General features: G+C 43.1%; 21 protein-coding genes across 35 annotated transcripts in view; 12 read left to right on the top strand and 9 right to left on the bottom strand.

The window, feature by feature from the left end:
* The first annotated feature begins 73,269 nt into the window (after window positions 1–73,269).
* On the top strand, window positions 73,270–77,150 carry cd248a (CD248 molecule, endosialin a). The gene has a single exon (XM_086166371.1). The coding sequence runs from the start codon at window positions 73,472–73,474 to the stop codon at window positions 75,740–75,742; it is 2,271 nt and encodes a 756-aa protein (XP_086022497.1). The 5' UTR covers window positions 73,270–73,471; the 3' UTR covers window positions 75,743–77,150.
* Window positions 77,151–133,915: 56,765 nt separating this feature from the next.
* sstr1b (somatostatin receptor 1b) lies at window positions 133,916–159,045 on the bottom strand. Its single transcript, XM_086165771.1, has 2 exons — window positions 158,929–159,045; window positions 133,916–136,548 (listed from the first exon to the last, which is right to left on the bottom strand). Exon 2 carries the CDS (start codon window positions 136,115–136,117, stop codon window positions 134,957–134,959), a length of 1,161 nt encoding a protein of 386 aa, XP_086021897.1. The 5' UTR covers window positions 136,118–136,548; window positions 158,929–159,045; the 3' UTR covers window positions 133,916–134,956.
* A 33,254-nt stretch (window positions 159,046–192,299) lies between these two features.
* znf16l (zinc finger protein 16 like) lies at window positions 192,300–195,920 on the bottom strand. 2 transcript variants are annotated; one of them, XM_086165946.1, is made up of 3 exons: window positions 195,061–195,920; window positions 193,845–194,102; window positions 192,300–193,479 (listed from the first exon to the last, which is right to left on the bottom strand). In XM_086165946.1, the coding sequence occupies exons 1-3, from the start codon at window positions 195,812–195,814 to the stop codon at window positions 192,782–192,784; spliced, it is 1,710 nt and encodes a 569-aa protein (XP_086022072.1). In that variant the 5' UTR covers window positions 195,815–195,920; the 3' UTR covers window positions 192,300–192,781. The 2 variants fall into 2 exon arrangements, with proteins under 2 accessions (XP_086022072.1, XP_086022073.1); XM_086165947.1 differs by having other exon boundaries at window positions 193,893–194,102.
* Window positions 195,921–208,078: 12,158 nt separating this feature from the next.
* Window positions 208,079–217,017, bottom strand: LOC147223930 (AP-1 complex subunit sigma-1A). The gene is made up of 5 exons (XM_086165773.1): window positions 216,849–217,017; window positions 212,221–212,399; window positions 211,058–211,166; window positions 210,624–210,761; window positions 208,079–209,408 (listed from the first exon to the last, which is right to left on the bottom strand). Exons 1-5 carry the CDS (start codon window positions 216,849–216,851, stop codon window positions 209,361–209,363), a joined length of 477 nt encoding a protein of 158 aa, XP_086021899.1. The 5' UTR covers window positions 216,852–217,017; the 3' UTR covers window positions 208,079–209,360.
* An 8,426-nt stretch (window positions 217,018–225,443) lies between these two features.
* On the top strand, window positions 225,444–231,565 carry LOC147223929 (uncharacterized). Its single transcript, XM_086166294.1, has 5 exons — window positions 225,444–225,529; window positions 227,265–227,579; window positions 227,671–227,775; window positions 228,518–228,612; window positions 230,320–231,565. Exons 1-5 carry the CDS (start codon window positions 225,445–225,447, stop codon window positions 230,383–230,385), a joined length of 666 nt encoding a protein of 221 aa, XP_086022420.1. The 5' UTR covers window position 225,444; the 3' UTR covers window positions 230,386–231,565.
* Window positions 231,566–259,571: 28,006 nt separating this feature from the next.
* On the top strand, window positions 259,572–275,517 carry kiaa0232 (KIAA0232 ortholog). The gene is made up of 9 exons (XM_086165822.1): window positions 259,572–259,744; window positions 261,744–261,967; window positions 262,055–262,308; window positions 262,539–262,679; window positions 266,493–266,562; window positions 266,659–266,743; window positions 266,887–270,250; window positions 270,431–270,539; window positions 272,799–275,517. The coding sequence occupies exons 3-9, from the start codon at window positions 262,072–262,074 to the stop codon at window positions 272,813–272,815; spliced, it is 4,023 nt and encodes a 1,340-aa protein (XP_086021948.1). The 5' UTR covers window positions 259,572–259,744; window positions 261,744–261,967; window positions 262,055–262,071; the 3' UTR covers window positions 272,816–275,517.
* A 1,753-nt stretch (window positions 275,518–277,270) lies between these two features.
* Window positions 277,271–311,305, top strand: tbc1d14 (TBC1 domain family, member 14). Its single transcript, XM_086165406.1, has 15 exons — window positions 277,271–277,307; window positions 277,648–277,793; window positions 281,499–282,255; window positions 290,226–290,349; window positions 300,181–300,305; window positions 301,365–301,447; window positions 301,600–301,717; window positions 301,918–302,024; window positions 304,643–304,717; window positions 304,887–304,975; window positions 305,225–305,296; window positions 306,506–306,634; window positions 308,206–308,315; window positions 309,225–309,483; window positions 309,930–311,305. The coding sequence occupies exons 2-15, from the start codon at window positions 277,742–277,744 to the stop codon at window positions 309,984–309,986; spliced, it is 2,157 nt and encodes a 718-aa protein (XP_086021532.1). The 5' UTR covers window positions 277,271–277,307; window positions 277,648–277,741; the 3' UTR covers window positions 309,987–311,305.
* Window positions 311,306–313,698: 2,393 nt separating this feature from the next.
* LOC147223926 (C-C motif chemokine 4-like) lies at window positions 313,699–314,941 on the top strand. The gene is made up of 3 exons (XM_086166247.1): window positions 313,699–313,855; window positions 313,933–314,044; window positions 314,471–314,941. Exons 1-3 carry the CDS (start codon window positions 313,786–313,788, stop codon window positions 314,559–314,561), a joined length of 273 nt encoding a protein of 90 aa, XP_086022373.1. The 5' UTR covers window positions 313,699–313,785; the 3' UTR covers window positions 314,562–314,941.
* Window positions 314,942–319,120: 4,179 nt separating this feature from the next.
* Window positions 319,121–320,133, top strand: LOC147223925 (C-C motif chemokine 4-like). The gene is made up of 3 exons (XM_086166253.1): window positions 319,121–319,260; window positions 319,338–319,449; window positions 319,871–320,133. Exons 1-3 carry the CDS (start codon window positions 319,191–319,193, stop codon window positions 319,959–319,961), a joined length of 273 nt encoding a protein of 90 aa, XP_086022379.1. The 5' UTR covers window positions 319,121–319,190; the 3' UTR covers window positions 319,962–320,133.
* A 2,552-nt stretch (window positions 320,134–322,685) lies between these two features.
* Window positions 322,686–326,402, bottom strand: LOC147223924 (cilia- and flagella-associated protein 184-like). Its single transcript, XM_086166300.1, has 3 exons — window positions 325,686–326,402; window positions 323,165–323,512; window positions 322,686–323,094 (listed from the first exon to the last, which is right to left on the bottom strand). The coding sequence occupies exons 1-3, from the start codon at window positions 326,019–326,021 to the stop codon at window positions 322,741–322,743; spliced, it is 1,038 nt and encodes a 345-aa protein (XP_086022426.1). The 5' UTR covers window positions 326,022–326,402; the 3' UTR covers window positions 322,686–322,740.
* A 1,553-nt stretch (window positions 326,403–327,955) lies between these two features.
* Window positions 327,956–330,255, bottom strand: cfap184 (cilia and flagella associated protein 184). The gene is made up of 3 exons (XM_086166244.1): window positions 329,968–330,255; window positions 328,494–328,841; window positions 327,956–328,423 (listed from the first exon to the last, which is right to left on the bottom strand). Exons 1-3 carry the CDS (start codon window positions 330,253–330,255, stop codon window positions 328,070–328,072), a joined length of 990 nt encoding a protein of 329 aa, XP_086022370.1. The 3' UTR covers window positions 327,956–328,069.
* A 4,985-nt stretch (window positions 330,256–335,240) lies between these two features.
* Window positions 335,241–343,410, top strand: tada2b (transcriptional adaptor 2B). Its single transcript, XM_086166017.1, has 2 exons — window positions 335,241–335,667; window positions 339,287–343,410. Exons 1-2 carry the CDS (start codon window positions 335,398–335,400, stop codon window positions 340,499–340,501), a joined length of 1,485 nt encoding a protein of 494 aa, XP_086022143.1. The 5' UTR covers window positions 335,241–335,397; the 3' UTR covers window positions 340,502–343,410.
* A 623-nt stretch (window positions 343,411–344,033) lies between these two features.
* Window positions 344,034–346,777, bottom strand: grpel1 (GrpE-like 1, mitochondrial). Its single transcript, XM_086166018.1, has 4 exons — window positions 346,645–346,777; window positions 345,596–345,740; window positions 345,230–345,311; window positions 344,034–345,001 (listed from the first exon to the last, which is right to left on the bottom strand). The coding sequence occupies exons 1-4, from the start codon at window positions 346,710–346,712 to the stop codon at window positions 344,652–344,654; spliced, it is 645 nt and encodes a 214-aa protein (XP_086022144.1). The 5' UTR covers window positions 346,713–346,777; the 3' UTR covers window positions 344,034–344,651.
* Window positions 346,778–364,334: 17,557 nt separating this feature from the next.
* On the top strand, window positions 364,335–746,240 carry sorcs2 (sortilin-related VPS10 domain containing receptor 2). Of its 5 annotated transcripts, none has more exons than XM_086165423.1 (28): window positions 364,335–364,637; window positions 471,912–471,979; window positions 540,522–540,621; window positions 663,419–663,583; window positions 671,786–671,859; window positions 680,271–680,335; window positions 687,334–687,452; window positions 692,596–692,685; window positions 705,532–705,711; window positions 706,565–706,711; window positions 711,673–711,775; window positions 717,508–717,584; window positions 717,696–717,787; window positions 726,570–726,677; window positions 733,308–733,428; window positions 733,519–733,652; window positions 734,128–734,247; window positions 734,436–734,607; window positions 734,683–734,869; window positions 735,365–735,498; window positions 736,797–736,920; window positions 739,726–739,838; window positions 740,397–740,519; window positions 740,715–740,814; window positions 740,921–740,962; window positions 741,327–741,429; window positions 742,215–742,466; window positions 743,213–746,240. In XM_086165423.1, the coding sequence occupies exons 1-27, from the start codon at window positions 364,338–364,340 to the stop codon at window positions 742,426–742,428; spliced, it is 3,375 nt and encodes a 1,124-aa protein (XP_086021549.1). In that variant the 5' UTR covers window positions 364,335–364,337; the 3' UTR covers window positions 742,429–742,466; window positions 743,213–746,240. The 5 variants fall into 5 exon arrangements, with proteins under 5 accessions (XP_086021549.1, XP_086021547.1, XP_086021546.1 ...); XM_086165421.1 differs by having other exon boundaries at window positions 742,170–742,363; XM_086165420.1 differs by having other exon boundaries at window positions 742,170–742,466.
* Window positions 746,241–748,589: 2,349 nt separating this feature from the next.
* LOC147223919 (equilibrative nucleoside transporter 2-like) lies at window positions 748,590–770,491 on the top strand. 3 transcript variants are annotated; one of them, XM_086166335.1, is made up of 14 exons: window positions 748,590–748,841; window positions 752,805–752,879; window positions 753,038–753,088; window positions 753,547–753,628; window positions 757,986–758,131; window positions 758,239–758,378; window positions 758,456–758,590; window positions 758,741–758,838; window positions 762,038–762,107; window positions 762,896–763,089; window positions 763,160–763,262; window positions 764,271–764,356; window positions 764,966–765,165; window positions 765,635–770,491. In XM_086166335.1, exons 3-14 carry the CDS (start codon window positions 753,054–753,056, stop codon window positions 765,744–765,746), a joined length of 1,401 nt encoding a protein of 466 aa, XP_086022461.1. In that variant the 5' UTR covers window positions 748,590–748,841; window positions 752,805–752,879; window positions 753,038–753,053; the 3' UTR covers window positions 765,747–770,491. The 3 variants fall into 3 exon arrangements, with proteins under 3 accessions (XP_086022461.1, XP_086022459.1, XP_086022460.1); XM_086166333.1 differs by lacking the exon at window positions 752,805–752,879; XM_086166334.1 differs by lacking the exons at window positions 748,590–748,841; window positions 752,805–752,879 and adding an exon at window positions 751,537–751,625.
* A 139-nt stretch (window positions 770,492–770,630) lies between these two features.
* LOC147223918 (serine/threonine-protein phosphatase PP1-beta catalytic subunit) lies at window positions 770,631–791,516 on the bottom strand. The gene is made up of 8 exons (XM_086166336.1): window positions 791,369–791,516; window positions 773,854–773,985; window positions 773,547–773,777; window positions 773,049–773,153; window positions 772,880–772,951; window positions 771,912–772,063; window positions 771,693–771,827; window positions 770,631–771,199 (listed from the first exon to the last, which is right to left on the bottom strand). Exons 1-8 carry the CDS (start codon window positions 791,418–791,420, stop codon window positions 771,095–771,097), a joined length of 984 nt encoding a protein of 327 aa, XP_086022462.1. The 5' UTR covers window positions 791,421–791,516; the 3' UTR covers window positions 770,631–771,094.
* Window positions 791,517–795,462: 3,946 nt separating this feature from the next.
* Window positions 795,463–813,429, top strand: rela (RELA proto-oncogene, NF-kB subunit a). The gene is made up of 11 exons (XM_086165766.1): window positions 795,463–795,722; window positions 799,736–799,762; window positions 800,002–800,147; window positions 801,611–801,756; window positions 803,764–803,855; window positions 805,491–805,625; window positions 806,280–806,384; window positions 807,803–808,018; window positions 808,132–808,212; window positions 809,181–809,264; window positions 811,471–813,429. Exons 1-11 carry the CDS (start codon window positions 795,716–795,718, stop codon window positions 812,328–812,330), a joined length of 1,899 nt encoding a protein of 632 aa, XP_086021892.1. The 5' UTR covers window positions 795,463–795,715; the 3' UTR covers window positions 812,331–813,429.
* Window positions 813,430–813,458: 29 nt separating this feature from the next.
* Window positions 813,459–814,822, bottom strand: c19h11orf68 (chromosome 19 C11orf68 homolog). Its single transcript, XM_086165767.1, has 2 exons — window positions 814,714–814,822; window positions 813,459–814,245 (listed from the first exon to the last, which is right to left on the bottom strand). The coding sequence occupies exon 2, from the start codon at window positions 814,209–814,211 to the stop codon at window positions 813,471–813,473; it is 741 nt and encodes a 246-aa protein (XP_086021893.1). The 5' UTR covers window positions 814,212–814,245; window positions 814,714–814,822; the 3' UTR covers window positions 813,459–813,470.
* A 283-nt stretch (window positions 814,823–815,105) lies between these two features.
* Window positions 815,106–823,600, top strand: drap1 (DR1-associated protein 1 (negative cofactor 2 alpha)). The gene is made up of 7 exons (XM_086165768.1): window positions 815,106–815,404; window positions 815,972–816,044; window positions 816,474–816,567; window positions 816,754–816,879; window positions 818,834–818,924; window positions 819,104–819,192; window positions 822,318–823,600. The coding sequence occupies exons 1-7, from the start codon at window positions 815,363–815,365 to the stop codon at window positions 822,502–822,504; spliced, it is 702 nt and encodes a 233-aa protein (XP_086021894.1). The 5' UTR covers window positions 815,106–815,362; the 3' UTR covers window positions 822,505–823,600.
* Window positions 823,601–826,296: 2,696 nt separating this feature from the next.
* LOC147223914 (mitogen-activated protein kinase kinase kinase 11) lies at window positions 826,297–880,060 on the top strand. Its single transcript, XM_086166332.1, has 10 exons — window positions 826,297–828,079; window positions 851,975–852,155; window positions 857,963–858,111; window positions 859,580–859,755; window positions 860,878–861,124; window positions 866,343–866,459; window positions 871,965–872,136; window positions 872,219–872,331; window positions 872,474–873,076; window positions 878,760–880,060. Exons 1-10 carry the CDS (start codon window positions 827,323–827,325, stop codon window positions 879,359–879,361), a joined length of 3,117 nt encoding a protein of 1,038 aa, XP_086022458.1. The 5' UTR covers window positions 826,297–827,322; the 3' UTR covers window positions 879,362–880,060.
* Window positions 880,061–950,370: 70,310 nt separating this feature from the next.
* nrxn2b (neurexin 2b) overlaps window positions 950,371–1,085,077 on the bottom strand; it is a 749,542-nt gene continuing 614,835 nt past the window's right edge. For 5 of the 8 annotated variants that reach the window (XM_086165979.1, XM_086165981.1, XM_086165984.1 and 2 more), the window contains 6 exons: window positions 1,082,433–1,082,614; window positions 999,408–999,579; window positions 983,822–983,911; window positions 970,832–971,157; window positions 964,753–964,831; window positions 950,371–952,850 (listed from right to left, as the gene is read on the bottom strand). In XM_086165979.1, the coding sequence (XP_086022105.1) occupies window positions 951,967–952,850; window positions 964,753–964,831; window positions 970,832–971,157; window positions 983,822–983,911; window positions 999,408–999,579; window positions 1,082,433–1,082,614 (1,733 nt within the window). In that variant the 3' untranslated portion in view covers window positions 950,371–951,966. The remainder of the gene's footprint in view (window positions 952,851–964,752; window positions 964,832–970,831; window positions 971,158–983,821; window positions 983,912–999,407; window positions 999,580–1,082,432; window positions 1,082,615–1,085,077) is intronic. The other 3 variants (XM_086165985.1, XM_086165983.1, XM_086165986.1) reach the window with 3 other exon arrangements.

Below are 1,085,077 nucleotides of genomic sequence, written 5' to 3'. Positions count from 1 at the left end.
ACATAACTGTGAGGCAGAGGTAAAAGTTATGTCTGCTTTGTATATCATTCAGAAATGTGCTACCTTAATGTTTCCTTTTCCCCCTGATAAATGCAACTCTGACTAATGTGTATATTGATGCGTGCATAATGAATTCTTATGCTCATTTGAGATACAGATATCTCATGTCAACATAACAGTTACATTTTTCACCTGATTTCAAATTCATCCATTCATCCATCTTCTGCCTCTTATCCTGCATTCAGGGTCGCAGGGATGCCTAAGCCTATCCCAGCTGTCATTGGGTGAGAGGCGGTTCCCCCCTTGACTGGTTGCCACAGCCACACTTGGAGACATACAACATTCACTCTCTCACCCACCAGTCTTTGCAATTTAGGATCCCCATCAAACCTCCTGTATGTGGGTGGAAAACTAGAACCCTGAGGAATCTCAAGCGGGCATTAGGAGAGCATGCAAACTTCACACAAAAATGTCCTCTGTCAGAATCAAACCACGGACCTTCTTTCTGTGAGGCAGAAATGCTTACCGCCCACTGCTAGGCAAATTCACACATCATATGACGACCTGCCCGATAACCCTTCCTTTCTGTTCTTCAAATTTCTGTGCAGGTGATCTGTGTTGTCAAGAAGAACACCTGAAGTCAATCACCTGCGGCCGATCAGTGTGTGGGACAATGTCCCGGGGGGGCAATGCTGTCTCAACTGTGTGGTTTGTTGAGCTTCGATATTGTGAAGATGTTGTTCTCCTTTTGTTGTTCTACCTGCAGACACCTAGGAAGTGAATTATTCTCCTGATTACTCTTTTATTGCTTTGAGCAACAGCCAACCTGACCCTTTTCCGTCATTGTAACACTGTACCTACTTTACCAAACTTACATTATTTTTCTTTATACCAATTATGTCTGTTTTTTTTTAACTTGTTTTTTCCCCCATTGCTCTCATTTACTGATATACCTCTGGTTTTGGTTGTGCTTCTCAGATTGCTTTGCTTTGGATTCCAGTTTTCCCTGGCTTATAGATTTGTGTTTTTCCAAGTTAGATGAGTATTTATTGGTTTAATACTGAGCTTTCCTTTCACATAAGATTTACTCCCTTAATTCACAAGGACTCTTGGTCTTGCTGTTAATATTCTTTTATGGGGAATAGTCCTTTCATGCTCAATTTTCAAAATAATCCCCATCTAATTTTGAAGGACCTGGTGAGGAGGGTCATTGAACCTTGTATCCAGGAGGAGCAGTATAGTTTTTGTCCTGGCTGTGGACCAGCTCTACACCCTGGGCAGGGGTGTTTTGCACAAGCAGTCTGCATGTTTTTTTGGACTTGGGAAAGGCATTAGCCTGTGTCCCAAGAGGAATCCTGTGGGGGTGCTGTACCCTGTAATCTGGGCCGTTTGATCATTGTAATGGTGCCAGAGTCCGTCCACATTGCTGGTTGCAAGCTGGACTAGTTTCCAGTAAGTTGTACTCTGCCAGAGCTGTTCTTTGTAACCTGTTCTGTTCATAACCTTCATGGACAGACTTCCAAGGCACAGCCAGGTTGTTGAGGGGATCCTGTTTGACCTCAGGATTGGGTCTCTGCTGTTTGCTTCATTGAACTCTGATCTCTCACTGGAGCAGTGCGCAGCAAGCGATCCTCATCCCAGCACCTCCAAATCTGAGACCACAGTTCTCCAATGGAAACGGGAGGTCCCTTCCCCAAGTGGAGGAGTTAAAGTATCTCAGTCTTGCTCATGAGTGAGGGAAGGCTGGAACAGGCAGATTAATGCAGCGATGTGCACTCTCCACTGGCCTGTCTTGGTGAAGGAGCCGAGCCAAAAGAAGACGCTCAATTTATCCATTGCTCTACATTCGTGACCATAAGAACAAGCTTGTGGATCCAAGCGGCTGAAATGTGTATTCCCTCCAGGCTGTCAGGGCGTTCCCTTTGAGATAGAGTGAGGAGCTCTGCCATCCAAGAGGGGCTCAGTGTAGAGAGGAGGCTCGGGTATCTGGTGAAGACCAGGACAAGCAGGAGGGACTGTCTCTAGGCTAGCCTTGGAATGCCTAAGGATCCCGCAGAGGAGAGGGAAATCAATTTTTTCTTCCCCACACTACACCACCCGGATAAGTGGTAGAATATGGACGGATGATTTTGATGGAACCTTTAGAGCAAATTTATTTGACACTAATAAAGTTGAATTACTTTTGTCAAAGTCAGCATCGCTGCTTAATAATCTAAAGGCGCTTATACAAGGTAAATTGGATACTACGGAAATCATTAACATCTTCAAATACAAGGTAACCACGCCCCCTTTGGCCCGAACAGGGAGCATCTTCCGTTTTGTTCAATCTTGTTTCTGTCTCACTAGCTGCAGTCTACATTTAACTTGGCGAAATTTCCACAAGAGCAATCACTGTGCGCCAACAGACACGAAAGACAAATATGCAAGATGTGTCCCAAGTTTCGCTGGGAAACTTTATCTGTTGTAATTAACGTTCAAGCCGTCTCATGTCTCGGTCCGGGGACATTTGGCTCACAGGGAAAAAAGTCAGGCTAATTTCTATGTCATTCAAGTGGATTTTCAAGCCTCCAAGCTGTTGTTTAAATGCAAACATTGGCTACTGAAATCATTAATCTCTGGCTGAAATTTCCTGAATGTGTCACAAGGATTTTGGTGATGTAGGCTGGATGGAATGAGTCAAAACACTGTTTGAGTTTAAAACTGGAAGTTAGCAAGAAATCCTTGAGGGGGAAATATGATAAAGTAATATTTTCTTGTCTTTGCTTGTCAAAATGAGGAAAAATCAATTTTATTGAAATATTTTTGACAGCCTTCTGAAGCCTCTGAATCTCTCTAAATGCCAGTTCTATCCACCTTTTAAAATGGGATTTTGACAGTTAAGTGCGATTATCAGTCTTTTCACAAATTCAGTCTATCCCAGCTGTGATTGGACCAGAGGCAGGGTTCACCCTGCAGAGCCCCAGATAGACAAACAATTCACTCTATCCTTCACACTTCTGGGAACCCATTCAGAAAGGCCTCCCAGTGGAATCCAACCAGGGCCCTTCTTGCTGTGAGGCAACTGGATCACAGTGCCGCCATTATTATTATCTGAATTATTTATTTTATATTGTTTTATTTTATCCACAATAGTTCTATAATTGGAATTTTACAGTTTAGTGTGATTCACAAAGTTTTAACCTTTTAAAATTCAGTCCTTAATTCGGTAATGTTAAATTATTTTTCTTTCATCTATTTTATTTACTCAATTAACATATCTGTCTGTGGCCAAAAGCTACAAAATCTGATGAATAATAAAAGGCCAAAGAACCAAATAATCATTCTTGTGCTGAACAAATTTGTCTAAAAATAGCTCCTGTCAGCATGTCAGTGGCTTACAAATTTAAAACCATCACTGACAGGAATGCATTGATAATAAATGGGGCAAACAGAATTTCAGCAGCTGTTATCAGATTCTAAACACTGGGAAATAAAGATTATGCACAGCCAATCCAGTTACCCTTAACAGATTGTGAATAACAGTCTATGTCCTGATCTGGGATTGCTGATACTATCCAGTCTTTTATCATAACAAGGACTAACAGATGGTTCAAAGACGCTGCCGTGTGCTGAAGTGAAGCAAACAAGGCTGAAAAAGGCTCGCATGTGCAGAAAAGATGAAATTATCTGCTTGACAGAAGCTATTATGCGGCATCTTACATGTCTAAGAGGCATAAACACAGAGGAGGCTGATTGTGCGCTTTGGGCACCAAGGAGCACAACATTTCTGCTTTTTTGTGCTGTTCTTCGACTTTCAAGCAAATAAACTGTCTTCAATGGAAAGGAGTATTGGTTCAGAGTGTCATGAGAAGGGCCAGTTTTACCCAATTGATCATTAAAGCTCAACAAGAGGCTTATTTATCGTCGACGTCAGACCCCACAGATGACTCTCCGACCAAGTAGAAAAGTATTCATCATCTTTTATGATTCTGATCCCTTGCAAAAGGCACAGTGATGCAAAGGTTCTAGGAACTGCAAAAAGTTCCTCCAGTGCAAAGCACTGCTATGACGGCTCAATAAGGACATCTATTCAACAGCACTTGAGAATCCGAGTGTAAGGATTTCTTTTCACCGAGACAGGACTTGAGTGTAAAATCGGCCCTATAAACTTTCAATGTCCTCCACTTCACACTTAATTATTTAATATTTTTATATTTGAAATATGAAAAAGCCAGCCTCAGGGCAGTGTCTCCCTGAGCCTGCCTCGGGGGGGCACGGAGCAGTGTCTCCCAGAGCGGGTCCCGAGCCTGGAGAAATGCAGAGCGTTGCGTCAGGAAGGGCATCCGGCGTAAAACTTTTGCCAAAACCAAACATGTAAATCAACCATAATAACCAGATCATACCGGATCAGTCCAGGAGCGGGTTAACAACGACCACCATTGGTACTGATTACCTACGGGGTACCAGTGGAAATTGGGCTACTGTGGGTCTAAGAAGAAGAAGAAGAAGAGGAGGAGGGCGTGTTCGGAAGCAGAGAGAAAGGAAGAAAGGAAAGAGTCTGGGACTGAGAGTAAGGCCTTTGAATATTGGGACTATGACAGGAAAAGGTAGAGAATTGGCTGGCATGATGCAGAGAAGGAAGGTGGATATGTGTCCAGGAGACCAGGTGGAAAGGTAGTAAGGCCAGAAGCTCAGGAGCAGGCTTTAAGTTGTACAATCATGGTAATGACAAGAAGAGAAATCGAGTAGAAGTTATCTTGAAAGAGGGCTTTGTTTGGAATGTTCTGGAGGTGAAAAGAATGTCAGATAGACTTATGTGTCTGAAACTGGAAATTGAAGGTGTGATGCTTAATGTTGGCTATGTCCCGCAGATGGGATGTGAATTTTAAGAGGATAAGTTCTGGAATAAGTTAGATGAAGTGATGCAGAATATTCCCAGAAATGAGAGAGTGGTAATTGGTGCAGACTTCAATGAACATGTTGGTTAAGGCAATAGAGGGGATGAAGAAGTGATGGGCAGATTTGGTATACAGGATAGGAATGCAGAGGGACAGATGGTGGTAGATTTTGCAAAAAGGATGGAAATGGCTGTAGTGTACACCTTTTTCCAGAAAAAAACAGGAACATGGGGTAACTTATAAGAGAGGAGCTAGGATCACACAGGGAGACTACATCTTGTATAGACGAGGTAACCTGAAAGAGATCAGTGACTGCAAAGAAGTTGTAGGTGAGAGTGTAGACAGACAGCATAGGATGGTGGTTTGTAGAATGACTCTGGTGACAAGGAAGATGAAGAGAACAAAGGCAGAGCAGAGGACAAAGTGGTGGAAGCTGAAAAGGGAGGAGTGTTGTATGGTTTTCAGGGAGGAGTTGAGAAAGGGTCTGGGTGGTCAGGGTGAGCTTCCAGATGATTGGACAACAACAGCTAGTGTTATCAGGGAGACAGGTAGAAGAGTATTTGGTGTGTCATCTGGAAAGAAAGTAGATAAGGAGACTTGGTGGTGGAATGAGGAAGTGCAGGAGTGTATACAGAGAAAGCGGTTAGCAAAGAAGAAGTGGGATACTGAGAGGACTGAAGAGAACAGACAGGAGTTCAGGAAGATGCAGCGAAAGGTAAAGATAGAGGTAGCAAAGACAAAACAAAGGGCGTAAATGACTTGTATGCTTGGTTGGATAGTAGGGAGGGTGAGAATTATCTATACAGGTTGGTGAAACAGAGAGATAAAGATGGAAAGGATGTACAACAGGTCCGGGTGGTTGAGGATAGAGAGGGAAATGTATTGACAGAAGCTAAAAGAGTGATGGGAAGATGGAAAGAGTACTTTGAAGAGCTGATGAATGTGGAAAATGAAAGAGAGGCAAGGGTAGAAGAGGTGACTACTGTAGACCACAAAGTAGCACAAATTAGTAAAAGTGAAGCGAGGAAGGCATTGAAGAGGATGAAAGCAGTTGGTCCTGATGATATACCTGTGGAGGTGTGGAAGTGTCTTGGAGAGGCAGGGGTAGATTTTCTGACTAGATTATTCAACAGGATCTTAGAGAGTGAGAAGATGCCTGAAGAATGGAGACAAAGTGTGATGGTGCCTATTTTTAAGAATAAAGGGGATGTACAGAATTGCGGCAACTATAGAGGGATAAAGTTGATGAGCCATACAATGAAGTAATGGGAAAGAGTAGTGGAAACTAGACTGAGAACAGGAGTCAGCATTTGTGAACAGCAGTATGGCTTCATGCCTAGAAAGAGTACTACAGATGCAGTATTTGCGTTGAGAATGCTAATAGAGTAGTACAGAGAAGGCCAGGGGGAGCTGCATTGTGTTTTTGTAGACCAGGAAAAAGCATATGACAGAGTGCCAAGAGAGGAGCTCTGGTATTGTATGAGGAAGTCTGGAGTGGCAGAGAAGTATGTTAGACTGGTGCAGGACATGTATGCTAGCTGTGAAACAGTGGTACGGTGTGCTGTAGGGGTAACAGAGAAGTTCAAGGTGGAAGTGGGACTCCATCAGGGATCAGCTCTGAGCCCCTTCTTGTTCGCAGTGGTGATGGACAGGCTGACAGATGAGGTTAGACAGGAATCTCCATGGACCATGATGTTTACAGATGGCATTGTGATCTGTAGTGAGAGCAGAAAACAGGTAGAGGAAAATCTAGAGAGGTGGAGGTATGCTCTGGAAAGGAGAGGAATGAAAGTTAGTCGCAGCAAGACAGAATATATGTGTGTGAATGAGAGGAACTCAGGTGGAACGGTGAGGCTACAGGGAGTGGAGATCAAGAAGCTGGAGGATTTCAGATACTTGGGGTCTACAGTCCAGAGCAACGGAGAGTGTGGAAAAGAGGTGAAGAGACGGGTCCAAGCAGGTTGGAATGGGTGGAGAAAAGTGTCAAGGGTACTATGTGATAGAAGACTTTCAGCCAGAATAAAAGGAAAGGTGTAAAAGACAGTGGTGAGACCAGCGATGATGTATGGTCTAGAAACTGTTACAATGACCAAAAGACAGGAGGCAGAACTAGAGGTTGCAGAGATGAAGATGTTTCGGTTCTCTTTGGGAGTGACCAGGATGGATAGGATCAGGAATGAGTCTATCAGAGGAACAGCACATGTTAGATGCTTTGAAGAGAAGGTCAGAGAAGCCAGACTGAGATGGTTCGGTCATGTACAGAGGAGGGATAGAGAATATATTGGTAGATGGATGCTGGAATTGGAGCTGCCAAGCAAGAGGTCTCGAGGAAGACCAAAGAGAAGATTTATGGACGTAGTGAGAGAGGATATGAAGGTAGTTGGTTTGAGAGAGGAGGATACAGAAAATAGGGTTAGATTGAGAAAGTTGATTCACTGTGGCGACCCCTGAAGGGAAAAGCCGAAAGAAGACGAAGACGAAGAAGAAGAAGAAGAAGAAGAAGAAGAAGAAGAAGAAGAAGAAGAAGAAGAAGAAGAAGGAGAAGAAGAAGTGGAAGAAGATAGTTGAAATATGAAAACACATGTGTTGAAACTGTTTTTTGAACTATGTGTTTTTGTTGACTTAAGTTTATATCATTAATATTATTGTTATTGTTAGCACTATTATCATCATTATTATTATACTACATGTACTGCTACACCTGCTATTACTTTGTTGCTCTTCCCTTCAGGGGCGATCAAAGCCAATCATCCATCTAACACTATTCTCTGCATCCTCTTCTCTGAGGCCAGCTAGATTTATATCCTCTTCACTTCATCCTGCCTTGCAGTTCCACCTTCAGCATCCTTCTATGCAGATCTTCACCATCCCTCCTCTATACATGTCCAAACCATCTCAGTCACGATCATCACCAGAAGATCTTACGTATGCTGTCCCTCTGATGGACCCATTCCTGATTCCTGAACAGATGTAATCTGCCTGCATGCTCCTACCTCCGCTTACATAAGCTACCGTTGGTTCCTGGACAACATAAGATAAAGAAGTCGAAAAAAGTGTTCACTGCAGCCATTTCCATCCTTTTTACAAATTCTCCCACCATCTGTCCCTCTGCATTCCTATCCTGGACACCAAATGTGCCCATCACTTCTTCATCCCCTCTATTGCCTGCATCAACATGCCTATTGAAATCTGCATCAATGACCACTCTCCCAACTCATGTGAATAATCTGCATGACTTCATCTAACTGACTCTAGAATTTCTCCTTCTCTTTCAAGTCACATCCTACCTTTGGGGCAAAGCCACTAACAACACTGAACATCACACCTTCAATTTGTAGATTCAGACTCGTCACGCTGTCTGACACTGTTTCCAAACCTAGGACACTCTGAACCAACTCCCCCTTCCAGATAACTCCTACTCCATTTCTCTTCCCATCAATACCACAATAGAACAACTCAGATCCTGCTCCTTGGCCTCTAGCCTTGCGACCTTTCCATGTGGCCTTTGTTCACTGCATCATGTCAAACAACATGTCATTCAGTCATTATCCCAAACTGAAAGTTCCAACTCTTAGTTCAAAACTCATGCCTGCCTTCTTCTCTTGACCTACAGAAAACACTTTCCTCCCATCCTTCCTCTACCCACAGTGACCCTCGTTCCACCCGTACCCGATACCCTTTGGCTATCAGCAACGATGTTGATTGTTCTTGACTAATGAGGTATGAGCATCATAGATTTGATTCCTATATTTATTTTGGCATGGGATGGCCTTCCTGGCACAACCCTCTGCATCTATCTGGCCATAGGCCCAGCAGCAGGAGAGCACTGGCTTCAGCCCCTTTTGGACTGCATTACTACTTCCCCTCCTACTCCAACTACTATTACTACTACTACTTCCTCAAATAACAAAAACAATATTTTTATTATTAATAATAATCATTATAATATAATTATAAGAATTATGATATAATAATTATAATATAGCAAGCTTGATCTATAGATACCACCATTGATGACATTTTTAGAATATGTTACTCTTTTCCCATATTTTTGTAAATTTAGTTACCATTTTTTCATATATACTTGTTTTCTTCTTCTTCTTCAGTCAAAATAAAGCGTCTTAATTTCATGGTTAATTTTAACCATGAAAGCAGACGGCAATCCCTGAGACATGAATGAAAAATCTTTATTCAGTGCAACGTCACAATAAATCGGTTTAATTCACTGGGTCGTTTTCAGGAGCCTCTGCGTCCACTCAGACATCAGCCGCAGTGTATCCACGGTGAGGCTGCATACATCTAGTGAGGTTTTGGTGGGACATGGCGCCTTTGGCTCTCTGTTTGCTGAGGGGGGTCCGGAGTGGCTTATTCTCACTCGGCTGACGGTATTTATAGACCCAAATATGGGGGAGACTCTCATGAAAGTTGTTCGGGGGCAAGTGAGGACCCTCTGGGAGGAAGGACCTACTCATTCTCTTATGTAAACACAGACTTTCTCAGCCCTCCGGTCACCTCAGGCCCTTCTACATTCAAAATATTTGTGTATTTCATCGTTCCTCATAGTTTCTCATGTTCTGCAATAGATAAGTGACAGATGGTGGACAATCCTATCATATTATTGTTTTTGTTTTACATTTTAATGCTGCGGACAGAGAGGAGACATTGAGTCAGAGTTTTTTTCAGGGAGGCATGATGATCAATCTTTTCACTGAGAGACATTTAGAAAGGCTAATAATATATCACCGGATTTATATTGTCTGTTGTTGGAAATATGTGGCTTGGAGGGGATGCGGGTCTGAGTGGCCGCCAAAATAAATGGCTTCTTTGCTGTCATGTCCTCACTGGACATTTTAAAATTTACTTGCTGTCCATGGACACTGTGTGCAAGGGCTTCCAGTTTAATGGATCGACGCAACACAAAACACTCCGTGTGTGGTTTTTATTTATGGTTTAGGTAGACTGGAGGGCAGAAAAGCCAAATACTCATTGTAATTATATAGATTGAGAAGCTGAGAGTAAAAGTTTCACAGTTCCATCAACGGAAATATTCGGGGATCACGAGATTTTCCTTTTATTTATTACATGTAAAACAAATGAATTTTGAATTAAATCAAATTTCAAGCTTTGATGTAAGACATCTTTAAATAATGGATTGAGGATCAGCTGAAAATGAAGCAAATGAATGAAATACAGAAACAAGTCTTAAAACAACAAAAAGCACGTTTACATCTTTATAATACAAACTCATCTTAAATATCGATGTTATGAACATGAATATTTCTAAATTGTGGAAATTGAGTCAATGAACAACTAACCAACATTTTTTTTAAATCCCAAAAATGCCCCCAAATTTGCACCAAATAACCAAAACATTCTATAAAAATTCCTGCAGCTCTTTAAAAATCAGCAACATGTTATGTAAAAATGAATAAAGGTATCATTCTTTAACTTACACTTTGACTTGACAGGATCTTCAGAAATGCTCAGAAATCTCAGAAAAAAACACGAACAGGCCTGTTTCATATTCATTTATTACTTTATCAAAATGCAGATGGTCCCAAGTGAACCTGCATGTTTTTTGTCACAATAGGCCCCTAATTTCGCTACTATAATCACCACCAAGAATGCTTTTTCATCTGCTCCTTGCTCTCCATACTGAGGAACTGCATGGTGGAGGTCACGTCCGTCCATGTGGGAGGCACACTTCTTCGGTAAGAAGAACCCCAGCTGTTTTGAGGAAGAAAACCCCTCTTAAGTCATATTCTTCTAACCAGTGCAGTTTGACCTTGACGGAAGGATGTTTAAAGTGAGACAACAGTGAAAACACTGTTAGCCACAGAACAAATCTAATGTTTCTGCCACTTACAACTAGTGCCGTTTGTTTTTGGCTGGTGTGGTTAACTTTCGGTAGGATTTCCACACAGCACATTTGGGAAATGCCTTTGGGTGCGATGAATTGATAAAAAGGTCTTCTTAATTGTCAGCATGTTGAGGTATTGTAGTCCATGTACAGTATATATGATGACCTCAATAAGATGTCATATGAATCTAACTGAAAAAATAAGATAAGCCCCCTATCTTCTGTCTCCCATTGCGTTTCTTTACAAGCACAGACTGCTGTGATTACCCGCCTGATTCTGCGGTAAAAGATGTGAGGGGTCCCTGGAGTCCGGGGTTTAGTTGGGTGTTATTGTTGTTGGTATTTATGGAACTCTAGATACGAGCGGACTGGAAGCAGCGTTAGAGACTAAAAATACCCTGCGTTGAGAAAAGCTTCTGCTCAAAGAGACATATATGGCACTGCAGTATTGGACCCCTCTGATCTCCTCCCCACTCAGCCCCTCTCTCATGCTCTAAACCCCCACTTCCTGTCATATTTTGGGGAAGGTTCACTCTGAGCGTGAGAAAGATTTGGGGGCGGGTTTGTGTGACCCAGCGCTATGTGAACAGACGCACGGCTTCCGACACTGGGATGGCAAAGCCTTGCCCTGGTGTGGGAACCCAGAGGGAGTAGTTGAAGTAAAAGTACGAGTAGTAGTGTGAGCTGTTTTTGGACATGTGATTGTTCCACAAGTCGTCCATTTCTCATAAGACGATAAAGTTTTACTTGATAGGATTCTATAGGACTCTCCTCATGTCGTAGTCATGGTAGATGTATTTTTTGACAGTCAAGAGCGGTTGTATCCAGTAATAACGGTGGCTGTAACATAAGTATTTGTACAAATGAAATGAACAGAATTAGTTAAGAGTTCCAATGGTGACTGTGAAATTAGCAGAATTGGCATGAATTGCGCACGCTTGCTGCAGATGTTAGCTGAACAGGCCGGGCCCCTCAACGGTCGCCAACATGTGTCACAGGGTGCAATACAGGTTAGACTATTGGATGCCATTATTTTCCTTTTTTTAAAAAAGAAGTAAAAACATTTGTTCAAAAACATTACCTTTTCCAAGATACTGGGGGGGGGGGGGACATGAGTTCCCCAGAATGTGTCCTGCAGGATGGGAGTCATATTTTGGCCATTATGTGCCCAGACGTCCGGCATCATGAATCTGTCTCCATGGTGTTTCCCAGAGTCGGGGCCGACAGGAAGTGGTTTCACCAGGACGGTTTTCAACAACCTCCTCATTGCCCAATTTCAAGTCGGATTAATGACCGGAATTCCCTGGGGGGGTTTGGTAAACATCTTCCAGATTCCCCCACAGCTTTGCTCCCCTCCCCCCCTCCCCACCCAGACTCCCCTCAACCCCTGTAGATAAAGCTGGGGAGTTTGTATAACAGGAGGCAAGACACATGCTGAGATCATCAAACACAGGGAAAGACTTGGACGTTCCAGCATAAATAATAGAATAGAATAGAATAGAATAGAATAGAATAGAATATTCCTTTAATCGTCCCACAGTGGGGAAATTTCAACCACTCACAGCAGAAAGTGGACAGTGCAAAAAAAGATATCAAAAGTAGAAGAACTAAGAATAAACAATAAACAGTGTAAACAAATTATAAACAGGTAGGACTTGTTGCAACTATGACAATATATAAACCGTATAAACAATATAAACGTGCTAAAGTTGCGACTAGCAGCGAACAACAGCAATACTTGTAGTTGTTGCAGTACAATAGTGACACTTATGGTGTCCGAGTGAGTGGATGTGTGGGAGAGTGAATGAATGGACACTTGAGTACTGAGTTCTGAGTACTGACTGAATGAATGATGAATGAATGAAAGAGAACAGCAGCTGGCTGGCAGGACCTGCGTAATCTCTTCTTAACACACTTGGGGTGGAGGAGTGATTGTTCATCAGAGATGATAGCTTAGCTACAACCCTCCTGTCTCCTACCACATGCACTGAGTCCATGGGATCCCCCAGGATGGAGCCACCCTTCTTCAGGAGTTTGTCAATCATCTTCCTGTCAGCCACTGATAGGCTGCTGCTCCACAGAAAATGGCCGCTACAGTGTCGAGAAGGTCCTTGGGAGAGATCATGCAGATCATGTATTGCAGACCATGTCTGAGACACAGTTCTTTGACCTCACATACTGTGGGCGGTTAGGGAGGTAGATCCAGTATCCCCTTTATAAGGTGATTGTCCACCCCAATGTTCTCCAGGTTATCCCTCAGCAGTAGAGGCTGGAAGCTACTGAAAGCATGGTGTAACATTCAGGATCAATCTGACAACTTTTAAAGTGTTATCAGAAAATGATAATCAAAGAAGGAATCGTAATATGATCATGTTAAATTGTGGCAACATCAACATTAACTGAGAAGAATTTGTGTAGATATCTACGGGAAATTATCTTTAAATCAGCAAGAAATTATGTGAATTATACGTTCCATTCATTGGGGAATTGTTGAAAATTACCAATGAACTGCACAAAAGTCTCTGAAACTTTTAAGATTGAATTAAAAAAAAAAATCATCCTCTCTAAATGCAATACTAAAAATGAACAAGCAATAACCTGAAAATGAATTATACATCATGCCAAAACCCTGCAGCAAGATACCACCCAAAATTTGAGTGGAATTGATTTAAAAAACTGCAATTACTTTGCAGTTTAGCAAGGAGTTATCTAAAGTTTAGTGAACCTAGTAAAGTATTCCCTTTGCAAATTTTTCAAAAAACTGCTTTAAAAAGTTGCAGGAAAAACCCTTAAAAGCGCAATACGATGTTCCACACAAACATTTGATTTAAAAAAATCCTCTAAAAACACATTTAAAATGTTAATAAAACAAATGAAAACCGAGCTAAGTTCCAAAATTATCTCTAACTATCCTGTCCCAAACTGAGAAAAGAAAATGTCACCCTCTTTGCTGTGAGCTGCTGCGGCGACTTGTCGACCAGCTCATCCACGAGTGAAGGCATCAGCTTGTGGAGGGGAAGTGGGCCAGTATCTCCACCAGGAAGCCTCGTCACTCATGGTAGGACATCACAAGATAGTTAATTGGTGTGAAAAACTAAAAAAGGGGAAAGCAACCCCCAGAATCTGCCCACTTCAGTGATTTATGTGAAGCAGAAAGACGAGTGGGGGCTGGAGAGCTTCTGAAAATGGTGACGAACCATGATGGTCTTTCTTCCACTGATCCCAGTAACACCCAGACCCTGTTCTCATCCGTTCATTCTTGGAGGACTTACACTGATACCTCCAAGCCTTTGAGCCAGAGGTCTTCAGTTCTCAGTTTTAACTTCTTCGTTGGAAATCCAGGTTGAGGTCATCTTTATATTATCAATTGAAACTTAATGTGAAAAAAAAAATCTAATTTGATGGAATGTTTAAATCTGCATAACTTTTTTAGTCTTTTGCAACCAATTTAACTTCCCATCATCAGGGAGAGTCATTAGAGCCAGAAGAGAGTGATATGCAAAGACTTGATCATCTTTCTTGTGTGACTTTGGCTTTTCAATTCTTGATTGATCGATCAATCGATTCTTATTCTAGCCCCGTGAGGTGGGGTGCAGGAGTCTATCTCAGCTGCCATCAGTTGCCAGACAATCACACACACAGACTTATGAGCATTTGCCCTCTCATTCATGTCTTGACAATTTAGCATCATTTAGCATCATGGAAACATGGAGTTAGCAGACCTCCTATCCCAATCTAGGGATCTTCTTGCCTCTTGTTTGACCACTGCACTCCCGTGCTGTCCCTCCTAACTATCAAGTATTTATTATCATCATTATTCGTATTTTTTTTGTCATTATGCACTCCCTCACCCATCAGTTCATTCTTTCTCTCTGGACAACGTAGGGTTTCCAGTGAATCTGCATCACTTTGAAGAAAACCACCTATTATTATTATCATTATTATTATTATTACTATTTTTATGAATAGTGTCATGCAAAATGTTTTTCAGTTATTTTAGTTATTGCTCAAGAGTATCAGGAAAATGGTCTGTCCCATAATTTAAATGCAATTACACCTATTATTCCTATTGTTTGTAAAAATGAAAATGGAATGATTACCTTGTTAGACAGAGTTCATTTTCTGTAAAGACTCAGCCTCTGAAAAACCTCTTAAAGCCATCTTTTTGCTGTCATATGTTACCAAATTTTTGTGTAAAAGCTGATTAGTCAGTCATCCAGATATACCAATATAATTAACTCTCAAAGAAAGCACAGCAAAAATTAACAAATAAATGAATGAATAGATAAATAAATGCATTTATTCATTTATGTGAAATAGAGAGTTGTAATTAAAGACATTTGCACATTTGAAAAATTCTCATAAATATCATTCTATTGCAGTTTCACATAAAAGAACAAACAAAAAGGATGCCTTTTACATTTTATCACTGATTTGGGAAGTGTCTGCAGATATCCGTGGAACTTCTATTTCCCTGTCCCTGAATGACATTTCTTTTCAGAATGCTCATGCTCCAGATGTTTGCTTGAGGGTATTTTCATTCTTACCAGACGTCTGGTTTTTAATTGAAGATTTCATTTTGCACCAACAATGGAATGCCATTGCGTCGTCCACAAAATAATGCAAACAGACTGTTGGGAAATAAAGATTCCACTCATATCAACCAAACTGTACCAGATTAAAACAATGAAAACAATGAAATGAAATCAGTTATATGCATTTTAATTTTCTTTAATTTTCTTTAATGTAATTTTTTTTTGTTTGCGGCACAGTGACAAAGTGGTTAGCGCTTCCGCCTCACAGGACAAAGGACCCTGGTGCGAAGGGACCTTTCTGTATGGGTTTCCTGCGATTTCTCTGGTTTGCTCCCACAGTCCAAAAACATGCAGGTTAATTGGACAAAATTGGGTAAATTGCCCCGAATGTGTAAGTGAGTGAATGATTGTCTGTCTTTGTATGTGGCCCTGTGATTGACTGGCAACCAATCCAGGGTGTACCCTGCGTCTCTCCTGATCACAGCTAGGATAGGCTCCAGCATCCCCCGTGACCCCGAGTGCAGGATAAGCGGCCCAAAATGAATGGAAAGATATATATTTTTATTATTTTTTTTACATTTTTGTTACCAATTTGTCCTTCATTTTTTGGCCATTTTGGAAACAAGATTTTTCAAACAAGATTATGCGAAGGTAACATCTTGTAAAAGTCCCTTCCAAAAACACAATGCAACAGAACATAACACAATACTAACAGTGTCTCTTACACACAAATCTGAAACCTACTGTCCAGATGTAGGTGTGATGGTTGCTTTCCAGCGCTGTCTGCCATACCACATCTCCATACAGCCTGAGCACCGGTTTCTAGGTCAATCATTATCTCAGCCAACCAACCGAGTTTGTCACCTGTAATTTGCCTCGGAGGGCATCGGGTTATACATTACGGAATGAGCTGCAGCTATTAATTTACTCAAATTCAGCCTTGCATACACGAGGATCCTTATCCTTATTACGCAACCTGACCTGCTTTGTTATCATGGCCACCAAAGCCTCTGTCTTGTGTGTCCCTTTGGGACAAAACTTCTCATCATTATAATGTGCAAACATGGAAAAATTATGGTATTTTCTCTTTTGAAGTGCAACATAAGAGCTGAAATTTCTTCCATCTTTATTGGTTGTAAAGATGTTAACTTCCCCTGCTCAGTATCATCTGTAGATTCCGTTGTCATTTGTCTTTCATCTCATTTAAAAACTTTTACTGTGATCTGTTTTACAGCCCTGTGCTTTGTGTCAAAACCTATGTTTCATGTCCTCTCTCATTTGCTCTACATTTATCCCATACGTTTTAATCTTAAAGTTAAATACACACACACACACACACACACACACACACACACACACACAGACAGACCGCAACTATCTACCTTGTAAAATTACCTTTCGGCAAAGGCTGTAACGATGGTGGGATCAGGAGATGGAATGAGGTTATTACAGAGCGACAACATCCATGTGGGAAGGAGGCTGGAGGGGATTGCACATTAAAATGTGTTTTCCTACAGCTCACTTAGTCATTTCAGGAGTTGCATTATTTTTACATGTATGTTACCGAACCCAATGTCTATATCCCCTGAGAACTTTGTTAATGTGGATAACAGCGTTTACTCACTGCTGAGTTACTTACTTTACTCTAATAGAGCTAAAACTGTTTTCATTCAAGCGGACATTGGTTTGGATAATATTTCTTTTGCCCCCTCTTATGCATAATAGCTTAGTTCACTTGTTTGTATTTATTTTGACGCCATTTTGTGGGTTTTTCTCTCATTTTAATTATCTATAATACATCTTTGTGTCTATTTGAATAATAAATCCAATTTTAATACAATGATAATAATAATAATAAATAATAATAATAACAATAATACGTAATGACAGATGACATCTACCTATGGAATCTCAGTTTAATCATTGTTTAACTGGTAAAATCAACTCAAAGTTTGGATATTTGTATTTTGTAAAACTGTTCTGGCAAAAAAAAAATGCATTACAAAAAAATCCCCTGCTTTGAATTTACATTTCATCATGATAAACAAACAAACAAACAAACAAACAAATTGATTCCCAGGTGATAGATTGATAAATATTTGAAGTGAATGGCTATTGATCAATTATCTAAATATATAGCCTCTAAATGACATTTTCAAAAAATGCCCAAGAAGCAAGTCATGAAAAAACATGGTAGAGGCTGTTCATGTCAATATGAAGCTTATGACAGTCCATGTGAGGGAGGGTTATTACCCCCTCTGAGGTGCATAGATAACATTATGGACAGTTTTTCTTTTTCTATAAATATCAGTCTCATGTTGGACTACAAAGTCACCCGGTTCAGCCACTTGTCTGTGCGCATTACAAGAAGACAATATAGCAAGTATTTAAATAAGAGTATCAATGTTTTTTCTTTTAAATCCTTGACATGTTTTTCATAGGCAATATCAAGACAGAAGCCACTTGGTGCTAATCCAGTGTAACCCTAAAGAATAGCAGTGTATCCCCTCAGTATTTTTGAGCTAGAATAAAGACTTTTAAAGTTGATTACATAGTTAATCAACCCAGTGTCCCCATATGATGATTAATTTAGGTCCTACTGATCCCAAATTGCTCGGAGATGTGTATAAAAAAAGCACAATATACCGAAGCCCGGCTCTCAGGAGGTTAATCAATCTAGTTTAAACAACATTATGTTGGACCTAAGGTATCTCTCAGCAATCAGCCCCTGCAGATTTGGAAATGCCTTGTTTGACTTTTTGATTGGTAGCTAAAAGGAAAATAGCTATTCTTTTGTCAGTCCTTCCCTCCACTGTCTCTCGTATGAACTCATACCTTATACATGTTTATATATTTGGAACTGACTTGGGTTTTTTCACGTTATTGCAAGCTGTCCCATGTGCCTAAATGAGCTTGTTGATACTTAGAAATACAACTGAAACTTGTATCACCTTGGGCACTCAGCCAGTGTCTGTCGCCGCAATAGTAAGATTGGGTTTTTCTTGTCGTGATAATCATACTAATCCCTCACAAAATCAAAGGTGTTAAATCAGGGCAAAACATGTGAAAGACCCAACTGAATGACCTTAGGTGACAAATAAGGATTTAAGGTTTGTTTATTGCCAACAAACACCCAGACTGCCTGAAGTCATTGCTTTATTTGGTAGCCGTCACAGCAAGACAAACACTTCTAGTCCTGGCAGTAATTGGTTGCAATTGGTCAGAGCTTCTCGTTACATTGTGCAAATAGCGGCTGACAAGCTTGGAATTACATCATATGAATATAAATAACCAACGTGACCTAATATTACTCCCAAAGAAACTGAAGAGAGTCTTCGCTCTCACTGTTATGGGTGACAAAGACATTTTTCATATGGTTTTAACTTGTCTTCCTCAGAGCAGTGGGGATTAACTGTTCTTCTTTGCAGGAGGGCACCGGTCACTGACAGGAATCTTAACTGTTAGAGTAACACATATTTGATGCATGTCTCGATACAATGTCTGGATGTGTTGTATGTCTCCATATGTGGCGCCGTGAAGGACTGGCGACCAGTCCGGAGTGAAGCCTGCCTCCTGCCCACTGGCAGCTGGGATAGGCTCCAGCACCCCCTCCACCCTGAGTGGGATAGGCCATAGAACATGGATGGATATTTTAAATATAAACATCAGTGCTCTTAAGTCCAAAATTGATATCACTGAATTATTACAATTGATAAGGGAGGTGAGATAAAGTGGTTAAAAAAAGTGTTTTTCTTAAAATTTAGATCATAGGATGACATGGGGCTGTCATGAAGGGAGTGTAGATAGCTGGGGTTTAGAAGGACTGCAATATACTGAGGGTTCTGTCAGTTTAGCAGCTTGCAGACAAATAGAGGAACCTTGAAATACAGTTCTGCACCAGACAAGCAGCCCATGGAGTGAGCCCGAAATAAGGGTGACTGTGTAACCTGGCACCTTGTCCATAAAAGTGTCATGATATAGGGTATGATGCACTGGACCACTTTCAGAGAGGAGAATGGAAAGCTGACCGATCCCAAAATGTAGGGAGTTGCACAAACTTGAAAGGGCGGATGCAATGGCATGAGTGCAGCCAGGACAATGAAAGGGAGATGCTGCTATATTTTGGTGATGGCTGGAAAAACTTCATAACCACTGGATTAATGCACTTGCCAAACTTTACAGGAGAATCAACAATCCCTTCAGGGCTTTTGGCGTGAAGTTTGATGAGGGCTAGCATTATGCCAAGACAACTGGAAGTCATCTCCACAGGACAGACTTCAATTTAACGTGTAAGAAATTTGTGGTTAGAAAGATAGTGGCGTGCGTGTGATGGACTGTCTGGTTTCAGTGCTTATAAAAATGAGCATGAATACCAGGGAAACAATAGAAGGCTTGCAGGAGACATTCAGTTTGAGGAGGATAACTTCTTCCAGGTTCAATGGAGAAGAATCTGTTTTTGAAACACCAGTCCATGACAGTACATATGATGGAAAATGACAGGTGGAGATGGGCTGTTGGAAAGGCCTGATCCATGGTATCAAATGCAGCTGGAGTCAAAGACACTTACAACACCTTCACTGAAGGAGTGACAGCGGGAACGTAATTTTTATTTTTGCTGCGTGTATCCTTGAAACCTGACTGAAATACTTGATCTTATTGTGTTAGCGTGGGTGAGGGTTCAAGTGAATAAGGAATAGCGAATGTGATGGTGTTTTATAGGAAATAAAATATCTTCTTAAGTTGATGAACTAGACAGGATTTGTTGTTTTTTTTTCCGGGAGGGCAAAATTACTTCATGCCGTTAGCCAGGACTGATCATAGATGAAAGAGGCTGCTCTGATTAGCTGTGTCTGAAGCTTTCAGGAGACCACTGGGGAAGCAGTCCAGATTATAGAAACAAACCAGTGAGGCAGCTTGGTCATGGGGGAGGATATGTTGATCCTCTTGCCCCAGTCTTGCAAGTAAAAGGAATCTAAAGGGTCAAGGGGAAAGCAAAGGGTAGGGAGCTACCACTTCACAGCACAGTCAGAGCCTACAGGGGTTCCCAGAAAGTCCTGTTTTCTACCCCTCCGTCTTGGTTCACTGTGGAGCTTTGGCCGGACTTCTCCAGCAGTGTTTGATCCATCCCTCCGCTATGCACCCCCAGCCTCAAACCAGGACCCCCTTTTGTTTGCACTCCAAATTTAATCACACAATGCCGTTTGGCCTCTTGATAGCGATCTAAAACTGTTGAAAGCCCAAGTGGAAGTTCAGAGAAGAAATGTAAAAGCATACTCTAGCAGTGGCTAGAGTATGCTTTTACATTTCTTCTCTCACAAGAATGGAGTGACACGCTTTGATCAGTTGTCTTGGACACAAATACCAGGGATTAATTATTTTTAAAAGGAATTTCCTTTATTTTTTTTGTCCTAGCCCTTCCTTTGCGTCAGTGATTAAATCCCGTCTAAATAGCCCCTTTCATCCATGCCGTGATAGGAGGGTGTTTCTAAAACAACAATTACCATCTAAATTTAAAACGAATTGTGACTCAATATTTTCAAGCATTATTGATTAACTCATCATCCATACCTCTTATCGGGCTGGAGCCTATCCCAGCTGTCATTGGGCCAGAGGCGGGGTTCACTCTGGATCTCCAGTCCAGATGCAGGGACTTTATTGAAGGGAGAAATGAGGTTGCCATCGAAGCGTAGGCCAAGACTATAAGACAAATTTGAATACAAAAAAGTACAATAGTACTTGTGCGAGTGCAGCACAGTGCAATTTAGTCCAGTTCAGTCTGATGGCACCATGCAGGAATGATCTCCTGTGAGATTCCTTGTATGAGTCTGTTTCTGAAGCTGCTCTTAGGATTGTCCAGTGGAGGGGTTGGGAGGCATTGTCTGTCCTTGGCCTCCTCCTCCACTGTTTCAAGCTGAGAGCCAACAGCAGACCCTGGCTTTTTGACCAGTTTATATGCCTTGATGCCTGCACCCTAGCACACCTCAGCAAAGAAGATGGTGAATGGTTGATGATGGCCACATGTGGCCATCATTTGGCCACATGTGGAGACAAACAACCATTCACTCCACACACATTTGGCCAATTTATGGTGCATGTTTTTTTTTGGACTTTGGGGAGGAAGCCGGAACAGAGACACGAGGAAAACATGGAGACCCCACACAGAGAGGCCCCCTGCGGGAATTGAACCAGGGACTGTGTTGCTGAGAGGAGGAAGCCCTAACCATTTTTAATACATGACAGTCCTGTATATACAGGACCGTCTAAGAAAATTAGAATTTTGTGATAAAGTTCTTTATTTTGTGTAATGCAATTAAAAAAACAAAAATATTATACATTCTGGATTCATTACAAATCAACTGAAATATTGCAAGCCTTTTATTATTTTAATATTGCTGATTAATGCTTAGAGCTTAAGAAAACTCAAAGATCCCATCTCAAAATATTAGAATATCACGAAAAAGTATACTAGTAGACTATTCAACTAATCACTTGAATATGAGTAGAGGGTTAACTTCCTTATTTTTTCATGCAAACAGTGAGAGTTGTTGGGGGAAATAGTATTGGCTAAATCTGACATTTTAACTTGTTTTCTTGCTTGTCTCGAAAAATACATCCGCTAATGGCATGTGCTGATTGTTAACCACATGGTAATAAGGTTTCAGTATTTCTCACACACCAAAATGGCCCATTACACATGTGGTTGAAAAATGAATTAGGATCTAATAGAGCCACAAACGTCTTTGTGTCCTTTGTAGCATCTAATTGCATCGGCTACACCAACATGACATTTTCCAGCAGTATTGAGCACCCATAATTCTAGCTTGACTACTTATCGTCTCAAAAGACTAAAACCTGCAATGATATCTAAAGTTATATTCTTACTTATAGTTTGGCAATGTCCTGTTAAATCTCAACTTATTTCTTGCATTGTTCCTTTAATTTTTACTGCGTTACAAATAATTTTCTTTAATGGAGAATAAGGTCTTGCAGGTAATTCTTTGCTCAGTTATAGGCAATAGCTTTTAGAACCTTTCAATAAGTTCATAAAAACCCTCAAAGTATTAGTTGCTTTTTTTTACAAGCTATGAGAAATGTTTGTGCTACTTTGTGTGGTGTCTTGCAAATGAAAAATCAAAACAAACAGCCATCTGGCTAAAAAAAAAGAATATTGATGCAGGCTAACACGAACGTTATGATTCAAGTCATAGTAAACATTTGTGTCGCTTAAGATCAACTACAAAAACAAAAGCAAAGAAAAAACAGCAAGTCATTTGTCCAAACACATGTTGTGTGTGTTGTTTTCATGGTTTAATACCAAAGGCAATTAACTGATGATACAGATATACGAGGAGACTGGACTGAACCTCAGTCAGAGTGAGGTAATAAACAAATGGCAATTTAACCGCAGATCGTATTTCATGACAGAGTGAGCAAGGAACTCATAATTAGAATAACACCATCCCATCAGACCCGTGTTAGTGCTGCACTACGAATGTTACAGTCCAGCGCGTTGCCTTATTGTGCCATGAATATTCCCCGGACAAAAACAGAACCCAGGGTAGTAACCTAAACAACTCTGCACTGCACAAAGTTCATTTGTGTTTTGTTTTTTAAGTTTGTGCTGTCAGAGATAACGTACGATGGTCTTGCTGGAGCCGCAGTGTCTGGGGTACTTTATGTTCTGGGGTTTAGTCCTATATATCTAATGTACTGTGGAGGAAATGCACAGCTTAGACCCTGTTCTCCATCAACTGTATTATTTTGTTTAAAGTATGCAGATGCAAACTGTTCAGTAGGGATTACCCAGGTTTTCTTAAACATTTAGTATTGCAGTCAAAACCTAATGGTTCCGTTATTATAACTGTTTTCATTGCTCATAAAACAATGTAACTAACTAGGTTACTGTTGTTACCACAGCAAGCATGAGTTACTGCTGCTATCACTGTTCAGCTCTTCCAATGTGACTTTTACTCCTGGTTTTCTTTCTACTATTACTACCAATACCACCTTTTCTTTTTACAACTGTTACTAATGCTGATAATGTTGTTGCTACTGATGTTACAACTTTCAGCACTTCAGTTACTTTTGCTGTTACTGTGGCTGCTACTCCTACTATTTCTACAAGTGCTGCTGTAATATTTACAATTGATCTTGGTACTGTTGTTGCCAGTGTTACTTCTTTTTATTCAACATTAAAAGTTTTACTACTCTTACTGCTACACCTACTATTGACACTTTCACTGTTGTTTTGAATTACATTTCCTATTTAGTGTTTCTTCTCTTACCACTACTGGGATACTATCGCTACTACTAATCTAAGCTATACAAATTCCCCTACGAAACCATAACCTTGCCATGAGATTATCAGAGCAAGTGTGTGTCTGCAGTGTTAGATGAAGAACACCAATGCGGTGGAAATGTAAACCCACTTTCCTTGTCCTCCAGAGTGGGTTTGTGCAGCCAGTGAACTGCTGCGTGGGTACAGTGAGTTTGTGCTCATTGTGTGTAGCAAGTGCATAACTCGAGTTTCTTTTGATTGTGTATGGCGAGTATGTGCAGTTGGGGTATATGTGGTAAATAAGTGCAGTTGATGGATGTGTACAATAAAAAAATGCTGGTATAATGAGTGACTACATCAAATAAGTGTTCCCATGTCATCCTGCACAGTAAAGTACAGTCAGATTTTATTTCTATGGCGCCAAAGCACAATGCAATTGTCCCACAGCACACACAAACACTGGCTTTTACTGGACAGAAACCCCGGACAGGTCCCAGCGCAATTTGGGTGGCCTTCTGCCTCGACCGGGAAAATGAGAGCGCGTGCACGAGAGGAGACAAAGGCGGTATGAAGGTTGGCGGGGACAGGCACTATCATCTATTACTACTAAAAATAATGCTAGCAATCAAATAGTAAAAGCTGAAATGACACAATGATAGCTTTAATATTTAGAAGAGAAGTAACAATAGTGAGCGTCTGGCGAGACTGCTGGGAGAGGGCTACAAAGGAGAGGGCCAAGGACTCGGGAGACAATGAGAGGTTACCAGCGATGGGTCGAGACAGAAGGCCGCCCACCTCTGTCCAAGGTGTCTGCCTGGTAAAAGGCAGGTTATCCTTGCTACTGTCAGCGTCAGAAGACAATCCCGCTGTGATTTGGATTGGTATAAATTAAATCGTCCTACAATGGGGAAATTTGAATTTGCACAGCATAGGGTTTACTGTGCAGTGGAGGTTAGTTAAGTTATTAATATTATACGTTAAAACCAGTAGCATACAAAAGGATCCAGAATATACAGAAATAAGAAAATATGGCACCGTATATATAAAATCTGACTTAATTGACTATCATGCATTGATGAAGGAACACAAATGCAGACAGGACAGGAGGAGTGGGAGGAAAGAGAGTAGGCTGAGCCTAATATGAACAATGGCTTCTTCACAGGAAACACAGAAAGTGTGTACGTTTGGTTTGTCGAAGGTGTGTGTGTGCATCGTGACATCTCAGTGGTGAGAAAATGTACTGAGCAATATCATTTATGTGTGTAGTTACCGTAATTTATAAATGTATACATGTGCGTCGTGAGCATATTTAGCAGGGTGAGTGGTCTTTGTGTGTGTGTGTGTGAGGAGGTGCAGGCGTGTCACATCAGAAGGCTCTGAAGAGCCAAAATGAAGTGAGGAGTGATAAACAAAGCAGGCCTCATGAATTTCAAGGCTCCCGCCGATACTTGTTGTTTTGTGAGACACGGCCTCTAGTCACAGAAGGAGCGCCACGTCTGCGTAATTACTGCTGTGTTAGGATCCCTCGGACCAGGAGGAGAGGAAATGAGCAGACAAAGGTCAGGACGGAGTAAACAACTAGGCCCCTTTACCTGTGCTTGAAAGTGAGACCCTCGTCTTCACCCCCAGCTGGATATTCATGGACTGAGATATTAGATGGAAATATAACCGCTTTGAAGCCCGCGGTTATATCCGGTCAATTTGGCGCGCCACGTCTGCTTAATTTGATTAAATCCCCAGTCCTCCAGCCTGCAGCCAATTGTTACCATGGAGACCCTCCTGACCCCGGCTGCGTGGCTTGGCTGGACTCGACCTCAAAGTTCATCTGCCTTGTTCGCTCTTTATCTGGGTTTTAAATATGGGTAGGTTTTGATTTCAGCGCTGCATTAAGTAACACTGTCCTGAATATCTTCAGTCTTTAGACTGAAATATGTGTAACGGAATATTAAAAATATATCATTTCAACATTAGGAAATATTATTCCTCTTTCTGGCTAATATTTTCTGGTTACATCCTTATCGCTTATCTTACCCCATTTTAAGCTCCGACCATACCCAGTGTGGTCGGAGCTTAAAATGAGATTCAGTGTGATCTATTGATTTAGACATGTTTATTTGACAAGTGTGCTCATTTTAATCTTATTACAATGACATGAAATCACATCTCACACAGCGAGTTCAAGTGAAAAGGCTCCTCTTAGAAACACAGCAGAATATCAACAAAACCATCCAGACTTGTCAATCATTTGTAACGAAATCTTGGAAACATTAAACTTAAAATATTGATTTGAAGACAATACAAGCAAAAGAGTGACTCAAATGGATTACGATATAGCAAAGAGTGTTCCTGTTCATATCAACCTGGAGAAGTGTCATCATGTTTTATTCTCAATTCTTTTAAAAGAAAACTGCAAATTGATTACATTCCATGGTCTTTGCATTTAGTCAAAATTCAACAATATTCAATTTGGTTTAACCATGGAGCCTTAGGGCGGCACTGGCCCGTTTCTCCCCAAGCCTGCCTTGGGGGGGCACGGAGCAGTGTCTCCCTGTGCCGGTCCCAAGCCCGGATAAATGCAGAGGGTTGCGTCAGGAAGGGCATCCGACGTAAAACTTTTGCTAAAACCAAACATGCGAGTCAACCATAACCATATCATACCGGATTGGTCGTGGACCGGGTTAACAACGACCACCATTGGTACTGATCACATACAGGGTACTAGTGGAAATTGGGCTACTGTGGGTCGAAGAACAAGAACAAGAAGAAGAGAAGGAGCGCGTGTTCAGAAGCAGAGAGAGAGGAGGAAAGGAAAGAGCCTGAGACTGAGAGTAGGGACTTTGAATATCGGGGCTATGACAGAAAAAGGTGGAGAGTTTGTCGACATGATGCAGAGAAGGAAGGTGGATATACTGTGTGTCCAGGAGACCAGGTGAAAAGGTAGTAAGGCTTAGAAGCCTAGGAGCAGACTTAGGAATGTTAGGAATGTCCTAGAGGTGAAAAGAATGTCAGATAGACTGATGAGTCTGAAACTGGAAATTGAAGGTGTGATGCTCAATGTTGTTAGTGGCTATGCCCCGCAGGTGGGATGTGAATTTGAAGAGAAGGAGAAGTTCTGGAATGACTTAGATGATGTGATGTAGAATATTCCCAGAAACGAGAGAGTGGTAATTGGTGCAGACTTCAATGGACATGTAGGTGAAGGTAATAGAGGGGATGAAGAAGTGATGGGCAGATTTGGTATCCAGGATAGAAATGCAGAGGGACAGATGGTGGTAGATTTTGCAAAAAGGATGGAAATGGCTGTAATGAACACCTTTTTCCAGAAAAAACAGGAACATAGGGTAACTTATGAGAGAGGAGCTAGGATCACGCAGGTAGACTACATCTTGTATAGATGAGGTAACCTGAAAGAGATCAGTGACTGCAAAGTAGTCGTAGGTGAGAGTGTAGCTAGACAGCAAGGATGGTGGTTTGTAGGATGACTCTAGTGACAAGGAAGATGAAGAGGACAAAGGCAGAGCAGAGTACAAAGTGGTGGAAGCTGAAAAGGGAGGAGTGTTGCATGGTGTTCAGGGAGGAATTGAGAAAGGGTCAGGGTGGTCAGGGTGAGCTTCCAGATGATTGGACAACAACAGCTAGTGTTATCAGGGAGACAGGCAGAAGAGTACTTGGTGTGTCATCTAGAGGGAAAGTAGAGAAGGCCAGAGGGAGCTGCACTGTGTTTTTTTAGACCAAGAAAAAGCATATGACAGAGTGCCAAGAGAGGAGCTCTGGTATTGTATGAGGAAGTCTGGAGTGGCAGAGAAGTATGTTAAACTGGTGCAGGACATGTATGCTCGCTGTGAAACAGTGGTACGGTGTGCTGTAGGGGTAACAGAGAAGTTCAGGGTGGAGGTGGGACTCCATCAGGGATCAGCTCTGAGCCCCTTCTTATTCTCAATGGTGATGGACAGGCTGACAGATGAGGTTAGACAGGAATCTCCATGGAGCATGATGTTTGCAGATGACATTGTGATCTGTAGTGAGAGCAGAAAACAGGTAGGGGAAAATCTGCAGAGGTGGAGGTATGCTCTGGAAAGGAGAGGAATGAAAGTTACTCGCATCAAGACAGAGTATATGTTTGTGAATGAGAGGAACTTGGGTGCAACGGTGAGGCTACAGGGAGTGGAGATCAAGAAGTTGTAGGATTTCAGATACTTGGGGTCAACTGTCCAGAGCAATGGAGAGTGTGGAAAAGAGGTGAAGAGACGGGTCCAAGCAGGTTGGAATGGGTGGGGAAAAGTGTCAGGGGCACTATGTGATAGAAGACTATCGACCAGAATAAAAGGAAAGGTGTACAAGACAGTGGTGAGACCAGCGATGCTGTATGGCCTAGAAACTGTTACAATGACCAAAAGACAGGAAGCAGAACTAGAGGTTGCAGAAATGAAGATGTTGAGGTTCTCTTTGGGAGTGACCAGGATGGATAGGATCAGGAATGAGTCTATCAGAGGAACAGCACATGTTAGATGCTTTGAAGAGAAGGTCAGAGAAGCCAGACTGAGATGGTTCGGTCATGTACAGAGGAGGGATAGAGAATATATTGGTAGATGGATGCTGGAATTGGAGCTGCCAGGCAAGAGGTCTCGAGGAAGACCAAAGAGAAGATTTATGGACATAGTGAGAGAGGATATGAAGGTAGTTGGTTTGAGAGAGGAGGATACAGAAAATAGGGTTAGATGGAGAAAGTTGATTCACTTTGGCGACCCCTGAAGGGAAAAGCCGAAAGGAGAAGAAGATTCAATTTGGTTTAGTAGAACATAAATTCTATCAAAGAATGATCATTTCAAAAAAAAACATGAAAAAGGATTTTGAAATCAGCCTGGCAAGGCGTTTGAATGCAACAACAAGATAGCTCCCCCAATTTCCCCTCAGGGACAAATAAAGTTTTTCTGATCTGAGAAGAAAGAAAATAAATGACAATGTTTTTGGTTTTATTTAGGCGGATAAATTCATTTTTTTAGCAGCCAATTCAGAAGCCTCTCAGGGGATTCTGACTTTCTCTCCATACTTTTACGGTCTGACAGAAATGTTTTCTCTGTGTTATGATCTCCACCTGACCTCCGACTTCTGCACCCACTGGTCTCCTACTACTCCACTCATCCAACTAAAGACAAATTCTCACTATGCTGGTGAGCAACATTTGCAGGGCATTTTTTAAGCTCATTGTACAAAAGATGTTGTTTAAAGACAATTACTGAAACTCTGTCTTGGGCTGCTGAAGCTGGGAAAAGGCTACCTACTTCAAGTTGCTTGTATGATTAGCGTAAAATAGAAATACATGTTACGACTTACGTTTCCTGAAGTCTCTGAAAGATCCAGTCAGATTTAACAATTTCAGCCACTGATCCGAACAATGATCCTACAAATATCTGTTCACACTATTAGATATATCTTTTCAACTACAGTCATGATGAGCCATGGAGATACAAATAATATGTTTGACAAAAAAGTTTGACAAAAGACAAACTTGAAAATGCTTTGAAGTAGTAACAATAATATCGAAACATGCCCGAAATAAAACATTTACTCCATTGCGTGATATGATCTGAAAAGAATGAGAGAATTCCTTTTTTCATGAAGTATTACGTAGAGGTTTGAAAGAAAACAACACAACACACATTTGCTCCAGTTTTAGAGAATGAGGCCCAAATGTTATCATCTTAACACACAGCTGAGAATTCACAGACATATTGTGACGCCAGCCTCCATTAGAGAAGGTAAACCCCGCTAAAACATCCTGTAGCTTTTACAGATGAAAACCTCCTCAACCTCTGCAAATCCTTTGGTCACTGAGAGGTGCTGGTTCGAACATCTGTCTCGACAGGATGTCAGGCCAGATTTGCCTTGAATTAGCATCTAAGTGGCCATAAAGCATGACCTCACGGTCTGCAGTGAAATCCTTGGTAATCGGCCATATATGTTTGCAAAAGAAATATGAAAAGGTTGAAAAAAACATAAATGTTGGACCACGTTTAGTGAGTGTGATCTTTTATTTCACTCAGGCGTTGTGATTCTCTGGCACCTTTAGGAGGCGTCACTTATCACTGCTCTTGTGAGCTAACAGCAGTACAACCTCAGCTTATCAGCACTCCCCCATCACCACACACACACACACTCACACACACACACACACACACACACACACACACGCACACACACACGCCATTCCCCTTTTAAACTGCATGTTTTCGGTCTCCACCGGGCCCCCTCTTTACACCTTTACACCATACCTCAAAATTGAACCTAAATGACAACAACTGGGATCTTTTCTTCCCATCATTTGCTCTGCTCCAGATATGGATTGTTTTTATCTCTCATAGAGAGATTAGAGGTGTTAAACATGTCAAACTGTTTCTAGCCCTCTCACGCTGGAATAGATCTGTTGTAAAAATCGGGCAAAATGAGAGAAGTGTTAAGAATGCACAGGTCCTCTCTCAGGATTACAGAAGAACATCCAGCTGTTCATTATCTACTCTGCTAATCCTGCTCTTGTGGTGGCGGCTGCTGGAGCCAATCCCTGCTGGCAGCGGGCGAGAGGCAGGGCTTATCCTGGACGATCACAGGGTCTCATACAGAGATGCAGCCATTCACTCTGTCATTCACATGTCTGCAGTGTAGGTATTAATGAGCCCACTGCATGTTTCTGGTTTATGTGGGAGGAACCTGGAGGGAACCCACGCAGACGGGGAAAAAACATGGAGACTCCAGACAGAAAATCCTATCCAAACCGAAGCAGTGACCTTCCTGCTTTGACGCGGAGGCACCAACCACAGCTCTGACGTGCCGCCTGAATTAAGAATTCCTTTTTAGTGAAAGCAAAATTCCAGCTTTGCTTCAAGTCACAAAAAGCAACCTCAGTGACAGTGAAGGATGAGTTGCTCTTTGAAGCGTCTTTCACAGTTTGAGTCTCAGGAATGCTTCCTAAAGAAAACAAGACTCCGATTAGGGTTGAAGCCATACAAAATTTGTTGTCGCCCTGTCCGTATTCGTTTTAGCACATCGGTTTTAAAGTTTGTGAAGTTCAAACGAGCGGTGTATATGGGCGTGAGACTGGTCGGTTCTTGGACTCTACAGTGTAGGGAAGCCAGAAGAGCAACGATGATGGAGTGACCAGGGCTGCTGGCCTTTGACATCCTGGGATGTCAGACCAGTATATCATGATCATCGATTACCTCCGGTATGGCTGCAGGGTTTGTGTCGACCGGTTTATAACCAGCTTAATAAAAAAAAAACTAGCCAAGGATTTTCAAGATTCTGTGTAAAACCAGACACACATCTCTAAATCTGTTTGGCCTTTTACAGTCATTATGTCGCACTAGATCAGTTTTGCACTTTTCTACTGTAGTTGCTCTTGTGGTCAAACACACAAAATGACATTGTTTTCAGACGCCCACATGCATTTACAAGTTATTTTCCTACACAATACACTCTGCACTGTCATGCTGTCACTGATTACTTACTGCTGGTGTCTTACAATGCAGAGGTGGTCACATGATGCCCCACAAGGTTTTTGTGTTGTTGCTCAAAACCAGGTGAAATGTCTAAAATGTTGAGGTGTTTACTGTTCTCATGTGTAGACTCAAGTGGGTATACAGTGTATATCCCCACCCCGGACACACAAAGGCACAAACATTACAATACGAGAACTTATAACCCACCTTGGAGGAATAGCAACTCGCTCACCTCCTGCTGCTAAACTGTGACTTTGCTAACTTGTTCCCACAAACAATCAGTTAATCAAAATTTGATCTGATTACCATGTCACAAAATACCAGTCTTTGTAAAATAAAATAACCATGACAAAAAGGGAAATTTTATTATTTCTAGTTATTTATAGTCAACCATAATTTGATCTGTTTACCATATAACAAATTTATTTGTGTTTGTAAAACCAAAAACAAAAAATAAAATAAAATGTGTTATAAAAACCAAGACAAAAATGTTTAATTTTATTATTTCTTCTTACTTGTAGTCAATCGAAATTTGATCTGTTTACCATATCACAACTTTTTTAGCTTGTGATTAAAATAAAATAAAATAAAATAAAATAAAATAAAATAAAACAAAATTAAATAAAATAAAATAAAATTAAAATAACCAAGACAAAAGTGTTTATCTAGTTGATCTAGTCGCTTGGTACATGGTATTTTCTCTTCCGGTGACCAAAAATAGAGTTGAGAAATCGCAAAAATACGTACACACAAAAGCAACAAAACAACATTAACAAAATAAATAAAACAAGTAAAATCTGTTTGGCAAATTATTAGTCGGCAGAACTATCAGCTGATATCTGCACTGGGTGAGTCTTTCAGGAAAAAAGCAGCAGACGTCATGGGACTTAGCGTCTCCAATTCCTGCTCTAGAAGTTTTGAACATTGTCGGTGACGTCCAGTTTAATTTAATAAGAGCAAATGCCCCCAGATGACCTTGTGACAAATGCTGGGTCTCAATTAATCAAAGTGAGCAGCAGAGGCACTGATGGCATTCAAGGACAGAGCGTCTATCTATCTGGGCCATTATCGATAGAAGATTTAATAGCACATAGCACATAGTGTGAGGATAGAGTTTAGTGTGGTATATACATTGTTCGGTGTGAGTGTTGGCTGAGCGAAGAGATAAACGTATTTGGACTGATGCAGCTTCGTCTTTGTTTTATGTGATAATTGCGTGACGGCGCCGAAGGAGGCGAGTGTGCTGGAAAGCTTGCCGTTTGCATCTGCTGTCCCATCCGCCACAGACACAAATAAATCTGGACCAGCTAAAAAGAAAGACAATGACTGCATTGGAATAATATTTCTGCACGGCAACTTGTGAGGCTGAGTATCCCTCAAGCAGGAGGCTGGAGGTCCCACATCTGTTGCTCATGTTTTCAGCATTTGTCGCATTATTAAAAACATCTCATGAACCCACAGGCAGCTTCAGAATGATGGAAACAAGTGAAGCCGAGACAACCAAGGCGAACGCCGCACCAGAGTCCGGGCCTCTCGTCCACTGGCTCCGCAACTTTCAACTGCCTTTGTACAACATAAAGGAGTTCACATTCCTTTCAAGAACAATTTGGCTCCTCTTTGACTGCTTGAAACAAACCGAGAGCTCACAAACTGTTGAAGTGAAGTGGGAGACCTCTGCCAAGGCCAACAAACCCAGCCACCCACCCATTTCACGCAAATCTGCAATGAAACATTTTCTATAGGTCTGGAGCTGTTTTTAGAAATGTTCCAAATATGCATTGAGTTGTTTTTCTTAATGCACGCTCATTGTATACAAAACCATGAGAAATGCTGTGTTACCTACAGTATCTCTGACTCTTCACTCACGTTTATTGTATTTAAAGCTAAATATACGACCAAAGCTGGTCTAAATGATGCAATTAAAGAAATTAGACAAATAAAACGCAAGACCCATGAAAGCTACACAGCATTTCTAAATGCTCAACTTTTATCTGCAAAGTAAAACAACAAAGACTATGTTGAAAGATAACAGATGTGCTTTTTTTCAGCGACATTCACACAGAATGGTTTTGGGCCTGAAGAACAATTTGGAGGCTACCTGTGTCTGTTAGCTCCACGGTAAGACAATATAGGCTGAAGACTGGACCATCAGGTCTTATGACAGCTTTTATAGCCTCTGTAGGGCTTACACCAGAGATTGCAGCTGCTGTTAGCCCAGGTTGTAGCATCTCCATGCCCTTGGGCTTCGTGGCCTCTAAAGACCCAGGTCACAGTGTGTCTTTAGGACCTCTGAAGACTCTAGCTTCCACTGGTGTAAAGACTCAGCAGCGTACATTAAAAGCTTAGGTTGCAGCACATTCAAGGATTCAGGCTTTAACACCTCTGAAGATACAGCATCTAAAAAAACCTGTCGGTATCACTTCTAAAACCAGGCTAACACTGGAGCCACAGCACCTTTGAAGATACCGCCTATAAGGTCTTGACAGTTGGTACCTCTGATGGGCTAGGCTGCAGACATGATAAGGCAATGGCTGCGCGATGATTTTTTTTCTATATTTAGAAAAGATCTCATGCACTACGGGAAGTGAATGTATTCAATTAAAAAGAAAACAAGTCCTATCATAATAGAATGCTCAATATGAACTTACATATCATCACCTTTTATACTAGTTGGCCAAGTCAGCTTTTTAACAACATTGTTTTTTCCTAAATCAACTCTTTATTCAACATTTTGCTCAGTTTTATGTGTTTTCTGAAAAAATGAGAACAAACATTTTTTAAGAGGGCCTCTTAATAAAGTTTATCTAAGAATTTTATCAAAGAATTTTGTTCCAAAAAATTAAAACCCGAGTGGCGGTCTCCAATAAGAAGACCTGCCTCCTTGGCCAACGCAACGATTCTGCTGCAGGCTGATAACGTGGTGTGGTTGCCTTTGTGTAGCACATGACGACATTAACAGACTTACTGAAAATGGATGTTGGATGCTACAACTAATTCAAACCACTGAAAGTGCAAAACAGTGGTCTCTGGTCGTGCACCAGACAGTTAGCCATTGGCAGATGATTTCACATATGACCTCTGCCAGACCTCTGGGCTGATGTGTGCATCATTCTGGCGTTGACAGGACGTGGTGCAATAGTCTCGTCGTACTTTCAGGGCCGCGTGAGGCATATCAAACATTTTGCTGCTGAAGACAAAATGGAAACTCCCGAGGTCCTCATTTTCTATGACTAATCTGCAAGAAATGTGACTGATATTGCATTTTATTTTGATTGAAGGTTTTTGGATGTATGTTGTTGGAGCTGTTCCCAATGTTTCCCGGTGAATATCGATTCATCAAAGCCTTCCCTGCCCAGTGAGACACAAGCTGAACCTGAGCTGCCTGTTTTAACGCACGCTTATGTACTGAGAGTCTCCTGGTATTTTCCAATAAATCTTATTAAGCTAAAGGACTTTCTTTTGTGCCGAAAGCATTTCACCTCTTGTCATAAAGGTGACAAAGTGGTCTCCTCAGTCCAATACTGGCAAATATAAATTGGATAGAGGGGTTCAAGCAGTTTTCTACAGAGTGCAGGCTGTTGGGAGAGAGCAATTCACAACATGATCCTTGAAACAAATAGCACACAAACAACAGATTGTATATGTCTGGTGATGGCAGTATGCATTGAAAAAGAAAGAGACATTGCACATCACTATCCAGATATCACTTGCCTCTGGATATCTGACTTGTTGCGACTAAATGTCTACCAGAAGCGTTTACTGGTTTCTAAACTCAAGATGCTATGCTAATGCAACCATAAATAGCTTGCAAACAAAAACAATTCCTAATTCCAGCCCTTGAGGGGATTCCCAAAGGAAAGGTCTCTCAGAGTGCAGGAAGCACATTTATGGTGGTATCAGCCATTTTTAGGGAGCTGTTTAGTTTGCTTGTGTCTGAGTGAGGCGGGAGAATGTGGTGGCAGAAACCAGCCCGGCCCTTGGCTATCCCACTGACCTGATGAAAGTGATGGAAGAGAGGATGATGACGACTGTCAACCATGACCCCTTCAGGTACAATTTTGGGGAATCAGTGAACAGACTGGGAAAGTTTAAAATGTAATGAACTTTTTATCCTTAAGCAGGATATTTCTGTTCTATTATCCTATAATGTGGTATTGCAGCATTATACAGTATGTTTAATGGTGAAATTCCCCCATCTGACGGCTAATTAAGATTGCATATTTTTTTAACTATTCTGTGTTAACAGAGGCAGAACAACTTTAACAACAACTTAAAATGCATATGAATGACTGATATGGTCAGGAGTGGATTCCATTTTGATGTCTATTACTCTCATTCACATCTACCAATGAATTCCGTTCTTCAGTTTCTATGCAGGACCTACAGAGAAAGCACTCGGCCGTGGGGAGAACACTTCAACTCCATGCAAAAAGGTCTCAGTTGGCACAGGGAATCAAACTGAGAACCTTTTGTTGTGAGGTGAGACTGCTTCCCATTTTGATGCGGCTCACGTGATTTAGTTTTAAGGCACTGCAAGTGCAAATTTTCCCTTCTTGTTAGCCAAACCGTCTTTCTTGGTGGCCTAAAGCAGAGCACCTGTCTCTTGGTGGATGATCAGCCAAATATATAATTTCCTTGCGTCTTCTAGTGGCAAGAGCATTTTGTGTCTCGTCTATCTCCGAGCCCATGTTTTTCAGGGCTCTTTCTGTTTTTCAGAGGTCAATTTATTTTGGATTAATATGTGCGAGTTGGTTTTTCTTAAATTGGATTCCTGCCTTGCATCCGTTCTGCATTCAGTCCTCATCCTACCTTCCACCATATTTATCTGTTGCTGCCCTTCTATCTTGGCTTAACAGCTCAGAGGCAGTGGGGTGAAAACAAGGTTTCGGAATTGATAATAAAAATGATATATCTGCGGCTTTTGAGCGGGTGGTTGCCTCTCGGCGCCTTTTTGCCTTACATATGTCCAATTAGCCCCATCCTATAGACCGGCCACAATCGCAGACAGAGACCTTGCCTTTGTTAAACAGCCTTTACGGCCTCTGCCAGTGTTTTTAAGGGAGAGCTTCACATGTCTGAAGCCCAAGGCCTTGGTTGAGTTGCAGGTCAAGTCTTCATTTTACCCAGCAGTGAGTATCTTCCTCCCTCATTCAATCATCCTTTAATAAATATCAAATCAGAACATCTTGATTTGACTCAGAAAAAGTTATTGAAAACTCCTTTATGTATTCATTATTGTATATGTGTGAATGAAGTATTGTCTGCTCAAATCAGACATCATGAGTCTGTCAAAGTCTGGAACTGGACCTGAACATCTTCTCTTGCTGAAGTTTCACATCTCATCTGAGAGGCTTCTTCAGTTTGAGCGGGCTGAGGACAGTTTTCCATGTAAGGTAGGAGTGCTGGAGAGCTGCATGACAGTGTGATGGCTCGTTATGTTAATGAGAAAGTCGTTTTGCAGAAACTTGGTTGAATGGGGTTGTTGTATCTGTTGGGGTATTGTTGGGTGGGACAAAAGGGGGTTAACTGAGCTAAAATGTGTGTATTTGGATTGTGTGAAAGAAAGGAGAGAAGCCCATTGGCTCTCTCAAACCACCTGTCTTCTCTGGCCAGAATGCAGACTTTCCCATCCTCTGAGGGGTGGCCCTTGTCCTTCAGGTGTTGGTGAACTGCGGAGTCCTGTCATGAAGCATGGCTCTTTTGTTTTGGGCCAACTGTTTGTGGTGAGGTTGTTTTGTCTCCCCAGTGTAGGCATCTACGTACATTGTGTACTTCGAGAAACTTGGGGTAATTAAGCGACTAATAGAGCTCCTGTTTTCTGTTTAAATTTGTACTAAGTAGATAATGTCATGAGTACAGACCAGTGCATTGCATTTTCTGTCTGTGCTTTGAATCTTCAAACAGAGCCCTCAACCTTTTTCTGCTTTTTTTAAAACTCCATCGGTTTTCTGTTTGAAAGAAATCCCTCGTAGTTTTTAAGGTGATTCGCAAACTTTCTTGCAAGTTCAGTCCACATCAGACTGGTACAGCAGCTCTAACTCGACATTGTGATCACATTTTACCGCTTTTGGAGTCTCAGCTAGTCCCGCTGTCTGTCCGATCCTAAGCAAACCCAGGTATGATTGTTCACACATGACAGTAATATTTCCCTTTTGTGCTGTAGCCAAGGTTACCGGGCGCATATACACCAACCCATACCGCTAAATATTCCACAAGCCGATCCACCCTGCTATAACCTTTCACTAAATGGAGCTTTGCAGTCACCCTGAAGGCCAAACTGGTGCTTCAGAATTTGAAGTGTGGTTTTGGAATAATTTGAGTTACCCAGGATAAATAAATGTTAAAATAAAGTTTATTATGTTGAAATGCGCACAAAACTCTCGAAACTTGAAAAGAAGGAACTTCCCCAGATTTAAACGTATTTCTCTGCACCCCAAAGTGAGCTTCATGTTTGGTATGAATTCTTGTGCTAAAATCACATGTGGTTTGACCAAGAGAGATGTGATGAGTATTGACAGATTCAGAGAGGCCTTTCCATCAACGAACTAAAGATCTCTCCTTCTCAGTCTCATTGTTGATTGTTAGATATTTTTACAGGCACTGCATGGGTGGCATAAGAAAAAAAAGCCAAAATTAAAAAAAATAAAAATAAATCATCAGACCCTCAGCTGGAATTTGTGGCTATCTTTGTTGTGAAATCATCCAGTGAGATATATTTCAGATATGCTGTCACTCGACACTCAGAGGTGAGGAGGGGGTTGGCGGTTCCTCCTCACAGCAAGAGGGTCCCTGGTTTGAGTCCGACTGGAGGGCTATCTGTGTAGACTTTGCATACTATCTCTGCATATGCATGGCTTTCCTCCATGTTCTTAGGTGGCCTCCCATAGTCCAAAAGTATGCAGTAGGTTACTCACCATTGACCTAAATTGTCCTGATGTGTGAATGAGAGAGTGACTGGTTTTATGTCTACATCTGGCCCTGTGATTCACGGGCGAACCCCCCCCCCCCCCTCCCAGTCCCCCCACCTCTTTACAAATGACAGCTCGGATAGTTTCCAGTCCCCTCACAATCCTGAATGCAAAATAACCAGTATAGAAAATGTAATGTATAGAACGATAGTAAGAGATCCGCTTACTAACCTCACACTGGACACAACTGAACAGTCCACATATCTTTTTATTTCGAAGTTGGATTTTCCTGTCTTGTTATGATAAAAAATACCTTGAGCTTCTATTTAATGATCCAACCACTACCATGCTATGTCCCTTTCCGAAAAACAGAAAGCCGGGAGAACTGAATAAACCCTGTACTGTTTCTATCAGGGAAGGGGGAAAACCAGATCAGTCCAAGCAACAAAGCTTTTTCCCAGGACATCCCAGGGATGGAAAAAATTAAATTTAATACTAAATTTAATACTCTTGACATATTAAATAGACACATACAAATTTGTCCACTGTGGTCTGAATAATATTGACTCATATCACTGCTATTCTGCTCACAATCAAATGTGCTAAAAGTTAATTGAAACATTGAATCTGAATGATCGTATACTGCTATTTCACTCATTCTTTGCTCAGTGACTTGTTTTGGGCCTGGTCGTGATGCTAGTAGACTAAGTAGATTCGACCAAACATTCCCGCCCGCGGCATCATACTACCTTTTCTTTGACCCCCAAGTTGTGCTCAAGCTAGATGGGATATCTTGTTGTCCTCTAAGGTGGCCAAGAGACCTCTTTATAGGCTGTCCGAGCCAACTCACTTCCCCCTTTTGAAACCAAGGTGCAGTGGCTCAGCACCGAGCTTCCCTGGATGTTTGCTCTTCTTATGAATGCACCCTTATGAAATGCATAAAAACTCAACAATGGGGTTTGTTTTGGACGATGTCTGCATCGGTCAAAGGTCCAATTACAAACACCACCAATCACCTGCATCTGGGTTTCTCTGTTGTTGCCAACATGAGTGTGGACGTCCTCTGGCATAATGATGGAGACATTGGGTGGGGCTCCACCCAGGACACCCTCCATTGACTCCATGAAGGCTGGATACTCCAACTGAGTATTTCGCGCATCGACTCAAACTACTGTCGGAGATCTTCTTCCCTCTGGAGCCATGTAATCACGAGGAGGCAGCCGGGCAGAAAAATCTCCAATAGGGAGAGGGATTTAGGAGTATGGGAGTATCCCTCCCCACCCACACAACCTCTTTCACCTTTAGCAACTCCAGAGGGAATACATTCCCAACCCCCCTCCCTGGGTTCGGTTCCCGATCCAGTGCCGCGCATAGGGAAGCCACCTATTTGTGACTTGTACCATTTGCGGACCTGCTCTGGCTCTTTCCCCAACAGAGCAGTGACACTCCATTTTTTCTGTCTGTTTCTGACATGTCGTTGAAAGTCTACTCTATTCTGGGATGGTATTTGTAGCTCTCTTACTTTGCCTGGCACCTGAAATACTTTTCACCTGGCCCTGATTTCTCCCCCTGCAGGTGGTGAGCCCACAAGGCCCTTTTGGGGGCTGCTCCCAGCAGAGCACCATGGGTCAAGGCATAGCCACCAGGTGCTTGCTGATGACTCCTCTCCCAGCCCTGGCCCCAAGAAGGAGCCCAGGTCCAGTGCCTTTTTACCATCTGCTGTTGTCCATCATTGTGTTTTTTTCTTGGAATCTTTCTTTCTCTTAACCCTCACTTATTACCACTGTACCTTGGGAGGTCACAGTAGGGGCTTGCTGCCCTAGACAACACAGCTCCAAAAATCCCGGGTACAGCCAAACATCTGCAAAACAATAAGATGACGATTCCAACAAGAGTTTATACTGTCTGTCTGCATAAAAAGTAAACAGACATTTACTACAAGCCAGAGGTCATCTTACAGTTTGAATTCATGAGGTGGACACATGTAGGCCATGGTGGGATTGTGTGTCAGAAATCCACATGAATACGAACAGACAATTTGTGAGGATGTGTTGTGATGATTTAAATCAGACCAGATTGAAACATTTTAAAAGTGATGAGGAAAATGTTTTTTGTTGTTTTGAGAAATATGTCTGTGTTTCAGAGAAATAAAATTGAAAATCATAAATTCAACACATTGAACCTGAAATTGAAATGCAATATATTTGCTATTAACCTCAGATAGGTCGACACAGCAGTTATCAATTCAGTTTGCTGATCTGTGCTGCACTACATTCCACATTCATTTACTTTAGCTGACGCAGAAACAACATTATCTAAAATTTTTTGGTTAAACTTGTTTTCATCGACAATTAGTCTTACATAGGCACCGACAATTAAGACCTTTATATGGTCTGGTCGCAATGCACCTGGTTTGCAGCTTGGAAGTTAAATCAGGTGACATCAATCCAAAGACGTCTGCTGAACAGTAATGACTCCCTTCTCTCTGTGTCAACACGAACACATTGTTTAGTTTAAAACTAATTACCTAAATACATCGCAGAGTCACAGAGAGTCTGACAATGAAACAAATCTGCTGAGGTCAAGTTTCCTTTCACTCTCCTCATCTGTCTGGCCACCTCCTGTTCATTTCAAGTTGAAATGGCTTTGTGAATGATTGCTTGGACTATGGGGCTGGCCAATACCGGCAGAGGAGGGCTTGCTGCAGCATCAGTGACCTATGGGAAATGTTTCCAAATGTTTCCATCCTTTTGACTGGTTGTTAGATGGCACGTCCAGCCTCTGATTGTTGGGGATGCATGGTTCTGCGCACTGATTTGTTACCGGCCTAGCCGATGGCATCTAAAGCCGGGTTTGGTCCGCGGGCATTGTTAATGCTTATTAGAACCAAGGGAAGTACGGAAATGCCAGAATTTTAATAAGATTTGTGCAACATCATAAATTCTGCTTTACTAAAACATTAAATAATACTACAATAATAATGATGTCATCCGGGTCGGATGGGGTAATACTTGTTCTCCAGTTATTTGTGTTTTTGTAAAGGCTCTCATGAAATGAATGTTGATAACATGTCTTTAGAGCAATGTGAAATACTTTTGCATGTCTGTATAATGGCACATGATGAAATTCAGAAGGTGTTTTTTGATGCTTTTTTGTCAAAATCCTAAAAAAAAACAATTTCAGTCTGGCTTAAGGCCTCAGAAATAAATCAACAAGAATACAAACTTCATAGCCAATGTAAGTAGTTCCATCACCTGTAATTCATAAATTATCTGCGGCCCATTTCTTTCCTGGGATCAGAATGCTAAGTCTTTTCTGTGCTGCTCAGCCCCTGGGAGCTGGTTTCAACCCCGAAGCCATCCACATTTTTACTTTCAAAAATAACATCCTAATAAAAGATGAAATACAGACAGGCTCAGATACCCATGAGGTTTTATTGAGCGACATTTTTCAGCGACAATCTTTTCGCCAGACTTGTTGATATATTGGGTTGCGTACGCAACCGAAAAATGTGTGAAACTCTACATTCAGGATATAAAATATATTCTTTTGAACTTTTGCACAAAGCCCTGTCCTCGTAGCGGTTGGTCTGAAAGACATGGGATAAGCTCTTGGCCCGAAGAGCCGGCATTTTCAGGGTGACATTCACTTCTGATCGTTGCCTTTCTAGGTTTTGAGAATCAAATCGAGTGAACCTGTGACAATGAAATTCTCCACCAGGTGCGGCCGCATTTCCCACTGGGCAGTTTTCGTGAATTCCATGGCGGCTTTCCCAGGAAAGAAGTGCAATGGGCTGTCAGATTTCCTCTCAGATTTATCTTTTGTGGCAGCTGAAATGTTTGTGTGGAGAAAAAGAACCCTTCCATCTTGACATAGACCCCTTAAGTCATGTCTTATTTCAGCCCTCCTGGATTTACAGTAATGTGGCTACAGGAGATCAATCTCAAAAGGCAGAGTGTTTGGAAAAGTATGCGGTTAGGAAACACACCCGCACACACACCCTTGATGTTAGGCGGGCACAGACACCCCCAAACAGAGGTTTAATAATGTCTGTCTTCAAAGTGGGTGTGTCAAACTGAAAGATCAGCAGGTCAGAACATCAGAAGGGGGGGTTGGGGATATTTGACGCTCCTTCTATGCCAGGTCTGGCCAACCTGTGGCTCCTGTGCCGCATGCGGCTCTTAAATTCATGTTGAATTTTGTGTTTGTTTGTTTTTTACTTGTGCAATCATGTGCTGCTCCGGCGTTCTCCACGCACAGCAAAAAAAAAAACCCACACAAACACAAAAATCGACATGAACGTAACAGTCGCATGTGGCTCGGGAGCCACAGGTTGGCCAGGCCTGTTCTATGCAGATACTTTTTCCTGTCAGATGCCCCCTCTCTTTTTTTTAGCCTCATAGTTTTCTTCATGCCATCAGCCACATTTCCATCGTAGTATTCATGAAGTAAACACAAACTTTTGGTGTTCAATCCTCTGGAGAGCAACTAGTGTTTCCTGCTGACCATTTCTGTTTCGGATGTTTGGATAAAAATAAAATAATCTATTCAAAGGGATTCCCCTGGACTACTGACCCAGAATTATCTGAATTATCAGAATAATCGCAACAATTCTTGGAAAAAAATTAAGAATGATGGTTTATTGTGAGAAAACTGGATTCTTGTAGAACATGCGATAACCTTAAATCAACAACAAATCCGGTTCATTAAATTGTCAACCAAGGGGTGCGACCAAAAGATTGAATAGGAAATTGCCTATCTTCATAGAATTCAAAATAAAGCTACTGCACTACTGCGAGAGGGTGTCTTGCTTGAATCCGGAAAGGTACTTTATGTGGAGTTTGCATGGTCTTCCCTCGCCTGCGTCAAAAACATACAGCATTTATGATGTGTAAATGACTGATTTAAAAAAAAAAAAAGATCCAAAATCACAAAAAAACTGATGCAAATTGCTGTGATGAATCACCTTAAGAGCAAAAGTTTATATAAGGCAATCTGAAAATACATTATTTTCATGAATGTGAAGACTATGACAGAATTTTTGGGAACACAACACATTTAGACCAAAAATCCAGCTGTCCAATGAAAACATGGATGAGTCAGTGGAGGTTATTCTCACTAGTAAATGGCCTGGCATATGTCTTTTTTATGGAGTCCGACAATAGAAAATCGAGACTTTGTCTAAAGTGAAACACCAACACGTAAAAGCTAAAGTACGAGATGAGAGATTTCCTGGCCAGCCGTGTTTGAGTCTGCATTTCAGCACAACAATCCTGCAGGAAGGAAACTGGTAAGCAGGCTGTTTTCAAAGTGGATTGTATCAGTCTGAAAAAAATCCCCTAATTTGATCATATTTAACTTTGTTATTTGGATTTTGGAAAGCAGCTCAGCATTCACCAGTATGTGCTGTGCTCAGTAGCATGATAGTTACTGTTGTTGTTCTGACTACTGTTTAACTAGAGGAAAACTAGGGAAAAAATACAAAGTACACAAACATATCTCAGACTCCACTCAAAACTTCTAGACTTTTACCCAAAACAAGAAGCTATATTTTCTATATCCATAGCATATTTAAAACCAAACTTGTATGTAAACTTCTATGCTGATGATACTGTATATCATAAGTTTGCTGGTGCTCATCCAGGTATATGGTTGCGGGTGATGTGCAGTATTCAAACTTGAATTATGACTCACCATCAGACAATGCTAACTCAAATAACTTACTTCAAGAATTAACCATGCATAAAGTGCTGCAGACCCTTCAAACAAAGAATGTCTTGCCTTTCTAGTAAATTCAAACTTCCTCCAATATCTAACCAACTCCACTGCTGTTCTGAGTTAATGGGAAACCTTCCAGCTCCCTAGTGCTCTTCAATGTTTGGATTGGATTATGTTATGAGTCCATGGCTTTGCATTTCAATGCAAAATGCTAACTAATGCCAGCTAACACCCTCACGACAGTGAAATAATGTGGTGTCTGCCACAGAGGATTCTTGGAAACCATTATGATAAGAGGTGGCAGAATGATTTGGATACTTTAATCAGTAAAAGGATCAAGATAATGTGAGATAGACAATTACAAGTAAATTTTAACCATTTAGCATTACACTTAAATGAACAAGATACTTTGATATAAAAACATCTATTGAGATTAACGTGAAATCATCCAAGCGAAACTTAATCTTGCATGACGGATATATTAGATATTAATTTTTTTTTTTTTTATCTCGAGGATTCAGTTTGGCAGCTGCTGCTGAGGCTGAATTTGTTTTGGACTGGTTTGAAAAGGAGTGCTTGGTGCTCCCACTGCACAGCAAGATGGTTCTTGGTTCAACTTCCACAGCAGACCTTTCTGTTTCAAACACATCTGTGGCTATGTCTCCATGAGCTTTCTCTGGGTTCTCCAGTACCCATTAACAGTCCAGACCATAAGTTAGATCGGTCACACATTTGAATGCCTTCATATACTAGTTATGATATCCATACAAATAACTAATTATTATTGCTTTTGGTTCAAAATTTTACATACATCATACATTATCATTATTGTTATTGTTGTTGTTATCATTCTCATTGTTATTATTATTATCGATAACAATTTCAAAAATAATATTGGGTGGCACAGTGGTTAGCTAGAAGGTTTACCGTTAATTCCCACAGGGAGGCCTTTCATTGTGGAGTCTCCATGTTTTCCACGCGTCTGTGTGGAGTTCCTCCAGGCTCTCCAGTTTCGTCTCACAGTGCAAAAACATGCAGTAGGTCAAATGGAAGTTGAGAGAGTGATGAGGCAGAACAGGAGAAAACTTAATGAATTAATTGATTAATTGTTTTGTTTTGAATAAATTCTGATATTGGTTGAAATTTTTAAGGAACATGACAAAAATATCATACAATACGATAAAATTAATCTTCAAATGTGAGGTGCATCAGTCCATGTAAGAGTTATCACAAACTGCACCATACCAAGCGAGGCATTAATAAAGCATAGGCACATACTGTATGTGTGCTCAATGCGGAGATGCTTTACTTTCGTAGCAATTACTCGCTCAGAATAGGTGATTTAGCTATAGAGCTCCACCTCTTTCAATCCTTTACATTAGTGAGCCATTTTCTGCACTGCTCTGTCATTTTTCTTTTTTTCTGCCAATCTTTAGAAGCTCCATGAATGCCATCATTGATATTGCCTAAACTGAGCATCAGATGCAGCTGCTGCAGGGTTTTCCTGCTTTCCTGCATTGCTAAAATGCTCACCATCAAACACACCATTATTGTTTGTGAGCATTTTGCTAAACTATCGACGGCGTGAGTTCCGATGTGCATGATCTGCCCAGACAATTACCTCCTCTGGTAACTGTTGTCGGTGAGGCTTTGGATAACAGCGTCCATCACGCAGAAGAGTCGGACTTTGCAGGCTCCGCGAAACTCCTTGGAGCGAAACAGCTGTTGGACAGGGTTGGACTGGGGCTGGGCGACCGGCCGTCTGTTGTTAGGAGACGATTCATGTGAAAACCTGGCTCATATTAAGCACCTGCTGGCATTGATACACAACTTGATTGGATTACCTGACTTGAGTCGTTGTGACAGTAGATGCATATTCCAAAAATGTACTTTTGATATGCATCTTAAACACACTCACACATCAAAGACATCCAGCATGCAAGAAAAGAGCGGGGCCGATGCCATATGTGCAAAAGGAGTGGTGAAGCTCTGCGACTTTAGCATTTAAGACACGTATGTTCTTGCTTTACAATTTGAATTTGTTGTCTAGAGTGAGAGTGAGAAGAGACAGAGAGAGAGAGCAAAGCTGCCAGGTACCTGCATTTAACCTTCTCAATGTTCAAAACTACAAAGATGAGGCTATTGACCTGACAAAGCAAGGAAATGAAAAGACTTGATGCCAAAACAGAGGCAGAGAAATTCTGTGGTTGCAGAAAGGAGTGAAATAAAACCAAGAATCTTCCGAGCCTTGATCCTTCCTTGGACTTACACTGTGTTCTTCAGAGTTAGCAGTCTGCAACCTTGTGACTGAAATGTAGAATGTAGAATCAACACATTTCCACCAATTTCCAACAACAGATCATCTGGCCCTCGTTGCTTAGATGATGTCGGATTTTTTTTTTTTGGCCACACACCAACAGGACCCTACACAGATCTTTGGGTCTGATTTTTGCCCTCTGCATGGTCACCATTGGCCTGTGTGATCACTTGAACTGACTCTTGTCTTGGAGGACAATGAATAAATGGTTGCTCGTCGCTGGTAAGAAGAGCGAGATGCCAAAAATTAGACACTGCTCTCATCATACCTGGAGTAGCCTACAGGGTAGGCATAGAGAAAGAAGGCGATGAGTCAATATCAATATCGATACTTCAATATCGAGGTGAAGTACCACTTAATGACACCCTAAAGCTACAGCTCTATGATAGAAGCCAGTGGAGCATCAGATTGGACATCCAGGTGAAGACTTTCGCATTGTGAATCCATTAAGCATTAACACACAATACATCCGCCACCATTGGTTTGTTGTGTCCTCTGCTAGGATGGCGGTAAAATCTTCTCTTGCAGCCCTTTCTACAGTTTCAAGATGCAAACAAATCAGATTGGATGAAATGGGTCTAGTTGAGCAGATCATCCACATATTTGGCAATGACAAGTGAAGTGTATTTGAAACATAGCATCTGACTCCATTCTTTTCCAAAGTTTGCATTAACAAGTTTGCATCTTTGTTCCAGCTGTACTCCAACACCCATGGTCTGACACAAAATACAATCCCAACATCTTGAATCTTTTCTCTAAACGAAAAAGTTGCCTTCTGAGTGGCGTTTTGTGGATTCAATGTTGCCAATGTCTGCCATCGTACGAAAATTACGTTCACAACTTACTGATTCAGTTTAGCCGCTGTCGCCAGATGAAACCCAGACTGTATTCCTTTCTCAAGATACTCTGTTTACATTATATGACCACTGTGCAGCGCTATTTATGGCAGTGTATGCTTCAGTCCCAAGCCCCCTTAAGGAACCCCTGTCATTTCAATACTCATGCATTTCTCATGCATGTGTTAGCATGCAACAGTTAAGTGTAATCAGCCATTTTCCCACAGTCGCCACCACTTAAGTTTGTCCACACTGACCCTACAACCTCATGGATTTACATCAAGCATTATTGCAGAGAACACAAAAATACAAATATGCACACACGCCAAGGTAGTATTTCACTGATATTGACGAAATTTAAGGTGGATTTTTACTAAATTTAATGCAGTGTAAATTTGACGCTGAAGTGTACAACTGTACAGATTTTTGTGTGTTTTTCGTAATTTCTAGGGAATTTTCATTTTATTTAATTATTTACAAAGTCCTTTCACTCTTACAATCTGCACACGTCATGAAATGTGGCTTCACAATGTAAAATAGGTAGGTAAATTAAAAACAAATAAAATTCAACTTGACTTTGACATATTCCTGTGGATTGTGGATGGCATCGTTAAGGGAAAAAGACATCAGACAAAAAAAACAGAAAACAAAAAAAACATTTATAATATATAAACATATGATTTTGTTCAGTAAAAATCATCAAATATGCACCTTCTATGAGAGCTGCTGTCCTACCTCCCTCCCTGCCTGCTCATTCTTCCATTGGTGAATTGTTATGTGCGATTATGTGACTGGGGGGTGTATGTGGTGTGTGTGTGTGTGTGTGTGTGTGTGTGTGGTGTGTGTGTGTGTGTGTTTTTGTGTGTGTTTGTGTGTCTGTGTGCGTCTGTCATGTCTCATGCTTGAAGAAGTCTGACCCCTCAAGTGTTTACACTCCCAAACATGCTTCGGCCCTGATAGTTTGTATGTATAAGGGAAAGTCTGTCACAAGGTATGTCTGTCTCACACTCTCTTATGCACGCACACACACACACGCACACACGCACACACACACACACACACACACACACACACACACACACACACACACACACATACACACACACACACACACACAGACATTTTATACAGTATATCTGCAGACATTGATTACTCCCAGAGGTCTTTAACTCAGATTACACTTAACCATCCATGAAGCTGGTTGACCTTTGACCTCTGAACACTTTTATGTTACCAAAGGAGTCACCAGTGAAATCCAGCCATAAACCCAAACCTCGTCAAATCTTGCTGTGGCAGTAGAACTTGGTTTTTCCTCTTGAGGAGGTTTCATCTCTCATCTGGGAGGCTTCTTCATTTCTAACAGACTTGCGGGGAGTTCATATAACCTGCTGGGGTTTGGGGGTTGCAACTAGAATGCACGCAATGGAGGGGAACATAATGAATCCTCCCAGAAAAGTGCCGTTGCCATGGCAATAATTGACAGTGACCTGAATGACTGAGAACTTTCCACTAGTGAAGTGCCGTGTGACAAATTTAGCGAGTATTCTTCCCTTGGCTGTAAGAGTGAAATCACCTCTCAGGTCTTGTACTCTTACGATGAATGTGGTTTCTGGGTGTAAAATCCAAGAACAAAGGACATTTACATTGTTAGTGTGTCAGTGTTGTTTATCCATTCTGCTTGATGAAAATGGTACCTGGAAGCTTCCACTTCCTGCCTGAAATTGGTGTTCTGTATTTACACTGTGCGATCATACACTTAGGATGTTTTCACATATATTACACAAGTAGTGTGCGGCTACCCCAAATAAATGTTCAAATAACAGTTCTCTGGCAAAATGCATCATCAAACAGCGAAAAGTGGCCCTATGATAGCCCCCCCTACTACAATGGCTAATGATAATAAGTAATTGTATTGAATATATCATATTATTAGACACTCATATCTTACTATCATTGTTATAATTCTAGAATGTTAAGGGTGGTGGGGATTGTGCAGTTATACAGCGGGAACAGAATGTGGATGATGTGTCATATGTAGCTCAGTGGTAGAACGCATGCTTTGCAGGTATGAGGTCCTCCGTTCAATCTCCGGCATCTCCACCGTAAGTCTGTCAAATGACTCTAATGTAATGATCTTGCAAGGTTGCAAACTCCTCTTGCCCACAACTCATTTTGAAGCTCATCCTGGGCCTTTAAAGGGTTACTTTTTTGATTTACTCCACAAAGAAGTGCCTATTGAGGATCTTTACAACGTTTCAGTAATATATATATATATATATGCACTAAATATTGCTTTGTTGTGTTATTCCCCAAGAAGTTTAGTAGCCAAACTTTTAAATGGGAGTTTTTACTTTTAATCACATCACATGATTAATGTAACTTAAATATTAATAATGTGATTGTGTTAAAGCCAATTTCCAGTGGTAAAGCCAGTCAGGCTGGAATTTCATGCTAGGAACCATTAAGCTTGGCTTTGTTCGGGTGCTGAGGGACCACAGTAGAAGAAAAAGAAACCCTTTTGAGAAAGTTTATAGTGAGTGTGAGCCTAGGCCATGGTAATGCTAGCACAGGCTTCCCTGCTGAGGGATGTCTCAGGATGCACGACTCAAAGCCCCACCTGCGCTCAAATCCCCTTCCTCAATGCGTGATAGCAAGCTCTTCTCCCAAGTCCATGGGATCTCTTTGAGCTCAACTACTGCAGTCTCTCGTCATGCGTCCACCATTGCTTTTTCTTTTCTAAATATCAAAGCTGTAAGCATCTCATTTTGTCGATTAGCCTGTACTCCAGTCACCAAGCACCTACATCATATGACTTTCTCTAATTCCCCCCTGCCCCCCTCCTTACAGTGCAATTGCCATGCTAGAGTCCTGTGATGTCAATCAGAACACCTGAAGTCAGTCAGCCATGGCCAATCAGTGTGTGCTGACTTCTTTAAAGGTGGACACAACCGTTGCTGATGTGTATGTAGGATGTCGAGGCTAAATGCTGTGAGGTGTTGGGGTTGCTGACTGCAGCTGCCAACCTGCTCATTTTCCTTATAACTGTAACTCTAAGAGCCTTTTTTGAGCTTCATAACAAATACCCAAATATAAATCACATCTGGTTTTCTGTTCCCTCTCCGAGCTTGCGTGTAACAAGGGGGGCTCGTTTGGGAACCCTTCCTGTTTCAAATTGCCATGCAGGTGTTCTGTCAGTAAACACTTGAAGCCACCCTCTGACTCGACCATCCAAGGTGTCTGCTGACGTGCAGCACGCCAAGGGGACCCCTTCTGTGTGGGGTGTTGAGGCTGACACTGAGGTTTGTGAGGCTAAATGCTGTGCGGTGTTGGGGATGCTGACTCTGTGCTTAGGTTTTCCACCAGTTCCAGATTTTGTGAATTTTGTGAATTTTGTGGTTCTGCATGCAGGCACTGAGGCAGTGGACTGCTCTCCTCATGAGGACTCTGTTTTATTCCTTTGGTTGATTTGAGCAGCAGCCAATCTGCTCCTTAATTGTAACCCTGCACTTCCTCTTCACTCTACCATAATTAATAGTGATTAGATACCAATTGCACCTGATTTGATGTTGCTTCTCCTCTCCAAACCGGGGCATAACAGTCCCTATGGCACCGTTTAAAATACCTGTCTTTGGAATAGGAGCTAAAATAGCTCCAGAAGTTGATCACCATGGTTCCTGGTTCCTGCACTGTTGGATTCCATGAAGAAACAGCTTCGTTCCACAAAAGGTTGTGGGAACTGCAGAAAATTCCTTTGTTGTGAAACGGGCTGATGTTAGGACCAGGGACTGGCACCAGATCACTTTGTGGTCCTGACATTTAAACATGGTGAGAGAGATGACTTTTTGCGGTACTAGATCCTTCAGGAGCGTTCACCATGGCATCCCCCCACTCCTACCAATTGTGGATCCTTTGGGGATCTTTTCCGTTCTGGAGTCTCCGCAGCGAATCAACCTTCTTCATCTAACCCTATACTCTGTATCCTCCTCTCTCACACCAACTACCTTTATATCCTCTCTCACTACGCCCATAAATATTCTCTTTGGTCTTCCTCTGAGACCTTCTACCTGGCAGCTCCAACCAAAGCATCCTTTACGAACATATTCTCTATCTCTCCTCTGTACATGACCGAACCATCTCTGCCTGCCTTTTCCGACCGTCTCTCCATGCTGTCTGTGACAGGGATTGTCTGAGGGTAAAACATCGACCCTGCAAGTTTATGTAGTCCCGGTTCCTGTGGTCAAAGTCACAGGATTCCTTGACTTGCTATCAGATGCAGCAGAATGTGTTCTAGCACCTGATATATCTGGGGAATGCATAGCCACCCTTTTGCCAGACTGGTTATTGACTCAGTGAACTACGAGTTTCCAAAGTTTACTACTGCCTACCTGGCTCGAGTTAAATGTCAAGGTCAGGAGCAGACAGCGCAAGCTGAATTAACTTTGAGCAGTTCCTTTTGTTTTCTTTCCAGTTGAAAATGGCTATCTATTATATCAGTGGCTATTTGACCCTCAGGATTTTAGACTTTTAGCAGAACTCACAGATACATGCCTTTTGATGGATTGGCTGTCAGATGGAATGAACTGAAACTGACCTCCTCCTACCAGTTAAAAAGCATCCATTATTCACCACCTTTTGCGTCTCCCTCTTCTTCCAACTGCATTCCTCATTTAACCTGTAAACAATCAAGCCAGATTTTATTGATACGAGGCAGAATTACGAAGCCGCTGTCTCATGGCGCTTTCCATATAGAGTAGGTCTGGAAAAACTCATTAAGTTAAATTTAGAAAAACACCAACAGGGACGGACAAGCTCAAGATCTATTACTACCAACAACAGGAGTTTGAAAGAGTACAGGGTAATCGCTGAAATAAGATGCTAATAGCTTTGATATTTATTAAAGAGAAAACAATGGCGGATGTGTGGCAAGAAGCTGATGAGAGAGGTAGATGAAGCCACGCCCCCTGGGAACCTGATCATGAGAACAGGAAAAGATATGAGCTTGCTATCATGCATTGAGGAAAGGATTTGAGTGCTGGTAGGGGCTTTGAGTCATGCAGCATGGGACATCCCTCAACAGGGAAGCCTATGCTAGCATCACTAGGGGCTAGCCCAGCGCTAACTATAAATTTTCTCAAAAAGGTTTCAAACCTATTTTTAAGCAAAGAGGGGCATCCACCCATGGATGGAGATGGGAAGATTGATCTGCAGGAGAGGAGCTCGGTAACCCTGCTTTGGAGCCCTGCTGAGATTTGACCAGATGGTCGGAATGGTTCTGAGAGTTCTTTGAGACTTGATGGACATCATAAAATCTATGTGGAGAAGCCAATACTGGAGATGGTTTTCCACGGGTATTTGTATACCAACCCTCTCAACACACATATTTTTGTCCCATGCTGATCCTCCGTACCTTCAACCACCTTGTAACAACATACTGTTTAACATTGAGTATTTAGTCTCAAAAGTGGTGTTTTTGGTGCGAGGTGCTGAAGAAGTGTTTTTGATCTAAGAACAGACGAGGTTATGCGCTTTCCTCATGTTTCTGTTCACAATATATTCAGTGGGGTCGAAGGATTTGTCCGGGATCCCTTTTTCTCCTGTTTTTCCAGCTTCAAGTTAATCATCTGGTGCCGGAAAGTCGATTATGTTATATTAACCAGTTTCCCCCCTGCCAAAATAAACTATATTATTGCCTTTTCTTAGGATAAAAAAGTGAATTAATTCGTGCAAGAAGAAACTGTTTTGCAATAGAGTTTAGCTGCATGTTTGATTAAATGACTTGCCTTATACTAAAGGGAAGTTCCTGTGCTAAGAGGACTTTAAAAAATGAATGACTTTGGTGGAGTTCGGTTTTCCGTAGAACTCACAAAAGTTCTTACACAAACAATTTGTATATTTAACAAATAAAAAGTCACCAATTTTTCCTCTTTTTGTGGAACACCAGGCCGGTTTATCGCCTCTTTACAGACTACAGAGCCTCCACACTTAAACCTTAAACCTTTAACGCCGCCCTCTCACAAACCTTCAGTCTCTGCTGAAGGACAATGCAGCCTTTATTTGCAACATGTCAACTTCTTTTTAACCAAAATACACACACACACACACACACACACACACACGCTCACACATGACTGCTGAAAAGAAGCAGGAGTGCAGCTTGACTTTCCCTCTCCTCTGATATAAACCGGCTAAAAGTGAGATTAGCCGGGTGATTTATGTCTGGCGTCCAGAATAGAGGAGAGTGTTTACACTGAGGCTGATCACGCCGCTTTCTGGGCTTATCGGGGTGGAGTTTCTTTCTCAGTAGAGACAAATGGCTTGTGCTTCCAAAGGCAAGTGGCAGCTTTAATGCATTTAATGCAAACACGCCCGTTGTTGGGATTGGAAGTGATTGCCTGCTCGATGCTGCTTCATTAACAAAATGATAAATAAAAACTATTCATAAAGCGATGAGTCCTTGGTTTATTAATACATTATCACACCAATTAAAAAGTTCAAGATATTTAATAGAAGGATTATGCAAGCAGAAAATGTTAAATAGAGACGATGCCTCCATTTTTTGACATGTAATTAGTTAGGGGAAGTTATTTATAGAAGTTTTAAGTGAGTAGAAACACAAAATAAAAGTACCAAGATGTAACTGATGTAGTGGTTATTAATCTCAAAATAAAAAATCTTGGCTTCTTCTGGAGGGGAAACCAAACATATCATGAACATTTATTTCACATTAATTTTTTATGAACATAATATTCATTTTTGTAGGTCTTGCTAAAGGGTTTATTTGAACAATAAGCCAAGAAATGGTTTCAGCTGTGAAAAATGGTGGGCTGTTTTACTGTATACATTTAAGCAAAAGAGACATGATTCTACTAATTTTGTTGAAGATCAAATGTTAAAACATATAATGTACATTAAAATTCGTATAACATTAAGTGGGAGCAAGGCCTGCAGGGCGTCATGGTACAGAGAAGGGAGGGTTTTCTTAAATGAGATTAAATGATTATTCAATAAAGGTCAAGTTGAAAGACAAAAACTTTGAAGGGACTATTTGTTAGAGATTTGCCCCTTTTTTTTTAATATTCCAAACACCCTTTTAGTTGGATTTTAGGTTTCATGTTGGACTGTATTTAAGGACCATTTCAGTTTTAGAGGCTGATATCAGAGTGCAAAATCATGGTGTGGATGAATTGGAGACTGTCAATCCCCCAGACATGGGTTATAAGATTGTAGATGACATGTATATGGGAATGAGACTGAATGGCTATATGGAGGTGGAGAGGGTGAATGGTGGGGTCTCTATATGACTATGTGTGATGACAGAGTCGATATGATGCGTAAATAAGAGAGTGAATAGTTGCTTGTCTCAAAATGACTTCTGAATGTCGTCCTATGAATGACAGAGTGAGTCGCTTGATGTCCCTATATGACACGTGAATAAGAGACCGAAATATTTTGTCTCCAAATGACTTCTGATTCAAAGATGACTGAGCTCATGTCTCCCTGGGGTTGACCAACGGCGGTCCAGTGCGAACCCCAACTCCCGCCAAAAGACTGCGTGGATCCAGAATTCCTGCAACCCCAAGATAGGCGATAGAGCTTGTGAATGAGCAAAAGAACCAATGAACTATTATGACTTAAACCGGCTATTTTCATCTCTGTTCCAAAAGTTATCACAAGACTCCTGCTTTGAGAATCTCTGTTTTAATTATCGTCCTCTCTGAGTGACCTATACACAGCCTGGTGCACCCAGAGCCTGGAAGATGTTAGACTGTGCCCCAGCCTCCCTTCGGTCCGTGTGAGTTATACTGACAGGGAAGAAGGTCAGGCTCCATCGACTCCATCTCACCTCCTGATGTTCTGTACACCCACCTTTGACTTTCCCTCCCCCGCGCTCCGTCGCCTCCCGCTACCACGTCAAACTGGGTCGGACCGTGGCTGCTGAGTATTATGCCGGGTTGAAGTTATGATTGTTCAGCGACAGCCTGGCCTTGTGTCTCGCCTCAACAAGCTCCCTCCTCCACCACATTATCGGCCCAGGATTTCTGACGCATGCTCGTGTTAAACCAAGCTGTGGACATAAATCCATATCGTCGCAATGTGTTGCATGTCAGTGTTCTATTGACATGTGGATGTCGTGCCTTTTATTCTTTTTATTGAAATCAATACTGATTTTGTTGGCAGACTCCCACGAAAGAGAGAGAAATACAAGAGAGAAGAATCAAACTGAGAAGTTGATCTCATAAGAACAGATGTTGACAAAGTTGTCCTTTGAGGATAGGATCTGCTGCTGATGGAGATCAAACCTGACTGTTCAGTATCATAATCATATCCTACTGAGTTTCTAAGATTATGATGTAATTGCTTTGTGAACTAAAGTAACTGAAAATATTTGAGTATTTTAAATATTCTAACCTTATAATATTGTGAGTCTCCCTGGGTTCTACTGAACCTTCCTTGTCTTTGGTATCCATTTCACTGTTTCTAATTGAATAACTTTCTTGATGCCCTTGACTGAGGCCATGATAAATGGTCACAGCTAATATCACACTTTACACGAGAAAAGCGCTCACCCGGTCACATGGCGCTCATGCATCAATGGCGGCAGATGTGCCATGACAGGAGCTGACCAGAGTTGCAGGGAGCAACTCGGGTTCAGTCTTAGCCATGGATGCATGTACAGCATGAGGAGCTGGGAATTGAACCGCCAATCTTCCTATCTGAGTGGTACCCGCTCTTTGAAAAAATAGTTTGAGGGATCATGAGCTCCTTTGTGATATCGACCATTTGCTTATCGACCAGACAACCATCATCCTGGGTTTATTCTGGCCATGACCTAGACGATAGATCCAAGGGTCAATATGAGGGGGGATGGAGCTGTTCTTACAAACAGAGTGACATCAGACTTTCATTGACACATGCCAGTACAATTAATTACTTTTCTCTGGAGATAATGGGAGGCAGAAAGAAGCCACTGCTTTGGGATCTGTCTGTTTCATATCAACAACAGTTCCCACAATGGTGGGGAAATTTGCAAAGTTGAGTGAGATGAGTTTTTTTCAAAGCGTAACTTCTTATCTTTCAAGGAAAATATCTCGTTGTGAAATATTACCTAGCAAATCATTAAAAAAAATGGGCAAACAAGTATTTGACAATTTTCGGTCATAATATTTGGCAAAATTAATACTATGGTGGCAACACTTCTGTCTCAACACAGTGAGAAGGTCCCTGGTTCAATTTGGATTCTTAGATCTTTCCATTGAATGAGAACTATTGATAAGGATGTGTACAATTGATGATATACTATTGCAGCAGTAAGAGACATGTATTTGTTAGAAAAGACAGAGAGGATGGTAATTTTTTAGACCAGACCAATTCCATAACTTCATAATCTGTTGAAGACGGCGCGAAAGAACATGCTACACTAACACCCAGTTATACCGATAAAAGCAACAGGTGTCAAACCAACAAGCACAGAGCTCAGCGGTGGAACACGTCAGACTGATGGGTGAAGATATAAACAGACAGGAGGTCATGGAGGACAAGGAGAGGGAGGAAGAGGATTACATAGTCAAAGAAAATGACTGAAACAGGCTCAGGCTGACGTGCAAAGGGATTGACAGCATGAGACTGCGGATCAACAAAAAGCTCAACCTTTCTGAGGGCTGCGATAAGTGTACCTGCTCCACAATGGCATCATCCTGTTGTGGAGAACTTTGCGCAACTCAGTGGCATCATAGAGTCACGCTTGGTAAGGATACCAACAAATTTCATGTTCCCACGCATGAACCCTCAGCAGCTCCCTCTGCCACCAGTGCCAGCTCCTGTCCCCAAAGGGCCGCAGGGTAGCTACCAAGATCCACAGAAGAGCCAGAGAACATCTTCTGGCCCGCAGAGGACACATTAGTGGCGAATGGTTGGGTTTGGCAGACCATATTACACCAATATCCAACCAAAAATATTCCCTCAGCTGTCAACAGATCCTGCATCATGAATTGAAGCCCTATTTCCAAACATAATATGAGATTAGTAATGAGTACCCATGTGCATACCTCAACTACTTCTATATCTTCTTATAACAATAATAGAAATAATAATAATGACAACCATTTAGGGTGGTGTGGTGCAGGAGGTAGAGCAATCATCAACTGGAACTGTACATTCATTGCAGAAAATGAATTTCCATATGGGGAAGGATAAGTTATTATTAATTAAGGTAAATAAGACATTTTTTAATTGTAATTGGATTTTTAAATATCAATGTTCCTTCATAAATTCAACAGACATATCCTAACTGCCCATTAGAAGTTATCGCTGTAACTGCTTTTAACACTAATGATTTGGCATTCATAATATATTCCTTTTTATATAATATAAGTCATAATAATAATACAGTTAAACAATGTAATAACAGAAAAAACAAAAAATTAAAAGAAGTATACAATAGTGATAAGAATGATGATTAAAATAAGGATAACAATAAACGTATCTATCTATCTATCTATCTATCTATCTATCTATCTATCTATCTATCTATCTATCTATCTATCTATCTATCTATCTATCTGGATGGATGGATAGATGGATAGATATGTGTGTGTGTCTTAGAACGAACGGACAGGGTGATGGTTTGCATACCATAGTAGTAGCAGAGGAACATTGCACTTACTGATCAAGTGGTTCAATATAGGCAGAAAGGTAGACAGCATTAATTTAAGACCCAATTATACTAACAAGGCAGTGAAGGAGGTGCTAGAACACAAGGACAAGCACCGAGCTTCGCGGTCGGAGCCAGACAGGCCGATGAGTCATAGGTGAAGACAGCAATCAGACAGAAAGTCATCCAGAAAGACAAGAAAGATTAGCGGAGTTCCAGAAATAACAAAACCTGGCCAGCACACATGGCAATGAACGGTGTGAGGCTGCGGATAGCTAAGAGGAAGAGTGCAAAAAAAGCCGAGACCCCGTGTTAAAATAAACAAAAGACGGTAGAGCATCCAAACAGACATGCTTGCAATTTGGTGGAGCTGACGGTAAAGAAGATGAAGCAGCCAACTGCCTTTTGAAAAAGCAAGACGTCTGTCCTCTGAGCACCGCCATTCTTTTCTGCCCTATAATCCAGACACAACATGTCCCTCGGCTCCGATTCATTTGGGGAATCTCTTGAATTATTTCCCTCCCTTTGGTGTTTGGGCTGATGCTTTACAGAAGTTACTGTAACTACATACAGCGCAAAGAAAGAAATACAAAGGAAGAAAAAGCAAATATGGCTGAGTAAAATAAATCCGCAGCCAGTTCCCCCGGAGGCAGGATGTGTGAACACTTAAAAAAGCAGGAAATCTTACCGTAAAAAAACAACTTCAAGCTAACATTTATACAGATTTGAAGACTGATTTTTCTGTCAGTTAATTCACACTATGTTCTCCATTATAATAGTCATCCATTCATTCATTATTCATTATTATTCCTTTACTGCTAATCCACAGGTTGCTGGGAGGGCTGGGGCATCTCCTGCATGTTTTTGGACTGTGGGAGAACTTGGAGGAAACCCATGCAGACTCAATGAAAACAAGGAGGCCCCCAGTCTGAATGGAGGCGCTGCCCTTTAGCAATCATTTAAAAAGGAATTATTATGAGGAGGAAGGAAAACCTCAAAAACACTTCATCTGTGTTTTTTCCCCTTTTCATTTTATTGTAAAGATAGACAAACAGGACAAACACTTGATGCCATCTTATCATGAGTGCTTCGATGTAACCGGGGACCCTGTGCTGTGCATGTGGAATTAAATCTTTAAAAGTTTCTCTATATTTACTCATTTTTATTTCAGATAAAGGTCAATCTGAATTATGAAGAAACTTTTGAAACAAATCCAATCTTAGCGATTTGCTGGGACCTTTCTTTGCTGTCTCAGACTAAACCCTTGCTCACAAGAGTGTATTTAGATTTCACTCAGTGACCTGGATGCATTTATGAGAGAAGATGCCAGATAGAAACATATTTTAGGATTAAAAATAGCAGTAAGTCCTCCATTTTCTTATTGCTTTGCTTCTCAAGGCTTTACGTCTTAATTAAAATCTTCACATCGAAATTGAGCATAAATGAGTTCCTTTCTCAGACACCTAATGTGGCTTATATTTCAGATGGTGGCCTTTCATGAGTTATACACCCCTGAGGTTTTAAATGGAATTCCCCAAATACATTTCATGTGTGCCGGATCTTTGTGGATGTCAAGCAATCCTATGGTTTCCATAGTAGACACACTCCTCCCCGATAACGGCATCCACGAAGACAACGAACAGTGACAAAGGATGAGTCTCGGGAGAGCCCAGCACCCACTGGAAAAATGGCTCAGATCATGCCAAGAATGCAGACGCAGCACTCACAATATTTGTATATAGACCGGATAGCTTGTAGTAATGTCTCCATCACCTCAGGCTCATGTAGCACCTCCCTCAGAGGACCCCCTTGGAGGGGGACATGATCCATCTCCAGATCTACGAAGCACATGTAGACAGAATGAGCGTACTGCCATGAACCCTCCAGGATCCAGGAACAGCAAAAGGCTGTTCCATGGCCTGGATGGAGTCCACGTTGTTCCTCTTGAATCAAAGGTTTGACAGTTAGTTGGAGGCTCCTTTCCAGAAACCATTCCGGAGTGAGTTTAAGGAGAGGCCGAGCAGCTCGATCTGCCTGTGCTTTGGGAAGGTTTCTTTTATTTAATTGGGATCAAAACCTCCCCCTCCCTCCATGTTACCTCGAAGAGTCCTACACTTTCCAGTGGCTTGGGCATTTCAAGATGAATCTCATCCTCGCCTGGTACTTTGCCACTGAAGATCCTTTACCTCAATAACCCCTCCATGGACATGGATGAAGGCCTATCAGGGTCTTTCAGCTCTCCCTATTTTTAGCCGAATCGGCTGGATGCGGGATCTCCTCGAGTTCTCTAGTTCATGTCAACGGGTCGTTTTCCTTGTTGTGACCTGTTTCCCTTTCTGGAGTCAACGCTTTCAAGAAACTCATAATGGTCAACAAAAAAGGTTCTCCATGTTCTCTCATCTCAATCCTGCCAAAAGGCCTCAGCCCGTCGCAGCTGCTGGTACCTGTATACATCTCCAGAAGGGCCAACCGTGTCTGAAAGGCCTCCGTCATCTGATTGATGGCCTTCTTTATTACCGGTGGAGTTTTCGGTTCCCACCAACACAACCTTCTATGACTCAACCGCAGCTTAGGGATGATTCACTCCATGTCCCAAACCTCGACTGGGATGGGGGAGAAATTCTTTGGTAGACAGTGCGTTCCCCAAAACATCCCTGAGCTAACCGTTCCAGTTTACCAGATCTGGTCGACAGGCCTCCTCGACACTTTAGCCGGCCCACAACCAGGTGGTGATGTGATTGGTGGAAAGGTCACTCCTGCTCTCTTTATCCCATTGTCCTGTACGTACGTAGGGCCAAAGCAGATCCAATGGTACGACTAAAAAATTTAATATTGATCTGGTCTAGAATGCTCTGGTGCCATGAACAAGAGCCATGCTCAAACACATGATTTGGCCAATCCATTCCTTGCACAGGAGTTTAAAAAAAAAAAGCCCAGGCCTGCGTGACGTGGTGGTGCAGTGGTTAGCACTGAAGGTTCCTGGTTCCAGTCGACATATGTTTCTGCCTTGGTTTCTTTTCATGTCTCATTTTGAGCATTTGTGCGTCTTAGTGGTGTCAGTTCTTGATATCGTTTCTTTTTAAAAATTTATTGGTCGTAGTCTTGCTGCTCCGCTTTGAGGGCATGATTGAATGCAAATGAATGTACAAATTAACTGGAATGGCTGTCTAGGGAGAGTCTTTGAGAAAAGAAGACCCCCCTTTTCTTTAACTCAGAGAACTGTGAAGGAATAATTTACTGTAAACAATAAGAACAAGCACAGCACAAAACAGTCCGGCACTTTTTAAGGTTGAGAAACTTTTATTGTATGTTTTATTTAACGTTTTTGAAGTTTTCCCACATTTTGCAGATGGAAATAGTTAGACTGATTATATGTCCTTTAGACGGATTAGTGAGCCCCCAGCCTTTAAAATTCAAAGGGCGAATATGGAGGTTGTTTTTTTTTACAGTGCTTTCTGTTTTCACCAGAATCAATATGATAAAGATCATAATCCAAAAAGACAGTTCCTGTTGAGCTGGGGGTTTGGTGGATGGAGGCCTGGGGGACAAGAAAAGAGAGCACCAGAGGTGAAATATTAAGACAGATATTTTTTTCTTCTATATGTGCGCAGTGTGGAAATATAACATGGGTAGATAGCGGCTATTAAAAAGCCTCCTTCAGACCCGAGGATTTGTTTCACGCCATCCAGACACGAGTCATAGCGAGGTTTGGACTCGTGGGAAACGTCGAACTAACACTGGCTCCTGATCGAAATCTGAAACATTCCCAGAGCGAACTGTAAACATATCAGGCGGAGTGCCAGGATATGGAGATCATTTCATGATACTTTTAGATCCTGACACAAGATTTAGTCACCAGAAATTGCAATCATCAGATTGGAAATACTGCTGGACTTTTAAGAATATCCCATGAAACTAAACATCCAAATTATATCTAAGTCGAATCTTTCTTGCATCTACAGATCTATCCATGTATAAATGTGTTCTTTTTTTGTTTTTTCATTTCTTGTAATAGGACACAGCATTTTTTGACATTTTTTCACCGTCATTAACAAAAGGCATGAAAAAGACATTTCGTTTCGGCTAATTTCCGTAACAAGGTATGAATTTTTTAACGTCAGCTGAAGGGAAGTCAAGTAATGTTGCCAGCCAAATGGGTGAAGGATCCCGTCAAGAAAATCTTTGCTGATGCAATGAACTCGGCGCAGTTTAGTAAATCCAGCTGTTTCATATTGAACTCTGTCAACTCCTCCATGCTGTTTCCAGCTCTGCTTTCACGAGAGCTTGTAGGAGAGCACCCAAATACAGGGTTTTTCCCCCTTTTCTGCATTCAACAGCATGCTCTTTTGATTTCAGAGTGGGTCTCTTGATTTCACGCTCAGATTTGGGGATATTTCCCCCCTTTGAATTTTTCACCTTGTGCACAGATCATCAGGAATTCTCTGCTTTCGCTTCCCTGAGCCCCAGCTTTGGACCTTCTCCTTGCATCCAAGTTGCATCTGTGTCACATGAGCCACCGCTCAAACATCGCTGGCACTGATTTTCCTACCGAGGCGAAGCAATAGCGATGAAATTACTTACAATATGCTGAAGCAAAGTTTTTATTATTACATAATGTCTTACAAATGCAGGCCTCGTGACATAATGATGCAAAATAATTACATTTTATTCATTATCTGCACTGTGTTGTGATTACATAATGTGTCATTACACTTTGTTTTTATACACTGATGCACTAATATAAGCTACACCCCTTTGGTTTTGTAGAACGCAGGAGTGACTAATACCCAAGCTCTCCGTACGTTGGCTCATTGTGCTGCACACCGGCTTGTAGCAATATGCTACATTCATATTACTTTCTTATTCTTTAAATATCCAAATGCATTGTTACTCCATATTTTGTTAAATGCTAAAAAGTTGGCTTACCCGTAGCTGCGCAATTTTCACATGCTTGGCAAAACATGAAACACATTTCTGGAGAGTCTTTGGCTCAAAAGCTGCCCTTTGTCACTGTTCCTGTCGGTCAGGAGGATTCGGGTCATGACCGGGAGAAGGTTAGCAGCCGGAGCAGCTGAGGAGTATCCTCCGCAAGGCTGCAGGGTTTAGACTTCAGGATAGGCTGAGGAGAATGGACATCTGTGGGATCTCAGTGGAGAAATGCTCTGGAAGCCGGCTCTGGCGTGTCTTGCATATTATAAAGTAGCCTACCAAATGCATCCAGCAAAAGAAGCATTGAATTTGTCCACAGTGGGGTGGGGTGGGGGGTGGGGTCCAGTCTTTACTGCTTTGGGAATGCTTCAGGGTCCCTCAGGAAGAGTTACAATTGGGTCTGGATTTACCTACTCAGTCTACTGCGAGAGAAAAGCCAGTTAAAAGACAACAGGGCACAATGTCATCACACAATGCATCATTGTCCAACATGTTGTTATTTATTTACTTATTTATTTGCCCATTATTTATTTATTAATAAATAAATAAATAAATTAATTAATTAATTGTAAGACTTTATCATATTTCGTAGTATGTATGTCTTACATGGTGCACTTATGTTGTGTCAGTCATTGTTAGTACTCATTGAGTGAATGACTACACAGGCTAATAGCATCATATATTGCTATAACACTATAACATACATAATATGAGATAGCACCTTGCAATTGGAGAATTCTTGCAAACATCACAATATATAATGCAGCATTATGATGACATTTGTGTTTTTATTTGTGATTCTTTATACTATGCACAATAATAAGATTTATTTTATGCTCATGTAATGCATTCTCATGCATTGCTATGAGATCCTGAATCATTATGACAGTTCACTATGTTTCTTGCATACTTAATCGTCGGTTGTGTTTTTTCTGCAATGGCCTTCTCCTCCCACTGTACTTTTTTTGTAAAACCCTTTCAATCCATCACTTATAATCTTCCTGTAGAGTGTTGCAAGGCACAACAAGTCACATCAAATGTCGCGTCAAATAAGCGCTGGAAGTATTCCTTTACATTCAAGGTCTGAGGTGTTTTATTATCGCAGACACAGGACTCATGATATTCTCCGTTGGTTTACTTTCACATTAATGGTTTCCTGGAACTGTGGAGACTTCAGTCCGGATAAATGCATGTTTTTCTTGGAAAAGAATCTGATGAAAATATATGGTCTCAGAAATGCAGCATTGAGTCGTGCCTCATAACTTAAGACAAAGTAAATTCCATGCATTCCCATACGATAAAAATGTATCTGAGAGGGTTGTGGTGTGAGTTGATTCGTGGATAGTACTGAGACACTATTCTCTCTTGAACCTTGCTTTTATTTTTTTTTTACAATAACAGTAAGGAGATCTGAATCTGACATGAACATCCTGAAAGCTTCACTTCACAGTATCGCAGCTCTGTACCTCCACATCTGCGGTTATATTTCTATTAAACAAGACAATGGATACCATTAAATCAAAGATACAGAACACGCTACATGCTGTAATAAAGATGTTTAGGAATTCAGACAAACAAGCAAACAACTTTTGACAGAAATTAGATAAATCTGATTTCAATTACTGAGTGACGCTAAAACGATTGCATCCAAACAAACTGGACCCAGGATGCACTTGTGGTCTGGAACTAAAGGCATTGAGTCCTGGTGTGTGAACGCAGTCGATCAGACTTTGACGCGTCAATTTGGATCTTTCGGTGAGATCAAAAAGTGAACATTCCTGGTAAACAGAAATGAAAGCGTTAATCACAGATTACGTGCCCTGGTTGTTTCCCTTGCTCAAGGTTGACTGATTTCCTTTGCGTGGAACATTGGTTAAGAATTCCGTTTTTTGTTTTTTTTTTGAGGAAGGAAGAGTTGAAGGAACACAAGAAAAACCTGGATTAAAAATCCAATAGAAAAACGTGTCTATCAAATGGGATATTTTTAATACTTTTGATGGAACTTTTGGTACTTCTAAAGCAAGGTCAGTCAACTCTCTGACTAACTTTTCTTTGTTATCCTTTGCGATCTAATGCTCGCACTTATCCAAACTGTGCCCCCCCCCCCCCCACTCCACCCTCACCTCGCACCCCAATAGGCTCGATTTCGTCCGTATCCTGAAACACTGGGAATACAAGCACACATTCAAATTGAATGAAAACAGGGATTATACTGAAGGCTGCTCTGGTTACTAGAATCAATGCTTAACAGGAAATAGCCTTTACTTTTACAACCCCGAGTCGTGTGAATGAAAGACATACACACTACTCCACTCCTCATACGTCACTATATTTAACTTTGACTTTTGTCCCCTGACAAATATCAGATACAAAAGCAAAAGACACCAGTGCATAAACAATATTACTAACTCCTACTTACCTGGCATAATAAAAAAAAAACTAAAACACATACTTGTTCAAGTTGATTTCTATTTGTCAGTATTGGTGGTTTGATACGAAACTAGATTTATGAATAGGAGATGAAATTTGCAAAACTGGCAAGCAAAAAGTAAACTTTTTATATTGTGTATAATTAATATGTGGTAAAGTACATGTAATTCTATTTAGCGAAATGTCATTTATTTTTCTTGTGTTTTTTTCTACAGTATTTTCATCAGGTAGCCAGATATCTACAACAATACTAATAACGCTACTGCTACTACTACTACTCCTACAACTTCTACTAGTAATTAAAATAATAACAATCACATAATGATGATGATATTGATGATGTTAACGGTCCCTACAGTATCATTTTGATTGCATTCAGATGTGCACACTGGTCCCTCACTGAGCCCTTCAAGGCGCTGATGAGACTATTTGAGTGCAGCTTGTTTTGTATCTTTCCTCAGGACACTTCTGCGAGCAGAAAGGAGCTGAGACTCAAACCACCAACCATTTTATTGGAAGGATTTTATTGGAAGGATTCTCGCTCTACCAACTGAGCCAGTTGGTGCAAAAACCTTCATTAATTCATAATTACGATAAATGATTTCCTGCAAATAAGATATAATAACCTTTTTCATGCTTCGAGGATTCATTTATGGGATTTGTTCTGATCTTTACTTTGATATTTTTCATCTTTTCAACTTTTTTTATTTTCAGTGTGAAGGTTCAGTCAAGGTAGTGGGTGTCATAATCCCTTTTTTTTTGAGCTGCAACAATTTCTGCAGTAGTTATACAGTATTTTCTATGCATTTGCAAGGTACACAAAGCAGCTGGCTTATGGGACTTCCACAGTGCGTTTCTCAAATTTTATTACCATTTGAATGGATCCTGCTTTCTATGTGACTCTGTCACAAGGTGCTTTGGAACAAATGTTTTCAAAAGACACAATATAAATCAACTCTGTAACTGTTGGTTTTTTGTATTTGGCCTCAGAGTCTGGGCAGATGTAGAGCAAGACACCGCACAGTACAATCTGTGGGTTTTTTCCAAAAGGAGACGAGACGGGATGGTTGACTGGTGACTGAGAGTCTGTTCACGCAGACGCTGCGACGACTGATGTTTTATTATTGAAACTCCACTTGGTGCAGAAAATCCCCAGAAATGTTGAGTTAGATCATACTTGTCGTCTCAAAACAAAGGACGCAAAGCATTTGTACCAACCCCCCCTTCTAATAGCAAAGGGTCAAGGGTCACGTGCACTCTGATATATCATGAACCCCCTAAAGTACAAAGCAGGGGGTTCTGGAGCAAACTGCTATGTTCAGGGAAGCCTGTGATATATCAGTAAAAAGGGGAAATGTAAAAGCAGAAAAAAAGAAAAAAAAAGAAACAGAAAAATATGCATTTAAGAAACACAGATATTTGGGCGTATATATATATAATTAAACATTATACACATATGTTATATACAGTGTATGCATGTATTTATGTGTGTGTCATTATAATTAAATTAGTATGAAGCTTTGTGTGAAGCCATGAAGAAACCACTGATATATCTCTTTAAGAAATTATCACTAAAGTTGAAACCTAACTGATCAAAAATAATTAATCACTTGAACAAAAATACATACTTCTGAGTAGTGGAAACTAGACTGAGAGCAGAAGTCAGCAGAGTAGTGGAAACTAGACTGAGAGCAGAAGTCAGCATTTGTGAACAGCAGTATGGCTTCATGCCTAGGAAGAGTACTACAGATGCAGTATTTGTGTTTAGAATGCTAGTAGAAAAGCACAGAGAAGGTCAGAGGGAGTTGCATTGCGTTTTTGTAGACCTAGAAAAAGCATATGACACGGTGCCAAGAGAGGAGCTCTGGTATTGTATGAGGAAGTCTGGAGTGGCAGAGAAGTATGTTAGACTGGTGCAGGACATGTATGCTAGCTGTGAGACACTGGTGCGGTGTGCTGTAGGGGTAACAGAGAAGTTCAAGGTGGAGGTGGGACTCCATCAAGGATCAGCTCTGAGCCCCCTCTTGTTCGCAATGGTGATGGACAGGCTGACATATGAGGTTAGCCAGGAATCCCCATGGACCATGATGTTTGCGGATGACATTGTGATCTGTAGTGAGAGCAGACAACAGGTAGAGGAAAATCTAGAGGGGTGGAGGTATGCGCTGGAAAGGAGAGGAATGAAAGTTAGTCACAGCGAGACAGAATATATGTGTGTGAATGAGAGGAACTCAGGTGAAACGGTGAGGCTACAGAGAGTGGAGATCAAGAAGCTGGAGGATTTCAGATACTTGGGGTCAACAGTCCAGAGCAACGGAGAGTGTGGAAAAGAGGTGAAGAGACGGATCCAACCAGGTTGGAATGGGTGGAGAAAAGTGTCAGGGGTACTATGTGATAGAAGACTATCAGCCAGAATAAAAGGAAAGGTGTACAAGACAGTGGTGAGACCAGTGATGATGTATGGAAGAGAAACTGTTACAATGACCAAAAGACAGCAGGCAGAACTAGAGGTTGCAGAGATGAAGATGTTGAGGTTCTCTTTGGGAGTGACCAGGATTGATAGGATCAGGAATGAGTCTATCACACATGTTAGATGTTTTGAAGAGAAGGTCAGAGAAGCCAGACTGAGATGGTTCGGTCATTTACAGAGGAGGGATAGTGAATATATTGGTAGACGGATGCTGGAATTGGAGCTGCCAGGCAAGAGGTCTCGAGGAAGACCAAAGAGAAGATTTATGGACGTAGTGAGAGAGGATATGAAGGTAGTTGTTGTGAGAGAGGAGGATACAGAGAATAGGGTTAGATGGAGAAGGTTGACTGGCTGTGGCGAACCCTGACGGGAAAAGCAGAAAGAAGAAGTAGAACAAAAATACATACATACATACATACACAAATAAAACCTCCTAAATTATCGGATAATCTACAATTTTGCAATAATTATAAGTTTCACAATAATTAAAGCCTGCTCATGTAAGTGTATGCATCTACAGTATGCGCAGGATTAGTGTGCTGCAGCAGCTCCAAGTGATAGTAGGGAATCACAAGCTTCTGGGATTCAGATACTGAAAAGTTCTCGAAGTCCCGGTTGGGTGATAGCTGAATAATTGAAAGTGTACCTTTACTGAGGTGAATTTCACTTGCATTTCGCAGCTGCTGACAAGAAGCTGCATCTGCATTCACAGTGTGAATGAAAGCTGTGTGAGCAGGATAACAAGCTGTGTCTTGTGATAAAAACGCTGATACAGGCCGGAGATGAGCTGGTTAACAGGTTCTCACTGGGTGACTGTTGAAGGCTGCTCGTGATCATGACACACTGCAAAAGAGTGAGGAATAAAATCAAAAATACAGTTTGAGCCCCAAAGTTTTATTGTACATTTTGTTTGTACAAATACAAAATATCAATATTACAATTTCATTTATTTATTCATTGCTATTATTATTACAGATATTTTAAGAGCTGTTCAAATTAACAAAATGGTCTATCAGACTGACTGGATAAAAAGAGAGGATCATAATGTTCCATAAAATGACCTAACTGCTGTTACTGTATTATCAGCATTCATTTATTAATTCCATACATAGGGATGTATTTAATGTTTTCTGTCCATTGATGGATGAGTTTGATGTAAGTTGTCCTCGTGCATGGATGAATATGAATGGAAATATTATGAAGGCTTACACGTCTAGGTATTCCTTTTATTACTTTCCATTAAATTTCCAGGGGACCACAGCTGGAAATTAACTCTGTAGATAGAATCTGGTAAAACTATCTTTGCTCTGTTTGAGCCTAATATTTCCATACCCTTTTCCCCTAAGAAATAAATAACTGGAAAAAAGAAAATGATGAAAATTGTGTATTTACCATTTTGGTAAGTGTGTGCATCGTTGCAGAATATTATATTGTATGAGGAAGTCTGGAGGGGCAAGGAAGTTAGACTGGTGCAGGACATGTATGCTGGCTGTGAGACAGTGGTGAGGTGTGCTGAATATGTGAAAGTTCAAGGTGGAGGTGGGACCTCATCAGGGATCAGGTCTGAGCTCCTTGTTTGCAGTGGTGATGGACAGGCTGACAGATGAAGTATGACAGGAAACATACCTGAAAACATAATTCTTCACCAAGCACTACCCTACTAACAAAAAACAAAAAATAATGAAAATAATGTATGTATGTATGTGGTTCTGAGATGGCTATTTGGTTGAGTGGTCACTTCTGACTTCCAACTACTGGTACTTCGGATCTTCGGTGACTGAATTGCACTTTTTGTGAGTCGCTTTGGATAAAAGTGTCTGCCAAATGACTGTAATGTAATGAATCTCCATGGACAATGATGTTTGCAGATGATATTGGGGCCCTATAGTGAGAGCAGGGAGCGGGTGGAGGAAAAGACAGAATAGGTTTGGAGATAAAGAAGGTTGGAGGTTTTTAAGGACTTGAGGTCAACAGCCTGAAGCAATAGAGAGTGTGGAGAAGAGGTGGAGAAACAGGTTCAAGCAGTTTAGAACGGCTGGAGAAGCCAGACTGAGATGGTTCGGTTATGAACAGAGGAAAGATATTGAATATATCAGTGAAGGATGCTGGGGCTGGAACTGCCAGGCAGGAGGTCTAAAGGAAGACCAAAGAGGAGGTTTACGGGTGTTGTGAAGGAGGACATGAAGGTTCTCAGTGCCACCTGGACGCACTGTGGCTGCCCATGACAGGCAATCATTGTGTGGACTTAATGACATCAGCTCCAACCCCACAAGTTGTCAGGTTTCCTTCTTTCCCATGGAACCTCAGCAACCCCTGTGCCTTCTGGCCGGACTGCAGTCACTCCAGCGTCCTCCTGCCCTCCCTCCTGGTACCAACCTTACTCTTTTGCGAACTGTTCACCCATCGCAATGAGCCTCACAAAAGTTGTTCTGTACTCTCTCGGCGTTGATGGGGATCTCGGTGTTGGGTCCACCCCCCCCTTACAGATAGAAAGACTGGGGTTGGATGGAGTTGGCTGATTTACTCTGGCACCCCTGAAGGGAGCAGCTGAGAGGAAGGGGAGATTCATATCATAGCAGACTATTGGTGGGATCTACTTTCGTTCTATTTGACCGTCTAGGATTCTGTGTTGACAGTAAGGCAAAAACCAAGTGCTTTATTTTCATTTGATTTTGGATTTAAGGCATTTGCAGACAATAAACATTGTACTTTGTGAGTCTAATAGTCTCCCTTGGCTTAATTCATCGCAACAGAGGTTGAGCTCTCAGGAAATATGCTTGTTATTATTCTTTTACTTTTCCTCCAGGCATAATTCTTCTTTGCTTTACGGTTGGTTTGAATATCATTATGACCGCAAAGACTTCATTTACATCGATATCAGACTCTGGTTTTTCACTTTTTAACCCTCTCCAGATGAAGGACCTCCATGACACCGTGGGGCGTTGACAGTACACTGAGTACCTGGCGAGAAAAGTCATTGTCTTCCAAATTACTGCCTCTTGTAAATTTGGTATTATTACTTTGTACCGGTGGAAAACACAGCCTGGCATACACATGGAAGCGGTTTGGAGTGTGTGTTTGAAATGTTATTGATAAAAAAAAGAAAATATAATATTTATTTCAATTTAAAACAACAATTAAAAAAACAACAATAATTTTTTTTTTTTTTTCGGTTATTTCGGTTTTGCACTGGGATTACCACTGTTTAAAGCAAATGCAATTGGTCACTTCCACGATGAGAGCTGGGGAATCATAAATAACACAGAACCGCTGTAAGAGGTCCCCGTTCTTCAACGACTAGGGACATTCTTTTGAAACATGAACTGAAATGTAAATGATTTAAAGTAACCACTCTGTATATGATGGAGGAATACAATGTTTTAATTTCAGCCAGTTTTTCATATTCTTTTTAGCACAGCAGGCCAAATCGAAGTTTAATAGATATGTTGATAGGCTTGATGGATTACAGCACTCCAATCCTGGAATCCTGGAGTCAAGAGCATCTAGTACCTTTGTGTGAGAGTCATAACCTAATCTGATTGAGAAGCCCCTTGACTTGACATAAGAAAATTAAATTGGATTTTTTTTAAAGGCAATTCTCTGGTTAAATCCCCCAAACTCATGACATAAAGAATTTCACTTCCTCTCTGTGCATTAGGAGCAGATTCATTTCCCACCAGGGCTTTGCAATAAATACTCAGTTGCTGCTCAGCCTGAAGAATCTTGCCTGACTGATTCAGTAGCTAAGAGGGAAGCAGAAAGTCCTCTGATCTACTGAGTAACTTGTATAAATTCTTCTTGGACATTCCTTCACGTTGTGAATCTTTAGTAGGTGATATTTGATTTACACTAGAAACTAAGACCATTTATTTCATTGAATCCATTCTAATGTAAAACCTAAAATATTCCTTATTAGTATACATATAAATGGACGTGTGCGTTTGAGTTTATACAGATGCATGTATTCCAGTGTGAAAAGTACTCACATATACATTATATATACTGCATATACTGTTTGTGTGTATATACAGTCTACACATATGTATACACCCCACATAGACACACACACACACACACACACACACGAATATATATATATATATATATATAAATACATAATACGTAAATTTTATTCTCTCAAAAGTAGCAAAATACATTTGAAAAAAATCCACTCCAAACACTTCAGTTTATTGACATTTTATTTCAGAAGTAATGAAAAATAAATTGTTTGTTTGACCACAGTTATATAAGTTATATCCTAACGTATCGGTCTCAGCGATGGGTGCATTGACCAAATCCCCAGCACGTAACGTGTCCTCTGTTTTTGTTCTCTTCTTATTGAAAGCAATGAGAAAGTTCAGACACTACAAAGATTTGTATTGCTTTATATTTTTGCGGCTGCCAGCCTCTCTGTCTACCATATCTCTAACACTGGCCCCGAACAGCAGGGTGCTTCTGCAGTTTGAGCTCCACAACAGTCAGCTGTATTTATTAAGGGCTCAAAGGACTCCCGCTACTGCCAGACCCCCCACCTCCACCCCCCATTCCTACAGCCCCCCCCCCCCCCCCCCCAGACACAGTCGCACCCCCTCACACCCCCGGTTAGAAACATAAGTCTCCATTTCACGGCTCAGGCTTTGTTTTCATTGCAAACCTGGAGGCCCTCTTCCTTCTCCAACTTTCCCCGTCCGACCGAAGGGTTATTAGCATGGAGCAGGATATTGTTGTTTTTTAAACGCTATCGCGGAGCTTTCTCTCCAGCAACCGCGGCGTTTCTGCGTTTCCACCTCGCCTTGGCTGCGCGGTACACCAGATGTGTCGTGTGGTGGAGACTGTGTATTTACACCGGAAGAGACACAAATCAGATATTTTTTGTTGACACGACATTGTGCGCAGAAATGCGCATAATGGATGCATTAATCAGACTTCCATTTGAAAAGCAAATAATCGTTGAATCCATTAAAAGGTGGAATTTAATGCAGACCCCCCAAAAACAAGGGAAACAATCATCTTAGACATCATATTGCTTATGTTTATCAAAGACTTGGTCTTGTTATTTTGGATTTCCCAAAGGGGACTTGGGAGGCAAGCCTGTTTTCATTGTTAAACGGGCAGAAAGGGTCGCAGTGCAGCACTCCATGGAGATGTTTTGCATTTAAGTAACAGAGACATAAACATGTGCTAATCTTCTACCATAAATTGATACAAGCAATTTAACAATTTGAGTTGCTTTATCATAAGAAAATCATAAAAGCAACACAAAAGAACAGAAGGAACATTGTTATATTGTCAGTGCAATCGTAAAAAAAAAGACATTAGATTATGTTTACTGTCGTGAATTGGCAGCGATTTCAACGGCTAATGAAGAAGTATATAAAAAAAAACAAAACCATGGTTGCTCTCGTTACTTTGGACGGACCGGAGGGGATCAGACTCGACTTTTGACATATCGGATGGAGACAGTTACGCATGTTACGTCGAGATATTTACTGAGTTTTCCCGGATGAACACGAGAGCGGCATGTGCCGGGTGTCCTGTGTAGAGAGATTGAAAAAAAAAAGGAAAAAAGACATGCTTCTCAAAGTGAGACAAGATAGAAAGGCAATGATGGATTGCTGAGAAAAAAAGAACAACGCGCATCTGTTTGAATGATTACTCTCCTATTCATGTGAGTCTCATGTGAGATAAGAAAACTGTTTCAAGTGCCACAATTTCATGCATGTGAGTGTGTCTGCGAGTGTGTGAGTGTGTGTGGGGGGTTGGGGGGAGAATGGCAGCTTACCAAACTATGTCCATGATGAGGCTTTATGAAAACCATATGACATACTCTGAAAAAGAAAGACATGCACAGTTCTCTGCACCCCCCGTTATGAGACATACATCCACCTCCCTCCTCCGTCCTCCCACCTCCTCCAAAAACATACAACTCCCTCCCCGTTCCTCCCTCCCTCCCGCTGTACTTCCCTCCTTCTCTCACTCCCATCCCTCTCTTCTTGCCTACAAACCGCTCACACTTCTCTCGGTGCAGATGTGCCTCAGCAAAATCACAGTTCACATGAAGGAAGAGAGGGTCCGAGAAGAGATAAGCCGAGAGAAAAGAGGGCAGAAGTTTTAAAGGGCAAGGAGATACAAGTGCGGGGGAAGTCCGGGTGAGATACTCTGTCAGAGAATGGGCTCCTTGGTGAGCAGTGCCGCTGCTCTTCTCCTCACCTCCCTGCTGGCTCTGCTGTATGGATCTTCGTTAGGCCAGGATTTACAGGAGACAGATGCCCTGTGCGATGCCGATGGCTGCTTTGTCATCTACTTCCAACGCAAGATCTTCCTGGACTCGTGGAGATTCTGCAAAGAGAAAGGCGGCAACCTGGCCACCGTCAAACGTAGAGAGGATGCAAACCGGATTAAAAGCCTTTTCTCTACAGTGGACTTGCGTCACTCACGCACCAAAGTTCAGGTATGGATTGGTTTGCAGCGACAGCCTCGCCAGTGTACTTCCGTCCGACCCCTCCGGGGCTTCTCCTGGACGACAGGTGACCAAGACACAGATTACACCAACTGGCAGAAGGAGGATTCCCCCAGCCTGTGCTCGGTGCCGCGATGTGTGGTCATGGGATTCAACACTCAAGACCCGACTGATAACTTCAAATGGTTGGATGGTTCTTGTTCAGTCCCAGTAGATGGATATCTGTGCCATTTCACCTACAAAGGGATGTGTCCTGCTTTGTGGAGTGAAGGTGCAGGAAATGCTCTTTACGGAACACCGTTCGGCCTCTTAAGCACCCTTTTGACCCACATTCCCATTGGATCTGTTGCCACAGTGCCTTGTCCCACAGGCACCAAAGAGGAACAGACTGTCCTGTGCATACTGAAGGATGATGGCTCTGCCAAGTGGTCCAGGGATTCTCCCCTGTGCTCCGACCCTCCTCCGCAACACGACTGGTGCAATGAGGACAATGGCGGGTGCGAACACTTCTGCAGGCCGGCTGGGGGCCACTTCTTCTGCGAATGTGCAAATGGCTACCGGCTTGCAGATGACGGTCAGAGCTGTGACCCGATTGACGTTTGTGAGGGCGCCCCCTGTGAGTTTGAATGCCTACCCCTCTCGGATATGTATCGCTGTGCCTGTCCTGAAGGATACATGCTGAACTCTGACGAGCAAAGCTGCCTGGATGTGGATGAGTGTCTTCAGAGTCCCTGTGAACACAAATGTGTGAACACTCCGGGCGGCTTTGAGTGTCAGTGTCATGAGGGTTATCAAGTTGATGAAGATGACAGCTGTGAGGATATAGATGAATGCATTCAAGACCCCTGTGAACACGCCTGTGAGAACACTCTGGGCTCTCATATCTGTCACTGCCACCTGGGTCACTCCCCGCTGCCTGAGGACCCCAGTCGGTGCCAGGACATAGATGAGTGCCAGATGCTTGGGATCTGCGAACAGATGTGTGTGAATTACGAAGGTGGCTTTGAGTGTTTCTGCGAGGTGGGCTATGTCCTAATGTGGGACAACTCCTCCTGTCAAAAGATGGATGACCAAGCTACTGTTACCCCTGCTTTCCCCACGGTCACCCGTCCACCAGGATTCATATGGGACCAAGGTGACTACACCTGGATGCAAACCGACTGGCCTCCAGAGGAGGAGCCCACCGCGGACTGGCTTACCGATCCTCCAAAATATCTTGATTCAGATGTTCATTGGATTAATAGGTCTCCACAGAATCGTGTTCCAACAGCGCAGCCTCCGAGGATGGAGACTGGGAAAGGTAAAGAAGAGGAAGGGGATGATCAACGGTTGGATGTCCATGCCGACAGTCCTACCACGTTTCAACCTGCCACCACTTCAAAAACTCCCACAGACTGGTACAAAGAGGAGGAGAAATTCCAGGATGATGGAGAGGAGGAGGAGGAAACCACCACTGCCGCTCCATTCCTCTCCACTTCGACCATATCTGAAGGAGCTTGGAACTGGTGGTCTTTCACCACTTCCAGGCAGAGAGCAGCAGAGCCAAAGGATACAGTCATAGACCAAAGCATCTTCCCTGATGCCGCCAACCACAGCCAGCCAGATGAGGCGGAGCAGCCCCCTGGACGAGACCGGGTCACCCCTGAGGAGCAGTCAAAGACGGACACGGACTACCATGACCCCATTGTCATCACCTTACCGACTCTTTCCCAGCTAACCACCGGTCGGGAGAGCAACACTATAGATTCTGTCCTGAGGGACAAGGATGTTAACCAGGGAAGCACCTGGCTCCTCGTTGGGCTCTTGGTGCCTCTGTGCATCTTCATAGTGGTGATGGTGGCACTGGGGATCATCTTCTGCTCTCGCTGCCCGGTTCAGCCACGCAACAAGTCCACCACTGACTGCTACCACTGGATCTCTGGTGCTCATGACAAACAGGGAGCTGTGAATCCTTCAGGGGCGGCTAAGAGTCCTGTCTAAGGAAAGAGAGAGGCTGATAGGCATGTGAACTCTATTTCAGAGGTTGATGGGAGTCAGTAATATTTCTCCAGCCTGAAATGACCACACTTTGAACCTAAATATACTGTTGATGATCAAGTGATTCAGGATGGGGAAGGAGAAAATTAAAACCACTTCAGAGGAGGATGGCTATGTGGTAAAATCTGCTTGGATATTGCATACACTGACCACAAGGCATAAGATTGGACTTCAAGATTGCACTAGCGTCGTCAAGGTTTATGGTTGCAGAACATTTCCAAATTAAGAAGGAAGGTAAAAGCAAACCACCTTAGCATTAATTGGTAGGAGGCAGATGTTCAAATAGAAAATTTGAGGTCAGAGAGGAGTTTACAATTTTTGAAGCTTCAAAAATACATCGAAACATTGGACTTGGTTCAGTGAAAGGCTGCATTAGAAATTAATTTCAACCGTATGCCCTGCAGTTTTCCTGCAGTTTGTTCCAGACATGTAGAGCATTAAAAACCTGAAGTGATATTGGTCTAGTATTAGCTGATATCAGATCGTGCAGTATGCAGATCCTTCAATAACGATGTTCCGTCTTTTTTTTTTTTTTTTGAGGCTGTAAATATGACAACAGGTCCATGCAATGCAGATGTTATTTCTTACAAGCATAGCACTGTAGATGAAACCGGCAACCATCGCTGTCAGGTGTGTGTGACAGCGAGATGCATCGATAGCTTGGCGATTGAATTTCATGCAAATTTCCCTCAGAGGAGTTCTACAAATGCACAACAGCTCTCGGTATGGTTATTTAAAATTGTTCGGTTTGGCTCAATGGAGCGCCTTGGAGACCAAACGTTCATTGTATATGGTGGGTCTTTTTTTCTTTTTTTCTTTTTGTATTTATCTTTTGAAAAAAAAAACAAAAAAAACCAAAAAAAAAACATACTCGTAACATAATTTTATTTTCCTGTCAAAAGATTCAACAGCTACAATAATTCAACAAAGTGCCTCTTTGTACCGGAGCCTGTAAACGTGGTTTGAAAGCAGAGGAATGTTTCTGCCCCTTTCTTTTTAAAGTGCAGATGTTCTAGCTGCGCAGGAAGTGATGCATGTGCTACTTGACATTGGACTTGACTTTCTTCATAAAATGACCCTCTTGACCCGAAGTTGTATGCTTCGGCCCCCTCAGCCAGCTCCAATCCTGCCCAGCCGCATGGGAACCATACTTTTTTGCAACCGTCAAATCATGTTGGGAACACAATCATCGTGAATGTCTGAAAAGCCCCTCGAAATGTCCAAATGTCATCTGGTGAATATTCAGCATTCAGGTTATAATTTCTTTGTTATTCATGGACTGTGAAACAGAAGACACATGTTTCTGTTACATGTTTAAAAAAGACCTCGAATTAAATGCTATGACAAGGGACTGATGTGAATTATGTGATGTTGATTATTGCTCTTGAAAATCACTGAATGGTGATATGTGGGTCCTGTGATGGATTGTGGACCGGTCCGGGGCCAACCCTGTCTCCCTCGTGACCCTTACTCCAGGATAAGCCTTAGAGATAATGGATGCCAATTCATGTTTGATTGATTGTCTTTTGAACTCTATTTGCAGTCAGCTCTTCTGTCATTCACTCTCATCTCAGCTTGATCATTAGTCAAGCATCTGATAATTTATGGTGAAGCCTGATGGTGGGATCTGATCATATTGGGGTCATAGGTCATGGCCTTACGTTAATTAATTCATAATCTGCACTTCTTATCCTGCAGCCAGGGTAATATATAATCATTCACCCTCTCATTCACAAATCTGGGAAATTCGGGGTCTTTAATCATTCATTCCATGTTATTTGACTGTGGTAGGAACCCAGAGAACCTGGGAAGAAAATAGGGAAATGCAGAAAGGCCCCCTGTGGGAATAAGTTAGCGGTAACGCTAACTGCTGCTTGGAGATGGAGAGGGTCAATGAAACACTCTGGGATTGAAAGCAATTGAGTGGTGGTTGCTTGTGTGTGTATGTGCTTTTAATATTCTATTGGTTTTATTTTATAAGACTGTCAGAGGACAGGACTAAAGGAAAGGAATCTAATTTATCACAATCAGAATTACTCTACTGATCCACAAAGGGAAAATTGCCTTTGGTTGCATCAGCTCCTTCTCAAGAGTGAAAGATAAAAATATAAGCATAATTATACATAAAAGAAAATATGAAAATTATATAAAGTATCTCTTTCTCTCTCTTTCTGTCTCTCACTCTCTCTCTCTCTCTCTCTCTCTCTCTCTCTATATATATATATATATATATATATATACATATAGATATATATATATATATACTAGGCGTTGATATCCCTCAATAAAAGCATACCCAAGGCACCGATGAGACTGTGGGGTTCAAGTGAGCGATGCCTTCCTTCGGGTTGTCAAGTGGGTGCCCTCCTTCATGGATGTGCTGGATTCAGGGTTCCTCTTTAGTGCCTCGCTCTTCCTCCTCTGGGACAGGGGCATTGATGTCCTGCAGACTGTGGTGTGTGTCCTGCCGCTGAGCTTCAATCGACTGACTCGGCCTGCTTCTCAAAAAGTCAATATTAAAATATGGCTCTGTCACTTTGGCTGGCAAAGTGAATGAAAGAGAAAAGCATTTCCGGTATTCTGAATTCTTTATTTCCAACTGCTATTGACATTTCCTGTATTTGAATTAGAATGATGGTGAATGTAAAAATGTTCATTTGTTTAGGCTTGTAACAATTTTCCTGCTGGCAGCAAGAAGGTTCTTGGTTGGCCCTTTCTGTGTGGGGTCCTCATGTTCTCCTTGTGTGTGGGTTCCTCTCATCATTGAAACATTCAGCAGGTTCACCGGAGACCCTGAATTGCCCAGACCTTTGGATGACACATAATGAAAGAGCGAATGATTGATTGCCTCCAAATGACATGTGACTGAGAGTGTGTATGTAGAGCGTGTATGCGAATGAGAGTTATCAACACAATAGCATAATAGCATAACTGCACTCATTAATTACCTTTCGTTTGTCTTTGATGAGGGCTGCATGTATTTTCTTATTTTCGTGATTCTAACAATATAGACAAAGTGTCTCTTTGTCTCTATTGGGTCGGGATATTTCAAGCCCCTGCAGCTGCACTGAAATGTGAGAAATTCATATTGCACGGTAAACCTGGAAGGAAAGCAAGCCTCTGCTCTCTGCTCTGCGCTGATGGGAAAAAACTAAAATACTTTTGATTAGAGCAAAACAGCATTTTTCCAATGACCAAAATCCAACAAGGACCTCTTTGAAAAATAATAAGGTTTTTGGTAAACAAATATTTATCTGACAGTCATTTTTAAAATGAAGACGTTTAAAGATTACAGGTTTAGTGTTTAACAGGGTATTAATTTTGAAATGACTGAAACATAAACATTTTGATAAGCAAAAAGAAATAATTGAAAGAAATCAAACATGTAAAATTAATTAAAAAGAAAAGTCTTGGAAACTTTTGTCATTTCTTAACTTAATTTGAAATGTACTTGAGATATTAACAAGAAATCATAAAATATGACACATTGTTGCTTGCATTTGAGGTTTCAGTTCACCCCTGAAAAAAATACATTAAAAGTTTGTTTCTAGTCCGGCAGGAGTGATCAGAACCTTCTCCAATGCTGGACTTGATCCTCTTACAGGAATATCAGCTGTGTATTTGACTCAGTTTCCGGGGAGTTCAGGAAAAATGCAGTATGACATTATTTTGGTGCAGATTCATTTTGGTGCTGAACAAATGAGGTTTCTGTTGTGGATTCAGATAAACGGCCATGAACCTTCCAAGCTTGTTTTGGAAAACACTGAGCTCAGTCTTCACCGGCTGCCAGGAGGCATTTGGATTCTGTTGACAAATGGAGGCCTGATCAAAAGCAGGTTCTTGCTCCGCATGTGACTCTCTGAGGGGGTCCCCCCCCCCCAGCCCTCCTGAAAACCCAGACTGACCTGATTTCAGTGTCATCCCTCAGAGCTCAGACGGTACTCAGTCCCCACACGTACAAACACAAACACACCCACACAAAGCTTTTGTTCCATAGCGGTGTAGAGAATAAACAAATAAGCAAATAAATGAATAAATAAATAAATCAAAATACAAATAAAAATTAAATAGATGAATGAATACATACACACATTCATACATAAAATAAAATAAAATAAAATGAAATAAAATAAAATAAAATAAAATAAATAATCACTACCATCATCTACTTGAAATGTCCTTTATCCCCTTAACTATCCATCCATCCATCCATCCATCCATCCATCCATCCATCCATCCATCCATCTTCCAGCACCTATCCCGTGAACAAGACCCTGAGATACTTAACTCCTCCACTGGGGGCAGAACCTCTCCCCGACCTGTAGCAGGATTTGGAGTTGCTGATCCTCCTCCAGTGAGAGCTGGAGATCACGGCCTGATGAAACCAACAGAACCCCATCGTCTGCCACATTTTTACTCAATGTCCCCCACTTCCCTCGGGACATGATTGTAGCTCTGCCAGAGGAGGGAGTTGAAATGCCTTCTGACAGGGGACTCTGCCAGACATTCCCAGCAGACCTTTACATTACATTTGGGTCTGCCAGGTCTGACCGGCATCCTCTCCTGCCATCGAAGCCAACTCACCATCAGGTGGTGATCAGTTGACATCTCCGCCCCTCTGTTCACTCAAGTGTCCAGGACATGTGGCCGCTAGTCCGACGATTTGATCAAAGAACTCTGGCTTAGGGTATGTTGGTGCGAAGTGCACATATGGACACCTTTATGCCTGAACTTGATGTTCGGTCAGACATGTGCTCATCACAATCTATGACTGGTTCAGATCTGGGGGCCGTTCCTCCCAATCACACCTTTCCAATTCTCACTGCCATTGCCCACGTGAGCGGAGGAGAAATTCAGACAATGGATTAAAATACGCCAAAAACCTTACCAGGTTTTTGTCGTATTTTAGTTTGGGTTGAAGAATCAGCCTCTGCGTCTTTGCTTCCGTTCGTTCCATGTCCATTTTAGACGAGTCCAATCTGCCAGCATAAAATCTACACGGGGGGAAAATTAAAATATTGTGACAAACACACAGGCGCACCGAGGAGCTCTGAAAGAACCCGACTCAGGAGTGTGCTAACGCTGCGGTGACACATCAGCACAGCGCAGGGAGTCACATGAGGGGAAGGGGACACAAGGACAGCCACACATTCAATTCCAACACTAGTTGTTGTAGAGCTGTTTTTAAAAGTTATAGAATAATGTCAATGTTCTAGTAATTACAAGAATACATATTATTATTATTGTTATTGTTGTTGATGTTGTTATATCTCTGTTACAGTGAAATATTTTTCTTATTTCTTATATTTGTATGTATTTTCAGCTTTTTTATTTTATGAATGTGTTATTTTTTAATATAATTTGTTCATCATTTCTTTTTATTCAGGTCATTTTGAATCTTATGGCTGAATCCCAGTCATGACCGAGGGTACAATTTGTGATATGTTGATAAAATAAAATGGTTCATCATGCTATTTCTGTATCATAACTTGAAAGCCTTTGGTAATTTTGTATTCTTGATAGGTATTGATCAGAATTTTTATTTTCCAATTACAAATAGTCTTGTGCCCTGAAACTATTTCCAGTGTCTATACTTTATGAACCAAAGATCTAGGGATGGAACACAAGAGTGAATATAAAAAGCTGATTAATAACATCCTTTGAATCTCTTGAGCGGAAGAAACATGGCATGAATGGGCGGCTCTGAAAATGACCGCATCAATGCGGGAATATCAAAGGGGCGCAGGGCGTGCATGTGTTGTGCACGTGGCACCAATGATAGATACCGGCTGTATGAAACAGCCACAACATATTGCTTGACCTGAGAGAAGGAGTCAGATTTGTTTGAGTCTCCCGGCCGGAGATGCCGACGAAGAGGCAGGAAGCTGCAGCCCCACACACTAATAGTTGGTGTTTATCAAGAGACAATACGATGCAGATGCTATCACAGCTTCAGTCTTTTTAATTCTATGTGCTACATCATTGCTTGAAAACTGGAGCTCAGGAAAACAGACCTTTATCTCCTGGAGAATGGCTGTGCGGTACCGTCCGAGAGCAGGAAAACGGCTCTGTGGGTGTGTATTTAATGGAACCCGTATGGAGAAGAAACAGAAAAATGTCATTTCCCGTTTCCTCCCACAGTAAATCTTTATGTTTTATGTCTCCTATATCTCTGGCAATACTGTGATTTCATTCAAGAGGCTGTTCTCATACGAGTCAATGGAAAGGAAGCCTCACAAATGTGACCAGTCTCATGTCTTTTGGTGATATTTAATATAGTATATATAAATTCCTCACTTTGGTGTGTAACATACTGCTACTATTCTTCTTGCATGGAAAGGGCCTGGCCTTGCTGATTAGGTCATTGCGCATGGAGCCAATCTGCTTTCCCAGTGTTCACCAGCAGAGGTGAGCTCTTCAGTAGAGCCCCACATGTCGTGGTCCCCCATTTATAACGTCCAGTTACCGGGTGGCCTTTTCCATATGGTCTGTTTGATGATGGCAAGGCAGACGTCTGCTGTTTCAGAGAGGGGTTTGGAAGACAAGGACAGCTCCATTGGATGGGACGTAATGCAGGAGGCTGGTGGCTCCTGAAAGCCCCGCCGAAGCCTATCCTCTGTCTTGGCCGGAGTTTTGTTCAGGGGCCAAAATTTAGCTCCATCCAGGAGAAGAGATGAAACTGCCACATTTCAGATGCAGGGCTTTGTTTTGTGGGAGCGGAGCAGTGGTGCCAGATGGGCTCCAGAGAGCCTGTATGGCGAGAGCTGCGAGTTAGCCAACCTACTGGGAGATCATATTTCCCATATCTACCATATCCATTCAGGGTTAAGTCATATTATGCACATTTACAAAATGTCTTGCTTATATTCTGCTCAAAATATTTCTGTCGCAACTGGGTTTTTCTTTTTGCAAGAGAAGAAACTCAAGTCCATTGCCACTAGAATTAACCTTGACCTGGATGACTGAGAACCTCCATAGAGGTCTTGCTGATGTGTAGCACATATCAATCTATCTCTCTTCATTTTCCAAGACAAACAGTCTGTCTGCACAGAGGTGTAATCTTTGTTATTCACAGGAATCTGTCCATTGTTATGGTTCTGAGGCCTGACCAACAAGATTTCTTTTTTCTTCTTCTCCTTTCAGCTTTTCCCTTCAGGGGTTGCCACAGCTAATCAACCTTCTCCAGTTAATCCTATTCTCTGTATTCTCCTCTCTCACACCAACTAAATTCTTATCCTCTTCCACTATGTCGATAAAGCTTTGGTCTTCCTTGAGACCTCATGCCTGGCAGCTCCTATTCCAGCATCCGTCCACCAATATATTCACTATCCCTCCTCCACACATGACCGAACCATCTCAGTCTGGCTTCTCTGACATTTTCTCAAAAACATCTAACATGTGTCGGACCAAAAATGCACCAAAAATGATTAGTGTTCATTAGAGGACCATGTTTACCATGGAGTTTACCATGAGTCCGGTTGCAAAGTACAGTTGCCAGCAAAGGGCTCGCAGGGTTGGCGATTGGAGAACTCTGGCATCCATGAGGTTTCTGATGCGGGCGAACCGCTAGGCTGAGGTGTCGGGACGACTCTGACGGCAGTGGAACAGCTGCCACTGGGTGATGTCGAGGCAACTCTGGCAGCCAAACTGGTCTGAGAGAGAAGCCTGGTGGGGAACTGGCGGCCGAGCAAGAGGTACTGGCATACACGGAAAAGAGAGGGACGAAGGAGGCAACTGAAAGAAAGATTGAGTGGGGGATGGAGCATCGGCGAATCCGTGAGGACCATCAGACAAGACGAGATCGAGTGGCAGAGGGGGTGCGGGAGGAGCGAATGGTGGAAGCAAATGACTCGGCCACCAGGGACACCAGAGCTCCAACTTAGATGTTCTCCCAGATCGCTGGTAGTGAGCACCAGTCAATCCGCAATTGGCGGCAGGTGTGCTGTTACAGACAGCCATGGGAGCCCTCACACAGGCATGTGACACATTTTGGCCTCACATTCTACAGTGTTTCACACCTTGCAGTTAGTTTCAAATCACTTTTCATTTAAGGCATTCACCCAAGGTGTTAACAAATGCCATCGGGAACAAGAATACTTCAACAAGCAGACGGGATGGGCCGGGCATTGAAACACTAATCATCCGATTGGCGGGATGCGAGATTGACCGACTAAGCAGAAACCACCCTGGAATTTGAAATTATGTGGTGTTAAAACATTGACTTCAAACCTGTTTGATGGGCTCCTCTTCCCGCAATCCTGAGTGCAGGACACGCAGTAAAGATAATGAGTGAACATTTTAACAGCATGTTAAGGACATGTATGAAACCTTCTCGAAACAGAAATGAGAAAAACAAAACAAACAAAAAAACACATACAGCTGTACATTGCTATTACCTGTAGCCAATTGTCTCAAGCTCTAGCCTTAGTTTTTGGTTTATTGAGATCATAGCAGCCTTAATTTTATTCAATTACATGCACGTGTGCTCAGCTGATGATGCTTATTTTGAAACAGGAGCAGAGCATCTAAATGCTAAACCAAATTTGAGTGATGCCCTTACAAAAAGGATTTCAATAAACAATGCTATTTTGTAGGATGTGAGGTGAGAATCATGTTTGCTAACCCTTGCATCAGGAAGGGCATCCGGCGTAAAACTTTTGCCAAAACCAAACATGCGAGTCAACCATAACTATATCATACCGGATCGGGTGGACCGGGTTAACAACGACCACCATTGGTACTGATGACCTACAGGGTACTGATGGAAATTGGGCTACTGTGGGTCAAAGAAGAAGAACAAGAAGAAGAGGAGGAGTGTATGTTCAGAAGCAGAGAGAGGGGAGGAAAGGAAAGGCCCCTGGGACTGAGAGTAGGGACTTTGAATATCGGGACTATGACAGGAAAAGGTAGAGAGTTGGTTGGCACGATGCAGAGAAGGAAGGTGGATATACTGTGTGTCCAGGAGACCAGGTGGAAAGGTAGTAAGGCTAGAAGCTTAGGAGCAGGCTTTAAGTTGTACTATTATGGTACTGACAAGAAGAGAAATGGAGTAGGAGTTATCTTGAAGGAGGAGTTTGTAAGGAACATCCCAGAGGTAAAAAGAATATCAGATGGACTTATGAGTCTGAAACTGGAAATTGAAGGTGTGATGCTCAATGTTGTTAGTGGCTATGCCCCGCAGGTGGGATGTGAATCTGAAGAGGAGAAGTTCTGGAATGAGTTGGATGAAGTGATGCAGAATATTCCCAGAAATGAGAGAGTGGTAATTGGTGCAGACTTCAATGGACATATTGGTGAAGGCAATAGAGGGGATGAAGAAGTGATGGGCAGATTTGGTATCCAGGATAGGAATGCAGAGGGACAGATGGTGGTAGATTTTGCAAAAAGGATGGAAATGGCTGTAGTGAACACCTTTTTCCAGAAGAAAAAAACAGGAACATGGGGTAACTTATAAGAGCGGAGGTAGGAGCACGCAGGTAGATTACATCTTGTGGAGATGAGGTAACCTGAAAGAGATCAGTGACTGCAAAGTAGTTGTAGGTGAGAGTGTAGCCAGACAGCATAGGATGGTGGTTTGTAGGATGACTCTGGTGACAAGGAAGATGAAGAGGACAAAGGCAGAGCAGAGGACAAAGTGGTGGAAGCTGATAAGGGAGGAGTGTTGCATGGTTTTCAGGGAGGAGTTGAGAAAGGCTCTCGGTGGTCAGGGAGCGCTACCAGATGATTGGACAACAACAGCTAGTGTTATCAGGGAGACAGGTAGAAGAGTACTTGGTGTGTCATCTGGAATGAAAGTAGATAAGGAGAATTGGTGGTGGAATGAGAAAGTGCAGGGGGATATACAGAGAAAGCAGTTAGCAAAGAAGAAGTGGGATACTAAAAGGACTGAAGAGAACAGACAGGAGTTCAGGGAGATGCGGCGAAAGGTAAAGATAGAAGTAGCAAAGGCAAAACAAAGGGCGTACGATGACTTGTATGCTCGGTTGGATAGTAAGGAGGGCGAGAATGATCTATACAGGTTGGCAAAACAGAGAGATAAAGATGGAAAGGATGTGCAACAGGTCCGGGTGATTAAGGACAGAGAGGGAAATTTATTGACAGATGCTAGAAGAGTGATGGGAAGATGGAAATAGTACTTTGAAGAGGTGATGAATGTGGAAAATGAAAGAGAGGCAAGGGTAGAAGAGGGGACTATTGTAGACCACAAAGTAGCACAAATTAGTAAAAGTGAAGTGAGGAAGGCATTGAAGAGGATGAAGAGTGGAAAAGCAGTTGGTCCTGATGATATACCTGTGGAGGTGTGGAAGTGTCTAGCAGAGGCAGAGGTAGATTTTCTGACTAGATTATTCAACAGGATCTTAGAGAGTGAGAAGATGCCTGAAGAATGGAGACAAAGTCTGATGGTGCCTATTTTTAAGAATAAAGGGGGTGTGCAGAATTGTGGCAACTATAGAGGGATAAAGTTGATGAGCCATACAATGAAGTTACGGGAAAGAATAGTGGAGACTGGACTGAGAGCAGAAGTCAGCATTTGTGAACAGCAGTATGGCTTTATGCCTAGAAAGAGTACTATAGAGGCAGTATTTGAGTTAAGAATGCTAACAGAAAAGTACAGAGAAGGCCAGAGGGAGTTGCATTGTGTTTTTGTAGGCCTAGAAAAAGCATATGACAGGGTGCCAAGAGAGGAGCTCTGGTATTGTATGAGGAAGTCTGGAGTGGCAGAGAAGTATGTTAGACTGGTGCAGGACAGTATGCTAGCTGTGAGACACTGGTACGGTGTGCTGTAGGGGTAACAGAGAAGTTCAAGGTGGAGGTGGGACTTCATCAGGGATCAGCTCTGAGCCCCTTCTTGTTCGCAGTGGTGATGGACAGGCTGACAGATGAGGTTAGACAGGAATCCCCATGGACCATGATCTTTGCAGATGACATTGTGATCTGTAGTGAGAGCAGAAAACAGGTAGAGGAAAATCTAGAGAGGTGGAGGTATGCTCTGGAAAGGAGAGGAATGAATCTTAGTCGCAGCAAGACAGAATATATGTGTGTGAATGAGAGGACCTTGGGTGGAACGGTGAGGCTACAGGGAGTGGAGATCAAGAAGCTGGAGGATTTCAGGTACTTAGAGTCAACAGTCCAGAGCAACGGAGAGTGTGGAAAAGAGGTGAAGAGACTGGTCCAAGCAGGTTGGAATGGGTGGAGAAAAGTGTCAGGGGTACTATTTGATAGAAGACTATCGGCCAGAATTAAAGGAAAGATGTACAAGACAGAGGTGAGACCAGCGATGCTGTATGGAAGAGAAACTGCTACAATGACCAAAAGACAGGAGGCAGAGCTAGAGGTTGCAGAGATGAAGATGTTGAGGTTCTCTTTGGGAGTGACCAGGATGGATAGGATCAGGAATGAGTCTATCAGAGGAACAGCACATGTTTTGGAGAGGTCAGAGAAGCCAGACTGAGATGGATTGGTCATGTGCAGAGGAGGTATAGAGAATATATTGGTAGATGGATGCTGGAATTGGAGCTGTCAGGCAAGACGTCTTGAGGAAGACCAAAGAGAAGATTTATGGACGTAGTGAGAGAGGATATGAAGGTAGTTGTTGTGAGAGAGGAGGATACAGATGGGTTAGATGGAGAAAGTTGACTCGCTGTGGCGACCTCTGAAGGGAAAAGCAGAAAGAAGAGGATTGTGCTGAAGGTTGCTACCAAATAAACAAATAAATATATAGAGTTGAAACACTTATAATTAAGTATTAATGTCTTATAATCCATAATATATATGTTTTTTAGGCTGTTATAAGCATTAATGAACACACGCTGTCACTCATGCAGCATTAAATATTCATCAGAGATGAAAATGGCTTCCATCAGCAATGTTAGTAGTGAGACGTTTTTTTTTGCTGGATCCATTTAATCGATAAAAAAATCCACCCATCCTGTTTCGCTGTGCCTGCGGGTGAGTGCTGACGTCTGATTGGTCAGCAACAGTCCGGGTAAACAAGGATTAGCATCCATAAATTCACATGGAAAGCCTCTGGTTTCTTGCCTCCAATCTGTGTCAGTCATTACGTTTACGATAGTTTTCTCAAGTCCAAAAATCCGCCCAGTTGATGATAGTGATTTCATTCCACCTAATTTTTCCGTGATCCTCATCGCTATTTGCGCATGGCCTGCAGGACGCATGATCGTCCCGCTCCATCTGGATAAAGGATGAGGACTGAAGGTATGGAGGTAGAGTTTCGTTTTGCAGCAGCGCATCAGTTTTCCTCATCAGACACTGGCGGAGCAGCAGCGGAACGACTTTACCAGGAAGAAGAATGAGGACATCAGGCGTTCATTTCAAGCCAGTGGATGCGGAGCTTTATTTATCACAAAACAAATGAGCGCTTTTAACTCCTACAATCAGCAAATGGGTCACTCTCATTTGTGTAATGGTACTTAACGCGCTCACATATTTCATGACCAAATCCTGTCCGGCACCTCATCCTCTCTGACAGGCTGTAAGACCCTCACGTTTCTGGGCTGGAAGTCAAACTCGTATTGGAGAACAGGTATAGAGACACGTTTTTTTTTCTATCTTGACAGTGGAGCCTTTTACTCAATACGGATCAAGTTTAATCCTGGACGTTCTATCACTGGAGGTGCCTCACAATCTCATTTCATCGGCAAATGACATTCATGATAATCCAGTCACAATGATAGTCGTGGACTTTGAGTCCATTGAAGTTGAAGTCACAAAACTATAACATCATTCGTTCATTTTCTATTTTTCATTCTGGGTTAATGGGGGGGCTGCAGCTTTCCCACCTGTCATTAAGTGGTAAACACGCCGAACGTTCGCCAATCCATCACAGGGCCACATATAGAGACATGTTGCATGTCTCAGATGAAGCGAACGGCCTGCAGACATCTGTCTGCAGCTGTACAACCATTCACTCTCTCATTCGTGTTTGGACAATTTGAGGTCTCCAATGAATCTACTGCATGTTTTTGGACACGTCGAGAACATGGAGCGTGGTCAGTGGCTGTCATTTGGGGAAGAAAGGTACAAAGTCCAGGGACTCACCTGAGGTAGCATCTGAGTAGCCAATTGTGCGGTTGATGTGTAAATTGCAGAGAATCAAAAGAAAGCTGTCCGATCACTGGGGCCAAGGCTCGGGAGGGAGTTGGCTGGGAACCGGCTCGGGATTCAGAGCTCTCTGGGTTGTTTGCAGGTTGCAGACGGATGTGCTGTGTGTGTGTGTGTGTGTGTGTGTGTGTGTGCGTGCGTGTGGGTGTGCGTGTGCGTACGTGTTGTCTGAGGACGGATCTCATCGCTGTTTGTGGGACTGCCTATCATGTTCAGAAATGTCTTTTTTCCCAGTTTGACAAAGATGTCTTCCCTGATGCCCCTCTCGAACCGGCTGTCTTTTCTAGCTGGAGCGGCCCCAGTCCTTCAGGTGCAGACAGACGGCCGCAAACTGACCTGTAACATGCTTTAACATCCATTGCTCACAGTTGCTTCGGCTTCCATGGGCAAGAACTTTAAAGTCCATATATCTGTGGAAAACACACAATTTCTGGCAATCAGGAAATGATCCTTGAATCCCTGAACAGCTGGGATTAAGGGGCAAAGGGGATATTAAAACCCCGAACTATCAGACAGCTGGTGTGTGTGTTAGTGCTCAGATTCTCCTCATCTCAGGATCAATGCTGCATGTTTTTCCAGAGTGATCGTGCTGATGTATGTCTGGAGGCTGCAAATATCTGAGCGTAAAAGCCCGAGGCTATTTCAGTCTGAGCCCGTTCACCCTGACGGCCTTCATCGACTGTAAAGACTCTCTGTCATTGAGATGAGATGGATGGACCAGCAAGGTCAGGAGCGCAAAACAGGACAACCAACCTAAACAGTCTCCAAAACACACATGGGTTCCATTACAGCGGCTTATGCTGGATTACTATCACCCATTCACTCACCGCACACCGATGACACTGACCAGGCCGTCAACTGAGGTTCGGTGACTTGCAAAAGGACACTTGGGCAAGCAAGGCAGGTCTCCTTTATTATTTGTCACCCTGTATATCCAGGAAAAAAAAAATCATGATATATATATAATATATATATAATTGAGGAAACCCAAACGTGAACTACAGTCAAAGATTATATTTGTTTGTAACATTGTTTGATTGTATTTATTTATCGAGTTATTTTAATTTTAAAGGTTTATATATATCATGCAGCACTATATATATATGTATATACTGTATATAGTTGGGAGGAAACCACAGAACCCTGTGGAAGGTCAGATGGATGCGAGGAGACTCCAAGCACGAAGGTCCTTGGTCGATGTCCTACCAGAGACCCTTACTCTGCAAGGCGAAAGCGTGTTTATTAACCTTTAAAAGAATACAAATGCAGCAGTAGAGACATCATGCTGCAGTCCAATACAGACTCATAAGGCTTCTTGGTAGAAATTCCAGCAACAAAAATGTACCCGTTCAGACCCTCTGATCTGTTTCTGTGTTTTATATTCCTTAGGACGTTGTGATCTGTTTGGTTTGGTTTTCTAAAAATGGTAGTTATTTGTGTCATTTTCTGCCTTGCTGTGTTCCATTAACGGACCCTTGGGAGAACAGTCACTTCTTGTGTCACTCTGAAGAAGGGCTGTGTGTCACTGTATCACAATGACAATCTGGCGACTTTTATTATTGGGTGTCCGTTTAACAAACTAACCCGATGCCACATTGTTTCCATGTGCATCTCAAGATCCCGTTTGATCTTTTATGTGCAAAGTGGTGCAGTTTGAATTGAAGAATTGTGTAAAGTAGAAGAACGCAGTTGTCGACACTGCTGGAATAGAGAGAAAATCAAAGCTGACCTAAATAATCACAATGTGCCACATGATCCTCTCTGATCTACCTTTACCTCCCAGTAAGGTAAGACTGGCGGATTACTCTCTGTTATCTGACTCTGAGTTGCTAGAAACTTATACCCTGCAGAGATCAATAAGAAAAGGAAAAATGCTGAAGGGAGGAGTGACTTGGTGGAGCTGGCATACCCGGAAGGCTGGACCTAAAAAAAACAAGCTACCGCAAAACCCCAAAAGAGATTCCTCTTCTTGCTTCTCAAGAGGAGCTTCTACAAAAAAACTAACCTAAATAACCCTATTCCTTAATAATAAAACAAACAAAAAAAAAAAGAACCATCCCAAAATGTATTGAACACAGGGTAATGAATTAAAAATTGGACTGTTTATCTGCCCGACTGTCCTTCGGCAAGACACTGAAGAGACTGAATCCTCAGTCGCTCTAGACGCCTTGCCTGGAAGCTGTGTGAGCTGGAGTGTGGACACGGCATGTAAGTTCAATTATTTCAGACTGTTTATGTGACGTCATTCAATTGTTCTGTCATGTCTTTTAACTTCCTTTAAACTGTGATGTTGTTTCATTAGGTTTGTCTAACTAATCTATGGTGTGAGATAATTGAGCTGTTAGAATAGAGTATTCCTTTAATCATCCCACAATGGGGAAATTTTCAATTACACACACAGCGGGAAGTTGATAGTGCAATAAAATATACAATAAAATATAAAAGAAATAAAGACAGAGGATATAAAGAATATATAATCAGTACACAGTGCAATAGTGCAAAAAGTGGCGACTAGGAGCGAGGAATGACTGAATGAATGTATGAATTAGTGAATGAAAGAATGAATGAAAAGATGTCTATTGAGAGCAGAGCTGGGTATTAACTAACCCAACAGCGGCTGCCAGGGAGGACCTGCGAAATCTTTCTTTTTGCAAAGATTTCAAGAAACCAAGAGGTGTTTGGGGTCCCAGATGTCGGGGTCAGTTGGACAAAATTACTTTTAACTTTGTAGGAAAAAGAAATCAGGATGACCAAAAAAAGTGTTTTGCAACAATGCAGTGCAGTGGTTTGCAGTCTCATCCTGAATAAGAATCCATTCCCTGACCAGGAACTTTCTGTTCAGACTCCCCATGTCCTCCCCGTGCTAGTGTGGGTTTTTCGGGCTTCCTACCAAAAGCCACCTTTGATTTTGGGAGGTCTGGATCTCGAAGCAATGAGCAACTTGTGCCCCAGAAAATGACATTTTTACAAGAAGTGAAACCATAACAAGCTACAATGCCTTCTTGGTTTTGTTTCAGGCTTTAAAATGGTGCTGTTTTTTGCCTGTAGCTGGTGGAGCGAGACACAAAGTCCTATTCACCGAAGTGGCCTTTGAGCCAAAGTCCGCCCCCGAGTGACCTGCTTTTTAGGGCAGCATGGGGTAGAGAGCGAGTTGCTCAAGTGACAAAGACTGAGGTGAAGTGTTTATGAAAATGGATCATAGCAAAAAAAAATCTCACACATTCTTTTCACTCCAATCTATTGTTTTTTTTGGTCATTTTTTTTGTTTTAGCTTCTCAAACTGGATCACCCTTTTCCGTTCACAGATTCAGATGCTATGTTTTCCTAGCTACCTAACGTGAATTAAGTCATTATAACAAATCTGACTGATAAAAATGGTTTCCGCATTCAATTGGGAACATTTATTTTCTATCTGCAAAAAACATTTCACCGTGTCAAGCTCATGTTTGTCATATTTGTATTTTTTTACACATTTTTCAACAGAGATCTAACATCTAACAATGAAAAATATTATGGGTGATCAGTTTTGTCTTTCCTTTTCCACGCTGTCCTTCATCCTCTCACCGGGTCACCAGGGAGTTTTGATGTAATGCTCACAGTCAAAATTAATAATTGAAAAACAAAAAAAACGTCAAAAGTGATTTTAGAGTATAATGGCTCCAATGTTGCGCGCCCGCGGTGGTTAGCGCCTCACAGCCAGAAGCTCCCTGGTTCAATCCCCACTGGAGGCCTTCATGTTCTCCCCGTGTCTGCGTGGGGTCCCCCGGGTTTCCAGGTTTTCTCCCACGGTCCAGATTCATCCAGAGGGTGTGTTGAAAAGTTGTGCAGATGTGTGAATGAGAGCAGATTGTTGTTTGGCTCTATATGTGGCCTTGCGATCGACCGGTCACAGCTTGGATATGATGTTAACAACTGAAGAAGTCGCTAAATTACTCATGCGATAGACTTGATAACATTATTTGGACCCTGAAGTACCTGATGTAATGTTTAACGGAGATGGTCTCAGCTTCTAAAGCGCTGAGGACTTCACACTGGGTAGCATCACCCATCACACACACCAATGGCAGCTGCCTGCCATGAAGAACGCTGACCAGGTCATTGCTAGCTCTTTCGGTTCAGTGTTTTGCCCAAGGATGCGTCAACCTGGGAATCAAATTGTAAACCTTCTCATTGGAAGGACACCTGCTCCACCAAATGAACTGCCCTGAGCTTGTATCGCTCGCCATATGTATACATATGGCGAGTATAAATATTCATACATCTACAGAAATTATACTTTCCATTAAATGGTTGTCAAAATGTTATCCTTTTGCATGACATTTTCCAAAATGCATCCTGTGCTTGGGGTCGGGGGGCCCAGCTGTCACTCACTGCTCACCAGCCAATCTCAGCGCTGCGTTCGGAGACATTAAACCATCCGATTGCAGTCCTGTAGAAACATGCAGTCATTCACCTGTCTGGGTAGTTTAGAGTCTCCATGAACCCACGGCATGTTTAGGATAGTGGGAGGAAACAGAAGAAACCTTCAGAAAAGCCACTCTGACAGAACATGCACGCTCCACACAGAAAAGCAGAAGCAGCACTTCTATACGCTCATAGGGATGACATGAAACGAGCACCATCAGGTGTATGTTCTCCAAAGATCATCATTTGAAGAATCCAGCAAAATCCCATTCGGTCAGTGGCCCTCATTTTCATTTTGCTGTGTTGGCCCTTGTTTCCTCTGCGTGGAGAGGCAGATGACCCACGGCCGGCATTTGCTGTCCGCAAACACAACAGCTCCATCCCGTTTGAGTCCGAGAAGTTTCTTCCTATCAGCCCTAAATGTTTTCACACCCATGACGTACATTTCTTCACGCAATGTGTTTTCTTTTTTTAAGCATGCTGACTGTAAAAGAAATTATTTTGTACATAACTACCGAGGGTGTCATTTTGACCTCTTCTGCAATTTGCAATTTAATAACACTGTTCAGTCAGCTCCCACAGAACTGCTAAAAATGTAATCTTTTCCTTGTTGTGTGGTTTTGAATGCAAAGTGGTTTATATTATGTATTGCATTTCACTGTGATGATCAGATGGTCTTTTCATTTCCGTATTTGTAGGCTACATGCTCCCTTAACACCTACGAGCGCAATCCGAAGAAGGCATGTCATGTTAAAACACGTAAGTAACAACAATGCAGGGGTCTGTTATTGGTTCCAGTCTTTTTCTCAGCAGAGATTCATTATCATCTAAAACCGGTTAAATGAACTGAAGTGAGCCTCGAGGTTTGCTTCATTGCTCCACAGGCCTCCATTTGAAATTGTTTTGGGATGCGATCATTTGCATTGCGGCGCTGATGACACACTCCTTTATAACTCTCTATCTTCCGACAGCAAAGCGATTGGCCTATTAAACATTATTTAGACATCAATTGAGGGGTGACACGCGTCACACTCTGTCAAATACTATCATTCTGCCTTCATTTCAAATTAATGGCTCGGAAGATTGAATCCCGCGGTTGGAATGGAACACGGGCCCTGAGAGTAAGTGAGTGAGTTGATGGATGCAGATGAATTAATGAATTAACGGTTGAATGGATGGATTATTTAATGTATGGCTTAGGGGGCTGCACAATGGCGCAGTGGTTGGTGCGCCAGCCTCACAGTAAGAAGGTCCCTGCTTGGACTCCTACAGGTGTGGAGTCTCCATATTCTCCCCATGACTGCATGGGGTTCCTCAGGCCTCTGCTGGTTCCTCCCACAGTCCAAACACATGCAAGAGATTCAATGAAGGAATTGGAAAAGTTGCCCAGATATGTGAATGAGAGAGTGCTTGGTTGCATGGCGTATGTTGATGTATGGCGACCGGAACCTGCCTCTCGGCCAATCACAGTGGGGATAGACTCTAGCATCCCCGACACCCTGAGCGCAGGATAAGCGGTAGACAAGGTGAATGGATGGATGGATGGATGGATGGATGGATGGATGGATGGATGATCTTACTCTCACTGAAAGTTTACAGGCATCGTGTTGCTGGTGGATAAAGGATGTGCTGACATGTTTTTTCCAGAATGCACTATGATACAGTGAGACTGGAGTTGTTTACTCAGCATCCTTCCTACCACAGATAACATTGCAGCGCCTCATTCTAATTATGTATCTGAACGACAATTGAAGGCGGCCACACACGACATTTGAAACCATAAGACAGCATCCAAGTCACAGAAGTCGGCATCTAACATTGCTCAAGGAGGAAGCATCCGGGCTGGAAGGATCTTGGAGCACCAGAAAGTCAATTTATGTGCAAATCTTATAAATGGTGACTGGGATGCTGAAATACTGACTGGAGGCCAACAAGTGATTTCCTATTCCCAGAAATAATTAGTAAAACAGATGGAGTCAGTGCTGGAGTTGTATACATTACAAAGTCGAGTCAAGTCAAGTCATATTTTATTTAGACAGTGTGCTATCACAACACAATGCCTGGTGATGCTTTCCATGTTGAGCAGGTCTGGACCACATTCTTTAAAATGATTTACAGGAGCCCTTCCTTCCCCCGTGAACAAGCACTTGATGACACGGGGGAAAACTACCTCTGGGAAACCGTAGATGGATCTGAGGTTGCATGCGGGCGGCCTTCTGCCTCGATCAGTCTGGGTAAAAACAGGCTTGCAATGCAATGCAAATGTGTGATAGAGTAAGATTTGAGTTGCATGGCGAGACAGGCACCAATAATCTTTTGCTCTTAGTACCAGTAGGGCTCACAGTTACATGGTAGTCGCTGAAATGATACAATAATAGCTTTAATTTTCATGCATAACAATGGTGGACGCCTGGCAAGACTGCAGTAGTTGAAGCCACGTCCCATGGTAACACATATGGTGGCATAACCATGGGCTAGCCTAGCGCTAACGACAAGCTTTCTCAAAAAGTAAGGTTTGAAGCCCATTCTTAAGCAAAAACAGTGCCCGCCCCCTGGATGGAGCTTGGAGGAGGGTTCCACAGAAGAGGAGCTCGGAAAAGCTTCCTCTGGAGTGAGAATAACTGTCATTTTTTGGTACAATTCCATACTAAGACCACCATCAGAGGGGGATGCTGCCGGACATCAAACGGCACTGCATAAACAGGAGCTCAGAGGGTTCATACTCTCACCTCCAGGCAAACATCAGTCTTTATTTCCCTCACGCAGTAGATCCAGGCAGGGCTGCTCCAGGTGGGTGAAACTGTTGAACATTCACTTAAAACAGCTGGTGAAAGAAACACAGATCTCACACCTTTTTAGCTCAACGCCGCTAAGATAATGTGTCAAGCGACCACGAAGCCTCAGCCATCCCGCAGGGGCGAGCAACCTGCAGACAAGCAAAATGGGATATTCAAATGTGACACCTCAAGCTGAATTTGATTGTCTGACAATTTTTAAAGTAATGAGCCTTGCATTTTGAAGGAAAAGATGACGTGAAAATCTGATAATGCAAGCTGTCATGTTCCACATTAATTCATTCATTGATTCATTAATTTGTTCTTTGCATATCTTAAGGGGTTCTTGGTGAAACAGAACTACAAACCAGGAAAACTAGAGACCTTTTGGACTGAAAGCATCAATCACTAATCAATGTGAAATTTTATTTGTGAAAAAATATGAAACCTGATGTCATTTTGTCATCAAAAATATGTTTGTTATTGGCTGACAATTATGCACGTTCTGAGATGGTTCTAATAATTTTTTATTTTTATTTTTTTTCAAAAAAAAAGATTTATATTAAAATGAAGTGTTCCCCTCTTTCCTTCCCTTCATGCAAAGATTCAAGATTCAAAGCGTTTATTGTCACATGTACAGTGTAGAACCGTGTTTCCCTGTTCAGTGAAATTCCTACTTTGCTGTCCGCAGTGAATTGGGATATGTGCTGGTAGGAAGAATATAAACATTATTATAAATATGATTATAGATATGAATATGAATATGGACAATCTGTCTTCATCTCTTTACCCTCCATATTCAGGGCCTCGTCTTACTGGATGCTGAGGATATTTGACTTGACACAGTGTCTCGTTTAAAAAGCTCTGCCCACATTATATCATTCAGTCATTCATTCACTATCTGTATGGTTTAGCCAGGGTTCATATATGTATAATATATATATATAAGTAGACACACACGTGTGTATACTATAGTGATAATACATGCAGACACAAACATTTACACACATACATATGCATATATTTGTAAAATCTGCATACATATATGTATGCACACACACATACATACGCGTTACAAAAACAAGACACTAAGACAAGGGGCAAAAAAGGAAAAAATAAATAATAAAATAAAATAAAATAAAACCAATGAATTAAATTACGCACTTACTCATTTCATTCAGTCGAAATAGACTAAAGTGCTTCAAGAAAGAGATGGGCTTTGAATGTTCTGTAATCAAAGTGTGTTCCATGAAGTGTGATAAGGAGAAAGAAAACATGTTGACTGTCCAGGAAGGTCCTGATATTTTCTGATTCGGCCGCTGCAGAAAAGGAACTCGGCCTCTTTCTGGTAAATTAAAGTCAATCATTCTAACCGAGCGAGCCTGGTTTTCCCCTTTTTCATTTAACGAGAACGGTGCATTGGGTCCCCACACAAGCTAATGTGATCATGTATTTCTTGCCTCAGGTGAGAGGCCCTTCCAAGTGTCCTCAAATCTACCTTGAAATGAGCTGGGGAAGCCTTTGATAAATATTTAAGAACTAAATTAAATCGGCGTGTCAAACTGATCAACCCCAATGCAGATTACATAAGAGTGCACGTTTATTGGAGTGCTCCTAGGCGACTCAAGGTCTAAATAACATAATTAAAAACGAATCATTCTTGAACTACACTGAAAGAAAAGTAGAAAAAAAGGCATTTCTCTATATTTAAATAATAGGAAAATTATTTTGTATTGTTTGTCTCCGAATATAGCAGCCTTGATATGGTTCGTATGTTCATAAATTTAATCTGACCCAACAACCGGTGAAGGAGTGCCTGGTAAAATCTTAGTCTGAGCTCTGGGAGAAACTTTTGATTTCACTCTTCCAGCAGTTAGCAGAAGAAGACAGGATTTGATTGTCAGCCTTAATCAGATCTGATCTGATAAGGTCCCATCGGCCGCAGAGCAAGATTTCAGTATATTAGATTCCAGAAGTAGGTCATTCAGCGCTCCAGATTAATAGGCTTCTTTTCGTCGCGGTTCATCGTCCGGCCTCCTCCACGCGCTTAATGCCTTTACAATGCGAGATCAGATGCACAAAAGCCGTCCGTCCTACGCAGTTTAATTTGAACGGCAGCACACAATGGAGCTGCGGGAAGATATTCCATCTCTTTGGGCCTCTGGGACATCGTAGAAATATCTTCCACTTCCGACCTCCGTTGAGTTTTTCAAAGCTAGCAGGGCTAACGTTCATTATCGGGGTTGAGTCAGGACAACGTGACAACATGAGGATTACCGGTGATGGCTTTACTTTAATCAGCTATAACATCGCTGCTCGGAGGACGTCTGACGAACAGATTTCCCTTCTTGGACAGTATTTACAGCATTTATCATATTTCTCTCCTGAAATATCCTGTTAATTCCTCCTCAGGTTTCTTGTTTCTTTGGAACGGTTTTGTGCATCAACATGATTTAATTTCATCTAAAACAATCAAAAACAAAAGATGCAACCTTTGTTGTAACATTGCACGCGCGCGCGTGTGTGTGTGTGTGTGTGTGTGTGTGTGTGTGTGTGTGTGTGTGTGTGTGTGTGTGTGTGTGTGTGTGTGTGTGTGTGTGTGTGTGCGTGTGTGTGTGTGTTCCCGTGCGGTCTTGAGCACAACAAGCAAATAATTAGTGTCAGGCTGTGTGCTTGGCTTAGTATGAAAAGCAGATCTTGTTTCATCCTGCCTGCCAGCAGCTCAAACCTCAGACCTGCTTCCACACACTTACAGCTGCTCCCAATGAACCACAATGTGTGTTCCCTCCACTTTGTTAAACCAGAACTACATTGTTTCTGAGAAGGACAAGCTTCCTGCTGCTTCCTGGTTTCGTTAAAGACCTATAAATGCTTCTCTGATTAGAACCTCCAAATAACAGGAAGAGGGCAAAAATTAGTTCAGGCAGGTTTGATTATCTACAAATCGATGGGCAATTTTGCATTTCCTGGCTAAGTGTACGCGGTAGTAATGGACCCCTGGGCTGTGGCACGCTGGAGGTCCCCTGGGGGACATCTGTGGGAGGGTCCTTCTCTTCAGTCTTGGGTACACCCTGTGTGGAAACACACCATGACACATTCAACACAATTTACACATGAATTATAATAAAGCTTTCACAGGGAGATTGGTGAAAAAGGGAAATATGATGACGATAAAGTAGATTAATTTATTATTATTATTATTATTCTTTATTATTCGTATTATTCTTATTCTTATTGTTATCATTATCATTATTATTGTTGTTGTTGTTGTTATTGTGATGTGTATGATGCATACAAAGTGTATAAGTCTAAATGTAATGTGTGTGTTATGTATGGATGTATTTATCTGTGTGTGTTTGTGTGTATGTATGTGCACTACATGTACTGTATGTGTTGTGTGGGGGGGAATGTACACATACACACAACACACACAGTACATATTTAAGCAATGTCAATAATAGCAGCAATAATAATAGTACAACTACTACTACTTCTAATAATAAAAATAATTACAAAGATGAGAACGGTTATGATGGTAATGATGATAATAATACTGGTAATAATTTCTATTCCATAAAATTTGCAGCAAATATTGTTATTTTTATTCTTCCCATTTTAATATTTCAGAAATGTGCAAACTGAGACTTGCTGTGACAGTTACTTCTCTGTATTTGTTGCGACAACATTACCTGTGGCTTTCCTGCAGTCAACCCCCTAGCAGATGATCTGCAGCTTCTCCGGTTGTTTCTTCATAATTCACTGTTATAACAAATAGCAACCGTTTTCCCATTCTGATATCTTTTAATGTAACCCATGTTCAGTCATGTTTCAGGATATTAAGGTGCGCCTGGCACCATTATGAACCGGGGACGGGTTTGCCATCACAAGTTGTGATCTGTAACGTTACCCAATGGTCAACTAATAGAGCCCAGGTTACATACATCAGCGCACACATCAGCCCGGGTCACAACTGGACCAAAGCTTCCAAGACCATGGCTCACTAACGAGTACCATTTCCACTACTACTTCTTTGACTTTGCCTGACACTTTCACATTATTTTCAGAAGACCCTCTTTGAAGATGATGATACCACACCATAGCATAGTGTGTAATCAGTCGGCCATAACGGGGAACAGCGGTGAAAATTACTGCCTCTTTCCAGAAAATAATGGTGGGGAGGAAAAAAAAGTGCATTAAGGTATTTTTTTCTTACTGTTTCTGTTTACATTGCCGGGGTGAGGTAATGCCTGAGAGTCCATTCAGTTCGATTGATAATACACTACACTTTTCCACTCGCAAAATCAATCGGGTCTCCCTTGTAGTGGTTGTGCCATTTGGTGCCAATTCGCCGAGATGCAAAACACTTTCTGGCCTGTCTTCTCCCGAATGGCTCGAGAGCTGACCTGATTGATTTATCGCTTTCTCCCTCTGTGTCAAGATTTGAAGAGATTCAGAACAGCCTCTTTGAGGCAGGCACCAGGAAAAGCACCTTCTGAGAAAGAGAAGATGTTTGGTTTCTGCTCATCGTGCTCAATTTATTACATTTCAAATCCTCTGTCTACTTTGACTCGGGGGAAGTGCGACTGTAGTCCTCCCAGAAAGATGATTTGCCATCATTCAGTCAGATTTCAATTCCACGCAGAGTGGGTTTGGACCACACTCTAGAGATGAATTCTCCCATGAACAGCATTGCCTTTGGGTGGGGAGAAACCTTGAACCCAACTCAACTTGGCTGGTCTTCTGTCGCTAAGCAAGAGTGTGAAAGAGCCAGAGGAGGGTTCAAGGGGACCAGTAGTTCTGACAGGTACATGGTAATAGCTGAAATGCTACATTAATAGCTTTACTATTGATAAAAGAAATAACCACTGCAGTAGGTTAACCCGCACCCCTAAAAGACTCCAGGCATTTGGGAGCTAAAATGTGGTTTCTATCAATCACAGATGAAGGGAAATGAGTGCAAACAGAGGAATGAGAGGGAATGTCGGGATGTCCCTCAGTGGTGTAAGTCTGTGGCAGCATCACTAGCCTAGTGCTAAATAGAAGCACTCTCAAACAAAACTTTTCAAGTCTGTTCTCAAAGAAAGAGGGCATCTGACCCACAGATGGAGATTGAGAGATGATTACTCAGAAGAAGATCTTGGTAGCTGATGAGACGTGTGTTTCTATTTCAGTCTTTATTATTTTACGTTTTTTGAAGCATCATTGTCTTTGTTTATATTCAATAGCACCAAAATGTGCCTGATACGAGACTGCTTTTTTATTTATTTTTTCACATGAATCATTTTGAAAAGCTGTTTTCGGAAGCTGCCGCATTACTAAACTTAATTTGTATAATATGTCCCTCTGGTTGTTATTATTGCACATTATGTCTGCAGAGATTAAGGACTGGGAAGTTACTCATGCTTGTGCCATTGATGAATATGGAGTTTTTTATCATCTGTTCTTCTCACTCCCAGACAATCTGATGAATACGTGCAGCAGCTGCTGGTTCTTTCTCCAGGGATCAGAGTTACTGTCATTCCTCCTTTTGTTCGCTTAATGGAAGCTACACTGAATCAATGTGGGAAGTCACAGAGGGATAGTTTGCCGACGTCCTGCTTATTCTTCTACAATGTGACTGTAATGGACTTTTTTTTTTAAAGATCCATGACTGTTTTAAGAGATTTAATCAGTCCGCTTACAGCCAGTAAGCTCATGTTACTGCTCGCGGTTATTAACTTTACTGCTCTCCTCAGTCTTGATATAAGGTCATTGGATTTTGTATTTTCCGCACTTTTGTATTTTGTTGTACAAAGACTTTTAAGTTTCCGCTCGTGGTGGCGGATTCTCTCGTGAAGTTGCTGGCTCCCAGTGCTCAGCACCAGATCACGGTCGCCACACACCCAAACCTCGCCAAAACCTCTGTGAGAAACCTTTCTAAGCAGGCGAGAAGAATTTGGACCTAATCGTCAGTCCATTTCTCGATGGTACTGTCCATTCTGTCTGAAGAAAACTGCTGACCAGCGGCCATGATGGTTTTAAAAATTGCCCTCAGCAGTCCATGAGTAGTGCTTGGTAATGAATGTGGCTTATAAGATGTACCAATCAACAAGCACCTACCGTCATGAATAGCTATAGAACCATAAAAAGATCGGAGGAGGAGCTGAAAAGGGTTCCAGGAACTCGGACCATTGTTCCTGCTTCCTCAGCTGTCAGAGCCCACAAAGGAACGACCTGGATCTGGGGAAAGGTTCTAGAAACCGCAAAAAGTTTCAACAGTACCACAGTGGCTTATGTGCCCTGAGATCCTGACCGCCTCTGATTGTCTCCTGCCTGACTAAAAGAGGTACGCTGATTGATGACTGAACTAGTTTATGCGAGAGGATCTCAGGAGATTCTGACCCCCTGTGCTACCCCGCCTCCTTTCAGTTCCCCGCGTCTTGTGCCACTCCCATCTCCCTGTCATCCAGCTGATGTGTATCCAGGGTCCAATGACAAACATGAAACAGAGCTTGTTCATAAAGCAGACAAGATACAAAAACCCAACAACCTTTGGCCACACTCGCAAGCAACAGTGCTGTGAATTTGGGAAAAACAACCTTCATGTCACTGGAACGTAATATCCATTTTTAGACCCTGAATCCTAATCATTAACTTTTTTTACTTAGTTGCATGTTGGTGTTAGATAGTAACAACTGTAGTTAATAAATTTAACCATTTTTCACCCATGAAGCAATTGAAGAAGGATGAGGTTTGGGGTGTTAAAAAATAGAGAGCAAGTGTGATTAAGGCTTGTTTGTAATTAAAGTGATACGACATGATCTTTGGACAATAGATAGAGACCCAGGAATGAGAGAGAAACACACCCAATTATTGTAATGACATGAGCAGAGAGGCAGGATTCGTCCTTGCCTTTTTGTCATCTGTGTCTCTTTCATTCGTTGACGCACACCTGAGTGAAAGGGCATGAGCACGAATCTCATAAATAATTATATCTTTCATTTTATCGCAATTTATTACATCTACAAAGACACATGACTAAAGCGTGCTCTTTGGGGTTATCCAGTCAAACAAAAAAACACTTTGATGTTGGCAAAATTAAACACAGTGTGTCAATGCAGCCCTCAAACCTGGATGAATTATTTGGATAACATTTCTAGCTGAAAGGTAACCATGGGCATCAAATTTCACCCAAGAGGTTCTAGTGTCTTTATTCAGTACATTTTATAACTGGTATTTCATTGCCGGCTGCATTCCAGATAAGCCTAAATTATTTTTTTCCAAGGTTTTGATACGTTTCACTGCTTGAATTGACAAGAAATCACTGAAGCAAAAATTTGCACAGAAATAACAGAAAACGTTAGAAAATGCAGGTTGCTGTTTGTAAGTCAGTTTCGTTGTCGGACTCCACCAGGGCTGCTGCAATTCTCTTCACAACTTTCATGAACATAATTTCTCGGCACTCCCAGTGTGTCGAGGGGGTCCTTTTTGGTGGCCTCAGGTTTGGGTCTCTGCTTTTAGCAGATGATGTGGTTCTGGTGGCTTCATCAGACCGTGTACACCAGCGAGGTTCCGGCACCTCCAAGTCTGAGGCCGTGGTTCTCAGCAGGAAATGGATGGGGGAGGGGGTCCTGCCTCTAGTGGAGAAGTTCAGGTATATCGAGGCCTTGTTCACAAGTGAGGGAAGGAAGGAACAGGGGCAGTGTCAGCAGTGATGCAGACCTTGAATCACTGCAGGTCTGTCCTAGTGAAGAAGGAGCTGAGCCGAAAAGTGAAGCTCTCGGTTGATCTACGTTCCTGCCCTCATCTATGGTCACCAGCTGTTATAACTAAAAGAACAAGGTTGTTAATCTAAGGGACTAAAATGAGTCTCCCTTAGAGATATGGCCAGGAGCTCGGACATCCGATAGGAGCTCAGAGTAGAGCTCTCCACATGGAACAAAGTCAGATGAGGAGGCTTTGGGATCTGGTCAGGATGCCACTTCCAGGTTTTGGGGATTCCTGTGGATAGTGGCACTTTCTGCAACCTGAAAACATTTGATGACCCCCAATATAGGCGCCAGCAATTCTAATGACTGCCCCTTTATGCCATTTCGACCACTTACTCTTATCATTTTGGCCCTCCAGGCGTCAGGGGGTGTTGCATGAATATGAAGCGTGACAGCGTTGACTGGAAAACTATCAAGATATTACAAGAAGTTAAAGAATGTGTGTGTGTGTGTGTGTGTGTGTGTGTGTGTGTGTGTGTGTGTGTGTGTGTGTGTGTGTGTGTGTGTGTGTGTGTGTGTGTGTGTGTACAGACGCACGAATAAATAGTGGAAAGAACAATTCGATACACTGCTGATTTTCAGTTTTTCCTAATTGCAAAGCATGTAGAGGTCTGTAATTTTTATCATAGATACTCTTCAACTGTGAGTGGCGGAAACTAAAACAAAAATCCAGAAAAACACATTGTATGATTTTTATGTCATTAATTTGAATTTTATTGTGTATTTAAAACATAACTATATGGTCACCTACCAACCAGTGAGAATTGCGACTCACAGACTGATTAGTTCCTCCTCAAGAAGCCCTCCTGTTCTCCGATCATTACCTGTTTTAACTGCACCAGTTTGAACTCTTTACCTGCATAAAGACACCTGTCCACACACTCAAACAAACTCCAACCTCTCCACCTTGGCCAAGATCAGAGAACTGTGTAAGGACATCAGGGATAAAGATGTAGAACTGCACAAAGCTCGGATGGACTACAGGACAATCGGCAAGCAGCTTGGTGAGAAGGCAACAACTGTTGGCACAATTATTAAAAAATGGAAGAGTTTCAAAAGGACACCTCAGTGTGGCACGGGCCAGTGTCTCCCTGAGCTGGTCCCAAGCCCGGATAAATGCAGAGGGTTGTGTGAGGAAGGGCATCCGGCGTAAAACTGTTACCAAAACCATACATGACAATCAAACATAATAAACGAGATCATACTTCCTCATACTTTCTTCCAGAAAAGACAGGAACATAGGATAACCCATAAGGGCGACGGTAGGAGCACGCAGGTAGACTACATATTGTATAGATGAGGTAACCTAAAAGAGATCAGTGACTGCAAAGTAGTTGTAGGTGAGAGCTTAGCCAGACAGCATAGGATGGTGGTTTGTAGGATGTCACTGATGACAAGGAAGATCAAGACAACAAAGGGAGAGCAGAGGACAATGTGGTGGAAGTGGAAAAGGGAGGAGTGTTCCAGATGATTGGACAACTACAGCTAGTGCTATCAGGGAGAGGGGTAGGAGAGTATTGGTGTGTCATCTGGAAGGAAAGTAGACAAGGAGACTTGGTGGTGGAATGAGGAAGTGTAGGAGTATATACAGAGAAAGCAGTTGGTAAAGAAGAAGTGGGACATTGAGAGGACTGTAGAGAACAGACAGGAGTACAGGGAGATACAACGTAAAGTAAAGATAGAAGTAACAAAGGCAAAACAAAGGGTGTACGATGACCTGTATGATCAATTGGACAGTAGTGAGGGAGAGATTTATCTATACAGGTTGATGAAACAGAGAGATAAAGATGGAAAGGATGCACAACAGTGATTAACGATAGAGAGGGAAATGTAATGACATATACTAGGAGAGTGATTGGAGGATGGAAAGAGTACTTTGAAGAGCTGATGAATGTGGAAACTGAAAGAGAGGTAAGAGTAGAAGAGGTGACTACTGTAGACCACAAAGTTGCAGAGATTAGTAAAAGTGAAGTGAGGAAGGCATTGAAGAGGATGAAGAGTGGAAAGGCAGTTGGTTCTGTTGATATACCTGTGGAGGTGTGGAAGTGTCTAGGAGAGGTGGCAGTTGAGTTTCTATCTAGATTATCTGTCTAGATTATGCAACAGGATCTTAGAGAGTGAGAAGATGCCTGGAGAATGGAGACAAAGTGCGATGGTGCCCATTTTTAAGAATAAGGGGGATGTGCAGAATTGCTGCACCTATAGAGGGATAAAGTTGATAAGCCATTGAATGAAGTTATGGGAAAAAGTAGTGGAAACTAGACTGAGAGCAGAAGTCAGCATTTGTGAATAGCAGTATGGCTTCATGCCTTGAAAGAGTACTACAGACACAGCATTTGCTTTGAGAATGCTAATAGAGAAGTACAGAGAAGGCCAGAGGGAACTGTTGTGTTTTTAGACCTAGAAAAAGCATATGACAGGGTGCCAAGAGAGGAACTCTGGTATTGTGTGAGGAAATCTGGAGTGGTTGAGAAGTATGTTAAACTGGAGCAGGACATGTATGCTAGCTGTGAGGCAGTGGTGCAGTGTGCTGTAGGGGTAACAGAGAAGTTCAGGTGGAGGTGTGACTCCATCAGGGATCAGCTCTGAGCCCCCTCAAGTTTGCAGAAGTGATGGACAGGCTGACAGATAAGCTAGACAGGAATTACCATGGACCATGATGTTTACAGATGACAAACATCTGTGATCTGTCATGAGAGCAGATAACAGGTCGAGGAAAATCTAGAGAGGTGGAGGTATCCGCTGGAAAGGAGAGGAATGAATCTTAGTCGCAGCAAGACAGAGTATATGTGTGTGAATGCTAGGAACCCAGGCGGAACTGTGCGGCTACAGGGAGTATAGATCAAGAAGTTGGAGGATTTCAGGTACTTGGGGTCAACAGTCCAGAGCAACAGAGAATGTGGAAAAGAGATGAAGAGACGGGTTCAAGCAGGTTGGAATGGGTGGAGAAAAGTGTCAGGGGTACTATTTGATAGAAGACTATCAACCAGAATGAAAGCAAAGGTGTACAAGACAGTGGTGAGACCAGCAATGCTGTATGGACTAGAAACTGTTACAATGACGAAAAGACAGGAGGCAAAGCTAGAGGTTGCAGAGATGAAGATGCTAAGGTTCTCTTTGGAAGTGACCAGGATGGATAGGATCAAGAATGAGTCTATCAAAGAACAGCACATGTTAGATGTTTTGGAGAGAAGGTCAGAGAAGCCAGACAAATGGTTTGATCATATACAGAGAAGGGATAGTGAGTATTTTGGTCGCAGGATACCGGAGTTGGAGCTGGCAGGCAGGAGGTCTCGAGGAAGACCAAAGAAAAGTTATATGTACGTAGTGAAAGCGGATATGAAAGTAGTTGTGTGAGAGATGAGGATACAGAGAATAGGGTTAGATGGAGAAGGTTGATTTGCTGTGGCTTTTTGCCATCAGCAGTGGTGAAAAGCCAAAAGAAGGAGAAGAGAGGAAGAAGTTCAAGATGATGGTCAATCTCCCTCGGTTTGGGGCTCCAGGCGAGATCTGATCTCATGGGGCATCAGTGATCATGAGAAAGGTGAGGGATCAGCCCAAAACTACATGGCTGGACCTGGTCAATTACCTTAAAACCGCTGGGACCACAATCTCAAAGAAAACCATTTGTAATACACTACACCGTCATGGATTAAAATCCTGTAGTGCACGCAAGGTCCCCCAGTTAAAGCCCGCACATGTCTAGTCCCATCTTAAGTTTGCCAATGACCATCTGGATGATCCAGAGAAGGAATGGAGGATGGTCATGTGGTCTGATGAGACAAAAATAGGGCTTTTTGGTCTAAACTCCACTCACTGTGTTTGGAGGAAGAAGAAGAATGAGTACAACCCCAAGAACACCATCCCAACGGTGAGTCATGGAGGTGGAAAAATCATTCTTTGGGGATGCTTTTCTGCAAACAGGACAGGATGACTGCACCGTGTTGAAGGGAGAATGGATGGGGCCATGTATTGCAAGATCTTGGCCAACATCCTCCTTCACTCAGTAAGAGCCTTGAAGATGGGTCGTGGCTGGGTCTTCCAGCATGACAATGACCCGTTGTCAGGGCAACGAAGGAGTGGCTCTGCAAGAAGCATCTCAAGGTCCTGGAGTGGCCTGGACAGTCTCCAGACCTCAACCCAATAGAAAATCTTTGGAAGGAGCTGAAAGTCCATATTACCCAGAGACTACCCATAAACCTGAATGATCTGGAGAAGATCTGTAGGGAGGAGTTGGCCAACATCCTTGCAGTAGTGTAAGCAAACCTGGTCAAGAACTTCAGGAAATGTTTGATCTCTGTAATTGCCATCAAAGGTTTCTATACCAAATATTAAGTTCTGTCTTTCTGAAGTATCAAATACTTCCGTCACTTATGTCAAATACTGGATTTTTGCTTTAGATTCTGTCACAAACAGTTGAAGAGTACCTATGATGAAAATTACAGACCTCTACATGCTTTGCAAGTGAGAAAAGCTGAAAAATCAGCAGTTTATCAAATATGTTCTCCCCACTGTATATGCTCAACACAAGCTGTATCAGTGACGTGCAGTCAGTAGAGGCAGGGAAGGCCGGGCCTCACCTGTCATCATGGAAAGGAAAAAAATGCAAAACGAAAAAATAACTTCAATTGTTATATTTATTCAGTGATTTGTACTATAAACTTATTTTTTCTCCTTCCAATCAACCAAACCAAAGACAAAGGCTCACCTGGACAATCTCCAGCAAGCTACCAAACTAGCTTGCCGACCTGAGCAGGCTGGTTCACTAGCTAACCTCTCAAAACTCCAGATCCCGATGGTGACCTGAGCAGGCTGGCTGGCTGGCTAGCTAGCCGGCTAGCCTTTCGAAACTCCGGATCCCGATGGCGCCTAGCAAGACGGCATTTCCATCGGCCGAAATCTTCTTGCTCCTCCTGCTCCACCATCTCTCCCTCCACCAAAAATCCATCTCCGACATCCAGCTCCAACACTTGCCTCCTCACAGCAGCACGACACTCAGCTGCACACCAGCGAAGCCCCTCCAGCTTGTCCCTGGACTGGCGCTCATCGCCACACTCTCCAATTTGGACTTCTTCCCAATAATTCTGTGTATGTTCTGTTCCCTCTGTTTTTTTTTTTTTTTTTTACTTGTGAAGCGTCTTTGAGTGTCATGAAAAGCGGTATAAAAATCCCATGTATTATTATTATTATTATTATTATTATTTTCCACATAGCTTCACCATTTTTAGCTATTTTTTTTTCAAAATCGCTTAAAAAAATTCACATTTATAGTTCAAATATGAAGAAGAGATGTCCAGCAACCAGCTGAGCCCACTATGGATTGCACAATGATTATGCTAACTGTGCTGGCATGCTATGCACTGAGACCATATTGCTGTCTCTGTGGATGTCACTATTAAAAAAACACTATAAGAACTAAATTTCCATTGTTTAGCTGATGTGTCAAATGTTTTTCGTCAACAACTGTAACGTGTTTCTCGTAATCATAAAACGACTGCGAAGAGAAGTGAGGCACACAGTGTCAGTGCCTCATGGTAGGGGCACCACTGATCCCAGGGATCCTTTTTACTACTCGGCTACAGAATAACAGAATTAGCAATAGCAAGCTACAGTAGACAGTTAGCAAGTCAAGTGCAGCCATCCAGCAAGTTTTTTTGCCGATCTCATCGGGCTGTATAGCTCACAAATGGTGAGGGATGAATCTCCTGGGCAGTTTCTCAACTTTTTGGCCAAGAAGGATCTCATTCAAACTGTTCCTGAGGTGACAAAGTTGTTCCGGCCTGTGGTCACCATTCCGGCAACGACAGCAGCGGTCGTTCTCGGCACCGAAATGACTCAAAACATACAGTTGGAACAGGATCGATCAAGGACGACTGTCTTCACCGGCAGTTATTTCCATTGAGACAGAGAGACTTTTGAAACTGAAGAAAGAAACGGAAGACTTCTACAAGCAAGTTATTGATGCTTCAGAAGGAGCAGCGCATGGACTTCATTTATAAGCAATGGTAAGAGATAATAACGTTTTTTTTACATGTGCTTTTTTCTATGCTACAGTTTGAATGTGTAAAGAATGCTGATATGATATTTGAAACAAAACACGTCAACTGCTGCCAATAAAATGGGTGAAGAAGCTACTCAGTAGGGTTCATAGATTTGTAAGTCTGACTGTGATGACATCAGTGCCTCACCAGTCATGAACCTCACTGCACGTCACTGAGCTGTATGCACTGTGAATTTATCAATACATTTAATGGTGGATATCTGAAAACATATTCTGTAAAAACATGAACAGGGTGTGGAAATTATTTCATGATTACACCCGGCCCGTGTGACTTTTCATCCTAATGTGATGCCCCGGATTAAAACACGACCACGTACATCCCCAGCCTGGAGGCACCAAGACACACATTGCATTCCTGACATCGTTATTATCCCTACAATACAATCATCAACAGTGCTCACAGTGATACTGTAAACACTCCAATCAGTGCAGGCCATTATTGTGCTTCTGTAGTAGAGGTGAGGGTTGTATTGTTTTTTTTTTTTGTTTGTATGTTTTTCGGGGAGGTCCAGATCAGCCTCAGTGAACTGAATGCGGGACAAGTTGGGGTGACAATGCGAATGACTAATGAACATTAGCCCCATCCCATTACCTTAACAGAGATGATTTGTGATGGAAGTTTAAGCCATGAATGAATATCTTTGTAACAGTAGCTTTCGTAATCCCTCAAACAGGAATCTGACCACTGGACCAACAGCGTTGTCTCTGGTGGGTGGTTTGCAAGTGCAGTGTCTACCATGCTGGAAACGGTGATGGTTCTACAATCCGGTTGCAATAGTACACTGGGCTTCTCCAAGCCCTGAGTAGTTTGCTGGTAAATGCATTCAGACTGATTTTCCACTCAAACTGTCATAACCATTTATATTTTGGTCACATAATTACTGTAATTAAGTGCATTACTGGACATTTGTTTCTGTAATGCAGCCTCAGGGCAGCACTGGCTCGTCTCTCTCCAAGCTTGCCTGTCTTAAAACTGAAGAAACAGTGTTTACAATTATGGATTCAACATCGAAATCGGAAGTACGATCAGGCAGTTATGAGTAACGTGCAAATTCCCATCAGTACAAACAATTTGTTCATTTTTGTACATACATATGATTTGGGGTCATTGGAATTGCATATAATTTTAATTCTAACTTTTACCTTTTTCAGCATTTCACCACAATTATACAATTTGCATGTTGTTTTATACTTTGTAAAACCTGTCCTCCTTCAACCTCTGGGGAATTTTCCTCTTGTGGAAACATCTGTCTGTTTTATTAGATAAATTACAGGTCTCACCCATTCTTAGGATGCCTCTAACTTTCCTTAATTATTTTAAAACACACAGACACAGCGTGAGATTTATGGCTCTTCTCAGTCAGATCGGGCCTCATTAAATAGCCAATCCAAGCGGGTTGTGTGCTCAGACTACAAACTCTTTGCAACCAGGTTCGGCTAATGAGGCGACGGAAACACAGGTATGCACACAATACGTATAATAACCCACTGATAAAATCCACACCACCTAGACAGTTGGATATATGTTGCCATGGTAACCTGCGACGACTTCACATTTATGGGAGCTTCAAATACACGCCGACAAGGGCTGGAGTCCGAAAGCATGTGAAGGTGTGAGTGCAGCAACGCAAGACAGACTGAAAAACAAAACACTAAGATGGATAATGGGATTTCGGATCACCTAGGGGGCTTGGAAACATTATCCTTTGTATTCTAAGTGATGCGCCATGCAGTGTGAGGGAGTTAATGACAGCTTTCAAGCGAAAGAATAGTCTGTACTCGTTCCTCTTTATTTCGAAGAGAGAAACATGTCCAAATATAAGGTGCATCACTCCGGCTGACCGTTCTCCGAAAGACCATTTCTTTCTAACCATTCACTCTCTTATTCGCATGCCGCATGGAGACGAACAGCCGTTTACCCATTCATTCTTGCCTGGGTCGATTCAAAACCTACTGCATGTTTTTGGACTGTTTGGGGAAACACACTCAAACACAGGGGGAACATGCACACCCCATCCGCGGCCCCACACCCAAAGTGCCCACATTCCATGAGTGTGTAAAACAAGTCCTTATAAGGAAGTAAACCCGACCTTTGGGTCACAGGTATGAAATGAGCCTGACCCTTTGGCTCGGGGCCAGAAGTTCTTTGTTTACACATTCGACTGGACGCATCTCAGCGGGTGTCTAGAGAAGCTAAACGATCCTCTTGGGGTGACATTTATTCTATATCTCGTAAGTGAATCTTCCTGACTTTGAATAAACCATTCTTGCTTGAATAATTTGTGGTCGTTTTGACGTTTTTCCCTGAATGATAATCTGAACACACCGGGACAACACACTGGTCCTGTGGCAAGAGCCACAAAAATGGACAATACATCCATGACGCTGCTTTCCTGCTCAGAATCCATTGCAATCAGCTGAACTCCTCCATCTGTGTGGTTTCCTCCATTGTTTGTCTATATGCAATGTGATGGCTTAGCTTAGTTGTTAGTATCAGTGAAGTGAAGCTCAATCAGTGGCAGACACTCTTTCGGGGAGGCTGAAGTTCCCTCGGTAGAGTGGGTGTTCCTCCAAGGGGGGGTTGGAGATTCGATTGCCGGCTCTGCATGTCCTTGGCTCTTCTAGCGTAAAGCACTTTGTTTTACTATATAAGTAGAGACCGTTTACCTTTACAGCTAAGTCATATTCGACACTTCATAGCTGGTGAACACCTGAAGTGAATCTACACTGAGACATCCAGCTTCTGCTCACAACCAAGAGCTTCTGTGGATAAGAGCTTGGTTTTTGTTTGAGGGAGCTTGATTCCCCATCATGGGGTGCAGCTCAAGGTGACGGCGAATAAACTCACAGCGCATCGGCCTTTTCATCTTACACTGTCTCCCGATAAAATATAGATTCATCTCGCATGCCACTACTCACACTTGCTAAATGGCAGACCATCAGCTCACAGCATGATGAGCGCATTGTTCTCAACATGCTCATAAAAAGCACTGCGTTGATAGACAGTTTTCCAAAAGATCAGGCGGATGCTGTTGGCATTTTGGAGCAATTCATCAGGTTGAAGAATAGAAACATGACATCTTTGATTGTCCAGAAAAATTCATTTGGGGGTGGGGGTGGGATGAGGGGCTGGGGGGATAAAAATGGAGAAACAGCCATAGACACAGGACAGGGGTGTCACATTTGATGATAGAATAACTCACACAAAGAAGCTGTTGAGCTGAAGTCACATCCAGTGAGACTCAGAAAAGCTGTGAGAATACAATAAAGGGGCTTATATAACCATCACTGTTATTTACACCTGAGAGCAGCTTCTCAGCTGCAGAGACAGTTCCGTAATGAGTTTCCTCTGCACTATAATTGTTGTCCTGGACATCTATTTTCATGCAGGACCTAAAAGCCATTTACACAAACACACAAGTAAAATTATGGCGAGTCAAAATATCAGGAAAAAAATGTTTGCCTTCTCAGGACTCATCAACCATTATTCCTGATGGTTCCATCATGCTTTTGTGTATGAGAAGTAAAATAAAATGAAATGAAATAAAATAAAATAAAATAAAATAAAATAAAATAAAATAAGTGTGTATGGGCAGCTGAAACCAAATCAATAAGTCAAAAAGCTTTTTTTTTATCTAGTCAGTGTGAGCCTCATAACTTTTTAACAAAACTAGAACAAATAGATAAAGAGAAAGAATGGCTTGTTATACATTGTATTTTATCCAAATGTGTTATGATTTTTATGTATCTGCAAAAGGATTTAGATCCTCTGGTCAAAAGAGAGGGTTTTTTCAGAGCGTGTATGGAGCCTGGGAGTTAATATTCTAGATGTGCTGTAAATGCACAGTCGGCTTTATATACTGTATGTGCTGTATATGTGGTCATACCTGAAAGTCCTCTTCGTGTAGGCCCACTTCTCTTAGTCCCAGAATCTTCAATGCCTGTGGACTGATGAAAGACTGAGTTCTGTCACGAATGATGTAAAGTTGCGTGAGTCAAGGGAGTTTGGCAAAACTTTGCTCATCAGAGAATTTCAGAGGATTTCTTCATCTGCAGCACATATTTTTTGAAATCTTCGCTGACAGGGTTTTCCGGTTGTGTCATACTAATGATGATGAATAATGAGCCCAACTATGTTTGTGCGCAGTGACAACTTCAGTGTTTGATACAAAAAAACAAAAACTGTGATGTAATGGCTGAGACTAGCTGATAAAACTATTCTGGTTTTCTTTGATTTGCAACTATTATTACATAATAATACATTTGGGGTTGTAGAAGGAAGCCTGGAGTGGCAGTGAGGTATGTGAGACTAGGGCAGGACATGTATGACAGCTGTGAGACAGTGGTGCTGGAGATGCTGATGGAGGTGGAGGTGGGTCATCTTTGATTTGAAGTGGTGATTGAAAGACTGACAGTTGAGGTTAGACAGGATTCTCCATGGGCCGTGGTGTTTGCAGATGTCACTGTGATCTGTAGTGAGAGCAGTGAACAGGTTAAGGAAAATCACAAGAGCTTTGGGTATGCTCTGAAACGGAGAGAAAGGGAGGTTTGCAGCAAGAGGACATGATACATCTGTGTGAATGAGAAGGACCCAAAATGAACAGTGAGGTTACAGGGAGTGGAAATTAAGATAGTGGAGGATTTTAAGTGTTTTGGGTGAAATGTCTAGAGCAATGGAGAGGGTGAAGAAGAGGTGGGGAGATGTGTACGAGCAGGTTGGAATGGGAAAAGAAATTGTATGCTTCAGTATTGAGAAAAAGACAGGAAGCAGAGCTGGGGGTAGGAGACAGAAGGTGTTGAAGATGTTGTTGCTTTTTGGGTTCTCTTTGACCAGGATGGATAGGAGGTGGAGAAGATTTATGGATGGAGCGAAACAGGACATGGGGTTTGTTGATATGAGAGAAGGGGATACAGAAGGGAGAGGACTACATGCAGGAGATGACTTGCTGTGGTGGAAGGAAAAGAAGATCATGTTATATTACATTCAAATTACAATATATTTTCAAACACAATAAAGCATGTATGTAAAATAAAACAAGAATTCTCTGTTGTGCACAAACATACCATGCTTTATTCCAGCCCAGGAGCCTCTACCAGGGATTTGGATGACCCAGAATGCTGGAAAGCCATGCAGCTTTTCCATCGACATAACGCAGGTAATCGACCCCAACCTTTTCCTGGAAAAGTACCTGGTCTGGGACTTTTCAGATTAGCCAGAATTCTTTGGGGGGTAGGGAAGCCAATCCCGCCAATCGGTGTTAGAAAGAAAGCTGATTGGTGGAACACTTGCAGCATTTCTACACAGCACAAACTGCTTGTTTCATTTCCGCACATTGTTTGTTTTCATTGATTCATTGTACGTCATTGATGCAGATGTAGAGAGCATGGGAGGAGTGTTATCTGGGCTCTTTTAAGAGGAGGCAGATATTGAGTGGGTTCCAGTTCTGTTCATGGCTCCACCTGATTGGACAAGCATTTCGAAGCACAACCCAAGATGGCGCGTGCTGGAAAAGCTCCAATCAAATCAACTGACAGTCGATGTGCAGATATTTCAGATCAGGAGACAAAATAATTACATCTGGTTTTATTCTAAATCCAGTGCTCCTTGTTTGGATCTGTTACTGACAGAATGTGTCATAATGGTTTGTCACGTGACCGTCTTAGGATGTCCTTCCTGCATTCATTCATTTTATTCTTGTTCAAAACAAGGTATTGAGAATAGATGGGCGAGGGATGTTTGGGTGGCTGGTCTCTTATCATACACTGTGTCAGGAGGAAGGTGACTCAAGTGCAGGAATCATCCAGAGAGGAATGATTACCTCTAACGACTTTAAGAGACACAAGGGAGGAGCTGACATATGATGCGTTATGGTCCAGGATGGGAATTTAATTTTCTGAAGTGGTTTATTGGTCTGTTGAGAGCTCTTTAAACATTTTGATCTGATTTCTGTAAATTAGTTTTATTATGTTGTGAATTCTTGATGCTGCAGACCATAATGCTGGCACATCCAGCTGAAAAGGTTGAGTGAAACAGATACTGCAAATATGTGATTCTGAAAATCCCCTGGCAAACCCAAAGTTCTCTGCTAACTCACTTATCTCGCGTTATAAAACAGGGGCCGGTCATTGGATCTGGAGGGATGAACGCTAAGCTGATAATCGGAAATAGAAAAAAACAAAGCAGAAATGAGCAAACCAAAAGGAATGACTTGAAATGTATTAAGATGATTAAAAAAAACTAAAGAGGAGCTAGCAGAACTATATTGAGAACAAAAAGATAAACGCAAGAATCAGTAAAATGCATAAGAATAAGAATAAGAATAAGAATAAGAATAAGAATAAGAATAAGAATAAGAATAAGAATAAGAATAAGAGTAAGAATGAGAATTATGAACAATTTACACCCAAAACTTTGATTGTGGGCGGCAGGGCAGCGAGGAGGTCCCTGCTTCAACTGTGTCAGGAGGCTCCTGTCACATCTGCATTGGTTTCCCAAAAATGGGGTTCATCTTTGCCTAGCGGTTTGATGAGTGAGTGAACAGTTATACGCTTTCACAGGTGGACTGACTGGCCACCAGTCCAGGTCGAACCCTAACCCTGCCTCTCAAACAGTGACAGCTCGGACACCACACCCCACGCCCCCCGCCCCTTGCAGGATAAGTGGTAGAAATAATGACTAAATTAACCAAACTTTTAAATGTCAATAGAAGTTTAAAGAAAGTGTACTCAGGGCATCTTTCCATTACATGTCAAACAGAAAACAAGTAGTAGGCAATGAAAAAATTCAAATGATCTTTTTAATTAATTAAATATAATAATAATAATAATAATAATAATAATAATAATAATAATAATAATAATAATTGAGTCCTGTACAAAGAAGAATAAGTAAGAGTGTCATGAAGGAAGGGAAGGGCGAGGGGGCTCCAGTGAACCTACTGCATGGTTTTGGATTGTGGGAGGAAACCAGAGAACTTGGAGGAGACCCACAAAGACACAGGAGAAGATGCAGACTCCACACATAAGGGCCCCCTGTTGGGATCCAACCAGAAACTTCCTTGCTGGGGTGGAATTACCATTACTCAATAAAAACTCAATAACAAAACTCAAGACTCATTAGCAACATCAAACAAGTAGGTCTTCAGCTCTGCTTTGAAAACATCAACAGAGGAGACCTGCCTGATATCAGAGGCAGTGTTCCAGAGTTGGTGCACAGAAAGACAATTCCCCCTTGCAATCATCTTTCAAACTGCAAGGACACACAAAGTCATCAAACATGGGAACGCAATGGAAAACCAGGCACAAGGAACTTCACAAAGTCCAAGACAAGATGATGCAATCCTCCTAACTATTTCGTAAATGGCAGGCCAGTACTCCAGCAATGTGCTCAAACTTCCTTTCCCTGGTCGAAAAAGAGGCTGCTGCATTATGGAGAGTCTGCAGGCCTTGGACACTCTTCTTGGATAAAACCTAATTAAAAGGCCATGACAATAATCCCATTGTAATGTAACACTCGGTTCTCAGCATCTTTCAATGGCAAAGAGCGGCAAGTATGGAAAAAGTTGACCTTGGTGACCTGTTCAATATGAAGGTCAAAAGAAAAGGTCCTGTGAAACAAAGCGTTGCATTCCTCACACTGTCTCCGTGATGAATAACACCAACTCTTTAGTATTTCTACTCTTCCTCTGCCCAATGGCATTAACAGCTGGGTAATCACCTGTATTAATCATCTGCATAACGGTTAGATTCACACAGAATCTGACCCAGTGGTGCCTTAACTGTAAAAACTGCAGCGGACCCAGAGCAGAGCCCTGTGGAGCCCCGAGAGGGCGCTATTCGGCAGAACATTGTGAGCGCTTTCAAACAGGGATGAATTGAACCACTGGAGGACCAGTGTGTCCAACGATATACGATGATTGACAGATATTTGCTCATTTTATTCATTACAAATTTTTTCTTGCAAAATAAATGGATGCATTTTCACTCTACACACCTCCCTAAAACATAATGTGTTTGTACAGTTTATATAAATTTAAACCCCAGCCTGGATGAAATTGCCCCATTACAACTTTTGACACCTAGCATATGTCAATGACTAGCCATAACAAATGTTGCCAAGCTAATATTAACGCCTAATATGATCGAAATATGCATGCAGGTATAAAGTTATCATATCAGTAATAGACCCTTTAAAATTATATATGTGTATCAAATGTTTCAGTTATACGTGTTAATTAAGGTATTTTAGTAAAGCCATAGTGTACGAATCGAAGGCAGACATGTCTCTCCTGAGGACTGGCCATTCACACTAATATGCACTATACTGATAGATTTCAGAGGACAACCAATTCTTTTATTTTAAAACTTGCATTAGCGGGCCAACATCAAAACAGCACTTTTAGAGCTTCCAAAAGTTAAATGTAGATAAATAATTTAATAAAAGGTTTGTCAACAATCGTAGCCTGGTCGTGGCCAAGTCCAACAACAATAAAATAGAGGATGACTCAGAGCCACCCACTAGTAACAAGTCATTTGCCATCTCAGTAATGGCTGCTTCTGTGGAATGAGTTCCCCTGAAAGCAGACTGAAGCGGCTCAACAAGTGTGTTGATAAATATCCTGACGGCCAAGGATTCCTAAAGCTGATTTGAGATATTCTGCTTTGAGTCCGGTCTGTATTTTCTCAGCATGTCCGCATTCAAGTCAGGCTTGAGCCAACGTTTCAACCACCTCAAGCTTCAAACAAGCGGGGAAACTACTGAAGAACTCAACGAGCACAAATATTCAAGATATAAGGCGTGAAAGTTGACCATAATCCTTGTGTCTGAAGGTGTCATAACTACCTCAGCAAGATATGCCAGAGAGATGAATTTCAAATCAAACGGCTGACCAACTGAATACTCACTTTAGAAAGATTCAGTGACCTTGGCTCAGACATCCTCTACCTTTTCATCAAAGTACTCTAAATAGTCGTGTGCATAAAGCTGTTTAGTGCTGTGCGAGTTGAGAGAATCTGTCAAATTGCAATCTAGAAATATGGTCATTATAAACAGTCATATGAGAATAATCGCCTGTTCTCACAGTTGATGTCATTGTCTGACATGAGACCAAACTATCTGTCCGAGCTGAAAAAAAAAAACAAACTTCAATCTCACAATCTCAATCCTGGACTGAAGCCACCAATTCTCACATTTCTTTAGTGTCGCTTGGGGGTGAGTGAATCCTCATTTAGCCAAACGGTATGGCCCCTTTTAAGCATTACTTTTTTTTTTCTTGCAGAGGCCACTGACTCAGTTCATTGTCTGTGTTTCTTAACCTAAGGCTAACACACATGAAAATGAAAATATTTTCTATCGCATCACAGTAAGACAATCATCTTAGTAAGTGAAAACATATGGAATAAAAATACAAAAATTAAAAATAAAAAGGTAAATGGTCTTCTCAGTCTTTATACTAGCATCATGATTGTTAGCAGTCAGAAACAAATGAAATCCATATTTTAATAGTATGTTTTCATTTGCTTGTACACGCTTGCTTTTCAGACAAATACACTCCAGGTGTGTGTGTGTGTGTGTGTGTGTGTGTGTGTGTGTGTGTGTGTGTCTACAGAAAGAGTGATTTATATGTTTATATGTTTATAGTGATATAGTAATGATGACTCAGGGGAGAGCAGGAATGTTCTGATGTACTGGGGACCAGTTTTGCTGGAATGTGATACACTGATGATAAAGATGTTCTTTTAGGGAAAGAAGGTTTCCTCACGTGCTGAGAGTTCACCTCAAACATGCCAAATTGCTTGTTAAATATTATGCATTTAGACTTTGCAAAATTGGAATATTTGAATGGGCTGATAAAAAAGAGCTATCAACTTTAGAAGATTTGGGTGAAGAGATCCATATTTTACAAAAACATTCTAAACCTAAATTCCACATTCTGAAATTGTGTCTTTTTTGTGTAGCTTTTAATGTGATGTGATCAAATGTTTTGGTTTTCATCAGTGACTGAATGAAGTCATGTTTAGAGAGCCCTGGTTTCAGAGTTTTGCGTTGCATACAGGAGTCATGTTTTCAAGGTGCTATTATAGGAAAAAATAGAACTTTATTCTTTATCTGTGGCAGAAAATAAAATGAAATTATTTTCTCTCAAACATTAACTATCATTGATTAATCATAACATGAACTATGAAATGGGAGTACCACTTTGCCAGTGATGTGCCTGTGTGACGGCCAGATCTTTTGATATACATCTTTATTTTTGATGTGTTTAGTTGTGAATTCCATTATCACTAAATTACCACCGTGCGATGATTGGGATCAACTCAAGCATTGCTGTGTTCCATCTGCTGTGACATCCAAAATACATTTGAGAAGACGGAGAGGCCTTGGTACAGAACATCATGTGTCGGTGATGCGGCTAAATGGTAGATTTTTAAAACCTTTTTTGAGATAGTAAAATAAAAAGAGAAATGCTTTGGTTATGGGCATTTTTAACATCATTCATGGTTGTGGATGAAGATGAACACTGCCATGCATTCATGCAGCAGGAAACTAAACAAGAAATAAGTGCATCTCCAGGGTGTCCCTCCCATTCAGTGTCGACAAAAATGATTCCTCCAACAGTCCAAAAAAACGGATGTGCAAATTAGAAAGTGTTTTTTTTTCTTTCTTCTCCGTACGACATGCAAACCAGAGAGTGGAAGGTGTGATGAGTCATTCCATGCAAATGAGCATTCCTCCCTGAGGATCCAGCCATTGCGCCCATCTGAAGAGTTTCGGTGCTTTTGAGTTTCGGTTTCACCTCTGCTCTGCGGTGTGTTTTCTTTGGTGAGCCTACACTCACTAAATAATTTCGTGTGCAGAATGGACTTCTCTCAGAGTACACTAGAAGCAAGCAGAATTTATTGGCTTCAAAAAAAATTAACTAAGTGAAGCGTATGGACGAATCCTCTGCCGCCACTGATGCGTGATCACTCTGAGGAAACCCTCAGGGGTCATGTCTAGGCACCTGCTGAACTATCCTAATGCTTTCACCAGGGAGCCCAGGCAGGAACTTGTCCGACACAAAGAACAACACAGTCGGAGCAGGGGAGACGTAGTTAACGGTGGAGAGAAAACAAACACTGATATTCCTGTGAGCTTGTATGTCTCTATGACGTGTGATTGAGAGAATGAATGATTGTGATTCTCCATACGCTACGCAAATGAGCGAGTTAATCTTTAGATGTGACGTGCAAATGAGAGCAAGAATAGTTTTATGTCTCTATCGGGGTTGTGGGTGAGAAAATCAGTGGTTTAATGTTCCTATATGATGTGAATGAGAGGGTGAATTTTTGTAGCTCTGTATTTGATTTGCAAAGGTGAGAGTGAACACTTGTATGTCTATGTGTCAAGTGAATGTTGTTTCTCCTTGATTAAATTTACTTGTTTATTCAGATAAAGTATATCATTGTGGGAATCATTCCAGTATGGACTTTGTTTATAAGCTATTAATCCATTGACCGCCTCCTAAGGGTGTTAATTTGTACCAAAAATGATTTTTATGCATGGCAACATTTGAGTCAAGTCTGATTTTATCAGAAAAGAGAGACAGTTTGAACGTTTGATTGAGTCAGAGGGGGGTCGAGAGGGAAAAGCATAAATACTGTACTTCTACCAAGACCAGTAGTCCATGTATGTAAATGTGGGATGAAGCCACAAATTAACTCCGGAACATCAGGGAGGGGTTGTGGTCACATGACCCACTGAGTATTTTGTATAATTTAGAACAAAACGTTCACATAGTTTTCTATTTTTGTCCTACAAATGTCCTGGCCAATCATTTCCTGTGAATGGCCACCACCGTGAGAAATGGTTTGTTGCGTGTGTGTGTCCTCTTCGTTTTTTTGTCAAACACTCTGCTAATCCTATGACTTAATAGTCAGAGTCGTTGGGCCAGAGTCACTGATCCCCCCAAGTTGCCCCCGATGGCCTCGTTAGCACCTTGCACGGCAGCTCTTCTGCCTATCACTGTGTTACGATTGGCTTCCAGGAGGACAGACACAGGTTCGTAGATACGCATGTGGTTTAATAAGTTGTGGGATCGGGATGTCATACACACGCCAGGGAGAAGACTACACAGACTTCTCCTAGCAACGTGTGTATGACACCCCGATCCCACAACTTATTAAACCACATGCCTATCTACGAACCTGTGTCTGTCCTCCTGGAAGCCAATCGTAACAGAAGATCAGACCAGGTATGGAGCCCACAAGTACTCCAACACCTCAGCCTCCACAAGTCATCCATGCTGCACCGCTGACCAGCCTGGCTACGTACTCTGGCTTCCCGGAGAGCTGTCGGGGATTCCTCCTCCAATGCTCGCTGAGGTTTGAGATGCAGCCTGCTCTGTTCCCCACGGAGAAGTCGAAAATTGCCTTCATCATCTCCCTCCTGTCGGGCAAGGCCCTCCAGTGGGCTGAGGCTATCTGGAATTCCCCGGGCATGGTGACAGCCACGGTGAAAAACTTCGTGGACCATTTCAAAGAGGTCTTCAGCCTTCCCGTTGGGGATTCCTCACTTCAGGCCCGACTTTACCACCTCCGCCAAGGAAAGCAGCCCGTCATGGAGTACGCCTTGCAGTTCCGGACGCTAGCGGCCGCCAGTGGCTGGAACGAGCCAGCCCTCCTGACAGCGTTTCGGCAAGGCTTGAACCCCTCCTTGCGACTCCACTTGGCGGCTTATGATGACACCATGGGGCTGGAAAGGTTCATCCAACTGGCAATCAGGGTATCTCATCGGAGAGAGGCCTGTTTCTCTGACCCAGGTCTACTACCGCCACCGGGCCATCCCTCAACCCTCCGGAGCAAACAGAAGAGACCAGGGAAGTGGAGGCCCCCCGTTTATCCGCCACCGAGAGACGCAGACCTCCCAGACCCCTGGTGGGCACAGTGACTTCCCCTAACGTCTACTTGACACCATTGACTATCCCAGCCCAGCTTTGTGTGTCTGACTCTACCCACCTTGTGCACGCCCTCCTGGACTCAGGCTCGGCAGGGAACTTCATCTCCGGTGCACTCTGCCGACAGCTACAAATTCCCCGGCTCCCGTGTTCCCCCTCCTTCACCGTACGATCAGTGATGGGAAAACCTCTATCTTCCAGGCAAGTCAACACACAAACCTCCTCCCTTCAGCTTCGCATTGGGGTTCTGCATGTGGAGAACATTTCGTTTCATGTCCTGGAGGAATCACAGATAGATCTGGTGTTAGGCAGACCTTGGTTGAGGGCGCATGAGCCTATGATTTCCTGGGCCACTGGGGAAATCCTGCGCTGGGGTGAGACTTGCAAGGAGCACTGTTTTCCCCAGCTCCCTCCAAGGAGAATAGTGCATCTCTATGCCACATCAGTAGAAAGCCCCAAGCAAGACCACCGGGTCCAGATCCCTTCCCAGTATGCGGGTTTTCAGGACGTCTTCAGCTCCAAACGAGCCGCCGCGCTGCCTCCACATCGTCCCTGGGACTGTGCAATCGATCTCCTTCCAGGCCAACCGCTACCGAACGGAAAGATCTACCCTCTCTCTCTCCCTGAACAGGCGGCCATGGAGACCTATATAGAGGAATCCCTGCGCCAGGGCTATATCCGACCGTCGAAATCCCCTGCGGCCTCGCCGTTCTTCTTCATCGCAAAGAAGGATGGAGGGTTGAGGCCCTGTGTGGACTACCGGATCCTGAACCAAGCCACCGTAAAATTCCGTTATCCTCTACCCTTGGTGCCAGCGGCTTTGGAGTCCCTCCGGGGGTCCAAAATATTCACCAAACTGGACCTCCGGAGCGCCTATAACCTGGTGCGCATTCGAAGAGGGGATGAGTGGAAAACTGCCTTCGTAACCCCCTCTGGTCACTGGGAGTACAGGGTCATGCCATATGGCCTAGCCAATGCCCCTTCCGTGTTCCAAGGTTTCATGAACGAGATATTCAGAGACTTCCTCCAAAAATTTGTGGTCGTCTATATAGATGACATCCTGATCCACTCCCCTGATCTGTCCAGTCACGTTCGCCATGTCAGCCAGGTCCTCACCAGGCTTCGCGAACACCAACTGTTCCTCAAGGCAGAGAAATGCCTGTTCCACCAGACCACCGTCCAGGAAGGCTCGTGCGGCGGTTGGGTTCCAATGCAGGCGTTTTGGTTTGCCGCGCAACAGGGAGGTGAGGGGCGTAGCCAGTTGGCTGAAGTTCTCAATGAACCATCGGTAGAAGTTAGCGAACCCCAGAAACCTCTGTAGTTGCTTGATTGTCTGGGGTTGAGGCCAAGAGTGGACGGCACTGACCTTGTCTTCATCCATACTCACTCCCTGTGGATGGAGGTGGTAGCCGAGGAACTGGACGAGTTGCAGACCGGACGGGACGAGTTGCAGACCGGACAAGACGAGTTGCAGACCGGACAAGACGAGTTGCAGACCGGACAAGACGAGTTGCAGACCGGACAAGACGAGTTGCAGACGGGACAAGACGAGTTGCAGACGGGACAAGACGAGTTGCAGACTGAACGGCAGAGGCTGGGCCTCAACAGTACGGGTTGCGGGAGGGAACAGAGGTCACGCCGGCCGTCTGGGCCCGGCCGTGACTCGGGAAGGGAACAGAGGTCACGCCGGCCGTGACTCGGGAAGGGAACAGAGGTCACGCCGGCCGTCTGGGCCCGGCCGTGACTCGGGAAGGGAACAGAGGTCACGCCGGCCGTGACTCGGGAAGGGAACAGAGGTCACGCCGGCCGTGACTCGGGAAGGGAACAGAGGTCACGCCGGCCGTGACTCGGGAAGGGAACAGAGGTCACGCCGGCCGTGACTCGGGAAGGGAACAGAGGTCACGCCGGCCGTGACTCGGGAAGGGAACAGAGGTCACGCCGGCCGTGACTCGGGAAGGGAACAGAGGTCACGCCGGCCGTGACTCGGGAAGGGAACAGAGGTCACGCCGGCCGTCTGGGCCCGGCCGTGACTCGGGAAGGGAAAGGAGATCACACCTGGGGTCCGGTCATAGCAGAGGTGAGGTGAGGGTGAGGGTGAGGGTGAGGGTGAGGGTGAGGGTGAGGGTGAGGGTCCCACAATAGTCCATGAAGACCACAATCCCCCGGCGCCAGGCAGAGAGTGCCGCTGCCCTTTATAGGGATCTCGATTAGCGGCATCTGCTGCAGCTGGCGCAGATTACAACGGGGATCAGCTGTGAACCCTGACACACTGTGTGTGAGTGTGTGAACAAGTGAATGCGATGTAGTCTAAAGTACTTTGCAACGGCAAGGTGTGGAAGCATTGCATAAGTAAACACCATTTACAATTGTAACTCAATCCATGGTTCTTTTCATCCCCTCCTCCTCAGTAGTTGTCCATATTTTCCCTGACGTGCCATTGTTGCTGTTTTCCCTCGACCTGAAAATTATTTGCCTTTTAATATGTAAAAAAAACATCAAATAAAGCATCATTCATTCACAAAATGTGCAAAGACACAATTGTCCATACATGCGGAGCTAAAAGCTTTATTGTTGCCATGGCTTCCAAACAGCAATGGTCTCATTGTCCTGCTCTATGTTATTTATATGGTGTTTAGATTTCATTTTGCTGATAAAAAATTAGCCTTGGAGTATTTCTTTGTATTGAATATGTTTGACTTTTGATGAGGAAAACGTAATTAGAATAAATATTCGATGTCCCGACCCAATGTGGCGCCCCGGGTTGAGATACTCCCTCATCGGCTATCCTGTAAGTAAGTGAATAAATAATGACAATAGTTATAAATATAAGTACAACATGCGGTCACAGCAATCAATTTACCCATCCGTCCGCAGCAAGCAAGCAGACAGAGGGAGGGGCCTTTTCTCCTTATGTTATTTGTAGTGATATTAAACGGGCGTTGCTTTACATTTGGATCAATGTGAGCTTTTCCATTCTAACAGTTCATAGTGAAAACTAGTTTTTATATCATTATATTGAAGGTGAATTTTTTTCTTGATATCGTGGTGTCCCCCGAAGGCTTCGACCCTTAGCCTTTACTGCCCAATGGGCTCAGGGCCGAGTTAGTGCTAACGAAGCAGCAGTCTCACTTCATTTTGTCGACGCAGAAAGTAATAAACCCGTCTCGGGTCAACAAAGAAAAATTTCTGTATCCAGATGGTTTTCAACTCAACTTGCCCGCTTCCATCAGGCACCATAAATCCGCCGTGCGCGTGGTATTTTCAGACGCAAGCATGGGTCTCATATACCTTTTCTGAAGGGGAGGGTCTTAAGAAGCAGCTTTGTCCACCAGGACAAAGGTCACAGCGGGTTCAAACCCGCCACGGGTTTTCGGACAAATCGCTTTCCCGATGCACGCCGACATTCTTGGAGCGATCTCTCGGCCACGGCGAGTCGATGCTAGCGTGCAGAGTCGTAAATCTTTCTGACGTGGATTACATCAGCGATTACACAAATGGGACTGGATGCAAAAAGTGAAATTTTACTCCACCTGCTCATTGGATCTCTCAATGCGTCCATTCTTGTCCGCAAGTTATACAGTAAGTGTGAAAACCAGGAGGTGAAGGATTTCTGTGTCCATGAGAAAAACACACATGGATTTAAACAAAGGAGGCACTGTTGAATGGGAACAATTTAAAAGTAATTTATTTTCACGACGGTTTTCTAATTAACTCAAAATTAGCCAAAAATGTCCTGAAACCTAAAAGAAACATCAGTCAGAAGCCAGTTGAGGGACACCCTGAAAAGAAATCTGATAATGAGTCTGTTTCAAATCATGTTTAATGGTCTCCGCTGGTCTCACAGCCTGCGCCTCCAAAATGCTTTACACCCGCTTGCATTCACTTGTTCACACACACTCACATGGACACAAGGCTGGCGGGACCAATTTTGAATTCAGCATCCCCTGTTACCCTTCGGCAGGGGGAACCTGGGAATCAAACCGCTGCCCGTTCACGCCTGAATGAAGAGCGGCTTTTTTGCTGTTATGAAATTTATATGAATCTTGAGTTGTGATGCTAAGTTTTATTGTATAATTCTGTTTGTTTAATGGTTGGCACGGTGTCGAGGCGGTGTGTGCTTTTGACTCACGGCAAGAGGGTTCTTGATGATTCAAGCATGGAGTTGCATTGCATGTTCACCCTGTATCTATCATTATCATTATTTATTATTATTATTATTATTATTATTATTATTATTATTATTATTATTATTATTATTATTATTATTATTATTATTATCATCATCATCATCAGTAGTAGTATTGTCATTATTTAAAATAAATATGGCAATCATTTCAATAAATATATTAATAATGAATGCTTACAAACCAATCATAAATAAAAGTTAACCAGGAGTTGAAATGCAATGTTTTGAAGTTTATCCTGGGTTTTTTGGGCAATCAGTTCAGCTGTTATAACAACTTATCATTATTATTATTATTAGTTGTAGAAGAAGTGGTAGAAGTAGTAGTGATAGTAGTAGTATCATTACCTATTGAAATGGATAATTCCTCTTTTGTGACATTTGCATTTGGTAGAAGAAAAACATGTTGCATGAACAAGAAGAAAAAATTGTGTTTTAAACTTTTCACACCGCCAACTCTTATAATATTTGTCTTATCTTATATTTGTTGATCACCATATTCTACGAATTTGAATATTGTGCCACGTTATGCATTTAGAAAGGTGTAACACATTGGGAACATCGGAGCGATTACCTAAAAAGAAAACCATGTTAAAAGTACAGAGAGTTAAGATTAGAAATGACAATATGCAAGAAATGACAAAATGGAAACTAATAGCAAAAATTAGCAAGACATTGCAACACAGGGTATCATGATCAACATCAGAAGGGTTTGCTTTGGATATGGTAAAATATGCTGATAATTGTGCAACTTCAGTTTAGTATGACAAGTAAGTTATAAAGTTTCCAGTTGAAAAACATGACCTTTGCATTTTTTTTCAGTAGAGCTATACAATTTAATATAACATAAGGGTGAATCTCAACCTGGATATCACACAAGGTGTTTCTGCAACATAACACAAGTATCATCCTGCAGGGACCCAATATGTGGAAATGAGTGTGAAATGTTCTTTCCAGGGTGTGAATCCAACATTTCTTGACATCCAATTTTTGTCCGCTGATCTGCAACAAAACAACAGAGCTTCTGCTAAATTGAGTGCTCAGACATCCTGAGGCAGTTCTCAAGACTCAGGTCAGGAGGGGGAATGATATTAAAATCAATATCCTGATGGTGATCTCTATTTCCATGCCATTAGAAATGGCATTGTATAAACTGAACAACACTAAAGATTCAATACAATATGATATATTTTAAACAAAACAATATATGTCATTTGCTTATCCTTATGCTCAGTGATTACCATGGGCAAATGAAAATCAAAATACCTCAAACGGGACATATTAACAGAAACAGCTAGATACCTAATAAAACAAGTAAAACAGCTACAAATCGGCTATAGTCAAAATAAATAAATAAAAACAAACCCTTACTCAGCCAAGAATCCCCCAATAAGAAGAAAGAAAGAAAGAAAGAAAGAAAGAAAGAAAGAAAGAAAGAAAGAAAGAAAGAAAGTCAAGCTAAACTGACACGATATAACTTTAACTATTGTAACATATTTGAAATTTGCTCACACACACACACACACACACACACACACACACACACACACACACACACACACACACACACACACACACACACACACACTGATGGTAACAGAGCTGCCATGCAAGGTGCTGGTGGTTTGTTATGCCAACTCTACAAACAAGTCACAACAAGGATATGGATATTTGATTCCTTACAAATAAATCTGCAGAAACACAGATGGAAGTTCAACATTGAGGAGGAGACAATAGATGGGAAAGTGTTTTGTGATGACGTGAGTTACGTGACTCAGCCAATTCACATGTCGGACTCATCCAGCTTTAAAATACACTGCGCAAATACGGGATTAGTGTAACAACCAGATCCAAGGATGCTTTGACGCTGGTAATTTAATTCACTCCAACTAGATTTAGCAAAGAAAGAATGAAAACAATCTAAGAACTTGCAGCTTTTGATTCTTCCTCTTTTAAAACTTTCAGGGAGTTTATAGGGAGTTCTTTGTTTCAATTTTTCTTCCTCTTTCATGTCACTGACTAACCAGGGTTCTCCATTCACAAACACTGTAGTATGATTGACCAGAAGGAAAGGAGGACACATCCGCCATCTGCATCCAAATCACTCCCCTTCTGCTGCCGTCCTTTTTCATTCAAGTGCTCCGATAAGGATTTTTGACACTGAGCTGCATTCTGGCACCCAGAGAGTATTCATCTTGTTTTTACTTTCCCATATTCCAATAGACTCGGTCACAAACCAGTTTACTCATCTTTGTCTACTCCAAACCCTGGCTCTCCACATCTTCCAGGCTTCTTCTGATGCTCGTCTCAGGGTTCCCCTGATATGCAACAATTACGAGACCCGCTTTTCTATGGAGTTTATGGGTACCTTTGGACAATGTCTGTATTGCGACCCTTTAACCAATTGCGAGGACTCAGAGTTGAAGGCTCTCACAGAGGTTTTAGCTCCAGGCCGAGAAGAAGCCGGCAGCACTTTAATGGGATGAAATGGAGAAAAACAACTAACTGGCAGGGGTTTCCAATCCAAAACGAGAGACAAACAATTTTCCAATCAGTTTGCATAGATAAACATCTGATTTGTATCTAATTTATTTAATGAGCAACAGAAGCCTGAAGTGGGGCTGTGCAATTGTATCCCATATGTTTCTTTGGTGCTTTGATAAACAATTTTAACCTGTCAATGAGAGCAAAGCATGGTTTTTTGACATTTCCTCATGAAGAAGCATTCAGTTACCAGGTTCCTCTTCTGTAGAACCACCCTCAAATATCCACCCAGAAGGGTTTGAAACCGTCTTTTCAAGAATAGGCTGAAAACCATTTTGAGAAAGGCGACAGTTGGGCTGAGGCTAGCCATTTGTGATGCTACCACAGGCTAACTCTGCTAAGGAATATTCCATGATGCGCCTCTCATTCCTCCTGCTCTTCCTATCCTGTCTGCACATGAGTCCTTCACCAATGCATGACAGTCACCTCATATCTTCTCCTGAGCGCTTCGGTGTTCTACTGCCTCAGCTACTGCAGTGTCTTACCTGGCGGCCACCATTGTTATTTCTTTTATGAATATTAAAGCTATTACATACTTTCAGCTATTACCAAGGTCCTGTCAGTATGACTGTTATTCGTAGGGAAAAGATAATTTGTGCCTTTGCCCCCCCCTATCTCTGTCACACTCTTGATTTCCATCTCTTTGTCCTTCTCTCCCACTCTCTCTCTTTCTACCAGACAAGGCAGAATGCTGCCAGCATTGAGCTAGAATCTGTCCAAGGTGTCTGCCCAGTGAGAAGCAGTGTTTCTTACTGCTGTCACCAAGTGTTTGGTCATGGGGCCAAGTTGGGTCTCTGTAAATCATATCTGTTGTGTAGGACTAGGTGTTGGTATCCCTTGATGAAATCATGCCTAAGGCACCGATGAGACTGTGGGGTTTCAAGTGAGCGATGGCCTCCTTCGGGTTGTCAAGTGAGCGCCCTCCTTCATGGATGTTTCACTGATTGGCCCACGACATCTCCAGAGGGTTCAGCAGTGAATCCCAGCGTCCCAGGTTCACTCCCTAGATGCCATCAGCTCAACTGAAGGCCCACGTTGGATCTCTTCTCTTCAGCCACAGCCACTGGCTCCCATTTTCAGCAGCCCTGGAGAGGTCCTTGACTGCCTGTCTGTGGGCACATCCTTTAACTCCCATCTCCCTGAGTAGCCTCGATGTTAACGTGGCTATGAAGCCTCTGCAGCCTACTTCCACTGGACGAACCTTCGCTTTCCAGCCTTGTCGCTGAGCATCTGTGACCAGTTCAGCATATCTCAGCTTCTTTCGTTCATAGGCCTCCTCCACTGCACCCTCCCAGGGCACCATGAGCTCTATGATATAGACGAGCCTGAGAGAGGATGACCACAGAACGAGGTCTGGTCGCAGGTTGGTGGATGCGATCTCAGCTGGGAAGCAAAGTCTCTTGTCCAGGTCCGCTAGCAGCTTCCAGTCCCATGCACTGGCCAGTGGCCCAAGGTCAGTTCTCATGGGGGGGAGGTTGGCTTGCCCCTCCCGCACGAATGGAGTTGTGTGCCAACGGGATGACGGAGGAGGAAGGGCGTTTACACTCGTCCGGCGAGTTTCCAGCACCTCTGCAAGACATTTTAATACCTGGTTGTGTCGCCAGGTATAACGGCCTTGGGAGAGGCTGGTCTTGCATCCCACTAAGATGTGCTTCAGTGTTGCTGGGCTTGAGCATAGAGGGCATGCAGGGTCTTCGCCATACCACTGGTTTAGATTTGCAGGAGAAGGCAGGACATCAAAGGCTGCCCTGATGGTAAAGCTCGCCCTGAAGGCCTCCATCTCCCACAGATCTTTCCAGGAGATCTTCCGCTTCTCGACTCCCTGCCATATCATCCACTGCCCTTGCTTCGCCTGTGACACAGCTTGTGCACGCCTTCCTGCTTCCTCTTCCCGGCGAACTTCCTGGACCACCAGCTTGCGTCTCTGGGCTGGATTGGCCTTGCTCCAGGCTAGTGTACTGGCCCCAAGCCCAAGTCCACTCCTCCCCTCCTGAACCCGGCCCACGATGTCCCTGTGTCTGAGGGCTGCCTTTGCCTGCTCAGCTGCAGCCAGCGGGGTCCACTTCCTCCCAGTTGCCAGGATGGGGGGTGCTTGGGCTATGAATGGGTCGCTTGAACCCAATAGCATCATCTCCAATCTGACTTTGGCACACTTGTACTCCTCTGCCAGACTGGAGATGGGCAGGTGTAGCATCCCTTTGCTGTAGAGCCCGATCCTGCTGAAGCACCTGGGAAGGCCAAGCCACTTCCTTGCATATGAGCTGACCATTTTCTCCAGCTTTTCTACCTTTGAGAGTGGAACCTCATAGAGGAACCTCATATTGTAAATATTGAGGTCCAGACCTGCTCTGTTTGCAAAGTATCATGAGACAACTGGGTTGTGATATGGAGCCCTATAAATAAAATCGGACTTGACTTGGTATGTGCCACCTTGGCCGAGCTGTGCAAAAGAAGCTAAAGGGATGAGACCAGTTGGTCTCCTTTCCCCTGATCCTTGGCTCACTACAAAGACTTACCCAAAAGCAGGGATGTGAACTGAGGGAACAGGATACCTTGTTTGGTTGACAGAGATTCTGAGGGAAGATGTCCAATTAGCCTGGACCCTCTGGACAGACCCATATTGTATCTGGTAACACAAAGAAACTACATATTCATGCTTTTGACACCAGCTCTGTGAGACGCCTTACCCAAGGATCATACACTTGTTATGTTTTTACTTGAAACTCTGGCACAACAATTTCCTTCGGGATAAATAAAGTTGTTCTCATCTCATCATCTCATCTCTCGTATTGTGTCGGCCATGAGAATTTTTGTTTGTCCATGCCAACCTCACCACCACTACTGATAATCTGATCTGAAATCTTTTGCATTTCGGAAGAGCTGGACAAAGTGGCTGAGGAGGGGGAAGTCTGGACCAGACCCCAAATAGGTGACAGAAGATGGATGAAGGAATTGATGGATATGAGACAATATTGCAGTGTGGGCAGAGGCGTAATGTACCTCCTTGATTTTTCATTTCTTTTCATAATTGATCTTCGATTGTTCTGTCTTCTTGTGACTGCTTTTTTAACACCTTGCTCACTTCACATCTCCAGAAATATACCAAGCCAACATTTTATTGTGGCCATTGGACTCAACTTTAGGGACACTTGCTTTCACATTGCGCCACAGCAGAGCCACACCAGCTCATTTTACTAACACAAAGCCAAACAAATAATGAAAAAAACATACAAGATACAGAAAATACAGGAGTGCACAAATAACATTTTAAAGAGAAAGGACACATATCTCAAGTCTATCATTCTCTTGTCTGGGCCAAATCCGGAGCTGACAGGGTAAATTGTACTGTAAATCCCCAGTGTTTGGTAAGTCACAGAAAAAGCAAATAAAAAACAATTCATAATTTAATAATGTGTTTAAAGAATCAGTGATTTCAACATTTCATTTGATTATGTTTCTAATTTTAAATTCAGACAAGATGGATGTGATTTTCATTGGACTGAGGGAGAGAGTTGGGCACACAGATGTAAACTTTGACTGGACGCTTTCTCAGAACCTCCATGTCAAAGAGGGCACCGGAGTTGTCTTCCATCTTAAACATGGCTGAGATCAGACCTGCCTGTCACTAGAAAGCAGGGATCTTAATCCACGCATTTGTGAAACCGTGGCTGTCGAGGTCCCCTGTGTGCATGTCAACAGCCATCTATGTGACCTGGTGAAGTCATACATGCCTGACATGCATTGACACTACCTGGGTTCTAGTTCTTTGTGTCCCAAAGGTACAGAAATAGACTGTGAGAGGGCCTTTTACTTCTGGCACCAACATTATGGAACAGTCCGCCTCCTCACATTAGGTAGGCCTACTCGGTGATTTAAAGCAAACCTGACAGCACACTTGTTTGCTGCTGTATAGTCCAGACTGTCTATCTATCTGTTGGTCTTTCCCTATATATATACATATATATGTATAGAAATAGATAGATAGATAGATAGATAGATAGATAGATAGATAGATAGATAGATAGATAGATAGATAGATAGATAGATAGATAGATAAATAGATAGATAGATAGATAGATAGATAGATAGATAGATAGATAGATAGATAGATAGATAGATAGATAGATAGATAGATAGATAGATCTTTTTTATTTATCTTTTATTTGCACTTCCAAATACTATTAAAACAATGGTCCTTTTTTGGCTAGGAAAAAGGGGGTAAAAAAATGACCCTGAAACATCAAAACATGTTATCTCCTTTCCCTGAATGTTTCCTGATGTCTAAAAAGTTGCAACATTAAAAAGAATCATAAATAATATACTCTCCCAACTTTATTTTTAGATGTACATTAGCAGATACAGATACCAGAAACGACAGGATATTTCCAAATTATATTAGATTTCTCTGCTCCTTTTGTTCCAAACTTATGAATAAAATTTAGAAATCACTGCTTCAGTTTAATTTGTGTTTTGTATTCATCCCGTGATTTCATATGCTTTTGTATCTTATTCATAAACGTCGAACTTTTGCACAGTTACACAATATTGCATTTACATATAACATTTAAGAAAAAGGATGGAAAGGAGACTACATTAGTTACATAGCAAATGTCTTGTTTGCACAATTGTAATGTGAAGAAAAGCACCATTGTGAAACTGTACAAACACTGATATTTATTTACAATATTGTTCCAAAAATATCTGGTGTTCTTGGACGTGGAGTCGCCCCGGTGTCGCAATGATATCTTGAGAGATGCACAACATTATTATAGCTGAGTTTGATATTACAATGTGCAAACAAAGGGCTTTCTTTTCTTCTTTTTCTTGCTGGGGTGTTTCATAATATTGTACATATATATAATTCAAATTGAACTTAAAAAAAAAAAACATTTATAATACGTGATGGAAGTGCCTTTGGGTGCCATACTGGAGTGCATCTTAAATAAATCTTTAGATAATGTCAAATTAGCTTGGGTCTTATATTTTCTCTCAGTTCATTTCCAGCCTCCCCAGCTGTCTCCAGCCTTTGCCCCAGTAATAGTCCACCTTGTGATCTCCAACGAAAGGAGAAACACCATTTTCCATTTACATGCTAATGTTCCTGCACGTATTCTGGTCAAGGCGAGTTTGCTGATTGCACATCTGGTGCATCACCATGTACCTGCAGAAACTGGCAAAAAACCCCTAACATTGTCTGCATTAGTTCTCCTTGTGCTAACACATACTGATTGTGCTAGTACATAGTCCTTGTGTTAGCATGTGACAACAGTCTGAAAGCTGTGTGTGATGTTTACATTCAAGTCTCAATGAACCACAGTATGTAACTGCCCAAGCTTGTCGGCCTGTCTCTGCGACTCCGTGTTTCAGGGTCAATTCCAGTTCAACCTCAGACTGTCGTTGTGCGCGACGTGTAGGTCCCATTGCGAAAAACCACATCCGAGGCCATACAGTCCTTGGGAAAGTCCAGAGGGCTACAAGTTGCTTGTCTCCTGACTGCGACAGCACAGTAATCCACTTGCTCTGCATCAAGCCCGGATTCCAGCCACCGGAAACACACAATGCGCTGGAACGAGCGACGGAAATTGTCTGACACAAAGCCATACAGGATGGGATTTGCGCCGCTGTTTGCGTAGCTAAGTATGACAAAAAGCTGCGTCACCATGGGGTCCGGCGGCCGATGGAAAACGCTGATCAGCTGAACGATATAGAAGGGCATCCAGCAGAGGACGAACACCGCCACCACCAGCAGTACCATGCGGGTGATCTTCTTCTCCGAGCGCCGACGCTGGAGCCAGCCGGCTTTCAGTCCGACCGCTCGCATCCGGGCTACCATGAGGCAGTAACACAAACATATGGCTCCAACTGGAAGCAGGAATCCTAACAGAAATGTGTAAATCACAAAGGCCTCTGACCAGGCTGCCTCTGGCCATAAAAAGTTACAATCCACTGCGCCATCGTGCGCCGGCACGGTGTCTGCGAAGATGATGATGGGGAGAATGACGATGAGTGACAGCCCCCAGACGCACACATTGACCACTTTGGCCACGGTGGGCCTGCGGTAGCGGGCAGCTTTGATTGGGTGGACGACGGCCACATAACGGTCCACGCTCAGCACGGTCAAGCAGAAGATGGACGTGAACATGTTGATGCCGTCCACGCTCAGCACCAGCCTGCACATCAGGGACCCGAAGGGCCAGTGGCGAACAGCGGCGGATGTGGCAAGGAACGGGACACTCAACATAAAGAGTTCATCTGCAATGGCCAAGTTCAGGATGTAAATGTTTGTGGCTGTTTTCATTTTGGCGTATTTAAGGATGACATAGATGACCATGGCGTTGCCTGTAAGACCGATACAGCAGACGAGAGCATAGATGGATGGGATGATGATTTTACTGGCATCTGGCTCCTGGTAGAAGTCCTCATAGTCTATACTGGTGTTGAAGGGCAGCCCTGTGGGGTAGGACCCATAGTCCAGGCTCCCATTGAAATCCATGGCGACTGTATCTTTAGAAATGCTAAATATGAATCGACAATTTTTGGCAGTCATATATCTTTTTCACTTTTGCTCTTCGGTACACTGTTTCCCACCACCCTTTAAAGCTGCAGTCATCTTTTCTTGCCGTGGTAGCGAAGAAGCAGCATATTTAGGTGTCTCGGAAGAATCTCCTTTTTAACCCTTTGATGCATGACCCATGATATACTGAGTTAAAAAAATGTTAATAGCTGTCCACTGTAGTGACCATCATGCATGAAGGGGTTAAAATTTATCAGACACTAACATCCATGATGTTAGTGATGTAACTGCTAAGTGAAATGTGTCTTTTGTGGGAAAAAGAAATCATGATGAATCCAATTAAAGGCGGGCTGGTCGGGGCGGCTGCGTCCTGGTTGTCGTGCTGAGCAAGTCTTTCATGAGGAATCACAGGGAATCTCTGGATGCACAGCGCTCCCATTTTCCATGACCTGAATAATGAAAACCTAGGAAAGAATATGATGTGTCATTTTTTTTTTCCGTGACAGACACCAAGCACAACATCAAGCATCACCTTCTCTCAGCCGTGTACTTAAACCTAATCATTTGAATCCTGTCTCAAGTCTTTATAATGCGCATCAACCTGTCAGAAATGGGACACAAAGTACTCCGGGCCTGCTTTTCCTTTCCGCAACAGAAAGAGAATCGAGCCACCTTTCAAATCAATATCGTGGTTCAACTGAATTATAGTTCACAGTCATATCCCTTTCCTCTTTCTGACAAGGCTTTCGTGTCAAACAATTCCTTTCTTAGATTCCTTGCTGTCAGGTTGGCTGAGAACATGGGGAAATCCTTGCAATCCCCAGTTTGTCATGCAGCTTTTCATGTTTTGGGTGCATATCTCAAGAAGCTGTAGTTTTTCGCTGTATGACCCCGTTCCTCCCCATCCCAGTTTGGCAGCCATAACTACATACTGAGCCTGTTTCATATCACATCGTGACTGTCTACATCCATCTGGGAGGCAAAGGTAGACAGGCAACAGATAAGGTAAACCTGGTGAACTTCATGTTCAGGGTGAACATGATAAGGTTTCAGACAGTTTGGACGACGTTGAGTAGTTTATTGCACATTAACAAGTCTAAAAACAGCTTCAGTTTTGCATTCTGAATTCACCAACCAGACATGCTTAATTACACACACACATACACAATATTCTACATTGCCTGCCAATGACACACTTTCATTGTGTGTGACAGATTAGGGAGTGTTTGCCCCTGCTTTGCCAGCCGTCCATCAATCTTATCTGCCGCCTTATATCAGAGGATATTAGAGGATTTGGTAACACTGTTACACATATGGTGTGTACAGATGTGCTGATAGTGTCAGCACAAAAATATTATGTCTCTGTTTGACAAATACAGGAATATCTTACCTGATCTTGGAATTGTTTGACTGTGAAATAAATGTGTACGATGAAGATCTAAGCATGTTGTCAGTGTGCCGTTATTGCACTTCTTGATAGAACAATGTCCCCCGTATGACTTGATCAAGAACTTCCACGCACGTCTTCTCCTTTTCCTTTTGGCTGCTCCTTTCAGGGGTCACCACAGCCAATCGTCTGCCCCTCATCCAACCCTCGCCTCTGCATCCTCTCCCCTTCAATTCCTTTTTACTCCATCCATAAATCTCCTCTTTTGTCTTCCTCCTGACCTCTTGCTTGGCAGCTCCAACCTCAGATTCCTTTTACCCAGATCTTCTCTGTCCCTTCTCTGTACATGTCTAAACCTTCTCAGTCTGTCTTTATCTACATGTGTCCTTATGTACATGTGTTGTCCCTCTGATGGACTCATTCCTGATCCTATGCATCGTCCCCAATCCAGCAGAGAAGGTCAACATCTTCACTTCTGCTATCGGGCTTTTCTCCACCTGTTCCAACCTCCTTGCACATATTTCTTCACCTCTTCTCCATGCTCACTGTTGCACTTGGGTTCTTCTCATTCACAGACATGTATTCTGTCCTGCTGTTATCACCGTCTTTTCCTCTCCTGTCCTACCCCTCTGGATTTTCCTCTACCTGGTCTCACCACAGATCCCTCCGTCACCAGCTAAGAGTTAATCCCCAATGGACTCCCACCTCTAACTTGAACTCCTCTGTCACACCTACAGCAAACCTCACCACCATGCTACAGCTCCCACACATGTCCTGCCTACACCTTCTCTCTCCCAAGCCTGCGTCGGATAAATACGTTTGGCACCCCTTTCTTGTCATTTTTTGACGAACCTAGAAAAGCATCTATTTTAGGGTGCAGCATCAGTGGAGGAACACAATTTCTTATCTAGAGGAAAGATGTGGAAAATCTGTTCCATGTTTGTTGAAAAGTGACTACAAACTGGTGTCTGATGCCTGGGCTTTTGACGCTAAGAGAAAATTCTCCATTCATCAGGCGGTGGATGAAGGTGTATGTCCTTCACCCCCCTGACATACTCCTCTGCCACTCCTGTCCTCATTCAATACCACAGTTTCTCTCTCTGCACCCTGTTGTATGCTTTAGCTCTAGAACTCCAAAGGTACAATGTAGCTCCCTCTGACCTTCTCTGTTGTTCCTCCACAAGAAACTCTTAGTGCAAAATAAGTACAACGGAGAAGAAATGGATTGATGAGGCTTAGCCAGGTTCTGTCCCCTGTCCAGTATCTGTCCCGAGGCCAGTATCAGCCTTAAAGCTCCATGCTCAGCAGCTCTCTGGTTCATTGAAATCTAATGACTGATGAAAATGTAATTGACGGAGTCTTTGTAGGTCCATCTCTTTCCCGATGGTTGTAATTTAACACTCCATAAACTTTATTCGCTTCTTACTGTCGTTTCATTCCACAATATATTCATATGAGTTAACTTTATACCCTGCAGTAAGATGGAGGAATGCAATTTCATCCCACATCCACAGTTTGTGTCCATTGACATCTCAGAGCGCCTCAGACTAAATGATTTGATGCTTTGTTGGTTTGTTTCTTTCATGCAGAATCCGCAAACTTCTCTATTGCGGACTTTTCATTCACTGGGATCAACAACATTCCGAAAAAATATATATCAGGCAACGATTTCATGCAAGCAAACAAACTCGACAAACGATCTGGGACTTGTTAAACTACAGTAACAGACACTTCGTGTTTTTAAAGAGCTCAGAGAGAGGGCGAGATGTGGCAGCCAAGTTAAATTTTCCTGATTTAGAATATCTGGAGGTTAGTCTTCAAAAGAACTGGATCCTACATTTCCGATGATGCAACCTTGGAGTCAATCCCCCCCCCCGACAGAAGGCGAAGGACACAGGCTTGCTGATTCAACCTGATGACATGAGCATGGGCTGGTTTCTCAGACTCTTCACACTGTACCAAAATTTACAGGAAATTACATCACTAAAGACTTTTGTCCAAAATGACTCCCTTTTTTGCTTTCTTTGAGGTGTTCAGAAACTTTAGGAAGAATACGTCTGTTCTGTATCACTGGAATGCAGCTCTCCAATGATCAGGTAGCTCCTGGATTTGCATTAGATCTTATTGTTCATACATACGTCACTGCTTGTGCCGCTCATGTTTTTTTCCGAGACAGCTTGTGTTCCCTGTAGTCTGATTTATTATTCTTGATTTTCCCCTGTTTGAAATTGACCATAGAAATGATGCATAAATACCCTTATGAGTAGAACAGGATACTCCAAAATAGTACATAAATAAATGAAATTCGATGAAAAGTTATGTGACTGTAAAGTTGGCGACAAAAACAAAAGGCAAAGAGAACACAGACATAAACACACATATGAACAAATGAAGAGTAAGAAATCCATTTATACATTTTCTCTACAGCAGGGGTTGGCAATTAATTATTACAAGGGGCCATATGAGAAACCTGAATGCCGTTGAAGGGCCGAACAAGTGATAACAGAAAAGCACTTGTGTAACATTAGCTGAGTACATGTTTTGTCTGTGGAGGTTCTCAGTCATCCAGGTCGTGGTGAATTCTTGTCAAAATATTCTTGTGGTGGCAAAGGAGCAAAGAACGAAGGTCCACAAAGAATGAAATCCACTCTAACATAACAACCCCTACTTTTTGCTGATCAACTCTCTATTTTCATAATGAGCCTCCATAACCTGGGCCTGCCCAAAACCCGAGCACTTATATTCAGAAACTCCCCACAGGTCATTAGAACTGAAGAAGCTTTACTTCAAGTGCAGAAATTCAAGTCCAGCTGCCACAAGAAGATTTCTGCAAGTATGTTTTGTCATTTATGGGATGGCCAAAGGGCCACAGGTGGCCCTGGGCCGTTAAATGCCAGGGTCTGTTCTACAATGTCTCCTGCACTCAGGGAGTGCATTGGCGGGAGTTGGGGCTCACTTCGGACCAGTTGGCATTGGATCAGGGGACCACATGTAGAGCCAAACAACCATTCATTCACTCATTCACACATCTGGGAAATCTAGGGCCTCCGTTGAACCTCCTGCAAGTTTTTGGACTGTGGGAGGAACCCTGAGGAACCCCACACAGACACTGGGAGAACATGGAGATGTCAAACAGGAAGGCCCCCTCTGGGAATCCAAGCAGGGACCTTCTTGCTGGGATGTTGAAGCACTAACCGCTGCATAAACACACCTTAAAATAAGCATTTTTAATGGTCTTTTTATTCAATTCCAGCTCATCACAAACTGCTAGGGGTTGTTAAGAGATGCATTTGGAGTCAATCATGAAGTCTGGAGAGTTTGAGCCAGGGTTCCGAAAGCTTTTCCAGGTTCTGACACCAAACTAATTAAAGTCATATGGACAATTTTACTCATCCCGTTTCCACTATCAACAATTTGAACAAGTTTTTTTTTTTGTTTGTTTTCTTTTCTGATAATGTCTTCTATTATGGTTTCAGAGTCGCCCGTTGGGTTTATTTAATATGACACTCATATTAATTATGACATTCAGGTCTGAACAAATACAACCTGTGAATGTATGGGATGAATGGCAGAGAGAAGGCTAACCCAGAACCAAGACCAGAGCCCGGCAGACTGAACCGCTGCCACATCAACCGCTCATTTCCTGCTGCTTTTTCCCTCCATCAGCTCCACCTACATGTGAACAACCACTGTCACCATTGACTCACGGTCGGGCTATTTTATATTCCGGGCCCTCCAGGTCTCTCACATCAAACTGCAAATTTATACCCAATTTGTCTTGGCCTCGAATCAGCAGTGTGGTGACAGCTCTCGCAGATGCCACGCTTCAAGAGTGGAAGAGGCCACCGCCATCGCATGTGCAATGCGCTCTCCAATCAAGGGCAGAGGCTCATTTTATTCTCAAACTTATCACTGTCCTGCAGTTATCTGTGCACTTTGTATCTTGTTTTCTCTGCTTTCCCAAATAATATATATATATATATATATATATATATATATATATATACATCAAGTACTTAGGGTCAACAGTCCAGAGCGTAGGAGAGTGTGGAAAAGAGGAAAGGAAACAGAAGACTATCAGCCAGAATGAAAAGAAAGCTGTCCAAGACAATGGTGACCAGCGATGCTGTATTGCTTAGAAACAGTAACAATTACAAAAAGACAGGAGGCAGAGCTAGAGGTCACAGATATGAAGATGTTGAGGTTCTCTTTGGGAGTGACCAGGATGGATAGGCTTCCCCTATCAGAGGAAAACAGCACATGTTCAATGTTTTGGAGAGGTCAGAGAAACCAGATTGAGATGGTTGGGTCATGTACAGAGAAGGGATAGTGAGTATATTGGTCGAAGAATGCTGGGGTTGAAGCTGCCAGGCAGGTGGTCTAGAGGAAGACCGAAGAGATGCTTTCTGTACGTAGTGAGAGAGGATATGAGGGTAGTTGGTGTGAGAGAGGAGGATACAGAGATAGGGTTAGATGGGGAAGGTTGATCAGCTGTGGCGACCCCTGAAGGGACCCCTGTATGTGTGTGTGTGTGTGTGTGTGTGTGTGTGTGTGTGTGTGTGTACTCACAAACATACACGTACATACATACATACATATGTGTGTACTTTTGTGTGTGTGTTTGCATAAATACACATATATAAGTCATATAATTGTAGTGCACACACACACTCACACACACATACACACAAACACACACACTCTCACATACATACAAACATACATCCATGCATATATACATACAGGCATACACTCATACACACAGTTGGTGCCGCCTCATCAAAATGACCATTCAGATGAGAATGAACGGCATCTGGGACACAGACAGAAGGTCTGGTGAAAAGTAATTGCTGTAAATGCTGACGAGTCACTTCCTCACTCAACCTGGAGGACATAATGGAATCCCTCCTGCTACACTGCACGTTAGCGTGACTTATAGACTTGGAGCATTGCTACTGCTCCTTTTGTTCATTGCAAATCATGTTAATTCGTGAAAGCAAAAGAGCATCATGCTCAGATATACGGATGAATACCAATGAAACACTTGAAAGACAAATAAGTACACAGACCTCCACAGAGAAAGCCGCTGAGTGTTTTACAAGAAGGGGAACTGGAACCACAAAGCTGGCCTCATCCTTGTTCAAGCCTCAGTTGTGGAATATCTAAAAATGTTTTATCTTTTTGACTTCCACTTTATTTTAGATTTTTTACCTTAACCATCACGTGGAGTGATGATAATCAGGACTTTCTGCAGAGCACAGCTGCAGAAAACTGGATGCCAGTCAGTCCCCGAACCCAACAACGGGACGTGTTTGAACAGGGCGTGTCTATATCTCTTTAAGTAGTTCACGTAAAGAAACAACGCGTCTTCTCACAAAATATTAAGCAGAATATGTGTTTCTGTTCTTTTTTTTAATATAAATGGGGTAACAACTATGATAACTATTATTTACCAGCACAATGAGTGTGGATCCAAATGTCATTGCATACTGTGAGAAGTTGCTTTGGGTGATCGATGTTTCCTCCTTCACGGCATATAAAATGAGAAAAGGATATATACAGAGCTGCATGAAGCATGGCTTCAGTAGAAATTAGCACTTCTTCAGTGCTAATTTATATATATACACACACACACACACACACACACACATATATGAATAATAAGGAATAGTAAGAATCCAACATTTTCATGAGAAGCCCTTGAGAAAGTGTTGGTTAAGTAAGTTTGAGCCAGATTTTGAACCTTTCAAGACAGAAACAGGAAACAAGAGCTGGCAAGACACATTTCAAGTGAAAATCGAGAATTGTAATTAGAGAGAGAGTAAATGCAAGGAACTTAAGCAACACCTGAGGAAAAACAGAGGAAATGACAATACAGTGAGAAATAAAAAGAGACTAAACAAGCTGGACTAATTGAACAGGAGGCAGAGAGGGCAAAGAGGTATTTGGACAGACAGAAGAAAGAAAAAAAGATTAGTGTACGGTGTTCAACAGATGCTGCTGGTAAACCGAGGAAACTTGAAGCGGGATATGACAACGACATATTACGATGGTGATATATCACTATGGTGAATTCTTGTGAAAATCTTCTTGCTGTGGCAACTCTACTTGATTTTTGAAGAAAATCAAATAAGTTCCCAAGAAGATTTTGGATGACTGAGGACCTTCACAGACATCACTATAGTAATACATGCTCATCATTCGACTTGCCAATGCGAATGTTCATTTCCCCACAATATGATTCTTTTTTGTTTCTTTCTTTCCAAAATGGAATTGAGTGGCAGCCTGCCTGACTGACCACATTCGGGGAGACTTCCAGAATCTTGAGCCTCTCATACCGTCGGTCATCGTGTTTTCCTCGTTTTTGTTCTTTTTTTGACGGAGCCCCAATGTCTAATTGTAGATCTATTCAAAAAAATCCGTCTTCTCCAATCCACTAAGGCTACATCCCCTTTGTGTTGACTGTCTATTGTAACCATAAAACATTAGCCAGGGGAGTGACTGACATTTCAAAGATAGCCAACTTTTGATTCAAGAGACTTTTCATGTCTGAGAATTTGTTGGTCTAGCATGGCGTTAAATGAATTTTAACGGGATGAGTAAATGACATTTCTCCTGATCTCTGGTCTGACTGAGGACTCAGTGAGCCTGGCATATTCTTAGGTATAATTAGTTTACGGCACCATGTTTGTGGATATGTTTTTTTTAAAGCACTAATTTTTGCAAATAACCAAGTTAGAAGGTTTATAACCCGTTACTTTCGGTATTTATTAACTTTTGGTCACAGAATGTTATTGAAAAATATCAACAATAGATGTTTTGTTTCTGATTAGTTGTGTATCATCTTCCATACTGCTCTCTTCAAGTATAACTGCAATATCTAAAATTCCAATAATATGCTCGGTGTCAAAGTAATGGCGCCTTAAGGGAGCACAAACTTGTGTTGTCCTTGGGGCTGTCCCAAGCCCCAGACAGGTGCTTTGCCAGGAAGGGCATCAAACTTAAAACCTGTTTCAAGACTAAATATGCAAATCAAACCTATGACAACAACCACCACCGGTGAGATGGGAAGAGAAACGGCTTAGGAGTTATCTCGATTGAGGAGCTCATTATGAGCGTTCTGGTGTTGAAAAGAGAGTAAGATTGACTGATGAGTCTAAATCTGGACATTGAAGGTGTGATGCTCAATGTTGTTCGTGGCTTTGCCTCAAAGTTGGGATGTGAGTTAGAGGAAAGGAGAATATCCCCAGAGGTCAGTAGGTAGTAATAGGAGCACACAAGTAGACTGACTTGTAAAGATGATATAATCTGAAGATCAGTGACTGCAAAGTAGTGGTAGGTGAGTGTAGCCAGACTCAGACAGCTTTATTAATGATGAGCTTTAGTACTGTTGGATGAAAATGACAAATCTGCAGTATGTGTGTGTGTGTGTGTGTGTGTGTGTGTGTGTGTGTGTGTGTGTGTGTGTGTGTGTGTGTGTGTGTGTGTGTAAGCTTGCGAAAACAGATGTGAAAACTTATGTTAAGCATCGGCATCAATGCATCACCATGACAACTTATGAAGGTACTGAACAGTCTGTTGTACAAACCTCCATCTGCCGGCAGTGAAACACCAAGCATGAATACCTTTAATGTTTCAATGTTTGTTTGCTTTTTTTCTTTATATATTACTGTTGAACATTCAGGTATATGTGTTGTTCGGATTTCTACCAAAGTCTTTTATCAGACGCTGCCCCGACAAGTTTTATCCTGCAGATAAAAGAGACAAAATATGCAGAGACAAAACATGCATTAGAGACTGGCAACATTTTCAAAGCAAGGAAGAAAAGAAAATAGATACATTGGATTTATGAGCATTTCCACGAGCACCAGTCATAAAGTGATGCGAGAAAGTACAATTATCCTGTGCACCAGGAGTTCAGGACTCAGTGGTATCGTTTGTCCAACTAGATATTGGAAAACTACTCTTTGGAAGTTGACATTAACCCTGTGTCATCCACCCTGGATGTTTTTTTTTTTCCTGCACTATTTTTCTTGGTTATTATTGACCATTTTTTGTGGTATCTATTGCTTTTGTAGGTAATAGCTTGTAGTCTTTGACATTGAACTGAACTCATTATTTGAGCATTGAATGTTGAAAAACAAATTGGTTGAAAATGAAATATTTGCTTTTTTCTGTTTATCTCAGGTCCAATGTGCCAGCCCTAGTGGAGGAAGTGACAAATTACCTTAATACTTATAATTTTAAGATGGTTTCCCTTAAATTTACTCATTTTACAACCTGTTTAATTTTATTCAATTTAATTTTACATGAAGTTTGTTGGTGTGAGAGAGGAGGATGCAGAAGAGAGAGTTGGATGGAAACACGTTGACTGGCTGTAGCAATCTCTGAAGGGAACATCCGTAATCTGACTTTTTGTGCCAAATTACAGGCATTTTTCATCTCAGAAATGTTTTTTACGATGTTATTGTATCTGTCAGATGCACAATTATTGTAATTTATTTTAATCTTTCCGTAAGAAAAACATAAAATCATACCTAATGCTCTCGTTTTGACCTTTTATCCATATCAGTGGTTGTCCCCTCACGCTTGTTTGAGATAAGTTTTGTCAGGATTTATTGTTGCAGGTTTCCGCACAGGTTATTTATGCAATAAAGGTTATAAATCAATGCAGGGTGTGGAAATGATTTAAGGTTTTCATTAGTCAGAGTTTCATTCTGGAAATATGTTTTGGCTGCCGCTTTGAAGAGGCAGATCTTCTGCTCATTTCCATTCTGACGGACAGAATCGTTAAGATTCACAGGCCATTATATATAAATACATATAAATAAAGGATGGTAATGAAATGAGGAGAGTTTGTAACAATACTTAATGTCTCACACTAAGTCAGCTCCACTGCCTTCAAGGCGCCATTTGACTTCATCTCCAAAAAAAGCATGCCAATCACGTGACCAGCCTGACTGTGCACTCTGTCCGACTCGAGCGGCAAGCTGATCTCCAGAACAGCTGAAATTGGTCTAATTTTGATAAGAGAGGCACTGCCCTTCGGAAAAGCCTCCATTTCCATGTGGTCCTCTCCATTTGCATCTTGTCTCTCTCTCCCTCTCTCATCCATGGCAACCGCCTGTTAACAGGCCTATTTTCATCTCATTTTATATGTCATATCTGTAGCTCGCAGCCCGGACAACAGATTGCGATTACGTTAGCAGAAAGTTTTCGGCTCGGCTTCCCGGCAACTCGGTCTGTTTCATCTGATCGAGGGGAGAGGACCGGGCTAAATGTAGAGCTGAATCTCACTGGTTTTACCTTTCCACATATAAAGTATAAACAGCACATGAGTGATAACCAGTCTCGTAACTGTGGGTTTATTGCATCAGTTCTACAAATCTTCTTCTCCTTTCGGCTTTTCCCTTCAGGGGTCACCACAGCGAATCAACCTTCTCCATCTAACCCTATTCTCTGTATCATCCTCTCTCACACCACCTGCCTTCATATCCTCTCCCACTATGTCCATAAATCTTCTCCTTGGTCTTCATCGAGACCTCCTGCCTGGCAGGAAGACAGAGAAATAAACACAATAATGAAGTGGAGGTGGTTTCATAATATACCTGGAGCTACAGGACGGAATAGCATGCACCTGATGGCCTACAGATGAACACATATGAAACATCACTAGGTTGAGGGTTTTAAGTGTTGTAACCTCAAAATAAAGGTGGGAAACACAGTGGTTACATTAACTGTCTTGACTTCTGTAGTTTGCCTTAGTTTTCCATCCAGGTCAGTGCAAGGAAACGGTGAGTAACCTCTGTAAAGTTCAGTCCCTCAGGAATGTTTTTCTGAAGTGCCGCATTCCCCCTGTTTCACAATCAACTGAATTTGAGTTGCTAAAATCCAAGAGGATAACTCCGTCTTGGCATGCTATTATTCTCACCACCGGCACAGCTAAGTTGTACAGGAGCTTGCCTTTTGGTGTTTTGCCGTGTGAATGCAGTTTAAAAAAAAAACAAAAAAGAATGGAAGTGGAAGAAAGATAGTGTCACATCATGTCATATGACCAAATGGCTACCTAAAAATTAAAGGGCCAACGTTTCCCGTCATATTTATTATTCATCTTTTTCATCAGCCGTGTTACAAGCACTGTTCGTATAAAAAGCATTTTTAGTACATATTTGTGGATGTTACTGGTATGAATTTAATTAAAGGTTAAAAAAATGTTTCTGTGTAAACATCTCATGTTACAAGGTGAGACACCTGCGGCTTATAGATAAGTGCGGCCTATATATGTACTCATATATTTATTTAGTTATTTTTAGGTGGTGCACTCAATAGAAATTTCGGTAGCCATGGTCTGTAGTACAGCCGGGCTGCTGTCCACTGTGCTGGCCTGGTGGACAGTTTGCTGAAGGTGGAGATGCAAATGACCATTACCTTCACCCATTAAAGGACTCCAGTGCTTTGCTCTGCACTGATTTTGTCCTTCAGGCCGTGGCAGGTGGTGAGGATCATGGCTGGCCCTCACCAGCCATGATCCTTACCGCCCCCAAGAAGTCAGATTTAGAATTGTTAAGACTCCAAAAATTTTCCAATTCCCTATTCAATCGGAAGCGTGCATATTGACTGTTGGAAATGTTTCATATTCCAGCAGCATTCCCCTCTCTCTCTCTCTTTCTCTCTCTCCCTGTCTCTCTCACACACACAAAGGAGGATATTTGGCCCAGAATGATGGTTTCTTTTATTGCGCCAGGGGACAACGTCTGGGGTAAATGTGCTGTGCACCTTCCTTCTGTTTTCCTCGTTGTAAACAAATAAAAGCACTGAGTGGTGTACAACACAATATCAGTTTTGATCCTCAGTTCGATTTTTAGGTGTTTTTAAAACTTTAACTTCTGGTGCTTTAACGAGTTTTAATGCAGTTTCCCCTTCAAAAGAATATTAGAAAAAATGAGTTGATTGATTCACTTAAGTTCAATCAAGTTATAAAACTGAAAACTACCCCTCACCTTAATTTGCATATGAAGTCTATCTACCTATCCATCTCCGCAAAAAGCTCTTTTATTTTCTGTCAAAGTCCTCATTGTTTTGTTTTTATTTATCTTAATTATTTTAGGCTAGATTGCTTCTGGAAGGACAGCAGCAACAAGCACCTGTCAACTCACATCTGCCCCTTTCAGGCGCAGCACAGTACTGTCTTCCTCACCCGTTTCAAGTTTTTCACAGAAAAAAAGACGAAGGAACATTAACTTTCTTGTAGACACAACTGTTTGCAGCTCTCATATCAAAATTCACTGTGAAAACCAGAAAGCAAGCAGGCTATGAAACCAAACTATTACCGACACCTACCAACACAACACATTTCACTACCAATGTGGTTGTGGGGCGGATCTTATCCCAGTAGATTTCATTATGATTATATTTGTATTATTTTTTGCATTATGATTATAAAATCATAATGCATCTCTGGTATTGTTCAGGGGCCAGGCAAAATGTGGAGGCGGGCCGTATCCGGCCCCCAGGCCGTAGTTTCGGGCCCCCTGATCTAAGCAAACAGTAGGCGGCACTCTTTCTTTCTCTGGTAGTCATTACCCTCACTCGAGGTGAAGAAATACATTGAGTCCGTCCGCTATGTACTGTAAGAAATCAAAGCCATCAGGTCAGCAAAACAAGTCCTTAATCACGTTTGAAAAATGAATGAGTCAGTAAGTCAGCGTGTATTGATTTTGTGAATGAATCAATAATTGCCCCAGTATTTGCCTTTCAGGTTATTTATAGAGATGAAAAGCTTCTACAGTTTATTAAGACCTGACGCCATAGACAGAATGATTGATCTACAGTAGCCAGACAGCTTTCACCTCCAGCCCACGCACACACACACACACACACACACACACACACACACACACATGCACGCACACATACACACACACACATACACACGCATACACACATACACACACCACTGCAGTTGCACTTGTTCTTCCTCCCTCTTTGTGTGTCGCTGCAGTATTGCTGAATTTTCTACATCACTGATACGACCAGAAAATACATATAAAGCTATAACCTTTTGAATTCATACTATTACGGTTTTTCCTTCAACCAAATTAGCTCTGCAACATGATTCACATAAATAACTCAAGTAAAGCAACAGAGGTGACGACGATTGAAAAATCAAATAAATGGTTGGTTATTCTGAAAATAACTGCTGAAAACAAATAAAAAGTGAAGAGAGAGAGGAAGATTTTATTTAAAAAAATTCAAATCAATATCCCTAAACATAAGCAAGGGATGATGTAAAATAGAGGAAAATATAAAAGCAATATCAAAGTTAGCAGGGTGCTACATAAAAGTCTGTAAGAGGCTATAGAAAAGACAAGTGCCTGCACAGCAGCACCATGGACATCTTGTATGAGTGGAGTGACATGACAAAAATACCAGCATCTGGAAGAGGCTTGACTGAAATATGGCTTGAGGCTTGACTGGAGGTATTGTTAATGGTGCACAATAGAAAGCCTGAAACATAAAATCGATGGAGAGTCTGCCACCAGGGACAGGCCATGTAAAGATGCCTCTGAGACCATCCAGCACATAAAGGCATGGGTGTATGATGATGGCAGGGAAGGCATACATAAAGCATAATAACCAGGTACATCTATACCAGGTATGATGGCGGAAGGCACCTCCAAACCAGTGAGAAGTAAATGGAAGGTAACCGTAGCGGTACCTGTAACCATCCCAAGTGACAGTGTATTGACGTAGATGTCCATCCATCCTTCTGCTCCCTGCCCAACCCAGCTGTCATTGGGCGAGCGAAGGGGTACACCCTGGACTGGTCGCCAGTCAATCGCAGGGCCACATATGTAAACAAACAACCTTCACTCACCCATTCATTCAGGGCAATTTTCCCAATTTTGTCCTTTTAACCTGCATGTTCATGGACTGTGAAGACACAGGGAGACCATGCAAACTCCATGCAGAGAGGTCCTCTTGTCGGAATCGTGCAGTGCAGCTGAAGCGCTAACCACTGCGCCACCATGCCGCCTTGATATATTGCAGATAGGCAGATATATTTTTGGATTTTTACGTTTAGCTCTGGGTTCTTTGATGCCGCCTGGTGGGGGCAATGGTTATAGGTCAATGCCAACCTGTAGAGATCAGAAGCCACCTATTCCTCAACCTTTAAGTTTACCATTCTAATATGGAAGGTGATATGTTGATGTTTCTCTGATGCAGGTGAGCAGTGCTGGGCACATTTACACGAGAAATCCCTTGCTGCGCTGGAAAAGCTTGTGTTCTCTGCCAGATGCTGATGAAAGGAATTTTTTTTTCCTTTTGCATGGAGATATGCATTAGTACCCTAGCAATCTTAGTCTAGCCATTTGTCAATGAATTATACATTTTTGCATCTTAAGCTGGATAGTGTGCTAAGCATTAGAGTACAATGTCTCATGTTTAGAGGTGTTTCATTCTAAATTCCAGCTGTAGTCACGCAAGTCTTGGTAAGTAGTAATGCTTACATCATCATTCAGAGTCCATGTTCTATGGCAATTCTCTGGCTAACGTATCTCTATTCTTTTCCCTGGGCACTAGCATTTTATGCTAGCGATCGCTTTTGTTTTTGGTTTTTCTGTGTGCTTTAACGTTCGTGGTTAGCATTTATTGCTGGCACCAATACAGTGCTAAGCATCCACATACAGTTTCATCTGTTTACAGGTATTTTTATGCAATCTGGTACATTAAGCATGACTCTTGTGTTTGGAACTTACAGTCATGCAAGTTTTGGTCTGAGGTAATTTCTATAAGTTGTATTTAAGTTGTATTTCTATAAATCGTATTTAACGCATCATGGATCAACCGTGGGCACCTGAGGGAGCACTTAATGATTCAGTCTCTCACTCAGTAGTTCTTCTGACAAGCTATGAGGATCTTGGGAATCGAAGCAGGAATGTTCAGTTCCAAGACGACCGATCTAAACACCTGACCCATGCTGCCCCGAAAAACAGCCTACAACGCTTGAATCCACAACCCTCATGCTGGACCAACAGCTAGCCAGGCAGTCAAAGCTGTTAAAAATCAGAGTAAAACTGTATTTTCTCTCCATTGTTTGTCCAACAAAAAAAGCTGATCAGTCACCCTTGTGTCTTGTTAGGACTGAGCAGACAGTAATGGGGCTTGGTCAGACTTGTTTTGCTTGAATGCTTCTAAAAGTGGTGTCTGAAAGTATCACGTAAAATAACATCAGTTGAAAACTAAAATTGCCTCTTAAATGAAGATCTACTCTATTACATGAATAATGTAAACTGAATTTATTTGAGCTGATCAAAAAAGGCAGTCTGAGGCGGCAAATGGTGGACTTTAGAGCTTTGTATGGTTTATATGCACATGCTTCGATCTTTCCCAATTCCAAAATGTAATTAAATATTGGGCAAATACAACAACGGTTACCACACACAACAGAGCCACCTAACGTATCTCAACATGAGAATGGAAATTATGATATTCTTTTTCATTAACATCCTGTGGTATTAATGAATGAAATTAAACAAAGCAGATGGCAGAAAAGTGCAGTGTGTGCGTGTGTGATTGTACTTGCACACGTATGCATGCATGTATAGTATGTGCATATTTTTTAATTCATAATTTGATTAAAAACTCAGTCATCTACCATTTTTGTTGGTCGCTATCAGCACTGTGCAGAACAATATGTACAGAAAACATAGCAATAAACAAAGCATGAAGTGTGTTCTACTGAATTCTGAATGGTAATGCTGGATTCACATTTTGACTTAGTATTGCAATAAAGTCCAGTGCCTTAAACAGCTGAATCTCCACAGACTCTTGACATTCTGAGTTACTCCATGACCCCAATAAAAGTAGCAGACCAAGTCCAGTTTGATCTCGATGAGACCACTTCTCCAGGTCAGACCACAAGTATATCCTGAAATCACTCCTGATATTTTGTTTCAGACCACACAATGATAACTGAAATTAGCCTCAGTCTCCAAATACATGTTCAGCTTCAACACTGACCTGCAAAGCACCTGAAAAAGTCAGAATTAGAACAAAAAAAAAGCTCTGTTGATTTGTTTGTGAACAATTTGTTTTGTAATCAGACCTAACAATGGCACAATTCAAACTTCATCGCTAAGCTATCTATCAGGCTATTCTTTCAAATGTGATGTCTGCATGCAGCTCCTTTCTAGCATTCATGGGAGTCGTGAGCTGCCCAAAGGAGGGGGACAGAAGCCAGAAATATCAAGGCAAGGAAGAAACTCAAGATGCACAGTATTGTGAGTTTAAGTCCAAGTTCAGCATACTGTAACTGTGCATGTAACAATCCGAGGGAGGCCAAGGGCTGATAAGCATCAGAGCTGCTGTCTGCGATGAAACTGCCATGATCCAGGGATACAGAATGTGCTGCTAAATGAAAATCTCATTCGGAAGAAGCCCACTTATGCAGAGCGGTAAGATGAGGGACAAGCCCCTGCATGGCACGTGTGACCAAAAAATGGAAGAAGGTGTTGATATCGAGAAAATGTCAACCATAAGACGGCTCAGTGATCACACACCTTGCTGATATAATATCCTGGCTGCTGGAAGAAATGGAAACCTTTGATATCAGGATAAGGTAGCTACTTGCAATGCATAGAGGGTTTCATCCTGTGTCCAGCATCCTCAGGTTTTTCCACTAAGCAGATAAAAAGGAAGACGCAGACTAGTGAGTGTCAGAGCCACTATTCAGGAGGAAGCAGCAAGCCTCCAAGGGAACAAAAAGATGGCCCCAATGATGACCCGCTTTGTGAATGTCTCAAGCAGAAAAGGCCCAGTAAGGAGGAGCCAGAAGGGCAGTCATGGAGTGACAAACATCTATAAGGCATGTAACACTGACAGCTCCAAGAAGTGGTTGATGCAGTGAAACACGCCAGAGGCTGGAAAGGTTTGACTGAAAGAAGGCGCAGAGGTATTGAGCATTATTGATTGATAATGGCCACAAAAGAGCAAGCCTTGAACACATGTTTGATTGAGTTTTTGGTGGACCTCCTCAGACAAGACCCTCAGCGCAGGCTTTACAACACAATCCAGCACATGAGAGCAACCTGTAAAATAGTGGCAGGTTAGACATGCAAGGAGCATCACCAGGTGGGTAGCATCGTACACAGGAGCATCTGAAGGTCCCCGGGTCAAAGAGGAAGACACCTCCAAAGATGGTCCAAAACAACCAAGCCAAAATCCCATGGGACTTTCAGTTCCAGACATACAACCTGGTGATGGCTACCAGACAGACAAGATGCAAAGTACAGCCATAGAAGTGGATCCAGGGGGATATATACTTAGCTCTGTCCCGTTGAGCACCGCGCAATGCAGTCGTGAAATCAACAAATTTCACAAAGGAGTTTGAATTTTGACCCCTACGACTGACTCCTAAGACCTCAGAAGAAGATCGGTTTGCTGGCTTTCAAGTTGGTGTATTTGCAAATTCATAAAATTAGATAAGATAAACTTTATTGATCTCCATAGGGGAAATTCCTTTGTCACAGCAGCGAAACAGAAATAAATATGAATATAAATATAAAAAGACAGGCAGAACACAGAAGATAGCAAAACAAAAAAAAAATCACAAATAAATAGACAGTAGATACCTGAATCAATAACTGAAGTAAAAATAATATGTGCGTATCTCCGTTGAAAGGAGCTCATTTACACCTGAGACGCTGGCATTTCATTCACTCTTTCGATTACTGGGATGGCTCCAAGTCTATGACGAGGCAACTACATTGTCTCGTCCTCTCTTGAAACAGGGGCCATTCATTTGACCTCATCTTTTAAACTCATGTTGCTCATTTCAGAGAACATTCAAACCAATAAAAATGAATTTGACAAGAAGATATGGCTTTTTTAGAGCTTCTTTTTGAATAATAACGTCATCAAACAATCTGCAAAATGTATCATATAAAACCTGGATTGTAGTTTATAAATATCCGACCTGAACTATATAGATGGCTGAATATTAGTAAATTGCTGAAGATAAACTGTCAATTGGCACTGAAGTGGTCAGATTTATGCCATATGTATATATATACATCTATATAAAAATCCTAAGTAAATTGATAATCTTCAAAATCTATTCTTCTGTCTTTAAATATTTCCCAGAATGATCTTGTAACCCCTCCATATTGCCTCATGTGCTGTATTTTCTGTTCTATTTATATTCATATCATATTTATTGTTATTGTTATTGTTGTCATTGTTGCGCTACTGTGACAAACGAATTTCCCCTATGCGGATCAATAAAGTATAAAGTATTATCTTACTCAGAAACCCAGGGTTCAGCCGATCTCCATCAGAGGCAGGGGGGATGTGGTGTTTGACACGAGGACAGAGCATCTGGTTCCTCAGCAGGCTGAATCTTGTCTCTCTTTCAGAAAAAAAAGATCATAGTTCTTCATCTGGAGGTCTTTAACGTTTCCTTGGCTGTCAGGGTTCATATCTCTCACAATAGCTATGATAGCTCCCTCCCCCTCTACAAAAACACTCACGCACATAAATGATGTTGGACCAAATGCGCAATGACCGCTCGCCGCCGAGTTCAGGATGGAATCGATGACAAAATGACGGAGTGAGCATAAAGCGAGCTCCAGCTGTAATCAAGATGCAATTCACACAGAGCCGAACGGACAGTTTGATGAAGTGAGTTTGGGCAAGAAATTCACTTGGGGGTAAAAATCTCACCATATGATGCACGTTTGTGACTGATAAAACATGACGTGCATAATAACAACATCATTGCTTCCAAGGGATACATCAGCTATCTGTGAGCTGCCGTCCATTTCATCAAAACTGTAATTGTTATAATACAAATAACTGACATACCTATTCGCTATGCTCGCTGTTACTTTGCAATTCAGATGAGATGAAAACACTCACATGAACTAGGAAAACTTGAAGACTTTATTTTGAAAACCCTGTTTTGATTTGTTCTACTAACCAGAAGACAAGTCACATCATCGCGATGAGTAATAGATTTTGCAATTTTAAGGTATTGAATAAAATCATTGAAAACAACCTCCTTTAGACATCATTATTGCAAATGATGAAAAAAAAAAATTTATATAAAATTTTTACAATCGAACTTGTGGTTTTAAAGTCTTTATGTTAATTTTTTCAATCAAATCTTATATTTCTATGACTTGTTGTAATTTTTTGTTGTTTTTTGTAAATTTTGATGTAAGATCATTTTGCATTTTTGTTGGGGTTTATTTAGGGGTTAAATTGGATGAGAGGGTTCACTCTGCAAGTTTTTGTCACTCACTGGGTCAAACTGAACGTCAATAGAATTAATGAGGTAATCAATGAATTGATTGACAAGCAGCCTAGAGGAGGCTTAAAGGCTGAGGAGTATAGGCCTCCTTACGCAGGGTTAGGAAAAAATAGAGTTAATATTCAGCAAAAATGGTTGAAGGACAGGACAGAAGGACATAAGGACAAAACAACTACTGAATTTACTATTACAGGAATTCAAAATAGGGGATCCGCAAGGTTCTAACCCAAGTGCACTTCTGTTCCGATTCATTCATATTTAATGGTTCTGTGGTCGTACGATGTGAATTGAAATACCACTGATTCGAAAACAATCACTGGTATTCCCCACTTACATTTTTAAGTGAAATATCTATCATAGAATCGCAAGTTAAAGTGATCCCAATCATACGAGAAGGCTCGTGCAGAGGCTCCCGGAGGGAATCAAGCCTTTCCCTTAAGAAATGCAATCATTTATAAACACCTTATCTGGCGAAGTCATACCGAACATTCTTTGGGGCAAATAACAAAGAATTGGGCATCACAATTTTTTTTACTTAGTCAAGAAAATTTACCTAAAAATGACCAGGATGTTCTGTTGTGGGTGTGACATGTGTCTTGTCGGTGGAAACTCCTTGGACAAGACCCTTGGCGCAGGCTGTGTGAGGATGGCCCTGAGACAATCCAGCACCTGAGAGCAAGCTGGAAAATGCTGGCAGGTAAGCTATGCAAGGAGCATCATAACCAGGTGGGCAGCATCGTACACAGGAGCAACTGAAGGTCCCTGGGTCAAGGTGGATGACTCCTCCAAAGATGGTCCAGAACAACCAAGCCAAGATCCTGTGCAACTTTCAGTTCCAGACGTTCAACCTGGTGATGGCTACCAGCCGAACAAGATGCAAAGGACAGCCATAGAGATGGATCAGCAATCCCAGGTGGCTGCAACATCAGAAAAAGAGAACCCAAAGGAGGAGATGTTGTGGGACATGAAGACAAAAGTGCCCCGGATCACTTGGAGATGTAACCTCCAGCAGGAATTCAGCAGATTCTAGGAAGAAAGTCGACACAGAACCCTCGGTTCCAAGCTTGGAGGAGACGCAACACCACCCAGATGGGATAAGACGGGTGATTTATACATAAATCTGTCCCGCTGAGCAGCGAGCACTGCAGTCAGAAATCGAAAAATGGCCGAGACGTTCTGTTGCAGGTGTCTTGTTGGTTGATTCCTGGATATGTTCTTGTTGACCTTATGGAGGATAATCTGGCTGGCACTTGAGGTTGTACGAAGGGAACTGATGTTTCCTCACATAGTTCAAGGCCTTTTTCCCACCCTGACAGGTTTTTGGTGGATGGGCAGAAAAAACAAATACTGACATACTTGAATAAGTATATTTCTGTGACATAGTCCTACCATTCCAACTAACTTACCTCAGTCTACAGGTTACTCTTGATTCATTGTTGCAGCTAAACACCTCTTGCCCCTCATAGTGGCCCCCCTGTTAAACTGCACTGACTGACAGACTCAGACCACTAAACCTGTTTGGGTCCTGGTCTTGTTCTGTCCCTTCACACCAGGTCTTTTTATCATCATAAGTAATATGTAAATTGATTTATTATTACTATTTGTCGTAGTAGTATCAGTAGCATTAGTTGTAATAGTATTAAAAGTAAAAGGAACGTGAACAACTTTCTTATGGAGCAAGGATTACTCAGTTTGTAGCAAGACCGGACCGGACAGCAAGCATGTCAAGCATGTCAGGTTATAATCATTAGAATTATCATAATAACAAAAGGGAAATCTTGGACGCAGTTCCGGCCAGGTGAGACCACAGCCGCACAAACACTGGACAGCGGCGCATTGATTTTCAATGCATGACAACCTACTTCATGTCATTTCATCTACTTGATATTTTATTTTAGATTATTTTATTATATTTTCACATAATCATAAGGCACTGGTGCAGATAATTTTTAGTTTATTAATTGAAGTAATATAACCCCAGCCTCATTAATAGCTCAAACTAATCTGATATTATGTAAACGTACAAGTAAATTTAGCAAATTCACAACATTAGAAATCTAATGAGTCCCAAACCCAGGTTGAGTCTCTGAGGCCCAGTTTTTACCAGCTCACCAGCCGAAGTTACACTTACTGTATCTTTTTGTTGACAGTTTTCATCAAATTATTGTTAAAATGTGATCAAACCTTGCTCTAAAAGTCAACTAAACATGACAGGCTTTTTCAAGATGATTTTCAATGTGGATGAAAGTACCAGTGATTTACACGCAATAAAAAAAAAGGAATGTTACGAATTTTTACTCAATTTTTAAGTGAAATATCTAAAAAAACCTGATTGTACCAGTAAACTTTGTCAGCTGAGAGGAGAGGGAATGAAACCCTGCCCTGAAAACTGCATGAGTGCAATGATTTTTAAAACCCAAAGTTACAACATTTATTCATCAGAGTTTCATAAGCGGGGAATTTTTTTTCATCAAATAATTATTCATGTATTATGATTTTGTTATCAATTATCATATACCAGTCAAGGAAATTGCATAGAAATGATGACATTTTGCAAATTACCAACATAAGACAATGCTTACTATGCCATGATTTACAAATGAACTTTTAATTTACAGTGTCATTTGAAGAATGATATATTCTAAGTGACCTTTTAAAATGTTATTTTAAATACTTGCTCTGTTATATTCCTCAATAGGTTTCTGTTTATTCTCATCCTTTTCAGTTTCTAACTGCACATGTGACATTTCCTGAATTGTGTGAGGGTATTTATAAAATAATGATTTCGATCATAAATTCTGCTCTTGCAGACCTCATGCCATTTAATTTATATTAATGCAGATGTTAACAGCAGCACATTGTGCTCATTACAAGGTGTGCGCAATGTCCAAAAATGTAACCCACGTCTCTGATTTTGATTCACTTGAACGGCAATTCAGAAATAAACTACATGAACCTAATTAATGACCTTCAGACAAGGTCCTCACTTGTTAAAGGACAGTTGTTTCTGCCAGATCTAAACCCCAAGCCTCCCTGCTTCCTGTTAACGCAAAATAATAAGAATCAGGGTATCTAGATTCCACCAAACTTGGTTGGCACCGAATCTGTAACTTTAATTCCCAGATCAGTGTTTTTCAAACTTACCATCGGTATATGTTTGCAGACGCTCCCGAGATGCCTTCTCATCACCGTGACGACAAAATCAACCTGCGCCGCACATCCTCTCCTCCACAGCACCACAATCCTGCATCTCCTCTCCGCCGTGTGTCAGCATCCACTCAAGTCTGAGCTCCTGCTTCACTCTGTGCTCTCCCTCTCTCTCTCTCTCCCTCTCTCTCTCTCTCTCTACTGGTTGCTTGTTTTGCACATTCTCCCTCTCCTTCAAACACAGGCACATGCATAGAAACAATCTTTGCTCCCTCTCCTACCATCTCTGATGTTTCACGGAGCATCTCCACCTCCACCAGTTCATCTGTCCTCCCACACAAACGCTTCCCTGCAAAACACAGCTTAAGGTGAGATAAGGAGAACATGATGAAAGTTAGATGTGAAGTCAGGGATGGATGGATGGTTGGATGGATGGATGGACAGCCTCACTCACAAAGATACTTCATCTTCTCATGCTTCAAGTACAGATATACTGCCTCAAATACTGCTATGCTACTCAGTTCCTCTCTGAGGGACCATTCACTCTGGACATTTGTTTCTTTTTGTTTTATATTCAATTATTTTTAAGTACATTAATGAAAGCCACAATGTTTACTGCTATTGTTCTCTGATGAATGACGAGCATGGCTTGTGACCCGGGCTGTGTCTCGCCTGGAAGAGTGTACTACAATATTTTTCTATTATTTTGGAGATATTCAACTTTGAAATGTTGTTACTTTTGTCATTTCATTGCGTCATTTTCCTTTTTGTCAACAAACGTAATATAAAACACCAAATATCCCTGTTAATTTGTGTCTGATTATTTTACATTGTTAATTAAAAAAAAAAAAAAGAATAGAACTGCTTTTACAAGGAATATTAAACAACAAGGAATATAAAGCAAGAGCCATGCTTCAGATGTTTGATCACACGGTGGTGTCCAGCATCATCTTCTACACTGTAGTATGCTGGAGTGGGAGGCTGAAGACGGCCGATGCTGACTGCCTAAATAAGCTCATCAGGAAGGCTGGCTCTGTCCTGGTTGTTCAACTAGACTCAGTGGAGGTGTCTGGGAGGAGGGTGCTGAAGAAGATGCTCACTATCAGGGACAATTTCTCTCACCCTCTGCATGCCGGACTGAAGTCTGATCAGAGCACTTTCAGCCGAAGACCAAGGCCACCGAGGAGTGCCACAGAACACCACAGAAGGTTTTTATATATATATATGTATGTATATGTATATATATACATACAGTATGTATATATATATATATATATGTGTGTGTGTGTGTGTGTGTGTGTGTGTGAGTATATATATATATATGAATATACTGTATATCCAGATTACTTATTTATTCATTTTCGATCATCTGCAGTTTAAGCTGGAAAATTGAATCGCTCTGAGTCACGCTCTGAAGGTATGCATTGAACAGTCTTGTTTGAGGTCTATCTAACTTGTGATATTGAAATAAAGATCAGTATTTTCTGACAGGACAAGAGAGGAGAGTGGAGAATCTGAGATGAGGAGAGAAGGAGCGGTGTAACCTAGAGCCACCCCACGCAAGCCTGAAAGAAGTGAGTCTTTTTTTTCACCGCGAACCACTGGAAGAGGGCAGCACAAGTGAACACTGGTCCCGGTGAGGAAACCAGCTGCTGCTGAGACAGAATACACAACAGGAAATATGATGGAGGAAACTGCAGCTGCTGACGTCCAGACTTAATTCATTGGACAGAATTCAAGTGAATTGGAAAATGTACATCAACTATTGAGGCGGGATCAAAAATAACTGGGTGGTCACCCGTAAACCAAGTGACATCGGATATTTGAAATGGCGAGATGCTATGGAGTTAAATAGACTGAGGTCTCAGTTCATCAGTCCAGCGTAGATCCAGTCCTGGTTGGACAATCACAGAAACCTCCAATAGAACTAATCCCAGAGGAATCGCTCGGTCTGGAAATGGAACCTGAGGAGATAACACTGGCAGAAAAGCCCCAGCAAGAAGGTCCCAGGTCGGAGATTTGAGTAACAGACATAATGCAGATAGTGGCCACTTCACTTTGACTGGGTGATGGACTTAAAAGTTGGAGATCTGAGGCGAAGGGGTCATCTCTCTGAGCTGCAACCTGTGAGTAAACATCACTTTTTCAGATTCAAATTCCCCCACTGTGGAGTAATTAGGAATATTCTAATCACCTTGTTGTGATTATCTTCTTGTTGTGGCAACTGGACTTGAATTTATTCACTCTTTAGAACTGAAGAAGCCTCTCGGATGAGGGGTGAAACATCTTCAAGTGAAGAAATTCAAGCCCAGATACCACAACGAGGAGCTTTCGACAAGTAATCCATTATGACTTGGACGACTGAGAACCTCCACAGACATATTCTACTGTATTTCCCCCTGGAGGACCATGCTGGTGCTTTGAAAAGCAGAAAGATATGTTGATCTGCAAGAAGTCCAGCAAACAACATTGAATCTGATGGAAACGAGGGATTTGTGTGTGTGTGTGTGTGTGTGTGTGTGTGTGTATGTGTGTGTGTGTGTGTTTTCGTGTGCTAGAGAGACAGACTCCAATGACCTCAGTGTTGGACCTCAGAAGGCTTAGCAACCCCACAAGGGAATTTTGTGAGATCTTGCAAATTGGGGTGGGAAAAATACGAACTTTCGCAATATCTCACAAAACTGTTGTGACGTTGACACTAACGTTGTTCTGGATCATCCACAGCCAAGGTGACAACAACATTCCTTGAATAACTCAATATAGAAAAACACAGAGTTTAAAGCAGTGGCATGCAGTCAGGGAAGGCAGGAGAGGCAGTGCCTTACTTGCCAAAAAAATGTAAAATGAAAAAAAAAATGGTTAAATGGTTATTTTTATCAGTGATTTGCACTATGAGTGTGTTTTTCATTTCACCTCGCCAGTTTAAATTGTTTTTTATTCAAAATAGCTGGATTGTGCCAGTGAGGCTGCGGACTGTTGAGCCTCAACATAGATTGCGCAATGACGGCTGACTGCTCTGCACTCAGACCATGTTGCCGTCTCCCTGTATGTAAAATGGTGAAACACATTTGTTATATGAACTACATTTCCAATGTACAGTGTTTTTTGTCAACAACTGTATGTGTGTTACTAGTTTCTTGTGCTGAGCGTTCATAAAACGGCTGCGAAGAGCCACTAAGTGAGGCAAGCAGTTGTCTTGCCTCATGGTAGGGGGCGCTCGAAATAGTAATGAACCTATTGGTAAGTTCACCTGATCACGCTCTAACTATAGTTTCCAACTTTAAGATTTTATGTACCTTCTAATATTGCACATTTTATAATTATGACTTACTTAAAGTGTTGAATAACTGAATAGAAGATTTTTAGAGTCGGCAAAAATAAATACTATATGAAAAAGGTGTTGGTGTGTGAGTGCATGTGAATGCATGCATGTGTTAAAATCTCTTTCTGGAGAAAGAATCTAACATCGGCAAATACAAGAGAGAAATTAATTGTATAAAAAAGATGACATTTGCCTCTCCTCTTTCTGCTGCCGTTCCCGGTCGGACCTTTGTCTCCACCCTTTCAAGCATTCTAATTGGCAAGGCTGTGGTCCTCGCCTAAGTGGCTAGATATTTGCGTCACTCCATGCAAATGCGAACACTGTTTAACTGATTATTCTTTCATTTTTGTCATGTGTGTGTTGAATGCTGGTTGACCAAAATATATCACATTTCAAATACATATTTAGGAATTAGCACCCAGTTTGTATTAATAGTATGTTTTTATTTTGGAAAACAGACAGATATAAGGCATTGAATGTCCATATAAATTCTGAATAATAATCGTGTAATTGGATAAATGGAATGCAGATGTGCTCAAAACAGATGTTTGTATAAAAGTGGCACGATCCAACCGCTGATGAACTGCCGGGAGGAGAACATTTCGTGGTAACACTCCATGATCAGGGATGTGCTGTAGCTCCTCATGCTGGTGAAAAAGGATCCAGTGTGGCTTTCAGCCCAGTCAAGCCTAATTTCACAAAAAAAAGAACATGGGCATGTTATATTCCTTATTTCCTCCCTGAATGTGCCCCACTGTTATATATTCACAGCCTCCACGGGGCCGCAACATCACGCCATCTGTGCTCCACAGCCCATTTAACAGCCAACGCTCATTAATAAACATATTGCTTGGAAAGAGTGATTCTTCTCAGCTATAAGAGGAAGCCTGCCAGGTCAGACCTGTGACAGATTTTAGTCCAGTGGGCACGTACCTCACATTATTATTATTATTATTATCAATAATGATTATAATAATAATATTAATAATAAAAACATTTTTTGCAATGACAATAATGGTCCTTTATTCATTCATTCATCCATTCATTCTAGAAATATGATATCTATTCCACTTATCCTGAACTCCTGCACAGGGGTGCTGGAGCCCATCCCAGCCGTCCTTGGGCAACCAGCCACTAGTCCATCACAGGACCCTGTTAAAGGACGTACAACCATTCACCCTCTCATTCACGTCACATGGAGACACACAATATTTAATTCCGTAGTTCACATCCTCGTTAATGCTCCCATCTTAATATCATGTAAACAAATTGAACCATTAATTCTCCTTTGAGGTTCTAATGATGCCTGTATGTTTTTTTGGTTGTGGGAGGAAACCCACATAGAAAAGCCCTGTTAGAATTGTGCCAGGGACCCTTTTGCTGTGATGGGGAAACACTATTGATAGGCCACCATATATTTTGCATTAAATTGTATATGTATGTAAACCAGTACAAAGCTATTCCAACAATACAAAGGTTCATATATTCATGTTGTTACTAAATATGTGTAAGGTACAGGGAGTAGGGTGGCCACCGCTATTTATAAACATACAGTACCCGTTCAACTAATATAACACTAATATAGGCACTGTCTGTAAACTGCATGATAATCACGCATACAAGCTTTTCATATTGACATTTTTATTTTGAAAATGAAGGTGGAAATTAACTTGAGCGTCGGCCTATCAGTGCCACAGACATGAATAAACACGTGTGCTATCTTGCGTTCGTTACCGAGCTATTTAAATTATGAAGTCTTGTCAAGATCTTCTTGTCATGGCAACTGGACTTGAATTTATTTACTGGAAGACATTTCACCTTTCATCCTAGAAGCCTCCTTGAGATGAAGAAGCCTTCCAGATGAGGGGTGAAACATTGGGTGAAACTTGAAAAAATTCAAATCCCATTGCCACGACAAGAAGATTTCAACAAGAATTCACCGTCTTGAAAGAGCTAAAAAGATAAACGTCTACTGTTTAATGAGTCGTGTTAATGTGCAATTAAAAAACATTTACATTTCTGTGAAAAAATAGAGGGGAAATGAGAAGAGAAAACTGAATTTTGTCTGTTCTCTGCAGTACCTCCATGAACCCCTAGAGGTCACAGACCCCTTGTAGAAGACCTCTGCTCTGAAGACCTCAGCAGAGCGGGGAGGCAGTTGGCTCCACAATTTTAGTGCATGAAAAGACAAGGCTCTCGAGCCAGCGGTCTTTTTACGGACCTTTGGGACACGAAAGGCAGGAACCCTGGGAGCGTCAGTGCACGTCCAGGCACGTAGGCTTCACATAGCCAGATAGAAAACATGGTGTAAAGCCATCAACCATTTTATAGGTGAGGAGCAATACCTCAAGTCAGCTCTGATCCAAACAGGAAGTGGAGGGAGGCCAGTGGCGGGGTCATATGTTCACCTTGAACACGGGCGTAACAGCGTGGGTGCTTTGCAGGACCACCCGTATAAAGGAACATTACAATAACCCAAAGTTTGTGTGTGTGTGTGTGGGGGGGGGGGGGGGGGGGGGGGGGGGGGTCAGAAGGTAAGCATGCTGCATAAACATTAAACCTGCTGTATGCTATCGAAGGACAAGCATAGATGCATTGACATGATTTGGCCCTTTACAAAGACCATAAGGAGGATTTCAAATCAGCAATTAATGCACTTTATATATACATTCATATATTTACTAATTCTTTCATTATCAATACCCTTTTCTTGCCTCCAGGGTTGTAGAGGGCTTTACCCAGCTGTCACCAGTCGAGGCGGATTATTCCTGCATCATCCAAACGGCCGCACATGGAGACGCCAAATAGAAAGGCACCTGTGGGAATTGAACCAGGGACCCTCTTGCTGTGAGGCAGAGGTGCTGACCGGTGGACCAGTGCTCCGTCCTGTGGTCCCTCAGTGGCTGTCATTCACACTCGCTCTCTCATTCACACGTCCTTTATAAAAGGGTTGGTTGTTTGGGAGGGATGTGTTCCTGGGAGCTTTGTGGTGGCACTGTACATATATATATAAATATATATCTGTATGTAAATATGTGTATATGTATATATACATGTAATATGTATGGCCTCATCGTGTATCTCTTTTTGATTCTTCGATTTGACTGGTTGCCACGGCACACCGCCAGATTCCCTTCAATCTGTGATTCAGCGCGCGTGACCATGGATTAATCAAAACTGGATTAGGATTGATTAAAGACATCCCTTTTGTTTTTCTCTCTGCGACCACAGTGCGATCATCACAATGGAATTAAGTTGCAATTAGTGTTTTTTTATGCTTGGAAAACGTTGCTAGTTCAGACAGAAATCTCGTCTTCAGTTTGGGACGGAAAATCTGACTAGATGTTGGACCACAATCTCCTCAATCATCCACGTGTATCCGAGTGTCACCCGAGTTGTGTATTTTCCACACAGGTGGAAAACTCTGTCATACCAGACATTTCAGGACATGCTACAGACTGCCTGTTGCCGTTACCCTGGTAACAATCTGTCGTCACAGGTCACTTGCACATTCATCCAGATGTGCAATTGTGGCCTCGCTTCGGCTTTGACCTTCAGCACGTCGCGCTCCGCTCAGCTCAAATGGAAAATCTATCGACTTTGAGGCCTCATCACTCCACATGTCGCTGCGCCAACATGGAATCCAGTGAAGTGGACTGACAGCTGGTGATTCACCGTGATTGGCAGCAGAACCAGCAGGGATCACTTTGGCCTTATGGAGTTATATCGATAATCTGTCTGTTCTCACTGCACATATTCCATGTATGAACACAGCGCTCTGTTCACTGCAGTGGACCATTGAAGCAAACAAGAACATATATAGTATAATGGACATTGTCATCTCAATCTGTCTTCTGTACACTATGTCAACTGAAAGTGTTTTATAAATAGATTAATTATTATAATAATGGTTGTTAATTTTAAGGAATGAAATAGAATAGCCAAATCAAGTCTGTCAGATTTTATTTATATGGCACCAAGATCTGGCGAATAATCTTTTAATTATCCACACAAATCCAACATTGCCTCAGCTCAGTAGGTGGCCCTCTGCCTCGACCAATTGAGATAGAAAGAGAGAGGGCGAGAGAAGGACGGAGAAATTGAAGGCATTGTGATCTGAGTGATAGAGACAAAGGGTGTGTGACATGATACAATAATAGTTTTATTGGAAGAAATAACAAAGGTTGGGCACCAGGAAACACTGCAGCAGTAGATCAAGCCATGCACCCTGACATGCGGTGAGGTTCATGGCTGGTGAGGCACTGACATCATCACCGCACGTCTCTTCCTCATATTTGGACGGTAAATGTGAATTTTTTGAAAAAAAGTAACTAAAAATGGTGAAGCTACGTGAAAAATAACTTTATAGTACAAATCACTGAATAAATATAACCATTTAATTTATTTTTTCATTTTGTATTTTTTCCGTGATGACAGGTCCTGGCCTCCCCTGCCTCTTCTGACTGCATGCGTTTTTTATTGTTCCTTTTCACCTGTCTGATGGTCTGGTAGAAGCAGCTTCTGGACCTATTTGTCCAATTTTTTTAGGTGTGTGGTATCTCCTGCTAGGGGGTAGGCCAGAGATCAGTTTGTGGCCTGGATGTGAGCAGTCATGTAAGATGTGCCTCACTCTGCTGAGGGACCGAGAGCTGGAGAAGTCCTCTAAGGACAGCAGAGTGCTGCCGATGGTCTTCTCAGCCTCTGCAGAACTTCAGCTGATGGACAGCCACTGTACCACACAGGGAAGCAGTTCAGACTGTATTATCATAACAATTATGATGATGATGATGATGATGAGGTGATTAAAGTATGGCATGTTCTACTTACAATAAAATTGAAAAAAAAAAGATACTTGATCTTTCCTGAAATTCCATTAATAGTTTTGTCCCAAAAATATATGCATTTACCCAAAAAAGAGCAAGATATTCATATTAGATATTGAATTAATTGAAAAATGAGGGGCAGGGGTTAATGTTTACAACTCACAGCCAGAGGGTACCTGGTTGGATTCCCACCGGAGGCCTTCCTGTGTGGAGTCTCCATGTTGTCCCAATGTCTGTGTGGGGTTCCTCAGGGTTCTCCAGGTTCCTTCTACAATCCAAACACATGCAGGAGGTTCACTGGATGAAATTCCATCTGACATGTGAATGATGGAGTGAATAGTTGTGTCACTATATAATGTGTGAATGGTTGTTTATATCGAAGTCAGTGCTCCTCAACCTTATTTGGGCCATGCCATTTGAATTGGACCCTTGGTATTTTCTCAGATGACATGAGTTCACTTTAGTGCAGGTTAGCTTGCAGACTTACATGCTGAGTCAAGAGAAGGCGTGAGGCGCAGGAGCAAAATAGAATATCAGAAGACGATTGAAAATGCAACGCATTTAATTTTAAACATTTTCTTCCTTCCTCTTGTGGCCCTGTAACAAATGGTGTCCAGCCATGTATTGGTCTGGAGCCCAGTGGTTGGGGATCTCTGCTCTGTATAACTGAGAATGGTAGTTTGTCTCCAAATGAGGCCCTGCGATGGAGCGGTCCTGGCTTAACCTGCCCCTGACACAGTGTCACTTGGGATTATGCTGATTGTTATAAAAATTGTTTCAGAAATTGGCTGTTACCATGATGAAATTTCACAGACCATAACCACCAGCATTTACACTTTATTTTGATGTCAAAATACAAATGTCAAAATACAAAAAAACTCGAAAGTTATTTGATGCTATTTTCACTCAATGTCTTGGATGTTTTGTGTTTAACCTTTTTAAATGTAGATTTATCTACTTGTTGAGTTATGGATGTACATCAAAAGTAGAAGCAGTTCTACATCATGAAGGTATTTGGTAATTCTTGGAATTTCGATTTGATCTTTCGATATGTTTCGGTCATAGTCATTTTGTCGGATGACTGTACGCGGTCAGCAACACAAAACCCTTTCAGTCCATTACAATACAGCTGTGTGGGTTCACTACCCTCAGGAGGACACACTCAGAGGTTGGACACTGTATTTCAGGCGCCAGACAAAGGTGGAGACCCACGCATGCCAGCCATCAGTGCAGTGATTTACAACAATACTACAAAAGCCAAGAATACTGGCCACCAGACCAAACTAGACAGAAAGAATAACACTGAAAAACTCAGTCGGGTCGAAGGAGTGGAGTCTACTGAACCTCGGGGCAGGAGGGACAATTATAGGTTCTAATGTAAAGGGAAACCAGGTCAGAAAATGAACAACAGCCAAAGAAATGTAACATCTGAGCCAAAGTGTTGTTGGTATTACAGTGATTGTTGCACCTAAGTGGGTGAACGGCTGAACCTTTCAGACATGCAAATCTGCCGTTACTTAAATTTCACTTGGTTTGGCTCTGAGCTTGTTTTCGGAGTAACTCAGATTGGAAATCGAACACAATGTCTTGTCCAAGGTCTGCATTATCATCCATCTACTTGCCTACTTGAGCGTGTGCATGTGTATTAATTTTGAAGTAACTGTCATTTATAAAAGTAAAGCCAACAGAGCACATGATGATGCTGAGAAACATCGAGCTAAAGAAACGAGATCTGCGAACTGTAACAATGTTGTGATCTGTGCGGTGAAGTATTTGGATCCTGTCCTCCCTCCCGGACGCTCTTTGCCAAGGCATCCGACACACAACAAATCATTACTATATGGTTTTACTCCAAAGGACGCAATATCACATGCACTCAGTGTCAAGCTCCGACCAACCACACTGCTTTTGAAGAGAACGAGACATTTTACCAACAACTCCAGGCAATCTTCCAAAAGGTTCCCGAGAGTAACATTAAGATCGGTCGAGAGACACGAATGCCAAGATCGGAATGGATAACAAAGTCTGGAGGGGAACAATGGAGACAAATGGTCTGGGACAGATAAATGAAAATATCCCTTTGTGCACAGACATTTGTTTGTCCAGTGTTTGGAAGCTGTCTCTTCCCACACAAACAAAGCCACAAAGCAACACGGATCCTCCAGACTGCCCAATTAGACCTAGATGGATGACTTAGCTCAGATGCTAAGGAGAACTTTCCATTTCCTGGCTACATCTGAGACCAGGGGCCGGTACGGTCTCAGTCGGCCACCTTCTCACGGGAAACCTCATGCAGTTTCAGCGATTGTTTAGAAGAAAGCTTGAAATAGGATACGGCAAAAAGTGAAAATGAATAAAGGTATAACAGGAATGGGGGGGGGGGGGGAAATCGGCCTCGCAGTTGATTCCAGGGATTTGCAAGGAGGATACAGTAAGAACCACTAAACAAGGGAGGGTTTCAAGGAGTCGGAAATCTTTCAAACTCCAGGAAGGAACTGACCACAGATCTAAACCAGCATGGATGGGATAACCTAAAACATAAACAGATAATCAAAGGACAACAAGAAGATGACCAACAAAATTACAGAGGTTTGGCTGAGATGGGGGAGACGGCAAGTAGAGCACTGTTTAGGAATTGGTAGGTGTTCCGGTTTCCCCCAAGAGCACAGACACAGGTAAGTTGAAATACAGGCGGTTCAGTGAATTCTCAGTCTTGTTCGTTTCTGCACAAAGCCAAGTTAGCGACACCATAAACTTCTGATTCAAAGGAGATCAGACGATGTCTGAATCCTTGGGTCTGCCTTTATACTCTGGCTTGATTAATGGGATTGTTTCCTTGTGAGGCGTAGCCACCAGGTGCGGGGGATAATTGCAGTGATTGCTGTGCAGTTGCCCCGGGGACCGAGTCGTCATGACAGTAGGAAAACCACAAACCATGTTGGCTCAACCAACTCATCACAGATGAACAGTAAAATCACTGCATTTCCATATTATTGGACGAAGCGCTTCAAGAAAGGTCTGAGGGACAGACAAGCCCTGCAACCAAGTTGCAGCAAAAAAAACAACTTTTTAACATAAAGTACCCTTTCAGCTTTGTGTAACACCCAACTGCAACCTCGACAGTAACTGCATGTGCAGGAAACTTCCAGAGGTCTGTTAGAACTGAAGAAGCCTTGGGGAAGGGAGGCAAAACACCTTCAAGAAGAAAAAGTTCATTGTCAGAGCAAGATTGGACAAGGATCGATCCAACCTGAGTGACTGAGAATCTTCACAAATGTGATGGAATTATAAATCAAGAGGGGCTCTGGAGAAAGTCATGGTGTGGTGGAAGAGATGAGAGAACGATGGAGAAGCAGCTTGACAAGAAAGAAGGACAGCTTCTGCGAAGTCAAAGCTGAAGGGTGTGTTGTAAACAAAACAATGGACGAAATGTCATGAGCTTAATTTGTGAATTCACAAAAAAACACCACCCAAAGGTCATACACAAGCAGACTGCTCATCCATCCATGCCTTGGATGGATGAGCAGTCTACTTGTGGATCTTAACCTGAATCAAGCCAGTAAACATCTCAAAATATGTTTCTCAAGACATTTTTTTGTGAAATAAAACCCATGGAGGTCTATATATTTATTTCAACTTTATATTGCATCTACAAAACATAAGCACAGGCCCTTAACCAGATCCGTTGTGTTCTGCCGTATGAACAAAAAAATCTATCAAGTTGCAACTTCAAGTAAATGAACAAGCAGAAGACATGATGACAATGGCAGATTACCCAGAAAGCATTGCCAGCCTTTGAAACGAAGAAGGGTCATGGTATGCTGAAATGCTGTGTTTCTCCGATGACATTATGAAAGAATCATTAATCTGGTCAATGTGCACAAAAACACGTTGATGGATGCCAAGCTATTGCAAAGGATGATCAGTTGCCACATTAAAAGCAAGACAAGCCTGTCTGCATTCCCCCACTTTCATTTGACACCACAAAACGTAAGCAGATGGCTGACGATCAGCACGGGACTGGACTGGTTTCTGACAGTTAAAAAGAATGACTTGGTACGAATCTTGGCATACATACCACCGCAAGTACATGCTAATCGAATGAATAGCTGGATGAACACTGGAAAAACAAAGGTTGAAATAAAACCTCATTGAACCCCGTGCATCAAAGAACTGGTCTTGGGAAACAACATAAGAGCTCCATCCAGAGATGGAGGCGCCTGCAAGGATTTAACCAGAGATATTAGACAATCTAATGTTTGCCCTTCATTCTTTCTCGTTATAAGTGATGCTGAAAATCGTTTTCAGAGGCTGAACTGCATTGCAAAAGTGAGACTACAGGCATGCGACAAAGAGTCCTCAAAGTATTGATCATAGCCAAAGTCTATCAATCCCATTAAGTTCAGATACTGCAAGCAACAAAGGTCATGCAGACAAAGAAGAGCAAGAGGACTCGAGGAGACTGCAGAGACGATGGCGATAAACGTTACCATGGTCAGATATCCTGCGAATAACATGAGCCAGCCTCAGCACATGAAGCATGCCAAGTGACTGAACCCACACAGAACTGGACAGGACAGAGAAAGAATTAGCTCAGTCAAAGGTACAGCGATAGGAGACGAGGCAGGACTGTCACATCAGGTCAGATTCAAATTCAGAATGCTTTATTTGTCGCAGCGGTTGGCGCTTTCGTGTCTATTTGGGTTTCCTTTGGATTTTCCGAACATTCAGCAGGTTCATTGGAAACCCTGAATTGGCCAGACATGTGAACAGGAGAGGGAACGACTGGTTGTCAGGTGACCAGTCAAGGGTGAATTCAGCCTCTCACTCAGTGACAGCTAGGACAGGGTCCAGCACACCGGTGACCCTGACAGCAGGATAAGTGATAAGGATAATAAATGACTTCATTGGATGAGTGAAAGAAAACTTTATTTGTCCCAAGGGAGCAATTTTAGGCAAGTTAGAGCAGCATGGCATGGATGACAAAGCAAAATATATTTTGCACCTCAGAACAGGTAATAATAGAAAACTTAAAGACAATGATGAAATCAAAGCAGGAAATCGATTCAACAAGCTATATATATATATATATATATATATATATATATATATATATATATATATACATATATATATGTGTGTGTGTGTGTGTGTACATATGTACATACAGGTCCTTCTCAAAAAATTAGCAAATTGTGATAAAGTTCATTATTTTCCATAATGTAATGATAAAAATTTAACTTTCATATATTTTAGATTAATTGCACACCAACTGAAATATTCCAGGTCTTTTATTGTTTTAATAGTGATGATTTTGGCATACAGCTCATGAAAACCCAAAATTCCTATATCAAAAAATTAGCATATCATGAAAAGGTGCTCTAAACGAGCTATTAACCTAATCATCTGAATCAACAAATTAACTCTAAACACCTGCAAAAGATTCCTGAGGCTTATAAAAACTCCCACCCTGGTTCATTACTCAAAACCGCAATCACGGGTAAGACTGCTGACCTGGCTGCTGTCCAGAAGGCCATCATTGACACCCTCAAGCAAGAGGGTAAGACACAGGAAGCAATCTCTAATCATACAGGCTGTTTCCAGAGAGCTGTATCAAGGCATCTCAGTCGGACGTCTGTGGGAAGGAAAAGGTGTGGCAGGAGACACTGCGCAACCAGAAGAGGTGAGCAGACCCTGAGGAAGATTGGGGAGAAGGGCCAATTCCAGACCTTGGGGGAGCTGTGGAAGCAGTGGACTGAGTCTGGCGTAGAAACCTCCAGAGCCACCGTGCACAGACGTGTGCAAGAAATGGGCTACAGGTGCCGCATTCCCCAGGTCAAGACACTTTTGAACCAGAAACAGCGGCAGAAGCGCCTGACCTGGGCTGCAGAGAAGCAGCACTGGACTGTTGTTCAGTGGTCCAAAGTACTTTTTTTCGGATGAACCCCATCTGAACCCCATCGAGAATCTGTGAGATATTGTGAAGAGGAAGTTGAGACCCCAGACCCAACACTGTGGTTGAGCTTAAGGCGACTATTGAAGCATCCTGGGCCTCCATAACACCTCAGCAGTGCCAAAGGGCTGATTGCCTCCACGCCACATTGAAGCATTCATTTCCTCAAAAGGATTCCTGAGAAAGTATTGAGTGCATAAATGAACATAATTATTTGACGGTTGACTTTTTGTATTAAAACACTTATTGGTCGGATGACATGCTAATTTTTTGAGATAGGGATTTTTGTTTTTTCTTTACTTTGCCAAAACCATCAATATTAAAACAATAAAAGGCTTGAACTACTTAAGTTGCATGTAATGAATTCAAAATATATGAAAGTTTAATTTTTATCATTACATTATGGAAAATAATGAACTTTATCACAGTATGCTAATTTTTTGAGAAGGACCTGTATATATCCATCCATCTTCTACAGCTTATCCTGCACTCAGGGTTGCAGGAGATGCAATCCTATCCCAGCTGTCATTGTGCGAGAGGCGGGCACACCCTGGACTGGTCACCAGTCAATCACAGGGCTCCATGCAGGAAACGCTCACTCATTCGGGGCAATTTTCTCAATTAATTCCAATTAACTTGCTCCATGTAAATGGGATTTCTCCAAAGGACCCCGAGAAAATCCACGCAGACACAGTTAGAACATGCAAATTACACACACACATGTATGCATATATATGTGTTAGATCACATTATACTTTATCATTACATTTACAATGTAATTGTTATTGAGGCATGAATAATCAATAACTGTAAAGTGTGAGGTGCCAAAGAAAATGTGTGCAAAAGTAAAATTGAAAAGAAATAATATAAGACAGTGGTTGAGGTGCTCAGGGGCTTGTGGAAAAGAGTCTATGGAGGTTGAGATGGGGGTGGGGAAGTGTGAATGTGTGAATGGAGACAGGGGGAAGAGCAAGCCAGCGTGGGGGATGGTGCATATGGTTGACAGTGTCAGGAGTGTACGGATGTCTCGGGGAACAAAGATAGCCCTCTGCAGGAAGGGCAGTGGAGCCAACTTGCAGAGGACGTCACTCAAACGCTGGGAAAGTGTGAGGGAACTTTCATTATCCTGCCTGCTGATCTGACCGACAGCTGCTCATGTGTGTCTGAGGCAATCCAACCATCTGTGAGCACAATGAGACAGGGCTCTGCAGGCGCTTTCTGTTCTGGGGGCCGGTGAAGTGGAACCAGCAGGTTATGGAGAACGTGATGATGCTTTCAATAAAGCTGTGATAAAATGTCCATAAAATGTTCAAGTTGATCCCAAAGGAGCTATTGCTGCTCTTGACCTTTCCTCTGTGGTGGAGAAAAATATCAGCAAGTCTTCAAAGATATTTGCAATCCCCAACTAGCTCCGCTGGCTTTCATGGATGATGGCAAAGACTGTCGCTGTCAGGTCCATCCATCTGCTGGAGAAGGTCACCACCATCTCTTCAGATCCAGGTGTGACCTGTCTCACAACTCTATAAACTCCTGTAGAGCTAGTTTCAGTCTCCCTACTCATTGCTGACACTTGCCATAGCAAATGTACTTGTTCAGGGTCCTTAAGACGTTTAGCATCTCATTCTATGCTAATACGGTACAGTGGAAGCTTGACTTTCGAGAGCATCAACTTACGAGTTTTCCGAGGTCCGAGCTGTTGATCAGTTTGTTTTTTGTTCTGTGATCTGAGCTGAAATCTCAGTTAGAAGCGAGCGGGATGAACTTTTGACACCGAGGGGCGTTCAAAGTCAGATGCACTGCCCACCACTCGGTAGCCCTGTGATATTCATTGGAAAAAAACACAAGCGAGGTGTGCGTGTTGCAGACTCGTCCCTGAAGAGATGGAGAACTTGTTGGTGAGATACCGTGAGTGAGAGTATCATCTGTGAGAAGGCAGGAGACATTAACAGGGACTTGGTGCAGCAGATGGTGGGAATGTCAATGGATGATTTGGTGGTTTTAGAAAGAGGGTCAGCTTCACTCCATCCATATATGGAGTTAAGACATAAAGTGGAGGAAAGTTACATTTAGCATCACATTGTAGCATTAAGGATGTAGCCAGTAAGTTAAGGAGAACACACCAAATTAAAAACTCCTCCAACCTCCTCTGTTGCCATCTTTGTCCTATCTTCATGGTAAATGCGCATAATAAAACTGCTTGTATCATGTATTATTATTTGTTATACATTACGTGTTATTCATAAAGTACATTTTTCTTATTTAAAACATAGCAGAAATGGGGGTCTGGAACGGATTAAGGGGAAATTTAATTTATGAGTAAAAAGCGCAGAACCAGCTCAGCTCCTACGTCAAGGTATAAGCATTACGATGGCCCTGATCTGCCCTGGATGTAGTATGAAAGGGTTAACATTAGCAGTGCTAAGCTAAGAAGACCTCCGGGAGGCAGCGCTGTTGGCTAAATGTGAAGCTTTGGGATCCAGAACAATTCAATTCGAAAAACTTTATTGGTCCACAGGGGCAAATTCAGGCAAGTTAAAGCAGCAAGGCACGGAGGACAGAGTCAAAAACAAATAATACATGTCCGTTAAATTTCAAAAGGTTTAGGATAATTAAAATCAGAGACATCTTTATCAGGCGAGTATGTTCACACTTACAAGGAATTTGGCTCCGGCTGACAATTCCGTCTTGCACTGATGTGGGGCTCAGCAATGACCGGGGCAAGGAGATTCAAAACAATTCATAAATCAAGTGCGGAGCGCAGTGTCGGTTTAACTGTCGGGGTAATAATCTACATAACGTAACGTTTTCAGTGGGGCAGGTGCAAAGATGAGGTAATTGGATTCATAAAACAAAAAAGTAAAATATAGTCATGATCAGGTGCAGATGTTATTGTTAGTGCATGACAGTGTGGAAGATGTTGTGGGGAGTTATATGTTCAGCAGAGTGATGGCTGCTGGGGGACGTGTCTGGGAGTGCTGGCGTACCTCCTACCAGAGGGGAGAAGGGGGAATGGGTTGCGCCAGGGGGGCAGTGATGCTCGCTGCCAAGTTCTTAACTCTTGAAGTGTGTATTCCGGAATAAAGATCAAGCTGACACCCATGATTCTTTCCACAGTCCTGACTGGTGGCAGAACCAAACTGGGTGATCATGGAGGTGAAGAGAGCGGACTGGATGACTACAGTTTGGAAGGTTGAACCTCCTGAGCTTGCCCAGAGCACACATCCTCTCTTGGTCATTTTTGATCACACCGTCTATGTTGAATATGCACCTAAAGTCCAAGAAACATGCAGGTTTACCGTAGGGGGTGTCCTCCTGAAGTCCTCCGTATTCTCCATTCAGGCTCCATCCACCGAGGAGCAATCATTGGGAGGGAGAGAAAAGGGGTGTAGATTCTAGGTATTTGTGGATGAAGTGCAGCCCCATTGTGCCTGCATCCTCCGCTGAACTGTACTTGTATGCTCAGTAACCGTGTGTCAGTAACTGCGGGCGGTCCAGCAATGGGACCTGTGATGAATTTCAGGTTGGGACATCACCAAATGTTTTCATGACCGCAGATGCCGGGGCAAAAGGCCCGTACTCATTTAGTCCTGATATGTTGAAATTCTTTGGCCCCTACATTATTGCGGATCATTGGAAGCAGAAGAGAACTTCATAACAGCTACAGCAATATATTGAAAGAACGTGTGAAGATGGGGGCCAGCTAGTCAATGCAGACCTTCAGACAGGATGGTGACACCCCATCTGTGCTGGAGCCTTACCAGGCTTCTATCTCCTAAATGTCTGGCCTCCTCACAGATCCTCAATGACGGTGGGGTGTCAGGAGGGAGGGGTGCAGAAGGTTGAATGGAGCCAGAGTTAGACAGGGTGATGGGTGTGAATATGTTCTCACACCTACTCTCCAACCCATTCAACTCATCGGCCAAGTGACAGCTTTGGATTGTTGGGGTTGGTGGTCTCCTGTAGCTGCTGATTCCTTACAGGCCTCTCCACACTGATGCAGGATCCTCTGCTACTTGGTGTTGCACCTCTTTGCTACTTTGAGCTCCTTCGTCAGTGACTTTCAAACCTGCTTGTACAGGACTCTGTCCACGCATCTACTTGTCACCTGCTAGGTCTGGCAAAGCTGTATGAGTTTTGAGATGAACACGAGTTTACTGTTTTAGTCTGCAAACACACGGTCACAAAGGTAATGTAAGATGTGGGTCACAGTGTGGGTGGGATGGTCCAGATCTGTCGCTGCAGCCTCGAGAACTTCCAGTCTGTGCGGTCCAACCAGGCCTGCAGTTTCAGCTTTGCCTCAGTGGTCCATCTCTGCACATTCTTCCCTACTAGCTAAGCAGATGTGAATTTATGGGAGGAGGAGCCATCAGAGAGAGCGATAGGCATCCTATTGGACAGTGAAGTTATGGTCCAGAGTAAGACACCTAACTTGCTGTCTGTACAAGTTGAAGTTCCAGGATGAGCTTTCTCTGTCTGGATTCTGTTCCATGTTGATTATCTGCTCAGCCAAGTGTCCCAAAACTTCAATAATATACGCCTGAGGTAATATTTGAACACAGACCTAGAGAAACCAGGAAAACTCCTGCAGTAATTAAAACAGTTTGTAATTGAAGAGCACAGTCACTATATGAGGGCTGCACAATTTCTGCCGTGCTAATGATAAAAAAAGAAGAATAGAAGAAAGAATATAAAACTATACACATACCACAGATAACATACTTGTACCAAATATCTCAATCTTTGCATGGAAGGTGCAGTGAGACATGAGACGAACAAGCAAGGCACAACTCTCGTTTTTTTTCGAGCACATCCGACCAAAGATCACAACTGCCACAAATCAAACCATGAACAGCCAAATAGCATCTCAGCCCCACCCAGCAATCACTCCAATTCAATTCTACTGTGTGAAGCAAACCATCCCCCCAGTGCCACCACATTGCAGCATTGAAAAGCGGCAGGATGGATAAATACGTATATGAACGGAGAGCTACACATTTGCGTGTTGCAGAAGAAAAAATACATATCTACATTTACAAGGTAGTTGTTATTGCATGATAAGTGAGACAGCAAGGTGCAAAAGGAGTCGTGTGCAAAGCTGTAATTAAGCAGAGAAAAATGTAAGAGTGGTTATGGTGTATAATGGCCTGTAGACAAGAGTCCTCAACCTGCGGAGGGAGGGTTGGGGGAAGTGTGAATGTGGTTTGGTTGTGAATGTGTGAATAGACAGAGTCATGGTGGGGGGATGGGCAGATTGTTGACGGTGTCGAGAGTTGAGGAGTGGGATGGCTTCGGGGACAAAGGTGGCCCTCCTGCTCTGAGTCCTGCAGGAAGGTCGGCGTCATCCCGATGGCAGACGCACAATTGCTGGGTGGAGAATGTAGCAACGCTTTCAAGGACGCAGCATTGAAACGCCAATAAAATGTTTTTGTTGACTCCAAAGGAGCAGAGCTTCTTGAGGAGATATTGCCGCTGTTCACACTTCCTGAAATACTTCTCTGTGTTGCAGGAGAATTGCAGCAGGTGGTCCAACGTGGTGCCTGGATATTTGTGTCAATATTAATATTTAAAATTAATCCCTCATGGAGAAATTCCTTCTCTGCAATGAACCCATCATGAATGAAATATGAGCAGTAGGCTGCCGTCCAACAGCACCAGGGGAGCAGTTAGGGTTTCAGTGTCTTGCTCAACAACACTTCGACACACTGGGAGGAGCCGGGAATGGAACCAGGAATGTTCGTTTCCAGAGATGAGTGCTTTACCTCTTGTGCCACGACGCGCCCCTATTATTAATACGTATGTAATTGTCCACTGTGTTACTTACAAATGTATTTTCTATGTGATTCCAATCAACTAAACATTTTCTTAGGTTAAGTGCATGTGTGTGTGTGTGTGTGTGTGTGTGTGTGTGTGTGTGTGTGTGTGTGTGTGTGTGTGTGTGTGTGTGTGAGAGAGAGAAAGAGAGAGAGAGAGAGAGAAAATGCTGATGTGATATGAAACTTTGCTATTGGTCAATATCGTTCCTGCCAATTGAACAGGTTAAAAAATATCCTTTTGAGTCCTTACATAAATTATTATTGTCCTTTTAAAAAGAAGACATGCACGTAGCTTGAAACTGCAGAGATAATGGCTTATCTGTATATAATTTGTTGCAATTACAAGGTGAAAAATATCTTATCAATTTAGCAAGGTAAATGCAATGGTTTGTGATATTTAAAACCAATCTATCATGTTTAAATCTCAAAAAACTTAATAATCCAACACAGAGGTGAAAGGCTGACACAACAGAGGGACCTGGGGGCCCACGGAGACGACGGCCTTGAATTGGCCAAAAAAAAAGAGGATGTCTCACAGTTGTAGGACAAACTGTTATAGAAGATATGTCAAAAGGTTAACGAAGTATCATAAATGAGTTACCCCACCCCAGATTGCGGATGTCACCCTGAGGTCTGAGGTACACGGTAACAAGTGATTACAGTTCTTCTCCATCTCACTGCACAAATGAGCTGGTTACTCTTACACGCTATAGCACAATAATTATTCTGATTAATTTAGGATTAGACATCCACTTAAAGCATTGGAGGCTCTGTGACTCATTATTGCCAGAAATTAAAGAAGCACTGCAAGGAGCCCTATCTGAGTGGTTTTCCATGAGTGACAGTAGCAATGACTCTCCGTGGGTGTTACGGGATGCCTGGAAGGCCACAAAGACGGGAGCATTACAGCCATAAGATCTGGACTGAAACAAACAAAGGCTAAAAGATATGACAAGAATGTAAAATTAGAAGATTATGGAGGTGCTGTGAATCCACAATGTAAAGGTACAGAATGTTGCTGCTGGATGAGGCAAGAACACCTGTGGCAGAGCAAGCAAATTAATTGTGAAATGAGTAATGAGGATAGAGGAGTGTCTAAGGGAACATCAGGACTATTGAAAAAAAAAACAAACACTGAATGATTTTTTTCTGATGCAAATTGACTAGAAGGTCTAACAAACAAGAGGTGAAATTGAAGCAATGATTGCAAATTGACAAACAATGAACTTCCTGAAACAGAGTGGTTTGCATGAAAAGATGGAGTCAGAGGTGTCCGCAGTTGTATTCCCACCGGAGGCTCCATGTTCTCCCTGTGCCTGCGAGGGTTTCCTCCATGTTCTCCAGGTTCCTCCTACAATCCAAACATCGGGAGTAGGTTCATTGGAGACCCTAATGTGGCCAGATGTGGGAATGATTGGGTGAATGGTTCTGTGTCTATGTGACAGGGAATGAGTGGGTGAAGGCGGTATGTGTCTATTGAACAACAAGCCTGACCGTCTTGTGAAATTTCAATTAATTTCTATAATAACGAAAATCCACTAGAAGATATGGGAAGTCAAAAGGTGACGGGTCTCAAACATCTTCTAGTTTCACGATCAACTGAAAGAGGTATTTTCTTATGACCTTGAAGCCCTGGTGGTACATTAAATCTAATGCCTGTAGCAGCAATGCGTTCACAAAGGTAGACATCAGTCCCCTCATTAATCACGGCTGTGTTTTGGGCAAAACAAGCAATCAGAAGGTCAGCACATCGACCCTTTGAGTGGCAGGTGCTTCAGCAATGTAGACATAAGATAAAAATACGTTTAAAAGGGAGACGACACAAGGGGTCAATCTCCCACAGACATCGATTTTCAAAGTGCAAGAAAGGCGAAATGACAGAATGATAGAAACAGAATGTGTTCTGTGAAGGACACGTGGAACTGGCTTGCGTTTCCTCATCTTTTTTGGCATTGGAAGGAACTTTGGCGATGAATTACTTCAGGAGCAGATGATCTTGTCAAACCACACCTTCTTTAACCTCCTCCATCCCTCTGGACACAGACTGATGAAGGTGATGTTTTCCTTACTGTTCATGTTAACTGCTACCTCCAGGTGCTTTTCATTTTTTTAGAAGCAGCCAGCCTGTGGAGGTGGGGCTGATTGGGAGAATCCAGGTGGAACCACGTGGTCAACTAAATCGAAGATGAGCCAATTTGTATGGTGTTTTTTTGACTAACATGGAAAAAAAAATACCGAAATGACAATGAGCTGTTGAGAACAGAATGTCAGGTGACCAAACTTAATGATGTATGCAAACCTGGAGGAGAAAGCACCCAAAAAAACATATCAGATTACCAATCTGATCGTGTCCTTCAGTGAAAATAAAGGCTACTCTGATTCTAAATCTGATTCTGATTCTGATTCTGAACTGACAAAAAAAGGACCCCTGGTCCTTCTGGACTTGGACCAGGGGTCTTCAACGGTTTTCAGGCCACCCTCAACAATCTGATGGAGAGGAGGAGCAGGGACCCTATCCTATTCGTAATTTATAGGATTGCACTGAAAGGACATAGTGAATTCTTGTCGAAATCAGTCCAGTTGCCACGAGAAGCAGATTTGAACAAGGATTGTACTTAAACTGGGCCCAGTGCTTTGGATAAACTCACCTTGTTATTGGGCATTCAGCACAATCAAATATTCAAGTAATACTCAGGTTCCTATGGTATTCATTCTGAAGATGTGGGTGGTGCAGCCAGGCCGTCGCCGATTTTAAGCATACCTGCTCGCCTGATACCAATGCAAATATCAGCCTTTTATGTCATTTATTTTCTCTCATTATATACACTGCTTATGCCGTGGTCAGGGTCAGCGGGGGCCAAAGCCTATCCCAGTTGTGACTGGGCGAGATCGGTCAGAGCCCAATTTCAGAGCCGCTCACAGAGACAACATTTAGTCGCACGGACACAAGGAGAATATGGAGACTCCAAACAGGAAGGCCCCTGTGGGATCCAACCAGGAACACTTTTCCTGGGAAGCGGAATTGCTAACCGCAGCACCATCGTGCCGCTCTGATGTTTTTATTTTAAATGTTGAAACAAAAATGAGTTTGAGACCTCTTGTGTGCTGCTGAATGACCCAGAGGAGTGTAACAGTATCTGCCTCCATTAATCCATTCATATTACATGTTGGATTCATGACAGCATGAAATTATTGAAATTTTAATATAGAGGGAAAATTGTATATTTGGTCTTTTCAAAAATTCAATCAAGATCCTATAACATTGCCAGACTGGCCATGTAATAATAATATTCATAATATAATATAATATAATATAATATGATATAATATAATATAATATAATAATAATTATTATTATGGCCTGACTGACACAAATGTCAAGTGTGTGTGTGTGTGTGTGTGTGTGTTTAGCAAAAATCTCTTCCCAATGATCACTGTCCATCACCTCGTGGTTTGGTTGTTCCTCCTACGTAAGTGTTAGAAAATGCAATCAGTCCCAAGGGCAAAAGAAGCAAACAAAAAAGATCCCGCTTCAGGAAACTCTGCTAGTTGCACGCAGGTGAGTTGATGGGACGGGAAATCAGTCTGACACATTGGGGGGATGCTGTCGACTGGAAAGGGGCAGCAGAAATGTCACCAGCTATATGATCACTGAAACAGATCACTGAAAGAGTACCTTTTTCACAGGCAAAAACCTCAGACAAATCCCAGCTCGACGTGGAAGGCCTTCTACCTTGACTGGTGTGTAAGAAAGAGAGAGAGAGAAGAAGAGAGAGATAAAAACAAAAGTGTGATGGAGACAGAGGGTATGATGCCAGATACAAATTATGTCGTACAGTTGTAACCAGTATCGCTAACAGTTACATGCTAAAAGCCGACATGATAAATATGGATAAGATCAGGAATGAGTCCATCAGAGGGACAGCACATGTTGGTTGTTTAGGAGTGTCAGGGTCTCACACCTGGGTCCAATTCGTAATCGGCGTCAGCTGCAGCAGCGGCCACTAATCAAGATCCCTATAAAGGGCAGCAGCGCGCGCTGCCTGGTGCTGGGGGATTGTGGTTGCCCAACAACACCGACCACTGTGGCGCCCCATGACCCCTGTCATGACTGGACCTATCAGTGGTTCCTGGACTTCCCCTCTGCCATGTTTATCCCCATGACGCCTGTCATGACCGGACCCTGTGAGAGTCCCCTCTGGACCTTCGGACTGTGACCCTGTGAGACCCCCTGATGGACCACCGGACCCCGAGTGTAGACTGGGACCCCCTGGTGGACCACTGGACCCTGACCCTGCGAGAACCCCTGTTACGACTGGACCCTGACCCCCTGGTGGACCACCGGACCCCGAGTGTGGACTGGGACCCCCTGGTGGACCACCGGATCCCGAGACCCTGCCGTGACCCTTCCTGAGATCCTGCCTTCCCGAGACGCCCTGCCTGCAACTCCGCCTGGGATCCAGTCTGGTGAGACCCAGCCTTGTGCGACTGTCTCGGGGCCAGGGAATTGCCAGCGACACCCTGCCTACCTAAATAAAGAGCTCAAACCCTGATTTTAGCCTTGAAGGTGTGGTTCCCTGCCCGAGTCTGCCTCCCGACCCGTGGCAAGGAGAGAAGGTCAGAGGCCAGACTGACATGGTTTAGTCATGTACAAAGGAGGGATAGTGTATATATTGGGGCTGTCAAGCAGGAAGTTTCAAGGAAGATCATGGAGAACATTTATGGATGAAGTGTGAGAGAGTATATAATGGTAGTTGGTGTGAGAGAGGATAATACAGGGAATAGGATTAGATGGAGAAGGTGATTCACTGTGGTGACCCCTGAGGGGAAAATCCCAAAGGACAAGAAGAAGCCGACGTGATGAAACAACTGCTTTAATATCCAGTAAAACAATAACCTCGCTGGATGCCATGGCAGAACAAGCCACGCCACCCAGACAGAATGTTGAATTTGGCAGCCTTTGACAAAATGCTCTAGTTTACTTTTTAAACAAACAGCTGTAAACTGCATGTGTTTCACTTTATTTTCTCTCCGATCTTCCCACTTATGTGAAGGAGACCTTCACATCCAAGCTGCAATATGCAACCTTTCAGGTTTTAAGACATTTTACACTCATGCAGAAAAAAAACCACCATTATATATCAAATGTAATAACATTCATGATTTTTTTTTTTTCTTACATTGTTTTGGATCTGAGACAAATGAATGACAGAGGACCGTGTCAATGCCTGAGGTCTTTCCCTTTTTGACTTCAACAAAATCTAGCACATTTAAGGATACATGAGGTACATTTTCCTTTTCAGGAATGTCTTGTATGTGATTCTCAAAAATTTGGTTTGGATGGTTTGTGTAAGAAAAATGAATTAATACATTAACACAGGAATAATACTGAATTTTCTTTTTACTTGTTGCAAGGACGCACAGCAAGACAGTCCTTGATTGGATCCTGACGGCAGGCCTTTCTTAGTCAAGCTAGGCTAGCTATAGCCTTCCCTTGTGGAGGGATATCCCACAATGCGCCTCCCCTGTTCTGCCGGTCTTCCTGTTCCGTCTGCTCTCATGTCCCTCCATCCATGCATGATGGTAACCTCAAATCTTCTCCCAAGTCTCTGCAGGTTCCCAGGGGAGGGTCTTGATCCATGGCAGTGTGACGCCAGACGTCCATTGGTTATTCTCTTTATATTTTGAACAGAAAAAGTATCTCATCCTGCAAGGGTGCCAATAACGCACCAATGCAGAAGTAGCATCTGATGAAAGAGGCACCATCGGGGAAGAAGCCAAAAAGTTACCTGGTCGGTCAGCACAGCGGTCAGGAAGTCTACAGTGAACAGCCGATGAGAAAAAAGCGGCGCTCCTCACATTAGATGCTATCTCTGTTTGCGTCGCAATGCAGTTGCATCACGCACACAGGCGACTTTGGCCGACTCTTGCCTCTTGGTGTCTTAAGTCTTCATTTGAGGCTCATTTAGACTTCTCTCTTCAGTGTTCTCCTCCCCCCTCACGTCTCTCTGGGGTCCCAATGGGAAGGGTTGCACAGATGATATGGTTTTGAACCGTACGGTATAAGGATTGCATTCAGGCCAACCTTTTGACGTCACAACACTGCAATGTAAACAACAATGACGGCCTATGAAATTTTTTTTTATAATTTTATACAAACTAAGATATGTTGAGAGATTTTATCGTTGTTATGAAGCTGGTACGAATATTGATCCAATAGGATGATAATGTCTTAGTATAAGGAATTCCTTTAAGATACATTTGCATTTTCAGACCTTTGTCAGATGCTTGCCATCTCTCCATCGCCTCGTTCTTGAAACGGACGCCTCCCATTTCAGTTTCTAATTTACTTTACTGAGAAAAAAAAGAAGACTCTTTCTGCAAGTGAATACAGTCAGGAAAGAACATTGACAGCAGTGTTCCATCCTTTGCAATGATAAAGTGGTTATCAGCAGTGAGAAGCTTTTGGCAACACCTTTCATCCTGCAAAAAAATTCCAGGTCTTACTTTTCTTACCTGCTGGCAAAGCTGACAGCATATAGATCCATCTATGTTCCAGATACATCTCTCACAATCCGGGGGGTAGAATTTGACATGTTGGATGTCTTTCAACATTCAGACACTGGTTGTTTTGTATAAATATAATAAAGAAATATAATAAATTCAATTTTGGTCTAAATCAATGCCAAGCCATCCAATGGTTTTGTAGATATTTAAGGAAAAGCCACTGCTATGATGTTATTCATCTGATCCTTCAGGCTACACCCTTCATGGTTGGCCACCGCCAATCACCTGCCTCTCTCCGACCCTCTCCTCACACACCGACTTGCCTTATGTCCTCTTTCACTTCTTCTCCTTCCAGGTTTTCCCTTCAGGGGTTCCCACAGTGAATCAACCTTTTCCATCTAACCCTATTCTCTGTATCCTCCTCTCTCATACCAACTACCTTCATATCCTCCCTGAGTACGTCCATAAATCTTCTCCTTGGTCCTTCTCGAGAACTTCTGCCTGGAGCTCCAATTCCAGCATTCGTCTATCAATATATTCACCATCCCTCCTTTTCACATTAGCAAACCATCTCAGTCTGGCTTCTCTGACCTTCACTCTAAAACCTCTAACATGAGCTGTTCCTCTGATAGACTCGTTCCTGATCCTATCCATCCTGGTCACTCCCAAAGAGAACCTCAGCATCTTCATCTCTGCAACCTCTAGTTCTGCCTCCTGTCTTTTCGCCATCGTAGCAATTTCTAGTCCACACAGCATTGCTGATCTCAACTCTGTCTTGTACACGTTTCCTTTTATTCTGGCTGATAGTCTTCCATCACATAGTACTCCTGACACTTTTCTCCACCCATTCCAACCTGCTTGAACCCATCTCTTCATCTCTTTCCCACACTCTCTGTTGCTCTGGACTGTTGACCCCAAGTACCTGAAATCCTCCAACTTCTTGATCTCCACTCCCTGCAGCATCACCATTCCACCTGAGTTCTTATTATTCACACATATATACTCTCTTATGCTGCGACTATATTTCATTCCTCTCCTTTCCTGCGCATACCTCCACCTCTCTAGATGTTCCTCATTCCGTTCTCTGCTCTCAATACAGATCATAATGTCATCTGCAAACATCATGGTCCATGGAGATTCCTGTCAAACCTCATCTGTCAGCCTGTCTGTCACCACTGCAAACAAACAGGGGCTCAGTGCTGATCCCTGATGGAGTCCCACCTCCACAATGAACTTCTCTGTTACACCCACAGCACACCACAACACTGTCTCACAGTTAGGATGCATGTCCTGCACCAGTCCAGCATACTTCTCTGCCATTCCAGATTTCCTCACTCAAGACCAGAGCTCCTCTCTTGGCACCCTGTCATATGCTTTTTGTAGGTCTACAAAAACACAATGCAGCTCCCTCTGGCCTTCTCTGTACTTCTCTATTAGCATTCTCAATGCAAATACTGCATCTGTAGTACTCTTCCTAGGCATGAAGCCCTACTGCTGTTCACAAATGCTGACTCCTGCTTCCAGTCTAGTTTCCACTACTCTTTCCCATAACTTCATCGTATGAGCACCATCACACTTTGTCTCCGGGCATCTTCTCACTCTCTCTAGAAACTCTACCGCTGCCTCTCCTAGACACTTCCACACCCCCACAGGCATATCATCAGGACCAACTGCCTCTCCACTCTTCATCCTCTTCAATGCCTTCCTCACTTCACTTTTGCTAATCTCTGCTACTTAGTGGTCTGCAATAGTCACCTCCTATACCCTTGCCTTGCTTTTATTTTCCACATTCATTAGCTTTTCAAATTACTCTTTCCATCTTCCCATTACTCTTCTAGCATCTGTCAATACATTTCCCTCTCTATACTTAATCATCCAGACCTGTTGTACATCCTATCAATCATTATTTCTCTGTTTTGCCAATCTGTATAGACCATTTTTTCCCTCCTTACTGTCCAACCAAGCATACAAGTCATCGCCCGCCCTTTGTTTTGCCTTTGCTCCCTCTATCTTTTACGTTGTATCTCCCTGCACTCCTGTCTGTTCTCTTCAGTCCTCTGTGTCCCACTTCTTCTCTGCTAACCACTTTCTCTGTGTATACTCCTCCACTTCTTCCTTCCACCACAAAGTCTCCTTATCTACTTTCCTTCCAAATGACACATAAGGTACTCTCCTACAATAGTCAGCCTGATAGCACTAGCTGTAGTTGTCTAATCATGTGGAAGTTCTCCTTGACCACCCAGAGCCTTTCTCAACTCCTCCCTGAAAACCATACAACACTCCTTCCTTTTCAGCTTCCACCACTTTGTCCTCTGCTCCGACCTTTGTCCTCTTCATCTTCCTTGTCACCAGAGTCATCCTACAAACCACCATCCTATGCGGTCTGGCTACACTCTCACAACTACAACTACTTTGCAGTCACTGATCTCGTTCAGGTTGCCTTATCAATACAAGATGTGGTCTACCTGGGTGCTCCTACCTCCGCTCTTATAAGTTACCCTTTGTTCCTGTCTTTTCTGGAAAAAAGGGTTCACTACAGCCATCCTTTTTGCAAAATCTACCACCATCTGTCCCTCTGCATTCCTATCCTGGATACCAAATCTGCCCATCACTTCTTCATCCCTTCTATTCCTTGCACCAACATGTCCATTGAAGTCTATACCAAACACCACTCTCTCATCTCTTGGGATATTCTGCATCTAGCTCATTCCAGAACTTCTCAAGCTCACATACCACCTGCAGGGCATAGCCACTAATAAAATTGAGCATCACACCTTCAATTTCCAATTTCAGACTCATAAGTCTATCTGACATTCTTTCCACCTCCAGAACATTACTAACAAACCCCTCTTTCAAGAGAACTCCTATTCCATTTCTCTTCTTGTCCGTACCATGATAGTACAACTTAAAGCCTGCTCCTAAACTTCTAGCCTTACTACCTTTCCACCTGGTCTCCTGGACACACAGGATATCCACTTTCCTTCTCTGCATTATGGTGACCAACTCTCTACCTTCTCCTGTCATAGTACCAATATTCAAAGTCCCTACTCTGTCCCAGATTCTTGCCTTTCCTCTTCTCTCTCTGCTTGCGAAGATGCCTTCCTCCTCTCCGTCTTTGACCTACAGTAACCCAGTTTCCATTGGTTCCCTGTAGGTCATCGGTACCAATGGCGGTCATTGTTAACCTGGGCCTCGACCAATCCGGTATGATCTGGTTACAGTATTATGATTGATTTGCATATTTGGTATAGCAAAAGTTTGACGTCGGATTCCCTTCCTGACACAACCCTCTGCATTTATCCGGGCTTGGGACCGGCTCAGGGTAATACGGGGGGGCCTGGGGAGACAGCGGCCAGTGCTGCCCTGAGGCTGCATTCACTCCAACCACAAATCTACTCTACCTCCAGGCCTCCTGCCTTGCAGTTCCACCTTCATTATCTATTCCACCTCTTTTGCCCTAGGGGTCGGGGGGGGGCTGGAGCGTGCCCCAGCTGTCATTGGATGAGAGGCGGGGTTCACCCTTGACGGGTCGCCAGGCGATCACAGGGCTGCCGGTTGAATTAACCATTCATTCTGTCATTCACACCTCATATGGAGGCATAAATCTACATCCTCTCATTTCACACCTCTTGTAGAAATACAACAATTTACTTTCCAAGTCACATGTCTGAGCAGTTTTAGGGTCTCTGCGGGAGGAAACCAAGACACTTGGGGGAGCCCCATGCAGACACATGGATAATTTGGAGACCCCACATAGAAAGCCCCTTTCCTGGGACCCTGAATTGCCAGGACATGAGAATGAGAGAGTGAACAGCTGCTTCTCTTGATGCAGCGCTGTGATCAACTGCTAACTGGTCTAGGGTGCACCTGTCCTCTCACCAAATGATAGCTGGGATAGACTTGCCCTCCCCCCATTTTCGACCCTGACTGTAAGCATTATGGATAATGAATGAGTGAATGTAAATTACTCACTTTTGATACCTTGCTCACTGGGAGGGCAATAATGTCAAAAATTTCTAGGCAGGGTTTTGTGATTTCGCCTTCATTCTTCCCGGTGCATTACTCCCCCACGCTGTTCCAAAAAGTGCAAAAAAAATCAATCTCCATATTTGCCCATAAGTGACTTTCTTTTGCGTCTTAGGTGATTGGGATGTGAGGTTTGTGTTCTACGAAATTCTCCTCTACAACGGAAAATACAAAAATGCTGTCGTGGAAAAAAGGGACAACATCACCACCTTCTGGTCAACACAGGCACTGTAAGAACTCCAGGGGTGAGAAAAGGGGGCAGACATTTTCTGATGGACCTTCTGGGGTTCCCATTCAGACCTGCACCTGCAGCGGAAGTGTCTGCTTTCACTTTGGGCGCAGGCACTACTCGTACCCGTGTGTGTGGTGTAATCAAGAATAAAACCACAGCAGGCATGACATGAAGATGACGGTTTATTAGAAAGCAGATTGTCAGTCGTTTTTGCTTCCACATGTTCAGAGCAGTCGTCTTTTCACTCAGTAAAAAAACCAAAAGGTGAAAAAAAAGGGAAGGGAAGTTTTTTTGGCACAAAGGGTTTTTTGTTTTCTTCATCGTCACTTTTACAGCGAAACGCAGTAAACGGCCAATGTGTCTTCAGCAAGATTCTATGGGTTTCAAGATGTCGTGAAAAACACAGCGCCATGTGAAGCACCGCATGAATCACGGTGGATTTACATTCAGTCCCTCAAACCAGAGTAACCAACTGTTGAATGAAAGTGCCACATTGTTACCACCCCCCCTTTTTTAGTTTAACAGGGATTTCTTATTTTACAGTAATTTCTGATCTCATGTCAGAGATTGTATCCAAATTGTTACTTATAGTGATGGGTAAAAGCACATTTGTAAGCAGTTTCTTCACTTTAGGACTGAGAACTGAGACTGACTGTCTCCTCGAAAACAGTTCCATCCATTTTATTGTTTACTGTACTGTTTACTGTCAGACCAAACCGTTTTTTGTTTTTTTTATTCATCCTAAACATCTACATCACTCAGTTAGTGAAAGGTTACAACTCCTGTGATGCCACTCCACTGCACCGCGACCTCCAAGACAGAGGGCGTTCGGAGGTCACCAGTGCTTAAAAAAAAAGGAGCTTCAATAGACACCAACATATTCATAAAAATAATAATAAAGAAAAGCAGCTGAGATCTGAGTAACTGTCTGAATAAAGCTGGGTTCCAATTCATCCAGTTTTTAACATGAAGTGCTGCTTATCCTGCACATTGGGGTGGCAGCGGGGGGGGGGGGGGGGGGGCAATCCCAACTGCCACTGGGCAAGAGGTTGGGTTTCATCAGGGTCAGTTGCCACTCAATTACAGGTCTGCATAAAAGTAGTCACTTTCTTAATTCTCTCCTATGCATAATTCTGGGTCTTCAATTCACCTGCTGCATGTTTTTTTTATTTTAAAACCGCGGCAGGAAGCCGGAGGGAACCCAACGCACGGCACGGGGGAGAACATGCAAACTCCGCAAAGAACAGTCTCAGCCGGAATCCAACCGAGGATCCCTCTTGCCGTCAGGCGGTAGTGTAGACCACTGAGGCCCTCCATCCCCCTGGATTCCAAGATCATGAAAACACAATTCGATAAACGAATGTGCCCAACATGCAAAATCAGCTGTTTTTAAAGGAAATTCTGCACTGACTTCTGCTTTTTTTTTTTTTTTTTTTTACAAAAAGGACACTGATCCGATCCACATCTGGGCAGTATACGAGCAGTGTGGAGCAAAAACGACATTGGTATTCATAAGTTTGTGTTCACAAAGGAAAATCGCCTAAGATTATGAACTGTGTTTTGGTTAGAATGAGTCTTTCAACCCTCCTCCCTGGGGGGGCCGGGCTTCGCAAACAGAGCCAACTTTATCTCGCTGCTCTTCTCTTGCTGTCTTTTTTCGTCTTCTCCTCCATCAGGCATGGTTAATAATAATAATAATAGTAATAATAATAATAACAACAACGCCCAAATTACAGCCACTTCCTGAAAACAAGCGAGGACAGAGAGGGTTCGTTGTGGCGACGCGGCCTTCCTTCAGGAGGACCAGGCCGACCAGAAGAAACATTATGTGTTAAGAAAAAAAAAAAAAGAAATAAGTTATGATTGAGGTAAATACTTGAAATAGTGAGGTTGCTGGCTTCATCCATCAATGTTTACAGCTGAGCTCCGGCAGGCGGCGACTCTTTTTAACGGACTTGCGCTGCCCGGTGGGACAGACGACGCACAGACGAGGGGGGGTTTGGGATCACCGGCTCTCCTTCAGCTCAAAAACTTCAGCTAAGAAAACAAGCATTTTAAGAAGTACTTTTTAAACCTGACGAACAATCATGAAATTTTTTTCTTTTTCTTTTTTTAAGCATACTTTTAATTCCCTTTTCTTTAATGAAATCACTATGAAAACTAAGATGGGAACCAGAACCAACGCTCGCTCGGATTTCCCGCTTTTGACGGGAGCCTTTGTACAGTTCGCTCGAGTCACCGCGCCGCGGACACACCACCGGCTTCCCGAACACTTAAAAACAGGTTACGACTAAAGTTACAGTTCTTCTGGGTGTTTCGGCGGCCGTGGCGACCCCCTGCCTGCGGATTGAGCCGAGACACATCTGACCTGGACGTCCGCAATGAGGGGAGAAAAGAAAAATGGGGGGAAGGAATCATGCGTCCCTGTAGAGGAAGAGCGCTGCAGAGAACGTGAAGGAAGCGTAACACGTCACACCGTACCCAAGGCTGTTTTGGCTATTTCACCGAAAATCCAACCAATACCAGTTGTCACATCCAATTAGGAATATTAAAAATTGTCACGTGAAGTGTTGAGAAGCATCTCCAAAAAGATGATGAGAAGTCAGAGCCGCTCTCTTGGGACCGTTCCTCAGGGCTGATGATAAAAATAATCGAGGGAATGAAGAAACCTGCGCTGCTGAACCTGAAACCGTTTTGTTTTTTTTTTTGTTACTTTACGCAGCTTGAATTGATTAAATCTCACTTCAATGCGTTTAGTCGGAAGTTGCTTGACAATTTTTTTATCTGTCGTGTGGAAGAAAGGGGAAAACGTCAGAAATAGCGTTGTAACGAACGGATGCGTTTGTACTATTCTGAGACAAAACCAACACTCTCCCATATGTAAGCGCGGTAGCGGGGTTTAGGACATTAACGTGTGCAACGTCCCCTTCACTTTCTCTACTGAGATGCGTGAGAATGGAATGAAGGCAATAAACATCTTTCTGATCCCACGGGTTCCGGGACCCGGACATCAACGCGCGAAGGTTCCAGCGGCCATTAGGGTCTCTGAGGGACGGGGGCGGGCCGACGCCCCGGGCGCTGACGGTGTCTCGCGTCGCCCCTGCCTCGGCCCCGCCGAGAACATCCAGATCAGTCTGTGTCTCTGCCAGACGGACCCCCGGGGGGGTCGGGCTATCATTGCGATGGCATGCAGCGGTGGCTCTTGAATGTCCCCAGGTGGCGGAAGCTGCGCCCGCACTGCTGGCAGCAGTAGGGCGTGGCGCCGCTGTGGATCCTCTGGTGGGTGTACAGGTTGCCAAGCTCCTTGAAGCGGCGGCCGCACTGCGGGCAGGCGTACGGACTTTCGCCAGTATGCACCCGCTGGTGTCTCTTGAGTCCAGAGAGCACAGAGAAGCCTTTCCCACACTGGGGGCAGGGGAAGGGACTTTGGTCGCCGCTGTGGATCAATCGGTGGCTTTTTAAGCGAGCTGCATGGCGGAAGCGCTCACCGCACTCAGGGCACATGAAGGGCTTTTCGCCAGTGTGGATCCGCTGGTGCTGCCGCAGGTTGCCCAGGTAGTTGAAATGGCGGCCGCATTCGCCGCACTCGTAGCCCCCCTCGATTTTGACCTCCTTCTTTATGAACCGCCCTCCCCTACTCATGGCGATCCCAGACCCGTGTCCCGAGTCGTTCAGCCCCAGCTCGGCTCGCCTGGGATCGCAGCCGTCCCCCAGGCCCGGGTGACCCGCGGAGGTGGACTGCAGGGCCTGAAGAGCCTGCAACCCGGCTGCGTCGGAGTGTATCAGCTTGATGTGCTCCTCCAGGAACAGGGTGTCGGGACAGAAGGTTCCGCACAGGGAGCAGATGTAGGTGTGACCTGGGAACGGAGAATCTGAAACAGTCCGACACCCGCCGGTTTTAGCGAAACACAGCCCCAACAGTTACACCTTGAAGAAAGAAATGAATTAATTCCAAGAAAAAGTCATGTTTCTACATCTGGGAGACACTGCCATTACACGGATGGAACTTCTACATGATCTAGAATGCATCTTGTTGACTGCACACATTCAGTAACCTATTGATAAGAGTGTAAATAGCCACAAATAAGCACAATATAGAACTTTTTGAGCTCGATCAAACACAGTAACAGGACTGATCGCTTCATCAGGGTTACTAAAATAATGATAATTTCTTCAGCCAGTCTTCTGTTTTAAAACCGAATGACCCGTTTCCATGTATATCTTTCAGTTAGCTTACTGCAGTTCCTGCCAATCTTTGGGGCCATCGTGTCCTCCACTAACCAACCTTGCTCAGGCCCATCCGTGCCCCCAAGCGGGCTCCCGGACTCCCCCGGGGAGCTGTGGGGGTCCATGGGGAAGTCAGGGGGATGCTGCGCATGTTGCAACGGGGCCTGGGTCTGCTCACTGGGCCCTGCAACCCTCCTGGAAGAGCCTTCCTCTTCATCGTCCTCTGCCTCAGCAGCAGAGGGAGTTTCGCAGCCCGACTCCTTCATGTCTAGGGCCGTGGAGTACAGGTTGAAGCACAGGGTCAGTTGCTATCAAACAATCAGACTACCGCATGTCGATAAACACATTCAGTGATGGATGTGTAAAAGTCCAAATGATTACACTTTCCAAACATCACCATCACGATAGTTAGTCATTTAAATTCTCATCATTTGTTTGCATAAAAAGTAAACACTATGATGATTTAAACCAGACTCTGAATCATTTACAGTTAGCCATAAATGTACGTCAGTATGGCCTTAGTTTAAACAGGAAACCACCAGTACTTTTTAGTCAAACAACAGGCAAAACAGTGTATTAAAGGTTACTTGTTTTTCTCTTGTTTTCGTGTAGTTTCATATTTTTGGTCGACTTTTCACAACAACAGGGGTTTCCGAGTTTTTCAAAAAGTATAGGGTTTTGGTCTGATTTATATTAAAAAAACAAAATAGCATTCGTTCAAATTTAAAAATGAGCTTGAATTGAACATGCAGATGATCTGCACGGGCAGGAAGATCACCACATTAAAATAATTGCCTGTCATTGTTTGACAAAAAACTTGCCTTATTCAACATGTGGCTCCATTTTCTGAGTTCTTATGAAAAACTTGAAATAAAACAAAACTTGAGCGATTATTTTCAAGACGGTGCTTGATGGCGGACATCATAGCGATGCCTGATATAGAAACATGGGGAAAATAATGCACAAAACGACATCACAAATACATTATGGAAATATTTTGTCATTGTTTCGTGTCCCTGGTCCATTTTCATCCCTTCTACACGTGTCTCTTTCACAACAACAACTCCACTGTGGGAAGTTGCAGTTTTCCTTCTTCCTTTCGGTTTCACAACATGGAGCCCGTGTCCGATAATGGGCCTCTGTGCTCGCCCCCCCACCCCCCGCTCCCTCCTCCCTCGGTGACCTATGTGACCTCACCCCCTGTGTGACGTCAGCGCCCCTTTTACCTTTGAGGTCAGTGGAATAGTCCATGGGCGCCATCCACTCGTACTCGTAGATCCTCTTGCTGCTGGAAGGCAACATACTGAAGATGTCTTCCCCGGCGGCCTCGGGCTCCGCCTGGCCGGGCCCGGGGGCGGCCATCCCGCCGTCCGACCATAGGTTCAGGGGCTGCGGGTCCGCATCATGGCGAGCCTCCCTATCGCCGCCGGTGTGGCCGCTCTGCTCGCCGTCCGCCTCCGCGCAGCCTCTGGAGTTCTTGTCTTTCATCAGATAGTCGCAAATGGCGTCAATGTTCTCCTTCTTCACCCCGGGCAGAAGGGACTTGGTTCTCCGGGGATCCGCGCTGTTGAGCTTGGGGATCGGGTCGGCTTTTTTGAACGCGGGCTCCGGCGGCTCCGAGGCAGCTGAGGTGGCGGCGGCGGCGGGGAACGGGTCCCGGCCGTCCCTCTGGACAGTGTTGAGCCTCGCCTTCAGCACCGCGATCTCCTCAGTTTTCTCCCGCAGCTCCATCTTCAGAACTCGGATCCGGATGCTGACCATTTTGCGGATTTCGGAGAGCGCGGTCTCCAGCACCACGGTGATGTTCCTGCCGAGGTGCTCGGTGATATCGCCGACCGAGCAGAGGAGCTCCTCGTCGGGCTCCAGGTCCAAGAAATCGCCGTCAGCGCGGCTTGCGGTCCCGGAGGACTCCATGAAGGCACCGTGGAGTTCGGCGGACAGATTCGCTTCGGCGAAACCGTGATTTCTTTTGCGACTCATCGACGAGCTTTGTTGAGGGCCGTGTTTTCGAAGGGTCGCCTTAGCTAGCTGCCCGGAAAGCTAATGTTTGGATGATGCTCAAAGACACAAAGCGGAGCGAGTGAGGCTCCGCCGCGTAAGCGTGGAGAGAGCGGATATGGTGGGCGGCGGCCTTCAAAATAAAAGCGTCGAGCCCCTACGACGCCCGGAGCGTCCCAGGGGAAGCGCCTGGCCGGGGCTTTTATTCTGAAGGCGCCAACCGGAAACCTGCATGTCATCGACGAACTTGACGAACGCGGAGAAACGCTCAGTAATGGCTGTTCTCGACACGAGCCCGGGGCTAGCGCCCCTCAACGTCCGCTATTGTGATGATTTTGTAAAATCCTCCAACCGTGGGACGTTCGCGTGAAGTTGAGCACTTTCAAATGTTTTTGAAAGGAATATTTTTTACCGGCCCCTCTTACTGCCGACACAGACCTCGAACTTAAGTCGGGCCGAGTGAAAAACTAGTTATTTGGAGGTTCCCTTCTTGGTTAACCTGACCTGGAGTGGCAATAAGATGTTTGGCGGGCGACTCAAACTCCTACCAGGGTGAGATTGTAATCCGACGCACTAAATGGACTGCGCACATTTCACACCTTTCACACCTTGCGGTTTCAAAGCACTTTGCACCGGACTGCATTCACACATACGCTCACACATCGTTGACACACAAAGGTCCCAAGAGAGCAACCAGGGCCGGGGCCTTGGTGTCCCACCAAAGGACGGCCTGGCATGCAAGGCCGGGGATCCTGCCGTTAACGGACTCAAACCCACGGCATGACTGTTAAAGACAACCGGGAAGATCCACGTCGGACCATAAATCTGTCTGTTGTGACCAGTCGTTCCTGTCCACGTGCCAAAATGTAAACACGCAAGGCGCCAAACCCTGAGTTGAATGGCAGCTCTGCTGCCATCGGTGTGTGAATGGGCGGATGTTATCTCGTGTAAAGCAATAGATAAGTTGCTCTTGGTAAATTGAGACAATATAGAGGTAAGTGTCTAGTATATCAGGTTTGATTTCAGTACACGGCGCATCTTGTCATAGCAACTGGACGATGACTTAGATTTGAGGATTCCAAGGGTTTATTGTCTAATATGAGTTAAGGAAACATTTTTCCCTGGCCAATTAAATTCTTCCCTTTTTATCTGTAGTGAAAACATGAGTATTAGTAGCACAGACTAAATACATAATAGCACAATAAAGGGCAGCAAGTGAGGGTTATAGTAGATATGTCAACTAAGCAGAAACGTTATCAACATTGACCTTATGCCTGTTTCTTGATTGACCTCCCAGCAATGGTTTTGCAAATCAAACACACTAATTAAAAGTACAAATAAAAGCGTGCATACGGGGGAAAAAAAAAGGTAAACAGTGGAGTGTGGGCAGTTCATGAGTATTCTGAGGTGGTTTGCAGGCATTTAACCAGTTTAATGACTGCTGTTAGCCGTCACCGATGTGTGCACTTTGAAGAAATGCAAATGCACATGGTGGAGTACACCTGATTGCTCTGGAGGAAGTCCGTGAGTGTCAACTTGTCAGCCATCCAGGAGTCTAACACCAGTGGGATCAAACGTGTTTCTCAGCCCTGAGGTCCTACATTTCATGCATCTGCACCTCTGGCCTGAGGGCAGAGGCGTGAACAGCCCGTGCTGAGGGGAGTGAGCAGTCCTTGACCATGGACGCGGCTCTCCTCTGGACCCGGTGGTTGTTTTTCTACAGAGAGGGCAGCGAAGTTCTGGCTATCTTTGGTGCATTCTCCAACACTCACTACAGATGTTTACAATCCAAAGTCATGGTGATGTAGCTGGACAAAGAGCTCTCAACAATGCGGCTCTAAAAACTCATCCATCCATCCATCCATCCATCCATCCATCCATCCATCCATCCATCATCTGCCGCTTGTTCTGCACTCATCGTCATTGTGGGGGCTAGAGAAGTTGTTGAGGAGTTTATTTGGCATGCCAAACGTCCTCAGCCTCCGCACAAAGTAGAACCACTGTTTAGCCTTCTTAAACATCTGTGTAAGAAACAACCATCGCGTATTAAACCACCATGTGAACCATGTGAACTTGTGTTGAGGTTCATGGCTGGTGAGACACTGACGTCATCAGATTTACAAACATATGAACCCTATAGAGTAGCTTATTAACCATTTTATTGGAAGCTGTGAACGTGTTTTGTTTAAAATATCATATCAGCATTCTTTACATATACAAACTGCAGCATAGAAAAAAAGCACATTAAAAAGTACCATTATTATCGCTTATCTTTACTTATAGATGAAGTTCATGTGCCACTCCTTCTGAAGAAAAGCATCGACAACTTGCTAGTAGAAGTCTTCTTTATCTTTCTTCAATTTTAAGTCTCTCTGTCACAATGGAAATCTCTGCCAGTGAAGACAGTCGTCCTTGATCAGTCCTGTTCCAACTGTATGTTTTGAGTCTTTTCACTGCTGAGAATGACCGCTCCATCGATGCTGTTGTAGCTGGAACCACTAGCTGGAGCAACTTTGTCACCTAAGAAACAGTTTGAATGAGATCCTTCTGGGCCAAAAAGTGAAGAAGCTGCCCAGGAGACTCACATTCATCCCTCACTGTTTGTGAGCTATACAGCCTGATGAGATCCACCTTTAGTTTCACAAAGTCAAAGAATTTGGAGTATTTTGACAGGCTCTGCAGTTTTGAGTCATCAAAATGTGACATTTCACTGAATTTTGCACAGTCCACCAAACCAAGGAAAGCCAGCTCACCAAAATCAAACCTGGCCTTCATTTGACAGCTTACATTTTCCAGAATGTTTCAGAATACTTGTTTTCGTTCAGATCTAATCATCTGTCTGTCTCCACTCTCTATCAGACCCAGTACTCTGCATTTCTTGCTCAAATCGGTCACAGAAACCGTCAAACTTAAGTCTCATGCGCTCGAGAGCTGCAACGGTGTAGCACGTGCATGCAAGACAATATTCAATGTCCATCACTTTGTTTTGCAGAACTCTTTAGAGTGTGTCAGTTTCATTGAAACTGTCCTCATACACCATAAGGAGAAAGTATGTTGATGTTTTTGACAGCCACCGATCGTATCCTGAAAATACAGTGGATGTCTCCAAATGTCTAGCTAGCCTGTCATCTTTCTCAGCAAAAGCATGCAATAGTTCAACAGAGTTGCCACAATTAGCAGAGCCTGAACTTTCATCATTTCCACAAAATGCCAGCTGCTGTTTGGCGAGGAAACAGGTGGCATTGATGAGATCTTTCAAAATCTCTCGGTTTTCCTCTACCTTAGCATTGTGGATGCTGCTGTTGAGTCTTAGCTGTTCATTCAAAGACAAGTTTATCCTGGACATCCCAAACGTTTTTAGCACGATTTGACTTTGAATGTGAGAGGCCAATCACTCATGTTTGATTAGGCTTCTTTGCAGATTCTTCGGGTCACAATATCCCATCTGACTCCAGACATTGTCATAAGTTGAGAAAAGACTGCAAGAAAAGCAGAAAAGGCATTTTCTTACTGGACATCCACACAGCCAGCCTTTTCGTGTGCACCTCTCTGTTTGAAAAGACCGGGTCTTCTGTCTCGTGGTCTGAAGCAAACCTGTTAGCTCAGTTGTTGGTCTTACCTAAATTATTATCTCCTGCTTTGACTGAAATTCCAGTTCAGAAAATTCTTTCAGTTTAGCTATGTAATCCTCCATTTTGGAAATAAGGCCAAGCAAAAGGAAAAAATAACTGAATGGCTGACTTGCTAACTGTTTACTGCAGCTTGCTATTGCTAATTATATTATTCTTTAGCCCAGTAGTAAGAAGGATCCCTAGGATCACCAGTGCCCCCTACCACGAGGCACTGTTACTGCGTGCCTCACTTAATTTCTCTTGCAGTCGTTTTATGATCGCTCAGCACAAGAAACACGTAACACTTATTGACGAAAAACATACACATTGGCTAAACTATGGAAATTTAGTAATATATTAAAAGTGTTTGAAAATTTTAAAAGTGACATACACAGATACAGCAATACGGTCTCAGTGTATAGCATGCCAGCACAGTTAGCATAGACACTGTGCAATCCGTAGTGGGCTCAGCTGGTTGCTGTGTCACCTCATATCTTTTCTTCATATTTGAACAGTAAATGTAATTTTTTTCAGCGATTTGGAAAAAAAGCAACTAAAAATGGTGAAGTCATGTGGAAAATAACTTTATAGTACAAATCACTGAATAAATATAACCCTTTAATTTAATTTTTCATTTTACATTTTTTTCTTTCCATGATGACAGGTGAGGCCTGGCCTTCCCTGCCTCTACTGACTGCACGTCACTGTTCTGAACCAAGATCATGGTCTTTAGGTGGTCCTCTTCTCTATACTTGTGAGACATGGACACCAAAAGTCAAATGTCTTGAGATCCCAGCATGCTGAGACATCCCGAGAATTTGATGGGAAGACCATCATCTGTCACTGTCTCCACTGGGTAGGTCACATCATACCAATGGACACCTCCCGACTCCCCAGGATCATGCTCTCCTGGGAACTTGCTATTGGAACAAGATGGAGGACCAAAACACTGCTACAGAGACCAGTGCACCCTGGTCCAAACAATCTCTGAACATTCTTGGTGGGAGCAAAGAAGCCTGGGGAACAGCTGTTGACGGTGCCATAGCCTTAGAGGAGAACAGAAGACAGCATGACCAAGAGGAAAGGAGTGGAACAACCCCATCCTCTTCCTGCCCTCCTCTGCAACTTCTGCTCATGGCAGACTGGGCCTCCTAAGCTACATCCCGTACAAACATCTGCCAGGAAGTCAGGACAACCTATGCTCGGGCACAAGCTGGAGATGCCACCTACGTTGACTGATGAGTGGATGTCCTCGCTGATGTGGATGCCCAGGTATTCAAAGCAGGTCACCCTATCTGCTTCAAGATACACCGTGAGGTGTTCCCTCCTCCCTCATGTCCAGCATATGTCCTTCGTCTTGTCGGTTATAATTGCGAGGTTGCTGTCCCCACATCGTGACGCTAGACAGGCAAAGGACCTTCCAAAACCCTTATGCAGTCCTGGATCAACTGGACCCAAACAGAATAAATATAAGTCCATATTTAGGTAGGATTAGATTAGAGTTTAAGGGGAGACTGGGTGCCAGAACAGGATAAACAGATCAGTACAGAAGACTACAATAGCTGATGAATGGAATAACAAGAGGTGAAAGATACAACTAGCTCGGGAAACCAATTTAAATGAGATACTTAAAAAAACAGAAATCACAACTGTTTTAAAAGATAGCAAAATTAAGGTATTGTAGCCCAAAGGTGACCACAATGGGCCTCAAAGTTGAATAAATAACCTGTGATCGCACCATGATTGGTATGCAGAGGTTAATCTTGAAAATGCCCAGGTTAGGTGAATTGATTTTTTCCAAACTAATGAATTAATTCATTATTCATGATCTATACCGCTTATCCTGCAGTCAAGGTTCCAGGGGGAGGGGTTGATTTTATCCCAGCTGTGATTGGGTGAGAGGTGGGGTTCACCCTGGGCCACAGATAGAGACAACCAACCATTCACTCTCTCATTCACATGTCACAAAGAGACAGACAACCATTCACTCTCTCATTCACGTCATACAGCTACACACCCTCGTTCCTCGTGCCAGCTCCACACAGAAAGGGCTGCCTGTCAGAATCCAACCACGCACCTTCTTGCTTTGAGACAGAAGCGCTAAGCGATTTTAGCCAGCGTGCCGTCCCCACGATTAATTCAAAAGAACAAATATTAAGGGTAGCATTTCTTAAGGGCTTGATGACAAGTAACTTCATAATTGAAAGAAAGAGTTTGTGATATATTTGAGAAAAATAATGTGTAAATGGGGCTCATTCTGGCTTTAAATGCAACTTTATTTTTCAATTTATTGGTCACCAGTGTGTGTGTGTGTGTGTGTGTGTGTGTGTGGGAGACACGTTGGCACAGTGGTTAGCGCTTCAGCCTCACAGCACTAAGGTTTCCTCCCACATTCCGAAAACATTGGGAAAATTGCCCCGAATGAGTGAGTCTTTGTATGTGGCTCTGTGATTGACTGCTGACCAGTCCAGGGTGTAGCCCGCCTCTCGCCCGATGAGAGCTGGGATAGGCTCTGGCATCCCCCACGACCCTGAGTGCAGGATAAGTGGTAGAAGATGGATGCACACACACACACACACACACACACACACACACACACACACACACACACACACACACACACACACACACACACACACACACACACACACACACACACACACACACACACACACACACACACACACATATATATATCTGTGTGTGTATGCGTTTTGACCAAATAGTTAAACAAAAGTAAAAGACCTTTCATTTCATCCAGGCAGTCAGAAAAGACAGAGAAGTGACACAATTTTCCATTTTTCCTTAAAATGTTTTAATTCTTTAGAAAATAACTCCCACACAGAGTCCTTTGAACCTTTGCCAGGAGAACATCGGACAGCTTTGCTGAGATTCTGCTTTTCCTACACCAGGTCTCTTTGCATCTCCAGACACTAGTCTTTTCCTCCAGAAAAGGGCGAAGCAACATCGGGCGAGAAATTGATCATCGTAAATCTCCTACATGAATTAGTTCATTGTCAAACTAAAAGCAACTGCTAAATTGTTCAAGTTATTGCATGAGATGCAGTGACAGTCCAACCACCAAAGTTAAAACACAAATAAAGTGTTGCGGGTGGGGGGAGCAAAACACCGAAAAAAGTAGAAGAGAGATCCTGTAGAGATAGGAAGCAGCAGCAAGGGTCAGGATCGGAGATATCTTCAGCTTAGAGCAATGGACAAGGGCGTAAGTCCACCGCTCTTCGCCTTGTTGCTTTTGTCGTTTCTCCCCCCCCCCCCAAAACACTAGGCCAAACACAGCTGTTCGGCCACAACATGCCTTTGGACCGTGTGGACACATATTTAATCAGAAGTAAGAGAAATTTACTCTAAATGGCAGTCATTATGTACTTCCTATCTGATTAAAAATTGATGCAGTGAGATGATTTGTTCTGCAAAAAGCCACCAGGAGGCAATCCAGAGCTGCTGTTATCATTAGTCCGCCAATGTGATCTGCCTCTGCCTGGAAGGAGCCACCAGAGAATACAGTCATAACTTGGTCACACATATTTCAGCCTGAATCTGTTACACCGAAATTAAAAGAGGGGTCTTGTTGAAGAGCAGTAGGTTTCTGCCTAAAAATGTAAAAAAAGTAATACAAGTATTTTCGTCAAGTTAGAAAGAGAAGAAAAGCTATTTGATGCTATGTTTGGCAAGAGTGTAGTTTAAGTAAGAACAGTGTTGTAAGGCATTCATAAACTCAATGTGTACTTTGTTGAAAGCACCCCATTTTGATGGTGACAGGCTTCACATCAAATAACTAGGTTACCGTGAGATTTTTTCAAGAACGTTACTCAAACAAGGTATTATTTTGTCATAGTACAGTACAAGAAATATTGTCTGAAAGCATCACAGGAGTAACTGATGTATTTTTCTCAAACAGAACAATTTGTATAAGTTGCTGATTAATTCATCCCTTTTCCCCCACATCCAGTGGATACTATGAGACAATTTACTTTCCTGAATACAGTTAAAACATGTCCTTGAGATTTTACACTGCTGTTGGCATAGTCACATCCGTTCCGTTTTGGGTCACATCAGGGGTAGTGCGAACGCACCAGCACACACATTTTTCAAAGTACTGCAGAGAATTATATTTTCTCTGCTTTATATACATTCTTTGCATATTTACTAAAAAGCTTTGTCTGGTTGGTTCAGATCAAACTTAAGCACTACTGCTTGAGACCCATCGCACATGTTTATAATTGTTCATCCAATTAGGATTTAACAAAAGGATTCCCATTCTTCGGTAAAGAGACAATTTCGTAATGTTTAGCTTGTTTACACGCAACCGAGTGATGTTTCACACCAATTCTGCAGTCAACAACAGAGAGAGCTAAACCTTTGACATGGACCTGTACAGGTTCAGTAAAGTTGGTACAGGGGTAGTTTGTGCCAACTGATTAGGGATGAAAATATTGCTAATTAATTAAGGGGTCCGCCGACAAAATGGCTAACAAATGTACAATTCATTTAGAGCGATGGAATTGACAATCATTTCTCTTTTGTTTCCTCAGCTTGACCTTTGTCCCCGTCCTTTTGAGGAAATGGCTTGAACACATCTTAGCTTTCATTTTCACATCACCACGCTGGCCTTTAAACATATGGCCAAACCATCGGTCACTTTCTTTTTCCCAGATTATTCATGAAAAGGAGTCCAAAGACGAAATTGCGAAATACAGTAGATACGTCCCTTTGTCTGCTCGGTGGCAGCACGGCACGCCTCCGGCAGGCCTCCATGCAGTTTTACAAAGACAACAAGGCATAACTGTAGCGCCTTAACTCAAGCTTGCTGAAAAGCAGAACCTCTGCTACCTGAAATAGCTTGTGAAAAAAAAGGCGAGTGGGTTGTGTTTATTTTGGAACTTTCGAACTGGCTGACACTGAAACAGGTTTGAGGATAACGGCGAGTAGACTCTGCATTTGGGCTCCTTACCATCCTGATGCAATCAAACCAAACACAACAAAGCACGCACAAACACACATACCCAATGCCAATCTGAGGCACTGAAACGATGGGACGATGAGGAAGGGTTTATATTTCCCAAAATACATTCAGACCTATCATAGGCATGATAAACATTGCAGATGACTGCTAGGAAGCAACAGAACTTCCTCCCAAAATTTGAGTCCAATTCTCAAAATCTACAACAAAGTCTGCTTCTACTGTCATGAACTCCTCTCTCGATTCTCTTGCTGTTAAATTGCATAAGCAGGATGTCTCCGTCAGACCACTGCTGGAGCGACCCAATGGCTGGTGCTGGAATACCAGAGGTCAGGGGTCTAACTTCACTTCCAACAGACCGATTCTACTTTTTGACTCGGACATCTGTCGCAAAGTTATCTTAAACACAGCAGATATGTTTAGGTTTAACAAAGCACACTAGTTGACCTTGAGCCCCTTCGTTCCCCCGATTCCCATTGACCTCCCTCACCCTTCCATCTTATTTTGTGGGTTTTGACAATCTCTTCTGTTTATGTGCTTGAACCTCCACTATAACCTCCACACTATGGGAGCAACTGTGGTTTTAAGGGTGTGATCTGAACGCAAATGACATCACAACACAGGTGAAACATTAGATAAGATACATTGGCCTCTCGGGGTGTTGCAACTTCTATATTCCCTTTATATATTTATTGAAACAGATTGGTTTTGCTTAGTATTACAGATCAGCTAGCCAGAGTTGCCATGACCACAGCACAACCTATCAACATCGGCCACGCTTTGTTTGCAATGTCATTTTTATCCAATTTCACATTTGACGCATTGGATAAGCTCCTTCGCCACTTAACAAGGCTCACAGTTCTTCCTCAAGCCCTCTACTCACTCAAGGTACAACATTCCAGAAAAACTAAAACCACAAGGTCTCGATGTAAAGCTAGTCGAGCAGGTATCAGCTTCTCATGATCGTTTCACATTGCCTTCGTGTTTTTCACTTCAACCATAACGATGCCTTGCATTCTCAGATCCCATGCAGTTCTGCAATGTCTGACAAGAGCAGGTAATAATCCCTGGAGCCTCCCTGGAGACGGGTGTTTTGTTATGATTTCCAAATTAGAACTGACTTTGAGCTCATAGCCCAAGATAGAGGTGTTTTTGGGTCATCATTGAAAACTGTAAGCCCAAATCAGCTCAAATGGCTGGAGAGGCAAAACGGACAAATACCCGGAATGCTAATTTGTAAAAGTGATTCTCACAGTTTCAGAGATGAGATCTGGAGACAGAAACTCAACTCTTCCAAGAATCACAAAAGATCAAGTCACCACATTATCTAAATGATTTAACAGGAAGGAAACAGATATTATCTGCTAACATTAGATCATATGTGACTGCACAGTCTGTTTAAAAGCTATCTGGTGACAGAGTGAGTGAGAAATGACAACTTTACAATGTTAATTTTACTGAATTCATAATTCATAGACTAGCCTATATGATTAAAAAAATGAAATTTGCAGTTATTGGCAAGAAAAAAAGGTTTGATATAATAATATTATAAACAATTCCAGTTTAACAGAACGTGTAGCATGTGTTATCTGTCCACTGTAGAATTACCATTATGCTAAATAAAGGTCAAGTATGAAGCAAAATAACACAACGTTAAAAAATCCTTAAATAAGATCCATACCAATCTCTTTAAATTTAAATAATTCGCTAAGTTTATGGCTGACCTACATGAAGAAAAGAGCTCTGGATGCAACATTTAGGACAAGGAAAAAAAAACCAAAATGTAATATAACAAGCGAGTATAGTTAAATAATCTGAGACCATTTAGAAGGTAAGACCGCGATAGAACTCTGTCATACATACTGTACATATTAACTTTTAACTTAATTCTATTGAAATCTCTAGGGTTTTTTCACATTCCTTTCTGCCTAGGAAGCATGATGGCAGGCATTGTATCCACTACATCTTGTAATCTGCATTTTTTTTTCTACACTTCAAGAGGAATATCGTAACAAAGGCAGCTTGCCTGGCTACTTGGTTACAAGCTCAGTATGAAATGCATTTGCCAAAATACAGTCAGATCCTAACCATGTACCGTTTGATACCTTGGAAATCCTAAAATGCTAAATAAACTCCTAATGTCAATTAAATATTGGGCATAAGGGGTAAAGTTGAGTGTGAAAGTTAAGGGTTCCTTTATTAAAGGTTCAATTATCCAACTGCACAGAGTTCCCAATCGAACAGAAATGTGATTTTGTTGAAGTTGAAATGAAGTTGGGATGTTGTGTAAAAAGTACATAAAAACAGAATACAATGATTTGCATATCACTTTCAAACTATATTTCAACAAATACACTCTAAAGACAAGATATTTAATGTTCAAACTGATAAAAGTTGTTATTTTTTTTGTTTTGCAAATATTCGCTCATTTTGAACTTGATGTCTGCGACACAATCCAAAAAAGCTGGGACACAGGCAACAAAATACTGGGGAAGTGGAGGAATGCTCAAAAACCACCTGTTTGAAATATTCATACATGCAGGTGTTGGAAAACCACACGCTGCCATCCAAGCGGCATCTTTTCCGGGGACGTCCCAGATTATTGCAGCAAGACAATGCTAAGTCACGCTCTGCACGCAATACAACAGCTTGGCTTCGTAATAAAAGTGCGGGTACTAGACTGGGCTGCCTGCAGTCCAGACTCGTCTCCTATTGAAAATGTGTGTCTTTTGAGTGTATTCAACCAAATATTGTTTGAAAATGATAATGTATTCTGTTTTTATTAATATTTTACACAACATCCCTACTTGAGAATTCATTGGAATTGGGGTTTGTAAGATTACACCCTTGCTAGATTTAAAGATGTGTCACTCCACTTACTCATGTGGACAAAATGTTAATAAAACCAACATGGTCACTGAAAGAAATTGAAACTGACATAAGTAACAATAAATAGGGGCGGCGTGGCGCAGAACATTCCTTTTTCAATTCCCAGCACCTCCTAGTGTTGTTGAACAAGACACCGAACCCCTAACTGCTCCCCTGGTGCTGGTGGACGGCATGCCTACAGATCATGGTTCATCCATGATGGGTTAATTGCAGAGAATGAATTTCCCCATGGAGATTGATAAATTCTAAATGGAAATTGACCAATTAGAACCAGACATTGCTTTTGAATGTGGCCCAAGAATCATTTAAGAAAAAAATAAATAAATAAACCAGATAAAATTTACCTGAACAAAAAAAGACAATAACCCTTGAAAAGATCAAAAATTATTTGACCAAGGGGGCATTTTAAACACTGACAGTTACAGAAATGGTTTGATTGCTGGCTGTGCAATTATTATGTTTTTTTTCAGTGACCATTGTGGGTTCGTCTTTCAGAGGGTTACTGATAATTTCACCCACGTGTGCAGATAACAACGAAACGCATCATCTCTTATGCTGGTAATGACAAAAAGTAAGCAGGTGTCAGTCTGGTTTTATATGGTCATTTCTGAACGTCAACAAATCAAACTTGAGGTCCAAAATCAACGGTTAATGTCCAAAACCTGAAATATTTATTAATGTGCTGCCACTGCAAAAAACTGAACTAGTCCATGGTCCTACACTGGGTGACATGTTATATTCTTCACAAATGATATACACTGAAAGTTTAAGTCAGTACCCTTTACACATGCAGCAACAACCCAGCAGCCATAATTACTCAGGAGACTACTGAACGGGGATTGGTCCATTGTTCAAAAGAGGCACCAACAAAGTCTGCCCCATCCAAGAACTAGGAAAGTAAGATTTAAAAAAAGAATGAGGTTATATTTGTTTGGAATCACATTGCATTCTCCAATAAAATGTAATTTTCATCATCCTGAGCTCTTATCTCTCAATGGTCTAAATGAGACCTTAAATTGTAATATATTCTCTCTTAAATGTTCAAGTATTTTCATGCAGGTCAATCAACCTCACATCAGTTTTCTATTCAGACAGATGTTTCAAATGTAACTCGTGTGATTCAGAGGCAAAAAAAATTCTAGATGTCTACATATGTTCTTGGAAAAAGAAATGGAAAAACGAGATTCTAAAATTAAGGAAATATTGTGTCCTCCGATTGAAAAGGGTCTTTAATGATTGTGTTTGGATTGTCTTTTCCAGGAGGAGGAAACAAGTGATACGAAAGAGTGTACAATTAAATTAAGGTTAAAAATAAAAAAATAAATCACTTGTCATTGTGAGCTCAGGATTTCATATTTGTTTTCCTCTGGCGAATGCAATATGTTTCTGTGTATTCAACAGCAGTTTCGAAAAGTACTGTACCCAGCAGGGAGGTCCGAAAGTATCAACAGACATACACACACATGTTTTTTGGTCTTTTGTTGAAAAATATACAGTAAAACCAGGTTTATTTCTCAAAAGTATTTTCTGTTTTCTTATCTTTGCTTTTGCCTATTATTCCCTAAATTCCACGAGTGAGTCTGCACGACGGTTCAACCGGCTCTTTCCAAAAATGTCGGACCACAAGCTTGCTTCGCCATGTCTCCACTATCTGTGGAGGGTCAATTCGACTTTCTCGTCAGAAGAGCTCAACTTCGTTTCAACTTCCAAACATTTGAACACACACACACACACACACACACACACACACACACACACACACACACACACACACACACACACACACACACACACACACACTGCTGTCACACTAACAAGTTAATTGCACTCCACATTAAATCACGTATCTACACAAGACTACAGGGCGAGTTCCATTCCTTTCAGACTGTTTCCAAGTCAAACGCTGCGCCTCGGCTCCCCCCCGAACCACACAAACACAAAAGCAGTGTTGTCAGTGGAAGTATGTTCCAACCCACGTACTGTCCCGCCCCCCCATCTATCCAGCCTTCTGGCTAGGATTCTGGTCTCTCACAATCTGTGTGGTGTACTACGCCAAGCCCATCTCCTCCAACACGCTCCTGGGCGACTCATCCTCCTGGAAAGAAAACCATGAGAGAAAATCAATATCTCTCACGTTACTATAATTTCCTAAAGCTGGGCAAATAAGCCCAGCTCAGTTTCACTTTATTCTCCCCACTGACGGACTCCAGACCATGCGTTCACGCAGATAATTCATAAATACAAAATATGGCTGCTGTTTATTTTCTATTAACAATATACTAAAAAACAAATCTTAAACTGTAAATAAACATTTGTTTCTCTGGATTTTTCTATGGCATATGGGAGCATCGGATAATGTCTGAGACCTTTGTAACAGGTTACAGAATTTTACCAAGGTATTCTGAATAACACTATAGTAGAAGAAAATAATTGGAGACGTCTGAGCCAAAACAGTCAAAATATCCCTTGTACATTCTTATTATTTAGGTAAATGTATCAATGCACTCCAAGGAACATTCCAGTGTCTTCAAGCCAGGAGTCTATTTCCTTATGTGGCTGGGACCACTATCATTCAAATGGAAAATAATGACGGGAGGACACAAAAAACCAACATGTTTTGGGACATCTATAAACATAAAGGTCCAAGTACTCAAAGTAACCCCTTTTGTGGCCTTCCAGGCTCAGACTGTGGAATGAACCATTCTGGAGAGAAATTATTTTCTTTTTTATTTCTGCAAGTGCATGGTTTGTCTTTAGCACATCATATGTACTTACAAAGCTGCTATTATGTCCCTGCACCTCAACTACTATTGATTTCGGCAACTGAAATCATGATGTCCAACATAGTGTCTGACACAAATAATAAGGCTCAAGCATTAGCAGCGATGTGATGCATGGCTCTAAAAATGTTGCATTATGGCGGCTGACCCTCCCCTGCCTTGCAGTCATTCTCGCCTTGCTGCCAAGCAATAGACACCAGAATGGTCCCTGAGCTTTTGAGCTCCACATCCCCAAATAATAGTTTGAGAGATTTCAAATCCCCAAACGTCCCTGGAAGTAGTTTCAGCACAGAGTCACCATCTTTTCCCGTAAGCCACACAATCAAAGACATAAATGTCTGCTGATATAGTGACACCATTTGGAACCGCACCAGTTTTTGTGAGCCACCAAAGGAGCTTTGTAATCGTTATCATCAGAGCAGAGAACTACAAGGGACTACGAGGCTCTGCACCTGCAATCCAGCAGTTAAGTTAGAGCCATGGTTAGTAGGAGAGAAAAAGGGGCAGAAATAGAGAAAACCTCTGAGTACCTCCTGCAGTAGGTCGGCTTGTTCAATGGCTTTGAGGACGCTCTTCTTTGACGTGTCCTGGATTTCACCTCCCATCAGAAACTCGTCCAAAATGAAGTAGGCCTTCTCAAAGTTAAAGATGATGTCAAGCTCACACACCTACAGAGAGAGAGACACACACACACACACACACACACACACACACACACACACACACACACACACACGACATGGCTCTTTCACAAGAAAATGCATAGATTAATTTTGAGCTTGAACTGAACCTGACCTTTAGCGATTCATTCACAATCCTAACTTAAAAGTGGAACCTCAGAAATTCTATTTCTCTACATTAAGAACGGCAAAATGCTCACAGCAAGAAAATGTCCCTTACACGGTTGTTGCTGGTGCTCGTCAGCCCTTCATACATGGCATGTCTCAGAATTTGAGTGACTTACACTGCCAAAGTATTTATCCAGCAGCTCCACAAAGCGATGAATGACTTCCAGTGTAATCAGCTCATTGTCCTGTTCTTCGATGGCACAACAGAAATAAAGGCTTGCATACCTACACACAGACACACAGACACACACACACACACACACACACACACACACACACACAAAAGCTATAAATGGAAATGGAATACTGTTCCATTTTAGTGATCAATAAAAATGCATGTTTCTGCTTTTCAGTTAGTCCTCCATCTATTAGATGTTTTGTCCTTTCTTCAATTTGATTTTTCAGACTGTAATGGAATGTGCTGTGATCGATTTTATTTTTTTTGGCTTTATTTGTAGCCTGTGTTACTTGTTTAGTATTCAATGACAAGTTAGCCTGTGTTACTGGAGTACCGGTACATTAACCCCTTTAATATAAAACGGTCAGACAAAAATTAGTGAATTGGCATTGAAAAAGACAATTGTATTCAGGGCACAGTACTTGCTTTCCCAGACAGGACTGTGATACTTGTTAACAGGGTATTGTACCATACAGGAGATTTCATTGGCACAAAGAATGAGCTCAGCAAAAATCAAGGTAGAAGAAGACTTATCTGAGGGTCAACCTTTGGGGCTCACAACACCAAGAGTGGAGTTTCTATCTAATTAGTTGTACTGCTTAACAAAACTTTCCCAAAAATTCAGTTATCTCTGGGTTGGTATGGGTGTGATTTCCCTCAATTTTATCAAATGCCAGGGAGCAATTCAACTATGAATTCAATAAACACAGGCGTGGCTCTGGCAGAGATGGGAGTACCAGTAAGCGCCTCAAGAAGCAGGTTTAAACCTGACAAGACAGAAGCGCTCTAATCCAGTGAAGTTGGTATAGGGCGCGTCAAAGATGGGATTTTAACTATGGGCTTGACAGGTTGTAACATGAAAACTCTGGGAGACTTAGTAAATCATTTATAGACACAGTGGAGGAGGATGTCAGTCAGATATGTAATGAAATACTAAAAATGAGAAGCTTAAAAACATCAACTTGAAAAACTGAATTTATCATTAACATCAAAATGAAGTTGGGAAAACAGGAAGCATTGTGAGCGTTGGTTCATTATCACAGTAAAACAGCAAACAGAAAAGAATGTGCATCAATGAGAATTGATGGTTCCGCATTTTACCTTTTGTAGACAATCTTGAGGTCTCTCCATTCTAGAAAACTGCACATTTTTGGTTTGCGTGCGAGCACTATCTGCATCAGCTCCCGGACCATCTTTTTCTTGTCGCGCTCAGCGGTGGCTGTGTACCATTTCTGCAGCCGAAGTTTTCCCTGCCGGCTAAACAGCAGCATGAAGCGCATCTGCAAAAACATTGGGGACAAACTTAATACGACAAAAACAGCTTCCTTCAATGTCGTGAAAATTTTGCCATACATTCTAAAAACAAATATGACAGTTTAGTAACTATATCAGACTAGCAAAGGATAATTTAAAGTATCCCACTACCTATAATGATGATGCAGTGACATTTTTCCATTAAGTGGAAGTCCACAGTTCAATGCAATACCATTAAACATATAAATAAATCACCAAAAAAAGTGTTTAAGCACAGTAATTTTAAAAATGGAGTTGAACGGCAGCATCTAGTAGTCAAAATGCATTACTGGGTACAATGAAGGAACTTGGTTTGAACTTACACTGGAAAAAATAATGCATCAGCAGGTGCTACCAAGCACTAGTTGCTACAGAGTGACAGAGCGGACAGAGGTGGGCCTAATGAACCATTTTCCATAATTCAGATTTGTACTTGGGCAAATCCAGAGAACTTTGGCAGCAAAGAAATGCAATAGCTTTACAACAGAGACTTCAATGGTGAAGGAAGCCCTAATCCTACTACCTACTACCAACTGGATCAATTGGTTGTGATATTTCATGATGCTTTTGAATTACAAAAGGGTCAGCCACTGTGCTTGGACCCATAGTATTATGGTTTCCACCTATTGAGCGCTTTCATCAACCTTGCGGTTTCATAGCGCTTCATACTGAATTCCAGTCACCCACTCACTTACACACCGACAGCAGAAGAGTTGTTGTGCCAGACCATCAGGGGCAACGGTGGGTTCAGCATCTTGCCCAAGGACACTTCAGCATGCAGGTGGAGGGAATCGGCTATTGAACCACCAGCCTTCCAATTGGAGGGAGATCCCAACAGAGCGACAACCACCCACAACCTTATATGTTCCTTCTTTTAGGCCATCTTATTATGGGGGGGGAAATAAACTCCAGGTCTGGAGTTATTTTGACAACAAGGGCCAGTGTTTCTGGACTAGCAACATCAGATAGAACATGACGAGGCTCATACCATCTTTAGAAGAAAGCAGTTGACAAAGTTTGTCTTTTTCTGACAGATTCACAGCATGACACTAATGTTTCTTTCTTTCTGCAGCAACATGCCAGATTGCAGAAAGAAATTGCTACTTGTGATGATAATTAAGCGCAAATATATCATATAAATTCAAAAAGTGATGTTCACACTTGTATGGCAATGGGCAGGATGAAGGGAAGGACACAATGTTCAAACTAAAAGATGAATTGAGGGCTTCTGGTTTGCAGAAAATTGTGTTAAAAAGATGTGAAAATCTTTTACAAGAGTGTTCCTTTAAGAAAAACGGGAAGGACTTCGCATTATCTCAAAATCAAGGAGTCTGGAGGACTTTCTGTCATGGAGGGAAACATCACCATGCCCATAAACTGATCACTTTATCTGATCACGCCGGCTGATCTTGGACCACAGATGTGAAGATATGACTACAGCTTTGCAAATGGATGGGCAAAAAGTATACCCGAAAGACTTCTTTTGGGCCAGAACGTAAATCATGTTACGCAAAGGAAGGTACTCTCGAAACGTTATTGAGACCAGAACTCTTTCTATCTTCACTGGAATGTGTTGCTTGTCATACTTTACCAGCACTGGTTTACTTAGGGTTTACAAGTCTGACTTTCATCAAACAGCCTTCTTTCTCCAATATTTATCAAAGCAATGTCACACAGGTGTGGTGGAGGTCAGGCTGAACTCACTAAATAGTTTAAATAAAGGTGTTCATATATCTTTGTTTTTACTACTCAGTAAAGTATAGGCAGTCATCACTTATCTGCATCTCAGCTGCAGGTTACTCTGTGAGTTTGGTGATATTATACTAGCAAACCACTACTATAATGGAATAAAATACATTACACATTGATTTTCACGCACAGGGTCACATGATGTAGAAAAACAAAGTCAGTGAACTTTTCCTGGTTGATCCTTCAGGGTGTGATCAGAACAAGAAAACAAGAAGCATTCGCAAATAGCATCCAGTTAAGCCAGAGGCCACTTGAGTGGTAAAAAAAATTTGATCTTGTGGCTCTTCAAAACTTTCAAATGTTGTCGGATCAAACTCAAAAATAAGGCTGCTTAAATGAGTTACATTGAGAGGGTTGCAACTCTCAAAACAATCATTTTACAACTGGTATTGTCTCAATGTACAACTTTGGGGAAACGTCTTTTGGGCTCATCAGCATCAATTAACCTATGCTCAATATGAAATTTAATTGTGCCATTTTGGCATTAAAAGAAAACATACTAAAATCCAGTACCATACTGTTCCTTGACGCATTCAAGGTTTCTGCCTCTACAATGAGTTTTTAGTTGTAAGTTTGTAGCAAATAATCACTGTAGCAAAACCCTTATCTAGTCTCTAACCGAGGTCATGGTGTCAATCATGGTCACTGACCATTACACCACTGAGCCAGGCATCGCTGTCAAAGCCCACACAAAAGTAGACAGCACTCCGTCATTGTGTTTTACAGCATTCCAGGCCACACGGGTGACCAGTTGGCTAATGTTTGATCGCAGCAGCAACATCAACAAGTGCTTCAAGCAAACTGTTTTCAAGCCAATGACAGAAACTGTCAAATTGATCCTGAATGGTTGGGTAGCAGCCACTACTGTGGAAAATTAAACCCTGCTCCATTTCTCTACATCCCAGAAAGGGCAAACCGTTCCCTGACAGTCTTTGTCCCATTATCTGAAACTCACAGACATCTAGAATGTTAAAAAGAAAAATGGAGGGAATATTTTTTTCTTTCCTCAGGTTATGATGTCTGGGGTCACACAATGGTCATAGTTAGTCTGTCTTAAATCAACCAGTGTATAGAAGTCAGTGCTAGGTCCTTATAAAAGGACATCTCTTTTAAATACCATGGGACGTACTAGCTGCAGCTGTACTGATCCCTTCTTACAAGCGGCCTGAAGGTTAGGGCAGGCGTCTACTCGGAAGATGGAGCCTGGCCCACTTTTTCCAAGGCAAGCACATTTTACTGCAAATCATACAGCAGATCACAAAATGCTCTGTGTATCTTCAAAACATATAACTTCTGCTCATTTGCAGTAGTTTCAATGGAGGCAAGAGAAAAGTACATGTCAATATTTACAGAATGTGGGCTTTTCAGTATCAACTTTATGTGTATTGAACAAGTGTTGATGGGCACAGAATCACTTAACAACTTAAAGACTGAATGATTAACAAATCAATTTGTCTTTTGTTAACTTTTGAATGTGAATTGGTGGTATCTTGTGAACTTAAGAAAACACATGGGTTGTGGTCTGATGTTGAGAGCAGCAGTATGGTATGAAGAAAGTCATTCAAACACTGCTTGATGAGTATTTGGATAACAGTAGTGTTAAAGGGGTGTCTCTATCTTTGGTTGATGGTGCTGAGTAGCACATTTCTGTCAACACTTTGTGTAATAAATTAACAGTCTCAAAGGGTCTAACACTGAACTTACGTTTTGCCTCTTCAAATGACAAAAATGGGTAACTCTCATAGCAGTTTAATCACAAAAGGAATCACAAAGGATATTTGACCTAGATCACCAGCCTGACATTTAAATGTATGATTTCATTACTATAACAATTGATTGCTGTTTGTCATGTTCGATCCAATGTGTTAGTAAAAGTTCTGGATCCTTTTCATACAATGTCTTCTAATTTATAGACATGTTTCTTAACATTTCGATAAGGCAGATTGATTGCTGGTTTCCTAATAAAAAAAGAATTTAAAAGAGTAGTATGAAAAAAAGCATAACTCACCAGAACAAGGTAATAAAGTGTTACTTTTCATTGATAGTCCTGAGCTGTCCGATCATTTTATTGGACTTTCTGGTCTTTTTCCCTTAAGTGTTTCACAATTTTTCTCTAGTTTCTGAAGCAAAACTACTTTGTTACTGGTTTCTAGGTCATTTGCATAAACTAATTTACTTTGTATTCTTTCCATCTGGGACGGATCAACGACGGTGTATCTGATTCCTTCTGTTTGAAACGTGAATTATCGAAAAAAAAACTTGTTTTCCTTACAGAAGAAATTAATTTGTGCATATCCATTCCACAGCCATGCAGACAGCATGAACGGAGAGCCGAGCAGCTAGCAGCTGCTAACCTTACGTTTGTTGACACGGTCTATATCCTGGAAAATGGGTCGTTAGGCATACAGAGGAAGCTAGTACACAGAGATGATTAAACATAAATACAATTTATTTTATTTTTATTTTTTGGTCTAAATACCATTCATGCAATGTCTTACGAGTTAAAAAGGACGTGAGTTACATGTGATTATTTCAAACATAAAGCCGTGACACCTATGCTAAGAACGGCCAGGTAGAGGGAACAGGTACAGTCGGCACTTCCTGAAATCATACACCTTGTTAGCACTAGCTTATTAACTCATTCTTGTCTTTGGAGAGAGTAAAATGAATGAAATGCGGCGACTTACCATTCTCGCTGACAGTCTTTTAATGTACCGCTGCGCAACAGATAAAGAATGACCGTTAACTGCCCGGCTGAATGCAAACGTATACAATAAGGCTAACGTTGACAGTCCATGTCTGTGTGAGATATCATTCTACCAGATGCTGCTACGCGGAGCAGCCCCTTCTCCTACTGAGCATGCGCACACGTCTCCTTCCTTTCCGCTCCGACCGTTGGCTGGAAACCAACAAATTCGGCTCATTACCGCTCCCCCGTGGAAAGAATGTGGTCTGAACATTCACCATTTGACAATATGAAAATGAAGAATATAGACATACTGATGATTTGATTTGTTTAATCCATCTATTTTTTTTAATACATTCATAATGTTTTTACAGCGAACACGTTTAGAGTTCACTTGTCTTTTAATCATGTATTGCCTTTGCATATAAATGTACATTTTCCGTATAATTCTCCTGCACAGAAGAAAAGCAATGGGAGCCAGTTTGGTGTGTTGAATAGTGAGGGAGAGGTGATTGCTGTTATAGGACGGCCGCTGTTGCTTAAATGGACTGTTTTAGTCTAAGAGCTTCTCAACTCAGAGTGATGGACTGGTGTTGACATGAATCCAGCTATCAGAACATCACGCTGCTGCGACTTGAAGGTGACTCTCACATTATCTGTTTTTCTGTCTGTCTCTCTCAAAAACATGGTTAACTTAATTGATCCCCCTTTGTCACAACAGCGTAGACAGTTATATTGTCAAAAGATTGAAAAAATAAATAGATATAAATATAAATATAAATATAAATATAAATATAAATATGAATATAAATATAAATATAAATATAAATATAAATATAAATATAAATATAAATATAAATATAAATATAAATATAAATATAAATATAAATATAAATAGAGACAGAATACAGGAGATAGCAAGACATCCACAAATAAACAGACAGACAACAACAGCAACATCATCAGGGATAAATATGGAGAACATAAAGGAACAGTAAGGGTGAAAAATACACAACCAGAAGTAAACCACAATGTAAATAGAGTGACAATAGCAATGAATGAAATAAATAAACAAAAAAAAGGATGAGTGCAGTCTGGGACCAGCAAGGATAAGAAAGACAGCAGAGTTAGGGCATGACATGTGAATGGGGTAAGGTGGAGAGGTTGTGGAAGCAGCACAGGTGCAGACTGCTGTTGTACAGTCTGATGGCCCTGGCCGCAAAGGAGCGTCTGAAGCTCATTATGCAGGGGGCGATTAGGATTGTCTAGGATTGTCTAGGATAGCTTTGTCCTTCAACCTCCCCACTGCCACCAATTGAAGATGGTCCAGGTTCAGTCCCACCACCAACCAGGCTTTCCTCACTATCTTATTTAGCCTGTTGACCTCAGCAGTCCTTCCACCGCCCCATCAGCACACTATAGCGAAGAAGAGTGCTCTGGCTACCGTAGCCTGGTAGAAGGTCTTGAGGAGCCCTCTACAGACATCAAATGACCTCAGTCTCCTTAGGAACATCCTGCTCTGACCCTTCCTGTAGAGTGCATCAGTGTTGTGTGACCAGTCCAGGTTGTTGTTGATGTGGACCCAAAGGTACTTGAAGGGTCCACTATCTACACCCCCTCAGCATGGTTGGTGATTGGTGCATGTCTCTTCTGATTCTTCCGGAAGTCGACAACCACCTCCTTGGTCTTGGAGATATTGAGTAGGAGGTGGTAATGGTTGCTCCACTCAACAAAACCTGCGATCAGACCTCTGTCCTCCTCCTTGTTGTCATCATTGATGCATCCAACGATGGAAGTCTTCTGAAAACAGACGAAAGAGTGGGAGGACTGACAAAAGACCATCATGGGATATGTTTGTGTGTGTCTGTGCACACTAGCATTTGTAATGCTGTGAACTTTATTGCATTAATTCGAGCAGGATTCAGTTTCCGCCGGATAATTCTTCATCCAGTTCTCGCCGTTGTCACTGTTGACCATGCCATCGCAGTCTGGTTTCACTGACCTTCTCTCCAAAACATCTAACATCTGATGGACTCATTACTGATCCAATCAATATTTACTCCCACAGAGAACCTCGACGTCTTCATCTCTGTGACCTCCAGCTCTGCCCCCCCGCCCCCCCATCTTTTCATCAGTGCCAATGTTTCTTAACTATACAGTATCGCTGGTAAGATAAGATAAGATAAGATAAGATAAACTTTATTGATCCTCATGGGGGAAACTCCTTTGGTCTCACCCTTGTCTTGTGCACCTTTCCTTGCATCTGACTATCAAATCTATGATTTTATCATTTAAATTATTACCATCTAACTGTTGGTGCTACCGTTATTAGTATGAGATGATTTGTGTCTGTCCCTCCAGGCCCTCCAACCCCCTCTGTCTCAGTCACACTCTTCTTTCTATCCTTCTCACTCTCTCATTGAGCTGGGGTCTGTCCAAGGTTCCTGCCCAGTAAAAGGCAGATGTTTCCTCACCACTGTCACCAAGTGCTTGCTCACGGGCGAATGCTGACCTTCTGTAAATCATTTTGAAGAGCGGTCCAGACATGCTCTACATGGAAAATGTCCTAATACAACTGGGTTGTGATTTATAGCCATATAAAAAAAATCTGACTTGACTCAACTCCATAAAGCCATCACTGAGTGACACCGCATAACCCAAATGCCTCATTTCCATATTTCGCTTCTTGTCCAATGATATCCAGGAGGAGTCACAATACTCCATCATTTTGAGCTTAGTACGTGACCTGTCCACATTCACAGATATCTGAGAAAAAATAACTTTCTGACCTGTGAACGGCCATCAACCTCCAGCTGGACGCCTCGGACCGTAAACAGACACACCAAGTCAGTGCTTTCGCCTCAGGGCCTGCAGCTTTGTTACCATAGTGACAAGAATAAACTGAGAAGAATGTTTCTCTGCTTCTCGGCACTCACAAACAATCAGTGCATGTGGACTGGATGCTAAGAGTAAATTCATAGTCCATGTAATAATGCTGAAAATTCCATCTGCATCAAATCCTGTTTTCATATTAACTTTCCTGTGGGAGGGACATGTTTCTGCAATGCAACTCTTGCAAGGAAAGAATTAACTTTTGTTTTATATTTCCTTTTGGATTCTTTTATGTAAATGTTTAATCTTCTTCTCCTAATAGCTGCTGAGTTGTTTGCTACAATAAATAATTGGATTGAGACTTTAAAACGCAACACAACCTGACAGAAACATTTGCAAAACTGTGAAGTCAGGGTATTATTATTGAGGTGTTGGAAAAGGGTGATGCTGGAGACACCATTGGTTTTCCTCTTCAGCAGTGTGGGAGGCAGCCCCTGCAAAAGTTTCCCTATGACAGCTCTTCCGGTGTTATATCCCAGCACCTACTATCAGTCTGCTGATCACCCCACACCCATATGTCCTATCATTGCCCAAGAGGTAGGAGACCATTCAGCTGTTTCATCAAACTGAAAAAAGAAGGGCAGGAAGAGGTAAAAGAGGAAAACAAGAAGACCCCCCTCTTAGTGGAATGGTCATATATCTCTGTATGATGTGGGAACGGTAGTTTTTCTTTATATGACCTTTTAATGTGAATGAAAGAAAAGGTGTACAAGACAGTAGGGAGACCAGCGATGCTTTATGATAACGAAAAGACCGGAGGCAGAGCTGGAGTTTGCAGAGATGAAGATGGTGAGGTTTGCTTTGGGAGTGAGGGGGATGGATAGGATCAGGAATGAGTCCGTCAGAGGGACAGCACATGTTAGGTGTTTTGGACAGAAGGTCAGAGAAGGGACAGTGAATATATTGGCAGACGGATGCTGGAATTGGAGCTTCCAGACAGGAGGTCTCGAGGAAGACCAAAGAGAAGACTTATGGATGTAGTGACAGAGGATATGAAGTTAGTTGGCTTGAGAGAGGAAGATACAAAGATAGGGTTAGATGGAGATGGTGGATTCACTGCAGCGCCCCCTGAAGGAAAAAGGCCCAAAGGAAAAGAAGAATGCGAATGGTTGTGTGTCAATATATGTGAAGAGGCATCAGAGCCATCACTGACTGCAAAGGGAGTGCCCAGCAGGTCAGCTACGACCCCACCCTGCCTGACATCCCGAACATTTCTTTGCTCACTTCAACTCGTCAGGCTGCAGAGACGCTCCACATCTTCCTCAGCCAGAAATGCAGCGCCAGCCTCTCGCCCTGAAGCTGCATCAGGTGAGCTCTACCCTGAGGAAGATCTACACCAACAGGGCAGCAGGACCACGGGTGTCAGGCCCGACCCTGAAGTCATGCACAGAGCAACTGGCAGGGGTCTCTCTGGATATCTTCAATCTGTCCCTGCAACTGTTCACCTGTAAGCCTCAAGTCCTCATAATCGTGCCTGTGCCGAAGAGATCAACCGTCACCTGCTTCAATGATTACCGTCCTGTCGCCCTAACACCAGTAATCACAGAGTGCCTCAAGAGGATCCCCCTCAGACACATCAAGGACAGGATCCCTGCTGGGCAGGAGAGGCTACAGTTTGCCTACAGGGAGACCCGCTCCACAGAAGATGCTGTCTCTCTAGCACTTCGCACTGCCCTGTCTCACCTACAATGCCCCAGCACCCACATCAGGATGCTGTTCGTGGACTTCAGCTCAGCCTTCAACATCGTCCTCCCAGAGAAGTTGGCCCTGAAGCTCCGCGACATAGGTCTGCCTGCCTCCCTGTGTTTGTAGATCCACGACTTCCCCACAAACCGGCCTCAGGTGGTGAGGCTGGGGAACTCCACATCCTCCTCTTGGATCCTGAACGCTGGCACACCGCAGGGCTGCATAGTCACCCCGGTCCTCTTCACACACGATTATCTTGTCATCCATTTCATTAACAACACCATCATCAAGTTTGCAGATGATACCACCGTGGTGGATCTCACATCCGACAATGCTGACACCCTCTACAGAGAAGAGATCCAGCTCCTAATTCAATGGTGCTCAAACAACAACCTCATCCTAAACACAAGCAAGACCAGGGAGATGGTTGTGGATTACCGGAGGTCCAGGAGAATGGCACGCGCTAACCTTCATATAAATGTGGATACAGTGGAGCACGTTGACAGCTTCAGGTTCCTGGGCATCCACATCTCATCCGACCTGACCCGGGCTGTTAACACCTCACACCTGGTGAAGAAAGCCCAGCAACTCATCTTCTTTCTAAAGAAGGTGAAGCGAGCTGGGCTCTCCTCTCAGCCACTCATCAACTTCTACAGATCGACAATAGAAACCATCATCTCTCAGTGCTACAGTGTGGTATGGTGGCTGGCCGGCATGCGACAGAAAAGAGCTGGCCCAGGTGGTTAGAACAGCACAGGGCCTTGTGATGCCCAGATGCAGATGAAGGCTAAGAACATTGCAATGGAAGCAACCTACCTGGGCAACAGCTTGTTTGTGCTGCTCCCATCAGGAAAGCAGTACAGGACAATCAATACCCATACATCTCAGCTAAAAAACAGGTTCTTCTAAAGAGCTGCAAAAGCAATCTATTCTCCAAACCATCCCCCCTTTGCCAGCTCCAACACCCTACTCGCAGAGCACTCAAATTCATATCTGGACCCACACACACCCAGCCACACACTAATACAATGCCGTCTCTGGACGAATGGCCAGCCATCAGTCCTCAATGGCAGCGGTGATCAGGAGAATATGAGAACCATTACTTGGGTATCCTACACCCACCTGGACACAAGAGAAGAAATCAGGGACATACAAACCGATTCCTTCCCCCCTTTGCGTCAATGACCTACCTGCAGTTCTCCTATTTGTCCACTAAGCGTCAGTACAACAAGGTCGTACTGGTTCTTGCACAAGAGTCTCGTCACCAAAACCACATCCTTAGTCCTCTGTTCAGCCGTTGCTTCTTTCATTGTTGAAAATGTTTTTCTACCGGATATAGGACAAAAAAATGCAAAAAAGGACGAACACACAAAACAATTTAAATAATCAGCAGAGTGAACTGACAAACAAGTGAAATCATTTCAACAGTTGTTGGCATAACAGCTCTAAGGTATAGGTCACTGTTTGAATGAATGTTTCTTTATTGTTACTTCTGAGGAATGACTATATGAATGTTCATTCATTGTCATTCCAAAAAATATACTACATAGATTTATACCTTAGAGAATTTAAACTACTATTGATGTAATCCTTGGTTTTCCCAAGTATTTCAGCTGCATGCATTATAACCCTTTTCTGCACCTTACAGAATATACATTTATACATTCCATAATGATGTTTCATTTTATCATCTATTTATGTATGTATGTATGTATGTATGTATGTATGTATGTATCTATCTATCTATCTATCTATCTATCTATCTATCTATCTATCTATCTATCTATCTATCTATCTATCTATCTATCTATCTATCTATCTATCTATCTATCTATCTATCCGTCTAAAATTAGAATAGCATGAAAAAGTTAAATAGTTAAGTAAAAAGTTAAAAAAGTTAAAATGAAACCCATATATATACTGCTCAAAAAAATAAAGGGAACACTTGAACAACACAATGTAACTCCAAGTCAATCACACTTGTGTGAAATCATAGTGTCCACTCAGGAAGCAACACAGATTCATTTTGACTTGTTTTAAGGACATTACATCAAAGTTGGATCAGCCTGGAGTTTGTTTTTACACTTTAATTTTGAGTGTGATTCCTAATCCAGACCTCCATGGGTTGATACAATTGATTTCCATTGATCATTTTTGTGTGATTTTGTTGTCAGCACATTCAACTGTGTAAAGAGCAAAGTATTTCATAAGAATATTTCATTCATTTAGATCTAGGATGTGTTTTCTAAGTGTTCCCTTTATTTTTTCGAGCAGTGTATTATATAGATCATTTACAAATAGAGTGAAATATTTCAGGTCTTTATTTCCTTAAATTTTGATGATGATGGGGTGCAGATAATGAAACGCAAAATTCTGTGCCTCTGAAAATTAGAATATTGTGTTTGTAATATTGGAAAGTCATGGTGACAGAACAGCCAGGCTGTTTTAAATCAAAACATGGGTAATGGTTTTCTGAGCCTTTAAATGGTCTCACAGACAAATGTCACCTTCCTGGGGTGACAACAGAGACAACATCAGGTCTTACCCGGGCTGTGAAGAAGAAGGACTGGACTATTGCTCAGAGGTCCAGAGCCCTCACTTCACAGGAAAGTAGACTCTGCTTGTCCTTTGGAGATCCAGGTCCCAGAGTCTGGCGGACCATTGGGGCGCCATCAAATCCATGCTGCTTGATCCACGGTCAATGACGGTTTGATCTGCCGAGTAAAGTACTGGTGATGGTCCACTGTGTCTTCTGAAGTCCACAGTTCAAGGAGTAAATCTACCACAGCATCTGAGAGCACTTCCTCCTTCCTTTTGTTGACTAGGTTTATGGAGGTGATGATTTCATTTTTCAGCAGGACTTAACACCTGCCTTCAATGCCAAGGTTAGTTCAGTAATAGGCTTGCACACTGGCCTGACCCGAAGCACGCAGAGAAACTATGGAAGGTATGAGACACCAGACCACCAACGCAGATGAGCTGAAGGTCGCAGTCAAAGAAACCTGGGCTTCCTGTCCACCTTATCGATTACCTTGAGTACATAGAAATGAACCTTTTCATTCAACCTTTTCAGATCCTGACATTTCTGTTTAAAATATCCTTTTTTTTTTAAATTCAGCTCGTGTAATAACCACATTTTCCGAGACACTAAATTTTGGTTTTTCATAATCTGTAAACCCTAGTCATCAACATCAACACATGAAACAAAGGCTTGCTATGTTCCACATTATGTGCAATGTATCCATATAATATATATACTGCTCAAAAAAATAAAGGGAACTCTTGAACAACACAATGTAACTCCAAGTCAATCACACTTTTGTGAAATCATAGTGTCCACTCAGGAAGCAACACAGATTAATTTTGACTTGTTTTAAGGACATTACATCAAAGTTGGATCAGCCTGGAGATTGTTTTTACACTTTAATTTTGAGTGTGATTCTTATCCAGACCTCCATGGGTTGATATAATTGATTTCCATTGATCATTTTTGTGTGATTTTGTTGTCAGCACATTCAACTGTGTAAAGAGCAAAGTATTTCATAAGAATATTTCATTCATTTAGATCTAGGATGTGTTTTTTAAGTGTTCCCTTTATTTTTTTGAGCAGTGTAGTTTCTGAAATGAGCGAGAAATAATGTGAAGTCTTTCAAGATACTCGGGTTTTTTTGAGACATTCCTGTATCTCTTGTTCCCATATACTTCTTATATGTCCATCTGAACAAACTATAACACATTTAAAATCATTAATCACCAAATCTGCTCATCTCCCTTCACATGAACATTTCGTCCCATCGCACCCTCTTTATCAATTGAATGTGTGTTTTATTGCTGTATTTGCAAAACCCATTGCGCTGTTTTTTGTTCACGTTTTTGCAGGAAGAATATAAGGATATGATTTTTCTGTTACCGCTTGGTGTCAGTTTTGCTTTTATTTTCACTTCTCTGTCAGAAATGTGAGCGCAATGATAAATGCTGTGTGCTGTGGGAAAGGATCTCAGACGTCGAGGGGGGAAGAGATGATTGCCATCAGTCAGAGCAGAAAGATGAGACAGCTGTTGAGCTCTGTGCTCCTCGCCTCCCTTTGCAGCCCCTCTTCATGGAGTGAGTACACACTCTCACATCACTTCTGCAGGAAATTAATGTCAATGACAAGGGTTGATATATTGTTTTGCAATTGTTTGGTTACAATATGTCATTTCATATTTTTTTTCTCCCTGAGAACCGATTTGCCCTTTAACTGCCACGCAATAGTTTTTGAAAACAGAGAATGTGATTCAAACACAGTAAAAACATTTTTTAAAAATAACATACATTAATTTGCTATCCTAGCATAAGAAATCTCTCGATGCTTAACACAGTTGAGATAAGAAAAAGCCATATGATTGTAAGTGTGTCTCTGTCAGACTCGCGGCTTTGAATGCATTTACATCTTTTTGAAATAATATGCTTTACAATATTGAGAATAAATCCCCTAAATAGATGAATTAAATGACACCGAAAGCAAAACAAAACAAAAAAAGACTAGGTAGACGACTGTTAACACACAGGATGTCTTCAGAGGAAGAAAGCGTTTAATCATAAATCGTGACCCAATGAAGAAGTTTGGATGAAAACCATTTAAACTGTATGATAGAAACGGCAAAGTATACAAATAGCAGAGTGGAGTGCATCAGAAAATTGCAGGAAACAATTTGGAAATCGAGGAAGGTGTAATCTTGAGAATTGATGTAGCGCTTTGTGAATAATTTATTTCTAAATTTTATATTTCTTGATCAAAACAAAGTGCTTAAAAGTCAGACACTGATTTTTGCCTTCAATTAAACACGAGGAGTGTTTGTTTCTTCGGCGGGCTCCAAAAATGCATCATGTTTTGACAAACTGATTCGATTTTTTCAATTGATATGTAATGTTCATTGTTTCATTTTACAGTAATTGTCAATCAAAATATTTGACCATCAGTATTTCACTGTGACTTGCTGTCAATTTTAAATAAAATTAATTAATTTGTTAAAATCCACAGAAAAAATAAAAGAGTTCATGGTCAAAGCAAGGAAGTTGATTAAAAAGGCTGGGAATTATTTAAATATTCGTTCATTTAATTATGTTTCAATTATGCCTACCTTATATCTAAGTTTTACCCTCTGTTTAATGTGACTTTTTGACTTAACTCAATCTTATATGGGATTGTACTCGGTAGATGTTTATTTCAATCAATTTACATTTACCTAATTCATTGGTGACATTCCCAAAAATGGAGTTACAACTTTAAAACATGCTTACCTGTCTGGCACTGACTGCAGACAGCAAAGAAATTTTTCATTGTGCAGGGAAACTGGTATCCTGACTGTGCGTTAACACTTTGAATACTTTGCATCCTTTGGACACTCAAATCCTTACATTGCAGTTTTTAAAAATTAAATCCAGTGATGTTAGATTTTATTAATTCTTTTGTCATAACCAAATGGTCGCAATTTCCATTTAAATTGCAAATATCTAACTGATGATATCATGTGGTTGATCATATTTATCTTACTGTGTTCAGAAAGATGTTTGTGATGTAAATATGTTCACACTGCTCTGTGCTGTAAAGTGTCTTTACCTTTTAAGAAAGGTCGTAATAGATAGTATTATTATGATTGTTATATTTTTCAACACATCATCTCAAAATCAAACCTTATTTCTTACAGCAATGTATCGTGTGTGCAATGTGCTGTATATAGTTTGTGATCTGCCTCACAAGTAATATGTTATACAGATGTCATCGTATTTACGCCGCCAGTTTTTGTAGGACTTTTTAATTCGAAGCAAAACAGTAACCCTGTCCTTTGTTTTGCAGGTGATTTCTCTGACATGCTCACCATCCACACCTCACGTTCTGCTGTCCAGGAGGGGGACCAGATTGACATCACGTGCTGCTTGAATTCGACGATGGAAGGGGGGTACATGGAGTGTCTAAGAGATCAGGAGAGAATAGGCAAACAATATGTGATCTTAAAGCAACAGAGCTGTGTGACCTTCACGTTGAAAAATACCACAACGAGAGATTCGGGCACATACTCCTGCAGTACAACCATAGATATACCGATATATAAAAAGCTTACAGGAAACGGCACAGTGATCATTGTGAGACCACCGACGGACAAACCAGATGGTGAGAGACACTTGTGAGTTTGTGGAGTGACCCAATCGCATCAAAATCATGGATTCTACCAAAAAAAGATGTGATTGATTTTCCTCTCCAGATGGGGACTATTTTCTTGGCAGTTCCTTGCCAATCATTGCAGCTGCAGCGTCACTGGTGATCCTCTTCATGGTTTTGTTTGTGTGCAGCTGGCGGTGGAGGCAAGGTAGGAGGCAGAATCCCTGACCACTTTTGTTTCGTTCTTTCAGAAGAACAGCATCTGGGTTTGCCGTCTGTGCTGGGCATTTTGCATCATCATGATAATAATACATGGAAGTTTCAGTCAGTTTGGATATTTAGACAGGAAAACGCAGTCGTCTCCGAGTGTCCTTTGCTTGAAATGCACATAAGTCAATGTAGGTTCCAACAAGGGGCCTTTCTGTGTGCCCAAGTCCCCATGTCTGCCTGGGGTGCCTATGGGCTCAATGGGTTCCACCCACAGTCCAAGAACAAAGGAGGATCTTTGGAGAACCTGAATGGCCCAGATGTGTGAACGAAAGAGTGAAAGTTTCCAAACCTCTATTTAGGGACAGGTAAACAACCCGTACATGTCCCTGAGATGGCCTGATGACCGGTCCGCCGTGAACACCACCTCTCAGTGACAGTTGGGATAGGCTCCAGCTCCCACGTGACCTTGAGTGCTGAATGGCCATTATCCATAATGAATGAAAATGAATGAATGAATGAGTGAGTCATACATGTTACTCCAGTTTACACTTTGTTGTTGTTCCCCTATAAATGAAAAGAAAACATGCCTCCCTGCTCACGCTTCTGTTGTCTATGTGCTATGGTTCTTGTCAGTTACATCTGAATAATGAGTGCATGTGTGTGTGTGTCTGTGTGTGTGTGTGTGTGTGTGTGTGTGTTTATTTGTGTTTGTGCACTCAAATCCATCTCACTTTTTTCAGAGAAAGCAGCAACAGTGATCTACGAGGTTCCGTGCAGCGAGGGCCCAGAGATTGACAAACACAGCACAGCAAGTTCCACAGGCTCCACCCAGTGGGTAGGAGGCCGTTTCCTTCTTTTATTGTGTCTGACTAAAATGAATAAAACAAAACAGTTAACATATGAAGGAAACAGTGAATGTTTGGATGTCTCAAAATGCCGTGGAGATGGAAGAGTGAATGTTTGTATGTCCCTATATGTGGCCCTATGTCGGTCCCTCTGTTTCATCCTGCAGCCCAAAAACATGCAATGGGGTTATTTGGGAGCGTCTAGTCCCATTCTGCATGAAAGAATATATAAATAGATGAATGAATGTGGGTTTTTTATTTAATTTTTCCATCCATCTTCTGCCGCTTATCTTGCACTCAAGGTTCACTCACTCATTCGGCAGCTTTCCCAGTTTTTTCCAACTAACCTGCTGCATGTTTTTGGACTGTGGGAGGAAACCAGAGAAACTCATGTAGATATGGGGAGAACATGCAAACTCCACATAGAAAGGTCCCCTTGTAGCAATCGAACCAGGATCCTTTGAGCCCGAAGCGCTTACCACTGCGCCACCCTGCTGCCCTTTGATGAAAAATTGTATTGTTTTGTATCAGCCTTTCGTTGGTAGTGTTGAAGTGTCCACATTATACATCATAAACCATCATGTGAGGTTGCTTTCCTCAGTCTACCTGAACACGACTGATATAGAGTAGCATGATGGTGAAGAGAAGCACTGTTGATGTTGACTTGTGTGTGTTGTATGCGTGTGCATGTGTAGATTATGTTTGAATGTGTGAGTGTCAGGTTGCAGATGAGTGCAATGGCATTTGGTCATCAGCTTTGTAACATGCACAGTTGGAAAAGAAAAACAGAATCGACTAGGAAACTGTAGAGCAGAATATGATGTGAGTCTAACACAGATGTTCAGTCAAACAGTGTATGGAGTATACAGGACTGTCTAAGAAAATTTGAATATTGTGATGAAGTTCTTTATCTTCTGTAATGCGTTTACAAAAACCAAAATGTCATACATTCTGGATTCATTACAAATCAACTGAAATATTGCAAGCCTTTTATTATTTAAATATTGCTGATTATGGCTTACATCTTAAGAAAACTCAAAAATCCTATCTCAAAATATTTGAATATCATTAAAATGTAATTTTTGTTTTTTTAACTGCATTACAGAAGATTAAGAACTTTATCACAATATTCTAATTTACTGAGACAGTCCTATAAATATGAATACAAATATAAATCTGACAGGGCTCCGTGGAATACACAGATATACAGATCATAAGCAGCGTGTTGTGAGATAGAGCTATTGATATGGATGCCCGGAGAATAAAGTAAAATAAAATACAATTAAATCAAATTAAATTTAAAAAAATAAATAAATATAGATTGTTGGAGAGGGGGGAAGGCTTGTTTTTTTGAGTGTTGTGCAGTTAAGCATTCCCAGATATGTATGTGTTTATGTGCTCTGACTCGGGTAGTGGTGCTAATCGAGCTCTCAAATAAGCTTGTTTTGATTGAATTCTAGTCTAAATTGCACCTTAAATCCAAGTGCTCCGAATTCATGGAAGCTGCCAAAGTCCCAAGAATTGCATTTGCACGGTACATCGTTATGAATTTGTCAGTGACATTCCAGCTGTCCTCAAGTCAGTAAGATAAAAACCTTTAGTCTGAGTGACAGTGTGCATTGCCTGCACCAACAGCTCTGCTGTGTACAAACAATACAATGTGCATTATCTTGGATTTTCTTTTTATTCGTCCACAGTGTCAAGTGACCGTGTATGAATCCATTGATTACTTTGTGCATGTGGACACAAAGAGCAGTGACTGAAGATCTGCAGTGGATGGACTCTCTCCAGTTTTTTATCTGTATGTAAATGCTATGAAAGCTATGTAAATTTGCTCGTAATCATTCATCCCCAGTGTAAATGCTGTATTTGCTGAAAACCACCATACCAGCTAACTGCTGACTTTGTCACAGCGTATGTGTATTTCTTCATTTGCATCATATACCACATTGATCTGATCTTCTGCCATTGTGATGGTGAGTTTGCACCAAAATGGAGGTTTCACAACGGACTCTTATTTTGAGAGAGGGGAAAATGAGGTCTGTCTGGAGATGCTGACAGAAGGTCAATGACAGGAAGTGACAGGAAGTGGAGGCGGCACTTACGACACTTAAAAGTCGCACCTGCCTTGCCGCAACTCAATCAAACTCAAAATGTTGTCACGCTATATTTTATTCCAACCAACTTGCGTCACTTAACCGCCTTCATCCACTTGGCCTCTCCAACCATCTGACCCTTCTGGTCTGAGGAAGACAAGACAATATGAAAAGATTATTATATCATCAAAGTCGAAGAGGCCGGACTGTGGCAGTTCGCTCATGTGCAGAGGAGGGAGAATTAATATATAAATCAAAGGATACTGAGGTTGGAACTGCCATGGAGGAGATCTTGATGATGAGCAGATATGGAAAAGGATAAAAAATTTTCTTATCAAAAATCTTGTTGTGCAACTCAACCTCTCCGAGAGGCTTCCGCAGCTCCGGTTGTTTGTACAAACTGAAGAAGCCTCTCAGACGAAAGGTGAATCATCTTCAAGGGAAGACCCTCAAGTCCAGATGAAGTTTTTGACAAGAATTAACCATGACCTGGATGACTGAGAAACTCCATAGCCATTGCTATTTTTATCATTATTCGTTCATTCATTCATTCATTCATTCATTCACTATCCATGTTGCAGCTGGTATGGGGGTTGGAGTCCAGGCGAGGTTGACCCTGGACCAGTTGCCATGTACAAACATCCATTCACTCACCCATTCATGCGCCTGGACAATTAAGGGTGTCCAATAGACCTACTTAAGGAGACATTTAAGGAGAACATTGAAACCCAGGGAATCAAAGCAGACACCTTGATGTGTTATAACCATAATTTCTACTGTTATCAGCAGTGATAGTAGTCATAGTAGTGGAACTAGAACTAGATGATCCTACTTTGAATGAAGAAAATGTTCCTGTGTTTTTACAGAACACAGAATGTACCTTTGTATCCTGGTCAATAAAAAGGGTCTACACACACAAAGCGTGACCAACCCGCTGTCTCATTTTAAGCCAACTTGACAGGACCTGTTTGGCCAGATAAACCTGTCGAAAGACCGTTCCATCCCATTTGGTGCCATGAAAACTGCCCCCTGTTGGCCATTTGGTTGTCGGAGTGCACTTCGTAGAAGTGCTCCATTTCCCTTCCACAGTCCACAAAAGAAGAAGTACATCTGAGATGGACAAATGGAGAGGATCTGGGCCACACAGGTGACTTTTCCCCACCACAAACAGTCTCTGGCACCAAAGGTGCGGACATACAGACAGCAGCAGCCACTAACTAGAAATCCTTTTTTTGGACTTTAAATCATCTTTTTATCATGATTGTTATTTTTCTTTATCATTTTTGTTAGATGTTAGACAGTTTGTATTGGATTTCTAGTTTCTGTATCTGTAAATGCACACAGATCACATACCACATGGCCACGGTCAGAAGCACAGGTTGGTCAGTAATTTCCCTGTTGACCGCAACACAAATATCTACTTCAGAGTTTTAGATGTTTGGGTTCAGGATACACAGGACACAGAATATGTTACGGGGAAGTCACTCCACCCATGGGTGGTGGTGGCCAGAGTAACACAGGTACGAAAGGAGGGGTTTGCTAAAGTTCATGGTTCATGTACTGAATAGAGCACCAACTTGAGAAATGAGAAATACCACTTTGCGCAATGATTCGAAAAACTGTAAATAATAACTTGTAACTTATAATAACAAATTAACAATATCAATATAAGCAAGTTCTGCTCCAACTGCAGCTTCCATCGCATTGCACCACATAGATTTTTGCTGCCTTATTATCACACTGTCTGTGTGTGCGTGCTCCTCTTTGGATGTGTGTTTTTCCCTTAAGCAAATCAATGAAAATGATTATTGTTGTTGCCAACAATAACGATAAAATAATGTAAAGAATAATAATAATAATAATTAATTATTTGCATGCAAAACATTGTCATGTTGTGTTTCACACATTTTAATAACTTTATACTTTATACTATATTTATACTTTTAAGACTCCAAAAAAACAACTTGCAAATTGAAGAGATGGCTGGTAAAAAAGAAATATATCTTAATAGATACTTTGAGTCCAATAAATTTTCAAATGTGATATTTGTATGCATTTTACGTTAAATAGACAATAAATAGAAAACAATATTTCAGACCAAATACAACTAATTGTTCCCGCTCAGTTCCAGGGAAAAAAAAAAGCAGAATTCATTGCATCCCAAACCACACCCACATCATTACCAGAAACCCCTAAATCACACAGAAAACAAGCATCAACACATTCCCCGATATTCATGACTCACTTACTGTTATTTTTTTGTTTATGTTCAAATTTTCACGCTTGGTTTCTGTCTAGGGTTTTCTAGCTATATTAATAGGGAACAAGCATGACAGAGCTGCAGTGGGTAGATAGATAGATAGATAGATAGATAGATAGATAGATAGATAGATAGATAGATAGATAGATAGATAGATAGATAGATAGATAGATAGATAGATAGATAGATAGATAGATAGATAGATAGATAGATAGATAGATAGATAGATAGATAGATAGATAGATAGATAGATAGATAGATAGATAGATAGATAGATAGATAGCTCATGGATTCAGCCTAAGCCTGTCAAGATAAGATAAGATAAGATAAGATAAGAACAACTTTATTAATCCCGAAAGAAATTGTTGTGTCAGTTACAGAAAATATAACAGTAATAAATAATAAAAAGAAAAAGGCAGAATTAGAAATAAAAATAAACTATAAACTATAAAGTGTCTCAGTGAAACTATAAAGTGTCTTAGTAAACAAGTGATAAAACTGTAAGTGTCTTAGTAACAAGTGAGGTAAGGAGTGCACCATAGTATGATAAAAGGAAAAATTGTAGTGTAGCTGTTATGAAATGAAATATTGCACAGTTCTGAATATTGCACAGTGAAATGAAATATTGCACAGTATTTGGTTTTTTTTTTAGGTTAAAGATAGGTTTTTATGGTTGCCGGCGGCTGACTGGAGAGGAATTAAAAAGTCTGATCGCCTCAGGGAGGAAAGACCTCCTGTGGTGTTCAGTGGAGCTCCTCGGTGGTATCAGTCTACGGCTGAAAGAGCTCTTACAGGATGTCAGTGTGGCATGCAGGGGGTGATGGACATTGTCCATGATGCTGAGGAGCTTCCTCAGCATCCTTCTCTCTGACACCTGCACAACAGACTCCAGCTCCACACCCAGGACAGATCCAGCTCTCCTGATGAGCTTGTTGAGTCTGTTAGCGTCAGCTGTCTTGAGCCTGCTGCCCCAGCACACAGCAGCGTAGAAGATGACGCTGGACACCACCGAGTGGTAGAACATCTGCAGCATGGTCCTGCAGACGTTGAAAGATCTGAGCCTCCTGAGGAAGAACAGACGGCTCTGACCCTTCTTGAAGATGAAGGGTGCAGACATTCCGGGGCGTCATGCTTTGCCTTGGCCACGCCGTCACAAAAGGCACTGGAAAGACACTTCTAAATGAAGGACGGCCTTAAACCATCATGCCCCCCACAATGGCAGTTGCTAATGGTTCAGCAAAAAGCAGAGATTGTAATAACCAGGCTTCTTGTTCCCCTTTAAGATCACAGGTCTCCATTAAGATCACTGGTCAGACCAGTGTTTTTGTTTCCATTGCAAAACCATTCACCGCAAGAGGCCACAATGTATGTATTTGCTCCACATACAGTTTCCTGTGCACATTTCAGTTCGCACAGGCATTTGTTCAGAGGTAAATACCGATGTCACCGATGGAAACGTTTTGGAGCTACAACTTGCATTTTGGGGACACCAAACTAACCTTTCTGTTGTGTTGGAATAAAAATCATCGCAGTGAGGCAGTGTCATAACAATTTGGTGGTCCGTAGCAACCGAGAGCGCAGAAAAGAAGTGAAGAAATGTGCTGGACCAGGTTAGAGCAGGTGGAAAAGAGTCCAAGACAGTGGCGAGTCCAGCAATGGTTTGGAGACCATGGTACTGAGGAGAAAATAGGAAGCGGAGCTGAAGGAGGTAGCAATGGAGATACTAAGGTTTTCCATGGGAGTGAGGTGGATGGATAGGATCAGGAAGGAGTCCATCAGAGGACAGCAAATGTCGAAGTTCTGGAGAGGGTCTGGGCATGGACAGGCGAGGGATGGAGAAGATCTTGGTAGAAGGATGCTGAGGTTTGATTTGACAGGCAGAATGTCCAGAGGATGCCCATCATATACCACCAAGAAGAGATTCATAAATGGAGTGAAAGACGACGTCAAGGTAGTTGGTGTGAGAGAAGAGGATGCAGAGGAAAGGGTTAGGCGGAGGCTCTTTGGCAGCCCCTAATTGGAAAATAAGGCTGTCTCTCTGACTTCATGAGTGTTTCCTAGCTTTGGTAGGAGGTACATCTTGAAAGTTTTTTGTCCTGCAGGAATGTGTTGCAGAATCGTCTTAACAAATCAGGTAGTGTGCAAGCAGAAGAATCATTGTGAGGTCAATATAGTCTAAACCAGGAGTGTCCAAACATGTTGCCATATTTGGTGAGGTGAAAATGTGTGAGGGTCGGCCATTCGGCCTGCCATTATGAAATACTATTTTGTGATTTTTTTTTTACTGCAAATGGCATACTTTTCATGTCTTAACATAGAACATAAATCTAAAGCTTTTACCAATATTATTGTCTTTCATATTTAAACACCACATAAAATGAGGAAAAAGTCTGTCTAGGAGAAAAAAAAAAAATTCAGAAAGATTACACATATCTTGGTTCATTTGAAACATTATGTATTATTCACAATAACATGCTCACGATGAACTTCTAAATTCAAAGCATGTGAACAGGAAAATAACACCAAAAGTGATATTATTCAGTAGGACAAAACATTGATGGCCATGATATGAATCCTTGTATTACTGGTTATTGAAAAGGAGAAATGAAGTGTTTTTCATCATTTCATTTCATCGCGGCAAGACTGGCCAGAGGTCTACTGCCATCTTTTGGCGAAATATAAAAGAGCTTTTGCACACTGTGTTTTATACTGTGGTAACAATGCTGGTGGCTGCATATAATTGATTTAATGAGAGAGGCTGTGGCAGGTGTAAATTTGAACACAGGCAGCATTTAACTTTTGACTGCTAAATGATCAACCAAGTGGGGGATTTCAGGACAAACCTTTGGATCTATTCAAATAATTGTAGTTCATTCATCATGAAAGTAATAAATCGAGACGTTCTTTGGCCTTGGGTACCTCGATAGTAGCTCAAGACAAGATACGCTCTAATCCAATTCAAAAATGCCACTATACTTGACTTCAGAGTATAATGGGCAATCATGACCACAAAACAAAAAGAACCTGTAAAAGTGGAAAGAGAATGATCATTATAGTTTCTTTCCATTCGCAGAGTAGTACTTTATGTGTTTCTATTGACCACTAACTCCAATTTCAAATTCTTGTGATGCAACGCAAGGGCTGCCGGTCCCTCCCAAGCCTCATATCACCCCCACTCCCAATCAACTTTGACTTCCTCATTCAAACGTTTCAGTAATTCTTGGTCTCCTATAAACCACATTGTGGACTGCGGGGGGAAACAAGACAACCTGGAGGTAACCTACACAGATTCAGGTGAGAACAAACAAACAACAACGAAAGTCCCAGTATCGGAACAGAACCAGGAACAGTCTTGGGGTGAGGCGGAAACGCTAATCATCTGTTTTTTGGTGCCATATGAATAACCTGCAGTAACTGTGTTGGAATTGGTGAGTACTCGCATTAAAAGAGGCTTCCACGTAAGCTGATATGCATTCTACAAGTCCTTTGGACTCATGACAAAAAATGTACTTCTTTCTACATTTATTACTGTAAACCCCACTCACTGTCAGTGAAGGGTCTCGGTCATCCAGGTCATCAGTACTCATAAAATATTATCATAGTGACTGGAAAGGACTCGTCTTTCAAAGATGCCCAGCTTCTGATCCATGGGGTTTCTTCAACTTTAGATGAGATGAGAACAACTTTATTAATCCCGAAGGAAATTGTTGAACCAACTGTTGATCCATATGAACTGTTCGGAGCTCAGACTCATTACATCAGTGACGTGCAGTCAGTAGAGGCAGGGGAGGCCAGGCCTCACCTGTCATCATGGAAAGAAAAAAATGCAAAATGAAAAAAAGAAATTAAATAGTTATATTTACTTATTGATTTGTACTATAAAGTTATTTTCCACGTAGCATCACCATTTTTAGTTGTTTTTTTTCAAAATCGCTAAAAAAAATTTGCATTTACCGTTCAAATATGAAGAAGAGACGTGCGGTGACGCGGCAACCAGCTGAGCCCACTATGGATTGCGCAATAATTTTGCTGACTTTGCTAGCATGCTATGCACTGTGACCATAGTGCTGTCTCTGTGGATGTCACTATTAAAAAACACTTTTAATGTATGAACTAAATTTCCATAGTTTAGCTGATGTGTCTAATGTTTTTTGTCAACAACTGTGACGTGTTTCTCGTAATCATAAAACGATTGCAAAGAGACATTAAGTGAGGCACGCAGTGACGGTGCCTCATGGTAGGGGGCACCGCTGATCCCAGGGATCCTTCTTACTACTCGGCTACAGAATAATAGAATTAGCAATAACAAGCTACAGTAAACAGTTAGCAAGTCAAGTGCAGCCATCCAGCTATTTTTTTGCCAATCTCATCGGGCTGTATAGCTCACAAACGGTGAGGGATGAATGTAAATCTCCTGGGCAGCTTCTCAACTTTTTGGACCAGAAGGATCTCATTCAAACTGTTCCTGAGGCGACAAAGTTGCTCCAGCTGGTGGTCACCTTTCTGGCTACGACAGCATTGGCGGAGCGGTCATTCTTGGCACCGAAAAGACTCCAAACATACGGTCGGAACAGGAGCGATCAAGGACGACTGTCTTCACTGGCAGTGATTTCCACTGAGACAGAGAGAGTTTTAAAACCGAAGAAAGAAACGGAAGACTTCTACAAGCAAGTTATCGATGCTTCAGAAGGAGCGGCGCATGGACTTCATTTATGAGTAAAGGTAAGAGATAATAGGTTTTTTTAAATGTGCTTTTTTTCTATGCTACAGTTTGTATATGTAAAGAATGCTGATATGATATTTGAAACAAAACATGTCAACTGCTGCCAATAAAATGGTGAATAAGGTACTCTGTAGGGTTCATAATCTGGCTGTGATGACATCAGTGCCTCACCAGCCATGAACCTCACCGCACGTCATTGCATTACATCCTGTGTTGGAATTAAGTTTGTGTCATTCAAACAGCACATACAGTTGGGAGAACAAGTATTTGATAAACTGCTGATTTTTCAGCTTTTACCACTTGCAAAGCATGTAGAGGTCTGTAATTTTTATCATAGGTACTCTTCAAAGGCGAATGGCGGAATCTAAAACGAAAATCCAGGAAAACACATTGTATGATTTTTAAGTAATTAATTTCCTTTATATTGTATGACATAAGTATTTGACCACCTTCCATCAAGTAACAATTCCATCTTTCATAGATCTATTAGTGTTTCTTCAAGAAGACCTCCTGCTCTCCAAACATTACCTGTATTAACTGCACCAGTTTGAACTCCTTACCTGTATAAAAGACAACTGTCCACACACTCAACCAAACAAACTCCAACATCTCCCAAGACCAGAGGGCTGTGTAAGGACATCAGGGATAAAATTGTAGACTGCACAAGGCTTGGATGGGCTACAGGACACTGGGCAAGCAGCTTGATGAGAAGGCAACAACTGTTGGCACAATTATTAGAAAATGAAAGAAGTTCACCCTTGGTCTGGGGATCCATGAAAAATCTCACCTTGCAGGTCATCTGTAATCATGAGGAAGGTGAGGGATAAGCCCAGAAATACATAGCTGGACCTGGTAAATGAACTGAAGAGAGTTTGGACCACAGTCTAAAAGAAAACCATTGGTAACACACTACGTCATCTTGGATCAAAATCCTACGCATGGTCCCCCTGCTCAAGCCAGCACATGTCCAGGCCTGTCTACAAGTTACAGATAATTTATTATTGACTCAAATATCTAAAATAAACCATGAGCTGGACGTGAGCTCTCACTCATATCAAATATGACTTGAGTAGGAAGAATTGTTTGCAGCATTCCGACCACTATGGAGATTTGAGAGGAGAAAGTTTTGCATCTGCTAGTTAAGTAATCCCTCGTTCAGAGGCATCAAGATGCCTGTAAATCCGCCCCTGTGACACTTTCTTTCTTTAATGCTCTCTTTACCCACCAGGGAGCACTGACCGAGTGACACACTTCCCCCAACTGCCATTATGTAATTCTCAAACGCCTCTCCTGCTCTCTAGTGGTGGAATGGATTCATTTTAACAGAGATGAACGAAACACAGTTACACAAAGGTCCCTCACAGTGAAAACTTATTTCATGTTTGGATTTCAATCAGCGATATATTGGCCAGTCTTTGTAAACGTGCAGGCCGCTGCCACCCCCATGGGCTGTTTGTGAAACGCGGTCAGCCTGTAATCAGCTTGCGAGGTCATTAAGCTCAGACCCTCCTCCCTAACATCCCCTCTTACTCGCCCTCTCTGTGTGCAGGGCATTAGGCTGGCTTAGGGGGATTAGGTTTTCCAGAGTAGAGGCGGACGAAGCTGTGGAGTCCCGAGGTGCAGGTGAGCACGGCGGCGTGAGGCCGTGGCTTTTCGCGGCACGTACACCATCAGCACAGTCCTGTATCTTTCCTTCTGTCTTGCACGATCAGTAATTAAATGTTGTTGGTTTATAAGGTTGAAGTTTCCCTTAACTGATTAAACTTTAATATTGACAAATAGCAGTTTTTGCTGAATTTACCATTAAAATAACTTATTGCCTCGTTTTAACCACAATCCGGCTTTCTTAATGTGTTCATGTTGACTGATGTGAAACAATAATATGATTAACAATTGAAAGTGTCATGCTTAGATTAATAAATATTACAAAATTACATTTTTGCTGCCCTGTGCAATTTACATTTCATCTGTGTGTGTTTGTATTTCTGTGTGGTTTGTATGTGTGTGGGTCTGTGTTGGATTAAAGTGGTCAAAAAACATTAAAATCATCATGACTCAGGTAAGAATCTATTGTGCTACATCACAGTGAGTGGCTTCTTTCAATATTAAGAGGTTTAATTTGGTCCCTAGGAATTAGATATCTTCTCTTCCTTCTGGCCGCTTCAGAGGTCGCCTCACTGAATCATCTGCCGCCATCCAACCCTTTCCTCTGTATCCTCTTCTTTCACACAAAATAACTTCATGTCCTCTTTTATTCGATCCATAAATCTCCTCTTCGGCCTGCATGACATTTCCAACCTCAGCATTCTTCTACCCAGACCCTCACTAGCCCTCCTCTGTCTGCATCTAAACCATCTCCATCATCAACATATGCTGTCCCTCTGATCGACCCATTCCCTATCCTAGCCATCACTCCCAAAGAAAAGGGAACCTCAACCTCTTTAACCCTACTACTTCCAGCTTGCACACGTTTCTTCACCTCTTCGCCACCCTCACCATTGCTCTGGACTAATGACCCTAAGTACTTAAAATCCTCCACCTTCTTTATCTGCAATCCCTGTTACCTCACAGCTCTGCTTGGGTTCCTCTCATTCCCACATAGTCTGTCTTGCTGCAACTAGCATTCACTCCTCTCCTCCCAGAGCATACATCCTCCTCTCTAAATTCTCCTCAACACGTTTTCTGTTCTCACTCCAGTTCACAATGTCATCTGCAAACATCACATTCCAAGGTCACTCCTGTCCAACCTCATCTGGCAGCCTGTCCGTGGCAATGGGAGACAGGGAGGGGCTCAGAGCTGATTCTTGATGTACTCCAACCTCCACCTTGAGCTCCTTTCCACATCACATCACATCACATCCACATCACACCCCATCACTGTCACAATTGATTACATGTCCTGCACCACTTAAACACACTTCCTCATACAGTACCTCAGATAATTTTTTTGTTACCCCATTTCATGTTATTTCTAGATCTTTACAGGCATGCTTCAGGTCCATCTGCCTTTTGAAAAGCCTACCCAGGTGGTCGCCTTTCACCAGTACTGTGTGAGATATTAAGTTTTAGTGCAACTAAAAGCAAACAGTACATGACCAAAAGAACAGGATTGAAGCAACTGACACAACTTTTCAGGGAGGCTGGACTTTACCTCGGAGATAGGTTGTGGAGTATAGCCATCCAAGGAGATAGTCAGAGCAGAGCCCCTGCTCCTTTGTGTTGAAAGGAGTCAGTTGAGGAGGTTCGAATAGCTGATAAGCATGCCTCCCAAGTGCTGCCTCCTCCTGGGCAACTTATCTCAGCTGTGTGCACCTGGTAAGAGGCCCTCTGGTCGGCCCAGAATGCACCTGAGGGATTTTATCCCCCCAAGCCTAGTAATAATGTAGGGTTCTGCAGGAGAGAGAAAGTGCATCGCTTTGAACATGGCTATGTCGGTGGACTTCTGAAGGCTACTGTCACTGCAACATGGCTTAAGGTAAGCAATTGAACAATTAATAAATGAATTTGTTTAAAAACGAAAAAATCACATTTTTTTATATCACTAAATTGCAGGCTCTAATGCAGCCTCAGGGCGCCACTGGCCCGTGTCTCTCCAAGCCTGCCTTGGGGGGACAAGGAGCAGTGTCTCCCTGTGCCGGTCCCAAGCCCGGATAAATGCAGAGGGTTGCGTCAGGAAGGGCATCCGGCGTAAAACTTTTGCCAAAACCAAATATGCGAGACAACCAAAACTATACCATACCGGATCGGTCGCGGACCGGGTTAACAACGACCGCCATTGGTACTGATGACCTACAGGGTACTAATGGAAATTGGGCTACTGTGGGTCGAAGAACAAGAACAAGAAGAAGAAGAAGAGGAGGAGTGGTGTTCGGAAACAGAGAGAGAGGGGGAAAGGAAAGAGCCTGGGACTGAGAGTTGGGACTTTGAATATTGGGACTATGACAGGAAAAGGTAGAGAGTTGGTGGACATGATGCAGAGAAGGAAGGTGGATATACTGTGTGTCCAGGAGACCAGGTGGAAAGGTAGTAAGGCTAGAAGCTTAGGAGCAGGCTTTAAGTTGTACTATTATGGTACTGACAAGAAGAGAAATGGAGTAGGAGTTATCTTGAAGGAGGAGTTTGTTAGGAACGTCCAAGAGGTGAAAAGAATGTCAGATAGACTTATGAGTCTGAAACTGGAAATTGAAGGTGTGATGCTCAATGTTGTTAGCGGCTATGCCCCACAGGTGGGATGTGAATCTGAAGAGAAGGAGAAGTTCTGGAATGAGTTGGATGAAGTGATGCAGAATATTCCCAGAAATGAGAGAGTGGTCATTGGTGCAGACTTCAATGGACATGTCGGTGAAGGCAATAGAGGGGATGAAGAAGTGATGGGCAGATTTGGTATCCAGGATAGGAATGCCGAGGGACAGATGGTGGTAGATTTTGCAAAAAGGATGGAAATGGCTGTAGTGAACACCTTTTTCCAGAAAAAACAGGAACACAGGGTAACTTATAAGAGCGGAGGTAGGAGCACGCAGGTAGACTACATCTTGTATAGACGAGGTAACCTGAAAGAGATCAGTGACTGCAAAGTAGTTGTAGGTGAGAGTGTAGCCAGACAGCATAGGATGGTGGTTTGTAGGATGACTCTGGTGACAAGGAAGATGAAGAGGACAAAGGCAGAGCAGAGGACAAAATGGTGGAAGCTGAAAAGGGAGGAGTGTTGCATGGTTTTCAGGGAGGAATTGAGAAAGGGTCTGGGTGGTCAGGGTGAGCTTCCAGATGATTGGACAACAACAGCTAGTGTTATCAGGGAGACAGGTAGAAGAGTACTTGGTGTGTCATCTGGAAGGAAAGTAGATAAGGAGACTTGGTGGTGGAATGAGGAAGTGCAGGAGTGTATACAGAGAAAGCGGTTAGCGAAAAAGAAGTGGGATACTGAGAGGACTGAAGAGAACAGACAGGAGTTCAGGGTGGTGCGGCGAAAGGTAAAGATAGAGGTAGCAAAGGCAAAACAAAGGGCTTATGATGACTTGTATGCTCGGTTGGATAGTAAGGAGGGTGAGAATGATCTATACAGGTTGGTGAAACAGAGAGATAAAGATGGAAAGGATGTACAACAGGTCCGGGTGATAAAGGACAGAGAGGGAAATGTATTGACAGATGCTAGAAGAGTGATGGGAAGATGGAAAGAGTACTTTGGAGAACTGATGAATGTGGAAAATGAAAGAGAGGCAAGGGTAGAAGAGGTGATTATCGTAGACCACAAAGTAGCAAAAATTAGTAAAAGTGAAGTGAGGAAGGCATTGAAGAGGATGAAGAGTGGAAAAGCAGTTGGTCCTGATGATATACCTGTGGAGGTGTGGAAGTGTCTAGGAGAGACAGCGGTAGATTTTGTGACTAGATTATTCAACAGGATCTTAGAGAGTGAGAAGATGCCTGAAGAATGGAGACAAAGTGTGATGGTGCCTATTTTTAAGAATAAAGGGGATGTGCAGAATTGTGGCAACTACAGAGGGATAAAGTTGATGAGCCATACAATGAAGTTATGGGAAAGAGTAGTGGAAACTAGACTGAGAGCAGAAGTCAGCATTTGTGAACAGCAGTATGGCTTCATGCCTAGGAAGAGTACTACAGATGCAGTATTTGCGTTGAGAATGCAGATAGAAAAGTACAGAGAAGGCCAGAGGGAGTTGCATTGTGTTTTTGTAGACTTAGAAAAAGCATATGACAGGGTGCCAAGAGAGGAGCTCTGCTATTGTATGAGGAAGTCTGGAGTGGCAGAGAAGTATGTTAGACTGGTGCAGGACATGTATGCTAGCTGTGAGACACTGGTACGGTGTGCTGTAGGGGTAACAGAGAAGTTCAAGGTGGAGGTGGGACTCCATCAGGGATCAGCTCTGAGCCCCTTCTTGTTCGCAATGGTGATGGATAGGCTGACAGATGAGGTTAGACAGGAATCCCCATGGACCATGATGTTTGCGGATGACATTGTGATCTGTAGTGAGAGCAGACAACAGGTAGAGGAAAATCTAGAGAGGTGGAGGTATGCTCTGGAAAGGAGAGGAATGAAAGTTAGTCGCAGCAAGACAGAATATATGTGTGTGAATGAGAGGAACTCGGAGGGAACAGTGAGGCTACAGGGAGTGGAGATCAAGAAGCTGGAGGATTTCAGGTACTTAGGGTCAACAGTCCAGAGCAACGGAGAGTGCGGAAAAGAGGTGAAGAGACGGGTCCAAGCAGGTTGGAATGGGTGGAGAAAAGTGTCAGGGGTACTATGTGATAGAAGACTATCGGCCAGAATAAAAGGAAAGGTGTACAAGACAGTGGTGAGACCAGCGATGCTGTATGGCCTAGAAACTGCTACAATGATGAAAAGACAGCAGGCAGAACTAGAGGTTGCAGAGATGAAGATGTTGAGGTTCTCTTTGGGAGTGACCAGGATGGATAGGATCAGGAATGAGTCTATCAGAGGGACGGCACATGTCCGATGTTTTGGAGAGAAGGTCAGAGAAGCCAGACTGAGATGGTTCGGTCATGTACAGAGAAGAGATAGTGAATATATTGGTAGACGGATGCTGGAATTGGAGCTGCCAGGCAAGAGGTCTCGAGGAAGACCAAAGAGAAGATTTATGGATGTAGTGAGAGAGGATATGAAGGTAGTTGGTGTGAGAGAGGAAGATACAGAGAATAGGGTTAGATGGAGAAAGTTGACTCGCTGTGGCGACCCCTAACGAGAAAAGCCGAAAGAAGAAGAGGAAGAAGAAGACTAAATTGCAGGCTCCACAGACTTAAGTAAATGGTCTCCACCTATGTAGTGCTTTCATATAATACAGTTTCAAAGATGGCAGAAGAGCTGCCACACAAGGCTCTAACCAAGCCATGGGGAGCCATGTGACTAGCTCAAGGACACTTTGGCATGCTGCTGGAAGGAGCTGGGAGTCAAACCACCAAACTTCCCATTGGAGGGATGCCCCACTGCCAACTGAGCCAGTCCCTTTACATGTATAACAGTGGGTTGGGTACTTTGGATACCAAAGATACAAAACAAATTTGATTAAGCATCAATACTCTGACCCTGAAATGTATTAATTCATGAAAACAAATATGAAATTATCTAATTTCATATCTTAGAACCTTTTCTTAATAAAGGGACATCATTAACTGATACTGTATTTTAAAAAAACATGGTACAATTCCTATAAAAACACGACACTGGTCTACATGCTTTGTCACTACAAAGACTCTACATGAAATTGTTGAAATGAAAACAATTGCAGCTAGATGTAACTGTCTTTATCTACAGGCATCTACTTCAACGAGTTTCATCCTGATATGCTGAAAACACCAGAGACCCCCAGGATAGTCATTCAAATGAAAAACATCATGATAAATAAATCAAGCCCTAAAAGTGCTGAGTAAGATCACGTGTTGAGGGAGGATGCCCATTATAGCCCTTGGATGCCACATGGGGTGGTTGAGCACTGATGAATACCTCATTTTGTTTAAAAATCCGTGCATGTCGGGTCATATGAGCTTCCAGGGTGTCCGACTCGTCCCGTGGCTGACGTTCAGCAGCAGAAACCGGGCAGACACACTGCCGCTCTTTGTCTCTGACTCTAACACAGTCAGCTTCCCAGAGGTGCCAGGAGACATTCAACTACCACTGGAAGTCGATGAAGGCTGCTTCACGACATGAGAGGAAAGTATTTTCACCAGAATGAAATGCAGGCGTCTCACCTGTCAAAGGACAATATCAAGTATAGCTAAACAAGCTTGGTACTTTGCTCTTCATGTTTAAGATATATAGTATATATTGGGGAAAAAAAAACCCTGGTACAAACAGCACAGTGGTGCAGTGGTTACCGCTTCTGCCTCACAGCAAGAAGCTTCCTGGTTCAAATCTGACAGGTCTTGCTGTGTGGGGTTCCCACAGTCCAAAAACATGCAGTTGGTTCATTGGAGACCCTAAATTACCCAGAAATGTGGATGAGAGCGCGAATGGTTGTTTGTCTCTACACGTGAACGTGCATTCGACCGCCAACCGATCCACAGCGTACCCTGCCTCTCGCACAATGCCAGCTGGGATCGGCTCCAGCGACCCCCGTGACCCCCCGTGCAGGATTAGTGGAAGGACTGTGTAAATGCATCTCAAGCCATTTAACATGTTCTCATATGACACTATCGAAGGAGACCCTGAGTACAGGATTAGCAGTGTGGATAAAGGATGGATGACTGAATGAATATATGAAGGAACAAATAAATGAATATTAACATGTAAAAATGAGAATATGAATCTTATAATGGCTAGACAACCAATGATAAAGGACTCTGTAAATTTCAAGCCAACCATCTCGGATATGAAACACTGAATGAGTCTGCCGCCATAGTGTCCCATATTTTCCTTGCTGTGATTCTGCTAGATTTACTCATTACACTGGAACATGAAAGAGGGGTCACTGAGGGAGCTATGTGATGAAACAGCTGGTATAGTACAAGGTAATATATTAATGTCTATTTATTAACATTTCCACCCAATGTAAGGAAGCTAAAGGGAGTGTCATGAGATGGCATCAGGAGGTATATCAATATACTTCAGATTCATTGGTGATGAAGACATGATCACCCAGGTTTTGACATTTGATGCCCAAAGCTCATATCATATTAAATTTAGCTCATGCTTGGTTGATGACTTTATTTGTTTCATTTTGTTTTGTTCAATTAATAACAAAAGACAGGCTTCATGTGATTTCCATGACAGGGGAGAACTGCTAATTGTTTGGTCAGATAATCAGCCTTTAAAATGATCAACAAATGATGAAATGAAAGTCTCAAGGACAAATACGAATCTGACTTGAATGGCAAAATTCGTGATTTAAAGTAATGGTTGATGGGTATATACTGTACCTCTGAGCAGAATATATAATATCTTGACTTCTGAAAGTTAGCTGCAAAATTAGGTCTTATATGAAGTGAATTAAATTAAACCACGTGTTTCATTCAGATAACTCTTGCTTACCCAGACTACATTATGCTAATAATGTGTGGTATTGTGTAATATATGTAGTATATGGAAAATACTGGAATAAAAATCTTCTCATGCTGCACCTTGTTGTATTTCTCCTAAAGAGGACAAACAGCCTGTCTTGTTTGCATTCCATTCAAATGAATGGTCTGTTGAAGTTGTCTCAGGCAGCTCTATTCTTATGATCTGGCTTTGGAGATTTTGTGAAATATCTGTGACAGGACTTAGATTGGAGGTTTGACAGTGGAAAGGAGAGGGCTGACACCAACACGGGTAAAGCCTGCCTATTTACAAAATCTGCTCTGATTAATTGTAGTAGTAGTAGTAGAAGTAACAATAATAACAATAACATCAATTATACTAAATACTCAATGACATACACATACACAAAATGTAGATAAAGAGAAAATAAAATTAAAAACAAAGTGACAAAGTGGTAAAAGTAAAAAAGAGTTGTCAGAGGCAGCCTGCCAGAAAAATAATTGATCAATTTCAGCAATGTGAGCCTGGAATGAGATCCCAAATCTGCATAATGATAATAATGATAATAATAATAATAATAAGTAGTAGTAGTAGTAGTAGTAGTAGTGGTATTGTTGTTGTTGTTGTGTACTATTATTTTTTTATTTTTTTGTCATCACATGGCCACATATGGAGACATCAAACCATTTACACATTTGGGCAATTTAGTCTCACCAATTAACTTACTGCTTGTTTTTGGGCTCATTCATTCGGCCAATAACAACAGCCAATAGACAATGGGCAGGCAATGGGGAGAATGGGAGAACGTTGAGATTCCACACCATTCTCCTGGGGCAGAGTAATGTCTCAGTCACATATGTGCCAAAAGCCTGGCTCCCATGCTCCCAACATGTGACGAATGCCGCCCTGAACCACGTGGTGAGTTTTTATTATTTTTATTTATTCTTTCTACAAGAACTACTTGCCAAGGGAGTAGTTATGTGTTGCGAGATGCACAAAACATAAACCCATCTATTATTCTTTCTGTTGAACCCGTTGACCAGAAACGATCTGCTAACGTCTTGTGTACGCAATGACAAGCAGTTGCCATGGCGAGTATGACATACCACGCATTCCTTTCAGCCCAGTGTCTCAGATGTTTGTTTTTGTCGAACGTCTCAGGATGTGAGATAAGAATCTACTGCTAGATGCTGATTTGTCAACCGGTCTGTCCACACTGTCATTTGCCAGCAGGGGATACTTTTTTTAGCACGTGCAAAACTTTGTGGTTTATCTCCAGTAATATGAGGTGCTCTAAAAGAAGAACATCAAACAGGTGGGGCTATTTTGGAAAACCAGTTGACATCAAATCAACAGTACTGCTCACACCCAGTCGCAGTGTCCTTCTGGAACATTTGGGCTTCCAGTCATCAGCATGATGTCTTGTGATTTTCCAAAATCGAGTGTGAAACTGAACCCATCAGGAATGACTAATAGATGGAGATATAAAATTGTTTTATTGATCTCTAGCTCTGCTGAAGATCAGCTTTGTGCCCATCTGGGCAAAAAGCAGCTATCAACACAAGCTTTATACACAGCAGAAATACAAACCATACTGTGCTTTTGTGATGTGTGCTTAAAGTATGTGTATCCAAAAAAAGGTTTGATTACTCTATGTCTCAACTGTAACCTACTCTTACATTTTCTTTGTATAAGTTTGTATAACACTTTTGTGAAAAGTGATACCTGCGCTTATCCTGCAATCAGGGCCACAACCGTTCACCCACTTTTACACATGCCTAAGAAACTTAAGGCTCTCAAATGATTGTACTAATTATGCAGAATTGACCTGTTCCACTCAAATAATACCAAGTCTTTCGAAAAGAATTTCCCGGTCAAAAACTAACCTTCCAATCAAAAATCAGTGACAATCACAATCACACCTTTCCCTAGTCTCCTTTGGTTCCTTAGTTTTCCATTTGGTAATTTTAAGCATTATTATTAGTAGCAGTAATGGTATTTGTAGCAGTGGTGTTATCACTATTGCTGTTATTGATATTATTATTATTATTGTTGTTGTTAGTAGTAGTAGTAGAGGTGGTATTATTATAATGTTATTACTAGTATTATTGTTGCTGTTGCCATTAGACAGTGTTTTCAAGCTGTACAATTCTTCTTCTTCTTCTTCTTTCGGCTTTTCCCTTCAGAGGTCCCCACAGAGAATCAACTTTCTCCATCTAGCCCTATTCTCTGTATCCTCCTCTCTCACATAAACTACCTTCATATCTTCTCTCACTACGTCCATAAATGTTCTCTATGGTCTTCCTTGAGACTTCCTGCTTGACAGCCCCAATATACCAGTATATTCGCTATCCCTCCTTTGTACATGACCAAACCATCTCAGTCTGGCTTCTCTGACCTTCTCTCCAAAACATCTAACATGTTTTGTTCCTCTGATAGACTCATTCCTGATCCTATCCATCCTGGTCACTCCCTAAGAGAAGCTCAACATCTTCATCTCTGCAACCCCTAGTTCTGCCTCCTGTCTTTTCATCATTGTAGCAGTTTCTAGGCCATACAGCATCGCTGGTCTCACCTCTGTCTTGTACACCTTTCCTTTCATTCTGGCTAATAGTCTTCTATCACGTAGTACCCCTGACACTTTTCTCCACCCATTCCAACCTGCTTGGATCTGTCTCTTCACCTCTTTTCCACACTCTCTGTTGCTCTGGACTGTTGACCCCAAGTACCTGAAATCTTCCAGCTTCTTGATCTTCACTCCCTGTAGCCTCACTGTTCCCTCCGATTTTCTCTCACTCACACACATATATTCTGTCTTGCTGCGACTAACTTTCATTCCTCTCCTTTCCAAAGCATACCCCCACCTCTCTAGCTTTTTCTCTACCTGTTTTCTGCTCTCACTACAGTATGGTCCATGGAGATTCCTGTCTAACCTAGTCTGACAGCCTCTCCATCACCATTGCGAATAAGAAGGGGCTCAGAGCTGATCCCTGATGGAGTCCCACCTCCACCTTGAACTTCTCTGTTACCCCTACAGCACACCGTACCACTGTCTCACAGCTAGCATACATGTCCTGCACCAGTTTAACATACTTCTCTGCCAGTCCAGACTTCCTCATACAACACCAGAGCTCCTCTCTTGGCACCCTGTCATATGCTTTTTCCAGGTCCACAAAAGTGCCCCCCCAAGGCAGGCTTGGGAAGACACGGGCCAGTGCCCCCTTGAGGCTGCATTGTTCTCAAGTTGTAAATGCCTGCTTGCAGAGCATATATTATTCAACTGAAAGTTATGTTTGGCTACAGTTGGCCAATGTCAGCAATAGAAAAATAACACATGGCTGAAAGGCATGAACAAAAGTGAACAGATGTCAAAACCTGCCTTAAAGGATTCATTACAGACAAGACTGAATATCTGGTGGCATGTACATTGAAACATTTCTGCTGGACCTGTTCAGTTGTCTAAATGAGTTCTGTTCTGGAGGCCTTACGTGAATCCCAGCTGGCATTGGGTGAGAGGTGGGGTTCACCACCACTCAATTAAACGGCCACATTCAAGCCGAGGGCACGCTACAAAATGCAGTTGCGTATTGTGTACTGATTACCAGGCCAACTACAAACACGTGTTGCCAATAGCCAATAACAGCGAGCAGGTGGAACACAGGAAAAGGCTCTGAAGACTAAGATGACAGGAATGAGCGGGAATGTCGAAGCAACAATGGCAAGAGGACCTACAAAGCAACACTGAATGACAAATGGATGAAAGAGCACCAACTGAAGCTGTGCAAACAACAGCAGTAGCATGTAGTCCATGTTTGTTTACCCTCTAAACTGTCGCTGGCATTGACATGGTCGCTTTTGCGCTCCGTTGGCTGCGGTTGGTTAGAGAAATCATGCAGTCCATGGTCCCTCATCCAGTGCCATCGTTAAAAACGTGATTTCAACCTTTCAACGGTCATAAAAGATTCATTTTCGGAGTCTTTTCAAAATCAATAACAACTGTGACAGTCGTTTAGCGTGTTCTTTTAGCTTCAAAGATGTGCAACCATGAACGATCACATCCTGATGGGCCATAGTCATCTGTAGCAGAGATGGTATGTTTTTGGGCCGTACAATACAATATAATGGAATAGATGATGATCCCGCAAACTTACATTAAGCTAATGACATTTCCATTAGAGCACAAATAGTTGTTTGCTGAAAAAGAAACAAAAACTGTGTGAGCCTTGGAGGAATAAATCTGTCCAACCAACCAATAGTGATCATTCTTCGTGTGCAGGGAGGAGACGGGTTCCCAAAAGACCGGGTCATTTGTAGCGACATCCTATGCATGCCTGTATTGTGTTGATAACGGGCCGTCTGTGAACATGTGACGCAATCCACATTTCCCTGCGTTTTACAGCTGCCCGACGTTGACGTAATTATAACAAACAACCGTGCACTTATTCACCCACATTCAAACAGAAACACATGACAAGAAGACTTTGTCCCGCCTTATCATCCGCATACTGTGCAAAGTCCATCGGCAGACGTGCTTCCTGACGGTTAGTGTTATCTCAGCATTACATCACGATCAACAGGCAGGAATTGTTAGTTGTACCGAGCAATCACCCCGAGAGGCGTCCTACAAGGTTCCATAGAGGATCTGGAGAAGTTTTGACATCAGGCTTCTGACTTGGGATTCCAGGTTTTATCCAGGGATCCAGACTATTAATTCCCATTCCTGCAACTACCCCCTTGCAATGAAATATCAGTGCATGTTTATTTTCACGCCTGATTGTGTTTTCTTTTTACAATACCAAACAGAATCATGTTCATGCGAATTCAAAATGTTCAGATCCCCCAGGTTAGGAACAGCAGGCTAAAATATATGAACTCACCAACCCACCAAGTGATTTATAACCTGGGGCTGTTAAGTTGCGGAGGATCAGCAGATCATATCTAAATGACTTCGCCTAACCTGAAATAAGGGAGATTGTGCCTTTTTAGCACTGATGATGAAGTGACGCTAACTCTTTTATTCAGAATGTGTTCTGAAAATCAAAAATTCAATATGTATTCTTGTATGAACTTGCCACTTTGCACCACCATCCACATTCAGCCAGATTTCACTGATTTAATGCCTGTTACATGTTATCTGTTTAACAATGTTAACCAAAGCAAATTCCTTGAAAAATTACTTTGATTAAACTATGATTAAAGAAATTCTGATTTATTTCTGATTCTGATTTTGATGTAAAACAGGGGTTCAACTCTGACTGAAAAGCCATTGATGAGTTGTTTTATTAAGCTACAAATTGGGATTGTTATCTTTTATTACATTATGTGGTAAACAAACGCTGGCCTGACAATGGACCTATTGGTCATTTGGTGAATGACCCAACGGAGAACCATAGGAGGCCATGGGGTTTGTTTTGAAACATGTTCCATGAACCTGCCATTATTTGTTCCAGGCTTGAGTCTTGTCAGTCAAGCTGCATGCCAAAGATGACAAGTTAGACCGTCTGTGCTGCATTATGTCTTTACGTATGTGAAAGGCCAGTGACGTGTGATGGTATACAGGCATCATACAGGGGAAAGATTGGGCAACAGAAAGCACAGGAAGGAAAACATCCCCCGCTCCCACCCTCAACAGGCTCTGATCACTCACTGTTGCGAAAAAGTGCGCGCGCATTACAAAAAATGCCAAGTGCGGAGTCTAGACGGAGAGGAGACAGCTGCAGACAGGTTTGAACACAACAATGAGGAACCGCAGCTCTGTTGGGGGCGGGGGGGCGGCATGGCCTCCGAGGATGCCGATTGGACACGCTTCAGAATGCCACAGCTTCCTTGGCTGGATCTATATTCTCGAAATGGTTCGTGGGAGGTGGAGGCAAGAGTCGGTGGCTGTTTACTCTTGTGTGCAAACTGCTGGGAGTGGATTCTGACATGTGACATGTCTGGATACCACTGTCACTGATGAATACATCGATTATCTGCAGATAAAATTGTTTGCATGACAGATGAGATGGAGCCGGCTGCACAGTACGCCAACAAAACCCCAAACTTAAACAGTAAAAATTCTCATTAATATTAAAGGTTAATTATAGCACTAAATTGAATTATAACAGAGATCTTGGTATTTTATGCCATGTTCAAACATTTGATACTTGTTTTGTTCCAGTTAATTACATATTTATGATTTACTTCGGAATTCATTTTGCATCAGACATCAAGACAGGGTTTTAGATGTTGTTTTATTCACCTAGATTTTACCACAAGTGTCAAACAAATTTTAGGATCAGGGGCCACATGGAGGAATATCTATTCTCATGTGGGTCGGACGGGTAGAATCATGACATATTAGCTACTGTTAAACATGCCTATTGTTCAATTCACCCCTGAAACCTCGTATCTTTAGCTTTGCAAGCTGGATTAAACTTGTTTGTTGGCCTAATCTGTCCCACAGGCGTTGAGTTTGACACCCCTGAGTCCTAGGTCTTTGAAAATGAAGCCCAGACTCCCTTCCAAAGTTAAGGCTGATTATACTTTTCACAAGTATTTAAGCAAAATTAAGGATCTTGGATAACTAAGAACCTGTGACATTCCGTGAGGTTCATGGCTGGTGAGGCGCTGACGTCATCACAGTCAGATTCACAAACATATGAACCCTACAGAGTACCTTATTCACCGTTTTACTGGCAGCAGTTGACGTGTTTTATTTGAAATATCATATCAGCATTCTTTACAAACTGTAGCATAGAAAAAAGCACCGATAAAAAAACCTTATTATCTCTTACTTTTACTCATAAATGAAGTCCATGCGCCGCTCCTTCTGAAGCATCGATAACTTGCTTGTAGAAGTCTTCCGTTTCTTTCTTCAGTTTTAAAACTCTCTCTGTCTCAGTGGAAATCACTGCCAGTGAAGACAGTCGTCCTTGATCGCTCGTGTTCCTACCGTATGTTTGGAGTCTTTTCGGTGCCAAGAATGACCGCTCCACCGATGCTGTCGTAGCCAGAACGGTGACCACCGGCTGGAGCAACTTTGTCGCCTCAGGAACAGTTTGAATGAGATCCTTCTGGGCCAAAAAGTTGAGAAGTTGCCCAGGAGATTTCCATTCATCCCTCACCGTTTATGAGCTATACAGCCCGATGAGAACAGCAAAAAAATGGCTGGATGGCTGCACTTGACTTGCTAACTGTTTACTGTAGCTTGCTATTGCTAATTCTATTATTCTGTAGCCGAGTAATAAGAAGGATCCCTGGGATCAGCGGTGCCCCCTACCATGAGGCACCGTCACTGCATGCCTCACTTAGTGCCTCACTGAGTGTCTCTTCGCAATCGTTATATGATTACGAGAAAAACGTTACAGTTGTTGACGAAAAACATTCGACACATCAGCTAAACTATGGAAATTGAGTTCATATATTAAAAGTGTTTTTTAATGTGACATCCACAGAGACAACACTATGCTCTCAGTGCATAGCATGCCAGCACAGTTAGCAGAATCATTGCACAATCCATAGTGGGCTCAGCTGATTGCCGCGTCACCGCACGTCTCTTCTTCATATTTGAACGGTAAATGTGAATTTTTTTAGCAATTTTGAAAAAAAATAACTAAAAATGGGGAAGCTACGTGGAAAATAACTTTATAGTACAAATCAATAAATAAATATAACCATTTAATTTATTTTTTTCTTTTTTGCATTTTTTTCTTTCCATGATGACAGGTGAGGCCTGGCCTCCCCTGCCTCTACTGACTCCACGTCACTGCTAAGAACTAATATACTTTAAGGGTGTTTTAGCACAATATTTTTCTTTTCCAAGACAATGAAACTCAATAAAGTAAAATTAAGTTGAATTAAATCCAACGGAAAGAAAGTGAGAGTTATTGCTTCAATGACATCTCAATGGTGATCTGTCTCATTTTTTCAATTGAAATACATCAGAGAGCTTTAAATCAAATATTAGGGGTCACCATATTTATTGCATGTCAATTAGGGTTATTTAGTCAAATCTGGTTCATTACTGAACTATGTAAAGAGGCTGCAAGTATCATTAAATCCATGATGTTCCTGCTGTGAGGTGTAAGTGCCAACTCCATGCTACCCAGCTTGACACATTCATGATTATATAATTTGTGAGGATTCTATTGAGAATGTGCTGGCAATATTTGTGAGGTATTTTCTTCAACCCACTAAAACCATATCCATTCATCTAGTTGTAATGCTTGAGAGAATCTCTTTACGTTGGGGTTTTGAGAGTTTTTGAAGGATTTGGCAAATCCAAGTACTGGACTTCCAGAAATCAAGCCTGGGTTTTGAGCCGACTCTAAGGACACAGTATTACATCCCATGAAATAATTTAAGTGTTATCAGATATTTATGTCTAGGCTAATCCCAGATTGTTTGAAAAGTCGAACTGATATTAATCATTGTAATCATTCAGAAATGCAAGACAGGTTAGAAATAATGTAAACTATTTTGAATAATCCATGCTTCTTGGATGGCAGTGACAAGTTCATTTCAGGCATGTGCGACATGAACACATGTTGCACAGGAGCACGTGCGAGACGATTAATCTCAAGCCAGGTGGAAAATGTTATGACTCCACAATTCCATTCCCCCTTCAGCCCGGACATGACAACAATGCCGCGGCTACTTATTCGTCACGAAGGGTCATGCAGCAGATAACTTTGATTTGATACAATTTGATAAAACTTTTTGAAAATTTCAAGTCAATATGCCTTCCAATTTTCCTAATAACAAACTTGTAATTCTAGTGGACATCCTGGTGTGTCTGCCTCAAAAGCCAGTGCCATTCCCCCAGCCCACGATTGGTTTATTTACGAATGCAGGAGATAAACTATAAAGTAGCAGTTGGTTAGAACAGATGTGATAGCAAACTCATTATAACCAGCATAATGGTTGTTCTTGAAGGGCCAGATTAACACAAAGAATGTAAAACAAAGAAGAAAAAAAAGAAAACCTATGTAATTCAGAATTAATTAAATGACACTTTATTATATTGTTAAATAAATTTCCGTATTTGTTATATATTCAACTTACAAATATTACATATGCATTTGTGTAAATGTAACAATAAATGTTCAGTTTGAAACCCACATTACTTGCATCAGTGTTCAAATCATTTCAGTAAAAAAAGAAAAATATTATAAGCAAGTTATAATATTACGCATAACTTCATTCAACTTTTTCTATCACAATCACAGAGGCAGAACCTGTGCACAATCAACATGTATGACGGAAGTAGCATTAAAAAAACAACATCAATGAAGTGAAATATTAGTATATAGTATATTAGTATATTATATAATATATTCTTTCATTTCCTTTCTTTTTTGTCTGAATTTATAATGAATTTGTGTTTGTTTGATCTCTCACTGTTTGAGTTATTTTGAGTTGCCTGATCAATAAAAATATAAAAAAAAACAACTTCTCTGTTCTAACACATGGTCAAGCTGGAGTCTACTCCAGCTGTCCAACATATAAGACCTACAACCGTTCACCCTCTCATTCACACACCCGGGCAATGAACCTTCAGCAGGTTTTTGGACAGCAGGAGGAAAGTAGATAAACCTGGAGGAAACCTGATCTGACACGGGGAGAACATGGAGACTCCACGCAGAGAGGCCCCCTGTTGGAATCTACCCACGGACCTTCTTGCGCCAAAGCAGAAGTGCAAACTGCTGTGTCTTTCTGCCACCAATAAAAATGTTATCTAAAATTAAAGAAATTGACATTTGCTTTATGTAGAAAAACAGAGAAACCAAAGCAAAAACACAAATAAGGACTATTTATCATCCTGCCATCTGTAAAGTCACTCTCATTCTTGTTATAATGTAACAATAATACTTCACTGTGATACCTGCCTAATACCAGGAAACCTGCATACTCTATCTCAAAGAGAAGGGGATTCCCCATGTTGTTAAAAATGATCATTAAATAGATGCATGTAATGTATGAGTTTATCAGAATCCTGCTGTCATACAGGCGACATAAAGTAAAGTAAGGTAAGTAAAGTGAGACTGCCTGTCCTGCCTGTCCTCCCCGGCAGACGCCACTTGCATTGCTCACCATCTTTAAAGTATGAGCATACTTGAGGCTGCATGAGGGCACCAGGGTGATGCAGTGAAATGTGAAGGCGCTGCATGTCTAACGTTATGCCACCCTTAACTCATAAGCACCACAAGACTTACCCCACTGACCCACCCTGGCTGAAAATAAACCTGCTTTGCCTCTGACACATCCACGACATGTAAATCAGGCCACTCTCACCTCACCCCCCCATCTCCTTAACCCTCCTCATGGGATTGCCGAGCATCTTTTGACCGTGCCATCTGCTCCAAATTGACTTTTTTTAATTTAAATGGACTAAATTAAAAGAAAAAAAAAGATGTCAGAGCCTGGCGCCGCTGCTAATCGTGATGTCTTCTGGCAGAAAGGAATTCCATTCCTGCAGCTGGGAGCATGGATGTTGACAGATAAGACAGAAACAGTCATGAGAAAAAATGCTACATCTCTGCTGTGTGAGATTTCGGCATATTATTTCAAAATTTAGTGGTGTGACTTAATAAAAGGGAAGTTTTGCAATATGAGTGCGTGTGTGTCTGCAAAGTGAAATGACAGTGTAAACCCGTAACTTCCTCATCGACCTGGTCTCTGTGTTGCAGGGAATCAATACTTTGTTTGCCCTACAGCCGCAGTGATCCCGATTTACATAAAGATTAACAGCAGAACTCAATATTACTCTGGTAACTAGCGCCTGGAGGACCCTGGACTTTGGTTACATTCCTGATATAACCAAAGACAACACATTAGATGCATGCACCCATTTTCAACTCCTCTCTTCTGTGTCTCCTCTGAAGCAGTAAATGATGACACTTGCATGTTGCCATTAAACTTGATGATAATTACATCTTGTGACACAACAGAGCAGGATGTGTGTGTGTGTGTGTGTGTGTGTGTGTGTGTGTGTGTGTGTGTATGTGTGTGTGTGTGTATGTGTGTGTGTGTGTGTGTGTGTGTGTTTGTGTTTTGATGGCGGGAGTCCAAACAGCTGGTTTATGGGCCATGACTCACAATATCTCAAGGGCCATAAACCCGTAGGTCAGATGAAGTGTGCCACAATAGACAGGGCACGGGGCAGATGGTTAGCCTAAATAACAAGAGCCACTCCCACCGACAGAAGTAATATTAGCACTGTGGGGGTGTAGATGTAAATGAAGAGGCTGGAAAAATTGACCGACTATGAAAAAATTGCCGAGAATAGGAAGTGGGGGGGGGGGGGGGAGCTAAATCATCCCCAGATGCACACAACACAGGAAAATACATTAAATACATTACGTATCGACAGATGACAGACTAGAAAAAACGCTGGGGAAAAAGTCAAGCACTTAAAAAGGCTAAAAATCCAGGGCTAAAACTAAGATCCAAAGGGAGAGCTGAGGAACTGGAGACTAGGGAGGGGTGTTGTAGTGGAGTTGCTGAGTTGGGGTGGGGGGGTCATCGTCACTGATGAAATATCAGTGGTGGAAATTATCTTCAAAGTGTTGCTATTATTATAGTTAAACAGGTCAATTAAGCACAGCACGGCGGTGCAGCGGTTCACACTTCTGCCTCACAGCACGAAGGACACTAGTTTGATTACGACAAGGGGACCTTTCTGTGTGGAGTATGCATCTTCTCCCTGTGTCTGCCTGGATTTCCTCTTGGTTCTCTAGTTTGCGCCACAAAAATATTTCAGTTGGTCCACTGAAGACTAAATTGACACGTTAATGGTTGTAGATCTCTATGTGTGGCCCAGTGACCGACCGGCATCTGCTACTGAACCCCGCCTCTCGTATGATGGCAGCTGGGATACGCTCTAGCCTATAAGCGGTATAGATAATGAATGCATGAATAATGAATGAAAAATGGTTAATCATGTTTGCTGTCGCATTATTTATCTCCACTCTCAACCATTATAGTTTTTTATCCACACCTCTGAAGTTCAGTCTCTGTGAGCCAGGAGCCCTCTATTGATAACTCTGATAAATATAACAAATTTACCATTTCCAAATAAAGTGGAATAATACAGTTGAAAGAAAAGAGGATGTCAAAAGCTCATCAATAAGAGGAAATTAAATTAATTTCTCACTTTGACAGGGACCTAATGGAAGACATTGAAGAAGTTACTTGTCTTTTCATTATTCTCACATTTATGAGTTTAATTTGAATAAGAGCAGGGTCGGGTGATCATCTGAATGGTTTTGACAGGGCATCATTAAGGCATGAAATACAAGGCATCTCTATGAATCTAATACTCTTGAGAGGCAGTGTAGCTATATTTAGCGCAGATAAAATAGATGACTTCACAAGTGCACTTGAAACCAACGCACAATTGCAGGGACATTTATTTTTATATTCTGTGCGCAATAAATAGATAATTGTAAAAGCCGAAAAAAAAATAGAGACAATGCCACAGCATTCATTTGGACTCTACTGGGTCTAAATGAATGTATAATCTGTTCGTTTACTGCAATGAACAATATTTCTGATCCCAAACTCTCTCCTCCTCTGTGCGTGTGTCTTAAATATCATCAATTTGATCTTTTCTTTTTAATCTTCGAACCTCGGCCACTCCAACATCCATCTTCAACTCCCGCCTCTGTGTACTGTGAGCACTAGTTTGGTTTCTGATGCAATACTCCGGCGGAGGTATCAACCCTCCGTTCGCAGGACGGCGGAGGTTAGCCCTGTTGCCTGGATACGAACGCGGGGGGTGGTGCATTATTGTGAATCCTGCTCTCTATGAAACTGGCTGTGGTTTGCGGACATTACGGCTCTAAGTTTCAAACGTCGCCAAGGAATACGCTTCCGCTCGAGTGAGCCGGAATGTTGCCAGTTTCCCCGACGCCGCCGGAGAGGCGCTAGACGTGAATACGCCGCCATTTCTGTCGGCGTCCATGATACGCGATGCTATCGCTGCGGATTCCTGAGCTTGATCTCGGAAAGGCAGCGGGAGGGAAATAGCCGCTCCTCTTTCGCAGCTCCTCTCCACTTCAGCCCACGTTAGGTAAGCAAAGAAGCTAACCAGCTTCGCGTTTGAGTTCACGCTATTTCGTCTTTATTCCCAAGTCAAGTCCCACTGGTGTTTGGTTGTATGACGATATGGCGCACATTTTGGGGGGGAAGCCTTACTGGAGCAGCTGCGCCTCCTCCCCCCTTGATCACAACAACAAGCGCAACGTTGGTTGATGACTTTCATTTTGAATTGCCCACTTTTTCAAAACGTGTTTATCACTTTTGAGAAGGTTCTGTGTCGTGTGTCAGACTCAAAGCAACGATTTGGCCTATCGTTAGCACGTTGCTCTATGCTCGCTAACTGTTGAGCTTTATTGCCAGTCTTCTTAAACAGTCTCAGGTCACCTGCCCGACAAAAACAAACTAACAGTCTTTGACACGGGCACGATTTGAAGTAATGACGTACACGGTGAAATGTGTCCGGTCTTTTCTCGATGTATCATCTACTAGTACTGTCAAAAATAACGACAAACTTTCCGATTTGGTGGAACGACCTGCTCTCGGCAGCTAGCTAAATCTGCTAATATAGCTTATGAGCTAACGTTAAAGGTCGGCGGTCCAGCTAACCTTGCCGTTTGGCTGCGCGGTGACGCTCGCCGGCGTCAAGCGACCGTAAACCAGATCTAAACAGACTGTCAACGATTCCCAAGTTATGGCGACAATATGGCCACTTATAAAGGTTGCATTTAATTATGAATGTTATAAATGGCTGTTATCTACGTCAACTGTTACATTTGATGTCCCATTAAAATGTGTCAAACACTGAATGGCTTACTCACAGTGGAAACACGTTGGTGGCGGAATGAAAAGGGCAAGAATAAGCATGGTTGCGCCTCGTTATTATGCGAAACAACGTCATTTCACCTCTTTCCGTATCAGTTTGGTCGCTTGGACGTATGACTAGGGGATTAAGTTGGTATGAGGCGAGCGCAGTGGGAAGCGAGCTGCCGGGGCTAATGTGCATAACGTTGCATGAACCACTATCGTAGATACTGGGCAGCCATATTTAGCAAACATCGATCGAGCTACTTTATCAAACTTATAAATCCGGCTTTACTTGAACGACCCCTTATTTTCTCAATAGGGGCGTTGTCCGCTGAATTGCTATGATTCAGTTAAGTTATTATTTTACATTCGTCCTTCTCGACGTCTCACGGGTAACGTTTTCTCACTGTGTACCAGGTTTGAGTGATGACCAGGCCAGCCAATCGCAACGGCTAAGCCTCCATTTGCTCCTCACGTCGGTCTCTTAATCCACCGAAACACATGCACTTGACAGCAGGCGTGTCTCTGATAGTTACCCTCTAAATTGGAATTTGCTTGTTGTTTTTTTGCCATATGTCATGGGCATATGTATTTGCTCTGCTCCCCAATTAAAAGTTTTGTCATTTGTTTTTGAGAAACAAAAGTACTGACCCCTGTAATATGATATTACTGTGTCTCATTAAGGTTTTTGTGAAGCAGATGGATAATTGGATGGATCATTTCCTGGTCATGTAGCTAACTTTTTACATTTTATTTTCATATTAAGTGCACGACTACAAATAAAGGCCTAAATAATTTGGCTGGCAGAGATGCTTTCACGTTAACGTAACATTTACGAAGTTAACCGTATATCTTGGTTAAACCTCTAGATTAGTGTGGAATGCAAAACTGGATAGTTGCACAAGGAAGTAACTGCTTTATCCACTTGGTTTGTGCTGTGTACTCAATTTAATTGCACTACATATTATAACACAGCCAATGTGAATCTGTAGCATTCTCCTAAAGAACATTTATCACTGTTCTAGATTCTAATTGCCAGTGAATTAATAGATGTAGTAAATTTGGGCCATTGTGACACCCGTCCTCAATTTTTCAACTCCAAGAAATGTAATTGTCTTTGATAAATGCACTGATATGCATTTTTGAACTATTCAGTTTGCTTTTTGTTGTTTGACTAATTTCTGTTGTCGAAACCAAGCCTTCACTGTTTGTGTGCTCTCTTTCAGGTGGTGAAGTAAGAAGTTGCTCCACAATGGACACCTCTGAGTGAGACGCAAACACTACGTGTGTTTTGCTCAGCAGCTGAGAACTATCAGCAGCGTAAGCCATGCCTGACGAGTAAAGTTTCCCATTTGCACAAAGCAATAAAAGAAAAGAGCATCCTACATGTCTCCTCATGTAGAAACCCTGCAGTACGCCCTGCTCGAGTGATTTCCCTCTCTGAGATAGGGTCAGCCTCATTCTCCTTTTTTACAATTGTCCCATCAGACGTCCCTACAGTAATAACCCACCACAATGCTATTTTACCTGCGAATAGCCACCACCTGAGGTCTAATGCGTCCAGTGAGCGCCGATTCAGACGGTCCTGCTCCTCCTGAAAGACTCTCTTGCCCCTACACCCTCTTGGGCCCCCTGCCTGTTTCAGAGATGTCCCTACTCCAGTCACTGGGTCCAGTACAAAGCTGGCTTGGCCAGGAGTTAGAGAAGTGCGGGATTGATGCCATGATTTACACCCGCTATGTCCTCAGCCTTCTCCTGCATGACAGCTATGACTACGACCTGCAGGAACAGGTTAGCTTCCACCTATTGATATTTTTCAATGTCAGATCAAAAAATGCGAAATTATTATTTATATTTGTTAATGATTTTTATGTCTGTGGGCTCTATTTAAGCAAGAGTTCTACTCAAAGTAATGATCATTAAATTGATTATTTTTGAAATGCATGAAATATTAAATATAAATGTGTGAAGAAGGGCACGTATAATGCACCTCTTTCCTTTCCCTGTACCTGTTTTAAAAGGAAAATGACATCTTTTTGGGCTGGGAGAAGGGAACGGGGAAGAAATGGGGCAAGAGTAAGAAGAAGGGAGGGACTGACCTGAGTCTTGAGGAGATGAAGAAACAAGCTGCTGTGCAATGCCTTCGCTCTGCATCTGATGAAGTAAGCAATGTTCAAAGATCTGTAACCCCTGTAATCTTTGTAATCAATTTCATCAGTGGAGTAATTCAACTTGGGCATGTTTTTGTTGTTGTCAAAAACACTTCCAAATGAGTCACACTCATTTTGAAATCATTGAGACAGGTAATTTTTTTTTGTTAACTGTATGACTTGCTTTCCACATCGCCCTTAATGATAACTAGTTGTGGGGTCTGACTCCCCAGCCAAGTGAGATTGCAAAAACAGTGTATGTTATTAATTTCAGTGAGCGTATTTCTCCCACCAGTTTGTATTTCATACAACTGACGCACTCCCCAGACAACACATTTGAATCACAGCATCTTATTCATTGTCAACTGAAAAAAAATCTACATGTTAAGTCCCAAGTTTCATTACATTGGTATTCTTTTACATGTACATGGATACTTTTAAAACGTAAACAATAGAAATGTTACAACATAAAAGCGTATTTAGCATGTTTAATTAAACATGTAAACGTGCTTATATTTTACTAAAATTATTGTAATCCATTCAGAGCCACTGTTTTGATGATCGGTATGTTGACATATAGTTGCATGCTTTATCAATAAATATATATATATATATCATTATATAATATATATCAAGACCAAACATTAATAATGTAACAGTTTGCCGTCTATTCACAAACCCCAAAGACAGTTCCACAACTTAAACATCTCACTTGCCATAGAATTATACAAAGTCATCCGACATGATTTATTTTGATGGATATGCAGTTTTGCTGTTTGCAATGTTTAAAGTCCCTTTTTTTTGTGAAATCCTTATCAGAAAAAGCGTCTATACCAACCGATTTTTAAATTGGAAGTATAAATTCACAGGACTCAATGTAAGTTTAGTGTTCTGTCGGCTTACCTTTCGTTATCGCTCAGCCTTTCTATTAATGACTGCCCAGCACATACCAAACAGCAAAAGAAAGCAATTTCCAATTGACCGTTTGACCTTGAGCCTTCTCATTGAATTATAGTTTCATTTAGACAGATTAGAGTTTTCCTTTCATAATTGTGTAGTGACTAGATCCTTGTCCAGGATCATTAAGTTCCAAGTGTGTTCAGACCTGCACTTAGAGCTGTCAATTTGTGATCTTCTCACCTTCTCTCTCTAGGGCTCACTATATTGAGCCCTATATTCACTATATTCTCTCTCCAGGGCTCACTATATTGCTAGTTGGAAACAGGGCCGATGTCATTAACACATCGGTTTTATTTAAACAAATGTATTTGTATTGTAACTACACTCAGCACTGCTTTGCCACTATCAAAAAGATGAACTGGAGTTCTTTTTCTAATACCACCGACACCAAATAAAATGTTATTGACGAACAGCATCCTAATTTCCCACCTTAAATATATGTATGTGTATATATATATCCTTTGTAAAAATATGAAATTGAGATCCCAAGTGCTCCCTAGTTTCTATGCTAAATGATGTGCCAGACATCCCTAAACCCACATATTGCATGTATAGTGCTACTCCACTGTGTGACGCTTCTTATATAAATCCGAGTCCTCATTGAGGTGTCCACTGGTCTTAAAGTTATAACTTACCCTAAAGCCTTGTCAACTCTTACATCACCAATCATCATGTCATTTTCTGATGCCATCTTTGTTTACATTATTTTTTTACAATTTTCCAAGTGGGACAGAAGCATTACAAAAAAAAGCCTAGGTCTCTGTATTTTACAACTAGATCCTTCTGATAAGTACTATTTCTTGTAACGCAGATCTACAAATGAGAACCTGTTTTAAGTTGGTTGTTTTGCTTGGAACTGGAAGTCATTTAAGGGGGTTCCCCTTGTGTGCTTCACTTTTCTAAACAGAAGTGATTAGGCTTGCTCACTTGCTTCCCCTATCACATGACTGTCTTAAGCTATGAATATGAAGCCTTAAGTAGGCACTTTGTTTGCCTGAGTCTGTAGTTGTCAGGAATTTACTGTATTGTATCTTTTGTAACTCCTTAAGGTGCAGCCATCAATTACATGAAGCATGGTGAAGTTAAACAGACATTGGGCTTCCATGCTGATCTTCATGACCTAGCATTAAATAAGCATTTGATGATGAAGCATTGTCACCTTGCATCATGAAGTGAGCACACACTCGAGTTTTCTTTTTTAGGAGATAGCATATTAAGATGTGTTCAGTTGTTCCCTGACATAAAGCAGCGTTCCCTAGCCTCTATAGCTTGACCCTCAAGTGAAAGCCATTTCCATGCAAACATACATTTCAAGCATTACTTTCATTCCATATCCATGTGATGGTGAAAAGCTGTCGAGCTGTCTAATGACATTTAAGTCAGTGGCCAGCACAAGTAAGCAATGTGTACCGTAGCAGATAATGACACAACATAAAGCTGGCGGGTAGGAAGGGACTGTGAGCAGAGAGGCAGAGTGAGAGAGCTCCTCTCTTGGGACTGGACTCTGTCTATTTTTCAACCTGCACACACACTACACAGGATTGCAGCACAGTCAGTTGGCTGTCAGCTGACCGGCATTAGCACAATGATGTACAAGGAAACAAAGGACAGAAAAAAAACTTGCTTTGCTTTTCATGAGGGGGAATGGTAAAGAATACTTTTTGTTACCACGAAGATTGAAATTAATTGCTGCTGTGTTGTTTCTCAGTGGAAGCAATCTGTTAAAGTGATTGACTGCATTTGTTCTCTGAAGCAACAGTTTTTGGCCTATTTTGAGGCCATTTTGCTATATTTTGTGAACTCACATGACTGTCTGAGTTAATGTACAACAAAAGGCTGAATCATAGGTTATAGCATTAGAGAGCACTTATCTGTTTTCAATCCGTTGTTCATGCGGTTTCATTTTTTTCCTGTAAGGATTTCTTATCCGCAGCTAAATATAGTGCAGTCATCTCCAAGTGTGCCGAAGCTCAGACATGTCAGCTGGCTTGATGTTGTCTAACTCTGTACCTTTTATTTATTTCATTTGGGTCATTATAGAGGTCATACATCCGAATACCCAATTATTTCATATCGGCCTTACTTCAGACTATAATATTTGTATATTTAAACACATCGCATACTTATTGAACAAAAATAGACATTAAAAAAAGCTAATGTGAAGTGCTGTTTGATTAAGTTTACGCATTGATTCTATTACTTGGACTTTGGTTTTAGAGTGCACACCCAGTTATTTTTCTTGTCCCACATTTGGATTACGGTCGTCCAACGCTGCAGTGTTAAACTGTCCGGCCAGTCTTGTATGTTGGTGTTGGAAGATGTTGTAAGCTAAGTGTGTTCTCTTGGTTGTATAAAAAGTTCAATGTACTTTCAGTGGGCGCAGTGAACAAATTATCTGCAAAGGAGAATGTTGTTATAACAAATGTAATTAAGTAGAAGAAAGGTCTGTTTTTTTTTTTTTTTTGTTTGTTTTGTTTTTTGTCAGATGATCTAGCATGATAACCATTGATCTTGTTATTGTAGTAACAACAATACTGCATCTGACACAGTTTAATTCCCCCATGGATGTTCTGTCATTATCAAATTGTTGACAGGAAAAAAAAACCCTAACTGTTTTAACAGTATTTTAGACATTACTGCACAAAAATCCAACGGTTCTCACAGCATTTTGGTGCAATTTCTAAACATCTTAAATATTTTGTGTTAGCACAATACACAGGAATGTGTCTGATATGTAGTAGTCCTCTGTTTGAAAAAATGGTTTGTAATGGTTTACGGCTCATAAAGCCTCTTCATTCCTCTTGCTTTGACTTAGACCAACTTCTCAGTATACTTTTGAATAACTTTTTCTTTTTCCATTTGCAGAACTCTGGGATCGAGAGCTTGGTTGAGGAGCTTTGCTCTAAGCTTAGAGACATTCAAAATAAACAGAAAGGTTTGTTCTATTCTTTTCATTATTCCTGATAGACTATACTAAATAACATTAATTCACATCACGTTAATGATATTGAACATTCTGTGTGATCTACAGAGGAAAAACAGATTCCAAAGAAATCTGATGGCTCCCAGTCTCCAGAGCGAGTTGAGTCCCCTTCTTCAAAGGACCAGGTGGAAATGTAAGTAACTTCATAGGTATGATTTGGTTCAGTAATTTTTGTGTTCAAGAAAAGCATCGGCAAAACACTTTCTTTTCTATTTATGACACTCTTCCATGAATGTCATTTAATACAGTTCCTTTTACTGTCTTTGATGACTTTAGGTATTATGAAGCTTTTCCTCCTTTGTCCAAGAAACCTGTTTGTCTCCAAGAGATCATGACCGTGTGGAACCAGGCTAAAGCTTGTGCCTACTCTAGTTCATCATCCTCTGCTGCCCCGCAGACCAGCACTGACACTTCTTCCCCTAAAGATTGCAACAGTGAGTGTGAGGCTGCAAAGGAGCGAAACACCGAGGCATACGGTACCATCCCTACTGTGACCAACGAGAGAGGCCCGCAACGAAGAACCAAGAAGGAGAAAGAAAATCAATACCATGGTAGTCTAGTCGCTGAAGAAAAGTCCAAGAGACAGACAAGACATAGGTCTGAGGGCAAACACCGTCCCCGATCCTGGTCGTCTGGCTCAAGTGAAGGGGGCTCAAGCTCAAGTGGGAACCAGGGTGACTCAAAGACATCCAGAAGCAAAGCTGTTAGAATAAGGCACAAATCCAGGGAGGTGGGTAAAAATAAGCGAATACGCAACAGTGGACAGGTAAAGTTACAGGTGAAGGTTATCGATAAAGAGGAGCGCAGAAACTTTGGAGGAAGCGGTAGCAGTGCCACAGGAGGCACTGGAAAACCATCACAGCTTTACAAAAAGAGTAAGAGATCGCTGAAGGAGATTTGTAAAGACCCTGGCTGGGCAGAAGCAAAAGAGATCGCAGTTGAGACTAGAAAAAACAAGGAGTACATGGAGGAGCCACTTTGGTATACTGAGCCCATCACAGAGTATTTTGTACCTTTCAGCAGCAGACAAAGCAAGCTGGAAACAAAATATCGAAGCAAGATGAATTCTCCCGATTGCTTTGCCTTGTCAGCAGACATGGGGAGGCTGCCTGAGAGAATCCAGGGAATCTGCATAGCTAATGAGAGCTACCAGAGAACATACCTTGCAGCAGGCTCATTTGTGGATGGTCACTTTGTGGAAGGGCCCAGCGAAGCAGAAGATAGAACTGCTGAACTCACTGGGACTTTAGACTGCCCTCAGCCAGAGGATAGTAGAGATTTAGATGACGAGCATCTGTGCGAATTCACTCACTTCTATGAAGTTGATATTTATCAATCCATATTGGATACTAGTGCCTCAGACTCATTACAAGAGAGTCGAATCTTAAGCATGATTCGACAGAAAAGCAAAGAGCAAAGAGACGTTGAGGCAGAATGTTTAGTGTTAGATGGCCTTGAGCAGCAAGGGAAAAGTGCAATAAGGGCAGACTCACAGGAAGCTTCGGGATCTGTTGGGTTCTTAATGGAAGATCTTGAAAACATGGCCCAAGTCTGGGGATGTTATTCACCATCTACTTCAGAAGATATAGATGGTGAAAGCTTCATAGGAGAATCTCCCATTCGGCTCTCCCCCCTCCTTGATAGTGTTTCATTCACCCTAAGCAATCTATCTGGACATGTGGAGGAGCCACAAGTTCCTGAAGCCACCAGTGAACCATCTGGTTTGAACTCATCCTGCTTCTCTCTTTTTGAGCTGCAGTATGACAGCCCCACTTTTCCCTTTCCCCGCGACTCACTCACTGTTGGTCAAGAAAATACAGATTCGAGTAGCTGTCTCGACCCACATTCTAATAAACAGTCTCGTTTGCTAATATGGACCAAAAATAGTGCCTTTGATGAAACTGAACACTGTTCTAACCTTTCAACGCGAACATGCAGTCCATGGTCACATTCGGAGGAGACTCGTTCAGACAATGAGCAGGGGAATATTCAGATCGAGGAAGCTGCTCTGATTGACACTGAAGAAATTGATTGTATCATCCCTCCTCTCTCTAGTACATATATCGAAGATGAAATCTTGGATTTCTTGCAAGAAGACTCACAAAACAATTGTGAGGAGGTCAATATTAGCACAGCAAACAATCAAACCTTCACCAAAAAGTCTAAATTAGAGTCCATTTGTGGAATAGCATTGGAAGAGGACGAAAGTAAACAATATAGTACTGGCGTGTTTTTGGACAACACAAACCAACAGAGTGATGAGTATAGCTCAGGGATAATAAAAGACATATGGTCTGCAATCGGAGATGGCAAAAAGTTAGCGTCAAGGCCAGCGACGGAAAAACCAAGTGACGGGGTATTCTCTGACGACACGGGCAGTTACTGTGGCAGCTGTCTGGAGGTGCAAGCAAAAGGAGTTCCAATTCAAGGGCCTCAGAAAAAAGCAGTGCAGCGGTCCGAGTATCATCTCTGGGAAGGCAAGAACGAAGAACAGGACATAGCCAAAAACAAACTCTGCAAGGTAGATGGTGCCGGGGATTACATGACTCCGTCCAAGCCCTGGGACTTGAATCCTGATAAGGAAAGTACATCTTTCATCCTTGGAGGGGTGTATGGCGAGTTAAAGAAACTAAGTGGTGATAAGAACTGGGCTGTAGTCCCGCCAAGTGAAACCCAAGATAGCCTGTTACAGTCTGCAGCTGCTGCTACATCTGTTTCGAGCTCAGACATGCTTACCATCACTGGTACAGATGTCTTCATGAACACAAGCAGCTGCTTTGCTCCTGGGCACCGGCCCCTGTGGAGGCCTCTTGTGTCTTTTGGGCAGAGCGGGCATGCTATCAGAGGAGGTGGAGATGGATTGAACAAGGGATTTTCTTTTATCTTCCATGAAGATTTGCTTGGATCGTATGGAGGTTTGCGTGGGGAGGAGCAAGGTTTAGAATGCCCGTTTGCATCCTTCAACCTGAACAATCCCTTCTCTCAAGTCCTCCATGTTGAGTGTTCGTTTGAGCCTGAGGACATGGCTTCTTTTAGTCCAGGGTTTAAGCCCAAATCTATTCTTTGCTCAGACTCAGACAATGAAGCCTTCCGCCCAAGAATATACGGCATCAACCGAACTCAGTACAGGGCCATCCGCATCTCCCCCAGGACTCATTTTCGACCAATATCGGCCTCGGAGTTGTCCCCTGGTGGAGTGAGTGATTCAGAGGCTGAGACGGACAAAGAAGAGATGTGTTTTCCCGTCCTGGCGCCGGTGGATGTCTTTGATGATCCTCAGGCGGACCTCAAACCTCTGGAGGAGGATGCTGAATGTGAAGGCCCTTATTACGGGAAGTCAGAACTGGAATCTGGTAAATTCTTACCCAGATTAAAGAAGTCTGGCATGGAGAAGAGTGCCCAGACCTCTCTAGATTCACAGGAGGGGTCCAATGCCCTCCTGCCGATCGCTGAGCAAGAGATATGTTTAGACTGCCAAACAGCAGCAGCTGTATCAACTGCAGGTGGACAAATGGACATCTCAGTTGGCACAATTCAAGAAGAAACGTCTTCAGGAGAAAAGGAGACCCGCTTATGTGCATCAGCAGGTCAAATCCCCAGCTATGGGATTGCTTATGACTTTGTTGAAGATGTGCCAGAGGTGAGGAATTAAGTGTTTTTTTCTCTCTCTTAGTAGAGGTGTTCTACAATGAATTTACCACACACTGATATTATAGCTTAACATTTGCTACATTTTGGATACTGCAATCAAACAAACCAAAAACTATATTTTGCTGTTAACTACTTTACTTTCATACATGTGTCTCATTCTCTTGTTTAGTTCTCTCTGTTAAATATAAGTGGACAAGGAGGAAGTGGCAACCAGCAAGATGAGCGCTGGTGGCAGAACACACTCTGTTCCCCTATTTTCCCTGGATCCCAGTGTACAGGTAAAACTATTTTTTTTACATTGTTACCTCCTTACCACCTTTACTGACTCATAATTTTTTTTATTGAATTAAATTAATTAAAGGGCTGCTTTAGCCTCTATGTGGCTTACTAATTTCAAGTGCATCTTGTTTATTCAATTGTGTCAGTCAATAAAATTTTCAATCTCTTATCACTATGGGGTGCATTTCGGGCTGAACTGAAGCTACCACTGTCATACTACGCCGACACAAGGATTTTCACCAGAAGGCATTCCCTGTGAAATAAATAAGTGACTTTTTTTATCAGCAAACATCAACACCACTAAATGAACCTAGGATGATGAAACCATCATAGCTGACATGCAAACACCAAATTGAAAGAGTCCACTGAAGACACCCAACATTACAGAGCAGAAGAAGAGTCAAGTATCCACAAGTGTCATGTGAAAAGGCATGAATGAGACAAATGTGTGGCTACAGCAACTGAAGCCAACAGAAATAAAATTTAATGTACTCTGGCTCACAATTGTTAAATTGTTAACTTCGATCCAGCATTGTTGACCTGGTTGGATTTTGTCGTCCACGGGGTTGGAATTCTCAGGAATTCTTTGCTACACCTCGGTTTGTGTTCAAGATTTTAAACTTTTCTTGTAAACAATACCAACAAAGTATGTTCAGTTTTATTCTTCCGTCTGGGACAGAGGCCCAGACTTCCCTCTCCCCAGACACTTTGTCCAGCTCTTTTTGGGGAATCCCAGCCCATTCCCAGGCCAGCCGAAAGGCATAGTCCCTCCAGTGTATCCGGGGTCTTCCTCCTGGTTTGACGTACTTCACCAGGGAGGCTTCCAGAAGGCATCCTGACCAGATGCTTAAGCCACTTCATCTGACTCCTTTCGGTGCGGAGGAGCAGCCGCTCTACTCTGAGCTCACTGTCGTTGCTTATATGAGCATCGAAGTCCCCCAGCTGGAGCGCTCTCCCCAAGTGTCTAACCGATCTCAATGAGACTGGTCCAGAGCGCAAGCTGTGCATCAAGGCGTGCCTGACTTTTATCTAGCCAGCGCTGCTCAAGCTCCTTCCTTGCCAGAGAGGTGACGTTCCACTTCCTTAGAGCCCACTTCTTTTGCCGAGGATTGGACCACCAACGCCCCTGCCTTTGGCCACCACCCAGTTCACACTGCACTCCCCTTGGCCCCTGTTCCAGGTTGTAAACCCATGGGAAAGGGGACCCATGTTGTCTCTTTGTCCTTTTTCTGGCCAGGCCTCATGGGTACAGATCCAGCCACCAAGCGCTTGCCATCGAGTACAGATCGAGCCCAACCTCTGGGTCTGGCTTTAGTAGGGTCCATTGTGACCTGTGTCTGAGGGAGAAAAACTAGATCCGTTGTTGTTGACCTTCTGAATATCCCTGGGTCACTCACCCAGGATCCCTTTGCCTTGGGTTATCCTATCAGACCCCAAAACCGAACTTTTAGAATCACTGGGACACCCAAAGACCTCCATCATAATAAGTTGGTGGCTCGAGCGGGTGATCTCTTTTATTATCTTCTTTTTAAGTTCTCTGTTACATATGGATTTTATATTCATCTAATTTTTGGTAAGGCATTTCTTCGTTTAAAAATAAAAAAGTTTTGGATCACTAACTGGATGATATTGTGGATAAATGGTCTGATATTGTATTCTCCTGCATAATTCATCCATACATGAAATAGGTTTATGACTTGGGTGTATTCTGAAGCAGCTGGTCTCAGCATTGCCATTGAAGATATCCCCATTCCCACTGGGGACTGTTGGAGTCACTTCATTCACTAGCATTTCTGCTCATTCCTTCCATGTTTTCTCTCTACTTTGAAGGCCTATGAGTTACACTTTGCATGTAAAGCACTGTTGTTAGCTACTTAACCAGAAGTAGCATTTTTCCTGTGTGAAAGAAAAGTGGACTAGACTGATATTATCGATTCATGTAAGGCTTTATATTTACATTATGCATCGGAATTCTTCTATAATTCCGTGCCTTTGATATATATTTGAAACACACAGTGAATTTGGTTAAATATTTGCAAGCTATCAACCTTTTTGTGACAACCACAACACACTTCTAGTGTCAGAAAATTGACAGTGAAATTGTCATTATTAAGAGAAGTTTTGAAAGTTGCGCAATTGAGTCTGTTGATTTGTAGGAGTATACAATGCAACTTGCTGCCTACAGTCAGGCGTGGTGTTCCTCCTTTCCCCTCTGCTTGGAGCAGTGTAACCTATTAATCTGCATTTTTTTCCTCCAGGGAGCAGCAACATTTGAATACTCCATATTAGCTGAGAACTCCTGTTCACAAGAGGAAAGGTGGACCTCTACCAGCAAAGATCCAGGGTCATCTCAGAGCTTGAAGTCCTAATGTAGGCTTATTTCCTGAGATACCCCTGCAACCCTCCACCCCCCCCCCCCCACCCACACACACCATCTGCTGGTTTTCATTTACTAACTTAACTCTTATGTAATCAAAGATCAGATCAACAAAGTGAGTGAAAATAGGAAAATTTAAAAATATGTTCTGTCTTTGAGTGATGCCATGTGTGGAGATACATTTAAGGCATTTAAGAATCTGTTTCAGAAGATTCTTCTGTACACTGGTCCTCCTTCAGTTCGCACAGTTAGCAATTTAGATATGATGTTTTGTTCTATCATTGTCAGTTTTGTTCCCATTGTTTTGCTTTTGAACTAGGATTCAGGTAGTTGGTGGTGTCTGAATGGTTGTGCATGTATGTTTCTCCAGCCAGTCTCACTCCTCTTTTTCTAGTTAAATCTAATGTGTGAAACAACTACAATCGCATCCTCCATTTACCATCTTGTGTTCAGAGAGACAATATAGGGATGTTAATTTTTGAGCTCTGTAAGAATGCGAGTTTAATTTGAAATTAATTTTAAAGCAAAAGTAGTTTGTTTGACTGGCTTTCTGAAAGAGAAGTAGTGAATGCTTACAGCTTTTGTCAAGCTATCTATAAATTCCTCATGAATGAGAAGTTATCATAAATGAGTCTGATTTTTCAATGGTGATAGTCTTTCAAAAGCTAGTAGTAGACTATAGTATGGTTTTTCAAGGCTAAAGTGAAAATAAATAAAACAGGAAATCACTATCATAATATTAATCTACTAAACATGCAATTCTGTAAAAGAACTGGGGTGTTTTGGGAGAAAGCACCCTTATGAAAAAAAAAAAAAAAAACATGTCAACAGCCATTTTTGCAGACAACTTTTACAACCCAAACCAAGTTTGATTTTTGTAAATTCTATGGTACAGACTATTGGTGCTATAACTATGTTGAAAACTCTTTTCAAGCAGCAATTCCATCATATGGCTGGGAAAAGTAGATTATCTTGCCTATTTTTCTTTAATTTATTTTTTTGTAGCCAAACAGCCAGATTTTTTTTTTCCGCTGAATTTGTGAAAATATTTTTCTTCCCTGATAACTATTCATGCTTAATGTGGCTTGGTTTTTATTTTAAAGTAACCATTTTAGTTTTCAGGCCTATAACAGCCGAAGCAGAAATATTTCAGGTATTCAAATCTTATGTTTCAACACATCCTTTCAGGTCATTGTTCCCAGACAGAAAGGACAAGATCACAATTTACTGATGGTCAAATTGTCTGCACTACAGCTAAAACATAGCAAAACAAGTGTAGAGGGTGAAACCAAAAATATGGTATCATTTTTATCACCGGGTACAAATGCTTGTGTTTCCATATGAGGTGTGTTTTATTTTTTCTTTTTTTCTTTTTGGTTTACACTATATCTGGTTGAAGTACTGAGCAAGTCTCACTGTGTGTGCGTGTCTGTATGCGTGTTTGCGTGGGTGTGTGTTCACGTGCGTGTGTGAACTCTGAACTGGTGAAACCGCTGGTTCAGAATGAGTGTATTAGATCTTAAACTCAGAAATGTGAATGTATGTAGTCACATTCATTCATTAAAAAAAAAAGAAAAAAAAACAATAACATTGTTTTTGTCCCATATTTGAAATGGCCTGAGCAATTAGGAAAACAACTTCAGGTGCAGTTTGCTGACCCTTCTTGTGACCTGTGTATAGATTTAATTGAGTTAAAGCATTTGCATGTAAATCCATTGTTCTTGTTTCTGCGTGTGTTTCACAGTTCCAGCAGCCCATCGTTTCCCATTCAAATTTTCTTTCAAGCAGGTTCGGAGGGCAGTAGTAGTGGGACATATCTGTCAGATCATTAATGAAACTAAGCACAGATAATTTAAAAACTTATCGCTCCATCACTGGGGACCCTACATGTTAACAAGTGCAGGATGTGGCTTGTAAAATGGCTTCCTCATTTGGAAATGCAAAGCCTGTAAAGGGCCCTGGGTATGGTCAGACCAATGCCATTTTCAAAGACAGCCTCCCGCCCCACGAGAGCGAGAATATTTAAAAAAAAAAAAAAAAAAAAAAAAAAAAAAAAGGCTGAACAAGAAGGAAAGGCACTTCAACATCAGGGCCTTGTCACCATTCTTTGACAGTCATCAAACGCTCAGGAATTTTTTAATGCAAGCATTCTGCTAAACGTATACTCCTAACAGGCAGTGCATTAACGTGAATTATTTCGATTATAGAGCAGAAATTGAAATTGTTTCCAAAACAGAAATAACTGATATTTAGAGCTATGGTTTTTGTGCAAAAAACAAACAAAAAAATGATTAAGCCATTGTAGAATGCATAAGCAATGCGGAGGGGTACTCAAGAGCTGGAGTCCTATGCAAAAACCTTGGCGCATGTAAATTTTCATGAGTGTGTGGAGAAAATTTGTTCATGTAATTTTGTGTGTTGCATTACTTTTGAACAAGGGGACAACTGAGTTAGAGAAAAATAAAATAAAAAATTATATAAATACACACACACACACACATATTGTGTATATATATATATATATATATATGTGTGTGTGTGTGGGTGTGTGTATATATATATATATATATATATATATAAATACACACACACATACAAACCATGGAATGTTTGAAAATGGAGCATGTAAACCTCACATTCTCTTCAGATTTGAAACATTTTGGTTTAAAGGAGGAAAAAAAAAGTGAAGTTAAATCACAGATTGAAAGGATGCTGTGTGTGCTTTGCTAACTGAATGGCTAACTGTACTCAACCTTTTGAGTTTTAATCCATCAATGTTTGGACATTTTGGTCTGTCCTTTTCTCTTGTGAGATGTCCAAAGGACATAACACATCATTGTCCTCACTGAGATAGCTGTCCCAGCTTGTCGGTGTGAGAAAGAATGTGTACGAGAATTCAAAATATAATAAGCACTTAATGGGAGTTGGTAAGAACACATTACCTTTCTCTGTTCTACTCTTTCATTCTAAAAACTGCTGGGAAGGGGGACGAAACCGACGTATGACGATAACCCATGGGCAGTGAGGGCCATGTGATTATAATTTATTTTCTAATTCTTTGGAACGACACTGACACGGGTTGAGTTTTTGATTGTGGTCTGAAGAACTAATTCCAGCACTGAAAACTTACTCCTCCACACCTTCACATTTCCTGCCTCTGCATCCCCCGACTGCCCCGATTTGTCCCAAAGTAGCTGTGTTGTTCTGATTTCATGTACACCCCGAGTAAATTATTTTGTTTCATTGTGGTTTTTTCTTAACATCTAATAAAGGAATAAACCAAACACAAGCTGGTGATCTTATTTTTCCCTTCCTTCCTTTTTGCGTTTAGATTCATAACCTCGTTTAGACACAAGAGGGCATTGTGGTCAATGATTACAATTCCTACAGCCGTATTAGACAGAATTTGATCAACTTATTACAGTTGAATGTCAGTCGTATTTGATTCACACTTAAGTGAAATATTGCTTGGGTTTCTTCATCTTCTGCACTGTGATATGTGTGTGGTTTTGCACAGATTACAGGCAAGTGAGGATTCACATTTCAATCTCCAATCAGTTTACTTCAGACAGTTACCTCTACCTGAAGAGGCCATACAAAAATAATGAAAAACTGCTGATGCTGTGGTCAGGGTCTTGGAGTTTGGTTGAGCCTACCCCTGTTGCAACTGCGTGAGAGGCAAGCTTATCCTTGATCAGTCGCCAATGGATCACAGAGCTGCATATACACAACATACAACCTTCACTTGTTCACATCTCTGGGCAGTTTAGGGTCTCCTACTAACCTCCTGCATGTGTTTGGACTGAGGGAGAAAACCCACACAGAAGCGGGGAGAACATGCAACTTCCACACAGAAAGGCCCCCCATGTGAATCAAACAAGGGGTAGAAGTGCTAGCCACTGTGCTGCCCTCTATATATTTTAAAAAAAAAAATTATGTACCACCTGCTCTCTTTGGGTCACCATGGCAGATCACCTGTCTCCGCCCCCTCCCTAACACCACCTGACGCTATTGTCCTCTGAAGCTGCATCCATAAATCTCTTCTTGACAGGTCCGACCTCAGCATCATCTCCACCCCTCCTGTGTTACATATTCAAAGCATCTCCAAAACTTGCTGTTCCTCTGATGTACTAATTTCTGAATCTTTCCATCCACCCCAAAGAGAATCTAAATATTAATATATGTAAGTATGCATGTAATAAGTTTCTTGGAGACCCGCCTTTGCCTAAACGTGAGCCGTCAGGTAGTCTTAAGTTTTGTGCTCGATTATTAATGCCTGAAGCTCAAGACAGGTGAATCCATCCAAATCAACGTTCATCACTCGACTGCACCTCGCCAGGCCGCTCGGCGCAAGTTTCTTTTAAAATGGCGGCGGAAACCCTACGGACAGGTATGACACAGTAGTAGTAGTGATAATAACACAGACTAAACTTAGGGAATGTAATCCTCGTGACGCAAGTGAAGAGTTTCCCCGTCAACTTCACGACCGCAGGAGGTTAAAACATGAAAAACTAGAAAAGCCCCACGCTGTGTTCATGGTTTGGGTTCGCGTTCACTTGAGGAAACGCCGGTAAATTACTTTGACGTCCGGTTTGAGGAGCCGTTAGCGTTCACAATTAGCCCCCCTGTTTTCAAGTTAAATTCGTGCGTTCAGACTGCCAGTGACTACACCCCAGTTTTTTTTTTTGTTTTTTTTTTTTAAATCAAACATTTTTCAAATATACCTCAAGCTGTGCCGGAGTGCTGGGGAGCCTGGCAGAGCATCATAATGGACCGCTCCAGCCGGCGGCTGCCGGACATCCACCTGTAGAACCTGCCTGCAACATGGCGAACTCGACCCTCGGCGGGCAGCAGCAGCACTCGGACACTAGCCGAGGTAGGTCCCACCGGGAACATCCCTACAATATTCTAAACATTTATCCCCCAATAATGTATATATTTATTTATCCATCTGCACGGATTTCCATTTTGCTGTAGAAACCCATTTTAAAAGTTTCATGATAAGGTATTGCAATGAATAAACGGTGCAGATGAATTATCCAGTATTGAGTTTGCTACGCATCAAAATTGGTTTGGTTCAGACTATTTTTAACGCACGTTTTAAATAAGATAAGATAAGAACAACTTTATTAATCCCGAAGGAAATTGTTGTGAAAAGATATATATGCAGGTCAAAACACCCGTTTAAGTATTGAGTGTGTGATAAATCTTACGTCTTGATGTTTAAATTGGCTGTCATACTTAAACACAGTTTGTGGGAAACTATTTAAGTATTTTTGCCCACATTTAAGAATTTTGTTATTATTCCAACCCCGCATATCACTGCTATTAATTTTAATCACCAAATAGTATCCTTAACCATGTGGTTTCTAAAAGCAAGAAGAACGTGAATGTTGTTGGTGGGGTTTGATGCAGGAGCGGGATGGATAAAAGAATCTACTCAAGTGAAAAATCACATCTTTAATATGTTGCATATGCTTGCAGCAATGCCTGTAGACAATATATTCCACTTCCCCAGATCTTGACATACACTGTTCACTCATGATCATTATTTTCCCCAAAACAAAGCAATAGGTTGTTTCTGTGCCAAAGTCCAGCAGGCTCACATGACAACCCCTGAGTCTGGGTTTAGAGATTAGTCAAGAATCTGGCCTTTTTTTAAGTGTCTGTCACAGACTTAAAAAAAAAGGACCATATATTTGGGGTTGACTTTACTGGGTTTATCTCATTTATTATAGCACGTGCTTTTGTCACTTAATATAATTTTTTTGCAATAATTTTTGCTTCATTTATCAGCCCATTGCTGTTGAATATATATGTTGAATATTGCCAGAAATGTTCACAATGATTAAAAATAGATTTATATTTTCCAGTGAGACGGATATTAGATGGACATTTTCATGAGCAACCAAAAAGTTTGTAGAATTCAGTTTTTAACCAAAATAAATACACTGACCACACCCCAGCAGTTTTGGACTGTTGAGAGGAGTTTGACTGCAAAACTTTGCGTAATTGTGTATCTGTAGGTGTCTCCTAGTATGACAATTGGGCAGGAAAAAAAACGGGGGGGAGTGTTAGTTTTAGTTTCATCTCCCAGCTGCCGTTAGATCCATCCAAAGGCCCATTGCAGTCTTGTTCAGTTTACCCTGCAGGCTCCACTTACAGCCTGGATACTCTGAGATCAGCTGTCACCTCAAGGCTACTGACATTTCAATGTCCTAGCCCAAAGGAAAATGGTTTAATTGATATTGAGTGCAGGGTGGGTTGCATCACCCCAAGTTAATGTTTAAAGTAATTATATAGAATTAGCGAACATCTTGGAAAATGCCCTTCATAATCACTCCGATTCACAAGTACTTTAGACCAGTTCTGCTCGATGAAGTGCACACCTGTTTAATAATATATAGCAGCTGAAAAAAGAAAAGAATTCTTTAGCTGTCAACAGCAGTGACGTGCGGTGAGGTTTATGGCTGGTGAGGCACTGACGTCATCAGTCAGATTTACAAACATATGAACCCTACGTAGTAGCTTATTCACCATTTTATTGACAGCAGTTAACGTGTTTTGTTTAAAATATCATATCAGCATTCTTTACATATACAAACTGTAGCATAGAAAACACACATAAAAAAAAAAAAACGTTACTATCTCTCACCTTTACTTACGAATAAAGTCCATGCACCGCTGAGTGGCGCCGAGCAGTTTTCCTTTACCTTGGCATTGTGGATGCTGATGTTGAGTCTTTGCTGTTCATTCAAAGCCAAATCTATCCTGGACATCCCGAATGTTTTTAGTGCGATTTGACTTTGAATTTGAGTGGCCGACTGCTCATGTTTGATTGTCAGAAGTTGAGAAAAGAATGCAGGAAAAGCAGAAAGGCGCTTTCTTACTGGACATCCACAAAGCCAGCCTTTTCGAGTGTACCACTCCGTTTGAAAAGACATTGTCTTCTGTCTCCTAGTCTGAAGCAATCCGTTAGCACCAGCGTCGGTCTTCCCTTACTTATTATCTCCTGCTTCGACTGAAAGTCTAGTTTAGAAAATTCTTTTCGTTTAGCTATGTAATCCTCCATTTTGGAAATAAAGCCAAGCAAGAGCAAAAAATGACTGGATGGCTGCACTTGACTTGCTAAGTGTTTACAGTAGCTTCCTATTGCAAATTCTATTATTCTTTAGCCGAGTCGTAAAAAGGATCCCTGGGATCGCCAGTGCCCCCTAGCATGAGGCCCCGTCACTGTGTGCCTCACTTAGTGTGTCTTCGCTGCCACTTCACGATCGCTCAGCATGAGAAACACGTTACAGTTGTTGACGAAAAATATTATCCACATCAGCCAAAGTATGGAAATTTACTTCATGTATTAGTGCTTGAAGTGTCTGAAAATTTTAATAGTGACATCCACAGAGACAGCAATATGGTCTCAGCCGTATAGCATGGCAGCGCAGTTAATGCACAATCCATAGCGGCCTCCGCTGGCTGCCGCGTCACCGCACGGCTCTTCTTCATATTTAAACGCTAAATGTGATTTTTTTATTTATTTATTTATCTATCTATCTATCTATCTATTTATTTATTTATTTATTTATTTATTTAATTAATTATTTCAGCGATTTTGAAAAAAAAAACGACTAAAAATTGTGAAGTAAGGTTAAAAATAACTTTATAGTACAAATCACTGAATAAATAGAACCATTCAAATTATTTTTTTTATTTTACTGTTTTTTTCTTTCCACGATGCCAGGTGAGGCCCGGCCTCACCTGCCTCTATTGACTGCATGTCACTGGTCAACAGAGATTAGCGTGATTAGCATGAAGCAGTGGTTTGTCACCTGCTTTTTCTCTTTGTTGTATATTCGGACATAATATCATCTACAAAGAAAAATGTTCTAGGAAGGTGTGTGAGACTGGTTTGTGTTGAAAATTGGAGCTCTTGCCAAATAGAGAATACTTCTCTGCTAATTACTTTATTACAAAGAAATTGTCAGAAACCTGCTCAGTCTGGAAGCTCATCAACATGTCTCTGCAATGATAGCTGCACTGTGACCCAGTTTTTCAGTGCTGGAGCTGATTGTTGGTAAATCAAGGCAGATTGTAAGCCATATTCTGTTGTCATAGATGAATATATGAATAATAAACTCAATGAAACCTACAGCTGCACAAAACCCAGAAAATAGCAGTGTGTCAGTTTACGAGACTATTTTTTAACACAACAAACTATGAAATAGATATTTTAATAATGAATGTTAAAAGTGCATCATAAGGACTCCATAAGGGCACCACTGACGATTAAATTAGAATAATAATGTAAATGGGAGAGTCGCATGTGCTTGTGTGTACATGGGTGTGAGAGAAGACTGTTGATGATTAGTTGCTTTAAATTTTGAAACAAATAGGACACTATCACAAGGAACTTATGTATTTTTTTTAGAAATTGAGTTATCTCAGCTGATGTGATTTGGTAGGTCTCTAGGTTGATGGACTTTGACCTTGGGTGGTTCATACACATTTTAATTTCTTGTTTTACGCAAATCATGTTTAATTTGTACTTTCAAACCTAGTCTAATTGATCCGGTCTCCTTCCAAGGTTTGTCCAGAGGAGTTACACCAGAGAATGGCTTGGGAGTGAAAGGTCCTGCTACTTTTGGAATCCACAGTCATTCCAACTGCCAGGTTGCAGTCATGACCCCACAGAATGGACCTATCCTGCACAACGCATCATCCTCCACAATCCCCATCTTCCAATCCCAGCCCCAGAAAATCTATGCAGATGCAGACAAAGATAACCAAAGCTTGACGTCCCAGGACTCAGGAATCCCAACCCTGGAGATCAGCCCCTCAGAGTCTTTCCTCCCTAGCCATCAGCAGACGGGCGACACCTTGGCCTCCTGTCACGACTCTCCTGCTACTCTTCCACTTGATGACAATCTTGCTGACAGCAGTGGCGCCTATAAGTCTTCCACCTTTCCACGCAGCAGTTACGACTCCTGCCGCTTCATCAACCCCAGCCTCAGATTGTCCGCCACCATGGGTATGGCTGTCAGAGCCTTGAACCGCAGCGATGACATCTCAGTGTGCAGTGTGTCCAGCATGAGCACTGAACTGTCGATCTCCAACGAAGACATCTTGGATTTTACGGTCACTTCTGATTCAAGCGCCATTGTCACCCTGGAGACAGATGACAGTGGAATAGCTCCCTTCACGGACATCATCCTGTCTTCGTCACCAGGGCACTCCAAAGACTTATGGAGTCCTGGAAGAGCATATTTGGGGTCGGATGCCAAGCCACAGGAGGTGGGCGGCAGACAAAGGAAACTGGGATCTCTAGTCAGCTTGTTCAACAGGTAAGATGGACTTACATGCAGTATGGGGACATCTGTCTTACCTGAGCTGGCTGTATGCTGTTACCTTATAACTGTATATTTTACCATTTTTTTTGGTAGTAAAATCCATTCAGATTAGCACTAATTCAAGATTTTTGTCCTAGAGCTGGCAAAGAAACAAAGTCGCTCGTCATGTCTGGCAAAGTTATTTTACCACCCAAATGAATTCTAGTAAACTAATGTAAATGCATCCACGAGTCAAACAGGAGGACCAAAAACATACCTTGCTGGCACCTGACTTTCCATCGAAATGGCAGGTCACATTTTCACATCCTCAGTATGATATCTCATAGTTCAAACCATGACTGAGGACTGAGTTGTTTTGTTTCAAGGTGGAACTAAAATCTGTGCATTTTAAATGCTTTGCAGTGCTCTAGCCATCTTTGTCAGCTCAGTCTGTACTTAGTTTCTGACTCTTTGAGAGCAGTATCACTGTCTCAAGTCACTGTCAGAAACAGTCACCTTTATTTCTTCTTGACATTGCATACTTTTTTTTGTAAGCAGGTTGGATTTTTGATCTCACATATTTACCTTCAGAAATGCTGCCCAACCTGCTAAAATTTAGGTTACTCTAGCATTGAGATGGCTGCCTGAAAAGGCTTTACACAAGTGGGATTACTTAAGGTGTCTTAACAAACTTCAGTTGGCCAAACATCCCTCTGTGCCCTTTGCCAAAGAACCTCTTTATCTAATCTGAAACATGGCATATATTGGTCAAAGCAGCATAAAGATACAATTTTAACTTTAAGCCTTTTTCCCATCCCTATGTCTCTCTCTCGCTCACTCATACACCCACAATCTTGCTCACACAGACACACACACACAATCTTTCTCTCTCTCTTTCCCATACACACACACACACACACACACACACACACACACACACATAAACACACCTTATCTTAAGTCAAGCATTGGTTGGAAAAAACAATCAGCCCTTGTCCTTTCAAAGTACTATGATAATTAGCCTATATATCACCAAATGCTGACAGTCTGTCTGCCTGCTGTGTCTTCTCACAGCCCTTTCGTCGTGAACCCAAACGGAAATGATTTGGGGATAAACAGTTCTGGTACAAGGAAAGGAAATGTTTTTGGGGTGGCTTGGTGCAGGAGTTCGAGGAATTGTCATTGGAACTGAACATTCCTAGTCGATTCCCAGCTCCTCCTAGAATGGCAAGGTGTTACCATGATGTAAGGGTGACCCAGGACATGAGGGGATGTTTGAAACTACTAGAAAGTTGTAAAATGCACTCATGCTTGTCTGACTGGGGCTTAAGCAATCTATTTTATGCATCAAGGTGATCTTGCCTTTTAAAAAGGACAGCTCTGCTTTTACATGAGGTTGCCGAGAACTTACCAATACCATGCATTTAGGAAGAAACATCAGCAGTATGGCTGGTTTCCATCTAATAGAGAGAAGACCTGAGAGAAGTTATTACTCTGGTGACACAAGTTTTCTTCTGCACGCTTTTAGAGAACATGACATGTAATGTGTAACTTCCTCCTTCTTTGCCGAGCATAATATGTTTGCAAGTCTTTAAGAGGAAGGGAAACCACAATTTCAAAAAAAGGTAAAACGTTAAAACATTCATGCTGGCGCTCTACTTGTTCGACCTGATCCGAAACAGTGTATTTTTATTAGCTATGGGCAATAAAATGCCTACTGGTTCACATTTCTGAATCTGACCCGTATATTTCCCTCAGTATTGTTGCTTTCAAGTTTGTGAGAAACTTCTCATCCTCAGCATATGGAACCAGTACCTCTGAGTGACAGCATTGAGAAAATGAAGAAACAGACGGCAGCAAGATCTTCAATTTGTATACACGAGTAGTATGAAGTCAAATGCTTGAGTCACAGTTCCTTGTTGTGTATGCATGCAAACAAACAGTGCATCACATTGGTGGAATCAGACAATGGGCAACCCCCATGTTTTGGTCAGGTGAGTGAAATGAGATTCTGACAGGTCCATATAACAAAGTCAAATTCATACCGACAGGCAAACAACAAACGTACGCCTCTGCACTTTTTACATTTTAACCATCTGACCCAAGCTGACATTTTTTAATGCCATTTTTAAATGACTTTAAAAAATTTTATTTTCTTTATCCCTTTAACTTGTTTTGGATTAAGCTATTTTCCCCATTACATTTGTTTATTGGCAGGTTTTTTTTTCATAACCTGGCCTTATAATGAACATTGTAGGCATAGTTTAGATCTGCTTACTGAAGATAGCCAATCTTTACATGATACATCAGATTCAGATTTTCAGTGTTGTGAGTTTCAAAGTAACAATGTTGCCCCCATTTGCACGTTTTCCTTAATTTATTGTTCTGAAAAAGGCCCTTCAGGACCTAAGAGGAAACCCTGTAAAGTTAGTTCATTGAAAGGATTCTGAGATGTGTTTCACCTCTGCAACCTTTCAAAAGCCTCATCAGGTTGGCCTTTCATTTCCTCTCACTCTAATACCACATTCCCCTTTTTGTTGAGTAGTCTGTTGATGGAAAATTCTTTAGCCAGTGGCGACTTTGCACCTGCTGTTGTTTTATGACAAGTGTGATTGTGTGTGCACGCGTGCGTGTGTGCGTGACTGTTTTGATGAAGTGTTTTTAGCCTTGTTGAAGACTGCGGATTCATTGTTATATAACTGAATAATAAACTAATTGCACTTTAATAATTTTCTCTGTTATCTATATAGCTACATTTCTGTCCCAGAGACAGACTAGAATGGCCTATAACAGTCTGTGAATAGCTTACTTAGGGCCAACTCTCAAGATCGTCTTGCAGATTTTACACCAGAAATATTGCTGATGCCTTTCCTTTGTGTCTATCACCTATCAGCAGTCACTCAGTAAATTTTTACTGTGTCGCAGCTGACTTCACATTTCAGTATTAATTGACATGAAGAATTCATTAGCCTATTCTCGCTGTTTAAGATAGGAAGAGCTGTTACTGTAGTATGACGAGTGTTTTTCTTATCTTCCTCGGTCCTATCTTCCTCTTCGACGGTCTTTTGAGGAGCTGTCAATGACCTGATAATGTTTACGTAAAAGTTACACCCTTGTATCTGTAATAAAAATCAGTGCAGTTATTGTGCCTCTGCTGTGGCATAAACCTGCCCCCCACCTCCACCACCACCGTCCCATGTTTCATTGTCGTCCCATGCCGTTATCTCTTTCTCACGTGGAGAACTTGCACTTTTCCTTCGTGTCCTTCAAAAGCCAAACACTTATTCATGCCCTCCCCTTGCAAAGGCTCCTCACACAGGAGGTGGTAGTACTGAGGAGCAGGCTGTTACTTCAGCCTCTCTCTCCCTGTAACCACAGTGGTTGAGCCCTCACTAACTGCATCTGTGGAATCTATAAAGTCTGGATGTAGGCTAAAGGCGAGCGCTCTCCTTGAGGACTTTCACTATCACTTTTTTCACCCTTAACTCGGGAGCCGAACTTTTCAGAAGTAAAAAAATCAGCGTCTTGGCTGCCAGGATGGCAGCAACATCACTTCTGTTGTCCATCGACAGGTAGGATGAAGTTAATTAATGGCACTTCTCTTTCTAGACTTTGTAAGAGTGCGAGCTGCATTGATTTGTTCAACAGTTGAATAACGCAGCTTTCATTTTATTGTGGAGATTCTCTATTTCCTGTATTTATTGTTATTCGTTGGAAGGCTGAAAAGCCTCACTGACGTGTCTAACATGAGGAAGGACACAGTATACTCTCCTCTGGTACCAGTTTTTTTTGATACCTCAGTTCCAGGCATCATTGTGACTCCCAAGCCTATGAGTAACAGGGATCCCTTATTATCCTATTTGCATCATGACTGAACAGAAGATAAATCCTAAAATTAGTCAGCCCTGGTTTCAGAGTGGTGCATTGCTAAACCTGTGCCTCAGTCAGCACACAGACTAGCATCTCCTCCATTCTTGCTGGACTTTGTAGCAGTTCCACGTGATCAGTCTTGCATCACGGTACACAGTCTGCAGTAATGTTGAGGTACAAGGCCTTGAAAGAATGCAAATAAAGCTCCCCCGCCAAGCATCCACTTTCAGGCAAATGTAAAAGTTGCAAAAGCTTACTCACAGTATTCTTTTGAACTTTTGTTGGGTAAGCTGAAGAATGAAATGATTTGAGGCATTCTTTGTGTGGTAAAGGTGCAAACAGGTTGCCCATTGCACTTTGATCTGGGTGGTGTTGTGGTGCCTCACAAGGTTATTCGAGTTCACCATGCCCCGTTGTTGAAAGCTAAGTAACAGATTATCCTCTGCATTGGGGCTTTTACAGAATGAACTTTTTTCCAACAAAAATCTAAAGTTTTATGTTACAAAACTTCCTTTTTGGAAGGAACACAGTAATGTAAAGTACACATGACCTTGGGGGAAAAAAGCAAACTAATAGACAAAAATGCACAAAATAAGTTATGAAATCACTCAGTTTCATCACCACATCCTCGCTTTGTTGGTACATTAAGCTTTGTTGAACATCTGTCACATGATCAATAACACAAGAACTTAACTTTATCTAAATATGGATAGGGGACTGTAAAAAAATTACAAGGTTGACCTTGGATGAGTTTTTTGTTTGCAACATTATTCTGTTTTCAAGTTCACTTTTCTCTTCAAGCTTATGTTAAAATCTTCCTGGCAGGTGGAGTGGATAATCTTGAATTTCAATCACAATTTCCTGTGCAGCCCTGTACTTGAAAGCAATACAAGTGTTTGGAGTTTCATTCCCTCCAGAAAGTGCCTGTTAACCAGAAGGGCTTGGAATACCTGACAATGACAGAATCCAGTGAGTTAGCAGGACATTTAATGTAGTGCAATACCACAGCGTTAAATGTCACTCAGCCCTTTTTTGGAGATTTTGAATCACCCTCAGAAAACCACTCCTCTGCTTGCCCTGCAATTGTGAAGTGCTAAGTGGTAGTGGGTAATGTTCACTTGTTATATGGAAAACCGGGCAGGTTAATGGTCGGAAAACATGCTGGGCCTCAGATTGAGGTTTGGCACCTAATTCGGTAAATGATGAAAGCGGCTCAGTCAAGTTAAGCGTGACTTGACAATATTTAAAAATTTGTTCCACTCTGAACGGGAGTAATGTTAAGTACCCAGCTTACACATTAAAACGTCCCAATTTAAAACAGCCAACTATTATGTTGTCGAAGTATCCAGTTTTACGAGATAAATGTATTTAAACAACCACCAGCCCTGATCTTAATGACCAAATAGGCAATTTAGATTTGAACACATATCTACCGGTGATACGATAACATCTTAATTAACAAAAGAACACACACACACAGTAAATGTTTCCATCTTTTTTCCTCTTGCCTGCAAGTGATGCTATTCAGTGATCCATTATTCAGTGAAGTCTAACTTGCCTAAAGGTTTAACATTGAGATGAGAGCTGCACAAAAACAACCCTCTCAATTGCGTGTATGTCTGTGGTTCTGTGTGTTTCTTACCCTTCAAATTACATTTAACTTACTGTTATGTCCAAAATATTCAAATTTTTCCTTCTTTTTTGCCTGTCAAATTCCCTTATTTGTTAATCATTACTAAAATCTCTTATAGTGAAGTCAATCGGAGTCTTCTGTTTCTTTACCTATATTTAATTTATCCTTTTTATCCTTACAAGAATTTACTCCATGAATATTAAAGAAAGATTATATTTACTTAATAGAATATTTTTCTCACACAAGGTAGCTGTAAATGAACCAGAGATTAAGTGTAATAAATGCTGCTTGTATTGATGTGTTAGTGTTTTGAAAACCTGAGTGTGTGTTTGCCAGCCACATTGTGCCAGTCTACTCCTTGCTTAATACTCAGTGGTATCTCATGTTGTGTTTTTTAAACATTGGATGACTCTGTCTGAATGCCACAATAATACATTTCGCTGTTAAATGACCAGAAGTACCGCAGTACTGCAGTAATTATGGCACTCACTATCTACTGAAATCTGATGAACTTGTAGAGCATTATCTGTGTTTTCAACATAGTGGGGTCTAAGCTGGCTGTGGCTTTATTTTAAATATCTGCAATTCATCGAACTTTTACACGTTTAATCCATGATATGATAAAAAACAAAATTGACGTACTTAGTTGCATATTATGTATATCCACCTAGAAAAATCAGCTGAAGTATGAATATGTCAATTTTTGACCATAAAAATACATCCTAATTTTGTTTCGTGTGGTGGGGAAAAAAAAATGATGATGACAAAGCTGTTTGACCTTTGCATTCAGTTAAATTCTGTTTATTATATAATCAATATATACATTGAAATATCATGACGTTTGTATCATTAAGTCTAAAATCCAGCCTGGCAATGTACACAAATATTCATAATACATCAAACAATCCATAATTTGAAACATAGCTGCAGTCTTAAGATGTGTCTTGAAATATATGATAGAGTGCATGTTTTTTTTTTGTTTTTTTTTATATCTACAATTTTACACTTGCACTCTGTTCCCCCGGGTTTTCTCACCGTAAACATTAACTAATCTCAACCTTCATTACAGAACTGCCAACATGAATTGACGACATGCTCTCGCTCAAGTCAGATTAAACCCTGACCCAAGGACAAATGCACCCGTTCACAGTAATGGAAATGAATCCCAGTTCAAAACTGTGATTTTGTATTTGTATATTTATTCATTTATTTTTCATTTTGATTCCACACGTATCTATTATTGGCAAGCATTTGAGAAAAAGGCCAATGTACAATTATTTACATGATCCATTTCAAATTTTCCACTTGAATGTAGTGAGACTTCGTGAAGAATTCAAATGTTCAAGCTTAGCAGAAAGCCTGGTTGATCAATGTGCTTTCTTCACCAATGGTTCCTCACCTCTCAGGCCAAGTGATTGTATGCCAGTTTTCCCTTTGCCAAGCTTTGTAATTGTCTTTATCAAAATCATGCCGGTTTTCGTTCTCACTTTTGAGTTTCTGTCATCCTGAGTTTGCGTTCAGGAGGAGGGGGGAATTGTCCAATTAAACAATTGTGTGCTTATCACAAGGGAAATTATATATAATTTTCTTTATGAGAATCGAGCTCTCTTCCAATAGAATATTATTAAACAGTGAAACAGAGAAAACCGTGTTCAAACCACTCTGTGTATTCCCACTGTGCAGTCCTTTCGGCTCACACATGTTTTAAATTACTTTGGAATATCACTTTTGATCACTGATCGATTTGTAATCTTTTCTTCAAGCTTTTATCAAGGCAAGGTGTAATGCATTATCCGCTATATTTAAGAGGATATAGGCTCTTCTATTTATTATCTTTGTACGTCGTCATTGCCTTCCTCGGATTGTATTTGACTGGTTTATTCATGTCTTAACAGCTGGATTCTAGTCACCTTTCAATGAGATCAAACTAGAACAGAAACACATCTCTGTTTCAACATAGCGGTGGGTGGGTTGATGATTGGACAAGGAGGCTGCAGGGTACACAGAGGCAGGATTTGCAGCAGCTTTGTGCTGATGTGTTTAAACAGCAGTTGAAAGGAAGCTAAACCTGATTTTTATTTTTTCCCCACATTTAGGTGATTTTGAATTCTATATGCAATGTAATTGGACTTGTAGGGGTAAAATGACATACAAAAGGTAAAACATGTTTGACAAATTTCAATATGCAAGTGTGTCTTTACACAGTGGCTAAGTGGGCTCTTTGTCTGCCTTCCCCGCCAGTTCACATGATATAAGGTCATTACATTGCTCTTGCGGGGCTCTTTGCAGCTTTGGTCTTAAATCCAGATTCCTTGAGCTTATTTAAGTGGTGCTGTGGTTTTATGGAACTACAAAAATACACTCAGGACACCCTCTTTGCCTCATCACTGACTTTGTAAACATAGAAATAAAGATTCATTATATTTGCCAGATCACCTAAGATAAGGCCTTCCATTTTAACCCCTATCCCTGTCTGTTTCAGGAGCCTATTTGCCCGGAAAATGAAGGACAATCGGCCAATGGAGCTGAGAGACGCGGGGTGGAAGCTCTTTGGAAAGGTCCCACCCCGTGAAGGCCCTATCAAGGACCCGAAGAGAATACAGAAGGTAGAATCCTCATTTTAGTGTTTCAGCAGCGTCATATCACAACGTCCTCTTACAAGCCACTTAGTCTGAGCAAACCTATGTCCTTCCAGCATGTTTTCCTCTGCTCGCATCTTCTATAAGGCTGTGAGGCTTTAACGTTAGCCATCATATTGGCACTTTTCCACAACATAGTCCCAGCATGACTTGATTCGGCTTGGGTCTTTTAGCATTTCCCTTAGGGATCGTACCTGGTTTAGATTTAGAATGCCTAAACGTTGTGTCAACAGGTTGCCAGTCACTGGTAGGCCAGAGAATGTTGTCATTGTTCAACACAATAATCAAACTCTCTATTTATAAAAAACAAACAAAAAACAAATATTAAACTAGCAAGAGCGCTACATGTGGTACATGTTAGCATGCCTGCTACTGCATCTTGCTGCCATTATCATCATGTGTTATCCTCTCATGCTACGTGTGACAAAAAGCCAAGGACTGAGCAGCAGGTACAACATGGCCTCCTTGTCCTCCACTGTTTTGGTTGTTTAGTTTCGTGTAAAAAGTGACATCACAGCAGTTTCACGCAGCCGTGCTATGACGCCCCTACCCACATTGAGAAGGCTCTGTGAATTATTGGAAAACCACCCACATCCAGTCAAGCTGACTTGAGACAACTTGCTGGAACTTAGTTGTGGAAAAGTGAACAAGAGTACCATTGGGTTTCCTCCAGTGGTTTCCTTGTAAGTAGAGGTTACCCCCTCTGTCCCAAAGGGTAGATAGACGTAGATAGACATGCCAACAATAGGTTTGTTTTTGTCCCTGGCAGTTCTGTACTTTTTTCCAGTCCGTCACAGCCAGTGTGTTGTTTCCTGACTGATCCAAAGCAGGCTGAATTTACCATTAGTAAAGCTGATTGGAGGAAATGTCAACATCTAACACACTGACTCGAAACATTAAAACAGCTGATGAGAAATCAAGAGGCCCCTCATAAACATGAGATGTTGACTTCATAGTTGCTCTGTAACAAAAAGTACTTTGAATTGCTTAATGATATTCAAATATAATCTTTACCCTACTTTTTAAATAACTTCTTTTTCAGGATAGATGATGTAATGTGTTGACTCGGTAATAGATTTTCCCCTTACTTTTGTTATTTGGGGAGGTATCTATCCATGGCCTCCTGAATGATAATGTTTTTGCTAGTAAGTCCTGTGTTTCTGTGACAAAAGCATTTTGTCTATTACCATTGTTCTTCATAGTATCAGTCAGCAGAAGCCCCAAAGGTTTTGCCGAATGTTGTATTTGTAATCTATATGTACTCATTTTCCAGTTTGTGTAAGAGTACATTGTTAAATATTACTTTTATAACACTTGAATTGACAAGTTAAATCAGTGTATTTGCTGTTGATGTTCAATAGAACAGCTGTTATTCAAAGTTCAAATGCAATAACAGCTTATCATTACAGCTTTAGGGCAATAAGTAAAACAAGATCATAACGAACAGCAAATAAACATATGGCTTTGACTTTATTTTGATGTTATGTAATGACTTTGGGAATAAATCATTGCTGGGAGGAGTCGTAATCTGTCATCAAAATTCATAAATACTCTATTTTCCACTGACTTTTATCCAGTGACATTTTTGAGAAGCCCTTATGCAAGAACGCCAATGGAAAGGTCAATGCCGCAGCTGGCACTAAAAGATTGCTTGCCTCAAATAATTCAATGTTTAGAGTGTGTGCAAGAATAATTTCAGTTTTGGCTTTAGAAATATGTACAATTTTCCTGGATTGATTGGCATAGCCATTGAGCTTCGTGGACAGTGTGCCCTAATGAATCCACCGCACACAACAATTGTTGTTATACTGGTAGCAAAAAAAGTAAAGTTAAAAAAGGTAAACTTAAGTCAAAGTAAAAATAAAGTGCAGTAATTTTAAAAAAAGAAAATGTAACTGGCTGCCTTTCGCTATAAGCAACAGTTACAAGACCATAGTATTAAGGATTACAATGAAAAAGTCTGTGTTCATTTGAAGTGTGCAGACTCTGGCTGACAGCAGAATTTTGTTCATGCACATTCTTTGACATACATTTTGTACATTTGCTCTAATTAACTTGAACACATACCTCTCTGTAATTGCCAGAAATCCAACCCCGTTGGTCCAAAGTGTTCATATTACACTCCCACGCGTACTTCACATACAGAGGAAATTTCACATATACTTGTAGCCTTATACTGAGCTGCAGGAACAGGTTAACAAAAGCTGAGCTTTCAAGCTTTTGTGCAGACACTGCTGGCCAAAGGCGGGGCAGGCAAGATGGTGTGATTTTGTGATAAAATTTGTATTTGCATTATACAGCTGTATAATAGCGGTTGTGTGCTGTATCGAAGCACAACTTTTTCATTGTTGAGAACAAAATCAACCTTTTATGTTCTAATTGACAGAGGCGTGCATGCTGTGAGACTAAAACATTGCAAGCCCGATCACGGTAGGGTGCTTTGAGCCGCAAAGAGCCATTAAACCGCTGAGCCTCTAAATCACATTTTGTCATGGTCCAGGGGTCTTGGTTACAAAAGGGAGGAGTAGGGATAATCAATTGAAAATATACAGGATATCCAGTATCTGTTTTATTGTATTCAAGGTCATTTAAACCCCTTTTTGACACAATGAAGGGAATTTTTGAAACACAACATTGAGCATAAGAATTGTTCTGACGCTAGTATTCACTGTAATAGAAATTATGTAAATTAAGGAAGCGGTTTAACTGTATGATGAGGAGAAGTTACACACAGATATGAACTTTTACTTGTCTGACTGGTCTGCAGCTACTGTCATTTGTTCAAGACGTGCGTTGGAACATAGTTTAGTAGGAACATTACATTACATTACATTTGGCAGACGCTTTTATCCAAAGCGACTTACAATAGAGGACATAAGCACTGCAAATAACACTTGCAAATAAAAGATGCAAATACACAAGAATATAGGTGTCCTTCATTTGGGCAGGTCAAGAAAGCAGAAAAGACTTGAGCAATTCCAGGAATACACTTCTAATACACTTCTGTGTGACCGCCTGTGTGACGAGGGTGCATCATGCTAAATTTAATAAATACCAACATAGTCAGGACAATGATCCAATTCCATTCAGCAAAATATTGTCAATAGCAAAAAGTGTTTTACGCCGTTGTAAACATTAGATTTCTGGCGTATGCTGTCCAACCCCCACTCCTATCAAATAGGCTGTACAGCGATTGCATTTTACCAATGAAACATCACAAGAGTTCTGGATACCCCATGTTTTTATATCAAACTTTCAAAATGGGGACGTATAAAATGTGCACTGCATGGAGAGTTTGATTCACACCTAACAAATTCCTTAAACGTCTAATGCTTGGAAAAAAATTTTGGTGTGGTAAAATCAATGTATTTTTTTAAAGTACCTCCTCTTTGTTTTATACATTACATTTTTAGGTAAAAAATGACAGTGTACGCTTTTTTGTGAATCTGACACAGATACACCCATAGAGAACTAGGATTAACAGGCTAGCAGTAAAATAAAGTCTCAGGATGTAAAAGCTCTCTGCACTGTCTGCAGCGGCTTGCTTCATCCCGATTGGATTAAGACCATAAGGCTCTCTGGCTGAGATGGGATTAATTGCTCTGGGGTTGATTGTAAGGTCTGCTAGGTTTCAGCAGAGCACCTATCTGTGCAGCAATGGTGACTAATAACACATGGCGGTGCTGATTTGCTGGAACACATACACACACACTTACTCTAGCCTAGCAGCAGCTATAGACCTGCAGAGAAGCTCATTGTAGCGTGACAGCTCTCAGAGAGAGAGAGAGAGAGAGAGAGAGAGAGAGAGAGAGAGAGAGAGAGAGGGAGATAGAGAGAGGGCAAGTAAGGGAAGAAAATAGAAGGGTATCATGCTCCTGCTTGTGTTCCAGTGTGGGGTGTGTCCCTCCGTCAGCAGCTTGACTGTCCCTCTCCCCTCCCTATTCACCTTCTCCACCGCTTCCTCTTCATCTTCTCGCTCCTGGGCATCCTGTTGCCAGGAGTGAGCCCTCAGGAGCAGCTATGACGTTTGGCTAGGGTTGTGGATCGGAACCCCCGCTGGAGGACTGGTTGTCTGTACAGAACTGCAGCTTTCATGGTGAGTTAGCTCCTGCTCTGTGGAAACGAGTGGGTGAGCGTGGTGACCCCATGTCTTTCTCCTTGTCTGGCAGAAGCAGAGGCTATTGGTAGTTAGAGTGTGAAAGAGAGGCAGCAGGGGGGGGAAGACAGCATCTCGGATTTCACATAATTACCCCATTTCAGCTAGTTAAGGGTGGATGCTTTGTGCCGACTATGATCGGGAGCGAAATCATTGTCACGTTGTCTCGAGAAGAATAACTTGATTGTGTTTTCAGGTTGTGTTGGTGGTCAAATGTCCACCTAGGAGATGACTCATCTTAGGGTAATTCGACCTATATAGCCCTCAGCGTAACATAACAAAAGGTGTAGAGCACTTTGAAATCCCTGTCTGTGAGCTGTATTTGGTTTTTTGAAGCGCATTGATGTATTTTCAAATGTTGTTGTAAGTGATGCCTTTACAGAGATGCATAATTGACTTAATATATGTCTTTCAAGCGTAGAAGAGCAGTACAATTTACAAAGAACAGAACCATTGTTCTTCTCTGTTCTTGTGACAACCAAGTTTGTTGTGTTTATTAGTTTATCAAAGATGTTTCAACCTAAGAATATCACATCTTAGTTTTAAAAGCTTATAAATGTATCTTCCTAATGCAAGTATTTACAAAAGTTCAATCAGTGTTAATTCATCCATACATCAGTCGTATTTTGATAAAATGCAATGTGATTTGTTTTAAATGAGGAAATAATAGAACGAAATATCAACCCCCCGTGGTTATCTGTTGGTATAACTCCCAGCAAATGAACAGACAAAAATTGCTAGAATGGTTATATTTTGACAAATAATAAAATCAATGAAAGTACTATGGCATCATGATATGTTTAAACTTAGTTGTATTCTTTTAGGCGTTGCAATCATTTTCATAATCACCCCATCCATAGAGGCTCTGTAAATGTCCAGTTGTAGAGTCTCCTCCGTTATTCCAAGATACACTTAGCTGCTAAAACGCCAAGATCAATTCCATTTGTTAAATTTGTACATGGTAACGCTTTATTGTAACCTCCAGTAGGAGGTTTACATGGGTCTGGATCAGAAAAAGGAGAGACCGTCATTTGACTGAAAAACTCAATAAACCAACAAAAAAAAAATGATATTGACTAAATCTACAATTTTATACATTCTTAATGGAACGAATAAACTGGCCCAGCAGCACAAAATCACTGCAGTTGTTTGAGCTATAATTGATAAAACAATTCATATTAATGTCCTTGTTGAAGATAGTCCTTCATGCTCTCCAGCCAAGTCCAGATCCTCTGCCATAAGAAGCTGTATCATTGTCAAAAATAAGTCCTCCTGAAGACTTTACCAAGGTTGAAGCCCCATTGTTACTCCTGGACAGGAAAGCTAGATTAAACTTTGACAGAGAACACCTGATATTAAAAAAGGGGAAAAAAAAACAGCCCATTATAAGTGATTACATGTGATGATGGAGGAAGTGCATTGACATAGGCCTGTATGCTGGTAAGAGGTAAAATGACAACGGTGCAGCTTTTCAAGTCGTCATAGTCAGAGCAGAGGCCTGATCTCAACATTGTGTTTTTGTGACATTGAAAAACAAACAGACTCTTCTCAAATCTCAAACAACCTTTTACATCACCAGCCTGACAATGTATCTTAATAGGAAGGTCAGTCATCGGCCTTTGAAAATCAAAGAGAGAGTCACAGACCCTTTCCTGCCACCGCTAAGTGATGAAAATGGGTTCTGGACTGCAGACAGTCCAGGATTTTACACAATTCATTTTTAACTTTTCAAAACCAAGGATTTTTGCTTGAATATGGCTCTTACTCCGAACCATGATGCAATATTTTGTGTTAAATACACAAAATTATTTTGCACATAAGTGAAAGCCTAGAACTTAAGTCATACTGTAATGCTTTTCATTTCTTTAGTCATGGCGGATTTCAGATTTTTTTTTTCCATTGATAGATTATTAAGTGAAAGCCTGGATGTAATCTTTTTGAGATTGTTGTTCTGTACAAGAGGATCAGGAATGAGTCCATCAGAGGGACAGTGCGTGTTCGATGTTTTGTAGAGAAGGCCAGAGAAGCCAGACTCAGAGTACTGGAGCTGGAACTTCCTGGCAGGAGGTCCAGAGGAAGACCAAAGTGAAGATTTTTGGATGTAATGAAAGAGGACATGAAGTTAGTTGATGTGATTGAGAATACAGAGAATAGAATTGGACGGGGGAGAATTATTCGAAGGGAGCAGCCAAAAGGAAAAAATGTATTTGTTTTTATTCCGCACTTAGATGCCCATTGAGCTATGACCTCTGCATTTTTCGTAGTTTTTATTTCACACTCTGTTGCACTTTCATCTTTTACCTTTGGGCTAGTGCAGGGGTGGGCAATCATTTTGGCTGGCGGGCCACATTTCTTATTTAATTTTTATGCACAGGCCAACTAAGTATCAAGTAAATTGAACAAAATGAAAATGGCAGTTTGAATGTTTTGGCATTTTATTTCAACTTTAAAATCATTCATGATTTCAAACATAATTCATGATTCATGCCGACATTATTTTGTATGTAATTATCCATACAAAACCAAAAAAAGGGAAAAAAATTAGTTTCTAAAATCAATATTGATTGAAAATACTTCTTAAAATACTTAATTAGTTTGGCGGGCCGGATAAAAAAGAGAATCGAGCCAGATGTGGCCCGTGGACCGTTAAATGCCCAGGTCTGGGCTAGTGAAATATCTATAGTTACCTTCTTATACCCTCAGGTAAATGGTAGCACTATTCCTGCAACAGTAGTATGCAACTGCACGACACTCTTTTGTACTACTGAGCAACTTGTCTGGGATGATGGTATGTATGTTGGGTGCATGACCAATGTGGCTGTACTTTTGCAATGGCCTATGAAGAGGTACAACTATTTAGTAATAATAACTACAAGTATAATGAGCATGTTGAAACTTTATTTGCTCCCTTTGCTAACTTCTGTTTGGAACCTGCTTTGCTTTTGATAGTTGCATCTTAAAAAGAAAAATATGTTGCATTACAATATCCGGTACTTAATATTTATGTTAAAGCTTTGAATCTGGTAGATGTTTAAGATGGGGCATCAGATGTTGATAGATTGATGCATGTTTACAAGGTCTACATGTTTGTTTGTTTTTTGGTTTGGTTGTTTTGTTTTTTTATTTATTTATTTAGAGTGTTGGATCATAATTCCCCTGCAAGGGGTCAATAAGTATATAACTAAACTGATGCATATTACCCACTGCAGTGGTGTCCTTAGAGAAACACTGAAGAAGTGCAAGTTTGACAGCATGTCCAACCAGGAGTAGGTTCATCCTTCATTCCTTTTTAATCCTTTTCCCATATAAACCAGTCTCAAGCCCATGTAGAAGATTTAGGAGAGCCTTGAACTGACCCAACCCCACTGTTGACAAAAACAAGCCTGTGTTGGAGTTACAAATGGAAAATTGTGAATGTATGGCCTCAGGCACACCTATGCAACTGGAAAGAAGATTTTGATTTATCTTTGGCCCTTCTTGTCCCAAAGTTTATTCCTAGACCAAACATGGGGCCTTGTCATTGAGGAAGCTTCAAAGTCTAAAGGAAACTTTAATTTTAATTTTTGATGTATGATTATGTTAAATGTCATTCAATTTGATCTTTTTTATGTTTCTATGATTTTAAATGGTCTGCAGCAATTTGTCGACTCTATGTATGTAAATATTAAATATGTATAAAAAGAATGAATATGTACAATAGAATAAATCAAATAAATTGCCCATCCAAAAATAATAACATCAGTCCAGCATTTGTACTCACTTAAATTGACTCTCTAAGAAAGACTTACTGAGCAGCAAAAACTCCAAGTCTGCAAACTTTTATTGGATGTCTGTGTAGGGTTTGTGTCTTATCTGAAAAGTGAAGTTCCTCAGCTTCCATTGAAAGTCCTCTTTAAAATTCACTTATGACACTTCTACTGAACTATCAAGAAATCATTTATAATATGGAATATTAAGCTTCTGGCTTTTTAGGGCTATGTATAAGCAGCAGGGACAGTATGAGAACATTTTCACGATGAGGGATGAAAGCAGCCCAAGTCATTTGTCCTGTCTTGTCCTCACACCGTGGAATTAAAACTGTTAAAATTGTTTTAGATATGCATGATATAATGTGGGATACATTTAACTGACTTAGACAGCATTCATAGGGGAACGTTTGGAAACATGTCGAGAAACATGAGAGAGGGCTGCCAGAGTAAGAGTCAATAAAAAATGTCTGCTTCGTTTCCCTCTGTGGATGCTAGCCTCACGACTGGTTCCTCTTCAACTAGTTGGTGGCTGCCAAAGAGATATACATTATTATTTTGTGCTTTTTGTAGATTTACTTCAAGTGAGGACCCTTTGTGTTAATATTATATCATATTATATAAGACGTTTTTTTTTTTCAACTTGGCTTCACAATCAAAGATACTTATCCCTCCAGGTACATATCTGAGTGCAGCTTAACACGATTCCGTCTGGTCCTCCTGTTAGAATGACCACCCTCCCCTGGGCTCCCTTCTTCACCTTCCCTTTACTGCAGCATCTGTCAATTCCTAGGGTTCAAAGCCCTGACTAACTTTTTTCTTTTTTTTTTTTTTCTTTTTTTTCATTTATTGATCCGCAGGTGTTCAGACAGACATAAACGTGGCACTGCAGCACTTTTCTACTCTTCCGCATATGACATTGGATCAAGAAGAAAAATCAATGACTTGCCTTTTTTCTCAAGGCAGAGCTTCATTGCATTCTAATGAATTAATGCATATAATTATTATTAATACGATTTACTTAATTAACTATTTATTTTTCAGTTCTTTTAGTTTTTTTGGTAACTTCTTCCTCACTCATGGTTCATGGTAATAGAGAGACAGGGTGTGAAGGATTGGGAATTTCCTCGCATTTCTTGACACATGAAGCACAGATTTCCATTTCCTAATATCACATATCATAAATTGATAGGATAAATAGCGTTTCCTCATTTTGTTGCTTTACCATAAAAACCTCAATATAGTACAATGACCTGACTTTTTGTGTTGCTTGTCAGCCACCTCCTTCTGCACTAGGTAAGGATTTAGTTGTTGCACATGTATGTTAAATTAATTGTCAGTTTTCCAATGCTAATGTTTTATTTCATTAGAGTGAAACGGCAGAGACGCTAAAATCTTCCTACCCCCTCTCGATCTGCGTTAATGTCAGAGGCTCAATTGACAGCTTGCAGTGTCTGGCCTGCATTATTAAGCAGGAGTGCAAACTGCAGGCTATTCCGTGTGTGATCATATTGCATTTGCCCTATATACAGTCGCAATCTAACTAAGCAGAAAGTCAGTCAAGCAGAAGCCGCTTGGTTTGAAAAGTGCCTGGCTTCATACAGCTTTACAAAGAGTTCTCATCGTACACTCATGCACACAGCTTTTAAGTCAGCTGACTGTTTGCTTTGTGTTACCCCTCACTGGCCTCGGCTGCAAAAGGCTCATTGTCACATGGCCTCCTCTTCTATAAGTCTCTATCGTATTTCCAACCACACACCTATTTTACATCCGTCCAACAACGCTCACACAGCACAAGTGAACTCACAAAGTTGCTACGACTTGAATCTCACCCAAATAAAGCTGATTTCACCGACCAGAGTCCAAAAGTCCTGAATTGTGCATGTGTGTTGTCAGGAATATGAAACTAAGAGTGGCAGAGCTGGACCTGGCATCCCGACGTCTCCCAGGCAGAGTGTGAGGAAAAACCTGGACTTTGAGCCTCTCTCCACCACTGCACTTATACTGGAAGACAGACCTGCGTAAGTAAACAAACCATTCTCCAGTCTGGATCCATATCACTATAAGGACTTTGCCTGTCCAGCCTCTCCTCATGGCCGCTTGATCTTTCTCTCTGCCAGGCTGGTGGACTCCATTCAGTATTGTTTCACTTCTTAATGTGTCTTCATTGTCACCAATAGGAAAAAACCAAGTGTTGATGACTCTCGAGTCTGCCTCCTCTGCATGTATCTAGCAATTTACATAACGAAACATATGCTGGATTCAGTAGGTGTTGCTCTCTGCAGGGCGTCTGATGAATGACCAAATTCAGCCAGATTTCATTCATGAACACAAGGCAGTGTGATGCTAATACTGGTGTTTTTGTTGTCATTCGGACCTCCTTTCTGCACACAACACAAGCTCTTGCCAGTAAAAGATAAAACAGCACACTTGTCACCAACGTGTGATAAATAGAACACAGCCAGCACAGCTTTTTTTCTTCCAAACATCATTTTTTCCTTGAAGTGCTGTTAACGAAAGAAAATGGGAGGGGAAAAACTGCATACCACGTTTCCCATAATCATAAAAATAGGCGCAGCTCCACACGACGGCCCCATCAGCCTAAATGATTAGAAGTGAACAACATATATTTAGAGTTTTTCTTGAGCAGTATGTTCTATGAAGCCAATATTCTGATAATGTATTGACAAGATACGCCATTCTAGATACAGCTTTTTAAGATGTTAAATTCTTGGTTATCTATTAATTGATATTTATTCATTGCACTCAGGATCCAGCTGTTGTTGGGCAAGGGGCGGGTTCACCCTTGACCGGGTGTTTGTCAATTTAGAGGCTTCAATTAACCTAATGCATGTTTTTGGTCTGTGAGAGGAAACCCAAGTAGATGAGGGGAGAACATGCAACCTCCACACAGAAAGGCCCCAGTCGGAATTGAGCAAATAACTCACTGAGGCTACAGCTATAACCACTTTGCCACCCTTATTAATTAACAGTGTTCATGTAGGAGTGAAAACCATTCCATCAGTATGAAAGAACACATAGCTAGTTACACATATCCTCACGGCCTGTATGTGTTGCAGTAACCTGCCTGCCAAACCTGCTGAAGAGGCCGAGAAACACCGACAGCAGTATGAGGAAATGGTGGCACAGGCCAAGAAGAGAGGTAAGGGAATATCTTGACACTGAGTCTTCACCTGTACAAGGCTTTTCTACTTAGATGAACCTTCCTCTATTTGGTTGCTATGGGTCACTGATCCATTGTTTTTCATCTTGGGTTGTATTACTTGTCGTCACGTCTCGTCTCGATTGTCGCAGAGATGAAAGAGGCCCAGAAGAGGAAAAAACAGCTGGAGGATCGATGTAAGCTTGAGGAGAGCATAGGCTCAGCTGCTCAGACCTGGAATCAGGAGATCCTACCCAACTGGAGTACAATGTTGGTAGTTTTTTATACGTGATCAATACTGTGTTACGCTTGACCACTGAGCAAAAGAAGATCCCTTCATTTCAAATTATTCTTGAAGTTGGGGGCTGCTCTTTCATTTGCAGAGCTGTATATACATTTTAAAATGCAAAATTTTGTGCAGCAAAGGTGTGTTCATTTTGTAACTGTAGTCCACGTTCCCGAATGTTTAGGTCTACATCTCGGCGCGTGAGAGACCTCTGGTGGCAGGGCCTTCCCCCCAGTGTCAGAGGCAAAGTGTGGAGCCTGGCCGTTGGCAACGAATTAAACATCACGCATGGTATGTGCCCGTATGGTTGTGAAACGGAAGGCTCACAGTACCTGACTTCAATGCTGACAGTCTTGATTTAACATTTAATCGCTGCATGAACACTCTAGTACAGCTGTGTTAACTCAAATACACAGTGGGACAGTATTTTAAAAATGGGATAAGTCCAGGGCCGGACCTGTACCAGCCGTACCAAATTCGACAAGATTTTTCAAGGTAGATAGGGGTATAGGCAAGTACGACAACATGTCGTGGTTGTGTCTAGCTAGCACCTTGCATGGCAGCTCTGCCGCCATTGGTGTGTAAACTAATGTAAACCAAGGTAAAGTGCTTTGAAACCACACGATGATGAAGGTGAAAGCGGCACATAAGTGGAGACCGTTTCACAACTGCTGGGAGACTAACTCCCAGCTGCGCAGAGACACGCGTGAACACACTCACAGATTCGCTCAGGCTCTGTAACCAAGCTAGTGGCAGAGGTAGATACCTGAAAGAGAGAACTGTCATTACAATCAAGCAGTGGTTCTGTATGTGCTCAAGTGTCAGTCCTTCAGGGTTACTTGCAGATAAAAACATTGTAGCTGAGTGCCCACACTGTGTTATTCAAATTCAAGTGTAGCCATCACACAATGTGCGCACGCACACACGCACACACACAAACATTTTTTGTACTTTGTATATATTCAGACATATTCACAGCTTGTTTTCTGAGAAGTTACTGAGGTTCAATCATCAAGTTTTTGTTTAGAAAAATATCCTTAAACCTTTGGCAGAAAATCTGACATCTCTTTATGGTGGGCGCAAATTGCTAAAAGCAACAGAGTTTGTGATTTTAGTCAGGATTCTGGAAGTTTTTTGTGGCACTTTCGACAAGCCATTGGGTTTTGGCATCTCTAACAGAAGATTGGAATGTGATTATTCTCTCAGCAAATTTCATATGAAACATAACATTTCTTGTAAACAGAGTTTTTGGATTCCTTTTTTATTTTTGCATGGTCACAAGTAGAAACACAGAAAAATTAAGAGTATTTTGATTTTGAGGTCTGAATAGTAAAACATGTAAAAGTGGTCATTTAGCATTGACTTCACCTTCCCAGCTTATTGGTGTCTTAAATCACAGGCAGCGGACCGTGGCTCCGGGGTGGAACCAAGCAGAGTCCAGCGCCAGCTGCAGCTTTCGGCTTTTGAATTCGAAGAATAATATAGTTTGTCTGTCGGGCACACAGACAAATTCCTAAAAACGTGTTCCATCAAACAAAAGCAGCTGAAAAGGCAATTTGAAACAAGTTCCCAGCCTTTTATTTTGGCCATTGCGATGTTTTTACTTGTGTCCTCTTTTGCTCCTTCCGAAATATTGTGACGGGTTGGCTTTGATGGTTTTGTTGCATTAATCTTCATCATGTATCTCTCTTCTTATGATTATTGTTGTTATCATTTTTCACAACACAAATGTCAGCTCAGGCTATGCCTCAAACACATTTACCTGCTGTCTTTATTTTATCTGTAAACCTGAAGCAGGTTGTTTTAATGGAGCCAATCATTTGCAGAACTGATGTGCTTGCTTGATTTAAACTGCGTGTTATAAGCTGTCGCCGGAGGATGTGATGCAAGAACTCTGTAATGTTACACAGTTTTCAGAAGTTATTGTAAATTTTTACTAATATTCACAACCACAGCAGCAGAATCAAACTTGGACCCCTGTTTTGTTTTGGTTGTGGTCGGAGCAAGCCTAATGAGATCTGCTTCTCCCATTCTCAACGCAGCCACAGTGCTGCATTGCAGTCCAACATTCAGCTCAAAGCCCGTGCTAATCCTGCCACTACTCTCCATCTCTTTTGGGTGCCTGCTTAGAAAGAGCCTCATAATACCAGCCGAACAGAACAATCACTAACAGCTCAGCTCAGCGGGAGACCAAACAGTTTCTATCAGCATGACTTTTATGCTGGACATGGCTGTGTGTGCTGCCTTTAGAGGCTTCATGAAAAGTCCATGACAGACACAAACTGTGAGATTGACTAAAAAAAGAAAATGACACTGAGGTCATAGTCTCTGCTTCTGTGTGCTGACATTAGCTGTAAATGAAAAATGAAACATAAATGACAGTTGGTAAAAAATGTTTCTTATTCAGACCATCGCAACCTCTTCTCAAGGAAAGGCTGTATTGTCTTAGCAGTCATTGCGTTGTGCTGTCTGCACTTCCATGTCCCTTATCTCCTGCTCAGTTGGTTAATGTTCTTATTTTAAATCATTTGAAATCCATGATTACAGTTACTTGCCAAGAATCATCAACATCCCCAGTTTGTTCCAAGTGCCTTCAGGCTCTGAACATCTTCTGTCAGATGAACTTTTCTCCAAATCGTTCATCTGCAGGATGGGGCCAGCAGTGCTGAGCCCCGTATAAGAACTGAGGAGCATCGGCCTGTAAATCTACTATCTTGTCACTAGAGAACGGCCACATGTCAGAGAGCAGGCTACGATATTCAGTGTACTGCAATGCATACAGATTTGTTTTTATTTCCAATCATTAGCTTTAGTAAGTTGTTTTTTGCTGAGTCATCGTGTTCTGCACTCAGTTTGCCACCCCTTCTCCTCTCATAAATAATTGTGGGTAATGTTTCTTCTCCCCACAGAGCTTTATAACATTTGTTTGGCGCGAGCTAAAGAGAAATGGAAGACAACACCAGCAACCGTTCCAGAGGCTGAAGGTAGAGAAAAGAAGAAGCATTTCTGCCTGCCGTCCTTGCAAACCCTGTGTCTGAGTGGGAGTGTGTAAAACTTGTTAACCTGATTTAAGCGGTCAGCGGACCAGAAGAGTGCCGTGTGGTCGGATACTTGAATGATTTGGCTGAGACATGTTGTGCCATGTTCTTCTAGATGCTGGTCTCTTGAACCGTGAGTCTAGTTTGGAGCTGATCAAGCTTGACATTTCCAGAACCTTCCCTCAACTGTGTATCTTCCAGAAGGTCAGTGAGAGAAGGCCATGTCCTACCGATCCAAACCATCCCAAACACCTAAATCGCCCCTATAGGCAATGGATTTTCAATCTAGAGAGCAAAAGTAGATTATCTATATTTTATATGCATATTCCTACACACACTAGTCTCTCTTGATAAGTATTAAAAAAATTGTAATACATGCCATTTCTGAAACAGGTTTTCTCAATGGTATTTTTCTGTCCTGTTTGTCCTATGCGTCACCATTTGTTTCTTCAGGGCGGGCCCTACCATGATGTGCTGCATAGCATCCTGGGAGCATACACTTGTTACAGGCCAGACGTCGGATATGTAAGTCACCTGCACAAAATAAGACAATAAACAACAGGCCGAAGGCTTGAACTATGCTGTCGGTCAACTTGTGTGTTCTACATCTAAAAGAGGGAGACATTTTAAACAGTATGTTGTGCGCCAGTAAACCAATATCGGAACTGTTTGTAAGGTAAAACTGCTCGTGTTCTGTTGAACACCTGTTCGCACAGGATGGTGTGAGGTTGTCATTTTAGTGCACCAGCCTAACACTTTGCTCGACTGCATTATTTGAAAAATTAAAGACAGACTTGGACTGGGTCTGACCTCCTGTCGTATTATCAACACACTCAAGAGTTTAACTTAATTTTTAGCTTACTAATTTGACAAAAACACACAATTGTCAAACTTAAGAATTGAACATTGCAAAATATCTCATAGCTGTAGCTGGTAAAGATCATGTTGTCTGATTTGTTTTTGAATCAGCCTCAGTCTACTGTACATTTTAATCTCAACTCAGTGAGGTAAAATAATGCCTGACTCAACACCTAACTTCTACTAAACTACCAAAGACATACACTAATATCATAACAAAGTTCTGAATTTGTACGTGGAAAAAATGAATTTCAAAACGGGAAATTTAACATAAGTCAGCCAGTGTATTGGATGTATGAGGCAAATTGTGAAATAGGTGAAGTGAACTAAGGACCAACCATGAGCAATCTCATCAGTAAATCGAGATATGATCACATAAAAGGCTGATGCAATTAATTGCCTCTAATGTTTCAGCATAAACATGAACTTGTGCTTTAACTTGCAGTGCAATATTGTGCTTGTAAGGCTGCGGTTTGGCCCACAGTGCCTTTCACACTTTGGAGATGACTGTGACTTCTGTCTCTGACCCCATCCAACCATGAGCACACCAACGCTTTGTCACTCTTTTGTTGATTTTTTTTTTCCCCTCACCTTTCTGGGCACATGTCAAAGTTCCATTTGACTAGCCACCAAAAGAATCCTCATCAAATTCTGAAGTATTTCCATGGTTCATTATGTCATGACTTTTTTTCCTCTGAACACATTCAACCAACATCACTTAATATCTTTTATGTTTTAATATATATAATATATCTTAGTATCTTTTATGTATTCTTGTGTGTGTGTGTGTGTGTGTGTGTGTGTGTGTGTGTGTGTGTGTGTGTGTGTGTGTGTGTGTGTGTGTGTGTGTGTGTGTGTGCGCGCGCACACTTTCAGGTTCAGGGAATGTCATTCATCGCTGCTGTGCTGATCCTTAACCTGGACACAGCTGATGCTTTTATAGCATTCGCCAACCTGCTCAATAAGCCCTGTCAGATGGCCTTCTTCAGAGTGGACCACAGCCTTGTAAGTATTCTATTGCCTTCAGATAACTTGCCACTTCACATGTTTTCAATGTGCTGTATTTCTATTTTCAATTTTAGTGCAGGCATTCATTTTTGATGCCCTTCCATTCTTTGACGTTTTTTTGAGTAAATCAGTGTAAAGGCAAGACAAATTTTATGTATATACCACCAGTTCACATTGGCATTGTCTCATAACCCTTGAGGTCTGGACCACACTATGTAAAATGATTAACAGAAACGTAACACCTGCATATGAGTAAGCACTTGGCGACAGTGGTGAAGAAAAACCGGCTTGGCTAGAAATTACTTCAATACAGGCAGCCTTCTGCCGCAACCAGTTAGGGTCAAAGAGAGAGAGAGAGGAGGACAGAGGGATAGAAAGCAAGTGTGATAGAGATATACAAGAGTACATAGGGGGTTTGTGTGTGTGTGTGTGTGTGTGTGTGTGTGTGTGTGTGTGTTTGTGTGTGTGTGTGGGAACTAAGCAAGATGGCTACAGATAGAGGACAAACTTGAACAGTGGGTTGTTGAACAGAGAGCAGCATGTAGAAGCGTCTCTACAGTCACTATTCGAATGAGGGCAACAGCACTAGCTAGCGCCATGAACATCAATGAATTTAGAGGCGGTCCTTCCTTGTGCTTTCTTTTTATGAAAACATTTGAACATTGTTTTCAACGAAGGCGGCGCAAATACCAGTTAGAGCTACTGGTACATACAGTACCGTATAGTGAATGCACTAACTTGTTTCAGAGTGAACGCAGTTGTTAGAACCTTGTTTGTATTCTATCAATAATGTTTGACTGACTTATCTGCCCGTTTTGTTGACATTCCCTTTCTCAGCTTCATCTAGTCGATGCATAATGCAGCCCCAGCCACTACTGTAGCCTCTATTCTATGCGCCTGATAATGCGGAAAATACGGCACTCAGGAGAAGGTGTGATGGTAAAATCCTGCATTGATAGAGGGACAGACAGAATGGGAAGACTGGGAGGAATGAGAGAGGTACATCCTGAAATATCCTTTGGCTGAGTTTAAATAAAGATAGGACGTCTGCCCCCTGGATGGGAGATGGTTCCACAGAAGAGGAGCTGGGGAAACTGAATGCTGCGGCTCCTGTACTGCTTTTAGCCCCTGCAGAAGGAGCCCTCTGTCCTGGAGAAGTGTTGTCAGGCCATTCTTCTGTGGATTATGGTTAGAGAGAATCTTTGGAGAATATATCCAGTGAAATTGGAAAGTTTTTTTTCATTTGATAAGGCATTTATTGGATTAAAAAATGCATCTGTTATATCAGCTCAATGCCATGAAATTACACTTTGTTAAAAGAAAATATCTTTAATGCTCCTAACAACCACTACCTTTAGCAAATCTTCATGTCCTTTTTGTAGGGAGAGCAATCATTTCTGTTCTTCTAAATGAAGATTACTAAATAAGTATATACTTGACAGCCTGACAAGTGAAATGTTCGTCAGCCTCTGTTTTGGATTTGACTTGTCTATTTCTAAAGACTCATTTTATAATTTGTGTGTGTGTGTGTGTGTGTGTGTGTTCGTTCGTTCTTCTCCTTCCTGTAGATGCTGACTTACTTTGCAGCATTTGAAGTGTTCTTTGAGGAAAATCTGCCAAAGCTTTTTGCACATTTCAAGAAAAACAGCTTGAGTCCGGATATTTATTTGATTGATTGGTGAGTGTAAAGCCTGTTAATTCCTAATAAAATACTTGAAATATTGTCTTCTACATTAACCAAAACTTTAGTGCCTTATCCTCTTTTGATTACACAAGTCAAGATCTGAACAAACTGAGAGAGCCTTTCACCATGAGGTCATTTCACACCTGGTTTTGACTTGCCATGCAAAACCGTGTAGTTTGCTCTAAGTTTTCCATCCATTCTCTCATCTGAACCCACTCGGTGTTGCGTGCCTTTCTGTAGTGTATATCAGATGTACAATTCCACCCGACTGTCTGATATACAGAGTCCAGATGCATCGAGGATGCAAACTGATACACCTACAGGACAAGAGGCCCTGGAATTTGCCATTCTAAGGCCTTATGATTACACAGCTTGCAAAAGAAGACGCTGCACACACCTGCTCTGAGGGGAGACTTTGAGAACTGCATGGAAACTTCAGAATATTAAAGAGGGTCCTTTTTTAGCGCTAGAATCATGGGAATATCTCAAAACAATAATGTATTCAGTTTTATTAGTTAAATTGTTTTCTATGAAAATATCCCCTTATCAAACAAATCTTCATACTGGGTGGAATTTATAATCAAATGGCCCACAGATGTCTTCAGCTAAATGTTGACAAAAGAATTTAAACTAATCATGTATCAGATAATTCATGGAAATTATTGTCATACTTTTAAGCTTACAAACGCATTGTCAACATTCTGTGATAAATGACTCAGAAATCAAAGTTAGATTCCAGCAGATGCATAGTCTTGGCCAAAAGTTTTGAGAATGACAAAACCATAGAAACATCTGGCAACACCTAAAAACCCTGAAGGAACAGACTTTGTGAAAGTGTAATTCTCAAAACTTTTGGCCATGACTGTACAGTCACTCAGCTCATTCTTCCTGTCCTGCCTCCAGGATTTTTACCCTGTACAGCAAGTCTCTCCCCTTGGATCTGGCATGTCGGGTGTGGGACGTATTCTGCAGAGATGGCGAGGAGTTCCTGTTTCGCACGGCACTGGGCCTGCTGCGCCTCTTCCAGGACGTCCTGACCGGCATGGACTTCATCCACATGGCTCAGTTTCTGACCCGCTTGCCTGATCTCATTCCTGCCGAACAGCTTTTCCAGCACATCGCAGCGGTCCACATGGCCAGCCGAAACAGGAAGTGGGCACAGGTAGGATGACTGATGGCATCAGATGTTTTAACACAGGGGTGGCCAAACTAGGGCCTGCGGCCCACATCCGACCCGTTGGTCTTTTTAATCCGGCCCTCCAAAGATTGGTACAGAATTCATACTTGTTGTGAATTATTGAATGATTGGATCAATGGATGTGGGAGCTCAAACAGGAGATTATTCAATTTTTGGAGCTACTGGAGAACACTTGAGAATTATCCTGAGCTGAATGACACAGATTAGCTTTGTGATTTAGCCTTTACTGTGGACACACTGACACACATGAATGAGCTGGACGTGAAGCTACAAGGGAAAAACTGGTTTGTGCATGTCAAATTTTAAGTCAGTGCGACCCCTGAGCAAAAAAGTTTGCTCACCCCTGTTTTAGTACCTTTATTGCTTTTGTTTAACCAAGAACAGCCTTGACCTGTCCTCCCACTCCCCAGGTCCTACAGGCGCTACAGAAAGATCAGGAACGAGGGAGTCCGGTGCTGAAGCGCTGAGCTGACGCCAGAGGGAAGCCATCCCACAAAACATTGACCAGAGCTCCTCCAGCGTCAACCCACTCCCACTCTGCCCTTTGGTGGGATGACGGCCAGACTCTCAGCAGGCCGGGTCTGAGAGAAGTCTGGTTTTCGGGTCAGATTGAGACACCGCGATGAACCTTCTTCTTAAAGGGCCGCTCCTCCACTGGGTCCCAGCTCTTCCCAGGGGCTGGGAGTGGAGAAGAACCGAGGCCTTAACGAACCCCTGCCACTCCCCTCCTTAGACCAGAGTGGCAGTTTCCAAGCTTGGAAACTGTAGCCGTAAACTTTTACTGAAGCTGAAGAATGTATTCCACACTCCCAGATATATATATATATATATATACATGCACCTAAGTGGGACCATGGACACCCTCGCTGCTTCTTCTCACCCAATTGTTTCGTCCTCGCCAGATTTCTGGTCCCGACATGGCATTTCTACTGCCGAGTCTTTGCACAATTCTCTGGCTGCTCAATCGAAAAGTGTTCGGGAAATGCCAACTGAGTCAAACCGATGCACAGCAAAGGTAAAGCCACGGCCATTCCGTCAACAACGTAGTCCGAATCCACACCCTGGTTTTTCTCCTCATCATTCCTTCACGTCCCCTCGATTTTTGTCCACTGCTCCCCAGGTTGATTCACATCTACAGCTTCTGCTTTATGCACTATTTTTTTTCCTCAAACCAGACTTGGAAGGGAAAAGAAAACTCAAGAAGGATAATTTTTTTTCCCCAGCACTTGCACATCTGGCGTCTGTGTGAAGCGACCTTGTTACATGTAATGACACGCTTTAACTCTCCGAAGAGCTCCCGTGCTGCCTGTAAAATGACTTTTACAGTCTATTTATATAAATAAACTGGTAGTAAACAATGAGCAGTATGTTGGTGTCCTGCTGATTGACACAACATACAAAATATGAAGTTTTGCTGCTCTTAACTGTTTGAGGTGCATTCACGCCTGTTTTAATGTCCTCGTGTGCGTCCAATGTCTTTCTATCATATTTATTAAAAGCGACGTGTTCCCTAAGACTTTGTGTTGAACGTCTCCAACAGCTGTTTGATATCCTCCACCTCCAATATCTCCGCCGCCGTTGTCACTTGTTCAGCCAATCCGCCCCCGTGGCGCCTCCAATCAATCTAGTCATTCAGGGAAACGGTCAAACGGTGTTGAGTTTCTTTTTTGTCCTGGAGCGCCGGAAATGATTGGCTGAAGTCCATCTGCATAAAAACCTGGCAGCTGATTCATGTTGTTTTTGTTGGTGTGCGTTCACAATTAAAAGGAATACACGTTTCGAGACAAACACGTTGTTAGTGTCATGTGTTCAGTTTGCGTGAAATTGTCACCAGGTGACCAATCTGTCAGTTCCAACATATTTGTATGATGACTCTTTTTTCACGTAGAGCATGTTTGGATCACACCCTTTAACGCAATTCACAGTGGCAAGGAAACACTACACTTCTACCAGGCAGAAACCTTGGGCAGATCCAGCTCTATGAAGGCGGCCATCTGCCTCAACCAGTTGGTGTAAAAAGAGAGAGCGTGGGAGTGAGGGACAAGACCTAAATGATCTATTAAAAGTAATAGCAGTAGTGCTGTCAGATACATGGCAATAGCTGACATGATATAACAGCTTTACTATGTATAGAGGTAATTGGGAAATAAGAGAGCCGAAGGTCTCGGGAGGAGATACAAGGTTACTATCATGCATTAAAGAAGAGACATGGGTACACACAAGATAGGACGAGCTGGAGGCATGAGAGAAGGGCATCATGGGATGTCCCTCAGTAGAGTGAGTCTATGGCAGTGTCACTGCGGGCTAGTCTTGTGCTAACAATAAGCCTCCTCAAAAACAAAGGTTTTAGCCTGTTCCATTCAGTTGGAAGATGGTTCCACAGAAGAGGACCTCTGTGACTGAATGCTTCATCTCCCATTCTGCTCTCAGAGATCCACAAGCAGCTCTGCATCCTGCCAGTGTAAAGATCGACTGGGACGAAGAGGTCTTTCAGATGTGGTGGTTCCTGGCCCTCATATCATACGAGTAGGTTTGCTTCAGTCTCAGGGCAGCAGACATGTCAGTGCAGCCATTTCAATACCTCTGTTATCATAACATAAGTCTGCAACCATCATAACCCACTGCTGGCTTTCACATCATCCCTAAAGATCCCCAATTACAAAATGTTAAGTGACTGGTTTCTACCACCGCTGCTCCTGCAGTTCTGAGACGAGCACATAATGATGTCTCCACCCCTCTGCATCCGGCCTCCGAGCCTCGACATTTCCACCGCAAAGCGGAATCTGCAAGACTTGCACTGGCCACCAACATACTTGTTCTAAATGCCCGTCCCTGCAAGTGAAGACCAGTTATGAATTTTCGAACTCTGCTCCTCTCTGTAATGGCCAAGTCATAGCTAAATGATGACACATGTTCTTTTTTTAAACTGTTGGTTTTTTTTTTTTTCTATCATCACCGTACTGTCAACACCGTACTGATTGTAGAGTCCCCGCAACCATGTTGCCGCCCCCGAATCGCCCTCTTGAGAAACACAGCAAAGCTTTTCGGAAGTGTGGGTCGCAGCATCGGACCATGTGTATGTATTTTTATAGATATGTGTATATACATAAAGTCCCACAGTTCGCCAGTCTAACACCCAAGAACGTGGGCACATCGTGAATGAGACTCTTCCTGCAATGTATCAGAACCTGGGGGGTTTCCAGCTTAATGGATAGATTGTAATCTGTACATTTGTTTTTTATTCATTATTTAGGGAGCATAATTATGCCTGACCAGTGAATGAGTGTGTGAATGGCTGTATGTCTCTTTATAAAGTGTGAGTTAGAGAAATGGAGTGAGTCCCTGACACTCCTTTTTCAAAGGTTACAATGGGATTCATAAACATTCATTCATTCTCTCCTTCTCTCTCTCACACACACACACACACACACACACACACACACACACACACACACACACACACACACACACACACACACATGTAAAAGGGATCCAGGAATAGATAAAAAATAAACCCACAAGAAGGACTGAATAAACCTCCCACTCATCGAGGATAGCAGCCTTGGTTGCACTGTCACCGCAGAGTGAAAGCAGGCCTGATGGTGTCAATGATGTGTTTAAATGCTCGACATTTGGCCACCCATGTTGCCATCATCGGGCTGATCGAGGCGCTGATCGATTTCCAAAAAAGCCCACGCCATTTTGAAAAATGTTACAGCAGGATTAATTCATTCATCTATTCATCCTCTGTACAGCTTTTCCGGCAGTCCAGCCGATCACTGGCTCACACGCTTGAATGAGTGAATGAATGGTTGTATGTCTATATGATTGGCCCCCTTACTGGCCCAGGGGAACCTGCCTCGCTGGAGAGATATTGAGAGAAAGAATAAATTAATTAAAACTTTCTGATTTCAGTCTGCGTCATTACGATCACAGGATGCTTGAACTGAGCCAAAAATGGCTGCCGACCCTGAATTATCGTTTTAATAACTTCATCTCACCCACAAGCGTTTTCTTGCTTCTGAGGCTTTAGTGCAAAGCTTCGAGCAGAGCCTCCGACCACAGAGCCACTTCCTGCAGCTCAGACGTCCACTCTTTTCAACACGAGTGGAAAGTTTTAGGTACCTGAAGCCCCGGTTCGAACCCGCCCACTACGAGGAAAATAAAGCCTCTCAATAAAGACGGCACGTGGGGATTTTGCATCTTCACGGAGACTGAGAGCGAAGAGAGGCCGTGCAACCAACCTCCATCATCACCTGGGTCGACATGACAATGGGAAGGATCCTTCTGCTGTGCCTGCTGGGAGCTGCCCTTCTGTCCACGGCCTGCAGTCACAGTCAGAAAACCTCCTAATCTCACATTGGGACACCATCGCCGCATCACCATTCCAAATCTCATGTGTCTGTCTCGCAGGTTCGACGGGTCCTGATGACTGCTGCTTCAAATTCTATCCGAAGAAATTACCCCTGAAATTTTTTCGTTCCTATTACGAGACTGACCCTCGCTGCCCGAAGCCTGCAGTCATGTAAGAGAGCCGCGTCCACTTCAGTCTGAATTTTAGGACATCATCCAAATCATGAATTGTTTTAGGAAAATATGCATTTAACCTTCACAAACCAAATGTTAAATTGAAGCTTAAATTTAGCTAACTCTTGCTAATATCTATTATACATGTATGTATATCGATGATATGTTCTGAAACAATCCAGGAGTTGTCATAACTTTCTTAAAAGTGCTTACAAATGGAGAGCTATAAATCCTTTAATCCAGCAATGACGTTTTTTTAATGATGTGTGATAACCCTCTCGTAAGGTTGTCATGTATATAAAGCGTCATTAAAGACTTGATTGACATCCATCTATCAGCTATTATTCACACTTAACTAAAATTTTACTGTCTTTTCAATCCACAAAAATAACAGTTTTATCTTCCAAACATTCTTGCCTTCCAGTCTGGTGACCCCCAAGTCCAACATTTGTGCCGACCCTAGTGCTTCCTGGGTTCAGACGATCATGAGGAGTCTGGATGTGAAATTACTGTAGACTTTCTCGCATCGTGACGATGGCCGCCTGCTTTCCGCTCCCGCGATGGCACCATCAGAAATTCAACACCAGTTCGGTAAAGGATGTTGTATAATGGCGTTTTCCCCTTTATCCATTTATACAAATAGCTCTTAATTGCAAAATAAAACATGCCTTAAAAAAAAATTATTTCGGAAATGCTCCATCTTTTATGTGTCTTCTTTATTACCGGTGGTACCAGTGACCTTCTGAGGAGAATGAATACAAGTTTCTGTATTTTAAGTCCTCTTGAGATTTCGAAGGCAAGAAATCTATCTTTCTTGAATTAGTTGTATTTCAGGGGTGGTGTAAAATTATTCTTTAGGTCACGTGATGAAGGACGGGAGGGCTATCGGATCCTCGCCTCATTTAACAGTCTAATGTTTTCATGAAACTTTCTGGTTCCTGTGTGGTTATGATAAGTAAAAGCTACGTGAGTGAACATGATAATGGTCGAAGCAATTTTTTAAATTAGAACCAAGGCTGCCACCAAATTTTCACATTAAGATTAGTGCTGTGACACCATCCATGACGTTCAAGGAAAGTAAAGCTGCGCCTCCACATGGTTGCTTTTCACCTCCATTTCCTGCAGTTTCTCAGTGTGTGTGTTGTGTATGTTGCTGTTGACATCATATATGTTCGTTTGTAAGTGTTTTTATTAAAAAATATGGCGATACTTCGATGTTTCAGAGACGGTCGACCTCAGTTCCAAGAACTGTTAAAGCTCCACCTTTGAGGCAGGGTCTTCTTCTGATGCACATGTTGGGGATTGGTTAAAAATCATAAGCTGCGCCCATGACCAGACACTTCTTGAAGACTGCAGAGCATAATTTATAAAAACACAACCATTGTGATCATCAGGTAGTTTTTTTTTCCTTGCAATAAAATGGATGAGGAGGAGGTCTGAGCTTTCCAGAGGGGTTTCCAGACTTGCAGAGTATAGGTACAGTTAGCTAATGGCTAACAGGGTTCTTCACAGTGCAGGGAGAAGATAAAAACACCTCAACCATCTTATAGTCTGTGGTTCTCATTCCTGCCATGCAGAACACAAACCCCACAGCAGCTTCTACCACCGTGTGATCCGTGTCGTCTACTTCTTCTTCGCCGCAGTTTTCAAGCGTACTGCTTCTGGTGGATGTCACACCGGCACCTGCCGTGGGCCACTATTGCTCACTACCTCTGCAAATGCAAAACCGAAAAGCACCCCAAGGTGGAGGGGACTTCTAGGAACCAAATGTCAGCTGGGCAGTTCCTGGAGCTGCATTCTTCGAATGTTTCTGCCCAAACCGTCTTGTCAGCCCTGCGAATACAGGAGTTACAGGCTGGAGAATACAGGCTGTATTTCCTTGTGAGGCCCTGCTATCCACTGCTCGTCATTTTATTTCAAGTTCAACCAAGATTGGATGGAATTAATGATTGTCCCTTGTGCTTTCCCTCGATTGCAAACTAACTGCCTCACCGTGAGCCTGCTTGTGTGAAGGAATGGAAAAAGGAAATAAGGAAAATAAACAATAAATACTGGACCAAAATTGTTTTTCCATCGAACTGACCTGCTGGTGGGGTCACCCGCGGCAAAGTGACCTCAGGTGAGAATCATTCAGATGCACTATGAGGTTTGACACCAAGAGGAAGTAAGTTGTTGGAGATACCGAGGCTTCCTCCAAGGAGCCAGGTCTGGGAAGGGAATCTGCTGAGTGGTACTTTGGACCTTAGAGCATGGTCTGCCACAGCCCAAACACAATGTGGAGACATCACAACCTGCAGGGTAGCACACCAGCATCAGGTGCCTTGGACTTCAGGAGGTAGGTTGAATGAGGACCAGAGCATACTGCCCCCTGGTGTGACAGGCATGACATGGGGATGTGGATGAGATAACTCAGGCTGCTAAGTTGCCAGACGGGAATCTTCATATTTGCAGATGACATTGTTATCTGTGGTGAGAGCAGGGAGGAGGTGGGAGAGGAATGCTCTGGTGAGGAGAGGAATGAAGGTCAGCCGCAGCATGACAGAATATATGTGTGGGAATGAGAGGAACCCAAGTGGAACTGTGAAGCTACAGACGGTGGAGACGGAGAAGGTGAAGGATTTAAAATACTCAGCTTCAACAGTGCAGAGAAATGGAGAGGCTGGAGAAGAGGAGAAAGCAGGTTGGAATGGGTGGACTGTTAAAAGACTATCAGCTGAAAATGATGAGACTCTTTTTGGGAGTGAGGAGGATGGAAAAGGTCAAGAATGAGTCCATCAGAGGGACAAGTAAGGTTGAAGAGGCCAGACTGAGATATGTGCAGGGATGGTGAGGATCAGGGTAGACACTTGGATGGAATGAAAAAGGATATGAAGTGATGCAGTTAGATGGAAGCGGATGATTCAACCAAAAGGAAAATACTTGCTTATATCTGATATGCTGATTGGTACAGGACAATTATCTTGTAGCTTCTGAACTACATTCTGTTAACAACCGAATCTTGTCCATGCGACATTTGTAGTCCGAACGTGTTTAAACCTCTGCAAGAAAATAAAAGAGGAAGTTGCACCAAAGGCCAATCATTCGCCCTGTTCAGTCCATAGCCCTGAACATCTAAATCAACTGTTTCAACTTGTTATGGTCATCATCTCCTTTAAATTGTCAACAATACGGTTAGAAAAGGAAATACACGGCAATGTATGTTTTTAATGATTTATTGGTTGTCATTGGAAATCAAATACATTGTAGAACTACAGATGATGATACTTGATGCGAATGCTTTACTGTCTGATCCCAGTTCAAGGTTGATTCTTAATCCAAGCCATCTGAAGATCCATTGCTGTTACTGTCTCCAGCGCTGTTGTACCTTTTGCAGGAAAACACAATCTCCTCATGTCTACATCTCAGGTTCTCCAGTTTATCCTCCAGTTGCTGACAGGCGTCCACCGTGTCCTCGAAGTCCCGCAGAAGGATGCTGTTCCCCAGCAGTCCGCGCTCCTCCTTCAGCCTCAGGTTGCTCCTCTGCAGGCCCCTGCAGGCCTGCTTGGTCCAGGTCAGGAGGTCCCTCCTCTCTGACACGGTGGCCTCCAGCTTCGCTGGTTGGTTTAAACTGTTGTTTTTTTTTTTTTCTATCATCACCGTACTGTGGTTTCACTGTGCCACCAACATACTTGTTCTAAATGCCCGTCCCTGCAAGTGAAGACCAGTTATGAATTTTCGAACTCTGCTCCTCTCTGTAATGGCCAAGTCATAGCTAAATGATGACACATGTTCTTGGTTTAAACTGTTGTTTTTTTTTTTTTTTCTATCATCACCGTACTGTGGTTTCACTGTGCCGACTGTCACATAGATTGTAGAGTCCCCGCAACCATGTTGCCGCCCCCGAATCGCCCTCTTGAGACACACCGCAAAGCTTTTCGGAAGTGTGGGTCGCAGCATCGGACCATGTGTATGTATTTTTATAGATATGTGTATGTACGTAAAGTCCCACAGTTCGCCAGTCTAACACCCAAGAACGTGGGCACATCGTGAATGAGACTCTTCCTGCAATGTATCAGAACCTGGGGGGTTTCCAGCTTAATGGATAGATTGTAATCTGTACATTTGTTTTTTATTCATTATTTAGGGAGCATAATTATGCCTGACCGGTGAATGAGTGTGTGAATGGCTGTATGTCTCTTTATAAAGTGTGAGTTAGAGAAATGGGGTGAGTCCCTGACACACCTTTTTCAAAGGTTACAGTGGGATTCATAAACATTCATTCATTCTCTCTCTTTCTCTCTCACACACACACACACACACACACATACACACACACACACACACACACACACACACACACACACACACACACACACACACACACGCATGTAAAAGGGATCCAGGAATAGATGAAAAATAAACCCACAAGAAGGACTGAATAAACCTCCCACTCATCAAAGATAGCAGCCTTGGTTGCACTGTCACCGCAGAGTGAAAGCAGGCCCGATGGTGTCAATGATGTGTTTAAATGCTCGACATTTGGCCACCCATGTTGCCATCATCGGGCTGATCGAGGCGCTGATCGATTTCCAAAAAAGCCCACGCCATTTTGAAAAATGTTACAGCAGGATTAATTCATTCATCCTCTGTACAGCTTTTCCAGCAGTCCAGCCGATCACTGGTTCACACACTTGAATGAGTGAATGAATGGTTGTATGTCTATATGATTGGCCCCCTTACTTGCCCAGGGGAACCTGCCTCGCTGGAGAGATATTGAGAGAAAGAATAAATTAATTAAAATTTTCTGATTTCAGTCTGCGTCATTACGATCACAGGATGCTTGAACTGAGCCAAAAATGGCTGCCGACCCTGAATTATCATTTTAATGACTTCATCTCACCCACAAGCGTTTTCTTGCTTCTGAGGTTTTAGTGCAAAGCTTCGAGCAGAGCCTCCAACCACAGAGCCACTTCCTGCAGCTCAGACGTCCACTCTTTTCAACACGAGTGGAAAGTTTTAGGTACCTGAAGCCCCCGTTTGAACCCGCCCACTACGAGGAAAATAAAGCCTCTCAATAAAGACGGCACGTGGGGATTTTGCATCTTCACGGAGACTGAGAGCGAAGAGAGGCCGTGCAACCAACCTCCATCATCACCTGGGTCGACATGACAATGGGAAGGATCCTTCTGCTGTGCCTGCTGGGAGCTGCCCTTCTGTCCACGGCCTGCGGTCACAGTCAGAAAACCTCCTAATCTCACATTGGGACACCATCGCCGCATCACCATTCCAAATCTCATGTGTCTGTCTCGCAGGTTCGACGGGTCCTGATGACTGCTGCTTCAAATTCTATCCGAAGAAATTACCCCTGAAATTTTTTCGTTCCTATTACGAGACTGACCCTCGCTGCCCGAAGCCTGCAGTCATGTAAGAGAGCCGCGTCCACTTCAGTCTGAATTTTAGGACATCATCCAAATCATGAATTGTTTTAGGAAAATATGCATTTAACCTTCACAAACCAAATGTTAAATTGAAGCTTAAATTTAGCTAACTCTTGCTAATATATATGTTTATCTATTATACATGTATGTATATCGATGATATGTTCTGAAACAATCCAGGAGTTGTCATAACTTTCTTTCAAAGTGCTTACAAATGGAGAGCTATAAATCCTTTAATCCAGCAATGACGTTTTTTTAATGATGTGTGATAACCCTCTCGTAAGGTTGTCATGTAAGACTTGATTGACATCCATCTATCAGCTATTATTCACACTTAACTAAAATTTTACTGTCTTTTCAATCCACAAAAATAACAGTTTTATCTTCCAAACATTCTTGCCTTCCAGTCTGGTGACCCGCAAGTCTAACATTTGTGCCAACCCTAGTGCTTCCTGGGTTCAGACGATCATGAGGAGTCTGGATGAAAAATTACTGTAGACTTTCTCGCATCGTGACGATGGCCGCCTGCTTTCCGCTCCCGCGATGGCACCATCAGAAATTCAACGCCAGTTCGGTAAAGGATGTTGTATAATGGCGTTTTCCCCTTTATCCATTTATACAAATAGCTCTTAATCGCAAAATAAAACATGCCTTAAAAAAAAATTATTTCGGAAATGCTCCATCTTTTATGTGTCTTCTTTATTACCGGTGGTACCAGTGACCTTCTGAGGAGAATGAATACAAGTTTCTGTATTTTAAGTCCTCTTGAGATTTCGAAGGCAAGAAATCTATCTTTCTTGAATTAGTTGTATTTCAGGGGTGGTGTAAAATTATTCTTTAGGTCACGTGATGAAGGACGGGAGGGCTATCGGATCCTCGCCTCATTTAACAGTCTAATGTTTTCATGAAACTTTCTGGTTCCTGTGTGGTTATGATAAGTAAAAGCTACGTGAGTGAACATGATAATGGTCGAAGCAATTTTTTAAATTAGAACCAAGGCTGCCACCAAATTTTCACATTAAGATTAGTGCTGTGACACCATCCATGACGTTCAAGGAAAGTAAAGCTGCGCCTCCACATGGTTGCTTTTCACCTCCATTTCCTGCAGTTTCTCAGTGTGTGTGTTGTGTATGTTGCTGTTGACATCATATATGTTCGTTTGTAAGTGTTTTTATTAAAAAATATGGCGATACTTCGATGTTTCAGAGACGGTCGACCTCAGTTCCAAGAACTGTTAAAGCTCCACCTTTGAGGCAGGGTCTTCTTCTGATGCACATGTTGGGGATTGGTTAAAAATCATAAGCTGCGCCCATGACCAGACACTTCTTGAAGACTGCAGAGCATAATTTATAAAAACACAACCATTGTGATCATCAGGTAGTTTTTTTTTCCTTGCAATAAAATGGATGAGGAGGAGGTCTGAGCTTTCCAGAGGGGTTTCCAGACTTGCAGAGTATAGGTACAGTTAGCTAATGGCTAACAGGGTTCTTCACAGTGCAGGGAGAAGATAAAAACACCTCAACCATCTTATAGTCTGTGGTTCTCATTCCTGCCATGCAGAACACAAACCCCACAGCAGCTTCTACCACCGTGTGATCCGTGTCGTCTACTTCTTCTTCGCCGCAGTTTTCAAGCGTACTGCTTCTGGTGGATGTCACACCGGCACCTGCCGTGGGCCACTATTGCTCACTGCCTCTGCAAATGCAAAACCGAAAAGCACCCCAAGGTGGAGGGGACTTCTAGGAACCAAATGTCAGCTGGGCAGTTCCTGGAGCTGCATTCTTCGAATGTTTCTGCCCCAAACCGTCTTGTCAGCCCTGCGAATACAGGAGTTACAGGCTGGAGAATACAGGCTGTATTTCCTTGTGAGGCCCTGCTATCCACTGCTCGTCATTTTATTTCAAGTTCAACCAAGATTGGATGGAATAAATGATTGTCCCTTGTGCTTTCCCTCGATTGCAAACTAACTGCCTCACCGTGAGCCTGCTTGTGTGAAGGAATGGAAAAAGGAAATAAGGAAAATAAACAATAAATACTGGACCAAAATTGTTTTTCCATCGAACTGACCTGCTGGTGGGGTCACCCGCGGCAAAGTGACCTCAGGTGAGAATCATTCAGATGCACTATGAGGTTTGACACCAAGAGGAAGTAAGTTGTTGGAGATACCGAGGCTTCCTCCAAGGAGCCATTTCTGGGAAGGGAATCTGCTGAGTGGTGCTTTGGACCTTAGAGCATGGTCTGCCACAGCCCAAACACAATGTGGAGACATCACAACCTGCAGGGTAGCACACCAGCATCAGGTGCCTTGGACTTCAGGAGGTAGGTTGAATGAGGACCAGAGCATACTGCCCCCTGGTGTGACAGGCATGACATGGGGATGTGGATGAAATAACTCAGGCTGCTAAGTTGCCAGACGGGAATCTTCATATTTGCAGATGACATTGTTATCTGTGCTGAGAGCAGGGAGGAGGTGGGAGAGGAATGCTCTGGTGAGGAGAGGAATGAAGGTCAGCCGCAGCATGACAGAATATATGTGTGGGAATGAGAGAAGGTGAAGGATTTAAAATACTCAGCTTCAACAGTGCAGAGAAATGGAGAGGCTGGAGAAGAGGAGAAAGCAGATTGGAATAGGTGGACTGTTAAAAGACTATCAGCCAGAAGTCAGGAGACAGAAAACAGAGCTGAAGATGCTGAGATTCTTTTTGGGAGTGAGAAGGATGGACAGGATCAGGAATGAGTCCATCAGAGGGACAAGAAAGGTTGAAGAGGCCAGACTGAGATATGTGCAGGGATGGTGAGGATCAGGGTAGACACTTGGATGGAATGAAAAAGGATATGAAGTGATGCAGTTAGATGGAAGCAGATGATTCAACCAAAAGGAAAATACTTGCTTATATCTGATATGCTGATTGGTACAGGACAATTATCTTGTAGCTTCTGAACTACATTCTGTTAACAACCGAATCTTGTCCATGCGACATTTGTAGTCCGAACGTGTTTAAACATCTGCAAGAAAATAAAGGAGGAAGTTGCACCAAAGGCCAATCATTCGCCCTGTTCAGTCCATAGCCCTGAACATCTAAATCAACTGCTTCAACTTGTTATGGTCATCATCTCCTTTAAATTGTCAACAATACGGTTAGAAAAGGAAGTACACGGCAATGTATGTTTTTAATGATTTATTGGTTGTCATTGGAAATCAAATACATTGTAGAACTACAGATGATGATACTTGATGCGAATGCTTTACTGTCTGATCCCAGTTCAAGGTTGATTCTTAATCCAAGCCATCTGAAGATCCATTGCTATTACTGTCTCCAGCGCTGTTGTACCTTTTGCAGGAAAACACAATCTCCTCATGTCTACATCTCAGGTTCTCCAGTTTATCCTCCAGTTGCTGACAGGCGTCCACCGTGTCCTCGAAGTCCCGCAGAAGGATGCTGTTCCCCAGCAGTCCGCGCTCCTCCTTCAGCCTCAGATTGCTCCTCTGCAGGCCCCTGCAGGCCTGCTTGGTCCAGGTCAAGAGGTCCCTCCTCTCTGACACGGTGGCCTCCAGCTTGGCTAGTTGGTCCCGCTTGGCCTGGAGGTCCCCCTGGCTCCAGTCCAGCTTCTCCTTGATGTTGGACAGGACCTGAAAACATAAAGCTCAATGACTGGAAATCTCCGTGCAGCAGATCTGAGCCGGAGGGTTTTCTACTAGCCTCCAAGCAGCTGCTGATCTTCTTCTGCAGCTTCATGGAATCCTCCCCTTGCTTTTCGGCCTGTTTTTTCTGCTCCAGCCTCATCGCCTGCAGCTGCTCGAAGCGGATCTGCAGGGGGCGGCTGGCTCCTTCCTCCTCCTTGTAGAGCTCCACCTCCAGCCTCTGAATCTTGATCTTCAGCTTGATGTTCTTGAGGCGCAGCTTAATCAGCTGGTCCTGCTGGAGCTGCTCCGAGGCCAGGGCGGATTCCACTTTGCCCTGCGCCGCCTGTTTGCCCAGGCTTCGGCTGAGCAGCATCACAGCTACATCCTGCTTCAGAGCCATGAGCGCTCGCCATTCATGTTCCGCCTGAACACGGGTAGACAACATCGTTTATCATCAGCCCTAAACCGAGCAGTTGGTTTTCAAAAAATATAGTGGAGTATACTGAGTATACTGACCTCCTCATCTCACTAAAACATGAAAGACTCATCTTTGTTTTCTTATATCCATTTGTACGTTCTCATTGTCTCTTGCAAACAATCAATCATTAAGACCAGAATTGATAGTCTTACTCAATAAACAATATCAATAACCCTCAGCCAACTGGATAAAGCACGGATGCGACTAACTTCCAGCTGGTGACCCGTCCAGGGGAGCCGCCTCTCGGCCAGTGATGGCTGGGGTTGGCTCGAGCTATCCTGCGACCCTGACTGCAGGATAACCGATATCGATGAAGAATGAATGAATAAATGTTTGGTAAATGTTGGTAGGTTTGGTAAGGTAGGTTTGGAAGGTAATGTTTTGTGGCAGTGGGGAGGGTGAAGGACAAACTGTGAGCTATCCAAGACAATCCGTCTCGCTCCCTGTGCGACGAGCTGTGGCAGATGTGCAGCTTCTACAGCCAACAGTTCATCCCACCCCAGTGCAGAATAAAACGCTTCAGACACTCCTTTGTGCCAACTCTGACTGGCCTGGGTGCACCTATGCCGCTTCCACAATTCACCAGTCTCACCACCCTTCCTCAGTCACTACCTCACCCACATACGTCATGTCCTAACTCTGCTGTCTCTCCAGCCTGCACACATCCTGTCTATTTTTGTTATTTATTTTATTAACTGATTTTTTTTTCCCTCTATTGATATTATTGTTGAGTTGTCATTCTATTTATATTGTTATTTAGTTCTAGTTGTGTATTTTTCACCCTCACTGTTCCTTGATGTTGCCCATTTTCATCCCTGTTGTTGTTGTTTTTTGTTGTTGTCTATTGTCTACTTCTGTAATGTCTATTTATTTGAGGATTTTGTTTTCTTGCTATATCCTGTCTTCTGCCTTTCTATTTATATCTATACTTATATTTATATTCATATGTATTTCCTTTTTTCTTAAAACTGTTACATTGCTATGACAAAGGACTTTCCCCTATGGGGATCAATAAAGTTTATCTTATCTTATAAAACTGAACATTTGGTTTAGGAGCAACCGGTCATTTCTTTATTTGCAATTACTTCCCCAAGTAATCTCATTTGAATTACTTTAAAAATTTGGTGAGAAAAATCAATTTCTTGATTAGTTGTTCTATTCATTATAAAAATTAGGTCAGTGTTCCTGATTATCCCATATTTAAATGTTTGAGACAGACCACCAGAGTATTTAAAAGAGGGTTTTAACATTGAGCATCTGAGATTTGATATGAGAACATTATCATGATTATATTCCAGTATAAGTATAAGCATTTCACCTTCAAACAAATCAGTCCATCAGAACAAAAGTGGTTTATTCAAATTTGGTACACTCTTTTTGGGCGACCGAGACAAAAGGACTTTATAATAATCCAATTGCGATGTGACAGATATTTGGAATTAACATCTCAGGATCTTTTAATGAACAGGCAGGTCTGATCTTAGCCATGTTTCTCAGGTGGAAGACGGACGCTCAAAGAACCCAGCAGGGTTCCTAACTCTGTCACTGCATCCAATAACACCGTCCTCCGAGGACAGAGTGAAAGCACTTGGCAGTCTGAATGATGATCATTTCCGTTTTGGCTGAGTTGAGGACCAGGAAACGTGCTGATAACCAGCCGTTGACAGCAGCCAGACGGGTACGTTGTCTAGTATGTATCCGATCCATTGTGTCTTTCGGGGCATATAAAGCAGCAGATTGTCTGCTTAGGGAGATTATCTAATGTGGGCGACCTTCTGCCTTGACCGGCTGGGGTAGAAAGAGAGATAGCAAGCAAGTGTGATGGAGACCAAGGGGGTACATAAGTGTTGGGAAGGACAGGAAAGAGTGATCTATCTATGAACACAAAAAACAATAGCATGGCAGTAGCTGAATACTCCTGATGTCACAAACCTACTTTGTATCCCCTTCTCTTCAATCTGAAATGTGTGCATATGAAACCAGCATCCTTCTTGGCTCAAACTGTGCCCATCCACTGATCAACATCCTGTAATAAACCCTTCATTCACTGGAGGGTTCCAGAGTTGACAACATTAAGAAAACATAGAAAAAAACACAATTTAACTCCAACCGCACGAACCTGGTCCAGCTTCTCCTGGCACCGGCGTTTCAGCACTTCCAGCTCTTCCAACTGGGCCGAAACGGGGGTCTCTCCCCTGGACGTCTCCACAAACCCTGCCCCGGCTCGATCACTTCTTCCACCAGTTCTTGCATCCGAGCAGTGTACGGGGGCCTCCAGCGGCCTGCCGTCCTCCTCTAAGGACTCATCTTGGACCTCCTCTCCACCATCTGACCTCACCTCCAACCCAGGGGGGACTTCTTTGTCTTTTTCACCTGCTGGGGCGATCAACAAGTGCTGCCTTCTCACTGGGTCTGCATTATCTTCATTTTCTATACATTCAGCATCTGCGTCCATTTTGATTGTAGAAAAATAAAGTTTCTACAGATAGCAAGTTCTTGTTTCTCACTAGACGTCTTGTTCGCCTCTCTGGTCAATTAAGACTGTGTTGATTTGGTTGTCCGGGCAACCGCCCACATCAGCCAATGAGGGGACTGACTGTGCTCTCCTCGTGACGTACGTTCGCGCTGCGCAGGTGCGCACATCGTCCTCCAATCAGCAGCGAGAGCCGCGGAGCCGCAGAGCAACATGGCTGACAGCGCTTGACAAAGACCGCCGCCGTCTCCTTTCCCTAACGGCCTTTTCGGCAATGTTCAATATTTACGCCGTTTCGACGCCACCGACGTCGAGCTGCGTCGGCTGACCACCGAGCTGACCGCCCGGACCGGTCAGGGAAGCGGCGGCCGCTCTGGAGTCGGAGGATACGCGAGCAGGGAAGCGCAATCGATCGCTGACGCAGTCGAGCTCCGTCCGCGTTCAAGTCCCTGACTCATCCGGAGAAAATAAATGATTTTATTCATTCGCTTTAACTTGTATTTGCTACATAAAAGGAACTTAAAAAATACCACCGAATATCATTGTTTACGTTTAATTCATTGTTAACTTCACTAGACGAAGAATAAATGAGCAGGGAAACTCAATCGATTGTGGCTGAACGCACAGACCAACAGTTCCCCTAACTTTTCTCCAGTCATGAAATACTTTCAGACATTAATCACCAGTTTAGTATTAACTTTGAATTTTCTCACTGAACTGTCTAATAAGAAAATACAAACATTCCATTATTTTTGTGTTAGAAATTCTTTAACATCTGTAGTAGCAGGAAAGACGAGCAGGGCTTTCATTCGATCGTCGAAGTAATCGATGTTAAAGCGTTTCGTTACCATAATTGACACAAACACGACCTTTATTTTCTCGTTTTAATTCTTGGTCCGATAAAAAGAAACAAAATGCAGACTGAATCAACAGGTGACTGGTATGGTATAGACTACACCAGATGAGACAGAGAACAGTAAATATGATTTGAAAAGTAGCTTCAAAATGTTATATATCATAGACACCACTTTAAATGACACCTTTATGCCTCCTTACTGTTGACCTACTTTAACTTTAAATGTGTAACATAGTACTTACTTACTAATAAATACATTTAAAAAGTTTAATTTTCACTTTTCCCCTTTTAACGTCACATAATAAGATGAAAAAACGCGCTGCTTTAAGTGAAGCATACGACTTAAACTCCAGATCCAATAAATACGAGTAGTCGGAAAAAAGGACTCCAAAATTTATACGAAATTCCATTTGTCATATACACCACAGTGAATTGCCATTAAGTACACGTGCGCACGCGCGCGCGCGCACACGCACACACACACACAAACACACACACACACACATATTTATATATGTTTGTTTTTTTCAAATGTTTTTAATTAACTCTTCACTGATACATGGAAATATGGAAGAAAAAATATTCCCACAACACCCACCAATTCTACAAAAACATGACACATTTGGTCTTTTTTCATAAAATGATGCAAAATGTAGTATTTACCATTTCTGTGGCTTAAAGAATTTATTTTTCATACTTATATCAACAAAATAGATGTATTCAGTCCTATGGCTCTGGTACAGTTAGTATTGAATACTGTAGATTCTAGGTTTTTTTCACCTTAAGGTACAGTGATTTGAATTCAAAAATATTTCTATGCAGCATCTGAAATGAAAATCACATTATACTTACAATCTCACGAAGACTGTGTAACATTTTCTTCTGTTCAACATGCTCATCTTAAAGCCAAAACACCTTTCTCTTGAAGCTGAGTCTAAGCTAAACTCCATCCATTTTTCAACAGCTTAGAGCATGGCTGAAGCGGACTTTTCACAGAATCCACTTCGATATTGATGTTATTAAACAGATTAATGATTTATAGCATAAACAGCACAATGAAATGTGATATAAAACTAAAAATCATGACTTCTGCTGCTGATTATCCTGCTCACTCACATCTGTGGAACTCCCTCGCTTCCAGGCCTTTACATGGTGATCTGTTCAAGGTTCATTGTTAATCCGGTGCTCTGATTTTAGATTCATGTGACTGTCCCCGTTTTTTTTTGTACCTGTCACAGGAAAACACAATCTCCTCGTGTCTGCATCTCAGGTTCTCCAGTTTATCCTCCAGTTGCTGACAGGCGTCCACCGTGTCCTCGAAGTCCCGCAGCAGGATGCTGTTCCCCAGCAATCCGCGCTCCTCCTTCAGCCTCAGATTGCTCCTCTGCAGGCCCCTGCAGGCCTGCTTGGTCCAGGTCAAGAGGTCCCTCCTCTCTGACACGGCGGCCTCCAGCTTGGCTAGTTGGTCCCGCTTGGCCTGGAGGTCCCTCTGGCTCCAGTCCAGCTTTTCCTTGACATTGGACAGGACCTGCAAACATAAAGCTCAATGATTGAAAATCCCTGTGCAGCTGATCTGAGCCGGAGGGTTTTCTACTTGCCTCCAAGCAGCTGCTGATCTTCTTCTGCAGCTTCATGGAATCCTCCCCTTGCTTTTCGGCCTGTTTTTTCTGCTCCAGCCTCATCGCCTGCAGCTGCTCGAAGCGGATCTGCAGGGGGCGGCTGGCTCCCTCCTCCTGCTTGTAGAGGTCCGCCTCCAGCCTCTGAATCTTGATCTTCAGCTTGATGTTCTTGAGGCGCAGCTTAATCAGCTGGTCCTGCTGGAGCTGCTCCGAGGCCAGGGCGGATTCCACTTTGCCCTGCGCCGCCTGTTTGCCCAGGCTTCGGCTGAGCAGCATCAAGGCTACATCCTGCTTCAGAGCCATGAGCGCTCGCCATTCATGTTCCACCTGAACACAAGTACACAACATAGTTTATCATCATCAGCCATATAAACCTGCAAACTTTCCAGTTGGTTTTTTAAAAATCAGTGTAGTTTACTGAGTATACTGACCTTTTCCTCATCTCATTAAAACATGAAACGCTGGTCCTTGATATCATATATCCAATTGTATGTTCTCATTGCCTCTTGCAAATAATCAATTATTAATACCGGAATTGATAGTCTCACTAAATAAACGATATCAATGTATGTGATTATTTTTATGCTGATTTCCCTCATATTTAACATAGCTATAATTTTGCATTGAATATACATAGATAATTTTTTTCTGTCTCCCAAAGCTTCTGAATTACCTCTGCAAATGATTCAAACAATAACTGATCCAGTAAAACAAGAGATACAAGCAAGAGAAACGAGATATTTCTGGAAAAAAAATCTCCTTGACATGTGGCATGGTGCTTGGATTGGTCAGACAGATCATCACCCACCGTAGCTGTGAGATTGTTGGAGTATGACCCTCACTTATACAACTACAGGAATGTTCCTTCATGAGCCAATGAGAGCCTTTGGTAATTAATGGTACTGCTGAAGGCAATGCCATATTCCTTTCGACCTCCACCTGATTTGGGGAGGAATCTCACAATGACGCCAGGGATAGGGTCCCCTCCCCAGAATGGATCTCTAGTAACTTCTATCGTCACCTTTGTTTTTTTCCACAATCCTTTCCTCATTTGTCATTTTATTCTATGACTTTCACAATAGGTTTCTGAAAAACACTGAAAGAGGGGCCCCGAATCAAATTCTCCATCTTTTTAAATCATTTCTTAAATTCAGCAGTAATCAAATCAGATTTTGAAACATTTCCTTAAAAATGACAGACCACCAAAAACCACTTTTACCTGTGATGGGAAATTGCAGAACAAAATAAACGATTCACCACTTTAGATAACTCTAATTCCACTCTCACTGCAATGGACAGGCTTCTTCCATCAGTTTGCAGTGCATATTTGGTTTTCCAATCTTAGTTGGATTGTGATTCGTATGAATATTGAAAGAGGTGAATAAGAATGTTGTTTTTACTCTACTATCCGGCCCTATTTTTACTTAATTTAAGCCAAACCACTAACACTAACCTCATCCAGCTTTTCCTGGCAGCCCTTCTTCAACTCGTCGGCCTGCTGCTGTGCAATCTCTGAGTCGGTGGCGTGCTGTTGTTTCATCTCTGTCAAGATGCTTCTGTACTTTTCGTAGTCCTGCACCGGCACCTCCCTCTGGAAGAACTCCGCCAGCTTCATCTGGAGCAGGTTCTTTTGATCGCTGCCGTCGTCTCCCTCCCCAGCTTCCCCTTGGGTTTGATCGGGGTTTTCCATAGAGCTGGCATCTTCTCTCGCTGCAGGAGCATTGTCCTTCTCCGAGAACATATCGCCGACCTCATCGGACTGGGCTTCATTTATCTTACCCTTTGGCTTGGCTGAAGCTGATTCCTCACCATCCTCTCCATCTCTGGAGGATTCTGGAGCTGTTTTCCCATTGCTTTCAGGCACTGCATCCATTCCAGATTGGAAAAGCAAAACACAATAAAAATGTGGAAAAAAAAATAGATCTGTTGATCTCCTCTCCTTGTTCTTCTTTTGTGAGCTTTGGAGGCAGTCCGAGTTGTGTCATAAGAGGAAGTCTTGCAGATGAGAAGTTATGATGTCACATAGGGGAAGTCATGATGAAACCGAGACGCAACAGGTAGAGACCACCTGATGTCACACAGCCCAATGTGACGACCTAGGTGACTTTACGTACGCTTACCAAAGAAACTGAATAGCATTTGACTGCCATCTCTAGAATGATAATTGTAGAATTTATTATAAATAAAAACATGTGCCAGCTAGCTCTGATTTTACTCCTTTTCCACAAGGTTTTACAGAGCTGCCATCATCACACACAGACGCAGTTACACGGTAGTAACCGAGATGATTTAATAATAGCTTTAGTATTTATAAAAAAATAACAATGGTGGATGCCAGGGGTGATGCTGCAGTAAATCAAGCCATGTCCTCTGGGAACCTGTAAAATGTGAGAGCCCAAGGACTTGGGAGAAGATAGGAGGTTACTATCATGCCTCGATGAAGGGACATACGTGTAGACTGAATAGGAAGAGTGGGGGGAGTGAGGGAAGTGCATTATGGGATATCCCTCAGCAGAGTAAACCTATGGTAGCTAGCCAAGCACTAACTAAAAGCTTTCTAATAAAGGAAGGGTTTAAGCCTGTTCTTAAACAAAGAGGGGCATGGATGGAGATTGGAAGTTGGTTCCACAGAAGAGGAGCTCTGTAAATAAAAGGCTCCGGCTCTCATTCTGCTTTTAGAGACTCCTTGTGTAGCCCCGCGTCCTGGAGCGGAGAGATCTGAGTGGACAGCGGAGGTCTTTGAGATATGATGGCACCATTTAGTGATATTTAAGTCAAACTGAGAGCCAGGATGTGACCCATCACGAGTGGTGTCAGCAATGAGGAGAATCAAGAGAAAGACGGCCGTTGGCGTTTAGTCAGAGAACCTGAAGAACCAACACAAAGAAAATAACTCACTGTGGACTGGGAAGAGTCAAAAATCCCATTAATGTACTGTTCCTTACTGGAGATTGTATTATCAGGTCTCTGTGATCATTTGAAGCAAAAATATAGGACATGGATGAGGATTACTGATCAGATGGCTGGAGAACCATGAAGATCCTTCTAAGGCATGCACAACAAGGTAAGGCCTGATCACTAAAGGGGACATTGTAACTTAGCGGTGGCCCATTTCAGTCCAGTGATTAGTTTAACGCTTGTCTTGATTGTGCACAATAGATCCTTTGGACTGCTCCCTTCAGAGGCCACCGCAGCAAATTATCTACTTCCATCTGACCCTCTCCTCTGCATCCTCTTCTCTCACACCAACGCACTTTATGTCCTCTCTCACTTCATCTTGAAATCTCCTCTCTGGTCTTCCTCCGGGCCTCCTGTCTGGCAATTCCAACTTCAGCGTCCTTCTACCCAGATCTATCTCCACCATTGCTCCTCTCTCCATGTCAAAACTATCTCAGTCTGACCTTCGCTCCAGAACATCTAACATGTGCTGTCCCTCTAATGGACTTATTCCTGATCCAATCCATCCTCCTCCCCGATGAAAACCTTAACATTGTCATTACTGCTGCCTCCAGCTCTCCCCCCTACCATTTCCTCACTGTCTCCAAACCAGACAGCATGGCTGCTCTCACTTTCATCTTCTACACCTTTGTTGTCATTGTTGCTGATACGCTTTTATGAGCCCTGACACTTTTCTCTGGACATGTTTCTCCACCTCTTTCCCATGCTTCCCATTGGTGTGGATAGTCGACCTTAGGAGAGTCCTCTTCTTCCTGTAGCCTTAACGTTCCACTTGTGCTCCTCTCATTCACGCTTGTTCTTCTATTCTTTCCTTTCCAGAGCACACCTCCACCTGCTCCCTGCTCTCACTACAGAGCACAATGTCATCTGCAAATATTGTGGTCCATGGAGATCCCTGTCTGACCTCATCTCATCGGGGGGGGCATGGCGCAAGAGGCAGTGCAATCGTTTTTGGAACCGTACATCCCCGGTTTGATTCCCGGCTCCTCCTAGTGTGTCAAAGTGTTGTTGAATAAGACACTGAACCCCTAACTGCGCTGGTCGATGACAGCCTACTGCTCATGGTTCATCCATGATGGGTTAATTGCAGAGAGCGAATTTTCCTAAGGGGATTTATAAAGGATAAATCATGATTGTCATCCGCAAGCATGTCCATCACTATAGCAATCAAGAAGGGACTCAGAGCCCTGATGCTCTCACATCTCCTCCTTGAACTCCACTGTCTTACAATCATCATACATCTTCTTGGACCACTCTGACACACTAACCTACAAGTTGCAGACACGAACCTATAAAACCATGGATAAAAAAATGGGTTTAAGGAGTAAACCTACATAATCCCCTGTTAAAGAACACAAAAACAAGGAAATGTGGCCACTGACAGAGCACAATAAGTGGGGAAATGAAAATAAATGCACATCTTTTACATAACAGATAAGCTACTATGATTATTTTAAATAGCAGAAGAGTTGCTGCTTTTAATTCAACATTGTTTACTGATGAATTACCCCTGGATAAACAGGATATTATCCTCAATTTTCATTTGTATTTGAGAAACCATCTCATCCATAGAGGATAAAGAGATGGACAAGATGAGACAACACGTGAAAAACATCCAAAGAACTGGACAAAATGAATTAAGATATTATTGATGCAGCCACGATGAAAGAATTAAGCTGGTGGGGAGAAAAATGTCAGTGTATGGTGACGACCACTTAACAGAGGAAGCAACATGCTAACAACATGCATGGGAAAAGAATAGTGTATCAAAATGCACTCCAATGCCCCCCCCTTTCGCCCTTTCATATACATTTATAAGAAAGAATTAGGAAAAAAATCAAGATAAAGCCAGTTTAAAATTTGCTAAGCTCAAAAATTTAAAGAAAATCTGTCAACATTTTTCAAATAACAGATAAGTAAATATGTAAATAGATAAGGAAACAAAGGCATAAATGTCAGAAAGAAAATCCAGAGTACTTTAAAGGAATATCTATTAAACCTTAATGAAGTCAGTCCTGGATTGTTATTCTATTGTATCTGGTTGAGCTTCATGCCTTGTCTAAGAGACAGAATCCATCCATGTGTGGGGCTACTAGGACCAAGAGCCCATGGAAAAGCATTTAAAATGAGGGGGTGCAGTGCAATTATGCTCCATAACATACTTTTCTGTAAAATGTGATATAGCAAAGAAAAAGATGCCACATGGAACATTAGAAATGCATCTTTTTATTGATAGGAATAACATGACATTGCATCGCCTATCCTGCGGTCAGGGTTGCTGGCAGCTGGAGCCGATCCCAGCTGTCACTGGGATGGGATCACCCTGACCAGTTGATAACAGAGTCCACATATCAAGAAAAAAAAACACATTTACACGACATACAGAGACAAACAATCATTCACTCTCTCTTCCATAACTGGTTCCCAACAATAAGCATGGACCGCAAATAACGCAGACAAGATGCACATATAATACAACATTAGTGATGGGCCGATCTTTTGTCCTGAGCCAGAATTTTGCATCCAAAATATGGATGATATACTTTTGCTCTACTGTACGTTCTCAAGAAGTTCCAAGGAATGCCCTTGTAGGCAAATATGCTAACATGTCTATAAATAATTACAATCTTTATTGTGTAATACCTTGAATATTTGAGCCAACCAACTTTAATCACAGTTTTCTTCCGATCAGAATATGTGAGAATTAGCACATTTCATCCCCTATAGTTGTAGACTTGTGGTTTGGACTGTGTATTTCTATGTTTGACATGAACAATCTTATGCCCTATACCAGAAGTGCAATGCAACCTACTGAAACAGTATATTGTAGATTTTTTTTTCTTTAATCAAGTGAGATACTCCTTTCAGTGAACAGAATACTTTTTTTAAAGTGAGTGAATGGCCTGATACATGACGTGTGGGTAATCAGTATAATTTTTTACCACCAAAAGAGGTGCAGCAGTGCAAATTTTAATGAATTGTGAGCATGAAAAAATCACGATTTAATATTTTTACATGATACAGGACATATAGTGAGAATACAAGGTACAAGGGACTATCTAGGGCAGGACTCGGCAACACCCAAAGAGCCATTTAGACCCGGTTTCCTCGGAAAAGAAAACACTGGAAGCCGCAATTACTTTTTGACGTCTTAAGTAAAGGTACCACTGTATATATTGCTTTTTATTACCTTTACAATTTGTAGAAATAAGTGTGTAGTGTGTTGCTTCTGAAATTCACAAAGTATTACAGAGAAAATTACATTTTATTTATGTAATGAACTCATTTTGAGCTTTGGGCTTTCAGAGCTTTTAGCGGAGCCTTGACCTGAATTTTAAAAATAAATCGGGAAAAAAAATCACTGTGTCAGTAAACAATAAAAGTTAAATATTTGCAAAATATCTTTATAAATATTCATTTTACCTGGTCTATGGGACTTCTGCTCCTGAACTTCTGCGCGCAGCATCTACAAATCGGGACTTTACCGGCTGGTGGGTATACCGGCTTCCGCGAGTGTGACGTTACTTTGAGCGGCGAAAAATAATAAATATAATTGTATTTAATATTTCAAGATCACAATAATCTTCCAACTTGGAACCAAAAGTTAAAAAAAGGACTTAACACAAATGAAATATACTTCAATTAAATATTTATAGTTTATTTTCCCAAGCCACTCGGAGCCACAGTGTAAAGATGAAAGAGCCGCATGCGGCTCCGGGGCCGCGGGTTGCCGACCTATGATCTAAGGCAAGAACTGCACTGAGGACATTCCTCATTCGTCCAGTAGATGGCGCTGTTGCCTCACTCGATAACAACGCGTAACAGAGGCGAAGAAGAAAAAGAAGCATAAGGAGTGCGCCGCGGAGATCGCAGTGCGCCTGCGCGTACTTCTGCCTCCAACAACAAGAAGCGAGAGCGGACCAACATGGCCGACCTGGGGAAGAAGTACTGCGTGAACTGTCTCGCAGACGTTACCAACCTGCGGCTTCGCTGCACTGACTGCCCCGACATCGAGCTGTGTCCCGAGTGTTTCTCGGCGGGCGCGGAAATAGGCAACCACCGGAGATGGCACAGCTACCAACAGGTCGACGGCGGTCGCTTCTCTCTTTGGGGTCCCGAGGCAGAGGGAGGATGGAGCAGCAGGGAAGAGCAGTCGCTGCTCGATGCCATCGAGCAGTACGGCTTCGGAAACTGGGTACAACACTCAATTTAAAGTTATTTAAAACGCTTCAAGAAAAACAAGAGTCGAGTATAAGTCCTCGGAAAGCGAGGGGAGTGTAGGTACCAAGCGGCGACGAAGTTGTCAAAGCGGTTCATGTCCGTGATCTTTCACTTCACGGGCATTTAATAACCGACTCCCTCAAACTATTGACACTATTTTCTCTGTGGTAGTGCTGCAGGGTAGAAAAGTGTGCAAAAAGTAATAATAGAAAGGATATAGATACAAATATCAATAAGACTTTGTATAATGTATACAATAGAATAAAAAAGAAATGCCTTGTGCGGGGGAATGGGAGATGTGGCTAGTAAAAATGAAATAAGTAAAGTGTCCTTGAGCGTGTGTGTGCACGGCTACGTTTCAGAAATGACTCCCTCTTGGTAAAAGAGGTGACTTGAGTCATAAATACAACAGCAAGAGCTTGTCTTGCCCCTCAAAAAATGTGTTTGAAATCAGGCAGATGATGCTGTAATTGTTTCTAGGCTGCCGATGATGCAGAGTTGATGTTTCAACATCAGGACTGCTGGGAAACAACTGTCTTTTCTCACCGAGGCATTAAAATGCAACCCCCAGCTTCTTCCTGATAGAGGAAAAAAAATCACAAAACACAAATTTTAGGGACAGGCAAGTGTTTTTCCATCCTGACGGGAAATGCCGAACACAAGCTGGTACCCATTTAAGTCCATCCGTAGTGTTTGTGTCCTGGAGGCTTTGGGCTCTTGCATCTGCTGAAGATATCTGCTAATCGACTAAGGTTCGTATATAGATAAGGTTTTGACACAAAAAGTCCCAAAATGTGTCATTTTTGACTCACAGATGGGAAAACAGCCATCCAGCATTAAAGCCTGCTTGGCTTTTTTGACACAGTGAAGCTCAAATATTCAAAAGTGGTACATTTTAACCAGAAAGGAAGTTATAATCCAGATTATTTTGAAACTTAAGGTGATTTAATTGATCAAGCAGATCTGTCAGAATTTCCCAAGGCAGCATTTCTAAAGCGTATTCGGGGACTCTGCTGCATCTACAGGAACACGAGAGGTAGCAATGACTTTCCAGTCCTGTGGGTCATTGATTATTCAGTGGGACATATGCAAACTGTAGATCAGGGTGCTTCAAAAATCTCTTGCCTTTCGATAAAGCATGAAGTGATCGAAATCAGTTGTTGTCATACATCTTGCACGTAAACCTCTTGTATCTGTCACTCCTTCCTGCTTTTGGGGCTGGTATTGACAAGCCCTACTTTCCCCCAAATGTTGCTCTTGGGTGGGAATCACAGAATCAATATGCATTGCGATGGTGTCTGGGCCTCTGCTGAGCAGGCGCCCCAGATAACATCTAAGCCTCTGTCCTATTCATTAGATGCATCTTTAAAGTGTTTTTTTTTTTTGTGCTGTGGTGATGCACAGCTAGAAAGGAATCACCATGGACCCTGATGTTTGCAGATGACAGTGATCTGTTGTGGGAGTAGGCGGAGGAACATCATGAGAGGTGAAGGTCTGCCCTGGAAAGGAAAGGAATGAAGGTCAGCCGAAGCAAGGCAGAATACACGTGTTGATGAGAGGAACCAAAGTGGAATTGTGAGGCTGCAGGGGGTGAAGACGAAGAAGGTGGAGGGTTTTAACAACAGTCTTGAGCAATGGAGAGTGTGAAAAAGAGGTGCAAGCAATTTGGAACAGGTTGAAAAAAGTGTCAGAGGATAAGAGTGTTAGTCAGAATGGAAGGAAAAGGCGTAGTAGATGGTGGTGTCTGGTGTGGAGAAAGTGGCACTGAAGAAAAGACAGGCTGCAGAGATGAAGATGTTGCTGTTCTCTGGGAGTGAGGAGGATTGAGAGGCGCAGGAAGAAGTCCATCTGAGGGACAGCATATGGCAGATGTTCTGGAGATAAAGTCCTATGGAGATACTTTGGACATGGACAGAGGAGGGACGGTGCAGAAGAATGCTGAGATTGGAACTGCAGGCAGGAGGCTGAGAGGACAGCCAAAGAGGCGATTTAAGGGTGGAGTGAAAGAGGACTGGAAGTTAGTTGGTACGAGAGAAGGGGATGAAGAGATTAGGGTTACATGGATGCAGGTGATAGGCTCTGGCAACCCCTGATCGAACCATTTTAATGGGACAATATTCAAGAAATATACAGTTTGACGCAGAAATATTTGAACAATGACACAATCTTCATGATTTGGGCTCATGTTTGATTTGAAATGAAGCAAATACAACAGAATTGAAGTGTTCTGTAATTCAATGGGTTGAACAAGATATGATTAAAATGATAGGAATTTGACCTATTTTTATACAAACACTCCTCATTCCAGGGGCCCAAAAGTAATAGGAAAAATAAACATAACCCTAAGTAAAATGTGACTTTAATATTTTATTGAGAATCCTTTGCAGGCAATGACTGCATGAACTCTGGAACCCATGGACATCACCAAAAGCTGGGTTTCCTCCTTTGTGAAGCTTTGCCAGGCCTTTACTGCAGCTGTCGTCAGCTGTTGGAAGCCATGCATGACCATGCCATCACACTGCCTCTACCATGTTTTACGGAAGATGTGGTGTGCTTTGGATCATGAGCTCTTCCAATTTTCTCCAAACTTTCTTCTTCCCATCATTGTGGTACAGGTTGATCTTAGTCTGATGTGTCCAAAGAATGGTGTTCCAGAACCGAGCTTCTTTCAGTGTTTTTTTGGCAAAGTCAGTTCTAGTCTTTATTTTTGAGGCTGATTAATGGTTTGCACTTTGTGGTGAATCCTTTGTATTTACTCTCATGATGTCTTCTCTTTAAAGTAGACTTAGATACTGATACGCCTACTTTCAGGAGATTGTTCTGCATTTGAGCGGATGTTCTGAAGGGGTTTTTCTTCACCATGGAAAGGATTCTGCAATCGTCCAACGTTGGTGTCTTCCGGGGATGTCCAGGCCTTAAGTTCCCAAGCTCATCAGTGCACCTTTTTTTTTTTTTTTTTTTTTTTTTCTCAGAATGTACCAAACTGTTGATTTGGCTACTCCTAACATATCTGCTATCTCTCCTATGGCTTTCTTTTTCTCAGCCTCAGGATAGTCTTTTTCACCTCCATTGAGCACTCCTTTGACTGCATGTTGTGTGTTCACAGCAACACCTTCCAAATGCAAAACCCCACTCCTGGAATCAACTCCAGACCTTTTAACTGCTTCATTGATGACAGGTTACCGAGGGAAGAGCCCATGCAGCCTTGTTAGGTTTTTTTGCTGCCTTCTGAGTCAATTGTCCTATTACTTTTGGTCCCTTGAAAAAGAGGCGCCTACGTATTAAAGAGCTGTAATTTATAAACCCTTGTTCCAATTTGGATGTGAATACTCTCAAATTACAACCGAGAGTCTGCACTTAAGCCCATATTGATTATATAATTGTATCCTGAATACGTTTTTGTAAACAGCTAAAATAACAAAACTTGTGTCACTGCAAAGGTTTTTGGGCCTAACTGTCTATTGCCTCAGACACCAAAAGCAGATGAACAGAATGAAGTGTAATATAAATAATGTAGTTATCGTTCACGTAATCTTTAGGCAAAATCTTCAGACTATTTGTTTGAGCGAATGTTGACATCTTGTGTCCTTCAGGAGGACATGGCTGCTCACGTTGGAGCGTCTCGAACCCCGCAGGAAGTGATGGAGCACTACGTCACCATGTACATTCATGGAAATCTGGGCAAGGCCTGCATCCCGGATAGCATCCCGAACCGGGTGACCGACCATACCTGCCCTAGCGGCGGGCCTCTTTCGCCCAGCCTCACCACGCCACTCCCCCCGCTGGACATCAGCCTGGCTGAGCAGCAGCAGCTGGGATACATGCCACTCCGGGACGACTACGAGATCGAGTATGACCAGGACGCGGAGAAGCTCATCAGCGGCCTGTCGGTGAACTACGACGACGAGGACGTTGAGATCGAGATGAAGCGCGCCCATGTGGACATGTATGTGCGCAAGCTCCGAGAGCGCCAGCGCCGCAAGAACATTGCCCGAGACTACAACCTTGTCCCGGCCTTCCTGGGCCGGGACAAAAAGGAGGCCAGGGACAAAGAGAAGGAGAAACCGGGGCCGCTAGGAGTCGGAGTCGCAGCAGGCAGCGTGGCAGGTGCAGGAGCTCCCGGCAACACGATTGGGTCGGGTTCTACTACGGCGGCGGGAGCAGGTCCGGTTCCGAGCACACCTAAACGAAAGATAACCAAGGAGGAGAAGGAGCAGCGGGTCAGACTGCGGGGCCTCTGCCAGTTCATGGCGCATCGGGAATTTGAGGACTTCTTCGAGAACATGCACAAGGAGCGCGTGCTGCGGGCCAAGGTGCGTGAGCTCCAGCGGTACCGCCGCAATGGGATCACGCGCCTCGACGAGTCGGCCGAATATGAAGCCGCGCGGCATAAACGGGAGAAACGCAAGGAGAACAAAAGCGTAGTCCTCTCCAAGCGGGGAAGTGGAGGCGGAGGTGGACTTGGGTCTGGGATTGGACTAAGCGGCGGCGGCGGTGGGAACGTGGTGGGGGGACTGGGAGTGGGCTGCGCCATCAAAGAGGAGGGCAAAGAGGGCGAGTTTGCGGCCATCGAGAACCTGACGGGCTTCGAGCTGCTGTCGGACCGGGAGAAGGTGCTGTGCAACACCTTGAACCTGAGCCCTGCTCGCTACCTCACTGTCAAAACCATTATCATCAAGGACCACCTGCAGAAAAGGCAGGGCATTCCGGCCAAGAGCCGCCTGCCCAGCTACCTGGACAAGGTCCTCAAGAAGCGCATCCTCACTTTCCTCACTGAGAGTGGCTGGATATCGAGGGACGCCGCCTAGCTAGCTGCTAACTTGAGACAAGGAACTTTTTGTAACTCCGCTGTCTCACCCTGAACTTGTTAATATGTAAATTGTGAAAGAGAGAGGGAAAAGAACAATTGGATTGTAAAAAAAAAAATCTATATTTTCATGATAGCAAGGAACCGCAAGGGCCTATATTTTTGCATTCATCAGGACAGAAACTACAAGTCAGTCCACAGTGGTTTGTGTGAATATTGTTACTACGTGACCCTGCCAGGTATTACAGGCCCCGAACAACCTTGGTATAGGCAACAAAACAAAACTGTTTCTTTCTTGGAACTAGACACCATAAGTCAACTGCTTTGCCATGGTATCGGTTGACATTTTTTATATTTTTTTATTTATTTTCTGTTTGTTTTCTCTTCAGGGCTGATAGCCCTTTATCACTACATGATCATGGCTGATTGTAAGGGTTTGACGTTGGTTTGCAGCAAATGTTATATTTAAAAAAAAAAGTGTTTGTGCCAAAAAACAAATCAGAATAGTAAACCAGGCATGGCACTCATTGGATGAGATGAGTGGTTATGGATGCATTGAAAATAAAACCTAAATGAGCTGTGATTTAAAAAAAAAAAAAGAAAGATTGTATCCATTAAGATGGAATCCTGTTATCTGATCATAATAATTCCACCCCCGAATGATAAGTAGTCTACACTAGGCTAGCATAGACTAGGTTCAACAGAAGAAGTGAATGTGGAGGCCGTGTTTCAAGAACAAGTCACCCAAAATATCAAATAAATCTGTCAAACCATACAGGATGGATGCTTTTTTTTTTTAAAAAAAGAGCAAGATAAGAAGCGTCTCCTTGATAACAAAACACGTCCAATTACGGGAGTGAATGAGCTGAATAGTGAGCAGCTTATCTTGCCGTGACAGCCGTGGAGTCAATGAGGGGGGAGGGGGGGTTGGGCAGCATCTTATTCTCGGCACTTGCTCTCCTGAGTCCTGACGATGAGGATTTAAGATAGGCCCGACGTTCTACCCCCTCCTTCCCTTGAATTTTTTGTTTTTGCCCCACGACCCCTTTGTTTTGCACATGAGAATTGAATCGGGGTTGAAACATCAGTTCGAACTGAAACGCAAAACATTCTGCGCAGAATTCCAGAATAACCAAAGTAAAAGGAACATAAACACCAATGTCACTCTGAGATTTTTCCTTTTTAATTCCCAGAAGCACTATATAAGCCTATATTGCTACGCCAGAATTAATCAAGTCTAATACTTGCAACTCAGGACATTTCCATGAGTTTCTGGTGAGATGGCACTGAAAAGTATCGATGAATTTCTATTTAATTTATAAAGACTATTAGTAAATATATCCCTTGCCCCTCCCCGTTCAAATAGTGACCCCTCGCCGCTGAATTGTCTTGATCAGCAGTCTTAACTTAAAAGAATTTTTAAAATAAAGAGTATTTATAGGAGCTCAATTCACAGAATTCAGTTTCTGTTTGGCGGTGGTGGAGGTGGAGGGCATTCGCAAATGGTGTGTTTGTGGCCTCCGAGGCGGGAATGTGTAGCAGGTAAATGTATAATATTCACATCATATAGTTGTGAGGAAATAAGAGGGCACTTTTTTTTTGGTCTGAAGGCCGGGTTGCAGGAAAAATACAAAAATCAAAAAAATAAACAAAAGCTCACTCATGTTTGCTTTCCTGTGAGTTTAGTTGCCGTTCTTCATTTTAAGCTACTGTATGATTCTTATCTCCCAACAGTTACAATGACAAAAAGACAGGAAACAGAGCTAGAGGTCGCAGAGATGAAGATGCTACGGTTCTCTTTGGGAGTGACTGGGATGGATAGGATCAGGAATGAGTCTATCAGAGGAACGGCACGTTAGATGGTTTGGAGAGAACGTCAAAGGAGCCAGACTGAGATGGTTTGATCGTATACAGAGGAGGGATAGTGAATATATTGGTAGACGGATGCTGGAATTGGAGCTGCCAGGCAGGAGGTCTTGAGGAAGACGAAGGAGAAGTCTATGGACGTAGTGTGAGAAGATATGAAGGTAGTTGGTGTGGAAGAGGAGGATACAGAGAATAGGGTTAGATTGGGTGGGCAAACAACGGCCTGCAGGCCATTACCGGCCTGTTGGTCTTTTTAATCCGGCTCGCCAAAGATTGGTACAGAATTCAAACTTGATGTGGAAGCTCAAACAGGAGATTATGTCATGTTTGGAGCTACTTGTGAACACTTGAGAATTTTCCTGTGTTGAATGACACAAATTAGCTTAGTGATTTAGCCTTTACTGTGGACGTACTGACAGACATGAATGAGCTGGACGTGAAGCTACAAGGGAAGAATGGGGTTGTGCTTGAAATGCAAGAAAACGTCAGAGCCAACGTTAAAACCTAGCTAGTTTTATTTTCCAAGCAAATGTCATATGAGTCAGATATGTACTGTTAACAAATATGTTCTTTTATTTTTTTTTTTGTTTCCTGTGCTGACGCGGCCCATCTCTCAAATTTTAAAAGTCAATGCGGCTCCTGAGCCAAAAACTTTGGCAACCCCTGGGTTAGATGGAGAAGGTGGATTCACTGTGGCGAACCCTGAAGGGGAGCCAAAAGGAGGAGTATGATTCTTATCTCCCGATGCTCTGGGTCTTCACCTGGACAGTGGCGTTAATGTATCTCTCTATGTCCTTGAATGGGATTTTACATGTGTAAATAATAAAAAAAAAAAAAAACAGCTTTGACCTGTGAAATGTATAGTATTTTCTGTCATGAAAACTTTTTTTTAGTTTTTTGTATTAGTTTTTTTTGTATTGAACAGAGATGTTTTATCTGGAGATGTGGGTGTGTGTGTGCTGACTGCATGCTATTTTATTGCTCCGCTACACGACCAAGGTATGTGCTGAATTGTAATAAATACAAAAAAATACTTTTAAAATATTCACGCTGTCTATTGAATGATGTGTGCTAAAGGCATAGCCATGAGAATAACTGGGAATAATTGAGGTAATTGCTATTACAGGCAATAATACAAAATTCATTTGGGAACTATTTCCCATTTACATGGAATTGCTCATGTTGATGTTTGGATGATTTAAGTAATGCCCATAATTTCTGTCAGGACTTAACTCTTCTAGTTTTTGCAACTTATTTTATGGGGGGGGCAGTTTAAGAAAAACAAAAAGTAAGTTTCTGGTTGGAATTCATAAGACATGTCCAATAGTGAAACAATATGAATGGATCATGTAAAAAGGAGTGTGATTTAGTGAGTACAACTGCAGGTGTGATTAGGTTAGTCAAGTTCAATACTTTGGTTATTAGATTCCTATTTTACTGAAAATATTCCAGTGCTGATGTTTCAATGGACAACTCATGTACATTTAAAAAGCGCACCAGCACACTTTGTACATCTTTAAATCTTGTGTCCTTAAAACAGTCTGAGGATTATCCTAGGATGGTTTGACAGAAGTAGCAAGAACATCCCAATTCCTACTTTGATTAAATTTACCTCAGCTCAACACAGTTTATGACCTGGAGGACATATTTAACAGCAGGCGGAAAAGCAGGAGACCAAAACTAATCAGTTTATTAGTTCTATCAGAATTCTTTTCCAATCACTGTTTACACGTAAAGAACCCTTACGATGTGGCATTTGTTTCTTGGGCAGACTCAACACAGACCATGTGGAGCTCATGTGAGATCCTGAAGTAGCACTAACGCGCTTAAGAATTCAAATAACCAAGAAGCAGAGGTCCTGTTTCAGTATGGGCTTTATAAAAAGTCTGGAATGATTGTAACATTTCAGGACAGTCACCCAGAAGGTGCCTTTAATCATCATCTCACACTTACTGGATATCTGTGACTTTTTGAGAAATGTTCCCATGTAGATTTATGGCTCTATAATTACACATGAATGTCTCATTATTTTTATTAATTGTGTTTTGGACAACGCATTGAAATAAATCATGTGGCTACTGACAGAAATTAGACTGTCACATGACAGGTAAACGAATATTGGCTAAAAATAGTAGAATAATGTCCAGATATTCACAACTGCGTCCAGATGGGTTCCATTTAGAGATTCTTCTGCCCGGAGTAGACGTCTTCAATTTCCCTTGATGCCGCGGTCACCTGTCACATTGCCTCGTCCACTGAGCATTTGCAGTCAAGTTCAATCAGTTTTACTGGGGGGCTTTGGCCACACCCACCAGCGCTGGCCTGAGGGTGCGTCCATGAAGCTTGTAGCCTACTTTGGTTACTACGGCAACAGTGCCAGGCTCCTTGCCCTCCACAGGGGCATGGAAGAGAGCCTCGTGCTCATAGGGGTCGAATTTCTGGCCGTCGGGATTGAGCTTGACGAGCCCGTGCTTGGTAAACACCTTCTGCATTTGGACTTCGGTCATCACAAGCCCATCATAGAGGTTTTTCAGGTGAGGGTTCTGGGTGGTCACTTCCTCCTTGGGCACGCTCTCTGTTGCCTTCTCCAGGATATCAGCTACCTCCAGTAGATCCTTACAGAAACCCTGGATACCTGGTGATGGTCAGATGACAGGACACCACTTAGCATCAGCTCTGCAGTAAAAAACTATTTATTTTGAGAACAAAATAAAACCCATTAAGTGAAACTAAACTAACTTTAAAACCTTTCAAGAGAGCAATTATTTCCCAGCCTGACTTGACTTGCCTTTGAAACATTAATTTCAAAGGGCAATACATCTGAAATGGAACAGTGATTTAAAGAACTGTAAAGAGTCTTTACCATATAATTTAGCATCTTCTATCATTCTTTGGCTCCTTGACCTGAGGTTCTCAGTGTCTGCCAAGGCCCGCTTGTACTTTTCCTGAAAGAAAACACATTTGTGATGTGAGATAGAAATTGAAAAATTGACATGTCTATGCTGGAGGCTAGCAGCTGTGGTACCACATGCCTTTGGGTAGCCACTGATGTTGTGACTGTGGGGAATGCAGAATGCAGAAATAGTGGCATATCTTTCAGTGAGGATAAATGTGCTGCAGAGGCAAAAGTTCACCTGATGTATACCACGTCAACATGTGTAAGGGTCTGTTGGCCATCACATGGCACCTATGTACGTCACCTTGGAGTGGTGAGACATGTCAGCCTTACCGTCATGTCCTTGAGCTTCTCCTCCACCTGAGTCTTTTCCATCAGAGCTTTCTCTGCAGCACTTTGCTCTGGCTTCTCAGCCTCCTCGTCTGGCCTGTGGCCACTGTTCTGCTGGGCTGCCGTGCATAGTGATCGTGGAAGGGCTCTGGAAAGTGGTAGGTCCAAACACTTTATTAGAAGTGTACAACATAATCAATAAACATCTTACACCTTACATGTATTTGCTTTTCGGATATGGAATAAAGTATTTTAAAACATATAATGATTATGATTTATAATCATATAATGATTAACATGAAATTCAACCCACTATCTAAAATAGCATAGCATGTCTATAGACACAAACATTGGTGATATTATACTTAAAAATGTTTACACAGTTTATAGCCTTACCAAAGTCATATGTCTCGCAAATTCCAAGGGTAAATGTTTCTCCAAAATGTACGATCTACTTATTTTTGCTTGGTATTTAAACATCTTCCACAAGGTGTTGACACTGGGCAGCTTCGTACAGACCTGCACAGTTAGTAACTCACTGACAACTCCATATAAAATAAGTATCGACCTGAACCGTCCAAATACACATTAAAATGGCAGTTTTGTAGATAACTAATACATAACGGTAGTGTTTCTTAGAGCCACATATAACGAGATGATTTAAGAGATGATTTACGTTCGTGGAGTGAGTCTTCAATGTCATGATTATGTCACGTTAGCTATTTAAGTATGAAAACTCTACTCCTGTTCTGACTGAGGTTTACTGTGAAAACACTACAGGGCAACACCATCCAACACGTTATCATCTTAGTCATTTAAAATCCCAAGAATAATATTTAATGATGATATAAAGTGAGATTGAACGGACACACTGAGAGTTAGCTTAACCACTCGTGTCATGTTATTTCGGCTTTCAACTCGTGAATTGACAGCGACATCCAGACTATTACATACATGCTGCTACGCGAGTTAGCTTGCTGGCACTCGTCTGTGTCCTACACACACACAAATATTTTCTCTCAAAATAGAAAAATAACCCCTAGCACACACACCTTGGTACCGAATGTGATGCTACGAGCCTGTAGTTGCGTCCCAGTATCCGCACACACCAGCTCGCCATTTTTCAACTGTACGTACGGAGAATCCCCCACAGTAGCACGCGCCGACCGGGCACACGGAAGTAGACTACCAGAGAGCCAATCGGAGTTCAGCAGGAAGACATATTGGTCTTTTAACCAATCGGCATTAAGAGAAGGCCTGACGACATGACATAGTCTGGTTGAGGTGCAATTTAAAGGTGAATTCCTGGCGTCTGTCAAGGGCAGTTTAGTTATCCAACAAGAGATTCCCCGATTATTAAACAATTGCATTAAGATTTCATATTACATTTCAACATTCAACAAGAACATTTAATCAAGTCAATATGCTTGAAAGATATTTTTTAAAATAGTCACAGCATTTCATCACTGCCCGTCCCAAATCCTGATAAATGCAGAATGTTGCGTCAGGAAGGACATCCAGCATAAAACGTTTGCTAAAAACTGAACATACGAATCAAACATAAAACATAATAACCAGATTGTACCGGCTCGGTCAAGGCCCGGGTAAATAACGATTGCCACTGGTACCGATAACCTGCGGGGAAACAATGGAAACTGGGCTACTGTAGGTCAAAGAAGGATAGGAGGGAGGCGTGTTCGGAAGCAGAGAGAGAGGAGGAAAGGCAAGAGTTTGGGACTGAGAGTAGGGACTTCGAATAATGGGACTACGACTCGAAAAGGTATAAAGTTGGTTGACATGATGCAGAGAAGGAAATTGGATATACTGTGTGTCCAGGAGACCAGGTGGAAAGGTAGTAAGGCTGGAAGCTTAGGAGCAGGCGTTAAGTTGTACTGTTATGGTACTGGCAGGAAGAGAAATGGAGTAGGAGTTATCTCGAAGGAGTAGTTTGTTAGGAACGCTCTGGAGGTGAAAAGAATGTCAGAATGTGTGATGCTAAATGTTATTAGTGGCTATGCCCGCAGGTGGGATGTGAGTTTTAGGAGAGCGGAGGTAGGAGCACGCAGGTAGACTACATCTTGTATAGACGAGGTAGCCTGAAAGACATCGGTGACTGCAATGTAGTTGGAGGCAAGAGTGTAGCCAGACAGCATAGGATGGTGGTCTGTAGGATGACTGGTAACAAGAAAGATCAAGAGGACAAGGCAGAACTGCAGACAAAGTAGTGGAAGCTGAAAAGAGAGGAGTGTTGTGTGATTTTCAGGGAGGAGTTGAGAGAGGCTCTGGGTGGTCAGGGAGAGCTTCTAGATGATTGGACAACAACAGCTAGTGTTATCAGGGAGACAGGTAGAAGAGTACTTGGTGTGTCATCTGGAAGGAAAGTAGATAAGGAGACTGGTGGTGGAATGAGGAAGTGCAGGAGTATATACAGAGAAAGCAGTTAGCAAAGAAGAAGTGGAACACTGAGTGGACTGAAGAGAACAGACAGGAGTACAGGGAGATACAACGTGAGGTAAAGATAGAGGTAGCAAAGGCAAAGCAAAGGGTGTATAATGACCTGTATGCTCGGCTGGACAGTAAGGAAGGAGAGAATGATCTACACAGGTTGGCGAAACAGAGAGATAAAGATGGAAAGGATATACAACAGGTCTGGGTGATTAAGGACAGAGAGGGAAATGTATTGACAGATACTAGAAGAGTGATGGGAAGATGAATAGAGTACTTTGAAGCGCTGATGAATGTGGAAAATTGAAGGAGAGGCAAGGATAGAAGAGGTGATTATTGTAGACCACAAAGTAGGAGAGAATAGTAAAAGTGAAGTGAATAAGACATTGAAGAGGATGAAGAGTGGAAAGAGAGTTGGTTCTAATGATATACCTGTGGAGGTGTGGAGGGGTCTCGGAAAGGCTGTGGTAGAGTTTCTGACTCGATTATTCAACAGGATCTTAGAGAGTGAGAAGACGCCTGAAGAATGGAGACAAAGTGTGATTGTGCCCATTTTTAAGAATAAGGGGGATGTGCAGAATTGTGGCAATTATAGGGGGATAAAGTTGATGAGCCATACAATAAAGTTATGGGAAAAAATAAAGGGAACTAGACTGAGAGCAGAAGTCAGCTTTTCTGAACAGCAGTATGGCTTCATGCCTAAAAAGAGTAGTACAGATGTAGTATTTGCTTTGAGAATACCAGTAGAGAAGGCCAGAGGGAGCTGCATTGTGTTTTTGTAGACCCAGAAAAAGCATATGACTGGGTGGCAAGAGAGGACCTCTGGTATGAGGAAATCTGGAGTGGCAGAGAAGTATGTTAGACTGGTGCAGGACATGCATGCTAGCTGTGAGACTGTGGTGCGGTGTGCTGTAGGGGTAACAGGGAAGTTCAAGGTGGAGGTGGGACTCCATCAGGTATCAGCTCTGAGCCCCTTCTTGTTTGCAGTGGTGACGGACAGGCTGACAGATGAGGTTTGACAGGAATCTCCACGGACCATGATGTTTGCAGATGACATTGTGATCTGTGGTGACAGCAGAGAACAGGTTGAGGAAAGTTCAGAGAGGTGAAGGTATGTGCTGGATAGGAGAGGAATGAAAGTTGGTCGGGTGGAATGGTAAGGCTGCAGGGAATGGAGATCAAGAAGTTGGAGGTCAAGTACTTAGGGTCAACAGTCCAGCAGTCCAGAGCAACGGAGAGTGTGGAAAAGAGGTGAAGAGATGGGTTCAAGCAGTTTGGAATGGGCGGAGAAAAGTGTCAGGAGTACTATGCGATAGAAGACTATCAGCCAAATGAAAGGAAAGGTGTACAAGACAGTGGTGAGACCAGATGCTGTATGGCCTAGAAACAGTTACAATGACAAAAAGATGGGAGGCAGAGCTAGAGGTCACAGAGAGATGGTAAGGTTCTCTTTGGGAGTGACCAGGATGGATAGGATCAGGAATGAGTCTATCAGAGGATCGGCACATGTTAGATGTTTTGGAGAGAGGGTCCGAGAAGCCAGACTGAGATGTTTGGGTCATGTACAGAACAGAGATAGTGAATATGTTGGTAGACGGATGCTGGAATTGCACCTACGAGGTCGGCGGTCTCGAGGAAGACCAAGGAGAAATTTATGGATGTAGTGAGAGAAAATATGAAGGTAGTTGGTGTGAGAGAGCAGGATACAGAGAATAGTGTTAGATGGAGAAAGTTGATTTGGTGCGACGACCCCTAAAGGGAAAAGAGGAGATTTCATAATAACTTCATAAATATTGTGTGGATCCCTCTTTCAAAGTTTAGAATTATAAGAAAAGAATCAAAGTAAAATTGTAATCCACAATAAATACATCCTGCTCTGGTCTGCTGAAGCTGAATGATGCTTTGCATCCAACTGGAAATATCAGCATTTATCCTGCGCTCAGGGTCGGCTGTCATTGTGCAGGGGCAGGGTTCGAGATGCTCACTCTGTTGTCTCTTTAAAACTATTAAAAGGAGCCCAGAATTTCCCTATGAGTAGGCTAAATTTGACCTTTTACCACACAGAGACCTTGGACAGAACCCAGCTCAGTGTGGGTGGCCTTCTGCCTTGACCAGACAGAGATAGAAAACAGGAGATGGAGAGGACGAGTCCAAGGGTTGGAGAGGACAGGCACAAATGATCCCTGACTCCTAATACCAGTGGCGCCAAATGTTAAATGTTAATAGCCAAAACGATAAAGTAATAACTTTATAATTCAGAAAAGAAATTACAACGGTGGACGGAGAGACACTACATTAGATCCAGACAGCCTCCCAGGATTCTGCGAGGTGAGAGGGCCCAAAAATTCAGGAAAAATATATAATACATTTATTTAATGGCTAAACCTTATTACAGTCCCCCTCTAGGGTCCCGTCACAATGAAAATTCCGCCTAATCCCCCCACACCCCCAAAGCTGGGCGGATCAATACTGATGAAATTACACCTGTGCTTGGACTGCAATTAAACCTTTAATGGGTGCTGTAAAACAGTCTGTCATCACAATCCCATCCTTCTATCAGTTATGCTAGCGATGAGGAGAAGAAAATGTTGTGTATATAATTGTCGTTGTTCATTCTATTCTATTCTATTCTATTCTATTCTATTCTATTCTATTCTATTCTATTCTATTCTATTTGTTGTCATTCCATTCTCATCCAGTTTATTTTTATCCTTGTCATTCTGTTATCTGTCACCATCTTTGTTATTGTCTTTGTCCTTTTATTTGTCTCTTCTATTTGTTTGTGACAAACAAATTTCCTCTATGGGGATCAATGAAGTCTTATCTTATCTTATCTTATCTTATCTTATCTTATCTTATCTTATCTTATCTTATCTTATCTTATCTTATCTTATCTTATTTCTTTAAGTGTCTATTCTTATTCTATTCAATGAGCAGAAAAGGGATGGCGAAGATCTGGGTAGAAGGATGCTGAAGTTGGAGGTTCTAGGAGCCCAAGAGAAGATTTATAGATGGTGTGAGATAGGAGGATGCAGAGGAGAGGGTTGGATGGAGGCAGATTGGCTGTGGAGACCCCTGAAGGGCGCAGCAGAAGAGAAAAAAAATATGCTTATTTACATTTCCTGGACTGATGCATGTCCTGCGTGGGTCAGAGGGAACTGGTGATCGAGAACACTCGCTTTATTTCAAATCAAAAGCCTGAACCAAAATATGAATGATTATTTTCAGAAACCTTAGATCTCCAATATCAGATTATGTGCACAAATAGATCCATTTCCCAATCACACCGCCATGTTTCCTGTACTTTTCCCACTTTTCTCTCAGGCTTTTATTTCAAAGATGTGATAATCATAAGAAATGTTGTAGAACCCCCCCCCCCCTTTCTCTCCCTCTCTCTCTCTCTCTCTCTGTCTGTCACACCAACACACACACACACACACACACACACACACACACACACACACACACACACACACACACACACACACACATTCTCTCCTTTTCATTCCCCGTCTCTGGCTTGGCCTTTCTTTCAATACACGTCTGTCAAGGCAGAGCTAATTAACGGGCATTGCGTTTCTCCATGCACCCTCCCTGCTCCAGACTCCACCTGCTCGTACGTTTCTGTCTCCGTAGGTTAAAAAAAAAGAAGAGAAGAAACAAATCAATTCGTTGCTATTCAGTCGAGCTGGCAACGCAGATGCGCTTCCTAATTTGAAAAAGTGAAACCTGTGTTTTTGTTCAAGACGGTGGAAAGACGGCGATTAGAAATATCTTGAAAACAGGTGAGCAAAAAGAGTTTTTTATTCTTTTTGCTCTTGCAAATAATCTGAGCCCTTTCCAAAAAAAAGTATACTTGGGAGCACGAAGCCATGCAGCTGTTACTGCGGAATTAACTTGTGCTTAAACATCTGTGGAGGGTTACTCTGTCATCTACAGCCACTGAATACCAGAGGATTCATCATCATCATGTGTCAGTAACATAAAGTCGCCTGTGTTTGTGTTCTTCTCCGCACCATTTTAGTGCTTCTCTCCATCCTGTCGTGACTAGTAATCGAGGGCAGCTACATCCTGACCTTCAGCGTCCACCTATGTGAGGACTGCTGGTTCTGCCTTTTTTTCAAATGTTTCAATCTTTTTTTTTACATATGTTCAAGCAACAAGAAATATCCACCCAGGACGGCACAATGGCACAGTGATCAGCACTTCCACCTCACAGCCAGGAGGTCCCTGGTTGGATTCTGACAGGGGGCCTTGGATTCTGACAGGAGACTCTACATTTCCCAGATTTGTGAATAAGCCAGTGAACGGTTGAATGTCTCTGCAAGCAGCCCTCACATGTATGCCGGGCTTACACCTTACACAGACTTAAAACTGGAAGTCAGAAGGAAATCTTTAGTCTTAGTGGGGTTGTGGCACTCCCGTCATCTCTGTGGTTAAGTGTGAGCTGGTAGTATGACAGCCTTAGCGCGGTCGTAGCTCGGCCTTTGGCTCATCTTGAGGGTCACAACAATAGCTAACGTGTTTGATGTTATGGCAAGTCTCTGTGTAGGACTGTATCAACAACTAGGAAACCTGGTAATACCATGACGGGGTAACATTGCACGTTGGGAAAAGAATCTAGTCGTAGTTTTCCACGAGTTTTTTCAAAATCTCCACAGAGTCTTTGGATGTAAGACTCACATCCTTCAGTGTCAGACTACACTGAGACCTCAAACTCTTCAAAGACTTCAAAAAACTAGTCGTTAGATGTGAGCCGGTGTGAGGTGGTTGTTTTACAAGAGTCTTTCCAAAGGTGTAAGGCCAGCATAAGACTTGAAATAACTGCATTTGGTATTAATTAGATTTTCATAAAAAGGCATGGCCCCTCATCACAACTGCTTGAAAATGTTGTGCCCTGGTACTGCCATGTTGAAGTTTTTCTATCACACAGCTGAATCCAAAAGTAAAGTAAACTTTATCTTATTTGCTGTGTTTTAGGTTGTGATCCTGTGAATGACTCTAATTAAGAGATAAGATAATACTTTATTGATCCCCATAGGGGAAATTCGTTTGTCACAGCAGCGCAACAATATCAATATCAATGAATATGAATATAGATATAAATACAAGAGTCAATTAAAAGGACGAAGACAATAGCAAGGATAGGAACAGATAGCAGAATGACAACAAGCATAAAAATAAACAGGATGAGAATGAACTGACAACAAGGGTAAAAAAGGTTAATGATTATACAGCTGATGAATGGATGCATCCTGGTTTCATTCATGTAAAGTTCACCTGTTTCCCTCATCAGGGAGTTGAAGGCTTTCGGCGTGTGTGAGCAGCTCGGCTTCTTGGGATGCAAAGAGCGGTCGTTTTTTTCTGTTTGTTTACCAGAGATGCCAGTGCAACTTGTCCCTCAGCTCGGCGCCGTATGAAAGCGGGAAGGAAAGAGGGGGTTGGATGTCGGACACAAATGAGTGAAGGGCACGGGCAGAATAACAAAGGAAGGAAAATAACCCTAACTTCAAAGCTAGCTTGTAATGGCGGGGAACAGCGGCTGCTTTCAAAGTGGCGCCCGATACTAACTAGAAGAAAACATGTTCATGGTTGTTTAATTATTCATGTTGGGAGATCTTTCCCGGCTCCCCCCCTTCTCGTACAACAACAATATCAAGACTTTGTCAGTTTTACCCGGGGGGCCGGCTGTTTACGCTTGTCAGATCCAGAGGTGGCCGTTTTGATTCAGATGATCGCAGCGGCTCCTTTCGCGGTCATGCAGACCGCCGGCAGGAGGCGGTCGCATGCAGGTTTAATAAGATGCCCTGGAGTGGCTGAGCCAGCGTGAGACGTCGGGGCAGGGAGGGGAGCTTTTACAGCGTAAATGACACAAAACAGGGCGGCTAACGGCACAATAGGAGACCCCTTGGTTTTCTGAGACGCTGGTGAAAAAACAAAACAACGTGGCACACTGCAGAGGAAGAGGCGGGAAAAGAGGGCCTCACACTGCCCATTCACATCGGATTATTGTTAAAGGGCTATTCGGGGAATGGGAGAATAAGTCTGTATGATTATTAGGCCGCCTACTCTGCTCCCACGAGGCTGTGGTGATTTACCTCTGCAGAAGAGCCATGGGAACGCACCATTCGGCCTTCCAGTCACAATCACTCCCAGGGGAATAATGGTGCAAAATCAAGCATTTTTTCCAACCCTTTGATTGAGTATGAAAATGATTTACCCTCCTTTGACATGGCCGTTCTTTCCTCGCAGCCTGAATGTCCACGTTTTGATTCCCAAGGATTCTGTACGGAGTGTCCATGTTCTCCGGGTTTCCACCAGTCCAAAAAGATGCAGTGGGTCAATTGAAGACATATGATGTGTGAATGACAGTAGAGAGTTGAATATCTCCATATGATGGGTTGAAAGAGAGAGTGGATGATCACATCTCTCCACAACTATTGAAACATTAATTTAGGGTTATTAAAACCTAACCGGCAAGAATGCTAACGATCACCCTTGAACATGATGGAGCTTTGAGGAAAAAATTATGCTGACATATGAGGACACTTGGCTTGAATTTCCTGAGGAAAAAAAGCAAAGTCAACCCAAAATGTGAGGTCCATGTGGACATCAGGTCTCATTAGGTCAAACTAATTGTACAAATTATAGTAACAATATCCAGATCATGTATTTCCAGTTGCACTATGTTATTACAATAACCCTCTCTTCCTATTACAATGGGGGTGTTCTAACATCCATCTGGATAACAGATGCCTTCAACCTCACTGTAAAGTCTATCCAAAGGGTGTGACAGGTTTATTTTTTAACAAACAGTTCCTTCTGCTGGGTATGTCACTGTGACCGGGCTCTGAAGAATTTGTGATGTCAGGAAACGGAAAATGTCCCTTTAGCGAAAGGAGTGAGAAGAAATGGCCTGCGGTGGATTTGTTGAGCTGAAGTGATTAGCACTGCCGCCTTGCGGCCAGAAGGTCCCCGGTTGGATTCCCACAGGGTGCCTTTCTGTGTTGAGTCTCCATGTTCTCCATCTTCTGCAAGTGTTCTCATGGGTTTCTCCCACAAACCTAAAAACATGCAGGAGGTTCAGTGGAGACCCTAAATTGTCCAAATGTGTGAATGACAGAGTGAATGGTTATATGTCTCTCTATGACATGTGGGTAATAATGATAATCAAATATGAATAATGACAATAATTATGTAATATGTTATTATTACTTGTATTTTTGGTATTGATGTTGTTGTTATTTACATAATACTACTTTGCATAATTCATATAATAATAAATGGAATAACAGTAATAATAATAACAACAATATTATTATCATTGTTATTATTATTAGTCCTAGTAATAGTATTATCATCATCATTATCATCAATATCACCATCATTATTTATTATCAATATATTTGTCATTTGCTGCAGCTCGGACTGCCCTTTTTTTGAATCCCCTTTGCCATTAAAGCATTTCAGTTCATTTAATAAAATGCATATCTTGAAGGTTGGAATGGTTCTTGGTGGAACACAGTTTAATGGGATGTTCCACCTCAGTAATGAGGCAGCCAATATGACTGACCCCCCCGTCACGCCAGTGAGAAGTCCAATCTTCTGTTGTCCAGGGTAGAAGGTGTGACCGTCTATTAGGGCCACTTCAATCGGCCCTCCTCCTCTCCCCTGGTGGGCCGGTCACTGCGCCCCCTGTCACGCTCTGTCATTCTGGATTAAAAGCAATGAGGTTAATAACTGGCCCCCCTGCCCTGTATGGCCAAACATATGAAGGCAGGTACCCGTGTCCCGGCCAGTGTTTTCACATTTCATGTTTTAAAGACCCACCTTATAGGCGTCTTTAGGCCAATAAGCAGACAAATAATCTAAAACGTTGAAAAATGAGTATGCTTTCTCTATATCTTTCTGATCTTGGTTATTAAATCTCCATAATTAATATCTTAACCTAAACAGCAGTGGGTGAAGCGCTCCTGGCTTCAACCAAGTCACATCATACTAAATAATGTACAGTATATTTATCTGAAAATGAGCCAATTTAGTCAGAACTCAAACGGCAAACAGGCGCTTGTTTGTCAGCGTGCGTTTCTGTCAGTGTCAGGGGTCGAGGTCCTGCTCGTTTGGAATCAAACCTCAGGCCTCCAGATTGGAAGAGCTTTTAGCTGAGGTTCTGGGTGGAAGTCTCGGTCGTGATGGAAACTTTGCGGGTCTGCGTCGCGCTGAGGAGTAACTCCGGGAGTAATTACGCCTGCGACCTACAGCAACCTTCATGGGTGATTAGGCAGTCGTCAGCTCCTGCTGCTCTTTTTCTTATGTTTTCCCGATTATCATTAGCGTTCGGTATCGATGTATGAAACGGGCGGGGTTCGCTGATAAGAGCTGATTTCTCGGCTTTGCCCTCGGTACAGTCGCCTTTATGAGTGAATTCATATGAATATCATTTATGAATAGCATCTAGGTTATAATCAGTGTCTTAGTTTGTAGAGTCAGGCGTTCGTAGGAGACAGGATGGCCAGAACCGACATCCCAGAATGCTAATCTGAAGCCGAATTAATGCTCCTGGACTCAATGTCAGGGTGGAATGCAGGAGGATGATAGACTAAAAAAGCATACAATTAGGAAGGAGTTAAGATTTAATGACGGGATTTAATAATGAGAGCAGGGCAAGAAGAGCACAAAAAGGAGAAATCTAAGAAAAACATCCCAGAAACCGTCTATCAAACTAAACTGGGATGTAACAAAACCTAGTTGAAAGTGAATTTAAAGTGAAGTTAATATAAATCCATTATTTCAATAAAAATTAAATCCCCAGAAAACACTGACAAACATATGTCAAATATGCTCATCGGCCATCAAAGTGGGTTATAATATAATATTATCTCATTTTCATCCTTGTTGGTCTTGGCCCATTTGCAACCTGTTTATTTTTGTTTATTTTTGTCTCAGCGATTGTCACTCTGTTTATGTTCCTATCCTTGTTGTTGTCATTTTGGTTGTCCATTTTCGCCTTGCTGTTTTTTTTTCCATTTTGTCTATTCTTATTCTTGATGTTGCTGTAGTTCTCTCTACTGTCAATTATCTTTTAATTATCTTCTAACTGTCTCTCTTTTTACATATTGATTATATATTCATATTTATTGATACTATTACGCTGCTGTGACAAAAGAATTTCCCTTTGAGGATCAATAAAGTTGATCTTATCTTATCTTATCTTATCTTATCTTATCTTATCTTATCTTATCTTATCTTATCTTATCTTATCTTATCTTATCTTATCTTATCTATCTTATCTTATCTTATAATATCATACAATTTGTCCTTGAGTGTCAAGTAGGGCGCCTTAAAATGTATTATAAATTATTATAACAATCCGATATAATATAATCCAAACTCTGCCTTCTGTATATTCATTGGATCACACACACACACTCACCCATGCACACACAACAGTAGCCTCGGAGCTGCGATGTCTAGTGCGTAGAACGGGTTAGAATGCTGTGGCGTTGTAAGAAATACGGACGAAATTGACACAGTTGCAAGGCTGCGTATAAAATGTTGCGTAGGGTGAGGCCGTGACGGCGTTCAGGCGACACAAGGTCAAACCGCTCTGTTGCTCCACGGGAGGGCCCGTTATCCTCCCACCTTTTAAACGTCTCCATTAACTTTCACATCCTTTAAGCCGCCTCCGCCGCAGTAATAAACACATCAGAGGCGGCAGCGGCCCTGCCTACGCCTAATGTAAATTTTTTGCACAGGGGGATTCGCACAAGGCATAATGGTCTGTCAGATTTCCCACAGGGGCGAGGGGCTACTGTCCAGCAGCCTTCGGTTGGCGCTGTTTCAAAGGCGCCGTTCCCTCGAGAGTCTGGTCGAAAAGAACTCCGTCTTTCGAGCCTCGCCGCTCTCGACCACGCCTGACTGAGCGCGCAGCTGAAAACTCGGGCCGCCGCAACCGCGGCTAATTGTGACAGATTTGTTTACCGTGCAAGGCAAACATCCTTAATTGTCGTCAAGGGAATGCCGGGCGGCAAGAAGGAATGGAAGTAGCTGCGGAGCAATGTCGCTCACGTGTGTGTTTGGTTGTCTTTGGGGATGAATAGGGAAAAAAATTGCGCTGCCACATGTATGCGTTGCTACTTCGCAAAGTTAGCGCCCGAGGCTCGGTCAGCCTTGGAAAGTGGATGAGTCACGGGGGGGGGGAATGTCGGTTTAGGTTTATCAGGAATAAGATGTCAGAGTTACACAACAGTTGCTGAGTAATCATTATTTTATGTTGGAATAAAACCAAAGATTTTAAAAATGTGTGACTTAAACCTGCAGAGATTTGTTAAAGGTCTTTAATTCATTGGCTCTGTTCAGTGGGTGTTTGTTTTGAAAGCCTTTTCAACCCAGTATACGGTGTTTGGATGATAAAATTGGAAACTTCAAGGCAGCAAACTCATACAAGCAGAAGTTTTGCTCATGTGAGGATTTACTTTGGCGGTGATATAAACATATTTCTTTTGAAAGAAGCAGCTGATGCTGGAAAGATGCCCTTTCTCCATTATTTACGAGCCCTCTGTTGTTGCAGGTGGTTGGGAATGCGTTACGAGAGGGTTTTTTTTTTTTGGATTCAAGCGGTTTCTTGGGAGGTGGAGCAGGCTCCAAGCCGGTGTGAATATTTAATGGGGGCGCCGATTGGAGAGCCAGGTTAATATTTGAGCTGAGAGAAGAAGTAACAGGAGTAAGATGCAGGTGCAGTCGCAGCTTCTATTTAAGAAAAGAAACCATCGTGGCCAACGAGAATAAACAAATTAAGCAATCTGAGAAAGTCAATGCGGATGATGGGAATTAAAAACCCTGGAGAAATTCTTCTGAATTAATTTTGAATTACTACAAAACCCCTACACAGAATGATAGATTCACCTACATGATATGGAATATTATGTTATAAGCCTGATAATTTAGCACTTTTGATATAAAATCTTGAAGAATTCTGAAACAGATGAATAAACTCATGTAATTATGAAACGACTCGTATTTTCTTGTGTTTTCTTGTGTTTTCTTCCCTTTGCATATGCGGGTGGCGGCGGGGCACGAACACCCGCGGTGACCTCTATTGTCAGCGCACTGGCTGTAATCGCACACCTGAAATGGAGCTTGACTTTAAATTTTTAATACCGCCGTGCAAATGGTTAACCATATGCAGGAGGACATGGGGCATGGCTGCTTAAATGCAGATTCCAGAATTTATCCTGTGTTTTTATTTAAACGACCCCCTATGGAAGCCGATTAGACACAGAGTGACAGCCACAGTATGCAGCGGAGAATGTGACTCACAGTGTACGTTACATTCACGTTGTTGGTTTAAAATTTCCGTTCTCATTTCTTGGCTTAAATTGGACTTAGTATTTCCACCTCGGATTTGGTGAATTGGCCTCTGTGGTTTATTTCTCGTCTCCACTGTGCATCGGTGCTGTTAAAGTTTGCTGCACCTCTGCACCTTCCCTCAGGAGGGAATGACATCTGACCGATGCAGCACAAGGAGCTCAGCTCCTTGCTACCTACAACGCAGGGAACATTCAATGACAGAGCAATTAAGTATTATCACCCAAAATTCATTCATTCATTAGCAACCATTCACCTTCTCATCCACATGTCTGGACAATTCAGAGTCTCCAGTGGACCTCCTGCATGCTTTTGACCTGTAAGCAAAGAACTGTTGCTGTTTTGGTTTATAGACAAAAGAATTAACATCATTCTTCTTTAATGTAAAAAACTGTCATGAACAACGAAAGATGGAATAAAACAACGCTGTCGCAAGCCGATAAAACTAAGTACAAATGTGCAATATGACAATTGTTGTCTGCGAAAGGGAACCTGCCTGGGAGGACGAATAAGCATAAATTTAATTTGGTCTCATACTAGAATATGCTGATAAAAAGCACAAAGAATTATTTCTTTAAAAATTGTAATTTAAAACCTGTGTTTGAACCCAGGGGCGGCGCCATTGTTTTACTAGTGCAATGCATGCTGGGTCGATGACGTTCACAGGTGGCTCGTGTTAGTTTTGGCTTTCTGCTAGTGTTCACCTTGGCTCGCTATGGTAAGATATCTACGCTGATAATTTCCCATTGAGCTGCTTTTCCAGTCCAGGGGAGCCAGAGGCACTGATGCTCAGCTACACGGCTTTCCGAGGGACAAGAAGAGGAGAAAGGAGTGGCAAATTGCGTGTGGACGTACACAGCTATCTAAGGATCCTTGGCCGTGCTCACGCCACCTTCGTATGTATTTGATGTAGTTAGCCCTGCTAAGCGGCTGGAAGAGCTCACGGTGCTGCTGGTTTTAAACCGACAGTGAAGCAAAACGCCACGCCTATGGTTTTCTTTCACAAGCAGACAAAAGGTCCTCAGGAAATGAGTGAAGCCCGTCGGAAGAGACACCACAGGCAGGAGAGCCAGGATGCGACTGCAGAACATCTGACAAGCAAAGAGGCCAGGAAGTATACAGTGAACAGTCCATGAGAAAAAGTGGAGTTCCTCACAACAGATGCTATCCCTATTTGCATAGCAACACAGTTGCATCACGCACACCAGCGACTTCGGCCGACTCTTGCAGACTCTTGCCTCTTCGTGTCATTGTTGGTCTTCGTTTTGAGGCTCATTTGGACTTCTGTCTTCAGTGTTCTCCTCCCCGCTCTCTGGGGTCCAAATGGGAAGGGCTGCACAGATATGGCACCATAGGGTATAATGATCGAGCCCAGGCCAACCTTGTGACGTCACTATCTGGACAACACGAAGTAAACAACAGTAACGACCTATGAGTGAAAGTTTTTTTTTGAAATTTTTTACAAACTAAGATATGTTGAGATTTTATTAGCATTTTTTCATGTAGCTGGTATGAATATTGATCAAATAGGACAATAATATCTTGGTAACTGGGGATCCTTTTAAATGTGGAAATTAAGTAGTGCAGTTTTGCAGCTGCACAAACCTCTAACGTTAATATGTTGTAATGTGTATATTTGTGAAATCTGGGCTCATGTTAGGGCTATTAATGGTATTTTAGTGCTGCTTCTGCATTGACAGCTTTCGGCTACGATTGAATATGATGTGGAGAATTAAAGTAATGACAAAGTGACAAAGCAGAGTGTTAATGGAATGGCACTAAAGTTACGGTACAGACACCGAGGCCCTCTTAGATGCCGATACAGACTAACACTAATTCGGGCTCCATTTGACTGAGTGAATGAAAGAATAAAATTAGCCAGCTTAGAAATCTCAGCTGTGTATCGCAAGTTTCCGCTATAGGGGCCTGGTGAGCCCAACGTCTCCCGGAGTCATGAAAGCTAATGCTCATTAATCTTCATAAAATCCAATTATCCACGAATGTTTCACGGAGAACAAGCTCAGCTGAGCGGCCGTCCTACTCACACACCACTCGCCTCGCTGTCCAAGGTTCGTCTCCCACTGATCTGTGATTGCGAGCTCCTATAAAGGTTGGAGCCTCAGGCTTCAAACAATAAGGAGGAGGTAGAACTCGGGATGGGAGGTCACCTGGGGACAACAGACTGTCAGATATTTGCCGTTTACAGAAGGCCATTCTTTTCCCTTTGACCCAAATAGGGCTAATTGGATTCATTGATCTGTCAGTATAATTAAATCAGTTAACGCAAAGTGAAGTCATTTTTTTTTTTTTTTTAAATATCGTTTCGTGCAATAATATGAGGCATACAACGGACCCAGACGGGAGGACTGGAAGACAAAAGAAGCCAGAAAAAACGATGTGACATGCAGGATAAGACAGGCTACATGTCGGTTCCACGTGTCAGGTTTATCGACCCCCCAAATCAGCGCAGTGACCAGTGCGTGCCTTTAGCCGCTTTCGAACGGAAAAGCTCAGTGAACTCTAAGAACTGTCCGGCTCGAATGCGGCTCCAGGAAGTAGCCTTCCCCCCAGGGGAACCTTTGGGCTTGGGTTGGCACAGGCCGTGATGGTCTGCGGTAGGGACAGTGGCCATATGACGAATGGGTGAATGGTTGTACGTCTCTACATGTGGCCCTGCGATCTATAGGCCAGTTGAATGAACAAATTAATGCATGAATGAATGAATGAAAAAGATAAGAATGGAATTTTACGCAATGATTCGATCCAAAGACATGGAACAGAGAGGAACAAAGAAGCTGCCTTGAAGCCTTTTTATCTTTTCATTTTCATTTTGGAAGTAATTATCCACGTTATTTCAACCTTATCGGCACAGAGTGAACCTGGGATTATGGGGCCCCGGGGGTTATGTGGCTGGTAATCCTGTCTTCCAAGGAAGGCCATTTTCTTTAAATAACCGTGAATATTTTATTACTGTATTTTTATTCATGCCTGATCCTGTTTTTCCAGACTTATGAGTTTACGTGGACATAAGGACTCGTTGATGAGTGAGTTGCAAAACACGCGTTGCGTGCTGCACCTCAATGTTATGATAGAGCGAACCGATAATCTTCAACAGGCCGGCATTTGAGGCTTCAGTTTAATGTCAACACAGAGATAATCCTTCTTATTTGACTTAAAGGAAAACCCTGACCCTTACAATCTTGGCACATGTGTTCTGGGTTAATCCCCCGCGAGGAAAATACGGCGATAGCTATAACTTTAGTTGGATCAAATGTGAACTTTGACCCGCTGAGCAGCTGGTCGCAGGCGGCGAGGTAATGCGGTTTGTATTTGCCGAAATCGTGCAAACATAAAAGTTAATGCATTACTGTCAAAACCCCTTTAAACATAAAAGTATTTGTGTTATTTGGGGGGGGGTTCGTGCAGATTTTTTGTAATTAATTATCTTTTTTTTTTTAATGTCCTGCTGATTTTAATGTGCATTGCATTTCGCATCATTTCTTGCTAATCTTGTGTTAATTTCTGACATACTCTGGTTGCTTCACATTCTAACTTTCAATTCATTATAAAGGACGGTGCGGTGGTGCACTACTTAGTCCTTCCATCTCACACCAAGAACTTCCCAGGTTTTATTCCAACAGGCCTGTATGGAGTCCCCGCGTTCTTCCTGTGTCTGCATGAGGTTCCTCCAGGTTCTCTGGGTTCCCGCAGTCCAAACACATGCAAAATTTAATCGGACACCCTCCATTGCTCACGTGTGAGTTAGAGGGTTAATAGTGGTTTGTCTGACAGGTTGTGAACTACTGGTCCAGGGTGAACCCCACCTCTCTACAGTGACAGCTGGGCGACAGCCGTGTAATGAATGAATGAAAGAAATGTGTTCTTGAAGTGGTTTCTGAGCTGCCTGCTCATTACAAACCCGCCTTGATATGAAAACAGCGATGAGAACGTTTAGTTGTCGCATGTGTAAAGTACCCCAGATTGCATCTCCAAACGTTTTGGTCCACAAAGGTGGTTCTGCCAATGTGCCAGCGCTGTGAAATGTGATACTCTTGTTGGCTCCTGTCAAAAGGGGGAAACTATCTTGAAACCATCTGTGTTTTTAATTCAGTGATATAAACGGGGCCTTTCAAAAGGCACACTGTCATATGACAGCTTTTTCATAAAAGCAAGAGAAAAAAGTGTGTGTGTTGAGACCAAGGCAGGCCAGATTAGATTTGCTCTACAGAGCTCCTAACAACACTTTGTGTGTTGGGTGGCGCAGGGGTTACAGCTTCTCATCCACAGCAAGAAAGTCCCGGGTTTGATTTTCCACGTTCTCCCCGGATGTGCGTGCACTCCCACAGTCCCAAACATGCAAGAGATCTTTAAGTATCCATAAAATGTGTGAATGAGGAAATGTATGATTGGGACGGACTGGTCAGGCAGCTGAACCCTGCCTCTTGCCCAGTCATGGCTAGGATAGGCTCAGGAAAGCATTAATGATTGAATGAATGCACGTTCCTCAACACACACATATGTACGGACACACTGTTTGTAGGCGCCTCAACTCCAGAAAGCTTCTGGGTGTCACAAAGCTCTTGCTCAGCGGTTCTCGGGCAGGATGAGAGGGAGGCATCGGAGGAAGAGGGCGTCTGGGGGGGAGGAGGAGGTCTGAGGAGGTGTCTGCGGGGGGGGAGAGGGCGCAGCCGCCACGGACAGCAGATGGCACCATTGCGCCGCCGTGCGTCTCCCGCTTGGCACCGAAACGAGTCCACGTTGTTCCCGCTGTCTGCCTCCGCTCTCCGGTTCCCTTCCCTCCATCCTTACCTCCCTCTCTCCCTCCCTCCCTCCCTCTCTCTCTCTCCCTCTCTCAGCCCTCAGTGTGCACCTATCTATCTTCCACGAGCACCGGCAGGCTCTCTCCATCAGTCCCCGGCAAAGGGCTCTCGCCATGGCACCTCTGCGCCCCGCGGATCCGCGCTCCGCTGCCGCGCACCTCTGCGTCCTCCTGCTCGCCGCGTCGGCCTGGACCGCGCCGCCGGCTCTCGGCCGCCGAGACGCGGAGGACCGCGCGCCGGAGCCCGGCGGAGGGGACACGGGCTTCCCGGCGGGGGGCGCGGGGAGCCCGCTCCGCTTCGGGAGAGCGCTGTCCCGGGAGAAACAGATGTCTCTGCACAGCAGCTCCTTCGTGCTCAAAGGGGATGCGACCCACAACCAGGCGATGGTCCACTGGACGGGGGAGAACAGCAGCGTGAGTAGACCCCGCAGCTTTACGCACCTCCGGACCCCCCCTCCTCTGACCCCCCGCCTCCTTTGTCACCTCCCCTGTCTTCATCAGCATCTCCAGGAAACAAGTTATTGTTCTGGCACGGAGGAGGCGTGTGCCTTTTCTTTAGGCGTACATGTTTGGGGTCTTTTGTCTTGGCAGCGGGTCTGGTGAGGTCAGAGGTCGCGGCAGACAGGTAGCGGCCGAAGGGGGTGAGGGGGCTCGCGGCGTATTCATTTTCCAGAGTGGAGTCGCTGAGGCTTTCTTTTCCCCTTATTTTTAATTACTTTTTAAAGAAACTCTGGCTTCTTTTGTGTTCACCACCACACCTCCCACTCCCACTCCCACTCCCACTCCCACTCCCTGCAACGGTGATGCCACAACGAGTTCAACAAGGCGCTGGTGAAGAACTCAGCAAGAAGATGAAGAGTCAGCGCCTGCTTGATTTAGTCACCCCCACCCCCCCACCCCACCCCAACCCGCCGCCGGTGAAATATTGATGCCTCTTTCCGAGCCATGAATTTTGCAGCGCCTTGTTTACGCGCGCTCCGCGACGCCATGATGCAGCAGCACCGTGGCGCCAAAAGTGGAAAAGGAGAGACAGTGAGAGAAAGAGTGAGGGAGAGAGAGAGCTCAAAAATATCAGTCCCACCGGGACGCCGGAAATAGCATGGCTTATGAAGAGCGGAGTTTGTGATGTTTTGCAATCGATGATGGCGCTTTTACCTCTGGCGGACCCAATTAAACGGCTGTTTTCCTGTTATTCACATTTATTTTTCCTTGCTGCTGCTGCTGTTGTTGTTGTTATTGTTGTTGTTGTTGCTGCTCTTGCTGTTGCTGTTGCTGTTGTCGTCATCGTCCGGGTCCGGTCAAGTGAAAGCAGCTCCTCCTTGTGAACAAGAGCTACCTTTGTGATGGATACTGACGGACGCCAGGGGAGTTTCCTGGCGGTGTCTGGTGGGGACATCGCTGGCTGTCTGAGCCTCTGTGAGTGGAACGCATCGCTGTTTTCTACTGCGAGGGGGGTTTGCTTCTGAAAAAAAATTAAAATTCACGATAAAACGCCTGCAAAAAGGAGCAGCCAGACTCATTTTCCCCCAATTTGCCAGGGTTTCACGACAAAGTGTGTGTGTGGGGGGTGGATTTGTCAGTCGCGGCGCCACTGGTAACTTTCCAGCAGCAGTAATGGAAAGTTTCAGGGGCTGCCGTACCCATACGACCCTTTAAAAAAAGAGTTTTAGGTTTTCACACTTGGAGCTTCAAGAGCTTTAAAGTTCAATTCGAAACATTTTGCACGAGAGAACCTCAGAATGACAGGTTTCCGATGTCTGAAAGAAGAGACTGCTCCTCGGAGATGGTGTTAATGGTCGGCCTTGACTGACAGCTCAGCTGACAAGCATTTCAAATATTTGAATAAGACCTTCTCCCAAGAGATTATATATCATTTTTTCCATTGTAGTTTCCACCTAACACGTGGAAACTGGACTTGTGGCTTTTACTTAAAGCTGAAACATTGCACGTTACAGATGATCGGAAGACTCGTCCTCACTCACGTTATCAATCAAATCATTCGTTCATCCGTGTTGCTTATCCTGCGCTAAGGGTGAAAAGTTGCTTCACGCTCTCACCCACATGTCAAAGTATCACAATTAGTTCATCCATCCATCCATCTTCTTCTGCTTATCCTGCTCTGAGGGTCATTTCTTAATATCTTTTATAAACTGAACCCTGAAGTCGACCCCATATGCAAGTTTGTTTACTTAATCCATCCATCCATCCATCCATCCATCCATCCATCCATCCATCCATCCATCCATCCATCCATCCATCCATCCATCCATCCATCCATCCATCCATCCATCCATCCATCCATCCATCCACCATGCTGCTTTTACTAAAAAAAAAGCCATCTATTTAGGAATGTTTGCTGGTATTTTGGTGTGGTTTGGTTTCTTCAATTGTGCTAAATTTGTTATGTTGACCCTAATTAAAGTTACTAAAGCAATTTCTTTCAAATCAAGCGGATAGCAATTCAGATAAATAAGCAAGAAATGTTTTCATTATTGGGTTCCTCCAGGTTCTCATAGTCCACAAACCTGCAGGAGGTTCTGGGGAGACACCAAAGTGCCCAGACGTGGGAAGGAGAGATTGAAATGCATGTCTCAGCGTAAGGTGTGAATGAGAGGGTGAACCTTGCCTCTCAGTGCAAACAGTGAATGAGTGAAAGAAACAAAAATGTCCAGTGTGTTATTTCTTATGGGGATAACATTAAATCAGTGAGTAAAAGTGAGATTAGGTACTTTAAACAAAGTAGAACTAAATTATAAAAAAATGTTATTATAAGGGTTTTGCCTGCTTTATCCAGCAATGATTCCAAGTGGTTGGGTGTAATGTGTTACACGGGCGCCGGAAGACAAAAAAAAAAACAAAACACAAAGTTAAACACCGAACCGAAAAGTCGGAGCGAGATTTAATATGGGAACCGAACATAGCTCATAAATTTAAGTCAAGACATTAGTTATTTCGAGTAATGAAGGAGCTGAAAACTGTCACAACAGAAAGGCAGCTTTCGTGATTAACATCACGTCTCCATTCTCCCCTCATAAAGCTGGTCGGCCAGACAGCGGGAGCCTTGAATTTCCAATCAGCTTGGCTCGGAGACGTAGGAATGTCTTCCAGGACCTGGTTCTGTCCCCGGCTTCATAAACACAGCCGAACGCTGCCGCTCAATTTCCTTAAGGCAGACATTTATGAGCGGAGGCCAGATTGATAGGGGGGTAAAATGAATCCCCTTGTTTCATGATTTCAATTTCCTCCCGAGTCCTGAACGCTCGCCGCTGGTGACACTGGGAGATTTATACGGCGACAAATTGCGACACAGTTATGTCATGACACCTCACATGTGGAGCAGGTTTGGACCACACCTTTAAAGTATTGACCCCAAATGTTCCCAACTTGGCTAGGGCACAGAGGAAACCCTGCCTTTTGTCAGACAGATGCAAGCTCAATGTTGGGCGGCCTTTTGCCTCGACCAGCCGGGCCAGAGGGAGAGAGGGAACACAAGACAGAAAACTGGAGGTCTGAGGGTTCAGGCAAGAAGAACAGCAGCGACGACAGATACCTGAGGTGATACAATCATCATAGCTGCAAGGGTGTTATAACATTTTATGACAATGGGTCTCCAACCAAAAACTCGTATCTACTCCACCTCTCTGATCACAGTGAGGGAAGGTGAGAAAAGGAAAAATAAATGTAAATATATGAGTGTAAAGTGTTGTTTGTATCCTTGATATTAAAGATAATTTTTTGGGAAGCTGACACGGCACGAAGAAGTAAATAGATTGTTTCACAATTGCCCCCAGGGGAAAAATAAAGTTTTTTGAATTTCATTTTCAATAATGTGAAGTCGTTGGCAATCTGTCTTCAGATTGAACACAGTTCTTCCCATTTGTACCCACACTGTATACATTTGTATACACTGTGTGTGTGTATATATTATGTATACATATATATATGATATATATAAGTATAGTGGGCCGTCAGGGCCTGCAAGGCCTTCTCTGCTGGCCTTAATAAATATCTGAATCACAAATGTTAATTAGATTTTGTCCATGAATACTTATTAAGTAATTCCAAATGGTCTGTTCACTTCCTTTCATTTTTTTCTCCTGGTTGTGCGGCTTCCAGACATGCATTTTCATATTAAAGTATTCAACCAATCACATTTCAGCCATCATTCGTTGCCAGGCAGGTTCGAAGTTAAAGGAGTCTGCTTGGGGGGGACGGGGGGGGGGGACGCTGCACAATCAATTCTGCAAGCCCTACACGCAAAAAATAAGTGTTGATGATGCTGTTGTTTCAACCAATCAGATTTTGAGTTGGCAACATCAAAGCCCTCTTGCAGGCTACAGCAATGTCAGCGTATTTACGCCCTCTGATTGCATAGTCAGAAAGTGGACAAGTGTATTAGCGAGGAAAACCCTACTAGCCAGCTGCGAACAGAAATATAGTTGTACTTGTTAAATATTGGTATTGTCAACCCACAATGGCTGCAGGAAGAGAAGAAACTGATTTAGTTACTAATGTATTGTTAAAGCGATTTTCTTTTTGAAGAAAAGCTGGACATTATAAAGAAAGGTCAGGCAACTCCTAAGCTAGTGAACTTGTCACAACCAGGAAAAGGATTTGTCCGACATTTTCAAGCCACGAACTACGACGGGTACCCCTGGCTCATAGGCTCCGAGGTACACTGCAAATTGTTTTGCTGGGAGTGCTTGGAGCTGAAGCGCAGGGATAATTGCACGGCAGAATGATTGAACTCTTTTTGAGGAAGTAAAGGAGGATGGATTTTGTCTACAAATGATCTGAAGTTTTGGTGGGTAAAATGCTATTTTCCTAAATAATCCTGCAAGTTTATAAGGTTATTACTGGTGCTTTTTATGTGTCACAGCTGGTTGCTGTAAGGCATTTATTGTGGCTACTGTCCATTTTTATGGCTCCCGCCACGGGACCGAGCTTGTTTGTCCCGGTGTGTTCAGATTTCATTTAGGGAAAAACGTCATAATGGTCAGGAACTGATCAAGCAAGAATGGGGGGCGGATTGATTTGGAGAACTACTGAAGGCCTAGGTGTAAAATGCACCTGCTGCCACTGTTTATACGTATATATACATATATATATATATATACGTATTCTTCTTCTCTCTGCTTTTCCTTTCAGGAGTTGCCGAATCAGCGAATCAGCTTTCTCCATGTAACCCTAACCCTATTCTCTGTATTCTCCTCTCTCACACCAACTACCTGCATATCCTCTCTCACTACATCCATAAATCTTATATATATATATCTATATATATATATATGTATGTAAAAAGTATGACCAATTGCTATATCAACTGATATTTTTTTTTTCTAATGATCCATTAAATTTAATGGATCATTAAATCTATGTACAAATAGGCAAATCATAGATAGGCAAATCTATGTACTTGCAAAAAAGTATGACCAATTTCTATCTCAACATTAACAATTAATAATAACATCCATTGATTTATTTTTAATTAAAAGCATTATTATGTTTTTGCTTTGACCAGGCATCCAGCACAGTTATATGGTCTTTCTATGCAGCTTGTCGTCAGTTCCAGCTGCCACTGGAAGGGTGTATGTGTGTGTGTGTGTTGATCACGGGGCCGACAAATGCATATGTGGCTGACAAGAATTCACACCCTCAGCCTCCAGTCAGGCCTGACTGCGTGTTTGGTTGAAGAGAAACCCGCGACCGGGGCCGGCAATGCCAACAACTGAACAAGGGCTGGGCCGCGCTCGCAGTGCGCTCTTCTCAGGTCGCCTCTTATTTGGCAGCGATGTGTTTTCATAAGATTATGAATTGTTCATCTTCCCCGGTAGTAAAAGTGCTGTTACTGGCAACAGCTCTTGTGTGCACCCCCTTCGCCTCGGCGGCCACTTTACTTTGGCATGCCTTGATTGGCCAATTGATGGCTTAGAGCATAAAAGAGCTTTCCCCCAGGCATCCTCCTGAGGTGTCCTTGAACAGCAGAGATAGCTGCAGAAGTGTGTGTGTGTATATGTGTGTGTGTGTGTGTGATTCACAACAAATGCATGTAGATTTTCAAGGAAAGGCGGCGTGGATGTGGAGCTCCACACCTTTTTTTCCTTATAAGACCATTTTTGTGCCACGCAGACCTAGCTGTGCAGCATGTTTTGAATCATTTGTTTATCATTCTTTAACTGTTTCAAATAGCAAAATAGTAAATCTTAATTCACAGTTGCAAGACAAATAAACTGTTTCAAAGAAAGTAATCTCTAGACCTAAAACAAGTGACACACTTTTAATTTCTTGTAATAGTGTGAAATTGATGCTATTAATTTATTTCAGGATTTGGACAGTCTCCCATCCTTATTGGCTGAAAACCGAAAAAACAAAAACAAATGCTAATATGCAACTTTTTTGGGATTTAAATTGGATAAATGGTTGTTATTTCTTCTCAGCATAATGCTGTACAATGCCAGAATCAATCATGGCAGTGATAAACCTGGTGGGGACTAAATGTAATGTAAAAATTTAATTTGCTAGAGCAGAATTACCGGATTTCTTTTATTTTCATTTTTTTTTACAAAACGGACAGTAACATCCTTGGCATTAAATTAAACGACGCAAATTCAAATGAGACAATACTGACCTGACAGAGTACCGGTGGAGGCACTGGAGATGTGATACAGCTGCTCATGCGGAGCGCCGAAAGCAAGTAACGCGGAATAATTAAATCCTCTCCTGTCACAAAGCAGGCGGCGCATAATATGGGACGATATTTGATTATGTCAAAGTCTGTCTGCTGTGAACCCTTGTTTCATATTGACGAGACATTGTGGACTGTGTCATTGGGGTTTGGGAGCTCTGTGGAATTGGCGATCATGGAAGAAGCTGGTTTTTGTTTCGGTTTCGACTCCTACCAGACTTTCATATGAATGTTTTATTGCAAACCGAGCAGCTGTTCATTCATGCATTCTTTCATTTGTTCGGACGTATGTTCGCTCCTTCGTTTGTTCATGCATCTGTTTGTTCATACAATTATTAGTTCATTCATTCATACATTTATTCATTCAGTTATTCAACCATTCATTCATACGTATGAACGTTTGTTCATGCATCTGTTCTCTCATTCAATTGCTGATGAATTCATTAATTCATCTATTAATTCATTCAATTATTTGATCATTCGATCATTCATTCATTCATATCCTCATATGTATGTACATTCCTTTCCTTGTTTGTTCATGCATCCATTTGTTCATTTAATTATTCATTCATTCATCCAGTTGTTGAGGAAGGTGAATAAATCTAGATTCTGAATGAAAGGAGGAGCGTCTGTTCCTTTCGGTCCCCGTCAATCATTGTGACCCGTCGTAACCCATCACAGCCCAGTTGCAACACTTCCTGGAGTCTGGTGCTGGGAAATACAAAGGGACAATCCACATAAGAAATTTAAAAATAATCGTGTTTAGCACGGAGAGCTTTATGGGAAGGGACGAGTAGTAATGGATTATATGTAATCCAGTTTAAATCTTTGTTGCTTTATTCAGTTATTTGTGCGAGATAACATATTTGATCCCACCACTGTGCATGTGAAATTAATATTTCTATTTTTTTTTTTCCTCCAGTGGATTACCTTACCAATTGCAATAAAAATGCCATATAATTTTTATTCAACAGCTTGACTGCATTTCAAAGTAATCCGAGTCAAACCCTGGAAGCATTAAAATATAGGAGCAGCCTTCTGGATGAATAGAACGTCCACTGAACCGGCTGGCTGTTATTGGCTGGTTAGCCCCGGGAACTCGGCGCTCCGGTCGTCCTCCTTCGCTTTCTCTGTTCTCCATTGTGACCAAGATACGGCGCTATATTTTTGCACGGTTACTTGCAGGCATAGGAAAATCACATTTTCATGGAACGAAAGAATTAATTGGAGTAAACAAATCCCTCTCTTTTTTGTTGTGCTGATTGCATACGCTCTCACGCAGAGCACTCTGACGACCCCCCGTCGTAATTTGTCCGATCCAATTGTCCAGATGTGGACAGTCTCACACTTTGTGAGCTGGTCCAGCCCTGCCAAGTGTTAAATTGCAGGAATCATCAACTCATTACACTCTACATAATTGGTGCAGTTTCTGATGCTCTCTTAGCTAAATTTAATTAGCCTTTTTATTTAGATCAAAGTATATCCCTCGATAAAGTCATCGGTGGCACATATATTTTGATGGATCCCGGCAGCCAAGCAACATATTCATCATGGATGTCATGGATAACATATGAAGCCACCCCCCCCCCACACACACACACTCACACACACATGCTCAACATGATTATGATGGCAATGTCTGAACCATTAAATGGACGCTTCCAATCCTGTGCTCAAACAAATAAGTAAATAGGAATCAATGCACTTTAGCAACATGTACAACTCCATTACTTCTGGAGGTGCTGATATGAATGCTGATGAATTGTCTTTCAGGTTCTCTGGCAATGTTACGGTCTGGTAGCGTCTCTCATTAGCATCATCGTCATCATTTTCCTAGTGTTTGTCCCATGTGGCTGCAGAGTTAGCTTTTCTGCACACCTATCTCCACTTCTTACGATCATGGGCGTCGTCAGGGGCGACATTTGTGAAATGCATGTCTTCTCTGAAGCTTCTTGGATGTCCACAAGGCAGTCCCACATGGCCATATCATTTTGTGCTATCGGTGCTACTCTCGTGGCTTCACATTTTCAGTTCTGGCCTGATCAAACAATGGGGCCAGGTACCCGCCAAAGGAAGCGCACCTTCACTACATGTAATGCCTCCTCATGTATGACTTGTTGCAAGCCACAATGGTTGTCGTATCTCTCATCAACACACACATATAATGGGAAGTTTTTGAATGTTTGCAACACTGTTGTTCAGCAAATGAAGACTAAAAATGCAACTTTGATTGATCAAGCTTGTAATTCACTGTGAGCATCAGATTATGAACACTTGCGTCAACAGGAGTTACATTTAGGCAGAGCAGCAGCGAGCTGAGTCTGAAATTTACCAAAAGAAAAACCTGCATAGGGCTACCTAAAGGGTTACTCGGTTAATAAATGCTAATAAATGAAACAGGTGATTAAGATAAGATTCTATATCAGGCACATTCATGGTGACATCTCATTGGGTTGGGGTTGAATCAATGAAGCAGAGCACATCACTCTGGATGGTGCCCCTGGCTGTCGTTGAGAACCCCCTTGAAACTCTCTGGGTCAATAGCAACCCAAAATAGCAGCTCAGTGGCACGTTAGCCTGCCAGGCTTTATTACGGAGACTGGGATTTTTTTTTTCAATTGAGCCAGGCTAGAAGCAAAAAAAAAAAAAAAAAGCACAGAATCAGAATCCTGCCCTGTCATGACTGAGCTAAAACACATTTTGTATATTTCTTTGTGGATGGAATATTCATCTGTAAGTAATACATTGAATGGATATGCTTTAAGCTAGCTTTTAGGCTAGTGCAATAGTAGCCTTTAATCTTTGTGTTTCCTCTAATTGTACCTCTGTAGTTCACTTGGGATAAACCGGTGTGTGCGTTTGTGATCATTTCTAATTACATCTGTGTGTGAAGGAAAGTTTATATTGTGGCAAAGGTGAATTGCAGAAAAAATTGCCTTAGTCATGCCCGGTGTGATGTTTTGTCATCGCTGACGAAAAATCTTCAGTCATTGAAAAAAAACTCGCCAGACTTATGTTACACATTTTCTGAGTGTATTGACCAAATTGGCACAATACTTGTACTCTTGCCGGTTGTTTAAACAAACCCCTTGAACTTGGACCCTCAATGCGGAGTAGTTTAAGAGGACCTCTTATTAAAACTATAACTCTTGAATTTTAAGTGGGTTGAACAATGACAGATCTGCCAGGTATTGGAGCGCATTGCGTAAATTGTAGGAGCTGGCTAACATAGAGACGAGCACTCCTTTAGATGTGCTTCAGATGTTTGAGTAATGAAAATCTCCATGTGTAAAACAATCTTTTCAATCCTGAATTGCCCCGGGTCACATGAAACACCCGGTATTGACATTGACGTTGACAAGAAAACTTGGAAGACCCAAATGCAAGAAGCAGCGAACAGGCGTCAAATAAATGATGTCTCTTTTTTCAAACAAAGAACATGCAGGGAAGCGGCAGGAAAATCTGAAGCTGGTGTGATACCTGTTAAATGGAAATACCATCTATGGTAAATCTAGCTGAAGGCACGCTGGTGCGGTTGTGTGTGATTCAGCTTCACTGCAAGAAGTCTCCAAGCTAGATTCCTTTCTGTGTGGAGTTTGCGCATTCTCCCCTTGCCTACGTTGGTCTCTTTCGAGTTCCTGGTTTCAGGTTCCATGTCCAAAAACACGCAGTAGGTTCATTAGGGATACAACATTGCTAAGATGGTGAATGGTTGGATGTCTGTACATAATGTGGCAGTGTACCCAACCTCTGGCCCAATGACAGCTGAGATAGGCTACCGCCCATCCTAGACCCTGAGTGCAGATAAAAACGGTATAGATAGTGAATGAACCAGTGAATGAACGAATGAACAAGTCAAAACCAAAAGGACCGTGAACATTAAGAGTTTCTCCACTTCATCTGACTTGATGCTTTCACGGTCAGACGACACAGTGCAGCTGTATACAATGGCACCGGCTCTCGGCTCCGGCAGCGTTAGCGCTTGCATATGTGTGTCGCTGATCCCAGGCGATCTGTCCCACGGTAGCTAAAGTGATAAATGAGCAGCAAAAGGGGCACTGACAGTTCGAACCCCTGCCCCACCCTTTACCACCCACTGGGGAACTGTGGGTAAGTCCAGACACTTCCTGGTTTTAAAGGCCTCCTGGGTAGAAATATGTGAGTTTTTTATTTTTTTAAAGCTCATACCATTAGCATTGGGTTTCATGGACACAGCAGATGTGAACTTTTCAGGAAATTTAGACACAAAAATAAGGGGGTAAATGACAGCACTACAGACGCACCTGCAGCACCAGATTACAGGAACGGGAAGGAACGTTACACTGATGAAGTCACCATATTGGTATATTGGGACAGCAGATGCTAGAAGCCATGTAAGGACTCGTTTGTGCTCAGCGTTAAATGCTGCATACGACTTTGGACGGAGCCGTCTGTCCACCCGTAGGTGTTTATTTTATCCATATTTCTGTACGTATACTTAAGCAAATGCAGCAAATGGAGCAGTAGCACCAGAAGTTTTTGGGGGTACTGTTGCATGATATGCTCAATTCGACCAGCAAGGGGAACAGAGAAGAAGAAGTCAACATGGCATTGGTATAACCAGGAAGAAGAATTTGTTCACATGCCACCTTGTATTTAATGACCGCGCAGACTGCCACCGTCTAAAGAGAACTCCAAGCTCTGCACTGCCCTTTACTGGATATCTTGCTTGACAGCAACATTGACAGAAAGTACACAACGGATGTATGCGGGCAGTGACTTGAGACTGAATGTACAGGTACATCTGCATTCCCATTATCAAAGAGCCCTAAACCTGTGATGTGTTGGTGTCTGTGTAGCTACGGCTTCAACAGCTGCTTTGTTCGAAGCAATACATGTCAGGCAACACAACCTTGGTTTGAAACAATAAGATATTTTTCAAATGATAAAACGTTTCACAGGCAAAACACCGTTCTCTGCGAGATGTACTTTCAGTCGTGCTTTATTTCATATCGATCACAATGCATCCCAAAGTAAACTGAAAGCTAGCTGACTAGAGTTCTCTTTCATCAGGGGGCTGTCAGACCTGCTGTCATTGAACTCAATGTTTTGTCTCAAGTGCATTAAAACTGGAAACGCACAATTGTTCTGAAAATAGTTCAGAGTTGAAATGTATCAAGATAACCAGAAACTCTATGCCTGAAAATAAATACTTGACTAAAGTACGACTTACCTGCTATCCGAAGTACATTTGTACTTTGCTAGCTCTCACTTGGTTATTTGTGGCTGGAGGGAAAGTCGTTTTCTTTCCTCTGAGTATGTGAGACAATGCCACCTCCCCACCCCTTGGTTACCTTGCCAACCCCACCTTCAGATTGCAAGCATGGATCCAGCCAGTCAAAGCCGAGGATTATTTGCCCGGAGCATACATCTAATCTAAACATGGCGTTGGCTGAATTTAAATTGCGTATTTAGAGGGATCCATAATGTTTTATAATAAGGTGCTTGCTTTTTATTTGCATGGTAAATCACTGCTCAGTTAGATGCACACACACACATATGCGCAAATTATATAACAACACACAGCCGCGCTCACATCTTTTATCCAGTCACACGTGCACATTGACACACTATCTCGGTCCCAGGGGTCCCGACTTAATGCGAAAGGCATTTGTTCACGCTCCAGCGACTGAATAGACAGTTCATATAGCCTCTGGTCGCTCTTTGTTGGAAAATTGTTTGCACATGTGAGGTTTTTTTTTTCCCTCTCGTCATATATCTTGTCCATCCTTGTTCACGCTGCTTAAAGAGCCACTCCAAAAAGCCAGACAACAAATCATTGGAATTTTGCCGGGTCTCTCTGTAATGGGAATCTCGTGCCGTCTTACAATAGCAGCGCGCTAGCGTCTGAACTCGCTATGGCCGCAGAGACAAAGTGGTATTAGGAGATGCCAGAGATGGACCAGAGTGCCCACGGGTCCAGGGCTATGTAGCGAAAAGCTGGAAAAAGTACAACTGTACGAAGACATGTGACTCCCTTCCCCTGAATTATCGTCGGGGCTCAATCCGTCTAATTTTATTATCCCAATGTAAATTAACCCAAAGCCAAAGACATCCCATGTATATTAATGTATGTCTGTGGAGGTTCCCAGTTATCCAGGTCAAAGAGAAATCTTGTTGAAAGCTTTACCTTTTCACATTCCAATCCAGGTAATCCCACAAAAATTGCTCTTCTGACCCAACAAACGACGCTCTCATTAGCATAACAACCCTCTTAGACCTACTTTCTGCCCATCGACTGTTCCAGCTACATAACAAGCCACCATAATCTAGACCCGCCCACAACCCTGGCAGTTATATTTGGAAACTCCCCACAGGTCATTGGAACTGAAGAAGCCACTGGGATGAAAGCTGAAATGTATACTCATGTCGTTGTTGAAAAGAGGCAAAAAAACCAAACAATATCTCATTACACTAATAACTAGCAAGATCTCAGCAGAATATCAGGTCAATCATTAATTCTGTGTGGTGTTTGTCCCGCAGATAGGGTCGGAAGGGGGCTGAATCTGCCCTCGCCGACATTGAGAGAGGCGGGGATCAACCTGGATCCACAGAGAGACATTCATCCATTCATTCACACACCGCACAGAGACATGCAATCACCCTCTTGTGCACAAATCCTAGAGATTTTCAAACAATCATTCTCTCACCCAGGTATGAATCAAACCAGGGACCTTCTTGCTGTAACTTCTGAATCTTTTTAAAGCGCCTTAATGAAATAACCCCACTTGCTTTATTTTCCTTATTCCCCGAGTGGATTATTCTGTGCGTGTCAGCCTTTTTTTAATAACTAGAAATCCAACAAATCCACTCGATGGGATTTCTGATTTTTGCTTTGAGGCCAACGTTTTTATCTCAGCAGCCAGTCTGACCCGTCACTGCAGGGGTTCAATGCAGTGCTAATTAATCACATTAATTAGCAGCCTGTTACATTAAGGCGGGCTATCTGCTATCTGCCCTTCAAAATTGCCACTGTGAAGAGATAATTCAAAGACAGAGAGAGACAGCCTGGTTTAGATTGGACATCCTAATGAAAAGAATAAAAGGTGCTGAAGAAGAAAAAGGGTTTTGTGGAAAGGCTGGAAAAAAACAAGACAATGGGTATTTAATGGGGTAAATTATTCCAAAATCAACTGTGTAGATGGCGGTTGTCCGGACTGGCATGAAGAAGTCCTTCTCCGCCTACCTCGTGCTTAAAATTAATTTTGTGCGGGGGTGACAACGAAAGACGCCCCGAGGCGAGCTTCCCCCTTTCAATTACAAGCAAATGAACCGGTGTCGGACTGCATTCGGTGGATAATTCGGCGCCACGCGGAGCTGGGAACGAGAAAATAGCTCAAAGTGGGTCTAAGTCAGGATCCATCACGTGTCGGCAAATCAAATAACGTTGTCCGTTTCTTTTTTATTTAAATCATATCTGTGATGATCACACCTATCTGTCGTGTGAGGCTTAACCTGCACAGGGGAACCTGTGACTCGGTGGCATTCATTTATTGGAACACAATGATGACAACGCGGCGCTCCTTTGCTTTTATTTATTTCAATCAGCCAGAGTTTAAGTGTCAGATGTAATCCTATTAGCTACAACAAATGAAACGCTGTCCTGCCAGTTTATCCGATTTGCTATGAACGAGACCTGAACAGTGTTACTGGCTGCGGGTCCTTTCAGCCGACCGTACTCACATTGACTTCACGACTCGCCTGCCCTGCTTTTAATCTGCCTTGGAGCCTCTAGACCACACCTTCAAACATCACTGCCACATCTGGTCCTCCTGATGATCTTTCAAAATTGTCGGTGTTCTCAGGAACGTCATTATCTCATTCTGCATGTGTGTGTGTACATACACACACATACATACACACACACACACACACACATGCACACAGACACACACATATTCTTGGTCACCCATTTATGTCATTCTGTGTGTAAATATACATACATGCACTGTATACATATATGCATTCATCCCTTATCTCACACACACACACACACACACACACACACACACACACACACACACACACACATACACACACACACACACACACACACACACAGAGAAGAGCACCATCTATCTATCTATCTATCTATCTATCTATCTATCTATCTATCTATCTATCTATCTATCTATCTATCTATCTATCTATCTATCTATCTATCTATCTATCTATCTATTTGCTTCTTGCTCTCTTTTTCAGTATAAGAGTCACACCCGGAGAAAATATTTCCTGTTAATGTAAATAGATGTAAAAAATGATTTATCCAAAGATTTAGTGTGATAGAATCCAGCCCTGTTAACACATTATACAGTAAATCGAAATAAATCTCAACTCATAGTACGGTTTGATGAAACACCAAATGTAAATCAGGTTATTCGGTGCAATAATATTGATTCTCAGCAATAAAAAAACATTTATGGAATCACACACACACACACACACACACACACACACACACACACACACACACACACACACACACACACACACACACACAGAGCAACATTACAATGCAATGCCATTTTATTTGGATTTCCCTGACTTTATTAGGCACTATAAATGAGAAAGGTCACAAAATCATGTGTGTTTCCATCCTCAGGCTGTTCTGAGTAACTTAGCCTGTCCTGACTGAAGTTGCAGATTGCTGCCGGCATCACGTTGCTTTCGTGATGGGACGTCAGGCTTCGTTTCACTTCTCTTTGCACTCCACTATTTGTCAGAATGTTTTCAGATGGAGTCAACCTCTCTTGAATCAAAAGGAAGAAAGACCAAGCAGCAAATCCTTATTTACATAGTATAACATTTTTAGATTTCATAATTTCCAGACTATTGTGCGCACTTAAATATAACTTTCACTGGCCAAAAGTAAACAAATAATTAGATGTGTACATATATAGGCTGCATTTGTCTAGAAGCCGCAGGTGTCCACGTTTTAACATGAGATCTTTACACAGAAACATTTTTTTTTACTTTTGATTAAATACATACCGATAACATCGACAAATACGTACTGGAAATACTGTTTTTCTAGCGCCTGTAACATGGCTAATGAAAAAGATTAACAATAAATAACATAAGGAAAAGTCCATTAATCCATCCATTTTCATCATCTTGGTCTTCCTCCTGCGCACTTAAACCGTTAGTCGCCTTCTTCGGTGTCGGAATAGAACAGCCTCAGAATTTCATGGTCATTTCATTGATCCGATGTGACAAGGCTCAATGTTTTGGCGCTATGAAGCTTGTTAGCCCCAAAATATCCATAAATTAGCGACATCATTGTTTAAGGCACAGTGTTAATTAATTTGTACCTAAATTACGACATATGTATACACGTGAACTAAAATCCATTTTTCAATGAGTTTTGACTATTTTATTGTTCCCTGAAAGTCTGAAAAAATAGTCAGAGAGTTTCCAAAGACTGTGTTTTCATAATGATTATAATTCTCCCCGCAGTCCAAAAACATGCAGTGGTTCGTCGGAGACCCCGGAAAACTTGGTGTGAATGAGAGTGACTGGTTGATGTCTTTGACGATTCATGAAAGCCTGAACGGTCTCTATGTGACATGGTGGGTTGCATGTCACTAGATCACGTATGAATTGTTGTTTGCCTCTGTTATGAATGAATGAAGGAAAGAGCTTCCACTCGAGTTCAGAGTGGACAGAAGTGTTGTGTGGGAAACCGGGCGGAGACTGCCGCAGCTTCACGACCTGCATGCGAATTATCATTAAGTCTGTAAATAACTATCGTTGCTCGGTAATTATAGTCCGACCGACCCAACGGACCCGATTAAATACACATTCTCCATCTGACTCCGCCGCCGCCGTGCAAATACTCCAATGGTATGAGAATGCTACAGATTTCGCTAATCGTTTAGTGAAGATGTGAAACATCAATTTAATTTCTGTTCAAACGCGTACGTGCTGCTGTGACACCCGCTGCACTGCGTCAGAGAAGATTTTCGTTTCTCACTTGGTTTGTGCCCCGATTATTGCGGAGCAACCACAAATCAGCAATTCCATTTATTTACTGAAAAAATACTGCAAGTCAGTGGACAAAATAGTGCACAAAACTTTTTATGGCGCACAATCTTTGTGCGTTTTCATGCTTTTAATGTGCACCCTTTGGAGTTTTTCATTCTTTTGGACATTCATATCAATACTGTTATCCTACCCTTGAGGACAGCGGTGGTGCAGGAACCTCTCCAGGCTGTTTTTCAGACGTCGCATCACAGATCCACACATTCACCTTCTCATTCACATATTAAAGAGATTTACAACCATTCACGACTCATTCAAGGCATTTAGCGTCTCCAATTAACATCTGGAGACTGGAGAACCAGGACGAACTTCACGCAGACGTGGGGCGAAAAGGGGTCTCCCCACAGGAAGCCCCCCCGTTTGGAATCCACCAAGAACCGTCTTTCTCAACGCCTTTGACATGAAACACATCAACAGTGTGTTCATTGTTTTTTTTTAGAAAGTAGCTCTTCAGTTTCTCGGCTAACAGGCTTGAATCAGACGTCATGGAATACTGTGCGGCTAACAATGCTGTGCTAGTGCATCCTGCTGCAGGATGCTTGGCTTGCGGAGAAGATCCTGGCTGCTGACATCCCATCTCATCATTGTTATGATGGATGCAGACCTCCCTCCATAATAACTGCACGGTTCAAGTTCGGAGCTCTCGAACAATCGGTGATCGGAGATGGCAGGATGAAAATTTTCAAAGTGATGATTTGACAGTTTACTTATCCTGATGACTCATAGTCATACGTGTGTTATTATAGCTGTTTTTTCCGAAGTGAAATATATGCCTGACTTATCTCCTGCTCGCTTTTACTGGGACGTCTATTTCCACGACACTTTTAGTACCCCTTCGGCTTATCGCTATAACATCACTGGCTGTTGTATGTGACGGATCAGCCCCGCTGCTGTGGCCCCGATAAAAACATCGTGTTTCGGAGGATTTTTCTGCCACGAGCGAAGGTTCGGCAATAAAAGGCGACACACGCATCAGTCATTGGAGGATCTTGCCCTGCCAACGGCGCCTGCACAGGTTTTGCTGATCTCTCCGTGAGTCTTACAACCCTAGGTTTTTCCGTTTCCTGAATGTAGCCTTCAGATGTATCCATTTGTGGATTACATTGCTCTATCAGAAATGAGTCAATCAGAGGGACAGCACTTGCTCGATGTTTTGAAAGTAGCGTTAGACCAAAATTGAGAGCAAGTGGAGATCTGGGTCAGAAGATGCTCAGGTTGGATGGAGTCAAAGGGAACATCAAGTTAATTGGTGAGAGAGAAGAGGATGCAGGGGAGAGGGTTAGATGGAGACAGGCAATTGGCTGTGGGGATCCCTGATGAGAATGAGGGAAAGGAAAAGAAGATGTCCATGAAGGCCCTCAGTCATCCAGGTCCCGTAAATCCTTCACAAATCTTGTCGTGGCAACTGGACTCTATTTTACTTTCCCTTGTAGGCAATTTCACCTCTCAACCCCAGAGTCCTCTTCAGTTCTACTGGACTGTTGGGGCTCTTTGGTACTTAGCTGCTGGGGCAGGGCGTTGTTCCAAGTAGCAATGATAAGATAATACTTTGTTAATCCCCATAGGTGATATTCAGGATAGCTTGTTATGTTGTTCACAACAGTTCATAAAACCGCTGCGATTACCGCCCGAGCCTCAAACTATGTGATAAAACGGATTTCCGTTTGTTTTACACAATCTACGCATTTGACTTACAACTTTTTTTTCCTTTGGGCTTTTCCTTTCAGGGGTCGCCACAGCGAATCAACCTCCTCCATCTAACCCGATTCTCTTTATCCTCCTCTCTTATACCAACTAACTTCATATCCTCTCTCCCTACGTCCATAAATCTTTTCTTTGGTTTTCCTCTAGACCTCCAATTCCAGCATCCTTCTACCAATATATTCACTATCCCGACACTGTGCATGGCCCAACCATCTCAGTCTGGCTTCTCTGACCTTCTCTCCAAAACACCTAATATGCGCCATACCTCTGATGAATACCTGATCCTATCTATCCTCATCACTCCGAAAGAGAACCTCAACATCTTCATCTCTGCCACTTCCTGTCTTTTTGTTATTGTAACTGTTTGTAGGCCATACAGCATCGCTGGTCTCACCACTGTTTTGTACACCTTTGCTTTCACTCTGGCTGGTTGTCTAGTTGCCATGATGAGCTTTTATAATGAAGAAGAAGAAGAAATTCAGCAGCGTCCATTAGGTTCCGGACTGATCACTGCGGTTCCTTGGCATGTCTGCTATAGGATTCCTTCCTCCATGAATCAACCCAAGTCTGCAGGATCTGTACCAATTAAATCTTATCAAGTTAGTGAGCGCGGCTGAACAGTAACGGCAAAGCAAAGCACGCACACTGTATATCTGTGGCCCGTTTTGACAAGGTCGGCAACAAAGTCAATATCTGATTGGATTCCATCCATTCATAAGATATCCATCTGAAGCACTTAACACAGCACTGGCGCAGCAGTGCTCTCGGCCATTCGGACAAAAAGGGGCGTTGGTACTTTGAAGATGCATATCCGCTGATCTTTGCTCCTGCGTCTACTACCAGCTTGTATGTGATGCTACAGCGGCAGGTTGATACATTGAATTTTGGTTTGACAAATTCCAGGAAGTCAAATATTACTCTGCCGTCACCCTAGAATCAAATCACCGTGTCATTCTGCACAATTTGGCTCTGTGGAATTGTGTCTTCAATTATTATTTGTTCATTTATACCTAGTGTTATTATTGATGGGCAAATTATATTTGTAATTTGACAGTGTTGAGCCACCTGTGTGGTGGGTTCAGTGATGCCCTCCTGTGCTCTGCTGTTGGCAGTTGCAGTGATGAAAGAGGGGAGCAGGAATGCGGAAGAGCCTCTCTTCCTCTTCTTTCCCTCAATTTAATTTTGGTGCAAATTTGGACTCACACTGCTGTATGACCCTGTTCTGGTTGAAGGGCCCAAAGTAATCCAAAGACAGTTGGCAAACGCCTTCTAGTATGCTGTGAGTACCACGAGTGGATGAGTCGGAGGTTTGAGTAGCTGCCACGGTAGCCGTAGGCCCTGGCTCCTGTTTAACCGATTTGAAAAGAACTCTGAACTATTGGAGATGAAATTCCAGGCCCAACCTGGTTACGAAGGGTTGGGGGACACTATTCTATCAGAACTCACTACTGGAGATGCAGATGAGCTTCAGTTGAATGCACAAAAGAATGCTGAGGCCTTAGAGGATTATAGAAGTTTGTCGCTTGTGATTCAAGAGTCCACCGATGATGAGAGAGAAGCCGGGAAGATTTTAAGAAACTACCATTAAGGTTAAGGAAAGCCCTTTATCATGAGCCTTAAACTCATTTTCACCAAGGGCCACATCAGCATAGTGGTTGGCTTCAAAGAGCCGCATATAACGATAACAGTATAAATGTACCTAAATGTAACCTAATGTAACGTAACATAAATATGACTACTCCGTAATGTTAAATAACTCTGAATTTATCGCTCATTCAAATCCAAAATGTTACATATACATTTGCATAGATCTAAAGAAATTATGTTTACTAGTTGCTCTGGTACAACATAAATCCTTTTGTATTGTCAGGTTGAGAAACCCAAATTACTCCATCAATCAATGAACAAACTATCCAAGCAAATAAAGAAAAATATCATGCAACACTAGTTATGACATTAACTTTGTTCAAAAACTTTTTGTCACAATTGAGAGGGGCAGAATAACAGAATAAGTACAATCAACAATTGTGAGCTGCTAACAACATGTATGAATGATGTAGAATTTTACAAAAACAAAAGGTTTTGAAGCTCGGGCGATTTCTTCAGCCGCAATAGAGCTAGCTTTCACTGCTGCAGTGTTTTTGGACCCAGCTTTGGTGAACACATTCTGCCTCCATTGTAGTTTGACTTTTAATTCTTTGACAACTTGTTGTTTTTTAGGAAGGCTAACTTTGGCATTCTTTGCTCCGTGTTTGGTGTCAAAATGCTGACGTGGATTGTACTCTTTGTCAACAGATGCTGTCTCATAGGACAAAAGACATACCTCTTTTTCCTCCTTGAAGCACAAAAGTATTTACCTGCCCATCTTTCTTGAAACAGTCTTCCATCTTCATCAACATTTTCTTTTCCTCAGGGATCATTTGTATTTCTCAATTAGACTTTTTGAAAATGGCATTGATGTGGATACACTGCAAATGGTGGGAAAATCAGGCCCTTTAAGAGGTTCTCGTGGGCCACATAAAGTGAGGTGGTGGCCCATATTTGGCCCATGGGCCTTGAGTTTGACACATGTGCGCTATACATAACTTACTCCACTCACAGAAAGTCGGACGATGAAAGTGTGACTGAGAACGTGATCCAGGCAGAGGCCGCCTTGATAGCATTAAGGAATGCCGGTGACAGATTTAGTGATGGACTGTTGGTTGCTTTGATTCTGATACATTTGCGTGAAACCGTTGAACCATTAGTGATCCATGTCACACAACACGTACGCGTATCGTATCATGCAAGCTTAACACAGAGGATGTATGACGCAATGTCCAACGGTGCTGTATGTAGCACATTAACCCTCCTAAAGAGCAGATACAGATATGGTTAGTCCATCTAGCAATCCAGTAGTTTTAATTCATACGCAATGGAATAAAGTCAACCACATGATGGTTTGCAAAAATGCAAACAAATAGATAATAAATGATGATAATAAGCAGCAAGGGCAGCACAGGGGTGCAGTGTTTAGCGCTTCTGCAGCAAGAAGATCCCTGGTTGAGTTCCGACCTTGCTGTATGGTGTTTTCAGGTTCTCCTGTTTCCTCCCACAGTCCAAAAACATGCTGCATGTTCATTGGAGACCCTGAGCATCCAGACGTGTGAATGAGGGAGTGAATGGTTGTTTGTCTGTACGCGGCCAGTGATGGACCGGCGCCTGGTCCGGGGTGAACCCCGCCTCTCGTCCAATCACAGCTGGGATCTGCTCCAGCAGGATAGGCTGCACAGAATTAATTAACAACAACTGATACTAACCCCTTCTAAAACCAATAGTATGGATACGTGCATTAGAGTGAAAACTCAGTAGACCTCAAATAATAATAGTCTATTTGAAAGAGCACCACAAGATCCTCATAATTTCTTCCATTTAAAACAACAAAACACTTTGTGAGGGCCATTTGTACAATAATAGTCCAAAGGGCTAAATATTTAACCCCCCATTAGGTTGTCTTTTTAATCCTTTGGGTTTCCACACGTTTGCCATTATTAGCTTGGAAGGCTGGAAGCTTGTTCACAAGGCCACGACCGCTTTATTTCCTCACTAGATGAATACAAACAAGTTATGTTTTTTTTTTTTTTTTACTTGACAGCTACTTTGTACACTGTCGACAGCTGACTTCTCTATATTAAGAAATCTGGAGTTTTTTGTATATGTTATATGCCTGTGAGAGGGCGGTGTGAGATGTTCGCGTGGCGCCCGCAGCGACTGTCGACACAGAAAGGCGCAGGATCTCCCCACATAGTTTCATGGAGAGTTACAAAATGCGGCACGGCAGGAGTTCGTCTTGTATTCCAGCCTCACAACCACACTTTTTTTTTTTGGCCGATTGGATCGCAGAAGCTGTCCCTGCTCTTTCAACCCCCACCGCTCCTCGGCCGGCTCAACCCCACCTCTCACCGGGGAGTATTTTCAGCTCCCCTTCACAAGCCAATTGCACATCGCTGTGAGGCCTTTCAACCAGCTAGGGGTCTAGCTGAAATCAAATCACTCACACATACACAAACGGCCATGCATACAGTGTAGCTGGCAATATAGGCAAATGTTAAGGGCGCGTGGCCTCCAGGGGGTGCCATAAATCAGGAGAAAATCCCCGACGCAACGATTTTGAAAGTAATTTTTACTATTAGCTCTAAAAATTTATTGCTCACGAATGACAATTCCAGTCGACTGATCGGTTCCTGCTTGCTCTGTGGGGGAACCATTACTAAAAGTTATTCACTTATTTATAGGATTTTGGTTTTATTCTAAGAGTATTTATACTTCAGGATTTTTTTTGTATTTATTCGTAATCTATTTAGCATGTATATTGGTGACATGTTATATATTGAAAAACAATGCTATTGGATTTCTTTCGGAAGCGTATGTCTTTCGGCGGCATATGAAATCTAGCCTATTTGGCATCGGTTTCAGCTTACACCTCGCTCTGTAAACGATACGACATTATACGCAATACCAAATAGAAAGTGCAGACAGCCATGTGGCTACTGACTACTCTTTTAAATTGAGGCAGTGCAAAAAGATGAATAAATAGGGATAAGCATATCTGTACCTACAAAGTGCGTCTTTTTCCCTGAATTAAACACATTGTCATTGAACACTTGTTGCAATACAGAAATGAATGGCAACATTGGTCACATGTCAGGGGCAATGTATTTCCCAGTCGCTGAAAAGCGACTCTGTTTAACTGTTATCTGGCTATTAAACGGGCATCATCATCGCCCATCCATCTCAAAAACAATGGCTGGTAGGAACCATTTAAGCCCAATAGTGACAGCTGCCGCTGTAATTACGAGCAGAGGGAAGCGGTTGACGTCCACATGCAATGCGGGGGGGGGGGGGGCTGGATGGATGGATGGGCTACTAAAACACAACAAGCGGAGCTAGACTTTCCACACGTGGAACTTGTGTTTCCATCCAAGATGATCTCACATCCAACTCATCAAATCCTGATGACTTAAATTTAAGTCCTTGGGTCTTGCGTTTAACACCGTAGCAACTGCTTATCAGTAGTGTCAGATCCACCGGTCTGTTTTGAAAAAATTCCTGCTGCAAAATCGGGACCCACAGACAGGCGTTCGGGGGGAAGGGGAGACAGCTGCACGAGCCTTTCATGCTACGAGATCGTTTGAGTTGCCCGTTTCAAAACAAGACGCCGGACAATGCAGCATGACCCCGCAGCTCCTTTCTGGCAAGCTTAACATTCCCCAGGCGCCGTCCTTCCGCCAGCTTTAATTTACGCTTCGAAAGACATTCATGCTCGGTCAAAAAACGGACATCGTTGGCGAAATTAAAATTCAACGTCGGACTTGGAAGCGGCCAAGTATGAATTGGGGGGACGACATTACGATGCAACGCAGCGGAGCCATTATCGTGACGACTTTCTGAAGTTGACAGATTGTGATCGGCCGATGCGAATGAAAGACAACATAGCAATGTCAGCTGTCGTTGTTATTCTGCGTCAAAGTTAAATACCCATTAGATGTCTTAATAAGAAATGCGAGCGGCTATATAACCCGTTTTGAATGCTAACGCAACAAAGACGTCAGTGTTCTTTCCTTCCTTACCTCCGTATCCTAATTATTTCCTGAAATTGAGTATATGTTTTTCCCGTAACTTCACCAGACCTGCAGCATACTGCTAGCGCACCATAAAGTGGTCAGATGTTATTCCTGGAAAGTGATGTGCTGGAATGGAAACCCTATTTTCCCAACTACGAGTCACACGTGATGCGTTTAACCGATGGTTGTGTAACGTTTACAGTTTTGGTTACTATGGCAGCAAAGGTTGTGTTGCTCGGGGGTCCACCAATTTACTTAAAAATGACATTTTGGACTAAAGGTTGAACATTAAATGCAAACATTTAAGCCTACGTTTACATTATTTTTTTACTGTACTTATTTTAGTAAGTAGAGCTGCAATGGATGTACAGCGTGGGCGTACCTGCGGTCGGAAGACTGCCTGGTCAAGACGCGATGCTGAGTTGCTCCCGGCGACCCGCTTTAAAAGCCCAAAGTGTGGAAAGCGGTTTCATTGACAGGGCGTCAAATCACAACAATGAGGAAAAACTGCCATTTACCGGGCAGAAGTCAGACAGATCCGAGCTCAGTGCTGGCGGCCTTCTGTCTCCGTCGGTCGGGGTAGAAAGTGAGAGTAGGTAGAAGATAGATAGCAAGAGGATGATGAGGCGGGGGAGTTTGTTCCCATTGATCATAAACGGTACACGAGCTGAGATAATTTCCATACATCATTTTGTTTTTCAACGGATTGCAGCAGGAGTAGCTGTGTTTTCTTCTGAGAAACTATTCCATGAAATAACCGCCATCCACGCCCTCTTCCCGTTGAGCGGGAGGCGCAGACAAGGAACCGCGGCATCTGCTGATCGGTCGTGAGGGACGGATTAGACGTTCCATGACAAGGAAGCGTCTGAACCACCTTCATTTTCTGACAGTTTGAAGGAAGTCTACTTGAAAGTTCAAGTACGCCGTGTTACCTGGCAAGGGACGTTGATTTGGATCTACTTTTTTCTCTTTTTAAGAGGATCCTGTTGTCCTATATTCCCTTTGCACCAAGGTTTGTCTTGGCCTATAAAAGCAGTCTTTAGACTTGGCCCTGCGTGCTGCTCAAAGGCGGTTCCGCCACCCAAGCTCTGTCCAGAGTGACGTGTACGACTGCTGTGCCAACGGGCCCTCACACACACACACCTACACACACCTACATGCACCCGAGGCACCTCACAGCAGGAATTAGCATGCGTTGATGGACATGAAACTCACTGTAATAACTCCTTTTCCCTGAAAAGAAAAAAAAAAAGACGAAGGCTAACATTTGTGACTCATTTCGATAGCAATTAGAGCCGTCAGAGATGGGGCGGCGTTGGTGCCGGGGACAGCGTGGGAGCACGGGAAAGAAAAATCAGAGGAGAAAAAAAACGCACACCTTGGCTTATTCCATTTGCAAGTTTTGTTTTCATTTTGTTTTTTTTTTTGGGGGGGGGGGGGGGGGGGGGGGGGAAGCCACTGTACAATCCACATGGAATAAAAACGAGGCCGTGGGCTAACCTGGCGTGCTTCACCGAGTGCAGGCAGTGCCTCCTTGCCATCTCGCCGTGACTTGCCGGTTGGTTTGCTGTCACTTGATTGAAAGGAGATGTGTGTTCGCGAGCCTGAATAAAAATGCAAAGCAGTGACAAATTGAATTTTTGTTTGGAGTGCTGCTTGTCACAACACCAGTGATTTCTGCCCCCTGAGTCCCCAAAAGACACTGACCACAGCTTCAATTTTTATTTATATATATATTCATTATCTATCCCGCATATCCTGGATTCAGGATCCCATTTCCCCCTCAATCAGTTATCACAGGACAAATATGAAGAGATGCAACCGTTCACATGGCTAAAAAAGACATTCAACAATTCACGTGTGTATATATATATATATATATATATATATATATATATATATACACCCACATGCACTTTCATATCTACTTTGAAGACCCCAGTGTAACTGGTTCTGCCGGATAAAGACCTCAGAAGGAAACCAACTTTGTGAAACGTAGCCCTCGGGGAAACGCCCACGGGATCCTGCGTGGAAGATTAAAGAGCGCTTTGATGCAATTCAATGAAACCATGAATGTTTGACATCTACAAAGAGCTCCATAAAGGGAGACGGCTGTTACGCCGTAGACCATAATACGCATCCTACACTGGCTCGTACACCCAGGTACTTTTTAGTGGGACTTGTCAAAGTGGAGCAGAATGGCAGTATGGAATGCCTTTGGATGGCTCGCCGTCCTCTGCGCTCCGGCCGCTCCTCCCGATGGCGAGCGTGGAGTCCGTGGAATAATTGTTTGCGCTGCAAACAGGGTAATGACATTCTCCTGAAGCACCAGGACTGTAAATGCCCGCTAAGGCTGGCATGTTCTCTAGATTCCCTCTCAGTGTACCATCCCCTCTCTTCCGGTTCTTCCCTTTACACTCAGCTGGAAATTTGGACTGGCGCTTTGTATGCAAATGTCTTATTTGGAAGACGCCTCCCGACCCCCCGCTCCATTTGGAAGGCTGTCAGCCTGAGGTGAATCACTCCAATGAGCAAATAGAAACACAGGCGGAGCATGTTCAGGCCTTTTTACTCAAACTGTACTCAACGGCAGTCGTAACTGTTCTGTCCTTTTTGTCAGTGGTTAAGCTCCCATTTTCATTATCGGTCTTTTCATTTGCTTGTGAAACAAAACAAAAAAAAAAAGCTCGGGTCCAAGGCTGCACTAAACTCCAGCCAATTTTCAGAGGGCTGTTTGTCTTTCGCTCGCTCTTCATCGGGAGAGCAGCCTGTAAACTTTCAGAGGCGGCCAATTCCCCTTGAAATCAGCATCTCCAGCCAGGCATCCAGCTCATGTTGTTTTTAGGTTGAAAATCTGCAGTCACACATATAGCCTTTTCAATGTCCTTCATGTGGTAGGCAAGTGGTATGTCTAAAAAATTACATTCAATAGCAACCAATGGTTAAGGTTAACCAAATAACCTGCCCTTAACTTGTAAAAGGCCGTTGAATGGTCCCTAATGTGGTACACTTATATTTCTAAAAAATGTAAATGAGATTTTGTAAGCATATAACCTGCCCTTCACTTGTAGAAGAAATGTGGCAATACTCACAACACTGTGTTGTACAACAAGGATACCGCAATATTTCCACGTAATAACGACGATTGATAATTGGGGAGTGGTTTGCATTGGTTTTGTCAAAAAAGACCTTTAAAACCTTTAAAACCGAGACTTAACATTAGTTGATTGAGCAAGAGGTGGGGTCACCTGACCGATCGGTAGGTGACCGCCGGGCTGCATGCAGGGACGTTCAAACATTCACCCATTCACACGTCTGAGGGTCTCCAATGAACCCACTGCATGTTCTTGGAGGAATTTTGGGCCACATACCGTTCCAGACAGATGGCGGCCCGCATAGAGCTGGGGTCTGTCCAAGCTGTCTGCCTGGAAAAAGGCAGTGTTTTGTAACCACTCATGGGCTTTCTGTAAACGTTGGCTTTTTGTAAATCACCTTAAGAGCATGGTCTGGACCAGAGTCCAAACAGGGACCGGAGGCGATAACCCCAGTGATACTTAAATTCACTCATTTGCAAATTCAAAGGGCATTTGGTTGAGATGGACCAAATTTATTTAGTCTCGGGGGTTATATTAATCAACAGCGGGTCTCATGAAAAAGTGCTCAATAACTGTCGTCATATCATCCGTCGCCGTCTGAGCACCAAGGCTTCAAAGATGAACATGAAAGGTCTTAAATGTACTTGGACGCTGCATGAATAATAAATGAGTGCTAAAGAGGCCAAGTGATAAAGTTTGAAATATGTGTTGAATCATATTAAGTGGACTTTGAGTTGAAATGGCCTGAAGTAATTTGATAAGATTAAGGCATCTAGATTCTTAACTTTTTTTAAAAAAAGAATGTTTAATTGACTCTTTAATGTGATGGTGCTTGAACTGCCCATCAAAATATCAGTAAATGCAATACCCGTATCTTTCATTCATTCAATCACCTTGAACATTCAATATCTAAGTTAACGTAAATTGAGTTTTATTCTTGTCATCATGAGATTTTCTTTCCTTGTGATGCAATTAAAGAAAGTCACTCCCCCATCCTTGTTTGTGTAAAGGAAACCACGGTCAGATACCTGGACCAGACCAACTGCAGCGGCGGTGATGAAAGCGGGATGGTAAAGCGCAGGTGTTGCTGTCCCTGTTAGTCCTATTTCAGTTGCCCGTGTAAAAAGCGACACTTTCTTGCAGTGTTACAGTCTTGTTCAATCCCCACCCTGTTAAAAACCCCTTTATTGAGATTCTGCCGCACCGCTGCAGTAAGACCGTCTTGATTTTGCCAGCCAGACCCCATTTCCGCCCGTTTTAACCCGATCCCGTCGTCTGCTGTAGGCGCTCGTCCTGTTCTTCTCACACGATGGGATTTCACTCCTTTTCCAAAATGTAAATGTCACATATCTCTAATGTAGAGCACCATGTCTGTCTCTGCAACCCCCCTGATGGAGCGAAGAATCCAACGGGATTGTAAAACTTTATTCCCAAAGTGGAGTAAGACCAAAATGTAGGTGCGCTTCCGGTTTCTGTCAATTACAGATACGCACACACACACACACACACACACACACACACACACACACACACACACACGCACACACACAAAGGGTTCATATAAATACACACATTTAAAAACTAAATATGGCACTGTGATGGATTAGCAGCCTGTCCGGGATAATGACAGCTGGGCTAGGCTCCAGTCCCCCGCAACCCTGAGTGTAGGCTAAGCAGTGCAGATAATGAATGAATGAATGAATGACAACTTGGTATTGCACTTCGGGAAGGCGGTGCTATTGCTCATGCTAAGGTGGCGCGCACTGTAGGTCAAATCCACTGGGAGGAAAGGTGCATCGTAATACTGTCTACCACAGGTTATCAGTCATTCATTCTCAACAATGCTTTTCCTGCTCTCAGGGTTGCTGGAGTCTACCCCAGCAGTGATTGGCTGAGGGGCAGGGTTCATCCACGGGCCACGTCTAGACACATGCATCCATTCACACATCTGGACAATGTAGCATCTCCAATGAACCTTCTGATTTTGTTTGGATTGTAGGAGGAACCTGGAGGAACCCCACTCAGACATGGGGGAGAACATTGAGACTCCAAAGCAAAATGGAATTGAACCAGGGACCTCCTATGAGCCTGTGCAACGCAAAATCTGAAATCTCTTCTAATGCACACCTTAAATGGGTCCCCACTCTTCCATTCAGGATTTCAGGCCAAATCTGAAGACTGTAACTCCAGATTGTAAACAGGCTTGTCAGAGCAATGTCGGAACACTTTGTCTGTGTTTGCAAACTTCATCTCTATATCTGTTTTGTTTGCTCTGGCTTCCGAGCGCCAGCGGGACAAGACGCTCCTCACTTCATCTCCGTCATTGCTTCTTACAAATCCTCTTACTGGATCAGGCCCCGGTAAGAAGATGGGGGGCTTCAAGTTGCCAAGACGCCGCCCCATATTTCCCCGGTCGCTCACCGCCAACGGTCCAATGCTCGGCGTATGTTGGCACACCAGGCGAGGAGTGTGTGCGTGTGTCCTTTTGGGGAAAAAAAAATGTCTGTGGTAGTTCTGGCTTGTGTGTCTCACCCGCTTCCTTTGCAACAGCTGCCAAAATCCCCATGACCTCATTCTCATTAGCACGGCTCGAGGCTCGAGGCTTGGGCTCGCAGGCCTGTATGGGCGACGTCCGCCGCATCAGACGTTGGCCTCTCGTCATCTGCCAGTGCGTAAATATCATAGGCGATTACGTGTGTGAGTGGAACGTCTTCAGCACCTGATAATTCACATGCACGGTTGGGGGGGCGGACATTACTTGAAAACTCGATATCAAAAGAAGTTTTATGGAAAATATAAAACACGTTTGGATACAGCAAGACAGAGGATGGTTACAAATACACAAACAAACTCTTAAACGTCACTGTTGAGTGTTTTCTTTGTAAGCATGTTTCAAAATTGTTGGTTAATTTTTACGTTGAGTGACGTTCAAGGACACTCTCCCCTTTAGTTCACTACCATCCAGCGAAACATCTTTATTTGATTCATCACCAGACACACTTTGCTTTTGACAGACTTGTGTGTGGATGAGAAAAACTACATTTCGCTGTACAGGAATGTGTAATGAAAATGAAGAATCTTATCTGATTGAGTTTCATCTTCTCTTATGCTCTATAATATCTCATGTCATTTTATCTCATCTTATTGTGTCTAATCTTTTCTTGTGTTACATAATCTTATCTTATTGTGTCTTATCTTATATAAACTTATCATATTTTCTCTTATTGTGTCTAATCTTATCTTCGTAAGCAAACCATTCCCTCCTGTATTTATGTATTATATCAATCTCATTGTGTGAGTGTTTGTGTGTATACGTGTGTCTAACATGCATATAACAAATAACAAAACAAATAAATACATATAACTGATATCTATCCATCTATCTATCTATCTATCTATCTATCTATCTATCTATCTATCTATCTATCTATCTATCTATCTATCTATCTATCTATCTATCTATCTATCTATCCATGTGTTTTCCATTGACAGTGTGTGTGTGTGTGTGTGTGTGTGTGTGTGTGTGTGTGTGTTTGTGTGTGCTTCTAAGGGCGTCAGTATAAAAAACTCGTTTTCTAGGCCGGAGGAAATAAAGGAGCGATAACCTAGGATGATGAAAAGGGTTCCTCACTTCAAAAATCTCCCACCCAAGGAGAAGATTATCTGGCAGGAAATATCTTCAACGCCGCTCAATTCCCATCTTTTCTTTGCGCGCGGGGTTGAATCTCCACCTTTACCCATTTGACTCAGCGCCACCTGTGTGAGAGCCCCGCCCGGGGCCGGGCTCCATCCCGACAGGAGGCGGATGTGGACTCTTGCCCGAGTGTCTCATCATAACACGTCCTCCCGCTGCCCCGCAATCCTGTCTGCGCCGCGTCTGCGCCGTTAAACACCGCGGTGCTGCGGCCGAATTCGGGCCGACCCCGCCGGGAGGAGCGGAGATGCAGGGGGAGGTAAAATGAGCGAAACACTGTGGGGAATTTCTGAAAGGAACGACCTTATTATGCGGGTGACGCTCGCTGCGTGAAATGCCGATTGGCTTCAATTAGCCTGCCGGCGACTGCGCAACATGTGTGTCCCCTGATGGTGTCACCTCCATTACCGCCATCGCGATTCCTTATCTGGTTGGCAGACAGCAGGCTTATGCAGAGGATGGATGAGGCGCCGGGGTGAAGTGTTTAAAATGGAGAATATGGGTTATTCTACACGTCAGCGCTTTCCAAAGCTTTTTTTTTTAAATCTTGATCTCCATTGAATGTCATTTGTAAAATCGACGATATTCAAAATTATTCGCCGGGAATCATTCTGAAATAGGTAGATGTCATATTTGACGAATGTTTCCACTTAAAGGTAGTTATTCGATTAATGGTAAATGTAAGGAATGCAAGACTTGCAGATTTGCTCAAAGGAAATTGATGATTTGACTGATTTCTCAATACAATGACAAAATTACATAATCTAATATTATCACTTTTACAACTTCTACTACTGCTACTACAAATAATGATAATAATTCCAATAACATTATCATTATTAACAATAATAACAAGTAAATAAATAAAATTAAATCTCATCTGATAAATAATTTTTAAAAGGGGTTCACAAGAAATTCAAAGCTATTAAAGGGAATCTGTCTTTAGATTTAAAAACAAACAAATCAATAATAAACAAACACGTTTTATTAATCTAATGAGACATAGCACGGGGTCGCACAGCCGGACTGAGCAGCTCTCAGAGCAGCTCCTGCACTCAGGCTTAAAGAGGGGCCCCGGAAACGTCAGTGAATATACAGTGGTAGATACAAATTTGATTAGTTCCAGAAGTGGGTTCGTGTGATAATATTTACATATCTTAAATTAATTTCCCCCATTTGAAATAACAGAAAACAAATTCATTTGTTCAAACCACACCCCCAAAACTTACAAAATGGTACATATCCTGAATGCATTGGGGTTATATTCACTTGCGATATCAGTCACACGTACACCACGTTAATGCTTCGCTTTTATTTTGTGCTTAATTTCCATTGAAAGCCTCCTCTTTCTGGGTTCACCAGTTGCATTATCAGTTGCTTTCTTAGGGTCCATGATGATGATTTAAAAAAAAACAAACAAAATAAGTAAAAAGATTATGCCAATCAAAAGATAGGAACACTACAGTAGCTATGCGTACTGTAGCAACTACCCAGACAAAGTGGCCGAGGGATGCTGGAAGCTGTTAGGGCGTTCTTCAAGGTGAGAGTGGTGAGCAGCACCAATTCAGACGATGCAGCGGCGTCATGAGGCGTATTCGAGTACGGGAGCTCGCTTGGCGTGTACCATGCGAATTTCAAATTTTGATTTTCCCGCACATGTACTTGTATCATGAAATTTTTTTTCCCATCTGAGGAATAAAATTCCTCCGTACGTTTCACCATTTGAAGAGAGAGGAAAGACATAATGAATGGATGAAGGTAAAGAAAGGCAGGATCATCACCGTTCTGGAGCACCTAAATGCAATAGAGTGGATGCTTTGGTGTTGGGAAACAAGAGAAAACAATTGTCAATTGGCAGGAACACAAGACAAGGTTTTTTTTTTATTGATTTTGTTTGTTTGGGGCCGAATTTTCAGTGTATGCCGTCAGTAATACCATGCTTTCCGTTTTGTTTTCAAAGTCCAATAAGCAAAAAGCAAGGCCGGGTTATTGTTTAGGTCAGACTAATCAACTTTATTTACTTTTTCTAAATTTTCAGCAGTGATAAATTACATTGATAAATTACAGTGATTTCAGTGATAAATTACATAAATTACATAAAAATGTAATTTTTGGGAATCTCTATAAACTCTGATGTATCAGGAGTTATTTTGCATTTCCAAGACTTTTTGCACCTTGAATTTATTATTTTTTTCCAACTTATTTGCGTTCATTTGTCATTTTTATTGGAGAGAAGACACAAAGCTTGAAACCGCTACCCGGCTGTGTGGGGATAGTTAAATGGCGTTGTTGTCCACCCGCTTTGATATGTAGAATAATCTCCCTCACACAAAAGGTATAACAAATTCTCCTGGCCGCTTTGCCCGCTACGTACTAGAAATACCTCATACCTTAACTGTTTTTTTCCAGGCGCCATCCCATTTCACATTTCTATACTTTTCCAGGCACTGGCCTATTGTAAGATACGTCGTTCGCTTGCGTTTTCAATTTGCCGGCACAATTCTCCGGACCAGATAGAGCCCCCTCCTTGGCCCCCGGTGTCGGGGTACAAATCATCCCGGTGTGTCGGAGAAATTGAATTTCCCATGAATGCGTGATTGGCGAGGACGTGGTTCCCGCCGTGCACGGCAGCTAATCTTCTGAGGCGAGGTCGAGGGTGAGCACAGGCGTGCAGGGGTCGTGACAGCTGCAAACACACACTTTGTAGCGTGTGACACACACACACACACACACACACACACACACACACACACACACACACACACAGCCAGAACACCTATGTGATGACATGCTTATGAGACACGGAACACCAGAGAGGCACAATCACATGCTCGCAGCAGGTTGGCAGCAGCTGCGTGACTGAAAAGCATGCTGTGCGCACATCCAAGCTTGATTACAACCTGCTGAGCGAGCGCTTGTGTGTGTGTGTGTGTGTGTGTGTGGCAGCTATGAGTATCCCTGTCTGCTTGAATCCATGCCACCTTGTTCGTGCCCGCTCTCGCTCGCCACCGTTGCATTTACCGATCGTTCGTATCACATCTGTCATCTGCCCCGGTGCTAAGAACCCCTCGAATCGTGCCTCTTCGGTCTTCGGCATGAAGGGCGCCATCATTTCCTTTGTCAGCCCGGCTCCAGCGCCGCAACCCGTTTGGGCTTTCCCGTGTATTTCAGGAAACGGTAATGAGCGTATACCCGGCCGAAGCTAATGCCTATGGGCTTGTCTCCGGTGCTAGGTAATGATTTGTGGATGAGTCACACAAAAACGTGCACGTATGCAAGTCAGGTTTATCCAAATGCCAACAGGTGAGGGCTCCATTTTTGCATCGATAGGAAGAAATACGTGCAAAGCAGACGAGAGTATGTGGCTCAGGCACAATTATTTTCCTGCTAAAACTGCTATCAATGCTAATGAGGGAAAAGAGGTAATGGACGTGTTCCAATGCGTTCCCTCAAGTCGTCAGTGATTGGTTTATGATGTAATGATACCTGCAGTTGCAATTTGCAGAGAAGTTTTGGGAGACATAATGACACCGAAATAGAAGTCATATTAAGGCATATTAATATAACAATTGTTTGGATGGATATTTTCAGTTGCGCCGTCGGAACATTTGTCTATTCATTGATGTGTTGGTGCAAGTTATGCAAAAGGGTAAAGACAGGGCACAGAAGGTATGCTCGTACATCTCTCAGATTTTTCAAGGCTTCCTCTATGTGGCCGTGGTCCTGAAAATGTTGGATTGTGCACCAAATGTGAATCAGAGCACATTTGTCTCATATGGAGGCAAGGAAACACCATCAGAAACCTTGGACAGATACCAGCTTTACATGGACTGCCTTCTCCCTTGACCGGTTGGGGTAAAAAGGGAAAGCTTAGGGTTAGGGACAAACCATCTGTTGCTAATATCAGTAGCGCTGACATGGTAATCACTTAAATGATACAATAATAGCCTTAATATTCATAAAACATACAGCAATGGTGCAACCATGTGACCTGTGAAATGACCTGTGATCTCATCTTATCTTATCTTATCTTATCTTATCTTATCTTATCTTATCTTATCTTATCTTATCTTATCTTATCTTATCTTATCTTATCTTACAGGGAGCCTTCACACAGAAAAGTCCCTTGTGTTCAGTCAACCTGGGACCTTCTTGCCGTGCGCCGAAAGCACTGCTAAAAACATAGCTTTTCACCAAGCACTACCCTTCAAATCACACTTAGCCCCCCCTTGGAAAAAAAAAAAAAAAAAAAAAAAATGAAGTGAATGAATGTATGTATATGGTTTTGAGATGGCTATTTGGTTGAGTGGTCACTTCTGACCTCCAACTACTGTACTTTGAATCTTCGGTGACTGAATTGCACTTTTTGTGAGTCGCTTTGGATAAAAGCATCTGCCAAATGACTGTAATGTAATGTAATGTGATGTAACAGCACTAACTGCTGTGCCGCCGAATGTTTTCTTATTTTGGAAATATCAAACAGTCATATGAAATAAACAACCGCTGCCTATTGACCGCCCTTTCTTCCGATGGCTGAAGATCTAGCAGCAACACTGGGAAATCCCGGAACAAGGGAATAGCACATAACATTTCCGCCTCTTTAAAACAAGATGACTCTGTTACTGAACCAGCGAGTGTGGGTGACACAATTGCGCTGATATTTTAGTCAAAATATGTACAATCAGCGTCGCCAAGAGAAGGCAGGTGTCAGCGTCGTCTTCCACGCGAAGATGCTTCTTTTCTTCTTGTGTCTTCTGTACCAGGAAGAAAGGTTTCACTCACCACGGGCCTCAGATGTCTGTCATCTGGCCACAATGAGTTTGGCCCACGGTGGAGTTTAGTGACAAATGTCAACCTTTGCAACGCGGCACATGAACGGGAATCAAAGTGCCTGCGTTCCCTCCGGAGAAGCGAGAAAAACGATCAAATGCGGCTAATTAATCCTTCATCACATCTCCGTGTTGTTTTCAAACTGAGCTTTTTTTCGCGCTCTCCAACGTACGCTCATTAGCCACGGTGTGCTAGCATTTTTTTTTTCCCCTGAAACACAGCGCAGGAATCAAACCGACTCCCCACGATGTCCCAGACCTTCCCTCTGTGTTCTCAGTTTTTTTTTTTTCAAAATAAAGAAGAGCTCTGCCTGCCATCATTTCACATTAGCTTTTAATGTTTAGAAGACCTGATAGCATTTCTTTGCCGGGGTCCCCCCCTTGCCCCTCACCCTCCTCCCCATTCCCATCGTCTGAAATGACCCTCTGCCAGTTGGAAACCCTGGCAGTCTTTCCACAGGGGAGGCTAGTTAAAGGAGTTTGAAAACAGAGCTGCTGTGATGTGTCAGAGTGTTTGTGTGTTCGCCGCTCAACGGTAATTGGGCATGATTGGCCGAGTGGACGTTCAGGGGTTGAAACTACCCGGAGCTTGGGAACTGGCCTGCCGAAAAAAAGAAAAAAAAAGAAACGATAGTATGCTGAAAATGAACTCCCCCCTTTTTTTTTTCTTTTCAAAAAAACCCACATAATATCCTATAATTATCGTTCCTCGAGTATTCAGAAGAACTCCAGACAGGACATTCCAGATCTTATACCGGAAAAAAAAGCCGACCCCGGTCGCTCGTAGCGCTTCCTCCTGGTTGCAGATTTCATACTTTTATCAACTCCCCCCCCCCACCTTCCGGCTCCTAGTTCCTGGTGCCCGGCTGGTGCTTCGCCTGGCACCGCTGGGACCAAAGAGGCGGATTACAAAAGCGGCGGCATCCGCTGAAAGATTTTGGCGACGGGCGCATAAAGAGGAAGAGCGGGTTGTTAATCTGATAATAGCTCCCAGAAAGACCCTTCCCAGGCTGTATTGTGGGCTCACACAGGCTTGCCTATCAGACAGGAACTCTCCTGTAATTACATATTCTTCATGTCGGCGGGACGGGGCGAGTGTGTGGGGGGTCAACACAATGGCTGGAGGTGATTGTGAAGGAGGATGCTGAGATATGATGGAAGAGAGACAGACCGTCAGATAAGGAGTTGGTCATGTCTGGGTGAAGATAAGAAGAGAGGGGATTTTGTCCTCGACTCGTTCAACACTCACAGTGATCTGGTCATGATGGTCTGCAACTTCACAAACTGAAAAAAGATTTACGTTTGATTGAACACAAGCTGCACGTTTCCTTAAGAGGCCCCACAAAAAGACGGTACCTGTGACAGGAGACGACAGGCTGACAGTGGGGGATGTAAGAATGTACGCCTGTGCTTGTGTGCATTTCTATACATCCATATTCAGCCTGTCCTTGGGTTACCATGTCCTACGGCCCTTGGAAGGAATGCCACCATCTCCTATAAATGTTCTGAGAAAGTCTTGTTCGGTCGTTCCGTTGTACGCATTTGCAAAGAAACAGAGGAGTGTATCGTCATGTGGCGCTTTACAAGGAAAAGACCGCTTTGTTTTGCCGGTTGTACGCCATATTGGATTGTGCTGCATTCGCTTCTTTGGTTGCTGATATCTATCTTCTGCCTTTTGTTATGGCTTCTTAGTGTAACTCAGACTCTTCTGATGGCAGCGCTTTGAAGAAAAGGAAATTAGTTATATATAAAATACACCACCTGACATTGCACTGTATATATCATATTTATTTATGAATTCATTAATTTATTTATTTAGGCGTAGTTATATAGAAATATTCATGCACACACAAATACAATATACATATGTATGTATTAAAATATCTGGATATAATACATATAGCAAATCAGCGAGCCTAGTAATATATATATATATGTATATATATATATATAGGAATGTATTGATTCATTCATTCCTTATCTATACACACTGTGTGTGCTAGACAGTGAATATCATTTAGTCTTTCATTAATCTATCAATCAATTCTCTCATTCATTCCTTCCCTATCTAAACCCCTCATCCCACAGTTAGGTCAGGTTTGGGTTGGAGTCCCAGTGGTCATTGGGCGAGAGGCGGGTTCATGCTGGACCGGCAGCCAGCCCATCAGTGAGACACACAACGGTTCACCCTCATTCACACATCTGGGAAGTTTTGAGTCTTTTGGATTGTGGCTGAGAACCAAGGAGGGCTGCGTGTTGGAATCAAACCGGGGACCTACTTTGCTGTGAGATCCAGGCACTGCGCCACTGTGCAGACCCTATATTATAAATATAAAATTGGTTTCCTATGAGTTTAACCCTCCAGAGCCAATCTGCATGTACGGTAGTGCTCAGTTTCCAGCCTTTCAAAACAACATGGCCAGATGAACTTGCAGATTTTTCCACATTTGCCTCAATGTCACTGTGGCGCATCCGCACGCAAACAGGTGCAAAAGGTGGGTAGACATTTCCATGAAAAGGCAGGTGTTGTTTGCAATTTATTTTCCGTTCCGACGAGGGGATGGCGCTCCCGATTGGGTTGCGCTCTCATGCTATTGACCGCAACCTCAATTGGAGTTTTAGAGTTTGGTCTGTCCAGTGAACGCAGATAAACCACATCATCCAAGCATTCCTCTCCAGCCCATCTGTTTGATGTCTCTTTGTCAGAGCCCTACAGCCGAGGCTTATTATCCCCCCGGACTTAATGGCACTATCTGTTTCGGAATTGCCACTGTTTGCTTTCTGTTAAATGTTGCACAGCGGCTCCAAGTTTCCATTCAGCTGCACAAGTGAATGAAGGATTTCATTCACTTGTGAGAGCTGGAAATCATGGTAAAGGGGCGAGGGCGCTCACAAAACAACGCCGAAACCTTATTTTGTTTCATATAAAAAACTTTGACTTGCATCCAGCAGAGACTAATGTAACGGTTTGCAGAAAACAAAAGCCGAGTAATTTATCTTACGTGTCCTAACAGTGTCCAAAGGCCATAAAAGGAATACAGGTTCCACGCAGTACGGGTCCCCTTAAAAGGCATTGCTTGTGTGGGTTCTTGCCTTTGTGTTCAGGGACAGAAGTCATCAGCAGATGAAAGTACCGCACACCCTCACCCGTGGGTACAGACCACAGATACAAGCAACCAGACTGAGTATCCTCCACAGAGATATGGTGAGAGGCTGCCCGAGCCTGATGAGGTGGCTAGGGCATTTGGTCAGGATGCCCCCTGGACACCCTCCTGGTGAGGTGTTCCAGTAGGAGGCCCCGGGGGAAGTCCCTGGGCATGCTGGAAGGACCACGTCCCCGGGCTGGCACGGGTACGCCTCAGGATTCCCATGGAAGAGCTGGAAAAAGGCAGATGGTGTATGGATGCGGGGATGGATGGAGGAAATAGTAAATCTGTGTTTGTATTTGAGGGATATCTGATGACGGGATCCCAAGCATTTTTGTGGAGGACATGTAATCCAAGTCATGTTCAGGATGGAGGTCTTGGTCTCGGTCCCTTTACTGATGGACAAGTCTTTGCCTTTGCAGACTCGAGGGTTGAAAACAGGTCTGGGGGTTTAGAGATGAACAAAGTTAACCACAAAATTTTGTTCTGTTGTGTTTTGGAACATCTGAACTTATCAAATGCACTTGGTAGAAATCTAGATGAAGCTGCACTCTTACCCGCCGTCCCTCCATGACCGAATTAAGGCTGCAGACATGCCTTCCTTTTCAGACATTAAATGTACAGACAAGCTGCGTCCGGCTTCTCCTGTAGATTACAAGACCCGTGACCCCGTGCTCTCTGAGGACGCAGAGCAGGCGGGGAGGAATGCAGTTCCACCGAAACGTCGCTTATTTACGATCGCCATCTGCTTCTGCCTTCCATCTGAACCTGACCTGCAATTAAATGCCACCGCATCGGGCGGTTTCCCCCACGGACTGTTTTTGCCGACGTGGGGAGACGGAATAATTTCATGAATCTCCAGCCGGCCGAGCAGCCGCGGGGCTTGGTGACGTCCCGTCCAAGGCTTTGTCGCGGCAGAGAAGGAGAAGCCAAACGGCGCTATCGTGAGTGGAGATCTGTGCATCGCTTGAATTATTTCAAAGAGAAAAATTTGGCCACAGGAATGTATTATTCCAACCTCCTTTCTGCATGACTGATTTGTGAAAAAACCTCAATATGGATCAAATATAATTTTTCATACTCGTCTGGTCTGCCGACTTTTTCAGGACCTTCTGTTTTTTTTTTTCCCGGCGTTAAGTCAAAGACGCGTACGTTCTCTGTGCCTCTCGAGCTTTTTGACAGGTCACTATGTAGATGAAAATCATCTGGAGCGCTTAAATGCTTGGCTGAGTCACGGCCTGGACTGTGGCAAAGAGCAGCTGCGCGGCTCTGCGAGAGGAGGAAGCGAAAGGATCAGTGTTGACCTTTGCAGGAGACTGTGCAGGCTCTTTCACAATGCCTTGGAAACACAACGCTGTGTGACATTTACTGTCCACTTCAGCGCAGTGCCGCTGGATTGCGCCGAATAGAAAATAAAAATCCAGGCCAACAAATAGGAAACGATATAAAGTGGATATTAACTTGCAAACATCCCTCTGTCCGTTTAAACCTCATTAAGATAATCCGTCGTTGCCACGGCGAGAGATCGGTCTCTGTTTGTAAACCTGTGTGCATTAGGGGTTTACGGTTGCACTATGTGGTGACTTAAGGGCTTTTATTGGAGATTTATTACAGGGCTGACGCGCAGATGGTCATGAAGCTTATCAGCTGCAAGAACCGCCACTGTTTTCACCCCTCCGACACGTCACACATTAAACGTCAGTGGGAACTTCCCTTTTCCGCAGTGGAGATTGAGGGATGTCTGTCGTTCATTCATCATGCAGTCAATCATGGGGCCAAATGTAGAGACATTCACCCATTCACTCATTTGTTTATACCAATCAGATTGAGCAGTTTGGGGTCTCCACTGAACCTCCTACGTGTTTTTGGGCTGTGGAAGGGAACCCACACAGACCCGGGGAGATCATGGAGACTCCACACAGAAAGGCCCCCTGCTGGAATGGAACCAGGGACCTTCTTTCCCTGAGATTTAAGTGCTAACCGCTGTTCCAGCGTGCCGCCCTGTGTCTCTCATAAGATTTCCATATGGCAACATCAACTTCAGCGATATTTAGTCTGATATTAATCTCATAAAATCTATTCTTACAAAGGACAATATTGATTTCCTTCAGGCGCATTTTGCATAAATCGGACATCTGTGACAAACGAGGCCAAACTGGGATCTCTTTGTCATCATTTCTGCGTCGTTATGTTGGGCGACACCTTCGCCCATCACAATATGCACAGTTATGTGAGTCATCCAATGACTGCAAATATTATAGGATCAAGGATAACATAATACATGTATATATATATATGTATGATGTCAGATGATGTCAGATGTAATATGATGTTGCCCTACAAAGTACATTCTTTTTCACGTCTTACCGACTGCAGTCACCTTTTACTAACATTCATGTAACAGCTAATTTTAATGGTTCCCAGGATCTGACCGGCTCCGTGGTTTATCTTTTCTTTCCGTTGTGTGTGTATGTGTGTATGTGTGTGTGTGGGGGAGGGGGGGGGGGGGGGGGGGGGGGCGTTGTTCTCTGCACACAGAGGGGTAAACCAATTTGTCTATTCATTTTTTTGTGATATTAATTAATACATTTCTTCATGGAAAAGGACAAATGTTGAAAAGTGCATATTTTGCTGGATGCACGATAATAACCTCATATCTTCTGCTGAGTCTCTAGTGGTTCTCGTTTCGGCCTGGCTTGCTCCACTGCAGCGCCCTGCCAGGCGCCCAGCATTATTTATTTTTCTGAACAATAAAACTATTATTGTATCGTCCCAGCAATTACCATGTAACTATTAGCGTGACTGTTATTATCAGTGTGAGATCATTTGTGCCTCCCAGTCCTCGGACGCTACCTCCTTCCACCCCGGTCCAAGTTGAAGGCTGGTAAAAGGTGGTGTTTGTTGTTGAGTTTCTGTGAATCATCTTCAAGAGTTTGGTCCTGACCTGCTCTACATGGAAAGTATCAAAAGATAAGTGTGCTGTGTTTTTGCGGTGTACAAATAAAATCTGGACTCGACTCGACATGTTAGATGTCTGCCAGTAAAGGAGTCTCAGACGTTCATTTAAATTACATCATAAAATGATGCACCCTTAGGCCAATCTGGCCACCCCCCCTTGCAACCCCGTGCCACGTCATAGCTGCTAATGTCGCCCGCTAAGCTCCCCTCCACGATGATTCAGACCTGTGGCGAGCAGCAGCCGCTCTCACTTGCGTGGTCTTACCTCATCCCAGGCTTTTTCAGCTTGTCCGGAACGCGGCAGGCACTTTAGTCCGGCGGAGAACTCCAGTACAACCTCCGTGCAATGTCTTTAAGATGAGGCTGGTGATGTATTTAGAAAGGTCGACGAGGTTGTTCTTGGAATCGGGGTGGTGTTTGGACTGTGGCTTCCTGTTTGAGGCCTCTCGCGATATCAGTGAAGTGACTTCAATGCTCTTTTTTGAGTTTTTGGCTGAAACGGGTTCCCATTATTGTGTTGAGTGTTGTGCGGGAACATCCTTGAGGGGTGAAAACGTCCCTTCAGAAACATCTTATTCATCTGACGGGTTCTCCCTCCTCCCTTTCAGAGCTCCCGCAGAGTCACATTGTGTTACGTGCACTTATAAGACATGAAAGAACAGATGGGTCACGTCCTCGTACAGACGTCTTGACCCCTCGCCTATACATGGAGTATTTTTCCGATTGTTATGGTCCGTTATTTGTCCAACGCAATATCTTCCATTTGTCTGTGTGAGCATCTGAATTTATTCTCCACCGTCCCGACATTGATTACATGTTTGTGCGGAAGGCAGGCCGGCTGCCGTGGCGAGCCAAGCGAGCGGGCATTTGCATTGCTGTCAGCAAGTGAATGGGAAAACACCTAAGAGTATTTCGGCGATATTGTATCCCCCCATGCATGTAAAGGGGGGAAAAATGTTTTAGTCGTTCAGTGTGTTCGCCTGAAGCTTTACAGTGGAATATAACACCAGCCAACTGTGACAATTGACAACATGGAGGGAGCGAGAGAGAAATGTGGCTAAAGATAGAGGGTAAATATCCGCTATGAATAATGCACCTGTGTTTCAAAGGTAACGGTAACTGCCCCGACGCTCTCGCCGATGCTCTGGCGGTATAAATATGCTAATAGGAATTACGGCGCGTGCCGTGTGGCCGCCGCCGCCGATGCTAAATATACCGCGTTGTGTGAAACAATAGAATGTGCAAATAGCGAGGCCGTGTCAGACCTCGGCGGATGAGGAATGTGTCGCCTCAGTCGCCTGAAACGGATACAAAAAGCCGTCACTACAAAAACACGCCGGCAAGACACGAGGATGATTTATTATCCCAGTAGGCGTCTCCCGGCAGGTGCCGTTTACTCATTCTGTGTTCAGAGGGACATCACTGCGCAACTTCCCGGACTCCTGCCTGGTCACGATGATGCATCGGGTCTTCCGGTTCCCATGGACTCTCCACAGGCGTTTGACTCTTTGAGGTTTAATAATAAAGCTAATGACTGCCACCGTGTTTGATTAAGCCCCTGTCTGGGAGGCCCGGGGGGCTCAGGTGTACCGGCTGTAATTAACACATGGTAATTAATTTACTGAGGAGCTGGAAGGCGATAAGGGCGCCCCAGAGGTTAAAAGAAGCGCTCATTACAGGAGATGGAATGAGCTGCAGTTGCGCGGCTCTGGTTCAGTGCTTGTCTGACAAAAAAAGAAAAGGGATCTCCTCACGCTCAGGGCGGGTCAGGTCATTATCGGTACTGAATCAACGGTGCCCCCTCCCAACCCCCCTCCGGCCCCCCAGAACTCCTCTGTGCTCTTTGGCTAAGCCTGATAGCAACTCCACCGAGGAGTTTTCTTCCATCGATTCTTAAGCCTTGTTAAGAGACAACTTGGTACATCTATATCTATATCTATATCTATATCTATATCTATATCTATATCTATATCTATATCTATATCTATATCTATATCTATATCTATATCTATATCTATATCTATAGATCTATGTCTTTATCAATGTCTATCTTTATATTCATCTATATCTATTTATTTAAATCTATATATCTGTATTTTTTTATTCTATCTATCTATCTATCTATCTATCTATCTATCTATCTATCTATCTATCTATCTATCTATCTATCTATCTATCTATCTATCTATCTATCTATCTATCTATCTCCATCTGTTAGTACTGTGGATTTGGTGCTTAAAAGCGGGTCCTGTGTGGTTTCAAGCGTGACTTTTGGTTCCTGTGGTTGAAATTGCAGCTACTGAAACTGGATTTCAGTGCCCCTCCTCCTCGCAGCCCCACGGAGCGTGAAATGATTGCGTCGCTACCTGTGTTTTTAGGATTTGCGGGACGACGAGCGACTGATTTTGCAACTGGTTTCAAAATTAAAATGACTCACTGGCACGGTTCCTCTCAGCCAGCCTCTAAATATCGGGCCGTGATATAACGTAATAGGTTGGGCGCACGCTGGGAATTATTAATCCACTGTGGCTATCAATATAGCAAAAAAAAACACCTTTTAATCTCTTTAGGAAGTTTCTGCGCTTTCACACTCCATGGATTTTATATGCTTGTGTTCAGAATTCACTGCTAATATATGACTCTGATTATGTATGCATGCTGCACTCGAGGTCATATATATGGATACATACACACATAAATACACATACATGCACACACAAAATACGTATACGTATGCCCATAAAGTACATTAATATATACATTCATATATTTAGGATATATGTGAATGTCATTTTTTGTGATTTTTAATTTAGGTTATTAGCATAATCTTATGATAGATAATTTACACGTTCTCCAAGTCTGGCTTATTTGTTTTTGAAAAACTTGTAATTTTCCTAATTTGTGAATAAATCAGTATATTCCCTAGAACAGGACAGAAAACAGGAGAGGGTGTAGACACATTAAGCTTGCAGCTGTTTAAATGAAAACGGAGAGACATTTGTAAACTTTATTTTAACTTTGCATGAAAGGGCTCGTTTTTTTTCACATTTTTTTATCTATTTCATCTCTCTCTGTGGTATTGGAGACACGGTCAGCCGAATTATTAATTTATTATATTCATCCTGCTATTCATTTTACAGCGCCTGATAAATACCTCAATATTGAGAAATACATCTTGGCTTTTCTTTTTGGGTCGGACAGATTCACAGGATGGGAAAAGGCGAGTCAAAGGTTATCTGTTGGTATTGGATAAATCACCTTATGTTCAAACAGTTCAAAAGCTCCTGAGAGCACTTTAGTGGATGTGTGACGGCTCCTGTGTGTGTGTGTGTGTCTGTGTGTGTGTGTGTGTGTGTGTGTGTGTGTGTGTGTGTGTGTGTGTGTGTGTGTGTGTGTGTGTGTGTGTGTGTGTGTGTGTATCGATGTTTTTCCCTGGACAGACATGTCTACATACATTAGCGGAATTAAGCAGACGATGCATTTAGTGGTAGAAAGCCGTTGAGAACTTTAACGCTACATTCAATTACAGCCCAGATCTATGACGAGCCATTTAATGCCTGAACCATTTTTTATTGCAGGCGTCTGTTCGGTCACTAAATCTCCCTCTTTTTTTTTTTAAATCTATTTTCCTCTGAATTATACCTGCCGTCTTTTCATTCCTTCGCCACCCCAGCTCTCATTCACCTTCCCTCTCCCTCCGTCCTCCTGCTCCCGAGGCATGTTCTCTCCTTTTGCACTCCTTAAGATTATCATTAATTTCCTTTCACCGCGCCGCCGACGGCAACGGGGGTTGTGTGCACACGCACCTGTTACACACACACACACACACACACACACACACACGTATACACACACATACACACACACACACAGACAAGTGTATACCGATATGACGTATGAGGAGATAAGCAGACTGTTGTTTTAAGGAGCCTGAAATGAGAGTGGATAAAGATGAGCCAGTGATCATACACTCTTGTCGCTGATAGCAACCTCAGTTAGCGTATAAAACCCCACTGTCACTTCTCTACCCTTATTTTTATTGTGCAATTTGTGCTGAGAGTAACCCAACCACACTCGATTTTTTCGTTTGGTATATTTTTATGAATTAAAGAGATTTGAAATATGCATTTAGTACATTTTCCCATTAAAGATAGACTCTGCTTGCGTGATTCCCCAGCCCCTCGCGGCTTTAACTCCGCGTCCACCATCGCATCGTTTACAAGAAAGTGCTCCCGTGCACAAATGCGGGGTGAGAACAAAGCATCCAAACAAAGCGTCACGGCTCGCTGTGGCTTACACTGACGAGTAGCGAGATTGTCTTTAAGCTGCTATTTTGTTTGTTTCATCAGACACTTCGAAGTTTAGTTTTTGTGCAAAGTTTCTATCAAAGAAGGCTGTATATGTTCAGATTCTGGTCTCAGTCGCTGACACACACACACACACACACACACACACACACACACACGTACACGTACACTCTGTCATGCAATGGGCACATATTCTGCTGACAAGAACTCATTTTTAAGGCCGTCTATCTATCTTTTTATCCGAAGGCCACCTCGTTTCTATCAGACAAAGTGTCTCATGAGACACATCCATTCTGCTGTAACACAGAGACAGAAAAAATGGCATTGATGTGTGTGATCGCAGTTATATTGTCGTTTTTTTTGTGATACATATATATATTTTTCTCAAAAACATTTCTTGCTGTTACCGTAAGATGGTGGGGACCAAGCTTTTTGGGTTTATGGACATTCCCATGAGTTTTTTGCCACCTCAGGATCATATATTGTTGTCAGCAGCGATGCCTGAATGTGATCTGCTCTCCCGCAGCCAAACCTGTGCATGATATTTTCTGTATTAGAATGTTAAAGTGCCGTCTGAAAGATGCTGGTCGGACATCTAAACATTTCTGAATGGCGTTAAGATAGGCCTTGTAAATCAGCTGGTTTGGGTGTGTTTGAGCTGTAGTGACGCTGAAAAAAATCGGTTGTCATCACTGTGACAGCCTCCCAACTAACTAAATCACTGCTAATTTTAAGATAAAATAAAATAAAAAAAAATAGGTAATTAAATGATACCAACAATTCAATTATCATTGATTACATATTATCATTATTATTATTATCATTATTATAATAGTAGTAGTAGTAGAAGTATTGGTATTATTGTTGTTATAATTGTTATTAGTATTATTATTATGCAAACAAACAAACAAATAAACATATATATATATAAATGAATGAATGAATAAATACTTTCAAACAAGAAAAAATTACAAGGCTGCTCAAGACGTGACATGTTTAAGAAAACTTGAGTCACCAAAAATGTTTTTTTAATTGATAAACAAAGAAACACATTAATACAACTGTGAATACATAAAAAAAAAAAATGTTTTGCTGTTTCTCTTAAAATATGCAAAAACCCACGTGTTTTTCCTCCCATGATGAACTTGATTGAACGAGATGGCAACGGATATAAAACCATCTCGCAGGAACCTGGACATCCCGCCCTTCTGTTGCTGCAGGGAAATGGAAATTGCAGTCCAGGGATTTTGTTTTCATCCTTCTAATGTTTTGTATTGATTGATTAGATTATTAAAAAAAGAAAAACGTATTAACTGATAAGATGGGGGGGGGGTCCTGAGGAAGGCCTTAGGGCTTGAATGCCATCTAAATTAAAAAATTAAATGGTTCCAGAGTGTTGGACACTTTTCTTCCAGTGCTTCGATTGAAAAGTGCTTCCCTCCCACCCCACACCCCTTCCTGCGTTAGCATTGACAAACACTGTATTTCAGAGGGCCTGAGCTCAAGGTCATGTTCTGTCTAACAACCCTGCACAATTCCCGGCGTCTGCCAATCGTGCGCTCTCCCCACGGCCTCTGCCGCGCACCTGCTTCCTCATCAGTGCGAATGAGAATCCCGCTTGTGTGCGCACTGCCGTCCCGTCTGTGCTTCCCCCCTCCGGTGGGCACCTCGCTCACTCCCTCCGATCGATACGACTTCCCAGACAAACACTGCAGCGTGCATGTGTCTGTTCGGAGCAGGTTGTACTACCAAAAAACAAACAAACAAACAAAAAAACCTGATAAGACACATCCGGGCGAGACAACTGTCGAGTTAGATTTATGGCCGCATCGGTGGGCCGTCATCCCCTTAGGCTCGCTTCCACCCGTGCCGCTATTAAACGCTGACCTCCGACCGATCGGCCGCTCTGTCTCCAAGATCGACGCTCCCTCGCCATTCGCTTCCCACCGTTTAAAATCATACACAAACAATTGCTTTGTGTAATTAAGCGCTCTGATTTTCTTTTGTCTCCTTTTGTTGAAGGCGCAGCATAAAAAAAGAGTGAGGGAGTTAGAGCTGCCAAATCGTCCTCGCGGCTGAAAACGCATCCGTTCTCCGGGGTGAGACTTGGCAGGTGGCAGCGGTCCAATCCCACGGAGCCTGGAGGAACAGCACATCCTGGGTGTAGGTGGCTGCCTGCTTGGGCCGTCTCCATCCACTCCGCGAGCCTGGCGTCGCTCCGGCTCTGTAACTGTGATTACCGCTTTCTTATGAGGCGGGTTTCGTGTACTGAGTTTACATGGGTTAGCATCGATAGGCGACATCCTGCATGTTTGCGAGATCCGGATTTTCCAGCGTGAGTGACAGAGCCTGTCGGGGGGTTGAGGCACTTGGCATCGATGCAAACAAAGCAATAAACAACAGCTAAATGATTCACCGCCATGAAAGACGACACTATTCAGGCTTTACGGCCTTTTTTTGGATCGATACCAAGATGGATCCTTAATTCATACATGATTTATTCAGATACTCCCTCCATCTTTGAATCGGGCTCCACTCAGATGTGTTTTTAGTCTTTTGTCCATTCAAATAATTGTTGTATTCTCCCGAAGTCAATTTTATACTTGACATTTTCATCATAAATCAGTGGGCAGGAGGCTGGGTCACCGTTGGCCACAGGGCCACATATAGCTCTGGATAATTCAGGGTCTCCACTGAACCTGGAGGAAACTGGAGAATAATAATAATTTATCCTTTATTAACCCCTCGTGGGGAAATTTGTTCTCTGCAATTAATCCATCATGGATGAACCATGTGTGGTCGGCATGCTGTCCACCAGCACCAGGGGAACAGTTAGGGGCTCAGTGTCTTGCTCAACAACACTTCGACACTCTAGCAGGAGCCGGGAATCGAACCAGGAATGTTCGGTTCAAAAGACGAGAACCTGCGGAGAACACACTCTTGTCTGAATCGCACCAGGGTCCTTTTTGCTGTGCAATTGAAATAACATCCACTGTGCCGCCATACATTTTCATTTTCATCGCCATTCACCCCATCATAGCATAAGCTATATTAATTTCAGTAATGCCAGTAATACAGGAAGTTCCCGGTTTACGACGTCCTCGGCTCTCTGCGTTTCATGGTTATGTTGCCATCTGTCATAAATTCATAGACGGGAACTAGTTGGTGAGCGCTGCAGACAAATATAGTATGATGTTACGAGAAGCTATACGAGGAAGACAGCCCTGTTCGCATTCATCAGTTGCACTTTCATTTTCCTTAGCGATGTTTTTTGGAGACTTGTTGCCTTTTATCATGGCTCCCGAGTGTCAGCTACACTCTTCTTATGGAAGCCCCGACTTACAGCGAAAAAATGCGTCACTTTGCGCAGTAGGTTGACATATTACTTACTCATATTGTAATATTGGACTTCCGACTTCCTAAAACCTTTTCAGGAACTTGGTCTTTCTTCATGCATTCAGTCAGTAGAGGAACCTCAGTCCCTAGAACATATTTAGCTCGTACTCTTTTTATGGTTCCATTGGAAGTCATGTGATGTAGGCACTTGGTGGTTGGTGGAACTCATGATCCAAATACCGAATACTTCTTGTGGACCATGGAACGATATTTTTCAAAAACTATCCTGGTCATGTCGACTGTTTTCTTGGACAAAATGAACAAAATCAGTGAGAAATGGACCGATGAAGAGGTCCAAGCTCTTCTGGCCCATCAGACCACAGAGGGGTTTCCAGGGTTTCCAGAGGAACATCAACATTTTGGCTAAAATAGGTAGCTAATGACAGCTAACCGAGTTCACATGGTGAAGCGGTACAAGGAGAAGATACACACACTTCAACCATCTGATAGTCCATGGTTATTATTCCAGCCATACAGAGCATGAACTTCGCCATTTTGCCAGTATTGTCTTCCTCTTTTTTGTGATGGTATGTCTTTAAGTTTGGCGCTAGAAGGACACATTGCAGACGCTTGCATCGCGGCAGCCTCAACCCTGTCCCACTGCCAGTGGGAAGGCGAAAGTTTAAACGTTCTCCTGGAGGAGGGTAATTCTTGGAACGAAATTCTAGCTGGAAAATTCTTAGATCTTTTCAGGCAGCCATTGAATATAAAACATTAAATACAGTCGCTTGAACGCTTCAAACACTTGAGAGTTTTTTACCAAGTTGAAGTGACGCTCTACTAATTTAATGGCTGGTGAAGAGGCTGCGTCTGATCGATATCCCAACGAATCAATATCAAAGAGGTTGGCACCTGGCCTTCACGTTTCCAGGCCGTGGACCAATAGCTATTTGAGATAACCTCTGCGGTTGGTCTGTGATGAAATATCAAGAAATCGCATCTTTGAAAAGATCTCAAAAGCACCACGTTGATTAGTTTAGAGCTGTTCTGGATCCTGAAATGGACAGATCTGCTAAGGATGATGGAGTATTCACATAAGCGCCTGTGCGCTGATACATATGTAATGATACGAAATGATAATATCTCGTGCTATCAGGTACCTGCCAGCCTGCGATCCTAATACACATTGCTTTTTTGCAGTGGGGCTGGGGGTTGGTGGGAAGACAAGCCGACTTGAGGAACACCTAATATGAAATCAGTCATCTTCCAAAGCGTACGTTGCGTTTGTAGTGCCAGCAGGCTCCCTGCCTGTTCAGGGTGACTTGGATTCTGTTACTCCCTTTCGTCCCAGCTGTCTCCCCCATCGCTGAAAGAAAACATGTTCCTTATTTTGTCTTTATGCTCCCCCCCCCCTTTGAAAGGCCTTTCCATGACTTCATGCTCAAAAGTCTTCCTCACATGGGGCTCATTGTTGCTTCGACACAAAAGACAGGTGATAGCCGCTGATAGCCGAACATCTCGGACAATAAGGTCGGCGTCTGTCTGATGACGTCTCGCTTGGATTTCACGTTTCGACGTTTTAAGACGATTCGATCCCTCTGGTTAGGGATAAGGGCATTGAAAAGATCCCCGATCCCGGGGATCCCGGCGGCGAGCGGTTTGCTGGTGCTTCAAAGGGGGAACATTTCCACTCAGCTGTCCGGTTGTCTGTGGTTTCGCCGCTTCCCTGGATTACAGGGGAGACTCTCAACTGCACATTCCATCAGGCGGGTCAGCGGCGGCCACTTCTGTGCGGAGACCCAAACCTGCAGGCATGCCGGGTATGTGCGCTGAGTGTCCCAAAAAAAGGGTATGTGAGACTCAGCAGCTGTTTCTTCCCGCAATCCTTCGGCAGCAGCGGCGGCTAAGAGGCCTTTCATGCTTAAGAGTTGACGGACTTGTGTAATGTACATGCTGCATATTTGACTTCACATCACCGTGACGACGGGCGAATGATTTAAAACCCCCTCGCATGTGGGTTGTTTTGCAAGAGTCAGGGTGTTAAACTACCCTCAGGGAAAGAATGGAAAGATGAGAAATGCACACACAAGACAGGAAATTTATCCAGTGAATTTTACACCAAAATTACAGCGGGTGTTTCAATCTGTTAATTGTGATTCATTAATTATGGAAAAATAAGGGGTTAATGTGTTTTTTATTTTGAACTGTGGAACTTTTTTCAGTGCGACAGTTCAAGGTGGATTGATTGTAACGATGGACCCGACAGATGACAAAACGCTGGTTGGTGCCAAATTTAAATATTCCAAGAGGGCAGTGTTGTGGTCAGCACTTCCGCCTCATGGAAACAAGGTCCTGTGTGTGGAGTTCCATGTCTGTGTGGGGTTCCTCAGGGTTCTCTTGATTCTTCCCGCAGTCCAAATGCATGCAGGAAGTTCTTTTAGTATCAATGACTGAGTGAATGGTTACATGCCTCGATTCGTGGCCCGGGGGTGGACTGGCCACCGAGCCAGGGTGAACCCTGCTTTTGGGATAGACTCCAGCACCCCCACAACCCTGAGTGCATGAAATTGGTACCAAGAATGTATGAATGAATGAATGAATGAATTCCCAGAGTAGAAAAATATACAAAAACGCCTTTCTTTGCACTTTATGCGGGGTACAAATTTTGCAAATCACAAGAGCACCTCAAGGTACAGAACTGTCAGACAAGCAGGTCGGTGATGCTAACTTTGCTGCGGAACATATCAGTGTTGAAGTAGAATCAGAACAGCCTCTACTGTCATAGCAGCGCACCGCGAGATTGGAATATTTCTTTTTTCAGAATCATAATTGCTAATTTTTCAAGCAGATGACACTATTTATCCGAACACACATGTCCGGGCTCAAACTCAGAAACACAACGTCCAAGTCCACGAGATAGATTTCTGTTGACTGGGAGCCATTTGTTCTCAGTGATAGAAGTTAAGGGCCTACAGGAGAACCTCCAGATCAATGCGGTTTATGAGAATGATGAGCTTCTGTTCAACAAATCCAGCTGCTGTATGAGGTTGAAGGGGAAGTATAACGGGTCATGGTGAAGAGACGCAGTTGGAAAATGAGACATATTTTGAAGTTTAAGCTCATGCAAATCTAATCTTTCATCGCACAAAATTCTTCTCTTGCATCAAATTCTGAAGTCTGATTAATTAATTAACCAATTAATCAGTCAATTAATTAATCACAAACCCTTTGAGATTTTTAGTCTCGTTATGCCCCAATAATGATCATAATAATATCAATAATAATAATAATGGAATCGTCTTTGGCAATCATTCAGAGTACCCCAAAAATTAAAGATCAGGAAATAAAATACACATATACAACATTTTACAATGATGAAATCCTTTTCTACCTGTTTAAGTTTTAATATCCTTAGTGCAATAATATTGCAATCCCAATGTGCAGTACTGCACCTGGACATGTGAAATCGGGACCATATTTCACGGCACATTTGATTCACAGCGTATATATTTAGTTTTAATATGTCTATTTATCTGAGAAGTGTGTGTGTTGGACTGGAGATGCACCTTCATATCATGATATTGCACTTTACAGTGACAATAACGTTTTTCTGTTCCGCTCTATTCTTATTCTATTCCAGCGAGGGCTCGACATGTTTCCTGACAGATAACAAGCACTTTAATTTGAGTAGTAGATTATCAGAAGGATGTGGAAAGATTTGATTGTGAGCCTAGGGTGACGTGGCTGTTTTCCATTTTAATATGGAGGAACCAAAGGAACCAAAGATATACTGAAAAGCAGAGCCTTCAGAAGAATTGATTGATTCATTGATTTATTTTTTCAGTGGTTAGTTGGTTCATTCTCTTGTTCGTGTGTTCATTTGTTCATTCAGAGCTGGGATCTGACCAAGGTTTATGAAAGGCAGTATTTCCTCACCATTGTCACCTCATGGTTGCTCATGGGGAAGGTTGAGTTTCTAAAATCATTCTGTGGATGAGACAATGGGGTTGTAATTTGACTTGACTTAATAAAGGCTGCTTTGAGACCTCAGATGACTAATATAGAGTGATAATGTCATATAACAGTAGCCAATCACATTTACTCCATGTGTCTCCATGAGTGTCGTGGAAGTCTCTTTATGTGAAAGAATTTCTGGCCAATTGTCGGTATCACAAACTCCGTGGCAAGATTACATCTCCACCGATTACCGTCCTGCTAAATGTAGGCCCAGCTTCATACATAAACTCAACATAAACGGCGAATGTTTTACGTACAAGCAGGGTCCAGCTCAAGTCCAGCACTTATTCAACCTGAACCAACATGTGCGTGAACAGGGATCATCTCAAGACTTACGTGACCTGGATCACAACTGCAGGGGTTGATTTCTCATTGATTGTAATGAATATTTGTGTGTTTTTTGGTTGGATGTTTGGTCCGCTCAATAATTTAGATAGAAGTAGTCGGTTGGGCTCAGGCGCTTAGTTGCTGTCGTCTTGGAACATAATGTTCCTTGTTCGATTCCGCCCAAGTGTTGTTGAGCAAGACGCCAGACTCCTGCTGCTAAGGTTGCTCCCAGGTCATCCATGACCAGTTGAAAAGCATGGCAACAATTTCCAGCAAGGTATTAATAAAATATAAATAAATATGATTTTTAATTGAGGCAATTATTCCGGGGCTCTCCACAACAATCCGATTCCTGCAGCGTTGCTGTCCGAGCTGTAAAGACCAGCTAATTAATTTCCTCTGATAAAGAGTGTGTTAAAGACATCAACTGGAGACGGGCTCCCAGCTCCGCTTGCCGTCTGTATCGCCGTCACGTGGAAAAAGCCTCGACAAGCCATGACACTTAGCAGCTTTTAGCCTCCCCGTGAGGACGGTGTAGTTTGCGGAGGCTGCCTTGCCCACACTCCTACACCTAATATTCCCGGACAGTGCGCACATCAAAGTGTAGCATTTGAGTGGCCGTCCTGCGTCGTGCACGGCTGGCTGAGCGTCGGAGGCGTGTGGGCGTACGCTCAGTGACGAGTAAATGTGTAGCTAGCACACGTGTGTGCAGAATATGAATATTGGATCGTGAATGTCTGCAGATTTTTGCGCATATTTGCAATTTCTGAGCCGGCGGGGGGTTAATGAAAGGCGGGGGGCGCTGGCCAATGGGGCCGTCTCTGAATGGAAATGAACACGGGCCGGAGTTGGCACACCGGCGAGATGAGGAGCCGATTCCCGCTGGCACTGGCAAGTATCGAGCGTGAAAAGGTCAGGTTTACACAAGCCCGCTTTACGCGTAATGAGTGCGGCGGTTTGTCAGTGTATTGCACGGACACATTGCATTGCGGTTATTTGAGAATAATTGAGTTCTCCCGGTTTCAGGGAGCATCCTCGTTGCTCTTCTGTCGGAAAAAAAACAAACAAAGGAAGAAGAAAATCTGTTAAAATGTACTTATTTTAAGAAATAAAATGGTCTGAAATCAGGAGGCAACATTGACTCAAGGATTTGTAAAATCTTTTAGCCTGCTGGGATGGAAAGGCATTTCACAAATATACTTTACAAGACTATGCATGCATTATCGTATGTGTGTGTGTGTGGGGGGTATTTAAATGTCCTATGTGTTGCTAAATCCAATGTGCTGAGAGTAAATCAATATCCTCCCTTTTGAATCTTTATTATTGGTTTCAAGTCTCGTATTGATTATGCTTGATATTGACATTCCGAGTTCCTTTAGATCAGATTTGATGGAATTTAAATTCTTTACAGCCACAAATTCAAATGGGATGTCATTGTAAGTCATTCTGCTCGTCTTTGCATGCTGCCGTTCTCCTCAGGTCTTCAGCACATAGAGTATGTTCGGCCAACACCAGGACTGCAGTGCCTCCATGGCAACCCCATTGGTGTGGGTTCAGGGTGTTATTACCAAGTCAGAGTTGTGACTTGTCAAATTGGAATCTATTTTTACCCCAAATATTATCTGTATTTCGGGCGTCGGGCTGATCGGCGCTCATGCCAAACGCCAAGAAGGTCCCTGGTTGGATTCCTTGCGGGGTCTCCATTTTCTCCCGTGAATGCTTCTATCTGATCTGTGAATGAATGAGTGAATGGTGAAGTGGCGAATAAATGAGAGGGTGACGACGACTCAACATAACATCACCCCTTTGTGAGTGCGTCTGCAGGATGAGCTACATAGTTTATGAACGAATGAAAAACGTCTTAAACTGTGCTGTGGACAGCATTGTCCGTGAGCGATGGTGTTTTCTGAACCCCGGCGGTCTGAGTCCGACCCGAACCGCAGCCGTTTGTTTCGAGGGGGAACGCATCGGGCTCATGGCACAGTGTCAAATTAAGCCTGTCTAATTACTGTGGGGCCACACGGCACTGGTCTGTGCTGCCACCGGGCCATAAGTGCCAAATCCTTTCCAAATATGGCCCCGAAGGCATCTGCTGGCTCGGCTTCCAACAGGAAACTCTCACATCCTCAAATTAAAATCTGACTTCAGTTCAGTCACAACCACCCCCCTCTTCTTTTACATGTTTGCTCCCATTCAAATCTTTGGTCACTTTTGCACATCTACTGACATTGTTGGCATGATACAGCATGACACAGTTTGTGCACGCTGAATAAGCACAATCACACACACACACACACACACACACAAACACACACACACACACACTCACACACACACATACCGATTCAAGCTCTTCTGGTCAACAACCCAAATTGCGGTGATGCTAACGCCACTCATTGATAAAGCAGAGAGAGTCAGCGTGTTACCTGATTGGGTCACCCCTTCCAAATAAGTGGCAGGGCATCATTACACTGCGTTTATTTACGACTCTGATGAAAAGCACATCCGGAGTCCCCCCCGCCCTCTTGGTACCCTTCCGATGTTGCTCTGGCCCGCTGCTGTTAATTTTGGGACGGGGTAATGAATATGTGCTATCAGTGCCGGGAGGCTTGTATTTCCGGGATTCATTCCTGCCCAGTTTGAGCTGGGAGGGATTCGCGTCTGCATAGTGCCTTGCGCCAGTATATCTTCACGCCCCCTCGCTACCGAAGGCAATCGACGAACCTCTTTGAAGCCTAAACTATGTTTCCTCCCGCGGGCGAGTTAAGCGGCGGAATTTATCACTGTCGTATAATCTCATGCACGCTTGTGAAATATCCATTTAAAGGGAACAGTGTGAGCGGTAGCGCACCCTCGAATGTCAGCGGGATGCATGAAATACAGAAAAACCATGAAAATTCTTCCCACTGAAACATAGTGGCCCTCGTAAAATAAAGTATAATCTTTGCCATGCATTATTGGCCGCTCTGCGGCCACACGAGGTGGCCTGTGATCCCCGAGGCTCTCAAACTCCTGCTCCGCGGCTTCGCACTGTCCACTTCTTACATAAATTTGTGCGAATTTCACACGAAATGAAGGGAAGTTCAATTTCTCCAGTTTAATCGGCGACAAAGTACTCATGACCCACGCTTTAAATATTACCCATTTTTCAATGACAAGTTTTACTTTTCCTGGGAGGCGGTGCAGCAGTTTGTGCTTCAGCCTGACTGCAAGAAGGTCCCTGGTGGGGTTCTTGGAGTCCTTCCGCTTTGGAGTCTCCATTTTCTCCCTGTGTCTATGTGTGGTTCCTCAGGGTTCTATGGATTCCACCCACAGCCCAAACACACCCAAGAGGTTCACAGGAGACCCTAACTTGTCCAGACCTGTAATGGGAGAGTGAATGGTTGAATGGCTCTATATGATGCTCTATCTGAGTGCAGGATTAGCGGTGCACATCATGAATGGATGAATGAATGGATGTAGGAATGAAAGGAATTATTAATATATTACATATATGTATGTGTATATGCATATATATATGTGTGTGTGTGTGTGTGTGTGTATGTATATGTAAGTACGTATGTATGTATAGACATACATATACAAATATCGCCACATAGATACATACATAATCTCCTTTTTTTCCTTTAGGCTTTTCCCTTCAGGGGTCTCCACAGTGAATCAACCTTCTCCAATCAACCATCTAACCCTATTCTCTGTATCCTCTTCTCTCACACCAAGTACCTTCATATCCACTCTCACTACATCCATAAATCTCCTCTTTGGTCATCCTCGAGACCTCCTGCCGAGCAGCTCCAATTCCAGCATCCATCTACCAATATATTCTCTATCCCTCCTCTGTACATGACCGAACCATCTCAGTCTGGCTTCTCTGACCTTCTCTCCGAAACATCTAGCATGTGCTGTTCCTCTGATAGATTCATTTCTGATCCTATCCATATTTTCTCCCAAAGAGAACCTCAACATCTTCATCTCTACGACCTCCTTCTTGTCATTGTATACATTGTATACTTTGCATACATTGTATACAGCATTGCTGGTCTCACCACTGTCCTGTACACCTTTCCTTTCATTCTGGCTGGCTGTCTTCTATTGCATAGTATAATATACACTTATGCATATATATTATGCACACACAGTGTGTATATATAATGTGACACTTGCTCTTTGCATTTTAGCAAGAATTAATGAGAGAAAATGAAAACAATGCGACTGCGGTCACATGACATCTGAAGCTCCTTCAATGTTCTCTGCCTGCCAATCTTTTCCTTTGATTTATTTCTTCTCCTCTCCAACTGATGGGACATATTACTATTAGAAAACATTATTTGGATGCGACAGAACGACGAAATTATTCCGAAGAAAGAACAAGGCATTGTAATTCCATTTTGCTGGAGGACCCTGTCTCCGTTTGCAACAAATAAACTAATTTACTGCACTCTCTTAACATTTCCAGCAGGTTACCTCTATCTATTGAAAGACTAAATAAAAATAATGATCCTGTCAGTGATCACCTCCCTGCCTCTGGTGAATAAGCAGACGTCAGAGGCAATTGTTCAATGATGATACTTTCCGGGCCAAACGTCCGATTAAGGAAGGTCTGCTCTGCATCTCAAAACCACTGACCCTTAGATATGAATTGATATCTCCAAAAATCAAGCAGGTGCCGCCAAAGATGTGCATGTTTTACTTCTTAATCAGTTTTCAAGGTGAGACTGAATAGAATCACATTGTTAGCAATTGATTTTGTACAAAACTTAGAAAAATTGTTTCAGAGTGTCTGTACGCATCATGTATCATCCATCATATCATCATTCATTCAGTCATCCATTCATTTAGAATGTAACCGTTGTAGGGTCGGAAAAAAAACAATCACCCATATTCGGTTGCAGAGAATTTTGAGCCCAAAGTTTAGCATTTCTTGGTGAATGTGGAATTACTTGCTTGATGAATCAGGATGACAGAAGGCAGTTGGCGGTAAATAGGGATTAAACACGCATCCACAGCTCTGATAAACCGAGACCGATGTACATGTGATGGGATCTGCCTTGTGTCAAATGGTTCAACTGCACTGATTTGGACCATTTCTGCTCCTACAGAGATGTGCAAAGGGAGCAGCTGGATATCCATAGACCGACATTTGGGGCTCAAGATACACAGGTGCTTTGCAAAAGCCTGTTCGCAACATGTTCAGGTGCAAAAGTGCCACAAGATTAGCCTTAACGACATTTCTGCAAAAGACAAAGAATATGTTTGGATCAACCTTCTGCAACGACACCATCTGAACATGGTGGCCTTTTGATTCCTCAGTCCAGTTTGTCAGACAACCATTGATTCTCTGTCCTCTGACAACATTTAAAGCCATCATCTCACCCTCTCCTCTGCGTCCTCTCTAAGCCAACTAACTTGACATTCTCTTTCCCTCCATCCATAAATCCCCCCCCTGTTCTTCTTCTGAATCTCAGCCTCCCTCAAACAGTTCTACACTGGCATCGAAGCTTTCTCTTGAACTTTCCCATAAAGGCCAGATTTGTGCAGCACACATTCAACAATTGTCCTGTGGACAGATTCCTCCACCTGAGCTGTGGATCTCTGCAGTTGGTCCAGAGTCCACGTGGGGCTCTTGGCTGCATCTCTGATCTTTTCATATGTTTTTACAGCCTGACCCTGCTTTAAACCTTTCCACAACCTTATATCTGACCTTTCTGGTGTGTTTCTTGGACTTCATGGTGCTGTTTTCTCCACAATACTTTTCCAACAAACCTCAACATCCGTGAGGCATCACAGAACTGCTGTATCTGGACTGAGGTTACATCACACACAGGTGGACTCTTGACATTAGGTCAGCACTGGATCATTCAGGACTCATCCAACAACTTCTGATATATATATCAAAACTGAAATAAAAATGAATTTATATAAGATACCGATTATATACTATATGTCTCCGACAGCTGGTCAAGAAGTTCCTACACTAACAAAGTAGTGATGAAACTACCTCTTAATTCCCAAAAATCGACTTCTCTATCATTCCTAGATTACTGATATAGTCTCGACATCGGTTGTAAACTTTGCCACTGGGCCCTCGAGACCCTCGAGACCCTCGAGACCCTCGAGACCCTCGAGTTTACTTGACAGTTCAATGCGGTCAACAGTAGCGCAATCATCCGATGTCCATCAGTGGTAGGATTCTCTGCCCTCGGTCTCAGCTCTTGGTGAAGGCGAGGTGAATGTTGGAATATCCCAAGATTTGAAAATGCAGCTTATTTATGGTTCAGGCGACAGGGAAAAGGAGGCACCAAGATGACAGGGCCATCATATTTGTTAGATCACAAGTGTCTGCTGAGGAGTGATAGATGTTCTGGGGAACATTAGTCGTTAGTTTCTTCTGTTGTTGCCACCGGAGGAACGACGAATTTGAATAAATCTGAGAAATTTGTCATGTTGCAGAGATAAATGCGAGAAGTGACTGCATGTGTTGTAACACCATGTCAGCGGTGAAAATATGACATTAATCCTTCCCGTCATCTCCGCACCAGATCAGGCACGGATGTTTATTTAGATAGAACATTTGATATCAGTGCAGCGGAGCAGGAGGCAACCGGAAACACTCTCAGCAACGCTGCAGTTATATAACATATAGGACAATACATGGATTGACGTACAACCTGCGCTTAGACATGTATGAGATCGTATACTGGCTTGGATGAGAAAATTTGTGGACAGTGGGCGCCAAATAAGTATTTGTCTCTTCGAGTTTGCAATGATTACACGCAGTGGAACATCGACCGAGATTGTACCTCGATTTGCTCATTTATCAAATTAAATGTCCCCACTAAAATGAATTGAAATGATACTAATCTGTTCCAGACACACGGTTTTGTTATGTGTTATTAAATAAGAAAGATGTACTTCATGAATAACAAATAATGTACAAAAAAATAATAATAATTAATAAAAGAGAATAGAAAGAAATAAACTGGTTTTAATCAGTTTATTAACCTTGAAGACCGGATGAAGAGGCTGATGGCAATGGAGGAAGTTGGAGGAGTTACTTAACCTACTGGCTACACCCTTAATGCTACAATGTGTTGCTAAATGTAACTTTGCTACACTTTATATCTAAACTGCATTTATGGACGGCGTGAGGCCGCCCCTCTCTCTAAAACCATCAAACTGTCCCTGATCTACTTTGAATGACTCTTCTGACGCCTCGTCCATAAACGCCGCTGTCCGCCGCACCAAATCCTCGTAAATGTCTCCTGCCTCCTCAGAGATGATGCTCTCCATCACCGTATCTCAACAAAAATGTCTCCATCTCACAAGTCCACAACACGTACGCCTCACTTGTGTTTTTCCATGGGTTCTCTGGGCTAGCTGGCGGTGGGTAGCGCGTCCCACTGTCTTTCTACACCACTTCACTGGCAGCGACGGCCACGTTGGCGTCAAACGCTCATCCCGCTCGCTCCTAACTGGGGTCTGGGCTTCGATCACAAAGCAAAACATCCACCGAGCCACGGCTTGAATCTTGTAGAACATGTACGCTGGCACTTTTAAAACAAGGTTCCACTGTGCAATTCTGGAGACAGATACCATCTGAGGTCCACATGGAGACAGAAAACAGGTTGAGGTTTTCTGGAATATTCTCTCCCAATGATGCTTCTGCGGAGGGTCTCAGGCCCTGTTTGCATGACAGCATTGGACGGCGATCTCCAGGGGCTGAGACTGGAGTACACATGCCAGGCCAGTGGTTGGTGGTGTGGTTTGGTAATGAACTTCCACACACACATACCCCTACTGTTTCGGTGAAATGACAATGCAATGATGGTGCCACATCAACAACGGATTTTAAAAGAGTGACAATGAGGTGAGGTTTTTGCTCCAAGTTACCCTCAACTGCCAAATTTCCAAGATGAAACTGTTGCAGAACCCGGTGGTCCTGCATGGAATGCTGCGGATGAGCAGGCCGCATGCACGTGTGAGGAGTCACTGCAGATCTTCTTGTCTGGATGATCCTTTCTGCTGTCCTCACCTCTCTCTTCACCGTCCTTCTGGTCAGAGGCTCTGCAGAGACGCAGTTGGTTAGGATGCTCTCTGTGGTGCTCCTAGGCTCTTCTCATCCTCCACAGGATGTACGTCTGCTGTCGTACCTTCTGGATGCAGTGTTCCTGGACCAGCTGAGGTGGTCCGATGTGCTGCCGACCACCTCCACGGCTGCTCTTTTGATGCTAAGGGGGGATTGGTTATCCACCAGCTGTTCCACCTGCTTGTGGTGTGCAGCATATCTGGGGACGCAGCCCTGAATCAGCAGCAGCGGGCTGAGGGCTTCCCCCAGAGTGGGCAGCAGTGCCTCTACCAGCTGCTGTGGGATGATGGTGTTCAACACTGAGCTGAAGTCCAGGACACACGTATTGTTCTTCGGGTCTACGAGTGTCAGGTGGGGCAGAGGAGGTGGCATCCCTTGTAGAAAAACTGGAAGGGGTTGAGAGTCCTTGATGTAGACTGGGAGTCACCGCGGTGGAAAAACTATGGAGTCGTCCATTATTGTTGCGGTCCACCCACCCGGGCATGAACATTGCCTGCAACCTTAGCTCCATTTTGTTTCGGGTTCAGAGACCTCAAATGCCAACAAAAGCTTTGGGTTTTCACCCAGAATTGTGGCCGTGTAAGCAGGGTGTGTAGGCTCCGTCTGCCGCCTCAGCATCTCAAAGCCAGCATGGCGTCAAGCAGACGGTTATGACATTTCAACGGGATGCTCTGCAGTTCCCCTGGCAGCCACGGCAGCAGCTGAGTTCATGGGCGAGGGTTGGATTGGTGACTGCGACCTTTGCGAGAGCCCTAATCCAAATTGATTTCCACCTTAGCCAGCTGTTAAACAAAAAAGAAAAAAACAAGACATTTATGCGATTGCCATATTTGAAACGCTAACATCTTTTAGCATTGAATGGAGAGATTTTATCACTTTTTTTCACAAAAGATGACCCCAGTTGGCCTTGTTTGGGTGTGAACCAGACTTTCTCATTGAATACAGGATTTACATTTTTCAAACACACCGGCTGCCCTTTGGGGCAAGTCTCTATTAAAATAAACCCACTCTTATAGCACTGATCGCAGGGCTTGAAAATAGAAAAATTGTATATATAAACCAAGGGAAAAGCTATGAAAGGAAGTGAACAGACCATTCGGAATAATTTAACAAGTATTCATGGACAAAATATAATTGATGTATGTATACATACACATATATATCTACACATATATAAACGTTTTTATATTTATAAATATATGGTCACCTGAATTTTCTTTGAGAATCCTATTTTGGAACAGTTTTGTATCATTTGTTGTTTGTTTGCTGTTTTGTATAAAATTATTGTTATTATTATTAGTAGTAGTGGTATTATTAGTATTATATTATTACTATTACTATTGCTATAATATTATTAGTATTACATTATTATTACTAGTATTCCTATGAGTGTAATTCGCTTTATTTCTCTTTTTTGTAGTCTCTGCAAGCGCTCGGCTGTTTGTCAAACATTTTCCAAACCCTGTCCTTCTTATCCACTCCCTGGACTCGCTGCCGACACCTCTGATTAACATCCAGACTCGTGCTCTGAATTGTGCATGTGCGCGTGCACGTCCGGCACGAATGAACGCGGACTCTCGCGGCAAGTTCTGCTGAAACGTCAAGTCTGAGACCAGAGCAAACAGCTGCCGGCAGTCTGAATATATGTGAAAATGATTTCAAGGATGTGTGCAGAGCTCCGGGATAAACCCTTCAGCATTTAATCTCATTATGGCCCATTATGTTGTGTTTGTAGGTCTGGAAATGTTGCGACACATCAATTAAATATTTGTTTGCAGAGTGGGGAGATAAGAACCAAGTTGACATCCAGCCGGCGACCCAGACGAGTCACTCAAAATTCAGTAAGCTCGGGGAGGGGAGAGATAATCCCGCACATCAGAAATGTAATCCCGCAACACGAGAGCGGAGCGGAGCACCACGGCCCGCGCCCTGGATCCACCCTGGCTGAATGTGGAGCGCGGCGCCGGCATCAGACCACGGGTGGCGGGTTCGGGGGGGAGGGTTTCATTGTGTGGCGCTTCTATTCACCCTGTTTGGCACCGTCGGATTTCCCAGCCCGGACTTGTTGAGACGAAAACATGGCTGGGCCGGCCGAGCCCGGCGGCCCCCCAGCTTTGTCCGGGACTTTTATCTTGGTATGGAGACAAGTATAGAGGGAGAAAATGTCTATTTTGACTGTTTTTTTTTTGTTTTTTTTTTGCTGTTACCAGGCAACCCCCGGCGATTGTGATGTTTGTCTTCACCCTCCAGTGACACCGATAATGCTGGATCCTGAGCACCTGCAACATATAGGCAGCCTGCGCACACACACACACACACACACACACACACACACACACACACATACACACACACACACACACTTGCATGCATGCAGACATGGGGTGCTACCTAGACAGCGGCAATGATGAGAATGTTGTTAATTTGCTTAAATGATTGTTGGGGGGGCTGCTGATTAATTAACAGGAACACTGCCTCACGTGAAAGCAGAAGGGCGGTGGCGTGCGATGAAGACAATCACGTGGCATCCCAAACACATCGCTGAGGTCTTTTGTATACTCCAAATATGGGCATTAACGAGAGGGAATTATGAACGTGGCAGATGCGGGATAGTGTAATAGCTTTGTAGTAGCTGTGTAATAGCTGGAACGCAACAGTGATGGAAATAAAAGGGTGAAAACATCACGGTGCCTCTGCGTTCAGTCATAGCAGCCTTTTTCCTTCCTGCTATGAAGTTATTGCACTTTCCCTCTACGGGGAGGGGCCTTTTTCAGGTTTAGCTCAAGGCTAAAGCGCATCTTTATCAGCCCGGATTCCCGTCAGTACTCCCTGGGGGTCACAGGAGGCTCTGGATAAAATCCTCCCGACTCAGCAATACTGAGTACATATTCAGGCTTGCCTGAACGCAGCTTCATCCCCCGTCAAAGGCCCACAGTTTAGTTCTACCACCATCTCATTTTTTTAATATCATATTCTTTTAAACCACTGTTTAAGTCAGTCTCGAGGTGAAAAGAAGTCATATTTTTAGGTGGAGATTTAATAGAAATTGCACATTGTCACTAATGCGGCTCCCCCGTTGGGTCAAGATCAACTGGTTCAAATGAGGATTATTTTTTATTAATAGGGAATTTTTTCTGGAATGTCGGAGCAATGGGGGATGGATTAAAGTGTTCTCAGATCTCCGGTCACATGAGAGAAATTTCCCATGAATCAAATAAAATTGACAGCTGAATACAAAATAAGCCATTTGGTGTCCACGAGAGATGCAAAAATTATAAAAAGCAGTTGCATTAACGCGCATTTAAATTCGGATTTGATTCAATAAGCCTATTAGTGCATAGAGTGTGTTTCGGGGGGGGGGTTCACAAGTCGCTACTTTACATTTTGAGCTGCAACAAAAATGAATAAAATACAAATTGCCGGGCCGCACAGAGTGGCTCCAAATCCCAGCCTCTTTGCTCTATCCTTCAATGCTAGGAGTGGCTAAGTTGAACTCCAGCTAATCCCATGGAAAGTTACGTGGGGTCAGTCCACAGAGGTGGCACAGAAACACGTGGTCATTTGATGGAAATACTCAGGACTGTTTTTAAAATTAGTTTTCCTTAAAAAGACTTGTTGACAGTTACAAATTGTGTGCGGGCTGCTCTCCCCTCTGCAGAGGTTTCCTCATGATGATCGTGTGCTGTGGGTTCAATTAAAGGCGAGCAGAGCTGGATAAACAGATGCTCCGGCTGCAGACGCCGACGCTAAGCGAGCGTTAAATGCATGCAAAGGTTAAAGGGAAAAGCCTGAGGGAGCCTGGTGGTGGAGAAGGTGCTGAACCTGATGAACGCAGGTCCCTGTCGGATTCCCACAGGGGGCATTTCTTTGTGGAGTTTCTATGTTTCCTCTGTGTCTGCGTGGGGTTCCTGAGGGTTCTCTCGGCTCCTCCCACAGTCTGAAACATGATGATGGTTCACGGAGAAGCGAAACTGCTCACCAACAAACTGGCCTATGAACAGAGTTTTTGATCAAATTTCAAATTGACCTGCAAACACATAAACAAACAAACTGACGGCCTCTCTGCGTTGTGGCGTTGTAGCATAGCGGCAGTGTTGCGTGCTACTTGGCGTTGTTTACATCGTTCATCATTGTGTCCTCAGGTTATAATGCTTTTTTCAGTACGCTAACCCTCTGTATGGCTCCCAGAAAGGTTAAGAGTACTAGTGCGAGTGATGTTGAGAAGAAGTTAAGAATGACAGTGGATCTGAAGAAGGATATAATTGCGTAATGTGAGAGCGTTGTTGGAGTTACAGATATCTTTAAGCACAATGGCACGGCTAAGTCAACCATCTTTCAGAACCTGAAGCACAAAACTGAGCTCAAGATGGCTGACGTGATCACGTTAGTGGCGTTACGTTAATAAAGCAGAGGTCTCAGGTCTTAGAAGTTAGTTTGGATGAATGATACACAGCTAGCTGGACATAGCATTTTCACTAGCACTAGCGAGGCTTTACTTTCGCTAATGTGGCCAAGGAAACACCAAGTTCAAATGCCGGCAGAAAGAGAAAAACACCATAAACACACTAATAATTAAGGTTATCTTTAATTACTTTATGCATTTTTGCCACAAATAAACCCATAGAAAAGTGAGGGACGTGAATGACACAGAGGATGAAGTCATGTTATTTTCCTGGGCCAAGGCACCAATGCTCGGCAGCTGATTGAACAGGGGCTGCACACACTCACACACACACACACACACACACACACACACACACACACACACACAATAGCAGATTGTGAGGGAAAACATACTGAAAGCAGCGACTGTAACCGCTCTACTATTTTGAGAAATGACAGGCAAAGAGAGGCCATTAATAACCAGGTTTGCTGGCGAGGACTCACTAAATCAAATTAATATGAATGACTTATTATCTCGCCTTCATTTGAAAGAGAACACGTTGAAAAAAGTAATAGGATAAGTGACGGCCCCAAATGGGAAATAATGGTTATTAGTGGCGGCAGGAGGACATTAAGAAACGTTAGGGCAGTCCAGATCAACTGTGTCCATGCAGCCAGTTTGGACAGATCCTGCAACGCCGTGGCAATAAAAGGCCCCATGCTGTGCACTGGGAAAAAGACTGAATAAAATAGCGTACCTTAAGAAAAAAAAACCTCCCCAGATGATGAATAATACATCTCATCCCTTCATATTAATGCTATCTGTGGAACATGCATGCAGACGCCTGCTGTATGTGAACATACATCCCAGAATACCTGCAATACCGAGTCCAAATCTAAATCCGAAATCACCTAAGCAACGCGTTCGTCAGGTCTGGCTGCACCTGCTTGATCATCACCACCCATCCACCGTCCGACAGAACGACAGCAAGGATGCTCCCGTCCGCCGTTATCAATTATGCATCCCGTGCAAGTCCTATCCGGACTGGGAATGATTAATAATGGAACATCGCTGTAATTACACGGCGCTCGTCATAGATACCCCCCTGCCCCATATCGCTCTCATCTTCATCAGCTTTCACCTCCGGCCTGGGATGTGCTTTTCTTTTTGTTGTTGCACGGGAGGGACATCCTTGGGATTTTAAAAATCTCGTGGAAAAGCAGGCGGAGATTATAATTTGCATGTCCCCCCCCCCACCCGCAACAAGCTGAACCGGCTTAAACAGCCTGCCAGCTCCCCTGCAGCCATGTGGCTTCCCCTCCCAAAACAATTTCTGTTTCCAATCCCAGTTTCTCTAGAGGCCCAGGCTTTGGCATGTAGGTGACACCAATGTATTCGGTTTTGAATCACTCCAGGTACGAAACCTTGACCAACATAATACAACTCCCTTCTTTTTCTCTTTTATCTTTTTATCATCCCTGAAACTTTTTTCCACACTCCTGGTTGCTCTGGACGGTCGACCCCAAGCATTTCAAATCCTCCAGCTCCCTTATCCAGTCTTGCATAAGCTTGTGACTGATTAATCTTCTAATCTACCAGCTCGTCCAGTCTATGATGAAGTTCCGTCTCGGTCCCACTATGACACATAATTATGCTTTTGTTTCTGTAGGACAGGACATTTCAAGGTGAAATATGAATATAAATATGAATATTCACCCGTTATCTATGCTGCTTATCATGAAGTGGCGGACCCATCCTAGGTCCACCGAGGACCCGTCACAGGAAACACACAACCGTTCACACATCTGTGTGATTCAAGGTCTCCAATGACGCTCCTGCATGTTTTTGGACTGTGGAAGGAACCCGGAAAACCTGTTGGAAATCTCCACAGACGTGGGGAGAATATAGATTGCATATATCTATATGACGTGTGAATGGGAATATAAATATATCGAGCTGCCCTAAATATTTTCGTTAAATTTGCTTCGACAAAAGATGTCTTTTTTATGTATTATATATACGTGCGTATATGTGTGTGTGTGTGTGTAGAATATATATACATATATATATATATAAATATACTGCCCGACATGTTTTTTATTCAATTTTTACAGAAGCTGTTTTTTATTTTTATTTTTATTTTTATTTTTATTTTTATTTTTATTTTTATTTTTATTTTTATTTTTATTTTTATTTTTATTTTTATTTTTAATCCATCCATGCTGTTTTTCTTTCCAAACGGTGTAACTCACTGAATTTAAAGTATGTCAAAGCAAAAATTATTGGCAGGATTTTCTTGCTCATTTCTTTTTCTGGCTGACACCACGTGGTTCCGACAGGCCGGGACAACAATCAGCGCTTTCTCCGAGGGGCCGCCACTCTTCACCTTTAATGCTAAGTGCAGTGTCCTGAGCCGCAGGATGACGGCACAGACGGCGCCTGCCGTATCAGCACGCTGCAGTTTACTTGACAATCAACCACGCCAGACTCGTGGCAGCTTTGATTCGAGAGAAAAAGGAGCTTTAATGATTTACACAGGACGGCGGCGGCTCTTCCGATTCGGCTTTGTCTGCAGTCTGTTGTGAAAAACGCAGAGGAGGAAGAGTGGATGTTGTTTGTGTTCAGGGAGTGGGTTCGGGGGAGCTCTTTGAACGACCAGGAGCGAGCAGACGTGCGGAAAGCCGAACAGATTCATAAAAGGCGTTAGTTTGTCAACACTTCCTCCAGGAGTGCCTCGCCTCACTCATGCATTTGCGAGCAGATTCACTCTGCTCCGACAGCCCCCTCCCCCTGACTCAATTTCACCTCGTTCGTCTCCGCAGCCGCCGTGGCCCTTTACGCCCTTCCTTTGGAGTCTGTTTTTATTGCGGTGTCTCACGGGCAGGCACGTATTCTGATGAGATAGATTGTTTTTTATTTCAAAACCCCACCGGCTGAAAAGGTTCACCAACGCATATTAAAAATAAAATACGATTGCATTTTTCTATTTAATCAACACCCCCCAATTGACATTGGGAGGGTCCCAACTCTAACAAGGGCGCAGCCTCGTCGTCAAAAATGGAAGAGGGATGAGTTCACTCTGACTTTTTCTTTTTCCACGATCATTATCGAGCCATCTTTTCATTTAATCCAGGGGAAATGCCAGTGATATTTTGTTGTAACAGAAGTATGAGGTGTATTTTATTTTTTGTTCATGCGAAAACAAATGGTGGCTCATTTCATGTAATGGCAGCTTAATGTCAATGTAACAACATTTATTGATCCGTTATCCACACCACTTATCCTGCTGGTTAGAGCCTCTCTGCTTGACAGAAGTGGATGTTATAGATTCATTGGGTATTGATCTTTGGAAACCAATGGCATTATCAGAACTTTGAAGAAAACAAAAAAGGCTCTATCTACTAATCTCAAGGGCAGAGGCAGCATTGTTGCAATGTGCAAAAATAAAAGTACTATAATTTCCGGACTATAGGCCGCTACTTTTTTCACCCGCTTTGAACACTGCGGCTTAAACAATGATGCGGCTATTTTATGGATTTTTGGGGCTAATGAGCTTCATGCCGCCAAAACATTTAGCCTCATCACAGCGGACCAATGAAATGACCATAAAATTCTGAGGCTGTTCAATTCCGATGCTGAAGAAGACGACTTTCATGGTTTTAGTGTGCAGAAGGAAAATAGATGTACAGATTTTCTTTGTGTTACTTATTATTAATCTTTTTCATAGGCCATGTTACAGGCACTGCTCTGAAAAAGTATTTCCAGTATGTATTTGTGGATGTTACCAATATCTATTTAATCAAAAGTTTAAAAAAAATGTTCTGAGTGAATATCTCATGTTACAATGTGAGACACCTGCGGCATATTGAAAAGTGCAGCCTGCATATGTACACATATATTTATTTTGTTACTTTTATCCAGTGTTGCTTATATTCAGGTGCGCACAGTAGTCTGGAAATAAAGGTAGTCATCGTTGCATTTTTAGTGCAACATAGTTTAGTTCCCTCTGCTTATTTAATTTCTTCAATATCTTTTTATGTATCCACAAAAGAACCCCTCAGAAATGCCTTTCCAACACCACTCACATGTTTAGGTTTGTTGGCAGTGTGACTTTCCCAGAGATATTTTTTGGATCTTCCTGAGCAAAATAAGAGTTTTATATGCTCATATGCATTGCTTGAAAATGTACTACAACACTGATACAAACATCGGACACACTTATACTCCGAGCGGTCGAGGCCGAAGGCTGCCCACATTGAGCCGGCATCCTGCCAAGGTTGTGTTTTCCTCGCTGTTGTTGCCAAGTACCTGCTCATGGGGTGAACGTAGTTCTTCTGCAAATACTTTTGAAGAGAGCCCAGACCTGCTCTACCATGTAAAGAAACTTTTTTTGCATGTCTTTTGGGCAAAAAAAAAAAGAATCTACATTTGAAAAAAAAGTGCTTCTCTGTTTTTCTGACCAAGTTGGATTCTCAAAGTCAATTTTCTCAAATATTCAGAATCTTGCTAGATTTTGAGTCTTTGTGCTACGCTCATCTGAGTCACACTATTAAAATATTTGGTAACTTTCAAAGAATCTACCGTGAAGGATTTATTCATAAAATCTTTTTTTCAAGCCACCGATTCAGTGAGCGAAACTCCATTTCGGTGGAGAATCACAACAGTGTCTGATTCCACTTTGAATCCCGTTGTACTTTATTTTCGAATGTTTTCGAACAGCTACGTCACACACGTGCCCACGTATACCGGAGACGTATCCACAGTGAGCCATGTCAACATCTAACCGCGGAGAATAGTTATTAGTTGATTAGTGGGCTGTCATCTCCACTTCCTGTTGAAGCTGCTCTGATTGGCTGGCGCAGTGACAGAGGGTGACAGTAGGTTGACGGGTGCTGTGGGAGGGCAGACATTTACACCGAGGGCTGGGGGCAAGTTTTCCAAAAATAGCTCGGGGGGGCTGTGACAGGACAATGACAAGGCTGTGTGTGCATGTGTGAGCGCACGTGTGTGTATGTGTGTGTGTGTGTGTGTGTATGTGTGTGTTCACATCCTGTGAGAAACCCTGCCCTATCATTAGGGCTCCTCAGTCAACAGGGCTAAAAACAAACAAACAAAAATCACGAGTGGCAGAAATAGGATGTGTGATTGAGGCAAAAACCTTGATTGAGCTCCTTGGAGGAAAAAAAAAAGGATAGATGATGTCTGGCTGTCTTTCTTTGTTTGGTATCACATCTGAGAAGGGGTGGGGGGTGAACGACTCGAAACGAGACAAAGCAAAGATGGAGGAATCTCGTCGGGAATTGGGGTCGGAGCGGCAGCTGGGTGGAAAGCAGAATAATGAGAGGGCCGACGGGGAAAACTGGCATCGTATCTTCTGCTCTTCAAAGACGGTCTTAAAACCCTCCATTAAAAAGCTTTGATTTTTTTTCCCCCCATCTTTAAGAATGCGTGTCCTGCTAAGTTTTGCATCCTTTGCGTGGCATAAGCCGAGACAGACCGGGTGAGAGATCTTTAAAACACTTTCCTAAACCAAGCGATCTTACATCACTCGCTAAATATTCACTCCTGTGAACAAACCCATACTCAGGAGAGAAGGCTGGAAAACCAGTAGTTTGTCGATGCCCCTTGTGCTATTTAAAGATGAAGTATCTGCTTGTAATTTTTATTTTCGTGTTTTTACTAGCAAGGTTTGAATTCGCGTGGCTAACGCTACGGCTCTGATTTCACAGCTGCAGCTGAAGTGTTGTCTGGACGCAGACACTCCACCATCCTTCTATCGAACCTCCACATGTCAAAGATTTCAATTTTGCGCCACATTTTTCGTGGCGCGTTCCTTTTTTGGTTGACCTTTTTGGCAGGTGATGAGATACACTCCCCTGTAAATTATAGTGGCGATCCCGAGGGATATGCTGCCAATTCTAGGGAGCGAGTTGAGGGGATTATTCTGGATTAAAATAGAAAGACATTTTGTCAAGTCAAGTCTAGTCGTTTTTTATTTATATGGTGCCAAAACACTTTTCTATGTCAAGGCGGTCCGAAACATGCTTTTTAAATTCATTTACCGTGGCAAGGAAAAACTGCCTTTCAGAATTCGAGCTCGATGCGGGTGGCCTTCTGTCTCGACCAGGGAGAAAGAGAGGGATACGAAGCAGGAGTGTGATAGAGGCAGAGGGCGTGTTACTAATAATAAAAGAAGCGCTGACAGATGTATGGTCATAGCTGAAATTGTACAATAATAACTATTTTAGAAAACTATTATTGTATAATTTCAATAACAACGGTAGATGTCTGGTGAGACACCGCAGAAGATCAAGCCACGCCCGCAGGGCAGCTTCTCGGAAGCAGATGTGATGTTACGAATCAGGATCAGAATGGAAATTTGAATCAGAATCCAAATCAGAATCAGAAAGGACATCTGAGTCAGTCTGATTCAGAATGGGCTCTATTGACCATGTGTGTTCACACACACACAAGGACTTTGTCTCAGGCTGACAGTTCCACTTCCATCTGAAGATAAATAATGAGCGGACAAAGAGCGTTATAAAGTGCAGAGAGCAAAGTCATGAGATAATCCACGTGAGTAATGTGGTCAGTGAGGTGGTGCAAAGATGAGGTCATTCCATGAATAGAATAATAAATGAAGTGATGATCAGGTACAGATGTTATTGTCAGTGCCAGACGTGGTGTGTCTGGTACAGTGGGGATTTCTACGTTCAGCAAAGCGATGACTTGTGGGTAAAAAAAGGCGCTGCTCCTGTTTCTGGTAGTGCTGGTATGCAGTGATCTGGAGCTCCTGCCGGCAGGGAGGAGCCTCGATGAGTCGGGAGAGGAAGAGGTGCATCATGGGATGTCCCTCAGCTGACCAAGCCTATGGCAGTAGAACTAGGGGCTTGCCTAGCGCTAACTATTAGCTCTCTCAAAAAAGAGACATTTTAAGCCTATTGTTGAACACAGAGAGGGGCTCTTGTGCTGTTGGGTTAATGTTCAAAGATCTTCGATCCTATGTTTTTACCCTCTGCAGCTTTTTTATATTTGCATTTGAGGTCAAGTACAGTTAACCAGTGCCTTTCCCTTTTTATGCTCCAGTCTTCTCTTGGAGGCTTCTTGGTCATGGATTTCTAGAGCACTCCCTGGTCACAAAAGTACCTTGGACTCCAAATCCAAGCTCATTCTTTAGAACTTACCTCACTTGCATCTAGATGTTCTTGAGATCCCACACTGCTCCCGAGCTTGAGAGCGATGTCGGAAAGTTTGGTACGAGTCGGCGCGTGACGTTGCGACACGAAGCTATTGCCCGAGCAGCAGGGAGACAGACAGGCAGCGGCCATTCTCATTTGATTGTGTCACCGGGTCAAAATGTGTCTGGAAAAAGCGATGGCGGCACATCGATGACAGATATGTTGTACCAATGGAATACAGAACCAAATCCGCTGAGCACTACTAATACTGCTATAATGAGCTGCTGCCTACCCTGTTATTAAGGACTTCAAAAATCTGACAGCAGGCCGATATTACAAGACAGAACAGAAAAAAAATGTCCTCTCTGCCAAACTTGTATTTTATTAAGGTTAGCACTACTTTGCAATGCTTAAATGAGGATAAGCTAAGCCTGACTTTAGCCAAAGCTTGAGGATTTGTTGCCATGCCACCTTCCTAGTTCTCGGTAAAACCGACATCCTTTCCTTCCCTTTTCTCCTGTCCTTACAAGCGTTCCAGAATGCCGAGTAGGGGCTCGGAGGTATCCCGGCCTTCTCCAAAAACGCTGTATCCTGCTGAAACAGCCCCACTCGGGCTTATTGCTGGCGTCATTAGCATGTCAGGATGGTCAGTATTGGGAAACTGCACAGTTTAAGACTTGGACTTGAAGTGAGACTTGGGAATCGACCATGAACGCCAAGCCAACGCCTGGATTCAACCGTGAGAGGTAAAACGTGATTAATATCCTGAGTCCCGATGGACCCCCCTCCGCTGCCCCCCCGACACAGAGCACATTAAAAACACAAGTGCTTGCAAACACTAACAGACTGACCTTTATGCCTCGCTCCGGTGCCCCCTCTCCCGTAGGCCACTAATACAGGAGAGGGCTTTTCAAACAAAAGAGACAAAAGAAATGTGCGAAACGAAGGGGGGGGGGAGTCACATGCCTACTAAACCGCAAACCACAGAAACTGGCGCGTATCCCAGAATGCCCTCTAATGATTAAAGTCCAATGCCTCGCCGTGGGCTCGTGTGAAACCACCTTGTTTGCTCGCGACTTAATTGACTAATTGCTCAGATATTTCATTTTCCCTCACAGTCTGGAATGAATTGTTATTCTGCGCAATCTGTTTCCCGCTCCCGGCTCTGACAGCCCCTTCTCGAGCCCAGGGAGGAAATCATATTGATCGTGGATCACGGCTAAAGGCATCCCGATTAATCATGGCGTGGCCGTCTTCTTTTATATACACTGGGCGTTTCTGTGGCATCGCTGATTTTTATAAATCATTTCTAATTCCCATATTACCTTGAAATTGTGTGCTGAAAAGGCGCCGTCTCCACCGCGCCCTTTTTACAGTCACTTGCCCTCTGATTTTTTCTTTTTGTCTCTTACGGGGTGGTTAAATGGAGGATGGATCCTCTGGGAGAGGTGAACAAAGCCCCGAGTCTGTCTCTCTCACCCGTCTAAATCATTCATGGGCGCATTGTTGCCGGGAAGGAGGATCTGTTCGGCGCCCCGCAGCACGACGTCACCTCGGAGCTGCCCTCGGCTCGCACCAAAACAAGTCTCCCTCACCGGGAAAAAAAAAAAAAAAATCATTGTGCTGTCAGCTTCAGTCAAGTGTAACAGGCAATCGCTGGCTTTGACATCAGTGATCGCGGAGGGAAGGAGGGAGGAAGGATTTTATTTCATTTTTTGAATTATTTTTTTATTTCAACGAATTGTTTGTTTGTTTGATTACAATTTTAAATAATTATTCCTAAATACGTAATGAATGGTTTGGAATAGTCTTAATGTAGCAAACAAAGGCCGACTGTGTGCAGAGGAAGTCGCAGAGATTAGGGTGGCTTCAAAAAAAAAGCCTGACAAAAATAAGGGGTCCATAAGAGGGCCCTGTTACCTTAACTCAGCCATAACTAATTTTCCTGAGTAAGATATTAGTTCAAACACTTTTTTAAAATGTTTTTTTAAATTTTATTTAGTTTTTAAATATTTTTGTGGCAACACAGTGTTTTCCCCTGGTCTGCTTTGGTTTCCTCCTGGTCTTCGAGTTCCATCCCACAGTCCAAAAAATACAGAGGGTTGACTGGACACCCTAATTTTGTCTAGATGTGTGAATGCTTGTATGTCTATGATGTTTCCTGACAACCGTGTCAACATACTTGGGTGGTGTATTAACTTAAAACTAATTTATGTATGTACAGGACTGTCTCAGGAAATTAGAATATTGTGATAAAGTTCTTTATCTTCTGTAATGCAATTACAAAAACAAAAATGTCTATCTATCTATCTATCTATCTATCTATCTATCTATCTATCTATCTATCTATCTATCTATCTATCTATCTATCTATCTATCTATCTATCTATCTATCTATCTATCTATCTATCTATCTATCTATCTATCTATCTATCTATCTATCTATCTATCTATCTATCTATCTATCCATCCATCCATCCATCCATCCATCCATCCATCCATCCATCTATCTATCTATCTATCTATCTATGTGTGTGGAGGGTGTATGTGCCATGTTTTCCCATTCACTGAGAGATGTAGCTCTTTCGTGCGAAAGAGCCAGTCGCCTGATTCCAGGGATGATTTGAAGCTTGACTATATTTAGCCCTCCGTCTCGGTGTGTCGTGTTCAGCGGTCGTCTGCCACTGATTTCTCTTTGACAGGAGTGATAAACGCGCCACTTCTTTTCAGCAGCTCCCTTTAAGGCAGCTTTGGAAGCTCCAAAACTCCGATTAACCCCGACACGTCCGCACTCCCGTTCTCATTCATTATCAATTCCACTCATCCTGCGCCCAGGGTCATGGAGTGCAGGAGGTCACTGGGTGAGATGTAGGTTCAGCCTGAACGGGATGGAAGTCCATCACAAGGGGACATACGACCGTTCATCCACTCATTCACATGCCATAGAGACATACAACAGTTTACTCCTGCATGTGTTTGGACTGCGGGAGGAACCTGAAGAACCCTGAGAAACCCCACGCAGAGAACATGGAGACTCCTGTGGGGATCCAACCTGGGACCTTCTGGCTGACCTTCGAGCTCGAACCGCTGTCCTGGCCAAATATTCCCGGTTCCACATTCACATCTTTTCTTTTCTTTTTGATGATGGACCTGGCTTGAACCCATGTTTGTTCTCAGGAGTGAGGTGGGCTAATATTGCTTTGCAAGTGAGAAATGAAGGAATCGCAGCAATACGACAGTGGTCGTGGGCGTGTTTATTACCATGGGCAAAATCCGAGGTCTGATTTATTAACTCCTTTCAGATCCAGCTCTTGATGTGGCAACACAGCAGATGGGAATGTCCACTGGAACTCACGCTAACAGTACGACCATGTTTAGAATTTCTTATTTCAATTTTTAGATGCCTTACTTCAGATTTCCCTGCTATTTTAGGAGGGTCATATTTTGTCCCCACAAGAGGAAGCGCTGTGTCGCTTTTCAAACAACCAGCACAAGGTAAATGAAAAGCATTGGCGAAGACCGGCACAAAAGAGGCGATTTTCAATTACAGCTAAAGGCTTTAAAGAAAGGAAAAGAAAAAAATACAAATAAAACCTAAGAAAGGATGCAATTAAATGAATAAAAGTCAGTGCACAGGGAAAGAGATTCATATTTATGTTGGATTGCCTCCCTAAAAACTGACAGGACGTGCAGTGGTTAGTGCTTCCACCTTGCAGCAAGAAGGTCCCCGGTTCAATTCTGCATGAAGTCTCCATGTTCTCCCCATGTCTGCTTGAGGTACTCAGGGCTCCTCCCACAGTCCAAACACAATTGGAAAGTTCAGTGGAGATTGCTGATGTGTGAATGAAAGAGTGAATGGTTTTCCCCAAATATGGCTCTGAGATCTCCAGGCAACCACAACGAGAGCTTGGGTTGGCTCCAGCACCCTCATAGCTTTCAACGGTCTTGATAAAAGATGAATGAATGAATAAATAACGGAGCATTGTGTCGGTACCGAGAGGGCCTCCGTGTGACAGGAGGCACTGTTTTCATTAATTTAACACCACAGCGTCCTTGAATCCCATTAATTGGAGACATAACAAGAATGTCATGCTGTCAGACAGACAGGTTTCTTCTCCGGGGCTTTGGTTTCTCGTAGAAATCAAAGGCCAAAGCAGAATCTGCCTCTGAACGTCTTCAGCTGAATGTATGGAACACGCCTTATCAGCAAGACCTGAAGGTTACAAACTGTTGTCTGGCCACGAAAGCTTGCATGTTGGTGTATGCATTTGTGTGTGTGTGTGTGTGTGTGTGTGTCGTTCCACGCTTGGCATGATATGTTTGCCAGGCGGGATAACCTTCAGCCACTGCCCAGCCAGTCGGAACAGGCCCGACGTGCCGGCTGCCTGATTTCTGGCACCGGTTTTCCTGCTTTTCGCTTGTTTTTCTTGCTCAAGTGTTTGTGGTGTGTGGGCCTGTGTGACAAGGAGGGGGGGGGGGCTGTTAGAGATGTGACAGAAGCTTTTTGTGTGTGTATGTGGGGGGGGGGGCAGCTTTGGATGTTAATGCACACACACACACACACACACACACACACACTCGCTTGCGTACGGCTGCGCTCAAGGTCATGAAAGAGCTCTGCAGAGGGAGGTAAATAAGTGATTAATGTAGCAGTCGGGAGAGACGAGTGTGTGGGTTTCTTTATTGTTATGCTAATGGCGCGGAGGAAGTGTCGCTATTCTTGCTCCGGCTGGCCGCGGCGGCGGCCCGGGGTGAAGATGACCTTTTTAGACATGCATGGATGCATATGAGACATCCACTCGCACATAAACACGCCGCTCAGCAGGCAAGTAGACAGGGGTGAAATATGCTTCCTTAAGTTTTTTAAGTATGTTTATGAAAGGGTGTCTGCTCCCATTGGTCCGAAGTCTGAAAGGTGGTATGAGGAGTCGCGACAGCGCATGTTTTGGTTTGGCGTTCAAGTCGTGCCGTTATAAATCTGTCCTTGTAGTTTCAAATGTTAAACCCCGGTGCACGTTTGAGCCTTTATTTACCCCCTGATGTGAGACATTCGCTTTTGGGATGAAACACAACACTTCAGTGAACATTCATTAATTCATTCATTCATCGTCTGTAGTGCCTATCCTGCAGACAGGGTCCAGATTATGCTGGAGCCTATTCTTGCCGTGATTGGGCGAGAGGCGGGTTCGCCGTGGACCGGTTGCCAGTTCGTCTCTTATAGAGACAAACGACTATTCACTCATTCACATGGAGTCACATGGAGACACTCATATGTCATATGCAGGCATACAAGTTTTGACCCTCTCATTCACACATCTGGACACTGCAGGATAGTCAATGAATGTGTTTGGACTGTGGGACGAACCCGGAGAATCCAGGTTCAGGGGCAGCGTGGTGCAGGAGGCAGAGAAATTGTCTATGGAACCGAACATTCCTGGTTTGATTCCTGGCTCCTCTGAAATTGGCGAAGTGTTGTTGAGCAAGACACTGCTCTCCTGACACTGGACGGCAGGCTACTACTAATGGTTCATCCATGATGGGTTAATTGCATAGAATAAGTTATTTTTTTATTATGGAGACACGGTGAGAACATAGAGACTCCTCGCAGTGAGGTTCCCTGTCGGAATTGAACCGGGGACCTTCTTGCTGCCAGGTGGAAGAGACCCCTGTAAAAGTATTCTCTCTAAGTGACTTGTGAGGTCTACTATTCATTCTGCTGAACCAATGGAAAATGGAATTAGCTCTGCTGTGTGTCATCTGTAGAAAGGCTCGAGTACACTTAGTAATTGTCAAACAGACGGTTAAAAGCAAGTAATATTTAACTGGTTTTGGTGTATTTCAAAAATTTATTCTTTTCATTGAAAGATGGCGTGGCCCCCGAAGACATATTCTACATTTCTGTTATGGGTTTTGAAATAGTGAAAGTGTTACAGCTATCTGGAATATACATCCCGTGCATTTCAATGACTCCTAGATTCATTATTCATTGCATAAATTGTTTATTATTTTAAGATTTGATGCTGTGAGTGGGGATGGGAGTCTAAATGCATCTTTGTGGAAATGGGAGGAAAATAACATTTGCTGATGCAACTAAAGAATTATAATTTTCAGAACTGTTATTAGGCAGCACTCGTGTCCTTCGTGTTTCCTCCTGCAGGAGGTCAGAGGAGACATCCGAATGACCGAGAGGATGTTAGATGTCTAGCTGATATGACATTTTGAATGAGCGCGCTAACAGGTATTTGTCCATAAATGGCTTCTGAATGGATTAATGGTCGTACGTCTCTATATGACAGGTGAATGGGTGACTGAATGGTTGTGTGAGAATCGTGGTCTGCACCATGGCACCAAAATGAAGAACGGGGAATGAAAGTGGGTCAAGAAGTTATTCCCTGCCTCCAGGAAGAGATACATTTGATAAAGTACAATTTAAAAACACAGAAATTGTTAATGATGTGTTTTTCGTCAGTGTATTATGTTGTTGTTGCTATGTTAGATTTGTCTCGATGTGGGACAAAGAACCGAACCGCCGCTTTGTGACTTGAAGTGTGTCTCCGAACCGCTTTCGTGTTCATCGCATTGGCAAACCGGTGAGTCCTTCTCTATCTTCTTACTGTGAGCCGTCAAGCTCAAAAAGTGATCTCCAAGAACAGGACTCTGCGCTGCATACCTGCCCCTGGGGGAAAAAAACATCTCCCTTTTAAAACAAATAAAGCGCTGAAATAGAATGCGACCGTCTTAAATCATCTGCTCGACCGGCGATAACAAAACATACCACAGCAGATGCGGCGAGAAAGTATAAAAGAAGGACATAAAATATCCTTTCTATTGGCTTTTATTGCATCCTTCATTTGGAGATACAAAGTTTTCGGCCTTGGACAAGCAAACAAACAAACACGGTGGAGTCTCTCCATTTCGCATAGCAAAATATGGACTCCAACCGGTCGCTACTAGCAACGAACAATATTCCCAACTCTACTAAATGGACAGGATAAGGCCAGAGTTTTAACCTTTTGATCGGGGCGTATTTTAAGGGGACTTAAAGGGGACCAAGTGTGCGCTGCCAGGATTTCATTTAGCATTAGCTACAGTATTTAGCTACTACCATGTCAATAACCATTTGCAGCGGCTGTATGCTGCCATTGTTCTTGCAGCGACCCTCCCACCTCCTTCCTGAACGTTTCGTTGACGTAGTGAGTGCCAAGGCGCCAGTAGTGCAAACGCTCCGTAATCCTATGTTTGCGCTACGGTCGCTGCCATTGTGCAAATGAACCCCCTCCATCCACACGTCGCGCACCCTCGCACTCCGCCGGCGCCACCACGCGCGGTGCCGGCTAACGCTCCCCGCTGAACCCTGCTGAATTCCAACAAACCCCGCAGTCACATTACTAAATTAGATCTGCAGATTAAATTAGACCAATTTGGTCTTAATGGGCCCACTTAGACACACATCCAATACCGGAGGCACCTGTAATTTGAGAGTGAGCCATTTGTTGCAAATTACACACTCCAGACCGACTTGTCTTATTTAACCCACATGTGAAGGTACGGCTACACACACACAGACACACACACACAAACGCTCTCATCTGATGGCCGTGCGGGTGCGGGTGTTAATTTGGAGTTTCCGTGAGTGTTTGTTTATGTGTGCAATTATGTGTGCGCGCCTTCAGTCTATTTGATTAATGTTGGTGTCGGGTACATTGTGTGTGTTGTGTGTGTCTGTGCATGCACGTCCGAGTTCACACTCAATTTGAGTGTGTAATGTGTGCGTGCTCGGCCTCTGGAAGTGTCAGATTAGTGGATTAGAAGAAAGAGGGCCTCCACCAGGGGACACAGAGGCAAGAGGGGGGTGAGAGGGATTGTCCCATAAGAGCACTCCGAGCTCCACTTTAAACTGTCCTTGTCAGACCCCCCGCTCCCTCTCCTCCGTCTTTCAGAGCTTCCCAGAGCACATTTGGACTTAAGGGATGTACTCACCCTGAAACCCATCCGTCTCCCTCCTTGCTTCCCCCTGTATCATCAATATTTGCACTTTTCTGTTCTTCATCGCCTCCCCAGTCGTTCTCCCCTTTTCTCCAATCCTCTCAAGTGAATCCAGAATGCTCTCGAAAACAAAAAAAAAAGGGAGAGGAAGAATAATCAGTTGAGGTTTTGGATAAGCTGCAGCCTTGACGCCGCTGTCAGAGACACCCCCAGCGAAAGCCTCTCCCACCACCAGCCAATGATCAGTAATTGCAAGCAGGCCTGGTTTTTAATCTGAATCAAATAGTGTCTCTGATGCCGAAGGGTTGGGTCTTCGTTGTAGAGGGCCAAAAAAAGAGTACTCAAAAAAAATCTGGTGCTGCTCGGCTTTGACTTGGAACGCTGCGCCAACATCAAATTGTGGTGCTGGAAACCTGACTGCCGAGAAGCTCCGGCCCACAGCCCGGGGATGGTGTGACTCAAGATGGTGCCTTGATCATTTCTGTAATCTTGCCTTATATTTGAATTATTTGCATTCAATGAGAGACCTTGTTGACTCTTCAAAAATGGGATATCTTTTCCTCTTTGCAAGAATTAGTTCTGACAACATGCTCATTTTAAATTTTATTTTTTAGAAAACCGCTGAAGCCCGAGTGCAGTGCTGTTTTCCGACCGCCCCGGTGAAACCCCGATACGAGTTCTTCTATTTCTGACTCACTGAGAGAGGGTTGCAAGAAAAAAAAAAGAAAGACAAAAAGAAAAAAAAAAACCCTGCCTTTTCAAGCACTTGCTTCAATCTGAAGACATTTTCGTGCTTCCCCTCGCCTGCATTCATGTAGCATTTTGTGATCCTCTACCAATCGGTGGAGCGTAAAAGTCACTCAGCATTTAAGAGGGAATTTAGTACATTTTCTGTTAGTGCATGTAAAACAAAAGGAATTCAAATCACGTCCGCCAATCCGCAACCGATGGGGCACATCCTGATGTTCTAAGGAAAAAAAATCACAGTTTATTCTGTGATGTTGTGAGTCCACATCACTGGTTTTCCTCCACAGGAAGGTATGAGCAGGAAGCAAGAGACCGTCTGATTTTCGATGAGGTTTTGTGAATGTTCTTTCTTATTTTTTATTCTGTGAAAGTTTCCACAAATTTTTTGAATAGTTTGAGTGCAGACAGCGACATTTTGAAAACGGCGTCTGTGCATACAAGTCGGTACCAAACACCAAAAATGCTGTAGCACACATGCCAAGCCAGTCATCGGACACGTGAAGAGACACCTCGCAATAACAAAGCATCAAAAATAGCGAGCGATGGAGTATTTGTACGGGCCCACGATGAAGTGGAACAACTTCGTCGAGCTATAACTACAAGGCAGAGAATGTGGACTTGGAGTCTTGCCGATGGAAATTCTCTGGAGTCGGCCGTTGTTGTTTTGGTCTGCCCACCTGTGCATGGCAGCTGACTACAACCTCAGTGCGTGTGCCTGTTTCTCAAGTGCTCCTACTCCAGAGATCTGCTTCCCTATTTCTATTGTTTATGCTCTGGAAGACATTTCACCTCTTATCTGATGTGCTACCTCGCTTCTGCGGGGTTGGGAGTCGGTCCAAGTTGAGCGGGTTCATTCTGTTAATGAGTGAGTAGTTTTGCAGCGACTCAATTGAATGGGGTTGTTAATGCGTGCCTGTATCATTTGAGGAACAAAGATACTGATTCTGGGGATTAGCTGAGTTGGAATAGGAATAGGTCATTGCAAGGCTGTGTTGATTGCATAACATGGACATCTGCTCTCTTGGGCTGAGGTTCAGGTGGAAGTCACCTGGGCCTCTGCAGGTAATCTGCTGGTGTGCATGCAGCCGAAAGGCTTCGTCAAAGACCTCGCTCCTCTGCTCAATGAGGGTCTCTCCAGTTTAAGATTGCGTCTTCGACTCCTATCTCACATTGCCGTCGTCAAAGGAGTGGCCCTTGACCTTCAGGTGCAATTGGACGGGGAGCCGAAACCCGTGAAAAATAACATCAATCTTCTCAAAAACAGCCGTGTATATGTAGACAGGGCGGCAGCTGGAGGACAGTATTGCTTAGAAAGAATTCATTGTTTTGGCAGTCTAGACACTTCAGCATGGAATACCAGCATTTTTTGGTTAATGTTGGCAGAAAGTTTTTGAGAGAATAAAAATCCCCAATCCATCCACTCTCTCATGTAGTCATCCTGAAATTTAGTTTAGTATGAAAATCTTCATCTTCTTCTCTCCCTTTTGGCTGCTCCCTTCACAGCTCACCAGGTTATCATCTGCCTCCATCTAACCCTCTCCTCTGCATCCTCTTCTCTCATACCAACTAGCTTCATGAACTCTTTCACTTCATCCATTAACCTCCTCTCTTGCTCCCGACCTCCTGCCTGGTAGTTCCAACCTCAGCATCCTTCCACCCAGATCTCCACAATCCCTCCTCTGTCCATGTCCAAACCATCTCAGTGTGACTTTATCTCCAGAACACCTAATACACTGTGCCTCTGTGCCATTCCTGATCCTCTCTATCCTCCTCACTTCCAAAGAGAACCTCCACATCTTCATCTCTGCTGCCCTTTCCTTATTCTCGACTGTCTGTAAACCATGATCTTGTAGACCTTCCTTTTCTTTCTGGCTGATTTTCTCTTGTCTCCCTTTACCCTTACATTCCCCCCCCCCCCTTCCCAACCTGCTTTCACTGGTTTCTCTGCATGATTGCATTAATTTCCCAATTAAATCCCCATTAATCTTCGCATTTATAATTGCGATCCGTATTTGGTCTCTGGCAGATCCCTATGACGCCATGTGACCCGACGAAACCATCAGCGTTAGCCATCTGCTAGTCTGCATATACAGTCCTCAGTGCCTTTCCTCTGCTACTTACTGTATCCGCAGCCTTTTTCTGGCACCTCCCACATTCTAACACTGAAAATATTCATTGTCTGAGAGTCTTGCCAGTGACAGGGCAAAGATCACTGCCTGGGCTGACACTTTGCCCCCAAGCGCTGACTCTCTGCTCAAAAACAGACGCCATCACATTTCCATCTGGCTCTTGTCTGACATATGCAATGTATTTACGGTTGAGGGATGTTGACGTGCCGCTTGCAGAAACACAAAAGTGCAGCGTGCCAATTGTCTTTTCAACACAACCATTCTCCTCACTGGCCAGTTTGAGAACAGGGAAAGGCAATAAAGTATGTCAGGTGGACATATGCCTTGTTTTGCTTGAATGTAGATATTAACTATTATTATATAAACCGGTAAATTAAGTTCAATACAGTTCATGGCTGGTGAGCCACTGTCTTCATTGCAACAATGAGCGCCCCCTTCCATGAGGCAAGAGAACTGCGTGCCTCACTCAGTGGCTCTTCACAGCTGTTTTATGTTCACTTAGCACAAGAAACTAGTAACACACATACAGCTGTTGACAAAAAACACTGTACGTTGGAAATTTAGTTCATATAGCAAAATGGTTTCAAAATTTTGATCGCGACATACAGAGAGACAGAAATATGGCCCTGGTGCCGAGCATGCAACCAGTCAGCTGTCATTGTGCAACCAATGTTGCAGCTCAACAGTACATGGCCTCATCTCTTCTCAGTATTTGAACAGTAAATATTAAAATCCAGCAATGTTGAATAACAAACAATCTAAAACTGGTGAAGTTAAATGAAAAATACCTTTATAGTGCAAATCACTGATAAATATAACCATTTAATTCTTTTTTCATTTTCCTTTTTTTTTTTCAAGATTGGCAAGTGAGGCACAGCCTCTCCTGCCTCCCTTGACTACATATCACTGGTTCAATATCAGGAAGCTGGGCGACATTGTGTTTGGATATGGAGACATTGTCATTTTTTGTCGTTTTATTTCCATGTTACTCAGCGCCGGATCTGCTCTTCATCTCCATCTTGCATTCAACATCGGACCACCAGCAAGCCTGGCATCTCAGTACTCACATGTTTAACTTTATAAGCACATTTATAAGCGCATTCCTGAGTTTGGAATTTTTTTCTTCCCGAGACCATTTGGCGTTTAGCAGCCGATGCTATCAGTCGTGGCCTTCGCATGAAAATCGCATTTCAGGTGATGGTGTCATTAATAATAAAGTTAATATATTATTAGGGATGTATATCCTCTCTTTGCCGTCAGAACAAAAACAAACAAAAAAAAAAACATATTAACACTTAATAAAGTAGCAAAATAACTGTGCCGCATAACCAGGCTTAAAATCACCACCACTGCCACCACAACGGCTGCTAGTTGATGCAACGGCGGTCTTTATACGATAATAATATAGTGGATATAATCTCAGCTAAAGCTGTGCACACAAATTTTCAACAAGGATGTGTCAGAACTGACTGTGCTGCCAAATTGGCAGATGCCCTGGCAGAGGTACAACATGGAAAGATCATATGACATATATCGTGCATGCTTGTGTGTGTGTGTGAGTGTGTTGCGAATGGAAACCCATCCCTAGCATGAATTAGCAGTACGCGACTCCTAAATACATGTCGAAGGAACATTATCCATGAGTAGAGCTGGAGTTTGTTAACATTATTTACGGTATTGCATTTGACGGATGGCGTTGCGCATCTGAGAAGTAACTGTGCTACTTTTTTTTTTCCATCTTGGCATTTTCTCTCCATCCTTTCTACACAGCACCCTGGAATCACTGCATCATTTACGAGTTTCCCCCCGTGTCAGGCACATTGTGAGTTATCATCCACGATATTTTCGTCTGAATAAAATCCATTATGTTACTCCATAGCAGAGCGGCATGACATAAAAGTGGTGCACGTCCCAGCTCCTGATGCTTTTATCCCAGATGCTAGTTGAATGTTTTCATGTGTGACCCTTCGCCTGCTATGAATCTAAAATGTCAAAATTCAAAAATCTAATATGTCTCATCATTGGAACATATCAGATACTTTCAGGCAATCTTGTCCCGCACCCAAACTTTGGGATTTTATAAAAATCCTGTCTGGTGAAACACATTTGGTCTGATTTTGGAAAGGGAAAAATCTTCAGCGTGTTGAGGTCAAAGGTACGAGTCTTCGCCCCAAACGCCTGCGAACTCCAAACAACGCTGCATCAGCAGTAATCGGTTTTCTGTAGCGAATAAAACCACGCAAGCCAAGAGTTACCCTCAGCTGTGCTTTTGCCGACTTGCTGAATGTGAATTCTGTTTTGAAGTACCGTTGACTTCTCTGGGGTTTGGAGACATCTGAAATGGACCATCACACACTGGAGGCTTGTATTGTTGTCATATGGATCAGTGTTTTTTTTGGAAGAGACTGACACGACGCGCTTTGGATCAAAGAAGGAAAGCCCGTCCAGACTTCCATTAGCTGCTCTTGCACTGTCTGAACATTTTACAGTTCCTGGAACCCTTTCAGGAAATAGGCCGTTTTTTTTTTTGCATTGGGACAGCAGAGGAACCTGGGACCGCGGACCTCAGTTCCTAGGACCATTTCAACTTCTACTCTGAGGCAGGGTCTCTTAACGGTTCCTTAGGAACTAGTAACAAGTAGTTGTTTGTCGATTGGTAGAACACGTAAGCCATGCCCATCACCAGATACGACTCGCGGTGCACCATTTTTAAATGGTATTGTGTTCAGAAGTTTTCTCTGCACTTGCATTCAAATGTACAGAATCCATGAGAAATGGCTCGACAGAGGTGCAAGCTCTTCCAGCCTGCTTCGGGATTTCCAGGGCTCGCAGAGGAATATAAGAGGAATATGTTGCAAAAGATGGGGTTTCCCAGGCCGAAAAGCAGTGCAGGAATAAAACAAAAACTTCTACTATTCTGATAGTTGATGGTTGCAGAACATGAATGCTGCAGCAAGTTCGCTCTCCATTTTGTCCATGTCGTCTTCTTCTTCCCTCTGGTTTATTTTTCAGTGGGTGTTAACGTATACATCACTGGTGTGGATGCTTGTGTCTCACGGGTCTCTACCGTAGTCGAGAATTGCTTGGTCGAAAGTGAAACTAAAATTTTCCCCTGAGGGAAGGTGGAACCAAAGTCGAGCTGGGCACTTCTTAGAACTTTCCTGTCTGGAAGCAGCCTTTGTCACGCATTGTGGGGCCAAAGATGATTTAAGACCATTATATTTTGGCCAGCATATTTTCCGATTTCCAAATGCTCATGTTCCTCATGGAACACCATCTGACAAAGGAGAAAGAAAATGTTTGGTGGCCAATAACTGGACAAGGTTTCTGTCACTAAAACAAAATGCCTTATTTGTAACATATTTGATTTTAGATGTTTTTTTAATCACTCCAGAGTGAAACATGCCTGTGACTGCATGTCGGCTGCGATAATGTAATGCAGAGATGATGGGGGTCTAAAGACCGTTCAGCGGAGCTGAGAAGCAATGGATTCTCTGCGGTAGAGGTGATGTGCCGGGATGGAAGATCAATGTTTGGCACTTAGTCGGCGAGGGCCATCACCTAAATGATGTTCTGGAACAGGACCAGAGCATGTCAAGCCGGCGAACCGGTTTCTTGATCACACATTGTTTTATTTTGGGCTCTGTATGTCTGGTGCTGCTCAAAAAGTGAAGGTCGTGGACGTTAATTGCTTTTGTGGCCAAATTTAGAACATGGGGCTCTGCTTTTAGTGTCCCATCTTTCACAGAGTTTGCTGCCGAGAATCCAGAGTGACAGATTTCAGGAGCTAGAAGGAAAGGCCTTCCCGTATCAAACTGTGCTTTTGAGAATTTGGACACTGTCACTCTTGTCATATCTGGTTAGCATCTGCCGGGTGGTTCTGAGCTTCACGGTCACTTTTCATTTGCTCCCGTGGCAGTCCTCAAATCCACTTTCTGCGCGTGCCGTGGCTTCTGCTTCTGTCAATTCCATTTAACCACTGTAGGCTGGGTTTTGTTTTGCACAAAAGGTCCAGTGCAATGTCATCAAGAGAAGAGGTCACTTCTTTAACATACAAGATAGAGCGAGAAGAGATGAAGACATCAAGCTATCAGACAATCAAAGGGTATTCATCGTCTTTTCTCCTTTCGTAAGCTTTATTGCCTCAAAATCGAAAGATCTGACGCTTTTTTGCATGCATTTGTTTTGCTTTACTATTGAGCCGATTGACCGGCTACAGCAATCGATAGCATCGCCGGTGGAGTTGTCCTGTGCGTGTGAAATAATTCTTGATTTAATGTAAACATAGCATATACATATTGCTATCTTCAGCCTTCTCAAGGGGAACATATTCCATATTCCATATTCCAGACCTGGTAGCTTTTTTCGTCCAGGAATTTTACTTTAAATGAAAGTTGCCATTGAGTTAAATTAAGGTCTATACAAGGACAACATTTCCCTTCACTGCTGAAGGTGATAATGCAGGAAATCCAAGTCTTGCAGGAAGACGTTATTCTGACAGGCAACACCTTCAGATAAAATTGAAACAGGGAGTCGGGTGACACAATGGCAGGTTGATTGATGCAGTTTAAACGCAGTTTAAACGCAGTAATGCTGTGTGTGTGTGTGTGTGTGTTGGGGGGGGGGCACTTCGTATCAATACATGGTTTTGAATGGGCCACTTCCTTGTATTATCTAAATCAGGGGTCTCAAATCTGTGGCCCTATCAAGGCCAGGGGATGATATTTTGATCGGAAATCAGAGTCTAGTGTTATTGCAGCCACACGTTTTTCCCTCACACGTTTTTGCTGAGCTGTTATATCTTTTAATCACTAATTTGCGGTGGCCCACAACCTTTTTTGGTCCATGGACCTGTAACGGGTAGGGTACGGACCCAATGGTAACACCTTGACTCTGAACCGACAGGGAGAGAGTTCGAAACAACTTTAGAGAAGCTCATGGCAGCAGGCGAACGGTCCACAACAGCAGAACGAAGACAAAGGAGGGGGAAGACAGACAGGAGGACACAGGGTATTCTGAAGTGGAAAAGGGCAGGGATTCCTAAAGTGTAACAGTAGAGTTTGGGGGGTCCGGAAGTCCGGCAAGAGAGCGCAGAGACAGACATTGCCAGTTCTGGGAGGTCTCCCATGGCAAGCAAAGCAACCTGTCACTAGCAAGGGAAAGAAAGACAACCTTGCTACTAGTGGGACTCGAGCTTAAGTCCACACTGATGGAACAGATTGACCCATAGTGCAATGCTGCACTCACAATAAGTCCAGGGCAGGGAGCGTAAAAGCAGACACCAAACCTCCCAGATGTCCAGGTGGACCATGGGCCTCTTTGGGATCACACATTTGTGTGAAAAGCCCGTCTCCAACTTTAATAAGTCAAAATACAGGTCCAAACTCACGGATAAGCACCTTCAAGCTACACTGAAGATCTCAATTAATTCCTCCCTCGGGCCCAATGTGGCTCAGCTCGCAAAATGAAGTGCTGCCAGGTCTCTAGCAGAAAGGAGTTGGTAAGATAAGTAGTAGAAGTAGGTAAGCCTATGTTCTGAAGAATTGATATAAATAGAGATTGAGAAGATTGGACAGCTATACTGTTATTGTGGGAATACTTGAATCCCTTTTTTTGTGGAATGCTTGATACGGCCCGGCCTCAGCCAGACTCTACCTCCAGCGGCCCCCAGGTGAGCTGAGTTTGAGACCCCTGGTCTGAATGCAAGCTTTAGAAACACTTTGACCAAAGAAGTCAAGCGTGTGTCAAAAGGTGAAGCATTTACTCCTGAATTCAAGAGTACTGTTTTTGTAGATAAGGTAAAATGAGAAATTTAAAAATATATTGTATTAACAGATATTAACAGATATCAGACAAATGTATGTTGGTCAGCAAGGTCTGTTTCTATCAATGGACATATATGGACATGGGCGCCATGGTGGCTCAGAGACCTGCGCTTCGGCACTGTCCAAACACATGCAGGAGGTTCATTGGAGACCCTAAATTGCCCAGACGTGTGAATGAGAGTGTGAATGGTTATTTGTCTCAATATGTGGCCCTGTGATTGGCTGATCCGGGGGGAACCCTGCCTCCCTCCCAGTGGAGGCTGAAATAGGCCCCAGCATCCCCACCACTAATGAATGAATGTTTATGCATTGTTTTATCCGGAAGATTATTTAAGGGAATATAGTCGCCCATTTATCCAAGAATATTTACACGCCATTGTATGCACTCTGTGTATATTTTGTGCACAGGCCTATCCACCGCCGCTAGACAGAGTGAGAACAAAGGATCGGCAATGGGAGGGAAGGAATTGTGTGTTCTCCAAGTTAACCTTGAAAATTTGCACTCCAGGTGTGTCTCTTCAGAAATGAAACCGCAGTCACTAATCAAAATGTTGAAAAAAGGTCATTTCCACACAAAAGAGAGCATATTTACAAGTGCTGCAAGTAATATAAAGCTCTTTTTTTTCAGATTGAATTATTTTCCACCTTTGATTACATTTCGCATCTGTGTTACTTCAAAAGAAAAAAAAGGGAGTCTGTGATGAATAAGGAAAGCGGCTCGCGCGATAGCTCGGCGTCTCCCCTGCCGTATGCCGACCACGGCACCCACCACCACGCCATGTTTATGGATGAGAAGTCCTATGTCATACCGCAGAGACAGGTCGGAGCCGCGCTCCGTGAAGTATAAGCCCGCCACCATCTGCGGCGCTGACATTTCCCCAGCACCAATGAGAGAGCGCAAGCATCTGGCGCTCACCTCGTGGTGTTAAGAAAAATTCGGAGTAGTCGTGATGTCATGTGCACGTGAGCCACCAGGCCCCGTGGAACGCTGGACTATCTCGGCATACGAGACAGATTGCGGCTTCTCATGCCGGAAGTCCTTGATTCTCTTCCACGTCTCTGGCCGGACAACAGAGGGAAGGCAGAGTCCGTGTGTTTTGGCAAAAACCCTTTGCCAAATGTTGACTGCCCATGCAAGTCTGGCATGCAGTCATACCATACACCTCTGCCGCTCTATTGAAAGTTTGCAAAGTTTGGGGGAGTGTAATTGAACCCGGATATCTGGATTATGTCCACCAAGATGGCGCTAAGTAGCATTTTTAGCCATACACGATATTGGCAGCTCTGTCGGTGGGACCAGCGACGGACGGTACCAGTCGGAGCTGAGACGAAGACGTGGGGGTTAATTTTGGGAGAATCGGGGATGAGGCCATCAAAAGGACAATGGCACAGTGGCGCGGCGATGCTCAATGCAGGTAATAGTATTGGATGGCGAAAGGATATTTCGAATGTCAGTACTCTGGGTCACCAGTCTAGAGCAATGGAGGGTGTTGGAAATAGGGGAAGAAGCGTGTGCAAGCAGCGTGCAAGATATATTCGCTTTTAAAATGGCTGAAAGGCAAACAAACATAGAGAGAAGAATTATTTGTAGCAGTGTAGTTTGTGTGTGTGTGTGTGTGTGTGTGTGTGTGTGTGTGTAGCATAATGATGAATGTGAATCCACCAGGGCTCATCCACTTTTAGCCCAAGACAGCCAAGTTGAGACGAAATGAGTTGAGATGGAACGGTGGGAAAAAGCTCAGCCACAAGGGATGGGAAGCAAAGCAACGATCATTCCATTCAAGAAACGCTCCGGTCTGATAAATCATTACCATCACAAGAGCTCAAAACTTTCCCTTAAAACAGCTGTATGGTATTTTCGAAAGGAGGGCATCAAACAGACGCATATGCGCCCATTAAAATACCTACGCTGCAGAAAAAAAAGTGGAGCCTTCACAAATGCACATTATCTGAAATGGATTGCTATCTCAAAGCAGAAGTGAACGATGTCCCCGTCAACAGCAGTGAGTACTGATAGGCGGAACGGTGGTGTAGTAGTGCTCAAACAGTAAAATTCTGCAATGTGTTTTACCACAGACTGATAACACTTAATCCACTGCAAAAAAAAAAAAAAAAAAAAAAAAAAACTGAATTCTTTTGGTTGGGAATTCAACCATTTATTTTAGCCCCTGGCCAAAGCACAGTTTACATCACCTCTCATATGGCTCGCTTAATGATGCAGGACCTTCTTTGCTTTACAGACCAGACTCCCAAATAAAGGTTGCAGGGTTTGAAAAGGCCTTTTAGTCACTTCTGAGGGCTCTTGTTTTCACCCTGGTTTGACGGACAGCGCTGCTCAGCCATGTGTCAGACTACATTTACATTCCTCAATGGGTGAAGCGGCCGGGGTGTTCCTAGTGGCTCAGACTTTATCGCCTGTTCTGACTGCATTCTTTAGCCGGGTGGCCTTAGCCTGAATTGTACGATACAAAAGGATGGAACAGTGAGAGAAGGCCGGTACAAATGAATTCTGGAAAACGGGAGCGGATTCAGGGTTTCTCCAAGAGCCCTTGCGGTAGCTTCGTTTGCGATTGTGTTCGCCGTTAGTGTGTGTGCAGGTGTGTGTGCGCTACTGTAGTGTATGCACCAAAGCATGCATCCCCACTACACTCTGTTTCTCATTCAAAACGGAGGCTAAATGAAGTGTGACAGGACATTAAAGTAGGACCACAGCTCTTGGTCTTTCAGCGGGCAGATAGAGGGGGTGGAAAGGGTATATTTTTGCCCGTGGATGTGTGTGTGGTGGAAGCCAGCACGCCCTGATGATGAATGGCGGCAGTGTGAGATGTGGCTACGTTTTGGTTTCCTTGAAGACCCGCGGTGTAGGTGCTAGTATCTGAGATACATCTAAGGATATAAGAGAAAAAAGATCTTTTTCCACCTTCTCATTCAGGGTCAACCACTGCCACTGAACATGTGATTGAGGGAACCCATATATTTGTTGACATGGTGCAATAGTTGTTAAACTTAAACTGTTAAACAGCCATGCAGTACCTGGGAATATTCATGGCCTGCTTGGGAAACCCATGTCCTTACTGTGGATAAGACAATGAACACTTTGAACACTTGAATCTTTGAATGAATGTCTGAATCTTCAAATCTTTGAATTTTGCATCATGTTCTTTTTGTGTTGAACTTTTTTTTTTGTCCACGTATAAGAAAAAGAATGCAGTTCTTCGTCGCAATTTTTGCAGGGGTCCTGAGTTTGCACATTAAATTATTCGCTATTCATCACCCATCAATGGGATTCCAAAATAAGTGAGAATAATTGAATATGAATCTGCACCAGGCTGCTCGAATAGCAATACCGGCTTGAAAATGTCTCCAATGTGTTTTGAAGTGCCAGCGAACCTGCGTCACTCATCTTGTCAGCTGTGAGGTGACAGTGAGATATTCTGTCTATGACAACATGTAAACCAAAAGAAAATGAATAAAGTAACAACTGCAAGCCCTTAAAGCACTGATCGAACACAGCAGGTTCTTTTGTTGGAATCCAAGGCCGTGTGTGTGTTCCATCCCTCCATAATGCAGAATGCTTCAGGTGACATTCAGGCAGCCGGTTATTTCAAAGGGGTGCTGTTCACTTGCACAACAACAGCAGTCAGTGTTGTCAGGTATCGGAAAACCGGTCACCCCCGAAATACGTCCGACTTCCTTATTTGATGAATTTATCTGAAATATAACCTTTTTTATTTCTCCTAATCCTTCTTAGAATCGAACATTTTTAATTTTCCTTTTTCAGTCCACCCCTGTTTATGAGCTGTGATTGATTCCCTGGAAAATCTCGTTTATCTCAGTGAGACTTCTCTAAAGCTGTACTATATTCGGTTCATTTGCAAACTTGCCCGAACCTCGGAAAAGCTTAAATCAAACAAAACAGGATGAGGAAGTTGCCCCCCAACTTGTTTTGGGGGTAAAAAAAGGAATTACTCTTGTTTTCCTCTGGTTTTGGTGTGGAAAGCAATACCTCCATTGCATTTTGGCGTATAATGAAGTATGGATTCGTTTCTGCAGTGACTAATGGTGGTAGCCGCCACTATCAGCAACGTACTTACTGCTCCCGTTTTCATGTTGGTCCCACTTCCCTTCCGTGTGCCGGCCCCTGCCTAAACATTCTGTGCAACCCAATCGACATTTCCACCATCTCCAGGATCTGAAAGGTGTCACAGCTGCTGTCGGTGGGGTGGAAGGTGGAGTCGTCAGCTGAAGTCCTGACGGGTCGCAGCCAAGAAGCGCCAAACCAAATTAAGCGTGTTAATGCTCCTTTTGGTCGGTGCGCACTTTGTCCTAGTGTTTTGTCATTCCGGTTTTCTGAAGAGGCGGCACGGCGGTTGTGCGGCGCTTCTGCCTCACCGCCAGAAGGTCCCTGGTTAATTTCCGGCTGAAGGATAACCGTTAGAGATACCCAATGGATGAATGAATGACTGTTTTTCTGTCGACTCAGCGGAGCTTAGAATGTGATGTAATGGCCTGGTAATTAACCCCATTTTGTAAAATTCAACATCTCACCTCATGAGATGTATTTCATTTCATGTTGGCCACCACCAATTCAAGTTTACTCCAAGCTCATGTTTTATATATCAGAGATTCATTTTATTTTTCAACACGGACCCCTTCTATTGATAAATCCTTTACATTTAGTCATTTCCATAATGCTTCCCTTCTGGCTCTGATCAGTGCTTGTTCTGTTCCAGGGGAGCAAACTGTAAACCAACATAAATGATGCTGCTGATGATTATATAACAGACAAAACATAAATAATGAGTAATAACTGAATAATAGCAGCCGTTTTTAGCTCAATTGGACATCAAGGTATGTGTTTCCAGGCTGTACACATATCCATAAACTGTACGTGAACCCGGGATGTTTGGAACAGGAAAATACACTAATAATGTACACGGATAAATAATGTAGCTCCTTAGTTTAATTAAAGCAACTCCACGAATGCATTCGCCCAAAGTAGACCCTGAGAGTATTTCCACCGTGTTTAATGTTGCATTCAAAACCTGTTACACGCTGCTCCACTTACCCGAGTCGCATTTTACTTCCGCTAATAGAAAAAAATCTCTTGTTTTTGGGGAGGCGTGCGTGCATGACGCTGCATCCCATCCTTCGGCGTGTCGATTGGCTCGGAGGGCGCCGGAATACAAATTGGAGAAGCAGCTGGACACTTTTGACAAAGCCGGAGCAGGTAAAAAAAGTAAAAAAAAGCATCAGGATTGATGAGAGAAGGAGCGGGAACGGGACAGGGATTATGATAATGCCGAGGCGACAGCTGCTCAGCCGTGGCGACCAGCTGTATCTACTGAAGGCAATGATGCCCGAGCCAGAAAATGATCCTCGGCCCGTGTCGTTATGACAGCAAAGGTATACTCGGGGAACGTGACTCGGGGACGGTATGCAAATGTGTGTCAAAAGTAAACTCCGGATAATTGAGTAATTTGTCGGCGACATTATTATGGTTGGATGGAGGCATCTGTTTTGCCTTAATAGTTTTCAACTTGCATGTTATCATTAACTATTATCGTTCTCAATGTACTTAGCTTGACCCGTTACCTGCACTGGACTCATTCAAAGTACCACATTAATGGACTGGAATAGATGTGAATGGACTCTATTGATCCCAAACTGGGAAATTGTAAGGGCAGCATGAGCTCAACATCCAATATAAGAGCTTTCTATACATCATACCTACTAAACTTAATAAATTATTTAAGTTAAACTGTGAATTATTAATAATAAATTATTAAATACGACTTATCAAAAATAAGAAATGTGCAACTAAATTCATAATGAAGCTTTATATACACTGAATGGCAACAAAAGACCGGTATTAGATATATTTAGACAAGTACCAGAATCAGAAATATTGATAATCCCACACAGGAAAGAAATGGAAAAGAAATGAATAAGGACAAGAAATATCAACAGGTAGAAGATAAATAAGCCAAAAAGAGCAGAACACAACCAGATTTTAGTGACAGTACTGAGGCAGGGCGGCGCTCTTAGCCGACTGGGTTTAACAGTCTGATCTTCCTGTGGTGCTCGGTTGGGCCACCCGGGTGGAATCAGCCTACGGCCTAACAAACTCCTGTGATTGTTCAGCAGTTCGTGGATTGGGTAAAAGGTGGAATTGAGAATTAGAGAACATTCTCCTGTCAGACAGCCAAGCTCCAACTCCATAACCTCGCGAGCCTTTTGGTCTCATCGGTGTGAGCCAGCTTCAGGGACTGGATGGCCCTCGTCATGACAGACTCATGAACCATCCTCCCTATTTTCAGATGTTGAAAGACCTCAGCTGCCTCAGGAAGATGAGACGTCTCTGGCCTGTCTCATAAACTGCATTTTGACTTTTTCATCCAGTCCAGTTTGCCGTCAGTGTGGACCCCTGGGTATTTGTAGTCCTCTATGATGTCCACACCAACCCCATGGGGGTTAGCAGGTGTTTTGGACCTTCCAAATCCTCAATCAAAGCATACAAACTGTAAGCTGATGCTGTACTGTAAGGCACAGATAGACAGAAGGATCGGGAAGGTGAGTGATTGTCTGGAGAAATGACCAGTGGCAGGAGCAATTTCCAAACGGGTCAGTTTGATGGTAGAGCTTTAGCAGTCCAATGGGGAAAGAATATGATGCCGGCAACAGCAGACTTGTGGAACATCACCAACAGCTTATTACACACATGGTACCACAGCTTCCACAGGAAACAGTCTGCTCATTGTCTTCTTGTATTTTTGGTCTGTGCAGTTGTACTTGTAGTCCTCCACCCATCCCTATTAGCTTTTATAGCTTTTTTTATTTGACAGTGTTTGGCTACTCCCAAGTGGCTTGGTAGAGGAGGGGATGCCAGCTTTTGCCCCAGCACTTATCAAGATGGACCTGCAGAACATTCCTAAGAATAAGGTTGACAGGACGTTTCCTCCAGAGAACATCTGAGTGCGTTTCCTTTCAACATTCAGCCGTTCAGATCCAGGGTTGAGTTATGTTTTGAGTTCCGTTCACGCTGTCCCTTGCGAGCTGTTCGTAAGAACGTGTTGGAGGACCGGAGGGCCCGTTTCAATCCGTTTCTATCTTCATCAGTCGCTGCCATATTAATACCTTCGCACTTCCCGGCTCCTTCTGCTGTTTTACTTTTAATGCCTTTCTCTAACTCTCCATCTCACTCCAATCTTAAAGCCTCTCTCTGTTTCAGCAGCATCTTCCCTCCAACTTATCCAGCCTCAACTGCATCTCCTTTGTCTCTTTGTTTCGCGGTCTCTCGCCATTTTCTTTTTATCTCCTTGTCTCCAGCTACATCCCGCACCCCCCGCACCCCCAACTCTCCCCCTGTTGGTCCCGAAGGCCTCTGACTCCCAACAGTAGATTATCACACATCTAAGACACAAGGCTCTCTCAGTCCTTTTGGTCCAATTAGTTGTCAGATAGCACGTCTGTCAATCTGCAAGGGTCTCCACAGGCATAATTATCTTTGCCATTCCCCAGGCAAAGAATATTTATTAGTGCGGGTAAGGATTTTTTTGTTTGTTTGTTTCAGGGATAAACACTCATGTATCCATGATACCCTTTTGGATTTGCAGTGAAATTTCAATAATGTCCATTACTGATTTTGAAAGCACCCTATTTCGAGTGAAGCTGAAGAAGATGCGCTTGCATTTGCGTGAAACATCGCCCGCGCTAACCGCTCCTCTATTCTCCATGGCCATCAGTTTGATCAAAGCGCAATTATTGCAATCGCTCAGATATTCCGGGGAGAACAGAGAGAGGTTGAAACGAAGCAAAAAACCTGCAGAGGCCAAGAGAAGCGTGTAGATCAAAAAAAGATGATGATGGAGACAGCAAAAGACCTATCAAAGATGAAAAGGGGAAGACTATGACGAGAGATGTCGGGCTAGGTGGTAGGATGAAGATACCGCTTGTTATTTTGTTTTTCTTTTTTGTTTTTCTCAGAGGAAAACCTCTGAGAAGGGAACTGCGGGGTTATAATGTAGGACGGGAACAGATAGTACCCTCCGCAGTTGGGTTGTTATCCACATGTCCTGCGAGTTTGACCTGTCTGGACAGGCACTCGCGAGTCAGTAGAGATGACAAGCCCTTTGTTGCGAATGGACTATGAGGCGAGCAGGAGCAAAGGTCCATGTAATTGCCCTCCTCTCTCCTCTGGCTGGGCAGTCTAATGAATGGCGGCAATCTCAAGGCACCGTTAAAATGGTAACGAGTGCATGGGTCACTGGCTGGCCCCAAATAAAGAGGACTGCCAAGATACCCTGCCATTCTTTGGTCGTCGGTGTCCTGAACCATTAGGACACCCGTTTTATAGGATGGGCGGAAATAATATGGAGTATTAGGATGATGGAAGCACTTTGTTCCAGACAAGTCCTTCTATGTGTTAAAGTTAAAAGACAAAGCTGAAGTTGAGAAGGTGGGGTCTTAAGACTTAAATCGTCTCATGCAGCAAGTGTTTAGCAGAGGTTAGTGCTACCGCCTGATAAAATTGGGGGCCCCGGTTGGATTCCGACAGGAGGCCTATCTGTGTGGAGTCTCCATGTTCTCCCACAGTCAAAAAACAAGCGGTAGGTTCATGGAGACCCGAAAGTTCCATGAAGATGTGTAGAAGGTTGTATATTTCTATATGTGTCACTGTGATCAACCAGCTGATAGGATGTTTTGGCTTCAGCAGCCCCATTACCCTGAGTTAGGGATAAGAGATAATGAATGAATGAATGAATGATAAAATCCAACTCGCAGACATCCTCTGGAGGCGGTCTGGGTCACATGTCACCACTTTATTTTTGCTGCATCAATGCCGTAGGCAACAATAAAGGCTTACTGACTCAACGGTGCATACTTATCCATGCTTCATTATGAATTCGCAACATTGGAAAATACCGACGAGGCCTCGGTCTGCATCTCAGTGGGATCAGCGCAGAGACAAATGTGTCCGTCTGCACTCTTAAACCGATTCATATGAAAGAATTTGTAATGAGGGGCTTGTTCACCCAGGAACTCGCAGCATTATCATATTGTTTATGCAACTGACTGCCCCTTGAGATGAAATGTTTATTGTGAGTTGGAGTCTCATGTTAATGAGAGTGTGGGGGTGGAGGGGAGTGTTACAGCATGTACCTTGATTTTCACGTACGTACAGTATATGCACACACCTAAACAAAGTTTGGAAACATCCGGTCAATTATTTCTCCTTTCTGAATAACAACACCTGTTGGAAAGCCTCACTTGTCACCTGTACGAGGTGCAGCCTCCAAGGATGGAGCGTCTGTGGTCTGGGCAACACAGCTAATCCTGGGGGCACCAACATACGTCCCCAAACTGATCTTGTCATCAATGCAGTGAACGATCAGAATGAGGTTCTGAGGCCAGTGGAGATCCCATATCTCCAGAGTCTAGGCCTAACAACACCCTCCCATTTCTATTCTGTGATGATCCTGGAGTTAGTTGTTCATCAGAGTCCTTCACCCAACTTCATCTCCAGAACATCCAAAACATGCTGTTTGTCAAATGGACTTATTCCTGATATTTGATACAGCACCACTGGTGTTGAAATAACTGACTGGGTTAACAATGTGTGTGTGTGTGTGTGTGTGTGTGTGTGTGTGTGTGTGTGTGTGTGTGTGTGTGTGTGTTAACCAGCAGGTATTAAATGGTGTATCATAGGTGGTACTGATCCAGTCAGGTATAGAAGCTGAAGCAGCAAATGTCTGGTCAGAAATTCTTGAAAATAATCTTTTGTGTAAGATCATGGGAGTGACAAAGAAGTATCTACACACATGTTGGTGTAAAATTATTTACACATCATTTATGGAATACAAGATTTGCAAACTGGCCGTACATGCAAAGGGTGAAGGGAGATGTTGGCCACATCTGCCACAGAGTGCAGCCATCACAGAACCTACTTTTGTGCCTACACAGTGTAATCTGCCCATCCATTTTTTTCTTCCCTTTTTAAACTTTCACTGAGAGATCTTCCCTTTTGTTTTATAATGGAGTGTGATGAATTGTTAATGTGTGTGTGGTCTGTTTCTGGAGAATGCAACCCCTCCCGAGGGATAAAGAGGCAAACATTTCGATGGGAGCACTTGCGTTTCGCTCTTTCGCTTTTTAAAATGAATGACCGCATTCTTCTCCAGAGCCTCAGCGCCTGTCCGTCTGCCGTCCGTCGGTGTTTGCCGCCGTCCCGGTCCCTCCCCTCCGCATCGTCCCCCTCTGTCTTCGGCTCAATGGCTGATTGATAGTCCTTTATTCGCACTCAGTGGATGGGAATGTCTCTGGGACAAATGGGGGTTGTCAAGTCGCAGTTCATCGTCAAGTCTGTTGTGAGCCTACTCTCAATGGGGTCCCTTTTGTGTCCTGTGTGGAGTCATCCAGGGGTCCTGACCACCCTGTTGACTTTCCCCTAATAAAAGCCATTAGACTAATTCTCCCTGAGCTTACAAACAAGGAAGCCACAGTGGCCGATTTTGTGGTCACGGCATTACAAGATGCCAACAGTAGAAGAATACTTCCTCTGCGGCGGTTTGATTAGGTCGCCAAGTTCATCACCAACTTCCCTCGCAATCGCTGGGAGCTCATGAAAGCTGCCAAGCCCGATTCGCTTGCCCGTTGAAGTATGGATCTTCGTTTTCCTTCTATTTAATTGAGTGACGCAGTATTGAATTTCCATTTTTTTTTTCCGCAGCCGTGTTTGGATTCACTGACTGTGTTAATTTCGCCCTTCAGTCCAATGAGCTGTGCGTGGACACTGCCAAGTTGTGCCGTTGCGCGCTGTGCAGTACACGAGAGGCGAATGAGGACTCTGGCTTCTGTGCCGCTCAGCAGTTTTTCGTCGATGTGGCTAGGTACACCGCTGCCAAATAAAAGCTCTCCTGCCAGTAGTGATTTATTGCTGAATACATCCATTCCCTATCTGCTTCGTCTCCAAATAGGTTTCCAATTGAGCAGAACCCAAGCCTCGAAGACTGACTCAACATGGGAACAGAGGCAAAATATTTGATTGGCAACGGCATTGGCTAAGTGACTTTGACCGAAGAAGAGGGGCCAGTGGAATAGGTTTTCCCCCTGTTTTTTTAAGTAACGCAGAGGACGTTCGGCACACAGGAAGTTGTAATCCAACTTTACGTCGTGTGGTGGCCTCCAGAGCCTTCTCTTGTAACGTTCAGACCACATGTATTATCTTCCAGAGGAAAGCTGCGAGTTGTTTTAGGCCGTAAAATCTTCAGATTTTATTGGGTGACGAACTGTAGCACATGTGGTGTAGACATTAATGTGACATAAGGCATGACGCATAGGGACCAAAACACCAGACACAAGCTAACTGTACAGTCTCCCATGGCTCTTGAGAGTTTTCACAGCCTCCAACTCTCAACACTCCATTAACCCCATTAACGGAAGCAGACAAAAAATGCACCGATTGCAATTTTCTTGGCCAATTCCGTTTTTCTTTGTTTGTTTTTTCCGTTATTTTCGATCCTCTTCGGACTTGCATTCTGGCGGCTTGACCGAGAGCAAAAACAAACATCTCAGTACCTTTAGAAAGACCTACAAGATCTGAAACGCTGGTCAAGGGAATCGTTTGACACGCTTAAGCTCGCCGTATGAAAACAAGATAAAGCTCTAGTCATCTCTCATCTGGACTACTGCAACTCCCTGCTTGCCGGTGCCCCAGCAGTGACCATCAGGCCTCTGGAGCTTACTCAGAAAGCGGCAGCCCGCCTGGTATTCAACCTTCTCAAATTCTCCCACACAACTCCCCTTCTTATGTCCCTTCACTGGCTCCCGGTACCCGCCCGCATCAAGTTCAAGACCCTGGTGCTCGCCTACCGGGCAGTCAATGGGACAGCCATAACTTCAGGATACGGTCACATGTCCCTACCCATCCCCTCCGATCTGCCACCTCTCGGCGACTGTCCACCCCATCACTCAGAGCCCCTGGCTGCCGATCGCACCGGTCTCGGCTCTTCTCGGTCTTGGCTCCTTGGTGGTAGAATGAACTCTCGGAAAAGGTCAGAACAGCAAGGTCGCTGCCCATCTTCTGCCGTGAGCTGAAAACCTGTTCACCAAGCACTACCCCACTAATAGCCCCCCCCCCCCCAAAAAAAATAAATAAATAAATAAATAAAAGAAATGTAGAAATGAATGTATGTATGTATATGGCTTTGAGATGGCTTTTTGTCAGAGTGGTGACTTCTGAATAACGACTACTAGTGCTTTGGACCTTTGGTTATTGAATTGCAACTTTGGAAGTCGCTTTGGATAAAAGTGTCTACTAAATGACTGTAATGGAATGTAATGTAGAGAAATAAAATCAAACTGAGATGCAGGGATTTTCAGATCACAAGCAAATAAACAATTGCATGGATAAATATTTATTCAATTGTTCCAAAGCAAGTTCCAGTTGCAGTCAGTCAATTGGAGAGTCAGGGCCTCTCGCCCAATAACAACTGGGATAGACTCCTGCACTCCTGGACCCCTTAGTCCAGGATCAGCCATATAGATAATGGATTAATGGGTGAATGAATGCAATTATTGAAATTGAAAACCTATAAAAAAGAAAACAAACCCGGGTCTTGTAATGTACTTTTCTGATCCCGGTGAAAGCAGTAACCAATCAGTTAATGGCATCTGCATCTCAAAGATGATGTACTGTTTGACGTTTCGTGTAGTGTACCAAACATCCAGGAGAGAGTCTGGTTTATGGAAAAAAATTCAAAAAAAGGTCATATTTCACATATATCCTTGAGTGCTGAAGCTGACAAAGAGCAGTAAAGAAACAGAATTTATACCTCTGGAAGTTTTACGTGGCCTCGTGTTGTATTTGGTGAGACCGAAAGACGATAATCTTGGTTTTGAAAGAACTGGCCGATCTATCTCGATTTTTTTTTTTTTTTTAATTCCAACCACAGGCTTGTGATGAAAAAACCACAGGGGCTCGAGATGAAGACCGGCCTGATAGATGTAGGACCCACCTTGGGGGAAAAGCCAGATTTGCTTTGTCTTTCCTTGATTGCCTCCTTGATTGTTGGTCCTGGCCTTGGAATCTCATAAACCGGGCGGCTTGGTGGAGGCGACGGTTTGTTTCCAGAAACATCAGATGGGTCGCAGCGGGCCAATGGCAATTGACCCGCTGCGACCAAGCCAGAACCCAAGCCGCCCGACTTGGATGGAGTCGCACAAAGGGGCTCGGTTGGTGTGTTCGGCTAAGTCCTCATCAGTGAAGGGGGCTCTCAGAACAAGACATGGCAAATGGCTCGCCGCACACTGCTCCCACACCCAGTGCGACTTTCACAAAGGCTCAACTTTGGGACGGAAGGTGCCGTCTGGGGGCATTGCCACTGTTCCGCTTTGTAGCAAACAGTTTGGGAAACTCCAGGGTTGCAAAGTTTGTTTTTCCTCGAGTGCCACAAGGCTCTTTTTGGTAGAGTTCTGAGCTGCCGAAGGTCATCCCATGTCTCCATCACACAGGACAAATCTTTGCTGTTTTAAAAAGAGAAAGAAAATATTTGCAATAGGACTAGCTTGGCCTGTACGGAAGGTCTTACAAAACCATTTTTGAACGATCGTGAACACCAACGTCAGGCATCGTACTTGCAGTGTAAAAAGGATTAAAGCATTCAGGGAAAACAATTTGACCTTCGGCCAAAGCCTCACCGATTCGGCTCAACTTGTCTCTCCAACACTGATCTGCATTTGTCGGCATTGGTTTCATTTGACTATTGAAAAATGTTGATGCCGTAATTCTCCTAGCGCAGCAAGCTTGCGGAGAAGTATAGCCATGCTGTGAAGAATCAGGGTTGTATTTAACTAGCAAATTGTGGCTTTGGAAAATGAGCAATGAGCATTTCATTTGAATCAATTTTATTTTTGTGCATTATTGTTTTTCTGGTAATTCTAAATCCATCTTATCTACACTCTAAGACAGGCGTGTCAAACTCATTTCTCATCGCGGGCCACATATGCCCTAGGTAGATGTCAAGTGGGCCGGACCATTAAAATAATAGCATACTCAGCAATAAATAACCAAAATATCATGTCTTTCCTCTGTTTTGGTGTAAAGAAGTAGAAGGATATTAGGAAAATCTTGAAATTTAATGAACAATCCTTTTACAAAACATTTCATGAAACACCTCATAATTCCTTAGACAAACGTGTAATTCACTTTTATCATTCACATGTATGCATTGCAACTGATCCCACTGATCGTACAAAGGCACAAAACTTTAACAAGTAATTGGTATTGAAAAATATAGTAATACACTTTAAGATTAAATGAGACTTTATAAAGAAAGGGATTTTTAAACCATTTACACATGTGCATATAAAATCTAAATTGAATCCCTGCTTACACTCTACAAACTAAAAAGAGTGCTATTAAATGTGTAAAGAAGAAAGTATTCACCTGTCTTGTAAATGTGTAAACTTCATCCATGAAACATGCATACACATACAATACATACTGAAAATGTATGGAGTTGCATGAACAGTAGAATTCCACCATACTCTTTTGTAGTGACGCTGCTGACTAACATTAAATTGCACATTTTTGCTGGCAATTATTGTAGCTGGCTTTTACCGCTGCTTCACTGATTCCTCGGCTATGGGTGAAAGTGGACCACAGTTTCCTCAGACCCACCAGCAATTCGTTGATCTTATCTCTTCTCAGTCGTCTTTGCAAGCTGTCATATTTTTCGCTGTATTGAGTCTCGTAGTGGCGCCGAATATTATATTCCTTAAAGACCGAAACTTGTTGCAAACACACCAAGCACAAAGGTTTCCCGCGCATCTCTGTAAATAGATAGGACGTAGTCCATTTTTCTTTGAAAATTCTACACTCTTTATCTACTTTTCTCTGTTTTGATAACGACATTTTGGCTAATGAGGGAGTAGCGGGGAGATAGAGAACAGGGTAGAAACTACGTCGTAACCAGCAGCAGGTGACGCATTGATAACATCTGCTGATTGGTCTCTCTCAGTCATGCGGATTGTCGTCTACTCTGACCAAAACAATGCGCCCCTAGCGGAAAATTATTGAATTGCATTTAATTAAAAAAAATGAATCCTTGACGTTTCTGCATTTTATCACTTTCAAATTATTCAGCGGCCCGATTGAACCTCCTTGCAGGCCACAATTGGACACCCCTGCTCCAAAATCTTATAACATTAAGATAAAACGCTCAAAGTTTGCGCCGCAACCACTGATGTGTTGTATCAAAAAATCAATGGTGAAATAAATATTTCAATTTGCATATATACTAATAGTTATTATTACTATTGTTATCACATATTTTGTAGCTTTCAGTGAAACAGTTCCTTTTTCATTTACAGTGACAGCTGACTGAACACAATAAAATGACGGAAACGGATACAGACGCCATGTTTTGGTTTGCTGCGGGTGGATGATTAAATCTATTTCCAATTTTTTATTTTATTTTATTTCAGGATTTCGAGAGGACATGAGTATTCTTTTTAACGTAACCTTCAACCGTGTTTTTTTTTTTTTCTTTTATTTAGTGCCACCTCAAGGTTTTTTCGGAGTTTGTTGCAGGTACATCAGGCAGGTTCAAATACAATTTTGTTTTCTCTGTAGAAGTTCACTGATTTTGTAACTGCAGCAACTTTTTTATACATCAGGTAGAAAAGCAGATAAACTCAGGCTTTTGTGGCTCCCGGGGTTTTTTTCTTTGGGAAACGGGTCCAAATGGCTGTTAGAGCGTTGAAGGTTGCCCACGCATTGTATCAAGATGGGTCGGGACGCATCATGGCGTGGCTCAGGAGCGGCGTCGGCCTTCATCACCGCCTTAGGGCATGACCTCTTGGCCAATGAGCTCCCCTCAGCCCAAGGGCGGGAGCCCGTCTTACTCTCGCTCCGCTTACCTCGCGCCGCAAAGCAACCTGCCAATCAAACCTCCATTGCCCGAGCCGCTACAACTGTAGTTGCGGCAGTGCAAACCCCAACAGACGCTGCTGTCAAGAATGGGAGTTCATGAAAAAAAAACACGAAAGGCAAGACCGTCTGATCCGGTGGGATTTAACAGCCAGGACCCAGCCTTTTCTGATGAATAATGCATTGCTACAATTTATTGCATTTCAATTTGATTTTTACAAATGTTGTTATGGCATTGAATCTGTCTCCCCGTACCTTCACATTTCACGTGTACATGTTGGTGTCTTCTGGATGGATTTAAGAGACAAATTGGTCGTTTCAGAGAGACAGTTTATGAGAGAGTGGCTCTAATAAGCTCTGATAGTGAACTGATTCAAGAACTCGGAATCCGACCGGTGTACACTGGTCACTCGACTGACCACGGTAGTCTGAAACCAATGTGGATTCTTGCTCTTTAAGTTCGACTGCGTAAAGCTGTGTTTAGTCCTGCTGAAGAGAAATCTGATCAAAACAGTTTTTAAAGAGGGATGTCAAACTACATATTTACATCTTTTTTTAAAATGAATGTATTCATTCATTTTCTGAATGGGTGGTGCAGTGCTGAGCGCTTCTGCCTCACAGCAAGAAGGTCCGTGATTGGGTTCCGATGGGGGACCTTTCTGTGTGGAGTTGTTCACCCTCATTCCAAACACCTGCAGGGGGTTCAGAGGAGACCCTGAATTGTCCAGGAATGTGAAAGACGGAGGGAATGGCTGTTTAGTTCTGGAGATCAGCAGTCCCCAACCTTTTTGTACCAGGGACCAGCTTTATCAATGAAAATGTTTCCATGGACCGGTTAGAGGTCGTTTTGTCCTGAAAAAGCTTTCCGGTGACTTTTGTTTCTGCCTCATTTTTTTAGGGGCTAGCGTCTTGTAGCTGAATTGTAAAATGGTGTGACAGAGTTAAGTGTGGCAGTAAGGTGAAGGCGGAAGCAGTCGTTTTTCAAAAATAAGACACAGAAGGTCTGATGAAAAAATCATTTGTACCAAGAAAGATTCTCTTTGCAGACCGGCACCAAATGATCTGCAGACCACTGATCTAGATGACGTGTAAAAGACAGTGATTTGTTTTACGTCTCTATATGTACCCCTACAACTTGCGGTACACAATATGAATGAATGTATATTTTAATTTTTATAGAGTAGAAGTTTCCTTTAATCATCCCACAGTGGGTACATTTCAATTATTTTTATTAAAAATTAATTTAATAAAAATATATTTATTAATATAATAATAAAAAATAATTATTATTGTTATTCATTATAATTGTTATTAATAATAATTAACATGAGGATACGCTGAAGCGACAGGAAACATGACCAAATTCACGGTAAAACATGAGGCCTGATTAACAACAAGAAATAGTAGTGAGCAGTTCATTCATCATCCTAGAAGCTGATGAAGAGATCTGATTTGCTTTACCGTGAGAATGCTTATATATATATAAAAGAATAATTTGATTATTTTATCCATTCAATTGTATTGTATTGTATGTTTGATGCGACTTAAAACGTACTGAAACATTGATTTTCCCTTTGGTCACCTTCTCCTTCAACTCATGCACATGTCTAATCGGTGCTCGTCTCCTGTCTTCTCTTGCAGGTCATTCTGATCCTCACTAAGTACTACCACGCCGACTCCACCAAGGTGCTGGAGAGCTCTCTGTGGAGGTAGGACTTAATATGTGCTCCCTGCGATGTTGAGCGTCTAGCTTCAGAGTCACACCGGCGTCGGGTTGGAAATGCTTCCTTTAGCCGTCAGGTCAACGAAGGTTCCGCTTTTTTTTCATCTTCAAGGAGAAAGGAGCGTTAACAGAGTACTATGACGGACAAAACATCAGCAGGCAGCTCGGAGCGAAGGGCCTCGGAGTGACGCCGGGAGGCCAGGATGGGCATCTGTTTGGGCAGATAGCATATCAGCGTGGCACAATGCATGACGATGGGCACTGGCAGTGCCAGGGAAAAGGGTCAACTCTGGCTGGCAGAGCCCACTCTATTTAGTAAAGCCATCGCTTGCCAAGACACTTGACACTTTTTTAGCCCTTGAGTGGCCGGAAGAGCGACTCCTCCATTTTGCTTAACATCGCGGCACTTTCACTTGATGGGGAATCGTCCGCTTGCGCGCGCTTTCTCGGTAAAATATTCATTTTCTCTTCATTTGCCGTCGAATGCGACTCGGCGCGGCCGCTGCTGCAATGCAGCTGAACATGACCTTAAGACAAGGTGGAGGAGACTAGAGTATACTCACATAATAATTTAAAAAATGGCTAAAATTATGCGTCTGGAAGGCATTCCCACAGAGCAAAATATGTCTGATGGTGGTACTTAATTCATGCCATTCACCTCCTTGAGATCTCCGTGACTTCAAAGCTTCAGCCTCTCATTAGCTCTGACTGCCTGTCTCCCTGGAGAAGATATGAATAATGTACATATTTTTTCTCTTTCGCATATTGATGATTTAATTGTTGCCGTGCATGAATAATGCTCCGGATTACACCGGACGGGCCGCTTGAGAAGGGAAGCGCGTGAGACCCAATGAATTGATCCCGGACTTGTATCAAGCCTCTTGCAATCCGCATCAAACCAAGAGTATTGCGAGTTGATAGATTTCCCTGCCATTAAGGATATGGAATACATGGCTTCCAGGTTAGCGAGGGGTGTGAGCAGCTTTTCTCAGCTAGCCGACACAGGCTTTGAAGTCCCCTGGCTGCAGGATGAAATGGGGGGGTTGCCGACTTTCCCAGTCGGCTGACGCAGATCAAGATGCCAGGTTATCAAACTTTTAGATCAGCAGTGGTCTCTGGAGGCTTGTCTTCTTGTCAGCTTGCGGAGGAGGGCGAAGGCTTCATGGCTGCAAAAAAAAATAAAAATAGAAAGAAGGGCCGATTCCTGGAGAAGTCTCTCAAATGAAGAATCCAAAAGCCAACACCGCACTCGGCTCTGGTCAGACGTGCATCGGTTCCAAGGTCATTTACAAGCTGCCAAAACAGGTATTGGGATTGTTTGCTAATGGCTAATAGCTAATTTCCAATGGGTTTAGTTTCTAATGTGCAGGACTCTTGCCATGATTGAAAGCCTCTCTCCTGTTCTCATTTTCAGAGTCGATGCAAGCGTGTTTTCTCTTGCCCCGCACTGCCCATTTTCTCAGATGCCGAATATGTGGTGTTCCACGCATATAAGTAGTTCTAGATAACGGCTATCATGACTTGATAGTACCAAATGGTGACAAAACGATTGTGTCATATTCAAAGCACTTTGAGGGTCTGCTTAGCAACATCTTCATCATCGGGAGCGGTGCTTGCGGCTGGTAAAAATGCAGAAAACGAACGGGGAAGCCGTTGCTGAATCGTAACGATAGATATAACGATGTTCTATATATTCATCGGAAAAAGACGTCTAAAGGTAGATGAATGCAAACAGGATGCATCTGTAAACCACCAGACTTATTTGTAAAAACTCAACCTGTCAATCAATCAGGCATATCTTGAGATGTAAGATTTAGATTCCAGTATTTTAAATTCTCTTTGTTTGGTGTGTGTTTGTCTGTGTGTGTGTGTGTGTGTGAGAGAGAGAGAGAGAGAGAGAGAGAGAGAGAGAGAGAGAGAGAGAGAGAGACAGAGAGAGCGAGAGATCAATAATTGATGATGATGAAGTGCATTGCCACGGCTGAACTGAACCCCGGCAGCGAAGGGTGTGCACCCCTGAAGTGACAGAGATACACTGGACACTTAACACTCAAATATCCTGCTGTGTTTGTGGCTGCGCTTTGTTTAACACATCTGCTCAATAACGTGTGTGTGTGTGTGTGCGTGTGCGTGTGTGTGTGTGTGTGTGTGTGTGTGTGTGTGTGTGTGTGTGTGTGTGCGCGCGCCTGCAAAGGGCCTCTCTCAGATCCTTTCCAGAGTATTTAAGGGAGTTTCCCCACCTCTCGCGTTTTTAGTGTTTATACCTGTGCTGGAAAGCCACGCCGGAGGGCGGGATGAGGCGTCTGCTATCACAGCGACCTCCTGGCTGCCAGATGTCTTGGAGAGATACCAAAATTTCCGAGGAGGCTCTTTAAAGCGGAGAGAGCCGACGGGAAAGCAACGAGAAGGAAACTTACAAGAGGGGAAGCATAATGAAATTAGATAAAATAAATACATTGAACTATAAATATAAAAGATATCATATAATATCTTTGTGAAAATCAAATAAATTGATAAAATTTAATAACATAACTATATATAACATAAGAGTCAAAATAAAATATGATGAATTAATTAAAATAAGATAAAATTACATAGAATCACATCAATATATACCATGACAGAGAACACAAGAGCGATGTTAAAATAAGATAATTACTTGAATAAAAAATGAGATACCGCAACATGATATTACAAGAATGAATAAAAAATGGATAACAAATAAATGAAATACTGTCAGGAAAATTTTATGTCCGTTCCGCTCTCCTTTTTGTGCTAATTTGGCCTTTGGCCCTGTCATTAAGTGTGTTTTATTCGAGCGAAGGTTTTCTGATGGCGCCGTGTTCACACCAAAGTATTTTGTCGAAATTGATCGGAAAATAGCAGTCGATGCGTTGCTGGGTTTATGGGATGTCTTGTTGATTGCTGTCACATATCGGCTTGTGTTGTTCAGTTTGGATAGTTTTCATAGTAATCTGAAATACTTTATTGATCCTGGAGGAAATTGTGTGAGAGTAGATGCGCCACACAGAAAAAAAATAAATAAAATGAGATCAACAGAAATAAATAAAGATGATAGAATATAAGTGGTGTCAGGGTTTAAGATGAATAAGTCACCGGAGCAAAAAACACCCAGATAGATGGCGAGGCGAGATGAGATATTGTGATGTTATTACAAGACTGGGTTAAACCATCTGATGGCCGCAGGCAGGAAGGACCTCCTTTGACGCTCGGAAATGTTTATTTTACTTATTTTCCCCTTGTGGGCGTCGCAGTGGTGCTGTGCTTGGCACCTACGCCTCACAGAATAGGCAATCAATAAGTGAATGATTTTTAATTTTTTTAGAATTTCACTGTGAGATATATATATGTGATTGTTATTATCCACTGCTCTGGTTCATTCAGTGCACTTAGAAACTAATTTCTAAGGTCATGTATTGTGAAGTTACTGCTTTATTAACCTAATCAATCATTTCTATCCACTTAGGTTTTTGGTCCTCGCATTTTTTCTTTCAACGTTTATTATATTTCAGTTGCCATAAAGGCACTAAAATGAAGAATGAATGACTGAATGATTTTTTCATGGTTCAGGTAATTTAATCATTGTGAAAAATGGTACCTAATTTCACAATGATCACAATGCTCTACCCTGTTTTATATTGTTTTAACTGTTTTGGCTTGAAATTATTTCATATATTTATATTTTTTTTAATCGTAGATTAGAATACATATCCTTGAAAAAAAAAAAAATTCAGAGGGAATTTGACAGTATTGTAGAAAAAACTTTAATGAAGGGCACTGTTTGGCACTGGAGGTTCAATTCCGACTTCTGTGTGGAGTTGGCATCTTCTGGTTTCCTCCAAGTTCTCCAGATTTCCTCCAAAAAAACTCCAACTCTAGATGGGTGCTAAAAGGAATAGTCTAGAATACTCTTCATTTTATGAGAGGGTTGCTTACTTGTTATATTTTAATATAATAATACAACGTTTGTGGCTTATTCTTTCAAATACTTTCCGTCACAAGTTTAGGTCCGCAACATTTGGATACGATGTAGGCCACAGCCTTAGTTACTGTGGTTGGTGTTTGGGACGGCGTGTTACGAACGAGAAAATCAGGCGACGGTTTCCGAGTTCCCGGGGCGGCAGATGGCGGACGAAGTGGAAGGCTGAAAATGAACACCCGCAGAGATGCCAATGTGCGGCTGGCCTCGAAGATATGCTAATAAGAGATTTGTCTAGCCTGATACGGTCGCTCAATCGTCTGGTCCAAAACCACCGCCTTAAACGCAGATCAAATTAGGATAGTGCATCAGAGTAAATAGAGTGAAAGGTGTTTCGTGGATTAGAGGATTTCGACGGCGCTTTTCGGAAAGCCGCGCTGTCTGCGGGCTGACATAAGGCATCTTGAGACTGTGCCGCTCCAAATATAGCCGTCGAATACACAGTAAACCTTCTGCACTCTGCAGGCTGCAAGGACCAGATGTGCAAGTATTTCATTTGATCTCATTTGTTTTGATTTTTATGCAATACGTCTGATCCGAAGACAATATCCTTGGTGCTTTTAGATAGAATGTGGAAAAAAACGAATATTAAAATCAATTGTTAACATTATTTTAATTTGGGAATATTTTAGAATATTTTCAAATGAAGAAAAATTCTCATCCTCCTTTCTTCTTCTTCTTCTCATCATTATTGTTACTATTCTGTACTTGAATTGAGTGTGCTAATATCCGATGTTTCCATGCTAGGCAGTCTAAAAATATAAATTCTTGAAATCCGCACGACCTCAGGCATCCTTCCAGGATCCATTTGGTCGGACAGTAATTATGCTCTCATAAACAGGGTGTTGGTGTGGAACTCGGGATTATTCATAATTCATTCCTTCTTCACGCATCTTTTGAAGAGGCGTTGGGGGGCTGGAAGGCTTCTCACTGGGGGGGTGGAAGGCCGCGCTGCTCCATTATGGATGAAGAGTTTGTCTGACAGGACTGCACTTCCTTGTACAGCAGTTCGACGACACCGCGTTCCAACATGCACGAACACGTCTGCTCACCGTGTGGAAATTACAGATGCGATGAGTGCTCACACAAAATACGGTGATTGCCCGATACATTTTAATAATCATATCCGTCATAACACCAGGAGCCACTGCACTGTCCATGAATCTGATATGGCAACGCAAGCATTGATACAGATAATAAGAGACATACAATAATGCAGAATTGTGTTGTAACATTGATCATTTCTCCATGGTAATCAGATTAATCACATTATTGGTTTAGAGACACACCTATGTATGATGGTAAATTTGGTGAATAATTGTTAATGGGGACAAAAAAGGTGGGTTGTTACTGGTTTGTTTGAGACATTATTGTTTCTTAACTCAACCCAGTTTGGGTCTTTTTGATGTGGTTGATGTATAATCGTACTGAATTACAAAAAAAAATCCGCAAGTTGCATCACTGCGAGTGATAGCTTGCCATGATACCATGATGTTATCCTCTGTAGGATTTCGTGGGGTATCTCTGATTTCAACATGCTCCAAGTGGGAGGACCCACAGTTTGTCACGAAAACAGGTTGAAAGATATATTCATCCTCGCTTAGGGTTGCAGGAGGCTGGAGACTGGATTAGTAGATCTCACACCCATTACCAGACACTTCTTGCAGACTTCAGAGTGCCATTTTTAAGAACTACGGTGGTCACTGGTCGGCTGTTTTCTTGTGACACCATGGATAGAAGCAGTGGTAATTGAACCAATGAAGATTTCCAAGCTCTTCTGGCCTAAAATAAATCTAGAGTAAGCTAACGGCTAATGGGGTTCCTCACCTAAGCTAGCGGCTAACGGGGGGTTAAGTAGGGCAGGGAGAAAATAACACTTCAATCTTCAAAAACACTTCAATGAAGGAGAGGATAAAATAACAAACTACCCTTTCTCTATCATCACATATCATAAACAGTGATCCTAGATGTCCAATTGGGGGATTATTCTTGTCTTATTGTGGAAATCCCTTCAAAGGCCCATTCATGCTCACAATACGTATGTAAAGAGGTACATCTCTTTCTAATGTTGTCAAAGCTGACGCCCAATTACTTTCCACGTTGGGTTCTCCAGTTCAGTTTTTAGATACTAACAAATAGCTGGTGATAATGGACATTCTAAGAGAGAGTCATGAAAAGACTGTGCGGCAGTCATGAAACACATCGTGTTCTTCTTGCCAGCTATATCGACACTCGCTTCTTCTATTGTCTGGTTCTTCGCGGTTCTCTTGTGCGTTAGGCAACACGTCCGTGAACTCCCTGAAAATTTAAAGGAAGAGGAGGAGCGCACTCGGGCCTTGGTGGACTGTCCAAATTGCGAAAGAGAAGAAAGAAAGTTTCAAGACATTTGGATTGAATTGGACTCGGGATGTCAGGAGGAAAACTTACTTTTTCTATCCAACTCCATTCAGTTGCTGGTGTCTGTAAACAGATTCTACACGTATTGAGGTGTTAGATAGGATTAAATCCCAACCAACCAAACCCAAAAGCCTTTAGACTTGATCTTCTTCTTCTTCTTCTTCTTCTTCTTCTTCTTCTTCTTCTTCTTCTTCTTCTTCTTCTTCTTCTTTAGGCAGGTTCATGAAAGTGCAAAGGCTTCAGGATGTATATGTTCGGGGATCATGAAGAACAAAAAAAAAACACAGGTAGAAACAAAGAAATCGATGTGCCGCTCGAGTGCTGGATAATTCATGGTGTTCGGGTTGAGCAGAGGGTGTGTCCACCTGCAAACTCTTGTTTTTTTGGTGTAGTTTTGTGGTAGGATTCAATTCAAAAAACTTTGTCCCCAGGGGGCAATGAGGCAAGGCGAGCAGGCATAACAGTGACTTTTGACCATACAGTGTCAGTGCTCTGCAGATGGCTTCTGTTCTGGAGGCTGGTCTAGTGAAACCAGCAGATTATAGAGCAGGAAATGATGTTCTCAATTAATGAGCGAGAAACAGTCCAGAGAGTGCTCTTTCTTACCTCAAGGAATTGAGCTTCCTTTAGGGGCGCTTTCTTTGCTGAGCATTTCCTCAGTGTTGGTGAAAGACGTTGTTTCCATGTCTCCTGGTAAAGCCTTGCTCTTGTTCTACTCTTTCCCTTCCCTTTTCTTGTTACCTTGTTTGTGATGAGGTCAGATGAGTCCTCGCCAAGTATCTCTTCAGGAATTGTGTATCCCAGTAAACATCCTGTTGTGAATAAAGTTCCATATAAAGTCCACTTGCAGCAAAGCGTCCCTGCAGTAGGTGATCCGCAGGTCATCAGGAAAGTGGACCCTTTGGTGGTTACCAACTCCATGAAAAGCAAAAACTTTTAGGTTCGTGAGTGAAGATATTGACTGGAATAATCTGGTAAGGTCAGCGATCAGGCTGAGTCACAGGGTTTGTAGAGAGGCTAGATGCAAATGCTAGTGAGCGCCGAGTTAGTTAAAGAGTTTAAAAGTAAAAAATATAGTTCTATGTACCAAGTACACATCATGGACAACATACATCAGTTACTGACACGGAAGCTTAAATGAAAAATATCTAAAATAAAATCTAAAACCACTCTACAAAATGACTGGAACAGAAAATGCATGAAGAGTCAACTTTCACCACCTTAGGTGATGGTTATCTGTCATAGCTTTGAGTAGAAAGCGATGCAACGCATTTGTGTGTGAAGGACAGGATTCTGACACACCCGAGGGTTGCTGGTGGTGCTCGACGCTGCATCATTGTCACAGCATCGGATGTATTTTTCAACTGCGCCTCTGAAGGAGTCCCAGTGGTTCACCTTCTCCTCCATGTTTCTCTGGAATGATCACCTTTGCCCCACTGGTGTAGAGCTGCCTTGTATGTGGCCCATTTAATGCATATGCTTGATGTAACGCGTCCTTACAAAAAAAAAAAATAGGGATCCACAAACCTGAGAGGACATTAAGATATCTCAACCGCCGAGGTTTGAGGATAAGTGGGTTTCTTATGAAGATCTTTTTCAACTCCTTAAATGAGCAAGGGTTCTCTCAACATGGCTGTGAGAGCACTCCCATCCAGGGCTCCTCTGTCAGGGCTGAGCCTTCCTTAATTCACCGATACCATATCCTTAAGTAGCAGAATAACAAAATATTTTATTGCAGCACCCGCCCCCCCCAAAAAAGAAATCAACAATAAAAAATAATAAATGGAATAAAAAAAACAAAATAATATCAAATAAAATTGAACAAAATAAACAACATATCAAATAACATAAAAAAAAAATCCATACGCAAACTCATCCAGGAATGTGACAGATGTGCTCATGTACAGTCCCATCTCTACCTGCCACGGAGCAGGTTGGAGTTTTCAGCACAAGTTACCATGGCGACATGTCCCGCTGACCTTTTCCCTGTTTTATTTTGATAACGGAGACTCCAGAGGGAACCCAGGAGTGACTCGCTGACCCATCCATCCTGCTACCTGATAATGGGTTTGGGTCAAAGCTCATGGATGATGGAACCAGATACCCTGGATGCTGGAAGCCCCCCACCATTTCCTTTTTTATATCCAGGCCAGGTCTTTCCCCTGTCATCTATCACTATCAATAATCTCCTATCTACTTCTATATTATAGAAATGTTAATTAAGAAGGAGGGAACGTGGTTATGCTTCTTTTTTTCTAAAGGCAACTCAAACACACACTATCACACACACAGGAGCTGTGAGGGTTAGACGCCTTGCTCCAATTAACTCCCTCTGGGAATGTTGAAGGGCTGGAAGAGCTGGTAGAGATAGAAGAGCTGTCCATCACCCCTTTGCCCGGAGGATCAAAGCATTTGACCCATGAAATTTTGGTTGGATCATTTTTTCCATTTATTATTTTTTTCCTCTGTGAACTACTGGTTAACTATGTTATTTCCTTCCCTTCAATGAAAGTGATACTTGGCTGAATACATGCAGTAGTTTATGCCAGGGGCTACAGTACATCCGCAAAATGGCGACCATATTTTTATTTTAGTATTTATTGTTGTCCTAATATTTTTTTCGTCTTTCTTTATGTACCGGATTGAAGATTAAGATGGCGGCCTGCAGTTGTGAAGCTTCTCCCTTGGCTTATCATGTCGAGAAGTTGAACTTTGTCTATGATGGTTAGCATCTTCCTCTGGCACCCAGGTTAAGTGGCAGATACCTAAGGAGGTGCGGAATATTTGGGTGTCACAATCGGGGTTGAAATAAATTAAAAACTTTCACGGATAATTCACACAAATGCAATACAGCGGAGTAGCAGCAAGAGTAGCAATCGCATGTGTAGATGTGAAACAGACAAAGTGAGATGCCAGATGCAGAGAATGATGCTATGCTTGCTGAGCCAATCAGAGCCCAGCATACCGAACACTGTTCTCTGGTTGGTTGTCACCAAAAATAATCAAGATAATAAAGTAGAAATACATTTATACCACAAAAATGGCAAAAAAATCTGCAATATAAAATTAGATGAAAAAAGGAAAAACCTACAGTGACACAGTGAGACCGTGAAAGTTGAACCGAAATAAGGTGACAGACAAGTATGTATATGAAGCATACGACAGGGTGCTGAGAGAGGAACTACGGCATTATATGAGGAAGTCTTGAGTGGCAGAGAAGTATGTTAGAGTGGTGCAGGACATGTATGCTGGTTGTGAGACAGTGGTGAGATCTGCTCTAAGTGTGACAAAGAAGTTCAAGGTGGAGGTGGGACTCCATCAGGGATCAGCTCTGAGCCCCTTCTTGTGTGCATTGGTGATGGACAGGTGGACAGATGAGGTTAGAGAGGAATCTCCATGGACCATGATGTTTGCAGATGACATTGTGATCTGTAGTGAGAGCTCGGAGCACATGGAGGAACATCTAGAGAGGTGGAGGTATGCTCTGGAAAGGAGTCGAATGACGGTTAGTCGCAGCAAGACAAAATACATGTGTATGAGAAGGACCCAAGTGGAAGGTGGGGCTACAGGTGAGGCTACAGTGAGTGAAAATAAAGAAGGTGCAGGAGTTCTTGTCGAAATATTCTTGTCATGGCAACTGTACTTGAGTTTCTTCACTGGAAGACATTTCACCCCTCATCCAAGAGGCTTTCTTCAGTTCTTCAGAACTGAAGAATATGAACTGAAGAGGTGAGGTGAGGAAACAGTTTCAGGAGATAGAAGACTGAAAAGAAAAGTGGAGAAGATGGAGGTAAAGCAGCCATGTTGTTTGGTTTAGAGACACTGAAGCAGAGCTTGGGGCAGTAGAGATGAAGATGTGGAGGTTCTCTCTGGGAGTGATGAGGATGGATAGAATCAGGAATGAGTCCATCACAGGGACAACACATGTTAGATGTTTTGGAGAGAAGGTCAGAGAGGCCAGTATGGTATATATGTTTATATATATATTACCGTTTCTATTATTCCGAGATGAGTTTCTCTGACAAAGAACGCGGCTCCGCCCCAAAGACAGAAGAAGCCGATAAGAGCTGCCGGCTCGGGTGTCCAGCAGACGTCAAGCTCACCAGATCACTCCTGACAGCCGTAACGGGAAAGGGGTGTGATGCAACCCAGTCCAGTGGACACTGTCAGGACGGATTTACTTATTCTTTGCGTCGATTGTACCGGCTTCGCTCTCACGGCACAGACCGCACAATTACTCAATACGATTGACGGTTTAGGTCAAAAACCGTTGCGGTGATAAGAATCGTTGGCTATGATTTGTTAATTTTTTGTCATATTTATTCTATCCAAAGCCAAAATATGAAAGGGTTGTGTTTAGGTGTGTGTGCTGCCATATGCCTTAGCGCATGGATGGGGATTGTACTTTTTTTTTTTATACCGTGGCTGAACAAGGCCATGTGCGAGGGCCATCTGGCAGACGTTTTCCATTTCCTCAAACATTCTTCCTGTAACAAAGAACACAACCCCGCAACTGCAAACAGCTGGAGGAGGGTTTCTCTTGGATTTGCCTCCCGACTAAAGTGCAAGGAAACAATAATTGGCAGAGATTTCACGGCTGGACTGTCTTTCCCGTCATCTACCTCCTCGTCCTCGTGCACACTGGAACAAACGTGATAATTATGTGTGATTACTCTTTGAGGAATTACATCGTCTGCAGTCGTCTGGCAGGTAAAAGTGATTTCTTACACCTTGTTTATTAACAGATTAGCTGGCGCCATGCTTCAGCTAGACAAGGGCATGGACCCCCCGGCGGGGAGGCGGCGCTCTTTGCATAAACTTTGCCCGTGCGCTGTTGCTGATTTGATTGTTTTTCCTTTGGTTCAACAGATAAGTCTAGTGCAATTCTGCCATTTAGGCTTTGTCTGTTTCTTAACAAGTTTTTGCAGGATTGCTACACCAATGGGAAAATTTCACTCACTTACTTAAAAAGGAAAATCCCCCAAATCTGGAATTTTAATCAGCGATTTGTTTACGACACTAGCTGTTTTGGCACTGTAGGAACTTCTTGAAGGAGCTTTCCATGCATTTGGACAGTATAGGAACTAAGAGGTAGGACCTCAGTTCCTAGAATCATTTTAGCTCCATTCATGGATCCGTAGGATTTCCGTAAATGATTGGTGGAGCTCATGAGCCGGTCCCTTCTGCGGTTCCCTTCTCCCTGTGGGAAGGCAAAAGGGTTTCCCTGGAAGAGGCTACTCCCTGGATCCAAATTTGAGCTGCCTAGTTCTTAGAACTGAGTTCTTGGAGGTATTCTGTTCAAAAGATACTATTTTCTTGCAGCCCAGATCAGGAAGACATCCCTCCGTCTGCCTGTCCGACTCTCCGTCCTCCATGATCCGCTTTGTTTAAAGTGACGCGGTTTCAAAAATAGTCTAGATGTACATCATGCCCAACAGAATGGGGCCACTTTTCTCAAAGCATCTTAAAAAGTATCATGGCACTTCTGGCAGCCTTAGAAGCCATGACTGGAATTGTCTCTAATAGCCATGTTGGAGCCAGGATGCGACTGAGGCGGATCCACTGAGTGGAGTCTGCAAATAAGGGACGGCCGGAGGCGGCCACATTTGGGTTTGGATCCCACTGTTCTAGAAAACAAAAAACTTTGTTCTATTCTGAAATCTTCCCTTCAGCCTTGAGGATGAATCCTCCTCTCATGTCATTAACCTTCTCCAGGCAGATGTTGCAGATTTGCGACAGCCAAATATCAGATTTTTCCTGCAACTACAACTTAATTTGAGCCTGAGAGGGTTAAATTAGGTTAGAATGCTCAAAGCTAAATCAAAGTTTTTTTTCCTTGAAACTACCAAACTATTTTGTATGGCTGGCCTCATATCACCTGGTCTTCCTCAAGAGGTCTACGTGGCCAATCATCTGTCCTCTTTCCTCCATCCAAAAACTTCCTCTCTGGTCTGTCTTCTCCTCAGCATCTCTGTCTCCAAACCGTGGACGACCGTACTCAATCCACCGTTTGGGGCCTCCTCCACACGCAGGGCTGTAATGATAGTCATTCCCGTTACAATTCACTAGTTTTGTCCTTTTCTTTTTCCTCATTGTTCTCATCATTTCACAAAGCTTAAAAGTGCCAATTGAGGATTTTGACTCTTGACGTGGCGAGGAGCGATTGGGCACCATTTGCCCAACGGTTGTAAGGTGTTAATTGTCGGGATAACGTTAAGATAAACATGATTTCACTCAGTGTTTTGTAGGGATTCATGATTATTTTTTACAATAATCAGATGAATAAATAAACAAGCAATAAATGGATACATGGAAAGATGGACGATAAAATGAATAGATCAATACACAAATAAAGGAATGCATAAATCTATCCCTAGCCAAAGTAGTGATTTCATTAATTAACAAACAAAGAAATAAATAAATGGATACCGCGACAGAAGAAAAAGTAAATAATCTGTAATGGTGTCAGAAACAATGGATATTGCTTATTTCCAATGTTTTGTCTGCAGTGCATGAGACAAAAAAGGCAGGATAAATCAATAAACCATAAAGGAACAGTGAAATAAGAACAGTTTGAAAAACAAAAGCACAAAAAGGCAGCCGTGAATGTGTGACATGGAACAGACGCAGAAAACGAAAAGAAAGCGCTCTAATCGGTTGTTATCTGCTGACGTTTGAGCCTCATGCGGTATCATCAGTTCTCTCAGCGACGCTTGGAGGGAAGAGAGGAGGAGGGAGCCAAGAAAAGACCATAAACGTGGAGGAAGAAACCAGGATTTTGGACATGCATGCAAAAAGTTAACTGACCTGGAATTGACCGACATCTCTTCGCACAGAGGGGTTAGCGCGTCAGCCTTGCAGCGTGCAATAAAACCCCAAGACAGTGAAGGAATAAGAAACAAACATGACTCACTGCTCAGGCAACAGTCCGACACAACATTTGCCTGAGGCTCATTATTCTGTTGGAGATGTGCCTCGCTTTGGATGAAATTGTCACAATTAGTGTGAAAAAATTCAGCGGTTTTGGACAGATTTTTTTGTACAATCATGGTCATCTTGACCCATTGAAGGAATTCCTTGAAAGCATCACAACACGCATTCTATTATATCCTGGGCGGCACTGAATGAAGTCTCCATTTCCTCGCCTTCCCTGCGAGTCAGACTTCGGGTGGAAATGTGTATGTTCAAACATCAGCGTCCAAAGTTCAGGCTGCCCCTGTACTGCAGGAACAACAGGAAATGGAGTCCTCTTGTAGATACCTGGAGCACGATGGCTCCATCAACACCAGGCTGCAGATAAGAAGGACACGGTGGGGAGTCACATGATGACATGACAGCTGTGTGTGTGTGTGTGTGTGTGTGTGTGTGTGTGTGTGTCAGGAGGTTAGAGGTTTGATATTTGTTTTTGCCTCCCAATAAAAGCCCTTGGTGTGTTTGGCCAGGACTGGGCTCCAGGTGAGGATCTCAAACAGGTGCACCTATCCGTCTGCAGGACTTAATTACATGGTAAATCACCGGATTTTACCTACTCAATTCACTACAAAATATATGGAGATTTACGCGGAGTAAAGGCATGAGTGTAACCGTACCAATGATATGGAGCCCCACTGAAGAAAAGAAGATTGAGTACAAGATAATAATAATAATAATAATAATAATAATAATAATAATAATGATAATAAGGGTAAACTAAATTAGTGCTATAGGAGGTGAAAATTGACTTTTTTTGTAGATACACATAAGAGGGAGAAACCTCGCCAGAAAGATGAAGAGTGACAGGCAGACAAAGACGTTGGACAGGGAGGGATCCAGGTTGAAGGAGACTGCTAGAGGGAAACGAAGATAAAGGATGTATTCAAGGATGGGGACACACAGAGTGTGAAGCACCATTTGACGCAGACATACATTCGTACGCACGTAGGTTGCCAGCTTTTGTTCGCGTTTTTCCAAATAGACTTGGCAGACTCGACAGCTCCGGCGTTCAGTAACGCTTTGGTGGTCGGAGCGAGGCTCTTTGTTAAAGTGTTATTGCTGCTTTATTTATGGGCTCGCCGTGGCCGGAGCAATGAGCCTTTCAATAACACGCCGCAGATAATTATCGTCAAATAATGGCCATTATAACATTAATGGTGTCGTTAGGACGCGCGCCGGGACCGAAGGCGGGACCTTACGAGGCGAGGTTGTGAGCCCCGCCTGATTTTTCATGTGATTTGTTTTACGGTGCCATGTCAGCCATTCAGGCGGAAAGCAGGGCAAAATCTTCGGAGCGAGACTCATAGTGTGTTCAAAAATGCATAAAAAAGTAAGTTCGATTCCTACATGCATAAAATTAAATGCGAACAGCCGGAAGAGTGACTGGATAAGGAATCATGGTCAGTTAAAATAGAAGGAATGGATCCAATGGTGTTCAGGAAAAAGCTATATTTCATAGCGGTCACTGGATTATCCTGAAAGGCGATGAGTGGTTTATTCAAATACGGTGGCACAGCGGTCAGCCAGAAGGTCCCTGCTAGGAATCCCCTCCCCCGGAGGTCTGTCTGTGCGGAGTCTCCATGTTCTCTGGGGGTCTGCGTAGGGTTCCTCCAGGCTTCTCCCACCGTTCAAACACATGTAGGAGGTTCATCAGTGGTTCATCGGGGTGTACACATTTTTTCAACATGTCAAAATTATCAACCTACTATAAAAATGCAAAACGTACATTTATTTTTAAATATGTTGAGAATTCTTTATATGTACAATATATGTTGGTGTACCTTGCATAACTGTATGAACCCATTTTGCACAGTACAACTCTGTACACTTTTTGTCAAAACTTTACTCTGATGATTTTCACTAAATGGAATCAGCCAGGGATATATAGTCCGGACAGTAGCTACTGATGGGTAGCCTCAAGCACACTTCCAAATGACAATTATAGTTTTTAGAAACGGTCCGAAAATGCCACTCCACATTTCTCTTCTTTGGTATAGCAATGGTGGACTGGCAGATGAGGTAACGCACTTTGAAAATGACAGGAAAAAAAAAACTACTCCCCTACTCCTTCAGGAAGTGGTAGGTTTTTGGCTTCTTACTTGGTCCAACTCCCCTACTCATTTTAATACCCTTTCTCGAGTTTAACATAAACATAGTGGAGGATAACTAGATTACTTGCCAGCTTTCTAGAGTTTTGCAGCACATAGTGCTGTTGTATGCGCATGCATGGCGACCCATGTGTCAGAAAAGGTCAGATGTCAAGTTTCATAATGATGACAGATGATAGGCTTATGTCTTGTATTTTTTTAATATCATGTTATTTTAACAACTCAAACTATCTTTGCGGTCGACTGGTAGATCGCGATAGACGCATTGGGCGCCTCTTCCCGACACTGTGAATGAGAGGGTGAATGGCTGCTTGTGTCCGTGTGTGTCGCTGTGATTGACGGGCTGCAGGTCCAGGTGACCCCACCTCCCGCTCAGTGACATCTGGTAAGGCCTGCACCCCCCCGTCTGTGACCCCGAGGGCAAGATAAGCGGTGTAGATAATGAATGAATGGACGCCTTTACCTCTGTTGCTGCAATTGGGGTCCGGAGGGACTTCGGTCAATCCGAGCCCGGACCGGCTGCCTGTCAGTCACAGGCCACAAATGCAGACCCACCGCCGGTCACCCTGTCATTCACACCCACACACCACTTAGTTTTCAATTAATCTCCCGGCTGTGTTTTGGACCGCAGGAGGAAAGCAGAGAACGCAGGCAACGACTGCATGAATGTTCTCTCGGGAGCTCGTGTATGGCTGCATTTACAGTCCGGGCTGACATTGGGTTTGCCTCCAGGGCCGCGAGGGTCCGACTTTCTGGTGGTAAAAAACAAAGCAGGGACAAAAAAAAAAAAAAAAAAAAAAATATATATATATATATATATATATATATATATATATATATATATATATATACACTATATGGCCAAAAGTAAAGTATTTGGTCATCTATCCAAATAATGGAATCAGGTGTTCCAATTACTTCCATGGCCAGAGATCAGCTGCATCCAAGTCACACATCACCAAGTGCAATGCATAGCGTCAGAAGCAGTGGTGTAGAGCACATCGCCACTAGATTCTAGAGCAGTGAAGATGCGTTCTCTGGAGTGACGAATCGCGCTTCTCCATCTTGCAGTCTGATGGACGAGTCTGCGTTTGGCGGTTGCCAGGAGATCGCTACTTGTTGTATGACTGCATTGTGCCAAGTGTGAAGTTTGGTGGAGGGGGGATAATCATGTGGGGTTGTTTTTCAGGAGCTGGTCTTGGCTCCTTAGTTCCAGTGAAAGGAACTCTGAAAGCTTCAGCATACCAAGACATTTTGGACAACCCCATGCTCCCAACTGTGTGGTAACAGTTTGGAACTGGCCCCTTCCTTTTCCAACATGACTGTGCACAAAGCAAGGTCCGTGAAGACATGGATGACATGGTCTGGTGTGAGACTGGCCTGGACAGATTCCTGACCTCAACCCCATAGAACACCTTTGGGATGAATCAGAGCGCAGACTGAGAGACAGGCCTTCTCATCCAACGTCACAAATGCACATTCTGGAAGAATTGTCAAAGATTGTCATAAACACACTCCTGAACCTTGTGGACAGCCTTCCTAGAAGAGTTAAAACTGTTCTAGCTGCAAAGGGTAGACGCACATCATATTGAACCCTATGGATTAGGAATGGGATCAGTTGAGATCATATATGAGTCAAGGCTGATGGGTGAATACTTTTGTCCATGTAGTGTGTATGTATGTATGTATGTATGTATGTATGCATGCGTGTGTGTGTGTGTGTGTGTGTGTGTGTGTGTGTGTGTGTATGACTGTATATTTTTATTTAACTGTTTATATGTATATTTGTATTTGTGTTTTTGGTGGTATATTTTTGAATCTATTTATTTATGTGTGCATGTTTGTGTATAGATTTTTATGTGTGTATTCATAGATAAATATTTTTCAAAATGAGAATAATCTTTTTGAATATTTTATGGCATCTTCTGTGCCTGTTTCCATGTATCTCTTTGAATCTGTCATGTGAATAGCCTGTTTTGGAGTGGATGTTGGGTTGAAGATCCAGAGCCTCACAGGATCATGCTTCCTCTTATCATCCAAAGACACTTGTGGCCAAGGTTGAGACCCTGGGGTTTGCCTCCAGGGCCATCCAAGGAGCTACCTTTGGACTGAAGAGAGCCAATTACATAATTCCGGCTGACATTTTTTTTTTCCCCTGTGCCAGAGAGGTGAAGATGTGGTGGCGGTTAAACATCCGGTTCAAACATCAGTGATAAAGTGAGCCCGGGGACAGTAGAGGGATCAGGATGGGTCCAGGCTCTGCAACCGACCCTGCAGCTCATTTTGCCGGGACAGGACGGGAGAAGAAGGGAGCCTGAGGACTTGCCTGATGATCTCTGGAAGCCGGCGCCCCCCACGGCTGAGCACCGCTCTGCCAGTGAACCGGGCTCGATATATAAAATTGGACGCAGGAGACGTGACAGGAAGAGCAATCAGCGGAGATAAATGTTGGGTGTTACTGTTGCTGCGGAGCTCTGCAGGGGGCTGGAGCAGTGCTAATGTGATTGGTGGGACATCCAGACACCTGTTAAACTCAACAGTTTCTCCATTGCATCCGAAGGAGGCTCATCTTTTATAGACGCAAAAGATGATATTACAATTGTGAGCTTTTATTTATCAAAATAAAAGGGTTCCATTCAATGCTACTGTTTCAACCTGCAGGATAACTTGGCGGATGCTCGTTTCATGTTGAAACTTTATCAGGTTGTCTCCAAGGTGCATCTCACGGCCATAAATTAAATGGCATGATTCAGTGAGGGGTGGTTCGTCTGGAGGAAATACAGGATTAAAACGTCTCCTTTCCTTCTGGTATGTGACAGTTTGTCCTCCCACTGAAGCGCTCTTTCAGGCTTTTTGAGCTTGATTTTAAGTGGGGTGATAAAATATTATTCCTCCGGCGTAAACCCGCCTGCCCAAATAGACCGTGTAGAGACACTTGTAGATGGGTGATTTGATTGGATTGTCCTGTATTCTATACAAAATAAAAGCAGTGAAGGGTAGTCTGAAAAAACTGCAATTCATATCATCAGAAAATAAATAAATGTATAGATGATTATTAGTAATAATATAAATAAATGGGTAGGTAAATAGTTGAACAAATAAATAATCATAATAATAAATATAAAATTAGTAAGTAATAGTAATATCATTGGGTCAATCAATGAATCAATCAATTTATAATAAATTAACACAACAAAAATGACACATACATATAAAAACAATAATAATGATACTGATAATAATAATGACATTATCCAATAAAAAAGAATCAATAGATTGTTCAATAGATAAATGAATACCAATGACTTAATGGTAGGTGAAACGAACAAATAATTACATAAATAAGTAAATAAAGTAAATAAGTAATGAGTACGTAATTAGTTAAATAAGTGAATAAATAGATTAAAGATTTAAAATAAATAGATTGATAAAAGAATGAATGAAAAATTAAGCAAAAAACAGATGAAACCAGCCAATGCCCCAGTTACATCTGAAAACGGGATCCTCAGCTGGTGGTCCTGATGCAGGCTGTTCATATGCTAAAGCACCATCAATATCGCGGTCAATTTAATGTATTAAGTCATAACTTACACATTTCAGTGTGATTCCTGAAATGTGGGATCATCCATTCTGCAAAATTGTCATCAAAATAGAATTGCAACATCAAATTGTGATATTTGCTAAACTGAAGTTTGGCTTTCAATCATGTCAGACCCAGCGGATGATGGGTCTGTGTGTTGTCAAAGACACATAAATGCCTTGGTTTTGAGAGACAAAAGGCAATAAAAGCAGATCCTCAGAGCTGCATTCTGCCCCGCGGCCTGCAGATGGCGTCTTCTGCGGTGAGAGGACCCCTGGTCTTCATTCACTCCATTCAGCAAACAACTTCCGGCCCTCTCCAAGGGAACACGCAGGACCCAACTCCTTTACCCTGTTTAGAGGAAATGTGTGTGTCTATGAGTGTGTGTGTTTATGTGTGTGGGATTCATGTGAAGCAATGCATGCGTGGCCATTTTCCAGAGTGGGAAAGTCCAAATCTTCACCTTTGACTTGCCAAAATGCAGAGTGAGAGAGGGGAAGGGAGCCCCGCAGAGGTGCAAGTTCTGCGAGTGGCAGGAGAAAGGCGGTGTGGCCAGTCCGCTTGCGGGACACAGTCTCACACCCTACACACCCTACACACACACACACACACACACACACACACACACACACAGGCAACCATGCACTTTCATTTCACTCTTGCCTTTCACTCTCTTCATAAAAGATGAACACATATATGGTCTGGATCCATATGTTATGTCCCTGGATCCATGTTTTAGACACACACACATAGACACACACACAGACGCACAGACACACACACACACACACCTCTGGCAGGGGAGGGTAGTAATGAAGTAATCACCGACTCCACACAGACTCTGTATCCCAGAGGTCTTTGCAGCTGCCCTCAGACTGACAACCCGTCCTCACTCACACACACACACACACACACACACACACCACCCGCATCTTTTAAGCCGGGTCTTGGCTGTCACCGTCGCCATGACGACCAGCTCTGTAAGAAGCAGAGACAAAAAAAAGCAGAGTTAACGCTCGAAGCAGGTGTTCCGTGCACAAAGACGTTCGATTTGGCGATTTAATCATTCCTGTCTTAGGTCGGCTCTCTCTCACACACACACACACACACACGCCACGATCGACAGTTGCGCTGACCTGCAGTTTCCGCGGGCCAAATTAAAGGGGGGGAGGGGCAGTAAGTTCTTTGGATAAAATGACATAACAAGATTTGGGTTTGAAAGGAGGAGGAGAGCTTTTAGTTCCTCTTAATCTAGCTGTTCTGTCTTTACAGCCTTTCTCATTTGCTGTGTGTGTGTGTGTGTGTGTGTGTGTGTGTGTGTGAGTGCGTGTGTGTGTGTATGTGAGTGTCAGATGAGCTCAGCCCCCCCACACACATACACAACGAGCAGCAATTCTAGCTTAATTGAATCACCATTAGCAGACACATATATATGGGTGCACCGACATACACACGCACACACACACACACACACACACACACACAAATTCCACCGCTGGTTTCTGCCAGTTTAAACTCATCAGTCTATGAGTGTTTAAATGTGTGACCTGCCATGGTACCTGAGCCCGAAGGATGTCGCGAAGCCGGTCGCTGCAACCAGAGCGCAAAAATGTTGCGTCAAAGCGGATATTTTTCTTCCAGTTGAGAATGGCCTCCGGGAAAATTACAAACAAATGGGAAAGTGACAGTTGTATTGACCCTAATTGCCATGTATTCCAGGTCAGAGAATATGCACGGGTTGATGCTGTCATGCACATGTGCTGTTTATTTATCTGTTTATTTTTGGCTTTCGTCCGCTGATAGTCATATTGCTGCACGCATAACAGAGGGTAATCCAAAATAATCAAAATGGAGACATTGGAAAGGGTTAGACACACTGGAAATACTACATATATTTGAGTGTCGTCCATCACAGCACAAGGGTCGAGAGTAAGAATCAACTGAACAAAGATACACATTCAATTGACATATTCCAGCGATCCTGTCAGGAGGGACTCCGGGGGTGAGAGAGGATTCATGACCACTTTGACACAAATTGTACATTTGGATCTTTGAGATAATCCAACAGTTTCCTGGAGATAAAACAGAATAAATAAAATAAACTACAGTAAGTCATCGAAAAGAAAAGAAAGTAAATAAAAATAATGAAAGGAAATAAAGTAGAGACAAAAAAATGAAATTAGATAAATAAAATAGAATAAAAAAGGTATTTCTCATTTGTTTTTTTGAAATAATTAATGCCAGCGAGTTTCATTCCTCCCCCCAAGTAAAATTAAAAAACTTCAGGCTTCAAGTGATCTGAAATGGCCAGATCCTCACAACTCATACAAAAAACTCTAATAAATCCTATTTTCAATCAATAAAAAGCAATTAATCCATTAAAATAACAATAAAATGCATTTAAAACAATTTGGCTTCAGACAGACGTCACATGGCCTGGCCCTATGTGTCACTGCAGGCTGTTGCTATTTTGTGACACCAGTTAGCGGTGTATTATAACCCTGCAACCTTTGATGCACGTTTACAACAAGCATGGAGCAGCTGTCCGTGTGAGCGCCGCTCGCAGCTTCTAGTCCTTGAAGTAGCCGAAATAAACAACACGCACTTGCCGGCATTTTAAGAAAATGTTTCCATGGGCTCTCGGGCCTGAAACAGATGTTCACATTTGGTCTCAACTGATTTTCTGGAATGATTTCAGATATGTCTCATTTTTCAGTTTAATCTGAAGCTATAGGTATCGTCGGGGGCATTGACCAGGCCTCGCCCCTGACTCGCTGGGTCTCCGCCCCCTGTCTTTTAACCTGATTAAAACCTGAATGGTTTTACAATGAAAACGGAGCACCATTTAGAGTAGCAGCTTGAGGCAACCATCTTTTGCGAAGCATAAATGAAACAAATTAAATGTTTCCAGTAATTCGCAGACAGGAGGACCTCTTGAGTGTGTCACAATGAACATTCTTAAGTTGAAGATGGAGGCACACGAGGTGGGCTTTGGACATTGATGGTCCTGAAGATGAGAATCAATCCATTTATGTATGTTTGTATTCATTATCTAGTTATAAATTAGTTCATTTGCATCGGTATTTAACTATATATTTATTTGCAGAAGAACCAATCCATAAAATTGCAGGGCTATTTTTCAATGTGTTTTTATTTATTTATTATATTTCCTGCTGACATTACCCATAATTTATACTTATTATTCTAAGATTATTATTATTAGAAGTTGTGGTGTTATAAGTATTGTTGTTGTTGTTGATTTAGTTGTAGTTGTAGTTAGAATTAATAGTAAGATTATTTTTCATAATGAGAGAATGTAGCATTATTCACATTTGTCTCTGCTACTATTATTGTTGTGATGTTGTTATTTGTGGTAGTAGTAGTAGAGCAGAGAGTAGCAGAAGTAGTAGTAGTAGTATTATCATTATCACCACTATTATTATCATTGTTATTATTGAAATATATTCCATTTTGACTTAAATTTTGGTTTAATGAGGGTCTCAGCTCAAGTCAATTAAACTTCAAAGAGAAAAGGAATTTCAGAAGAAATAAAAAATGTTTTGATTTACCAATATTTTGCTTGATGGAAATCTCAACGTCTCTGAGGCTCTCGGAAGCTCACCTATGAAGATTTCCCCCCAAGGCATGGCTGTGAAACCTTGCCTTCCGGCCAAGTGGGGGCACGAGGTTCCAGGAGGGATCCGTCCCGAGGAAATGCAGCGGGTCACTTCATGCACCGCTCCAAAGGCGTGAAGGAGAGGGAGTTCAAGGCCGGGCTGAGGTTGCAGGTGTGAGAGCCAAATGTTGGGAGGCGAGGAGGTCACCGGCTGGTGTTTCTCTGTTTTTCTGTTACGACAGTGTTATGAGAGGTGTAAAAACCGTTGGGCGTGTACGTGCACGCATGTTCGGGGAAAGACGGACAACCTTGGGGGGGAAACGAGGCCCCCGCTGTGGTCCAGACATCCCAGCGCAGCACTGGCTCAGCTCAGATGACCCCTGCTGCACTTTTGACCGGCTAGGTTGGGTTTACTTAACTGGTTTTCATAACATCTCTGAGGATGTGACTGACACACGCATTGTCAGGAATGATTAGGCGAGGTTCGGTGTGTGTGTGTGTGTGCGAGAGAAAGAGAGTAACCTCCAGATGCTACCCCGCTCAGTTCAGTTTCTATGCTCAATCTGATGAGCTGATCAATTATTTCTCTTTGCAGCTGTTCCAATCCGCTCTTTTGGCCAATCAGCTTTAGAAAAGCCCTAACGACTGCTAACAAAATGAGGCCGATGTGCCCCAAACAGCTGACAACACCAAATTTCTGCAGCACAAAATAGCTGGAGATATATGATATATATTTCATAGTAGCTTGGTTTGACTCGCCCTGCGGCACCGGCTCGTGTTGAGAGGGTGTGTATATATAGATTTGCGTGTTGGCTTTAGGTATTTATTTGCGCATTTATTAATCAATCTATCCATTCTTTTTGATTTTTTTTTTTTTTGTATTTTCATTTTTTATTATGTTTATGTATTTCTGAATCTATTTATTTAATCATTAATTTATCAATATTTTTTAATTTTTATTTTTTAATTTGTATTTTAATTATTCTATTTTGTATCTATTTATTTATTGTCCTGCTTTTTCATGCTTTGCAAAACGAAAACAAATGAAACCAATGAAATTCCTCCTTAACTGTCCACAGTGAATGTCAGATAGTGTAACATGAGTATTAGTACTATGATTGCAATGAAATGAAGAATAAATAAAAGCAGTGCGAGAGAGGCCAGCAAATGAACCAAAGGGTAGGGATGTAAACTCTGCAGAAGTGTAAACAATGTAGACACAACGGGATACCATTTTGTGGAGTATTGTGCCAGGGTCAGCGATGGCTTTGCAAATCAAGCGTGTGCTAATTAAAAGTGCAAATTGAAAAGGTAAACAGCGGAGTGCAGGCTCCCCATGAATATTCCGAGGTGGTTCATGGCTGGTCGACCAGTTCTGTGATTATTGTGCGCCATCAGCAATGAGTGTGCACATTCGTCGCTTTCGCACTGTACTTTGTGAACTTTTTGCAGTTCCGAGAGCCTTTTCAGGAACCAGGCTTTTTATTTCGAAGCAGAGGACCTCAGTTTCTAAAACCATGGTAGGTCAGAGGCAGGGTCTTCTTACGGTTCTATAGGACCTGTATATAGACAGTATATATATATATATATATATATATATATGTATACACACGCGCTGCTGCAACTTCTTCGCAGTTTTGTGGTTGAGTGTGGTGTTTAAGGTGAACGTCACAGAGGCTTACGTTCCTCACTGCTGGTAAGAATGCCAAGTTCCCCTGATCTATCAGAGGTCGTCCATGACCGTGAACTCCCGTCTGTTGTTCAGGAGACAGATGGCATTGCATCTCCTGATATTTACCCGCTAAGCCTCAGTTAGCTTTATTTAGGTTTGTTAATTGTGCCACTGCTTTTGTTTGACTTGGACGTGAACATCTTAGGCGTGAGAACTGCTGATTTTACGCCCGATGACGGTTTCTGCAAAGAAAAAAAAATACGGCTGATTCAACAGACTTCAGCGTGACGCCATTATCAGCGGAAATGGAAAGTCTCCGGGGCTCCGGATCAGACGGGCGGTTTTAAGGATCCGTCGACAAGGCACCCTTTAAAGAATGTAAATTTCAAGCTGTGAACATCTTTCACACAGTAGCATTTTCTTTGAACGATACCAGACGTCTGAATTTAATTTTCCTCTCACTGTTTTCTGATTGTTTCAAGTGAGTCTCCCTTCCTCGAGCAAGTGGCAATTTAATTTTCAGAGGAGAGGGTGGGATCTAGACAGCAGCGGGGAGATACTGGATATTGAAGACACTGTTGATGATTTATGCTATCGGTAGAAGAAGAAACATTTGCAGTTAGCTGCAGTGGTGAGAGCGTGTTAGTTATTAAGTGACGGAAATTTGTCTTAAAATGAGGAATATATAGTTTGTTCAGTCTTGAATAGGGGATATTAGTGTAAAAGTGTTTTTATGGGGCCCAAAAGGTGCATGAATTAAAAGAAACCCACAGTTTCAAAAGATCCAGTGCTTTGTGTCTTCACAGCGAATCTTCTTCCTCCATCCAACCCTCTCCTCTGTTCCCTTACAAGTGACTCCCTTCATGCCCACTTTCACTCCAACCAAAAACCTACTCTAGTCTTCCTCAAGGCCACCTCCCTGCCAGTTCCAACTTTCCAACCCTCAAATCCCTCTGCCCGATGCTGTATTCACTTTTTAAAAATCTCACAACCAACAACGTCCATGTGATTCAACAACCGGTGTTCTGCTTTCAGACCATGAAACACCTGTTTGAGGGTCAAACCAACAGTCGGGTTCATCAGATCTTGAGGTTTGTCTGTTGGTTGGTTAGTTGGTTCATTCCTCTTTTTCTTTTTTTTGTATTCTTTCATTCGATCATTCATTCAGCTCTTTCGTTCGTTCATCCATTCATCATCCAGTTCGCTAATCCTGCACTTGGTGTTGCAGAGTGGCTGGAGTCCATCCCGGCTGTGATTGGACGACACATTCGACCACTCCCTCCCTCATTCACTCATCATATGTAGACATTCAAGCCTGCATTTCCCTGATTCACATCTGACGACAAACATTCCCTCTACCGTCTGCATGTCTAGGTTATTTGGGGTCTCCAATGAATCTCCCGTATGTTTTCAGATTGTGGGAGGAAATCTGCAAACTGGGGAACTTCTCGCTGTGAAGCGGATGAAAAAGAGATCTAAAAGGGAGGCTACAAAGATAAAAAGAACAAACAATGTTAACTCAATCTATTCCTGTTGATCTTCCTTTCCATCCAATGGAACATGAAGTATTGTGATTGCTTGAATTGTGTAGATGTGAATTATATATCGAGATTCATGCATACATTCATGTGTGTGTTTCTGTAGATCTTGTTAGCGGAACACACACAAACACGTAGATGTAATGTTTTGGTTGGTTTTTCTTGGCTGTGCCGTGGGAAAAAAAAAGAAAAAGATTGCCTTGGCAAGCGAAGCAAAGGTGGGTCATGGTGAAGAACCCGACAAACCGTAACGCACAAGACAACAAAATAATGAAGTCTGCTACACACAACATCCCACATACATAAATGCATGAAACCCTTAAGTCAGATCCAGCGCTTTACTTGAGGAACCACTTTCATAGTCCACTGGGCACTCCATCTGACATTAGTGTCAGGGACCAGGAGGTACCCGGCATGTAAAGACACTAACAAATTTGGAAACGGCGGAAAATGTGCAAGCCGAAGGACCGTTGAATTGGGCGAAACCTCAAAAGACGTGCTGATGATGGACTCGTGAGCAAGCGAAGAAGATCGAATCATGTCACGGAGACCTTCGGCAATCCTTTATGAACCATCGGCCTGATAACAGAAACCTGGGCGCGGAGATGGGAAGGGGTGGTCTGTCGTCTGTCGTCGTCCAAAACAAGGTCATACATGATATGTTCAAGCGCTAAGGGTCACATGGTTTGTCTATTCAAGAGTTCGCTAATGAGAGTCATAGAACAGTGCGTCTAATATCATAATCTGTAGGTTCTGGGGCTGCACTCTATGCTTATAGAAGTCAAATACAGCACTTTACATACATACATACACTTTACATATATATCCATCCATCCATCCATCCAACTTCCGCTTATCCTGCACATGCAAACTCCACATCGAGCCAGGGTCCAGGGTCCGGGCTGTAAGGCCGAAGCGGTAACCACTGTGCCACTGTGCAGCCATATTTCTCTATATCTAATGTAATACAAATCATAATTAAGCATGAACTGAAATAACTAGGGAGCACTTGAAGGACACACACACACAGACATATATGTATATGCATATATATATATGAACTGATGTATTTCACTTCAAATAATATGAAATGGGGCCCTACAGATAATAACAATGGGTGCACTATTCTATGACTCTCATTATTGATAGTATATATATATATATATATTTATATATCTGTGTGTGCATAATGCAAGGTGCGTCATGGTAATTTCGTTTCATGCTTAATTACATTTTCCAGTTGAAATACAGTCTGTGAGTGATTTGCATTTAAAATGATTTAGCTCAGTGCTAATCATTCATTCTTCTTGTCGTGGCACCTGGGCTTGAATTTCTTCACTTTTCAGATGTTTCACCTCTCCAACATAACCAAATATAACCAATTATATCGAGAAACTCCCCACAGCCCATTAGAACTGAAGAAGCCCTTGGGATGAGGGCTTAAGCATCTTCAAATGGAGAAATTTGAGTCCAGTTGCCACGACAAAAATATTTTGCCAAGGATTCACCATGACCTGGATGACTGAGAACCTCCACAGGCCATCATTCATTCATTCATTCATTCATTCATTCATTCATTCATTCATTCATTCATTCATCATGGAGACTGCTTGCCAGGGTGGGGGGTTGTCGCACATCCCAGCTGTTGCCAGGGAAGAGGCAGGTTCACCCCCATACAACAATTTACCCTCTCATACGCTAATTTCAGTTCATTACATATTTGACTTTACATAAACAGATTCCGTGGGTGATTTGTGATTCATTCATTGTTCATTTATGTTTGTACCGCTGTCCCTGACGTCACCGCAGTCAGAGACTCATCCATACATTGGTGCAATTTAGCATTTAGCATGCTTTCTTTTGGACTGTGGGAGGGAACCGGAGAGCCCAGAGGGAACCATATTGAATGTGTCCGTGTCCTCCGCTTATATCCTCTCACTTGTACAGCACTTTAATAGAAAGTGGCAAATAAGTATAATTTTCATTAGTACCATTAAACTTTCATTTTTTGAAGAACTGAGTAATAAGTAAGTTTCTTAAAGACTCCGTGCCGGACCTTTGGTTGGAATCATCGCATATCTCCCACACAATGGCGCTCGGGACTCCACGATTGAGCCCCATTGATCCACAGCGAGGACTGATTTGATAATTAGGTGGGAGTGAAGTTGTTGGAGGGATTGAATTGATGACTCAGATAAGTTTGCACTGGCGTTTCTCTGGCAAGAACATACCCTTTGGATGTAGCGTTTTTTGAAAATGAGATCCCAAGTTTTAACTGTGAGTCTACCTCCAGAATCATTGCTGTGCTTCCTCCCCACTCATTTCAGCTATTTTTTATCTTTTCAGCTCAGGGCTATGGTAAGGGTCCACGTGCACTCACTCAGTAAACAACACTTCATTAATACCAAGCGTTTTAAGCCCATTCTATACTTTATAACATGTAAACAAGGCGCCATAATGATCAAATAAAGTGCTGGCACGCGCTATGTAACTCACGTTATAGTTAATCCGAATTTATTTGTTTGGATGAAATCCTTTGTTTTGCTGTGTTAAACGAAGCCCCGGTACGTCGGTCCACGACTGGACTGGTGTAAAAATAGTAATCCCAGATATCACTGGGTATCTATGAGGCGCTATTATCAGCTTATCTTGTCAATCAAATAAACTGCTGCTTCTGGTTGCACGTCTGGAGGTGAACAACACGGGATGAATAAATTATGATAAATTAAAATGCTGACTTGTTGTTCCATACGTTCTGATGGAAGTTCCCTTTTTCTACAGTCATCAATAATGCTTCAGACCTTTTTAACCCATTTTTCAAACAGTTGGAGCGACTGCCTCAAAGTCCAAGTAGACCTTGTCCGATTTAAGGTTACAACAACATCCGACCTGGTCTGGAAAAGCCTTTAAAATCATTTCAGAGAAACCTGGGACAGATCCCAGCTTCCCAGCGGCCTTCTGTCTCAACCAGTTGGGGTAAAAAAGAGGGAGGGAATAGGATAGAAAGGAGAGAGTGACAGAGACAGAAGGGGTCTGAGGGCTGGGAAGGCACAAAACGTCTACTATTAATTTATGTGGCTCAGCATTCACTTAAGCACATGTTATTATTACACGGTTGGGAAGTTATATTGTACATAACATTTTATGTGTTTATTTTTTTCATTTAATTCAATTTTATTTTATTTTATTTTCATTTTATCTTGTTTTATTTTATTTAATATGGCTGGTCGTCATTTCTCTCTGCAAGCCAACACCTTTGTCATAACAATAATGGGGAATTATATTAATGGCTGTAGTCTACATAGGTAACGATGACCAATCTAATCTTTAAATTCATGAATAAGCTTATTTAGCTGTAAAGAGGCAAAGCAACGAACAGACCATCTGCCGGATTTATTTCATCACCGGTGTAATTCCTTGGGATCAAATAGACAGTAGAGGGCTTTATGACATGTGACCCATCCCGCCTTGCTATCAATCTAATGTGGAATAAAAAAGAACAAAAGAAAAAAAAGAAGCTGTTTTGCACAAAACTCATTATCATAACTCTCCTGATTCCCACATCCCTTCACGTTGCTCTCTGTATCTAATTTCCAAAACCGTCTCGGTACATATGTCTGGCTCATTACCATGTGTCTGCAGAAACATAAAAATGCAATTTAAAAAAAAAAAAAAAAAAAAAAGGGAAAGACAACCCTCTCCTTCAATAAACCATTACATTTCAAGTAATTTCTGATTTAGTTTCAGATAAAGGTTGTATAAAGCACAGCGGGGCCCCTGGAGCTGCTGACAGGGGGAAAAAAAGACAAGACAAAACCACAAAAAACAGTTTGAGAAGTTATCTTTGCAGTGCCAGTGGGGCAGTGGAATCAAGGGGGGGCAGAAGGGGCAGGTAAATAGATGAATGAATGGATGGATGGGCGAGCGAGTGAATGAATTAATGAATAAATCATTTATTTGTCCATCCATCCATTATATATGCCTATGGATAAATGACTGGGTGGGCAAGTAAAAGGAATGTGTGGTTGAGTGAATGAATGAATGAATGAATGAATGAAGTGAATAAATTGTAAATTTGTTCATTTATCATTCATTCATCCATCCATTCATGCATCCATTCATTCATATATGCTTATGAATTAATGAATGAGTAGGTGAATTAAATGAATGAATGAATGAATCATAAATTAGTTCATTCATTCATTAATCCATTCATTATTGTATACTGCTTATCCTGATTATCCTGCATTATCCTCCTGTGGGAATCCAACCAGGGATCTTCTGCCAGTCAGGAGCACTAAATACTACCAGCGATTGAATAAATAATTAAAATAAGAAAATACATTTAAAAGACTGACAAATAATTTGTAAATATTTACAATATCTATATAATATATAATCTATAGCTATATAATCTATATCAATATCTATATAATATATATAATATAATATCTATATATAACTTTTTGGGGGGAGGGAGGGGGGGTTCAGCCAACACACAAAACATCTCTGTTAACCATCTATTATATTCTCCACTGTTTTCCTTTTTGTCACACCCTATTGCCCTGCACAGATATGGCACAGACTTCCAGGGACATCAAGGTTAATGGCAGGCATACACACACACACACACACACACACACACACACACACACACACACACACACACACACACACACACACACACACTCAGTACACTCCAGGCTGAACATCCTTAATGCTTTGGGGAAGAAGCAATGTTAAGAGGGAGGACAGCTTGTTCACTTCTAAGTGGATGTAGACCGATGGGGCCGCTGCTTAAACAGGCGACCGCAGAGTGCACGTGGAGTGCAGAGCCGAGCGGGAATTAATTGATTATTGCCTGTCATGGAGATTTGACTTTGAAGAAAACTCCTTTGCACGGCTGAGGTGATCTGAAGTGAGGCCCTCGAATCATTTGGTTGTCATCTGCGAACAAGAAGCCTTTCAGGGGAGAAGAAAAGCCCCAAACAATCAGGGAGAGATTGCCTAATGTTTTTTTTTTTTTTCAACGTCCGGCCGGGACATTTGGCTTCAATTCTGTTCCACTTTAACCCACTGAAAAAAGAAAAATCAGCAAGGATTTGTGCTAATCCTCTTTGCCTGTCGCTCTCTCTCCCCCTGCTGACTGGATGATGGATACAAGCTCAGGCATTCCCGGTGCAAGCCGCCCTCCCCGACTGTGCCAAGCCAAACTCCCTTTCAGCATATTTTAATTGTGAAATGGATAGCTGCGGCTTCCTGGTGACTTTGTCCACGGGCTTCTCCCGTTGGTCTGCCGGATCGGAGGTCAAAGCCAAAAAAATCAATAAAATGGTGTTGTGTCGATGCGCCGCTGAGCGTCCAGTCACTCGTGGCTTTTCACTAATTATTAAAAAGTCTCCTTTTTAATCATAAGTACAAACCCAAAAATCAATATACTGAACAATCGCTTTGGATTAGTCGTTTATTCCACCTACGTAACGGACATTGATGCTTGTCTTCCTTGTCAATGGAGGTTCTCGGACGTCCAGGTCATGTTTGATTCTTGTCAAAACCTTTTCCTGGAAAACTGGACTTGAATTTCTTCCCTTGAAGACATTTCACCTCCTTCCCGAGAGGCTTTTCAGTTCTAATGGACCGTGTTCTCTGTATATAACTACCGCGGCAGGGCGCTGGCCTAAGATCTAATAACTTGCTATGTTAATGAGTTGTTTTTGCAGACACCAGGTCAAAGGGGCTGCTGTGTTACAGGGATGCCGTTGGGGAAACAAACGTACAACATCTGGGGACGTACCTGAGAACAAATTTGGAAAAGCACAGCTAAAAATCTGACTGTGTGAAAAAACAAGAGAAACTTGTTAGATCAATTGCTCTGAGGCTCAGGCAGTAGTCAGCAGGGCCTAGTTTGAGTGGTGGACCTACCCGGGTGCATTGGAGAGTGCGGATAGACCTGCTCTTGTGTGAGTCAACCATCTTGGGATGGATCCAAAGGTTGTGCCTAAAGCCTCCTCTTCGGTTTTTCTGTTATGACAAAGATGGCTTCTTTGACTCCTCTCTTGAACCATCTGTCTTCTCTGGATAGAATGTGGCTATTGCTGCCTTCAAAGGCGTGCCCTTTTGACCTTGGAGTCGGGTCCTGAAGTTGTGGTTCTTACGAGTCGGGCCATCTGTTTGTGCGGTTGTTTCATATCCCAAATCACCACAACCCTCATAGCAGGTGACAACATACACCACAGTCTCCATCTTATTTCTGGGTGTTCTGTCCTTGGGAGGCTTCAGTCTGACTCACAGTATTTTGGAGTTTGAAGTTTACTAGCATGGTGAGTTTTCTGAAATACCAGCAGCGAAAGGTCTGCCAATTTGTTCCTGTCCTCGTCTTGTTCCATTTTCTTCCTTCTGGTGGTTTCTGTTCAGGCAAAGGCCCAGTTTTAGGGATTTTATAACTTGTTTGGCCTCAGTTTTTCTGCCTTCAGCGGTTGATGGGATGTTTCTGGCTCATTGGCGTAGAGTTCTGATTACCCCTAGTTTGTCTTCAAGGAGGTGATGTGTGTCAAAGAGCAAGTATTGGTTAGCATGCATTTGTTTCTGGTAAAGTGTAATATCTAAGCTGCTGTCCTATTCAACATGAGCACAACAGTCAACAAATTTGCCAACATTGATCTCATCCCTTGTGACCTTGATCGTGTTAAGGTATGTCATGAAAGCGTTCCCTTCTTGCTTCTTGATCTTAACATATGTATCACCCACATACCTGAATCAATGGATGCCTCTGAAAGGAGTTGAATGACCTGCTCTCAGCCTCCTCCATGCCACTATAGGGGCTTCCTTCTTCTCTTCATTTCCCCATCTGCTTTAAAATAGGACTCTATTTTCATGCTCTATAGCCGGAAGATGCGCTCCATTTTAACGCAAGACGTTTTCTCAACCGCTACTCCCACTTGCGCACAATGAGTCCAGGGTTTTGAGCAAAGGCGGTGAAAAGAGACAGAAGTTGGGATGCGAAGGCATGAAAGGATGAAAAACAAGGTAGATAAGAGCAGTCGGAAAGGTTAATGGGAAGAGCAGCTTATGTCAGCAAAACGTGTTTTTGTGTCAAGACATTTTTGTGTCGCGGTTGCCAACGTTAATGTGGACCGTTTGAAAATTCCTATCTAGCGGACGAGGCAGTGTCATTATAACTCATTATGTGACCGAGGAATAATACGAGCCGCCCGCCCCATTTAACGGTCGATTTGCAGCACATTTATTTGTTTATGGAAAGCAAGAAAATTTAATATGACATAACTTTTTCAGCAATGCGGTTGCCAAGCCAACAAAGCTGTCCAAGAGGATGGCATGTTAACAGTGATGAGTCTAATAACATTCACTCATTCATTCATTTTCTCCTACCTTTTTGCTATCCACTACACCACCATGACTGATTCTAACAATATGCCCCTTTTAAATTAATGTTTTGTTTTCACAACTCTTAAAATATGGATGGATGGATTTATTTATCCATTTATTTATTTTTGATAAAGTTAAAGTTATCTTTAAAGTTATCTTTTAGCAACCAGAAAACAATCACTTCAGTGACAGTGGGATATTCAATGAAACACAGTTTCAACTTCTAGACTCACAACTGGTCATTACCCATTCAGTCAAACAACCTACTTTTTAGACAGGAAAAAAGAGACAGGAAAAAAAGAATGAAAGCGACATTGAAGGTCCGACATGCCTTTGCATTAGAGTCTAGTCGCGGTCTGAATCCGGGGTTAAGATAATCCCCATGACCTTGTCAATCATGAGATCTTCCTCGTGATAACCGGAAAATCGAGAAACAAAAGGAAGTCTGTACTGGCAGTGGCTCTAAATTTTAGGAAATGGATCTCCTCGGATGATTCACGTCACCCACCAAAGGTCACGCCTTTCCATACCAGAAGGTTCCTGCCCACCTCTGATTATTCAGCTTAAATACATATCCGATTACCACAAAATGCTAGAATAGTGATTTTTTTTTCATTTGCTTTCTTTCCCGCCTTGGCCTTCATCACACCAGTCTTTCCACCAGTGTTACTCCCAAAACACTTGCTAGTTGAAAGCACTTTGCTTCACAGCTGACCGACTGGTGAGGGAATGATGATTATGACAAATGCCGTCTCTTTGCAGTCTGCGGCCCACGAGTCATTTCAAATTTAGATCTTTTTAATCTGGCTGGGATTATTAATTAACTCATTCATTCATTCATTATCTATGTGGTGTACCCTGCACCCAGGGTGGTAAGGTTGCTGGAGCCTATCCCAGCTATCATTGGGTGAGGGGCAGAGATCCCTCTGGGCCAGCTACCATCACAGTGGTGCATATAGACTTACAGCCACTTGCCCCTCGTTTGCACCTCTGAGCAATTTTCAGTACTTCTGCATGGGTTTGGACTGCAGGAGAACCGGGAGGAACCCAACCCAGACACAGGGAGACTCCACAGAGAAAGGTCCCTGGGACCTTCTTGTTAGCCACTGTTCTGCCATGCTGCCCACTGTGATTATTATTATTGTTATCACTATCGGGTGTATCAATATCCTGTTACAGTTACGACACAATTGTGTTATATTTCATGAATTATTGGAATGGTTATCCCAAGGCTGATTTGCTCTTCATCATAATCGCCCGCTGCTTTTTAGAATATGAGGCCCAGTTATCTATTATGTATTAAGTGGTGTTCAGGTCTGGTTCGATTTTGGCATGCAATGCTGTTGTCATGGTAACAATGATAAGTTGAAAAAGTAAATAAAATAAAATTCAATGATTTCTCACCACGGCAGTATATTTTCAGTTTCAGCTGTCAATTTAAGTCTGAGTTTATTTCTTTGGCTCCAAATCACAACACAGTTGTCTCGTAACTCTATTCATGTATAGAAAACCCTTTAAGATGATGCGTAGATGGGGATTGGAGGATGGTTCTAACGTCTAAAAACTGCATAACCATGTGGTAACTTCAAGGATGTTTAGAAATCCAGGTGACTGAGCTCCTTATCTAGTTTGTCCTTTATGATGAACCAGTTTATACATTTGTTATCACGGGAGGTACGGGATCAATCACAAAGCACTGCCATTTGTTCATGAGATCCGAGAAAGATTCAGCTATTCAAGGAACAACTCGGCCATGGATTTTAACCCAAGCGCAGGGACGATATTCTGCAAATATTATCTCAGATTATCCCCCCCAAAATCAACAAAGCATTCTGAAAAATAATGTGTGGTTAATCATTCTGAGTTGTAATGCAAAAAATGAATCCGCAGGCTGGAATTTAAATCCAATAATGTGGAGGTTCTCAGACATCCAAGTCATGGTGCTTCTCGAAAAATCTTGTATGAGAAATTGGACTTACAACTTATATTTTGCCTTGCATCCAAGAGATACTTTCAGCTCTGACAGGCCGCAATGAGTTTCTGGTGTAGGACTGCTGGATGTTGGGTTCGGGTTATCTGTGTTAAATGGGACATGCTATGCTAATGTGCGAATTGTGTGTAAACGGATTAGTCCGGTGTGTCATTTGAGATGGGACCTGATTCGTTGGGAAACAAAATAATTTTGGTGTTTCATCTGAGTAGGCATTTGAAAGGGGAGTTGCTAGGCAAGCGTGTCAGTCAACAAACCAAGTTTCTTGGTTCATCTGGGTTGGGCCGTGAATGGGGTTAGTTGGGATTAGGGGGGGGGGGAGTGTTGACAACTGAGTGAGCTGTAGGGTACAGGAGCAGCGTTGTTCAAGTGGTCATCTTGGAACCCAACAGCCTTGCTTCGATTCCAAAGGCCCTCTCTGTTCCTCCTGTTGAAATCTTGGTGCGCAAGATACCAAACCTCTGACTTAAAGAGAGGGCTTTCTTTTTTTTTCTTTTTTTCATTGGCTTCTTTGACTCCTTTCTCAAACCATCCGTCTTCTCTGGCCAGAGTACATTGCTGTCTTCAGGAATGGCTTTTATCCTTCAGTTGTGGGTTTCACCGTGGAGTCCTGTTCTGATCTGGTTGCTCTCCTGTGTTGGGCCATCTGTTTGCGCAGAGGTTGTTTGGTCTCCCCAACGTAGACGTCATCACTATCTTCAGGGGAGGTGACAGCATAGACCACATTTTCCATCTTATTCCTGAGTGTTCTGTCCTTGGGCTGCACCAGTTTTTGCCTCAGGATGTTACGGCATTCAAAATGTACCGATATATGGCGTTTGTTGAAAACCTTGGCAGTTACGTTCAGGAACTCCCAACGTGCAAATAGAACTGAAGAATCCTCTCGGATGAGGTGAAACATCTTCCAGTGAAGAAATTCAAGTCCAGTTGCCATGACAAGAAGATTTTGACAAGAATTAACCATGACCTAAATGGCTGAGAACCTCCACTGACATGTCATCCTCTAATTTGTTTCCCAACAAGTCAGGCATTGGTGTAATGGACCCCTATCAATCCAGATTGGCGCCAACACCCATTCTTAGGACTCAAACCGGAGACCCCACACAGTCCCCTGGAACTGAAGAAGCCTTTCAGACGAGAAGCAAAACATCTTTGAATCAAACTATACAAGAATTATAATGTCGGCGCTCAAATGTGCATAGAAAAGACACAAAACCCAGCCTGAAGTCAGCACAGTATAAAGCCAGTTTCTCAGCTTGTTCTCAGTGAAAGGAGCTTATTTTGGGGGGAAAAAGATAATTGAATTAAAACGAGAGAGACTGAAGGGAGGACAGTACAGTAGTCTGTTCTCTCTGCATCCGCCGATTAGGATACCCTGCCCTGTACTCTGTCAGCGGCGTCCCATTGTTCGAAGCTGAATAGTCCCGGGCTCAGTCTCATCAGCGGGGTTGATTTAAGCCAGAGCCTCAGCGGGGGAGCTCATAATTTTTGAGCCCTCGTCAAGAGAATTCTTCGTCGCTTGACTTGAAAGGGTCCTCGATAATTGCGCTCACTTACCCGAGAATCTGGGAGGAAGTTGAGGTATGTTAAAGAACAAAGTTTGAAGGGAGGTGGATGCCATCATTTTAAAATGCAATCTTTTTTTTCAGATTATCCAAGGTCCAGAAAAAAAGGCCGGTCCTATTGGGTTGTGATGATATATGTAAGGCATCATTGCCGGATGACTAAATCTTGACATGGACTTGTAGGTGCAGTGAGGAACCAAAACAACTGACAATTGCATATTAAAGTGTTCACTGACAGATGTCAAATTTAGTTCATCCTGACTCCACTTTAGAAGGACTGAGAATCCAGGAAATATTTGGTCTATTGCTGCGCAGGCCTGTAAAAACAATCGATACGGCGTACTAAAACTCAAGCCAAGTGTGGAGATCGGTTTATGCGAGGCTGTGTGCTCGCTGTGACATCCCGCCTCCTCCCACCACTACATCACCCCTGGAGCTGCTCTCACCTCTCGGTGACCCCCCCGACACCACACTTCCACCTCCGGCTTAATCTGATCAGACATGCTGACCGTGTCACCCCGCACTCCACCCCACCACCCCCCCGCCCCCGTGGGCACTCTCCCCAGATGCCATGGCTTCTTATTTTTTTTTTATTTTTTATTTTTTTTTAGGCTTACATGTTTGGATAAAACTCAGTTACAGCAAGGGAGAGGGAACACAAACAAGGAGAGTGCCTGCGTGTGTTCATACCCAACCGATACAGAGCCACTAGACCGGAAGGCTCTTTAGATTGCCTTTGCTTGCCACAGTGTACTTTAGAATTCTGGATTTTTTTCTTTCAAATAAGCCTTTTTTTATCTTACTGAGATGCCATGGCCAAAACGACTCTGTCCTTTATTTTGTGTTATGAAAGTTTCTGACCGGAGGGTTGAGTCTTGCAAGTGTTGGTCTTTGTTGACTGATGTCTTTCGGTCCGCGGACTAGGAGAGCAGGAGTTCACCAAACTCACAGCAGATAGGGAAATACAAAAAAGCAGCAATCCGTGAACGAGGAATACATCGGCCAGAGCCTCTTAATGCACAGAACGACTGTAATATTTAAGCTCCTGTGCACATCCGAGGTGAGGAAATGGTTCCCCCAGGAGCAGGGATGATGGTGAATACAAATCAGGGCAGCTCGGATGAAGAAAGTAACAATGTAGATATGGTTGTGTATCCAATCCTTCTCCTATGTAACTGCTCTTATAAAAGCGTTTTCGTTCTGCCCTGCCTACCTCGCAAAGGTTCGCAGTCATCCAGGTTTTCTTGATTGTTGTCAAATCTCATTGAGGCAATTGAACTTTTCCTTCTTGGAGATGTTTCACTTCCCGTCAGAGAAGCTTCTTCAGGTTGAGTAGTCTGTCGAGAGTTTCCGGTATACAGCTGCAGGGGTTGGCCGTTAGTCCAGATTGAGATCAGTTATCCTAATTGACTGGGGTTGTTATGCTAACATGTGCACCGTTATGTTTGTGTTTTTTGGGAGCAAAGGAACGAATCCAGGTTCTCACCAACTCAAGTAAGTACCTGGAATCCATGACTTTATTCCCTGAATGGGCGAGATCCACAACTCAGGGGACTCACCTGAGCACACCCTCATTCACGACAACATTATGTCAAGTAGTTCCACGTGCAGATGGCAACGTTTGGAAGACGGTCTCTGTGTGCACCAGACCAAAGGAAACACCGGATTCACAGTAACACACATACTCGGCCAGTAGTTGGTATTGTGATTTTGTAGTGAATACATTTCTGCTCTCATCGGGGCACTTCCTGTCTTTGCTCAATCACCAACATGGGTACAACATTGAGTATTTGCATGGACCGACAATGAGATACAGCGCAGGTAAATTCCCTGAGAATGTAGCCTGGGAGTCACACCCTCGGAAGAACTCTGGTGTCAGCCGTGATGTTGTGATGTACCCACCTCCGCATGGTGACCGACTGCAACCTTGGCACATTTGACCTTTTTTAAAGTGTTGTGTTTCCCCATCTCCATGGAGAGCGAGGGGTTTTCACATCTTTCCACTCTGGAGCCGCTTGCATTTATTTCCATTTTCGGGTGCAGCAAACACCGTTGTTGCATACATCCAAAAACCTTAGGAAAATCATGCGTTTTCACCCAAAAGCAGTGTCATGTAAACAGGCTCTCAGGCGTGAATTCTGAATTTGTTCCCCAAACCATGCACATATTAAAATAACAACCCTATTCAACCTGGTTGCTACAAAACAACTCATTAAAATAATGAACCCTCTCGATTCGAAAGCAACGGCCAACCGTTTTATACCAGAAACTCCCCGCGGCCTACTACAACGGAGGAAGCCTCTCGGATGAGAGGCGAAACGTCTTCCAGAATAAAAACTAACTCCAGTCTCAACAATAGGATTTGACGATTTACTTGGATGAACTTTTTTCCGGGGGGGAGCTGCGTGGTGTCCTGACGGTGAACCCCTCCAGTCTCGCTTGCAGATCCACGCCTTTGTCTCAGCGTTCTTCTTCAAGGATTTTTGAAAAATTAACCGTGGGCTAAACAAGAAGCCGCCCACGGTGGTTTCCATTGTGTGGAGCCCCGACAGCCTCGCAGGCCGATAGGATGGAAATCTTTTCTAAACAAGTTAAGATAATCGGATGATCGGCCCCTGTCACCCTTTTTGATCTCTTTCTCTGGGCTCCGCATACAACCTCATCAATAATTAGTGGCCTTGTGTATGTTTGTGTGTGTGTGTGTCTCCATCTGGCAGGCGTGTCTCCATTTCCAGACTATATCGGCTCAGAGCATTTAAATGATTTATTGAAGACACGTGTCTCCTACTTATTGGTCAAGTGTTATTGGTCGGCGTTACCATCAAAGCCTCATGACGGAGTACGAAATCCATGATTCAACCGTTTAGGGGTTTTCTTTTTTAATGTCTACGCTCCTGTAACAATTCAACACTTCCCGGAAGGAACTTTAATATTTAATCTTGTTTTAACTTTATTCTTTTTTTTTTGTTTCTGGAGGAGGGATGGGTGTGGAAAGCAGGAGTTGGTGGAAAATCTATAATTGAATATAACAAAGAAAGTAGTATTGGCAAGGAAAATATTGACCCACTGTCAGACTTTCTTATTTCTTTTCCCAATTTGATGTTTGTTGCTTTAGAAAAGCAAATCCTGGCTGTTTTATTCCTAGAGAAATAAAACCATGTTCATTTTCATGTCACAATCATAATGAAATCTCAGGTGAATGAAACTCAGGTCTTTGCGTGAGTGAAGTTTAGTATTTCATTCATTTATTCATTCATTTATTCATTATCTATAATGCTTATCCTGCACACAGAAAGGCTCCTTGTCAGAATTGAACCAGGGACCTCCGCTGACCACGGCACCACCTAGTCCATTTTTAATTATCTGGCAAACACAGTATACTGAGTATTTCTTTAGTTTTCTCTTATCTCGTTCAAACGGCGCCTCGGATAAAAAAATCCTTGATCTGATGTGTTGTAGTGCCTCTGGGCAAACTGTGAAACCTATCTTAAAAACAGATTTGTTTTCTTTTAATCAACCTCCAAAAGTCAGCAAGTGAGAGCTCGGTTTTTCCGACTGTTCGGGCCAAACGCGGACTCCGAAGGCTTCCGATTCGCCAAGTTTTCCGAATCCCTTCACTCCCCTCACTAACCGTTTCCTGTTCCCTGTTCTTAAAGCCATTGATCGCACAGGCGATGGCGGCGACATTGATCAAAGCGTCGCACTTGGCACAACTAGTTTCTACATTCCACCCGGGCGTTGAGAAATGAGAGGAAACTGCCTCTAAATGAAATGTAGGCTGGGATCCGAGGAGGCCTGGAAGCACCGACCCAGCGGGTGGGGGGTGTGGGGGCGCTGGATTGATTTGATTACCTGCCCTTTTAGCCGCACGAGCTGGTAAGTGTGACAGGGAGGATCTAATCTGAGGGACGAAGGGCAAGGAGGGCGCCCTGATACCTGACTACGTCTGGTTCTCGTCCTTAATCAGAAGAAAGGTCAAAGACTGAAATGCTAATGAACAAAATCATCCTGAGTCTTCAGAGAAGAAGCGGAGATGTTCCCAACAACTGCAACGTGTCCCCGAGACACCACAAAAACCATGGTTCAAAAGCTATTGTAGTTATCTAGTTATGTATTCAAGTGTCATTATATTTCAAGGCATCTCATTAGCCGGGATTTGGCCATGTTTATAATATATGTTAATATATATATGTATAATATATGTTATAATATGTTTCTCAGGGCTTCAACATTGTCCAAGACATTAAAATTTCAATCAACTTGGATTGAACTTGGATTGGAACTTGATTATAACAATATTAACGATAATAATAATAATGATGACAACAGCAACAACAATTACTATATGCATTTGAATTGAGCACTGCAATAATAATCACAATGACTGAATAATTATGATAATAGTAATATTTTTGTTTTAATCTCGTTAATATATTAACATAGACAGTGATGTATAAAATGAATATGTTTTAAAATATAACAACAAAAACAATACAGCTCCCATGACTACCAGCAGTTATAAGATTGATGACAGCAACAAAAATAATAATAATGATGATAATAAAAACAGTAACAACACCAATAATGATAATAACGATAATATATTAATCATGATGATAACAACATTATTTTTGTAACAACAAAAATAACATCTATTTAATTATCAAAATAAAGTAATCCAAAACTATAAAATAACTATAAAAATAACAATGATAATAAAAACAACAATAATAATATTGTAGTAGGGGCAGCAGCCAAAGCAGGGAGACCCAGACTTCCTGTCTCCCCTGCCACTTTGGCCAACTCTTCTGGGGGTGACCCGAGGTGTTCGTATGCAAGTCGAAAGTCATGGTCCCTTCGGTGTGCCCTGGGTCCACTCTGTGACCTTCATCCGGCGGGGCGTACCTGGAACACCTCAGGTTGTCCAGGAGACACCCTGACCAGAAGCCCCTCCTGGCTGACCAAGATTCACACCCTACCTTTAACAGAGAGCACAGACACCCTGCGGAGGAAACACATTTCCACTGCCTCTACCACTACCACTACCCACAGCTCGTGACCATCCGTGAGAGTGGGAACGTAGTTAAATCAAATAAATCAACCAAGTAAATCACGAGATTTGCCTTTCGGCTCAACTCTTTCTTTACCATGACGGACCGGTGCAGAGTCCGCATTATGGCCGGTGGCAGCACCGATCTGCCTGTCAACCTCCTGCTCCATTCTTCCACTACTAGTGAACAAGACCCTGACATACATGAACCCCTTCATCCACAATCTGTAGAGCACTCCACCTTTGTTTCCAACACCTTTGAGGACCGTTGCCTTAGATTTTCACAGTGGCCGCTTCATGCCTCGCTGCAAACCAGAACTCGAGATCACGGTCAGAAGAAAGCAACAGCATCAGATCATTTGTAAAAAGCAAAGTCCCAATCTCGAGGCCAGCCAACCAGATCCCTTAGTGACTTGGGATGCACCTGGACATCTTTGTAGAGAAATGATACAGAGTCCAACCCTCACTCGTAACTAACCCAACTTATGGCCGACAATACGGCCTAGGTGCCTATTGCAGCTGTGATTGGGTGAAAGACGGCGTTCACTCTGGACCTGAGACCAGTGGAGTACCGGACCCCATAGGGAGACATACAAGTATTCACCCTCTCATTCATAGGATGTAGAGACATACAAATATTCACCCTCTCGTTCCCAGGTCAAGTAGACATACAAGTATTCACTCTTACATTCATATGTCTGGGTACTTTAGGGTCAGCCGTGAACCTCCTGCTTGCTTTTGGAATTGAACCAGGGACCTTCTAGCTGTGTGACGGTAGCGCTATCCACCCTATCCACCTCTATCGAACTCTATCTAATAGTAATTGATATTTTTCTCTGACTTAGAGCGGGTTTCCATTGGTCCAATGCTACATCTGTTACTTCCTACAACCGCGGCCCCTTTCTTTTTCTGGTTTAATATGGGAAACCGGCCGTGTGCTCTAGGGCCTTGGAAAAATGCGCTTTTCTTCTCCTCCTCAGACAAGTACATCTGTTCGTCCCTTTGGGAATTCACCCGGCTTGTATGTTTGAGTGTCTCGCATCCTCGCGGGTCACAGATTCGCAGGTGGTCGCGACTGTCAGTCTCCCCCCGGAGACTTGCAGAGCCGAATTAATTGGTTTATTAACATCCGGGCCGCTGGACAAGAGCAGTCAGATGTGTTAGAGCGAGTGGACTGCAAGATGCTGCCGTCACAAGCAATCATCCTCCGCGAGAGGAGAGGTTATGAAATGACAGACATAACGTGTCATGTTTAATAAAGGATGCCGGAGTGAAAACGCAACTGCGTCCCTCTTTTTCCTTTTTTTAAATTAATTATCGCATTCTGCCTCTGTGATTGGACTGGAGTCTGACTGCAGATTTTGCACATTCATCATGTCCCAATTTTCTGAGATGAGACTAATAAAAGAAAAAAAATCAGACACGGTCAGAGTCAGATGATAAAACAGCTAATCAAGGTGTTTTCGATTTTGCAGATGAATGCACGGCAAATTGCGAATATATGACGCACGGTAGAAGTTTGGGTTAGCCGTCTGCATGCTGGTATTGTTTTCAACTTTCTAAGAAAAATAACCCATTTGTCAGTTTATTGGCTGTTATTTCTCATAAGGGACAATCAGAACTGTCTGACTTGTTAGGCCACATACGCAAATGCTCAGGGTGTCATGGCCTCAAGGGAGTGAAACAAATTGGGCAAGAAAATTTACCCTCAATGAAAATATATTGAACGTAGTCATTACTATTAACTCAACTAATTCAAGTGTTTAGCAATGCCCAATTTATATGACTACAAATGATAATACAAATGTGTATTGTATTTCAGATTATTTTTGTATTTATTTGTAATTTATTAATCCCTGGTGACTTATTCTCTTATAAATTAATGACAACAGTAAAACAATGCTATAGGATTTTTTCTATGAAATCTGTCCTGGGGCGCCCCCTTGGGTTCGTAAACAATCATCGGATCCTTTGACATGCATTCACTTACATCGTTTGTTCGACATGTTCGACATGTTGGACATGTTCGACATGTTCGACACAACGCTGCTGTGAATCGACCTGTTTAATAAACACGTTGTTAACATGAGCAGGATGATCATTTGCTATCATGTTAATAACCATGATCTACTTCATACCAACCAAAAAAAGGCAGTTGATGGCATTCAGTTGTTCATATGCTGCCAAGCAAAGTGCTAACCAGGCGCTGGGCAGCATCTCGCTCCGGGACACTTTGGCATGCAGACCGGGGGAATCGGGACCCGAACCGCCAACCCATTGACCGATTAATTTTCCTCGGAGTCCTGGGTACTTCTCCTCTTGTAATGTGTTTTTGATGGATGGCGCAAGCCTATCCCGGACTGAAAGGTAAAGAATTTTCTGCACTCTCTTGCCGTTGCATTCCACATAGCCGATATATATTTTATAGGTCTGCCGAGGTCTGAGGCGAGTTTCGACACGCGCGCTTGCAGAACCCCAAACACAGATTGTGAAACAAGTGTGCCAGGCAGCGGAATCCATTATGCACGTCAGCTCGTGCAAAAAAAATTGCTTGCAAGACATAGGGCCCAAACTCTGATTTGGTTGCAATGTTTCCATTGTGTTATGCACACACTGCCTTCGGTTGGTTTGGGAGCCTTAAAGGAATATATTTACACTTTGTGAAACAACAAAAAAAAGCCATGGCTTTTTCCGGCCTTACTTTTCTGCAGAAAATCAATGTGTCGATGGAAGCGGCATTGATATCCATGTATCCGTGCATCTGGAACGTCAGTGCTGAAGTTTCCTAGCGGGGTGGTGCGGCGGTCAGCACTTCCTCTGCCCAGCCAGAAGGTCCCTGGTTGGATTTCTTCCTGTGTGTGAGCGAGTGAATTGTTGTGTGTCTCTATATGTGGCCCTGTGATTGGTCCGGGGTGAACCGCATTTCTCGTCCAATGACAGCTTGGATTGGCTCCAGCCCCTCCATGACCCTGGCACGGGATAATCTCGTGGAGAATGAATGATCTCCCTAAATGTGCACCCAGAGAAGGGGCATCTTTGCAAATATATCTTTTGATTAGAGAAATCACAGACACATTTTAAAATACATCATTCAATTATGTTAAGAGAACACAAATATTTGAAATAGTCAGCAAATCTTGACTAACAAAAGCAGAATATTAGTTTTTTATATTTTCCGGGAGAAAACCGTGTTCAGTGTTGACCTTCGAGCTGGACACCGCCATAATGTCCGCCGGCTTTGGGGAAGATTGTGGTGCCTAAGCGTGTGTTGGTGCACACACTGATGGGATGAACTGGCGCTTTAGCGGGCTTTGTGATTCAGCCTTTAACAGGATAACAGGATGGATTCACGGACCTCCTAGCCCAGCCCGGTCTCATGTCATACACACACACACACACACACACACACACACACACACTCTTCTTCCTGTAGCGATGCTTTTACGAGCATGTTTTTTTTTTTTTTTTCAAACGCTTCATTACTTTTTCAGAACTGGAGGGCCCGTTCAGGGTCTTAGTTAGACATGCGACTAGGGGCTGTTCAGCCGGCTCGTGCTGCCATCCCATATTCTTATGGCTCCCTGGACAGATGCATCTTTGCCTACCAGGTGATGTCACTTTTGATTTCGTGCCAGCAGGTCTTTTTATCTTATTAGCTTGCATGGTGAAAATGCTTGGCGCCTGCAAAATTTCACGATCGCCGCTGTCGTCCAATGAAAGGGGGCAAATCTGCTTTTAGGGTCTAATTACGCAAATGAAATGACCACCTTGAGTTTTTCTTTTTCTTTTTGCAGCCAGTGAGTGGCAGGAGCACATTTAGCCACGGATGAGCTTACCACGAGTATTCTCTGTAGTTTGAATCAAGAGAACGATATTTATTTCACTAATTGTTTTATAAAGTTGAGAATTTTTGCCATGCAAAAGATCCCAAAAAATGGACGGAATGTCTAATGATATTTTGAACTGATTTTGTCGAACTCCTCCTTACCATGCAGGATGGATAGAACATCAATAAGAATATCAAATGCAGATGTGTGTTTCTTCAGAGCAACACGCTTTGCCACGTACGGGTATACATACACACAAATTCACACGCGTGTGGACTGCTGAGACGTCTCGCTGCTATCGTTCGTATCAGGATATATTGCAAATCTGCCAGGGAAATGAGCAATAATTTAACCCTCAAAAGGCACGTTTTTTTCTTTTGGTTCAGTCGTTAGAATCAGAGAGTAAGAGGATAATAAAAGGGAAAGAAATTAGTCTAAAAAGTAATTAGAAAGTAATGTATTATTATTATTATTATTATTATTATTATTATTATTATTATTATTATTATTATTATTATTATTATTATTATTATGATCACTGTTGTTCTCTTATTGTAGTTTACTATTGGTAGAATACTTCTACTAATAATAATAGTAATGGAAATAATAATTTTAATAATATATTTTTAATTATTAATTACATTTAATTGATTCATTGGAGTGAACCATTAACTTGGAGTGACCCATTTACTAAAAAGGAATGGGAGTGGGATTGAACTTTGATGAACTGAATATTAATCATAACTGAAAAAATTGACAAAATCAATAATAATAATAAAAACAATAATAATAATAGTTGATGGCGTCCTGGTTTAACGCCTTGCACTCAGGCATTCAGTTCCCCCTCTGTTTCTGTGTGTTTTCTTTGGTTTCCTCCCACAAACCAAATTATAATAATAAAAAAAGAGTAAAAAAGTAATAATAATGATAAAAACATGTTCAAAAATTGTGAAAAAAAAGGGGAACCAGAAAAACAACCAAAATCTATCTATAAACGTTAAATGTAATCCATTGTTCCCTTTGCACCAGCTTGGATTCAAAAAATACCTACAGAGTAGCTGGTGCAGATTTATTTTGATTTACCATCACAGAACACTAACCTGAATTTACTATAATAGTATTTGAAATAGTTGAAGACGTAATATTTAAAAACCCAGACTGTGATTACAGTTCCTTTCAGAGTCATTCCACTCAATTCATATGAAATTAATTCTGTCCTAAACGGAGATAATTATGCTTTAACATGCAGCGATCCATTCCCCAACGAGGAATCAATACAAATCACCGAGATACAATTGCAATTAACCAAAAATCCATACAGATGTAGATAATAGATAATTGTAAATTATATTGCTCACAGCAAAAGGCCCTGGTTTGATTCTGGTTTTCTGCCCACAAGCTGAAACCCTGAAGACAGTCCACAGGAGACCCTAAAATCACCCAGATCTGTGAATAAAAGACTGAGGAGGAACTTGCGTGATGCTGTGCGGTGTCTCCATGTTCTCTGGGGTCCTGCGACAAATTGGTAAAAAAACTGTAAAAATTGTCAAAATGTATGTATGTATGGATATACATAACACATTCATATAACCCATTTAATTTAATGCACGTGATTTTTGCGAGAATATTGAAATATGCACAACCGCTATTTTAATAGAATCGCACTCAGCTTTGCTGGTGGAGTCTGTTTGCGCATACAAGGAATTGGCTCGGGTTCACGGTGGGACCTTGTACTGATGGGAAGGTAAACAATGGCTGCACAACAGGACATTATACACACAATCCATGCCAACATATCCAAATATCACCCTCCTGTATAGCCTTTGTGAAGAAATTGCATCCATCAATGAGTCAGATGTAAACACTGTTGATGATATGTCCATATAGACAACAAACTGGACTGGACTAAAAACACACATGTTGTATACAAGAAAGGTCAGAGTCGCCTATTCTTTCTGAGGAAACTCAGGTCTTTCAAGATCTAAGAACCGTCCATTCTGCACTGAAGTCCTACCAGAGCACTTTCAGCCGTCGACCAAGACCACAGAACACCACAGAAGGTCATTCTTACCTGTGACAATCAACTGTATAAGTCCTCCCCTTTCTGCAAGAAGGAAACCTGCCCACAGGTCTATTCTATTCTATTCTATTCTATTCTATTCAAAATTGTTGGTACACTGTTAGTTAATCACCCATTTTATTCTGTGTATATATAAGAATATCATCCCCTTTTTCATATATAATGTCTTAATACTGCCTATTTTATGACTTCCTAGGCTTCCTCTGGGTTTGCTTGAACATGAGCAGTGGGCTATGGGTCTTTGCAGAGCTCTGTGTGCGCTTGATCTCTGAGAAAGGAAGTGAAACCCACCTTAAAAGCCGCTCTGTGATCAGTAAAAGCGGCGAAATCCTCTTTGAGATGTGGAAGAGGATGAAAATATTTTTTCGTGCCCAGTTCCTCTTTGAATTACAGATTTTTACAAACCCATCTTTTACAGGGCTGTTTCTGAACATTAAATGCTGATTCAAAGCGTCAGCCTGCTCAAGACACCCGTAAACCCGCGCAGTAAAGGGTCAACAACGCCGAGATCCGCCCGACTGTCCTGCTGCTGATGCAGACAATCAATGGGACTCAGACATATCGAAGCACCAACAGTCGAGGCTTCTGCCTGCGTAAAAAATAGATGCGTAATAATAATTTTATAAGCCATAAGTTACAATAAAAATAAGGTGAAAAATAAATAAGTGAGTAGGCTTTCCCTTCTTGCAGATAAGCAGCCATGGCTGGAGTGTTTACTTTCTGTTAAAATAATAGACAAAAAATGTTAATAACAATACTAATAATAACAATAATACTAACAATAAAAGTGACTATAACAGAAAATGTTTAAAGTAGTAAACTAAAATAAAAACAAAATTGTTACGTCCCTAGAGGTCGCTGTGTGTTTTGGGGGGGTTGTCTTCTGTGGCACTGTTTTCCCTTTTTGTATTTTGCAGGTAGTTCCAAGCAGCCGAGAGCGATTTTGGTAATTGACTGCAGTTCCCTATTGGTCCCGGAGACCAAGAAGTGCCTCTCTAGGAGAGAGATGCTACGAGCCAAGCTCTTTACACTTTCTATCATGTTTTTTTTGTGCGCACTTAATAAATACACGCTATATCTCGGTAGCTCGTGTCTGCATACTTTCATTTGCAACCTTTTGTTCGGTCTCACAGCCCTAGACAGGGACCTAACAAAATGTTTAAAATAATGAACTAAACTAGATAAAACGTAATACATACTAATAAATAAACATATTAAATGTAATCCCAGATGTCAGGGAGACCTTGTTGATGTCCGTTTTGAAAATATATTTATATGTGCGTGTTTGTATTTGTGTGTGCTTATACATATTTATATGTATATTTGACACCTTATACTGTATATCTACTTATTCATATATATCTAACACACACACAGTGTCGTAGTCTTCTTTACTTGATCATACTTATCAGGCCATTTTGTTGCTTCCTCCACTTCAGTACCATTGATTCGTTAATGTTGAATTCTTTCGCTGCTGCTCTATTCCCATGTTCTACTGCGTGACTGATAGCCTTGAGTTTAAACTCTGCGTCATAAGCGTGTCGCTTGAAAGCTGCCATTTTGAGGTCTTTATACACACACAAGGGGTGTGGGACTGGAATTCCCCTTTACCGCTGCTACTTCGGCGACGTGCACACACACACACACACACACAAATGGAAAAGAAAATGCACGCTTCGTGCAGTCATATATCCCAGCATGTAACTTCTTCTAAGGGAGTTGGGAGTTCTGTAGTTGCGAAACCTCTTGCGGCTCAATGTTGATCCATATATAAAGTGCACCGGATTATAAGGCGCACTGTCCGTTTTTGAGAAGATTAAAGGCTTTTAGGGGCACCTTATAGTGCAGAAAACACGGTATTAAGAATGATGGTCTGACGTGTTCCTTAATAACAGTTTGTATATTTTCTCTTAGCTGACTGTAAATCTGTGATGTTAGATTGTTAGATAACTACTGGAGGGGTTGAAATATTCGACAAGATGGAAATCCTGTGGGGCGGCAGGTTAATCCACCGTCGGACCGGCCTTTTCTTCCCAGAGGATAAGATTTGGCTAGCAGTTTTGCCAGACGACTCGTCCCTCCTGAGTGATTGTTTTACAACCGCTTCCATAATCTTCATTGCTCAGTTTTGGAGCTTGGCGTGTTTTTCTCTAATCCTTTATATAACAATAAGGCGCCCATGTAACACCAACTCCGGGACTCCAGATGTCCTGCATGAGATGTGCCACAACTGGTTTCCGTTCCAACAATATCTGGCCTTCTGTGCAGAGCTTGATTCAGGGAGATGTGTTTTGGAGAAACAGCTATCAGTGGAGGAGATCTAAGTTGCTGTTTTGGGACTAATAATTTCAACATCTCATTCTGTAGATATGAATGAATGAAGGCTCAGGGTTGATGGGAAGCTGGAGCCGATCCCAGCTGGGATTGGACCAGAGGTGGGGTTCCCCGCTAGATCCATCACTTATGGAGACAGACCATATTGACCATATTTTGTTGGTTGCAAAAAACCCAAAACAAAACATTGGACGGATGTCGATGGGGAAAATGAGCCCGTATATCACATGGCAGCTGTTTCACATTTCTGGCCACGTCGCTCACCAAATTTGCAAACAGCAGCTTTGTTTTCTCCTTTATTTCTTTTATTCAAAATAAATGAATACAATAAAATAAAATAAAGAAATCATACTAAAATGGAATTAAATGTTAGGTATTCAGTGGTTATTCCAACAGAAATTATTTTTTTCCTGCAAATATCTTCCTATTTATTTTCTTTATCTTTTTCCGAAATGGAGTACCTGAGGCCACTCAACTTCCTCCAAGATCAATTAGGTATTTCTGATTTTGATGTTCCCACCATGTCTTAATGTTTAACAGTTTTGAACATAAACAGCGGAGAAGGGCAATGAGTGAGTGAACAACTTGGTTGTCAGTTATAAAAATCTTAGAATGGAAAAAAATGATAACGTGCATAAATGAATTGATAAATGCATAAGTCAAATATCAAATCAACAAAAAAATGATAAATAAATAAATGCATAAACATATTAACAAATGAGTAAATAAAGGAATGAATTCATAAATAAATGGTGAATAAATTGATAAAAAACAGTGTTGAGTTTTATTTAAGGCTGAGCTTTCCTCTGCAAAATCAGTCATGGCTGCATGAGAATGTGGCGAGTGAGATCAGCTTCTCGCCTGGTGAATAAACCTGCTCTCTGCAGTCTGGCTCCGTAGCTTTAACCTCTCTTTATCACATTTAACACACAAATATACAAAATCTTTATATTTATATAGGGTTTTGTGCTGAAAAGCTAGCTGCCAGCCTGCTGGCTTTAGTTGAAACCTCGACCGCGTCTTTTCTTTCCCCTCGAGCTCTGCGGTGTTATTAGCAGTGAAGGTTAGCGGACTGTGCTCTCAGGTCTGCACAACCTGCGTCCACGTAAAACGCGACATCGTAACATTTTGCCGTTTAAGACATTATTTTCCTTCGGAGGCAGGAGCACTCTGAGGCCACTCGCAGCGGGATTTTTTCCGCCCTAGACGTTTTGTTTACTTACAATGATGGGTTCGGCGGCTCGCCCTAATGTGTTTTTGATAGACGTGATAAACTGCATTTGGATGGTATCTGGAGCTTAACACGCTGTATAACATCGGCATCGCTGTTCTGTATACAAACGGCGCGTAGGCGGCTGACAAATGATGAGATGTGAAGACGGCGCGGTGCAGCCGCTCGCTCAGGCCTCATGGGAAACAGCCAGCTTCTTCTGTGTTATCAGCCCACTTACTAAAAGCGGCGTCTGGCTGCATCCGTCTCACTTTCCCCACGTTGTCTCATTGTACGGGATGGGCGTCCAAATGCATCCAGCTTCGATCCGGTCTCTTTTCTGGAAAGTTAATTCCGCTTTTGTCGATGGCTGCCGCATCGCATATTCATAAACTGTCTCGAATGCATCTCCCCCTCCCCCTTCCCCCAAAAGTTATAAGTGCCTCCGAACATTTATGGACACGCAGAGGATGGCGGGTGGAATTAAAACGCATACATCACGAAGCGTAATGACTTTCGCGACTCTGTTCTGACGCAGCGAGTCGGCTCCACCGGGTTTCAGGATGTTAACTTTGATTTAGCGAAACCCGACAGCAAGGCGGCAGCGATTCTCGGAGAAGTTTTATGAATATGGATGTGTTGTGAGCACGCTGCTCATATCCTACAGCCTTTTTGAAAGATACACCTTCCCACGGCTCTTCCTCGCTCTCAAGGCAAAGCTATCTGTTATTAATCTGCGTGCACAGACGTGACGACGACTCGTCTTACCGTGAGCAGGCGTGTATTTGAAGGATACGGCCTGGAAAGACTGGATTAATGAAGCTACCATCAACTTACTGTTAACTTGCAAGTTTTTAAAACAAATTTGTTGTTCGAAATATAAATCCAACTGTCCTCCCTTTTCTCGTTTAATCCATCCTCCTCGACGAGGCCTTTTGTTCTCCCTCTTTCATTGATGTGGCTAATCCACCTATTATTTGAGCTTAAAAGTCAACACGCTGTCATGATAGCAAATATGAGTCAGCCTTGCGCTTTTGTTGCATCCAGCGAGATAAAGATAACCCCGGCTCACATCCGTTTGAAGTTGGGTAATAATTGCTCGCTGGCTGCTGCGATGGCCGTGGGGGAGAGGAGGCCGTTGGTGCCGTTACCACCATCGGCATCGTCATTGTTTAAGGTTTGTTCTCCACCCGCGCAAAGTGAAAGCTGCGGAGGGAGAAAATCCTGAATATCAGGACGTAACGGCAAACGACGTAACGGGAGAAAAGGATATTTCAAGGGGAGAGCATATTGATTTCCTCGGGAACACTGTCAGGATTTCATTCATTCATTCAATAGGAATATTTCCTTTATGTATGTATGCTTATATGTATGAATGAATGTGTGCATGTATGTGTGAATATACACACGTATGTGTGTATGTACACACATATGCATGCATGGATGCAGGTGTGCATATATGTATGAATGGATGTGTGATTGTTTGTGTGCGAGTATTTTTGCACATATGTGCGAACATACACACACACGTATGCGTGCATGTTTGTATGTATGTACAGATATATGCATCTATGAATCTACGTACGTCTGTATATGTGAACGCATGTATGAATGCACGTATGAATCTCGTGTATCAATGCTGGGAAGAAATCAGAATCGCAGTTATCACCAAATAGCTTTTTTGTATTCATCGTTAATTTTTCCTCTCCTCGTGTAAATAACCTGTGTTTAAGGGAGGGTCACTTGCAAAGGGTGAGCGGGGACAGTGCAGCAGCAGCACAGCGGGATGGATTCATCCCTAAACAACATGCTGTGAGTTAAATGGCACAACTGCTGCTATTTCAGGCTATTTTAAAAACCTGTTCCGCACCACGAATTTTCACATTCATTCTATCAGGCCTCACTCGATTAACAGACGGAGACAAGACAAGAACGAACGTGACAGGAGGCCCATTAGAGGAGCGGAAAGTCTGCACACATCATTTGGTATTCGGTGATGCTGCTTGCCTTTATAATTTAGCCGGATGATCAACACACAGCGCGACAAATTACTTTTAGTAATTATGATTTAATAATAGATAATCTCCGGTTACTAGAATTACCTGCAGCAACACAGGCAACTGTGAACGAGAGACAATCTAGGACCTATCAGCATTGACAACTATCGGGCATTTTGGCCGGTTTCCATCCGTCCATGCGATCATTCATCCATCGTCACTCTCAGCATCTATCACTTGTACTACAAATATTGTGGGCGCAAACCCGAGAATTCAGAAGAAACCCGCTGAGAACGTACAAACTCCCCAGTCGCAATCGGACCGGGACCTCCTTGTGATGAGACGTAGGCACGACCAAACCGTGCCGTGTGGATCAAGTAGAAAAACAATAACAACAATGTCTTTCCTGCCTCCTGAAGGCTCTCCCACACAACTGCCAGCAACTGGGACCCACTTGCGCTAATAATAGTTGGAGGGACTCTTCCACGCAAGCAAAGGGTGAGTTTCTTAGGTAGAGGATGTCAGTGAGCAGGACGGAAAACGCCTCAGGATCCATTCCCCTCCAGGAGTCCTCAGGTCTTTCCATTTTTCTGGAAGGTAGAGCGGGGAGATCCGCCCAAGGCCAGCTGATAGACCACACTGGAGAAGTATGGGAGGCATAAAAATAGATACATCATGTAAATAACTATAATTATTATTATTATATTAACAAATATTTCTAATAATTATTTTTATTAGATTCTTACTGCCTCCACGTTGGTAACACAAGTCATGTGAGTTCCGTAGTAGTAAGATGGGCCGTTGACTTACATTTCCAAGATGGGCAATATAATAATTACAGTACCGTTTTATCGAAGTTATTTTTATATATTTCTATATATTTTTTTTTTTCTGTATAGATCGCCCCATTAGACTGGTTCAAGTGTCCTTGGGCGAGACACTGAACCCCTCGTTGCTCCTGCTTGTATGCTTCGCACCTAGCATTGCAGCTCTGCCCCCTTGGTGTGTGACTGGCTGAATGCTATACAGTGCAAAGCTCTTTGAAATGGCATTGTGTGAAAGAGACCATTTAACATTATATGATTATGAAAAAGTGAGCTTGGAATGGGATGTGTATCTGATGCTAGCAGTTTTATCCTATTTCCATTTATTATTCTAAGCTGGGTTCACATTTCCTCTTCCCCCCATCTTGTAAACATGTAATTGTAATTCGAGCACAATCCCAGACCTGATTTGGGTGTTTTTATTGAAAAACAAGCCTCGCAGATCACGTTTCCGTCATTTTCTATTCGACCCGGTTAATTGAATTCTTTACCTCTCGACTCATCGACAGCCCGGCTAACGACGATCAGCAGCGGCTGATTAGTCCAAAGGTCCTGTCGGGTTCGGTTACCATGACAAATTGAAGTGTCGGCAAGTGATCCGATGGTTGCGCGTAACCCCGCCCAGCCCCCACTGGGAGTCCCATCTCTTGAGGTTTTACCTCTGACAGCCTTTCTGAGGACCCTTACTGGCTCCTTCTTTGGCAAGGTCAAAAGTTGAGGAGTCAAGCCAAGGAGAAAAAAAGAAAAAACAAAAAGGTATTGATAATTTTCAGACTCTCGTGTCGGCTTCTGACATCTGATAGCGGTTTTGACTTAATGCTGGATAGAAACGCCAGCTGAGTGGACGGGTGTCCCACCAATAGCTGAATGGACGAGTGTCAAAAGTCTGGGAAGATTCTCAGCCGTCCAGGTCAAGGTACATTCTTGTCAAAATCTTCATGTTGTGGCAACCGGACTTCATTTTCTTCACTTGCAGAAGTTTCACCCCTCATCTTCGGTGGCTTCTTGTGGGAAGTTTCCCGATACATCGTAGGTCTAGGTTATGATAGCTTGTTATGCAATTTCAAGAGGTGAGCGACAGAAACTAGGTCGAGGGAGGGTGTTATGCTAATGGTAGTGTCCTTGGGTGGGAACAAAGGTATAAATTTTGAAGATTTACCCGGATTAGACTGGAAAGGTGAAGCCAAACTTTCAGAATGTGAAACAAAGGAGTGAAACCGGTTGGATCCCATGGACTGAGGCTCAGGTGGAAGTCACCAAGGGCTGCTTCTGGCGGTTCGTCCAAGCTGTTGACAGGAAGCAAGACGGCCTTTATGATGGGTGGTGCGTCGCTCCAAAGTTGCCAAATAAATAATGCTACTGATAGAAAGGAGGCCCCGCCACCCAGCGGCGGGGGACAATGTCATCTGCTTGAGGATTAACGGCCAAGTTCAGTCAGAGGATTTGTTCCTTTTCATCCCCTTCGCTGTTACTCCACTCGCGCAGCAGCGCGGAAGGCGAAGCTCATAGATCCAGCCCGCGAACGCAAACCACCCCTGCGCTTCATCTCCAGTCTTGAGGAGCGTGGTGTCCGTGTCCCGAAGGACGCCGACGGGGATGTCATCTAGATAAATGTCCCCCATTTACTTCCCCGCCGCCTTTGCAGTCAGCTGGGACTCACAGGCACGGAGGGCTCGGCGTGAGGAGAGGCGGCCGGGTAGAAGCGGGGGCGGGTGGGCGGCGGAGGCCGTTTTATGGGGCCTTTGGCACCTCGGCAGAAGTTGTTTATTCAGGGTTTAACCACATTAGAGCGGGAAGACTGAGGAGCTGCCGGCAAGGAGTGTTTAATCTCAGTCAGAAAAGTGTGTGTGGGGGGTGGGGGGGGGGGTGAGTGGAACCGTTTACACCCCCGCCAGCCCTTCCCCATCGCTCACATTTCAGGGAGTTTGCTAAATTGTTTGGAGGTTTTCTTTTTTTTTTTTTTTGTCTTTACCATGTACTGATCTGTGGACTGTGAACTGACTCGTGGATTAATGACGTACAGGATGCATTCCTTTAATAGCCGGCGCCCAAAAAAAACAAAATCGCCAGCACGACCGCTAACCCATATTGCATATGATGTAAAGCGTTTATAGAAGCTGATGCCAAAATCCCTATATATGTGGGTGGTTTCACATTAAATGGTATTTTCTTTTCTCTTTTTATTTTTTTTTTCAGATTTAAAGGAAAGGCTATATTTTAGAGCGCTTAAAGTCTTTTCTGGATGACTTTGAACAGACATATAAGTATATGAGGAGGGAGAATTTAGGGCACCGCTGATGTAATAAGCAGCTTTCAGGTATAAATCTCTGCACCTACAAACCTGCTATGTCTATTACTTTTAACACACACACTGACACACACATCAAAAAGTCTGTATAATGAGGCAGGTTTGGTGTTCGGGGCGATTTCGAGTTGCACACATAGCACTCGTTATTCTGACACATAACACCATCTGTAACAGCAACCAAAGTCATATCATCCATCATCGGGCTGTCGTTTTTTTTTTGTCGTGCTTTAACCTGAACAGACATCACCGACATTATCACGTCATAAATCATTGTGCAAAAGTCATTTTCCTGTCAAGACGCTGTTAGTGAACGTCGGCTCTGTTTCCTAAACTACACCCTGCGTCAAACCGGGAAACCTGTCCGTATCTACCCGAAGACATCACGCGGAAGGTCACGCGGTAGGAGATCACACCTGGTTTTAGACTTATTGACTGCAATCAGTACATCATGTTAAAAGTGTATCCTATATCATATCCTATATCTCCTTTATATTGGTTTTGGATAATTTCTGGAGTAATTGGATAATGCCTAGAATCCCCCTGCGTTTGGCCCCTATGGCTGCACCTCCAGACGCTGCTTTGTGGTCCAATCACCTAATTCTCCATCCAAAGCCTCCATCTGTATCTTTATTTATTAATGGCAGTCATTACATTACAGTGTTTAAACCAGGTGGAAACTCCATAGTTTTTCCTTTCCATGAAGCTGGGTGCATCATTTTGGCTAAAGTCATGCAGTACAGTGTGTCCTAGAATACTTCTGAATTTGGCTTCAGTGGCTTGACCTCCTGACAGTGCCTCCGGGTACCAAATGGCCGTCTGATCACTAAGATCTCCATGGTCGGTCTGCCTCTGTATCATGAATGACTGAATGAAAACAACCTGTCTAACATCTTCTAACCTCAAATCCAATTTCTTCTCTCAAATCATTTGTTTGATGCCTGGTTTCCGTTTGAGTCCCCGGCTCATTTACTTTCACCGAGACTCCTGCAAAGTTGTGTTGTGTCATGACTCCGGACTTTGAGCCAACTTTCTTTGGGCCAAGAAAATTCAACCATACTTCTATTTTATGGTGCGTCACAGTGGTCCATGATTTTATTTGGTCCACGATTTCCTCCCACTTGGTGTGCTCCGGATCAACAGTATACTGAGCAATTGTCATGTCTCCATGTTCTCCCCCGTGTCTGCGTGGGGTTCCTCCGGGTTCTCCGGTTTCCTCCCCCAGCTCAAAAACATGTAGGAGGTTCATTGGAGACCCCTAAATTGTCCAGAAATGTGAATGAGCAGCTGGATGGTTGTTAGTCCCCATATGTAGCCCTGTGATGGATTGGCCAGCAGTTCAGGGTGGAGTCGCCCCTGGCCCAGCTGGGATACGCTCCAGTGCTGGATAAGCAGTCTAGATAATGAATGAATGAATGAATAAATACCATCATAAGGTCATTATTTATAAAAGCAGCTCCATTTCTGACAGTGTATCACACGAATAGCTTCTGCAACAGTCCCCCAATGTATGCATGGGAGGAAACAGAGCCGGAGCTCACCTGAATAGAAGCTAACCTTCCCTGGTAGAGAAGGACGGCGCACAACCTCCATTTGTCTTTTATCACTATTTTATGCGGTAGGATTCCAGAACAAACTTTCATCAGAGCCGACAGGATAAGGTCACTGACTCATCCTTGAGCCGGTGACCCTTTGTGAAAGGCCACGCCAGCTTTCAGGAGGCGACACTGCAAAATGCCCCGACTCGTTCTACTTCAATTCCAGTTGAAAAGAAAATGCAAAGAGCTTTTTCAGGTCCTTTTTTTTTTTTACAATAAGTAGCTTGAAGCGGTAGACTTATTCTCCTCCTGATGGCAGCACTCCAGGGTGATCTGCGCCGCTAAAGATAGTACCTACCTGTGTGCTGTGCCTTGGCATGCAAGAATCACAGTATCGTTGTTGTTTCAGCTGATCTCCTCTGTCACATAACAACCAAACCTCTCATTGCAAATTGCCCATTGTAGTTGGGGCGTTGGTCAGTGAACAGAGAAGTATCCCCCAACCTTAACCTTTTTGTACCCACATTGTCAATGCAATGGCTTGTGATATCACCAAATCCGTCAAAGAACGGATCCATCTTGCAAAGCTGCGTGACCATCATCCCTAATAATTTGCACACCTACATGTGTCTAGTCTTACTTCTGGAAGCAGGGGGCACCACCTCCCACTTCCTCTTCCGCCAGAATTTCACACCACACTGCCTCCATGGCCCCTCTGGTGCTGCAAACGGCACTCTGATAAAGTAAAGTCAAGTGTGGCGGTAGGATTGAAGATATAAAGTGCTCGCTTATAAGTGAGTAATGAGAGATGGAAAGGAAATGGGAGTGCTGATGAGCAATCAGAGGTCCCCACCGCTCACATTAGTCACCTTATGTTTCAAATTTAAGATAAAGTTTCAGATTTCCAAATAACTCCCGCCAATTTCCGGTCTCGTCACGACCCCGGAGGATGAGATCAGCTACGGGGGAGTGTTTCCTCCCGACGTGCGAGAGCGAAGCTCTCGGACATGGAGGCGAGACGCTCCGCTCCGGTGCACATAAAGGGATTGGGATACCTGAGGTGGAACAAATCAACTGATCTTTTATGTAACAGTTTGTTTAACGTCTAGGACAGGGGTCGGCAACCCGCGGATTGCTGCAGGTTTTGAAAATAATTAACGAGTTAAAAACATTAAAATGCTTTATTTTAGTTAGTTCATTTTGAAAATGTCAATTTAAATTTGAAGATTATGGTGATCTTGTAACATCTAACTAAAATGTGTTAAAATATTTTTGTCTCTCTTAATAAGCAACTGTGCGCGCCAGTATAAGAATGACAGAGAGAGGACGGCATTTTTGTTTTGCTGCTGGTGGATAATTCAAGTTCCGCTTTTTTTTTTTTTCATATTTACAAGGACTCAATTAGACATTGAGAATTTTGTTTAAAAGTAACCCTCAACCCAACGTTTAAGTCCAAAATGTTTTGTTGCATGTAAAAAATGTCATTCTGTTTTCTCTGCAGTTGTTCATTGATTTAAAAAAAATCCAACCTGATATGTAGCATAAAGGCAAAAGAATAACATTAAATATAATATAGAATAATATAATATGATAAAATTATATTAATTTCAAATTTCAAAAGGGTTTTGTGCCACCCGCTCTTTTCTGGGGAACAGGTCCAAATGCCTCTTTGAGTGGTAAAGATTGAAGCTCGGATCTCTCCGCAGATACCGCCGGGCCCCTCGGGCTTCTTCTGTCTCGTAACAGTGTTGGTCAGAAAGTTTCACCGGTACATGCGTGGGCCGCGGGGACACAACGCACCGTAACGCAACTCTTTGCATGCGACACAGCGGTAATTCCTGGGGTCTAGTGTATTTCACCCACACGCATGGAGATGTCATCAGCTATGGAAAAAAAAAAAAAGAAAAGCCGCTTTTGTGGGATCCCATTTTAATACGGACTGTATTCAACGTTAAGAGAAAAACATGTTTTTTTCCAATTATTTACGTGACTCAGAAAACCTTTTAGTTACAAAGCTGTTCGGAGGGGAGTGACACCGAGGCTGCAGATGGTGAAGAAAGGAAGTTCTGCCCTTTTGAGAGTCAAAGGTGGAGCCGGAGAAAACCCATCTTCCGGTAATCTTTCTCCTCGTCTCCTCACTGCAGCCTTGACATCATTCTTTTGCGTTTTGTTCCCGGGTTTGGAGGCGGACAATCACGCAGCCTGATTCCTCTGGCGATGAATATCATTTCACACTTATGATGATAAAAAATGTGCCGTCTCTAAAGTAACCATTCAATGCTTTGATGACAGACCTCAGACCTTTTTATTTATTTTACTTTATTTACTGAACCCCTAACTGCTCCCCTGGCACTGGTTGACGGCAACCTATTGCTCATGGTTCATCCATGATGGGTTAATAACAGCAAACAAATTTCAGGGATTAAAAAAGGATAAATTGTTATTATTAATATCATTTAGTCATCCATTTGATTTCTATCTATCTATCTATCTATCTATCTATCTATCTATCTATCTATCTATCTATCTATCTATCTATCTATCTATCTATCTATCTATCTATCTATCTATCTATCTATCTATCTATCTATCTATCTATCTATCTATTTATTCATTCTATATCTATTTAATTATGTATTCAATGATTTCATTTTAATTAAATGCCATAAAAAAGCTATTTTTCTGATTATTTTCTGAAAATTAGTGGACAGAAAAATTCCGATGAGCACTATTAAATTTTCTACCTGCTTTTGTGTTTCCCCCATGAGCCTCTGAAGTGTGAGCGATGTCTCCACGCCCCCCTCTGGTCATTCTGCGGACAGTAAATTGGTGCGGGGGCTTTAAGACAATCATTTCACCGAAGACCATAAAGCTTTGTTGTCCGTGATTCACCCGAGACTCCCTGAGCTTTGTCATCCGTGACCACCACGCTACCACGAAATGAGGGGAAAAACACACAGATAGATGACACTTCCTCAGCATTAAAAAAAAAAAAAATTGGCCGGGGCCATGAAGCGGCGGGTCGCTTTTAATGGACGGATCGAGCTAAAAAGAGGTCGGCATCGCCGACCTGTCCATGTGTGAAGCAGATGGGAGGGCGACCCTTTTTACGACGGCGGCTCGGGTGTCTCACCATCTCGGCCTTTTGAGAGGAGACGGTATTTCTCGCTACAGTGTACCTGTTGTTAAAAAAAAAGGGCTGATTTTAAGCCATGCCCCTGTTACCTCCCCAGCTGTTACTCCCGAACTCTCAGGGTACAATGGCAGATACACAAGGGCTGCAGGTAACAACTTTCCGACGGGGAGACTTGATCAGTTCTGTTCCTCTGTCAGGGCCTCGCAGATGATTAAAAGCTCTGACGTTTTTCTCCAGAAGCAGATACGGCCTTGTCAGGCTACGTTTCCCGTTTCCTCCTCCGCCCAATAATTGGTCACCTGGGACATTTGAGCATCAGCCAATCGCAGATGAGTCGCGTCAAACCTGACTGTTAGCTGTCCAGACCCGACTCAGACTGACAGTCTCGTCGGCGGGTTCGTTCCCAAACCCCCCCCTGCAAAAATCAGATGCGTAGAGACACATCTGGCCAACAGGAACACGCGCCTCGGAGGATGCCTCTCTTTTGCAAGATTTTACCGGATTTAGGTGGAAAAAAATCTCTCCTCTCGGTCTGGATTATATCCACTCTTGTCACATGTTTGTCCCGACGTCCTCCATTTGTCACCTCTGAGGCATTAAGGTGCCGGGAGCCACCTTGACATATTAGGACATTAAATCTGAATCAGCACCTGTCGCCTCCCTAAAGTGCCTCCACGTTTCTCTGTTTTCTCAAGCGCACCGAGGAAAATGCAATTTCACCCGCCGTGTCTGTCTCTGTCACATGCACTCACACCCATGCGACCCTCGTCCACCTTTTTCCACCCTTCCCTGTCTCCTGTCATTCCACTCTTGGTCAGCGGCTGGAATATTCCTGCGTCGCCGTCATTCTTTCTGCCCGATGGACTTTGAGTCAGGAGACCACTTCTTTAGCTCCCACAACTTACTGATTGTCTTGAAAGCAGTACTTTGTCCTCCATAATAGGCACCCAATAATCTCAATTCCCAGCGTTATTCCTTCTCTATCTAGTTTGGTTCTGTCCTAGGACGGCTTGGAGGCGACGGTTCTCTGGTCCTATTGGCGACGTACCCGTCTTAATATCTCGTCGTAGCTTAGGTTGGCCCACTGTTGAGCTCATTTGCTTACACTGTTCTTGGTCTTGAAAAAAAAGATGGGAAGCAGAGCTGTAGGTAGCAGAGATGAAGGAAGGAAGTGACGAGAATGAATAGGATCAGGAAGGATTCGGTCAGTGGAATGTACATGTTCTGGAGATTAAGTCATACTGAGATGGTTTGGATGTGTACAGAGGAGGGATGTTGAAGATCTGGGTAGAAGGGTGCAGAGGCTGGAACTGCCACACAGAAGGCCTGGAGGAGAAGAGGATGCAGAGAATAGCATTCTTCTATTCATCCACAAAAGCATTTAAACGATATTTCAAATGGTTAAAAATTGTCCTTTCTGACCTGGAATGTTGAGCAGACATAAAACTTCAGAACTTTTGAAATGTGAGCAATGGCAGCAATGGCAGCTCTCTACAATGTTTGCCCCGTGTATTTCAAACTCTCTCTCCGATAGCCAGGGTCTCCATTCGCTCGCCATCCGTTGTCGTGCTGAACTCCGTCCCTTCTCTGCTAACAATATTCACAAAAGCCTGTGGATCTTTTTCCACAGAGATAGTCGTGTCATCAGCATATCCCAAGTTGTAATTATTGATCCCTCCGACGTGCAAGCCTTTAAAATTCTTGAGGTTTCTCAATTGATGAGATGCACACATCCTTCTAGGAGGTCCTCCTCCATCTCCATTTTACCAGACACTCCTCTGTCAAGTTGACTGCTAGCGCTTAGAGTCCAGTACAAATCATAAGCTTCTTCTGTATGGTGCTTTCCATGTACCTTCTCGCTCTCTCGCACTTTGGAGGTTCCTAGGGTGGTGAGTCTTGACAGCTCTCCTGCCAAGCTTTTGTGAATATTGAAGCCATGATTATATCATGTGACCAGAACTGTGTAGCTGTTAGCGCTGCTGTTGTTATTAGCATGAGATCAGCTGTGCCCGGCCCTCCGAGCCCTCATACCCCCTCCTGTGCCCACCTGCAGGAAGCTCTGATCTGGTTCCTGCCCAGTAAAAGGCGTTTTTTTTCCTCGCCATTGTCACCAAATGCTTGCTCTAGGAGGCTGTCGGGTTTTAAATTGTGGTCCAGACCTGTTCCACATGGAAACTGTCATGAGGCAACCCTGTTGTGATCTGGCACCACATAAATAATATCCAACTTGACTGAAAATGACACGTTTTAGTCGGTCATTCTGTCCCCTCTATCTCTTATTTGGACTCTCATCTGCCCCCCTCCTCTTTCTCAAAGCAATTATTCCTCATTAATCTACAATAGCTCCCAACCAGTCTATTAATCCAGAAGGTCCGGACAGCAGACAACACAGAATGAGCTCTGCTATTAACACAACATCATTATTCTTGTCATATAATACCTCTGACTCCCCCCACCCACCCTCGCTTCCCCTGAATTAGCCTTATTAGTTGTGTAACGTCTTTTAATTACCCAATGAATCCTCCCCCTCCGCTTTTGAAAGTTACCGGTACTTATTTTTTTATTTCTCATTTTCTCATGACTTCTGGACGAAAATAGGATTGTTTCTGCTCAGCCCATGCTGGAGTGCCAGTCTGTTTTTGGAGCCTTTTTTGAAAAGGTACCCGTCCACTTATTTACCTAATAGAACAACAGGATCTGAGTCACTTCAGGCTGAAAAGCAAAAAAAAAAAAAGGGAGAAGGATTGACAGAAATGTTCCATCTAATGGAAACCGGGCAATTTACCTTCTCTGCTCTGCTGATTTTTTTTCTTTTTTTTTTGCACAAGATGAATGCAGCCTCCATGACAATAGACTCTTGGCCGTGATGGTAATGAGGACAGAAATTAGGGCAGGGGGTGTGAACAGTCTGCGTCCAGATGTTGAAATATTTTTCTGGGCGCAGGGCCCACCTCAACCTGTCCCTTCATCGCATCGCTAATGAAGGGCTATAAATATGTAACAGAGGGAATGAGACAACCTAACCCATAGTGGGAGAGTAAAAAAAGAAAAAAAAAATGGAGATACTGGGAATCATGACAATGGCGGTTAAAGACAACAACGGGTCAGTCAGTGCCAAAGATACAATTATTCTAAATTATAAGATAACAAACCCACAATTTTTAGTGTGGTATTTGGTCTCCACGCAGTAACCGCAGCTCCCGTCAACTATGACAGACTCCAAACCCTGCGGAGAAATAACACTCAGCTCTACGGTCCACCTAGGCTCTGCTGAGCATTTTAATATCTTTTTTTGCTGCGGACATTCTCGTTCTGCTCCCAGGCAGTGAGAGCATGGGTGAGCAGGGGTGTCAAATATACGGCCCGCGGGCCGGAACCGGCCCACAAGGAGGTTTGATCAGGCCTGCAGGATAATTTGAAAGTGAAAAAATGCATAAAAGACATAAAAGACACTGTTTTGGTCAGAGTAGAATCCGTATCACTGAGAGAAACCAATCAGCAGACGTTATCAATGCGCCATCTGCTGCTTGCTATGACATTGCTTCTACCCTGTTCTCTACCTCCCTGCTACTCCCTTATTAGCCAAAATGTTGTTATCAAAACAGAGAAAAGTAGATACAGAATGTAGAATTCTCAAAGAAAAATGGACTACGTCCTATTTATTTATGAAGATGCACGGGAAACCTTTGTGCTTGGTGTGTTTGCAACAAGTATTGGTATTTAAGGAATATAATATTCACCACCACTACGAGACTCATCAAAGCGAAAAATACTACAGCTTGCAAGGACAACTGAGAAGAGATAAGATCAACGAATTGCTGGCGGGTCTGAGGAAGCAGTGGTCCACTTTCACCGATAGCCGAGAAATCAGTGAAGCAGCGGTAAAAGCCAGCGTCCTAATTGCTAGCGAAAATGTGCAATTTAATGTTAGTCAGCAGCTTCACTACAAGAGTATGGTGGAATTCTACTGTTCATGCAACTCCATACATTTTCAGTATGTATTGTATGTGTATCCATGTTTCATGGATGAAGTTTACACATTTACAGGACAGGTGAATACTTTCTTCATTACACATTTAATAGCACTCTTTTTAGTTTGTAGAGTGTAGGCAGGGATTCAATTTAGATTTTATATGCACATTTGTAAATGCTTTAAAAATACCTTTCTTTATAAGTCTCATTTAATCTTTAAGTGCATTACTATATTTTTCAATACCAATAACTTGTTAAAGTTTTGTGCCTTTGCACGATCAGTGGGATCGCATGATCACATGATTGCAATGCATACATGTGAATGATAAAAGTAAATTACACGTTCGCCTAAGGAAATATGAGGTGTTTCATGAAATGTTTTGTAAAAGGATTGTTTATTAAATTCCAAGATTTTCGTAATGTCCTTGTACTTCTTTACACCAAAACGGAGGAAAGACATAATATTTTGGTTATTTATTGCTGAATATGCTATCATTTTTAATGGTCCTGCCCACTTGACATCTACCTAGGCTATATGTGGCCCGCGATGAGAAATGAGTGATTGACACCCCTGCTCTAGAGGGTATTCAGTTATCTATTCACAGATATTATCATTATTATTTTTATTATTAGTGATAATAATAATTACAATAATAATATTGCTCATTTATTTATCGGTTCATTATTGTGGTGCTGAAACACATAACACGTAACCCTCTCATTGTTATTATCATTACTATTATTGTTACAAATTTTTGTATTATTGATGTTAATATTAATATTATTATACTTTTGGCTACTATTTTTATGATAATGTTTGTTATTATTTTATTGCTATTGTTATCACAACTAGTGTTTTTCTAATTATTATTATGATTATTATTATTGTAGTACTAGTATGCGTTATAAAGATCTCCTTAAAACCTACCAGTGTTGTCTGGAAAGATGCTAAAAAACTAAAACTAAAATAATGAATGTGTTTATGGCAAGCATTCTTCACATTATCAGTCATATGAATTATAACGATAAATAAAACCACCTTTTTTGTGTCTTTAAAATGTTATGGAGTCACTCTGCCACCAAGTGTTCAGAATTCAATGCCCAAATCACTTAGCGGCCTCTAACATCTCGGGTGAAAATGTTCATTGACGTCACGTGCACACAAAAAACCCACACTCACACACACAGGAAAATTAATTCAAAACGCAATTTACTGTCAATTTACTATGTTAACTACAAACAATTATATTGTATATTTAGGCTTTTAAGCTAGCATATAGCCGCAAATTGAAATATTAAAAAGGTGTCGTGTGAAAAGGACTATAATAATACCATCGTTTTTCCTAAAGCTCCGGGAGCAATGCCCTATCCCGCTTGGGTTTGTCCGGTTGTAGCATCTCGGGCTGAGCAGGTTCTCGCTCTGACCACGAAATGGGTTTTCAGACCGGCAGGCTGGGCCCAATCGTCCTACCGATCCCAGGTTAAACGCCGCCGCGTCCCAGCCGAAGCTCTCACAGAGGAACTGTTAAGCGCCTCCATTTTCTCCAGCTGTTTGGGCCCACGCCGGGAGGGGGAGATCGCTGAAGCACCCGGCAGGGAGCTCCATGCGTGTGTGTCTCATTGTGGGTGTGTCTATTAGTGAATTGGACGCCCTGCTGTGCGACGGAGTAAATCCCCTCATCCTTAACCGGGCCGACGTGCTGGCTCATCATCCCCTTTCATCAAGATCTCTTCTTCTTGGCGCCCTCCAGTTCAATCGCATCCGTCTGCTTCCCAACCTCTGCATTTTTGATACAGTTAAGATTAGACGTATAAAGCTTTTACACTCCAGAAGCACACCAGTAAAGGCAATGCATTTTTCTTTGTGTTCTTCAGCTCCTCAGTTCTTCAGTGTTTGCTCCTCAGGGGTTTCTTAACTCGGTTGATCGGGTTTTCTTGCCTTAGCCTTCCAGTCTTGCATGTCTGGCTCAAGAATTACTTAATGTACAGGTGGTGGTGGTGGGTGGGGGGGTTGGCAGATTTCAAGGGCTTTTAGTCTTTTTAACACTTCTATATGCTTAGTGCAATATTTTACATCCTACACACACATATATATATATATATATATATATATATATGTGTGTGTGTGTGTATATAAGCCTATGTATATGTATATAAGCCTATATATATATATGTGTGTGTGTGTGTGTGTGTGTGTGTGTGTGTGTGTGTGTATAAGCCTATGTATATGTATATAAGCCTATATATATATATATATATATATATATAAGCCTATATATATATATATATATATATATATATATATACATATATGTGTGTGTATATAAGCCTATGCATATGTATATAAGCCTATGTATATATATATACATAGGCTTATATACATATGCATAGGCTTATACAGTTAAGCAATGCATGTATGCATATATATGTATATATGTATGTATATATGTATATGTATGTTCTTAATGTATTTTACATATTTAAACACAAATATCTATGCGGACAAGCAATGCATTAACTAATGCATATCTATCTATCTATCTATCTATCTATCTATCTATCTATCTATCTATCTATCTATCTATCTATCTATCTATCTATCTATCTATCTATCTATCTATCTATGTGTGTGTGTGTATAAATATAAATATAAATATGTGCACACATACACTCTTAGATACATAGATACTTATCCATAAAACTTGGAATCATGTGGAATATCCCACTTAAACCATGGACTTCTGGATAAGTATTTGACTGGGCCTTATTTTAATTCATATTTTATACATAGCTTTTTATTGTTTTTTTGTCATTAATTTGATACATTTGTCACTCAATACATGATAATACAAGAGAGCGTTTTGTTCTTATGTTTGATATTGTCCATGATTTTGTAGAAACGTTTGCCTTCTGAAAAATAGATAGGATGACCAAATGTGTGGCTGAGGGGAACATCTGGATGGTTGAAATCCCACCTGTGATGGGAATCACTAAAAATATGGATTACAGTTTGGATTGTGGAAGTCGTGAACCCCATGATCCACCCTGAGGATGCTCCTGTGTAGAAACGTCAGGTCTCGGTTCATATTCTGGGGTGTCTGATCCTTTCCGATTCTCCATTGTTAAGTTGTTCTGCGTCGGAAAAAGTGGTGATGTTGTACCTCCAGGACAGCAGGTTGCCCTTCTCTGTCCATCTCACAGATTTAAGCCCTGTGATGTTTCCAACTTCTCCTTAGAAGCGATGATCAGTGGATAGCTTTCTAAGAAACTGCGCGCAGCTGGACATTTGAGCCCATCCGTCCGGTTTAGAATTTCCCTCTCTAAAGAGCATCCATGTCAGAATCCAACTTTCGCTTATACCTTCAACGCAAGATGACTTTCGCGACTGTTTCCATTTAACTTTTTCCCCCGTGTCTCTCTGCTTGCTGCAGGTCCACCGACTACGGCACCACGTACACCAAACTCAATTTGATGCCAGGGACCACCGTTGTGGTAACCAGCTTCTACATCTGCCCGACCAACAAGAAAAAGGTATGTCTCGGTGTCTGATCATTTCTCTGAACCATTTGTGCATGGCTGTAGTCGCGTTGCTTTTCTTTTCTGGAATCTGCAAGTTTCTGCGGGGAAGCGGTTTTCCTCTAGTGTGCTGCTGAAGAGTGTGAGCCGGAGGCTCTGGATGAATATTTACGCAGAGTAGGAATTACAAGACATCTTGTTAGAGATGTAAGCTGTGAGAAACGATCAACAGAAAAATAGATACAAGCACTTGTTGCAGAACTCACATCGAGAGGCAAAGGATCCATTATTAAATATGGCGTTACATGATTGGAAAACAGGAGCCAAATAAAAAAAAATTTAACCTTGTAATAATAATTGTTATGACAAAAATTATATCAATAGCTCCATGACAGAAGGATAAACAGTATAGATAATGTATGACCATATTCATGGATATTATCATTATAAAGAACAACAACAACAACAACAACAACAACAACAACAACAACAACAACAACAACAACAACAACAACAACAACGGTAATAATCGTTATTATTATTGCTATAACAATAATATCAATAATCATATGAATAATATTAATAATATGCATTGCTATTATTATTATTGTTGTTGTTGTTATTCCTATAAACTGTATAGTGAATGAATGAACAATTTAATGAATATTGTAGTTGTAAACAACAACAACCAAAAAGTAATAATAATAGTAACAACAAAAATAAAGTAAGTGATAAGGATAACATTAGTAATAATAATACTAACCTTTCCTTTGCATTCTTTTGCTATATCCAATTTCATTCAGGTTGACAATCTGGTTGTTTAGGGGAGAACTTGTGTCAATTCAATAGAAGTTGCCTATCTGACATACCAGAACCATCTGGTGAGGCATAAAAAAGTATTTGAAAAATGAAATAAATACATTTAAAAAGATAAATAAATAAAGAACATACTTGGCAGGCACCCTGTTTGTCTAATGCCACCAGCTGGTAAACAAACACCCAGCATAGCCAGATGGAAGGGGAGAGAAACTTTTCTATATTGATCGAAAAAAAACCCTCCAGTCCTAAAAGCAGAATCTAAACTAGCCGATGCCGTCTTTCCGCGACCAATCCCATCGCTCTCTCTCCCGAAACCAATGTAAACACGCCGGATCCCCTTCTCCCCCCTCCACAAATGGAGAACTCAGAGCTTGACAAGACGGATTCTCGAACAAGCTTGATCTTGTAAAAACAAGCCGCCTCCTAAGGTTAAAGATGTTACCCATGTGGCAAAGTGTCGAGCAAATGACAGCTCGGCTCGGAATCAGCCGATCGGGATGCGTCTTGCGCTTCGCTGAGCGAGACCTACCTGTACGACTCAGATGAAAATAACAGGTTCTTCAACAAGATGTTTTAATCACCCGTGTCTTTCCGTCTGCTGGTGATGTTTGATTCCAGCCTTGATGGTTTTCCCATTGTTCTGCTGTTTGGCTTCTCTCTGGTGGAAATATTAAAAAAATAAAAAAAAGGTTGGTGTTGTCAAGATTGAAATTAATCTCAGATGACAGTAACTGATTCAGATTGTTGAAAATATATGTTATAAAGTATCCGGTATATTGACGGATCTGCACTGTTATTCTCCAAAAGAGCATGACGGCATATTTGGAAATGAAATGTGTTAGTACCTCCATAAATTACAATTATGAACCCATCCACTGTCTTTACAAGATGCTATTTAAAGTGATGTTATTGAGCTACCCTTTTTTATCTTGTATGATACTCTTTTGTCCGGCCTCTATTTTCCTCTCTGTCATTGCAAGTGCGAAAATCCTTGGCCAAGAAATCACCAGCTCTTCCGCTGTCATGTTGTTTGTCGTTGTCTGAAACGTAACTCAGAAATGGGAAGTAATTTCTTGTTGTCGGAACTGTACTTGAATTTCCTGAAATGTAGACGTTTCGGCCCTCATCCCGGAGGCTTTTTCAGTTCTATTGACCTGTGGGGAGTTTCCAAATATAACTGCCAGGGTTGTGGGCGGGTCTAGGTTATGGTGGCTTGTTATATATCTGGAAGAGTTGATGGGCAGAAACTAGGTCTACAGGAGTTGTTATGCTAATGGAGTGCCGTTTGTTGGGACAAAGAGCAGCTTTTGTGGGATTACTGCATTGGAATGTGAAAAGGTACAGCTAAACAAAGGTGTGAAACCTGTTGGATCCCATGAACTGAAGCTCATGTGGACATTACCGGGAGCTGCTTCTAGTGGTGTATCTTCCCTGATAGTTTGGAGGATGCAGAAGGTCCTGGTGCGGGTGTGCAATCCGTCCTGGTATTGATCCCAGTACAGCATTACATGTTGGTGAAATGTCATGCCTCAGATGCCCTCCTCTGTTCAGAGATGTTTTTCCCTTTTGACAAAGATGGCTTCTTTGACTCCTCTCTCAAACCAAATGTCTTTTGTGGACCGGTCCGGGGTGAACCCCAGCTCTCGTCCAATGACAGCTGAGATGAGCTCCAGGACACCCATAACCCTGAGTGCAGATGAAGCAGTCTAAATAATGAATGACTGAATGAGTGTATCGCAGCTGATGATGAAAGTTCTCTCTTCACGCTAATATAAACGGTTGCAAGCTTGCAGAGAACGCAAGCCTCCTCCACCTGCTTGGACGAATGTCGACTCATTGTTAGCGTCCCCCTTTCGCAGCTCCTGCATGAAAGTCTCCCTTGAAGTACTTTGGGATAGGAACCGCTACGTCTGTTTACATCCCCGGGTGAGAAGTAACTGACGGATACCTTTGTCAATAAATCTTACATATTTCTCTCCCGCTCCCTGTCAGAACTTCAATCTCCATGCTTGTGGTCAAGTGTTAAAGTATAATTCTACCCAAACATCCCGTTGAGATTTTGTTCACCTATAATAATATGTGAAATGTTATTCCCACCGAGACGCTACATCTGCTGAGATATTCTCTTTTATGTTATAAAGCGAGCAAAGGTGTTTGCAATGTAATCTCAGACGTCGGGAGGTTATCATTGGTGGGGAAATGATGTTATGTGACCCTGTAGAAAGCCCCTGCTGTGTATACATGGGATTTATAACAAATCATTACTGGATTCTTGAATAGAAGCGAAAGCCTTTTTTCTGTTATTCACAAGCTTAAAAATATGTATTTTGTCTTTTTTGTTCCAATGCAAAAAGATTGCAATTTCTTTCTTTCAAAGCACTGATGGATTGAACAAACTTTTCTCTGCAATTTAGATTCAAATTGTCTGAATGCTGAAGTGACATTAACAACATAAATCCATTCATTTGTTTCAAATGATACAAGGTTATAAAAAGCAAATGTTAGGGATGGACAGTTTGATGGATGGAAGGATGGATGGATATAATACTAGCCTGTGTTTGCATTTCAGGTATGCCTAATGATTGGATACCAAGTAGCCGAGGAGACGGATGGATATCTGGGTCGGGAATGGATGGGTGGATGGATGAATTGAACAGTATACAGTATCTAGGGGATAATGATGATTTACTAAAATAGTAGTGGTTGGGATGGACGGATGGATTGAGCAGTATATCCGGTTTGTATCATAGGAATGCCTAATGATGCAATCCCATGCATTTTTTTACAGAGGACTCATATTATTATTATTATTATTATTATTATTATTATTATTATTATTATTATTATTATTATTGTCGTTGTTGTTGTTGTTGTTGTTGCTGTTGTTGCTGTTGTGCTGTTGTTGCTGCTGTTGTTATTTATTTCCTGCTTGCATAACAGTGTGTTTGGGCTTCAATTTGAATTGTATCAGTCATACTGTTGGAGGGATGTGGATCACACAGGGCAAAACATAAACTTTGCCAGAACAGTGTTCTTAAGGGAAGCGCCGGTGCCTCTCTGGAAAACAATCCTGTAAATTCGTTCCCCACCGCATGTCTGCCATCCCGCTGGGTCCGCCTGGGATATGTTACAACTCCGGAACCGATGGCGCACTCCAAACTATGTGGAGAGCTTCTGAAGAATCCCAGAGAATGGGATTTCCATCCTTCCCCGCTGGAAAATCAGTTGCATTTTTTTAATTTTATCCAGAGGGAAGACTTATTTCTTTTCGAATTTTATTTTATTTTATTTTATTTTATTTTATTTTATTTTATTTTATTTTATTTTATTTCATTTTACTTTATGTCTATATTCTTTTAAGAATCCCATACTGTTGGGCCTTTTGGGTGATCTGTATCTGTTGTCTATGGCTACATGAATGGAGACTACACACGTTACAGTCATTTAGCCTCTCAAGTCCAGCGGATTTCAAAACACAGCCAGCAGATAAGCAGTGGAGGCGGCCAAATGGTTAAGTAGGTTTCATCTGAGATATGATGGGATTGCCGACTGTAGCTGCTTTTCTAATTGTCAGACGTTATCTCTTAGGTCCAGGGCTCCTACAATCAATGGAAAGATGGAAGGAGATCTGATGTAGTAGTCGCTTTTCTTATTTTTTGCTCCAGTCACCAAATATCTGTGCAGGGAATAGAAACTCCCCTATTAATTCATACACACACACACATGCACACGAACACATTATGTTCCTTTCTTGTCCCACCGCCCCGCCGGCACCGTTACCTCCGACTGGTTTTTAGTGAAAATCAGCTTAAACTGTCAAACAGCTGTTTAAAACACTGAAGGTAAAATACAGGAAGAGTTGGTTTATGGTTCCTGCAAATATACTTCTGTTAAATGGGCCACCAGTAACACATACACACACACACTTACACAGAATTACACAGGGCCAGACAGCTTGAGAGCTTTTAATTGCGTGGGAATGGAGTCATTGTAATTTCCCTCAGGGACTGAGAGACAGATAGCGGGTGGAGGAGGTGTGGAGGTGGACTGACAGTTAGACTGTGTGTCGTGAAAGCAGGATATCCAGTAATGTTACCCTAGGATCCAGTTACGACTCGCACACACACATACACCTCTGGCCCGTGACACGACCGCAGAAAGCAAAGCCAGGGTTGTGGTTCGTATCCGTCTGTCTGGGTGGAAGTGTGCGATCTCCCCCAGCATCCAGAGGTTCCACATGAGGTGGTCGAAGGGGAGGACCGGGGACATGGCCCACGGACTTTGCCTATGGCTGGCCCGAGTATGCTCGGGATTCCCCTGGAGGGGATGGACCAAGTGTCTGGGGAGGGAGAAGACTGGATCTGGGATGGATGGAAAAATGTTAGCTTTGTGTTTGTATTTTAGGGATGCCTAATGATGGGATACCAAGCATTTTGTGGGGGATATGTAATTTAATTTAAAAAAAGTGTTTGGGATGGATAATTGGGTGGATGAAAGGATGGATGGATGGATGGATATAATACTAGCCTGATTATGGATTTCAGGGATGCCCAATGATGGGATACCAAGTGGCCAGGAAGGTGGAAATCTGGGTCTGGGATGGATGGATGAATTGAACAGTATATCTATAGGAGTCTGATCATTTCATTAAACAGCAGTGGTTGGGATGAATGGGTGGATTGACCAGCATATCTGGTTTGTAAAGGAATCCCTAATGATGGAATCCCATACATTTTTTTATAGAAGACAAATGATCTACTCAGTCGTTTTTCACCGGTGGCCACCTTAATGCCACCACGGCAACGTCAGCCAAAGTTGGTTAAAAACCCCATCTGACGGACATATGCCTTTTTCATTACACCGAATTTCAGCCCCAGCCTCCTCCTGCTCCTTGTAAGAAACAACTGTTGCGTTATTTATCGATTCAGGCCGCTCCCTTTTAGAAACAGTAATCACGTACATAAATATCCCTGCGTAGGAACGAAACGACGTGCAAACAGGCTTTCAAATATAGTTATTAGAGTGTATCGACCTTTGAAAAAAACTCGTCCCGATAACCCCTGGGCGCACAAGTGCACGTTGATCAATACGGCCAATCATGTCAGAAAAAAACAAGCGATGGCCGCATGCCCTTGGCGCAAATGTGTCCCAGAAAAACAAAAAACAGGTGCAAGATACCCCGAGGGATCAATAGCAGACTTCAGCGTTTGGATCCAGAACTTAGTCCATGTGTGAAGAAGGTTGCCGTTTGTAGCTTTATTTTGAGTTCCATTAAAGACCTGCTGGAGATCCTTCGCAAGAGAAAGCATGGCAACGGCCCCTTGACACTCTTCAACACCAATATTGTTGTAAATAAACTTTGAGGCCAGAGGCTCATTGCAATCTCCCACAGCAATTTTCCTTAACTGTCATCTGATAAGGGCTGTCAGAGCCGGAGTGCGTTATTCCGTTATTTTCCTCCTAGTGGACGGCTCCATTAAGGCCAATAGACACCGAAAGCACTTCCCCTCCACTCCCGCTGATGTTTTCAGGGGTATTAGCGGTGATCAGGTGGTGGATGCTGTGTTTGTTTTCCTCTGATTTCAGAGACAAAGACTAAAAACACATAGCAGGTTCACTTGAGACACTGGAGTGGTTCCATGTCGCTTTGTGACTTTACAATGAGACACTGAATGGCTGTTTGTCTGCATATGTGGCCTTGTTATTATTATTATTATTATTATTATTATTAGTATTAGTATTATTATTATGGGTCCATATCATAATACTGGTGATATATTTATTTTTGGGGTGACATTCATTATTTATGGCACTGATCCTGCAGTCAGGCTCATTGGGGTGCTGGTCAAGAAGCAGGTTCACCCGCGACCAGTGGCCACTCAATAATAATAATAATAATAACAATAATTGGGGCATCATGGTGCAGGAGTTAGAGCAATCGTCTTTGGAACCGAAAATTCCTGGTTAATTCCTGGCTCCTACTAGTTTGTCGAACCCTTAACTGCTCCCCTGGTGCTGGTGGTCGCCAGCTTACTGCTCATGGTTCATCCATGATGGTTTAATTGCAAAGAACAAATTACCCCTCTGGGATTAATAAAGGATAAATTATTATAATTTGTTATTACTATTATCAATTCCATTATTCTATTATTTTAACTGAAAGTCAACACTTGTCTCCTAGCCAACGCTGCTTATCTGCAAGAAAGAAAGCCAACTTATTTATTTATCTACTTATTTTTATTGCAACTCATGGCTTTCTCATGGAGTCGATACAGCAGTTCCAAAGTCACAGAGACCACGAAATAGCACAATGCCCTGTGTCTGGTGGGCATCGTAATGGAAAAAAGAGCAATATCACAACATTCTTTTTATAAATGCAGAGATGGGATAAATGTTGCTGTAGGCAGGGAGTTATATCACACACAGTTGAAACCCCCCGCCCCTAGGATTTAGATTCTGATTCAGTGTTCCTTTCGTTGCCGTTGACAGTATTTTAGTGCTTTTATGCAAATACTTCGAACCTTTATCAGCCTTTATTTATTTATTTATTTATTTTTAATACATCAGCAGGGGGAAGCTGGACAGAAAGAAAATTAACAAAGCCTGTAATTTCCCATGGACACTGTGCAATGAAAGCGAGCCATCTATGAGCAAATAAAGAACTGGATTTTTTCAGATGATAAAAAGATGAGTGTCGGTTCTCCCATGTGCCATTGAAACCAGAACGGGTCGAGAGCTCTCCTGTCCGCCGAGGTCATTTGGGTAATCCTGTCTAAAAGGCAACAAGGTTCGCGGCCTCGGGGTGATACCTCTCTGCTCTGATGTTGGGTTGTGTTCCAGTTGGGTCTAAACAAACCATGACTCTTGCGTTGCATCTAAAACTTTTTGCCGTTCTGGTTTTCTGGACTTTATAAACCAAATGCAAATGGGGCCGAAAGCGAATTCTATTCTTTTAATGTTATTTCTGTTTTGGAGCTAAACATCTTTATGTGCTGGAGGCCAAAAGTTGGAGCCTCCGTTTCTTTGTATTCTGTCTTATTGCCTTGTAAATTGAATGGTGCATTGCAAAGCTAAAGGCAGTACAGTGGGTAGCAATTCCACCTTGCAGCAAGAAGGTTCCTGTCTGGATTGTCAGGAGAAATTCTACATTATTTCAGGAGCTCCAGTGTCCTGCCACGGTCCAAAAACATTCCAGTTGGTTTATTGGAGACAATAAGTCTTCTAGATATTACAAAAATAACATTGCTGCCATGTACTGTGCTATTGATTCTGTTTGTGTGTATACCTAATGTGGCCACTAGGGGGCCAGGTGAGTCCCCCCCTTACAAAAACCAACTGCAATTAGTTTATCAGGTTTCAGCCTGTGTTACATAACTCTTGCTTTATCACTGACTGTTTCATTAGGAAACATATATCCCGTCTGCATGCCAAGTGGGAGTAGCGCTAGCATACTAATCAACATTTAGATAAAGAAGCGCCAGGCTTCCCACCAAAAGCCTTGCTGCTGGAAAGTTACTCGAGCCAAAGGTCTTGCTGATCTCCTCCGGTCTTTTATTTATATTTTGTTGATCTCCCTCACATCTTGAAACAAACAAAAAAAAATATTACCTTTTGGCACAGCTTGACGCCAAAAAGCATGTGTTCTGGCACAGAGCGCCGGCGCAGCCACATGAGGTTCGGTAATTCCCTTGTTGTTTCCTCTTGTCTCTTCTTCCTCCCTTCCTCTGTCCCTGCTGCTCTGTACCATAGAAAAGCAGTTTTTCCTTTATCCCCTGCCCAGACACCGATCTTTGTCCTGCACGCTGGCTGATAAGGAGACGGCCGGGCAGTCGGACGCGAGGTTAGACCCTGCGGAAACTCGTGCTAATACCTGCTGCAGGCACATCCGTTCTTGGTTCAACTACACAGGCACCCTCTGCCCACGCGGTCACGCGGCGGCCATGTTCAACTTCAGCGGATACCCTGTTTTCGTTCAAAGCTTTGAGGCTTCTAGGGAAGTGGGAACGCAGGATGTGGATCATTTGAAGTCTCAGATTCAGCTCGGATGCATTCTTATTGTCTATAAATAAACGACGGCCGCGGTTTGTCCGGCCCCGTGAGGTTTGCAGAGAGCAAAGGTTTAGCGTGTGGACGCTCGTTACTTTCTTCATCGTCGGCCCCGTGATCGTCCACGAGAATCCAGGACGAGACCATGGCAGTCAAATTCGAGTGTGTTTCTCTCCTCGGCTTCGGAATGGGGTCTTGAATAGAGTTTAATTAATTTAATTGAATGGAGTACTCTGAGAAAAAAAAAGCCATTAACTACTCAGCCACATGCCGGAAGAAGAGCTGGCAGGGAGATTTTTAGTTTGGGACTCCTGCGGTTTTCTGAATGACACGGCTGGAGTGGCTGGCGACCCATTTTCAATCATAATTAAATGACGTTGTGTAATCCGTGTATCCCAATTTCAGCTTTTGCATTTTTTCTGTCGGATAGACATCACTTTAAATTTGAGCAGAAATGTTCTCGACACCGTCAGACAGAAAACGGATCCATGAGGTCATGAGAAATAGGCAAAATGGAAAAACAATGTGCTACTAGATTTTAAAAAAAAGGGCATGTTTGTGCTGCAGTGCTTGAGATTAGCCGCGGCGCTCAGAAAAATACATGGAGACATTCGTGATAAGATAGCAAGCCTATAGACCTCATGGGTTTTCTCCAGCTGCTGAAATAAATAGTCCGATATCTTTATTGTCTGAACATGGATTTGGACAACTGTGAAAATGAGACTGAAATAATATATGGTGTAGGTATGTGAGAAAATAAATAAATTGATCAATCATCAATAATTTAATGGATTAATTAATCTACCCACAGTCTTGTGTAATTCACTCTTACAGAACTGTGCTGTCCTTTTTTTATATTGGTCACATCTTTTATTAACTAATTAATTAAGCCATTTATTCATTTTAATTATTTATTTTAATTGATTAAGTTAATTTTTAGTTTCAAATAACCGCTCAGTTTTAGCTCAACAATTGAAAATAAATACATAAATGATTAATAGTAATTTTACTGCTGCGATTCCTGATAATAATCATAATAATGAAGATAATGATGATGATGATCATAATAAATGAAAAAACAATGCACGCTGTGTTAGCTGGGGTATATGATTATCATTTCAAACATGCATTTGCTTGTTTTTGAATCCAAAAAATAAATGAATATCCACAAGTTAATAAAATACACACATCCCATTCTATATTGACATGCAGAATGGAGACACATCCGCCTTGCCAGGGGAGGTGAACGGGGCATGTTGGTGAAGCGGCTTCAGCTCTGTTTGTGCTCTCAGGCCTCTGCCACAGACAAAGCAAACATCCCTGCGCTTCCTTGCTGTGCGCGATAGCCAAATCACGTTTCTGCCGCCATGAGCAGCGACCTGGCGATGATCATCGCAATTGATTCATGTGCTCCGTCCGGCTGGACTCCTCTGTCGGCTCGGCACTGCATCTCTATGTTCTTCGCACACCGGGCCTAAATGGATTGACCCGGATCCACCATCAGGTTCAATAGGCGGCAGGCTACTGACTCGCTATCTGCAGGCGCACCCTGAAGGGACACTAGGAGAGAAACAATCCTGAAATGCAGCTTTTTGCTCTGCTCTGCCCGAGTCCTGGAGCTGCAGTCTGGAATTGGATATGCTTTGGTTGATGTTAATGTTGTAGGTGGAGAATTTGAAAGCAGTGAAGTCACCGAGAAGGAGGTGGAGGAGAAGTGACAGCAGTGGTTTTCAGGTTTTAATCCGTATTACAATGAACTGCATGCTTTCAATGGTCATTTGCATCAGCATTTTTTGTTCCATTGTAAAATACAATTGTTAGCTGATGGTAACCTTGGATTTGCCTGGTTAGCATGAGACTGCATGAGGTGGGATTCTTTGGGGGGAAAAAAAAAGAAATTATTATTACTATTGTTAATACGCATTGTGCTTTAATTATTAACATTATGACTAGATTAACAGCAATAATAATAATAACAATAGCAATAATAATAATAATTATAATAATATATGAAATTTCAACCACAATTATAATAAATTGATAATAGTATAACAACATAAGTATAATAAGGATAAGAGTATAATAAATGAATAAAACTAAATACTTGAAATATGAGAGAGCTTGTCTTCTTGGCTGCTGCTATTCCCGGGGGGCTCAGAGACTGGACAAACCTTTTATATTGCTATCCATCTAACGTTGGTGCTTGATCAGATATTCAAAATAATCAATAGCGATTTGTTGTGAGAAATCGTATAAAATTTCAGTTCAAATCAGACACTGGGTTAATATTTGGCAGCAAAGAAGGACTTTTTTTTTTTTTTGCTGAAGGGGAAGACTTCAGCACGGCCGATATTTGTTTACCGTTTTTATTTCGAATTTTGAGGTCATTATACACGCGTTATTTTTTTCCGCTGCTATGGTCGGCGACACAAATTGACAAATCGAAATTTCTTTGGAAATCATCATAATATGTGGGGTTTCATTGTCCTGGATCCTCATGATCAGTTTCATCCCCAGCAGAGTATTAAATGACTGCATCAGGCTGCAGTGCCAAAGTCTGCAGATTTTAATCCACTCTTATTTTTCTTTTCAGTCCCCAAGAGAGAAATTGATATTTAATGTTTCCCGGTGAAAGAATGTTCTTTATACTTTCAGTGTAAAAATGCCAGACAATTTAATCCAGTCACCACATGCTGCTAAAGTAATGGCAAACATACACATTATTATACATTGACGTTATTACACTTATTTATTGTTTATTTTGGATTACAACGAAACATATAATGGGAGTTTTTAATGCCTACGTAGGGCGGTTCTTTCTCCATGCTCTCCCAGTATCTGCTCAGGGTTCCTTCAGGTTTTCCAGTTTCTGTGGTTCACCTAAATGGCTCAGATATAGGAATGAGAGTGAATGGTATTTGTCTGTATCTACCATTTAAATTATATGAATGAAACACATAAAATACTTTGAAACTACAACTCTGACCTTGAACTAGAATATGGTGTCAATCAAAATATGAAATTCCATATTGACTAGTCACCTTCTATATACATTCTTTAAGCTATTGACTTGTTTCTAGGGCAAACGATGGGGACAAAGTCAAATACAGCAATAAATAATGTCTTAAGAGCACCTCTGTTCTTGGGGGAGACTGTCAGATGAATGTGTATTCAGATAGATAGGTGAGATCAACCAACAGTGGCTCACTGAGATGGATGTGCATCTTTTGTAACTGTCACTGAAAAAGCCAACACTTGATAAAACTCTCTTTATTCACATCTTTACCGATCCAGTGTCCTTATCCACCCATCCTCTCCGGCGAGCCATTTTGCAGCTCCTGACCTGCTAACACCACCGAGCTACACGCTCTCCAAAGACCCAACAACCACCGCTGACGTTCATTAGCATCGCTCGCTCTTCATGCCGAGTGGCTGCCGAGTCCCCCAGGTGGCCGTTCAATTCGGGGCAGTTCAATCCCATCGTAGACGCATGAGCAACGCCTTCTCTTCCTCGTTCGAGCGACCCCCGAAACATCGCCGCCAAACAACCGGGAAACACTCCTACCTCGCTGTTTGCCCCTCTCCTGCAGGGGTGTGTGGTATAAACAGCGTGTCCTTCTGCTTTCAGGGTGCAGCAAGGGCAGGCTGATTTTTGTGAAACCATGGAAACAAGCAAAGGGGACTTTTGTGGAACATCATTTGCACTTGAGACACAGTATGCAGGTAGCGGGCAGGGCGTCTGGGCAGAAAACAAAAACAAAATTGAATTCCTGGTGCTGATGTCACAGAGAAAGATGGGCTTCTTCAGCTGCGTCTGCTGGCGGCCGCTCCCTCCGGGAGTCATCATAGCGAATCCTCCATCTGACCTCCTCTGCATCCTCTTCTACTCACATTGACTAACTTCATGTCTGATTTCACTCTTTTCGTCTTCGGTCAGGGACTGCATGGGACTTCCAAACTTCACCTTCCCTCCTCTGTCTATGTCCAAACCATCTTAGTCTGACTTTATCTCCAGAACGTCTATCATGTGTTGTCCCACTGATGGACTCGTTCCCGATCCTAACAATCCCCCTCACTCCCAAAGAGAACCTCAACATCTTAGTCTCTGCTGAGTCCAGCTCTGCTTCCCATCTTTTCTGTTGACGCCAGCAAATCAGGCCCGATCTGAAGGTGCCAGGTCAGAGTCGGCTCATCTCTTGAGGGATCTAAAAGTGGTTTTAAAGAATTTTGGACTCGTTTCGTAGAGCATCAGTCCCTAACCCTGATTGCCCCACGGAATGGTTTAATGTCGGATTGTATTTTCATGGACCAGCCTTTAATGTGTGGTGGATAAATACATATTAATATCATTATATAAATATCCTCTCTTTTTTCTTTCAAGAGCCGGTCACTGCATATTATTCAGAGTAGGCTTGGTGTGTGGGAATCACACTGGTCTCCTGGCATTGCCTGTTAAATGCAACTTTCTTTTTTTTTAGTGGTCATAGGCTCTTCTTCTGTCTCCTCACTGGGTATTTTGTCCTTTGCAAATAAACTTTCCCAAGACGTCTGTTTTTTACTCATTGTGATAGCTTGTGGGTTTAATAATAGCGTTAATATCACGTGACGGGGACAGGCATCTTGACATGCGTCAAAAGTGAGTGGTAGATTGATGCAACGGAGAGAATTCTATCATCTTTCAAAATAAAACATTGTTCGGATAATAAATAAAACGGAAATAATGTAAGTCATTTATCATTCAGTGCGTTCCGGTAACAAACGACTCATGGACCGCCGGTGTGGAATGATGGGTCAAAGCTGAATCCAAACGGTGAGAACAAAACAAGACCAAAGAGAAGATTTATGGATGGAGTGAAAGACAGCATTCAGAGGAGAGGGTTAGATGTTTTCACTGTGGGTCGCTTTGAAGGGAGTCGCCTGAAGAGGAAGAAGATAGGAGATTCCAAAGAGCAAGATGTACCTGCTCTATGAAAAAATGCCTTGAAACTGGAGCATACAAAATCCCTGCGGTCAGCAGTGCCCAAATGCAACTGCATGGATTGGAAATAACACATTTGACTTCTGGGACGAACCAAACTGTACGCCTGCGGAGCCTGAACTGCAGGGAGAGTAAACGAAAAAGGAAATGAAAGAAATACTCGGGAGGCGCCACAGGAGTCGTTTCTATCGTAGATACAAGATGGAGGCCGCGACATAGCAATACACCGAACATGGAGAACCTCCGACCCTGCAGATGAGCCGCAATCAAGGCGACCCTGGACAGAGTTGGCTAGGTGTGTGTGTGTGTGTGTGTGTGTGTCTGCATGTGTGTGTTTGCGTGTGCCAGTTGTTGATAACTCGGCGGCATGAGTGTTGTGGAAACATGCACGCGTACATCAGCTAATGCTCCCCTGTCTCCGCTTTGTCCCGTTTTCTGACGGGATTTCTGCATCTCAGTGTTTCTGACAAACATTTAAGACACTGTAAATGTATATTTACATTTATGTCAAACTACAAAAAGAAACTTCTGAGGCTATTCCTTACCTTTGAAAGAAATGCCTTTCACATTGGATTTCATATACTCCGATGGTTTTAGGTAAGACCTTGATGTTTTGCTGCATCTCCAAGTCCAAGCAAATATTTCTTGTGTTACACCCAGAAGCCGTTATAAGGGGGACAACAGTGGTTACATCATTCCCGTAATGATGTAACACGGAATCGGACGAGGAAAGGCTTCTCGGGTTCAGTCGCACAGAAAACAAACTACAAGGTACACCCATGTGTGTCACATTAGTTTTTATTCATTCGAAAAAGGTTTTAATACTACTGCTACCTCCACTTATTATAATAATAATGATAATAATGATAATAACAAAGAATAACTAAGAAGCCAAAAGGAGACAAGGAAAGTGGCCTGGCAACTTTCTTTTTCTCTGCAGCATGGTGATGGCGACTCCCGCTGCTCCACCAAAATGATCACACAGTAAACAAATGTATTCTCCCTGCCTGCTCCACCCTGTGATTAGAATCAGAGGCACATCTGTGCCCCACAACAAGTGAGACCATCATTTGTGGTATCATATTTTGTTTTACAGCGAGATTTTTTCCCCCTGTGCATTACTGACTGATAACCAAATGTAATCAGAGCCAAAACACTTTTTTGGGGGGAGAGGGCGGGTCCAATTTGCATTCAGATCTGAAAGGATTTATGACCACCTTTTCTGGCTCACGAGAAGTTGTCTCACTGCGAACACTCCTTGAGGTAGATAGTAACGTGGAACACAGCTACGGCTACCTCGGCAAAAGGAGGTTGGCGGTTTCATTCCAGCCCCTCCTGCCTGCAAGCAAGATCGCAAGGCATTGAAGTTGTGATGGAGTTGTGTTGAAACAGGTAAAAAGTTAAAATAAAATGAATAATTGCCACTTCTTTTGGTACTTGGATGTTCCTCTGATCATGTTCTTCTTTCGGCTTTTCCCTTCGGAATGGGGTTGCCACAGCGAATCAGCTTTCTCCGTCTAACCCTATTCTCTGAATCCATAAAATGAAAAAAAATAAATGGATAAATGAATATGATAACGATATCAAAATGAAATGAAATAAAAAGACCAAATCAAATTAAAATTGAAATGAGAAAAAATGAAATTGAATCAAATTAGATATTGTAAAAAAAAAAAAAAAATCAAAATTAAATAATAAAAATAAGTAAAGGCAAATTTTTCTCCCTCCCACTGCAATTTCACAGCAAGAAAGACAGGAAAAATGTGAAGGAAAGGAAAGAGAGAGAGAGAGATTATTCTGAGAGCACATGAGAAATGAGCTAAACTCTAAAACTGGAAAATTCATCTTTTTCTCCAGGACTCCCTCCCCTCTGAGCGCGAGCGGTGCCTGAATATAAAATTGATAATTCTGCAAGCGGCGCAGTTGCAACGGCACCCAGAGCAAACCAGAAATAAGACACGGCTCCTCGGGGCAGACGGAGAAGATCTGAGAAAACATGGCTCGGAGCAGAACGTGTAGGATTAAATCTAATTTCATATGTGATTTATGGAGAGCACTGGAACGTCAAATAGCACAGATCCTCATCCTTTCAAGTGGAAGTGGAGTCAGTATCTCCTGTGATGTTCTAAGACGTGCAGGTCAAGGGGGGAATTAAACACAGCCCACGTGGTCTTTATGTCCTGTCACTGTGAAACCTGAGTGAAAACATTTGTTTTGCGTGAAATCCGAGAAACCTCCAGTATATAAAAGTGTCTGTAACGCCATCAAAGATGGATCGGCCCCAACTATAACGGGCTCTACCCGTCCTTTCGACTCCCATCCGTGTCACATAAAAGCTATTTTGTATTTTAAGAATCGCACTGAAGAGGTATAACTCTTTTGGCAATTTTACTGATACACCAGTTTATTAGATTTGTTTCCATGCTTTCGAAGGACACTTATCTCAAAGCAAACAAGGTTGTCTAAATCGGGCAAACAAAAAACACAAACTGCAAACAAAATATCCATTCAGTCATTCAAAATGATTGTTTTATTTGTCTTGGAGGGTGCCTCTCCATGTGGTGTCTCCATGGGGTTCCTCCGGGCTCTCCGGTTTCCTCTGACATACCAAAAACATGCATACGGTATAGATCATGAATGAACTATTTGTATATAAAGTGTATAACCCAATGGCGGGCCGTGCATTATACACCAAGGCCTTCAGTAGTGCTCCGAATCGATCCACCCCCCAATAATTAGTTTATGGCTATAAAAAAACATCTTATTATGCAGAAATGCAGTATAAAGAGACGTGCATCGCACATAGATAACTGGTGGTGTTAAAATTTTTCCGCGGAAACGCATCACGTGACGACAAAGGGATGGCCAACTCTGTACTCTTCCACTGACACCCCCCGTGCGTGATAAATCAGTTGAATCATTTGTGAAGTTAAAAGTGATGCAAGACTCTGTAATGCTAAGATCGTGTTCACCTAACGCTAGCATTAGCCTACGTGGTATTTCTGCTACCCGAAGCTGAAGGCCGGCTAATGGACAGCTGCTTTGACAGTGCAGGTGGTTTATATTTAGTAATCCACAAGCCGTCGCTATAAGACTCAGTGGCCAATAGTCAGGCAGCTTTCTGAGGCCCGACCAATCGTCAGCAACCCTGGGAGTGAACATGCACCTGGGATTCCGATCCCTGTGAACCAAAAGTATATTTTCTAAAGAAATAAAATCCAATAATTCTGAATATTTAAATCAATATGTTTGTGCATTTCGTGTATTTCGATTTTTTGAACCATTTTTGCTCACTGGATTCCAAAAGTGCCTCTCGCTTCGCGGAAAAGCGTTGTTTGATGATACTGAAAAATGGAATTCCGTAGATTCCCGAGCTTCTCTGCCGATGAAAACCAACATCAAAACACATCAGTCAGCGCCGCGTCAATCGGAGTGGAAGGGGGGACGTGGGGTGGAGGGGTACGGTTGCTTAAAGTGGTCGACTGCAAATAAACAAACGCATGTCGACAGACCTGTGAAAAGCATGGACTCTCCTGAGCCTGCTCTTTCCGGCAACAGGCTAAATTGAGAACCGGGGAGAGACGGGGAGGGAAGGAAAAAAAAAAGAAGGAAAGGTCAGGGAGGCCGTCCGTCCGTCTGTTACATAAGCAGAATGAATGGTTCCACCCACCTTCCAGGCTCGGTGACTGCAGCAACTGAGGCTTTCATTTTGAAAGTATTTATTACATCTTATTTTCTGGACTATTGAGCGCACCTGAATATAAGCCGCAAAGGCTAAAAATAAACATATAAATATATGCGTGTATATATATAGGCCGCACTTACCAATAAGCAGCAGGTGTCCATGTTGTAATATGCAATAGTTACACAGAAACCTTTTTTTTTTTACTTTTAACTAAATACATACCGGTAACATCCACAAATATGTGCTGGTAATGCTTTTTCCGAATAATTCCCGTAACACGGATTATGAAAAAGATTAATAATAAATAACACAAGGAAAAGTCCATCCATCCATTTTATATCCCCACTTTGTCATACTCCATCTGATCATTATCTTGGTCTTCCTCCTGCACACTAAAACCATTAAAGTTGTCTTCTTCAGTGTCTGAACTGAATGGCCTCAGACTTTCACGGTCATTTCATCGATCCAATGTGATTGGGCTAAAAACTTTGGTGGCGTGAAGCTCGTTAGCCCAAAAAAAAAAAAAAAAATGTAATTAGCCACATTGTTTAAGCCGCAGTGTTCAAAGCATGTGAAAAAAGTAGTGGCTTATAGTCAAGAAATGTCTTTTCAGTTTGCCTCCCTGCTATTATAGCATTTTGATTAATTATTCTTATGGTGGAAATATTTTTGATTAGAAAACGAAAGAGGTGCTCGGACTTGAAGAAAATCAGATGCGAAGAACGAGTGAGAAGCTCTCTGCATGCAAAGGCGCTGTGGACGAGTGGAGACGTGTGTTTTTGCTTTGCATCACCATCATCTCCTCTCCATGACGGTCATTTAATCATTGGCGTCCTCTTACTTTTAATATACTTTAGTTGACACTCTTTTGCTCTTTTATTCCTCTCCTGTAGCTTTCGCGTGTGTGTGTGTGTGTGTGTGTGTGTGTCTGAGCTCTCCACATGCTCTCCTCGTTAGTCATACCTATCCACATGCCTTGGGGGTAAAAGCTGCTTATTATTTTTATCACCATGCTTGTGTGTGTGTATGTGTACATGTGTGTTTCATTGAAGTTGCGGCAGTATTCTGTCCACAAGACAACACAGGAGAACCTGGTTTAATTGGGACATGCAAACACACACGTGCACACAACCATACATGAACGCCATTGTCAATATTTGACATGTTATTTTTGCTGCTGATCATCATTGACGTGAGTTAAACGTGTATGTGTGTGTGTGTGTGTGTGTGTGTGGGGGGGGGGGTGACGCTTCCCTCGGAACTAGGTGTCAAAACTCAACTCACTCTCATTTGTCACTGGCAACATGTGTGTTCCCCGCAACACATGTCTGCGGCTCCCACCTTCACTTAAATGACCTTGACCGTAAATTTTTGATGGAGCCAGAGTACTTTACAGTCCACACACACTCACAGACACACACGGAAAAACGCACACATCTAATGATAGTCGCCGTGCTGATCGGAAAATAAGGAGATAATAAAAATGTCCTCTTCTTTTTCCATCCCCCGGGAGCTGCAGCAACAAGTATTGGCAATGATTCAGTCAGAAATAGGCTACATATGTGCACAGGTGGTGCTGCGTTTCGCATACCAGCCATGACAGGGTGTTTACGTTGCCAAGAGAGATGTAAATGGTTGTGTGTCTGTATGCATGTGCTCCTGTAATGGGCCAGTGACGACTCCGATAAGACTCGTCACACCGGATAAACTAATGAATTGATGCAAACTCCGAGAGATCCTTCAGAAGTCCACCGGTTGTCTGAGTAGATGGGGAACATAGCTCATGGTAGTCTCTATTATTGTTGCTGCGGAATGAATACATATAGAAATAAAATGATTCCTCTTTTTATACATTAAAGAGTCGCGTTCCAGACGAGTGAGACGAGAACGTAGACATGCGAGTGCCTCGTCAATGAATTTAATACGGGGCGGTGCTCGGAGCGGACAGCTCGACAGCTAGCAGACAGCACCCGCAGCCGGTCGTCCATTATGTTCACTCCCAGCCCACCAGTAACCGCCCTCGCGCACAACAGTTTGACGTTTCTCAAACGGACTTCACTCCTGGCGGTGACACCAAACTGTCACTTCGACTCAGGCTCCCGTGTAGACTTGATGTTCGTCTCCTGGGCCTCTCAAGTGCTAGGAACGGGGTGTGGGGATGGGGGGGGGTTGCGAAAGGGAAGTAGAGCGATGCGGAAGTGATGTTGAGCCACCTTGCCGGCATGGGAATTGACAGCGAAGCAGGTGGAACACAAAGTAGAGACATGTTGGAGAAAGGAAAACATAGAAGTAAAGGAGTGACAATGGGCAGGCAAATTTCAATTATTGATTGGTTTTCTGGGAGTTAGAGCTCACACCTCACAGTGACAAGGTCCCCGGTTTGATCGTGCCCATCCCTGTGGAGTTTCCATGTTCTCCTCTTGTCTGCTTGTGGTTCCTCCCACAGGCCGGAAAACATGCAGTCGGTTCTTTGGAGACCCTAACCTACCCTAACCTGTCAACTAGTGAGTGAATGTTTGTATGCTGCTGGTCTGGGTTAGCCCATCTCCCGACCAATGGCAATTGGGATGGCCTCCAGTATTTCCACCATCCTGCAGAGATACTGTACAGAAGACTGACTGACTGACTGACTGACTGACTGAGTGACTGACTGACTGACTGACTGACTGACTGACTGAACGAACGAACGAACGAACGAACGAACGAACGAACGAACGAACGAACGAACGAACGAACGAACGAACGAACGAACGAACGAACGAACGAACGAACGAACGAACGAATGGGCTTCATGACTCTTTGACAAGGCTGGCTACTTTAGCTCGGTTCCTTTGCAGATCAGCTGACAGTGTCATTCTACAATGTTGTCCCCTTCATATGGGGAGTTAAGGGCGGCATGGCGGCGCAGAGTTTAGCGCCTCCACCTCACAGCAACAAGGTCCCTGCTTCAATTCTGTGTGGATGTTGCAGGTTCTCCATGGGTTCTTGTGTTCTTCCCAAGATCCAAACAGATGCAGTAGGTTGATTGGAGACCCATAATTGCAAGTTGTGAATGGGTATATGTCCCCATACGTGGTGATGGCAGCTGGGATTTGCTTCAGCAACCCCAAGTGCAGGAAAAAGCAGCATCGATGGTGAATGAAGGAATGGGTTTCATGGCTCTTTGAGATAGCTGGATACTTTACTCTGTTTGTAGAGGATCTCAGTCATCCATGTCATGATGAAATATTCTTGTGACAACTGGACTTGAATTTCTTCACTTGTAGACGTTTCACCCCTCATCACAGAGGCTTCTTTCAGTTTTTCTTAGAACTGAAGAAGCCAACTGACCCTTGACTTCAGGAGATGCTTCTATTCATCTGCAATTTATTTTATTTCATTTTTTGGACACTTAACGCACCAAAGGACGATTTAATTTCAACTCCATTGCATTCATAAGAACATCATCACAACCCAGCTGATATGTGATGGCCCCCCATAATAATAATAATAATAATGAAACAGATTTTTTTTTTTATCCTGCAGAATCCTCACATCAGGGAGATATACTTTGGATTTCTTTAGTTTCATATTTTAGATATTTTTGATCAATAAATAAATACATCAATCATACATCAAAGTTAAATCACTATTTCTCAGAATGTTTATAGTTTAAACAACTGTCACATACATTTGCGATGTGTGAACGAATGAATGAATGTTGTATGCCTGAATCCACAAGTGTTTTTGCTACTTAGAAAGTACTCATTTACCCCCCAAGATAAAACATTTTTATCTTAGAACTGAAGAAGCCTCTGGGATGAGGGGTGAAACGTCTTCAAATGAAGAAATCAAGTCCAGTTGCCACAACAAGAAAATTTTGACAAGAATTTAGCTCTGTTCCTTTGCAGAATAGCTTTGTGTCATATAACCAGGTTTTCGTTTTCATGTGAGGAGTTAGGGTCAGCAGTCCATGGTTGCAATACAAACATGAAGCAAAGTCCTCACACATGCCTCTATCTTTGTTGTGAATCCACCGCTTTGAATGAATCTTGTTATCCAATCTTATGCAACTGAGGTTGCTTTGCCTTAGCTAATCGACTGGCCGGGCTCCAGCTGCCATGTTGGTACTGCAAGGCAGCCGAACAGGAATGACCCAGGACTCTCAGCTGATGTCATCATCCACATGAGAAACACGAGTTTCCTCTTCTTTTTTTTTTTTTTACTCACTGGAATCTACGGAGAGGCAAAGTCGGGAGATTTATGCACAGCGGTCTGATGAACAGCCCTCTGTTCACATCAGAGATCCTCCGAAGAAATGGATCATTCATGAGTGTGACGTCACTGGGACGGAGCAACCAGGATACTTTGGGACTGTCTGGGCGACCGCCGCCAGAGGAATCTGGATCACTAAATATAGACTATTGAAACAAAACAGAAAAAGTTGTATCCCAGAGAAGAGCAAAGCGCATGCAAACTGAGACCATCATAAACTGAAGGTAAACTTTGACCCACCGCCAAAAAGAAAGAAACCAAAAGACGAAAAAACCTTCTTGTTGTGCTGTTTACCCTCCCCGAAACCGAATCATTTGTTTATCATCCGTCGTTCTTTATTTTCCTCCGCAGTTGCAGGTCTTCGGGACACGAATAAAAACCTGCCTTTGTCCTTGAGTGTGGCCCTTTTTGCGGAGCAGGCGTCCTCGTAAAGGGGATAATGGGTTGATTTTACTGAGCTGTCGTTACCAGTGGCTGTTAAAGTGGAGACATGCGTACCGACATCCATTAGTGAAGTTAAAGAGTTGCCATTTAAGGACTTTGGGATGTAGTTTGGATGTCCAGAGTACTACTTCTTTAAATTGCTCCTCCTCATTGGCAGAAACATACCATGTGGATTCAGACACTCATTCACTCATTCATTCACATGATGTAAATACACGTGAAAAATTAGTTTAAAACAATGAAAATTGATTGGAGAATTAGTTATTTGATTGGTTAATTTATTTATTCATTGATATAAAAAATCAAAAATGAAAAACTAAATAAATCTAAAATATATCTCCGTGATGTGAGGACTCTGCAGGAAAAAAATAATTATCTTGTAGCCGTCAAATATCAGCTGTGTTTGTGCTAATGTCCTTATGAACACCATGGTGTGGAGTTAAAATTGTCCTTTTGTGCATTAAGTGTCCGAAAACCGAAATAAAATAAAAAAAGTTGCAGTTGAATAGAAGCTCAACAAAGAAATGTCTCCAGAAGTCAAGGCTTGGTTGCCGGAGATAAACCACAGACTCTGTAACAAGCAGGGATAGTTTGTATACGATGCAATTTCTTGACACTTTGAGCACAAGAAAAACTCCACTCAGCTATGTTTTTTTTTATTTGAGAGGTAGCAGATGCCCCGGCAAAGTGATTTCCAAGAAGGAAATCGATGGACACAATGACTGATTTGAATGCTATCGCAGCTTCAGTTGAGTGTCCTCTGCAGTTGTCAAACTCTTTCTAAGAAGTCGTGAGTGAGGCGGGAATGCTTGAGGTTATGTCTGAGCTTAGCGATGCTGAGGGCGGCTGTGGCTCAGTGGATCGAGCAGGCATTCCTCCGTCGGGAAAGTTGGCGTTTGGATTTGACGCTCCCAGAAAAAATGGCTAGAGCTGAAGTTTCTCCCCAGAAAGTCTTTTGTGGACATTGGTGGGATGCAACAAACATTCTTCTCTTTTCCATTCGGCTGCTCCCTCCCGGGGCCGCCACAGGCAATTATCTGCCTCCATCTAAATAGCTTCATATCTGGCAGCTCCAACCTCAGCATCCTCCTCTGTCCATGTCCAAACCATCTCAGTCTGACTTTTATCTCCAGAACATCTAACATGTGCTGTCCTTCCGATGGACTCATACTTGATCTTCTCCACCCTCCTCCTCCACATCTTCATCTCTGCTACCCCCGAGTTCTGCCTCCTGTCTTTTCCTTCGTACCACTGTCTCTAAACCAGGCAGCATCACTGGTCAATCCATTGGCCCATGGCGTAAGGACCATTTGGCCTCCTGTCTAATTTGAAAACATCTTGACAGGCATTAGAAGAAATCACATCAGTTGACATGACACTTTCCATGTAGAGCCGGTCTGGACTGCGCTCTTCAAAATAATCCACAGACAGACAACATTCCCTATGAGCAAGCGTTTGGCGGCGTCGCTGAGGAACCACCTCCTTTTACAGGGCAGGAACCTTCGCCAGATCTAAGTTCGATGTGGACGGCCTTCTGCCTTGACCAGTAGGGGTAGAAAAAGAGTGAGCGAGTTAGAGTGATAGATATATAGGGTGCTACAAGGGTTGAGAGGGGCATGCGCTAATGACTCCCTCATATTATGCCACACTTCTGTTCTCTGGGCCATGTTGTATGCTTTTTGGAGGTCTAAAAAGGCACAACGCACCTTCCTCTGACCTTCTCTGTACCTTGCTGCCAACATTCCACAAGCAAATACTGCAGTACTCTTTACAGGCGTGAAAGTGTACTGCTGTTCACAAAGTCTGACTTCATAATGACAACACTAGCACCGACAGTCAGTTACGTTGTAATGGCTGACATGTTACAATAATAGCTTTAATATTCTTAAAGGAATAATAATTAAAAGGAAGCTGAGTTTGGCAAATTCAGTTCACTTTGTTAACATTTGAAGATGCAGAAAACCCTTTTCAAGACATAGCTAGATACCTTGGCGTCATCTTTCTTTTTCCTTTCTTTTTGGCACTGAACTGACATCAATGGGACAGGGCGATGCAGCAGGTGCTGCCGCCCCCGCCACATTCAACACCTCCACACATCTGCTGCCTTTCACCTTCTCTTGGTCAGTTTCCCACAAGGTCACTCCAGAGTTGAAAGTTAAGGGTTTCGCATATCTGATTGGTTTGTTGTCACTGCATTGACCCACATTTGTGACCCTGTTAGAGCTGTTACATAAACAACAGAAAGTGAAACCTATCGCATATATTCATCCAAATCAATTATATGTACATATCTTTTGTTATTTACATTTTATTTGATTCAAATATTAATTCAATCATCATTCACATGAGAATCCAGTACACTCAACTATTCACTCACATGTCTGGGCAAGTCAGGGTGTCCAATGAACCTTCTGTGTTTGGACTTTGGAAGGAACCCGGAGAACCCTGAGGAACCCCATGCAGACATGGGAAGAACATGGTGGCTCCACCCAGAAAAGTCCCCTGTGGGAATCTAACCTGGGACCTTCTTGCTGTGAGACGGAAGCACTAACCACTGCGCCACCTTGCCGCATTTGAATTAAATATGACTTTCCAAATTGTAATGAATCAGCAAAAGTGAATATCACCCCGACGTTTACTCAACGTCTCTCTGATCATGTCGACTTCTTCTGCAGTCTCTAACTGAATTCCTTCCTGAGCTTCTACTGACTTCACCTCATTGCCAAATCGACGTCGCTCAGGCTTCGACACCCAATATTCTAATGGACAGGTTGAGTTGAAATTAGCCTTGAGTGAAGAAAAAGTCTTTGCTGCTGAAATACTAAAAATTAACAATACAAGCGGAATAGTAATATTGATAAATATCAATATTCACGGGTCACATTTATATCTCTTTTAGTACATTTCCCTGGCACTAACAAGCTTATTTAGTTCACACATAAAGAAAATCAGAAAATTTATTTTTGTCAATTTATAGATATCAGTCACAGTCAATAAATCCCAGATTTTTTAGTTTTTTATTTGTATATTTATCAATTAATTATTTTAATGTATTAATTCATAGAATTAATGTATTCTTTCATTATTTTATAGTATTCTATTTATTTTATTTTATTTTATTTCATTTTATTTTATTGATAAATGCACAAAAACAAGTGGTGACAATCTTGTCGTTGGCAAATAATGACTGGTATATTGGATATCTCCAATGCAGAATGAAAGTTCTTAAGTGAAAACAAAATAGAAATAATTATAAGGAAAATGAGCCATAAATATGAGCAGAGTATTTGTGGACGGAAAAGATTATTCTTAATTTCCATGCAAGGTGGCAAAAGAACGGAGACCTCTTAAAGTGAATGCGATGAAAGAGATTATTTTCTATTTTATCGTATTTTTTATCTAAATGCAGGATTAAGGACCCTTTATCATGGCTTTTTTATCATGGGAAAGGAAACTGCAGAAGACAAGAGAAGTTATGCAGTTAGCTGGAGCCAGACAGTCCAATTAACCAGAGCCGCTGGTGCATAGGGACATCTCTGGAATGGATCATCTACTTTAGGGCCACAGTAGTTCCCTCCATTTTCAGAGGAGCGCCTGGCGATTCCAGTTGAGGGGAAAACAAAGTGCGTTTTCGTGCAGGGGGGTCTGTGTTTGCGCCCATGTATTGTTGTAATTCTCAACTGAGAAATTTCTGCATTTGCTACCGAGGAGGGTATTGCGGTATCTACGTGAGAGTTCTCGGGTGTTGTCTTTTTGTGCTGTTGTTTACGCCAACACTTGCATAAACGCGACTAGTTGCAGTAAAATCGCTTTGTGAAAAACACAAGCAAGACATACATTAAACGTTTCTCGATGTGAAAAAGATGGGCCAAAGGCTCATTCAGGATTACATTCGCTATGTTTCTGTAATGTTCCTTCCTGCAAGATAAGTTGGATAAATAATAAATGAAAGAATGATGCTGATGAGAATAATTATAACAACAACAACAATGATGATAATAATCAAACTAACAATAAGATGAATGATAATAACAATAATATAAGGGGGTGTAATATCAATTAACAACAACAATAACAATAATAATAATAACTGCCATTGTGGTGCAGTGGTTGGCACTTCTGTCATAGCAAGAAAGTCTTAAGTTGAATTCCCACAGGGGTGCTTTCTGTGTTGATCCTCTATGTTCTCTGTGTCTGTGTGGGCTTCTCAGATGTCCTCCTCCAGTCCAAAAAACATGCATCAATTGAATATCCCAAATCGCCCGGATGTTGTGAATGAAAGTGAATGGTTGTATGCCTCTATGTGTGGCCCTGAGTACTGGATAAGCGTTACGGAGAAAGAATGACTTTATGAATGAATGAATGAATGAATGAATGAAAAAAAGCCACCCAACTCTCTCTCTCTGTAAATTATGGAAAACAAATGGATTCCTTCCAGCAACCATAAACGTCTTTTAAACCCTAGTAACAATGAAGTAGGGGGCAATTACCAGGCTAATTCTTTGTTTAGTAATAGCCAAGATTTAAATGCTTTAATTAACCAAACGGCACTTTGGAGGAATACCCACCGTGGGCTAAACTTTAGTGGTTTTTTTAAGAGTGCGTTTGCTTATAAACGAGCATCGCAAAAAAAAAAATCATTCCTCAAAGGCTTGGGACGAAGCGCTTCATTTTGTTTTCGATGCTCATGTAGCTTTATGATGGCGGCTCACAAAAAAAAAAAAAAAAAAAAAAACAGCCCCGGATTTAGAGTCTGTCGGTTTTATTGGCCCCATCTGGGTTTTTAATCCAAAATGACCTGTTGTTGCAGTCAGCGGTTTACAACTTCAGGATGAATAAGAGCTGGTGATTCACGAGCGCGTGGGGCCGCGCAAAACCCCGGCGCTCCCAACGTTTCGCTCGAGATTTGCAAACCGATGGAGAGATGATGAAAGATTGCCGAGCGAGAAGGATAAACATCATGGCAGGGGGGGAGGTGAGGCGGAGGATTGTTTTGCCGGTGCAAATGTAATATTTGCACCAGCAAGGTTGCATGAGGGGAGAGAAAATGATTGAGGAGCAAAGAGCGACGGCCGGTGCATTCTGGCCGGCGGACGAGAGGCGACGACAAGCTGCCTCATTACTCTCATTGAAATGTCAGCGGCTGAACCTCAGCTCATTTGTTTTGTAGCCATTTAAAATGTCATCCTGCGGGCTCTGATCCCTTTTGCACCCGCCGCTTTAATTGAATCAGATGATAAACAGCAGAAGTGTTCATTTGCGAGTGTGTGGGTCGTCCGCGAAGAGTTGCATGATATACCATGTTTCTTACTGACAATTTATTTTTTTCCTGTCTGCGTGTCTTTATATTGACTGTATTTGCGACTGGCCGCCGTCCAGTACTGGTATTGCTCATTTAAAACACTAGCCTAAAAACAACATGTACTTTTACAGCTACGCTATTCCTGAATCCCATAATGATTAAGTATTAGCAAGTTTTTGGAATGTAGTGACACATTGAAAAAGTAGCAGTGTGTTAACAAGGATATATATATTTTTTTGTGTGCTCTCGATTATTCTCCCTTGATGCCGCCAATACCATTTCAATTTAATTGTAGATGACTCATAGTATATGAGTGGGCTGGGAAAAAAAATTAAATAAATATCATGGAAAAATAATTTGACTTTCTCCAGTGCACTTGTGTGGCGTCATATCATACAGCGAAAAAGGCTCAGCCGGTAAATAACCAGCCACGCAGCTCGGGCTCGTTACCGATTTCATAATGGCTGAATCTGCGCAGGAGCTGCCGGACTATTTTACAAACCAATAAACTGACGTGAGCTTTTAATTGCGTTCCATTTGCGGTTAACCCTACATGTCCCAGATGGCTGCATTAGCTCGAATACGCTGACCCTTCGACATCTATGAGAGTATACAGGGAAAATACAGCAGCTAGCATATTAGCACATACACAAGCTCACATTCTTAATGCATGATTTGAATCATTCTCAAATTGAAACTGAACCACATTTTTCTGACGGACGCGGGAACGTAAGAAACTGCCGTTCGTCCCAGTCAGCTTTTCTTTGCTGATGATACCATCGAAATTGAAGGAACTTAAGACGAGTCAGCAGGTTTCCGCAGTTGATTCATGGATAAAATTCCAGTTGAGACTGAAGAAGTAATAACATGGCTCATTGTGAGGTGATTATGTGAAAGGGTTTCGGAGAATACTAAGGAATTCTCATGATACGCGAAGTCTCATCTGATGCCTGCCAATGCGGGATAGTGAGGGCTTATCTTCAGACGGAGCCTTCTGTCCATGCTTAATATCCTGAGGAACCGTGTACATTTTCAGCAGTACCACCAGAAGTCTTGGCGGCCAGCGTTGCACGGTATACTCAAGAGCGACAAGCAAATGGAGCGGAGAATTCTCCCTTCACATGCCGCCATGTATTTAATGGCTGCACGGACCATCATCCACTGCCATGCTTTTTCTTCAGTCTGAGATGGAAGTTGGAACTTGGAAACTAGAAGTGAAGTCTGGATGCACAGCTTAAAAACAATGAAAATATAAAGTACACATATGAGGGCAGTGACAAGTTAAAGTACAAACAAACCTATTCATCCACGTAACATCAGGATAAATGAGCTTTGAGTTAGTGTTTTGTTTCTCTCTGGTTGCGACATAGCTGCGGCTTCTGATCATTTTTACAGGCCAATAAAAATATACCCGAATGTAGCTCTATTCGTGCCTGAAGGGACACCCATGTTGCAAGACACATCCTTGTCATTTCTCAACAGTAAAATGGCCGATATTAATTTTGCCTGTCGTGATCCTCACGGCGATGCTAACCCTAGGTTGCGTGAGCAAAACACCAGGCGTATCGTTGTGAGGCGTGACCTGCTTGGCATCTACTTAGCTGAGCTTCACTTGTTCTGGAATGGCTCTGACAGTCTCCCTAAGCCCTGGCGGTGTTTTATTGATGCTTTGAATAAATAAGCAAATTAATAATGAAACAAAAGTACGCTTTTTTTTTTTTCTCGATGCCTGGATGCGCTAAGGTTTACGGTTTTTATGCGAACACGTTGTTGGCTACCGGGATAATGAGTGTGAGGGATATGCTGTGTGAACATGGACAGAACGGTGACAGCATATTGAATGGAGATGAATGTGTGCTATGAGGATGACTGGCAGTGCTAACAACAGAACAAAGCACGGCAAACCCTCTGATCCTTTCCACCTCAAAGCTCAGAAACGAAACCGCTCTCCGACAGCCGTCCGAATCAATAATTCAGAGCAATCAACTGTCAGACATTCGGTATTCCTTTTAATTGCCTACATTTCTGATTTCAGAACAAAAATATATAAATAAATGTCTGATTAGACAGATTCAAACAATGTATTACTTGTGCTGCCAGCGATCTGAGGAACATTGTTTTCATTAGATTATAATAAATGTACTTTTTTGTAATTACATTAGCGGCTATTGAAGCTCAGAAGTTGTTATGTTTTTCTTTAATTCATTTTTTTCATCTTGTGATGTAGAGCGATGTAATCTGTTCTCTTGGTAATTCATTGGTGTCACCCCTCCCCATACTGGTTTATGTACAGAATATCAATGACTGCTTCTCTTCCAAATGTTGAACTGTGATACAGAAATGTATAACTATACAAGATATAAACAGAATAGCTTAGAGCAGTTGTGGGCAGTTAATAATTACAACGGGCCGCATGAGAAACTTGAACCTGAACCGTTGGAGGGCCGAACCAACAACGACCAAAAAGTAACACACTTGTGTAAAATGAACTGAATACATGTTTTGTCATTGCATGTGGAGGTTCTCAGTCATCGAGGTCATGGTGAATTCCTGTTGAAATCTTCTGGCAAAGGAGCAACTTTTGGGGATTACCTGGATTAGGTAATCCCCAAATGTTGCTCCTTTGTCCCCAGTGAACGGCACCCCTATTTGCTAACAGCCCCCTTAGACCTATTTTCTGCCGATCAACTCTTACATTTACATAACAAGCCACCACAATCTAGACCTGCCCAAAACCTTGGCACTTATATTTGGAAACTCCCCAACAGGCTATCAGAATTGAAGAAGCCTCTGGGCTGAAATGTCTTCAAGTGAAAAAATTCAAGTCCAGCTGCCACGACAAGAATGTTTTCGACAAGAATGTCTTGTCATTCATGTTCTGATTGAGCCCACACTGGCCGGAAAGGGATGCCAAAAAGGCGTCATATGGCCCCCGTGCCGAAAAATGCCCAGATCTGCTTTAGAATGTACATTGCATGTTTAACTGGGAGAGAATGCAGTTGTGTTTCTCTATATAACATGTGAATGGGAGAGTGAATGGTTTTACTTATCTATGTGTGATCACTCACTCCTCCGTCTACCAATATATTCACCATCCCTCCTCTGTACATGACCCGACCATTTCAGTCTGCCTTCTCTCACCTTCTCTACAAAATAACTACCATGTGCCATCACACTGATGGACTCATTCCTGATCCTATCCATCCTTTTCACTCCCAAAGAGAACCTAAACATCTTCATCTCTGTCACTTCCAGCTCTGCCTCCTGTCTTTTCGTCTTTGTCACTCATTCTAGACCATACAGCATTCCTGGTCTCACCCCTGTCTTGTAACTTCTGTTTGTCTAGTCGCGGAGATATTGACAATAAAGCTGACTTTGACATCTTATTGACCATAATAGCACGACATATTTAATATACTGTACGTAAACATTGTGAATCGTAGCAGTGTGACAGTCTCCTCGGCTCCACGACCGTCTTCGTTAAGCGATTGGATGCTTTCCCGAAAAAAAATAAAAAAATAAAAATCCGTCCATGACGGGAGACTGATTTGTCAGTGTGCGGTTGATGCCGTGCCAGCCGTCTTCACAAGCACGATTCTGAGGTTTGACTTCAGCTGTGGGAGTTTGTCAGCGTCAGTGAACTTAATCAGACACTCCTCGTCACTCTGCAGAACATGCTGAGGCAGCCAGAGCCTGATGGACACACTGGCACCGTGCATCCTTTACACTCACTGCTATTCGTTATGAGCTCCCGTTTTGCAAACTGCCTCTCATTTTATTATTATAACAGATGATGAGAGCAGGAAATGGATTACTTTGGATTTTTTGAAGTGATCTCTTGCATTTCTGTTCTTTGATGAAGGTCCAGCTTGTTGAATTGAATGGGGTTTGAGACGTGTTTCATATTTGTGTACTTGGAAAACTAGAAAACTTTGAGATTTGTTTTCATGGTGGTTGGGGAATTCATTCATTCATTATGCACATCCCCTGTCCTGCATTCAGCCGCCATTGGTCCAGAGGGGGGTTCACCCTGGGTCGCCCTCTCATTTACACGCCGTATAGACGTACACTAGTTGGAGAAATGTATTAACATATTTTGATATGCATCAGTATGGCAATCCATGTTGATGTGCATTCTGTGCTTCCATTGTTCAACTTTTCTTTTCAGCTAAGGCTTGCTTTTCAAACATATTTCTTGATTTATCTATCTGTCTGTTTATTTATTTAACAAGATTCAAGATTCAAAGTGTTTATTGTTGTGTGTACAGTGTGGAAACGTGTGCCCCAATACAATGAAATTCATACTTTGCTGTCCGCGGTGCATTTACTTTAATTTTCTGGACTATCGAGGACCTGAATATACTGTAAGTCACACCAGCTGAAAGAAGTAAATAAATCAATGTTTTACATATATAGGCCGCACAGGTGTCCATGTTGTAACATCAGATATTTATACAGAAAAATTCTTTTTAAACTTTTGATTAAAAACATACCCGCAACATCCACAAATATGAGCCGGAAATGCTTTAATTCTGAGCAGTGCCTGTAACACACCAGATGAAAAAGATTAATAATAAGTAACACAAGAAAAAGTCCATCCATCCATTTTCTATCCCCGCTTTGTCACACTCGAGCTGATCGCTATCTTCGTCTTCCTCCTGCGCACTAAAACCATTGATGTCTACTTCTTTGGTATCGGAATTGAACAGCCTCCGAATTTCACCGTCATTTCATTGGTCCGATATGAGGAGGCTTAATGTTTTGCCGTGGTGTGTGAAAAAAGTAGCGACTTATAGTCCGCAAATTACTGTAGATATGTAATGATAATAATAATGGTGATGATAAACATTATAATCCGATATAATCTGTAAACATTATTATTAATATGAACTGTGTTGGCAGTACAGATAAAACATTTGAGTGCAGCTCACAAAGTGCAGGGGCAAGGATGAGTGCTGTTTAAATGGACAGTAGTTACATGTTACAATTAAAATCGGATCTGTGCATCTCTTTTTGGAAGCGATCTTTTGAATTATACAGACACCGTGAGTGCAAAGGCATAATACCCAATATTATACGGCATAATACAAACTGCACTTAGTGAAGCCGACGCTCTGACCACAGATAACGCTAGGATCAAACCATTTTCCAAATAGTCCGTCCAATTAAAAGGGCCCCAGCTGAAAGGACCACTGATGTCAGAGACGATTACATCCAGCGTATCCCATACCCTCCTGTTCGCAATCGTGTTTTAAAGGAAAATAATGTTGCCATCATCATCATCAGCTTACTTAATGATATCTTAAGTACAATGTCATAATTCAGTGAGCCTCACAGATGGAAAAAGGAGACAAATTGTTGTTTTTCTTGTCAAAAACAACTCAAAGCTGGAGCCGGTAAATGAGCAGCTGTCTCCCGCCGCAACGTCGGCCGCTTTTTTACGTTCGTCCTTCTCAGTTTTCTCCCCGGCGCGTCCGTGTTATTGCGGTCACCGCAGCTCACCTGTTTCTCCATTTCAAATGTGCATCGTTCCAGGATGCATTGATGACATATCCGTTGGGTTTTCTCACAGCAGACTGTTTTGTGCGAAACCAACCGTTGCTGTCATTCCCCGGTGTTCATCCCCCCTTTCAATACATTCCCAGCTCTTCAGTGCACCCGGCCCACCACTCCCCATCCCCTCGCAATATCCATCCAGGAGTCTTTTCTTTTCTTTGCTCAAAGACAAAGCCTCTTAGGCGAGGAGCCACTAGTACACATTGCAACTTCTGGCTTTGTCATTCCCCCGCAATGGCTACATATGAGTCTCACTCATGTTATACAGGCTTTAGCACAACATTACCCTTCTTGGGAAGACATCAACCCCCAGTCCCCTTCGTCACCCCCCTTGCATACTCGATAACCCTCAAGACATTGTCAAATCATTCGGGATTTTTATCAGCAATAACTAATGATGCCAAGGGTGTTTTTTTCAGGCTGGATGCTCGGGTAGCTTCTCCGCGGCTCATTTCATGGCACACACAGTTTTAAACGCTGTCAGCCACTTAATTACCGCTTCTGTTGTCTGATCTCCGCAGACGGTGAGGTGGGAAAAGGCAGGATGTAATCTGAGTTTAACGGCATGTGAACAACTACAACAGAGCCCCGGATTCCTTTCAGTGCAAACACCGGCGGACTTCGATCGCTATCTTGCAAATCTTTGCGCTTCAACACAATTGATAGGGGTCATTGGCTTTATCTTTAAAAAGGCTACTTGAAAGTCAAGATGAAAGTAGATAAATTGTCTGGAGTGAATTTTCATTTGCAGCTCCATCAGCTCTTCCGATATGCAAAGCCAGAATTGGCAGAATACTTTGGATGTAAGTTCAGATATGGCTTCGGCAAACTGGCCCGGAGGTGTACTGGTTAGAGAAAAAAAAAGGCTTTCAGAAAGATTAAACATATCTAGGTTAATTTGAAACATTATATATTATTCACTATGAAATGCTCATAATGAACTTCTACATTCAAAACATGTGAACAAGAGAAAACACACCAACAGTGATATTATCAAGAAGGACAAAAAATTGAGGGTCAGCAGTGCTTGCAGCCACATATCATTGATTTAATGACAGAGGCTGCGGGTCGATGTAAATTTGAGCACGGGCTGCATTTGGCCCGCGGGCCGGACATTGGACATGCCTGGGTTAAAGCTTCTGCCTGGTTTGCTTCAGGCTGGGTTTGTTTTCTCTGGAGTCTCCATGTCCTCCTCCTCCTATTCTATTCTATTCTATTCTATTCTATTCTATTCTATTCTATTCTCCACTCACAGGGACCAGTGGGTTTCCCCTGGGTTCTCTGGTTTCCTTCCACAATCTAAAAGAAGCTGCAGGTTCCTTGGAGAACTTAAATGGTCCAGACGTCTGAATGAGAATGAGAGGCTGTATGTCTCTATGTTTGCTCGTGATGGACCAGTGACAGGTCCAGGTGCGAGGCCAACCTCTCATCCAGTGCTGGCTGGGACGGGCTCCGGTCTGGCTTCGACCCTGAGTGCAGGATAAGCTGCACGGACGACAAATGAACGAAGGGTATAGGTCCGGCCTTCGTGGTCCACAACGTTGAGCACTGGCTCACCATAACATCATTTACCAGCCATGAAACCCTGCAATCGGCCCGTCAGCCAAATCTCTGACTCAGGTTTTATAAGGGAAATCGATTCCTTCTTGCAGCGTTAAAGCTCCTGTACACCTTTAAAAACACTTAAACCATTCACTTTGGACTGATAATTTTGAAAAAGACTTCCAACATCTCCTGCATCCCTCTTTTACTGTTACGTATGTATGTATGTATGTATGAAAACTGTCCATGTATTCCGACAGTTTTATATATATATATACATACATACATACATACATATATGTGTATGTATATATGATATCCATATAGCTATCTAATTCTATATGTATGTTCTTAAGTAGATGCATAAGATTCTTATTTACCAACATCTATCTATCTATCTATCTATCTATCTATCTATCTATCTATCTATCTATCTATCTATCTATCTATCTATCTATCTATCTATCTATCTATCTATCTATCTATCTATCTATCTATCTATCTATCTATCCATCTATCCATCTATCCATCTGTCCGGATGGCTCTGGCCACATGCACAATATAATTTACCCTGGCTTCCACCAGCTGTCAGTCATGCGCAAACCTCTATCTGAAAGTATATATGGATCACATCACACTAAGGCAGTGTATATATATATATATATATATATATATATATATATATATATGTCTTAGGGTTTTATTGACTTTGTTTCAGGTTACTGGGTCGCTGAGACATGCAGTCTCTCCTCCCGCCAGTCATGGCTCAGACAATATTGCCTCAGAGGTGACAAATATTTCATGACACACTTTGGAGGTAATAAACATTTGTCAGCCATTCCTGGGATGGGGGAAGGACAACATGATCGCTGTATAAAATATGTATTTAAAAAAAGAAAGTCTTATGAGTGCCACATATCACATTTTATATCACATCGCAAAAATATAAACACTGCCCTCCTTGGTGATTCTTTTTTTCATACACATTAAATAATCTATCGATCCACCTACAGAGACGCTTGAGCCCCCAGCCGCTGGTTTGTTCCAGAAGAAGTCTGGCATGACAACGGCCCATTCCGATTGGCTGCAGAATCCTCCATGAATGGAAACCCTCCATGAGTTGTTTCAGAGCAGGTGAAGACAGAATGAATCACCCATCGTAAAGTTATTCCTGAGAAGGGACACCTCATCCGGGCATTGTTCCCATCCGTGAGAGTCATGCACTGACCGGGAATGTGTTTCAGTGCAGGGGGTGCTCGATTTACGGGCTCGTGGCCAGGGGAAGGGGTTTGAAGAAGGCTAAGCCGATGTTTAGGAAAGGGAAAAGGAGGTGAATTTAATGATGCTGGTCAGCGTGCAAACTGTAAGTGTACAGTAAGATAATACCCGCTGCAGATGAACTCGAGGAACACATTTGTCTTTTTTGCCGGCGGAAGGATGGTTTCTGACCTGGGGTTACATTCGGTTTCGCACTTAGCCGCCTGCTAGGGATTAAAATAAAACTATAGAAAAAACTGCCTTTTGCTCTTGAACCCAGAGGGGCCTTAGGAGATACGGCTCCTTGCTCATTAATGTTCTACAGCGATAAAATATACTATGTCAATATTATCAGTTCATGTTTTCTCTTTTACCGAGGCAGAATATATGATGCCCACTGTCAAATCTACATTCTATCATGGAGTTTGAAAAACTTGTTCACGTTCCCAATGTTTACTGAGCCTCAGAGTCAGATAAAAAAGTTCAAAAAGGCTGTTTATATCTGGAATTGAATCCATCAATGCCATTTCGCATTTTATCTGTCTAATTTTCTAGGAATGTGACCTCAGGTTAGGAGAGGCACCCATAAATATAATGAGTTACTGTTATCATTATTATTAGTAGTAGCAACAGTCGTAGTAACAAAAATCTACATTGCTCAATACGGTATAATTTTATAATAGTAGTATGTTTGCAGATGACATTGTGATCTGTATGGGGGGGCAGAAAGCAGGTGGAGGAACATCTAGAGAAGTGGAGGTATGCTCTGGAGAGGAGAGGGATGATGGTTAGCCACAAAAAGAATGCTGAGGCTACAGGGAGTCGAGATGGTGAAGGTGGAGTACTTTGGCTCGACAGTCCAGAGTAATGGAGTGGGTGGAAAAGAGCTGAAGAAACAGGTTCAAGCGGGTTGGAATGGGTGAAGAAAAGTGTCAGGGGTGATCTAAGAGTATCAGCCAGAATGAAAGGAAAGGTGAGATCAGCCCTGATGTCTGGCTTACACGATGTGGCACTGAAGAAAAGACAGGAAGTAGAACTGGAGCAGCCAAGATGAAGATGTGGAGGTTCCCTCTTTGGGAGTGGGGACGATGGAGAAGATCAGGAAGGAGTGCATCAGAGGGATAGTGCCTGTTAGATGTTCTGGAGTTAGAGTCAGACTGAGATGATTCAGACATGTACAGCGGAGGGATGACGAACATCTGGGTAGGAGGATGCAGGGATGGAGCTGATGAATGGATGAAAGAGGCCATGAAGTCAGTTGCTGTGAGAGGAAAAGAAAAAAGACAGGAGAAGTCAGCTGAGAGGCGACTCTTTCTTCACCATTTTAGTGGTTGATGGTTTGAAATCAAGCACCGGACGTCGACGTCACGTGAAATCACAACACGCAACATGTTCCCTATGGGTTATCAGCTCTGCCTGTCCATCTTACATCCCAGCTCTCAGCTGGGGTAGCTGCTTACCGCTGTCGGGTCACGACCAAGAATGAGCAATCCGAGACTGGAACGAGTTTCCCAAGCAGAGTGGGCCAGCCTCGTGGGTAGGGAGTGAATATTCGCTGCTCCTTCACACCAAGAGGAGTCCACTGCCACCCTGCCTCGGATAAGTGAAAGGAAAATTGATCTGATGTCTCATTTATGTAGCGTTGGTATTATTTAAAGAAATCTGCACTGTTTTGCCCTCCTGTGTGTCTCCATGTTCTCTCCGTGTCTGTGTGGGTTCCTCCCACAGTCCAAACACAGGCAGAAGGTTAATTGGAAACAATTGGGGAAATTGCCCTGTTGCGTGAATGAGGGACTGAATGGCTATTAGTCTGCATGTGTGGACCTGCGGAGGAACCCACCTCTCACCCAATGACAGCTGGGACAGGCTCCGGCACCTCCTGCTACCATAAGTGTAGGATGAGCGGTAGCTTATGGATGGATGAATAACAGATGGCTTTTCAAAGCAGCATTGTGTACTGCTTATGAAACGAACCGTTACAAAATACAATTTTAAAAGCAGGAGATGGATCAGCCTGGGTCGTATTAGTGTCCATCAAGCATGTCCTCACAGCAAGAAGTGTCCCTGGTTGGATTCTGACAGGGGGGCTGTTCTGTGTGGAGTGTCCACGTTCTCCATGGGTCCATGTGGGTTCTCCTACAGACATGCAGGAAGTTCATTAGAGATCATAAATTTCACGGGTATCTGAATAAGAGGGTGAACGGTCCTGTGTCTCCGTACGATTTGTGGATGAGAGAGTGAACGGCTGTATGTCTCAACGCGTCGTTTGACTGGTCCAGGATGAACCAGCTTCTTGACCCAAGACTACTGACATACGCTCCAGCACCTCCTGCAACCCTGACTGCTGGATAAGCACCATAGATGTTGAATAAACGAACGAGTGATTAAAAAGTTACCTGGTCGTTTCCGGATACTCGCTTGTACAAGGATCAGTACAGACGTCATTCTGTTTACGCTCTTTTTTCCAAGCATACTTATTTCAAGTGTTGTGTGTGATAATTTTTCACAAGCCAGTTGTGGCACCATCAGCCAAAGTAGCTCGAACTGCCCAAGTGGGCGGTAAAAGCTGAAAAATAAAAGATAAAAAAGTAAAAAAAAATCAGAGTAACAGCCAGAATTATCTGAGAAAGCTTTCCGATTGATTTTAGACGCGACTCCGGAGGAACAATTCCCTCACACTCACCCATTGACAAAATAAGTGGAGCATGTCTTCTGGTTTTCGGTGTCCATGTGTAACCCATTATCACACACACACACACACACAAGGAGTATGTTCACCGTTCAATGTCAATCAGCGTCACTCATCTTTACGCGTCTTCTACGTCTCTTTATTTTACCAAGGGTCACAAAGTTGAACGGTAATGAGGAAGAGAAGGGTGGAATGAGACGAAGAAAAAAAAAAAAGAAAAGATAAACTTAGCGGGGGCTAATGAGGGTTCATTAACTGTGGCTAATTGAAGCTCAACCTCGTGCCGCTGCTGTCATAGCGCCCCTCGTCACTGCCATGGTGACTCATGGGAATCAAGGCGGCGCAGGCAGCCTGTCCTCTTTTTCACCTTCCTCCTCCTTTTTTTTTTTCTTGACATGAAAAAATAAAAAAAAAGATGTTTATTCTCCAGCCGGGCGGCGATTGAACGGCGCCAGTCAGACCAAATTAATTTTGCCAGCTTGGCATCAGAACTCAGGAAAAAGTGGATGGAGGTCAACTGCGGAAGACGAAGGGAGAAAAAGGGAGGTGAAAGAGAGGGGCCAGGGGAGGGAAGGGTTGAGGTGATGATAGTGCGCCAGGTGAAGATGAGTTAGTTTTGCATCATAATGACGGTGAACCTTTATTCTCCCGGGAGAGCCAGACACTTAATCAAATGCGAGAGAAGATCCCGGCTCCAAATTGATTTTTTTTTTTCTTTTCGGTCTCCGACGCTGGCCAGCGGGGCCGGTGAGGAGCGAGGCGGCGTAATAGACGGCCTGAGAAGGCTGGAGAATGAGTTGAAACCGCAGGAAGAATCGGGAATGGATTCAAAGGACTTAATAAGTGGCGCATCGTCCGTTTCCCCTCTGAACGCCGTACAGAAATAAGATGTGCAATCGCCGATATGCAGAATAGCTCATCTGCTAATCTCGCTCTATTTCCTCTTCTTACTTTACAGAGAAGGGCTGTTCCAAAAAAACAGTCAGTAACAGAAGAGGGTATCATAAATGTATACATTTTGAATAGATACATAAATGCATGGGTGACGCAGTGGTTAGCGCAGAGAAGGTCCCTGGTTCAGTTCCATCTGGAGGCCCTCCTGTGTGAAGTCTCCATGTTTTTCCCGTATCTGCTTGGGTTTCCTGTGGGTTCTCCGGGTTCCTCTCACAAACTAAGAACATGCAGGCGGTTCATAGGAAAACCTATGGTCATATAACCGTACGGCAGACTCGTTCTTATCATAGAAGTATGTGAGGAACGACATACGATGAGAGGGTGCTGCGTTCCATACACATTTCAACAAGTATTTCAGCTCCGTCTGTGAAGGTGTAACTACTGCTTTTGCTGCGTATAATAGGATTAAAAAAAAACAAGTTGGAACAGTGGTCACAGTGGTTAGTGCTTTCCCCCTCACAGCAGGCAAGTCCCTAGTTCACTAGTTCAATTCCAACTGGAGGCGCTCCTGTGTGGAGTCTTCATGTTCTCCCCATAATTCAAAAATATCCAGCTCAATTGGAGAACTGAAATCGCCCAGTGCTGTGAATGAGAGAGTGAATGGTTGCGTGTCTCCATATGGATGGACTGGTGCAGGGAGAGCCAGCGGCGGTCCATCCCACTGAGTCAGTGGTATGGATGATGAATGGGTGAAATATGCTGTCGTGAGGTGGTTCAAGAAAGAGTGCCCCATTCCAGCGTACTGTGTGTGATGTTTATTTATATATCTATCAAGTATAACGTCGGTTTTGCATCATGAACACGTATGTCACAATGCTGTACAATGTTGGATGGTGACATCTTGCACTGCCAGAGTTGCATCGTCCTGACAGGAGTTGCTGGTAGCCTCAAACACAGTTCCAAATGGGGATGGATGATGTGTTGCCCTGTCTCCCCGTTCTGCATGTACTCCAGTGTATGCTGTGGCTCGCAGTCCGCTCGGTTTGCTGCTCTCCGTCCTCGATGCGGTAGAGTTGACTTTGAAAGGCAAAGCTGTGCCTTCAACCTCTGTTGCCTTTGCAACTGACCGGAAGATCGTGATGGACTTGTTGGGCATCCTGGTATACAGTTTGTCTCGGATGAATCCCTCAGTGAGCGCCGCTTCCTACCGGTTTTCCTGATCATTCGGTCACGCTGTTTCCACATCCCAGGTACACATGTCGCATGACCATTCATGTTCAAATTCTTGTTGTCTATATCATCGTTACTTTTTCCACATCGAGATATTTTCTTTTGGACTTTATCCAATACCACTAATATTGATGTAGGTGTCCAGTAGTTTGTTCGTGTTCTCTACAACCTCGACAAGTCATACAAGTCTGGTGCCAAAATGAATATGCAAATTGAACCTATGACCTCCATACCCGATCGGTTGAGGGCTGATAATAACCAGTGGCACTGATAACCTCAAGGAAAGAGAAGAACAATTTGGAAAACAGGGACTGTGGATATTAGAACCATGACAGGAAAAGCCAGAGAGTTGGTTGACATGACGCAGAGGAGGAAGGTGGACATACAGTGTGCCTGAGTTGGAAAGGCAGCACTCCTGCCAGGCGGGAGGCCTGGAGGAACACCAGAGAAGAGACAATTTGGGTGGACTTAAAGAGGACATGAAGTTGAGAGAGGAGAGGATAAAGAGGAAATGGTGAGATGGAGGCAGGTGATTCACCCTGGAGGGGAGCAACTGAACACAGGTCATGCCGATTCACCAGGCGAACGCAGACAAATGAAAAAACAAAAGTTCTCAAGAATAAAATCGGTTCTATCCTGAGGTCTATTTTTTTCTTTTTTCGACCCGCTATTAGATGTGATTTAGAATCTGCTCTCCCTTTTTGGATTGCTGTATTTTAATGAGATTATTTCCTGCTTCACTGCTTGCAAGGCGTGGGCAGATAGTGTGTGGGGTCGATGACGCTCGTGGCCCCTCCACCAGACCATGCTTGGACAGTCAGAGGGACTGCAGGCTCTTATGAAAACATGTACAAGAGATTTTTCACTGCTCCGTCTGTGAAGGTTCTCAGCCACCCAGGTCCTGGTCTGTTGTCAGATCCCGTCGTTGCAACCGAACTTAGTTCTTCTTGGTGAACGCCTTCCTCGATTCATCCAGGGGTCTTCTTCAGCTCTCACAAACTGTGGATAGTTTCCGCCATACAATTTCTGGGGTCATTGTCGGGCATTGGTCCACGTTGAGATGGTTTGATTGGTTAATGAGTGTGTTTTTTTTTGCAGTAATTAGTTGGAATGGGCTTGTTTTCTCAATCTGTGTGCTGTTTGGGCAATAAAGGTAAAAATTCAAGGGAATCACCTGAGCTGGAGTGTGAACAGGTCATCATCAGGCTAATGTATAGATGTTTCCCGGGCTGTATGGGTGTGTGTTGATCTGTTTTGGGACAGATCTCAGCAAAACAGCTTATGTAGACGAGAGGTGACAAAGACCCCGTCCCCTGGACCGTGCAGATCTTCCCTTTTCAACAAAGATGGCTTCTTTGCCTCCTCTCAAGCCATTGCAGCCATTGGTGTCTTCAAAGGAGACAGTTGATGTACCCAATTTTTTGCACATGTGTACTAGATTAACCCCAGTATTTTTTATATGAATTATTAATTATTTAGAAATTGATTTTATCATTCATTTTTTCATGTATTTAGGGTGTCCATCCAAATGTTGGTCTGAGCCTCTGTCGACTTCAAACTGGACAAGCGATGGGAGTTATTGACATCGTGTAAAACCTGGATCCTTCAGAGTCCCTCTGAAGGTTGCTGGTTTCTTCTCCGTCCTCGTGCAAGGCAACCAGCCCCACTTTGCTCCGGTTGGCCAATCTAGTATGGAGCGTTTTGAAAGCACAGCAACATAAGTTGAGAACAATTAGTTTGAAACATCTGTTTATGCTTTTACTTCCTCTAAGAATACTGAAAAATAAAACCCACAGCGATCCCATACATCTTCTTCCAAGAGCAGCTGGCTTTTATTTCTAGGTGCTTAATCTTCTAATAATTATACAGACCGGCAGTCGTCCGCTTTTCATTAGAAAATCCATTATTGCTCCCATCTTTCGTATTGCGTTGATGTCTGACTGCACCCTCGCGAACATCGTAGCAAACAACGCATGAATACAAACATTTGCTCGCAGCTCATGAATATGCAATTACCGATAAATGTGTGTCTGTACACGCCTGCAAGTGTAAATGTGTTTTTCCCGAGCGCCGGCGGTTTTCCGTGGAAGCGGGGGGAACCGGGCGCTGAACACTTTGTTTGAACGGTGTAGCGACTGCGGGAGAAACTGCATGGGTATCCCCCCAGTTTCACTTGGCCACTAAAAGAACCAACATAAAATAACCAGCCATTCTTGCTTTTATAATCGTGGCGTGTTGGAGTACATTTCTCTTCACTTCGTCCTGCCAAGCTTTTGCACCATGAATGGATGGAACCGCTGCATTCACCCTGTTTCTCTTCCATTTTCACTATTATGATCCGCTCCCCTTCCCACTTGGCTTCGTCTATCTCCGGATTAGTCATTCTTGAGAGGAACAATTAGCTTGTAATGAATCATTTTAACTTGACAGAAAGGACACGTTTAACCTATGATTCGTCACACCCGATAAGATGTCTATTGAGCTATAAAAGAACTTAATACGCTATTCAAAACTTCACATTTGTTCCTTTTTTTAACTGATATGGATTTTTTTTAAGCTCCAAAGATGTTAGCCGAGTGTAATTCCCTCAATTTGACATGTTCATCTTGAACTGGAGAATAGAAGAGTTATCCTCCAAGTCTGACAGTCAATCTCATTATTTGTGTATTAGATGGAGAGAAAATTATCCTTTTTTCTTTTTTTTTTTTTGTTTGCTCCAGGAATGCCATCCGGGCAGAAAAGCTGGAACGACAACAGTTTTGCTTCTCCCCATTAAGCACGCCCACTTCAAATTTCCAACCAATCACACAAGCCTCTCACTTCTCACGGCAGCCTTGTTGTGTTTGGCAAAGTAATGCAACCCGAGAATACAACATAGGAGCCGACATGTAAACAGCTTTGGAATGTTAATAGATTTACCACCTGGCCACATTCATATAAACATGAAATCAGCTGTGGTGACAAGCTATGTCACTGCTAAGTCATTGGAAATCAAATCGAAGGCCACTGAAGGACTTCAAGATGACCTTGTTCTGCTTCCGTAGCTTGTTTTTGACACATCATCTGACTTGTGTGATTGGTCAGTAATTTGATTGTATTTGAATTTTGATTTGTTGTACAAATGATGGATAGGTTTGAGGACCTGCTGGCTGAGGAGGTAAAGAGGTATGACAGTCCACAAGCCAATGGCCAGTGGTTTTTTATTGTTTTCATTGACTTAGGTACATCCATTGCAAGAGGAAAGGTCATTATTCTTGCTCCAAGGGCTGCAAAAACAAAATGATGTTCTCTCTTTGTAGCTTGTTCTCTACACATCACCTGAGCATTATGAGAACTATTGTGTGTCCTGCTCAGAGATTAAAAGTGGGCGCAGTTGATGCGGAAAAGCTAGCTTTTCTGCAGGCACCCAAGGTTGTACACAATTGGGTAATTTTAAGGATTAAAGTATAAAACGATGAAGGAAGTTAAATCTATGTTATTAATTTAGGTGAGGCACATAAAGACCGGTAATTCCTAAAAAGTGAAGAGCGTATGCCACAAAAGATGGTCGTACCTTCGCAGCAAATTCCTAAAGGCTGAATGGCGTTTGCAGATGAAGAGCGGCAGGAGGAATTCCACCCAAGCACTGTCCACCTCCACGCGGCTCGATTCTTACATTAAACATCGTGAAATGACCGCCAACACCACTGTCTCACTCAGCCATCATCACCTTGCCGTGGCCACGTTGTTGTTTCTGGAAGATTCCTCCAAGGCTGTGACTTGTAGGCGGGGCCTATGAGGACGAACCTGGAGTTCTGCACCCAAATTTCTCACGAGTATGAAATATGACATCCTGGAAGCCAAAAGAGAGCTCTCCGAGTGTTTCGAGGCCTTCATTTTCCTTTTCCATGGGAAGGTTTTCCAGGGCAGTGCTTGAATCCAACAATGAAACAAGCAGATGATTGCGACTCTGTTTCCTGCTAACCTCAAGTAATGATGCCTTCTTCATTTTCGGTTTGGCCTAATTCTTGGACCACCGTTCCTTTCATTTGAACGTTAAGAGTTTCATTTTCGCCGCGAAGATAGTGTACCTCTCTTTATCGTAAATGCTTTCAAGGGCTCCCGAACGAATGTGATTACGAGGGCATGATGCAGGAAATGTCACTGTCGGAAATTAGGCTCTGCTTACATCATTTCCATGAATTTATTAGCGTCTCAACTCGGATTGGCGAAAAAAAAAACTTGCTGGATGCAGATTTATAAACATGGCAGTAAATTAAAGAGGGGGATTTGGCCTTTATGTTTATTAACAATAAATAATAAATTGCCCTCATAAACTTGAATTAATTCCTTTGTTGATTTACCGGGACTGCGCCCTGTTGGTGTCCCCCTGCATGATAAAACCCCAAGTCTGGCTTGGTGTGTGTTTCCTCTGGCGGAAAAGGTCACCGCTTTCCAATTAAAGCCCCAGTCAGGAGACAAACAGCCGCCCGCTGCAAGACATGTAGCCGTTTCCAAATGGAGATATAAACCCTCGTTTTGAGCCACACAGATCCGCGTGCCCTTCCAAGCACCTCTTGGGAATTTTGGCGAGGTCAGAGCCATGTCTATGGTAAGACTGTGCAAAGAAGTACCCATCTACCTGAGCCCTGGATGTAAATTGCTGATTTGCACCCGAAATTATAGCAGTGATCTCCAGAACGGCCGATAGTAATTGCTAGAATTGTAGTTGCCAAGTCATTTTATCATAAGCGTATTTATTCATCAATTTGCATAGATGATGCCAGCACGACCAGCACAACTTGGGTAGACTTCGGGAGGAGCTGCGCCTCTGTAATGCACCGACATCTTTCCCAGATTGAGCTGTGCTGCCACTTTAAGCCTTCTGCCCGCAGTCCGAAGGCCCCGCGATTGCAGCCTGGCGGGAAGTGGCTTCCTCAGACTGCTGGGAGCGAGAGGAAACCGAGACATTGCCGCAGGGTCCGTCTGCAGCTGCAGGGCATTGTTGGACAGGCGTGAACCGCTGAGCCGCCGCTGACCATGTCAGCCGTTGCATACTGCTGCTGTTACATCACGGGAGACAAATAACTTTTTTTTTTCAAATGATCACAGATTGATTTATGTAAACGGGTCAATGCAGAAATTCTTCAAAAATTCAGTATTATGTTTGAGTTTAGAGAGGGGGTTTGGTAAGGCAGAGCAGTATACATTCATCACATCCACTGTGCTAGAAAGCGCTTCGATATTTCAGACCATAGTTTATGTGACAAGAGCTATTAAATCTTAAAAATAAACACTGAAATAAAATTAAATTAAATAACATTTGCTCTCTCGCTGATTATATTTATTCAAGTCGCTTTGAGGTTCAGCAGCCAGTGAAAATGCCCAAACTCCATCCTCAAAATCAATCAACTTGATTTTTTTTCTCCCGGCTCTGGTCTGATCTGGAGTTTGATACCAAGGCAAAGTCCATTTTGTGAGAACATTTGTCGCCCATGCTTTGTAGATAATCATATAAAGAAGTTGCCTCCTTCTGGATGCTATACCTTCCTGTTGCTGCCATTATTAGTCCACCTTTGATGAAGGAGAGAAGATCCTCCTTGCCAAGATCACTCTCGTCTTGTCATCCGAGGATGCAGAGGTCTTAATCCACACATTTATGACATCCCGGTTGGATGGGGGCGCCTCAGAGGAGCGATCAAGGCCTGTAAACTGTTCCGAATGAGGCAGCCAAGGTCACCTGACTCCTGCACTGGCCTCTCTCCACTTTCTGTTCCAGTGGGAGCAGACTTCCAGGGGTTGCTCCTCACCTCTACATGAATCACTGGCTTTGCACCATCTTTTCTATCTGGCTCTGTAATGTCCTACGTGCTTGGATGTGCACTGATGCTCCAAAGGTTCCAGTCTTTTGTGCCCCATAGGTCTGACGACCTTTTCTTTTTGTGCACCAACATGGCGGAACACTCTGCCTCCTGAAATCGGGCGGGTCTGCTCCTTCGGTGCTTTCAAGCAAAGATGAAGACCCACTTGTTTGCCACTACATACGAGTCCTGAGTGCTGCCGTTGAGTCCCCGCCCCTTCTTTCTGGGAGACACAGTGTCTAGCACTTCTTCACCAAAGTGAGAAGGTCCCCGGTGATCTGGACAGGTCTGGAGTCTCCATGTTCTCCATGTGTCAGTGTGGGTTCTCCAAAGTCCAAGAACATGCAGAAGTTAATTGGAAGCCTCTGACAGGAGGGGTGAATAAATGAATGGAATGTAGGTCATCAATTTCCCTTCTCCTACTGTCTAATGCAGCACTTTGATGGGATGCCAGCACAAGTAGTTATATAACATCTAATATCTTCATGTTTAAAATGGAAGTGGAACAAAGAACCGTGTATTCAGAGAGATGAGTTGTGGAAAAACAACAGCTAAAACCGACAAGCTTGAGAAATTCATTTCGACGGAAGAGTTCTCTGCTATTGACGAGCTGTTGTCCTCAGCCTGACCGTCCCCACGCTTCACTCTGCTAACCTCCCTGATCCCCCCCATCACCACCACCACCCAGCCGAGCCCGCAAAGACACAGACAGCTGATGAAAGATTCACAGCATGTCTGGTATAAGTCTACCACTTCCTACTGGGACAACTTGGCGGAAACTGCAAATAATAGCAATGAATGCATAACAAAGCTCTGTGTAAGGTCAAAACTCAAAGGCCTTTTTTTACGGTAAAGCATCAACAATAAATCAATAAATCTTCCTTTTTTTTAAATCAAAGAAACATTTTTTGACTTCTCCTGGAGTATTCTCGCTTTCTCAAAAGCAGCCAGCATGTGGTGGCTCTACGTTTAGAACTCATGGCAAACGGTTCGGTTTGCGTTTTCGGTTTGAGACTAAAAAAATCAATGTTGATGTTACGGAGTACAAGGCATGAATAAATAAACACCGCTGTTTAACAACTGTTAGTCCTGCTTAGGCCATATATTTTATTATTTTTTATTTATTTTTCATTTATAACATACTCATGTTACTCACTTCACAGTTTTGATCATACAACATCCATCACCATATTTATACCATACTCCAGGAAAAAGAGGAAGAAAATCATATATTTATATACATTCAATGGATAAAGAAGAATAATCCCCCAAGGTAATCCCTGATATATCACTGTTAAACAAATATTTTGAATTTGTTTTTCTGAACTCTGGGACAATAACCAATTAGTATATTAATTAATTCATTCATTCATTAATTATCCATACCGCTTATTCAACCAGGAACCTCCTTCCTGCACGCCTAATTATTTCACTTTACGTAGCATGTTTACTCTACAAGCCTCTACTCTACAGATCCATCACAACAGTGTTTCCGTATTTTGAATTTAAGCATTTGAGACTGCTTAGTTGTTGCTGTGATGAGTACGGGACCTGTCACGACCCCCCGTTTCTTCCCGACAAATACAGACAGCCCATATGTGCAACCTGGAGACAGAAACCCACAGCGGCAGGTGAGGCGCACTTAATAAAGGAGGGCTCATAGCTAGGCTATCGGTCACACACACTCACACACACTCCAATTTAGGGAAAACCAAAGTGACCACAAAGGAGTTTGTGCACCTCCAGTTCACGCTGAATGGTTATCAGTCAGAGAATTTTTCATTGATAAAAGGGTAGAGCGGAACCTGGACCTGTGGACAAACAAACAAACTAGCGGTGTAGGATTGTAGCGTAGCGGCGGTCGTGTGTTGTTTATATTGTTCATCATTGCGTTCTCCTCTTGATACGCCTTGTTTGGCTTTTTTTATCAATTTAGCTGTCATTACTGCTCCCAAGAAATTAAAAGTGCTAATGCTAGTGGTGTCAAGAAGAAGTTAAGAATTACATTGGATCTGAAGGAGGAAATAATAGCCAAATGTGATAGCGCAGTCGGTGTTACAGATCTCGCCAAGCTTGACAAGGCTGAGTCAACTATCTGTACAATCCTGAAAAGCAAAGATGCATTAAACAAGTCAAGGGGCAACGATGTCTTTCTGGCTGGAGAACGAATCAATTTACATTGATTTCAATGGGAAAAGTTCACTGGGTTGGCGAACAGAGTCAAAGAATGGGTTAAATTTGAGGCGTATGAAGTCGCAACATGATTGAGTTTTTTTTCCCGATAGGCCACGGATCCAAGCAACACTTTTACTCAACGCGTAGGAGATTAGTCAGAGCGCCATGAAAGCAGTTGCACATCAAGAGCGCTCACGTATTGCATTCCATATGTGTTTGGTTGTATGCCAGGGGAGCGTGACTGTAACCCCCCAACACACTCACACACACAAACACAAACGGCTACTCCCGCAGATGTAAATCTCACAAGCAAGGTGTGTATCCAAACCACACGGCTGCTGCCAACAAACTCCCTCTCATGCATCCATAGACACAGACAGAAAGAGCTTTTGTCCGGCGCGCCACATGCATGAATGTGTGTTTACACAAGCGCGTGTGTGTGTGCGAGCAGTATGAAGAGACGATGGATGTACTTCCCAGATGGCTGCGGTCTGGCGTCTGTCTGGGGATCAGCCTGTGTCACGTATTTACAAGGATTATCGTAGATTCAGCATCTGTCAATGAATGGAATTTTGGGGCTTAATGACAGCTAGATGGATGTGCCATCGGCGAGGGAGTGGCCAGGCGTGTCGGTGTTGGGGTTCTACGGCAGTTGTTTTGTGCGCCTCTATCCCAAAACATCCAGCGACCACTTGAAAATCCATTTATAGATCCTCATACCCTCTTATTTATATGATTCCTCCAATAGGATTTCCTGCCAGTTAATTCCCCATGCATTAACTATGGCTTGTTTGCAAATGCACCGTGATGGATTTCATTGATTGATTTCTTCTTTGTATAGCATGGTCGGATGCTCCAACCCAATTAGATGCAAATGATAAGTTGGTATCAATTAGTTGAGTGCGTAAAGGTGTTGCTATTGGTGACGAGCTATTGGTGCAAACTGCTCAAGCTAATAATAATAATACTGCTCAAATCTAACGTGCCGCAGTCTGAACCTCCATTAGTCAAAGTTAGCTTTACTGCCAATTTCTCTGCCTATACTGGACATACAGAGGAATCTAGAAGACGTTTCTCACAATCATAAGGTGACATGTAATTAATATAATAATAATGATAATGATAATAACAATAATAATAGAGTGAAAATTAGCAGTAAAGTGTACCGTTACAGTAGGTAGTGCCATAATGGTGTACGCTGCAATCGCAACATGATGGTTTTCTCTGTGTATACAAGTAATTGTGCAAAAAAAAAGAAATAAGTGGTAATGTTTGGATATGTATCTATTAAGAGTCCAGTATGGAGAGAGTGGAAGAGTTCAGCATCCTTGGAGTGATTACAGCTGATGTCTGTTCAATGACTGGACGTTCACGTAAAAGGCTCATTCACTCATTCATTCATTGTTTCTACCAGTTATCCTTCATAATCGGGGCCGTGCGGGCTGGAGCCCGTTCCAGTTGTGTTTGGTCGAGAGACGGGGTTCAGTCCATTACAGGGCCATTCATTTTGACAGTCACACTTCATATCTTGACTTGCAACCATTCGCTCATTCAACCATAACCATTTAACCTGATAAGAAAATCTCACACAAACACGGGGCAGAACATGGAGGCGCCCAGGAGGAGCGCCTTTCCAAAGCACTAACTCCAGCCCCACTGTGCTGTGACACCCAAACCAAAGAAAGTTTGAGTGGTCCGGTTAGATTCGGCCCCTGAAGTCTTCCATACAATAGTTCTTCTCTGACTCTGACGAGATTTTCGAGCTGTGTTTATCACAGCATGTTAGCCCGCCGCTGACGAGATTTCCAATCATTTGTTGCACAGCACCGCTGCACAATTGATGAGTTTCCCCCTCTAATCCTTGTTATCCCCATTGTTCTGCGCAAGGCCCTGTTATGGATAATCTAAGGAAAAATAGGACATCCATATCAGAAAAGGGCCACCAGCATGTGAAGGTAGAGGCTTTGTGCACTCTTCGTCCCCTCTGAGGTTTTAGTGTCGAATCATTTTATTATTTTTTTTGTTTTTGACTAAATCCAGTGTTCTTGTTTGTCAGATTGCGCCGGAGAAAAAAAAAACTTTTTTCTTTGTAAAACTGTGAAGACCTACAAAACCAAAAAGTGCCCCTCAGCATTGTTGAGGAAAAAGAGCCTGGTATCAGTGGTAAAAGGGAAATTCATGAGAACGACCCTGGGAATTTTATACTATTTCTTGTAAAACTTTTATAGTATCTTATAGGACTTTTTATATTACTCAATATTTTTACATTATCCTGCACCTTCAGGCACAAAAAAGAAATATATTTTCTTTTTCCTCCTATCACCTGTTCATCTATTTATTTGTTTATCAATTAATATATTTGTTCACTAATTTTTCGCCACTGCACAGTCTTGCAAACTAAGAAAAAATGTGCTCTGCATCACATAATGTCTACATGTACATGTAGACACAGTCAAATCCTTCTATTTTCCTTAAAATTCATTTCTTAAATATATTTTTTTTATCATTTATTGATTTTTTTTTTGGGTGAAGCAGCTTTGAAGTCAATCAGCACAAATCCTTCGGCACACGTACACAAACACACACACACACACACACACACACACACACACACACACACACACACACACACACACTAAAAGCAGCAAAAGACAATTCAGTCAAGCCTTTAACATGAAATCCCCTCCCTCATCCAGGTCATGCGCTTCATATCATCAAACCGCAGCTCGTTTGTTTTCCCCGCTTCTCTATCACATTCAAAATGTTCATGAAGAGGCCACTTGAGTTTTTTCCTTTCTTTTTAAACTGCAGCTTTTTATCATTTTTTTCTTCCTTTCACAAAAGGTTAGATTTCAAAAGTGACGCTCATTATGCCAATCTGCCTGTTTTTTTTTTTTCCTGCTCCACAGACAGATTTTGTGAGGTCTTGTTTTACACCAAGGCCTCTGCTTCAAAAGGAAACAGATCGTGCCAAGGATCTATTTCAGTGAGCATTTTATTAAAGCCTTTTGCTCACTCTCTTTAAATATATCATGCAGAGGCCTTCAGATTCAAACCGTCGATCGCTGGCTCGCGTCCGCCACGCCGAAGCTCCAGGCGGTAACTGACGCCTTTCGTCGGCGTAATCCCATCTCAATCCAGATTATGTCGCAGCAGGCGTTGTTTTCTTCTACATCTTCCTTATTTGAGGGCTCATTAAACCTTAAAATATCAAAGTAATCCAAGCAGAGCTATTAGGTATATCCTAATGCGGCATTATGAGGATGGTGCATGCATAATAAAACCAATTATTTAAACCCAACGCATTTTTTTTATTCTGGTCCAGGGGTTTGAAAAACAGAAAATTAAAAGAAAAAGAATTAGAATAAAATAATATATCGCTGTTCGGGGAGCGTGACAGAGTGGGATTCCAAACTCAAAAAGCTACTAAACGCACAAGCGAAGACACTCTATCTGTCTTAGACTGAGGTAATTTAAAATCTTCAAGGGGAATTGAGATGGGAGTTGGAGGGCGGGGAAGGGGCTGAAGTACGACGGGTCCTTTTAACCTAATTTTTAGTCAACTGAAAAGGAAGGAGAGGAACGAGACCTCAGGGGCGCCGGCCGGGTGGAGGGTGTGAATGAAGTTAAGCCGGGGCAAAGTTCGGCACACGGTTAATGAGAGCAGCATATGGCCTCGGAGTTGAACAATACCATCGATCAACACTTTCAAAGTGCAAACTTCTATGTGTTTGTGTGAATGGAGGAAAAAAAATGAAAGCGGGAGAATATATGAATATTATAGATATATCTACGTAATCGATACGAGTGTGTCTCCATGCACCTTTCTATGTCTTAATCATGCAAGATAACGGATTGTTATTTACGGCTCCTTGTTGTCCATTATAAACATTTCATTCAGTCAGGTTAATGCAAGTGTTCCATCAGCAGTTAACTGGTCCAATATGATTGGCAGGCGGGGCTAATTCATGCAGATATGGAAGTAGTGTAAGTGTTGGTTGAGATGATTACCCAGGACGGGGTCATCAGATTTGTGACAAATTCTGTTCACAGCCTTTCCGGACAGAATTTGGAGGCATTGAGGGGATCTGTTTTTGAAGATGACACAATGCTGTTGCCCTCATGTTCTCAGCTGAACGCAAAGAGGCTGGGATGAGAGTGAGCAGCTCCTTATCTGAGACGGCGGTTCTCTCATTGTCGGGGGATGAAATCTTGCCCAAAGTACTTTTGGGTTTTGCTCACAAGCGAGGGGAAAATGTAGATGGACAGACAGCAGCACAGATTCTGTTGCGGTAACAAATGAGCTGAGCTGAAAGGTGTGGCTTACAGGTCCATCTACGTTCCTACCCTCACGAGCTGCGGGTGGGTAACCAAAAGAACAAGATCACAGAATCAAGCGCCTGAGATGAGTTTCCTCTGCAGGCTGAGGAACTCAGTCATCCAGGAGCAGCCCAGAGTACAGGCAGGTGTGGTAGCGCTGATCAGGATGCCTCCTGGTAACCTGGTTAGGTGTTCCAGGCATGTTGAGGGACTCGGCAGACGGACCAGGTCTCTCGACTGGTCCGGGGACGCCTCGGGGTTCCCCCGGAGAGCTGGACCATGTAGAGGGGAAGCCTTGGTCCCTCAGCTCAGGACGGACAGGATAGCAGAATGAGCAGTGTAGAGGTAGTACAGAGGTCTGATCACAAGTTTTGTTGAGTGGAGCAACCAGAACCACCTCCTACTCAACATCTCCAAGATCAAGGTGGTGGTTGTGGACTTCTAGAAGAATCGGAGGAGACAGGCACCAATCACCATCCATGGTGATGAGATGGAGATAGTGGACTCCTAAAAGTACCTTGGGGTCCACATCAACAACAACCTGGACAGGTCACACTGATGCACTCTACAGAAGGGTCAGAGCAGGATTTTCTTCCTGAGGAGACTGAGGTCGCTTGGTGTCTGTAGAGGGCTGCTCAAGACCTTCTACCAGGCTACGGTAGCCAGTGCACTCTTCTTCGCTATAGTGTGCTGGTGGGGCGGTGCCAGGATTGCTGAGGTCAACAGGCTCAACAAGCTAGTGAGGAAAACCCACTCGGTGGTGTGACTGAACCTTGACCATTTTCAATCGGTGGGAGTGGAGAGGGTGAAGAACAAACCTGGAGGTATCCTGGACAATCCCTCCCGTCCCCTACACGAGGAGCTGTGGCTGATGTGCAGCTCCTTCAGCCAACTGTTCATTCCACCCCAGTGCAGAACCGAACGCTTCAGATGCTCCTTTGCGCCCACGGCCATCAGACTACACAACTACGACCAGCCTGAGCGCACCTGTGGTGCTTCGACATATTCACTACCTTCCCCCATTCACATGTCATGCCCTAACTCTGCTGTCTTTCTTATCCTTGCTGATCCCAGCCCGGATGCATCCTGTATATATTATTTATTTTATTCTTGTCATCGGTATTGTCACTCTATTTTTTTGTTGTTTAGTTCTGGTTGTGTATTGTTCACCTTCACTGTTCCTATATGTTCTCCATTATTATCCCTGATATCCTCCCTGCTGTCTTTATTCAAAGATGTCTTGCTATCTTCTGTCTTCTGTTTTACTATTTATATTTATATTTGTATTTACATTTATAGTTATATAGTTATAGTTATAGTTATAGTTATAGTTATAGTTATAGTTATAGTTATATTTACATTTATATTACTTTTTTATTTTGTGACATTATAACTATTACACTGCTGTGACAAAGGAATTTCCCCTGTGAGGATCAATATGGTTTATCTTATCTTATCTTGGTATGACTTGGGGCCTAATTTAAACGTCACAAAATTCGGGACTGGAGTAATTCTGCGGAGGAAACACAATACTCCGCCCATCTCCTGCAATCCTGTGTATGTTCACATAGCGGTTTAACCAGAAGACAGCTGACTTTCAAAGAGTGGCCGAGAGGCTCACAAAGACAGGGCTGGATTTATCGGTTGTCCCTGGATCTCGGCCACTGCGTCCAAAACAATCCAACAGATTGACGATTCTACATAGTTGGAATCTAAATTGTCTCGTTCTCCCTTGAAATTATAAGAAATTGAATTAGCTATCATTAAGCTGGTGTCCCGTCATCGCTCTAACCCAGAAATGGATTATATTTCCCATTCTGGTGTCAATGGCTTCATTAGTTAATAATCAGTCCATGGAAATATTGATGTTTTTCAACGAGGCCCATCATGAAATATAAATATGGATAGCAGCGCAAACCGTCCGAACCTCTCCTTCAACTACATTCTATCGCTTATTCTCATTGTTCGAGAGTTAACACGCGGCTCCATTCACATGATTTCTTCTTCAAACAAAGTTCTGAGACGATATCTGCCGCGTCACCTTGGGGGTGCCATCAGCATTCTATCTCTTTCAAGCTTTGCCTTTCCTACCGGGGCTTTTAAAAATCTGCAAGGGGCGCTTTCTGTTTCTGGCAGAGCAAGTCAGAAAAAAAAGGAATAGAGGCGATAATCGTGTTTGTTTGATCAATTTCGCATTGCTCTCCCTCCAGGCTTACTCATGTTGTTTCTCTCTATCACTATCAGCAATTACAGCGGTTTTCTCCCAATGCCATCTCTGCTAACACAGGTCAGACTCTTTTCTTACTCCCGGTAGGAAAACAGCGGTATCTACAGTATTTACTCCGCCAATTGCCGAGACCCGCTTAAGACCAGTCGACCCGCCAGGTATAACAATTTCAGGGGCATCCTGATCAGTTTAAGGGGGCATACTCAGGTCATCCTACAGGGCAGTCCGGAGGTAAATATTTGTTGTCGGCAGCTGGTAGCCATAAGTAGGCACCGGTAACCACCGGTAGCCCCCTCTAAACCTGTGTACACACTCCCAGGCCATGATAAAGCACTGCTCCAGTCAGAGCACCACTGAAAACCTACCAGTACACTGACCCTTATATCATTGTGAAAGTCTATTTTTTTTCAGCAACATTAACCACAGAAAAATTTTTCAATTTACTTTACTTTACTTTACTTTACTTTACTTTACTTTACTTTACTTTACTTTACTTTACTTTACTTTACTTTACTTTACTTTTATCTATATGTGTACCTCTACGACTATTTATTTCGTTATCTATAGCCTGCAATTATTTATTTATCTATTTGTTTGTTTTTATGTGTATTATTATATCTTCATCTCTATACATATACACAGACATATGGATATATGTGTGTATGTATTGATATATGATATATAATCATACGTACACATGTTTATGAATACATATATAATAAATAAATAATAATAATATATACACACACACATTTTCTTCATTATTTAAAGAACTATTCCATGCAACGCTAAAGAAAAAGCTAAAAATGTACCTCGAAAAGACGTCCACTCTCCAATCATATTTGCTCACAAAACATTTTGGCAAAAGCTGCAGAATCCAGACATTTGTTGTTTGAGATACAGGAGCTTTACAAATACTTTCAGACACTATAATTGCTACACATCCAGTCTCTGTCGTTGCGCTTTAGATGGGATTTGGGTCAAGACTTATTACCCGCAAACCCAGTCCATCTTTTCCTTTTCTTTCGCTCCTTTGTGCCCTTTGAATTGTCGTTGAGCCCAAAGACCTCAACATTTATCATCCTTTCATCATACCCTAGTTTATCCATGATAGATTAAATTACATTAAAATATATGTTTGAATATAAACATATATCTGTGGACTACATATAGAGACATATAACCATTCGTTGACACATCTGGGACCTTCTTGCTTTGCACCTCAATGGGTGACTTACTACAATAAACACTGGCAAGAACCACCGCCTGTCCTACAGCAACAAATCCTGACCCATATTAGTTAACATTTCCTGAGGATGAATATAATGAGTGTTAAATTGCAAATGGTGCAACAAATTTACGTTTAATTACATCCTCGTAAATCATATGCTGTAAATAGGGGGCTATTGGCCCCCTGGGATGTCGGGAACTTTAATTGTTTGCCTGACTTTTAATCTGTCGAGGGTGTCGAAACTTAAACAAATAGTTTTACACAACTCCCATAATTCACAGTCTCAAAGCTGAACTGGAGGTCCGGATGTAATGGAGTAATCACAAGCTCCGCCGTGCTGTGATGGATGATCTCGGATGCGGGCAAGGTCAGCCGCGGAAACATTAGCAAAGAGATAAATGGTGTTTAAAAAATGTAAAATACAGTGGGCTGAATTATTAGCCATTGGCAGTAGCATCGGTGCCCCATTAATCCCGCAATATCAGCTCGGCTCTGCTCAAGATGGGGGCACGGCTCGTTAAATCAACATGCTTTCATTAGCCGGAGCTTCATTGGGCTTATTGGAGGCATTAAAGCAGTAATTTACTCAATTTATAGCTATTGTCCCGGTTTGGAGATAGATCTGTTCGTTTGCTGCAAAAAAACGCATATATATATATTGTTTTTTATATCTGAATAACTGCCCTCATCTTCTGCCCCCAACATTAACTCTGAATCTGACAAAAATTAAAACTGTATTTCATATTGTTTTTCCGGCATCTATTTAAGCCACTTTGACACTTGCTAGAACCTTCTCAGGAACCAGGACATTTGGTCGTACATTCGGACAGCAGAGGAACCAGAAACTCAGTAATATAGGTATGGAGTTAGCTAAAGGCAGGATTTTTAGCAGCAAAGCAGTGCATGGAGAAGATAAAAACGCTGTGACAGCTTCCATCTCCATGTCGTCTTTGTCATTGTCCTCTTCTTCCTCTGTGGTTTGTTTTTGGAGCTGAAATTTCACATCGCAGCTGCTTGTGTCTCCACTGTGGTCCCTTACTAATGCTAAGCTAGAAGGCATCCCTTTGGTATGTAACTTCTGAAGGAAAGAAATTATAAAAATAGTAAGACAGCCCTCCAATCCGGTTAATCTGCTGCCCATCATCAATTCCCAGGCTGTTCTGCTTTCACATAGATCTCCTATCCTCCTGCTTCAATATGCCTTGCTTTGAAACCTCTGCCATTGCTGACGTACTGGGGCCACGTTTTATTTTGTCCATTTGTTTCATTTTTACTGTATCCTCAAGGATCCTCTCAGCCAGGCAGGTATAGCGTACAAAATATAAAAGTGTAAAAGTTTTTTTCCAGTACACTTTTCACACCATGATGTGTTCCTTTAGCTAGGTCATGAGGGAGCCTCGGTTAAGCAGTTTGTTCGCTCACCTGTCCCGGCGGGCAAACCTTGGAAGTAGAAGTGAAGGAACAGCATTTTTTCCCTCGCCTCATCAATTACAGCTGAAGTGCCCTACAGCAAGGCACCTAACCTTCAACGGTTCCCCAGGTGCCACGGGGTGACACAGCCGCTGCTCTCGGGTTGGTGTGGTCACATTGTGAGGCTCGCTCACCCACGTAAGGCCTCCCCATACCCCGTGGAAAGCAAATACGGGAACTTCCCGCAGTGGCACGGGTGCAGAACTCCAGGGGAGGCCTCACTGGCCGAGCCTAGCGGGCACAAGGCATTTCGGGAGTCTGACAGAAACATCAACAGTAAAGTAACAGTTTTGCTGCAATGGTGGAAAGCGCAACAGTCATGTTTCTGGTGTTTGTGGTGAAGATCGAGTGGCTGTCATGAGGTGAACGGTGCTGGGGTGGATTTCCAACCACAGCTGTGCTTATTCTGTGCATGCCTTTTGGCCTTTGTCTGTGGAGGTTCTCAATCATCCAGCTCATGGTGAATTTGCATCGAAATGTTGCTGTGGCAACTGGACTTGAATTTCCTCACTTGAAGACGTTTCACCCCTCATCTGAGGGTATTGAAGAAGCCTTGAAGGAATTCAAGTCCAGTTGCCACAACAAAAAAATTTCAGCAAGAATTCCTCTGGCCTTTGGCAATGCGACCTTCTGGTATCCCTACCTTTTTGCCAACAGTGCTCCCCTCTTTTGGGTACATCTTTCCAAGAATTTCCTGTCATTTGCAACGGAAATGACAACACCTCTTCTTCCACGCATGAAACAACATCCACTACACATTTCTGACCAATCACGCAATGGTTCTAGAACAGCGCAGGAGACTCAAGTTCTGCCCAAATGATGTGTTGAGCACGAGTTGTTAGAATGGCAGGACTCCATCCTTACTTCTCGTAGAGTAGCTTATAGGATCTCAATCAAGGAATTAATTTTTTGTATTTAAATAGCATTTTCTTTTTTTTTTGGTGATCTTGGTTTATTTTGGTCTTATTTGTAGTTTTAAAAACATCTTAAAAGCGCCTCATTAGTTCCTCCTCTTTGACAGCAAATAGCTAATGCAAGGTGGCGCGGTATATTATAGTAAGGGTGCATCTTACAGTGTTATCCCTGTGGACTTTGGCATTAATCCCCCAAAAAAGGGCTTGGCATCTGCCAGATGGCATAAACAAATTCTCAGTAGTTTGTGAGTCTCACTGCACTTATAAAACCAGCATCCTCCCTAGCATCACTGTTCCCTCTTATGGCGAATGCTGCAATCTATGCGACCGATGAAAATACCGCTGCTTTGGGTATATTTGACGCAAATCAGTTAGGAAGCAGGAGTGATTACAGCGCGTGCATGTGCTGTTATCAGATCGGAGGATGTAAACCCAATTAAATAAAAATGGGAACCTATTCTCCCATATTCGTAATGAGGTCTTTTGAGTAAGCAGAACACATATTGGTGAAAGAAAGGAACATCGGATTCTGAGGGCGCAGATGTACTGCTAATACTAATGGATTCGGTGAATTTCTATTTACGACCTAAAAAATGCTACGATAACGCTTAACGTGAATCCTCGGCTTATCCGAGTTATCAGTCGCCTAATGCTTTGTTGCTAATTTTAGATAAACCTTTTGCGGATTAGCGAAAAGATGAAGATTGCCTCCGAGGCTCTGTACCGGTTGATGCAGAAAACCCCCGGGGAGCCGGGCCAGTATGAACTGTGACGTATTGAGCTGGCAGCATGCACTTGATAAAAGGCCTGTACTCGAAATTGTTTTTGAGTGGGTGAGAGTTTGATTATCACATCATTTTTAATTGAATTATTTTGTTCACTTATTGGTTTAAATACATAATTGCTGATGTCCAAACATCAATTCGACAGCCAGGGAGGAAAAAAAACACAATAGTATTGAGTCATAAAACTATATACTGTATATATCATATATATATATATATATATATATATATATATGATACACACTTGCTATAAAATACATCTGTCTCTTCAGGTGCTCTACCCAGGTTAGCACCATGTGGTTCATATGTGTGTCCGCAGTGAGAAAGTCCCTGGTTGGATTCCGACAGCGGCCCTTTCTGTGTGGAGTCTCCATGCTTTCCCTGGATTTCTTCCATCTTTTTTCTAGGTTCTCCGGTTTCCTCCCGCAGTCCATAAACATGCTGTGGGCTCCTTGGAGACCCTGACCTTTCCAGACGTGTGAATGATCAAGTGAATGGTTGTTTGTCTCAATATGACCCCTTGATTGGCTGGTCAAGGGCAAATCCCACCTCTCACCCAGTGACTGCTGGGTGCGGTACAGAGAATGAATGAATGAATGAATGGATGAATGAATGAATACCACCCAGGTCATCTGCAGTTTTGTTTTTTGGGAAAAAACAAGCCTCAGCGGCTGGGATTTCACATTTCCTCAGATATGTTTTCCAGTTCTCAAATGAAGCCCCTCTCTGTCTGAGATAAGTGGCTTCTAACCGGAATGTTATTCACAGAAACCAGCAGAAACTGGAAAGCAGGGGGTCCGGGGCGGGTCACGGCTCGGCAGGGTGAGACGAAACCGGAGTTTGGCAGATTTGTCTGTTTGCCAGTCTAATTTGGTTCGATTTTGGCAGCAAAACACAGCGGTTTGATTTCAAAATTAAAAAAAAAGAAAAGAATAAATGGTGGTCTGGGTTTGGAGCTGAACTTTTCTCTATGTTAACCACATATTACAAGAGGAATTTCTGGCTGTGTTTTCTGGAGGAAAGCCTTTGAGGCAAACTTCTCTCTTGGCTTCCCGTCACCAGCTCTGACAAGTTTTTTTGTGGGGGAAAAATAAAAAGAAGAAGAAGGCAGATGGACCATTAGGAGCAAACCTTTTGAAAGTCGTGACTTGCTAAACTACAAGAAGAAGAAACACCTGGTTTCTTGTTTCGGGGGGCAGTACCCCTCATTTCCTAGCAGTCTGCTAATTATACGGAAAGTAACAAATACTACAGACAGCGGTTGTCATAATTACGGAGATAATGCAGCACACTCTAGTCTAAACATGTTTGTTACTGCTCTGCCGTTAGACATCCAACCGCTATAACAACTTAAGGCACTAAACTTATCGAATAGCATGAGGGGCCTTTATGTGAGCCGTCTCCATGTTCTCCCCATGTCTTAACGGCGGGCTAGGCTCCACCCACACTACCGTTATTGCAGGATATGGATAATTAATTCAGAAAATAAAATAAAGTATGACAAATAAATAATTGTACAAAAAGGCTTTGTGTTTGGCAGTGATAGCAGGACCAGTTCATTGGGCAGTTTTCTTGGTGGTTTGATGGGCATACAATGCGCAGTGCTTTATCAGAGGCACAGGAGTGTGTGCAGAGGAGTCCGGGCGGCTGCCACTGGCGTCCTTGACAAATATTTGCCTTCGGACTCCTCAGAAGGCTGACCTGAGAATGCACCCTTTAACTGATCTGTAAAAGCCTGAATTGCAGCCCCCTTCCTCCACTCCTGACTGCAGGGTAAGCTATATAAATAATGAATGAATGAGTGAATGTTGGCGTTTCATCAAGTGACGAATGTCATGGTCACTTTTGCAACCCTTAATTAAAACCTCCATTCAATGTTCAGTTTCAGATCACCAAAAGAATTTATATATTCTTTCTTACTCTTTCAAAATAAGGGTGGCTTAGTCGGTAGAACTGGCGTGCTCTCCAACCGGGAGGTTGGCGGGTCGATCCCTGTACGTCAACGTATCCATGGGCAAGACACTGCAGAATACGTGGGACTTTTTACCGTTGAATTCCGATGAATCAAAGGGAATGTACTAGTCCCTTGCAAGGGCCACAGCGCCTGCAAAGAGGAAAATCAGAATGTCAAATGTCTTTTTCAGGATCATTATTTTCCCATCCATCAGCTATATCCATTATACCTCATGGGATGCCGTTGGTCGGACAGCTCATTTAACCTTCTTCAATAAAGCAGGTAATGGAGTCAGAACTTGTTGTGCCACATTTGATTGGAAGTCAAGATGTGAGCTCAGTCAGTTTAAAGCCTCCGGTGTGAAGCACTGACCGATTAAAAGGAGAAAATTCTTCATCTCTTCATCCACCTCCTCTGATGGCGCTGATCCGAAGCGCTCCCCCGTCAGCATGTATGTTCGGAGGAATCCCTCGAGACGCTTCCTCGCACCGAGTGTTTACATGTTGACAGGAAGGAACACCTCGTAACACTTCGACATACCTCATTCAAGGGCAATTTATTGGCCCTAATGCCTAGCGGGCTAGAGAATAATGAGCTGTTTGTTTGGGTACATGCACTTTCTTTGCCTTTATTACTTGGCGCCACATGTTCCTGAGCAGTGTTATTGGGTTTTGTCACTCTGAGGTATGGCAGGAAGCATCCGTCAGCGTGCTTAAGTGAGATGCTGTACCTTCAACTTACTCCTTTGTGAGACTGTAGTCACGCAGTCGGTTACACGATAGAGGCCAATTGATACTTGGGTCGGATCGAGAGGCCAGACAGGACAGGGGAAAAACAAAGGGCGGGGAAGGTCGCGACCAGACATTCCTGTTTCTAAGGTGTTTCTAAGGTGTTTCCCAGCATTTACGGGATCAGCGCGGAAAAAGACATCGGATTCGCCCAAACGGTTTTGTCCGATTGTTGGAACAAACTGTCATCGGAGATAGCATTCTGAGCTGCCAGGTAACGCGCCGGCTCAGAAGGAATTCATATCAGAAAACAACTATAGAATATGTAAAGACAGTTTTTTTTTTCTCTTGTTTTCTTCTCTTTGCCTCTGAGCCACAAGTCTTGGTGTTGAATATTTCAGCACTGACAAAGTAGTTTAAGAGAGGTTATATCTGGAAAAAACCCGGAGTGTGAGCCGGGGATGATGGTGGCGAACGAGTTAGATGGAGCAAGCTGAACTTCAGCTGAACTTTGACCAGGTGTATTACAGAAGGCGAAAGATGCCTCTACCCCTTGTTCACCAGCCTTTTATAAAACAACAATATCATGGATTATTTATAAGGTTTTTCCCAACCGGCATGCGATGTGATACACTCTGCGGTGCTGTTGCATATTTGCTAGTTGAACGGCGTAAGGCATAAACAGGCACGACCACCGTTTGACTAATGCACTTTGTACCACAATCTCTTTACCGGCTCGTGAAAGTTTAAACATGGCCCCTATAATACTTCCGTCCCTGTGATTCATTGTCTCATTTGGCAATTTAGGAGATGCTGTGAGGAGGATCGCCAAGAGAGTTTTCTGTTTTATTCATTTTCACCCCAGCTCGTCCAAACCAATGTTAAAAACCTGCAAAGGTTTGCATGGCAGCGCCAAAACAACCCTGTGTATCCGATGAATTCACAACTATGCTGATATTAAAAGTGTGGCCAGACAATTGGGCCCTAAAATGTCCAAGTGCGGCAAAAGTTGCCATGGTTATTATCTTACAAAGACAAAAAAAGGCTTCGCCTCACCATCAGTACCGCTAGCAAAGTGTCTAATGATTCAAATACAGTTATGATAGCCGTAAATGATTATAATAGCATGAATGCCTGATATCACATAATGGCAAGAATTATACTTACAAATGTCCATTCATTCATCATGTAAACATGTAAAGACATACGACCATTCACTCTTTCATCCATGTCACAAAGAGTCTTCTGATTCATATCCAGAGGTGTTTATTTTGCACTGCAGCATCAGTGGAGGTCACGATTTCTCATTTTGAACAGAAGCATGGGGAAATTACAAACACTGCTTTTATTTAGGTTAGTTTAGATACAAATACTGATGTTGGTATAAACATAATGTTCGAGGTTTGTCAAAAAATGACGAGAAACAGGAATCTGATGCGGCGGTATGTGACGCGAGGGGAATGTTCTCCATTCGTCACGCTCTTGCTGCATTGGAATGAGAACATAGTCCTCATATGGGGACGTACAACCACTTTCTCATATACACTTTATACGGAGAGATCCAACTGTTCTCAGGTCTCAGTCACACATCGGGGCAATTTAGGGTCTCCAATGAACCCCTGCAATGCTAGCACTCATTGAGAAAGGTAATTGAGTTTATATTGTCTTTTTTTCCAACATGCTCAGATACGATTGGTAGTGGCTGAAACGCATGGGTTCCCGGGCCTGTCTGGAAAAAAACATATCTACACGCATTTGTTTCCTTCACCTGCTTTGACACTGATCATCCGTGTAACTTCAAAGTGTTGCACCCTGGTAATCCATCAGAAAAAGTGTTTGTAAAGTGTTTGCACGACCTCTTAGCACGATGCTAACAACCCCTGATGGATGGCATATGTACAGCGTACGGGAACACAGCGCATGCTTTTAAATTAATGTTAAAAAAGAAAAACGCAATCCACGGGGGGGACCTTCAATCTGCAAAGTCCCTGTTCACGGATTTGTTTTTTTATTACAGCAAGTCTGGGCTTTTTCTCTTTTTTCTCTATTTCATATTGCATGTGGATGAGGCATTGTTAGAAGAGGGTTTTACGCCTGTCTGAGTACACCCATGATCCCCCTGGGGATAAATGATGACAGAAAATCAGCCCCTTCGTTTTATTTTTCATTGGAAAATACCACCCCTTCTGTCTGTAGATACGCCCTCTTTCACTTCACCGTGTTTACACACACCTCTTTAGGAATTTATCCCCCTCAATCCCACATTCGCAGTTGAAGCTGGCTGTGCTGTAGAGAAGGATCTGAACCCGCAGTGGAAAAGCTCCAGAGTAGAAACGGAGAGAGGAAGCATGATTCGCAGGTAGACATATATCTCACGTCATTCATTCACTTTGCATCCCAAGCACTTACCGTGACGGATGGCGGCGATCCTCCCGTCTGCGCGTTTATGGGCCGCTCCCGGCCATCATCCGTGTTCTGCGAGAAAGATCGCAAAAACAAACAGGAAATCATTTCTCACATATTTGGCGCCCACACTCTCATCAGTTAAGCTATTAGCCTGAATACACACCCGAACGGCGGGCCTGTCAGGTACGGCGGCCTGTGAAGGACACACGGTATAATACAGCAGGTGTGATGGAGCGGAATCGCCGCTTCGTTGACCTTTCACAAATAGGAGTAATGGTTGATGACAGAGGCAGGCGGCTCCAAACTCAGGGCTCATTGCTCCCGAACGGAGCTGCTCAGCGTCTGCGTTTCTACCCCGCTAAATAGGATCTGTTCATATGAGCGACACAAGCGCCGGTTGATCTTCTTCGGAGGCACCCAGAAACCCGCGATGTACCTGAGGCTTTTACAACCAAGTCGGCAAACGGTCATGTTTTCACTGAAGAGATGGCAAAGAGATGGAAACATAGGGTGATGAACAATCACCGGGGTATGCAAAGCATCTTTTCTCATAGCATTGCCTACCGTGTTTAGTATGCATATATTGTGCTTAAAGCACCATGTACTTTTCGTGGTGTCCACAGACGAAATGATAACAAGCTGTTTGTATGACTTTTTGAAATTGATTTATTTATATATTTATTTATTTTGTATTTGTTTTAAGTTAAAGTACTTTTATCTGTTTTGTATTTGTTTTTTATTTTGAATGAGATCATATAATTTATTTTTGAGTGTATGTTCATTTAATTATTTGTAAATGTATTTGTGTATTTATTCATCGCTTACTTTCAATTTTTTTTAAATACAAATGAGTTTGCATTAGGTTAGATTATATTTTTATTCATTTTTTATTGTAGATTAAATCAGTGTGTTTATCCATGTATTTGTTTCCGTTTTTGTTTTTTTCACCAATTTTTTTTTTTTTAAAGAAGTGTAATATTATTTATTTATTTACTTTGTGGGTTTTTTTTTCTGTACCACATATAGATACAGGAAAGTAAAGAGCATGATATGTTTAATACAATCTGCACGTCCAGCTTGTCTCTCCAGGGTCGTGATGAACGACTGTTCAACATGGCAAAACTGACGGTCAGTGTTTTGAACCCACGTTCTGTCTTACATCTCACTGATAACTCAGTGAGGAGGAGACAGTAAATCATTTGGGAGTTGCTAATAAGCTCTTGGGAAATTAAAGTTTCAGAAAAAAAATAAATAAATCAGCAGGTGGACGCTCAAAAAGCTATGCAATTTTCCTTTACAGTGCAATTCCAAAAATAAAGATTGTCTGAGAGGCTGTGAAAGAAATGAACAAAAATGCTCTTGTGAAGGTTATGGATTGACAGTTTGAAAAGATTTGTGTACTTGTACTTCTTTTTCACTATTTGTTTACTCATGAGAGGACATGAATAGGGACAGCGATCTAGATGGTTTGGATACGGACAGAGGAGGGATGGTGAAGATCTGGATTGAGGAACACTGAGGCCGGAGCTGCCAGGCAGGAGGTCTGGAGGAAGAGTTTTGTGGACGGAGGGAGGGAGGACAGGAAGTTAACTGGTGTGAGCGGAGAGGGTTAGATGGAGGCAGATGATTGGCTGTAGCTATCCCTGAAGGGGGGAGACAAAAGGAAAGGAAAGAAGATGTATTAGTTTATTTGTATTATATATTGTTTTTAAAGCTGATTTGTTTGTTGGCTGGTTGGTTGGTTTATTTATTTACTTTTTGTTTATTCGTTCATTCATTCAGTTCGGTCAGTCGGTTGGTTGATTGATTGGTTGATCTATATATTTATTTTGATTCATTCATTTTTCTGTTTGTTTGTTGGTTGATTGGTTTATTTATTCATTTGTGTACTCATTCATTGTGTTTGTTTGGTTGCTTGTCCGATAGTTGGTTTATTCATTTACTTATTTAGTCATTCACTGTGTTTCGTTTGTTTGTTTTTGAATTTTAAAAAGCGCAAATGGACTGGGGTTGGAGGTCGTTTCTGTTTTATTCCAGTGTATTAAAATGGCTCTGGAAAACCTAGTTCTCAACCCCTGAAAGTTGTGGTTATGGGCCAGTACAAGGCCTGAATCCACTCTTTTTATGCCCTGATTGAAAAGTCAAGGGAGGTAATATCTTCACTTGAGAGAGAAAAATGGCTGTTTTGGGTCTGAGTAACATTCAAACAGCTCTGGCGCATCTTGAGTATGAAAGTTTATGAGGATTTGTGGGAATTACCAGTCTGACGACACATTCGGCCCTAACTCCAACTGTCTGAAAACCTCATCTCCAGCAGTGAGGCAGCCTCCAGTATTTCCTTCCACTGGCTTCTCTGAGGACGCACAAACTAAAGCATCTCGTAAAAAAACAGGAATTTCTTCATCACTCAGAAGTAGTAACCACCGGGCCAGAACCGTACTCTCTCATTGCTTCTAATTGGCCAATAAATTACATTTATGGAAAAAAAAAAGCCAGAAACGTGCCAAAGGTGTGAGTGCGTTGGAGCCGGAAAACTCTCGGACTCGCAGAGACCTCTTGGGGCCGCCTTCGATTGATGAAAACGAATAAGAAAGATTATGTGAGATTTGAGAGATAAACCGCCGCGTGTTTAATTTAGGGGACAATTAAAGCAACATATTACTGGTGCTACACCGCTGCACATTAGGCTAATCCCCATGGAGACTGCTGTAATGTTGACTTAGACACCGGACCCCCCCCGCCCTCCCCTGTGGGACCAGGACATGCAGGAGGATTTGTCAGACGCTGCATCCGGCTCCTTGTGTGTCTGGGAGAATACTAATGCCCGCCGTAGGGCATCAAATGCTCCGGCGCTTGTTTTGCCGGGATACGTGTGTGAGCATACTTATTGTACTTTCTGAAGGCTTTTCAGCCTCTGACGGCGCCAGATAATAATGAACTTGCCGCTTAATGTGGAGACAACTGCTCTATCAGGGAAGACACTGAGAAGTGCTTTATTTCTTTGTGTTTTTTTCTTGTTTCTGACTCCATGCATACTTTAAGATGACGGAGTGAACTGTACAATTGTACATACAGTTACAATAAGGCGTCTGCTGTCGATCATGTATCTTGTATCCAATTTAGTTGGAGGTGGATGTGATCTTTTGAAGTATCGCTCACATTCTTTCATCCACTTTATCTTGCGCTTAAGGTGAGGAGAAGGAGTCTATCCCAACTGTCATTGTTTAAACCAGTCGCCAGTCATTTCACGTACAACCATTCACTTTGTCATCCACACATTTGGGCAATTAAGAATCTCTAATGAACCTCGTGCATGTGTTTAGACTTTCGGAGGAACCCGGAGAACCTAACACCCCCTGCTGGAAGCCAACCAGGGAGCTTCTTGTCACCTTCAATAGGATAGGATAGAATAGAATAGAATAGAATAGAATAGAATAGAATAGAACTTTATTCATCCTGAAGGAAATTCTTTTGCCTGAAAGCTCCAACATTACGTCCATTCACTCATAAATTATATTGATTTTATTGCTGTCAGGTTTCCTTCTTGCAGAAAGGGGAGGAGTTATATAGTTATATAGTTATATAGTTATATAGTTATATAGTTTGCAAAAGAGCTTCCATGTCGCCCCTCGGTGACCTCGGTCTTGGGTTGAAAGTGCTCTGGTCAGACTTCAGCATGCAAAGGGTGAGAGGCGTTGTCCCTGATACTGAGCACCTCTTTCAGCATCCTCCTCTCAGACACTTTCACTGAGTCTAGTTGAACTCCCAGGACAGAGCCAGCCTTCCTGATGAGCTTGTTAAGTCTGTTAGCGTCAGCCTTCTTCAGCCTCCCACTCCAGCACACTACAGTGTAGAAGATGACGCTGGACATCCCCGTGTGATCAAACATCTGCAGCAGACCTGAGTCTCTTGAGAAAGGACTCTGACCTGTCTTGTATACGGCATGAATACCCTTTTATGTGCTTTTTATATAAATATTATGACCCTCAGTAGGGCAGGGGGGAAAGGCAACGTACTGCTGCCACTAATTCTTGTTGAAATCTTCTTCCCATGGCAACTGGACTTGATTTTCTTGATTTTGCAATTGCTCGTGATGGTGATGAGAGTAATGAGAGTGCTGTTGTGAAAATGTTGGTGTCATTAGGGGTGACAAAGCTACAACTTCCAGGGACTTACCTGGAATTAAATTTAAAAAGGTTTAGTCAAGATTCACGAAATGTGAAAGAAAGGAGGAAAGCCATTGGCTCTCATGGACTGAGGCTCAGATGGTAGATCGGGCGCTGGATCTTCACGTGTGGTTTGGAGGCCACAGATAGACCTGGTCAGAGTGATCTCGCGATCATCTTGAGACAGATCCAGTGCGCCATTGCATGTGGGCCAAGGGTTGTGCCGGGGCCCCCTCCTCTGTTCAGTCCAGTTGATCCATAAAACCATGACCTGGATGACCGAGGACCTCCACAGACACCTTCTCTGTCACTAACTCCGACTTTTATTGGATGACATTTTTTGAATATCAATGTTCTCCGGATCGATATCATATCCCAATAGAAGAGATTGTTCCAGATTTGTCTATTCTCGGGATCCCGTCCAAATACTTAAGTCCTTTTGCAGCACTGCTATTGGCCGTCGCCTCGGCCTCAACTACCCCATTTTATTTTTTTCACAATCCAAAGATGTCAGTATTTTGCATTTTACCATTGACGAAAGCCCGTCTGCGGTGATCCAACCTTAGGATATAGGAGGCCTGGAGGGAGATTAATGGATGAGTGAAAGAGGACGTGGAGGTGGCTGGTGTGAGGGTAGAGGGGTTTAGATGATTTGCTGCTGTAAGTTCTGAAAGGAGCAGCCAAAAGGAGTACAAGAAAGAGAAGATTACATTTACCATGCACATTTAGAGCAATGTAATGTTACAGAAAAGATTTTTATTTTAAAAAAAGGAGCATTTTTGTTTTTTCGCAACACTGTGCAACTGAAAAGGGTCGTTCTTTGCCATATTACTGAGAAGAAGGTAGGAGGGGATATTTATGCATGGATGACCCGCCCACTTCGGTCTGCCGGAGGACAATTTTGGTCGAAAAAAGCATTTAAAAGAGACACAAAAAACCCCAACACTCAGTATGGATCAGTCTGTGTGTAGATCAACTGCTGATCAAACCGGTGAGTCCCAATTTGATAGCATCAGTGATCTATTGATCTATCAGAGGTCTGCTCTGAGAGGCCTCAAGGCTTTTATGTACACTATAATTTATTTGTTGTACTCAAGGGCCCGGGGCTGAGGTGATTACTTTACTTGAGGAGAGCTGTGCAGAATGAGGGACTCTAAAGAGCTGCCTCAAGAATAGGCTGAGGGGCGCAATTTGTACTTTTTTATGGATTTACATTATTATATTATATTATATTATATTATATTATATTATATTATATTATATTATATTATATTATATTATATTATATTATATTATATTATATTATATTATATTATATTATATTATATTATATATCCTAGCCAGAGTGCATCTTTACATACAGACATACATGTAATGAACCTGTCACCTTGTATCAGGTAGGGTTGGACTACTAGTGTGTGTGTGTGTGTGTGTGTGTGTGTGTGTGTGTGTGTGTGTGTGTGTCTTGTATGAGTTGGAGTTTAGACAAGTGCTGTTGGCAGGAGATTACCAGACAACATAAGATCCTTTGGAAAAGGCCTTATGCCAGCTTCTATTGGTGGAAATTGGTCCTGTTCTGTTTGGGTGTTTTAGGTTTTATTTTTTCCAGATGACTCACAACAACGCAACGGAATGGTGAAACCAGAAATCTGGCAGAGAAATCTTTGTCATGATTAGATAGAAAGAGCTTCTTTATAAGTGTTTTATGATCTACAGTACAGTCTCAATTCAACTTCATACCTACTACGTGAAAGAGAAAATGGCCAATTGTCAAAATCATGGTTGAATGAAGCCTTCTCCTATAAGGTGTTCTCCTTTGGTTGGTCCCAGTAAATGTTACGCAAACCTTGTGCCAAACTAAATCTGACAATCAGATGTATGACTTCCATACTGGACAGGTCGAGGCCCATATCAAATATGGCGTCATTAACGCTGATAGCCTACCGTGTGCTGATGGACATTGGGCTGATGCGGATCAAATGAGAGGGACTTGGAAGGTTTGTACTGGTCGAGAATAGGGTCGGAGAGAACAAAGCATCCAATTTGGAGTTATCTTTAACTGCGCGAATATTTCCACCACACGAGGAGACGGTTCTGGCTAACCCCCGTTTGCTTTTTGGCTCTTTCTCTCTTCATCCAACCCATGAATTGAGCTTTGTTTCCCCCCCGAGACTTTGTTTTGCGGTGGTCTCTCGCTTCATCGCCGATGTTCGGCCGGCCGCAGCAGGTGAACCCCGTGACTTTCACAGAGAACAGCAGTTGGCCCGGCGTCCAGAGGGGCCCAGGTTTGATCTTCAGCCCGGCGTTCTTGTTCTAACACAGCCGGATCCAGCTGTCCTTGCAACAGCCGAGGCAGAAGAGGAAGCTGACTCACCATCCCGGAACACTCCGCCACCTTCCAACACACAGAAGATAAGTGACGGATTCTTGTCCAGAAGTTCAGTCGAAGCAGTTGGATCACTCGTCCGCCGGACTTTTTTGTATTAACTGTCTGTCCTTACAACACTTTTCCTACTTCAGTGTTATAAACCCTTTTCTTTGCTCCGCTCCGCGCTTTCTGCGCACATTATGGATTTTCCCCAGGAGATCCGAAAACAAGAGCGTTCCGGGAACGTTGGCTTTGGTTTGTTGGTTCTATTGAAGCGTCAAGCGCTGACAGTTTGTCGCAGTGAAAGAGCAGAGTGATTCGGTTGAACGGAGGTCTTTAGGAGTGCCAGACATATAAACTGGCACGGCGCAGCCGAGTGTTCCCTGATTGACTGTGAGGATTTGGCAAGGCTAATGCAAGAAATAGTCATCACGTCCAGTGGTTGTGGCAACAAACAGCGTCGTGGCACAAAATGGACTTTCAGTCTGGTCTTCTAAACCGTATGCAGTGGAATGCATTGTAACCACCTTACTCATCAGATCAAGGATTGTTTGCCTTTGTTGTCAGGGGCAACAACACCTGGGATTACTTTTATAGATTAGGATTAAGTGGGTTCCCCTTATAGAGCGCATTAGCACCTTGCACTCTCAAGCGCTTTGCACGCTGAATTGCATTCATTAATTGATCCATGCCAGCCATGGCGGCGGAGCTGCTGCTTAAAGCGCTAACCAAGTCATTGAAGGCAACCTGGGGTTCAGCGTCTTGCCCATGGGTATTTCGGCAGCCAGGCGGAAGCAGCCCAGACTCAAACTGGAAACCCTTCAAGTAGCGGAACGCCAGCTCTAACAAACGAGCCACAGTCGCCCCAGAGGACTAATAACAACAAAAAGCATACAACTATTCACCCAAGCCACCCAAGGCACAAGGTGCTAACCAGGCCAGAGGAAGCAGCTCAGGGATCAGTGACTTCCCCATGGACACTTTGCCGACTTCTGATTGGCTGAAGGCCATCCCTACCAACTGAACTACAGCAGCCCCCCAGGGGCAATAATGAACATGGGCATACAGAATAAAGGATGTTTTGTCTTTTTGTTGATTTTGACCCTAGTCAGAAAAGCAACACCACCCGGTCAGCAGGTCAGCAGTTTGATTCTGGAAGTGTCCTTGAACAAGCAGCTTCCCCTAAATTGGTGATGGAGACAGAAGAGGATATGAGGGTTGGAGAGAGAAGATAAATGACCTTTGCTACAATAGTAAGCCATCACAGCTAATGCTCGCTCAAATTGGGAGGGTGGCAGTTCAAGTCTTGGCTCACCCTGTTTATATGCCAGATTGTACACGGGCGAGACGGTGAACCCCGAGTCGCCCCCAGATGGCCCGGTCAGCGCCTTGCATGGCAGTGAATGCTTTCCTGGGTGTTAAACCACTATTTATGTTGACGGAAGAGCCAACAGATTGGGAAGCAAACATTGGCATATGCATACGAAAATGTGTTGTTTACCCTCATCCAAATGAAGAGTTTCACTTTTACCGTAGGAGGGGCAACTAAAACAATTGATTTTTGTCATCCAGTCAGTCATAATTGAAATATTGATTTTAAACCTGCAACACACTGGAGTAATGAAATATTATTAATGGCACATTCCTTCGGGGGAAACTTCCCGATATTAATGAGGCCTGAAATGATACGTAATGGACTGATATAATGTGACTAATTAACTACTCTGTGTCTTGTGTACTGCAAATATTTGAGTTTGCAAAGACCCATCCAAAATGTGTTTTTGTTCTTTCCTGAACAGAGACCGACAGGCGGACAGCTCGTTAATCTGGGGACGGTTTCATTGTTGGACTATTACTTAATTACTAAATACAAATTACCTGATTGTGAATGTTAATGAGCTTTTACCAAGATAAGCTGAGGCACATTATGTTTTATTATTATTATTTTTTGTTTTTACTCTAATTTGAATAGGCGTAATTTACGACCACTCTAAATGCATATTCTGAGCACACACACACACACACACACACACACACACACACACACACACACAAACAAACAAGCACAATGTTCTTGCCTTTTTTGGGGGGCTAGTATCTAGACAGTATCTGGGCTGATTCATGGAGTTAAACAGCTGCATAGTCATCCATTTGATGCGCTGCTGGCCGGAATAAGTTTTAAGTTAGAATGTCAACTTTACTTTGTTTAGTTTAGTTTGTGCCCAGTCTGGAAACGGGCGCCCAACATTACGGGGTCGCTATGGATTACTGATTTCTGAGGTTTCAACCAGATCAACCACTTATTGGCTTGTAAAAGTTAAGGGTTGGGCTCTTGTTGACAGGGGAAGCCACAGAATCTGTAGCCATATATTGGTTATCTTTAAGTGTGTCCTCACCTTTACATTTTACCTTTAATGGCTTTTTTGTTTTTAATGTGTTTGACATTCCGGTCCTTAAGCAAAGCTTCAGAAGCTTCTCCGTGTGTTCAAACCCCCGACTTTTGTCTTCTGTCCTTGTCTGATAAGAAGGCAAACATATTAACGCGTTAAAACTCCCCGCCGCCTTCTTGTTTGCACTCTGCCGAAGGCCTCTCCAGTGACAGCGCTGCTGTTTATGCCCCTGATCAATGTCTGCTTTTTTAATTTTATTTATCTTTTTTTTTCAATCTACACTGTGTGCATTATTATTAGCCAATAATTATTTTGACAATTTCATATTTTTTTCCATAATTTCCAATTCCAAGCTGTCTTATATTGAATGCTTATTGGCTTTAATGCATATCAAGTGATGTGTATATGTGTAATGAAGGACGGTGTGGCCTCAGGGGATCAGAACCCTAAAGCAAGGTGTGCAGAATTATTAGACAGAGTCTTCTCCTCAGGAGAAATGGGACAAAAAGATTTAACTGACTCTGAAAAGTAAAAAATTGTAAATAGTCTTTCAGAGGGATGCAGCACTCTTGAAATAGACACTGGGGCACAATGTCACAGAACCATCAAATAGTTTTTTGTTGCAAATAGTCAATAGGGTTGCAAGAAACATGTTGAGAAGAAAAGACACAAATTAACCACCAAAGAGTTGAGAAGAATCAAACATGAAAGTGAGATGGGTGAAAATAAACAAGTGAGATAGGGAAATCAACTAATAGTTGCCAAATAATGGTGTACATATAGATATTCTATTAAGAAAGCCAAAACTTCACTTTTACTACTTAATTGTTCAGGTTTGAGGGTTTGTTAACACTTTGATCAAGAGCACTGCAGTTGTACAATAAAAAAATAATCCTCAAAAATACAACTTGCCTAATTATTGTGCGCGTTGTGTAGTTCCGAAAGCCTTACCCGTTAGCATATTTATCAATAGCCTGGATATTTTGCCCCAGGAATGAAGATGATTGGAGCAAGTGGCAGAGAAGGGGGAAAATGTACAGAGTATTAAAAAAAAGGTAAGATTTAAAATACCAAATTTATTGTTGGAGTACAGCATTCTGATTGACACCACATTCACTAGATCATACCCTATCAATTACTGACAAAAATAATGAATCATCCACCGCACAGAAAGAAGAAGGTTATCTGGGGACTCTCGATAGTCCAGACCTGTGGATGAGAGGGTAGACTGTGGTATATCTGTTCTGCAGGATATGCCGTATAGATGACTATCTTCAAAACATCTAACATGTGCAGTCCCTCTGATGGACTCCTGATCCTATCCATCCTCCTCACTCCCAAAGATCATCCTCATCTCTGGTGCCTCCAGCTCGGCCTCCTGGCTGGTCTCACCTCCAACTTTCCTTTCATTCTGGCTGATACTGTTATCACCCCTGACACTTTCCTGCAACCGTTCCAGCCTGCTTGCAGACATCTCTCCGTTCCTTTCCCACCCTCTCCATTGCTCTGGACTGTTGACCCTAAGTACTTGAAATCCTCCACCTTCTTTATCTCCACTCCCTGTAGCCTCAACGTTCCGCTTGGGTTCCTCTAATTCACACACATGTATTCTGTCTTGCTGCTGTTTACCTTCACTCCTCTCCTCCCCAGGGAATACGGTACCTCCAGCTCTCTGGATTTCCCTCCACCTGCTCTCACAACAACACATCGCACTGTCCTCTGCAAACATGGCAGTCCATGGAGATTCCTGTCTAACCTCATTTTTCAGTCTGTCCATCATCACAGTAAACAAGATCATGAGAAGGATCTTGAGAGAGTGCGTGTTTGCTCAGTGCGAAAATGGCACTCGATTACAGTCTAATTACCTTGTAAAGTGTATTGTCACTCTTTTGTGGAGGCTAATAATAATGTATTTCTACATCTAAAAATGCATAGATTTCCCTATTGATGGATTCAGAAGGCTTTCTTTGGGATCTTGAGTGGTCACATAAGTTCAGTGGGTTCTTCAGACACAAATGACCATGAACCCAAATGTATCCGATTCAGGAAAAGCTTCATTTACGGTATAATCTTTTCCAGGCTCCATTTTTAGGCTTGCAGGGGTTACTGCGTACATACCCGGGGACATTTGCTTTTTCCCATCCCGCTACTCCGCAGAAACACTACACCTCACTTCATTCAGAGGGATTTGCTGATATCCAGCAAGGAATAAGAAGGTTGTTGAAATATGTTACAAGCAGATGCGACGTATGTTGCATGGTTCGTGCAATGCTATACTAATTGCAGTTACGGTCACATTTGACGGGTGTGTAACTGTCAGACCAGTAAAGCGTAACTGCTTGGCCGCATGAAAGGATTGTTTAGACGGCGTGGAGAAAGAAAGAAGATGAAAACATGTGTGCCACTTACAAGGACGACATTTTCCAACTGCAGACAGACATTATACTCGAAAGAAGGAAAGTAATTGGCTTTTTACGTCATTAAAAAAAGTTGCTTGGTCTGATATCGGCCTCTCGAGCCACAGAATTATTTGGCACCTGTGATCTCAGGTTGCTGAGTCCTATTGTCCTTGTAAGAGGCTAATTAGCAGAGATAAACGCTTCACTGGGCTTCATGAGAGGGCATAAGAGATGTCAGGAAAGAAAAACAAAACAGAACAAATCTAACGGCGGCAGCGCAAAAAATAAAAAACAATGCCGCATGAGGAGAAAGGCGCCGAGGCGGGAAGTGCACACCGATCAATATGTCATGAAGAAAATTTGATTGGCTGGTGATTAAATTAGCCTTCACATGCCACCATTTGTTTGCATTAGCCGAATTGCCATTGATTTGATTTTAAAAATCCAACCCCCCACTCCCTCCCCCCAAAACCGGTTAATGCTTTAGCCATGTGATAAAAAAATCCTAGGTGCCGGGGCCAATATCTATTGTCAGTGTCAGGCTAAGGGGCACCCACACAGAAAAAGGGACACACTTGATGTTTTGCGTATATTTTAGAGAGATGCTTTTACAGAAATAACGTGAGGAAGCTAGAATGATGTTGGAAATGCTGCATCTTGGCATCATTATCTGTTGTGAAATATTCATAAATCCGGTTGCATGATATTTTGAGAGATTAATTGCAGACCGAGGGTGGACCCAGCTCAAAGTTGGACCTTCTATCTTTTCATCCTAAGACAGAAGAGATTGCCCAAAAAGTGATTACTACTCTGAAGTTACAAGATAATGGATAGGCCTTCGCCCCACAAACAGAAGGTTCCTGTTTGGGTTCTGATGGCGGGCCTTTCTATGAGGAAAATCCATATTCCCCGGGTTCCTCCCACGGTCCATAAACATGCTGTAGGTTCATCGGACACTTGCACAAACGTTTGAATGAGAGGCTGATTGGTTGGTCTTCATGTGGCTCGGTGCTGCTAGTCTAGGGTGAACCCTAGCTCTCCCCAAGTGACAGCTGGGATAGGTTCTGCCCCCCCTTGACCCTGAGTGCAGGGATAAGTGGGGGAATCAAGGAAATTGTAGTGAGATGATCTAATTAAAGGTACAACAATGGTTGGACTACAATGTTTGCAGATGATATTGTGATGTACAGAGAGAGCTGGAAGCAGGTGGAGGGCAAAGTTAGATAAAAATGGATCGATGGATGATCAAAAAATGAAGCCATGACTAAACAACTGCAGAATAACATAAACTAAACCGCCCATTAACAACTGCATGAATGCACAATCACAATGTTGATTGTTCAGTGCTTTAGGTGTTAACATCTTTCTATCGTGATGACCGTGGACGATTCCCGATCAATAAACCTACAACAGGAAAATCATATATAAACAATATATATGATTGCATCTCATTAAAATGTATATTACTGTCTCTATACATAGTAGCACATAATTACTTTGGGAAGATGTCAACAGCTTATGTGACGTTAATGTTATTACCAGTAATGAACAACTTAGCATGGGATTTATAAGGTGCTCGTCAGTTAGAAAAATACTATTCATCTCCAAAATACTGCGTAAGAGCAGCGAGAATAAACCCTTCACTGTATTTTCAAATATTCACCCATGCAGCTCCGCACGTCCCGGCCTCGTCTGCAGGCGGTGAAAATCCATCGATCACCAACGCTCACCACCTCCTCTTTAGCATGAGACGTCTATATTCACACTGTCTCCAGCTGTCTGTCAAAGGCAGCACAGTTTGAAGCCCGGCTTCACTGCCCCAGATCTCCGTGTTCTCCGTGCAGTTTAAGGTTGTGCCTCCAGTCTTTGATATTTACATTAATTCATGGATGTATTCATGATAGCAAACAACCAAAAAGATGACCCCCTATCTGTAAGTGAAACTTGTACGTCTGCCTGATGTACCCCCCCATTCTCCGACATTATCAAAAGCACTGAATTGCCCAGGAGGGGATTTTTGCCCCTGCAAGCGCCGGCAGAGACGGGCTGTCATTATGGAGCACATAGCGATCAGAGGAAGGAAGCGTTAGCTGCCAACTCGACACGCATTTTGGGGAAAAATCGCAGCAGGGTGCTCGCCTTGATCACTATCATTTTCTGTGTGTCTGTTGTGTGTGTGTGAGTGTGTGTGTCTGTTGTGTGTGTGTGTGTGTGTGTGTATGTTCATACTCAGTTGCTGGCAGGCAGTGGTTAGTTAACGTGTATGTGAATGTGAGTCAGTGTTTTTTTTTTGTTTTTTTTTAAGTATATGCTGAGGTGTTAACTCGTGTATCAGTTGGCAAACGCGTCTCCAGGCTAATGGCTCATCATCCCCAGCCCCGACCTCCAACTCTGCCCTGTCCCTCTGCCCCGCCTACCCCGAAACCCCCTACTGTTAGCGGCTTATTTATAACCAGGCAACATTGGTAACAGCTGGTTGTGAGTGGGTGTTATCGGGTCGACTATTATGTCAATAATGGGCCTTGCTTGACAACAGGCAAGCCTGCATTTTCTTGTCGGCGCAGGTGTCTGTTGAAATTCCGCTCAGCGGACTTTACCCTTTTTGGTGGAGATTGTCGGAGAGGGGTCGCAGATGCAAAGATGAGAACAGAGAAATGAAGGAAGTGCAAAAACGCACGCACGCTTGGTTTATCCATCCGTGACAGAGTCCATTTGTGAAAGTAACAGAAATTACACCGGACGGTCCCAGGTCATGGAATAAGACACATTTGAAAAGCAAAGTAACAGAAGGTTGAGGTGAGGGAAAAAAGGAGCTGGAGGACATTTCTATGAATAAAAGATAAAGAACAAGGCTAAAAAAGTACTTCACAATCACATCCAGTAAATGGCAAATCCCAAACACAAATGCAGTCTCAGAAAAGATTTTATTTTCATATGTAAATTTTTATTGAATTGTATTGGATTCAATTGGAATAAATAAGGGTGACTTTTACCTTTTCTTTTATTTCATTTAATTTTATTACTTTTTTAATAATATTATATATATATATTGTTTTTTATGTATTAATTGTGTGTTTTCAAAATACCCCAGCATTGAGTCCTATTGTTGAATTTGTATTTGGCAGCCGCTCGCTGCACCTTCACACAGGTGATTTTTCTGGGTGCGGATGCAAATGAAGGAGAAATGTAATTTGGCTAAAAAAAAAAAAAAAAAGAAATTTTTTGTATCTAGGAAAAACAGAAATGCTGTGTATGACAAAATCTTTAATTGTGTATGCAACCAATCTCAGTCACGGTCTCATCTTATACTTACGCTAGATCGCATTCTCTTATTCACTCACATAGCAGTGGTGGCCGATCCGCTGTACAAGGTACAAATCAGCTTTTGGTTCAGTGTCTCGGCCAAGGACTCTTCGGCATGCAGACAGGAGGAGCAGGGAATCAAATCAGCCAACCCTTCTGATCGGGGGTAGCGCTTTTCAATGTGTGGTCTTGGAGCAGGGAGGATTTGTTTTTGGTGTATTTGTTGTTGCTCCCAAGCGACCCTGAGAGCAGGTGAAGCAGCAGATGGATGGATAGATGGATGAATTGATCTCCATAAGCATTTTAAGGCCTTTAGGTTGACGCGTATGTGAAGTAGGACGGGATTCTCAGGGTGGTGAGCCTCTTGCAGAGCATGGAGAGCCCTTCAGCCCCATTAAAATCAGAATCGGAAAAACTTTATTTGTCTCTGGGGGTCAACTGGGGGGCACAGCCCATGAGGTAGCAGCATCAAGAATAAAATCATAAAATAAAAAAAAAATTGACGAAAAAAAAGACTATATATATTTATAAATACTGTACAAAATTGTAGGTACTGCAGGAAAGAACACTTAGCTCCTATCTCAACATGCTTACAAAGTTTTGACTGCTTTGACAGCGCCACCGTGCCACCCTGACTAAGTAATTATTAATACACTCCATATTTACATTCTGCCCTCTACCACGGCTGTGGCGAGGAGCTTTTGGTTTTTTGTATGTCTCCAACCAGGTGCCGTATTTATCATATTGTAATATGTTTTCGAATGGGGCGCTCCCTGCCAGACCTGCTATAGGGATACCTGGCATTGCCACATTTTACAAACAAGACTTTTGTTGACTTTCTTATTGTGGAGGTTCTGGTTTTCCAGCAGGGTTTAAATATTTACCCCAAAGCCATACCGGAGTGTCAGTTTTTATTTCACTTTTAGGACAGACATGTGTGGCTCACCAACAACAAAAGACCAACGAAATGTATTCAAGTAAATAAACACTTCATGTTTGGTCCACGTTACAGAAATACATGTACAGCTTCCAAACAAGTCCAGAGCAGAGCTTTGTTCTCACTCCCAAAGTTGTAACACCCAAATGGTTCTCTTGTGTCCAAGATCGATTATGTTATTGTATTGCTGTTGTCAATGTGGAAAAACATGTCGTTGTTCCTTGGTCTGTGAAGGTTCTCAGTCATATGGGTCAGTCGTCAGCAAATCTTATTGTGGCATCTAGACTTATTTTTTCTCCTTCAGGCTGTTTCACCTTTCATCTAAAGCAACCACTTGGTCAAGAGACTAAATGTCTTCAAGGAGAGGAGGAGAAACTATTCGAGTTGCAACAATAAGATTCAGTAATGATCTCGATGATTTGTTTCCTCGCTGAGTATCCGCATTGTTTCACTAAAGGAAGTCAATCCTGGCACTGTCAGGAAGAAGAACTACCAATCCTCATCTTAAACAGAACTGTTTCAGTTTCTGCAATTGTCCCCTTTTACACTGTCCACAATTTTTACAATTTTAGGAACTTTTTCTCCCTATTTTTGGACAGCGCAGGAACCAGGGACTGTGGCCTCAGTTCCTCAAACCATATTTACTCCGACTCTGAGGCAAAGTCTTTTATGGAGGACAAACAAGTGACAAAGGTTCCTGGTGATTGGCAGAGGTCATCACACCCAATACCTGATACTTCTTGCGATGCAAGTGGTCATTGGTTGGCTGCGTCCTCACAACTTGTGAACAAATGGACAGAACTATTGAGAATTGGACCGACAAAGAGGTCCGAGCTCAAGCTGCACCACAGAGGGATATCCAAGGCTTGCAGTGGAACATAAACATTATGACCCAAACATGTATGACCTTAACTCATAGCAAGTTTTTCAACAGTTCGAAACATTGCAGGGAGAAAACTAAATGCAACAGTGCATCTGATAGTCCGTGGTTATTACTCTCAACCTGTAGAATTTGGCTGTCCTTGTTATCAGTGTCCTCTTCCTCTTCTTCGCGGTGGATTGTTTTTGAGTGTGGGTCATAAAGTGCCTGTCACTGTGACAAACTCTTGGGTCACACCGGTCCCTACCCAGGTCCCTTATCACCTGTTGGAATGCAAAACTTAAAGGTTCCCCTGGAGGAAGCTAGTTCCCGGAATGAAGTTCAAGCTGGTCAGTTTTTTGGGAACTTATCTGTCGTTGCTGCATTGTTGCCATTTCTGTCAGATACCCAATAAGGTTAGCATTCGTGTCATGGTGGAGGGCCTACGAGGACTTCCCTGGAGTTCTACAGCTGAGTTTCCTCACAAAGTATGAAATGTCACGACCAGAAAGAACTTTCCATTCGTTTTCACAGCTCCAGAAATTCTCACTTCTCACAAAGTACCAAGGGGCTTAAGCTTCTCTTTCATGAGACTGCTAGTAGAATCAAAATGTAGGGAAGAAAAGATCCAACATCATCAGTGTAAATTACATAGGCATGTAAGGCGGTCAACAGGGCCAGATGTGAGGCTGGCAGAAGCAGCAGGATGAATTCCAAAGTAAACCGGTCCAAACTCTTTGGTTATCGGCCAGATCGAGGTACAATTGAAGTATCACCCCTGAGCTTCCGGTATTCAGTGAATATTTTTGTCGGCCTTGTGAAATGCCCTTCGTCGGCAGACATTGCAGATTCATGATCACAGGTGACCTGTGATTATGAACTGCAAGTACTTCTAGTTTGGGGAATGTTTCAGAAAAGTACAAACTTTACGACTCGCTGAAAAAGTGCTAGGTACAAAGTACGAGGATATTGATTCAAGTGCAAAAGTACAGAAGTCGGGTTCTCTGCAATAAACGCGACACATGAGCAACAACAAAGAATAATAGCAGACACACTCAGAAGCGCACCCGCAAAACACCATGAATATTTCATATTCAGAAAATGAGTAGGAGGAAGTGAAGAGCGATTAAACCCGGCCCAGTTTATACTCTGCTGTCCACGGGTTTTCTTTTTTTTCTTGTCTTGCCGTGTCAGAGTCACTGCTTATTTCCAGTTTGCCCGCAGTCGAGCGGAATCCCTGCCAGGGCCAGTGAAATCGAAACAAATGAAATAGACTAAAACCAATGCCGTCCACTTGAAAAGACATTGTTCATGCTAATATTAGCATGAATCTACGTTGTTGCGGCTTGACTGAGCCTCGTGCACATCTGTGCACTGTCTGAGTGGACCCTCAGCAGCAAAAGCCTTCCAACACCATACTCTCTGTATGAGTTTATTTAATTTCGTTAATGTTTTTTTGAATTGCCATTAGTAATGTTTTTGAATTGTTATTACTAATGGTAGATGGACCGCACTTGTATGGCATAATGAATGAATGAATGAATGAATGAATGAATGAATACACACACACAGTCACACACCGATTGCAGCAGAGCTGACATACAAGGCGCTCACTGGCACATTGGCAGTTTCTTGCCGGGAGATCGAACCACCGAGCTCTGATCTGTGCGCCCGTTCTTCAAACTGGGCCACAGCTTAGCAATATCATTTAGCTCTATATACTAAAGTATAGTCGTATAATATGCATTTACCAGCAAACTTAGTTTGAAGGAATAAGGGTTGCACAAATAAAACGGATATATTTCTCAGCTCACTGAACTTTTAGAGGTCTGTCAACATGATTTGGGATGTGAAAATTATATTCAGGCCACTCCTGCTGATGTGCATGATATTACATTTTAGGGATTTGATGGGTTTAATAAGATAAAAAATATTGATTTGCGTGTTGTTGTCTTATATAATAGGTTTGGAACATCATATTTGGCTAATTAGGGAATAATGATGTGAAATATGTGTTTAAAGAACAGTTTATGTCCCTGTCTACAGCGCTCATCGACAGCATTCTCACATATCCACTTCTTTAAAACACCTAAATCTCATCTGACTCACCTAAAACCCCATCTTTTCTCCCCCAGATACCAGTCATCATGCAAATGAGATGAATTTAAGCCACATATGACAATGTGGTAATAGAATGCCTGCATACAGATGAGACTTTGTCATGTGATCTGTTACCTTTACCCGCTCGCTGTGATCAGCAAACTCATGTACCGGTTTACCGTTACCCACAGAAATGTATATATAGATATATATATGGATATATATCTACTACTAACAATTCTACTTCTGGTACTACTGCTTGTAATAATAATCGTATTGAAATAATCTATGATCCACTGACAACCAGTCCAGGGTTCCAGGGTGAATCCCAACTCTTGTCCAATGACAACAGGGCTGGGCTCTGCCGCCTGGTTCTGACTGCAGGATAGGTGGTAAATACTGAAGGAGGGCGTAAAATAAAATAATAATTAAAAAACAAAAATAAGTAAACTATATGCATGTATGTATTAATTTTCTGTTTCTATGTTTATTTATATGTTTATTTATCTATGTAAGAACTAAAAAAGCAAAACACATGCACATCCACTACCCAGTTAGGGATGGGTGCTAGATCAAAAAAAGTCAACTAAAAAGAGTTTGAGAAATAGGTGTGTGGATATTTTTCAAAGTCTATTTATGGGCAGTGGGCTCGGGGCCGCTTTAAAGTAGAAGGGGTAAAATAACAACTCTTTCAGCGATGATGGTGAACCCCTGTCATCAGACACATTTGTTGGGATTATTTGGGAAAACAGCAAGCGCCTTGAGATCGCACCAGCGGTCCGTCAAACACAGCAGAATCATTTCGGGTGAAAAATGACATCCAAAGTGCCTCCTAATTGTCCTGATCAGCCCTAATGACCGCCTTGGGGAACCTAAAAACAAGCCTAATACAATTCAATTAAATCCTATTTTACCAGTGTAGGAGTGCTGGCTGCGTGCAGGAGGAAAATCCCTTTCGTGTTTATCTTCCCCTCCAGCCTGCCACTACTCCATAAAAACCTTCGGCATCGGCTATAGTGGTTGGGTTAAACATTTTATAGACAAGAAACCAGGCCCTTGTCAGGAAAATGAGAATATTAAAAAAAAAAAAAAAAAAAAAAAACTTGCATCCACATTGGAAATCACTTCTTTTGTGCGTTCCGATAAGGAGCAGAGGCTTATGGGGGATTATAATGGAAATGGCCCTGACATGTATCCGCTGCCTTAGCAACACATTGTGCACCTCAGAGTCATCTCCAGCTCTTCCTCCTCACCTCTCGAGCCCCCTCCTCCCCGCCACGTCTGCCCGCCGTCTCATAAAGAGCAGGGATTATGCAGCCATCAGATTCCTCCGGGACAGCGACGACAACCCCCCAGTTTCTCTCTCCCCAAAATCCTCGTCTCACCTCCCCCCACCCCAACATCCCATTTCGTTCCTTCAATACGCCTTGGGGGGTCGGAGTGGGGAGGGCGGGAGGTCACGTCTGACTTTATTAAAATTCGTGCGTCTATTAATCTGCAGCCCAAATCACAGCGAGAAAGAGCGAGGGAGGGAGAAGAGGGTCGGATGGACGGATACGGCATAAGTAAGGAATATTAAAATCCTGGATGGAAATGCGGTTTGATTGAACATCAAGACCAGTTTGTCCCGTGCTGCCATTGTTTGTAAATTCAATAAGTTTACACGAAGAAGAAACGCGCCTTCAAATCCTCCCTGTATTTCCACAGATTCCAGCGTGGGGATTCATATTTCGCACACAGGGTCACTGCTTTGAAGATCATTCACTGAGAAAAATGATATAGTTCTCAGCTCAAAATCAGGCGCTTCACAGCGAGAGGGTACGATTCCGACGGGGGGCCCGTTCTCTGCGGGGTCTCCATGTTCTCACAGTGTCTGCATGGGGCTCCTCATTGAAGACTCTGAATCCCAAATCTTTTTTGTACCAGGGACCAGTTTCATGCATAAAAATGTTTACCACAAATAATGCATAGTTGACGCAGAGCTTGTGTATAAGCTGTTGCGATGAACCCGTAGCTTTGGTAGGAATCTTGATATTTTCCTTTAAATGCAGCTTTCTTTTTGCTGGCAGTCTGTGACGCTTCTGCGGTCTCATTGTTTGCTCGTTTCCTGCTGAAAGAGCTCTTGGTTGACTAGTGTATCAGGCTAATTTTTTTCAAGGTCTAGCTTGTGTAGCAATGGCGCGACAGTGTTAAGTGCAGCAATAAGGCAAAGGTGGAAACAGTCGTTTCTCAAAATATGATCTGGAAGTTCCCATGAGAGAACTATAATTTGTACAAAAAAAGACTTTTTGCAAATTGGTACTAAATGATGCGCAGATCAGTACAGATCCTGGGGTTTGGGACCCCTGCTCTGAATGAGCAACGTTATACCTGCATTTCTTTATATGACGTGTGAATGAAAGGGTGAATGCTTCAATGTCTCAATATGCCTTGTGAACAATTGTATCTGTATATTTGTGGCTCTGTGACAGGTCCAGTGTGAGTCCCGCCTCTTGCCCAATGACAACTGATAAGTGACAATGAATGAACGAGTAAGTTTGCAATCAAGTCCGACTCAAATCACTCTCAAACACCATCCATCACGTGCAGATGGAGAGCCTCGGGGGACCCCATTTTTTACATGAAAAATAAAAAAATTGACATAATCACAAGGATCCACATCCTCTTTATAGCATCCGCGAAATGTGAAAATGCAATTTTAGGTTTTGATTAATCACTGTCAATTTTGGACTTAGATCTCTTCAGCTAGATGTTCATTCATTCTCAGAGGGTGAGAGGAGGGGTCCACCCTGGACCGGTCGCAGGGCCACCTATAGAGACAAGCAACTATTTTTACTATAGAGTGCCAACTGGGGGTTAATCCGGTTCAACATCTGGCAGGCACACTCAGGTGGGCTTCGTGCAACGGGGTCCGCTGAACTAGAAGATGCTGTTTACAGAAAGTGTGTGTTTAGTATTTATTTTTTTCAGTTCCTCTTAAAATGTTTATCATTTACTTGTATTTGTTGCATGTTGCCCGCAGATGTTCAATGCCGGAGAGCTGACACTGCAGGAGGGGGGGATAGTCAAATTGTCTGAGTTTTATTCCGATGTTTTTTCTTCAAATCCTTTTTTGCTCCTGCCAACAGCCGCTCGGATGAGTGGATGAGCGTGTCACATGACCATAACAGTCGGCATTCAGGACAACTAGAAAACTGGAATTGGCGCTGAAAACGTTTGGTCGTAAATGGTAGAGTCCACACTCAGCGCAACACAACAGCGCCTCTTGGATATACCACTCATGAGCCATGGGGGTCAAACTCAACCGCAGAAATGGGCCAAACAGGATCGGCAGTCTTGAGCTGACTAGGTTTCTACTCTGGAAAATGACATAGGAAACACAGGCTGCAACATTTTTTTCCTTTATATATAAAGTGAAATTACCAATTAGCAAAAATGGTACTTGGTTTGATTTCGATAGCCAAGTGTGGAGTCCCAGAGTCCCATTGGACACCCTAAATGGACCAGAAATGATGTGTGAATAAAAGATTGTGTGTTTGTATGTCTCAATATAACGTGTGAATGAGAGTGTGAACAGTTGTATGTCAAGTGTCCTGACTACAGGATAAGCGGGATAGATCATGAGCAAATCTTCTTTTCCTTTGGGCTTTTCCCTTCAGGGGTCGCCACAGCAAATCAACCTTCTCCATCTAATCCTATTTTCTGTATCCTCCCCTCTCGCACCAACTACCTTCATATCCTCTCTCTCTACATCCATAAATCTTGTCTATGGTCTTCCTCAAGACCTCCTAATAAATTATTCATTTTCACTCCGAAGTTACTTTACTGGAAGAATCTTTCCTGTGTTGATTTTTGATTGTCACTATTAAATGTTGCAGTATGAGCGTTCATCTGTCCTCAGATATGGGGGCACCTGCTCACAAAAGGCTGACGAGCCCATGAGTGACTGCACCTCTGTGTTTTCAATGCTGTAAGCCGGTACAAGATTTCTGTGATGGATTCGACTGGGGAAACAACACAATACCGACAGACAAGAGGGAACCGCTGGCTACCAAATTGTAATTTGTCATGTTCCATTAGTTTCTGGTGCTTGTTAGCGTGTCAGGTGTAAAGCAGATCAAGCTGCTTTTATTGTGTTTTTTCTGGACTCTTTTCCTTCGGCTGCTACCTCCAGTGGTGGCTTCTGCCAATCAGCTGCCTCCATCTTACCTTCTCCACTGTAGTCTCTTCTTTCACACCAAGTAACTTCACTCCTGTCTGCAGGTCCACCCTCGGCATCCTTCACCTTCCTGTTCTCTCTTCTATCCAACCATCTCACTCTGGCTTCAGAACACCTTGCATATGTTGTGCTTCTGATGGAGTCATCCCTGATCCTACCCATCCTCCCCATTTCCAGAGAGAACCTCCACTTCCCATCCCTTCATCTCATATCCTTTCCTCAAGAGGACAGCTGGTCCAACCACCTTCTTGTCTGCCTTCCCCCCTCTCCATTTCTCTGGACTGCTTATACTAAAAATCCTCCACCTTCTTTATATCTCCACCATGCTGCCTCATTCCTCCACCTTGGTTGCTCTCGTGCATCCTTATGTATTCTGTTTTACCTTCATTCCTCGCCTTTCCAGAGCATACCAACCACTTGCCCCTTGCTCTCAATTAACATCACAATGTCATCTGCAAACAGATTGACAATCCATTCATTTCAGGAATTTTGCCTGGACAAACGTTTGCTTCTAAAATTTAAAATAACGCATTACCCGCTTTTATTACCCGGGAATATTCAAACTCCACTTGAGCAACAAGTTGTCCTCATTGTCCTTCCCCTGTTGAAATGAGTCAGACGCTTTCTTCAGTGAATGCAAGAAAGACAATTTTATGTAATTATTATCTGATGATGGGTCTGTTTGATTAGAATTAGCTGGCTCACACATCCCCAGTCCCCTTAGGGATCCGACCGAGCCACAAGGCAGGTGTCTCAGGTAGGAAGAAATGAGGGCGAGGAGAGGAAAACAAATAGGAGAAGATGAGGAGGTGGAAATGAGTTCTTCACCAGAGCATATCTACCAACCTCTACATGCTACACTTAAACAAGATCATTTACCTTCCACATCAGTTTCACCTCACATCACCTCTCCCACACACACACACACACACACACACACACACGCGCGCGCGCGTGTTTAGATACAGTCCCTATCGGAACCCCTCATGGCATAGCAATACAAGCCATCATCATGGACAGATAACGTTTAATCCCTTGCATGCCGCAAACATTGCTGTCCAGACCGCACCCCTGCCAAGGTCACACACATAAACACAGAATTCATTCTGGGCTACACGGTGTGTGTGCAGGCTAACTAATCCCTCAAACCGTGTTCCTTTTAGCCGCAGGCGATTTACGCCCACGCCTCCCTGTGTTTCAGCATCCAAACCACTTTAAATATTCAGGAGGCGGAGACCTGGAGAATTAGGGGGGGAATCTGAAGAATCCAGGGTTCGTCCGTCCTGCTGTACGCCTCCTTGTGAGCCACGTGACCTCCCAAAACAACGCCCTTTAGTTTTTGGTATGCATGGAATACATGGATCCTGGTATGTTTATCCGACACTTATCCCATAATGAGGGATAAAGAATCTTTCTTCGGGAATATGAGAAATATGTGACTTTTGCTCAGAAGACTATATTCGATTCATTGCTTTAATATATGTATGTAGTTAAGGATCTAGAAAGAGCATATGAAGGGGTCACCCATAGGGTAATAGTGGTACTGTATGTCAGCGTATGGAGTGTATATTATGTTAGTATGTTAGTATGTTAGTATGTTGTAGGACACATATGAGAGCTGTGGTACTTTATGAGAGGGTTCGGAATGAAAAAGAAGTATGTAAAAGCGGTGCAGGGAATGTATGCTAGTTGTGAGACAGTGGTGACGTGCTGTCGGTGTGACAGAGAAGTTCAAGGTGAAGGTGAGACTATATCATGGCTACATTTCTAAGCCCCTTCGTGTTTGCAATGGTGATGAGCAGACTGACAGATGAGGCGAGACAGGGATCTCCATGGACCATGATGTTAGCAGATGACATTGTGATCTGGAGTGAAAGCAGGGGGCAAGTGGTGGGACATCTCCAGAGGAGGAGGTATGCTCTGGTGTGATGAGGAATGAAGGTTAGCTGCGCCAAGACAGGATATATGTGTGTGAATGAGAGGAGGCCGTGTTGAGCAGTGAGGCTACAGGGAGTGGAGATGAAGAAGGTGGTGGGTTCTAAGTACTTAGGGTCAACAGTCCAGACCAATGGAGAGGGTTGAGAAGAGGTGAAAAAATGTGTGATTGCAAGTTGGAATGGATGGAGAAAAGTGTCAGGGGTGATAAAAGAGAATCAACCCCAATGAAAAGAAAGGTCTAGAAGACAGTGGTGAGAGCAGCCATGGTCTCTTGCTCAGAGACACCGGGGAGAAGACAGGAGGCAACAGAGGTTAAGATGTTGAGGTTCTCTTTAGGAGTGAGGAGGGAGGGGGAAAGGAGTCCATCAGAAGGACAATACGTGTTAGATGTTCTGGAGATAAGGTCAGACTGAAATGGTTTGGACATGGGCAGAGGAGTGAAGATCTGGGTGGAAGACAGCTGAAGATGGAAGTGAATAACAGAAGGTATTAACCTATTGGCTGTAAGAGAGGAGGGTGCAGAGGAGAGGGACAGATGGAGGCGGATGACTGGTGACAGCGACCCTTTTAGGGGAGCAGCTAAAGGAAAGAAGAAAAGAAGAGATGAAGTTAAGGATCAGGCATTGAAGACAGGAAGTAGATACGGCGGTCGATCACTGACCTCATATAAGACAAATGCTATTTCCAGCAGTGAGTCAAGACGATGACCATGAACGATGTACAATACATTTCAGAGGAAGCACTAACTTTGGGGTTAAATCCCACCCATTCGGAAAGAAAGAACAGGTTTCCTGTCCCAGAACATTTTTCAACCTGAGATGAATGTTCTTCTGAACGCTGACGAGGTTGTCCCTGTCTGCGATCGCCATGGGCCGGCTCATCGCCTGTCATTCCAGAGCCTGTTCGCACAGCGTTCATCAATCGGTTAATAGAAACAATCTTCACGTCGGAGTCGTCCCGACTCCGGTCCATCCCGAGTGTCAGAGGCTACGAGCCGGATCAGACAGCGTGGCATTCGAGCGTGTCCACGCGCCACATCAGAGGAACGTTGCGAATATAAAGATAATAATTGCTTGTTTGATAGCGCCAAGTGGTGTCGTTTCCCGGAACAGCGTAATTAACCCCCTCACCTCGTCCCTTGATGGACAGACAATTCATTTAGAAAACTAAGAATAAGAGACTGACAGTGCTATGTGTGTCACAGTGAGGAGATATATGGAGGGAGAATGAATAGGTGGTGAAAGCTTTGAGGTGAAAGACTGAAAGAAGAAGTAAAGTCAGATACAACGCGGGAGAAGCAATGAAGAGAAGTGGGTGCTTGACAAGGAACAAGAGGATAAACTAATCAGATCAACAATCACACTGATTAAAGAAGTCGCGCAGTTCACTGTCGTCGCTCGCGTACTTTTTTACCGTGATGTGCCTGGGAGGGTAAACAAAAGCGACTCTTGCCATCAAAGACAGAACTTCAGAGCGCACACAAACAAACGCACACACACACACACACACACACACACACACACACACACACACACACACACACACACACACACACACACACATGCAAACCCACTTAACCTCCTGGTCGTTTGTGTACAGTGTATCGTGACTGGCGGTCTACAGGGCTAATGATGTTTTAGTTTATATTGCATAAGTACATGACCAACACCTAATGCAAATGTTACCACTAAGGATATAAACTAATGTTTACACTCAGATTACTGAAAACTGTTAAGGATGTAGGATAATTTCACGTTTGTTTCTTTTTATTTCTTTGTTGGGAAGTTGCAACATCTGACCTGCCAGCAGAGCCTTGAGGTTCATGGTGACTTTCATATTAGTAGATTGTTTTGGTAGGGGGAGCTGAAAAATTGCGATTAGAGCGACCCCCTGAAACTGCATGGCTTGGTGTGAAAAGGTGGAGCCGGAAGAGAAAACGAGGAGCTTAAACGCGAGGCCCTGAGCAGGCAGCCTGTCACAACCATTTATTACAGTTCTATTTTGCATGCCCGGGATGCACGAGGGCTCACCACGGGACAGGGTGCTCTGTAGGCGAAACAGTAGCACACGTCTCAGCGTGGGAGTATCGCTCTGGCTGATACCGGGAGTTAATCCAACCCCCTCCGCTGGGTGGAGAACGTATAAGCAAAACAAAGTACAAGACGGAGAATATAAGGAAGTAAAAAATATTTTGGTGTAAGCCTGCACATCTGTGGAAGATGCTAGCAACAGTAATTACATTTACTGTACCAAGAAGCTCCGCTGTGTTTTGCCAAGCAGAATCTGAGAAAATCGCCTCGACAGCGAACTAACTGTATTTGTTTTAGGATTGAATCAGGTTTTTTTTTTCTGTACAACCATCTTATATTTTATTTCAATTCATCAACTATGTTGCTTACTCTGCACTCTGACACACATAGGGTTCACCCTGGAAGGTTCGCCAACAGTCACAAGGCCACATAAAACCATTCACTCCATCATTATTCGCAGGTCATAATTCACAATTCACTTTCCCATTCACATTTTTTTATTTTATTTTATTTTATTTTATTTTATTTCTAGACTACCATCTGTATAGAATCAATTTTTGCACTGATAATGCACACCGTTGAGGTCACAGACTGCAGTAACTACATTTGTCAGGTCAGAGGTCAGCTCTGAGGTCTCAAGCCGTAATTAGATAATAGCTACATGCAGGATTACAATAGTGCTACATCCTGTCTATACCTATAATTTTCGTAGCTGCCTAATTAAAATAAACACTTTTCCTCAGCCATACCCTCGGCGGGAATTCGAAGGTTGCCAAAGTCATCCAGGCTCTGATTCTAGGGTAATTGCTGAACGTGCGAATATTGGTTTAACCCAACACGTGCCCTAGCTCTCCAGCAGCAGCTGAATTTGGCTTGGTGCGAATGGTATTCCATATCTTTCATTTCCTGGCTTCACTGTGACTTACACTGTTGTTGTTCCTGGACCTCCATTTGACCGTTTACTGTTGAATTAAATTGTTTTTTTCCTCAAAAGCTGAATACCAAGCTCTCAAAAGACATTTTCAGCTTCATAAGATTTTCTTTACTATTGGCTGTAGCTGAAGTCGTATTTAACAGGTTAGTTAAATCCAAGATAAATCCAGTGGCTTCTCTGAATCTCCTGCAAATAGCATGCAATCACAATCTGGTCTTGTCCATTTCATACCGAGTTGCCATCACAACTCATTTAAGAGAAAAGGAAGTGTTTATAAGAGGGTGGGAAAGGTTAATAAGAATGTGATGTGGATGATGAAGATTTAAATTATATATGGAAAATACATTTTCGTTTTTTTCGGGGCTGGTACTCGAACGTAGCCCCTGTGATAAACAAGGCACCAATGTACATAGATATGTATTTACATATACATATATATATATATATATATATGTTAATTCACACACACACACATACATATATACGCAGTATTTTTGCGTGTTTATATTTGTGAATTCACACATACACATACACATGTATTTATGTATATGAAAGCATAGGTGGTTCAGTGGTAGAATTCTCGCCTACCATAGCAGGTGCAGGTTTGATTCTGACCAATGAAATGTGACGTTGGTGGTAGCGTGGCGCAGAAGGTAGACCAATCGTCTCTGCAACCAAACGTTCCCGGTTCGATTCCCCACACCTTCTTTTGTGCAGAAGTGCTAACTGCTCCCCTGGCTGGTGGATGGTTCATCCATGATGCCTTAAATGCAGAGAACGAATTTCCTCCAATTATAAACAGACATATATACTGTATTTACGTGTATCTATACATATGAATTCACACACATTCCCCCGAATGCAGCCTTGTTCTGAAGCAAAGACACAGCCCTTCTTCTCGCTCCTCATGCGGCTCTTTGTAGTTTCCATTGTCTGGTGTCCTAACAGAACAAATGCAGGCAGGTGGATGCGCTGCCACAGGTTTCACTGCCCGGGCGCGAGACGAGGCTTTGCGCCCACTCCTCGCCATTGATTCCCGCTAATCCGCTAACAACTGTTTACTGTAGCCGAGTGCTGCAGGCTTTACAATGTCTCAGCCCACGCCTGAGTGTGCGGTGTCGAATCGGGCGGGGCTATCTATCTTGCTAGTCATACCGGAAATCAGCGAGAACTTTTTTTTTTTTCCATGTGTTTACGGAGTATTGGAGCCACAGAAGAAATATGGATGGCAATCTGCGAGGGTTTGTATTGAGGCCTGCAGGCTAAGTAGAGGTCTAAATGGGTTTTGTGGCCCATGCACATTGTAAGCAATATGACCCTCCTACCATCCCCTCCAAGCAGACTGGTTCATTTTTACAACCAAGAGGGACTCTCTACCTTCTCATAAGCACTTGGGTGTTTGCTGTCTGCTTCCAACATGGAACACATTTTTGAGGATCTATTAAATGTCTTTTGGAGAAGTTTGAAAGAGCAGCTCTGGAGCTGGGAGACAGGAAAGGAACAAGGGAAGACGTAACATGAGAATGTCAAACGTGAGGTAGAAGATCCCTGGTTGGATTCTCACAGGAGGCCTTTCTGTGTGGAGTCTTCATGTTCTCCTAGTGTCTGCGTGGGGTTCCTCAGGTTTCACCGGGTTCCTCCAACTGTCCAAACACATGCAGGAGGTTCAGTTAAGACCCTGAATTGTCCAGACGTGTTAATGATCGAGTGAATGGTCGAACGTCTCTGACTGTCACGGTTCTCAGTCGGTCCTCGACAGCTTGCTCTGCTTAATCTCACAGTGGATTCCCAATCAACGTCCCCAGCGAGGACCCAACCATCTATCGGTTCTGCAGACACATGTTTGCAAATATTCCAGGAATGAAGGTTGTAATTCCAATGGAACAATTACATTAGTGTAACATATACATATATTATGTATATTATACTTGCGGATTTAGGGAAGGAAACGCCGAGTACAAGTGCTGGCAAGAAGAGAAAGAACACCAGAAACAGCAATAAATAAGGTTATTATTTGATACATTTCTGTATTTTGCCGCATAGAAACCCATGTAAAAGTTTGAAAAGAGTGCAGCATGTTTTTGGTGCCAGAAAACAGATCAATGGTTTTCACATTGATTTCAATGGGAATCATTGATTTGGTTTGAACGGGGTCAAAGAACGAATACATTTTGTAAGCCGGGGATCTACTGTAGTTCGCAGCTTAGGAAACCCATCATTACGTCTACCGAGTCCTGCATTCACATAAATTCAGTAAGAATGCAGGGGATGAAGGAATCTAAAACACCCAGACCAATCAGCAAACGCTGAGTCTGGACAGCGGGGCTGACCGGGGGACGAATTTTCTCACTATTTCTATTTTCCCTTGTCATACCCGGGGTGAAACCCTTTGAGATTTCCATTATATTCTATGTTAATTTTCACATTTCCATTACCATAAAGTGTTATCTAACGGTAACGGCAACCCACTATCCTGAGGGGGGAGGGATCAGTCCTTCACTGTAAGAGAGAAAGGGGACGATTTCCTGGCGCTAGCAAATTTATTCAAAAATATTAACATATGAATGTGTGATTCCGTATGGGCAAATACCGCCGCGCCTAGACCGCTGCACCGCACGACCAACCAGATCATGCACTTCAAAAAAGTTCTCGTCGGAGGCGGCATGCGAGGAAAACGAAACGACACTAGCGCATTGAAAGGGAAGGGAGAGCAGCGAGAGGTGGAGATGGGGGAGTTCATTTCAAGTTCATCAGGAATATTAAGCAGTATAAGAAATGCCAGCGGTAGAATTATAGTGAGCCTGAATTTAAATATACTATGATCACACGCGAGATACGGGCGCAAAGCCGGTCCGAGCAGATAAGTTTCGTAAATAGGTCGATGGGAAAAAGGCAGTTTGGATGCGTTTTCCCCCGGGTCTGCTTGACACCAGTTTAACCGAGGTTAAGCAGGTTGGGAGCGGTACGTCGGTGCGGTGGTTAGCATCCCGGCCTCCAGCGAGAAGGTTCTTGGTTGGATAACGATTACAGGGGAAGGAGTCTCCACGTTCTCCCCGTGTCAATCTAAAAACATGCAGTTTCATTGAGTTTCATTGGAGACCTTGAACTGCCCAGATGTGCAAGTTAGGGGGTGGATGGTCGACTGTCTCCATATAAGGCCCTGTGATCAACTGGCCTCCATCCAGGAGAAGCAGCATGGATAATGAATGGATGAATGCATGAATGTATGAATTTGTGAGCATATTTGAAAGCTGATGCTCTTGGAAGAATGAACATGGTGCATAAATATGAATTTTGAGTAAAATGCAGAACAATAAAGTCAAGAATCCCATTCCTTGAATTTCCAGTGACCTCGCAGGATTTATTTTTTATTACATTAATGTCACAGAAGTGATGGTGGACGGTCAGGATCCCCATATACCACGTCTTCATTGAGATAAAAAGACTTTTCACACCTTTATTTTGACAAACATAAATGCGTCTAAGCCTGTTGTTTCATGAAATGGCTGACGGATTTAAGCACAAAACCAAAAATGGTACCAAAACTGCATCAAGTTATGTAAAGAAAAAATGTGTAAATATTCTCATTTGCAACTGAGTAATTTCCCATTTTGGATGACAGTATATTTAGCCCAGAGCTTTGGAGAAACTTGAAAATGGGCTGTTACACACTTCCAGTCCAAGAACAGACCTACTGGTCAGCAGGGCTGGAGGGTTTTTCCAGCCTGCACGCTGGTGCAGATGTTCTCTGGACATCGTAGGGGAAAGTTTAAATGCACTATTTGAAGTTTAGCAGTAAAAAAAAAAAGGTTTTCTCACTGAGAGGAAACCAGACCACCTACGTCGGGCATGCCAGATAAAAATCTGCTGGCCATTGAAAAAAATCTAAAGATAAATAAAGAAAAATAAATTAAAAAAATAACAGAACACACCCAATGCTCACATGGTTGTTAATGGATTTTCCAATCACTTTAAAACAAAATAAAATTATGTATGTGATATACGGTGTGTGTGCGTGTGTGTGTGTGTGTGTGTGTGTGTGTGGGTGGGTGTCTGCAGAGAGCTAGCTGTTGCTGTTCAGCACACAGCATCCCAAATTCTCTATCTCCAACGCCAGTCTGATAGAAATCTTTGTTGTGGGTGAAATGGACGCTTCTTTTCTGGCAGAACATTGAACTTTGTTTTCACTTTGTCCTCCGATCAGGTTTTTTGCCCCCCCCCCCCCCCCCCCCCCCCCCCCCTCTGTTAAATGTGTTTTTGTGGAGCTGGAACACTTTCCCGAGCATTGACTCATTGATCGCGTTCAAATTAGTCTGCCGACCCCCCGCAGAACTGACACGTCTGCAGAAAGTTTCCCTTTCCCCTTTGATTTTTCACAGGATGAAAAGAGCACGGAGTCGGAATCCACAGCGTCCCACTCTTCTGTCGCCATGGCGTTTGTAAACTACTTGGAAAGAAAAACAGGCCAAGGCTGACTTTTCTTATCACACTAATGTGAAATGTTGGATTTTGATTTTATTAATTGAATGACATATCTAACATCAAAATAATATCTAAAGTGCCAAATGGCTTCAACCCAAATCTTCATTCCTAAAGCGGCGGGAGGTTCTGGAAACACCTGACATGCTCTGGTTTCCATATCAAAGAACAGGACAGGGATGCTAAAGAGAAGAGCTCCTCCTAATCCTAATCTGTAATTTTGATACAATACTTGTATAATATTAATATATCATTCTAAAAGGCTGGTATGATACTTGGCAATTTACATCCATCTGAAATGTGACCCGTCTACTTCTGACAACATTAAATACGGGACGATTCGTCTTTATCGCTTAAAGACAGTTAATCCAGGACGTCGCCAGAGGCAATTACTGTTTTAGAGCACCGGGAGGGAAGGATATCAAAACGCTGTGACGGCAACGCACACAGATAGGGAAGCAGACCGGATATACTGTATTCTAAGGCTGGGAACTATCAAGACATGTGAATGACTGAGTGAATGGTTGTATGTCCTTACATGATGTGCGATGAATGAGTGAGTGTTTATATGTCTCTGTGTGTCCATGAGATTGACTGCTAACAGGTCCATGGTGAAACCTGCCTCATGCCCAATTACAGCTAGGACGGCCCCCAAAACTCTTACTGCAGGATAAGCGGTTTAAGCGATGAATGAATAAATGAATATTCTAAGCAGTTGACCAAACCTGATTGTGTGCGGATACCACGTCAAACAGTGATTCAGTGTTACTGCAAATGCATACGTATTTTTTGAGCAAATGTTTTGTTCCCCGGGCAGCAGGGTGGCGCAGTGGTTAGCCACTCAGCAAGAAGTTTGCAGAGTTTGCAGGTTCTCTACCTGTCTGCATTTTCCAGATTCTCACTTTTCCTCCCTGAGTCCAAAAACATGCAATAGGTTCAGGGGAGACCTTCGATTGCCAAACGTCAGAATGATTGCCGTCCCCTGGCCCACACTCCAGGGTGAACCCCGTTTCTGCAGAATGAGTGAATTAATGCTTTGTGCACCTTAAACGCCCGTCTGAAGTCACGTGAAAAATTGGCCCAGATAGACGGATAGATAGAAATTCAATGGCATACAGAAAAGATGTCTTTTTGGGGAGGGGGGCCTTATGCTGTGAACAGAGTGAAAAAGAGTGGGATTGGAGCGGAGCATCTTTTTAAATTCATTGTTTGCAGACATCCGTGCCCTTTGAAGGGAACGTTTAGAGTTCCATCCTTCTTATTTCGAGACCGCAAATTGCATTGTTCATTAAAGCAAATCACTCCTCGAACTTTGCGTCGGAAACTTAACTCCGGGACTCGGCGGTCATTATTGGGCTTCAGCTTTGATGTGACTGCGAGTGCCAGACGCAGACGGACTGCTAATAGCAGAGCAAGATACGAGCGGCAGCGCACAACAGCTACTATTGCTTGTGGGAAACTAAAATTGGTGTTGCGAAGAGAGCTTCCCGGTTTTGGTGACACACTTGTCCCCCATCCGCCAAGGATGAAGCCACGCTATACCCCCGCCGCCTTATTTCCTTCAAAGACGAGGAGGAATTAAGATAGAGGATAGACGGGGGTGGCGTTTTCCACCTCAAGGGGGATGGGTCGACGAAAGCAGATGGCATTGAGCAGACAATTTGTGGAGCACGCTCCCGCCACCACGATGCAGGTCCAATATCGTCCAGTGTAGAGGTCAGTTGCAGCCCCCCTTCGCAACTTGTCGCACTGTTTCCAACCATCCTTGTCCAAATCGAGCCAAGTCACCTTTCGGGTCGCACCGCCTCGCCAACGCCGATCCAATGGCAAATGATTCAAGTTGTTTTTCCCGCTAATTGAAATGTTGAAACTACAAAATTGTTGTTTGGTTTTATGCCACTTCTTTGGAAAGTGATTTTAATCACGGTAATGCTTATTTGTTCAGCAAGGTGTAATGCTTTAACAAGGCTGGATTTGCTTGCCACCACCATGCAATCTGTGCTCAGTTGTTCATTTATTTGGATTTTTATTTTGAACACCTTCACAGGGTTACGTTTCCCATTTCTCACATGTAAATAGTGTTTGCAGAAGTGCACACTTATATATGCATGACTCACTTTCACCAGTTTACGACGTTTTATTATTCCCCCCCAAAAAAGCACCAACAAAAATATTTACATTACAGCCCTTGATTAAACAGCTGCTCTCCATCCTTATATTTATCAAAAATGTGTGTTTTATCTCTTCTTTTAAACAGTTTTATGGCAATAAATGATGATATAAATAAACAGTAATGAATTGATAAATTGAGATATTGGCCACCAGCGCCACATATAATTATGTTTGCTGGACTCATTCTTTTATATGACGTAGCATTATACATTCAGAATATGGCTCCGTTCACTGGCTGGTTCATGTTTTTCCCCATGTTATAGCCCCCCTAGTGGACCACAGTTTATAGGTTATCGGTTCAGCTTGCTAGCAGGGAGAAATCTAATGCCGGGCTCTGGGGAAACATGAATATCTACCAACCTTTCTTGCCGACAGCGGCGCCACAGGAATCTGCACACACATACACACATACACACACACACACACATACACACACACACACACACACACACACACACACAATCAGAGTTTTGCATTTCAGAGACAGCAGAGCTATTGGACTGACTGCGTTTTGGGATTTCGGCACGGTAACGGACAATAAATGTTGCGTTAGCGCAATGACAAATGATGTCACTCAGTACTACATAAGGTAAACTGTTGAATGCTAGCGAGACATCCAGTCAGGAGCCTTTTTCTGCAGCCAGAGATAAGAAAGTCAGGGCTGTTTCCCAACTTCCGACTCCTTGAGCACCAGTTCCCGGGAGGAATGATTCACATTCCGATCAGTTACCCACGGCCACGGGTTTCGGTCGCTGAAGGAAAGAATGAACCCCTTGCAACTCGAATGAGTTTCTCCCATAGGTTGAGTCGTCTGGATGGCGGCTTCTTCACACCTCCACAGTAGCAGTTCCACCATGAATCTCTCCGATTTCATGGATGGTGAGCGGTAAGACACTTCTGTGTCGGTATAGGGGGGGAAAGACCTTATGAGGAACTCCAAGTCCTTCGGACTAAAAAGAGGACTGGAAAAAAAAGGCAGTTGTCACATCCCAGCTCTATGTGGGCAGCCTTCGGCTTCGAGCGGCCAGAGCGAAGAGAGCAAGAACAGCGCAGGGAGGGAATGGCACAAAGAATTATTACTAATGGGAAATCAGGGGCAGCTATGGCTCAGCTAGAAGGGGAAGGGCGATTCAGTTCCCGCCTCATCCCGTTTACAAAAGCGTGAGGCCGAATGCAATCCAGCATAAAGCCCTTTTATAACACAAGGTGTGGCAGTGCTACACCTTGGTGTGATTGGTTGAGACCATTTACCAGGATATCAATAGCGATACCAGTTACATAGCAGTGACTGAAATGATAGAATAATATCTTTGGTGGGTGCCTGGCCAGATCAAGCCACGCCACTGGGAATCTTCTCAGCATCTGAGAAGATATGAGGTTTCCAGCATGCTGGCACGTGAGTGCGGACAGGATGGAACGAGTGGGAGGAATGGGAGAGAAGCATCACGGGAGATCTCTCAGCGGCAAAAGAAAGCATGACTCGAAACTGGCCTGACGCTAAAGTAAAGTCGCAGATAATGTCAGATTGTCTCCTGACGGTAAGGTGATGTTTTGTCCAGTTAAACCTCCAGGTCCACTCGCTTTGCATATTTGCATTGAGTCGCACCAAAGGGGAGCATGCTGTTATCTGAAATATAAAACAAAGTAAATATTAGGCACAGAACAGGACTTACTGAGGCTTCAACCAAACATTTAATGATGGTGAATTTATACGGACAGCAAAATAGCTAAGTGCAAAATAAAATCCGACTGGGGGAGTCTGAGTGTGGGTGTGTGTGTGTGTGCAGAAAAGGCATTTTGTGGAGCCGCGACGCAGAACTCTGAATATTACAAGTAAAAACATTATATGGGAGGGTATCAGTGAGGCAGTCAGCGCCCTCGGCAAGGAAAAAGAAAAAAAAAAAAAAACAGATTTAATTCGAGATGGCAAGTTACAATAAAAGAAAAACAGCCTTATTGTAAAACATAGGCAAATAAAAAAAAAGGGTTAATCGCAAGAGGAATAAAGCAATTGTGGGCGCCTGAGTGTCCCTCCTCTGAATAACAGCGGGCTGGAAATCAGTGCAGGCTTCAAAAGTAATCACAATCACCACGAGTACTCAGAGTCTTTTGAACATTTCAAGAGTCCTGGCGGATCCATGGCGGCTCAGGGGGTTTTCAACGCATTGTTCCGGGTCCGAATACCTTGCCAATTACGTTCTCCGGATTATAAATCGTACCTGCTTGTGTCACTTGCACTTAAGATGTCTGCTTGTTGGCCACGCGCGGACGCATGCGGTCTGACAAGCTTATTATAAATTCTCGGCGTGGCTCTCACCTCTGCGCTCGTCTTCCTCACCTCCCACATCCTTTCTTTTCTAATAACCCGACCGCTTCGGGTTTCCGGCGGTACGATCGGGCTCTATTTGGAGCCAAGGGCAAACACGAAGCCAGACTAAACACTGCTGACTCCCACTTCAACTGATGGTCTGTTAAAGGGAGACAGAATGGCAATTCATAGCATTCTTCCCGGCACAACTTGTATTTTACGCGCGTATATGAGTCGATTTTTCAGGCGGCTTCCAAAAGGGGCCAATCGAACTAAAGCACGCCCCAGATTAGAGAGAGAAGTGTTGAAAATTGAACACATCTGCATGGAAACAGCATTTTCAACGGGCTCTGATCGAAGTCAAAGTTGGATCAAATCGGGAATATCTCACGTGGAAATATCCACGTGGCCGCATTCCATTCCGCTCCCAGCTGTGAGAAAGCTCTGTATAATCCAGTAATATAATCCAGGTATTATACTGTAAAACCAGGCTATTTAATCTTTTTCTATCCACGGTAGCCCATTCGGGACCCATCTAGGACCCGATGTTTGTCCACCTGACAAAAATATGTCATCCAGACACGAAAATGGACCACCAACGCACAGCAAATGGAGCTACAAGCCCTGCACTGCTTCTGTGTCTGCGGTGACCACCCCTGTTCCTGCATCTGTCGAGTCCTGCTCTGACTTCAAGGAGCTGCCGAAGCCGCCTCGGGTCCGTGAGGTTCTGTCGGTGGAGAGGCCGTCTTATAGTTCAAGTGTTGCTATTTCAATCCCGGTCCGCCGTGCAAAAGTGCCTGTTAGCTCCCGATGCTTCACCATAAGTGTGTGACTAAACTCTCAATCAAGATTAGCATGGATAGATGACATTAATGCATTTTAAAAAATGGATATTCCAGTCCTATATTGAGTTTTGTCAAAAATGATGCTTCCAATGTCTGTGGGGAATATCTTAAAGGTGGTTCCACTGAGGATTTGATTTGATTAAATACCAATATTGATGTCAGATTTTTTTTGTTAGATTGTAAGGTCTTGTGCACGGCATTGAAAAAATTAAGATTTTCAAATTCACAGAAATAATTTGGCACTTGATGCCCTTTGATGATGTTGACCAACAAGTTTCACATCTACCGGTACCGATATGGTCCATCTCATGGAACCGCCTCACAGCAAGAAGGTCCCTGGTTCCCTTCCCTCCAATGAGGAGGCATAAGAAGCTCTTCTCACATTCCAAAAACATGTAGAAGGTCAATTATAGGACCAATAGGCTCAAATGTGTGAATAAGAATAAGAAGAATAAGAATAAGAACAACTTTATTTATCCCGAACGTAATTGTTGAGAGAAGAGAGTTGAATGAGAGTGAATGGTCAAAAATCTCTATATGACTTGTGAATGAGAGAGTGGTAAGCATTATAGATGATGGATGGTTGGAAAATAACATAAAATAAAATAAAATGATTAAAATTAATTAAACAATAAAATTAGAAAGATAAGATAAGATAAGATAAGATAAGATAAGATAAGATAAGATAAGATAAGATAAGATAAGATAAGATAAGATAAGATAAGATAAGATAAGATTTCTGTTTGATGGAATCTGATCTGATCTCTCTTTTCAAAAAATATGAAAAATACAGACACTTGTGCAGAATTAGCGATATAGATAATGATTGGACGGATGAAAGCTACCAATCTAAAGCTAATGCTAAGCTAAGAAGTCAGTTGCTGATCGAGCTTGTACGTCACACCGTGATGTTTTGGCTGCAGTATAACTGAAGCTCCAAAAGCACCGGGCCCTTTGCTCCCGGAGAAGGGAAATATTTCACCGACCGTTTTCCTCGTGTATCTCGGCGTGCAGCTTGTCCAGCTGGAGCATTCACATCCCGGGCTTAGAAGCAGTGCGGTATCATCTATGGGAGCAATGGCTCTTCAAAATGACAAGGCAGAAAATGATTTTATTATGAATCACTCAGTGCTATAAGAATCCCTGTCTCAGCGTGTATTTCAGGTAAGCGGGTATAAGTACATGATCTTTATCTCTGCACCTTTGTCACCTTTGTCAGCATGCGTGGTTTCTTCCCACCCCCACGGTGGACTAGGTTCCTTCTGTCCTTTCCGCAGAGCCGTTAATTCTCCAGACCCCATTATTTTTTCATCTGTCAGATTTTCCTTCAGTCTTGGGTCTCTCCAAGTCGCCCGCCCTTTTTTGGCTCATCTTCCAGTTAATGTGACCCATTTTAGGTCGGAAATTGAATATGCCTCCCGCCCTGTCGCCGCCCAGCCGTATCTCCGTGTAATTAGAGCACTTGTGTAAATTAGCGGCCTTTATATCATGTGGTATATTATCTATAGATCAAAATGGCATCCCTACCGGTTGGGTGTGGATTGATTCCCTGCCAGCTGTAATTATCCCGGGGGGGCCCTGACAGGAAATGAGGGAAAGGTGAGCGCGCATCCATCCAATCCACTCAATACGCTGTTGATTAGAGGTGCGAGCAGGAAATGTCTAGAAAGTTGCCTTTTTTCCGGTTTTGGATAAATTGCATGTGAAGTCAAGGTGTGATCTCATTTCTTGTTGTGTTCATCTTCTTGTTGTGGAAACTGGATTTGAATTTCACTTGAAGACGTTTCACCCCACGTCCAAGAGGCGTCTTCAGTTCTGTTGTTCATTCCAGTTCAGAACTGTTCAGTTTCTTCAAATGGAGAAATTCAAATCCAGTTATCGCCACAAGATTCACCCTGACCTGGACGACTGAGAACCTCCACAGATGCTAAAACCAGTGAAAGTGAAAATGCAGTGTGCAAGGGAAAGCATTCGAACCTCGTGGAACCTTACATCCAGCAGATCACGATCGCGCTAAAGGGAAATATCCGAATTAACTATTTGAAGGCGGCATCGATATCATACACTTGGCAGCGTATCAGGGTCTCCTGATCGGAAAATATATCCGTCATGCACATCCCGACGGAAACCGTCCGAGGAGCGGGCATGCAATCAGATTTATTGTCCAACCGGTTTTGGAAATTTAACAAGAATCTAAAAGTTGCCAAAACCAAACTCTTGTGTTTTTGTGAGTGCATCGGTATCATTAGCAAACCTCCCCACTTCCTCGTGACTCATATGTTCCATCATCCACACCCTGATTAAAACAAGTTTAATGCAAGATATTTCAAGGAATACGATCAGTCGTGTGGTGGATAACAATAGCCGTCTGTTTGGAATCGAACATTTCACTTTCCTTTTGGCAATTTTAAACTGAAACAATTGCATGGTTGTCAACAAAGCCTGCAAAAATTTCCAAATATGTGCTGCCTGAGGTGAACGCCGTCAATCACGCGGATCTCAGTCAGGTAATCGAGCAGGACCCGAGTGGGTGTGACTTGATTGGCATCCGGGGAGTTGCACCGTGCCGGAACATTTTGCACGATAATGCATCCGTTCATTCATTATTTATAGTGCTTATCCTGCACTCAGGGTAGTGTGGGGGTTGGAGCCTAACCTGGGCCATCCAGGGTCTCCATTGAACTTGCTGTGTGTTTTTTGGCCTGTGGAACCTGGTAAAATCCCACACGGGGATGACATGCAGACTCCACAAAGAAATGCCGCCCAGTGGAAATCCAACCAGGGACCTGCTTGCTCAGTTGGAAGCGCTAACCGCTGCACCTCTTATATTGGATATTTAGTTACGCTACATTTATGATATAAGCAGACAATTGCAAGATTCCTCTTTTAGGGTGTGTCTGTATTTGGAATATCGCCATTTGGGGTGGCCCCTGGTGAGCATTAAACGAGATGTTTTTTTCTGAACTCGCACCGTTGAGACTCCTAACTCCAGGCTAGTAAATCAGGGTTTGTTTCTTGGGCGCAGAGAGTATGAGAACATTTCGTTGCGGCCACCCAGAAGGACTCATCCCAGCCAATCACATGGACGGCAGATGTCGACGGGCTGATCCGTGATTCCAGCTGACCCTTCGAAAACCAGGAAAATTCCCCGTGTATCTGCTGAACACAGCTCAAAGTCTTCTACTCGATCAACCAGGACCGTGATGAAAAGGATAATATCACAATTTTTATCGCCATATATATCTTTATCACCACACGGACCACACAGACAAATATCGCCAATAATATCTTTATTGAATACCAAATGCCAAAATACAGACTCACCCTTTTCCACAGCTAAAAGAGGAATCTTGCAATAAATCTGCACTTTTTACTATGTACTAACCAAATGGGCGGCAAGGATGAGCGCTGGTTAGCGGTCCCTGGTTCAGTTCTAACTGGTGGGGTGACTCTTGGTTTTCTACCGTAGTCCAAACACATGCAGAGGTTCACCGAAGACCCTAAAATGCCCAAGGGAATGAATAAGTCCAGGGCCAGTGGATGTGGCCAGCTGGGATCAGCCAGGACTAATCCTGCCTCTCATCCAATAATAGGATACGGCGTATACAAAATGAATGAATGGATGAATGAATGATCAGGGAAGGTGTTACCTTGTGCCCGAAACCATGACATTCAACCTTCTTCCCTTATCTGCTACCAAGCAGGTGGTGCTACTATTGTACATTTTGATACACAGTCGGGGGGGTGCATTTTGCTATAAACGCACCCTTTTGTGTGATTTCTCATTTGTTTGGGGAAAAAAAAGAAATAGAAATAACGGCAGGATTCAGGACAAGCTGGGTATTTCGGGGATTCATTGGCACCCCTGAACGCTTGTCGAATTTGAAAATAAATATGAGCTGAAGGTTTCATATTGCAGGAATACCGGGGCATAATAAAAATGACACATAAACTCACCTGATCGTCTGCTGCTTCCTCTGGTTCAGTCACTTCCCGTGTACTTTCTGTCTCATCCATCGTTTTTTTTCTCAACATTTTTCACTGACAGATTTAATTATAGGGATCAGCAAATTCAAAGTGCCAAGTGCATATTATCGGATTTGCGTCTTTTGTCTTTTTCATTTGTTTATTTACGGCATGCTCTTCAAGATGACTTGACATAAATTCAGATGGAGAGGCCCTATGTTCTATTCATTTATGTATTTATTCTCTTCAAATCAAACTTGGCCAGCACTGGAATTCTGTTTAATTGTTGGTCAAATGTAGATTTTTGTCCCCTCTTCTGTAGCTGGTTCGTTGGAAAAAAAATTAAATTAAATTAAATTATAAAATAAAATGACATAATGTGAAATAAGTTAATAGCTGTTGCTAATATTATCTCTGAATGATGGTCAAATAAAGCTTCATAAACAACTGAGAGGCCTGCCATTGGCCTGCAGCGTCTGGATGGACAAGGGGAACTCCAGTGTGAAGTACGTGGAGGTTCAAGCACAAACATGGAACAGACTTTGCCCTTCTTCGCCCCAAATGCCTTCCCAATGTATCTTTGATTATCTCCTCGCAATGTAGTGAGGTCTTATTGCTCCAAACCCAGTTTCCAGTGTCTTTGAGGTTTCTAGAAAGAAAAAAAAAACAGAGATGAATGGAAGAGAACATTTCATAGCGAGGCGGCAGCGGTGGGTTCCTCGCCAAACTCCACTCAACAACTCCACTCCCAATTTTAAATGCCAGCAGCGACATTAGAAAAAAAAACACCAAATCCATTTTGAAATGCTGATAAGTCTTTTTCCTTATTGAAAAAAATGTATTTCCTGTCAAAATTCCCAAAACGGCGTCAGCGTGTCCCATTAAATACTCCATATCTGTTCAAATCAATTATCTTCACCACACAAGTGCCCTGCCACACGGAGCTAATGGGTTTTTGTTTCCACCAAGACATTATCAAACCTCTTTGCAGCAATTAACATAATTACCCTTGTGTTTGTGTTTAAGGCCATTCCAAGTCCATTTTGCCAACTCACAGGTTCGACTGCCATTGAATTTGAGGCTATCCAGTCATGCCGACCCAGCTATGAAATATACGTGTTGAGAGCTGTGGTCATTGCACGCCGAGAGGACTCGGCAGCGGCTAACAGACTTACCAAACTAAACAAAACTTCAGCTCATGGTCACATAATGTAATGTTGACACTCTTATTTCCAAACAGAATATTCAGTTAGTGTCATAATCCTATTTGAGGGGAGGGCAAGGACCCATCCCGGCCTTGCTTGGGTTGCCTTTTCCCTTAATTTGTCTTATTGGATTTAACTGCATAGCAATTTCTTATGAATATTTCCCCATTCAAGCGAGTTAATCCAAGTAAAACCTTTAACCGCAGCTATGCCTGATGGGCTGCTAGTTCAGTTGCAGTTTATTTGGAGCTTTGGTCTGAGCTCAAGAATGTGTACACATAGTTTCTGAAAATGACTGTATGCCGAGAAAAATTGTCTCGAACAGACCAGGTGAAAGACCAGGTATGGTCAGCCTCTGCTTTTGCTTCTTCTTGCCAATCCCCTCAAGTTGAGCTAATAGTGATTGTAGCCGCATACCAGTCTTCTTTCTTTTCCCTCCAAGGGTCACCAGAGCCAGTCATTTGCCTCCATCTAACCTTATTCTCTCACACCCACTAACTTCATGTCCTCTCTCCCTCCATCCATAAATCTCCTCTCTGGTGTTCGTCTCGAACTCCTATCTGGCAGTTCCAGCCTCAACATGCTTCTATCCAGATCTTTGTACATGTTCAGACCATCTCAGTCTGGTTTTTATGCCAAGAATATCTAACATGTGCTGTCCTTCTGATGGACTCATTCCTGATCCCAACCATCTCCATCTCTGCTATCTCATTCTCTGCTCCCTGTCTCTTCCTCAATGCCGCTATCTTTAGGCCAGACACCATGGCTGCTCTCAGCTCTGCCTTTTACACCTTTCTTTAATTCTGACTGATACTCTTTTATTACCCCTGACACTTTTCTCCACCCATTCCAACCTGCTCGAATCCGTTTCTTTACATTTTCTCCACTCTCTCCGTTGCTCTGGACTCTTGACCCTAAGTACTGGAATTCCTCTAACTTCTTGATCTCCACTCCCTGTAACCGCACTGTTCCTCTTAGGTTCCTCTCATTCACAAACATATTTTTCTTGCAGCAGCAAACCGTCATTCCTCTCATTTCCAAAGCATACCTCCACCTCAGTAGACGTTCCTCCACCTGCTCCCTGCTCTCACTACAGATCACAATGTCATCTAGAAACATCACCATAGCAAACAAGGAGGGGCTCAGGTCTGATCCCTGATGCACTCCCATCTGCACCTTGAACTCCTCTGTCAATCCCCCCACCGCACACCATTGTCTCACAGCAGGCATACAAGTCCTGCACCGCTCTAACGCTCTTCTTTTCCACTCCAGATGTCCTCATACAGTACCACAGGTCCTCTCCCGCAACCCTGTCACGTATATATACAGGTGGTCATCACTTAACAACGGGGTTACCGGGTGTGTCGTTAAGCGAGTTCGTCGTTAAGCAAAACACTGTTTCTACCGTACGGTATTTGCATACATATCGGCCATTTGTACCGCGCTATTTTACCTTTTGTTTTCCTTTCATGTTTATATTAGCATGAATATAGGCCAATTATAAGCACGGGTAAGCGCATACAATACATACTCACTCACAACTCTGCTGCCAGTGCATTCCACGCATATTTTAATATTATCGCAAAGCCAGTCGTCAATTGGAGTCGTCATTAACCGAGTACGTTGAGGACCACCTGTATATATTTTCCTAGATCTACAAAGGCACAATGCAGCGCCTTCTGACCTTCTCTGCGCTTCTCTATCAACATTCCCAAAGCACATCCTGCATCCGTAATGCTCTTTCTTAGCATTCTGGTAAACACCACTATTTAAGTCCCTGTGCTCCCTGAATGTGACAAACGCAGCACAAAAGGTGAAATGATAATTTGCATTATGTACTCAGTGTACTTTGCCTGAATGTAGCTTTTCGAAATATTTAAGACCGGGAGGAAAACTACACCAGGGTACATATGATTAGCGCGGTATCACTTGTATATCTATAATCCCTTCCCTGGCTCGTATTCTCAGTAGTGTTCCTTGTGAAGTTACCGCACTTTCACAACTGTGTTTAACAAGTCCCGTCTTTAATGAGTCAATTTGAATAGTTCAGGATTGATACACTTGTCCCACAAAGATAAACGGAAAGAGCTTGAACTTTTTCATTTTGGTAAGGAAACAGAAGCAGAAATTAAAAATGAGACGCTCTCTTCCAATCTTATCTCAGCACTCACAGTGTTCCTGAGCGATTGTGTTAATGAAAAAACCGCGGTGGGGCCCCGCATTACTTTTGCTGATGAGGTTGTGGAGTTATTTGTGCTATATTTGGATTTAAACGGGATCAAGTAATCCAAGAGTGGTCGCACAGTGGTTTGCGATGTCAGCTCTTCGTGAAAAGGTTGAATCCCAGGTGCCTGAGTGGTCTGTGTGTTGTGTTTGTTTTGGAGATTGTGCACGTTAGACCTGTGATGGGCAGGCAATCTGCCTGGGGTGCGGTTCACCTTTCACTCAGCACACACTCGGATAGTCTTATAAGCCCCACAATGACGGACAGGATAAACAGCTCAGGAATGAATGGGGATTATTAGGTGGATGAATTAGAGTTAAGGTGTTTGGCCTTTCAATGCCTTTTTACTCCCTTTTATCACAATAATATTCGATATTCAATATGCAATTCTGCACTCAGGGTTGTGGGGGTGTTATCGGGCCAAAGGCTGGGTGCAACCTGCACGGGTCACCGTTCCATCGCAGGGGCAACAACAATTCGACCTCTCATTCATTGGGCTTATAGAAGCAGACAACCATTCAACGTTCAATCTCTCATTCACACATCTGGGCAATTTGCGGTTTCCAATGAACCTCCTGCACGTGGAACCTCACAAACACACGGGGAGAACATGGAGACTCCACAGTTGGGGTTGAACCAGAGATCTTCTTGCTCTGAAGTACCACCGTCCACCATTATGAATGCTTCAACTTTCATCTTCAGACATACAAGATTACCTAAAAGATAGTAATTACTGTCTGATGGAAGTGTTTCTTCTGTCTGCTGACAGTGCATATTAGAGCAGATCTGGGACAATAGGAGGTTAATTAAGTGAGTTTAGAACAAGAAGAATGTCCGCTTTGGAACGGAGTTAATTTACTCACTGTTACCGAGACGTGAGACATTTAAGGTTCAGGCGCCGGAGACCTCTGAAGTCGGCCTGTCGGGTCTGAGCACATCTGCGAGCCAGTTACTGAAGCCTGAAGGCTCCGGGATATTCCAGTCAAGGCGGCTCTTCATTCTCTTTATGAGAGTGTTTGAACCTTCTCTGCACCTCCATCGCACCCGACCCCCAACCCCCGCTAACTCTCTTGATGTCGTCCCGCCCGATCCCACAAGACACATGAAATTACCGTGACTTCTTGAAACTATGTCGCTCTCAGACGGCGTGGCATCCATTTAAGCACCGTGGAAACAATGTCAAAAGGACACCGATTGGTATTCTCCCGTACCTGCTCCCTCACTAAACCAGACGGGTGGAGGAGGGTGCTTTTTTTGGATCTAACGTTTTATTTTTTACCGGCGACTGTTAAAATTCGCTTATGGAAAAAAAAATCGTTTGAAGATGGATGAGTAGATGGAAGTCAGCGGAGCGAAATGAAGCACCCCCACCTTGCTGGTTCAAACCACCTCCCTGCTAATGCTAACTGCTGCGATTTTTAACGCGTGATATTTGATATGCTACCATTTTAAAGATTTTCTTGTGCTGTAACCCCTCGTGTGCTACCTTTCTTTCAGAGTTGCTTCATCCAGGTGGATGATAGTGTCGTGGGTGTTTTTGTTTTTATTCTTTGTCAATTTCATGTAATTAAGTCTACAGTAATTGCTCACACTTCCTTCTATCTTCTAAAGGAAAGTAATTAAAAGAGAGAGAGAGTGAGAGAGAGAGACTTTTAATCATTGTCTTCATCTTCTAATGGAGAGCTTATAGCCGCCGTCTGTCATTGACAGCGAGAGAGGGTTGCAGAGAGAGACACGGCCAGACATGGAGCTCCATCTCTAGGAAGGGGAGCATCGGTGAGAAGCAGGAGTCGGCTGAGGCAACCCCAACTTCAGAAATAAGGAAAAACGATAAGTTTGAGCAGTGGTCCCCAACCCCTGGTACTGGTCTGGTCCAGGGATAATTTGGTACCGGTCTGCAAAGAAAATCTTTCTTGGTACAAATTATAGTCTTTTCATTCGAACTTTTGGATCTTATTTTGAAAAACGACTGTTTCCGCCTTCACCTTACTGCCACACTTAACTCACACCATTTCACACATCAGCTACCAAAAGCTAGCCTTTGAAAAAAAATGAGCCAGAAACAAAAAGTCGCTGGAGAGAGGAAACGAGCAAACAAAGAAGTGTCGCAGACTGCCAGCAGAAAGAAAGCTGCATTTTAAAGGAAATGTCGACATTTCTGTCTAAGGTTCATCGCAGCAGGTGATACACAAGCTCCGCTCCCACTATGCGTTATTTTCGGTAAACGGCTAGTTAGTGAAGCTATGAAACCCTCAAAGCTGTCGAGATTGCAAATGACGGATCTTCGATCTTCATCAAACATGAACTTTGGTCAAAGTCAAAGCAGAATATCCCAACATTACCACAGAAGCACTGACAGCCCGTCTTCTGTTTCCAACCACATATTGGGGTTTTCTGCTGTGACAGACACCTAAACAAGACTACGGCGTAGACTTGCTATACGTATCACAATTCACGTGTCACTGTCTCCCATCACCCCCAGATGGAACTGTAGCGGTAGACCTGGTAAGCGGGGAAACAAGTCCAGGGCTCCCACTGACTCTACATTATGGTGAATTGCTATGCTAAATTATCGTAATTGCCCAATATAAAGTGTAATAGTTGTATTCAGATTAGATACTGTGAACTGACAAAAGTTTTTATTAATTTCACACCTGCGTCTCTAACCAGTCCGCAGAAACATTTTCATGCGTAAAACTGGTGCCTGGTACAAAAAAGGTTGGGTACCCGCTGGGTCAGAGGACTCCACTGGAAGTTGGCGTAAGGCGGGGAAGCCCACACTCATTAATGAGTCAAAATGATTTTCTCACTGTAAAAACATAGAACTTTTTTGTATTTTTTATTGTAGACGACACATAAAACTTGGCATCACTGACACCCCAAGCCGCTGCCGCAAAGCACTTTCCGAAAAGATGCTGAAAAGATCAAACTGATAAAATACAACTATTTGAGTCCGACATTAAAACTATAAATATACATTCACATCATGTCAAATCAATGACATCTTTATCCAAAAAAGTTGGGATGAACAGGTTTGAAAATGTTACTCCACCTTTCCCTTCTTCGGAATAGCAATGGGAGACTGACTGAGGAGGATATGAGATTGTTGAGAGAAGTCCTTCTGCAGTTCTTTGACTCAGTCTGATTCAAGTTTTGTAAAAATGGATGCAAACAAGGATGTCTGACCGGCTGTCCTGGTGGTCAAAGTGTAAAACATGTGTATTTCTTTATGTAATGCGATCTACAGTAGATCAACCAGTATTGACGTTCCGATAAGGAATCAATGAAAACAAAACAAGCACGATCACAGTATTCCTTTAGCAATATTTTACATCCCACCCAAAAAAGCTATTCTTGGCACATACACAGATGTGTACTGTATTTCAGCGATCTTTTCACGAGCGGTTTGTTTGTTTAGAAGTTTGTTTGTCTAGAAGTTTATTAGGACAGTGTACAAATACATTAAGCACAGAGGCAGAGATGTTTGTACCAGATTATAGCTCATAGCTAATTTCCATCTGTAGTCCTGGACAATACAATATAAAACTGTATAAAATAGACAATATATATAAAATATACAGATAGGCAATAAAATAACTATACAATTGGTACATTGGTCCTTCTTATGAAACACATGCAAGAAATTTTGACTCCACTTTCTCGCCCGGCTAAATGAGCGATCATAAAATAGTTGTACATTTAAAAGAAGTTAAACCAACATGACAAGGTGAATTCCAAGTAGTACATCCAGTTATGTGTAGACATATCATTTGAAATGTACTCGGCAGTGGTACGGTGGCCCATCGAGAAGAAATAGAGAGGAGTTAGCCTCAGCGAATGTCGGAGGCAATCTGTGTGCTTCAGGAGGCTCCTTACGGAGGGAAGCAGCCAGACAACGGGGCTAATCTGTGGCGGGCAGTCAGACAGTCAGACACACCGCACACGCTCACCATTTGTCATTGTATCTCGCCTTTTCTCGCCATGGGGACTGTGCATTTAGCCGGTTGCGGCTGAATTGATTACCGAGTAATGGCATGGAAAAGAATGAGTGGAGAACATCCTCGTACTTGGAGGTTGTAGGCACAGGGTTGGCCTCTGTATTTTTACACGTTTGAAAGCGCAACCTTTCTTTTTTTCTTTGCCGTTGCACACAAAACCTACAGTGTTTTATTGGGTTCGCAGCCTTGGCTCCTCACACTAAAGCTGACCCAATCACAGTTGTGCGCGTGCATCAGCGAGCTCGTTGGGAACTACCTTTTTTTTTCCCTGTGAACCCGTGCCAAGCTGCAGAATGCGCCTGTGCCAGCTGCGTTTGCATAGCCACGACTGAGAAAGGGGCTAATATGTTTAATGCACGAGGGTCCCTCGGGCTAATGGGTTTGTGCTGTCGCCAAGGCGGCGGAAAATACTGTCAGCCCTCTCATCTCCCTATGCATGACACCTCGCCGGACAAGGTGTTGCCCGTGTTCGTCTCCGCAGCTCTCCTCCACAGTCCAACATGTATCATTTTTCACCTTGCCTTCCAGGAGGTGTCTGTGAAAGAGAGACTGAGGGAATGTTTCTCTACTGAATCTTTCAGAACGGATATTATTGAAGTCAAACAGCTTTGGCGGCTTTATTTTTTTGGGAAACTTTCACTCCTGATAACTTTGGCTCATTTCTGCTCGGGAGAGAAATATTCATCTTCTTTTTCATTATTTTTTCTAATACTTGTCGCTAATCTTTTAAAGTCAAAAGTATAATTTTGATTTGCGACACGGTGTGCGGTGCATGAAATACCCACAGCTGCTGTGATTAGCTTGAAGATGCATGATAGGATTCAAGGATTCAAAATATTAATTATCATACAAACGGTACAATGAATTTCCTCTTTTGCTGTCCTAAGTGAATGCCTGATAGTGTAAGAATGCTATTAGTCACATATAAGTGACATCCTAATAGAGTGCAGCTGGAGCTACAGGGTCCTTTTTTCTGCACGCTAGAAGTCCTCAGGGTTGATATTTATGATTCGCTTGTTTCCTGTCAGGTGGTCGAGCCATTGCTTACATGCTTAACATGGGCAAGGGGGAAGTCCTGGCCATTGAAATCTCATTGCTTTGCAAGGCCTGGCCATAACGCCATTGGCGCTACCCCCGCGGCTTCTCCATGTCTTTATTTCCAGCGTCATCCAACAGTGTTGTGCCTGTTGGGGCATACGCATCCCCATTGGATGTAGTGCCTGCTCTTGCTTGACTGTAGCAGACCAACTTTCAGAGCAATACAAAGGGAACCCTGACTTCACCTGCTCTGGCAGAAGACTCCAGAGACCTTCCTCCACCCTCACCCAGGATGGATTCACATGGACAGACCCCTGCCTCTTGGTGGAGGTTTCAAACAGTGGAGCCCAGATATTTCAACTGGCTCATTGTATTAATGTCCTGGTTGCCAGTCATAATAATCCCATCTGTCTGTGTTCTGCAATTCATGCATTCCGTCTTTTAGATGGACATAAGTAAACCCTGGAGATGGATAGTATGAAATAAATGCATAGCAGCATGTGAATGACAAAGTTGAAAATTAAATTGCATGTTTATATCGCATATATCAGTCTATATACTATACAGAATTTTCGGTTATATCGTAGTTGAAACGTCCAAAAAGCAATAAGATTTTCCATCAGTCTACAATACCTCCTAAACTTCTTCCATGTCTCTGCAAGAAAAAACCACCACAGGCTTCATACAGACCCGAGAACACTCGGCTGTGGCCACAAGCATTCATTGTTGGGTATTCATTGACTCCAACCCAAGAACTGGAGTCATTGCTGTTTGAAGTACATGAGAATACCCAATAGAATTGCCTTTAACTATCATTTACGCAGCAAGTGATGAGTTTATGTACTCAAGCACTCTGGGTGAGTCACAAATACAGCAAGCTGTACCGTCCCTTTCCATTGCAACCAGTGAAAGCGGCCCCCGAACCAATTTCTTTTTTTTTTCCACATCCAACCTTCAGACACGTATGAGCTGTTTTCGGCTTGGCATACATAAGAGGACGCAATCGAGCGCAGATTAGACTGCAGGTAATCTCGACAAACATTTCCATCCATGGGGGGCAAAGTGAGGTGGAAAGTCAATGACAAAACTTTTTTTTTAATGAATCAGTTCATTCAAAGTGTCATGATCCTCCAGTTAAAACGACCTGTACCTCGGGAAAAGAGACCGTGAAACCAAACAGCTATTTTGTGAAGTGCTGCTGCGTGTCATTCGATTAAATAAGAAGATACTCGCTCAAGAAAAGGACTACAATGTGCATTCAAAGAATCTGGCGGAAAATAATGGACCGCCTGCATGTTGGACATGATCCCTAGCAAGTTTATGAGGATGACTGCAGGTGCAGTGGGCATGACATTGATCCTCTTGGTGCTGATAATCGCTAGATTTAATTCCGCGATACCGTATCAATACCAAACTTTATCGAGGATCAAACTGTCCGGCTCCACTCTCTGAGGTCCAGAGTGAGATTCTTGATTCCCAATAGCTCAATGAGATGCCAGTTAACTGGAGCTTCTTCTCCTGGTGGAACTCGAGCAAGGATATTTTACCATCCTGGTTGGTCTTATCACAACTTAATTTATTTACAGATGCAAACATGTTTACACTTTCGATAATGTTAATAACTGCTGCCAGGGCGGAATTCCGAGCAGTTTTTTGCTCGGCTTTGCTTGAAAATAAAAACAAAATTGGGAACTAATGTTTGTGTAATCGTTGCTTTAATTTAATAAGGAAAGACTTATGAGGACGGTAGTCAGCGTGATCAACGTGGTCAATATTTGTGAGTTAATCATTAGCTACCTAATGATTCTTTGATGCGGCGTCTTGTGGCCTGTTTGCCAGTAACTCATTCATTAGAAAGTTGTTATGGACATCCTCCCGGTGAAAAGCTTGGTTTCCAATAACGATGCGGTGCAAAAACAACATCACATCGGAGATGGCTATCATAATTGATATGCATGGTGCGATTTCACTGGGTGGAAAGGAGGAGCAGTGCCTCAGAGCAAGAAGTTCCCTGACTTGACAGATCTGTGTAGAGTCTCGAGAGAGTGAATGGTCGTATGTCAGTATTAGATGTGTGGATGACAAAGTGACTGGTTGTGTGTCTGGATATGATGTCTGGATGAGGGAGTGGATGTTTATATGTATCTGTAAAGTGAAAATGATGGAGTGAATCATCGGGTTAGAAGTACAGTCGACAGGATCTGCGACTACTGCTACTTTCCATTGAGAAAACCATCATGCCTCTATTGCACTCAATTATTATCATTATTATTATTATTATGAATTTCATGTCACCGTGGGATCGTGAGAAACGTCTTCTGGATTCCTCTGTATGTCCAATACATGCAGAGAAATTGATAATAAAGCTTTGACTATGATAAACTCCAATCCCCGCCGTCCCGATTGCAGCATAAGCGAGAGAGACAATAAATGAATTTATTGTATTTCAGTTTCACTTTATTTCTCGTTGCTGTGGCTGATGGGAAGTGCTTCATTCCTGATCATTTTGTCTCTTTTTACGGCAACAAGTTGTACCTGGCTTCATCGGTCTGGTTTGCACATGTAGAGATAACATGAACCAACACCGGTGGGTTTGATACCCCCCTACGTGTGTGTGAAACAGTGCAATCTTAAATTTTTAATATCTAAAAAGCAAACTTGTCAAATGTCGATCGTCGTTCCATAAAGGGAAAACGGACAGCGCCGTGCTTTCTATGTTTGATTGTTGGACCACATTTCTCTGTAGACCGGTTTTAACTTCTAAGTAGATTGTGTTGCTTTGCAATAGATTACTGGCATCTGGCGCGCATCATCTCCAGCGATCGGCGCGCGTTTTTCAGATCAAACAATTATCAACGTAGCGAAAGCGGCGCACAGGTGTTTAAGCTCTCTCTGCAGATTAAAAAGAGCAGAGATTTGCTCCTTTAAGTCCTCTTAATGTGTCACACCCCTACAGTCCCCAGAACAGACGCCAGAAGTTTAGAGCTGCTTTTCATCTGCGGCGCACAATGGTGGCACTGTGCTTCGGAAAGCTCGAGGTATTACTCGGAGGAAATGGTTATGGAGGAGGAACTTATCAAAGTCCTTTCATTGTGGAGGATCATTACTTGTGCTACAGGAAATGAATTGTAGTGTCTGTTCCCTCCTCCGGAGCCATTTTATTTATTTATTTCTTTTCTTCCCAAAAAATGTAAGCTGTGAGTTGGGGAATAGTTTCATGGGGGAATTTCAGATAGGATCGACATCGTGCCCACAGTTTGACAAGAGTGCCACTTGTTGGCAAGTTGCATTAGTGCGGCACGGCCAGGAGGATGGCTTGTTTCTCCTCCTTACTCAGCCTTTCATTTTCAGTTTGACTTTAACGGCTCGGATTGATAAAGCACCGCGCCGTATTCCCCGGATTGAGCCCGCGTTACGTTTTCCAACCAGCTGTGATTCATGCCGAGGTATTCTGACTTTTAGAACAAAGGAGTCGTCAATCTGAGCGGTCCGAAAGATGCGTGAGAGAAAGAAAAGCATGGAAAAGGAAAGAAAAAAGGGTCCCTGCCATTGAAAATTATTGGGGAGGCATTTATTCTGACTCCCTGTCAAATGTCTTCTTTGCGATCCGCTGCAGAGTATTTTTACAGAATGAAACAAAACTTCAGAAACAAGAAAAATGGTTGGACATCGATCGGAGCGGTTTAAACCGGAGCACCTCAGGGTCTTGGTTTATGGCGGTGGGGCTCCCGAGGTTTAAAGATGTCACAATCCTAAAAAAAAAATGGATTAGGAAACAATTCCTCTCAGCAACCAGCAAGGGGTGATCTGCAAATGAAGGGCCTCTTTATATATTATATAGCCATTTATGCACGGTCTGAACTTTTTGCAGTTCCTAGAACTTTTTGAGGCTGTTTTCTGGATTATCTGGCAGCGTAGGAACCTGGAACTAAGACGTTAACTCCTAGAGCCATTTTACCTCCTACTTAGAGGCAGGGTCTTCCTAAGGTTCCAGAATAAGTCATGTGATGTAGGTGATTGGCTGATTGGTTGAACTCATAAGCCACTTCTATTACCAGATAATTCTTGCGGATTGCGGTCATTTTTCAAATTGTTGTGGTCACTGGCCAGCTGTTTTCTCGTCCAACTCAAGTCTAGGACCTCCTGAAGAAACATACGACTATTCCCCCGCTCTGTCACTCTTTGAGGCAGAGGCGCTAATCACAGCATTGCTGTGTCGCATGCTAAATTTATAATCAAAGCTACTTTACTCTGACCAAACAAAAGAAAAGAAGCGTTTCTTGAATCTGAAATGAAAAACATTGATGTCCAGGTGCAAAAGTGTTTCAGGCTACATAAGGGTCCCTTATGTCACCGTCACCGCAATCACTGTCACTGTTCCTTTCCTGCCTTTTGACAGCCACCTGCGCCGAGCTGGTGAATACCTCACCTAACGGTCGGATAGCACTTCAGCTAGCGGCGGAACACTTAACAGACATTTAGCGTTGGAGATGAGCAGTGGTTGAGCCTGCAAGGTCCTTGGCATCAGGGGATCCGTGTCCCGCTCTTGAATTCAAAAGCATTCAGGTCTGTTTTTTGGTTCTCTTTATTTGAGCATGGGGCAGGCGCCAGCGCTGGAACAAATCTTTTAGTTTTTCGTTGTACACAGTGATGAGGACAAAAATCTGAGCACGAATCCGTTCTTAGATGGATCCGAGCTGGAGGCCAATTTCAACATTCCTGGTCTGAACCTTTCTTTGACAGATATGGTATTTTAACCATATAAGTGGGTGGCACTGCGGTGCAATGTGCAACCCACAGCTAGAAGGTCCCTGGTTTGATTCCAACGTTGGGCTTTTCTGTGTGTAGTGTCTGAGATATGCGGGAGCAGCTTTTGCTGTTTTGCTGAGTGTGTGATTAAAAAATTGCCAGTGCCACTTTCAATCTGTTGTTCTTGCGGTTCTCAATCAGAATCTGAGCCTAGAAGTTTTGCTTTAATAGATGTTCTGCATCAATGTACGGCTCAGAGAATTGGCGACTGCAGGCATTTTAAGCCTCCGAGGGTCACCTCGTCTAATCCGATGATACATTGAGGAACACTCTATTCATCGATATTATCAAAAGCTTCACAACCTTGTTTGCAGATGACACTGTGAGATGTAGTGATAGCAGGAAACAGAATGAGGAAAATCTTGAGGTGGAGGTATGCGCTGGAAAGGAGAGGAATGAAGGTTAGTCGCAGCAAGACAGAGTATATGTGTGTGAATAAGAGGAACCCGGGTGGAACGGTGAGGCTACAGGGAGTGGAGATAAAGAAGTTGGAGGATTTCAAGTGCTTAGGGTCAACAGTCCAGAGCAAGAGAGAGTGAAAAAGAGGTAAAGAAATGGGTTCAAGCAGGTTGGAATGGGTGGAGAAAAGTGTCAGGGTTACAATGCGATAGAAGACTATCGGCCAGAGTGAAAGGAAAGGTGTACAAGACAGTGGTGAGACCAGCGATGCTGTATGGACTAGAAACTGTTACAATGACCAAAAGATAGGAGGCAGAGCTAGAAGTTGTCGCAGAGATGAAGACGGTGGGGTTCTCTTTGGGAGTGATGAGGATGGAGAAGATCAGGAGTGAGTCCGTTAGTGTGACGGCGCGTTAGATGTTTTGGAGAGAGGGTCAGAGAGGAGTAGAAGGATGCTGGAATTGGAGCTGCAAGGCAGGAGATCTCGAAGAAGACCAAAGAGAAGATTTATGGACGTAGTGAGAGAGGATATGAAGTTAGTTGGTATGAGAGAGGAGGGTTAGATGGAGAAGTTTGATTCTCTATGGCGACCCCTGAAGGGAAAAACCCAAAGGAAAAGTAGAAGAAGATGAAAAGCTTTGCAATCCATGTGACCATTTTCTCTTGGGTTTTTTTTTCACTCCTTTCTTGCCTCTGACATTTTCCAAAGTGTTTGCCGGTGTGAGTGTGTGGGTGTCGGATCTGAAACGGGTTGATATAAGTGAGCTTTCAATAGGGGAATATTGACGACTGGTTGGGCGCCGCCCAGTAGCAACACAGAGACTGACAAAGAATCCCTTAATGATACCCAGAGAATAGTTCACTAATTCTTGTTGTCAGTTGCTGAGCTCCGGCTGACGCACACCCCGAACGCCGCATCCTTCTTTTCTGCCTCCCTCGATTGTCCTCGCCGGCCTTCCTCTGGCAGCCAAACAAACGCCGGGGCTTTAATTGACCATGCTGTTCAGGGAAGTGTGTGCACAACCAGCAGCCGTCGCACACTAACTCCAAAGTGTCACACACACAAACACACACACACCCACACACCAGCACACGCCCGCCGCCTAATTACGGTCATGATGTGCATACGGAAGAGGATCTGTTTGTTTGCTGGCGCCGCAGTCGTTCATTTTCTTATCCAAAGTGATACGGAAATGACCCGACCGCAGCCTCCGAGTTCAAGTGCGTGCAGCAAATGTCAAATTTGAAGGAGAAATTCAAATTGGTACAAAAAAAAAGGAAGCAAAGACAGCAAGAATTGCCGGCAATGGATGAGAAACAATGAAACTCAAAATCATATTTTAATTACACGCCACAGCCAATCACCAGCCAACCTGCTCCTCTGCATCCTCTTCTCTCACACCAGGTCCTTCTTTTCTCGATCCATAAATCTGGTGCTTTCCGGTCTTCTTCCAACCTCAGCATCTTCTCACCATCTCCAAACCAAACTTCAACATCTTCATCTCTGTCTCCCGTCTTTTCCTCATTGCCACTGTCTCTATACCAGACATCATCGCTGTTTTCACCCCCGTCTTCCACACCTTTCGAATTTCAAATATGCAGCAAAAATCGTCTTTTCCATTTAAAAAAAAAACAACCTTGAGTTTTCAAAAGGGAAATATTAAATAAGGGCAGAAAAGCGGTGCCCTTAGTCAGTACTGCCTGTGACTCACGGGGAGAAGGTTCCCACTTTGATTCCCACAGGAGGCCTTTCTGTGTGGAGTCTCCATGTTCTCCCCCTGTCTGCTTAGGGTTCCTCGGGGTTCTCCAAATTGTTCCACCAGTCCAAAAGCATGCAGTGCATCCAATAAAGACCTTAAATTGCTCAGTTGAGTGAACGGTCGTATGGCTCCGTATGACAGCTTGGATAGGCCCCCCCAATTCTGAGTGCAGGATAAACAGCATGGATAATGAATGAATTTATACTAAATAATTATTTGAGACTGATGCGCAGCAGCGCCAGATCACTAGTCAGGACTATGAAGAGTATTCGAGTTTTGTACCTCCTGAATTACCCTTATAACTCCTGTTGACCCAATTGTAGTCTGGCCGGTGACCAGCGTATCACATCTTCCAGCATCTGCTGCAGACCATCATACTCCGTCTTTGACTTTTTCCTGTACCTGCAATTCTTTAAAAAGAAGAAGGGAGCCACCGATTTTCTACGAGTCACAGTGTTTTTCAATCATATGAAAGGACTCTGAGCAGTCCAAAGAAAGCATACTGGTGTTTCATAAAGTACCTGCTTTTTAGCCCTTTTTGCACACCACTGTGAGGTCGACGGCCAACACCTGCCGTGCATCTAAAAATAGGGAGCGTGAAAAAAATTATAAATTGCTGCATGAAAAAACATTTTAAATTGGCGGGACCCAGCGGGGGAGGGGCGTCATCGACGGGGACGGTAGGCTTTAATTTTGCTGTCAGCGATTCATCTGTTCCACTGCGTAAACCGGCTGGAGAAGTTTGCGCACTCGGCGGCAGCAAACAACATCTTGATGATAATGACCACTTATCAACCCTCGTTGGACAGCTTCCCACCTTTCACGGACCCCTAATGAATATGATTAGTTTCTATCGATCGTCCCTATTGGTAGCCTCGCTGCTGAGTGTCCGGAACATAATAGTGATTGATGCTCAGCCGGGTCCAGGGGAGCTCCTTTCTTAATACCTTCAATTTATGGGCTATAAAAGTCGGAATAGATCATCAATATGGCAACACTGCGGTCTAAGCACCATGTGAGGGTATTGGAAAGTTCTCGTGGCTCTGAGAATGGCCTTGAATAAAGGCGCGTGCACGAACGTTCATCCATATTCATCGGGTCACTGGAACAAGCAGACCACTTGGGCGCGGGTATTGACCGTGTTTGCTGACCGAGCGGGACGCCGTGACCGTTTCACCCCCTGACCTTCTTCTCCTCTGACGCCCGCCTTTGTCTTTCAGGTGGTCCTGATGGGCTCCTCTGTAAACGAAAGGGATCAGATGTTGTTCATCAGCACCGACGAGGGCGCCTCCTTCCAACGGCAGCCCATCTCCTTCACACCGGAGACCCTCATCTTCCACCCGAAAGAAGAAGACAAGCTGCTGGCCTACTGCAAGGACGGGCGGGTGGGTAACCAGAACACAAACCTGAAATAAAAAGATATTTGTGGGCGAGCGGATGACGGGACGGCACCGAACAAACGCCGGCGAAGGATCTCTGCCGTCAGCGCGGCAGTGCATAAAATTCCAATTTTCACACGCAACGGCCAAGGAGAAAACCTCAGAGAGAACTCGACGTGTGATTTTCCATAAGACGATACAGCCGGGGGGGCAAATCTTCTTACCCCGGCGAAGAATGCGAGCGAAGGGAACGGGACGGCCGCCGTGTCCAAACACTCGCACACTTTGAAGAATCTATGCGAAAGCATAAAATCCTGGATTTAGATACAACAACTATCAGCCCCCCAAAAAATAAATAAACTAGGCTACATTTGAATATCTCGCTGTTTACACATTCGCTTGGGATTGGATGTTTTTTTTGTCGGGACCAATGTTAACCAGAAGTTTTCTTTTCTGTCAGCTCTTTGGGAAAATACATTTAAACTGCCCCAAAGACATCAGACTGTGGAAAATTATTTTTGATGAAAGATATTGTCGCTTTTTTATTTATGTTTTCCAAATCCAAGCATGAACAAGACTTGAATAACAAAGTAGTTATCCAATTTGCGCAGCACTGTCTTAAGATTCTAGAGAATGTCCAAAGAAGGCCTTCGTTGTTTCCCTCGAGGTGTCAGGGGAGCTGGAGTCTATCCGGGCTTTCATTGGTCAAATGACAGGATTCACCCCGGACCAGGTGCCTGTCAATCACTGGTCTTCATATAGTAAATATGACCATTTACACATCTGGCAATGTAGTGTCTCCAGTGAACCTCCTGCATGTGTTTGTAGTGCGGGAGGAACCCGGAGAACCCGGACAACCCCAGAGGGGAGAGGCCCCCTTCTTACTGTGAGGCAGTACCGCTAACCACAGCATCACCATGCTGCCTCCAAAAAAGACCTTGAGTATTAAAAAGGATTTCATTAAGCGAGGCATAATAGTGAAAATAGCATAATAGGTTGCCAGATAGTAAATAAATATATAAACATAAACAATACGATGGCAAATATGGAGGATTTATCATCATTAGCTCAAAGAGCTGGGATGCCTCTGCATAGTGGGCCCATCCCTGCTTCTTCAATTCGCCTTCCTAAAATTAAATGTGCTAACACATTCAAACACCCTGGTTAGCTGTTTTCCGAAAAGGGAGTGGCAGATGCTGGATCTCTTTATGCAGCCCAACGTATTTCGGTTCTTAATGTACCCAAAAATGTGTAAGCGCCATGCTAAATCGATGCTCACTGGTTTGAAGTCCAAGTGTTGGGCAGTTTTTGCCCAGGCTAACAAGCTGTGTCGCTTTGCTCTCAAATACCAGTCGCACATAATTTACTGCTACATGATTCAGGCCGTGTTCCTGCGCAATATCGCAGACGCCCCCGAGGCGTCCGGGCGATCCATCAAAGTACGATCGTCAGGTGATTAAATGGCTAATAAACACTGACAATAATTCTATTCAGGTGGTTGTCAACACTTCTGCGGCCGGTAATCATCCTGGCTCATAGCTGCCCATGATGTGCCCATGCTTTAGTACATCCTATACTGATGAGTTCAATGCCTCCATTATTCAGACTACCACCCTGAGTAGGCATGGCAACCAAGACGGTGTTTCTTATGTGCTGCTGCTGGGAGATTTCAAAGTGTTTCACTGAATGATATAAATAGATTTCTATGCCCCGTATGAGTTTCTCCAGTTGTAGGAGCCATATCCATATGAGCAATACACACAGTTAGAAGCCTACAGCATTTAAGGCCGTGTTGCCAGGCAATTAGAAGAGTTGGAGTTGAAGGGCACCGGTCCTGGGATCCAAACGGGATGAGATCCTGATCAGAATGGGACTTGAATTTGATCGGAACCTGATAGGAGCCTGATCAAAACGCAACCAATCCATGCCCAAAATGTGACACCTGAGGGCGGCCTGTTGGAACAAGATGGGTCTGTGTGTGCACACAATGCGTGCACGATCATTAGACAAGTTGTATTTTTGAGGATTCATTTTGTTTTTGTACAACTACGGTGCTTTTGGTCAATTTAAAATGTTAACAAACCCTCACACCTGAGCATTTAAGTAGTAAAAGTTAAGTTTTGACAAGAGAATATCTATATTTTCACATTAATAGGCAACTATTTGTGTGCAGGATTTTTATGCAACTAAATGAAAAGCTCTTCCCATCACACTTTTTTATTTTCACCTGTTAAAGTGAGAATAATAAACAAATTCAAAATATGGCAGCACTGGAGGATAATGGCTTCCTGGCAGCTTCATTTGATAAACAATGGATGGTTCTGTGATCACGCCCTAATATCTGAGATATTTCAAGACTGCTGCATCCCTATGAAAGACTTTTTACAATTTTGGACTTTTCAAAGTCAGTTAAATCTCTTTTTTTGGCCAATTTTTCCCCAGGAGACAAATCTGCCAAATAATTCTGCACACCTTGATATTGGGTGTTGATCTCCTTAGGCCACACCCTCCCTCGCTTCACATATACACATCACCTAAATCCAATAAGCAATCACAGATAAAATGGTTATATGGTCAAAATAATCACTTGACTAATAATTGTGCACACAGTGTATACATACAGTGTCTGTGTGTTCCATTTTCCATTCAAATTCAAATATATTACATATATGTTTACAATTTCTCTGTTTGTCTAGTACATGCTGAGAAATTTACAATAAAGCTGACTTTTGACTTATATGCACTCACACACACATAACCATATATGTCCCAGCCAGTCCCAAGCTCAAATAAATGCAGAGGGTTGCGTCAGGATGGGCATCCGGAAAAAAAACTTGTGCCAAAACAATATATGTGAATCAAACCTACAAATCTCATACCAGATCGCTTGACATCCGAGGTAACAACTACCGCCATCGGGGCCGACAAACTACAGGGTACCAGTGGAAATTTGGCTACTGTGAGTTGAAGAAGGAGAGGAGGAAGGGAAGGCATGTTCAGAAGCAGAGACAGAAGTGGCAAGGCAAGAGTAGGGAGTAGTAAGGCTGAGAGTAGGGACTTTGAATATTGAGACAATGACAGCAAAAGGTCTTGAAGGAGGAGTTTGTTAGGAATGCTCTGGAGATAGAAAGACTGATTGGCGGACTTATGAATCTGAAACTGGAAATTGAAGGTGTGATGCTCAGTGTTGTCAGTGGCAATGCCTCACAGGTGGAATGTGACTTAGAGGAGAAGGAGAAGTTCTGGAGAGAGTTAGATGAAATGATGCAATACTTCCCCAGAGGCAAGAGAGTGGTGATTGGTGCAGTATTCAATAAACATCCTGGTGCAGGCAATAGAGGGGATGAAGAAGTGATGGGCAGATTTGATATACAGGATAGGAACGCAGAGGGACAGATGGTGGTAGATTTTGCAAAAAGAATGGAAATGGCTGTAGTGTACACTCTTTTTCAAATAAAGAGAGGAACATAGGGCAACTTATAAGAGCAGAGGTAGGAGGACACAGATAGTCTACATCTTGTATAGACGAGGTAACGTGATCAGTTAACCCTCTTATTATGTTAAGGGTCAATTTGTCCCATTTCACCCATTGACCCAATGGGTCAAATTGACCCTTAACATAATAAGAGGGTTAATGCAAAGTTGTTGTAGGTGAGAGCGTAGCCTGACAGCATAGGCTGGTGGTTTGTCGGATGACTCAAGGAAGATCAAGAAGACAAAGGCAGAGCAGAGGACAAAGTTTTGGAAGCTGAAAAGGGAGGAGTGTTGCGTGGTTGTCAGGGAGGAGATGAGAAAGGGTCTGGATGGTCAGGGTGAGCTTCCAGATGATTGGACAACAACAGCTAGTGTTATCAGAGAGACAGGTAGAAGAGTACTTGGTGTGTCATCTGGAAGGAAAGTAGATAAGGAGACTTGGTGGTGGAATGAGGAAGTGCAGGTGTATATACAGAGAAAGCGGTTAGCAAAGAAGAAGTGGGACACTGAGTGGACTGAAGAGAACAGACAGGAATTCAGGGAGATACAACTTGAGGCAAAGATAGAGGATAGAGAGGGAATTGTTATGAGAGGTGCTAGGGTAGAAGAGGTGACTATTGTAGGCCACAAAGTAGCAGAGATTAGTGAAAGTGAAGTGAGGAAGGCATTGAAGAGGATGAATTGGTAGGAAGGCAGTTGGTCCTGATGATATACCTGTAGAGGTGTGGAAGTGTCTAGGAGAGGCAGCGGTAGAATTTCTGGTTAGATTGTTCAACAAGCTCTTATAGAGTGAGAAGAAGTGTGATGGTGCCCATTTTTGAAAATAAGGTGGCCGTGAAGAATTGCAGCAACTATAGAGGAATAAAGTTGATGAGCCATACAATGAAGTTATGAGAAAGAGTAGTGGAAACTAGACTGTGAGCAGAAGTCGGCATTTGTGAGCAGCAGTATGGCTTCATGAGTGGAAATGAAGAATTTTAAGTACTGAGGGTCAACAGTCCAGAGCAACGGAGAGTGTGGAAAAGAGGTAAAGAAACTGGTTCAAGCAGGTTGGAATGTGTTAAGAAAAGTGTCAGGGGCACGAAGAGATAGAAGACTATCAGCCAGAATGAAAGGAAAGGTGTACAAGACATTGCTGAGACCAGCGAAAAGACCGAGCTGGAGGGAGCAGAAATGAAGATGCTGAGGTTCTCTGTGGGAGTGATGAGGGTGGAGAAAATGAGGAATGAGTGCACATGTCAGATGTTCTGGAGATAAGATCAGAGAAGGCAGACTGAGATGGTCGGGTCATGTACAGAGGAGTGATAGTGAATATATTGGTGAATATATAAGGATGCTGGAATTGGAGGTCTAGAGGAAGACCAAGGAGAAGATTTATGGATTGAGTGAAAGAGGACGGGAAGTTAGTTGGTGTGAGAGAGGAGGATACAGAGAAAACAGTTGGATGGAGGAGGTTGATTGGCTGTGGTGACCGCTAACGGAGCAGCTGAAGATATTTGTGTGTACAGTATTTATGACAGCCTGTGTGTGTGTTAGTGCGTGTATACATACACACAAAGATACATCCATACTAAATTTAATAATTGCATTCATGCATAAATTTCTATTGTAAAGATATGTGTGTGTGTGTGTGTGTGTGTGTGTGTGTGTGTGTAAATAGATAAAAGAAACAATGCACCCTCTCATGCACATGTTTTGGCAAAATAACTCTGCTGTTGGAATTGAATCAGGGATCTTCTAGCTCTGGGCGTTAGCCTGGCTTGGGCCCGGGCATATGCCCTTTGTTTTATCCACTATGGTTTGATTGTATTTTTCCTCTACTTTAATTATGTTTACCTGTCATTTTCCTAGTTGGAAAATGAAGCCTAGCCTAGTTGTGTATCTGGATTTATATGTATGACTAGGTTTACTTGCATCGGACCCACTGCATACTTTTATTTATACTCTATATGTGTGCTTGTATATATACATACATAAACGATTTTATGAATAGAAAGTGGCTTTCAGATGTGGACAGGTTTCATAGGAAAATCTACACCTGTCATTGGGGATTGGAAACTATTTGAAACTTAAATCGATATCCCATTTGCAAAAGTTATTTACCCTTTGTGTTGAGAAACGAAACACAAATTCCTTATTGATTCACTTAATTGTCTTTTTTTTATCTATATAGTGCAACAAGAGATATTAAAAAAAAGTTATTAAAAGTCATATCAGGTATTGGGAAGCATTTTTCTGAATTCAGCCATAAAATAAACTCTTAATGCGAAGAATGGGGAAGAGAAACTTTTAGTCAAGACAATCTCCTCAAAATCCAGTACACATTTGGAAGGTCTCTGACTGATATCAACAGAGGGGCTTTTCTGCGTGGAGTCTCCACATTCTCCACGTTTCTGTTAGGGGGTTTGTTTGAGTTCTTTCATCTCCCCCCACAGTCCAAAAACACGTGGTGGTAAATTAAATTACTCAGACGGGGGAATGAGAGGTCAAATAGTTAGATGTCTCTTTATGTATGAATGAAGGAGTGAACGGGTTGTATGTATCTATTTTACATATGCAGATGAGAGGGTGATTGGTTGACGGTCTTGATGTGTGAACCCACTTTTCGCCCAATCACAGCAGGAAGAGTGGCTTACATAATGAATGAATTAATGAATGTAAAATTAATTCCTGCTGTCACATTGACTTGTATGCCCTAGGTGAGGATGGTTAGCATTACCATTTCGAGTAACAGTAATGTGTAATATAACCCCTCCGCCACACACACACACACACGCACACACACACACACACACAAAACAGCGCCCCCATGACCGTAACTGCAAGATTAGCAGTATAGAGAATGAATGAATGAATGTTGACTTCTGCGTATTGAAATGTCTATATGCTAAATATATACTGTATATACATACATGCACATCCACATACAGATGTTTTCCAGTGTCATAACCAGGAAAACAAAGTCTTCAGTGAGTTGCTCGCTGTCACATCGCGCCTCTGCAAAGCCGCAGCGCTCCCGCTGCGAGCAATTAGAAACAATAAGGCGGCAAAGGCTGGTTTCACACCGCTCTGGAGTTTTAATAATGTCATGTCATTAGAGAGAATTATAAATTCAAATAGCACCTCTTTGCATTTTGACCCAATAGCAGGCTTTGGGTTTAACGCCGCCATCAGAATCCCCAACAAGACAACAGCATGGATTTGTATTTTTTTTTTGTCATGATGGGTTTTGCATGATAAAAAGAAAACATTCCTCTATGTGAAAAGCTGCCAAAAAAATAAATATCTTCATATTGCAAAATCATACTTTTCGGAGCTGCTTTTAAAAAATGAGAAATGTGAGGCCGTGACCCTGAAGTTTCCTGAAGTGTGAGGTATCCGGGCATGAATATGCAAAAGAGAAGAAATCTCTTTGGCTCAACTGCTCTCAATTTATCCCTGGGCCGCCGCCGCCACCGATGACAATGAGAGGAGTAAAAAAAAAGTTCTCCACAATCTGACAAATGGACTCCTCTTGTTTCAAGAAAGAAAGTTTCAGTTTGAAAAGAAAGCTCTCGGTTCGTAACTGGGGCTCTTCCCGCTAAATCTATTTTAGTAACATTCAATTCAAGAAGTTGGGGTAAAAAAAGTCTTTGCCATAGGCAGAACAGACATCCGGTATCCGTGTTCTGATACAGTAAAATCAAATAACTAATTTGCCCTACCCCTCGTTACAAATTCGAATGCCGCGTCTCATCTCCAGACTCCGACACGCAGGCACGGCAGCGCGAATCCTAATGGAAAAGTGAACCGCAAAGTGAAAATCGAGCCGGAGAGATAGAGGTTCGACATGGGGTCCGGCGGTTTCTTCGTCAGTCGGCGCCGGCGCCACTCCTCTTCCTCCTCGACTTTTAATAATTTACACATAATTAAACAAGAAATTCAATTAGGTTTTAATCTGTTCCGTACGGACGGTCCGCAGATGGAGCTGAGGAATCCGTTCAGACAGAACAAAAAAAATCATTTAGCTGGAGGATGATGGGAGTGCGCCGAGCAGTGTGTGTAAATTAAGAAGCCCCGAGACAGATTTCTATCAACGTTCCTCCTTTCGGCAGCCAGGAAAGTTGTCGCTTTAAGAGGAGGAAATCGTGGATGAATCATCCTCCCCCGACCAGGATCCAGAATGTAAAAGAAAGATGACAAATTTAATATTTTAGGTACTGGTGGCCTGGTGGGCGACAAGAAGCTCCCCGGTTGGATTCCCACAGGAGGCCTTTCTGTGTGGAACCTCCGTGTACTCGATGCGTGGGGTTCCTCCTCCTTCCTACTATTATCTATTACTGTTATGTTTTTGCTGAAACTCTGGCACAACAATTTCCTTCAGGATAAATAAAGTTGTTCCTATCTCATCTCATCTCATCTCCGAGTTCTCCAAAGACATGCAGTTCAATGGAGACCCTGAATTGCCCGGATGGGAATGACAGAGTGAAAGGTTATTTGTCTTGATGTGACGTGTGAATGAGAGGCTGAATTGTTGTACGTCTCTGTAAGAGGCCCTGTGATTGGTCCATGGTGAACCCCGCCTCTCGACCAATGGTAGCTGGGATAGGCTCCTCCCTCACGGACCCCGTTGAGCAATTTTGATAATGAATGACTGTGTGAATATTTTAATGCTCTTTGGGTTTAATGATGTAAAGCTACATATTTAGCGTGTTATTTTGATCCCTAACTGAGTGCGCTGTGTTTCGTCTCCAGCTCTTTGCATCTACAGACCTGGGCCGCAAGTGGACTTTGCTCCAGGAGCGAGTGACAAAGGACAGAGTCTTCTGGTCAGTATTTTTTTCTCATTATCAAAGATTGAGATTTGAAATCTAATGGGACAGGGTTTCTTCATGATTGCATTATTTGGATTATTTGGAAAATGACGCAGACACAGAGACCTTTATGCCACATCAGTCGAAGGAAACACTGGAGGAACAGAACCGACATGGCACAAGGTTTTAATGTTGAAGTAAATGACTTTGATAGTAACTGACTCTTATGCATTTTCATCAGTTAGGCAGTCAATTTATTTCATTTCATTTTATTTTCTAATTTATTTTGTTTAATTTCATTTTAGTTCATTTTATTTCTTTTATATATTCTCGACAGTAATGTATCACTACTCTTGTCCCTCATAATTAATTCTGCGTCCTGGTACTTTGCCCTACGAAAAAAAAAGAAGATGAAGAAAATTGTACGCTAACAAGGGGGGATGGAGTGATGACTTATCAGCTCACCCTGAAATTTGAATATATAAGTTGAATATTTATTTATTCATTTGTCCATTTATCCATTCATCCATACGTACAATTATTTGTGTGTTTTCATTTTTCATCTTCCTATTCATTAATCAATCCATGTACTGATTTATTTAATTATCTGTCTATCTATCTATCTATTATTCATAATCCATCTTGTTATTGTTATTGCAATTTTTCATTGATATGCTGAATTCAGCTGCCGTGTTGTTGATGTTTAAGGCCGTTTCGCATGAAACCCAATGAAACCCTCATTCCCTTGTAACAGCCAGTTCATGTTATCAGACACATCATTCTGAGAGGTTCTTTGTCATACCTGGCTTGATTTCACCACCACACAACATTGACCGAACAAGGTCAGACCTTTTCTAGTGTTTTTAGAGAAGAGTGACATTTACATTTATGAAATCTTACCTGAGGCTCTTTCTAGCACTTTTCATTCTTTGGAGAATACAGGGAAGGAAATGTGAAGGTCTTGCACTCTCCCACATGGAGAGACAACTATTTAAGAAATAATGTCAACCAATAGAGATTATTTTTATTACTTTTTCCAGCCTTTCTAATTGATAATGATTAGAGGTATGACACGGTATTCATATGGCATGATCCATGTGCACATTGGAGCGACATCATGTTGCTCTCGGGGTTCATCGGTTTCCATCTCTTGACCCTTGGAGTTTGTCACATTCAGTGTTTTGATCAGGCATTAGTATGTTAATTTCACTGAGGACAGGAAGTCCGTTCAGAGGTAGAATCTCAAAAAAGCATTTCACAGGATAGATTTAAACCTCGGCTCGTCTGAAAAGGAACCGCATCCTTTCCCGACTCCTGCAGATGTGCCTTCAGGTGTCCAATCCCGCTCCGACACGGGAAAGAACTCTGCTTTTCCGGACACAGCGCTGGATGTAAAAATGTGCAGTCACAGACGGTGAGCGAGTTGTTTTTGAAGTCTGGCTGCGGCCTCGACTCCGGACGAATAACCGTAGAGGCAACAAGAGGACCGGCGGCTGGCAGGTAGCGCTCGTAAATCACATCGGTAGAAGAGACAGTAAAAGCGTTCTGCTATTTGGTCCGGCCAGATCTGTTCACTTGGAGCCCAGTCTTCTGATCCTGGCCCCTTGAGGTTTAAACGGGAGAAGATATTTATATTATATTGCGAGGAGGACAACAATGCACAACAAAAGCAGGCGTTTGTGGATAAGGAAGGAGAAGGCACCACGGGGAGCCATCCGAATGAAAGATGGACCCAACGGCAGTGGAACCGGAGCAGAGATGAAACCCAATTTCAATTTGAGGAGGTTTTCTCAACAAAACGGTGCTCTTGATATCCCTTCAGCGGCACGATATCTCAATCAGCAGCGTCTAGCTTTGATTTCGACCCCAAAATCCCCTCCGGACATGGACATTTACTTCCCTGACCAAAGGAGGAGGGAAAACCCTCACACTTACACTGTGATAACGGTCTAACCGGACCAAAGCAATTGGGGAGTGAATAAATGATGTACCACCAGTGCAGAGAGCACCGTCACCTTCAGTCTCCAGGCATTTGCATTTCAAGCATGCTGCTGACACTTTCATCCTCTGTAACTTGGATTGAGCGAATCAAAGTAACGGTCAAGGACACTCGACAGGACACATGGAGACTGTCGGATTCAGAATGAGCTCTTAGCCCTCTTAAACCCCCCCTTGTTTGGCTCCATTGAATTGTACCTTGAAGCTTTTGCCTATTTATCTTGAAGTGGTTCATTTGTTTCAGCCTGGACTTCGCAAAACAACATGTCGGGGGTTCAAACAAAATTAACCACAGTGTGGGAAAATCACTTCACCACAGAACGAGCTAATGGTAACATGTTTATCACCTTGCCTATAAATTAGTCAATGGCTTTGCATTTCCATATTCATCTAATTCTGTGAAGCCATACGTGCCGGGATGTAAACTACGCTCCCTTTTGGGGATTCGGAGAGGTGGGTGATCTCAGGGCGAAAAGACCGGAGGGTTTTAACCACAACCTCCATTCAAACTGAAGGGGGTTATTTAAGATCGTTGCTCATTATTTCCATTCATCCTAATAAAAACAGAAATCCATTGGATTTTGTGCTTCCTCCTGACAGCAAGAAGGCCCTTAGGTGAATTCCAACAGGTGGCTATCCTGTGTGGAGTTTGCATGTTCTCTCTGTGTTTGTGAGGGTTTACTGCGGGTTCTCCGGTTTCCTCCCACAACCCAAAAATATGCAGTAGGTGCATTGGATGCATCTGGGGGCTCATTTACGTTGCTGCACTTATGAACAGAGCCTTTCGTCCTTCCTCTGTGTTCACTTGCGTAAATCCATATGTTTTTTGGGAGATTGAGAATTCGGTAGCCTGACGCTGTGAACGGAACAGTAACACCAGAAGTCCCCACTGGGGACGACAAAACGACAACATGTAAATAGTGAGAGGTATCCACCGGCCACGGGATGCTATGAATTTAATGTTTCTTTCTGTTATCTGAGACGGAACACAGAACCCAAAACTAGGAACTTGGAATTGAACCTCTGAACTCTGTACTGCCCTCTAGTGGATGTATTGCTTAAACAACCATGGCAATGCAAAGCATGGAAAGTATGAGGGCAGTGACATTTAATGATGTAAAGTACAAGTGTAACTATTTACATACGTAGCAATAGCATACATGAGCTTTAACCCCATCGGGTCCCTCCTTAGAGGACATGAGGTATAAATTCATTTATTTATTTGTGTCCTACGCTCAACCCCTCTCATTTCTACAGCACTTTGATGGAAAGTGCTCTATGAATTTATGTATTATTTACGATATGAACTCGAGTGAACATCCTTACAGCCAACACAAGTGGCCAATAACACTCGGCTAGTGCAAAAAGATGAAAATATGGAGAAAGTGTGGTAGAAGTAAGTAGAAAGAGCAGCCTTTCTTGATGTATTTAATGCTAACCCTTGCCCGAGACGCATCTGACCAATTAGAGGGAATGTTCCCATTTGGGTTGTAATGATACATTTTGTTTTTTGTTTTTCTTGTATGAAACCGCGGGGAAAAAAAAGAAAAAGAAAAATAACTCGAGGGCACAAAGACTCACCCACTGCTGATTTGGACAGAAAACATCCCGGATGATCATCTACCTTGTATGAGACGCAACTTGTACTTGTCATTTTGTAGCCATTAGATCTTGGGCATTCATGTTTACTAACGGATCTGAAGCACATGATCATTTCTATTGTTTAACCATCCATCGTTAATATCCGGGTCATCCAATATCACTGACACAGAATACCTGGGTGATTATTTAGCATTGTGAGTAATAACACTGTGTATGAATCAAATCCCTGCCACAACACAGTTACGGAGAACAAACACGTATTATGGGCTTTCAGCTGAGCGACGTGATTAACAGTACTGTGCTGTTCAAAATTTCTGTCACCACTGTTATTAATCTTTTTTTTTTTTCTTACCCAGACTTCTCCTTATATAACATTTAATTAACTTGGGCGACAAGTACGGCCGCCAATGCTGCCTCACTTGTGGAGCCACGTCGGGACGTTGAACCGACATTAGCCTCTGGTTGAGTCCTCACCTTCCGGAGTGGTCTCAACTTGATGAGGTTTCATACTTCGCAAATGTCAAAGCGCTTTACACGAGAAAGCACTCACCAACTCACAAGCAAAGAGCCTATCTGATCTAATTTTATCTTGTTATTTTTTTCCTTTTGATAATTATTTTGTATTGATGTTTGGTGATGTGGGATCTGTCACATAAATTGGAGCAAGATTCATTCATTCATTATTCACACGGCTTATCCTGCGGTCAGGGTCACGGGGCTGCTGGAGTCCATCCCGAATGTCATTGGACGAGAGGCGTGGTTCACCCTGAACCGGTCGCCAGCCAATCACAGGGCTACATCTAGAGACATACAGTCATTCACACCTTCTATAGTGTCAAATAACTATTCCAACTCATTCCCATTTGCTATGAAGGCATTGAACCGCTTACTCTCATTCACACATCATATGAGAGCATATTGAAGGTTCCCGAATAATGTCAGAATTCTGTTCTTACAGCGCAACGTAATGTCAGAAATCATGTACATGGGTACATGGGTTACTCACTTATGCTAACATAGACGCGTCTGAGGAGGTGTAGTTTCCCCGAAAAATGACACAAAGGAAAACGTAAGTTCCAACCAGCTAACATAAACAAGGTCGCCTTCTTCATGTAGCGTTGCTTGACGATGTATTCGTCCGCTCCGCCCTCTGTCTAGTTCCCACGGGGAATTTGTTCTAACGTCAGACTGAAGGGACAAGACTTTCTTCATAAATGTATGGGAGACAGCGATGTAACCAGGAAACACAGCAGGTGGAGGGCATTGTGAACCAAGGACAGGCTCATTCAGACATCATCTGGGCAATTTAGGGTCTCAAATATCCTACAATGTTGGAGTAAACCTGAAGAAAACCCATGCAGGCGCAAAGACAACATCCTCCAGGATGGTTCATTCTGCAGCTTAGATGGAGGTGATGGAACGAGATATTACGGCTCCAGGATGTCACTTTAGTCTTCAGCCTCTACAAGTCTCGTGAGTTAAATTCAGCCGAGACCGATTTAAAACGACATCCAAAATAAGATTTGATGTCGAAAATAACAAAATCAATCTTGTGTCCAGCACTCACATGAACATAATTTGAATATTCATAGATTGAGGATTTATCTAACAGAAGGGGCTAATTGCTGTTTTGTTTTTTTTTGCAGGAAAAGCATACTGCACATAAATTGATTATTCACAGATGAGCAGTTTTACACATCATAAACATGTCTGGGGAGGATTCTCAGCTATGATTACAGTAACGCTCCCAGCCTTTAAGGAGCGGTGGTGATAAACAAGTGTACAAACTCACACTCAGCACAATTTAAGTTGGTGTCTTTTCACTGACTCATGTGTTCAGTTCCAAATGAACTCCTTTTCCTCCACCCAGATTATACTTAATCCTCTTCTCCACGATACACATTTCGATTTTTACATTACAGTACATTTTTTTGGTAGGACTCCATTGTTGGGTCGTCGCTGTCATTTGACGAAAGGCGGGGCTTAACCCTGCCCGAAATCGCCAGTCGACACGGATAGAGACAACACGTACAACCATTCCAGTCACTGAGAGACGAAAAAGTATTCATGTATTCATTCACAATCAATAGAGACACACAGCCATTCACTCTCTCATTCGCAAGTTGTATAGAGACATAGACCCACTTTCACATCTCATACAACCATTCACTCTTTCATCCACAGCTCATATAGAGACACGACTGTTCTCAGTATCTCTGGGATCTGTGAGAGATTTTGTTTTCTTTGGCAGAAGACAGTTTTGTTTGTTTCTTATTTTTGTAAAAGAGAGTGAGCAGTGAAGGCAAGAAGTCATGAATCCTCCAACTAAAACGACAAATCATTGTTTTTCCAATCCTCGCAAGCATTTCCTGCAAGCATTTCCTGCTCGCATTGCAAATCAACGGAAAATTTTTGTAGCTGTTTTTTTTTTCCAATACTGTATCATCTTCTGGTCGGAGCCAGCGTTTGGCCAGCGTTCGGGAAAAAACGCGGTTTGGGTTTGAACGGCCGCTGTCATGAGGTCAGGAAACAAGATTGTTGTCGGGTTTGTATTTTTTTTAAACACTGTGTCGATTGACCGCCGGCGACGGCAACCGTCTCCTGCCAAAACATCAAATCAAAACAAGCCAGTTGAACTGGGCTTGAGCCTCATGTAGCTCCTTCCAAGAGCTAACTGTAATTACGGAAGCAGGGATGTAGAATAATAGGTCTAGAAGTCCGTATGAGAGGGTTAATCTGTCTATATGAGGTTAACAAGATCTCTCATTGTTGTGTAAAAAATTGCAAATTGTTTCTTTGTCATCAGCTGAGCTATGGCGGCATCGGGCCACGAAGGTTTCTAGGTGTTTTAAAATCATATTCCTTTTATTTTACCGTTATTATTACAGGTGTCATCGCCTCCAACCTCAGCTTCCCGTCAGCTTGATGAAGCATTAAACCGAGAAAAACCTGCGCATTTCGCTTGATGCTTTTGACTTTCACGGATGAGTAAGCTAACTGGCCGTACAAATCAAATAAAGAAGGCCCGAGCGCTCATATTGCTCTGCGCAGCAGATTCCTGGGCCTCCCGCGACCCCCCCCCCCCTTCCTCCCTCGTCCCTCTATAGCCTGCTAATTGCTCGTAAAGTCTCTTTATAGGGAAAGTAACAAGGTTTTAAATCTCCACTCCATCTTTACAGGGCTTTCGCAGACTACATTACAGAGTCCTAATCAGATGAACTGCTTAGTTTACTGCCCGCTGAGGGGCAGCGGTACCGTCATGTATATCACCGTGCTCCGAAGGAGAGTAAATATTTTGGAGGTTTTCAAGTGCGCGACGCATTTCAACCTAACCCGCAGAAAGATCTGCGCATCTAAAGTACATCAACAACCTTCGTGTAACACTATGCATATGCGATTAAAGCGATACGCAGCTTCATTCATTCATTATCTTTACGGCTTATCCCGTGCTCAGGGGTCGTGTGGAGGCCACAGCCCAGCCGTCTTTGGGTCAGAGGCGGGGTGAACCCTGGTCCGCTCGCTAGGATGGAGATATTCAACCATTCACTCTCTCATTTGCACATCATACAGAGACATACAACACTTCCTTCACTCATTCACACATCAGATGGAAACATCCAATCGCTCACTCCTTCACTCAGATCTCGTAAAGAGACATACCACCCTTCCTTCCTGCATTCACAGAGACATAAACTATTCACTCCTTCATTCAGATGTCCAAAGGAGACACATAACCATTCATTCTCTCACTCACAGAGACAAAAAAACATTCACTCATTCATTCACATGTTATACAGATATATACAACCATCCACTCTCTCATTTATATGTCCTAAAGAGACATACAACCATTCACTCTCTCATTCTAACATCACACAGAGACATACAACCATTTATTCACTCATTCATACATCAGATGGAGACATACAACCACTCACTCCTTCATTCAGATGTCCTAGAATGACATACAACCACACACTCTCACTCACAGAGACAAAAAACTTTAATTCATTCACATCATACCGACATACAATCGCATACTCTCCCATCCATATGTCCGATAGAGACCTAGAACCGTTATCTCCTTCATCCAGATGTCTGATAGAGATACAACAATTCCATCGCTTATTCACACGTCCTATAAAGACGTGGAACCATTCCCTTCTTCATTCACCTGCTGGTGTCTCCAATGACATCCTGCATTTGTCCAGGCTGTGTTTTGAGGAACCTGGAGAACCCAGAGGAATCCCACCTGGACACGGGGAGAACATGGAGATTCCACACAGGAAGGCCCTGCTGTTGGAATTGAACCAGGGACCTCTTATTTAAAGAAAAACTGGCAAAGGCTTTATTTAGGATTCATCACGGGTTGTAAACGAAGACTCCCAGTCGTTCGGAAAGGAAATTAATCAGTCAAGGTGGCTTTCAGACCGATAAGGTCTTTTGTGACACCGTCTGATATTTAGTGAGCAAACATCTACCGACAATGACTCATCCCCGTAACTCATACGTCTGCTCGATGAGAAATTTATGCTGGAAAAATTGTTTTTTTTGTGCCCGAGTCACCTGAGGCGACCCGCGATGCCGTCCACCGGGAAACAAACCTTTCTTTTCACCACGATTATGGCCTGACTGCTCATTCAACTCGGAAGTATATAATTTTGGTTTGGATCAAAACAAAAGAAAAGCAAAACTCTGAATGGAAAGAGATTTTTTGAAAAGGACGCTGAGGGTAAAAATTAAACATCTTACTTCATGGCTGCCCTTTTTCTAACCTGCCTCGGCAGAAATGCCGAATATTCATCTGCTGATCTTCTGTGTTGCAGGTCCGTGTCTGGCGTGGATGTGGACTCCGACCTGGTGCACATGGAAATGCAAGACACCAGCGGAGGTAGAGTGACTGTTCATCTGGTGATATGTTTGGTGATTGTGTTCAAGAGGCGTTTTCATTTAGACACGGAAATTACCCGAGTCGACGGCGGTTATGGAAAAAGCAAAATCCTTTTTTGGACTTTCATGAAAAAATAGCTTTGGTTTCCTCCATCCAGACTTAACCCTAGGACACCGGCGTCGGATGCTTTTGCGGTCATGTGATGTTCATTGCGCCGCTGCTGTCTGTGCTACATGGGTCCTTGGGTAGCGTCAGAGCGGCTTCTTTCTGATTTTCACCCAAAATGAGTGACAGAGGGCAGGTTTTCTCCCCCAGCCATGGAGCAGAGAGTCTGTGCCTCCACCAGATAAGGCTCAAATATCCCAGGAATGGGTAGGACAAAGAAAAAGTTCTCTGTTAATTTTTCATTCACCATTTCCTATTTTTTTGCTTTAGGACGTTTTTTTATAAGGTTTCGTGAAGCATTATACAGTGGAAGAGTACTTCAATTTGCCATGTATTGCTGTATTTTAACATATTTTGATAAAAGTATTTTTTCACGGTTATATAATATCTTGTAAAGAATACCCAAGTACAAACAAAAGCCTCAAGGCAAGTTTTCACTTAAAACAACTTTTCCAACACTTGTCAGACTTGGCTTTTGTCATGATATCACTTTGTTTGTGAGAGTGTGAACATCTGCATCGGCTCCGCCGCTGCCCGGCTGAGACCCTGCGCTCGCGTTGCATTATGTATACAGTGTCATTCCTTGAGTCGCTGTTTATTCCCTGAAAACAGTCGGTGTGCCGTGTTGACAACATGGCTATTGCTAGCACGGGGAGAAATCCCTCTGTTTCAATTCATATGGTCAAAATTCCAAAGGAGTAGCTCTCCCAGCTAATAATACTAAAGTTGACATTCACCAGACTATCTGTACTCTATCCTAAAAGCACCCAGGCTCAAGTTAAGTAACCACTCGCCTCCTTTCACAACCCTGTGCGCCGCAACCTTCGACCCTCCAAGCTCCCTGACAGTTTGCAGCTCGGAGTGAGAGAAATCCACCGGTCTGGCACAAGTGCTTATCACCCCCTCTCGCCTACTGGGCTTCTGATTGGAGGCAGAATAGAGGATATAGAGTGCAAAGAGCACAATAACAAGACAAAATGTACCTTTGGGTCAGCAAATAAGACGCCCTGCCTTCTTTTTTTTTAATTTAAAGTTACATTCTGGGAGTGTTTAAGTCACGCAGGTTTGAAACTGTAGTCCTGACTCGTGCTGCTGTCCAGATGCAGTCCAGATATGACACCCTTCGCGTCAAGCAAGGAAGCACTAACCTGAGGAGAGGAGGAGACCGGCTTCACTCTGGGTGGCGTGACTTTGTATTTTGGAAACTCAGTCAATATCGAATAACAGAGAAGTTCAAGGTGGAGGTGGGACTCCATCAGGGATCAGCTCTGAGCCCCTTCTTGTTTGCAATGGTGATGGATAGGCTGACAGATGAGGTTAGACAGGAATCCCCATGGACCATGATGTTTGCGGATGACATTGTGATCTGTAGTGAGAGCAGACAACAGGTAGAGGAAAATCTAGAGAGGTGGAGGTATGCTCTGGAAAGGAGAGGAATGAAAGTTAGTTGCAACAAGACAGAATATATGTGTGTGAATGAGAGGAACTCAGATGGAACGGTGAGGCTACAGGGAGTGGAGATCAAGAAGCTGGAGGATTTCAGGTACTTAGGGTCAACAGTCCAGAGCAACGGAGAGTGTGGAAAAGAGGTGGAGAGACGGGTTCAAGCAGGTTGGAATGGGTGGAGAAAAGTGTCAGGGGTACTATGTGATAGAAGACTATCAGCCAGAATAAAAGGAAAGGTGTACAAGACAGTGGTGAGACCAGCGATGATGTATGGACTAGAAACTGTTACAATGACGAAAAGATAGGAGGCAGAGCTAGAGGTTGCAGAGATGAAGATGTTGAGGTTCTCTTTGGGAGTGACCAGGATGGATAGGATCAGGAATGAGTCTTTCAGAGGAACAGCTTATGTTAGGTGTTTTGGAGAGAAGGTCAGAGAAGCCAGACTGAGAATGTTCGGTCATGTACAGAGGAGGGATAGAGAATATATTGGTAGACGGATGCTGGAATTGGAGATGCCAGGCAAGAGGTCTCGAGGAAGACCAAAGAGAAGATTTATGGACATAGTGAGAGAGGATATGAAGGTAGTTGGTGTGAGAGAGGAGGATACAGAGAATAGGGTTAGATGGAGAAAGTTGACTCGCTGTGGCAACTCCTGACGGGAAAAGCTGAAAGAAGAAGAAGAAGAAGTTAGTATCGAATAACCGGAATGTTAAGGTGGGCAACGTCAACCAATCAGGATTCTCATATCTGCTGTCTGACAGATGGATAGGTTAGGGTTTAAGTCTGGGCAGAATCTGGGTTTGCACGTCTGATATACGTGACCGTATCCACCACTCCGGCGGTCACCGCCCTCCTCTAAACAAACGGCAGCGGTCAGTGTCGGAGAGCATCGGCATGGAAATGAGAGATGTGTTTTATCAGCAACAGCACACTCTGATTTTCCATAAACCTCCCGTCAAGAAAAATACCCCCCTTAACGTCTAATCCCGTGAGGAGCCGGGGGTCTTTTAACCTATGTGTGCAGCCGTCACACACACACACACACACACATTAATACAGCCTGCAATGTGAAAGCTGTCAGGCCAAACAAGGCGGCTTGTGTTCAGCGGAGGGCCCTCTCTGTGTGGACCAGCTGCCCGGCCACAAGGCCTCTTCCCGGAGCAAGGTGGTGCCACATGGTCCGTCCTCTTTACATCGAAAGACGGTCGCCGGGGGCGATCGGCCGTGCCAAGCCGATCTCTTTGCCCCGTCGCTCCCCCTCCCATCACCAGTGGGACTGGTACACATAAAGGACACTGCAATGTGTGTTGAGATGGTTAGTAGAAGGAAGAGACTGGACCCCGGCTGTGCCATTTTGGGAAGCCGGGCAACAAGTATGTTTGTGAGATATATGTGGAGGTTCTCAGTCATCCAGTTATGCAAATAGAAGAGTTGATCGGCAGAAGCTAGGTACAAGGGAGTTGTTATGCTGATAGAGGTGTCCTAAGTGGGGACAAAGGTACAACTTTCGGGAATTTACCTGGATTACACTCTGAAAAGGTGAAGCCAAACTTCTCAGAATGTGAAACAAAGGAGTAGATCACACGGACTGAGGCTCAGGTGAAAGTTAGCGGGGGCTGCTTTTGGTGGTGGATCTTTTCATGTTGTTTGGAGGTGCAGATGCACCTGGTCCAGGTGTGTTTATCTGTCAACATTCTGAGAAGTTTGGCTTCACCTTTTCACATTCTAAGCCAGGTGAATTCCAAAAACATCTTCAAGTGAAGAAGTTCAAGTCCAGTTGCCATGATAAGAACATTTTGACAATTATGTTTGTTAGCGTCAACGCTAGTCACCATAGATCTCCAGAACATTCTTGCTTTTGTCACAAATGTCATTATTTCCTCATATATGTTTCCATACAGGGTGAGTGTCCACACACTGTGTTTTGCCAGTGAATAAGACAAAGCTAGAGGGATGAAGAAATACACGTTCCATGAGGTGGAGCGGGTCACTTGGTCCGATCAAATTGTTTTTTAATGAGTCCTCGGGCATATGCTGCAGTGATTGAACGTCCCGGCTGTTCAATGATTTAGCCAATCTTGCGAGCGGCAGTCCTCGGAGACGGGGGAGGGGAAGAGCTGAGCTTTACGTCACCCCTCTTTTGTTTTCCTTCCTTCTATTTTTATCCACCCTCTGTTGAAACTCCAGGAATCTGTTTCTAAAATTCCTGTTAAATTCAGCCCACTTTCCTTTGAGATCGCATCGGGAGAGTTTTAATGACACTAGCATGTATTGCGAAATTAGGGCCACTAATTTTGTTTCTTGTAAAGCTATTATTGTACCTTCTCTTACCGTGGAACGGTCAGCAGTCGAGGCAGAAGGCTTCCCATACCGAGCTTGGATCTCTCCAAGGTTTCTGCCCGGTAAAAGCCAGTATTTCCTCGCCACCATCGCCTAAGGGAAAAATGTTGTTTCTGTGGATCAGGGATGGGCCAACTTTTTTGGTCTAACTTAATTCAGAAATTCAGAAATTTATAAATAAAATAAAAAACAACTGAGAAACACCAGCATCTTCCTACCTCAGATTGGAATGCGCTGCTTATCCAGCAGGAGGCCGGAGTCCCTCACACATTCAGTGGCTTCCTCCACCATTTGCTTTTGTTGCTTATTTAAAAATATTGAACAGCAGTGCACATCTTCCTTTTGTGCTGTTTTGAATAGTAGATTGTTGAACAAAAGAGGCTGTGCTGAGTCTGTGGGTTAGCGGCTAAAGCTCGCAGCCGGAGGAGTCTCTTCGGATTGTTTCTGACAAAGTTAGCATGCCAAATGCTGTATTCCTTCTTCATGGTCAACGGGCGGGCGTGGTTATGTGTCATAATTCAGATGAGCATGACTTTGCTCCCCTCTCTTTGTTGAAGAGAAGTTGGACTTAGCATTTGATAGGCCCGCAGGAGCTGCAGTGCACCATCTAGTGGCACTAAGTGGCCCGGGGGTGATCCTTCAAATGTAAATTTCTTATAGGAATGTAGTTAATGTGATTGAGGTACGTACATTTAAATCTTGCGATTGTACGACCCCCTTTTTTTTGGTTAGCACTGGCATCACATGTGTTGCTAAGATACTTGCAGTTAAATATGCCTGTCTAGCTCAAAACTCTGCGCTAATGTTTAGTGTATTTGTCACACGGAGTGGGCAAGAGAGATGCGATGATGCCGATCACTTGGGATTTGACGCCGACTGTAAACAGAGGCTCTGTGTTCAGGTTTCAAATAATCCCCAATGCATCATCCGTGGAAGAGGCAAGTCTACTCTGGACTCTTCGTGCTACAATCTGTAACAAAACAAGGCAAAGAGACTTGCCTTTCTTGACACCAGCGTAACTCGTAGTGTTGTTTTTTTATACGGCTGGAGACAAGGCTGGCCCCGTTTGTATGTGTATGAGTTTTTTTTGTTATTTCTTTCAAACACCAGCTTGTCACCTCTGGGACGAGAATAATGACTGTATTTCAGCAGCCAATGTTGCTGATGCAGCTGCTGGGGTTGAAATCCAATACGGGGTCAGCTCGGCGACAGCCGCTAACCTCTCGGTGTTTCTCTATGAGGGTAATCCCCTCCGGTCCCGCGCAGGTAAGAGCAGCAATACGTCCATTGGAGGGCTGTCATATCTTTCAGTGTTTAGAAACTGATGTCTCTGCATTTCTAGGACCCCGGGAGTTCTCTCACATTCTAGTTCCTCTGGGTTTCCTTTGTTTCTGGCTTTTACTGATGCGTGCAATTGCATATATCTATATACTCTATGTAAAAGGGAGTTTACAGCGAGAGTTCCATCTAATATGGCCGTGATACAGGTGGATCATTTTGATCTTTTTCTTTTCCCCTTCGGGGACCCATCTGACGCTCTCCTCTCCCTGCATCTTCTTTTTCTACTCCTAAAGCTAACTTCATCTCGTCTTCATCTGGGCCCACGACTTTCAACCTCCTGAACCCTCTTCTGTCCATGTCCATACCATGTCAGCCTGGTTTTATTTCCAAACCATCTAATATGCGCTGTCTGTTTGATGGACTCACTCCCAATCCTCTCCATCCTCCTTACTTTTATAAATAACCTCAACATCTCCATCTCTGCAGACTGTCTCTTCCTCAATCCCACTTTCTGTAAACTATCATTGTTCTCACCACTGTCCTCTACACATTTCCTTTCATTCTGGCTAAGACTCTTTTATCACACTTACACCCATTCCAAACTAATAAAAAGCATTTCCATACCTCTCCTCTACCCTCTCCATTGCTCAGACTGTTGATCCAAAGTACTTCAACTCCTCCACCTTCTTTATCTCCACTCCCTGGAGAGTCACCAGTCTACGTGGGCCCCCCAAATCACACACATATTATGTCTTACTATGGCTTACATTTACTCCTCACCTTATCAAGATATACCTCGACCTGCTACCTGCTCTCACTTCAGATCACAGTGTCATCTGCAAACACATTCCATGGTGATTCCCATCCAACCTCATCCGTCAGCCCGTCCATCACAATCACATACAAGAAGGGGCTCAAAACTGATCCCTGATGTCGTCCCATCGCCACCTTGAGCTTCTCTTTACCACTGTTCTATAGCTATCATACATGTCTTGCACCTCTCCAACATACTTCTCTGCTACTCCAGCACATGTCTTAAGCTTTTTCTAGATCTAAAAAACCCAATGCAGCTCCCTCTGACCCTCTATATACTTGTTTATTGGCATTCTCCATTGAAATACCGCATCTCTAGTACTCTTTTTTTTTTTTTTTGGTATAGAACCATACTGGTGTTCACAAATGCTCACCCCTGCCGTCGATGTATTTTCCTCTCCTCTTAAACAGATTGATAGACTTATGAATAGAATGGAATTGAATCCATTTGTAAATTTCCACAACAATGTCTCTTTGCTATTACTTATGAAAATCCATAAGCGTTATTCATAGAAGATTCATGCATTCTTAGAACCCAGCAGAGCCGAAGGCAGCATTATCTTAAATCCAGCCTTACTGCAACCCATTCATCAGTTTTAAGCAATGAGATTAAATTCAAGGAAATGTCAGGATTTTGGTGGAAATGTTAAGCAGCCTGACTCTGACGTTAATCAAATAGCTGAACAAAGGGTTCATCTATAATATTAATAATAGTAATAACTTGGATATATAATGGATCTAAAGGACTGTGGTTCAGAAGCTGGAGCAAACTACAACTGTGAAAAGGTTTGAGGGTGTAGTCCACGCCGCAATTCCTACATGAAAACAGTATAAGCGGATTGATGCGCCACTGGAGGGAGTTGAAATATAACTAAATATGTTTAACCAACACTGTGATCTCAAACGTAAGCGTTCATGAAGTCCTTTCTCTTTGTTCTGCTTTTCCATCCCAGGTTACCTGTATGTAACGTGTCTCATCCAGAACTGCTCGGACAAAATGGTGACAGCTCAGTTCCTGGGCAAAATCGACCACAACTCACTGTTGGTGCAAGACGACTACATATTTGTGAAGGTAAGCATGGATTACCATGAGAATTAAATAAAACTCCCATTTTTTGGTTGATAAAACACATACCCCGCCGCACCCATTGAAATGTCAAGAGGCCATTGTTGAGCATTAAACCTTGAAGATTTTAGATCACAAACCATAGCTGACTTAAAACCAAACGACTTAAAAGAAAGAATATGATGATTAACACTTCTGCCATACATAAGAGCAAGAAGTAGAACTTCTGTGGACTCTCCATGTTCTCTGCATGGGTTTCCTCTCGCAGTCCAAAAACATGCAGGAGCATGAGAGGGTGGATGATAGTTTGGTTCTTTAGATCGGAGGTCCCCAGCTCCCGGTCCGGATCATTTGATACTGGTCTGCAAAGAAAATATTTTTTGGCACAAATTACAGTTTTTTCAGTAGACCTTCCAAGACCTTCTTAGTTTGAAAAATGACTGCTTCAACCTTCGCCTTACTGCCGCACTTAACTCTGTCTCACCATTTCACACATCAGCTACCACAAGCTAGCCCTTTTCAAAAAATGAGCCAGAAATTAAAGTTGCTGGAGAGCTTTTCTGGAGGAAACTACCTCTAAGCAGTCTGAGGAAACATTTTCATGCATAAAACTGGTCCCTGGTACAAAAAAGATTGGGGTCCGCTGCTTTGGATGATAAGCTGGCCTCCCAACAAATGACATCTGGGATAGGCTCCACCCCCAACCCTCGACATGACTGCAGAATAAACGGTACTGTAGAGAGACGATGAATTAAGTACGATCATTTTAGGACGATTTAGCACACCTGAGTATAAGCCGTACTGAAAACATTTGAAAAAAAAAATGTTTTACATGTATTGGCAACACTTGTCTATAAGCTGCAAGTGTCCATTTGCAACATAAGATATTTACACTGAATTTTTTTTTTACTTTTAATTAAATTACGTATTGTAAATGATTTTATTTGAGCAGTGCCTGTAACACATCTGGTCAAAAAAGATATTAGATACAGCAGCCCATCAGGAAAAGTCATTAGTCGCGATCTTCATCTTTATCCTGCACTAAAACCAATGAAGTTGTCTTCTTCAGTGTCAGAATTAAACGGAATTCCTCTGTCGCACACTTCTTAGTCTCTCTTTTGTCGTCGCTCTTAATGTCACTTATATGTGTTCTGCACTGTCTATGTGTCATTTCACTAGTGCGATTGGACCAGGATAAATATTTGAAGCTCGTTAGCCCGTAAAAATCCATAAATTAGCTGCATTGTTGTTTAAGCCGCAGCGTTCAAAGCATGTGAAAAAAGTAGTCTGGAAATTACCGTATGTGAATTCTTGTGCCAACAGAAAAATACGAAAATGAAAAATTAAAATATATTTTCCAATGGATGCCAAATCCACTCAAACTGAATATGACTATGACGTTTGCACAAAAAACAGTAGTTTGAAAATGAAAAATCACTTATAAACTTGAAAATTATGCTTAACTGGTGGCAAAAGGAATCCAAATGCACTCATTAGTCCCTGTTTTTCCTGAGGTTCCCATCAAGGACCTCAAGGACACCTGCGTTCCACTCTGCACAAAACCGGCTCAACCGGATCTGACTACCACAATCAGAAGCCCTGTTCACACCTGCCATTAAACCGAGCCCCGGGCGATCCAATCACGGCTCTAAGATCCGACACGCATTAAGGACTTACTGAGATCCGGTCTCTCAGACGGCATTTTCAGGTCGTCCAGGCCACATGTGGCCTCACTTTTTGTCCAAGAGTGACTACAAATTGGGCTCGAAGACACACGTCTTAACGGAAACGCGCGCACCAGCCCTCAGCAACAGCTGCTTTTTGTTGTTTCCACAGAGGCGAAAGCTGTGAAAAGCCTCAACTAAATATTGTACACAAAAATAACTGGTCCCTCGTCTTCTTCTAGCGGCCTTTTGGGGGGGGAAACAGATTTGTGCCTGCGCTCCCTTCCCGACCATGCATTTTTTCCATCTGATGTCATTTGATAGCTTATCAATGTCCAACTAATGATCGGTGATATTCAGTGGAAGTGTTTGGAAAACCCTCCTCATCTTCGTTCAGTTTCTGCTGGCTTGGGAAGGGAAAAAAAGAACAGCTGTCGATTGTAGAGCGTGTTTTTCTACAAATTGATGATGTGTGCAGCTCCATCTTTATTAAAAGAATATCTCTCCCCCTCTCTCTCTCTCTCTCTCTCTCTCTCTCTCTCTCTCCAAGACGTCCACCGAGAAGTGGCCATATTTAAATTCTTGCCAAAGCCGGGCATTGCAGAAATCATTTTAACACCGTGGCCTCCGCATCGTACGAGGGTCCTGCCACATTTCTCACTTGTATATGCCTTTGCATCCATCAAGCTGCATCTGGGTGTTTTGCACGCTTAATCACAGCAGCGACAGTTTCCTGCAAAAGGAAAAGAGACATAGCGCCGTGTCCTTCAATTGAAGAGGAATTGCTATTCAGAACAGTGTGCGGAATTAATCTCAGCCCGTCTGTAATTGACTTGCTATGCAGTGCAGGACAGTACAGTCTGTGGAGACGGAGGAGCGAATCCCATTTGCATGTGATAATTCAACTCAACACAAGCCGCTATTATATAGCAGACTCCCTATAGCGGGGAGGAATGACTGTTTGTTGTAAAATTCAAACCTCATTAGCAAATAGAGACGGGTTTAATTATCCCCCAGAGATCGTCCCCCCCCTTCCTCCTATGACATGGAAAGAGATATGAGGAGTAAACGAGTGAACGTACAATGTGCGCGCACACTCACAAAGATGTATGCGCACATGCACACAGTTGCCTTGACAGGTCCTTGGTGCAGTTAAATATGCAGGAGCGGGTCAGAGAGTGTCCTCAAATGTGTTTTATTTTATTTTATTTCATTTTAATTTTTCTTGTTTCGTTTAATTTTTTTTCTCAATTTATTTTATTTTTTTTTTATTTTTTTATTTTTTTTTTTCACCTCAAGGTTTCAGCATTATGAAAATGTGTTCTACTTTTTGTTCAGGAGCAACGGTCACAGCTGCTCTCCATCGCAGGAGAGACAGAGAGAGAAAGAAAACAAGGCAGCCAAAAGCCTGAAAACCCCAGAAATAGAAATGGAGAATAAAAAAAAAAAGCTTCTACATTTTTGAAAGCAGCTTTAAAAAGTTTTCATGCTTGAAAGAAAGAAAGACAAAGAGGCGTGTATTTCAGAGTGCATGGATGGCTTTTTTTTTTCCTTTTTGAGGCCATCTTTGATACAAGATGCTAAGCCCTTGTTTAAGTCCCTGCGTGTCTCTGTTGTCATCCCCCGTCCCCTTCCCTCGGCCCTGATCGGCTTCTGGTTTACGGGGTGAACATGAAGGTCCCTCCTTTGGGTCGTCGCCGACACGATCACAGTGTTGTCTTCACCAGCGGCCCAGAGTCTCGTATTGCGCTCGCTAACTTTCAGCACTCAAGGGGATCCAGTTCCTCTTTAAAAAAAAAAAAAAACGGCTGGAAAGCCTTCAAGTCAGTTTTATTTTGTAAAGGCAAGGCACTTTCAGTTGCATCCTGTAACGAAAAAATAAAACATATATTTATAAAGCACCCAGACATACACAAAGAGAACATGGAGAAATAAGATTGAATTAATTTTAAATTAAATTAAATTAAATTAAATAAGCGCCTGGTGGCACAGTGATTAGCACAACACTTAGCGCTTCTGCCTCACAGCAAGAAGGTACCTGGTTCAATTCCAGGGGCAGTAGCACGTCTCTAAATGACTTGTGAATGATTGAATGGCTGGTGCGTGAAATGGTGAATGAACCCCGCCTCTCACCCAATGACAGCAGGGATAGGCTCCAGCACCTCTTCAATCTTGAGTGCTGAATAAGAGGAGTAGATAATGAATGAATCAAGCATAACAAAATATTTAAACTCCACCCAGGACTCATATCTATCAGCGAACAAGTGGGTCGGCTTTGCTTTAGAGAATCAATAGGTGAAGCCTGCCTAATGTCAAGAGGGTGTATTTGTGACGCACAACACCTAGAACCCTGGGAGCATCCGTGCACGTATGGCTTCACCAACTGTAAAAAGATGGTGCGATACCATGGACTACTTTATAGGTAAGGAGGAGGACATTGGGTGTGCTCTGGTCCCAACAGGAAACCAGCGAAGAGAGGCCAGGACCAGCTATGCGTTCACATTTAGCTGCACTGGGTGCAGTTAGAACATGAGCTGCTGTTTTCTTGATAGTTTGCAGGCCTTGAATGATCTTCTTAGGTGACCCAGATAAAAGGACTTTACAAAAACCCAATTGCGATGTCACGAACGAAACATTGTTTTGTTTTATTCTTCAACAGTAGGCAGGTGTATCCAACCCGTCTACTCAAGGTTAATGATTGTACTTTATCCCAGAGACCCCCGAGCATCCTGCCAAGGTAGCACACTATTACTGCTTTACATAAATTAAACTAACGAATACTTGAAAAGAAAAAAATGTCCTAAGGCCATCATTAGTCTTAATTCTGGGAAAGTAAGTAAAACGCAGAATTTCCTCAATCTGACTGCGTCTCATAATTCCAACTCTGACCATACTCTGTTCGATGATGGGATTTTGATCACAAATTCAAATCCAATGTTAATCAATGAGCTTGTTAATCAGTCACTTATGGAAACCCACACACACATACACACACACTTTGGAAAGCTTCTCCTGTGAAGAGGAAAGGTTCACTAGAAATTTGTCCGGATTTCATTGTAGAAACCTAGTGTGTTTTAACACTGACTCAACTCATTATTATCTTTACTGCTATCCTGCATTATCCCAGCTGTCATCAAGCGAGAGGCTGAGTTCTGGCAACATATAGAGACATACAACTATTGACCCTCTCATTTTTATATCATATAAAACAAACAATCATGGACCCTCTCATTCACATTGACCATTTTAGGGTCCCCAATGAAACCCCTGCATGTTTGCCACTGCGCCCCCATGCCACCTAGTTTTGTGTCCATCTCACTACCCACCTCACCCACTGACCCAGCAGTCCTGCATTGAGCCCCCGCAGCGCAAAGGCGGACTATATAACAAACACAATAAAGACAAAAATCCTTCGTGTTCTCCTTTGCAAAGACCGTCCGATGTCGAAAGTCCGTGTCTCACCGTGTTTCTCGTTCTCTTCCCAGGTCACCACCGGAAATCGCACGAAACACTTTGTGTCACATCGACGCAATGAGTTTGTCCAGATGAGGTTTCCCAAGTACGCCTTGCCAAAGGTAAAGCACAAACAAGTATAAATTATCAATATAACTTTATGAATTAATATATAAGAAATTCGGAAGACTTTTAATTACATTTCTTGTGAATTGAATGACCGGCTCCTTTTTGCACGTGGGGACATGGACAATCGATCACAGTTTTGATGTTTGCTGATGACAATGTGATCAGTAGTGAGAGCTGGCAAGTAGAGGCAAACCTCAAGAGGCAGAGGTATGCCCAAACATCTCACTGAGAAATTTGGACCACATTTACTTGCTTTTTATCTTATTTATTTCATGTCGAGTTCAAGGTGGAGGTGGGAGAGCAACTCCGAGGCCCTTCTTGTTTTACTGGACAGATAAGCTCAGACTGGAAACACCATGGACCATAACATTGATAGATGAGTGATCTATAGCGAGAGCAGGGCGGCAGGTGGAGGAACATTTAGAGAGATGGACTCTGGAAAGAGGGAAGAATGAAGGTTAGTCATAGAACGACATATTACGTGTGTGAATGAGAGGACCCAAAGTTGAATGGTGAGGCTACAGGGAGTGGAGATAAAGAAGGTAGAGGAGTTTAAGTTCTTTGGGTCAACAGTCCAGAGCAATGGAGAGCGTGGAAAAGATCAGGTTGGAACAGATGAAGAAAAGTGTGAGATGATGAGAGAATCAACCAGAATGACAGGAAAGGTGTAGAAGACAGAGGATGTCAGGTTTGGCGACACTGAGGCAGCAGGGATAAAGATGTGGACGTTCCCCTTTGGGAGTGAGGAGGATGGAGAGGATCAGGAAAGAGTCCATCAGAGGGACAACAGATGTGAGATGTTCTGGAGATAGAAGTCAAACTCAGATGGTTTGGACATGGACAGAATGAGATAGTAAGATAGTAAAGATGTAGGTAGAAGAAGGCTGAGGTTGGAACCACCAGTGAAGGAGGACATGAATTTAGTCGATGGCAGAGGAGAAGGTTAGATAAAGGGAGCTGCTGGAAGAAAAAGAAGATGGATCTCAGATGGATCTGATTAATCACGGGGGAGGCCCGACACAAGATCACCCCCGTGAAATATTTACCGGGACGCAACGATCCCACCGCTACCGGGCTGGGGCGAGGTAAAGGCACTCATCCCGGATCGGGAGACGGGGCGAGGACCTGTGGCGCTTTAGCCGCTCACCGGCTTGAGTGCTATTGAACTGCACTCATCGACTGCCAAGCACCGGGGAGGCGTCTCATGTATTTTTCAGCTTCAGGGCAAGAAAAGTAAAACCCTTAAAGACAATTACCGCCATTGACACTTTGTCGGGAAGCGTTTGTGTGTGCATGTGTTTTTGGCCTCGATATACACTCCTCTGCTCACACACACACTCAAATGAGGGATAGAATTACCCTTGTTTAGCATCTTCTCCCCTCTCAGACGTCCTATTGCTCTACCACTTCACCCTGCTGGAAGGTGATGGAAGGGTTTGAATTACAAACACACACTTGTGTTTGCTTTTCAACTGAGTGCGGACGATAGGGATCATTTGATTATATATGCGGCAGAAAGTGTGTGTGTGTGTGTGTGTGTGTGTGTGTGTTCGCTTGTGTTAAGTTAAAGTATGCCCTAGTTGCTCTCCTGCTTTTGTCTCCCTCTCCCGACATGTGTCCTCTTACTTGGATGAGCAGATAGGTCACACGTTGCAAAGCTTTTAGGTCAGGGGACGTCGAGACGCGATGGGGAGGAGGAGTGGGACCAGAGCTGAAAGAGTGTGTGTGTGTGTGTGTCTGTGTGAGCAAGGGAGGGTGTGTTTGGAGCACCATGTTTTTCCACGGTGAATAATTGAAAGGCTTGAGGATGAAAAATGCAGAGGCCACCAGTAAGAGCAGTTTGGCTCCGTCCTCCGAGACCTGACCCGAGCTATGGATTAACCACACACACACACATGCACTCGCACACACACACACACACACACACACACACACACACCTGCACCATGCACAGCTTGCTGAGCTGTGAAATCACAGGTAATTATTGCCCACTCTTTCACTGCCTCCATCCCTTCACTTGCTGTGTGTCACCCAGGATATAATCACCTCCATGTTGGTTTTAACGCGCCTACATCCCCTTTGCAAAGGCGGCTGCGGGAGATCCCAGCTCAGAGGTGTCCGAGTCAGAAATCGAGTTCTGCGCCAAGCATTAAAAATGTTCACTTTACTGATGTGCACTTCATTGGTACTCACCAAAACTGTATTGTTGGCACGTTAGCCCCGATAAACACAGGTGTTTGCTGCTAAAATGGAAAAAATACATAAAAAATGGAATCATGAAATCTTGCGAAACTATTTTAAACTTTCATTATGGATTAAGCCTAACCTTTTTGCTCTATCATGGACTTTCTGGACTATTATGCATTAATGTGTAAATAATTGGGCAACCTATCCATCAATCCATTATCTATACTGCCCTTACCCTGCAGCCAGGCGCTCAACCAGCTGTCATTGGACAATGGATGGGGTTCACCCTTGACCGGTCACCGGTCGATTACAGGGTCACGAATGGATATTGATAAAACAATTGATAAACAATTGGCAATGGAGCAATGAACCTCCAAAATGTGTTTGTACTGTGGGAGGAACCCGGAGAACCTTGAGGAACCCAACGCAGACACAGGTAGAACACGGAGACTCTACATAGGAAGGTCCCCTGTCACGAGTGAACCAGAGACTTTCTTTCAGGGCAATCATTCTCAGATTCCCTCATTTATATTCAAACTGAAAGAAGATACCTGCAGTCTGAACAGAAATAAATGGGGGGGTGGGGGGGTGAAGTCAGACTGAGATGGTTTGGGCGGAAGAGGGATGGTGAGGTTAGAAATGTCAGGCAGAAGACCCAAGGGATTTATGGATGGAGTGTAAGAGGACATGAAGTTAGTTGGTGTGAGCGAAGAGGATGTATAAGAGAGGGTTGGATGGAGGCAGATGATTGACGACCCCTGAAGGGAGCAGCCCAATGGAAGAGAAGAAGAAGAAGTGTCCTGTTCATTCCCCGTATCCACCATGCAGATCAGCTGCATGACAGGAGCTTTGCAAGGAAGAAGGATGTCTGCAAGGCAGCACAAGGGTCAGGCCAAGGTCTGACAGAGGAAGTCGGGGAAATCCAGGATCCTCAAGTATCTTCACGTATTTAGGGTACGCAGCGCAAGGAAGCCGGGGACATGAGGGGCGGCAACTACGTAGCACAAAGATTCGGGAACCTCCAGCATCTTCTTGCAGAACCTAAACCAGGGGTCGGCAATCTTTGCCACTCAAAAAGCCATTAGGCCCGTCAACCCATAATAAAGCAAACACTCTGAGCCACATATCCCTTTTGTAATTTTTAATAAATTACACAGCATATAACATTATTTTTTGATCTGTGTGCTATGTATAAACAAAATATGTGTTGCATTCTTTAAATCAATGAACAGCTGCAGAGAAAACAAAACTGTACAAAATATTTTGAACTGAATTGAATTATCCACCAATAGCAAAACAAAAATGCCTGTCATCCTTTTACATGCGCATGCGGTTGCTTATTAACGTGTTTTATTTAGATGTTACAAGATTGCCATAATCTTCAAATCTAAAATGACATTTTAAAAATGCAATAACTGAAGTAAAATACATTTTAATTAAATATGGCAATATCTAGCCATAGGGAGCCGCATATAGCTCCATGGGTTGCTGACCCCTGGACTGGGTAAAGTGCCCAAGGCGCAGCTTCGATGGGCAGTCTAGGTGACAAACACAGGGTCACCTCGGGCACTTGGAAGCAGGAGTTTTGAAAACACTTGGAGTGTTGACAAGAGATAGGAAAGAGGTGAGCAGCAGTTCACCTTTTTCAAGGTGAAGAACCCAACCTGCAAATGGAAGGAGAGTACAGGGAGGACAGGAACATGGCCAGGAGCCCAGCAGCCCAAGCTCTGTCGCAACAGCTTACTTTAACAACCCTCCTCCACTTTTGCATTAAATCTATTCCAGGGGGTCTCCAACCTTTTTTTTTTCTCCTTCTAGGAAATAAAAATGGCCAAGAGCTACTTGCGTTTTGTAACATTGATCCCGGCGCCTTATCTCGACCCAAACAAACCCGATAAGCTCGATTCGCCTGAACATTTACAAGATGTCTGATGCGACTTCCAACACCTTGCGGCTTCAAAGCATTCACCCATTTACACACACACTTACACAGCGATGGCGGAAGAGCTGCCAGGAAATGCAGCAAACAAGGAGACCCGCTTGGAGTTCTTGCTCAAGGACACTTCGACAGGTAGACTGGAAGACGCGAGAATCTAACCATAAACCTTCTGATATGAAGGTCACAGCCAAAGTTTCTGTCTTACTTCTGTGGTCCCTAAACAACATGGCCATCTTTACTATCTTTTTTGCTATCCTAAGACGTGCGCCCTTAAACCCTTAAATTTGCTACATCAACAAATAATCACTTTGCATGGAAAATATGGCGAGACACCCTGAGATTGGATTGAAGGTGTAGGTTTGCCAAGTGACCAGTTCAGTTTTCAGATATATGTATTATTTTGTTAATCCTTGCGCTACTTGGAAAGGGGCTCTGAGCTACTGGACCCCTGATCAAGTCTCAAAAAAAGTCGCATTTTAAATGTCATTTTATTTTAGATTATTATTATTATTGTTGTTGTTGTTGTTGTTAGTATTATTATTATATTGTTAGATATGTTAAAGATTTATTTTATCATACACTTTTTTTCAAATTTTGACTGTCTTGTGACCTTCTCTTAGTGAAACTCTGTGTCAGATATAAATGCATTTTTCTAATTTATCTAGCCAGAAAGCACAGTAACGCTTGCAAATTTGGATGACAATTAATCGATGAGTCTCTGATTTATATTCAATATATATGATTTTGCCATAGTTGTATTTTTTCTGTCCTCCCTTTTGTCAAGAGTGCATTAGCATTAAACAGAATATTTGAAGGTTTTTGGTTTTGGAACAGCACCAGGAATCCTTCAGCTCGGGCGAGTCCAAGCCAAGCTTGGTATTTTTTTATGCCTTAAACGCTGTCAAAAATATATATTCTGCTCACTTGGGTGCAGACAATTCCATGCGAACATGGAATGTCACAAACTCCAACGTTATGTCTCCTTTAGAAAGAATTGGCTGCAGTAACTCTTCAACTGATATGTGGTTAAAAAAGTAATCCAAATATTTGACATTAAATGGAGCTTTTCCACCGATCGTGTAATACTGGCCGTGGCTGTCTTATTCTAACTTCTAATTGCTAGCTATTTTCTGCAGGTATTATCAGTTAACTATTTTTTTATTATTTTTATTTTTATTTTATTTTTATTTTTTTTTTATTATATATTTTTATTTTATTATTAGGTTTTAAAGTTATAGTGGTGATAAGTGCCCAAAAGTCCTTCATTTGAAAGTGACGTTAACAGTTAACTGTTACGATGTGATTCTGTTAAAGCACCACATTATAACATGAAAAAAAAGAAAAATGCTAAAAATAATGAATGATTGGGGTAGTAAGGTGTTTTAAGCTAGCGCTAATAAAAACTTATGTTCAGAATTAACTATTAGCACTTATTAACCTGTAGCAATGTTGTTCAGTATCTCTATCCGGAACATATTGAGTCATTTTAAAATGTTAGTGAGAATGTTTTTTATGCATCTTGTGTTTGATGAACCCTGAGGGGTCTGCATTGCCAGATTGTTGAGCACGGCCACCCAGGTATTTTCTGGCATGGGGGATTTCTCTGCTTTTTATTATCAGAAGCCAGGGGGCAATACAGTGCGGGTGCAAACAGATATGAAGGCTTGTCAGAAGCAGACAAGGTGTTGCTGGCAGGGACTGTGAAGAGCAATGACCACCCCGGCATCCCATCGGACTGAGGTGGTTGAGATACAATGACATACTGCCAATAAGGACAAGCAGCTATTGCCATATATATATATATATATATATGATAGTACAATTTTAAGTAGTATCTGTAGTTTTGCATTGTGCAGAATATTCATTGCTATCATTGCGCCAACCACTGTGCCACCATACCGCCCTAAAATAGCATAATTTGCCGGTAATCAGGCTGGACTTCGACCAGTCAACCAGTGCAGTGGATGTGCAGTGAGGTTCATGGCTGGTGAGGCACTGAGAAGAATCCCTGGAATCACAAGCGCCCCTACCATGAGGCAGGAGTACTGTGTGCCTCACTCCATGGCTCTTTGTAGCAGGTTTATGATCACTTAGCACAAGAAAGTAGTAACACACACACACAAAGATGTTGACAAAGAACACTGTCCATTAAAAATGTACTTCATATAGCAAAGGTTTTCAACATTTTAATAGCGACATACAGAGACAGCAATACAGTCTTCGTGCAGAGAATCCTAGCAGTCAGCCGTCATTGCAAAATCTCTGTTGAGGCTCAACAGTCCGCAGCCTCACTGAACGTCTCTTCTCAGTATTTGAACAGTAAATAACTATTGGTCCCCATAGGGGAAATTCTTTTATCACAGCAGTGTAATAGTATCAATATAAATGAAGAGACAATTAAGATAGCAAAAGACATCCACAAATAAATAGACAGCAGAATGAGCAACAAGGATAAGGATAGACAGAATGAAAGAAGAGCAAAAGAATAAAAAAAAAAAAAAAACAAGAGTGAGAAAAGACAACCAAAACAACAACCACGATAAGAAGAAACAGTAACAACTAAAACCAGATCCGAATGGACTGAGACCAAGAATGATAAAAATAGACAACGGAGCTTGTGCATGACACATGTGAATGAGTGAGAGCACAGATGCACCTTTGGCCGGTCAAAATTGTGTGCTGTCCAGACAGCTATTCGACAGTCTGATGACCGTCGGCACAAAGGAGCATCTAAAGTGTTTGGTTCTGCACCGAGTTGGGATGAGCTGGCCGCCGGCCACAGATTGTCGTGCATGGGGCGGGAAGGATTGTCCAGAATAGCTCCCAGTTTGTCCTTCACCCCCACTGACACCGATTGAAGATGGTCATGGTTCGGTCCCACCACCGAGCGGGCTTTCCTGACCGGCTTGTTGAGCCTGTCGACCTCACCGGTCTGTCATGTTTAAGGAAGGTGTGCCTGACCCAAAGGACACTCAGGAGGCAGGGTGTCTTAAGGGGTTTGGCGAGGAAGGTGAATGGGGAGCTGTGCTGGGGCAGGGCTGTCTCCAGAGGTCTCATGTACTAGGAGCTGGCCAGGGGCGACAGGAATCAGCTGTGTATGGACGCTTCTGGTGGCCGTGGGGGCGGTGGGTCTGGTAGTGGCCATGTGAAATGTGAAAATCCAGTGATTTGGAATAAAAAATAATCTAAAAGTGGTGAAGTTAAATGAATAATACCTTTATAGTGCAAATATAACCAATTAACTTTAATTTTCATTTTACTTTTTTTTTTTTTTTTCAAAACGGCCTCTCTTGCCTCCCCTGACTACATGTTATTTATGTCAACCATTATCTCAAAACAATGCAAAAGTAGAGGCTAATATGATGAAACGAAGAGTCTGCGAGGAGAACTAGCTTTCCATCCCAGTGTAAGTTGAATTTGTAGCCTTGCAGTTTCTTAAAAAAAGAAAAAGATTTTCTATCTTTGCCTTTCCGCGGTCGTGGGTTTAGGTCAAGACAAGTGGAATATGTCTGAGAATAAGTTGTTATGCCCTCGACTGGGCCATGCAGCCTCTAGGACACAAACTCGGGTTCTGGCATGCCAGCAGCCCCCACTGGCGCTGACAGAGATGGATGGGGGATATCTTTTAGAGGGCACTCGGTGATGCAGCACATATAGAGGTGCTGGTTGAGAGATCCCGGTACGTCTGGGTCAGGATTTCAACCTAAGAAACACACATTGGGGTTAAACAGGTGGCAATTTTGGAAAATAGAGTTTGTGTATGACGATGCGTCTGTTGAATATTTGTATGGAGAGTGCCTCCCAAGGCGTAAAATTGTGTTTTGGTGAGCGTGCTAACTTCGAATATTAAAAAGGAAGAGTCAGCACAGTGTCAACTCCACCTGCCAGAGCTGGGCCATCGGCTGGAAGCTCAGCATGCCTTGCAACACCTCAATAGAGAAACGAGAGAGAAATGGGGTGGAGAAACGACTGAAGCAATCCACTTGAATTCCAACAAGATGGACTGGCAAAGAAGTGCCAATAAGATATTTTGACATGTATGGAGGGTTTCAACCAGTGTTTTGCAGACTGACAGGCTTAAATGCACTCCAAACACAAGCCTATGTGCTTCAGATAATATCACTAACTGCCCCTTCATCGTCAGAGAATACCGTATAGTGTTTAGTATAGTTATTATATTGTTTGGTTCAGGCACAAGAACGTTGATGGTTCGCGTGGCTTCTCCTGAAGGTGTCAAACTGTGACTCTCACAGGAATACATTATCCAACCGCAGCCTCTGAACATCACGTTGTGTGGGTGTTACCAGATGGTGAATCCTGATTTTCCTTTTGCGGTCGACGTAGCTCCCGAGGAGGCTCACTGTGGCAACCCTGTTGGGCCACACGATTGTTAAGGGTTTACTTTCCTGTTCTCACATTAAAACAGCATGGAGACTTGTGAAGTGTTAGATTATTTGTTGTTCGAAACGGTCAAAACCCAGAAAATTGTTGTTGCTGTTTTAACAGGAAGAATTCGATTTAGATTCAGGGGGTTCGCTCTGCCAATTTAGGGTTGCCAGCCTCTCAGGGTGCTAAACCTGTAGATGTAATTCCAAATAAGGAAAGTGTTGGTTTCATTTCATTCTGTTTTTGATTTACATTAATGTGAGTTCCTGAGTAGTTCCGTGTTTGTTGTTTTTTCTTTTACTTGGTTTCAAATCTTTTTTCAGCACGTCAATGCACTTTACTAAGTACATTGCACTACATTACATTACATAACAGTCCTTTAGCAGACGCTTTTATCCAAAGCAACTTACAAAAATTGCAATTCAATAACCGATGATCCAAAGTACCAGAAGATGTTATTCAGAAGTCACCACTCTACCAAATAGCCATCTCAAAACCATATACATACTTACATTCATTTCTTGTTTTTTTTTTTCATTTGTTTGTTTTTTTTAACTTGAACTTGATGCGGGTGGCTATTGGGAGCCAGTGAAGGGACATAGGAAGGGGAGTTGTGTGTGAGAATTTGGGACGGTTGAACACCAGAGTGGGCTGCCGCTTTCTGAAGAAGCTCCAGAGGCCTGATGGTTACCGCTGCGGCATCCGCAAGGAGGGGGTTGCACTAGTCCAGACGAGAGATGACTAGAGCCTGGATGAGAATCTGCGTCATATCCTCAGTGAGGAATCTGCAAATCTCTCTGATGTTGTGAAGGAGGAATCTGCGGGAATGTGTGACGTTTGCAGAGAACGACAGCTGGTTGTCTAGGACCACACCCAGGTTTTTCACAGTTGTGGTTGGCATTACCACAGTGTTGTCGATGGTGATGGCCAGGTCTCTATGTGGACAACCTTTCCCCGGGAGAAAGAGCAGCTCAGTCTTGTCTCAGCTTTAGGTGGTTAGTTGCCATCCAATCTGAGATGTCGGACAGGCAAGCTGTAATTCGGTAGTAAAGAAGTTATTCCATTCAGTGTTTGTCTTTTTTTACTTTGAATATGCATTTTGGTTGACAATAAACTAGAAAAGCTATAAGAATGCCAGAAGTCTACATGCTGTATGTGGCATCCAATATATGAGGTTGAACCATTATACCTGCAAAAATATATTGTGCTGAAATAGAAGCAATGTCAAGATCATTTCAGGTCCTTTTTTGCACCAGAAGTTTGCCAACAGATGTAAATAGTTCAAGTGCAACATGTGACAGAAAATCATTTCTTTTGAGAAGGTTGGCATTAGAAGTCAAGCCGGGCTGATGGCTACTTGGTTGGTGGGTAGGCAGGGAGGGAGGGATGATGGGAGGGAGGTCAGTAGGAAGGTAAGTCGGTTGGTCAGTCGGCAGATTGGTCAGTCGTTTGCCCGGTCAGTAGAGAGGTACATAGGTATCAGATGGTCAGTCAGTTGGTAGGTAAGTGGGTACAGAGGTAGGTCACTTAGTTGGTCAATCGCCCGACCGGTTGGTTGGAAGGTAGTAAGTCACTTTATCAAGGGGAAAATGGGAGTTCCAGTGGTGTCCACATTACATCAGATTAACAACTGAAATTAAGCAAAAAAAGTCATGGAGTGTGTAGAATATAACACAGCTGTGCGGCCATCTCATTACATGTTTAAGGTGTGGAGTGTGTAGTCCACCAATCATGACATAACAGAACAGTGTGGAACCTCAACATTATAATTTCCTCACCCGTGTGCAGTTAAGGAGTTGCATGCTGTAGGGTAGGAGCAAGAGTCGGGACAGTAACAGCGGCCTGTCACTAAAGCTGCTCCTCTTCCCGGAGATGGTGCTGTGCCGTGGACGCAGTGGCTCTTCTCTGACTGACAGCAGCCTCTTCACTGCCCGTCGCTCTGCCACAGAGGTCATGCTACCCACCTCCCTTGGCATTTTGTCTGGACGTGATGTATCCCACAACGCCACGCTTGCCACAACATTTGTTTGCAGATGTTGAAGGATGCTGGCCTTCTGGGGAACTACAGTCAGTTCTGACTTTACAATATGACTTTATAATATCAGTAGTGGGCTCAAATGTATTAATTCCTAACCTTGACCTACGGTGTTTTTGTATCTAAACTTAAAACACACTTTCACTGTATTGACACCTAAAAAAATATTATTTACCAATAATGGTTTTGAAAAGCTGAATAGCATCAGTGTCACTGGTCATAAACTTACCTAGCTACCCAACAAGTACTGCGGTGTCAAAAATGCAGACGTTGTATTGTCTTTCCAAGGGATTACTAGCACTGCAGTATGTCAGAATACTCCTGTCTAAATGGTTTTCACCAGATAGATCTAGTTGGAGCCTGTTGTGTCCCAGTTGGTGGTTTGTCACAAACTACCCAAACTCACATCTTGTAAGTCCAGGACATTGGGCTGGCTGTAGCCATGTTGTTTGACCCCGACTGTGCCCAGATTGTCCCCTGATTATTGTCCTTGGGCATGACGCTGAACTCCAAGTTGCTCTCGATGGCCTGGTTAGCATCTTGCATGGCAGCTCCAGTGCCATCAGTGTGTGTGAATGGGGGAAAGCAATCTAGTCTTTAATTGGAGGCTATTCCTCGAAGCTGGCTAGGTCACATTTTCTAACCATGCATAAGGATTCCTCTGACTTCTGGGCCTTTCCCTCCCAAACCCTCATAATCCCCTCTGTCTCTATCACATGCTTTTCTATCTCACTGTCCTCCTCCCCAACCGCTTGAGACAGAAGGCCACTCACATTGAGCTTGGATCTCTCCAAGATTTCTGCCTGCAAAAAAGACGGTTGTTCCTTATAAATGTCACCAAGTGTTTGCTATTGGGGGAAAGATGCATTTCTGGAGATCATTTTAAACAGTGTGGTCCAGACCTGCTCTACATGGAAAAGGTCATTAGACAAGTGAGTTGTCATTTGGTGCCATGAACGAAATCCGACTCGACTTGACTTCTCTCTGTAAGGGGATTCATTTTTGTTGAATGTCAGGCCCACTGTCGTTGTGTCATTTGCAAATTTGACAGGAGTTTTGGGGCTGAGGCTATTGGTGGAGTCACAGAAGAAGCGGGGGGGTGTGAATACTTGGTACAACTCATCTGCAATCCACGTTTCAGAGGACACGAAAGAAAAAGTACATGAAGTCTGTAACTAAATTTCAAATGTCTGGGTTTCGCAGACTCCAATTTCAACGGACAAGACATTGGGGTACATTGACAGGCTCTTGCAGACCAAAAAAGGCTTCACCTTATTTTAGTTCCAAGGTTTTTTTTCTTTTTTTTCGGAAATTCAAATTGACTATAACCACTGAAGCGCATTAAATGACCTTGACATTTTTTTTCCATTTTGGAAGATGAAGAATTGCGCGCTTAAATGTTAAGCCAGGAAGGCAAAGCGTGACCAATCCGTGTTGGCGATCGCGTCTGACAACGCCGGTCTAACTTTTTGTCTGAATTTGCGTTGAATATTAATGTCGCTCTTTTGTGGATGCGGCTGTGAACCTTTGTGTCCACTTTTGTGTCCCTGCAGTCTGGATGAACTGGCCGGTCATGTGTGCACCGTTCTTTGTTGCATAATTACCCTCCTGGAAGTATATTTATGAATATTAATATTGGTATTGCTCTTAAAAACTGATACGAATCCCACCATAAATCCAAGGGTAATTGGGCTCTAAAAAAATTTTGTGAGCAAGATGGCAGGGGGTTAATGATTAGAGACCCGCCTCCTCAGGCACTCCCGCCCGTGCTCTGATGGCTTTATCTTCAAATGTTATGGTAATGTAATCACTAACACACAGAAAGTGCTGAGTCGCTCTTTGCTCCATTGTGACAGTCTTTCCTGAGTGATGATCCATTTGCATCCGGGCCTCACGAGCTTTGACGAGCACACCTAACAGGTTCTCTGAGCTGCCAAAAGCATTTGTTTTAGATACGAAGTAGCCCTGCAGATGATATTAATAGCCGACGTTTTGGCGGAACCTGGATACTTTTCTGTGAATCACCCTCCCCTTGTTTGATTGGAGCTCTTACAGTTTCATCTTCTCTCTTTCCTTTTGTCCACCCTTGCGCCAAGAGGCACCCGCTGTGTTCATATTCATTCCTGCCATGCTAGCTTTTATCCCATCAACTCCCCCTTCCTTTGCATTTTCTTCTTTAGTCTCTCTTTAAGCTTCCCCCATCATCTCTTGCGGTTTCATAATAAATGTTTTTGTGCTCTTTCTGACCTTTCCATCGCTCTGTCTCTGCCTCCGACTTTTTTTTCTATCTAGGATGTTCAGATTGTGAGCACAGATGAGAACCAGGTCTTCCTAGCCCTCCAGGAGTGGTACCAATCAGACACGTATAACCTCTACCAGTCCGACCCCCAGGGCGTCTACTACTCTATTGTCCTGGAAAACGTTCGCAGCACCAAGCAGCCAGAGGAGAACGTCCTCATTGACATTCTGGAGGTGAGAGGCCATATGAACTCGACATGAATTATGTTTTCTTTTTTCTTCTTTAATAAGTTATACTTGTGACCCCAAAGGAAATGGAGAATGGGGAGAAATGTAAACTTCCCTTTCTCTTGGCACACTAAGCATCTGTACAGTAGCCAAGTTAGTGGTTAGCACCAGGGTACCTATGTCATGAATTAAGACAGAATGTACGACAGTACCAATGTCAAGAATACAAATGCAGGTCTTATAAAGAGATATTGATCAAGTATTACTGTGTTCTTCTTTCTCATGTGTAGTTTGTTAATTTGTAGTTACTGCGTTAAGTGTTGAAAAGCTGGCAGAACTATTTAAATTTATTTTTTCTATTCTTCTACATCACTTCATTATATTTATGTATAGATAGATAGATAGATAGATAGATAGATAGATAGATAGATAGATAGATAGATAGATAGATAGATAGATAGATAGATAGATAGATAGATAGATAAAATCCAAGCTGATTTCCAGCATCAAGCTTAAAACAACATGTGAACTAAAAAAGTGATTAAAATGCCCTTTTTTTTTTTTTTTTACAAAAATACCCTCCACACACACATGCACATCTCAAAGGCCAGCCACTTAGTCGATTTAAGCATCAGGGCTTAATAGAATTTTATTGAAAAATGGAAAGTCAGTATCTTGACTAACACCTGCATATCAGGCAAAGGCTTGAACATGCAAATAGGTTCATACAGGTCTCCATACCTTTCTGTGAGTTTTTCTTTTCTTGGATTGTTTTGAGGTTCAGTCATTAAAATGAGTGGCATCTAACACATGTTATTTTAATTCCCATGGTCAATGGAAAAAAAATGTTGTCCTCTAGGTGCGTGGCATTAAGGGGGTCTTCCTCACCAATCAGAAGATTGATGGGAAAGTGAGAACTCTCATCACCTACAACAAGGGACGCGACTGGGATCTATTGACCCCGCCCACGACCGACATGAATGGGAAGCCAATTAGCTGCAAAGCGGTGAGCATAAGCTCCTTCTTTCAACCCACATGACACATTTTCTTGACATCATGAGAACTCAGAATGCGAGCTGGTTCCAAACCCCGCAGCTTTAAAGAAAAGTATGCATAATTGCTATGAAAGCCATCAATGGCTACATAATTAAAGATATTAATCACTGTGATATCAGATAAGGTGGCTACCATCATAGAAGAGTAGTCAGGAATATCTTCATATATGTCCATTATATCGCAGTCTCGGGAAAACCGGTGGTTTCCAATGGAGATCAGGGTTTAGCACGGTACATGCTGTGGCGTGGAGCCCAGTCCATGAGAGGCAGACATGGCCGTGGGTTTCCAAGAGAGGGCTTGCTCATAAGGAAGGGTTGGGGTTGTGTCCCCATGCTCCTCAGAGCACTCTTTGTTTTGTGGTCTTGGGTTTGGAAGGCTTCACCTGAGAGCAGTCCACCAGTCCAGTCCTGGAGTGCCGGTTGCCAACGAGTTCAGTGCTGAGCGGCTTCTGCGCAGGTTGCAGGGTTGATGTTGAAGGATTTGAGATCTTGCTCACACATCTTTATCATGAGGTCAGCCAGTAGGTCTTTTGCCAGATGCCAATTCCGAATAAACAAGGTCCTTTTGAATTCTTCCATTGTCCATTGGCTGGATGCGTCCGAGCAAATGCTTGGAGGCTTTCTCCTGTCTCGGACCACTGCATGTGATTTTCTGTCCCTCCAGGTGAAGACCGTTACGCACCTCAAGCAGCACAGGAGGGAGCTGATGACACTTGAATCTTTGTCTGGGCTGAGAGATTGCTCTTGTTCTGTACTCTGGTGGTTGGATTTCCAAAGTTAAGCGCTACCTTGGTGGTTCATGAGTTCATTGTCCAGTGAAAGATTGCTCGTGATAGTTGATCCAAGGTAGGTGAAACTACCAACAGCCTTCAGTGTGTTGTTGTTAATGGAGATTGATGGAGTCAGAATAGTCCCATCATCCCAGTCTTTTTTTTACCCTGATAGTCGGGCCAAAAATCCTGGCATGCATGGGTGATCGGCCCATGAGGATTTAAAGGTGTAGCTGTGAGTGCAACGCTATTGTTGCATTGTCAGCAAACAGAAAGTCACAGATGATGACCTTTGTTTCGTCTTTCATTCGAGTGGGGATAATAGTTTGTTGTTTGTCCTTGTATGTACGGTAAGTAGACACCTTCAGCCAGTGTTTCAAAGACTTAACGTAAAAAGAGGGAAAAGAACATCCCAAACAATGTGGGCTGCTGACGCACAGCCTTGCTTGACACAGCGGCAGAATTTGAAAGGCACTGATGTGGACTCAGACGACTGGATGATGCTTTGCATGTCAATGTGGAAGGACCGGAGGACACGTAGGACGGATGGGGGGGCGGCCTATCCCTTATCGTATTGAAGAGGCCACTCTTGTTCACAAGGTCAAAGACTTTGCTCAAGTCAATGAAAGCCAAGCTCTCTACAACTCTCCCAAAGCTTTCTCGGAGAGAAAATCATGTCCGTGATAGATTTCCCTGCTCCAAACCCTTCTTGTGACTTAGGGCCTCTTGGATACAGCTGTAGGATCTCTTGCCAGGATTGCTGAGGAGAGAATTTCCACAGCATTTGTTACAATCGCTCCTGTTTCCTTTGTTCATGTAGATCGTAACAATATTTGCATCTTGCATTTCCTGAGGGGCTGCACCCTCCCTCCACCACAGGAGGGATTTTGAAGATAGTTTAGGAGAACAGGCTTCCCTCACTTGAGGATGTCAGCAGTGATGCCAATTATGCAAGGTGTTTTTCCACTTGTTGGATTGTTGATGGTCCTGCTAAGCTCCTCTGGTTCTGTGTCAAGTTTCTCCACACAGGATGGCATTCTATGCTGCTGAGCACTGCAGCAGAATTCCTGTCCTCACTGACATGAAGCTCAGAACGCTGCTCCACACAGCCATCTCGTTGTTTGGAGTGGTCCTGACTGAAATCCCCTGTGGCAGATTTTACTGGTGGGGATTTGAGGAGAGGGTCAGAGTGCCTTGTGGATTCCATCATAGATGCCCCCGATGTTGCCTGAGTCAGAAGCTGCTTGGATGTCATTGCATAACTGTAGCCAGTAGTTGTTGGCACAGTCACAGGGCTTGCAGGACTTCTCGTCTTGATGCAAAGGGTTACAGATACATTTTTAGTTGATGAAGGCTGTGCATTTTCTTTCTGGGATTGGAGCAAGTTCTGCTGAGCTGACTTCAAACCAGTAACGGGTCCTTCTTCTTTTTTTTTTTTTTTTTTTGACCAAGACTATCAAGGCAGTATTGTAGGATATTGGGTGTCTCCAGGGAACTTTCATGCTTCGCCTGAAAATCGGAGTTTGTGATGTGTACCTTGTAGTATGGGCTCACTGCAGGAGAGGCTACATACTGTTAGGTGGATGCAAACGCATTCAGCATTCATAATTGTTGCTAGGAAGTGGTTGGGGCAGCTGCACACAGAAACATACAAGTGCCACTTCTGGGAATCTTGGTCTTAACATTGGAGTGTGTTGCACAGCCATGAAGGGAGCATGTCTGTTCATAATTGGAGTTACATCAGAGCTTCAGCACTGGAGCTGCTGTGACAAAATATACCCACCTGTTGAGGAGTTCTTTGAGTCTGCGCCTGTGCTGTAGGTACATTTGTGACACGGCTGGATACCTTCTGCCACCGTTACGCCACATCTGCTGCTGCGAAACGGGCGGCAAAGAACAATGATCAAACTGCAGTTTCAGCGCTGGTTCGATGCCCACACATCATACCAGACAGGGACAGTGATGGGTGCATGCCTGGGAGTTTATTCAAGCCATCATAAGACTCAAAATATGTATGAATATAATCTGGTAGTTACATGAGTGATACATAAAACAGGTTCTTAATCTTGGACTCATATAACTATGACATTTATAAAGCTTCTCTCATACCCGGGGCTATTCCTGTATTGACCTTAAAAAAATGATAGAATGGAAGCAAAGTAGTTCTTCCAAGATTCATGCGTTTGCAACAGCTTGCAGGAGGGGACGTGCTTTCGCTCAAACGGCGTCCCACAAATAGCGTCGCCGACATCACTTGTCAGCGAGCCAGACAAAGTCAGATATTAGATGCGCTATCTAATGTGTCAGTGTACCAGGCAAACACTGGAGTCTTTATCAGTCACCTTGCCACCTGACAGAGACTTGCCGAGAGTAATGACCTCCCGTTAAAAGACTCGCAGTTTGTCATAATGTCTGATGGAAGTGTGAAGCCTACAAGCTGCTTTTCTATATCCAATATAGGATACCATATAAATAAAAAGCAGGTGTATAAGGGTTCCCCTTGAAGTAAGGACAAAGCCAGCCCGTGGAGCATTTAATCATGGTAAATAAGATGAAGTTAGCGGTTCTGCTGGGACTTTTTTTTATCACTTCTAGATCCTGAAGGGAAACGTCCAGAGATTTTGCATCGCACTTCGCGTTGTCATGTGTCACACTTTTATTTATGTCATTTTTTTCACTTTTTGGCAGTGTCTTTCTGACTTCTAGGTCATTTTTTTGGACGATATTTTTGAGGTAAATACCATAAATATAGGTTCCAAAACAAAGGAGGTTTTAAAGAAACAGTTGTCTACTCGGGTTAATCTTGCAGTCTCCATCTTTGTTTAAGAATAGGCTTTAAACTTCTTGAGAGAGCTTATAATTAGCATAAGGCTAGCCCCAGGTTGTATTCGTAGAAATTGGCCATTACTACCTCCATCATGCTTTTGCTTTCAATTGCTGTCTTCCTTTCTTTCTCTATCGCTCTCTCTCTCTTTTTAACCCTGATTGGTCAAGACAGATGGACCCTCGCATTGAGCTCGTATCTGTCTGAGGTTTTCTGCAAGGTAAAAGGAAGGCAGTGTTTCTTCGCCATGTTAGGTTCCTGTAAATCATTTTAAAGAGTGTGATCCTTGATATACAGGTAAAATCTGTGACTTGACTTAACCCATGTTTGCATCACATACGGGGATAAATAGAAGAAAATGAAAATGCCATAATCTTTGCACTTGCAACACATCACCGCATGCAAAGCATCTGACTTCCGTTCCCAACCTTATCAAAATTCTCAAGCAGATTTGCACAGGGAAACATAAACACGAAAGTTAATACTTGAAATTCCATATGAGGCAGAATACAAACATACACCTGCGCGTGCAGGGGATTTGAAGTCCATAGAATCCCATATTAATGTTGTTTGCAGAGTTTATGCTTATTTGTGACTAAGCCGAGATAAACAGGTCCATATCTTCTGTGTGAGTCGACCTGTTTATATTAGGACCAGCTTACTCTATCGGTCCTGAGAGGCCACATCGCAGGATGTACTTGGCATGACTAAAGCAGCTTCAGAGCCTCCCGCTTTGTTTGGTAACAATTCATGTTCAACCTGAATACATATGAATATACATATATATTTATATGCACAGACATAAACATACACACACACACACTAGCAGCTGGAGCTAGTTCACATCATTTTTTGCATGTTTATATTTTTTTGTTTCTATACTTTCTGATACTTTGTCTGCTGCTGTTAACTGATATATATAAATAATGTAATGATGTAATGTAATAATGTAATAAAATATATATGAATAATGTTTGTAAGTTAACTATCTCTACTGCGCTTTCTACTGTGTGAATTGAGACATCCTTATTATTGGACAATTAAAGGTGTATTCTATTCTATTATATATTATACACATACACACACATAAATATGTGTATGTATATATATATATATATATATATATATATATATATTTGCTCTAATCAGGTTAATGTCAAAAACATCTCAAACTACAGTGAATTTGGTTCAATAGTATATTTGTCAAGACTCATTTGAATTTTATTTTGGGTCCTCTTTTTAAATTAATTTGAATGAACTCACTGTAACGCACTTGATTTTTTCCTGTATCAGCATCTTCATTTTTTTTTTGCTACAGCCGGACTGCCATCTACACCTCCACCTGCGATGGGCCGATAACCCCTACGTTTCCGGGACAGTTCACACCAAAGACTCTGCTCCTGGGCTCATCATGGGGGCCGGTGAGTTTCCGGAGTAACGCGTAATTCTTCCTAAATCCTTCATTTTTCGACCTGTGTTGTGTCGGCCTCGAGAGACTAATGCATCCATTAACAGCCTGAAAACCAAAGTCTCACAAAGGAGCACTCGGAAATGAAAAAGAATAGACTGTCTATTTAAAAAGACGCAAATGTGCAAAGAAATATCATATCCAGTAAGGTTGTGTAATTAAAAGACAAAAATAACAAGCTGCAGTTTAAAGACAAAGTGCAACAGTGATAAAGTGTATCAGGAGGTTTAACATGAAATAACTTAAATGGCACATAAAGAGCAGCTAAATAAATGCTATGAAATAGTTTAAAGGGAAGCTGCTTTCTCCGCGGCCGTCTAACTTAAAGAGAGTTTATGGAGCGAACTGGTTTTTATGGAACGATCAAATAGTCCCCGAGAGGGGAGGGAGGAGCCTTTGACAACACAGAGGCCTATCTTCATCCGACATGTCCTCAAAGACAAGGTTGGGGACGGAGGTGTGGGACACTTCTGGGGGCGTCTCATGGGAAAAAGTGTCCGGTGTAGTTAAAACCTCCACACTCTGGATTCTAAGCATCAGGCGGCTTTGTTTTTTATGTAATCCACATCAATTTCTTTGGCCTTGTGCACACCAGGAGATCCCTGCTCCAACCAACCACCTGAACTTTTTGACCAATACTGATGAGTCCCGAAATGGTCAGCTCATTCTAGCGCGGCTCTAGTCACCTGGCCCGTTAAGTCTTGATTTCACCGTGGAAAATGTTGTTAGTGGAGGTGCTCTGTCATCCAGGTCATGGTGAATTCTTGTCAAAATCTTCTTGTCGTGGCCAATGGAGGCTTCTTCAGTTCTTATCCGAAGAGTTCTGAACTGAAAAAACCTCTAGGATGAGGGCTGAAACATTTACAAGTGAAGAAATACAAGTCCAGCTGCCACGACAAGAAGATTTTGACAAGAATGTTGTTTCACCAAGCGGAGGAAGCTTCGGAGTGACACCGGGCTCACAGTCACAGACTAAAAGCTGAAAGTCAGAATTTTTTTTTACGATTTTTACGAAAGTGGCAGCGCTCCCACCATCTCGATGGTTAAGCACACTTTTCCGAGACTCGGGTGTCTTACAACGTCAAACATGTTTGACATGATCGCAAGTCTTCAAGAGTTTACGTTGACGTAACACAATCAACAACCAATGGATGAGCTCCGTCAAAACCAGAAACAGGAGACAGCGGTATGGATGAATGGGAACAGCGAAGAACATCCAGATCAGTGTGGAGCGTCCAGAAAGAGGAGGGACGGGGGAGATATTGACTGAACAGTCCAGCTTGGACCATGTCGACTCTCCAACATATCACCACCTAGCAGAAAAGGAGAAGGGATGGAGTGAAATAGCTGAGGCTCTGCAGATACCCAGGGGAAACATTATATCACCGATGGAATCTAGTAGCTGTAAATAATGACCCTGGAAGATTCACAGTCTTTGTAAAATCTCATTCGGAGTTTAAAAACTCTACAAACTGGTCTTCAGATGTGGGCAGGCTTGAGATGAGTCAGTCTTCTGATGTACGGGTAGCGTTAGTTGCAGAAATCGTGTTTATTCCAAAGCTTTTATCCAAAATGTTTCATATTCACAAAGGGTCAAGGGAATGTTTTTAACTTGTATCTTTAGCATCTTTGTACTAAACTTGAACTTAGATGAATAAATCTGTTGGTCCGTTATCCAGAAAATGTGAACCAAGAGGGATTTGTGTGTTTCCAAAAACAAATTAAAAATCAATCAAAGAAGTCATTGTGTGGAATCATTTAGAAATAGAGTTGAAAACATGAAAAACACTGAAAAAAATTACCAAAATGTATTTTGAAATGTTATTGTGAATAAATTAATTATAATCAATGAAGTATTAATATTATCAATGAATACTGAGCTGAATTATGAATACCAGTGCATGTTAAAACTGCCTATCACATGTAAAATATGCAGTACATATGCATATATGAGGGAAGGCGAAATAACCTTAAGCTTCGGCCTCCACCTTTTCAGTCAAGGTAAACTTGATTTTGGATTATTTTTAATATGACTTACAGTCTTTTCTTTCTTGTTTACTTATATCTAAATCCTATTAGTGTATATTGTCATTTATTCACATATGTATTTGATTCTGCAATTTGAAAATATTGCAATTGACTGGCGATCAGTCCAGGCTGTACCCTGCCTCTCGCCCAGTGACAGCTGGGATAGGCTCCAGCATCCCCCATGAGTGCAGGATAAGCGAAAGAAGATAGATAAATGGATGGATGGAAAATCAAATTTGATTAAATTAAATTAGATTAAATTAAATTAAATCAAAAAAAGATATATATGCAATGTTTTTATGGGTAGCATGGAGGTGCAGTGGTCAATTCACATCAAGAAGGTCTCTAGTTGGATTCAGACTGTGTGGAGCTTGCATGTTCTTCTCGTGACTGCTTGGCCTTCAGGTTCTCTGAAGGTTCTCAATAATTGGAGACCCAAACTTGGACACCTGGATGTGTAAATGAGAGGGTGAATGTTTGTTTGTTTGTTTCTATGTGAAGCACTTCAGTCACCTGGCGAGCAGTCCTGTCATCCCACCACCCTGTAGACTGGATAAGTAGTAGAGATTCTGAATGAATAAATGAATGTTTTTCATGCCCAAATTCTGTTTTTTGAATAAATCGCCATGTGCACGGACAGGCCAAAATAAATAAATAAATCAAAAGTAGGTGAGCTGTCTGTCACTGATAAGCAAAGTACACCATTTATATTATGACTCATGTCTCTCTACTTCTGCGGGAACCAATGATTAATTAACAATAATCGCATTATGTGAAGTCTGTGATATACGATGTCAGGAATACCGGATGCGAAATCAAAAGTGATGCATGGAGGAGTATCATTCACACAGCCAGCCGGATGTCTCGCTCCTACAATTAAACATTGCGTTTCAGCGTGCAGGATTAATGCAAGTTTGCTAGAAACTCTCACACGCTTATCGAGGAGAGTGAAGGTTTTTTCCTTTGCATTTTACTGGAGGGGCCTGTGAGCGTGACGCTTTACACGGCCGATACGTTTAAACCGGGAGATCCACTTTTGTGAACATCCCCAGGTTGCAAACAGCATAAGAGATAGTAGGAGATACATGGCCAAAAGTATTGGCTCACCCATCCAAATAATCGGTATCAGGCGTTCCGATCCCTTTCATAGCCACAGGTGTATAAAATCAAGCACCTAGGCGTGCAGGCTGTTTTTACAAACATTTTTGAAAGAATGGGTTGCTCTGAGGAGCTCATTGAATTCCAGTGCGGAACCGTGATAGGATGCAACGTGTGCAACAAATCCAGTCGTGAAATTTCCTTGCTTCTAAATATTCCACTGTCAACTGTCAGCTGAGCCTGTATAAGACATTATAAGAACATGGAATTGTTTGGAAACGACAGCAACACAGTCACAAATTGGTCAGCTGCATAAACTGATGGAGCAGGGTCAGCGGATGCTGAGGCGCACAGTGTGAAGAGGTCGCCAACTTTCTGCAAAGTCAATCGCTACAGACCTCCAAACTTCATGTGACCTTCAGATTAGCTCAAGAACAGTGCGCAGAGAGCTTCATAGAATGGGTTTCCATGGCCGAGCAACTGCATCCACAAGCCGTACTTCACCAAGTGCAATGCAGCGCGTCAGATGCAGTGGTGTAAAGCTGGAGTGACAAATCGCGCTTCTCCATCTTGCAGTCTGATGGACAAGTCTGAGTTTGGGGGTTGCCAGGAGAACGCTACTTGTTGTACGACTGCATTGTGCCAAGTGTGAAGTTTGGTAGAGGGGGGATAATCATGTGGGGTTGTTTTTCAGGAGCTGGTCTTGGCTCCTCAGTTCCAATGAAAGGAACTCAAAAAGCTTCAGCATACCAAGACAATTTTGCACAATCCCATGCTCCCAACTATGTGGTAACAGTTTGGAACTGGCCCCTTCCTTTTCAACATGACTGTGCACAAAGCAAGCTCCGTAAAGACATGGATGACATGGTCTGGTGTGAGACTGGCCTGCAAAGAGTCCTGACCTCAACACCATAGAACACCTTTGGGATGAATCAGAGCGGAGACTGAGACAGGCCTTCTCGTCCAGCATCACAAATGCACTTCTGGAAGAATGGTCAAAAATAGTCATAAGCACACTCCTGAACCTTGTGGACAGCCTTCCTAGAAGAGTTAAAACTGTTCTAGCTGCAAAGGGTAGACCCACATCATATTGAACCCTATGGATTAGGAATGGGATCACTGAGGTTCATATACGAGTCAAGGCAGGTGAGCCAATACTTTTGGCCATGTAGTGTATCTTATATGCAGTGACATGCAGTCAGGGGAGGCAGGAGAGGCTGTGCCTCACTTGTTTAACTTGGAAAGAAAAAAAATGTTAAATAAATAAAATAATTCAATTTTTATCAGTGATTTGTGCTATAAAGGTATTTTTCATTTAACTTCACCAGTTTTACATTTTTTTTGATGCAGAATCGCTAGATTTTCACATTTACTGTTCAAATACTGAGAAGAGACGTGTGGTGAGGCGGCATACTGTTGAGCCTCAACATAGATTGCTGGCATGCTCTGCACTAAGAACGTATTGCTGTCTCTCTATGTTGCTATTAAAATGTTCAAACACTTTTGCTGTATGAACTACATTTCCACTGTATCTTGTTTTTTTTGTCAACAACTATTTGCTTCTTACTAGTTTCTTGTGCTGAGCGATCATAAAACAGCTGCAAAGAGACACTAAGTAAGGCACACAGTTCTCCTGCCTCACAATAGGCGTGCTTCACCAGCCATGAACCTCACCGAACGTCACTGCTTACATGCAATACTCCAACGGCAAAACAAAAGACTTCCTCGAAAGTTCTGATACAGCATTTAAAATTGAGTTCATAATACATCACTCATTCATTCATCCATTTTCAGGGTCACATGGAGGTCAGGGGCTAATCCCAGCTGTCACTGGCCAATATGCGGGGTTCACAGTCTTGCTAACCACTGCGCCCCCAGATTAGAAACCATGTGGAGCAAAATAAAATACAGGTGGTCCTCACTTAACGATATATTTGGTTACGGCGGGCTTTAGGACAAAATAAAAATACACGCGGAATGCACTGGCTGCAGAGCCGTGAGTACATACGTATTGTACGTGCTCATAATTGGCCTATATTCATGTAAATATAAACATTAAAGAAACAGAAAAGGTAAAATAGTTTAGTACACATAGCCTATACTGTGTGTATGCAAATACTGTACGGTAGAAATGCAAGTGTTTCGCTTAACGACAGACCCCTTGGAACGTAACCCTGTTGTTTAGTGCGGACCACCTGTGAGTCATCTAAGACTGTATCTGGAAGGTAATCACCTGTGAGTCCTCCCATGGCACATTTGCTTCCCGGCTCCTCGGCTCCTGTCAGGACTCAGGAAGCAAAAGTTTTCCTACCCTCCACATCACAGGATGTCAGCCGCCCGGCATTTTGCCAACATCACAAGAGCATGAGTTGCATAAAGGACCCCCAGGTCAGACCCTCCTCTGCGAGAGGCGTCTGAAGTACCGCTGTGCAGGACAGAATCTTGCTGGTTTTTTTTTTTGTGTCTAACCTTTTCATTTTTTAACGGTCAGTGATGTAACTCCCTGGCGACTTTCCCTTTGCACGTGATGAAATGTTCACTTCTTAATCTCTCCTGCAGGTAACCTCGGCTCCAAGCTGGTGGAGTACAAAGAGGAGATGTACATCACCTCTGACTGCGGGAAGACATGGAGACAGGTACATCGCCTCCTGCCTCGCCTCCTCACGCCAAAGCCTCCTCATTGTTCTCCCTGTCTTGTCCGATGAGTCAAAAAATTTGTTTTTTGTTGTTTTGTTTTTTTTCTCAAGGTTTTTGAAGAGGAACATCACATCCTGTACCTGGACCACGGTGGCGTCATTGTTGCGATAAAAGACACCTCCATTCCGCTTAAGATTCTCAAGTAAGACCACACGTGTTGCCGTGATGATCTCAATCGGTGTACAATACCCTTGTAAAGGGGAGCGATGATCGCACAGCTCCAATATTCTTCATGACAGTCAGCGAGTCATCAGGTATCAATAATCCTTCATTAGTCTTCCATACCGTAAAGTGTGATTCACGCAATTCCTCTCAGTTTCACTGAGGTAGGGAACCGTGGCTGTTACGAGTCAGTTTACAGCCCATTCCGGTCCAGGTAATGAAGCAGGCTGGATTCTTTCTATCTACCGTGCAGAGATTACCTCATGTTATAAGTGGTAGCATTAGCTCCTATCAGACAAAGCACTTCTCAGAGCACAGCACTAAAAACCGTCCGGCTCAATTTGTGTTCCAACAACCAGCCTCCTGGCTTAGTTTATCATTCAAACTAGCAGTGAGGGACAATGGTAGGCGAGCATTTGCTACATGCACATTAAGCACCACAATTAAAAACAAACCACAGAAGAAGAAGAAGAGAGAGACGACAGGGAAACCATAGAGGTAGAAGCTGCCGCAGCATTCATGGAATAATAACCACAGACTATCAGATAGTTGGAATGGATTTATCTTCTCCCTGCAATGTGAAGAACTCCGTTAGCCATTAGCTAACGCCGCACTCATTTTGACCCAAATGTCAATGGTCCTCTACGAAACCTGTGAAACCCCTATGCAGGGTAGCAGGCCAGAAAAGCCGGAAACTTGCCGTTTTGACAGAAAATGCAAGAAAACAGCTGATCAGTGACCAATAGCTTTTGAATATGGCAAGAAGTATCTGTTGATGGCTCATGAGGTGGAACCCTAAAAACACCCTGCCTCGGAGAAGAAGCAAGAATGGTCCCAGGATCTCACATCAATGGTCCCGGGTTCCTCTGCTGTACGAATGCACCAAGAAACCGCCTAGTTCCTGAAAAGTTTCTGCAAAAAGTTAATTTCGTGCGAAAGACGCTGCATGGATATATACTATATTTCTGCGGGACATACCTGTTACAGTACACTGTCTTTGAGAACAGCATTGTATACTCAGCAACACCACCAATATGCAGTCCATCCCTGTCTGATGGGGTGGCCTTCAAGGTGGGATCTTTTCCAACTTTTTTTTTCGATTTCACACCAATCAGTCGGTCTTCATGTGAGCGGAAAATTCATTCTATCAACGTAAGGAACGGGGAAACAATGACTCGAGGTTTACACTTTCAATTAAAGTGATTTGTGTTTAATGACAAAAGTAATCAGATCACCGTGGCTTTTGCGCCGCAGGTTCCTTCTAAGCGCTTCTGTGATGTTTCAGAATAAATAAATAAGGCAAAAAAAACAAACATTAGCATCCAGCAGAGGTTTCATTACCATTAGACTCCCTTCCATCAGATGATGGGGCCTCATTACCTTAGAGAAGTGTTTTCCAGTCCCCCCCACACACTCACACAGACACACACACACACACACTCCTACCCATAATATTTCAGGTTCTCCTCCCAGCCGCCACGCACAATGTCAAACCCCGCAAGATGGTATCTCGTCGACCTTAATAACAAGGATCAAATGATGAGAAACCACAGATAAGGCAGCACTAAAATACATTTATCGCTGTCGTAAATCAAATGACCTTTCGGACGGACGTCCATGTGTCGCCCAGTAAAAGTGCCTTGATGATGGAGGACGAAGGCAGCCTCTCAAAATAGAAACCTTTTTTTTTTTTTTTTTTTAATTCTTTGCTTTTTTTTTCCACATCAAAAACATTGTGGCCAAAAACCAACCACTCTGTTTCAGTTCTTTTGCGCAACTGATCCACAACACCTCCGCTGCGTGTCTCCGCCGGAGGTCAACGCCATTGTGAAACCGTATGTTCGCTGTTCAAAGGAACAAGTTCCTACATGGCAGGTGGCGTGCAGAGAACGACCCTCGCGATGTCTCATTGGCGCGTCGACCTTCCTCACGGAATAGCCAAACCTCCTCATCCACCTGCCGTAGAAACCACCTCATGGACTGGTCCCTGACTGATTCAAAGATTATCCGTTTCAAAGTTAAATCTTCTTCACGTGTAATAATGCAGCGTAGGTGTCGATATGGCCAGGAAGGGCATTGTGTACATTTACTCATGAACCCGAGGTTTTCCGAGTGGGCGCTGACTGATTGGAGCATTTTTTACCAGTACCAGAATATCCTCCTGTCCAGCCAATCCACTGCTCCATTTAAGCAAATTCTATGTGAATGCTAAGAGCACTGTTGCTCTGGGGTGGCACCACAACCTTTGGAAAATAAAAAATATAAATATAAGTATTCATCGCCTTCTTAGAATAATTCCCTACATATTTTTTTTTCCTAAATCAACTCCTTATTTATATGGCCTGTTTCGAAAAACAAATGAAGGCAAAGAAAATATTTATATAATTAAATATGATAATTATCTAATTCTATTAATTATTCAAAAGTAGTTATTACTCAGGATTCAAATGTAAAGCAACTATTATTATTCCTTCACTTATTTACAAGATTTTGGTTTTGTGGTAAGTGTATGAATATTACATTTCAGATTTTTTCTGGCATTCATTTGCAATTTATTAAGCATGTAAATTGGGTGACATGTTATCTTTTAAATTAAAGATTTCAATTTGATTTCTTCTGTAAGCCTATGTAAATTGCAGACAGTGGGAGGGCATCATAAAAATCTCTCCTGGGGTGCCATGTCGGATCAGGCTGGCTCTGGGGTGACCTTGTAAATATTTTAAGGCTTAATTATATCACACTACAAGCAGTGGGCTTGCAAAGTCGTCAAGTGGTTTGAATGAGGGAAATATGAGGCATAATAAACTGTATATTATACCATGGTTTGCTTCAGCGGTAGCCATTTAATGTATTTACCTCTTTTTAGTTGCAGTTCACTGAGGCCAAGGGGTCGGCAACCTTAAACAATCAAAGAGCCATCTGGACCCACAGAAAAGAAAATACTGGGATCCACAAAACCAAATGAAGATAAAACTGTATATGTTAGTGTTTTTTACCTCTATGCCTCTATTACAAAAAACTATAACAATATCTATAGCATATTTCATTCATGAAATCAATGAACTGCTAAAAGGACAACAAAATTCTGTATTTGCATGCAAGAAATATTTTGAAGTCTAAAAAAAATAATGTTCAATTTCTGTTTGAAGCCTCCTCATATTTATGAAATAAAACTTGCTAAACTTATATTAACCTGAATTAGCCTTAGTTACAAAAGGAGAAAAATGAAAAAAATATATATATATTTGCAAATTAATAGCAACCTTAAATATTTATTTTGCCTGGTTAATGTAATTTTTTTTACTTCAGAACCTTCAGCTGTCCAGTGCTTTTGAGGCACATTGTGAGCAACAAGAAATTAAACATGTTTTGTTTTGATGTTACAAGATCACCATAATCTTCAAATTTAGAATTCCATTTTTACAGTACTAAAATATCATAGCTTTAAACGAAATACTTCTTTTAAAGGCTACAGTGAACAGTAGAAAAGAAAGGGCCACATGTGGCTCCAGAGCCAAGAATTGCTGCCCCGATAGTGATAATGATAATTATGTTTTTTTACAAAATGATAAATCAGGTTCTGTAGAATTGACACATGGCACTATAAATGGTGAACATACTTGACTCAATGCAAAGAGCTTCATAAAAATCTCATGACACGGATGAAAGCTTTAGCTTTAGCCCTTCTCCAACGAAAACCCTTGAGCTTTTATTACCAGGGACTTTTTACCTGTGGCAAAAAATTCCTGGTAATCTTCAAGTTTCAACATCGTCTCATTCTGCGTCCACTTCTTATAGGTTCTCTTCCTTTGCAACGTTTTTAACAGTTAAAACAAAGCATATTGAAATGAAAAAAACGATGTTTGCGAACACACACTGCACACTTAACCTGCGGAGATGCTGTAAGTGTTTTCCACCGATCGGAGTTCTTCAGAACCCCAAAAAATTGCGGGTGATCTGAAAAGTCCTACTCGCAGGCCGGCCGATCACTTCACCAATCTGGGGACGAAGTTTAGCAATCGGGCAAAACGTTTTTGAATACGCTTGCGTTTTGTCAAATGATGGCCATAGAACATAATCACGTCAGACATGCCAGGATACGGTTAAATTCATCACATGTACTTGAGGAAAGAGCAGTTTAATTGAAATCTGATCAAAAGACACTTTATTTATAGTCATCCTTGTTTCATTGGAAGATGTTATGCTGAACCGACAGCACATTTGTTCCCCACACTTCGCACCGAACCCCAGGACTTATTATAATCAGTTTCCCAGCACAATCACCACGGGCATCAATGTAGGCAGCGCCGCACATTCAACTGTGTTCCGAGTTCAAAATGTTACACGCCTCCCGCCGTTTCCCTGCGTAGAGAGAAAAAAAACACAGTTTGTGCTTTTTAATTGATGCTTCGACCTTAGTACACTGCGGCTGCCGTACGTCAACATTCCAGAGGAAGGCTGGTGTCTAACCTTTTAATGCAACAATGAGGTTGCTTTAACACCCTATGCTTTAGCGGCGCTGGGCGAGCCGCAGCAGGAGGGATGTTGCAAGGACAGACAGTCACAGCAGGAAAAGGACTCTTGCGGAGTTTCACACAATAAGCGTTTCATCTTTGCTCGCTCTGGACTCCATGGATAGGTTATAGAAAGAAAAAGCAGGATAAGATATTTGGGGTATTGAAAGGGAAGCTAGGCTTTGGAAGATAGCGTGGACGCAGCGCGCCGGAAACGGGAGTTAAACGGAAAGCAGGTCGTCTCTGTTTGAAAGCTCTCCGTGACCTCAAAATGCTCCTTTAAATGCTTCAAAAAATGTCCCGTTCTAAAAACATGACTTATTCCTTTGGACCGCCGGGTCTTTATTTCAAATATTCTCACCATTGGCCCCATGATACACGCATCAAAGGAATGCAATTTTCACAGCCACTCGACAAGTTTCACATCAAAACTTCCAAGAGTGATATCTAAGTACTTCTCGCAAGGCTCTCTCAAACATGAGGTTTTGTTGGGGGGACTCTGTATTCATATCAGTTAATTATGAAAAGTCGGCAGGCGGAAAATATTAGATACCAGCATAACATGCCAGCTGGACTGGATCGTGCTTTGCACATTTTTGATTTATGATTCTCCCAGCCTACACTAAGTCTTGTTTTACGTTTCTTCAAACTGACGGCAGATTGGAGGAAACGCTCCCGTTGCTCTGCTAAAAGCAGGACCGCATATCCCTGCAATGTTGCGGTACAGCTTATTGAAGGCGGCCATCTGGGTCAGCTAAGCTCAACTACAAATGGAGGGCGGTAGTGAAACAGTTTTGCTGCTGATCTTTAGCTATTCGGAGACGGACGAGAAGCTCCTGGCAGGTTAACATGTGAAGTAAACCGTGGCGTCATCGGCGTAGCGCTTATGTCCTTTCGCGTTCGCTCATGTGGCCGCAGCTTTCCAGATACACAAGAAGATTCCACAACTGACCGGTCGAGGAGCTTTCTGTCAAGAACCTAGTTTCAGCCTGACGATAGGACAGGGTTTTTTGGGCCTGATCCAAGCTCTTTACTGAAAGCTTACCACGTACTTTATTTATTTGTTGGCATTGTGCAGAGGCTGCACTCTATTTTTATAGTTTGCAGAGCGGTGATAGGAGATATTTTGTGATCGTCAAGCCTGTCAGTGCTCCTGAAGATAAATGAATGCATGAGAATGAATGCTTTTAATAGGCTGCGGAGCATCACAATTTTGACACAGAAATAAAGGATCCGTTCATTCTTGCGCATCTACAGCTCTATATGAATAAAAAGATAATCCATGATGCATGGACCCACGCTAAGACAGAGCTAGACTCATTTTGTTCTTCAAGGAGCAGAGTCAATAAAATATAGCTCCAACTCCATTGGCCTCCACTTTTAGCGCTCCAACTGGTAGTTGCAGCACAAAGGGCCACTGACAAGGAAAAGCAGCAGTTTCAATCACTTCAAGACTTACAGTTCTCAAGAACCGTATATTCCACAGTATTCATTAACATTAGACGAGAAACTTTGGCTTTGAATCCTTTATCTCATTGGCATTGCCTTTGGCTGAAACTCTTGATCTGGTTCTTCACATTCGACAAATCTATTCTTTTTTTAATCCGCTATTGATTCTCCACCTTGCACAGTCGTCTGCCATCACTTGAACCTGCGCCATGGATAACCCACCTCCTTCAGCCCTGAAGTAACATTCTGACACCGTGTTGCTCCTGGGCGTCCAGGTGTGCCCTTTAGTTGTGGTTTCCAATGGAGAGCTCTTTGTGGGACACTATTATGGTTCATTTGAAGCAGTCTACACTAGCCACTTGAGCCATCTCTTGATCTCTGATGATGGACATCTGTTTGGTGTTTTCATGCAGACCTTCCCTCTTGTCAGACTAAAAGATCTGAAAGATCCCTCTTGTGCTGTTGTGAAATGCAGCAACTCCCTGAAAAATACTCCAACAGTCAAACCCATGCAGCAACATGGTCTGGACAGTCCTATTGTAGATTCTAAGTTTGGAAAAGGTGGCCTTGGCTTTTCTAATGCCTTTATTGCCACCCTGGTCTAATGTTGCTACCCAGGCAGACATAGTCAGTTATACAAGCTTTTGATGGGCCGTGATCTGTGCTGGCTTCGGAGGGTTGATAAGCATGACAGTCTTGGTGGAACCAATGTTTAGGCCAGTCCTTTTGACAGGTTTCACTGAGGGATTGAACCCAGGTCACTTGCGTACCTGGCCGAAGCTTTACCACAAGACCTCAGGGCACCATCAGATGCCGACGAGATTCAATGCAATATCTTTACTGACTCAAAAAAAAGGTTGCACAGAGCAGCGCAAAATTGTTCTGAACGTACAGTGTGTCCCAAGGGAAAGAAGTCCAAACAACATCAACAATTCATCGGCCAGCAATAATAATAAATAATCCTTTATTTTTAGTAATAATAAAGGAGTACAGAGTCTAAGCAAAGGCATAAGGTCAAAGGCACAAGAGGAAACTGAGGAGGAACTTACAGTCATACATTCTCTGAATAGAAAATCCCAAGACTGAGCAAAGAGAGGCAAAAAAAGAAATAAATAAAAAAACTGAGGGGGCTTATAAAGGGAAACCAAACAAGTAACACGTGGTAGTAATGAGAACTTAACAAGGTCTAATCAACAGAAAATGTGACTCAGCAACAACAGAACAGGTGAAAATGAGAACATCTAGTGGCATACTCCGAAATGGTCTCAACTTATAGAGCGCTTTCACAGCTAGTGGTTTCAAAGCGCTTTGCACTGGATTGCATTCACCCATTCGTACACCTCTAGAAGCTGCCCAAAGACCAACCGAGTAACAGACAGCACATAAATCCGCACTTCCGGACAGCTGTACATACCGTCAACATCGGTGACACAAGAGATCAGAGTTCAGCATTGGATTGTTGCTCTTACAGCAACTCGCCGCTGCCTCCAGAGGAACAAAGTGGGTTTGCGTTACAAGATAGTCTAGTTTTACCTTGAGGAGGGAAACTCAGCTGAAATATATTATAAAAGTATCCCCTTCAGAATTTGCCGTTAGAGCTGAAGACATTGCTGCGAGATTGGCAGCGGAATAATTGGTTCTCCCTATCTGTCTCCGTGCACGTTAATACTCGCAGACGCTGAGTATATTTGGACTGGACCAAAGATGTTCAACGGTACATCAGCGAGAGCAGCTTTTAGACTACTTTGAAAGCATTTGCGTAATGACCGGTTCTACATACCCTAGAATCCCTGACAGCCTTTCACACCTCAAAAACTGTTGAACAACTTTCAAAAAAGTCGTTTGACGTTTCCCGAGACCTTTCATAAAACGCCCCCAGGATTTCAAGCGTGACGGGTTTAGACCCAACTGCAAGAATAACAACGCCGCTTAGTCAGGGTGAGTTTTGAGACTCTACCGAGAGATGGTAGCAGGGGAACAATTTGTGGGGGGGGGAGGGGACTCTTGGAGTCCGGCAAGAAAGCGCAGGGGCTCCGGAAGAGCTTTGGGCGGACAGGTTCGGTTCTGAGAAGCCAAACAAGGCAACCTGTCCACTGGGGTGGGGGGGCAACCAGCAACTAGCGGGACTGGAGCTGAAGCTTTTAAATCAGCACTGATTGCCTGCCGTGGGAGGCAGCTGTGCGTCTAGATGGACCGATTCAGCTGACAATGAAAAAACACAGAAAATCGTGACAAAGCGAGCACTTTACGTGTACTTCAAGCTCTCCGAGACTTCTTTCCGATAACAGGAGCCTTCGGTACACCCGTTCTGTTCCCTTCTAACTGTGCATGTTTACCTGCTAATTATCACGTCGCAGTTCCTGTTAGCAAATCATTACCACCCACAGCCTGTAGTGCGAGCCCTATGCTGCTCGATTAGTCATTGATCACCCTCCATCATGCGTTTACTCAGCACTGCTGCCAAATGTGAATAAAAGTGCAGCAGATGGCCTTGTTTTGCATGTGTCAGATTTTCGCTTTGGATTGAAGGGGATTTAAATGCCAAACACATGAGTTACTCCAAGGAGCTCTAGGGGGAGATTAAAATTCATGCCACTGAAATCATTCATAACTTTGCGATATTAATGTTTGCCTTTGTCGTCTTTTATTTCTATATCCCATTAGCAAACTAATCAGACGACATGCTTTTCGACAAATTAAAACGGAACACTTCTTTATTTGTTTACCCTAGGATCATCACCCCCAGGGGTGTTTTGCAAGTGTCTCAACGAGAGTATTCTTCTTTTTTCTTCTTGACAGGTTCAGCATTGACGAAGGGCAGACCTGGACCATTCACAATTTCACCAGCACCTCCGTGTTCGTCGATGGACTGCTGAGCGAGCCGGGAGACGAGACCCTTGTGATGACGTGAGTGTGATCGCTTTTCGTCCGAGGAAATGATCAGTCGGAGGACTTCTACTCCACCAGTGCGGCGGAGGGTGAAACGCGTAGATGGCCGTATTGTGGACTCAGATCTCCGAGGGAGTGACAGTTTAATGAACGTCCACTCGCAATCCGGTTTTATCAGATACATGATTCACCTTCTTTCATCCAGGACCGTGGCTTCTCCCCCCCCCCCGACCCTTTCGAGTGCCTCCCACAACTGTGATTAACCTTTGAGGACGTCAAACACTCCTTCGTAGTTCAATGCACGGGTTCTCCTCGGGCACTTCAAGTCCCTTTGCCGATTTCTCAAGCTGCCGCCTCTAAAGGTGAAGTGGTGTCGACCTGCCACGCGCTAGATTCCATACAATTCCCTCTTGATCTGTCAGAGCAGGGCACCCAATTTCTAGGCGTTAACAGCAGCTGCTCTCACTCTTTATTTCCTGCAAAGCCTCACTCTCACTCCCTTCACCCCCAGAGGTTTTGATTACTATTGCTGAAGGGATTGACAGGAGGCCTATGTTTGCCCTCTGCCCTCCCTCTCGGCTTTACTTTTCTCTTCGCTGACATTTCGCCGCTGTGCTTTGACGGGCTCGGGCTCCAACAACCTCCGTCGAACTTTTCTCGCCGTCACAGATCAGTAATGGAACTGTGGCATTCAGGAGCAAATATTCACCAAAGTGGCCAGTATCTTCTCTGATCTGCAATACAATCCACAAGAGTGCATATCAGCCCAACCCTCACTCTAAACATTGTTGGAAGTTAAAGTCATTACACTTAAGATCATCTGTTCCTGGTTATGCGGCCGGCAGAGGTTTGTTTTAAACCAGCATTATCGTCCCATCATGGCATACCTCCCATGTCCAAAAGCATATGTTTTTGAGGGGTTTTCTTTGGCAGTGACAAAGATGGATAGAATCAGGAATCAGCAACAGCACATGTTAGATGTTTTGGAGATACAGTCAGACGGAGATGGTTTGGACATAGACATAGGAGGGTCAGTGAATATGTTGGTGGAAGAATGCTGAGGTTGGAGCGGCCTGGCGGGACGCCTGAGGGAAGTCCAAAGAGGAGTTTTATGGATGGAGTGAAAGGGCATGAAGTGAGTTGGTGTGAGAGAAGAAGATATAGAGAACAGGGTTAGATGGAGGGTGTTGAATTGCTGCAGTGACAACTGAAGGCAGCGGCCGAAAAAAGAAGAGGAAGGCTCCGCCTCGAAAGCCTGAGCTTCTCAAACTTGGAATAAGGCTCATCCAGATTGATGAAAGAAGGATATTTCAGACTCTATCTGGGCATCGTAAATGGGGTGTGGACTCAAGAAAAAAATAAGAAATACCTTTATTGTCACATTCACCTATAGATATTGCACAACATCAGCACAATTTGAACACTGGATTTAACCCACCACGGATCCACCATGAGCAGAAGGCAGCTAAAGAACGGCACCACGGGAACTGTTAGGTGTTCAGTGTCCTGCTCAACAACACTTTGACTGGCTACGAGGAACGCGGGAATCCAAGGAATGTTGGGTTCCAAGGAAGACCGCTCTAACCCCCTGCAGAAAAGTAAAAAAATGTAAATGGTCTCCACTTGTGTGGTGCTTTCCAGTAGAAAACATTCACCCATTCACACACCAAAGGCAGCAGATCTGCCAGGAAAGGCGTAATCGGGCCATTGGGAGCAACTCGGGGTCCGGTGTCTTACCAAAGGCAACTTCAACATGCAGTCAAGGCTGAGCTGGGAATCAAATCACCCACCTTCTGATTTGTGACACACCCACTCTGCCAACGAAGCCACAACTTTCTGACTCCACGGTATTCTGACATGCAGGTTTTATGGTGTTACTGCGACGTGGTCACCCCATTGCCTGTGTCTGAAGTTGGTATTCTACATATGTCACAAATATTTGCTTATCTATTTACCTTTATCTAACCAGGAAGCCCAGTCGAGTTCAGAAATATCCTGCTGAGCTGAACCGAAGCGTGTGAACCGCTTGTATTATTTTCATTAAATGTTTGGTTTGTCATTGGTTTGCATGATATCTGAGCAAGCATTGGTTGGATAGCAGCATAATAATGACATAACTAGCTTTTTGTTTTTGAGTGTTCGGGTTGCATTATCACCCAGCAAAATGAAATGTCTTCATTATGACATCAAAACAAAAACACAAAACTGGAATTTCTCGCCGAGATCGAATGCCAACTTTTTTGTTATTTTTAAATACAAGCACCTGTCAGATATTGAGTCTAATATCCTTCCGACATTCATCCCTATACAGAATAGAGCGCGCTCCAGCACGGGAATACAAGGAGTTTTCTGCATTTTCCATTTTTCAAAGCCTCATTATCTTGCATGTGTCGAGCCTTACAGCTCCAGGGGTCCGATAATATTTTAGCACAACCGCGGTTCTTTTCAGTTCTTCTTTTCTCCCAGGCTGAAATTTGTTTGTCCACATGAAGCGAATGTTGTGAAACGGTGAAAACGAAGGGTGACCGGAGTACACAATCTCTCCGTCTGTAAGCGAGCCGATGTGAGACCTGTCACGCAATCTCAGCCTCGAGACCTCGGTCCGTAGATAAGACCGGATAAGACTTCCAGCCATAATCCGCATAGAACGTCAAGGAGATGGTCACATACATCCATGGGCGCGCGCACACACACCGATAACCAGTCGGGCGTAGTGAAGAGAGACCTGAACATTCACACTCACAATTATCTGCTATGTGTCAGTTACACACATGTTCACACACACATACTTAGTCCATCTGGGTGGAGAGAGATAGAGTCCCCGGCCAAAGAAGGGGTGGTGAGAGTGGCTCATGTCTGACAGATTAGCCAGGGTCTATTTCCTTGCCACAGAGTTTCGATTTTTGACAGCAGCGCCTGCCATCCCATAATGAAGTCTTTGAGAAGTGACTTAGCACCAAGGACAGGTGGGGGAGAGGAGATGGTCCGCCGCCCATTCCTATGACAGCCGGTCAGATTTCGGCGAGAGGTCAGACTACCCGTGCCCCCCTCGTGAGATTAGCGCACCGGCTGATTCTGCTGCCAACGAGCAAGTTTCTCTTCCTTTTACGTGCAAGCAACAAGCAAAAATACATCTAACACAGAAATGTCATCTAATATCTGAATTCCCTGTGGAAAATTTTGGAAACATTTTGCAAGGTGCGGTCTTCCCGTTGATAGCTTTTGTGTATTTTAGCTGAGCGGAAATTCGCCCAAGCATCTCAGGTGTGACCAATTTCATGGTAGGTGTGGTGGCCGATACGTTATGTCCTTTCCCATTTTTCAATTACCTTTCATTCATGCAGTCAGGGTCGTGCGAGGGTTGCAGTCTGACCGGTCGTCAATCAATCACCCGGCCGCACATCGAGGCATGCAACCATTCCCTCACCCATTCACAAGTCTGGACAACATAGGGTCTCCAATGAACCTTCTCCATGATTTTGGACTGTGGGAGGAACTCCATGTAGACATGGGGAGAACATGGAGACTCCAAACAGAATCCAATCAGGGGCCTTCTTGTTGTGAGGTAGAGGTGCTAACACCCGCACCATTGTCCTGCCATTTTGATCACCTTAAACTGTATATTTATAGTTTAAGTCTTATGTTGAGCGGTTATGTAGCCATCTCCCATGAATTTATTAAGTAGTCCCATTATTTCGACAAACGCTGTTCGCGACATTAAACCATATTTTGTGCGGGAAGTCGGCAGCGAGCAGAGCAGACAAATATCGTCTCATGGCGCTGTACGAGGAAGACGATTTATTTCCATCCGTCTCTCCAGACTCATCCGCCCCAGTATCTCCAGCACCTTCTGCAGATCCTGTGATTTTAGCATTGTGTTAGCATGGACGAGTGACATAGGTACTAATTTGCAGTGCTGTATGTGACTTCTGACTTACGGTAGAAATCGTGTTAAATTGCGCTTAAATTGGAATTCCAATTTCAGTCGAGGGCCCCCTGTAATAATGTCCCTTAATCTCATATGGAAGGCGGTTTTGACACAAAAAAAATAATAAATGGGAAAATAAACAAACATTGGCAGGAGTTGGATGCACAACCAGATGAAAAAGCTGAAAGGTTGCTCCCAATGAAACAAATGTTGAAACTCATTTGCAATACGAGGAACTTATCTATGAAGGTTCTCAGTTCTCAGGTCAGTCATTGTCAAATCTTACCGTGGCACCTGGATTTAGTTTGCTCTTGGAGACGTTCCTTCTCTCAACCAAGAGACTTCTTCAGTTCTAACAGATTGTGGTATATAACTGCTGGTGTTGGGGTTGGATTTGGGGGTTGATCCAAGTTCAGAGGGTTTGTGAGTGAGCTGTTTTGAAGAAACGCTGACTTTGGGTCGCTATGTTCATGTCTGCATTCGGTTGCGTGCTGTTTGGGCAATAAAGGTACAAATTCCAGGAACTCAATTGAGTTGGAATATGAACAGCTGATCGTAAGTCTAATGCGCAAGTTGTACAAAACAGAAGATGTCTGTCGGTCCTCTTGGGATCTGCCCAGGATGCAGTCTTCTCTGGTGTCCAAAAAGTGGCCATTGTCCTGAAGGTGAAGGTGAAGGTGAACGGTGGCTCTCCTCTTCTGAGCCTCCCATTTGTTTTATCTCTCCAAAACTGAGGCAAACGACACCTTCTCCATCTTGTGTCCTGTTTGTGGTGATCTGGTCTTTGCCTCTGGGTGTTGCGGGACGTCTACACAAATTTGTTGTTTGGTAAAAACCCTTTTCGTTTTTTTTTCCGAAATACCAGCGATGTTTGGTATTATAAGGCGCTCCATTTAAGAAAGATGTTTCTTAAAAGATTGCAGTTGCTCCAGTCGTACCTTCACCTAAGTTCAATCCAATCCCCTCAGCACAGCATGAACAGACATGAAATAAAAAGCTTTCGGGTGTAACTTGGTTTATTCGTTAATTATTGCACAGCTATTTTATTTTTTCCACCAATTTTTCAAACTCATAGCCCAAAGAACAGGATGCCACTGAAGCATGTCTTTGTAGTTTGGGGACTTTGTGATGTTGCTGGCCAGTTGCTGAGAAGGGGAATATTATTGTTCAACTGAGCTCTTGCCAATCAACAATAAGAAAAGTGTTGGAAAATATGCTCAGTCATTTTCTTGCTTGGTTAACTGAGTAGATTACAGTAGTTTTCTTCCAATCTTACAGTTTTCTGTTTTTTTTCTCAATTATGTTTCTGTTTTCCTTCACTGAAACAAACAATAGGCAATGCATTAAACTCTAATTTGACAGGATCAACTTTTGTATCACTGATGCTGAATTGTGGATTACCGAAATAAAAGCGGATTACAGTATGGCATTACAAAGAGATGCATTTTTTCACGGGACGTTGTGCATCATTATGACCCGTTTCATTTTATCTTAGCCCAGGGGGTCGGCAACCCGCGGCTCCGGAGCCATATGCGGCTCTTTCATCCTTACACTGCGGCTCCGAGTGGATTGGGAAAATAAATCATAAGTATTTAATTGAAGTGTATTTTATTTGAGCTAGTTCATTTGAGTTCTAAATTGGAAGATTGTTGTGATCTTCAAATATTAAAATCAAATTATATTAATTATTTTTCGACGCTCAAAATATACATCACACTCGCGGAAGCCGGTATACCTGCCAAGGCACCATCAATTTGTCGGGAGTTTTAACCACAGGTAGGCAAAATATGAAAAAGCAATATATACAGCGGTGCCTTTATTTTGGACGTCAAAAAGTAACACTGCTCCCAGTGTTTTGTTTTCCCCGGAAACGTGGTCCAAATGGCTCTTCGGGTGTTAAAGGTTGCCGACCCCTGTCTTGGCAAGTAAGAGCAAAGGTCATGATAACAGCGATCATGTCACTCTCCAACGATTGAATACTTTCAATTGCATGAAACGGTGAAGTAAATGTCGAGTTATACTCCAGAGGTCAAAGGTCAGCCTCATCATGAATAATACCTCAGGAATAACTTGAGGGAAGGAATTCAGAATGATAGCGCATAAACTATTAAACATAATGAAACCATGTCCGGGGCAGCGTGGTGGTGCAGCAATTAATGTTATCGCCTCGCAGCTGGAGGGTCCCTGGTTCGATTCTGGCGGTGTGTGTGAAGTTTCCATGTGTCTGCCTGGGCTTTGCATCTTCCTCACCTAATGAAAAAACATGCAGGGGGTTAATTGGAGAATCTAAACTTGCCCGCCGTGTGAATGAGAGCGGATGGTTGTATGTCTCTATATGTGGTCAACTGGTATCTGGTGAACCCAGCCTCTCAGCCAATGACAGTCAGGGTAGGTTCTAGCATCCCCACGACCCTGAGTGACAATGAACGCATAGATACTTTTATACAAGTCTGTGGAGGTTCTCAGTCCTCCAGGTCTGGGTGAAATCTTCTTGTGGTGGCGACTGGACTTGAATTTCTTCACTTGAAGACATTTCAGCTTTCATCCGAGAGATTTCTTCAGTTCTGGAAGAACTCGGATGCCTCACGGGGTGAGGGCTGAAACATCTTTAAGTGAAGAAATTCAAGTCCCTTTGCCACCACAAGAAGATTTCGACATGAATATTTTCATACAAGTAAGACTGAAAATAAAAACCAATATGTGTGTGGTTCTCTTTGCAGCGTGTTTGGTCACATCAGCTACAGGTCAGACTGGGAGCTGGTCAAAGTGGACTTCAGGCAGTCTTTCCCTCGTCAGTGCGCTGAGTCCGACTACGACTCCTGGCTGCTCAAAAACCTGCAGGTAAAATACATTCACCCCCCAACACCAATCCTAAGCCTCACCCTAACCTTGTTACCTGCAAACTGAAGTCCTCATTGGTCGCCCTCAAAGGGGGAAACATGCATTATGGGGCAAGAAAGAAGTTTCAGAAAGAGAAAGGACACGGTGTTCTGCATCAAAGAGAAGAGCTACACATCCGCCCTCACTACCAAACCCTGCCAATGCAGCGAGGCCGACTTTAACTGGTAAGACCGCTAAACAATTCTAAGAGCATCCAAACGCGACACGGAAAATTACTTCTGCGCTCATGGAATGGGTCAGCCATAGGTTTGCAGAAAGGTTTCAATCGCACATTGAACGCAGCCACCGCTGCTCCATCGCAACACCATAAAACCAGTGAGGGGACAAAGAAACAAGTCATTGACTTCAGGTAGGAGCGGGTGAAGCGTGCCTTTCTGGTAATCTTGATGTCTGAGGACCTCTAGTGGAGTAAAAACACTACTGCAATTGCCAGGAACAAGGTGCAGGAGGGGTCAGCTCTCTCTAAACTACAAATATTTCATGTCAGCATTATTTTTGCAATATTTGCATAAAGCATATTGTTCACTATACAACTGAAGCTGCATGTTTTTGTTCAATTATATGAATACATATTTACTGGTAAAAGCAAAAAGGGCACTCCATGTTGAATGTACCTTTTGTTTTTTTGCATGTGTGCAGTGACTATGGTTTCGAGCGATCCCATTCCGAGGGCGATCGCTGCTTTGCTAACTTCTGGCACGACCCAGACTCGCCGCCCGATGACTGCCACCAAGGGCGGACCTACGAGTCCAGCACCGGGTTCGTGCACGGACGCAACATCATGCAAACAAGACCAGCCCGCAGAGTTTGCCCTCCATTGAAGAGAATTTTTGTCATTTGTATCCCGGCGTTGATATTAGAAAATGCTCATCTCGCCAGATTGTACAAAACTTTCAAGTGTCCTGTTATATCTTGTACCTCCACCTTGACACCCTGCTTTGTTTCAGGTACCGGAAAGTGATTTCCAACCTGTGCGAGGGCGGAGTAAACAAACAGCAAAGTTCCAAGCGAAACAACTGCCCTCTTTTAGCCCCGAAAGGACTACAAGTGGGCATCAAGGGGCAGATGCTGGCTGTGGCACCAGGCGATGACATCACATTCATTGTCCACCAAGAGGAGGTAGGAGGGAAGTCACTGGTTTGCTCCCAAGTCCTTGTTCAGTCTACGTCAGCTATCATCTTTTTATGAACCCAGGGGGACACCAGCAGCACCAAGTACCAGGTGGATCTTGGCGATGGGGTTCGGGCAATTTACCAGAACCTGACAGTGACCGACGAACCCATCCAGCATCGCTATGAGAGTCCAGGCGTTTATAAAGTAACAGTGAAGGCAGAGAACATGGCGGGCCACGACAAAGCCACCATGTACATCCAGGTCACAGGTGTGTTTCTCGCCTAGTTGCTTGATGTTTGAATGCGAGCAGAGCATGCATACTGCTGACCTCTGGTGGCAGTTGTTCTTTGTGGCTTTATGGAAACTGGCGTCCGTCAAACGAGAGGTCACATGACAATAACCTCTCATGACCGTGACAGTTGGGGTTGCCACCTTTCAGAAGTAGTAAGGGACTTAGTACCTCCCAGATGACTACCATGGTCAAATCAATAGCCTTCAAATGATAAGATAACCACTCGAACCCCGGTTACTTTGATAGTTTTAAATCTCAAAGCCCTTGTTTCTTAAAATCTGATAACTTTGAGCTGTCAAGATCAATTTAGTTTCAGTTTCAGATATTTTATTTCCTTCAGCAGGAGTGCTAACAAAAATATCTGCAGTTTTAGGGCATGAGCCCTTGTACTTCTGACATCCAGTTTATAGTGTTGGCATTTAATTGCCGCGTTTGCCATCCTATGAAACTGCACTCTGCTCCCTTCTGCAGCACCTCTACAGGAAGTGCATCTGGAAGTGATTCCCATCGCCGGGAGAAACCACGAGGTCAATTTGACGGCTATAGTGCTCCCCATCGAGGCCAACCTCACAGTCTTCTACTGGTGGATTGGAGACAGCCTGCGGGTAAACACTGACGTCTAGCCTTTGCTAAGTGTTACGGGGCTGACAGTGGGTAAAGAGCGAGCAGAAAGACACTGACACTGTAAGATAGGACAAGGAAGTGGAGTGTCGACGGGGGAAGTCGATTTTAAATGGGGTTGAAAAGAATTATTCAAATTGCCTCCAGTTGTCCCTTGGGGAAAAATAAAGTTTCCCTGATTCTGATTCTGACTTCAATTCAAAGAGACAAGTCTTTTAGTAGCTTGCTGCCTATCTAGAGTGGATGTACACTTTGTATGGATGGTTTAGTACCCTAGAAGTAATGCATTGGCACAGACATTGCAGGCTGTGTGTTCGGTTGAAGGTCGGCTGGATCTCCTTTGCCAGGATATTTAAAAGCTGCCAAGGTGCTTGAATGTGTCTGAAAGTGACACAGAATGAGTAATTATTATGTTGTGTACTAATTCAATTTTTACTTCATTTGAGTTGCCAGTTGCCCAAAGGCCTTCTGTACCTCCAACACTTTCCTATAAATGAACTAAACAACAATATGTTCAGGTACGGTAGTGAGTATAAGTATTGAGATGTACACAGTACACAGTACACAGTACACAGTAAGGTCCCTTACTGCTTTTTAGCTTTTACAGATTTTCTTTGGGGTACGTTGTGGCTCGTCAGTTCACAGCTTGCTTCTTGCCACATGATGAATAAATTAAACCCCTAAATATTGAGAGGACCACCAAGGTTTGTCCTTTTGGACTGACTGCTATCACTTTGTTGGCACTAGCAGGGACAGAAATGTTGGGCTGCTCCCTTCATGGGTTGCCTCAGCCAATCACCTGCATCCTCTGCATCCCCTTTTCTCACATAAGCTACCATCATGTCCCTTCCCACTCCATCCATAAATCTCCTGTTTGGTTTTCCTCCAGGCCTCCTGCTTAGCAGTTCCAGCCTCAGCATCCTTCTGGCCAGATCTTCGCTATTCCTCCTCTGTATATGTCCAAACCATCTCAGTCTGACTTTACCTCCAGAACATCTAATATGTGCCAAAGAGAACCTAATCTCTGCTGCTTCCAGCTCTGTCTCACGACTGTCTTCCACACTGTTCCTTTCATTCTTGCTGATGTAGATTCATTCTGCTTAGAAGATACCTTTAAAATTATAAGTAACCGGTCTGACTTTGTCGCTGTATATGTGAAGAATGTTAGCCCAGTATTAATTTAAACTTTTACAAAGTTAGTTCAGCTGAGTGACAAAGCAGGATTTGTAAACGTACACAAACTCGACCCCGCTAACGGCCAAAACCGACTGTTGTTATACAGCCGACGCTGACCCTACAGAACAGCCTGCTGACTCGGTTCCCGGAGGCCGGGGAGGTTTCAGTGACAGTGCAGGCCTCCAATGGCCGATCCATGGTGCAGGACACCAGGACCGTCCAAGTCTACGGTAATTCAACACCGCCTCGTGTTAAAACTGCTTTACAAAAATAAGTGATAAAATAGATAGTGATATAGAAATAAGATACGTGATATGGAACTTGTGATGTGCTTTGCTGATGTTTAACTTTTTTTAACTTAACAGTTGTTTTGAATGCATTTCTTTTCACACATATATATATCACTTTTTATAAAATCATTTCCAGAAACCCAAGACGCCCCCATGGCATTCTCACTCAATGTGGGCGGCCTTCTGCCTCGACCGCTCGGGGTAGAAGGAGACAGAGAGAAAAGACGACAAGATAGAAAGCAGGAGGATGGTAGAGACAGGGGGGGTTTGAGGGCTGGGAGGGACAAGCACAAATGACCTCATACTAATAACAACATACAAGAAAAAACAATGGTGGACATCTAGCATGATCTTGTGAAATGAGAGCCCATGAGGTTACTATTATGCATTGATGAAGGGACATGAGTGCAGGTTGGAGGACTGAGAGAAGTGCATCGTGACATGTCCCTTAGTAGAGTAAGCCTATGGCAGCGTAACTAGGGGCTAGACTAGTGCTAACTATACGTTTTCTCATAAAGACAGGTTTTAAGCCTATTCTTAAACACAGCAAAGGCGTCCTGCCCCCCTATAGGGATTGAAAGAGTTCGGACGTAAACGTGGTTCTCATCGGGAATCACCGTCTAGTAGCAGTGCAACTAGACCAACAGCATTTGTGTGTTTCTGTCCTTCTTTGCACTTAAGATTTAATGCATATACGGTACTCAAAATGATAATTAAGAAGCTGTCATTTTATTTAAGCACTCAATAGTCAGCTATGATAGATCAGAGAAATGACATACCCGTATGCTCGAGACCGGTTTCACATAGCACGGCTGCAGAGAGCATGAAGTCATTTCATTTCATTTCAACTTGGCGGTGATGCCAAGCACTAACATATTTTGATGAGAGCAATATCATCAGCTCCTTTTAAAGCTTCAGCGCTGAGTTATTCAGACATTTGCCATTTTTGCAGCAGTCGCTTGTTTTGTCTGTTTTACTGTCTGTAGAAGGCTTTTATAATACCTGCACTTTATGGTTTTTATAATATACTGGTGTGATTTCACTTCTGTTCGCGTTTAATGAATCAGTCAGAGTGTAGAAGGTTAGTTTGCTAAAATTGAATATCATGAGTCTTCTTATCCTCTCTACATTTATGTCTCTTCCATCGCTCGGCTTTGCCCGACCCTTTTTGCAAAAACTATCTCAGAGAAGAAGAGAGCTATTGGTGCAGTAAAGTTTATTGACTAGTGTAGTGGGGTGGGGTACGGGGGTACCCTAAAGAGATGAAATGGCTGAGGAAGATGGAATGGATGCTTGAGATGAATCTTATTCCGTACACGATTCTGGTTTGGCGTCAGCCCCTCCGGGTCCCCTCTGTATTTTCATTTCTGATTGCGATAGAAATAGTTGCACCAGTTTACCCGCGGAGGGATTTACAGCATGCGGGTAAACCCCGCTGATGGAGAAGCAGGCCATGGTGGCGTCGTAACTCAGCTGCCGCATTTTTAGATCGGTTGGGCGATCCAGTTCACTTGTTTCATTTCTGCATTTCACTATATTTATACATATCATAAAAGTGACTTACTCGCTCAAACATTACAGCGAGCGAAACTCGCTTGCTAAGATTTATCTTATTAAGACACAGGCTCCTGATTCCCTCGCCAATAAAGCCCTAAGTGTCCAGGCACCATCATATCTCATAGAACTCTTAGAAATCCACCAGGGCTCAGGGTCCCAGCGGGTGAACAGATCGTGATGGCAGAGTACAGATGGGGCAAGAGGACATGGGGTTTGGAAGATACCACAGAAGAATAACCTGAAGGTCTCGCTTGGCACGGAGGGCAACCTGTCACTGGCACGGGAAAGAGAGAAAGAAGGCGAGACCACTCGAAGCCAGAGTGGAACTGAAGCTCAGGTTTTTATGTCCGCACTGACCGCCTGCAATGGACGGCAGCCGTTCGTCCAGTGGTGAGCGGCAGACTGAACCGTGACAGAACAGGAACTGGAGCCTTAAGTTATTGAGCTCCTCTTCTTTGGAACCATCTTTCAATCTTCATCCGGGGGGGGCAGACAACTTCTCTCTTTTTAGGGATAAGCTTAAAATGTTCTTTTTTGAGAAAGCTCATAGTTTGTGCAAGACTAGCCCCAAGCTATGCGGCCATAGGATTACTCTACTGGAGAATATCCCATGATGCGCCTCTCTCATTCCTCCCAGTCCTCCGATCCTGTCTGCACTCATGTCCTTCCATCAATAGTAAGCTGATGTCTTCTCCAGAATCCCCGTTCTTCTCTCTCATTCTCTCTCTTTCTACCCATCCGGTTGAAGCGGAAGGCCACCCACGTTAAGCTAGCATCTGGCCAAGCGTTTCCTCACCGATGTCCCTAAACTCTTGCTCATGGGGGAATGTTGGGTTGTCAACACTCATCTGAATAAAATCTGATCTTATTTAACCTTATTCTAATGGGGTCCCAGGTTTGGACGCTGACATGTGGCACATCAGGATGCCCATATGTGGTTCTCCTGACGTTCCCATGCAGTACCCGTGCCATGATACCACCACACCAATGTGCAGTTTGCAACATAATAATTCCTCTGTTCCTCTCTTATGCACTATATCCATTGCATATACATTCATGCGAGACAAACACAAGCTGGAGATGCACCTTATTTCCATTGTGTTGTGCTTTACAATGACAATAAAGCTTTTCCATTCTAGTCTGCTGTTTTCCATGATTTCTGATGCGTCCTGTGTCCTGGCCTCCCAGATAACTTCCAGGTCATCCCGCTCAGCTTCAGCAGGAACCTGGACCGACTCAATCCGAACATCCCGGAGTGGAGGGAGGACATCGGTCAGGTTGTCACCAAGATACTGTCGAAGGTGGGATTTGAGAATGAAAGGGCTTATGCAACAGTGCCAGCAGTGAATTAAATCAGAGCACTTCACCTTTGGAGAATATGTTGCCAAGTAATTTCTAATCTCCATGTGACGTTCTGCTGCAAAATACGGCCAAATATGACGAAGTCAGGATTACTGACATTTTAAAAGACAAGTCAGTCAATTACTGGCTTTTTGTCGCCATTCTGATGCATGTGGCTCGAGCCTTTGAATCGCCGAAGCTCGGCGAACAGCTATCTTTCTATCTGCCATTCTTCAACTCGCTGCTCGGCCAAACATTTCTCTTGCTTCTGCTGTATCACCCCGGTGATAGGCTGTCGAAAAAGGTCAGACACTCTATAAAGCTGCCTTCTGTTTTGCCAGTTAAATACTTGGATTATGACACAGAAGGAGCAGGAAATGTTTTGTTTTTTTCATTCATTCATTTATTCATTATCTAAACCACTTATCCCGCGGAGCCTGTCCAGGTTGCCATTGGTCAAAAGGCATCTTCATACTTTCAGAGTGTCCCTCTGCTGAAACATGACCCTTTCACCCCAGATCACAGGTGTCCCTCAAGAGACCTTGGTTACCGTGGTGAAGGCGGGCCTCCCCACCACCGCTGACCTTTATGTCCTCCCGCTGGACAGCAAGCCATCCAAGAAAAGCATGTTTACAGATAAGGTACATATGAGCGCCTTTTAGACTCAATGATTTCTTTTTAGATAATTTGTTAATATTCACACAATAAAAGCACAGGAGCAGTTTAATTTATGAGCGTTATTTTCACTATGACGTGCTAGCAGCTAAATTACATCAAATTCACTTAATTGACTCATTTTTCTTTTTTTAATGACCGTGGTTCTTTATGATCCGCAGCGGATCCCAGCCATTCTGCAAGCTTTCAATGACAACAATGTCAGCTTCGTGGTGCGAGGAGGTCTCCAGGTGGCGGTGATGCTGGCCGATCCCAGCGCAGGTAACCTCGTCGTGTGTCCTAATCCACCGCCCGCCACAGCTCCCGACATACTTTTTCATGTTTGTTTTACTTTAATGACAATCGCATGTCATTGGTTTATTTCAAGGGCTAATTCCTAATGACTCGACAGCATCAGCTGCAGAAAATGGTGCGTTCATGAACCATCTACCTGCAGCTCCTCCTCTCCCGGTTTCCTAACAAATCTCCTGGTTTTCCCTAACAAATCCAGTCCGATCCCATCTGTTCCACGCCGTTTCATCCGACTGGTTACCCTTCAGTGAACGGAAATGCTGCGTGTGTGTGTGTGGAAATAACTACCTTGAGAAAAGCTGTGCGTGTGTGTGTGTGTTCAGACCTGCTTACAATCTACCTTCTTCCAGTCTTGCACAGACTTTCTCTGAAGGTCATCCCTGTTGTCTGTGCACTTTGCGGCTGTCGACTTGATGTTCTGGGTGGGCAGATGTTACGCGTCCTTTATTTATATGTATTGTGTGCACCTTTCGCGACCCCAGGCTACCACGGAGCGGCCGGAGGTCCCGGCGTTTGGGCCGTGGCCATCATTTTCCTCATCAGCGTTGTTGCCACCGGGTCCTTCATCCTCTACAAGTTCAAGAGGTGAGCGTCCAGCGGTCTAGATCTTCCAACCAGGCCACATCTAAATTACAGTTTTGGTGTCAGAAAGGCATCTGATCAGGGTTAAACTGAACATTGATGATGACATAAAGTGTTAATGTTGTATATCATTGAAGCAAAAACATGCTACGGCTACAAATGAGTGCCATTTAATTTAGATATTGTAATGTTTTAGGCATTTACTTAAGTATAAATATAGGATTTTACACGGACTCATACTCAGTAGGGTTAGGGTTAGTTTAAAAAGTGTTTTGACCTGGTTTTCTTTACTGTGTTTCCTTTTTTTCTGTCAAAATGTGCAAGTTTGCATGTCAAAAATCACAATGGCCACTTGTTTTTTTTGTTTGTTTTTTAAACACCTGCTCTGCACGTGCCCAGCGAATACGAAATTAGATGGAAAACATCCTATGGGAGACGTGAAGTACTTCTTTGTGAATATTTTAGTCTTTCTTACAAGTCCCTGAGCCATGAAAAGAATCTCATGTATATGAATACTTCTGATATGAGTGCTCCTGATAATAGATTATCTTTATTATCATATAGATGATATATTTATGAAGATACCGTAAATGCATCACCGCATGCTTTCTTTTGGTACTAAAAGCCCACGGTCTGCACCGCCCTCGCATCCCACATACACCCCCCCACCCGAAAGTCACTTGAATTAACATGCTGTGCAAAATCATGGCCCCATCTTACGAAAAATACCCCAAATCCCACAGTCCTTGGCTTAGGACTGAGGAGGCCTATCCCCCGCTGTTTTTCAGGAAGCTGCCCGGCAGCCGCAACGTCTACGCCCAGATGCACAACGAGAAGGAGCAGGAGATGACCAGCCCAGTCAACCACAGCGAGGACACCCAACACATCATTCAGGGCGAGGAGTTCATCGACGACGACCTGGACTCGCAGACTCTAGGTAACACAGGAGGTAGCCCTGCCTTCTGCTCCCTTATAAGGACTACCACTAACCACTGCTACTAAAACCAGGCCACTAACACCAGCAGCTAACACACACCAAGGTACTGGAGGAATTTGTCTTTTTCTCATCCATGTCTCTGCTCTCAATGAATATTTTGGTTTTTACCGATAAAATGCTTACCTGTCGTATTGTTGTGCGATGATGCCTCATGAAGATGTAAATGTAAAAAAGAATTATTGACCCGTGCTGACCATGAACCCCATCGTTTTGTGATCCTACGTTCACGTAACACAAAACTAGTGAATAACGCAATGATCTTCTTGTGTGTTATTTAACCTATTTTAACTTTCACTTTCAGCATGTTTTGTTCAACGTGTCCTGAAAGCAATCGTGGCACAGAAAAAATAAATAAATGTGATAAGATAAGCTGAAAGATGGGCCGATGGGGTCAAACCGCGGCCACAAACAGCAAAATAAATGGACAAATTAGTTTAACATACGTTGTGAAAGTTGAGTGGCATGTGTGTTTTGTGTTGATTCACCCAATTTGATTGTTTTTCTTTTTTCAGAAAAAAGTGTATTTAACAATATATATATATATATATAATTAGTTTAGCATTAATTTAATTTGCTACTGTGTCTTTGGTTTTTGGTTAAAGGTACCCTGTAGAGTTTCTGAGTAAAGTAAATAAAGCAAAATGCATTCTCCTCATCCTGGACTCCATTGTTGGTACGAACGAGGAAACTCCACAGGGTACCCCATTGTGATCCGAGGATTCTTGTTAATCCCCTCACCTCTGCGTCACACTCAGGATTTCGCTCCTGTCTCCTTTCTCCTGTTGCCAGGCAACCATTCGGGCGTGGTCCTGAGCATCAACTCCAGAGAACTCCACAGTTACCTGACCAGCTGATGGCTGCCATGGCAACGCTGACAAAAACTAGTCTAGCTTAACCTCGCTGGCTAACGAGCACAGGGACATCACTCTGCCTTCCTTCCTCCTCTTCCTCCTCGGACACTTCACCGCCACTCCATGACCTCAACAAGCCTTGATCTCCAACTACGATACGATTTGTTTTCGACAGGATTTAAGCCCGTTGGAAGGGCATCTGTTCCTACCTTCTCGTCCACTCTCCCCACAAACACACGTATCTCCTGCTGCAGGCACACTGCTTTACATAGTGTTGATAGCACCACACACACACACACACACACACACGAACACACACAAACACAAACAGCTCCTCTCTTCAGTCCCAGCATTTGCTCTGAGAGCAGAAACTGAGGATGCAGATCTCACTGGCATCACATCACGGACAGCTACTTGGATTTTTTTTTTTGAGAGGGTAAAACAAACAAACAAACAAACAAACAAACAAACAAACAATGTGCACATGCCCACAGGAAAAAAAAGGACCATGTGATCCAAGGAGGTCAAAGGTCATAGGCTGAGGGGAGGACTAAATCTGACAGGTCCATTAGAATTGAGTCATCCGGCAAATGAAATGGCAATGAAACAGGTAGTTATTAAACCAAACAGCATCTATGATTATAATTTTTTTTGGTTGTGTTTGTCAAGCCCATCCCACAGTTAAACTGTGCGACCCTGAGACTTGTAATGCCTGCAAGTCCAAAAGCAAATAACACCAGTCAATGAAAAAACAACAAGAAATCAATTCCAGGTGTTTATTAGTACATATATGTGTTTTGATATACATGTGCATTTTCAAAAAAAATTAATACCAACTTAATTCAAAAGTAACCATTTAAGGGTGTTGGAAATTAACAGAATACCCTCTCATGGATGTTTATAGATATATATGTCCTGCTCAAACTCAATAAATGGAGATAAAGGGGTAACAAACAAAAGCACAGGCCTGTTTAAAAAAGTTTAAAAAAGCAAACTAAAATAAGTTTATTAATAGCACACACTAAGAGTAAATTGGTAATATAATGGAATTCAGAAAACTACCCAAATAACTTCATTTGAGCCACTTCCTTCAAGTAACATCTTGATTTACATCAGACGCATTGCCTATTACTTCTAAGCCTGTCTTTCCATAGATTTCGGTTCACGTCTGATTTAGAACCATCATGAAGATTTACATTCTTCTATTTTATTAAATTATTATTTTTATTTATGGTTATAACAGCATTAGTCCTCCACGCAGCACATGACACTTTGTCCAGGAAAATCCTCCAACCTCACAGACCTTTAGCCTCTGTGTACTTTGGTTATGGGTGAATCTAATTCAATTTAAGAAAAAAAAACCTGTTGTTTATTCATATCTTTTATTCAATCTCTCCACAATGGCAATATGCATCCCTCAGTGGATTGTAGGAAAATTGGGAAAACCCCGAGTATGTGTCTCTATGTGGCCCCGTGATGGATCCAAGGTGAACCCCGCCTCTCGGCCAACGACAGCCGGGACAGACTCCAGCTCCACCTCTGCGACCCCAAGTGCAGGATGACCAAATAAGTGTACGCTTGCAAACACAAGAGGGTGTTGTTGCACTTAATCGTGCAGCACACCGTTAACACATACAGTTTCATGGTAAATCTCAACTTATTTTAATTGGGTTCTCCGGGTCTCCCCCTGCTCTGGCTGTGAACACGGATTTTACAGAAGTTTAATGTTTCGGAGTGTTTCGAAAAGAAATTAAAAAATCAGCATCCGCCCGGTAGGAGCTCACTGTCCGTCCCATCGGTGCCTGAAGCAGCGGATGCGTATCTGCTCGGTGACATTCCTCGTGAGTATATTTATTTCTAACAATGAAACTCCGCTCCTCCTCTCACCCCACCCAAACTCTCTTTTGCCAGAGGGCAAAACAAACTTGTTCCCCCGGGAGACAAAGGTCACCGTCATGGAGGAAAGGTGTAGTTGATATATTTTACTGTATCAGCCTATATTAGGCGTAGCCCACAGTGGAATAATGTCTCCTTAAAGGTTTGGTTCGTTGTAAATGTGTAAATATGACTCTCCACTGTATATAAATCCCCTTGACGTGTGTGTGAGTGTTTTACACTACTTCCAAAATACACCCCCCCACCCACTTTTCTTTAAAGTGACCTTTGACTAAGTTTCTGGGATATGACAAATATCATTGTTTTCACTGCCTGCTTACACGCATCTTTTTGATATTTTCAGTGTAGTCTCATCAGTAAGAGAAATAAATCCAGGCTCTTAGTTGTTAACCGGACATCGTCCTGTCATTTTATGAGGATCTAACGTACACAGTGCAGAACATGTATATGGATATTTTTGATACACTTGTTAGGTTTGTCAATTATCTCCGTCCCTGTGAACACTGGTTAGTGTTTCTCCTGCCTTTTTGCTGAAATATATATCTATATTTTTTTTCTTTGTTTGATTGCACTAATCATATAACGAATTCTGTCAAAATGTAAAAAACAACGGAGGAAAAAAAAAGAAAATAATGATAGCAACCGGACAAGCCTTCAGACCGAGTCCTAGGGTCCATCGGTAAAGGCGGCCGCTGCAGAAGGCCCAGATTCTTGTATTTGATACAGGGAACGAGCATTCACTCATTCAGATTTTCACATTGCTCATGTTTTGTACATATTCCGTTCATGTTGGGCTTGTTCTTAGTTTTTAGTGATGTGTTGTCATTGTATCATTGCCCCTTCTGACGACGGGCGGGGGGGGGAAGTGGAATTTTCCGATAAGATAGCGGCAGAAATTCACAGCTGGTGGCACCATGTAACTTTCGGCATCGTTTTTTTAATTTCTTTAATATATTCTTCTTCCTGATGGTTTGTTTGATTTGATGATTTTGCTATTAAGATCAAAAATGTCCTCGTCAGGAAGCATAGCGCACTTAAACTGCATCCTGGAATAAACCACTCCCATAACACCTACGCCTGTGGATTTTGTCATTAACGCACCCGGACATTGAAATGAATAGAACCATTATTTTCTCTCTGCTCTGGTTAGTTTCACGGCCCGGAATCCAACCGCTTGAAATAATCTGGAATACATCTTTAATCCTTCTGAAGAATAGGTCAATAGTGACAAAGTGCGAGTAATATGAGAAATCCAGCTGCATATGAAGTTAATTCAGGGTCAAGAAATATACTTTTTAAAATGACGTTGGACAGATGTTAGTTTTAAAAATTTAAAAAAATCCAACATGAACCTAAGGAAAAAAAATCACAAAGGTCAAAAGACATATATTCCCTCATGTTGATTTAAAAAATTTAAATGTTTGAAAAATGTCACATTTTTTATTAAAAACCAGCACATTGAGCATTTTTAATTTTGACACTCAAACCAACACAAGCATCTGAGTAACATCTGCTTCGAATGAAGATCCAACTAAATGATCTTTTTATCTTCCCTGTCTTTTATGAAATATTGATCTGTTCATTTTTCACATGGGTGAACAGACACAGTGATATCAATATATCTGCAAGAGGCCAGTGTTTTAACACCAGCCTTGTGGTGCGAGGAGAAACAAAAATGTTAGACAGATTTTCTGTTGTTCTGGAATCTGAAATCCACAAACAAATTAACCGAAGCAGCCGTTATGCTTCTAATGATTCGTGGTCAGTTTTTTTTTCCGGGTCCTCGCGTGGAAGCGGAGGAAAATGCTTCTCAGAAAGGGAAAAAAAAACATCACATTCCAAGAATTCTTTTAAAACCATGCTTTAGTTTAATACTCACAGACCGCACATGAATTTGCTTCAGACTTTAGGACAGGTTTTGTTTCTGCTTACTATGTATTATTATCCAAATGAGATAAATACTCCCTAGTCTTGTACAGCTGTGTGTTATATTAAACACAATTTTCATATTCGCAGAGTGATTTGTATGACGGCAGACACTACCTGAAGTAACTGGCTGCAACATCCCCCCTCAAAATAAAAAAGAAATGCTCTGTGAACAAGAAAAACTTGAAAAGCGAACCATGCCTGTTTATTCATGTTAATTGACAATTTCACAAGGACAAGGTATAAATGAGATGAGAACAACTTTATTTATCCCAAAGGAAAATGTTGTGCCAGAGTTTCAAGCAAAAACATAACAGTAACAGATAATAGTAGGAAGGAGGGAGAATAAGAAATACAATAAAATATAAATTGTCAAGGTTAAGGCTATCAAGTGTTTTAAGGTCGTAAGTACAAAGATTTGAAGATTCCCTGCGGCTGAGGGAAGAGGAATTAAAAAGAGTTAAGAAGAATTAAAGTGCGAGGTAACATATTGTTCTTGTGCACAAAGGATTTTTGAACACGCACATGCATTTGGATTGACAAAACCCATAAAAAGCCTTTTTAATATCCAGCTTCCAAATTAACGGCATGTCCTTTGCGTCAGACTCGCAGGAAATGAAAGATGTCTTTTGTTTTGTGTGCAAACTTGTCTGACAGAGACATCTAGCCAGATGAATGGCTGACAATGAAAGAGATTTATTACAAATAGCCCAGAGTGTAATTTTACCACGTGAGCGCAGTTGGGAATATCAAAACATCGTAGTTGACTTCTAGACAAACAATGACTTCCACAGTTAAAACCAAAAAAAAGAGTAACTTTGGTTGGCTTTTTTTTTAATAACTTTGAAAATGTAGAGGGATGATCTTGGGATATTTTGTTTGCTTGACAACAACAAATGCAAAACATCCTTACGTTCTAACAAAAGCAAAAAAAAAAAAAAGAAAAAACATTTTTCACCTAAAAACTCCGTTGTCTTATTGCGAACAAACTGTAGCTGAAGAACTTAACATACGACTTATTTTTCTGAGTTAAAACAATTTTCATGCAAACGACTAAATAGTTTAATTTAGAATGTATCTCCCACCTGAGTGTTTAATTGTTATTTAGAAACAATGGCGTCAGGAAGCGCACCGCTTTATTAAGAATGACGTAACGCTTGTTGATTGCATGGGAGAAAAGGGATCAGCGCGGGTGATTAAAAGGAAATGCGGCGATGCTAGCGTTAGCATGGGGTCCTTATAATGCATTTTCACTTTTTTTTTTTGACTGAGAAGACAGCAACGCTATTAACTTCACCTTAACCATTTATCCGAGTTAATTGTTCATCAGGTCACGGCACTTTTCTCTTTAAACGAACCTTATATAGGTGTGGCGTGGTCAGGTGCGATCAAGAACCAGAAGCGGAAGTAAAGAGCTGGGCTTCCGCCCGGCACCCCACGGGTGGGGGCGGGGGTACACCGGAAGTGCACGCACATCATCTGGTTGTGTATGTGCATGTATATGTACTTGTGTATGTGCAGAGAGGTAGGCTGCGGCGCTAGCTTAGTAGTGATGACGACCCAGCGGGAGTAGCCGACCACGGAGGGTTGCAGTCTCCCCGCCACGTGTTTGGCCGGGACAAAAACGCTCACACTCGGCGTGCCGAAATCCCACTGTGACTGGGACAGCCGGGAGCTCTCGGATATAAAGGGTGCGGATATTTAATGCCGAAGACGTGAACGAAAATCAACCACAAACGTATAGAGTAAGTATGCTAGGCACCTCCATCACCGCACGGGATACAGTCGTTCCTTTCACTCCCGTCTCTCCGGGGGTCTGGATAATGAAATAATTTCATTTGTCTTGTTATTTCTACCATTAAATCCTGTCCGGTTTCAGCACGGAGCCCGAATCGTCCGGTAATTAACATTTTCTGTGACGCGACCCACAGCGTCGACTGGTCATATATGCTATGTTATTTTCCTGCCGTCGAATGGGGCACAACAGGTGAAACCGATCGAAGCTTATCGAATACAAACCTTAGCGGAGCTTGATTTATTTACAACAACAATTCGAGTTGCTGCTCCTGTGTTTACATTAATGGATAAATTTTGTTCTTCCTAGAAGGAACTAAATTTGTTGAAGCTGCAAGGTATGTGCGCACATTATTAGGGTTGAGATAGCAGAATCTAAAATAAGCAGATAATGTGTGCGTGTGTATCGAGAGAGATGATATGTTGTTTTTCTGCTGAAACTGATGTATTGTTTTCGATTGGGAACAATAAAGTCTGGTTTTTAAGAATACAGTTGGGTCAAGATTATCTAATGGAATTGGACTAATTAAATACAAACTCTCAAATAATGATTAAATACCTTCCAGACTGGAAATATATATATATATATATATATATATATATATACACACACACACACAGAATGAAATGGATGTCATGTATATATATATATATATATATATACACACACACACACACACACACACACACAGAATGAAATAGATGTCATGTATTTTTGATTGTGCGTGTAAGTATATAAATTATTAACACACTTGAATATATACAAGAATGAAATGAATATCTCATATCTACATAATGGGATGGGTAATTTACTGACTAATTGAAGGCAGACATACCAATGAGATGGATATAGAGAGTATACATACAGTAGTGGATTTGAATTAGCCATATATATCTGAAGAATGAGAGAGAGAGAGGGAATGAGATGGGTAATTAGCATCCATGGGGTGGATTTTATGTATTCATACATACGTACAGATAGAGTAAGGCGGATTTTTGGAGTAAGAACTGGATGAATATAAGATATGTATCCACAAAATGAGATATGGATTAAAATTCACAGAATCAGAGTGACGTGTGTGTATATACACAGAATGAAATGGGTGTACAGAATGTATACAAAATAGGGTGAATAAAACGATTTGGAAGGATTGTAAATATATAGATGGAGATGGGTAACAGACAGACTGGGGATAAATGTGTACAGAATTAGATGAATTATGTACTTGTAATATACTCAGCATTTTGAAATGTATGTGTGAAGAATATGCACGGCGGTGATATTTGAACAGTGCCGGCAGAGCCCCGCCCCCCCCCCCACCTCTAATCTGACTAACCCACGTGCTGTAATCCCATCTCCGTCAGTGGTGACTCATGTTTTAAACCAAAAACCGTTTTGGATATAATGTGATCGCGGTTTCTAAGGAAATAAGGAAATGGGGGTAATCTCAAGTCCCGATGTCACTAATTTTCTTATTTCCTTAATTATAGATCCCCGTTGGCCAGTTCTCAACTTTTTTGGAACTTTGTTTTCATTTTTAGCTACTGCGCTGACAGTTTTTTTTTTTCTCCTGTGCTAACTATGGGACTTTTTTTGCGGTTCGTGCAGGTAGCCTTGTTAAATGTAACTTTTCGACTTCTAGCCCAGCTTAATTCAGTGCCTAAAGGTATGTTTTACATTAACAGAGGCAAGAATAATGGTACAAAACCATGAGGTGAAGGTATTAGTTCTGTTTGTGGCTGATGAACGAATATTCTTCATCTTGTCCCCCTCCTCAGTTTTTAAAAATGCCTGGAGCAGAAATAAAATGACGTAACCTACCATCAGTAATTATCCTCTTATAAACACTGTGAGGCTTTTTAAAACAATTGTCTTATCTCTTTAAAGGTTAATTTTGTGTACTTACTCTTGCAGACTATTTGATATCAGAACGGTGCTGCTTTTGAATTCCCTGCCCCCTTTCATCTAGCCGCTTGGCAGTTTTACTCTTCATAGAAATTCACTCACTCATTATCTACTGCAAGTACATGTAGAGACGTACAACCACTGATTCTCTCATCACACGTCTGGGCAAGTTTTAGGGTGTCCGATTGATCAACTGCTTGTTTTTGGACTGTGGGAGGAAACTGGAGAAAACCCTCACACACAAGGAGGACACGCAAACGCCACCCGGAATCGAACTAGGGACCTTCTTGCTATAAACACTGTGCCCCTCTTCATGGTAGAGTGGCAAGAAATATTTAATTATCGCCATGGTTGTGATGGTTTGGGAATTTTGTAGAAAAATGCTATCTAAAATAAAAACCTAGCCTTGATTTTCACCACTTTTTATATTTTTCGAATTATAAGACTAATGGAAAATTGGCATTTGGCTGATCCTTCTTGTTTTTCAAATATTATAATCCAGCAAAATTAGTTTGGCAAATATTCAGGTTCAACTTTCAGACTAATTGTTACTCAAATCCCCTAAATGCTCATACAAAACAGGATTTTTTGTACGGATTTTAAGAATGACTTGTAAGTCAAGCCAACGATATTTGCCAGGACACACTAAACCTTTGGAGTCATGTTTTCCCAACAGCCTTTAGCCTGCTCCACACATCTGTCTGTGTGTACTTGAAACGCAAATGACTCCCAAGGCGCAACCACTTCATACAGTCAAAGTCGTTCCACTGGTTTGCTGCCAGATTAGTTCAGCAGGTATCTTCTTTCAGGTTGAAGGGAATGCAGGCAGGTAAGTCACTGGTTATTTTTTTCAGTAGTATTTTGCAGGATATCAGCAAGAACGGGCCTATTATTCAGAATAGAATAGCTGTTGCCTGTTTATGCAGGATTCTCTATATTTATGTTCATATTTATTGATACTATAACTGTCACGCTGCTGTGACAAAAGAATTTCCCCTATGGGGATCAATAAATATATCTTATCTTTTTTTAACTGTTGCCTTTGATACCATTGATATTCATCAAAATGTTTTAAACAAGAGTCACTCAACAAAGACAGCAGCAAAATGACTTCTTTTTAAATATCAGAGAAGCATAGATCTACCGTATATTCTGTCCAGACTAAAATGACATTATTGTTCCACTTACCTTGTGCCTCACCAAGGCTGTACAATCAGCTCTCACCCCACGCATGCACTTTCATGAGGAAAGTTTTCGTATGGCTTTGAAAGGGAACGGCCTTGTGCACGGGTGATGTTGACTTAAGAGACGGTTGAAGTGTAAGTGCAATTTTAGTAAGGGGTAAAAAAAATACTGCTGTGTCTGAGACCCTTCTCTGCTATCAAACTTGGGATAAATTAAGATGTAGACTTGTAAAACAAAAAAAAAAAGTTTGTCTGACTCCCAAAATAAAGGCCTTTTATCTTCCACGCAGCAGGTAGAACCGCAGCCGTGCCTTGAGGCGATCTTAGAGGGTAACACAAAACAAACAATCCCAATCTGTGTGTGTGTGTGTGTGTGTGTGTGTGTGTGTGTGTGTGTGTGTGTGTGTGTGTGTGTGTGTGTGTGTGTGTGTGTGTGTGTGTGTGTGTGTGTGTGTGTGTGTGTGTGTGTGTGTGTGTGTGTGTGTGTGTGTGTGTGAGAGAGAGACTTTGTCTTGAAAAGAGTGACAAGAATGGCACCGTGTACTTGGGAATCCTGGTTTGCAGTAAGGGATAACATTGAAACATGAAGAAACAAAAACTTGTTTGTTACCAAGCAACAAGCGCTACTTTTGTAACCAAGCTGTTATGCACTGGAGATAACTTCGATAGCAATGCAGACTTGAGGTTGAACAGAATTCTCGGGAAGATCAGAAGGTGATTCAGTGAAATAAGCCAGTTGCCCATGACCTGGAAGCATTTTGTCGTTTGTTTTTGACAGCGATTGTCGTTTGTTTTTGACAGCGATTGTTGTTTTTTTTTTTTAGACCGCGAGCTCTACACTGTGTAGCAAGATGTCTTTGCTCGATTCTCCTGTGTCAGGACAAACACTTGAAAGCGAGGTACTGACATCATAAGGAAGAGCGTGATGTCATCTTTATGGCTCAGAGGGAGGCTATGAGGCATTCACTGAGAGGAAAAGAAACTATAGCCCAATCACAGCGTCTTTATACAGAGGAGTTTATGGGGAAAATAACTGCATTTCTCCCCGTCTGCGCAGCTTCATCGAACACTCCATGATGAAAAGGCAAGCAGATGCTCCTCCAGACCGGTGAGTTGAATTTGCAGCACGGTTCCTGTTATGGCACTAACTCTTGTAACATAACCTGTGTTTTGGACACCTTTGCCTCATGCCTGAGGGTCTCGTATGTATGTCTGCACTTGCGTAACTGTGTTACGAAACACTTTGCTGATATCCACTCCCTTATCTGACATATCTGACCAATGTGGTGTGCTGTTTGCAGGTCCTAAGCAACCTGGGATTGATTTTTTATTTTTTATTTTTTAATCAAAAAATGGTGTGATTGGCTCATAAGATGATCTCGAATGCTGCACACCAACTCAAAGTACATGAAGTAGAAAATCTTAATATTTCTGTTGCAGAGAAAATTTTAATCCCAGCCTTGGATTAAGTCATCCTTACAGCATTAGCTCAAATTGTGTGCAGCCCTGTCTTGGATAAGAAGTATCTTCATACACATTTTTGACATGCTTACTCCACACCCTCAGTGGCGGCTTGGTGGGAATCATCTTCTTCATCCTGGGCTTGGGAACACTGCTGCCATGGAACTTCTTCATGACGGCTTCACTGGTAAAAAGCACTTTTTGCAGTTATTCAATCCATCAAAACAAAAAATCTGGACTGTGCATTTTTCTGGGAGAGCGTGTATCAAAGATTGTAGTATTTTTTTTTAGCTCAGATGGAATCATGAGACTCTTAAAAAAATCACATGCCCTGCAAAGCAATGAATGACAGTTTGAGTGAGAAAGAAAAGCTCTTTGTATCGTTTCTCAAAAAACCAGATCTGACTTCTCGATGCAAGTCGACTTTGTGTATTGTATTAGTCAGGATTGAACCGTTTGACCTCCAATGCTTTAAGCAGTCTGGGGCTTTAACGTATCAGGACATTTCCTAAATCCATACCGTCCATCATATGACTCTGCGAGTCACTGCCCCTCATTCACCTTTGTCACAAGTTGGGCCTCTAGATGTGAATGTCTCCCGACATTCCACCCGGGGCTATTTGCAGTAGCACGATGATACCAAGGGTGTGAAGTTCCTGGCAACACAACCAACAAGAGCAGCGCTGTAATCCCAGTCCAAATAGGCCGTGTCAGACCCAGGGTACATATCAGATTCTGTCCTCTGGTCAAGACACACTTTATGTTTGAGGTCAACAAAAATCAGGCAGCGCCAGTGCATGCTGCAGCAGCTATACACCTCAGAGTATGGTGGATTGTTGCCTTTTTCGCGACATCGGTTTTTGAGTATCAGGCTGAAAGAAAGGTGAAAGAGAGCAGTGGTGTGGCCAGCATGTTCTCTGGTTTAGAGAGCAATGTTGAGGGGGTAGAGATGAAGATGTTGAGGTTATCCATGGAAGTGAGGAGAACGGAGAATGGAGAGGATCAGGAATGAGTCCATCAGCACATGTTGGATTTTCAGGAGATGAAAGTCAGACAGATGATTCGGACATGGAGAGAGGAGTGACGGTAAAGATCTTGGTAGAAGGATGCTGAGGTTGGAATTGCCAAGAGAGGAACACCAGAGAGGAGTTCTTGAAAGAGGACATAAAGTTAGTTGGTGGGAGAGAAGAGGGTGCAGAAAATAGGGTTTGATGGAGGAAGATGATGTGTTGTGTTGACGCCTGAAGGGAGTAGACCAAAGGAAAAAGAGACTTCTGGAGGTGTTAAAAAACCCTAATGTCGCCTCAACTATATACATCTTTTTCTTTTAATAATAATGTTTTTTCAATGGGCAGCTTAAGGTGATAACATTAAATTGTCCTTAAATGCATTTGTATCCTCTCAAACCGGATACTGCGCAACAAGCTGGGAACACCATTCATGTTTGTGTGCACAAATAAATAGTACTTTGGATAAGGTAATATTTTAATGATCCCCATCGGGGAAACTCATTTGTCACTGCAGCACAACAGTAGCAATGAATATGAATATTTAGATAAATAGGAGAGGCAAATTAAAAGGACGCAGAAAACAACAAGGGTAAAAATACCGTATTCTCACAACAATAAGGCGCACCTTACCAAAAGGGGCAGTCTCAGTTATATGTGCCATTACTATATTTAACACACGCACAGGGCGCACCTGATTATATACAATCCGGGTTTAATATACAATCCACACCCACACTTTCCCCTTTAACGTTCTCATGGTGGCCCCTGCTACGTCCGCCTTACATGAACAACGCACTCACATTTTTTTTTTACCGGTAATCGTCATCAATCAAACCCATCAAAGTCCTCATCCACTGTTACTGATTTGAACAGCTGCGCTAAATCTCCATCAAACATGCCAGGTTCACTTTCTTCAGTGTCAGAGTCACTTTGCGAAAGCTCAAACAACAGTGCCAGCAGACACGGTAGCCCAAGCATCTACAAACCATTCGCAAATTGTGGCGTAACCCGGCGCTGCCTTCCACTGTTAGTGAAACTGTGGTCTCCATCGGTCAACCTTCCCTCCCACGCCGTCACAGCTTTACTTTGGACGGCCGGTTCACGCATTTCTTTGCTCGATGATCAACTAATCGAGTCTTTCCTCCAACTCGGGCCATCTCGCCTTATGGCCGCGGAAAGTCTTCTTGACCTGTCGGAGCTCGTTTTCCAGCAACCTCCACTTGCGAACCATCAATTCATTAATCTTAAATTCTCTCATGGCTACTTGATTTCCATGTTCCTCCCCGTAGCTGATGGCCTTCAGTTTAAACTGTGCTTCATAAGCGTGTCTCTTTGCCATTTTCAGGGTTGTTAAAACAACAATGCTCTGCATAACATACATACCCGTTCTTTTATGTACAATCAATGCCCACACTTCCCTATTTAACGTTCTCATGGTGTTCTCTACTACGTCAGCTTCACAACAACACCACACACAGGGCGCACTGCACTATAGGGCGCGCCGCACATTTTGAACAAAATCTAAGACTTTTATGTGTGCCTTATAGTTCTGAAAATATGGTAAACAGGGTGAGAATGGAATGACAACAACGGTAAAAAAAAAAAATAAACAAACAGAATGATGACCTGTTCATGAGTGAGGTAGTAGAAGCACAGATTCAACTTCAGCCACTCAGAGTTGTGTGCTGTTCTCCAGTCTGATGGCCGTGGGCACAAACAAGCGTTTAAAGCGTTCCGTCCTGCACCAGAGTGGGACGAGCTGTTGGCTGAACAAGCTGCCCATCAGCCACACCATGTCGCGCACGGGGTGGGAAAGATTGTCCAGGATAGCTACCGATTTGTTCTTCAACCTCCCCGCTACCACCAATTGATGGTGGTCCAGATTAAGTCCCACTGCTGAGCGGGCTCTCCTCACTAGCTTGTTGAGCCTGTTGACCTCACCAGTCCTGGCAGCGCCCCAACCGTGCACTTTACCCATGAAGAGTGCGCTGGCTACCGTAGCCTGGTAGAAAGTGTTGAGGAGCCCACTGCAGACACCAAACAACCTCAGTCTCCTCAGCAAGAACATCCTGCTCTGGCCCTTTCAGTAGAGTGTATCAGTGTTGTGTGTTCAGTCTAGGTTATTGTTGATTTGGACCCCAAGGTACTTGTCGGAGTCCACGATCTCCACCTCTTCACCCTGGATGGTGATTGGTACCTGTCTCCCCTGATCCTTCCTAAAGTCCACAACCACCTCCTTGGTATTGGAGATGTTGAGTAGGAGGTGGTTCCGGTTGCTGCAATCGACAAAACTCATGGTCCTGTGTAGTCCTCCTCCTCATCGCCGTTGATGCATTCAACAATAGAAGAGACATTGTAGAACTTCTGGAGGTGGCAGGAGCTGGTGTCGTGCCGGAAGCTGGAAGTGAAGAGGATGAAGACAAATGGAGACCTTTGGGCACTCTGTGCTGCACGCCACACCCTCAGAAACACAGCCATCCATCCGGATAGACTGTGGCCGTCCTGTGAGGTGGTCCAAGAGCAGTGATCTTGAGGTGAAGTTGCGTACTCAGCGGCTTGTCCTTAAGGAAGGTGGGTTGGATGCTGTTGAAGGCACTGGAGAAGTCAAAGAAAGTGACTCTCACAGTGCTTCCTGCACCCTCCAGTTGGGATAAGGCCCCGTGTGTGAGGAGGATGATAGCGTCCTCCACACTGATGTGCTGCTGTACGCAAACCTCAGAGAGTCCAGGAAAGCAGATGGCTGTTCCTTCAGGTGCTGGAGTGCAATTCTCTCAAATGACTTCATAACATGTGACGTTAGTGTCTATAGTCAGGTCTATAGTCATTTAGTGCACTTGGACGTCCTTTCTTTGATATTGGGATAAGGCAGGAGGGCTTCCAGAGGTCAGGCAAACTCAGAAAGAGGGTGAAGAGGTGCTGGAAGACTCCAGCAAGCTGCCCAGCACAAACCTTGAGGACCCTGGGGTTGATGTTATCCGGCTCACAGGCTTTGCTCTGTCTCAGCCTGGAGAACTCTTGTTGCACCTGGCTGGAGGTTAGCGTGAGGCCGTGGTTGGAGAGAGGGTGGAGGGGAGAAGGGTCTTTGTCTATATTCAGGGGGATAAGAGGGTGAGGGAGTCTGTCTGAGGAAGTTGCTGATGTGACGGTGGGGGTTGTATAGTGTGGTAGGAGGGAGGTGAGAGCAGGAAGTGGATCATTATAAACCAAAACACCTGACCCAGCTGCCATTTGTTGTTGTCTTCTTCACTGAATCACAGTAGGACCAGTATTCCCCATTTTAATTCTGGCTATGGAAGCATCTTTGTGAATATTGGCCAATGTTGAGCCCCTCCCTTTCTAGAAGGTTGTCTGTCAGTGCCGTTTAATCTCCTACCTTGACAATGCAGACAGCACTGTTCACCCAACAGGAATCCATGAAAAATATCCATAGCTGCCCACGGTTCTGTAGATTTGTCATCAGATAGGTTTGTCCAGATGATTTCTATTCATGCAAGATGCTTGCGGCATTGATGACACTTTTGCCCCGGATTTTAGTATTTCCAGAGTCGCCTGAACACACAAGAGTCGATCAACGGCACGATGGTCATTCGCAAAGATTACTACTTCAACAACTGGATGACCCTGCTGTCCCAGCTGCCGCTGTTGCTCTTCACACTGCTAAATTCCATCCTCTACCAGAGGTTAGGCGTGCACCGCATGTGAAAAAACATGTCTTGCAGAGAGTGTGCTTTTGAAATGCCCCTTTGATTAGAAGACGTGAGAATGCAATTCAAATTATTGGTTTCAGGGTAACAGAGACCATGAGGATTGGCGGCAGTCTGGTCTTCATCCTGCTGCTGTTCGTCCTCACCGCAGTGCTTGTCAAAGTGCCGATGGAGGAGGACCGCTTCTTCTCCATCACCATGGCTACCATATGGTTCATTAACTGTAAGTGTTGTTATTCCACGTTGAGCGAGAGTGTCTGTGCGCCAAGATGTCCCAGTGAGTCGTCCGTTTTCTCCCAGCGTTCGGCGCCGTGCTGCAGGGAAGCCTGTTCGGCCTGGTCGGTCTGCTGCCCCAGAAGTACAGCACCATCTTCATGAGCGGCCAAGGCCTTGCCGGGACCTTCGCCGCCATCGCCATGCTGCTTGCCATCGCCAGTGAGTCGTCCACATGCACACACAATGCTACAGGGGGGGGGCTTCATTCCCCTGGTTGCCTAGTAACAGCCCACGAATACCATTGTTGAGTTAAAATCAAACCCTTCTCGCAACGAATGTCTGGTTTCTGACGATGGTGTCGTCCCTCAGGTGACGCAGACTCGGAGTCTGCGGCGTTGGGTTACTTCATCACACCATGTGTCGGGACCTTGGTCACGTTCCTCTGCTACCTGATTCTGCCTCGCATGGTCAGTTTGCATCCATATCAACCCCACGCTGCATGGTCCCTTTCCTGTTCTGAACCATCACACAGACAGCTGTTTTCCACACATGAAAAGGTCGAAACCATTCAGTCTAAATTGGATTTGAAAGCTGTTGGCTTGTACAAACATAATAATGAGACATGATAAAAATCTGGATGAACAGAACTGACCCTTTTAATGATGTATTATTAGAAGCAGATAAATCAATGCGTAAGTTTCCTCTTTCATTTTCACTGATTATGAGTGAATGCTGAATTGAGTCTACTCATACAGAAGAACCTTGACTAGAAAAGCATCAACTTTTCAAGACACAGGCTGTTGCTCTGTTGGTTTGAATTTTTTTGGTTTGTTTTATGACACGAGCTGAGATCTGAGTTACAACAATGTAGGTTGAGCATTTGACTGAGGGGTGACCGCCGCTGTCAAAAAACTTCAGCATAGTGTGCAGGTTAAACTTAAGCAATCCATTGTAGCATGTGTAGCGAGTAAGTTAATAGAGCATGAAATGAAAACCTCCATCTCCAAGGTAAATACAATCAATAAAACCAGTTTTCTTTTGCTTGTCTGAACCAATTAAACTCATAAGTCAAGGTATTACTGTCTAGCACTTCCACACCTGTTTTAAAACGCTTTTCGCTACACTGCATTCACACACGCGATGGCATGCAAGGCGGTAACCAGTCCACCGGGGGCAACTGGGGTTTCCAGCGTCCTGCCCGGGGACACTTAAGAGGGATGGCCGCTCCAGGTGAGCCACAGCCGTCACCAGTCCGCTTACTCTGCTGAACTTGTTTTTCACATTTCCGTTACAAAAATCCTGGGGAAATGTATGATATGGACAGTATAAAGTCACTTCACAATTATAGTGGCAATGATATTCAGTGTGCACTGTTTTCTGTCCCTGACTGTGCAACATAAACTGTGTGACTTGGCTGTTAACTTCACCGGTAGCAGACCATACCAGGTACGCGGAGTAGCATTCAGGTGTGATCGTGTTATTACATGAATGCCGCCGTGACGTTCCAATGGAATCCGTCATCTTTGGAATCTGCTGGGCCCGTAACCTTTTAGCGAGATGAAAATGTTTACCAGACACAGATGATGATGGTTTTCAACGGTGTGAAAATGCATTCCCATAATTTGGGCAGCCGGCCTTGTCAGGCCTCCTCCCCCGCCACGTCAAACCATACTCCCGTGACCTTCTTCAAACATCTGCCCTGCTCTTTTTTATGTGTCTCCTCTGGTCTGTATTGGTGGAATTATGGAGAGATGTTTGTCACTATTGCATCATTTGCAGGGTTTTGTGTGCCATGGGAAGTGTGTGTGTGTGGGGGGTGATTTTATACTAAATTTTATTTACATGTGGGGCGGTGCTAGCGCTTTAAGACACCCCCCTAACTCTTCTTAACCTTTCCCACACTCTTATAAACACTTCCTCTACTCTTAGACACAGAGTAGTACAACAAGCAGCGATGTCAATCACTGTGAAACAGGCAAGACCAGGTTATGATAGCATGCTATGCGCGGGAGATGTAAAGAATGATCTGCATGGGGTTCATCAGGGTTCTCTGGGTTCTTCCCACTTTCCAAACAAATGCAGGAGGTTCATTGGAGACCCTGACAGACCTGCGAGTGAGTGAGTGAGTGAGTGAGTGAGTGAGTGAGTGAGTGAGTGAGTGAGTGAGTGAGTGAGTGAGTGAGTGAGTGAGTGAGTGAGTGAGTGAGTGAGTGAGTGAGTGAGTGAGTGAGTGAGTGAGTGAGTGAGTGAGTGAGTGAGTGAGTGAGTGAGTGAGTGAGTGAGTGAGTGAGTGAGTGAGCATATGTGCATACACACACACTAACGCTTGTGTCAAGTTGTATGTGAGCCCATATGTGGCCCTGCGATGGATCCAGGGTGAACCAACCTCTTGTCGCAATCTGCTCCAGCCCCTACCCACCCATCCCCTGTCTAGGCTTCATGCCTAGAAAGAGCACTACAGATGCAGTGTTTGCTTTGAAAATGCTAATAGAGATGTAAAGAGAAGGCCAGAGGGAGCTGCATTGTGCTTTTGTAGAAATAGAAAAAGCATATGATACGGTGCCAATTTGGGAGCTCTGGTATGAGGAAATCTGCAGAGAAGTATGTTAGACTGGTGCAGGACATGTATGCTAGCTGTGAGGCAGTGTGCTGTAGGGCTAACAGAAAAGAATAAGGAGGAGGTCCAGACTCCATCAGACTCTGATGGACTCCATCAGAGATCAGCTCTGAGCCCTGTCTTGTTTGCAGTGGTGATGGACCGGCTGACAGATAAGGTTAGAGAGGAATCTCCATGGACCATGATGTTTGCAGATGACATTGTAATCTGTTGTGAGAGCAGAGAACAGGTTTAGGAAAATCTAGAGAGGTGGAGGTATGCTCTGGAAAGCAGAGGAATGAAAGTTATTCGCAACAAGACAGAGTGTATGTGTGTGAATGAGAGGAACTTAGGTGGAACGGTGAGGCTACCGTGAGTGGAGATCAAGAAGTTAGAGGAGATCAGTACTTGGGGTCAACAGTCCAGTGCAACAGAGAGTGTGGAAAAGAGGTGAAGAGACGGGTTCAAGCAGGTTGGAATAGGTGGAGAAGGGGTACTATGTGATAGAGGACTATTGGCCAGAATGAAAGGAAAGGTGTACAAGACAGTGGTGAGACCAGCAATGCTGTATGGAGTAGAAACAGTCACAATGACGAAAAGACAGGAGGCAGAGCTGGAGGTTGCAGAGATGAAGATGTTGAGGTTCTCCTTGCAAGTTACCAGGATGGATAGGATCAGGAATAAGTCCAACAGAGGAACAGCACATGTTAGATGTTTTGAAGAGAGGGTCAAGGAAGCCAGACTGAGATGCCTCGGTCATGTACAGAGGAGGGATGGTGAATATATTGTAGACAGATGCTGGAATTTGACCTGCCAAGCAGGAGGTCTTGAGGAAGTCCAAAGAGAAGATTTATGGATGTAGTGAGAGAAGATATGAAGGTAGTTGGTGTGAGAGAAGAGACTGTGGAGAATAGTGTTAGATGGAGAAAGTTGATTCGCTGTCGGGAACCCTGAATGGAAAAGCCAAAAGGAGAAGATTTTATCCATTCAAACCCTTCAACGCGTAACAAAGTTTCTGGACTCATTAAGATTATGTCTCATTAGGATGTTGTTTTTCTGTCTCCCCGCAGGAGTTTGCTCAGTATTATCTGAACAGAAGTGTCAAATACGAGTCGGGCGCCACAGACGAGTTGCTGACAGGTGGGAATCTGCTTTGACACACTCCACACACTCCTAACTTCAGGGCTGCAAATGATGACTATTTCAATAGTTCTTTTCATAACAAAAATTATTTAAAAAAAAAAAAAAAAACTTTCAATTTTCAACTAATTTTGCAAGGGGCAATAAAAAACAGGTATAACAGATTACATTTTTAAAAATGGCATTCTTTCTCTCAAACAAAGGTGCAATTTGTGCGAAACTGAGTGCCTAACAAAGTTCGGTAAACAAATAACTAAATGCTAAGGAATTGCAGTCAGCGGTTAAGGTAAACATTTATTTCGCCATGTCCCATCCACAACCTTCCCAAACTTTGGACTGCTTGATTGGCGTTAGCCCGTCCACGCCGTCTGCTCCAGTGTGCATCAGAGATTTAGATAAAGCAAGATGTCTCACTCCGAGCTATTTCAACTGGGTGCAGTGAAACATTGTTTAGCGTGACTTTGCCTGCCGTGGGATTCGCACGTCTCCAACAACCTCTCAACTACTAAATCAGCTGTGGACGGCTTGTCAATGTATCCTCTAGTGTCTCCACCAGTCAGCGGTGTGAGCATTATATCTGGCATTTGAGTGACAGTGCGTGAACTTGTGTTTGCTCCGGAAATTATCTCGTTAAATCCGTCGACCCTCCCGCTAACGTCCGAACAATGATGGTGCCTGTTCGGACGCACAATGTTCCACATACATGCGCACACGCTCCACACCCGATGTACTTTACTCAGGCAGTGTGTGTGACGTGTGTGTGTGTGGTTTTTTTTTCGCCATCAAAGAGAGCAGCGCAGTGGACACTGACAAACTGAATGGCCATGCCAACGGCTCAGTGGGAGGTGGCGAGTCCAAGGATCACAGCGTCAGTGAGGAAGCGGGGGAGGCACCGCAGGAGAAGACCAAGCAGGCCTTCCTGTCCCTGGAGCACGGTGGGAAGAACCAGGCCAAAGCCTCCGTCATAGAGGTCTTCAAAAAGGTGACCTGCCCCCTCACCTTATATGTTCTAATGGAACACTTTCTTTAACTTATCCCATTGTTATTTACAGATCTGGGTGATGGCGTTCTGCGTGACATTCGTGTTCGCCGTTACGCTGTCTGTCTTCCCTGCTGTCACAGCGGACGTCAAAACGTCATTCCCGGGAAAATGGGGTACGACTGTGTCTCGGGCTTCCGTCCACGCCAACAGCCCTACTGATGTGTTTCATAAGACCTATGTTTTATGCAGCGACATAAACACTCGCATTTCAAACTGTCCTATGAGGCTCTATCCAGGCCTGTTAGAAGTCTCCCCTCTTAAATAATTATAGAGAAATCACAACTACAAGTCAATCAGAACAGTTCGCCCTCGCTTCTGATGTAATCTCCATCCATCCAATGGCCAGTTTAATAGTTACACCGAACCGAAAGGGATGCTGTCAGAGCAGGGCGTCTGGTTTTCTGATCATGAGACTGCATATCTAACTTATATGCGGTTAGTGGGTCAGGGTTTAATTAAGTTGAAATGTAAGGAATTGACATCAATCCAATGCAAAAAACGGTTATTTTCTTGCGAGCTATGTAGTGAATTACATGAAGTGATCAGCACCTTACTCAAAATATTCAGGATTCAAAGTATTGTCATATGTACAGTTTGAAAAGGTGTTTCCCCGTACAAGGAAATCCTTATTTTGCTGTCCACAGTGATGTCAGATAGGTATCAAAAAACCCAGAACAATAAATAGTGACCATTTTATTGCAACAAAATGAAAACCGTATTAACAGGATGTGCAAGTTGAAGAAAAAGATACCAATTGAAATGACAACTGTTGTGTTCACGGGATGTGGAAGTTGAGAAAGTGCCCTGAGTGACTCCAGTCATGTCAGATTTTATTTATTCATAGCACAGCTGTGCTGTGAATTGGCATCTAACGTGGAGCATTTCTGGACGACCTCACCCTCAGATTGACTTACAGAAGGTTGAGGTTATTATGAGGTGATTATCATGCCTCCATGAAGGGACGAGTGGGAGCAAAGAGAAAAATACGCGAGCAGGTGTTTTTTCAATATTGCTCATATCTTAAGATGCTTATCTGAAGGTGAAGTGAGCCGAACGCAGCATCGAACCCCCTCCTGTCCTTCATGACTTGTATGACTGAACCCTGTTCCTCCTCTTTCCAGAGCGCTACTTCATCGCTGTGTGTTGCTTCCTGATTTTCAACATCCACGACTGGCTGGGCCGAACAATCACCACTTTCATCCGCTGGGTCAGTGTCAGATTGCACGGCGGGTTACGGCCTCTCCAGCCGTTGTCACGGCGTCGATGGAGGAACAGAAGTTTTCACTCTGCCGTGTCGCTCGGAATTGGCCCAATTTCACTTCCCGCTGCAGCGAGTTTCACGAGAGGGTTTTTCATGGATCCTTTTTCTTAAGTGCATTAGTTTTGAAAATACTTTGTTTCCTGTTTTTTAAATTGTAGAAGCTTTTTCAACTCTCTCCCTAAAAGTACAGCCACCGTTCTCAAGACAAAGATTGATCAGCTGTGAATTATTGATTTATGAAAGACATAATTCAACCTAAAGCTCAGCTGCACCTATTTTTGTTGTTGCCTCTTATAAGTGTTATATCTTTGATTTTTGATGATTTAAATTTAAAATGTATTTGAATTTAGAGAATCTTTGCATGTAGAATGACGGTATTTCAATTCGTTTCTGTCTAACCAGCTGCAGAGACATTAGGGATCTCAAATCTCTACCATCTTCACTTTGAATTTCTGTGATTGGGAAGGTTTTTCTTGATGTTTCTGGCCAGAACACAGTTTAATTATAGAATTCCATCAGCAACTCCTTTACATTTCCGCCTCTGTCCCTCCCCAGCCCGGCAAAGAGTCTCGCCTGTTCCCGGCACTGGTGGTCTCCAGGGTCATCTTCGTCCCCCTGCTGATGCTGTGCAATGTCCAGAGCCGCTCCTTCCTCCCGGTCCTTTTCAGCCACGACGCAGCCTTCACCGTCATCATGGCCGTCTTCTCCCTGTCCAGCGGATACTTCGTCTGTCTGTCCATGTCCTACGCACCGCAGTGAGTTTGAGAAACAAAGTTGTTTGTCTGTTGTTGTTTTTTTTCTCAAAATAGCGAGCTTTGCATCAGAGATGGTGTGCATCACGTCGATGCCAAAATTGAGTTTTTATCCAACGAAAGCCCATTAACCAAACTTTTGGTTAGAGTATTTTTATCCAATTTACGCCACAGCCTGCTTACATGAAAAGTAAAAGGAAGTAGTTGATTGGTTAGTGGGATTAAAATTAAAATCTAAGGTGTTGCTGAAAGTTGTCCTCCATCTGCGTCTCACCATTAGGACAGATTAGTTTCAGTATTTCCATGTTTAAATGCTGCTCTGACAGGATAGAATTCATGGGACGTATAAACTTGTGGAGGCCTTTTCTGGAAATATAAACACCTTCATGTTTTTCATCCCCCGCGAAGAGACGGATTTAATTCTCGGTCGGTTCGCTTTCATCCGCCATTTGCACTCTTCCTCATCCACCAGGTTGGTGGAGCCGAAGGACGCGGAGACGGCGGGAGCCCTGATGACCTTCTTCCTGGCCCTGGGTCTGTCCATCGGTGCCGCTCTGTCCTTCCCCCTCCGAGCCCTGGTCTAGTCACACACACACCACATGAGCCCTGTATATTCTCACACACACACACACACACCTGGCCATTCATCTGTGAAGTGGTGTGTGAGTGTGTTCCTGCCTGACCGCCCTGTTAAGGACCTCGGCCTAAAGCTGCCTTCACATGTCAAGATCTGTTGAAAGTTGGACCTGGTTTTAACAAACCCAGCCACTGATCCAGCTGCTGCTTTTATTTCGGTTTTTAGATTCATTTTCCTTTTAAATGTGGCGGTTGGTGGATCTGTGACACTTCAGCGATGCAATGAAAGCCTAGCTTTGACATGTGAAGGCACCTTCCGATTTTGAACCAGCACTGGTCCCCAGGAGCAGACCATGCATCGACCAAATAGCAGAAAAAAGGGACATGATACACTGTACCTGACTCAGTTTGCCGCTGTTGAAGAAGCACAATAGACTCGACAGTTCAATGTTTCTATAGTTTCACTATTATTTGTGTTGTGTTTTTTTCAGCAGAAAGTCAAATAGCGCTTATTCCTGTGATCTAGTTTGATACCAGGTAGACTTTTAAAGGCCTAAACAATTAATTATTAGACATTTTGTCAAGTGAAAAGAGTATTTGATGGATTTTCATTTGTACAATCTTTGAAAACAAACCGAACAAATAGTTGTACTGTACTGTAGAAGACCAGCAGCCGTCACTCTGGGATGACGGCCAATGCTGCCATCTGCTGGTCGAAGGTCCCTCAACCATGATGGACTAAGCTTTGTATTGTCACCCTCTTAGAACAATAGCGTACATCATATCTTCAAGTTTTTATAGAGTATTTCATATTTAGTCATCATCCCACTCAAGACAATTGATGGCTATTTACTTACAGATTCTGCTGTCGGTCACTTAAGTAAAATTAGCACATAAGAATATGTTGGCCAATATATTTTGAACCTGACTTTATTCAGATGACCTGTGGAATAAGTGACTTGGGTAAAACAGTGCACTTCGTCCGTCCCCCCCGATCACGGGGAAGAATAAGCCACAAACATTTGAAAATCCCTCCGGACAGCGAGGAGAGGGGAATCTGTAAATGGGCTTTCAAGAAAACCCAAATGTTACAACTGTTTACAACTACACTTGTAGGCATCAGCCTTTTCCAGAGGCAATGGAGTTTGCACCTGGGTGGGTCGGTCACCGGTCGGTCACCGGGCGGGGGTTTGCGTCATCAACTGTGACTGGACAAGCCCAGTTTTTGGTCTCTTGTGCTTGACCATCAGTGTCTGGATGTCCTGTTTCCATTGCGTGCAGTTGTAGGCCAGGGTCTCCCAGCTATCCAGGTTGATGTTTCTCGTTTCGGTTCATCTGCTCGATAGCTGATGTGCTTGTAGCTAAGGGATGGTATGCGTTTGTATCTAGAGCCAGAGGTGAGTTCCCGATAAAGATGTCTGGAGGTTATCCAGTCTTCCAGGTCAGGGTTAATCCTTGTCAAATTGTGTCAACTGGACTTGATTTCTTCTCTTGAAGATGTTTCACTCATCATCCTAGAGGTTTCATCATAGTTCCACCATACTGTGGGGGGTTTTCAGTATCCAACTGCTGGGGTTGGTCTAAGTTGATATGGCTTGCAGAAGGCATCCTTTGGATAACTCGATGACAGCTCTTGAACGAATGACACATGACTCACTTCGTGATAAGTGTCCTGGAAACCAAACTTACTCAGATAAGAGAAGAAACAATGTCATGTCTTCCCTGTTTAGTCATGGATGAAGTCAACAAGTTTACAGAAAAAGCCCAGATGGCTCAACACAACATCAGCACAGGAAGACAAACAAAATTCCACTCCCTCATAAACAAATAAAGTGAAGCCAATCAATTGAAAGCGTCACAAGGTGTAAAAGGGACAAGAATACCCTCAACCCCCAATAGAAGACACTCAGTGAGTGTGTGGACTTCCTAAAATTCACAAGATGGAAACCCCCCCTCTAAGCCATCCCCATCAGTATCAATCACCCGAAACCTCTCCAAATGCATTGGAAGAATAGGCACCTTTCCTTAGCAACACCACAAACGGTATCCTTAGGATTTTGCCAGCAAGTGGAGACCGATCAAACTGGACATGGATGAAACCATGCTGTCCTTCGATGTAACCTCAGTCTCCATGTGTAGTCCTACACAGATGCAGTCACCGCAGCGAGGGAACGACTATTAGGACTACACCTTGGTCACCAGAGCCAACCTGGGTAAAGGCCACATTTGCGTGCGAAACATGGATGTGCCATGGGCCCCTATCCCTCATAGTGACGAACCTACACCTGGAAGAGGTGGAGAGTGCAGGACTGTCACCTTCAGGGGCAGATCAACAAGTCACATGGTCGGATATGTGGCCGATTAATGGGTTAAGATTAAGGAGCAAGAGGTTTAGGCCAGGGGTCGGCAACCCGTAACACCCAAAGAGCCATCTAGACCTGGTTTCCTCTGGAAAAAAAAACACTGCGAGCCGCAATTACTTTTTGATGTCTAAAATAAAGGTGCCACTGTATATATTGGTTTTTATTACCTTTACACTTTGTATAAACAATTTTGAAATTCACAAAGTATTACGGAGAAAATTACATTTTATTTATGTAATGAACTCATTTTGAGCTTTGGGCTTTCAGTACGTGTAGCGGAGCCTTGACCTGAATTTTGAAAATAAATCGGGAAAAAAAAATCACTGTGTCAGTAAACAACAAAAAATAAATATTTGCAAAATATCTTCATAAATATTTATTTTACCTGGTTTATGGGACTTCTGCTCCTGAACTTCTGCGCACAGCATCTGCAAATCGGGACTTTACCGGCTGGCGGGTATACCGGCTTCTGCGAGTGTAACGTTATTTTGAGCGGCAAAAAATAATAAATATAATTTTATTTAATATTTCAAGATCACCATAATCTTCCAACTTAGAACTAAAAGTAAAAAAAAAAAAGGAATTAACACAAATGAAATATACTTATATTTATATAAATATTTATAGTTTATTTTCTTGCGCCTTTCTTGGACTGCTGCGTACACCTTCAGCAGGACAGAGGTCCAGACATAAAGATCTACATGCCAACCATGTAAGGAAAGCCCGTAAACCTTGTGGCCACCAGATAGAAGAACATGGAACAAGAAGACAACAGGAACAAAAGCAAGGACATTTTCATACCTTACATTGCTGGTATGTCAGAAAAAGCTGAAAAGAGTTTTCAAATAGCAAAATATGTGAACTGAAGTAGCTAAATACAGGACAGGTGTGGGCAGTTGAACAGTGATTCCTCATCAGCTTGAGACCAGGTGCTGGGATTTGGCTGGCGAGATCTTGACGCCTACCTCCAGCTCTGCTTACCGTCTTTCCCCCTGACACTTTTCTCTACCCATTCCAACGTGTTTGAACAAGTTCCTTCACCTCTTGCTCCACACAGCCCCCTTCCCATTTCTCAACAAAATCTGTGTCTAGCTGTTCATCCCGACGGATTTCTCCCTCCTCGACTTGTTCAGTCATGGTTCAGAGACAAACTGACCTCTCCTCACGGCCCACAGTTGCACTTGCAATGGTGTATCTCCTCGTCTTTGTTTTACTAGTTGTAATGTTCAGCATGGAGCCGTCAGCTTTTCATTCTGCTGGCCCTCCTGTCGCAAACTTCTCCACGTGTAGCTTCCCGCACAGCAGCGTGTATCATTTGTTTACATCCGGCCTTGGATTCTGCTTCAAAGATATCAGTGGATGAGGGATGAAGCCATGGCTGTAATTGAAGTCAAATCATTGTCTCTGCCTAACTCCAGACTAGCGCTAGTGCACACACTACACACACACACACCTCTGACTTTGCCCATTGTTTTAAGAAGGTGACCAAATGTTTTACTCTTTAGTTTAATTGTATTATAGCCAAGCTGTGGCTGTTAGCTCGGCATGAATGGGGACAACAAAAGCTAATGCTTTCAATTTAAGCACTTGTGGCCAGCTAATTTTATTAACTTAGTTCTTTTATTGTCTGTTTGTTTTTTTATTCAGAATATGTATGCACTTGTAGCACGTCTCTTAAGCTTAAGTGTTTTTCTCTCAATTTAAATGAACCAAGTCCTCAATTACTGTCATCTGCTCTTGTCAGTTCACATTGAAATGTTTTTAAATGATCATGTTGTATACTTTACTTTTTTTTTTTTTTGTATCCAATGACCCCTGAAAATGTTGCTGCTGAAATAAGACGTAAGGGCTGAGTGTAAAAGGGAAGAAGAGGATTCTTGCTGCATTCACATTACATTTTTTTTCTTGAGTTTGTCATTCCACAAAACAGTTGACATGCAGCAAAGGCCATATGGAGACACATAGGATTATTTAAAATGTGAACAATCTGAATTATCTCTTATGGAATGTATTTTTAAGAAAAAAAAAAGTCTTAGATCATGTTTCCCTAATTTTGAATCCACATTTCAATATCAAGAGATTCAGAAGTTTGAAACATGGAAAAGGACATCGTCAGCGTGTCGCTCGGACTCGAAGCTCTGCCTTAATCGCACTGATTTTCACCAGACAAGAAGGGTCACAGTGGATTTGCCTGCAGCCCCATGGTGGGATTTGTGTTCCTGGTTGTAAATAAAATGCGGAGACACCTTAATACTTGATGTTCATGCGCGAGTTACTTGTGCTCCATTAAAACCGCATTCCCGTTGTCCTGGAAGTCAAAGGGAATCCCTGCCTGAATGTGTCTGTTCTGTATTTGTATTGATTTTACACTAATTAAATGACTGAATGTGGTTTCAAGTGGCTTCTTGTGGTTGTCACCTTTTACTCCTTGGAAATATATTCACACTGGAAATCCTAAAGGAACTCGTAACCTGGTTGTCTGAGTCACAATTCTTTTGAGGAAAGAAAGAGGCAGTGTGTCAAGATGGATTTCTTTCCTGTATTATTTATTGAAAACCCAGCAGTCATCATTAATACCTGTTGTGTGTGTGTGTGTGTGTGTGAACAGGCGGGGAGCAGGAAGATGCAGTAAACCAAACTTTTTTTTTTTTGTTTAACCACAGAATGTCATAGAACAAGGACAATAAAACACTCTGATGCGCAGAGAGACAACCCTCATATTGTTTTGTCACTTTTCCATTCAAAACACGTTTTAATGTTTCAAGGTTACATGGATGCAGAGGAGGAGGAGAAAAAAGAACATGAAGGAAGACAAGAGCGACAGCAGTTCAGGGGGAGAAAAGAGGCAGAAAAAAAAAAAAATCGAAGACTTTTGGGCGCGTCTCTTAAAATAGTGTGTTTTCTCCACTGCCTGTTGCCAGGAATTGTGAAAAGCCAACGGGAGACATTCTGGCCAATCCGCACTCCGTTCGTTCATCTCTTCCCTCCCTCCTTCATCGTTTCTTCGGAGGCTGGGCTGTGCGGGGAGGAGTGACTGGCCGGCCGGAGTTCATCCCTCCGTACTGGTACTTTGCTTTCTTCTCGGAGGGCTTCAGGATCTGGAATGGGACAGACAATGGCAGTTTATTTTTTTAAGAAAAAAAAGTTACAGCAGAGAATATATAATGTAACATTATGCAAATGAGTAATAACATCTCTGAAAAGCCATTTGTTGAAGCCCCGACGATGACGAACGCCTTCGCGATGCCTTTCGTCTATGGACTGAACGAGCAGTGGAGGCTGAAGGACACGGCTAGCATGAACATGAAACCGTTATCCCTTTGGAAGGGTACTCTGTATTTTAAATTGACTGTAAAAATAAAAACTGAAATGTATCTTGCCGCTTTGGTTACTGATATTTTTGAAAGAATTTGCTAGTTTAAAAGCAGCATTGTATGCATAGACACCAGAAAAGTACTTGCCATTCAATATCGCATCACTTTTTCACCTTGAATTTCATCACACAGACATAAGATTAAGATAAATCGAAGGAAAATCTGAATTACATGCATTCCTGCAGTTTGTAGAATCTGGGCGTTTAGACTTTGTTACCTGGAAAGAACACATGAGGGTTTCGTCCACGCTCATCATGCCACCGGCGTTGTCAAACTCCCCGCAGTAGTTGGGGGCCGAGAAGAGGGTCACCAGCTGGCGCTTGGCAAAGAACTCGTAGCCATCTTCTACCACCTGGGGGCGCCAGAAATGGCGAAAAGGGAAACGTGAGATCCATTGTAAGACTCGGAGGAGGGTGGGGTCGGGGTCGGGTCACACCTGGTGGGCTCTGCAGATGAGGTCCAGGTCGTGGCGGTTGAGGAACTTGCTGACGACGTCGGCCCCAAAGGTGAAGGAGACACCGCGGTCGTTCTCTCCCCAGCCCTGGACGTCTTTGTCGGGGTCCGACCACAGCAGGTCGCACAGGAGGCCTGGAGGTCGAGAGGGAGTGAGAATATCTGTGAGGATCAAAACCAGACCGGCTCCGCCTTCAGCGGTAGGGACTCCATCCGTTCCCGGTTATTTTGTCAAACTCTACAGAGACGTTGGCGGACCTCGAGAATTGGAAACATGTAAATTCAGCATGATTTTGTGATTTTGTCAAATGTGTGTTTGAAAGAAATCAAGCATCCGCAATTTCTAAATTGTCATGTGTAAATCAGGATTTGATTTTTTTTTTTTTTTTTTCAGAACCAGACACACACGCACACACACATACACACACTTGACATCCTGACACCAGGTTCCCTGAAGCACCATAAATGGATGTGGGCCACGAGCTGGACCTTATAAGGAGAAAAACCTCAGGTTCCACAAAGGAGCCTCGCACTTCCACCACTTCCCCCAGGAGTGCGAAATCTAGGATGTTTTCCCCTCAATGACATCTGACAGCCGCCAGGTAACCAGTAAATCACAACATATATCAATATTTCCCGTCATTTAATGTTATAGACTGTAATAGAGGAGCAGAATTCAGTAACCAATATTTATGTTTAGCGACATTACTTTCCCCAAGAAGTCGTGAAAGATGTATTTTTCACCCATTTCAGAAATGTAGTCAGGCCCTCTGATCTAAGTGGCCACCCCCAGAGCGCCAAAATAAGATCAGCGCTAAACAGAATTAACTTCAACCAGTAAATGTTCAACCGGTAAGTGTTCATTCATAATCGATAACGCTTATCCTGCGATGTGATCGGCCACATCGTTCATTCATTGCATTGACGAGTTGGTGGTGGTGAAGCGCCCACCTGTGTCGGGCACGTCTGTGGGTCTCATGATGCGTCTGATCTGCTCCATGGACTGCAGGTCTGGGGACAAACCTGCGGGGAGAAGAGGCCGGTAAATCTCCACACCGATCTTCGTCACGACGGACGTTAACCCGATACGGACAATCCGAACATTCGAACGGCATCCTACCTCCATGACAACAGAAGATCTTCTCGTCAACGATGGCGGCGATGGGCAGACAGTTGAAGCAGTCGGTGAAAGTCTTCCAGAGCTTGATGTTGAATCTGCGTTTACCTGCGCGGCGGAGACGACCACAGAGAACACACAGGAAGTCAAAGAAGTGCTTTTTTTTTCCCCTCCCAAACAGAAGTATGCAAGTTTCCCCTTCCCTCTCTGCCCAGCAGAGGTCACTGTTGTGCAGCTGATTTCGAACCGCAACATGTCAGCTTTAGATGACTTGAAAAAAAAAAAAACTCTTATGTTTGTGGCTTCTCAGATCTGTGTTTTTTACTTCTCTAAAGCAGCTTCTGCTTTGACTCTGAGCTTACCGCGTATATATCAGAATGATCCATACTTGCATAGCCACTGCAAACCAGATGATTGACGGCTGGCACAATCAATATTTAAATCATCTGGCTCGAGCTTTATCGCTCACAAATGACGATGGTTCGAGGAGGCCGTGCTCACACTCGTCGTAGAAGCCGTAGATGCGGTTGATGGAGGCACACTCGTGGTTGCCCCTGAGCAGGAAGAAGTTCTCGGGGTATTTGATCTTGTAGGCCAGCAGCAGGCAGATGGTTTCCAGCGACTGCTTCCCTCTGTCCACGTAGTCTCCCAGGAACAGGTAGTTAGCCTCCGGAGGGAAGCCGCCGTACTCGAAGAGCCTCAGCAGGTCTGTGTACTGTCCGTGGATGTCACCTGATGGGGATGGACGGAGAGGAAGCGGTGAGGAGCGTGTTGGAGGCACTGACGTGACACGAGTAATGGTACTAACCGCAGATTTTGAGCGGAGCCTCCAGCTCCAAAAGGATTGGCTGACTGAGGAAGATCTCGCGGGATTTGATGCAGAGGCCGCGCACCTCAGCCTCCGTCATCTGGACGATCTTTCCTGGACGACATCCTCGCACTGGGGAAGAGAGAAACAAGACGGAGGGTTACAGAGGACCACTTACAAGGAGAAGGGGTTTCACCCATGGAGGTCTCCGATTGTGTTTGGAGGTTCCTCTCTTCGTCCACCTGGGAAAAGGGAAGAGTTAAGTTGCTTTAAAGACTTGATGGAACCACAAGACTGAATCTGTTTACATTCATAAAGGGCTCATTCGTGCCCAACGTTCAATCCCCATACGGGCGGAGTCTTCTGTCTGTCCTCTCGCTAATTCCGTACCTTTTTCGGGGAGCTGGCGGAAGCTTATCCAAATACAGCAAGCGTTGCGCAGTATGCTCGAGTGCAACCAGCGAAACGAATTTGGAAGATGAATTTTTAATGGCCGCGCCGAATTCCGCCACCTCTTTGTTGACAACGGACTTACCGCTTTCGGGATGTAACCTGAGTATGAACAAACTTTAAGCCTGATGGGAACAGGCCAAACACAAATATGAAGGATAACTTGCTATGGTGATGCAATACTGCAATAAAATGTACATTATTAGCCGGTGCTCTGTCTCATAATGAGCGGCAGCCAGGGGAGAACTGCACTCTGTATCTTTCCTGTTTACGAGTTGAAAGTTTAACTTTGGGAAAAAGAAGATAATTGGCTGCCAGGGAGGTAGGTGAGCAAAACCTCTGCCGTTAACAGGGGAAACTGTCTGATGGGGGGGGTGGGGCAAAATTTTGCAGTACTTTGACATCATTTTTTGGTAATGTCGGAGGTGCCTGTCAGTAAAAAGGAAAAATGCAATTTTGACTCCGGTAATTAACTACACTGATCATCTGTGCTGTATCAGACCGCTGTAGATGAGACACCACAGCCAAAATCCATAACACATTTTCTTTGAACCCCTCTATTGTCTTCTCTATCACAGGATATGAAGGTAAGTTGGTGTGAGAGAGGAGGATACAGAGAATAGAGTTAGACAAAAAAAGGTTGATTAGCTGTGACGACCCCTGAAGGGAAAAGCCAAAAGGAGAAGAAGATTGCATTCTCTATCATGAAGCTAAAATATGTTCAACCGAAGCACATGGTGCACTTTGTGACAGAAACAGAAGAGGCTGAGGCCTGATTCTTGGCTCTGAGTCATCCCCAACACCGGTTTCCAGACTGTCAGTCGGATGGAGCAAAGGTATGCGACTTGAACCCTTCGTGGTATATTTTAAGAGGCTGGGCTGAGCAGAACACACCAGGGGAGCATTGAGGGAATCAAGGAGGGAGATTAAGTTGGTGAGAATCTCCAGCACAATTGGGTTGATTTATTTCGGGATTTAGAACGAGCACACCGGCACCTACCAAAAGCACCTGGAAGGGTCATCGCTCTGCCAAAACGGACAGATAGCGGGCCAAAATGTGCTGCGAAAATGACCCCGCACATCATCTCGCTGAGCTTAAAGCCAAGGACTTTTCAACTCGTATGTTTTTGTTCCAGAGCCGACGGACGCTAATAGAGCTAACCTCAGCCAGGACTTCCAAGCAAGTGTCATAAACTATTTAGCAAGTCAATTAATTTGATGCACACTCCTGCGGGGGACTCCCCGTTTTGGTCAGGAAGATCCAACAGTAATTAACATGAAGTCTGCTTTGACAACAGTATGTGCAGCATCGTGTGTTTGTGTGTGTGTTTTAGCGTGTGTGTGTGTTGGACACCCACTCAGTGTGTCTGTCCATTGCAGCGAAACACCTTGCTATGAATCTTAACCGTCCAATAACAGCATACAAAAGAATTTTTTTTTTTTTTTCAAATGCCCAATTTGAGCTGAACTGTGTGGCATTTACTGGTTTTAACGCTAAAAAAAATCAAAGATGTTTCTCATCCTTTGCTGAGCACACACTGTGTGTGTGTGTCCACAGAAATCTATCTGGTATGGAAGGAATGATTTCACGCCCCTCCCTTTGAGCCCCGTGATGACGCGTATGCAGGTCTAGCAGAGGGCTCAGCTGACAAGAGACGCCCGATATAGGACACAAACACACCACGACCAGCGCCACTCATCTCACATGCCACCAAGGGATCCCCTTTCATCCTCTGCTAAATCTGAACGCACACACACACACACACACACACACACACACACACACACACACACACACACACACACACACACACACACACACACACACACACACTTTGCCTTTTTCTATCACCTCCTCATGCGCACGTGAAACCCAACACATTCAGCTACCCGTTGATCCAGTGACCTTGACTTAGGATTGTACCACTGCGGGGCTTGTAGGGGAGTTATCCCGGCATCCTTTGCCGCACGTGAAAGACTGGGTCCATGGGTCTGGGTCTGAACACGGTAAGAGGGGTTCTTGAACGTGCGTAGGTCGAGTAGAATAACTCGGCAGGATGATCCTATTAGGGTAAGACAGACCAGACACAACCCAGGTTTCATTGAGGGTGTGGCTGGGTTAGATTGAAATGAATTACTATTACAATGGCCTGTCAGTCAGGACTGAAACACGGCCACGCGTATCCATGGAAACCCTGCAACTGGTCAACACACATTGCTAAAATAAATGATGAAAAATTTTACAGGACATGCTAAATTTAGGGGTTACATCCACTTCTCTTCCCTCATCCATGGTCACCACTGCACTGCAGCTTCACCGCCGAGGAGAGAGAGCCGTAGATCCAGAGCAGGGAAAGCAGAAAGGCACACAAACACACACATACACATACATCAGATCACCATGGCAACCCAGCAAGACCAATTTCAAGCCTGCAGCCTGTTGGTGATGGGGGTTCCTGTTGTTTCCCCAGGGGGAGGGAAAAAAAGCTGATTTGCAGATAAAGTGGCATCACCACCAACTCACACCCTGAATACTAACATGGACTGCAACTGACAGCAGTAGAGGGGAAGCCTACTAGAGCTGTTGTGCAGACACACACACACACAGTTTCAAAGATAACCAAAAAAGACTTGTGAAACTTTCAACTGCAAATACTTGTCATACAGCAATTGCGGTTCCATGCTTGTACAAAAAACATATCTTCACATCACCAAATAACTCACAACCCTTGAAAAGATCTGACATACTGGGTGGAAATCTTGAAAATCTAAGACGTGCTTAGGTGTTTAAAATGACTGATGGGCAGGATAATGCCTTGAGAAGGCGCTGATTGTGATTTGAGACCCAATTTGGTTTTCATGCGGGTATTGCAGCCTCATGTCCGAATTGATAATACTAAAGAGAATATAAACATTCACAATCATCTAAGCCTTGGATATGAATGCATTGTCCACAGGCGGAAATAACAGTACAGTTTGCTGTTTTACACCCATATATCACAGGAATAGGAGCAACAGCAATACACGGGGGGGAGGAGGCTCAGCGGAGACGGCCTTCTGCCTCGACAGTTTGGGATGAAAAACGCGAGGGAGGAAGACAGCGTTAGAAAGGCACAAAAGATCTCTTACTAATAATAATAAGAGTACTGACAGTAATGTAGTAATAGCTGCAATGATACAATTATAAGTTTAATATTCATAAAAGAAATAACAATAGTGAGGTGGGTAATTTAGATTTAAAATCTGTATTGCAATTAATGACAGTCCTTTTAATGTGTGCATTTCAATTCACTCTGTGAAATACAGGTAAATTGACTTTTGCCACTAGATGTTGCCCTCGACAAAGACTTTCCCAAACCTAACAATGATGTTGGACAGACCAGGGTCCTCCCGCAAATTTTCTTAAAAACATCATTCAGTTTAACTTTTTCTTGCTACACTGGAGTAGTAACTAAAACTGTGCAATGTATAATCACTCGCTGTGTGAAAAGGTTTCCACATCCAGCTCAACTTTCACCTCTGCACAGTTACAATTAGCAAAAAAAGAATTAGCAAACATCTAGATGCTTTGTACCAGTTTTTAAGGCGAGGATGATAAATGAGCATGCATCTGTTTTAATTGAATTAAAGGGTTATTCACACTTATTGTAAATGGGTTTCACAGGAATCAACATTGAAACCTGATTGGATCAGGCCTACAGAAGGTGAGATGTACTGAGGTCAGGGGATTCTGAACTTTATTTGAATAGTTTCAAACTTAATGGTCTGGCTAGGTAGATTGTGAAAATCTTCTTAATGTGGTCATTTGATAGGCTAATTAGTGAAGCAATAAAAGTGACTATGCTGTATCACTGCTAGCAAAAGATGCTGAATTCAAGCTTTTTTCTTAATTGGTTTAAGCTTAATAAACAGATTGTAATATAAAAATAGTGTAAATAAATAAGTAGCCTATTCCATGTAACATCCACTGAATCCTGTCAGATATTGTTACAAAATACAATTTGTATCTAAACAGAGACAAGGACCTCTAGTTCAAGATCTATGGGGGAATTTGCGTGGACCAATTCATCTGAATGCAAAAGAATAAGAAGACGAAAAAGTTTGAGACAATACGAACGGACTGGTTCAACAGTGGTCACAAACACTTGCTGAAGGGGTGCAGTGCTGATGAACCGGGCCTCAGAGACACTTTCGGCCGCCACTTAATGACAGCCTTGTCTGGACTCACCAAGAGGAGTGGACACTCACAGCACGTCCAAACTGGCTCTTACATAAGACGGCTGCAAATCTCCTGAGAGCTGTTTTCAAAGAAGGTGCTCCACGCTCTGATTCATCTCTCCTAATTTGGTCCGGCGTATGGTCTGTTTACCTATGCTTTAAATTTGTTTTAGTCTCTCCCTTGGAGACTACACCCTGTGCCCGCAAACTGGAGGCTGACACAGCCTTGCTCTCTCTTTCCCAGACCTCCTCTTCCTTCCCCTTTATTTATATTTAACTGGCCTTGTCCCTGTCTGAAATCCTAGGTCACCATCCTCTGACTTGCTGGTGAACTGTGCTGATGTCAGCTATGACTCATCCTCCGATGACTATGGTCTCGGCATACCAGGCAGCTTACGGACCCCCTGAGCCCCCCTGAAACGGAACTACTGTCTACAGTCCAAGCTTCTTAGGATCTTCAAGAATATTTTACAGTTGTAGCCAAGTGAGTGTTTACTACGTACAGCTTCTACCGGGGGGGGCGATATGAAATTACCAGCAAATTCATTCAAGCTAAAAGCCATTCCAGACATCCAGAAAGCGCATCATCACAATACAGCCTAACAAGCTGCTGTTTTGTCAAATAATCGAACAGCAACCTTCAAAAACCGCACAACTCCTGCTGTGACACCTATACAGATTTGCAGAAGTGTGCCAAAGTGCTCTTGATAAGAATCTCTGACTTGCACTTTTCTTTTTTAACCCTCTGAAAGACAAGTTTAAAAAAGCAGCAGGCCTTAGCGGCAGATGACAACCTGAAGTGGTTCCCAAATTCCAAAGGGCCCAAAATGCCCAAGCTCACCATCTGCCATGCCTTGTTGTCCCTGCAAAGAGGTTGTCGAGTGACACAAGATTTTCCATGCATTTAAATAACCCTTCTTGATGGGTTTGTTTACTTAACAAATTTACAGTTTACAAAAGGTTTTTGAAAAAAATTCAAAGCACTTTTTACATGATGTTAGTGTTAGTGAAAAACAGGAATGGCTTGTATCCTGTAAACAGCACGCCAATTTTTTTTTCTCCCCTTTGGCTTGTTTTAAATGATGCAATCACACCATTACCAATGCACCTCAGGATTGTGTTTTGTTGTATCAGCCCTTGCCACTACCTAAACTGTCCACAGAATATATGATCGCTGTGTTACATCACCACAGAAACATGCATTTGTAAAGTAGCCTCGATGCCAACGGAGCCAAAACCAAGGCTGTTTTAATGTTCGTTTTGAGGCGAGAAAGTGAGGATAAAATTTGAAATGTAACTGGATTATATATTTACCATATCATTAACAATAACGTGTTTTTCCATTTACGAAAAAGGATGATGTTTTAAGAATAAAAATCTATACTTGCGACAGAAAGTGTGAATGTACAGCTTCAACTCATGCTCTACTAGTGTCGTTCTACTTGATCTTTCTCAGCACAAATAATCCAGTGTTCTCTGTATGAAAGCCCAGCTGCCTGGTATCTGGCAAGCAAACCAGCTAAATATTTTGGTCGACACTGCCCAACCCAGCATTGTACGACTTGCTATAAACCACAACGGTGTTCTTGCAACATACCTGACCTGACAAATTGCCTCAGCACTCCAACAATTAGGGGGTTACGATATGATTCAGAGGAAACAGGCCTCATGATACATGTTTGGAAACACACCAGTGATGTAAGGAGGGATTGCTGAGGTTCTAGTGTTTTTGTTGCTTAAATTTTGTTAAAATGTGTATTCTCTTGTATGTGTGTTTAATTTAAGTTTTAAAAAAGCAATGGGCTTTCAGTTTCTTTCATTCTGGCTACAGTACTGCAAAAGGTCAAGGAGGCAAACTATTTTCCATTCATTTGAAAAGAGCAGAGTTCATTGGGATGGACTATGTAAGAGCTGGAGAGAGGGAGCGATGACTGAATTTAAGGAATTACCATATATGGGCGTTACTGTGTACTAGAAGGAAGTGGGCTGTCAGGACAAAGGGAGTGCTTGAAGGATCTGCTGTATCTGATGGAGAGGGAGTAAGACTGCCCGAGTTCCATGGCACAGTGAAGGTCCAAAACAATGTGGCAGTTGTCAGCTGCAGAGGCAAAGAGCTGCGTAAGCCCCCTAACATCAACAGAATAACACACGCACACACTGAGCACAGAGGAATACAAAAATAGGGCTGACCTCTGTAAGTCATTTCAACTGCTGTGTTTGGTCTTTTTTTCCCCTTTCTTTATTACGCGCAAAAAAAATTCATCTTAAATCATTCTAGAAGTCATATCTTGTTCGGCAACTCGGAGGAGGCAGGAACAGGCGCAAACACAACCCTTGCAAAACAATATGTGTAACGATGAAGCCGTTGCAAGTTGCATGTTGGCAAACAGTTAATGAGCAAGTTTGTTGAACAACACAGTGACACTGTATGCAGCATTGAAAACTCATCCCTGCTAATGATCTCACACACACTACATCCTTTTTTTTAATTAGAACAACAGATATATAGAGAAAATACAGTGACAGACTTATAAAAGACTGAAACAGAGGCTTTTGGGCTTGTTAAATCCATATAATGAGCCCAAAGTTTCAGCAACATTGCGGTTGTTTCTTTTACCCACGGCCGATTTGAGCTTACTCATTAGTGACTAAATATATCTGACTTTAAATGGCAAGTTCAACAAAAAAATATTCCTTTTTTTATTCATTCTTTCAAAAACGGGTCTAGTCAGTCAAGCACAGCCATGCATTTTGTTGCAGAGGCAATGAAGATGCCCAGGCAAACTTTTTTTTTAGGTTTTCCTTCTTTCCAACTGTGTGTGAGGCAAACAGCCTCCCCTCCAACACCACTTCTCCATCTCGCCCTCTCCCACACAGCAGCAATGGAAAAACCTGACCCCTGCAGTGAATGACGAACACAAAGTAACTCAGATGAGGAGAGCGAGGAGCGAAAACTCGAGGCAGAAATCCCGACTGCAAAGTCATTTCTGTGCAGTCTGTGTTTTCAGAGGACATTAGATTTGCCTTTAAGTGCCACGGGTGAATGGCTGTCTTTGTTGGGCAAAAGAAAGGGTGAAATTGAGAGGAGACGCTGCGAGAGAATTAACAGGAGACGTGCACAAGGAGAAAATGTGAGAAATGTTGAGGGAGACTGAGCGGGGGAAGCGTAGAAGGTTCGACGCAGAACAGAGAGATAGTGGATTGAAGACTTGCTGGAAAACCTAGCTGGGTGGCTGAAAAGCCCCGGGGACCTCTGTGCCATGACTGGTGCCAGGGGGTGAATGCTCCCCGGCACACAGGCTCCACCATTGTTGTTTCCATAACAGAGTGCCACGCCAGCAGCCTGAACACCAGACAACACAGCAGCAGTCCTCCAAACTACGCAACAACAAGCAGGGCGACTCCAGAAGACTCGCTACACACTGGTGTATTATAAACAACGGTACTCCTAAATTATATCTCCAATTTAATATAATCCAGCCAGTGGTATTTCGCTTGCAGCAAGATTTGGCATCACATGATAGAAAATTACTGAGGAGACACAAAATTTTCAATCTTTCTCAAAGAAAAGAAAAGATAAGTTCTGCTCCGAATGTATCTCTTTAGTCTTATCAATTTGAAATATCATATATTTTTTCATATTGTAATTAAATACTAGTGGCATATCAGAGTACAAAGGCCAAGCCATTCCAAGTTATATGACATAAAACTAATTCACCAAAGGACTGGGTGGGGCAAAGCATGTTACTTGTGTACACTTGACTGATGCTTTCTTGAGTTTTTTTTTTTTTTTGGGGGGGGGGGGGGGGGGGGGGTAACTGGAAATATATACATAATTAAGTAAGTAACATTGGTATGGTTTTCAAGTCATTAGTGAAGGACTAAATTACAGCGTTATCAAATCTTGAGCCATTACATGCACAGTTAGTGTAGTCTAAGGAGCACTCGGGTGTTTAGTATGGCCCCTCTGATAACTGAATGGTCAACTGTGCCTTGCAACTCATTATTTTAACAAAGCACAGGGCTGAGATACCTCAAGAATCACTAATCACACATCCTTCCATTTTCGCAAACACATAGCCACTTGCACTCCAATCCAATCCTTCAACAACTTTTAAATAGTGATGATGCATGAGTTCAAGATGGTGCCACACTGCTGGCAGGATGTGAGCCTGTCCTGTCAAAGCCCAGAGTGTTTGACATCGCCAGTCAGTTCCACCTTGGTTCAAGCTGCAGTTCACAGCAGGCTAGTGCTTACCATAAATAAACTAGGCTGTTTATTTAATGGAATTTCTCGCTTAAACAGCTGGAACAAACACGCAGACTCAGTTAGCAGAGCAAGCATCCCAATATCGTAAGGTTGGTGGTTTGATCCTGGGCTCCTGTATGCACGACAAAATGTTCTTGCCTAAGCCCCTGAACTCTTAGTTACTCCCAATGGCCCGAGCTAGCACCATGCAGGAGAGCTCTGCTGAATGGATGAATGCTTTGAAACCGTAAGATGTGAAACCATTAATGTCGAAGCTTTACAACTTGTTATGTTCTGATCAGATTGATGAATTTCTAATAATGTTATTATTCAAAACAGGGTTGTCTTTGATTGCTGTTGTTCTATTGGAGAGACTCACATCAGGAGGCAAGAAGATACATAAAAACATTAAAAAAAAAAAAAAAAAGGACAAAATTTTACAGTATAATCGCATGCAATAAGTGCCTCAACAAAACTGACACTATATTAATGAATAAAAGCAGACTCTTAAATAATAAGTGTTTTCACTTTTTTTTGCAAGTTTGTTTTTGGGAAGAAGAGGTAGTTCAGGTCAGGGGCGCTCTGCTGGAAATTCATTTTCAGATTTCTGATTAATTTTATTTTGTACCTTTGGTCTGTCAACTTTAAGATTTATTTTGGTGAGTCTTGCCAACATCCTGGACACTTAATAAATGAGTAGCAAAATGAATTCTTTGTGCCGTCAAAAAGGCTGTATTTGTTGGAGAGAAAGATACCACAACATACCAAGAGCGTAACAGTTATGTCATACTTTAATCGTCATTTGCCAATTATTCAGTTTTGCAGATTTTTTTTTCTCTTTTTTTATAGAATTGGCAAGGATTTTGTTGATCACTTTTGTGATCATATGACTGTGTTTTCTAGAAGGAACTCTTTCTTGCTACTACTGCCACCCCCTCTGCTGCTGCTGTTGATAAGTTTAATTCAAATGTTGTTTATTGCTTGAGGGTTTCCATCATGGGTACTTTTCTGTTTTCTTGTGCTGTCTTGTGGTCTTAAGTGTTGCTATACCGGAATCTGTCACAAATATGACAAAGTGTGCCACCCGAGTGACCACATACCTCCATGGGCTTGCACAGGAAAACTCACAAACTGACATACTCTCCAGAAATAAAGTAATGATACACTTCGGAATGTTTTAACAATAATTTATCAATTCCTCATGGGGAAATTCGTTCTCTGCAAATAACCCATCATGGATGAATTGTGAGCAGTAGGCTGCCGTCCAGCACCAGGGAGGAGTTAGGGGTTCAGTGTCTTGCTCAACAACACTTCAACACACCAGGAACCAGGAATATTTGGCTCCAAAGACAATTGCTCTACCTCCTGCGCCCCACCACCACTAAGTATAAAGTTTGACTGTATACTTCTGTCCAAGATGTTTCAAAATGCAACACCATTTGATTTGGTTCACCCTGTGAAACCTGAAAGGTCAATTCCGCCAACAGTTGTAGCACGATCAGTTTTCAGTGAGACATGTCTGTGAAGGTTCTTGAGTCTTCCAGGTCACAGGCAAACATCAAATCAAATTTATGACAACTGAATATGACAGGTGAAATGTCTTCAAGGTATGCAACTAAGTCCTGTCACAAAAATAAATTTTAGACCATACTAGCCTGGTTAGCACGCTCTCATTTGAGTAAATGAAGTGTACAGATTCTCTAAGGATTATAAATAGACTACATTACTCACTCATACATTGATACCAAAAGATAGGGTTGACATCAAGAGTTCACATACATTACTAAAAGACCACTTTACCTTTTTTCCTGTCTGACAATAAAGCAGACTTTTCCTGTTTTGGATCAATTAGGATTAGCAAAATGATTTTTTTTTACTAAATGACAGGGTAATGACAGAGGGAGTAAATGTGTTACAGTACTATAAAAATATGACGTTCTTCAAGGTCAAGACGTTACTTTTCGTAGTAATTGATAGAACTGCCTTTGAACAACTTGAGTAAAATGTTTTGAGTAACCTTTGACAAGATCCTCACAAGAGTTTGCTCCAAATTTGGTTGATTCTTCATGATAGAACTGGTATAACTGAGTCAGGTTCATTGACTGCCTTGCTCGTACACCTCTCTTCAGCTCTGCCCACAGCTCTTCTATAGGACTGCGTTCAGGGTTTCGTGATGGCCACTACAAAACATTGACTTTGTTGTCCTTAAATTACTTTGTAACTACTTTGGTGGTATGCTTGGGCTCATTGTCCATTTGGAAAACTCATGTGCACAAAAGCTTTTAATTCTTTGCTGATGTCTTTGTGAAGTATACCAGTCCCTCCTATACAAAAACAACCCCAAACAAATGTGACGATGGCTATTATAACCAAACAATTACATTCTAGTTTCATGAGACCACACAACATGTCTCCAAAAATGAAGGTCTATATTGATCTGGCTTTTTTCTATTGTGTTTGGAGTAATGGCTTCTTCCACGTGGGGTGGCCTTTCAGCCCATGTCGGCACAGGACATATGACAGGATTATTACACTCTCTTACCAGCTTCTGCCAGTACCTTCACAAGGTCTCTTGCTTTTGTTCTGGGATTGATTCGCACATTTTGCAGTATTATAGCTGGACATCCCCATGGTGCTTATACTTGCATGTTATTGTTTGAATATATTAACAAGACACTTTAAGGCATCTGGAAATTATAGCCAAAGATTAACCAGACTTGTGGACGCCCACGATTCTCTTCTTGATATGTTGGATGATTTCTCTTCATTTTGGACATTTGCGAGGTGCGCCATGCCTCAAGTAAACACAAATATTATTAACATATCAGAAGCTTTCAAAGCCATGGTATCTCATCTAGGCTTTCGCCAAATTGTTTATATCGATGGTAATCTTACAGTATAATCCTAACTAACCAAAAACAGGAAGCGATTTAATCTGACTAAATGTCAGGACCGTGAGGAAAAAAAGGTTGTGTCTTTTTCTTTACTGTGAATGTAAACTTTTGGTTTCAACTGTAGCTCCGAAGTGTAACTTCCTCCCTGCACTTTGCTTAATGTATGGAACTATGGTGATGATTGGCCCGCATCAAGTCTGCAGGCCACCTGTGTTGGCAGAGGCAGACAAAGGGCTTGTTGTCACTAAAGCCTGGCCCAGTGCAGGCTTAACATGAGCATGTTGGGAGAGCTGAAGCCTGAATAAGCTGGCTAGTGGGACACACACAGAATGCAACACTAGTGGAAAAAAATAGACATAAAGACTTGTATAGAAAAAGCTATTTAAAAAATGGAGAAAACTAATGGCACAGCTGACTGGATAAACAAATGACACACATTCATACAAGAAAATCTGAGAGCTTGCTGAAGTGAGCTTCCATGTATGATGTCCACAGTGCAAAAATAGGATATGGATGCCTTAATACAAGACCTTGATATTTACAAACATGAGTAAATGTATTTCTGCAGAAAACTAAAATTAGATGTGTGTAGATCTATCTATCTATCTATCTATCTATCTATCTATCTATGTTAACTTATAGGTTATATATGTGAGATTTGAAGCACTTTCGCATCGGCTTTTGCAGGCCACCCAACCAATGTTACGAACCCGAATTCCATTCCTCTTCTTTATTCTAAAAAAAAGGTGCTGTCAGTGGCTGCACATTGCAACCTCCTTTGTAGGAATAGCAAAATATCCTCTGAGTCAGGTGTTACAAGATCAAGGGTTGTAATTGGGTCATTTGGCAAGGTCCCATTTCAGAGCAGATAAATGATGTGGTACCAATTTTGCATACAAACATCTAGGCTTGCGGGTGTCAGGGTCATACTGACTGAGAATTACAAACTCAGCCCACTCCTAAAATCCACACACAATGGAGGAACCAAGCTGGAAGTGCATGATACCCTGGCTATGCAGTGTTGGCAAACTACGGTATTACAGTGATGAGGTCCCATCAGCAAGATAGACCAAACTGAAAACAAGCCCTCTGGAAGTGAGCTCCTTGGCCTAATAATGAGGACCAGAGACACAAGTGAACAGAAGAGGGCAGCTAAACTAAACTAAATGCAAATCTGAATTTACAATGAGCCTCAAGCAAACTAATTGGTCCAGCATGTACAGAATATCTGCACACATAAACACTCACACACTACTGTCCTCTTAACTTTTCACCTATGACCCAGAGAAATGGTCACCATATAGCAAATGACAAGCGACTGTATTCACAACTACAAGACAGAAAAGGACCATAAACTCTGTTGTCAGTTGATCAGGTTCGGCCAGTCAGCAACACAACCTGTCATGGGAGCCAAGACAGAATGTTTCTAACAATTAATCCAAGCTGGAAAGTTGTATTTAAACAACACTGCTTTTAATTACATTTCCCAGTATTTTTTTTACTTCGTACTCCGGTTTCTGTCTTGTACATCTCATGTATTCCCTGTGCACTCTTAGTTGCCACTGGTACGAAATGTACTACATACATAAACCTGTTGTGCCTAGCCAATGTCCTGCAAGCCCTCTGCTTGACAAATACTCCTGAACTTGAAGTGTGTATATGTCCCCACTTTAGTGCATTCAAATATTAATATTAGTATCCAGTGCTGAAAAATTCTTTCAACATAATACCTTATTTCAACGTAACAGAAATAAGAGTACTGCTATTCATTTTACTGTTTCATATTTTAACATCAATATGAAGGCTAAAATTCAGGTTAACATTGATTTTATGGATTTTCAGTCAGATCAATACATGTTGGTGCTGTTGATTTTAACAGTTTTAAACTTACTAACTTTAACAATTCTTCTTTGGGCTTAAACACTATCACATGACCTGTTTTAGTATTCATTCATGCTATCACCAGCGTAGAATGGAAATGAGAACATATTGGGCCATTAGATAAGGAAAGAAAGTACAAAAAGTACAGGCTGAGAGTTTACTGTATTATTGCCCAACACTGACCCCCCAACCATCTTCTGTTTGTGAGTTAGGAAAAGGGTAGATGAATTTATCCCAGTGTCAGCTGTGCCAGTTGACATTTAATAGGAGATCAGAGAGGTCCGCATATGTGCGTCTGTGTCTGTTTGCATGGGGGATGTGTTTTCCTGACTGCCACCAGTACTTTTTGGATGTAATTCCCTGGGGAGAAGAAATTACCTCTTAGTGAGGCAGAGGGAAACTCTTACTAGCCTCTTCAACCAAATACTAAAAATGACAGCTCAATGCCCATCTAAATTAAAGTGAAAGTGTATATGAGAGGAAACATGTAATCTGGTTAAGCAGCCAAGCTGTGGAGCATCTCAACTCCATCAGTAAGAAGGATTGCGAGAAGTCATTGTACTGTGGAAAGGTCATTTTATGATGTGAAATGCAACCCTTGCAGAGATAAGCAACTTTCTGAGCGTTTGGTTCATATGTGTGTGGTTGCCAGAACATGATGCCAAGTTAAATTGAGATGTCTGACATGATAGAAACTACCCAGCTTGTTCCAGTCTTGTGTGATAGAACTGATCCATCACATTTCTATGAATTTAAGAAATCAATAAATGACATACTGCTATTATCCCAGGCCACTATAGAACCTTCCTCTTTCATAACAAGGTCTTGTCTGCCTCGTCATCATTGAACCACTATCAACAGAAGCTCAGGCAGGCAAAACTGGATGTGTATGGCTGTTATAATCTCACTGCAATGGATTCCATTGGATAGCCTACCTGTGACCTTAACTTAACCCTAATCTTACTCATTTCAGAAAAATATCCTCATGGAGATTAGAGATCCTGTCACGGGGCCAAGATTAAGATTTGGTGTTTCAAAGAATTTAAAACTCGTGTCCATGGACAGATTTTCATTTAATAGCATAAATTGCTAATTGCACCGGATCATACAATGCATCTAAGTAGAAAAGAGATGCATCGTTTACACAGGAGCTATCGATGGTAAAACAGTGCAGCTTTCTAAGTGTGTTTCCACTGTTTTATTGCAACAGAGAAGAATTAATCTCTTGGATGAAACCTTGTGTGGGTGGCAGAAAGTGGCAGTGTACTTTTTCATTACTAAGCATATATTAACGTTAAATGGCATTAGATAGTAACATATACACTGAATCCTGCATATTCCACTACATTAAGTTAGAGGCGTTTCCAATATTGCTACTGAATTATTGATTTGACTCAAACAATTCGAACACTGAGAAAGTATTAATCTTGAACACAGAGCGTTGTTTCCATCTGAGACCTTCCAGCCTATTATCAAACCAAATGAGACCATCAATAACGCCAACTGTACATGGAAAGAGAAAGTGCCTGCAAACAGATGGGAGGTTGGCTGTATGCAAAGCTCACATCTGGAAGCCTTTAGGTACAGGTCCCCGCAATTTCCTCCTTCGAGATTTCCTATTAGCTGCATAAAAAAGACACTTAATATGGAGAGCTACAGGCTTTCTCAGCTGATGACACAACCTCAACAATGCTGTTACTGCACAGCTGACATACAAAGAAAGAGCAAACAAACACTATTATGTAACTGATCCCAGTCAATCTTGAGGTACTGACATATCCAAACATGCTCATTCATTGCCTATTGCTGCCAAACTGTACATTCCTTTCAATGTGATTTCTAGCACACTGCATGGATTTGTGAGCGTTTACTGGTCAGAAATATTTATTCACTGCTTCATCTTTCTCTCAATGTTTACTGACGACACACCAAGACACCTTTTTTCAAGAAGGAGAGACATGAGACACACATCACAGATAGATTGGCTCATGTAAGTCAGATCCCTTATTTAGCACGGTTGAGATGGTTCCCCACTGCTACCCAAAACATAACAGTTGTTGCAGGAGCAACAACTACGCTTTCTTCGAAAGTACTGAGGTTATTTTCATGCAGCATGAACTGTCTTGTCAACTAATCGGACATAAATCAATTATAATGCTCTTGTAAGCATTTAATTTTATAAAAATGTACTAAATTTGATAGAGGGAACTCAACTCTGTCTTGACCTAATTGAACGGAATATTCGTACAAGGGCGGGAAGACAATGAAATAAAGGGTTGTAGATGCCACAAAAATTAGTGATCAGAGGGTAACCAGTTCGATCTGCCGCCGGGTGAGACTGTGCCAGAGTCCTTGAGCAACATTCACAAAGCAACAACTGTAAATGCACAATTGCAAAGCACTCTACAATTTTCACTCCCTCCCTCCCTCAGTTTATATCTTACTTTATTAACTCTTAGGGTATCCATATTTGTATTCATATCTCACAACAAACGGCATGTTTATTCTCCAAAGTCATTTCAGATTTATATCGATACAGTGTTCCTAGTGTATATACTATTACTTTTCATATTGAGCGTATAACAGAGCTGTAAACCAAATCTTGTTGCACTGCACAGCTTATGTTCTGCGATGAGCAATAGACTATTCCATTCTACAATAAAACCTGAATTCAACCTGTTTCTGCACCTTCAGAGCATAAATGTGTGTGAAGATAGGCACCTCGCATTGCCCCATCTGCCAACAATAAACTCTGTTGAATGTGTCGAAATTGTTAAAAGTGCTTTGAGTGATCATTTCAAAAGCAATATAAAGTGGTCTATTTATGTTTATGCTTAATGAATGGAAATGGTGTGATGCATCGGCATGACAAGCATGGGCTGCTCATACAATGCGTACAATACATTTAAACAACTATTTTGTTTGACTAATTTTACAGGTTACAAACTTCGCATTTTATTTTACCTGTAATACAACCAAAGACTGTATCTCGTGTAAACACCACCACTCAGCAGTATCCAGATGTAAACATAATAACCTTGTTAAGTGCCTTTTCCCTTTATCTAGCCTATACGTGTGCCGAATCCGATTTTATAAATAATCAGAGTTGTGCTATTCCTGTCGAAGAGAGGAAAGACACACATGAAAAGAGCAAACGATAGACAACACATGTAATTTGAAATAATGATAATAACATGCTAATAGTTTGGGCATAAACACATTAACAGGTGTAACAGGTGAAGTTAATGAGAAAACCCCAACTTTGACATGAAGATAAAGCCCGCCGCGATGTATCCCTTTTTTAAAGGCGAGTGGCAACACGAGAGATATTTAAAACCTGACGAAAACCTACTGGGTAAAAGGAGTAATGTTGTGTTTTCCGAAAGTAATTTCACGAGCAGTGTATGTATTTCTGGGGTCTAGCCATTATCTTAGCAATAGTTAATTGCTTGTTAAGGTGGCTTTTGACGCGTCGAGGGGTACAAGCGGTACTCTAAGCTAGCAGCAACTTTCGCCCCACTTCTGTGATACGGCTGAATATATTGCATTTAAATGTGTCGGAGGGGGAAACCGGACTGTACAGCTGATGTTAGACTGCTGGTTTGATATTTATAAGGGGGTAAATGCCACGGAGAAGCTAACTAGAGGTGTGCCTGTGGTTCATGTTACCGACTGACGGGACGAGTCCTCACTCCCAAACAGCGCTAGCGAGTACTGCTGCCGCGTTCTGGGCCGCTTGCGGCAAAACGGGACCTAAATACCGATTGATAACGGCTGCGGGGGGGAACGACCGGGTAATCGGGATAAGTAGAGGAAGACTCACCCTCTAAAAGCCTGGAAATCAGTGAGTCGACATCCAGCTCCCCCTCCGCCATTTCTGTAGCGAACAGCTCTGCCCTCCGTGGACTGGAGTGGGCAGGGCAGGAACGACCTCACCGCCCACAAACGCACCGCCACCCTCCTCCCTTCCCATTCCACTCGTGCCTCCCATTTGAGGCTATTGTGCTGCCTTCATGGGCCCCTTGGAAATTCAAACACTATGATAGGAAAACATAATCTACTCTAGTGGACTTGAGCGTAAATGTTCAAAAATGCATTTTTGATTTTTTTTCTCTCCACATTTGTATGAATTTGCACCTCATTTTCATTGAATATTGAGAAGGTGGCCTAAATTGACATTGGGGCAACACTAACAGTCATTCGTCCATCATCTGTATCGCTTATTGTGCACTCTGGTTTTGTGAGAGTAGATGCTCACCTATGTCTTGAAAAATAAAACAAGAATAATAAAGATGAATAAGGAGCAGATAGAATTCACTCCTGGTTCAAACTCATTTTGCTGTTTATTTTCAGTTATACTTAATAGCATGGCAAGAGATCCTAGCAAGGTCAAACTGTATGTGGCTTTGAATCAAAATTTACTGTTTTCCTCTGCTTCTTAGGATCGCCATCAAAAATTCTAAACCAGAATTATGAATATCATGAAACAGAAATAAAAATGCGAGGATATGACTCATTAGACGGGGGGGCGTCAATGGATGTAATGGAATGTATTTAATGTGAAACAATGAAACCATGACATGTCAATGTGTACATTTTTCATTATTCGTGTAAATCAGAAAATTTACCACACAATACCAAACCGCAAACCAGAAGCAAACAGCAGACAACACGCTGACATGGCACGGGCAGAAAGAAAAAGCCGACCGCGGCTTTAACGGGCATAGACAGGTCATGAGTGGATCATGTTTAATCAGGCCTTTTCTGGCTTGATCAAAACACAAAGTAAGAAATTACACATAGTTGACCTCAGGCAGGTTCACAGCCACTTAAAAGAGACAGGCAGATGATAATAATAATAATAATGATATATGCAGGGTAATGTTATTCTAATTAATAACATAATAGTAGGAATGAGAATAATATGATAATGTCAATAATAATAACAATAATAGTAACAATAATCCTACAATTATGACAATAATAATGATAGTAATCATACTTCTAATAAAATGGTTCCAATTGCATTTGAAAGCAACATCCAGACTGTATCTTAAGGCTGCAGAGAAACAGACATCCCTCACTTCTTTCATGCTTCCTTAGTGCATCCTATTTTATTTTTATTTTTTTAACTTCTTGTTTTATTCCAAGCAGCACTGGGGGCATCACTGGGACATTCGTAGTAGAGAAAAAGAAAAGAATATTCATTGGAGCTGGCATCATGTCTAATTTGGCAACCGTCTTTGCACGGCTTAGTGCATTCAGCGCGGATTTATTTGTGTGCAGTGCCATCGTCTGGTTACAATATGTCAGTGTAGCGTTTACTTTTTAGATTCATTGTATCTTAAATCTAACAAAAACAATTAAAATTGCTCGATTAAAAGCAGTTATCCTCCGATCACAACACTGCCGAATATTTGCGTGGACAACCAATAAGTAGACAGGTGGAATAAGTATGTGTGTGTGTGTGTGTGTATGTGTGTGTGTATGTGTGTGTGTATGTGTGTATGTGTGTGTGTGCGTGTGTGTGCGCGTGTATGTGCGTGTATGTGTGTATGTGTGCGTGTGTGTGTGTGTGTGTGTATGTGTGTGTGTGTGTGTGTGCGTGTGTGTGCGCGTGTATGCGCGTGTATGCGTGTATGTGTGTGCGTGTGTGTGTGTGTGTGTGTGTGTGTGTGTGTGTGTGTGTGTGTGTGTGTGTGTGTGTGTGTGTGTGTGTGTGTTCAATATAAAGCAGGTAACCGCTAAGAGAAGCAGCCGACATGTGAAACTTTACACCGGACGATGACTACAGCAAGAAGAAATGGCGTTTTTGCCTCCCCCACTCACGATTTCTTTCTTTTTTTCTGTTCCTTTTAAGTGCGTCATCCGGGTATTTCCGCACTGTTTGGCGTGGGTGGAGGCGACCTGCACTGCGAGGGGGGCAGCAGCCGCTGCGCCTGTCAAACTGCGGAGTAATACCGGAAATACATGAATGTGATTGAGAAAATAATAGCACGCCAATAGTATTTCATGTCCTTTTCTACTACATCCATAGATCTTCTCTTTAGTCCTCCTCTAGACATCCTGCCTGGCAGTTCTAACTTCCAGCCTCCTTCTACCAATATGTTCACTCAATCATCTCAACCATCCAGTTTCTCTGACCTTCTCTCAAAAACATCTAACATGTACTGTCCCTCTGATGGACACATTCCTGATCCTATCCATCCTCCCAAAGAAAACCTCATCTTCATCTCTGCAACCTGGTCTCACCACTTTCTGTACATCTTTCCTTTTATTCTGGCAATAACAACAACAATGATAATAATAATGATAAGAAAAAGAAGAACAAGCACCACAACATCACCAACAATACCACTTTACATGCCAAACTGGTGATAAATGGCAAAGAGGTGGACTAGGTGGGGAGTTTCAAGCACCTTGGTCTTCAACTCTCAGAGGACCTGACACCAGGAGCCGATGAAGAAGACCAAGAAGAGATTTTACTTCCTGCAGACCCTCCAAGTGCAGAATAGAATCCCCGGTGGTGGAACAGAGCTGGATCAGACACCAAGAAAGCTCTCCTGGACACCCGGAACACACTCTGCTTAATGTTTACGTTCAGGGATAATCTGCCACCTTAACCTACTGCTATCTAGTACAATATTTTTCTATTATTTATGACTTCATATACTTTGTTCTTCATAAACATACTAAGGCCCGCTATCAAACAAAATGTTCGCTGTACAGGAATGTACAATGACAATGAAGAATCTTCTAAAATGTTAATAATAGTTATTAACAATAATATCACTAATAATAATAAACGGGTGTCTATCATTAAACAGTTTACCGCAGGCACAGGCTTCGGCTGATAATGAATTTAATTTTTCTATACCTGCTTTCGCTGAGCAATACCAGCCAATCGCCAGGCTAAGAGTTTATTCAGCCTCCATGTCTGAGAGGCAGAGCTCCTGGATTCAACGTTAATTATTTAATAATAATGTATATTATTGTTTCTTCATGGTGAAGTGCATGTTTTTTTTTCTTTTTTGGAAATGGTTTTATTCAATATTCATTCCAACCGTGTTGTTGCAGACATAAGCAAAACAACCGCACAGTTAGGGAAATGATTAAAAAGGTATCGTGTGTGTGTATGTGTGTGCCTACTCACGGATGAGATAATGGCTTTATTTTTTGATGGAATTTACAGGTGTTACCTGCAAACTGTGTATACTTTGGAGAACTTTGTCCCTCCCTTTGGGCCACTCTCTTTAGGGGTCGCTGCAGCTGAGCATCTTCCTCCATCTAACCCTCTCCTTTGTATCCTCTTCTCTCACACCAGCTAACTTCATGTCCTCTTCAATCTCCTCTCTGGTCATCCTCTCCTGGCATTTCCAACTTCAGCATCCTTCCGGCCGGATATTGGCCATCACTACTCTGTCCATGTCCAAACCATCTCCGTCTGATTTTATCTCCAGAACATTTAAAATGTGCTGTCCCTCTGATGGACTCATTCCTCTTGTGTCTCCAAACTAGACATCACTGATCGCACTTTCTTATCCTCTCCACCCTCTTTGTTGCTCTGAACTGTCGCCACCATACTTATCTTCACTACCAGTAACCTAATTTGTGTCCCTCTCATTCACACATATTCTTTATTTGCCGTTTACAACCTTAATTCCTCTCCTCTCCAGGGAATCCTGCACCTCCACTCACAATGGCATCCTCCCAATCTCAGCATCCTTCCATCCAGATGTTCATCATCCCTCCGCTATAGATGTCCAGACCATCTCAGTCTGACTTTACCCTCCAAAACATCTACTTTGAAGGGACATGCCGAAAACACAGATTCATTCCCCACCCACTGCACTATTAGGCAATCCTAGATTCTGACCTTGGCGGCGGCGCATTCATTGCACAAACAACAAACATAGTTGTTGCAGAAGTGGCGTATTTCTGTACCGCGTCTTACCGGAAACCGTTTGCCGCCCTTGCAAACGCGAATTTACACACAGACAGACGTGGGTGGAGAGAAGGAGGCGACAGAGTTGGAGTCGAGCGCCGTCCGAAGAACTTGTGGAGAATAACGCAACCTCGCCGTGTTCCTGCAGCGTAGCTAGCACAAAAACAAACCCCGAAAAAGAGCCGCGTCGACGGGGAAAGCGCTTGCCGGACTCTGGACACAGTCATGGACGGTAAGTGGGGCGCAGTGGAGGGGGGAGGTGTGTGTGAGTGTGTGTGTGTGTTTACTCAACTCCGTGGGTGAAAAGTGTACTGGGAGTTTTGAGAACACACGGAGGGAAACCCCCCCTGACTAGCGCCGGGTTTGCGCTAGCAAGAGGCGCCCGCTACTCCCGGGCGTCAACGCACTGTCCTATGAGACTTTATTCCACTTTGAGGAGACCAAACGGGCTCTTTTATTGTAGCCACTGAGCCGTCTTTGTGTATATTAATTCCAGGTTACAAAACCGGGTGGTTGCCGTACGTTGTGGAAACCCCGCGGTTGAGTTTAACCTCGGCCAAAACCGTTCACGAACGCCCAACTTCCCGGCTAAAAGTTAGCTTACGGTTCAGTGAAAGTCTCTTGCGTTCCAATGAGTTAGTGACCCCGGTAATTCTCGATTACAATCCTGAATTCGAAATGCCTCCGTACTTTTAAGCTCTGCATTGTAGGTTTATTTAGTGTGAGCAAGTAAATGTGGTAAAAGCGGAGAAGAGCTAGTTTTGCTAGTTTGACAGTTAAGACTCCTGGTATAAACAACAACATGCTACTGAGAGTGGAATGGCTGCTTATAGTTGTTTACACACCAGATTGACCTGAGTGAGCGAAACATTCACGAGGGCTTTGAAATATTTTTTTTTAATCCTAAGCAATGATTAATGTTGACCAGAGGGTTTATTGAAACCGTCAAGTGACAACATGACACAGGAAGAAATCACTTTTTATTTGCTGTGGGCTAATAAAGACCAGATATTTGACCCGCGCCTTGCAAAGGCAGCAAAATATTGAAAATATTTAGGTTTATAAACAGTTGTCAGGCTTCAAATGCTTTCTTCATTCAGTTTATCATTGACCTTTTAATCCTTCTTAAAAGATATATGCACACACACACACACACACACACACACACACATATATATATATATATATGTGTGTGTGTGTGTGTGTATGTTACCCACATAAATGCTTAGGAAGAAAACAACAGAGTTAAAGTAGTCAAGTCAAAATTTATTCTTATGGTGCCAAATCACAACGCACTTGTAACATGACACATTACATGTTAGCAGGTCTGGACCACATTCTCTACAAAAGTGTATCGAAAATTTTCTCTCCCATTTCAAACATGCAATAGGTCAGCTGACGACTCTAATTTGCCCCAGTGTGAATGAAATGGTGAAGGGGTATGTCTCTGTGGCCCCGGGATTGCCTGCAGTCCCCCCTGAGTGCTTGGATCTAAACTGTTTTGGACTTTCCAAAATGAAAAAAATCATACTGATGCTCTGAAAGTTTTGTGATTTAGAAGATCAAGCAAGCCACTTGTGATCGATTAGTATCACAGAAATGTATTAATCAGGCTAATCAGGGACAAACAGTCACAACAAACAAGTTGAAGTGGGACTTTGTGTGGTCGGGAATTGGGGGGGGGGCAGTGCCTTCAGATATTTAGTTAAAGCACTTGAAATTGGTAGATGGTCTCCACTTACATCGTTTTCAATACTTAGTGGTTTCAAAGCACTTTACATTGAACTACAGTCCCCCATTCACACCCACCCACACCCACCCACACACCCACCCACCCACCCACACACACACACACCCACACACACCATTGGTGGCAGAGCTGCCATGCAAGGCACTGATGGGGCAATGGGAGGTTAAGTGCCTTCCCCGAGGACATTTCTCATTCATGCAGGAGGAGATGGGAATCGAACCACTACCTCTCTGATTCATAGGACACCTGCTCTGCCAACGGAGCCACAACCCACCCAAACAGAGCTACTGTCAGCAAAATGCACAAAAAAATTCCCAAAGTAAATTTACGTTTACTCCATGGTGTGGTTGGGAGCTAAAAATAATTTCACAGTTTAAATGAATGAAAATTCACATCTTTCTTCTAACATGCGTTATCGTAACTAAGGCATTACCAGTTGATATCAGTAGGTGGCGCTTTCCCTGTTAGTTGCAGACTCCCGGCCTCGGTGTAGTTATGAGATGAGAGATGAGACGTACTTTAATAAGCCCATGCTTGGGAAATTGTTTTGCAGCAGCAGCAAGACATACAAGGACAAGACAAACTAAAAATGCATGTAAAAAATAAATAAAATAAACTCTGAAGTGTAAAAGTATAAAGTATAATCTAAAAAATAAATGAGCAATGAAGGAAAGATTTCCCTATATCTTTCCGTTCTGTAACAGGTATGGTCCAAATTAGTTTGCAAAACAAAAACAAACCAACAAATGAAAATTAACTGTTATCACCAAGATAAGCAATACATGTTATTACCATTTCCATTAGCATTAAAGGCAAAAAATGATGAAATATTCAATGTGAAATTCTTTTTGCTACAAGTATGGCATCATGCACTCTTGCATTGTGACAGCTGTTTAACGTCAGTGACACACACAGGAGCACTGATTTTATCGGTGTGTGGCTAATTATACTACAGGCTTATCAAAGTATAGCAGTGCTTCAATAACAAGCTGATTTAAAAATTTTCAAAGTTTTGTGAAGCATGAGTGAAAATGAATGGAAAAAGATGACAGGGAAAAAAAACAAACGCAAAACTGAAGTGCAGCAGGCTCAAATGAGCATGATCATTGATTTATGATGACAGACTGGCAGACATTTTCCTTTATTTAATCAAATCTCGACTCATCAAATGTGCAGTGTGTACAGTGTGTTCTCACATAGTTAATGGTCATTTAAGTTATGTCAGTATTTATATCCAGTGTTTTATACCTTTATGTCGCAATAATGGTAGAGTAATTTATGGCTGGAGAAAGAAGCAATAGTGATGGACTTGAGATGGGCATTTTTATGGAAAATCTGGCCCCAGATATACATCGCAAATTAATAATCATGTTCACAGTATAATGAAGAATCTTTGAATACCATTATTTGTTAATGTAATAGATTTAATTGCTCATTACCAGGCAAAATCTTGCCTTTTTCAGATTCTTAAATGATGCTTGGATTTATTTCTTTCTAATTAGCTAATGAACTTTCTTCCATGATTTTAAAAACATTTTTTGCATTATCAGTATGTTGAACTGTTCGTGTCTTATGTACACGTGAATGTTCTCAGGCTCTTAAATATCAAGTAGTATTTGCCTGTAGTCTTTGTCAAAGTTTCTCAAGAAGTAGGTTACTGGTACTTTGGTACTTTAACTATGTGTTATCCAAATAGTGCAATGTTTATGCTCCCATTTAGGCCTGGGGTTATCAGGCAGACTGGCTTTGAATGAAAGAGCAAGTTGACTTGCTCTTCAACTCGCTCTTTCATTCAAAGCCAGTTGCAGATGACTTATGGAGCTCAGTCACTCCAACTGATTTCGTATCAAACATCATTAACATCTTGTCATGTGATTTTCATTGTGTTGCCATTGTCTGAGTTTTATGGGTCCTGGGGTAGCTTCAGGCTGCTCACTGATGTTATTAATTGTATGTTTGTTTCCCTCCTCCCATCGGCCCATCTATAAATTGATGAAAACTGTATTTTATCCAGGATATTGTTTTGGGTAAAATATACCCAACATTAGGGATGGTATTATTATTTTAACGTTAGTGTTCCATGAATCTCAATACCTCATCAAGCCAACGCCGAAAACCAGGCACCATTCTTCGTTGTCAGATAGTGTCACACACATTGGAGCCTTGCCACAAAAAGCCTAGGAATTTGACACCGATTAAACACCCTGTCTGTCTTTGTTCTTCTCGCCGGCTTATTCTCTCAGTTTATGAACCGTAGTGATATTTTAGGTGGGAACCCCTTCTATCTCCCTGACCTTTTGCCTCTTTTGCTCTTGCATCAGCTAGATTTCCACCCTGACCACACCACAAACTCTTACTATGCCACAAATATGTGCTGAACATGGCCTTTTTGCTTTTTGTCATTTGCTCTGCCACTGTTGGTCATTTACTGCTGCGGTAGGTTGTCACTGAAGCTTTTAGCGTAAAAAAAACTTTCTGTGTCTTGTTCTTTCCAGATGTGTATGGATGGGGCCTAAAGCCAGGTAAGGCCCTGGAACATCTTTACTTGTGCATTAACAGGTGTTACATTGAATTAAACAATTGGGTGGAGCAAACATTTCCCCAAAGTGGTTTGCCAATGCATGTGTTGTTCTTTGTTGACCCAAGTGGTGCAGACAGACATTGGGTCACATTCTTAAACCTGGTGTGCTTTTTCATAATACAGTGACAAGCATCTGAGCCACATGTTTATTTTTCTGTCTCACTTTCAATGGTCCAACAGTCCAAACAGCAGGTCCCTATATAGAGATCATTGAACAGCCAAAGCAGAGGGGAATGAGGTTTAGATACAAGTGTGAGGGACGCTCTGCAGGAAGCATACCGGGAGAGAAAAGCAATGACACCACAAAGACCCACCCAGCTATTAAGGTGAGTTGGATGCCACTTTTATTTCCTAGCAAGCTCCTAGTTCAGCGTAAAGGACTTCCCAAAACCCCCAGGGATAATGAGATCACATCCTATGTTTCCGGTAATTCTGTCTCGATACATCAAGTGACTGCTGGGAACAGATGAAATGAGGCCTGGGGAAATACCTCCTTTCAGAGGAATAGCACCGTCCTGGTGCTTTCATGGAATACTTATTGCTGCCAGCATGAAGCATTGCAATGTATTTATTTGGAGGTGCCCTCACCTCGACCAGGAGCATTGCATCAATCAGTACTTTTTAAGAACTCATTTAAACAATGAAAAGAAGTAAAACACTGGAGTAAAATCAAGCTTCATAAGACAGCAACCACCCTATAACTCTCTGTCACAAACTTCTGGAGGGGGTAGACTATCCAAGAGAAAGCTGAAGAAGCGGAGCAGCAGTAAGGTGTGGTGAGAAGCTGTGAGGTCAAGGTGTCACTTGGTGATGTCTTCTCAGTTATATGCTATCATGAGTATTTATAATAAAGAGCTAGTCAACAAATTTTAGGAAACGCTTAAGAGAAAGGAGACTGGAGGACACACACTGACCTCATTATCTTTTTCGTGGCCTTGAACTCCAGGACACAAATCACTGTTTCCTAAATAACATCCACCCGCGGGTGAATGTGTCTGCAGTAGGTTTCTCTTGTTAAGTATGGAGGACCTTCTACAAGCAATAAAGCAGGAAGTACAGTAGGTATGGTCTTACTGTAATCTATGATATAATATGAGGGCTATGTCATTGGACTTTACAATCTCTGCATCATCAGGAACAGGCCAAAAAAATGACTTGTGTTTTCTTTTCAATGCCTGAGAGTTTGATTAGATCCTGTTTGACTATAAACAAGTTTATTTGTTTCTTAAATCCTCCAAGTCCATGGTGACTTTTGGTCATTTTAGTTTTGTCCCATTTTTACTCATTACTCTTTCCTTTCATAGAAGGCCAATCACGTTAGAGCTGCAACAAAACTATTCCTTTGTTTTCTACCTCGTGATTTTATTACAAAGTGTAAGTAAGAGAGCAAGGGATATTTTAAACCAAAAATAAAGCTACAACAGGAAAATAGTTAAATGGAAATGGAAAATGGTTAAATAGTCACTAAAGTAGGATATAAATCATTGTAATACACAGAGGAAGGTTTTGAAATTAAGATTGCCATAAAGTTTAAATTCTTTTTATTTTGAAAGTTTAGGGACACCTCAAGCCAAAAATAGACTTGTTTCCATTCTTCACAGCGACTTGTGCCATATGTCTGAGCACCCTGAGCCCGTTCCGTAGTTGTCACGTCAAACTTTCAGTTTCAGCTGAGTCATTCATGACTTGCGATTAATCGCTGTACAAAATGCGTTTGACAGGATATGGTTGGCCCAATTGGTTTGTTTCTGGTGATGTACTTTAGATGCTCGGTTTTTTCCTCCCACAGGTACACAACTACAACGGCCCCTTGCGTGTTCGCATCTCCCTTGTGACTAAAAACTCACCACACAAGCCACATCCCCACGAGCTGGTTGGAAAAGACTGCAAGCATGGCTACTATGAGGCTGACCTGCAGGAGAGACGGATACACAGGTATGGCGAAAGCCTAGTTCTCCATGTGGATTGGACTCTTACACTGCACATGGGTCACACTCAAGAGGAGAACTTGATGGAAATTATACTGATTGTGATTTCACGCTAGTGTTCAAAATGACTGCCTTGGAGGGAGCAGCGGTTCCTCATGAAAACAAGGTTGCACTTGTTTGCCTTTGACCCAGATGAGAACTTAGTGGGAGTTGACATCTTCACTCATGTTTACTGTAACATGAGTCTGGGAAACCAGTTGGCAGCAGCATCCCGCGTCTGGATGTGTAGAACATTAACAACATGGATGAGTTAATGGCACACTGTGTTTGCCTGTGTGCGCTCTCCTGTCTTGCAAAGTGGTGTGACACCCAAAAATGTTCACCACAAGCCTGGGGCGCTTTTAGTCACAAGATAATGCCTTGACCTTAAGCTTACATAATTCAACCAGGCTGCCTGGATATGACAACTGTGTGATTTTGTCTATCGTAATCACAAGAATGAAGAAATACAAATAAACATTGTGTCCTCTTGTCAGCGCTGTGACTCATCCCCCTTTAACTTTTTGCGTTGTACCTCGATGCTTTTGGTCCACATTATTTCGGATTTCAGGTTAACATTGTGTTTGTTGTCAGTTGTGAACACTGTGGATTTATTATAAGTGACATTCTGGAGCCTAATTTATGGTCCAATTGTACTGGTCCTGGAAAAGGTGTTACAGGTGAACAAACACAAATGCTTTCTGGATGTGAGCAGAGTGGTGCTGGAGAACATTCATAATGGTTGTTCCCTTACTGTAAGGGGTTGCTGGGTTGCATCAGCAATTCAATTTTGAACATCTTTTTCATGAGTCAATCCTTGGCCCAGATGACTTCAGATGTGAGGCGTCTTTTAACAAAACAGAAGAAAGAATAGGAAAATGGAGGCCAATTTTTTGTTTTTGTTTTTGCTTAATTAACCTTAGTTTAACTCCTCAAATCACAGCAGCTTGTGGATAAAGGAGGTGAAGCCCAAAGTCGGCAGATTGGCCTCAACCCAAGTGGTTTGTACTGAAATAGAATTGCACGCCCACAGTTTGTACACAAATAGGCTTTGTAAGGAAAAACATTGAAACATAAATGTGTTTAATCACTTACAGTTTTCCAAATTAAGCTGTTTCGGTATGTTCACTTCTTTTCATTCTTGATCTTTACAGCTCCTATTATAGTTTGATGAGGGATTAACAAGTGGCCCTCTTCAGATTATGCTCTATTTCTCAGTAAGGCATAATACCAAAACTAAGCTAACTGAAACCAAACAGGAAACAAGGGATTAATAAAAACAAGATATGCAACAAAGATGCCACATAAATATATATGACTGACTGATCCAATGATTCGTAGTGTGTTTTAAATGTTAAAGGCCACGTTTTTTGGCTCTAAGATGCTTCAAGGCATTTAATTAAGTGAAAACAGTAATCCGACTCGGAATGTGTAAGTCATATAAAAAACAGATAAGGATGAAACAATAACTTGTAAAATGAAATCAATGACTATGAACAACAAGAGGTGGAGCACCTTCAGTAGAGATTTCCACTTCTGCACACAATTTCCTCAGTGAGTCCATGGCCAAGAAGATGTCATGTATTACTAATTCACTTAAAGTTAATAGGTTTTCCGCTCTTAGCTTCCCTCTGCCTCCTGCTCTCTTTCGGCCAGGGTTTTCTGCTGATAATGCTGTATTGTATTATATTTGGCCTTCATCTGAGTCCAGACTAGAGATGCCAAGAGGATTTAGATTAATTTGTTCAGTTCTTGCTCAGCTATCTAGAGTTTTAAATAGTTTACACAAAATAAAGGAGGCTGCATTAAAATGCTACAAGAGTAAAGCAGCAATGTCTTGGGAACCAAGACTGTGTTGCAATACACAAGGATAATACTCTTAATAATGGCGAGAAACATAGTGCAGCCAATAATTAGAGGCACAAAGAATTAATTCAGGGCACGTGTATTGTGGCTCAACTGTATTTGTCTTTAGTTTTCAGAACCTGGGTATACAATGTGTGAAGAAGAAGGATGTGAATGAAGCTATCACATGCAGGATGCACACCAACAACAACCCCTTCAACAGTAAGTCATTACGGAGACAGGTACAATGCACTACATTTGTTATTGGCCATGGATGTATGACCATGTCCTATGAGACGTTATTGTGAAGAGGGTAAAGAGTCTCACTCAAATGTTATGTTCACTGGAGTTTGTCTGAAATTGAACCCACCTTGATAAAAGGGAGAAAAAAATTGATGAATCAGCAAATAATGCATCTGTTTCCACATTAAGTCCCCTGGGGGTGGGGGGAAGATTTACACAAATTAGATTTGTGATGAGAGAAAAATCAGCTTAAGATTTGTGACAGTACAGCACAGCACAGTAAAAGGGCACCTTTTTCGGTTTTCTCACACAGTTCATAAACACAACGCAGGTTCATTGGAGACTCCAGATTTTCTATACGTGTAGATGAGAGTGGTGTTTTGTCTCTATATCTGGCCCTATGGTTGAATGGGGTACAGGATGAGCTGTATAGGCAGTGAATGAATGAAAAAGATAGTAGAAAGTATTGTCAGTATGGCTGAAGGAATTTCAAAAAGTCATTTTTGATAGTTTGATAATACATACACTTAAGGGTATAGCACATTATGTGGGGTAATTCTTATTATAAACCCGCTGAAGTGCATTGATAAGGCTTTTTATCGACCCTCAGTTCATGTTTTAAATATGATCAGTTCAAGGCAACATGGTGGCGTGCCAGTTAGCGTGTTCATCTCACAGCGAGAGGGTCCGGTTTGGTTTCAGTCGTAAGTCTGTCTGTGTGGAGTTTGCATGTCATCCTCATTACCTCATGGGTTCTCCAGTGTCTTACCACGGAGCAAAAACATGGCAATACGCTAATTGAAAACTCAACTGTAGATGGTATGTAGGAGTGAATGTCTCTGTGTCTGCCATTATCTTGTTAACTGTTCGGGCCTGTACCCCACCTTACTCATTATCCAGTGCCTCACAACTGGTATGCAGGAAAAGCAGTTTGAAATAATGAAATACGGTTCCATATATATACAATGTCATACACTGGTAAACTTGATGGGAATCTTGTTGAAAATAAATGCATTATGCAAATGTGTAGATGCCATGTGTGAGACTATAATTTTGAATAGATTTTTTTTTTTACCCCATATCTGTATCAAACGATATCAAGTAACGGGTTTACCCATGAGTCCTTGTGATATATTCATTGCATAAAAACGAGAAAGGTACGGATTCAACATTCAATAATGCAAAATATACATGTGCACTGATTACAGGTGATTGTAAGTCTTTTTAGCAGCTGCCCCTGCTGTTTTGCGTGTGTGTGTGTGTGTGTGTGCGTGTGTGTGTGTGTGTGTGTGTGTGCGTATGTGCGTGCGTGCGTGCGTGTTCTTACAGTAATTCTTTTGTACCAAAAAGCTCTATTTTTAAACTTTCCCATCAAACTGATTGTTTTTTACGTCCGTGGCTGGATATGAATAGAGTATTACAGATAGATTTTAGGGAACCCTGACTTTCCATGTTATCTTTTTGCATGTCAAAAATTTAAAGACTTGTAATAACAACAGGATATGGAAGCTTTCACTCTCACAGATGACTAATGAAAGTACCTATTGAATGACAGGAAGTAGCGCTGAAATAGAATAACATCACACCCTCTCTTCCACTGTGACTTTGCTGCAGTTCCTGAAGCAAAGGTGTGGGAGGAGGAGTTTGATCTGAATTCAGTGCGACTTTGCTTCCAAGCTTCCATCACGCTGCCATCAGGGGAGCTGTTCCCTCTCGATCCTGTGGTGTCACAGCCCATCTTTGACAACCGTGAGTGGACAACACACACTTCCATGCACAGACACAAGAGTTCCACTGCACAATTCAAACGTTTCTATTCGTAGGTAGGAAAAAAAATTTGACACTCAACTGAATCATACACTACAAGACTCAAAACTCACAATCTCTCTTATGAAGGGGAAACACATGATAATACAGAAGGGGGCAGGGGGAGGTCAAAATAGCTGTGTTGTGTTCTCACTGTTGATTTTTATTGTAAGGGTTGCCTTTCTGTGTGATTTTCGTGATCTCCTCCGTGTGTGCGGGGGTGTCCTCTTTTTGATCTGGTTTCTTCCCACAGTTCAAAGACAAATAGGAAGTTAAATGGAAACCCCTTGCCCCACCGTGCACATGAATGAATGAATGAAAAGATTTTTTTTTTTCTTTGTTTTTTTTTTTTTTCGTTGTTTGTTCCTTTCATCAAAAGTCCTCTAACAGCAGGGGCTTGTCGGGCTTGTGTAACAAAACTAGGACCTTTGTGATTTGTAGTCCACACTTTTGGGGAGACGTTAATGACGTGGTTTATGTAATTTTTTGACTTGTAAATTGCACACTGTAGTCCCTCCGGTGTTAATCTGCAGCCTTAGTACCCTTAGTGTTGCAAACATTTGTCTGTAAATGTGTTTTTTTTGTTTCATCTTGCAGGGGCTCCAAATACAGCTGAGCTAAAGATCTGCAGAGTCAACCGCAACCATGGCAGTTGCAAAGGCGGGGATGAAATCTTTCTGCTGTGTGACAAAGTGCAAAAAGGTACAAAATGCAAGTCTGTATGTTATTTATTTCTTTATTTTAAAGAAAAATTTCACATCCAAACAACAAGCATACTGGCATACTTGGCATACTTCGATCTTCATGACCAAACAACGTTTCGATTGTTTTGGTCTCATGCAAAGTTAACCAGGCCATCATTGACCTTAAATGCAGAAGTGGGCAGTTTTCTGGGTGAAAAAAACGAAGACGATAGAGCCATGGCAAAACGTTCGGCATCAAACTAACAGCCAAATGACACTAGGGAGTGTCTGGTGGATTTAAAGGAAACTTAAGATGAGAATAGCCGGATATTTTCTACGAGAGGAGTTGAAATCGAGTAAAAATGGAATTCAATCAGGTTGTGCTTTGTAATTCTTGCATGTTTCACAGAGTAACTTTTATTTATGCAGCCACTCCCGTCTCTGTCTCTGACCAGAACGGTCACATTAGTTTTACTGATACACCCAAGTACGCTAGACACAACCAGCATTTGTGGCACAAAAAATAAATTATTTTACTCATTGAACCATACATATCTGATAAATTAAGATCATATCCCCACAGAAACTTTAATGCAAGATTTTAAATTTTACAAATCCATCATTTTCATTCATTGTATAGGCCTCGTTCTGTCTATTGCTCTGTTTCTGCAGGACCGGAGGCCTTTATAGAGCCTGCATTTTCACAGCAGTGACTGAATCCATTGAAATGTATTCTTATGTGTTCGTATCATGTGTCAATCTGGACTGTTGCACATTAAATGGTAGTGGGGAAAAATGCCCCTCTATTTAAAATCTCAAACCATTGGTTCTCTCACAAAGTAAGTTCTATTGTTATCACATCTATCATGGATTTAATTCAAATTTGGCTCCTGATGCTGTCACTCTTTTAATGAAGAAGGTCACCTTGCATTAATCTCTTGTCCAATCAATTCAGGTTTTATTTAGACAGCACCAAATCACAACTCAGTTGTCTAGTGACACATTACACACTCTTTAAAATGATATACAACAACCCACGATCCCCCCGGGAGCAAGCACTTTGCTGACAGCAGTGAGGAAATACTGCCTTTTACCAGGCAGAAACCTCGGACTAATCCGTGGTTGATGTGGGTGGCCTTCTGCCGTGACCAGTTGGGCTAGAAAGAGAAAGAGAGATGGAGAGATAGAAAGCAAGAGTGTGATAGAGACAGAGGAGGGTAAGAAGGTTGATCTCTCACTCAAATACCAGGAGCACTGACAGTAACGTGGTACAGTAAATGATGCAGTAACAGCTTTAATATTCATACAATGATTAATAATGGTGGATCCCTAGTGAGACACTAGTAGATCAAGTTGCGCCCCCATGATAACCAAAGAGAAGAGAGAGCCCGAGGATAAGCTTGTTCCTGAGCATTTACAGCTGCTCTTCTCTTACAGAGGACATCGAGGTGCGTTTCTTCCAGGACTCCTGGGAGGGGAAGGGCACTTTCTCCCAGGCTGACGTGCACAGACAGGTGGCCATTGTGTTTCGCACCCCTCCCTACCGCGACACTAATCTCACCGAGCCCATTAGAGTCAAGATGCAGCTCCGCCGGCCCTCTGACCGGGAGGTTAGTGAGCCAATGGACTTCCAGTACCTGCCTGCTGACCCGGGTAAGTTTCAGTTAGATTTCACCACAGTTACAGGACAGTTGCCTCAAAACACATCGAAGACAAATTCAGTTCTGGGAGCCTGCAAACTCACTGGTATGCCTCTTACAAATCAGACGAGTACAGGTTGAATGAAAAGAGAAAACGCACAGGGGAGATGCTGCAGAGCCTGAAGCTGGGGCCTGCTCTTTCAAGTGGTAAGTCCATGCCATTTTTCTTCCTTTCGCCTTGTTCATTTGCATCATACACATACAGTGGAACCTTGACTTACGAGTGCATCAATTTACGAATTTTCTGAGAATCGAGCCCGCGCCCAGTAGATATTTTTTTGCCCTGCGTCATGAGCCAAGATCTGTTATGAGCGAGCAGGATGAGTGTTTGACACAGACTTGGTAGCCCCTGGCAGTGAAGTGGGAGAATAAAAATAGTTGGACGTGCCGCCCACCACGAGCTAGCCCAGAAAAAAATAATGAAAAAACACAAATGATGCGTGTGTGTTGTGGACTTCCCTGTGATGAGATGGAGAAGTTGTTGTCGGTGAGATATGGTGACAGGGAGCATTGTCTGTGAGAAAGCAGGAGACATCTATGGAAATTGGGTGCGGCAGTCAGCGAGAACGTCGCTGGACGAGATATTGGAAGAGTTGTTCAAAGCCGGTCGGTGGCGGTTTTAAGGTTTTAGAAAGAGGACTGGCGTTCATGCTGTCTGTAAATTAAGTTTACCCACAAAGTGTGCACGTTACATTTATCAACACATTGTGGCATTAAGTGTGGAGCCAATAAGTTGAGTTAAGCGATGGAGCAACAAAAGAAAAACTCCCCCAAGCTCCTCCACCCTTGTCCGTGTTTGTCCAATCTTTAGGATAAATACACTAAATAAAACCACTTTATGTCTTTCCGTTCTATTTTATTATGTTTTTTTTTTTTTTTATACATTATTTGTTATTCATAAAAGTAATTTTTTCTTATTTAAAAACACAAAATAAAACCGAGGGGCTTGAATGGATTAGTATTGTTTCAAATTATTTCAGTGGGGAAATGCAATTTGATATACGCGCAAATTGAGTTACGAGCTCGATCACAGAACCAATTAAACCCTCAAGTCAAGGTATGACTGTATTTGTTGTTGTTACACTGTTCTATAATCACGCCTGTTGCCATGTTAGTGACCATTCAAGGTGAGAGGAGGCACAAAAGCCCCGTGAGGAGGAGAGACCCTGTAAAGCCTCCATCAATGGCAGTCCCAGCTGGTGAGTGCATTAAGTATTTTACGTGGTGATCTTTTGCAGCATCACAAGGTTCAACGGCTCCAAACTGTGAAAAAGTGATACATCACTTTTTATCAATGATAGAACCGATAGAAAACTGAATTTGGCACCAACAGCGCAAAACAAGGCTTCCTTACACTTTGGGACACTTGTAAACCCTTTGCAACTTCAGCCTTATCATTAATCTCATTGATGCTGCTGTTAAAGTGGCTGCTATGGCTGCATGCTGTTGATAGTTCCACATCTAGAATGGAACTAAATTTACTGAAGCATGTCGGCATCACAATTCAAATTTAAACGCATTAGCAGAAGGCTCTTTCAATTTCAGAATGTGGTAGCATATTTTGATTATAACTAAAAGGAGTAACAAGTAATCAAAACTGAATTTTAATTTTCTGTCCCACTCTGCGAAAAAGACGTCAAAAATAACATTTGGATTCGCAATCCCAAGCAACGCAAGAGAGTGACGTCAGTGGCGGACCTTCTTCACAGCTTGTTAGGGCACACACTCAGCTGTTTACCTGTAACTTGATCGCTGATACCTGTTTGCATGGCACTCCCTAACGCTGCCACGCAAATCTCACAATTACTAATTCAGATAGAATAGCAGACAACCTTTGAATCAGATGGCTGTGATAGACCTGAGCAGATCATAGAGAGCTTGGCTGAATATTCTGCCCAAACAGACACCGTTATCAATGATGTTGTCTTAACTAGCCTCCTCTCAGTCCTGGTACAACTGAATGCTGTGGCGCCAAGAAGGTGACATCCGGCAACGGGCAACCATTTCATTGCAATTGAAACGTATTTGTTTCATGGCCTCAAAGTGAAGGACATAACAGAGCTGTTTAGTATTGAGAAGACGGTAGCTAGCGCAACGCCGTTGATAATGCAGAGTGCAAATCTCCCTATAACGGGACCAGATATAATTGCAGACAACTTTGGAACCGGATGCTGTGACAGACTTGTGCAGAGTCATTAATCTGCTCTGAATTGGATTCTTGAGACAGACCTGAGCAGATAATTTATGCTGCCATATGACTCAGACATTGTCTGCATTTCTATCTGGTTCCGTAATTATGAGATTTACTTGACAGTGTTTTGGTGTACCATGCTAATAGGTATCAGCGATCAGCTGGCAGGTAAACAGTTTAGGGTTTGACGGATTCTAGTGCCTAAACAAGCAGTGAACAACATTGGGCATAGACGTCGCTCTCCTGCAACGCTTGGGATTGTGAATCCAAATTGAATTTTGATATGTTTTTGCGTGACGGAACAGAAAATGAAAATGCAGTTAGTGTTACTTATGAGTCATTTTGTTTTTGAGACCAAATTTGCTGTCACATTCTGAAAACGAAAAAGCATTCTGCTAATGCATTTTAATATCCAAATTTGACATTTCTAATTGAAATTTGATTACAATTTGTCAGGGTTTTTTGAAAAGTAAATTTTCAATGTATTTTGCTTTTTTACGTGGATTATGTCACAGAATGAGCCGTCTTGAAGATGAAAATGAAAATGCAGTTTGGATTACTTATTACTCATTTTAGTTGAGTCAAAATATGCTTCCAATTCTGAAAATGAAAAATCTTTTCTGCTAATGCCTTTTAACTTGAATTATAACTGTATGATTCCTTAGTATTGTGCTTTTAATGTGCCCCTACTTTTCTGAGAAAAGTGGCATTACAAATACTCATTGTATCCACAGAAGTATATGAACGCACAGTTTATACTCTTTATTATTTATATCCTAAAATAATTATTAAGGCTGATCTATACTTGGAGTGAAAAAATAACTGATTTGTGAACATAAGTGATAATACTAGTCTTCTACACACACCAATATGTGATTGATGTGAGCTCTGACACTTTCTTTTCCATGGGCACTTTTTGTATTTAAAGTGTTTAAAAAGGCATTTGTTTTTTGTTGCCAGCTTTTCTTGTCATGCTCTATCTGCTGGCATTTCTAAGAAAATGGCAGTGATGATGAATTCACATGTCAACATAATCTAGAAAAACAGGCTATTATGTGGCAATATTTTTTTATTACATATGTAATAAGTATTGCTGAAAGTTTGAAATTACAACTCTGCTTTTACTTGTAAAAAAATGGAAAGAAATTGTTATTGTAATGAATTTTTCACTGTGGCATCATTTCATCTTACCTTTTTTTTTTTAATTCAAATAGCTGCAATGCCCCCTGGTGCCAGTGCAGCAAAACAACAGTCTCCTTTCACTTACATTCAACCTGGTCAGATCTTCTCAGCCCAGCCCAAAATAGAGGCCATGCCCTCCATCTCTGTTTCAACAACAAGCCAAACATGGAAAATCATGGAAAACCTGAACCTTGGCCCACAGCCCAAAGTCACTCCAGTACCCTGCTTCACCATGAGCCAGGCCCAGGCAGCCTCGTCCTCAGCCAACACCTCCTCGGCTAACCAGGACTACTCAACAGTTAACTTGTTAGATCTTCATGAGTTCTTCCCCAACATCTCTTCGAACATCAACCAGGAACCCTCCTCGTCTCAGGGAAGCGCGTCGTCCTCGCAGGCCAGCAGCTCCTTCGGCCTCCAGGGCTCGCAGTTCCGGGTGGATCCATCCCTGGTGGAGGATATCCCGGAGTTCCCAAGCTTCTCTGAAGACCATGCCCCAGCAAACCTTAACAGCCTAAATATGGATGACTTGGAGGCCCTCCTGAACCCCCCCCTCATGAGTGAGAGTGGAAACAATGGAGCAATTTTGGCCCAAACCTCTTGCCAACAGGCTGCTGCACCTCTCAGCTCCTCCACCGCTACCCTGTGCAGCACATCTTCTCAGAACACTTTTGACCCTGCCAGCAACCCAGGCAGCACCTGGATGAATTACCCGAACAGCATCGTCAACCTGCTCCAAAACGAGAACATGATTGACATTGTATCCAGCAGCAACAACCACGGGCACGCTGTTCTGGATGAGTTTGACGAGTTGATGTCGGCGGATGAGGACCGGCTCATTTCAATTTTAAATAGTGGCAGCCAAGCCGGTTTCGTGTCCGGACATCCAACTTAAAGGTTGTCAAGACACTCTTTTCTTTCACAGACACATTAACAAGACTTGTCAATCACACCACTTGTATCTACCCTATCTGATGTCATAAATCCTCTGCACATCTCAAAAGGAAGACAGAGGGTTAGATCAGACAGGCTGAATGTGACAGCATGGAGCACAGAAATGCACCGTGTACCCGCCTTTGATGAGATGATGTCCCGAGTTGGTTACCGAACATGTCTAGCGTGTTTTTTTATACTGTCATTGAAAGCATTTTGGTAACTCATCAGCGTAAACATGATAAGCGCTGTTCTAGCGGGATTTGCCTTATAATTTTTCACCACGGGACTTAAAGAATGTAATATGTTTGAGGGAATTCTATGCAAAACATTTTTTATTACATATCCCCATGTATTACTTTATGTGCCTCCTAAAGGCGTGCAACTGTAATACAACTTATTCACATGGGGGGCTTTGTTGTGTGTCTCAACTAATTGTAATGTATAAACAGACAAATGAAGGTGTACATGTAAATACTTAACAAGCAACATCGATGGTTTAGTGGTTTAGTACATGCTTATAGCAGAGAAATGTAAAAGGTTATGCTTCTGTTTCATAGAGCGTTGCCATTTTATGTCTCCAGTCTTATCAGGTTGCACAGCCTAACTATTTTTAAACATGTTGGTCAGCTTGCATACTACATTGTAAGATATCCTTGGAAATGTTTTATGACTAAATAATCATAATCGGATTGTATAATCAGATTGTACTATGTTCAGATACTTTTCTTGGCAATAGCACTATAAAGTGGTCCTCAAAAATAACCTTTATTTAGAATCTGTAGTTGTGGTTTAGGGAAAAATAAAAAGACAAAAGCATCACCAGATTCACATATCTTCTGCATGTGTGCAAACAAAATCACCTTTTCCAGCTTAACCTCAGTAGTTACTATTTTTCAAACAGACTCAAGCATGTCCATAATTATCATTTAAAAAAATGTGACACCATTTCAAGTCACTTGGAAGTTTTTACAGCATGAGTAAAATTAAGGACTATGTTTTGTAAAGAGGGAGAACTTGAAATGAGAATTCAACCACCCATTCCACTGATTGATCTGAGGTCCACGGTGAACCTTATTCATTTCCTTGCAAAATGATCCTCTTATGTTACTTCAAGATTGGTGACTTTGTTGATGATGTGTGACCTTCGGGGTACACATTCCAGGTTAAATTTACTCTCATAGATAGTTGGACAAAGCCTCCAGCGGTTGTTTCGATAGATCCCCAGGTATGTGTACACATCTGGCTTGTACGCGAGGGGGCACTTAACTCCCGTGGCTCGGATGTTAGAGTCCAGTCGAATGACTTCGTTCTCATCTGTGAAGTTCTCGTTGTAGACGCAGATCACTTGTCTGCCTCCTTCCTTAGGATTGTACGGACTGACTTTAGCAGAGGAGATCTTTCCATCCAGTGCCGCTCTTGCCACACACTCCCAGGCGTGGTCCAACTTGAAGCCAGAGTCCAAGTACATAAGCCACTTCCCTGCAAGCACTCTGTGATTCAAGGCCAGTTCTTTCACTGTCTGGAAGCTCACAGCTCTGCCACTGGCTAAAAGTTTCTCCCAGCTCTCCTGGAGACCTGTTACATCAATATCATCGGGACAGAAGTTCGGACCCAGCACGGCAATCCACCCCACTGGGCTCATACCACTCTCTTTGTCTCCATATCTGCAAACTTGGGATGGCCTGTTGCTCTCCAGCCAAGCATCGAACTCAGATCTGGGAGTTTTCCTGCAGTCGAACACAATCCAGGGATCCATGTCTGCAGCCATTGCCTCGGCGGCGTACGTCTCTGCGGCAAAGGGGACCTCCGTCTCGCCATCTCCATGGGCTGCCTCGTCCATAACTGGCAATGGCTATGTTCTGACGGGGATAATGCTACCACAATTGGGGTTGGATAAAATAAAATAAAAGTTCAAGCCAAGAGTGCGAACCGACTGTTTGTAGCTCTTACTTTGAAACCACCATTGCTTTGTATCCGTGTTTATTCTAGCTGTTAGCAAGACTTCTAGTTTGGTCACAAAAATGGAGTCGGTGATATATAGTTACAGATGCAGACGGCTATCGTTGGATTTGCAATAGTTCACTGCCACTTTACGTTTACAAGGGAGACATTCAATGAATCATTAAAAATCAGAAGAGACTTTGGCACATTAGCTTACTGAAGCTAGTCGTCTGTCTAGCTAGCTGTTATGCCATTCTTCCACGTTTGCCCGTTCAGATTGGGCGAATCAGTCATTACGGCGAGCTATTAAACGTCGTTACAGTTAGAGTTTTGGATAGTGAGCAACCGCATCATTAGGTTTATACCAAAAATACTAAACAAGAGCGCTTATGTACAGTTACCTGCTGCCACTGAAGTTTACTGCACAGTGTTCACAGTTAGGCGGAGCCCCGATAGTGTGATCCTCCCCAGTCTTTATCAAAGGGCGACACTCTATTCATATGGCTGGCTATGCAGCTCGCTTGATTCTCCTTGTTCCGAATTGATCTTCTTCCCCCAAAATAACTTATCAATACATTTCTATCCATAACATAATGAAGCGCTCATTTATAAAAATACAAAAGGGCACAAAAATGTAAACCTTCTCGATTAAGCGTCTTTGTAACTTTCGAAACACCTCGTGACGTTTAAACGACAACAGTGACCACCCGGGTGTGAATTATTAAATGAAAGTCTTCCCGTGCTATGTTTCTAAGCACTGACATAAAATGATATCGAGTTATTCTGACAGAATGATCAACTTTAATGTTCTATTCCTGAACAAATTACGGATCGGCGTGTGTTTCAATCTGACCAGCGCTGGGACCCCGCGGAACCAAACTGACCTACCAAGCTAGCGAACGAGTGACGACTACGTGCTAGCGATTTAGCCGGACAGCTATTGCTATCTGGTGTGTGCGCGGTGTTGGTGATTTCTTTTTTTATGATACAGAGTTAAAAGCCCGAATAAATTTAATTTTATACAAGGTTGTCCTCCAGCATAGCTTAATCATGCCCAGCAAAAAGAAGAAATACAACGCCAGATTCCCCCCGGTAAGTTGAAACTTTGCCTAACCGGTATCACAGCTAGCTAATGTTAGCAAACTGATAGAAAGCTAAATTGTTTAGCTAGCTGTTTTGGGACATTTGCTCTGTTTTGTTGCATACTGGACTAACAAACTGACCAGTAACCAAGCCCTTTAAAAGCTCTTAAAGCGAAAATGTCAAACTCGGAGACTCAACTATGTGTATAGGATCCAATTGCACTGCGAAGGTGTACCTATTTATCTCCCACGCCGGTGTTTTAAAAACGCATTAATGGGATGCGATTCTAAGTTAGCCTGCGAGTCCAGTTATTAACGTTGTTTTTAGCACGTTGAGCTAAGTGCATTTAGCACCCGAAGAGTCGTTGTCCTTGTGTATACTTGGCCGCATTAGGAGACAGAAAGTTGAACCAACACATCAGAACTACTGGTTCAAAGTACCTTAAAGTGTTGGCTTGAAGTACCATTTGCTTTGATGCTGATCAACTGCCCCGTATTGTTGACGTTTAGCCAAAGTAAATGCATTAAATTAACTTAAAACGCCCCGTGCGTGTAACTATGCCTTCTCCCACTGCAGGCAAGGATTAAGAAGATAATGCAAACAGATGAAGAAATAGGCAAAGTGGCCGCAGCCGTACCAGTTATTATTTGTATCCTTTCTATCGCAGGGTTTCGCCAGTGCATTGACCACTTTTGGATCAGGGAAAAGGCTTCATGCATGTAAACAATGGTGCTGTAGTTCCTAGCACTGCTATAATGACTTAGTCTTGAAGATTCATATAAACATAGTAAATCAGTTGTGTTTATGGGGGGTCAAGTACCTGGAAAAACTCACTAATAATGTAAAATGACGAATATTTTATTCCACACGCAGTAATTGTCATATGCAACTTGACTTTTTGTACACATACAATGCTATGACCGCCATATTCGTTGGAAAAATTGCGTCATGCTCAAGTCGTCGACAAGCTATCCAGTTATTGAATCTTTCTCAGCCCTCTTACACCATAAAAAGACTGTTTGACTCCCTTAAAGGATACAGACATGTTCTCTCATAAGTTCCTTGACTGAAACATCAGCGAGAGCCCTGGAGCTTTTCCTGGAATCATTGCTCACAAAGGCCTGTCAAGTCACTCAGTCTCGGAACGCAAAGACGATGACAACATCACATTTGTAAGTTTTCTTGTGTCTCACCGTGCACCTTGAACCGGGTGAGACGGCTTTACCCTGCACATAACTGCCTGTAACACAAATCAGAAAGACAGTGTCATTTTAAACCCAATCATATCTATCGATTTATTTATTGTTTTATGTCATTACTGTGAGAGTGTGTGTGCTGAACTGTGTGTGTTTTGCTAGAAAACAGTGTATTGAGCTGGAGCAGCAGTTTGATTTCTTAAAAGACCTGGTGGCAACGGTGCCGGGCATGCAGGGCGACGGGGAGGAGAACCATGCTGAGGGAGGAGGAGAAAAAGTCCCACGACGGTAAATTATGCACAAACAAACGCAATAAGTTATTAAAGTTGATTGAGACAAGTGATGCAGTGATGCCCCTGCATCTTTGTCAGAAATAACATTATTAGTATTGTAAAATGTTATGATTTCCCCTGTCAGTCCCTAATAAGCATGGTCAAGATGCAATCTTGATTTTGCACAAACGACCAAACTTTCTTTTTTTTACAGAAGTTAAAGTATGCATGATGACAAAGTCTTACACTCTTCGTCAAGATTTAGCATTTCCAGGTCCTTTTACTTTTCAGAATTCAGCATACTTCCAAAGCAGCATCTGACTCTTGTTTTGTTTTTATTAGTGGAAAACAAATCGGATTCACAGATCTTTTTTTTTTTTTCCTCTTGGAACCCTGGGATGAATCACAAATAGAACTCAAAACATAACCATCACTCGGTTGCTGCTATTTCTGTGTTTACATATTTAGAGTGTCTTTATACAAAATTTCTCCACTTTAATGGGTGTAGTCAACGTTTGTTTTATTACACATTTATTTTCTTTCTGGTCATACTCAAACGATCACTTTTGTTATACACCTGTTTTTTGGATTTATAGACCATACTCAAATAAGAATTTTCGGGGCTCTGCTTTTTTTTTAAATATATTTTAACTTAAGTGGAGCTTTAAGACAGTGGTGGTGTGCAGTAGAGATGACAGAGGAGTTAAAGGTGGAGGGGCGAGTGCATCGGATCTGCTCTGAGAGCCCCTTCTTGGTTTCTATGGTGATGGAGGGGCTGACAGATGAGGCTCGACAGGAATAGCTATGGACTATGATGTTTGCAGATGACATTGTGATTTATTGTGAGAGAAAGGAGCAGTTGGAGGGACATCTAGAGAGGTAGAGGTATGGCCTGGAAAGGAGCGGAATGAAGGTTAGCGAAGACATGAGTGTGAATGAGATGGACCGGAAGTGGAACGGTGAGAATACAGGGAGTGGAGATGAAGAAGATGGAGGATTTTAAGTACTTTGGGTCAAAAGTCCAGAGCAATCGAGAGGTTGGAGAAAAGGTGAAGAAATGTTTGCAAGCAGGTTGGAACAGCTGGAGAAAAGTGTCAGGAGTTATAAAAGAGAATCAGCAAGAATGGAAGGAAAGGTGTAGAAAACGGGGGTGTTTGGTTTAGTGACACTGAAGCAGAGCTTGAGAGAGAACATGAAGCTGTTGAGGTTCTCTTTGGGAATGAGGAGGATGGAGAGGATCAGGAATGAGTCCATCAAAGGGACATCACATGGTAGACGCTCTGGAGATAAAGTCACACTGTTCATGTCCAAACCATCTCAGAGGAGGGATGGTGAAGATCTAGACTGAAGGATGCTGGGGTTGGAGCTGCCAGGAGAGGAAGAACAGAGAGATTTTTGGATGGACTGGAAGAGGATGCAGAGGAGAGGGTGAGATGGAGGAACATGATTTGCGGTGGCGACCCTTGAAGGAAACAACCGAAAGCAAAAGGAAAGAGAGGCTTTACATTGATTAAAATTTAATTTAATCTTGTGAGCACAGTGGAAAAAAAAACAGGTGGGAAAGTTTTTTTTTTGTTTGTTGTTTATCATTTTAATTCAATTTCTCCTACAAATCGAGTAAAAAGCAGCCCATTCATTTGAATTTTTTGAGATTCAGGCGTCGTTCGCACACATATCAGCACAAATAATAGGAAGCGGTTTCTTGTTTCTGTTTTTTTCCAGCACAGGACTTTTCTCACCACTTGAATCTTTAGTGTTCCCACAAAATCAACATCATAAAACTGCTTGCCTGCCAAGGCGTTGCTCGGGTGTCTGACAGCAAACAATACGGCCTTTTGTCTTTACATGTCTGCAGAATCTTCTGCCATGACAGGATAATAAGTCTCTCAAATGTGCTTTTCCCCATAAAAATAACTTTCCAAGTAAGAACTCCGCTGTGATTTCCCGTCGCCCGCTCTCGTTTTTGCCAGGGGTCGAAAACCCGGGTCCGGTCACAAGAATGGCGGGGCTGGCTCGAAAGGCAAGGACAAGAAGTTATCTGGCACGGAATCAGAGCAGGAGGTGGGAAATAATCTCAAAGAAGAGATCAATAGCTGTCTGTAGTTTTGACTGTGTGTGTGTGTGTGTGTGTGTGTGTGTGTGTGTGTGTGTGTGTGTGTGTGTGTGTGTGTGTGTGTGTGTGTGTGTGTATTGGAAGTAATAAGGCCTTCTGTTGTTTTTTTTTCTCACGGGGGAAAAAGGACGACTCTGAGGACAGCGAGACAGATGGGGACGAGGAGGACGGCTCTCAGTCAAGCACAAATTTGCAGGCTGCCTCCAGGTTCTACAGGTATCGGCACCGACCTCTGAACAAAGAAATTAACTGTAAAAAAAAAAAGATTAACAATTAATGAAATAAAGAGATTGCTAGGCATCAGTCAGTTTTTTTAACACTACATTCGCTGGGTTTGACCCGACATCGGTGATAAATTGAATCGCAAGCTGAATGCGTTGATTGTGCACAGTTCGGTTACATATAACACTGATACATAACCGACTCAGTCAAATATTTTTCAAAAATCTTTATTTTGGTTGTGGTGTCTACATGCGCCTATTGTATTGTATCGATAACTTTTCTGCAGCGCTGGAAGAAATGAACAGCCAATTAGTAAGCATTAAATATCAGGTGCATTCATGTGCAGGAGGTTCGCTTCAAGTCAACTAGCTGTTTTTGATGATTACTAAAATGAGCGTGAGGGGCTGGAAGTCGAAGTGCTAGGTGGGGCAGAGGGCCTCCCCTTTTCGAGGAGGCTCTAGATTTCCCTCAGATGACTGGGAATGTCAGTCACAGCAGGAGGTGTCCAGGCTGCGCATCATGGCATTCCTCACTGAATGATATTTGCAAACGCCTGACTTCCATGCATCGCTCCCTTCTCTTGTCATGCGGCAGGAGCCGCACTATCGCAAATAGTAGTTTCCATAGCAACACATAGTGTTTGAATTCTTAACCGCTAAACGAATCACATGAAAAATTCTGTATTCTTCACGTGGGTACATTTTACCCTCTATGTAACTTTAATTTAAAATCTGGCTGTGTCAATGTTTGACAAGACCTGCTACCTGAAAGGGGATGCTCAAATATTTCATGGAAAATAGGTTGTGTACACCTAGAAGGGTGGCTGCAGATGCATTTGGCAGTTTCGGTGTAAATGCCCAGAGCAAAATCAGCCCATTGTTTGCTGCAGGGTTTGAAATTGATTTTTGTACAGCCGGTTACATATTTTGCCAAACAAAATGATAAAATACCCATTTTTCTCCTCTTATAGTTCTTGCCAAAGATTATTTTATTGAGTTAATGCATATGAACACAAGATTTATATCTTTTTGAGACAAAAAGTGGCCCCTGAATCTAAGGATGTTTATTTTAGTTCCATATCTCCCATCATCACCAATCATAGTATAATAGACCAACAGAGGTGAAATTAAATAGCATGATCCATCGATAGATTATCCACCCCTGTCCATAATAAATATCCAATAAAGACAGATTTACATCATTGATTGACATGTTCACTCCGAACCATGCACACTAGAAGCCCATATCTTCAGTTTTCAGATCCAGATCCCTGACTGTACATTTGAGCACAGGGAGAGGGTGCTGTTTTCCTACAAGAAGAATGGCTTAAACCTTTGTGGCATCCCAGTCGCTACACACACACACAAACACACACACACACACACACACACACATGCACTCTTGAACATGTGTCATCCACACCTGCCTGTAAAGTATCAGACAGATGTTTTTTGTCGTTGCAGATTTCTTGAACTAAACCTGTATCTTACCAATACCAAATGTTGCAAATGATCTTGTGTCAGTAAAGCTAATTCCAAACGATGTATTGGCTGATTGTTGACATGGAAGTAGGTTAAAAGGTACATTATAAAAAAGTTTTGTATTTGTAGGTGATGAATCAGCAGCATTTGATAGTCGTCGCAGAATTAATAGCAACACGTAAATAGCATTTGCTGCTTTATGCAATATGACCGACGGATAGCGTTTGTTTACATTTGGTATCAATGTTAATTCAAAGGCGGGCACAGCCAGGCAGGATCACCTCGCTTGAATTCAGATTTTTGTTTGGAAGGGCTGTGGGAGTTTTGACGGTAGCTGTCGCTGGCCGAACACCCCTGTGGATGCAGAAACATCCATCTGCCCCTGGCAAAGGCTTTCCACAACGGTTTTCCTTCATCCTGAAAGTAAATAAAGCCGTCGGGCTCGTTCAATCCACTTTATCAGTGGTAGCCATCTTGTGTTTACAAAATGCCACGGAGGGCGTCAAGCGCTCCCTTTTCTCTGTAGCCATTGGCCGGGTTTTGTATCAACCCCCCACCCCAGCCCCGACCTGCCTGAGGTAACTGATAGTGATTTACTTGACTTTGTTGGAGCTGCTAGAAATCAAAATGAATGGGTGGGGAAACCGGAGTGAAATGAATTGAGCTCAGCAGACTGACCCTGCCTCCAAAGCCAAGTAACCTTTCCCTTAAAGTAATGTTTCAGTGCTTTCAGGGTACGATTGCGTTACAATGAAAACGTCAATTTCATTTTTCCAGACGTCTCTAGGGCATACGTTTAGAGATTAACTCTTAGTTGTTTAAAAGAAAATGGTGGTTGGTTTAGAAAAGTAGTCTTTACGTGGAAATCTTTACATGACGGATGAATGAGACAATGTTCGGATGCCTGTATGATATTTTACAGAGTTTCTGCGGGTCATTAAAAAGCATTCAAAGTCATGAAATCGATTTTGCAAAAATGTATTGCTTAAAAAGCATTAAATCAATGTCTTGAGGCATCGAAAGTTTAAATACACTTTAAAAACATTGTTATCCTCAATTTATCCATATGCTTCTTTAGTTCCACTCTCACTCCGAACGTCATACATAGACCTCAGCTACTGTGTGAGATCTATTACAGATATGAATGTTTGGACATTGGTACAAATTTGTTTTAAGCGGCATAAAAACGGTAATTGAAAAGCATTAAATAAGATCAGCTGATCCCCAGAAAACCCTGTTTAAATGCGCGAGTGAATGGCTGTATGACTGTGTCCTGTAAATGTGAGGATGAACGGTCGAATGACTCTACATGATGTTTTAAATGAGCGAGTGAAGGGTTATATATCTACATGGCATGCAATTGAGTGAGCGAATGGTCTCGCCCAATAGCAGCTTGGCTAACCCCTCCGCTCCCCCTGTAGGTAATGTATGAGTGAAAGACAACTAATGGCCCCTGTTGAGATGGATCATGAAAACTCCTGCCTAATTTTAAAATATTTATCCCTTGTTTTCCAATCAAATAACACAACGGTTAAAGATGTTTGACGCCGGTGTTGGTGATTCAGTTTCTGAGCACAGTCAACACTCACTATGTTTTTTTTGTCTGCCTGTAACCCCCCCCCCCCCCCCCCCATGCAGCCCTCCTGCACCCCCCCAGTACATGCACATGGGCAACATGGTCCCGGCGGACGGCGTGGCCCCAGCACAGCCCCGGGGCGCGATGGCCTTCGCCCCCCATCCTTCCATGATGAGCTCTGCTCCGCCTCCACCAGCTCCCGCGCTGCACAAAATCGAGGACTGCGACGACGAAGACTATGACTCTTAGCTCCCCTTTGCACCGTTGCCCCCCCTCCTCCCCCATGCGCGCGCACACACACTCTCTCACGCACACATTCACACACACACACACACACACCCTCTACGTCCTTTTTCAATTTCTTTCCCCCACGCCGGCTGCTCTATCCAGAGGAGGGACAGACTCTTCGCCACGGCTAGAGACAATTCGCCGCTGGAGACAAAAACAAAAACCAAAAAAAAAAAAAACAACAGAAAACAAACAAAAAAAACTGGTTGTATATTATGTGTTTTAATTTTCATTTTTTTTTAAAAGAGGTTTTATTTAATTCTAGAGAGTCCAACCAGGATGTTTTTTAAGAAGTCAATTGTTTAGTTTTGACAATTAAAAAAAAAAGGAAAAAGGCAGTCATCAGTGTTGTTGCATTAGCCCCCCTTACACACACACACAGACACACATACACACACACACACACACACACACAGGATAGGTGCGGTTTATATTGCCTTCTAGCTTTTCCTTTCCCCACCTGTTTCTTTTCTTCCTCCCCAGTTGATACACAGAACAACATATCAGCCGCTGTCAGCGTTTCTCTTTTTAAAGTCATGTTTTTATCAAGAGAACTGTAATCCTCGTGGACCGCCGCGCCCTCCCACCCCCCGACATTAACCGCATCTGCAGGTTAACCATTCCTGTTGTTTGTTGCAGTTTTTGTTTTTCATTTTGCCTGCCAGAGGCGATTTGTTTCAAACCCTGTGCATCATTTTATACAATCACAATGTCACCAATCATGCATATACTGTGACACTTGGACCATAACTCATTGTTTTTAATATTTACCCCACTTCGTCCCCTTTGTCCTTTCTATTCTGGTCGCTCCTCGGGTCATGACTTTCTGCGCTTTCTGTTCAATTTAACCCCCACCTTCGCCCTCTCCTCCCTTTTTAGATTGTTTTAAATGTAAATCCGGCGAAAGCAAACCGCGGGGGCTCCCCCCTATGTGTCAGTATGAAATGTTTCCAAGCAGACGTTCAAAGTTGTATTGTAAACTTTTAACATTCTTTTTATTTTGTATGGGTGAAATAAAAATCATATTTCAATTTAGAAAAAAAAAGGAAAAAAAACAAGACACCCACTGTTGATGCTGGTTTTTGTGGTATTTTTGCATTACAAAAGATGTGTGTTCCATAAAGCGAGCTGCGGCGGCACACACCTCCTGAGTGCTCCTTAAAAGCGCGTGAACCCTCGTCCCTGTTTTGTCTTCATAATAAACATTTGCGTCCTGGAAAACACTAAATGGGTTTCCAGTCGTGCAAAATATAAGCAATCCGGAAAAATAATGTATATTTTAATTGATCAAGAGGGAACTTGTTTAAAATTTGATCTGACCTGACCAGGCATGCAATGAAGGCTGTGAAATTAACAGGAAGCTTCCTGGAAATGAGCTTCAAAAGCTTGAAAATAAGCACAAAATAACCCTGAAAATGGACCTGGAAATGAGATAATTAAAAAATAAATAAAATAAAGAACAGGAGAGGGATTGACAAAGTCCAGGGTTTCTTTTTTCGTTTGTTTAAAGGGTGAACACTGTTGTTGCTCCACCTTATTTGTGCTTATTTTTCCTCAATATTAAAAAAAAAAGAAAAGAATCCCGCTGATGCATCTGATTTTGATTTACCGCCCCATGACCTGTAGGACAAGCCGATACCCCCCCTGCTGGGTTTCAGTTCCATGGTGCGCCAGGCATCAGGTTCTGGCCAGAGGATGTCCTACAGGGAGGTGATTGTTGCACACCCTTTGACAGAACATACTCTGCGCTGAGTCTGTGCATGTGTGTGTCCAGCCCCTTTCCTTTTCCCCCGCTGCTTTATTTTTCAAACAGTCCATTTTGTCGTGCAAACGCTACCGCCACCGCCTTCCCTCCCCTTCCGCCCACCCGGCCCGGCTGAGCGAGCTCCCGAGGCCCAGGCCCGCAAAAACAACTGCATCCTTCCTGCAGGAGCGTTGACTCAGCGGACTGTGCGGAGGGGCGTGGTTCGGCTGTGCGAGTGGGAATGCTGGGGGAAGTGGGAGGGCGGTTGACTTTGGGGGGGGGAAGGGGGTCCAAACAAACGGCAGCTCGATGAGAGGGGATGGGGGTCTATCAAAGGGCTAAAAGAAGGAAGCACACTGTTTCCACAAAGCAACCGGCCGGGTCAAAGGTGGCCCTCTGGTTTTTAACCGCCCAGCAATAACTTAAAGGCTCCTGAAAAAAAAATCTCAGATTGAGACAAGTGGGATTTGCGATGTCATCTGCAAGCTGCTGGGGTGGAAATATAGAATAATAAAACAACTGTGGCGCCGATGAGACTGGTTTTCTAGATGCGTGAAGATAAATGAAGTGAGCAACATATGACTTGTATCTGTAAATGAGCGTATCTGCGTGCACTTTATTACTTTAATTGACGTCACCTTGAGAAAGTGAGAAATGTCTTCTCCAGTCCTCTGTACGTCCTGTACATGTGGAGAAATTGACAATAAGGCTGACTTTGAACTTTGATTTGTAGCGCAGAGGAAAACCTGCTCCCGTCCTCTGACCTGTCAATCTAACTGACAGGTATTGTCTGGATGTGCTTGCTGAAACAGCTTTCGTGGGAAAAAGAAAAGATTAAAACTCTCCTACTTCAGGGCTGTCACGTCATAAAGATTAGCATCTTGGCAGATGAGCTTGCGGCAGGATGGCGTTTCAGGATGTTTTCTTGCAGTGGACGGAGGCAAATGGATTGTGAGATTCTTCAGATAAGCTCTAAACAGCATTTTTTTTCATGTGTTATTAACAACTTACACTAACCCACAATGACATTTCATTTGCATCGTGGGATTTATGTTTTTTTTTCTATTTTTGCTTCACCGTCTTTTCACCATTGGATTTCATTCTCTTAGCAGTAATTGTGTTTTATGGCAGCTCAGAAGTTTCTCACATTCACCTCGGGCACATCAGTGAGCCATATCAATAACATACTCTTTAAGGAATAATTCACAATAAAAGGAAATGAAAAGAACAGCTAAAATCAAATAAAATAAAAAAAATAGAGGTATATCTAGGCGGGGCATATCTAGGAAACATGCAGGCCTTCTCTCACACATCTCTAAACGGTTGCTCGGATTTTTTGAACGCAACAATATTAAGTAAGAGCAAATGTCTGCAACTTCCGTTTTTGTTTCCTTTAATATTTATACATTCTTGACGCACTGAACGCAGAGTGAATCTAAAGTAAAGTTCGGGAAAATTGCAGCGCGAAAATTAAACTTTCACAAAAACACTTGAGCTTGATAATAAAGTTAATGTTAACCTAACTTACTAAACATTATAACATTATATTATGATGAAAATAAACACATCTCATGTCAATATGTAAACTAATTCCCAAGATTTATACATCTTTATTATTTTGTCGCCCGCATAAAAAGCGATAAACGCACACAAATCCAATTCGTAATTATCTGTCAAGTGCCGACATTTGACGCTGCTCGAGATCAACCACTTCCGGTCTGGGGGGAAAAAATAAGACAAAGCCCCGGAAACCGCTGCATTCACCAGCGCCAGCTTGACGAATGCGTTTTCGTGACTTTTTCCTGTTTGGAGAGAGAGAGAGAGAGAGAGAGAGAGAGAGAGAGAGAGTAAAAGAGAGAGAGAAAAGTTGTGAAACCCCACCCTCCGGAGTGACTGTGGCTCGGACGTAGCAGTGGTCCGACGGTCCGGCCCGGAGAGCGCAGACCTTCCGGAGAGCGGCGGACTACTTTTTCTCGCGACGCGACAAGGTGTAATGGGGTTCCTGCGCCGATCGGACAGCGGAAGCGGCGCGTCGTTGCGGGGTGAGCGCTGAACCCCGCACGCCGTGCGTGCCGGACAGTGAGCCCGCGGACAAGGTTTGGGGAAAGAAAAAAACACACGCCCTCCATCCGTCCGCTAAGTTTGGGAACTTCTCAGAGCTTCGAGAAGGACAGAGGAGACCGCACGCCCGCCCACCCGCGCGCTCCCTGCATCCGGTTCGAGTATGGATCCCCGCGCGCGGTGGAATGCGGGATTTCCTGCGCGAGCGCCGCGCGGTTGCGGTCCCACGCGGTGACCGGGCAAGCCGCTCGGCCCCGCGCGCTCGTAAAAAAAAAAAAAGCCCCGCACCGAGCGCTCCTTTTCCTGCCATTCTTCTCGGCCTCCGCGGCGCTTCCTGCCTGCGGTGGCCGCCGCACTCGATGGCTAAAAATACACGAAAAGTCAAAATGGACAGTGGCTTGTGAGCGGGAACTTGTAGTTTTTTCGTCTTTTTTTTGACTCTGGAACTTGTAGTTCTGTTATTCCCGTTTTCCAGAGTTACACAACAAGCTGCTTAGACATCTACATCTGTCAGTTTGGGGCCTTAAAACCCAACAGGTGGCAAGTGGAGGAGAGAGGTGCTTTTCTTGTGACCATGGGCGGCTGACGTGCAGGACCCGCCAGGTTCTTGGACCGTCTATTTGGAAACGTTGCTCCGACCAACTGGGTTCTCCGATGGGAGCTGCGCCGGCGTTCTGCGTTTTCGTTTTAAGCAGGCTGGGCTGAGCCGTCGCCGGGACGGTCCATTTCCAGTCAGCTTCGCCGTCGAGATGGTTGGAGCGACCCGGATCTTCGTCTGAACCGGCCTCGGAGACCCCCGGTCCCCGGCCCGCTCGTCGGCCGAGCTTTTCCTCGAAAGCCTTTCACCGATCCCCGATGACCCAACAAGGAAGACGGGAAAGGGAGCGAGGCGTGATAAAGTACTCCTTTGTACTTTATTTTCAAACCCTTGGGGTGAAGAATCGGATCCAGTCGGAACATCTGTTCGAGGCTCCATGGAGCCGCTGAAGAACATATTCAGTCGTGGCCCGTTGTCCAACTGGAAGAACTTGGAACAGTCGCAAAAAGGAAACTTCACCAACCCCGTGTGGACGGCCTTGTTCGACTATGAGGCGTCCTGTAAGGACGAACTCACCCTGCGCAAGGGCGACCTGGTGGAGGTTCTCTCTCTGGACTCGGAGATATCGGGGGACGAGGGTTGGTGGGCGGGGAAGGTCAACAACAAGGTGGGCATTTTCCCCTCCAACTATGGCTCCTTCAAGCCCAGCGGCTACGGGAAGCTTCCGGGCAGCGGCGTGGTCGGCGAGCTGGGCCCCGCCGTCGTGGGCGAGTTCGAACCAGAGGTGGTGAATTTCAGGGAACTGAGCCTGGAGGAGGTCATCGGCGTCGGGGGCTTCGGTAAGGTGTATCGCGGTACATGGAGAGGCGGGCTGGTGGCGGTGAAGGCGGCCCGGCAGGACCCGGATGAGGACATTAGCGTGACGGCGCAGAACGTGCGGCAGGAGGCCCGTCTGTTCGCCATGCTCACCCACCCCAACATCATCGCGTTGAAAGGCGTCTGTCTGCAGGAGCCCAACCTCTGCCTCATCATGGAATATGCCTCCGGTGGGCCGCTGAGCAGGGCGCTTGCAGGTCGCCGGATCCCGCCGCACGTCCTAGTCAACTGGGCCGTGCAGATTGCCAGGGGCATGCTGTACCTGCACAGTGAGGCCATCGTCCCGGTAATCCACAGGGACCTCAAATCCAACAACAGTAAGTTGCTTTCATGCCTGCGTGCGCACACACACACACACACACACACACACACACAAATACCATTCGCTATTTCATGGACCTCCAGTTTGTCACACTGGGCTAGTGGCACCCAAGCTGCAGACGTTCACAACATGTCAACATGTCCTCTGGCAGAGATGGAACATGGTGTACTGCTTGTAGAAAACTTCTAAATGTGCCCTTGGTGTTCGCGAAGGCCTTATGTAGAACAAAGGGAGCACTTGAGTTATGAACGCAAACTCTCATTAGTCTCCGGGATGGAGGCGGGGGGGTTGAAGCCCACGGTAGACCCGTCTGACTCATTCTTAATACAACGGCTCAATCAGGAGTTGTCGGTCAAGATCAGGATGAGGCGTTTCAGGCTAGGCTTGCCGTTTGGCAGACCATCTGCAGGTCTCGTTGATCGGATCTACTGCCATACTTTGGTTGCAAAGGTTAGGAATTGGAGAGGAAGCTCGCAGCCTCGCTGACACTTTGGACTTTGGGGTAAGCTCGGCTTCTCAGGCCATTGGCGGCGGACACGTACGCACTGAACCTTGTCATTCAAGCACCGCGGTGAGACACATCCCCCGATAAAGCCCTACGCTGCCCCCGTATCGAAGCATACCGAGTACCAAAAAGGGCTTTTCGCAAAGCCCCCTGAATTCTTGTGAAAAAATACCCTCCCCTCCCTGTTATTATCATTCTTGCCACGCAGCATATAATCCCTTTCGCCCCTGTGACTGTATCTGTTGTGGTCCACAGGGCTCCAGCTTCCCTCAGCTCATCCGGCCTTTTACCGACGATCTCAAGTGTCCTAAATCAGAAATTCTGAAAGGGGAGGGTCGACCCCCCGTGAGATATTCTGCGCTGTAGCTTTTCGAGAACTCAACCTCGGGTTCCCTTGGTGAACTCAAGGTCCACGTAACAAAAGGACCTCCTCAGGCATGTACTGCGTAAGAATAATTCTCCAGGACGTCTTTCGACCTTGCCGTTTCTCTACTGTTGAATCTTTGTACGGGCTCAGATTGTTGCCTCTATCACGTGCCATTGATCACTCGCGAGCCGCCTTCCTCCTCCCCGCTCTTCCCCTGCAGCATCCGCTCCCCCCTCGCCCCCCCACGCTCGCCTTCACCCCTGCTTTGGGTTCATTCCCGGTAGAGGTAGACCTCTTCACCGGCTGCTCCCCTCTTGCGCAAAAGAAATGTTAATATGGTGTTTGTATATGAGGCAGGCCAAAGCGAACACAATCCCTTTCTCTGTGTGCGCCGAGAGATTGTATCACCCTCTGGCCTCCTCCTGCTTCTTGTTTTTTAATTCTTCCCTGAATCCCTGTCCCTGGCCTGCCCCTACATGTCTCCGTACAGCCGCAACCCTGTTGTACCACTGAGCGATATCCTGTGGTGGCGATGGTGGCGGCGGCGGAGGAGGGTGGGGGGGTGTTTTTTTTTTTGATTCTTAAGGACAATGGTGGTTGGGGTGACTCGGACCCCCCGAGCCGTGGCGCTGACGGGTTTGACAAACAGGTGCAGGAGCATCCTGGTGTTGATTCCAGCTCGAAGCAGCTGCAATTTGAGGCTAGAAGACATTCAATAAAAGATGCAGTGAAGTGCTGATTCTCAGCCTCCCATTGTGGTGTCATTTCCTGTGAATAATCTTGCAAGTTCTTCTTTCTTGAGCTGCCATTTTGCACCAGCGCTCTGTGGTCATGTGGAGGAATCTTGTCAAGGCGGAGGCAGAAGCTGAAGCTGAAGTGAAAACAACGCTCAGGGATGGGAAGTGAACGTAGGTCATTGACTGTGGTGCTGTTATTTAGATATTCAGCTTGCAGCCGCGATCCCTTTTTGACTCTAATCGATTCCTAAAACACAGGTGGCACGTGGCCTCTCGGCAAGAAGGTCCCTGGTTGGATTCCAACAGGGGAGTTGTGTGGAGTTAGCATGTTCTCCCCGTTTGCGTGGGTTGCAGTAGGTTCAGTAGGAGACCTGAATGTCTCCAGACGTGTTAATGACAGAGTGAATGGTTGTTTGCATGGATGACATGAGAATGAGAGGGTGAAGGGTGATCTGTGGCCCTTTGTCAAGTCCAGGATGGCCCTCTGCCTCCCGCCCAATGACAGTTGGGATCTGCTCCAGCACACCAATGACCCCAGGTTCAGGATAGCCAGCATAGATGAATGAATGAATGAATGAATGTATGAATGAATGATTGATTGCTGGAAATACTCCCTGTATTATGAAAAGCAGGGGTCATGTCTTATGAGTTGACGCCAGTTGGCTTTATTATTCAGCCATAAACTCCCAAGTGTTGCAGTTTATGTTCACGCCATATTTCGTCTTGCTGCTTCTTCAGCAGCGTCCACAGTTTGTCATTGTTTCCATACAATACGACTTTCCTGAGCACTTATTGGCTCATCGGGCCAAACGGGTGGATTGTGGGAATGGAAGGAAATTGTTATTGGTTTGGAGAGCAAAAGATTTGACATTTTGCCGAAACACCACATAAGCCTGACCGGGACATTGAAAGCGGACGGCGAGAAGGTATTGATGGCCTTTCAGCATGGAAGCCAACTGTTACACTGATCGATCGATCGAGGCAAATACTCCTTTTTCGGGAAAATAGTTGCAGCTGTTCACTGGCAGATTGTGTGGAGGATGCTGATTTTAAACACCTGTGTTTGGTGGGGAGCCGGACGCCGCCACGGGAATTCAGTCTAAATGAATTAATAAAAATTGTGGAGCCCTCTTTGGCCCTGTGAGATATATATATATATATATATATATATATCTTGTTAAATCTCTTAAGATGGCAATCAATTTCACTCTAGTAGTGTCCAAACAACGTGGATGAGCTGCCCGAAAAGGAAACGTTAAAAGGGAGAAATGTATTTTGTCTCCCAGTTCCCTCCGTCCAAAAATATAGCAACGAGAGGAAGGATGTTTCTTTTTAGTGAAATGATGCATGCTATCTTTTTTTTTTTTTTTTTTTTAAATCTGTGGTAAATGCAATGCCGTGCGGTCCTTCAGAAAGGCAATGTAGCCGCGTACTTTGAACAGGCCTTTAAATGTGGCCTTGGACCTTGGCTCGCTAAATAAGCTGCAAAACAAACATCCCCTAAGTCAGCAGTTCCCAATTTTTCACCCCCCCCCAGCACCACAGACACACACACACACACACACACACGCTTTCACAGCTTGAACCCTCCCACAACCAACTCCCTCAAGAGTCACGCCGTCATTGCGTCTGTAACATTTCCAGCAGACATGGTAGTTTTGAAATACAGTCGAAGCTCAGATTTTGGATTTTATACATTTTTAAAAATTGAACCAATATCAGTATTTTAGGAGTGAATAATTCGGCAGCAGATATATCATCTGCAGATTGATCAGTGTGTTGAAGAGCTTTTGATTATTCTGTCATCATTGCCTACACTTTAAACACGGAAGGTATTACTCTGCGTGGGTTTTCTTGGGGTTCTCTGGTTTCCTCCAATGGTCTATAAGCATGGAGGCTTATTGGAGACCCTAAATCACCCAAACTTGCGAATGACTGAGTGTATCTGTATGGCACTTAAATGACCAAGTGAATGGTTGTACATTTTTTTATGTCTGCGATTGATCGGTGAACCCTCGTCTCTGCAGGATATGCGGGATAGGTTAAGTTTCAGTTTAACTGATGTTTCGTTGAAAAATAGTGTCAACATCAAAACTACAGGGTACACCTCTGAGAACAAATATTGATAAAATTTTCATCCTGGCAAGATGTTGTTGCTCCCTTCACATTGATGCCTTGCATCAGCCAATTGCATCAGTTGACCAAAACGTCCGCCTTTGTACAATTCTGGCACAGCGAGGCAAGGTAAACTTTCCAGTTCTACCGATACCGTCGAGCTCAAACCATAAAAGAAGAGCCAGTTAGATTTTTGATGCATATAGTGGACAAACATCTGATACTTTCCTCACCAGTGTTTTTTTTCATCCACAACCCCAGTGCCCCATGCTGCAGTGTACTCAAACCCCCCACCAGCCTGTATGTCTGAGCATGCTGGTGACCGGCTTTGTGATGTTTGAGCGTACTGGTGAACTGCAACGCACACACACACACACACACACACACGCACACACACACACACACACACACACACACACACATACACACATTCTCTCGTTGAGCAGAAGGGCGAATTGGCAGTTTTGAGTCATACCATTTTATTGGCTGTCCCGGGTGTCTCTAAATTATGCAGCAAGAATTATTGTTATCAAGCAATGACTGAACATCAGCTCATTGATGCAATCAGATTTTAACCGTGGTTGACAGTTCTTTCTCACGGGAAGAAGGTCCCTAGTTTAATTTCAAGAAGGGCCCTCTCTGCGTGGAGTCTCCATGTTCTCCCCGCGTGGGTTTCCTGCAGTTTCATATCAGTTTGTTATCTATTTTTATCTCTTTACAGGTGCTATTTGTCCTCTTCAATGTCTCTATTTATTGTTATTGTTTAATGTCCTCTGATACCTGTCCTCTGCTTTGTTCTGCTACGACATCAGGCTTTCCCCTGTGGAGATCAATAAATAAATCATCTTACCTTACTTACCTTAGTTTCTCTGAATTCCCCCCACAGTCCTCAAACATGCAGGAGGTCCACTGGGAGACCCTGAATCGACCAGACGTGTGAATGAGTCCAGGGTGAACCCCACCTCTTGCAGATGGCTGGGTGCAGGATGAGCAGTGTAGATAATGAAGGATTGAGTGAATTAATGTGAATTCAGGATAAGTGGTCTCTGAACATGGTCAATTGCAATAATTTTTTTCTTGTTCTGGATTTTCAGCACACTCCCCTCTGGTCAGCTGACCAGAAATTTGTCCGTGTGAGTCATGTCTAGCATCTGACATTAACATTAAAAAAAAAACACCTCCAGATCTCGCGGTTATGGAAGTGGAGATGGTGGATTTTTTTCAACACCAGACTGTCCTGGTGAAATTAGAAATGGAAAAAAAAAGAAAAATAATTTAGGAAATACTTTTGCCCTTGCTATTTGAACGTGTTTTTGGGAGCTGGGCTTTCTTGAAGTTCTCTAGCTGCGTCACCCTCAATGGACAGATGCCATGTGTAAGAATTGTTGTTTTTGGCTTTATCATATTTAAACAAACATTAAATGGTATGGAATAGAATTAGGAATGAAACGGAGGGTTTGTTGCCTTTGTCATTGGGCTGAAACAGCTTGATAGTCAGTCAAGAGTCGTGCAGCATAAATCGAATAATGCCAATGCCGACTGCGCTTTGGGTTCTAAACCAAAGGCAGGGCCTCCAGTTTCCTTTGCAAGAAAAGTGAACCGCTGCCAGGAACTGGGAGACAATGGAGGGAGGATTTTAGACACAATTCAGCTTTGGTGAAGGTGAAGGTGATGATAGAAAATCCATGGAAAAAGATGATTCAGCTACTCTGATGAAAAGGTCTCTGGGAAATGTGTGCTAGCAAAAACAAGTACTCGGCACTTGCGTTTGTTCAAAGCAGATTCAGGTTTGATGTGATTGTGAAACAGCGGATACGTAATTTGGCTCCACATCCCAAAGCTCATCGAATTTACAGATAATTCAGGAAATTTGTCCGTCTTGCTTTCTTCCCGGAAGACAAACTAAGGAAGTTGCAGCTGATTGCCGACTCATTCACACGAAGCACAATTTAAGATTCAAGTGTAATTTCTACTTAAATGTTTGGATTGTTTGACATTAAACTGAGTGATTAACTGGTCACAGCACCTTAACTCTGCATCGTATTTTATGATTTATCAAAAAAGAGCTATAGCCGTGGAATCTTGGCACACTAAAAATGTTTTTGAACAAATGAAACAGGATGAAACATTGTTTTTGTGATACTCACATATTCCCACCTAAATACAGCCCATGAAAACATTCTAGACGACAATGCCCTCTTTGTGCACTTTGCACCTTGACTGTCAGCAGGCTTATCTTTTACTTTCGAGGCCTAGGGAGCGACTCTGCAAAAGGTCAACAAAAGAGAAGAGGCGGCATTTATCTTTATAAAAACTGAAAAGGATAAAATTGCATACGCAGCCATAAATTCAGATCCATACCTACACTGTACCGGATCCGACCGTAGATACAATCAGAGGGCCGTGCATAATATCCACACACATTCATTGATGCATTGATTTAAAAATCTATAATAATTGACAACATGTCCATTGGGAACACATGTCGACTGTTACAGCAAAGAAAGACCACCCAAAAGCTGCAGCTCTCAAACTTTTGATTCATTCAGCTCTGTAGACTGTGGGCACGGTTCCTGCCTTCAGTCTGTTTGTTCTGTGCAGAATGTGTGTGAAATTGTTGCTGTCCCGTAGCAGTCTTGTTTGTATTGTCTGCTCTTGTCTGTGGGAGAAAGTCATGGAGTGGATGCTGTGCATGTGTCATCTCTTCGAGCAAATGAATCGCCGCCTGTTCCCTCCTCTCTGGATAGATGGGAGTTGTGTTGGTGGTGTCCGGCCTCCAGAAATGATCCAGAAGGCCTTATTTTTGTGCCCTTTTGTAATGCGCAGCCTAATATTTATTGGATGGGTAGACTGGGGGCGGTTTGGTCACTCAGAATGTAGCGCTGTCTTGAAGTTTGCAGTACTATAATGTTCATGTAAATGTCCCTGCTGAGTGCAAAGTCCAGGTAAAATGCCCAAGCACTTGGTCATGGTCCAAAACAACCCTAACCCCCCCAGAAGGAACAGAGTAGCTAGCTGCATATTGTTTTGAAGAGGTGGCGTTTGAGTTGCACAGATTTTTTTCCATTGACCAGCCTGTTGATGCAGCCCACTCGCCCAGCTCCCTGGATTCCTTTCACCATCATGATGTATCTGATAACGGCACAGCCTGAGAAAGTCCTTTGTGATCTGCATGACTAATGACCAAAGCGCGTGAACGCAAGTCTTTCAAGAAAGAGGTATGACGAGCGCACATCCCGTTGGGTGGGCCCTGGAAGAACCTCTGACTGGGAGCCATCGGCTTACATCCCGTCTTGCATCTCTGTACCCAGGTCAAAAGTCAAGGGCACTCCTCTTGATAAGCAAAATGTAGCAGCGGCAAGGGGCGACTTCCTTTGCCAAAGGCAAACTTAAATCGGCTGGCAGCACCTCCCGCATTGTATCCAGTTAGCCCTTGTATGATTGTCGCTAACTGATGAGGGACTGCTGCATGAGTAGTCCTGTTGCTACATCGAGGGAAGGCGTGGTTATTCTTAAATAACTGCTGCATCAGTAGTTTATTGTTTATTTTCTTTGCAGTGAATCTTTCAGTACCTCCAGTTTATCTCCCTTGCCAGGTAAGGTTCTTGAATATTAAACAGAGAAGTCCATCTGTGCTTACTTCTGAGTCCTGCGTATGTGGGAGTTATCTACCAATGCTAACGTCCTGACAGTTTCTACAGGTTTCGCCTCCTGAAAGTGTGTTTGGTCTTTCCGCCTGTTTTCCAGCCTATGCTCTTTTCATGATTTTCCCCAGAATCAGCAGGGAGTTAGAGGGGTTACAGAGAACACCTCTCGTTTCTTGCTTAGTTAAACCGACACTTGGAAATAGCGCATCTATTTTAGGCATGCATACATAAAGACACACTTAACAACTGAAGCACTAGAAACACGGTGTCACTCGTCACTGGAGAGCTGCAATCACTGTGGTTCTCAGTAAAAAGCAACACACTGTGCATCGGGCTGGAAATACACTTTGCTGTTGCCCAAGCCATCAGCGAGGATGGATATGGGAAAGACCATGTCATTAATATCTAAAGTGTTAAAGAAGAAAGCAGTATTCTGTATATTTCCATGCCAGAAATCTGAATTATTAAGGGGGAGGACGAAGTAACGGTAAAAATGATGGTTTGTATTTCTTCAACATGAGCTACTAGCTTTGTTTTCATTGTTTTCACTTGCAAATGGATGCGTTTTAAGCTAATCAATTTCTATCAATGGGCATTTTCATGTTTTATTTTTTGCCAAGTCATATCACAGCAACAATTCAATGAAAGTCATGAACGTATTGGTATCACATGTGAAACAATAGTTTCAAGCAAGAGCAAACCGGGCTAAAGTCTAGGAATGCAATATATTTGACGCAGCCCGAGTGCAAGATGAGTCAGACGCTTCTGTTACGCTTGTTCTGTCCCTGCATTGTATTCAAAGTCAAATAAACCAATTCCGTTGCATGGATGCTGAAAATACGTTTACGCAAACAAGGAGGGAATTGTTGAAGTATGTCATATTGATTATATCTTACAAATATACCTAATTCCCCTCATTTTATAGATACTTTGACGCGTCACATTAGATTAGGTGGATGATAAGTGCATGAGAAAAAAGGGAATTCTCATCCTCTCTGGAAAGAGTTGAAATGCCAAATGCACTTGAATAGTGGGCATTTCAGTCTAGCCATAATTCAGTTTGGGAGCTTTTGTTCATGAGTGCGGTTGACTTGACGCTGCCAAAATATTTGTCATAATAAACATATCATCCAATCACACTTGTATCCCGATTTGGCTTGGACATAGATTCTATCAAATTCAATCAGCCTGTAGGTACAGTTTGTCAGAGGAATTAGATGTGCTCTTATCGTGACCGTACAGCCAAACTCAATAATGAATACAGCAGAATATCCGCTTGTGCGTAGTCCGTGCATACGCGGCTGTATTTAGTCTCAGCACAATGATTTGAGGGGGCTGAACAACAGAATAAAAGGGAAGGAGGTGAGGGGGGGCAGACAAGGGAAGGTCAGAGTGCACAGGAAGTGGAGAGGTTTCCAGAACTCAGCCAGAGTGAAATCTGCCGCTGTTTTTTTCCATTATCCACTCTGTAACCTCATTCTCAGCCTGGCTGCCGTCTCGCCACACAGATCACAAGACAGTTCCCATGCAAATTAGCAATAGGTTTTTATGAAGAAAAACAAAAAGGAATAGGACGCATTTGTTTGGGTGACTTGAGGAAGGAAAACAAGTTCAAGAATGTTGTTCCTCTTCACATTCGTGATTCTTGATGTTGATACAGCGTGCTTTTTTTGGGATGGCTTTGTGAGATTTTCTTATGAAGAAGAAGAAGAAGAAGAAGAAGAACTGATCTTTAACATTCCTGAATTAAGTTTCTTATTCAAAATAGCATACTCAATCTTGCTCCAATGGGAAGACATTAACCTTTTGCATAAATAGGTGACTAAATCATACTTATCAATCCTGAGAAATTCAGTGTCTCTGTGACTCTATAATAGTGCATTGAAATAGGGAGAAAAGTGTCTTCACTTTTATCAGCTACAGCATAACCGACGTTATACTTGAATCTTAAACCTGCAATAAGAACAAGACACATAGTCATCTATCATTATTGTAAGAACCCTGAATCGTCTTTATGATTCCGACCTTCCCACTGAATTGGATGCAGGCCCGGGCTCTTTGTTCGCTAAGGTGATTATTGCAGTTTCGCACCATGGATTGACTAGAGCCAAATCAAATATTTTGACTTTTCAAATATGCAGAAAAACTCTTGGGATTTGATCATATTTGGTCTGGTCTCTGCTCAAAGTGCGCTAATCCCTCAAAAAATTATATAACTGAAAATCCTTTGTTGATCATTGTACCATATAGTGTTCTAGTGGTGACATACACTGTGTTGAACCATAAATAGTACTAAACATTACTTGCCAAATGCGTCTTTTGTTTGTGATCGTATTGGACTTCAGCCCAAGGCCTCCAATATGTTTGTAGATAATATGTACCACCTTTTTGTCCAATTGTCCCCCATGGTTTAAACCGGCTCAGAGTTTCACTAAGACAGACCTACAGATTCTCTCGGGAACTTCACAATGAAGTTGCTTAGTCTGAGACCATACGCATACCATAACTAAGGGCTCACTTACACTCAGGATACGTACCTAAGTAGGTACGTCTGTTTCAAACGCTGTTAAAATTCACCGCCCACATATTTCCTTTTCCCTTCCTTTTAAGCAATACATCCACTAGCGGGCAGTGCAGAGGTTGGAGGTCACGTCCACGTTCCAAGTTCCGTCTCAGACAATGACAAACATGGCGACGGCAGGGGCGCTGGAGATAATGTACTCTTTGTGAAAGAACCATTAAATACATGGCTGCATGTTGACGGAGACTTCATCCTTCTGGTAAAACTGATGCCATAGTGTCTTCGTCTGTTCTTTTCGATGGTTGCACTTGATCGCAACACTGCCCCCCATGACATCTGGTGGTACTGCCCCCTTTTTTTTTTTTTTTTTTGCTGTGTCTGGCTCTGACTCCGCAAAATCTCTGAAAACTATTGATTTCTGTACAAAATGTAAGCTGGCATGGACAGAAGGCTTGGTTCATATGGGCATTTAATGGAAACAAGCAGTAAGGATGTCACGGAGGCCAGTCCTGTTCCGTTTTCTCTGCTGGAGAAAACTGAAACGAAATCTATTGAAACCTAATTTTAGTGATACAATTTTTGGATATTATTTGCAGGTCTTGAGTGAAGCATTTAGATATTTAATCCGGAGTTGGCTATTAAAAAAGCAGTTGAAAGTTTTGTGAGATCTAGTTGTCCAATCGCAGTTTTCAACAGAGAATCAATTATGGCGGAGCAGGAATGTTCACATGTGATTCTCATTGGTCCAAATTTAGGTTCTATAACACAGCAAGATTCATATTGATTTCCACAGGAAAAACAAACCATACAAGTTTTCAGCTCAACCATCGTGGACTCATAACATGGTCTCATAACTCCTCAAGATTGATGACTTTCACCCCCATCTCCAGAAAATTCATAATAGCTCCTTTTTCCATCTTCATCACGATGCAAACATTGTATGTTTTTTAAGGTCTGTCTCGAAGATGACGGGCCAACAACTTTTAAAGCATATTTCGCTAACTGTCTTTGGATTGGGAAGTTATGTGACAGCGCCATGCTGCGCCAAGTGTTTACCCAAGTTGAATAGTCTCCACTTATTCAGTGTTCTGTGACCATTTTCTATCATCTTCAACATTTACACTTACATCCAACCAGATTAAGTTGCAATAATCAAAAAAAATGTTGGATGGGGAAAAAAAACTGCCAACTCTACTCCTTAAAGCGGGGATGGTGTGAATTGAACAACTTGTAAAAAAAAAACTCATAGGAATTGCTTTGAAATTTCACTGATTTAATTCAAAGTAAACGTGGCCTCATCGCAACTCTTCCTCTGAGGTACATGTCGGAAAAACAAACCTCTGCTTACCTAACTTTAGAATATCATGGGAACCTTGGCTGATCCCTGACTGCTCCAGAAGCCCCCGTCAGATCCAAGAACTGCTGCGTTGCCACCATTGTATTCAGGCTAACTTCTAAGTCGTAACTTAAGAACTCTGTTGTTTCATTGTTTTGGAAAATTACATCTCAAACCATTGTGTCATTTCATCCGTTTAATCTTTTGGCGCTTCATACGTGGTACCAACTCAAACAGGATTACTTGAAAAAGGGGACTTTCCAGATTTAATTCCTGCGCTCAGCTCCGTGTGACCTTCTCAGGGGCTTTAAAGTGAAAAATTCAATTGACTTGGCCATACTGTAGATCCACACATTACAATTTCTTGTTTAATTATTAATCAGCATATTTACCCCTTCATTATATTACACCCACTGCCCAAGACTACCTTGACTTGAAGTTGAGTTTGAAAAGATGTGGCACTAATGAAGGTTATATTTCAACACGCGAGCGGTGGAAGCTTGTTAATAAGTGACCAAGACCTCCCAGCCTCTTACCTGGCACAGGATACTTTGCACAGAGAATAATTTATAACCCTGCTCTGACAGCGTTAATGTGGATACCTGAAAACCGCAAATTCCTGCGTGTTATAAGAAGTGTTTCGAATCTCACTTGCCAAAACATACACCATAGAAGCTGGTTTGTCCTGCCGATTTTGTCTTCAGTCACTCATCCTCCTTCTTTCTCTACCCCACTAAATTGTGAACTGTTTGGTTGTTGTTTTGAGGATCATATGTTACCCCCCATTCACCTCTGGGTCTCGCTCACAAAAGAACAAGCCAAAATTAGTCACTACGTACACTAACTTCTAAAAAAAGCAACGTTCCTCTTCATGCTAGACATCTAGCACGTTTTGGCTAAGTGCTTTTCTAAATGCGAAGATCCACTGGTACAATATGATGGAATAAACAACTAATTATTGATCAGATGAGTAGCTACTTGTGTTTCATCAGAGAGCAAGAGAGTTTTTATATCCAGTACGTTGCTAGACGTTAGCCTCTGCATGAAGATGGGTGGAATTTAGAAGACTGGCCACACACGGGGGTGGCGGGACGACAGATAGCAACACAGCTTCTAACAGGGTCATTGAGTTAAACTGAAACTGCGATCGCTATTTTCACCTGTGAGTTGACATCTTCTGCACCATGATTATGCCTTATCTCTCTCGCTCACAGGCTTGCCTGCTCAGAGGTTGCCAGACTGTCTGTCAGCCTATGGCCTCGTCCCTCAGGGGACAAAGCTCCCGTTCTTCCTGGGGAAAGCCCCCACCCTGCCGGAATTCTCCTCTCGCCTACGGGTGCAGGGCAGGGCGGGGGGGGGGAGAGGGAGGAAGGTAGAGGGAACATAGAGGAGATTTAGGTTAGACCAGTAGTCCCAAATCCCTGGTCCCTGGACCAGTACTGGTCCGCAAAGAAAAGCTTTCTTGGTACAAATTTGTTTTTTCATTAGACCTTCCGGATCTTATTTTGAAAAATGACTGTTTCCGCCTTCCCGTATTGCTGCACTTAATATTGTAATTGCCTAATATGAAGTGTCATCGCTGTATTCAAATTAAATACTGTGAACTGACAAAAGTGTTCTATTACTTGAAGCCCCGTGCCTCTAAACGGTCCATGGAAACATTTCCACTCATAAAACTGGTCCCTGCTACAAAAAAGGTTGGGGACTGCTGGGTTAGACCATTGCAGTTATTTAAGAAAAAAAAAAAACAACAAAGCTATTATATGGTGTAAGCCAATCGACAGTGGATTTGAACACGACCCCCCCCAAAACCCCCCAAAAAAAGACAATTTCCCTCCCAAGTTTTGAGTTTGACCTTTTTTAGTCTTGGTGGAATTCAAAATTTGGAACATTGATTTTGATGCGGTATTGGCCTTCAGATGAACAGTAACCTATCAGTCCAATCTAAGAAGAGAAGAGGATTGGAAGGGGGGGGGGGCAGAGAGAGAAGAAACTTCTGTGTCGATTTGGAATGAAAACTTAATTAAGAGAGGCGCGGAGTGAAGTGACAGGGCATTACTTGGTGGAGTTGTCTTCTAAGCCGGGTGGATCTAGAGATACTGTTGGTTGAAAACCTCTATTGCTACAGACAGTCTGTTTGAATGTCCTTGAGCAGGGTATCGACCCTTCGAATGCTTTTGTGGCCCAGGAGGAGTAAATTACTGTTTGTCATGTCCTAGACCTTTTGTCTACCAAAGGTGACCTATGTCAAGCTGTATCTTGAAGCACAGCAACAGCTCTATCAGTGACCAAAATGCTTTTAGTCACTTCTCCTTCGTGTTTCTTAAAGTAACCAATCACAGATTATTTGTATGGTAGATCTTGAAACTACATGATGTTTTAGTCGTCCTTGTTACAAGAAGAGCACAAGCATCAACGTGGGAGCATTGGCATTCCACCATCTGTTAATATTTGAAATGTGAATCTGCTGCTGTATGGGTGACCATGCCATCCAGATGATGGCAAGTAGTTTGAACGTTTCCCCCGAATCAAAGAGAAGCTGCCTAAAAACCAAAGGAACTGTTTGGAAGAGAAGTACATTCATATGAACTGTCAACAAAATGGTTTCGATTGTAATCTATCGGAGCACCTTACAGCGCCTTTGGCAGTTGGACGTCAAAGTGCTTCTGATAGACCAGGGGCCGCCAACCCCCGGTCCGGTACTGGAAATTCTTGGTAAAAATATAATTTTTTCATTAGACCTTTTGGATCTTATTTTGAAAAACGACTGTTTCCAACTTTACCTTACTGCCCCGTTTAACTCTGTCGCACCATTTCACACATAGGCTACCACAAGCTAGCTCCTGAAAATCCAGATATAAAAGTTGCTGGAGAGCCTTTCGGGGTAGAAATGAGCAAACGATGAGATCGCAGAAGCGTCGCAGAATGCCATCAAAAAGAAAGTTGCATTTTAAAGAACATATCAAGATTCCTACCAAGTTATGGGTTCATCACAGGTGAAACACAAGATCCACGCACGCTATGCATTATTTACGGCTCGCCAGTGAAGTTATGAAACCCTCAAAACTGCTTCGCCACATTCAGTCTTGTCTGCTGAACATTTTCATACATAAAACTGGTCCCTCTCACAAAAAAGGTTGGGTACTGCAGTTATAGACTACAAACATACTTCTATCAGAAGTGGTGATGATGTGAGGCAGGAATTTTAGATGTATCATATGCTGGCGTGCTTGTGTAAAAAAAAAAAAAAAGCAGCAACACAATGGGTTTGACTGGATTGTCCACCGTATGCCACCCACATGGTTCCACCTGTGCTGATGCTTCCCAATGGAAATAAATGATAATGCGTTTCATCAAGCAGTGCAAATAAGGGGGCAACCTGCAACAGATATTTGGAGGAATGTATCCTTCAGCAACACCACACTCGTTTCTACAGTGTAGCATTTGCTCGTCATGTTGCCCCAGAACAAGACAAGGCCAACACTGGACTAGTGCGAGTCTCACTTTGAGTATTCGAGTTTTGCACGATTGTGTGAGATTTTTGTGTAAGAGGGTGAATGTTTGCACGTCTGTGTGACGTGTGAATGGTTGTATGTCTATATGTGGTCTTGTGACCGATCTAGGGTGAACCCCACCTCGGCTTTTTTTTTTTTTTTTAAAGAAATTTAAATGCAAATATTCCACGACTCCCCTGCTATTTCCCCCTGGACCCCTAGGGATCATCATTGACTTGATGAATTTTGACTTCACCATTATTAAATGCTGCTAGCTTTATCAGACATGGTGGCAGTTTTTGATTGGGTTTCATATTATAGGGGCGTTAAATGACTGTTGTAAGATGAACTTAAATTTTTTTTTTTCTTTTCTCTTTACACTTTTTTTTTTAAACCTTTAATATCTACATTTGTGTTTTGTACCTCAGGGAGTGCCAGACAAATTCTATCGTTCTGCAGGATCACATACAATTACAGACTTTTATTTGCGTTTAAGACAACAGGGAATAGTCAGATATGGAATAAGCTATTTAGTTAGTCCTCTAGTTTAGAAAATATGCTGTTTTAATGTCTTTTCAAACCTTTAAAATGTGCTCTTTTGTCAAAAATCTATGGTACGGCTACACTGTTTGTGCTGCATCAATAGCACCCCTTTTAGCAGAGTGTGAATGATCTTCTTGAGCATTGACGAACCTCAAAAATTAATCAAGTCAGTTGCACTGAGGGAAAAATAGAATAAAATAAGGAGCCTCAAGTATTGTATTTGTATTTTATGTATGATTCAGGTCACTGGTCGATGCCTATCACTCCCATCAACAATGGAGCCTTTAGCTCTTTGTGCTGGGAATGAAATTCTAGCAAAAATCCATCATGACTTTGCACGTCTACTTGCAGGTGTAATGCCCTGCAGCCGTCACTGTTCTCCTTGGACAGCAACAGCTGACGTACAGGAAACGCTCAGGCTTCTTCCTGGAAGGGGTGTGAGGTGACGAGATGGCGGCTCGCTTGCTGACGAAAACAGTTGCTCTCTTTTTAAAAAGAGGACCGTCAACTCAAGGCAGATATAATTCATACGGCGCCAAATCACAGTTGTTTCATGACACTCTCCATGTAGAGCAGGTCTGGGCTGCACTCTAAGCAGAAACCTGGCACTCCCTCATTAGCAAGCACTTGGCAACAGCGGTGAGGAAACAATGCCTTTTACTGGTGCAGAAACCTTGGACGGGTCTCCACTCAATGCGGGCAGCCTTCTGCCTCGACCATTGTCAGAGCTAAAGTAGATCAAGCTGTGCTCACCTGGGAATCTGAGAAATGAGAGAGCTCGGGGACTCGGAAAAGATCTGAGGTTGCCATTATGCCTTGATGAAGGGACGCAGACAGACGAGTGAAGGGAATGAGAGAAAGAAGTGCATCTTGGGATGTCACTCAGCAGAGACACCTATGGCTGCATAGCTAAGGGCTAGCTTTAGGCTAACTATTAGCTTTCTAAAAAAGATATTAAGCCTATTCTTGAACAAAAAGAGGGCGTAATCACCCGGCTAGTATTGTTCTTCTTTTCACTTGTTCTTTAGGGAACTGTGCTAGAGCTGAAATGCCGTAGAGGTGTATGCGATTGCCCGCAAACAATCCAGCAGGCACGGAATCAGACATCAGTTCAACATCGTCGTATGTTACGTCCGACTGCCATAACCGACTTCCACAGTGCGTTGGAAACACTGCAGAGTGAGAAGTCACGAAGAATAATGGAACCTTGTCAGTAAAGAATGCTCTTCTCAGCCGTGAAAGTAACTTTTGTGTGTAGAAACCAGGATAACTGCTCAGAAAAACAAGCCTTTTAATAGAATCTATACAGAGAAACCTACGTCAAAGACTACGTCGCTGGTGACGGTACTCGTGAAGACACAGAAAATCACCTCGGCCGTTACAATCTTTGTGTTGTACAACTTCCTCGAAGCGCAACGGCCATTTAGCTTGAAATGGTGTAAGCGAAAATTCAGTGAAAACCTCTCCATTCTTGATTTCACCCGGTCCCAGCGGCCTAGCTGATGCTGTAAATTAGGCTGCATTTTGCACATCTCTTATGAAATCCAAGTAGCTCCGAGGCTTGGGTTAATGACGCGAGAAACATGTTGGAAATACCCAAGACTGTCTCTTTGTCCACAGCAGGCATAGCCTGCGCGTTCAGGTGATCTCGTGTGAAATCAGAGGCATGACGATGTCCCGCGGAGGAATCCCTGAAACCGGGGATTATCGCCCAACGGTCGCAGGCGTTGACTTAGCCTGTTACCAAACTCTTACTCAGGCTGCCGCTGGTCATGACGAGTCATGTCCCACAACCGACACACTGTTGTTTCTGAACAAGAGACAATGCCAGACAAACACAGCCCCGTTGCCAAGGCGACCTGTCGCTGTGTACTCTTTGCTATCAGCGGACGTCGCCCGGGCAAGACTCATCCCGTCCCGATACCCCCACGTTATCCCTTGGAGGAAAAGGCCAATTTCCTGCTTTGTTCGACACTTTTTTGATGCCAGATAGCAGGAGACACCCCCCCCCCCCACACACACACCCATCTATTTCTTTTCCTCCTCTTGACAAAATTCCAAAATCGCGATCGCTTTAAGCTCCCCAGTTTTGTCCTTGCTGGGGTTTTCACCTGCCCGATCACCGCCGGGCCGCCTGCATGTGGCACTGTGGACCGCCGCTGTCCAGACTTCTGAAACGCGAAAGGTCCCGGCTGCGACAGGCCGTTTCCTGCCAGCGGTTAATTTGTAGTCTAATGTGTCTAACGTGAGCTGCCGTCACCGAACCGTGGATGCACTCTGTGTCAACTCAGAAAGCTCTGCGTGCTCACAGTGCAGCAAAATTATTCTTAGGGATGTCGGCCATGTCACTGCAGAAACGCATCAATACACACTGGGCCGTATATATTTATTAGTACATTTGTGTGTCCTTTTTAAAATGTACAAGCCTCTCTTGGTGTGTGTATCTATCCCTCAAAGTCAAAGAAAGGACGGATATCTATCCGTCCATCTCTGCTGGCCCAGGCATTCCCATGTATTTATTCAGAAAACAAAAAGTATCTATCTCTGTTCAGGGCACAAACATATCAAACCCGACAACCTTGTTGTGGTGAAGAAACCCAAGAAACGGTCCATCTTAAAACACAAATTGATGTTAACATCAGTTTATGATGACAGAAATAATTATATACAATGGTCCCTTGTGTAGTTTTTTTTTTTTCATATCTTAAATTAATTTTCTTTTTTTATCTTAAATAAATGATTAAAAAAAAAACACAAAATAAGCACAAAGATAAAATTATACCACACAAGAGATAGGAACAGATACAACATGTGAACCGTACCAGTTTCCCGCACAAAGTGGCCGAGGGACGCTTGAAGCTGCAAGGCGTTCCTCAAGGTGAGAGTGGTGAGCAGGGCCAATTCTAAAAGTGCGGCAGTGTCGTGAAACGTATTCGAGCTGTGGGGGCTTGCTTGTCGAATTTTGATTTTCTCTCCCTTGTAATACAAAAAAAAATCACCAATACAAGGATAAGATTTGCTTGAATCACAGTTCTTATCCTAAAAAAGTCATAAAGTGATTTGTATTTTAAGGGCCCATTGTATTTAGATTTTTGTTGACCACCAGGATAAACTCCAGCAGCACTGCAACCCTAATTTCAGGATAATGGTTATGAGTGAATGAATGAATGAATGAATGCATGAATGACTGGATTAACCTTTGCCCATGGAATCTTTTCTACTTGTCTTTTGTCATTACCAATTCTGTTGCGCATAAAATCTTAAATTGACATTCATTATAAGTGTGAGGCAGGATTATAATTATCATTGGCAGTGGCCAATGGTGCCTTTCATGTTCTTGTTTGTTCATGTGACTGTTCAAAAACTATTTCGTTCTTTATTTTCTAGCACTTCCCTCTAAAGAAGGGAAAAATCACTTTTGTACTTTTTATTCATTTTTGTCACAATGCACAACAGTGGACTCGATTTAAATAATCCTGTATTTTTATTGTTATAATTTTTTTTAATATGATGCAGCGCTCTTGCTGACAGCCATTCTACTTGCAGTCATTTTAACTTTGATACAAAATAAAAGACTTTGCCAGAAAAGTTCTTTGGCAATGGCTAAAGGTCTTTGCGGATGATTGGACGGGATAAATGCGCACCCACGTGTGTGTGTGTGTGTGTGTGTGTGTGTGTGTGTGTGTGTGTGTGTGTGTGTGTGTGTGTGTGTGTGTGTGTGTGTGTGTGTGTGTACTTCCATAGTTTTGTATGGAATCAGTGGACTATACGCGCTTATTAACCTATTGCAACGCTAGATGGCAAACTAAACAAGACATGACAAAACAAACAAAAACAATTCCCTCTCTAATAAGAAAAACCTCGTGCCCAAACGCAGCTTTCAAATCAAGAGAAAATAAATAGCTCGCGCTCTCTAGGTTTGGCGAGTCCCCCCCTGCATTTCATGGAGCTGTCTCTCGGCTAATATATTCAAACGAATTGGATCTCCTCGCTTCTTCCTAAAATACGGTCAAAATGTCATTTTTGAATAGTAGGTGACACAGGGCAGGGATGTGAAAATCCCTTCAATTTCTTGAACTTTGCGTGAACTTAGGCTGCCCGCCACCCTGTGCTATATTGGATACTGTATCTTCAACTTGCTTTGTTTAATAATGTAGCATCTCAGTGATTCATATTTCATTGTTTGCCAGGCGGCGGAGAGTTTTGAAGGCCGCGCGCGCAGACACACAGAAACACACACACACACACACACACACACACACACACACACACACCTTTGTCCTTTAGACTTCCAACACTGTTGTGTCACCCCTGTACGCAGCCATGCGTGTCGCCCCATCGTTGTGTGTTGTCCCACACTAGGTTGTGCGTTTAGAGACCAAATACGTGTCCCCTGGGTGCTTGAGTGCATGTGTGTGTGTGTGTGTGTGTGCGTGCCAGTTTGCCTGTATAAAAAGAGAGCTTTGTGTGTGTCTGCGAGTGTGTGCCCACGCTATTATCTATAATCCTACTTTCGAGAGCCTCTTATAGCCGGGCCCTGTCTATCATATGATAATGATCAACATTCTCCACCGCCCCACCTCCCTTGTCTGTCTCTCTCTCTCTCTCTCTCTCACACACACACACATCAATACACCTCTCCCGCTGCACACAACACCACCTACACTTCCTGCCCTGTTGTCTCCGTCAGCGTCTGGAGCCACTGGTCGCCTATTAACCTCGCTCTCCATATATAGCAGCGCTTATGGTGCACAATGAATAGGAAGAGGCAGGCTGGGCAGCTGTAAGCCGATTGGCCGACTGATGCGATAATGCACGTAACTTCCTGCAAGAGCCAGGTGACTGACCAGAGCGCGACAGATGTTAATCAGCGGCTGGAGACGCGCGTGCACACACACGCACAAAACAAGGATTCAGTTCTAGAACGTTAAATATTTCGACGCTATTTCAAGACCGGCGTGAATGTGCGATAAAGGCCTCCGTGAATCTCACCTGTATCTGCATCTGTATCGCGCCACATAGGCCGAACATGTGCATTTTGAAAAAATGCCATCCTCTTAAAGACACACACACTCGCACACAGAGCAGACAACACAACCTCTTGTGATGCATTCCTTTGTGACGTCAAACCCTCTGCCTCTGGGCTTCGAGGGCTCAGCACAGGATGTCCAGGGAGGGAGAGAGAGAGGGAGAGAGAGAGAGAGACAACAAAGAGAGACAAACTCTTATATGTGTGTGTGAGAAAGACGACTGCTTTGTCGCCGTGTACGTGCGGTGAAGAGAAAAGATTTTTTTCTTTTGAAAAAAACAGGCAGAGGAAAAAAAAAAAAAAAGAAGAGCCAAACCCAGAAAGCTGGAAAGTGACTGCAAATAGCAGGATTCTTACTTCCCTATAATAAGCCGAATTCTTTTGCCGCCGCTCCTCCCTGCGTTTTCGACGGCTGGCCTTTGCCCCCAAATGCTGCCCAGCTGGCCAGCAAAGGGGAAGAGAGGCATGGCCGCCCATCATCTGTGGACATGTGATCTGGAGTCACACTGCAGCAAACACACACACGCACACACATCTCTCTGCATTGTTTTCACAGAAAACCCGCCCGAGAGTGGACCGCCGGCAACCCACCAGAGCGTCTTTGCTCCTAGACAATTACATTTTTCGGTGTTTTCCTGTTTTTTTTTTTTGTCTTGTATTTCTGCGCCCGTTTTTGGACCCATATCGGATTCCTCCGTCTTCACACTGTCTATCGATCCGCGCCATTAGGTGTCGCTGTCGTTGACGTTGGCAAATTTTCTAAGTCTTGATTGAGGCATCTGTGTTGCTATTGCTGTTGTTTTTCAGAAAGGACACTGAGGTCAATAAGTGAACGTTGTTTGTTTACATCGAGGATACGGGTGATGTGTACACTCAGCTGCGTTTTAATAAGCGGGCTAGGGGGTTAGCTAAATGTCTTGTCGGGAAACAGTGCACATTATAGTCTTTTAAGGTCAGGCGTTACATGCAGGAAAATATTTTTAACCTTTTTTTTTCTCCTGTACAGCCTAGACGTCTCTTCCCCATGTATAAAAATGCCATTGTTGGATTATTTTGATGTAACATCTTGATTTGTGAATCAAAACACCCATCGATCCTGAATGTAATACCATAATGTAAGGTTCTGTTTGCAAGAGTGTGTGTGTGTGTGTGTGTGTGTGTGTGTGTGTGTGTGTGTGTGTGTGTGTGTGTGTGTGTGTGTGTGTGTGTGTGTGTGAGATCCCCCTCCGCCTCCCTTGCATATTGAAGCTCTCGCCCTAATTTGTCGTAGCGCTTTGTGATTTGTCTCAGATGAGTGTTGAAATGCCAGTCGGTGCCGTGGCGCAGAGCGGGGGATATTGTGTGAAAAAGAAGAAAAAATGGAAATGCATGAATCTGAAAGGAACCAGACACCACTTATCACGGCACTATTAGTCAAAATAATTAACTCCGGCAAAGTCCAGAAGTACAATTGCTTTATAGCAGTCTTAAAGCAATTGAAAGAAAACTTTACTATAAATGTTGTCCACCATTGTCACCACTGTTATATAACTATTTATGGATTGCATTCACCCATTCTCTCTCTCACACACACAAACGCACACACACACAAACACATCCTTGTTTTCAATGTCAATATCATTCTTTTATGAATGACCTCACTTCTGTATTGATAATTGTCATAATTAATAATGATAATACCAAATAATCACACAAACAAAAATCCTAATACAAGATAAGCTAAACCTTAAGAGTACAGCAGGAAAATGATTGAATACTCAAATCAATGAAGACAGCTGGTAAAACCTTAGAAAGGAAAATATGTTAAATAAATTAACTAATATGTGCTGATAAATAAGCTTGATAAATAATTAAAGGTATTGAATTTCCATTAGAGGGCGGCACATGCAGGAGGTTTGTTGGAGAGCCTATATTGTCCGAATGTGTGAATGAGAGCGTGAATGGTTGGATGTCTGTATGTTGCCCTATGATTGATTTGCGGTCCAGAGCGAAGCCTGCACAGAACCCCTGAGTGCCGGACAAGCAGGTACGGATAATGAGTGGATTTCCATCAGGCAGGTCTTCAGCATCATTGTTCAAACACTATCCTCTCCGCCTGCCCTTGGGCTGTTACAGCTACAAGATGGAGTGGTAATGGGCCGGCGCTGTTTTTGCATCATCCCAGCTATTTTAGCCAGAAAACCCCAGGGGTCCTCAAGGGCTCAAATCTAATAAATAGTTAGCTGTATTAGCTACATAAATGGTCTAAATATATATATCCGCATAATTAATGTTATTCTTGGAATAAAAAATACATATCAGCTGAATTGATATATGAATTGATATATTGTATTCTTGGAGGCAAACACAATGGGTTCATCTAGTCTTTTTTTCATCTGGGTTCATCTTTTTTTGTTTTTTAAACAGTTACCCGATTATTTGGAATTTTAATCTATACTAAAATGATTATTCATCCAATGAGGTTTCTCATATCAGAAAGGTATTGAAACTTACTTTTCTTAATATAAATGTTGTCATTTCTTTAATTGTGAATTGGAGCGGGCGCCCCTTCAATGGGAAGGCTGGCGGTTCGATTCCCGGCTTCTCCCGTCAGCACGCCGAAAAAATTCATAAACCCCCACTGGTTGCTCCCTTAGTACCACTGGTGCATGAGAATGAGTGACTGCAGTTCAGTGTTTTGAAAGCCATTCTCTGCATCCAAGTCATTGTGGGTGACCCATGGATGACCCGAGCCCCCTTTGGGCAGCCAAAGGGGGTTCAGTGCCTTGCTCAGCGTCACTTTGACAGGCTATGAGGAGCTTGGGAATCGAGCCACGACCTTTCCGTTCCAAGAAGACTGCTTGGGCTGCGTTTCTAAACTGAACTTTGTCTCACCAGATGATGGAAATGACCTTTTCCGTGGCCACGATGTGTATTTTCTGCAGGGTCTTTTGCGTATATTGAATGCAACATCATACTCTCGTCACCTGATATTTTCCTCTTTTCCACTTGCCAAAGATAAGCTAGTTTGGGCCCAATTCTAGATCCTGTTAAAAATTTCATAAAGTAGTTCAGGCGAAACGTCGCTCAGTAGAACCTTCTCCAAAAACTCGCTCGTCCCTGGAGACGTCCAACTGCTAGGTGTGTTTTCTGATTTTTTTTTTTTTTGTATTCCTTGCTAAAACTCCATCCGCTCTCGAAACAAGTGTATCTTACACTCCAAACTGCGCTTTCTGAAGTGTGTTCCCTAAAAGCCTTTTGCTGCTCGTCTTTGTTGGAAAGAACAGCAAAGCCAAAGTTTTTCTTTTTTTATTATTATTTTTTTTTTAAATTCGCCTCTTTTAAACCTGAAATATTCATTGCAGACATCTCCACTCTGGGGGGGATCGGGGGGGGGGCACAGTGGGACGCCGCTCCCAAGCAAACGATCTCTTCTCTGTATGCCAGCAAAAACATGCAAAATATCAGGATGAAAGCGTCTGGTCGGGTTGGGAAACTGCACATTCGTTTACATTGGTTGAGATTGACATTTTTTATGGAGCTGATATGACAAAAAAGAAACCCAAGCGTTGTTTGTGTCCAAGTCTCAGCTGTCCTCCTCCTGCTTCTTCCTCCAGTTCTTCTGGCGCAGCCCATCGAGAATGAATGTATGGAGGGTCTCACCTTGAAGATCACCGACTTCGGCCTGGCCAGGGAGTGGCACAAGACCACCAAGATGAGCACGGCCGGCACCTACGCCTGGATGGCGCCTGAGGTCATCAAGTCCTCCACCTTTTCTAAGGGCAGTGATGTATGGAGGTGAGAGCTTGGTGTTGGGTGTATTGAGAACATCTGCTGTATTTGTGGGTAGAACCACCCTTAAATGAAAACACAGATTTTCCGAAAAATGTTTAATCATTTATTATCTATACAGTTAATCTTGAAGTCAGGGTTGTTGGGGGGGGGGGGCTTAAAGCCTATCCCAGCTGTGATTGGGTGAGATTTGGTGTTCACCCTGGATCGGTCCATCACTGGTCCACGTATAGAAGCACACAACTATTCACTCACCCATCCACAAATCTAAAGAGACCCCTCCTACAACAATTGATAACCACTAATATTTGGTATTTTATTCCATACCATAACGATTATTCATCTAGAAGTGAGGTTTTTTTTATATCACAAAGGTTCCAGTGGCAAGGGGATCACAGGGCAAAAGATAGACATAGAACTGTTCACTCACTCATTCACTCCTCCAGACAGTTCAGGGTCTCCAATGAACCTCCTACATGTGTTTTGACTGTGAGAGGAACCCAGAGAATCTGTGAGGAAACCCACATAGACACGGTGAGAACATGGAGAAGTCAGGAATCACCCAACCTGCGCCTATATATAGTCGACCATTTCTTTGTTTTTCTCCAAACTTTAGGAAAGTACATTTCGGAATCAAGCGAGTGAAAGCGCTCGGACTTTCGGTATTGATAAAGAGTTCCACGACAGAACAGTGGACCCGCTTCACTTCCAGAAATCACAATGATAAAAAAAAAAAAAAAAGCGAGGGGGGTGGGGGGGGGTTGTGCAGAGGTGAGAGTGGGAATAATGAAGAGATGGAGGTGGGGGGAGTGATGGACGGCAGTGGGGTCACCGCAGCCATGTGACGGCGTCCCTTCAAAGGGCTGCTCTGTGCTTTGTTGTGGGGACATGTGGACCGCACACTGTCCCATTGTCTTCTGTATGGACAGAGAAGGAGGCCTCACACCAGACCTGACCGCAGCCCTTTATCTGGGAATAGCAGTGTGTGTGTGTGTGTGTGTGCGCGCGTGTGTGTGCGCGTGTGTGTGTGTGTGCGTGCAGGCCTGCTATATCTTTGTGCGTTTGGCCATGGAAAGAGAAGCGTCTTTGGATTGTGACTTTATAATCACATCCTAGAAGGGGATCCTGAAGTATTGTTACAGTATTCAGGTTTAGCAAGATATTTATTAAACCAGTCACGGGGTCCTGGAGAACATCAAGAAAGCAGCTCAGCTGCAGTGCGAGGCCTTATGGGCTCAGAGACGTCTTGCTATCTTGCACCCGCATCCTCTCAGTTAGCTATCTGTCGACGGCGAAAGACAACATGACTGAACAGCTGCAGGAAGATTGAAGGGTAAATCTTTGTTCTGGTATTCTTTCTCATCCACGGCCGCCACCCAGGGACGAGGGGACCGCCCTGGGGGCGAGTCGAGCCGAGGAGCGTTTTCTGCACAGTCACGGCGTGTAGAAGTTGTAATTAAAGAACTATATAAAAAAAGGCTGCGGCCTGCGCTCGCCACTTAGCGAGTCTCCTGGCTGCGCTCGGTCAGCCAATTGACAGTGTGGGAGATCCAAGTCCGGGGCCGCGCTTTATCTTCATAGGACGGGGCCGCTCCCGTTGTGTGTCCTCAAAAGTTCTGCGTCTTTAAAAAGTTTAAATTGCACAGCACATGCAGTATTGTGTCCCACTGCACAACCGGGCCTTGGTTGTGCGCAGACATTGATTGTGGTTGTAATGTTTTTTTCTATTGCTCTCTCTCTCTCTCTCTCTCTCGCTCTCTCTTTATATATATATATATTTGAAGAGAGAGCTTTATAAATATGTGTAATATTTTAGTATTTGGAAATAGTGTGTACCATAATTTTCCAGACTATTGAATGCACCTGAATAAAAGCCGGACCAGCTAAAAGTAACTAAATGAATATATGTATATATATGTAGGCTGCACATGTCCAGGAAAAGTTCTTCCATCAATCCATCTTCTATCCCTGCTTTGTCCTACTCCATCTGATTGCTATCTTCGTCCTCCTCCTGCGGGGTTCTCTGGGTTCTTCCCGCAGTCCAAAAACACACTGGAGGTTCGTTGGAGACCCTAAAAGGTCCAGAGGAGTTAATGAGAGAGTGATGTAGCCCTGATATCTTTGAGTCGAAAAAACCTTACTTCTGCATGAATAATCATTATAGTATAGAATAAAATCCTACATAATTGGAGTTATCATGCAAACAAAAATCATAATCCTTATTGTCAACTAAATGAAGCAATTAGGTTTGCTGCAGTATTCCAATATCATTATATATTAATTCTGCTGATATATCATTTAAGACCCGTTTTTAGACAGCTGGGCTCCAGCATCCCGGAGAATGAATTATAATGAACTTGACTATGACATGCGGCAGTTGTTGAAGCTGATGCAGATATATGTCTGTATGTATATGTGTGTTTTCTGTATATAAACAGTCAAATATCAGTGTCTGGAAGACCATAATATACCCCCTAATATAAATTATTATTATATGAATAATTTAAAATTTTAGCCTTGACTGGTGTGTGTATATATATATATGTATTTATCCCCCTGTGATTTTGCAAGTTTTCCCACTTAGAAATCATGGAGGGGTCTAAAATTTTAAGTGTTGGGTCATTTCCACTGTGAGAGGCAGAATAAAAAAAATTAAAAAATTGGAAATCACATTGTATGATTTTTTTTTTTTTTTTTTTTTACTATTTATTTGTAAATTACAGAGTCAAATAAGTATTTGATCTCTTGCTTAACAGCAAGATTTCTGACCCTCAAAGACCTGTTCCTCTGCTTTTAAATAGTCCAACTACACACTGCTGATCATTCTAATTGAGTAGCACCTATTTGAGGTTATTAGCTTTCTTAAAGACATCCGTGCTCCCCACAATCTGTCAAAAGTGTAGCAGCCAGCCTGAGTAAAACCAAAGAGCTGTCAAAAGACACGAGCCAAAATTGTTGACCTTCACAAAGCTGGAAAGGGCTGCAGAGCAATTGCCAAGCAGCTTGGTGATAAAAGAATTGTCAGAAAATGGAAGAGGCCAATGATGACTGTCAGTGTCCCTTGGACTGGGGCTGCATGGAAGACCTCTCCTCAAGGGGTATCAATGATGCTAAGAAAGGTCAAGAATCAGGCCCCTGTAATTGTTAACAAAGGCTTCTGTACCCAAATATCAATATTGTTTGACTCAAGGGCTCAAATACTTATTTGTCCCTGAAATTTACAAATAAATTGTTAATAAATCATACAATGTGAATTTCCTTTAAAAGTTTTTAATTTTTTTTTTTTTTTAGATTCTGATTCTTTACATTTTAGACCCCTCCATGATTTTAAAGTGGGAGAAATTGCAAAATGGGGGGGGGGGTCAGATCAAATACTTATTGACTTATTGACCCTATGAAATAGTAAAAAGCAAATTAATAACTTAAAAATCATACAATGTGTTTTTCTTGATTTTTGTTTTAGATTCTGTAACTCACAGTTGAGTCCCTATAAAAATTACAGACCTCCACATGTTTTATATATATAAATGAACTATATGAAAACTCTATATTGTATGGAACAGCTCTGGGTTTAACCAACATGTCCCACGTCCGGGGATTTGTTCTTAAAGACAAAAACGATCTAAAATCAAGTTTTATTTATTGCACCTCTTAAGTTTGAATGTTTGCCAGCCTGTGTTGCGTTCAGTCCAATGTATCCATATACCTCACCGATTATATACAGTCCTGGGTTTGTCCTTTGGGGCCCGCCTAAAGCGACCTCAAAGCCGCACTCAATATTTGTTATCCCAACAAATGTCTGTATACAATGTGAAAGAGTTCGCTCGTAAAGCAGCCGAGAAGCGAGGCCGCATTTCAGAGTCGGCCCCTCGTTGTGGCTTTGCCTCCCGCTCCCTTCCCCGGCCCCGCAAACACCGCTTTTCATCATAACTTCCAGCTGCAGCCGGGCATTAATGCACGGATAAATCTTTTGCACACTACCTGTCCAAACAACAGATAGAGAGAGCTAGTGACTGGCTTACCGGATTTTAGGCATTTAGGCGGCTGAAATGCTGGGGTTCTGGCTCTGGACTGGAAGCTGGCTAGCAGATGTACTCTTTAAAAGCAAGCGCGGTTTAAAATTCAAGGTGGTTGTATAATCGGCACCATGGCAATGCATGGGAAAAATATAATATGTATATAATATATTGATGCATTTTTCTTTAGTATTTTACATTGGGATTTGTTTTCTTGCCAGGAATCGCTTAGAAATGAAGTTGCAGGAAGTTAGCGTCCGTTGATTGTAAACAAATATACCGTAATTTCCGGACTGTAAGCCCCTACTTTTTTCACAAGCTTTGAACACTGCGGCTTAAACAATTATGAAGTTCATATATGGATTTTTTTTTGGGCTTCATGCCGCCAAAACATTTAGCCTCGTCACATCGTAGCATTGAAATTACTGTGAAATTCTGAGGCCTTTCAATTCCGACACTAAAGAAGACAACTTAAATGGTTTTAGTGTGCAGGAGGAAGACCAAGATAGCGATCAGCTGGAGTAGGACAAAGCTGGGATAGAAAATGGGTGGATTAATGGACTTTTCCTTGTGTTATTTATGATTAATCTTTTTCTTCAGCCATGTTACAGGCACTGCTCTAAAAAAGCATTTCCAGTACATATTTGTAGATGTTACTGTTACGTATTTAATGAAAAGTAAAAAAAACAAAATTTTCCTGTGTAAAAATCTCATGTTACAATGTAGACACCTGTGGCCTATAGACAAGTGTGGCCTGTACACATACATTTATTTAGTTATTTTTACCCATTGTGGTATATATTCAGGTGCACTCAATAGTTAGGAAAATACAGTACATTCAGAAGCTCCCTTTTCAAGTACCGAGCTGGGACCCACCTGTAGGTTTTATCTGAAGGTTGGAGAGTATCAAACTGACTCATTCATAGTGTCAAATCAAATTTTAGTTCATAAAGCGCCAAATCAAAACACACCTTTTAAAACTGCTTTTTACCAGGCAGAAACCTGGGACAGATTCCAGACGGAGTCATCCAGACAGAGTGGGGTTTGAGGGTTGGGCAGGACAGGGACAAATAACCTCTTCCTAACAATGGCAGTTACTTTGTTATCGCTAGCATGATAGAATAATAGCTTTAATATTCATGAAAGAAATAACAGTGGGTGTCTGTCAGGACCTCTGCAGTGGATCAAGCCACGCTTGAACCTGCAAAACAGGGGAGCTCGGGGACTCGTGAGAAGATCTGAGATTATCATCTATTGATGAAGGGATGTGAGTGCAGGCAGCATAGAAAGAGTGAGACGAATGTGAAAGGTCTAACCTGGGATATCACCAAGGGCTCACCAAGGGCTAGCCTAGTGCTAACTATAAGTGTTATAAAAAGTGCAAGTTTTTAGACTATTCTTAAGATAGCGTGTCCACACCCCGCATACAGATTGGAAGGTGGTTTCACATAAGAGGAGCTTGGTAACTGAATGCTCAAGCCCCCCGATATGTTTTCAGAGCCTCCAGGGTTAACAAGTAGCCCCACGTCCTAGGAGAACAGAGATCTCAATGCAACGTTGTTGCACACACCAGAAAAATTGGTGGATTCTTGGTAGTATTTAGGTCACTTTTGCTGTTCTTCATTCTTTCAAGTAACTCAATCAGAGCTTTACCCAGGGAACCAAAAAGGCTCAGGATGTTAGCTGTTTTTCTTGTGTCACCATTAAAGCCCTTTGTAATGTGAAAGTCCCAGCATTTTAGAGATACCCGGCATTCAAAGGTCTCATCTGTGTTGGTATCCCCTTCCTCCCCTCCAGCTACGGCGTTCTGCTGTGGGAACTGCTAACAGGAGAGGCACCCTACAAGGGGATCGATGGACTCGCGGTTGCCTACGGAGTTGCCGTCAACAAGCTCACCCTGCCCATCCCTTCCACGTGCCCGGAACCATTTGCCCAGCTCATGTCAGGTCTGGATGTGCTCCCCCCCCCGCCAACCTCTTGGCGTGAGATCTCACTCGTGTACCCGCCACGCTCTTTCTCCATTTCCTCAAAAACAATGAATTCCTGTATGTTGTTCGTCACATTGCCTCAGAGGGAAGTGCTTGGTCACCGCATGGAGTAATGCTCGCCGCGCCTTCTTTTATGTCGCAACAACCTGCAAGTCACCTGTCAGCATGTGTTAAAACCCGCTGTTATCCGTTCTATCCCCGACACGTTCTCCACGAGTGAACGCACCAGTTCTCTAGGTGTCACCTTGTCTTTGATGCTTATATTTAAAAAGAAAATCAGCCCGTGAAGCCACCTCTGAGGATCAGTTAGGTATCAGATTGTTCGTTTTTTTGATCTGCTCATAATGCTCAAAGTGTTTGTGATGAATTTATGCAAGGCAAGTTAATGAAGCGTGCCACTTTGAAGGAGCGATTGCCCCTAGTAGAGAAGGCGCTTACACAATTGTCTCAAGGAAGTAAAAATCTGAGAAGCGATGGTATGCTCATCCCTCATGAGTAACAGGTGCGAAAGCAGCGATTTGAGGCCTTCCAGTCAGATAGTAAACATCTCCTTCTCTTTAGTATGCATGAGAATGTTTAATGTACCGCCAGAGAGACTTCCTTCATTTGGGTCCTTGGATTCAAGAAACTGCTCAAAAAGAAGTGAAACTGTGCAGGAGACAAGTAAACATGCCTGTGCTCTCCGGTCTTGTCGGGTAAACTCATTATGTGGACTTCTTCTTTCTTCCTCGGCTGCTTCCTCCAGGGGTCGCCACAGTGCGTCTTTCAACCCTATTCTCAGTGTCCAAACCTCAACTAACTTCATAGGTTTTCGGTGTTCAACACCAATAGGAACTAAAGTAGCCTAAGTCACTTTCCGAACCTAAAACAGCCTAAAGTCAGAACTATATATCGAGAAACAGAACTGGGTCTTGGGAAAATTACAGGGTATTGTAATTTAAGTACAGAAAGATGACAAATATTAAACTGTAATAAAAATAACAAATCAACAAGCAAAGAATGCAGTATCCTAAGAGCGTATACTGGAACCCAAGCCACACCACAGCTCCCAAACAAACACAGCAGAACACTGTATTCTGTTGCGCCCTTAGCCTACTCCACGCTCACAAACCGGACCTTCTGCGGGCTGTTTTTGAAATGTATTTTTTGAAATTATTTATAGGATCACTGCCATAAAACTGAAAGGCTGCATTTCGAGTGACCCCCTTTCCTGGCTCTCCCGGCTTCCCCATCCCTCCTCGGTCTATGTCCAAGCCATCTAAGTCTGACTTTTATCTCCAGAACATCTAACAAGTGCCATCCCTCTGACGGACTCATCCTTGCTCCCCTCGATTTGACAATAAAACACCTATTTGCTCTTCTAGTCTCAATACTATCTGGCAAGTTACTTGGTGGCTCAATATCCCGCGGGCCCTTTGTGTGACAGAATGCTGGGACCAGGACCCCCACCGCAGACCCAACTTCTGCTCCATCCTGGCCCAGCTGACGGCCCTGGAACAGCAGGTGAAGGAGGAGATGCCGCAGGACTCCTTCCACTCCCTGCAAGAGGACTGGAAACTGGAGATCCAGGACATGTTCGATGAGCTCAGGGCGAAAGAGAAGGTGAGCAGCAGATTTTTCAGAATCCGCTAATGTAGAGGCCATCGGTTTGGAATGGAATTTGTTATTGATATTGATTTTTATCAAAAATAATGCATTATTTATCCTGCTCGTGGTAGTTCAAGCAGCTCTTGGAAAAACCTTGAAAACAGTTTTAAAATTGATTTTTTTTTTTTTTTTTTTCCTTTTTTTACCTTCTCCCCTTGTTCAAAAAGTTGATGTGTTTTCAACTCTCCAACACATTTGGGGCATCATATATTCCTTTATCTACATGATTTATATGTAAAGTAATGAGGCACACTGCAGCCACAAGGCTCGCACCAAAATCTTTCCCAAATCAAGATTCACCTGTCATTTAGTACCGCATCTTAGGTTTTACTCATATTTATTATTTGCTGAAGTGGGAAGAGAATTGTGTATCAACAAATCGTTTACCCATTGATTCGCTCTTCTTCCGAATAGTAGTCATCACAAAAGTACTAGCAGACTTCTGCTTCGGCTCTCTATCCTCTCTAGTTTTCACTGAGCGTGCATTAAATTGCGAATAACTCGTTATCCAGGACGGTTGCTATCCTCATATTCTGATGTTAGTCATCATCCCTGGTTCAGATGCAATAACACATTTCTGAAGAGGTAAAACATTTCCAATATGCAGATTTATAGATCTATATTTTATAGACCTGTCACATAAAGAATAGAGTAGACTTTTATTGTCATTAAATTTCAAAAACACAATGAAATTTTCATTGCTGCTCCATGGTGTAGGAAACAAAAACAAATGGGAATGGTAGAATGCAACAATATGCTACACAACATAATAATAGATACTGAATAATTTATATATACACACACACATACACACATATATATATATGTGTGTGTGTGTGTGTACATATATATATATATATATATGTGTAAATACAAAACAAATTTGAAAAGATAAAATACAAGTGGTGCATTAAAGAGATGTGCAATGGGGGGGTTCATCATCTGGCCCGAGGACACGTAGACTTAAATCAGGCTGATTGCTCTCTCGACTGCAAAGCTTCTTCATGACCGTTGAACAACGACCTGAGCCTGTAAGTAAAAATAAATTTATTTTTTTTTTGTCTATCTTCCAATCAGGAGCTGCGATGCCGCGAGGAGGAGCTGAAGCGAGCGGCGCTGGAGCAGAAATCCCACGAGGAGTTCCTGCGGCAGCGCGAGCAGCAGCTGGCCCAGTGGGAGCAGGACGTGTTTGAGCGGGAGCTCAGCCTCCTCATCCTGCACCTGAACCAGAATCAGGAGAAACCCAATGTCAAAAAGAGGAAGGGCACCTTCAAAAAGCACAAGCTCAAGTGCAAGAACGGCGAGAAGATCAGCATGCCCCAAGGTGTGTGTCAAAAGCATTAAACCAGTAAAGAAGTTCTCCTTCTGGAAGAGTCCTCATAAATATATCTGGGCCGTCACTGTGTGTGTGATATTCACGCAGATATCCTCACACACACTTGTTTCTCCGCGTCCCCTGCAGACACGGCGTCCCGCGGCCTACAGCGCCTCGTATCCAATGTGTTTCAAAGCACGGCCGAGTGTATTTTGGGCTGAGCAAGCATGCGTAAATGTGCTGTTTGTGTGTGTGTGTGTGTGTGTGTGTGTGTGTTGTGGTTAGGCCTTTCCCAGCAGCAGCACGGTGGCGATGTGGTGTTGGCGGCGGGGGGGGCAGGGGTTGATGAGAGGGGAGAGCGAGCCAACCACGCCTCTACACTTCCTGTCCATGGATACATGGCTGGCTGGCCTCTCTCTGTTTCTCTTTAGGTATCCCTCCCTCGCCCTTTCCCCGCCGCTCCTTTTCCCTATAGCGCCCCAGTCTGTGTTTTCAATTCTTCACCATGACTCCCTTTGTTTTCCCCCTTCCTCTTTCCACCAATATTATTATCTTTTCCCTGGTCCAGTGTTTTTCTCATGCACCTCGTGTCCTGTGCAGGACTGCGCCTTATTCCAGCCTGTGTAACCAGGTCCAAAAAAAAAACGCCCTTCTCTACTGACTTATTTACAATTGCAACTGATGTATAAACGGAAATGCAGCGTAGTTAAAAGTACAGAAAGGAAAAAAAAACACAGATATATGAAAAGAAAAAAAAGACGGAAAGTCACAGAATTAATCATATAGCATGAAAGCGTTTGTAGAGGCATTTTCATGAACGTGTCAAGATCTTAGTTGTTATCTGCCGCTTGTTTCTTGAATATATGTCGCTTCTGTGAATTGGACAATTACATGTTATGGTTCTCCAGTTTCCTCCAACGGTCCAAAAACATTGTGCAGATGTGTGCATGACAGAGTGAATAGTTGTATGACTATAGATGTGTGTCCTTGTGGTAGGACGAGTGCAGGATAAGCAGTGTAGATAATGAATGAATTATTGAGAATGTCTCAGACCCTTTTCTTTTTTTTAAACAAATATATAACCTCCTTCCTACCTATATTGCAAAAAGGCTTTTGTGAACTTAGTTAAAGCACCTGAATATTATATACTGTCTTCGTAATTAGCCAAGTATTCACTAACGGCTGCTCATGACTGGGAACCCATACCCATCTCATTAATTCCATCAGATAGCAAATTAAAGTTGTATAACCTTGACAGGGTAATTTCACGGCAAACATTTTGAATCCTCGGCGCAGTGGGGGGGGGGCATCGGTTGAAACCGTAACACAAACAAAGGCTCGGTTCCACCGAGCGATCCATGTGGGCGTTCAGGTGAGTCTGACTCACCTAAAGTGAGCGCAGTCATCATTTACGTTAATTTAAACATCTGCTTTTTCCGTTTTGAGTATTCAAGTAGTGCTCAGAGAAAGACCTACTTAAACCCTCACCCAGATTCTCTAATGTATATTCTTCAACGAGCAATTCAGGCAATTAAATAGCAGAGCTTAAACGTCCGTGGCCTTTAATTAAGTGCCGTTCCTCTTCCATTAAGACTCAATTAGTTGTTGACTGTCAGTATTGGATCCTTGAAGAGCAACTAAATACACAAACATGGACAAAGCCAATTTGACACTTGTCTTAATTACCAAGTCTTGGTGGACTATACAGACAACATGGCAACATGGTTGAGTCTTTCTCTTTGCTGTTCAGATGTTTGCGTAAGCACTGGTCCTACTGAGGACCCCTGTGATTTAAAGCATTGTGCTAAAATAGTATGCCGCCTCCGTGTAAGTTCTTGTTCACTGCTACTTAATTAATAACATTTGGTAATTAATTGTGTCACTAGACGTGGAAGGGTTTAGAAAAGCAGGGCAAGTGGGTTCACAGAGGCCCAAAAAGTTGCCAATGTCCTTTGCACTCAATAACTGCAAACTCTGGTGGCTGCAAGCCAGCCCGTCGCCGGCAAACTGACACATCACGCTTCTCTGTCTGACAGTCTGACGGGCGTGATAGATGCCAGGAGATTGTTACCGGTCTGACTGTTAAGTTTAGCGATGGAGAGATAATGGTATATACTTGCTTCTCGGTGCTAGAGCCTGACCCCGTACTTACAGTGATAGAGAATCTCTAGGAAATTTGGGCAACCCTTTTCTTCAGACTTTTGTGGGAAAGATTTCGGGAAGGGCCTCGCTCTGTTCCAGCGCAATTCTGCCCCGCCGCACAAAGCAAGGCGCACAAAATCATGGTCGAGCGAGCTCGGAGCGGAAGGGTTTGACCTCTGGACTCGACACCGTCCAACACCTTCGGGACGGAGCAAGAATACAAGATCGCGAGCCAGGTCTCCTCATCCAAACCTCATAAATGCACCTCTGGATAAACGGACGAAGGTTCCCACGGACACAGTATGCTCCCAACTTTTCCGCTCCTGTGGAAAACACCGTATTGATGCCATGGGTTGTATGATACAAGCTCTTAATATTCTTTCACAGCTTTATGTAGTGACTTGAGGCCACTCAGAATGGGAATCAAGGAAGGGAGACAGGAAAGTTAAAGCAGATTGCTGGAAGGAAGCTGGCGTCTTAAGCCCATGTTTGTTCTGAGGTAATGGTTCATAATTTCCTTCTTGATACCCATCAGTTAAGTTCCCTTGCACCTTGTTTCGCTACATCGTTCATTGAGTTGGCGAGTAATGTTGAGGGATCGGGAGACAAATTATTTTTTTCCTTTTAAGTCCGATTACTTTTTCTTCCTAAATCCCCTGTTATTAAGCCCTCCAAGTTCCTTTGATTTAACTGTTTAGAGCCGATGCATCATAGCAAGCGCTCACATCCAGAATAAACCAATTGCATATTTATTCAGGGATAAGACTGACAACATTACTGGAGTTCATTTGAAGCAATGATCTGCACTTCAGTACTTTAGCCACTAATCTAATGAAAAAGATTTATGAAACTGTGAACCTGATATCATCCGGCCACGCAAGCATAGATTATCCAGCTAGAAGCTGCAGATACATTTTGTTGGCGATGTCCAGTGATGGTATTGGTTTTTCTGAAGAAGAAAAAAATCCATCTGCGACATTTAGCACACAGATGCATTACACAGAATTTACACTTTGAATGAAAGTCCAAAGAAGTTATTAGGGTAGTCACCGCTTTCTCACTTAAGGTACTTTTTGCAGTTCCCAGAGCCTTTTCAGGAATCAGGATGTTTTTGGGACAGCACAGGAACTAGGGAGCCAAGCTCCTAGAACCATTTAGCTCCTTCTTCCAGACAGTAAAAACGCATATCAGGGTAAAGTCCAGGGAAATTATTACCGCATTGTAGAACACAAATGCCGAGGCAGCTTTGCTCTCCACGTTGTCCTCGTCGTCTTCATCTTCTTTGCTGTTGTTAGTTTTTGGAGTTGTGGAGCTTAAGGTGCTTGTCGGAGAAGGCCCCTACTGTGGTCCCCTACTGTTTGTGTAAAAAGAATACGAAAAGGCTCTCCTCAATGAGGCTAGTTCCTGGAACCGAACAATTGGCAGAACTGTTTTGCCCCAAATGCGGCTCATGATAATCCTCAAATGGTCTCACACCGTTGCAGTCTGCATTCACCCATTCATGTTACTCGCACACCAATGGAGGGGGATTTGGGATTCAATGTCTTGCCTGAGAACTCTCTGGCCAGCCCAACCGCCAACCTGCAGGTGTGACGGATGCCCGCTCTACTAACTGAGCCACAGCTGCCTTAAAAAAGATGATTATTTGCATCAGCAGAATGATAAAATATACCCAATATCTAGACATAACTTGTTACATATAGATATGGCCTATTTTTTGGGAAATAGGCTTAAGCATCAACTCAGGTTGGAATGGGCGGAGAAAAGTGAAAAAAGGGTACTATGTGGTAGAGGACTATCAGCAAGAATGAAAGGAAAGGTGTACAAGACAGTGGTGAGACAAGCACTGCTGTATGGTGTAGAAACAGTCGCAATGGCGAAAAGAATGGAGGCAGAGATGAAGATGTTGAGGTTCTCTTTGGGAGTGATGAGGACGGATAGGGTGAGATATCCATCAGAGGCACATGTAAGATGTTTTGGATAAGATCGGAGAAGCCAGACTGAGATGGTTGGGTCATGTACAGAGGAGGGATAGTCAATATATTGGTAGACAGATGCTGGAAATGGAGCTGCCAGGCAGGAGGTCTAGAGGAAGACCAAAGAGAAGATTTATGTAGAATAGACTTAGATGGAGATGGTTGATTCACTGTGGCAACCCAAAATTCAAAGGAAAAGAAGAAGAAGCTTAGACCGCTATTATTATGATTAACCAAAAAGTCAGGTCATCAGGTTCATCAGCATCAGCCAGCATGATTACCCGAATTTCTAATACCTGCAACAGAAAGATACTTTCAGAAGGTGTTGCCACCTTTGGAGCCTCTGCCAGTTTTCCTTGAATATATGAATTACAGCTACCTGAGCAGGTGGCAAGCATAGCTGTTGTGTTGTGCCACAAATTACAAAGTTCCTTGTTACTTGAGCAAGAAATAGCCATTTTTTTTCTGTCAAAAATAAAATCATAAATAAAAAAAGCCATTGCAAATGGTGTTACGAAATACTCCGCTCATCAATTTTTCTCACGGAGCTGCATTTGACTGGGTTTTCCAAACGTCAGCGGCGGAAAAGTGGTCGCGACCCTTGAATCAACTCGCTCCGTCTGACAGTGCAGAGAGGATCTATATTAAGTAATCCAGGTCCGAGTCAGGCACAGAAGAGATCAATTTGGACAGCTTCTATTCCTTTTTTTTTAAATGTAAAAATCCCTCAGCTCATCACATGGGTCAGCGTTTGTTGGAGCAGCTGACACGTTCTTAATCCCCCGCTATCGGTCGCCGGCCGGGGAATGGACGGCTCGGCAGGCCTCAGCCTCGCAGCAGAACGTTCAGGATGTGCTTTGAAGATGACACAGACGCTTCCTTCTCTGCAAGTGCAGATATCAGTTGCCTCCTTTCCTGTAATAACCCAAATGCACTTAAACAGCTGCGATTTATAAACATTTTACTTTTGTTAGTGTTTGTTACCAAGCTGTCTTTGCACCATTACAGGGAGTGATGCTTCTGGAGTATGTGACGTTAATGGAATGCTCTACCTAGCCAGGTGGAGGCATATCCTCATCATCATCATCATTTGTGTGTGTGTGTTACAGATTTCATTCACAAGATCACGGTGCAGGCGTCCCCTGGCCTGGAGAAGAGGCGCAACTCCCCTGATTTGGGTTCGGGCTCGTCGCCCTCTTTCGGCCCACGTTTCCGCGCGATCCAGCGTGAGTATGGTCACAAAACACACACACACACACACGCCGCTCAGCATCCCAGGTGCATGTGTGTGTTCTCTCTGTGAGGATATGAAATCAAAAAGAAAATCAAAAGAATGTGGGATGGCTCGACCCCCCCCAACACACAGGATCTGTTGCATCATTACATTTCTGTTTCCAAATTCTCCCCTTTCATGTTCTCTCAACCACCCACTCGTCATTTTTGCACCCCCCAATTTCCCCGCGCCCCCCCCTTGTTTCTCTTTCCTCCCCTGACTTTCTGCTCTCATTCGCACACACACGCACACACACACACACATGCACATATGCACCCTTTTCCTTAATAGTCAGTTCTAGTCCAAATATTATCTGACTTCCTCTCAGTAGTTCAACACCTCTAAGCAACTTCAAGGCACCCCCCCCCCCTCCGTCTGCCTGCCGCTGCACCGCCTCCCCTCCCTGCCTCGCAGTTGCAGCGCTGCGGCAGCGGGGGGAGCCGTCGAGTCGCGCTTTCCGGGCCTGAGGCCGCCCGCGGGTTTTATATGCTGCGCGGCGGCCACAGTGCAGTTTACTGAATTAAAAATATGGAGGGAGGAATTCATTGTTCGAGGAGAAAGGGGGCTGCGGTGGCGGCGGAGATTTACAATACTCCCCCACTTGTCAGCCTCCGAGACAAACGCTCTGAGATCTTTCCCCTTCGGGCGGAGGACGATATGTAGCCAGTAGGTCACAGAGCATCTTTATATTAAAAAATAAATAAATAAATAACCTGAGGTAAATTCGTGGTGCACCAACAGGCAATGAAAGAGATTTTGTTTTTCTTTTTCCTTTTTTTTTTTTCCCCAAGAACCACCATCTGAGGCCAGAGAGTAAACCCCAAACATCTGCCAGCGTAATTTATTCATTAAATAGAAGGCTGGTTTTCTTTACTTCTTAATGACTCTCCTTAATGGCAATCACTAAGCCACGAGTGTGCCTGTCATTAAAATGTGTTTAGTGGATATTTATCCCTGCCCTCTCAGTAGCAAGTAGTGATTTATTGCGAGAGCCCCCTCCGTATTAGTATGAGTCTAAAGAACTGCCAAGTTGATTAGCGCTAGCTAGAAGAGCCCAATTTATCAAGATTTTCCCTTACTTCAATAGTGAAGGACGGCGTGCTAATTCCAGCTAAATAACTGTTATGGGAGTTACCCTTTTCAAGAGCGCGCACAAAAAAAAAAAAAAACGATTTCTTGTTGCTCTCCGCTTTCTTTTTTATTAGCCGCTTTTGCGCTGTAGGAACATTTGGGATTCCTAGATCTTCTTCAGAACCTCAACCTTTTTCTTTACGCATCCGGACATCTCAGGACCCAGGGACCGTGGACCTCAGCTCCTTGAACCATTCTAGCTCCTACTCCAAAGCTGGGTTTTTTCATGGTTTCATTGGTGATCATGACGTAGGTGATTGGTGGAACTCATAAACCATCCCCATTACCAGATACTTCACACGGACAGCGGAGCGCCATTTTTAGTGTGGTCATTGGTCAGCTGTTTCTTGCAAATGGCAAAAAACAGACAGAACTGGTGAGAAATGAGCCGATGAAGAAGTCCAAGTTCTTCGTGCCAGCTTGGCCTCAGAGGGATTTCCAGGGCTTGCAGAGAAACATCAACATTTTGGCCAAAATAAGTAGGGAGTTAGCTAACAGAGTTTTTCACACAGCAAAGCAGTGGAGGGATAAGATAAAAACACTTCAGCCATCTGATGTTCCATGATGGTTATTCCATGAACGCTGAGGAAGCTCCCACGCCTGTGTTATGTGTGTCGTCATCCTCCTCTTCTTCTTGGTGGTTTGTTTTCGAGTGTAGAGCTGAAGGTGCACGTCACAGGCCTTTGCTTATCGTGGTTCCATTCCCACTGCCTGTGGAGATGGAAAACTGAAAGGCTCCCCTGGAGGAGGCTACTTCCTGGAAACGACTTGGAGCTGAATAGTTCTTCAACCTGTGCTGTCCAAAAGCAGCTCTGGCTGTCTGTGTAGCCCGTCAACGCCTTATCTGTATTGATATCCTCAGATTCTCACTTTTGTGCTGTGACTTATTTCGCACAACTAAGGCTAATTTCATCTAATAATTTATCGGACATAGCATCAGCCATCACTTGACGAGATGCTGAAAGTGATTAAATATATGATGTGATAGTGGGTGGCCGAGATAATTGTAGATATTAATAATGTACTTTGACTTGTTGAAGTGCCGAGCCAAGAAATCCATGGAGGTGAGATTAATTTGACTAATTCACGATGTCTACAATGCATATCTCGCTTGTCAAAATATTAATTCCCAATTCAAATATATCCTCTGTCTTACTGATGAAAAATTAGTGATGGACTAAAAATTGATATTGATGTATTTCAGCCCGTCTTCTGCAGACATCGTGAATACACTTGAGCTCGTGGTCCATTTTGCCCTCTGCCACAGCGTCTTCTGTTTTCATTGGGCTTGTGACCGACGCCCAAATACTGAAAATCGAGTGTGAGTTTGGCCTGCAGAGCAGCAGGACACCCAGGAATGATGAGTGGGCTTCACAGCTGGTATTGTGGTGAAGGAGGAGGAGTTGACTAAAAGACTGAAGCTCAGTTTACATTCCTGTTCTGAGGTTTGCTCATGAGCTCTGGCTTTTGATTGGAAGAATTCAATCATGGATACTGATGGCTGAAACCTATTTGATTGCAGAGTGACTTGGCTAAAGGTAAATTCTTGTTGAAATCTTCTTGTCGTGGCAAACAGACTTGAATTTTCTTCACTTGAAGAGGTTTCTTCAGTTCAGTGGAATTGAAGAGGCCCTCTCAGATGAGGGCTGGAACATCTTCTCGACACACCTTCTGGACAGAACCTTTGACTTGCATGGTATCTGAGAACTGTTGTGTGATGGGTCAGAAATCTGTTGGATGAATGATTGATGCTAAAGAGCATAAGTGTTGGCATTCCGGCTTTTCTCTGGGAGCAGGAAGCTGTGCAGCAATAGATACTAAGATAATTGAAGAAGCCTCTGGGATGAGGGGTGAAGAACTTCTAGTGAAGAAATTCAAGTCCAGTTGCCATGACAAGAAGATTTTGACAAGAAGAGGTACAACCAGAGTTGTAGAAGGACACATAAATGGCGAGTAATTCTTGGAAATAGGTAGCCTGGGGTTTGTGTACCTACAAGAGCATCTATTACTAAAGATTGTTTCTTGTCAAATTGGGAAAGGCCAAATGGCATGCACACATGAAGGGTGGTGGGAGGAAGTCAATCCCGATGCTGTCCACCTCGCTTCAGCAGCTCGACCGCCATATTAAACGAGTTTCAGAATTTGCCATTTTGCCATTAACCATTTTTGTTTGTGTCAGAATTCTGCAATGTCTAACACGCATGATGTGTGCTGCAGTAGGCGGACCTACGAGAACTTCCCAGGGATTCTGCAGTTGTTTTTTTCATAGAGTATAAAAAACCGTGGCAAGAAAGCAAGCTGTGGGTGCGAGCACAAAGTTCTTTATTCCAAGCGGACGATGCAGAAGTATCAAGCTGTAAGGGTTTTGTGGCTTAGGTGGTTCGAAGGGTCATCTCAGACGCAAACATCCCTGGTTTGATTCCTGAGATCCTCCTCATCTGCCGAAGTGTTGTTGAGCAAGCCACTGAACCCTTAACCGCACCCTTGGCACTGCAAGGAAGCTGCCTGCTGCTCATGGGTCGTCCACCATGGGTTAAATGCAGCAGTCGAATTTCACTGATGTAGTGCTTCATGTATAACCGAATGTTAAGAAAATTAAAGGATTTTTCAACCCATCCCATAGTTAACGTGGCCCCTTTGAATAGTGACATACCCTATGCTGTAACTTATGCATACCTTCGAGGGAATTTTTTGCTGAAGAGCAACTGTGCTTGTGACCCTTAAAGCCAGGTCTGCCCGATTTAATGAAATTGTCCATCTGTACATTTTACTCGGAATTCTACATCAGATTCGAATTCCGTGGGTCTCCAGTTAATTCTCTGTTATCCTTTGCTTCGGCTCGCCAAACGGCCTTTTCCATTGTAGCTGCAGTCAGTGGAGGGATCCTATCGCAGCCGTTTGTAAGGGCAGCGCCCAATTGCAGATTCAGCGGCGTAATTGCTGCTTGAGTCTGGTGTAATGTTGGAGTGGGATCAACGGCGGCTTTGGCGCCGGTCCACATTGAGCTGTCGCATACCGGCTTTGGTGTGAAGACGAGGATGTCAGCTGCCTGGAAGGGTCTTGGGGTGGAGGTTCTTCTCCTTTCCAACAGAGGAGGTGGTTGACTAGGGCATCCTTAGTGCTCCCTGTGCAGGGGTTAAGGTAATACGTCTTTTTTGGCTTGTTAAGAGTACATCATTTGGGATCGGGATGTCCGGGTTGACTTGCCCCCCCCCCCCCCCCCCCCCCGAAACCGCAACTCAGTCTAGAAAAATAGCTGTTATCTCTTATTTGGGGGGGAAACAGATATGTTTCTGTTCACCCTGCTGTTTCTGGTTATTATTCAGGAAAGAACGGCACCCGTGATTGACTGTGTGTGTGTGTGTGCGTGTGTGTGTGCGTGTGCGTGCGTGTCCACATCACAAAGTCAAAGCGCAGCAGGCGGGCTTGGGACTTGACGGCTCACCCCACCACCCCTTGGGTTTTGCTTTGGAGAAACTTTTGCACACAGCGGAGGGTTAACATCAGTCAAACCAAAAATGGATTTTTAACCTCCCGAAACAAGAGCTCATGAGCAAACAAGAGACTCACTCGAATGATAGCACATCTCTCCAACCAGAGTCGGGTAAATAACAAGCTTGAAAATGTTTGACGAAGGGATTCCATGGCCGGGGCCAACTTATATTTACTGAAAGCCAAAGAAGAGCGAGCAAAAGATCTTCTCACTTAGCACCACAACTTCTTGTGCCAGGTTAATTAAACCATATCATGTTGGGTGTTAGGCTTGGGGGAAATTCCATCAGCGCTCCCAAAAGGCGCACTGTGCAATAAATGGCGTGAGGTGTTGTGAGAAGTTGTAGACAAGGTGTGTGAGATGTTGACATAGGCACACACACAATCTTGTTGCAACACTCCGCAGTTGTTACATAGACCAGCAGGATGAAGGTGTTAGCAGACCCTGGGCTGTCAATGAATGGCAAGTGATGCTTTAGTTAGCACGTTGCTGATTCTTTGGTCTCTCTTCGACTAATTCATAGCTAATTTATCTCATGTCAGGATCTGGAAACAATTTGAAGGTCAACAGTAACGGCATTATCAACTAAATCGCAAAGCTACCGGTAGAAATATAGACTTTAACTAGTCGGGGGTTAATGAACATGCATTGGAGTCTAATGGTGGAGCCATCACCATTTGACAAACACTTCCTGTGCTCAGGGTTGTGAGGCTTCTGTCCCAACTGTCTTTGGGCAGTCAGCCAGAGTCGGTCGAATGGCCACATGTAGAGACGTCCACGTTTTGTTTTTTTAAATCATTCATGCTTTCATTTTGCATGACTCTTTTCCCGCAGTCAGCCCCAGTGACAACAGCCGAACGTTCGGTCTGAGTCCAGTCTGGCCCCTGGAGGCTCCCTCTCTCAAACAAGCCAATGGGGATCTGCGACTGGGCCCCGGGTGGAGGCCCCAGAGCCCCAAGAGCCCCAAGAGTCCCAAGGTGCTGCGTCTGAGTCCCCAGGAAAGCAGGTATGGCAAGACGGTTGCGTTTCTGAACGCGTGATCAAGTATGTTGTCACCTAACCGCGCATCCCTCTCTGATTAAATCCAGCCTGTCCATGAGAGCCAAGCTCCTGGTGTCAGACAGCAATGAGAACGGCGAGTCCAAGGACGACTTTGAGGAGTACCGGCCCTCCACGCCGACCCCTCCTCCTGCTCAGAATGGTACCGAGGCTCACACTGTCCATTAGCCGCTGCTGTAATTTCCCCTGCACGAGCGTGAATTATAAATAGATGGCAGATGAATAATAAATGCATTGAGTGTGTTTTTCTGTCTTGCAAAAAGAAACCTTTTCTCTACTCGCAGGCTCGTCGCCGAAGGACAGCCTGCGGCTCCCTCTACCGCAGGGGGACTCGGGCAGCGAGGAAGGGGGCTCCTCTCCAGCCGGCTCCCCTCGGCCCGAGAGGGGCCCCATGAGCGGCCTGGTGAAGAGCACCCACCGGGCTCTGCTCGGCAGCAGCTCCCTGCTGGCGTCCGTGGGACTCGGCCGATGCCTGGACATCCCACCCAGAGTTCCCCCGCGGACTAACCTCCCCTCCTTGGAGGAGTGTGCGCCGTCTGAGCCGGAGCCCTTGACCCCGAGGCCTCCAGTGCCGGAACCCCCTGTCGTGGACGACCTCATCACCTTCTCCACCTCTGAGCCGCTGCCCAGGCCGCTGCTGGATTTAGCCCTGCAGCACCAAGAGCTGAAGCCACTGCCCCTGGCGCCGCCACCGCCGCACCCCCGCGAGAGAGGCGACCACCAGCACCAGCACAGCCCGCAGAGCCCCGGAGTCCCTGCCCGGCACGGGCGAGCCAGCCCGCTAGAGTGGAACGCCGCTTTCCATTCGACCAACGGTGACCTGGGCTGCGACACGTCGGAACACAAGAGGAGGAGGTCGAGCCAGGGTCTGCACGCCTCTCAGTTAGGTCTGTCTCATAACCGCCCCGTCTCACACACACCCATCCAACATATTATTATTTTGGTTTTGGAATGAAAGCAGAGCCTAATTCTTCTCTGGCTGCTCCCTTCAGGGTACCGTCTTCCATCTAACCCTCTGTATCTTCTTCTATCACACCAACTAACCTTATCTCCTCTTTCTATCCACCGAAAAATCTCTTCAGTCCTCCTGAGGCATCCTTCTATCCAGGTCTTCACCATCACCCCTTCTGTCCTTGTCCAAACCATCTCAGTCTGATTTTTATCTCCAGAACATCTAAACATCTCTGTTGGACTCATTCCTGGTCCTGAATAACTTCCTGGCTCCCAAAGAAGATTCCTCAAATCTTCATCTCTCTGCTACCTCCAGTTCCCGTCTTCTCCTTAATTTATCCGCAACGTTTTCACTTGTTTTTTGGGGGGATAATTTGCATAAACACTCCAAGTAATGACGTTAGCCAAAGGGGAAGCATATGAAACTGCCTCATTTGTCGGTAATGTCACTATTTAACAAACTTCAAACGGATGCACAAAAAAAAAACACATAAAGCTGTCACAACACGGTTGCCATGGAAATCCTTACAGGCAAAAGATCTTAACATTGTCCTGCCTTAAGGAAACGCTCGACATGGCCTGCAAGGTGTTGATGAAAGAATGCATGGAAACGACATTGTGATTGACAGCTGACGGCTGGGTGTGAACGTACGCACAGCCAGACGGACGTTTTTCTCCCGGCCACTCCCGACGGCAGAGGAAATTAAATCACACAGAAAAATGATCTGTTATACGAACACCCCTGAAAAAGCCCCAAAAAATAGGCAGCTTGAATGAGGGAATAAAAAATATGCATCCGAAGCGGAGCAAACCACAGGAACATCTGCGCGATGACTCTTCAGTCTCCTTCATCTTTTCTTTTGGGCTTTTCCCTTCAGGGGTCGCAACAGCAAATCAACTTTCTCCATCTAACCCTGTTCTCTTTATCCTCCTCTCTCACACCAACTAATTCATATCCTCTCTCACTACGTCCATAAATCTTCTCTTTGGTCTTCCTGGCGACCTCCCGCCTGGCAGCTCCAATTCCAGCATCTGTTTACAAACATATTCACCATCCCTCCTCTGTACTTTACCCAACCATCCCATAATGGCTTCTTTGACCTTCTCTCCAAAACATTGTTAACTTCGTTGGAATTGGAGCCTGAAGAAACAAAAAGGAAAGTTGCGCTGACCTGAAACCCGATGGCAGTTTGAGGGAAAACGCGAAAGAAGGTCTCAATTCTGCAAACCAAAAACAAAAATATAAAGACACGTCGAAAGTGCAGGGAGCGGCAGAACATCTCTGCAGCCTCTGCTGCGGTTATATTTCACCTGGTTTTCATTCACCCATCAATAGATTTCATTTATCTGGCCGTTCATTCATTCATCGTCCGTATCACTTATCTTGCACTCTTGCACGTTGGAGGTGCTGGACTCAAGACAAACTAGCGTTCACAACTGGCCAATTTGGTGTCTCCAGTGAACCTGCCACATTTCTTCAGAAACTGGAGAACCAAGACGAAACCCACGCAGATATGGGGCAAACATGGAGACCCCACACGGGAAAGTCCCCTGCTGCAACCTGGGAACTTCATGCTGTGAAGAGTGCGAACCACTTTTGCAATTCCTGCCTAAAAAATAAAAATGCAGCAGGGCTCTTTTCAATTAAATCCCATTCATCTGATTGATTCAGCAAGTTATTTGTTTTATTTTTTTAAAGCTGCGCTGTTCAGCCAGATTACCCCGACTAATCTGACACAACATTTCACCTTGAGCAGCAAACACTCCTGGCATGACAACGCCCCCCTCACAGAGTTTTTATTTTGCCTTTTTAGGCAGATTTTCACGGCACGAGGGGCCTTCCGTGATGCGCTGCCGCTTTTTTCTCCCCATTTACATCAAAAGCTTGTCTGCAGACATTTGCATATCTCAGGTAACAGCTGGCCTTCCGCACTACACCGCAAATACTTGCAAAGCAAAGCGAGAACTAGCATCCCAATTTATTTTCTCTTTTTTTTGCTGTTTTTTTTTTTTTCCACTGTCAAGTCAGAGTTCGTCTCATTGTGAGAAGGCAGAAATAACTTAGTAAATAAATGAATAAATGTTGCTGTTTAGAGGACAGAAGAAAAAAGAGCTTTATTGTCACATTTAGTTATACAGGAAACACATCAGCTAAATTCAACTGCTGCCTTTAACTTATCATAGATAAACCATGAGTAGAAGGCGGCTACAGAGTAGCTCCAGGGGCGCAGGTAGGGTTCAGTCTCGTGCTCAACAACACTTCGACTGGCTAGAAGGAGCGCGGGAACCCAACCAAGGATATGTTAGTTTCGACGTACGAGTGCTCAACAATCCCTGAGCCACGTTGACTCCGAGCACTTCTGCCTCACAGCGAGAGGATCCCTGCTTGCATTCCCACAAGGGGACCTTCCTGTGTGGAGCCTCCATGTTCTCCCCGTGTCTGCGTGGGGTTCCTCAGGGTTCTCCACTGTCCGTGCACATGCAGGAGTTTCATTTGAGACCCTTCATTGTCCAGACGTGGGATGGGTATAGGGTGAACCCTGCCTGTCACCGAACAGCCTGAGCAGGCTCCAGCCCTCCCGCGACCCTGAGTGCAGGATAAGTGGTATGGATAACATATGAGTGCATTGATGAGGAAAAAATACTGCTGATAGTCTCGTCTTAGCTTAATTCAGTGCTTCTCAATTATTTTCTGATATGCCCCCCTTGGAAGAAGAAAACATTTTGCGCCCCCCGCCGCAACTATAACTATAGTACAATTTGTCTATGAAGTTGTTACATATACACCTCTGCATAACAAAGCCTTATTAACATTAAAGAAATGAAAAAAGATATATATATATATATATCAACTTGCAACGAAGAATAACGTTATTAACATTGTTTTTTAGTCTGTAACAGACAAGATTTAAAGTGCATCAATTTGCTTGAAGTTTAAGAAAAATGAAATCTTTATTTAAACTATAAACATTTTTTGACCGACTGAACCATTTGATACTGGAAGAACAAAATTAAATAAAATCAATAAATAATAATTAATTCATATTGATCAGCAACTTTTAACTTGCTTCTTCCGCTTTACATACGCTTCGTCATATTTCCTCATCTTAGCTTTCGGGTGACTTTTGCTTGTCTCATTATCTTCGTCTCTTTCTGCCTTTCTTATCATCCCTGTTAAACATTTTTCCATGGTGTCTCTTGAGGGTTTGTTAAACGCACTCCATATCTCTTGCTCTGTGGTGTGTGTGCACATGCTCAATGCAAAAAAAACGTGCACCATAGAGCTGATACTCCACGCACACCCTTACAGTGAGAGCGCCACTGTAACCTACTGTGGATGTGCAATTATAATTTATTTTAGTACAGCCCCCTGGCATCGCCCCACAATTTGAGAAGCTATGGCTAAACTGCTGAGGCGGCTACGTTTCCTAATAATAATGTTTCAGATGGTCTGGGTGGTGTTGACACGCCGTTTGGCCCAACTTTATACATCCCAGCACGTCATCGTGCGCTACTATGCAAATGTTCATTTATTTTTACATGTAACATCCAGGGGAGATTAACAGCCTTTTCAGTTTATAATTCAACATGTAGTGGGGGGGAGAAAAATCTCAGTTTTCGCGAGACACATGCAGAGTTTTCGTTTCGATCCGGTATCAGCATAATCAACAGTGTTTTCATTTACAGTACATCCGCTTGTTTTTCCTACAAAAGACAAATGCATTTCCTGGAAGCCCCTGCTGGCTTTGGCGCAGTAGTGATGCCGGCGTGGGTATGGCTTCTTCTGAGAGCGAGTGGGCCGTACAAGAGCTCTAAGACTGCCCTCCGGTAACATTTCACACTCCACATTTGGTCCGTTTGACTCACAAAGCCAGCAGATTCTCCACAGTGCGCCCGTCACAGTTCTGCCCTCAGGTAGACCCGCGTCGCAGGTTTTTTTTTAACCTTAACAAGCGTAATCTTACAAACCGCACGCTCCCCTCACCTCGGAGACCTAAAAAAAACAAAACAAACACAAATACACATAATTAGACGGCGAGTGTTTCACCCAAACATCTCATTTGGTTTTATTGACTGTAATGACCGGCTTGGATGAATAGGCAGCCTGATCCGAGGATGCTGGCGGTGAATGCGCCCTTAAAAAGGGAGAAATGAATGCCTTCGTCTTCTCCCAGCTCCCCGTGACCTCTGCGTGCACCTTCTTCTCAGTCCTAAAAAGCTTAGCAGCCTCAGTGGGCCACTGTTGATGTAAATAAAACCGTGTGGCTTTCGCCAGATGTCGCCTTTCAGCAAATGCACTTTCAGGTAGATTAATTCAGTTCGAAATGTTCTTGTCGCCGCTGATTTACAGCCGCCATCCCCCAGTTCTGTCGTTTTGTATTCAATTCAGACTAATTTCATCAACGCTCTGTGAACCCGATGGTTCGTTTTAATCGTAGCAGCTGCGCGTTAGCATTTCTGATCGGTATAGCGTATGGTTGCAGGCACTACGGCGGTCCCTTTTGCCTTTGGTAATGCAAAACTAATATGTTCCCTGGAGGAGGCTACTTCTTGGAATGGACAGTTCTTAGATCTGTTCTCAGACCTTTTCTTTCCCAAAGCTGCTTTTGTTTAATTCGCAGGTCTTTTTACCTTCTACAAATAAGAGCGTTTTGGTCTCTCACTAACATTTCTCTGGCTCCAGATGACCTTTTGGCTGGTATGTGGTCATTTGGATTTTGGATTAAAGCATAATGGTCCTGCTGATGTTTCCCAAAACTTAGGCTTTTTTTTTGCAAGAAAATCTCAGGTTTGTTTCTCTTGCTTATTACCTGTTATTAGTTAGCCTGTTTGGGAAGTTTTAAGTTGTCCCCCTGCATGTTGAGCAAGTCTGGACCACAGAACCAAGCTCAATGTGGGCGACCTTTTGCCTCGATCAGTTGAAGAGATAGGACAAAGGTAGAGAGTGTGTTAGAGGGATGTGTGAGGGTTGGGAAGCACAACAGCTGAAATCATAAAATAATAGCTTTAATAGTCATGAAAGAAATGCTCTGTTGGAGGGACGTGAGTGCAGAAAGTAAAGGGAGATGAAGAATGAGAGGTGCATCATGGGATTTTCCTCCGCAGAGTGAGACTATGGCAGCTTCACTTGGGGCGAGCTTGGCATGGACTTTAATTTTTTTCACCTTATCTTAAACATAGAGAGCGTTAGCACCTTGGATCAAAAAATGGAGAATACTTCCACAGAGGAGGAGCTTATTGAGCAGTTTTGGTAATATATGATTTTTAAAAAGGTTTAATGCTTCTACATGGTTTCCACTTGTTTTTTTTTTTGTATGGCCATAGTGCAAGATGATGGGTGTATGTTCTAATGTCTTATTGCCTTATTGCGTTTTCTCATTTTCCTTTTTGCAGCCATGGAGCCAAAACACATTTAAATTGTTCTGTTAGTTGATGCGTATTTAACCTGCAGTAGGTTTTGCTTTGCAGACCGTGAAGTGAAGATGTTTGCCGAAATATTGTGAGGTAGTCATCAACGGATTTGAATGTGTTTGTTTTCCCCCAGAAGGCAGTAATTCCGGCAGCCTTTATGAAAGCATCGCATTCAGAGAGCTTTAACGTTTTTCCTGTCCTTTCCAGTTTTGGACCTGCCGTTGTGCCAGGACACGCAGGACTCTGATGACAAACCCCCGGCGCCCTACTCTCTGCACTCCCACCCTGCCCTTTGCAGCCCCAAAACCTGCCGCCTGGAGGTCAGCGTGATCCCCCGGCCCCGCCCCTCTCCAATACGCCCCCGCATCGACCCCTGGAGCTTCATCTCAGCCGGAGGCGGCGGCTCGGGCGTCGGCCGCGGCCCAAGCCGCTCGGACAGCTTTCCCCTGGGCTACCAGCCCTCCCCCACAAACCCCTTCACTAACTGCGATCCCTTTCCTTCGCCGGACTGCGACCCCTTCGCCCTCAAGGCCGACCCCTCGAGCGCATCGGACGTGGCCTCGCCGTTCGACCCCTTCTCCGCCCCGTTCCCGACCTCCCGCTCAGCACCGTGCTCCGCCAACGGCTCGCCGACCCTGCCCTCGTTCCGCGTGGCGCCCCTCAACCCGGCCGACTCCCCCCTCATCGACCTCGGCTGGGCGGCTTGCAGCAAGCCCCTGGACGGAACCAAAGAGCGAGCCCATCCCAGGAGGACACTGGGACTCAAGCCCTTCAAGTCCCCGACCCAGCTTAGAGACGACCGGTTCTGAACGCGGCTGTGGCTCTGACGTTTGGATCTTGAAAGAAGTTTCTGTCCTAGGAGGAGCCCTTTTTCCTGCTAGCTTGCCCAACATCTGAGCAAGGGTTTGAAATTTAAACGAAAAGAATCCTCCTTCACCCCGACCTGCTCAGGGAGCGCTCCCCGTGCCCCCCCAAGGGAGTCTTCGCAGGTCTTATTTATACATCAGCCTGCTGCTTCTTAGACCTGAAGGCCAGGGAACGACGGCGCGTTGGATTGCGGGATAGCTAGCGGCCTGTGAACCGATAGCTGGTCCCCGATACTCACTCACCCTCTCTCGCTCTCTGTTTCTCTAACCCTTTGAAGCAGCTGAACATAGATCACTAGTCCCATCTCCAGATTCTATCAGACTGCTTGTGTCACCTTTCATCCTCCCCCTTCCCTCCCCCCCGCTACCTTTGAAGCATTGTGACAATGCAGAGGTGGATAAGGCGACTTGCACAGCTTCATCTGCCTCTACCTCTCTGCAGACTGAAAGCATTCAGGACAATGAACAGTTGGAGTGCCTTATTTTGTGAAGTGTTAATATAAATATATATATATGTGTATATATATACATATATATATCTTTTTTCAAGATTCCTTGAATGGTAAATCTGGCTCATAGGGAAGATGCTATGAATTTGGCTTAAATTTGCAAAGCAGCTTAGCATTGCTTTGCAGGAAAAAAAAAGTGTGTGTGTGTGTGTGCGTGTGTGTGCGTGTGTGTGTGTGTGTGTCTAGATGCATTGTTCAAGGAATTTTTTTTTAACGAACCGATTCTGGCCTGTTGCATTATGGGAGAAAAATCGCTCCCCGGACCTGACCCGTACAGTCCTGCTTGGAAGAAGATAACATTCCAGTCTCATTCCTGGGGAAATGCCAGGGCACCCCCTCTCCCCCCCCCCCCGCACCCCCCCCATCTCGTATACCAAAGAATGCCACTGTGATCGCTCCAGGGCTGGGAAACTATTCGAAAACGAGTGGAGGGTCAGTTTGGACCTGCCGGATGGGTGGGGGTTGCCGCATCGAAAGGGCATCGCCAAAAAAAAAAAAGTCGCTCTTATCGTCAACTTTCCGAAGATTCAGACAAATTGGTTTAAAGCAACAGCTGATGCTATGATATGCAAGTCGGTTAGCGATCCTCCAGTGAATTTAACTGCCTTGCGAAGCCGTCCTGCTGCTCTCGCTCCTTTTCCCAAATGATTGACATCCGATTGATCAGTCACTCGTCAATAACCCCGTCTTTTATTTCTTAACTGGAAGACAGTCATTCGTGATACACCTGGTTACTCAGCGCTAATGATTCTAGAAATTTGACGGACACCACTGGGTCACATTTTGGTGAATTTTTACCGATTCAGACGTTTTTTTTGTTTTTTTTTTAGGTGTTGCGATTTTACATGTTCAAGTTCGTACGTGGACGAGACGATCCAAAAAGTATTGAGAGCGAGACTGTGACCATGTCAGGATGCTGCTAATGTGTTCTTCTCCGAGGAGTGACATGGAGAATACGAAGTTCTCAAATGGACTGTTCTCCCCTCATGAGACGCCGTTAGTACTTTTATTTATAGTGGTATCATAAAAGAAAATTCCAAAAGCAGGTATCCCACTTTTTCATTCGTGCCCCTAAAAATAAAAACTCGCCACTTTTTAGCTCTTTAGCTTAGCATACATGTCAAAAAGTGAAATGCTTCATTGACCTGAGCTGGTTGTTTTTTTCCTTGTTTTTTTTTTTTTTGCAAGGTTATGTGTTGAACCCAAAACTCTTTTCCGCTTGGACTCGGCACGTTGGTTTACATTGAACGCAGCTGAAATGCTAAGTTGGATTAGCATCGCTCTGACAGTTTGGTAAGCTGAAGAGAGACAGAAGTGAGAGTACCGTTTCTTTGCCAAATTATTATTTTTCCAAGCGTCGGGCAGTCCCGTCTCGAAACGACCCCCGGGGATCTTTCCGCGGGCCAAATGCGATCCTCGGATCCTCCCCGAGGTCGTCTGCGAGGGGGGCGGAACCAGCTGAAAGTGCTGCTCTTACCGCTCGGAGAGCATTGCGGGTAGCTTGATAATCCTGCTGATGAACAGCGGGGGCCTATGGGCGTAATTAGCCTCCTGATAAGAGCAAAAACAATTACCCGTTTGGATGTTCGCTTTGGCTTGTTTGAAGCCGAGACCCCCGCGTGTCGCCTTCTCGTCCTTCCGCATCACTTCTTTTCAAAGAAATCTTTCCAAATACTGCTTCTTTCCCTGTGTTGCCACCGGCCGGATGATTTTTTTCGTACCGGTCTCTCTCTCCGTCTTTCCCCCTCCGGTGATGTACGAGTACTTCCTTCTCTGTTTTCACTCCAACTCCTGCACCTCCCTCCTCTTTTTTTATTTTATTTGTTTCGGTCATTTCTCCAGGGCAGTCTTGTTTCAATACAGTGGAGCCCTCTGTTCGGTAATGGCCAGGTTGCTGCCGGGGCCGCCTTTGTTTAGAGGACAATCGTTCCTGCGGAGCGTCTCGGGCTCCTGAGTTTGTTATGAAACTGAAACAGTGGCTCGGCTGTGCTCCCACGTCTCATCATCTCTAGCGTAGGGGTTACTCCTTTATTGTCCTGCATACACGGACCTAAATGGCATGCCGTCGCAAATCTGACTCCCCCCCCCCCCCCAAAAAAACCAATACCAACAAATCAGCTAATGAGTTTCCTTTTTCTTTCCTAGACAAGAAAGAAATAAGAACGCCCTTTGTTTTTGTTTCACTTCTCCATACAGCGAAATTTGTCCACTTTAGTAGCCCATCGCTTGAGGAGCAGCGTCAACAGGGATTCAGATGCAACATAAAAGCCCCCCCCAAAAAAATCACAAAAATAGGTGTTTAACAAGAAAGTGAGTTTGCTGTAAGCTTAAATGAACCGTTTCCCACCTGGATCATTGTACGCCCCCAAATCCCTTATAGTGCGCCTTCCTCTTTTAGCAAAGTCGCCCGCCGACATCCGCTCCCCGTTCTCACCAGCTGCGTTTTTACAGAAGTGACAAGTTATGAGTAATGGCCCGGTCTCTCCAAGTCAACAGACAAAAACCACCAGAGCCGATTGAAACATCCGGCTGATTATTCCCGTCACAAATTTTCCGAGCGTCAAGCAGCCAGGTCCGCCACCCCCCTGCCACTCAAACCTCATCAGCACCATCCTCTCCGGGGCTCGGCTTACTCATTTGTGGCCCAATCTGACGTTGAGAAGTCGTTACCTGACGGTTCCCATCCGGCCCATTGAGTAATTGGCTTCATGAAATATTACTCGCAATATCGGCTCTGCCTCTCACATGTGATTAAGTTACAGCGCGAGTCAAAAGGGGCCAGGATTTTTCTCGTCCCACTAACGACATCTGAAATGGGTCCGGCTGACGGGAAGAGAAATGTCTGCGCCGGGGGGAGAAAAACCCAACAAAACTTTGCTGTACGTCGATTGGATGGTTCTGTTTCCGCATCGATGGCACAGCCCTACCTGGGCTCTTAAGGCCTAATCTGAGTCTGACGAAAGGAGCTGTAGTCCGGTTGCCGTAGGGAAGAGCGAGGCTCTTTTCCAGGAAGTCGTCCGCGGCTCTCAGATTTTTTTTATTTACCACTCGGGCTGTCAGCTGCAGGAAGCCCAGCTGCCACTCACCTGCCGTTACCGACCGGCCGGAACTCCATGACGGAACTCCTGATGAGCGGTTTGCGGCGTGCCGTGCTTCCAGGCCTCCCCGCCGTCCGTCATCTCAAATCAGAGTCCCGAGAACGGACCGACGTCGAGAACGGGAGCGACTTCTCGGCCGGGGGTAGGGAATCCGGGTGATATCTGACCACCGGCGTCCATTTAGTCCCGCAGCGACAGGGAGAGGACGTGACAAGAATGACGGCTAATGAGACTGTGTGATGGACCGACCCGTGACCCTGACCCGTATCGTACTCAGCGGCGACTGGTACTTCGCCGCCGCCGAAAGAGAAGAAGTGGCCATTATCTCTAATAAAGAAAATACACAACGAGCGAGATATTAACCGAGTCTGTTAGGGTGCTGAAATTGAATTTGGCCCGGCAGTCGGTGCCCTATTTGTGGTCGGCAAATAATTGAACTACGCCACCGATCTTATTTACCCCGAATTAGCCACCCGCGGCATAAATCATGCAAATACCTCGCGTTTGCGTGCAGTGAATTAGGACGGGGTTTAATCGAATAATCCAGGAAAGACCTTTTGACCTCCGCCTTGTCCGCCACCTCTGCAATATTCATGCCAGATTTCAAACATGCAGATTATGCTGAAGTTGGCGGTGGTTCGGCACACCCTGGCATGTGCCCTCAAGCCTTACCAAAAGACAGACACTTCATCTGGAACGGAATTAAATAATAGATTTCTTCTGTTTATAAGGTCAGCCGCAAAAAGCAAGAGACATGTTAAGTTAATACAATTAAATTCAAGCCAACTTTATTTCTGTTTACTTCTAAAAGCTTATTTTGCACTCGTCCCTGTTGTATAATTCATTTGGAGGCGAGTGGCTGCATCTTGGCTATACACATGTTTTTGATGTGAAAACACGAAAAAATTTTACCCAACTTTTAAAGTGACTTTTCCAGCTTCAGCTGCCCTTTAGTAAATTGTGCACAGTCAGTAGACACTTCTACTTATGACGCCAATGGTTGCTGTGACTTTAAAGCGCCGGGCGAACATTGATTAAGTATTCTGTTTCTCTGTATTTATAGGGGTTTAAGTAAAATCGTACAACTCTCACGCCTGCCATTCAAATCACTTCTAAAAGCATTCAAGGATCCACATGGGGTCGGGAAGGGTACGTCATGTTTGGCCCGATGCTGGTAAACCCATCTACAAGCGTCATCTGAACTAGTGACGGGAAGTCCGGCTCTTTTCGGTGATGTGTCTCTTTTGGCTCGGCTCCCACAGAAGAGCTTCTTGTTCCCAAATGGCTCTTCTTTAAGCATCACTGGGATCCTTCCACTTTAGCCCAAGTCTTTCAGGCATCCAAAAATGCCCGAGGACTCAGCTTGGATGGGCTGGATTCTATTTACCCACTCTGTAATTATTTTTCCTGTTTTCCTGAAAACTCTTGAAGTTACAACTGTCAGAGCTGACTCATTTGTGAACGACAAGTTCGCTGATATAAACCCGGCTAGAATAACAAGGATGGTCCCACTCTGGGAACAGCTGAGATTTGTTGCAACACAACAAAAAGACCAACCAACCCACCTGAACTTCAGATGTTGGAAATTGGTTACTGAGGGCTGTGCAAGCCTCTGCAGAACTACAACCGCAGAGACATTCTGTCTGGCTGTGCTGTTGGGAGTTTTTTGGGTTCTGGCTTGGCGGGTGTGCGGCTTTTTACAAACTGCTGCCCCGCTAAGGTAAAATTTCAAGGTGACCTTACTTTTATTTAATTAATGGAACCTTGCCTCGGCATAACTGAGAGTAAATATAGAAGCGGGTGAAGTGGACAACTTGCCATTTAGGGGGAGATTCACCGGTGTTTACTTCCACTTCCTGCATTCGCAATTAAGCGGAACTTCTGAGAGTACTTGGTTATCCACCCTGCGTCAGCTATCTCCCCAGCAGCAATCAGGGCCACCAGACACATTTATTGCGCTTCCTGGACGATAATAAACGGGATCATTTGCCCCAGACCTTTGTCTGGTTTTAACAGGCCGAAACCAAATGATCAAATATGACCTTTCATCGACTGTATGGGAATGGCAGGTCCCGGCGGGGGTGCGGTGGGGAGGGGTTGTGGACAAAAGCCATGTCTGTGAGAGGTGCCGCCAGGTGTAAGCTAATGCTTGGTCTGACGAGGCGCACATATTATTTCTAATTCTTTTCAGTCTGTGCATCCAAGGTCACCATCTGCCGTCCTTTTTTCCCCCAAAACAAGGCAAAGGGAGGACTGAGCGGGGAGCTATGGAGTGGGTTCATCTCCAACACCAAAGCTGGAGAAGGCTGGAGCTTGAAAAAAAAAAAAAAAAATCGACAAGCTTAAGTTCAGGGACTACACACTTTCCACTAAAGAGCATTATGCCGTCATGTCAGGATTACATTTATTTCTCCTTTTTTTTCCACTCTGCTATTCACACAGTTTCCTAGCGACCTCTCCGTAATTTTATTTGAGCATTCAAAAAAAAAGCCCTTCTTAATTTATACATATAAATATTGTGTATATGTATATATATATGTATATATACATCCACACACGTGTTTATTTCTACAGTCTAGTTGTTTCAGTAAATATCCTTTGAACGCAAAATTATTTATTACCACGGCCTCATTTACAGACATAAAACTATTCATCCTCTCAATCACACCGCATATACAAACATAAAACCATTTGCTCCTTCTTTCATGTGTCAAATAAGGGGATGTACAAGCATTCCTTCTCATTCACACATCTTTGCCCAAAACACGGATCTAAGGTCTTCCTCCAAAAAATTAGTCCCATTGATCCGTTTCTGATTAATCCTGGATGTCAATTTATCTGGTTTAAATGTGAATGGCAATCAGCAGCCCAGGATGTACCAGAGCTCCCCAACTTTGCATTCCAAAAACTCCACCAAAAATCCACCAAAAACAGGTGCTTTGTCTTCTTAGATCTGATTGACTTGATAAGTCTTTATATGCCAGGAATTTGTTTTGAGTATAGGGTGAACATAAAAATCTGCCCCTGTTCCACTATTGCCTGGTACGTTTTCTGGTGCGTTTAGGAAATTCCATGCTGAAAGGTGCAGCAAATGCACTGATTGACCTGTCTGGCCCCGAATATATTAATTCTGATGATGACGATTCATATCGAATCAGAAGTACTCGAATCCCGTTGGACATTGGGTTCATCATCATCTCGCCAATTGATTCAACATATTCCAGAAGTCACATTCGCAATTTCATATGTACTACCATGAAACTGTTTTTTTTTTTTTTTTTTTCGTTTGTTTTGTTTTGATTGTACAGTTGACACTCCTGCTCTCGAACCACAGGTTGCCCAAATGAATTCTGACGAGGCGTCGCCGTTTGAGTCAGGCATCTCCATTCGGACATGAACGTTTTGGCGCCTAAAAGTCCAAATAAAAGAAGGTAATTAGAATTATATGGCAGAGCGGTAGCAGCATCCTGATGGGTGGATTTCCCTTTAAGCGGGAGTACGCCTTAGGGTTCAGGGATACGCCCCCCCCCGATGCTCGCGTTTCGCCCCAGCTGACTAAACTAAAGTCCCCCCCGCCCCGAAGAGCAAGTTTCAAAACGTTTTGTGCGAAAAGCGATCTGGTCTACTCGCAGCATTGCGGTTGTGTCCGAGTTTGTCCGGAAGGGGACATTTGATCATAGATGTGGGGGCGGGTGGGGGCGGGGGGGTATTTATAAACAGCCATCTTTTTACACTGGATATTTCTCTCTCTCGATGGCCTCAAACGCAGTCTACATTAGGATGATGGGTCGACTCGAACAAAAAAAGTTTTTTGTTTTTCTTCACGTTTTCACTGGAGTTATTTAAGATGTGCGTATGGGTGCTTCACACGAGGCGGATGATGAACTTCGCCTTCCACCTCTCCCACTTCGGTCACTCCTGTATATAGGTAATTCATCTTCCACTACCCCCACACCTCTGCAGTTTGTAGCGAAACTCGAGAGAATCTCCTGACAGAGCTTGAAAAAGACGTTCTTTGAGTACATTACACGGAAATCCAACTGCAGTCGACCCCCGCCCCTCGGGGCACCCATACCGACTTCTTAAGTGCATTAAACTGCTAGATGGAGACGAGGGCCTTCACGGCTACCGTGGAGCAGCGGGCAGAGTTCCCCTCGCCTCCATCTTTGTATCTTATTTTGCTTTTATTGTAATGGTTCCAGAGTCATTTCCATGTCTTTCTCGTGCGTGTGTGTGTGTGTGTGCGTGTGCGTGTGTGTGTGTGTTTATTTCCAACCCAGGCGATGTGATAAAGGCAAACGTTGCATTGCTCTGGCAGCCATTTTGACATCTCTCAGAAGCGTCTCCACTCACGCGAGTCGGCGGTTTTTCGTGGTCGTCGGGCTTGGAAAACTTGTTGTTGTTGCATTTTTTGGAAATCTCGCACTGGGCTGGGCCTAATCAACTGTTTTTATTGTTGTGTGTCTAGAGAACTGTTTTTTTTCTCTACGCAGTATGTGAAAAAAAGTTTTTATTTCTCTTGACTATTACAAATGGGTTTTAACCTGTGGAAAGGAAAAAAAAACTAAAAAGAAAAACAACGGAAAAAAAAGCTCAAAAAGACCAAATAAAATGTAACACTCCTGAGTTGTTTGCAGTCTCATTTATATCCTCACAGAAAGTATTGGATGTTTTATTTCTAGGTTTAATCCTCCGTAAATGCTTGCAAACAGAAGAACTTTTACTTTTATTACTAACCTACTGTTTATAACTTTTAAGATTTATTTAAACTTAAAGGTTTATGACTTTTTTTTGTTTTCTTTCCATGTTTTCATTGCCAGTTGAGTTTTGGCCATGCAGTTAAATCTACCCTTTGCTTATGTAGTGCTTTGACATGATGGCATTCACCCATTCATGCATACAAGGTGCCATCTGGAGCAACTTGGGGTTCAGTTTGTTGCCCGTTGGAGGCTTCGGCATGCAGATATGAGGAGCCAGGAACTGAACCGCCAACCTTTAGATTGGGGGGGACGCCCCCCTCTACCCAACTACCCCATTTAGACATTGCGTTTCACCGAATAGTCTAGCAATGTTGTGAAAAAACATAATTTACCAATGAGTGAACGTGAAGCTGTCAACACTTCCCTCATATTTTGAGGGAATTCCTTTGAATATTTATTTTGAGTCCGGCTTGCAGCAATTTTGTTCCTGATTCAACCACAGATATATCAATCTATCCATCTGTCCCATCAACTTTATATCGGAAACAGTTTACAAAGCAGCCGCTTGATCAAAGTGCTGTAGACCGGGGCAGTCAAACACAAAGGACATAAAACAAACACAAGACAAGAAGAACCCTAAAATACCAACAAAAGTGCCGGAAGCCACGAAGTACGCAGACAATTAGACAAAACAAAGTTAAATCGGTCTTGTTCGATAAAATCAATATCTCATTCTGGGTCGAAGGCAGCGGAGTAGAAGTAGATTTTAAGACGGGTCTTAAAGTACGGGCAGTGAAGGAGCAGATTGCTCCATAAAACAGTTGAAAAACTTCCTAATATTCCCATCTGTGCCTCTCGGAGCAACTGGTCAGCTGAGCTGAGGGACCAGGCAGAGTGTAGGGGCGGAGCAGCTCAGAGAGGTAAGGCGGGGCAGGACAGTTTAAAGGCTTAAAAACAAATAAAGGAATTCTAAACTGCACAGATGGCCAGTGGAGTGGGGCCAGGAAGGGCAAGATGTGCACTCTTAAGTTACCCAGTTAAAAGCTGTGAGTTTGGAACAGCCACAGCCAGGAAAGAAAGGACTCCAAAATATAGTGCATTCCAGCTGTCATAAACGGTGGGATTAGAGTTTCAAGGTGGTGCCTGGAAAGGATGGGTTAACTTCTGCCAGCTGCTGTAAATGGGAAAACAAGGACATTGCTGTATTATTCGAGTGTCTAATTAGAAATTACTATAAATAGAGAAGGTCAGAGGGACTTGCCTTGTGCTTCGGTAGATGTAGAAAAAGCATACAACAAGGTGCCAGGAGAGGAACTATGATTTTGTATGAGGAAGTCTGGAGTGGATGAGATGTATGTTAGGCTGGTGCAGGACATGTATGCAAGATGCAAGACAGTGGTGAGGTGTGCTGCAAATGTGACAGAGAAGTTCAAGGTGGAGCTGGAAGTAGATCAGGGATAAGCTCTGCTCAGAAGCTCAGTCCCTTCTTGTTTGCAGTGGTGATGGACAGGCTTGCAGATGAGGTTAGACATTTCTATGGACCATGATGTTTGCAGATGACACTGAGATCTGTGGTGAGAACAGGGATTAGTTGGAGGAACATCTGGAGAGGTGGAGGTATGCTCTGGAAAGGAGGAGAAAGAAAGTTAGTCACAGGTTGGAACGGCTGGAGAAAAGTGTCAGGGCTGATTTGTGATGAAAGAGTATCAGTCAGAAGGAAAGGCAAGGTGGAGAAGACAGTGCTGAGACCAGCAATACTACATGGTTTGAAGACAGGGAAGGAAAAAAAACAGGAAGCAGAGCTGGAGGTCACAGAGATGAAGATGCTGAGGTTCTATTTGGGACTGACGAGGAAGGATAGGATCAGGAATGAGTCAATCAGAGGGACAGCACTTGTTAGATGTTTTGGAGATTCGATCAGAGAAGCCAGACTTAGATGGTTGGGTCATGTACCGAGGAGGGATAGTGAATATTGGTAGAAGGATGCTGGGGTTGGAGCTGCCAGGCAGGAGGTCTAGAGGAAGACCAAAGAGAAGATTTATGAAAGTAGTGAGATGGTATGAAGTTAGTTGGTGTGAGAGATACAAAGAACCGGGTTAGATGTAGGTGGTTTATTTTCTGTGGCCCCTGAAGGGTTAAAAATAAAAAGTTAAAAATAACATGACACCAAAGTTCTGTTTATGGACATCACATAAGATGCCAAGCGACCCATGTGGTCAAAACACCAAGAAGTCTGTCCAACTGCCGTTAGATTTTAAAAGTTCTAGGCCCATACATGCTTCAAGGTCACCAAGGCAGGCTGGAAGTACATCTGCAGAAAGAAAACGCTTCCATCTGTTTTCAAGAGAGGTATATCATGCAGTGCATACTAGAGGTGAAGCCCAGCGGCAGAAGATGTGATTGGAATAGCAGGGGCCCTCAAACGGGCCCCTGTGGAACCTTGCGGGTCAGGGACACATTTTTGGGTTCTTCCTCCCCGATTTGAAAATTAAGATTGGCCGATTTCTGGTTGTGTCGACGAGGGTGTCGCTAACATTTTATTCCATAGTCATTTAAATTCACCCTCCATCCACGGAGTAGGTTCACAGAAAGAGTGTTGACAGCTTATATCCAACAGATCAACGGTCATACGTCTTCGGGCGATTATTCACCGCAGTGTCGGTGACAAATTTGTAAATACAGGATGATTATATGATTCTGGGCAGACATGGACTGAAACCGCAACCGGACGGGTAGTGGTTTATGGGAATATGTTTCTCGTCTCTTAATTAAGGTTTAAACCCTGAAGCCATAGAACCTCTTTATTTGTCACCCGCCCAATAACTGAGCCTCGAAATTGCTGCGAGCCGAGACGAGCCACAGACTTGGAAGTTGGCTCGACACCTCCAAAGTGATATGCAAACATTCTGAAGAAGCGAGCCAGCGTTTGCCAGATGGCAGCGGGGACAGTCTGAATGGCACCGAGCTGAATTGGGGACTTTTTCATTGCACCTTCGTCTTGACGCTTACATATATAAGGTGGCTGTGCTGTCATTTAGATAATTCCAAAAGCCAGGGATTATTATTCACCTCATAAAACCTGTCCTGAAATACAACCAGTGGATAAAGGTGAGGGATTTAAACTCAGCAGCCTTCCTGTGTGGAGCCTCCATGTTCTCCCCGTGTCTACGTGGGGTTCCTCAGGGGTCTCCGGTTTCCAAACACGTGCAGGAGCTTCACTTGAGGCGTTGAATTGCCCAGATGTTTGAATCGGTGAGTGAATAATTACATGTCTGTGCATGAATTGTGGATCAGAGCGTGAATGTTGTGTCTCGTCTAACTTTATCTTATCTTGTATTCTAGGTGGCCTTGCTATCGTCTTGCCGTCGTTCAGGGGGACGTCGCCTCTCGCCCAATAACGTCCGGGATAGGCTCTAGCACCTGCACGACTCTGAGTGCACGATAAATGGTAGATAATGAATGAACGAATGAATGAATCAATTAATGAATGAACAAATCATAGGTGACTCCCTTTGGAAAGAAGGGGCAGACAGGCTGTAAAATCCACTGCAAACAGTTATTTTGATTCAAATGGATCTTTTCTATGCATCAAGCTTCAGTACCCAATAAGCACGTCACACACCAGGTGTCAGTAACACTTTGGTAATTCATCGCTTCGGTGTTAGCACCTGAATGCACTAGCGCTCGGTGAATTGTTCCACCTTCACTGTGAGCAGGAAGTCTCTGGTTTTTATATCCCGGCCCATATGTCTTCAATAGTTTGGAATAAATCGGCACATAAAAAAAAGAAACCTTCATTACATGGGGGAAAAAAAACAATTAAATCAACTTATTAAGACATCAAGCAGAATATCATGGATCAATGTTTGGTTCAGACCCGAGCAGCGGCTTTGGGGAAATAGCATCCCTTTTATTATTAATGTGATCGCGCACGTGGCCCCGAAGTATGTTTGAGTGGAACCGAAGCGGCTGCTTTTGAACTATTGAAAACTGTTGCTTTGTCAAAAAATCAAATCCCTGGCAAAAGAAAGGAAAAAACATTTTGGAGTGAACGCACGCTCACCTGTATGGACGAAGGTGTGAACAGCCTCCGTGTTCCAGGAGGCGTGTTTTTCCTACGGTTTTCCCACCTGATGATATGTCAATCCAGCTGCAGGAGACAAAGTATGATGACACATTGACATTGTTTGCGTCCTTCATGCTCCATAAAATGCGATGAAGATTAGCCTTTGGAGACAATGGTGTGTGTGTGTGTGTGTGTGTATATGATTATATCATTAACTGGACATAATCTGTTGTTCCGGTTGTTCGGCTCACCGGCTTTCTGTGCGTTGGTGAGTTTCCAAGCCCACGCAGGGCACCGGTGGCCAGTCGCAAAGACGCTCCGTCACTCCACCCCTCAATGGACCGCTTTCTAATCGCGATTCCTCTTCGTTTGCAAGAACTGTGAAATTAATCACCTGGGTGAGAACGTCAAAGAACAACCCCTGGCCTCCTCGGCTCTTGTTTGTTTTCGAACCCCCCTCCGGGTTTGTTCTGGAACTGAAAGGGGTCGTGACATAATTGTTGCGGCAGAAAAACAGACGGAGAAGGCAATCATCTCAAGAATGAATATGTTTGAAGATGAGAGGGAGTGTGTGTGTGTGTGTGTGTGTGTGTGTGTGTGTGCGTGTGTGCTGGACATGCTAAGACACAGCCCCGGACTTTACTACCTCATCACGGCTGTCAGTCAACTGGAGAACACACAGAATTGGGAATCAGCCGTGTCAGCGAGGATGCGCTGGAGAAACTCTCCGCAACGCCTGACCCTCCTCTACCCCGGTCTCCGAGGCTCTCGTTGCCATGGACACAGCAAATGGAAAATCTGTAAAGCGCAGCGGTGTGGCTCTGCAGTGCCTTTACACTGAGCTGTCAGGGCACCTTTCTTTTATTTACTCTGGTGTTTAACTTATGTTTCACCAACATTTTTTTTCCAAGAAAAGAGAAAATGCATGATAGTCATTGTCCTGCACACTCACTGAGAGGCGGGGACCAATGTGGACCGCTCATCTGTCAAACACATTCATTCACACATCTATCTATCTATCTATCTATCTATCTATCTATCTATCTATCTATCTATCTATCTATCTATCTATCTATCTATCTATCTATCTATCTATCTATCTATCTATCTATCTATCTATCTATCTATCTATCTATCTATCTATCTATCTATCTATCTATCTATCTATCTATCTATCTATCTATCCATCCATCCATCCATCCATCCATCCATCCACACTGCTCGGAAAAATTAAGGGAACACTAAAATAACACACCCTGATCTGAATAAATTAAATAATCTTATCAAATACTAAATAAGAATTCACAATTGAATGTGCTGAAAACAAAATCACACAAAAATTATCACTGGAAATCAACTGTATGGTCCCATGGAGGTCTGGATTTTGGAGTCTCACTCAAATTAAAGTGGAAAAATACATAACAGACTGATCCAACTTTGATATAATGTCCTTAAAACAAGTCAAAATGAAACAGTGTTGCTTCCTAAGTGGACAGTTTGATTTCACAGAAGTGCTATTGACTTGGAGTTAAATTGTGTTGTTTTAGTGTTCCCTTTATTTTTTGAGCAGTATATATATATATGTGTGTACCTTGGCTCTAACTAAATAGTAGCTGTGCGTCTTTTCATTGCTAAATTCCCAAATTAAACACGCCTCTCACCTGTCTGGTTCTTCTGTTCTGTAAAACAGAATTTCTTATCCGTGACAATTAAAGGCCACAAAAGAGGATCTCTCTATTTCTTGCCATTTCTCACTGCTCGGCTGCTCCTAAAGTGAAACAACTGAAGGAACTACAGCGTGAATTGAATTTCCCCAAAATGTGATAAAAGTTTACTCATAGCCGAGAGCAAAGAGTTTAAGGAAGGTCATTACTAGATGAACATCACAAAGTTGATATGATTATTTATTTTAAATCAGGCCAATTTCCACCACCTTTAGGTATTCTTTTTTTTTGGATGGATCATGAAGACCAAACAAACAGAATGGAAGGAACCTCTCTCGGCTGTGAGAAACAATAAGTTTGCAGTACGGAAACACTTTTTATACATTTATTTAATTCACTTTATTTCCTTGTATTGTTTGTCGGGTTTAAGGTGGAGGTTGGAGTGCACCAGGGACCTGCTCTGAGCCCACTCTTGTTTGCTCGACTGATAAAGTTATACCTCCTTGGACATCGATGTTTGCAGACGACATTGTGATCTCTAGTGAGAGCCTGCGGCAGCTGGAGGAACATCTAGAAAGGGGGAAGGTCTGCTCTGGAAAGGAGAGGGATGAAGGTTATCTGTGGCAAGAAAGAGAAGAGGATGTGAGAGGGGAGGATGCAGAGGAGGGGGTTAGATGGAGGTAGATAATTGGCTGATGATTGGAAGGGAGCGGCCCAAAGGAAAAGAAAAAGTTGGGATTTAGATGTGCAGGAAGGACTGAGGAGCTTCAGTCATTAGCTGAAAATGACGTTTTGCTACATAATAGTTTCTAAATGTGAGTTATTGGGAGGGTTCTCAGCAAGTTGCTGTGATTGAACAACCAATGGCGCCGCAGCAAAGAATATCAGGGTAAATACTTCCCCCGGGAATGTCAGCAAACGAGAGGCTGATGGGTCTTTGCAGTTCGCTCACGGACGACACAATGAATCTTGGGGAGAGGAGGGGGAATTTGGCCCAAATTGAAATGTCGCTTCTGTGCTTTAGCAAGAGACGTCCGTCCGGGAAATGGATCCAGGGATGGATTTTTTTTCTTTTATTCCAGCTTAATGTTAGTATTAATTGAAAGGTGGGCGCCACGGCAGCACAGGGGTTAGCGCTTGTGCCTCGCAGCAAGAAGGTCCCCTGGTTGGATTCTCACAGGGTTCTTCTATGTTTTGAGTCTCCATGTCCTCCAAGTGTCCAACAAATCCCACGGAGAAAGAGAACTTTCCCTTCCCGTGTCTTCCAGGCCAAGATCGTCGAGCTCCGCGTGTTGATGTTTATGTTTGTGATGAAATGGAAGGTGGACTACTTTTCCGGAGGTCCATGAGGTCTTCTAGATTACTCCAACCAGGAGTATGGAGCTTTTTTTTTTTAAATTCCAACTTAATAATAGTGTTTATTGAAAGGAGGGCGGCATGATGGTGCAGGATTTAGCATCTCCAAGGGCCCTGGTTCAATTCTGACAGGGGATTCTCTCCATTCCCGTGTGTTGTGGGATTCCTCTGGGTTCTCCGGTTTCCTCCCACAGTCCAAACACATCCAGGAGGTCACATTGTCCAGATGCTTGAATGAGAGGGAGTGGTTGGATGTCTCTATAAGATGTATAAATCAGAGACTTAATGATTATAGTGAGGACCGGGAAGTAGTCATCGGCACATGGTAGATGTTCTGGAGATAAGGTCAGACTCAGATGGTTTGGACATGGACATTGGAGGGACGGTGAAGATCTGGGTAGAAGGATGCTGTGGATGGAGCTGCCATGCAGGAGGTCTAAAGGTAGATTTATGGATGGAATGAAAGAGGACAGGAAGTTAAGTGTGTGAGAGGAGGATGCAGAGAAGACTATCAGATGGAGGCGGATGATTGGCTGAGAGGAGCAGCCCGAAGGAAAAAAGGAATGTTAGTATTTATTACCTCAAAGTACCTCTGAATACAACAGTAAAACATCCTTATAACACACTTGTACCATTTTATTGTACGATAACTTCTGGTACTTTTATTGCATTATTTTCAGTGTGGTATCTGTATTTTCCCCTTTGTCCGCCTCTGCGGAGAATTTCATGAGGCAGAGACGTTTTTTGGGCGAACTTCAATATATACACAATTTCTGTTTCCACCTGTGATTCATCTGAGGTTGTACATCCGGCTTTTAGGTACAAATGTATTTTGTACCTCCAAATAATCAGTTCAGCAAAGCCCGGTTGGTGATAAGGCCGCATGATTAAAGTTCCACCACCAATAGACTTCTTCTAGGTGCAGTCAAAGCCTTTTTGTTGGCGTTTTTTTTTTTTTTTTAAAGAAAGTAAAATGCTGTAATAACAACGTAAATGCTGTAAAAACAATATTTCACCACCGTGACGTTTCCAGAAAATCTCTTCTATGTCGTTCTGGTTGCTTTAGGACTGCTCATGATTTTAACACTGTTGTATTAGTGTGGTAGTAACGGCACTGCAGGAGGATGGAACTTGCCTTAACAACCGCTGCCTGCCATGCGATGCATGTTATTTTTTCCAATCACGGAATTACAATGGCAATAAAACCCCCCGGGTTTAAACCCACCATGTGCCAATATGATGCGATACGTGTTCAAACAGGCAAATTACACCCGGCCCTTTTTCGAGACGGAGGCAGGAAGTGGAGCAGGCAGCGCGATAAGAGCGGCTTACAGCAAATTTACACGAGAACAAAGACCCCACCCTCCCCCCGGTGCGGTAATAGCGGAAAACCAAGACGTCTCCAGCCAAGGATAACAGAGCACATCCAGTAACACTGCACCGAGTGCACTCACACATCCCAAACACAAAGGTAGGGACCTGATTTGATCTTTGGGTTTCCTCCGGATCCTGATCTGTTACTCGTTCTCGCTCACATGTGACAATTGTCACTTTGCACATGATCAACAAGCGGAGAAGATCCACATCCAATCCTTTACAGAAACCCGATATTCGACATTCTCTGACAGATCCCAGCGCATTGGCGGCAGCCTTCTGCCTCGGCTGGGTAAAAGCAGAGAAAGCGAGAGAGGAGGGCAGATAGATGAAACCAAGATGGCGTTTATAGAGATAGAGGACGTTGTTAAGATTGCAAGCAGTGATATACGGTGAGGTTCATGGTGCTGACTTTATCACAATTAGATTTTCTAACATATGAACCCCACAGAGTAGCTTATTCCCCATTTGACTGGCAACTGTTAATGGGCTTTTTATAAAATCTCATATCAGCTTTCTTCACACTGTAGCACGCAATGAAGCACATTTAATTAAAAAAATGTTATAACGGTCTTACCTTTACTTATAAATGAAGTCATTGTGAGGCCAATTTAGAAAATAGTTTATGTTTGGATATGTAATACTCCATTTTGAAAGTGAGGAGAGGAAAATATAAATGGATGGCCGCACTTAACCTGCCAACTCTAGCTTGCTACCACTTTATTCCTCAGCCGAGTCACAGCTAGAAAAATCCCTGGAATGACGAGCGCCCCCTACCCTGAGGCAGGAGAACTACGTGCCTCACTTAATGTCTCCCTGCAGCCATTTTATGATCGCTCAGCAAAAGAAACTAATAACACACATACACGTTGACAAAAAAACACTGCACAGGTGGTTCTCACTTTACGACGTACTTGATTCATAACGACTCGGAGTTACGAAAAGGTTTGCTATAATATTATCCGTAAAATATTTGTGGAATGCGCTGGCAGCAGAGTTGTGAGTATGTCTTGTATGTACTTAACCGCATTTATAATTGGCCTAGATTCATGCAAATATAAACATGAAAGGAAAAAAAAGGTAAAATAGAACGGTACAAATAGCCGATATGTATGCAAATACAGTACGGCAGTATGGTAGAAACGGCGTTTTGCTTAACGCGTTTACTGACAGACCTCTTGGAACGTAACCCCGCTGTTAAGTGATGACCACCTGTACTATGGAAATGTAGTTCATATAGCAAAAGCATTTAAACATTTTAATAGAGACATACAGAAAGAAGACAGAGCAATATGGTCTTTGTAATATGCAATCTATGTTGAGGCTCAACAGTCCGCGGCCTTACCGGACGTCTCTTTTTGAACAGTAAATGTGAAATCCGGCAATTTTGACTTTAAAAAAAACATGTAAAGGTTTTAATAATGAAAATCCCTTTACAGTGCAAATCAGTGATAAATATAACCATTTGATTATTTCTTTCATTTTACGTATTTTTCTTTCCAAGATTGGCAAGTGAGGCACAACCTCTCCTGCCTCCCCTCACTGCATGTCACTGATTGCAAGTACCGGTAACAGTTTCATGCTAATAGCATGATATAATGCTATAATAATACCTTCAAATATTCAAAGGAGAAATGAAGATGGTGAACACCTGGCAACTTGCTGCAGTAGATCAAGCTCCCAAGGACCCAGAGAGCCCAAGGACTCAGGCAAAGATATGAAGCACTGATGTGGGATGCCGGTGCAGACAGGATGGGGAGAGGAGGAGGAATAAAAGTGGAGTATCATTGGATGTCTCTCAGCAGCATCACTAAGGGCTTGCCTAGCTATAACTGTAAGCTCTCTCAAAAACAAAAGTAAGCCTATCCGTAAACAAAGAAAAGGCGTCAGGGAGATGCTTCCATAGAAGAGGAGCTTGGTAATGTTCCGACCACAATTTTCTTTCTTTTACAGGGAAAATTACTTTTTGAAAGTTTTTAAAACATTGAAACGGATTGAAACTGATACCAAAAAGCAGGCTGGAAAAAAAATACCTGAAATGAGACACGGCGAGAGAGAAATTGAGAAATGTGGCACTCTCAAGGAAACATTCAAGAATAATTGCTCAGCGGGAGTTGGGGCCCATCTCATGGAAACAATCTTATTCTTCAATTTCTAACTGATCGAAATTGGAAGTTGTTTTTTTTTCTGCAAATAATCGATTTGTAACGTTTGCTAAAACGCCGCCACCGCGGACCGGAGGTCTCGTCACGCAGGGAAAGCCTTATGTCGTGCAACGCGTTTTAGTGTCACGGCTTCTCCCACGGTGAGACGAACGCAATAATCTGCCAAAACCAAAATATTGTAATCGCAAGTGCAAGGAAAACATGGTGAAATCAATTTCAGAAAAAAAAGCATAAAGATACATTTTCAGTTTAAAACTGCAAAGCCGTGTGAGATCTTGAAATAAATGTTGTTAATTTCTGCAGCACAGTGGCTAAGAGGTCAAATTAAAAACAAAAAAGACCTGAATTTATGAGTGGCTTTCGCATTTTAATCTACGTAAATGTATCCATATTTACGGTAAATCTGTGCTCTTCCTCTCGTGGGAGATAGTTTCATTGCAAATGTCCTGTGAGGGAATTCCACATGCGCAGGTGAGGCCACAAGAGGGCAATGTGTGTGTATGTGTGTGTGTGTGTGTGTGTGTGTGTGTGTGTGTGTGTGTGTGCAGATCGCTGCAGCGCTCATTCACACCAAGCTCACAGCGTCGGGCTCACTTTCTGTGATTATTGTGTTTTCCAGCTCCGTTCAATATTTTATCCCAGTACGTCGAGGGTCGGAGGAAATATAACAGTTTGCGTTTTTCGCTCTCTTGTCACCATGGCTGTCAGAAAATAGTTTCATGCGAGGAGAGATCTTCAGGGATGGAGGATCGTGGAATGTTGATGTGGTTAATTGTGGAAACTACAGACAGGATGCCTATGGAGGCTTCATACCTGGTTCCCCGTGGACTTTAAACCAAAAATCGAGTGCGAGTCCATCTCTTCAAATATTCATTCGCTTGTTTTGTCACAGCATGGCACACCTCGTCGTTTCCCCTTTGCCGTCCAGAAAGAGGAAAGGCATACATGCAATGTATTAATGTATATGTACCAATGGCTCAATTTCAGAGCAAGTGCATCTTGCCGTGCACGGAAGTGGAGTGCAGTGAGAGAAATGTTTGTCAGGCAAATATTGCAGCTGGCCTCGGTGTGTGTGTTCAGAGCAATTACATGCTTTGTCGTCGCGACAAAAAAAAACAGCCGAGACGGCAGCTATTTGCTGCTAATTTATCTAGAGCCCCAAGCAGTCAGGGTGGGATTAGATCTTGTTGGAGACTGTATGGAGGCATCAACGCCCCCCTGCGGTGGTTGGGTCACCAAGATCGCAGATGTCTGATGGTTAAAGTGACTCAGACTTACTGGATATAAGATTTGGGCGTTATTACTCTCATGTGGATCCATTGTGGATAATAAGAGCTTTAAGTTGATTCACTAATGATCTGAGTGCTGCTCTGAATTGACGAGACGCATACAAGATGATCCAACAACTCATAATGTGTCCCTGCTGCAACACCAGGTGTACAATAACCGAAGCTTATCATGTAAAATCTTGACTTTTTCAAAACTGGACTTTGTCTCTCTCCTTGAAAACTCCTCATCTGAGATTCTCCTCACAAATATAATTTGTTCTTTGACTCCAAACCAAAATGTTTGCGAACAGAATCTATGTTTCTTGTTGAAATCAATGTGAGCCGCATAGATCTGTTCTTCAGCCCCCCAACATACGCGGCACTCTATTGAAACTTTTTCATGGGTTAATTTGTGGCAAAAATACAGAAAGGAATTAAAGACAACCTTAATTATTACCATTCTGGCATTCTTCCTCTTCTTGCCAGCACTTGTAATTTGCTAAATCAGCAAAAGTAAAGCCTTCTAGCATGAGACCCTTGCTAACGCTGATGCTATCTCCAGCAAGCTGTCTTTCATTCATCCAAACTAACTTTTCAACTTCTTCTAAGACTTGAAACCTTTCCTTCGCTAACAGTTGCCCCTTTAGCCATATTAGCCGTTTTTGTCCTTTGGCCGTACAGATGGTTGAATTAGCCGTGTCGTAGTTCTTGGAGAGATCAGTAACTCCAACACGGCTCTCAGGTTACGCTTTTATTTCCTTCTTCGGATCCACCGTAATTCTTGACTTCTTCTTAACACTAACAGCACCAGCGTGTTTAACCTTTTTGGGACCTAGCTTACCGAAAAAAGCACAAAAAAGCGATATAACAGAAGAACACAAAGATGAATGATGTAAACAATGTGGAGTGGCACACATGACTGTAGCTACACCAAAACACCACAACATCAAAAGCCTGTGAGTTTGTTTCTTTTTGCGTTCATGCACCGAGGCTTATTCGCAGCTCGATCCAAATTTGGTTGAAAACTCTGTTCGTAAGCCGATTTGTTTGGAACAAGGGTTGTTCGTAACCCGAGGTTCTACTGCATGGTAATTGCTGGGACTTACACTGGTTAATGTAGGACTGGTTCTGAACCTGAAATGGATCAATTATGAAGCAAGATGTAAGCCTTTAACAAGCCACACCCTGTCGTCGTCAGTTGGGGACACTGGGATATTTACACAGCAACGTTTATGGATGATGACGTAAAACTCGTGCCACGGTCTGGACCTCTGTTTAAATGAGAATGGTGTTTGCAGTGGAGTGATGTGGAAACAGGTTCTTGAGTGGAAGGATTTCCAAAAGAAACACTTTCGAAACAGACATACCATGCATTAGTGGATACATCATAATAACAATGGTTGACTCCAGAGTACCTCAACTTGCACGACTGGGCTTGAACTTCTTGTAGTTAAGGGTCTCTCCGAGCAGTAGCTCCTATGGTGGACAGTAGGGGATGTGCCTCGCACCTGGCGTTCTTTGGCTCCCAGGTTTTGAGTGCACAGGCTTCTTGAGCCGTGGTTCAGTGGGCCAGAATTGCTGGACAAAAAATTCAGACTTTAATTACACTGAGGTGTATCTTTTCAAATCTTGACTTTTTCAAAACTGGACTCATTCATAAACAAGACCTAGCGGTACTCAAGCTCCTCCATTTGGGGTAGGATAATTCTCAAACGGAAGAGGACACTCCACCTTTTTGTGGCTGCTGGAGTTGCTGATGTGAAGGTGCTCTTCACATTCAGCAACTGCTGAACGTGAATAGGCTGGGATGGGCATGGGCTAGCTGGAGATCACGGTCGAATGAAACCGACAGAGCCACATCATCTGCAAAGAAGCGGAGACCAAATTCCAAGGCCACCAAAGTGGATCATCGAAACACCCTGGCTGCACATAGAAAATATTTTCATGAAGATTATAACCAGGATGGGTTACAAAGATTGAGCCCTCACTGGGCATACCCAATTTAGGTTTCCCTCCTAAACTAGAATAAACAATAGAAACAATAATGATAGAAGCAATAACAGAAATAACAGAAACAAAATTGCTCGTCGTTGCCAAGAAATACCGTGTGTATCTTAAATATTGAATTCCGTGTGATATGATTAAAAAGTCCCAGAGGCAATATGACCCAGTTACTCATATTAGATTAGGTCTGTATCACTGGCTGCTCACAAGGTCAAGGAATGGACACAGGATCTTAATTGTAAATCTTTATTTCTTCCTTTGGACGGCCTGAATTTGCCGGGTAAGCTTCGATCTGAAGCTAATAATTAGATTTCATTGATCTGCCCCGCAATCAGTGAGCAGATGCGGACAGATGGAGTTTAAATGTGAGATTTTTTCCGTTGAAACTGAGAGGGGGAGTGTGATATCCCGAGGTCTGAGGGCGCGCTTCATTTTCTATCCTGCACTTTGTCCACGGGGATTTAGGAGCCCGCGTCCATTCATGACCAGCTGTGGTGCGATTGGAAGACTTTAAGTGGGACCGTGGGTTTGCGGCGCAGCTTAAGCCTCAATAAATTGTGTCCTAAGAGCCATTCACAGTCGGCACGGCGGAGGGGAATGATGACGGACCGTTTTTCTTTGCCGTGCCTCATTTCTTATCCGAATGAAATCCAGGGGGTCTATTCATCCAGTTTATGAGATAAGTTGTTTGAGCTGGTGACTGTATACCAACCACAAAAATTTGCCCTCCCACAGACATTTGCGCGGGAGTCCTCGTTTTCTTTCACATGAACCACTTCGCAATGGCTTTCAATTCTTTTGACCCCTCGTCCGATGGACTGAAAAAATAACAAGGTGGCATTACAAAGCAAATATACCTCGATTAGAAATCTTTTTGTCTTCAAGTCCTTGTCAGCCTCAGTCTTCATTCAAGGACGATTACACGTCCTCATATGTACCCCCCTTTTTATGCAACTAGCGGTAGCAAAGCCAATGACAATCTTAGTGTAAAACTGGTCCTGAGCCTCATATGTACATATTATAAGGCAAGATTTTAATAAGCCGCCCTGTAAATTTGGCAGTACCCATTTGATGGCACTGAGACTTGGATCCTTCGTCGTCTTCTTCTTCTTCTTCTTCTTCTTCTTCTTCTTCTTCTTCTTCTTCTTCTTCTTCTTCTTCTTCTTCTTCTTCTTCTTCTTCTTCTTCTTCTTCTTCTTCTTCTTCTTCCTCTTTTGGCTTTTCCCTTCAGGGGTCGCCACAGCAAATCAACTTAGACTTGGATCCTGATTATATAATAATAATTTTGGGTTATGATGCTTAAATATTCATTCCGGACGGCCTTCCACATGAAAGCAGCGTTCCCTGCACCTGAAAACAGAACAATATGGAAACGGACTCGGGAGTGGATAAATTGCCTCCTTCTCTGTCTCCATGGAGATCGGGAAACGCAGCGATTTTAAGCCGGCGCTACGGTTGCCATCACTTGCCCTGCGCTAGTGGGTCCACCATAACAGTAATGGCAGACTCTAGAGAACTTCAGAGTACTCTGAAGTACTTCAATATGACTCCAAATCTACGTTCTACCATAATTTACCCACCTTGTAGTTTAGGGTTCCTGCAAACAATAGTTCTTGTGGTGAACACTGGGAGGCACGCCAAGCATCCAGCAGGACTGCGAGTTGGCGGCATGGTTTGGGCCCAGGGTTTGCCTGCACTGCATTTTTGAGTCAGTTTAGTTGTTGGATGTTGGAGAATCGAACTCACCCTCGGCTTCCACGAGTTTCGTCAACGCCGCCACATGGGTGTCGAGAGACTTCAACATCCCACCTCTTCGTTTGTCCATAGTAGTTTACACTTTTTGTAGTATCCTAGGAAGCGACCACGCATGTGTGTGTGTTTTAGTTCATCACAAAGCCACACCACCACCTACTGGCTGGGCAAGTGTACTACAGCATTGCTGGTGTTGCCTTTGATTTGGTGTGTCAGGGACCATTTCCAAAACGTCGGCATCTGTACACAGAACTATTTGGGAACATCGAGTGACAACAAGGCAGGACATTGTCTTGTTACGTAGACCTTAATCACCTAATATAAAGGAAACCCTAGTTTAACAATGTGTCAGGGATAAAACAAAAACGTCTCAAAGCGTTATAGAGACATACAACCATTCACTCGGTGGAAAAATTAGGAGTGTCCCATGCTGTCATTCAAAACGGTGCCCTCTGTGACAGACATGTTGCTTGCTCCGCAGTTATATGCCAACCATTTTCTTACCTAAAACGGCCATCAAAAAAAAAAAAATTGTTTTCACTCCTTATCTGGCTGCAGTGCAGACAGCAAAGTAAGAATTTTATTATTCAGAGAAACACGTTTCCAGACACATCGATAAACACTTTATTTCTATTGCATGTTTTTTGGGAGGAGAGTGGAGAATCTGGAGGTAAACCATGGAGACATGAGGTGAACATCCAAAGCCCACACAGAAAGGCCCTTTTGTTGGAATTGAACCAGGTAAACTTCCTGAGTCATGTGGAAGTGCTAACCTCTGCCCAAACAATGCATGCTAAGTGGACCTTTCCAATCCCATCTGGCTCAGGGAAATTGAAAGTGTGCAACAAGCTAAGCCTCTCTTCTGAGGGTTCCACCAGAAGGGACACTGCTCCTCCTAGCAGCTTCTGTTCATTTGTTTCAGACACCTGAAAGAATGCATGAATAAATATCAATGATAAACTAGCAAACCAAGAGCACAAGTAAATTATAAAAAAAAAATATTTTCAAACATTTATTCCTCCTTTGGTACCAGTAAGATAAACGTCTGTAATAAAGTAATCTCATGGCTCCAGCATTTTTCCATGCTGTTTTTAAGAAGAAGAAGAAGAAAATCAGATAATGCTGTCAAACAATCTCCGATACACCCACCTTTGATAAATATCTGCCTCTGCCATCTTATCTGCCGATAAGCCGTTGCCAGTCAAAACGAAAGATACAAGCTAATCAGAACGCCGCTGTTCAGGTTCTGTCCTGCTTGGGCAACCCACCCAATGCTATTGTTCATGGAGCACTTGTGGAGGTCAGATAAAGCACTTGTGGAGGTCTTTCAAGCTCAATGGTTCCTTTATTTCAGGTAATAACAATAACCTATATGAAAACATTTGTATTAGCACCCACCTTGGCCAGATTTTGGGGAAACATAACATGTATGCTAAGGGTAACAAAGGCTATATGGACTTTTGCCTTGCAGCGACAAGGTCCCTGGTTTGATTCCGACAGGCGAACTTCCTGTGCGGAGGCTCCATGTTCTCCAGTTTCCTCCTAAAGTTCAACAACATGCAGTAGGCACATTAAAGAATTACCCAGCCTTGTGAATGAGAAGGTGAATGGTTGCATGTCTATCAAAAATAAACACATTATTATTATTATTGTTTTTTTACTCCACATTCATTCAGAAATATCCAACCCCAACTGCAAGATTGGTGGTAGATAATGAATGAATGAACGTGTCGCCGGACATGTTCAAGTTTGATGTTGCTAAAATGTGACACGGCAGTTACTTGGTTCTAAGTCGCGACTTCCTACACCCGTACAAATTCAATGGGTTTGGATCTTCAGTGTATAAATGGATGCAGGTTTTATACTTTCATAATACAATTGGATACCGTCATTCATTCATTCATTCATTCATTCATTCGTTCTCTATACCACTCATCATATAGTCAGAAGTTGGACAACTTGGGGTCTACAATGTCCTGCATGTTTTTGGACTGTGGGAGGAATCCGGAGACCATGGTGACTCCAAGCAGAAATCCAAACAGGAAACCTTCTCGCTGTGAGGTGGAAGTGCTAACTACCGTGCAGCTCGGATATTATTATGTTAGTCATATTTTAACTGGAAACAAAAACAGATAGTGAGTGGATTTAGATAATGGACCTGGCTAGAAAACATCCATTCCTGGCCTTATCTGAAGATTCAGCCTCTGCACTCATCCTGTCTGATTCGTATGTGAAAAAATAATATAGTCTCACACGGTTGGATCTCGTGTATTTCAGCAAAACAAAAGATATAAATGCAGATCTCTATCATCTAAAATCTGTAAAGAATCCAATATGCGTTTATCATTTTCATCTCTATTGTTTTGCTGAAAGCGCCAGACGAAGCGATTCGTGCACTGGAGCCTATCCCAGCTGTCAGTCACAGGGCCAAATATAGAAACATTCACACATTAGAGAGGGAAATACAACCTTTTACCCTTTTATTTACATCTTATAATTCTGATTTATTTTTCTGGCATTCTTTTTTCTTTTTTTTTTCTCCCATTTTGCAACCCCTCACCCTTAAACCCCCAACCACCCATCACATAAAAATGTCTCTGTTTAAATGTTTTATATATATATATATATGTCTATAACGAACATACCGATGTTTGGACGTTTGCTTGAAGGTAAATGAGGAGAGAAAAAGGAAGTCATTCATCTTTGCAAAAGGATAATTCAAAGGAAACTGAAAATGAACTGCAGTCTGTTAAAGTAATCCATGGACAATTATGTGTTTAAAGCAAAGCTGGCTTAGATTACTTTTGTATTCTTATGTAATCTGATCAATAGTTATATAATCCAGTGCTGGTAAAATCCACTGTGAAATAATGTTTTCCCCCTCCCGACCCGTCCTGTGAAAAAACGCTCGTGTTTTAAACCACTCCTCTCAGGCTCATGGCTGATCCGCCGCTATCCTCATTTCAAAAGTCAATGTCTTGCCGAATCAGCGTTGCCGTCGTGTTGCATGTAAGTTTCTCATAGATGGTTCGAAAGAGATGTGGCGCGGCGTACAACAAGGTCTGGATTCTGATGCGTGTCGACGGTCCAGTGAGAAAACCCGATAGCCTCTTGGATTGCCACTATAAGTTGGTGAAGGGAAAGGTCAGTGATTTTAGCCGCAGACATTTTTTGTCTCTTTTGCCGCCGAGTTATTTCTTCTTAGGTACTTGTAGAATTCACTGCTGTAATAAATGCTAATAACATAATGACCGTGCAATGAAGTCAAAATAGTTTATGCATAATGGAATTAATATTCTAGATGTAAAGGGTAGAGACAATTTATTTCACACACACACACACGCATTTTCAAGTTTTTCACACTCTGCTTCTGTGTTTTTAAGTGAGCTTCTACCTGTTGTGTCAAAGAACTCCAGTCAAACTTCTACATTTTCAGACAAGATGCATTCGCTTGCAAACGATATGGTTGTGATATGAGCTTTTGTTGTTTTAACTATGGATCATCTTTATTGGAAATATGAATGATGTTGTTGGTGGCACGTTAGTGCTCTGACGTATGAATGAGTGAAATATTAAATTTTGCCTTTTTCTCCATTTGTCAAATTCTTAAAAGACGAAAAGCTGCTTGTCCCTGTATATCTATACATTTCAGCTGAACACAAAAAAAACTTGGTGAGTACAATTAGCAAAGCAAGGAGGACCCCCCATATAACCGTCCCCTCTGTGCTCTGACAGACCCGCTCTAATCGGAGCAGGGGTCTGAAATAATGTGATTGGATGCAGAATTAATAAGTTGGCTGGAGTGCGGGCATGAGATATTTTACAGGAAGAGAAAAGACGGGGACATGGCGGTGTAAAAAAAAAAAAAAAAAAAAGCCTTGTTGATATATTTGTCCATTTAACAGTCGCAAGATTAAATCTTGGGAAATGTTTTTTTAATGGGGCCTTTATCCATTGGAATGCCAAACAGAGAACTTCTGCGCTTTTTACGGCGTAACTGGTCACTTCTGAAATTATGGAGTTTCATTAAAGGGAGAAAAATGATCACATCACCGCAAGTTATTATATTATCGGCGCCTACGCTGCTGTTAAATCTGCGTTAATGTGTATCAGGATAGATGGCTTATGATGCCGGTATGCCTTCACACCATCCACTGTCAGTTTGACTGATCTGAAAATGTCGCTGATGAAGGTGTTGATGGGATTTTTGTTTGATAGGTCAACACATGGCGCAGCTGTTAGCACCTACGCCTCCCAGCAAGAAGGTCTGGGTGGAGTCTCCATGTTCTCTCCGTGTCTGCGTGGGGTTCCTGAGGGTTCTCCGGGTTCCTCACAGGCCAAACACATGCAGATGGTTCACTGGAGACCCTACACTGTCCAGATGAACATGTTAGTTTCCTCCCGCGGTCCAAAAAGTACCGTCTTTTCCGAACTATTAGCAGCTGCCTTTTTACACACTTTGAACTCTGTGGCTTAAACAATGATGCAGCTAATTTATGGATTTTTACGGGCCAGAGAGCTTCATGTCGCCAAAATATTTACCCAGGTCCCATCGTACCAATGAAATGACAAATAGACGATGCAGGACACATACAAGTGACACTGAGAGAGATGACAAAAGAGAGAGTAAGTAGTACGTGATGGTGGGATTCTGTTGATGACTTTAGTGCAGGATAAAGATGAAGATAGCGACCAATGACTTCTCCCTGTAGGCTACTTTATTTTTTTTAACCAGGTGTTTTACAGGCACTGTTCGGAAAAACACATTTACAGTGCGTATTTAATTAAAAGTTTATAAAATCTTCCTGCAAATATGTTACAAATGAAAACTATGGCCCAAGTGTGTAATGTTTTTTTTCTTTTCAAATTTATTGCATGTGGCTTATATTCAGGTGCGCTCAATAGTCTGAAAATTAGGGTGGGTTTGATTGGAGACTCCAAATATCTCATATGTGCAAATGACAGTGGATGGCTGTAGATCTCCCTGGTGGTTCATGGTGAACCCCACCTCTTGCCAGAATAAGTGGTATGGATAATGAATGAAAGGTCCACAACTCATCTCCACTCTCAAACTGTAATATTCCAGATCAAAATCCAGGGCCGACCCCCAACACGCTCTTTGATGTCGACACTGAATAATGCGACGAGACGACGGCCCGGTGAAATACGTCTTGTTACACAATGAATAAATAATGAATGTCGATTCTGTGTTATTTGGAAAGAGGGCTGGTGAAGCGAGGGGGATTTGGATCCAGGTGAGTTTAATTACGGCGGTTGTGAACCTCTGATGTCTCTGTAGCGGGCGGTGGAGCTCGCTAATTATACATTCAGGAGTAAATCTCAATTAGAAATGTTGATGACAAAACCCAGGTACGTTGGAGCTCGCTAATTATACATTCAGGAGTAAATCTCAATTAGAAATGTTGATGACAAAACCCAGGTACGTTTTAATGAAGCGCCTTTCACTCTGTCATCCTTTTTTAGTTGGATATGAATCTTTGGTGTTTATAGACGATGATGAAATGTTTGCGTAAATTAGATCCCCGGGGACCCGCCGTGATTATAGTACTCATTTCCATATGTGAAGTGTCGTCGGGAAATTAAGAAAAAAGGGTTCACCAGTCACGATGTTGGCGAGGTGTTCGGAGCGTGCGGATAATTATCCGAACAGAGCAGAATGATTTTACTTTTGTCAAGTCGGTTTTATTTATACGACTCCAAATAAAAGCGAGGATGTCTGATTATGCTTTTTGTGCATAGCGGGTCTGGACCAAACTCTTTAAGATGATCTAGAAGAGCCCAATATTCCACTGTAAGCAACAACTGCTAAGAGAGAAGGGCAAAGATGGTTAGCAACGTCTTCATCTGTGTTGTGCCTCCAAACTGGACAATCTCTGTCTTTTCTCCACCTCTTCTGACCTACTTGAACCTGTTTCTTCACCTGTTTCCACCCCCTCCATTACTCTTGACTCCTATTTAAAATTATCCATCTCCACTCCCAGTGTCAACACTGTTCCACTTAAGTGCCTCTCATTCACTCACATAGTCTGTCCGACTTCAGCTAACCTTCATTTTCTCCTTTCTGGAGCACACCACCACCACCTCTCAAATGAGTTTCCTCCACCTGTTCCCCGATCTCACCAAAGATTACAACGCCGTCCACAAATATCATAGTCCATGGTGATTCCTATTGAAACTCATCTGTCAGCCTGTCCGTCACCATAGCAAAAAGGGGATCCAATCGCAACCCTGATGTAGCTCTAACTCCTCTATCACATCTAAAGCACACCTCACCTCTGTCTTCCAGCCAGGATACATCTCCAACATACTTCCCTTCCACGCCAGACTTCCTCATACAACCACTGTTCCTCTCTTGGCACACAGTGGTATGCTTTTCCTAGTTCTCTGCAGGCATAATGTGGCTCCGTCTGACCTTCTCTGTGCTACTCCATCAGCGTTCTCAAAGCAAATACTGCATCTGTAGTACTATTTCTTGGCAGCCATGAGTCACCGAAGTAATTAAATCCTGATGACCCAGACCGGCGCTCCAGATGTCAAGGTCACGGCTTACTAAATGCTTCAAGCCGGCACCGTCAAAGAACTCCTGCTCTATCAAAAAGGTCAACATTAAGCACATTTCAAAAGCGGCTTATTTACACATTGTTGACATGGTGTACACTCTCACCGTCACGCTCACGCAAACACAGACGTGCACGCCCACGCTCATACCCATCTGTTTCAGTATTGTAACCGAGGCCCTATACACCAAATGTTCACAAGTTCAAGTCAAGCCGACAAGGCTTGAGTTGTCTTCTGTATTTACAGCTCTTTCTACTACCACTCTAATAACAAACAATTGTGAATACTGGTACCAATATTAATTCAGTATTGGATGGGGTTACCATGGATGGGGTAATATACAAGTTATGATGTGTGGTATGCAAATGTATATCCTATCAAGTATCTGAGTGTTTATTCTGTTTATTGGATAATCAAGTGATGAGAATAAGCTGAGTTTCAGATTGTTAAATTAAAGCTGGTTGCTAGTAGGCTGCGCAGGGGTGAGTGGTCAGTGCTTGCGTCTCACAGCAAGAAGGTCCCTGGTTTGATTCCAACAATTCCTTTCTGTGTGGAGTTTCCATCATGTTTCTCTGAAGGTTTCCTCCACAGTCCAATCACATTCAGGTTCACCGGACACCCTAAATTGTCCAGATCAGGGAATGAGTTGTCTCCATATGGTCTCCCTGTGTGGCTCTGTGATCGACAGTGAACTCAACTTCTTGCCCGATGACGCCTGGGCCAGACTCCAGGCTGGGGAAGGTTCCTGAATGCCTGATAATTTGTATTGATCATTAATGAATGAATGAATAATCGAGTGGTATAAATTAGCCAAGTTGGGATTAGGTCAATTAAAGTTGGACAGGTATTTTTTTGCTTCTCTGAATCTAGTGCAAATTCTCCTTAATTATCCTGATATTGAGCCACTGTATAAATAACTCAACATTCTATGAAACCACTATTCACGACCAAGTATGCTATTGTATTCTAAACCTGAATGAAAGAATAATTGAAAATACCCATAGATTTTCTATAATTAATTGTTGGTAACTGGAATTCTAGCATTTGTATTCTGGAAAAATGTTTTTTAATCACAAGGTGCTGTCGGGCATGTCGCAGAACACGTTTATCCTGATGTAAAACATGTTTGTGTCATAAACCAGCGAAAACACCCCTCGGAAAACGAGTGTAATGCCGACATTTTTAAAGCTTTGCAGACAGCGTAGCGCTCAGATATTCAGACGAGGCCAGAGGCTGGAGACGCTCCTTCTTCACGTATTATACTTGTAAGGACAGAACTGTAATATCCCAGCTGGAGATTACAGTTGTGCACGTTGCCACCTGCTTCACCTAAGGGAGCTACGAATGCACAGGAGCTTCCTGCTAAAGCGCAACTTATCTGACAAGAGTAAAAACTGTTCAAATTTGTTATTTCTACCGACGGGGAAGAAACAAGTCCGGAGGGAAAAGAGCGTGATGTGTCAAGGTGCAGCTCTCACAGGGATTTGTTGGTAGATCAGGGTATCTGTCCAATTGGATGGTTGGAGGCTCAATTCCAGGCTCCTCCTGTCTGCATGCTTTAGAGTCCTTGGGCGAGACCCAAGTTGCTCCCCATGGCGTGGTTTGATGCCTTGCATGGCAGCTCTGCCGCCGCTGATTTATGTTTGAATGATGAGCATATCTGTGGAGGTTCTAAGTCATCCAGGTCATGATCAATTATTCCCGACTTTGTCTTGTCGTGGCGACTGGACTTGAAGACATTTGACCCTCATCCCAAGGGCTTCTTCCGTTCTGATGGCCTGTGGGGAGTTTCTTAATATAACTGCCAAGGTTGGGGGCGGGTCCAGGTTATGATGGCTTGTTATGCAAATGGAGGAGTTGATCGGCAGAAACCAGGTCGGGAGGGGTTGTTTTGGGTATTTACCTGGATCGGACTCCGTAAAGCTGAAGCCAAAACTACTCAGAATGTGAAACCTGTTGGATCCCATGGACTGAGGCTCATGTTATTAGCATAAAACCCCCCTTTGACCTTGTTTCTCCTGATCAACCCTTCCATTTGCATGGAAGCAAATGGAAGCCGTCGTAAACTAGACCCACCCATAACCCTGTCAGGCGTATTCCAAAACTCACCACAGGCCATCGGAACTGAAGAAGCCTCTTGATTGAAGGCTGAAACATCTTCAAGTGAAGAAATTTGAGTCTAGTTGCCACTACAAGAAGTTTTCTACCAGTTTTCTGCCACTATGAGAATTTGAATGTTAATGTTACCTAGAGTAAAATGTTTTGGAACTGGAAGGTGATGATAGGGGTTTATAATTCATCCATTCATTCACCACTATCTACTCAGGGTTGGAGGGTTGCTGGAGCCCATTCCAGAGGCAAGGTTCATCCCGGACTGGTCGTCAGTCTATCACAGACAGCCAATCACTCTCTCATTTACGCATCCTGTTGAGGCAAATCATCCATTCTGTCACTCATTCACACATTAAATAGACACAAAAACCATTTGCTCATTCACAGGTCTGGGCGGTTTAGGGTCTCCAACTTGGATGAGCCCCACCTAGAAACCAAGGGAATGTGCAAACAAAACACCAAAATCGCTACTTGCCAGTTTGAGACCAAGGACCTTCTTTCTGTGAAGAGGAGGAATACATCTTTGGCTGCTTTAGAGAAGAATTGGTTCTCTCTCTCTTGGCCTGGTTGGCATTTTTTAACACATTTTTATGGATTTTTTCAAAGTTGTGACAGAATCGTTGCACTCCGGACCAGGCTTGTTGCGGTTCCCAGATTCCACTGATCCATATCATATATCAGTTTTGACAGAAGTCAGTGCCAGTGAAGAACCAATAAGTTATTGGGTGCAATTAAGTTTTGTAGTTGAAAATCTGTGTGCGATCAGTGATAAACAACTTCACCGCGGGGAAATGGGAAAGCAGCACCAGAATTTTCTCAGTTGCAGATTCTAATTTAGTTTGACGTGTCAGAATGTCTCCCCGTGCAGACCTACTCAGAGCCATAAATTTCCTCTGACACATTTCATTTTATTCACTCCAGTTGTTATAATAAGACTGAAAAATAGTGAAATGCAAAGCAGAGCCGTCACACGACCTTCTGTTCTCGTTATTGTGCGCGAAGATGACCACAAAGTGCAGGGAAAAAACACACACCATGGCCTCAAGTGTCAATTTCCACCATAAAATGCCAACTCAGGTAAAAATGAACATCACACACCTCACCTGCGGTACAAACAGACCGTATCCCTGCAACCATGGGTGCAGGAAAAGCGTTATAGACAACGAACGACTGAATTATGATAATCTTTATGTGTATAAACCAGCGGTGTATATCGACACACACTGACGGTCACAGCTGATGAATTCTAAGAAAAAGCCATTTAAAACCAGTCACGTGCAGTTCCACTCATGACCTCATGGAGCTTGAATTCTGAAGCTTTGGAAGGGGATGAGACCTGTGGGCTAAACAAGATGAACAGGATATAACTCCTTCTCTGATCCAATCCCTCAGATGGGTTTATGACCGTTTTTTTTTTTTTTTTCTTCAGAGCACGCGACATCGGATCTTTCACAGCTAAAACCGCCGGGTGTCTTTTTCCCAGAGGAGTAAAGTCTGTTGTGGGCCCCAGGTAGAACCTCCACCACCTTCTCTGTGTCCTCGGGTAAACATTTTTTTGGAAAATATCAATTCAAGATAGTCAAGTTGACTTTTCAGTTGAAGGTTCATGCAGCATTTGCTGCTCCGGCTTTGGGAGAAATAGCATCCCCGGAGGTTGTCATGGTGATGATGTGAAGACATCGTGGGCGTCATGACACAGTGAGGTTGTGTTTCGAATAATGCTGGGTTAAATAAAAGCAGACAACAAATAGGTAATATTCAAACCACTAATGAGTCTGACAGGTTAAATACCATACATTTTTTTAATGAAATTACTGTGTGAGATGTGCGTGAGATGTATGTGTGTGTGCACGCGTACTGCCGTTTTTATTTTTTATTTATACTCGAACACATCAAATACATCGCGTCCAATTAATTCCTGGGGCACTCGTTTTAATTATGGAATTTTAATTACAAAGCGAGAGCCCTATTAATAATTGAAACATTGTTAATGAAATAGCCACATCCTTCGCTCGGGTCGGGGATCGTTTCAAATTTGTGACGTGCCTCTGTTTGCTCCGGCTTTGGCTTGGTTTGGCCAGAGGCAGCCCGGTTCATTATATGACAGAAAACATAACTAACAACATAACTATATATTGATTTAAGTCTATATACTACAGAATGCTAGACTCTGATGTCAAGGCTAAGCGCTGTGTTGTGGTCCTATATATTTTTATATTTCTCTGGTATATTTTGAGCGCTGCATTGACTTATTAACGTCCGGGCTATTTAAGGGTCTCGACTGAGACTGTGTTTGGATTGTGGGAGGAAATAAGAGAACTTGGAGGAATCCAATGGAGACACGTGGAGAACATGAGGTCTCCACACAGAAGAGTTCTAACCCTCCTTGCTGTGAGGTGGAAGCGGTAACCACTGTGCTGCCATGACGCCCGCGTATATTTATATCTTCTAATTCATTCATCTTCACATTATCTATACCACTTATCCTGCACTCATGGTCGCAGGAGAGCAGGAACCTTGTCCAACTATTATTAGGCAAGAGGTGCGGTTCATCCTGGATCGAACACAGGGCCACATATTGAGACGTACAACCATTCACTCTTTTATTCACACATAATATAGACATGCAACTATTTATTCATTCATTCATTCATTCATTCACTCCCACCTGAGCAATTCAGGGTATCTGATGAACATACTGCATGTTTTTGGATTGTGGGAGGAAACTGGAGGCTCCATCTATATCTATATCTATATCTATATCTATATCTATATCTATATCTATATCTATATCTATATCTATATCTATATCTATATCTATATCTATATCTATGGTTTTGGTTAAGTGCGATGCATCAAACAGAAAGTTTCCTTTGCCCTTGTCTCACCTTATCTTTGTAGAATTCATTTTGGTTATTTGTTTTGGTTCGAGTGGTGGAATAAATCACATCATTCGCAGCACCGAACGGGGAATTGCTGTCATAGAGTGATCCACTATCTAATTTGGAATAAATAATATATGACGGAACATGTATACACCTTTTTTGTCTATTTCCTTAATAATTTACCACTAGTTATTGTGAAGAGCAACCCTACATTCACTGAAATCTGGTCTATCAACAGAGGCCAAGCTCTTGGATACAGCCTGAGTAATTGTGTGGATATTAATGATTTATCCTTGAATATCCAGAAAGGCCTGGCACTTTCAGGGTCTGCGTTGTTGCTAATTTGCCAACAGTGACGAGGATAATGCAAAGTTTATTTGAAGTGTCACTGAACCAAAGCCTGCAGAGCAGCTCCAGCGCCTCCCCCATCCCTAAAGAAGTTAAAGCTGGGCTGTCAGTGACGTGAAGGGGCGCTGGAAAAAAAATAAAACAGTGCCACATCAAAGAAAAGACAAGAAAAAAACAAATGGGTGCTTTTTTTTGTCTTGCTTCAAAACACCTTAAATGTACAACTACCATGATGAGCGGTCTGTGGTGGTTTTCAAAGACATCTTCTTCTTTCGGGACCAACAAACCCTCGGCATCCTCTTCTCTCACACCAACTCACTTCATGCCTTCTTCATGCAATCCATAAATCTCCTCTCTGGTCTTCTTCTAGGCCTCTTGCCTGGTAGTTCTAACTTCAGCATCCCTCTACCTTTTACTCCTTGTTACTCCCAAAGAGAAAGACTCTCATCTTCATCGTGCCGCTCTGTCCTTGATCTTATTCACTTTTCTTTTTATTTAGGCTGATACTCTTTTATCACCCCTGACACTTTTCTCCACACATTCCAACCTGCTAATGCATTTCTTCACCTCTTCTCGACACTCTTCATTGCTCTTGACTCTTGACCCCAATTGCTTAAAATCCTCCACCTTCCTGATCTCCACTCCTTGGAGCCTCTTTATTCTCCTTCACGTTGCGACTAATCCTCAACCCCATCCTTTCCAGATGTTCCTCCACTTGGTCCCTGCTCTCGCAATGGGTCACAATGCCACCTGCAAACAGGGTGATCACCTCTGTCAGCCTTTCCATCACCATAGCAATGAAGAAGGGGCTCAGGGTGGATCCCTGATGCACTACAGCAGTCATACATGTCCTGCACCAATCTTCCTTCTTCCTTCCTTCTTAAAAGACACCTTCGGGCCACTTAGAATTGCTGTATAAGACATTTCTTCTCTTTTAAGTCGTGTCAGACTTACTAAATATATACAGACTCTGAACATTTCACACATTTTGCAATTTTAAACCTTTTTTGTTGTGTCAAATTTGGAAGATTACCTCAAGGCGGAGGGTGAAGCGGCAGACTGCCCGTCAAGAACCGCTCACCTCGACGATGAAAAAGCAAAATATAGGTATGTATAGTAATTTCAGTTGTCTCAGATTCTAACGCAAGACAAATTGCCATTCAGAGGTTTAATATTTTCCTGTGGCGTAACGGATGTTTGAGCACCAAGCAGTCTTTAAAGTAGAGATAAAAAGTAATTAAAAGTCATTTCACCCATACACACAGTCATTTGATATATTATTAATGCAAGAAAAGCTGCTGCTGAATAAATATGCACTGGTTTGTGTGTGTGTGTCTGTGTGTGTGTTTGTGTGTGTGTGTGTGTGTGTGTGTGTGTGTGTGTGTGTATATAAATATGCACTTCAATGCAACCCCACAATCTTTCCTGTGCTTGCAAAAAGACACCCGAAGAAATTTCACTCGGTCAACTCTCCCCTAACTTTCTGTTTTCTTATCCAGACTGCAGATGTTTGTTTTCCTTTTTTTCTTGGGTGAAACCCATATAACGCAAACCATTTCCCCCTTTTTTTTCAATGAAAAGCCGTTTTTTCCACATGCTGCTCTTTGTCCTGTGCAAATGTGATGTTAAGCGATGTGGAACATGTTGCGTTTGTGATGTCACAAACACTCCCAGACAGATCCTGATTGGATAACGATTTGGTTCAAGCATCATGTAAATCCCCCCTGCTAACAAACCGGGGAAAACCTGATGAAATAGAAGAATACAATTCTGGTTAGTGTTTCGACCTCACAGTGAGAAGGTCCCTGGGATTATTACCATGGGGGCTTTTCTGGGTGGAGTCTCCTGGTCTGCTTTGGTTTCCTCCGCTCCCACAGTCAAAAAACACATGCAGGAGGTTTATCGGAGACCCTGAATTATCCAAATGTGTTTATGAGAGAGTGAATTGTTGTATGTCTCTACATGTTGCCATGTGATCACCTCAAGCGAAATGAATAATGCATGAATGAATGAATGATTCCTAATATACTGTGGAATATTTAGGTATTTTGAGCAAAGCCAACGCTGCTTATTTTTTAATGCATTTGTACATCCCATGTTACTGATAGATTTATTTTCACTCCTTATTGAAAATGGAATGGTACACATCCGCTGCCGTTTTTTTGGCACCGATCCAGATTTTAATTTCTCTGTCTTACACTCCAATTAATTTGAAGAAGTTCCATCCAATATGCATTCATGAGCTTTTGCCTTTATGAGCTATAAGCTGTTCTCTGGGGGTGACCCTTCACTTGGGGTCTGGAGGGTTATTACTGTGTAAGCGACCCCTCGGCACTCGCTTTGCTGGTGCATTATGATGTGGTTTAATATGTTTTTTGCCTGCACGCCTTTCATTCCCACAACTCGACTGTTAATGTAAACATTGACCTGAAATCACCTGAAATCACCTGACCTGAAACCTGAAAAACAGTACTGTGGTGCACTTTTTATTGATTTGTCAAAGGCGTTTGACACTGTGGACCACACAGTCTTAAAAATAAGGCTCATCAGTTTCGGTCTTTCAGAGCACGTCATCTCCTGGTTCACAAATTATTTGAGTGACAGGACCCAGTGTATTAAATACAATGACCTGTGTTCTAATTTCTTGAGCATCTACAAGGGAGTCCCACAGGGCTCTGTATTGGGGCCACTCCTATTCATTATGTACATTAATGAATTAGGACAAAATGTCTCCAATGCTGGCATGCATTTTTATGCAGATGACACAATAATTTACTGCTTTGGCTCATCCCCTGCTGGTGCTTTTGAATCTGCAGAAAGCTTTCAATCCGGTGCAACACACACCTTTGCAACTAAAATTATTCCTTAATACTGACAAAACCAAACTAATGTTGTTTCCAAACTCTAGAAAGAGGCCGCAAGTCCCCACAGTGTCCACTTTTGACGGAAGTGAAATTGAGGTGGTTCATGTATACAAATATCTTGGTGTCTTGCTTGATGACACTTTGTCTTTTAAGCCTCATGTTGAGAATCTTGTGAAGAAACTCAAATTGAAACTGGGTTTTTTATTCCGAAATAAATGTTGTTTTTCTTTTGAGGTCAAAAAACGACTTGTCACAGCAACTTTTTTATCCATTTTAGATTATGGAGACCTTTTGTATATGAATTCTTTGTCCACCAGGAGATTTATTCACTGGTGCACTTTCATTTACAAGGCTGTGCTGCGACTGTTGCCCTCTTACATTTGTAACTTAATTATATAGAGAAGTGTTGATTCTTATGGTTTATGTTCTAATGATCAGCTGTTTCTTTCTATTCCATTTGTCCGCATGAAACTGGGAAAAAAGGCTTTTTTCTATTCGGCCCCCTCTACATGGAACATGTTGCAAAAGGACGGCTTTAAGTCCAGATTGAGAGCACTTGAGACGACTTCACTGATTTGTAACTGTTTTATATGTATGTAAGTATGTAATTTTAATGTCATTTTAAATATAACCGTATTCTTTTGGTGCCTCTTGGCCAGGACTCCCTTGAAAAGGAGGTTTTTTATCTCAATGGGACTTTCCTAGTTACATAAAGGTTAAGAAGAATATGAAAATCATGGGGTGGCCAGGGTGGGGCTTTCATAATTTTTTTTGTTTCATCTGGCATTAAGACGGTCTCAGCTCTCCATTTCAGTCGAGGACGGATATCAGAGAATGAAAGCTTGGATTAGACGAGAACTAATGCTGCGCTCTCATGGACTTAGACAGTCGGCAGACAGCAGAGCGTTACCACCTTCTGGACAGGGGAGGAGAAGATGGCACAATGGCAAAATAACCCTGCTTGACAACAGGTTGCTATGATACCATGATGATGTCATGATGGTAAATGGCCTCAGCTTAGATAGCGCCTTCAACACTTTGTAGCTTCAAAGCGTTTTAAACTGAATTGCATTTAGCACACACACACACGCACTCACACCACACACACACCGACACACACCGACACACACACACCGACACACACACACACACACAAACACATACTGCTTGCTGTGGAAGGCACTAACCAGGCCTTCAGTTGCTACTGGGGCTGTTTAATGTCTGCCACAAGGACACTTAAGTGTGCAGGCAGGAGGGGCAGGTCACCAAACATTTATTCTGGTGAGACAACTGCTCTACCAACAGATGCTATTTTGTTGTTTGCTAAGGGATTTATATATTAATATACATACATACATACATACATACATACACACAAATAGAAAGAGAATTTCTTGAGTGAGTTAGAAGAAGTGATACCGGTTAGATTATTTAAAGGTATCTTAGAGGGCAGGAAGATGCCTGAGGAATGGAGAAAATGTGTGATGGTGCCCTTTTTTAAGATACAATGAAGTTATGGGAACGAGTAGTGAAAACTAGAACGAGTAGCAAAAACAGAAGTCAAATGCTGACTTCTGGCGCAGAAGTGAGCATTTGTGACCATGCCTTGAAAAAGTACGGCAGATGCAGCATTTGCTTAGAGAATACTGGAAAAGAAGTAAAGAGAAGGTCAGAGGGAGCTGCATTGTGTCTTTGTAAACCTTAGAAAAAGCATATGACAGGGTGCCAAGAAAGGAACTATGTTTATAGAGGAAGTCTAGAGTGGCAGAGAAGTATGTTAGACTGGTGCAGGACATGTATACAAGATGTAAGGCGGTGGTGAGGTGTGCTGTAGGTGTGACAGAGAAGTTCAAGGTGGAGGTGGGACTCCATCAGGGATCAGCTCTGAGCCCCTTCTTGTTTGCTGTGGTGCTGGACAGGCAGACAGATGAGGTCAGACAGGAATCTCCATGGAGCATGATGTTTGCAGATGACATTGTAATCTGTAGTGAGAGCAGAGCAGGAAAAGCTTGAGGAAAATCTTGATTTTCAGAGGAACAAAGGTTAGCAAGACAGAATACATGTGTGAATGAGAGGAACCCAAGTGGAACCAGGAGGCTACAGGGACTGGAGATAAAGAAGGTGGAGTATTGTCAGTACTTAGTGTTCATACATCAGAGCAATGCAGGGGTGGAGAATAGGTGAAGATACAGGTTCAAGCAGGTTGGAACAGCATGAGAGAAGTGTCAGAGGTGAGGGATAAGAGTATGAATGAAACAGTACAGACTGAAAAGGAAGGTGTTCAAGACAGTGCTGAGACCAGTGATATCGTATGGTTTGGAGACAGTGGCATTGAAGAAAAGACTTGAAGCAGAGCTGGAGGTCGCAGAGATGAAGATGCTTATTTTTTCATTGAGAGTGACGAGGATGGAGAGGATCAAGAATGAGTCAATCAGAGGGACAGCACATATTAGATGTTTTGGAGATACGATCAGAGAAGCTAGACTGAGATGGTTGGGTCATGTACAGAGGAGGGACATTGAATATATTGGTTGGAAGGATGCTGGAATTGGAGCTGCCAGGCAGGAGAACTAGAGAAAGACCAGAGAGAAGATTTATGGATGGAGTGAAAGGAGACATGAAGTCAGTTGGTGTGAGAGAAGAGGATACAGAGACTAGGGTTGGATGGACAAGGTCAATTTATGAGATATCTATACATATATGCATATATATATATATATATATATATGTATGTGTGTGTGTGTGTGTGTGTGAATGTAGATATAATGATAAGCCTTGTTTCTACTATAAATGTCAAACATTGACCCTGTAATTTGTTATTATCAGTTATTAGCTTGGGCCTTATGGTGGGGGAGAGGGAGGTCTGGGCCTCACTGCTCCAGCTGCCCCCGCGACCTGACTCCGGATAAGTGGGGGAAGATGGATGGATGGATCGATGGTTATTAGCTTCTTGATGGCTGAGCTAAAGATGTGATGGTTCTGCTAATTTTTGGGGAACAAAGTAACAGCCAGCTGTAGTTTCCATCTCTGGGGGCAACAGTTGCTGCAATATCTTAGCTCTGGGCGACAGGTTGTCTATAATTGACCTTCTCAGCTGGTGTGGACTGATGTTACAGCCTGTATGAGTCCTGGTTCAGGCGCTTTTAATATCGGATATTAGCCGTTTCAAGTCTTCATACACACAAAACAGCATATATAACAACTCAACTCCCTCAGTAGCCTCTGCCAACAAGAGAAGCACAGTGATTCCTGACCTCCGTTGAGAGAGTGAACGCTTGCATGTTTCCACTTTTGGCCCCGTGATTGACAGGCGAACAACCCAATGACAGCTGAGACAGGATGAATGAATAAATGACAAAGCTCCTATGCATCCTGTGTGCATCTGTACCTACCCTACCATGACCTCAGCAAGACTCGAACTGACTTAAATGGCACCTATGAATGCATTATTTGACAAGCTCTATAACTTATTAATTTTATTTACCAGGAAATTAATAAATAAATGAGCATAGTCAATTGAACTAAATGTTCTGCTGGGCGTTAATATCAGTATGAAGGCCACTGCAAATTACCTTGCAGAGGAGGAGAGGTATAGTAGAATCCAAAGTAGAATCCAAACCACTTTCAACCACTGAGCCCACACACACGCACACACACAGACACACACACACACACTGAACCACTTAAAAACGCACTCTTTAGTCCGATTAGAGAGCAGCCTGGTAATGAGTGGATGGTAGTTGCGTGATGTGGCTCAAGTGTTTTTCAGAGGCCATAAGGTCGGCCGGATGCCGCTTCAGTGCCAAAGTATTTAAGCTGGAAGGTTCAGGAGGAGAACCCATTTGGAGAAGCTCTTAATGAGCACCTAGTTGTCCTGTATGTCCTGAGCTGGTTCCTCAAAACAGAGGCCACACATCCTCTCCTGACTGGAAATGGTTATCTGGGCTCGGCACGGGCCGGACCGGCCACGGAAACAACAGGGGTGTTATTTCAGGAGTGCTTTTTCTCAAGTCGTGTGTGTGTGCGTGTGCGTGTGCGTGTGCGTGTGCGTGTGCGTGTGTGTGTGTGTGTGTGTGTGTGTGTTTGTGTGTGTATGTGTGTGTGTGTGTGTGTGTGTGTGTGTGTGTGTGTGTGTGTGTGTGTTGTGCGGGGGTCAGATTTGAGCTGCGGACAATGCAGTTTCAACAAGCCAACCTTAACTGTAAATTCATCAGACACACACACACACACACACACACACACACACACCCAGACATAGGGATGGTGGTTGCCATAGCAACTGGACAGAAATAGTAGGGGTTGGTAGACACGCGTATACACACACACACTATTCAACATGCAAACCCTTTTTTGCAATAACGGTGGCACGTTTCTCTCCACCTTCCCCACCATCCCCTCCATCTTTGCGCCTCCTCCCCTCTCGGCCTCCCTTGCCGCTTTCCTCCGCACCCCACGAGTGTGTGCTGTACTTCTGTCGGCCTGTGTAATCCGCTGACAGCCAGATTGATAGGTAGGTGTCCAGGTGTTCGTACGGCTTAATACCAGCAGGGGGAAGATCGGATGCGTCTACCTGTTCATCCATCATCCTCCACCCCCTTGGGCTGCAGTCCAGCGCTTCATTTCTCATGCATTGAAATAATCGCAAGACACATACATATTTAAAAAAAAAAAAACCTCTCTGCTGCTGTCCAGCTCTTCATCTGTCATATGAATACGCTACGTATAGATGCATATGTACTGTACATGTAATGGTACCAGGTGACAAATGAAGGGGATATAAACTTACAGTGTCCATATATATACTGTATATGTATGGACACTGTAAGTTTATATTCACATACATGTATGCTTATATGCATGTTTTTGTCTGCAGATGCACATACTGGTATATGAATATGCATTACTGTACATATTTCATTTGTATATTCATTTGGTCTGAGTGGAGTTTGCGTCTAGTCTCTGTGTCTGCGTGGGTTTCCTCCCACATTCCAAAAACATGCAGAAGGTTAATTTTAAAAAATTGAGAAAATTTCCCACGAGTGAGTGAATGTTGTCTGTCTTTGTATGTGGCCCTGTGATTGACTGCCAACCATAAATGTATGATTACAAACATATACTGTATATCCTATCTGTCTTGTTGTCAAGCTCTTAATCTATAAACACATACACACACACAAACACAAACACAAACACATCCATCCATCGTCTGCTGCTTATCCTGCAGTCAGGATGGCAGGTTATGCTGGAGTCTATCGCAGCTGTCATTGGGTGAGAGGCCGGGTACACCATGGCTACCAGTCAATCGCAGGGCCACATACAGGTATACAGACAAATAATCATTATGTTATACACTCAGAACTTACAGGAAAGGTGAGATGTAGATTTCTAGACCTGGGTATGAAACAGATAATGGATCTTACTGTGGAGATGACGTTCAGGATGATGAGCCCGCGCAGCGGTAGCCTTTGTTGGTAAAAGCTCTTTCTCCAAAGGACTGGCAGCAGGCTCCTCTGATCCTTGGCTTGATGGTCTATAGGTGTGCACTGCACCCCAGCTGAAATCAACTCTCCTGCAGGGCTGCTGCTCTATCAGGCTCTCTGGTGAAGAACTGAGATGTGAAGGGAACTCCACACCGACTCCAAACTCTGGATATCAACAGTGAATGCATTTTTATTTTAAAAAATGTATTTTTTATATGTATGAATCCATACATCCATATTTATCCTATCTGCATTGTTGTCAGACTCTTCTGTGTTTGGGTAATATGGAAACATATTATACACATACCTATTTTGTATTTATGCATATAGATATGCAGTGTATAACAATATGACATTGTTGTGTATTACTGTGTATACATTTATACATACACATATGTATGTATGTGACAAATGGTGTGGAAAAATAAGCTGTATGGTTATATATATTCACATACATGTATGGATATCTATGTAGATGCACATATATGTATATGCATTCAGTGTAAACATTATTTTGTATCTCTATGAATAAATATATTCATATATATCCTCAGTATTGTTCTCAAATTCTTCTGTAATATAGTAATATACGGTATATCATATATATACATTGTGCACACTTTTATACATTATTATCATATATATCAGTTATATACATTATATATGTATACATTTAGACACCTGTTTATATATACACACAGTAAACAAATATTAATCATATACAGTAAATATAAAGTACATTAGTATGTAGCATGATAGCATATTACAGTATATGTTTAAATGTACACATACAGTATGTGTGTGTGTTTGTGTGCGCATGTGTATATATACACATACATGTATTCATATGTAAAAGACTGGCTCTGGTAAACATACACATTGACACACACACACACACACACACACACACACACACACACACACACACACACACACACACACAACACACACACACACACACAAGGACAGAATTAACCGTTATACAATTATGTATGTTTATATTTACATATATATTAACAGAAATGTAAGTATGCATGAATGGATAATCTTGAGGCACATATATATGTTCATGCATTCAGTGTATATATTGATTTTGATTTATATGCAACCATATATACAGGTCCTTCTCAAAAATTTAGCATATTGTGGTAAAGTTAATTATTTTCCATAATGTAATGATAAAAATCAAACTTTCATATATTTTAGATTCATTGCACACCAACTGAAATATTTCAGGTCTTTTATTTTTTAATACTGATGATTTTGAAATACAGCTCATGAAAACCCAAAATTCCTATCTCAAAAAATTAGCATATCATGAAAAGATACCCTAAACGAGCTATGAACCTAATCATTTGAATCAACGAATTAACTCTAAACACCTGCAAAAGATTCCTGAGGCTTTTAAAAACTCCCATTCTGGTTCATTGCTCAAAACCGCAATCATGGGTAAGACTGCCAACCTGACTGCTGTCCAGAAGGCCATCATTGACACCCTCAAGCAAGAGGGTAAGACACAGAAAGAAACCTCAAATCGAATAGGCTGTTCCCAGAGTGCTGTATCAAGGCACTTCAGTGGGACGGAAAAAGTTTAGCAGATAACGCTGCACAACCAGAAGAGGTGACCGAACCCTGAGGAAGATTGTGGAGAAGGGCCGATTCCAGACCTTGGGGGAGCTGTGGAAGCAGTGGACTGAGTCTGAAGTCTGAACCGTGCCCAGGTGTGTGCAGGAAACGGGCTACAGTTCCATATTCCCCAGGTCAAGACACTTTTGAACCAGAAACAGCGGCAGAAGCGCCTGACCTGGGCTACAGAGAAGCAGCACTGGACTGTTGCTCAGTGGTCCAAAGTACTTTTTTAGGACGAAAGCAAATTTTGCATGTCATTCGGAGATCAAGGTGCCAGAGTCTGGAGGAAGACTGGTGAGAAGGAAATGCCAAAATGCCTGAAGTCCAGTGTCAAGTACCCACAGTCAGTGATGGTGTTGGTCCACTGTGTTTTATCAAAGGCAGGGTCAATGCAGCTAGTTATCAGGAGATTTTGGAGCACTTCATGCTTCCATCTGCTGAAAAGCTTTATGGAGATGAAGATTTCATTTTCCAGCATGACCTGGCACCTGCTCACAGTGCCAAAACCACTGGTAACTGGTTTACTGACCATGGTATTACTGTGCTCAACTGGCCTGCCAACTCTCCTGACCTGAACTCCATCGAAGTTGCCACGCCGCGTTGAAGCAGTCATTTCTGCAAAAGGATTCCCGACCAAGTATTGAGTGCATAACTGAACATAGTTATTTTAAGGTTGACTTTTTTTGTATCAACCCTTGTGTGGTGTTCGGGTCTGTGGGCACACACACACACAAAAGTGAAAACGGCTCCCGCAGACCCGAAAACCACACAAGGGTTAAAAAGCCTTTTTTTTTAATTGGTCGGATGACGCGTGCTAATTTTTTGAGATAGGGATTTTTGGTTTTTCTTTACTTTTTTGCCAAAATCATCAATATTAAAACAATAAAAGGCTTGAACTACTTCAGTCGCGTGTAATGAATCTAAAAGATATGAAAGTTTAATTTTTATCACTTCATGATGGAAAATAATGAACTTTATCACAATATGCTAATTTTTTTGAGAAGGACCTGTACATACATAGACCTACAAACGCGTACCCATACATTGGGGCAAAAAGTATTTAGTTCGCCGTCAATTGTGCAAGTTCTTCCACTTAAAAAGATGAGAGAGGCATGTAATTTTCATCATAGGTCGATTCATCTATGAGAGACAGAATGAGGAAAAGAATTCGGGACATCACATTGCAGAGACAAAGTAACAAAGGCTACCATCAGTAACACACTACGCCACCAGGGTATCAAATCCTGCAGTGCCAGATGTGTCCCCCCTGCTTAAGACAGTACATGTCCAGGCCCTTCTGAAATTTGCTAGAGAGCATTTGGATGATCCAGAAGAGGCCTGGAGAATGTCCTATGGTCAGATAAAACCAAAATAGAACTTTTTGGTAATACACTTGTCCTGTTTGGAGGAGAAGGAATGCTGCGCTGCATCCAAATAACACCAAACCTACAGTGAAGCATGGGGGTGGAAACATCATGCTTTGGAGCTGTTATTCTGCAAAGGGACCAGGATGACTGATCCGTGTGAAGGAAAGAATGAATGAGTCCATGTGTTTTGAGTTTTTGAGTGAAAACCTCCCTCCATTAGCAAGGGCACTGTAGATGAAATGTGGCTGGGTCTTTCAGCATGAGAGTGATCCCAAAAAAACCACCCAGGCAACAAAGAAGCAGCTTCGTAAGAAGTATTTCAAGGCCCTGAAGTGGCCTAGCCAGTCTCCAGATCTCACCCCACAAACAATCTTTGAAAGTCTGTGTTACCCAGCAACAGCCCTAAAACATTACTGGTCTAAAGGAGATCTGCATGGAGGAATGGGACAAAATAGCAGCAACAGCGTGTGAAAACCTTGTGAAGACTTACAAAAAACATTTGACCTCTGTCATTGGGAACAAAGGGTATATAACAAAGTATCGTGATTAACTTTTGTTGTTGACCGAATACTTATTTTCCACCCTTTGCAAATAAAGTCATTTAAAAATCAGACAATGTGATTTTCTGGATTTTTCCCTCATTCTGTCTCATAGTTGAAGTGAACTATGAGGCCTGATGAGAATCACAGGCCTCTCATCATTCTAAGTGGGACAACTTGCACATTTGATGGATGACTAAATACTTTTTTGCCCCACTACATACATACAAATACATTCACATAACCATTTACGGTCACATACAGAGATACATACATATATACAAAATACATACATCCAAACACATCTAAAATACATACACACACATACAAACATACATACATTCAAACATGCATATATACACACATACATAGTCATACATACATACATCCATACATTCAAACACATTAATGCACACATAGATACATAAACAAATACTTGCAGGCACCTAAATAAATACACAGATATATATGTATTTATACATACTATTTATACATACATACATAGATACACATATACATTCATACATACAGACAAACATGTACATATATACACATACAATCATACATGTACACATATAAAAACATACATACAGCACCGCTGGTGTAGTGGTATCATGCAAGAATCCTATTCTTGCAATCCGGGTTTGATTTCCGGGTGGCGCACACACTTCACGGGTGGTTTGGCGCAGGAGGTAGAGCATCGTCTTTGGAGCTCAGCATTTTTGGTTTGATCCCCGGCTTCTCCTTGTGTGTCAAAGTGTTGTTGAGCAAGACACTGAACTCCTGGTGCAGGTGGACGGAAGCCTACTGATGTGTTAATTGCAGAGAACGAAATTCCCAACTGGGATTAATAAAGGATATTATTACATATTGAATTATTGCATACAAAATTCACATAAACATTTACATATACAAACATACATAAATAGATTCATAAATACATAAATACATACGCATTCATGAGAAGGAGAGTGGATATACTGTGTGTTCAGGAGACCAGGTGGAAAGGTAGTAAGGCTAGAAGTTTGGGAGCAGGCTTTAAGTTGTACTATCATGGTACTGATGATAAGATAAATTGTGTAGGAGTTATTTTGAAGGTGGAGTTTGTTAGGAATGTTCTGGAGGTGAAAAGAATGTCAGATAGACTTAGGAGTCTGAAACTGGAAACTGGAGGTGTGATGCTCAATGTTATTAGTGGCTATGCCCCACAGGTGGGATGTTAGTTTGAGGAGAAGGAGAAGTTCTGGAATGAGCTAGATGAAGTGATGCAGAATATCCCCAGAGATGAGAGAGTGGTAACTAGTGCAGACTTCAATGGACATGCTGGTGAAGGCAATAGAGGGGATGAAGAAGTGATGGGCAGATTTGGTATACTGGATCGGAATGCAGAGGGACAGATGTTGGTAGATTTTGCAAAAAGGATGGAAATGGCTATAGTGAACACTTTTTTCCAGAAAAGACAGGAACATAGGGTAACTTATAAGAGCGGAGGTAGGAGTACCCAGATAGACTACATCTTATATAGACCAGGTAACCTGAAAGAGATCAGTGACTGCAAAGTGGTTGCAGGTGAGAGTGTTACCAGACAACATAGGATGGTAGTTTGTAGGATGACTCTCGTGACAAGGAAGCTCAAGAGGACAAAGGCAGAGCAGAGGGCAGAGTGGTGGAAGCTGAAAAGGGAGGATATTTGTATGGTTTTAGGGGATGAGTTGTGGGAGGCCCTAGGTGGTCAGGGAGACCTTGCAGATGATTGGACAACTACAGCTAGTGTTATCAGGGAGACAGGTAGGAGAGTACTTAGTGTGTTGTCTGGAAAGAGGAAATTGGACATTGAGAGAACTGAAGAGAACAGACAGAAGTACAGGGAGATACAACGTGAGGTAAAGATAGAGGTAGGCAAAACAAAGGGCGTACAATGACTTGTATGCTCGGTTGGACAGTAAGGAGGGAGAGAATGTTCCATACAGGTTGGCGAAAACAGAGAGCTAAAGTTGGAAAGGATGTACAAAACGTCTGAGGGATTAAGGATAGAAAGGAAAATGTATTGACGGATGCTAGAAGAGTAATGGGAAGATGGAAAGCGTACTTTGACGAGCTGATGAATGTGGAAAATGAAAGAGATGCATGGGCAGAAGAGGTGACTATTGTAGACCACAAAGTAGCAGAGATTAGTACAAGTGACGTGAGGAAGGCATTGGAGAGGATGAAGAGTGGAAAGGCAGTTGGTCCTCATGATATACCTGTGGAGGTGTGGAGGTGTCTAGGAGAGGCAGCAGTAGGGTGTCTGACTAGATTATTCAACAGGATCTTCGAAAAGGGAGAAGATGCCTGAGGAACGGAGATGAAGTGTGATGGTGTGATGGAGGGATAAAGTTGATGAAGTTATGGCAAAGAGTAGCGGAAACTAGACTGAGAGCAGAACCAGAGAAGCACAGAGAGGGACAGAGGGAGCTGCATTGTGTTTTTATGGACCTAGAAAAAGCATATGACAGGGTGCCTAGAGAGGAACTCTGGTATTGTATGAGGAAATCTGGAGTGGCCAAGAAGTATGTTAGACTGGTGCAGGACATAACATTACATTACAGTCATTTGGCAGACGCTTTTATCCAAAGCGACTTACAAAAAGTGCAATTCAGTCACCAAAGATCCGTAGTACCAGTGGTTGGAAGTCAGAAGTGACCACTATCCCAAATAGCCATCTCAGAACCATATACATACATGCATTCATTTCATCGTTCATTTTTTTTTTTTTTACGGATGGGTTGGGGGCTTAGTTCAATTAGTAGGGTAGTGCTTTGTGAGGAGGTATGTTTTCAGGTCACGGCGAAAGATGGGCGGTGACCCGTTGTTCTGACCTTTTTTGGGAACATGTATACTAGCTGTGAGACAGTGGTGCATTGTGCTGTAGGAGTAACAGAGAAGTTCAAGGTGGAGGTGGGACTCCATCAGGGATCAGATCTGAGCCCTTTCTTGTTTGCGGGGGTGATGGACAGGCTGACAGATGAGGTTAGACAGGAATCGCCATTGACCATGATGTCTGCAGATGACATCTGAAGTGATGTAGTGATGCAGTGATGCAGTGACATCTGCATCTGTAGTGAGAGCAGAGAACAGGTTGAGGAAAATCTAGAGAGGTGGAGGTATGCGCTGGAAAGGAGAGGAATGAAGGTTAGTCGCAGCAAGACAGTATATGTGTGTGAATAAGTGGAACCTGGGTGGCACGGTGAGGCTAAAGGGAGTGGAGATCAAGAAGTTGGAGGATTTCAGAAACTTGGGGTCAACAGTCCAGATCAACAGAGTGTGGAAAAGAGGTGAAAAGACGGGTTCAAGCAGATTGGAATGGGTGGAGAAAAGTGTCAGGGGTGCTATGTGATAGAAGTTTATCAGCCAGTATGAAAGGAAAGGTGGACAAGACAGTGGTGAGACCAGCGATGCTTTATGGCCTAGATTATCTAGGCCATAAAGCATCGCTGGTCTCTCTATGTATGTATGATGAATGTATGTGTATGTATGTATGTGTATGTCTGTATGTGTGTGTATGGTGTGTATGAATTCTTATGTATGTAATTATGTGTGTATGCATGCATTTACAGTATGTTTTTGTACGAATGTATGTATGTATGTATGTGTATGCGTGTATGTATGTATGAATGTATGTTTATGTATATATATGATTGTAATATAAATATAATGTATACATTATATATGCATGTATATATTATATGTATGTAACATATATACATATCTATGTATATATATTTGTAAGTGTCTAGGTATGCGTATGTATGTATGCATCTATGTATTTATGTGTAGGTATATGTTTTTGTATGTATTTGTATGTATGTACATATGCACGCATTTGTTTATGTATGTAATTATGTGTCTGTATGCATGTGTGTATGTATGTGATTATGTGTCTGTATGCATGTGTGTATGTATGTGAATGTTTGTATGAATGAATGTCCGCATGTGTATGTATGGATGTGTGTGTATGTGTTTATATGTAATTATGTACATTAATATGTATGTGTTTATATATGTATGTATGTATGAATACATATTGCCACAGGAGGTCTTTCCTACCTGAGGCTATCAGACTTTTTAATTCCTCTTTCCTCAGCCTCAGGGAATCTTCAATCTTTGTAGTTACTGCTAACAGCTAAGACAATTTATATTTCATATATTTCATATATTTCTTATTCTTCCTCCTTTCCACTATTATCTATTACTGTTATGTTTTTACTTGAAACTCTGGCACAACAATTTCCTTCGGGATTAATAAAGTTGTTCTCATCTCAAATGTATTTATTCATTCATATATGTGTATATGTATGTATGCATGTATATGTATGTATGTCTGTTGGTCTGTACGTATGTATGTAACTAGGTGTAAGAATGTAATTATGTATGAATATATGTGTATGCATGTTATTATGTATGTGTATGTATGTATGTATCTGGCTACCCTGGAGAGGTTGAAGCTTTTGAGGAGCCCACTACAGACACCAAACCACCTCAGTCTCCTTAGGAAGAACAGCCTGCTTGAACCCCCCCTGCAGAGGGCACCTGTGTTCTGTTCCAGTCTTGTTTATTTTTAATGTGGACCCCAGGGTACTTGTAGGAGCCTACTCACTCCACCTCCTCACCCTGGAGCTGCCCAGCATACACCTTGAGGACCCTGGGGCTGACCGGCCAACTGGCGTTGCTCTGCCTCAACCTAGAGAACTCCCTCTGCACCTGGCTGGAGGTTAGGGTGAGGCCGTGGCTGGGGACAGGGTGGAGGGGAGAAGTGACTGTGTCTGTATTCGGGGGGATGGGAGGGTGGTGTGTGGGAGGCTGTCCGAGGAAGCTGCTGATGCACGGGGGGAGAAGTGGTTGTGTGTGTGTCAATGTTCTGGTGCATGTGATAGGGCGGTGTGTGTGTGGGGGGGGCTGTTTATGGAAGCTTCTGGTGGGCAGGGGGCTGGTAGTGGCCATATCTGTGCTTGGGGTGATGGGATAGTGTGGTGGAGGGAAGGTTGTCCGTGACAGGATGCTGATGGGCAAGGGGAGGGGGAGCAGGTAGGTGTTGTGTCTGGGTTAGAGGAGATGGGATGGTGGGGTCCTTAGAAGCGGCTGGCGGGCATGGGGGGAGGGATGGGGGGAGGCAAGGTGTTGAGGGGGGATAGCAGAGCCTATGTCAGAGGTGTGAGAGGGTGAGGAGGTGGTGGATGGGGGCCCAGCTTTATTGTCAGAGCGCATCGGGTTGTCAAACCTACTGAAGAAGAGGGTATATCTCCGCAGCCACCTTTGGTTCAAGGTGTGATTTTTTTACAGCCTGTCATCTTCCTCGCCTCCCTCCAAACATCTTTTGTTTTGTTCTGCTCCATCTTCAGTTTGTTCTTCACTCCCCTCTGGACTGCCCTAAGGGTCTGGTGGTCCTTAGTCATGAAGGCTCTCTTCTTTCTGTTAAAAAGGCCTTTAAATTCTGTGTGGACAACTCAGTCCCATCCAAAAAGGTCTGTTGTTTCAATAACAAGCCCCAAAAAACATCAATTTAGTCCATTATAAAATGTGAGAACCCCTCAATGTCGTCACCGAAGTCTTCTTCAAAAAGACTCCAATCGGTGATGTTGAAACAATCCCGCAATGCCTCCTCTCTGGCTTTGGACCAGATCTTCAAAGACCTGATGCCAAAGACCTGCCATTTCACCAACGGTATCTTGGTGATGACCAGTGTACCAGGTTATGATCCGAGTTGCCCAGAGGGGAGAGAGGGGAAGAGTTGTAGGCATCCCTCACATTGGCATATAGGAGGTCCAGGGTTTTATTCCCTCTAGTTGCACATTGGGAAGAACGGGAGTTGGTAAAGATCCCCGCTGACCGGGATGAGACCGCTGGGGTGGCTCGTCTGCAGACAGGGCCAAGTGAATGACGTCACAGGGGAACGTGTTCGAGCACCAGGATACTGTGTGAGGTGGTAGACAGTCCCAGTGCCATGAGCTTCACATCAGGAGTGTATACAGACCTTCACAGCGATATGACCAGGGTTGCACGATTTACCGTTGACAAAGACGGCATGCCCTCCTTCTCCCTTCTTGCTTTCCCCTAGTCTGTGTGTCTTTAATTTAATTGATTCAACCTGATTCATTAAAAAGGAATTCGCTCTCGGCATGAAACCATGGGTAGTTGGCATGCTGTCTAGCAGTGCCAGCGGTGCAGTGTCTTGGTCAACAACACTTGGAGGAGCCAGGAATCGAACCAGGAGTTTTCAGTTTGAAGGACGAACAGGCTATCCCTTTTGTAATTATAAATATGCATTTTATATATTTTAGAGGTATATGTGTCTACATTTGCATGTCTGTTCATTCATACATACATATATACATATTATTCACATATACATTATGTATGCATGTATGCATGTATGTATGTATATATATATAGATATGTAGTATATTACTATGTGTCATTACAGTATATGTTTAAATATACGCTTATGCCTGCGTTTGTATGTGTATATATATTTATAAGTACACGTGCACATATATGTATTTATATGCAGAAGACGGGCTCTGGTAAACATCCACATGCAGACAGACACACACACACACACACACACACACACACACACACACACACACATTTAATTGTTGTAACAATGTATGTTTTTTTTTCTACCCTCCCACTGTATCCTCCCGCTAACCAGTTTGAATATCCTTGTTTTATTCAGTACCTCCCTTCAATGCTTCTTATCCTTTATTCTGCTGCATTTGCAGCTCTGGCTGGCACGCGGGCACCACGCCTCATATTTGACTTGTAAATGGAAGCTCTATTTGTGGCATGCCCGAGAGCTACTGTCAATTAACCTAAACACCATGACGCATCTTGTGAAGAAGCAGCGGAAGAAGAAGGGGAGGAAGGGGGGCCAACAGTGTGATGAAAAGTGAAGCAACAGAGACCTTGAAATAAATTTAGGAACAAAACCGCAAGTGTCTTTTGCAGGCGAACCCCAAGAAAACGCTCTCTGTGGCTTACCCTGCATCTCCACTGGCGGGGTTCATCACGGCTTTAGGTGAGCATTTGGATCCACACCGGAGGCTGTGGATCCAAACACTGAATGGCATATGATGGAGGGAACTGCTGAGCACTGACGTCAGGAAGAAAACACTCAGACCACACATAGATGTGTTTGGGTAGAGAACAGACTGGGCAGATATATTGGGGTGTACAGTGCAATCAACTGCAGCATCTTACCAGCGATCAACATTATTTCTTTTTTGAATGTAAGAGAGATTTCTGTCAAAATCTTCTTTTTGTGGCAACTGAACTTGAATTTCTTCACTTGAAGAAGTTTCATCCCTCATCCAGGAGGCTTGTCCAGTTCCAGTGACCTGTGGGGAGTTTCCCAATACACCTGCCAGGGTTGTGGGTGGGTCTAGGTTATGGTGGCTTATTATGCAAATGATAGAGTTTAGAAACTCTATCAAACAAGGTCAAACGGGATTGCTATGCCAATGGAGTTGCCATTAGGTGGGGAGAAAGGTACAACTTTTGGGGAAACCTGTTGTGGACTGATTGTTCCCGGTTGTTTAAAGAGGCAGATGTAGGGCAGAGGTCTGGTCCAGATGTAAAACGTCTTCAGATGAAGAAATGTAAGTCCAGTTGCCACCACAAGAAGATTTTGACAAGAAATCACAATGACCTGGATAACTGAGAAGCTCCATGGACATTAGAGCTGTTAATTCATAATTTAAGCTATTAGCATTTAACTGTTAGCGCTACCGCTATTAGTAGCAATAGATCATTTGTGCTTGTCCCCCCCAACCTTTCTTTGTACGGCCCGTTTTGCACTGTCGGAATTTTTTTCAGCTCCATGGAACCTTTGCAGGAACCTTTCGTGCATTTGAACGATTGGTGATTGGTGGAACTTATAACCAGATACTCTACTTCTTGTGGACTCTTGTGGCGCCACTTCAAAAAACAAACCTTTGCGGTTACCGTGAAGATGTTTCCTCTTGATAAAATGGACAGAAGCAGCCAGAAATGAGTGACAATGAGGTCCAAGCTCTTCTCGTTTTCTATGCCACAGAGGGGTTTTTCAGGTTTTGCAGAGGGACATCTATATTTTGACCAAATCAAGTACAGTGTTAGCTAACGGCTAAAGGGGCTCTTCACAGGGTGAGGCGGTGCAGGGAGAAAATGTAAAAACCTGGACTACAAGAAAGGAGTTGTCTTCTTCTTTGCAGAAGTTGGTTTTTGAGAGTGGCACTTAAGGTTCATGTCACTGTTGCAGACGGGCCCCTATCCTGGTCCTTTACTGCCTGTGGGGATACAGAACTAAAAGGTTGCCCTGGGGGAGGGTATTTCCTGAACCAAAATTGGAGGAAATAAGCGACTCCCGAAAGCGACTCTCCTCTCTATCCTTTTTGCTCTTTCTTTTTTTAATCTGATAGGTCACGGTAAAATGCTGTCCAAGGCTCCTGCCAAGTGAAACGCAATGTTTCCTCACTGCTTTCCATGAGTACTTGTTCATGTTGGGTTTCTGTAGATCATCTTGAAGATTTCTGTCCAGACAGGCTTCTCTGGGCAAAGTGTCATCGGACAACAGTGTTGTGATTGGCTGCCGTATAGATAAACTCTGACTTGACTTGCTGTAATCATTTATAGAATCATCAAGCTAAACTTAATTTATTTTCATCAACAAGTTGGAAATGATTTATCATTCCTGGTATTGAGGAACAAGGATACATTCAAAGCGTTTATTCAAGATTCAAAGCCTTTATTGTCACATGCGGCGTAGAAACGTTTTTCCCTGTACAGTGAAATTCCTACTTTGCTGTCCGCAGTGTATTTGGATATGAATTGATGAGAAATAATGATAGTAACCATTACTAAAAATATTATAAATATAAGCAGTGTGGCAGTGCAAGAAGACATTTGAACGCAGCTTGGTGTGCAACTCACAAATATATTCATCGAATGACCTGGTTTCAACAATTATCACAAAATTGTGACAAGACTTAACGTCGATGGTCATAAAGCACCCTTTGACGAAATACGACCCCACAAAGTACCTTGTTACACAAATTTCCCTGTAAATATGAAAATAAAACAAATCCGGGAAAAGCTGGATGGCTTTTTTTTTTCTATCAGCGACAAACTTCTGCTGCAAATGGAAAGGGATTTTTTTAACACTACAACATCCAACACCTCAAGATAAATACTATATATATAAATATATATATATATATATATATACCAAAAGAGAGCACCTTCATGTTTTTAGTTTGCGAAAGAGTCTGCAGGGACCATTCTGGTTTCCCTGCCGCTGATCTACTCCTTTTGTGTGCCCTGTGATAAATGTCCGCCTCCTCTAACCGCCAGATACTGGAAAATTGCGTTTCCCAACACATAAGCGAGCGGAGAGCTGAGAGCCGGGAGCCGAGTGGCGAGCGGAGGAGCCGGACGAATGAAATCGGCAATCTCAGCCCCTGTGCGCGCCACCAACTCGGGCGGACACTTGTTACGGAGTCTGACGAAGTCGAAATGAAATGTCTTGTCCCGGCCTCGAGATGACACAAGGGTTGAATGTCACAGGGAGATAGGAGACACCTGAGGGTCCAAGCGGTTTTCGGATTGTGCTTGACAAGTAAAATTGTCTGTTTGAGAAAAGCCTGTGTTCCGCATCCTCCCTCTCGTGCGCTCTATCCAGTGCAGGATCTGGTGGCGGGTAAAAAGTGACAGAAGGATTCCAACTTTTATTTTTCTTTGATTTCGCTCCCAGCAGATGGCAGAGAAAAAGCCAAACTAGAACAGCGTCAAATATAATGGTAGATTTTATTTTGGTCGAAATACACTGGCCCAGAGAGGATGATGATTGGGTGGAAGACATGGCTTTGATTTCAGTGACAGATGGCACATGGCATTCATTCATTCATTATCTATATGACGCCTGTCGATCGCAGAGCCAGAAACATACAACTTTTCACGGTCTCACTCATATGTCATTTCAAACGAACAACCATTCACCCTCTCAATCACACATCAGATGAAAACATGCGACATTAATGCCCCCATCATGACTCATGTAGACACCAACATATGTTCAGCCTCCTGTTAGTGTCATATATACACACAGTACAACCATTCACTCATTCATCCATCACATGCAGACATATAGTCATCCACTCACAGACCTCATATATACATGCAACCATTCACTCTCTCATTCACATGTGATATAAAGACATACAACCATTCATTCATTTGTTCGTTCATTCATTCATTCATTCATTCATTCATTCATCCATTCAGAGAGACATTCGGCCTGTCACTCTCTAGTTCACATGCATTATAGACATTCAGTACAACTATCACACATTCATTCACACATCACATACAGCTATTCATTCATTCAATCATTCATACATCATAGATACATGCAACCACTCATTTACTCATTCATTCACTATCATATAGACACATTCAGTCTTTTATTCGCATGTCATATAGACACACAGTACAACCATTCACTCATTAATTCATACATCACATACGACTATTCACTCATTCACAATCATATAGACACTCAACCTTTTCAGTCTCTCATTCATACATTCATTCATACATCACATATAGACATACAGCCATTCACTCATTCATTCACATATCAAAGACACAAACAACCATTCAACCACTCATTCACTATCATTTAGACATGTGCAATCATTCACTCTGTCATTCACATGTGATCTGAAGAAATGCAACCATTAAGTCTCTCATTCACACATCATATAGACATACAGTACAGCTGTTCACTCATCCATTCACACATCACATACCGACACAGAGCCATTCACTCATTCACATGACATAGACAGATGATTCACAGAAATGCAAATATTCACGCATTCATTCATATGTCACAGATTACAACTATTCACTCACTCATTCATTATCACATAGACATTCAACCATTCACTCTCTCATTCACAGATTTGCTAATTCAAAGTCAAATTAATGTTTCTGAACTGTGCAAGAACATGGAGACTCCACACAGAATCCAACCAGAGACCTTCTTGCTGAGAGACGGAAGCACCAACCATCAGAAAAACAACGGATCTGTCACCTTTTGTTTTTGTGTCTGTTTGCTAGTGCATGTTTTGTGTATCAGTTTGTGAGTCTTCTAATACAGGACAAGCGTGTCAGGATGTCCTGACTGCTTGTCCATGTGACTTAAAAACGATGCCCACTTCCCCCCAGAGCCCCCTCCTCGTGCTAAACGGCGTCACGATGTGCGTGATCACACACGATTAAAGCAAGCTTGCTCACAAACATGGCTAAACATGAGCGGCAAATAAGCAAATTGAACCTGAAGTCCTGCTGCCGCCGAGCCCAGACACACACTTAAGTACCGATGCTGATTATCTGAATGGCGGCTGACGGCATGTCATGACTGATTGTGTTGAAGCCGCCGCAAAAGCTGTGTTTACCGCAAAGGTGTGTGTGTGTGTGTGTGTCAGGTTGGGGGTGTTATTACGCCAGAGCTTTATTTTTGCTTTTATTTCTGCCTTCAATTTGTCGAATATTGAGCCAAGCGGTTCTGCCTGTCCCTGTGCTACATGTCAAATCTAGGAAAAAAAAGAGTGAAAACCAGCCACGGGGTGAATCTCACCGCCGGATTCCAGATTTAATCAAACCGAGTTGAGATTTGGTGAATTATTTTTCTACTCTTTACTTTACCAACCTCCTTCTAGGCCTGCCGAGCCTTTGACTTGCCACCGTTCGTCCGTGCCTAGGCTTGATGGCATGGCAAATTGTCATCTGTCCATCTGTTCATCTCATTGTTGACTGTTTCCATTTCATCATGCGTGTTTAATATGCACGGCCGTTGCTTACCCTGGTCCCATCTGTAATAGTCCCTTTTGCATTGTGGGAACTTTTTGCAGGTCCCAGAAGCTTTCCAGGAACTAGACTGCTAGACTGCTAGACTGCTTCTTTGTCCACTCAGACAGCAGAGGAACCAGGGAGCACTCAGTTCGGTGGAACTCTTAAGCTGCATCCATTACTGGAGACCTCTTGCAGGCTTTGGAGTGCCCTTCCTAAAAATTATGGTGCTCACTGGTCGGCTGTTTTCTTGCAACATAATGAGCAAAACCAGCAAGAAATAAATCGATGAAGAAATCCAAGCTCTTCTGGGCTTTTCGCCTCAGATGTGTTTCCAGGGGTTGCAGAGGAACATGCGAGGAACATTTCAGCAAAAATAAGTGCGCAGTGAGCTGATGGATGACGAGGTCGTCCTTCAGTTGACCTGTTCGATGGGAGGCGCACATGTCCCTTACTGGCTGTGGGAATGAAAAACTAAAAGGTTCTGAGAACAAAAGCAGCCATTGTTTAAACTTCTGTGAAGTTTATGTTCCTGCTCGCTGCCCATTATTGTGCTGTTATGTCTATATTTTACATTATGCCCTGCCAATGTTGAGAGCAGGGTCTACAGCATATTCACCGCCGCTTCCATGTTGTCTTCAGGACCAATTCAGCCGACATTTCCCCAATTTCCTCCATTGGCTTGACATCATTATGTGTTTTCCTGAAATATCAAGTATTGATTAGATTGCATTGTATTGCCTTACAGGTGCTTTGCAACTTTTCGACTGTTTGTCCTGAACCATCATCACCACAGCAGTCCGCTGTCACCCTCACACTCGACTGACATTTGAATCTAACAGCTATAAGAAACACACGGACAATATTAAACTTTAGCAATTTCCGCTCATGCACGTATCAACTCAGGGCAAATATACAAAAATGCCCACGTTTTGGGCGGTACGGTGCTTAGCGCTTCCACCACACAGCAAGAAGGTCCCTGGTTGGATTCTGGGTTCTTCCCAGAGTCCAAAAAATTGCAGGAGGTTCTTCAGAGACCAGGGACTAACTTGTTCTGACACGATGTGACTGAGTGAATGGTTGTATGTTTCTATATATGGCTCAGTGATTGACTGGTGACATTGATTGATTGACTGATTTTTTTCTCTCATTATCCACCCTGTACCTTCACATTATTGGGCAAAATAGGCTCTCCCATGAACCACACAGCCTTTACATACAGCTTTTCCTGGAAACCCACACGGATACCACAGAGCGTCCACACGGAAAGGCCAGCCGCCTCAAATATTACAGGTTTCTTTGAATACACAAATTGCATTAATACAAGCATTTCTTTGAACCATTGTGACTTTTAATATTGAATATACATAGTACTTAATATAAATGTATGGATGTAAGTGTAAGTCAAAGCTCAGAGACGATATGGGTTCCACGTGTTGACCTGTATAAAAGCAAGGGGATTTTTAATATATGTCTATATGTTTACATTATTCCGATTATCATGTTTTCATTTCTTTCATCCAATTTATTTTGTGCTGAAAAAAAAGCAAAAAAAAAAAAAAAAAAAAATGCCAGCAGCTAAGACTGCCCTCCAAATTGGAAAAAAAAAAAAAAATCAAATTGGCTCATAGCCCGGAGCAAGCCGAGGACAACAACCTCTGAAGATTTCATCTCGATGGAAAAGAACTTGTTGCATACCGGGCGACATAATAAACCACCTGCAGCCTCTCTGCTCTCATTACTGCGGATGAACCGGGAGGCGCCGCGCTATCTATCAGTCTCCAGTCACCTGGGTAATATTGGGACGAGCTGCACACTAATGTGACTTTCTCAAGTTTTATCCTTTTCCTTCCTCTTTCTGCGGCGGCAGCGAGAGTGACATCAAGCACAAAGACGGCGGGCTCAGACGGGTGCAGCTCCTCCAGACGATACATGAAAAACCCGGGAGGAACTTTGGTCTCGTTTGATTTCCTGCCTTTAAAATTTTCCAACATGTAGCTCCACAACAGAACACCCACGTTCTTTTCTTTCTTTTTTTTTCTCCATTCCTCTATGCTATTCCCCTTGCTTGTAACGTGTCGGGAATGATTTCAAAGGGTGCTTTTGCTTCCCACCTCTATAATCGATGTGTCTCTGGAATCAGGCGTGCTTCATTAAACCATCACGGCTCTTAGTGCTTTTTGAAGGGCGAATAAAATAAATAAGTAGAAAAGGAAGACAGGTAAACGCCGTTTTGTCACGCCTTACTGACATCCGCTGGTGGACAATCGATGGGATGGCGTGCATCTGGGGAGGCGACCGAGAGACCGAAAATGTCATGGGCTGGAGGGCTTCTGCCAACGTATCTGTGACGCAGCAGAAGATGCATGTGGCTCTTCCCCCTCAGAGCCTGAAGGTCCCCGGTTGGATTCCCACAGGGAGCCTTTCTGTAGGGAGTCTCCACGTTCCTGCACGTCCTCCAGGTTCCTCCCACTTACAGATTTAACGCATGCAAAAACAGCCAGTAGGTTCTTGAGAGACTAAAGAGAGAGTAAATGGCTGTTTGTCTTGATATGACGAGTGAACGAATGACTGGATTTGCACTGAACTGTACAAAAAACAAACTAAAAAAAACATCAGCTGCTACTCTCTCATGCTGTCAAATATAATTTTGTATGCACTTCAAACCTAATAGTTTAATGTAATTTGCACTGAACTACAATATTATCATTAGTTTTCTCTTAATTTCATGTCACCATGGGGTTGTGAAAAACGTCTTCTGGAATCCTCTGTATGTCCGTGACACTCTTGAAATTAACAATAAAGCTAACTTAGACTTTGACTTAACATTGGGGGGGGCAGATTGAATGGTTATATATGGGTATAACTTGTGCATGAATGGGTGAATGGCTGTTTTTCCCTATGTGACACCTAAATCAGATGGTGAATGGTGAATGAGAGGGTAAATGTTTTATGTCTTTATTTGACGTATAAATGTGAGAGCTAACGGTTGTGCTTCTCTATATGACATTTGAATGACAGAGTGAACAGTTGTCTAAGTGACATGTGAGTGAGAGCGGGTTGCATGTCCCTATGTGTGGCCCCGTGATATCCAGGTGAACCCAACCTTTCGCCCAATCATAGCTGGGATAGGGTCCGCCCCTCTGACCCTGTAAGATGTTTAGATAATGAATGACTGAATGTGTTCCCGCAGGGGATTTACAGTCACAATCCTGGGATGTGTAAATTCTTTGAAATGTATTTCTTGCTGTATCCTTCCGGCTGGAACAGGTTGAGGTGAGTCATCAGAATTGCTTCTGAGCTGTGGATTCATGGATTCACCACTGTCAGTGCCGTCTTTTCCGTGCAGGTCTGATTATTAAACCTAAAGAAACACACAAGGAAGGGAACATGTCGGCCTGCGGGGTGGTGATCTAAAGAGGTGAAGGAGAATCGATTTCCTGCATGCAGCGGTACGGATAATGAGCAAGGTCCTGTTTCAGGGCCGATAAATCATGGAGCTGTGAATAGATTTACACAATTGTCAATAAAATAACCTTAAAATAAGGTAGCTGGTTTGTTGGTCGTTCCCTATCTCAATGCCATGATTGCAACACAAAGTCAGCGTTGCATTATCCCCGTGTCAGTTTCCCATCTGTCTTGGGCAGCCGGGTGTTGTCGTGTGGCCTATATGGTATTTTCAGTTATTTTTAGGCGGTGCAGCTTATATTCAGGTGTTCTCAATAGTCCAGAAAATACGGTATATACATGGGATACACATAGAGCAGCTAGATGGCATATGAATATGACTATAAAAATGAGCATGTGTCAGGCTTGAAATAATTTTAAAAAGCCATTTTGTATAGTCATGTTAAATGTGAGGACAGACCGGGTAGCAACCACAAAAAGACATCTACAGAAGTTTTACACTGTATGAGAATGGAGGACAAATGCTAGTGGTTTTGTATGCAGACAAATGGTGGTGCTATAATTCTTAGAGCCCTGTGAGAGCTCACCATGATGTCCTTTTTCACTGCAAATATCAACAATATTTACCAGCACCTCGGCTCAAACCCTCACCTTCTCCATCCACACACTCATTATCCTCCTCCTTGCGTCCCACTCTAAAGAAATTGCAGAACCCATCCAGAAATCCAGTCAGCTGCCCACCTCCTCACACAACAGGTTAAAGCCTGCCTCCACTTTCTGGTCCTCACTTCTGCCATCATCTACTCCTGTCACCACTGGAACAGCCTTCAAAGCTGCTGCCGTTTCCTCAGTCTTGTAACAACCTGGTCCTGATCCCCCAACCTCAGCAACGACAGTCCTATCCCCGATGTACCCTTCAATTCCCCAATCCTCCGCAAACAGTTGCCTCCCAACTCCACTCTCACCTATTCCATGATAACTTGTACAGTTCCAGCCTGGTTTCCACTCACTCCGCAGCAACAAAACAACTCTCGTTAAAATTACCAACCACTTTCTCATGGCAGCTGATTCAGGACCCTTTCCCATCCCCATCCTCATCCTCCTCAACCTGAGTGCAGTCTGTAATACCATCCGTCCCACCACCTCAACAGGCTACTTTGCATCAGCATCAGCCACACTCCGCCAGACTGGTCTTACCTCTCTGGCTGCACTCAGTTCATTAGACTTAAGTCCTCCAAATCCATCCCTTCCCTTGTCACTCCTGTCCATCAACTATCTCCTTCCCCTTGGTAACATCTTTCACAAATCCAACATTTAAGTCCACTGCTATGCGGATGACACCCAGCGCTACCTCACCACTAAACCCTGGTTCTCTCTCCTGCCCACTTGTCGCATCTCCGAAATAAAAACCCGCTTCACCCTAAACCTCCTTAAATTAACCAGTGACAAAACCAAGGTTCTCTCTCACCATCGATTCCTCCCCTGTCTCTCCTTCATCCAGGGAAAGAGTCTGGGCGTCATACTTGACAGCACACTGTCCTTTCAATCCCACATCAGGAACATCACCCGGTCTGCCTACTTCCACCTACCAAACATTTATGGTCTGCTTCCCTCTCTCACCGCCCCAGCCTTGTCACCTCCCATCTGGACTACTGCAACTCTCTCCTCTTCTGTCTCTCACAAATCCCTCCATAAACTTTAACTGGTCCAGAGCTCAGCTGGCCGTATCATCGCTGGATGGTGAACCCCCTCCCTCCACCTCATCACTCCTGTTCTCCGACGGCTCCGCTGGCTCTTGCTTCAGTTCCCTATTCGATTCAAACCGCTAACATCCAAGGCCATCCACATCCTCGCCCCCAAATATCTGTTGATCTGCCAGCCTCCTCTATGTTCCCATTCTCCTGCCCTGTTTCTTTTAAACCCTTTATTTTTGTTTATGAATATGTCTGTCTGGTGTCCTTGAGTGTTGACTAAGGCGCCTTAAGTAAAATGTATTATTATAATTATCTTTGTTATTATACTGACAGGCTTTGAATGCCTCTTCCAATGCTTCATCTGTTGATGTCCTGCCCTCTGCTCTTGGTCACCGTATCTCACCAACAACAGCTTTTCCATCTTTTCACAACACGCGTCCACAACACCGCTGATTTTCCCTGGGCTACCTAGTGGTGACCGCCGCTTCAGACTGTTTTAAACGCAACCATGAATAGCAACGGTCACATCCAATGCTCATCCCACTAGCTCCTAACTCGGATCTCGGCTCGTATCGCAAAGCAGAAAAATCGACCGAGCTATGATTCGTTTCTCGGAAAATTTGTAAGTTGATGTACTCGTAAGTCAAGGTTCCGCTGTATCTATAAAACAAAGAGTGACAAAGTGAAACTGTTTCTGTGTGACCGGATCAGACTACACCCCATCCTCTCAGCCATGAGCGAAAACCAATGACAAACAATGACTGAACGATGGAACAGATTCAAAATTCGAGTTGTTGAAGTTCAGACACCAGAAGCATGTCTCAGCTGCTGCTCGGCCGCCGCCTCTATCACCATTGATTGGATTGGGGCGTCTATGTTTGAAAATGCATTCTCATAGGTCGCACTAAAGGTTTCCAAAGACAGGCGCTTTCTCCACAGAAGAGGCTGACCTTGGATGGAGTCCCAAGCCTGTACCCGTTCTGTTGAAGCTGTTTCAAGAAGATGTATTAAAACCCCAAACAGCACGCCTCTAAATCTTGCCAGCCATAGCTCTCATTTAAATACAACTGTAGCTTGGTACTCACAACTTGCACTTTAGACCTTGCTGTCTTCATCAAGAGAAACAAGGAATAAATATTAATATCTCTAATATGGGCTAATTATCAACCGTGAGTGAACATGTCTCCGATGCTGCCTCAAGTCAAGGACATAAATGAGTGTGATCTCAAATTACAGTTTATGGAAATCACTGTTTTCAGTTAACCATCGGGCTAGGTCAGGGGTCGGCTACCCGTTGATTCAGAGAAGAATTCTATTTTAGTTCATTTTTTCATTTATTTCATTTTTTCTTTTAAATTTGAACATCCTGGTGATCTTTTCAGATAAAAATAAAATATTTACTGAGCTTTTACAGCCCTGACGTGCAGATACTGAGCGCTGAAGGTTCAGAAGCAGAATTCACTAATCAGGTAATGTTGATACTTGCAATTCAGTTTGCAAATATATTTTGCATTGTTCAGTGTAATCATCCTTTTTTACTTGTGGCGTTGGCTGACTGCACCACCCAGTAGACGCTATGATGTTAATTATAATGTATACAGCATTTTCCGTCCATCCATCCATCCTCTGCCGCTTATCCTGCACTCAGGGTTGCGGGGGATTCTGGAGCTTATCCCAGCTGTCAGTGAGCGAGAGGCAGGGTTCACCCTGGACTGGTTGCCAATCAATTGAAAGGGCCACAGACAGAGACAATCATTCACTCAGGCACTCATTTGGGGCATTTTTCCCAAATTTTTCCTCTTAACCTGCTGCATGTTTTTGTAACTGTGGAAGGAAACCGGAGAAAACCCGCACAGACACGGCGAGAACATGCAAACTCCACAGAGATAGGACTCCTTGTCTGAATCAAAGCAGGGTCTTTTGTGCTGTGAAGCCACTAGCCCCTGCACCACGTGCCACCAATTTCAATTCCAAAAAATGGGGAGGACTCAAATTGTATTTCTTTTCCAGAGCTCAAAATGTTTTTGTTGCATGCAGAAATAGAATTTTGTTTCCTCTGTAGCGATTTCATAACCGCCACAGTTTGTACCAACGTGGCTCACATGCTGGCGCCAGTGCCTACCTTGTCTGATCCACTCATTTTCAATGGACTCCGGATGTCGACTCCACGTGAAGATCCTGGATCAACCTCTGGAAAATACCCAGTGAACACATGTGACGGCGGCAGCAGAACCATACTTATTCAGTAGTAATCTACTCCCGCTGAGGTTTTTTGTGGTTGTTAATCCAGTTCTTCCACCGGTTTCATGGCCCCTTCGGATCACCGTTTGGCTGGTAAGGTGAAATTGATGATAAAATGTCTGTGTTGGATGAAAACGTTAATATGATCCAGCCATTAGACATATGTGGAACAGTTGAGAAGCTCTGGGAGCTTGATTTGTGAAGGGTCTCTTTAGGTGAAAGCCCGAGTGGACGTCGCAAAGGTGTAAGTGAACCGAACGGCTCTCATCACTCTCAGTGAAGATTGAGAAATAAGACAAGGCGCAAAGCCTTGTTGGAATGATTGCAGTGGTGCACTCCGGCTGGGAAAGTGTTTCTCAAAATTTTACATATTAAAAAAAAAATCTTCAAACTGATTGGATGCTCATGGTCAAAAGCCTGGCAAGTATTTTCCTTTTTAAGTGGGCGTGAAGAACCTGAGGTAACAGATGACGGCAATGTCGCCATCCCAGCTAGCTCGTGAAAGCCTGTGAGATGGGAGAGCCAACTGCTTTGCTTTGCTACCATACCGGCCTCTTTGGGTCAGATTCGTTGAAAAGAAATGATTTATAGGTTTTTAGATCACCCATGTGTTCAGATCAAAAAACACCGTAAGGTTGTTAAATCAATGAGAAACAATGAATAATTAAGGCGATCAGTGTCAATTTAACATTGAGTGTGGTGAGTTTGGGTTTTCATTTCAAATCTCTGTGAAAGCAATCACTCCATACCGAAGTGCTCTTGACACAGCGACGATACAGCTGATATTTCTCGGCTCTAATTCGGCAAGGCTGCTCAAACGACTGTCAGAGATTCGTCTGTCATACCACGGTGACGATGTTGCGACCCTGGGAAAACAGTCAGATGCGTCTACGGCCCGACACAATTTCCATGCTGCCCTGGATCCGCACTTTTGTAACTAGCTTCAAAAAGGTGGGTAAAATTTAACGAGTTTTGAAGATTAACTCAGATATATACATTTTTGCTCGAGCCTCGTAACACCTGGTATTGCTGTGTTGACTCTGAAATGTACTGGGATTTAAGTGAAAAATGACAATGTGAAAAGCAGAATATTTACATTTGTACAAATCTATGTTTCTACCTCGCCCAGATCGTATCGCGCCTCTACTATTTCAGCTTCTGCCACCAAGGGGCACCAGAGAAATCATGTTTACAGTGTTTTCACCCGGCAGCTGTCACCAGAACATTTGTGCAAAAATCTGCTCATGGTCGTTCATTATCCTTCAATCGGGAGTCCTCAACCTACTGCATTGTTTTGGACTGGAGGAGGAAACCAGAAGAATCCCGAGACAACCTCTGCAGAGGTTGAAATGACAACCAGGAAACTGATGCTGTAAGATAGAAGCGCAAACGCAACCGCAGCACATCATTTTCAAAGGGGTTCTGCTGTGTTGTATTCATGTCAAATGCATAAAAAAAGCAAGGGAAATGCAACTTGCTCACGAATGAATATTTACACATTTCACAAAATAGGCTTCTTTGACTTGAAGTTGACGGCAGATCTTTCTACCTGTGAGTTAGCGGTATTATCTGCAGGAAGCTAACTATCTGCTCACTTCAACCTGTATGTATGATTGCCTCCGTGTCACAGCCAAGGCTCCTGGGTCTCTGGCCTTATTCCTCTCATCCCCCTTGAAGGTAGGATAGTTCACGCAAATGCAGTGCTGCACATATATCCTAACTCATGTCAACAGTCTTAGTGTGTTTCAACCCCGTGGTTCCTGGTGGTTAGGGTCCAGATAGGGACCCAAACCCTATACTGGGGGTTCCTGTCTACCTATGCTACACTTTTAACACTCAATATTAGTTCTGTGCAAGGAGATCCTGGAAGATCTTCAAGGCACCTGGAAGATCCTAACTCCTTGTGCTATGTTGTTGACATACTTTTAGTTCTTGACCCCCCCTGCACTACATATTCTGTTTACAGGAAGATCCTGGTAGATCCTGACTTCATGCGTTCCGTTGTTGTCCTTGTAGTCCTCAAGCCCTTTGGTCCTGCATACAGGGATCCTTGAAGACCCTCGAAGATTCTCTCTGCGTCCGTCCGTCCGTCCTTTGCTTCATCCTCTGAGCTGTGTCACTGATGTCCTTCCAGTCCCCCGACCCTGCTGTGTCGCTCTCTTCTCCCTTACATCCAACTGATCTTTCCCATGAATGAACATGATGCTTTGCAATGTGCCCATGAAGGTTCTCAGTCATCCAGGTCACAGCTTTTCACTGTCAAATCTGGTAATGACAACTGGACTTGGTTTTGTCTTATCGGTGTTTCACCTCTCATCTTATGTAAGGCTAATGTTGGCGTGATGTTAACTGAGTGAACCTGTTCCCATTCATGTGTACATACGTGGTGCTTAACCCTTAGTTTGGGCAACTTGTCCTGATACCGTGTCCGACTGTCTTCCTGGTGTTATCCCTGATGGTGCGCATGGGTTGCACTCCTCACTCATTGAATTCCCCTTTTGAGAGACTTTCTTTCGTTCTTGATGGAACCCTGATGAGTTCCACTCCAGCCTGACAAACGTATAGGCCACCAATTAGCCTTTAGCACAGTTGAGTCCCTGGAATTCATACCTTTGTTCCCCAAAGTACAAACTTTCATTCAACCTAGTGGTTCCAAAACAACTCACTTGTTAAAACGTGGAACCCTCTTAACATTTACCAATGGCCAAACTCAACACTAGGAAGGTTGAGTCCTGGAAACTCCACGCAGTCTGCTGGAACTGAAGAAGCGAATGTCCAAGAAGGTGGAATGTCCAAGTTCAGTTTTCACAGCAGGATATGACGACACTCCTTAATGTACAGCTGACATAACCAACTCGAGTCTTGTACCTTTTTTAAAAAGCTGTTAAAATCAGCGAAAGACCAAAGACCTTTGGGTGTAGAACACTGCTGGGGGAAATTTCACAGCGATCCCCAAAACCACTTGTTTTGTTGACATGTCCACTGTTTGGCTGCGATTTGATTGGAACAAATTGGTTGGAAATAACAATACGAACCACGGTTTGCGCGAAGTGTCTGTCAATGCCGCTTCTATCTCTCTGCTGAAATGAAAGCAAAGGGAAAATAGTAAATGCTGGCTTTCTGAATAGAGTCCGGATCGCCTTGGTTTTTCTTGATGCATTATTCAAAAGCGCAGATTTGCATCTTCGAATTGACCTTGTATTTAATTTGCCTCCAGTGGAAAAAAAAGGGCCGTGTTTCATGAGAACGCCTCGCCGTCAAAAGTAGGCCACAGATGTTACCACGTGGGACCAAAATGCAGAGAAAGCGTGTAAAAAGATCACAAGACGCTGGGAGTAAGAAGTATATAACCAAGTGTATTCCCTCTGTTAATGTACACATATTTAGAGTCATCTCACTGGAACACTTTACAATAACATTTAGAAAGAACAGGAAGATACTGGGGGGTGGAGTGGAGTATGCTTGGGATGGAGAAAGAGGGGCAAAACCCGACAAATCGGCGGCGAGGGTGAGCTGATGGAGTCTGTCAAATGGCTGCCGTTGTGTCTGGGAGATGTACAGACAAAAATAGATGTAAAAAAAATATTAAAAAGATAATAAAAAAGGGGGAAAATGATAGGGGTCAGGGTGGAGCCTGCTTTCTCCACAGGGAGCCAAGGGGACGTACAATCTGCCATACGAAGAGGGAGGAACTGATGCAGAATGACGAATGGGGGAGGGGGATTGGGATGGGACTCATGGCGATGACCTTGTTGACCCCTGGTAGAACGGCCGTGTGTCAAAGGTTCAAATTACAATTGTTCATAAACAAAAAGAAACTATAGAAATTTTCCATTGCCCAGAATCATTGTCATTTTTTTTCAGGAATGATAGTAGGGGAACACGTTTCTCTCAGTAATGGCATGAGTCAAATATTTAGACATTTTCCACAAACTTTTTTTTTCAGGAATTTTCTTTTCTTTTTCATGATACAGTGTTCTTTTCTTTTTTTATAGAGTTGAGAAAATTTGAATACTAGAGTTCTGTTGTACATCTTCCAGGGAACTGTAGTTCACCTTTTATTATGTGTGTGTGTGCGTGCGTGTGTGTGTGTGTGTGTGTGTGTGTGTGTGTGTGCGCGCGCATGTATGTGTACGTGCGTTCTTCCCACAAAGTTTGCCCATTTTGGCTGCTGTCAGTCCAGTCAGGCTTCGGAGGGATGAAAGACACGGTCGCTCCTTTCCGGCTTCGAGGCTCTTCGAGCCCCAGAATTAACTCGGAATTTTTCTTGTTTTTATTTTCCTCCCCTTGCCCCCCCCCCCTGCTAAAATGTCTCTCGAACTTTCTGAAGAAAACAAACAAAACAAAAAAAAAACGGGCAAACCTAAAAGTTGGTTCTTGCAGCCAGGGGCGGGAGGGGTCAGCTGTCCTGTTCATCAGAGAGGGGAAGGGTATGTAGACGGTGGAACCTGCAATGTCAAAAAAATCCTAAACTCCATCTCGTCCGCGCTGCAAGCTCTTGTTTTCCCCTCTTGCTCGTGATGTAGGTCCGTTGGTTTTTCTGCAACGTCTATACATATATTTATATTTATACTGAACAGAGTTCGTCTCGTTCGTTTTTTTTTTTCTTTCGTTTTTTTTTTTTTTTTTTTTTTTTTTAAGTGATAAGTAATCGTAAGGACGTAACACAGTTCGTCTGCTGGCCCGCTAGGAGGCGGGGGAGGGGCTTGGACACGCCCCCTCCCCCCCCTGGAAACACATTACACAGATCTGCTGGAACACAGGACGACCAAGGGGGTTCTTTTGGCCTCGACCAAGTTTTTGGCGGCTAAACGTACAAGTTAGCGTCGATTTTTCGGAGTGGTGGTATCTCACAAAGTTGCTACGTTTAACGTTATGATCATCAATCGTCGATATTTTTTTTCTGTTCTTTAAACTCCACGGAAAAGGAAAGAAAAGGAAAAAAAAAGTTCTTTTTTGTAAATGAATACTACATGCTTGAAACACGGCAGAGTTTAAGTTGCGTGGGCTGCGGAGCGCCAAGACATGGAGAGAAACAGCAGCCAACGAGAGGAAGAGAGAGAGCGAGAGAGCGAGAAAGATCGGAGATGTCAAACACTTCGATGGCATATTCCCGCGAACTGGCAGTGTATCGACGCTAGCGGAGGGATGTCAGGCCGCCGATGTGAGAATACGTGGATGCTGTCCGAGTTGACGGCTTGCGGCGCTAGCTAGCTCCTTTCATCAAGGAGCGCGGACCCTGACGCAAATACTGACGGCGGTGTCCCCAATAGCTCTCAAGACGCGGCGGGAATCCCGTCGAGCCGACCCGTGGATTTGCGCTTGTTTGCACGGCTCAGGAGTCGAAGCGGTGCCGAGAAACACGTCAGCCCGAGTGCGATGCTCCCGTTTGATTAGCCCGGAAGCGATCAAACGAACCTGACAATACTGAGTTTGAAATGAACTAACCTCTGCTATGTCGGCCATCTTTCTCTCTCTCTCTCTCTCTCTCTCTCCCTCTCTCTCTCTCTTTCTTGCCTCCATCTTCCTCTGTGTGCAACTGCTGTCTGTCTCTGCGTGTCGCGGCGGCGCCCTCTCAGACGTAGTACTCCTTGTCTTTGTTCTTCTTGTTCTTCGTGACCGTCTTGGCAGTGCTGGGCTGTTTCTCCTTCACCAGGGTTCCGTTGCTCTGTGTGGCCGAATTGCTAATGTAGTTGCGGCTCTGGTCCACCTGGTAGGAGCCCTCGTCACGGTTGCGGTACTTGTACATGGCGTAGAGCAGGATGAGGATGCAGAGGGCAGCGGCAGCTACGATGCCCACCACCATTCCCGTGGTGCTGCTGGACTGCTGCACTTCCACAGCGCCCGGGAGGCCTCGCTCCGGAGACGTGGGGTCTGGAGTGGGAACATGGGGGAAATTTGGGGGGTAGGTTATTCCCGGGACTCTGCGGTGGTTGGGGTCGGACGAGGGGTGGGCCGGCGGCAGCAGCACTTGGTCCCTGGTGTTCATTTTCCCGGCAGGGATGTTGTTGCTACTGCTGCCGCCGCCGACAGCCAGCTTGACGCGCGGGCTGAGCTGGTCGGGGTCGGCTGTAGGGGTGGAGGGCAAGGGCGGGCGGTGGGAGTAAGGGAAGCGGGAGAAATGGCGGTCTCTGGGGTTTTGGCCTTCGGCGGCTGGGGGAGGAGGGAGGACAGTTCTGTCGGTGACCAGGGGGGAGTTTTTGTAATAGTCCTCGTCGTCTGACTCTGTCATCTCCCCCGAGCCGTACGCCGACACCTCGATGTTCTCCTCGCAGTCTTCCTGGTCCAGGGGGCAAGGGGGCCGAATGTTGGGCAGGGGGAGGGACTCTTTGGTGGTTTCAAGCAGGGTTAGGAAGGGGCGGTAAGTGGTCGGGGGCAGGGGAATTACTGGGTAGCGGGTGGCGATGGACGGGGGATCTAGGGAGTCCACGGTTATAATTGGCAACACTAATTCACCTCCTAGGACAAGAAAGAGACAACGGAGGTACAGAGTGTTAGAGGCCGACCGAGAAAGAGGCCGCTTGCAGAATCAGAAAGAGAAACAGTGCAATTTAAACACCAGCACTAAAACTTCACATGAGGTTAGTTCTATAGATTTAGTCTATTCTATCTAGAAAGTTAAAATGCTGGTTAGCTCTGTCTGCAAGCTGAAATCAAATACAAGATGTAAGAATAGTCTAGCCTGTCGCTGCTCTGAGCTAGCTCCCTGTGCTACATCTGCTCTCACCTACAGGTTACTTCGCTAACACATCATACAAATCAGGCTAGAAATGACACTGAAACAACTTAGCATCTATTGCACTACAACAGTCTGTCCTGCACTGCTATCTCTCTAGTCTCGGCTAGCGTTGCATGATTTCTGCTGTGATTGGTTAAATAAGATAGCAAACCACGAGGTTCAGGGCACTTACATCAACAAATTGGCCGCATGAGATTTTTGCATGAAAAAAAAAATTACAAAAAGAAAGCTGTGTAAGATTGTTCTTGGATAGTGATATACATCCCACCCCCTCCCGTTTTGAACCCTCTGCATTTTCCTTGCCACATGGAAAATAATCCCGATTCCAAAATGGCGCTTTGGTGTTTACGAGTCGATAGAGTTAAGACCTGTCGATCCCCCCTCCCAACACTGTCCGTATTCTATAGCCCGTTTCTCATTAGCTTTAACCCTGCAAAAAACGATGCCAAATTTTCCGTTCCCCCATTACCATTTCCCTCCCACGCTAAAAACTAATCGTCTTTAACAAACCAAACACATCATTAAATCATTTAAGGAATGTAGCTCAATGACCCAGGACGCGTTTGTACAGCTTCTTTGACACCGTGAAATGAACACCCAGGATAAAGGATTAGCGGGTGTCAGGTTGCATTCATTCAGGAGGTTCAAGGTTAAACATATGGGAAGCATGTCAACAGAACATGGTTAGATATCAGTCACAGTCTATTTATATCATACTCCGGGACAGATTTTGCGTCGGTCCGGCAGAGATGTAACAATTGTGAAACATGACAAGGGTAGATTAGATTGTGTTGGGAGAAAAAGGGAAAGTAAAAGCAGCACAAGACCAAATATATCATCACATCATCTGCATAATATCACTTTTTCGCCTTTTGTTTTTTTCCAGTTGTTGAGGTGAATCAGACGTCGGGTTTATAGGAAAGTTTGGTGGGACATTCTAGACTCCCGTCGCGGCCTATATTTTAAGTTGGCACCGCACCGAAACCCATTGACCACCCACATTTTGTTATACAGTTTGACACCACCTTTAGGCTTTGTTACTCACAAAGCCAGTCATACATCAGCATAAAACATCATATGTCATAGAGATTACATGAAGGAAATGTGAATGCTGTGACAGGAACAAAAAATAGCTTAGCAATTCTCTGTATGAACCTCCCCCCTTTTTCCTGTTTTTAAAGCAGAGTAGTGAATTTCTACAGCAATTGAGTTATTCCTCCTGATTTATAAATTCCTCTTGTCTGTTTGAGAGCTGCGTTTCACCTTGAAGGCTGAGAGGACTGCACAGCATGCTCTAGCTTTTTCAGGAACAAAGCGGACCGCCACAAAGATGAAACCCATAAGATTAGTACATTAAATCCAAAAAAAACTTGTCAAAGTCACAGGAAGTGAAGTTTTAAAAGTCAGAGGTTGTTCTTGCGCGACATATGTACGAACACCGTGGTGACAGTTGTTGCGGTGGACAGGACGCTATCTTTACTCCACCATCTGTCCCTGTGACAGAGACGCTGCCATTTGCGATGATGAGCGTCACAAGAGCTAATCGGTTTTACGTTTGACTCGTTTGTGGAGCCATCGGGACGTAAACTATCGGGGGTCAGTGTACATTGTACTCTTAGGTACGTACACCTCAACAAGCCCGGCAAAATCAACTCTTCCCCTCGCACGTGGTTTGGGCGCCATATAGTCAGAATCGAAAAAAAAGGGTTATCAGTGTAGCATCCTGTTATGCCTTTCAGCTGAGCCAACGCCCGGAGGCCATATGGCATCATCCCCGTATGACTGGCAGGCGCTTGCTACTGGAGAAGTAATGAATCTCAGCTCTCAAACAAACAGTGGGATCATGTCTGAGCGTGGACGATGGGCAGTTAATCGAGACAACCATCTTTTCATTTCCCCTTCTGTGACCCCGGAGTCTCCCCAGCTATAACCTGTCAATACGTGGCTCTGCCACGTCGAGACTACACCCTCCTCCTTCTATATGCAGCTCTGATAGTCCAGGTTTCCTCCCAGAGGTTGGATAGTGGTACGCTTGTTGATGAATGCGTCACACATGCTCACAGATGTGGGTCTCGGCGCAAAATACAGGAGGATATTTGAGGGACTTTTAATATGGCAGTATCAGTCAGACCCGCTTGTTTTATCGGGCGTCCGGTGACCAAAATAAAGGATCTGAAGCTGAACATGTATACAGGAATACAGAGAACCATCACAGATGTGCTGTTTTCATGCACGCCCATAAAATCCAGAAAAGATCCTTCTTTTTCACCCTCTTCTTTCCCTTTCGGCTGCTCCCCAACAGCAAATCATCTCCCTCCATCTGACCTGTCAGCCATCCATTTTCTATACCGCTTTTGCTGCTCTGCGAGACGTCGTTGGTCCAGAGGTGGGGTTCACCCTGGACCTCTCGGCAGTTAATCGCCGTGCTGCATATAGACGTATGACCATTCACTCCTTTAGTCACATATAAAGAGAACCAATCATCATCCTTTCATTCATACATCGATTTTGGGCCTCCAACTGAACTGCTTCATGTTTTTTTGGGGTGTTGAACGAGGCTGGAGAACCTGGACTCCATACAGAAAGGCCCTCTATTAGACTCAAACAGGGACCTTCAGGCTGTGAGGCCAAAGCTTTAACTGCTGAGCCCACGTGCTGCTTACCACATTCTCCGTTTCCTCTTCCTCATTCAGTTCATCCATACATCTTTCCTCTTGTCTTCCTCACCGCCTTATCCAACCTCATTATCCTTCCACCAAGTGCTTCACCATCCTTCCTCTGTCCACATCCAAACCATCTCAGTCTGACTTTATCTCCAGAACATCTGCTGTCTCTCTGATGGTCTCAAATGTTCACATTGGTGCAGTGTGAAATCATCCACGCACACACACACACACACACACACACACACACACACACACACACACACACACACACACACACACACACACACACAGAGTACAGTACAGTGCAGTACAGTCATTTGGCAGAGGCTTTTATCCAAAGCGACTTACAGGAAGTGCAAGTTAGTCACCGAAGATCCGAAGTACCAGTAGTCAGAAGTTTGAAGTGACCACTCAACCAAATAGCCATCCCAGAACCATATACAGTACATATATTAATTTCATCCCTTTTTTTTTGTTTGGGACGGGAGGGTTGGGGGCTAAGTGCGATTAGTAGGGTACTGAAGAGACATGTTTTCAGCTCACGGCGAAAGGTGGGCGACCCTGCTGTTCTGAGATACACACACACACACATAGTTATTGCTACGTTGGGGGTTACAGTCTCAGATAGAAACGCAATAGCTGCCGAGATGATGATGACATCCTTGATTTGCTCGAAGCGGGAAGAGGGCGGTGGATCTTTTTACATCTATGCCAAATGCAGTCACTCCGCCCGTCAGTCCGACCCACTCGTAGACACAGGAAACCTTTTTGGGCGAAAGGTCGTGAAGAATCAGATCTGCCTGCAGATAAAAAAAAGATCTGACAAGAATGTCGCGTCGGGGGTTGTTTATCCTTGTTGGCTTTTTAAAATCGATGTGTCCAATGGGGGATGTCGTTTGTACCAAACCCCACTCCGACTCCTGACGTGTCTCATCCTGGCTGCAGGGGCCCTGCTGCGCCTGGATCAACTCCACCAGAGGCGGATGGATTTGGTATTTCGGCTTGTCGGGCTTTTTTGGCCTTGCTGCTGTAAAAATCCCACGCCACGCAAAGGCCGAGAGGTGAACGAGTCACGCGCAGTACAGGCAATTTAGATGAGAAGATATCTAACTCCGAAACTGCACCCTCTATAACTCTGGCTTTGTCGGTTCTCCAGCACTTTTGCTAGATTAAAAGGGAAATGGCAAACAACGGAAAATAAAGGAAAGCAGATCAGATTGTCTTGTCGCCGGCAAGAAACGGTAATAAACATATTGTCAGATTTTTATTGATTCTTTTGACTTAAATGTGGAGGGCATTTCATTTGTTCATTCATTCATTTACTCATTTGAACTTTTGTTCTCACTCTTCCTGCTCTTGTATCTTGGGGGTGCTTTGGTCTTTCCCAGCCGGGCAATCGGTCAGTCAATCCCATCCTCACTCCTAATGCCTCAACCGCCAGATGAGCGTGGAAAGCTCCCTCAGCATCACATACCAATGCATCAGAACCCCGTTTTTGTCATTTTGTGCTGAATCTGGAGCGTCACATTGAGTATACAATGTATATTGATATTGATGTTGATGCCAACATCACCATCTGGATCTATTTCTAAACCTCACTTCAATCAAAGCGGACTTTGTATTTTATAAATGAGAAATCACGTTCTTCCACTGATGCTGCATCCAAAGGTAAATGCTTCTCTTGGTGTGTTTAAAAATGAAGATCTGTGTTCGTCACGAAATGGAGAAAAACGGATTCTAACACGTCGGGATGTGACGCTAAGCGAACGTTCACATTTGGTCAGGCGGTTGAAGCGTTGGGATTGAGGATGTGATGGTCAGTCACATGGACGGAGAGAGAGATAACCAACCGCTTTATAGATCCCCAAGGGGTAAATTGCTTCTTTTTTTAAAGCACGTGTATTTACAAGTACCTGTATATGATTACATGCCGTATTTATGTATATAAATCAGGTTTATTTTTTTAATGCACCAGAAGACATAAATATACAGACATTATACCATTAATTCACTCATTCCCATGTTATATAGAGACAATCATTCGATCATCCAATATGTATAAAACCATTCACCTTTCCAAGAGACATACAACCGTTCACTCACCCATTCACTCATCATAGACATACAACCATACGTTCACTAATTCATCTGTCATAGAGACGAACAACCATTCCATCATCATGTAAACATACCTCAAACTCACTATTCACACATCATGTACTGTATATACAAACAACCTTTTGATCCTCACACTGAAAAAATATCATTCACTCACTCATTCATCTGTCATATTGAGACATAATTCCATTCACTCACTCATTCACATGTTTTGCAGAGATATAATATCATTCACTCATTCATATAGATACATGCAACCATTCATTCACTCATTCATACTATCCAGAATCCACTATAAAGTATTAATACGTAACTATGGCTCAGGCGCAGTTGTGTTCTGTTAACGTGGAATAGCAACATAATTAATGTGTTCATCGTCAATAATGTCTGTGTGTGCGCAGAGTTTGTTGCACGTCAACATGCCACCTCATTATTTTTGACGTCTTGCTCGTAGCTGCCCGTGAATAGTCGGAGGTACGCGTTCTGATGTCGAGCTGGGGGTTTTCGCGAGGAGATCTGTAGAGATCCTGAAGGCCCTCACGCTCAAACGTGCTCATGCAGAGAGGAGATGTGACGAGTTCTCCACGACAGCTCACAGGAACCCGACCGGCTTCAGCGGGTTTTAATCCCACGCATACTCTGGAGAGAGGCCTCAAAGCTCCCCTTGATCCAAGAGGAACACCTCGCAGGTTCTTGAGTTATCGAGGACCTCCTCGCAGAGGCGAGTGGACCCCCTCAAAAAAGCCCCTCATCATGTTGCCGATGAGGAGCGGAGAAAAGAAAGAGGCGAAGAAGGAAAAGAGGGTCAGGGGAGGGTGGAGAGGTTTGAAGAGGGGAACCTCCTTGTTCTGCTTCTGGACAATCTGCATGTAATGACTGTAAACATTGTGTTGACTTTAAGTTATCCACGTCCAATGGGTTACAATGAGGACGTCTTTTACGTCTCTTCACCATCCCTCTCTCTCCCGGTGCGTTTCATCTTGGTAAATCCCGATCCTCAGTTCCTCGGACTCACTCTCATTACCCGGCAGATCCAGACCAACGCTCTAATTGGCTGATGTAATTAAGGCTCCCTAACAAAGTCAAAGTTTAATTAGCCTGCTGGGAAAGGCAGGAATCCTTCACTGGAATTTCTTGCTGTCCGTCCGTCCCCCCCCCCATCACTCCTTCCTCACCCCATTCCTCTCCGTTGCGCTTTTGGGTGCAAAAGAACGTGACACGAATGTTGACCAGGGCGAGCCTATCGCCCCGCTCTGCTCCCGGCGCCTCCTCCCGCTCATCTCCTCCACAGCTCTCTGGTCTTGAAGGGTGGCGCTGTGGTTCTACTGCCGTGTATGAAACCTAGTAGCTTCATGGGAGCTAAAAAATGATTTATTTCAAGTAATTGTTATGTAATTGTTTAATAATAAATTCTTATTATTATTATGAAGACGATGATTATTATCATCATTATTAGTATTACTTTCATTCTTATTATATATTTTTTATTATCACATTACTATAATTGTTATTATAATTGCTATAAATATTGGTATTGTTACTAGTATGATATATAATCATTAAAATTATCATAATAAGAAATGTTACAATAAATGCTCAATAATATTAATAAAAAATATACTATTACATGAATTATCAATTTTAATTTTAATTTTAATTTTAATTTTAATTTTAATTTTAATTTTAATTTTAATTTTAATGGGTGCAATGACTACCTTCTCCTCCACACTGCAGAAGGGTCTTTGGTGTCACTCTGGTCCCTGGGTCATTGAAGAATGAATTGTGAATCTGTTGAATATTATTTATGAAAGAGTGAACGTTTGTGTGTCTCTTTCTGACGTGTAAATGAGAATGAACGATATTGTGAAATGTGACATCCAGTGTAAATATATATATATATATATATATATCTTTAATTAAAATGTTTCATATCTATTTATGTATTCGTGAATGTGTGATCGCCGTTTACGTAAATCCAAATTATTTTTCCGAATTCTTGGGGTTGACACTGACGGTGGATCAATATTTAAATTTCAATCTACTTTCCATGTGAAAGTAGATTATCATATGACCATAGGAAAACCACAGTGATCTGTGTATTAGCTTCTGATCAGATGGAGGCTAAATCCCATTAGATGGGATTGGGCAGCTTTAGAGTTTAAACCCATCCGTGGCAAAGCTGCTGCAGTGGGATGGGGATGCTAGCAAGTTCAATGTGTTTTAGCTGCTGAGTTTGCTTGCTATCCTGTACGGTTTTGTTTGGTCGCCTGATCACATGCAGGTTTCCGTGACGTTGGCAGACGTATCATTGATCTATTCTATTGAATGAAATTGTTTAATTTAATTTGATTCAATTTGATTTATTTTAGTTTCATTTAATTTCATTTAATTTCATTTAATTTCATTTAATTTCATTTAATTTCATTTTACAACTTGCAATGTATAATGTCACTTTATATTTTAATATTATTTAATATTACATTAATATTACATTACCACCAATTTTAAACCTGATATACCTGATATATTCAGAATACATAGTTAAAAGAAGAGCCGGGATCAAAAAAGGAAGGGCCAAAATGACTAAAATTGCAATAGATGGCGGTTTAATGAGTCAACATTCGGAAAATTCACATTTCAAGGATTTAATCAGCAGATTTAATTTGCAGGTTTCCGTAAGGGCAGATACAATGTTGATGGAGGATTTCTACGCCGTCGTCTACCTCTCACTTTTTAACCCGTCTGGTTGAGGTAGAAAGCCGCTAAAGCCGAGCTTGAAATGACGGCTTCCGTAAATACCCTTAAAGCGCGTGTTCAGGTTATATTATTGTCTCATATGAACACAGCACCAACCAGTCGTGTTACGCATACACTGGAGAATCAAAAAATACCTTCTGAATAATATTCGCTTTTTCCTATCTAATGAATCAGACATATGAAGACGACACCCTGTGATGCAGTATTTCATGTGTCACCCAGATATAGCCATTTATATTCCATTTAAAAATGTTTTTCACTAATACTGCAATGCGTGAACACGTATAGAGCCATTACATCTTCCGTACTTTTCTTTCAAAGGCTTCTTTTGTATATCAGTCGCGTCGTTTCAGGAAGCCAAGGTTGTACGCATGTGTTTGATGCTCTGGAGATAAAATCGGGCTGAAATGGTTTGGACGTGCACAGAGGAGGAATGGTGAAGTTCTGGGTAGAAGGACATTGAGGGTTTGGATGGAGGGAAAAAGGAATGGAAGCTGGTGTGGGGGAAGAGACAGATCAGATGGTGGCAGCCGATTGGCTGCGGTGGCCCCTGAAGGGAGCTGCTCGAAGGACAGGAAGAAGGTCAATGAACCGGACTGAGAGATTTGAAAAAAATTGGCTGAAGGTAGCGGGGTAAAGCAGTGGTTGGCACTGCTAGAGAAGGTTGCCGGTTGGATTCCATGTTCTCCCTGTGTCTGCACAGGGTTCCTCCCACAGTCCAGAGATAGCAGAAGGTGCCCAGATGTGTGAATGAGAGGGTGGATGTTGTACATCTCTGTATGACGGGTGGATAGAAGGATAGAATGGAATCAAATATTCATTAATCATGGGGATATTTCAATTCACACAGTACAGGAGAACTGGTAAGATATGTGAATATCAGAAAATTTATGAAAATTAAAAAAAAAAAAAAAAACAAGAAATGAAAATAAAGAATATAATTTTTTATAAACATGTGAATGAATGAATGAATGAAAGAAGTCTATTGAGAGCAGAGCTGGGTGTCAGACTGCCGAACAGCAGCTGAATTAAAGAGCCAAAGGCGCTTTTTTTACTATTGACCTATGAACGAGAGAGTGAATGGATGAATGTGATTGGCTGGCGGTCCAGAGTGAACCCTGTCTCTCATCCAATTATGGCCAGGAGACGCTCCAGCCGCCCCGCACCCTTAGTGAAGGATAAGATAGATAATGAATAAAATGAAACATTGGCAGAACACAACTGCCAATTCACCCGGCTTATTATTCTCCTTCTCTTTTAGCGGACCACGGAAGCTGGTGGCAAAGGTGGAGTTTTGATCACTCAAAGCGAGTGAGATGAGTGCAACAGTCTAATTATCCTCTTTGTCACTAAATAAACCCCGCCACTATTGTTCTGTGATTATAAAAAAGTAATTTCACGGTTGTTCCAAGAGCTCATAAATACAGAAAAATAAAATTGCTTCAACATGGCGATCCTAATAAAGGAATTCTTTCTCTTATAAGGGAAATATAAACTATTATATAATAGAATGAAAAATGGGAAACGTAGTGCTGCATTCCTGATCTGACCTAGACAACCAATATTCTGTAATATCATATTTACTATATGGTACATTATTATATTGTTTTATATCATGAATCTATTCTGTTATATTTCACAATTTTATATTATTGGTTCTTTATTATTTTATTTTTATTTTCTTTATAATTTAATTTAATTTAATTTGATTTAATCTAATTTAATTTAATATTACAACATACAATTTATGAAATCATTTTTTATATTTTAATATGATTTGATATTACATTTTCTAGTCTACATTTACACCAAATTTACACCTGATATATAAATTCACAGTATATACATAGTTAAAAGAACAGCCATGATTGAAAAACGGGCCAAAATTGACCCAAATTGCAATATGTTTAATACATCAACAATTCACCATTTCAAGAGATTTAATTTGCAAGTTTAAACTTCTGTTTTACTTTATTTACCTTGTTGTGACAATTGTCAGAGGTGACATGATAATCCCATTCAGCCCCAGCAGCGGACCATCATGGCACTGACACTGCAGCACACATCCAATGACTCTTATTTCATCTACGCGAGTTTCCTGGACGTATGTGTCAACGCAACATTCCAGGCCCGAGCAGAAAAAAATTAACAGATACCTTGGTCCGATATGATTTATATGTCTACAGTGCACCAATCTTCATAAGGCGAGACCATCTGGACCAGGTCATCCATCTTCGTCATGTTTGCAGACATGAGTTTCGACTGAGCAATTCTGAACTTCTCTTCATTTCTCCACCTGGGCTCATCTGAGTTTGGGATATCACAAAATGACCAATTCCCATTGGACTATCATGTCTGTCCTGTGAAAGGCAGCTTCAAGGGTAGCTCCAAGACTTCTTCTGTGCTCCACTGCCGATACAGGAAGTGGCCGTATCGATCTTTCACAATTCCCAGCACACATATCTTTTTCAGCTTAACTGAAAGGCCACAAATGCAAATGACATGGAGCTGGACTCTAAGGTGTACTAACAAGAATAGCTCCCTGTGTTCAGGGAGCAGTGGCGAAGGGCAAAAAACTGAACACTGCCGACTTCCCTTGCTCTGGAGCAATGCGATTACACCGCACTCTTGGGCGTGGAGAGATAACTAGACACCCATGAGAGGATATGACAGAGAGAGAGAGACAGGTGTCTGGGAAGGTCCAGCACTTGTATGCTTGTGTTTGTGTGAGCATTGGGGAAAAAGAGTGAGAAATGGAGAGTCGAGTGCCCCCATGGGAGATTAAACCAGGGCACAGCATCCTCCTCCAAAACTCCCGCCCCAAATTCCTCCTCTCGATAAGAGCTGAATGAAGTCTCTTTTTCTGTCCCTACCACCTACAGCGAAAACCGCAGGGGAAAGCCACACTTGACTTTCTCGATGTGGGCTCAGATCAATGTCTCCTGTCACACAAGTATTCAGACCACCTGGAGGCTATGGCCATTTTTCCCGGTTGAATATATTTTCTATCTTAAAGTCACCGACCCTTTTGCTGAGGAAGAAACAAGTCTGAAATGGGAAACCCTTAAAAAGAAGGGTATGTGTACATCTAAGGTGCACCTACAGAAAAACTACAATTCACTCTGTCATTCACACATCATATGGAGGCATACAGTACAACCGCTCATTCTGTCATTCTAATCTCTGGGCAATTTATAGGCTCCAGCAAACCTCCGGGGGGATCCTGGAGAAAGCCCGCACAGCCACAGCCAGAACATGAACACTCCACACATAAAGGCCTCAAACAAGGGACTTTCTTCAATCAGGTACTCGCCGCAGCAGAGCTGCCATGCAAGCCGCCAACAGGGCTACCGGGGGCAACTAAGGGGATGCAGTGTCTGCACCGAAGGATTCTGCAGAAAGGGAGGAGTCGGGAACTGTACCACCAATTTCCTCGCTGGGGTACAGCCTCTCTACCAACTGAGTTGTTTAGCATCGCTTTTGTTTGGAAGCTTCAGGCAAAACCATTAACACTAACTGCATTTGTATATCCATGAGTGTGTATGAATCACAGACAAAACCTCCCCGGTTAGGATGGAAGTCATTAGTTTCACTGTATGTGGGTGTGTGTGTGTGTGTGTGTGTGTCTGTGTGTTTTAAGGACAGACCGATTAACAGAGCGAGAAACCGAGGGGACTAAAGCACATGGCCTTTAACTCCCACCTCCTGTCACCATGTCAGAACATTGCCTGACCTGCTGTTCGCACAGGGGGCACTTTGGCCACCGAGTGTGCAGCTGAGCGCAAACATTGAAACCGTCCTGTTTTTTTTTAAAAAAAAAAAAACAAGACATGAGATTAGTGTGGCGTCTGGCTCCACACGGCCGAGCGCGTGATGGACCGCGGTTCTGCCAGACAGCTCGCCCCTCCGAAAACCAATAAGGGAAGGCACTGGAGGGTGCAAATCTGGACAATCAGAGCTGCATATGGAAGGTTGAGCAGTCACATGTAAGGGTGAATCAAAAGACACAGCTGCTATCTAAGTCCCCCCTTCAATTGACATTTTCTGGATTATGAGGACAGAACCCCCTGAGTTGACTCACCATTTCCAGGTTCACACTCCTCCAAGTCTTCGTCATCGCTAGGACACTCAGCCGATGCAACCAAAAGGTCGTCCGCGTTCTGCAACCACAGAGAGAACAGCCAAACCATCAGGGATATGTTATATTTGCGAGGATGACGCTTTTAGAAGAAGTGCACCAGCCTTGATTAAATAATATACTAATTAAACGGCTGATTTAGTCAACTTTCATTGGCCGAAATGCAATGATTTCCGTTCGGAAGTGGGCGCAAACTGTACAATGCGGAGGTGGGCTCTACGCATGCGCTGAGTAGCGCATGTGTGCGTGCAGATGAGTCGAGTGTTAGGACTGCAAACAATTCAAGCAGAAAACAACAGCACAGCAGAGCCTGTCTAAAGGAGTAGGTATCCCACGGGTTACTTATATCAGACATTGGGAGCTAAATGCCCCGCTTTTGTGAACCAAACATGGACAAAACTTAGAAACAGGACAGGAACAATCTCTATCCCCCCTGTGAGACATCTTGCTCATATTCCCGCACAATATTCTCCGGCCGGTCCATTTATGCGGCGCCGAACATCAAAACCATCTCAGTGAGGAGAGCCAAGGTCAAAATAGATTCAACTTGACATGTCTGCGCCGATCGTCGGCCGAAGCACGCCGCCGCCGCATGACTCACACATTATTCAGGAAAACATCAGCGCTATTCAGGACAGGGGCCGTATGATTGAAAATTGGAGCTTTTATCAGCATGATTGATTTCAAATACCATGAGGTGACAGACATAGACTTTTTTTCTTCTCTCTCATCCCAACACCTGGGTGTAATCATTTATTCATTTCATGTGCGAATCTGAGTCTGAGCAGCAATGGAGCCTGGGTTTCTCGGCAACTAAACAAGACACTTAATATTTCTGTTCCATCCATCAAGCAGTTAACTTTGCTTCTTTAATTGGCGACGCATCCATCAAAATAGTGCATGCTGCTGGAGCTTAAGTGGTCCAACCAACTACACAAGACGATAGAATTGGAAAAAAAATAGGCATTCTTATGTTGTATAAATGTAGCCTTCTCAATGTAGCCTCAATTGCGCAATGATAGCTGACTGCTGGCATGCTCTGCACTAAGACCATATTCCTATTTCTCTGAATGTTGCTATTAAAATGTTTAAACACTTTTGCAATATGAACTACATTTCCAATGTAGTGTTTTTTAAGAACAACTGTGTGTGTGTGTTACTAGTTTATTGTGCTGAGGGATCATAAAAGAGCTGCGAAGAGCAAATAAGTGAGGCAGGCAGTTCTTCTGCCTCATGATAGGGGGCGCTCGTGATCCCAGGGATTTGTCCTGCGACTCCTCAGTTGCAGAATACAGTGACAGCAAGCTAGAGCTGGCAAGTTAATTTCAGCCCTTCATTTATTTTTACCTCGCCTCGCTTTCAAAATGGAGGATTACATAGCTAAACTTTCTTAATAGGTCTTTTGTGTGTGTGAAGAAAGCTGATATGAGATTTTAAACATAACCTGTTAACTGCTGCCAATGACATGGTGAAAACGCTACTCTGTAGGGTTCATATGATTGTAAATCTAAATGTGATGAAGTCAGTGTCTTACAAGTCATGAACCTCACAGCACGTCACTGATAGTTATATATATATAAAATCCAGGCATCAAAGAGTAATATTTCACAATGATCAAAGCTGCAACTCGGCAGGTTGCTCAGAGGTTTCGGAGGAATCAGAATTTGGGGCTTTCTTCCTGCCTTTCCCTGCCCCCCTGCACTGTACCTCACCAGGTACATTCGGTGTGTGTATCTGTGTGTGTGTGTGTGTGTGTGTGTGTGTGTGTGTGTGTGTGTGTGTGTGTGTGTGTGAGTGTGTGTGTGTCATTAGTATGAGTGTTTCCCCGAGAGCTTCGCCAGTTGCAGTATTTGTAATATAATCGCCGCCGTGTTGTTGCTCACATAGAGTTACACCGTGGGCTCAATAGGGCGGATCGTTAATTACCCAGGGGGCTGCACATGTATGCTTGTCTCAGCGAGCGAGAGAGATAAACAGAAAGAGAAATAGAGAGAGAGAATTAGAGAGCAAATCCTAAAGCAGGGTCATGAGGTTAATTACAAATGTTTTTTCCTGCAGATTTCCCATTGTCAGTACAAACTGTAAGCTGCATTATGAAGTCACAATGCAAGAGATGTAAGAGCAAATTGAAAATCCTATCTCCCCTTTGAAGACTTCTAATGATAGCACTGTTGCAGTGTCAAGGGTATTCATATCTGTCGCTAAGTAGTTTTAATATATATTTCAGCTGAAGATGATACCAGACGGCATTTTGATTTATTGTGGAAAAAGTGCTATAATTTAGAAACATTTAGAAACATAGCATTGCAGCAAATTAAGAATGCAAGTAAACCGTCCAGATTGCCTGGTAAGGTGGGATTCTGTGGCAGCTTTCACTGAAATAAAATTGATTGGTTTTGTATATTTTGTATTTATAGTACCCCATGCTTATTGTGCATATTTTTTTATATATTTAAATTTCATCTTGTTTTTGCTGCTAAGGGCAGTCTACTGGGCTTCAGGAAACTAATTTTGTTCTATTCTCATTACAGTGGAATGATGAATCTTTAAAATCAAAATCAGAAAATGCCTTATGTCTTACAATGCCTTGTCAAAAGTATGCTACTGCATCTGCATCAGGTTTTGTGTACAAAGAAAGATGTTAATGCATCCAGTTCAGAAGAATCAAAGCTTGAGCTGCCCTTTGTCACCAATTCTGTTCATAAGCATGACGGACAGAATTCCCAGGTGCAGTTTGGATGTTAAGGGGATTTGTTTCGGTGGCCTCAGGATTTGGTCTTTGCTGTTTTGCAGATGATGTAGTTCTGTATGCTTCATCCAAATGTGAAGCGGGTGGGATGAAATTCGCCCCCTTAACCAACCTCAATGTCCTCCGCCAGAAAATGCGGGAGTTCCTTGAGGTCCTGCGACGAGTTCAGGCACCTCTAGGTCTTGTTCACAAGTGAGAGCAGTAGATTGACAGGCTGTTGACCAATGCAGCGTCAGTGGTGTTGTGGATTCTGCATCAGTCCGTCATGGTAAGGAAGAGGTGGAGCCAATAGGAGAAGCTCTCGATTTACCAGTTGATCTACATCGGCACCCTCATGAATGGTCACGTGGCGTGGGGTTTTACAAAAAGATCGAGATTACGTATGTAAGCTGCCGCAATGAGTTTCATCCGCAGGGTGTCTAAGCTCTCCCTTAGAGATTGTGTGAGCTTGTTTTTTCTGGAGTAGAGCCAGATGAGGTGGGTTGGGCATCTGGTCAAAACGCCTCCCTGGTGAAGTGTTTCGGGCATGTCCAACCGGCAGATTGCTCTGATGGGAAACCAGGGACGAGTTGGGAGGACATTTTGCCCCAGGAATCTCCGGGAAGAGCTGGACTGAGGTCCAGTGACCCAACCCTGGTTGATTGTCAGTAGATGTATGGACAGATGGTTTGCGTAAAGCTACATACGGTGCTGTGTCATAAAACTTAGTACAACCAAATATCTGAACCTCCCAAAAGCCCAATCCATGCTATGGATGCTGGAAGGGAACAGTTCAAGGTTGCGTGATACCTCGTTTCTGCAAATATGAGTGTAGCGCTTCCACTTCTTGGCAGAATGTCAACTAAAATGTTTCATTGCAAAACACAAAACGAAAATACAGTCCCGTAACATTTATACTTAACTCATTATTATACTGGATAAAAGTTTGACTGTTTGTTTATGGGAGTAATATTTACAGTATGTCTTGTACATTCCAACTTACCTGTCACTTTCTTCTAATTCCCAGTCAGCCCGAGGCCAAAAATATTCAGAATATACGCCAAGGCACCGCATTCGTACGCAGACTAATTGCTCGCACCCGATAACACAGGCGGTGCCAATATTTACTGGCACAGAGTCCTTTCTCTATGATTCAAAAACAATCTACTGCGGCTGAAAAAAAAAGAAATCGACAAATGCAATTGTGTATGAAGTTCCAAACAAAGGACATTTCTTTGGTTATTTTTGGAGGACTACGAATTCCAGTGTCATGACCTGCAGCGATCAATAGCAGTCCTTCGGGAGCCCACGTCAGCTATCAAGAAGGTCAGGTTTTAACTGACAGGCTGCTTACCAAATGCACATCAAGCTCCCTCTTGGCTCACTTTATTTGTAAATCCACTTGGAAGACTACAACTTGGGGTCAAAATCCCTTTGGAGGTCCATCTCACCCTTGCCTCAATATGACCACTGAAACCTGGAGAAGAGTGAATCATCACTCATCTCGCCATCTGTCTGTAATGCTAGGGGGTACCTCCATCCTGTTTCCAGTGAGCCGCATAGTGATGATAATGGTAATCAAAAACAAACATAAAATGACTTAATGTAAATGTCATGCACATTAAGGCTTGGTAAAAATAATGATAAAAATAGGCATGTAAACACCTTTTTTTTAATATTAAACTGAGGCTTAATGTGTATGTGCAATTACATTTATGCATTTATTTTCTTGGATGGAACTTTCAGTTCCGGTGGGTGATTCATCAAACCGAGCCGTCTGACGTCTGTCGATCTCCAGTCGCAGTCACGGCTCCATATCCACTAAAATGTAATTATAGCAGCCGCTTGTACAAGAGGTCCTCGACTTTTATCGGGGGAAAACTACTAAAAACCAAAGTACAACCGGCGAATGTAAACAAAGCTGTCCTCCCCGTAAAACGGCATCTGATGACGTACCGTATTCATCCACTTGCAAACTAGTACCTGTCGTAATAAATTCACTGGAGGTGCTGTACGTCGAAGACCCACTGAACTGAGGGCTTTCCCTGCTCATTAGGACATGGAATACATTTTTAAAGGGATCTGTTATGAAAATCTGGAATGCACACAGGGGAGTCTGGTTCTAATATATATTTGGTTTAATTTGATCATATCTGTCAAGCATGAGTATGAAAAGTTTGCCATCTGATCTTAGATGAGCTTCTTGGAGGGAGGGTGGGGGGACGAACACCGCCGATGAAAATGACTGATGCGTGGGCTTTCCTGCTAACTCAAAGCTTGTTGGGCAGTTTGAGATATGAGAAATGAACATCTTAGAGGATATACGACACATTCGTATCGAGATACGACTTGCAGAGCAACGGGGATGATATTGAGGGAGGGAATACTTGACGTGAGGTCATCTGCTCAAGAGTGTAAGATTTTACTTTTCATTAACTGACAGTCCTGGCCTTATCTTGGTGATATGACCGGAAGTGCCGCAAATTCCGTCTTCAAACAACATGAAGGATATTAACGCTCATATCCGATCTGGACCGATAAGCCGTCTTTGTTCGTCATCGCGCGGAGATGTAATATGACTCCCTCCCTGATGGAGGTCTAACCGCAGGTGCTGGTTGGTTGATGGAAAAAGCTCTGCTCGAGATAGGAATTTTTGACCTCGTTGCTGACATTTATTTGCCAAACAAATACAATTCCAGCACCGGATGATTCGTTTGAATCTTTCAAATATTATTTTTGAGATTTTGAAATGTGAAGGAACTTCGCAAAGCAAATAAACGGATGTTTGGGTTTTTTTCGTGTGTATCTTTCTCTACTGCTGAATAATTGTGGTGTTTTTTTACAGGGGCCCAGTTTTTTTTTGCATGGCTGAGGATCAAAATTATAAAAAGTCAAGGTAATAAATGAAGTTTGAAACAAGAAAAAGGCTTATTTTGTCTGCTGGAAATTTACAGCTTGGCTCCTGGTAGGCTTGGAAGTTTAATACGGATGTCAAAGCGACGAACAGAAGGGATGTGCGCGCTCCTGCCAATTCTCCCATTTACACTGACCTGTCAAACAGGGATGTTTGAGAAGAAATCCCAAATTAGAATCCTTTTTTGTCAAAGATCAAATGGATGGCAGATAAGACCTGCTGCAGGAGACTGGAGCTTTTCTCAAAGCCGTTTTTTTGCTTTTGTTACGGATAAAACACAAATGAGTATCATAGTCTTTATGCAGAGAGTGCCGGCAGGCAAGATCTATATGCAGAAATCAAGTGAAACCGTGCATCGCGGGAAGTGATCAACGTCTTACCTGCGTAACACTGTCGCCGATGGTGGGCGAGCGCTGTTTGCGGGTGGTGGTGGTGGCCATGGTGGTGGTTGTCTCCATGATAGTGGTGGACATATCGGCCAGCGGGGTGGTGGAGGTGGTGTCGGTCGTGAGAACCGAGGGTACGTCGCCCACCAGCCGCAGGTTGCCCTGGGTCTGGACATTGGGGTCGCCCTCGGCAGCCAGTTTGAGCACCTGCAGGCCATTGTAATACAGGCCCGATATTTGGCCTTGGAAGTGGCGCCCTTTCTCTCCACCACCACCGATTTTGATGAACGCCTGGCTGTTAAAGATAGTCAGTTGGCGACCTGAGATGAGGAGGGAGTGCAGAGAAAGAAGGGTGGAAGGGAGAGTGAGGAAAGGAAAATTTAAAGGGAGAAAATTAGTCATGGTCTCGCGCTTTCAAATACAAACACAAAGTAATACACAAGCAACAACGTGGAAAGAAGAGTGGTCAGCTAAAATCACACCGGGTTTCCCCTGGTAACAATTTAGGGAGCTGGACCCTGGCTCGCTGGGATTGAAGTCATGATCGGGCCGGTTGCGCGAATCTGACAGCCGCCCGGTGAACCAAAATGCGGAGGTCCACATTGAGATGCATCTCATTTGCTGCCAGGTCGAATATATTCTAAAAGCGGTTGGTCTGTGTTGTTGACCCGCGCTGCACCAGAGCTACAAAATGATAGAGCATCTTTGCCGGCGCGGGAAATTTGGCCCCGTCAGAACTGGGCGTTTAATTCAGAACGGGTCCGGCCCTTCATTTGGCTACCCTTCACCAGCAAGGATGGATGAAGGATGAATATGGCAGACCGTTTACCCAGGGACCAACACTAATGTGTTACCAGGGCCCGTGAAGGTGTGTCGTGGGTGCAGGGGGTGGGTGGGGGTCTCTTTTATTTTTCCTCCAGCTGATGTCTCTTTAACCTTCGTTCATACTTCGAACGATCCGATGTAAACATAGAGTAGAGGGCTGAGTCTATGATTGCGGTAAACTATAGATTGAGTGAGGGAAAAGGGCGGGCGATGTAATTATAGAGGACGGTAAAAGCCAAAGAGCATTTTTTATGGAATAATCAATCAGTGCAAGGAAAGAGGGAGCTTGTTTGTTTTTGAAAGCAATACCACAGCGATGCATAGTGACCATAATAAATGATGGGCTCCAGACCTCTGAAACCAGAGATCCCAATGGCTCGATGGGCTAGCCCGTGTTCCTACATGTAACCAGGGGATAGATTTACTTGCAGAGGCAGCCAATTAGCCTCGCATGTGTTTTCAAGCCCGAGCTGCCGTTCTAATTGTGTTGAAGATGGCTAAAGGAACATCTTTTCGACGTTACTTTTGCCATTTGCCCCCTCCCCAAGAGAGCGACAGCAGGACACCAAAGATAAATACTCCACATTTAGCCAAATGCTGAGTCGGCCGGATCCCCTTGGTTTTTGGTTGAGAAAGAAATTTATCTTTCTCATCAGGATTGAGTCTCGGCACCTGTGTTCAGATGTATGTGGGTGGTCCCGTCAGACTCATAATGCCTATTAATGCCCATTTGTGAGTGTGACGTGATGGAGAGGTATTCCGCAGAGTAACGCCAATGTCTCATGTCCCATTATCAGATCATTAGGCTCCCACCAGAGACTCCCTCTTTCCTCAACTTAATTTCATAATGGCGAGACTTAATGTCTGGCGTGTGCACTGGTGACATAATAACTGAGTGGTGCTCTGTTATCTGTGTTTTGTGTGGGAGCAAGTAGAAGAAAAAGGAAAGCGGGGAGAGGGGAAGACATCAGCTGCTGAAACCAAAAAGATCAAATCCTTTGCAGAGAAAGAGAAATTCTGAAAATGTAGGATACACAGGACCACATTCATACGTGTGCTTCCCGAGTCCTTGCCAAGAGGACTCACACATCACACACACATACGTGGTCGGTCTGGAGGGTCTCCCATTTCATGCAAGCAGCCCCATTGAGCCCTTTGCTCTCCAGCGAGACAGTTGGTAAGGATGTTATTTGAGTTGAGTTTGAGTTTTGTTCCTTGAAATGCTGCCCGATGGTCCGCTCCGACAAGAACTCTGGAGGAACTCCTTGTCTGTTCCCTCTAAAAACTTGTAGGACTGATTTCTTCGATGGTTTCCGCATCCACTGGGCGATCTTGACTTGACAGGACCTAGAAAGAGCCTTGGGAGCAGGAGGTTGCTTCTATGGCTGACTATCGGTCCATGTTTCCGTGAGGCGAACAGAGCAGCACAGAGGAAAGGTGCCCGTATAGACCGGACGAAGAGGATTTGGTGTTTGTTTTCTGGGCTGTCTGGACTTGGATGAGACTCTAACGGGCCTTGATGAGGTTATAGTCTCGGGGTCCGCCAGGTCAAATCAAAACTGACATGGTTTCGGAGCAAAGCTTTAGTGGCGGCTGTGAGCGGGCCAGGCTGGAGGATAGAAAACAAAGACTATGCATGACAGGCAATCTCCACACTGAAAAGAGGAAAAAGCATGATATATGGTGTGAAGCGTGTGTGTATGTGTGTGTGTGTGTATGGAAGCATAATAACATGTGTCAGTGAAATGACCTTTATCTGTATGATATCTGGCCTTTTCAAATAGTCTGCATTTGCCAAACATTTATTTACATACGCCTTTCTCTTGCAGAGAGTGCTCGACAGCTCTGTGTGTGTGTGTGTGTGTGTGTGTGTGTGTGTGTGTGTGTGGGTGTGTGTGTGTGCATAAAGACAGAAAAGCGTACGTGGTTCGCACATTGATGAGAGTCTCGTCGACCAATTTGATGGGGATTGAGCTCCTGCTGCCTCGCCTCACTCCCCAGAGCTCTCAGGTTGATAGGCGGTTAATGGGCAGGGGTTGGGAGGGGGTGGGGCCTAGCAGGGTTGTGGGGGCTGCAACAAGTGTTCATGCCTTTACATAAAGCCTTAATTAACTGCTGTGCGGGGTGTGTCGGTAGGGTCTCTAAATAAACCGCTTTGGACACACGAAGTTGAGGTGATGCATTGTTGCATCCAGTGGTGCACCTGCTAATCTATCCATTTGTGGACGTGTCTGGGTTATTCTCTTTTTGACTTGCAATCCACTGGCGGCGCAAGACGAAAACATTATAAACATACATGTTTGAGCCTGAAGAGCAACAATGAGAGTTGAGACAATTGCGCATATTCAAACAAGAGGTAGAAGCCAAGCTAGGGGCTTGCTCAGCTGTACATGTCAGGTTTTTAAACAGCAGCATGTGTTTGGCATGAAATTCGGCATTGTCAGAGCTCAGTGTTAATCATCTCCAAGGAGTACCGACTAATCTTTTTTTTTAAATGGGGCAAAAGTGGCTGATGTTGCGGTACCTGTTAGGCTGTCGGATGTCCCGTGCATTTTGGTCAATGTGATTCAGAGTAGAGATGGATGCGCACAAAAGGTTGATCCTAAAGGCATACATGTTCATGCTCCTCAAGAACAAGGGTTGCAAGAACAAAATTTCCTCTTGCACGCCTTCTTTGGGAGTTCTCCAAGCTTGTTTTATGCACATTATCTGAGCAGAACCCTTTCCCTCGGACTGCCCAAGAGCTGCTGTGCCGTTGGTCAGAAATGTGAGGTGGGCGTGGTCCGTCAGGGAAAATCAGAAGCGTTGTGCAGTGATGGACAGTTTTGAGGTTGAAGGTATGTAAGCATGAAGTATGAAAACCTTCATAGACATAAAAAACAAACAAAAGGCTGGTGACTCTTGAAAAGTATCATGCATAGAGGAGAGTGTCTGTTGGCGATACGATCACAACAATTTTGCAAAGGTCAAATGGCCAAATGGAGCGCGCAGACGAAGAAGACTGTCAGGAGGAAGTCAATCCAAGCACTGATCTGCAGCTACGTCCTTATGCTCAACACTGTGAAAGGACCATCGATGCGGTTGTTTCACTTCTGCCAACGTCACGGTGCGACTTCTGCACCGTTTTTGCCCATGGGGACTTCCCCCTGAAGTATATCTGGGAGCCAGATCAAACTTCTTACGTCTGGCACTGTATGTACATAACTAATGCTAGCATGGCTGCAGGAAGACTTGACGGTGTCTCAGGCCCAGTCAGAGCAAATTGGTTTCTGAAGAGACGGAAAGTGTCAACCATAAATCATCCCCGCATCCATTTCATGCTTAACGGCATCGTCTTCGTGTCTGAAGGAAAGGAGGATTCAATATTTAATCATAATACAGGAGGGAAATGTACAAAATAATTACCTCCCGTGCCACTGATCCAAGTCGCCTAGGTCCTTATCATTGAGCTACGTTGTTCAGACTCTTCATTGCTGCCCGTCACCTCGCTCAGACTTTCATATCTACTTTCATCTCTTCTTTTAGTGATGCAAGTTCCCCTGTTCGCTCCGTCAGTCCCGATTACATTCAAAACCGAGCCCTGCGTTCTCATAAAAGTCCATCATGGAGGGGGGGTGGGGTGGGGGGTGGGGTATGCAGAAAGCATGAGTCGCATGTAGTGGCCTTGAATTTGTCACAACAAAGTAAGAGTAAAAATAGCGCTGGATAATGACTGGGTATTTGAAGCATACTCGAAACTGACAGCACGGCAATGTGGAGGGGAGGGCCATGTACTTGGGCTTAGATTATACTTGTATATTTATCTGATACGGCTTGATTTAATTGTCACGCCAGTGTGCAGTCGGGCAATTACCAATAAATTGTTTGGTCTATTTATTAAATTGTATTTTGGGAGTTTGTCATTTCCTGGAAAATTGATTAAAAAAAATGTGCAATGACTCACCCTTTGCAGGCAGCGCCGCCCACTAATTTCGCCTCGGCGAAACACTCCCTTGAATTTTTTTCAAGCCCCTCACCAGCGAAGTTGAAATTCTGTGAGTTACAGACCAGAGCCCGGGAGCTGCAGTCTGTCTGCCAAACTCCAGGGTGAGGAAAAGTTTTTCTAAGCTCAGAGGAGGGCGGGAAATAAAAGGATCAGCATCGTCCTGTTTCAAAAATATCATTGACGTTATGTTGACGCTGCGAGCCCGACTCCTAATCACATTTAATGTCGCTGTCATGTGATCGATGACGTGGAAAATCCTGGAGGTATTCGCTCCGCTGTTTGCTCCAAACAGCCGTTAGAATCCGGGACGGATTCGTCCCTAAAATTGTAGAATCGAAAAGTTAAAGCATTCGCACTTAAAGGCCTCCTGTCGGGATTCAACCGGGGAAATTGTTGCTGTGGAGTAGAAGAGCGAACCACCAACGGATTCATTCCAAGGGGTAATTTTTTATTTCAAAATGTGCGGAGGTCTTCTTTTCCTTTGGGCTTTTCCCTTTAGGGAATCAACCTTCTCCATCGAACCCTATTCTCTGTATCCTCCTCTATCACACATACAACCTTCACGTCCTCTCTCCCTCCATCCATTAATCTTTTCTTTGGTCTTCCTTTCGACCTCCTGCCTGGCAGCTCCAATTCCAGCATCCTTCTACCAATATGTTCTCTATCCCTTCTCTGTACATGACCTAATCATCTCAGTCTGGTTTTTTGACCATTTCTCCGAAACATCTATCATGTGCTACCCCTCTGATGGACTCATTCCTGATCATCCTTGTCACTCCTAGAGAGAACCTCAGCATCTTCATCTCTGTGACCTCCAGCTCTTCGTTCTGTCTTTTGGTCATTGTTACTGCTTGCTTCTAGGCCATATAGCATCGCTGGTCTCGCTACTGTCTTCTCTAACTTTCCTTTCATTCTGGCTGATAGTATTCTATCTCATAGTACCCCTGACACTTTTCTCCATCCATTCCAACTTGCTACCACACATTTTTTCCCCCTCTTCTCAACCCTCTCCATTGCTATGGACTGTTGACCCTGAGTACTTGAAATCCTCCGACTTGTTAATCTCCACTCCCCACAATGTCATCTGCAAACATCACGATCCATGGAGATTCCTGTCTAACCTCATCTGGCACCCTGTCCATCATGACTGCAAACTGCTCAGACTTGAACCCTGATGAAGTCCCACCTCCACTTTGAACTTCTCTGTTATACCCACAACACACCTCACATCTGTCTCATAGCTAGCATACATGTCCTGCACCAGTCTAACATACTTAAAATATCTGGAGTTGCTAGTCATGTTAGTTATTTTCCAGAGTTTTGATGGAACTGTGAGATGGTGTCTTTTAATCAGCATTCTGCCGGGAATGGCGAGAGCTCTGCGTTCTCATTGTCCCGGGTGAAAGTGTCTCATTTTCAAATGCGTTTTAAACAAGAATCTAGTTCCACATCTGTGTTTTTCTGATGATTGTTGGCGTGGGCTTTTGGGCGTCACACGACAGACAGGGGGAGCCCCTTCATGATGAAAATGAAGAGGGAAGAGCACAGCATCATAGACAGAGTTGACAGTCTAAAATCGAGACACACAGCAGTGCAAAGCTCGTCCAATTTGAAAAGTGTGTCAACCCTCCCCCCCTCCCGCCCACGATACACACATACTTCTCCAAATCCCCTCTTAGCACCTTGCCTTCTGTTTAGCTTTTTTTTTAAATTAGGGAGTGGGTGGAATTTGGATCAGGGCTCGTCTTTTTGCCTTCCCATTTCAAAGATTTGCAAGAAATACCTCCAGAGGTACCACAACCGAGAGCCTGGGAAAAGAAAAAAAATGGTGTCCCGGCTGCAAGCTGTGCAGTCCTTGCTCCTTAACGTGGGGATCAGAGTGCAGGGAGGCCAGTTGGCTGATTTTTCTTCATATCCGATCAAAAATCACCTCCTACTTTGGCTGGAATGCCTCGGGGGCCTTGAGCCCCAAAGCCCAGGCATCACGAAAAACTGGAAAAAAAACCCTGCTTTGATTTCTTTGTTAAAACTGTATGGCGATGACCATTGCACGCCACAGAATCACATACAGCAGTGCCTTTTTTTGCATTTTTCATGCAGCACCCAGTGGCACGGTGGTGCAGTGGTTAGCACCTCCACCTCACAGCAAGAAGGTCCCTGCTCTGAGTCCGACGGGGTCTTTTTGTACGAATTTTGAATGTTCTCCCTGTGAGGTCCCACCAAAACATGCAGTAGGTCAGTTGCAGACCCGTAATTGCCCAAATGTACGAATGAGAGGGTGAATAATTGTATGTCTATATTGTCTTTTGCTTAAATGTACAGTTTATTATACAGACGTAACGTTAATTTAGATATGTGTGATTCTACATATGCTCATGCTACCCCATATACCTTTTGATTGTCCCTTGAGGACTCAGTGAATGAGCACGAATGGTTGTCTGTATGATGGACATATGTCTCTACTTGTGATCAGCTGGCGAACACTGCCTCTCACTCAATAACGGCTGGGATAGCCTCCAGCACCCCTGCAACCCCAAGTAGAATAAGCGGTAGACAATGGATGGATGGATAGATTGATAAAGGAGGGTTGCAGCCGTTGTGAAAGTTAAATACAGGCAGCCGCAGGGTTTCTGTTCATGCTTCTCAGGCGCAGTATCTCAATCTTATTACTGTTTCCTCTGTAGTTTCCAGGGTACAGAAAACATACAGTCCATGCAAGTGCTTCAAACCACTGCCGGATGGGTGGCAAATTATCTTCTCAATGTCAAAGAGAGAGACAACGAAAAGGGAAAAATAGTAGTGGACAAATGGTTGAAGGAATGGGGAAATGAGAAATGAAAAGCGCGAAGGAACGGCACAGAGTTGGACAGTGAAACCGAGGATGTCAAAGAGTGGACACGGACCATAGGCTTCTCAAGGAAAGCAAGAGTGACACCAAGAGAGCTGGCAAAGGAGAGGGAGGATGGGGTACCGATTGGGAAAAATCAAGGGTGTTGTGTTGCTTCTTCGCTTCTTCACCAAGCAGGGGTTCTCAGCCTCCTTTCTCTTCACGGCAGGGTAATGTTTTGCATGCGCTTCATCAGCCCGTACATTGTGCACCATGTTTCAGAGCAGGTACAAACAAGACAGAGCTGGTTTTACATTTATACGAGATAGTGGATGGTTGGCATCACTTGTCACCTGCAACTTTCTACTGCGAGGTATCTTTTTGTTAGAAGGCTCTTTTTGGTCCAAGAGAAAGTTTACAAAGAAAACTTCTTACTTTCTGGAAATGCAAATGGTGCTCCAGTACTTGTAGCTTTGAAACACTCCTGCTAACAGGCAAACAACCCTTGGATATGGGGTGAAGTCACATCCTCATTTGAGTTGAGACAGGTTTTGCTAAAGGCACAGCTCCAGCCATCACATTTTATTGTGGAAGCAGCTAATTTGATGACATTTACTTATAACTTGCTTAAGGATGAAGTGGTTTACATAATCTGGCTTCAATGTGTGCTTCTTTGCTGGGGCCCAGCAAACATCCATACTACTAAGTAAATAATGAGTTGTGTCATGTAAAAGGATGTCAGATACAAACAAAGGAGAGAAATGGAACTGTCTTATGAGATGTGGCTGTTAGAGTGGATTTGAGTTTTAAGCTTTTCATCGAGCCCAAGCACAGAGAAAGCAAAAAAGCTCATCTGAGATGAACTGGGGATGGTAATTACCGGCTGAATCCAGCAGCCGAGTTCGGGGTGCGGGCCGGGCTTGAGCTACGCTTGGCTTGCTCATGCACAGATTGCTTTTAGGGAGCCGTGAAATAATGGCTGTATTTCTGCCGCAACCCTGAGGATGTAGGTGGCTCGGCCCCGGCTCCCGCGAGGCTGTGAGTGACTAACCGGAAGGCGGTGACTGTTTGAGAAGGTAACAGAAGATCGGAGAGAAGGAGACGGGCGGGTCAGAGGAAGATCTAAATGGACCCGTTCCCAGTGGAAAGGCAGCTGGGGAGAGCTGCATCCTTCTCTCGTCATCGTCGTCTTTACACTTCTTTCTTTCTAATTCCCCTTCTATGATCAGACAGAGACGAGGGACGCCATATGATTTCAGAAGCCTGACGTAGTTCCTCTATGAGGCAAATTGCAGGGGATGTGAGAGATGGCCGGGACTTCACCCCTCCCCGTCATTAAATTGGTCTTTGCGATGCGAATCCCTGATGGCTTCATGTTCAGAAATCCTCTGCGCACCCACAGAGTTTCGAGTATCTTTTACGAATAAGCGGGAGCTACCTCAATTTCCATTTTCTTCTCTGAAGAGGCAACAAAAAAATAAATAAGAAAAAGAATGAGTAGGCAGAAAGTCAGAAAAAAAAAAGGAGCACAACGGGGCGGAGTGGGACGCTGACAAAGTCGATTATGAAGTGTTCCCAAGTTATCTCCGCAGCACAAGGCTCGCTTTGGTAATTAAGAGCGTTTTGCTTTTTTTTTTCTTACTCCTCAGAAGTCGGGCTTGGTTTGGTGGAACGCGATGAATTAATTGCGTTTGACAATTGAGATGAGGGCTAAATGTGGCATGAAGTTAAAACTGAAAGCCTTGTTAGGGCTGTGGTGCCCCTAGGTCCTTGAAGGCAGCTGAGGGTGCAGAGATGGTGGAGATGAATCTGCGGAAGGGACTCTGGGAGAAAGTAGATTGGATTTAATCACATGTGGCTCGATCTGATCTTTATATCTTGATGTAGATCTTAAACAACTGATACTGTTGAGGGAAAGACACAAAGGGAGATGGCGCAGTGGTTACTTGAGGACAATTGAATGCCATTTTCTAATAGGGACTGTGGACAAGCAGCTTTCCATCCATCTACAGGCCACTTTCTCCAATTACACAGTACTTCCCCAACACGGTATCGACGGTTTGGATGGTCCTGAGTGGTCGCAAAGCTCGCCGGAGGTGTCGGAGAGGCAGATTTGCTCTCCGTGGAGTCAGCTTTAAACGAGAAACAAATTAAAATGTGATCGCCGACCTCAGAGCTGGATTGCTGCCTGGAGATGTTGCTTCGGGGTTTGGCCTCACACCAGCTGGGAGGGGCTCGACATCTGGGCATTCAGGGAGGAGGCGACTCGCAGCATACCGAGCATTACACCTGGTTGAGGAGCTTTCCTTATTGGGCCACGAGGGGCCTGCTGGCCTAGTATTCCTCCTCCCTGGGTTCATGTAGCTCAACTCAGACCTTGATCACCTAGCTCGTTGGGGAGCTCCAAAGGGGTAGACTGCTTGCAGAAAAAAAAAGAAAGAAGATGTAAAGCTTGTTCTTCAGGGAGCTCTTTATTTGTGCTTTCGCTCATCTGCTGAAGAGAAATTGATTCTCGCTGGTTATTTGTAATCCTTTATTTTTCAAGCGGGGCTCCCCGATGAGATCAAGAAGCTGTGGCACGTTTCTGATTGTTTTCTAAACAGGAGCGGGAAAATGACTCCCAGAGAAAAAAACAAGGGAGCGGGATTGGAGGAGATGGTGAAGGCAGTGGGGGGCAGATAAATGAAACCTGGGATGACAGGGGACACTTTTGCGTTCTGGCTCAAACTTTTGAGCCTGATTTGCCCCTCTCGCTGGTTCCCTGTAACGGCTGCCATTTTGGATCTAGTCAGCCGGGAAGGAGCTGGCTTGAGATGCTCGGTCGGATCCGTCTCAACCATTGCAGTGGCAGAGCAGAGGACACCACTGTCTTCCATGAGGCACTAGTGTGACTTGTATCCCTGAGAAGAACTTGAGGGATCAGGGAGCTTCTGTCCACACATGAACCCATCAGTGCAAGAGGAGTCCTCCATACTTGTCAGGTTTCACCAACTCAATGAACACAGGCCAAAGGAGAGGAGAACCATGGGGCTGGTTGCTTTGTTCACTCTGTTCAGAAGGTCTCTGGCTGCTCATCCAAGCACCCAGAGATGGGAGAACCCAAACTGTTTTTTTTTTTTTTTTTGGAGATTGACCCTCCGATTAATGACACAGAGCAGTGCAAAACATTTAAACACACACCAAAAAAACTTCTCAGCAATGAAAACAATAAATGTTAAAGGGACCTCAATACCTTCTCAATGCTCCTGGCAGATGTGTCAGCTTTGAATTTGGTGCTCAGTTATTTGCTTTGCTTTAACCCTCTGAGTCTTTGCGTTGCAGGAACATGGTGCTAAGCGACAGGGGGTTGCCGCTCGGCGAACGTTTGGCTTTTTAGTCATTTTTTTAGAACTCGGTTAGCTTATTTTATTTAGTTTTTTTCTCTCTCTTTTGAGCGAACCGTCAAAAAACCTGTCCAAGTTCTTCCAAATAGTCGAATTGTCTTCCAATGTTGAGATAAAAGAAATCAAAAAACATTTATAACATGGTTATAGCTGAGGGCTCTCTGATTCTGACTCCCCAGGGTCTGTCGAATTGCGGCAATCGATGGCTGGCGATAGAAATCGGGGGTGTTTCTGGAGAAGCCCTCAGCGGTTAGTGTGGGTAGAGTTTGATTTGCTGTTAGGTGGTTAGATTCTGCTTAGAGGTCCCTCAGCTTTGAGTTCTTGCCGCTTCCTTATCAAAGTAACAGCTTTTAACCCTTTGAGCCGGGAATTATACCCTACTCCCCCTGTTATTATCCACTAAGTCGCAACTTCTACTCGGGGTATCTCGGAGATGCTCGTCCAGAACGACATTCGTGCACGACATTCTCGAAAATCAGATTTAACAAATAAGTCAAGCCTCACGTCTGTCTTTGGAAGAGCGCCCTGATCAAAGGCCCCCCACTTTTTTGTGCAGATTATTTGTTTATTTCATATCCACGAGTTATCCCGGTGCGATCAGGCACAGCCTCATTTCAAAACGGCAGAAGAAAGGGAATTATACATTTAATTTCGAGTCTCATCTCTTTAAAGTTTCACGGCGTGCGCAAATCATTTCATAAGTGGGTAAGTCATTTTTTATTGATCCACTTTTTTTCCCGTTCAGCTTTCATCTCCCAAGACTTTATCGTTTTCATTTGTGTCCCAGCCACCCTCGGCAGAGGTGCATTCCCTAGGAGAAAAACGCCGGCGTCGTTTTGTTTTCATGAAATAAATATGCAAACTAGTTATTCGTCTCATTTTTGACATCTTCGTTTGGCTCGCGGACAGAAAAACGTTTTTATCTTTTTCGATAATCCTCGGATGTTGTTAACAATACTGCTTCCGAAGAAACCCCTCGGCAATGTTAATTTGTGATTTTGATATATATTTCATGCAAATCAAGAAAACTAGGCTCTCAAACTTTAGCCATTCTAAGAATACACCCCAAAACCTATGCGCGCTGCATAGATTCCCATCTCTGCACGGTTGATTTTATGCGCTAAATGGAATTCCGTGTTCTCAAGTTACGCTCTGGTACGACCAGGATTCACAATACACGGTGACATCCGTGTCAAATGGCCTTCTTCTTGCTGTGTTTTGCTTTTTGAATCATCTCATCGTGGTCGCTGGTTTGAGAATCCACCACCTTCAGCAGCACAAACACTCATCGGGAGACAACGAGGTTGGGATATTCAGCACTCAAAGGGTTAAATAGCCATCACTTCGACAAGACCGCGTTTGACGGTCAAGCTAGGGTTAGTAAGGCATGGACGCCGGGCGGAAAATGCCGCCCCGGCGCTGTTTTGTAGGTTAACTCCAGAACTAGCACTTCAACAGTCCCTTTAACTTTTAGTGACTTCCATGGGGCATTCTGCTTTTAAATCTGTTTTTTTTCTTTTTTTTTTTTAGTTATGTATCAGGAGTTTTGATGTATAATCAGAGCGGGTTCACATTCAGCCAACAAGACACAGGAAAGAAGGAGACTATTTACATTTCATCAGGTTATTAAGGGGGTTATGTCAGGTTATTTAGGGGTTAATCCTCTAAAGAGATGCAGCTCCAGTCGTAGGTGCTTCAGGTACAGTCCCCTGGGTATGTGGTGCAAGAACGTGGTACGAAAATGTTACTTCCTGACTAGTCCAATTGTACCTCTAAGAATAGAAAACACTTAGACATGGATTGATAACAATTTGGTCCAAATTGAGGATTGGAAAGGGGACGTCTGGATGGAAGGGTTGGATTGGATTCACCTGCGTTGGCGTGGTACTGCATCTCCTCTAGAGTGATGGTTATTTGTAGGTTAGGCAGTTAGATCATTAGTGGAGTTAAAGGGATTTTATTACCTTTGTCGAGTAGCCACTCGTCAACTAACCGACCAATTCGGTACGGGATTCTTTGTCTAGCAATAGCCAGGCGGTCATTATCAATGTTCCCTTTAAGAAATTTGGAGAAGACAAATTGAGAGAGGTTACAAAAAATCTGGAAGTTGAAAGGTTAGAGGTTAGAAGGGCAACATGGCAAAATGTTTAGCAAGTTATGTACTTTAAATCAGCTTTAGTTAGGACAGGAAGAACTTGATAGTGCGTTTGGGCTAGTTTGTTCGGTGAGGCAGGTTAATAGCATTCTAGTTAACTTGTGTTTAAATGATTTTTAATGTGCTAAAAAAAACCCAAAACAAGTTAAACACTTTTATAAATTATTTAGATGTTACATTTATAGAGATGCTGACCTACTACAGGCATCTGCACACACAATAAAGCACAAGTAGCATTGAATTAAATCAAGCGTGCACAGAATCAGCGATCATTAAACAACTGTTAAGCTGGAATGAATAAGGCGGGTAAAACAAATAAACAAGAAAAAATAAAACACATTTCGAGATCGGCAGTAAACCGCGTATCTTCACGCGAGCGGCGGATAATCGCTCTGAGCTGAAACGCATTTCATGGTAGCTTCAAGGAAGACATTTCAGTTCCCGTCTCACATAAAGAGATACCGATCGGCGAATCACAACCTCGCAAATCGGACAACAGAAGAGCCCGTGGGACATCATCGCCCCACTGTGAATTTGCCCCTCTTTCTCCGGAAGAGAAGCAGGTTCAGTGAAACTGACAGCATTCTTTTTTTTTCCCCCTTCTTATGAATTAATCGAGTACTTCTCGGAGGCACATGGCAATTAGCATCACTTCATCAGCGCGTCAAAGAAGTTGAAGCTAAGCAAACTTATTATCCCTCGCTGTGCTTCAATCAACCTCGGGGTCATACCGCTTCCGTTCCCGACCGGGCCGGGAGCTCAACGGTGTCTAATGCGGTGGCGATGTCAGCGGCTTAATTAGAAGTTATTGTCTGTATCAGTTGGCCATCTTTGCAGGTCGTGGTAAAAAATAAAAAATAATAATGAGCTATTGTTCACAGTGATTCCCTAAAATTGGGTTTGGGAATCCCTTGGCCTACGAGAAAGGGACCGAGCTCTGAGGGGCGCCATGGAAATGGAGGAACACGACGTTATCACTATAATTCATTGCAAATTAACTAATTCACAGTGGTTGGCGCTTCTCCCTCAAAGCAAGAAGGTCCCTGCTTAGATTCCAACTGGGGTATCACCATGTGGAGTCTCCATGTTCCTCTCATGTGGATTCCCCCCCCCGTTACCAAGTTTCCTACCACCGTCCAAAAACATGCAGGGGTTGTGAGTGGTTTTATGCCTCTATCTGGCTCCCCCAGGCAACCCCGAGTGCACGAAAATCAAAATCCGAATGAATGAATGAATGAATTAACTTATTCACAAATGAAGGGGCGAGAAATTGACTCCAGCCAGTTATTGATAATGCTAACAAACAAGGGCCGGTCATTGATGGTAAGGTCCATATGTGAAGCACTTCATCACCTCCCTCTTCCAGGAGCACATCGGCATATCCGAGTGCCGGCTCTGTTTCTTGTAATTGATTTTTTTTCCACCCAAGATCTTCAGTGTGAGAGAAAATGCAGCGATCTGAAACGGACCACCTTTCCATCCAGCAGTTCCCACTTCCAGTCCCCAGGGGTCTCTCTAGCCATACCTGCCTGCACTGCAACAACAGCTCACGGAATCCGCGGAGGAGGCACATGCATGGGGTTATTTGTGTAGAGGACTATGTAAAAAAAAAAAAAAAAAAAAAAAAAATTGACAGCGGCAGAAAGGAAATGAGGCAGTTAAACTGTTATTGGATGTTTTGATGTTTCTATTTCGCCAAGATTGCTGCCTTTTTTTATTACCCACCATAATACCTCAATTAATCCTTCAGGGGGGTTGGAGCGTCTTGAATGTGGAGGCATACATTTCCCTGTCTCTGTGAGTTGAATCCAATTTTTATTTTTTTCCCCTCAACAGCAGTTTACCTGTGATTACAGATTCATAATCTTTAAAGGGAGTGCGCAGATCTATATTCAGCACAAAAATCCCTTGTAGCCTGTCGGTGTGACCAATTATATGCATGTGTTCACATCAAATTTAAGATTAGCCAGGTGCCATTGACTCTGGGATTAGCCCCCGCTAAAGGTGGTGCGGTAATTACGGAGCATCGGCTACACGTGGCCACTCAAAGGATGGCACTGGGATCTCCAAGCATAAATCTGCAAGCATTTTGCAAATAACCCTGCAGGTATGTCTTTAGGTAAATCTGCACACGACTCCACAAGTCACTGCATGTACACAGCAAGTACCTCTGAAACCAGCATCTCAAGTAACACTGTGAGTAATTTGGCAAGTATCTCCGGATGTAAGCCTGCAGCCAAATCTGCAATCAACTCCGCAAGTGTCTCTGCAAGTAACTGTAGGTTACATTGCAAGTTGCTCCATAAGTAACTAAAAGCAACTATGCAAGACACTCGTAAGCAAAAGTGCGAGTCACCTGGCAAGTAACACTGCCATCAACAGCACAAGTAACTGTGAGTAACTCTGAAAGTTACAGTGTGAGTAACTATGCAGGTACCTCTGCAAGAAACTCCTGAACTATCTCTAGAGGCAACTCTGCAAGAAATTCACCAAGCAGCACTGTGAGTAACTGTGAGTAACCCTGCTGGTAACTCTGCAAGTAACTACCCGCATTTCTCTACAAGTAACTTTGCAAGAATTTCTGCAATTAGCCCCATGAGCAACTGTGGGTAACAGCAAATGACTCCACGAGTAACTATCTATGTACACGGCTAGTGGATCTACAGGTAACAGCGCGAGTTACTGTGCAGGTACCTCCGCAAAGTAACAGAGTATCTCTGTAGGTAAATCAACAAGTAGCTCCTCGGGTAACTGAAAGCAACTTTGCAAAAAACTCCGCAAGTAATTCTGCAAGTAGCTATGCGAGTGACTCTGCAAACCACAGCTGTATCTAGAAGATGGCAAAAAATTCTGTATGTATCTGCCCCCTTCTGTCTGCGAGTCACTTCCCTGTGACCCAATGAGGGACCCATTTATTTCCCAAATGGAAAAGGGAGATGTTCTTCTGCCCCTCTCTGCAGCCGGGCCACATGAGAAGGGATGGCTTGTATTCTCTTTACCCCCTTCGATTGAATTTTTTTTTTCTCTCCGATTGCCTCTGCTCTAATCCCCTTTCCATGTCATCTTTAATTATTCATTCCTGTTTGCCTTTTTTCCCCCATTTCCTCCATACGCTAGAACGGTCTTGTTCTTTCCTTGTTCTCAAACAATCCCTCCTTCCATGGCACAGTCTCACACCCTCCCTCTCTCCTGCATCTTCACCTTCATCAAATATACCTAGTTTCCATCCCTCTTTTTTGCCCCTTGTCCATTTAGCCCATCTCTGTCTTACTTTCCCCTCATTTTCTCTCTTTGATTTGCTTATATTCACTTCACCCCCCCAGCCCTCAGCCCTCCCTCCATCATTCTTCATGGCCTGGTAACAAAGTGTGTTCATTACAGGTGGGGGCATTAAACGTGGGACACTGCTAACTGCTCTCATCCATTACCGCGCAGCCATGCATGCATGCTGTTCCGGGACCGCATTGGGGGGAAAACAAATAAATGTGAAGAGCGAAGTGTTTTTGTGGGGAAGAGTGACTCTTTCTTGTTATGACAACCATGTGGTTCTATGTGTTTATTGAAAAAGAAATCTCAGGAGCGGAAGCAGACTTTTCGGAACAAAGGTTTTTTTGGCCAGCTTTTTTCTTTGTCTCCTTTTACGGCGCGGTGCAATAAAATCTAAATTCCTACATGCCTGCCTGGTTTGTTTACATCTGCTTACCGCGCTGATCCTTGGAGAAATAAGCGAAGCGGCGAAAACTTTCCCCACGCTCACTCTCTTCACCACCGGCTGAAGCCTGCTCTGCATAAGAATAGCGGGGTAGATTAAAACAGCTGGGCCCTTCACTTCCTCCGTCACCCGCATTATCATCGAGTGATGGGGCGACTATGAAAGTAATAAAACGAATCCGTTAAACTGTTTCTTATTGCTGCGTGTGACTTCTTTGCGTGATTTCAGTTGCCACTGTCATTGATGGAAACGGGCGGCAACTAAGTGACATTTATGTGACGGGTCCTTTCCATCACAGGGGGATTTTGTTTCTCTGCCGATCTTTCCTAAATCGGAGAAGGTGCGTTTCAGTGCCATCGGCGAAATCATTTCCCTGCCCTGTCTTTGTTTAAGAATAGGCTTGAAACCTCTCTTTTTGAGAGAGCTTATAGTCAGCACTAGGGCTAGCCCCTTGTAATGCAACCCTAGGCTTATTCTACTGAGGGATATCCCATGACGCTCTTCTCTTGTTCCCATTCTTTGGGCGATGGTATGGGTTATTATTGTGCATTGATGATGGGACAAGAGAGCAGTCAGGTTAGGAGTGAGACAAGCGCTTGAGAATAGAGATGACTTTGGACTCAAACCCAGAAAGAGAGTGTGGGACCATATTTTGACAAATAGGCTAAAATTATAAAACCATAAGCTTCCCCTTATCAGTGTTTGGACATTGATATTGAGACAATGTGACAAGGTTTTAGTGTCAGGATGTATAATACCATTGTTTTTTTACACAGTGCTGATGGCATCAGTCTTTTATCACATGTTCGGTTTTAAGGGACATTTCCATCAGCCTTAAATCATAATGGCTCTGGAACTTAAATAGGGATTAAATAGAGATTTTGAGTCAAAAGTTAAGTTTGATGTCATCCTAACTCGCATTTCATGACATGAATTAATGTCGAAAGGTGGCAGAGGGCACACACACACACACACACACGCACACACACACACACACACACACACACACACACACACACACACACACACACACACACACACACAAGTGCTCATTAACATACATACATACTTAATTTGAACTATGAGATTGCTGACTGAAGATTGGGAGATCATTCTGCAATAGCAGAAGGTCAGTATGAGCGGATCAATAATAGCGATTAGCTCCATTAGGGCATCAATAGACTAACTGATTCCATCACAGCATCAATGCGTCGACTAAATTTGACATTCTTCTTGAAAATAGTGTCTCAGATATGATTCTTACTCAAAGTGTCTCTGTTCAGATTTGCATTCACTTTGCACTCGAAGTCCAAACTGGATGTTGTCCCTGTCCTGGGTAGCATGTTAGCAAGTTAGGATGCACATGAGCTGCTCACTCTGCACAAAGCTAGTTGCTTTCATCTGAAAGTCTCCAATAATATTGTAAATTAAGGCTTTAGTTCTCTTATTTGTAAAAGTTGCCATCAGAAGTTTGGGAATTCATCCAATCATTCATTATCTGCATTATCTTATCCTGCACACAGGGTCACAAGAGCCTTTCACAAGCATTCACCCTCTGATTCAGACCTCAATTTAGGGTCTCCTATCAGCCTGCAGCATGTATTTGGACTGTGCAAGGAAATCTGGGAGCCTCCTGCCCTAACCACTGCACCATAGTGCCACAGTGCTGCCCAGTGTTCAGACAACACTTCAAATCAATAATATACAGCCTGAATTTGTATACCTGTGGCAGGCGGCGTGCGGGTGCGCCGGTTTGACTCCAACTTTGATTCTTGTGTTTATCCGTGACAGCTTTTTTTTTTCCAATTTCCTCCAAAAAGAGTATCAAGCCGAATGGAGGCTCTGAATAGGCTGGTCCTGACCAAGAGCGAGAAGGGTCTTCTTTACTCTACATATGGCTGCTGGATTGACAGGTGAGCGGTCCAGGTAGGACCCTGGAGTCAGCAGGGGTTGGCAGGTCAGCTCTGTGTGCAGGAGAAGCTTCATGGAGAATTGATGACAGTGTGTACCTCGAATAATCAGTTGCCTAACATCAGATGCTAGTCCTTGGTAACCAATGCCGGTCACGTGTATTTTTAAGCCAACACGCCTTCGGCTCTTGAAGCCCTAAAGCCTGCTGCCTCGCACCCCGGAACACTGGTGTCATCTCCACTTCGGGATCTTGCCCTGCGCTCTACATTTCATGCTCGCCTGGATTTTCAGCTATGATGAGGTAGGGATCGTGGCCACCGCGCTAAGAGCGGGGCAAGGGCATGCTGATTGGCCGGCACCTCGGGGAGGCCCATAGCGAGGTGGAGGATGAGTCTGGAGAACCACCACGGCATGCAAAGCGAGGAGTATTGGTTTCTGTGTTTGTCTCCGAGAGCTGAGCCCCGATCATCAAGCGTATGAGTCACACACCGCTCCGTCTCCTGCCGTATCACTGGATATGCAAACATCTGACTGAATACTCAGTGTGTGTTCGTGCTCTCTCAGAGGAGCCAACTGTGTATCATGTAGCTGTGCAACGCAGCCAGATGCCCTTGTGCAGGACACCCGCGATTGGAAATCCATTCACAAGAACGGAGATTACACTGGATACGATTGGCCACTGGCCATTCCGCCCCCCCTACCCTGCCAGAGAAAACTCTCTGCCGCGCTCGCCTCATTCCAGTTTTCTCGAGGTAACTTTATATTGCTTTCATATCCACCGGGGGAGGCCACGGGGAGAAGAAACCGCAGCCCTGTGTACTGACACCCTGTTTTTACCAAATCTATCTGCTATCGGGTCATGCGCTGAGTCTCTGAGGTTGAAAAACAAGTGTAAAAATGGTCAATTGAGGATTTTTGGTATCAACGATGTTTCAAGGCGTCATGAACTCGACAGGAGATGCCACGGAACAATATCTTCATTCATGCACAGACATGTTGAGGGTTATGAAATAGCCACTTTTGGACGGATCAGTTCTAAGAACTGTGCAGCTTTTAGCTTCTCGTAACCGCTAAAAGGTTCCTAGGAAATAGGCTGTGTATAACAGGCATCGAGACTGCAGGGTACGCAAACATACAAAACTATCCCTAAGGGGTGGTGACGCTGAATCCTGCTGCTTTCTGTGAAAACACTGGGGAAAAGATAAGGGTCAACAGGCCTGACGCTTGGCTTTTGTTTGATGCCGACCCGTAGTGTTTTGAAACAGAGGATATCTCTCGGCCTCAACTCCTCACTTGTCTTCCGTTTGTCCAGAAACTATCAATCCTGTGGCTCGTTTTCATTTCCACAGGATCTTCTCCTTTCATCTCCGCCACGCTAGATGGGAGCGAGAGTACAATCCTCTGCCCTTCGCCTCCCTGTCACACTCATGTGGAAATCAAAGTTGTCACTTCTCAAATTACCTGAAGCAATTTTTCCCCTCTCTGTTTCTGTGCTCCGCAGCTTCCTCGCTCCATCCCCTCTTCATTACATTCTCTGCGATTTCTCTGTTCTTTCTTCCCCCATCATCCCTTAGCCACAGGCCAATAATTGGAGCTACCTTCCAACTGTGAGAGAGCCAATCGTGACGCGGCACAGAGTGCCAGAGGCCCAATAGGAGCCCGCAGAATACAGGGGAACTGTCATCTGTGACAAGTGACTGAGCCTGCTGACTTCAATTAACTGGCTTCCTCGTGCTGTACATCGCTGGATGTAGTCGTGAGTGAAAGTGAAATACGTCTGAGAAAGCCGCGTTTCATGGCAGACTAATGGTCTCCGAGTTGGACGGCTTCTTTCGCTTTTTTGTTGCGAGGTTTCGCCTGTTCAGTCATTCATTTCTTATATATAAAACGCCTATCCTGGAGTCGGGAGGGCAGGGGGCTGGAGTCTGTCCTGCCATTGGGTGCTCTGGCCCCATCTGCTGTGATACATACAACCATTCACACTCTCATTCGCACGTCATGTAGAAACATACTAGGTCTCTTGCCTCCCAGGTCCAACCTCAGCATCCTTCTACCTAGATCTTCACCATCCCTCCTCTGTCCATGTACAGATAGACTTTTATCTCCATGCTGTTCCTGCGATGGACTTCTGATCCATCCTCGTCACTCCCAAAGAGAACTCAATACCTTCATCTCTGCTGCCCCAAGCTCTGCTTCAGTGTCTCTCAACCAAATAACGTGTTTGCTCTACCACCGTCTTCTACACCTTTCCTTTTATAGCATGACTACCCCTGACACTTTTCCCCAGCCATTCCGTCCTTCTTGTAGATGTTTCCTAACCTCTTCTCCACACTCTCCATTGCTCTGGACTGTTGACCCCAAGTACTTAAAATCCTCCATCTTCCTCTTCTCACCATTCCACCATTCCACCATTCCACTTGGGTTCCTCTCATTCACACACATATGCTCTGTCTTGCTGCGACTAACCTTCATTCCTCTCCTTTCCAGAACACCTCTCAAGATTTTTCTCAACCTGTTCCCTCCTCTCACGACAGATCACAATGTCATCTGCAAAAATCATGGTCGATGGAGATCCCTGTCTAACCTCATCTGTCAGCCAGTCCATCACCATAGTGAACAAGAAGGGGCTCAGAGCTGATCCCTGATGCACTCCCACCTCCACCTTTAACTCTGTCACATCTACAGCACACCTCACCTCTGTCTTCCAGAGTGCATACATGTCCTGCACCACCCTAAAATACCATCCTGCCACTCCAGACCTCATCCGCCTCACTAGATGTTCCCTCCATCAGTTTGCAATGGTTTGATACATCCCATAATTGCTTTTATATGCAAACCTGCCTCCCATATGCGCTGACACTTTCAATTACCACAGATCTCCTGAATTCTTTTCATCTGGGTCAGACAAAAAACAGAGGTTTACCTCTGAGAAATTAAAAAAATCTTCCCTAATTCGTGAATCATGAAATTAAGGGGGCGTCGGGGGGTCCGCGTAATGAAAGCAGTTCCTGAAAGTTTTATGATGCAGTTGGCGGCGCTGGTAAATTTTTCCGTGGTCCATTCGCCGAAAGAGGGGATTATTACCGTTGAATTATGATGACAATAGTAAAAGCTGAGTGCACCTTATGAAGTGCCGGGAAGCTCTATTATCATTAATGATGCATTGATGGTGGAGTCGTTTGGGTGGCGCAATGTTCAAATGACCACAACACCCAGAGTTTTACGGCCAGGGTAATTTATCACGTACTGCGTTATCAGCCAGTGGGATGTTTGGCGTTTATTTTCAGAAAATGAAAGGTTTAATACCGACGACAGGGAGGACAAGTTGCTCATCAGATGCAGGTCCTGGATTGGACTAAATGTACAACGCTACGGTTAAAACATCGATGAGCCAGGTGCTTCTCCAACGCGGCAAAAAAAAATTCCAGTTTTCATCCAATCCAGCGGTGGGGGCTTCCCCGTCTTGCACCTTCCACTTTGCGAACCATCAAATTCACGGGGAGGCGCCTTGATACGCCTCCCTCGAAGGCCTGAACTCAAGATGCAAAATCAAGTTCACGCTCAGCTGGTGGCCATTGTCTCAAAAAAAAGAAAAGAAAAAGCACTTGCTCTTCCCTGCTTTTAGCATCTTAGCTTCTAGTGCTGAATGAAAAGGAAAAGGGGACGTAGTGGGGGTCTTTATCAGCCTCACCCCATGACTTTCACATGCATTCGCAATCATTTTCCAGTGGAAAGGAGGTTGTAGGATAAGCCAGATGTCGGGAAATGGCGAATTCGAGGGGGCCGAGAGGGGGAACGGTGCAGCTGAGGGCTATGTTGACACAGTTCATGGAGAAAAGCCACAGATGACCTTGCAGGCACAAAGACTTCTCCTCTTCCCTTCTTCTCCAACCGTGGGCCTTGGCCCTGAATAGATCCTCTGAACGGCTCACGGGGGGGGCAACAAAGCGCGCCCTTTGCTCCTCATCCCTATCTCTTCACTTCACCACCTGTGATTTATGGCGAATGTGGCGTCCGCCGACTCAAAACGAACATTCGTACATGTGTTATGAAATCCCCACACTTGCACAGTTATCCCCCGCGCCCCTTGTAATCTCCCTTGTCGTGATGCAATCCATTTTGTGAAGTGCTTATTATTCAGGAACATGCAAGTTCCCCATCCATCACTACGGTGACGGCAGCTAGCTTCCAACGCATCCTGCCTCCTCACCCCCCCCATGTTACTTCGCATTTCCCGCCAACACAACCCCCTGGCGCTTCGCTTTAGAGAGCCGTCCCTGCCACTGCAACACACCACTTTTATTTCTAATTTTGCTTTTGTCACCTCCTGGGCACTAAATGGGGGCAATTTCATGGTTTGACGGAGGCACGCGGTGATGACAGACGGACAAAAAAAGGTGGAGGAGAGAAAGACATTGGTTGTAATGGCGGTAAAATACGGCGTCTTTATTAGTCTGTGGGCCGCCATGCTGGCGCTTTTTGTGCCGCAGAGAAAAAGGATGGATTCAATAGCAACCACTATTGGAATATCACGAATTACCGAATTTCAAAAGAGGAGAACAGGAGGATATGGGAATGGGGACGAGGTGCTGGTTCGCTCTTCTGCATCACAGCAAGAAGGTCGCTGGTTGGATTCCCAAAACAGATTGGCCCTTCTGTGTGGAGTATCAAGTTCTCCCTGTGTGTGTGGAGCTCCTCTGGGTGCTCTGGGTTCCTCACACAGACCAAACACATGCAGGAGGTCCGACACTATATGCCTGGAGCACATGTGAATGAGACGGTAAGAGGTTGGACATAATGTTTAAAGATAACTTTTGAGTGAGTGAGGGAATAGTTGTGTGTCTACATAGGTGCCATTTATGAAATATAGGCACTCAAATTAACCAAGTGCATGTTACCGGACTCCTCAGCTCTGAAGAACTTCATGCAGACATGGAGAAGATGGAGTCCGCACATTGAAAGTCAGAATCCAACCAGAGGTCTTCTTGCTGTGATGTAGAAGTGCAAACCACTGTGCCACCCTGCTGCCCTTCATATATAGAGTACACAGTTAAATACCCTCTTTTTCACTTTAGTCACATCTTCTCCTCAAATCCACTCCCTCCACCAATCACTCAGGTTGGCCCCTTTGCTGCTTCTTCTTCTTCTTTGCTGCGTCTGGCTCCTCGTAAGGAGGAAGAGTCGGGGTGGGGGTGGAGGTTTAATCCTGCAGCAAGCCCCTACTCGCTTAAGCTGACCTTCTCTCTGAGTGCCTGAACATCAGGATCAGCGGAGGGTCAGTGAGGAGCCGGTTGGAGAGGATAGATGTGAGGGGGAAATGGAGGGAAATGTAGGAGCGGAAGGCGATGCGGGATCATGTTCCTGGTGATCATAACAGTGGTGTTATATATAATTAAATGTATTTTTATTATATTAGGAATATTTTTGGATACAAAATGTATTATTTTGACGGGACCGGCGCTGTTCCGGAGTCAGATATGGAAACATGTGATTTAGATGTAAAAATTCTCTCGAGTGTGGGCGAGTAACTAATTAAGCTCATGGCCAGTGTGTTGGCATAAACTGTAATTATTGTGTGTTTTACTTTGATATGAAACATTTTTTTATGATACATTCATTTTTTTTTTTTTTTGATGCAAAGTACCAGTGTAGCTGCTTTGGAAAAATAACAAAAATAAAAATCAATGTGATAGTAAAGAAAATATAAAAAAAAAAATAAAAATAAAATAAAAATGAAAATAAAATAACAAAATAAAGAAATACATTTGTGATGTCACATGTTTTCTAAAGATGTAACTGGGAAATAATAAAGTCCAATAAATAAAATGATAAATAGATAAGTCAAATATTTTTATGAATATATTTAATAAAAAAACAAGAATAAGTTTTTGATGTCACATATTTTCTTCAAGTCAACAGACTTGAAGAACGAAATAGCAAAGAAGCCAAAACTGATTCAATAATGTTTTTATAAAAAAAAAGAAATAAATTATCAAATAAATACATCTTTGTGATGTCACGGTTAATCGAAAATTCAATCGGGAAATAATGAATTCAAATGAATAATCAAATTATTAAACACATTAGAAAAGCTACACTGATTTAATAAACAATAGAAATAAGGTACACAAAAGGAAAAAACTGTGTAGAGAGAGAAAACACACTGCAGGATTACTGACATTTAATAAAAATTAAAAAAAAAAATTATCCTCATTACATTATAACAAGCCCTGATGGGCGCTGCACTCATCCAGTTGCCTCAACTTATCATCAACCTTGAAGAGCTCCTCAGTGGAGGACGACCTCTTTGTCAAATAAGACAAAGAGATTGTCAAAAAAAAGGTTAATAAATACTGCAGTAATACTGCAGTAGTAATGCAAGGCGCAGGCTGACCAAGGACTTCCTTTGTGGAATCCTTAAATTGGAAATAATTCAATTTTAAATCAAATGAAAATACGAATAAAGCACACTAAAAAAATAAAGCACACGAAAAATACACTACTGTGTGCTTTAAGACAAAAATGATGGCGGGGAAATTATATGTTTGTTGGGTTGAGGAGCCTGGTGAGATACGAAGATGATTTTTATTGAGCCTGGCCTCGATTTTGGGATTGCATATGTTAGTGTGCATGTGTGTGTGTCTGTGTGTGTGTGTGAGTGTGTCGGGGGGCGCAATAAATGTTGCTGCTGGGCCTGTGGGGGACACCTGACACACCAGATTAGCTGGTCGGGCGCTCCTCTGACGCGTTTTGTCTGTTTTCTGTCCATCTAATGCGATACACGCACTCACATGCACACACACACGCACACACACACACGCACACGGTACATATGTGTGTGCCACTACAGCAGTCAGACAGCCGGCTGAAACACCCACAGACACACTTTCTCCGGGGACTGCAAACATCACATCGTGGGGCATCAGGAGACGTGTTGCATTGCCGTTGAACATGCTTGACCCGTGGCGGCCTCGTTGGCTGTCAACAAGCTGTCTCTCCAAATCAGCACTTTGGAAAAAAACCTAAAAAAGCCCAGCTGCATGGGGCTGGCCTGCGGGCGGCGAGCGATTCCAAGCAACATTTGGACCCGTGGGCTAATAACAGTGTTTAAATCCATATGAGTGTGTCCAGGATGCTAAAATATGTAGCATCGGCGGTGTGCTGGAATTCTGAATGTATGAATGTCTGCTCACCTGCAAAGCCGGAAAACAACAACGGCGTCTTGACGAGACGAGACAGCCGGATGTAGGTCAAAACCGACCCTTGGGGGGGAAAACGCACGGGAAACTTCCTTGTTTTTATTTTTGCGAAGGGAACAGACACCTCCTGGAGGTGGAGGTAACTTTCATGCTGTTCTGTTTTTCGGGGGGGTGTGCGCGTGGGGTTCCGCCGGGACGGCGATATTGCATAATGTGAGCGTCGGGGAAATGTGATAGCGACGTTCCCGATTGTCAGCGTTGTGTATTTTGTCCCATTTACTGAATCAAAAGAAATGTCTTCATCTGTGATCTGGGTCGCAGGAACATGTTCCGGTGCGCTTCTTCCGCCGCTTTGCCTTCTCCTCCCTGTTCGGGATATCAACCCGCCATCTTTTCGCCCTGTTCCTGCCTCCTGCACGCTCATCCTGGCTCCTGTTTTCTAGTGGCTAAACATCTCAGCGACAATGGAAACCTTCAAGCAAGGGCTCCCAAAATAGCCCGAGTTAATCCAGCTCATGTTCATGAATCAAAACTTCCACGAGTCATCCCGCTAATGCCCCGCCCCCACCTCCAATTCACTCTCTGGCGATATTCTAAACGCTTCGCGCAGGGTCCTGTCAAAAAAAGAAAAAATGGCGACCGCTTTTTATCTGCGGACATTTCGTTGGGGGGGTGATGATGGTGGAAGGGGGAGAAGAATACTTTTCTTTCATGAAAGACAAAACATTTGGAAGATGTATTGTCTGAGATTTGGAGGACGACACCCTCCTGCCAGTGTTAACAGGCCACGCCGCTGTTATTTTACGAGCAGTTAACGCCATTGTTCAATGAAGGCTCCTATTTAGAGCGCGGCGTGTTGCGAAAAGGGCTGTATTTCCATCATAATAACAAGTGAAAAGATCGAACTGTCACGGGGAGGTGGGAGAGGGTAGGCGGCGTCCATCAGCATGCCCTGAGAATACGCCTTTTTCTCAAGTGACATCTGGAATTATGGGATCACCGGCTGCGATGGAGAATGTCACCTGGTTGCCGCTCTACGTGCTACCTGGAGTAAATATCACGATGGCATTAGCCGAGATTCTCCCCCGCTGTTCCAAACAATGGCGGTCTACGGACAGCTTGGTCACCTATGAGGAAAGATCTCCTGAGCTCCATTAAGCGAGCGGATGCCCTTTATTTGTTTAAGAAGAGGCTTAAAACCTGTCATCCTAGGGTAACCCTGGTTACGACTGCAGATGGATCCCCTTGGATGCGCCTCTCTCATTCCTCCCCTTTCTGCGGTCAGAGCATGATAGTAACCGCAGATCTTCTCCCACGGTCACATGCCATCTTATTCGACCTCCGCCCACTATTTACTTTAGGAATATGGGAGATATTATTGGGTCATTCCAGCTGCTAGTATGTAGCTGTCAGTGCTACTTGTATTATGAGTAAGCTATCATTTGTGCCTCCCACCTCCAACACCCCCTCTGTCTCCACTGCAATCTTTGTCGTTTTCTCTTGCGATGCAGAAGGCCACCAACATCGAGACCCATCCAACTTTTCTGCACCGCTTGCTCATGTTGAGTTTCTGCCTGGGTTTTCACCAGGCGTCCACCATGGTTGATTTTACAGTGGCCGGTGTTAGCACAGAGGTGTTAGCACGGAGGTGTTAGCACGGAAATGTTAGCGGTCCTGTTATCCTGAGATAGCCACACTCCCCTCCCCCCATCTGGGAGTGTCATCCAGACCTTGCCAGAGTTTTATCTGGAAACGGCGCTGTGATTTGGCAGCTCATAAATAAAACCAAACTTGACTATGACGACGTCAACACTGAACTTGATTTAAGAAAAGATAGGGCTTCACATCTTTAAAGAGACCATTTTATGCCCCATGAAGTTGCGCGTGAAGAGAAATGCTTAACCTGTGGACGACCGGATCCACAAACTCCGACAGGGAACATGTCTTCCTTAGAGCCACCATGAACGAGCAGAAGAGCTTTGCAAAGGACGCCAAAACAGGAGGCGTTCGAGTGAATGCACAAACCCTAGACGTGAGAAATGTCTTCCTCAAAGCAAACCCTTCGCAGTGGAGAGAGGAACTTCGGGCGCTTCGACAAAAAAAAATAACAAATAACCCTGTAAAATAAAGCTAAATGGAAAAACAGGGAAAGCCAGTGGTGAGTTACATCATGACTGCTTTGGATCCCGTAAAGATCCGCGTTTATCTCGGAGAGCAGGCGTGACTAACAAAAACACCGCTGTGCTTGCGGCGGACAGCCCGCGGTTCAACGACGACTTGAAGATAAAAAGCGCAGAGAGGTACGATGGCAGACTGAATGCCCTTATGTGCCTTTTGAGGTGAGATACTGACTAATCGCCAGGAAAGATTACCGGTGTCCTCCTAGTAAGAATGACAAGTTCTATAACATCATTCGTTTAGATATCCAACTTTAATGGCGCTTTGAGACGCCAAATTGAAGTCGCCCGTCTTTCTCTTTCCACTGTGATCACTGTGAAACACTTTCACCACCGTTAAACCCCACACGCCCCGCCCGCCGTCCCGAAGTTTCCAGGCCCGGCCTGTGTTCCTACCTGAGGGGAAGCGTTCAATAACGGGCTGGTTGTCCACCTGCAGTGTGGCGTTGCCGCCGCTGCGCGTAAATCGCACCACGTGGTATTTGCCGTCGCTCACCATCACCGCACTCTCCTCGATCGTGATGTCGTCCGTTCCCACGTTGAAGATCACGCCGATCTTTCCCCTTTCCTGCGGACAAAGGAGGGCGGAGAATGCGGTGACAATCCCGTGCGTGCATTTCAACCCCGGTGAAAACTTTCCGGTTCGTTTTTGATCCACAAAGTTTCAGTCCTTCCTTTATATTCAGTCTCAAGCTAGCAATTGCACAAAAGCTTTTTTTCCCCCTAGTTTATGTGGATGAATGAATGACTGGATATCACTGCTCAGCATCCCTTCCTGTGAGACCATCGTCCAATCCGGACACGGGGGGGCGAACCCTCTCTTTGTTTAAGAATAGGCTCAAAACCTTCCTTTGTGAGAAGGCTTATAGCTAGCGCTAGGCTAGCCCCTAGCGATACTGCCATAGGCTTACGCTGCTGAAAGTATCCCATCATGAAACTCTTCCTATCCTCGCGTCCCATCAACTACGGATGATACGAACCTCATATCTTCTCCACTGGCCTCCCGGGGCGGGGCTTGATCTATTGCAGCATCTCGCCACAATTCTGAATTCGTCAATGAATTTTAAAGCTATTATTGAATCATGTTAGCTACTAGCATGTAGCATGTCACCTGTCTCCCTTAAACTCTCTCTTTCTATCTCTCCATCTCTCTCCCTTTGCCTGGTCGAGGCAGACGGCCGTAGCCCGTTGAGCTCCATCAAGACATGGCTGCGTTTTCACGCCGATCTCCTGAATATCATCCTTGATCACACCCTCTGCATTCTATGTCTACCTGTTGAAGCTTTCCACAGTCCTTGTGCATTAATCAACTCCCCAACACACACACACACACACACACACACCTATCGGTGTTGACCTCCGCCCGCTGTTTAGAGTATATTACAGTCGGCCGCCTACTCTGCTCTCATCTCACGCCACATCCCTCCTCTTCCTCTATGTTTCCCGTCGTCCGTCCCAGGAAAGGTCGAAGCCATTTACGGAGTAACGGTCTGCGGGCGAGTGTGTGTTTACGTCTGTGTGTGAGAGGAGAGTGTGTGTCTGTGTGTGTGCAGCAGACAGTAATATTGAAGTCAGCCTCTGTCTGGCAATAACTTTTTAGTCACCTTTGTGTTGGTCTCTGTCCTCGCATCCTGAGCGGTAACTACTCGGCTACCCGGCAAGCACAAATATGCAGGGCTACTCGGATGTGAACGCGCGGCTTTTCCTCCGATCCCTCCTTTTTCGACATTATTCATGGCTTATTAAGTATTTAAAGCATAAAGTAACCTGGTGTTAACAGAAGTTAAGATTGCATGTTAACTGAGTTAATAAGCGTAGAGGTGGTGAGGCGAGTTAATGAGCAGTATAATCACAGGGACAATTTATGTGCATCCTAAGCACACCGCGCTGGAAAGTTGGCAGTCGCATCAAAAACTACAGAGGTAGCGTTGTTGTGAGCGATTCACCGGTCTGCCTCTTCATCCAGTCAACACCAGTCAAAGGCCACTTTACCGTCAAACCCGCCACATGTTTCACACATACAGAGGGTTGAAATAGCCACACAAGGCCATGGATATACTGGATATGCACATGTTGGTTGTCAACTGTTTTGCAGTTCCTAGAAGCTTTTCAGGTGTGGATGAATGGGTGAATGGTTGTATGTCTCCATATAAGATACGGTGATACTTTATAGATCCAAGTCTGAGAAATTCGGGTGTTCAGGGGACAGGTAACAAGACTTTAAACAATAACAACAAATTTACTGTAATTTCCAGGCTGCGGCTTAAACAATGATGTGGCTAATGGATGGATTTTTTTGGGCTAACGAGCTGGCAAAACATTTAGCATCGTCACATGAAATGTTCAATGAAATGACCGTGGAATACTGAGGCGGTTCAATTACGACACTGAATAAGACGACTAATGGTTTTAGTGTGCAGGAGGAAGACCAAGATAGCGATCAGCTGACGTAGGACGAAGCGGGGATAAAAAATGGATGCATGGATGGACTTTTGCTTGTATTATTTATGATTAACCTCTTCCATCAGCCGTGTTACAGGAACTGTTCGGACAAAAGTATTTCCAGTACCTATTTGGTATGTATTTAATAAAAAGTTTCTGTGTAAATATCTCATAACGATGTAATGACACCTGTGGCTTATAGAGAAGTGCAGCCTATACATGTACATATATATTTAGATAGTTTTTTTTAGCTGGTTGGGATTATATTTAGGTGTGCTCAGTAGTTTAGGAATTAGGGTAAACAGAGACATTGAAAAGGACAGAGACAGCAACAGTAGAAGGATAAACATAGATAAACTGCTACGCGTGGGCCGCAATAAAGGGACAGTTGCAGGAAGTGATTGGTTGGTTTTCTTTTCGACACGTGAATGAGGGAGTGAACGAGGCCACGGTCCGAGTTCCGAACGGATGGATCTGAATCGGATGACTTTGCTAGGACGAGAGTCCGAGGTGGAATATGATCTCATTCTGCAAAGCGGCTCAGATGTCTGTCTCAAATGGCAAAGAGCTCCCGGCTTCCGAGGCACTTCATCAATTGATCGGCGTTATGAACTGACCCTTTCAGTCTTTCTCCTCGCTCCCCCCCACTGGCGTGCAGGCTTCAAATTCGATATTGATTCAGAGACATGAATATGAATGCCATGGGGGACGGGTGAGCTGGGGAAGGGCCGTGAATGAAAATGTAATCAAAGCTTCAGCTATCGATACTGTTGAGAAACTTTGGTAAGGAGAGACAAAAAATGAATGAAAGGGTGACTGAAATGTCTCTGATGGAGTGCGAACAGTAGGATCATCTCCATTTCGGCCCCCGCGCTCGGAAGCTTAGGATAATCGCAACACCTTTTGCAAGGAGAATTAATTCAATTTGCACAGGGCCGAGCAGAATGAATCCACGCTATTACGTCTGTAAATATCAGTTAAATTCACTCTCCCTTCTTCTTTTTGAAGAGATTAGTATTTGTGTTCTGCAATGTTAGCGGCTCTTCCCGGTGCCGGGGGAATGTATCGAGCCCATTATGACGGAGGGGGAAGTGGGGGCAGCAGGGGAGCCGCCGGGTAGTAGTGGCCTTAAAAAAAAAAGAAGATTTTAGAGTTGCGGTAATGACATTTTAATGGCTATTTCCCTTAAGCTAACATATCTGTGGAAACAGAAGGAAGAGACTCCACGGATGACTGGGAGTAGTCAAGCCTCCGATGCCGAATCCAAACGAGAACACCACGTATGTGACACCAACCCTTGGACGCTCTTTAAACACCGCGGCTTACAAACTAGCGCTGAATCTGTGGCCGGCGTCGGCTACTGTAACGAATGCTACGGCTTTTTTCGCTCTTTTCATCCACAGGTGAGCCCATCTGACTTATCTATCAGCCGAGCAGGTTAGAAGTCTGCCGCGCTTTGAAAAGCGCTTTTTTAATTATATTTCTTTCTGTTAAAACCTGGATTGCTCAAGCGGCACGGCGGTGGTTAGCGCAGCAGCAGCAAGAAGATCCCTGGTCTGAATCCAAGAGGGGGCCTTTCTGTGTGGAGTCTCTACGTTCTCCCCACTTCTGCGGTTCCTCCCACAGACCTAAAACATGCATGAGGTTCATTGGAGACCCTACATTGTCCAGATGTGTAAATGAGAGGGTGAATGGTTGGATGTGTCCATATGATCAAGTGGCCACCGGTCCAGAGTGAACCCTGCCTCTGATCCAGTGTCAGCTGGGATAGGCAATGGGAAAACGAATGAACAAATTGCTCTTCGAAGGGATCTCAGGGAGTGATGGACTTGTCTGGAGTGGCGTGTTAGTTTGCGAACAATGAAGCCTCTGTGAATAGATTCGCCTTCGCACAGAGAAGTACCTTAGCGGTGAATCTGCCAAGAATGAAGACAAAAAAAAAAAGAAAAACTTTGGTTCGCCCTCTCACTAGGATCTCTCCTTCCTCCCCGTCTCAAAGTAATTGCCTTTGTGTTTCTTCGCGGGAACGTGCCGGTCGCGGTTCCCATTCGGATTGTTCCCACACGACCTTGCGGCGTGGGTGAAGTAAACGCCGGCGGTGAGAGCTGCATGACAATGAGCGGCGGCTGACGTACGTGAGCCGATCGCAAGAGAGTAAGAGGAAGGGAGAGGGAGGACCGAAGACTCGGAGAAACAACTGTATGGTAAAAAGGATGGAGGAGCCTTGATGATCCTCCGGGGCCTCCAGGTGCGCTGAGATCAAAGTGTCTTTTGAAGATGTCAAGATTTTCTCCCGGTTGGTTTAAGAAGGAGAATCTGGTACAAAAGGAGAATTATTAGCGATGTATTTCTTTTTTGCAAAAGGATTCGATTATTGATTTCTCCCCGCTCTCAGTGGCAGCTCGGAGACAATAATCGTTTTCAGCGACAACGAATTTAAGAAGAATCCCTGCAGACGCCCGCCACTTGATCTGTTAGCATTGTTTGAGAGCGTGCCCCGATTCCCTCCGCGCAGCCGATACGTGAGACGGAAGGCAAATTAGGAACGACGAGCCACCGAACCTGAGGCTGTGCTGAGCCAGCAAGAGTGATCATTACTATTCAGATCTCTAACTAGTACTTTTAATCTAGTCCATTTCCAACGAATATACATTGCGGCACAGTTGGTAGAGCGACCGGTGGGTTGTCGGTATCCTGAGGCAGGACGTCCCAGTTCCACGCCACATGGTGATGCAGGCGCCATTTAGGCTGTATATATCATTTAAAAGGAGTGATAACTGATCTTTTACACGTCCTAGTTGACCCATGATCAGGAATAAACCCTTTGATTTTATGTTTTTACATTCAAGGGGAGTCCAAAACATGATTTTTAAGGTATGAAATGAAGTACAGCATTCATGGCAGATGATAAACCTTGATCTGGACGTTGACTCAGATATTTCTGTCCAAATAGACGTCCTTCATTCATTCATTTGTTTGTCATCTATCCCAGTGGTAGGACGACCCAACCGGTACCTACAAGTACCAGTCCATGGGTTGTATGGTACCAGGCTTCATAGAAAGAAAAAAATACTTACAGTATTTTCCATTTAATTTACTATCCAAGTCTGAATAGTAATTTATTTTGAAAAAAGACCAAATTCTCTCCGTTGCATCCGTCTGTTACTCACTCGACGCATGTCAAGATGCTTGTCTCGGTCACGAATTCATTGACACTGATATTAAACCCATGATCTAGCAAAATGAGTAAAAAACAGACATCTTTGGAAAGTTTCCTTGCAAAGGGAAAATTGCCAAGTGAGGGGACAGAAGAAGAGCCGATGACCACTAAAAAAAGGAAGCTGCATTTAACAGACAAAACCAGGATCTACTTAAAATATGGATTTATCACACCAGGTGATTCCAATGCACCGAGCCCACTCTGCGTAATACACGGCGACTGGCTTTCCAAGGCAATGAAGCCTTCAAAACTGCCCTGCAACTTGGAGACCAAGCACGCTGCCTGAAAAACAAGCCTTTGGTGTATCTAAAAAAAAAAAAAAAAAAAAGGGAACGGGTATATTTTTATATTATGTATTTATCCACCACAACTTAAAGGCCAGTCCGTGAGACAAAATACTGTCTGACATTAAACTGGTCCGTGGCACGAAAAAGGATTGGGACTGCTGATCTACACCACTTTCCTGCGCTGAGGGTGGCAAGGATGCCGGAACCAATCCCAGCTGTAATTGGGCATGAGGCAGTTCACTGTGGACACAAACCGGTCACTAGATATACTGGAGAGAAACACATTCACCTTCTCATTCACAAATCAATGTAGGGTCTCCTGTCAGCCTCCAGCATGCTTTTGAATTGGAAACTTGAGAACCAGGAGGAACCCGGGTTCTCCAGTGCCAGAAGGGAACAAGCCACTGAAAGCCCCCCTCCCTGTTGGAATTGAACCAGGGACCCTCCTGCTGTGGAAGCGCTAACAGCTACGGCAGCCCTTCAACAATCATTTAAATTTAAAAAAATTATAAAAATCAGGATACAACCGTTGCCTGACAGAGCCTTTGGTTGCCACGACGGCCTGTCGCCCACGTGAGCGGCAGGGTGAACAGCTGTGATCAGGCTCCAGCTTCTTGTTCGGGGAGACTAAGCTCAAACATTAATACTTCTTTGCACATCTCCATCCCTAATGCTTACATACTCTGACTGGATTTGCTCAAAGTGATTTGTCTCACGATGAGCGGGTGCGGCACAATTAGGGAGCCGAAGCAAGATACCGGATTCACACGGATATCAACTTCAGGTGGATCCGGAGGAAAAGTTCTGCCCTTTGAAATGACAATTCCAGACATGGAAACGTGGAACCGAACTGTCGGGATGCGCCAAAGAAACGTCAAGGAGTTTTGGAGACTTGGATTGGCCACCGCATTTGCAATGACCTCTCAACAGGGTTTTGCTCTGCAAGCACTAGGATGCAGAGGAGAAGGCTATCACTTGGCATCAGAACTTTATTAACATCATAAATAAACATCAAATATCAAACGTCCTGAAGTCATGATAGATGACTTGGGTTTGCGGGTCTAACCCAGATTATCAGCTGATCCATTATCATGATCTCCAAACATGTATGGTTGTGGAGATACAGAAGGTAGAGGATTTTGAGAACTTAGTGTCAACAGTCCAGAACAAAGGAGGGAGTAGAGAAGAGGTGAAGAAATGTGTGCAAACACCTTGGAACAGGTGGAGAAACGTGTCAGGCGTGATAAAAGACATTCAGTGTGAATGAAAGGAGAGGTGTGGAAGATGGTGGTGAGACCAGACATGATGTCCAGATTGGAGACACGTAAGAAAGGACAAGAGGAAGAGATGGGATGGAGGCAGCAGATATCAAGATGTTGAGGTTCTGAGGATGGAGTGTCAAGACTGAGCTCATCAGAGGGACAGCATGTGTTAGATGCTCCGGAGGAAAAAGTCAGACTGAAATGGTTTGGACATGGACGGAGGAGGGATGGGGAAGATCTGGGTGGGAGGATGCTGAAGTTGCCAAGAGAGGAGGACCAGAGAGGAGATTTATAGGTGGAGTTCAGTGGTGTGAGAGCAGAAGATGCAGAGGTCAGGATTAGATGGAGGCAGATAATTGGCTGTATTGACACCTGAAGGAAAAGAGCAAGATCCATGTCAGGTTGTAGATGGGTGTGCAGAGCCAGAATGACTGCTTAAGATTGGTTGAGGGTAAGCATGGGTCTGCATCATCCTGAGACTGGAGCCGCTGAAAGAAATAACGGACTCAGTGGTGTTATCCTGACATCGACGAAGGCAGGAACGATGTAAAGGAAGAAAAAAAAAATAAAGAAGTCTCAATTGTCTCCTCTAAACCACCTTTGAAGGAGGTCAAGATACAGGCCATTCTTCCAAATCTAAAATACTGCGATGCGAAGCATTCATCTGGTTCTCGGCCCTCCTGATGTGGTCCATCATGCCAGAACATTCTTGATCAGGCAGTCTTGCAGCAAGGGTAAGAAAAACAATACAAGACTGTAGCTTTTGCAAGCATGTGAACAGAAGTCGCATCTATTCCTATCCTTGAATGGACTTTAATACTGCATGGAGCGACGAGTATACCGACCCCTATCCCACGCCCTCCCATGAATGTTACATCGCATGTGCTATTCTCAGTTACAGATTAATATTAAGGGTGTCTTCGTACAACGTGCTCCGGGCCGGATATCTGCCCCGATGGAGGACCCCGATATACCATCTTATTTCTTTTCCCTTCAGAGGGCGAGCGCAGCCGTACCGCTAATCAGCTTGTCAACATGTATCCATAACGCCTCCCAGAGAAGATCAGCTGTGGCATCTGCTACAAGGCGAGCAGTTAGAGCAGGTCTAATCTTCCGTTCTGGAACCGCAGTGTTATGTAAGAAGAAATAGGCTGTTGCGTAACGTTCAGACTCCTCGCCGGCAAAATCAGCACACTGTCCATTCACCTAATGTCTTCTGAGCGACAGCGGAGGGGGAAACGGGTGAAGGGCGTTTTCAGCGGAGGGGCGGCGCTCTCGTCTGGCCGTCAGAAAACCTTCATCGCTGACTCCCGGCACTCTGATGCGAAGACGGAAAGAGCTGACGGAAGTGGAAAGGGGAGGAGGGCCGCAACAAGACAGTCACTTTGCAGAGAGGATGCAATCGGCTTCCTGCTATCGGTCTCTGCCCAGCCAACTCATTTGTATGTGTTTGACGTGTTCTCTGGCAGTCACCTTCAGAAAGCCCCCCCATCCATCTCCCCATCTCCTGATCTTAATAGCACTTTATCTCCCCTACCCCCTCCACCCCCCGCCCTGTCGCCAAAGCCTACTTTTTTTCCACATCGGTTCTATTTAGAGACAGTGGGCGCAGCTCCCTCTCTGCAAATTACAAGTGGCCTCTCATTGAAAAATTGACAAGTTAGTCAGATGGTTGGTGTGTGTGTGTGTGTGTGTGTGTGTGTGTGTGTGTATGTGCGCATTTCGATCTGAATCTCCCATCCGAGCATTACTCACCCCGTGTTCACCCTTTTCTCCTGCCATGCACTCAAAGATCGGAAGCGAGTCAGGGCAGCGAAGTCGGACATGACATGTGGCGCCAGAGAAATACTGACAGGGCGTCAAAGTCGTCGCCGGCGCCACGACCCGTTGTGCCAGATACCCCTAACTGTCGTTTACCTCAAATCGCAACACAGAGAGTGATACCAACGCATATATACGCAAATATACGCAAATAGAGTAGAGGCATTGAATGCCCAAATTTTGACAGGTGCATCCTTCAGGAAAATTACCTTCCGGGCCAGAGTTTGAATCCCTGCTTCCCTCCCGTCAGCCAGAGTCCACGCACCTGTTCATATGCAGACACTGAACTGTCCTTCGGCAAGGTCACGCCGAGGTCCCGACTCACGCCTTTTTTGCAAAGCCGCCCAAGTGATTGATGTGTACTGTCCTGGACTGCGCGACCGCCGTCTCTTTCATTTGTTGGCCGATAATACAAAAGGCATGGAAACCAAAAACCACAGGAAGTATTCCAGAGGAAGCATGAGTAACAGTCATACAATCATGGCGCCAAATAAAAATGAAGCTTTATGCATTTCATAGCGGCCGCTTGATTTAGTTCATCCGAGAGACTGAAGGTTTAAACGGAGAGAAAATAATATGCTTCATGAACAATTTTAATGCTGAGGTATAATCTTTAAACCTAACAAAGTCATTGCTGGTGCTGAGAGGGTCATTCTGTGTGAAGGAAAAGGAAATCATACTGTTCTGCTGCTCTTTCTTCCCAATTGAGAAACCAGAGAATGCAGGGATGGCTAGAGTCCAGCACAGGTTGAGTCAAAGCGCTCCCTTTTGTCTTTCTCGCATTGGTTTTCTTGTGCTAAATGATCTCTGCTGATATGGCGCTGGTAACAACATGAGGTTTCAAAGCCCTTCTACCATTCAAACCTCAAGAGTAGTGGAGCTGCCATTCGGGGCACTAATCAGGCATCAGGAGCAACTGCAGGGTTTGTTGCCTTTCTCAAGGACACTTCGAACCACCAATTTCACCAGCTGAGGCACAACCAATCCTATGGGGAGATGATCTGACAAATTTTGTATCTTGTTGACTCTTAGTCTCAGCTGGTGTTGGGATAGTGAGACTCATCGGTTCATTCATTCTTTCATTCATTAACACTTTTACGGTACACAGGTTCTCAGGAAAGCTGGAGCCTATTCAAGACGGTAGGTTGGGGTCACCTTCATAAACAGGACCAGACATACAACCATTCACTCTCTCATTCTGGGCCATACGGGGTCTCCAATGAACCTCCTGCAAGTTTTTGGACTGTGGCAGGAAACCAGAGAACCTGGAGGAGCCCTGCACAGACAAGGGGAGAACATGGGGACCATGTCAAATCAGGGACCCTCATGCCATGAGGCGCTAAAAATTGCACCACCACTCCAAAAGGCTGTAAATATTGAGACAGCCAAAAAAAAAAACAAACACCAACAGACCACATTCAACTGCATATTTGCTGAGTCCCAGGACTTCATCTAAAAGGGGGCAATTATTAGTCTCCTTAAAATGAAGCCAAAGCGCCAAATAGATAGATATCAGAGTAGATCAGACAGTGACAGACGACCCCCAGCTCTTTTTTGATTACATTTTAAATTCCCTTTCAGCCAATTGGGATCTCTTAGACCTGATCAGTCATCTTTTGACAGGATGTCCTCATACAGGGACATTGGGGGGTCGAACCCAAATCAAGAAAATCCAGAGGATAACGGCAATTCTCTCTCGTTGGGTGTCAGATCTTTGAGTTGTTACCTCTGACGGAGCCTCAGAACATGTCCAGTACTGCTCACACTCTCATCGATATCCGCCCGTCTGCCTTTAAGGGCTCTCATTGCAGGACAAAGAAGTGGTATCATAACCAAAACACGATTGTCATCTTCATCAAATGGCTCTTTCTGATGGTTATGTTAAGACAGATTGACAAAGTGAAGAAATGAAAGCAGCCTATTTCAAATGGTGAAGGGAGTCTATTGTGAGGAGCCTATTGAGAGTGTTAAACGGAGATGGACGGAGGAGATACACCAGGGAGACTGAATGGGATATAGCATATTGTTAGCACATAAGAACAGTTGGGGGTCGATGTGTGGGGATCTGTGACGCTTGGAAGGAGGGCGGATTCCTTGGAGTGAAGCCAGAGAAGGATCCCTGTTACCGTCGAAGTAGAAATCGATGCCCACCCGCCCACGCTTCAACCTTTCACCGAGAGGTCCAACGGGAAACTAGCCTTTACAGCACGTTGGCGCTGTGCTTAGCGCCTTGGCCTCGGAACAGGGTGGTCCCCGATTGAATTCTGAGTCTCCAGGCTCTCCCTGTTTCTGTGTGGGGTACCTCTGGGTTCTCCAGGTTCCTGCCACAGTCCAAAAACATCCAGGTACTTCATTGGAGACCCTAAACTCATTGCGCTCATGTATGTCTAGATATTACATGTGAATGAGCGAGTGAATGACAGAGTGAATAGTTGTATGTCTGATTTTTTGTATGTGTCCATATGTGGTGTGATCAACTGTTGACCTTTTCAGAGGGTACAGAGTGTGAGCCACCTCTCACCCAAAGGCCAATGGAATAGGGTTCACCCATTCTGACCTTGAGTGCAGGGTGAGCGGTATGGATAATGACAAAGAAATGAATGTTTAAGTTCACTGGACACGAAGTAACAGCAGTAATTCCTGCACGGCCTGCTCTTATCGACCCCCCATCCAAAGAAAGCCTCGAGCTATAATGCTGATAAAATCTCCCTCTGGCCACCAAACTGGGCGGCCCTCTAATGCACTTTCACTTTGATATTTTAGACACTTTTTCCTGCTATTGTGTCGATCGCTTGACAATAAAACCAAATCAAGAAGCGTAAAAACCAATTCCCAGTTCTCCTCAGAACATTCTGTCCAGACCTTTTCAATGTCTCTCACTTTTGCTCATTTCTTCTGCCATTTTTTTTCCAGACTCTGGATCATCTTAAAGTGTTACCTCCCATCTCCTGCTCCCCCCATCCTCTCCAGAGGCTTATTAGGGAGTTGACTTGGGTTGTGAAAGCGGACCGGTAGAATCCGATTGATCCGAAAGCCAGTGGGAGTAATCTGAAGGGGGGGTCGATGCAAAGCAAAACTGGTAAATCAATTGGCGTCAGTCAGCCGTAATCAAGTCAGAAAACTGAGAAGAAAGATACCTGAGGGCCTCAAGTCTCGTACTCTAATAGATGTTTCTCCAGCAACATCAATCCCGTCCTAGACCTCAGTCTGATTTTGCTAAATAAGTAACGAGTCTAACTTAATGATTTAGTTCAATGACTGGTAAAATCAAAGAAAATCAAAGAGCTTCCTCGTTGGCGAACCTGTCAGAAGCCAGGCTGATGTTCTCCAAGTTGGAGCTTGAAGAAATAAAGTGCCTTTAAGAGGCCATCGTTTTTTTTGGCCCTTTGGAAAATCAACCAAAACTCACTGTGAACAAATCAACGTACACTGGCGAACATGTATATCAGTTTCAAACGTCATTCAGCCGCACCGTTATGCGACTTTAACAAGGCCACAGTTATTCTGGGATACATCCTCCAGGGGGCAGAGTAGAGTTCACTTCCAGGTTCTCAGTTCTCAGATGAACTCAAACATGGCGGCGGTGGAAGAGCCGGTGACAATGTACACTGTAGTAAACTGTGATACTCGGCACAGCCATTTAATACATTGCAGTCTGTGAACCGAGAATTCTTTTTCTTTCATTCATTCATTTCTGTTTATTCTGCACTCAGGATCGAGCTGGATCTATCCCAGCTGGCATTGGCCGAAAAGTTGGGTTCACCCTGGACTGGTTGACAGTCCATTGCAGGGCCACATATGGAGATAAAAAAACATTCACCATATACAAAAAGGGGCGGTGTGGAGCAGGGCGTTGTAGCGGTTGTCATTGGAACACAACATTCTTGGTTCGATTGAGCAAGATGCTGAACCCCAACCTGCTCCCCTGTGGCTCACTTTGGCTCAGGGTTCATCCATGATGAGATAAATAGTCAAATTTGGTTGATGTTGTGGTTCATTTATAACCGAATGTGACGAATAAAGCAATTTCGAAAATCGTTCACATGCTGGTGGAATTCAGACACTTCAGTTGACCTACTGCATGTTTCAGGAGGAAACTGGAGAACCCTGAGGAGCTCCATGCAGATGTAGCGAGAACATGGAGACGCCACGTGAAAAGGCACCTGTCAGGATTGAATGGGGGACCTTGTCGGAGACCCCTGGCTGTGGTGACTTCTTTTTGCTTGTCCTAGCAATGCTACACTGTTTTCTCCTTCCCCGTACCTTTCCGGTGGCTCAGCAAGCTTTCCAAAGACATACAGAATTACCCATGAAATGAACACAGAGGACAATAGTAGGCGCACTAAGCATCTCATATAAATGAGCCTTACAGGATGCTCAGTGACAGTCGGCCCAGAAACTAAATGTGGCCAATTTCATCAGATCCACATGTAGAGAGTATCGGCACTGACAGCCTGGTGTTGAATCACAAGTAGAGAATACAGTCTTTGTCTAAGGAGAGACTTCACAAGCCTAACAAACCAGTGCAAGAAGGCTTAACTGCTGGTGAGTCAACATTGATCCACATCAGGGATGCGAAAAGAGCAATGGTGGGACTCGTCACTATCTTGCGCTGACGCGAGTGTCTCTAATTGGAAGGCGCGGCCATCATGAAAAAGGATCGGGAAGAGACACAAAACATTTTTTCAATGTTTGCCGCCGGGATGATCGGCAAGCTGAGCTTCAGCTTCGTTAGAAGTGTCACAAAGCAATGTTGGAGCCGAGACGCGCCTCTTGTCTGTGCAGATTCATCGCTGACAGCGCAGCACCCGTCATCAAACTGGTCAACAGCCGTGAACTACATTCAGAATATAAAAAGACTGCTTGCACTTTTTCTTCACTTGCACTCTTTAATCAGCACTTGTTTTCATTTTGCACAACTACTGCTGACCCTGCCACGGTAGTCAAGAAACTAGTCCCATCTACACTGTTTACCATATCTTTCAGTCGCTACACTCTATTGTGCTGTTTTGTATTTATTTCAGATTACAAGCCTCGGGCGGCATAGTGGCGCTTGACTGGCAGAAGGTCCCTGGTTGGATTCCAACGGGTGGACTTGATGACTTTCAGGCTCAAAGGTCAGGGCTGGCTTGTTGGCAACCATAAAAACCTATCTTTAACCTAAAAACAAACAAAAATGCGCAATATCTCATTTCTGTGCAATATTCAGAAACTGTATAATATTTCATCTCATAACAGCTACACTGTGCAATATTTCATCTCATCTCATAACAGCTACACTACAATGTTCCCTTCTATCATACTATTGTGCACTCCTTACCCCACTTGTTACTAAGACACTTATAGTTTTATCACTGCTTACTAAGACACTTTATAGTTTCACTGAGACACTTTATAGTTTATAGTTTATTTTTATTTCTAATTCTGCCTTTCTTTTATTATTTATTACTGTTATATTTTCTGTAACTCTGGCGCAGCAATTTCCTTCGGGATTAATAAAGTTGTTCTTATTCTTATTCTTATTGTTAAGTACACTTTGGTTTTGCTAATGCAATGTAGGAAAAATCTCAACAGAACCCCAACGTAAGTGTTCGTCAAAGTTGCTCACTAAAGTATTCAGGTTCAAAAGCACTGTGGCGCAACCCTGCAACCCTGAGTGCAGGACAAAAGGTATGGATAATGAATGAATGAATGGACTGCATCTCTGTTATATTGCTAATACTTATGTTACACTATCAGAAATTCTCTTCAGCCAGCAGAGGAAGGATATCATTGTCTCCAGACATGTTTCCTCGCTGAGCATATGACCATCAACAGAACTCTTTCCCTGATAAGATGCCTCTGAGTATTGCGTGCGAATCGCATTTATCAATTCACCGCATCATATTTATGCATTCATCAACATGTTCATTTACAATCGTAAGAGTTTGACTGTGATTTATGGCTCCTTGTCATTTACCTTGCGTTGCAGCAAAATATCATGTCAGGCATAGCTGTCCTGGAGTTCGGAAGCCTGAAATGGCTTGTTTGTATAGTTTGGGAAGCACAGCAGTCATCATGTGTGTTTTACATATATGATACACACACACACACACACACACACACACACACATTTACATATGTAGATCTATACAGGGGGTCCTTGTTTCAAAACGGACGGCGCAACATAACACGATTTATGGCTTAAGTCGGTATTCACATACAAAATCTTAATGTTGGACATTGGGACACTGGACACCCAGAAAAAGTAAATCAAAAAAGCTGTATGCATGGGAGCGATATTGAAGGGCACCAAATTTCCAATAAAACAAGAGCAATCACAGTCCAATCTGGCGTTCAATTGTTGCTGAGTCGAAGCTTCATTGTGTGGTGCCGTGTGATGACTTATTCATCCACTCTGCTCACAAGTAGTTTTCACATAAATTTTTTGCGGCTGATGCCGTTGGTCAGAATGATGGTAAATTTCTGCGCCTGTCTGGTTCCTGTGCCGCTGATCCCTCGTCCATCCCAAGTGATGTAAACTCATGTATCCTGTCAGGCTGCGACTTCCCTTGTTGGTGTATGCTCCTGCGTTCTGCCTAGCCGTCCATACCAGAACATGTATGCTCAACGTCTGCCCAACTTCCGCCGCTCACCTGGTCTACCCCTACTTGTTCACATACTTGTTCCCCCCTCCAAGTAAACTGGGTTTCAACCTCTACCTGTGCGGAGTCATGTGTCTGTGTGTGGTTCCAACCTCCGAAACGTAATAATGAGACCAAATAAATGAATGGGAGATGGCTACATGAGCTGCCATAGGTGCAGGTCATCTCAAACCGAGGACCGGGTTTTTGCAGGATAGCTGTATACAGGCTTCTGTGATCGTGCGAAACACAAGATTTGACCGTCATTGAGCGAAAAGGCCAGTTTATTGGGAAAAAGGCCAGAGGTGCACTACGCTGTCTCTTTCATCGACTGCTTTTTGACATGAGTTCTGCAGCGGAGCCGGCCCAAGATGGAAGGGAACGACCGTGACCTCCAGACGGAATTGAGAGCAAAGTGTTTTCTGTCTTCATTGGTTTTCTGCCCTAACCTGCACAACACACACACACACAGTACTGACAAACAAACAAAAGCAAAAATATGTTTTTTTTCTGTTCAGTTTGCCCTCTTCCACTCCTCTTCTGTCTACATATTTAAATAAACCCCTCTGCGGTTTGTGGAGAGCCGTGGACTCAAGCAGAGAGCTGGAAATAAGAGGCGGTCTGCGGCTCCATCAGAAAAACCTGAAGTGTAACATGCTTCAGAATGAGTCATACAGGCTCTTACTGTAAAATCAGTATTTTTTATATATATATATATATATATATACATATATGTGTGTGTAAAGAAAAGATTATCCTGTAATCATCAGGGTTGCAGGGCTGCTCTGTGGTTACAGAGGCCAACAATTCACCCTTTCATACATTCACCCTTTCATATATATATTTATATATATATTTTACACACACACACACACACACACACACACACACACACACACACGCACACAAAAATATAAATTGATATATTTCACAATTTTTCACTTTGCACTCTTTCTATTTTTGCATGTTTACATCATGCAATAATACATTTTATATACTGACTTTGTTATGCCTTTAAATCCACTTCATTTTCTTACTTACCAGTGTATGGTTTTACTGACTGATTGCTTTATGCTCTAAACTGCACAGAAAACTCCGCTTCTTCTCTCCATATTCAAATTCAAATGACATATATTTGTACATTTTAGGTTTTTATCTTGTTAAATGTCTGTCATCCTTTCACCTCTGTGCCAGTAGATTGTAACTGCATGCACCTTATACTTTACAGTTTCATGTTTATTATTTGTTTATTGACAAAAAAAGCTGTGTTTGATGTTGATATTGAGATTTACAAAGTAAGTCTCTATATCCATGTAAGTCTCCAAAGAACTTACCAATATATAAAAATCCCCTTTTTTCCATTTACCACCATCATCTGGTTGGAAGGTTGAGCCAGCTAATATTTACATGGTGCTGAGACGAGCAAATATAGATGAAGAGAACACAATCTCAATCTCCGTTCCCGCCTGGTCCTCCACACAACCCCCACCAACCGCAGAAGAACCATCCGCTGGCTTATCAACACACACGTGCGGATGAAAATCCGTGAGCGGATGGAAAATCTGCTCCATTAATCTGGCTCTACATCTGTGTTTGCGGCTTATTAGGCACACCTGTGTGGCGGCGCAGCCTGGAAATGAGCCACGCAGTCGTGACACTCGCTCGCGGTGTTTGTTGTTCAAGGCTACGCATTTCATATCCAATGTAATTAGCTTAAGTGACTTATATGATTGCGTAGAAGTGTTACTGCATCGAGAGGGGGGATTGGATCAAAAACACCGTCGGTTCCAACGAGGTAAATGCTGATCTGTTAGCCCGACCACCAATTCTGTTTGGATCAGGGTGGAGGTGGCCGAGCTCCTCGGAGATGACCGACCTGGAGTCTGTATGAGATGTATGTTCCCGAGGACTGTATCTTTTGGTGGAAAAGATCCATCATCTTTTCATGGGTGTGAATAATCAAGTGATTTTTTTTCAAAACTGAAAATGTGTGCCTTTAAAATTTTAATTATTATTTTTTTTTTTATATTAATATTTATTCATTTTCTTCTTTTTATTCTATTATTATGGCGGTGCCACACTGGTTAGCTCTTAGGCTTCATAAGGTTCTGAGTTTGATTACAGTGTGAGGCCTTTCTGTGTGGAGTCTCCATGTTCTCCTTGTGTCTGCATGGGTTCCTTAGGGTTCTCTGGGTTCCCCACACAGTCCAGACACATGCATCAGGTGCAATGGAGACCACGCATTGTCCAGACGTGTGAATGAGAGGGTGAATGATTTTATATTGCTGTATGAGGGCATGTGATGGAATGCAGGATAAGTGGCATACCTAAATAACTGAATGAATTTGCAAATATACATACATATATATACACATATAAATTCATTTGTGTGTGTGTGTGTATGTGTATGTATATATATTTCATTAATTGTATTATCTTTTAAATGTATTTATTTTAATTTAAAACAACGAAGAAGATGATACATCCTGTGATCATTTGACCTCAATATATATTCCAGTGGAACATGGGAGGAGGAGCGACTTCTTATGCTGACCAAATAGTATACAAATAGATAGATATGGCCAAAAGTGAGACTTCTGATTTGAGGTCCTAACAAGATATCAAATCACAGTCACGCTACAAGTTAGAAGAAATTCAGAACGGAACGGGAAATCTGAATCTGCAACTGTAATCCAAGTGGATGCGTTGTTATGGTTACACATGGAAAAAATACAAACAAACCCAAAGAGCAATCAGACGGAAGCAGCCTTGATGTACAGTTAAGGAAGCGTTACGACTGCATCTCTGTTCTGTGCTGGTGTCTGTCTGTCATTAGGCAGGCCAGCCTTCACCTGTGCTATCTTCATCCCCAAGCAACCCTCGCAGGAGCCCGAGACGCCGCCTCGGGTGGCTGGAGCCACATCTGTCTAAGGGTTACTTAAAGAGCTTCCTCTGCTTATGGCAGATAAGTGATGACAGCGGCCAGTCGGAGCACACTGGGCTCTGGCTGAGGTGCATTGGAGCAGCTGAAGTTTATCAAAAAAAAAGAGAGAACTGATAAGGGGGTGCTTTAACTCAGGTCCGAGTTTTTTTTTTTTTTTTTTTTTTTTTTCAAAATTTGCACAAAGAGCACACAAATCCGCACCCGCAGCCAGCGTTCAAGGAGAACCCCCCCCCCCCAAAAAAATTAAAAAAAATAAAATAAAATAAAGCACAAAGCAAACTCAACCTAAACATCAAGTGTGGAACTCACTAACCATTCCATTTTCATTGACGTTCGCAAGGAGACAAGTTACGCGTTGGGTCCTCCCTCGGTGGACGACTATAGTTGCTATGGTTACTGGTATTGCAGAAAAAAAGTCGCAGATAAATCAGGGTGAAAGAAAGTCAGCAGCCCCTGCATGACTGAGCGGCCGCACCGCCAGTTTTGTGACATAGAAGTTGTAGAAATGAGCAAGTTCCCTCAAATCAGAAGGTTGGAGGTCTGCATACCAATGTGTGTGTTTCCCTTTTAAAACCCCCTAATATGCCGTCACTAGACGAATACCTTCCACCTACTTGAGATTATATTTATGCACCGGGGTTCCTCACAGGCCAGTCTGATGATCCTTAATTTCTTTACAAATTCACTCATCCTGGACTCATGGTTGCGGCAGGCTTGAGCCAAATCCAGCTGAGATGTGGACGTGGACCAGTCGCTGGTCCATCAAAGGGCCACATATGGAGACATGCAACCTTGCAGTCCCTCATTCACACATCTGGGAACGTTAGGGTCTCCAATAAACCTCCTGCATGAGTTTGGACTGTGAGAAAAACCCGTAGAGAACCCAGGCACCCCGGCAGATAAGAACATTAAGACTCAGCATGGAAACGAGCTCCCTGCTGGAAGTGAACCAGAACAGGAACTGAAGCACTTACCCCTGCTGCCCGCCCAGATCTTAAAAAGCGCTAAGTGGTGCCAACCATGATGGCGTTCTTTTTGAGGATATCCCTGAGATTGCGCCCGCAAAGCTGAAACGCACCGAGAAGCGGACATGGTGACCCCGACCTCTGAGTCTGAAGATTTGCCTGTTCATCCTGGAGTCTTAGATGTTTCTTCAAGGTGGTGTCAAGATGTGGAACTCGTGTGATGAAAACACGTAACGACAACCCCAATCCAGAGAATAACTGTCACTCATTTTCTTTTGAATGGCAGCTAATGAGATGTGATCGGTAACCTTGGTAGAAAAAAGGCTCCCCATCTCGTCAGATATGGAAATGCAGGCGGAGATTAGATAAAAGTAGCGCAGGAATCTCGCCGCTGTCAATCACTTTCAATACTCGCAATGTTGATCTAAGAGCGTAGGTAATTCAAGAATGTAAAAGAAAATGATTTACCAAATCCTGCGATATTAGAACTAGAAAAAAGTAGCTCTGAGATAAACAAAAATAAAGTCATATTTAAAAAAGGATCAATGAGCAATTAGACACTGAAATACTGTGGCGGATGATCAATCTCTGCGCTGATAAATAAAGAGTGTGTTCCTCCGAAGTGAACTCGCGGCACCCGTTTGATCCCCTTTTCTTTATCAACCAGCTGATGCAGAATGAGCCTCCTCCAGCAGCCAATCGGAAGGCGGCGCCGGGCTCCCGATGAAAGCAGCCTCGCCTTCTCTCATTCCCCCTCCTCTTCCTATCCCTCCCTCCCACTCGCTCTCTCATTTCGCAGGTTCCCAGGGGTCGGGGCTTGATCCACGGCACCGTCTCGCCAGGCTCCATCATTATTTCTGTTATTAAAGCTATTAAAGCAGCGTGGCTGGGGGCCGCCGTGGTTAGCGCTTCCGCCTCGCAACAAGAAAGTTCCTGCTTAGATTCCCACAGGGGGCCTTTCTGCGTGGAGTCTCCATGTTCTCCACGTGTCTGTGTTGGGTTCCTCCGGAGTTCTCCGAGTTCCTCCAACTGGCCCAAACAAGCAGGAGGTTCACTGGAGATCCTAAGTTGCCCAGAAGTGTGAATGAATGCCTGAACGGCATAAAGTCTCTAGATGAATGACAGCCTATGTCTCTATATGTGGTGAACCAGTAAGAAATCCATCTCACACCCCGAGTGCAGGTGAAGCGGTAGAGATAATGAGTGAATAATGAAGATATTATTGTGTCATGTCTTGTCCATGGATGTTCTCAGTCATCCATGTCAATCTACCGGGTCCATCTACCGGCCGGTTGAGGCAGAGGGACAACCACACTGAGCCGGGATCAGTCCAAGGTTTCTACTCGCTCAAGGGATTAAAATATGATCAGACTTGACGCGGCTGACAAACTCTCCGTATCCTTCCCCCGGCTGCGACCGATTGCCGTGATTAACACTGGAAACCATCCGCTGACATAATAGAAACAAAGTCTACTTGGCAACCAAGAATTCATTTAAACATGCAAACAAACAAATCTGCAATAACAAGTGGAGCAAACCGATATTTCTCCCCGTTAACTAATTAAATGTCTACATTAAGTACATTATGTGAAGAAACAGAGCTGTATAATCTGTTAAGGCTAATTACCATGCGTGCTCACTGAGGTCAAACCAAGTGGCATATTGTTGTGCAGCATATCGTGCCGGACAGGAATGATTGTATGCATGAATGCAATTCGTCCGGGCCGTCCGAAACAACACTGGACACCATGAGGTTGAAAAATTAGTTTGCCGTTGCTACGGCGATGCTGGACCCACTATGCGCAGTAAACTATTGTTTAAAGATTTTCATCACAGCTATTAATTAAAGAAGGCGGAACGTACCAATAATTACAATGCATTTTTGATTCCTTCTTTTTGAATACAGATAAATACAGTGCAATGCATTCATTCATTATTTATAGCACTAATCTTGCACTCAATGTCAAAGCCAGCTGTCATTGGCCGAGAAGCAGGGTTCACCCAGGACTGACCAATCACAGTCCTCATAAAGAGACATACAACCATTCAGTCTTCCACTGCCATGTCATATTGAGACATATGACCACTGATTGTCTCATCACATGTTTAGGCAATTAAAAGTCAATTGCGATTCAGTTGGCAGAAGGTTGCTGGTTTGATTTATTCCCTTCCAAAGTGTCCTTGAGCAAGGCACCGAAACTCCAATTTGCTCCTGATGATCTGCTCGGCACCAGAGTGAGAGTGGGTGAATGCCAGTCCACTGGGAAGTGCCGTGAACCCGCAAGCAGTGGATTTCATCACTTATATATACACAAAGTTGCAAAGTTGAAGGAAGTGAGTCTTTCTCCAGTGTTGATGGTATTGGGAGATTTTTTTTTTTGTTTACGAGGCGTCATCAAAGACCTCGGCCTGAACCAAAAGAAAAGAGGGGGCGGAAGGCATTCCTTCCCATCGCTCCCTCTGGCTTTAAGCCTGAGCGCAACAAAGAAGATGAGAACACACACAGGCTCTTTGAAAGTATAATTTCTGAAACCGTGATGCTGTAATGCCAAGGCATAACCCTCGGAAAATATTAAAATTGGACTGATTAGTCACCGGTGACTTTTCTCTTGCTGTTTTGCAAAAAATATTTAAGTACATGTGAAAAAGGAACCAAAGGAAAAAGGAATAGAGTCATTTGGCAGAGTTTTTATCCAAAGTGACTTCCAGTGGAGATGCCAGGGATTGAACCCAGGACCTCATACTCATTCAAGAATAGTAGAACAAGGGGAAGGTGAAGAGTCATGGTAACTATAGAGGAACGGTAATGGAGTTATGGGAAAGAATTATGAAAGCAAGTATGAGAGCAGAGGTGATCATTTGTCAGCAGCCACATGGTTTACTACCATGAAAGAGTACTTCAGATGCCACATTTGCTTTGAAAGAGCACTGCAGTTACAGTATTCGTTTAAGAATGTTGATGGAGAAGTGCAGAGAAGGTGGGGGGGGCTACCAAAAGAATACGACAGGGTGCAGAAAGAGGAACTGTGGTTGTATGACGAAATATGGTGAGGCAGAGAAGTTGGTTAGCCTGGTGCAGGACATGTATGAGAGCTGGTGGTGAGGTGCGAGAGCATCAGGGATCTGCTACGAACCCCTCTTTGGTCACTATGTTGATAGACAGGAGAATCTCCATGGATGTTTGCAGATGACATTTGATATCTAGGTGAGAGCAGGGAACAGGTGGTGGGACAGTTTGGGAGGTGGAGGTATGCTCTGGAGAAGAGAGGAATGATTATGAGCAAGACAGAATACGTGTGTGAATGAGAGGTAACTGATTGGAGCGGTGAGGCTACAGGGATTGGTGAAGGTAGAGAGCTTTAAGAACCAAGAGAAGAGGGTTAGATGGAGGCGGATGATTGGCTGCGGCCCCTGAAGGGAGCAGCCCAAAGAAACGGAAGAATTGCATTATCCTGTATGGTAACTCAACTATAAATCACTTCATACCCTGAGATATGAACGCAAAATCCTTCTGCAGTATATAATTTCTTCCCGCTATTTGGAAGTACGTCATGTAAGGATGAAATCTGAATTCATTTCCAAAAATGAAACAACAGATCTGTCTTTTTTTGCCTATTGTCTACAATTTTACTTCTACTATTATGCAAATGTAGCCCAAATGTAGACGTCCAACGCTCAGCATTTTCACACTGCGTCGAAATGTGTCTTTGGTTGGGGCTGCGGAGATCACCCAAAATCACAACGAAGAATCTTGGATCAAAACTCAAGCGGAACAAAGCGGCACAGTCTAATTCCTGCAATCGAGTGATTGTTTCCAAAAATGATTTTGTTTGTTTGGAGCTATGCTGGATAAACATGTCAACCATGATCCTTTACAATGATCACGCCAATCCAAACCTAATTGATTCTACTGTTTTGTTTTTTCAATTTTGACAAGTGAACCATTTATACTTCAGTAAGAAAAAGGATACAAATATAAAACATAAAAAACAAAAAGGCCTTTCAAAAAAGGATTTGTTCAAAATGTGGGGGTAATTTTTAAAAAAGGGATCAGTGCTTTTCATTTATCTCCAAACACACACACGCACACACACACACACACACACACACACATCCTCAGACAAGTTTTCATCAAGCTTAAGCAAGTCCGCTGGCATTTTGGGAGATATAGAGTTTCAAATTTTGCATTTGGTTCCAGGCTTTTATTAAATATTTTGTTTTTCTTAACAAGGGGCTCATGTCCAGAAAAGACAATAACGCCGTATCTACAGGGAGGGTTTGCTGTGATGATTTGTCGCTCCTGGATTTATTCATTTTCCTTTTTTTTTTCCACAAAAGGGATACATCAATACTGTATGTGTCAAACACCGGATCAGATGTATGTGTTTACATGTGTGGGTGGTCGAATCTCCAGGTGTGACCCGCCACCCCCAGCGGTTGATAAATGCTGTTGTTTCTCCAGCAACAGGTGCTCCTCTTGCTCATGCTGTGTCACCATGGCAACTATCCATGCCGAGTCCGGAGAGCCGCCGAAGGTTGTCAACAGGCGTCATGAATCACACCGCATGAAAATGATAGGTCACTGATATCGACCGTTCAAGCACTGGATTTTCAATTTGCTTCTCTTTTATCTATCTATTATTATCACAGCATTATTCTGCTATTATTGCTACCATTATTATTAATGCCATCATTGTTGTTAGTCATTGTTATGGGTTGCTGCTATTACTAGAGTAATTGGTATCATTGATATTATTTTTTCCATTATTTTGTTATTGTTATTATATTATATTATTATTATTTTTGCAGTTATTGTAATTATTATTATTGTTAGTGTTATTACTTGTGTTACTTCTTGTATACTACTTATCATTATCATTAGTTTTATCACATATTATTAGTTATATTATTGTCATGTCATCATAATTAATCATTATCTATTATGATCATTGATAATATTATGATTATCATCATCATTATTATCATTATTAATATTTCTGTTTTATTAGGTATTATGTTTTACAGTATATGACTTAATACACATGTGTGGCTTACATGTAAAATTTGTGAATAACAAACCAGCCTAAATATTCGACGTGCTCAATGATTAAGCCAGCAATTTCCCTTCAATCACAGCAATAATTTGGTCCAAGTGTTTGCCTTTGGACCAAATGCAGAAAAATTTCGCCCAACTTAACACACACGAGAAAATAAATGAATGGTTTGGTTGTGTTGACACACATTCACACTTTTGCAATGGCAACATGTGTTCATTGCAATTGCGGTTTGTAAACGATCATGAAAAAAGATTGTCCGCCGGGCCGGGAGAGTACTCGCAGCTGTTTTCACACTGCATAAAATATGCCTTCTCTTTCACACTGTGAAAGGAAACTACCGTTTCTCCAATGGCTCCCGGTGGTCTGGATCATTTAAAGAATAAAAACACAACAAAAAAAGAAAGACTTAATGATGAGAAATCATTTATGCATAGTCATAGTAGATATTGCAGTGTTTAGACACAAAATAGAATTATTACTGGTTTTGTCTCTAAATTCAAATTTGGATTTACCCCCTTATTAACCTCTCTAATCAGACTTGCTGTAAAACTGTCATTTTCTTCAGCCTGTACGCAACATTACATTTATACTTATGATTTAAGTGTGAATAAATACAGACTCCAGCTCCCTTGTGAGTGATAGTGGGTATAGTTTATGAATGGATGAATGATATACCGTAATTTCCAGGCTATTGAGTGCTCCTGAATATAAGCCGCACTGGATGAAAATAACTTTATAAATATATGTGTGCCCATATATGCTGCAATTGTCTATAAGCTGCAGGTGCCTACATTGTAACATGAGATATTTACATATCTTACATAGAAAGATAGCGGCTTATGGTCCAGACAATGCAGTAAAAAATGTACGTGTCAGTGGCTTAGCTGGTAGTGTGGGTGTAATACCAACCAGAAGATGCTGGTTCAATCCCTGGTGCCTCCTGAATTCTGTATAAGTACCCTATATATTCATACTGTATAGCAACAGTTATGAAACGTCTATGCAGTTCAACCAGCTTTTCTTCCATATAAAAAAGCTTTTAAGAATAAACAAGCTTTTTCAAGTGCAGTGGCTTGGACGCGCTCTGACCCACTGAGCTGTGAATGTTCCAGGTAACACAGGACAAAGTCTGCTGACATGCGACCGCAACCAGCCGGCAATTCTTCCGTGTCAACAGGCTGCTTTGTCGTAGGTGTCGCTGCCCGGTGTGTGGCAGCCTTTTTGATTTCCGTGCCAGCGGGGAAGCCCGCCTTGGTGAGGTTGGTGGAAGGATGCCAGCTGAAACGGCGTGCACATATGGTCACCTGACTGCCCTGGCACAGGTCTGGGCAGACAGAGGTCAGAGACAGGGCAGCTCTCTCCCTGGTTGGAATTCAGCATAAAAGAATAAAGAAAAGGTCACCTCACAGTGCTTCTCTTCTATGCAGATGACATCTGCATTGCAAGCTAACAAGATCTTCCTCTCCCACCAAAACCCCCTTCGTTTGGAAGTGTTTCAAATGTTGTGCGGATACTTTAAGGTTTACTAAAGCTTTCGGTTCATTGCGCCACGTATGAATCTCCAGTTAAAAAGTGCACTTTCCGCTCTGCAGTGAACCCAGAGTGATGATTCGAGCCATGACAGAAAGATGTGTTGCCAGATGTCACAATAATGTGCGGCAAAGAAGACATTGTTGTGTGTTGCTGGATCTTTTTTTGAGCATGATGTTGGAAAAGAAACAGGATCTCAAACTAAAGTAAATCTTTTTAAAATTACAGTTGGGGAAAAAAAAATCACTGTAATGTCAGAAAGTTGGGATTTGTGGCTTTTGAAAAAAAAAAAAAATCCCTTTGGTTATTAGAATTGGTCACAATGTCTTTGTAAACCAAGTTACTTGTTTATTCCAGACCTGTTGCTGGTTTTCTCAGGTGGTGGGAATTTATAACAATAACATTTTAAGGAGTGATGACTGACATGCCTGGCACACAATTGCATAAAAAACCCTGAAACAAACAAAGTCTGTCTACACCACAATACCCAGTTGACTTACTCCACTGAGTAATTGAGTCTGTCCTCAAAGGCGCCGTGCAAGAGATATCAGCATGCTAAGATCACATGAAACCTAAACCTGTCCAAATATATTCCACATTCATCAGGCAGCTTCCACCTGAGAGGCCCAGAAGCAGGGAAGCACCAAGTGTCATATTGAATGGCGACAAACTCCCAATCTGTTGCCACCAAGAGTTACGCACAAAAACAGTTCTGCATCTGCAGTAACATCCCATACAAAGAGGAGTGTTGACGCATCTGCAGTCCCTGCAACTGCTGTAGTGCTGTGCTTCTCCACTGCGGTATGCTCCTGCTGAAGGTAGAAACTGGTGGATCCAGCACTCGGTGACGCCTGCCGCATCATCATAGGCTGCACAAAGACATACCAACATGGCTCAGACCACCTATCCCTGACCTTGCTGAGAGAACAGCACAGGAGAACAACACCAGACACCACCTGTATGGCCGCTTAAATCCAGAAGTGGTTTATCTGCTTGCAGTTCCACCTCTCAAGTCGCCCCAACCAACAGCAAAGAGGTATCATCTGGAAAGCTGAACATAGACAAAGCCTATAGATGGATGGGGAGATGCCTTGGACCCAAAAAAAGGGCTTCCCGGTGGTCACAACCTCCCATGGCCAACCTGGAGGACAAGACCGTATGTGGAGCAGTAGGCAGTGCAAAGCAGTGATGAAAGCCTGGAACATTCAAAGAGGTAACAGATGGCGCTGTGGATCAGTGCAGACCATATCCCGCCTACCGGGATGTATTTCTGCCACTCCAGTACAGCCCACCGTACCCTTGTTATTGGCAAACAGCACAAAAGGTTGTTTTGACAGTGGGACAGTTTGACTTTGACATGAGAAAGTAGATTCATACTTGGTAGGTGCGGATTTAAAATCTGATTCTGAGGGGCAGCTCTGCAAGCTCTGAAATGTCAATTGGCCCTGGTCCCAAATATTTATATATGGATATATATATATATATGTATATATATGAGAGAATTTGAATATTTTATACAGCACAAGTCCGGATTAGACTCGGTCAGAGATTCCAAGGAAAGCGGACACTCAACCAAACACAGCATCATAAGAAAAAAAAAAAAGGCTGGCATGATAGAAATAAATCGTCACGGCGATGCCACCCATCCCCGCGTGGGGGAGGGCGGGGCAAGTGTTTCTGTCTGAGAGGAAAACGCCGCACTGGATTTACGAGGCCTTGTTGTTCACAGGTAACGCTCTGCTCTATTTACTGTCTGTAACTGCCGGCCTTGTTCGGCACCGCTGGGGCACAACCACTTATTCTGCTGTCAGATCTTGTGTGTGTGTGGTGTGTGTGTGTGTGTGTGTGTGCCCTCCCACCTTACAACAACACCCCCTCCACCCCCACCCAGCCGTAAATCCAAATTGATTTAATGCGAGCCCCCCGATTTACTCTCACTGCCCTGCGTGAGTCGCTCGCCTCGGCACACACATCTCCGCGTAAAATAAACGCTGCGCCGCCCGGCTAGCTCACAGGCAGGTAATAAAAAAAAAAAGGAAATAAAGGATCAAATACCAATTGTGGGGCGAGAACAAGGGCCTCCGCTCTCATAATGGCCTTGAAAAGAATGGACACGCATATCAGAGCCCCCCCGCATTGTCGGCCTTTACCCCAACATGCCACGGGGAACGTAACCAGACATCCTATCAGCCAATCAGAGGGGCTGGCTGTCCCTGGGCTAAAGTCCTCACCCCCCCGATAAGGAGGAGGAATAGATGGAAAAATTGAAGCTCCTTGGAAGGGGTTTTGTTGAGTTCAGAAAAAAACGAAACAATTCTGCATTGGAAGGTTCGCCTTATGCACAGCAGCGTGTCCTCCATAAAAAAAGACATTTTATATGTGACAAGAAGCTTACATGGACATTGGATCAGAAGGTCTTGATAAGAAACTACCTCTTAACTGCAAGCTACTCGCAACATTAACATTCACTTGATATTTAGGTATTCGTTTGAAGTGTCCGAACAGGATGGGCTTATATCGTGATGCCAACTTCCGAATCAACTACATGTTATTACAATACAAGACAAAAATTAATGTGCAGGATTTCTCACAGCAAGAAATCTTAATTACTCTGTTCAGAGATTATTCATTTATCATACGCAGACAGGGATATTTTTTTTTTTGTTTGTTATTTTGCATGTGATAAGCAGAGCTGTCGTTGCAGTATGATTATATTCTCTTCTTAACGAAAAAAAAAAAGGTCTTCTTTATCTCTTCGGGAACACAGCAAGAGATTTTTACTAAAAGTTCACAGTATGATTTTTTTGGGCGGGACACCAATTAAATTTGATTCCATTATGTAAAACCCCACAGAATTCTATTACCTGTTAAAAACAACGTGATTGGAATATTGTTTAAAAGATTCAGAGCAAACTCAATGAGAGCTTTCCAGAAGACTTCAGTTTCTAATCATAGCATTCATTCATTCATTTATTGATTGATTGATTCATTCATTATCTCTACAATATATCCTGTCGCCAAGGTGACAGGGGTGCTGCCTGTGCCTGGATTGCGGGTGGAACACCATGCAGAAGTTCTAGTTATTCCACATCCAAACTGTCAGGACATCAAATTAATTTACGGCACTGGAAGCTGAAAATCAAAATGCAGCCTCAGGGCGGCACTGGCCCGTATCTCCCCAAGCCTGCCTTGGGGGGGCACGGAGCAGTGTCTCCCTGAGCCGGTCCCAAGCCTGGATAAATGCAGAGGGTTGCGTCAGGAAGGCATCCGGTGTAAAACTTTTGCCAAAACCAAACATGCGAGTCAACCACAACCATATCATACCGGATGATCGAGGACCAGGCTAACAACGACCGCCACTGGTATTGATGACCTACAGGGTACCAGTGGAAATTAGGCTACTGTGGGTCGAAGAACAAGAACAAGAACAAGAACAAGAACAAGAACAAGAACAAGAACAAGAACAAGAACAAGAACAAGAACAAGAACAGGAACAGGAACAAGAACAAGAACAAGAACAAGAACAAGAACAAGAGCAAGAACAAGAAGAAGAGGAGGAGTGCGTGTTCGGAAGCAGAGAGAGAGGAGGAAAGGAAAGAGTCTGGGACTGAGAGTAGGGACTTTGAATATCGGGACTATGACAGGAAAAGGTGGAGAGTTGGTCGACATGATGCAGAGAAGGAAGGTGGATATACTGTGTGTCTAGGAGACCAGGTGGAAAGGTAGTAAGGCTAGAAGCTTAGGAACAGGCTTTAAGTTGTACTATTATGGTACTGGCAAGAAGAGAAATGGAGTAGGAGTTATCTTGAAGGAGGAGTTTGTTAGGAACGTTCTGGAGGTGATGATAATGTCACATGGCTCGGATCAATGGTGATGGACTGGCTGACAGATGAGGTTAGACAAGAATCTCCATGGAACATGATGTTTGCAGATGACATTGTGATCTGTAGTGAGAGCAGAAAATAGCTAGAGGAAAATCTAGAGAGGTGGAGGTATGCTCTGGAAAGGAGAGGAATGAAAGTTAGTCAGAAAAAGAGAGAATATATGTGTGTGACTTAGAGGTGCTCGGGTAGAACGGTGAGGCTACAGGGAGTGGAGATCAAGAAGCTGGAGGATTTCGGGTACTTGGGGTCGACAGTCCAGAGCAACGGAGAGTGTGGAAAAGAGGTGAAGAGACGGGTCCAAGCAGGTTGGAATGGGTGGAGAAAAGTGTCAGGGGTACTATATGATAGAAGACTATCGTCCAGAATGAAAGGAAAGGTGCACAAGACAGTGGTGAGACCAGCGATGCTGTATGGACTAGAAACTGTTACAATGACCAAAAGACAGGAGGCAGAGCTAGAGGTCGCAGAGATGAAGATGTTGAGGTTCTCTTTGGGAGCGACCAGGGTGGATAGGTTCATCACGATCACGAAAGAAGAAGAAGACTGGAAGCTGATATTCAAAAAAAGTCCAGTGAAAACTTTCCACCATAATACATCCCTATGCTGATGATGAACTATTTGTCTACAAATAGAATTATAGCAAGAATTTGACTCTAAGTATGATCATAATTATTTACAATATGCTAACTTTCTCCAACGACTTTGGCTATTTGGATCCTTGAGGGGTGATCTCAAGATGGCACATCTACTTACAGTAATTTCTGGACTAGCTGCTGCTTTTTTCACACGCTTTGAACACTGAGGCTTAAACAACGATGTGGCAAATTTATGGATGTTTTTCTGGCCAAAGAGCTTCATGCCGCCAAAACATTAAGCCTTGTCACACCAGACCAATGAAATGACCGTCAAATTCTGAGGCCGTTCAGTACACGACTTTAATGGTTTTAGTGGGCAGGAGGAAAACTAAGATAGCGATCAGCCGGGGTAGGACAAAGCGGGGATAGAAAATGGATGGACTTTTCCTTCTGTTATTTATTATTCATCTTTTTCATCAGCTGTGTTATAGGAACTGTTTGGAAGATAGCATTTCCAGTACATATTTGTGGATGTTAACAGTATGTATTTTATTAAAATTAAAAAAGAAATGTTTCTGTGTAAATATCTCATGTTATAATGTGGACACCTGCAGCTTATACACAAGTGTGGACTATATATGTACACTTAGATTTATTTACTGTATATATAGCCGGTTTGGCTCATATTCCATTTAGGTGCGCTCTATGGTCTGGAGAATATGGTATTTATTCATTTATTTTTAAACCGTCTCATTTCAAAAACCGTATATCGATACAGCCGCCATTCTCTTCAAATTCACTAATTTTTTTTATTGGAATTTGCGACCATTTAAGGAAACGTCCCATCGTGACGCTTGCTGCGTTGCAGGAAGCGTCTTTGTCTGGAATGGAGGATCATCCAGTACATTCCCTCCGACATCCCAGCTGTAGATCCATAGCAACACAATGGGTATTTCTTGAGTGACGGAGTATCATCTAGCATGTTGTTAAGGGCAATGCCACACAAGGACACACATTAGATGCGCAAAAAAGGAATTTAAAAAACAGAGAGGAGTGTCTACACTCAGGTGAATCACTTCATCTTTGACATTTCTCCAAGGGAAACAAATGTATGCTGTGGATACAAAAAAGGCAAAAAAAATGCGATCCGCTGGTTGTGAGTATGAATTTTATCCTTAGCATGCCCTCCTGGATGGCCACCTACCCACAGTTAATACTCAATCTGTCAGAGTGTGTGTGTGTGTGTGTGTGTGTGTGTGTGTGTGTGTGTGTGTGTGTGAGTGCGCCATAGAGATAAAGACAGAAAAAATGCAGGAATAGACCAGAGCCGACAACTTTGCCAGCATGCATCATGGCCTATCTCTCTCACACACACACGGACACACACATAAGCACACACACCTTGCAGCTGACACCTGCCCCCCCCCTCCTCACACACACACTGCTAGATTAAGACAAGAACACAGTGTGTGACTATACACGTGGAATGATCCTCTAGCGATTTTATAAAGTGAAATATTGCGGGATAAAAAGATGGAGCAAAGCAAATTTTGTGTTGATGGTCTCATTCAGACACAAGCACACACACACGGACAACCACGGACTTTCTGATCAGAGGGACACCTGGTCAACCACCTGAGCGTGGCCATCAATGTTCCCTCTAAGCTGCGCAACTGCACAATTGCGCACTGCTCGCACACTCTCAGCGCACAAGAAAACCTATCCAGCGCAGTTAGCACACTGCAAATGAATTAGATATATAACATTTTTTTCAGTATCATTGTGTTGTGTAACTCTGTGAGTGACAGGTGTCCGGCCAATCATACGATACGATACAATCACGCTACGCAGCCAATCACGGCATTGACAGTACTTGCACACATGCTCCGCTCATACACACTAAACAACAATAATAACAGTGCGGTGGAGTTAAGTGACTCTAATGCTAACATGGGCAGTGAATGTGATATGTCCACTCACCTAACCAAAGTAAAAAAGAAGTGCGGTTCTTTTAAATTCGGTGAGATTTTTTCTTTTTTGAGTGAGAAAGGTCTGCTCTGCAAAACACGCAGCGAAGCCAAAGAAGTAAGCAAGTCTTCTGATGGAAAAATATGGACTAAATGGAAGCTATGATCCCAGGTGGGATACTGGTGTGTGGCCACAGTGTGCACATCTAATATTGCTCACAGTGGTCCTCAGTGTGCTCAGCGAGGCTGTCTGTATGCCCTGATATATGAAAAATTAGGGGGAACATTGGTGGCCATCACATTATACTACATAGTGACATAACTGTCCAAAACTGTTGACTTTCTATTATTGCCCCTGACTGGGAAGCCATGTATGCATGACACACCCAACAATGACAACACTCATCCATTCATCCATTCATTATCCTGCCTGCGGGTGCACTGGAACCAATCCTGGCTATCACTGAGTGAGAGGCGGGGTTCAACCCATGGCACATTTGGAGGCTTACAAGTATTCATCCACTCATGCATGTCATGAAGAAACATCCAACCATTCATTCTCATCTACAGGTATGGACAATGTAAGGTCTACAATGAAGCTCCTGCATTTGTTTGGTCTGTGGGACCCTGGAGAACCCTGAGGAACCCCACGCAGACACGGGGACTCCACACAGAACCTCCCCCTCTTCTTGCTGCAGGAAAGTAAATACGGTAACTTCCAGACTGAGTGGACCTGAATATAAGAAAAATAAAAAAAATACATATATAGGCAGCACTTGTCTATAAGCTGCAGGTTTCCACGTTGTAACGAGATAAACAGAAATATTTTTTTTTTTACTTTTAATTAAATACAAACTGGTAACATCCACGAATACACACGGGAAATGCTATTTTCTGATCACAATCTAGGTCTTCCTCCTGCGCACTACAACCGTTTGTTATACAAAGGCCTAAGAATTTCATAGTAATTTCATCGGTCTGATGTCACAATGCTAAATGTTTTAGCAGCGTGAAGATTGTTAACCACAAAAAATCCCATAAGTTAGCTGCATCATTGTTTAAGCCGCAGTGTTCAAAGCGTGTGAAGAAAGTAGTGGTTTATAATGTGGAAATTACAGTACTAATAAAACCAGAGACACTGAATAAAGGTTGTAAGATGAAGTGGAACTTGAAAACTGACCTTTGCTGAGAATCTTTTACCAGAAGATGCCCTGGTTGCCGGAGAGCAAAGGCTTCCTTGCAGCTGATTCATGATAACACCGGAGAACAGACGTTGAGTCAACAGGCCCGACATGACGGCTGCTCGGCCACAAGACAACAAACTGCTCTTCTCATCGCTAATTGTTGTGCTAGCGGAGGACGAGTGTCTCTTTGTCTCATTAATCAATTTATTAATTGGGGAGAAGAAGAAATGCAGAGCAGCTCCTGCCTAAACTTCTCCTAATGAGCTTTCTCACAGTCTGTCCTCCCGTCTTCCCGTCCTCGCACTTCCTCCTCGACCTGTCCGTCCACACACACAGTGAATGCTAATTAGGTGCAATTCTGTCATCAGCATCGTTGGAAATGAGCATATTTCCTTCAAACAGCGAGGAGAGAAACCTCGGCTACATTTTCATTCGAACGCACACAAGCAGGGACTCGTGCGGCGGACCGTCCCTTCGCTGCTTTGCGTTCATGTCATCACGGGAAACCAATTTCACCCGCCGTATTGTGAAATACTCCCGTTCTCCGCTTTATTTTCACAATAGCTAAATAGCAATCTGCAGAAATGCTGCTTCTCCTTCTTTTGTCTCTCATGAACGCTTTGGTTTGCTTCATTCATTCATGCACTCGCTCAGTCTACACTCGTAGCCCGCTGTCATAGAGACAGGCAGCCAGTCATTCCTTCATTATATGGAAACCAAAATATTTCCAACCATTCACACGTCTGGGTGATGTAAGTTCTCCGAAGAACCTCCTGCATGTGTTTGGACTGTGGGAGGGACCCGGAGAACCCCGAGGAACCCCATGCAGACACGGGGAGAACATGGAGAGTCCTGTAGGAATCCAACCAAGGACCTTATCGTTGTGAGGGTGGAAACGCCAGCTACTGTGGTTTTCTCTTCCTTCCACTCTCTCTATCCAGCAGACATCCAATCACACCTTCTCCGAGCAGTTCTACTAAATTTGACACCCATGACGGGCTGATGGCCCTTCTCTTGGCAAGAAATGTAAGTATAACTGCTTTGTGCTTCTATGGACTTCTTTTGGCTTCTGCAGACTGGACAGACACTCTGTTGTGCGGCCATAGATTTGTGAAATTCATTTAGCCTCATGAACATTTTAGCGTGTTCGCATGTGTCCCGATCACAGCCACGATCCGCAATGGGGACGGACGACTGCGCCGTCGATCGATGTGATTGGCAGGGTCTTCGCTCGCCGTTATTGGCCTCATGAGGCGTTGGCTTTTACAAAAAAAAATAAACGAATAAAGAAAAACACTGAACGCCCCAGCTGCCGTCAGCCTGGCTGGAAAGGAGATTAGTGAGCTGGACATATTGTCCAACTGGAAGGGGGTGCAAACAAACCCGCCACCGCCGCCGTCTGCTCATCAGAGCGGCACTTTGGATGACTATTGGTGAACGCACAAAGACAAACATGAACGCTCATCTATAGCTTTCTGAGTCGGTGATGAACAGAAGAGTCTTATTTCCCGATAATCTAGATGCCTAAATCCGATTCCATGCTGTCAGTGTCTTCCCAACGCAGCTGTGTGTGTGTGTGTTTGTGTGAGTGTGTGTGAGAGAGAGGCTCAGAAGCTTTCCGGTGGAGATAACGTCTGAAAGCTGAGATTTCAACGATATAGAACTTTTTTTTCTCTTTTTTAATGCAAACACCCCGGTGCCGTGTTTGTGTTATGCTTGTGTGTGATTTAATAATGTGTGTGTGTGTTGTGCTACATTGCAGGCCATCTTCCCCCTTATCACTCTGCAAGGATTAGAGTGCATAAACTGCGCCTGGGGCTCTGAAATCAAACAATTGTCGGGCGCCAGCATTCAGTTCGCCATTAAAGACACTCTTGCATCCAGAAGGCAGCGATCGAGTCAAAGTAATGGCCCGTGGACGGATCGCTCTTCACGTTTGTCACCTTTTTTCGTCTCTTTCTGGCCCCCGTTGCGTCTTCGAAGCAAAGGGGAGACATTTTCTCATTTCCCCGTGATAATTTGTCATTTTGCAGAGGCGGTATTTATCCTGGGTTCCCTGATCGCAAGCAAGTACAAGGTACATTTCAGCAGGAAATTGAGCTGCCAAGTCAGCGTCGGGGCGATATTTCAGCGGACGACGTCATAATGACTCCGGTCCCTTCTGTCTGAGTCATTATTGATCGACTCTTAAAGACCCGTATCACCATTATTTGGAATTTCCCCTTTTACCCTTTATGTCACAGTAAGAGGCTTCATAGACTGCAGGTTGTAACTTCAGTACCGTGAATTGAGCTCCACGGTTTGCCTTGTTATGATCTGTGGATGACAGAGTGAAAGGTTTTATGTCTCCAAAGGGTTGTGAATGAGAAGGTGAATGGTTGCATGTCTCTATATGAGCAGTATGGGCAACATAGATGTGCATGAGTGAATGAACGAGTATCTATTCTGTAAAACAATTTTTACTCTACTGAAGGGTGACTGGAATGTAAACTCTTTCCAATTACAATAGAAGCTTATGAATTTAATTTGTTCTTTGACTCAGTTCGCGAACCAAGTCAATGTTTCCCACTTAAATAAATGTGAACCCCACTGATCCATTCTTGAAAACATGTTGTACTTTTTTGAAACATTTTTGAAACATGTTTATTTGTGGCAAAAATACAGAAAGAAATGAAAGATAACGTTAATTATTGCTGTTTCAGGTGTTCTTTCTCTTCTTGCCAGCACTTCCTTTGTTAAATCAGAAAAGTAAAGCCCTCTGGCATATGAGACCCTCAGTAACACTAACACCAATGCGATGTCCACCAATGTGCCTTTCAATCCTCTAAACTAAAAATTACTTTTCTCCTTCCTCTTAGACTTGAGACCTTTCCTTTCCATTTATTTAGTTGCATCTTTAGCCACATCGGCTGTCTTTAGCTCATCTTTGTCCTTCAGGATTGAACAAAGGGTTGACTTAGCTGTGTCATAGTGCACAAACAAATCTGTAACACCAACACTGCTCCCACCTTTAGCTATGGGAGCCACAGCTAGGCTAGCTTAATGAAAAAGTACTAAAAAACTGTTACGACGGAAGAACGCAAGGACAACAATGTAAACAGCGCAGAGTGCCAACACTCTGCGTGTGTTCATGCGCCGAGGCTTGTTTACAGTTCGAAAAAAAAAATGGCCGAAGTCTTTGTTCGTAGGCCGATTAATATCAGGGGCGTGCAGAAGCAGAGGATCCTCTGTACTTGAAAAAATAGCAGTCAGTTTCTTCAGCCAGCAGAGTGGACCATTGGACCCCTATGGAGGGACGACCCACCCGCAAAGGTTCTTTAAGTTGAACGAGGGGAGATTCTGATTCGCTGACAAAAAGGGAAACGTAGAACTGGGATTTTTACAGGCGGAGCCGAACTCCTGTAATAATAACCCAGCGTGTTCTTGGCCCCCTTTCAAAGACTTCTTCCTTCGCCCAGTCTTGCCTTGCAGCCTGGCCCGGGGCCGGCTACACCCGCGGCAAAGACTGAACTATTTGGTTTTAGATGGCCTTTTTTCCCCTCTGCTACGCGACCCTGTTACCGGATAACCAATACTTCACAACTTTACAGTGCAAGGCGTGGAACGCGGTGCATTAAAAATGAAGGGATTTGAAAGAAAGGGTGTTGGTAGGGAGTTGGAAAATACTTGCATTAAATTCCCCGGCAGATATTTTTTGAAGGCCTTGCACAGAGATGGACGAAACAAAAAAAAAAAGTGATATATCAACTCTTGTCAATGCCACCTGCAGGAGATGAGTGGCTGCCTGATGAATATTTCAGTACAGCTGTAAATTTTTTTCGCTTGCTGTGCACTAAACATCACTGTTTCGCTTTAGTTCATTTTATCGATTTTTCTTTTTTTTTTTTTTTTCGGAAAGAACCCATTCCAGTGAAAAGTGTCTGAGTGAGTGATGTGTTTTACAGCACCACTTAACTCTGAATGTAATGTGAGCCGAGCACAGTTTAAAAATATATATAATTATGGATTTTAAGATGATATGAACTTGATGTACAACTACAAAACCACTATGATGGAATACAGTGCTCTGCGTATGATGAAAGTAAAGATGCCGCTGGCCATCATGAGGGAGTTTGTATCACAGTACTGTTAAGCAAGAGGATAGTGAATAAATCAACAAATAAATAATTAAATCAACAATATATATATATATATGAACACTTTCTTTTCTTTATGACCACTGTGCCACCATGCCGCCACGAAACAAACTATCAAACAAATAAAACCCATACATCATCAAACACGACCCAGGACTTGTATGCCCCGGCAAGAGAGTAGGTCTCCAGCTTTGCTTTAAAGAATCAACAGAGCAGAACCTGCCAGATGTCAGCCAATGATGTTGGCTCCTGAGAAGGGAAGGTCCTCTCACCACCAGTCTTTTATTGGACCTTGGGGACTCATAGAAATCTAAAACCCTGGCAGAATAACAAGATGAAGTGATAGAAAAGTTGCTAACATCACACACAGGTAACAATGCCACAGACGTCCTCATTGGCCCTGCTCACCACATTACAGTTTGTTGTGAGGATGGAGCTTCTGCAGCAAGTTGGACTGTGCTGGGATCATCTTCCATCTGCCACGCCCCTTCATCTATGCAAGCTGTTGTTCGTCTCATTGTCGCAAAGGTGTTGCCATCTTTTGCGACAGACTCTCTCCTCTGCGCACGATGTTCAGGCACCTCTTTCCAAACTCTATTTTTGCCATTTGTGTGTATTTAAATGTCTCGCTAGATTTGTTCTATGGGTTTTCAATCGTCTTCACCGCCTCGTTCAGCTGATTTCCAAACCAGCCATTGCTGTACAACCTTCTGTGAATAATAACGCATTTGCTTTTCTGCAATGACCACTTCAAATTTCTGACAGATCACATGATAGTTCTTGGATACCTTACGATACAATAAAAAAAAGAACAAGTTCTTCCCAGAGGATTTGTTGAGACCAAGCCGGGAAAACGGAGTGATGCTGTTCTCCCTTCCTGTGGTGTACCTACAGGCCTGAAGAATCAACCTTTTGCATCCATCTGGCATCTCTCTGTATCAGTCCAACCAGAATGCATTAGATGGTACTCTGGCAATGGCTAGCTAAAATAAGACAAAGGCACAACGCGTCCCACCCGCTGACATAAAAGGATGTTTTTGAAGCCACTCTTCCTGCAGAGACATTTCAGCATAGGCTGAGTGGTCATTAATGGAGAGCTGAATGTTTTTTCCAACCGTATTATGATTCTCCCGGGGAGTGCCAGCCCGGTGATAAATGAATAGCCACCTGGGAAATATTAGAGATGATGGGAGACATTTTGGCGCCATTATTCTCAATAAAACACAGGTCAATACCGACCCTCGCTCTCCCTCTCATCCCTTTTCACGTCATTAAAAGGGCGTCGGTGAATGGAGCAGGGAAACATCATTTGCTTCAAGGGACCACTGTGTCCTGATGCAATCATTTACTAATGCTCAACAAAAGCAACTTTTGTGAGCTTGTGTTGTACATGCGTTTATGCACGCCTCCATATCGATGTGTTCAAGCATTCATTAATTCGTTTTCTACAACTTCCACCCTGGTGTCGGGGTCACAGTGGCGCCGGAGCCTAAATCACAAAGGGGATGTCTCATGGCCCTTTCCTTCTCGAGCAGGTGTGGACACACTCTATGATGATTTACGGAAGCTTAGCATTCCCAACTGGATACATCTAGCGTCAATGAGGTGAACAACTGGATGTCATCTGTATAGAAGTGGAAAGCTCCCTGAAAATATTAGCTAGGATGCATATGTGGGGTAAGAGGTATTGGTCCAAATACCTCCAGAACACTCCAACTTAGTTTGGTGTGCCTCCTTTCCGCGGGCAAATGTGGATGTTGTCATTGGACGAGAGGTGGGGTTCACCATGGAGTGCCAGCCGGTCCATTGCCTAAAGAGACATACAACTGTTCACGCTCATCCCATGTCTGGGCAATTCAGGGTCGGCCATGAACCTACGGAAAAGGTCGGACATTTCTGCTGTTAGGCGCTAAGCACTGCACCACTGTGCTGCCCAGAGGTATTTTCAATTATTTTTCATTTTATTTTTTGTGATTTACTGCTCCTTGGCAGCACACAGACGTTAAGCACGCCGACTCGGTTGACTCGCAACCATCTCCCAAATATGCACCAGCCGGCTAATAAGTTTCAGTCCGAGGGCAACTCGCAGCCTCCACCTCAGCTGGGGTTCTTTCCATCACCTGCGTGTCAGGAGTGCCGAATTGTTTTCCCTCCGCAGCCCCTCTTGCTCGGCTGCAGCCGGAGATTGGAGTCCTGACCCAACCGTCTTGCGGACAGTCCCTATCTCGCGCTAGCATCTGACAGCCAATAATGAAGGCATTTGAGGTCTTTATCTGAGGCCTCCTTCCTGTCCTACCTTTCTCCTTTCCAACCCCGAACTTGTATCTTTCTTTTCAGCCACGTCTACCTCACCGCTGCCCGACACTTTGCCTGCATCCTCGTGCAACAAATGGTCCATCTTGCCAGAGTGGCCCTCAAAAAAAAAACAAAATAAAGTGCCTCCACAAGTGATGGAGCACACTATCAACACTAGAGCATGGCGTGTACACTTTCACCTTGTGCTACGGAGGCGTCTCCAGCTGCGGCGCTTGACCTTTCCACACTCACCTATCGCTTAATATGTTTTCAGACAACAGATGGGTGTGTAAATTATGAAAAATTGAGATTTTCTTTTTGAAAGCGGTGCCTTTAACGCATGTAATAAATCACACTTCAGACGCGCTCCTCTAACTTTTCACGCAGAAGCTTTTCCGAGTTTGCGACACTTACGGGTCGTGGCTGCTTGACAAGTATATATGCGATGGGGAGAAATTTCGAGTTTTATATGTATAAATATATATTGCTTTTACTCTGGAAAGAGACGGATCCCCTGGCACAGCCCATCCCATTCCTGCTCAGTAATACACACAACACCTTTCCTGACTGAAGCGCTACAGAAACTGCAGTTTGTCGCATCCTGCTCATCGTAATTTACGGACTATTTAGCGCACCTGAATGTAAACTGAACAAGCTAAAGATAACTAAATAAATATATGTGTACATATATAGGCTGCACTTATTTATAAGCTGCAGGTGTAACATGAGATTTTTACTCACAACCATTTTTTTTCTTAAACTTTTAATTCAATATATATCCGTAACATCTACAAATATGTACTGGAAATGTTTTGTTTTTTTTCCCGAACAGTTCCTGTGACACGGCTGATGAAAAGGATGAAAAATAAATAACACGAGGAAAAGTCCATCCATGCATCCATCCATTTTCTATTTTCTATATTTTTCTTTGTCCTACTCCAGCTGATCGCTATCTCCATCTTCCTCCTGCACACTAAAACCATTAAATTTGTCTTCTTTAGGGTTGGAATTGAACGGCCTCAGAATTTCACGGTCATTTCATTGGCCCGATGTGACGAAGCTAAATGTTATGGCGGGATGAAGCTCATTGGCCAAAATGAAATCTATAAATTAGCCACATTGTTGTTTAAGCCGCAGCGTTCAAAGCGAGTAAAAAAAGCAGCGGCTAATAGTCTGGAAATTAAAGTAGTTTGTATTATGAATACAAACCCACCTCTCGCCTGGACACTGAATGTCAGATAACCCATAAAAATCATAATATAATATATAATAATATGTTGACTGAAATTTAACACATTCACATCCGCCCTAATAGTTAGCCTTGGTGCGACAGTTCACCCAAGATGGCAATGAATGCCGTTCTTTTGCTCAAAATGCAAATGTCCTTTTACATATGTCATCTGATTGGTACCGGATGTGCCCTTTTTTTATGATATATATTAATTAGAGTATGTGCAAATGTGCAAGGTGCCATTAGCTCAGGGATTTAGTCCTTTGAAACCACATCCAGGAATAATTCACCATGCAGGTTTATCTTATCTGTCCCACGGCCTGCCCGTTCCCTTCTTCTTCCTGTTTTACAGGATCTTATCTGCTAACGGGTCATTACCGGAGACCTGCGACATCGACTCCTGCTGCTGCAAAAAAAGCAGCAGTTAGGAGCCATTGTTGATGAAGAGCAGGTTGTTCTCGCAGCGATTTTGAGTCCAAGCTCACTTCGTTTTGTTGAACTTTACCCTGCCGGGGAAGGTTTGTGCTGGTTTGTCAGCTGACAAGATCCAGCAGGGCACAATCGAGGCCTTTCTTTTTTTTTTTTTTTGCATGATTGCACTCTTTGTAAAACACAGATGAGGAGGTTAATTCATTCAAAAAGCATGTTTGACCTTGGAGAAGAGCGGCCGGTGTGTCGCGTGGCTTCCGCTCTCCAGTCAGCAGCTGAGATTTCAGCATTGAGCTGAAAAGAAAAGCAGCTGTTCGGGGTCAAACTGTTTCTTGCTGCGGGTCAAAAGGTGTGGGATTTATGCTGTCTGTACAAACACACACACACACACACACACACACACACACACACGCACACTCCACCCTCCATCACCACTTTTAGCACTGAAGAAATGCAGGATGCATTTTGAAGCGTACACAGGGATGAGTTTTTGGGCCTTGCAACACGAAAGCCCCTGGTTGGATTCCCACAGCAAACCTTCCTGTGTCCAAACACATGCAGGAGGTTCATTGAAGAACTTAAATTGCAGGTGAATGGAAGGGAAGGTCGGAAAGGCTGCAGCTGCACCCCAAGTGGTATGAATAATGAACAGAGGCACCTACAATTATTGCGATCTTGTTACATCTAAATAAAACATGTTCGAATATTTTTGTCGCTCTTAATAAGTGACTGCACACGCCAGTAAAAGGATGACAGAACACATACAGAGGCATTTTTGGTTTGTTGCCGGTGGATAATTTAAGTTTTTTTTTTTTTTTCATAAATGCAAGGACTCAAATAGTCATTGAGTATTTTGCTTAAAAGTAACCTTGAACACAATGTCTTTTTTTGGAGTTCAAAATGTTTTGTTGCATGCAGAATTTTTTAATTTTTTTCTCTGCAGCTGTTCATCAATTCAAAAAAGCAACACATATTTTTTTTATACGTAGCATAAAGACAAAAAAAAAAAAAAAAGTTATATGCTGTGTTAATTTTAAATTTTAAATTTCAAAAGGGTTTTGTTGCTCCCGGTGCTTTCTTTACTGTGGGAAAAAAGGTCCAAATGGCAATTTGAGTGGTGAAGGTTGGTAAATGAAAATCCACCAAGTAACGGCCATATTTTATTTGATTATTTACTGTATATCTAAAGCTTTATGACCCTTCCCACAGTCTTACGAACCTTTCCCAGACTTCCTATATAATTCGCACAAATGCAGCCCTGCAGAGAAACACGATGAGCAGCGATCTCACATTGCAGTGAAACAGACGAGGTGAGATAATATACTGCTCAAAAAAATAAAGGGAACACTTGAACAGCACAATGTAACTCCAAGTCAATCACACTTCTGTGAAATCATAGTGTCCACTCAGGAAGCAACACAGATTCATTTTGACTTGTTTTAAGGACATTACATCAAAGTTGGATCAGCCTGGAGTTGGTTTTTACACTTTAATTTTGAGTGTGATTCTTATCCAGACCTCCATGGGTTGATACAATTGATTTCCATTGATCATTTTTGTGTGATTTTGTTGTCAGCACATTCAACTGTGTAAAGAGCAAAGCACTTCATAAGAATATTTAATTCGTTTAGATCTAGGATGTGTTTTTTAAGTGTTCCCTTTATTTTTTTGAGCAGTGTACATGCTAGGTTAAGGAGATACCGAGAATAATGCTACCGTCGCGGAGCCAATCAGAGCCCAAGATGCAGAACACTCTGCTCTGATTGGTCGCCACACTTGAAAACTGCTCATTTAGCCATGACATAACTGAAAAAAATACACATATAAAATTTTACAATATTTTTATTATATACCAGGCTGAAAAGGGACCCCAAAAGGGGCACCACTGCACTCTCATTGGACAATACATTCAGGGGCAGCTGCAATTGTTAGAACTGCTGGAGCAGCAGAAGAATGGGATTTTAAAAATTGTATTAATGAACAGATGGATGAATAAAACACATGGAAAGATGAATAAATAAATAAATGGGTGATTAGTTTTTGGTATTTAAATGTGGGAAATCTGTGGCGCTGTGGATCTTAGTGGATCCATAGATTTTCCATAGATAGTCATGTTTTCAGGGAATGCAAATTTAATGATGCATGGAGCACATAGATGCATATATGTCTATTTATATATGTTTTATTATAAAGCTATAACTGTGCACATTCCTACCAATGTGATGTTCTAACAGGGTTTCCGGCACACATGTTTTAATTCAATGTTGGGTTTTTCTCCTGTTGTTGACGCCCCGCTTGGTAAAACAGCTTTTACTGCTGTGCTTCCTGGCAAGGCCATTTCTGAGAGAACGGCGGTGATTGCGTGCCATCATTAGAGAACGAGCGAGGGTAAGTGCAAAAAAGGCTCGGCTAAACTGCTTTCATTTGGAGCCCTGGCGACGCCGCCATCTTTCAAACCCCATCTAACAGCCCGGGCTCTGTCATGACGAACGTCTCGTGTTTTGTCTCACGTGACGAGCTCCTGCCACGACCTGCCGCCACAACCGCGACGCAATTATCGCTTGGCCAACACCGAAAACACATTTTTATTTTCCTTGCTCTCGGCCGCCATGGTGCTATTTTGAATTTTCCCCGACTTCGGGGCAAGAGAAAAGAAAGCGTTTAAAAAAAAAAAAAAAAAAAGGCTTTCGTTCGCGCCCTACTTTTTTGGGGGGCGGAAAAGGAGGAGGGGAGATGGAGGAGGAAGAGGCGAGGCGTGAGTGGGAGAGTGTCTGGGAGGATGCGATAATAAGGACAGTTAATTCAGAAACAGGGTGTGAGAGGCAGAGATTACCCCGCAAGCAAGGAGATGCCGTCCCCAGATTTTCTGCTCTGAATGGCTGTCGGTGACGGGGCTGGGGGGCCCGAGGGGCCCGGGGGCCCCGGGGGGACGGGAGCCACGCTTATAATTAAGGACAGGGGGGGGGGTTGCTTTTTCCAGGTCAGCCTCTGCTGCGTGGGAGGCGGCGCAGGGAGGGGAGCGGCGAGGTCTTCAAAAGCAGACGGCCATTTTATCGGGTGTCTTTATCTGGATCGAGTATCATCCGTCACATTTATGCTGTCATTCGTGTCGGATCCATGGACATATTGGAGAAAAGTCAAAATCACCCTTTCACTCATTCATTTGTTCACTAAAACCCTTAAACTGGTGCATGCATCATCCACCCTCTCAGTAACATGTACTTTGGAGGCTTACAATGGTTCACCCTCTCATTCATATGCCATAAACAGACCATTCACACCTCTGATAAAGACAAGCAAAAATTCACTCTTTCATTCACTCTTATAATAGAAATGTACGACAATTGAGTTGTTCATTTAGAGGTAATACATACAGATTCAACCATTGACTCATTCATTCACCCCTCTTCAGAGAGATACAGTTGTTCACTCTCTCTGATAGAGACAAACAAAAATTCACCCTCTCATCCACACATCATCTGGAGACATGCCATTCACCGCATCATTCACGTCCTTTAGAGACATGCAATAGTTCACTCTCTCATTCACAGATCTGATAGAAATGAACAATTAAGGAAAAAATTCACCCTTTCATCCATATAAAGACATATAGTTACAGTCTCATTCACTCATCCGATTTGGACATTCAGTGGTTCACTCTTTCATTCTCACTTTGTGTAGAGATGTACGGACATTCACTCATTCATTCACCCACCCATAAAGACATACAATAGTTCACTCTCATTCACACATCATATGGAGACATTAAACTATTTACATTGTCATTCACATGTACTTTAGAGAAACACAATGGTTCATTCTTTCATTCACATTTCATGTAATGATGTTCGCGCATTCGCTCATTATATTAATCAGCCATAATCAGCAATATTAAAATAATAAAAGGCTTGCAATATTTCAGTTGATTTGTAATGAATCCAGAATGTATGACGTTTTGATTTTGTAATTGCATTGCAGTAGATAAAGAACTTGATCAAAATATTCTAATTTTCTGAGACAGTCCTGTACAGATATACAAAATAATGACTCTTTCATCAAAATGTTATATAGCAGGGGTCAGGAACGTTTTTGACTGGGAGAGACATAAAACCCAAATATTTCTAAATATATTTCATTGAGAGCCATTTTTAACATATAATAAATTAAATATGTCTTACTTTTAATGTGTAATCGGGTGCTGCATGGTTTTGTTCAAAGTGCGCTTTATATTTGACCATTTCATCAATGCAATTTTATCATACCATACAAAAACATACCGCAGATCCTACCCTCTCCACAAATGCAAATTCCACTGTCCGCGCACCCTGAAATGCATGGTAATCATCGTCTTTTTTTCTTTTCCCCATCTTTTCCATTACAAGGGTTGAAGCGGATAAACTAGTTGGCTATCTGATAAAATAGATTTCCTCACCTTTAAACTGTTTCGGACACGCCTGGAAGCCATAGGTCCCCGTCCGCTGTTATATAGGGACATATAGCCATCCACTCGCTCATCCACAGGTTTGGACAGTTCAGGTTCTTCTGCATGTTTTTGCAACAATCATTGGTTTGGGAATCCAACCAGCAACCTCAAGCCACCCTTAATGCTTTTAAAATATCCTTATTTTTTCACCCTCTTCTTTTCAAGTCTGCGCGAGCTAGCGTGACAGCTCGCCGTCGGAAGCCGAGAAGCGGGTGCGGGCTGGCCGGGGGACGGGGCGCCGTTGGACGGTGTGATCTTTTATTTACCGAAAATGGAGCCGCATCAGTCGGGGGCGGGTAGAAAAGGCCGTGCCGCCATTACTTTTTAATTAAATTACTATTTAATTTGTGTGCGGATGAGTGTTGATTCTGAAAAATACATCAACCCACAGTTTCATCTTTGATTCCATCGCTACTTCTTAAACTGCCGGACCGTGTGACTTTGGCCGGCGTCGGAGGGCGAACGCCACGCAGATGGCCCCTCATCTCCGCCCGACGTCTTCATCCCTCTTCCCCCTCTGCCCGACTCTGCTTATTGTACTTAAATGCAGCTCTTTCATCTTTATTTACTTTTCTTTTATCCATCAGATCGGCGAGGCGCCGGTCCCTCTCTGCGCGGCTCTTCGAAATATGAAGTTAGAGACTCTCCCCAAATCCGTGCAGATCAATGGATAAGGGTTGGCAGGCCGAGCTAATGGAATGCAGCTCGTGCCCTAGATTAGGATGTTTTCTTTTTTCTCCTTTGCCGCCCCCTCCAACCGCCACGCAGCCGTGAAAACATCTGATCCTGGAAAGGGGGATGGGGAGGGGGGGTTGTAATGGACTGTCAGCGGTGTGAAATCCAGAGAACACATCTTCATTCCAATTGTGAGAATACACATGGTGGCGCAGCGCTTAGCGTGCAGCAAGAAGGACCCTGGTTGGATTTCAACAGGGTGGCTTTTCTGTGTGGAGTCTGCATGGTCTTCCCGTTTCTGTGTGTTGTTCCTCAGGGTTCCTCTCACAGGCAAAACACATGCAGGAGGTTCACTGGAGACCCTGAAGTGTCCGGATGTGCGAATGAGAGACTGTAGGGTTGTATGTCTCCATATATGGCCGCCATATATGGCCCGCCTTGACCATGAGTCCAGGATGAGGGAATGACTGACGATATCGAGGAGCATCAGACCAGCCTGTGAGGAACCCCGGAGCATGAACATAATGGTGCGGGTGTAGGTGGAAAGTAGTTGTCCAATGATGGCATCTTCAATCACAGTGATTTGAAAAGGGCAACAGACACATTGGTATGCAAACCTCCAACCTTCTGATTGGAGGAAATACACTCCAACTTCTATGCCAAAAAAACAGTGGTGCAGCCACTCAGTCATGCAGGGGCTTCGAACTTTGAGCGCCTTTCTACCTGTTTGTCTCCTTTGTTTTTGCCTACATTGCCCTGACATGTGAAAGGATGAATGATTGCGTGTCTCCACGAGAGGGTGAACAAATTTATATCTCTACATGATGTGTCAATGACAGGGTGAAAGACTGCAAGTTACTTGGATGAGGGTTGGGACTTCTTCAAGTGAAGTGAGTCAAGTCCAGTTGCCAAAACAAGAAGAATTTGGTTGATTGTTCTTAAAAATGGTGCCCTGAAGTCCTCAAGAAGTATCTGAGGTGATGGACTTAGCTTGTGAGTTCCAGCGATCACCAAGTACCAACATCTGAGGAGTTCTTGTGGAACAGTAAGAACACCCTATCTTGGAGTCGGAAGTCAAAAGGTTTAGGGAACCGGTCTCCTTGGTTCCTTGTTCCCCTGCACTCGGAACCACCAAAAAATACCTAGTTTCCTATGGAACTGCAAGAAGACGTGGCGCTAAAATACTTCTTGGAACTGGAGGTCATTGTTTCTGATTCCTCTGCTGTCTTAGGATACGGCCAAGTTTCTGAAAAGGTTCAAGGAACTGCAGAATCAAGATTCAGAATGAATGACTGTTAATTTAGAGGAGTCACCAAGAAACAGTGGATCATTTATTGGATACGTTTTTAACTAGATGGGTCAAAACAGGGGTTTTATATCTTGGAAGCAGCTGGTGTCTTTGTGTTCGCGGTTTTTAAAGATGGAACCCTGTAAAAGGCAGAAATCGAGCAATTGGACTGCCACTGTTCACGCAAGTTGGTGTTACACACACACACACACACACACACATGATGATGCAATTCGCACCCACACAGGAAGATACCCGAGCAGTCAGAACAGCAGCGAGTTTTGTTATTATTCTGATTATATTTTTTTCTCTTAAATGAGAATAGCATGGGTGCACTTGAGCCGCCACCACCAAAAAAGATAATTTCCTCTTGCTTCAGCATATCTCCGCTAATAGCAACTTCAGGGAGTCTCGACAAATAAAAGGCCACCGAGGGTGGAACCACGCCCCCTACCAGCAAGATAAAGATGTTTCTTACTTTCACACTAGCAAACCCAGACTACAATAAAAAACAAAACAACCAAACAAAAAAGCATCTTAAGTATAATAAAGTACTTAAAGTACTCAAGAGCAGCTTAAGCAAAACACTGTCATACAACTCTTGTGTTAGAAAGAACGGTGCAGGAGATAATTCCTGTTTTGTGCCATTGGACTGTGCATTCATCTGCCCTGGTTAGTTCTGCCAGCAGAGAGCTACACTGTGGTACCTCAAGCATCTCCTTTACGGAGGGATCTCAAACATCTCCCATACTGGGAGCCGCCAACATCTTCCTTGAAACACCTGAGGCAGCTCCAGTACCTCTGACTGAACCAAGGTATCTTCAACAACACCTTATACTGAAGCACCTCCATCATATATGTAATTATACTATATCTATATATGTGGTACAAAATGAAATTACATTATATATATATATCTATATACAAATATATATAAATGACTCTATACTATATCATTAAATACAATTTAATAAAATGTTTTATTTATTTATCATAATAAACTAAAAATATAATAATATTTATATGGTTTAAATTATTTTTAATTATAATTTAGTTATAAATATATATATATATATATATATATATGTATTCATCACATTCTGTGTGAAAAAAATTAAACCTATGCTAATAACATCTGTTTATCTATTTGTCTTTTTGTCCCAGAGACCTGAGGGTAACAATCAGGAGTTTTGTAAATGACACTGAATGCTGTGAAATGTATTCTAATGCCAAAAAAAAAAAAAAAAAAAAAAAAAAAAATCTGTTCATTTATGACCTGAAAAGAAGCCATATCTTTCCCTCAACTCAATTCTCCAGTTTCATAAAATGTCAAGTGCCACGCGTTTGAGTCGAGAATCCTCCCACTCCACGATCAATTAGACCGACTCCTTACACGACTCGTCTATTAACGAACGTACGCGTCTCGAAGGGTAAAACAAAGGCCGACGCGATTTCACGCCGCGCGTCGAGTGTGTCCTCATCAAGGTGCATTGGCTCTTGAAATGGTGATAATCGTCCCAATCAAATCAAACACTCTCCACATGAGAGGCGGCAAAACTTCAAGGGGCGGCAGCAGAGGGTAGAGAGGAAAGGAGAGGAATCACAATGTGATATGAAAAACAAAAAAAAAGAAAAAATAGAGACAAGTGTCAGCAGTGAACTGCTGGAATGGCATTTGCCCATCCGCCAAGAACAAACAAGGAAACCCTAAGAAAGTGAAAGCAACATCTCATACTGTTCGTCTGTCCACGTCTCCTTATCCATCAGTTCACCTACATACTATGTATGTATGTACATATTACATACTACGTTCACCTACGTACTGTGCGTGCGCGGACAAACTGTCAAATCACGCTGTTCTCTGAGATGAATCGAAACATGCTTTTTGTCCTGGCCAATATCCTGATGCATTTTAATGCCTTACTAAATTACATCTGCTTTCTGACTGTTTGAGTGAAGGTTGGAGCGAATATCTCCAAAACTACTGCATCTAAGTTTAAAAAATAAAATGAATGAAAGAATGAATGAATGTTCCCGGCAATGGTGTTTTACTAGAATATAGCAAAGTCAAATAAAGTCACTTTATGTCACTTTCGGTGGGGAACCTTTTCCCTGCAGCAGCAGATATCGTGAGGGATGTTCATTCATTCATTCATTCATTCATTCATTCATACTCCCTATCATCACATATCTGGCCGAGAGGCAGTCGGACGTGTACAACCACTCACTCACTCCCTCTCGTCTTGACAATTTATGGCCCCCCCTGCATGTATTTGGACCGTGGGTAGAACACGGAGAACCCTGTGGAACCCCACGCAGACACGGGAGCTCCACAACTACTGTCCGAATCAGGTGGAAACGTGAACCACTAAGTGCAAAGTAAACATGAAATAAAATGTGCAGATATCTGCGTCGGCGCTGGAAAGAACCTTAATATCGCCTGGATGTAAAATATGGGTGATGAAGTCCATTCAGAGCCAGACGACAACATCTGTCAGAAATAAAACGACCATAAAAGATAACTGACTGTGATGTTTGCTCGTTTCACTTTCTAATAAAGTTAGCCTGGAATTGTTACACGACCCCGGAGTGATCATAAAGATAAATATAAATAGATATATATAGTGTATTTTCTGGACTATTGGTACTTGTCTATCATTTGCGGGCGTCCACCTTGTAACACAAGATATTTACACAGCAGCATTTTCTTTAACTTTAAATTAAATAAATGCCAGTAACAGCTTTGACCTGCTGGGCCATCTCCGTCATACATCATGAATATGTCCCCTGTAATTCTGCAGCCCATGTTTTCCAGATTATCCATATATTTATCTAGGAGACAGATTCTTCCAGATGTAAGAGCTAATATGTACGAAGCCATGCCCTTAACTCTTGGAGAAGACTCATGGCTGGTTACATCCAAATGCCCATCCATCCATCACTTCATGGCAGGAAATGAGTTTGCCCCTCGGCGCTCTCAGCGATCGAGAAGGTTGTTATCGTGGCTGCAAATGTAGCTTCAATATGCTGTCAGATACAACCGGAAGTTGAGAGTCAACCAGGACGAATGAAGACCCGCCCTGCACGTTTTTGTCGTTCCGAGTAGAACGTGAAGACGGATGCCGGGGAACGAAAGGATTTGTGGAATCCGACCATCTGGCCTTCTCACTGATGTCAAGATGAAGAAAATGTCAACCTCGAAAAATATCGATTTTTTGAAATCGGTCAGATTGGGTGACGACAAACTTCAGTGACAATCGGTGTTCTGCATTTAGACCACACTGAGTTTTTCATGTTGGTGATTTATGGGATAAGGTATTGATCAAATATCTAGCAGAGAGTCTTATCCGGTTGGGCTTCCCCCCCACAGGGTATTTAAATAATGGCTTAAATTGTGCATTACATTCTTTGTTGGTGATTTTGCAATTGGGCCAACATCCATTCATTCATTGGTTCAATTGCTTATTCTGTCAATTACTCTGAACTCGATTCAACGGCCACCTACGGAGGCATACAACCGTTCACTCTGTGATTTATGTCGTATAGAAACTTGTTCCCCATCACCCTCTCAATCACAAGTCATTAGACGTATAACCATTCACTCTCTCACCGTTTCAATTTAGTGTTTCTGATGTACCTCCTACTTGTTTTGGCTGTTGAAAGAACCTGGAGGACCTAAAGAAACCCCACGCAGACACATGGAGGACTTGGAGACTCCAGACCTTCTTTGAGCCAGAAGCACCAGCGTGCTGCCATCGAGCATCAGCTGCCTGAAGATGCATTTAGCTTTATTATGGTATGTACCTGTAAATCTATAGAAGGTTAGAAGAGGCGCTGCTGTACAAAGAGCTTCTATGTCATTGCTATTTGACAGGCAATGTTAGAAACAAGAATAAAAAAGGTGGTATTCTTCCTGAGGGCAGTCGAACCCAAGGTCATTTCATAATAACAGAACTGCTATAAAAGAAAAGTCATGAAATATATTAAATAAGTACTTTGGTCTTCAGGTTCGTATCTACTGGTTCAGTCCTTCAAACGTTTCAACATATGTTCCCGTGTACAGAAACCCCTTCCTTCCTGACCTTTCCATCGACGGGACCGGGGGTCGATAAGCATTCTCAGAGTTAATGGCGAGTTTTATTTTCTTTTAACTGCACACCCTTTACTTGGAGGGGTTGCAGTGCAAAACCTTTTGGAAGTTTCTGAACAACCCATTCATTGGGCTTTCGGTTGGTTAGCTATTTGGACTGCAGTCCAGAGCCAGCTGGCACATAAAGGCAACACAGCAAATTCATCTTAAAACTAGTTATTAGTGTTTACTTTGAAAATGGAAAAGCTCTCAGTCGTTAAAACTTAAAGAGATCAAACATAAAGCGATGTCAAGTTGTTCGGGGCAGATACATTGATGTGAAATGCATGCAAGATATCATTCAATGTACGGCCGCTGTACTTCTATTTGTTTCTATTTATCATTCCTGGGATTCTATCCTAAAATTCATTTTCTCAACGCCAATCCCAGGCAAATGGAGTCTCTACAATCGCCAGCTTCAGGGGTGCCGTAGAAAGTAATACCTGTGGCTTGAAATGTCAGCAATCCGCATTTGCCTCGTCTTGTCCCTTCCGGATTCACGTCTATCCAACAACAGGAATCTGAGTACTGTAATTTCCAGACTATTGAGTGTACCTGAATATAAGCTGCACCGGCTAAAAATAAACAAATAAATACATAGGTACCAATATTCCCTCTAATTTTTCATGTGTCCTGGCAAACAGACAGCCTCGCTGAGCACACTGCAGATCACTGTGAGCAACATCAAACGTGCATGCTGTGGCCACACGTCACTATCACACCTGGGATCATAGCTTCCATTTAGTCCATATTTTTCCATCAGAAAACTTGCTTACTACTATGGCTTCGCTGGTTTTTGCAGAGCAGAACTTTCTCACTCGAAAAAGAAAAAAATCTCACCCAGTTTCACCGCTTGTTCTTCTATTGCACATACTCACCAAGACATTCCAACTTAAAAGAACGGCATTTCTTTTTTACTTTAGTTTGGTGAGTGGATGAATCACATTCACTGCCCGCTCGTTTTGCCATGATAAGGGGTAAGCATGTTAGCATTAGAGTCACTTAACTCCGCCACACTGTTATTATTGTAATGCATGTACGGACAGAGCACGTGCGCAAGCACAGTCAATGCTGTGAATGACTGCGTAGCCTAATTGCATTGTATTGTATTATTGGCTGAACACTTGTCACTCACTGAGTTACACAGCAAAATTATACAGAAAAAATGTTATATATCAATTCATTTGCAGTGCGCTCACTGCGCTGGTTAGGTTTTCTTGTGCACTGAGGGTTTGCGAGCAGTGCGCAATTGTGCAGTTGCCCAGTCTAGAGAGGAACTCACATTGATAGATACACCTATAGACCATACTTATCTATAAGCCCCGGGTGTCCATGTTGTAACATGAGATATTTACATAGACACATTTTTTTAACTTCTAATTAAATACGTAACATCTAACATAAGTAACATCTAAATACATCCAAATACATACTGGAAATGCACTGCTAATGAAAAAGATTGATAGTAAATAACAAGGAAAAGTTTGTTCATCCATCCATCCATCTGTTTTCTGTCCCCGCTTTGTCCTGATCGCTATCTTAGTCTTCCTCCTTCACACTAAAACCATCAAATTCGTCTTCTTTGGGGTTGGAATTGATCGGCCTCACGGTAGTTTCACGGTAATGTCATTGGTCCGATGTGATGAGGCTAAATGTTTTGGTGGCATGAAGCTCATTTGCCCCCCCAAAATCCATAAATTAGCCACATTGTTTATGCTGCAATGTTCAAAGCGTGTGAAAAAAGTAGTGACTTATAGTCTGAAAATTACAATAATTGGAAAAAAAAAAAAACATCATTCAAATGTCAATGCATGGCCATGAGAACAGACGTTTTTGGTGAAAGGTTCAAAGGCCTCTGAAATCAAGGGCGATCAGCGGCAGAGCAGTCCAGGACTCTTTCTTTGCCGACTTCAGTGGGACTGGATCAAATGAAAACGTGATGAAACACTTCGGTTGTCGGGCTTCCGCGGGAGAATTCTACGTTTGCGAAGCCTACAGGTGTGTTGAAGAAGAAGCTGTGAGAAGCCAGGATGATATGGGTGGAAATCCGCAACTTCAGGTCTTTAATCACAATGTCACAAACATTGAGACGGGAGACGTCACCAAAGCTAGGAGTTGCTACGCATGTTTTACGATGTCGCCTGTGACAGAACTATGTGTTCTCTCTGCCCCGGACATGATCATCAGCTCTTCCACCGCACCTTGACGGGAGTCAAGTTGACGGGCAATCGGTGTCTTCACTGCTTTCGATATGTTTGGAGATGAAAATGGCCGCATTTATCCAACAGGCAAGTGAGTAATGACGACATAAAGAGAGGAAGAAGAAACCTTGACCCAGATATGGACTGGATAAACAAGGAGTGCTGTTTGCCTTCTCTTCAAGAGGCTAATGATAGCTGACTGGTTCGAGCATTGGAGGGATCAAAGCAGAAGGTGGAGAGGAACGGAGGAATCACAATGTGATATGAAAAACAAAAAAAAAGAAAAACATTGACAAGTGTCAGCAGATAGCTGCTGGAAATTGCAGTTGTCGAATTTCAAAGTTCTTGGCGGATGGACAAACAAGCAAACCCTAAGAAAGCAAAAGCAACATCCCTGACTGTTCGTCTATCCATGTCTCCTCACCCATCGGTTCGCCTACATACGTGAAGCCCTGTGTGTGCGTGGACGAACTATCAAATCACGCCGATCTCTGAGATGAATCGAAATAAGCTTTTTGTCCCATCATTGCATCTTAACGCCTAGGTACAGAGGCGACTGCTTTCTTGCTGTCGGTGTGAAGGCTGGAGCGAATATCACCAAAGATATTGCATATAAGTTTAATAATATAAAATAGAATATAAAATGACCGAATAAATGTCCCCGGCGATTATGTATTACTAGAACATTGCAAAATCAAATAAAGTGGCTTTTTTTCCACCTCCACTGGGGAACCTTTTCCCTGCAGCAGCAGAGTTTGCTTAATACAGCTTAAGACTTGTTTTCAGGAGATTGTTCTTTAACTATAGTTATATCATCACCTTGTACACCTGCCGCACACACACACACACACACACACATACACGGTTGAGGGGATCCCAAATTACAAGACCAGTAAATATATGCAGCCGCCTGCGCCCAAGGGGGCCAGATCCATTTTGGCTAGAAGCGGAGGCCGGGACAAAAGCAGGGCAGACGGCGCCAGGCAACATGATGAGAAACTAAGAGCCAGGAAGCTGGTGGAGGAGAAGGGGAGGGGGCACCAGTCCATGAAAAAACTGCTCGGCGGATGATGCAGCCTCAGTGACAGACCAAACAATCGCTGGAATGGACTTGACAGATTTGGAGCAGGCAGATAAAGGTTGGACAAGAAAGGGGTAGAATATAATAGAAACAGAGCAGCAGGGTAAAATACATCTCTATTTATATGTTGATATTAAATAAAACCATGTGTGACGTAATATCACACACAGCGACCTCTGATTCTAGTCGGTTTCTGTATCTCTTTATGTTTTGGAAGCAGCGTTGTTTGAATTATCCCTCATGAGTGTGAGGATTGTGAGAAGAGAGCTTTGTCGTTGGGATTTAGGGATGAAACTTCGTGGTGGACGGAGTTTCGATCCTACACCGTTATTAAAACCAGTAAAACTCTTTTTATTCCAAATCTGAAATCTCGGCATCCCGAGGGTTATTCTGTGCCCATCTATATCTTTTAAGATTAAGAAATATATTTTTTTTTTTAATCCGTGAGCACTAAAGTTCAGTTCACTCTTAGTATGGCCAGCAGTTAGCAGCCATACGGTGGTTCACAAATCTTCTGTCTGAGGCTTAAAAAAATAAATATGGCAGACTTAAATTAATTTAAAAATTGTATTTTTCATTCATTCATTCATACATTCTTTGATTCTCTTTACTGCTTACCCTGCCGTAATGGGGGTGGGGGTGGGGGGGGTGGGGGGGTCTGGATTCTATTCTGGCCAGCATTGGGCTAGGGTTCACCGTGGATTATTATTATTATTATTCCACCACTAAAAATGATGATAAAATAAATAAATGAATTAAATAATAAATTAATTACTTCATTTATTTTGACTTTATTCAAAGTATTTGTTATTTTCAATTTTAACACTTTGCAGTCGGTCCATTAAATCAGCAAGCAATGCCAAAAGCACATCAATTATGAATTAATTAAAAATGGATAGAACAAAAACAATACAAGTTTTGCTCTGCTTGCAGGTATAGCTGGCATTACCAGAGCGCTGCAGCCCTGAGGAGCGTCGCTGCACTGTAGGTGAAAAATGACAGCGTAAATGCACCCAGACGGTTATATATCAGTGGATGATTGCTTAATCCATAGAGTGAATGTTTGGGAAACTCAATGGGATGTCCACGACCGGCATTTCCCAGCAGCCCGGCTGCAGGATGTGCACCGTCAGCGAGACGCGGAAGGTCGTCCATCACCTGGGATGTACAGATTACTCTGAGTCAGGAGTCACTTCCCTTCCCTATTTCTTTTACTTCTATGATTGCCGCACCTGTGGAACCGCGTCCCGAGAAGTCCGAGCCTTGCAGACCGAGACAAAGTGTGCACATGCATGAGCTTCCACGTGATCTTCATGGCGCCGTATTCCCCCTACCCCCCTGACAACACCTATTAAAGCGCCCGCTTTATCTGAGGTGGCAGCTGGAAGGCTGCAGCCCGGGGCTCATTTATTGAAGAGGGGGAAAAAATGAATTCTTTGTGGCATCTCATTTTCCCATCACTATTAATCTGTATATTTTTTTTTTTTTCAGGCATCTGCACGGCGATTCATCCCATTTGGGCCTTCCAGACCAGCGCCACCCACAAGGTGATGCTTGATTCACCGCCTCTCACCCCGACAGGGGTTCATCGCCGTTTGGTTTTTGCACCAAGTTGTTGGATTCCCATGCAAAATGTCCATGAAACAATGTCTCAGCAGAGCATAGCCGCATTTATTTTATGCTAGCACGACATCGCTATTCAAACAAAGCCATGCTATTTCCTCATTGGTGCCAAACAGTGATACCTGCAGCTTGCTCAGGAAACTTTAGAGCGCCATAAGAGAGCACAATATACACAAACACACTCCCCCTAAACCAATTTGTGCCCCAGGAAGCTGAGGATGTCATTTATCCTCCATTGAAAGTGGCTAAAAAGAAAGGCGGGGATTAACTGCAGGCCAATTACAGAGTTGGCTTAACCCTGTCTAACTGGAACAAATACATGGCGGCGGTCCAGGCTTTGCAAATGCATTAAGCTGACTGTCTTCAGGAGCAAGATTCAGTAAATGAGAGAGATGTAAAGAAGAAGAGAAACAAAGACACGGGTCAACTGTGATGATGTGAGTTCCAAATATTTACGACATTTCACAGAACGCTGGTGTCTCGGATGACATGTATTGCTCTTCATATGTAAACATGTCCAAAGCCCCTTTCTCACTGTAGGAACTTTTTGCAAGACATTTTCTGGAACTACTAGGCTGTTTCTACATGCATTTCTACAGCAGAGGAACCAGGGGCCATGGACGTCGGCATTACTCCGAGGTAAAGTGGATTTTCTGGGATTTATGTTCTTCATGATTGATGGAATGCATAAGCCACACCCATACCAGATACCATTTTCAGAATCTACCGTGGACACAATTTAACTGTTTTCTTATGACAGTTCTGGATGGGACCAGAAAGTGATGGACCACCAAAGAGGTCCAAGTTCATCCGTCCTTCTACACCACAAAGGGGTTTCCAGGGCTCGCAGCGGACCGTCAACATTGTGGCAAAAATAAGTCCGGCGTTAGCTGACGGCTATCGCAGTTCTTCGTCTTATAGTCCAATAGTAACTTTTCCTGTCATGTAGAACATGGATGCTGCTGCAACTTTATCACCATGTTGTCCTTGCCGTCTTACTCTACTCCCTTGTGTTGGTTTGATTTGAGCACGGTGCTTGGGGCGCACTTTGCAGACACCAGAGACGTCCCTACCGTTGTCCCTTTGTGCCTGCAGGAATGCAAAACTAAACGGTTCCCCTGCAGGATGCTAGTTTCTGGAACCAATTTGGAGCTAGCAGTTCTAAGAACTGCAGCTAAACAGGTAGGCAAATTGGTTGAATTTACATTTGATATATTGTACACATATATTTATATATTTTTTTCTTTCCAACGGGCTGCTTTGTCTGCATTGGCAGCTTGTAGTCTTGCGTTATATAGTTTACAAAGGCTGGGCTTCGGCACAATGGAAAGAGATAACACACTTTTGTGGGCGTCACAGGGCGTTTGCTAAATTATGTGGCTCCTCTTATTTAACATAATTGCAGGATAAGAGTTTCTTGCCCTTGTCTTGCCAGAGTTTAATTAACGTTTGCTTACACAGGCTGTGTTGGAAATTCACTCCCCAGTTCGTGTACTCTCCAGCCATCTAATTACAGGTTTTCAGATTTAACGACATCTTTATAAAAGGTATTTGCAGTACCTTCCCTGAGCATGGCGGACAAAGGGGATAGCCAGGAGCAGTACAAACAGAAAAGACCGCTTATGCTCTTTTGAAGGCTAAAGCTGTTGGCCAGCATTGACCTATTTCACATGTCGTCGCCTTGAAATAATTGCCTCAATCTTTTTCTTTCAAGATTTTCGGATGATTTTTGTGTCTTCGGAAAACACAAAAATCATTCCATATGTTGAATAAGTAATTGAGGCAAAAAAAAACAATTTGTGTCAAAATATTGAAAAAAGGGTGCACAGCTGTAAGCCATTCCTCCAAGAAGGTCCCTGGTTCGATTCAAAAAAGTGTCCTTCTGCGAGAATTCTCTATATTCTCTCAACATCTATGGGTCAGTTTCCTCCGAAAAACATGAAGCAAGTTGCAGACCTTCAACAGTCCATGTGTATGAATGACAGAGAGAATAGTTGTATGTCTCCACATGGTATGTGAATTATTGTATGCTCCTATGAGGCTTTTGAATGAGAGGGGAGTTCCTGCAACCCTCACTGCAGGATAATCGGAATAGCTAATGAACAAATGAATTGTGAGAAAATTGCCTTTCTGATTTTTGGTTATCGCGACGAGGACACAATACCTTTATGATCATGAGGTAACACGAAAAGTGACTAAAAATTAAATATGCCCAATTGAAATGACAGTAGTAGCTACCAAATAAAATTTGACTTCATTTATTCGAATAAATCCATCCAAATATCGCATTTCCAAAGTTTTTTTGGATGGATAACTGATACAGGAAAGAGTTTTAGTGGCAATCCCGAGATTTGATGTTATTGCTGTTGAATAAGCATTTCACTTTTGTTTTTAGCTAACCTTGAACATACCCGGGGTACACTTTGCTAAATTTCAAAAGGGGAAAGATTATTGACTCTACCAATGGAGCATTTTTCATTATTCAGAAAACAAAACAAACAACTGAAGCGGAAAAGAGAGTGACCCAAACACGAAGAGACAGCGTGTCGGCGCGGCTGACTCAGTGCAGGTTGCATCCAATGATGAATTTGATATGGCCTCAGATGCCGACAAATTCCCGGCTCTCACCAGGGCGTCCATTAATCAGACGCCTTTCAAACATGGCTGCCTAGATCCGGTGCTTTGTGGGCAGGAAATAACGGTAGCACAATCAAAAACAATGCGAACAGACTGACATCATGGTGCAAGGTATAATTAAAGGTTGGGATAATGTTGTGTTTGACAGGGAAAAAGGCGCTTTCCGCTGGACAGGGGGAGAGGAAGAAGTGCGCGAAATCTCAGTGGATTACCCCCGCTAGGATTCATGGCTGCATACATCGGAGGTGAAAGGCATCGAGCCTTGAGGAGACGGCAATGAAATTATTAGATTATGCAGCTTTTTAAGACAGTATCCTTGCATAGGCCGGGTTTCTGTTATTCATGCTGAAACTTTGTTACCGGTCAGATTTCCGAGGCTACGTCTCACTGAGCGTATGTGAAATGACTGTAACCTTATGACACCGCATAATGCAATGGCACCGGAGAGATAATGCATTCATCGTCTAGACTTCTTATCATGCACTCGGGGTCGCCTGAGTCATTTCCGGCTGACATCTGGCGACGCGACGATGAGAAGTTGGGGTTTAGCCCAACTGGGAGTCGCTCATCACAGGGTGACATATAAAAAGACTACCGTTCCCTCGCTCTCACTCACAGCTATGGACAATTTCATTCAATTATTCATTATCTATAACCCCCCAGCACTCAGGAAGCACATACTGAGGCATACAACCATCTAGTCTTCATTCACTATCATATAGACATTGATGTCTTTTTAACTGGAACGTCTGAATCCAAACACTGGCTTCTGGCAAACACCTGCGTTGTGGAATTTGACCATATTGCTGCCTCTCTGTTTGTCGCTATTTTAAATTTTTAAACAATTTTGTTATATGAACCGCATTTCCAATGCACAGTGCTTTTTTTGTTCAACAATCGTATGTGTTTTATTAATTTCTTGTGCTGAGCGATCATAAATAGGCCGCGAATAGCCAGTAAGTGAGGCACGCAGTTCTCCTGCCTCATGGTAGGGAGAGCTCATGATTCCAAGGGTTCTTCTTGCGACTCCTCGCCGGCTTACTCAGTGAAAAAGCTACTCTGTGGGGTTCATATGTTTTTAAATCTGATTGTGTTGAAGTTAGTGCCTCACCAGCCATGAACCTCACTGCACGTCACATACCTTTTGTCTTTTATTCATTATCTATGCTGTTTACCCTAATACAGCCTCAGGGTGACACTGGCCGGTGTCTCCCCGAGCCAGCCTTGGGGGGACACAGAGCAGTGTCCCCTTTAGCTGGTCCCAAGCCCAGATAAATAGAGAGGGTTGTGTCAGGGAGCGCATCCAGCGTAAAAACAAAACCAAACATGCAAATCAACCATAATAGCCAGATCATATCAGATTGGTTAACAGCAACTGTCATTGGCTCCGATGACCTACAGCAAACCAATGGACACTGGGCGACTGTAGGTCTAAGAAGGAGAGGAGGAAGGCATGTTCGGAAGCAGAGACAGAAGTGGAAAGGCTCTCGGTCTGGGACTGAGAACAGGGACTTTGAATATTGGGACAATGACAAGAAAAGGTAGAGTTGGTCGACATGATGCAGAGAAGGAAGGTGGATATACTGTGTGTCCAGGAGACCAGGTGTAAAGGTAGTAAGGCTAGAAGCTTAGGAGCAGGCTTTAAGTGGTACTATCATGGTACTGACAGGAAGAGAAATGGAGTAGGAGTCATCTCAAAGGAGGAGCTTTTAGGAATGCTCGGGAGGTGAAAAGAATGGCAAATAGACTTATGAGTTTGAAACTGGAAACTGAAGGTCTGATGCTCAATGTTGTTAGAAGGTATGCCCCGGAGGTGAGATGTGAATTTGAAGAGAAGGAGAAGTTCTGGAATGAGTTAGATGAAGTGATGCAGAATATTTCCAGAAATGAGAGAGTGCTAATTGGTGCAGACTTCAGTGGACTTGTGGGTGAAGGCAATAGAGGGGTTGAAGAAGTGATGGGCAGATTTGGTATACAGGATAGGAATGCAGAGGGAAAGATGGTGACAGATTTCCCAAAAAGGATGGAATGGCTGTAGTCAACACTTTTTTCTAGAAAAAAACAGGAATATAGGGTAACTTATAAGAGCAGAGGTTGGAGCATGCAGTTAGACTACATCTTGTATAGACGAGGTAACCTGAAAGAGATCAGTGACTGCAAAGTTGTTGTAGGTGAGAGTGTAGCCAGACAGCATAGGCTGGGAGTTTGTAGGATGACTCTGGTGACAAGGAAGATCAAGAGGACAAAGGCAGGGCAGAGGACAAAGTGGTGGAAGCTGAAAAGGGTGGAGTGTTGCATGGTTTTCAGGGAAGAGTTGAGAAGGCTCTGGGTGGTCAGAGAGAGCTTCAAGATGATTGGAAAACTACAGCTAGTGTTTTCAGGGAGACAGGTAGAAGAGTACTTGGCGTGTCATCTGGAAGGAAAGTAGATAAGGAGACTTGGTGGTGGAATGAGGAAGTGCAGGTGTATATACAGAGAAAGCGATTAGCAAAGAAGAAGTGGAATACTGAAAGGACTGTAGAAAACAGACAGGAGTACAGGGAGATACAACATAAGGCAAAGACAGAAGTAGCAAAGGCAAAACAAAGGGCGTACGTTGACCTGTATGCTCAGTTGGACAGTAAGGAGGGAGAGAATGATCTATACAGGTGAGCGAAACAGAGAGATAAAGATGAAAAGCATGTACAACAGGTCCAGGTGATTAAGGATAGAAAGCAAAATGTATTGACAGATGCTAGAGGAGTGATGGGAAGATGGAAAGACTACTTTGAAGAGCTGATGAATGTGGAAAATGAAAGAGAGGCAAGGGTAGAAGAGGTGACTATCGTAGACCACTAAGTAGCAAAGATTAGTAAAAAGTGAAGTGAGGAAGGCATTGAAGAGGATGAAGAGTGGAAAGGCAGTTGGTGCTGATGACATACCTGTAGTGGTGTGGAATGTCTGGGAGAGGCAGCAGAAGAGTTTCTGACTAGATTATTCAACAGGATCTGAGAGAGTGAGAAGATGCCTGAAGAATGGAGACAAAGTGTGATGGTGCAAATTTCTAAGAATAATGGGGATGATCAGAATTGTGCAACTATAGAGGGATAAAGTTGATGAGCCATACAATGAAATTATGGGAAAAAGTAGTGGAAACGAGACTGAGTGAACAGCAGTATGGCTTCATGCCAAGAAAGAGTACCACAGATGCAATATTTGCTTGGAGAATGCTAATAGAGAAGTACAGAGAAGGACATAGGAAGCTGCATTGTGTTTTTGTAGACCTTGAAAAAGCATTTGACAGGGTGCCAAGAGAGGAGCTCTGGTATTGTATGAGGAAGTCTGGAGTGGGAGAGAAATATGTTAGGCTGGTGCAGGACAAGTATGTTAGCTGTGAGACAGTGGTATGGTGTGCTGTAGGGGAAACTAAGAAGTTCAAGGAGGAGGTGGGACTCCATCAGGGATCAGCTCTGAGCCCCTTTTTGTTTGAGTGGTGATGGAAAGGCTGACAGAAGAGGTTAGATAGGATTCTCCTTGGACCATGATGTTTGCAGATGACATTGTGATCTAAAGTGAGAGCAGAAAACAGGTAGAGTAAAATCTAGAGGTGGTGGTATGCGCTGGAAAGGAGAGATATGAAAGTTAGTCACAGCAATACAGAATATATGTGTGTGAATCAGAGGTACTCAGGTGGAACGGTGAGGCTACAGTGAGTGGAGATCAAGAAGTTGGAGGATTTCAGGTACTTGGGATCAACAGTCCAGAGCAACAGAGAGTGTGGAAAAGGGGTAAAGAGATGGGTCCAAGCAGGTTGGAATGGGTGGAAAAAAGTGTCAGGGTTACTATGTGATAGAAGACTATCAGCCAGAATAAAAGGAAAGGTGTACAAGACAGTGGTGAGACCAGCGATGCTGTATGGACTAGAAGCAGTTCCAATGACCAAAAGACAGGAGGCAGAACTAGAGGTCGCAGAGATGAAGATGTTGAGGTTCTCTTTGGGAGTGACCAGGATGGATAGGATCAGGAATGAGTCTTTCAGAGGAACAGCACATGTTAGATGATTTGGAGAGAAGCTCAGAGAAGCCAGGCTGAGATGGTTCGGTCATGTACAGAGGAGGTATAGTGAATATATTGGTAGATGGATGGTGGAATTGAAGCTGCCAGACAGGAGGTCTCGAGGAAGACCAAAGAGAAGATTTATGGACGTAGTGAGAGGATATGAAGGTAGGTGTTGGGAGAGAGGAGGATACAAAGAATAGGATTAGATGGAGAAAGTTGATTCACTGTGGCAACTCCTGAAGGAAAAAGCCGACAGAAGTTGAAGATCGATGCTGTTTATCCTGCAGTCAGTGTCGCAGGGGTGCTGGAGCCAATTGTAGTTGGGCGAGAGGTAGGGTTCAATCTGGACTGGTTGCAGGTCGATCACAGCTGCACATATAGGGGCATGCAACTATTAACGCGCACACTCACTTGTAGTATAGTACGACCTTCCACTCATCATAGAGGGACATTCAACATTTACTCTTTAATTCACACCTCATAAAAAGACAGAACATTCGCTCTCTCATTTAGACATCATGTAGAGTTGTCCAAGCATTTACTCACTCATTCATACCTCATTTAGAGACATACAAGCATTCATAGAAACATACAACCTTCCTCAGATCATGTAGGGAGATACGACCTTTCAATCACCTGTTCACCCGCTCGGACAGAGCTTGTTTTTGGACTGTGGGCGGAAACCAGAGAACCCGGAGAGAACATGGAGACTATAAGAAAGAAAGGCCCGCAGTCGGATTTCAACCGGGAACCTTCCTGCTACGAGGTGGGTCATCCTTGAGTCAAGAATCAAAAATCAAGTCCTTGGAGCAGATCAATCCTGGTTCGAGCCTCCTAGCCTGTCGAAGTGTTGTTGAGCAAGACAGCGAACCCCCAACTGCACCGCAGGTGCCTGCTAAGTGGCTGCCAAGTGCTCATGGTTCATCCACCATAGGTTAAATTCAGAGAATAATTTCCTGCAAGGGTTTAATAAATTCTTGTAAAAAAAATATCAACTGAATTTCAATGTTCAGAGACACTTGGAGAATCGCACATTTACCAGGCCTGATGTGCAGCTAATTGCCGCAGTGAGTAGACCACCCGGGGTCTTTTTCGTTGCGCGAATGGAGTTGCAGCCTCCTGTGCGAGGATCAGCTGGCCGGCGATGCCTGCTGGTAACCCATCTCATTTCCTCTGACGGTAATATATCTACAGCATTTGTACACAGACCAATGTAAACCATTACAGCCGCTGACAAACTACCCGCTTGCTTTTGATAGAGTGGATCTGGTGAAAGGCATTACTGGGGCTCAATCCATCTGCCTTCTGACAGCGAGTGGAAAGGCCTCGGAGACGCCGCTGTAAGCAATTGCTGTTAATTCATCAGGGAAATGGTCTCTTCTGCCTTAACTATTGCTTTTTCTCATTATCGCTGCTGTCGGCTTCGATGTCCCGGCCCTGTCCGTCATATGCGCGCGCCGCAGTTGACTAAGCAAAGATTGCGTCGCGGCTCAGACTGCCGGGAAAGCGGGACGAGTAAAGGGGCCAAATCCCGCGGCGTTCATGGTTCTTCTACGCTACAGTAGCAGGGAAATAGATTACGAGAAAAATTGGTGAAACCGAAATACCACCAATAGGTCATAGTTACAGTGAGCAAAATTAGCAACGGGCTCCGGCTGAACAAAGGAGCCGCGAAAAGCTAATTTTCATCTGTGTATTAATCAAACAGCCGTGTAGATTCTGCTAATTGCTATGGGAAGACTTCCAGCGAGCAAAGCATTTTTTTTCCCCCTGTTCAAGTTGGCCCAGCTTTGTGCAGCGCAGACAAAAAAAATTAAAAAAAAAGAAAGAAAAGCTTTGAATACAGGATGGAGCAGAAAGATCCACGCGTCAACCATTGCTAGGAAAATCTCCAATGAATCTTTACATGACCCCGATGTTGTCTAGGTTTACAAACCAGGAAAAAAAAGAACATTAAAAGATAAAAGCTCTATTTTGCCGTGATGGATTTGCTAAACTGGCCACGTCCCAGATGTTTCAAATCATAGCCCGGGCTGAAATAATGTCAGCACTTTTCTCCTTTTATGTGGACACAGTTTCCGCCCCGATTATATTCAAATGGCGACGCTTTGCTTTTCACCGAACCGCCTTCTGCTGCATCAGCTCACCGACGCAAGGTTACTTATTCAGCATATCATTTTTAGGCCAGTTCCTGTAAGTACAAAACTGTATCCCCCTTGAGAAGAGGAGTGCGGTTGCCAGGTGCGGAGTTAAGAAACAAAGACGTGAAATGAATCAGAGGGCAGGGAGGTTGAAAAGAAAAAGCGTGGGAGTGTGACCCCTTCAATCGGAGCGGGAGCTTTCACTTCTATGGCTCGGTTGCTACAGCGGACGTCCCTCCAACTGAGGGGTTGGTGGTTTGATTCACGGCTCCTCCTGTCCTTGGGCAAGACACCGAACTTCAAGTCACTCCACTTGTATGCTTGTCGCCTTGCAAGGCAGCACTGCCGCAAGGGGATGAAAGCCCTATTCAAGTCTCCATGGGTTACCGCTCGCATTCAGCGATATGCGTGTGGGAGCATTCAACCCTCTTACGTGGCGGTTATCTAGCTAATAGTTCATGGGAAAGTAGTGGTTTGATTCCTGGAGAGTCCTCAGGCATTACACGGAACAAAAAATTGCCACCGATGGTTTAGTTGACTCTTTATATGGCAGCATTGTTACCATTGGTGATAGTAAACCTGTGAAAGCGCTATCTTCGAAAGTTGCCGCTCCGTGGTGCAAGCACGGAGGCGTTTAAACCTCCTTTATGACGGTTATCTGGGTCATAATTCACAGGGAGCTGATGTGACTCTCCGTGTCTCTTTCACCCGTCTCTCTCCGTGTCTCTTTCACGGCGGTGGCCTCCATGGCACCTCTTTTTCGTTTGCCGAGGAGCTCCGACACAGAGAATTCAAAGAGGGACAACTGACGAGCCGTGAAATACAGGCGAATGGCTGTTGCCGGTTCTTGCATCTGATCGTTCCGCGCCCGCATCCGGACTGAGCAGAAGAAACAGCGGTTAACCTAATTCCTAATGGCAGCAGCCGATGAATGAATGATGAATTTCCCTTCTTCTTCCCTCCTCCGAAGTTCAGCAGTAGCACCAATCCTTCAATCACTCATTAACGCTCCCCCCTTGGGGGCTTCACTTCCCCCGAAGATTAGGGAGGGGGTAAATGAGACGGGAGGACTCAGGCAGAATCACAGAGGCTGAAGATGTTTCTATTATCAGCTTCTATGAATATATTCCTTCTTCTGACAAACTTTTTGTTATTCTTTTTTCCCCATATTTTCTTCTATTTTTTCACTTAGAAACATGTCACGAAAAGAAACAATCGGTTCTCTAGCTCTCGATTCACAAACTTTTCGAGGATTCCAGCTTAAGGAATACAAAAGCGCCCTTTGTTTCTTTCTCTGAATCCATTTGCAGGTTGAATTTCCCAACCCCCCTTCCTCCTCCCACCTCCCTCATATTCCATCACGGAGCCGTCGCTGTCACAGAATTGGCACAAAAAGCGGATCCGGCTGATGAATATAGATCTTCTTACCAGCTGACAGGCACACAGATTGTTATAAGAAGAGGTAAAGGCGGGGAAGTCGAGTGCAGGATTCAACAAGCTGCTGCAAAACGTGAGCGTGTTCATGTTGTCACCATGACTGACGGTAGCAAGATAAGGAGCAGACGGTAGTCGGCTTGGCAGGTGCCGCTGAGGATCATGTTCAATCAAACAAATTCAAATATAATTACCGGTGTCTATTTAGAAAAGTATTTATGCGACTGTGAAGGTTGTAAGTCAATCAGATCCTCCTCAATCAGTGTTGTAATTGGGTTTTTTTCTTCTGAAGGAGGTTCCACCTCGCATACAAGAGGCTTCTCCACTTCCAAAAGGCTCCAGGGAGTTTCTGGGATCAACTGTAATTGTTCCCCCAACAACCCGATCCCAGGGACTCAACGCTCTGAGCCTCAGCCCAGGTGAACAAGCGGACCTCCTCTGATTCACCACCCACACATCAGCTTTTCAATTTCCTGCTCTGCTGCAGTGGAGGATTTTAGGTACCAGGCTCAACGGTCAACAGCAGGTGAAGGACTGGGTGCAAGCAGGTTGGAATGGCTGTAGAAAAGTGTCAGGGGTAACGAAAGATCAGCCAGAATGGAAGGAAAGGTGTAGAAGATGGAGATGAGACCAGCCATGGTACCTGATTCAGAGACACCAGAGGAAAGCAGGGAAGCAGAGTCGGAGGTAGCAGAGATGATGTTGAGATGTCCGTTAGAGTGAGAGCATATATTAGATGTTCTGGAGATAAAAGTCTGACTGAGATGGTCAAGGAAGACCAGAAAGGAGATATATGGATGGAGTGAAAGATGAAGTTAGTGTGCCTGAGAGAAGAGGATGTAGAGGAGAGGAGAGGGTTCGATTGAGGCAGATGATTGGCTGTGGAGACCTCTGAAGGGAGCAACCCAAAGGAGAAGAAGAAGATCAAGTGACTTGGACCTCTGGGGCGTCTGGCTGCATCCAGGGGACAGTGTGGCACAGGGGGTTAAAGCGATCGCCCTCCATTCCTGGTTCTACTCCTGCGCCCCTCCAAGCCTGTCAAAGTTTTTGCTGAGGAAGACACTGAACCCCTAACTCCTCCCCCGGTGCTGCTAAGTGGCCGCCAACTGCTCATGGTTCATCCATGATTGGTCAAATTTAGCTTATGTACTGTATGTATCATTGACAGACAGTTGAAGGGATTTCTTTTATTTGCATTTCTTTCTGAAATCACTTTTCTGATAGTGAAAAATTAATGTGTTTTCATCGGAATTCGAATATCCCCCCCTTCGCTTGTTCTGGGAGTTTGTGCAGCAATACGGAACACGCCAGCGTCACTTCATACGAGACTCGATCACACGCAACCGACCATCGAGAAAAGGCGCGCAGCAGCCGTGGCAAGCGAATCCTAGATGCACTTCTCGGTCGGGCGACGGAGCATAAAAGATTCAGCAGTCAACATTCATTGGAGAGTCTCTGTGACAGGATTTCACAGAGCTCAGGGGCGAAGCTTTTCGTTTATCGTCAGCTTGACAATTAAGTTTGTTCTTTCGGGGAAAGAAAGGTAGGCAAAGAGCTGAGACCTCCCACATCTGCGGGGATGGATTCCACCTGAAAAGCGGCCGAGGAGGAAGAGGAGGAGATGGCATACGGGAAAGACAGCAAAATGAAAAGTTCTGGTATGCTTTGATGTTTTCTCTAGTTCTGGCTCAGATTGGCTTTGTGTGTGACTCTGACAAGAGCAGCTAATGGAGCCCCAGAGTGTTAACCTTTCCATTAAAGGTCAAATCATAGTGGATGTAATCTAATCACAAGAAAGTTCAGATTGGTTGCCCGCTCGAGATCTGAGGACGATAAAATATTTGGACACAAATGCAAAACTTCCAAAAACAGCGTTTGCAGCTCCTGAAAACTGGACAATTAGACTGTGAAAAAGTCTGTTTGGGTTGCATTCTATGCTGTATGTTAGGGACTCCAGGGTACTACAGATACACTGGACTTCCTACACTGGCATGATTCCCAGTCTACGTTCACTTATGTGGTACAGGGTAACTCCCAGCTTACACTCATTATAGTACCCATATTTGTCAATGTTTTGGTTCTTTAGAAAACCACACTGCCAACTACTGTCCTAGCATGTGTACTACAACCTTCCTGCTGTTCAGGCATGGTCTGGTGTGCAGGGATTTCGTCTTCACAAAGTTGCTGTCTGCATGCAGAACTGCTTTGAAAGTGTGACAGGAAACAATATGGATCTTGTGGTTAGCTCTTCTGGAAGGACCCTGTTTTGATTCTAACCTGGGACCTGTGGAAGACCCTACCTTGTCCACGTGTTTGAATGAGAGAGTGAATGGTTGAATATCTCTAGATGTGGCATTGCGGTCAAGTGATGACTGGTCTGTGTGGCCACCTGCCACTCGCCCTATGATAGCTGTAACTATCCGTGCTGGACAAGCAGTCTAGATAATGAAAGGTGAATGATCTTCTCCTTAAGCTGTATTTTGTCAAGTTACCTGTGACACAAAGAAGATTAGCTTGGATATCACTGAAACCGATGGCTGAATGGAACGACCCAAGACCCAACATGACTCTGTTTTTAAGAATCATGTGCTCTCTTCTGCTCTGATGGATCTTCAAATGGCAGCTGACCGGCCGTGTACGTTCATGGCCATCTGAGCATAGAACATTGTTGACAAGGATTTTATTCCTTGATCAGACACTGACATGTTCAATGCTGTATGGATTTTAACTCGTCATGGCATTTACGAGGAACACAGGAAAATGTGGTACCAGAGTAATCCTTCTTATTTTGGCTCAACACCATCTGCTTTTAGAGGAGCTTTGCTTCGAATTCCGACTGAATTTACGAACACAGATGAGGTTGGGAACGACGTGATTGCTGGCTGACGAAGTGGCCCTTCCTGTCCTGTCAACAACAAGGCAGGCGCGGAAAATTACGACGTCCGCTCTGGAAGATGCACAAGTGCTTTGCGTCTGTTTTCAGACCATAAAGATATTATCCTCCAGCCATCCTATTTTCCTGCGAGAACATTTCTCTAATTAAATGTTCTTCTGTCCAAGCCTTTTTTTTTTTTGTTCAATCAATTCTTTGGGTTTGATTGTGTTAGAGGTTAAAAAAAAAATCCATGGAAGTCAGTGAGTAAACAAGATAAGCGCAACAAAGACTCGGTTACAATGTTTAAGCTGACCAGCATTTTCAGATAGAGTTTGGGAAGAAGTTCAAAGCTGATTTTGAAAAAAAAAAGTATATTTTTCAAGTCATCACAAAGCTGTCAGACGGCATTGGCCTCTGCCTACGCTAATGCTGCTACCCCCCCCCCCCCCAAAAAAAAAAAAAGAATTGGCCAAAAGTGATTCGGAACGCTCGCTGATCTCATATTAGTGGGCCGCGAGCAAAAACATAAATAAGTGCATTAAAAACGTCAAACCTTCGTTTCAAGCGAAGTCGATAGTCAAAGTTTTACGGCAAAGGGCAAGAATGAATTATGGATGAAGAGAGAAATCTGTTCAGCCCGAGTCCAAAAAGTATTAGATTAAATGTTAATAGGCGGCTTTCAGAGATGCTCAGTAGACAATTATAGCACACAGTCGAACGGGGGGGGTTGGGGCAAAATTAGGAGTTCACTCACAAACACCGTGGGACATTGGTGTTTGTTTGAGGACGCGTGCGTCAGCATTGTGAGTTGATCACGCGGGAGGAAAGTTTTAATGAGACCGTTCCAGGTGACGCACACACACACACACACACACACACACACACACACACACACACACACACACGCACACGCACTTGGGATTTCAGACAGGAAACGAGCACGCCGCTTGAGGAGGACTGTCAGGCAGGAGGGAGCAGGGCTAGCACTGTAGGTGGAGATTAATCTGAATGCAAATGAAGGGACATTCATGACATTCATTTACTCTGTCATTCAGGGATCAACATTCACTCTCTCATTCACACGTCATATAGAGATGCTCCAACCATTCACTCAGTCAGGAATCATGTGGAGCAGGGATGCCCAACCCGGTTCTGAGACACTTGATTGACATACAGCACAGCCAATCAGAGATCTTGATTTCAATCCCGTTCCAACATGGCTGCTGATCATTTGGAGGAGTGTTTGAGGCGATCGGCGACTACGATTACCATGCAACCCTGACTGATTCCACTCAGTGCAAGGCATCAGAGTAAGGTGATGGCCGAAAATGTAAATCATTGTGTTGTGCCATACATGTTGTAATGCAAGGGAAACAATATTTATTCTAAATATAAAGTATACTCAGTATATAAATATATCATTTTTATTGCTCATAGATCATTTCAACGTAGCTATTTCAAAAAGAGCTCGCTAGCCAAAACAGTGTGGGCACCCATGACATAGAGACATACATCTATTAACCCTCCCATTTACACATCATATAGGACGTATAGGACAATGTAGGGTTTCCAGTGAACCCCCTGCATGTGTTTGGATTGTGGAAAGAGCCTGGAGAACCTGTAGGAACCCCACACAGACACAGGGAGAACATGGAGACTCCACATTGAAAAGTCCCCTGTGGGAATCCAAACAGGGACCTTCTGCCCAAACTCCTCTGATGAAAGCACTGTACAATTTAATTTTCCCATGTATTCATTTATCTCATGATTCTTTTAATTTTCCTTGCCTATTGATTCTTTCCCCATTTCATATTACACCCAGTTTTGTTGGGAATTGGCGGTTCCATTCCCCCCTGCATGTCCATGTGGTCTCCACTTATCCAGCTTTTTGACACCTTTTAGACACTTAAATGCTCTACACCAGATAATCACACCCTGATCTGCCTGACATGGCGCGTACACTCAGGAGCACATTGGGGTTTGGGTGTGTTGCTTGGTGACACTTCAGCATGCAGACAGGATGAGCCGGGAATCAAACCATCAACCTTCTGACCTTCTCCCAATGGCCTTGTTGGCTCTTTGGGCATCTCTGAATGAACGGATGAATGCTGTTCATCTATTCCATCCATGAAACGGCGAGGTGTGAAAGTGCTAGATATGTTTAGACGACTTATTCTATGCGTGGGTTTACTCTGTCAACCGCTACATCAGTCTCACTGCTAAGAAAAAAAATAAAAATACAATAAATAAATCCTCTGCGACGTTTGCCTCGCCCACTCGCTGTGATTTGATAGATTATGTTTCAATGCGTCAATGTTGTCAATGCGGTGAAGGTTGGCATACATTGAGATCACAATGAAACTAGACACATACACACGCACACACACATAAACACACACAATTCATACAAAACACAATTCATTGAGAATGAAAGCAAATCAAATGTTATTTAAGAGAAAGTGTCCGGGGTCTTTTCTGCCAAATGGACCTCAGGCAGATCTGGATTGAGAGGTTGACCTTTAGCGTACAAATGTCAGCCCATCATCAGCTCGGTCTTTACTAGACCTCCTTCTTCTTCTTCCCTTCAGGGATCACCACAGTCAATGATCTGCCTCCATCTAACCTTCTCCTCTCCCTCATGCAGCCATCCATAAATCTCTTCTCTGGTCCTCCTCTAGATTTCCTTCATCCTTCCTCTGTTCAGGTCCAGACCATCTCAGTCGAACTTTAATCTCCAGAAGTTCTCGACACCCACTCGAATGATTTGAAATGCATGTCTTAGAGATTAGAGTTTAAGCCAAAACGAGGGGACATCTCCACAAGGTCCAGGGCGTCAGAAGAAATAATGTGAAATTAAGAAACACACGGCCAACAAGTGTCTGTTAATGTGTGCTAATGCTGATATCATAATTTGTGTGCAAATGTAGGGAAATTCAAAGATGGCTCAAGGGTGGAAGTGTGGAGGGTATGGAGAAGGCAGGCAGAAAGGCCCAGCTGCACTTTGGGCCTCCCAAGTAATTATTAAAGGTACGGCAGAGCCCGTCCAGACAGACCCGCTCTTTTGGTCCCTAATAGCTTATTGATCCGTGGAGTTCATGCGTCACTTTGCTCTCACAAGATACATGGCTAGTTTGAGGCCGAGAACACTGACCTACAAGCGGTCCGGATAGCTGCGACCATCCTGTTAACTAAATTATTGTTTTTATTTACTTAGTTCTTTATTGATTTTGTTTTTTTTTCCTCTAATTAGATGAAGCCTCACCGAAGGAAGTCCACGAAGAAACTCAGAAAAGAAAGTGGTCTGACTTCTTCCTGTGAGGTGGAAGCGCCTGCCATTGCACCACAGCGCTGCAGATAGGATAAAGCCATGTTCATCTCTTTTGACTTTCAGTGACTGTCAGAGCTTATTATGGTCTTCCAGGGTCTGGAAAGGAACACTATAGTTTGCTTTTTTTCCCCAAATGAATTTTTGGTTTTGGTTTTCAGAAGATACAACTCAGGTAGCTCACAAGAATGAGTCCCTGTTTCTGGCTTCCAGGAAGGAGACAAACTAATCACCGGGATCCCACAGGCTTGGGAGAAGATCCAACCGAACCCAACCGGACCTCTGGATCTCGTTACCAACGGTAACCCAGCGCTCCCCTTTATAAGGCACCTGCATTCATCAAGCGACGCCTCCCTTGTTCTCCTTCGCCACGCTTCACAACCCCCATCCTCCTGGGGTTTTTTCCTTTCGACAAGATGGAGGAGGGCGGGTCGCGGGAGTGACACCTATTTGAGACGTGAACGTCGGGGAGGAGTTATAAATAAGGAAATAACAAAGGTAATCTTGCAAGGCGTGTTCATGGCTTGATTGTCTACACGCCACCATTAGCTATCTGGGTTACTGTATGTGGCCGTGCGCGTTTGCATGCACCACCAGGGGTCTGGCGGAACGGGGATGAAAGCATCTGCCTCCCTCTGACAGTTTTATCCACATCACCATCTGCCTCTATCTGACGCTGAGCTGTTCTTTTTTTTTAATTATTTTTTCTGAAACTCAGCTTAGCCTAGTGTCAGATCCCATTTTCCGCCCTGTAATTAAACATGCGCCGGCGTAAAAAAATAATAAAAATTCAGGACTGATAAGTTGTGGCACCTGGGAACGGTTATTTACATCTTGTATCCCCAGACAGTCCAAAAACATGCATTGCCGACTCTAGTTCTTGTCTTCTTCTTGTAGCAACTGGACTTGATTTTCAAAAGGAACTGAAGGCTTTTTGAGCTGAAGAAGCCCCTTGGATGAGATGTGAAACATCTTCATTGGAAGAAAATAAAGTCCAGCTGCTACCTGAGATTCAGCTTAGGATTTTGACAAGAATCGACCAGGACCTGGATGACTGAGAACCTCCACAGACTTGGAGACCTTCCCAGACAGGGGAATGAGAGCTGAGATAGCTCCAGCTCCTGCAACCCCGAGTGCAAGATTGGAATTATAGATAATGATTGACTGTATGAACGAATCTCCGGTTATGAAATCGCTCCTTTTCCTTGACATGAGCCGCTTTCAGTCACAAGAGTTCTAAGAACTATCCAGCATCAATTTGGTTCCAAGAAATAGCCTCCTCCTGGGGAGCCTGTTTCTTTTGTATTCCTGTTTCTTTTGGATAGGAGTAAGGAACTGTGTGGCGCTAGAATCTACGACATGCACCTGAAGAACTAGCCAATGAAGAAGAAGAAGAGGAAGAGGACATGAACAACATGGAGGTGGAATCATGGAGTAGCTGACGGTTGAAGTGTTTTTAGCTTATCTCTATGTCTAGAGTTAGCCATTCGCTAACTGTACCTCCTCTCTGAGCCCTGGAAACCACTTTGGGGTGTAGCAGGCTAGAAGAATTCGAACCGCATTGTCGCTACCTTTCCCGCTGCTTCTATCCATATTGTGTCACGAAATGAGCTGATCGGTGACGGTGGAAGATTCTTTTAAAATTGGCGCTCTGGGGTCAACAAGAAGTATCCGGTCATGGGTCTGGCTTATGAGTTCCACCAAGCACCTATGTCAGTGGAGGTCCTGTGGAACCATACAAGGGCCCTACCTGGGAGCAGGAGCTAAAATGTTTCCAGGAATTGAGGTTCGAATGCAGAAAAATTCAGCTCAGTTCCTGAGGAGGTTCGAGAAACTGAAGAGCTGCTGTAATCTCCAGGGGGCGCCGTCTCTCCACCGCTAACAGACAAGCATTTGTCTTTGTGAAAGAGGGGCAAGGGTGGGGTCAAGAGGAGAAGTTATTGCCCCCCCCTCCTGGCGTGCCCATGGGAAAAGTACAGCATGGCGCTGAGGAATAGCTCCCCGACGGGTAATCAGAGGCAGCCCTTATTTAATGCTACATGGACAGCGAGTGATGGAGGTTCTAGAGAACCCCCCTCCCCCGCCGCCGCCCCTCAGAGCGCCGAGCACCGGCCTGTCGCCGCAGATGGGGCACTCGCCACGGAGCAGTTAAAACGACAACATCCCAGCTGCGGAGATAATGAATGTGGGAAGCGTGTTAGTGATAAATAAAAACAGACACCCCCTTCAATAAATAAATAAATATGTATACTATGAAAAATTGCACGCGTCCTAATTTGCAAGCTGCATCCAAACATCCGAAACTTTAGCCGGCCATCTGTCAAGCTGCTCAGAAACTTCATGAGTGGCTTCATGAAGAGAATGGCTCAGATATTTCGCTTCTCTAATCAGTGAGTCATCTCTCAGCAAATAAACACTAATTTTTGGCCGCTACGCTTTTGCTTGGCTCGCCTGGAGTTAAACATCTTTGGTAAGAAATACATAAATATGCTAATCAAGAATAAACAACAGTTAATTAATTAATGAAACAAACCAATCAAGCAAACGTTGGTATAAACATTGATATAAAACATATATCAAATTATATTTAATTTAATTGACCTATAAATTGATAACATCAAATTTAAGTAAATAAATACATTAAGATAAGTATATAAATATATAAAATAACAAACAAAAAAACAATAATCTATTGATCAATAAATAAAATGAAACACATTGATTGATATAATTGATAAATAATTAAAATGATGTATGTATGTATATATCAAATAAAGAGACAAATGTATACGTTAATAAAGTACCCTCTTACAGTACCATGCAATGCAAAGTTTATCTGGCATCTGGTTGATTTTCATAATGTTTGAAAAAGACTGAAGTCTATCAATCTTCATGCAATGCCCATACCTTAACCGTTAGATAACCAGATAAGTTTACTGTTTTCAGATCGAGGTACTGGCGGACGCATGGTGTTTAAAATGATAGCCAAAATCTAAATGTTTGAATCAGGAAACAGGCCGGAAGAGTAAAACCGCTGCTTTTTGGCAGGCGGGGGACAAAGCTAAATGACCCAAGACCGAAAAACTAACACGGCACAAGACTAAACACCCGCCTGCGAGCGGCTGGGCACACTAAATCACCGAAGTCCGATTTTTTTCTCGCACCTGGACACAGTTCCGTCCCGGGAATGTGTTTGGACTCGGCTTGATGAAAAGCAGCACTGCCTTCAGAGGCTGTGCTGAGATATTTGTCTGAATTATCAAAGAAAAATATGTTTTTTAACACATAATACGGCTGAAATTTACATACGAAAAAGCTGCTTTTTGCTTCTGTAATCTTTTGATTTATAAATCTATAAAATGTTCTCGAGAAAATTCCTCTGTTTTTTTATTGCTAGGCTTCAAGGTCCTGCAAGGACATCTACCTTTCCCCGGGAGTCACAGAGGTGAGATTTAGCTATCAACCGTCTTCCTCTCATGCCTCTGCCCTTCATTCACTGAATTTTCCACCCAAGGCACTTACAGTGAAAGTGTGTGTATATGAGCGTGTGTGTTGGGGCTGGGCAGCACCTTGAGTCTACATCTGTTGTGTTTATTTGTTCCCAACACATGTCGTGAGAGCTAATTCACTGCCAGTGTTGAGATTTATATTCCATGCCTAAAAGCTAGGTTGCCTTTCTTACTTGACTCCATTAGCCATTTTGCAAACTGATCACCTTTTCTGATCTCATTGATTCTTTCGCCGGTGCCCAGGGGGTGTGGCTTGATCTGCGACTGTGGTTTGGCTAGTGAAACCTTTACTACTGACCACTGTGAGCACTGTTGTTATTATTAGTATGAGATCACCCCCAACCCTCATACCACCCCTCTGTCTCTACCACACCCTTGCTTTCTACCTGTCTATCTACCCCCAGCTGGCCGAGGCAGAAGGCCACCCAAATTTAACTAAGATATGTGCAACGTCTGTGTGTTTGCGAGTTCCGCAAGGTTGTTGTTTCGTAAAATCATTTTAAACAGAGTGGTCCAGAACTGCTCTCGGTGAAGAGGGTCATCAGACATTAGATGTCACTGGCCTCATGGAGTTCATTTATATTTTTATGCTCAAATAAACCGGATTGTACATGGTGGTCCTTTAATTTGGTTGTTCTTTCTGTTTGCAGGTGCAGGGGTTGCTGGTTGAATGTAAACGAAGTGCAGTGAATCAAATGGACTTAATTTTCAGTGCTGCAAGAGGAGCATACCGAAAGAAGAGGCTAACTCTAAAGGGCCAAAACAAGGGCACAGCATTTGGGTGACCGGGATGTTTTGACAAAATAAGCCTGCAAGGGAATTTAGTTTAGGTCTTCTAGCCCTTATTTGCCTTTGAATGATGGCATTGACTAATGGCTGATGTGGTGGGCGCCTGTGGTGAGGCACAGGTACAACATGACCCACATCTGGCCCGAGTCAAAACCGGCTCATTACATATGGGCCACATCTGGCCTACATATCTCTTGACCTTACCTTGAGTAAAATCTGCCTCATTACATCAGGGCCACATCTGTGCCATATAACAGCACGTGTGACCTAGATTATACAACTATGGGCAGCAGCTTATTTGCATCAATACAGAAACTTAGGGTGATAATCATATTGGGTCCAACCTAACCGTTGGACTTAGATTGGATTGGGGTCAGCTCCTATTCTGCTGTTTGCCATGCCTTCCCCCCAAAAGTGTGAAATACCAGTTAAGCGATTCATTCTCTGTTTTCTTATCTTGCATTTGGGATTCGGGGTGTCACCCTGGAATGACAGTCAGTAGAGACATACAACCATACATCAGGGTTCTCCAAGTAACCTCCTGCACATTTTTGGGCAGAAACCAGAGAAACTGCAGGAAACCCACAACAACATGAAGACTCCGCACAGAAAAGTCTCCTATCAGAGTCCAACTAGGGACCTTCTTGTTGCGAGGCAGGAGCGCTAACCATGCGCCACCGTGCCAGCCCTTCCAAGCCTGCTGGTACCAACCACCACTGTCACCTTATAAAGATATTAGCTCAAAACTCTTTTATTATTGACTTAACAATTTGAAAATACCCAAAAAACTGTTTTTGTTCCCCTCCTTTGTGGCAAATAAATGGGGAAATGTTGAGTTTCAAACGTATTAACCGGTGAAATTTATCCTTTTGAAACTACATGCAGAAGAAAAAGGGTTGGGATTGGAAATGAGTCACATTTTTGAACCATCATTGCCAATTGAGTTTTAGGCGGGGTAATAGTCTGCTAATCCATGCTTTCACTCAGCAAGAGACGAACAGTGACTCTGGATGTGTTTTACTAATTTACCCTGAGCAGTTCAAGGCAGAGGGCTGATGGCGTCACATCAGGCAAGGCATCATTGGTCAATGTGAGCCTTTTTTTTTCCATGAACTGACTTTGAAAGCATTGACCATCAAATGTGTTTTTTTTTTTTTTTTTTTTGAGCTCCACATCCATTTGCTCCCTGGGTTTCGCAAAATGGAAGAACTCAAGGTTGGGCACAGCGAGACAAATGTTTCTGAAAGTGGCCATGTAGGTCCTCGGTTGTCTAGATCGCAGTCAGTTCTTGACGTATCTTAGTTGTAACGATAAAGTTTGGCTAGGTTGCTTCATGTAGCTCTGAATTCTGTGGTCTATTCTTCGGCATTCATGTTCTGTAGGTGATTAAAATCCATCTGAGCTCCCTCCGAGTGACTCCCCGCTGCCAAATTAATTCTATGGAAGGGATTTAAAGCTGTGTTTTGATTCATTAGTACTTGGTACACCTTGACCTGGATGAAAGGGAGTCTTTATAAACAGCCGAGCAACGCTGCGGTGCACCGGGGTGATTCACGCTCATGTTTGGTCTCGTCAAAGATGATTCATTCCAATGGCATTTTCCAGACAATGAATTTCAAAACTTTCTAATTTACTACTCCCAAAATGTCAACGGCAAAGTTTTCGGCACTTTCGAACACCCGCGGTAAATAATTAGCACAAGGAACAAGGTCTCGTCAGGACAGCTATTTTTTTTTTCAAAAACCTAATCGTGTCAGCAGATTCAGCAAATCTTATTCGCGCAACATGAACATTACCCACCACCCCCCTTCAGGACTGATGACAGGATGTCAGCAAGATGTCATGAGTGATGGCTCACCCTCTGTCAGGTGAAGAGACAGAAGCGGCATGAAAGATCAGCACATAAGGGTGGCAGGAGGACTGGGAAGGAGATGTTAGTCCAAGTGAGATAAGAAACATGAGTCCATTCGGCTTAGTGGAAGGTTGCGATAAGGCAATTTAAACCCTTTCAAGTTTGATTTATGTTTTGCGGATGCTGCAAACGGGCTACAGTGTTTACACTGTGCTCATGCAGCCAGTGTCCGAATCCAAGAATTACACTGGTGTTAGAGTTGAGGGTGAATATGTGACATTCGCTGGGGGAAATAACCGCAATACGATGACACGGATGACGAGCAGCAAGGATCGGCAATGGATAGAGAGGGTGGGATACGGGCCAATAAGATGCCTTTTTTTAACTATTTAAAGGGGCAGCTGTAGGTGGGGCTACCGGGGTAGAGCAGGCGCCGCCCCAATTGGATAGTTAGCGGCTCAATAGCCCTGCCTGAATGCATCATCCTGGGAAAGACATAGAGCCTCGATCTGCTCCCTAAGGCAGTGTTATTGTCTGGCATGGCAACCCTGTCACCACTAATGTGTGAGTGCGCTTGTGAATGGGTGAATGCAATCTGGTGTAAAACGCTTTGTTACCCTCAAGGTGAGGGCGGGAACATTCTTCATTGTAGCAAGATGGCTCACTATGTAAACAACTGTATTGGCAATATATGGTACTTCTTGTTCAGTGTCTTCTAAACCCCAAACCAGATGTGGAGAGGAATCTTGAAGGGTACAGATAAAACAGATACCTCCAGCTCTATGTAATATAATTGCGTACATCATATGCCTACTACGCTGCAATACACTACAACGTGTGCTTCATTCCATCACATGTTATCATGAATCCAAGCTGGTAACAATCAGCTCCCATTCCTCATTGAAAGACCAAAAAAATGATTAGAAATGGAGGTCGATAGCCGTATCCATGAAGGCCATTTTAAAATTCAATGCTCCCATGAATGGGAGGCAGCCGGCAAAACGGGATCGGGATTAATAAATCCATTGGACGAAGGTTTTCGCTAATCACGACCACCATCACTGCCTAAAACCGAAGCTATTTTGTATCTCGATCGGGTCCATGAGGCTCCCGATCAGGTAGGACGATATAAGGCTACGGCTCATAGGTTTCCCAGTCTAATTCGTCTGCGCCTCTTCCCTCAAACAGAGGCGGGCATAATTAACAGGACCCAAACACCCAACATGGGCTGAAAAGAGTCATTTAGGGGAGCGACTCGGGAGGAACGGCAGCAAATGAAATGTAATTGCAATGGGAGCAGAAGAGCCGGGCCGGCGTGTCAGAAGCACTGATGTGAGTGTGCGAGGGAGTGAGAGACAGAATGAACGGGGCGAGACATGAGGGAATGAGTGGCTAAATGAGATGCAGAAGTTAGATGGAGAAAAGAGCACGCACTTGAAGGGAGCAAAGGCAAGCGAATGAGTGATGAGGGACCGCGGGTGAGAGGCGCAGGCAAAGTAGAGGGACCTGCTCCCGTAGGTTAGACGCCCGATGACTCACTTACGAAAACGAAATACGAGCGGAATTGAAGGTTCTCCTCGAACCGGATTCCAGAAACAAGACGGCTCTCCGGCAGCAAATGGAACCAGAAAAAGCAATCTCTCTCTATGCTGCTGTGTTTGAATGCCAATGAAGATGTATACTTTAACGCCAGAGTTGTTGGTGCTGTTGTTTGGGGACAGTAGTGAGAGGAAAAGACAGGAAGCAGAGCTGAAGATGAGGAGGTGCTCTTTGGGATTAATGTGGATAGATTGGATCAGGAATGAGGCCATCAGAGGGACAGCACATGTCAGAGAAGCCAGATTGAGATGGTTGGGTCATGTACAGAGGAGGGATGGTAAATATATTGGTGGACAGATGTTGGAGTTAGAGGTCTGGATGACGACCAAAGAGATTTCTGGATGTAGTGAGAGGATATGAAGTTAGTTGGTGTGAGAGAGAAGAATACAGAGAAGAGGGTTGGATGGAGGAGGTTGATTCGCTGTGGTGACCCCTGAAGGAAGCAGCCAAAACGAAAATAAGTTGTTGCTATTGCACTTAATTATGGTTTTAATTAGTCAAAATATGCTTGTATTCTTGTATACAGACATTCAGAGGGATGTCTGAGGGATGTTCAAGATGTCCATTGGCATTTGGTGGTTCCATCCATGGCCCCCGTGAATTTATTAAGGAAGTCCTGTTCTTTCATCGCAACATTCAGCGTTTGCGGTGTACAAACGAATTTCATGCGGGAACTAGTTGGCCTGCTGAGCGGTCGAAGACGCTGTTATGCTTTGCAATACAAGGAAGAAGGCTTTGTTTACATTTGCTGGTTGTACGCCGTGTTGGATTGTGCGACATGCGTTTATTTTTTCGAAACTTCGTGCCTTCCAACCTTTTTCCCGTATGTGACCTCTGACTTACGGTCAAATAACGTTACATAATGCCGTTGGAAAGGAATTCTGACGTACGTTGAGGACCCCCTGCATTTCTAAAATATTGACTTAAAACATCCGATTAACAAGGAGAGTCTGTGTTGACACATGTATGCACTTTACTGTTCATCACAGATGAGCATCGTCAATGAACAAGGCTTGTGAGTGACCTTCAGTGCCACAATAGAAAACAACTCAAGCAGCAGTGAGGCCAGTTTGACGTCAAATGAATGAATAAAGAGACGGAACTGGGCTATTAACCTTTGAGTTATTGGCTAAATGTTTGCAAACTGTAAGCTCAGATGTGATAGTAAGACAAGTAGGCAGACAAAGCCTCCCTCTTCTCAATTGTGCCCAATCTAGCCTTGCTGTTTGCTTAAGCTGTTCCTCCACAAGCTATTCCTGACCCTTAAGTTTGACTTCTTACTTCCCTTTCCCTAACCCAGTGTCGGATTGTCTACCAAATGGTCTGACAGCTATCTTCTCCGTTCATGCCTTTGTTTAGCAACCGCTTGCTCCTGGATCTTGATCTGTACGTCAGTGGTTCGTCCAATTAGGAAGCAAGAAGGGAGCTCAAATCTATTTCTCCATTCAAGTCCTGAAGGTAAGCCCTTTTGTGTTGATTAAGAAACCTTCCAAAGGGTGATGACCTTCCCAACTTTCCTCTTTTGCTCTGTTATTTATTGGATCACAGTAAATAACCTCCAAAAGCCTAGCAGTTTCATCACCAATGCCTCTGGTCTTTGCTCCTTTCTCGTAGCCTCATTCTCCTTTCCTGACTCCATGTTACCTAAATGTATATGTACCATATATTCTTGATGCACCCTCCACAGTCTGTTCAATAATTCACCCTTCCCTCCTGTTTGTCCCCATGTAGTGAATCTTCTAAGAAGCTCCAAATCCTTTTCTGGCTCCATCTCCCCGACGGCCACTCATACTGCAGCTCACGCAAGTCTCTTCGTTGCTTTTATAAACGCCCCCCCTGTTGTTTCGACCCCCAGCGAACAAAGGAATATTTCAGAAAAAGGAGTCTTACTATGTGCAGCTCCAGGTAGTCTCCCAGTCCCTTGGCGCTTTCTACCCTGACCAGGATGGCCTCCCTTAGCTGCGTGCTGAAGCCCACCGCCAGCCGGTCTGCCCGCGTGCTCGGCCGGTCGTTGGCCGGCCAGGTGTACGTGATGAGGGCTCCGCCTCGCCCGAAGATGTACGTTGTCCCGGCTGTGAAACAAACCAAGAAGACACAGTCAAGGGATACAGTCCGGCATGACCCCGAACATAGCATTTCCTCACTGTTTAGCCACAAAGAGCAGCCGGGGTATGAATTTGTACTTCTAAACAAGTTTACTCGTATACAGTCGTGTGAGCGAGACGTGATTGATGGCAACAAAATGAGGAGAGAAGGGGAAACTGTTTCTGTCAGTGAATAAATGATCACAAAGTCATGTTTAGCAGTGGCACTGGTGCGCTCACCCCTTTGAAATGTTAATCCAACCAGCCGTCGTGGTTTTCGGATGCCCGCGGTTCAGCTTGAATTGAATTCAAATTACCGGGGGCCGGTGGGGGAGGGCAGGGGGCCGACAAACTTTGTGTTGATGATGCTGTCAGTACAACCACCGCTGCCACAAAAGAAAATCCTCAGATCTCCCCGTCAAAGCGAGTTCGCCTCGACACTGTTTTTTTTGTGTTTTTTTCAGTCAAAAAAATCCTCCCCAACCCATAGGTGGTATTTAAATAAAAAAACATTTTTTTAAGTTTGAACTGTAACATAAGGGGCGGTGCGACACCACTCTCAGCTGATGGGTTGATCACACCTGGAAAGTATATACATATTAAAACATGGAATCTCTGTGTACATACCACGCTACGTGTAACAGCTGTAGAATATGCATGTCACTTCTAGCGAGTACCATAATTTTCAGATGATTTAGCACACTGGCTAAAAGTAAATGTATCTAAAAATAAATAGATAAGTAAATATGTGTGTACAAATATAGGCCACACTTGTTTGTGGATGTACAGTATTCACAACTACAACAAGCATTTAAATGTATTTATTCCTCCAAGTCACTGCAAGCTAGGTGCATATGTTGATATAACAATGTTACATTATTATATGCGTGTTAATATAACTATGAACTGGATCCTATGTTCATCATTTTCCTTTATGTATTTTTTTGTGTTAAATTTTTCTACTGTTATCAAATACATTTGACTGTTTCATCAATAATGATGATAATAACGACAATAACAATAATAATAATAATAATTAATATTGTTATGTTGTATTTTATTTATTATTGCTGAGGCAGTCCAGCTCCGGTCATATTAAAATCATTAATCAAGTTAAATGCTGGAAATATTTGTACCGCTTCATCATTCATTTATTCTTCCATTCATTCATTCATTCATTCATCATATCCACGGCTTACCCTGCACTCACCCTGTTGTGAGGGTGACAACCCTTCACTTGTTCACATGTATGGAGCATGGAGAATCTCCAAATAACCTACTTCATGCCCTTGGATTTACTTCTTTATCTATTTATTCATTTATTATTTTTTGTCCTGTTTTCCAACTGAAGAATTACCTGTTTTTAATATTTCTAAGAGCTAAAATGCTGTGACTAATAGATAAAATAGATAAAATAAAGATCAACAGACAAAAAAAAGTAGAAAAATAATACATTGAGCTGCAATATCAGCTACAATTGAAATAAGCAAAAAAGACAATAAATAAATAACCAAATTATTAGATAAAAGTAGCTGTTGTGATATTTATACTCAGTGTCATCATCTGTGCTATTCCCTGTGTAATGTTCATGCCATGTCTTTACAATGAACTTGACATTTCTGTTCTTATTTTATTTTATTTTATTTTATTTTATTTTATTTTATTTTATTTTATTTTATTTTATTTTATTGTAGCTGTTGGTTCATTTTATTTTATTATGTGGCCGCCATAACCCATTCTTTATTCCAGTGATACTACATTTTGACCTTGAATGGTCAAAAAAGAAAAAGAAAAAAAAAGCACAAATGCACTTATTCAGATTTGTGATTCCACGTATGTGCATGTGGGCCGTTCCCGTCAAAATCAATGTCCCATTTGTTCGTGGCTTCCGCAGGGAATCTTATTCTCTCCATCCTCCACCCATGTTTCCCCGGGGCCACCAACAGCCTCCGCTTTCACTCTGATGAAATGTCTAATGGCAAAAAATACGACAAGAATCGCCGATGTGCCTCCATTTGTCCAGAAAATACCAAACCGTCCATGGTAAAACAAGGAAAAATCCACAGCAGCTATATTTTTTCTTTATTAATCACAATCCCAACTATTCACAAATGCTTGTGTTGGTGATTCCATCAGGGTTTTTCATTGCGGCACACACACAAGCCTGATAAAGGACCAAGACATGCAGTGTTTTTTAAGTGAACACACACACACACACACACAAAGCTACCTGACACTTCCATTATCTAACAATCCGCTGATAACCATTTGAAATGGTCTCTCTCCACGCTCCCTCCTCCTCCCCCGTCCCTGCGGAGCAAAGACCTCTGCTCGGCTCTTGTTGTTTTTCTCGCGGCTGTATTATTTCGGTGCTGACTAATTATCGCAGCGTGACAAGGCGGTCTGCGAAGAGGTGGTGTTGCTGGGGGGAAAGGGGGGGAGGAAGGGGAT

The sequence above is a fragment of the Fistularia commersonii genome, chromosome 19, assembly GCF_037954325.1.
Source record: "Fistularia commersonii isolate RoL2024-O1a breed Wild chromosome 19, RoL_Fcom_v1.0, whole genome shotgun sequence".
Lineage (NCBI taxonomy): Eukaryota > Metazoa > Chordata > Actinopteri > Syngnathiformes > Fistulariidae > Fistularia > Fistularia commersonii.
The sequence above is the reverse complement of the archived record's forward strand: the minus strand, read 5'-3'. Positions and strand labels throughout refer to the sequence as shown.

Bases quoted from the DNA above. Each gene is read 5' to 3' on its own strand.
- drap1 (XM_086165768.1), top strand. From the start codon at position 815,363: ATGCCCAGCAAAAAGAAGAAATACAACGCCAGATTCCCCCCG. The intron at 816,568-816,753 runs GTAAGTTTTCTT...GTGTTTTGCTAG, and splicing joins ACGATGACAACATCACATTT to AAAACAGTGTATTGAGCTGG. The intron at 816,880-818,833 runs GTAAATTATGCA...CGTTTTTGCCAG, and splicing joins GGAGAAAAAGTCCCACGACG to GGGTCGAAAACCCGGGTCCG.
- LOC147223929 (XM_086166294.1), top strand. From the start codon at position 225,445: ATGATTGCCATCAGTCAGAGCAGAAAGATGAGACAGCTGTTGAGCTCT. The intron at 227,776-228,517 runs GTAGGAGGCAGA...CACTTTTTTCAG, and splicing joins CAGCTGGCGGTGGAGGCAAG to AGAAAGCAGCAACAGTGATC. The intron at 228,613-230,319 runs GTAGGAGGCCGT...ATTCGTCCACAG, and splicing joins CCACAGGCTCCACCCAGTGG to TGTCAAGTGACCGTGTATGA.
- tada2b (XM_086166017.1), top strand. From the start codon at position 335,398: ATGGCCGACCTGGGGAAGAAGTACTGCGTGAACTGTCTCGCAGACGTT. The intron at 335,668-339,286 runs GTACAACACTCA...TGTGTCCTTCAG, and splicing joins AGTACGGCTTCGGAAACTGG to GAGGACATGGCTGCTCACGT.
- c19h11orf68 (XM_086165767.1), bottom strand. From the start codon at position 814,211: ATGGACGAGGCAGCCCATGGAGATGGCGAGACGGAGGTCCCCTTTGCC.
- tbc1d14 (XM_086165406.1), top strand. From the start codon at position 277,742: ATGGCGAACTCGACCCTCGGCGGGCAGCAGCAGCACTCGGACACTAGC. The intron at 290,350-300,180 runs GTAGAATCCTCA...GTGTGTTGTCAG, and splicing joins ACCCGAAGAGAATACAGAAG to GAATATGAAACTAAGAGTGG. The intron at 304,976-305,224 runs GTCAGTGAGAGA...TTGTTTCTTCAG, and splicing joins AACTGTGTATCTTCCAGAAG to GGCGGGCCCTACCATGATGT.
- cfap184 (XM_086166244.1), bottom strand. From the start codon at position 330,255: ATGTTCTCGGAGAAGGACAATGCTCCTGCAGCGAGAGAAGATGCCAGC. The intron at 328,842-329,967 runs GTTAGTGTTAGT...ACTTGTGTTCAG, and splicing joins GCCAGGAAAAGCTGGATGAG to GTGGAACATGAATGGCGAGC. The intron at 328,424-328,493 runs GCAAGTAGAAAA...TTATGTTTGCAG, and splicing joins AGATCAGCAGCTGCTTGGAG to GTCCTGTCCAATGTCAAGGA.
- LOC147223919 (XM_086166333.1), top strand. From the start codon at position 753,054: ATGATGAAAAGGCAAGCAGATGCTCCTCCAGACCG. The intron at 763,263-764,270 runs GTACGACTGTGT...TCCTCTTTCCAG, and splicing joins GTCATTCCCGGGAAAATGGG to AGCGCTACTTCATCGCTGTG. The intron at 765,166-765,634 runs GTGAGTTTGAGA...CTCATCCACCAG, and splicing joins TCCATGTCCTACGCACCGCA to GTTGGTGGAGCCGAAGGACG.
- sstr1b (XM_086165771.1), bottom strand. From the start codon at position 136,117: ATGACTGCCAAAAATTGTCGATTCATATTTAGCATTTCTAAAGATACA.
- grpel1 (XM_086166018.1), bottom strand. From the start codon at position 346,712: ATGGCGAGCTGGTGTGTGCGGATACTGGGACGCAACTACAGGCTCGTA. The intron at 345,741-346,644 runs GTGTGTGTGCTA...ACCACTTTCCAG, and splicing joins GCATCACATTCGGTACCAAG to AGCCCTTCCACGATCACTAT. The intron at 345,002-345,229 runs GTAAAGACTCTT...GACCATCACCAG, and splicing joins AGAAGATGCTAAATTATATG to GTATCCAGGGTTTCTGTAAG.
- znf16l (XM_086165946.1), bottom strand. From the start codon at position 195,814: ATGAGTCGCAAAAGAAATCACGGTTTCGCCGAAGCGAATCTGTCCGCC. The intron at 194,103-195,060 runs GTAAAAGGGGCG...CCACGGCCCTAG, and splicing joins CTATTCCACTGACCTCAAAG to ACATGAAGGAGTCGGGCTGC. The intron at 193,480-193,844 runs GTAAGCTAACTG...GGACTGTTTCAG, and splicing joins AAAGATTGGCAGGAACTGCA to ATTCTCCGTTCCCAGGTCAC.
- LOC147223914 (XM_086166332.1), top strand. From the start codon at position 827,323: ATGGAGCCGCTGAAGAACATATTCAGTCGTGGCCCGTTGTCCAACTGG. The intron at 866,460-871,964 runs GTGAGTATGGTC...CTTTTCCCGCAG, and splicing joins ACGTTTCCGCGCGATCCAGC to TCAGCCCCAGTGACAACAGC. The intron at 872,332-872,473 runs GTACCGAGGCTC...CTCTACTCGCAG, and splicing joins CCCTCCTCCTGCTCAGAATG to GCTCGTCGCCGAAGGACAGC.
- LOC147223918 (XM_086166336.1), bottom strand. From the start codon at position 791,420: ATGGCGGAGGGGGAGCTGGATGTCGACTCACTGATTTCCAGGCTTTTA. The intron at 773,778-773,853 runs GTTAGTACCATT...CATCCCCATCAG, and splicing joins GGCTCCGCTCAAAATCTGCG to GTGACATCCACGGACAGTAC. The intron at 772,952-773,048 runs GTAGGATGCCGT...TTCTCCCCGCAG, and splicing joins GATCTTCTGTTGTCATGGAG to GTTTGTCCCCAGACCTGCAG.
- LOC147223925 (XM_086166253.1), top strand. From the start codon at position 319,191: ATGACAATGGGAAGGATCCTTCTGCTGTGCCTGCTGGGAGCTGCCCTT. The intron at 319,261-319,337 runs GTCAGAAAACCT...TCTGTCTCGCAG, and splicing joins GTCCACGGCCTGCGGTCACA to GTTCGACGGGTCCTGATGAC. The intron at 319,450-319,870 runs GTAAGAGAGCCG...CTTGCCTTCCAG, and splicing joins TGCCCGAAGCCTGCAGTCAT to TCTGGTGACCCGCAAGTCTA.
- LOC147223924 (XM_086166300.1), bottom strand. From the start codon at position 326,021: ATGGACGCAGATGCTGAATGTATAGAAAATGAAGATAATGCAGACCCA. The intron at 323,513-325,685 runs GTTCGTGCGGTT...ACCCGTGTTCAG, and splicing joins GCCAGGAGAAGCTGGACCAG to GCGGAACATGAATGGCGAGC. The intron at 323,095-323,164 runs GCTAGTAGAAAA...TTATGTTTTCAG, and splicing joins AGATCAGCAGCTGCTTGGAG to GTCCTGTCCAACATCAAGGA.
- LOC147223930 (XM_086165773.1), bottom strand. The intron at 210,762-211,057 runs GTAAGTCACTCA...CTCTCTCTGTAG, and splicing joins TGGATAAATACTTTGGCAGT to GTGTGTGAGCTTGACATCAT. The intron at 209,409-210,623 runs GTACTCAGAGGT...TTTTCTTTCCAG, and splicing joins AAGCCGACCTACTGCAGGAG to GAGGATGAGTCGCCCAGGAG.
- sorcs2 (XM_086165421.1), top strand. From the start codon at position 364,338: ATGGCACCTCTGCGCCCCGCGGATCCGCGCTCCGCTGCCGCGCACCTC. The intron at 717,788-726,569 runs GTAAGACCACAC...TCTTCTTGACAG, and splicing joins ATTCCGCTTAAGATTCTCAA to GTTCAGCATTGACGAAGGGC. The intron at 733,429-733,518 runs GTAAAATACATT...TCGCCCTCAAAG, and splicing joins GGCTGCTCAAAAACCTGCAG to GGGGAAACATGCATTATGGG.
- rela (XM_086165766.1), top strand. The intron at 806,385-807,802 runs GTACAAAATGCA...CTTCTCTTACAG, and splicing joins GTGTGACAAAGTGCAAAAAG to AGGACATCGAGGTGCGTTTC. The intron at 808,019-808,131 runs GTAAGTTTCAGT...CTTACAAATCAG, and splicing joins GTACCTGCCTGCTGACCCGG to ACGAGTACAGGTTGAATGAA.
- cd248a (XM_086166371.1), top strand. From the start codon at position 73,472: ATGGGCTCCTTGGTGAGCAGTGCCGCTGCTCTTCTCCTCACCTCCCTG.
- kiaa0232 (XM_086165822.1), top strand. From the start codon at position 262,072: ATGCGTCCAGTGAGCGCCGATTCAGACGGTCCTGCTCCTCCTGAAAGA. The intron at 262,680-266,492 runs GTAAGCAATGTT...TTCCATTTGCAG, and splicing joins TTCGCTCTGCATCTGATGAA to AACTCTGGGATCGAGAGCTT. The intron at 266,744-266,886 runs GTAAGTAACTTC...TGATGACTTTAG, and splicing joins TCAAAGGACCAGGTGGAAAT to GTATTATGAAGCTTTTCCTC.
- LOC147223926 (XM_086166247.1), top strand. From the start codon at position 313,786: ATGACAATGGGAAGGATCCTTCTGCTGTGCCTGCTGGGAGCTGCCCTT. The intron at 313,856-313,932 runs GTCAGAAAACCT...TCTGTCTCGCAG, and splicing joins GTCCACGGCCTGCAGTCACA to GTTCGACGGGTCCTGATGAC. The intron at 314,045-314,470 runs GTAAGAGAGCCG...CTTGCCTTCCAG, and splicing joins TGCCCGAAGCCTGCAGTCAT to TCTGGTGACCCCCAAGTCCA.